The 1,129,332-nt window shown below is 49.1% G+C and overlaps 26 protein-coding genes and 1 non-coding gene across 93 annotated transcripts in view; 11 read left to right on the forward strand and 16 right to left on the reverse strand.

Annotated features, from left to right (window-relative positions):
- Positions 1-16,119: 16,119 nt before the first annotated feature.
- Positions 16,120-45,956, reverse strand: KIAA0513 (KIAA0513 ortholog). Of its 9 annotated transcripts, none has more exons than XM_074881458.1 (14): positions 39,838-40,103; positions 36,147-36,337; positions 27,220-27,714; positions 26,310-26,409; positions 25,788-25,861; positions 25,570-25,640; positions 24,839-25,046; positions 24,352-24,392; positions 23,716-23,794; positions 23,299-23,376; positions 21,614-21,643; positions 18,922-19,002; positions 18,504-18,598; positions 16,120-18,385 (listed from the first exon to the last, which is right to left on the reverse strand). In XM_074881458.1, the coding sequence occupies exons 3-14, from the start codon at positions 27,555-27,557 to the stop codon at positions 18,336-18,338; spliced, it is 1,245 nt and encodes a 414-aa protein (XP_074737559.1). In that variant the 5' UTR covers positions 27,558-27,714; positions 36,147-36,337; positions 39,838-40,103; the 3' UTR covers positions 16,120-18,335. The 9 variants fall into 9 exon arrangements, with proteins under 9 accessions (XP_074737559.1, XP_074737557.1, XP_074737562.1 ...); XM_074881456.1 differs by having other exon boundaries at positions 36,123-36,337; XM_074881461.1 differs by lacking the exons at positions 36,147-36,337; positions 39,838-40,103 and adding an exon at positions 45,351-45,956.
- Positions 45,957-52,727: 6,771 nt separating this feature from the next.
- FBXO31 (F-box protein 31) lies at positions 52,728-82,360 on the reverse strand. Of its 7 annotated transcripts, XR_012630597.1 has the most exons (11): positions 80,393-80,783; positions 72,793-72,864; positions 70,257-70,343; positions 65,632-65,708; positions 64,134-64,301; positions 63,346-63,420; positions 61,574-61,683; positions 60,680-60,833; positions 59,664-60,022; positions 56,872-58,476; positions 52,728-53,549 (listed from the first exon to the last, which is right to left on the reverse strand). XR_012630597.1 is itself a non-coding variant. In XM_074881993.1 (10 exons), exons 3-10 carry the CDS (start codon positions 70,309-70,311, stop codon positions 58,254-58,256), a joined length of 1,221 nt encoding a protein of 406 aa, XP_074738094.1. In that variant the 5' UTR covers positions 70,312-70,343; positions 72,793-72,864; positions 82,153-82,360; the 3' UTR covers positions 52,728-58,253. The 7 variants fall into 7 exon arrangements, 6 of the variants coding, with proteins under 6 accessions (XP_074738094.1, XP_074738092.1, XP_074738095.1 ...); XM_074881993.1 differs by lacking the exon at positions 80,393-80,783 and adding an exon at positions 82,153-82,360 and having other exon boundaries at positions 52,728-58,476; XM_074881991.1 differs by having other exon boundaries at positions 52,728-58,476.
- On the reverse strand, positions 81,187-81,259 carry TRNAM-CAU (transfer RNA methionine (anticodon CAU)). The gene has a single exon. It is a non-coding gene; the product is annotated as a tRNA-Met (tRNA).
- Positions 82,361-88,962: 6,602 nt separating the features above from the next.
- Positions 88,963-98,784, forward strand: MAP1LC3B (microtubule associated protein 1 light chain 3 beta). Its single transcript, XM_074882135.1, has 4 exons — positions 88,963-89,103; positions 91,950-92,005; positions 94,482-94,588; positions 96,947-98,784. Exons 1-4 carry the CDS (start codon positions 89,064-89,066, stop codon positions 97,119-97,121), a joined length of 378 nt encoding a protein of 125 aa, XP_074738236.1. The 5' UTR covers positions 88,963-89,063; the 3' UTR covers positions 97,122-98,784.
- Positions 98,785-99,409: 625 nt separating this feature from the next.
- ZCCHC14 (zinc finger CCHC-type containing 14) lies at positions 99,410-154,794 on the reverse strand. The gene is made up of 13 exons (XM_074882133.1): positions 154,125-154,794; positions 140,612-140,735; positions 117,447-117,520; positions 114,607-114,678; positions 114,287-114,396; positions 112,290-112,384; positions 112,143-112,197; positions 110,378-110,651; positions 108,931-109,022; positions 107,384-107,511; positions 106,507-106,647; positions 104,949-106,421; positions 99,410-103,647 (listed from the first exon to the last, which is right to left on the reverse strand). Exons 1-13 carry the CDS (start codon positions 154,686-154,688, stop codon positions 103,592-103,594), a joined length of 3,258 nt encoding a protein of 1,085 aa, XP_074738234.1. The 5' UTR covers positions 154,689-154,794; the 3' UTR covers positions 99,410-103,591.
- A 23,837-nt stretch (positions 154,795-178,631) lies between these two features.
- JPH3 (junctophilin 3) lies at positions 178,632-237,091 on the forward strand. 2 transcript variants are annotated; one of them, XM_074881998.1, is made up of 5 exons: positions 178,632-179,700; positions 195,628-196,405; positions 216,901-217,025; positions 222,335-223,254; positions 235,485-237,091. In XM_074881998.1, the coding sequence occupies exons 1-5, from the start codon at positions 179,319-179,321 to the stop codon at positions 235,563-235,565; spliced, it is 2,286 nt and encodes a 761-aa protein (XP_074738099.1). In that variant the 5' UTR covers positions 178,632-179,318; the 3' UTR covers positions 235,566-237,091. The 2 variants fall into 2 exon arrangements, with proteins under 2 accessions (XP_074738099.1, XP_074738100.1); XM_074881999.1 differs by lacking the exons at positions 195,628-196,405; positions 216,901-217,025; positions 222,335-223,254; positions 235,485-237,091 and adding an exon at positions 180,973-181,188.
- Positions 237,092-243,811: 6,720 nt separating this feature from the next.
- Positions 243,812-272,819, reverse strand: KLHDC4 (kelch domain containing 4). 7 transcript variants are annotated; one of them, XM_074882003.1, is made up of 12 exons: positions 272,626-272,819; positions 271,061-271,152; positions 269,974-270,052; positions 268,887-268,985; positions 265,703-265,839; positions 258,212-258,304; positions 257,107-257,266; positions 249,990-250,071; positions 247,715-247,923; positions 245,956-246,358; positions 244,727-244,840; positions 243,812-244,412 (listed from the first exon to the last, which is right to left on the reverse strand). In XM_074882003.1, exons 1-12 carry the CDS (start codon positions 272,722-272,724, stop codon positions 244,237-244,239), a joined length of 1,743 nt encoding a protein of 580 aa, XP_074738104.1. In that variant the 5' UTR covers positions 272,725-272,819; the 3' UTR covers positions 243,812-244,236. The 7 variants fall into 7 exon arrangements, 6 of the variants coding, with proteins under 6 accessions (XP_074738104.1, XP_074738103.1, XP_074738107.1 ...); XM_074882002.1 differs by having other exon boundaries at positions 244,727-244,843; XR_012630599.1 differs by having other exon boundaries at positions 244,277-244,412; positions 244,624-244,843.
- Positions 272,820-290,144: 17,325 nt separating this feature from the next.
- On the reverse strand, positions 290,145-331,305 carry SLC7A5 (solute carrier family 7 member 5). The gene is made up of 10 exons (XM_074882001.1): positions 330,571-331,305; positions 317,381-317,506; positions 305,001-305,106; positions 303,647-303,691; positions 302,109-302,232; positions 301,000-301,103; positions 300,111-300,207; positions 299,600-299,749; positions 298,275-298,452; positions 290,145-296,389 (listed from the first exon to the last, which is right to left on the reverse strand). Exons 1-10 carry the CDS (start codon positions 331,172-331,174, stop codon positions 296,334-296,336), a joined length of 1,590 nt encoding a protein of 529 aa, XP_074738102.1. The 5' UTR covers positions 331,175-331,305; the 3' UTR covers positions 290,145-296,333.
- A 2,897-nt stretch (positions 331,306-334,202) lies between these two features.
- On the reverse strand, positions 334,203-358,950 carry CA5A (carbonic anhydrase 5A). 3 transcript variants are annotated; one of them, XM_074882018.1, is made up of 7 exons: positions 358,698-358,950; positions 349,123-349,320; positions 344,965-345,083; positions 343,140-343,235; positions 342,905-342,967; positions 340,908-341,063; positions 334,203-338,925 (listed from the first exon to the last, which is right to left on the reverse strand). In XM_074882018.1, the coding sequence occupies exons 1-7, from the start codon at positions 358,825-358,827 to the stop codon at positions 338,746-338,748; spliced, it is 942 nt and encodes a 313-aa protein (XP_074738119.1). In that variant the 5' UTR covers positions 358,828-358,950; the 3' UTR covers positions 334,203-338,745. The 3 variants fall into 3 exon arrangements, with proteins under 3 accessions (XP_074738119.1, XP_074738120.1, XP_074738121.1); XM_074882019.1 differs by lacking the exon at positions 358,698-358,950 and adding an exon at positions 350,665-350,800; XM_074882020.1 differs by having other exon boundaries at positions 338,782-339,974.
- On the forward strand, positions 350,862-520,014 carry BANP (BTG3 associated nuclear protein). Of its 8 annotated transcripts, XM_074882010.1 has the most exons (15): positions 350,862-351,000; positions 351,471-351,546; positions 364,879-364,937; positions 381,593-381,737; positions 383,163-383,257; positions 384,563-384,762; positions 402,825-402,947; positions 403,737-403,912; positions 417,345-417,584; positions 435,042-435,209; positions 445,026-445,156; positions 449,045-449,107; positions 451,176-451,220; positions 514,605-514,748; positions 519,220-520,014. In XM_074882010.1, exons 4-15 carry the CDS (start codon positions 381,668-381,670, stop codon positions 519,289-519,291), a joined length of 1,527 nt encoding a protein of 508 aa, XP_074738111.1. In that variant the 5' UTR covers positions 350,862-351,000; positions 351,471-351,546; positions 364,879-364,937; positions 381,593-381,667; the 3' UTR covers positions 519,292-520,014. The 8 variants fall into 8 exon arrangements, with proteins under 8 accessions (XP_074738111.1, XP_074738110.1, XP_074738112.1 ...); XM_074882009.1 differs by lacking the exons at positions 350,862-351,000; positions 351,471-351,546; positions 364,879-364,937 and adding an exon at positions 366,880-366,960; XM_074882011.1 differs by lacking the exons at positions 350,862-351,000; positions 351,471-351,546; positions 364,879-364,937; positions 449,045-449,107; positions 451,176-451,220 and adding an exon at positions 366,880-366,960.
- Positions 520,015-520,131: 117 nt separating this feature from the next.
- ZNF469 (zinc finger protein 469) lies at positions 520,132-783,360 on the forward strand. Its single transcript, XM_074881997.1, has 8 exons — positions 520,132-520,438; positions 521,280-521,470; positions 575,317-575,383; positions 681,671-681,783; positions 733,726-733,774; positions 749,733-749,916; positions 764,436-764,505; positions 768,742-783,360. Exon 8 carries the CDS (start codon positions 768,929-768,931, stop codon positions 781,724-781,726), a length of 12,798 nt encoding a protein of 4,265 aa, XP_074738098.1. The 5' UTR covers positions 520,132-520,438; positions 521,280-521,470; positions 575,317-575,383; positions 681,671-681,783; positions 733,726-733,774; positions 749,733-749,916; positions 764,436-764,505; positions 768,742-768,928; the 3' UTR covers positions 781,727-783,360.
- A 6,545-nt stretch (positions 783,361-789,905) lies between these two features.
- Positions 789,906-824,216, forward strand: ZFPM1 (zinc finger protein, FOG family member 1). Of its 2 annotated transcripts, none has more exons than XM_074881296.1 (10): positions 789,906-790,074; positions 804,834-804,965; positions 806,878-806,967; positions 816,412-816,545; positions 818,852-818,957; positions 820,066-820,278; positions 820,413-820,637; positions 820,924-821,019; positions 821,168-821,317; positions 821,476-824,216. In XM_074881296.1, the coding sequence occupies exons 1-10, from the start codon at positions 790,035-790,037 to the stop codon at positions 823,686-823,688; spliced, it is 3,399 nt and encodes a 1,132-aa protein (XP_074737397.1). In that variant the 5' UTR covers positions 789,906-790,034; the 3' UTR covers positions 823,689-824,216. The 2 variants fall into 2 exon arrangements, with proteins under 2 accessions (XP_074737397.1, XP_074737398.1); XM_074881297.1 differs by having other exon boundaries at positions 789,907-790,074; positions 818,855-818,957.
- A 1,169-nt stretch (positions 824,217-825,385) lies between these two features.
- Positions 825,386-828,525, reverse strand: CIDEC (cell death inducing DFFA like effector c). 2 transcript variants are annotated; one of them, XM_074881258.1, is made up of 6 exons: positions 828,466-828,525; positions 826,788-826,860; positions 826,468-826,609; positions 826,239-826,388; positions 825,897-826,081; positions 825,386-825,791 (listed from the first exon to the last, which is right to left on the reverse strand). In XM_074881258.1, the coding sequence occupies exons 2-6, from the start codon at positions 826,835-826,837 to the stop codon at positions 825,605-825,607; spliced, it is 714 nt and encodes a 237-aa protein (XP_074737359.1). In that variant the 5' UTR covers positions 826,838-826,860; positions 828,466-828,525; the 3' UTR covers positions 825,386-825,604. The 2 variants fall into 2 exon arrangements, with proteins under 2 accessions (XP_074737359.1, XP_074737358.1); XM_074881257.1 differs by lacking the exon at positions 828,466-828,525 and adding an exon at positions 827,313-827,337.
- A 106-nt stretch (positions 828,526-828,631) lies between these two features.
- ZC3H18 (zinc finger CCCH-type containing 18) lies at positions 828,632-877,966 on the forward strand. 7 transcript variants are annotated; one of them, XM_074881200.1, is made up of 20 exons: positions 828,632-828,683; positions 829,342-829,425; positions 837,632-838,236; positions 841,540-841,624; positions 844,430-844,578; positions 844,895-844,987; positions 845,586-845,743; positions 847,333-847,365; positions 848,969-849,095; positions 850,768-851,066; positions 862,153-862,353; positions 863,376-863,501; positions 865,030-865,131; positions 866,969-867,112; positions 868,893-869,045; positions 871,129-871,289; positions 871,911-872,107; positions 873,266-873,362; positions 875,420-875,516; positions 877,242-877,966. In XM_074881200.1, exons 3-20 carry the CDS (start codon positions 837,646-837,648, stop codon positions 877,438-877,440), a joined length of 3,012 nt encoding a protein of 1,003 aa, XP_074737301.1. In that variant the 5' UTR covers positions 828,632-828,683; positions 829,342-829,425; positions 837,632-837,645; the 3' UTR covers positions 877,441-877,966. The 7 variants fall into 7 exon arrangements, with proteins under 7 accessions (XP_074737301.1, XP_074737302.1, XP_074737305.1 ...); XM_074881201.1 differs by having other exon boundaries at positions 871,129-871,283; XM_074881204.1 differs by having other exon boundaries at positions 871,165-871,289.
- A 1,832-nt stretch (positions 877,967-879,798) lies between these two features.
- IL17C (interleukin 17C) lies at positions 879,799-883,609 on the forward strand. 2 transcript variants are annotated; one of them, XM_074881261.1, is made up of 3 exons: positions 879,799-880,211; positions 882,361-882,692; positions 882,896-883,609. In XM_074881261.1, the coding sequence occupies exons 1-3, from the start codon at positions 880,209-880,211 to the stop codon at positions 883,143-883,145; spliced, it is 585 nt and encodes a 194-aa protein (XP_074737362.1). In that variant the 5' UTR covers positions 879,799-880,208; the 3' UTR covers positions 883,146-883,609. The 2 variants fall into 2 exon arrangements, with proteins under 2 accessions (XP_074737362.1, XP_074737361.1); XM_074881260.1 differs by having other exon boundaries at positions 879,799-880,003.
- A 766-nt stretch (positions 883,610-884,375) lies between these two features.
- Positions 884,376-886,936, reverse strand: CYBA (cytochrome b-245 alpha chain). Its single transcript, XM_074881265.1, has 6 exons — positions 886,753-886,936; positions 885,999-886,068; positions 885,762-885,836; positions 885,432-885,515; positions 885,270-885,351; positions 884,376-885,171 (listed from the first exon to the last, which is right to left on the reverse strand). Exons 1-6 carry the CDS (start codon positions 886,808-886,810, stop codon positions 884,989-884,991), a joined length of 552 nt encoding a protein of 183 aa, XP_074737366.1. The 5' UTR covers positions 886,811-886,936; the 3' UTR covers positions 884,376-884,988.
- Positions 886,937-887,689: 753 nt separating this feature from the next.
- MVD (mevalonate diphosphate decarboxylase) lies at positions 887,690-891,217 on the reverse strand. The gene is made up of 10 exons (XM_074881244.1): positions 891,089-891,217; positions 890,508-890,578; positions 890,297-890,411; positions 890,053-890,199; positions 889,524-889,723; positions 889,318-889,392; positions 888,913-889,131; positions 888,696-888,811; positions 888,494-888,602; positions 887,690-887,927 (listed from the first exon to the last, which is right to left on the reverse strand). Exons 1-10 carry the CDS (start codon positions 891,213-891,215, stop codon positions 887,847-887,849), a joined length of 1,260 nt encoding a protein of 419 aa, XP_074737345.1. The 5' UTR covers positions 891,216-891,217; the 3' UTR covers positions 887,690-887,846.
- Positions 891,218-894,470: 3,253 nt separating this feature from the next.
- On the reverse strand, positions 894,471-902,833 carry RNF166 (ring finger protein 166). Of its 3 annotated transcripts, XM_074881256.1 has the most exons (7): positions 902,644-902,819; positions 901,419-901,563; positions 900,839-900,995; positions 899,572-899,684; positions 899,104-899,218; positions 898,428-898,535; positions 894,471-896,800 (listed from the first exon to the last, which is right to left on the reverse strand). In XM_074881256.1, the coding sequence occupies exons 3-7, from the start codon at positions 900,929-900,931 to the stop codon at positions 896,735-896,737; spliced, it is 495 nt and encodes a 164-aa protein (XP_074737357.1). In that variant the 5' UTR covers positions 900,932-900,995; positions 901,419-901,563; positions 902,644-902,819; the 3' UTR covers positions 894,471-896,734. The 3 variants fall into 3 exon arrangements, with proteins under 3 accessions (XP_074737357.1, XP_074737356.1, XP_074737355.1); XM_074881255.1 differs by lacking the exon at positions 901,419-901,563 and having other exon boundaries at positions 902,644-902,833; XM_074881254.1 differs by lacking the exons at positions 900,839-900,995; positions 901,419-901,563; positions 902,644-902,819 and having other exon boundaries at positions 899,572-900,562.
- Positions 902,834-902,891: 58 nt separating this feature from the next.
- Positions 902,892-907,441, forward strand: CTU2 (cytosolic thiouridylase subunit 2). 3 transcript variants are annotated; one of them, XM_074881240.1, is made up of 15 exons: positions 902,892-903,010; positions 903,466-903,540; positions 904,225-904,303; positions 904,399-904,458; positions 904,541-904,601; positions 904,755-904,864; positions 904,955-905,220; positions 905,299-905,434; positions 905,947-906,078; positions 906,193-906,284; positions 906,366-906,457; positions 906,533-906,620; positions 906,702-906,768; positions 906,849-906,907; positions 907,006-907,441. In XM_074881240.1, exons 1-15 carry the CDS (start codon positions 902,928-902,930, stop codon positions 907,067-907,069), a joined length of 1,464 nt encoding a protein of 487 aa, XP_074737341.1. In that variant the 5' UTR covers positions 902,892-902,927; the 3' UTR covers positions 907,070-907,441. The 3 variants fall into 3 exon arrangements, with proteins under 3 accessions (XP_074737341.1, XP_074737343.1, XP_074737344.1); XM_074881242.1 differs by lacking the exons at positions 903,466-903,540; positions 904,225-904,303 and having other exon boundaries at positions 902,937-903,010; XM_074881243.1 differs by lacking the exons at positions 902,892-903,010; positions 904,225-904,303.
- Positions 907,361-934,463, reverse strand: PIEZO1 (piezo type mechanosensitive ion channel component 1 (Er blood group)). 2 transcript variants are annotated; one of them, XM_074881197.1, is made up of 51 exons: positions 934,269-934,463; positions 927,173-927,268; positions 926,018-926,140; positions 925,504-925,546; positions 925,249-925,411; positions 924,245-924,383; positions 923,281-923,494; positions 922,936-923,101; positions 922,680-922,784; positions 922,482-922,566; positions 922,297-922,388; positions 921,121-921,381; positions 920,937-921,048; positions 920,635-920,813; positions 920,415-920,563; positions 920,038-920,217; positions 919,872-919,960; positions 919,318-919,475; positions 918,765-918,941; positions 918,534-918,659; positions 918,235-918,435; positions 917,927-918,131; positions 917,723-917,827; positions 916,878-917,031; positions 916,213-916,456; positions 915,997-916,093; positions 915,727-915,895; positions 914,867-914,956; positions 914,629-914,717; positions 914,311-914,382; positions 913,542-913,645; positions 913,371-913,458; positions 912,998-913,078; positions 912,738-912,910; positions 912,510-912,631; positions 912,246-912,410; positions 911,863-912,121; positions 911,594-911,782; positions 911,084-911,378; positions 910,845-910,953; positions 910,611-910,758; positions 910,306-910,520; positions 910,030-910,188; positions 909,805-909,952; positions 909,515-909,703; positions 909,340-909,432; positions 908,998-909,170; positions 908,780-908,902; positions 908,592-908,671; positions 908,290-908,491; positions 907,361-908,178 (listed from the first exon to the last, which is right to left on the reverse strand). In XM_074881197.1, the coding sequence occupies exons 1-51, from the start codon at positions 934,330-934,332 to the stop codon at positions 907,929-907,931; spliced, it is 7,512 nt and encodes a 2,503-aa protein (XP_074737298.1). In that variant the 5' UTR covers positions 934,333-934,463; the 3' UTR covers positions 907,361-907,928. The 2 variants fall into 2 exon arrangements, with proteins under 2 accessions (XP_074737298.1, XP_074737300.1); XM_074881199.1 differs by lacking the exon at positions 914,311-914,382.
- A 2,233-nt stretch (positions 934,464-936,696) lies between these two features.
- CDT1 (chromatin licensing and DNA replication factor 1) lies at positions 936,697-942,114 on the forward strand. 3 transcript variants are annotated; one of them, XM_074881223.1, is made up of 10 exons: positions 936,697-937,153; positions 937,732-937,893; positions 937,974-938,194; positions 938,891-939,088; positions 939,183-939,328; positions 940,043-940,146; positions 940,395-940,583; positions 940,929-941,063; positions 941,154-941,355; positions 941,461-942,114. In XM_074881223.1, exons 1-10 carry the CDS (start codon positions 936,800-936,802, stop codon positions 941,622-941,624), a joined length of 1,875 nt encoding a protein of 624 aa, XP_074737324.1. In that variant the 5' UTR covers positions 936,697-936,799; the 3' UTR covers positions 941,625-942,114. The 3 variants fall into 3 exon arrangements, with proteins under 3 accessions (XP_074737324.1, XP_074737326.1, XP_074737325.1); XM_074881225.1 differs by having other exon boundaries at positions 939,240-939,328; XM_074881224.1 differs by having other exon boundaries at positions 938,894-939,088.
- On the reverse strand, positions 942,087-953,160 carry APRT (adenine phosphoribosyltransferase). 3 transcript variants are annotated; one of them, XM_074881251.1, is made up of 8 exons: positions 951,820-953,160; positions 949,904-950,003; positions 947,186-947,289; positions 946,249-946,382; positions 945,276-945,354; positions 945,051-945,141; positions 943,552-943,704; positions 942,087-942,213 (listed from the first exon to the last, which is right to left on the reverse strand). In XM_074881251.1, exons 2-8 carry the CDS (start codon positions 949,996-949,998, stop codon positions 942,087-942,089), a joined length of 783 nt encoding a protein of 260 aa, XP_074737352.1. In that variant the 5' UTR covers positions 949,999-950,003; positions 951,820-953,160. The 3 variants fall into 3 exon arrangements, with proteins under 3 accessions (XP_074737352.1, XP_074737354.1, XP_074737353.1); XM_074881253.1 differs by lacking the exon at positions 943,552-943,704 and having other exon boundaries at positions 942,170-942,228; XM_074881252.1 differs by lacking the exons at positions 942,087-942,213; positions 943,552-943,704; positions 949,904-950,003; positions 951,820-953,160 and adding an exon at positions 947,463-947,573 and having other exon boundaries at positions 943,715-945,141.
- A 129-nt stretch (positions 953,161-953,289) lies between these two features.
- GALNS (galactosamine (N-acetyl)-6-sulfatase) lies at positions 953,290-1,001,384 on the reverse strand. 7 transcript variants are annotated; one of them, XR_012630508.1, is made up of 15 exons: positions 1,001,250-1,001,384; positions 997,855-997,978; positions 996,542-996,616; positions 995,491-995,593; positions 992,485-992,628; positions 990,508-990,574; positions 990,264-990,391; positions 989,328-989,467; positions 988,030-988,133; positions 981,779-981,915; positions 978,854-978,956; positions 970,189-970,310; positions 959,352-959,469; positions 955,795-955,994; positions 953,290-955,375 (listed from the first exon to the last, which is right to left on the reverse strand). XR_012630508.1 is itself a non-coding variant. In XM_074881238.1 (15 exons), the coding sequence occupies exons 1-14, from the start codon at positions 1,001,346-1,001,348 to the stop codon at positions 968,178-968,180; spliced, it is 1,524 nt and encodes a 507-aa protein (XP_074737339.1). In that variant the 5' UTR covers positions 1,001,349-1,001,384; the 3' UTR covers positions 966,122-967,888; positions 968,130-968,177. The 7 variants fall into 7 exon arrangements, 5 of the variants coding, with proteins under 5 accessions (XP_074737337.1, XP_074737339.1, XP_074737338.1 ...); XR_012630507.1 differs by having other exon boundaries at positions 953,290-954,207; positions 955,200-955,994; XM_074881238.1 differs by lacking the exons at positions 953,290-955,375; positions 955,795-955,994; positions 959,352-959,469 and adding exons at positions 966,122-967,888; positions 968,130-968,279; positions 968,496-968,571.
- TRAPPC2L (trafficking protein particle complex subunit 2L) lies at positions 1,001,356-1,005,000 on the forward strand. The gene is made up of 5 exons (XM_074881266.1): positions 1,001,356-1,001,474; positions 1,002,621-1,002,793; positions 1,003,777-1,003,864; positions 1,003,984-1,004,063; positions 1,004,814-1,005,000. The coding sequence occupies exons 1-5, from the start codon at positions 1,001,442-1,001,444 to the stop codon at positions 1,004,857-1,004,859; spliced, it is 420 nt and encodes a 139-aa protein (XP_074737367.1). The 5' UTR covers positions 1,001,356-1,001,441; the 3' UTR covers positions 1,004,860-1,005,000.
- Positions 1,005,001-1,008,578: 3,578 nt separating this feature from the next.
- PABPN1L (PABPN1 like, cytoplasmic) lies at positions 1,008,579-1,011,852 on the reverse strand. The gene is made up of 7 exons (XM_074881388.1): positions 1,011,833-1,011,852; positions 1,011,038-1,011,212; positions 1,010,419-1,010,527; positions 1,009,893-1,009,957; positions 1,009,327-1,009,433; positions 1,009,124-1,009,211; positions 1,008,579-1,009,016 (listed from the first exon to the last, which is right to left on the reverse strand). Exons 1-7 carry the CDS (start codon positions 1,011,850-1,011,852, stop codon positions 1,008,867-1,008,869), a joined length of 714 nt encoding a protein of 237 aa, XP_074737489.1. The 3' UTR covers positions 1,008,579-1,008,866.
- Positions 1,011,853-1,012,472: 620 nt separating this feature from the next.
- On the reverse strand, positions 1,012,473-1,043,936 carry CBFA2T3 (CBFA2/RUNX1 partner transcriptional co-repressor 3). Of its 8 annotated transcripts, none has more exons than XR_012630506.1 (13): positions 1,032,368-1,032,874; positions 1,023,949-1,024,095; positions 1,022,551-1,022,628; positions 1,021,311-1,021,552; positions 1,020,872-1,020,961; positions 1,019,148-1,019,329; positions 1,018,778-1,019,034; positions 1,018,565-1,018,650; positions 1,018,130-1,018,325; positions 1,017,918-1,017,986; positions 1,017,508-1,017,698; positions 1,014,575-1,016,552; positions 1,012,473-1,014,531 (listed from the first exon to the last, which is right to left on the reverse strand). XR_012630506.1 is itself a non-coding variant. In XM_074881215.1 (13 exons), exons 2-13 carry the CDS (start codon positions 1,032,441-1,032,443, stop codon positions 1,016,259-1,016,261), a joined length of 1,908 nt encoding a protein of 635 aa, XP_074737316.1. In that variant the 5' UTR covers positions 1,032,444-1,032,491; positions 1,032,588-1,032,874; the 3' UTR covers positions 1,012,473-1,016,258. The 8 variants fall into 8 exon arrangements, 7 of the variants coding, with proteins under 7 accessions (XP_074737316.1, XP_074737320.1, XP_074737323.1 ...); XM_074881215.1 differs by having other exon boundaries at positions 1,012,473-1,016,552; positions 1,032,368-1,032,491; positions 1,032,588-1,032,874; XM_074881219.1 differs by lacking the exon at positions 1,032,368-1,032,874 and adding an exon at positions 1,042,806-1,043,936 and having other exon boundaries at positions 1,012,473-1,016,552.
- A 25,518-nt stretch (positions 1,043,937-1,069,454) lies between these two features.
- ACSF3 (acyl-CoA synthetase family member 3) overlaps positions 1,069,455-1,129,332 on the forward strand; it is a 63,558-nt gene continuing 3,680 nt past the window's right edge. Inside the window, exons 1-9 of one of the 6 annotated variants that reach the window (XM_074881227.1) lie at positions 1,069,455-1,069,548; positions 1,072,910-1,073,641; positions 1,075,113-1,075,268; positions 1,085,140-1,085,294; positions 1,085,961-1,086,106; positions 1,091,324-1,091,436; positions 1,105,648-1,105,774; positions 1,128,525-1,128,659; positions 1,129,213-1,129,324. In XM_074881227.1, the coding sequence (XP_074737328.1) occupies positions 1,072,940-1,073,641; positions 1,075,113-1,075,268; positions 1,085,140-1,085,294; positions 1,085,961-1,086,106; positions 1,091,324-1,091,436; positions 1,105,648-1,105,774; positions 1,128,525-1,128,659; positions 1,129,213-1,129,324 (1,646 nt within the window). In that variant the 5' untranslated portion in view covers positions 1,069,455-1,069,548; positions 1,072,910-1,072,939. The other 5 variants (XM_074881226.1, XM_074881230.1, XM_074881229.1 and 2 more) reach the window with 5 other exon arrangements.

Raw genomic sequence — 1,129,332 nt, forward strand, 5'->3', positions numbered from 1 at the left:
CGCATTTACAGTTAGGGGAAAGGAAAAAAAAAAAAAAAAAGAGGAGAGAGAGAGAAACACAGGAGTGGAACGGAGGCAGGAAAGGTTAGGGAACGCACCCCAGCAGGCGCTCGGAGGGGGAGAGAGGCTGCCGCAAGCTGTTCCCCTCACCACTCTGCCAAGGCGAGCTCTCGCCAGCCTCCTGCGACGTGCTCCGAAATCTGGCTCGTGTCAGCGCCGGCTCCCCGGGGGCTGCGGCTCACGGAGAGGTGCTGCAAAGCCTGCAGGGCCAGGCACAGCGCCGGGGATGGGGAGACCCGAGGAAGGACTGATCCTGCAGTGAAGGCTGGGGTGCAGGCGAGCACCCCATGAAAAGCCTCCAGCCCCTCTGTGTTGGATGGATCCAGGAGCTGGGGGTCAGGATGGGGCTGCACCCCCTTTTCATTAGAGAAATGCAGTAACAAATCCAAGCCCCCAGTCTCATCCTTCTGCCTTCATGAGGGGGTCCTGGTTGGCTATCCCTCTGAAATACCACCTGTTTCTCGATATCAGCAGCTATAAGGGCTGCAGATAAGGTTAACAGTTGGACTAGATGATCTTCAAGGTCTTTTCCAAGAGTCACTAGATGATTCTGTGATTCTGTGATACTCCTTTGGGGTGCAGAGGGAAAAGCTGCCCATATAAATGCACCGTATCCACTTGCAGCAGAGGCGAAGCCAGCGCTCCGAGCACCGCCAAGCCCAGCAAAACACCAGCCCCAGCGAGCTTTTCCCACCGCTGCACTGAGACCTGGCCTCCTTGTTGCACGTGCTCCGCACAGCTTCGGCCCGGCCCCGTTGCCAGCACGGGGAGCACAGCTGCTTGCCGGGGCCAGGAGCGCTTCGTGTCTCCCAGATGGTTTTCAGCGCTCACAGAGAAAAACGGCCAGATGAGGGTCGTGCCGAGGCATCCTGCTGCGTACAGCACCCCGCACCCCTCTGCAGAGAGGTGTTACCCCTGCAGAGACGCTGCTGACCCCCTCAGCTGTCCCGTCCTGCCCTGACCTTCACCTCCAACCAGGACTGATCCTTATTAATTCAAGGATGCACCAGCTCAGACATCCCTGCCCTTCAGCACAGCCCTGGAGCAGAGGAATTGATGGGCAAACGCTGCTCCTCCATCGGGAAGAGACCCTGGAGGTGCCCGTGCTCGGCGCAACAACATCCAGCCACCAAGCTCAGCTCCTGTGGGAAAAGAAAGAAATCCCATGCAAAATCTGAAGAGATCCCTCCTGGGATGCAGGCAGTGGCTTTGTGGGACCGGAGCTGGTTGCAGCATCGCACCTTGCAATGCCTCACCCTGCCCAAATCCTCCCTGTCCTATGGCACGGCTGCCCCTCAACCACGTTTGTGCCACTCCTGGTTGCACAAAGGTGGGATTAAAGCCTTGCAGGGCTGCAAGGTTTCCCAGGGAGACAGCCGGGGCCGCTTTGAAGTCATGCGCTGCTAATATTCAAGGCAGTAAAGCTGCAGGCTGCAATAAAATCAGCTGTTTGTTTTGCAGGCTTTCCCCAAAGCCTTTGGCCCATCCCTGCCTGGTTGTGGCCACCCTCATGTTTGCCTGGTGAGAATCTGTCCTTGGCAGCACCCCCGAGGGCTTGGTTTAAGGTAAAACACAGCTGGACCTTACCCTGCTCCTTGGGTTGGAGAGTAAACCGAGTAGTGCTGCAGGAAAACTGATGGGAACCATAAGCTGGGGGGGAAAAGTCATTCCAAGAAAGTAAACCTAGCTTTTACATCAATAAACAGAGGCGAGCAGCCTCTGCCAAATCCCCTCCGTGACAAGCGTCCTTCCGCTCCGGCTGCGAGGAGAGCCCCATGCCGGGACATGCCCCAGCTCCTGAGGGGGTTTGGGTGCTGGTGGTCGCTCATCGTGACGGCTGCATCGTGTGCATGGAGCAAGGGCTGCCCCAAAATTTGGGGTTCAACTCCTAATGTCTCAGCTCCACCACTCCAGCCTGCTGCAAGCACAGGGATTGGGATGCTGCGGATCCTTTGCACCGCCGAGATGCTGCACATACACTCATCATTTATGCCCAATTTCTTGATGCCCTTTGCATCCCACGGGAATGAGATGCAGCAGCCGGGGAGTTTCTGCAGGACAGGGAAAAAGGGGCACACAGGGACAGTGCAGCAACATCCCCATCCTGGAGGGATTGAAGAGTCGGGCTGACCCAGCGCTGAGGGATCTGGTGGAGTTGGGAACGGTCAGGGTGAGGTTCACGGTTGGAGTGGAGGAGCTTCAAGGGCTTTTCCAACCCAGATGGTTCTGTGATTCTGTGGACATGGGGGCTCCCAAGCCGGGTTTTGGCAGCCCACACCTCCCTGGGGAAAATGGGGAAGGGCTGCACAGAGGATCCACCCTCCTACCCCATCGGTCGGTCCCACAGCCAGGAAAACTCTTCCTGGAGGCTTTTGGAGTATTTTTTATTTTTCTATTTTTTAATTTTTTTTTTTTTTTTAAATGTCGAGGCTCATCTGGAGAGTACAAATTCCCTGCAGGTCTGTAAGGGATGGGCTTTGAATTTGCCCCAAAAGGCTCTACTTTAGAGGCCATGGCTGGTACTGACACCTCCATGGGCCCAGAGACATACAGGAGAGCAGCAGCCCCAGCCTGGGCTTGGGGGGTTCACTGTCTTTATATGCCCCCAAGGAATAGAACAAAAAAAAGAGAGGGGAAAAAAATTCCAAGGAGCAAACAAAATAAATCTTCCTCTCCGAGCCAAAACAGAGAGAAAATAGCCAGGGACCTTGGCCGGGAAGCTGTTTATTATAGTCATGGGATTCGCTGCCAATTTCGGCAGTTGGACAATTTTCCTTTTTCAGCCCATAAACAGCCACCCCTTTGCTGGGCGGCCCCAGGCGCTGCGGGGTGGGCTGCTTTCCTCGGCTTGGCTGCTGCTCCCAAAAACATCCCTGCTCCGACAAATGCCCCGACCCGCCTGGAAACCCCCCAGCCAGCGAGAGGGTTTGCTTTGGCAAAGGGATGGGGCAGGAATCACCTGCAAATCCGAGACCCGATGCGTGAGTGAAGCCTCAGCTTTGCCGGGTGGCCGCAGGGTGCTGCAGGATGCTCTGCCGGGTGCAGCTGCCCTTCTTCCTTTGTTTCAAGGGGATTAAACAAAAAAAAAAAAAACCAAACAAAAAAAAAATAAAAGAAAGGAATAAAGCTCAGGAGAGCACAAGTGATAGGCACACCTGCCTGCGGCGTAACCCCACGCCCCGCAGCTGCTCCCCCTTCGTCCCCGTCTCAAGCCGGTTCCCCAGGAAAGGGGCAGCTGGTGCTCGGTGGGGTCTGGTCCCCCCATTGGGAATGGGGGGACAGTGGCCCCAGGGATGGGTGGTGATCAGTGGGCTGGGGATTGCCCCACTCACTTCACATTTTTCTCCTCTTCCCATGAAGATATAAGACAAAGCGGCTCTGGGAAAGACAGGCTCCCTCCAGCACGCGGCCTTTTGTCTTTCAATTAAAAACAAACAAAAAATAATATACAAGAGGAACGCGCCTGCTGCGGCCGCGCGGCTCCTTCACGCAGGCAGCTCCGTGGGCTTTGCTCAGCGGAAAGGAATCCGCAGACTGCGAAATCAAATCCATGTGGGATGTGAGAAAATGGTCCCACGGGGCCGTGCACTCCCCCGAAAACCCCTGGCCCCTCTGGGAGCAACACTCATCCTTCGCACAGCCGGCAGCGGCAGAGCTTGAGCTCAGATAACATCTCCCACCAGCCGTTTCACAGCCAGTTTTCTTCTCCTCGTTTCCCTCCACACCTGCCATTCCTCCATGCTGCCAGCGCTGCCCTGCCACGGGGTCCCCGCGTGAGGGCAGGGGGACAGGGAGCTTCTACCCCCTCACCCTCGGTGGGGGAACCAGCCCTTTGCAGCCCCCAGGAGCCTTTAGGTGCCCAAAAGCAGATGCTCATGGCAATGTTTTACCTTCTGCCAAATGCCAACGTCATTATTACCTTCTGCAGGTGACAACGGTGGCCATCATGAAGTCCTGGGCCACCAGGTTGATGGCAGTGAAGAGCAGCGTGCTGAAGAGGATCAAGGGCAGCTTGATGCTGGAGAAAAGCACCTGGCAGAAGTACACGTGGACGTCTGGAAGGACCGAAACCTCGCTGAGCATGGAGCACCACTCAACTCCATCAATGGGCTCATGCCTTGCCCCGAGGCTGCTGAGCCTCCTTGCAGGAGGGCACCCACCAAGCCTCACTGGTGATGCCTAAAGCCCGGGCGATGCTCAGTCCCCTCTCCTCAACCCAGAAACCCGTTGGTTTCTGTTATACAGCATCTGAAACCCTACAGCCAAGACATGCTCCAGAAAGACCTTCTCTTCACCGCATCGCCCATATCTCTGCGTACCTGGAGCAGAGCCGGGACTTGCTCCCACGGCGTCGCAGCCCCTGCAAGGCAAGGTCATGGCGGGCTTTCGGCCCGGGCCCCAGGAACCCAGTTCCCCGCTTTGCAGAGGAAGAATTAAATTTTCATTCAAATTTTCACTTCGGCAGCAGAGATATCGGCTCAATTTCCACCTGCTGCTTTGAAGCCTTAGCTTTGCATGGGAGAAGCACACAGCTGAGAGTTTTCAATTATAAAGCACATACATATAAATGCAGTAACAGCCAGGCGTATGGATTTTTAGCCTAAAAAAATAAAAACAAAATAAAAATGAGGGGTACTCAGAAGCACACACTGTCCCAGGAGAGACTGTCTGCTGCTCGGCTGGGTGGAGCGGGGCCAGTCACATCCCCACCAGGCCACGGGGACTGCACACGTGCTTGGTCCAACTTCAATGCCAACAACTTGTGACGTGGAGCTCAGCCCTTCCCTCTCCTAATATCAACCCTGTAGGTCTGGCTGGGGAGGTGTCAAGGCTCATCTCAAGGCCAGGCTTTAAGCTGGACTGTGGGGCAGGTTTGGATCCTTCCCTCGAAGGATGCCCAGGGAGGATGTGTGGAATGGGGCTGTGATCCCCAGGCTATTGCTGTGCCCTCTTCCAGAGGGATAAAAGAGGATTTATCCTCCTTGCAGGGCTGGGGATTCCCACTCCTGGGCTGCAATTAGACTGGAAACTGCTCCAAATTTCATCAGCAGATGGAAAGGCAGGTGAGAGAAGAGGAGAGCTCAGCACTGCTGGGTTTGTATGCAGCACCCAGCGAATGCCCCGGGAGCAACATTTGCTCGCTCTGGAGCCCCAGAAGCAGCTCATCCCTGCGTTGTTTAGGAGTAATTTCAGCATACACTTATCAGGGACAGCTCTTTGAGATTCGAGCAGGTTGCTGGGTTGGAAACTCAAGGAGCAGAGGTCCATGAACAGCTGAATCCTGTCCCCATCAACCCCGTGTAGATGCCAACAAAACCCACCACCTGCGGGAAGAGCAGCGTTAGCTCCCGAAACCACCCCAGAGAGCATGAAAACACAGGCCTGGCCTTCTTCCCTTCGGCATCTCCCTGCTCAGCATCCTTGCTGAGCCCGTTCTCCCCACCAGCCTGTCACCGTGGTGGGTTTATTCCCAGTTTTTCTCTCCCATCCTCCCCGTTGTGCATCCCCAACCCCTGGGCCAGGGCTCACCTGCACCAAACTCACATCCAGGTTTCTACGCCAGAGCCCAGTGCCGCATGGCGAGCGCAGTGTGGGAGCACAACGCTTTGGAGGAGGCAAAGAAAAACCTTCCAGCTGGCCACAGGAGATATTTATTGAGTAACCACAACAGCCGCAGCTCCCCATCACCTCCAGAAGCAGCAGAGCCACAAGCCACTGCGGCAGCAGGTCCAATCTCTGGTGAGGCTGGATTTGGCCCCTCTCACTGGCACTCAGGACGGTTCTCCCGGCGCTGCCGGAGGAAGGGTCTCCCACAGGGAAAACGTCACGCTGGGTTCAATTTGCTCCATCCTCAAGCACCGCGCCGGCTGTCGGCAGAGCGCGAAGCTGAAGTTAATCTATTGGTCTCAGGATGAAGCACTGAACTGGCGCTGATTTCCCAGAACTACCCCAGGGCCGAGACTCGTCTCCAAGCAGTAATTAGCTCTGGCAGCCGTGACGCGACCTCGAGCAGAGGGTGCAATCCTGTCCTCCGCGGGGAAACGGCTCCTGCGCCTTTCTCTAAGTGCGTGGCTTTATAGGAGCGTGACGTTAGCATGCTGGGGGGGTCTCCCAAAGCACCCAGGAGCTGATGGGATCCCCCCCCCCGCATCATTCAGGAATATTTGGCACCTGTGGTCCCAAAGCCAAGGGCATGGCATGGTGGCTGGCATTCTTCTCTCTATTCCTTCCCAAATTCCCTGCCAAAGCTGCTGCTGTCTTCAACCAGCCAAAATCTCACCCTGCTGGGACATGCCGAAGCGAGAGATGCCAAGGGGGGGTCTGCACACCTGGCTTCAGTGACCCATGGCGCCTCGTAAAACAGGTCTCTCCTTTGGCTTCTCCCAGTCCGTTGGGAAGACAGAGGTTGTCAACTGGGTGATCGCGACATGAAGCTGGTCCTGAGCCTGAAATCAAAGAAGGCAGCAGATTTTTTGCCCATCACTGCACAGGTGGGCAGCACCACTGTGGTATTTACCTGGAGCCGGGCTGGGGGTGATGCTGATGTGCTTCATAGCTGGGGCAGATTTTGGGTTGTCCTCTGCGTTTCCCCATCCCCTCCTGCTCCCAGGGAACAGCTGGGGGCTTAGAGCCAGCTTGCCCCAGGGCTGCAGCACAAAGAGCCCGGACTCCTCTCCAGCTGCTCCAGAGGTGCAAAACCGCCTCCTCCACCGGCTCCTGTGGGGACCGACCCTGCCAGACGCTCGTCCCCAGCCCTGCCTGCGATGAGGCATCCCAGGATGGAGCCAGCTGCTGCCTTAGCCTACCCCGTAGTTAGGGATGGACCTCTCAGTACATCATCCCAGACCAGGACACAGCACATGCCATCACCTGGGATTTCCCACATGAAGCAACCCCAATTATCCCACCAGGCTGCCAGACCAGGGAGTCCCTGGCGGGCTGAGGATGGATTTTGCAGCCTGGAGCTGCGCAGAGCCTGATGAAACACACCCTGAGCCCAGATCTGTACCTTGGAATCAATGAGCCAGTAAATCCCAGTTCTTGGGACCACCACGAAGACATTTGCCAGAGCCCCCGCAAGGAAAGCCAAGAAGTGGAGCAGGATCTGTGAAAGGCGAGAGGGGAAACGCTGCTGGGAGAGGAGCAGAGGAGCCTTTGGGGTCACGTTAGCAAGACCTTGCAGGAGGAGATGACACTAACGACCCACAGACACCTCACGAGGTTGGCATCTTCCAACAGACCCAGACAAGGCGTGAGTCCTGCTCCCCAAACCGGACCCATTCCCAAAGGGGGAAACTACGGAGCCATGCCCCCCTCCCAAAGCCTGGCTCCTCGGAGAGGAGCATCAACCCCCCCTTCCCAAGGGACCTTTGTGAGAGCAGATGCCTGCCCTTCTCTCAGGCTCCCACGCTGATTTTTAGGGTTGACCATCAGCACCTCTCCAGGCCATCCTGCATCTGATGCTCGCCCCCTTTCTGGCCTTTCCCCAGCCCTTGTTGGTGGGGGGGGGGCTACCAACGGGTACCCCCCCCCCGCCCCGGCCAGCTGCGCAGCACACCGAGGGGCCGCCGGCGGCCCGGCAGCAGCTGCCTTGGCCGGGGTTCAAGCACGGCGCTGGTCGAGAGCAGCTTGTTATTTCGGTCCTGCAACGGGGTTATTTTTAGAAAGCGCTGAACACCCCTTCTCCGAAATCGCTCCTTGAGGTCTGACCTTGCGGTGCTGCAGCTCCCCCATCCCACCACCCTTCTCCTTGGGGACCGGAGCTGAGCGTCACCCACCCGTCTTCCCCAGGATCCCCAGCGCCGTGCAAAGCCCCAGTGACAGCAGCATCATTACACCGCGGCGGCAGGGAGCGTGGCGGGAGGGGGGGGATAAAGTCTGAACTACATCTCAACCCCTGACGCCATCCAGGTTCTCTCCCGGTTTCAATTATCACCTGCTGGAGCAGCAGCTGCTGAGTGCTGGGGAACTCAAAGGCAAGTCAACAAGGTCTTGTTGTTTCAGCTGCTCAGGGGCACGGAGCTCCATGCGCTTCCCCCCCAGCACCGCGGGGATGCTGTGGCCCCCCACTTGCCCATGGGCATGCAGGGCTGCCGTGCTTCGCATACTTCCCCCCCCATCCTGCTCTCCTGGGCAGGTAAACGCTGCAGGAGCTGCTGAGGGGGGAGCGGAGAGAAACCTCAATAATAACAAGGGGAAAAATAAAAAAAGAAAGGAAAATAAAAAATTTAAAAAAGCCCCAACAACCCAGTCGCTGCACAGAGGTTATCCGGGGGACAGAGCAAATAATTGGCGAGGCGAACAATGCATTTTAATTAAACCTCTGCAGGAAATGAGGGGAGGGAATCAAGTTAATTGCACGGAGCGGGAGCAGGAGATTAAAAATGCTCTTTGCTCGGAAGATGGTGGCTCCCATCCGCCTTTGCAGAGCAAAACAAGGCCACCTGGGGTGGCAATGCTGGCAGGGCGGCACCCCCAGGCTGCTGCCAGGGCTCGGGGGCCACAAGAGCCAGCAGGCTCTGGAGGGGCATCATGCTGCTCCCCTGTGCTGGGGGGTGCAGGGTCCCCATTCCCCAGGGATGGGCGCTGGATGGGCCCGAGGGTGCAGGATGAGCCTGGCCATGGGAGAAGCTCCCGGGACATCTCCCAGGAATGGGGGGGCATCGCTTGTGGCTGCGGGAGCAGGACCGGGGGACGTGTCCCACCGCAGCCCAGTCCCTTCCCCTGGTCCATGCTGCTTTGTGCTCAGCTCAAGGCTCAGCCCAGGCTGTGCCTGGTGCACTCCTAATACCCCAGGCAAAACCATCAGCCTTTACTTTTTCCTGCCCTAGATACTTCAGATTTCAGACTCTTCCAAGCAGAGAGAAGCGTTTTCCTCATCTAGTCCCTTTTCTGATCCTTCACCTTTTGCTCAAGCCCTTGTCTTCACCCTCTTCCTCCATCCCGGACATGGTGCAAACGGGGAGGCCCCAACTCGCTGCCAGTGAGAGCGATAACATCAGCACAGTCGGGCTCCCCTTCCTACCCAAGAGAGGAAAAAGCATCACAGGCTCCAGGATGCTGGATGACCGTGACAGGAACCAAGCACGATCCCCAACCGAGCACCCCCCACCTGGCACTGGCACAGGGAAGCGCTGCCAGCCCCCTCCAGACATCCACCACCCCGGTGTCCGGGGCAGGAGGCATCAACCTCTGCTCCGAGGCAATTTGTGAGCTATCGCACTCTGCCCTCCATCCAGCCGCCTGCTAATTAGCACCAGCCCAGCCCTCCGCCTGCAATGAGAACAGCAATCAGCCCCGCTGCTCGCCTGCTAGGAACAATCTCCCTCCTTCCCTCCTCTGCATAAATTTCCCAGGCTGTGGTTTTTAGACTCTGATCCCACATAGCTTTATTCACAAGAGAAGTCCCACTGGGGGCAAGGAAATTACTCCAGCAAGCAAAATTACCCGTGCGCAGGATGCGCGTACAGGGCACAACACAAGGGGTTTGTTTTTTTTTTTTTTGCACAACATTGAAACCAAAATAAATCCACCGAGGGAGCTCAAAGCCAAGCCTTACCATGGATAAGAGCCGGACAAATTATAGCAATTAAAAAGAAGAAAGAGACATGTGGACTTTCATATCCACAAACCTCAGGATGCAGTCGGCGGGGGAGAACATTTCACAGTCACACACACGCTGCAAAACCAAAGCACATCGCAAAATACTTTCTGTCCTCAGAGGCACAAGCTGTCCCTCCAGGCAGGCAGTGCCACCGGCGTGAGCACAAGTCTGGGACAGCCTGTCCCTGTCACAGCCGGCTGGGATGGCTCATCTGCAGCAGGACACAGGCACTATTGTACCTGAAGAGGAGGTTTTTGTGCTGGAGATTGAATTGCAGGTTGTCCACCCCCCCGGCGCCGTGCACAGACGCTGCCCTGATGGGAAACAAGAGCTCGGCTGAGATCTTCTGCTTTTCCCCTGCAGCTGCAATCGGACGGGCAGAAAAACCACAGTGCTCGGCTTAAACTCTCGCTCTTGCTGCACGAACGAGCTTTCCACCCGAGCAACTGCAAGTAACGGGCCAGAAAAACGCTGCTGCTTTAGCACAAGATTAAAATGCATATCGGGAGGGAAGGAATCACCCCATATTTTCACCCAAAACCTGAGTCAGAGCCAGGAGGTGAAGCCCCCCATGCAGCGAGGTGGCTGCGGTATCTCGGGGCTGTTTGTTCAATAAAAGCATCCAAAGCGTGAATAAGGCTGCGAGGCAACTGGATCAGAACTCAGCATCCCAGAGGAAAGGTGGGGGCCAAACCAGGGGGTGCAACCCAGGACCCCCCTCCCGGACACCTCCCCATCACCCATGAGGATGCCCCAGCCCACCCTGGGGTATTTAATTGCACCCCCGGAGCCGTGCTGCGAGCGGAGGTGGGGGCACACTCGCCTTTGCGTGCAGCGCTCTGGGCACAGGGACATTTGGCAGCTGCCTGCAGGGAAGGTGTCTGAAGTGCTGCTTGCTGTGGGGACATGAGTCAGAGCTCCCTGGTGCAAGAGCCTGACGTCTCCCTCCTGCTCATTTATTCAGCACGTCAAATATTTGCCCTGCGCAGTTGCACCAGACGCATGTTATTCAGGAGGTTGTTATTTTTTTTTTCCCCCCTTCTGCTGGCATTGACAGCTTATTAAAAAACACCACAGTGCCATCTTGGGAAACTTGGCCTCCCAGCTAAGCACGTTCAAGCATCCTTTTTCTCACCTGCTTTGGGGACCGGCTCCTCTCCAAGCATCCCCTCTGCAGGGACCAGCGAGCCCCTGCGGCGAGGGCTGGATGCCAAAACCCATGGGCAAAGGCAACCACCCCAGGGGGCTGCAATGGGGAATTTCAGACCCATTTCCAGCACTGCCTGAGTGACAGAAAAGCCGAGAGTCTGCGAGCAGCGAGTGGTGGCCCTGTCTGTCCCCTGCCCTGTCAAAGCATCCCGTCTGGAAGCGGCACACACAGTGGCAGGAGAGGCCAGCCAAGAAAACTGCTCAATTTTGCCCCCCTTCAGCAAGGAAGCGACTTTACTGGCTGCCAGCCCCACAGAATCCCATAGGGACCTCAATCTTTTCTTTTTTGTGCCACATCCCTGGATTTCTTATTTTGTAGGGCTTCTCACACCCTGAATGCCTGGTCCCCAGGGAGGAGGAGGAGGTGTTTCTCTCTGATTAATAGCTAAAGGCTGGAGAAGGTGACCTTGTGCAGAGGTGACACAAGAGGCCCCGTGTCCCACCTGGCACCCCCTCAGGATTTCTGTCCCGTGGTTGCAGCCAAAAATGTCCCGTTTCATCAGGGAACTGCAGAAACGGCTCATAAATCACAAGGTTGGGGATGAAGCTGAGCAGATCAGCCACCCGCACGGTGTGCTGCCGGATAAACACAGCGTGCTGCAGGCAGAAAACACATGCCTCCACCCTATTTATAAGAGGAAAATCACCCTTCAATCTCTGCTTGCATTCCCAGCTAGGACTCATGCAAGGTTTTAGGCCTTTGCAAGAACTTCCCAGGATCAAGGCTGGGATTTCTGGCTGGTGGGGCCTCCAGAGCCCGCTCCCCTCCCCGAGCCAGGCTCTGCATACATCCTCCTCCCTGGGGCTTGCGGGAAGCCACAACCGTGGAAAAGCCCCGGGGCTGGAATAAACCTGCAAACAGCTTTCGCAGCACTGTCAGAAGTAGCACCAGGAGCAGCGATGTGGAAGCTGATGCTCTGCTTTGCCCAAGAGGACATGCTCGGCAGCCACCTGATGCCATCCTGATGCTTGGTGGCTCACGTGGACCCACAAACCAGCCCCGGCAGGACCCACACCCGCTGGGCTGACGCTTGGCTCAGCAAATCCTCCAGCGCGTGGCACGGAGATTTGCTGCACCAGCCATGCTGTTCGCAGGGGGAGAGGGGGGGAACTGCCTTGTGGGCTCAGCCCCTGTTAGCACTGCATCCTCCCCACCAAGAAAGCATCCTCGAGCTTCATACTCAACCAGCTCCAGAGGGATCTGCTGGGAGAGAAAGCATGCTGGCAGGAAAGGACTGGGATTTTTCAGCTTATCCAGCCCTTACAGAGCTGCGCGTCCCGCTTTGCTCACGGAGGGGCGAGTTAGGCTGAGCCCATGGCAAAGGCTGCTCACAGCTGAGCTCAGTGCCCTTTGGGGAAGCAGTAGTGAAAAAAATCGGTGCTTGGGTGAAAATAATTCAGCCAAGACACCACTACACACCTCCCCGGCCAGCCAAGGATCTGCAATGACCTTGCCCGAACACAGCGTCTCGGGTTGAAAGTGCAGAGTGAGAGGATGTGAGTCACATCTGGGATGCGGCCGCAAAGGACAGATGTGTTTCGTTAGTGTCCAGGGCTCTATCTGCAGCTCTGTCTGCACACGCAGTGACTCAGCCTTGCCTTCGAGCCCTTCCGAAAGAGGAGCCACAGAGCATCTCATCCCACCAGCGTCCCCTGTGCTGCTGTAAAACAGATTGGGGAAATTCAGGCTCCTGCAAGGGAAAAAACAAAACAAATCAAAGTCATGTTTCTCCATGGGAATCTTCCAATTTCAACTGTAAATCATTCAGAGAAGGATAAAATCAAATGCCTTAGTGGTGAGATCTGACTCTCTAAGTTTAGAGACTTAAAAGCTCAACATCCCCCTCATCCCAGTGGAAGGACACTGATGAGTCCCCTGCATTTTCTTAGACATAGGGCAAGAGGAAACATCTCCTGGAGATGCTTTGTGTCTGGAGGGAGGAATAAGGGGATTTCAACAGGTCTCCTTCCTACAACCCATAGGAAATTCAGCAGCATTTAGTGCAGAGAACCCCAAAACGCTGAGGTAAGGCTGAGCCACCCCGTGTTAGACATCAGAGAATCTAAAGAGGGGAATGCTGCAGCCCACATTACCTCTGTGGGTCTCCTGCAAAACCCAGACCCACACCTCAGCCCCCCCACCTTGAGCAGTGTGTGTGTCCCCTGATTACCCCCCCAAGCAGCCTTTTTCACACTCACCTTCAGTATTTACCAGCCGCTGCCCCCACAGTGACACGTCGGGGTACCAAGGAGCACCGTGGGGCGACGGCTGGGGTCCCCTGGCAGCAGATCAACTGCTCTGCATGCACAGAAACCCCCCTCCACACCAGTGGTTTTCCCAATGGGAGACCAGATGGGGCCACATCTGCTGGGATTTTTTTCCTGGGCACATCCTGGCTTCGAAGGCACCAACAGCCACATATTTTGCTTAAAGGCCCCAGGTGCGATATGGGGCCAAGCGCTGCCTGACCCAGGGGCCAGAAAGCTGGGAGCCAGCAATGCAGTTCACTTGGCAGACACTTGATGGGGCTACAAAACCGATTACAGGCGCACCTGGCAGAAATGGGGGGGCAAAACAGCCTCCACCAGATGTTTTGGGGTCCCGATTTGCGGGTACCGGCCTGGCATTGCCATAGCTGCCAGAACCCAGAAGTGATGCTGGCACCGGCGCGGTGGCACCCGGCAGCTTCACATCAGCCTTTGGTCGCATTCTGGACACTCCGCAGCTGAGTGAGGGTTGCCAGAATCCTGGACAAAGCTGGAGCCTTTACCCCAAAAAGATTTTCTATGATCTCTTTGGAGAAACAATGGAAACGGATAGAGGGCAGCTCCGGCAGCGAAGCATCAGGCATCCCTGACAGCTTAAAAGTTTTGTATTGCTGTTTATTAAGTTTAAGTTTTATATTTCTGTTGCAAGATGAGGTGACCTTGCTGCCTCCCGCCTCACCACTGCCTAACCCGGGCTCTTTGCAGGCTGCCACGGTGGGCAGCGGTGGGATTTTCCCATGTTTCAGCCCAAAGTGAGGGGAGGATGGGGAGATGCAGTCCCAAAGCGGAGCCCGAGCACGGCGAGAGGCGCAGTCCCGCATTGCGGAGCCCGCTGCGGGCAAAGGCCAGCCCCGAATTCCCCAAACGCTGCTGTCAAACTTTCCAGCACGGCTCTAAATCCACCAGCCCTCGCCTGGCTCCAGCTGGCCGAGCAAGCTGGCAGCAGCATGCGGGCGAGAGCAAATAGCGAGAGTCAAAAAGCCTCTCCTGCTCGAGAAAAAAAAGAATAAGAGACGGTCTCCATAAATCACGAGCTAGTTACTGATGGAGGGGACTCCCCTCCCTCTTGCTCCACACACTGCGGCACGAATTATGGCCCCAACTTCACTGTTGTTCAGTGATGAACATCTGAAAAGGCTGTGGCAGATGAGAAAAGGGATGATTTAACAGCCATAAATCCAGCCAGCTTAGAGGTGTTTTTACAGCCAAGCCCATCTTGAATCCCCTCTGTTATGAATACTTATCACTCCCAGACACTACTACAGTGGAAGGATTTTTAACAGCTTTAATAGAGACGCAATAAAACCCCCAGAGCCCAGCAAGCAAACGCCCTTTTTATCCCTCGAGGGAGGGAGAGGGGGCTGAAAGCTGTTTGCTGTGCTCAGGCTGGAAGGATCAGAGCTGGAGTAGCCACCAAGCCACCGCTAACCCCTGGGTTTAATGGGTGGGTGGCATCACCCAAGAACTGTATCAGCTTTCCTAAAGCTGTTGCATGGAGGGTGTAATTAATACCCCGCAGGGAGGGAGGGATGGGGAGACAGGCTGTGCCTGTGATGTACAACAGCTTCCTCCCCTGACACTGCTCTTACCTTTGCCAGGAGCTCCTCCTGCAGTTACCCAAATCTCAGCTGGCCTAACCCACCTTTGGGGATTTAAAATGCAGGTGATTTCAGCTCAGTCAAAGACCCTGCTGGGTAAGGTGCCATCCCTCAGCTGCCACTCGCTGCTTTTAATGCACCTTGTTTCTCAGGCATGAATAAACAGGCTCAATGACCACCACCCAATGAGCAGGACAGGGATGCTGCTCCCCAGCACTTTGGGGAGGCTGGGAGACTTCCCAGCTTGGGGTTAAGTGGCCAGGGGTCCCTCTTGCTCTGCATGCTGCCCCTATAGCCGCTCTGTACCGTTCTGCAAGTGTGCCTTGCACTTGGGGATGGGATGTTCCAGGATGCCTGCTGCTTATGCTCCAGCACATCCTTTCCATCCGAAAGGTGTTCATCGAGGTGAGGGGCTGCCAAAGGGGACTAACGTGCACATTAGTCCCCTCTAGCAGCCCCTCGCCCTGACAAAAACCTTTCTCTGGTAACTATCCAGGTGTGGGAATGGCCAAGGGAACCCCAGCCAGCAAAATCAGCAGCCAGGAGGTTGCTGGGGGTGCACCCACTGCAAAGAGCACCCGGTGTTGAGCAAATACCTGAGGAACAATCACCTCCTTTCTTATATACACAAGCTTATCAGGCACAGGAAGGCGATAAGCAATTCGTCAGACAGAGGGAACAAAAGCAATCCCAGGGCACGTGGCTTCTGGTTTTCCATAGCCCACACCCTTGTGAAACCCCAGGTAAAACATCCAAGCTTCAGGGCTGATGGGTTTCCCTCTTCCAATGGTGAATCTGTGGAGTGCTTCAAGGAGGGTAATTAAAAAAAAAAAGGAGCAGGGCAAGCTCCTTCCTAAGGGAAACGTGGCCGTGAAACCCTGTTCCTGGGCTATCGAGAGAGAAACCAGCACTGCAGGGCAGGGAACAGGCTCAGCTTGGCCATACGGAGACCCGAGGAGACGTGATCTCCGAAGCCTGGGTGGAGGATGACACTCCCAGCCCATTAATCTAAGGAAACATCTTTTTTTAATAAGATAATACTGAGTAATTGATTTTTAAATACAGTGAAATCAAATGTCCCGAGGCCAGAGCAGGATCCCAGCTCCACTGTCAGATCAGCAGCGACTGGCAGAGATTGAGCACACAGGGGAAAAGAAAATAAAAATTAAATCTCCTTTGTGTGCCTTGCTGGCTCCGGGGCAAATGCTAACATTTCTTTAAAAGGTGCATCAATTTTTCCCTATTAAAAAAGTAGGTCATCAAAAGGGAGAAGCTGGCGGGGGCTGAGCTGGGGAAGGCACCAGGGACCATTGAGGCCAAGCAGGCAGCAGGGAGAAGATCCATCTAATTAAAACACATGACAATGGCTGAGTGAGAAAGTGATTTTTAAGACAATTTATTCCAATCTCTCCTTCTTTCTCACCCCATCCTTCACGCAGTCCCAGTCGAGAAGGGTTTATGGACTTTTTTTTTATTTAATTTATTTTTTTTTTTAGAAAAATACACATGCAAATAATATATATTTCAGCACTAAACTTTTTTTTCATGTTGGAAAAAAAATAATAATAAAGAAACAAAGCAGGATTCAAGAAAGACCCGAACGGAGTCAGACCTGGGGATGCCACGGGGATGGGATGCTCCAGGATGTCTGATGCTCATGCTCCAGCACATCCTTTCCATCAGAAAGGTTTTTGTCAGGGTGAGGGGCTTTGTGCACGAAGTCCCCTCCAGCAGCCCCTTTCCCCCACAAAAATTCTTTCTCCAGTAACTCTGCCCAGGTTTGGGAATGGCCAAGGGAAAGCCAGTGCTGGATCTGATCCTTCCTACGAGACCCAGCATGGAGCAGAGTCCCAGCCCCAGCAGCGAGGAAAACCCAGCTTAGGGAAAAGCATCATTTTGATGCTAGGAAATGACACCAGAAACTAAGAGCTACATCGAAAAAACCCTGTTATACTATTTATCTTAGAGGCTACAGCTGACAGCATGGGGAAAAATGGACTGATGGTCCCTTGAAACCTGGATTTACGCTTCAGGAAAATCTCAGGGGCGGGGGGAACACTGAGTGCTGGACACTTGACTGTGTGGGGCTGGGGCTTCCCGAGCCGACCGGGTCCCATCAGAGCAGGAGGGGACTGGCGATGTCCCCATGTCCCCAGCCTCTCTGCAAATGCCGTGCCAAGGTCCGCAGGGAAAAACCAGATACGCTGCGTACCGGGGAGCTGCCATCACTCGAGCAGAACAGGAGATGTGCTTAAGACGGGGCTATTTCAGGTTTGATTGATGAGCAGCTGGAGCGAAGGGGCTGGGGAAGGAGAGGGCAGCGAGGTGCAGCCCGGGGAAGGAGGGAGATTAATCTAATACCACGGCCACTGCAGGAAACCAGGAGGCTTTGGGAAATGCCTCAAGCCCGCGTCCGCCCCAGCGCTGGTGATGGGGCAGGGAGTGGGTGCAGGGGGATTCTGCATTGCTGCTGCTTTGCTACCTCCTCCCAAGCTGCTTTCACACTGCTCCTCTGCCTCCTCTCCCCACAACCCCACCCAAAGCCACGGCTTTTTTCCTCCTGATCCAGGCTAATGATATGGAGCAAACTATGTTTTCTCACTGCCCAGAAGTACAAAACCACACAGGCAGCACAGAGAAGGTTTCCCAAGGGAAGGATTTTCCCCCAGCTCCCAAGGAAAGGCAGAAGCACTTTGCCAGCCCCATCTTTTCTCCCAGCAAGTCCCCGCACTGCCCATGTCCCCGACTGGTGGTGACATCCCAGGATACACAACCCAACCCAACCTCTTGCCAGACTGACCCTGAGCCTCCCATCGGCTGCTGCATCCCGTCACCGTCCTCAGCAGCCAGCTCCTGCATTGCCAGGACAAACCCATGTGCTGCCCACGCCCGGTGCCTCACTGTGGAGGGCGATGGGTCAAACTGGAGGCAGAGCCGGCTGCTTTCCCCCAGCACTGGGTTTCCTGGGCAGCTGAATGTGGCCCCAGCAGCTGGATGTGGTCCCTGCCATCACCTCCTGCATCCCTGGTCCAGCTCCAGCCTCCATTGTGCCCAGCGGATACTGGTGGGGAAAGGCAGCAGGAGACTTGCAGCCTTGGGTTCCTCTGGATTTACCACCGTCCACGGCAGCCTCGGAAAGGCACCGAGCAGCAAACACGCTTGGCAGCTCTGCACCCACCGCCGGTGTGCTGTGAAACACCAAAGACCACAGGCAGCATCCAGCTCTCATAAACACACCTGGGAGCTGCAGCAGTTTCTCTCTTTTTGCTTTTCTCCTGGTTTTTTGGGGGGTTTTTTGTTTTTTTGGTTTTTTTTTAACTGACAAAATACACTTTTGGAACTTCTACTCTGAAAATAGATGCGGGAGGGTCTGGTGAGGGAGCAGGGGCTGTTTGGCTCCTATTTCTACAGGCTGCCCTGGTGCAGCTCTAAAGTTTGGTGGTCGATCATGCAGGTTTTATTGCAGCTTCTGTGTGTGATCTTTTGTTTTTTTAAGCAGCCCAGCTTCAGATTCAGGTAGCCCCGGAGGTGGGTTTCTCTCCCCTCCCCACCCTCTCCGGCCGCCGTCTCTCTGCCGCAGCGTGCCAGCCAGGCGGTTATTCGGTGGCCATCTGCTCGATGTGGTCGCTGAGCAGCTTGTATTGCTCTGCGGAGGAGAGAGAAAAGGGTGCTGGGAGGGTGCCAAAGCACCGTGGCCAGGCAGGCAGGCTTCATCCCTCGGGGACCCCAAGAAGGGGGTGCGCACCCCCTGGGCTCACCCCTACCTTCATCCAAATTGCCGATGGTCGCCTGCTTCTTCAGGAAGTCGCTGCAGAGCTTCTTGTTCAGGCCGAACGCCAGCATGTTGTGAATGAAGGTGCTGAGGAAGGACAGAGATGCTCTTGGTGAGGGAAGGGTCAGGCTGCCCTTTGTTCCCCCCACCCTCCTCTTCCTCCCCGCAGCCCCTTGTACCAGGCACTGGGATGATGCTCGGCTGTGGGAGAGCGTACTAGGTCCCTGTGGTGCCTGGATTTTTGATTTAAGGGGCAGGAGCAGGTCCTGAGGAGAAGTATCAAGCATCCTCTGCACCAGAAGGGATGTCCCCGGTGAGGGAACACCTGTAAGGTGCCCCCCCCCCAACAGCTGGACAGGACTCAATGCAGCGCCCGGCTGCAGAAGGGATGGTCCCTGCGCCCTGCTCACCCCAGCTGCCCGAAGGTGATGTTCTCGTTGAAGCGGAGGCTGTCGTCACGCTCCTCCTGCGTCATGTGGCACCACTTCTCCCTGCAAGGCACGAGTGCGTCTGGCACCGCCGGCACCCCGGGACCCCCCTGCCTGCATCCCACCCCCCTCCTCCCTGGGCCACGCTGCCTGGAGACAGGAGGGCCCCGAGAGCCCCTCAGCTGCCAGCGCTCGCGAGGTGCCGGATCAGCTCACACACCTGCATCCATCCCCAGATCTCTCTCCTAGGGGCAAAGCAAGAGACGCCCCAGGAAAAAGTCTTCTTCAACCTTGGCTTTCTCCTGAAGGCCCTGATGAAGAGCTCGGAAATAGGATTGGCCTCCCCAGCGCAGAGCTCGCACCTCTCACCTTCGGTGCCATTGCTTCAGCAAGGGGGGATGAGCGAGGAAGCAGGAGGGGCTCGCAGCTCTTGGGGGTGGCCATCCCAGCAGGGCTCCACTGAAGCCCGCCCAAGCTGGGAGGGCTACCAGGAGGGTACCAGGCACCTCTCCCCCATCTGCAGTGGGGCTCCCCCAAGCCCCGAGCAAGCTGCTCCCCAAACATACCTCCCCCTCCAACAGCGCAGGGTGGGGGGTCTGTACCCCTCCCCACGGCCCCGCTCGGGGGCTGAAGTGCCAAAATCACAGCACTGCCCTGGGGATGCTCCACTCCAGCTCCCGGGCAAACACAGCTGCAGCGTTGCCTTAAAGGAAGGGGGTTTTTAAGCTCTAGATGTTTGCGGCCAAGTCAAGGCGGTGGCAGGAGTCCCCATCCGGGTGTCCCACTTGGGAATAAAGCCTGTGTCACAGAAGTGTCACTGTGGTGCTGCAAGGCTCGGGGGGTGGCAGGGGGAGATCAGTGCATGCACGCCAGGGAAACTACAGCTCCAGGGTGAAGCCAGCTCCCTCCCGAGAACTCAGGTGAGGTTACAGCCAAGGATAAGAGGAGGAAAAGCAAGGAAAAACAGGGATAGGTAGAAGAAAAATAGCTCTATGGAGGAGAAAGAAGAGGAGAACACCAGGAGCAGACCACACGCTAGTAGCTGGCCGGCACCCCAAGCAGGATGGGAGGAGCTGTGTCGGGTGGAAACAGCGGCTGGGAAGGAGGGTGTCGTACAGTAAATTCATTAGCTCAGCTCCAGAGCATGTTTGTGTGGCTGAAACTGGAAAAGGGTGAGTGCTCACTCAGACTGACCCCACGGAGGGGAGCCTGTCCTCACTCAAGTCAGCCCAGCCCAGGCGTGTGAAAGCTGCTGAGCTGAGCCTGCAGTCTCCAGGGATGAGCTGCTTATATTTATAGGGCTCTGGAAACTTATACGACAGGTTTAAGGGGATTATTTAAACAAAAAAAAAAAAAAAAAAGGTGTAATTTTTCCCAGATAAAGTTTACGATAGCAAATAAAAACCACACCCAAATCTGGAGGCTGAAAAGAAAGAAGAATCAAATTAAGGGTCTTGGAAATCTGGAAGCAAAACTTCACAGATCTCGCTGGTCCACTTACAGAAGAGGCATGTTTGTAACTATTTTTTTCCTGCCTTTTTATGTTTTTGAGGGAGGAAGGAGGGAGGAAAAAAAATTATTAAAGTGCCCAAGAAAAATTCACCGTGCTTCTGGCTTGTTATTCGGGAGTAACACGCCTGGGAAGGGGGAAAGCCCACATGTGGCTCTACTCAAACACTTTGATCTTTATACCGGCACGGTGGGGCAGGCGCAGGGGTGTGTAACACCCCGGGCTGTGCTAACACCTTGCCCATATTTCGGCGTACCCAGGAAAGCCTCGCCATGGCCAGGCGCTGGTCAGAACCGCGCCGGTGAGACGTGGCTTCGGCCTCTTGGCGTCCCTCGTCTTTCAGCAACAGCGTTTCACCCCGCACAGCTAACCTGAGCGATGCTCTAGCTGAGTGATATTTAATTTATCCATTTGCCGGTGCGTGCCTTAACCACACAGGAGATTTACTGCCAGGCTTTAAAGAACCCTCATCCTCTCACTAATGCCATCACTTGGAGTGATTTCCTGCAGGATGGAGCATCCCATGCTCCAGCAAGAGAGCAACGACTCTCCCCCCGCTCTGATCCCAGCTCGGAGCACGGGTGGATGTGACCAGCTTGGAGCTCTACAGCCCAGAGAACATGCTCGCAATTGTGACATGCAGCCCCAGTTTGCATTTCTCTTTTTATCTAAGGATGACAGCACAGGAGTGCATTAAAAAAAATAATAGAAGGACCAGCTTTTCCAGCTGGCAAAGGATCCTCAGCACCTCTGTGTGGCAGCAGAAGCCAGGAGCAAGCGGGAAGGACAGGAGAGGGGGATGCTTTCTCTGCAAGGAGACTCATTTCATGTCCAAAACCTGCCCAAGGAACCACTCCCAGCACAAGCCCTCGGCTTCCCCAGCAGCTGGGCATTCGATTCCCGCAGTAAAATATGACAGCTTGAAACCGGTGAGGTTTCTTTTCAAAAGCTGCATTAAAGAGGAACCCATCTAAACCTTTCTGGTCCCTTTGAGAGGGTGATGCACATGAAGTCAAACCTCCAGTGGCTGTTCCTCCTTGGTGGGGAAAGGGCCCCTCAGAGCCCCCCTGAAACACGTTACCCCCCTCCCCAGGGCAGGATTTGGACCTGAAGTGAGCGTCGGCCTCTGGACACTAATGCACCGAAGTACGGGGACAGACACACCTCTTCTCCTCTTCCTCCCCAGTGTTCCCTCTGGAGCGGCAGCAGAAACAGGGCCGATAAAAGATCATGCAAGATAGAGGGATGGAGGGGAAAGGAGAGAAGAAGAGATGGAAGAAGGTTGTTAGAGGCAGAGAGAGGAAAGAGAGAAAAAGAGGAGTTTAGTTCTGGTTCCTTCCCCCCATCCCCTGCCCTCCCCACCGAGAGGAGGAAAAGCCTCCCCAGCTCTCGCTGCAGCCCTGGGAGGACACAGCCCAGTCACCCCAGAGATGCCCTGGCCACCCCACAGAGACATCCACAACCCCATCACCACGGACCCTGCGGACACCTGCCATGGCCAAGCACCATCCTTGGCGTGTCAAGCCCAGCCCTCACCAACCAGCTCCTCCTGCCAGGGATTGAAATCCTCAGTCCAGCAAGCAGCATCCCAGTTCACCCAGTGGCTTCTGTTATGCTCTCCAGAGGACTAAGAGGGGTTCACCACCACCTTCCAACCCCCCCTGAGATACTTGGAGTACTCCAGGCTGCAGCTCCCAAAGCTCGTTCGTTAGTCAGGCTTGTTTCTGCAGCGGAGGCAGACTCAGCCATCAGATTAATTGAGAAAGGCACTCGGAACAGAGAGCAGCTGCCAGTGGCGTATGTCCTTGTGAGACATTTGCTGCTGCTAATTTGGGGCTTAATCAAAGCAAATGCAGTTATGGTTACATTACTGTTCAATAGGTTCTTTCAGTGGCTTGCTTGGGAGAAAAAGAAAAGCCATAAAGGAGAAAGCAGAGATTGATCGGTGCGCTGAGCCTGGTAGAGCATCCCATGGTGTGAGCCAGGGCTGCCGCAGCTTCACTCAGGTTTGGGGAAGGATGCAGAAGGGCTGGCTGCTTCAAGAAGTGCTGTCACTGCTCAGAAAAGGGGCTGCTCAAATGCTCCGAGCTCAGCAACTCTCACCCTGAGAGCTCAAAGCGTCAGAGCACCGCACAGACGCGCAGCAGGGCAGTCTGGCTTTGGAGGGGTGAAACTGTGGTTGGGAGTGAATTGCTCAAGCCCTCATAGCAACTCCGTGGTGGAGCGAGAGATGGGCGTGAGCCTGGTGAGTGTGTCACCCAGCTTGCACCCCGTGGGGTCCCCATGCCCAGGCACCCAGATTCTCCCTGCACACAGCCACCCTCCGAAACGAGCAGCCCCTTCCCTTTGCAGAGTTTATCCCGATCCTCCCAGCTCTCGGGGCTGACCGTGCTGCCATCTCCAGCTCTCATCCTTGCTGGCTGCCCAGGGTCGGTCCCCACGCCGTGCTGGCAGCACTTCCACAGCCCTCCTGGGGACAGCCGGGACCAAGGGCATCCCCTCCCCATTCGTGCACCTCCCCAAAGGGCTGCACCAAGCATCTGTTCCCAGATCTGCTTGCAAACAAAGCACCAACAGCTTGAACCCTGGCTGGGTTTTCTGGACACACCTCTAGGGCTTTGTTCTTGCAAAACGAGCAAGAACACCTTCATGCTCCAAAATCCCTAAGAGGATGCAGATCTCGCCTGCCCACCCCACAGCCCGGTGGCCCCAGCAGATTTGCAATCAGGGGTGGAAAGCAGAGCATTTCCCCATGCTCGGTAAATGCTTAGGGACATCAGGAACAGGGGGGAATGTTGGGGAGGTGGAGGGGACACAGTGTCTCCTTTTCCCACAGGGACATGTCCTACCTGGTGGTGGGGGACCGCTTCCTGCGCTCGCAGTGCACGGCGTCGAAGAAGGCGGCGTTCCAAAACCGCAGGTTGTGCCTGCAAGGAGGGAGGGAGATGGTGGGGACCTCCCGTCTCCCCAGCCTGTCCCTGAGTCCTCCCAGAGCCGAGCTCACCCACTCCCCGAGGGCCAGGAGATGATTCAAGGTGGGGCTAAGCAAGTCTGGTAGTTTTGATCCATCTTTGGACCAGGTCCTTGTGTGGCTGGGAACACTCTCACTAGCACAAGGGATGTGCAAAAGCCATGGCCACCTCCTTTAGGGACAGCAGCAGCTTAAAAACACTCATGAACATCTGGAGAATGTGTGGGCAAGGAGGACAAACCCCAGTCCCAGGGAGGCCAACACCAGGCAGGACCCAGCTCGCCCCAGGCTTTACCAGATTGGCTGCTGCTTGAGGTGCATGTACAGGTAGATCTTCTCTCCTTTCTTCTCCTCCTCTGGGCTCTGCACAGAAACTGTGGGGACATACAGTTACATGCCGAGGTCTGGATGACTCCCACCTTCCTGCCCATGCACAGATTTTTGTGCCCCCCTGCCAGCTTGGTGTCCAAGCAGCTGCGATGGCAAGGTTTGCTAACCACATACTCATCCCCAGCACATCCTCAGACACATGAAGAGGAGCTTTGGCTGCCCTTTGTGGGCAGATATTAGCTCTGACCAAGGCATGGGTGTCCCAGGAGGATACTTGAGAGACTGGACCCCTGGTTTGGTGGTACACACAGCTACCGAGGCGGGGAATGGTGCTACATGAAAGCTCAGAGGCAGTGGATGCCCAAACCTCTGGAACCTGGTCCACTGAGGAGAAGATCCTTGTGGGACAAGAGCTGTGATTGCTCCAAAGCAAGGAACCATGAAGGCTCCTTTGGAGTACTTCTCTAGGAGCTCAGAGGAGAGTCCTGCCTGCCCTTCTCCTCAGTCCACAGCTCTGGCAATGCCAGCCATCTCGTACCACTTCCAACTCTCACTCCTTCACCTTGACCATGTCTACTCCAACAACGCAGGCTCCACTCACCTGTCTTCTTCAGCTTCTCCTTTGGTTTGTCCTCAGCTTCGCTGTGGCACAGAAATCAGTGTCAGCACCCAAAAATCCTGTCCCCCTGACAGCCCATGCAACAAAGCCCTGGCCCCATGGTGAGGGGAGCACCTTCATTTGAAAGACCCCCTGCTCCCATGCCACTGTCCCCGTGGCCAGAAACGTGGCTGAGAGACTGTGATGTCCATCCCAGTCCAACCCAGTACAGAGATGATGCAGAAGACCACCCAGCAACAGCACCATCTCCTGGAAACTCATATCTCCATGCCTGAGGGACACAGGACTCCCAGACCATGAGATGCCCAATAACCAGAGTATGAAGCATGGCACCAGCCTAGAGATCATCTTCCCATGGCCATGATAACCCCTGGCTCATGGTGGCCCTACACCCAGGAGGTTTCTGGCTTGGTCACATTATGGGTGCCGGCCTCAGCCCACCCTGACCACCCAATGGAGTGGTACCCACTCGCTCTTTTTGGTGGTAGGACCCTTCAGTTTGGTCTCCAGGCCCCCGAAGAAGCCCTTGACGTTCTCTGTCTTGGCTGATGTGTTTTTCAGCAGCCGCTCTGCAATATCCTTCTTCTCCGCCAGCCAGCTGTTTGCTGACTTCAGGTATGAGTCAATGCTGCCCATGGGCTTCTCCTTGGCCTCCGAGGGCAGCGCGTGGGTCTTGCCTGTGGGCAACATGTCAGGAGTTCAGTTGGCCTCATGGTCCTGGGGGCTGCCAGCTCATGAAGGACCTACTCCCAGCTACAAGATGCACCAAGGAGCCAGATGGAAATGGCCCAGACCCCATCCCATCCCAATTCCTGTAGGTCTTTATCCTCCCCCCCATTTTGGATAGAAAATCCAGCCCTCCCATGGAGGAGTGACCACCATCACCAAGCAATGATCTTCTGGACTGGGGCATTCACACTACATCCCCAGCATTGGGGAACATCTGGGGATTGCCACATACAAACCTCCCTGGCTAGAAGCAATGACAAACCAGCATCAGCCTGAGCTACCACCCCAGGGAGGGGCTCTGGCAGGTTTGCACAGCTTCTCACCCATGGAGGCTCTTTTCCCCTCAGTATCGGAGTCAGCCAGAGTAAGCCAAGCGTGGGTACCCCTTTGTAGAGTGGGGGTGAAGCATAGGGCACGCTTCACCATCAGTCTCCAACACAAGCAAAGCCTGAGGGTGTAGACGCCTCTTACCTACATAGTAGTAGGTGAAACACATGGTCATGAGGTTCTTGGCAGGGCTGAAGTCATCCATCTGGTGACACCTGACATGGAGGGATGACTCGGTGAAGACACTCAGTGATGGCGACCCAAGCAACCACATGGTTGCTGCCCCTCGTCAAGCCGTAGCTCTGGCCCCAGGGGCTTTCGGTGATTGCACCAAAGCCCCAACCCTCCCCCCCATCACTTACTCAAACAGCACGAGGGCGAACGACTGCATCAGGCGGTAGAAGGTCTGCTCCGAGACGCACTTGGAGTTGCAGCGCTGCAGGCACAAAGCCCAGGGTTAAGCACAGATCTGCAGGGCAGCCGCAAGCAGCAAGGGCAGCCTCAGCCCCCCCCAGGACCCCCAACCGCAGGGAGGTGGGCAGAGAGCACAGATGGCCAGGCCTCCCTCTTGGAGACAGTGGTTTGCCTCTCTGAACTGTTTTTCTAGGGAATGGGATGTTTCTGAGTGCCGATGGGATTTTGTTTTAAATAAAACAGATGACTTCTCTCCCACATTGCAATAAGCACGTATTTCACTGCCTCGAGGTGCATTTATTCACTTCTGCATCTTCCTGTATTGAAGTTCCTCCTTTTCCCCGAGTTCCTGCCCTCCAGAAATATTGCTTTGGGGGATTGCTAAATTCCCCTGGTCTGAGCCTCCTTGCCCAGGCTGCTCCAAAGCCCCAGTACAGGATCACCACTCCTTCGCCCATCTCTCCCCTTACCTGGGCACTCACGTATCTCGCGAACCACTCCCTGCCCTTCCCGTTCTCGCTGCTGCAGAGCTCACCAAACCTGGCCTTCTCTTCTTGGTCCAGATCCTCTCTGAAATAGGGAAAAAGAAAAAAACCACCATTAAAGCTGAGGATGTGGCCCGCATCCCTTGTCCAGCCAGCACGGCTCAGCTCCTCCATGTGACCCCTCTCGGCAGCAGCATCCCAGTGCTGCGATGCTGGGAGGAAGGCTGAAGGAAGAGGGGAAGGGGAGCGTCCATTTTGTCATCCCTCGGCTTACGCTGCTCTTTTGTTCCTCCCTGGCAGGGGGAAACCAGAGGCAGAGGGAGAAGGGAAGAGCCGAGGACAGCCCAAGCAGAAACTGAGCTCCAGAGACAGACGCTCTGCCCCAGAGCAAAAACAACCCTTGTTGCTGCTCATCACGCTCAGTTTGCTCAATGCTGCTTGACACGCTGAGCCGCAGTGTTACAGAGACCACAGCAATGGGAGCTGGGGGGATGCAGGGCTGCGGGGGAAGAGCCAGGGGCTGCTTCAGGGCCCTGGGGCACATGTGAGCCACTGGCATTTGCACCAACATCAGCAGAGATGCCCAGTGGGGGAGAGGAGCTGGAGACCCCTGGCACGGTGAGGCCCTGGCATGGGAAAGGGGAGAAAGAAAAGAGGAGGGAAGCTGGGGGGGAAAGATGAGCCAGGACGTGCCCAGGAGAGGGGTTCAGGTCAGAGCCCACATCCCCCCGCTTAGCTCCGACGCCACGTTATGGCTGGGAGCAACAAGCTGCGTTCTCCAACCCAGGGAAGGACACAAAGCAATGCTCGTGGAGTGGGAAAGCAGCCAGATCCCATCCCGCGGGATGTCCCCTGGCAGCAGGCTCAGCAGTGCTCGCCGGCCCTGCTTGCTCACCCCCCCGTGAAGATCTTCTCCACGTAGTGCCGCATGAACTCCCGGCGCTCAGCCGTCGCCTCGTCCCGGGCCGACTCGGTGCTCTGGCTGGAGGAGAAGGACTCGTTGGAGGAGGAGCGGCGGTAACCACCCCAGTGCCTGGGAGAGTCGCCCATGTCATTCTCGCTGTCTGCCGACTCGGTGGCATCACTTTCCTCCCCGGCCACGTCTCCTGCGTCCCCCATATGCCCGTTGCCACTGGGTGCAGTGGGAAGAGAGGGCTCTGAGGGGATGCAGGTGGGTGTTTCGGCATCGAAGTCGATGAGGTTCCCTACAGGCACGTCCAGGGGGGCCTCCATGGCTCTCCCAGTGGATGTGGTGGTGTTGGGGGGACTTGCTCTTTGTCCTTTTGCTCCTCACTGGGGTGTCGAGGCCATCGCTGGCAGGATGCCTGGGAGAACGGGCTGGCTAAGGCAGGCAGGCCCTTCTGGGGGGGGATGAGTTACCACAGGACATCTGAAAGACAGAGGGGAGGACAAGACTTAGGACAGGGCCCCACAGAACCTCCAGGATGGACCTTGGGCAAGGAGACCACAGGCCACCACCTATGATGTCCCCAGGACACCCAATTAGCAGTGGGGAGGGGCAGGACAGGGACACACCAGGGAGACAGAGCTGGAGAGAAGTAAACAAACCCATGCAGTGTCCGTGTGCTTTCTGCACTGTTCAAGTGGGTTTTTTTCATCCTTTAGCCCAGAAAAGAGACAATCTGAGCCCAAGTTCCATAGGCCACTTTTGGGATGTGACATCTCACAACCTGATGAGCAAAAGTGGGCCAGTGTGAGCCTGCAGCTGGCAAACACACGGGTGATTTTCCAAGGCAGCCTCAGAGAAACATCTTCCTCTGGCCTTCCCTCCTCTCTGCTCACGGGTCTGCCTGACCCCCTTTGGAAATGGGACCATCTCCAGGGAGGATCATCCCAGCACTAAACATCACAGAATCACAGAATCATCAAGGTTGGAAAAGCCCTTGAAGATGATCAGTCCAACCACGAACATCACACTGACCATTCCCAACTCCACCAGATCCCTCAGCGCTGGGTCAACCCGACTCTTCAACCCCTCCAGGGATGGGGACTCCCCCCCTGCCCTGGGCAGCCCATTCCAACGCTCAACAACCCCTTCTGCAAAGAAATCCTTCCTAAGAGCCAGTCTGACCCTGCCCTGGCGCAGCTTGAGGCCATTCCCTCTTGTCCTGGTGCTGGTTCCTTGGCTCAAGAGACTCATCCCCCCTCTCTGCACCCTCCTGTCAGGGAGTTGGAGAGGGCCAGGAGGTCTCCCCTCAGCCTCCTCTTCTCTAGACTAAAACATGCACCAACTTAAACCAGGAATGGAAAGGGGCTGCTGAACACAACAGAAATGGGATGTGGACACAGGGCTCTGGACTGCAATTAGATTCATTAGTTTTGGTGTCCAACCCAGATTGCAAAGGCCCTGCAAAGCTGGTACAGCGGCAGCTCTGCTCTCCGGAGAGTGGGGGAGTGCTGGCTGTTGCTGGACCACGATGCTCCGGCACATGCACATCCCGGGCGGTACCGTAACAGTGCTGTGCAGCAGAAGGGGCTGCCCTGAAGCTGCCTCTTCGTCAGAGAGTCACTCATGTCCTCGGTGAGTGTTTTTTTGCCCCAGGAGGTGGCAAGCGATGTTTTCTGAGAAGCAAGCCCAGTACAAGCAGCCCCACTGCAGCAGCCAGGCACGGGGCCAGCACAGGGCAAGGCAGCAGGGCACAGGAGCAGGGACAGCAGCACAGGTAAAGCGGTGACAACCCCAGGGCAGTGTGACAGCAGCACTGCCACAGCCCCGCTGCCTTCCAGGGAACTGATCCCAGGACACCGGCAACTACCCCCAGAGAAAAAAAGAAAAGATTTCTTTCAGCTCAAAGACTAGCATACCCCAAAGGACCAACGTCCAGTTCATCAGCAAAATGAAACCAAATCTGAAGTGCTTCACCAAGCAGAGCACGCTGTCCCAGCTTAGGGGCTCCTCCTCCCCACAGCCCCCTTGGGTCAGCGGGGCGTTGGGACCCACAGGACAGAGAGGGAAGCACAACGCTGCATCCTCTCTGCACATCAGTCACCCTGGCTGGGAAAAACCCTTGTCACCCGGCTCCCTGGGGGCCAAGACACAGCAGGGACCAAACGGCAAGTCACCCGGGGTGGCAGAAACTCATGCACCCACATGCACCCAGTTTCCTCCCCGCTCCGCTGGCACCCTGCTCACCCACCCTCCCTCACCCCAAACCCCGCTCTCCCCCCGCACGCACATAAACCTGGGTCCCGGGAGAGGCACAAGGACACTGCTGCAGGCAGCGAGCGGCCGAGAGCATCGGCTGGCAGGAGGAGAGGAGCAGCCGAGAGGCTGCGGCAAAGGACGGGGCTGGCAGGGTGCCCACGGGGAGCCAGCCAGCTACAGCCTGGCTCGGCCTCCCCCCAGACAGCGTGACCCCCTCCAGCTGCAGAGACCACATTGTGCTTCATCCATCCACCCCCCGGCCCTTCCTGCTCCCAAGGCAGCTGCAAAGTCCCTTTTTGCACCGACGGAGCGGGGACCTCCTCCACCAGCCCCTCCGGCACCTGCAGGTTTGGGGTCAGAGCTGCCTCTGCACGATGCTGACAGCACGAGCTCATTTCTCACCATCCCAGGGGGTACTTTAAGGGGAGGGAGGCCAGGATGCAACGAGATGGACCTTCACGCAGCCACGCTTTGCAGCTTGTGTCTCCTTCCCTAAGTTGTAACTTGCTTTCCCCGCCGTGCACCACGTTCGGGAACATGCCTGGAAGCAGAAGGCAGATCTGCAAACGGAGCTGTCAAATCTTTTTGAGAATATTTCCTCAGTTCAACACTTAATAGAAGGGAATTGGTGCGGACAACAAGTCCGCCTGCCCAGATGACAGGCGCTGCGTGAATGTGACACCAAAAAAAAGTCCTGTGAGCTGGGCACTCCCTGGCGTGTGAGTCCCATGTCCCCTTCCACGTGCAGCCTGTAAAGAAATTGCAGCAATTGCTCTACCAGGTGAGCATCCTTATAAGTATCCATCCCAATCAGAATTGCTCCCACTAAGTGACTTGGGGAGACAACAGCGTTTCTGCACTGGTACTTCGCAAACAGGGGGGCACAGCCTGTCCCAGAGCCACTGCTCAGCCCCATCCCATCCCAGCCTGCGCACAGCTGAGCTCTGCAGAAGCTGCTCTAAGGAACACACTGTGTAGCAGCAAGAAACAGCCAAGATTAGGGAGTTCCAGCTCTAGAAAACAAATATAAATGAAGATACATTGCTCAGACATCAGCTCTGGCTCTGGGCAGGTCTGTCCTGCCCCAGAAACCCAGCGCCAGCACACCAGCAGCACAGGGAAGAGACAGCCACGTCCAGGAGAATATATTTCTCCAGACGTCACCAGAAAGAAAACGACTGTGCTGGGTTAACGGTGGCCCCTGGCTCTGCTTCAAGGCCATACCTGTGCCCAAGGGGGACAGAGAGGCACCCCCGAGCGCTCTGCCAGATGTGCACAGCAGGCAGATGGCATCAATTTGTAGGAGCTCACACACAGCTCTCAGCACACTCCACTGCCCAAACAGCTGCTCTAAAACACACTGACCCGTGTTCTCCCAGCCTCCTTCTCCACACACACACACCCCACAACCCTCTGGGAGAGACGATTTGGGGTGCGGAGTGAGCGAGACCCCGGGACTCACAGTGGGTATAAACAGCATTGGAAACCCAGCAGAAACCTGGCCAGGGCTGCAGGCAACATTAGTAAGTGCATTCTGCTCGCAGAGGGCCAGAAAGCGTTTAGTCACTTGCTGACCAGCTCACGATAAAGCCCTGCCCTTGAACGAAGGCCACAAAAGGTGTTTCGAGGTGCTGGCAGCTGCTGTGGGTGCCCAGGCTTCCCAAGCGTCTCCACAGCCTCCAAGGTTGTTGGGTTCTCAGCACAGAGCCCAGAAGAGCTTCAAAAACAAAACAAGCCTCAAACTCAGCCCTGTGCCCACTCCACAACCTAATCATTGCTCCAGCAGAACAAATCCAGGAAGGGAATAACCAAAATACAAACCAAGAGCCCCAGGTACTCCGCTCCATCTGCACATGGAGATCAGCCCAGCTGCACGTCCCACCACCGCCCAGGCACAGCCCGGGGGATCCTGCTCCAGATTGCTGGGTCAATTTGAGAGAAAAGGAGGGATGTGGAATAAAAAGCAGCTTTTTGGCTGCTTGGGAGCCTTCCTACAGCATCACGAGCTTCAGTACCATCATGAGATTCAGCATCTTTCAGGCCCTGCAGCTCCTGGGATGACTTTAACCACAAAACTCAACCAGACAGACAAGGTAGCGTGTAGCTGACTATGAGCTTTCTTGCAAGTACAGATCTTCCAGCACATCTGTATTCCCCATGGGCAGCTGGTGTACAACAAATTCATGCCCGGGGATATCATCAGTGAAGAAAGGGTTGGCTGGAGCCACGCATGGAAATGTCACAGGAAACCTGTGGTGTCCTGAAACTTTGGAAAAGGCCTGTTTTTTACCAAAAAGAAATGCTGGGATGGATCTGAGTGATGCACCTATAGCTGCACATACACGTGCAAGCAGTTTCCATCCATGATCTGCCTTTGAATCCAGCATTTCTGGCCCATCACAATCAGCAAACTGCCCAGTTTTGCTGCTTCCTCCACCTGCATCAACCCCGGCGAGATCTCAGCTCTCTAAGAAGGGGGCAAAACCTGCCGACCCCCCAGCACGTGGGCACTGCGAGAACTGTGGGTGGTGTGGGACCCATGTGCCCAGGTACCCAGTGTTAATGCTGCTGCTGGCACAAGGAGATGAACAAAACCAAGTTGGTTTGTGCAGCTCCGTGCCCCGGGGCTGCTGGCAGGTCGTGCCCTGAGGAATTAGGCAGGGAGGGAGGGGAGATGTCGCATGGCTCTGCCCTGACACAGGCACGTGCAAGCCCAGAAGGGACCTGTGAGGTGTTTAAAACCAGTGCTGGGAGAGGAAGGGAGGAGTGAGAAGCTGAGATGCAAAGCAATGGAGCTGGGGGATGAGGGAGGACCTTTTTTCTGCTCTATTTCAGAGGAATGTCGCAGCTTTGTCATCCTCACAGAATCACAGAATCATTCAGGTTGGAAAAGACCCTCGGGATCACCGAGTCCAACCATCAGCCCGACTCTACAAAGCTCTCCCCTACCCCACATCCCCCAACAGCTCATCCAAACGACCCTTAAACACATCCAGGGATGGTGACTCCACCCCCTCCCTGGGCAGCCTATTCCACTGTCTGACCACTCTTTCTGTGAAAAATTTTCTCCTAATGTCCAGTCTGAACCTCCCCTGTTGCAGTTTAAAGCCATTCTCTCTTGTTCTGTCACTAATTACCTGTGAGAAGAGACCAGCACCAACCTCTCTACAATGTCCTTTCAGGGAGCTGTAGAGAGTAATGAGGTCTCCCCTCAGCCTTCTCCTCCTCACACTAAACAGTCCCAGCTCCTTCAATCGCTCCTCACAGGATTTATTCTCCAGGCCCTTCACCAGCTTCGTTGCCCTCCTCTGCACTCACTCCAGCACCTCGAGATCTCTCTCGTATTGAGGTGCCCTCCTCCCACCCCAGTCCCAGTGCATCCTTTCCAAGGGACAGGACCACCCAGTCTAGGTTTGCAAGTGAATTCCTTCTTCTCCTCGCGAAGCCTGGGGAAATGACACACAGGGCCAAAAAAAATCACCCCCAAAGCCTCACCGAGTGATGCTGAACTGGCACTCACAGGACCGAGACCGGAGAACAACAGTGATAAAGGACACGGCACAGCTTTTGGGGACCCTCCGTGCTCATGTGCCGCTGCCAGTGCTGGGGCGAGCGGTGCACCCAGGGCGTGATGCTCTCCCCCAGCCTGGCAAGCCTGCATTTTCCAGAGATTTCAGGATGAGATGTTTTCTCCCAGCATCCCTCAACCCTGCATGGATGCTCCCCATTGGGTTTTTTTACAGGTGCGCTGTGTGCTGAGTTCAGGTACACTGCAGCACCTCAGCAACTCACATCTGGGGAGGGGGATCTAATCCCAGTTTGCTGCGGTGGAAATCCCAGCGGGGAGCAGGCTTCAGCCAGTCTGGTGCCCAGCTCTCCTCGCTCCCCAGCTGCCGGGCTTGGCCTCCGGCAAGCTCCTGCCTGCCCCGTCCCCAGAGCTGGACGACAAACTCAGCTAATCCTCCTTATCAGCTCAGGCTGTGGGCAGCATCCTGCGTAATGACAGCACTTGAACCCACACTCACATCTGCGTCCTACGTGGAGACAGTGCTCCAGCCTGGAGCCATCAGGGGCGGCTAAAAACTGTAACTAAAACAAAGAAACCTCTGGCTGTCTTGTAGCTACAGGAGCACATCCCTCCCATCCCTCCATTCCCTGGGTGCTGGGATGGCACCCAGACACGCAGCACCAGGGCTCCAAAAGTCCCTGGGGCCACTCAGCCCATTTGCATCCCCCACTAGAGATGCTGCTCTGGGGAAAGGGGAAAAAACACAATTAAATATTCTTGCAGGACTCAGCTTGGCAGCCCAGAGGGGCAGCTCTGCTCCTTCGGGGCTGCCACACGCCGACACAGCCATGAGCTCTGTCAAGATCTCCAGCCGTGCATCCCCATCCCCGCTGCTGCGCGAAGCTGGAGGAGCTGCGCGAGGGGTGAGAGATGCTCCAGCAGCACGTGGGCAGCACCTTGGCCTGGCCATGGCAGTGCTTGGCCTTGCTCTGCAGCAGAGTTAAACATGTCCTGCATCTCCATGTCCCAGCCGTGTCAGGGGACGCGTCCTTCCTAACCTGCAGGAAAGGGAACGGTGCATTGCTACCTCCTCCCACCAAATCTCCTGCCCTGGGGAAGACGCAACCCTGAGGCGGAGGGGGGACACGGGGAGTTATCGCTGCTGGAGGGACAGGGCAAATTGCCATTTCTCAGTGCTGGCACTTTTCCATGCTGCAGCCTTCCACAAGATCCATGTTTGTCTCATCCACCCTGTGCAAAAATGCATCCAGATCCCTGCAATCCCCCAGGGTTTGCATTGCCCACCGTGCAGCCGGACTGCCGGGGCCGACGTGGACACGCTGCTTGCACCGTGGCTCCGGCCACCGGCACTCCCTGGGGGCACCAAGCAGCCTCCCACCACCGCTGCACCCATGGGTCCGTCCTGGCAGAGCACCCCTGCACCGGCGAGAAGCACCCCGGTGGGCGCTGAGCCAGCCTGGCAGAGCTCCGCAAAGGCACCGTGGGCAAAGCTTTGTTTCTGCCAAGGAAAACTCCCTGTGCCGTAAGGGAACGGCCTGTTTCCTCCTGGGGAACTGGTCAGTCTTGTTCCCTGTGTCTCTCCCGCAGTGAGAACACCCCGGCAGAAAGGTCACAGCTGGGGGACACAGACCAGTCCAGCGCTGGATCCTTCCAACCACCCTCAATCTGGAGGTACCGCACCTCCCTGAGCACCCCACAAATATTGCAATGCACAAACCTTGTTTAAACAAGCCCTGGGACTCCGGGAAGCTGAAACTCCCCCACACTGAGTTTGCTCGTCCCCGCTGCAGCTCTGCCCTGCTCCTGGCGCTGGCAGCGAGGACACGCTCCCCGTTTTATCAAGGCTTAAGCTGCGTCCTTGCCAAGGCACAGCCCTCCTACCCCGACTGCAGATGCTGCCTGGCCACTTCGCCGGTGGAGAAGTTACAGCCCCTGCAACTTAATAAAAATAACTCTCCGAATACCAGGGAGGCTGTGAGCTGAGACCTGTGCTTGCGCAGGCAGAGCAGAGACCGCACACACTCGGTGCATGCCAGAACCAGCACCCAGCTCTACACCAAGCCAGGGAGAGCAGAGAGCAGAGGGAGAGCCTGGGGCTGGGCTCCTATCCCCTGATGCAGGATTTTTAGCAGGTGATGTGAATACCCTTGGTCCTCCACTGGGTCTTTTCCACAGCTGCAGCTCATCTCCCAGCCCCAACATCGCTCTGCGGGGCTCTGCTGCCTGCCAGGCCAGGTCAGGCAGCCGCAGGCAGGACCCTTCGCCTTGCCAAAGCCAGCATTAACCCACACGGATCACTTTACAAAGCCAGCTCGCTCAGTCTTAATAACAGAGCCGTTTCAAGACAATCTGAAGCCCAGCAAGCTCCCAACTTGCCCCCACTTTGCAAAGAGCCCTTTCTTCATGCTGCCATCAGACACCAGATGGCAGCTCCCCGTTCGCCTGGACTTTAGAAGAGAATTAAATGTCTCTTGAATAGACCTGCGCTGCGTAAGACCGGCTTTTGTGCCGAGCAGCGGCTTCTCCTTTAACGCTTGCCAGCAGCACAGCTTTCACCCCCCTCCCGCCACGCACACACATTCCCAGGGAGCCCTGAAATGCAGCTATTTATCCTGCAATGCCCATTTTCACCCAGCAAAATGTCACCTAGGGATCCCAGGAGCTGGGCTGTATTTTGGAAATGAGCTTCCTGAAAGGCACGGGAGGGTTTCCCCCACCCCGAACACACTCAGCCCCCCCACTCTTGTGGGAGATGCTGCCTCCAGCCTCCACTGGTGGCTTTATGGTTAAAAACGCAGTCGGCACGGCAGCGCGGCCAAAACCTTTTGCTGATGGAGCCCAGGGACACCGTGGGGCACCTGGGGACTCTCCATCCTTCCCGAGGAGCCACTGACGGGCTGCATTTAAAGAGAGGACGGCGATGCCTCGGTGGTTGGGCCATGAGAAAGAGGGTTATCACCTCCCAGAGTGAATGGGGAAAGAGGACGGATTAAACCTCAGTGCGGGGGGACCGTGCTGCTGCGCCAAGGCCTGTCCTCGCACGGGGTCACAGAGGGGCTGGTGTCCCCCACTCGCTGCCCTCCCTCCCTCTCTTTCATTTTACCTGCACCCAGGAGCCTCGGCGCACCTTCGCTCGCCGGCGGGTCAGCAGCATCCGGCGAGGCTGGGTCCGGCGTGGCCGGCACACCGGGGAGCAGCCGATGCGGGAGACGCGGGGACGATGCGATCCCTCCCTCCGGAGCTCAGGCGCATCGCGTCCCCCCCGGGTGCCCACGCAGGCACGCACGGCTGCGCGCAGAGCCCGGGCTGGCTGCGGCGCTGCCTCGGAGGAAGGGGAAGGAAAAAAGCTCATTGTGTGATTTCGTTACGGTTTTCACGGGCGGCCGAGCGCCGACGTCTCCCGAGAGCCGTGCTGGCCCCTTTCCTGCGGCACTAGGCGAGCGTGCAGCACTTGTCTTGCGGTGGGATTCCCACACCGAGCTCATCATCCCCCCAAAACAGCCCATCCGAGCCCCTGCGCACGCAGACCTCCGAAATATTAAGCAAAATCCCCATCAAAGCACAGTTCTCCAGCCCTTTCCATCACCTTTAGCTGGTTTTTAAGCCTCCCCATCACTCAGACCCCTGAGGATTGTGTTATCTGCTCTGCTCCTCCCCAGATGAGCCACTCCAGGGAAAAAAAAATACCAACTGAGATCAGAGGGAGAAAAGCCCCAGCAGGGAGGAGAAACTGGGTGAGAGCAGCCGGTGCAGCGTCTGGTGGGACGAGGGCAGGACTCGGGGGAATTATTGCTCACTCGGAGGGCAGCATCGGTGGAGTCCAGCTTCTCCCCTGGCACCATCGGAGAAGAAGTGCCAGGGGTTTCATGGCACAAGACAGGAGAGAGGGAAAGGGTGAGACCTCTGGGCGGGATGTCCAAAGGGGCTGGCAGTTCTGGGGTGATCACAGTGACAGGGAGTCTCTGATATAAAGAGAAGAAAAAAAAGCACGTAGAGGAGGCCACTAACCCCTCTGCCTTTGCCTTTACCAGACTCTGCCAGGGCATCCCAGCCCTTCTGAAAGGACCCTGTCACTTGATCACCCACTGCCCGCATTAACCCAAGGGGTTCTCTCCAAAGGGGGGTGCTTTGGGGGAACATCAGCCCCCCCAGCTCTGCAGCACTGCCCAGGCAGTGGCACGTACTCCGTGATATCGAGGGGAGGCTGGAAACCCCCCCATGTCAGCATGGCAACCCCGGTTCTGCTTATCCTCCCTTATCCAGCATCACCCCAACCCAGAGCAGAGCCCCTTCTCATGCTCCTCACTCCAAAAAGGCCATTGAATGATCAAGCGTGTCCAGAGAAGGGTAACGGAGCTGGTGCAGGCTCTGGAGCACAGGTCTGATGGGGAGCGGCTGAGGGAACTGGGGGGGTTTAGTGTGGAGAAGAGGAGGCTGAGGGGAGACCTCATCGCCCTCTACAACTGCCTGAAAGGAGGGTGCAGAGAGGGGGGATGAGTCTCTTGAGCCAAGGAACCAGCGCCAGGACAAGAGGGAATGGCCTCAAGCTGCGCCAGGGCAGGGTCAGACTGGCTCTTAGGAAGGATTTCTTTGCAGAAGGGGTTGTTGGGCGTTGGAATGGGCTGCCCAGGGCAGGGGGGGAGTCCCCATCCCTGGAGGGGTTGAAGAGTCGGGTTGACCCAGCACTGAGGGATCTGGTGGAGCTGGGAATGGTCAGTGTGAGGTTTGTGGTTGGACTGGAGGATCTCCAAGGTCTTTTCCAGCCGAGATGATTCTGTGATTCTCCTGGATCAGAGCATCCCCCACGGGCAGGGGGATGGCGATCGCTGACCCAGCACACCCTGGAGGACCAGCAGCAACCGCCAGTCCTGTGCTGCTACCCACAGGGAGCAAAAACCAGGCTTATCTCTAACATCAACATTTTCCCCACCCAGGAGATGCCGTGAGGGGTGACCCATGAGCAGCAAATTGTACGAACCAAGGGAAATATTGCTGGGACTTATGCTGAGGAGAATGCAGCATCCCAGAGCCTGGCCAAACCCAGATGTTGTGGCACAAGGGCACCCTTGGAAGAGAATCAAAAGCCTCTGCATGGCTTTTCAGTCCTTTTGAGCCTCGCAGGAGTGGGAGAGGTGGGTGAGTCACTCCTGCCACAGAGAATCCTCGTTGGGAAAGCTCAGATGGTGCCAATTAGTGCAAAACTGCTCAACGCCCTGTCCGTCCCTGCGCGGAGGGGATGCTGCCTGCCCCCCGCACACATCAGCAGCAGCCCAGGGAGGAAACAACACGTTTGTGACACAAAGTTTGAGCTCAGCAGAAATCCAAGAGCATTACTAATTGACTGTCTGTTGAGGGTGATTATTATAATTAAGTCAGACTTCAGAAATTGCAAGTGACATGTAAAAACACATCCCAGATCCCCAATTTTTATATAACACGATGGTGAGGGTTTTACTGCCCTCCCCTTGCTGGCTCTTGTTGGTTGTGTTTTCACATGGATGCTCGATCTTTAAAGCGCCATTTGCAGGTCGTGTTTTTTATCTGTGGCTTCCACCGTTGACCTTGGGTTTGCTCAGGAGACATCAACCCCAGCGGTGTGCCAGCACACACACTCCTGGCACCGAACCAAACCCAACCTCCGGCACCGGGATGGGAGACGGGCACTTTTGTGCCTGCTCCCCCCGCCTTTGGTGACTCGCAGCCCTCCCCAGGAATGATTCACCTTAACAAGGAAGGGAGAGCATCCGCCCCGTGACTCTGTCGTGGCACGCTGCCTCAGCTGGATGAGGCCAAGGACCAGGGCACCCTGTCTCCGCCAAGGTTCAGGTTGGGTTATGAACCTCCCTGCACCCCTATGAGACATTCAAGACTTTCCAAGCAGCTTGTGGAAACCTCTCCATGCTGGTACTCCCCAAAAATGTCCTTCTGGGAAAGAGACCCCTCTCACCACCTCCATCCCCAGCCAAAAACCATCTCCCACTGTCCCCCATGCTTGCAGCTGCATCCACCCTCCAGCATCCACCTCCCTCCTGGGTGCATTTACAGGGAGCCCGTGGGCACCCACAGACCCACCAGCTGCGGCTCTGCCCCTGGATTGATGTGGATAATCATCACTCCGTTCCCCTTTTTGCAAACAAAGGCTCCGGGGGTGGCTGTGTCTGTCGCACACGATAAGTGGCCTATTTTCCTTCCCCGATCCCAACACGGCACGACTCCAGCAGTAGGCGGGAGCCGCGAGACAGCCAAGCTCACATCTGCTGGGGCCGGTTCTCCAGCACCGGGAGGGAGGCAGAGAAGAGAAACCAGCGCTGAGCAGAGGGTGACATCCCCACCTACTCAGCAGCTACAAGGGGAAGCACCTCTTTTGTGGAAGTTACTAAAGTATTGGGCAATTTTTTGCTTCACGGCCTTGAGCAAAAAGCAGCCCAGGAGAGCAGGGCTGGGCACAAGGCAGAGGGGAAGGTGCTGACAGCTTCGGAAAGGAGCCAGGGTTTCAAAGACAGAGGATGTGATGCAAAATCCCTCTGTAAGGAATGGGGGCAGAGCAAGAGCAGGGAGAAACGAGATAAAAGCTCTGGTAAAAGCCCCAGGTCTTGCATGCAAACACCCCACGGCCAGGCTGACCCCGTGGTGTGAGCTGAGCCCCATAACAGAGGGGCAGCTCCTCTGCTGCTGCTGGATGTGTCTGTCCCACCTGAAGTGGGACAGGGGCAACGAGACACTTTAACACCACAAAGTCACTTGCATAACGAGAAATCAATGAGCATTAAAAAGACTCACAACAGTATGAAAACAGTCAAACCCCAAAGGCTACTCACCCTCCGCGATCTCTTGGTCTAAGGGATTTGGTTGAGACTCACAAGACAAGGAAGATGCCGGCTTCCTGGTGCTTATCTAGCCGTGTCCTCCCATGCCCTCTCACAGCCCAGATCATCCTCCTGTGGCCACCTCACACTGTGGCCACCCCACACCGTGGCCAGCCCTCCCCTCTGCCCAACCCAGGAGCTCCCGGCTGTTCACTGAACCCTTCAAACCCAACACCGCAGTGCAAGCACACAACGCAACAGCGTGTTGCAACACCACGTATTGTTGTGACATGGCTGTTAAAAACCTAAATAAGCCGCTCTTCCAGACTGGCCCTCTGCAAATCCTTCCTAATCCAATCTGGTTTACGGCATTAAGTTGGACCCTCCCATACTGAACGCCCCTATTTGCCCAACGGTTGGGAAAATCCTCCCGTTCCTTATTCCTGGTTGAACCTCTGATGAAGAGATCACCAGAGCTTCCTTATTCTCACTTATGGAATTATCTGAGGATGAGGATCTGTCTGTGCTCCCATTTTCACACCCCGCTGGCTCATCACCCCTCCGGACACGGGAAACCATCTCCCCTGCGCTGACTGTAACCGAGCCGAACGCAGCTGAACGCAGCCAGGCGCTGCTGAGCAGCTTCTCCTTTTCCAAGTGTTTATGGGGTTTAAAACAAATTTTCCCCACCTTAGCCAGGCACAGCAGAAGAGCTGGAGGGGATGAGCCCTGCGCTGACCTCCAGCTTGCCGCGGTAAATCACAGCTGGGATGCAGGTTACGAAACAAGCCCGAAAACGCAGCAAATTGGTGCACTATTCACGCAGAGCAGAAGATGCCAGAGCACACACTCCCCACCGTGGCTCAGTTCGAGTGATGCTCTGCCCTCCCTGGGGCCACCCCACAGCTGGATCCCACATCAGGGGGACACAAATCCACCGCCAGCTGCCACTTACCTCCCCGCTGAGCAAAGCCGAGCTTGCCACAGGCTGTCAAAGACACACACCTCCTTGATGCTGACTTCTTTAGGGAGGAAAAAGCCTCCCCGTGTCTCCCTGGGGTCCTCTCGCTTAGCAAACATCTGCCACAGCACGTGCGTTAGAAGAGCTCAGGGAGGGAAGCAGGCGTCAGCAAGTTAGGACAAAGGTGTTATAATTATCCTCAGCCTCCCTGTAATCTGCAGAGTGCCGAAAAGTTATGCCACGGAAAAGGAAAGCAGCCGAACCTATTTATAATGCCTTCTCGGGGAGACACAGATGGCCAGGCTGACACGAGCTCGAGCAACAGGAGCGGGGCTCCTCTCCCTGTGATTTCCCAGCAAATACGCCCGAATCGCGTTTGGCTCCATCAAACACTTAGTACAGAAATAGCTGGGCCCCGCGAGGGCGTTGTGTATGTACACACCATTGCTGGCTGCACGGCCTGGGGGAAGAGCTCCTGCTATTTAAATAATTCCCCCGAGCGCTGCTCTTCATCCTCTCCCTTACAGCAAACCACTTGGGGAGCGCTGGCAGTGGTGGGGCTGGGAGAAATGAAGGTGGTTTTGATTCCTCCCGCCCATGCGAGGCAGCTGGGATGGGCGAGGAGTAAACGCGGGGCTGCCGGGAGTGCAAAGGTTGCATCGAGGAGTGACAGATCAGCTTTCTGCTCTCGCGGTGTCACGGGGCTTGGGGTGGCGGCAGGGACCTTGCCAGCATCGTGGGGTGGGTCCCAAAGCAGCAGAAAGGACCTCGGTGTGGCAGGATACGCCTCTGCTTGTGCAAACTCCACATTTCCCGAGGAAAAACGGTGTGGGCAGCCCAGCACTGCAGCTCGACACCAGGCAAAACCCCAGGGTGCCTCCCCAAAACATGCTGCCTGCTGACGCCTGCAGCACTTGGCCAGCACAGCCCCCGTGTTTCACGTCCCTTGTCCCTTTTCTGGCTCAGTTGCTAGAAAGGGCGACAAGCCATGGTCAAGTATCACCCCCAACCATGCCACCTTGCCCAGGCAGAGCGTGGTCCCGCCTCGCCGCCCCACGCACAGGAGAGAGGAACCCCTGGCATGGTCCCCGTTCGGCCATGAGCAGCTCCGGGCAAGCACAGGGGATGCTCAGGAGGTGGCCGCAGCACCAAAGGGAAGGTCACCAGCAAGATGGTGCAGATGACTCAAGTCCAGCAATGCAGATGCGAAAGGCATGACACGCTGGCAGAAAAATGCTATTTTTCTACTTGTATTTCCAAATCCTAACAAAGACACGGATTCCCGAGCAGGCCACCCCACCCGTCTTCTCCTGAGATGTAACCTCCCTGCTCTCGCCCTCATCTCTCCCAAGAATCGGCTGATTTAACACCACCAGCATCCTCTGCAATCCTCACCGTGCAGCCCGGAGCATCGGGCATCGCCATCGACCTTCCCCATCAGCAGCAAGTGAGCAGGGACAGGGAGGACGAAAAACCTGTTGCATTTCCAAGCAGGAAATTATTCCATCCCCAGGGAGCCCCGTCCGTAATTGTTTTGCATTCAGAGCTTCCAAATTCATGAGAATGATACCAAAAAGAGGAGAAAAGCAATTAAATTAACTCCAGGAGCCATGAAAGGTAGATTTTCCTCACGGTTCTGCAGCCCTCTGCGATGCAGCGTGCTCCTTCTGATGGGATGGGATGGGATGGGATGGGATGGGATGGGATGGGATGGGATGGGATGGGATGGGATGGGATGCCAGCCAGCCAGTGCCAGTCACCCCCAGGTGATTATTTCTCAACATGTACCAAATCTACGCAAACCAAACTCATTTTGCAAGCACCCATCAAAACTGCTTCTCTGGCAAAACCCGTCACTCTCTTGAAGCGCTTTGTGCAATATAATTTCCTTTCCAGTTACAACAGCCAGCAGTGACTCTCAGCTCTCTGTTTGTGTAAAGCTCTATCACATGCCGGATAACAGCCCAACAAGGAATTTATAAATATAGTCTTTTGAGGCAGTAATTGTCACTCCAGCCATCTGTTAAAATGGAGAGCTCGGCAGCGGCGTGGTGGAGGTAAAAATACGGGGGAAAGCGTCGCAGTGGTGCCGTGGGGAGCCTCCGCGGGGGAGCCATGATTTGGGATCTCATGGGAACTGCTCTTTGATCATTGCTCATTGATCTTAGGGTTCATCCTGCTCACCATCCCAAAAAACGCCCCATTTCCAAACTACATCAAATTTGCCAACTTTTGCCATTCCACACCTTCTTCTTTCCATGTGGGGTGCAGGCCAGCACCCAAATTTTTCTCCCAGCGGATTCCAGCAGCTTTACCAGGTGGGATCAGCCGTGCTGCAGGTGGACACCCACCCCCCAGGAGCCCTGAGGGGCTGCTCCGGCCCCAGCACCCTCCCCAGGGACACCCCACAGCACCAATTTGCTTTTTACCTTCAACTGGTGGGCGCTGGCTCCCCGGGGCGGCTCCTTCTTCATCGGCAGAAGGTGATGCCCTGCGTGCCCCGGCGAGCTCGGTCCCGGGGCAGACACAGCCTGGCATTACAGGGACAGTTTTGCAAGCGTTTACCAGTGCATCATGATTAATTAAAGCTACAACTATCAAAATAAAAGATAATCAAGGCAAGCTGGTGACATGCCTGGTGTTTTTCCTTCTCCCCGGGTGCCACCCCACTGCCTGTGTGCCCCAAAAGCCACGATATGAGCTCCGGAAGGGGCTGCGTGCTGAAATGTGGCCCCGGGAGGGACTGGAAAGACCTGTTGCTGCTTACACTGCCAGAGCGACGAGGGCACGGGGCCGGGAGGAGAGGTGTGGCGGAGGCCAGCGAAGCCGGCGTCACCGCCTCCCACGCCATCACCGACACCCCTGCGCTTGGCAAAGGGTCAGAGCAACATTAGCAGCTGGCGGCAGAGGTGGCTGGATGCATCCCACAGCCCAGAGCGTGAGCCCAAAGCTGTGCAACCCCCTGCCAAGGGAATACACCCATTTCAGTCCACCCTTGCCTAAGGCTGGGTCTGCAGGTCCCTGACCCGTGGCCAGAACCCCCAAATGCTCAAGGAGTAACCCCCTATCTCAAATCCAGAGTCAATGGGATGCCCCGAGGCAGCTGGTCCGGTGCTCAGGTCCCCATCTCCTGCTGCTCTGCCTGTGGCACAAAGCGCCTGCAAACCGGTTCAGCCAGAGGGGAAAAAAAAAAAAAAAAAAAAGGAAAAAAGCAAAAAAAGGAAGCTTTATTTCTCCCTGACATTTAATAACCTTTATTGTTCTCTGAGCAGCGGTTTCCCATCCCAAGAGCCGGCAGCATGGCTGATCTTCCTCCAGGCTGGAAAGGCTTTAAAGCCCGGCAGCCGCCCCATCTCCCCACCCTCCACCAACAGTGAGAAACCCCGAAAGGTTCAAAAGGCACAAAACAGAAGGAAACACCACGGGAAGCAGCAGCCCTGGATGCTGGGGCCAGGCTGGCTCATCTGGTGCTCGCTGTAAACCCTGCATCCCTGCCACCTCCCGCAGCTCCCAGCTTCACCCCGCAGCATTTCCCGTGTTGCTCTGGTTATTTTTCAGCGCTGAGCTGGTACAAAAGGTGCCGGGGCCGCAGAGCATCCGACCCATTGGATGTGGTGGTTACTAGGCAAGGGGGAGAGCTGCTGACAACTTGCAGGAGGCAAACGGAGAAATTAATAGTGCTGCAATTCCCCCTGCCTCCATCATTAGGAAAAGAAAATGCATTCGAGCATCCTCACTTGAATGCACAATGTAATTTGTTTCAAGTTTAATATCATCCTCCTTCCCAGAGATGGGCTGAAGCTGGGAAAACTCTCTGGTTTTATCAGCCGTGCTCCAGGGCAGATGCAAGGCAGAGGAGGGGATTTGCAGAGATTTGTATAAAGGGAAAAAAATCATCTAAACCCACACAGTGTTGGTGCTGCAAGGGGCCATCGCCCACTAAAATGTTATAGGCATTATCACCCGGGGCTGCTTGCTAATAAAATAGTTAATTAGCTCAACATTTAACTTCAGTCTTTTATGGAGGGTGTCAGTAAGGTTTTCTCCCACCCACCAAACTGCACCACTGAACTGCCTGGTGCTCCTGCACGAGACAGTGGCATCGCCTCCCCAAAAGACTTGGGGCAGGAGAAGGATGGGAGAAACCCAGTTTTATCTGGGATTTAATCCCCTCCTCAAGCCCTGGGCTTTGCACAAGGAGGTTGGGATTTTCCCCAGCGTGGCTCACGGTGTTTCCTCCTTGGGGCCTCTTGTTTGCGCAGGCGGCTGCAAACGTTTCCTCCTCCCGGTGCCACGAAATGGCCGCGCTCACCCCTCGACGTGGCTCTGGGGGGGCAGCCCGGCCGGGCAACAACACCTACAACTCCCCAAACCCACCAGCCACCACTAATTAAGGCATCAGCTCTACCTAGCTCATCCCCCCAAAAGCTGCAGAGCTCCCCCTGCACCTTCTGCTTCTGGTTTTTAATCCAAGAGCATGGCCGGGCCGTCAGCCGTGTCATGCTGTGTAATTCAGGTCAGGTCTCCAGGCACTGCTGGAATAGAGAAATAATAAAATACAGACCTGGTGGTCCCACGGCAGCAAAATCGCTGAGCTTTTTCTCCAGGGCTGGAACAAGGAAGAGATAAAACACGCTTGCTCCAGAGCACAGGCAAACAATTGCTTATCACCGCATTAGCAGCCTCAAGGCTATTGCACGGCTTCAGGAAAAGTATTATTACCCTCCACTTATGGTGAATTTTCTATTTTTGGCCCCTTCATCACACCGAGCTGCTGCCTTCGCCCGCACTGGGCTGGGAAACCAGCCAGCCTCACAGCCCCGAGGGATCCCTGCGAAGCCCATTTCCTTCACGGCTGCCAGCAAATGGCTAAATTTTGAGTAAAATGGAGATACATTTGTTAAAGCTGCAGATTTCTTGCAGTTCATCTTAGTTTGATTTTTTTTTCTTTTGGGTTTTTTCCCCTTGAAATGCCTTATTTCCTGGAAGATCTCCCCAGCAGAAACCCAACACATCAACCTGCAGCAGGCACTGGGCGGCATCACCACTGACAGCCCAAATCTGCAGAGGGAGTTAAATCAGGGTGGCTGAAATGCCAGAGGGCATCAGCTGGGGGGATGCTGCTGCTGTGCTGCTGGGGGGGCTGTCACCAGTTTGGGGATGTTTTGATGCTGGGGAGGGTCGAGCCAGGGTTACCAGAGGGTTTGGGGATGGTTTTCGCATCCCAGGGGATGCTTGACTGGCTCAGGGTGGGGGGGATACCCAAAGGGCAGCTGCAAAAGGGCAAAGCCAGATTTTGTGCTGGACTTTGCAATGATACTTTGGGGGGATTCAGGGTGGAAAACGGTGGATTCTCTGTCCTCAGAGGGACTTGTATCAGCACTAGCGTGGCCAGCAGGGACAGGAAAGGGATCTGACCCCTGTGCTCGGCACTGGTGAGGCCGCCCCTCAATGAGTGGGTTCAGTTTTGGGCCCCTCACTCCAAAAAGGCCATTGAATGGCTCGAGCGTGTCCAGAGAAGGGCAACGGAGCTGGTGCAGGGTCTGGAGCACAGGTCTGATGGGGAGCGGCTGAGGGAACTGGGGGGGTTTAGTCTGGAGAAGAGGAGGCTGAGGGGAGACCTCATGGCCCTCTTCAACTCCCTGAAAAGAGGGTGCAGAGAGGGGGGATGAGTCTCTTGAGCCAAGGAACCAGCGCCAGGACAAGAGGGAATGGCCTCAAGCTGCGCCAGGGCAGGGTCAGACTGGCTCTTAGGAAGGATTTCTTTGCAGAAGGGGTTGTTGAGCGTTGGAATGGGCTGCCCAGGGCAGGGGGGGAGTCCCCATCCCTGGAGGGGTTGAAGAGTCGGGTTGACCCAGCGCTGAGGGATCTGGTGGTGAGGTTCATGGTTGGACTGGAGGATCTTCAAGGGCTTTTCCAACCCAGATGATTCTGTGAAAAAGCCGCAGCTGATCTGACCCGGTGTTGGCGACAGCCCTGCATGGTGGGCGAGAGACCGCCAGGTCCTTCTGCCAACACATCTGTGATGCTCTCCTTCCTGCACCGCATTTCCCTTGGCCAGAGAGAACAGATATATCCATTTTCTCTCTCCGCTGGTTCCACTTCCCAGATCTCACCAGCTAGCCTCAGTTGCAGAACTGCCACCACACCACTGCAACACCCAAATCCAAACACTAATACATTGAAAAAGAATATTTTTGATAATTACGTTCTGTAGAACTGTGGGATCTGTAATTGATGGTGAAATTATGTCCAGGGTGCATTTCAGTACTGAAAATAGCATGATAAATTAGCTCAGCTTTTTCCTGGTTGACTCAGCTAATCCTTCAGACACCGGCAGACAGGATTTGATCGTATCGTCTCTCCTTGGGCTCAGTAAATACCAAGGCCAAGTCGTGGCTGCTGCAGCAGATACTCACAAGAGCTCTGCCTGCAATATATAATCTGCCCTTATTTCTGAATGCACCGCGGCTCGGCAGCAGAGCTGAACAGAGGTCGCTCATGCTCCTGTTTTGATTTATGAATATGGATTTTGTTGGTTAAGCCATTAGGAGCGGTGATGAAGCAATTCAGTGTACATCCTGAACTGCAGCTTGCCTCATTTGAAGCCCACTCCGCAGAACATTCTCCGTGCCTTCCCCCTGCAACGCCGTTCATGCAGGGAAGATTATATTAAGGCTTTGTCTGTAATGCTGTAATTCCACCTTGCCTCCCCGAGCCCTCTCGTACGTGAAACAACCCAGCTGCAGGCAGGGAAACGGCTGCAAAAGGAGATTGCAGAGGACTCGCACCCATGCACAGCGGCAGAAGCTGATATCCCACCCGAGAGGCTTAAAGAAAATATTTAAATCCGCTGAGACCCTGCGCTGGCTGTTCGGTGCTGCCCCAACGGCTCCATCCACCCCCGGGGGCCTTGGGGATGCCTCCGGTTGGGGTAGCTGGGGTGGGGGTGACCCATCCCGCTCTGCCCCGTGGGCAGCGCTCCCCTGGGAGCAGCATTTTACACCCCACCCAGGGACAAAGCACCCAAAAGGAGGGTTACCATCATGGGCCATGGCTCGCTGAGCGGCTGAGCATCGCTCCCCAGCAAAGCCCAAACCGGTCAGATCCCTCTTCCAAGGTCGTATTCCCTGTTCCCGGGTCAGCACGTCCCAGTGCCATTCCACGGGGCTTTGTACCAGCGTGAGGTAAGAAACAGGCTGTGCCTGGGAGGCCTCGCTGTGCAATTAGAGAAAACAAAGAGTGAGAGGGGAATTGTCCGTAGAGCGCGGTGAGGGCCGGGGTACAGCCTGGCTCCCAGCTGCCTGCCGGCTCTAAGCCGTATTTTTCCCCATCGCTGCAGTTATCTGCTTGTTTTGGAGAGGAGAAGGCTCCCCCCTGGCTGGTGATCGCCTCCAGCTGCCCCCGTGTCAGGCACTGCGTGGTAGAGGGCCAATTTGGCACCTTCTCCCTAACGAACCAGCGCAAGCCAAGACGTCACAGATAAAACAAATGTGTTATCCGTGCGGGAGCCTTTGGGAAGGGTCCCAGCGAGGGCAGGTTTCCCCTTTAGAGCAAGCAAGATGCTCAGGAAAGAGCACAAATAATATCCGAGATCTCTCCCTTCCAGAGTGGCAGAAAATTAAATTTCCACACTATTTATTCGAGCGAGTCACAGAACTCCTAACAGGAGCGGATCAGCCAGCCCGTGCAGCGCCTGCCAGCCGTCCCCTCCTCATTTGTTTTTAATTAGCAGCAACATGCAGGGGGCTGAGCCAGGCAGCGCTGATACAGTGACGGGTAACAGAGCTGGGCTGCTCCAGCCGGGAGTACGGGACAGCGGGCAGGTGGCTGCAAATCACCCCCCTGATAGTCCGGGAGCAAGGGTGGGATAAACGCACTGGAGCAGGTAACAAGGTCACTGCCACAAGGACACTTGTGTCTCAGGAACTGTGGTAACGAGAATTGAGGGATACTGGGCAAATGAGACTCTGTGGGAAGAGCGGGGACAGCACGCACCACGGTGAGCTGCAAGGCCTGCCCTGGCCTAATTTGTGACTAATAGTGACTAATTTGGGTTCCTGGGGGTGAGGTGAGGGATGAGAAGGTGAGAAAAAGCCGCAGGGAGCAGCCAGCCATGGAGAAAAACACTGTGAGGGGAGGTGAGACACAAAGGCTGAAAGGGAGAGAGGGAGGGGGGTGAATTTACCTCTAAATTTAAAGCAGTTGCATCCTCCCTGGTCAGGGGAGGCACAAAATGTTCCCGGTGGCCGGGGTGGGTTTGGGTTGTCTCCCGGGGACCGGCGCGAGGCCGAAATAGCAACTGGGAATCAGTTTGCTTGGCTCCGGGTGGAGAAGGGTGGTGGGACAGCACGTCGGTGGGTGGGCAGGAAAGACGCACCCACTCTGGGTGACCCCAGAGCAGCCCCCAAGCCCCCAGGGGAGGAACAACATCATCCCCCCAGCCTGCACCCTGCCAGGGCCACCAACAGCCTGGCCTGAGGGACAGCGAGACAGAGCACACCGTGACAGAGCAGCGAGGAGGGAAGGAAGCGCGTCAGGTCGGCTCCTGAGCTGCTTATTGAATAATTCAGAAGGAGCTGGTGGCCGGTGGCCAGTGGCCGCAGCGTCCCATCGCCCTCCCTGCCCTTGGCAGCAGTGTTTTGTTTCACCCCCGGAGAGGTCAGTGCTTCGTTATCCAGCTCAACCCTCCCCACTCGTTTTTTGGGGGGAGAAAGCACCGTCCCCACACTGCCCTGGGCCTGGCACCCTCCAGCTGTGGCTACTGGCCAAAGCCCACGGGTGCCCCGGCTAGCCCCCCTCCCCCACGCACAATGGCTCTGCCAGGGGGAGGGCGCACGAGGCTGCCTGGCAGTGGGCCACTGTGGACACGGGGGGGGTGGTGGTGGAGCACCCTGGGGGTGCTGCCACCCACTCCCATGGGGTACCCACGTCCTGTGGGTACGCACAAGCGTCCCCACTCAGGCTCTTGAGTCCCGTAGGTGCCCTGTCCCGAGGGTCTCAGGGTGTGGGAGATGCGGGGGGGTCCAGTGACCCCCCCGTGTCCGCGGGGGGGGTTGTCCCACGCGTGTCCGTGCCCACGGGGGGGCCGGTGCCACGAGGGTCCGTGTCCAGTCTCTGGCGCCCCCTGGCGGGCGAGACGCGCCACGGCAGCAGCTGCCGCGACCCCCGGGGGACCAGGGCGGGGTGGGGGGGGATGTTAAAAGGGACATTGTGACATTAAATCCCGGGTCCCAGAGGCGCGGGTGCCGGGGAGGCAGGGACAGAGAGCGTCACGCAGGTCCGGCACACGCGTGAATCAGCGCAAGAACGCGGCAGGGAGGACAGCGGGGTGTGAGCCAAAGGGCGACAGCACCAAGGAACCACAGAAAGAGCTCCACGAGTCTTTAATTAGCCACTAATTAACCTTTTGCACTCGGAAGAGGAGGAAGAAACAAAGTCCGGCTGGGAAGGGGGGGAAGAGCAAAGCACACACCAAACGGCTTGTCCTCCGCCCAGCCCAGGTGCCAGAGGAGAGGGCAGGCCCCAGTTCAGACAGCCAAGCGTTCCCCCATTTAGGAGCCTCCAAAGGGTTGAAAACTGGGATCAAGGAGGCAGGAGGGGAACGTTCCTCCCTCTTCTCCCAGTCCCTGGACTCAATGTGGGGACTCCCAGCCTCTAACGCAGCCCCTGGGAGGGATTGTGGGGGTCTGCCCCCCTCCACCCCATCCCGCCCCAGGAGGGAAGGCACATGATGCTCCCCTTGCACAGGAGGGAAGGAGCTCAGGGTAAAAGAAATAGCTGATAAGCAGAAAACAGTGAAAAATGCCAGCCCTCCCAAGCAGCACTGAATAGAAGCCTCTGTTCCAGCCCGTTCCCGAAGGAGGGGGAGATGAGGATGGTGTTTCACACAGCTCAAGGGTGCTGGTGCTCTGGCTCAGCTCACACAACATCTGGAGCAAACTCGGTTTGGCTTCCCAGGCCAGTCAGGCAGCATGAGGCTCCAACTTTCACACCCCATCCTTACCCCAGGGTAAGGCCTCAGCTGCTACCAGGAGTTGGGCTCACACAGGGAAGCTATTTTCAGGCACATACTTGCAGCGTTAAGAAGGGAGACCCACCTTCCTTCCCGACTGGAACCAACAAACCTCTGACTCCACGTTAAGGCACCAAAGCCTTGTGGTTTTTAGAAACAAGCCAAGTAAGAAGCAGCAGCATCACCACAAACGGCAGCAGTGGCCTCTTTGGCGGCGCAGAAACACAGGCCTGAGAGGAGACTAAAACCCAGCTGCAAACACAGTCCCCAAGCCAGCGTGGGATGTGGCTGTTCACAGCAACCGTCTTCCCAGAGAGGGAAAAATTTACCCTTGCACGGCCTCAGTTTCTAAGTTAACAACTACAAGGACAACCCTCTGCCTGTTCCAGAGTTAACAGCCCGTAGCTGGCTGTGACACGCCGAGACTTTACCCTGAGCAGACGGAAAAAGCAGTTCATCCATCACCAAGCCGGGAGGAGGATCCCATCTGCTGAAGAACATCTCTGCCTGGGCACAGACACCTCCTCACGCCCGGGCCAGGGGCTGCAGCAAAGGAGGAGAGCAAGGCTTAGCCCTGCACTGCCCCGCTCCTCGCCAGGAGGTGTTAAACTGCCCCGCACCAAACCTTCACATCTCCGAGTTTCTCTGGAAGGAGAGGGTGGGTTGCAAGCCAGCATTTGGGAGGTACATGTGGTTGGTATTCAGAAATGCTGCCACTTGAGGAACTACGTTTGTGTTCCTCGAAGGCCAAACATATGGTAGGAGTTACCGCATGATTATTAGACACATTTTATTATTTTCCTGTGCTAAGGCTTGAACAAGTGTGATCATATATAGAACACTTCATGTAAAAGAGTGGGGTCAGATGGGCCTTTAGCACCAGAAAAATTAATGCATGGGATTAGGGGAAGGCATTGGTAGTAGGAAAAAAAAAAAAAAAAAGAGGGGGAATGAAAGAGGTCACACACTCAGAGGACGGCAACAGCGCGCTCTGATTAACTACCAGCATTAAGGCAGAGCCATTTCCAGATTAAAAGTTCGTGTGTCGACTTTGGTAGCTTAGTGCACCGTCGCCAAGGTTTGTTCTCAAGAATACGAATCTGCCAAGAAACTTACTGTCAGGATTGGGTTGTAAAATTCGAAGCACAACACGCACTCCAGTACAGGCAGGGCCTTTCACACCGAACCGGGAACTCCGCCGTACGTCCTGGCACAAAACCAGACACAAGACCTGCTGCACAAGGATGAACAATGACTCCTTGGTGGCAGCTGAGCTCACGCCACAAATTCTCCCATTTCAACATAATCACTCTTTTGGAAAGTAGTGAAAGCAGTTCAGATCCGAGGTGGGTGTGAATTTGAAAGGCGGGGAGGGGGGACGTGAAAAAAGGCGTAAGAAATACAGATGACTCTTAGCCTGATTCCATGAAGAAGGGGGCTTACACCATCATGCTGCCTCCCCCTCCTCATCCCTCCTTTTAGTTTTGTGCCAGCTGATCTCTTTCAGACCAAATGGAAGGAAGAATAAAAATAATATTCAGGATTACCACACACTTCCTTTCAGAAAGAGAAAGCTGTGGCTGGGAGGGCAGAAAGACTTCATCAGGGCTGAGGTCGTTAGTGCTGCCAACCCCAGCATCTGCTGCAGGAGGGAGCTGGGCACCGCGGGCACCCCAGGGGAGGAAAGAACAGAAAACAGGGACAAGGGAAGAGCTGGGATTTTGCAGCATGAGGTGTGGGGGTGTGTGCCTCAGGAAATCAGTTTAACTGCTCACCAAGTACCCAAACAAAGGAAAATTAATTCTTATCGCATGGTGGAAGACAGGCTGCTGCACGTCAGAAGGGTGGAACTCACCCGCTGCTTTCCTGTGGAACAAAAAACCAACAAAAAACAAAAAACAAAAAAAAAGAAGAGGCAAACAGAAGTAAGTTCACAAAACTTTTGTTTTTATTATTTGAAATTGGAAAAGGCTCCTTGGGTAACAATGATCAGGTGTAAAAGTAACACAGGCATTTTGCTCAGATTTCTGATACCTGGGATGAAGTAGGCCAAGTGCTGCAAAGTCATATCTGGCTTTTATACAGCCCGTTCCTCTCAAACCCACAAACAAAGGGACAGGCAAAACCCTGTCCCTCAGACAGGGCAGGCGAGTTCTTTAAATTACAGTTATCATGTTCTGCATGGATATTTGTGGCATGAAGCTGAGGTGTTCAACGTCAAATGGCATTTTAGAAAGAAAAGCTCACCTTTTCGCTCTGCACTACCCTCTGTATGGAGCAGGGAGCTGGTGTTTCACCTTCCTTTTTAATAAGTACCAAGGGGTACTTTAGAGAGACTTATTTACACTCAAAGCCTACGGGAGATGCCCAGATTAATCCACTGGTGTCATGTTAAAGTCGTGAGTGCAAAATACACATGGAAACAGGGTACACCTGCTTAGGGGAAGTAGGAGTATTAATCAATGAAAAAAAGTGCAGATTGCTTTAATTAAGCTAATGAACACAGTCAATCTGAGTGCTCTTTCCCTCAAAAATTAAAAAGACTGCAATCCAAACAAAAAACAGAATCATATATTTCAATTCAGCACACACACACAAAAAAAAAAAGGTCAGTGGCACTCACAGTTTGGTAACTTATCTTCCACTCCACTGCCTGATCACACATCTCAAATATTTCACTGTCCAACTGGTAAGTTAGGCTGTCCGTCTGGCCCGCAGCGCAAAGGCCAGCACGCAATCCTTTGGCAGCTGAACACAACAGAAGATTATTGGCCACGTGAGCAACCAGCTACAAGACAGAGTTAATATACTATCATTTCCTAAACTAGCAAGTTGAGATTATACAACCCATTTCCACACAACACCCAACACTCCCATTAAGTTCCACTAGTTTTAAATTAATAAAAAGCAATAAAAAGTCATCCTTGTTTAAAAGTAAACATTGAGCCAGCTGCATTTTGTTTTTTTCCTGGTAGCTTACACCTCCAAGCGAACCTGCCCATGAATTTCCTTTCTCCCCAATACAAGTTTCCCAACGAATTGCCATCCGACCTCTGCTGTCCCACTCCAGAGTAGTCGTGGCAGTACCACACTGCTCACTCCAGAGGTAAGCTGACAGCCAAAGTTACAAGTAATTCTGTCCCTTTTCCTCCTCCTCAAAAAAAAAAAAAGCCCGACAAGTCCATGTGGACTGCAGTGAGGCTTCTACAACCACAACGCCTGATCACAGCATATTTATAGCTATGAAATCAGGCCCAAGGCAAACAAACTGGCTGGATGAGGATCTTTGATGCTTCTGTTTTCCAGCTGGCCAAACTCATGTGTTTTCACAACACAGAAAGCATGATCTAGGAGCAAAACACAGCCCGAGCACGTAAGCCAGTCACTGGCTTATTGCTCCTGAGCTAGAATTAAGCCCTAGGTCTTGCTGTGGCTATTGGGGCAATGCTGCTCTGCAACTTAATTGCAAGCACTTTGTTTATTCCAAAAGGTGTCTGCCAAGACAGTATTCCTACCCCTGACAAGTTGTTTTCCATCCTCCTCAGCACTTTCCACCCATCTGGAATCAAGAAATAAAGCCAATTGCCCCCAAGATTTTCTACGGAGCGAACAGGATGAGGACACGTCGGCACCAGAAATTTATCACCCTCTGCGAGACACTGCCACACATTATCCCTGTCAACAGCTTGCAGAAATACCCCAACAAGCTGGTCAATGAGGGTTCAGGAAACAAGCAGAGTATGCACCGAGACATACTGCGCAGTGGGGGGTTACAGCTCGTACCAAACACGAGCAAGTACAGCAAAATACTGAACTGTCAGCACTGCTGCCCATGGGTACCACGAGGGAAAGCAGGAGCGGGGCTCCGGTCGCATCCCCTCGGCCACGGGTGATGCTCAGATCCAAACTGCCTGCCACTAAACCTGGCTGCACTCCTCTTGTTCCTTCCCCTCTCCCAAAGCCTTCCGAGCTGCAAGTTGTAACTCATCGTCACGTCGTTCTGCTTTCCTCTGAAAGCACTGATGTAGCCGTTCTCAAAGGAACCAGCAAAGGCACAGGAGCACCCACAGCATTTAGGCCAGTCTCCCCAAATTCACCATCTTAATGGCCTTCTTCAACCTAAGCCAAATCAGGGGGAATTTTCTTCTGAAATGCCACAAAAGCCTGCCAGGCTTTGAGGAGCAGAAGGTGAGAAGAGAAGGAAGAGGAGTATTAATACAAAATTTGCTATTTTCATTGCCTTTGCTCTAGACAAAATAAAGCCACGGTGTATGAGCAGTTTTGCCTTTAATCAGGACTAGCACATTCTGACATTTTGAGGCCAATCAGGTACGCTATAAATAAAAAGATGCTAGTATAGGGCCAAAACTGAGCTGTGAAAAGTTCCTGCAGGGCTCCAAGCCTCTGCACAGCCCTTCTCTCCAGCCAGCCAAGCAGGTCTCGCTGTCAGAAGGGAGACCCTTAATGCTGCCACTGAAAAGGTTTGGAAGGGACAAGCTACAAGCAGAAGAACCATCTTAGCCTGGAGAAGAGCAGATGCACAACCTGTGCCAACAGTCAACAGGTCCTTGCCCAAGTGACAAAGATCTGTACCCAGCACCGAGCGAAACACTCCCACCAACCACTATCCATGGGCTTGCACTCCCCACCAGACCCCTGGTATCAGGGGGAATTTAAGCTGCAGGTTTACGACTACTAAGAGCATTTTATGATACAGTTGTAGAACATACCTACACCGCCTTTACACACTCAGCCAACCCAACACAGAAGGTTACAGGGAGGAGACCAGCTACAGAGTCAGCGTCTGTACTTAGGAGTGACTCGGGTCTCAGGCCAAGTGCCTGTAGTGCATTCATACAGTCTGGATTTTCAGTCTTAAAAAGCAACGGCTATTAAGTCAGTTATGTAAAACTTCAGGATTTTTACTTTTTTGGGTGAGTGGGGACATTGAAGGAAGGAGGAATCCACAGAGCTATGGATCCATTTGCAGCTGAAGTAGAACTGGTTTTAGGGCCAAGCGACTGAAACAGCTGCCCAAGGGGACCTCTCACACCCCTTTAGGCTGTACAGGAGAATACAAAGCAGCCAAGATACTGGCTGCACCAGCCTAACAACAAACTCCAAGATGAACTGGCCACCCAGATACCAAACAGACTCCTAACGTCTTTAAGTATCCCAGAAATCTGCATCATCAAGCTGGAAACCTCTGTCTGCACGATTAAGCACATGCTCTCCTCCTGCGCACAGCCCGGCAGCTGCAGTGAAAGGCTGAGATGCCCGATTTTAGCTTCAGCTCACCCCTCTGCCCACACACCAAGGCTCACAGAACTGCCACCCTTCCTCTCTCCCAGCCCCGCGTGATGGGGTGAGATCCAAGTCAGCTTCTCCCTCTGCTGATGCTGACAGCAACACCTCTAACAGGCTGCTCAGAAACAACCTACTTTTTATAGCTTATTCACTAGAACGGTAATAGCACTTCAGATCCTCACCTCTACCACTGAGGCAGGTTTTCCAACACTGACAAAGCAGTAGGAAACAATGAAAAAAGTGCCCCAAATCACCTTCAACATCCCAGAGGTTTGTACAACTATATCCAAAGAGACAGGAATTAATCCTGTGAGCGACGTGACCTTCTCCTCAAAGTCTCTGCTGGAGACTCAGTTCTTGCGCAGCTTGAGGGAACGCTCGAGAGCCAGAAATGGCAAAAGGCCCTTGTGAGAGTGAGAATAAAAGCTGCTCGCAGTCAGTGAAACTAGGCAGTCACTGAAACTCCTCCACAGAAGGGGCCTGAACCCTCCCAACCCAACCCATGTAGAGACACATTTACAAACCAAAACCTGCAGAAAATGTAAAGGCAGAGTTTTGTTAAGACACCGATCTGGCTGGTAGCAGGAGAGAAGAAACCTGGGAGTTTATCATCACAGCCAGAGAGCAACTGCAACCACGGATGTATTTTGCTTGTAACCAAGAGCTTCCTTACAAACAGCTCTTTTCTCTCCACACAGGGATCCCTACCATCTCTTCCTACACAGGATTAATAACACTGCTGATGGTTTATAGCACAACTCACAGTCTGTAGATCAGCACTGGCCAGGATTTTCCTGCATAGTACAGTCTATGGGGAATCTGCTTCCTCGCTTGCAGGAGCTCAGATCTGCCACACAGAATGCAGGTGTCATGGAAAGAAATTAAGCCCAGGAGCTTTCTGTGGAAGCAGCAATCATCTGGGATGAAACAAGTGCAACTAGAAAGGGAACAGAAGGGTCCTGTGAGTGGAGCAGCAGCACCCACCTGTCAGCACCAACTGTAAAAGGTGCCAGAACAAGCCACAGCAATATTAGGAGAATCTCTCATTGCTCCTTCAGACTGCGTAGGGCAACCTGATACGAGAATGACACGTAACTGGGGTCACATCAGTACCAGTGACACATGGCACCTTCTGCTGCCCATCACAGACAGGAGTCAGCAGGCTGCAGTTGGGCTTATTTCACACCTGGTTTTCTTTTTTTCCTCCTTCTTTTACATTTTCAGGCCCACTTTAAAAGACCTGAGGTGAACCTTTCAGGTACAAAACCAGTCTGAATGCACCAGCTTCTGCAGTTTACACTCATTTCTAGTTCCGTACCCAGCTCCTATAAGGAAAAATAATCATCTCCTCTATGCTCAGGGGAACACCCAGACCTGGGCCCCAGGGACAGCACATCCATCAAGCTCCAGAAGCCAGGGCAAGGCTACACACACTGTCATTCACAGTGGGAATCCTCCCCTTGCTGCCAAGCTGAGGGAATTTCTCAAAAGGAAACCACCCACTCCAATTACGAAGCCAAGGATACAGTTATTACACCAGCCTCTCTTGACAACGCTGCACCCAGAGAAAGGTTTCTGGAGAGGAGGATGTGGTTTGTCACTGCTGACGCAATTTATCATTAAACAGCCAGCCAGTCTGCAGCAGGGGACCACACAGGTTTTCAGGAGGGTAAAGCAAGTCTCCCAGGAGGACAGATCAGCCTAGAGCACAGCAAAGGCTTAAACAAGTCCCTTCCCTGAAGAAAAGCCATGGGAGACTGCTAACAGTCAGAGCAGAGGGCTTGTGTCCATCCAGACAATTAGATGTTCTTCTGATCTAGCTCTGACCTCGAGTTATTTTTGTTCCAATACATTCTTTTTGCAATAAGAAAGGTCTGTTTCCTCCTCTGCAGGATCCCTTCAGGTATACAAAGCTAAGTTACAGACTGGGTAACAAGGACTGCTAGGGAGCAGTGTGGAGTGGCAGGGAGGAAAGGGCAGTCATGGATATTTTAACCGGGATGTGTACATTTGGGGTAAAAAGGCTTTATTAAAAGTGCATGCTTTTATTCAGAGGTACCGAGAGCAAGGAATGCCCATCCCAGCCCTGGCTGGGGAGTGCAGCAGCCTTTGCAACCCCTAGCCCTGTCCATCACAAACCACCCATCAAGTAGCCAGCGACTGAATGTTCTTCAGCATTTCATCAAAAGCCTCTCTGGAAGGCGCTTCGGCGTTCTGGAAGGAGACCTTGATCCGGCTGTAAAGACTGAAGGACTTCAGCTCCAGCCAGATGAACCCAAAGCGATCGTCATCAAAGAGAACAAAAACACCCGGTGTTCGCTCAGGGCTGGTGAAGCCATGGCCAGCAATGAGCCCCGTCCCATAAAAACTGCAAGGAGAGAAGAACAGCAAGAAGATGTGAGGACCGCCATAATTACCCAACATTTAATAATTAAAAAAACCCCACACAAAACTATGATCAAGCCCTTGTCAAACACACTGCCAGGTGTTACAGAACAGGGAGTTTTACACTCAGTTCTTACCACACAGCATAAAACACTGTTGATACCATTTTAAGAAACTAAACTCTCCACCGCTATTTGGAGGCTGCTGCTTTGGGCTATTCTAATTAGCACCTGCACACCAAGGCTGAATTTTTCTGTAGTTCAGCCCAGTAATCCATCTGAGAGTCACTTCTGCAACTCGAGGATCAACCCAGGCCCAGACAATCCTCGCAGAAAAGGAAAGGCATGTTGGAGAGTGACCAGAGAGGCAAACCTTGCATTAAAACCCACGGGAAGGGAGAGAAAGAAAAATCTAAAAAAAGAAAAATCTAACTGGAGCTGGGGAGGAGTAAAGGTCAGCCTAACCTCTAAGCAAGCAGCAGGTGGAGCAGGGTTTTATTCAAACACAACTCAGTTGTGACAGCAGGGGCCTTCTGGGATTAACCAGCTATTGGTAGATTTTTCCACGAGCACAGATGTTTGGCTGAAGGTCACCTGCCTAAGCCTCAGCTTTTGGGCTCTTTTTCCACACTTCATTTAGTATGTTGCTTCACTGACTCCAGGTCCCATTCAACAAGGCTCTCTGCATATTTGCACCTACTGCTTAGGGTGCTCAGCACCTTCCAGAGCTGGCCCCAAGGTACCAGAGGCCAGGGAGGGCTGGGAGAGAGCACTGTGTTCCCACAGCCAAGAAGCACAAATGACACATGCAGGAACGGGAAGCGGCTTGAACAGATCTCCAAATATACATGCTGGGAAGCTGTGGGAAACAAAACATACAAAAAAAAAAAGAGGGTGGGTGGAATATGGGAGAGGTGCTAGCTGCAGAAGTAGCAGGATAAAATCTAGCAAGGAAGTGGGATGGTGGATGACAGCAAGGTAAGAAAGAGGGGGAGCAAACAAAAGCATGGGAGATAAGGCAGCAGCGACAGAAAAACTGAGTGTAAGGAGCTGAGAGATCCGCCTGCAGGTAAAGGATGAGCAAATACAGGAAATGTCTCAAAGACTTCCCCTCCTCCGTTTCAAGAACTGACTGGCACAACTAGGCCGTAAAACCACTAGTCCCAGTTACCAAATTCGGCAGGTCCGGGGATAGTCTTCATTCCTCGATATGACTCCCATGGGCAGCACAAAGGGCTGAGAAGCTGGTGCCTTGTCCTGGGGTGTCCCCTCCGCCCCCGCTGCAGTCTCTTCCCCCTCGGCACCTTCTCCTCCCAGGGGCCTCGCAGCAGACTGGGAGGCAGCCTGCTGGCAGCGGTCCTCTTCCTCCTGCTGGTGTTCCTGCTCCTCCCGACGTATCTGCTCCTGGACCTCCAGGACGATGCGTGAGAGCTCACTGAAATCGTGAAGGTTCTCGATGTCGGGTAGCTGCAGAGGATGCGCCAGGTCGATCTCCACAGTCTGCTGCCCAGCTGGGATGTTGGGATCTCCCTAGAGACAACAGCAACAGCACTGCTGCAGAGGCAGGGTGCTACAGAGTTCAGACCTGTGTCCTCCTCACATCCATCATCTGACTTCTACACAGTTCACCTTATTCTACAATCACCAAGTTGGCAACAAAAAAAAAAAAATAAAAAATATCCCCTCGGACCTTGTTCATTGTTCCCTGAGCTGTCTACATCACTTCCTTCCCCCCTCACAGAAACAGAATTTTAAATCAGAAGCTACAAGCCAGGCTGTACTTGCAAGGGTGAACGAAAGTCAAAGCTGCAACTGCATTTTGTCGGAATCCCTCCCTGCAGAGACAGGAGCTGGCTAGCCTGGCTTCAGTGAAGAGCTGCCAACATTTGGTACCTGCTCCTCGGATATATGCGAGTGATCTCCAGTGACCTGCTACCAGCTGCTCACAAAAAGCAGCTGGAAGGGAGAGAAAAGGAGGGGGAAGCCAGGTGGCATCATGAGAAACTTTGCAGAGTAGGTTCTAGCTACTCTGCGTGTGTTAAGATTCACCCAATGCCACCAATTCCCACAAGGAACAGGGTCTGGGGCGGCAACAACTGACTGCCTCCCAGACAGAGATCTCTCCTACGGATCCAGGGCGTTGAGAGTACTTTAACAAGCATCCGAGAGAAAGGAAAATGCACTCACGGTGATTTTAGTCCCCTTTGCTTTCTTTCCATGAAAGCTCAACATGACAATCTCCAGCCCATGGCTCCCGTACGTTCCTTTGAAGAGACCTGGCTTTATAAGGTCATCAGGGCTGCTAGGAGGGAGGTAGATGCGTCGGTATGTCAAGCAGTTGCTGCGCAAAAACCAAAAGGTTAGAGAGGTTAAGAGAAAATCCCTCGACATGAGGAATGCGTTTGCAGTCTGCTCCTCCCAGCAGCTTTGTGATGTTGTCAAGAGAGAGCAGGATCTGTGTTTTCAGCAATACCAACAAGCTTAACAGATTTCACATATGCAAGCACTCCCCTCCCTTCACTTCTCTCTAGCAGTCCTCGATAGCAGACCAGGAGGCTCCTGCAGCAAGGTCACAGTAAACCTCCTCACTCCTTGGGATTTCCAGAGAACCTAAGAGTGAAGCATGTTTAAACATCTGCCACAGCGAGGTGGCTGCTATTAGAAGTTTAGGGCGATGGTGAAAAAAACCCCAAGTTCTCAGGAACTGTCTGATTTCTGCCTAGTGCACTACAACGCATACTGCTTACTAATATGGGTAATAAGCAGATAGCTCCTTGGGATCACAGGTATCTGCTCTGTCTTCAAATTAAACACAGTTAAATACTCAAAACCACCTTACTGCACATAGTGATTGGAAAAAACTTATTAAAAAGCTTATTATGACTGCTGTCACTGCATCTCATTTCTCTGTACAACTGGAAAGGACTGTGCTTCACCGTATCTTTGCACAGAGCCTGCAGAGACAGAACATTCCTCTGGCTGTTAAAGCCCATGGCAAGCACCCCATCTTCAGAACAAATGATCCAATGTGCTCTTGAAGTTGCAGCAGACTCAGTACCTAGAAAGAGCTGGTGCCCTTACTCATATTGGCTGGTGTAGATGAACTTCATCAAGATGAGCTCTTGCATGTGTTCGTGGAAGATGTCTTCCAGAGTCCGACCCCACTCTTCCCTTAGCCACGTCCGGAATTCCTGCAGCACAAGGAGAAGAGAAAAGAGGGAAGATAAAGGCATTTCATTTGCAACACGATGTACCCTGACACGACTTCGCCTCATCAGCACGATTCACTCTGCCAAAGTCAGAGGATCATGGCTGGATTTGGGAACGACAACAGAGCTGGCTTGGAAATATGCTTAACAAGCAGGGATAATGGTAACTGCCCTACACCTGCCAGACTCCACAGAATAAACATGCTCCCCGTCAAACAAATTACAGGTAGAACCAATATACCTCCTCAGAACAAAAACATCACCTGTTACTACAAAGTAGCTGATCTACTACTTCTTTACGTCCTGACTTACCTTGCAGTAACTCATTTGTGTGCCCACAAGCTGACTTTTGTGCCCTATCCTGGCATGTTAAACATAAAAGCGGAAGCCTTTGAAAGGCACTGAAGATTTAGGAAGTTAAATCCCGCTGATTTAATAGTGATGAATCTAAATCCAAAGGGTGCTTTGAAAACATCTCCTGAAGTACCTCTACACCAGCTGACAAGTTAATACCCCACCATGGGTTAGCGCGATAACAGCTTACACTAAGATAGCAGCCTACCAAGTGATATTCCAAACCTGCTTGCTTTATCTTCTAAAGCCAGATCCTCCAATTACCATAATGCCACGCACACTTAACGTAGTGCTTTGAAAGTATTAAGACATTTCTCATCTGCTACAGAACCAGAAAACACTTAACTAAACCTTTCACCCAGCTGTTTCCCATTAGTAGACAGACATTTTTAAAGCATTTGTTAGAAGTAACTGAAGTATCAGATTTGTCACGTTTAACTAGCTGGCGGCAAACACCACTACCTGGAACAGCTATTAGCTGAAGGTTTTCATCCTGACATTTACACCTGCAGCTTAAAACTTGTAGTTTGAGTTGGGGATCTGCCTTGCTGGGTGTAGCTGACACAGACACAGGATAAACAACCAAATGAAGCTTTTAATCCCTCGACCAAGACGACAAGCAGTAGAAAGGTACCCTGCTGACAAGCAGGTATTCAAATGCAGTACTCAAATATTAGGCCCGTGCCTGACAGATCTTAATTATACAGACAGCAATGCCACAGAGATCAGCGTCTGGTGAGCGCTGCATGGCGCACAATGCATGTTGCTGTCTTTCTTTGGACAGGCCTGCTATCAAACAGGAATGCTGTCACAGCGCAGGAAGAAAAAAGGTGCTGGGGCTCAAAGAGCACCCTGCCACAGAGAACTGCCCAAAACAGCTTTTTGCTTGACAGGATGGACGTTAACAGCCTGCTCCAACACCCTGCTGTGCACTGAGGTAAGGCACAGGGTCTCCACCCAGCCATTCTGCGGGTGCAACGCTGCACTGATCCCATATCCTCAAACCACACCGTGGCAAGCACAGAAGAAGTTCCCCAAGATCCTGCAATTATTCAAACGTGGCCGCTAAGTTTTGACTCAGGTCACAGATCAGTTCTACTCCCTTAAAAAAAGATCACAGTAAACCAGCCAGAAGCTACCAGTCTGGGTTTTCATGTATGTTCAGAAATAAGAAGGCAGAAGACAACCTCCCAGACCCTAACATTAGCTAGGAGATTAGGTAAGAGAGCAATGATTTATCTGTTATATATGATAACAGCCTGAATGCAGACTCTTGGCAAAGCCTCTTACCTCTTGCCTTCCCCCTGACATCCGATGGTGATCTGTCTGGTTGCATTTCGTGGAGAACTCATCCTTCTTTACAATCTGTAGTTACCATGGAGGAGAATTAACAGGTTACAGACCCATCCAGAAATGCCTAGGAAGATGTAACTAAGACTGCTTAGAGAAAATGCTTTACACAATAATAAATTACTGAATTTGTTACAATGGAAAAATCAATAAGCGATACTGCGCATAACAGCTACAGAATAGAGAAATAAAAGCAATGAAACCCCAATGCATTCTAATGAAAGATACTAGCTTTAAGTTGCTTCTCTAGTTAAGCTTCCTTCTTCACAGAAAAGGAAACAACCTCTCAGGAAACTTTTCATAGCATCCAGCACACTGAATGGACGCTGTATCACCTTCTCAAGGTCTCAGAGATGAGAACAGGTCTGTGCATCTGCTCGGACACATTCACCAGCTGCACGAGGCCATTTTACGTACCCTTTCCCCCAGCCTGTACACATATTGGTGCTCCCACCCTCCCACCGTGCTCCAGCCCAACAGAAGCCAGTATAGCAGCCTTGCTGTACTATTGCCAACAAACAAATTCAGAGTGGGGAGCAGCCCACACAACTTGTCAGACACATAATGAGAGTAAAGCTGGCATTCACACACACAACAAGGTGGGGGAAAAGCCACATTCCTTCAATAAAATTTTCATACATTTTTTTGATGAATCCGTTTTCAGAGCCAGTGTGCACACACGCATCACACCTAGGAGAGGTGATGGTGAAAGCACTCGAGGAGCTCACCTGGATATGGCCGTTATGAGGTCCCTTATGACCATACATACACTCAACTGTTGCACATTTCCTCTCCATGAGATGAATCCTGAACAGAGGTTTGAATCTCATCGGATCATCAACATGAGGGTCATGAGGTGGCAAGTACATCCACCCGATGATGAACAAACCATCTACCTGTAGAGGGATGGCAAACAAAGCACACCAGATCAGCCTTGCATGCTTTCTGTTGAGTTTGCAGCAAACAACTCTGGGGCCTATTCTGCAACAGAGCAGGAGCTGTAGAACAGCTTGCTGCATTTCCAAAGTGCTTTCCAGCAATTAAACCAGACCATATGCACTCACAGCACACCCTTGGTGAAGGGGGAGAGGGTTTCTTTACAAGGCTTCCTGCACCACTGGAAAATGATCAGGCCTTTATTACTGCAAACGACTTTGTGACGGATGCTTGGTGTGCAGAATCCAGAGGGAGAGACTGCACTGAAGAGTTTGACTAGCTGTGTGGTCTCTAATTGGTTTGAGAGCTCATGCTGGCAGAGACTTGAATAGACGATTTCTGCTTCTCATGATTACCCGTGCCTTTTGGACACAGAATTATTTGGCTCTATTACTCACAGACAGCATAGGAGGTACAAGTGCCAGCACTCCTCCTGCACACCTAACAGAATCCTTCCCCTCAAGCTCTGCAACTCCAGAGAAAGGGTATTTTCTAAACAGAGATTTGAGACAAGAGCAGAGCAGCGCCACAGAGACATACTTGTCTTTATAAGGTCACAGCATCACATAAGTATTGTTGCACTTGGATGCACTCTTACTCCAGTTCATGGAATAGAATCTTGCAAAACCCAAAGGCCTCATGATTTATTATGCTTCAACGTGTCAGCTGTTGAAGCTCGGTGCAAAGAACAAGGGCTTCAGGCAAACTTCTGGCCCAGCTCTCACCAATACAAAGTCAAATGTTGTTCATTAACTGCTCTCCCCAGCAGCACAAGAGCTGCCAGGCTCCACAAGTCTTGCACCAGTCACATACCAGTATCACTATATCCGATGCATTAGACACAGCTGGTGAAAAGTATGGCAAGCTACAGGAAGGAGAGGTGCATGAACACAAGTGCAAAACCCTTTGCAAAACGTTCAGCTGCAGGCAAAGAGAATGCATAAAGATAGTGCTAAACCTCTGCAGTACTCAATGCACAAGGAATGGACTCCTGTGCCAGCCACTGGAATATCAGCATTAAACTCTAAACCAAGCCTTTCCCTGAAAGGTTGCTCATGCTTTACATGTACTCCTGTAGCTGTTTGGAATACAGATGAAAAACAAAAGGACTGTCTGGAGAAAGGTGGTGATGATGGGAAGATTCAAGAAGCAATTTCCGTGTCCTAATCACTGGCCTGAGGGCTGCCTGTTCGGGCTTCTCAATAGCACAGAGATGGCAACCAGGTCTAGAAAGTGGCATACAGAGAGTCATCAGCCCTGGACACCACGCCCCCAGAATGAGGTACTCACCACCACGTTCAGTAGTCCCCCATAGGGCCCGATGTCCGGCTGCCATAATCCCAGGATGTGTCGGTATCGGTGCAGCACTAGGGAACAGTGAGACACAGAAGTGAGCACATTAAGCTAAAGAATTGAGATTTTGGGGAAAAGAAAGCAAAAGGAAGACTGCAACCAGACTGCACACAACCCTGACCAGTAAGACCCACAACTGCCTTTACTAAGGAAGAGAAAACTGGTTACACCCCACCACAGCCAGGCAGTTCTGAACTCCCATGAGCTCACACAGATTTATGTTGCTCTCTACAGCCCTGCTCCTGGCCCTGTGCAGGGGCAGGAGTTAGTTTCCAGGACTTTACACAACCAGATACTTCACCAGGAATTCCCAGAAAACTTTTGCAACATGGTCCCGTTAATGCAAATCACATGATATACCCAGAGCTAAAAAAAAAAAAAAGCATCTGCCGTCTCCAGTTACCAAAAATGTACTTGATGCCTCAGACTGCAAAGCAACAGAAAATAAGGAAGGGCAGAAAGGCAGTAAGGAACAGGGAAATTTGAATATTTTGAAAGAATTTCCCTGCCTTGTATAGACAAACTTGTCTCCAGAGTTAAGCGTCCTTAAAAACAGCCACCGAGAGAGCACGGGCAAAGCGCACGGACCATGCCAGCTCAGGAGATCTGGTGGTGTTACCAGGTCAGTAACAGCCTTCAAAATCCTACGTAAGCAGCTAGATTTCAGCAGTGCTCAAAAGCTCCTTCAAAACTCCCTTCAAAGCCTACTGCATCAGGTGAGGCTTCTCCGTTTCTCATCTCAGAGCTAGGTGCACTTTCAATCCCACCAGAATTGAAGGACAAGGAGGAAAGTTTTCAGCAAGCAGCAGAAAATGCCTGTTACAGACTGATCTTAAATCTCCTCTCTTGAGGAAAGCTTAGAAGTGCTACTTGCCTCCAGTCCTTACACAGTCAGCCATAATTTTTGTCCATATAATTTCCTGACATGACCAGTAACCTTCATGTGAAGACATTACACACAATCTGGCATTTTGGGCAGAATCAACAGGATGCAGATTATTTCTATGAAGATGGCAAGAAGATACTACACTTGCCTTACAATGATGTATGGCCAACTCAGAAGGCCACAATAACACATTTTAACCTACAGGACTGGCTTGAATAATGGTTTTTGCTTTGCATTAATTTACAGGAAGAACTGTGTTTCAGTGCAGCTGTTACAATAGCTTTCTTTCATTAACTACTTAAGATAGCAAGAACTACAGGAGTGTTTTTATTACACCAAAGCAGAGAACTTCCACAGAAGTTTAGGACAGCAGGGAGGGTTGTCCAGAGATGCTGCCAACTGGCCTGGAGGAGCCTTTTTCCTGTGCAGTAAACAATTTAAGATCGATGGCCTGGTTTCACCCAGTGAACCGAGTGCAGCACAAGCAGCACTAAGGCAAGCAAGCAAACCACATTCCCAGTCTTCTCGTCTCAGTGCAGTAATTACATATTAATAAATGGTATGTGCATAAGCCGCCCCACCCACCACAATCTGCCTTCTACCCTGTCTGGCATGGAGATGATAAAACCCAGCTTGCTTTTTTGTTGTTGTTGTTTATTTTTAGGACAGAAAACTTGATGCTAAGCTATCCAAGAGTGATGAGGATGTCCCTCCTCCCCCAGCTCCTGTGAGAAGCGCTTTCAGAGCTGTAGCTACAATTGATGGACTTTTCAACAGCGCAGTAAGTGTCTGCTTGACAAGGCAAGCCCTTCCACTCCAAGACACACGCCTGTCGAGGGCAGTTTGTGTGCTCACTTTGAGTACACAGCCAGCTCCAGCTGCAGCTCGGCTCGCCAGGAGCCACGGCAGTTCAGGGAATGTCGCAGAGTCACAGACAGAGCCTGCTTCACCATCTGCTCCGACCACCCAGAAACCTGGGGCTGCAAAGGAGGGAAGAGGCCAAAAAATCCCATTCACCTCCAGAAGAATCCTAACCACTGGATAGCAGCTTCTGTGCACCGCTTGCCCCACTACTGTGGGCAGCTCTTCTTTTTCAGTTTTTTAAAACCCCAGCTGTTTGGCACCACAGATGAGCTGATGGGAAACAGGCTGTAGTGTGAGCCGTGCTTCACACAGCCTCACCCTCCCTACACACCAACACCCCTGGCAGGGACACCTTAACAGACAAGTCCTCTCCCTCACTTGCTCAGGGTGCTGTGGACTCTTCCTCCTCCCATTCTTTCAGGAAAGGAAGTTACTGGGGAAAATGCCGGTTCTTGGTCAAAAGCCCAAACAAGTCTCAAAGCGAAAGCACAGCTCCATTTTCAAGGCTGGGGTGTCTCTGGGCTCCAGCGAGCCAGCAGCTATATTCATGGAAGAGAAAACCTGAGGAATTCCAGCTCTGGCTCTTCCTGACGGGAGACAGGATGGATCTGACAGTTGTTTCCCTCCCTGCTCCTTGAAAGACAACAGCACTTGGGTCCTTCTCCAAGGTTTTCCTCTCCTATGCACACTGCCTATTTTTCTCAATCCTGAAGAAGCCTCTTGCCTAATCAAAATTCTGAGCCCACATTCTGCCAAATGGAGCAAAAATAAATCCACTGGATACTTCAGTACAACCCCCACCCAGCCTGGATATTACTCACGTTGCCACAAGCAGCCCTGCACACTCTTCAGATGGAAAGGCAGCGTGAATCCACCTGGGCATGGGCTAGGAAAAGCAGTGAATGCCCAAGCTCCCACCCAGAGAAGGCTGCCTGGGAAAGGTCTCATGCCTGTGCTCTTTGTTGGAGTCAGACACAGGACAAGGAAGTGACACTGAGCAAATGCAAAGCGATCCAAGCAAGCACCGCAGCACTGGCACACCACAGACACTGTAGGGATGAACAGACAAGTTACAACCCCAGAATGGGTTATTAAAAGAGGAGGAGAGCAGATGCTATCAGACGTTACTGTTTTAACTAATCTTATTGCATTACCTGTGTCCAGCTTGGATAGCACAGGCAGAGAAATGCAAAAACCTAACAGGGGAGCTTGCAGTGAAATCTGCAGCCTTTAAAGCAGAGGTAGCTCACTCTGAGTGGAAAAGACTCGATCCACTACAACTCTCTGGGATTCTCAGGATGCAGCAAGATATCTGTAAGCAAAATGAGTTGGAAAAATGTAAGCAGTTACTGCCCCCCAGCTGGTAGTAACTGACCTGCTAGTGGAAGGAGCTCAGTGTCAGCCAGGCTAGCTTAAAACCCTGGGGAAAGTGATCTGAGCTGACCTGGCTAATGATGCATAAATATGAATTAGGGAGCACAGAGACGGTAAATCCTGGCAACATGGTTGCAGGCAGTTAGCAGACAGGAGGGGAAAAAGGGGGAAGCAGGTAATCGCATCTTAAACCACACTGACTTTTCCCCAAGTAACACAACATAGCCCTAGAGAAAAGAGGCATGAGACATCAGAAGTTTGGGGCTGCAGCTGAAGAATTAACAACTGAGGGAACAGCACAAAATGCCATTTGAGAGCGACCACAAATGGCACATTTGGAGCAAACACCCAGGTAGCAATCTACAAAGAAGTCCCTTGTCCTGAGGGGCAGCTCAGATGTGCCTCTCCTTCCCATACAGCTCCAGAACAAGGCTGGTGTTGACAGGCAGGACTGCCAAACCTAAAACTTTCTACTGATTCCTGTTGTAGCCCTGCTGCTGTTTGTCTGTCATGACTCACGTTAAAGACACCATCTTCTCTATGTGGCCTGTGCTTGAGTGCTTTCTTTAGCACAGGTAAGTCTGCAGCATCCATTCTGCTCATTAGTGTGTGCAAAAAACTACATTCCCAAGCACCAGTGAGTTAGTAACTTGAGTCTGCAAAACTATGCAGACCCAAAGGGGCATTAGATACAGCTCAACACCCTCTCCAAATACCAAACAGTACTGGCTTCCTTAACTGATGTAAACTAAACAGCACCCCCCCCCAACTCCTGCAAAGAGTAAGCATTAAACCCCAATGTTTTACTGTTCTTTCTTCAAGACAACATTAAGAGGGGAGAAACAATTTATCCAGAGCGGCTTCTTGACTAAGGAAGGCAAATCACAATCTCTGAAACACCAGCAGAACGTTTCCTAGAGAGGGAGATGGTGGTCAAAAGGATCCACTGTGCAGGGAGGGGAATTAGTATGGGAACCCTCAGCCTTTTTCACTGGGAAGGGCTGTGGATGTGAATGCAGCTCATCTGAATCAAGACAAAGCTTTTTGCCAGTGCAGAGCTTATTTAAACTTGCTTTTGGGAGCCCTCACCAGGGTATCTGAATACTTCCTTCTGAGGGAGAAGCAATCCATGAAGAGCAGAGTGAGTGCTCCCCTACTGTGAACAGAGAACCTCCTTTTTGCACCCAGTCAGGACCATTTTCTAACTCAAAGCACTTCAAAAGGCAACCAACAAACCTCACTGCCTGCCCTGCTCACACTGTCACTCTAAAGAGTCAGAATACTCCACTAATGAGCAACAGACAGAAGTGACTAAACAGCACCCTCCATACTGTCCCAAGGTCCACCCCAAAATAATCTGCTTAAAGCAACGTCACACTCCATGCAGCATCTTGTGTGTGCTTAGTGCAGGAAGCATCAACCAGCAGGGGGTACGTACGGCAGGTGTAAACATCTCTGTACTCCATGTGCTCGTAGTCGGGAAGGATTTTCATAAAACGCCCCGACTTCACTCGTGGGTTTATACCTGAACAGACACAGCAGGGTAAGTACCAGCAAACTCTGCTCCACTGTAACCAGCACGTAACAGTACGATGAATCTGGACCAACCACGTAGGCAAGTCAAACTCTCTTTTGACTCGACTTCCAGTTGCGGTGCACCATTTGTTTCCGTCAGGCCCAGTCTCAGGTACACTCGGTTAGCAGGATTACTCACACAGAACTTGGCACGTTCAAGATTCCCACAGACAATATTTACAAACGGCATCCAGTGAATTCAAAGGGGAATCGGGGTCTTCCAAACTCTGTAGTGCGACTGCAACAAGCACTTCTATCTCAAGAAGACCACTTAGGCCAAGTAACTACAAGGACAAGGCTCAGGCCTTGGATTACTTAAGCTCAGTTCCCCATTTCCCACACTACTTCTTATGGAAGCACATTCAGCAGATGGAAAAGTGCATGTGAGTCCTGCCAGTAACCCCAAATTAGCTCTTCTGCAATTAAAGAAGTTTATGGGACAACAGAGAAAAATGGGGTCACACCACCAGGAAACTGTTCCACTAAGTGTTTGCAACAGGGCAAACTGCTGAATCTGAGCAGGAGAGCCAAGATGGTACATCCCCAAAAGCTAGAAATGGCTGCCAAGCATTCTGACTTTAGAGTAACCATTGCTAGTTAGGATTGCTGAACGGATACGGACACAGTCCTAATGCAGAAGTGCAATCAAATCTATCACAGAGGTGGTTCTCACACGTCAGGCAGGACTCTTTGCCAATGGAGGCTATGGATTCAGAAACTACTCTGGTGCAAGGGAAGACTGGAAACATACGTGTAAGATAGATCTGTTGAGGGCTACTAAATCAACAAACTGCTTTAGACTCTGGAAATCCCCCAACCTGAAAACAGTCAGAAGCAGGAGAGTACTGAGGAAAGTATCGCACAGGCTTGCCCTCTTCTCAGTCCTCCCTGAGTGACTGCTCACAGCCATGGCTGCGAGGTACAGGACTGGGCTAGAGAGACACCATAAATCTGAGCCAGTAAGGCCATTTTTACATATAGCTTGTGTATAAAAGCAGCACTAAATATCACTTTAATAGATCTGAACCATGGAACTATTGTAGCAAAAAGGACTACAGGTTATGAAGAGATGTTCTGCCATTTAAGACCGGTGATGCAGAATTAAGATCCAATATGGTGTGTGCTGTGTGGCTAGTACCACACCAGGGTCATGCAGAGATACCGGATCGAATGGGAAGTAAGGGAGGCCTCAAGTGCTAACGAGACTTCTCTGGGGACATCTAAGTGCTGGCTCAGCATCACTCAGCCCTCTCACCCAGGAAAATTAGGCAGCTCCAGTCCTAGTGCACAAATAGGTAAAGAGGGACACTGGGTGATGAAATAATTAACCCATGGACCCTCGGCCAGTCTATTAAAGATGGGATTAAAACCCTTTCACCTGTTTTTCTTTCCAGCATTAAGATCAATGCTTGAGGTCATCACTGCTTCAGGGTTCAGCAAATACAGCACATGTAGAAGCTGAGCCAGATTTTGGGTCTGCAAAGCCTACAGAGACCTCTTGTGATTGACCTCTCTGCTTCTGTTTCATAAAGCAGGACCTTCTCTGAACAGTCAGAAGCCATAGTTCCAGGTGCTGCAGGTTAAATTTTTATGCTATGGACCACAGCTAACTCCCTCACAAAATTTGTGGTGGGGAACTAAGACAATACAGCCTGGCAGTGCTAGTATGGGAGCTCTTGGGGGCTTCATAAGGCTCTCAGCAACCAGCTCAGCTTCTGACTGCAAAGGGCAGGATCTGGTGTCAGGGCAGACAGCCCCACCACGGATCCAGGCCTCCAGTCAGTCCTTAGCCTGCCCTGGTTTCTCTCCTCCAACGATGCCTCCACCCCTCCCGGCTGCAAGACAGAGGATATGTATCTACCCTGCAGAAGGCACAGTGGGTCTAAGGAGCAGGGTCTCAGTCCCACAGACATTCCTAAAACGCACTGACACCCCAGCAGAGGCCAGCCCTGACAGGCTCTGCTCCTTCAGGAGCAGGCCAGAGGATCGCTCACCCCTTTACCTCCAGCACTTTCCTCACTGTCAGCACATAACAGCATCCTTTTGCTGAGATCAAGACTTAGCTACATTAGGGCTATGAAAAAAATATCAGTTAATTCCTTAGCAAGATCTGAAAATGGCAAAACAGGAAAGGATGCAAAACATTCAATACACTTATTATAAATTACCTGCTCTTTTCCTGCCAAAGGATTGGGGGGCACAGACATCCCAATTCTTGGCATCTGCTTCGTATTAAATAAAACTCAAAAAATGTCAACTTCACAGATGAAACCCCTGCCATGAGCAAGTAAGTCTGAATAACTTATGCCATCAAAGTTTAATAAATATTCAACATGTATATGCTTTCAAAACTGGTACTAAGCAAGGACATACAGATCTGTATCAGCTTTATCACTTACGTTTGGCATAAACATCTCGACAGGACACTCCTGTGATCTCCAATTTCCGCAAGTTTTCACAGACGCCATATTCTGCAATGACACAGATAATAACGTCAACTCTGGCACAAAGGTGTTTGCTACCCAGGATCTTGATATCTACTGTTTGAGCAAAAGTAAGATCTTATTAGGTGCATTCTTGCAAGCTGCCACATTAGTCCAAGAATCTTATTTCTGCTTTGAAGAGAAAACAGAAAACTAGATGTAATTTCATTGCAGCCTGGGAATCTTAACACATTTTACAAGCAGTGCCAGCAACAAACACACCATAAGGAACACACAAACAGCAAAGTTACAGATGCTTACACCTAGACCAGAAAGAATGTGAAATGTGGAAGACGTACTCATTCCAGCTGGGATTGTATGCCCGTTTAGATCAAATCATGGTTGTGTGTGGTAATTATCTACTCCCACTGAGATATCCAACAGGGAAAACTGCTTATTAGGATCCTAAAGAAAAGGTCACAGACTTTAAAAAGAATGAAATGGAGACATAAAACAGGCATCAGCATGTACAAATATGGTTACACTTGAAAGCAGATCAGATTGAGATGGGTCTGTTGTACACTCAAATGCCTTTGATTGCTTACAGAACACCCTGAAAACAAAGCAATCCAGAGATCTTCAAGGCAGCTTTGAAGCAGAAAATGAGATTCTCTCCTATCCTTTTCAGGAAGCCAACGCCGAACTTCTAAGAATCTTTAAAAAAACAGAAGCAAGTACTAACATCTCAATGCAAAGAAATCCTTAGAAGACCAGAGGGAGGAAATGAGAGGAGGGAGATCCCAGAAAATCATCAGCCGCAAAAAACAGCCTGCTGCAGTGAGCCTGATAGATCTCAGTATGGAAAACTACCCTCCTTGACATCAAAGACATCTATACCACAGATCAAACACCAGCTTTCCTTAGCAATACCAAACATCTACCAGATATTTGATGCTAAAGTGTATTTGTGAAGACCCTTATCAAATCATTAAACATGAAATTTATCCTCAGTCGAGCTTTCTTGAATTACCAATCTCCTGTGGCTGCCAAATACCACTACCTAATGCTGGTAACCTGCAGCAAACGGAGAATTCATTTTCATATACGAGAAAAGCAGAAGTTTCCCTGAATGAATTCAACCTCTTCTTGTCTATAAATACACTTGTGGTACATGTACACAATGATAAAGCACACACAAAGCTTACTGTCAGCCCACTACGGGGAATACACGTTCTGTATAACATCACTTCGGGTAAGCAGCAAGTTCAATAAAGGTAAGAGTGGGCAGAAGGTACAACAAAGACACTGCCCTTCATTTAAAGATGCAGAGGTCAGTGGCAAAGTTCCTGCTGACTTCCGCAGCAAAAGCCAGAGGAAGCTCTAAGTGTTATTAAACACAAGGTGGGATGAGGAAGCACAATTAGCCAGAGAGCAGAGAGACGAGCTTGCAGGAAAGTACATCCAGCCCAGCACAAACAAGCTATTTAGCGCTGGGCTACGGCCAGCTGACCCGACGGAGCCATTCTGCAGAGTTGTGAAACCAGAGCTCGGCTGGAGGCTGGAAATTCAGACCCACGCTACAGTCACCCCATGTCTAGCCCTCCAGCCAGAGCTATCAAGGCTTTCAACCACTGGTCTGCAAAGTGTATACAAGTGGGTATGTGTTTGGTAATTACATCAAAGGGATGGAGGGAACAGTATGTTTCCTCAGCTGATCAGAAAGTTAGGGATCTTTAGAAGATGACAGAAACAGTGGGGTCATAGCCTGCTGTTGGGAAACAGCCAGCTTGTTCCATGTAAACAAATACTCACCTGGCCACAGAATCAGCAAGATGCACACTCTGCGCAGCAGGCATTGCAGCTAGATTAAATTCAGTGTCATTGAAGATATTTATACTGCATCAGAAAGGGAGGAGACATACAGAGGATCCTGCCCAAATGGCATTTCTCCACGTTGCTCTCTAACAGCGGTACTAGCACAGTGACGTTCTCTCTTCCTCCAGAAGCTGCTGATTTTTCACAAAGCGTTTTCCCTGGTAGGTCTGTAAATCACTCTGAGTGCACTCTCAGTGCTGGGCCACGGTAGATTCACTACCAGCAGGTATCTTGAAACAACAGGGTGGGGTGGGAAGTGGTTTGATATTAAAGCTCTATCCCAAGTGCCCTTGATAACTGCAGTGAAATTTTATGAAAGCCAAACCACTACTAAAGGTGCATTTCCTAAGTGTTGTAATTCAAATCTTTGCTGAAAAGACTGAAAGTTCTCCCAAGTAATAGCAAGCTCCTTTAAAAAAAGACAAAAATTTAGAAGTTCGATATTGCTACATGCCATCTGACATTAGACATCCAAGGCTTCCAAGAAAGTATTATCAAGAAAATAATAATCTCATTTTAGTGTGCTTTAACACTCATCTCATTTTATTATAACTAGTCCTTCTCTTGTTTTTTTCAGCAAACAACTACAGAGAGTCCAAATCCCAGAGTGATGGCTTAACTCCGGGTAAGTGCATCACTTAAGCTCTTCAGACCCATGAGCAGTTAACACCATGATGGCCACTTGATGGGAAAAATCATTCTCTTGGCTCACAGTGCCTACAAAAACCCCAAATACTGTAAGCAAGAAAGCTGGCCATCTCTTTTTCATCCAGAAGACAAGAGGGACATAAAATTAACAGTAATTAGAGCTTCAAGACAGTTACAGAAAAATAAAACTGATAAGGTTTTCTTTACAGAGAATAGAAAGCCTTTTCCAAGAAAGCTTTGAAGAGCTCAAGCTCTTCCTGGAAATTCCACTTCAGTGCAATTAAGTCTATTTTAAGGAAACACATCGCAGTGCAACAGCTCACTGGGTAAAGTATTTTAAGGAGTTAATAGTCACAGAAATTCACACATGACATTTATACCGTTAGAAAATGGCCACTTAATCCTGCTTCAAAAGCAAGGATGGAAATTAGTTTTAAAGGTCTTACCTGACCAGCTGGAAAGCATGTTTTATTAGGTTTATAAGGAGTGCTTGAAAGATTGACCAAACACAGTGACACAGTGCTGTTTCCATGGTCACACGCACTGGAATTTAAAGGACTTGGAAAGGCAGTCTCCATTTATTATGGACTGCACTAATACTTTTGCAAGTGTAATTTACTCCCTTGCCTACTCTCACCATATGCTCTTCTAAGCCTCACATTCCCTTTGCTTTTCTACAAGAAGCCATGTCACACACCTCCCTCTGTGTGGCCTAGACTGAAGTTTAAAAAACAAACAAACAAACAAGGTTCTTCCAATCCAGGCAGGGAAGAACCCCTGTAATCCTATCGAAGACCAAATTACTGCTTTTGCTTTCTCTCTTTCTCAGCACAGCAATGCCAGCAAGCAGCTGCAAGCACTGTATGTGGACATCCGCAATTCAGAGGAAATTAGGACGTCTGGTGGAGCTTGACACCCTTATCATTGCTAGGTTTCCACTGTGCTCTGCCTCATCAAGTCCTCCAATTATTCCTGGATAGATGCGTGTTTACAAGGCTGTACACAGAACAGAAAGCATAGAAATTTACTGGATTATTTAGGAGACCACAGAAATGGGAGATTCTCAGGCTAGCATCTCTGAAATACCAGGTGGACAAGTTTGGAACCGGCTTCTTGTTTCCAAAGGTTGAGCTATCAGATTAAAATACACCAAATACTTTCCCAAACACTTCTCCCAAGGGAAGGCTTGTAGTTACCACCGAGATATTTTGCAGCCGCAAATAAGGAGCTGAGCAAAAGGAGATTTGATCTGCATCAAATGAAAGCATTTGCAAAAACCCTAAAGCAAAAGATGGGTAGCTTCAGCTCTACAGCTTACAAGCAGATCTAAGGAAGACCCTCTGAAGGATGGCTACAGCCAGTGAGCACCTGCCACTGACAGCAAGACAAGCCACCAACTTTTAGATGGCATCTTGACAAAGAATGTCATCAGAGATGAAGAAAAGCCCACCGTGGTTCAAAAAAACACACTTACAATGGTCTAACCTCACATAAAGGGAGATCAGAGCCTTGTGACTTATTAAAACCGCCTTTGCGTCTACTAGGGTGCAGCACTACAAGAATCTGTTCCTGTTGTGGGAGCAGCTGTACATGAAACTCCTGTGTGGATTCTCCGGAGCCTTGTGAGAGCTGAACTCCACGCAACAGTCCCCTCACTGAGTGTATAAACCAAATTTCCCACTCTTGTCCACAGGCACCTCTTTCTATAATACTTGCTGAAGGTTAGCATCTTTAACACCTTGGCTGACATTTTTCAGCAGGTCCAGAAGCTGTTGGAGGTTGTTTTCACAAACAAAAGCCTTTTCATCCAAGTTCTAGATCTGGTTGTTTTGAATTACTGGTCTCTTTCCAGGTGTTCTGCTGCACTTGCGCTGTTTTATTTTAAGATGGAAGTGGTTACCATTTAAAATGGGCTATCAGGTGTTAATCAAGGTATGTCAGGCCACCAGCCAGGGTGAAACACACTTTAATTCTGCTCCCACTGCAGAGATCAGCAATCTCCTATTTATAGAAAACATGAAAGTGACTGCAACCCTCCTCTTGCCAAAGAAGCAATTCAGAGACATTGTTTACCCCAAACAGTTGCAATGATAAAAGGACAACAGCCCTAACAGCCATGCCAGTGTTACACAACTACTTCTGGTTAATCCCAGCTCACAATCACCAGCAAAAGCCACTCTACTTTCAGGAAGACAAGTCCTCTGGCTGCCTCGACTAATCACAACACATACTCAAAACTGATCTACAATAGAGTTGTCCACAGAGTGCAAGAGCAAGATACCAACGCTCAGGAGATTGAGTGCCCCATCTGACTTGGGCAACAGCTTTTCCTTACATTCACAGCTGCTCCTCTCCAAGACAAAGGTAGAAAATGGCCAAACCAAAGCACCACAACAATCAGCTTCTCTCAGAGAAAAACTGTCTAATTTTAGGATTGTCTTTCTTGTTTCTTCACTGTTGTACATTTCTGAAAACACAAACAGTTTTGCGTATGCAACTGACACAAAGTTTACCAGTTACCTCCTCAAAGAGCTCAGCTCTGGAACATCATCAGTAGGCTTCAGAGTGAATAAGCCACCAATCAAGGAGTATGCCAGGAGAGGCACGCATGGTCTCGCTCTGTTTCTAGGACATGCCACTTCACAACAAGACTCGTGCAGATACAAGTACACACTTAAGAACTGTCCTCTGTTGGGAAGTGGTTTGGTTTTGAAGAAGATTATAAAAAGTAATTACATTTTATGTTTGACTATCATACAGTCACCAATGTATGGCTATAGATAAATACTGTACAGGATATTCTAAATTTTATATGTGTATTTATATGCTAATATCTGATGTCCATCTATGTTCTCAAGTAGCTGCACTCATCACACAGTTGCACGCTCACATTTGAACATTCAGAGGCTGAGCATGTGCAACATATCACCGAAATATATGCAGAGAAATTAACTGCAAAACAGGTCCATAAAATTATGACCAATTTTATACTCAAGTGTGCAAATACTCAAAGTTACAGTACTACCACAACAGTAATTACTGACACCGCTGTGCAGAGCAATGCAAAGCACCGTGAACAGTGCAAGAAATCCAGATTAGGAACCACTTGGAGAACCATGACTGGTTAAAAGATTGCAGTAACCATTTCACAGATGTAGTAAGTTTTTCAGCCAGAAACCTGACCCTTATCTGTTCAGCACAGCTTGCACGCCATGCCTTTGGTACAAGATCTACCTCAGTCACACCAGCAGCCCACCAATACGCTCTCTGACAGTGGTTGGAACAGATACACTGGGGAAACAGAAGAAACTGTGCGAAAAGAGAATAAAAATTTGGTTTATGCACCTCTCACCTTGTAGCTAGCTAAGGGCCTTGAGACAGAAGCGTAGCCTTGATACTTTCCCTTCCAGTCTGGTTTAGTTTTAGCCATACAGAGCCCACTGTTTCCTTAAATTTCTGCTAAGCTTTTGAATACTGCTTTACCTACTGGCAAGAAAATCCGAGGAGCAGTCATGAACTGAATAAACAAATTTATTTCCCCATCAGGCCTAATTCAGTGCTTCCTTTACAAGATAATCTAGCCTGTATTTAAAAGTTATATACATTTCTATAGAAGCATTTTGCCAGAATCATAACCTATCAAAACAAGTAACCAGTGAAGTTTTGCAAACCATTTATGAAATACACAAATGTCCACAAGGCCTCTACGTCAGTAGAGGAGCATAAGGAAAGTATGAATGTCATTTTATTCCCCTGTCTCCAAAAAAAAAAAGTTATTAGGACAATGGGATCATCCCATGTTGAACTAAGAAATAAGAACGCTTTGGTATACATTTCCTAGGTGCAGCCTTTGTACTGTCCAAGGGTTCTTGGATAGTGCTGATAAGGCATGAATTCATTCCTGCAAGGTTTAATGCATCTGAACAGATCCCACTGCCTATGGCAGGCAGCCACTCTGACATACCTAAATTCTTCATCCTGATGCCCTCACTGGAATTAAAAACAGAAAACAAACAACGACAACAAAATATACATGACTTCATGTGCTGGCAGCAGAAGCACCTGGCAGGATCACACTATTTAGAGAGCCGATGAGCACAGCAAGACAGCCCTTGGAGGGTGGGCCAGCCGCTGGATTGACAAACAGGGGACAGAGAGCCACACTGATGTGAGGAAAAGGACAAGGAGTAAAGAGTAAGAATCGCAGCCTAACAGCACAGGGCCATAGCAACACAGGACTGAGGCGCTACTGAAAAACAATGCTCCCGAGTCTCTGCATTAATGCAGCCCAGCATCCTTGCAACAGACACTCTCCAGGAAACCACATGCAAACCAGGAACCCCTCCGTACCTGTCCCCATACTTCCCGAGACAGGCCAGGAACGGATGACCTTACCCAGGCCTGCCCCCCTCCACCCACCCACTCACCAGACCCCAGCAGGCTCCCCGCTTTCCCTGCTATACCTCCACAGCTCCAGGACCCCCCCACTGCACACCCAAGGGCTCCTCTCCTCCCCGGCGAAGCCCCATTCCGCAAGGGTCATTCCCTGTCCTCGCTGCCTGGCACACCCCAGCCTCAGAATTCACCCAAGGACATCCTACGTGGAGGCATCATCTGCCAGGGCCTGATCCCATCCCCGTTCCTTCCCTCCAGCTGCCGCCCCGGGGAACAACCCCAGGTTGATGCCCTCTGCTAGAGCTGCTTGCACGTCACCCCTTTTCCAGCAAGTGCCACCAAGAAGGGGCCGTGTCCCAGAGGATCTGCTCTCTCCTCCACCCTCCAGACACGGAGCCCTGCATGCACCCCTCATAGCCCCACAACCCGCACCCCCTCGGGCCCCAGCTCCTTCCCGCACTCCCAGACCCCACCACCCTCTCCTTCCTGCATTCCTTTAGGACCCCCACTCCGCACCCCATCGCCTCCCCACACCCTCGGGCTCCACCTGTATCCTCCGGGCCCTTGACCTTGTACCCCCTCTGCATCCTCCTGCCCACCCCCCCCGGGGCCATCTCCTCAGGGCGTCCCCGGCCCCCCACCTCGGGGCGGGCGGTACCTTCGCGGCAGCGCCGCCGCCAAATCGTGTCGGTGCGGAGGATGCGGCGGAAGGTGGTGCAGACGCGGGCCAAGCTAGGCAGGTCGGTACCGGGCAGGGAGCCGAAGATCTGCACCAGCAGCTCGGGGGGCAGCTCCAGGAGGGACAGCGGGGCCCGCCCGGCCGGCCCGGCCTCGGCAGGGTGCGGCACGGGCCGCCCGCCCTCGATGCGCTCCGCCGCCTCCTCGTCCTCCGTGACGGCGCCGCCACCGCCGCCGCCCGCCTCCTCAGGGTCGGTATCGGTGTCGGGCTCGCTGTCACCGCCGCCACCGCGCCGCTGCTCCCGCGCCGCCCCCCGCCGGCGGCACCCGCGGGCCGGGCCCACCCCGCACAGCCGGGCGCACACCGCCATGGCCGCGGCCGCTCTGCCTGAGGGGGCGGTGCGCGCCGCCGCGCGGCGCCGCCGGGGCCCCGCCCACCGCGCGGCGCCGCCAATCAGCGCCGCTTTCGTGGCCTCGCCACGCCCCCGCGGCCGACGGGCCGTTATCCCCGCCAGCACCGTCAGCGGGGGCGGCATCGCCCCCTAGCGCGCCGGAGGACCGAGCGCCTGGCGGGGGACCGGCGGAGGGGTGCCGGGGCCCGGTAACGGCCTGCGCTGCAGCCCGCTGCCAGGCCTGGGGGGCTCGCCGCCGCGGTCCCGCTCCCTGCTGCAATTCAATACGAAAAAAATAAAAGTATAGATATATCCCTTTCCCTTAGAAACTTCTGCCTGCCGGAAGGGGGAAGGAAAAAAAAAAAAAGGAGGAAACCACTCTTGCCCCGTGTGAGGATCGAACTCACGACCTTCAGATTATGAGACTGACGCGCTACCTACTGCGCTAACGAGGCTCCTCGAAAGAAACCGCCCCGCGTAGCTCCCTTCTGCCCGCCCAGCCCCGCCGCCGTCCCGGGGCCTTCCTGGTGTTCACCCCGTTACTGCCACTCCTCGGCGTGCCGCCTGAGAAACCTTGTTTCTTTATATATGGTTCCTTTTCTGCAAGTGAGATCTGTTCTTTTTTTTCTTCTCCCCAAATTCATTCTTTTCTGCAAGACAGACCTGAATTTTTTTGCAAATGGCTCCTCTTTCCCATGCCGTTCTGAAAGAGAGACTTTGGGTTCTTTTTTTGTAAATGGTTCCTTCTTCCCATGTTCCGCAAAACAGCTGCATTCCTAAAAGAGTCCTCTGGGGTTCCTGCACACCCTCATCCAGCTGCGCTGGCCAGGAATGGACTGTAAGGGCTTCACTGACAACACGCACACAAGAAAATCAAGTTGTTTCCATATAATTACAAAAATTAAAGCCAACCTCGTCTGCCTCTCTGAACAGTCGCTATTTGACTGGGATTTCTGCAGGGAAATGAACTCCGTGCATTCCCTAAAGTGCTCAGCAGAAGAGGGTCCCCTGCGATGCTGGCAGAAGTGCTGCCCTGAATCCTAATCAATAGGCTTCCCCCTCAGTGAAGGTCTCAAGGCAGCGGTCACCATGACAATCAAGCAACAAACACCTAAATTGGAAGAAAATAGGAAAACAGGCATGTAATTGATGCAGAAAGTCTCCAAACCTCAGCCCCAAGAATCACTGCAGAGAGGCTGTTGGCCTGCAGAGAGACCAAGTGGCAGAAGGTGAAGCAGGAACAGACCTTTGGACATCAGCCCCACCAGACAAGAAGAGATGTTTGGGTTGTGCTGGACAGCCCAAGGATTTTGCCAAGTGGGCAGCTCTGTTGTCAGGGGAACAATACCTTGGTTTCCAAGGATCTGGATGGCCACGCATACGGGACGATCTGATGATGAGTCCAGGCTGCAAGGCTTGTGGTATGAACAAAATTGCGACAACCACAGGATGAGGAAACACTCGGCTTCTTACAGCCTGGACCACTGCATTCCTCCCTCCAACACTGCCCGCGTGCAGAATGAGGATGGCATTTCTCATAGTGTGCTAATCCTTTGGGGCTTTGGTGACAGGCAAGTTTAGTGCCCACAATTCTGATTAAATTCAGAAAAGCTGCCCCAAGCATCTAAAAGAAGGCACATGGATAATGAGTCACCTAAACCAAACATCAACTGTTTGGAAATATGTCTGTAGCTGTTTTCCACCTGTGTTGAATCACATGATTTTTTCCCCTGTGTTACATAATGCTCAGCTGGTACTCAAAGTTTCTGACACAGCTCTAGAAGGCCTTGTCATGTCTGTTTGTTTAGGAACTGATGGATTCATGGAAAGGACAGGAAAAGTACTGATGGCAAGGATTTTTGTGTGAATGAAACAAAAGATGTCCTTGGTGACATTGCCTCGAGCAGAAACTCAGCAGTCTACAGCACACACATGCTTTTCCCTCTTTTGCATTTTCTATTTTTGTCTGGACTTTCTTCTTTCTCCTTTTCCTCTGAATGCTCCTGCTGAGCCTAATCACCCTACAACCTTCTCTCCCTTTCACTCACCCACCTGACCCCTATAACCTTATCCCACAGCCTTGGCTCTGTGGATGCTGAGCCACTGCATCCTGCTCCATCCCTCAGTGATCAGACTCTTCCCCTGGCCCACTGACCGCCTTTCCAGACCAACCCAGCAGAAGGCAGGATGGCCCATCAGCAATCCATGCCAATTCCCACAGAGCTCTATCCCCCCATGCCCATTTTCTCCAGATTAAGAGGAAGAAGGGGAAAAGCCTGTCCGGCTGAAAGGCGAGTGCATGATGCACTGATGTCATCTGGCAGGTTGTGAAGCCCAGCAAAGTCAGAAGCAATGTGATGACTGCTCTCTGTGCTCGGGGTGACCGCATTTCCCCTTCCCATGGGGCAGAGTGGGGGAATCCCAGCCTCTCATCACATCTGAGAGGAGAAACTATCATTGTCACCACTCCAAGTTTCAAGACCCAGACAGAAAAGGTTTCTGGTGCAGTTCTTGCAGAGCATCACACAGTGGTTACAGAGAGTTTGGAGGCTGGGCACAGAGAAGGTCCTTGGGGCCCAGAAGGCAGAGAGCTGGTGCAGAACAGGGTGCTTGTAACTGAATATAACTTACAACTTCAGTGTTTACCACCCTGTCATCAGACTATAAAATTGGCACTTTCTCCTCTGTGTTACTGAATCCATTATCTGAATCTACCAGCTTTATTTGTGATGATAGGGAAAACCGTAAATGTGCATTATCATCATCTCCCATCCTCTGTGGCTTTACCAATGTCTTTGTAGACATTACCAGAGTAATAGCCCAGAGCTTTCCAGTCCTGCTGTTTCAGGCAGGCAGCTTGCAGCCATTACCACAGGGCTCTTGAAAAGGATGTACCAAAAGGGGAAATGTTATTGTTTCATTTCCCTTTAGCAATTACGGAGCTGATGCAGCTCTTGCTATAGTCAATTAGTCTTCACGCTCACTCTAAAGGGCTTTGGATTGGTCCCAAAGTTAGTGTCCTCATTTTCTGTAATCCTGGAAGTGTTTACGCCTTCCCAGCCTCTGAGCAGGGATGAGCCAGCTGATGGCATATCCAGCCAATTATAACCTGAACAGCTAGGAGAGAATTATTTATTTTCCATTTGGCAAGAGGGACAGAAAAGTATGGCAAGGCAGGCCGAGACAGATGAACAAACCCTCTTTGCAAGCCCTGTTTGCCACACAAAGTATTTGCAGCATGTTTTTTTTGGCATAAGTCTGCAATGCGATCTCTGCTTTGTAATCAGCATCCTTGGAGGCAGGACACATCAAAGAGAGAATATTTCAATACAAAGACGAAAGAATTTTGCTTTGGTTTTTGTGATGTACATATTTCATCTCAGATATCCTTTCCTTGCTATTTTAATCTGGAAAATAGCTCTTCTCATCCTGATTTTAGTCTTTCCCACCTTCTTCCTTTCTGTCTGGACATTGGTCTCACCAGATTTTGCAGGATAAACTGATCAGTGGACAGACTGAGCTCTTCTGGGAAAATCCAGAGCACTGCGGAAAATGCTGCCGATGACTCAGGAAGCGCTTTGCATCCTTCTGCTTTAGAGCTGAGCTCGGTGCCCTCTCTTTATGAAAAAGGGTATGGTCTTTCTTCAACATACTGTCCTTGCAATGAGGCATTAGTCGCTCTGATGATCAGCTGTGGTCATGAGTGCTTGGGGTCACCAAAGACTTTATAGCTCTTCTACTAGAAGCAGTTGTCGTTCTTTCAGCTTTGGCCACGGTCCACCCTGAACAATCTCATTGTGCCTAACACCTCTGGCAGCTCAGTTTGCCGAGGCATTATCCTGTCCAGGACAGATCATGGGACAGGCAGTCAGGTGTTCAAGATGCCATTACTGGGTCGGCTGCTGAGCAAAGGTTGTGCAATCACCGGCAGCTCACTGAACCTCTGCATGCCTCAGTTTCTCACGATGTAAATAAGGAGGGTGTTTGCTGAAGCCACAGGCTACATAGTACTTGGTTAATATTTGAATATGTGTGGAATGGCTTAAATCCTAGGAGCATTAAAAATCAGTGGAAGACTTTGTTGCACACTGTAGTATTCCACAATTTCCCTGCTATGCCTCCCGCACTCACACTGTCGTTATTGCCTGCCAAGAGGTTATGGATCTTTTTTAGTGCAAACATAAGTTATTGTTGCTTACACCAACTGATTTACCATGTTTCCCTGTAAAACCAATGGCTCCCATTTAAAACTTGATCCTGAAGCCAAAAAATGTTTGCTGGAACAGCGCTAGCAGCAGTAAGTGATGTCAGGATTACAGTACATAGCAATGACGTCTTGGGCAATACTTCTTGCAGGGGGAGCACAACAAATTTTTAGCCAAACATTCTAAGAAAATGATGGGTTTGTGACGACATTGCATACGTCTGTGTGTTAGTTTGGATTTACCATCCAAAAAAGCATCTGCCTAATAATCTCAAAAGTGTTATATTCCCAAAATCTTGTGAAATAGGGGGCCAGATAGATGAGAGAGTCAGTGTTAGCGTTCCCACTGAGGGACAGGCTCATCTGTTGTTAGACCTCAGAGAAAACCCACACAGGAAAAATGTTGTGCGAGTGGCCTCTTTAGTTTCACTTTTCTCAAATTACACTTTTATATCCCCCAAAAAGAGAGGCATTTTGTCATTCTCATCACATCTTGCTAGAATTCTCCTAACTCAGAAGGTGACTTCTGCAGAGAAATTTGAAGTTTGGGAATTTGTTCATAGGTTAGTCAAATTCAAGATTAAAACTTCTCAGAAGAGTTATTTTAAGGCATTGCAAACAATTCACTACAAACTGATGCTGGCTGAAAATCTCCAATAGTAGCTGGGTAATGGCTGCACACTGTGTTAAAAAATCAAGGCCCTTATTGATCTTTAGCTGAGCTAGATCAATAAGAACAATTCAAGAGAAAATAACTGAGGGAAGGTATTTTGATTCAGGTTTAAATGCAAGTTACCCTTAGCACAGTGTCCTTCCTTTTATTTTATGGGGGTTTTCTCTCCATGTTTCTGGTGAATTTAATACTGCTGACAGCTGCTGAGCTAATAGCCCTAGACACTAAGTGCTGTCTTCCAGCAAGGGTGTAGCACTGCAGAGGAACAGCTTTGTCTATTCGTTGTAAAAAGACTTTGCAGTACTGTGGGGATGGTTTATAATTCGAATTGTGAAATACACTCACTTTGTTGTGAGGCAGCCCATATGGAAAAAAATAGGAAAAATGGGATTTTTTTCCCCAGGGAAATGCTGTAAATATCAACTAGTGTTTGGAATCACCATTCATACCGGCTTGTTAAGGTAAAAAATCCCAACCTTGTGGAAGATATAACAGTTGGGAAAATGTGGCGGTTTTTTTTTTTAACTTCAGACTTAAGATTTAGTATAGCCTGCTGTATAGGGTGCAGACAGGAGGATCTGAGCTGGAATCCAAACCCAGCTTGTGCTCTAACCTGCCTTGTCAGTTTGGGCAAATCCCATCTCTTTTTCTTCATGAAAAATTAGGGCTGACAGGTATTGCAGGAGATTATTTACCCCATCCTTCTCCCTGAGATAAGAACAATTCTCCCAAAACTCTTCAGAGCAGATGTTTTACTAATTTCTTAATTAGTAAAATTAAGATATATAATATATGATGGTGACTATTTCACTGCTTTCCTAGGCAATTTGTTGCGGTGCTCAACTGTTCTTACCCTTAACCCAAAGTCTAATTTCTATCGCCTTTCTCAAGATGTAAGCTCATTATTTCTTGTCCTAGACTCACTGCACGCAGAGAAGAGCTAATTCCCTCCTGCTCTGCGGCAACCTTTTGCATATTTGAAGACGATATAATGTCTCCTTTCAGTTAAGTCTTCTCTTCTTCAGACTAAATGCTTTGTAAAGTGTTCTAAGACTAGAATAAAAATGCTCTGCAGACTAGATTTTTAAAGGGCTCTGTTCCAGCATAGTCACCAAGCTTGAAGCGAAAGCATTTTCAAAAGCAGCATTTTCTCACTAGGGATGGAGAATTGTGCTTAGGCAGAGCTGGTCCCAAAGGCTATGTCCATGCTGTCATTCCAACTGCGCCTAACACCTTTCTCAAATCCAGACTCGCCAACTGTCTGCGCTGTCGACATGCAGACATAGGCGAAGACTGAGATGAGGAGGGAAAGGTCAAGCGAGTCTCGGTGTGGATCTAAGTTTTCCTTCTCACAGTCTCTGCAGATTATTCATGAGCGGAACATGTGATAGCCCAGCCTGTCAGCAGATACTCTGATTGTGGCTCTTCCTAAGCACCATATGGATGCTTTCAGCCTGAGCTGCAGCCCTGCTAACAGTTGGTAGCGTGGATGAAAACCGCCCAACACGCAGCGCTCAGCGTTGTCGGCCCTGCCACCGGGACTCACCTGTACACCCCAAAAACAACGCAGCGCGGTTTCACCAGGGCTTGTCCTCCTGCCAGCAGCCACACAGCCCCTGAGGTACCATTCTGAGAGCATGGTGGGATTTCCTCAGCCCAGAAAATGGTTTTTAAAAGGCAGTCATTTAAAAAAAGAAAGATTTCAGTTGAAACAGAAATTTGGGATTGCTAGTTTAAGTTTCAGAGGTATCAGCCTTCTGATGATCATCCACTATGTCTCACCTGCTGTCCCTGGACGGTGATGTGATGGATAGAGCATTCATAGACCTTAGGGCTGTTTTTCTTTCCTTGTTTCATCACACCTTTAATGGTCTCATCCTATAATTATACAGCCACCGGAACTGTATGACCCTGAATCACAAAATTAGGTAACGAATCCTCATTCCAGTGTGTGAGTGCAGCATCACTCTTAACTTCAATGCATTGTTCCACACCAAAAAACGCAGAAACCCTGATATTCTCTAAGCTGGTTAGAAAAAGGTCCTTCTCTCTATACTCATAAGGACACTGCCATCTGCAACTCCCTGTCCTTTCAGCCGTATAAGTTGGATTGTACAGTGAGATTGTGTAGCCCGACGGCTGCAAAATTGTTCCTATATTTCAAAACACGGTGCTGGGAACATATGTGAGAGAAAGAGAAAGAAAGGCAGCTGAAAGTCTACAGCCAACAGCTTGTGTCAGAAAGCTGCTAAAGGAGGAAACAGTTGGGCATTTTTAATCGCGACGTGGTATCTGCAGGATGAACGCAAGCAAACTTGGCTTGAGACTGAAATTGTTTGTGGTCTAATCAATTCTTGACAAACCGCACGAGACCGGGTGGTGGGCTTTGAAGTGAATTGGAACACCTGTTCCTAAAAATTTGTTCCCTGAACATAAACTTTACTGCGGCCTCCTCATACTTCTGTCTATGTATGCTGAAGGCAAACCGAAGGCAAATCACTAAACTTGCACCTCTGCGTGGAGGCAAAGTTGCTGAAGAGCACATGTTGTTAAGGGGGGACATGGTGGGCCACTCTGAGGTGGCCATGGCTGTGTGTTGCTGAGGGGGGACATGGCAGGGTGCCCCAAGTTGGCCATGGCTGCGTGTCGCTGAGAGGGAGCACTGGCAGGGTGCTCTGAGGCAGCCATGGCTGTGTGTCACTGAGGGGGGACATGGTGGGGTGTTGTGAGGCGCCCGTGGCTGTAATGTCACTGAGGGGGTACACTGGCAGGGTGCTCTGAGGCGGCCATGGGCATATGTTGCTGAGGGGGGACACGGTGGAGTGCTCTGGGGTGGCCACGGCCATCTTTCACTGAGCGTGGACACTGAAGCAGCCATGCCTGTGTGTTGTTGAGAGGCAACATGGCAAGGGCGCTCTGAGGCGGCCATGGCTGTAATGTCGCTGAGGGGGTACCCTGGCTCTGCACTCTGAGGTGGCCATGGCCATATGTCGCTGAGGGGGGACATGGTGGGGTGCTCTGAGGCGGCCATGGCTGTGCTGTCGCTGAGGGGTACACTGGCTGGGGACTCTGAGGCGGCCATGGCTGCGTCTCGCCGAGGAAGAACCCAGCAGCACACTGAGGCGGCCATGACCGTGTCCCCCGCGGGACCCGGCGCCGGACCGCAGCGCCCAGCGGTGGGGAGGCGGCGGGCGCTCGGCCCCGCCACACTCAAGATGTCGGCGCCGCCGCGGCGCTGCCCGCCCCGCCCCGCCGTGACGCGCGGCGTCAGCTGACGGCGGAGTCGCCGGTGGCGGCGGCGGGGGGCGGGCGCCGGCACTCGGAGTTGGCCGCCGCCGCCGCGCAGAGCCGCCGCCGGGCCTGAGGCCGAGCCGCCGCCGCCATGCCCTCGGAGAAGAGCTTCAAGCAGCGCCGCACCTTCGGTGAGCTCCCCGGGGAGGGACGCGGCGGGGCAGGGTCGCTGACAGCGCCCGCCGGCTGTCCCGGCCTCTCCCCGGGCCTCGTCGCTCGGCGGGCGGGCTGCGGGGGCGGCCCGGCGGGGCAGGCCGGCGGCGGTGCCCTCGCTGCCGGTGGGGGGATCGGTGAGGCGGGGAGGGGGCAGATCTCGTTAGGAGCCGCGGAGATCCCCGGGCCGGCTCCTGCTGACAGCGGGGATCCGCGGGCGGAGCGGGCCCGGCCGCCCTGCCCCGGTCACCGGCGTCGCCGTGCCACTCCGCCGAGGGCTGCGGGGGTGACCCGGCACCTGGGGCGGGAGGGGAGTCGCCGCCTGCTCGGGGCTGGAATGGAAACAAACCCCGGCCCGGCCTCCGCTCCTCCTGCGCGGCCGCGGGGCTTGTTTCGCCCCGGCGAGGCGGGCCGAGCCTCTCCGCTGTGGGGCGAGAACCTGGAAGTTTGGGCCAGGGATCATTTTTTTGGGTGTCCGGGGCGGGGGTGAGCTCTGCGCTGCGTTGGGAGAGGGGCTTGGGGTGGGGAGATCGCCTCTCCGCATCATCCATTATCGACTGCAGAATTCCCAGGAGCCCGGAAACATCATTTTGCGTTGTGTGCCAAGAGCTGGGCCTGCCCTTCCCTCCCGACGTGCCTGCTCAGTGTCCGGCTTCGTCTGCGCTATTGACAGCAGAATTAAGCTCCGCTTGCAGTGTGGGACTTGGCTCGGTGTGAGGAATTCTCTACCTGGGTTGCTGCGAGCGGACTGGGACGTATGCCTCCTGTCTGCCTTTAGTTATTGAAAACTAGCAAGTCATCGAGAAGAGCTGTGTAATGATGGCTGGGGAAATGAGATTAGCCTCTTTCTAGAAGGAACAGCCTTGATAGAGCGGTGCCAGCACTTCTTTCTGTGCTTAGGATGGGACCAGAGCAATCGAAAGAGCTCAGTATCTGTTCATGTGTGTCGGTGAGGTAGGCTGAAATGCTCTGAGGGTAACAAGAACTGGCAGCGTAACCTATTTCTGCGTGAACTATAAAATCCCGTACGTAAAATGGAATTGGTGGAAGTAATTGATCCAGATTTTCTTTTCCTTCTGCCTTTGGGTTAAAGTCAAGCTGCTTAAGAGAGCTGCCTGGTGTGTCCACCCTTGTCTTTGATGTTCTGTTAAACGTAAGCTGTTCTCCACGTTGAAGCAGAGAGAATGTTGATCTAACAAAGTCTACGTTTAAGCTGCACCTTTTCTTGGAGTCTTCCAAAACTGTTGTTGACCCCATCGCCTGTCAGCAGCCTCTATTGCAGGTATTAAGTTCAGCTAGGATGGCAGCCAAGCAGTTGCCACTGCAACTAATGTCGTCAGAGAGCAGTGTTTATCTGTGGCTGACTGAAGCCTGATTTTGAACACGCCATATACAATAATCTCAATGATTTGCCCAGTTTATGTTCCTTCTACTTCAGAGAGTTCTGCTGAGTAACATTGCCGTAAACAAACCTGTTTCAGTTGAAAAGTTAAGTCAAACCTCTCTGTGCTTGCGGGGTTGGCGGTTGGTCTCATTCACTCCCCGTATCTCTTGTGATTCTGGTTAATCTTAAAAAGTATTTTAATTAGCTAGTATCTCTGCCCTTGAATTGTTAATGCTGGTCTGTAAGAGCGTGACTTGGGCTGTGGGACGTGCAGCAGGATGGCTTTCAGGTTCCTGGTCTTGCAGTCAGGTGAAGGCTTTGCATACTCCTTGCCTTAGTTCTGCTTGATTCACCTCCAGCTTAAAAACGTGATTCACAGGAGCTGTGTTTCCTTACTGGGCTCATAAAAAGGCCCACGGATGTATTTCATGCTCACAAATTTAACAGGGACTAATGGAGAGCTGAGTGATGTTATTCCTGAGTGGCGGGACAGGTAGTGTGTCCTGTGCATTAGCATACCAGCAGTGAGCTGGGCTGGCGGGTGCTGATCTAAGCTCTTCCTCTCCCGTGCGCAGCACCTCTCCCTGGGTAGGTGTCTGTTAAAGCCGTGATGCAACACTAAATCTTCTCTCCGAGAGGTGTTTATAAGATGGAGATGGCCTGGAAAGCCCCGGCCCGCTGAAGAGAACTGGAGAGGTTAAAATTGAGTTCACTGAATCTGAAAGTAGGCAGGGTATAAACAGATGCAACTGCCTCTGAAAGCAACTGCGCCTGTTTACTTTGGCTCGGACGTGTACTTTAGCCTGGTTTTTAATATCTGTGCTATTAATATTTATGTCTGAGGAGAGGTGAACTTTATCCTGAAAACTGGCACAGAGAGCGGTGAAATGTCTAGGTACACAAGAACCTACCAACAGCTTCTGCAACAATGGGTGCGGCATAATCAAAATAGAAAACTGTAATTCAGTAATACTAGAACACACAGCGTAAGCTGATGCTGCCAGGCTTCGGCCAGCCTCAGGTCTCAAGTAATTGTTGACAACTTCCTCTTCTGGGATCTCGCAGAAATAGTACAGGATATTTAGTCATTGACTTGGGTGGTGTAATTTGATGCTGTCAATTTATGAGATTAAATGTCTGCTTTAGGGGGCAGAAAATGAGGGGTGGGGTGGGGGGTGGCTACCTCCTTTAACACTTTCTGGGAGTCCCAGGCAGCGTGTGTGTGCAGTACTTGTCACCTTGGGTTAAAGAGCAAAGTATTGTCTGTCAAAGGAGAGGTTTTACTCGTGACAGTGCTGTCCTGTTTGAAAACTCATTTGCCTGAATTTGCCTTTGTGGCTTTTACTAACATGTGGTCCCCCTCTTCAGTGGTAGAGAAATAAAGGTAATAACAGCATTAAGTGTGGATGTTTGAACAGACTTTTTTTTCATCTCTTGCAGAGCAAAGAGTGGAAGATGTACGACTGATCCGAGATCAGCATCCAACTAAAATACCAGTGAGTCTGGTTCTTTTCATTTTTCACTTCAATTTCTAGTCTCATGTTTTTTTCGGTAGTTAGAAACCTGTAAAAGAGCTGTCCTGATGAGACCAAATTAAAATTTGGCCATTCAGGGTTGTTAAGCCTGGATTTCAGAAACATTCTCAAACTAGTAACAGGCAGTGAGTGTGGTAGAGCCAGGTGCTAGCTGGGGACTGGAGGAAATGGGGTTTCCTGTGTACTGAAGTTGCATATTGTAGCTTCAAAGAAAACCACACCCTGGCTGAGCTCTGAGATTCTCCTGAGTGTTCAGCTCTTCTCATCTCGGTATTTCTCCTCTCCAAAAGAAGAGTCTGCAGAGGCTAATCGAGAAGAATACACGGTAACGTAGAGACAGATACGGCTTTCGTCACCAGTCTGTGCTGGGAAGGACAGAACTTGCCTTCTGGGAAATGGGCCCGGGCTTGAGGTCTCCAGAAATGCTGCTCAGCTGTCAAACCCCTCCATTTCACCTCAGAGAGGAGATCAGCCATCACCTTGTCACTCTTCTTTAGCTGGTCAGCTCCAAATGCTGCCTGAATTTTTATTTTCTTTTACTTATGGCATCCTCAAGGTTACAGTTGCAAAGCAAAGCATCCTAGGAAGCAAAAGTCAGGGATCGTGTTCTATTGCTGATGAGTTCTTCGCAAGTGGTGGGCTTTGTGTGACGGCTGTCACCACACTAAGCAATAAATAAATGCCACCATCCTTATGGCCGTTTGGTGAAATGGGGAAGGTCTCAGGAGATCTTGGGGGGCAGAAGAGAGAACCGAATTGGACGCCTCAACCTTTGGGTCTCAGTGATAAGAACTGATGGTCCCTGTGAGTGACAATTCTGCGAACAGGCTGCTTGCAAACTGTCTGCGCTTCCATTAACAGAAGCAGTTGTTGCCTCTAGGTCAAGTAGAAACCGAAAGCTTTTCACCTTTAGCTTTAAACTGCTTCATCTCGAAGCTGCTGCTGCTGCTTTACTATGCTGTTGGGCACGGGAACAAGTAATATTTTATAGCAGAAATTTTCTGACTTGTCTGCAATGTGCAGCTTTCCCAAAGGGCCCTTTCCTAACAAATCCATTTCCTGACAGAAGATTGCTTTTTCACCCACCTTTCACAGATCACTGAGCTGTAGTCCCCAAGCTCTGTGACCACAGATTGAAAGCTGTTGATTTATAGCAAAGCTCTCATTTCGAGTCGCCCATGGACATATTACCAGCAAAAATTCAGAGGTACCTAAGCAACTTGCTGAAGAGGCAGTGGTGCAAAGTCACAGCTACAGCAGAGGCCTGCTGGGGTGCCTGGGGCCTTGCTGTGGTGGCCTGTCCATGTCCTCACTTGAGTCACGGCCTTGCTATTATCATTAGCAGTTCTGGATGAGATAAGATGGCAACGTCATGCTAGATGGTAAATCCCTCCGGTGCCATCAACATCCTTCATTTTGCTGTTGGAAATATTATCCATTGTTTGTGCTCTACCTTTTTAAAAATAGTGTGAGGTTTTTTTCCAGAATGAGCTGGCATTTATTTAAACTGGTGTAAGGAAGTCTTTCTCTAATTTAATTAAATTGGCTCAATATCTCTTCACCTGTGCAACTTTTGAATATCAACACAGCCAGACCCCGTGAGCATGGAAATGATCCAAGTGAATGGTGTCACGTAGCTACCGTTGATTTAAAAACAACAAAACCCACATGGCTGTGAGAGCAGGAGCGCACGAATTCTGAGATCATTGCTTAAAAGCAGGAACTATATACAGTTGCTGGGCAGGGTGCTACTTAAATTGGCAAATCTGCAATTTCCTTGTGAATTGAGTAGTTACTACATAACAACCTTGACAGAATTACTGGTTCCTAAGCATGCTGTCTTGAGATTAAGGAGGAGGAAATTCTCTCCTTTGAGGCTTTACACCCCTCAGAAGTAGCTTTCTCTCATGCATTAGAGTCACTGTGGAAGGTGAATGGAATAGCATACTAACGTGGAGGTGTAGTTCTTGGAAAGAGATGGCCTGAAACTGGAGAAATTCTAGTGAAAACTGCTTGACTTTGCAGAATGCCATAGCAGCCCAGGCCCCTAGTCAGCCGCTGTAATGTGTTAGAGGGAAGTGTGCGTTATCTTTTCTTGGGTTTCCTTGTTGCTGGGTAATTCAGTGCTAGATTAAATGATTCCAGCAAATGAACCGTTCTAAAACTGCACTGATGCTGTGGACATGTGCTGTTAAATCCCTGTTTGCTACCCCGGCGTGCAGTGACTCTTGCAAACAGAATGAGAGGAGCACGTGAAGATAATTATAATATAATTGTTCCTTTTCAGATTCAAGATGCTGTGTTCGCAAATGAAGGGAAATGGAGTTTGGCATAAACGCTTGTACTTTGCGGTGTTTAAAAGGGAGGGGGGAGATGAGGGCACAGACACTGTTTCTGCCTTTCACATCTTCTGCTCCTTTCTTTTTGTGTTTCTTAGGTGATCATTGAAAGGTACAAGGGAGAGAAGCAGCTTCCAGTTTTGGATAAGACCAAGTTCCTGGTGCCAGATCACGTCAACATGAGCGAGCTAATCAAAATTATCAGGTAGTATGCTGTGATTTCAGTGTAAGCTGCATCAACCTAAGGCTATGATTCTTTGTTAGTTCCCCACCTGGTGTATGCATCTGGAGACTCTTTAAATAGAAAATTCATCGAATGAGCGCTCGGTATCCTCGCTAGGACAAATTTGTGAGAAGGTGCTTTTCCTTTGGCTTTGCTGGAAAAAAAAACCCTCTGAAAAGAGCTGAGCTGTTAAGAGAAATCACTGGTTCCCGGAGATGTAGGAGGGAGCCTGGGGCCGCGAATCCGTGTCTAACATGGGTGCTGCTGGCCCGGAGCTCCAGCGCTTCCTGCTCGGCTGTTTCAGGGTGCCTTCTCCGAGCTCTGCCCGGGAGTCCCTCTCCAGAGCGCCTGCCTCTTCCCACCCACCGGCGGGGGAGTTTGGGCTCGCAGCCAGAGCTCTGAGCTGCTGCTTAGGGTTGATCTTGGCATCCTTTGATCATGAAATGAGGTTTCTCTCAGTGACAGTGTTGAGGCCTGAAAAACCCATGTCCAGACCAGTGTCTTTTTGTCCCAGCTGTTTGTGCAGACTGTGGCTTGAGTACTGCTCCACTCCGGTGCTTCAGCTTTGTTGACAAGAAAGAGCAAAAGGGGAAATAGCCAATGAGTGGAAGTCCTGTGGTCTAAAACTGTGGTCAGAAATTCTGCTAGAAGTGCATTTCTCCTGGCTTAGAAGGAGTATCTGATTAGTAAGAGTTCTCAAGCGGTAAACTTGGAAGTTAGCAGCAAACCAGAGTTTGCTTTTTGCTGGTCACGGTGTAGCAGGGAGCTGGTTCGTGGAGGCCACAAGCTGTAAAAACTGAGAGTTGTCCCGCGTGTCCAAACAATTCCCTGCCTCCGAGGCTTGTACAAAAACTGCCTGGCACAAGCAAATCCCAGCTCTTACATGAGTAAGAAAGTGAGATAGGGTTTTGGAAGCAGGAACCAGATTGCTGAAGTCTTCCAGAATTTCTCATGAGCATTAAAAGGCCTTGGGCAAAAAGGTTAACAGCAAGCTGAAGGATTTTTCCCACCTTTTTTGTTATTTGGCTTAGTTGTTAAGAGGTGACTTGGTCCCAGCTGGACTTGGTCCTGAGCCAGCTCAAAGCCTGGCCTTCCCCACCCTCAGATAGCTGCTGCCTTCCCTCAGCCTGCTCTCTTGGGAGTGCTTAGAGCTTGGCTTTGGAAAGGTCCCTTCCCTGGGCTGTGCCTGGGAGGCTCAGTAAATCCTTGTTTCCAGCAGTGAGCGGAAGTGGCGGGAAGCTCATCTGATCTGTTGTTCTTTCCTTCTTTCTTTGGTTGCCCCTCCACGTATCCGAGTTCCTCTTCCTCCCTTGGTTTATGAAGTAGTAAGAGAGCTCCTCTGGGCAAACCTGCTTTCCAGTAGGCAGCTTAGCAGAAATACCTGTTTCCCCCCAACCAGGACAAATGACCAAGGCAAAGCCCTGATGTTAGATGTTTACCGTGCCCCGTGGTCTGGGAGGTCTGTCGCTCTCTGCCCTTCCCTCGAGGCTTCTGGGAGGGAGAAGAGAGGGCAAGATGCTGGTAGTGTTGAACACAGGCTCTTACAGAGCTGCTGCCAGGGTTTCAAAGGTCCAGGGTCTTTCGTGGGGAGGCTCTGCCCGTCCTCCCTCCTGGGTTTGCCTTCCCAGTGAGGTGCTGTTGGGCCAAGCTGTGAGCCAGAGGCCCCGCGGGCCTCGCGTGTTTGCTGGTGTACTGGGATCATCCTTTCTGCCCGTTTAATGCCGCTCTGGAGCGGAGCTTTTCCAGTGGGGTAAGGGCTTCTGTCAGCCGATGGATCTGACTGGGCTTAGAGATGAATTTCACAGAATCCCAGAATCCTCAAGGTTGTAAAAGACCTTGAGGATCCTCCAGTCCAACCATTGGAGAGAGCCCCTTGGGTTAATGCGAGCAGTGGCTGATCAAGTGACAGGGTCCTTTCAGAAGGAGTGAGGGGCCCAAAACTGAACACAGTAATTGAGGTGCAGCCTCACCAGTGCCGAGCACAGGGGTAAGATCCCTTCCCTGTCCCTGCTGGCCACGCTAGTGCTGATACAAGCCAGGATACCATTGGCCTTTTGGCCACCTGGGCACACTGCTGGCTCATTATCAATCAATTAACCCCCCAGGTCCCTCTCTGACTGGCAGCTCTCCAGCCACTCCTCCCCAAGCCTGTAGCACTGCTGGGGGTGAATTTCATACCCCTTTGAGGTGGGGAGGGGACGCCTTCCGCAGGGGCGGGGCTGCCTCGGGTGGGGCCACCCTCCTGAGGACTTGTTTTTGCCTGTGTGGATGTGAGCGGAACCGCGTAGTCACGGCTGTCCCCCCCCTTCCCCCCCTGCTCCCCCCACCTCCCCCCAACAGGCGACGCCTGCAGCTGAACTCCAACCAGGCCTTCTTCCTCCTGGTCAACGGACACAGCATGGTGAGCGTTTCCACACCCATCTCCGAGGTGTACGAGAGCGAGAAGGACGAGGATGGCTTCCTGTACATGGTGTACGCCTCTCAGGAGACTTTCGGAGTGCAATCTTCTGTCTAGGACACGCCAGTGGCTTCTAGCCTAGGATTTCGGTTTACCCTTGGCCATCACCCCCCACTCTTCCCCACACACACCCCAGGGAAAGAAACGGATGTCACCTACGCTCTCAGGCCCGTAGCATAGTCTTGCTTTAGCAGGTGTCTCATCTTACCTTGCCTTGTTTGTGACTATTAAACAGTACAGACGAGCACCTCCGGCTTTGAAACCTGCTGTAATATTCCACACAGGCACATTTACATTTCTGGACTTTTGTGAATGGAACCCAATTGTGCATGTGACAATTGCAAATAAAGGGACACTTGATTGACTTGAAAAAGCAAACAGGCACCAGGGAGGAGCTAAAGTGTTTCCTGTGACAGTTTTCTGGAAAATCTCCCTATGATTCCTTAAAGTTTTTTTTTTTTTTTTAATAAATCAAGAAGGCTTCTCATGAGAGCAAATACGTTTTAACGTTCCAAAGCAGAGCTTTGTCTTCTGCAGCTCGCTCAGACTTGTGTCAGGGCTGCAGTGAGTTAAGGCAAGTGCTTGGGGTAAGCTGGGGGAGTACAACTCTTTTTTTTTTTTTTTTTTTTTTGTCTCTGTTTTTTGTGGCACCGCAAACTTAGGAACGGTGCCGGTTTCTGAAATACTCATACCAAACAGCACAGCTTTACTGTAGTTTTAGGAAACGTTTAACTGTAAAATACACACCTGGACAGGTAACATTCAATAAACTCCAGTCTGTGATGAAGTTCCAATCCCTGTGTGTTCAGTGCAACACTGTTGTTCGTACGAGCTCGCTTCCAAAAGATCATCCCCCGCCCCAGCCCCTCCCCGGTCCAGTGGCTTGATGTTCCCAGTGGTTTGGAGTTCCCAGTGGTTTGAAGGGAGCGGCGGGCCCCTCCGCCAGTGCCGAAGCAGCGGGGACACGAGCAGCGCCCCAACCCGCTCGCCCTCGGAGAGCCCCATCGCCAGCGGCCCCACGGCTCCTGCCATCGCTCCTCCATCCCGACCGCTGGAACCACTGACCCGCCTGTGCCGAACCCGCTTTGCACGGGGAGGGGGGGGATCGAGGAGAATTTTAGAAGCAGCTCACATCCAGGGGTTGCTGTCGAGTTGATGAACAAATTATTATTTTTTTTTTTTTCCGTCACCGAAGTCTCCCGCCGCTCGCGTGGGGTCGGGAAGCGCTCGGTGTTCCTGCTGCCTGGAGCGGGGAGGACCCTGCGCAGGGGGTGTCTGTCTCGTAGGACCTCTGGTTTTCCTCTAGAGTCGTTGTCACGTGAAGTGTAGCAGGATGAGATTACTCATGTGTATGATGTGTCTGTGAACTAACTACAGCTGTTACTGGAAGCTAACTTACTATCACGGGGGAGAAAGAAGCAATACTACTGCGTCTCGGCACTCTAGCTCAGCAAGGTGTCCAATTTGTACCTACCTACGCCTCTTTGCATGCATCTCGTTCACAACGCTTCGGATTTTTTATTGTTCTTTGTGTTTTTACTCCCAACGTAAACTTTTAAATGCGGCTTGTTCTACGTTTAGTTTTGTGTAAGAAATTGTTTAACTCATAACTGACAACCATACTTGTAATTACGCCGTGATTGACTGATATTCCTGTACAAATGTTGCTTTTTTAAAAATTAATACAGTGCTGAGATGGATGGATTACATCCCAACTTCATTATGGCTCGGGTGGTTATTTCTAGACGGGGTTTTCTCAGACTGCTCCGGGCAGGGATGGGCACAGAGCCACGTCCACCTGCCGCGGGAGGAGCCGCCACCCCCCAGGAGGAGGGATTCTGAGTGTATTTGCCCCATATTCTGGGCATAATGGAATTCCAGGTGTATCTGCCCTGTAAAACAGTTCAGCTCCGCAGCTGGGCAGGGGCTGGGGCACCCAGATGTGTTTCCATCTCCCCGGTTCCCTCCTCATCCTCCCAGGGGAAATCGGGAAGGGGAGGGGGGGTAGGAGCGAGGCCGCGGCCGCTCTCAGTGACAAACCACGAGCACAAACCCTTTGGGTTTTGGAGCTGAGTCCAGGAGAGGAGTCGCAGGCACTGTAATAGAGCTGGGATTCATGAGCAGGTGTCTGGGGTGGAGAGGCAGCAAAATAAAGGGAATTTATTTAAAAAAAAAAAAATAAAAAAAAATGCCCTTGGTAACTGCCCCACACGAATAAAAAAATAAAATATTAAATATAAAAAATATAAATAAATACAAATAAAAATATATAAAAATATAAATACAAATAAAATACAAATATATAAATACAAATAAAATATAAAATTAAAAAAAATACAAAGGGATTCTCTTTAACTCTTTATTTTCCATACATTAAATTTACTCAGATAAAAACATTCTAAAAATGTACAATTTTACTTTTAACAAAGTATAATAAAACATAAAAATCCCAATACCAGAATACTTGACATTTACAATTCAAAATCAAATTAGCTGAATATTAAATATTTACAAAACTATTTAAAATATTTATAAAGTTACATGCACAATTTGTAATACTAGAATTGACCGAAGTAAAAGAAATGGCTCAAATGGGAGCAGGAGTTTCCTTCATTCCTAGTGGAAAGTTATGTCCAAGAGAAGCTGTTAATCTGCACTTGAAAACACACAGGATTTGCTTTCTGCTTCGGTACCAACACGCTTCTTGCTTACGGAAGGAAATTTTAAGAGAGCAAACGGGTAGTTCCAAGGGTTTATGACCAGAGGTGGCTGCGGGCGGGGGGCCTCGACCACCACAGGGGTTTTCTAGACTTGTGCGGGCGCTCCCTTACGTGGGGGTTTTGTCCGCATTTGCCCACATCCCTCTCGTTTAACAGGCGTTCTCGACCACCCCGAACCCACAGCTCGGTGAACTCCGCTAAACAAAGGCAGCCACCGCCTGTGCAGGGCTGCCGGATGACGTCACTTTTATTTTGGGGAGCCTTGCTCTGCCAAATACCACAGACTACCTTGAATTTTTGAGTACCTTCACCCCGAAGCTTGCCAGCGAGAAAGAACATGAAACAGAATTTGGGGTAACGGTAAAGGGCTAGTGTTAGACCATTAAATTCAGAAGTCTGGTGCTTCATTTGTCAAGATTTAATGACCGTGGTATGAAAAAATTTTACAAAAAGTGGAGTGTGACATGTTTTAGGGAAAAACACCGTGGAACTCTGATTGATACCTCGCTTGCTAACATGAGGCTTCCCTCTTCCCTCTCCTGCTGCTTTGCATCGAGCCTGGCATATTTATTAATGCTTAATGTGCAGACTGCCAGCGCGAGGAGGAGTTTGCTGGAAATTCCACCCTATTTCGGGTATTTCCATCACCAACACTCCCAAACGGAAAACACTTCTCAAACTGAATCGCAACAGAAACCGAGCACGTCGCTCACTCCCCCGAGGGAAGGCTCAGCGCGAACTTCTCCGTGCCCCTGCAGGGAGGTGACTTGGGATTCCCTTCCCTCTTACGCTTAAAAATCTTTTTTATTCCACAGTGAAATCCATTTTGAGAACTAATTCTTTTTATACTTTTAGGACAAAGATAGGAATAAATAGCATTCTTTGAAATCTCCATCTTTCAGTGTATAAAAATAGGTTTTAAGAACTGGTTCTTTCAGCCAGTGAAGCTGGAACTATTCTAAAACAAGCTGCCTTACTTTTCTGGGGTAAAAAGATGGATTTGTGCCTTTCAAAAACAGATTAAGGATTATTTTATGGAACTAAAGTGCTCTGTTCGGACTTCCCAACTTTGGTTGGTCTTGGTACAAGGTGGACAGCGCTCACCGGCAGATCTGACGCCGCAGCTCGCTTCGACTGAGGGAAGGCTCTGCAGTTGCTGCTGGCTCAGCAAACATTTCTGTGTTACACTCGTGCTGCTCTAAGGTACTCAAGACTTCTGAATCTGAACTTACTCGAAAACCAGACTTCACCATTTAAAAACGTTACCTAAAAGTACACATAAGCCACTTGTAAGAAACATCAGCCTTAAACTTTACACAAAGGAAACGATCCCAAAGAAAGCTCGGAAGAAAGGAATGAAACGGTTTGCTGGACAGAAGTTCAGTTTTACAGTCCTGTTGTTATGGTTTCGACTCTGTGATGAATATTAGACGAGACTGCGTGCCCGGCCTTGGGCATTAAAACAAAATGCAACTGGTACAGAAATTACTTTTTTTTTTTTTTTTTTGCTGTTGAGTTTTGCTATTTCGAGAGGGTTTTTTAACACCTGTGTGTGTGTGTTGAAATACAGTTTATTTAAATACAATTCAGTTTTAAAATACTGTTTAAAAAAAGTGAAAAAAAAAAAAACCCAAAACGTTAAGGTTTGGCTTTCAGCACATGTTCCAGGCCACTGGAGAGACCCTCAAAGCTGTAAGGAGTAAACATCGTCACTGAAATCTGCGCATTTCCTTCAGCGTAATACAGTATGACAGATTGTTCCTACCATTGTCTCAAGCTCATTAAGGCAAAGTAAATTGCATTGTCAGGTTTCATCACGTTAGTGTTGCAGGTCTGAAGGTTGTTCGTTAGAATACAGGTAACCTCAACCGCAGGCAGAGCGAGCAGGAGCGTTTCGGGGGTGCGCAACGCTGCGGGGAGCGTGAGCTGGGCTGAGAATACACAAAGCTCGTTTTTTATTTTTCGTTGCATAGGAATAAAAAAAAATAATCTTTTTTTTTTTTTTAAAACCAAACGTTACGCAAATTTAGATCTGGGTTTCCACGAAGCCAAATCCGCTATGAACTGCAGATCACCACCACCTGGACCGGGTTTGGTTTCTGGCCATCTCACGTCGCCGTGCCTCTCCGAGGGCTGCGGCGCTGCAGATGGCCCGGAACATTTATTTTTTCCCTATGAACACGGTCCAGGAAGGCCTCGACTGTCAGGCTACGCGTTACCCCCTCCCAGTGCCGATTCACTGCCACGGCCCGAGCTCCTCGGGGCAGCTCCGCACCACTTCAAAACCTCCTCCTCGGCTCTGACTTCCCTCAGTTCCGAGCGCACGTCAGCTGCGCCACTACAAATACTGTTCATCCTGGTGTGGTTTGAACTGGTGTAAGAAATACCTCCAAGTGTAAACAAGGCTTCAGACTTTAAAGGTGTCTTCCAAATTACAGTATGCAAATATCTCTATGTCAGACATTTTAAAGAGAAGGCCTCACCCATTTAATGCCGTCAAATTCCTCGGGTGAGCCATGAGGATTAGTATCTTCTTTCAACCAGACAGGACCAAACTGTTTCAAATTAGCAGTTCAAGATTTGTTTGGCTTCCTCTCAAGTCCTAATTTAGATTCGTCACCCACAAATTATGTACGCTAAGTAGTTAACACCAAAGCTAGTCATCTACAATCTATTGCAACGAAGGAGGCCAACAATAAATCCTTCAAAGTCTTGATAATAATGAAGTTTACTACCTTTTACATGTTTTGACTTCTACCACTTCTGAATCCTGTAGCAAAAGCCTCGGGGTAGGAGTCAAAGGGGTTTTTTTTATATAAAGTAAAGCAAAAGCTTACAAACTCTGCTGCCAGAGTTCTTTTTTTTAGGATGGTTTAAAATTCATTTACAAAAGCAGAATAATAAGGTTTCTGTGAAAGAGACCTATATACAGTAACAGGACGTAAAGGTTGGTTTGTGTATTACAGGAAAATATCCTTGAAGCCTTTATGACTCTGGAGTCTCTGGGACTTGGACCCTTGGAAACTAAGTTTATTCCACTGCTGGGAACCCAGCACTATCTAGTAATAAGTGAGACAATGAAGCACAAGTTTGTTTCCAGAAGGAACCGAAACTGCCGTGTGTGTTCTTTTGGAAGGGAAAGGAGAGACTTACTTAAGATTTTTATTGTGTAGTTAAGTCACATAGCCTGCTGGTGCCAATTTTTAAAAGTTGGAACTTCTTTGCCTCTTGCACTGGTCTCAGAGTGACACTGTCTGCTAAAAGTGCAGAAAGCTTGAAGAGTTTTACATTCTTCTGTAGTGCAATCCTTAAAAATCCCAGAGATTAGTGCCTGATCACTTTTGAAAAAAAGTAGACATTTTACCTAGCCCAGGGGTGCCAAAGTCCTTCTGGCGAACGGCCGCTCCTACCTTCAGCCTCCAGCTTCCACTTCAGAATGTAGCTGCCCTGGAGTTAGATGTTTCACCTTAGAAAGTCCACATATGGCAACATTCTCCAGCAAGAAAAAGTACATCGGATGTTGTACTTGCAACAGAAAACGCAGCTGGCCAGCCCCACCATCCGTCCAGTACGCATCGGTCCTGTGACACGTGGTCAGAAGTTCCAACAACAAGATCCAAGCTTGAATTTGGCAATCAAAAATGGGTTTGATGCACCCCTAAGCTAGATTTTCTACCTAGTCTAATAAAGTAAAGCACCTTTGGATTAAAAAATACATTAAGCTTAACAGCAACTGGACGTCTCAGTTTTGTATTTCAATCTCCTTCTATCTCCATGGCTTACAGTATTTTCTTGCCAGAGAAAATATCAGTCTGTGGAGTCAAGACTTTCAGAGGGAGGAGCGTATTTCAGCCTGAACGTACCTGTGGGAGAGGAAAGAGAAGAATTCAACATCAACCCGGGGGAGAGGAAACGGAAGAATTAAACGCCAACCTTTTCACACCCGTTATGTCTCAGAACTTTCTAAAACAACCTGCTGCTTATTAGGTGTGTAAGGCAATATTACAGCGCGCCACCAGCACGCAGCACGGCCGCGGGACGTCTGTTTGCAGCTGGTGGAACTGAAAATCAAGGCACACTTTTACACAGTAAAAGTCACCAGCTTGGATGTAGTTTCAGGGCTGGCAAAAATCCGTTTGGGATAGTTTAAATGGAAATCTAGTTAAACGAAACGGAATTCAGCTTCAAAAAACAGCAGACTACGTTTGTGAAGTTGTCTGAATTAAGACTGATGAGGCAGCGTTGCTTCTTCCCCATTAGCCACTATCAAAATATTAGCCACAGAAACTCCACTAATTAGGTACATTTTAGTGCTGCTGTGAATTGCTGCCTCAAAACCAGTCACTTGTTATAGTAGCCAAATACTTCAGACCTTGTCTGTACCGTATAATATCAAACACAGACATACACTGTAGACAAGACACAACGCAAAATACAAGACCTCAGTGCTGTTTGCTCCAGTCAGAAGTTGGTATTTCATTTTTTAAGACCACACCACACGCAAATTATCTCAACACAATATGTCAATCAAAATAAAAAGGAAAAATGGGACTAGAAAGTGCTCTTGGTAAAATAATGTTTCTCTCTTAGTTGTTTCCTGCCCAGAATTAAGGATTTCAGCTCTCTCCTGGAGAAGCCTGTGCTGTAACCCTGTAAGCAACACGCCCTACAAAATAATTATAGCAGCAAACACGGGACCTTCAAGAACATTTGAGCAGCAATTCTCCATTTGGGTTACTATTTTGGGCAGGAAGGGAAAGGGGGAACTGAGATGTTCCGTTTGTAAACTTCCAGGGGAACTTGCAATTATCACCAAAGATGACCTGGATGAGAAGGTAGAAGCAGCAACAATTCCACTGCAATATGTCTGGAGAAACTCCCTCCCTCCCTGTGTGCTTCTCCCCTCCCCAGAAACCCTCACAAGCCCCGCAGAGCACCCAGCTCTGACCCAGGGCTTTCCTTGGGCCCTTGTCCTCGCATCGGCTCTGCACAAAGCTAAGTTCCAACTTTTACCAATTACAGCTCAAACCCACCAGCTGTCCAGAACGAGATTTTTTTAATGCAAGTCCGAAATGAAAAGCCACGGCAGCCATTTTTCCCCCGCTGTAAAGGCCACACTCTGCGGGTGAGCCCCGGCCGTGCTGCTCCCCCCCGCTGCTTTTACCTTGTCGATTGAAATCCATCGGAGGCTGTTTGCAGTCCTGAGCTCTGTGACCACTGGCCCCACAGTTGTAACAGGAGAGGTTCCCATTTTTTTTGTGACTTGAGCCATTGCTGTTTCCCATCATTCCCTGTGCCTGATACACCCCCGCTGTCCCTGCCATAAAGTTCTGCATTGGCGGTACCGCAAACGTCGACTGCCCGGTCATGACGGAGTCCGGCGCTAGGCCGCTGTTATAAGCGGTGTGGACCACGGGGAAGGTCGTGCTGCTGTTGTACTGCTGCGTGTTGATGTAGCCGTTACTACACAAAGGGTTGAAGGGTAGAAATGGAAAAGTAAACATTGAAGGTCCTGAAAACGGGTGCTGAAAATAGTTAGCGTAGCTGACGGTCATACCACTGGAACCGCAGTTCCCGCTACACCCGCAGGAGCTGCACACCATGCACCCGGGCGGCTGCGGCTGCTGCTGCTGGTGGTGATGGTGGTGATGGTTCTGGTTTGGGACCGGGATGCTCCCCGCGGATCCACTGCTGCTGCTGCTGCTGCTGCTACTGCTGCTGCTGCTGCTGCTGTAGAAGTTGTTCTCGGCGACGGAGGAGAGCGTGGGGCTGGAGCTGGGTGCGGGGCAGCTGGGCAGATTGGCCATGGTCGCAAACGATGTGGAGGGGTGGCTGCTGGAGGAGGCTGCGTTACTGTTGGCGCAGAAGCTGCCTTGCATCGGCGCCACTGGCACGCTGCTCATTGCAGAAAAGGCAACTTTGGTGTTGGCTGTGTACAGAGCAGTCCGGGGATTTATTATTGCAGGGGACACCGTTATTTGCATATTACTGGAGCAGGAAGTCTGTCCGGCAATGGCAGAATCAGTAGGAAGAGACGAAGACACCAGGAGTTTGATGGGTGGACGAGCCACGTGGAAGACTGTGCTGGATGTTACAGTGGCAGCAGTACTCGTTTCTACTATTAATCCTGGCTGCTGAGCTGTTTTTATCACTCTGTCCAGAGTCGAAGCGTGTACGACTTTGGTTCGAGGCCCAAAGTTAATAGTAGATGTGGGTGAGCTGTTCTCAGCAGCCCCTGACAGCACCTGCAAGGGCTGGTGGGGAGCAGATGCAGACATGACATCCACCACTGTATTTCCAAAGCTCTTGTCCATTTTGATGCTGCCCCTAGGTCCAGGCGAAACTTTATTTCTTTCTTCTAAAGATAAAAGAGAATGCATAGACGATGAAAGCAGCTTCATGTCTGCATTGCCACGGTCTGATTTATGCACTGAATTTAGCATTCGAATGGGGGTGATGTGAGTAGAGCCTGCTGACATCATCTGCATCGGCAGAGCATGGTGGCCGGACGGATTGGAGCCTGCATCGTTCTGCACTGGCAAGACCTGAGCCGTGGGTCTGGCAGAGCTCGAAGTGAAATGATTCAGTAACATCACTGGCTTCTCCTTTTCAGAACCGTCTAAGTGAATCTCTAAACCTAGGGACAGAAACATCTATAAATACAATCGCTTCACTAGGCAAAGCCGGCCGACACCGGCCCCCTCCCTGGCTGTTTCTCTTACGTCTTTCGTTCTCCTCGGCGCTGTCCGAGCTCTCTTCCCGTGTCTGGATCCCCATGGGGCTGGAAGAAGAGCTGGAGTACTCGGAAGAGCTGCCCTCCCGGGGCAGTGGGTGGGCTGGCTGATCCACATCCACTCGCAGCTCTGCGGATAAAGGGCGTGCGAGCAATCAGGGAATGCAAACAGGAGTAGTAACACCTCCTTGACAGGACCTAATTACAACTCTTTCATGACACCATCTAATATGCAGCGATGCTCAAGATTTACAGAGATACAGGAGGTGTAACAGTCGCTGACTAGTGCCATTCACACAGAAGCCATAAAGAGGAAACTACTTTTTCTTGCACTCCCTCTAGACAGGAATCAGACTTTCTGATTGCTCTCTGTTGCTTACTGAAGGGAGATCTCCTCGCCCTCTACAACTCCCTGACAGGAGGGTGCAGAGAGGGGGGATGAGTCTCTTGAGCCAAGGAACCAGCGCCAGGACAAGAGGGAATGGCCTCAAGCTGCGCCAGGGCAGGGTCAGACTGGCTCTTAGGAAGGATTTCTTTGCAGAAGGGGTTGTTGGGCGTTGGAATGGGCTGCCCAGGGCAGGGGGGGAGTCCCCATCCCTGGAGGGGTTGAAGAGTCGGGTTGACCCAGCGCTGAGGGATCTGGTGGAGTTGGGAACCATCAGTGTGAGGTTCATGGTTGGACTGGAGGAGCTTCAAGGGCTTTTCCAACCCAGATGACTCTGGGATTCTGTGATTCTATTAAGCCACTGACATTGCAGAAGATAAAGCTTACAACAGGCTGGTGAAAAAGCAGTATGAGTTTGCTCTTGTGCGAAGACATAAGCAGCCCCGAGAGCGCAGCAGTGTCTTCTGCTCCTCTTTCTTACCTGCAGCATGGTTGCCACGAATACTCTGGATAGGCCCTACGTGCGTAGTAGGGGGAACCCTTGCCACACCACTGCTGGTAACTGAAGAAGGTGTTGTGGGGTTTAGGCACCGTTTCTCCGATTTTTCTCTATAGGGCGATGGAGAAGAGTATGAAGAAACAGAAACTGGCTAAAGCACAACAACAGATAAATCCATTTCTGAATGAAACTGAAGCAGACAAAGCCCACTAAATAATCCACTAAAAGTTATGCTGCTTTCAAATGGCAACATTCGGAAATCACATCAATCTTGACTGTAGCTTCTTGCCAGCAGTTACATTTGGACTATTCGCCATCTGATTACAACGCTAATGCTCTTATTTGTACAAGGTAAAACATCACCAAACGGTGACTAAATTCTATCGCACATTACGTAAGCACATCCCAAACCTAGCCATGCACACCAAAACAAAAGAGAAGCCAAATGCAGTCATTTTGCAAACACACTCTGGAAAAAAACTAAGAGCGATGAAAAATGCTGTCAAGCAGTTTTGATAAATGGGCATGGATTTGGATTTTTTTAATTGCTTTTTAAGTAACTGCAGTAGCTTCAGAATAAACATTTCTCTCTAAGCGGAGACACAAAAAATAGGACAATCTGTTGCATCAGTTTCCCCAAAGGGCTGTTAATATTGCACAGAGCACTGGCCTTCTTTCTGTCGCCTTCACCACATAAAGCTGTGATCTTCCTGAGACCAGGGTTACCCACAACTGCCCTGACCGTCAGTGGTTTGCACCTCCCCCCCCCAAAGGTACAAGTCCAGATCCTGTTGCCTCTGGCAACCCACACCCCAGCTCTGGTAGTCAGCAGAGGCCCGAGTGGCCACAGCTGCCACGGGTCACCGCGGGGCACCACGGAGGCTCTCAAAGTAGCTGTGCTTCGTTCACACTGACAGGAAGGCAAAAAATTGTCAGGTCTTATGAAGAAAAAGTCCTGCTGGGCATCCTGACCTTCTGTGTGCATCACCTGAGCTTGCAAATCCTCCAGCTCAGCGGCTTGCTTGCCTCATTCCCCCCTGCCTCATGAATCTCAGGTAGGTGGTGAGCCCAAAATGGGAACAGGATTGCACACCTGCTTTACAATACCTACTACACAAGTTTAAAAAAACCCTAAGCAACAGTATGTATCTTTTGTAAATTATTTAAAGATGCCCCCCTCCTTAGAAGAGCTGCCAGTGTGACAGGTGAGGACAGGAATTTATGTTATGACTGGGTTACCATATCCATTTAAAATGGAGTTCACAAATTCTTTACCTTTGGTTACCCTTACCACTACCCTGAACAGGCAACAGTAAACCAGTAAGTACTAAATATTATCTAGAAAGCCCCCGTTTCAAGAGCTTTTCAAAGTAACCGACACAACGGGAGAGGAAGGGAGATAAGCATTACCCATATTTACAGGTGGGAAGCCTGGTAGGTTTATGGTCTGGAAAGCAAAGACCATTGTAAAACTTGCATTAAATCTCTTATGACCTTTAAAGACAGTTCTCCCCCACACACACACTTACTTCTCCAACTCTAGTTGGGTCTTGAGCTTCTTCTTTGCTCCCATGGTGAGAGATTCAAACTTATTCAGATCTTCCTCAGTAAGACTCAGAAACTTGTAAAGAAAAAAAGTATGCTTAGTTTTATAGCCTGAAATATTCTTATTTACATTTTCAGTAAAGATCAGTTCTGAAAAACAACTGTAAAGCCATTTTTTTAACATATGTTAATTCAAAGAAACTCTCTACTCCAGTTTTAAATTACTGAATCAGTGTAGAATAAAAGTGTGGGGGGCTGGCATGAAGGAAAGAACATCTGTAGATAAATTAAATTTAATTAGGTGTGTGCTTATATTAACCATAATGAAGATGAAGTAATTTGTGTACATATTAAAATAGAACTTTGTGCTATAAATGCGTTTAAGGATCTGTTTCTCTTTAAAAAAATCGCTCTGGTTTTCCTAGTTGTGTCATTTAACAGAAATCAATGTGCAGTCATCTCATCAGTTTAATTGGAAAACATACTCCAAAATTAAATTTTATAACAAAATATAGACATAGAATATGAAATATATACATTTATAATATGATGGAAATGAAAGCCAGCAAAGTATGCATAATACATGTTAAACCACACGAGAATATGCACAGTTTTGCTCCTTTATTAAAGAAAAAGACCACTATATATTTTCTCTCACATAATGAAGAAAACCAAATCAGAAGACTCTGGTAACAGATTATAATGAAATACATACAACATGCTATAACTAGCACAAAGCCATCCCAGTTTAGACCTGGCTCAACCTAAGCACTTAGTCCACTGGAGGGCGTTCAAGGCTAAAAGACAGTAAGAGGATATGAATTTTACAGATGGAGCTGGGTAAATGCTGTAAAAGTATTCTGTTTAGATAAAATCCAGCACAGATAGGTGTAATTTGTGACTCTTACTATGCAAATATATAAGTGATTATTCTTCCACAAGAATTTCTGCAGAAAACAAAAACCTCACATTCACTGGCAGGTATGTGCACATGCTAATGTTCATGTCAGAAGTCTCTGTGAATCTTTTTTTTTTAAATAAGGACAACGAAATATTTTGGGAGAAAAATCCATCAAGTAGCAGAAATTAAAAAAAAAATCCGCAAATTTTAGTTATCTACTGCCCATCAAAGGGATGAACAGGGAGCCAAAGCAGAGCTCCTAAGGCAGCACGCAGGATCTTCAAGCATTCAGTGAAGAATTCTGAAACAGGCGGCAGCTGTCGAACAGCTCAGGCCCCGGACACACCACAGATTGAAAACAGAAAAAAAGGTGTTTTTATCAAAATATTATTGCTTCAGGAGAGTGCAAACCTCCCCAGCATTTGCCAATAGCTTCTGCAATTCTCATTGCAGATGTTTGCAGCCTCCCTCTCTGCACTAGAGCACGTAAGGATAATTTAAAAGCTGGCTCCCTTAATCCACTGCCCTACCTTCTCCATTGTGAGCTGTTTGAAGACAGGATAGTATTTGTGCAACCGCAGTTTCCTGAGCCAGTCTAAGATCCCGTTTTGCTCCTGTGTCTGAGGGGTCTGTGGACTGGAAGACATTAACATGGGTGCAGAAGAGGTGTCCATCTGGGTGCGATAGGCCAGCGACGAGCCAGTCCCTCCCGCGTGGGAACAGTGGGGTAGTGCAACGGGAGCAGCAGCCGAGTGCTGAACATGATTCTGAGAAGACTGAATGCCAGCCACTCCACAGATAGGTCTGCAAAATAGTAACGTAATTCGATTTAGCACACTGAATCTGTGTCACCCAGAGTTCAGCTACTACGGCCGTACAAATCTACCACTTCCAGGATTTCTGGTAAAACCTGCACTGTTTGATCCAAGTTACAGATTTGTACCTATGCTGTTCAACAGCACAATAAAACCAGCACAGTTTAGGGCAAATAGTAAGCCTTCTGTTCAGCTGAATCAAGAGGTTTCCTTTTATAATCACAGATAATATATGTTCTACTACCTCTCTGTGATTTAAAAAAGATTTAGAGAGAATGGCTGTGGCTTTTTGCTAAAAAGAAGCAGCCCAAATATAACCCCGTGGAAATTTTTTTATATGTGGAAGTGGCAAAATAACCCACAATACTGGCTCCTTAGAGGGTTCTGGTTTTCGCTGGAGAAAATGAAAATTGCTTCTTAAGAGGATGAGTTCTGAGTTTGTTAAATCCTAACAGAAGGCAAGAGAATTTCTTTCCTTCTTTTCCCAAGGCTGAGTTCTACCTCCCTTGGAAGAGGTTTCCTTCCTCCCTCTGAAAGGCAAACTCCTGCTGTACAAGGAAACATTCAAATATGCTGTAGGGAGAAAAACCCTTTCAGAGATGCTCTAGTTTCCCTTTGCCCACGAAGACTTTTATACTAGGTATGAGCAGATCTGTTCCTACAATTTGGATGATCATTATTTCTTTTAAGTATGTAATTGAGACCAGTACGTATTATTCCTTGTATGTGACTGAGGCCATTACGACTAAGGCAGTAAGCAGCAGATCACAAAGAAATCACCCATCACCACAGCTCAATGTTTAAGTGTTGATGCCAATTAATAGTTAAAGCTTTAAACATTTTGAGAAATGCTGCTAGAAGGGGTGTTCATCGGTTTTACTGCCAGCGGAACACTGCAATTGTCTGATCTTATCTCCCATATACCACCGGTCAAAAGGTTTCCCTAAATTCTTCCCTGAACATACACAGCTCTTAGGAGAAGAGAGCCACTGCTGATTTCATAACCATCAATGACAAGAGATTCTGTCACAATGCTAGAGAGTTTGGTCCAATGGTAAATACATTTTATATCCTTTATTTTTGAAGCTGAAGTTGAATTCTGTCTTCCATTTAGAGTAATTATATCATGTTGTATTTGACTTGCAAAGCATTACCTCAGTTTTGTTGTCTTTGTGATCAGCTCACTGCAAAACTTTTCTTTCAAACAATTGCCTATTCTGAGCTCTTGCAGTTATTATTCTAATACATGTTTTCTTAAGGCATGTGAGGAATGAACAAATGCCAACACTAGGAATGCCAGTAGGACCTTATACCAATATTCTCACCATTTCTCTGGTTTGGGCAGACCACACACTAAATTTCTTAAAATCTTCTACAGATGAATATGAAAGTGTAGACGCGAATGGGGAGACAGATAATTACCTATGTAATGGGGTTTTACAACTAACCAGAACAAATGTAAACCAAATAAATAATTCACCTTCCAGATGTTCCCAGCGTAGTTCCTACTTTATAAAGGGAGGGGTTGCCAGGATCTAAAAACAGGGAACAGAAGTTACAAATGGCATCAGTTTATGACATGTACATCGGTACAAAACATTAATTTTTAAACTTGATTTAAACTTACTTGAACTCTGAAGTTGCTGTGAAGGAGATGAAGTGCTGAAGAACTTTCTAACGTGGTCATTTTTCACCACATGGGAAGGTAATGGTGCCAAATACCTGCACATTCATCAAAAGCAAATAAACCCCCCATTCTGTTAGATTTGACTGGCAGCTGCCTATGCAATCATGATTGTAGATGGCACATGAAATTTTGAAATTGAAGTTAACATTTTGAAACTAAACCATAAAAGACGTAACACCATGCAATTCTGAATCAATGTAGACTTGAAATGTATGGATATTCTTATCCTCGATACTACTTAAACATGTTACTGTTGTGTTGCTTTCATTCTGCTTAGCATTTCAGTAAAGATACTTAATTTAGGAATGCTGAACGCGTGTAAGGCAGAAAATGTTAAAATACCAACTTGAAAATTTCATTTCAAATTCACAAACCTGAAGACCATAAAATATAGATGTATCTGTTATTTAATTTTCTCCTCTTCGAGAGATAAACAGCAGATGCAGAATCTGGCAGTGTAGGGAAAAAGGCTGTAAAACTTATGTCACATTTTCCCTAGGATGGCTGTGACTCTTTTTGGGGAAAAAAGGGCAATCTCCTAAAACTTTGCAATGTATAAAGTGCGTTCTATCAACATGACTAAACTTCTTATTGTCATGCAAACTGGACTGCCTTTTGCCAAATCTTCTATAGATTTAAAAGCATATAGAAACCTGTTTAAAGAAGAGAGCGTTTTGACCATCTCTTTGTCATTTTTAAAGTCTCGGAGTAAAAAATAATTCAGCTCTACACACACAAACACGCTTTCCACCTTGAAAAATCACAGTTTATTTCTGAATTTTTCAAATATGTAGCACTTAACAGCTTCTTCCTGTGCTCCAAAGGCACAACTGTTGCTGTGTAAATGCAGATTGCTGCTCTATTAACCTAGATTTGTAGACTGTTGCTAGCTAAACAGCAGCAGCAGCAACACGCATTTGTCTCTTACCCTCCCTAATTCTCATCAATAGGCTGTGATCCTCAAAGCACAGAAGGGACTGTTTGAAATGTTAATGCTGTTTGCAATGAAAAATAATCTAGGCATGCACCTGCTAGCTCTGACTATGGAAAAACAATATCCACTGCGGCTCTGCCGATGGTGGACAAAATTCTTGTCTCGATTTAGGGGAAAGAGGTGTTTAGCTGAAGCTCTAACAAAAGTTAATTAGTATTTTAAAATGTCATTTAGTAATTTGCATAGATACAGACAGTAGTAGCCAAAAATAATTTAAGTCCCTCAAATTTTCCTAGCAAAGCTATTTCAGTATTTAGAAAGAGAGAACTGCTGTGACCTGCCACAGATGATGATTTTTAAAACGGTGTTTTAGATTAGATAATGGGCAGGTGATTGCTGATAATGTGAAGAGGTACTATCTAAGGCTTCAAAAATTTCTTAGCTGTAATCATTTCCAAAAATTTAAGGGCCATAATATATACATAAATCCCTACCTTTTTAAAAATGAAAATAAATAAACACCATGACAACCTAAAACAACTGCGACAATAAAAAACTCTGTGAAAGGGTAGGGGGAAAAGAAATCCCCACAACTCATCCCTCAATACAGACAGATGTCTATTCGGGCAACTATTTTTTCCTGAGTTTTGGGGGTTTTTTAAAAGCAGTTTTGGCTGTTCTTTGAGCCCAAACCAAGCTTCTGCAAAGCCAATGATCCTCTATTTGTTTTTAACAAGGAATGAGGAAATGTCAGTTCTCCAGGAAGCTTAATACAGAAGATTATTACCATCTGTATTTCTGAAGAAAGAATTCCTGAAATATTCTTATGCACTGGAATTAGTAGAACATCAAGAAATAACGCTCAGGATCAGGGTCTAATTTCTTGAAAGTAATTTAGAATATGAACATAATATTTCTATTTCCTGTTTTTTTTCTTCCAGTTGGTGATAAAAGCCAACTGTCAAGATAAAAAAAAAACACAATAACAAAACCCCCAGCATACCTAAGGTCCGATTCCAGGTCCATGTGGTTCCGTTCTAGGTAAAATGAATCTGGACCAGCTAGGCAAGGAATGAATTTCTCCAAGTTTTCTTCTGGATACAGCTGAGATAGCTAAAGGTGGAGGATATTACAAATAATAAGTGAAAAGAAGACTTGTTACTCATATGAGATGCAAGGCACAGCAATTTATAGGTCAAACATTTTATGAAATTCAATCTATCTGTATTATCTCAGTACATTTTGAAAAATGTCATTGAACAAAATTACATATAGGGACAAAACATCTCTCAGTTTGCAAAGTATTTTTCATATCGCCTTTACCTTTGAAATAAATTCAGTCACTTCAGTGGAAGATTTGGTTACCAACGTCACTGAAGAATCAGACCACAGGACCTTAGGAAGTAAAAAGTATTCAGTTTAGTAACTAATAGTCAGGGTTTTAAGTTGGGCTCCAAAACATCAATAACAGGTATCAAATGTCTCCCACAGACTGCAAGAAGGTTTGTAACGTGTGACATCAACAAGGAAAAACTTTTTTGTGCACAAGTAACTATTGCTCGGTCCTCCCTTGCTGCCCGATTCTTGCTGTTATTATACTTAACAACTATTCTGAATGCTTAAAAAAGCACTTCATAGTTTACACAGCCATTGCACTCTGCAGACATCCAGTATTAAGGAACAGACTACTAAGTAATGGAAATTTTTTTTTCTTATTATTGTTAAAGAAAACAGCTGGTTTGTAGAATCTGACGTGCAATCCGAACAACTCACCGCAGCACAACAGTGCCTATTTATAATTAATCAACTCCATATGCCGTACAAAGTTGAAGATGGCAGGAAATCCCCCCACTGCAAAAAAAGGCAAAACCTTAGAAATGAAACCTGCAGTTACTGCTCTAGCTACGCTCCTTAGGCACCATTTTGTACATGCCCTAGAAAAAGGAAATCGTGCAGTATCTCTTCCCATACGCTTTCTGCATTAAGTCATTACATTCTTAGATACAGAGGCACTTATTGGTTGGTAGATGATTACTTTAACTGAGCCAAAAGTCAGGATTTCTTGGCACAACGAATACCAGTGTAAGACTGGCCAATGCTAAGTCCCTTCAGACTTAAGATATCTATTCAAGGCGTCTGGAAGGCATATGGATCTTCAGCAGTTCTATAGGGGAAGAAGCTGGGTTTACGGGTTGAAGAATCAGGAGGCCATCTTCTCACATGACACTAGTTTCAATGACAACTGAAAACATACACAAAGTTTTTCCAGCCATCAGAAGGCTGCCAAAAAGACTGGTGAGAGGAGAGTATTTCAAAATATATTACATAATGGAGGAATTTCCTCTCTGCAGAGCTGTTACACAAAAAGTTAAGGGGAAAAAAAAAAAAGCGCAGAAAACTTAAGCCTGTGGGGTTTTTTGTTTTTTTTTTAAAGTTTGTGATAAATTAATATTTTTTTTTTAGATTCATGAGAAATTTCAGTGAATGTAGGAGAAATTTCTCTTTCTTTCTAGTTTTGTAATAACCCCACATTTGTAACAACTTACATTTTGCTAACTTGTTATAATTTTCAATACTTATAAAACAATAACGTGAACTGCAAACGCAGGAAACAATAGCATTGCGAAGCGATGCTGAAAACACTAAACTGCTCTATTGACCTTCTATTCCCAAGTTACTAAACAAAACATTTAATAGTTGGGTTTCTAACCCAGCAAACAGCAATTTATTAAGCTCAGCTAAACTATGCACTGTTCTTTCAGTTACAAACCATCACGTAAAATACTGGTAAAAGTCGTTTCTGCTATTTATAGAAAAACTTATAATAGGAGAAGATATTTCACAAGATACTAATACGCAACTGGAGTCCAGACAACTACATACTTCATAAAGATTTTTAAAACCCCTTGAAAAAATCCTGTCTAATATTGATGACATTTGGAACAACGATGAGATTCAGAATCGAGTCATGCAGAGGTTAACGCTGTCAACATCGCAGGAAGATGCTGAACTGATGCTCTATCTTGGGCGGTAGTTTTAAAGAATAACTTTTTCTTTTTGGTAAAAGTTGTAGATAATTGAAATTCTACTGTCCGTTTTCTTTCGGGTTCTCCTTTTCGCACCAACTGTTTGGCTCCGTTGCCTCATTAAGCAAACCAAAGACATTTTCTGGGCTTTGCATTCTGAATTTTGGAATAAGTCGTCCAACTAGATGGAAGAAAAGCAGTTTGTCATTCTTTCTCGCCAGTACCCTGAATCCACTATTAACACAAGGTTTCACAGAATGAAGTCATCCCTCCACAGAAACTGTGAGCAATGACCGAACCTCCAAAAGCTGCGTAAAAACGGGGGGAAGCCACTTCTCCTAGCAGCTTGTGGCTAACCACTCTCATTCCAAAGAAACTATTCTCACTTCCAGTTTGAATTAGTCTGGCTTCAATTTTCAGACAACAGTTCCTGTTATGCCTTCTTCTGCTAGATTAACACTCCCTTTACCGTAAAATATTTTCTTCCCTTTGAAAATGCTTTTTTATGATACTGAAAGTCACCTTTCCATCAAGTTCTTTAAGTCTCTCACTACATGGCATTTTCCTCAAGTCTTGAATAATTTCCATAGCTATTTTCTGTACTCTTCAACACCCCTTTTAAAACCAGTAACGCCTGAACCATATGCCACAGTCTCACACTCCCTTCAGTGCTGAATGCAAAGATAAATGACCATCCTACCCCTTTTTCCCTATGTGCAGCAGAGCCCTAAGAGTCTAAATTCTCATTTGTCCAGATTAAGACTTAAATTCTTTCTAGCTTCTGCATTCCAGCACATAGATAAACACTCTGTAACTGTTGTATGATATTTTCCTCTAAATATATACTTTGACATAACTTCCTGCGTTAGAGTGAATTTTTTGTTTGCCTGTGTCCCACTTACCAGACAATCTCTGCATCATCCACAAATGTTCAACAGCCATTTATGACTACTGCCAAATCATTGATTAAAAAATCTGATTACCATCTATATCCCAAAGGAGCTCCACTAGGCCAATGTCTGGGATATAACAATGAAGTTGAGAATTTCTTTAACTCCTCAAGTATTATCCTGCCTTCCTTCACAGTAAAACAAAAAAACAAAAAAAAAAATCACAAAAAAAATCACCAAAACTTACCTCAAAGGAATATTCAACATTTCTTTCATTCTTCTTGTGTGCCAGTCCCTTTAATTCCACTTTTTCAACACTCACTATGAAAAAGCAAAGAGATAAGAAGAATGAGGAGGATATTCTTGAACGCATGCAGAAGTGATGACTCTTTAGGAGTGCCAGGACTCGTTTTGAGAGCGTCCAACGACTTACAACGGTGCTTCAGGTGCACAGCTCGGGCTGGCCTCGCTTGGCAGACGGGAAGGTTGGTACCACTGCCCCGTGGTGCTTTCGATTCTAACCTCAGCAGGGCTTCGTTTCAACCAGTATCCAAACAATACACTAAATGCAAAGTTCTTTATTTCCTCATGGCCTTATCATACCACTCATTGGTGTAATAACAGAACGCTACACAAACATGCATGGATTTATCTCAGTAACATGAAGTAGCAAACACCACCCACCCGAAGGAAAACTGGCGGACAGAGAAACGAAGACAGGCAAAAGTCTCCGTGTTTTCAGGGGCTGATTTTGCAGGGAGTTTAGTGTGTTTTTACTACAGTGTTGACACCACAGCTCCTCCTTGACTACAGTTTCATGGAAAATTTCAGCCTCAATTACTGCAATTTGAGTAAGTTGTAAGTAAAAACAGGATCTTACTGTGGAAAGGGTTGAATAACAGTACAGGTCACTGCTTCCATCTCTACATATGATATGCAGCCTTTAAAGACACGATCTTATGCATCAGATATTTGATACGCTAAATTCTTGGAGACTCTCATTTCCCAATACACACAGATCAGAAATTCCACCATGCTAAACTTTATGGAGATTATTTTACTGACTTTCTATTTCTCTTGCAAATTTCTCCTGCCTTTTGACTGCACACATGGGGATACACACACAGAAAATTTTTCTTATAAAAGCCAATTTACATTAGCTTAAAAATTAAAAAGCAATTATACTAAAATAAAGTCACTAGAATTTTACCTCCAAGCAGCAGGTGCTTGAAGGGATGCATGCTGTGTATACCGTGTTTTCACTTAGTGGTTTTAACAATCAAAACCCAGAGCCCTACCATTTTGTTTCTGACAAACCACCATTTACAAGATGTTTACCTGCTTTCAAGACTATTTGTACACTAAGACTCAAGCCGATGTTCCTCACATCTAACTTCCTCATAACATAACTGCATGACAAAAGAGTTGCAGTGCAAAGTCACAGCGACAGCATTACAACAGGCAACCTATTTCATCAGCAGCCGCGCATCTCCCTACTCCCCACAGCGAGACTTCAGCCAAAGCCGCCCTATTGTCTGTCTGGAGCTTGATTTTCCTCTACCTTAAAACAATCATGTCCTGAAGTCTTTATTGTGGCCATTTAAAATGTTTTGTTGTGTCCTGTTCACTTAAAAATGTTACAACCTAGGTCTTGGCTGTTTTAAAGACCTCCTCTGAGTCTTATTTATTTGCAGTTGAAATTTTTAGAACTGGCAAGTTTTAAATAGATCTACAGGTGTTCGTGTCTGTCTTTAAAATACAGAATTAACATTCCTTTTATGATCATCTCAACCATTCCTTCTCCAGGTAATTCCCAACTACAACAACATAGATCCTTGAGTTTCTGAATAATGTCAATTCATTCCTTACTACATTCTCCTGTATATTATGCTTTTTGTAGACTTGCTCCTTGAAAAGTTTTCAGTGGATTCCTCTCACGCTTCTGAAATGATTTTACAGTGCTACCGTGCTGCTACACTGCATGGTGAGCACCACAGGAATAAATCTTCTGCATGCCAGATATTGATGAGCTATCTAGACAGTATGTAGTAGCATGAAGATTTAAACATGCACATGGTTCAGAGGTCTTCTTGCCATTTTAAGAAAAATCTACCTCAGTATGCTTATTTAACAGAATTCAGGGCAACCTTAACTGTGATCACAGTTTAAAAACACTGAATATTGATTAGAATTATATGTACTTCAGAATTAGAAAGAGCTTGTAAAGCAGATATTGAGAGGGGGTATCACCATACTGTTGGTAAAACAGCTGAAGGATGAGCAAATTAACTTGTAGAAAGCCTAGCGTCAACTGCTGCAACATCTGTTTTTGGAGTAGGACAAAGAAAGCCAGAAAGACATAGCAAGTGTTACTCAGCATTTGTTGTTTATAGAAAATCCAGTATCACTTTACTGAAACTGTTCTCATCACTGGTATTTCTACAGTATTCAAATACTATCTATCTATTCATTATTCCTCTACAGTAATTCAAGCAAAATAGCATTACCTATCAACATAAAATAAAGCTATTTCCATTTTACTATGTGGGTTAATAACAAACTTTAAATTGCCTCGTGGATTTTGTTGTGCTGACAGTTACGTGACCTTTTCATGCTAAAGTTCTGGTCTGAACTTGTTCAGTTAATATAATCTGCTGCAGTGAATTTATCCCCTGGAAAATCATTGCAATTAGCAAAGTGAACCATTAGGTAGATATTTCTGCACTCACTGCAGTGATCCTAAACTGAATCTTGTAAGATTAGGTCTGTTCTAGAGTATGAAATATAGTTCACTGTGCAGCAGCAATATGCTTCTAGGGAAAACTGATTGGATAATTTCTAATGTTATACAAAGTGCTCCAGTAATTTTCTCCCCACTGGCTAATACTGTGAAAAGTATCATCTGTCTAAAAAATTCTAGAGTTCTTGATTAATTTGTCAAGTTGTATGTTTTTGTTATGTGGCCACTCACATATTCTCTGTATTATTTAACTTGTGGTTGGTTTTACTAAAAAGACTTTCCTAAATCTGCCATGAAGCTTAACTTTATTCAGAGCAATCAATCATACAAAACTCAGAAACAAAAAGGTGTCATCTACCAAGTAGGAGTGAGTGGATATTAAATCTGCTGTCTAACAAATTATGAAGTGAAAAAAAAAAGGTGTTTTTTTTTTTTTTTTTTTTTTTTTACTGTATTTACTCTCAAAAGCATGGGAAAGTGCTCAAAGACCTGACTCTACCCAATATCACTACAAATAAGTCCATGACCAGAAAAACCTTTGTACAGAATTAAGGACACATGATACTGTTGTCTTTTCAGGATGCTGAATTCAGCAAAACTCAAGCTTCCCAACTCAGGGGATTAAAAAAAAAATAATGTTTCTAATTCAAGAGGTAGCCAGAGCAAGTATATTTGCACTACTTTAAATCTGAGCTTTAGGTCTGGAACTAATCAATAGGAACTCATCCAGAGTTAACACTCTCCACGTTAGGCTTTGTTGTTGTGCATGGGGCAGGAACCGACCAGAGCAGCTTGGCAGGGTATCAGCCACGATACAAGATCTCAGACGTACCTTTCTGTCTGCTCCTCTCTCCCAGCACTTCCCTGTAAAATGATCCCAAAAAAGTGCTTGTGTGTGTATGCATACATGCCTCCCTCAGTGCTAGGCTTTCTGAGCTGCATTGGCAGAGGGGCACAGAAGACTTTTCCTCATGGAGATTTATCCCTAATTATCTGAGGAATTAAGGCAGATAAGCAAAACAGTCAGATGAAATCACAAATGAAATAAGTAGAGGAATATAAAGGAGGTTGGTAGAACTTCAGCGCTGTAGGAGAGGCTCCCGCAGAGGCTGTGGCACCCTCTGTTACAAGGGTCGTGTGGCACCATTCAGAAAAGGGCAGAGTACTGGGACATATCTGCACAGCCCTAAGTGTGCATTGACAGTTCCTAGGGATCAGATTTTTCAATAGCTGAACCTTTAGTCTTTTGCTGAACTCTACTTTGAAAGGGCAGCAGAGAGTACAAAAACATCCTCATTCACTCCCAGAGATCAAGTTTCCTAAGGTGGTTTGCTGTTCTTTATTACTACTTTATTTGCTGCTTTCTTTTAAACACAAAAGAGAAGCATTCTTCATGTAGTTTTCAATTGTACATTGAATTTTATCAAGTATGGAAGCTTGCATTTGAACTACTGCAGCACAGAGGCAGGGTCATCTTTCCTCCTTTCCAAACAGTGCTTCCCCCATCCCCGCCACTGCTCCAAGATGCCCAGGTAAAACAGATCCAGTGAGCTCGAAAACATTTTATTCAGTTCTGTTTTCCCATTCTAGCCAGGGATTTTTACCCATTTGGCTGATATTAGTGCATCTGTCATCTGATCAGTTGAGTGTTTCTGTGAAGGCACAGACAACTCCTTCCCTCTCCTCATGACCAGGTATTAAACCCTCTGGCTTTCTTGGTGCCAGCCACTGCCCAGCCTCTCCTCTGAAAGAGCAGGACTTTGGACCTCCTCCTCCCAAAATGTCAGCAGCTTCAGAAAGTGAAAGACCAAAGCAAACACTTTAGAATTAGCCACTCCTGGCAGGTCAAGGTCAGGGTAAAACATGCATGGTTGTGGGCATGAGCAGAAAACACATCATTTTTGGAAACCACCTTAATATCCCATTGTAGGTTGTGGTTTTTTCCAACTCCGTTTTTTCAGCTGCTGGATCAAGTCACTGTTAACAAGTAAAAGGACTAGATAGATCACACTGAGAATTGTGTTCCTCCTGAAAAAGTAAAAAAATTCAAGATAATCACAAGTGTTGAGCGAAGGCTAGTCCTTTCACATAATATCCAGTATTTCAGCACTAACACCAGCACTCTAGAATTAAATCGAAAACCCATTCCATCTTTCACCAGTTTTACTATGCATATCAGTATAATTTGTACCAGTATGTTTTTCCTACAATTTCATGAATAGCTTTACACAGTGGTGGGTTTTTTTAGCAGTTTTCTTTACCAAAAGAAAACATACCTGAAAGTAGAGCTTTTTTTGTATGACACTAGATGAAAACCACAGATAAGACTGCAAGCCAGGAGCAGGTCACGAGAGCTGAGCAATTGGGTTAAAGTGAATGACATTGAAACGATCAGGAAGAATTTACCACACAGTCAGAAAGAGTAATTTCTACTCCGTACCTAGCTAGTTGTTTTCTTTATTAAATCACTGCATGTAGGTCCAGTTTGTGTGGCATGTAGCACGGAAATACTGTTCTCCAGCATTCAGGTGATAAATTTTAAGTGTCATAAGTCTGGGTTGAACCTGTGCAGCTCTTGAGACATGGTACTTGACAAAAAAAATCAGAAATGCTACAATTCTTAAGCAGGAGAAAATCATAAGTAAAATCCTTTAGTTTGTGTTATACAGGAGGCCAAGTATATAATCCTAGTTGATGCTTCTGGATTTAAAGATTTATTAATTTTCATTCATGAAGTTGAGTCTTCATGGAAACAAGCATCCAAACACAAATACAGCAATTGAATTTTTGCTGAAAAGGTCTACCTAACAAAAGGGAACTAATAAAATACTTTCCACATCCTTGTTTACACAGAAGTGGTAACTGAAAATGCAACAGCAAGACTTTCACATGGCATCTCCTCTTGTTTTTCTAAAATAAATACTTCAAAAGCAGCATTACTCAATGACTGTTGTCCATTAGACATGGAAGGTAATCCCAAATGACTGCACAAAAACTGGAAACAAAAACCCACAAAGTCTCTCCACTCAACCCTCAAACCCACCAGCATTTATATTCCCATACATACAGGCAAAAGAGGGGGGAAACAGAAGAAACAGTTTAATTGCTAGTTTCAAAGCCTATTTATGGCAACAAAGAACATGAAAGGACAAAGTTTGGGGTGGGTTTTTTTTTTAAAAAAAAAACCAAACAAAAAGGTCAACTGATCAATTGAATTGAAGCTGAGAAACTGCTTACAAGTAGCAGCTTAAGAGGGACTTTTTTGCCTGTTTTTCAGAAAGTGGGAAGCTTTCTGATCTTTCTAAAGCTCTTCATCTACGCTATGATGGAGAATGAAAAAAAACCCTAAGACACACACTTCTTAGCAGCAAATAGATTGATCCTCTTCTGCCACAAACATACAAGATTAAGTTTTCTCATCAACTAAATTTATTTTATTCCCCAAGCCTCCTACTTCTCAAAACTTAAATTATTAATTAACTGGAATACTGGAGGCCTGAAGAAAACTTGCAGAAGCAAATATTAGGTTTTCAAAGCACATGCAGAAATGGTTGGCCAGAGTCTGTAACATGAGCAGATTAGTGAGAATTGACATCTAAATAACTCAGCACCAATCAGCATCTTTCAGGTTGCTGAGAACTTGGTGTTAATGATATGTCCCCAGACCTCAAATCACATCAGTCTCATGTTTATTTACTAAAACACCTTTCAACAAATCAGAGAACTACAATATTAGCTTGTAATAGTTTTGTCATTAAACCAAGAAAGAACTGGCACTGTTGGTCTGTCCCTGAGACTTCTTCAGAGGAAGATTTCACTGGAAGAGTGTCCCCAGAGCCCCACTTTGAACTTTCAAACTTGGACCTAACAGCTTCTGAATCACTAAATACTAAGAGGACAGCACTGAAACCATTCAACTTGAACTCTGCTCTACTCAACAACCAACAAAAGCACACCTTGGATTGTCCCATGACACATTAACTCAGACACAAACTATTCCTTTTAAGAGATACCCAATCTGCATCAAAATACTGATGGGCCAGAGTCCAAATAATGGAGTAACACGAGATGCTCTCTGGTACATAATGTTCATACTACAGAAACTGTGCTTCTGGGGAGGGAATGAACAGGAAAAGGCATGACATATAATATATTCTTAAAATGTAAGTGTATCAAACAATTAAAAAGTATTAGAGGTAAATTTAACTTAAGTGACAAGCATGTATCAATCAGCTATGAGCTTGTCTATCTACAGCTATACTACTAGAGGGGAAAAACTGCTTCCACACAAGAGCATTAAGAACTGTGTTTAGAATATTTCCTTAAAAGTGAGGAAAACAGGTAAGAAAATAAGTGTTGCTTTTTGAAAATGATCTTATTTCACTACTACTAGAAAAAAAGTCAAATATAGGAAAGGATGAAGCAATTCTCTGTACAGTTCACTACATTGAGTTGTCATGCAAGAATGACCTTTCCTTATTATATTGGTAGTGAAGAGAAATGACATCTCATTCTCAGAACTCTCCAGACACAGCAGGGTAATTTATTAAGACATTAACCTGTTTTCACGTAATACAGTGGTTATGGATTGTGAAAACATCATGTGAAGAGGCGTAATTGGGACACTTAAGTGATCCCAAAACCTTTATGCAAATATAAAGCTGCTGCTTGCTAAGAAATATTTAAATTGAACCGTAAGTTATATAGCATTTTCCTCCCCCTTCCAAAAGGGGGCAGAAAAATTGTGGTTGATGTGAAAGCACAGTAAGATCTTTACTTATTCTTCCCACATCAGGTAACTTCAGAATATTCCATGAAGCCTGGCCCACCCAGGAAATCAGAATGCATTCCAGGGAGAAGACTACTACATTTACAGTATCTTTGAAACTTATCAATGACCACAAATCATTAAAACACTCTTGAAAAGAAGTCACACATTCACTTGAGACTCCAAACAGAGCAGTCATTTTCTGATTACCAAATTCTTTAAACCAAGCATCCTGCAGGAAGTAATCCTGCCTGGCTAGCACAAATTCAGGAGACAGGACTAATTACCATCACAGCTTTCATTTAGAAAAAACAAAGGAGGGAAAATTTAGTAGAGGACAAAAAGGAGCCTCTAATTCTTGCCCATTCCTGTGACTGAAGCTGATGAAGCAGAGAGTCTGTCATAGTACATGACCCAGGAACTACTGGCTAGCAGTTACTGAGCACATCGTATCACTTGCTGCTCCCTGCATTTCCACTTTTTGGCCTTTACTTCTCTTAAGATTAACAGTTTGTGGTTTCTTAAAAGTCTAAAAGTCAATGCTAAGTTGATTATCTTCTCTTCATAAGGCAGATGGTTTTGTGGAGAAAAAGGGAGAAAACAGAACTCAAGTTTAAGGTATGCTGGACTTGTCAGGACCCAGTTCAGCCTCATAACAGGGTCCACTGTCTGGTTTTCTGCTGGTATCTCTGAAGGCTGAAAGTAGAAGAGCAGACAGCAGCTTTCCCATAGTGTCTGCTTAAAAAGGAAAAAGATAGGAAAAAACTCGTAACCAAACAGTGCAGTTTTACTGGTTAGCAAGAAAGTCTTCTGGCTGGCTGCTGCCTCCACAAAAACACACAGGGAGGCATTGGAAATTAAAGCTTCATGGATATAATGAAAAATTTCTCTTCGCAGCGACATTGGCAGAAGAAATGCTCTTAGAACTATTATTTTCTTTGTAAGAAATAAGGGTTCTTCCAATTTAGAGAATATTTAAGATCAAAACCAACACAATACTTACAACATGAGTTGAAGCGACAAGTTAATTCTACTTTAATTTAAAAGACTGAAGACTATGAATTGCAGTATTCCACGGGAAATAATTACAGAGCTTTTTTTCAAAATCAAGGACATTAGCTTACTTTTGGCAGCATACAGGAAGCAATAATATGCTGGGATTGTATCGCTTGCCTCCAATCAAACTAGTAGTTTTCATGTTCCAGCTCTTTCCTCAGTTCGGCTTATTTAACTTGCCAACTAAGTGACCTTCTTATGTTTCTCCAAAAGAGACAGATATTAAAAAAAGTCTGTATATCTTAGCTTTTAAGGTTTTAATTGAATTCATACACTGTTTTGAGTAATACTGAATGATACTGTCAGCACTTTAGCCAACCACAAAAGCCAATCAACCTAAAGAATGGTTTCGCAACTTCATTGGATTCAAAAGCTTAAATAAAACAAAAAAGCTGTCTGCACTGAAGGCTGGAGTAGACTCCCATCTGGACACGAAAATGTAGAACCCAGAAGAATCAGACAACTGCTTTCAAAATCAAGACAGAGCTTCAAACACTAATTTGAAGGTTTTTCTTACCAAGTACTTCAGGCCAAGAGTACTAGCTTTTGCATTACTGCTGCTAAACCGCCTGCCATCGCCACTGAATAGACAACTGCCTTACAAGTTGCCTTTTTTCTTTTCTAACGCCAGAAAAAGCTTTTACAGAATAAATTATCCAGAAAGGGCTGCTGTATTGGACATATTTGTATAACAGCTCCACTGCCTTACTAAATCTGAGCACCAACACATGTCACTAAACAGGTGCTGTGCCTTGAAACATATACTTACCAAGGATATGCTGTTGAAATATATATAATAATGCTCTGGGCAGAAAGAGAGCTATGATACAGAGCCAAGAAAGGCTGCAAGAGTTTGACATTAGTTAAGGACAACTGAGCAACATGTAAAACATATTCCTTAATTCAGGTAGCTCTAATCAAGCGAAAATGTATCTCTTTATAATGTCAGGCAGAACACATCCAAAAAGGAATCTTTAACTATGTTTTTTAATACCATAGAAACACTTGGGCATTTTCAAGCATGACTTTAGGTAAACACTTGCAACACTGAAGGCTTAAAGGTATCCTACAACAAATTCAGACGCTAGTCACAGTATTTGAGATTAAGCATGTGCTCAGATTTTGTTGCTTGGGGGCTGGGGGACTACTTGTTTTTTGAAGGACTTCAGAATTTAATTTGTAAAATATATATACTGCCTAATTCCCCAAGCTGGCTAATTCTACATGTAAGTGCAGCTAATTAACTATTTTCATACAACTGAGAAAAGCATGTGCAAGTCATGAATGCAGCTGTGTGCTTAATTTGCTTAGAAATCCGGCCTAATGACTCATCTTCCCTCTCCGATTTAACTGGAGTAGACTCCTCGGAGGAACGCACAGCTTATTTTGAAAAGTGCTGCTGCAAAAGTGACCATAAGCCCAAACGCTCAGTTTGAAGGCAGCTTCAGTAACCACTAACATACATTCTTGTATAGGCAATTAAAATAAGCAGGCCATCTCTAATTACACAGCCCATGCTAGTAAAAATATCTCTGCAATCAAGAGATGTTCAACTTTGTATATAAATACTTTTACTTACTGGGTAAGTAACATGCAGTTGTATATTTAGTCTAGTTTTATCTCATCAAGCAATTATTTTATTTACTGTTCTTAGATCACTTTTGAACAAAATATTGGCTTTCTTATTTTTAAGAGAAGGTTATCTCATCCTAGAGAAGCCTTATGATTCCCTAGAAAGATTTTCTCTGGCACGTAATTCACTGAACCCCCACAAACCCAAGGCAAGCCAGATGATTAGTTCTAGTCTGAATGCTATATTCACCTACAAAACTAAAAATGCAAAGTCAGTTTTCCATGGAAAACACTCTTGGTAGTGTAGGCCCTTTCCTTAATCACAGTTTTTGTGCTAAAGTGTACCAAACCCCAGAAAAGCCAGGCTTCACTAAATCCCAATCACCAGAGGAAACAAACCCAATTCATCTGAAGCCTTTGAAGTTTGTAGGTCTGCATGGAACAGACACATACCCCGAGCTTATGAAGAGAACACAAACCTCGCCGATGCACCCTGAAAGGAAACCAGATGGGGAAAACATGACACATTCAGGTAGTCACCACAGCTGGGAATCTGAGCTGGCATTTGCTTTGAAGTTTTGAGCAATGTCCTAAATACAGATGGAGAAATCGAGTCTCCCACCAGCACACCAGACCCACCACTGAAATAATGCAAGATGCCACCTGAGTGCAGTTTGAACTAACAAACCAACCACCTTTTTTGGAGGGATGAGGAAAATGGGAACTGAGTTAAGGTTGCCTATTATCCATTAGTTTTCCTTCATCGCACAAGATTTTATTCATTTAAGTCTTCTAGGTCCCATTTAGATAATTATAATCTGGTGTTAGTCTTCATTAAAAAGACCCAGTCCCCACTGCTTAAAAACAATTACAGTTGTAAGCAATCACAATTGCATCCGATGAGGATTTGCCCAGCAACACTTTAAGCTTCAAAGTCACCAAGTCAGGACCTGAACGTTACATGTATGTCTATATTGATTATACATATTATATAAACGTATGTTTATATAATTTATTTTTTTCTACAGCACAGCCAAACACAGATTGTGGGCTGCAGCATGTAACCATATATCGGCACCGATGGACCCCTGTCAGTGCGATTATAGCACAGCAGCTGCTCAGCCAGCATGCCCTGGCTTGAAGGGCAATCTGGTGATAAAACACCAGAGCGCTGAGATCAGATGGCCGGCTGCTCCAACCTTGGCCGAAGGATTTCTTCAGCTACCTAAAGGTGTTGAGAGTTTCCAACTCCGAAGCAAAAATACAGCAGAAATGTGCATTTCAAACTCAAAGGCACACGAATGCATGCAGCTAGTCTCATGTGAAGGCCAGCTACTCCAGGCCAGCGTAGTTTAGTGCTCATGTAAATAAGCACGTGCTGTTTTCTGCATTTTTGAGAACAGTATCAGCATCTTGAAACTCATGACTAAGGCTGCAATAACAAGCAAGTATGAGCAGCAAGGACAAAGTAATTTTATACCACCTTCAGTTTTTTCTTCCCTGAAGAATTATAACATTAAAATCTTGTTAACAATGAAAAAAATATTCTGTTAGCATACGATGTAAAAAACAGCAGACTAAGGGACTAATCTAGACTAGGCAAAACCTTGAGTACATACAGTCTTGCCAAGAGCCACAAGTGCATTCAAGTGCTTAGTTCAGTGGGAAACAAATATCCCTCTGCACAACCACTTCTGTCAGGTTCTCCTTTTGTTAGCAATTATGTCCTTGTACATTTTCAGGTCTCTGGTCTCAGGCTTTAATATTCTTGTTCCCTTTTAGACTTTTGTATAAATCATTGTTCCTTCATTCTGGGTCCCAGACAAGATTTGACCAGTAATTCAAAGAGACAGAGAAAAGTTCTAATTTGGCATTTAAGCGTATTTTGAGACACCATACAACTATTAGACAACTGTTTCTGTAACACATCCATGAAGCAAATACAACAGGAAAGAGAAGACCTAAGCAGATTTTATTAGTATTTGCCAAGGCTGTGAGAATGCCCAGGAACTGAAGTAAAAAGAACAGAAACAAAACCAAACCCCATCCACTAAAAACCTCAAAGTCTTGAAGCTCTGAATCTCCTCACTTGCCACTAGATTCTTCAGCATGCAGCACAGAATGAAACAAAACACACTTCTAGCAAAACTAGAGTTTTAAGCCCTAGCTGCCCACCATCTTTTGCAATAACAGGATATCTAGCAAATCCCTGAACTATTTAATAACAGGCACAGGAAGGAACACAAACTTTGAGCTCCCCAGCCACTACTGCTTATTTCACCCCTACTGTTTTTGCAGACCGAGTTCACTTACTACACTCTTCCACAGGACTGTTTACAAGAAAACAAAGTCTGAATGCTTTGCAAATATGGTGGTCCAACTGCATCTCTGCTTGAATGATGCACATTGAATATTTCATCCACAGAAGTGGAAAACACAATAGAGATAATCTTCTAAGACACTGTTGTGTTTTATGCCATTTCCTTTCAGCTGTGTATATTAATGATGTAATTTTAGCAGGGCTACCCCTTTGAGTTACTGTTAAAAATAGCATCTGCACCATACACTGATGAAATGCATCCACTCCCGGCAGTGAAGTAATGCAGCAAGTCCACTGCTTTTTACCAGGGAGATAAAAGAACAAGTCAAAAAAGCAAATGAAACATTAACCTTTTAGCTTAGCATTTCTGTGCACCTGAGAAATAAAATTTAATTTAATCAAAACCATTGTTTTGCATAATTACAGCCTATGACTTTCCAGCGTAAAAGAGCAAGACAAAATGAAATTAGAAATGAAATCTGACAAAGCACCTCAACAATGCCAAAGATGACTATTTGGCTCCTCCTCTACTTGTGTGGCACACAGTAAGAGATACAGCATATGGATCAGAGCCACAATTCCTCTATTCCAGAAACACATCTGACTGCATGAGCATCAAATGTGTAAGTACAAGATATCCTACTATACAGAGGTCCGGGACAATATGACCCCTTAAAGTTCTCCCAATTTCCACTATCTGCAATCCCCAAATGAGATTTTATTCTCAATTTACTTCTTAGCATCAACCCACAAACGCTACATGCTTTCATTACCCATACAGCTGTCAAATCTCTTAATCCGGGTCTCAATATCTGGCTTGACTCTGGCATTTTTCAACAGATGCAGTTTATGAAAACTACATTAAACCCGCATTAAACAGAAGAATCCATCTTTTTTTAAACAACCCCAAATAAAATTTAACTGTTCTCATCTTCATTCTGTCTTCATTTTCATTCTATTTATAATGAACCCGTGTTACTAGCACCGTTTTCTGGTTTGGTTATTAGCAAAAGGAGATAGAAGTTAGTGAAGGCACATATAATTTAAGGAATAATATCTAACTATTTAAGCAAAACAAAGGGGAGGAACTTGCTTCTGCCTACAAGCGGTGTCTAAAGAACCTTTCTGACCACCACTTGGAAAAATCCCAAACATTTTGACATAAACCTGAGTTTTTTCTCAGAGAGGTGTACAAACATTAAGCCAGCCCTGATGTGAGGCAAGGACTACCCTATAACTCGATGGGTACGCCAGCAAGACTCTACTGTAAATCACAAGCGAGGCCATGTCTAGAACACAAGAACCAGTAGCTCTTGCACAGTGATCCTCAAAGGACACAAGGCACCAATTCCTTCTGAGTTTGAATCTGCAGTCTAAAAAAAAAAAAAAAATAAAAAAAAATCACCCACTGTCTTCCAAGCTGTGAATCAAGGCTGGCATCAGCTGGCAGTCAAAGTGCAAGAGAGCACTGTTTGAAAACCACAACCAATTTCCTCCCCTCTAACTGCACATCCTGCAGCAGTTAAGACTCATGAGTTACCATTTGCAAAAGGTCGCTCTCACTAGCATAAGTATTATTACATTTGTTGTTTCTTCTTTGCAGTCCATCTGTTCCCTTGTGCCAGATACTGAGTGTGAGAAATCATGAGCACTTCCATGGAAATAAAGTGGTGTGATTTACTAAATAAGGTCACTTCCAGATTAGAAAGAAGGGAAGCAAAGTAAAGAAATATTTGCTGTAGTAGAGGGGGAAGCAAAGAAAATTGCTGGCAAAGTAAACAACTTCTTTTGTGACATGTTCTCATCCTTCCTCTCCGCCCACCTCCTCATTTTCAAACCAGACCAATATGACATGCCAGCGCTCAGTACTAAGGATAATGCATCTCCTCCTGTGACTTACCGCCCTACTTGAAACCAGAATTTATTGTTTCCAATTCCCAATATCACCACTTTCTCTAACGTTATCACAAGCCCTGCAATGTCTGGTATCTTTTCCCTACTGTAGTCTGATTTTTTTGAAATTGCCAGCCTTCCATGTCTGCAGAGAAGAGCCCCAATGCGAGAATCCTAATGCTGACATCAAAAGTCAAAAACGAAACCTAAGATTTACTTTAAGTTCTCATGAATTTTCAGATCTGGACCCCAAAATCTGTGAGGGATGACAACATTTCTGACTTGTACGTGCAACTACCTGTAAAAACTCCAGCTACCTATTGATAAAATTGTTGTACTTTAAGCCTACTACCCTCAGGGGGCCACCTTTTGGAGAAAAGAATTAATCTAAATGTAAAGGTATATGAAATGAAAAATGTGCTTTGCAAAATGGGGGATTTAACAATAAACTGATACCAGCTAATAACTAACCAGCTATAAAAGCTTCTTAAGCATGCCATACACAAGAAAATTGCCATTTAGTCATTAGTATGCTTGTGACAGTATGAAAAAAAAGGGCAAGGACATTATGGTTTTCTAGGAATATATGTGAATCACTCCTATTTTCTTCTTTAAAGTGGTATTTTTTTGTCCAATTTAGTTTAGGGGAAATGTAAGCCTAGATAGGATAAGCAGGCCATTTATTTTAAATTCTTGTATGCCTCTGTTTAACATGGCAGTGAAATGGGTTATTTCAAAACCAACATTTCCAGATGTTAGAGTGTTAAATTCTACAGAGAAGCAATGAAGCTGAGCATTTCTGAACATTTCACACATCCCTTAACCTTCAAGCAGCAGACACAGAAATGTCCAGTCCTAGTGAGCTACTTGCCATCAGGTTGCAGCAGGAATTGCAGGAGACAAGAATCAGCAGTTAACATTCACCTTCATTTCTTCTTGAGGTCCTGCATGTTTTCTATCCTTCAATGTTTTTAAGTTTTAAATTTCCTCTCCTCCCACCCCCCTACCTTTATAAATGACTTTCAGTATAAATGCAGATTTAAACATCAGTTCCACCAAGATGTATACCAGGTGAAGTTTTCACAACTCATTCTATTCTGACTCTGGTACATTTTTTTGCATTAAGCCATTACCTAAAGATTTGAGAAAAACTAGTTTTGCTCATTTAATGCAATTTTAATTAAAAGCTCAAGTTGCTTATGTTGTTTCATTACTGGTAGGAGGTCATGCTATTGCTTCCATAGCTGTTGAGGTAATGGCTATTAATTTCATCTGCATTACCAACTAATGTGCCATAGCAGGCACTTCCAGGACTTCACAGACATGAACTGGCAATATAAGAGAGTCCTTCTAGGAAAGTACATGCCTAAGTGTTCCCTCCTGGGCTTCTGAAGACCCATGAAAAAAAGCAAATAATATTAAATATGAGTTTTTCATCTCACATTAGATATTGACAACTACACTGTCATTATCTAAGATCAGGAATCTGCCTGAGGAATGCATTACAGTGAGGTAAACTCCTTGGCATGGCTGAATTTACCAGCACACAATTCTTAGAATTTTTATTTTTCAGAGTAGCTTGATTCTAATTCATTATAAACAGAAGTACCATCCAACTCCCACTAAAGCCAAACTGAACGGGCTTCAGAGTACTCAAAATCTAGTGCTGCACTGTCAAACCTTACTTTAGCAGAAAGCTGGTCATTTTCTGATGTTTAAGATCATATTGCCCAGTACACATTCAGAACAAGTCTTTATATAACATAAGAATAAATAAAAGCAAGATGAATTACTAGGGAGCAAAATGAAGCCTTAATTTCCCATGGACCTATGTTGTATGTCTCCTCTCTTCTGCAGACTCCAGCTCCACGTCCCCTACGACAGACCTATAACAATACTGCTTTCCATATCTACCATGTCTACCTTAAATTCTTCCAAATTTTCCATATATTCCCTAAACATACACACATAACTAGCTACCTTCCTTCCCCAGGCACACTTATCATTGCAAGACACCTGCCTCTCTTGCACACCCATTTACTTCTGCAGGATGCCAGTTCAGTCTTGCATCCCCTGCAGCGATGTGCTCTTGAACTGCCAGCTGGGAAACAATCAGCACATGTTGCCTCTAGTCCAGAAAAAACAATGAATGAGTAGCTGGGCAGACAAAACAGGGTAAGAGCTGAACTGTTCTTACCTCTCCTCTTGATGGAAGCATGAATGAGTCTCTTCTATCCAGACACTACTGTAAATAAAATCTCCAAATACCTCTGTCAAATTTGAATGAACTTCATCAACAGGCTCCACAATTAATAAGGTAGGGACTGACAGCTGTCTAAGCAGAGTGATTCCACCACCTTTATTAAGGAAAAACAAGCAAGAAGCCCAAACTAGACTGAAGAAAGAGAGCCACTCAGCAGATTCAAGATAATGCCTTTACATATATGCTTGATACAAGCATTATTTTAGGTGACTATGTGAACAAGGCATATGGTATATACACAATTAAAACTGCTCATAGGAAATCCACATTAGAGAGTCTCCTGTCATGAACTCACACAAGAGCCACGGGTCAATAAAGACAGCATGACTTTCCACTGAAGCCAACTCACTGCAGCTCTTGGCCAAGGGGTAGACCTTTTAGTCCTCACGTAAAGTGCCTGTGAACCACAAAGGGCTGCTCTCATGAAGGAATCTTGGCCGTGAATCACAAACATCAGTAAGAAGCACCTTTAAGTATGTGCCCAAAAAGGTTATGACAATTACTGCACAAGTAGGCAGATCAGAAGCCTACTCTTCATTGTTGGAAGAGTCCCCATGCTGCTCTGCCCTCCTCTCCCTTCGTATCTTGTCACAGCAAGCCCAGATCTCACCCGACAAGTCTTGTCGTGTGGAAAGGGAGGTAACAAGGATGACAAAGAAATACTGACTCCAGCCTCTAGAGAGTACAAAAGTTAACTTATTAACAGTTAACAGCAAAAATTTGCCAGAGTCCAAGTGCAGCCCCAGGACTGTGGAACTCCACTCCCTGCTCTGACACTGCCCAAGGGTGAGCTACTTAACCTGGCCCCTGGCTTTGGGGACAGAAAATGGTCTTCTATGCCTGCCTATGTAAGCACAGAGCACAGCTGCACAGTTAGTAAAACTTGAGATGAAATGCAATGTTTTTGAGGGTTTTTTTAAACTAAATAAAAACCCTCATGAGTATTGCCTTTATTGGAAAGTCAAACCTCCAACCTTAACTGAACTCCAACTTCAACTACTGAAGACCAAGCCACGCAATTTATGCAACAACATACAGGCTTCAAGAAATTTCTTCATGTACAATAATCTTTTAGTACAGGGGAAAATATGCAACATCAAAACATTTTTTTTCTTTAAAGTACACTAATCCTTGGATTTGATTGCTAGAATTAACTCTAAATACTTGGTACTCAAAACAACTAGTATATTAGAGACAGCCAGGAATGTAATGCCTTGTGTGTGATCTAACAACCTAACACTGCTGAAGTTTAGAAGCAGAGTTCTACTTCAGCGATAAAATGAACAAAGACATATACAAACAGCTGAAAAATTATATACAGTTGGCAGAGGGAGATTTTTCCTGAAGGATTATCATAGCCTAAATATTTCTTTAAGCCCTACCCTAACAGTAGTTGACCCAATATTGTTTGAGATGATGTATTTACTTAAAAATAGAATAATCCAGCGCCATAACTGATGCAGAACAAGGCACTATAAATTCTGGACACTGAACCAAAAGGATTTCAGAGCTTTTTTTCCTCCCTCTGTATTTTCTCCCTGCCTTCAACAGGCTGAACAACTGGTGTCAAACATTTCAGAAAGAAAAGACTGTTGGCTGCCATTAACTAAGAGAGCTCCTGCAGTCTATTTTTTTTGTGGAAAAAGGATGAGTCAAGGAAGTGGGAGACAAAAAAAGGTGCGAGACCATACAAATACATTTTGCCAAGGAAAACAAGTTGGGTAGCAAAAATAGTGGTTAGAAGTTCTGGATAACTCACACCACACACTTTTGCTGACAATTGTAAAGAAACAATTTAGATACCAAAGCTTGCTGCACATAGCAATCAGCTTAACCTACCTGCAACTCATATCCTACCTGAGGTCAACAGGATTACTGCAAATAAGGATATATTTTACATCCTAATATTAATACAAAATTAAATCAATACATTAGTGGATGCATTTTCTCTAGAGTTTGTTATTCCTCGTATCCACAGACAGCAGAGCTCCTTTTGTCCAGTAAGTCATGTGCCATTCTATGTATTTATTCTAACCTGGGACACTGTTGAGGCTTTGCAGGACCCTGTATGTGGACTAATAGCATACCTTCAATTAAGCAAGAAGTTGTACTGTGCTCAGCAGGAGTACTAAATGGAGTACAGATTGTAGAATAAAGCCTACTGCACCCATTTTACATCTAAAAGCTTTACTCCTCTCTGTCCACAGAAAGCAGTTTGTGCCTATCATTAGAGGCATGTGTTGCAAGAATTGTGATTCAGCTTCACTATATAAGGATCATATTTCAACAGTTGCTTCATTTGAAATGAGACTGGCTTGGAGACAATTTTGAGGTTTTGTGTGGCAACAGCGGAAAGGCAAGATAAATATACAGGAAACGTAAGAATAGGGAATTTTTTTGTCACTTCACAGAAAATGAGACTTGTTCAGTCAAGAAAACCATCTCCCAGACTGCTTTATGGAGGGTAACAGTGGTAAGTGCCACCTGCAAAGCCTCATAGCAGTAATGAGCATCTTATAAATACCAACACAGAACTTCCATTGCAGAAAATTTAACACAGAGGCTGTGACAAATCAAAATTTTACTCAGTATTATGAGAAATTACAGTATGAAGACTGCACAGTCTTCATACTGTAATGTTTTGCAACTTACATTGCCTTTATTATAAAGATTCTTTTGTTCCGCACTTCAACATCTGGTCTAATGTACTTTATTCCACTGTGCTTTTGGAAAATATGCTGTGGTCACTGACCATGTTTAATACATCGCTAAAATATGTCACATGTGCAGAGTAGTACTTGCCTAGAGTGCTACCCACCTAATGGCCAAATGGTTCTGCTTGGAACCTTACTGTAAGAGTAATTAATAACATCTCCGGTGTACGGGAAATTCCTATGGCTTTTTTTTTAAAAAAAATACAAAATGAGCTGAATTTTTCATTCAGCTTTGATAACCATAACCACTCTCTTTTGGGAATTGCCACACAAGGTCAGAACAACTCTACATCTACAGGCTTGTTACAAATTAGCTCTGCGAATGGGACTTCCCGTAGGTCAGAGAGCTCCTTCTGGACTTTGGCATAACAACTGAAATTTCCCTGAGTTACCAGCACAGGGTTGCCTGCAGAACAAAAGTTGCTAGTGAATATACTATTTTTAACCAGTGACCTTCTTTAACCACTTGGGTCACTTGCTACTGAAAAAAGGTTCTGAGGTGGCTCCCCAGAAAATGCAGGGTAAAAATCCTAAATTTAAGACAACCAGCCTTGGTGCCTTTATCAGAATATCCAAGTTTGCTGACTTTGTTGGCATTGTGCTGGGAAACACAAACCTGCCAATAGAAGGGACCATCACTACACAGCTGCACTGTTGCTAAAGTACGTGCCTATCAGGCAAGAATTTGCAAGCATGAAATCTCATCTTTGAAAATGGAATCAACATTTCTGACCCTGACACCTTCTGCAGTAGTAGAATTCTTGTCATACTGGGGAAGAAAGCCTAAGGCAACACAAGGGAAGACAATGTGGCACTCAACCCATATGCAAAAAAGTCCAACCTTCATTTGAATTTGATTGTTTTGTTTGGGTCAGTATTAAAACCATAGTTAAAACCTGACTACATTCTAGAAACAGTGGGAAAAGACTGATCTAGCAAAACATCCTTCTTGGAATTTCAGTTACACGTAACACAAGAATCTATCTGTATTTGCCTCCATTCTCCTTGACCAGTGAGATCTGTCAATACCTTAAAACCTGTAAATAAGCCTGTCTGCAGCTTACTAGCACAACAACAATAGCCAGTCCCTGAGAACATGGAAAGTCTCCACTTCCCAAGTTACCTCCAGTTAAAATAACTTCCACATCTGTGAAAACAAGTTTGAACAATCCCATGTCACCGATCAAAAAATACAAGTAAAAAAGCACAATCTATACTGCATGCTACAGCCATTAAGACTTCAGAAGAGGTTCACATGCTTCTATGTCAATACCCAGCCGTGTTTTTCTAAACTTGCATAGGCCAAATCTTTGAACTTTATTTTACAAAAGAAAAGTCCAGATAGAGCACAGATACCTAAAATGCTAATGTCAACAGGTACAGGATCTTCCTCATGTCACAACTCTTTGCAGAAATGTCCATCTGGTTTGCCTTGCTTCAGCACTGATACATGCAGAAGGGAGAAGGGGCTTTAGCTAAAACTGAAGCTTAGAGAAATTGGTGAATTTTGCTAAATAACAGTATGATTGCCCCAGCTGGTCACCACTCCCAACACCCTGGGTGTTAGAGCATGGATCCAGTACCCCAAAGCTGGACAGTGTTCCCATGGTTAGCTGGGCCTCTGAGATAAAAACCGAGGTGTTTATGGACTTCTCAGACTCATTTTACAAATTCATTTCCCAAGGCAGCAATATTCTGTGCAGATAGGATGGTGGAATTATTTGAAAGTTATGTATTTGACAAGTCTCTACATGAAGCATGTATGAATGTTTCCAGCATACACTTAATGCAAACACAAGTACATACAGACTTCCACCACAGTCTGTTAAAAGAGTATTCAGCAATATACTCCACTCTTCTCCTCTCTCCCCCGTGTAGAAACTTGAAACAGTGATGTTAAAAGCTAGTTTCTACGTGTGGATTAGGGAAAACACAGCCACCGATAGCTTCAGGTCCAAGCCTACTACAAACCCATCCACTGCTCAACTATATACAGAGTATGTTCTATTACTGACATTTCTACAAATCAGAATTAAAACCATTCGCTGGACTAATACAAACTGTCTCTAATCCAACTGAGCACAGTGGATGCTGCACCTTTTGTGAGCTTTCTCATTTTTCTTTTGTTTCAGCTACAGCCTTGTCAACCAAGACACTTGCAGCTCCAGCATTTTGCCAAAAGAGGAATGACAAACTTAGGCAGCTCACTATTTCTGACCAGAAGTGAGAAGAAATCCTGTCCTCTCAAGCTGTCTGAAACAAGACTCACTAGAAAATACCAACACAAGAATTGCACAACCGGTCAAGCAACCTGTCCATCCCATACTCTCACGACTGAGTTTCGTGTGCTCTAAGGTTCAAAAGTTAGTGGGTTCTGCTAGATTAAAAGATGTGTCTGTTTGCTACAGGAATTAGAAATCTGTAAGCGAGCAAGGGTGGCTCCAGGCTGGCAAATAATCTTCAGTTGTACTCCAACCATAATAGGCAGAACTCCCTACCAGACAGAACATCATATATCAAGGAGATCTCAACACAATCTTTGCTGCTGGTGAACCAAAAAGCAGATTATCAGTTAGCAAGAAAACCGTATTTGTTCCACAACTCCTTTTACCAACTACCACTAAGACAATCTATAAATTAAAAAGCTACATTCCCTGAAAACTAAGCGGGTATTCTATAAAACAGATCAGAGGAAAACCTAATTAATTTTCACAGTGTACCATGACTAATCTTGGCATATATGGTACTGGAATAGCAATCACTGAGTACAAATGAAAACAGTGTTGAACCCTGTCCTATTTTTAATCAGATGAAAGCCACAAACCTAGCCATGCTTCTGCTTAGTGTTGCATTTTCTTCTACTCTGATAGCTTTTACAGCTGGAGAAATAGCTACTTAGAGCACTATTCTGCTGTAAAAAATTACTGCTACTTACAGCTACTGGGATTACACTTGAGTATGTCACAGAAAAGGAGGTCCGGTGGAGGCAAGCTAACAACATTTCCTTGGGATGTTTAACCTTTTCCAATCGGTATCAGTTCCTCTGAGTGAAGATTTGCTCTGAAATTCCTGATCACCATTTATGTGGTATTAAACTATACTTGCAAGGTTATGCAGGAAGCCAGTGGCAGAGAAAGAAACAGAACTCTGAAGACCAGTTTCAAATAAAAAAATAATTATATGGTCTGCGACAGTATTTTTAATGACACTTGAAGGCAATATACTAGTGCTGCTAATGTGATGGTGTATTTCCCCTGCATTAGTTCTGCCATACAGAGCTATTTTTATTAAAACCACAAAGAGTTCACAAAAGCTGTTCTACACAAATAGCAGCTCACAGTTCAAAGACTTTCCTCACTTAATAGTGCTTTTTGTATGCATTAAACAAAAATACTGTTACTCACATTTTAACCCAGACATTTTAGTATTTGTAATCATAGCCTGGAGTGTGGAAATGGAATGTATATTTATTAACTCAAATTTGCTAAGCCCAGTTTTTAGCTAGGTCAGCATGCAATACAACACTACAAAAATAAGACTTATTTTATAACAACATTCAGGGTGCACACGTGTGCTGAGAAAGGTGCAAGCTCTCTCTTCTATCCTCCACTCCTCTTCCCTCAGCTTCTCACTTACACATTCTTGTGAACCAAGAGAAAGGTGGAAGGGGAATCCTAACTGCTGTTTTAAATACCTTCTCTCCTCCCCAGTAAAGCAACACTCATCACCATATGCTTCATCCAAGAAATAACCTGCTACTACATGGATGAGAGATGGAGTGGCAGAGATATTCACTCTTTGAGAATAGAGTATTTCATGAGAGCTAAGCTGGTATTTCAACTCATAAGGAACTTTCTTGCTTATTTCCCAACAGAAGAATAAGCAGACCTGTCTCTCGCTGACCATTTTTCACTGATACACTAACACTTCCTACAAAAACCCTTCTATGACTTCTTTTGCTCAACCCAACCCAGAAGTAAAGAAGCAAAATTCCAGTCTCCAATCACAATTAAAAGAACGCTAATCACCATCAAGAGATACGAGTTTGTTCCCCCACTGGAAGTACGCATGCAGAAAAGGACACACCTTTGGAGTGTTTCCCCGAAGGCCTCTTGGGTAATGACTCCTCAATGGAATGTGTTGATGTATGTAGTACATTTTCCAAACTGTTACTGACGCTGTTGATGGGGGTCTCGGACCTTGGAGTGACCTGAAAAGAAAAAACACAAAAATCCAATAAAATAAACTGAGGGAATGCGCAAACATCACACCTTCCTCCGGAGTGAGCAGAACCACTCTGAAGGCAGTTAGGAGACATTTACTTCTTTTAAAACCAAGGGGTGTTACTACTGATATTCCCCAAGTAACAGTTCAGGGAAGTTGTTTTAGTCGGCAGCTATTCACAAATCTAGATTATCTTGGCTAATCTATAAAGCTACTTAAAGTATAATTCTTTTTTAAACAATAGTCACACAGCAGTCAATTGTAGAGATATTGCAAGACCCTTAACCTCTCCACACTGCAGTTCTTAATTTTTCCACAAGAAAACTAGGGGAAAAGTGCTCTTGGAAAATACCATTTTTGTTATGTCACCTATCTACACAGATGCAGACTCAAGGCATTTCAAAGTATTTCCACACAGATTACAAGGAATGAATTCCAGTTTAGCAAAAAACCAATTTTCTTGTCTTTGCCAATTAAAAGCCTGCTATCATGATCATGTTTCAATGAAGAATTGCACACTAATAATGCCTGAGCAGAAGCCTGCACCATCAAAACAGACTTCATGGCCTAATATGTACCTTCTAAACTGCGTTTAGCATAAGAAAACATATTTTCACCATTACTTAAAACTACAGAAACAAAGATAAATCATTAGAAAAGGCCGAATTGATCTACCCACTTCAGCCGCTGTCCACAAGAGCATTTACAATTATGTAGCAACACATAAAAACATCTATTACTTGTAGTGTAACATTCATCGTCTGCCTCATAAGCAAGGCAATTACTCTCTTGTTTTCTAGGTAATAAGAAGCAGAAGTGGATGAACAGTTACATTAGCATTACTGAACACAAGGGTTTAAATATCTTAAAGAGAAAAGTGTGCTTTAAAGAGGTAGTTAAGGCTAACAAAAGCACTCATACTAACTAATGCATTACTTGAATTTCAATGGCCGCATTTTGAATAAAATGTGAAAACCTGGTATGGAGAGCTGTAATTAGAATTTAACACGGATTTTAGCCTTTCACGAATCACAGGAGAAAAATGTGCATCTCGACATAACAAAAGAAGCAATCCTTTATTCATGGTAACCAATACCAGCGACTACAGGTCCCTGTAAGGAAAAAGGCTCACTCAGACCCTGATTACTTGAGACAGCGCCATGAGTAAGGACAATTTACTCTTTAAACAATACTTTGCTCACCCTACCATTACCCGTACATATTGACATCAATCAGAATACACAATCCAAGTCAAAAATAGCACATCTCTAGCTCTATACAATTACCTATTGTAAGCTCCATTTTAAGACTGATGTTTGTAGATTTATATGCAGTTACAGGCACGAGCACAAGTGAAAGACTTGGTGTACTTGACATCCATAAAAAAAGCTTCTGTGTGCAGAGAAATCAATCCAGAAAGACCAATGAGTGTGAAAGAAAGCAGGATTGCAAGTACCCGCTTTCCTTTTCAGCACTTAAGTCTACTTTTTGATCAAAACCTGAAGTTTACTTGTATGCTTGTTTAGCACAGCTTTCCACAGGTAACAAAAACTTACTATCAAGTTTTCATATTAGAAAGACCAGCCTTAAACTTTAAGCTTGGGGGAGCGTGGGGAATAGTTTAAATCTCCTTGCCAAAGTCAGTCTTTACCAAAGCTTATCTCACACATCTCTCTCCTGGAGCTCATTAAACTCTCACTCCAGTGGATTGCCGCTGAGAGGAAGTTCCAGCAGCCTGAGCAATGACACCACCATCCTCCTGGCAATGGGAGACTTCAGAAGAGGAACCGAGTAACGGAGCAAGCTAGAAAATTAGATTCAGGCAAGACTACGTTATCCTAAACAACCAGGTTCCAAATACTCAGAACCACCAGCAAAGATAAGCACTTCCAGTACTTGACACCGGGTAATAACACAGCCACATGGTTTCAGAAAAATCTCTAAACAAGCAGTTTGTTACAACATATTGCCTCCTATCTGGTATTCCCTTCTCTCCACTATCCTTACAATAAGCATCGCGTGCAGTTTAAAATTTGCATTTTGTTTATACATAACCTCCAATTCTTTCCATAAAGATTTAATTTCTATATACTTGGTAAAGATTAATTTAGCCCATATGTCTTGACTGACTGAGCTCATATACTATCTGATTCAGTCGCACATCAAAGCAAAGCAGTTTCAAATTGGCCTAGAAAAATCACAAAGCTCTGATTAGTTCCAAATGGAGCACTTTGTTAGTGAGCTGAATGGTGTTATAACCAGTGAATTTGACTGCTTAAAGCTTTCATTCCAAATTTCAAATAATTTTTTCCACTGACTTAAACATACCAATACTGCAAAGGTTTGGATTTATTTAGGAAAAGTAAAATAATGAAAAGTGTTTTGCAAATCAAAGTTTTATTTCCAAAATAGTAACAGCCTTTTTATAAAAAATAAATGAGGCCAAGCAAAACAGAGGAACAATAACCCATCAGCTACAAACTGCAGAAGATACTGTCCTGGGAGGGTTGGGAGAAACGCTGGCAAAAGCTTAACAGTAGATGCCCAGGAAGGACTTGTGCAAATTCAACTGTAGAAACTCAGTGTCAAGTAAATTCTGGGAGGAAAGTTCACCATATCTGAACACTACTGTAGTCCCTAGTTCGGGCTCAGCACAACCAACGACAATAAGTACTCACTAGATTCTGAATAAAGAACAAGACATTCCAGTAAGAGGAAGATTCTGAGAAGTGGTAAGCAAATTGCTCTGGACCTTTTAGGATCCGTAATATCTCTGAAGAAAGCCAAGATGCTATTAAAGAATAAGCATCTGCTGTTCAAGAACCCTTAAAGGTTTGTTTTCTAAAGCAGTAACAGTCCACAGTTAAGGTGGATAAGGTGGCATCACAGAAACCAGAAATCTTCAGACTATATATCATAAACCACAGGAGTGACATTTTATAAACGCAGAAAAATTCATGAATCATTCAAGGTCTAAGAGGGTACAGCATCAGACATCTGAGTAGAAGACTTTGGATTTTTCAGCTGAAATTATTTGAAAAGATCAGCAGAAATAGTCCATGAAGACTAATCAAATACAACAGCAATCCCAGAGTGTTAAAGCAATAGAAATAATCTTCACCATACCTAGTCTTACCCTTAGTACAGCATTTTGAAGAGGGCCAGGGAGAAGGAAAGCCCTCTGTGGCACCTATCCACAGTTTCATTAGATTATTCACAAATTGTTTTAACATCAGAGTGGCCTGTAAGCTCTTTCAATGGCTCTAGAAGATGGACCACTCACATGGGTGCAGAAGAGATTCTTAAACTATTTTTACTCTGCTCTAATGTTGCGTCTGCTCCCTCCATAGGAAGGCATCTGGCTCACAGATGAATGTCTGATTTTCCAGATTAAAACCTAGCTTGTCTCTTGAATTTCAAGTGAAAATAGTAGCCATAACTGAAAATAACAAAGAAAATTCATCACTACCTAATGACTGAGGCTCAGCTTGAATTCTCCTGTGCCTCATTCTCCATAGTAATAAAGACAGTGTCTACCCTGGTATCAGCTACTGAAAAGCACATGCTTCCCAAGAAGGGCTAGACAGAAGGGTCACAGAATGCCACCGTGAAGCCTTCCATCCGCAGGAGTTAACCAGGAAGAGAAACAACCGCTTTGACTCAGGGGTCAAGGACAAACATGTCAAGGTGTCAGAAGTCATTGCTAGAACTTTAGCCATTACCACATTTTTCCCTTTTCATCTGCCAGCAAACTTTGACTCTTTTTTTTCCAGCAGTGCAGTGACATTCTTCTCAGCATCAGAGATGTGCTAACAGGCATAGATCTTCTTGGGACAGCAAAAACAGTTCTAGAAAGCTCTCCAAAACCCTTGATCCATCAAAAAGCACACAGAAGAAAAAAAAAAAATAAAATTGCACAACCGTCACTGGGAGCAGTTGCTTCAACAGGTGGTGTTTCTCTTGCAGCCACTATACCTGAAGTGGCTCTGCCACTACCCAGGACAGTGGAAGTTGATATGGAAAATGGTAAATCTGTGAAGCCAGATTCAGTAACTGTTAGCTTTGCTCCCCAGGGACAATGCCTAACATTTAATATAGCAAACTCTTTCATAAAAATAACAGGACTGATAGAAGTTAAACTTAATGCGGTAAAAATTTTACCAAAACAGCAATTATATGTTCCTTTTAAAAATAACTAAACAGAACACAGAAAATACATGGTTTAATAGCAAAGTATTTGCTGACTTAAGTTTGAAGTGAAGCCAATACTAAAAATCAACATCGCTTACCACCTAAATTGTAACATGACTTATAATTTAAGGAAACAATGATATAGGATCCAAGGGAATAAAATACCGATTTCTATACCTAGTTAGACATGAAATTTAGGTCATGCATTACGCAGGAAAGCAAGGAGTCAGTTAAGTGAGATACTAGGGCTACAGCTAAAAGCCACACAAACACATTCTCACCATTTATCACACAGGAAGACTTTTTCACATGGTGTTCAGTTTTCAAAAGTGGCCAGTGATACACTGGGAAAGTCCCACAGATAAATGCTTCTGCCAATGCTTGCTTTGGAAGTCTCCATTAAAAAAGGTTTTTCATAACCATAAACTGATCGCCATGCTTGAGGCTGATGCAGATAACATGTAAGAGTGCACCCAGGAATTAGAGTACTGAAGTCTTGGGGGAGAAAAAAAACCCCAGTCAACTCCATTCACTCCTGCCAGTTTCATATTAGTGAGTATTAACAGGAGCTTATTTTGATGTTAACACCAAGGTCTTTAACAAAGTGCAATCCTGTTTGCAAAAATGCTCCAACAGAAGCTTGATGGCAAGGATACAGCCCTTGCATGCTTAGGCAGATAAGTGGCTATTTCCCAACACAGAGGCATAACTCAGGTTCCCAAATAATTTGAAAAAAAATGCACTGTTAACACTCAGATGTCAGTCTACCGATGCATGAGATTGGTTGCTCTTGTTTCTGGCTCAGACTTAGCCTACTGAACAATGCAGGGACCTGAAACTCAAAATCTACTGAGACTACAAAACCAGGAGGAGCAAGACTGAGCAAAGGTCTTCCTCTTAGTAGCAACAAGCCATTAGCCTGCCCAGCTGCTTGTGAAACCGTAGCCTCAGGCACCAGTTCTGCATATGCGAATACCTGACTGTTCTCCCACTAGAAGAACAAAGTTAAAAACTACTGCTTTGGAGGATTTGGGCTCTTCCACAAGGATGTTTAAGGAACACTCAAACACACCCAACTTTTCACATACCTAGTGATGCCCTCAACACTGCTCCACACTTAGATTTACACGTGTTCAGTTTCTTTCTTGGACTGGGACATGGATGCAACTGGAAGTGTTTGGTTTGGGCTAGAAATTCATGTAGTTCCAACAGCCAGAGTCTACCAAAAAAAAGGTGTAAGCACCAGGTGAAATCAAGTCAGGGTGTGTCCATGTTTCTCCACAGCTACAAAAGGTCTCACACCTATTCTCATAGGAAGTTGGTAAAAAGGTATCCATCTTTGAACACAAAGTGTGAAGAGGCAATTCACAGTGAAATGGGATAATAGATCAGATGCTTTTGTCCTGTGAGACTATTACTGGAATGAAATGGGGCATGCAGTACTTAAATGCTACAGGACAATCACACACCTGCTACAAGGCTCCATTGTAAATTCAGCGGAGCAGATGGACCAAAAAAGTCTAGGTTGTATTTTACAGACTAATTTCCACTAAAATCCTTTGCTTAAACAATTGTGAATACTATGTTAATACTAGGAACATAAATCTACCACAGAGTAACTGGACTTTAATTACGTTGTGCTGCGTGTTTGCCATTCAAGACAGTCAAAAGAAGCATTTGAAAACACCTGGCAACTCTCATTTGTGCAAAGATGTGCACTCACCCCACCAGCCAAACAAGTGAAGCTGCGCTCTGCAAAGAAGTTCCAGAATTCGTTAATATTAGCTAATGCAGTGTTTTCTGCCACCGCTACAGTCTCCAACAGTTAACCATAGGAGCTTGCCAAACAGGCAGAATACGTGGGATTTCCCACTGAAAAGATACAGTGAGTGAGTGAAAGTTTGAAACATAAAGTGAAAAACTCTCGATAAAAGGCAACAAAAAACCCAAGTATTGACAAAATGCTACAGAACAACAGCTTGTTTCATCTACCTGATCTTCCACGATTTAGTACAGCTTACTGGACAAGCTGCAACCAGTTCACTTACCCTGTGCTAATTCAATGTACTTTCATTCTAGATTTCTGGTGCATCAGGCATATTTCAAAAAAAGACAGATGACAAGATATTTTCTTTTTCCTTCAAAACAAGAAAGAAATCAAATCTGAATTTTACAAGCCAATCATTAAAAAAACCTCAAAATCAAACCAGGTAACTGCTTATAACTAGACCTTGAAAGAGATACTACTGCTCTATATCCCAGCACCGATGTACAAGTATGTCCCCGTTTCTTCACCTGAATGCTACTAAAAGCGTAGCCACCAGAAGGGAAGATTACCCTCCCAAGAGAATTCAAAGTGTAGCACGGTCCTATCTGCTATACAAGACTTCAGCCCTTAATGACATCTGCCTTTACAACGTTAATATTATGTTGACTTTAGAGCTACCATACTTATGTTGCCAGCATACAGGTGGGAAATCGCCCCCAGGGTGCCAGTACATACATTTGGGAGGTAAAAGGATAGTCAAAGAAGCAATTCTAAAATCTGCTGAAGTATAATCCCAGCAATGATATCATAAGCCTTTCCCTGGTAGAATGGTTCATTGCCACTCCGGTCTCTTCTGCAACAATTCACATATTAACAAGGTTGGCAGAAGTTATCTGACAAGTCACAAATTCACTGAATTGTATTTCTCCCTCCTCAATATCCATTAAGTAATGGCTTTAGCATAATAAAACTACTTGTGGTGGAAAAAAAGATGACACTGGAAAAGAATCTGTAATAGGCATGAAAAATGTTCACTTTCACTATTTATCATCATGACTTGGCTGGTCTTTAATTAAAATTAGGATCTCACTCTTAAGTAATTGATCTTATTACTTCTGGATCACTTCAGCTATTTACAAAAATCCTGAAACCCTACACTGGCCAGAACACCTGTTAAAAAGTTTATCCCTTCCACTGCTTATTATTGGATAATCATACCAATGGGACCAAAGGAAAAATTCTGGTTTAGCATGAGACAAAAGCAAGGAATTTCAATGTCTGCTCACTGCAAAACCCATACAAAGAAACACCGATCTGGACCATATCAATATCTCTTTACTAGATTTAATACTCATTTCAGATCTAAGTAGGGAACAATTTCAATTCAACTTGCTCCAATTCTTTTGACAAAGAGTAAAGTCAGATTCTAGTTATAGCATGACAATGGTTCTCATTTCTACAGACGAATCAGATCTAGCATTTCTATAATAAGATTCTGTGTATTCACAGAAACTCTTATCTATATTCTTGGGTATAACATTCCTGTATTTGCCTTTTTTTTTAGGCGAAAAAGGACTCGAGCAAGTAGTAAAATGGACACTGCAGTATTTGCATATAGAAGATGACTATACATGTCCCTTTACCAGGGCACACTTAAGAGAAAGGTATGACAGGTACTGCAGCACTGAGAAGTCCATAGAAAAATCAGAGCTCTACCCTGCATAAAGAGGCAGTGCTGTATCTAAAATCCAGCTAAAAGATGACAGGATCACAGTTTTAGCAATTCAAACATTTCAAAATAAATAAAGCTAAACCAAATGGTTAAATACTTCCAAACAAGGATGCTGTTCAGTACCTTTGAAGTTAGACACTGGAATGCTTGTTAGGCGTGGTTAACTACTGCTGGCTCTGCTTTTCCAAGCAGGATCTGCATACTGCTTGTACAGATTCAACTAAAACAGTCTGAAGTCTGGTACAGTTCAAAATGTTCAATACTTTACAATAGGCATTTTTATTCCAGAAGAGATGAGGCCTACTTCAATGTTGCTTAACTGACAACTAACAGTTACAAGGTAATTAGTAGAAAAAAAAAGAGTAAATTAAAAAAAGTGAAGTGGAACGGACTCTTACAACAAAAACTTCATTCAGCCTGTGCAAAAAATGGGAAAACAGTTCACGGAAAAAACAACATCATTATTAGCTCAACACAAATTTTTTGGCTGCTCTGTCCCTGATGTTTGGATGTACAGTCCATATCCCAAGCAAACTAATTTAGGTTCTTAAATCCAAGTTCATCACGTAACATATGATTAGGCAAAGCAAATTTGGTGGTCATTAATACTGTTACTACACGAGACCGTTGTCTTCCAAGGATTCCTTTATACGTTAAGCTCATTTCTGACAATATTGCATGTTTGAGACTGAACCATTTTATCAGAGTCACAAAAACTTTCGAACAAGAATATCAGTAAGAAATGAGCCAGAACTGGAAGCCTCACATTTCTTAACTGGAACACCAAGAGGCATGTGTAATCCATGTTGCCTCAAGAACCCAGAATACTGAAATGACATGCACATGTCACCAGCTGGAAGCTACGAGACCTGCCCCTACAGCTCCGGAGGTTAGTTTCATGTGTTTTTGAAAATGAGATCATTCCTGAGATAGCAACTACTGATAGCAGTGAGTAAACACCTCTAATCCTAGCTAGCAACTGCTATTAACATGGTAATCTACTAAAGCTATGAAATACCTTCAGTGGGTTAGGAGGCTAAAAATTAGGTTTTTCATTATTTATTCTATCCCTACAAAGCTAGCATAAAAGCCATAAAAGCAGCTGAGACAGATCCCTTAATAGCTAGATTGCTTGCTCTGTGAGGACTTAGGGACTCTGTTTCAACCCAACAAGTAATAGTTTTTCCAACTGATCATTCCACAGATGAAATAATCTCTGAATATTTCTGAATATGGCAAATGTAAGTGCCATCACCTGTAAGAAATGGTGCAGAAAGGTGAAGGTATTTGAAATGGACCCCTCTGAACATCAGCTCTACACAGCTCCTAGTACATAGTCTTTAGTTATTTCTAAGTTTTAGATGAGCCTATGGAATTAGCACGGGTGAAAAATAGCATCTTATGCTATAAACTTGAAATAGCCATTGGTGCAATATTTGGAAGCTGACTAGGCAAGAGCCCTTTTCCCCATTCACAAGATATCAACCTGAAACAGCCACATAACTATAGTGTCACTGACTCTTATTTCCTTTCAGCTGCAAACAAACTGTAGTCAGACCTACTATTTATGACCCTGGTTCTGCAGCTGAAGCCACAACCAGATCATGGCAGTAAGTGCACTGAAGAGCTCCTGTCACAGCCAGCTAGCAGAGCAGGCACTAAGCAGCCAAAGCATTATCTTGTCTCCCTGATTTTACAGAATGATCTCAATGAGTAGATGAAACGACTCCAAGAAATACAAGGCGACCGATTCATGAATAACTTCTCCTCTGGTTCTGGAAGTTATGTCCTCAGCGTTACTAACGCATGTAGACTTCTTGATGGAAGAATTTAGCCCATGCAGAGATTCATATCATCATGTCTAGATGAGAGCCAGTATCCCAGTAGGTCCTGGTATGTCATCATCTACAAGACATAAGGTTCTGTAAAGTCAGCATCACTACAGAATAAACAAAACCATTAAGTTTTCACCTGTAGCGAGAAGAGGCGTGTGTTGTCAAAAGTCATACACAACAGAAGTCTGAATGGGTGGCTCGGGATGCTGGGAGACAGTTTTGAGGCATTTCTCCCTTCTCTGTGGGTCACCGATTCAGCAGTGGCAGTTTGCCTATCAAAGCACCCAGATGCATACATGGGCAGCAGGAGACATTTTGGCTACTGGTGTTCCTGTGCCCCGATGCTAGCTCCCGCTCTCAGTTTGCAGCTCTAAACACTATCCATCAGCACAGAAACGAGCCTTCAGATGCTAGGCTCTAAGTGCTGGCCAGAAAACCATTTACCTCCTTTGTGGCAGAGGTATAAAAGCTGAATAGGCATCTTAAGGTGCAAAACCAGCCTGAAAAACTTGGTTGCATCATTTCTAGTTAAAAATAAGACCATTATGGTTAATCCCAGGCATAAAAGTTTTTAAAGAGCTAATTCTTCAGATACATACCTGGGTTCCATTTGAAGACAATTTGCACCGTTTTCAATTTTTAAAACCCACACAACCACCTTAGATTTTATGCCTACAAGCAAGAAGTTTGAAGCATCCCTGACTCAATTCCTGCAAGCGTTGGCACCATTCAAAACCAGAAGAAAATACAGGACAAGACAAGGGGCAGAAATTACCATCTTTACAGAGACTAAAGCAATAGCCTGCTGTAGAGAGGGCAGTGCTCTCCCTACCTAGGGCAAGGAAACGTAATGTTCATTTTGCACTACCAAGTAGAAACCATGAATCTAATAATTACTGACCTACTTAAAGCCAGCCACAGCCACCTTTTCCTGTAAAGTTGAGATTCATATAATCCAAGAATAATCTCAAAAAGCACAAATTAAAGCAAAAATATATGGGCAGCTGTTTTGAGCCTCCTTGTAATCAGCAATTGCAGCAGACAGTGAAAGACAACAGCAAAAAGCAGTGGCTTGAATCACTAACCAACTTTAAATGTGTTCACCTACCCAAAGCAACTTGAATCATGAAATGTTTACAGCAATTTTTATCAACTGTTCAGTCTCTTCTTCACTATGACACACAATTTACTTTTAAGAGATTTTGCTGTAAGATGTGAAAGAGAGAGGAGGTGGAAACAGGACTGCAAGCTCCTATCCTCTGGAAAAAAGTTGTAGCTAATATCAAGTTGGGTCATATTTTAATAGGACTAAGCAGAAGCAGCACATTTCCATTTGTTTCTGCAAAGAGAACAAAAAGCACCATTCAACTTTTTTATTGCATCTCCATGAATAAAGTTAAATGTAAAACATCAGAAATTGTAACAGACCTCTAGTAATACGGAAAAACAGGTAGTCACAGAAGTGTTAGTCCCCATTCCCACACTTGGCACAAGGGGATCGCTGAAGGACAACTAGCCCTGCTCACAAAGAGCTCCCTATTTGCATGCCATTACACATCCACACCATTCCAGCTCCCAAAAGTTTCTCAGGACCTCAAATGGTGATTACTTCTCCAGCTCATTTTCTAAGGATGAGCTCAAAGAGGTTTGCGCTTGAGAATTTAGGAGCAGCACTCACACAATTCAACACATAGCGCTGACTTCAAGTACCAGCTTAGCGTAGCTCAAGCTATAGTAAAGCAACAAGAGTGATGAGAAAATGCTGGCTCTGGGGAAGAAATTCTCCTCCAATTCTGAAGAGGACGAAGAGCGCGGGACTCTTGGCAGGCAGCAGCCCAACGCAGCTCACTTTCTCTTGACATCTGCATTGTTTTTTTCTAGGTGATGTTACAACACAAGTATTGTCACAACATAACTTGGTAACATCACAAGATTGAGCTCCACAGTGCTGGAATTTATTTGTGCATATTTAAACGGTGCTGAATGGAGAAGGACATTGTTTTTTCCACTTGCTTCATCCAACTTCTGTTTTAAGCCAACTGCTCACTCTAAAAGTAGCAAAATTACCCAGCTATCAAGACTGAAAAAAATTTAGCAATCTTAAAGGAAATTTGCATCTGCTCAAACAAAATGCATATTCAAGAAACTGTGAAAGCCAAGTCACCTTTTTGTTCCCTCTCAACTATTCTGTACTAAGCCACTGGTATTCTTCAACACCAATTTCTTAAAAAAAAAAAATGTATTTTTAAAGAGACAAACCTTCGATGAGTTCAGAAGAAAAAAAAAAAAATTGGCTGTCCCGTACGCCTTATTGCTGGCACAAAAAATGGTAGGATGGATTCTCCGTCCATCTTAGATTGACATAAATAGTGCTGGAGTTTTTCAGCTACGTAAATCGTGCACTATTTGTGAAGCTCTGAAAGCATACTCTAAAAAATGTTCCTGCCTGCGTAATTTTATCTTTTTTTCGCTTGTTTTATTTTGGGAAAACTTGTGTATGATTTACAGTCTTTCCTTTCAAACCTAGGGTCCATGCATCTTTTGAATAAGGGAAGTTGCAAGTAGTTAAATATCTGAAAGGAAGCCTTTTCTGGTTTTAATTATACCCTTCTACGTTCTGTGTGAAATATTCTTTCCATCTATATTTTATTCACGTAGAGGTTTAAACTGAATAAAGAGGCATTCCCATACCTCGTTCTTTCCCCTTAAAACAAAATGTCAGGAACAGGCACTGTTTAAAGACATAGGAAGGGAAGATTAAGAGAAACATGAAGTTTAATAATACCCATCTTAATTTTACAATTAAAGCAGCGGTATTCAAAGAAACACGAAATTGGAAGGAAATTTGTATTCGGGGAAAGACCGAGCATAGATTTCTGTCTCGGTCTGAAATTCAATGCTCAACTTAATGAAATCTGGACTGAGCCCTCAGAAACATCTTTATTTAGGATACTACTCCAACACAGGGATTTTCACAGCCTTTAGGTATACACCATCTTTCCCAATAGAAGGGTAACGTAGTCACTCGCTGACTGAGCCCGTACATCCTCAAAAGCTACAGCCTGTTAACTGATCACATGCACCCACTTAACTGGTACTGAGTTTGAACTTTCAAGCAGGTTAAATTCAGTCAAGAAGACTGTTTGACTCCCTAATTTGTAGCAGGCTAAGAGCACTTAAGCAGTCAGTAACATATATAATTACTAACAGCACCTCTTAAAATGTTACTGTCTAGCTTAATTGCTGGCAATTGAATGAACGAACAGCAAGTTAATGACGGTGAACCACTGACACCAAGATCAATACCCGAGAGATTCAGGGTGGCAGGCAACCACAACCTTTCTTTTAGTATCAGAAACTCAAACTGTTTGCCATCACATTCGTCTGAACAAAACCCAGACTCACCAAGATGCCTTTGCCACTGGACAGCTACTCCCAAAGCTGATCCTCCTTTCCAACTTCTTCCAGCGAAACTTTTAAACAGATGCTTGTTCCCGAATCTAGAGATACTACATGTTTGTTTCCCCTACTAAATCACTGTCTTCCACGCAACTGGCAGGACCGTCCCCTCAGCAGATGTACTGCCAGAAGCAATCAGTTAAGCTTTATACTGCTGCCTGTTGATGAGCTTGCGAACCCCTTCTCGTTTAACATTCACGAGCCCGCAAAACTCCATGCACGCCCTCTTTTTGCCCTCAGTTGACCATCCCCATCGTCAACCAAGCAAGTGATCTCTGCCAGTCATCACCAGCATGCCCGTGCTAAACGAAAGGTTTAAAATCACTGTTGAAGGCACGACCCAGTGCCCTGCAGCAGTGCCATTATGGGGTGCAAAAGCAGGATACCCACCTTATGGCAGCCAGGATAGGTTGCCATGGTGTTGAGGGCAGAGGTGCTGGGATTCTTGCTGGTGCTGGCCATGATATTCTGGATCTGGGTGAGCTCTTGCCTCAGCACCTGTTTCTGGTGGAAGCTGAAAGCTGGGTGGTTGGATGCCATCGTGAAGAGCAACAGGAACTCGTCCCCTGTGCGGCCCTCATTGAGTTGCAGCCCGTAGTTGTTGATGACCGAATCGATGTGGGTGAGGGTACGGAAGAGGACCCCGGCCGCCTCTCGGTGGGCAGAGCCGAGCAGGGCGAGAGACACCAAAAGTTTGCTGCGCACCACCTCGTCCGTCAGGTTGGTGAGGCTCCCCAGGTCGGCGGGGTTGTTGGCCTTGATTTCGGAGTCGCGCAGGGAGTGGTAGTCCTTGCGGGCCAGGTCCTCCAGGCAGGCGCCCAGGAAGCGCAGCTCCAGCGGGATGCAGAGGTCCAGGAGGCCGCAGAGGAACTCCACACGCTGCGGGGAGGGCAGCTCGGAGAACCAGCGGTACACGCCGTCCCGCTGCAGCCGCGGGCACCGCTTCTCCACCATGGTGCTTCGCCTACCCCCGGCCCGCAGGGAGCACACCCGGGGGGGGGCGGGGGCAGCGGCGGCGAGGGCGGGCGGCAGCGCCCCGAGGGGGGCCCGCAAGGCCGGCGCCCCGACACCCCCCAAGCGGCCCCCGCCGCGCTCCCGCCCCCCCGGCAAACCCGCCCCCCGGGGGGCGAGGGCGCCCGGCGGCGAGGAGCGCGGGGGGCAGCCCCCGGCGGCGGGCAGGGCCGGGCCGGGCCCCCCCCGAGGGTGGCCGCCGGGGGAGCAGGCCCGAGCGCTGAGGCGCGGCCTGGCCGCGGGGTCCCCGCCCGGCAAGGGCCCGGCGGCCCCGAGCAGGCCTCTGCGCTCCCGCGTCCTCCCTCACGGGGCGGCTCCTTCTCTCAGCCGGGCGCCGGCCGCCTCCATCCTCCGCGCAAGCCCGTCCCGCCGCGCTGGGCCCCGCCACCGGAGCCGCCCCGCCGCCGCCGCCACAACCGCGGGAAATAATCCCTCGCTAGAAGGCAGCGAGCAGGCGGAGGGGGACGGGTCCTCCGCGCGCGCACCGCCGGTCCGCGGCGGAGGGATCCCGCGGTGAGAAGTCCCAGCCGGGAGCGAAGCGGGAGGGGGAAAGAGAGAGAGAGAGAGAGAGGGAGAGGGAGGAAGGAGCGACGGAGCCTTCACTCCCGGCCTGACCCCGCGGCGGGCCCCACCCACCGCCCCGCTGATTGGCCGAGCCGGCTACTCGCACCCGGGGATTGGCTGCCAACACGCTCTCCCCGCCCCCTTCCTCGCGCAGAGAAGCGGGAGCGAGGGGGCTTGTCAATCGCTAGCTTTTCGCCCCCTTTAATCCCTCCCCTGGCGCTGATTGGTCGAAAGGGCGCTTAAATAGGGGAGGGGCGGGAACAGCCGCCTTTTGTGTGCGGCCGGCGGCTGTGGCGGGAGGGGAGGGGGTCGCTGTTGGGTGGTCTTAGGGCTGCCACCGCCTGTGGGGGCCCGGCGTGAGGCAGTGACCGCCCTCAGGGCTGAGCCGTGCCTTCCTCTGCTCTAGGCTGACCCCGCAGAGGAGCTGTGGTGATTAATTTGGGCCTGGGGCTCCTGTCGTCCCCCTCACTCAGCGCCAGGGTTGTCCCTGTGGCCTGGCCAGTGCCAGCATGGAGAGGTGCTTCGGGGCACTATCCCAACTGGTTTTTGAAGTCAGGTTTGACCAAGCTTCATTCCCTCCTTCATGGTAGGTGCGTTTGCAGCCTGTCCACTGCCTCAAAGAGCGCTACCCACGCTCTTTGCTGCCTCCAGTGTGGTACGTGCCTTTTCCCTGACTTTACTGTCAAAATCATCCTTATTTCAGCCACGAGGAGCCACACGGTGTAGAAGAGGGCATGGCTATGATGCCGTTTTTCCTTGGTTGCTGTCTTAGGGCAGCAAAGAGCCTCGAGGATGGAGCAGGGGGGTGCAGAATGTCACGAACTCCTGCTGGGTGTGTGATGCCAAAATCCTGATAAAGCTTTTGGCACCAGCGTTTGCTGGAGCAGCCTCACCAAACCAAGCCCCGCTCTGCAGTCAAAGCCCATTTGGCAGTTGACTTCAGATTGTCTTTAAATACAGTGTGGAAACAAAAGAGACACTAAAGGCCTCTTAAAATGGTAATTTCTTCTCCCCCCCCCCCCCCCCCCCCATTCCCACTCCATTCTAAACCGGGATTCTGGCTGACAGCAATGTAGCAATGCACATTTTGAAGCAGCTTTATCGTCTTCAGATTTGCCTACGGATGGCATCCAGCAACCGAGAGGCGGGCACATAATTTCTTTTCTTCATAATGTTTTTCCATGGGACTCGGCTGTATGTCTGTTGTAGCCAGTAGCCAGACTGCGCATCAGCTAGATAAATGATACGGGTGGAGATCTTTAAGTGGAGCAGGCCAGGAATAACATTTTTAAATGCAGCCCCAGGCAGGCAAAGGATGATTCCAGACTTGATTTTTATGTGATTGTAATCTTCTTGGAAGATGGACCGTGTGTTTTATTTTAGCAAGTGCAATATTGCTGCAACGCAGATAAACAAAAGAGCTAACGTTGATGTTTTTACAAGCATGATTGCGTTTTGTCTTGAGTTGATCTTTATGGGTGCACACGATGCCCAAATGCGGGCTGCTTTCTGTCACATGAGTTGTGTGAACGCTTGTGTTGATATCGTATAAGAGAAAAAGGCTTATTCCTGTGGGTGATGGTTTATTGGAAATCTCATTATACACCTTGCTAAGATGAACTGCTGCACCACAAAAATTCCAAATGCTGGTAGTTTATCCTTTTTTATTTCCCTGTGGAATATTGTGGACTATCAACTGCATTTATTGAAGTCCTACTGAAATGCAAGAGTAAGCAGTCAACGGACGCTTACTGGGGTTGCATAATGTCATATATTGTAAAGCTACACAACTCTGCTTCTGTATTGCAGACTCCTGCTGTGAGAGGGTCCTTGAAAATCCCACAGCTTCTCCGTGTCCTTTCCTTGTAGTGATCCGTCATTGAGTGCAAACCATATGTGCTTCCTTTTCCTGCCAGGCCCAGTATTGTCCATCAGAGGAAGGGATATGCAGAAAACAGAGGAAGTGCTCTCAATCCCTTAGGAAAGGTTTTCATTGAATTGAAGCACAGGCCAGGCAGTAGTCATAAGGACACTGAGACTTTTGGTGGCCTTTCTCCTTATATTAGTGTCTTCAGTTCAGCATTAATCCATCCTGAATGCTCTAGGCTGTGCTCAGAGTCAGGTATCTGCTAATTGCCTGGTCTGTAGCAAGCTGAAGGTTTAAACTTTTCTGCTTGGGAACCGGGTCTAAGCCTGAGCCCAAATGAAAGTTTGAATGTGAATTTTGCTGCTAAAGAGTGAGTCTGTGGTTTACAGCCAGAGCAGAAATTGTTTGTCTTTGATGCCAGACAAACTGTAAGTAAGACAAACTCTAATCTGAAGTGTAGTGTATGAACCGGGAGCCTTTTCTCTGATTAAAAGTGGCTTTGGATGAAGCCCGAGGAAACCAAAAGGAGCATGACATATAATTCTGTCACAAGCCACCAAGAATTCCTGGCTAGCCAGTGGGCAAAGCAAGGGACCGCCCTCAGCAAGATAAATCAATTTTGTAAGAGCTCGTGTTACGACTTGCTCAAGACAGCGGGTTGTGAGTGAAGGTCATTCTGGGGTGCCTGTACAGCCGTGTTCCCTGTAAGAGCACAGCCCACAGGACACCAAAACTGGCTCCTGGTTTCATCCCCAGATCATCCTATTTCCTGCATCTTCTCCCTTCCTGTAAATTCTCCTCCTGCATGTTTGAGATGAACAGCTGGGGAAGATTTCTTGTCGGAGTAATCAGTAAACAATAACTGAGAGTGCAGTTACTTCCCTCTTTTTGTATTTTCAGAACATGCGGAGGCTGTTACTGAACGTCTCGGTCAGGAGAGGGAAGAGGGTCCATTTCTTCAACACTGGACACCGTTCTCACCTGCTATCTGGAGGGTCTAAATTCTGGTACTTGGATTTCCTCAATCCTGTTTAACCAAGGAGCCTGGCTGAAGTGTTTCTTTTCCTTTAAACAGCGTGTCAGCGCAAACGTAGCCAAATCCACCAAGATAATTTCTTCTTCGTGTGAGTTTGACTCAATTCAACATGGAATGTCCAAAAGCGCATAAAAATTAACTGAAATAATTCTGTGTGAGGTGGATAACTGAGTCCCGTGTGGAAGGAGCTAATTCACTTTTTTATCCATCCACAGAGTCAACAGGAGATGAGAATCTCTACCACTGAAATAAGAGGGGGAGCTTTGTTTTAGGAGGCTGCTGGTTAAAAGGCCACTTGTGTTACCCAGATCTATCTTGTACCCGATGCTCCCAGCCCACAGGACTCCTCCACAGGGACCTTTTCAGAGCTTTTGTCTACCACATTTTAAAAGTTCTCCAGTTCCTTGAGGAGGCTGTTCAACACTTGTCATTAAATGGGCAGAAGTTTTTACATGTTTGGCATTTTTAGATCTCCTAAATGTGGCTTAAATCTTAGCACTTCTGCCAGAAATTCAGCCTGGAAATTCTTAAGTCTTCTACCAAAATGGCTTGCAAAGCCGTAGATGAACCTGCTGCTCTCTTGGTCTCACTGGGTATGAGGTAGCTGGGATGGGCATCCTTCCCTGATGTGGATTCCACCCCAAGCCAGCTCTCCTCCCTTTATAAGACGGTATGCTGTCCTGGGACAAGATGCTGAGAGAAAAGCATACTTGTGTCTATCGATGTATATAAAACCTGACAGATGGACTGTGCTGTTTTGACTTTCACCCTGGAGGAGCTGGCTCCATTTGTGTTACCGCTCCCTCCTTGCATTTCCTCTGCTCCATCCCACCTCTCACAAAGTTTCCACCACTGATCATCCCCTGCCTCTCCCCACATGCCCTTCCTGGCTGCCCTTTTCCAAAACCTTGCTCCCCATTGCCAAATAAAACCGTGCATTCTGACCTGCCCAACATCACCCGCTCCCATTCCTCTTCCCCACTCAGCTTCAGTGAAGTTTTTTGATCCTGCAGCTCCACCCAAAACTCCCCCATCTCCTTTTCTGCAGTGAGTGACAGGAGGAAGAGCGTTGCGTGCCGTCTGCGCCGTTATACGGAAGGGAAAGATAAATATTGCTATTGCATGTTCACTCAACTACTTCTGTGCACACGGGTTATTTCCTGTAAGGTTTCTCGCAGATGCTGGAATTGGAGCTTTTGGTTTTGAAAAAACAAACAAACCCCAGCTTTGAAGCACATAGAAAAATATCACGTGGGCTTTGGGAAAAGGAAAAAAAAAAAAAAAAAGAGAGAAAAAGAGGCCAGATGTCGGGCCTGCAGCATCCCTTGCAGTTTGCCTTTCAAGTAATAACCCCAGTGCGTTTGGTTTGGGCAGGGGTGGTGGAAGGTGTCCTTGGTGTGACAGCAGCAAAAGCAGGATGGATTAAAGGCTGGCAGTGCTGTGTCGGGGATGTGTGTGTGCGTGTGCACTCGTGTGTGTGCGAGTGTCACTGCCCTCTGCCGATAGACTCTTGCAGGCACATGCGTGCCTTTAAATAGGGATTTTTCAGGGTTTTTTTCCAGCTGAAAGCATGAGAGACTTGCCTCTCTCTAAGCACAGGTCCCCCCTCGATCACCACCCTGTCTCATCTCTCACCTTTCAAAATTCAAAGTGTGAGCCAGCCCTGAACTTCCCTCGCCCCGTGTCCCCTGTGTCCCTTCCCTGCAGGATAGCCCTGGCACATCCCTCCTTGGCCCCAGAAGCCAGGCAGACCTTCTGGCTTTGCTCGGTTCCCCGTGGGCCTTGCTTCAGAGTGAAAATCCACAGCCCCTGGCTGCCAAAAACGCTTCCCCCAGCTCCCTTCCCTTACTCCTTGCATCCGTCTCGGAAACCGCTGCAAAAGAAACATTCTTGGTTTTCCCTGTCTTTCACTGCCCGTGCTTTGGCCTGTCCCTCCCTCCCTTGCTCTGCACGGGGATGGCTCAGCCTTCACTGAGGCTACACTGCCTGGGACAGCTTCTTGTCCCCACCACTCCAGCCACAGGGCAGCTATTTCCTTTTGATTCCTGCTCTGAATTCTTCCTTACTTTAATGTCGCCCCAGGAAAGTCACCTTTTGGGTGACTCTTTACCAAACAAGGGTATTTTGCAATCATTTTCAGTGTCCTTTTACTTGAGCTAGCACAGCTGCTTGCCACGGCAGGGTGCAGGTTGCCAGGGCCAATATTTGCCCCCTGCACAGGCTGCTGCTCCGGCAGCCCGGAGTGGAGTCATCCTCTCCTATCCACAGGCTGATTCCAACTCTCATCCGTTGCACAATGTTAATTTACTCTTTGCTGCAGCCAAATCACTTTAAAGCTGGAAAGGAAAGTCTGGAAGTATTTACTTGACTCTTCCAGTGACATTCCTTGGGGTGTTTTCACATCATATCCCTCCTCTCTCTGCCTTTGGTCGGTATTCCAATAACCAGCTAGATCCGTTTAAAATGCTCAAGGAGAAAGGGCCAGGATGAAAAGGGACACACACAAGTATTTCCCGAATACGAACGTAAAGTTCAGTGTTTCTTTGCAACATTTGCAGTTCATGCTACACCTGGTTACAGAAATATCAGCTCGGGCTAGGGAGGTAACGTCATCTGCCCTACCTGCTAGCCCCACGCTTGAAACACTTCTGCGCAAACTTCAAATATTTACATGTTGCGATGCGCGCTGGAATTGCACGCTGGGGATGATTTCCTGAAGAAACCCACAAATAACTTCTGAATGAAGACCAAAATGAGAAAATTGGGATTGGTTCATGGGCAATTCATGAATAGAAAAAGAGATGAAATTAGCTGAATGAACTGTTCATTATGCATTATTCAGCCAGCTGTACTAATTAGTGCCTTAAGGACTGTTCCTGTTCCCACTGCAGCCAACTCCAAAACTCCTTTTGATTTCAGTGGGAGCAGGACAGAGCCCTCAGAGAATGGGCCTGGTGCCTGCTTCCTCTGCAATCTTTTTTTTTTTTTTTCTTTTACTATTGCTTATTGATTCTAACTTTTTGTGTCTTCTATTAAGAGGGCTACTCCTAAAATGTGCTGCATGATGATCAATTAATCGCAGGAAAAGAAACGTACCATCAATCCCAGAGTGTGTGTCTTACGCCCAATGTGTTCCCTGAAGGGGAAGGTTTTTCGTATGTCTTCTTTTCTTTGCTTTTATCCAGACTAAGTGGTGCCGAGTAGCACAGAAGCTTGAAAGCCCTTTGGAAAACACAAATCAATCCAGAAATGTCACTAGGGCAGAAGGTGCAGGAATTAAATGTTTGCATTCTGAGCCCAGAACTTGCAGCTGGGAATTTAATTTTCTTGTTTTTTCTGTATAAAGAAAATGTTTGTGGTGTTTCTTTCCCACCAAAAAGTTCCTAGACCACAGTTTTGCTCTGAATGTGGCCATGTTAGAAAAGGACATCAGTTCAAACTGGTGCCTGTGCCTCTGTCAGAGCTGCCTCATACAAGACTCGCCTCAGCAGCAGACTGCTTTGTCCCGCTTTCAGATTTATAACACACGATATTGTCTGCATCGGTCTCTCTGTCAGACCGCTTGTGTTAGTGAACAGAATAACATGCTTTACATCTTTCTTTTCTTACCACGGGCAAGCCACCACCTTCAGGAGGAACAAAACCTGATTCCGGCATTGCTCACGGGAGACTACAGTGTCATTCTGCTTCCTATTTTATTCCGGGTTGCAAAGCAAATTAATTTGGAGAGGCACAACTGCAGACCATCTTTCCTGCTGGTGATGAGGCCAGGGAGAACCCAGAGTGATGTTCAGATCCCAGGATCTCACTTATTTTACCCCAGTCTCACTGCAGAGCCCTCTGGCCCTCCAGCCCGAGCAGAGGTGTCTTCACTGGGGACTGTGCAGAGAAGTGCCGGCCACATAGCAGCTTCCCATTTACACGTAGACACAGGCAAGTTTTCCCTGGATTTTGCCCAAGTCTAGCCATGTTGTAACAGACATCTTTTTTTCTCCCAGTTCTTTCGATCCCTCGGTGAGCAGCAGCAGTGCAGCTCCACGGCACTGATGGTGGGTTTCTGCCCCAACCTGCCCCGACCGAGGTTTTGCTGCTGGTGGGTTTCCTTCCCAGCCATTCAGTCAAACTCCTGCTGGGGAGAGAGCAGAGGATGTCCCACCAGCTCAGCCTGGAGGAATCTCCACAGCCCCACTCTTTGGGCTTCTCTCCACAGACTGCCTAAAATGGATATAAATGAGCCTCAGAGTGGAATTTATTTTCTTCCTAAGACCATCCTTAAAATAACAAACACCAGAAAACTGGTGACATGCGGTACATCTGTTTGAATAACATGGACCTTCTGTCTGTAATAGAGGAAACTCCAAATAACTCTTTGATTTGTGTTTCCTTTCTTCTCCTTCCTCATCTCCTCCTCCTCACTACTGTATACAAATCTGTCTGCAAGCTCAAAACCACCAGTTCTCTCTCCTCTGACAAGCTTGTTTTTATGCCATGTGATAGTTATTTAATTTCCTCTTCGCTTCTAACACAGCTAATATTTATCTTTCCTTATGAGGTTGCGTCTTTGTTTATACGCTGATGTCAAGGGGTAAGGACAGCACTTCTTTAGATCCAGCAGACCAGATTCCTGCCCTCTGACTGCGTCTCATGGAATAGCATCTTCGTCTGCAGGCGGTCCCGCAAGCAGCCAACCGTCCCAGTTCAGAAGAGCAATTAGGATTAAAATATGCGTTTAAAGTTAGCACACGTAGAAGTCCTTTTCTAAACCGGGACGCTCTCTAAAGCAGAGCCAGTGGAGTCACTGGTGTGGCAGGCAAGGTTCAATACGCGTAAGGCTATTCAAATCTGGCCCAGTGTTAGCTGCTTAATTGCTTCCCCAGAAACAGCAAGGCTGTGAAAACAATGGCTAATGGCCATTTCTCCTGCTTTTTTAAGACGACCATTTAAACACAGAGTTTAAACATATGTAAAATGGAGATTGGGAGGCACCGTTTCCAACAATTGGATTGAAATCAATACAACCCTTAGAAAAGGCAGGATCTTACCAGGCCGTGTGTTTTGTCGGTTTTCCTTTGTTCAAAGCTACGCTCTAAACCAAGTTAGGAACCATCTTTTCCTCATTAAATGTGTTTCCTTTCAGCACTGATCCTTTCACTTCATTACCACATGCAATTTTTTAAAGCCCTCATAGCTAATATCACAACTATAGATCTAGGGTTTATTTATAGCCCTAAACTCCGCAGAGAGCTGTGTGTCTTGTTGCTGTGGAAACTGGGATTCTAAAAGTAAAAGGATTTTAAAGGGATTTTACAAGAGACCTGCTGAATTTGAGTACTAGCTTCCACTTCCAGAGGTCTGTGTTCAACTGTGCCTTAAACTTACCAGTAAAATGCATCTGATGGTCTCAGCTAGGCCTCAGGGGATACTGGTCCTCCATGCTTTTTTATGATCTGGCACTTTGCAGCCTGGTTTTTGCTCCCTGTTGTGAGACAAAAGATGCACAGGTGGCTACGGGGGTGTTCAACTCTTGGTGTCGGCAATGGCACATTTACCAGGCTTGGGGCAGTTTGCTTTTTTCTTTCTTTTTCACTGTTTTTTGGGAGCTTTTTGCCAAGGAAAATACCACCTTAGTCGCTGCTAAGTTTGCAAATGTCCTGCACACTGCAGTAAATTCAGAGCTTTGAGACCAGCATCGATCAGTGTTTCCTGGAAATTAGATTTGACTGTATTAAACAGTTATTTAAATGATTTTATTTAGCTCTGGGTATAGTGAGTGTGTAAAGGACAAGAGCATGACTGATGGGCTGGGTCTTACTTATACTCTGCATCCTCTATTGGCAAGTCAGCAGCGGGCAGACTCGCGCTTGGCAGAAATGCCATGCTTTACCTGGGGCAGGGATCTCGCTGAGCCACCCAGGGAAAAGCCAGTCCTTCCCCACGGTCCATCTGGGGATCCTCAGACCGAAGCCAAGCTCCTGCATGAGATGCCAAAAGCCGGCAGCATGATGCCTGGCCGTGGGCTGCGTGAGGCTGCCGGATCATCGCAGGAACGCTCCGCCTGCCACCACCCAGGCTTTTTCCGTGCCTCTAAATGTCAGGTGTCCCCCACCACCCAGGGACAAATCTTTCGAGAGCTCTGCCAAAGGGCTGCATGCAGGACTTCTCTCGCACTTTCCAGCAAGAGCTAAGCTTTAAAAAAACCTTATTATTCAAGCAGTAATTCTGTTTATGAACCAGCTCTAGAGCCCAGTCTAACCTGGGCAGAGATTGGACATGCTTCCAGGCTGCTGAGCTTGAAAAAATAACCTGGAAAATGCCACCCTATTGATGTGGCCAAGGGAGAGGAGGGGGAAAGGGAAGGACAGGCAATGTAACATGACTAGCCCACTAGCATGTGTCTTAAATTCACGAACAAGGCACAAATGTCAGAGCTGATTAGCTATTGCCTTGCATTTCCATAAGTAAAGCAGCAATCCCTGTGCGCCCTGGCTTCCAGGGCTTGGGGGGCGATCACCAGGCAGCCGCTCCTTCCCCAGAGGAGCCCTGACATTTGTTCAGCACATTCTCTGGGTCTGTGCTGGCACGGCGTGTATCGAGCCTGGCTAGAAGTTATTACCGTGATATTAGATTAAAAATAGAAATGCAGGAGCCAAGACTCACAGACCGCGGGAATGGTAATTCAGTGACTTATCTTTTCCATTAGAGGGTGCCAGGAACCTACTGTTGCTGCAGACCCCAGAAATCATGGAAAACGTGACTTTGTCCTGTACATTTTGGGACCAGGCAAATCCGTGCCCATTTTGGGCACCCAATCCTCGTACTGCTCAACCAGGCCAACTAAAGTAACTTGACTGCCATGCTGAAATGCCAACGGGGGAGAGTTGATGTGGCAGCTGTAAACCAAAAGCACGTTGGCAGGCGACAGCCCGCAGCAAACTCAATGAGATGGAGCCCTCCTCACCCTGCTGTGTGTGAACAGGAGCATCAGCTGGGGGTGGGAGAGGTCTTTAGTGGGCTTCACGCGGTGGTGATGAGACTTGGGTGAAGTCCAGCGTTCCCCACTTTAGACTGCCCCTATATAGGATAGACTTGCAAAGAGCTGGCTTTGCTCAGCCTGGAAACAAGGGTTGTTAGGCTCAAAACACAGACCTGCAGGGTTGCGGCATCCTTTTGGATGCTTGTAAGAAAAAGAGGTGACTGACACTAGTCAGGGGTGACCCCTGCGTCATCAGTCCCTCCTCAGAAAAGGGGAACTTTCCTGCAGTGCTTCCCAGCCCTTCAACTGTGAAATGTCCTGGATCTCATCTGCACGGTGGGTGTTTTACAGAGCAGAGATGTGTTTTGAAGAAGTAAACGTGGGGGAGCATGGGATCTCGACACTGCCGAGGGATTCTGGGCACTATTGGAAAGTGAATAGGAAATCCTCATTAAAAACCACAAGTATTAACCACAAAAAGTGAAAGAACAGGTGGTAGCTCTGGTTTGTATGGCTATCTCTTGTGCTCTAGGTCTGGTGGTGAGGACCGACAGTAAAGGACGGGGCGACCCCTCTTCTAGTCTGCCAAAAATCACTCAACCTCAGGTACAACACAAACCGCCCAGTTATCAAATGGATCCATCCCAGAAATGCCACTTCAGAGGGGCAGAACAGCCTCAGGCCTGTGCTGCACACAGCAGACACCCAGCAGTATTTTAACCCTTCCTTGGTTGGAGGGGGGTGCACAGCTCTCCAGCTCTCCGAATGCATTTGAGCACTGAAAGAACTGACAGGACTTGGTCTCCACTTCTCAACACAGGTGTTGCTAAATTATTAGCAACAACCATCTACAGCATTAAAAAATGACAATCCAAAGAAATCAGATCAGTCTTAACAGCATGAGAATAAAAAAATTAGAGGAATTTTTAAAAAGGGAAAGCAACCCCATCTCCCCGGTTCAGGCTTTTGAAAAGAAATGCAGACTTTGGGAGAGAGCGTGGCAGAGCAGAGGAAAGTCTCCTTTTTGGTTTTGAACCTTTGGAAAACCAATTTGAAGATCTGTAGTTTTGTGGGAGAAGTGTTAGTGAAACTCTTCAGAGCAGTCGGTCACTCCCAGTGTGGAGACCCCGGCTCTTCTTCCTGCCCCCAAGGCCACCAACAGAAAGAGCTCAGATGGCCACACATGGGACACCAGTTCCTCTTTACGGTGCAGCTGCGGGGGGCACAGTGCTGTTAACACATGGAAAAAGCAAGATGGAGCCTTGGACTGGGAGATATCTTTGTCTTTGATCTGCCTCTGCAGTGATTCACAGTGCAATGCTGGGCAGATCCATCCCCATGCCTTGCTTTCCCCATCTGTCTGTCCAGCGCAGTGCTCCTCGGGAGCATGTGGCTTTCTGGTGGGCAAGTTAACTGGGGGGGGTATGAAAATTTTTGGGGTCGGTGGCTAGAAAGTGATAGGTAATAGCTGTGAGGGGAAGGAAAGCTAATGTGTCTAGATCCCAAAGCCCAGCGCTGCTTGGCTCCACATCACAGGCTGACAGCTTTTCCTGTGGACTTCAGCCAAGGTGGCTCAGGGTTTGGAGCCGTCTGCTCCTGTCCCAGCCACAGTGGGTGATTCAGAGCAGATGGGATGAAGGGCAGACCCTGAGGCCCACCAGCAAGACTGAGCTGTGCTTTCCTGCTCAGGATTTCAGCGTAAAGCAGGAGCAGTGGTGTCTTGACCAGGTGGGTGAGGGCTATGTCAGCAGCCAGGTTTTTTTCCCCAGCTCCGGAAGGAAGCTGGTGCTTCTGGACCCAAAAGTTAGCATCGTGCGCCGGCAATCTGGCTGACAGATGAAAAAACAGGGATGGTAAAGGAGCAAGTGACTTGTCTGAGACAGCAGTTCTGCAATAAAACCATGCTTGGCCGAGTGCTGGGGTTTGCTGAGGCCATCGTTTTGGTCACGGTGGTTTTCCCGTGGAAACTGTGGTTCACACGCAGCCCATGCGGAGCTCGAGCAGACCTCCACGGGCAGCTTGTCTCCGGCTGCTCCCTTGCTGCTGTGGCCAAGGGGCAAGAAGAAACTCCGCACCCAAGTCTCCGGTCCCTCTCATACCTCTGCAGCACTCTGATTTCATGGGACGGGAATAGCAAATTGCCAGGCTGCAGTCACATCCTCATGGAAAGAGCCACCAAGGGATGGTGTCATCTTACATTGCTGGGGCGTCTTTCTTCCCAAAACGATCCCGAAGCATTTTGTGGAGTAAATATAAACCAGAGGTATTTGAGGAGGAGCTTGGGGTGGGATTCATGGCTCAGAGTGGCACAGCTCAGCAGTTTAGGATAGGAAGGGAAAATACCACATCTGACTACATCGGAGAGAGCGCAGGCCAGCAGAGCGTACAGTACAGCAATTGGCAAATCTGGGGCTTGGCCAAGAAAATAAACATAGGAAATACTTGAGACTGATGAAAACCATGGGCAGCCTGCTCTTGTTTAAAGAGGTCTTTTTGGGACACCGGAACAGATGCCTGTTGCAGACGGAGTGAGATTCCAGCCCTGTTCAAACTCGTGGCAAAACCTTCATTGACTTCAGCTGGGCCAGGATTTCATTTCAGATGGTTCTGGTTTTCCCCAAGATATGATTTCCCCTTTTTAGGACATGCCCCTCTGCCACCCTCTGCCCAGCTGGGAAAGCAGGCTGTTGCAATTTTGGAGGTTTGTACACAGATTTAGGGATGGATCCTGTACGGGGCTGAGTGCTGCCAGCATGTCAGTAGGAGCAGAGGATGCTCTGCAGCACTCCAGAGCTATGTGCAAGCACGTAGGATCAATACATTCAGAGCTGAAGAGCAAAACTGAGTGCTCAGCAGCTCTGGTAATCAGTTGGGTGCCTGCACGTGGCTTGAAAGCCAGTTTCTTCCAAATTTCACTTTCAACAATTAACATGGAGGATTTTCACTCCAGAGTTTGACTTGGGCCACTTTAAAAATTCAGACCCCTCTGTGTTCTTCAGTTTCCTAATGAAGATGGCAGGCCCTGGGGCATTCAAGGTAAGTGAGAAATTGAAGCAGATACTCATTTCATGCTGACTTTCAGTCTGAGACTGTCTCCAAAATTAACCATCCAAAATTCACAGGCTCTTGAAAATCCTGGTGACTTTTAATCATGAAGGAAGTTTGGAGGGAAGGGTCAAGTGATGCTGGCAAATATGTGCAAAGAGTAAAGGAGGAGCTTGGGGTGGTTGTGAGAAGAAGAGCATTTCTAGGAGGTGGAAGCCCAAGGAAGACTGTATTCCTGGCTGAAAATGAAACTGGGTAAGGAGTGAATGAGATGGAGGACAGGGAAGGTAGCCTCCAGCTCTGCTCCTTTCGGGGAGCTCCATTCATCCCATTGTGTCTGGGATGAGCAGTAGAATTTCAGTCCAAATCCAAATTTCCCCTCACTTCAGAAGAGTTCCCAGCTGGGATTTATCAGCACCATGTGCACCTGGGATCCTCCATTTCGGCAGGACCAAGGTGTGTGTTTCATCACAGTGAAAATCAAATACCCCTTTCTTCTTCATCCCTGCTGCCTCCCATGCTTTGTGCCTGGGGTGTTTCTTGAGAGTGACAGTTGAGTTAATCTGGTGGTTTAGCATTCTCATGGCTTGATTTCCAAATATCTCACTGTTCTAGGGAGCCGTTCCATTATCCCTCACCCTTTCTTTTCCTCCTGGATTATCCCATGTTAATAGGTACCATGTCTGTTGTTAACTCCTGCTTGCTGGGATCTTAAGTAGATCTTGAAACCCCGTGAATCTGGCTTTGACTTTTGTAGAGGTTTGTTTTGTGCTTTCCTTTTTTTTTTTTTTTTTTTCTTTTAAACACAACACATGAAATGTGTAGGATAGCTTTCTACTCCGGCTTTTGGGAAGCAAAAGAGTTTCATGTGTTTAGACAGTCTAGACACGCTATTCCAGACTGCAGAGTGCATCTGCTTAAATCCCCTACAAAACAGGATGTAAGAAAGAAATCCTGTTTGAAAAACTACATCAAATATGGAATAAATCCTTCCATAGCTGTTTGTCTACTCAGAAAAAAAATCCTTTAACACCCTTGTGTGACAGTATTTCATAAGAAAAGACTATGAGTAATATCAACTTTTTTACATCGCTGTGTCTTCTTGCTTCAATGAAAGACATTTCTTCTTTGTTATGAATTATAAATCTCTGTTGCTACAGCCCAAACAATTCTGGGAAGTACTGCCACTGGCTTTCTGAACACAGGAAAATACACTGTCCCTACCATTTGCAATGCTCGAAGTGTTTCCAAACATTCATTATTCACATAGGAATTTGTACATCAGCATCTCCATTAAACTGAAAGCGTAATCCCTACTTCCTAATCAGGTGTCAAACTACTTCATTACTTGGTTGATTCCTGAGTGTCCACGGTTTTAAGCTTAATGTTTGGCTTTGCCCAGGCTGGCGAGTGGCAGGCGATCCTGTGGAGAGGACAACCCTGCCTAAAAATCCGATGGTCTGAGCTAGCGACAGGAGCGGCTGTGCTGATGCACGGCGGGCTGCAGAGCACCGATAATCTTCTGTTCTCCTGAAAACAGGGAAGGAGCCTTATTTCTTCCATCAAGAGCAAATCTTAATCCTGAGGTTCAGAGCAATACCTTTTCCAAAGGGGCAGACCAGAGGAGTGGGTGTTTCTTTCTGACCGTGACTGTGTGACGGCAGCAGTACGGCCTTTCTGTGTCACCTTTGCCCAAACGTGTTGATGGTCCCTGCCTCGGTTTTCTTCTTGGAAAAATCAGATATCAGTGTTTAGTCCATTGGGAGCTTGAGAAAAAAAAAAGTAAGGCCATTTTGGCCAAGACTTGCAACCGTCAGCTCCAGAAGTCCTGGAGTTCTTATGAGAGCTTTCTGAATTTAAAAAAAGGTGACTTTCTGTGACTGTTAAGAAAAGCTGGGAAAAACCAAGCTCTTTCCAGAAAACACCCCAAATGCCCCCAAAGCAACAAAAAAAAGCCTCTCCAAGTTGTTTATTTTTTTAAATCTCACGCAGGTTGAAGCCTCATGACTGAGGTGGGACAGAGGGATCAGACATGGCTTTTGCTACTGGGTTTGGCAAAGCTCTGGGGTGTAACCCATGGCGGCGGGCAGGCTGACGAGCCCCGCGTTAGCTCCTCTGGCCCTTTCCACCATCAGCGGGCAGGAGCAGCCTTTGCACATGGCAGTGATGAAGATGGAAACCAGCATGCCAAGTCGTTTCCCAAAGCAGGTTTCTTCTCTTCACATTATGTCAGCCGCATTTCCTGACAAAACCAGCAGGAACACGCGGGTGACAGATGTCCCTTAATTACCGGCAGTGTTCCCACTCCTTGGTCTCAGACATAAAATTCAGAGGCTTGAAATGAAGGCCATGTTTAGTTTGCTTAAGAGTGGCTACCTTGGTTTTATTTGCAAGCATCTTTCAGCTATGGAAAATGAGTCACCTTGGGTTTTCTGCCACGCCAGACCTCCGTGAGAGCGGCGGGCCGACTCGGGGTGGAAAATATGAGGAGATGTGTGTGGCTGGGGAAGCCAAGTCCCTTCAAATAAATTATGTTATTGTATTGCTGATTGCAGAGGTTTGCCACTTGGGATGAGAAGGACAAAGCAGGGCCACTCTGCATGGCAGGCTGTGTCTTGCAGAGCGGTGACCATGAGAAGGATCTGGGTTTTATTGTGAATGAACAGCTCGACACATGTTTATTGTAGGGTGAGCCAGTAAAATAAAAGGGCAAATGAGATATCTTGAGGGAAAATCACATTGTTTTCCCTTGGCTTTACTTTTTGGCTTCCAAGATCACAGTGGGCAAAAGCTGCCTCTGTCCTTCAGCAAACGTTGCAGAGGGATGGAGGGAGGGAAAGAGGATGAGATGCCACCACCTGCGAAGCCACGTACTGCTTCTTTTCTCCTTGTACAATATTTGCTTTGCCGGCCTTTATGTAGGCTGGCAGGTTGATTTTACCAAATACACTTGCTGGGTGTGTTCCACAGCACATAGGAACTCAAATCTGGTCATCATCCGTCCACCAATTTATCTAAACCTGCAGCAACATAGCTTTTCCCCCAGCCCGAGTGCCAGATGACCTGTATTACCTGCTCATCTTTCTTTGCCCTTACTGCAAAATACCTCGTGCACACCTCTGCCTCCTCTGCATCGGTCACGACTCGTTTGTCCCTTCCAGCTGATTGCAGCCCTAGTCCTTCGCTCCTGAAAGCGCACAGCGACACATCAGTGCTTGGAGGAGGTCTCTGCCTGCCTGCCTGCGGTTCCCACACTCCCCAGCTCCTTCCTTCAGGCTGCCTGATGGGTGCTGGGGAGAATATAGGCCTGGGGGAAAAGATCCATCTGGCCACCAGGAAGAAAGCATCATAACACATTTCATGCTCCCAGCGTTGCAAATCTTCCCTCCCATGTGCTCAGTTGATCAGGATCAGCTTCTTTGCTGCTGTTTTTGTGCCTCTTGATTTCCACACGGAAACTGGCTCTATTTTTACCCAGCTAAAGCTGATTAGATTTGCAGTAATTGGCAGGATAAACAGACACATACTGTATGCAGCAGGTTAATGCGATACATTCAGTGACCAGTAAATGCACTTAGCCCATGCCCAGCACAAAGAAGACAATCAAGGTAATTTATTGTACACATGCCTGTAACATGCCCATTAGCCATCCCCGTCCTTCCTCTCTCTGCAAACCCATTTCCCCTCTGAGACAATGAGGGTTATTGCAGAATGCAAAGCATTTCATCGTCTTCTCCTAAGCTCTTCGCAAACCGGTATTAAAGCCAAGGACACGCAGGAGTTTCTCTTTCTGGTTAACCCAGGTCTTGGCTTTCGTTGACCTGTGAGAGGTTATTAGCATTGAAACAGCCACATATTAAAAAAGAAAAATGCTACTTACAACTCAAAGGCTGACCTCCTTCAAGTAATGTAATTTCCAACCATTTCAATCACTTTCATAAGCTAAAATCTACCGGAAGATTAGCAGTAGTCCTGCTTGCTACAATATCATTCTGTTCTTTAATTGGTTTTTGGGGTAATTTAGCTAGAGACCAACTAGATAAGAGAAAACTTGGGGACAACATCAGGTGACTGTATGCTCCTGGAATTCAATTAACTGGGGGAGGAAGTGAGCGGGAAGCAAAAATGAAAATCACTCCTGTTTCCAAAGCTGCATATTTCAATCTAATGTCGTTAGAGCTCGGGAATCCTCTGGCTGTTGTGCTTGGTGGTGGTGGCAAGGTGGTGGCTGTACCACCCGTCCAAGCTCAACACACAAGACGAGCCATCCTCAAAAAAGTTACAAGCCAGGTGGGAGGTGCCCCATTTATGTAAAAACACCTGATTCAAGTCTGATCCCATCCCTAAGGGCTTCCATCCCTCCGGCTGCTGCAGGACCCCACAGCAGCCTGGGGGTCTTGAGCCACTGACTCCTACTCCTGCTGCCAGACATGTGTTTGCTGGAGAGTCCCGCTGTGCAGGGCTCTGAGTTGGATATAGAGAATAAACCCTTCCTCTTTCTTCTTGCCGGGTTGCTCTTATCCCCAGCATTTAGCTCCGCTGCATATGGTGGTATTCAGACCACCTCAGGCCTGACCTTACCCCGGCACGCTGCAGCCCAGAGTTCACCTGCCTCTGGACACATGCTTGCTCGCCGCTCACTCGCCGTTTACGACTGTACTTTGAGCCCTCTCACTTATGCAGTTTTAATCTATTTAATGCAAGCCCTGTTGATTTTGTATTGTTTCCCGATCAATCCGTCGCATGGGACCGAGCCAAGGGCTGTGTGGAAAGCTAAGGACATCACATCGGTATGACTATCTCTACCTAACACCCTTGTCACCTCATGGGTGCAAGACGGTGAGCTCACCGCTGCCTATTTCCCTCAAACTCCTGTTTCCCATTCCTTACATCACCCTCTTTTAATTCTCCATCTATCAAGTTCAGCATTAGTGGCTCCATTAATTGTCCAAGATCCCTCCCAGGCTTAAAGGCTTAAAATCAGCGGCGTCCAGTTCACCCCTTCGAGCGTGGGCACGGCGCTGGCTTTTTCCCAGTCCTCTAGTACTTTCAATAACTGTTCCAAGACCTATTGAAAATCACCATTAACTATCCAGACAGCTCCTTGGCCACCTCCTTTACAACTCTTGCAAGTTATTCAGATCTGCTGGTTTAAAAATATCGAGCTCCACCAGCTTGCTGTTCAGCATACCTCCTATGTACTCTTGGAAAGTATTTTATTAGCAAGTTGTCTTTTTTCCACCAGGTATCAGGAGGAAACCTGCACTGAGTGTTTCTGCCCTCTCTATGTTATTGATAAATCTCCCATTTCTGTGTAGTATTGGCCCACTGCTAATGCAAAGTTTATTTTCTTGAAAAATCTTGGAAAATATCCTTCTGTCTTTAATTTCCCCAGCTTCTGAGGTCTATTAATTACTACTGGTTTCCCTTTTCTTCTTTTTGTGTGTTTATATTTTTATATGTTAGTCTTGGCGGCTCTTTCACTTCCTTTCCAAGCCATTTTGGTTTTTTAACAAAGATTTCTGTCTGCATTGCTGCTTTTTGGGTAAAATATTCTTAAAGGTTTCTCCCTTTGCAACACATTTTTCATTTAAAGTCTTTCTCCAAATTGATCTGACTTGTAATTATTTTCTGCTTTGTGAAACAGGACCTTTTAAAGTGGCAAGTATATATATATATTACTGCTATGAGCTTTACTTCGTTTGCACATAACAAATGTAATCAAGCCATGATCGCTTGTGCCTAGTACAGTGAGAAATTCATCTTCACCTGCCAGGGCGAGGTTGAATGTGGAATTCCCTCATGTCAGAGGCAATATTTTTTGCATTAAGAAATTATCTTTTTTTTCCCCTGAAATTCTAAGGATATTTTAATACTGGCAGCTCAAGACCTCCAGCATCCATCACTCGATCTAAAGTCCCCAGTGAGCACAAGAGTTTTATTAGATATTATGGATGTGGCTGCTTAAAGAAGCAAATTGTGTCGAGTCCCTGCTGCAGTGTGGTGGTTTGCTGCAGACCCTTCTTGCCTCATGCTTTATTTCTTGGGATATTGATCCAGAAACACTCTGGATCGTTTATTTCCATGTTGCTAATGACTCGGAACCAGCCTGGGACCACCGGTGCTCAGGAGGAGATACCTGCTCCCAAACCAGTCCCAGCGGGATGTGGATTGGGACCGGCAGATCAAGATCTCCAAGTATGAGTGAAAATCAAATAGAGAAGGTGGTTATAACCTTCTGAAATACTCTGGCCAGAGAAATCTCCCCGCCACCCTGCGGCATTAGGAGCAGAGTTGTGTGTGCGTATTCAGCAATTCCGCCTTGTGCTGTGGGTTTTGCCACTGCGGTTAATTCTCTTTTCATCCTGTGATTGTCCCAACTGTACTTTTTTTTTTTGGAGTGAGTGTGGACCAGTGACCTCGTTCCTCCCCCGTTACGTTACCAGGCTAACGTGCCCCTGGCTTGGCTGCCCAGAGTACCCCCCCAGGAGTTTTCCCTTTGAGATCAGGTCAGCTGAACCCTCCAGCTCCACCACGGATGGCCTCACCCTGGGAAAGCACAAACCTCCCTACACCGCTTAAACAACCTGGTATTTAATTCCACATTTAGCTGCCTTTTTCCTTTCTTTCCCTGTGAAACGGGGTGATTTTTTTTAAGGTCACTTTGATGTGCTTCCCCTTCAGCATCATGTGGGCCTCCCCAGGAGCTGCCTGCAATTTGTGAGGTCCTGCAAAGCCCTGCTGCTAGTGCCAAAAGAACATCCTCCCCCGTGGATGGTGGCTCACTGAGTTGAGAAGCCTTCGAATCGCACCTTGCGGCTGGGCTCGGGGTGACTAGGACATCGTTCCTCCTCCTCCTCTCCCCATCCTCTGTTGTGCTTCGCAGGATCACATTCCCAGGAAAAGCTGCCTGCCTTCCTGGGATGCTGGAGATGTTTTTCTGGACAGCTGGACTGTTAGAGATACATCCCACCGTTCTCATGCTGAGAATACAGTAGCAGCAGGGATTCCTCCAGCTAATCCTCTCTCTCCCTTTGCTCTGTGGCAGGTTTTTTTCTTTCTTAAGCACAGCCAAACTTCCCAGCAGGTTTTCTGCGAAGGCTGGGTCTCCCCAATGCCCTGCACTTGTCTTTCTGAACCACGTTGTACATCAAAACCCGTTGCCTGCATCCCCACCCCTCACTGAGCTGCTCCACTGGGCTGTGCCCGGCTCTTTGCAGGGCAGGGTGCGTTTCTGCACACAAGGGCAGGATGGGATCCACTGGAGATCTGTGCCTTTCCACCCGTGTTCTTGTCTGCAAGGCACACCAGGAATAGGCAGGTGCTAATTTTATTCTCTATATTTTGCATCGCTCCCGCTGCCCAGTGCTATTTTGTCTTCCCCCATTTATGCTCAGTTACTTATCATAAACTGATTGGCTTTTAATTGTATTTTTTCATCATTATTCTTTTATCCCAAACGTTATCTCACTCCCCTCATCCACACATCCACCAGGCTATTAAAAAAGACTTGACAGCCCTACCTAACGCCGTCTGTACCCTGCAGGGAAACATCCCCAGAGTTAGCCAAATGTACTGGAGAAATCCCGCTGCAGTTTAAGGGCAGCCTGGCTCCAGCCCTGGCAGCGTCTGTGGAGATCAACCTGGCACTCGTCGGTGGCAAAAGCATCTTCCAGAGGGAGAAACCCGCCGGTGTTCGGGGCTGGTGTGAAATCTAATCTGGAATTTCCTCTCCCTTGGTCTCCCGCACATCAGCAGCACCGAGGAAATATGAACTGGTCTGGGAAGGAATCCCCAAGGCAGTAAGGCCTGCAGATGATTGGGGTGTGAGTTTTTATTTTAAAGTAATCCTGACCTTTGGCTAAAGTCTGAGAAAAGCAGATTTATTTGGGGATAGCTCAGGGACAGCAGCGTGGCTGTGTCACGGTTAACCACCACGCCACAATCGCCCGGGCATCCATGATTGTCCATCCAGCTCCTTCATCTGGTATTCCCACAGATTTGGCTGCTAACATGGGGTTTGGGAATTTTCAGATCCTCCTGAAGCCCATCTTAAACCCTTTAATAACCACAATGGCCCTTTCTGACCAAACCCTCCACTCCAGCCCCAGGGCAGCAAGACAGGCTACGGTCACACCACAAAACCCAAATCTGGTCATGAACAGAAGATGTAACACGTGGCTGCATTTTTAGTGGAGAAACTGCCCGCTCGTCAGACACAGGAGTGCTGTTCCCAAAATAATACTCATTTTAAAACCACGCACCGTCCTGATAGCCCTGCACTAGCGCTTGTCACTAGTAAATCTCATTCTGCTCTCTGCGTCTTCAGCAGACTGTTATTAGTTTTTCACCAGGTACCATTAAACATGCTGTTATTTTAAACCCCTATTTTATGAGGAGCAGCATCCCGCGTTGCTCAGAGGTGTGTCGCACCTTGGTGCGTGCACAGGCATCAGCCTCTGGTCTCTATACCCTGTTGAACTCCACAGAAGGAATATCTGGCCATTAATTAACGTGCCAATTAACATGTAAAACTACTACAACTGTGTAAAACTATGGAGAAAACGACAGAAGGGGGCTGGAATTTCTGTTTTTCTCTGCCAAAATTTTTATATGCTTTTCAGCAACTTCAATTGAAGTGTTTTTCTTGGAAAGTTTGGGGCTTTCCACCCAAAGTCTCTCTCCATGAAAAAAATGGGAGTTTGCAGTTGCCAAAAAATGCAGTACCTGAAGCGTGGGATTTTTAGGGAAAAAACCCAACAAAACCCCCCAGTGTATAATGCGTACAGTTCTTGCATTCGTGAAGGACCAGTGTGGTTTGAAAAGACATTTTCAACTGAAAAAAATGCTTCAGTGGGAAAATTTCCACCCACTCTGGTTGCATCTCTTGCCTCCAGCTCTGAGAGAGAGGAAGCTTTTCTCCCAGACAAGGGTGGCGATGTGTTTCAGTGGATGGACAAGAAAATGCATTGATACAGAAAAAAAAACTTGAGTGGGAAGACGCAGTCTGAAACTTCCTACTAGGTGGGCAACCAAGGCAGGTACTGAGCGCAACTAGCGGGGATGCACGTGCCTAAATCCTGCGGGTTTCCATCCCCAGGGTTTATACAACTCATTTTTTTCCTTGGAGTCCTGGTCCAGACGGGTCCAGTCGATAGTCTTGGCTCCAAACTAGCACTCCAGTAACGCCGGCGGCGATGGCGGGATGCAACCCGAACCAGTGCGCACAGCGGTCCTACCGGAGATTTTCCAGCAAAGCTGTGTTTTCATACATTGCTTTGCAGGCAGTTGTGAGCATCTTTTTAATTTTTCTTAAACAGAGCTCCCCCTTTAATACTTGTGTATTAATACACTCGTGTGTTAATACAAATAGATAGATATATACACATGCACACAGCCCGCATGCTGCAAATATTTGGCACGCGTGGATCAAGGGGGTGCATCGCAGGACTGGGACCCCGCGTGCTCCAGAGGCTCTGCCTGGGGAGGATTTCACCACTCGCAGGAAAAAAAAAAATAATAACAAATATCTGCGGGCAGGACTGGTGAGGGCCTGCTGCTGTTTTGCCTCTTCCCGAGGGATGGGAAGGACCCCGGTGAGATGTTCTGTGTTGAAGGGAGGGACTGGGGTGCACAGCAGCCCAGCCTGGGGGGGGGAATCCAGCCCGGACCGCTGCCATAAACCCCCAGCGACAGCACGGCCTTTTCATGAATAAATAATTTGTGTTGCAGTGTGCTGGACCCGGCACGGAGCAAAGTCTGCCTGGAGACTTGGCATTGGCGGCGCTGAACGAGGCGTTTGGCCCTTTCCCATCGTGTCTCCCCCCACATACACCCCCGCTTCCCACCCACCTGCAAATGGGGACCCCCGGGTGTGGCGGGGGACGGCTGCCCCCTTGTCGCACCCCAGTGGGAGAGCAGAGAGAGCGAGGCAGGGGAGAGATGAAGGGATAAATAAAATTTGGGGAGCATCCCAGCGAGGTGGCAGGGGGCTGCGGGGGGCTGCGGCCCTGCTGGGGGGCGGGGGGGGGCGGGGGGGGGGGGAAGGCGAAGGCGACGCAGTTCCTGTCTCTTTAAATCCACCCTGAGCCAGGAGCCGGGAGATGAGGCAGAGCAGAAAGCCCAGGATCCCTGCTCATTAATAAGCAGGATTTATCCCCGTGGGGAGCCGGGAAGGAGGGGGGGAGGTCGTGGGGAGAGAGGGGGGAGGCCGTGGGGAGAGAAAGGGGCGAGCAGAGGCCTTTTGCCCCCGACCCCCACCCCCCCAAGCCCCTCACCCGGGCATCCAACCTCCCTCCGAGCATCCTCCGGCCAAGATGCGGGATCCGCCGGGCGAGGCGAGCGGGTCCCCCCGGGAGTGAGGTTTGCTGGGGGTGGGGGGGGGGTGGGGGGGGAGGGCGGAGGAAGAAGAAGAAGAAGAAGAAGAGGAGGAGGAGGAGGAGGGAGAGCTGCCGGGAGGCGATGGCGGGTTTTTAGGGCGCGGGGTGCGTGTGCGCGTTGCGGGAGGGCAGAGGCACCGCATTGCTGAGAGCCCCGGCCCCGCCATGCCGCCGCGCCGGAGCCAGCCCGGCCGGCCGGGCAGCCCGCGGGGCGGGGCGCAGCGCCGGCTCTGAGCCTTTCGGGGTGCCCTGGGCTGCCCAGCGCACCTTGGGGGGTTAGTTTTCCTTTTTCCTTCTCTTGGCATTTGGCCTCTTTTTTTTTTTTTTTCTCCTTCCCCCCCCACCCCCCCACCCCCGTTTCCCTGCCTTGGATGGTTTTTAGGTGGAGTCGTTTGCACCAAAACCCAATAGCTGCTGCTGTTCTTGCTGCTATTTTTTTTTTTTTTTTTTTTAATGATACTGTTTCCACAGCAGGGGAAGAGAGAACTGATCCCGAATATACTCCCAGAGAATGAATAATCACAAGAAACTGGCTTAAGCAGCTCCGTGGATCTGGTGCATGATTTCGATTGAGTTTGATTTGATTTGATTTTTTTTTTTTAATTTTTTATTTTTTCCCCAAGTCATCGTTCGCATTTTATTTCCTGCATTTCTTTTTTTTTTTTTTTTTTTTTCACCTTTTGAGGGATTTGCAAACCGAATTACATGCATGTCCAGTGGGGGAAGGTTTAATTTTGACGATGGAGGGTCGTACTGTGGAGGCTGGGAGGACGGAAAGGCTCATGGCCACGGAATCTGTACCGGCCCGAAGGGTCAAGGTGAATATTCGGGCTCCTGGAGTCACGGCTTTGAGGTGCTGGGGGTCTACACTTGGCCCAGCGGCAACACTTACCAGGGCACCTGGGCGCAGGGCAAGCGCCATGGCATTGGCATGGAGAGCAAGGGGAAGTGGGTGTACAAAGGAGAGTGGACCCATGGATTTAAGGGACGGTACGGGGTCCGAGAATGCACTGGAAATGGGGCCAAGTACGAAGGCACCTGGAGCAATGGATTACAGGATGGCTACGGGACAGAGACCTACTCGGATGGAGGTAGGTGCTGCATTGATACCTTCCCGGCCGGGGTGGGGGGGGTGGTGTGGGGGTACAAACCTCCAAACGGGGACCCTGGCTTTGGGCTGGAGTCTGTGAGTTTGCAACCTGCTCGCTTGGAGCGAGGGACGCTCGTACCCCGCAGGAGAGAGGGAACGAGCCCAGCGTGGCACCGGCCCAGCTCTTGGCCACAGGTAGCCCCATATGTTCCGCGGGTCTCTGGGTGCCGGGTCCTCCCCCCCACACCCCCCCATATCGCCTCGACCAGGCTTTTTGGGGAGGGGAGCTGGCTGTGTGGGTGGGGGACACCCAGCTCTCGCCCTGGGGGGGGTTGGAGGATGGGGTGGGCCGAGCCGTTGGGAGACGACCCAAGTTGCACATGGGATTCGTGGTTCTGACTGCACCACTGGAACCTGTAGGATTTGCATCGAAGCAACCCGGGGCAGAGGGGGAGGTCCGGGGTGGGGGGTCCAGGGCAGATGGGTGCAGCTTTGGTGCTGTAAATGCTTCCAGCCAGGAGCTGGGGTCTTCGCACACCCTGCAGCCCCTCCAAACGCAGCCCCACGCTTAATAATACCAAGCAAAAGACTTTAATTCAGACAAGAGTCTTACATTCCTAGTTTACAGCTTAATGCTTAGTGTAGGGGCTCAGAGGGATCACCAAAGCTATTCTCTGCTGTCAACACGGCTTAACGAGACGTGGAGGGGAAACTAGGATTAAATAAAAAAACAAGAAAACCCAATTGGAGCGATCCAAAAAAAAAAAATTTGCTGGACTAACAAGCTTTAAGGCCGAACTAGGAGAAACAGCTGGTGCTGTGCTGTAAGTGGCTGTATCATCCTCGCTCGTGTTTTGTGGCTACTTCCATCTAAATTGCCACCATAATACGAGGCAGGCCTACCTGCCGGCAGCCAGGGGCATTCGGCAGCGCTGCCCCGGTGTTTTGTTGGCAAACATGTCCCTCTAAAGCAGGCTTATTTCTTTTTTTTTTTTTTTTAAGACATTATCGTTTTCCAGGACTGCTACGTTAAGGAAATTGCAGCACTGATGAGCTCCATCGCAGCCTTCCTGAAAGGTGCTGCAAGACCTTTCTCTAGAAAACCCAGTTTGCTGCTTTGTGATTATACAGGGAGGCAAGATTAAACATTATCTGCAGCTGCTCTTTTATGCTCTCAAAGGGAGAGGTGGAACGATCTCTTTGATTTTTAATGATAATTTTGTGCTGGTGGCTTTCTCCTAAAGGAAAATATAGCTGCAACCTTTTGTTTCAGCCGCCTGGAATAGTGCTGGGGTCTGAGCTGGAATCTGCCGAGTGTGTGTTTGCAAGCCGTCAATAAATCCCAGCAGTCCTTCACTTGAGAATAAAGCTTGGTCAGAGAATAATCGCCGTCTCCCACGTTCAAAGCGGTCAGGAGGGGGTGGGTGGGGGGGGTGTCTCTGCGTGTTCCCAACGCGAGTGCCGCCTCCCTGCTCCCCTCCTGGCACCCAGCCCCTGCCCAGGGGGTTTGCGGGAAGGCAGACAGAAGTCTCCATAAACTACAGGTCTCCGAGGGCTGGGTGTTGCAGGGCCGGCCCCGTCCCCGGGCACACATGTGCCCCCCACCCCGGCTGCCAACTGCAGCGCAGCAGTTTTTTGGGAAACCCGGGGAGCATCTCCAAATTGGGGTGGCTTACCAGCAGTTTCACTGTTTCTGAGAACCTACCAGAAGCAAAGAGCTTTTTTCTTCCATCTTGTCAGGCCAGTTTGGGCACGGAAAAGCTCCATTGCATGTTTATCGTTTGAGGAGGAGGGAAGAGGATCAGCGGGAGAAAAGGGCAGGGTCTGTAGCATAAGGAACTCTGCAAACCATCCTGGGAGGAGGGGACGGCGGTGCTGGGGAAAGGCAGAGCGATGGTACCTGTGGCCAAGCCCATCCTGCTGCCGGCAGCGGGGACAGGCCCCGACGGGCTCCTCCACACCAACTTCCCCCCATTTCAGTTGGGCAGTCGCCGTGGGATGACCGAACCCAGCTGAAATTACACTTTCACCCCCTCGGTTGCAAGCACCCAGAGGCCACGGCCCTTTTCCCAGTTGCCTGGCACCATTCTGGGTAGAAAACACCAAAGTTGGGCATCTCCAGCCTTTTGGACACTGGAACCTTAACGAACTTTGTGTGTTTGGATGCGAGAAGCTGGTGCGTGCAGGAGCGCTGCTGGAAGGGTGGCTGCGCAGCTATGGCACAGGGGAGGCAACTGTTGGGAAGGATGTTTCTCATTAATCTATTCAAGTTATTACCTTCATCAAACTGAAGTATCCTAGAATCCTCGCCCCAGCATCTGTCACTTGCCACCCACAGATAAATATTCATCCCTTGCATATTTTTTTTTTTTTAGCACATCCACCAGAGCTAGGGGATGGGTCCCTAAATGCGCAGCGAGGCTCAGGAAGCGAGATGCCCAGAATTCATGGGTTTTCACTCCCAATTTTACCATTTCCTTGCACGGCAGTGGGTAAGGGCAAATCTCAACACGCCAGCAGCCGTTGCCAGCGCTATCTTGGGGAGCAGTATTTTGTGTGACCGATGCGCACGTGGTGATGCCTTGGGCTTGGACGTGGGGTATGGCATGCGGTGGCCTGAGCCGAGTTGCCACCCGCCCCCCCGGCGCTCGCCAGCCCAGGTACCGTCCCCCCAGCCCCCCCGGCTCCCCACGCCGGGTGCTCACGCCTGCCACACGCACGCACGCTTCCCCCACATGCAGCTTGCCGATCTCACACCTCCCACGCCGACACACTCATCGCCATGCACACACGCCTCTCCTCCCCACGCCGAGACGGCGCTTCGCCCCTCCGCTCGCATACCCACACGCACGTGGTCAGCCCCCGGCCCCGCGCCAGCGCTCCCTGACCCCTGCACGCGCCAGATGAGAGCGAGCTGTGTGCCCCAAGCCATGCGGGTACGTGCTCATCGACCCAGACCTATGACACAGAGCCCAAATAAACAGAGCCACGCTGTTCCCCTGGAATCCCACACTTGGCCAATTCTCCCTGGCGCTGCTGCGTGCCTGACCCACGGTCCTGTCTTTCCCCTGCACACACGCACTCATTCAGACCCCCCCCGAACAACGATACTGCCGAGACATCCTTATCTTCCTGCCAAAAATCCCTGCCACCTCCTGCCCCCATCCAGGAGCACCCAGATATTACATAAACCAGGCTTCTGAGAGTTGCTTCAGCCAGATGCTGGAGTTGTGCCGCGCATTTGCTGGGCCTGATTCAGCCCAGCTCCAGAGCAGGAGCAGGCATGCTCCCTTGCTCCAGGAGGAAGGGGCTGCATCCACCTGGATCAGCACCGATGTGAGCCGGAGCCGCTGAGGTCGCCCTGGCTGGGGCTGGTGGAACCTTTCTGGAGCAGAGGGTTGGAGACCTCCTCCCATTGGAGACCGTCTCCTGAGATCAGGAGACATCTCAGCTGGTTCCTGCCTTTCTGTAACTCCACGGACACTTTGGAAATAGTGGTTTTACCCTGGGGACAGTTTGGGGTGTAACTGCAGGCTTGCCATGGGGATCCGAGGGCTGTGCGTTGGGTTTGGGTTTTGCTGCCAAAACCATTGTGGGAGTGGATAAGATGGGGTGGATAAAGGAAGCCCCAAATCTGCTTTTGCCCTTTCCATCCCCACCAAAGCTGTTTTTCTTCTCCCTCCACCTCTCCCCAGCTGAGCATTTGGGATCTGAGACAGGACAGGGGCTCAGGGAGGGACCAGCCCCTCTCTAGGGTCTCCCAGTGCCCAGCCAGCCCTCGGGGAACAACTCGCAGTGGTTTTCCAGGCTGGAGGTGTCTGTGGTGCATCGGGACCACACCAGGTCCCTCCTGCTGCCACCCCTTCACCCCATCCTGGGTGCCCACGTGCTCCACGCAGCTTTGTTTCTCAGGAGGGCTACCCCAAAAGGGATGGGCGGTCGCATCGCCGTGTTCATCTTGTGTAATCCTCCGTGCCCACTCACCTAAATGAATCATCCCTTTGATAGGTGAGTGAAATATAATTAGTGTTTTCATTGTTAGCACCGTGTGAGTAGGCAAGTGGGTTTTCTTGGCCCGCGTTGGGAAATTTTCATGCTTTGGGAGCGATGGGGAGAGGGAAGCAGTGCAGTGGGAGCTGCCGGTGTGGGCTCTCTCGCAGCCTGTCCTGCCCAGGCAGGAGCCACGGTGGCTCCTTGCCCCACTTTCCCCACCTCTGTGGTGGCACCGGTGACACCTCCAGCCGCTCCTTTAGCAGGAGCTACTGACCAAATGGCTTTGAAATGGTTGAGGAGGTGAAAAACATGAAATATTTTGAAAAAGCAGGCCCCTTGCCAGCGTAGAGGGCTGCTTTGGGGGGATGGACCAGGGATGCCGGGGGGGGGACCTGCTTGTCCGGGAAGGGGCTGCATCCCCCTCGCCTGAGCTGAGAAGTGTTTTTGGGTGAACCACCACCGGCCAGTGCCGCTAAGGGCAGCGGCATCACCAAGCGCTGCCTCATGCCTCTCTACATACCGGGGTTTTTCACGGGTTCTTCTACAGTTGCAGGGAACCAACGAGCGAGGGCAAATTTCCATGCGATCTATTAATAGCGCGGATGTCAGAAATACCTTAAAAGTATCAGCTCTCGTCTTATTTTGCTGCCGGGAAGGAATTGTTGATGCACTTTAAATAGTGGGCGGAAACGAGCAAATACAAATGCGCCCTGATCCCTGATCCTCCTGGTTCCTGCAGAATCCAGACACACGTAGCTGATCCTAACAACCCCCCCAAGAGCCTGATAATTAAAAAAAAAGCTATGAACTTTGTTTATAAAATATCTCGCTCGCTAGATTTGGTATGGAAGATGTTTGCAGTGCAGCAGTCATTATAGGAGAGCGATAAGAGAAACATGAGGACCCGCCGAACATAGGAAAATGAATCAAAATACTAAATGAAGATTCTGACCAGCGTCATTAAAAATAAATGATATGAACTCATGGTTATTACTTATCTCACTGGAACATGCTGCTTAGTTTCAGGTACAGCTCAGGACAGAGGAAGAAGGATTTTGACCCCGGGGAAAAGTACATGAGATAGAAATTGCCAGACAGGCTTAGACCCTCACTCCATCTTCTCGAGTTTTTTATCCAGATGTGATGTTCCAGGGGATGGTGTAGGACCAACCCTGGAGGGATCTGACCCCCTTACACACCTCTCCCTGACCCATAATAGAGGGTGACCTGAGTCCTGAAGCACAACTTTAATATCCATTCACTGGGGATGCTGGGGTGGGTTTCTCACAGCTTTTAATGCAAATCTCAGGATATTTGCATGTGATTTGATATCCCATGGGGCTCCTCGTGGTTGGGTGACATCTGCTCCTGTAACTGAACGTTTTTTTTCCTTGAAGCTCCAGCTTGTGGAATCATGTGATTTTGCAAGATTTTCAGCTTCATTTTTGAAGCAAGGTTTCCACCCAGACTATTGCAGAAAAGTCATTCTTACAGGCTGGAAACCAGCAGACAAGAGCTAAAAATGCCTTCTGTTTAAAAATGCCTTGATTTTAAAATGAACCTGATTAATTTTGAATGCTTTGAGTCAGGTAACGCTGATGTAGATGAATGATCTGTATTAACATAGGCATGACTTGAAGATACAGAAGCTGGGCAGGGTGAGGTTGGTGATGGTCTTATAGGGGGAAAAACACTGTGGTTTAGCATCTGCCTGGGGAGATTTGGCAGTTTTTGCCTGTTTGGGGTCTGGCTTTGGCATTGGCTGAAATCCTGACCAAGAAAGGATTTTTTTTTTGGCAGGAGTTTGCAATAGTTACGGGAGAGTCTTGATGCTAGTTTACCTCTGCAGTAAGTTGTTTAACTTACAATTAAAGTATTTGTTAACAAAAAAGGGGAGCTTGGAGAAAAAAAAATACTTGAACAGCAAGTGTTTATGTTTTGGGGTTTGATATTGGCTTTTCAAAGAGACATTCTGGCCTTTGAATCAAAAATCCTTAAAAATTGCAATCGATGCATGAACATTCCCTTAGACCAGCCATTCCTGTCCCAAAATTATTCCCTGAAGAGGTTCCACTTACTCTTAACATACAGCAGAGCATCATGAATTTTCATGAATGAGTGAAAAGCCAGAGCAAGGTCCCTAAGTTTGCAGATATTTAAACCAAGACGATCTCTATAAAGATACGATTTGTTGCTCAGGGCATCACTTTGGGTCTGTAAGGTGTTTCTTTGGACTGAATAAGGGGTTGGATCATTTATTTCACAGGAAATAAGTAAACCCTGTTCTCACCTTGTCCCATCCTGTGCCGTCCCCGCTCCTGGTACAGCCTCGTATCCCACATCCGTGGGGAGCTCAGCCTCGTCCCACGCACCTGAGCATCTCCCACACCTCTCAAGGGACGCAGCCACCCAAAACCCGGCGCCGGCACGCAGCGCCGTTTGCGAGCACCGGAGAATTAGCCCTTACTCCCGTGAGCTCTGCCGAGAAATGGGGTGAGATCACAGAGTTTGCGATGAGGATTAGAGCGCTGGCGGATTAACGGACTAAGCATTAGCCCGATTTCACTCTGCTTTGTGAGAGGAGCACATTAGCTGTAATAAAGGCGCTGAGCGATATGTTAATGTGTTTCGCACCCCTCGTGCTAAAGCCTCATCCTGGTTTTGGTCCCAGTCGGTGTCCAAATCTGCAGGGATTCGGCTGCTCTGGGCCCCGTTTCACCAGGGGATGATGCTCCCTTGACTTTCCTTGGCTCCAGCAAACCTGGCACTTCCCATTCCCAGGAAGACTAGAAATTTCTTGCTTTAGTTTTTTCCTTTTAGAAAGCTACATTTCCCCTGACTCCAGGATCTGGTGCTTTAAGAAAAATCGTGACTGGCCTGAGATGCATTATGAGCCCCATCAGAATTAGCAATGCTGAGATTTGATTGTCATTATAATGGTTTGAAGCATTTCTCCGAATGCTGGCTGGAAAAGGCAATTACTAACGAACGCAAACAGGCTCGGGGAAGCAGGAGATACAGAAGCAATGAGAAGGAAGAGGGAGGGGGTGCTCAGCACAGACTTGCGTTGTCCTGCACACCACAGAGAGCAAATTGAGTTTTTTCCCCCTCAAAGCAAATAGCTGAAATACCTCAGAAGCTGTTGTCAGGTGAGCCCGAACCTAGTCATGGGTCTGGGGGGATGCTCCTCTCGCAGATGTTCTCCGAGCTGAATTTCCATATGTGATTCTTCTGGAGTGGCTTCTCCTTAATATTATAAGGGCACGTATTCATTACTGGCCAGTCCCTGTGAAAAATGGTTTAATCCCTGCGGCTGGGGTTATCTTGAGGGGTAGGACACCAGCTTCAGGGCTTTGCCCCCTTCCCTGCCCTGCCATAGGTTTGCTGTAGGCTGGGCAAAGCCACTTCGTGGCCGCAGCAGAAGGAGCCACACACCTTGTTTTGTTGGAGGAGCTCATCCTCCATCTCGCTCTGCGCCTCAGTTTCCCCTCTGTAAGTGCAAACAGCAGCAGTCTTTGCAGTGCCATGACACACGTTGTTTGCCAGTGAGGGAAGCAGCTTCATTCTGCTGATCTGATTGCAAAGTATCTTTGTGGCAGTCATCATGGCAATGAGAATGTAAAGGACTCCCCATGTTTTGGATGGGGCTCACACCCCCCAGATAAGCATTCTCGCCACATGTGGCCCTGCTTTTCAGGTGCAGACCAGCCCTGCACCCATCTCTACCTGCTTGCAAAGTGATCTCTTACGCTCCGTCACCCAAACCCAACCACCCCACTGGTTTGTTTCCTTAGATGGAGGGTCCCTGCCATTTAGCTTTAAAAAGTGATAGCTAACTGTGCTGATAGGAGCTGCACAACTGTAATGATTTATTATTTGCAGAGGCCCAGCAACAGACTTAATGCTACCCAGCACCCAGGCAGCAGCAAAGCAGCCCACGACAGCTCTGCTCGCGTCCTCTCTTCTCTCTGCTCTGCTCTTTGCCGTTCTCCTGTCTCCCTTCCCTTCTCTCCTCCACAGATGCCTAGACCTCACTGTGCCCAGCAAGTATGTATGTATCCAGCCTTGCATTAAGCAACATGACTAACATCCATCACGTGTTCGTGCCTGCAGATTATATTTGCATACTCAAAAATCCATACTTTATTTCTTCCCCTGTGTAAGCAGTTACCAGAGCATATTTTTGGCAAATTAGCAGCCCCAGCAGAAGCATCTGACTGTGTTTTTAGCATGACTTGGTGGTGGTCAGAGGCATGGAGAGCCTTGGCAGGGCTGGCAGGGAGATAATTCGCGGCTGATCCGTGCGGCATTGCACACACGCACCGTCACCGGTTCCCACCTTTCACGGTGGGCGATGCAGATGGCAAGTCCTAGCCCTCCATACCATGCCTGCATGGGATTTAGGTGAGCATTTGGGGGACGGTTGCTGGTCTCTGCCCAATAGCTGGGGACAGGGCAGGGAATGCAAGTCACCCAGCACAACGCCTTGTCCCGCTGCCAGGAGTGCAGGAGGAACGGCTCTGAGGAGGGCTTGGCACCAAATATGCACCCATATGCATGCTCAGGAGGACCCATACGTACAAGTAGCACCTTTGGGGGGCATATTTTTACCACCAAGGCCCCCTGACTGCTGGACATCAGCTGGGGTGGCCAACGAGCGTGTCCCCATCATCACACCATCAGGACTGAGGCTGAATTAGCATCCTCCAGGCCTCTCTTTTCTCTCATGCATCTTCTCTTTGGGATGGAGGTTTCTGAGATGCTAAACGTGATTTGGGCATGAATCCTCCCTGGGACTTTCTGATATCGCAAAGCTGGAAAGTGGTATCTGTAAAACTTCCTCCTTCTTTTGGAATTCAAGAGACCGGCCTAATTATTGCCATCGGATGTCTTTAATTAATATGCTACAGAGATCAGAGATAAGAGGGGGGGGTGAGCATACCAGGAAGGATCCTTCGCAAGATAAACTAGCAATTTGCAAGGCCTAATTACTTTGGCTGGGTTTGGAAAAGTGGATGGGCGCTTTGGACAACTCAGACCTCATTCCCAAATTTTGCTGAGTGGCGGAAGGAAGCTGGGAGGGTTGGACCACTGCTGCTGCCGAACAGTCACTGTAACAGGCGGATCTGGCTGTGCTTCAAGGATGGGACAGAGGCTACAGAGAAACCTGCCCTTTGAAGCCTGCTGCTCCCATGTTCTGTGAAAGCCTGGGTAGCTGCGCCCGTGTCACTGATTATTTTAGCTAACGTGGAAATACCTTGCATTGACCCGTGATGGTGGGTTGTTTGTGGGGTTTTTTTAACTCAATGATGGGTAAGGAATATTTTTCTAAGCATTTGACTTCTTCTGAGGTCGTGTTGTGATAATAATATGTATGTGCCCACGGGCCTCAAAATGCTTTACAGCATCCTAAATAACTGCTTGAATTTCTCCGTGTGAGAAACTGAAGCGGAGCAAGGCAGGGCAGGTCTGTGCAAACCTCCCTGTGTGCTTTACCCCATGTGCTTGCCAAGGGCTTTGTCCTGCAGGACACGGAACTGGCTGTCTCTGTTTGGGAAAAGCCTGTGAGCAGCCTTCAGTCCATAAAGCTTGTACTTAATGGTGTCCCTGGAGTGGAGCCAGAGGGCTCAGCAGCCTGCAAAATGCCAAATCCTTGAGTATGGGGAGAGGGACGGAAGAAAATGCAGCCATTCCAACCCCAAAAATCCTGAATTCTGTCTCCTTCCAATGCCATGGTGGAGATGGACCAGGTTTATATCCAAGTGAATGATCCCACTTTCAGCCACGGGAAGCCCCATGTGCTGGGTGCTGAGCAGCTCATCTTCACCCCTTGGGGCTACCCCCAGTATCATTCAAAATCCACTTATTGCTCTGGTGTGCCCTAAGGTGCTGCTTGTTTGTTGGAAAGCTGGACTCCCCCGGGCATCGTTGTTGGTCTTTGCCATCTCTCCGTAAGCAGGAGAAGACTGTGGGTGCCAGGCAGCCCCTCAGCTTGGGGCAGCAAGCAGCAAAGCCGGGCGCTTTCCACCCTCTGGCATTTCTCACCTTCACCTGCTGAGTGCAGCACTGTAGGCCACCTCCATCTGGGCCAGAAAGGCCATTTTCTAGGTGTTTCAGGTCTCCTTTGCCTCTCCGTTGCTTTGTTCTGTGCAAAATGCACCTGGTATAGAGACAAGCGGCATCAATGAAGTGACTCTTCTTCTTGCCTGAGGTTTCAGCCCAGGGTGCTGCGTGTGGGAAGAGCAAGACATGAGTTGGTTGCCTCTTCCCAGTCATGGTGAAGACCTCATGTACAAGAGCGAGCAGCTCCCTCTGCAGTCCTGGGCCCACGAGCACCTACACGAGCCCCACCGCAGCGGCTGGACCCCCAGGAGATGAGCTGGAGATGGAGATGGGTCTCCTCCTTCCCCGCTCCCCAGGAAAATCCCAAAAAGCTCTTTGGCAAAGCCAAAGAAATGAACGGAAACCCGTAATTCTTTCCGGTGTCTGTAATGCCTCAGATCCTCCAGGAGCACTTTGCAAATAGGAGCTAATTAGTCTTCCCAATACCCAGCTGAATCGCTGGAGTGCTGCTGCATTATCCCTGTTTCCAGCAGGGAACACAGAGGCGCAGAGGTTGCACCCAGCCATCTCGTAGTCGGCTTTGCGCAGGGTCCTGCTCACCTCCCTGATTCTGCAAGGTGCAAACCAGGGCTAACCCTGATTTCGGGGATTTTGGCATTATGGGGACAAGAGGAGCAGCCCTGCAGACTCTGCTCTCTTCCCAGAATATATTTTAGCCTCCTGAGCCAAATGCTGAGAAAGCGCTGAATAACTTCAACAAATTAGATTACTTTTTGGTACTTGTCATTTCTCAAAACATTTTATCTTCTGCTGGAGCATCAGAAATGATGCTTTGGAGGCCAGTGACTTCCCGCTTTCTGCTTTCAGCCCAGCTGTCTTCAGCCAAGGATGGGGCTCCACATGGTCTTCAAAGCAATGGAAATTCCTGCAGGAGTTTTAAAAGCCATTTGGAAACAACCCAGCCTTGTTCCAAGGGGAGTGAGCCAAAAAAACCCCAAACCCCAGGCTTAAGGACAGAATTGAAAGTGGCCAACAACTGCATTGCCTCTTTTCTTCCCTCCATGTTTCCATCCCAACTTTCCCTGTCTTCCCCACAAGCCCGTTCCCTTGCTCACGCTCCATCTGCAGTTTCTGAAAGAGGAATTTTCTTGCCGATCCATCTTTCAGGATGACTTCAGTTATTTTCTCCTAGCCTCAGGTTACGCCCTCTCCTTGTCTCTGCTCTGCACACGCGTGGCCACATCCCCACCCTTCTTGGCATCACCTCTATCTTGGCCAAATCCTGCTGGAGCGATGACACCAGAAGTCAAAAAATTTTCCCTGGGGTAAAACCACGGCAAGCATGAGCACAACCTGCTTATTCCCTTGGGCTCTGTTTTTACTGCAGAATTCCCATTCCCAGGGCAGGACCAGGCCCCCTTTTCAGCAGGGTGGTAGTGGTGGCTGAGATTTCTTGGCTTGGATGTCCAGTGCTCTCCTGTCCTGCATCTGCTCTTGTCCACGACTTCCAGCCAGCCCTAGCCCTGCCTGCACAGCTCGGCTGCCTGTGCGATGCTGCCCTGACCACGTAATGGATGCTGCATTTTCCCCACTGCAATCACTCCATTAATATCATGCAATTAATGCTTTGGGAAGCTTTTTGCAAATATTGATAGTAAGGAAAGAGCTACAACGCAGAAATGGCTGCTGCTTCGGTTGTATTACCATAGTAAGTCACAAATTACCGAGCTCAGGAGGACTTTCTTTCCATGTCCAAGGCTTTCTTGGCTGCTCTTTGTCTTTTTTGCCCAGTGCAAAAGGCCCATACAGAAGTGGGATGGAGATTTGTGGCATCTTGGAGGCATCCATAACAGTGACCTGCATGGCTGCGGGGAAGAGGTTGGCACGTTTTCCTCCCCAGCAATTCTCCTCCGTCACGCTGGCTTTGCCTCTTTTCTGTAGGGCTTGGGCAGTGCAGTCAGCTTGTGGCCAGGACTGCAGTAGCCTTGGCTTGCTCGCTGCTTCCCATCCCAACGGAGGCATGTTCCCCTCTGGCACACAAGTTAAAGAGGGCATCTGCTCTTCTGCCCCGACCCTGGGAGGTGCTCAGCTCTCTACATTTGCACTGAAGTCCTTGAGAACCTCTGTTCAGCACCTCAGCAGATCAGTCTGGGGACCTTTTGCATCAGACATGCTCGTCCCATTACCCCCAGCCCCATCCTATGGTCCCCACTGCACTGGCTTCCCATTGCATGTCCCTTTTCAGCTCCCTAGCTCTGAAACAGCTATAGCTGGTCCATCCAGGCACGGAAAGTGGAAAATCATAAAATCCTGTTTCCTCTACAGAGAGAAAGAGTCTCCTGGCTCCTTGTGAGATTAAACTTCGTGCATATATCTGCAAATGTTTAGGGGGCAGGGGTTAAGCTGAGCAGTGCAAGGGGAGGAGGTGACAGTGCTTAGCAATGCAGATCAGAGGGCTCTGAGACCTTCCAGTGTTTACGGCCAAATCCTGGGATATTTAGGGGTTTAAAACATAATAAAGTTAGATGAAGTGCTGTTTGGGTAAGGAAGGATGGACAATCTCAGCTCCCTGGAAGGAATCTCTTTGGTGTGCTGGTGGCCATGAAGATGGTCAGATGTCTTGGTAGCCATCAGGGAGGTGGCTGTGCCCTCCCAGGCAACCCCCAGAGGTAATCCACGCTGCTGCCTCCAGCAGGAAAGCAAGTAGGAGAGCCACAACACCCCTGAAAGCATGTGTGGGGTGTGGGTTTTACTCTCTGCTGGGAGTTGCTCCATGATTCTGGGAGGGGAGAAGCAGGACGGGCTGGCTGGCTGGGCTGGCTCCTCACCTCCTTGCATCCTCTACCTCGAAAAATCAGCCTTGCCAAGGAGATGCAGAGATTGCTCCTGGCAGCCGTGCAGTTCTAGGAGTAGGTTGTAAGACCATGCAAAGATGACAGCTTCCCGGGCACCTCTGCCTCGCTGGAGATACACACAGGCGCTCGCTGCAGCTGTAACCTGCTGTGACCAATTTGCCGCCTCTGCTCCAGCTGAGACGCGCTGTCACGCCTGCTCCGAGAGCGCTTTGTTCTGCTCTTTGCCTCTGCCTCTGGTTTTCAGCAAAGGGCCGTGCTTGCTTTATGGTGCTTTGGTTTAATCCGCCTTTTTTTTTTTTTTTTTTTTTTTTCACAGCTGCGGATTTGCTAGGAGACAGGGAGGTCAAGGGACCTGCGTGGGGCCAGGGACTGAGTCAAGGGATTCAGCCATGGGAAAGGGAGTCAAGGACTCGGGCAGGGCAGGCTCTGACAAATCTCGTGCAGGATCTTTTCTCCCTGTCCCCACAGTGGCATCTTTCCCTGAAACCCATTGAATCCATCTCTATAGGAAACAGGAAGCTGAGCACAGTGCAAGGACATCCCAAGACGTCTTGGGGGCTCCCTTTGTGGGGGTGCTCAGCGTGTTGGGGGAAATCTCTCTCACCCGGCTTCTGCCCATCGCCCCCAGTAGGTTGTCCTGCTGAGATGCGCTGAGAAGGAGCCAGAAAGGGAAGCGAGATGGTGCCAGGTCTGCAGGGGATGGATGGGTGACTTTGTGGGCTCTGCCCTGCCCCAGGCACCGTTCCAGGGTGCCACTGGGCACGGGGAGAGCCGTGGTCACGCAGCATCAGTTTGTTGCCTGTTTTTGGAGACACCAAAGTGGGCTGCAGCGGGTCAAGCCCAGCTCACAGCTCACACCCAACCACAGGACATGTCTGATGTTTCCTCAGAGCTGTTTACCAACCGTCTTGCTGGTTGTCCCCCATCCTTCTCCCCGGCGGCACTGCCACCACCTCCTCGCCCTGTCCTGCCATAATCCTGGTGCTCTGCCTCCCTCCCCAGTGCTAATCCTATAAACCCTCGGTAAATCCTGCCTGCCTGGCCCTGCCTCTCCTTGTCCCTTCTCTGAGGCAGTCTTTGTGGGGTGCCCTAGCTTGGGACTGGCATTTTTTTTGGGTGCACAAGGCTGTCACCCACATAATGTAGCACCTTGGGGGGTTGCTTGCATCAGAGCACTGGGAAGGATGCCCAAGCCCCAGGAGGTTTGTTCAAAGAGCTCTTGGCTATTAGATGAGACAGCTCATGCACCCCTAAATGCACCCCAAAATGTGCCCGGGTGCTAGTTTCACACTCTTGGGAAGCAGTTGCCGTGCTCAGCATGAGCCGCTTCAGCCTGCACCTGTCTCCAGAGCTACCACTGAGCCCCGGGGACAGGGTGGTGGAAACCCCTAAGGGAGTCCTGGGGGTAGGATCGGGATGAGGAATGAAACAGAGCAGAAGGATGTGTCACTGTAGGGTTGGGATCACTCCTTGGAGCGAGGGTTGGGTTTATCTGGGCTGGGGATGGCCAGCACAGCCTGTTTTAATAATCCTTTCCACTGGGGCATTGGAAAATATTGAGAGGGAAAACACTGCAGCAAGGCAGATAGGTCTCAGGGAACAATATTTTTGCAGCCAAAAGAGCCGGCTCAGGTGGACCCAACAGGTTGCTCATGTCTACGAATCACAACCTGATTGCAAAGAGCATCTTGTGCAGAGAGGGTATGGAAAGTCTTTATCAGACTGAGCTGGTGGTAATCATCCAGGCTGTTTTCGTCGGGGCTGTTTCAGTTTGATTCTCATAGGGTTCACTGTTTCAGCAAGTCTATTTTAAGACTCCCTTGGCGTGCAGGAGCAGGGCTGGCACAAAAGGAGGCCCCGGTGCTGCAAGGTGCTGCCTGTGCCCGTCCCAGCACAGGGCCTTGCTCTTGGCATCGCCAGCCGGGGGTGGGGGGCAGCAGGGCAGCCCGGGGCCAGGACTGGCCGCAGCATCCCAGCAGCACCAGTGTCAGGCGAGGAGCTGTCCTCAGGCTCATCAATCCGCCCCACGAGGGCTTAGGCGGGAGGTGAATCACTACATCTCGAGCTAGTCCAGAAGAGATTAAGCTAACCTAAGAATAAAAACAAGCCCCGCAGTTCAACCAGCTGGGCTAAAATGCAAAAGCGTGGCAATCGCTGAGCTCCAGGAGGGGAAGGGGTTATAAACCCCGGGCAGATTACCACCGCACATTTCGGCGCGCAGGGCAGGTGTTATACTCTGGTTGTGCTTCCTGGGCTGGATGGGTTTCTTGTGCCTCCATTTCCAGTGTCACAGCAAGGTCCCGTGTGTGTTTCATCCCATTAACGACTAGTTAATCAACTCCAGTAAGTGCCCACGCAAATATAGGAGTTCAAACAGGGGCACATTTCCAAGGAGAATGACCAAATGGATCTCTGCTTCTGAGGCCTTTATTTCTACAGAGCTGCTCCCTTCCGCTACACGCCGGATGAAAGGCACTATGTATATAAATAAATGCATTGTAATATACCATCCGCTTTGATCACTGCCGGCAGCATGGATGGGATCAAAGTCTGCTCCCGGATAACAATTCCCCTACCCCGTCTCCCTTCTCCCTTCCCTTTCAAATTAGGGGCTGTTCTGAGGGACAGTTCCTCGAAGCATCGCTCCCTGCACGCTGGTGCCTTGGCTGGTTTCTGATATTTCCACGCTGCAGCTGGAGTGCATGCCTGCAATCCAACCAAGATGTTATTTTTTTCCTCCCACAACGTGACATTACAATCCTTGTCATGGAGATGGGACTGGGATCCAGAGCTGCATTTTGTGTTTCCTGCTAGTGAAGGGCTTGCAAAGGAGTTGACCCAGTGCTGAGGGATCTGGTGGAGTTGAGAATGGTCAGTGTGAGGTTCATGGTTGGACTGGAGGATCTTCAAGTGCTTTTCCAACCCAGATGATTCTGGGATTCTGAGTTTGACACTGCTAGTGGTCCACGGGATGCCATGCCATGAAACCCCTCTTTGCTTTTGTCTCCTCTTCCCAGGGACATACCAGGGCCAGTGGGTCGGAGGGATGCGCCAGGGTTACGGCGTCCGGCAGAGCGTTCCCTACGGCATGGCTGCGGTTATCAGGTCACCCCTGAGGACGTCCATCAACTCCCTGCGCAGTGAGCACACCAACGGCACAGCGCTGCACCCCGACTCCTCGCCGGCGGTGGCTGGCAGCCCCGCCGTCTCCCGAGGTGGCTTCGTCCTCATGGCCCACAGCGACGCCGAGATCCTCAAGAGCAAGAAGAAGGGCATCTTCCGGCGGTCGCTGCTGAGTGGGCTCAAGCTCCGTAAGTCCGAGTCTAAGAGCTCCTTGGCCAGCCAGCGGAGCAAGCAGAGCTCTTTCCGGAGTGAAGCCGGGATGAGCACCGTCAGCTCCACCGCCAGCGACATCAACTCCACCATCAGCCTGGGCGAGGGCGAAGCTGAGCTCTCCGTCATCGAAGACGACATCGACGCCACCACCACCGAGATCTACGTCGGCGAGTGGAAGAACGACAAGCGGTCGGGCTTCGGGGTGAGCCAACGCTCGGACGGGCTGAAGTATGAGGGAGAATGGGCCAACAACAAGCGCCATGGCTACGGCTGCATGACCTTCCCCGACGGCACCAAGGAGGAGGGCAAGTACAAGCAGAACATCCTGGTCAGTGGCAAGAGGAAGAACCTCATCCCGCTGCGGGCCAGCAAGATCCGCGAGAAGGTGGATCGGGCCGTTGAGGCGGCCGAGCGGGCGGCCACCATCGCCAAGCAGAAAGCGGAGATCGCGGCGTCCAGGTAAGGTGGTCCCCATCCCGACGTGGCGTCTCAGCAGCGGTCCTGCCCCAACGCCTGTGGTTTGATGGGAGAAGTAGGATAAGACTTTTTGTGGTAGTAGGTGCTCAAGGGGGCATTTTAGGAAAGCTGCTGGAGGCAGGCAAGCATGGCGATGGGCATCTGCTGGTGCAGGCAGTGGTTGGTGCTATCTGGACCCCAAAGCAAGAGTGAGGAGCATCCTGGAAAGCCAAGCTGCTGGGCTTGCCCAAACCTCATGGATGGTGTTCAAAATGAGGTGGATCCCAGCTGAATTGTCCCTTGGCTAACTCTGAGGGGGCTGTGGATGCACGGCCTTCCCCAACCAGCCGGCAAGGCCATGCAGGCTCACCCAGAGCAGTGCGTTCGCTGCAGCCTGTGCAGGGGGTGGTTGCACTGTGGTGGGACTGCACTTGTGGGTCACAGTGTGGGGCTCACAGGCTGATAGCTGTCACTTAGGAGGCACTGGGTTATTTACCCCATTTCTCCCGAGCGTCTTTAATAAGCAGGATAATAGCCTTAGCAGAAGAGCTCCTGAGATGCTGTTTGCCCGTATCCTCTGTCTGACTTATAGCCAGGAGGAACCATCCGAGGGTTGGCCTATGCTGGGAGGATTCCCAGCTATTTCTGTTCCCAAAAGAGGTTTTGAGTGGAAAAGCAGTCAAATCGCTGGCTGCAGCTGATGCTCGGGGAGGGTTTGCCCTGCCTGAGGCTCTGCTAGAAAGCAGCAGATCTGGGTGCCCAGATAATCCCTACAAGCCTCAAGAAACCCCCACTCCCCAGGCTGCCTGTAGCCATCATGGAACTGCTCAGTGATTCAGAGCAGGGACCTGATCTGGCTGAAAACCAGCAGGAGGGTGGGGGGAGAGGGGCCATGCATAATTTAGGTTGAAATAGGGTCCAACTCCCAGCTCAAAGCAGGACCAACTCAAGCACCTTCTAGCTGCCTCCCAAAATGCGCCTGGAGCTTTGTGACTCACAGCAAGCTCCCAGACAAGAGGTGAGCCGAGGAGGAAAGGCTCCTCTGCTGAATTCAGGGCTCTTTGTACCACCTTTTAGGGTTGGTTTAATAGAGCATGGACATTCCTTTCTGGTTTCTGAGCAAGTGCTACCTATAGCAGCCAGGCTGGGGAAAAAGGGTGGGGTTAGGGGAAAAACCCAGGTACCTCTTCAGTCGCCTGTGCGGGATTAATTGTTGGGTCTGGATCATTTGTATGCAGAGTCACACTTGAAATCTTTATCAGCATGTCTGCTGATGACTTATCTGCAATGTGAATGAGACTCCCAGGCCTGCTCTGGGAGCATATCTGGGCTTGATGATGTTTTCGAGCTGATGTTGTACCAAACTGTTGTCAAAGGTTTGAAAAAAAAGAAAGAAAAAAATCCCGCTAGATTGCCAGGTAGGAAACAGACTGCAGAGCAGGGGAAAGACCAGATCTTTTCCTGTGATCTGGGGATGCAAATGCCTTGGTACAAAGGCCTGAATCCTGAAAATGTGGAGCTCTAGTCTGCGGGGGGATGCTGGGTCTGGGAACCTGAGCATCCTCCATCCCAGGTGGTAATGGTCCTGGAAAGCCACCAGAGTGGGAGTTGGAAGAGATATGATCTCCCCCATGTTGGAAATGCTTAATGAGCTCTTGACATATAATGTTCCACCTTCTAATTATTAGAGAGAAGGAAAAAAATCAAATTAGATAGGAGTGCCAGGGCATGAATACCTTCCTCCCCTGTACCAGCTGGGGTAAGACGGTCCTGAGCTCCGCTGGAGTGCTGGGGGGGATGATGCAGTCCATGACCATGCATTTGCATGGAGGAGGAGAAAAGCTTTGGGATGTGGGGACCACCCAGAGGACCCCTTTAATCATCAGTGAAGATGGAAAGAAATAAATGAATGGGAGTGCACTGCTTCTAGGATACTCCGTCAGAGACCGAACCTGGTCCCACCAGAAAGTGCTCCGTGAGCAACCTGACATCTCCATCCTGCAGCCCAGCTGCCTCCACTGTTTGCATTTGGTTTTAACTGGTCTGTTGTGGAAGAAAGCAAGTGCCAGGATGCAGGGCTTTGCTCTTTTTGTGACACAGCCATCGCCTCCGGTGCACGAGGGCTGCTGGTGTGTTGAAAAGCCCTTTATTGATCTGCTGCACAGCCCATCTCTCGCTGCGCGAGCTGGGGACAGACAGACTCCAACGTGATGCATGCTGTGCCATTAGTGCTGGGTTACCAACCACAAATGACATCCGTCCCAGGAATTTTTGCTGCCTGTTAATAGTTTATGTTGAGACTGTGAATCCTATCAACAAAGAGCCAAACCATTCGGCTACGGTCGGGTGGAATCGCAGGATTTAGGCTTTGCTGGAGACGGGGGGGCAGGTGCGATTAGGTGGGCGTAGAGGCTCAGCCCTGAGGTTTTGGAGGGTCTTTTGGGTTTGCAATTTGGCCACGCACAGGAGAGGCCCAAGGAGCTCGACATGGAAGCAGGGAGAGTTGCTTTGTCTGAAACCTGCGACCCTTCACCTCGAGCTCTTCCCCTTTGCGAGGGTTTTTGCAGAGACGGCCTCTCAGCCTGCAGAACCAGAAGAGAGCAAGGTTTTACAAATGCAGAACCAGCTAGAAAGGCTTTCATATAATTAGTCTGATTAATTTTAAAGCTTCTAAATGAATAAACACTCCCCTGCAGCGCCCACACCAAATTGCATCGTCCAAACAGAAAGAAAGGCACAAAATAGGCAGTGGATGTGCTGCCGGAGGAATCCTGATGCTCATTTCAGTGGCTTTGGGGCTCAGAGATGCAATATCCCCCCTCTAATACCAACGCGAGCTCTGGCTTACCAGCACCTGGGCATTTTCTAACAGCACTGGTGTGTGTCTGTGTATGTGCATGCGTGTGTGTGTGTGTGTGTGTGTGTGTGTATTCTCTTCTGTCTAATAATATGGCTGAGTTCACTCTGCAGCCTTTCCCTTGGTGGGGAAAAATATGTACCCACCCACGTATTTCATTAAATTTGTAAGAATTCAGTATTTTTGAAAACTCTACTGCTCTGTCAGATTTGGTTGGAATTGGCCAACACGTTCAAAAGTTATTAGTGTGGGAGTGATGGCATATAGATATATAAACAGCACAGTCACATAAGTAAGCCCCATTTCCTGAAGAAAGTAGGCTAAAAACATAGTGTACTGGAGACAAGTAAATTGGATTCTTAAAGTTGTTTTAGTCTGAACAGAGTACAATGTTATCTGTGACACAGAAAAGTAAGCTCATTTAAGGAATAGTTTTTAGGTTCCGTAGATGGTTCTCCTAAATTTTCTTCAATGCAATTACAATGAAAGAACCCTTTCTTTCCTCTTATGTCTCCCATTTTGCTGAAATAGTTTGTGTAAAGTCAATGGGTGAGAAGGGCTGTGAATCAGGTCTGAAAAACTACCGTTGGTATCAACTATCGGTTGTCAGAGGTAGCCAGGGAGGGAGCCCTTTTCCAGGCTGTTTAAAGGGAAGGTGCAGGGTGTCTTTTTTGGGCTGTGGTGTGCTTTATTCCTCTGGTATCAGCCAAGAGCCATCGCTCTTTCTGCTGCTACCCTGGAAGGATGAAGGATGCACTGGAGACACCAGGTCCCATCTCGTTAGTTCATGCTTAACACAAATTGTCCATAGGCATTGGTGTGTCACGGTCACCTAAAATATAATATCCAGGCAAGAGAGGTGGGCCAGAAAGCTCATCCTCACCCCTTGGCTTTTGGCACAGCTGCTGGCTGTGGAGGACAGATGCACATGAAGCATCGGGAGGAGCTCAGGCCTCACTCCAGCTCTCAGCGACGGACGATGGTAGTTCTAATGCAAGGCAGACAGACTCTAATTCTCTCCAGGGTTTCCTTCTGCTACCACAATTCAAGGTTTTGTAATTAGTGGGTGGACTACTTATGAGAGGAAGGGCTGTCACCGGTGCTAGGGATAGGAGTCCCAAAGATGGGCGGCCTTTAGCAAGCACTCAGCTGCTCTCCAGAACAAGCTTCATGGGGGCCCGTTGTTCAGCGCCTTAAATAACAGCTCCTCAGAGCAGCCGATCCCCAGCACTCCAGAGGGGATGTTGTTCTCAGGTTAGTCCTAAGTAATGCACTTCCAGGCATAATTATAGCCGAGCCGTTCACCAACGATGAGAAAAATATAATTAAGCTCAATAGTCTCAGGAGGAGTTGGGCTACAAATTAGCACAGTGTCATTCAACTTCAGAAAGGGAAACTGGAGAAAAAAAAAAAAAGAAAAAGGAAGCGAATAAAGCCAACCTGGCAGTGAGGACGGGTAAAGGAAAATGTTTGGACTCAGCATGGATGCTCCTTCAGGATGCTGCAGCGAGGGTGAAGCATCCGTCCGCGTTTGATGTTCAACGGGGAGCAGGAAGGCAAGAAAAGCCCCGGAGAGCTGAACAGCAAAGTGCAGAAGGTTGTTTGAGCCAAACAGGTATTTTCTTCAGACAAATGGAAATGCAGCCCAGGCAAAACCCACAGAAAAGAATAGATTCTGCAGTTCTGATCCCAAACATTTTAAGTTGCGGTAATGTCACTACCGGCAGTACGTCGAGCCATAATAATGCTGCTTAATGCTCTCTCAGGCCTGTGCCTGCAGCTTTGCAATTGTACTTAGCTGCATTTGATTTAAGGCTTCTGCTGGCTTTTCTGGTGCCTGGGGGAGGTGGCTGCGGGGCTCCCGCATTAGTCTCGCCCTAAACCCTGTGTTGTGCTGACAGCGGGGCTTTCGCTGCGGACGGAGATGGGGAGGAGGAGGGATGTGGGTTAAGGGGAACGCTGCGGCCCCAAAAAGGTTGTGTGTCCCCTTCCTTGGGTCAGGATGGTGGGGACGAGCTGGCGGTGGGCTGAAGCCGAAATGAGGCACAGCTGAACTGGCTGCAGGGATGGGGCTGAGCAAATGCTTCAGGGATCAGCCCAAGTGTGTTGGGGCCTCATCCAGCCCCTCTTTGGGCACCTCTGGGTCTGGGGAGGGATCTTCTACTTATGGCCCCTTGGAGAAGCGCTGCCCCTTTCCCTGCTGAGGCCACACCAGCCAGCTGGAGCTTGGGGCTGTGCAGGAGCCACCTCTGTGCATCAGCTGGGGACTGACGGGGTCACTGACGGTGTCCTCTGGTACTCCCTGGGTCTCGTGCAGGGACAGTGTGCACCCTCCATCCCTTCCCCAGCTCTCCATCCTTTCCTGGAGGGGTGCAAAGGGACAGGGAGGAAAACACAGAGGGGATGGCTGGAGGTGACTCAAAGGCTGAGATCAGATGGGGCAGGAGGTAATTCTTTTTACAGCAGCATTTTCATTTTCCTTCCTGCCCTCTCTCCCCGCAAACAACCCCTGTGCAATGCAGAGAGGAGCAAAGCCCAGGGCTGGCAGGCTCCACTGACAGAGCTGAGCAGAGCTGAGCTGCGGCAGAGCACGCCGACTTCCCTTCCTGCCAGCTCCTTCCCTCTGCCACCTCCCTCCCCTCCTCCTGCCCGTGCACAAGCTCCCGTGGGTTGACAGGGGTCAGGCGATACCACGGCAGCAAAGATTAAGATCAGCTGTTAGTCCTCCCGTTCGTGTGTCACTGTCAGCTGGGATGACACGGGTACCTCTGACTCACAGCAAGCACAATTTCCACCTCTAATCCAGGCCACTCGAGGAATGGCAGATCCCCCATGGCATCCCGGAGCAGCGCATCCTCACCCGTTGCTGGCTCTTGCGGGATGGTGACTGTTTAAGTCCTCCTGCAATGGCAATTTAGTAACTTCCTGCTCAGACAGGATATCCAGCATTAAGCCCTTTTGTGGCAGTGTCAAAAGTCAGGACTAGCCGGCATGCCCACACAGGGCCAGCTTGGCACGTCCCGAACTGCCACTCCGTGCAGAGGTGGAGGGGTGCGTCCGTGCACAGACATGAACAGGCTGGAAAATGAAGTGTCCTTCATAGGAATGATGCTTTACGAAGTAATCCAACTGCAAAAACTTCAACAGGGTCTTCTTTAGCTTCTAGGACAGCAGCTGAGTGTGGGTTTCACTAGCCCCTCTCATTGCTTTCCCATGGTTCAGCCACGACCGCTGCTCCCGACTCGGTGGCTCCCACTGCCTTCCCTCACCGCTGAGCTGAATATGAGCTGAAACACCCCGGCTCCGTGGCCCAGGTGTGCAACATGCATTCATATAATCATTTCCAACGTTGCTATGTTGCGATGAAATAACGGGCAGAGCAGAGATTCACAACCCGTTGGATTTGCCGTGGTCCCAGCCAGCTCTGCCCTCCTCCCCGTGCTCGTAGGGGAAGATCTCCCGAATCCCCGCGGCCCTGGCAGCCCTGGTTTGTGTCTGCACAGCCAGAGGGGATGGTTTTGCTGTAGAGTGAAGCAGGAGAGGGGTCCTGGGGTGAGGGAGCAAGAGAAATGCCCAGCAGCAGAGCCGGGATGGGATTGCCGTGCCAGTGCCGGGGTGCGATGTGCCGGTGCCTGCTCCATGGTTGCTTTTGCAGTGGGACCAGATGGAAACGGGCAGGGATGGCACCGGCAGCGAGGCAGGAAGGATGGGAGGGTGATTCACTCCTGGCAGTCACCGCTTTCACGGGAAGAGGCTGCCCCAGAGAGCCGGGCTGGAGATGGGGGGCAGCATGGGGGGCCAAAGGGGAGGCTGCCCCCTCCTCTTCCTCCTCTTCCTCCTCTCCAGCATCGCACAGCAGCTCAGATCATCTGCCTGGTTTCTAATCCAGGCCTTTTACCTGCTTAGCGCGTGGGCTGTGGCCAGCACTGCTGTCCTGCTGGGGTTGGCCCCGCTGCAGAATCAGCCCTTCTCAGGAGATGGTGCAGGATGATTTCAGCCTCCTGAGCCGTGCTAGATCCCCCCACTAACACACTAACCTCCTCTCTGCCCTGACTGCCTGCACGGCACAGGAAAGAGGGAATGAGTGCAAGAAGAGGATGGTGAAGCCTCTTCTCCATGCTGATGCCAGTGGAAGTGGGGTGCTGCCTGCTAGCTTTCAGGTGGAGAAGCCCTTCATCAGAGAGGGAAAAATAAAAAAGAAAAAAACAACCACAACAACAAAAAGCCAGCCCCTGATTTTCCTTTCTGCTGCTTTTCCTATTCAGCGAGCAGAAACTGCAGTGTTGCTTTTCTCAGCGATCTTTGGGAGGGAAGGGAGAGATCCTCCCCCAGCCTGTGCAGCTGCCTGGCAGGCGGGCTGGCTCGCAGCCCCGTCGCTCTCCTCCATCCTCATCCTCGCTCTCCGTGGGTGCGAGGAGACTGGTGGGGGTGCGCACAAACCTGCAGCCAGGCCCAAGGGCTAGATGGGGGGGATGCTGACTGTAGCATCCCAGCCCCTTGCTGCCATTTCCTGCCACCCTGAACCCCCCGGCTGTGTCAGTGGGAGCTGCTGTGCCGTGTCCCTGCCCGCTCCCATGCTGCACGCCGGTGATGCTGCACACCGCAGCTTTGAGAGCTGAGGGGAAGGTTTGGGGTCCCTACGCTACAGCTATGCTGCCTTCCCATCTTGCAAGAGAGGCCTGGCTGCTTTTTGTCTCTCCCAGCTCCCGTTTTGGGTTTCCTGGCATGTGTCCCTCCGGCTGCGCTGCTTCCACCCCAGCCACCCACCCACCCGCTTCCCTGCAGCAACAGCCCCAACATCCCCATGCTCCTGCCCCCCCCTCAAAGCCCCTTCCTCCCTGGACAGAGGTGAAAGCAATGTCAGGAGCACAACCGACATGAAAATGGCGAGCTGAGCAAAAATATTGAGTATTTTCCTGTTCATGAGCATCACTTCCCAGCACGGGCAGAGGTTGGGATGCTGGGGGGACTGGCACCAGCTGTGGGGGGAGCACAGCATCTGGGCTGGGGGCTCCTGCTCCCTTGGTGCTCTTGCAGTCAGTTTGAAAAGCCTCAAGCAATGAGGGTTCTGTCACCTCCTCCACGCAGGACAAATGACAAGCTGTCCTGGCTTCCTAATCCAGGAAATTAAAGGATTTGACCATAGACCCTGCTAAGCAAATTTCCCCCCTGAAAATCCCAGGGAGATTTAGCCCACGGATCCAACCAATTATTCCTTTAAAGTTGTGACTAAGAAAGGACCCAATTCTTCAGGGTGCTGGGCACCCTAAAATCTCATCGTGGCAGCGATGTGACCATGCCCAGTGCTCAGCCCACTGTCCGACAAGACCCAAGCAAGGCTGGGTCAGTGGACACCCCACCACAAAGCATCCTTGTGAGCCTTGATGGCTCGATGATGCCACCCTGAACCCTGAGCAGCAGTTCCTCGGAGTCAGACTCCCTTACAGAGAAGAAACGGGTTTGTGGGCTCAAAGCTGGACACAGCGGTGGCAGTGGTTGTCCCACAGCCCCCCCACTGGCAGGTGGCTGTGACCGGTCCCCAGCCAACACGACAAGATCCTTGGGGAGCTTCAAACAGCCGTGGCACGTGGCAGATCTTCCCCAGCCCTTCGGTCCTGGGGACAAACCCTCTGGGAAAGCGGTGGCAGAGATGAGAGCCATGGATGAGGTGCTGGGGGGGATCCCCTCTCCTCTTTATCATGGGGAGAAGTGTGGGGCAGTAGCAGGGGCCAGTAGCCCTCCAGCTCACCTGAGTCGTATAAATGGCCTTTCTGGGGAAACAGGCTGCAGCCTTCTCTCCGTTGTCTGGCTGTGTCTCTCTGTCTGATCTGTCTCTCATCACCATAGCACGGAGGTGAAGCATAAATAATTAAAAGCCCAGATTCTCTGCTGGCAGAGCCGGGCTCCGAGTCCCTTCCCCTGTTGTGCTGCTGGCTGCTTAAGTGGAAATTTTCACGGGCTTTGCCTTGGAGGCAGCGCAGACCTGCAAACCCAGGGCAGTCTGCTGGCCTCAGGGCATGTCGGTGTTTGGGGACCAGAAAGGGCACCTGCTGCCCCAGCAGGTCCCCAGCGGCAGCACCCTGTCCCAGAGATCCCATGGGATGCTCGGGGTGCACTGGGACAAGCAGCACCCACCAGCTGAGGATCAAAGTTCATGCATGGCCCCCCCATCTCGAGATGCCTCATGAGACGTGGGATATTTGGGGGTGTGGGCTGGCTTTTGGGCTCCTCGGTGCTCAAAAACCCCCAGGTGACAGGGAGGAGAAAGCCATGCAGGCAGCAGGGATGAGGAAAGTGGCTCCTGGGTGGGCTCTGAAGTTTGAGCCAGGCAGGAGCTGCTCGTTGCTGTGGCAACCGGGATGATATATATTTTTCCCCCCCCCCACAGTCGACAGGGCTGTGGCCGGCACTCGCACCACAGAGGATCTGCCCACCCCTGCCTGGCTGCCCGGGGCTGAGCACAGCCCCCGAGGCACCCCCAGCCCTTTTCCCTCCTGACTGCACCTACCAGGGCTGTGGAGATTATGGGGGACCAGGCAACGTGTGCCACAGGGCCAGGCCAGCCCCAGGCAGTGATCAAAATGACAAGAAATTTCACCAAACACTCCTATTCCCTCCATTCCTCCCCATGGGGACCAGAGCTGCAGAGACCGGTGACAGCAGCCCAGCTCTGAACATATTTCTGCAGCATTTTAGTATCTGATGTTGCTTTTAGTAGGGCCGAGTTGGTGGGTACTGTTTCCAGCTGAGATTTCTGTGCAAGTCTATGGGCTCGGCTGGGCTGCACCACGGGATGGTGATACCCTGGGTTTGGGGCACGGCCAAGCAAGTTCCTCATCCCCACTTGGCACCTTCCAGGATGGCGTTAAGCAATGGGGTTAAGGGGGTGCTGTCTGTGGCATGATTTCCTTGGGGAGCATTTTTCCTCTGGGTTGGCATTTTTGCTCTTCTCATCATTCCTGGGGGTTGCTGGTGCGCAGACGTGGGAGCTGGATGTGGCATGGAGATGATGCTGCCGTGTCCCGCACGTGGCTCTCTCCAACCAGCTGCTTTGGGTCCAGTTGCCCCTTAGAGCAGAGAGAAGCTTCCCCATTATCACTAAGTCCATCCTGGGGAGGCTGAACGTGGCCAGATGTGCACAGAGAGGTGCCCACCTCCGGCATCTCGCTCTGGGTGGAGAATCAGCCTCCTCCCACTTGTGTGGAGCAAGACACATATTTGCTTTCCAAGCATCTCTTAGGGCCCTGGTGGTAGAAACGTGAGAACTGGACTGTTTTAACACATCCCTTAGACCCCTATCACATCATGCAGAAAAGAGTCCTGTCTCCTACCCCACGGGGCTGGAGGTGGCGGAGAAGTGCCAGAGGGTGAGGCTGGATATCAACCACCTCTCCTCCGACAGCTGGAGAACATCCGTCAGTGCTTCTGAGGCCACTTCAGCTCCATGTCTTGGCCTGAGTCCAGACTGTGCTGGAACTAAAATATTAAGTTCAGTTAAACGAGTTTGTCGTTGACGCCGGCTGAGTTTTTTTTCAGTTTGCTCTGAACTGAGGTGGGTTTTGCTGTTGGGTGTTGGCTGGTTAAAATGGCACAATGGCCAGAGGTATGTCATGGATCGTCCCTGTCCATCAGCCCATCACCAAGGGAAAGGAGGACCATGAGCTCAACATTATGCTGCCTCTTTTGGGCTTTTGTGGCTCCAACAGCAGAAAAAAAATTGCCTGGAAAGTTCATTTGCCAAATGTCTGTTTTGCTTGAGGTGACCAAAACTTGTGACGCTGCCAGAGCGTTTCAGCCAAAACCCAAACGGAGTGAAGGGTCAGGAAAGGAAAAAAGACTTTTCCTTGTGGTTCTGTTGTGTTTTGCTTCAGAATTTGGTTTGGCTCATTCTGTTTTAGACATCAGATTGAAACTGAAATTAAATGGACAGATCTGCTTTGCTTGCCTGTCACCGCCTCCCTCACCTGGAGTTTTTTGAACTCCCCAAATTCTCTTATTCTGAGCACTTTCCCCTTGGTTGTAGGGAAAAGCCCAACGATTCCCCAAGGGACGGGCTGTGCTGATGGCTCATCGAAGGGATTTGAGGGCTTCTCTGGAGGCAAAGAAGAGGGTCCCTCAGCTCCCTTCACCCACGGCCTGGTTGGGTTTCTCTCTCTGTGCTGCATTTTGCACCTTTGGCATTGAGGTTCCCACCCCACTCTTCATCCCGTGTGTGGCATCAGCCAAGCAAGGAGGTCAGTGTGAAAAATGGGGAGGAATGGGCTCCTTTGGGGAGCCTTCTGGTGATGGAGGCCAGGGTGGGATGCTGATGGTCCACTAAATCCTCTACATTTTGACCTGCAGCCTGGGGCAGGTCATGGCAGGAGGAGGTACCCAGTGTCCACAGCGAGCCAGGCTTTTTCTAACAGCCTTCATCCATCCTGCAAAGGTTGCTCCACATTTGTGGCTGGACTGGGGGTGATCATGTCTCAACCACATGTCTACCCTCCTCTCCTCGATAAATCCAGGAGCGTGGGTATTGTTACACCAAGCCACCTATCCAGACCCACCATGGCCAAGCCTCCCACCAAAAACCCTGGCATTTCCCGGCCTAACAAGTGGGGCCGGGCTCGTGAGGGTTTTGGCGGCGCCGTCTTTGGAGCCAGCCTTGCCCGGAGACAAGGCGATGCAACCGGAATGCAGGATCCAGCCTGAAGTCATTACAGTCAGCAGCATGTACAGCCAAACTCAACGCTACACATGTCCAAGCAGGCTGAGTTATGGCTGCTCGGGGAGCAATAACTTGGCCTGTTGTGCATTTAAAAAATCTCCACCCGAATGCGGCATTGATGTAGGGCTTTTCTGCTGTTCTGTTTTTGCATTTAATACAGACGGTATAGATCTGCAGTGTGCGGATGATCCAGTGCTGCCCAGGTTCCTTGGAGATTTTGTGCCTTTGCTCGCATTTTTTCTTGGGCTTTTTCTTCTTTTAATACTCTTCTTTTCCATGGGTTGTTAGTGATTTCTTCCAACCTGTTTTGCTGCCTGCCTGAAAGTGGCAGGCTCGTTTGTAACGCACTATTTTTGCACAGGGTTAGAGGAGCATTTGTGGCGTGGTTGTGCCTTTGGGATGTGTGCGTGGAGGGCTGTCTGCTGGCACTCTGCGAGAGCAGAGGATGAGGAGCAGGACATCAGTGTTTCCCATTTCCATTTTGCACGTGTCCATTATGTACATTTTCCATTATGTACATGACAATTATCCAGTAAAATCACGGAAACCGGCCCCATCCAAAGCATGACAGCTGGAAAGCAGGCAGCATCCCCCCTGCTCACTCCTTTCCCTTCCTTGAAGCTAACTCTTCCCAAACCAAGTGGGTTCCTGCAGATTTTGCATCACAACCCATCGCTTCCCAGAAGATAAAGATGCTCCCACAATTATCTCATGCCTTCCCCAATTTATAAGAAAAGGGCAAACTCCATCCCCAGAGCTGGGGTTTGCTTTTGCTGCCTCCGTGCCTGATTTGGGAGAGGGGACTGGCCCGAGCCCCGGTGCCCATTGCTGCCGTGTTTGAGCCAGCAAAGTGCCAGGTCTGGAGTGAGGCCAAACCTGTCTCCTTCAGTTGGTCAGGCTGGGGCAGCGGTGGGGATGGTGGCATCAAAACTGTCCTTTTTCCAAGGCAAAGCCTGGCTCCTGTGCGCAGGTCTAGGCTCGCAGGACGAGGTACTGCCTGGCCCCGTCGCTCACCTGCGTCCTCCATAGCTTCATGACAGGTGACAGATGGCAGGAGATGAGACTCCCTCTCCAGATGTTAATTATCTCGTGAGCTGTAAATAACATCGCTGGGCAGCTTGCGCATTGTCTCCAGTGCAAAAGACCCATCAGCTTTGCCCTTGCTGGGGGGCAAAAAATTAAAAGGAAGGAAGCCCATCAGGAGGGAAATGCACAGGTCTGCTTGTTTTGTGTGTCCCTTGGCCAGAGAGAGATGCAGGCAGCATCCTGGCTAACAGTGGCACGTGTGCCTTTGGGTACCAGCTCCACCTGGCCCAGCCCTTTGAAGCCGATGGGGTTTGATTTTCTTGTGCAAGGGCTGGCATTTTGTTGTTTAGCAATAACAGGGATAAAAATAAAGAAATCTGAGCAGCCCCATGACTGGTTTGGGATGATGGCAATAGGGCGAGCTGGAGAGGATCGTGACATTACAGCCCGTCGGCCGCTCTCATCCTTCTCTGCCAGGAAGGAGCCAGCTCCGGGTCCTGGGGGATGCACAGGGATGGGAACAGCTGAGACGGTCACAATTCAGTTCGCTGCCAGCTGTGGTTTGGGCCATGTTTCTCCCAGGATTTTAGGGATGTGACATTTGATTGTGGCCCATCCCTGTCCCCCAAGTCACTGTGACTTTGTACCATTACATGTTGTGAATTCAGTTCTCCAGCAAAACTCGTTTTGGCAAGGCACGAGTCAGAAGGGCGCAGCCTGGGATATTTTTTCCCCTTACTCAGATTTAAAAAACGGTATTTCTAGTGCAAAATGGCAAGTGACACCTTGGTGGATTCGCTCTCCATTTGTAAGCTCCAAAAATATAAAGGTAGAGGAGAACCTGGCAGGGGTGCCTGGAGCAAAAAGCTAAATAGGAACTGGCTCCATCCCCGTTTCCATGAATTTTGAAGACCCTGTGCACGAAGTGCCCCGACTGGGACATGGGCGCCTGCTCTCCCCAGGGTCTCCCTGCTGGCTTGGGGATGGTTTCCCCACATAACGTTACATTTCCTAGTGTAAAACCACAGGGAAACTCAGATATGGGCTTTTAACCACAACATTTTCCACACTTCTCTGTATTTCACTTTCTTGGGCAGTAACAAACACATGCATCAAGGGTTTTTTTTCAGGATGAAGGAGTTTGACTATTTTTTTTTTTTTTAATTCAGAACTTTTCTCATGAAATGTGACTTTCAGGGCAATTTTTTCAGAGCCTGCAATAACCATTCCCTCTGCCCCGTGCCATCCCAGCCATCCCTAACGCTTCTCTCTTGCTGTCTCACTGATGGGAGGTCTCCTGCTCGTTGCTCTCCACCAGTACACAGTGCTCAGGCAGGGGTGGTCCATCCTCCCATCCCAAAATCTCCATCCAGAGCTGGGAAGTCTGGCAGCGAACACGGGGGGAAGCCAGACTTTCTCTTTGCTATGCACAGCACCTGCTTTCTGTCTGGCTGCAAAGAGCCAGAGCAGACGTTTTTGGCTGCATTACGTCATGTCAGAGGTCACATTAGCTGCTTTTTTCTCTTGATTAAGAATTCCAGTGATGGGGGGGGTGGGGGAAAAAGCAGACGGAGGAAACGGGCAAGGCAAATATGCTTGTGATAAGCAGGTAAATGGGAATTTATGCATGGATAGCTAATTGGTGTGTCTAATATTCCACCCCCTGAGTACTGGCACTGTATTACTGCCTTCACAAATCACTCAAGGCAAGCCTAGTGCAATAACAACCAAGCCAGGAGAGCTGTGAAAAGAGTCAAGCTGGAATTAAGAGTGGGTTTTATCGGGGCAATAAATGCCAGATAGGGAAAATAACAAACAGGTTGTTAATTGCTGCCATCTCCCCGCTCCCTGAAGGAAACGTCTAGACAGAGCCTGGCCCTGGGTCGTGCCTACCCCGGCCCTTGCAGTCAGGTTATTGCGTCGGTCTTTTGGGGCCAGGGAGGGGCTGGATGTGGGATGCTGTGTGCGACGAAGGCTGCCGAGGGGCAAAGGGAGGCCGGCCGGGCGCTGCAGCTCTCCCCAGCTCTGCCCTAAATCAGAGATGCTCCCGCAGAGGTAGAAGCCAGACAGTCTGCAGCAGCTATTAATAATTCAGTCCCAGTTTGTCCCATCGAGAGCATGAAGACCAGCCAAGCCTCCCCTCCTCGCAGGCAGGGTTTGAGATACTGCCCTGAGCAGGCACAGCCTCTTTCCACCTCCCCGTCCCTCCCCGGTGCTGGTCGCAGCTATTGATCCCACGTCGGTGGGGTTGGGAGCTGGAAAGGCCTCTCCTTGGCGGCGGGGTACGGAGCGATCAGATAGCCTTGGGAGAGGTTGCATCAGCGCTCCCCCTCTCCCAGGGCTCTGGGGTTTGGTTACTGGCATCGATCACTTGGGGACTTTTGCTTTGTGTTTCTTGGTGCATCTCGGCTTGATGCAATTAGGGCCGGATCCTGCACTCCACTGAGCCGGTGGGAGTGTAAAATAAGCCCTGGCGAGTCAAAGCAGTTGAGGGGCTCCTGCTCATGCAAGCCTGGTTCTTGCACATGGAGTGTTTGGACTGAAAAGTTCCTTTTCCTCGCCTCGTCTGGCCATCCCTTCCCAGGACAACATGCACCAACACTTCCCTGTGCACCCCTGAGCCACCCCAGCTGCTTTTCAAGTGCAAAACAGAGCTGGGGTTGAAGGGGAGAGCAAAGTATCGAGCCTTAAATACCCTGCAAACCTGCTAACACTCCCTCTAAATTTTTCCTGAAGTCTTTTCTTGCAGCTAGTGTATGTTTTAATTGAATTTTGCCATTTGAAAAATACATGAACCTCTGTAATGGAGGGAGAAAACATTCCTCCTATAGGAAGATAAAGATTCCTTTTAAAAAAAAGCAAAAAGCTGCCTGATTGCATATTGACCTGCGAGACAAAGTGAATCTGATGGAGCCAGCCTGGCCCCTTAGGAGAACTTGAGGCTGTTATTATGTCCCAGGATGAGCTCACTGGCTGGTTAACTCCATCCTCACCACTGGTGAGTGCCTACGAGCCAGCAGCGCTCACCTGCTGAAGTGAAGCCTTTGGTGAAGTTGGCACATGGCGGGTTTGCACGTTTTCCATGAAAATATAGACTGTGGGGTTTTCTCCTTTTATATGGTAGTTTAAAAAGCTGCACAGAAGAAGGCTTTAATAACAGTTTTAATACTTTTCTTTTGATCTCAGCTTTCTTACTTCATTTCTAAGCTCTGAACAGTTAGATCAGTCTGTCCATCACTGCAGCCCCTCCATCTGAACTAAGCAAATGCAAAACAAGGGGGAGAAGACAGTAAACTCATTTGTAGTTACCAGGAGCTTGATTTTTTTTGAGCTCCCTTGCAAAAGGGTTGATTTGCAGGTATGCAAACACAGTAGAAAAGATTAAACCCTAATAGTCCTGTCTAAATCAGCTCTGTACCGAGCAAAGGGTTTAGGGGTTGTTGCAATCTCGTGTGTGCTCCTGGCAAGGAGTTGGGACTCTCTGGAGAGCTCAGGAGAGGTTTCCATCAGCTCTCGGCATGGGATGGAGGAGAGCTGGGGGTCTCCATCCCTGCAGCAGGTTCCTGACAAACATGATCAATAAACCAGCATTTTTGTACTTCCCTGTCAAGCCTAAATCCCATTGAACAAGGGATCCCTTGGCTGAGCTTTTCATTCACGGGGACATCGGAGAAGCAAGGAGTTTGTTTGCAAAAGAACAGAAATCCCCCAGCAAAAGCTGCCATGGGAATTTTGGAAAATAGACCTTCTTTTCCAGAAATCTTGCCCATATGATGCTTTTTCACATTTAAAACGTGAATAATGTGGATTTCCCTCTGCGTCCAGCACACATATTCCTTGGACTTAGGACATACTTTTGCTCAAAGAGTCTGTTACCTATTTTTATCGAAGAGGAGCCTGTTTCTCATACAGGAATGCAAGAAAAGAAGGGGACAAGGATGGTGAGTCCCTCATCTGGTTCCAGCTCACCCTTTGCCCTACCACTGCGCTCAGGGAAAGTCGGATGAAGGTGGAGGACTCAGAAATGAAACAGGTTTCCTGTGGCACTGAGTGCCATCCCTGCAATTACAGGCATCGTGCTTACGACACCCAAGCAGACCCATCTCCATTCAGAAATGGTTCTGGTGAGCTGTAAACTTGCTCTAATTTCCAGCCTAATTTTTAAGCAGTTTGTTCCAGGTGTTCTCCTGACAAAGCGGCCCATTAACCTAAACACCACTCAAGTCTTGCCTGGTTTTAATTTTGCTTAATTTCTTCCTGAGACCATCAGGTGCCACTGATTTTACTGAAAGTTCACCCTTTTTTGGCTAAACCGGCCCCAAGCATCGGATTTGCAGCAGAAGCTCCTTGCACATATAAAGCTGGGCCAGAGTCGCTGTTGGCATTCCTAAAAAGCCAAGTTCTTACTTTCAAATGAGTTTATTCCAGCTTCTTATAGATTAGTTGGAGCTGATAAACTTGGCATTACGACCCACTCGCAGGTATTATCCCTTGTCCTGTCAGTCCTGGCCAAATCACAAGAGATCTGCAAAGATTTACAGAAATCTGTTTGGTTGTGATTTTTCCCTGCCTCCTGCCAGCTCTTCTTGCCAGTTTGACCACTTGCCCGGTCATCCTCCGAGAAGAGTGAGTCAGCTTGGCAAAAAATTAATAAATAAAATATCCCAAGCCAGTGTGGACTCCCTGCCCTGACCCAAACCAGACCCTCGGGTCTCAAGAGCTATAAACCACCCCCGCTATCACCCGTCTGTCTCTTCCCATCCTTGTTGAAACACCCTCCCCCAGTTCAGCTTGGACGGTGAAGTGCACTAAAATGCGATTTAGAGGTTATAACCATCCTCCAAAGTCCCTCTGCGCTTGGGTGTGCTGATGTTGAGAGCTCCAGGCCTCTCCATCACCTTGGGGTGCGTCGCTCCTTCTCCCCCACTCATCCATTGATGGCAGGAGAAACCCAGATGAGCACCTTCCACAGACGTGCAACTTTTTAATCAGCGCAAATAAGATGAGAGGGGCACTGAGCTCTTGCAAACAAGAGCTTTTCTCCAGTGGGCTCGTTACAGGATGGAGGACACCACAGGAGGTAATGAAGGAGCGATGCAAGAGGATCTGTTTAATTCCTCCCACCCCTGAGCATCCCCAGCCTCCTCCTCCAGCTGTGATGAATCCATGGGGAAGGATCCAGCCTTATTTTGACTGAGGTTTCCAGGATGGCATCTCTGTCTGGGAAAGATTTATGGCAGGAGGAGGAGAGTGATTAGATTGGGCCCCATCTATGTGTCGTGGAGAAAGACCTGCTTTACAAGGAAATAAACTCAAGCAATTAACCGGGGAATTAAGATTTAGCGCACGCTACGAGCAGCAGGCATGTATAAAGGAGACAGCTGTTAAATTTAGTATGTGACAAAGTCATGCGAACACTAACTGGATTACTTGCATTTATTTGGGAATACTTATGTATTTTATTATGCAACGTATAGATCACCATAATTCTGCTTTTCACTCCGACGGCACCTCTCCTCCGAGCATCTTAGAGAGCATTACAAACAATTAAGCCTGCCTGCGCCTCTGCGCAGCGCTCGACACTATATCCGCTTTGTGGGTATTGAGTATATTTTAGATTGGAGATGGCTTAATTAATGTGATTGATTTTTAACTCTTTCTGGGCCAAAGCCCCTAGTTGCCACTCTTCCTGGTGTGATCGTGGAGTCTATGGGGATGAATGAGTCTAGAAGTCGCTGGAGTGAGTTTTCCAGGGATGGAAATCCATCCATCCATACCCTAGGGATGGTGATTTTGACCCATTTTGGTAAAAAAAAGGGGGGGGGGGGGGATGAATGCTGGGGAGGAGAGCATGGCTTGGGTGGTAGCTCCACATATGCTCTTGCAGCGTCACCTCCCGCTCCGCAGCCACCTTTGTGTGTCCCCAGGAGCCTTGGAAGTGGCACAAGCTGCTTTTCAGCACTTCCAGCCTCCTTCCCTGGCAAGGAGTGACAGATAACTGCCTCCAGTTGCATCTCCAGGGAAGAGTTTAGGGAGGCAGCGTGTAATCCTGCCTGCTGAGTTTGGTCCAGACACTCTCAGACGTTATTAATCCTTTGTATCAGGCCAGCAGGGACCGGCAGCCTGCTCTATAAATGCGCTGCAGAATGGGAGGGACAGTCCCGTCCCTGAACAGTTTTCAGTCTGAGGAGATGGCAGAGGGATAGACGGATGGAGGATCTTCAGGAGCTGACATCCAGACCACTGAGAAGCTCCTGTGGAAGATGCCAGCTGTTTTAACAACCTCAGAGAGGCAGCATCTTAATTTTAAGCCTCCTGTGGCACCATCCTTGGCACTGAGGTGGTTTAATCGGCGGGTCTGACACCTCAGCCTTTCCCACCGACCACGTTTGTGCCAAAAACGGGAGCAGTTTGCACCTCCTCTCCCAGCAGTTTGCTGCAGCTCCTGCTTGGAGCATCCCTGTTCCTCCTAAAAGAGCTGAACTGGGATGCCTGCCAGGGGATGGGGCTGTAACATGCTTGTCCACTCCTCCAACCCTGCATGAGTGTTGAGCAGAGTGAGTGCTGGACCTGGAGGGGGTAAAAAAAAACATTTAAACCCAATTTTTGGTTGCGTCGGTCATGGAGGACTTGTGGGACCTGCAACAGCATCACCACAGCCCCTCCACCACCGTTGATAGCTCCGGAAGAACAGGTCATATCCGCTCCCTCGGTTACACCAAAGCAGCCAATTTATATAAATAAAGCACTTATTAGGGCAAAGACAACTTGTCAACACTTGAAAACAAGTGACAGGTCGGCTCCGGGAGCAGCGACCAGGCGTCTCGCCTGGGCTCAAAGAGGTGACAGCACACAGACGCACGCACACCCGGTTTTATATCCCCAGCTTGTGCTGCACGAAGCAACGCCAGGCACATTACTAGCCCTATTTTCCATTTATAGGAGCCTGTCAGAAATGGCACTCCTCTCCGAGCAGATGTCGAAAAATTAGAGGGAATTCAGAGAGCGGCAGGAAAAAAAATGATTAAAGGAGATGGAGGGCCTGATTTTGGAGGGAAAAGAAATCAGCTGAGCTATTTATAACGCTGCCTGCACCAGGGTGGGTAGGAACAGGCGTTTTTTTAAAGTGCCTCGATAGCTCAGCTAAGGGGAAGGGGCCAACCAGCCTCTGAAGGATGCTCGCAGGAGCGCTGCAGAGGGGCTGTGTAAGAGGGTGTAAATCCTGAGCGATGGGATGAAATACCATCAAACACGAGTGTCTGGGGAATGGCTGGTAACGGGTGAGTGCAGGGGACAGTCGCTCATCCAGAGTGAAAAAAAAAATGCCCTGATAAAGATATGTTAAGGGGTGGTAGAGGCGGTACCGATGGCAAGCCCCCGCTCCTACCTCTGCTCTTGGTGACAAACCGCGCTTGTATTTACATCCAGCGTTTTACGCAAAACGTGGTGGCGGGGGTGGAAATCCTCACTTTTTCATCCAAAAGCAAATGTTTTTGGTTAAAAAAAAAAACCACCGCCTTGAAACTCAGGCCTTCAGCCCCAGAGGCTCGCGGGAGATGCACGTAGAGGTTGCTGCAGCCATCTGCCAGGCTGGAGTCCCCCACTGAGAGATGGAGGGGACCAGCCTGCTTCGGGGTGATGCACCCCACCGGGGGAACAAAGCATCCTGCCCCTATTTCCAAATTTCCTGGGTGATTTTCAGATTGAGAAGCAGTTCACAAAGGTGTTGTCGATGTAACGTCACCCGTTCCCCAGTGAGCCCCAGGTCCCGGTGGTGACTCCTCCGTCGCAGCCAAAGGGGGTCGGAGCAAAGGGGTTTCGTGGGGGTAATTTGGGTTTTTCTGTCCCTTGGTCTGCTGAGGGAAGCTGCCTAACATGGGCCTTGTCTCTGTGGTTGCCTTGCAGGACCTCTCACTCCAGGGCCAAGGCGGAGGCGGCTGTGACGGCGGCGCAGAAAGCTCAGGAGGAAGCGCGGATCGCCAGGATCACTGCCAAAGAGTTTTCGCCTTCCTTCCAGCACAGGGAAAATGGTCAGTGCGTGCCACCGTGCCGGCCGGCTCCACGGCCATGGCTTTCACCCTGTGCTGCTCTCTGCCCAGCTCAGCCCTGTAGAGACCCAAAACCCCCAAAAATGAGCCCTGTGTGGAGGCTTGGTCTGTTCCTGCTGCTCCCGGTCCTCATCGGGACGCTTGGGCTGGGAAACCGCCCCGTAACACCAGTTTTCGGGGGTTTTAGCATAAGGCTTTCAATATTCAACACTTCCACCCTGTGCAGTCCTGTCATTACAGGGATCTCCTCTTTTCACACCAAAACACCCCCATTTTTATAAGTCGTAGTCCTTGATGATTGCACATAAAAAAACCAAGAGCTCTGAAAGCAAAATGGAAACATAAATGATCCCTGAGGCGGTCACTGATTTTACACCCTTGGCTTTTATGGTTCCTGATTTCTTTTAAACACTTGGGCTTGCAGAGCGGGGGGCTGCACGGGTTTGTACCCAAACCTTTCCTTGGGTGTGCAAATCAGCGTGCAAAGGAGTCGGGGAAATGCGCATTTGAGGTTTTCCTGGTGGTTCTTCCTTCCCTCCATCATCTTCAACATTTCTGGCCAGTTTGTCCAAATTTTTGCTTGTTGACAAGAGGCTGAGGCTCAGCAAAGGCTTGGGGAAGAGGAAGCTGGAGTGAAGCCATGGTCGGTCAGGGGTCTGCAGCCAGCGGGTGCACGAGGAGGATTCACCCCACGAAGGCTGCGCCTATCCGGGGCTGCTGCGAGTGGGAGTGGAAAGCTCCAAGTCCCCACAGCAATAATTAACATAGTAATTAATATATGTGAATGGTTTTATTCAAAAGTTTTCCTGCACCGAACCCTCATTAGGAGGCGTCTATCATTATTTTCTCCCCCTTCCAGCTCTCTGACTGAAGATTACTCATTCGGCTTAATTGCTCCAGGGGCTGGTGCTGGTGACTCATGTCGGTGCCAGTCCCTGAGGCCGGGGAAAAGGGATTTTTGCGTCTTTTGGACCAGCCAGCCCATGCACGAGTCCTCACTTAACTGCAGCAGGGATGCCGCGGGGGTGGCCGAGGGCACCCCACGGCTCGGCAGGGATGAGCAGTGATGAACCAGACGGACTTTGAGGTCTGGCTCCAGCCCTGACCCTGCCGGGGCCGTGGCCGTGCGCGTAGCAAACCCCCATCCGAGACATGGCCACGTGTGGACGGGCATTTTGGGGGGCACAGCATGCAGAGCCCCTCACAGCCGAGCTCTCTGCTCACTGGAAGAAGGCGCAGCCCTGTTCAAACACCCCTCGGCTTTTCTCCTGCAGAGGCCCAATTTGTATATCAGAGATCTGAGCTTTTTTGCAGGGCTGCGTGGTCCCAGGGGCTTCTTCAGCCCTGAGATATTCCTCATCTCCATTTCCTCTTGCCAAGAGACTTTGCTGTTTTAAATCACCTCTTGAAAAGATATTTTTAGGTAATGCATTTTTTACTAGCTTCTAGACAGGGACATAGTGCTTGACTTGTGTTGGGGCTTGTGTTTCTGGTGCTCGTCTGGGTGGGTTGTGTGTGAGTGAAGTGGGGGGGGAGGTGGGGGGGGAAGGAATTTCCACTTAGAGCGCATTAAAAAACAAACACACCATCAAGATGTGCCGGGAAACCTGGGAGCACCCGTGGACCAAGTCAGGCAGATAATAGCTGCACCACCCTGCAGACCCCAGAACCTTGAGCTGCAAATAGCCAGGGGGGGCTGGGGGAAGCTGTGGCAGGGATGGGGGGAGCTTCACAGCGTTGCAGGGGCTCTACGTGCCCACCATGCATGGTGCTGCAGGTGCTGGTCCCCTTGCACGGTGTCGGGGGGGCTGGATGTCCCCACCGTGTAAGGTGTTGTGGGTGTCACCCACCTTCACAGCATCGCAGGGGGTTTCGTGCCCCCCTCAGGGCACCCTGGCCCACACCATCCCTGCCCCGATTTGAACAGACACAGACTCCAGACCTGCAGACACTCATTCCAGCAACCCCAGACACGCCACAGCAGTGCCACAAGGCCTTTACCTGGAAAAAACAAAAATATCCCTGCTCAGCACCCTGCATCACCCTCTCCCCTGTGGTTTTCCACCTCTGTCTGCTGCGGGGATCTTCCACATCCCCACCACGCTTGCTGCGGTTGTGCCTCCCCAGTTCGTGGCTGCCAGCGGGGTCAGCCCGTGGGCTGGACAGTGCCAGTGAAGTGACTCCCCCAAGGTGACAACAGTGTGTTGGTGGCAGAGGCAGGAGCTCAGCACCGCTCCCGAATCCCATACGTGGGTCCTCAGGGGCATGGCAGCGCCCGGGGACATGTGCTTGGCTTTGAAGACGCCGTGGCTGGGCACGGCTGCCTCAATCCTGCTGGAAATCCAGATTTGGTGCTCCACATCCTCCTTCGCGCTCTCACAACCGTTCTTCCAGGAACATCACGTGCTCCGCGACTAATTTTAGCTCAGAATAATTGTTGCACATCCTCGGGTGTCGAAAGCCAGCAAGACAGCACCATGCATCTGTCGAGTTCCTCTGCAAGGAGATGCCTGCATCCCCGCGGGGCTCCAGGGCTGGAGGGGTGGCTGTGCCCCAGCATTGCTGGCCCCTGCTCCTCCACAAGCCCCAGCCAGGGGCTGCAAAACTCCAGGAATTAACCCATGGAGAGACAGAATTAGCTCAGCTCGTTCAGGTGTGGGTGGGGAAGATTTAGGACAAGAGGGTGGTCCCTGGTGTGCGTCTCCTGGGTGAGGATGCTGGAGCATCCCTGGACTTTCTTGCCTCTGTCACGGGGCTCGGGGAATGAGGGGAGATTGGGGTTGAGGCTCAGGTGCAGGAGCAGAGGGTGTAGTGAGGCTGGTTGTGCCATTGGAGATCAGCTTTGGGGCCACTGGGGCTGGTGGGAAGCTTTCAAGTCCCTGGAACTCTGGCAAGAGCCCTGGAGACCTGAACTGGGGAAAATCGGTCAAAGCCTGAGACACACAGGGACACCCCGAGTCTCAGGTGAGCCTGTTTCAATAGCTGGCTTTGCAGCTTTCTCACATGAAGCCGTTTGTTCTGTCCCTGCCTCAGTTTCCCATCTGTGATATTGGAGGGTGGCTGGAATGGGAACATCTCAACAACAGCCACAAAATCAGTCTGTATTTTTCCCCAGAGACGGTTATTCTGCATGAAAACGGAGGGGGTTAACTCCACTTTTCTCCTTCATCACAATTTCCCACCAGTACGAGGGTTGCTCAAGGGCCCCGGATAAATCCCAGGAGGTTCAGTCTCCCACAGACAAACAGGGACACAGGGAATGAGCTAAACCAAACTATCTGAGTATTGTCCCAAAACACAAACAGATTTTTCTGTGGCAAACAATAAAAAAAAAATCAACAGTCATTAGGAGACAATTTCCGACAGAGAAATTGCTTCAGTAGGAAATTTCCAAGCAGCCTTGTTACTATTTACCTCCCCTGCAAGTGCTTCGATGGGGACATCCGTCCCCACGCTCCCGGCATCCCCCACACATATCCAGACCACGGCACAGCGGGACGCGGGGACGGCTGCAGGCGAAGGCATGTCCCGGCGGCAGCAGCTCCCCAAGAAGATGCGATAGAGAAAATTACTCAGCAGAAGTGAAGAGATTAGAGCAGGCGCTTCAGAGCATTTATTTTTAAACCCTGGTAAGAAATTGAGTTCTTCCTTTTTGAGACTCATTTCTCGTCTAGCCATAGCAATTGCAATTAGATGCATTTCAGAGGCATTAGGCAGTTAATATATTTATTGAATTATTCACATAATGTAGCATGGCTTTAGCTGGGAACAACTATGCCTTGAGAGGGTAAAATGAGAATTAACCACCGTTAGCTTGCACCCCCTTGAAATAACGTGCTGTTTCATCAATGATTGATAAGTTGCATTTTTTTCTAAATGTCCAGAGAAGCGACATGTTTCTTGCCAGCTGGTCACCTCCAGCAGAAGACACTCAGCCACCCTTGAAGTCCCTGTCCCCAGGTCCCTGTCCCCAGGGAGACATGGTCTGGGGTGTCTCTGGGCTCAAGGGGAGCGAAGTGCATTCAGCATGGTAAAGATAAGATGATCTTATCTTTAAAGATACGGTGTATTTTGTACTCATGTAGCCCTAAACTTGCTCCTTTGCTCCTGCCTAGACGTGTGAGGCACAACCACCCGTGTGCTCCCCGTCACATCGAGCAAGGGGGGACTGAGTGGGGAAATGTCCACACCCTCCTTGCCTGCATGGGGCAGGAAAGCTGTTTGATATATGTTTTGTGGGGTTTATTCTTAATGAGAAGCTTGCCCATCTGCCCAGATGGGACCATCTCCCTGCGCAAGCTTCAAGGTGAGATTCCCCTTCCGAAGCCATACATCTGCAAAGCCAACGTGTTCCCCATCCAGGGAGGGGGGTGAAGGCTGTCAGCACTGAGCAGGGCACGGGGTGACCCCAGCAGCACCCCGCAGTGCGCAGGGTGAGCCATGGGCTGCCGCTGGCTGCAGCTCAGATTTCCCCTCTCATGCTCGCGAACTGGGAACTGATGGGCAAAGGTGGTCAGATAGATCCCCAAAAAACGGTGGGGCAGGAACAGTGCCATGGAGCAACGCGGGCTGCTTTGGAGCGGGGCTGCGAGCTGCTGCATCCCTGCAACCTGTTGGGGAAAGGCAGAACGCAGGCAGGGCCCTGGCGCCCGCTCCCTGCCTGCACAGGGCTCCCAGCAGCTCTACATCATAAGTGGCTTCCCCGCATCGCCGGGGCTGCAAAACTCTTGCAAGTCTTTTTATCTGTAATACAGACACACGCTCCTCCACGCACGTCCCCAGGCGCGCAGGGTGCCCACCGGCAGCAGGGGTGGCGAGAACTGCGGGTGCTAAAGGAGCAGCCACCCTTGAGCCTGTTTGAATCCACTGGAGATGAGAGCCACAGTGGTGCCAGGTGGCTTCTAAAAGGGCTGGTAGCCCGTGGGTTAACAGCAGCGGAGAAACACAACCTGAGTGCAGAATGCCTCGGTCTTGACAACACCGGTAGCTGATGCCAAACCATTTTCCGCGCTGGGCTGCAGCCGCTCGCACTGCGCTGCTCTGCAGCTGCTGGGGGTGATGGTAGGTTTGGTGTAAAACCAGTGATGTCTTTTCTCTGGGTCTAGTCGCAGAAGCTGTTTATTGTGCCACGCTGCTGCTGTCCTGATCTTGCCCCACGGTTCCCCTGCCGTCCAACGCTCTCGGCCCTATTCTTTGACATGAAAAACCCGGTGGGCGCCCGCAGAATAGAAATAATCCTGTTGCATTTCTCTCTCTCCCTCTCTCTTTTCTTTTAACGACTACACAAAAAGGGCTCGAATGCCAGAGACCGAAGCGCCAGAACTCGAGCGATGACATTGAGGTCCTCTCCACCGGGACACCTCTCCAACAAGAGAGCCCCGAGCTGTACCGCAAAGGGACCACCCCGTCCGACCTGACTCCCGATGACAGCCCGCTGCAGAGCTTCCCTGCCAGTCCCTCCTCCACGCCACCCCTGGGTCCTTCCTGCAGGAACAAGAGCGCTCACTTCTCCAGGCAGGTCTCGGTGGACGAAGAGAGGGGTGGGGAGATCCAGATGTTGCTGGAGGGACGTGGCGGGGATTACTTGCGACCCAACAGCTGGAGCGAAGAGAAGGTCGGTGGGACTCGCGGCGTGAGAAGCGGGACGCTGCGCAGCGGCCAGCTGGGCTCAGCCTCCGTCCCTGAAGACTACAGAGGTCGGAGCGGAGGACACAAACATTCGGCCTCCAACCACAAGCAAAGAGAGAGGTGGACAGATTCCCCAGCCACGGTTTCATGGACTTCCCACCACAGGTCCCACAACCACAGCTCAGGGAGCTCCAAACTGCTTGAGCTAGATGAGGAGAAGATGAGCAATTACGAGATGGAGATGAAGCCCCTCATGAGGATGGATTCTTATATGCAAGAGATTCACACCCAAAAAAGACACTATAGCAAAGGGGGACCCTGCAGGAGCATGGCTGATGACCACCGCGGGGAAGACCGGGGCTTCGGGGTTCAAAGACTGAGGTCTAAGTCCCAGAACAAAGAGAATTTCAGGCCAGCTTCCTCTGCTGAGCCCACAGTGCAGAAACTGGAAAACCTGAGATTCGGGGACAAAGCTGAACCTCGGCTACTAAGGTGGGACTTAACCTTCTCCCCGCCACAGAAATCTTTACCTGTTGCACTAGAATCTGAAGAGGACAATGGGGATGCGCTCAAATCCAGTACGGTAAGTAGGCGAAATTCTGTGTTGAAATCTGGCTGAGAGACCCGGTGCAGAGCTGTTGTGGTGCTGCAGCGAGGCAGAAAGCGAAAACCCCGAATTATCGTGGGTTTGTGCCTTGAATCCCCCTCCTCCCTTCTCCTATCCTGCATAATAGCGTGTGCTGGAAGTCAGTGTGGGGTTTTCTCTGCAAACTCTTGGTGGGAGCAGCAGATTTTTCACTGGGGGATGCGAGCAGCAAGTTTGAGTTTGTTTTGCAACCCAGCCCCGGGGCCAGCAATAAAAATACGTTATCGCTGGGATTTTGAGCATTCACTGGGTGGAAAAGCTGCAGGAGTAGGCAAGGTGTTGGTGATGCTTCCTTGTGGTTAGGTTGTGGCAAGAGAACGTCATGCTGGCCCAAGAGCGTGGCGGAACCCTGTTGTGATACCAGTCCTGGTAGCTGGTCTCCACCTGCACTGGCTCTCCATCGCTCTGCTGCTTTGTGGTGGCACCGAGGTGGTGGCCTTGTCACCATGTCACACTGGGGGCCTGGCCCAGGTGGAGGAGGGAGCCGTGGTCAGGGGACATTGCAAAGGGGTGGCCTTCCCGAGCTGACCGCTGCTCAGGTTTTCCTGCACCGATCTGCACGACACGATACCGCTCATGTTTTTTGGTGTGTAGTTGCTGCAGAGCCAGGAGGGGCTACCAGCCCCTCCGTGGAGGGATACAATGCAAAAAGGGTCTCGGCAAACTGCAGACAAGAAGATGCAATTCAGGAAGGATACCTGGGCAGGGAAAGCCACGGGCAAGTACAGCGAGGGTAGTGGGCTAGCCAGGAGCTTGGCAGAGCAGGGTGATACTGCGGACTACAGCCAAACATCTACTGTGAGGAGCACAAGCACACTTTCTAAGCAGGAGCATAGCTTGTAGGACTTGGAGGATAACCCCTTGTGAGACATCCAGTCCTGGGCTCCTCGTTTGGGAGAGACAAGGACACGTTGGGCATTAACAACTGGCTGCAGGGAAGAGCTGGAGGTGTTCAGGCTGGAGAAGAGGAGACGGAGCGATCTTCAAACACCTAAAACAGCTGCTGCAAAGTGGAAGGGAATAATCTGTTCTTGATAGAATTAATGGGCTTAAATTCAAACATTAGAGGCAGTGGTTAGCCATTAGTCATTACTAGTGAGTTGAGGGCTGGAATAAATTGCCTGGGGAGGCCATGGTGGCTGGGAGGGAGGAGTGGTCTCAGACTTGGTTGGACATCTGCAGCTCAGATATAACTTGGTCAGAGCTGAACCAGCCTTGGGAGAAGGCTGAGCTGTGTGATTTCCCAGGTCCTTTCCTGGTTTTTGATTGATTCCCGGACTTACCGTTGAGAGCAGCTTCCTGACTTGTTCTCCCTGTTGGTTTGGCATTGCTAGGAGAGGCAATGAGGTCTGACGGGAGCAGTGGGGAAGCCACCACCGCTCCAAATTGCCCCTTGTTGAGTCAGCGCCAAACACAGAGCAGGGCTGGAGTGGTCCCATGCTGCTGGATGTCCCACAGCCCAGGCCAGACCTACACAGGAGAAATGGAAACTCTATAACTCTCAGGTGGTGACATTTCAGCCTCTGGCAGAAGAAAGGAGCTAAACCTCCCTGTCAGGGTAGCAGAAGATGATGCTCGGTTGTTTGGGAGACAGGGATCATGAAACTGAAATGACATTTGTCAGTCATGCCAAAAGTTTGGGCTGGAGGCATCACGGTCTGTAAGGTATGATTACTGTTGCCATACCTACAGCATCCCCACTCCTCCAGCCGCCTGCCAACAGCTCTGCCAGCACCGCAAAGGTGTCGGCACCTGCAGCCAAGGGATGGGAGTGAACGGGCGGGAAGAGAGGAGGGAGCGGGGACATCTGCAAACCGCGAGCAGCCGGGATGCGGGAAGGCCTAAACTACAGCTCTGCCACAGTTTCCCTGCTGTGGCTGTGGATAAGTCACCCCCACACACAGCCCTGTAGCTTTCTGGCTTCCTATTCATCTTGCAAGCTTCGGCGCAGGCTCCAAAGCACCCACACAGCATTGAAGAAGAGCTGAACACAGTGTGTTTGCTGGTGGACTGCGCCGTAGGACACATCTTGCCAGTCAGAAAAAAAAAAAAAAGAGAGCTCCAAGTGAAGCCAGCCCTGAGCACACGCTAGTGAGCAGACAAGCTGAAGCCAGGCCGGGCTGTCCTTCCCTGCTGGCACAGATGCCTGTGGAGCACTGGAGAAATGACAGGCACCATTAGGAGCCTGACAGGCTTTCAGAGGGGAAAAGCAGCACTTATTGTGTGGACATCAACCCTGTTGAAGTCCATGGGACTCGCAGATGGCCCAGCACCTTTGATAACGTGACCTCACACGGCGACAGGGAGCTGGGAGAGACACAGAGCCCAAAGGAGGAACAAAACCCCTGTTTCTCCTCGCTGAGAGCCAGGCACTCCTCAGGGAGATGGCTGGCACAAGCAGTCCGGGTGTCTCTCCCCACGCCGCCCGAGTTAGACACGCTGCCAAGGCTCCCACCTCGCAGACAGACCCCAGCCCGCGCGCCGGAGCCAGCACACAGCAACCTCCCGCCCAGGGAGGGCTTGAGCTGCAACACTGGAGGTGAAGAGCCACTAATGCAACATAACATTAATGGTTCTTTCGAGTGAATCCCGAGCAATAACGAAGGGGGGCACAGCCTGCACAGAAAGGCGCACAGAAAAGCCATTAGGATGCACATCATACTTTTTAAGTGCTGTAGCTGTGAAGCAGCATGTTCAGTTTTCTCACATTCATAACCGAGGGTGGAACAGATGGCGAAGGTTTGGGAGGAAGCTAATGTAATACAGAGGAAGAGATAATATGTAGATTTAAATAACCTACAATGCCAGCAACAATTTGTTCTAGCAAGAATTGCACTGTGCTAGCAGGGTTTTGTTCCAGTGGCCTGGCAGGGAGGGGGTGGTCGGACAGGAACACGGGAAGGAGCGGTAGGAGAGGAACGGGAGGTGCAGTGGTTTGTGGTCCAACCTCCTGCCTAACACCATGACCTTGCCCTCACCTGCCGCCAAGGATCTCAGAGCGTTTCAAGCTTCGGCAAAGGTAGTGAGTCACTGAAGAAGAGGAGGGGAAGGCTAAGGGGGAAGGATTTATCCCACAGTCCCCATATCCACCTTCCCCTGTGCGCGCTCAGTGACACAGGGCATTCGCCTGCTTGCTCCTGCAAAAAATCCACAGCATCCTGCTCACACCCCACATCTTTTCAGGCAGAATTAAAGCTCCCAACAGCCCCATTTCTCATGCTAGCCTGAAATACCTAAAATACCCCTCCCCTTCCGACTCCCAGCAGCTCGCCTCCAGCATGCAGGCGAACCGCAGCTCCCGGGGAAGGCCGGTGGTGCGCACGCGTGTGCGTGCACGCGTGTGTGCCCACGCCGTTTCAGCTTGCATGACAGCCCGCTTCCCTGTGATCCACAGCGCTGCCATCTGTGAAGCTGCTCGCTGAAAAGGACATTTCTCCTCTCTCAGACAGCTGGGCTGTTTCAGAAAGGTGCCTGCCAATGAACGGGAAGGATGCTCTTTAGCTGAGTAGGGCTATTTTTTGCCCTACCTGGAGTAGCTCTGCGCAGAACTGTGGTCACCCTCATGGGTTAGCTCGTTTTAAAAATAATCTGCCATAAACCAGCTTTATGCACGCCATCAGTGAGCCCAGTGGGTTGGCTCTGTGTTGGAGTGCCGGTTCCAGCTTTGAGAACAAGCACACCTCTGTCAGTGCTCGCAGGAACGGGATAAGAGTGCAGGTCTTGCAAAAACGCAGTCTTAAAATTATCACTTCTCTTGATTTCTGACTTAGAAATGAGGCTGGAACAGCTTGGGGGGGGTCCCTTGGTCTCCAACCTCTTGCAATGTGTGCCCAGGTGGGGATGCAGACCTCTGTAGAGGAGTCAGATGTACAGGCTGCTATATGAGCTACAGGAACTCTGTTCTTCTCAGTCGTTTTTCACCAGTCCCTTAAAAAGAGGCTCCCAGAACCCCCCTTCATTGGGGCGGCCCATTAGTAATTGCAAGTTGCTCTTATAAAGGTCATTTCTTGAGGCCACCGCTCAATAACATTGATGAAATTCAGCGCTGCTTGGTGTTTGCTATCAGGGGACTTCAGGGTTTCAGGGTCATCAAGCTGATGCTACAGTCATACAAACACTTTAAAAGTACATTTAAAGCCACCTGATCTTTCTGTGTCTCTGTGTGCACTGACCCCTGCACACACAGAGCAAACTCCCATCAGTTGTCATCATTCAGGCAGATGAAAACAGAAACCAAAATGCCAGGACCAGTGTAGGTGGTGTTGGATTAAGGGACTTATATGAACGTCACCATCCTTTCTGGCCTTAAAGGCCCACGAGGCGCAAAGCTCAAGCCTGTGCCTGAATGCTTCACAGGTTCCTAGAGCCTTTGAGAAGATCTAAAATAGGAAAGGAAAAAAAGGGATTGTTGAGACACTGGAAAGGGAAAGAGGCTTTCTAAAATGCTAGCAACCCTTTTATCCATCAGTACAAAACGCATTTTTAGGGTTGGGGGGGGGGGGGGGGGGGGGAAGAATACATCGCCTTTTCTGCAGGTGCTGAACATCCGCAGCTTCTAAAAGGGAAAAGAAGTGTTTTAGGCACAGAGGTCCTCAGCATGCCTGCGAGAAGGGCCCGTGTTCAGGCACGAACGGAGCCTGATTCATCTGCCTGTCCTCATTTAGCAGGAGCAATCACGGACATTTAGAGGAAGACTTCTAGGGACACGTTGTGGTCTCACTAGATGCACCCTGGAGATGTGAGTAGGTGCAAGACTTGGCCCCTTAAAATCCCCCTGTCTCATCTCATCGAGAAGGCCCGACAGTAGGGCAGCAGCCAAAAAAAACCCCACCCCAGCCCCCCCTGACATTTTCTTCCATTGTCATGTGCTGTCGGATAAAATCTCAGTGGTCTCGGCTGTTTGCTAACGGTGCTGCTTCTTACTGCAAACAAAGCAGGGGAAACAGTTGCAGCAAATGGAGTTTGCAAGGCATCTGCTGGGTTGGGGATCTCAGAGGGACCCCCTTGTCGCCTGCAGGTACCCGCTGGGGAGGCGGGGAGGGATTCCAGCAGCTGCAGCATCTTCCTCGCTCGCTTTGCTGCACGAGGGGCGTATTTTCCATCAAGATATTCTGAGCAGGTTTCGTTGTCGCTGGGGAAAGTGAGGAGGAGGCAGCCAATCTGCAGGCAGCACAGGGCTCTGCCGGAGCGTGCCATGCAGCTGGAGCCGGGGCTGAGGGGGGGGACACGGCCAGGGGCCTCAGCCCAGGCTTCGATGGAGCAAGCTGGGGGGGACACGGAGCCAGAAATGGCACTTCCCTGCCGATGCCGGTGACGGATGCTCCCTTTTCCAGCTGCTGTGGGGTTATTCTTGAAGGGATTGACCTCGAGGTGGAGTGTTTTCTTGAGAAAAGTTAGGCAGCTTTAGCCCTAAAGAGTGTAAAAGGAGATAAAGAACAGCAGGCTGTTCCCTCTGTCCCGAACGGGCACCCACTCTTTGAATCGTGAAGCTTCCCCTGCACCTCAGACCAGGCTCAATGCTCATGCTGTGCTATCTGCCTTTGGACCAGCCTGCTGGGAAATGGGCCTGGGGACATTTTTGTGGTTAGCCTCCTGGGGCTTATTTCTGGGGTTCTCTCAGTCTTCCTGCTTCAGGATTTTCCTTTTATTTTCCCCCCATCAGGAGCCTTCCCCAGATCTCCTAACACAGACGCGTCTGCCTTTCCTTTATTTCTCTCATCTCAACCAAACAGGTTCAAAGCCCAGTCCCAAATGGCCGTGGCACATCCACACGTCCGCACAAGTATAAGCTCTAATTACATAGGAACGAGGAGGAAGATCAGTCCTGCAGGCAGCCACTTGCCATCACATCTCTAGAGACGAGCCAGGGTCTGGGCATCGCCGCAGGGGCTGCAGCGGCGCCGGAAGAGCCATCGCATGCGCAAAGCAAACCGTTTGGGGGATGTCTCTTTTTAAAACAAATAATAATCGGAAACTGGTTTTCCTCTAATCTCTTTCATGTACAGACATCGCAGGCATTACTTGTAGCAGCACGAGGTAAATAATGTTCAGAGGGAAATGTGATGTTTAACTTGACAGGGTCCTTTTAAAACCCTTTTTAATCTCAGGGGCCCTTTGATGTACCTGAACAGAGCACCTCACTGACTTTGCTCCTCTCACCCTGGATTCATTTTAGGGTTTTGAGCCCAACTCCACATCTTCTAGCTTTGAAGAAGTTGGGGTCAAACGCCAGCTTTTGTCTCCACAAGAATCAAAAATCTTAAAAACATACACACAGCTCCAAACATAACAGCTCGCTCCTGGCTACACAGGCACCGGTAACATGAGGACTGAACCAGAGGTGACAAAACAGTTCATTAAGAGACACTATCTCAGGATAAATCCTCGTGTTGGCTTTAGCCACTTTTTTCTGCAGAAGCAGGTTTTTCCATACCGCCTGGCTCAGTTGCACACTGGTATCGAGTGCCCGTTCCTCTTACACATTCAGCATCTCCTGGGCTCCCTTCCTCGAGTCACGGGAGATGCTGTAATACGCCAGAGAAAGCAAAGTGAATCCCTTATGTTTCTTTTGCTAAATGCTCCTTAACCGTTTCACAGCAGCCTGTTCCTGGCAATTATGTGACAATTCAGCACAAATGTCACGGAGCTGCTAAGTTTTCAGCACTTTCTGCAGTGCTGAGGCTGGAAAACAATGCATATATATTTTTTGCTGATCCAAGTCCTTAGTAATTACACTTAATAGATCCCAGAGGGATTCCTAGGTAACCTGCACTATGGTTTCCATGGCAGAGAGACAGAGCTTGTACCCTGCGATAACAGATAATAATGGATTGTTAATGCTTAAATTAATTATGCTACAATTGTATTTGTAAACCAGCTGTCCCTTGTATTCCCAGTAAGACTCTTGAGTTGCTACACAACAGTTAAAGGATAAAAACAAACAAGGTGGAGGGGCAGGAATGGTGGTGCTCGGCTGCAGCCACCATCAGAGCTGCAGTGTGCCAAAAACCACAGACTGGAAGAAGCCGTCACTCATTACTTCTGCAACGATTACTGTTATTACTCCTGTGCCATAACAAGGGTTTATTCACATTTTAGTGCTTCCATGGGTTTGGGTCTGCATTCCAGCTCTCTAAACTTTGGAGGAAATCTTAAAAGTCCTTGGAGACTACCCTTGTTGATACAGAAGGACCTTTTTGCCTAGCTGATACTGGTGTACGTTGTCCATCCTTGGCAGATGTTTTCCTCCTCCTATGAAGGAGTCCAGGGATCTTATTATAAAAAATAAAAAGAGCCAGCCCCAGAGCTGCCTTGTTTTGCTGATGAAATTTGCCATCACCCAGCACACTGGATGATGCTTAGGCACACCAGAGCTTGATTTAATTTCTCCTTTCCTGGAGCCAGGCTGGTAACCATTCTGGGTGGAATTCATCTCACGTCACTTGGTCTACAGACAGCCTAGATGGTTAGCACAGACTAGATGTCTAACGTTTAGACAGCTAAAATTGGGTGAGAGGACGCTGCCAACTGGCGTCTGCTTCCCAGTAAAGCAGGTTCTGGACTTGCGGGCACTGTGCTGGGAGGCAGCGCGGCGTTTCGCAGCGGAGCCTCGTCTCCTGAATGACAGGCAGGGTAGTTTAAACAAATCTCTGCATCTCCTGACGGCCTGCTTTAGCACTACTGTTTCAGGGCTAAAGAGAGTGTCGTAGCTTTTGAAAAAAAAGATGAAAAAGAAAAGCTTTGCAGGTTGCTTGATGTGTTTGACACACAAACCCCAGGCTCAGAAAATCAGCTCGACCTCTGGCTTTCTAGCACCTCAGAGCCTGTGATACCCCCAGCCTCAGGGTTTTCTTTGGGCTTCTCAAAGTCTCAAGGAGGCCACAGACGAGATAAAGCACCACCGAACTACTAAAGCAACATGCAAAGTTGCAAATCAAGGGCTCTGTCTCTTCTTTCTACACGGGGATGGCTCATGTTAGAGGGCTAGGATGTAGCATGAGGAGTTGTAAAAGCTGCTAGTTCTAAAATGCTGGCTGTAGCTGCAGTAAAAGGGAGTTCACTGACCTATTGCCAGGCTGGGCTCAGCAAAACATCTCTTCCAAAGCACAAACACAGAAGTGATTCATCATCTGCCTGGGCACTGAGCAGGAATCACTTCTTAGAAACAGATGACACATATCCCAGGACATCCTTGCCATCAAAGGGGAGAAGGGCAAGCGTTTCCTCTGAGCAGAGGTTAAGGCACAAAGACCTTACAAGTGAGAAATAAGCCAGACATAAGCATTTAGAAGTGCAGCAGGATTCATAATTGGTGCTAAAACAGAAGCTTCAGAGTCACAAAGCTGCTTATCCACCAGCTGCCACAGGCAGGACTCCAGCCCCTGCCAAGACACGCGGCGTCTCACCGGGGGGAAGCAGCCGTACCTGCAGTCCGTGCCTGGAGAGCCCTTGGTGGACTTAGGAGAGGGAAAAGGGTGTTAAAAAAGAGGGAGCTGTAAAAAGGAAGCAGAGTTTGTAGGTTGTCAGACAGTCGGATTTGAGCTGTTCTGTTTGCAGAGACCCCTCCCCTCCCTGGTCAGCCTATTTCTGGGATGCTTTTGCTGGCAAATGGGGACGACCCCACATACGCAGTGGCAAAGCAAGGATTTCCTCCTGCCTCTGCACTGAACAGAGGACGCAAGATGCAAATAGATGCAAACTAAACCAGGGAGCTGAGCAAAACATTCGTGCACAGGGAGCCAGTTGCTGCTGATGCAAGCGAGTAGGTGCATGTTGACTCCCCCCATTCTTCTAGATGGGGGCATGGCTTCAATGTCCCGGTGTATAAATGAAGGGTGTGCTCCCTCCCTGGACACCATCCCATTAGCATCCTACGAACACAAGTACCAGAGGGTTGTGATCTCGGTCAGTCCAACAGTTCCAAAGTGTCTGTGTTTGTGAGCTCAAACACCAGCGAATTAAGAGGCAGCCAGTCCTGCTCTCTGCCTTTTGTCAGGGGGGAAAGCAGCCTCCAGATTATCCCAGGCTTACGTCAGCTGCCACACAACTTTGCCTCCTTCGTGGTGTCAAAACCATCTAGTAGTCTGAGCAGAGCAGGGGCAGAAATGGTCGCTGCTGCTTTGGCAGGGAAATCAAACGGCGAGTGGACCAAGGCTAATGTGAGCTCAGGAGAGAGCAGTTTAGTCCTCCCCTGGCTGCGAGGTGGAGGGAACCGAATGCATTTTGTGTCTCTGTGGTGCCCTGCCAACAGAAACAATGACAGTGATAATCGCTCGCAATCTGTTATTATATTAACACGAGCTCAAAAATCGTAAAACCCAATAATCTTTTGAAATGAAGCTAAACCCCCCAAATGTAAATAACACACCGCATCGCAGTGCTTGGCAGCGGCAAGGCCAGGGAGTGGGGGGGGAGGAGTGGCAACAGGGGGGTGGTTTCTGCCTTTGAAAGGCTTTGCGTGGTGCAGGCGGAGAGATTTGCTGGAAGCAGTCAGGCGTGGATACCTGGCTGCCAGGAGAGGCTCTCCGCAATCCCTCCATTTGGTTGGCTTCCTTTGACCCTGTTGCTAAGCTACAAAATATGCCTTTCCAGCAAGCTCCAGCATCCTCGCTCCCACCCACTCCCAAATGCGAACTGAATCAGCCTGCTCAGAAGAGAAACGATCTCTGGCCAGCCAGGAGCTCTTTTTTTTTTTTTCCCCCCCTTTTTTTTTTTTTTCCCCCCAGCAGCTCTGCAGAGTGGTACAAGGACTTGCTTAGAAAGGGCACCCATCCCTGCCCCATGCCAACCCGATGGAGCTTTGTTTCGAGGACAGGAGCGTAGAGAAAGGCATTTCTACCATTCCAGGCGATTAAAGCTGGCACAGCTCCATTGCAGCAAGAATAGACGAGGATACCAGCTACTCCGAGAAATAGCTACCACCTACCTGCACACACACTTGCTCACCCTGATGCCAGCCACGTTAACACTTCAGGACAGCAAATGTTTTCTGGCAGGGATGAGGTGGCAGGGTGGATGTTTTTCTGACCGGTGTTCTGCAGAAAGATGCGTTGGAGGGTTGTCTGCAGTCCTGACACTGAGTGGTCTCTTCCTACGGTTCCTGGAATGCTAATAGGGTCCAAGAGCCACGTCCTCATCAGGTCCAACCCAAGTTGGCTGGGCGGCCTTTATGCTCAGCAGAAAATAATGGATGCTCCCAGGGTGTGCTTCAACCCAGCCTATGGTAGGTGTCTGGCACAGAGCAGTGGTTCTGTGGGTCGCTGAAGTAGTTTCCAAATAGGCCCCAGAAGCTTAATTTGGTCCATATGAACCTCAGGAAAGGTTATTAGTGCTTTCCCAAAATGTTGTCTTAACATAGAGCACCGTAGACTTTTGCTGTTATCAGGATACCTGCACAAACAATCAGTAAGTTTGCAGATGACACCCAGTTGGGTGGGAGTGTTGATCTGCTCGAGGGCAGGGAGGCTCTGCAGAGAGACCTGGCCAGGCTGGAGCGATGGGCTGAGGCCACCTGGAGGAGTTTCACTAAGGCCAAATGCCGGGTGCTGCCCTTGGGCCACAACAACCCCCAGCAGTGCTACAGGCTTGGGGAGGAGTGGCTGGAGAGCTGCCAGTCAGAGAGGGACCTGGGGGTTAATTGATTGATAACAAGCCAGCAGTGTGCCCAGGTGGCCAAAAGGCCAATGGTATCCTGGCTTGTATCAGCACTAGCGTGGCCAGCAGGGACAGGGAAGGGATCTTACCCCTGTGCTTGGCCCTGGTGAGGCTGCCCCTTGATGAGTGGGTTCAGTTTTGGGCCCCTCACTCCAAAAAGGCCATTGAATGACTCGAGCATGTCCAGAGAAGGGCAACGAAGCTGGTGCAGGGTCTGGAGCACAGGTCTGATGGGGAGCAGCTGAGGGAACTGGGGGGGTTTAGTCTGGAGAAGAGGAGGCTGAGGGGAGACCTCATGGCCCTCTCCAACTCCCTGACAGGAGGGTGCAGAGAGGGGGGATGAGTCTCTTGAGCCAAGGAACCAGCGCCAGGACAAGAGGGAATGGCCTCAAGCTGCGCCAGGGCAGGGTCAGACTGGCTCTTAGGAAGGATTTCTTTGCAGAAGGGGTTGTTGGGCGTTGGAATGGGCTGCCCAGGGCAGGGGGGGAGTCCCCATCCCTGGAGGGGTTGAAGAGTTGGGTTGACCCAGCACTGAGGGATCTGGTGGAGTTGGGAACGGTCAGGGTGAGGTTCATGGTTGGACTGGAGGAGCTTCAAGGGCTTTTCCAACCAAGATGATTCTGGGATGTTTATTGGAATGTCCTTTGAAGACTCCTCCAAACCACCCCCAAACAACTATATGATCCAATACAATCCTTTTATTTTTTTTCCTTTCGTTGACCACCCCAGGTAAGCAACCGATTTTAGTTACTCCTTTAAGGCCAGATTTCCTATATGCACGACACGGGGGAGTCAATGAGCAACTGCTCCCTTAACCAATGGGCCCGGTGGGTGTTTGCTTGGCAGACGCCGGGCCCGGGGCTCACGCTGGGACTCCCACCCCCTTTGTGCTAACGTGTGACAGAGTCTGCCCCAAGACCTGCAGGTTTGTCGACGCAAATGGATGGAAAGTGTTGAAGTGGTTCAGAAAAGCAGCTTTTCTGTTGCCCAGGCATAAGGGGGACAGTGCTACCAGGGATGCTGCAGGCCCCAAGAATGCCTCGGACTACGGGTCAGCGCAGGGAAGGAGCAAAGGGGCTCCTGGCAGAGCCTGGTTCATTTCTGTTGGTGAAACAGGAGGGGGATTTTGTCTGCTTTTGCAGAATCAAGTACTGCCTTAGGAGGACATTGTGCTTAGATGAAAGACCATGTGGTGACCTGTTTATTGTCCCAGGGACGGAGGCAATAAATGTGGGTTTAGTCCATACTGCTGCTGTTTGCTCAGCTCTAAGGGGGAGATCTTCATTCACACCTTCTTCACTAAGGCAGGAGCCTGCAAAAATTCTTCGAGGGTTACCAAGCACTTTGGGATCGTTTGCTGGAAGGTGTAAATCAGCCATTTGTGGTCTGCTCACCTGCAGACTGCCTGCCCTGCAGCACCCCAGCCCAGTGCAGCTCCCAGGCCCTGCTCCAAGGCAACCTTAGACAGGCTTTGAATGCGCCTTCTAACTCCTCTCCTTCTCTTTCTCTTTCAGGGTTCAGCTCCCATCCTGGTAGTCATGGTGATCTTACTAAATATCGGAGTCGCCATTTTGTTTATTAACTTTTTCATCTAATTCAAGACTGTCTTGTTTGCAAAAATAACAGTTACATGTATGAATGGGGGAAAAAAAAACCAAACAACAACAACAAAAAGGGAAAAATCATAACTCGAACTGTCCTACGACAATTTCCAAGTCTTTTCACAGAAGAACAACAAACGATCGAGTCTCACTCACAGTTTGCCTTTTTTCCTGGGTAATGTTTTTTGGATTTTAGCCAAAATTCTTTGCTTGTATAACACTATGCTGTGTGGCATGGCAAAATGCTATCAACACTCTGCCCCCCCAACACTGGAAAGGATGAGAAGGAATCCCAACAAAATAAAACCTCATTTCCCTTCCCTTCACCCCCAAAAAATATATTCGTAACAACAGTAATGAACCCCAAAATGGAGACCAGATGAGGTGACCATGGGGAGAGTTTGATTGAAGGATGTACGGGTCCTGGGATGCTCCAGGCTGAGTTTCCCAGGGAAATCCACAACAGCTTTAATGATAAAGTAAATGGGAGAGAAAAGCAAAATCAGGCTTTTCTTCTTCCTCCCTTTGCAAATGGAGAAATGTTGCTGTAAGGAGGAGGAGAGAAGGAGCACGGGGAAGGCATGAACCCTGTCTAGATGTGAAAAATGGGAGAAGGACAACAGGCCCCATTTTGTTATTTGTTTTTAAAACAAAGCAGCAATTGGTGCTTTGCTAAATTTCTTGGGGCAGGGGGAGAACAGGGAACAACACAAGGTGTGAGCAGCAGCCCCACCACCCTCCCGCCTTCACTCCTCCTCCCCAAGCTGCTCCTCTCCGCGGCAAGGCTGGAAAACCACTCAGTGCTACTTTCAATTCACAGCCAATTTCTCCTGGGTAAAAACGTGTACCTGGATTCCCTCAAAAAACCTGCAGGCACCTTCAGCAACACGAATTGAGCGGTTGCTGGTCATCATGCCGGGCTCGCCAACACGCGAGGAGCAGCCTTACTTGAGCATCCCATCCCAAACACACGCGCGCACAGAGATGCCGGGGAGCAGACTGGTGGGGAGGGACTGGGGAGAGAGGGCTCAATTCTGATCCACTTAGGATAACAATAAAACAAAATAAAGCAAAATAAGATAAAACTCTTTTTCAAAGGCATCTGGGGAGGAGCACTGGAGCATGTCCCAGAGAGGAGGGAGAGGGTGGTGGGTTTGTCTCTTACATCTTGCTGTGGACTGTTTCAGACATCATGCTTGGGCTCTGAGCATGTAGTATTTTGCACTTTGTAATGCAGGATGTATATTCCAGCTTCCAACATGTCCCTGTAAAAAAAAAAAAAAAAAGAAAAAAAAAGAAAAAAAGAAAAAAAAGAAAAACAAAAAACCAAACATCATTGGCAATGGCAGCCTCTAAGGATGTATTCTTTTCTTTTTTTTTTTTCTATGTCACTTAATTTGTTCGTTTATACCATCTTTGTAATATGCCTGCCTTGATTTTCTCCCCTCCCCTGTCCCCACTGATAATATGCATACTCATTAAAGATGCCGTATCCCTGTTCTGAGCTGTTATGGTCCCAATCATGAGAGTGTGGTCTTAGCTGAATTGCTTGGAAATGGCTGACGTCCCCTGGCTTTTCAAAAATGCCTGTTTCCTCCCCTCCCCACACCATCTTTCCCCGCCGCAGAGATCGGCTCTGCCAGTGATCCACCACAGGTACGGTTCCAATGGCTTGTTTGGCATTTGGTACGTCCAGGGACCAAATTCCACCCTCAGTTCTACCCACTGCAGCTCTGTTCAACAGGAGAAGGGGTGCGAGTGTGGCAGCAACCCAAGGGTGGGATGAAACCCACACAGAGATTTACTGGGGGCGGGGGGGGAAGGAGGGAAAAAAATCTTCCTCGATATTTCACATACAGAGTTGTTGGGTGCAGCCCTGACTTGTGGACTCAGCTTTGCTTTGCTTCTGTTTTAGCTGTTTCTCTGCTACCTTTTCAGCAGATTTCTTATTACACTGCACTGGATTGCTATATTTTTAACCAGAAATAAACTAAGGATTAGAGCATGTGCCAGTTAAATTCAGTTCTTTTCCTTACATGGTCTTATTCCCTCCTGTCGCAGTTTTTCTTGCTTTCCCTTTTCAGGCAGAGGGCTATGGGTGGACAGGGTAAATGATAACTGAAGGCAGCAGACCCCACTAACTTTTAAATTTCATTTTCCTCAGTAACTGTCCATCGTCTTCGTACCTTTTTTTTTTTCCTTTCGTTTTTCCTTGTGGGTCCTTAGTCATCTTTTTTACTCTTGAATGGCTGCTGCATACTTGAACCAAATAACAACATATTGTGATTGCAGCCCCAGGAACTCATCCCCGTGTTTTGTAATTCTGGTTGCAACTCTTTGTAAAGACTCCCGAGGACTCTTTCTGTACATTCAAGTGCATGACACAAAGGTTCCACCAAGAGCAGGTTAAACAGTTACATGCAAACACAGTACGATACCTATCTATCTCTCTATATATAAAACAGCACAAAAATGCCTCTCATTACCAATCAAATAAAAGTACTAGTGATTCCATGACTAGCTTTTCCACACTGGTGACCAACTACTTATCCCTGCATACCAGCAGTTATGTACAAACACAAAGGTAGCTCAGATTTATCATCTCTCTGTTCCACGGGATAAAATCTCAGCCAAGCTGAGGTTTGTTCAGTATGAAAGATAGCCAAAGACTAACATTAATTGGCTCCCAAACCACGTGTTTAAAAATAATGATTCCTTTATTAATCACAGGGAGCTGAGCAATTTATCTTAGTTCTGGGCTTTTCACATTTGCCCAAGGCCAGAAATATTAAGAAGTAGCCCAGAGAGAGAGGTAATTCAGTATATTTCCCTGTCTTATGAGCCTTGGATTCATGCATATCTACCTAAGGCACATGAAAATGTCTATCATCGTGGCATATAAATCTATGTAAATTGTCCATACCTGCTGTTTTATGTCCACACTGACAGATGCATGCCAACAGCTGAAGGTTTATATCATTTTTTTTTTAGGCTGCAATAGTATTTTTATGTTCTTGCAGTGGAACAAGCAGCACCTGAAACACAAAGAGGTGCTGGGGCTCGAGGAACCAGACCACCTCCTGCCATCGGGGTAAAGCCATTGAGAAAAGGGCAGCTGTCCCTCCCTGGGGACACTCAGGTCCCCCAGCCAGACCCCACTGGTGTGAGCGATGGGCTGGTTTGACACCACATCTTTGGGGAAAGCAAGGAAGGAATACAAAAAATCCTCCACCCGCTCGTGCCACGTCAGCTTCTCACCAGCCCATCTGGCGTCTGGTTTGCTTGTACCCGAGACCCAGATTCTCCGAGCACGTTGGGACTCTCCAGGGCTTGATCTTTCAGAGATACTGAGCTGTTGCAGCATCTATTTACCTTGTGCGGAGGTATGAAGTACTGCTGGGAAAAAAAAAAAAAATCCAGACTGCAACAGAAGGGGAAGGGTGAGAGGAGAAATAATGTCATATCAATGACGAAGGTCTTAATTGAAACCCAAGGACTAATTACATGTCCTGACAGGCCTTGGCAAGTTAAGGAAGGATGGAAAAGTAGGAATTTTTTAAAACTGTCATAGGATGAGGTTGGTTCCAGAGATTTGTGCTGAAGCAGAACAGAGCAGAGGCCGGATGGGATCTCCTGCCCACACTGTACAGCTTGCTGCACGGGGGTAAATTACTTGCACAGAAGATGTGCCCTGCAGACTCTTGACACGGCGACAAGTTTTCCTGGTGTAGGGAAACTGGTCAACTCCTCGCGCAGCCCCTCACTGAACCACATCAGTCAGGTTGTTGCCCATCACCGAGGTTCATGGCAAGGCCCTTGACCAGCTCTGCACTGAGCCCAAGGCTTGAACTATTGCTGGAGACAACCCTGAGCACAGCAAGCGCTAGATAACGTGCCTTTGAACAACAGATCCACCAGGACCGTGCTTCCCTCAGAGGCATTTCAAGCTCTTGAGTTTCTTTTATTAATCTGTTTCAACTAATATTAACCCACAGGCACTGAGCTTTGGCACTACCACCAACCTGTTCTTCCAGGGTATGCGTAATCACCTCCTCACCAGGCCAAGAGAGGGAATTTCAACAATGAACCCCCATGGCTACTAATCAGTGCCCAAAGGACTGAATCTGTAACTCACATACACCACGAGCTGTGTCCCTTCGGAGGTCACATCCATAGCATTAAAGAAGACTTCACTTTCTAGATGTTGAGAGACGCTGAGCGTTGCCCATAAAGTTTTTGTTGGATGGATGGCTTAGAAATGCTGTGGTGGGTTGCACGTTCCCCTTCTGGAGGTGTCAGTGGAAGATTAAAATTTAGAGATACTCACATCCATGAACAGGTGTTATTTGTTCTACTACACTGCTACCTAGCAGACTCACAATCCTTATTATCTGCCTGTTCCCTTTTATCCCCAATTTGGGTACCCTGTTAACAGCACCGACAGTCTGGCAAGGCTCAGGCTCTCTTCCAGCCTTGCTTGTCTTAACGTGCCAAGAACACCATCATCCAGCCCCTTACCTCCTCCGTAAGAGCAGCTGCCCCCACCCCAGCAGCAGCTGCATTTTGGTATCAGGTGTTTGGTCTTGTTGGAAGGGAGAACTACTCCTGCAAGCAGCAGGAGCACTGTTCCCCAACCCCTTCAGCGTGGAGCATGTTCTAAAGCTCTTTCCCTGTTTGTCTGTGGGTTAGTGATGAAGAATGCTGCAGCTTTTGGGCCAACGGCTGTTTCCCAGCAGAAGCTAAAGCATTTGATATGCTCCCATTCCCTCTCTCCATCCCTCAGAGACCTGCATTTGTAAGACGTGTGTGTCTTTAGCCTTTCTGTCTTGCTGACAGACACAACGTGCTCAGGGCAGTTTAGTACCACTTGGACCCACCCATGGTATTGCTGGAGCAAGAAAGCAGGAGTTTTGCCAAATCAAACCAGACGGTGACTGAACCCAGATTCTCTCCAAGACGAATGAGGAAGGGCGAGACTGGGCCAGCGTGTGCAGAGCATAAGCCTGACAAACAATCAATTTGCCAGCAGAAGAGTTCAGGACTGGGTTATCTCCCTAAGCCACCACAGCAAGTAGGCAGCGCTGCCAGATGATCAGCAACCCAGCGTGACTGAACTAAGTCTTTCTATTAGCAAAATCCCATGAGCAGAGATGCTGGGAACCAGCTTTCCACCTACAAACAGCGTTTACCTTTGGCTCAGCCCAATTACCCTGATTGCTCTCTGATAATCAAACTCCACAGCAAGGTTCATTCGCTTCTGCACTCATCACACCGCAACACACGCACTGACGTGGGGGAGAAACAATCCCACATGTCACACGCTGAGCTTGAGTTAGACACAAAACCACTAACTTTCTACTGTGGCCTTTTTTTGCAATTCCTAAAATCAGATGCACTTCAGCTGGCACTCTCTTTTATTCAGTTCTTCCCTTCCTAGCTGTGCATGTAAACGTAACAGAAAAATCCAATTTTACTGTGCTACTTACAGTGCAATTACAGCATGTGTGTGGCCCAAAGAAAAGGGATTACTGAACACATTTTCCTCAAGGAGTGAGTAAAAAAGTTACTTTCAGTCTTCAGTTTCAGCTGAAAAAAACCGTAAGAGCTTGATTGTTTCCAGATATAATAAACAACTGAGGTCTCTTTCTCCTGTGTAAAGGTTTACACATTCATCCCTTTACAACGAGATGGGCAATAGCAATGGTCTGATGGATGCCAAAGGAATAATTGAATTTTATCTGGGCGTTCATACATTAAAAAGGGTACATGCTGTTCTTTGTGCATGTGAGACAAGAATAACTACTCTTATGACAGACTCTGCTGGAGTTCCTTGGTTCCTAGTTTTCTACCAAGTTCTAGCTTTGGCCCTTCTCTCGGGTATTTTAGACAAGCCACTTCACTGATGTGTGTCTGCCTGCAAAATACCTGCCTTCCTCTTTAAGGTACTTTTGGACCCAGTACAAGAAAAACAACCAGATATCTGATCCAGCAACCCTGAAGAGGCTTCAGGGGGCTTTCAGCCAGTGCTCAGAGGAGCAAGGTACCAGTACAGTTTGGTATCAAAGCGTTCTGAAGACCATGGCAAAGCCCATCACATTCTGACCTCCTCTGTAGGCGCTTAATGTAGTAGTAACAATCAGTCATCCCTGCTTAGGTGAGAAGTTTTACCTTTTCTCAGAGGTTTCATTTGCTCAACCAACACAGCTTCCGAGGCTTCCACAGACAGACCAGGAAGAGATGGGCCAGGCTGATCCAGGCAGGGCTCAAGGGAGTTCTGCGTTTGCCTTGTTCATTCTGCCGAGCAGTGGCTGCAGACGCATCAGAATTAATTTCTGTCTCAAGTCCAATGGCTGCAAATGCTCCAGTGGGAACGGACGCTGTGTGGGTTTCAGTCCCCATGCAGGCTGTTCCAATTACAGTGTGACAGCCTCGTTTGCTCAGAGCTGACAACTAAGCCTCAATTTTCAGGCCAGGACAGTTTGCCATGGCAGCATTTTCTCATCGTACAACCTAAGGATGGCCACCAGAGCCTCCTGAACCAAGCCGTATGGCCAACCACAGCCTGTGCTGGCTCATCCAAAACCCCAGCTCTGGGAGGAACTGAACCAAGCTCACAGCAGGGCAATGACAGCCCTGGGAAGTCAACATCTCCCCTGCAACCCACCCCCAAAGCCTCCTCTCCCCCAGCTCCGCAAGGCAGGCGGTGTGCTCCTCACGCGAGGCTGCACAAACACGCCGCCGTGCTGCTCGCAGGAGCGGGACAGTTGGCCCATCTTGACTCACAGGTTCCTTGGAAGCGTGTCTCCTCCAGTCTATGCCTTCTCCAGTCATGCTTAGCTTGGCACAGAGCACAACTAGGACTACGTTCCAGAGCCCTTGAGAAAAAGATGAAAGGAAAAACCTCAGATTATCACTGCACACACTCCAGCTCATCCGAGGCATCTAGTTCCCTCATCCAACAGTCTCTCTACCGGAGAAGGGGGAGGGAGAATCTTTTCCTGTGTCTGCAGCAGCACTGTACAAAACTATCCTTCATCCTTGGCACTGCTGCAACCCGGCTTCAGCTCAGGGAAAAAATTCTTTCAGGATGTGTATCTGTGTTTGAAAAGGCAAAAAAATCTGGCAAGAAGTGTGTTTTGCCCTGTCTGGTTGGGCCTTTGGAATGGAGTCCTGCGCACAAATGCTGTGATTTGAAAACCACTATTTTTCAAGCAAAGATAAATAAATAGAAATAATAATAAAACAAAATCTGCAAATGCAACTCTGTGGCAGATTCCCCAAAACTTTGCACAGAAAGCCACAGACGTCATACACACACAAAGGATCAAACGTCAACGAGACTAAGATACTGTAAAGTAACCCAAGTGACACAACAACAGGGCAACTGATGCTGTTAGCCAGTCAAGGACTATGGATTCCTTCCTAGGTTATCAATAAATGGTTTGTTTTCACCTCTTGCCTGTTATTTTGCATGGAAGGTAATCTCCCTATCAAACATGTTTTTATCTTGACAATTAAATCACATTGGCAGCCTGCTCTGTTTAACCTTCGTTACATTCTAATTAGCCTTGCAGAACCTAGCACTGCTCTCCTGAGAGCTGGTTCCCTGGTGATGCCCCTGCCAAAACAATACCCACGGCACCCTGGATTTCTCTGCAGAAGGACAGACAGTGCCTTCTGGTGTCAACTCAAGTCATCACTTGTTCACTGCAACACACACACTTGTATCCCATCTGTTGTCCCCACAGACCACAGCACTGCTCTGCTGGAAAGAAAGCCACGCCTTGAGGAGAGGGGCTGAGTCAGGAAGCAGGGGTAAAAATTTAAAAAAATAAATCCTTTTTGAGACCATCAGCCCACTCCCTCCTGCCCTCAACATGCCATCAGGTCTCAAGGTAGGACATTTCACTGGTCACAAAGTGCATTTGTAGGACAACTGCTTTCTTGGCCAGTGTGAGAAACTGAACTGCGACATTCCACAAGCAAAGGCAAAACCTGCTACAGCTAACATTAAGAAGGAGTCTTCTACCGTTGTATGCATCAGGGGTTACAGTGGCTCTCATACAGATAAGGTGTGAAAGGATTCCCAGGTTTCTCCAGGCAGTGCAGCCACATCTCGGTTGCTGGTGCACCTTACGACCACTACCTGCATATTTCACAGGACAAACAGCGATTCCTCTTCCACCGCAGGAGAAAAAGAAGGTGAAAAGCTAGGATGGGATTCAATAAGAAAACCAAGATGATGTAACCAAGTATGTTTATTGTAGAAACCCCTGGAGACATGTTCTGGCCCCAGTCAGGGTAGGAAATTTGGGACCAGTGAACCATTGTGATGTGCAGTTTGTCTTGACAGACTCAAAACAACTTTTGAACAAATATATGACAGTATTGTATATCCCAGCCTCAGCAGAACAAGTGCTTGGACAGCAATCCTGTTCCTCAAGACCCTCCCACAACCTGCAGGGGAATAACAGCATATCCAGAGCATTAATCAAGTAGGTATATCAAAACTGGTCAGCCCAGAGGCACTCACAGAGCAGGCAAAAGCCGGAGTGCTGGGACGCCTTCCAGGCACACCGACTGCCTGGCACATCAGGCTGAGCTCAGTGGGGCAAACCACTGCTCCCAGCATGTTTCTTCACTCACAGAACAGTCTCAAAAACATCTAGACTGAATCTTCGTAGAAAGTCTTTGCCATGGCATGGGCTACTTTTACCACCTTCTTCTCCTTGGCATCCAGGCCCATGTTGGTGCGGGCTAGTTTAATCCAATACTGCTCCGTCCTGGAGAGATAGTCTGCGTGCTTCTCATCAGGCTGAACAGATGGGTGTTGCTCCTCTCCTAGCACACAATAGGAGGAAGACAGAAAGAGAGGTCACCAACAGCTAATGAAGGCAGTCTGCTCTTCCGTGTGTCAACCCGGCCAAGACTACTCTTCAGATAATGTGTTTAAATGTAACAGCCTAAAACCCTATCAGTAACCAATGAAATTTCTCTTTTCTATCCAGAGATCAGTGTGCTGTGAAAACTTTGCTTTTGCTGGAAAACTCACCTGGATGCCAGTGAGGTCTTCCAGGCTGGCAGTGGAACCATCAGGTATTGCACTAAAACACACTTTATATTAGTATGAAGACAACATTCATCTTAATCATTACCTCCCTCATCTTCACTCTCCTCTTCAGAGCTCTCCTCTTCCTCTTCCCCTCCCTCTGCACCTTCCATATCATCATCCTCTTCATCTGACTCGGACTCCTCCAGCCATTCTTGTGCTTCTTTGATGAGAAAGAAAACAGAATAAATAAATAGCAAGCTGTTTCCCACTCCTGCACCCAGAACTGTCAGGGAGGATGCCAGGCAAGGTGACAGATGTGCTCCTTAAGAGCCCTGCTGTATTCGTTGCCCTCGCAGATCCACCCGCTGTGCAGGGCCTGGCTCTGATGGGGAGCAGTGGGACAAGAAAGAAGCAAACAGCACAGAACAGTTGTGGAAGAAAAGCTGCTTCGTGCCGATGCTGACAAAAGTCAACTCTCCTCCCTAGCACTTCACAGCTCATGACCATGAGCAAGACTCCCTCCTTTCTGCCCTTTGCCCATGACGCACGGGCAGGCTGTGAGCTCCCAGGGCAGGGGCACCCTCTTCTAATGTCTCTCTGCAGCATCGAGCACGCGACCTGGGCTGAATCACTTGCCCATTACCATAAGAGATATGCTGCTCTCAGATAGACCCACAGTTTCTTTCAGTAACTAGTAGAAAATCCATCAAATCCATCTTCATTGAGGTCTCCCAGGTAATGCTTTCTGCAACACTACTGAACACTCGTGTCATGACCGTGTAGTCAGGAACTGAGGGAACTGACTTCTATGCTTGCCACACCCCCTGAGCTAACCTTCCCAGCTTGGGAACAGCCCAGCAGGGTATTCAGAGTACGCAGCAAACACACGACACATTTAAGGTACACAGAGATAACTCTAGCTAATGCCCACGTGCTTTGCAGTACCCAAGCCCCTCAGTGCCTTGAGAAGGTGAGGACAGGCAAGAGCACCCATCCCTGTCCTCTGCCGAGTGGACAAGCACAGCACAGCAGGACTTCCCAGGCCAGAACTTGCCACCACTGAACAAAGACACTCTGTTCACATGTCTTGGTTTTCAAAGCAGATAGACCAGAGCTCACTCTCTGCAGTGACCACAAAGCTCTGGACCAGACAGGTTTCTGCAGCAATGGTGACCATAAGACACTGCACAACACGTACTCCCAAACTTTTTCCTGTCCAGGAAAAAACACTATTCAAAGGCTCATCACCACCCCTTGAGGAAGCTCCATAGTTGTGGCTTTTTTTTCCCTAATGTTAAAGGCAGAGAGAGAGATCCCACCATCAGTGCTTACTTGGATCCATCTCCACTAGCACCTTCCATTCCTCCATCTTGTGCAGGTCGATGCTGTAGAGGTCACTGAGGGTGAACTGGCGATCGCCCACCTCAAACATTCCCCCATACACATAGAGGACCCCATGCTTCACCGTCAACATGGCATTCGAACGCGGGCACGGCTCCACTTGCTGGCCCAAGGCTCCATCTTCCTCATCCTCCTCCGATTCAGACCTCTCCTTCTCTTCTGCAGCTCCAGAGATCACCTGCTTGATCGTCATGACAGTCCCATCTTCTGCAACCACCTCTTTGACTATCTCCACCGGGCCTTGTGGAGGTTGCTTCTCCATTTCCTCATCTCCCGCACCCTCTGCCTCAGCTTGTCTGCCACGTCTTCGCTTCCTCTTCTCTGATTTTGGTCCCTGTTAGCAGGAACAAGGAGCAGAAGGAGACTGCATGTGAATTGTGTGCGCCTAATAGCATGTACAGCAGTTAACACAAATACTACGGATGCTGATGGGAGGGAGGGGGGAGAATTCAATTATTTTTCACTACGTTTTAAGTCTCAAGTGATAGGTGCAACCTCCCACTCAGCATGAACTTCTACCAGCCATAAAACAAGGAGCAGTAAAACTCCTGGAGGACCCATGGCGTGGAGTTGCTTCCTCTATTAATGGCAACGTGTGCTGAAGAGACAGAAAACAGCTCTTCTGCTATCTTGCAGGCGCATGCAGACACACACACACAGAGTCCACTCATCTGTGACATGAGCAAGAGAAAATAACCCACCATTTTATGAAATCAAAACAATTGCTGGGTGCTAAATTACAGTGCATTACCAGGAAGCGCTCCAGGTCTCCGAAGTACTGTATGAAAGGACTGGAAAACAGTCAGCTAGGAAGGCAGAAGCAAACATCTGAGTGCATGTTTGCCTGCTATTACGTGATTGACTTCTATTTTTTGAGAACAAAGCCAGAAACAGCAGGGGTGGAAAGAAGGAAGTTCAACCAGGTCATCTGCACCTCACTTCCCCCTTGAGAGTGGTTCAAACAAAATCAAAGATCTGAGCTGAGGGCCACATTTCTGAAGTTCTTATGAGCCAAGGTTAATATTTCATCTCTTCTAGTAGCTCATCAACACTGGGGAAAAGAGGGAGGTTTTTTGATCCCAACGCAACACAAGATCTTTTCACAGTAGCTTTTACTTAACTATCTCATATCAGACTTACATGTTTGACCTGGAGCCAGCCTCCAGTAAAACACCATAACTATGTTTTCCTGCTGCTTTGTTTCATTTTGCATTACAAAACAATGGGGCACAAGCAGCCTGAGTCCTGGAGGAGGGGGTTTGCCTCCTCAACCACCCTTGCCTCGTGCCCAACCATCAGGGGTCTCAGGCTTCCTCTCTCCCCAGAAGGGTGACAAGTCTGCATCGCGCTGCGGAAGCGGGGCACGGAGAGCACAAGGAGCTACGTGGCAGGGAAGGAGAGGGGCAGCATAAAGTCAGAGAATTCAGGTGGTCTGGTAGCAAAAATCTGCTGGTTGCACATCCCCAGCTTCATTTCTACAGCCTCTCACCCTCTTTGCAATCAGTGGGTTACAGATCAAAGCAGCAGTCACACCTGGTGGCTTAGCTTCTGAGCACCCCGAGTTATCAGGAAGAGAGGCTTGCTCCACGCTGCGAGAGAGTTGTATGAGGCCAAAAAAGGCCCAAAGAACACGTGTCAGCTGATCAAGGAGAACGAACTGAATATATCTGAGTTATTTTTAAAACAAAACCTTTAGCTGTCCAGGAAACCAGCGGTTTTTCCCGATGTCATAGAAATAAATATCGTTGAAGAAGTCCCCTTCAATGCTCTCTTCCTCTTCCTCGTCATGCACGCCTCCGAACAGAAGGGAGCGGTTATTGGGACCAACTGCTACGGAGAAGCCAGACCTGGGAGTGGGTTTCACGCCAGATGGGTTGAGCCGACTCCATGCCCACTTGTCTGGTAATGGATAAAAGCAAACATGAGCATCAGTAAAGAAGAATCCTGATAATTTGCTTATCTTCCAAGGCCCTTCAGTACTCCAGCAAGTAACAAAATGACCCATTTTGGACATTCGCAGAACTGTACAGTGTGCCTTCAACAACAAGAATTCATCAGAACCACTTGCATTTCCACCTCAATCACGCAGCTAATTACGGTTGGACTAGATGATCTTCAAGATCTTTTGCAACCTAGATGATTCTGTGATTCTAATCTGCACATCCCTTAGAAAGCCGTTGTGTCTTCAATAAAAGCAAATGCCAAGAGCTATCTCCAGGGTGCACTTTCTGGGGCAAGGAGCCTCTTGAAAGGCATATACACCTTTATAGGAGGGTGGAATTCCAACAAGGACTGATTATATATAGCCGTTGAGTACCAAGGAAACACACCTCAGCTATCCCATGGAGTTCATCCTACATCAATTCTCTCTACAGACCCTTCTACTACAGTACCCTTATCCGCCAACTTGCACCACTGCCTTAACCCCAAGAATAGGTAAAGTTCACTGTAAGGAGACCCAACCACACTTTAAAAAAGGGCTCAGCAGTGGGAGAACCTTGTGCTCTACACCCTCCACTTCTTCCCCAATCCTTTCTACTCTGGATTTAGAGTAAATCCCTAACGTGCAGGCTGGGAGAAGCATATGCACTGGCTAGGCACTGTGTTTCCAAAGGAACCACAATTTCATCAAGATAACCTATAAACAGGACATAATGCAAGCAGGGTCTGGAATTCAGACAATGTATGTGACTAACTCTTCTCCCCAAATCCCACTTTAAGATGGTCAGGTTTAAAGAAACCAATCACAATTTTAACATTTTAGAAACTTAGCTTGAAGAAGATTGTGCCATTCCCTGAGCCAAGGACAAAATACACTCTCTCCTAAAGGAAGTGATGGAATTCCTATTTCTGGGGACATTCACAGATAAACCAACCAACCAACAACCACTCTTGACAACATCCCTGCACTAGGTAATCTAATGAGATCACACCCCAATCTTCTCTCTTACAAGAATCTGTGAGACACCACTACCAAAGAGAGTTTGTCAAAACAGGAATTTCCAGTGTGGAGAATCCTGAAATCCCAAAGATTTTCTGTTGTGAAACAGAAGAGCAGTGATCAAAATGTCCCAGGGAACAGGAACTTCAAAATGTTGTTTTAATTCCCTCCCACGTACAAACCAAAAAATCCCTGAAATATCTTTTTTTGTAGTTTTTTCTGAAGCTGCCTGTGCAGGCCAGAGTTTCTCACATAGTTATGCAAGGAGCCTGGAGACCCTCAACTCCATCTCAGACTATTCCAGGACCAACTGGGAGGTGTCAACATAGACGATGCCGTGAGCTAGAAGTGATCCTCTAACAAAAAGCACACCCCAACCTTCCTCCAGAGCTCTGCCAGTTTCTCAACCAGCTCCAATCTCCCAGTGTTTCACCATGTCAGAGCTACCATTTACATTAGCTCTGAAATCAAGTCACCCGGAGCTGACTCCCTACAGCCTTCAGCTAACCAGAAAGCTTTGCTCAGCAAAGCAGACACAGCCTCATCTTTTCAGGCTGTAAAATGGGAGTGCAAGAAGGGGACAGAACTGTTGTGCAGTGTAGAGTCTGCTGCAGAAACAAGCACCTACTTCCCATTTCCCTTTGCAGAGCGCAGCAGTGAGGAATTCTGCCTGTTTGTGTGATGGCCTGTCTTCCTTTTCCAGCACGCATAAAAAAGGAGAACATAATTCCTCCAATATCCCCCTGAAACTGCTGTTTCCTTCAGCCTAGCCCCTTTCTTTTTAAGCTAGAGTCACAGTACACAAATGCACTTAGCTACCCCTGGGAAGAAGAAATATTTAAATCAACTCATCTGCTGTGTTTAGGCCCAGAGCAAACACTGGGGCATAGTGCTTTTCATTAAAAGGGATATTTTGTTTTAGAGTTGGGGTTTTTTGGTCTGTTATTCAAAGAGAGAGGATTTGCATTCACAGGCCTGCAGCATCACTTCCAGCACAGCCCTCCTAGCTGCAGCAGTAGCTTACCTTCCTCCTTGCCTGCCCCTTCAGTCTTCAGCAGGAACATATCTGTATGCAGGGTGCCTTTGTCAACATCTTTCTTAATTCTCTGCAGAGAAGAGGAAGACAGGGATGCTCAGTGAAACAGTTTCAGTGGCCCAAAACACAGGAGGTCCAATTTTTCAAGGCCAAGAAAGTCACCCGGGCCGGAATGGTGGTATGTGCCCTTCTGAACTCACCACCCCACACATCAGCCTGAATGTCTACATTCCTGTGCTGAAAATGCAAACACTGCGACTGGGCAAGGAGAAGCCACACAGGTAGTCACACTGCAACTCTGGAGCATCAGCCAGCTCACAACTGTAGTGTTCAAACCAGGGCTACTCCCTGGGATGAGCCACAACCAAGTTCTGCCTGTGACAACCAGGCAGGGCTCTCCAGGCTGAACACAGGTCCTGGGACTTGTGGCTGTGTGAAGACTGCAGGATGCAGTTTAAGGGCAAGAATTTTGGCACCCAGAGAAGAGAAATAAATTGTCATAAGGGATTAAAACTGATTATTTTGCAGAAGGAAGGAAGGATGGGCAGCACCAAGGAAACACAAGACTCAAGGTCCTGCCTTTTACTCTGCCACAGCCAGTATCACCTGCTCTCAAGGGACTAATTTAACATCTATGGCTCTGCTTCTCTAGCTGTAAAAGAGAGCAGATACCCACTCCACCAAAGTGGCACACGACAACTTTCCACAGGGCTTGCAAGGCCCTCTGGGATCCTGCCCTTGAATGCTGAGCAGAAGCTCAGAGCGTCTGTGCTGTACCATTTGCAAGGCCTGAGTTTAAATACAGATCTGTGACTAGCACACAGACTTTCAGTCCCTGCCACCCCCCCATCTCCATCCCACCACAGGAGAAGCAGAGGTGACAGCGCGCTCTCTGCGCTGACTGCAGCTGTCATTTTTAGCATTTAGGGCCCCACAGAGCCTTGAGCAACAGTTTTTTTCTCCTAAACGGAAAGAGAAGTCCCACTTCCACCCCTACTAAAGGCAACAGCAAGACACCAGCAAGAGCAGGATCAAGCCTCAGTTGAGGCAATTAAATGCACCATTTTAAATGCGATTTTCCCTTGCTCCTTTCACTGTAAGCCCCTGTACTCCAGTGCTCATAGCAACATGCAGCATTTGAAAGCAGCAGTATGCAACACCACTGTAGGAGGTCTTTTAATAATGTCATTATCCACCCATCCTTCATGCAGAGCTCCTGCTTCCTTGTAATTCCCTTCCTCCTGGGGGCAATGGCATTGCTACACTGTGTAACTGCTTCCACGAAGTGGGTGTTGGATCCCAGCTGGGAGGGTTGGGTCCAGTCCTCAGGAAGACGAGCAGGACTTGGGTGCACCTGAGAGCACAACAGCACGGTGCTGTCTTGTTCTGTTCTTGCTGGCTTGTCCTGTTCTTGCTGCACATCTGTACCCAACCCTGTGCCTTGCACTCGCCAGGTTTTGTTACTGCAGGGTATGCTGTGATGTTACTGCATGGCCCGGTATCCAACTCGTAGGAATGGTATTCAGTTCTTGGAAAGGCAGAGAGGGAAGTGTGTTTGAGGCATTGCACAACAACACCGTAACTTGGATGATGCTGAGAAGCCCCAGGGAAGGCCGATAGTGAAGTGCCAGAGGAAACAGGAGAAATCTGCTCCCAATGCAGCAAAAAGGAAGCTTCAGTTAACTTAAGGACCAGGGTCTGCCTGCGGGGCTGTCTTGGGAAATCTGTTAGTTTGGGGCTCTGGCTCGGGTGTCTTTTTGTTGCCCACATGCACCTAAGCGTGCCCATTAGTGAACTGAAAGACACACACTGGAGAGATCCTCTTTGTGCAGCCACTTCAATGAAGTCAACAACTGCACTGTTCCACCTACTGTCCTCGAGCAATGGAACATCAGGCACACAAGGGACAGGAAGCCTGCAGGAACAAGCAGCAGTGACAGTTCTATTTTCTGAATATGAGGTTATACAGCGATGACTCCTTCAGCCACTGCCACTTTTCCAGCACGTGGAAAACAAGTGAGACAAGTTTTTGCATTGGTAAGTGGTTCTGAGGCCCAGCTAGAGGAGCTCTGGTGTTTGGAGGGGCTTGGGAGCTGCCTGCTTTGAAGTGACCCTTGAGAGAGAGCTGTCAAGGCAGGAAGGGAAAGAAACACCTTCTAGGAAAGGTGCTGTTAAGTATCAAATACACCAATTCATAGCCTGGCAGTGCACATATTGTGGCATCTACAGCAGCAGCTCTCAAGTTCAAAGGGCTGTGAGTCACTGTGCGGAGCAAGTGCCATCCTCTGGCCATGTCACACTTCACTGGCTCTGTCACACAGGTCTAGAGCAGCAGAAGTCACCACCAGAGCTGCAGGCTGCAGCCAGCTGAGATAGAGCAGCCTTTTTAGTCTGTCCCTCACCTTAATCAAACACCTCTCCAAGCCTTATGTGAGCAAACAGAGGTCAGGGATGGATGGGCAGAGGAGAGGAAGGGGAGGGAGGGAGGGAGGAGTCTTCACACCTTATAGCATTGAAGTGCACCCCAATGCTGCGAAGTGCCTGTCTGCTAAGGAGAAGGGAAATGGTGGTTATTTCCTCCTCAGTCCCAGGCAGGCTGCAGTTTGTCCTTAAATGCTAGACAGAGCACACATTCCTATGCGCAGGGGACACACAGGCTGAAGTGTGCATGAGCACAGTAAGATATCTGAGCACTGTCTGCACAAAAGGACAGGAAATAGCAAATACTGAAAGAGCGGTTGGCTTCACTATTGTACAAGCTGCATAGAATAACTGCATTATTTTCCTCCTGAAAACCACATGGCTCCCTGTAGTAAACACGCTGCGTATGCAACATGACAAAGCTTCCTGGGCTGAGAAAACCCCAATGAGGTGGAGTGGGAGTTAGTAATTTGTTGTCAAAGAGATGCCTGTTTTCCCCAACTCACGCTGGCTCAAAAGCAGACACTTCACCAGCTACCAGTACACCGCTACCGGAGAGATCAATCCCCTCACACCCAGGACACCCACTTGCCCCGAGCAAATCGATCCCTCGGTCACAAAAGGCTCCTGTTCCCCCCGCTGTCCTTCTTGCCTTGAAGTTCTAGGTGTTTGCTTTTAAGCACAAAACTGCCTTGGATATCCACAGCCTATTGTCTGCACATACAGGTACATGAGAGAGTTACAACAGCTTTACAGGCTTTAGCTAAAAAACCCTCTAGCTCCACAGCCAGACAGCAAGGTGCCTGTTTATCCCCCTTCAAAGAGCAAGGAAACTGAGGCACGGACAGCTGTTCTTGAGAGGGGGAATCAGGATTCCCTGTGTATAACGTGCAAAATACGTCTGATAAAAAAGATCAACGGTGGCAAAATACATCCAATTAACAGAAGCCCTTAGCAGGCAGAACTACAGAGGGAACCAGTCCCATCAGACCGTGCAATCCAGGCAAACACTTCAGCCCTGCCACAAGCAATCTCCCAGCAGAATCCAATTCAGCTTTGCAAAGCTTGCCACTTAAAAAAAAAATCCCACCCCAAAACTGAAAAAAAACCCCTCCACACACTAGTTGTCTTTGGCATCCAAAAGCCTTGCACACGTTTAACGCCAGCCCTCCCATGGCTTGTAGGCTGCTCGCACCTGCAAGGTAGAGCAGCATTCGCCTCCAACACCTCCCGGCTGCACTCGCCGTGCCAGTGCGCTCACGTTGCCTAGCAATGGAGAGGTCTCATTGCTTTACACAGCCAAAAATGCAGCTCGATGCAGCAAGGCCCATCCCCAGCATGAGAAACGGGTGAGGACATCTTTAAGATCAGCAGGACAGCAAGTCTGAGCTCCTTGAGGGGTTTTGAGGTACGTTTTAGACGGAGCTGACAACACCCACAACATCTCCTTCTGCAAGGGATCACAGAAGTTGCCTTTATCATTTCTAGGCTGAAACAGATGAACACAGGGACACCATCGTGCTAAGAGCCGTGGATTTTAAATTATCAGGCACACTCTTGTCAATTTGCGCACCAACATCTCAAGTTAGTCGCACTCAGGGGCGTAAAGCTCCTTTTTCACCACTTGCATCCTGGTTATTCACCACTTGGTCAGCAAAATTAGTGGCTGGCACAGGCAAAGGCATGTCTGGGTACCAAGGTTCTTGTCCTGGCTCTGTATACAAAGTACTGGAGGGCTTTAGGCAAGTCACTTCATCTTTTCTGCCTCTATTTCCCAGTTATGAAAGAGACTTTCTTATTGAGGTCACACGAAGGGAATTCAGCAATATGGCCTGGACCAACAGACATTCTGAAAACTGACCCTCCAGGCTCAGTTCTGCATGCAAATCCAGAAAAATCAAAGCAGGGACTAAATCTCTCTGTTTCTGCCTTCCCAGCTCACGACGCCTGCTGACCAGGCTCAGGATGGTCACCCTGATCAGTGGAACAGCCCTGGCTGCAAGCCCACAGTGTTACTTGGGCTTTAGAGAGCCCCAACAGCCGGCTGGGTACAGAGATGCCTACAATTCCACCCATAACCATGAATCTCCTGGGTTTACCTCTCTTTTTGCCCTAGGCAACGTGCATTATACCACACCACACAGCTATTTTGGTACTGTACTTCAAAGCAGATTTACAAGGTCTAAGGGGACCGGAGGATATAATGCATCAGAACTGCCCAGCGCCGGGAAGCAGCCTCACCACATCACCACTTTCCTCCAGTACTGTGACAGCCATGTCGTGCCGATACTAAAACAGAGGAGCTATTATGATTTCCACTCCTCTTCCCTCCAAACCAATTCACATCCCATACGTGCTTGGTAGCAGCTCTGGCCTCAGGAAGCCCCCACACAAATCTGCACCTTTCTTACAGCACACGTGTGACTTCGTCCTGCCTCTTATTAGAAGAGAAGTCTCTGTATGACTTGGTAAACCCCGCTTTGCTTGGACACTTGCCTGGTTTCATATGCAAAAATGTCTTCATATGCCCAAAAATGTCTTCATAGCACTCCTGAATGTAGCATCTGTGCCTCTAATTGGAGGCAGGTCTTCTCCTGTGCCTGCCCAGCTCCAATAAGTATTGTTTCCTCCACTGTCTACCTCGTATTTCTCCCAAGAGTGCCCCAGCCACTGACTGGGGGCAGAGTACACAAGCCAAACACACTTTCTTCACTTTGAAGTAAACCCAGAGAGACTCAGCTCAATCAGCTATAAGCAAAGATACAACGAGAATTAAATAGCCACACATTAACAAAGCTGTGTTTCTCCTAGAGGGGCTAAATCTTGCTGAATTAAATTTTCAGGAGCATGCTAAAGGTTTGTTGCCTTCACATCTCAGGAGAGCAGGAGTGAACATTCTGTCCCATGCTTTGGTCAGTTTGTAGCTCGGCTGCACCATTCCTGCCTGAAAGGTCACTTGTGCTACAGAATACACAAGCAAAGTCTCTGTTTGGAATGGCACATCAGAGAGAAGCAGACTTACCTCTCTGTATTACAAAGGAAGTAGATTTCATAAGAGGAGTGGCTGTTTTAATCTAAAAGCTGCTCTCCAAGCTGGAGAGGAACAGTGCCCAGCTCTTATCCTTGCTCAGTGCCCTGAATAAAGGCTGAGAGCAGCTTTGCATTCCCCCATCCCTTCTACTTCATTTTTATTAGCTCAAAACAACCCAGGGCAGCACAACAGAGCCCACCCTCATAAAGTGGAATAGAACCAACTGCAAACATGCGTCAACTTTTATATTTCCATGGGGCTCAGTGTGCACTTGAAACCCAGCTGCTCTCAGCAGCCACGAGAGATCCACATCTAGCATAGCGTGCAGGCTCCTGCTTCCTTCCCACCCTCAAGAGTGGGGAAACAGGACAGAGAAAGGAAGAGGACAAAGCTCTTTCGGGTAGAAAATGCCTCTGTATTGTTACTGCTATTTAATCAAATGCACATCTGATGAGATAGAGCCCTAAGCGCAGGCCGTGAGGAGGCACAAATGCTTCTAAATATATAGACTGACTATCTTCTCTCCCCTTTCCCTGCTTTTCTTCTTTGTTCATTTATTCACATCAGAACAACGCGTCCTCCTCCCCCAGCGACGCACTGCTGGAAGCGATGCCTTTCCACTGAGACAGTAGCAGCAGGATCCGGGTCTTCTGTCTGCATTCGCAACATTAAAAGCTTTTGCAGGAGCCTTTTGCTCAATGAAATATTTACTTCCTCCCACCCAGCATGGAGACAGGGATACTTGGTCAATGAGGACATATGGTCTAAAGGGCTATCCAGTATAAATTACCATGAATAACAAAGCAAGAAGCAGAGCAGAGGAAGCCTGGTGCTCATCAAAAGTCTTCTTTGGCTTATTGAGTTTGCTAACTAGTGCTGCTCCCTTAACCCTTTCACTGATGCAAGAAAATACAAGTCTCCTGGCAGCTGCTGCTTTTAACCTGCAACTGCTGGAACACGGATGAGTACTACCTGAGAATGCTTTATGTTGGCAGTAACCACCACTGTGGCTATAAAACATCCTTTCTCCCAGTTGTTTATTCCTATCTCTCCGCCATCACCTCCTTATACTGGATTAGATTAGCAGGGACAATACAAAATTCATTTTCACCAAGATCAGCTCCTTGATCAGCACCCAAGTGCATGAAGAAAGGCACAATTAGGCCTCTTTTGGGAAAAGTACTGGTTGACAGCAGCCTGAACCAGCCTGTGTATAAACAATCCAAAGGCACAGCTAAACATTCACTCCAAGCTGGCACAACCCACAGGCTGACATGTTACAAGTGGTTTCTGGGCATCTGGCAGCTGCCTGACATGCAGAAACACCGTCAGTCAGAGCAGCGGGCAGTTATGTGATGAGATCACCCAATCTTCCACCGGAGACAAGGCTTGTGAAACTGAGCAGAGGGAAGTAGCAGCACAGAGATCTCAGTTTTGCCCTCCCAAGCTCTAAGCCCACTGCCCTCTCCAATCAGACAAAACACAGGACTCCACAGCCAACACAGGTCCAGACCATGGCATCGGCCCCACTTAGGCAACTGGAGTTTCTCACATTTTTAGTTTTCACTTTAGACCCTTAGGTTTTTTCCCCATCAACTACTCTGTTTAGTGTCCAGGAAATACTGCACTGGCTTACCACAAAGTCTCTCCTACCTGTTTGGAGTAGCCTCCATAGATGATTATGTTGCCCTCAGGAGTGGTAGCCATTTGACAGCCGGATCTTGGAGCAGGCCCAATCCCTGACGGAGCCAGCTTGCTCCAGGTGAAGGACTCCAGGTTGAAGGCATACACATCGTTGTAATAGATGTAATCTCTAGGGAGAGCAAGTCAGCACACCACAGGTTTTTGTAATGGTCACCATTTAGGATAGGCTATCACTTCAGGAACAGCACCAGGAACCTCTGAGGAGGTGCAACACCTTACTCAACTCCTTGCATTTATGGCTTTTCTCCTTCCAAAGCTGTATCAACATACAGATTTGTTCGGGTGAAGGTTACTATTTCAGTGCAACAATCTGCATTTGACAAAGCTCCTTTAAGCAAGACTTCTATGGTTTCTTTTTTACCTATGGCATTCCCTACTACAACAGAGGTTTCATCAACTCTATCCAGTTAACACAATCCAAGGTAACTTAAACCAGAATACAAAAAACTCAAAACAGATTAGAGCTACACCCGTCTAGGGGTTGGAAAAAGATATACATATGTCCCTTATGTTCTCTTTCTACTAGCCAACATACATATGTTCTCTTTCTACTAGCCAACTCACATACTGCTAGTGGAAAATGCTCTGCACAGGTTAAACTCTCAAGGACAGAGACAAATCTCGGGTGGGCTTTGCAAGTTGCACTGTGCTCCCAGGGACCATGGTCATGCTGCTTACTGTCTCTGAGACAATACACAGCTCAGATCTCTTCACAGTCCCCATAACAGTGTTAGCTGTGACCTCACAGTATGTGGGGGCCTACTGGAGAAGATGTTTCTAGGAAGACAAGGCTCTTTGACAAGATTGAGAGGCCAGAAGTGATGTATTGAGCTTTAGCTACAAGTAACTACTTCAGTGATTAGCTAAGTGGTACAATGGTTTCTCAAACACTTGAAGATTTTAAATCAAGATCCTTCTAACATAAAAGTCTAGTTCAGTAACAGTACTGCTGAGGATAATCCTTGCAATAAAGCCCAGCTTTCTGTTAGTGGTGAAATTCTGTTGTCTTTTTTACAGAGGATTTAAGACCACCAGCCATCCTGCAGTAACTCACCTTGCGCTCTCATGGAAACCTCCGAAGATCATCAGCTGTCTTTTGCAAGCAACCATTCGATGTCCACTTCGTCCAGAGGGACCTCCTGATGCCCTAAAACACAAAGAAATTCCACTTATCAGCAAAATTCCCTTTCCTGTTACTGTGTCGGTCCATTTTTATTGAAGTCACTGGCAGCTGGGCTGGTTGAGTTCAACTTCTGGTCTCCTGGAATGGGAAACCATGGGGAACTTCCTTGCCTTAACACGTATGTCTCCTTTCCTCCAGAACAGTGCATGTGTTCTTCCTGTAACTCTTGGTATTTGCAACACAGGTGTTTCGCAGTAAAAATTTTATTCCTAGTGATAAGCCATCTAGTCTCTAACAGCACCCAAAGTCTTGAAGTCTTTTCTGCTATGACTCAGGAGCTAATTTTTCAGGAGAGTTCAATGAATAGCAGTTAACTCCCACAATTGCAAGAAAGACATTCCAGACAGAGATGTTTTCTCCAAGTACCAAGAGCCAAGAGTCTGGCTCTGACATCCACTCTCCTTCAATGCCTTAGGAAACCACATACCCATAGCGTCTCCACTCATCCACCTGCCTTTAGGATATAACACCAAACTAGTGAGAAGACTTTGTAAATGACTTAGATTTCCTCAAGAACAAATTCATAGCAGCCAAACAAGTCATCGTTATTGTTTTACACATTAAAAAGCAGCTACGCATCACTTTTCTGCTCTTTCAAGCCTTCCTGACCTTTCAGTGAAATATGCCACTTCCATTTCCAGGAACAAGGAACAACACCCCATCTGTCACATCCAAAAGCTTCACGCAAAGCCAGGCAGCTGGCAACAACATTCCTGAGAGGCAAAAAGATGCACCTTCCTTCATGTTTACCCACAGACTGAGCATCATATGGGAAAGAACAAAGACAACTTCAAGAACTCTCAAAACAAAGGCAGCTTTAGGCCCAACTGCAGAGAAAACAGGGTTTTGCTTTGTGTGTTCTCTGCCCCATGGATTAATCTATCACATTTTTGCTCTCGCTGAGGAGTCCCCCAAAGTGCGCACAGTTAGCACCACTGAACTCAGCAAGACTTCTCAAACAGGCAGCATTAACACATGTTAAGCGGTTGCAGAATCAGAGCCTAAATAAATAAGAAACCTGCTCACTGTTGAAAACAACAGCAAAACCTAAACCCACAACCCTACTGCTACACTTTAACTGGCAGCAGGTAGCTGTAAAGTGCGGTGATAGATTTCTGTGGAGAGAGAAAATGAGGGCCCTTATTCACCATCAAAAATGACAATCTCACACCAGTCATAACGAAAAACTCCAGGCAGAACAGCAGCGTTTGGGTAAGACTGAATTAATATTGATTGCTTGGACTTCTTATTCTAACAGAGAGTAGGGTTTTCTAGGCATTTACTGGATTTTTAAGTATCACCTTGCAGAACAGCATCTCTAGTATTAATTTCACCGCAATCTGAAATCATTATTTCCTCTTCTGTAACAAAGCTCCTGTGTTATTATTCCAAAGGATGGCACCTTTTAAAATATATTTTTCTCTTAAAGGAAAGAAGGAATTAAAAATCAACATTAACAATAAAACCCCTGTTCTCAGAGAGTATCTTCTGCCTTGCTTCTCAAACAGGTTTCCTCCAAGTCAAAAATCAATTCTGAACAATAAAAAGTTTATTCATTGATGCGTGTGCTTTAATAAACAAGTTCCCGCAAGTGTACAGTTAACTCAAAGTCACAACCAGTCTGGGGACTGATCCGAATTCAGAGAAGTCTCATGGTCACCAGCACCACTTGCTCTCAAGCAGAAGGATGTTTTCTCCTTTTTTGAGGCTAGCAATACAAGAAAAGATGCTGAAACATGGTTCCAGGTGGCCTCACCCTGCCCGGTACTGTATCATCTCAGCTTCCTTGGCTTTAGCCTTACATATTGCAGGAATCGGCTAGAAAGGAAAGCTCATAGCCTGTGATGTAAGGACATGCCCTCCTAAACTTGCAACAACTGCTCTTAGAAAGTATTTTTACATAGAGCTACTCCTACAGCCAAGGTCTTTTGTCCCCAGTCTCCAAACACAGCACTGGAAAAAACAAATGGCACAGTCAAGCAGGACTGGCAGTAACGTATAACCGTGCTGCCACTCCAGAAGGCACTCGCTGCAAGCTCGAAGGTTTGTTTCCCAAATGCAAACTGTGTCCTTTTACCTGTGTCGTTGCTCATGGTCCAAAACAAGCATTTTGGAAATGGTTTCACAGACTTTATGATTAATACTCTACTTCATGGGGTTGACACCAGAAAGCAGACATGTGGGAGGGAGCTGTAAATTCTCCAGACTTTTTTTAAAAATAGATTAAAATATAAGTCTGGATAAGGACTGGCTCTACACATGTAGAGCATGAGTCTGATCAGAACTGCTCCATAAGGAATTTGCTTTTGCTTGTGGAGTTACTCTGGGACTTATAGTAACATAACAGACCTGAATCCAGCCCCCAGATTCAAGAATTAAAGATTTACATGTCGCAGTGGCTACAGGCTGCATAAGTGAGTTACCTTTTCATTCATTCCTTCATCCAGAGGATGCTCAGATGAATCTCGGAACCTTTCCATAATAACAAAAGTGATGATGTATAGAACATCCCATCAAAGGGGCATTTCAGGACAAAGCACTTTTATCTTCCAGTACTCGAGGCAGCTGAAGCCCAGGACTTCAGCGTTAAGTTTTACATCTCACCCTTGTGAATGCAAATAAGCGTTCTGTTCAGTGGCACACGCAGGTACGTGTCGTGTGCTCGTCTACTCAGTTCCAAAGTACCCAAGCGAATCTGCAGTCACCACAAGGCACAAAATCCTCAAATCAAATCCCTTGCAAAGTCAATCAACAGTCATACCTCTGGATCCTGATCTACCAAAGAACAAGCTCACAAGGCTCACATCTGGGCTGACAGAGGAAGTCTACTCAATAGAAAAGACTTCCTCAGTCTTTTCTTTAAGCACCAATGCACCTATCTACCTTGTGTTGCAGGACGTGATCTTCCCGGTGACAGCACATGAGCAAGAAGAGCCATCAATCAGAAACAAACCTGTGCTGAAAGGCATCCTGCACTGCAGTGGCTGCTCCGGTTCTCTCTGTAAACAGCATTGAACATACTCTTGTGAAACACCACCCTGAAATATTTATAGCACCACATCTCACAAAACTGTTATGAGGAGTATTATTAACATTCCAATATTAAAGGGAAGGGAGCTATACAGGCTCAAAAGCAAGACAAAGAACCACACAGAGGAGGGATCTGCCAGTTCCCAAGCACAACCCCAAAGCGTGACGCTCCCTGTCTCTCTTTGAGGAAGTGCACTGGGCCACACAGAGCTGAATAAAAATGTTCTCTCTCGGAAGGAATGAGGCAATTAGGTTAAAATATTGCTTAGCTCTAAGGCAGAGTAACAAACAGTTCAGGCACCGACACAACCTTGTGCCTCACACACATGGTAAGGTGGTTCCAATAAGTCAAAGTCAGTTGCTGGCAAGTCTAACGGGCTGGGATTTGTTGTGTTTGGACCATCTTTGTGCATGCAAAATGCAAGTAAATATAGCTAAATATTGCTAAATATAGCAATTTTTAACTCTGTCAAGCAGACTGGCACTGCTGTGCTCTGCGCTAAGAGATAATGGAGATCCACTTCCCCAGCAGCCTTTGCAGCCACAGCACAGGGATGTTATTCACAGGGATGAGTTATTCAAGGTTTTCTCTTCAGAAGTGTTTTACAGTCAAGCCTCTTACAGCACCAAGACAGTCTGTGGCATGAACTGTAGGCAGGAAGGACAACATAATTGTCTCAAATCTAAGCTGTGGGGCTGGAATAGAACTGCGAGTTCAAATCACAGCAGGGTCACCTTAGCTATCAATCCACACAAACCAGTACATTCAAACTCACCTGAAACTGGGCACATATGATTCTTCCCATGTGGAAAAGAAACTTTGGCTCTCTTATTCAGACATTTCTTAATGAATTATTATGTTATTCTATTATTTGCACTAAAATGACATCTTCCAAGCTCAACCAAGTTTACTGAATGCCAGTCTGTACCCCAAATGTCCATCACCAGGCATTTATTCAGGTAATACTGCTACCACATTGGACCCACGGAATTACTGCCTGGCCTGCTACGTGAAGGCTTGTTGTACCAGGGCTGGAGCCTCACCATGACCCAACAAACCTACATGATCTGCCCCCTCCATTTAGTCTTCCCAAACATGTTCACTCTCCCAATACCAGTAGCCCCCAAACTGACCCCCACTGTTACCAGTCATCTCAGCTTGTTAATGGCAATCCAAAATAAGCAAGTGCTTGACTTCAGACAGACGTGAGAAACCTCTGTGGAAAAAATAGAGCAGCAATGGGGTTCCCTGGCAAGAAAAGCAAAACGCTGAAGGAAGTGAAATGCAGCACGTGTTATGATCATAGTTTTAAAAGAAGTGGGAAAAAAATCCCTCGTACAACTCAACAATCGTCTCTGCCCTTTCCTCTTCCCCTTTCCAAGCAGACTGTAATCAAGATGCCATATGGAAAAGCAAAGAGGCAGCAGAAACTTGATTTTCACACTCAGTCAGGTTAGCATTAAAACAAAGACATCCCCTCCCAGCCTCCTCCGCCAGATGCCTCATTAATGCAGCTCTTGGAGCTCTGCCCAAGGATGGGGAGGAGATGCACTTTGTTTTATTCGAACACTGGGACCAGGACACAGGCGTTTTCAAAATTCCAGCAAGGCTGAAAGACAGACGTCCACCCAAACACATCAGGAAGCTCAAATGAAGTAGATCTTATATGGGGCAAGGAGAGAGAAAAGATCATCTCTCCAGAGCACTTTCACCCATATAATTTATGATGCTCACTTAGAAAACGTCTATCCCTTTATCTACTAAGATACCATGAAGTATCAATGTCTCCCCAAATGCATCCTCCCACTGTGGGATGGCAGCCAAGGTGACAAGTGACAACCAGCACCTGGGGATGGAGGGTAGCTCCGGGTGGCTTGAAGAGCCTGGTACCTAGAACTCGCTCCCTAGGTGGGACTAGGAACTCAACTTGGCAACAGGCTCCCTCCTTGCTAACACTAACAACCCACCACAACAAGAACTCTTGTCGTGGTTTTAGTTCACTTAGGGCCTGGGACCACTGGGGGCATCCTGCAACTTGCAGCACATGCAAACCTCATGCTCAGTTCCGGGGAGGGAACTGGTGCTTTTGCAGTGGAAGCTCCACTCAGCATCCCCGAGGCTGCTCTCCCACATGGGATAAGATGCAGGATGAGTAGAGCCTCATAACCACCTCACTTCCTCTTCCCAGGCAGGTCAGGTACTGCAGCATTTGTTTGGGGAGTGGAAAACCCTAAATCAGCTCTACAGCAACGCATCTGCAAACCCACGAGAGAACAATTTGCGCCATCAGTGGTGGAGCTAACGAAGCTTCATCTGGATTCTCCGATGGCTCACAAAAAACAATCTCCCGCCCTCGCTCTCCCTGCAGCTGGGTATTAACACTGCTCTCCGGTGAGGATTTTTTCAACCAAGAGTTTGGTTGAAATGTCAACCCTTTCACTCAGCAGGGACTCTATGGCGAGCATCACTTCCTCCCCTCCGCCTGCTCACATGAAACCCGTAGGAACGTAATGCATTGGAGTTCATCCCCTTTATTTGGCTGAAATTGAGCAAGGGATTCAGAAGTTATTTTGGGGGAGCGGGGAGGGGTACAGTCACAGTCCTTACGTCAGCTTCTGCCTAACAACAATAGGCAGCTCAGCCTGCACAGTGACAGGTCTTTTTAATCCTTGCACCTCTTAAAGAGCCCTCCATCATTTTGGAGGGTTTCGCTCACCCTCACTTCTCAAAGACAAGCAGGGCTCACTAGAGTAAACCTGGCTTCCTGTAACATGACAAATTACAGCTGTTATTAGATTAACACTGCCAGGTCTGGAGCCAAGAAACACACTGATGGACAGGAACCAGCCGCTTACGAATCGAGCGGTTTTCCCTCAGCCTCCTGGAGCTACTCAAAAGGACAATCCCCGGATTCTGGCCGAGCAGTCAGCAGCCAGGATCCTGTGCTGTGAAGCATTCTTCCAACCCAGCCTGGTTTGGATTCCCTGGGATTTTGGCACTTTGGGTCTATACACCCCCCTGCACCTTCCACACCGGAGTCCCTTCAGTGCTAGATTAACATTAGTAAAATTAAACCTCCAAATTTCCCCCTTGTCAGGTAGTATCAGTGCTAAAATTTTGCAGGAAGGGGGAAAAGGCAGACAGGCGTGATGACTCACTCTGTGGCCTCAGGCAAGTGCCAAGGCAGAGCCAGGGTATCCATCTCTGCACAGCTCAGTCCTAAACCACCCTCTCAATTACTGTGCAAGAAGAGACAGACACAGACAACACGCACCTGCACTCTGTAAGTGGGGCGACAAGTGATCAACCCAGGCAGATTTGGGGCTTCCCACCTGAAGGAAGGACATGGAGCTCATAATCAGGACCTCGACAGGTCAAACAGCAGACGACCAAGTGTTCAAAAGCTGCTGCTTTCCCCAGTGCCACCTCCAGGGTCAGCTGCACTGAAGTTCCAGCCCACCCAAAGCTGTGCTCTGACTAATCCCACACTCAAGACAATCCCAAAGTCCAAGAGAAAGTCTATGTCAAAGTCAGAACCAAAGCCACATCTCCTGCCTCTCAGTCTGCTGGATGACCCAGCAGACCTCTTCTTCTCTCACGCAAATATGAACATGAGCAGGAAAACCAAGAAGCCAAAGGTTAAGGAAACATTAGCAGAGGACTTTAGGCCAGATCCACAGAAGATATTTAGAAGCTTTAACTCCTGCCAAAAACTACCAGGGCTTTTGGCACATATTTACTTTGATAGGTCTGAATTATTGGCTTGCTTATCTTAAGGAATCTTGAGGCAGCAAATGCCAGTTATCAGGAGTGAAGGTGGCTCTGCAGATAGATAGCTGTCTTCTCAAGAAATGGTAAAACTGGGAGATCTTGCACAGCCCAGTCAGGAGGAGCCCAGGCAGATGGAGCAACAAGTACTGTCGAAGTTGGCCATCTACACCTGCCACGGTTGGAAGGACAGAGTGCTGTTCATGATACTCTTTCCTTCAGTTACATAACACCCAAGCACACCCATGCTCCACAAATCATGTATTAAATAAACTAGCTTTGGCCTCAGTAGACTTGGAGCACATCTCTCATTCCCACTTCTTTCTGGAAGCTGTCCTCTCCACCATTTCTAGGATGGGCACCTCTGTACTCAAGGGAGAGACAAGCAGACAGCTGAGAAATCACAGCACTATACCAGGAATCAAACTCAGATCAGGCTGGCACAGTTCCTCAAGGTCAACACCACCAGCTTCAGAATACCAGGTTGGAAGGGACCTCAAGGATCATCTGGTCTAACCTCTCCTGGCAAAAGCACGGTCTAGACAAGATGGCCCAGCACTTACTTGATCTGTTCCCAGGTCTTGGTAGCCAAATGCAGGACCCAGAGATCCTTGTAATGATAGAACTGTTCCCCGTTGGGAGACGCAAACTCCCCGCCAAATACCCACAGCTGCCCTCCGGCTGTGGGCACCACTGCTGCCTGCCAGGAGAAGAAGGAAGAGCTGGATCAGACAAGGGTTCAGAAACCAGAGACAGGAAAACTTTATCAGTCAAACGTGCAGCTGCCTCCAAATACCAGAGAGCAGACAAGTGGCAGCGGCCGCTTGACAACAGCAGCTCTCTGGGGCTGAAGGAACGGAAATTTTAAATGCAGGTTACTCATTGTGTAGCACATCTTCCCTATAGCAAAGCAAAGTTGGCCAAGGAGGTGGGCTCTTCCCACCTCCTAGCGTGTTGAGTTCCAGTTCTACAAATTCAAGTTCCCTGGGAAGCATCTTGGGATTTATTTTAACAATTGTTCCAATCTTTCTGTTCACCAAAAGAAAACTGCACAGCTAAGGCTCAGCAACATTTCACCCATCCTTTAGTCACATGAATAGCATCCTGCAGAAGACATACTGGGGTTGATGAACTGAGCCACGGGAGACACTTCCTGCCTCCAAGACACATCTGACATCCCAGCACCAGGCTGGCAGAGTAATGCAGAGAAATGTCTTTTGAAAAAGACCATTAACAGTGCACAATTGCCCATTGCAGGTTTTGGAGATTATAAAACAATAAACAGCAAAGGAGCCAAGCTGCAGCACAAGTCCAAACCTGATGCTTCCCAAGACCTGAAAAGCATTACTGGTCCCTCTGAAAAGAAAAACAAAAACCCAAAAAACAAATCCCAGCCAAAAATCCCCAAACACAGAAGGCAATGCGCAGCATTTGGACGAGAGGAGACTGTTACTGCTTTGATTACGGCAAGTAGCAGAGAGGAGAGTATCAAAGGGGTTTTATTTTTTTTGCACAGAGCAGCACCAAAACACTGTTGCGATGCAAGCTGACAGTTAAAAGCAAGGAGAGAAGAGCAAGACTCTATTTCATTAAAATTATCTGCGTAAGGACTAAGGAAGAAGCAAGGAATTGCAAAAAGGAAACTATGTGACTCTGCAAATTTCTTCCTTGACTGGGACCTCTTGGGTTGTTTACACTATAAACAAATTCTTCCACATGTGTTTTTTCCAGGGAGCCCATCACAGATCAACACTGGGATAATGATTTCTTTCTTCAGAAGGGCTTCATTACTTGCCTGTCTTTCCCAGCAAAGAGGATTTTTACCATCAGACACATGACCATGCCCTGACATAAACCAGCCTATACATGCAACGATTAAACACATGAGAAAATATGGGGTGTGTTTGCAAGTAGGATTCGTGGGAACGTGAAGTCACCTAAACAAAGGGGATACGTGCCCAATTTTCATGGGTACCTAGTGCTTAAAAGCTTAAAGGGAAGGTACATACAACAGCCTGCTCATACTTGCATGTGACCTTTTGAAGAGCTGCCTCGAAATTCATTACATAGCCAAGCTTTTTCCTTGACCAACTGACAACACCCATCCATGTTCTCACCTCAGCTCTGCTGAACTGCTGTAACTCTAACAGAGGACCGCATGTCAGACCACAGATGACAAATAAGACTGAAAACACACACATACAAACCCAGGGATATGCTTCTGTTTACTGTTGAGCTCATGTAGAATATGCATTAAAAATAAAGTCACAAGGAAGACAACAAACCAGTCAACTAATGAGGCTGAACTGTCTCCTGTGCAACTGCAATTATCAGACAGAAACCTTACTGCCGAAGCAGGACTCGTCAGACAGATTTCTCATTTTACTTCTGTTACAATCCAGTTGCGGTCCCCGATGCACAGCCTGCCCGCTCCGTTTAGATTCAGCTGCTAGACAGCCACCTGCTGGCTACCAACACCCAAACAAGCACCTCTCAACTCCGCACCCACAAACCCACCTCCTTTTCACCCAGGGAAACGAGGGTTTGAATTGATGGTCTCCTTGTGGAATTTGGCCTCTGAAATCAAGTTTGATTTTAAGCATAAAAATCAAGTCAGAACCTTTCAATTCCAGAAAGGATACAGAGCTCAGAGCAAGACTGGCATTTAGGCATAGCATAACAAGGGTATGCGAACCTAACCAGGGTATGGGATCTTACCAGGAAGCTCTAAAGAGCTTTGGCCATGGGTAGGGAAATAACATTCGCATCCTGTACGGCAGCTTTTGAAATGTACCGGTCACCCAGCCACTTGCTGCGACAGGTAAGATAATCTATCAGACAGCTGGCGAGGGCCAAAGACCTGCAAAAAATACAAGTCTTTGGTCCAGTTTCTAATGTGCAGGTGTTCACATGAAGTAAACAAACCCAAACCATCATCACAACCAGTCAGTGACCTTAATGACACAGGCACCAGAGAGGTGGATTCTAGGGGACAGTCATGATATCCCCGAGAAAATTTAGACAACTTTGTCTATTGCATTGGCAGACAAAAGAAAAACAGCCCATCTGCCAAGGGGGGAAAAAAAAAAAAACAAAAATCACAACCCAAAGTCAGGACACACACAGTCAGTGCTAATGGTCCATCGCGTCATACAGTTGGGATACTTGGCAAAGCCCAACTGCTATCTCCTAGCAGGGATATCCTACAGTAATGGGTCTTTCACATTGCTGGAGTGGCAGGATCTGTAACGCCCGTAGACATAGGCCTGTGGGCATTAAGGAAATAATCATGCACAGCAACTCTGCCTTCATAGCACTTTGGTCAAATTCAAAATTATACCCTGACCAGCATTTCGAAAATTCAGTGCCATCCTGGGATTATGGATGGTTGAGCTGGTCCCTATATAATGCAGCAAAGAGAGTTCATCTTGAAAAGAAGAGTCTCCCCCATGAGTCCTGCTTGAGTCCTGCTGACCCAACAGATATAACCCCAAATCTCAATTCCACACTTAATTCCAGAGGCCACCCAGTGATCAGAGAGCACAAGCACCTTGGGCAGGCTTGTACAGGCCCCTTCAGCAGAAAAGGTGAAGTGACACCATTGGCAGCCCATTGCAAGGAGAATGAAGAGAAGCCAGAAACCCTCAGGGGAAAAAAAAAAACAAACAACAAAAAAATCAGCTCCCATCCATCTTTAGTGCAGCGTTAGAACAATTCCAAGGGCAGCTCTAGCAGCCAGTACTTTACCTGGTGAGCACATCGCCTTGGCGGTGGGTTGGGGATCTCTACTTTAGACCAGCTGTTCTTCCGGATGTTGTAAACATACAGTTCATTATACAGGTACGTCTGTTAGAGAGGAGGAGAAAATACACATCACCACAGCTCTCCATTGGACACGGACAGTCTGCCCAAGCACAGGCACCCCTGAGGGAGGGTTATCTGTGAGTTTGGGGGAGAAGGAGCACAGCACCAGCTTTACAAAGCAATGGCTCACCTGCCTCATCAGGCAGGGAAGGAGGAGAACCACCTCCTCCACTAGACTGGGAGTCTGCAACTTCTTCCAGAGTGATCCACTGGACTTTCCAGTTTCCCAAACCCTTGGTTAAGCCTATGATGTATGAGGACTTAAGAAGCTGGAGCTTAACACAGATGTGCAGGTGAAAGTCGCCCAAACTGCTGCTCAACTCCAGAGACAGAAGAGCTTAAGGTAGTGAAGCAAGCAGAATTAGTTTTGCACATCACTGGGTGTGCAAAACCTAGTGTTTGCACATGCCTAGGTGACCCTAAGGCAGCCAAATATCATGGGCAGGCTCGAGTTTTCAAGCTACAGTATGTACAACTTCCTAGAGTCATAAAGATTAGTTTGTCTCCAGGAGAGACTTGCAACTTGCAGAAATTCAGTAACAAGAAGAGCCCACTGCAAATATTTGCTACTGTACACATCTCCAAGGCAGGCAATGCCTTGCCAACAGCAAAACTGCAGAAATATCTTGTTTTGAAAGGCTGAAGATAGAGATTCTTCAATAGTTATCAAAAATGAAGGGCAGATATGGCTACAATTAAGTCTGGAGAAATTATGAAGCCCTGAAATATTGATGCTGAGACAATTACTCTGATTCCTTAATGGGTTCTAGCATGTCTCCTTCCTGTCAACTGTTCAGGGCATGAGACAGGATCAGGGCAGAATTAAAAGGCTATTTTGCTCTCATTCAGGGACAAATACATATTTTATGACTGCTGCCTTGAATTTCGCTTCAAATGAGACTCATGCAAATTACAGTAAAATGCAGGGAGAGGGTAGAATAAAGAAGAAAAAAATGGAAGTATACGTTACTTTTTGGCCATTGAAATATTCACCTCCAAAAAGGATCAATTCGTCTTTTTCAGGGTGAGCAGAGAGGGAGCCATTCAGCCTGCAAAAGAAAGAGGGATGGCCAAAACAGTAGATGTGTAAGAGTCTTGTAAAACTCCGAAGCTCACAGCCTTTAACACAGCTAGCAGTAGCACCTCTGCCCTCTAGCCACAAAGGTCTCTCCATCATCTGCCAAATTACTAGGCTGTGATATTCACCCCAGAGCTAAAAACTCCTCAAAGAAATTAACTTCTTAACAACTTCCAGCAAGATTAATTTGACACTGTCTGAAATCTTCGCCTATTTTAGGAGCACACGTTACACTGTCATTTAACACGCCTTTTGACGTGAGCTCTTGAATTTTAATGCTGGTGTGTCAAGAACAAAAATTAGTTTTATGAGGGCACATAACTATGGGTAGAACTGGGCTGTCTCCTATCAACTTATCTGCGTCATTATGCTGCAGTCACCACTGGTCATTGCTCATCTCCACACCGCCAAAATGTTTTGCACCATGCAGAGACAGATCCCTACCACTACCCAAGGAGGACTAACTGACCACTGTAACACCCCTGTGAGATTAACAGGGATGTACTGACCTGTCCCACTACACTGAGAGGAAAACAGATAGCACAGAGAAAGGCATTTATTTAACAAGCCACAGGAAACAGAAATACAGGACCTAGAAGTATGTGGACCCCCAGCTCCACTCGATAAAGTGTCTTGTATCTCATGACACATTCTTTTGCTTCTTACATCCTTTCAGCTTTCTAGTCCAAACCCAAAACTTCCTCTTAACTTTTAATTTTCCTCAGAGTCCTGTAATCTAACCCTGCTTTACCTCCTTTGTGTTGAATTATTAAAAAGCAGATTTTAAGGCCAAAAAAATGGTTTTGGTCCCTTTTTTAACCAGGGATTCAATGTACCAGGTATTTTATAACTCCAGATACCACCTATGCCAGATATTATGCCTTCCGCTCTCAGGAAATAACTTTACATAAATAAATTTCATTAAAAGTACCATCAGCTGCTGTGTAAGTGATAGCCAAAGTCTCATACAATCTCTTACCTGGGTGAGGGAGGTGGGCAGGATGACTCAATTACTTGGGTCTTTTTAGCATCTAAACTCTGGAATTCTGCTATCAGGGCTTCAAGATCCTCCTGAAAATAAAAAGCCAGACATGAGTTCCTTGACATGCACAGAGCCACCCACACACCACATGAAACCAGCACTGACCCTCACGATTTCCCTTTTTTTTTAAAAAAAAAAAATGTCTGCTTAGGTTCCCTTCATTCAACTACAAGAAATGGATGCTGAGTACTGCCACATACACTTCGAAGACTGGTCTCCTCTAAAATGCTAACAAGTTGCTCAGAAAAGCCCTAAAAGGATAGTTTTTTATGCAAAGTGCATTTAGTGCACACCTGCTATTCCTGCCACAGAAACACTGCACAAATCAGCAAGTAAATGCAAATAATTTAAGCCCTAACAAAGTGATGAGCAACTATATGCTACAATCCAGCCAGTCCTCTTCTTTGTCTGCAATGGAAAAATGCCTAAATGGAACTGGAAACTTTTCTATTCCCAGCTCATACTTCAGGTAGAGAGAAACCTGCACATATTTTTTTTCCCTTTCAAATTCTGCCAATTAAAAATAAAAGCTGACTTCAAAACTGCAGATACACCGAGTTGCAAGGGCAAAAGCAGGATCACAGCTATGGGGAGTTTCTGATCCACAGTCTCTCCTACAGCCCCCACTGCTCACCACCTCCCTTCAGTTAACGTTTCCGAAGGTGTGCTCAAAGCCAGGATTTCTAAAATCTGGGGATTTTGCCTCTGCAGCATGGCATCTGCTCTCCCTGCAGCCAGTGTACACATACATGGGCACCCTTCATGTCTTAAGCTTTGAATTATGCTGGTAACACCACGTTTTGACCAGCCAAAGGTAGCTGGCTAAATATAAGCATCCTCTCTAGGAGTGGAGTCAGATAAACAAACATTTTAATTTGCCTTTAAGACCAGAAAAAAAAGGATGAGGGAGATGGAAGGCAAGAAGGAACCTTAAACTGCATTGTCTTGTCTTCCTTTTACAGCTGCTGTCACATGCTGCACCCAGCTTGTCAGTGATATGGCAAAAGTCTTCCTGGCAGCGGTTTTCATTTCACCCCTTATCCTCTTTTCCCCTTTTCCCCTTTTCTGAGTGCCCACACACACAGGCGCTGACAGCTCCGCAGCCCTTAGCCACACGCTGTCCCGCAGGTGTGAGGACAAGCACTTCTTTTTCACCAGGACGGCCCTAACACTAATCCCAAAAGTTTCACGAGAGGTGTGCTGACCTCAAAACCCCTCCACATGCACATCTCGTACCTGGCTGATGAACTACAGGCCCCTAAGCCACTTCACCAAGTTACAGCTGCCTGCATTTGGATGAACTATAAACTCCTTTGCCTTCAACTTGAAACATCCCTGCCTCCAACCCACTCCTCCAACCCCCCTGTGCCTCCTCCAAGACGGTTTTCCCTTCAGGCTCCGTTTCACAAAACGCCCCGAGACCCGTGGAGGGCCCAACGCCCCAGGGGAGGCCCAGACCCCGCCAGCCGGGGCTACTGGAGCCCCCCATTCCCACCACTCACCTCCTCCTTCTTGGCTCTGCGGGACACCTTCCTCTCCATCTTCGCGGCCGTCTTCTCGGCCCCCTTCCCCTTCTTCTCCCGCTTCCCCTTCTTCCCCATGGCTGAAAGGCCGGGCTAGGCCGCGCAGGGAGCACCGCGCTCGCCCCACCCCCCTGGCCGCCCCGGGCGCACCGCGGGGCGGGCAGCGGCGTCCGCTTCGGCCCGGCGCTTCCAGGCCGCGGCCCGCCTCCTGCCCGAGCGGCCCGGCCGCGGGCGCCCTCTGTCGGCCCGGCGGACATCGGCCCGCCGCTTTCCCTCCCGGGCCAGGGCTGAGGGAGGGCTGCGGGCAGGTGCTGCCTTGGCCCGGCCCTGTGAGCCCGCCGGGCCGGGGAAAGGCCTTAACGCGGCTCCACACACCGCCTGTCACCCACCCTGCGAGTCCAGGCCCCCATTTGACACATGTGCCTATTTATTCCTGCCCTGAGGAGACCGTTGAACCCACAAAATGGCCCCCCTCCCCTCACACAAAATGGCCCCTCCCAGGGAAGCGAAGGCCTTAGGGGTCACCTGAAGGCGTGAGGCAGGCCAGGGGGAGGCTCTGTGCAGAAATACGAACGAACCACGGGCTGAATACCTCAGAGGTTGGGGGGCTGTGCAAGCGTTTTCATTTTCAACTGCAAAGTTTTGGAAATGGGGTTTATCCAGGCCAGTCTCAGAGATCTGAGGTGTTTGGGGAGCAGAAGGAAACGGTGGGCACTGTGAGGCGATGCCAGGCACCTGCTTTTTTCACTTGATGGTGGGGAAGGAGTAATGAGTTATTTGTTTTTTTACATGGTATTTCACACAGATGCTGAGCCCAGCTAAAATTTCTGGGAGAACGCCTACTTTGAACACCTAACCAGCGTGTACACTGTAAATATGAGTTCACATAAATCTTTCAGCTGTGAGTTTCCTTTCATCCCCTTGTGCTTCAAAATTGCTTTTATGATTGTTTCTCATTTCCAGGGAAGGAGTGCAATCATTATATTTTTCACTGACTACCCACAAAAACCCACATTGTCTGGAAGCAGGGTGATTTTCATCACTGTCCAACCCACCGCCTAACCCCAAACCAGTGAGGATATCCACTGAAGGTACAGCTCAATGCCTACCAAGTTAACCCAAACATCCAGTACGTGCTGTGGAATTTGCAGGACGGATCCTATGCTTTGAACGTCTGCCTACACTTGAACCTCTGATCCCGGATACACAGCCCTGAAGCACAAAGGGAAGAGCTGGGAAAATATTTTGAGGTTGCAGGCAACGTACATCCCGACCAGCATTTTGTTAGTCTGCTCGTTCTGAAAACATTGTGGTTACAACTAAAGCTGCAGCCTGTTAATGTTTATGCACAGGAAGCGAACAGAAAGCTACCGCGAGACCAGGTCAAGTGAACGGGGCAATTTCTCAGCTGATATAAGGTGCAGGAGCTCTGCTGAGTTCCCTGGCACTACACACAGGCTAGGAAGTCTCTCTGCTGCTTCTTGGTCTTTAACCTCAAAAAGACACCAGTGTGTGAGAAAGCATCCCCTCCTGATGACTATAGGAGTTTAGTCACTGATTCCTCTGGGGCCAGATCTTCTTCTAACTCTTTTTAGAGGGACTTTGAAATGAAAAAGGCTGCATCTTTGTGAAACCCGCTCTTGAAGTCTTCACCAGGCATCGGTTTACATCACCTCCTGCACACCCCACTCCTCCTGTCCCCATTTGCATCGGCCTTGTTAGTGCTGCATCATCCATTGTTATTTCCATGACTGAGTGTGCTGAGATCCTCAGCTCTGTGAGCTCAAATTGCATTCTCAAAACTTTTATTTTCCATATTTCTGAGTGTAGTTTCAGATGTTCGGGGTCATTTGGAGCTAGCCACCACGTGGGGAACTGCGTGGGGTAGAACATTCATGGTGTGAGTTCTCTGATCTCTTGAACTATATAGTCTAGTTTCTCATGGTTTATGTGAAAAAAAAAAAAGAGGATGAAAGGACAAAGAAAACTTTGCACTGTGCTTTGAAAATACAAAGCACAATATAAGCATGAAACAGGGCATGAACTTCTCAGGGATAAATATACCCCTGCTCCACCATGGTGACAAGTCCTGCTGTAGCAATGATGGTAACTGTTAAGAGATGCATCTTCCTTGAAGGGATCCGATGGACTCCTTGACTGTATAGATGAGACTAAAGATTGTGCCATGAGAGCACCAGTGCCGCAAAACATGAACTTAAGACTCCAAAACCAACTAAGGTGATCTCTTTTCACAGGCTTCCCCTCACCCTGAACAGGAAAGGCCGCTCCACATTCCCACACGACATGTACGGATGTACTCCTACACATTCACACAAACATCTTCACACAGCTGGCAGACAGATGTGTGCTCCCAAACACAGCCGAGTTCAGGCGCACACACACATGCTCCCACGCACAGATGTCCTCACACTCTCATTTCTGTTATGTCTCAGGTTTTGTTTCCGCTTTGTTTTGAGGGACATAGCATAAGCTCGACTTTGCCTGTGCTTGCACATTTCGTTCTACTGCTATGAAGTTGTCCTATGCTGTTATATCTGGCAGCCTGTCTCCAGTTCTGACCTATACAAAGAGCACGTGGTTTTACTTTGTTATTTTTTTATAGTCTGGAATATGCTCATTCAACAGGATGGTAAATCCAGCTGTATCAGCAAAGTAAAGAATAACAGGCATGAAAGCTTCAGAAAAGACTCAAAAGCTTTTTCCCACAAGTCTTCTTTGTGCTCTAACACTTGATTTATTTTTCCCTTGTTAATGCTTTCTGAAGCCAGTAGCAAGGAAGGAATTAATGACACAGATTAAGCGGGAGGACATGCTGACAGCACAGTAACTAAATCAACCAAAAATGCATTGCAGTTGTAGGAAGAGCTGGTGTGTTAGAGTATTCTGACACAGCCTGTATAGAAAGATGAGAATGAAGATAAGCCCTGCAAACAGAGAGAACCGTGGGGCCGCTGAGCGGGGACCGCTTCAACCATGCCAGGATCCACCGCAATGGCATTTTGATGTAGGCCCTGCAGAGCAAGAGGAGAGAGCTGCAGGGGAACACAAAATCATGCCAGTGTAACACTCAGGAACACCAGTGAGTTGGAGAGGATCAGCAGACTCAGGGCTCCGAGTGCCGCGTGTGCCCTGGGACACGTCAGGATGGCCAGGAAAAATAATTTTCTTCAGCTGCTCTGTGGTGTGTAACTCATGCAGGAGAGCTTCACGTAACAATCAAAATACAGGTCCCTCAGTCTCCTCGAGGCTCAGGCTGCAATTTTCCTCCTCTGCACATGTAAAATAGGGAGGAGAAAAGCACAAAAATTATGACCCCCAGGTTCTGGTGACAGTATTTCAAAGTCATTCATCTCCAAAAGCAAATACAAGTGGTGGTCAAGGGCACGTCCATACCCAAGGCTCACTTTGAAAAAAGTCCCTCATGTCGGAAAGTCTGGAGTTTTCTTCTGTGGAGGCCCCTCAGCCCCTGCTCATGCCTTTAGTGACTGAAACTGGACTGGACCAGGTAAGGCGGCCGCTGCAAGTCAGCAACCATGCTTTTCTCTATTCAAGGCTCATTTATAACCAGAAGCTGATAATATCTCATGGTCATTCAATTGGCTTCCTGAATTTTCTGTTTGGAAATTGGTGCTTTAATATCGTGAAAACAGAGGAAGCAGAGGCTTCCCTGGAGGGAAGTACAAAGTGTGACTTTATTCAGATACACATCCCAAGGGACATCAATCTAAATCCATCAGCAAATTGTCACACTTGAAGCCACAAATTCTCAGTGAATCTGTGAAAGCCCTTACTTTTGCCATTCGAGTGGGGCTTCACTGGGTTTTCTGTGTTTTTGAAAAGAAAACTGCAGAGATAGTATTAAAAAGCAGTACAGAGAAGAGTGGCTTAGAAATTAATTTCCGATCATTAATGATGATGCATCAATCTTACATATTCTAGATGAGGATGTTATAGCACTCTGGTGTTACAGCACTAATCATTAGCATCAGTACCAGTAATTAAGGAAGATGGCAGGTCCAGTTAACATGTAGAAAACACCTAGAAGGAATAAAACGCAGACATGGTAAAATAAATTCTCGCCTGAATCCACCAATCCACCACTGATCTACAGCAAATAAGTAAGAATGTCTCCACCGCTGAGCCAGAGTAAATGAGCATGCCTCTCTGAGCTCTGGTTTTAAGTGCAGATGATTCCATTTCAGCACCAAAATGAACAGCTAATGCCTAAAATAGTAAGTTTGGTTTTAACGTCAAACTGAGCCCCTCCACACCATATTTCTGCACATACGAAGCTTACTGAGCCTGGCTGTGTTTGCTTCGTTTTTAATTAATTTACTTGCAAAGTGCCAGGATGAGAAGCGTAGATACAGAGCAGGAAGCATCAATATGTATTTCCTGCTGCAATGTTTCATTCTTCAGCGTTGTGCCAGGCTCATTTGTGGGAGAGAGTTCTAGGTCTGAAAACAGGCTTGTTTTGCACAAGCATCGGTTCTAGCCTTGAAGATGAAATAGAGGAGCCTTCTCAGGGTAGTCAAATATTCATCTCAGCGATAAGGCTGATCAGCGTTTTAAGGGTAGCCATGTACTGGGAGAAATCTATACTTTCTGATTTGTGTAAAACAGCTGAAACTGCCTACAAGGGTGATGAGTGAATGCTGATTGCCTCGTCCTGCCAAGAGATCCTGTTCATGGGGCACGCACCTTCTCTTCCAGCGAGCAGCCCAAGACTGCTGAGTTATTTCAGCTGTTCGCCATGAACAGCTGCCACGTAAGAAAGGTCTGCTCCCACTGCTTACTGAACATGCCTTTCCAATTCATCACCGCGCTCATAAGCACCAGAATCCAGAAATTCTTTTCAAAGAAAGGTTTTGCTAACTTGATAAAAGCACATGTGCACACACACACATATATGAGTAAGCACAGGAGGACAGGGCTCTTGGAGGTACTAATGTTTTCATGCTATGCAAGTCGGCCTCTGCAGACTTCCTGGTAGAGCAGCCAAATTCTTCTGCATGTGTCACTGCCTTCTTTTTGCTTGTCCTTTTTCAGACATCATGGATTGCTGCAGGGACTGGTCTTTGCTTCCGCTATTTCATCAGAGCGGCTTTGATGGTGGTATTTCTAGTGTGCAGGGTGTCCGCGGTGTCACTGAGTCATGGCAGTATTTACCAGCCCAGCCTTGAAGCTGCTCCTGATTAAAATGCTCCAGCAGCTGCACAGAAAATCTCTGTCCAGCTATTGTCACGTCTTTCTGTGACATTGGCCCCCATCAATCTGCTCGAGTCGGTGTGCCAGTGCCCAGAACAGTGATGAGAAAGCAGAAATCTTAAGACTGTCTTTATGTCTGTCCTGAATCTTTATTAATTAGGCTAGTGAACCATTAATTAGGCTACCTAAGCTTCTTTAGAGCTGCTTAATCTTCACTGTGTAGGGTTCACAATATCAGGGATGGAGTCTGGCTGATACCAGCTGAAACTCTTTTTCCTTACCTGTCATCAGGCTTGTTTTGCTCTATTCCCATTTTATTTATGAACATGTTTTGATATTTTCCCACTCATTTATGTACCAAGGTGACGCAGAGGCTCTCCTTAAATGCTGGTGTCATTGCACAGGTCACCTCATCCTGGGATCAGGGTTTGGTAGAGAGATTAGGTCCAGGTGCACAGTTTGGGACTCAGCCCTATTCACAGCACTCCAGGTATCTTTGAATCTACTTTGTTGTTTCTAAAGAGAAGTATCAATAATTGGGTGAACCAGGTAGAAAAGAAGTGAGTAAAAGGAAACCCCAGAAAGCCTGGGGTGAGAAGTGAGTTTTGGGCAGGAAAGGCCAAAGAGCAAAGCAGCCAAAAATACCTTAAAATCCCCTGTCCTTATGTACACAACCATTTCCCCCCCCCATTATTCAAATTTTAAATCTGATGCAACCCAGACTGGAATGTGGTAAGACTTGTAATGGCTTCCGTGTCCCACCAGATGTCAGCTCCTCTGCAGAGAAGGGCCCTGAGCCGGCTCCCACCGCACTGTGGTGCAAGAATTGCTGAGACGTTGCATCATCTGCAGAGGTGCAGAGCTCTTGCTAGTGAGAAACGGATAACCAAGCCCAGGGCCAGGCTTCAGGATACGAGAACAGCAGCACGATGTACTTCAGTGAACGGAGGTTGTTTAGATGAAGAAATCCTCCATATTTCAGTTTCTCCAGTTTTCAGTGAGTCAGATAGTGCCTCCCTCTTAGTAAATCCTCAGGAATTAAGTGGCAGAGAAAGCGGTTCCACTGGGGACTCAGTATTAATCCGATGTTGTTGCTCGCCTAAGAACAAGTCCAAGCACATTGATTTCACCCAGGGAGACTTATTCTGCCATGAGGTGCCTGAACAGCCCACGCTTGGTTATTGAGATACACCATCTCCAGAGCCGGAGCGTGCAGTGGGTTTGCAGGTGCTGCTTTCTCTTGGACGCAAAGGACTGGCCACTGCATACGGTTATCAGTGCTGTTTTCCCTCAGTAAGCAGATACAAGTTCACTTAAAAATAATCAGTTGCCTATTAATACCTAGCCGACACTCAGTTCCCATTACAAACCCCTTCATCACAGGATCTCAGAATATTTTAGAGGATTCTTCCACTTTAATTGAGAACGAGATACTGGGGGCAAATGATATCCCTGGTAGCATGAAGGCAGGCTGTGGCAGAGCAGGGTTTAGTGTCTCGCCTGGCTTTTGTTGCAATCACCAGGATTGTATCTAGATACAATGCTCTCATTCAGGTGCTCTGAAGCACCAATTTTCCTCTGTCAGTTCATAAGGGAGCACATCAACCTGGTCATGGTGGCTCACCCGGCTTGCTCTCACGGGGGGAGACCTTATAGTAATCTCATGACAGGTAGGGTGAGGAGGCTGACATATATTAGCAGAGAAAGGTTTAACTTAGACTCTAGAAAAAACTTACTGGCTGCCAGGCAAGTGAGACATGACAAGAGACTGGCTGGGGTGGCTGTGAAATTTCCAAAGGCCCTCTGAGGCAAATGTCGGGCAAAGATTGTTCGAGTGAGTCGATCTGCCTTGTGGCAAGAGTGGACGTGGGTTGTTTCTCACTGTTCTCCCATCCCCAACTTCTACAATTTTTTTACAGCTGAGGAAGTAAAGGACAAGCATTGGCTCTTAGTGTTTGCTTTTTACCTACCTCAGCCCTGATAACAGTGACACTGATGAAATTAATTATGTTTTATCTTCACAAAAAGCCACTGACCCTGGCTTGATGGGTGAGTAGGTTTTTCCACAACTGATTGGCATTTGCTTTTCCTGGTAGTGCTGTGACAGCTATTGGGATCAGATTATCTACTTACTGCCATACCTGCAGCTGTCACCTTCATTTGACAAGGCTTTACCAGTCTGAGCAATGCACTGTGGAGGGATTTGGTATGTTCTGCTCCAGTTCAGTCTGGTTTTGTTAGTCCCTCCATAAAGATAGCTCCATACATTCCTTATCATGCTAAACATTTGCCCCCAGGAAATAATCACCCTGGCAAGATTCCTTGTGGCTTTGCAAAAGAAAAGAAAATATTTGTTCATTCTCAATGGCTTAAAAAGGTACACTTGGGTAATGTTCTCCTAAAGCATTAGCCCTCAGGAGAAGGAGCTGCTGTAGTGGGGTCTGTGCGTTGGTTTGATCATGTTGGTTGTGGTGGGTATGAGAATCTGTGTGTGGAGCAGGAGACATGGGAGATGCGTGCTCCATGGTTGCAATTATATCAAGTTGCCTCTTTTTCACTCTTCCCAGTGAACCCCTAAAAACTTACGGACCCTCTAGGGATGGTTAGCAATTTAGGGGCCATGAAATGTAGATAAAGCGTTCGTTTTTCCTTCCAGCGGAAGACTGTGTTTCATCTACAAAGCCCACCACCTTATCAAAATACCGTTCATTTGCACTGAGTGTTTGGATAGATTGAAATACCAGCAATTAGTATAATTTAGTTTTTAAAAGATGACATCACATCCGCTTCTGAACATATTTCAGGGTGTTTTTACAGACATGATGTAATAGGTGATTGTCCCATATCTGTCTCTCTATCACTGACTCGTTTTTTAAAGAAAAGATTTAGTAACCACAAGCTGGAATCCCAGTGAAAACAATATCCATTAACAGCTTTTCTATCACTGTAACATGTACTGCTTTCTCTTGGAAATAACCATCTTGGTTTCCTGACCCGTGATGTCATTTCTTTTACTAGAGAAGAAAGAGTTACACAGGAAAGCAAAACCCAGATCTTGGTGATATGTCACAGCGGGCTTTTTTCTGTGCTGCTTGAATGAAAAGCACAGCTTTATTATTAAGATAACCACGTGAAAAACAATCTGACACGCCACACATGATCCATTCTGCTGATGAAGCAGATGGGAATTAGGTCCCATTTGAAAACCAATATTTACTCTGATATCTGCTGCTTGCTCTGCCGTGCTGTCTGGCAAGGATCAGGAGTGTAAACGGGGTTTCTATGGTGGCTGTTGACACTCAGGCCAGCTTCACAAGATAAACTGTCACATTATGGGACTGAGGTGAGAAGCAACCCAAGAGCACAAGGGAGGGAGCCGGGTGCCCGGGTCCGGTGGGCTGCAGGGTGCCCGTTCTGGTGCTGCTCCTCTTGCCCAGGCTGTCTGCACGCCAGCCAGCGGGAGTGATGGGTTATAGTCCCATGCAAAGGGCGAGCTCGGATTTAATACAGTTGCTCTTCCCTGCTCTCTGGGTACAAAGTGAGAGACCAGGACAGGCACTGGGAGGGAGAGCAGGACACAGGGGATGTATCTGTGCAATGCCAGCTGCAGAAGCTGCCCATTCCCCTCTGCTGCCTTCATGGACAGGCTCCTCCTGCTCACTTGTGGCACTGAGGGATGCCGGGCCACTAAAAAGAGCACAGGTATTTCAAGCCACCATGAAATATAGATGCTGCGCAGCCCACGCAGGGCAATGAGTCCTTCTGTATCACACTGCTGGCATGGGACATCCAGTGGAGAGCTCTGCCGGGAAGGTCATTTCTTCTGCACAGAGCTGTTAGCTCATAGGAGTCGTATTACAGCTTTTTAGCAGTGGGAATCGGTAGGTATCAGACAAATAACGTAGCAAAGCGATCTGGAGATGCTCTGGACTGCAGAGCAGCTATCAGGAGAGGCTGGCGGCTCTCCCCAGGCACAGACTTGCCTGGTGAAGGGCTCAGTTGGAGGCAGGCATGGGCTGGTGCTGGGGTTCCTCATTCCTACCAAATCCTTCACCTTTATCCACTGCACCTGGAGGCCAGCGGGGTTTGAACAAGCCGGTGGTTATTTGTTGGGGAGAGGCAGCAAGCCGAGCACTGCCTGTGCCCGAGGCCACGAGGGGAACCTCACTGAACCCAGCTGGGGAAAATCCTTTAGCTCTGGGTGGTAACTCCATAGGTCTGAAAACCTGGGGAACTTCACCCAAATGGTGCAGAGAGTTCGGGTTGGCCTTTCAGCAGCGGTATCCAGAGCCCTTCACTTTCCAAGGTGGGGTAGTTTGTACAGGGGAGGGTTGCCAGCTCCTCTGCCTGCCCCACCACCAAACCATGAACCCAGCAGGGAAGCTCTTCCCAACGTGCCTTTTGGGCTTTGATCTAACGCAGGATTGAGATCCCTTTTTCATTCCAGGTCAGTTTTCCTCTTTGTCTCCAATTCCCCATCTCTTCCCAAGCCCTGCTTCCATCTCTGGAGTTAACCAGCCTTGAGATTAATTTTGTCCTTTCATCTCCGTGCTATTTTATCAGACATGGGTGGGAGAGGAGTTTCCTCCATGTCTGTGGTTTCTTTCCAACACAGGCCCTGAGAGGGTCTGAACATGCAGCCGCTGTGGGTTGCTGGTTGCAGCTCCCCATCCCGGCAGGATTTTGGGGGTGAGGATGCAGCAGGTCAGCCCTTGCAGCACTCACGTTGGTGCTTGGAGCAAACCACCCCAAAACACCAACGCAGCGCTCGCCCCACTGTGATTTGCACCAGGATCAGGACTGGCGCCGGGGAGACCGTGGCAGACAAAGCAGGGTGTGCAGCTCCACAGAAAGGCTGGAATTCATTTAATAAGGGCAAGGAAAATCAAATGAAAGCATCCTTCCCTGCCTAACCCCCTGCATGAATCAACAGAGCTGGCTTCAGCATCCAAAAGCTCTCAGGCTGAAGCCTTTTACAGGTGAGAACAGGCCACAACAAGATGGTGGTTAAATCACCAATAGTTGCAGTAAATTGTGTTTCTGTTGGGGATCTCGTTCTGTAGCAAAACAACCCGTTTCTGAGACACCGTTACAGCTCTGCCCTGAGCAGCCTGGTGGCTGCTGGGTGGAGTATAAGGCTCCTTTCCTGAAAAAAGGAGCCGCCTGTGAGGAAGTTTGGGGGAAGTTTTGGGGGAAGACGGGGCAGAGCTGTGCCTCTGCGTGTGCTTGCCCACCCTGTAGGCTGTGAAGTGGCTCCTGCTGTTTTCTTCTGATGCAACGGCCCTTGGTAGCGTCTTGCATCAGATACTGAAGTGGCTGCAAGCCCATGGCTAGAATTAGGCGGGTGTAAAAGTGGTTTTGCTGACTTGTTTTCTTGTGCTGAGGGTAGGGAAGAAATCCAGATGGTGTTTGGCCCACACAGCAAGAAGAAAATCCCGTACAGAATATTTTGCAAGATTTTTGGGTTTATCTCATTTGACTTGGGTGCAGGATGTTCTCTCGAATTTGTTTTAATGAGTAAGACAGACAAAACCTGTTTAACCTTTGCTCAGCAGTGATAGCACCTGCTCAGAAATTCCACACTAGAAAAGAGACAGACTACTTTTGCTTAAGTTTTCAATGTTTTAATTTAAAGTATTAATTTTAATTAAACATAGAAACTAAAGAAAAGCTAGAGAGGTTTGAGGTTTGCAGGCTTTCTAACTAGGTAATGCCAGGCTTCTGGCTTTTTCTAGAAAATATTAGAGGTATACGAAGAAAGAAACATGAACAAGCAACAAAAGGATTTTTCCATCCCTAAATGCTCCCTCTAAAGAAAAAACGTGACCGGCAATAGTAATTTTTGATTACTCAGAGGGGCTGATCTACACTGGGATTATTGTGGCTTTAAATGGCTTTCTTCTAGGAAGTGGCGTTTTTATTTTGAAGCAATTATTTTCTCTACCTGAGGAAGGGCTGTCCAATTAGCAGCTCATCAGCCCAGATCTTTCCGTTTGGCTGAGTTCTCAGGTTCCTGCTCTCCCCCTGTGACCACCAGGCTGTCTAGAGCCAATGCTGATTTCTGCAGTAATTGCACAACCCAATGTGTCATGTGAGAGCTTAAACTCTTTACATTGTGGAAAGCCAGCGGCTCTCTGAAAAGTCTATTCCAAGCAACTTTGTCAATCTGGTTTTATTTTGGTTTTTTTTTTTTTTTTTTAACTAATGCAAACACATGTTGGCAAATGGCTAAATACCATTTAGCAGGAGCGACGCTGCAGACTCTGAACAACCAGCTGACTTCAAACATGAGTGAAAAGGTGGCAATGCCCAGCATGCCGGGCAGCTGACGCTCACCAAAGCGTGTTCCCTTTGGGTCCCTGTGGCCTACAGTGGCTTTTTCCTTGATCCAGCCAGCTCTCCCCCAGCTGTGCCCACGTACCAGTGACTTGCAGCCAGCTTTCACGGCTGCCAGTGCCTGCCAGAGGGGCAGGGCAGGGTGGACTGCCAAGTCTGGGCATCCTTTTCAGTCCTTGCAGTAATGTCTGCAAACTGAGCTCCTTCTTGCATCTCTTTGGCTGGCCCAATGTCCCCATGGCCACACAACCGCTTACCCAACTGCTGTTGATACAACCCCAAAATGTTCAGCTTGATTTTCTCAAGACCTGATGTAGAAAGATTACATGTACTGTTGTTTTTATTATCTATGTTCGATTGGTCTGCTGACTTTTGTTTAATGAAAGCCAGGGCCAGCAGCAAGCCCATTTCAAGTCCTTGCAGGCCCAAATATGTTTTGCATATTCTTTATCACGTGGAGACTTGCAGGGCTTTAGTCTCTATCTACTGAGTAGGAACTTCACCACCCGCCATTCTCCCGGCAGAGGTATCACACCCCCTTGAGACATTGGTTTTTTTTTTTTTCTTTTTAACTTTGCTGCCTTTGCAGCAATGCTGCTCTCAGATAGAACACGCACCAGCACCTCCGTGCAGCTCGTTACACCACAGAACCTCCCAAATACCTGAGATGCCCGGACCTGATTTACGAGCTCTGTAAAGCCACAGGCTGAGAGGGACGAGCTCTCTGGCCCTTGCAGCACGCAGCAGTTACACAAGGCCGAGGAGCTGCATGGGGAGAGGGAGAGCCCAGTATTTTTTTCCAGGCAAGTTAGAGCAGAAATTACCTCACTGAAATCCGGAGCCAGACTCCTGGAGACGTTGACCAAACCAGCCAGAAAACTGGTCCAAAGTGGAGAACACACTTGTGTTCCCACCGTGTAGTTACGCTTTTAGAGTTTGTACAGGCATATTGCCACATCCTTAGAATCTGCTTATGGCACTTAGCGTGCACAAAGCTCTGTGCCTTTTATTTTTATTTTTATTACTCAATTTTGTGATAATGCTGTTGACTGCTCTGGAGGCTACGAGATTCATAACTTGACGCTGTTACAGACAGTACCTCATTTTCAGAAGTCTGGAGAGGTCTTTGATGATACTCTGCTCAGAGCTTGCTTTGAATTGTGCAAAGAGCCTGGTACAATGCATAGGCAGAGCACATACAAAGACCTTCTGCTGGTCTGCTCAGAGGCAGCCATGGACAAATGCATCCCTACCCACCGAGGCTGCTTTGTAACCCGTGCATGTCCCTGCTGCTGCCAGCGATGTGACCTAGCTCTGAAGAACAGTGACAAGCGATGACAACCCATCTCCAGCGGAGGAGCTGGGAGAGCAGGACAGGATCCTTGAGCTGGAGCATTTCAGTGCTCATTGCCCTGGCTGCAAAGGGGAGGCAGGGAATCAGTTCCAAAAGGAGGTGTTGAAAAGAGCTCTTAATACAGAAAAATCATTCTTTTTTCCTACATAATCTGTCATCCTGCTTGTTTCCGTTGTCTCAGGCACTGTCCCTCACCCCGACATCCTTCCCCTGCTCAGCGCCTTGCCAGCTCCATCCAAACCAGGCTGCTGCTCGGCTTTTTGCCAGCCAACACCGCTGCCTCGGCTCCTGGTGCACAGGGTGGGTAATTGGATTGTGCTGAAAGCGCTTTCAGCTAACCCAAACCTGGGGCTGAGCTCCCCAAGGCACGTATTTAACAAGACTAAGGCAACAGCTACATTTTCTGCTCCAGCGAACTTTGACTGCAAGCTGACTTTTGGGGACAAGGTGCTGGCCGAGCTCTTCATGTGAACATGAGGCGCCTTGCACAGTGGCCCCAGAAGGACAGTGTCTGAAGGAACAAGTTAGTTAAATTAGGAAGGAGAGGCTCAGGCAAGAGGAATTGTCATTTCTTACTTCCTTGGTCTCTTTACTCCATGTAGGGATTCAAATGTGGATTTATCTTTCTCGTTGTGCAGCTTGGATAAAGACCAGGGGAATTTCCAGCAGTTATTGCCCCATCTGATTGAGGCAGTGCTTTTTATCTGTTCTCAGCAGGTGGGCAAGATCGTTTGCAGCTAGGGAAACTGAGGCACGGCCAGGAACAATGGTGATTGGCTGGAGGAGAGCCCAGATTTCCAGGTCCCCCCCAACCACACCACCATCTCCTGTGCCATCTGTCCCCAGTGCGGGGGGTGGCAGTCTGAGTTAGGCAGAAAACTTGCATATTCAGTAAATATGGGGGGGGGGGAAACTTAGAGGTAAAACCCCCTCTGTTATATTGCAAAGTCTGGTACTCAGGGGGTTGGAGGTATAACTTTTGTTAAAGATCTACAACACCCACTCTTCTATAAATCCAGTGTCGCTGAGCTCTGACACCTTAAATAAGTTTCCAGCAAAATCAGGACAGACTGGCATGTTCTGAAGAGACACCTTTATTGCATGGCTTTTGTACAACAGGTGAAATATTAGCAACTCCTTAAAAAAACAAAACAAAACAACACAAAAAAACCTTCCAAGCAGAACTTCCATCGCTTCCATATTAAGGGGACAATTTTGTTGTTGGGTGTCTTTTGCTGCAAGGAAGTTTGTCAACATCAATTCTCCTTTTATTAAATTTCCTCATACCTGTATCTCGTTTTTGGTGTATTAATTTATCTGCCTCAGAGGATTCATTTATTAGTTCTCTCCACAATTCCTCGTCAACTTCTTGTTTTCATTTATGTTTGCACCCTTGAAGCAGTTCCCAGCCCATGTCACACCCCACCCTTAGTGGCTTCTTCCCAACCCAAACAATATTTAATGCCTTTCATCTTTCACACAAATCTTCAAATAAACAACGGTTTTATTGCTTTTTTCTGGGCTTGCCTCCAGTTCGCAGAAGCATTTCTACCTGCTGCTTCAAGGGCTCACCCTTCTTTGGTGGCAGACCCCCATGTTGCTCACACAGATGCTCCTGGCTTTGGGGAGAAAAATGTCATGTTTTTGGTTTGAGGGGGGGAAAAACATCAATCTCGCTGCCTGTGTGTCCTCCAGAAGAGCTCCATTCCCACGCCTGCCCACTCCCATCATCGCTGCACCCTCCAACTGTCAGGACAAAAGACCAGCAGCTGCAAGAGTGAAGCTGGGGAGATGCGTCTAGACAGCTCTGTACTGCCTGGGGACCACGCTGGGTCCACATGTGGCTTCTGTGCAGTGGGTCCTTCCTGGGCAAAGCCCAGCATGAGGCTTCTTCTGCCACCGTGGAGCTGCTTCTGCCACTGTTGAGGAATCCACGTTCATCGTCCGGTCACGAAGGCACGGCTACCACAGCAGCACCAACGAAAAGGACAACTCGGGGGGAGCCAAGAGTCAACACATGGCCAAAGGACCACGTCTCCAGCAGCCATTAGATCTTTCCCTAAAAGATCAGTGGTGATATTTTAGGGAAAACTCATGAAACATGAGGTCTGGCCCTTCCCAGGTTTGTCCTTCCAGCCTCAACCTCACAAAGATAGCGCTCCCTGAGGCAGAGGATCCTGCAGTTAATAACAAACCCTTTTATCTGAGCTCTTTTTGAACTTTAATGCACACATAAAAGTTGTCTCAACAACATCCCCTGACACTGAGCGCATGATTAACGCTGCCGTGTGCGAAAAAAACACTTCCTGCCTTTGTTTCGGGCCGGCTGCCTGAACGCTCGCCCGGTGCTCTGCGACAGTGAGTCTGAGTCCTCTCCCACTCCCCCTCCTGCAGCCCCAGCCCCGGGGGGTGACCGGCCCAGCTCAGCGCTTGGGACAGGCACGTGGAGCAACATTACACAACATCATTGCAATTTTTCTTTTTCGTTCTCACTTCCTAACACTCTTCTCATCTGCAGCTTTATTGCCCTGCCAAGATATCCCTCATTGCGATCAACTTTATATTTGATGAGCCTGAAAACTGCTCGTTCTCCAGCAGACGTTGCCCCCCCCGTCCATCTCTTTTTGCAGATTGTCTGTGCTGAACTGGCCTGAACCAAGAAAAGGTCCACACACAAGCCCTGCAGACCACCTCCCACCATTATCACTTACTTTTGCCAGTTTTCACTCTCCCAAATAATTATTACCGAAATTATTTCCTCCTTTCAAACCCCGTGGGAAGCTCAGTGAGACCTGAGCCTGCTGGAAACCCAAGGATACAAAGCACTGGAAGCTTGGTGGTCTGCTGAGGACTGAGCTCCCTGTACGAAAACTGCGTGTTTCTCCCCAGGATGCTCTTCTCTGGCTCTCTGCTCACTGTATCCTCTACAACAGCTTCTTGCAACTGGTCTGGGCTACTCCTGGACCCGTGACCTGTCCCGGCATCCCGTTTGCCACTTCCCATACCACGGGCATCGTTGCCGGGTTGTGCAGTGGGCTGCACACGCCTGCTGGTAGCACTTAATCTGATCTGGGACCCTTTGCAGCTCTTGAAGGCCTCTGAATCCCACAGCTGGAGCTTTGCTCTGAAACACGATGTTTTTATCTGGCAGCAAGTCCTTGGGCTCGCTCCCTGTGAAGAAAGGCTCCAGCACGGGAACTTCTCCAAGCAAGCCTGTAGTAAACACGGATGCAAATAACTCATTTTGTTTCTGTGCTACTGCCTTATCTGTCTGCTAAAGCGCTTTGCAGCACAGCACGGGGCCCACCGCGTCTCTGGCAGGCTTCCTGCAGGCCCCACAGCCCTTCTCTGTGTGCTGTCAGCGTCCCACTTGCGAACGTCCTGTTGACTTGTCTTATTGAGGTTTTATATTTAATTTGCCAGTTTATTCTCTCCTCTGTTTTCCTTCTTTGGCCACAACTGTCACTTTTTGAATGATCTCTTTTAAATCACTAATGGCACAGGCTATTCTGCTGTTTAGCCATGCTGGCTTTTAGAGATTTTTTATTAGATTACTCTAATTCCTTCACTAAGAGTCTCTAATGCCATATTGGAGAGCCTCTGTGTCCCTTGTCGCACACATCATCCTTGTAACTGCATTCTCAGTTCTGCACCTCTAACTTCTTCCTTTTTAAAATTTTTATATATATACATATTTAAAGTTAAATGTTACTGTGGTAGCAGGGTTTGGTTTTACAAGGATGTTGGGCATGAGCATGTAATACTGCAGATTTTCTCTTCCAGTGTTACTTTCTGAAGCAGCCACGGTGCTGGAGAGTAAATCAAGGATTGCCTTTTTCTTGTGAATTCTCTCATTCTTCAAGATATCGGTTGACTGTAGCACCTCAAATTCAGTATAAAATTTGCGTATAACATCTATTCAGCCTATCTAGGCATCATCAGGCCACTCTAAGGTCTCCCTGGAGCCTTCTCTTCTCCAGCTGAACCCCCCCAACTCTCCCAGCCTGTCCTCACAGCGGAGGTGCTCCAGCCCCCCAAGCATCTTTGTGGCCTCCTCTGGCCCTGCTCGAGCAGGTCCGTGTCCTTCTGATGTTGGGAGCCCCGGAGCTGGACACACGAGAGCAGAGTAGAGGGGGCAAATCCCCTCCCTCGACCTGCTGGCCACACTGCTCTTGACGCAGCCCAGATCACTTTCCCCATATTAAGTTTGATACCTTCCTGCTGTTAAGACATTTTATTTTGGCTGCAAGCTTTTACCAGCAGCATCTCTGTCATATAACCATGCAGATACACCCTGGGCCTTGGGACATCCATCTTCTGCTCCCACCTCTTGCCCAAAGCTCACCCACTTACCCATTCCCTTAGTTTTAACACATGCAAAATCAGGAACAGTAACTAGAATTTAAAAAGAAGGATGGTGACAGAGGGATGGATGCTGCCATTGCTAAGCTTCGCTCCTAGTCCTGTCTGCAAGAGGAACACTTGGAAACCCAGGGCTCAGGTGCCCGTGGATGTGGGATAAACAAGGCAACCTTTTGCAAAATAAAAATTTTAGAAGCAAAGACCAGCAACAAGAGAGTTGTAATTCAGCTGTCTTTGTTAAAAAAACAAAACAACAACCCAAAACATAGAACAACCCAAACATTTAACAGATTTGTTAACCACAGACATAAAAGAATCAAGAAATACTACAAAAAATACATTGCAGGAGACATCTTGTTTTACAAGGCAATTTGATTAAGTTACTACTGGCTGACCAGCACTCGGTCAGTCGTGGAATAGCTGTGTTGACAGGAACACAAACATTGTAAATAGACAGTGCTTACTGTAGAAGTATTAAGACTAAAAGATATTTACCCCTTAAAATAAATAGAATGTCATCTACAGCAACATTTAAATTAGTAAAATATTTTTAAAGCAACCAAATATAACAAAATTGTAAATCAGATCTAGATTTTCTTCTGTATGTTAAGATCCTTTTTTTCTGTGTTTTTAAAAAAACCAACAAAAATACGAACTTTAGAAGAAAGGTATCTCTGAAAAGTCAGATTATTCACTAGAAGTGAATTTCACCCTCCTTTTGTTCTGCGGGGCAGCGCAAGGTCTGGGTACCACTTAAAATTCTTCCTTCGCAAGGATTTAGGTGGGACGTGGACCTCACCCTGTCCTCTGAACAAATAAGGACTTTTTTTTCCCAAAATGTGAAATTCATCCCAGCGCAGGAGACGCAGCCAGACCCCACAGTGCCACGTCCTGCTGCCTGGGATGCAGGAGAGCATCTGAGCACTTGCGGAGCCCCTGCGCCGAGATGAACGTCACCCAGCGGGAATAATTTAGGTGTAGATATAAAGTCTCTTTTAGGCCATTTAAAAATTAATTCAATAGTTAAAAAAATATTTTTTTTTCCTCCTTAACACTTCAACAGCTGGAGGAAGCAACACCCCTTCTCACGCAAAGAACAGGGGACTAAAAGCAAAGAAATAATCCTCTGGACATCGGTTACTTAAGGGTGACTGAACCCGAGCCACGTGTCCTACCACTACATCACACGGGCGAGAGCATCTGCACCAAACTGGGAGCTCTTGGTTCCATCAAGCCCAGCAGCATCCCATGCATCCCCCACTCCCCACCAGCTGCTAGTTCCAGTTCAGACTGTGTAAACTGGGAAGAAACTTCTCAAGTACAAGCAAAAGTAGTGTAAGGCCGGCCAGCTGTAACTCCTCAAGAGCCACCAGAAATGAAGAGCCCCTTGAGCATCCCCCAACGCCGAGGCCTTGTGGGATGCCCTGGCACTGGCCAGATCCCCGACGGAGGCGCGGGAGCAGATTCCCATCACCGCAGGGAGCCAGCTGCTGCGCTCCCTGGTTGGCAGCCAAGTGTGGCCAGCTTCAGCCACGCCGGCCCAGCCCGCAGCCTGAGACACTCGCTGGGCTCCCAGGGCCAGCACAAGGCTGCGATTCAGTCTGCGGGGCTATGCCGAGGTCGCGGCGCCGGCCGGCAGACCTCAGTGCGAGCCCTGGGGGGAACCGGAGCCGTCTCAACCCTGGGCTGCCCTTTCCCAAACTGCAGGAGGAAGCTTTGTTCCAGCTCTTTCTCAATGGCCAATGTTGCCTTCCCCTTTGATGTCATTAGAAATGGAGTTGTGCAACTGGTTGATGAAAAAGCTGGCATCCCACAAGAATAGCCCCAAACAGCCAGTGTTGCGTAATGACAACATTTGGCTGTTTTCTTCTTTTAAAAAAAAAAAAATTTATTTTTTATTAAAGCCCGAGACCACTAGCCTCGCCTGAAGGCACAGGTACCTTCCCAGACTTCAGCTCACAATCACCTTCCCTGTGATTCCCTGCAGCCGGACCAGGACTCTGCCACTGCAAACATATCTCCATGGTTGGGAAATCGTGGCTGTGGGGATCCGCTCTTGGGGCAGACCCACAGCAGAGGAGCCCATGGAGGAGCCCAATTTATTCCCCTGCCTGAGCCGCCCACAGGGAGAGGGCTCGGCGGGCAACAAAGCCTCTTCTCACGAGTTTCGATCCAGTTGGAAGGGTCTTTAAAGTTTGTTCAACAGTGACAGAGTCCCTTGGAACTTAGTATCCATAGAGGGTGCCATTAAAAACAAAAGCGTGTTTACCAGGACACAGTATCTGAGATGGAAAACACTGCAAATACTGCAGGAAGTTTAAAAAAAAAAAAGAAAAAAAAAGAGAAGAATCCACCCAGGATGACTTAAATACCCCATTTTTGGCCGGGAGCATTTTGCAGGGCCGAGCAGGGCTGGTTCCCCTCTCAGTTGGGAAGATTTCTCATTTAGAAAGAGGAACCCCATGGGTAAGGAAGCGCCTGGCTGCCGGCTCTGCACGCCCCTGCCCTACTGTTTAGCAATCCCCACGGGATGCTCTTCCATGAACACCCCCAACAACTGACTGCCTGGGAGTCTAAATACTTCAAAACAAGCTAAGAAGAGCGATAATTGAAAGGGGGGTTTAGTACAAGGACCAAGGGACTACTGTGGCACAGCCATCGCTTGCAGAAATAGCAGCCACAGCAACACGGTTGGACTCAATGATCTTAAAGGTCTTTTCCAACCTCAATGATTCTGTGATTCCACTGACACGACTGCTCTGGCTGTATTTGCAGAATACTGTCCTAGGAAATAGATCCATGTGGTACCTCGTTGAACTGTAGCTGTTTAGGAAAGTGAACTCATGGTCGCTGTGGTTCTACGTGGCCTTTGCGGTGGGTTGCAACAGGCTCGACAGAGCACAAGCAGACAGAGAAACAACAGAAAAATCCCACATCCAGTGCTGGGAACGATGAGAAATTTTCTGTGAAGTCTCTGTTGCTCCCCTCGCCCTCTGTGACACATCTCATTCCACATTTGAGGAAAATAACCAGCAAGGAAGTTTTTCATGGGGATGTATTCGCTCTTTTTCCATAGCAAAATCCAGCTGAACATGGCAAGCCCCTGGGGGCAGCAGACACTCCTGGTTGTTGATCTGAGTTACAAGCTGTCATGCTGGACAGCAGATGCTGTTAGCAGCAGTTTCACCCATTGGAGAAATTATTGTGTTTTCTTTATAAAATGAAATTCAGTTTTACCCCCTCACTCATTATCTCCCTAACTGCCAGGAAAAAATAACCCAACCTCTTACAGCCATGTCACCAAGCTCTGGTGGAGGGGAACTATCAGGGTCAATGAATCAGGGATAAAAGAAATCAAGTTTTTGAAAGGTAAACTGAGATGTGAGCTGTGGTGGACCAAATTCAACATTTTTGTCATTCTGTGCTGGTACCCGGTTCAGTTTCTTCCTACACCTCTATTGCCAGGGAGACGCTGGCGAGATCATGAAACATATGGTATCAGTGCCAGAGCCAGCAGGTTAGTACAAGAGAAAGATCTTTAGCAGCAAGTGAAAAATCATGAAAATTTATAAAGAGCAAGCAAGCTAGTTAAGGATTTAATTAAAATCAGTTAATTAATTAAAAAATATTTCTCAGTGTGACATCTCCTCTTTAAAACCAGTGTGAAAGGTTCACCAAGAGGATACCGCTTAGTGATGGTCTTCATCACTGATGAAACTCATTTAGAGATGTGTCCAAACCAAGCAATCCCCACTCTGGGAGATCTGGACCCATTTCTGAGCTCTTTGTGGATTGGGCTTGAGTGCTAATTTACATCGGATTGAGGGGGCTGAGAGTTGAAATCCCTTCCCTTCGCATCACAAGTAATTCTGCTGGTATATGTCAGCACTGAGAGCCCCTGCGCTGAACCCAGGCCCTGCACTGCAGCCAAAAAACCTGCAGACCAAGTGGAAGGTGACAGACTGAGGTTCTCTGTCCATGAAACAAGTCCAGCATAAGCAGTGATTTCCCATTGCTACCCTGCCAAAACATCTCAGCCTTCAGCTGGAAGAGGATTCCAAAAATTTGAGTTCAGGTTTTATGGTTCACGACCTTATTTTTATGCAAATGCCTCTCCACAGGCACTGGATCTGAGATGCTCCAATTCATTGCACATAGGTCCCTGAACAGCCAGGCACTGGCCATAAACTTTGGGTTCTTCTGCGCTGTAGATACACCCAAACCAGCTGCAACTCTCCACAGGTTAACTTACCTCCAGGAGAGCTCGACGCTAACCCCTGTGAAGTGGCACCTGAGCTGGCCTGGGCATCTCTTCACTGTGCTGCCATGGAATAAACAACCTGACAGCAAAAGTTTTCAGCGTGATGATTGTCTCACCTATTCCTCCTGCACTGCCTCAAAGCAAAGCCGCGTGGTTGGCAAAGCAATAGCAAAGAGCTGCACATAGACACTCGTTGACACAGCCACGGTCATTGTCACACACTTAAACAGAAGCTGCCACCTGCTATAACACACTTTTTTTTTTTGCTAAAGAACTTAAAAGGACAAAGCATGAGCTAGTACCATTGGTGTCCTTAATGCCTCTTCATCCAAAATAACTCTACGCTATGAGGAGAATCCAGTGGAAAGCATTAGCTCTTGGAGGATCCTGGCTTCCAAACAGCTTAGTTTACAAAAGTATTGAGGAGAAAAAGTAGTTCAACAACCCATTTGCACAAAGCACAAGCACACAGAAGATCTGTAACAGAGACTGAAGCAGCTCACTTGTGGGGAAAAGATGCTTTTGATTTCCGACTATCACCTTGAGCGCAGACGCATAATGAGCAAATTGTTCAAGAATTGCAGTTTTGCTGAAAAGGTGATGCTTTCGACCAAAAAAAAGCAACGTGTTCCAAAGAGGACAGTTTGGACTACTTGGGAACTAGAGGAATTTTGGTGGGCTCAGGGGATGGCACTGCACCACCCACAACAGCAAAATAAGATTTCACATGCGGATCACGGTTTATGCTCAAAGACCACTCCCTGAACGGAGGGTGTCGGGGTGGGGGGGCTCCTCACCAAGCCAAACCTGAGGCTGTGGTTTTGCACGAAGGAGAACCAGGCCCCCAGTCCCTGCTTCTTAGAGCAAAACAGACCATCTACAGCAGACTGAGATTAAAGCCAGGCTCCAGCCATCCGGGGGGGGACATCTGCCCTTTTCTACACCCCCCCAGACCCAGTTGGTCCCGTCCCCACTGCACGTTCTAGAAGAGACACAGCGTAACGAAGGGCGCAGCGACGGGCAATGCACACACAGACCCCCGGGAACGAGTCAAGGGAATCCCACCCTTATGTTCTTTTTGCAAATAGTTTAAGGGGCAAACGTGAATCACATGGTGGGCAACGAACAGGGCCATTTGGAGCGCATGATGTTGCTCATCCCATGCTGGATCATAGCCTAGCTACAGGAAAACATGGAGTGAGCAAGCCGAGGACTCGGCCTTCTGCTAATTGCAATTCCCTGGGTTTATCAGAAGGAACTTCACCCTCAGGCCTGCACCTGCCCCAGTGCTAATTCACAGGGCCACGGGATGGGCATTGCAGTGAAGAGCATCCCGGAGGACCGGCTCAATAGCAGGGAGATGGCTTGGATCTGAGAGTTAAAAGCCAGACAGTGGCAGGGGACCCCGAGTGCTCTAGTCAGGAACGCAGTGAAAGTCAGATGAGGCCTCCCCACATCATTTCTCTGACACTAATTTTTCTCTGCCTTGTCTCCTGTAAGTCACTGCCAGTGGACAGAGTCCACAGCATCCAGCAGCACGTATTTTGGTATGAGTTTATGTGTGTGTGTGAGCGTGTGAGCCAACATCAGCCACCCCTCGCTTCACAACCACCCCCCCTGGACCAGGTAAGGCAGGTAGGCTGGGCTCAGGACCACCCTGCAGCTCTGTGACTGTCCCAGCCCCAGACACAGGCACGTTTGTACAGCTGGGAACACTCAAACTGGGCTCATGAGCAGATTCGCTGTCATCTGGGGGATCCCAGGCCCAAACTGAGTAAGCCTACACAGAACTGAAGTACAGCCCTCAGTGTCACACACACACACACACAGATGCTGATTGAACTCGCTGCTGCCAGACAGGCAGGACCCCTTTGAAGCTGCCATCAGGAATTCCTCCTCTTGGCCCACGTTCGTACCAAGAACTTCTCATCGCAGGGTTGCTCATCTGCCAGGCTAAAAGGTGGCGACGGAGGGGCTAGAGGAGGCAAGGCAGAGCCAGGGGCATGGTGTCAGACGTGAAGCAGCTCCGACGGGGTGCTCCAGTGCCTAGGTTTCGTTTACGAGGGATCAGAAGCGTTTTCTCCTTGTGTCGTCTTAAAATAATATTGTGCGTTTCCTCAAGCTGAATGTCTCTGCTTTTCTTGCTTATGATTCTTGCGGAACCACTTCCATCAGTTTCTGGCACAGGACTGTTGCAGAGACTACGGGGAAGAAAGCAAAGGACAGGTCAGAGATCACACGCAGGGACCCAACATACATCTTGATCTCAGTTCACAATCCTCTGCCTCAAAAGGGCTGACCCATTTGCCTCCCCACCGTGGTTCCAAGCAAGATTAGCCCAAAGGCAATTTAAGACTTGAAAGCAAATGAGCTGCAGGCTACTCTCTCTCTCTCCTCACGCCCAGAACTGAGACACGTAACACTGGGAGCTTTGCGAGGATGTTGTACTGCCCCGAGAGAGGCTCTGGCACTTCTTGACACCAGTTTCTAATTGCACAGCAATATGGGAACTACGTTGGGATGCCAGAACTGCAAGCAGCCAAAACTGAGTCAGGCACAAGAGCAGGAATGGGCAGAGAAAATATGAGCCAGTGCTTTTTATTTCCTGTTTTGAAAACCTCGGCTGTATGTGCACACAGCTTCTTTAAAGGCCTGAGGACCCAGGGCAGAACCAACTCGGCATCCTGAACACAAGGCAAGGTCCACTGCCTTGCACAGAGCAGGTGAAGAGCAAAGGAGGCATTTCAGACACAAGTTTGCACAGGAAGGGTGCTAAACTGAAGTAACTTTTTTTTCCTACCCATTACTTTTGGTGGCTAGTACCCAAACACACCTGTGCTTTCTGCTGCTTCACTGTGTGTTTGGAGATCACGAGATGGTCCTGCCAGGTAAAGCTAACACTAATTCTAAATACCCACAAAGTCAAACTCAGATCAGTTGGTGATCAAATTATCTGCAATAGATGAATATGCACATGTGTTTAAAGTTCATATGTTTCTAACAGGACATTTGCAGAATTATCATTCGGTGTTCCCAGAATATTTTCTATATTCTCCTTACAAGCCTTTGGTGGTGGAAAACAATTAATATGGTAATTTGCCACCCAGGCACTGCAGAAACGGCTTTTCCAGGAACTGGGCCTAATACTCAGAATGAAAAAGTGAATGTGAGAGAGAGAGAGAGAGAGAGAGAGAGAGACAGGCGAAAAAAAAGAATAACAAGTGCTGAGTACTGTTGAAAGCCTTTTTCTTCTTCATAAAAAGCATCCAGCTAAGGCTGGGCATTTCTACTTGTCTGCTTTTCTAGGTCAGCCTGTTGTATGAGAGCTGGGAGGCAGATGGTGGAGTTTAGTTACTTGGACGACACGGATTGACTTTCTTGATTCAGTTGTTCAGACAGAGGTTACATGTGCCAAGCACAACCTCTCCATCCCTTCAAAACACACCGTGGTGTAGTGTCAGCTGTTGGAAAACCTTATATGAAGATACCTTAAAAATAAACCTTGCAAGAGAAAATGTCCAGGGGATTTTCCCCTCCCTCTGCTCTGCTGCCACATTTTGATGCCAAGGAGAGCTTTGACTGGATCAGAAATGTTAGCACTGGCTAGGTGATGGATTGGGATTAATTACGAATTTTCAGCAGACAAATTGAGGCCAACTGTGCTCAGACTGTTATGCTGTTACTTCTTTTCCCTTCCTACATCACTAGAAAGTGATTCTCTGCTGACAAAAGGCTTGACCCTGTGCTTTTACAGGAGGCTGAAGAAAGGCAGCAATGTGCTCAGCAAATTACGCTCCGCTGCATAACAGCAACCTGTTTGCCAAGATGAAAAAATACCTCATGGTATTTGGTCCAAACTTTGCAATTATTGCAAGTCAGGGTGCGTTTTGGGTGCTTGGTAGGTGAGGTAATCATCAGGTTAAAACTTGTTACCGTTAAAGAAGAATTGATCAGAGCCAAGACGTTGGAAGCCTCCACTACACGGAGGAGAGCCAGTGCTACCAGCTGTAGCGTGCTCACTGGGAAGCTGCTATTTTTGGAGCAAAAGCCAAGGCTGTACCCTTGGTCTTCACTGGTAACACTTACAGATGCCTTGGAGAACCCACTTGGGCTTGTTTTGCCACCAGACCCCGAAGAAGTAAACAGGGATCCCACTGAAGATGATGGCAAAGCCAATCGCACATTCCTTCGGCGTCATCCAGAAGGACACAGCAATGAGGAACAAGCAGGCCAGGATGAAGAAAACGGGCAGGCAGATGTTCACCTAAAGAAGGACCCAAGAAGAGGTTAAAGGTTGTATCTGGGGAACAGGGTGTGCTTTCCAGTGAATTTTCTCTAGCTGTACAGCCTGGGGAAGGAAGGAGTTCACGTTCCACTGCAGACCCCCGTGTGGATGGTGCTCCTGTCTGTCCCAGTGCTCTGAACAAGGGGACCGTGACCTTGAGCTGCCACGGGGAAGGCATTGATTTAAGCAGTGCTCTCCATCAACCCCGGAGAAAACAGACATAGGCCAACACTTAACACGTACATTTAAAACCAGCAAAACAAAGCACGGAGGTGTGGCTTGCCAAGAGCCACGAGCCCTTCTCAGCACCCTTTTTTTTGATCCTCATTCCATCCTTGAATGATTCCTTATAAAAAGCACCTGTACCAACAGCATCAAATTCAGCAGCAAGCACAGCACAAGCCGTAGCATCTTCACGGCAGTTTCTCAGGGGATGGGCTACACAGCTCCAAGCAGGGCACCCGCTGAGAGCAGCCCAGCTTTTTGAAGAAAAAAACAAAAAATAAAACACCCTGCAAAGAGTTACTTCGGGAAGGCACTGGTACAGATCTGTCAGTCTGATCCTCTCTGGCTGCCGGTTGCCTGGCAGAGACCTGAGTGTGCTGGGGGATGAGTGAGAAACATGCCTTTAAGAAAGGCAGACACACTTGTAGCTGACATGATCTTGGCCTCCTCCCAGATGGGACATGGTACTGCCAAGCTGGCCAAGGACAAAGAGAACAAAGTTCTCATCTCTGCAGGCGTGGGTTTGTCTGCTTTATTAAAAAACTATTTTAAGTGAATTCCATGACGGTACAGTGTTTCACCGAGGGCCACAGCCTATGATTTGTCCTGGGGAATATGTTAGTCATGGAGAGCTTCCCACTGGGCTACCCCACCAGAACACCCCAGAGCCCCCCTTCACTCTGACGTCCCCATGGTCATGGCAGCTCTTCATCCTCCTTGCACTGGCAGATTTCTGTGCAGCAGGGACGCCTGTGTTAGCTACAGCACAACATTTTTCCTGTACACTTGCAATCCCAGCCCCTCTTCCATGCAGGACAAGCAGCCGAACTCGCTGAACCTTTCCTGAGGTGCTGAGAAGGGACTCAGGGAGGACCTGCCACAATTACCACACAGTTCTCACCTTGATGGGCCTTTCCAGCTCTGGCTTCTTGTAACGCAGCCACATCATGCCAATGATGGCCAGAGCCACGCACAGCCAGTTGAAGAAGCTGAAGAAGTTGATGACTGAGAAAATGTTGTTGGAGAAGGCATAGAGCAGGGTCATGACACACTGCATCCAGAGAAAAAAAAAGCCATTAGCAAAGGGAGTAGGCAAAACCACGGATGTTACAACACTAAATACGGGTATTTTAGAAGAACTACCCGCTAGGAAAAGAATGACGTTAATGATTTTTTTACTTATTTAAGCTATTTTCAATTGGTGGCTGGACCGATGTCAAAACAGAAGTGGAATATGAGGATACGATGAGAAGGAGAAGGGTCTACCCTCTCCTTTAGGTGCATGCAGGGCTGGCTGTGTCTGGAGGGGGTGCCCAAGCAGCCCCCACCTCCAACCACGCTGATGGGATCCTACCCCCGGCCCGTTTCTCAATACCAGGTCAATGCTCATCACCACAGCCCCAGGTGCTTACCGTAAAGATGAGGGACGGCACAGGAGTGAGGAGCCTGGGGTGAATCATAGACAGGATTGAAGGCAAGTGTCCTTCTCGGGATCCCACGAAGAACAGCCTGAGGTGGGGGAGACAGAGCAGTTATCATCTCTGCAATCCTCAGCCCTGGGCTGGGGTTTGTCTTCAGCACAAAACAAGTGGGGACAGCCCAAGCTGAGCCTAGAGAGGGCTGAGGCAGCAAGTCTGGAACGCCCAGGCTCCACGCAGGTTTTCCACCTCAGTGGTGCCTTGCCCCATGCCAGCCCTGCCCTTTTGCTATCACCGGTTCAGGAGTGGGGCCCTCCAGGGTCAGACCCCAGCACGGGGTGTTCTGCACATACACAGTGGAAAGTCCCTGTCTTAGAAGGAAGGCTGGAGACGGACAAGGAATGCAAGAAAAGACGTATTTATATCCTTTCTGGAGAGAGCAATTAAGTGACTTTCCTAAGACAACCTGGGAGATGTGTGTCAGAGCTGGAACCAGCTCAGTCCCTGTCCTGCCTTGTCCTTTCTCCACTTTCTGGAGGGATTCTCAGCCCTGAAGTTTCATAACTTTCTGCTTTTCATTAAAGACACTTTCTCAGGCAACATCACTGAGCCCCAAGCCTGTGTTTGTTTATGTTCTAATAACTTCAACAGGACTTTGCCTGAGGAACAGAAGACTAAGACCATTGAAAGGGTTTCCTTTAAACTGGATATGGTTTTAAAGTCTTACTTTTTTTTTTTTTTTTTTCTCCACATTCCCCACATGGCCTCCAGACTCTTTAGACTTTGTGTCTACCCACAGCCACTCTTTGGAGGACAACTCCAAATAAAGAGGCATTAAGCATGACTTGTTACCAAAAACCACAAAATTGAGCAAGAAACCTACCGGGAAGAAGTGAAGAGAGATCCATTAACAGATCCAAAGCACGATAAGCCAACAAAGACGGGTATGATCCAGGACATGACGCCAAGGTGGTAGTTCCCAAAATCCTAAATGCGGGGCCACAAGACAAGATATTTCACACCCAAAATGTCCAAAAGAAGAAAATCCTAAATGTGGGGCCACAAGACAAGGTATTTCACACCCAGAATGTCCAAAAGAACTCACAGCTGCCTACAGAGACTTAGTATTTGTAGAAATCTGAACAAATGACATGGCCTAGTGCCAAAGCTGTTACGGAGTTTTCCATGTTGCCATTTGCTGCTCCTCCTTCCTGAAAAAGCGTATTATGGAATTGCAAAAAAATCAGCAGCAAGACCTGGAGATGTGGTTTTATATCACAAACTGCTTCACTGCAGTTTGATGCCAACACTATTATACTGATTTCAAGACTTGCAAAGGCACACAACTAGAGTGATGCGACCAGGGCTGGCATCTCCAGTAACTCAGCACCACGTAGGTGCAGGCTGGAATGGGGGCTTGGTACTAACCCGAAGGATGGAGCATCATCACCTGAATGGCGCAGACCAACTTCTCCTGGACTGGGAGATGCCCCTTGAAGCACTGACCCATCCTGGTCCCACTCAGTTTACAAGGTCATCCCATGCTGCTCACTTCTGAAGCAACCAGGATTTCTGACCGCAGTGGCATTTTAATTAATAGAAGTATTATTTTTCGCTCTTAATTAAAACAAGGAAGATACAGAGAGAGAGAACAATCTAGTTCAGCATTGACTGAATGACCTTTTCCCATAAATATCACGCTCTGGTAACTGATGATAAGTCATGAGGCCAGCAGCAACCTTGTGTGTTTATGAATTAAGAGCAGTGCTAACTGACTGCCCACCCTCACTACTGTCTGTGATTAATCCCACTTGGTATCACGCTGTTCTTCCCTGCTCCCGTCACAGTTGCCTTTATCTCCTGTCAAACATCAGCTTTTTTGTAAGCAGCCCTGATCAGCCTGGAACAAACTAGATGTATGCAGAGATTGTAAGTCTGATTTAACCAGCCCTGGAAAACAGATGAATCGCATCAGAAATGCACCTATCTTACCACAGCCACGGCTTCGGACGTCAGCATCTGGTCCGTTGACAGGGTCGTGAAGTAAGCCAAGTTTGTCAGCACGTAAACCAGAGTGACTACAGGTAGCGAGATGATGATAGCCAGAGGCAGGTTTCTATGAAGAAAACATAAATCGTAATGGAGCGCTGCACTTCAGAGAAGAGAGCTCTTGATGCTGTGGGTTGGTGGCCCATGCTGCAGCCCTCACTTAAAGTCAGCTTGAGCCATTCTGCTCTTCTTTGGCTCTTCAGCATGTCCAGTTTTCCAGCCACACGCTGCTCCCCTGAGAGAGGAGAAGATGCCCCCATGGGAACAGCCTGGAGGGTGGCAGATGTAGGGTGGAGGATTATGGCAAAAGGGACTTTTTGCATGGAGAGACTCTGGCTGTCTGGGCAAGCAGTAATCCAAGACCATGCAAAGGCAATTAATTAAAAATAACTCCCCATGGCTCTTGCTAGCCAGTGGCATCAGCACATGTATTCTCTTCTGGACAAAGGCAAAGTGTTTGTGCAGGTGGGTTTCTTGTGGGAGAAGGGAACGTCAGGGATTTGGTGGGCAGTTTTTAGGCTGTAACTCTGTGCAGCTGGCTGGACTGATGAAACTCAAAGAAAATGAGTTCAGACACAGTCTGAGTGGGTCTGTAAAGCCGAGGCTGTGTTGGTACAAATTTGCCTTTCCAAATAGTCTAACTTCATTTGCGAATGGAAACTGAAAAAGGAAACCCTGCTTGATGCCATGTATAATTGGTCTAGTGGAGCTCAAAGCCACAGGAGGAGAGAGTCAAATACCATGACTGCATTCAGAAGACACGAAAATAATTGCAAACTGCAAAAACCTTTTTATAACTCTGTTTGTCAAGGAAAGGGCATATCCAGTCTTATGCTTCCCAGCAGGCACTAATCACTGCCAGGGCCAGCCAGGAGTGGGTTCTTGCACAAGTGACCCTGAAGCTTGTATCGACAGCGCCTCACAGGCACCTTCCCTATGAGCAAAAATGATTTATCGACAACGATTTGCAAAAATGATTTATCAGCAAAAAGTTATTTATCACCACCTGCTTTGGGGTGGCTCACCCTCACCTCACCAGGTCCCCTGCGTAACCCTGAAAGGCAACAAGCAGTGCAGAAGGAGGCTATTGCTCAACAGAAGAGGAAGAGCACGTGACAAACATATGTACACACAAATACTCTCATGGGAGTTTACACAGGATGGTAATAAGGCCGTGAGTGCTTCTTCCTTGCCTATAATTCAGAGAGGTGCCATGTCAAGGAAGCAGGACTTTCCAACAACACTGATAATATTAGCAGTACAGAAAAGCAGTGTAAACAACTGCCCTTCTCATACAGAGATTATTATTCCCCTTCCCCTATTCCAGGGAGGAATAATACCAATAATTTATCTCGTTTTCTATTTCCCTAGAAAAAGACCTTGGCTTCTGGGCTGATCTGCCTGTTACAGGCACGAGGAAGGGGCTTCCCCAGATCAAGAGGCTTTCCGCCCAGGGAAGTCATCGCAGGACACACACCTACCTGTAGGGATTGATCATCTCTTCTGTAACAAAATTCAAGTAATTCCTGTAATTTAAAAAGAATGGTGGTTAATTCTGGTTAGTCCATGGAATAAACAAAGCCCTTATTCTTAGTCCTCTACAAGGGAATTTCGGGAGGGGTAGAGAGACTGACACCTGCGGTAAAACCTGTGATGGCTGATGCCCAGTCCGACAGCTACAGCACAAACCCTGCAAAGCACAAGCCCTGGGGGGTGCTGGTGGATCCAGCACCCCATGCTGGCAGCTCCCCTGCAAGAGGAGGGGTGACTGCAGGTGAAGAGCTGCACCCACCCGTGACAGGGCCACCCCTCTAGGCAACAAGGAGGGCTGTAACTGGCCTGTTTTCACAGAATCATCGAGGTTGGAAAAGACCTTGAAGCTCCTCCAGTCCAACCATGAACCTCACACTGATGGTTCCCAACTCCACCAGATCCCTCAGCACTGGGTCAACCCAACTCTTCAACCCCTCCAGGGATGGGGACTCCCCCCCTGCCCTGGGCAGCCCATTCCAACGCCCAACAACCCCTTCTGCAAAGAAATCCTTCCTAAGAGCCAGTCTGACCCTGCCCTGGCGCAGCTTAAGGCCATTCCCTCTTGTCCTGGCGCTGGTTCCTTGGCTCAAGAGACTCATCCCCCCTCTCTGCACCCTCCTGTCAGGGAGTTGGAGAGGGCCATGAGGTCTCCCCTCAGCCTCCTCTTCTCCAGACTAAACCCCCCCAGTTCCCTCAGCCGCTCCCCATCAGACCTGTGCTCCAGACCCTGCACCAGCTCCGTTGCCCTTCTCTGGACACGCTCGAGTCATTCAATGGCCTTTTTGGAGTGAGGGGCCCAAAACTGAACCCACTCATCGAGGGGCGGCCTCACCAGTGCTGAGTCCAGGGGTAAGATCCCTTCCAGCAAATTCACTTCACAGCAAATTGAGCAGGGCCCTTCTGATTCCAAGTGCTCAACAGGACTGATAAAGAGCTTTAATTTGGTGCTCCAAGTAATCTGCTGCCATGTAGCACATCTCTCCTCTGCGAGCTAAACCCACCCTGCTGCCTTCTCTTACTACACCGAGGAGCTGCACGAAGCATCATGGTGCCTCATCACCCACCCTCTGCTGTTGCTTCTAAATCCCATCATGACCTCCACTTACTCCTGCTTCTGTGTCCTGGCTGGAACCGGGGTGTGAAGTACGACTGTTAACATTACTAGGCAAACCCAAAGCATCTGCCTCATTGCCCTGGTTACAAGAAAGACTTGGAAAGTCCTGGGCCACACTCCTCCTGCAGACATAATCTAGGGAAAAAGGAATGCACTATAGTATTTAGCACTTTTCAGTGGAATCTTACCATCCTCCATAGGCAAAGAGGCCGCTGTACAAAGCTAAGACGATATTCCCCACGCCTACTTTTGTGCCTTCGAAGGAGTGCTCAGGAGTCAGGTTTGTCACATCACCTGCAGCAAACAAAAACGGATCAATGCAGACAAACTGTGAACCCCAAGGGCCTCCGCGGGTGTTGAAACAGAGAAACCTGGAGGCAAAAGCTGCTCTTCGGATACTTAATTGTCACACTCATGCATTTTGGGTTATGCTGGAGAGCGTGTCTACATATTTCTAGTGGGCTGATTCCTCCAGTTTTACAGTGCTTAGTTCATCTGGAGTAAAGCCCCAAATATACTTGTCTCGAGCAACCAGTCGTTACTGAGAGCTCAGCCTCTCCCACACTGCAACCTGCTATCACCAAGGTAATCTCCCAGATATTGCCCTGCGAAGAAAAGGTTCTGGGGACCTTCCTGCTGGAAGATGCTATGAAAACAGATATTGTCACATTGTCCTCTCGACTGAAAGCTGCTTTCATTCGATAAAAACCCAGGATTTCCTCCACTTCCACCAACCACCCCATAAAGCAGAAACCCAGGATTTCCTCTGGTCCCACCAGCCACCTGATAAAGCAGAGGGTTATGGCAATCCCTTTGATTGTGGGAAGTCAGGTTCTTTGAGGCCTGAATATCAGAAGCTAGCTTCTTTAGGGCTTGAATATCTAAAGTTCCTGTTATGTATCTGCTTTTGAAATAAAGAGCCATAAATAGATTGTACCTTTGGTAAGAACTCTCCCGGAGGAGCCAAGGGTTTATTTATTTTGCTTTAAAATGTTCTGCAGTTGTTTTGTTCCCTGCCTTTTGATGTGGAGCCTGGGCGTAGGCCTGGGATGGCGAAGCCACGCTCCCCTCCCCGGACCCAGCGCTCCCCTCGGTGAGGACGGAAGCGGGGAGCGAGGCAGGGTTCGGCAGGGCATGTTTGCATCCAGGGAGCCCTGTCGAAGCCCATGTGATTCCTCTTAGGGCATAGATCTTTACTAATCACCCGAGCAAATGCATCACATGGCAGTCAGCAGGGCCTGGAGCTTAACCCTTCATCTCTTAGCACAAGGTACCCAGGACATGGAGCTGGGGAAAGGAGAGGGATGCTAATACACCAGGCATTTTTCCTCTGGATGGCCTTTCTTCCCATCTCACGCTGGGAACTTTCACTCCACTGTGCCACCAAAAGCCACTTTTGCAGTGGCTGGGTAACAAATAGGGGTGCTCGGACCTTTTTGCGCCTCGCGCTCATTTTTTTAGTGGTGGAAAGGGGGACTTTTCCCCAATGGCACTATCAGTCTCCTGGTGCATCTTTCATTCATGGAACTTCTCAAGGGACTGCTCCAAATCTGTCCAGTGACACGGAGCTGCTCTGTGTGTGGGGGAGAGCTACATCTTGTCTTTCCCCGTCTCTACCCAATCCTTCAGCTCTATCCCCATCCTTTCCATCCCGGGCATTGCTCTCTTCACCTCCTTTCTCCCTCCTGCTCCTGCTGAGTCCTAACTAGGGCAAAAAGATATTCCCTGACATGGCAAAATGCTCTCTGCTCACAAAGCTTCCCAGGAAACCAGCATCCCTCTGCCTTCTTCCCTGGCCAGCCGCTATCCCATTTGCAAGGGGATGCTGTGGGTGTGAGCTGCAAAAGAGCCAGAACCAGAGCAGCAGCTCATGCACTGGGCAGCAGTGCACCCAGCACAGTTATGTCAGCAGATTTTCAAGGCTCGACTTGTCCAGGTCCCACTGCAGATTGTTCCACTGGTGTTGCCTTGTCCCTCTCCCCCAGCAGCTCCTTGCACTAGGAAGGTCTCTTCTGAATCTGCCTTGGGATATGCTGGTTGTATTGAACGTCCCTTTAGCCAGTGAATCTCCTTAGCAAAATGCACCAATACTTTTTAAAAAGTGAGGTTAGGAAATGTACACCAGGTTGTAACAGGAAAGCCAGGAAGTGTAGAGAGACTGATACCATGAGGCACATTTAACCTTAATTCCTGGCTTATAGGTTCAGTCATATAATCTTAATTTAGCATTAATGCCCTGGCCTGGCTGTGAATAAAAAGGCTGAGCAGGAGGTGGGTGTGCACAGTATCACATTCTGCTGGATCCCTTGGGCTCAGCTTTACTGAGTTTATTTTCTCCCACTCCTGAATAATTACCAGGCTAGTTCTTTCCAGGTCTTTTGTTATGGGAATAAGATACACTTTTTTCTTAACCGTGTCTGTAATTAGCTACTGGCACAGCACATGGATGGACTAGGAGAGCTCTCCAGGAGTTTCAAACACCCCTCAGGACATCTCAAAGGTTTGCTGTGCTCGGCCCAGTTCCCCCACCCCAGGCTGAGGGACCACCACTTTTAGCACATCAGGAGGATGTTCTGATCTGGGAGGAGCCAGGGCACAAGCAGCATCCTGCCGCGGGCTCACACCTCCATTTCTTGTCCACACCTGGACACCAGCTTCCACCAAAAGCCTCTTTCTGTTCATCACAGACAAAAAGCTCTCAGGCCAAATGTTCCTTTTTCTGAGGCATCTGCGAGTTTCGCTCTGTGCCGTCCCAAACCTCACACGGAAACCGGGTGGTGGTGCCGCCGAGGCAGGGCTGAGCTGCCGCCCTCGCCCAGCTGGCCAGGAGAGGAGAGAAGAAACCACACGCCTGGATGCAGGATGTGCCACACGCTTGGGAGCCACGGGCATCTTCAGCCTCTGCGCAAGGAAGGGCCCAAAGCCTGATTCCGTGGCCCGCTGGGCTGTACAGACACTGTGGCTGTGAGTCAGGACTGCTGCCCTCCAGCACACACGAGCGAGGAGGAGGGAGAGGCAGCGCAGGACCGCTACGGGAGCAGCACTGAAGCAAAGAAATTAAAACAGCCTGACATTTCATTACCCTGTGGGTGGGCAGGGGTGATGGATGGAGCGATGGATAGGTGGGACGTAACTAATTACTCGCACACCTCTTCCTTGCAGGCGCCGCGGCATGCACCAAATGCATCTCTTTGAAGCACCGAAATGCAGCTACTGGCAAAGGAGTGGCAACTCAGGGTGGAGGCAGCCAGGAGAGGAGACTAGGTAAGAAGGAAGGGGCTTTTTGTTCCTCCTTAACACTTGAAAAGCTGACACCTCATTGCCCTCTCCCTGCCTCACCTAGCAAGAGTTCTAGTTCTCCAAAAACTTGCAGTGAGTTGCCAGACTTCACATCTTTACACTCCCATGGTAAAATGCATTTAGCAACATATCAGAACTTGATTAAATAACCACAGGAGCTGCTATCTTTCTCTTCCCACCCCGGGGGGACAAACTCGTGTTCTCAGGTGTCCACATCTTTGCCACAACTTTTGCTTCTTTCATGCTTTATTACTTCTTGGTTGCATGACAGGAGCTGGGCTCCTTAACAAGCACACCTGGAAGATCCCATCCCAGCAGAGCAGCCATCCTCTCCCACCATCACCACAAAGCTCTGTCCCACCCTGCCAGACAGAGGATCACCAGAAAGATAATAATCTGTGCCCGCCAGCGATGCCTTTACAGAAATAACTGGCACCAGATTATACATCTTGGGGTAAAAAAGCCAAACTCCAACAGCGATGCTGGAAAGGTATCCCAGGTATGTTCCCACACGGGCCAAGTTGTAAAACACGGTGGGTGAGCTCTGACTGTGCCTGCGAATCCTTGGAAGAGAAACCCATCGCACAAAGGTACCTCCTCTGCCGCAGAGGACCCAGAGGTGCACTGGAGGCTGAGAAAGCGTCCAGGAAACACCACTTGTCCTCCCTGTCCTTACACTTTGCTCTGATGCTTGCTGCTGGCCCCAGCTGGAGACTGGGGATACTGGGCAGATGGTCCAGCACAGTCCTCTTGTTACTTTCTTCCTTGACTACAAACGCCCCTGAGGACCTGCTGTTCAAAACGGAGGTCTGAACCTCAGTTCCAGACACTGCATCTTTCAAGCCTGAATGTGCAACTCGAGCCTCCAGAATTCGGAGGCTTGAATTGCAGACTTTGGCTCAAATCAGGGGTTACAAATCCACAGGTGAGGCTGCCAAGCACGGCCTCGACTGCTCCCGTGGAGCGAGAGGTCTGTGAGTGAGAGCATCCCGGGCGAAGCCGCGCTCTGCCCACGCTCCCAGCTCCCCTGTCCTCCCCAGCCCATGCAGCCCCGGCTGCTCTCTAGGCAATGCCCTGCCCGTGCCCGGCACCCTGGAGATCTGAAACCTGGTTTGAACTGGCTGTTCAATGCACTCTGCTCTACAATTAACCAAATTAAGGTAACAAGCTCTGACATAAACCCCATTTGCTGATCTTGCCAGCTGCCAAGACTCTGGTAATTGCGCTGGCAAGCGATGGGTCACCTGGGGCCTTTCTGCTGAAGGGACCTATTTTGGGTCCATGCACTGCGTGTTCAGACCCTTTCTTTGAAAATGTTCATTTGCTCCCCAGTCATGTCCATTCCAGTTTTAATAGCACAGCAATCTTCTCTTGCAGAAAGCATTTAATGATAATTAAATATTTTTAACTTGCCTAAACAACGAGGAGAGGGAACACAGCCATCTAGAGAGCTCAGCAGAAAAAGGGGGGGCCCTCAGCGCGTCTCGCTCGTGGAAGAAACCGAGCCAGGGAGAAATGTGTTGTATATACGAAAAACCCCAGAGAAGAAGATCTACTCAGCTGTTGAGCCATTTCCTGAGACAATCAGCGAGAGTTCAATCGACTGAGTCAGAAAAACAAGACAGCAAGAAACACGCAGGGGCCAGGGTTAGGAGAGCATCCGTTCGGCAGCTCGTGGCTCGGCGGGAAGCGCACACTCAGTAGCCACATCAGCTGTTTGCTCCTCTCTGGTCGCTGCCACTCTGCAGACAGCACTGCATGAGGCAGTTTTGAATAGCAGCTCTTAAACTTGGGACCCGTAACAGAGGAGTTTATGGGTCTGAAAATGTCTTCTCCAGGGTGAAGCCAAGGGTCTGGGCTCCTGGATTCACTCCACTCCACACAGTACCCGAGCTTCACAACTCCTCCTTTTGCAGTGGACACTTCTTGGGCCAGACAATGTTTTTTACCTTTCTCACCTACTCTGCATCCTACTGATACCTCTGAAAAACCTTTTACCCTCCTCCTCCTAAGCAAACACCTCTTGATTTTCACAGCCTCCGTGTCTGCCGGCACAAATGTTTGCTGATGAGAAATAAAGCAGCAGACAGAGCCCTGGAGTGATGCATGGCGTGCAAAACCATGCCTCCTCTGGGAGCCAGAGAGCACGGAGGCCACGCAGAGACCCTGGGTGAACAGGGTCCCTTTGATCCTCAGCACAGAATGGAAAGGTGTTTCCTAAATGCCCCCTTGTCTGTCCCTATCTGGGCAGAGGAACAGCAAGGTGCAAACCCCAAACAAACCACCCAGTGGGTTTCCAGCCACTTCCATGAACTTGTTTTTCTCTTTTCATATCTGCTCAACGGGTTCAATCCACATCCATAGAAACTTGTGATCAAGCATGACAAACAAGAAGGAGCCACCTGACCAGGCGCTGGGGGGGGGTTAACCAGAGCCAACCAGCTTGACATGCAGGAGAGCCAAGAACATTTGGGGAGGGCAGATCCTCCTGCCTGTCACCCACACCTCTAGCACCACAGGCAAGGCCATTAATTTCAGCCAAAGTTGAAGGCTTTGGGAAAGGATCAGTATAAAATGCAAGTAAGAGCACATGTGTAAACACACACACACAGAGCTATCGACTGCGTTGATACACCTTAGGCATGAACGGCTGCTTCCAAAGACTTCAGAGGGACAGAGAGAGGAGATCCAGAGATGCAAAGAAGCAAATACCGAAGTATTAGCTGCTCTCTAGTTAAATATGTCTGCATTGCTGGGATAGCTGCGCTTGGAAAAATGAGAAGCCAACAAAGCCTCTCACGTCAGCTGCCTTAAAACCCACTCAGCCCGCAGCAGCGGTGAGCAGGTCCCCTGGGGCACACACGAGATGCGCTCCTCAGCCTCGGATGCAAGGCACCTACCTTGATCCAGCTGTCCATCCCGGACACCGAAAATGAGCAACACGCTACAATCCACAACTCCTTGGATAAAGCAGCTTTTCAGGTGTCAAGGCACATTTCCACCCCAAAGAGTTAAAGCAGCTATGAGCCTCCATACGCAGCGTTGAACAAACAGTTCACATCAGCACTAAAGGCCAAGCTTCCGCGGGTGCGTACAGAGCCACTCCAACTCACAGGGGTCATAACAAGCAGCACAGGTCACTGACCAACTGCTTCTGTATTTTGGGGTTTGGTTTTTGTTGTTGTTATTAAATGCATTTTATTTATTTTTGGACAGGCAACTTTGCACTTGTAAAACGCAAAAGCCCCCGCAGGCTGAACTCTATCCTTGAGTTCAATCTATAATTGCCCCAAATTTGCTGGGCAGAGAGGGCAAGAAAAAAATTGTCTGAGCAGAAACAAACCACTGCTCACTCCAAACCAGAGCAGGCAAGCCGCATAGCATGCTAACTGCCGTGCCCACCTGGCCTCAGCATTTGCCTCCACTTTTGGCTGGAAAAGAAATCAAAGATTAGAGAGTGAGAGGCCCGTAAAACATAATTGTGTTGTATCAACCCTCCAGCGTTAAGACGCCTGATTAATCTCCGACATGTGGTTGATGTGATTTAGAGGTGCAGGATGCTGGCAGCTTTCCCAGCTGCCTTGTCCGTGCTCTCCTTCAGTACAGTCTTCCACTCTCCGTGTGCTCTGTGAACAAAAGGGTGAGTAAGGGAAGCACAATAGCTTTCCTTCAAAGCTTACGGCTGGAAAATCATGTTATAGTGGCATTTCTGAATGCCAGTGTAACAAGAAGCGGCATGGGCAGCTGCAGGGCAGGCTTTTCTTGCAGTCTTTTGTGCACAAGCCTCAGCCCCAACTTGCAGGGCCACACTCAAAGCTTGAGGGACATTTACTATCCATAGGCTTTGCCTATTCTCCGCTGAAGAGGATCTTCAGTGCGAGTTAGTCATGGCCTGGCTGGGTGAACACTCAGCTGGTCTGGCTTTGGGCTCCAAACTCCTCTCAGACACCTCCAGCTCCGTTGTTGGGTCCCAGGTCATGTCCTGGAGCCAGTCCCTTGGGTGAGCTGGTCCCTCCAGGCCCAGACACGAGCACAACGGCTGCCCTGCTCCCTACAGCACCCCACAGTGCTACCTCAGCTAGCAGAAAAGCAGGTCATGACTGATGTGGCAGGAAATAAATCAATTGAAAACAAACTCCTAAACATTGACCTGCCGATCAGGTTCACCCTTGGGTTCACCCTACGGACGTGAGAGATAAGACCGGGTCAAAGGAAAACTTGTGGCAGCTGTGCTAAGTGCCCAGTCATCTCCGGATGGCCAAGAGTGATTAAATGTAGGTACAAACCCAAGAGAATTCAGACAACGACCACTCTTGTTTTCTCTTAGTATCTGTGTGCCCTCCGAGACCTGAGGGAGCCTGAGATTTTAATTACCAGTCACAAAATGAAGCTTTCCTGCCATGTCAACAGGACCCCTCCAGAGCAGCCCTGCTCTCCCCATGCGTACAGCCGCCTCCTCGGCTCTGCTGCTTGCAGAGCTCACCCGCTCAGCCCCCCGCTCTCACTCCAGATCGGGCTCAAGGGGCTTTTTTGGGACATTCAACTGACGTTACCACTGGCAACAGAGAAGAAAATCTGGGAGGAAAGGAAGAGTGAGTAAACTTTCCCTCCCTCCAGTTTTTCTTAATCACGGGATTTTTCACCAAAAAAAGGCAGAGAAGAAAGTTTGGACAGGGAACTAGCACAATAACTCTCACAGAGAAAGACAGAGAGACCAAATGTGCATTTTCTAGCAAAAGCCAAAGAGATCTGATAAATGAAAGTAGCACCCAGATGTACATGCACTCCCACAGCACCAAGATGTTGCTTCGCACCTGGAGTACTGAGATGATATTTTTAGGAGGTGTCACAGCCATGCTAAGCACACATTAATGACTGAAGGTTTGAATCTTAGTTTAGGTACTTTCTGAAATCCCCCCTGTTGAGTTCAGAATTTGCCAGCCACAACTACACCTCTAAATACTATTTTACAAAGAGCAAATGATATTGGGGTGGGGCATGCCAGTGCTGGCTGACACGGTAAACATCTATTTAAAGTAAAGATGAGACTGAAAACAAAACTCACTGCCTAGTCTAAGTTCTCCATGGCAAATGTCTGGAGATAAACTTGCCTCCTTTGTCCTTAATTCACCCTGTGTTGTTCAGCACATGCAACTGCTGCTCTCTGACAAGCCCAGTGAAGGGAGTTAGAGAGAATAATGCTGCTGCCACCAAATAGGCACTCCAGGCACCGCAGATGAGAAATTTAAAGTCAGAAATCAGGCATTAAGAGGTACAATAAGTTCAATAGAAATAATTCAATAAAATGAGTGTTAAATTCTATTTTCCTGAGGCTCAAATGACCAATTTTTTTTTTTTTTTTTTTTTTTTTTTTTTAAGCAGAACTGCTGGTGAGGAATTGCAGCGAGGGCTGGAGCCTGGCACTGCAGCACTCCCCGAACGCGCAGCAGCCAGGAACGGCACCTCGCTGCTTGAGCTGCCCAATGGCAGATGAACATATAAGTAACCCTAAGACATCAAAACAGAAAAGAATTTACCTAAAACACGCCTGGGATATGTTTTTTTCAGAATTTTTTGACATCAAAACCTTTCCTGGATTTCCTCACATGTAAAAAGCACGGGTGTGTCCTTACAGGTTAGCACATTTTTTTGACCATTTCATGCCTAGGTTAGTTTTTAAGGCACTTCTAAGCTGCAGGGTGATCGGGTACAAAGAGCACAGCTGCAGACCTAACCCCAGACCTCTGTGTCACACCCAGTGCAGAAAACACCCCTTAAACCTCCACAGCCACTGTCCAAACCGGCTGCACAATCTAGTCGCAGGCATCCCACTCACCGGGTCAAGAATATGGCCAAAAAATACCCAGAGGTGGCTGGACAGAAGGCAATTTGTGAGAGCTGGTAAAAGAGGAGAACCAAAAATAAGCCTAGTTTTTATAACACTGGAGTGAAAAAATCCTTATCCTCTCTATGTCATAAGTTATTTATACTATTTAAGTCCTCCAGACTGGTGGGCTGTGCAGTTGGGGGTCCATATATAAGGTTTTACACACCAATATACCAGTCCAGGACACTGAACTTTTAAAGCAACGTAACTGTAGCCCCACAAAGGCTTTTAAAAGTGTAACTTTTGTATTAGTACAATAATTGCATCCCAAGTGGGTCAGCTATAGTGAGTCAACTTTCAAGTAGTTGAAAGGCTGTCAAGTAGGAAACCAACTTCTACCCTCCTTTTGAAGCTGCATGAAAGAAGTGATGTAAAACAGCTGTCCAGGGAGAGATCACAAGGAAACGCGATTTTCTGTGTGGTAATATTGCCACATATTTCTTTGTCTTGAGATGTTACTGCTTTTCTGAAAATAATGAAAATATCCAATGAAAGGATAAAAAGAAAAAAAGCCAAAAGCTGAAGGCGGGAGGTCAGTACAGAGAAAGACATACTTCTGTGAAGTCTCAGAAGTTTCCACATTTGAGCAAGAAACTGTGGTATTGCTCCTCCTCTCTGTTTATGGATACTGTAAACATGAACCAGCAACGGGACAGGAACCATTAAAGCAAGTTAACCAGCACTGGTCAGGCACTGTCTGGAGTGTCATGGGAACACACAACTCCTTCACCGCTGAAATGCAGCCCCAAACAAATCACCTTGGTGGGTATTTCACCCCAAAAGTAGCTGCCAGCTCTGAATTTACTGAGCTGGTGGCGGTCAGAGTCCTCTTTGTCCAAGGAGCTTTGGAACGGGTATGACAGAGAACAAGGCACGCAGAGGAGCAGTAAAAGCAATGGCACCGTGGTTATGGCTGGACTGGGGATCGCCCAACCCACTCAGAGGTTAAACAGGCTTTTAGAAAAAAACTTGCCCCTCGGAAAGCGTCAGCACATTAAAAGACTGGGTCTGCAGTATTTCGCCTGGAGAAGATCCAGCAGCCCTGCACCGTACTAGTGATGTGCAGAGGGCACAGACACGGCAGCTTCCATGTGCACCAGGTTTGTCCCCCTGCTCCAAGGCAGCTTTGACTCACTTGAACCATTCCCGAGAGGCATTTATTAACCTGTTGTTGTAAATCTGCAGTGAGATAGCCTCCCTGGACAATCTACTTGAGCTCTGCATTACAGTTAAAAGTGTTTTTCTAATGGCTAATTAATTTCCCTGGCCCCACAGCTTGCACCCATCATGTCTTGCCCCAACAAAGATGGAGAAGAGTGGAGCGCTTTCCTATTTCCACTATGCTTCACGTGATGCTAGTATGCTTTCCTTGAAAAAAAAAAAAAAAGAAGAAAAAAGGCAGTGTCTTGATGTACCCCTGCTACATATAAGCATCGAGTTACCTGGTGTGATTTAAAGAAAGATTGAGAAAGTTGCAAAATATAGGTGGAAGCTAAGGAAGGACATATGAAAGGAGCTTGCACGTTCTTAAGCACCTACCAGAGAGATTGTAACTTCTGTAAGGGGATTAATAAAGTCCTTGTTAGATCACAGGCAGAATCCCAGGCAGTATGTTGTAAAACAGGAACTCAGACAAGCAGTAATGTGCCACTTAGGAGAAAGTGTGAACGTGGCCTTTGTGAGGAGCATCCTCTGTAGATCCCAAGGTTCCCACTCTGAACCAGCTTGCTTTATGCCAAGCGTTGTGTGCACAGACAGGAAGAAAAGGCCTTTGCCTTCAGATGTTATCATCTGAGTATTGCTTTTGATCTTGTTACCTTTCCCTCAGACTGAGGTGACCAGGTAGTTTATCAGAAAACTAAACGTCACATGAAATGAGCGGTGCTGCAAGATGCACACAAGACACAGCTGTACCTCTTCAGACCTACCAAAAACTTAAAACTGTAATAGGCTTCACAGGAGGTAAAAAACTTCTGAAACAGAAGAGTATGGGGTTTTTTGTACACAAGACAGAAATCTCTTATTGGTTAGATATAAGTCAATGGAAATATCATGTATTTGTACCTGAGGAACCACGGCAGAAAGTGATTCACCCTCAACAAAAAGACAAAATAGTACAGAGGGAGGGAAGGTGATTCAGAAGAAGCAAATTAATACCTGCAAGCAAAAAACAATTGCAAAGACCTTTTATTGGTAAAATATTAAAGAACTAGCAGAGATTTATGTTTACTTATCCTTTTCCTTTTAAGAGAGAAAAAAAATTCAGCAAAGCAGCCTGCGGAGATATAAAGAGGAAGGAGGTATATTTTGTGATAAGCCTCAAACAATGTTCCTGTTGAGCGTAGGCACTGAGCTGGAAGAAAAGAAAACCTCTGATAAAGCAAGAAATTCTGCAAAGACAGCACTGGCTCCCATAGCTGAGACAGGAATTAAAAAGACCCACGTGCACACACAAACATACACACACACTCTTGCCAGTACAGAGACAGGCGGGACTATCTATGGACTTTTATCCACATTTAACAAATGGGGTCTGTAGTGTTCCCTAAGAGAATTTATTTCTCAGAACTCGCACAAAAAAGCACAGTAAAGCTTATCTGTGTGGATTGGTTAATCAGATGGGTTTGGAACAAAGTATCTCTCTGGGTTTGAGAGGATTTTAAATGTGCATGAAGAAAACAAGCAAAACCACCAGCAAATTTGCTTTATCGTCACATTTTTATCTTCTTCTTTGGACGTTAGTTGACAGACATATGTGCTGGTGTCAGCTGAGAGCCCTAATATCACTATTCATCATGTGGTTTCCGCAGCCTTGCCTGACCCACGCTTCCCTGTGTGACCCTACAGACTCGACTAAGCTGTTCCATACCTGAAGCAGGAAGAAGGGAAATGGACTGGGGCAGTTTGGGAAAAAAAAAACCAAACTACTGGGGGTGGTTTGCACGTGCAGATACTCCTCTACTAACAAATAGCCATGACCAGCTACCAGCTACAGAAAAGACTTCCGAGGGCCATAGCACCAAAATTCTCATTCCCTGTAGACTTGGCAGCTCTGCAGTCTCAAAGAGAGAGGCCACACAGTGACTGCATTAAGGAGAAAAGACCTCGGGTAGTATATGCTGGGCTCCAGTAGCACAAACTCCCGCATAACTTCAGCGAAATAAATACAAAACCTCGCAAATAAAATGCACAAAAGCGCTCAGCCCTTTGCAAAGCATGAGCTGGAAATATCACCCAAGCATGCAAGAGAACAAAAGACATTTGTAAAGCACTTCTGCTAGCTCTGAAATGCTTGGGTTAGGACTCTTGGGCTCTATCCCTAATCCCCAGATTCTGCTTTAACTGCACACCACCTTCAAAAGAAAAAGGAAACATACTCACCCTTTGCAAGCTGCACGAAGCCAAGAATGATGATCAAAGCCAGCGCCAGCAGTTTTGCCGCGGCAAAGGCATCCTGAACACGAGTAGCAGCTTTCACGCTGTAACAGTTCACTGCTGTGAGGAGCACTGAGGGGAACGGACAAGGAGAGACACGTCAGTTTTCAGCGAAACACCTAAAACGCAAACCAAATTATGACAAACTGGCATTTGCTTTTCGCGGAAACTTAAGCAAACACAAAGAGTCTCTTCCTAAAATAGAAACTTTTCAAAAGCAAGGCTCTGCGGCCCCGGACTTCTCTATTCTGTCTTTTGTTCTGGCAACAGGTGGTTTGAACAGTGGTTTGAGAGAAGGAGCTACCCTGCTGCCCTGGAAAGTACACTTCTGAGGGCATATAAATACAAGTGCTCACTGCAACCATTAGCATCAAAGTGTTTGGCCGCCATCCCTGTTAAGTCGATCCAATTTAATGCTGCTGTTGTGTGAAAGCACTATAGAAATGTCAGGACAAACTTCCAGAGCTGAGATATAGTTATTTGTATAACAATAGCACCTAAAAGGCTACAGAGGCCACACTGTGACGTCCCTGTCCTGACCCATCCAGCAAGCTATGAGCCCAACAAGTCCTGCAGGTCAGCGGCACGGGCGGGAAGAGAAGCTGGACCTAAGGAAACCCTCCTCCTCTCCTCGACCCGCAGTGCCAGGGACGGCTCCCGGAGGCTCTCAGGGCTCAGAGATGCTCTCAGAGACGCTCACCAGGGCCATGCACCACAGAGATGGGAGAGGGGGCTGCCCCAAGCAGGCCAGCGCAATGGCTCAGATTTGCTGTGACTGCTCTCGATCACACTGCCTCCCTGGGCAGCATTTTGCTTGCTGAGAAGCTCCCACTGCCTACAAGTTGCTCTGTGGTTAATGTAATTAATGAAGCCTCATTTCCTGCCTTTTTTTGCCTTGTTCCCCCATCACCCTCTGTATCGCCCACTCCTGCCACTATTCAGCGTGGCACTCCTACCAGGCAAGGCACAGCCTGAACTAGGGCTTGACTAAAGCCCCAAAGCTCCTGACTGGCCGAGTTTCACCTGCTTCAGAGAAAATAATGGCTAAAACCTTTAGTGGTCTTCCAAATCACTTACTATTTTTGTGCCCTGTTCACTCCCCAGAGTCTGTTACTTGTTATAGAGATGGGCAAATGTCACGCAGAGAATGACGGTGCCCCACGTGCTGGATGCCCTCCCCTCGTCCTCATCTCCCTTGCACTGAGCCACCCCTCGCTGCCGCCTCACCAGCTTGTCAGCAGCCCCCAGCGCTGACCGATCCCTGAGCAGCTTGGGGAGGAGGGGATCTCAACCTTTCTTCTTGAGCTGGAGGCTTTTTCCTGCGGGATCCTTCCCAGGCTAGCCTCTGCCCTCGTGGCAAAGGCTCTTTCCCATGTCCTGCAGCTCATTTTCACAGGACCCCACTGCCTCGACCAGAGCCAAACAGCTGCTCCCCAAAATATTCAGTCCGGATGCAGATCACCCTCTCCTGAGGTTACAGGCTCTATCTACACTCACAGTTTAAAGCCCAGAGCATTTACTGTAGATATTTCAACCTTAATCAAACCCCCAGAGATACAGGGGGGATCAGCAGCACCTTCATCAGGACACCAATGTCTCTAGGAGTTTGCTGGTGGAGACTCTTGTCTCCATAGGGCTTAGCCACACAGAGTGCTGCAGAATGGGGGGAAAGAGATGGATAAAGGTGGGAGGCAAAAATTCCAGTAGTCAGAAAGCTTGGTGACTGCCCAGCAAGAGCACCCAGTGCCTTAAGACCCTCAACATATGCCGAGCATCACAGGGAAAACCACAATGCACCCCTACTCCGAAGCGAGGTTACCTCCCGACGGGAGGAGGCAGGACCACGCGCTGCAGCCGCTTATGTCTTCTCAGTCCCGCAACCCACCTCCCAGCGAGGGCACAACAAACTGCAAACTGAGAAATAAACCCATGGGAGGATGAGGGAGTATTGGGGCATTTCAAAAGGCCCTTGTTGGCTCACTGCCACCCTGCATCCTGCCCTGCCTGGGAGAAAGCAACTGCATTGTTAAAGAGTTCAGGGAAACACACGCAGAGCTCACGCCAGAGCTGGGAATAGCCTTCCTGGAACACACGGGCACGGATGGGCTCAGACGTACCCACGGGCTGGCTTCAGAGAGCTTGGTCTTCAGAGACAGTGGTATCTGGGTCTGACAGCAACGATTAGAGTTGACGTTCCTGCTCGAGCGAGCGCCGAGAGTGACAGGACTTCCCGGTGACTCAGAGGAGATGCAAGCCAGAAGGGATATGAGTTGCATCATTCATTCAGAGGGGTCTGAGAGCCTGCTACGGCCACAGCACAACAGCGATATGCATCAGGCTGAGAGGATTTAGGTGTCCACATATTGCTCAGCTAAAGGCAATCTTTAAGCAGGGACAAGCAAAGCCAGTCCCAGTGCAGCAGACTGCACATCTCAGAATACAATGCCTGCTTTCAGGATCACTGGCTCCCCCTCCCCCAAATCCCCAGGATCTAGTGTCATCTCAATACAAGAGCATTGTAAAGTTTCAAGAAATGAAAGAGCTGGACATCTTCACAAAGAAAAGCACGTGATCTGATACATCCTACAAGAATGAAAGGCAGAAGTAGATAAGGAATTTCGGATTCACTGGTTTTTGTATCATGCCTTTCAAGCCCCTTTGGCATTTTGGGGGTGTCTGGGCGCTTGGGGTGGGTGAGACTGAAATGACCCAGAGCCATCTGCTTTGGGAAGGACATGCCTGTGGGCTGCCACACAGGTCATAGGACAGCTTGAGCCAGGCTTTGGCTGACGTGCTTCAGCACACGGCCGAAAGCAAGCGGTGAGGAACCACCTCCCCTAGATGTGACCCCCTGTGCCAGGGTCCCTCCACCCCGTGCTGGTCAGGAGAGATAGGGTACCCCTAATTAGAAAGACACCTCGTGCCTGGACTTGGAGGCTTGTCAGCATCGAGCAGCAGGCCAGCACTATCAGGGGTTTGCAGGGTCACACCTCTGTCACCTCGCAGCAAGATTGTGATGTATCTGCCTCCAACCGGTATGCTAAAAGGGATGTTGTCCACATATACAGGGGAGGAGAAAATAAAGGTTAGCAAGGACAACTTACAGTATGTTTATGCTACAGGGGGAAGGCGAGGGGGAGAGAAGAAAACACAGTGAAATATCACTAAGCACAGATCACAATTACATCTACTAAAAGTGAATCCTAATGGGGAGGACGGGGAGGGAACCGAGGATCCAGGATTCACTTCGACCAGCAATTATGCTAAAAATAAAACTCTCCTTGTTTACAGAGGGATATTTAAAGCATGAGCTAACGCATCTAAAAGCACACTTTTCCCGTTAGTGAAGACAGCCCTTAGAGGTGCGACAGTGACATTCCCTTCCCCATTTAGGCATTCTGCTTCTTTGACAATAGCTGCTTTGGCCTCCACATTAAATACTGACTTTCTTGGGGCCGTTTTTCATGTTCTGGTTCTGTACAGAGCTTGCTGGACGGACCGTGGGACGGCGGTGGTGTACATAAAAGGCAAAAGCTTTCTACACAGTCCAAAACTGAAAAGCAGCGGAAGCGTCTGTATTCAGTCCTTAAAAACACATCGGTGCCAGATAAACAGGCTCTGTAAAAAATAAGAAAACACTTAGGGCCAGAGATTCTGAACAGGGCTGAGAGCTTCCTCCACGCCAGTCGTGATTCAGAGCCCTTCAAGTCAATCTCTCTCCTTTGTTTTTCTCACCATGTAATAATATTTGTGTTTCCTAAAGGAGTGTGGTGAAGTTATTACACTTAAATGATTTCAACATAGGAAGGGCTAAAAAAACCCCAGTCTCACCCACCAGAAAGAATCTGACAGACACCGAGACGAACAGACAGACCGAGTACATTTTCAGTAAAACTCCAAGACAAATTCCAGTGGCTGCTCAGCTTCTCAGGAGAACGGAGGACTAGGGTTTCTGAAAGCAGACAGTTTTATTCCTTTGATCCGAGATGCTGCCCTACGAAGCAGGGGCTGCAGGACTCCTCCTGGCACTGCTCCATTCACCTCGGATGAACTGCTCCGCATGAACAACGGGGCAAAGCTGCACAGCCACAGCTTTACTATAAATCAGGGCCACGACACAATGCAGGGAAAGATCAGACTGCGCTGCCCTAATTTCTGCAGCGCCTCTCCTAAGGCTACAGCCACTGGCCGTTGTCAGAAGCCAGCTACGCAGACCGTCAGCGTGACCCGTCGGGAGCGTTCTCAGGAATCATTCTAGGAATAAGGATTTCAGCACGACCTGACGTGACACAGTCTGTCTGATCCAGCAGCCCCTCTCCAAAGGCTTTACATAATTGGGATAATAGGAGCTAGAAAGCCGCAGTGATTGCAGATGTAAGAGGGGGTACCTTTATTTATTTACTTATCATTTCTGGCAGAAGTAGGAAAGATCCTGGGTTTTGACTGCTGTAGAGAGAACATGCTCACAAGGTGCTGTTCACCCCTTCATCTCTCCGGCGACTGCTCTAGCCTAGCCAAGGGTGAGCTTCACTTCAAAATACTCAAGCCACAGGGGAAGCCAGAGGCTTTCAAAGAGAAGTTTGGCTTTCTAAAGACAACAGCAAGTCCAGCTTCAATTATTTACTCTGTCCAGCTGGCTTCAGGCATGTTACTTAACCTGCTCCGCTGGCACTCACCTGCACAGTCAGATAATTTCTGACTAATACAACATAGGACCCAGAACCTTGCCCCCTGGCAATTCACATTTTATGGGCATATTCCTTTGAACTCAAGTTCCAAGATCCCTCCCAAACATGATTTCTAGATGACAATAGGAATAAATCCTTACAAAGCAGACACAGAAAGGGATCATGACAATCCCTACATAGAACAAGTCCACGACAAACACACTATATGTAACAACAGCTCCTGTGTCTACAAAGGAAAGGCAGGATGTAGTAAAGCTGCCCTGCAGGCATGGGGTTCTGCCCAAAGCAAACAGTACCTGAATGGAGTCCTAATACAGATAAACTGGGGCTTGGCATTTATGATGCAACAGTCTTGGCAACTGTCCTATAGAAAAAGGCAGGGCTGCAGCTTTCCCAGAGTGATGGAACGTGGTCATAGATCGGAGATGGAGTAAAGACAGCGCTCAGGGAGGTTTGGGTTGGATAAAACAAGCAGCCAATCCACAGCTCTGAGCACTTGTCCTCATCCACAGGGGAAAAAAGGATCCAATTCCAGCACCATATGTAACTTGCTCATGGGGTGATGGGAGTTTGCCCAACTCAAGATCTTTAGCAGCTTTTCAGGTGAAACATTTCTGAAATGAGTGTACGAATTCTTGAGGTACTGGCACAGCTGCATTCATACTGCGTGTGAGGTTACGTACCTCGGGAGTTGCACAATGTCACTTTTGTCCTTTATTTCATCTCCTATAGATTTCCCTGGTCTTGACCTGTAGTGCTTCCTATATAATTTAGCATACACCTCTATAACAAGAATAAATGTGTGTAAGTAGCTTGCTTTACAGAAGTAAACTCAATTAACTTGCTGCAAGTTACCCACGGATTCCTATTTGTGGTATTACAGGACCAGAATGAAAACACAGAGTAGGGTAGGAAACTTGTGGAAAGTAAAGGGGAAGAATGAAGGGAAATGCTCCACCTCAGCTTCCCCACCAGGAACTCGGGGACTGTCCACACAGAGAGGATAAATCGTGCAACGATTCCTGTTTGTAAGTGCTTAGCCCTTACAACTGTGAGACAATGCTTCCATTTACCATCTGCCACTGGATGATGCCGATTTTCTCTTCACAATTACTTACAGAACAGTTCTCGGCTCCTTTCCATTTCCCCATCCTACAGCAAAGGCTGCTCCTTCCACTCTTTATAAAGTGCTGCTGATGGACAAACAGTTTTCTCTTCTACCAGAAATGGTGCAACCGGGTTTCACACAGAGACAAGCCAAGCTGAGCCCGTGGCCACCAAGAAACAAACCACGGGGATGACAGCAGCATGTGGCACAGACACAAAATGGCCCACATGCTTTAAAGAGAACTGCTGCCTAAGCTCACAAGAGGTCACACACATTGAAAATAGTTACTCCATACAGCACAAACAAGAAATTACGCTATACTGACTTAAGTGCTTTAAATCCACGGGAAAAATCAATGCCTTAACTATTCCCCAAGGCAAAAAAAACCCCTTTATATTGAAGTGGCTGTGATGCCACATTGTCTTCCAATAGTCTCAGGTGTCTATTTCTAAAAGCACAATCTAACATCAGACAAACATACAAGGACACAGACAGAAAACAGTTACGGAAATTTCAAGTCAATAGGTCTTGAGTGAAGACTTGTGCCCTGCAAGGTGGTAAAGAAAAAAAGCAGAAGGAAAAACTCTGCAGATATTTCTTCAAGGACGAGTCCCTGGAGAAACTTAATAGCCAGGGCAATCAGTCTGCAGAAGGGAAACGCTCAGTGGCACGTGAGGCTGTTGGAAAGGAGCACTTGGCTCCAGAGCAGATGTGTATATATTAAAATCAACTTATAATAATAAACATAGCTGGCAACAGTTTAGTTTCCTTTTTATTTTTCTTCCCGAAACAGCAGTGCTGAGGAATCAGGGAACAGGAGCATCAACAAATGACAGGTGAAAGGAGGCAAAGGCTGCCCTACCACTAGAGTTTAAGAAAAGGGATCGCCTCCAGCCCCAGCCCCTAACTGAGACCATGAGCTCTGGAGCTCTCCAACCATCAGCCATAAACACCCTGAACGTGTCCCAGCTCCATCTCGCCACTGGCTTTCAATTCCAGGAAGCCCCTGGTGCTGAAACAGGCTCAGAGCTGGGAGCCAGAGAAGTTAGTGCAGCGCGGGATGATGCTACCATTTCATCACGGCGCACAGATCCCAGAAGCATCCACACCCTCAAGTTTCCAGAGTTCTGCAAGAATAAATTAACAAGCACTTACTTGTCATCTCTCTCTCAAGAGCTGTGCCAACCAGCGCAGCGCAGCCAAGGCCAAAAGGCAGCACCAGGACTGCCTGGAGGAAGAGCGTGGTGAAGAATTTCACAGTTTGCAGAGGCTGGATCTCAAGACTATAGAAACACACCCATCGCTCCGGAACCAAGGTTCCATAATGACAGTGATACAGTTTGCACTATTCAAACTGTGTGGTACATGAAAAATTACAAAGAATTTATTAATGTTAGGGGAGGTAACTCCTAGCTAGTGGTAGGAGTTACTCTTTTGTGTCCTTAGAAAGAAGCTTGTGTTTTTACTGTCAAAGTTTCTAGATTACATGATGCAGCAATTCCACAAAACAGGTCATTTTACCACAGGAAGACAAACAAAATCTAGACTTTGCAATGGGAGAGAGAGGTATAGTTCTTGCATTCCCAGCAAATTAAAAGGACCCCATAACTATCACAAGCTAAACATCTTTTCCACCATGCCTGCCTCATATGAAATATCTTCCTAACAGACCTAACCTTCCAAACAACACTTACTAATATTTTATGCGCACATTAAGCCCCACAAGACATTTCACCATCCGTGCCAAACAGACGCTCAGGTACTGGACCTGCAAAACATGGCATCTTACCTGGCCCAGAATGATGTTACACTTACACAGAAGCACCTTCCCAGAGTTGTGCTGGATTAGGGTTCCACAAATCCACAGGAAGGTGGCTGAACTGGGTGCTAAAGCCTGGGTCATGAACTCAATAAAAATGTCCAGGCAGGTTTTAGTCTGAATCATGCCACCTATGCCACGCAGAGGGTCAGAATTCAGTTCTGTGTACTGGCTGGCAAGAAACTGCTTTCTCATCATTGCATTTGAATTTTTTGGCCACATCTGACACTGGGACTATGAGACTATTGGAATACTTGAAATACCTAGTGGTGTTGCTTTGAATGAGACTGACCATGGAGAGTTTCTCTGAAAAAGCCGTCCCAATTTGTTCATGTCAGAAGAGAAAGACTCTGAAGGATCTCAGTGGTAATGTAAATCATTCAAATACAATAAAATGTAATGGGACATTTGTTGTGAGAGCCAAGAGAGGGGTGCCAAGAAATGCAGTAGTTGCTTGCTGCGTTTCAAGGGTCCTCCAAACCTTCATCCATTTCAGGAGACTCCTGCTAGTCAGAGGCTCTTTTCATTAATGCTACTCTCTTTAATTAAATGCGGATTTAAAAATGCAACCTCAGGCTTGCAACATCAGCCATACAGCAGGGATTCTACAAAGACCCCTTCCTTCCACTCCAATCAAACAACTGCGTATTTACTGATACACCTTTCTGGAGGGGAAAAAAAAAAAAAAAAAAAGTCTTCAAAGCTTCACACCCTGCTTGTCCTGGCAGATTAATTCCGTGTAGCAATGTTGAAGAATAAACCCATCTTAAACAGACAAGCAGAAGATGGGTTTTGTGTTTGCCTTGCTTACCATCTAATACCTGTCGAGTTGAAAAATCTACCCTGACCTTCACTTTAAACAGCTGGTCAAAGAGCCAAACTTGTCAGATTTAAAGTAAAACCTTAATACCAAATAAAGATGTTCCTGCTTTCAACATATTTCTAGTTGAAATGCTGACACTGAATATTCACTTATGGACTACAGCTATAATTCGGCAAGCATTCGAAGGCATGTGTTTATACACATTTGCCAAACCCTGGATTTGATACCGTTCTCCTCCTCTAACTCACAACGTTGTCAGGGGGTGTCAGGCACTTGCGCTTCCATATGACATGTGCTATCAGATATGACTCAACTCTGCACTGACTGCTACTAATTCTTCCACTATTAGGCTGTTCATAACAAAAGAGACGAATGCGAAATGTGTGATCATTTTACTGGAATTCCACACTTGCAGGAGTGCCCAAAATAATATTTCAGAAGCAGCAAAGGAATTCTAAAGAAATTTTAAAGAAGATTAAAATACCGTAGCTTTGGAAGCAGCAGATATTGCTGCAGCAATATTGGGGTTATTAGTGCCAGATTAGCATATATAATTAACAAGTGATAAAAGGCTTCAGAAGCTAACAATCAAATCACTGATTTGACATTGAAGATCAAGAATAAAATCATACACAACTGGCAGGGTTTCTCAAGCTTCTGCGGAACAGATTATATTGTCAAGAAATAAGTAAATTACAGGATAACCTGTTATGTAGCACACAGGGGGTGTGTGGCAGGCTGTGTGTAAGAATGTGTGTAGGAAGAATGGTTCAGGCACTTGTGAAACACCAAGCAAGAAGCAGCTCAGATCCCCTGTCTCCCTTATCTACAGGGAATTTACTGTACCACATTTCAAAGACCTCTCACGTGTAGGAAACCTGCAAATTAACAGGTGAAAATAAGGAATATGCATATTATCTTTAACTGGGCAGTTTGAAACTTTCCATCCTCGAGCCATCTCTAGAACATACACTGCATATTAGGTTGTGCTCTGTGTTTTTTTAACGATTTTTGTTAAGATTTATCAGTTCAAATTTAAGAAATGTTAACCCAAGTGGCAGCGAGCCATAAAAGAGAATCTGACCCACTCTCATGGTAAGACATCAGGGATGCACTTTTGACTGGGTGCTGCTCCACGTCACTGTTCAGGCCACTACCTGGACACCACCTCTTCAATGGGAAAAAAAGACAGGATTAAACAGTTTTACATGATCCTGCTTCTGCTACATGAAGATGGTCCTGCAACATCTATAAACAACAAGTTCTTTCAAAACTACACTTGCTACCCAAATATTCTGTTGAAAAGTGTGTATTCTTTTAAATTCAGAGTCAAGAAAAGTTGTAGAAAATTACAGAAAAAGACACAAATATGTTGGAAATGCAGTGTGAATGTACGTTCCACTGTGATGCTTTCTCAAAAGAAAAAAAAGGAGCCAACACCGAACGTAATGGATTTTCATTTATCTACTCAGCCTCAAATGTGCACCTGCAACAGAGTACAGAATCCTCAGTACATGGCAAGGAATTAAATTACAATACTGATACTGTAATGTAGATGTCATCAAATATGAAAAGTCAGGACATAGTAACTGTCCCTCCATCCTCTGTAGAAGGGGTAAATTGGTTTAGAGGAGATTGTATTTGGGGGAATTCAAGTAACTGTTGGGTTTTCACGCATGTGCACAAATTCTCAGCTTCACGAACTTCAACTTTTTCTGTTCAAAAATGTTTGGATACCAGGTGGACTTTGTGTTTGTTATCCCTTAGCATTTGCTTTTATGATTTATCAGTTCTAAAAGTATCAGCCATCCCATCTGACAGGTAAAATAACATGCAATTTATGAGTCACCCAAGTAACACACAGCCTGAAAAGCGTTAAGCCAAACTACCTGCAAATTCTTACAACTAGGGAGCACGGGCTGGTTTGTGGTGAACATGAAATAAGCCACACTCATGATGAACAGCTTGACCCATCTTGCTACAGGAAGACTTCCCCATAGTGAATTCCCACACTTTTATTTGGCAGCCTTAATAAGCATTCATGTTGTCTTATGGAAGAAGTAGTCTTGCATGTCAACTGTCTGTAGATTACAATCTTGATCGAAGAAAATACCTATTTGTAGTTAAATCCTACTTACCACCCACCTTGTTTTCCTCAGCACCTTAAAGGGAACAAAATTCCCTATTCCAACTATTTTTTCTTTCTTTCAAGAACGGTGATTTGTTTAGATTATCTTAATGCCTAGGAATTCAGTTTCTGTACTTTACAGTGGCAAATACCAAGCAACACATTATTTATTCAACTGGTCAACACCAGCAACACTCAAAGTGGAAACAAATAACTTTTGTTATTTCTCCGCTTACTAGAAACCATGCAGTCAATTGCATTTCATGTTGAGATACAAAGTTTTCAAAGAATACAGCTGGTACTATTCTAGACGGCTAGGTTTTGCCTACATAATAAGTCAACTGTATTCCAGCCCGGGGCCCCAAATTCACCTATTGCTCCCTAAATAGTTCTTCCCCTCTTTGAGATAACTCGTTAACGTATGCTCTAGAGCGTATGCACAAACAGGCCATTTTTCCTACCCTAGGGCTCTTGGAAAAAAATAAATATCTCACTGGCTAGGGGTATGTTTGGAACAACCGTGTAACAAAGCTGCTTGTTAGCCCATAGAAGTTTTGTGTGACTTGCTAAGTCCTTGGACCAGATTTACTTAATTTATTGTTCCTAGTTCATAATGTGGTTTTGGCACCAGACAGTTGAAAAGCTAACTCCAAAAATCAAAGTCACAGAAAACTAACTTGCTGAAGGCAATGCATGATGAACTAACCTTTTGTAGCAAAGGAGACAAACAAAAATTTAACCCAAAGCATAAACAAAATAGTAGCCAGCGGTGCAGGGGGGAGTAAAGTTTAAAGAAGAAACACATGGAAATGACGCAGATTTGTAGAACTGGCAACTTTCCTTGGCATTTCAAGATAAAGGTTCAAGAACAAATTCTGCTTTGGGAAAACTACTAATTGCTAGCAAAAGAAAGTTAGAGATGCATAACTTATTGGAGAAGCATAAGTGGGAATGAGACCTGGCATCAAGAAATTTCATGCTGCAATCCACCCTGTAACTGAACAGATCTCGCCATGGGCAAGTCTACTTTACCCCTGCATTTGTTTTCTGATCAGTAAAATGGGAACAGAGACACCTCATCCTACCTATGTTGGAAAGATCCTGCAAATTAAAAGTTACTTATTATTAGAAACACGTTCTCAAAGACTTTGTCAACTCCAATATGTTCTTGCACAGCAAAACTTTGACGTAAACCAGTAAGAAAGCCTATCTAATCAATGCTCTAATTCTGTTAGCTTCTCTGCAAAAAATGGGAATGCCATGTGTGTGCATGCCCCTTTCCCCTCTGCCACTGAAGAAACCATATTGCAGACTGGCAGGAAAGCTCTAAAACCAGATTTTTCCCAAGGCCCTACTCCAGGCAAGAAACCCACCACCAGAACTATTTTCTAACTCTGCTACAGCTTACTTAGTTGGGTGACTATATTTCCTTAACAGATGCACTCCACTTTGTTAAAAGCTTGGATGGAAAGTCCACAAGCCTGTCTGCTTGCCCTTATGTTCCTAAAAATGTATCTGGGGAATGAATAAGTTTCAATCTTGCCCAAAGAAAGTGCAATTTGCTGCTCTGCCTGTTACTGTATCTACTAGGTAGCCACATAATGTATCTACCAAAGACTCGGTCAGTTTGTGTATGAAGACATTTACGGACAATATATCTTCCTGTAATGACCATGCACTGCAACTTTTGAATGCCTGCGATCTTCAGAGGGTGAAGGAATCTAACACAATCTCTCTTTGGACAGCACAAACAAGCAGTCTTCTCTTCACAACCTCAAAATGAAAAAAATGAAAAGATCACCTGACTGTAACTTTGTACAGCAAACAAGTGCTTTATACAGCCCTCACAATAAATCACATCCTCTCACAACATACATCTTTACAATGGCACAAGAACCACCAGTGGAGTAAAACACAGACTGAATAAGAAATGAGGAGAGAAATGCAGAAAATGGTCCTGTATTTAAAGAATGAGGAATTTGGATGGGGGGACTTTGCAGTCACCAGAGGAATAGAAAATGGGGCTTCACTGGCAAAAGTGCAGACCTCAAAATACCAGAGATGATAAAAATTGCATCAGGAGAGAGAGATCTGAGTGCTACGGCAGACACCACAGTGGCCCTAAATTCATCACAGCACGACTGAACTTCTCTGCAAGGCAAGGTCTCACGAGATACAACGTTTGCTACCAAAAAAACAGGTTTTGAGCATGTTATCAAGTGCACACACAGCCAAGAAACATCTCGTCTCAAAACTGGTTCTGAAAACAGCCAGGCACTGCAGCACAGGCCACGTTCAGCACCAGTTGCTCATGACAGATAATTTTTTGCTCAATTTATTTGGGATGGGGCCACATTTCCTACTCACATCGTTCAAAACAGCCCTCAACGCACACACCCCCACCCACCCCCCTAATATTCAGCCAGTGTAGCACGGGAGAGATGGTGCGTCTCCCCCAGAGCGATGGGCTCACGGCAGCCAGCTGTCGGGGCAGACTTTTTGGGGAAAGCAATGGCGAGCGGGGAGCCACGTGGGGTAGCAGGACCTCGAGAGGGTCTGCGGGTACTTACGGACACAGAGACAGGCCACCAGCTTGGCAGCCTCGTCGGGCACCGGGCAGGTGGGAAAGATGGGCTTGAGCAGGTAGGTGGCAAAAACCAGAGCCACGATGTACTGCGAGGAGGGCCGGATGATGAGCAGCTCTATCCAGAGCTTGAGGAAGGCGGGCAGGGAGCCATACACCTCCAGCATGTAGGCATAGTCCCCGCCGGATTTGGTGATGGTGGTGCCCAGCTCAGCGTAGCAGAGGGCACCCACGATGGAGAAGGCCCCGCAGACGGCCCACACCACCAGCGACAGACCCGGTGAACCGGCCTCTCGCAGAACACCCGTGGGGGTGACGAAGATGCCGGAACCGATGATGGTGCCCACGATGATGGCCACGCCGTTGAGCAGCGTGATGGAGCGCTGCAGGGTCACCCCTTCACCCTCGGCGGAGGCGCAGGGCGAGGGCGAGCGAGCGCAACCATTCTCCTGCGCCCCACCGCCCGCCGTCTCCAGCATCTTCTCCATCGCCTGCTTCTCCTCCTCCTGCGCCAGCGAGGAGGCCGAGCCCGCCGGGCTCCTCTTCTTCACCGCGTTGCCGGTGCTGCTGCCGCCGCCGCTGCCCGACATGGTGGCGAGGTGCGGAGCGGGGCGCGGGGCGGCGGAGCGGGGTGCGGAGCGGGGCGCGGAGCGGCGGGGCGCTCCACAGCCACCATGCAGCCGCGCCTTTTGTTCCGGCAGCGGTGGGCGGCGAGCGGCGAGCGCCTCCCGCCTAGGCGGGGAGCCTGGCCTCCTTTCCGGGAGGAGGAGGAGGAGGAGGAGGAGGAGGAGGAGGAAGGGGGGTGCAGCACTGTCCCCAGCTTGCATTTGCACCGGCGGATTTCTTCTGAGGTGCGGGAAGATCGCCCCCCCCCCCCCCCCCCATCCCTGCGCCCCTTGGGTGACAAAGGGTCCCCCACCGCCTCTGCCCCCACGCCGGGGCGCAGGGGGGCTCTGCACTGGCAGCAGCCCGGAGGGGAAAGTGCCAGTAATTCAGCCCAGACTGGGCCGTGTGTTCCTACAAAGAAGGGGTCTGTGTGTGCGTGTGTGTGTAAACCTGAAGTTCAGCAAAACCCGTGTCTCCCAATTCCCGATTTTACTGCGCTCCTCTGTCTGACACACTCACGCAAGCACAGGCCAAGGCCCCGGCACTGCATCGCCTGCATTTCTGCAGAGGCACTGCAGAAATCCGCCTGTCATTTTGGAGGCCAAGATCACCAAAATGACTTGTTTGCCAAAAAAAAAAAAAAAAAATTAAAAAATTCGAGCGTGCAGGCAAAATGAGCAACTTCTATCGCACCACCTCAGTGAAGACATAGGTTTTGCGTCCAAGGAGACTTACTTGGATACTTCACACCAGTGCCTAAGGAGCCAATTCTTTAACAAATTCAGACTGTCTTGTCCTTGTGGGATGGGAGATGAGTTCAGAGGCTAAAGCCTGGAAGCCCCAATTCTCAGCAACTGCTAAGAGGTGGAAGCGGTACCTTTGAGGAGCTGTTTCTGAGCAAGTGTGTAGTTGGTGTCACACAAGAAGTCGTGCCCAAGCTCTGAAACCCAAGGTCAGTGTCCGTCCTCCCTGGACCATCCTCCTCCTCACAAGTTTCGGACACGCTTCAGCACAGGTAGTAGAGTGGGTCAGGAGGTTTCCTGCAAGATACCTCAGAGAAACGTGAGATCTGCATTCTGGGGAAAAATGTAATAGCTTAGTAACGTTTTCAGGTACCTGGCACCGGCATCATGACCACGTTCAACCATTTGAGGAATCCCGAGCAGCCCCTGGAAGCACTAGTCAGAACCTGACACCTAGTGGCCGTTGGCCACAATAGCCCAAAGGCTTGAAACTTGGGGCTGTTTCCCGATTTATATAAGCATCCACATTTAGGAAGAAAGCTTAGATAAAAATTGCCCCGAGCACGTTTTTCTAAGTTTTCAAAGGGAAATGGGATCCTGAAAAGATTGCAAAGACTATGAAAATTAATTAAAAATAAACAGCAAAACATATTTATCACACAATTTTCGTGAAACCCCAAAAGCCTTCCTTCAGCCTCCTATCTTAACATTAGCCCTGTCACAGAGGTTACAATCTAAACCGATTATTTCTCAAAGTAAGATTTACTAACATTTACCTGTTACTGTATTTCATCCTTTATCCTAGTCAAAATGTCCACAGGACCATAAAATCAGAAAAAAAGCAGGTGCCTACAACATAGGGGACTGTCTCTGAGTTGGCCTCATTACATCAGGATCCAGCAGACAGGATTGGAATTGAAATAAGATGTATGCTTCAGATATTTTCAGATGAATGCTCAAACTCAGTTGTATAGTTGGGTGAATAAAATCATTCATCAGTGGATTTACTTCACCAGTGCTCTAGACTAACTTCTTACCTTAAGACTAAATTAACTGCAGAAATTTCCATTACTTTTCACAAGAATAGGACCCAGTTATCATCTTCTTTCTGCATCCAATTCTCCAAAAAGGGAATTTCTTAACAGACTGACAGCTAAGAATTTGCAGACTTCAGTCTCCCTTTTGACACCATTTCCATTTGGAAACCCTGGGATCGAGCAGCAGCGCAGCAGCAGCCACTGAACTGCCATATTGAAAGTCAACCACATACTTGACTGTCTTGCAAATTAATCAGTTGGAGTTAATTCTGCAACTGTTTCTCCATTTCTGTTACTGAGAAAATACCTGCTTTGCAATCACGGTGTTAGGGTGTGTTCATATAGTGCTTTAGATCTTCAAAGCGCTTCACAAATGCTAAGTATTATTACCAGTTCTGACCACGAACATTAACTCTCTTCAGGCCCCCAAGTTATTCTGCAGAATCTTTGAAGACTATTTGATTATACAATCAGTTCTCCATATGCTAATACTCAGGCACTTCAAGTTTGTCACATCAAAAAGAAAGACGGAAAGAATTATTTGTCAGAAAGACAAATAATTACCAGTATCAGAAGTAAATTGGCCATTTGTTAGAAGTAATGTGTATGTTCTTAACCATTTATCGGGAAAGCTGCCTTGATCAAAATAAGACAGCCTGCTGGAACCAAATAAGCCATTTCTTTAGCAAACACCTCAGCTATACTAACACAAGAGCTTATAAGGTTTTTTTATGGAAGTGGTGGTAGCTTCTAGAACACTTAAATAGTAATAACAGTGGAGCTGGCCTCACGCTTAACCCATGCTGCTCTTCCTTCATACTGAAACAGCTTGCCTACCACTAAAGGTACCAAATAGCACGGTTTGGGAGGCCTTATAGAAAAATATTGCCTACAATTATTTTAGGAGGGAATACCTTAACCAGGAATGTAATACCCTACTTTTCCCATCAAAAGAGTGGAAACTAGTTTGAATTAAATCAGCTAAGCATAACATATGTCTGATATCTAGACTCCAAGCACAGCTAAGCAGTGAGACAGAGAAATTAACGCTTATTTCACCTCAACAGCCAATCTTTATCGATAAAAGTATTTTATTTTACTCAAAGATCTTTCTGGCTATTTGATAAGATTCTTGTAGCCACAACCACTAATGTGAAACTCTTAAGAGTTATACCACACATCAGTCCAATGCTCAGTTTTATCAAGACCAATTACACAACAGAAAAAGGAGCTTAGTTGACAGGTCGAGTTTAATGATCAGTGTCAAATCAAGCAGTTTAGAAAAGATCCTCAAAATTTGGAATCCCATTTTAGATGACATGTCACGTCTAGCTGAATGTAACAAATAATTAGATATCCATCCATCAGTACAGCAGCAACAGAGGGGTCATTGTTCTTTCATTCCAATTATAATACAGTTCAGCAGAGTCTTTCATAGCTTTTAAGTATCACAGAATGTCTGACATCTGATTAGACTCCACTCATAATGCACTGGTTCATTCTCAAAGGAGGAATTGTATTATTTTCTTGACAGAAAATCTACTTTTTAACTTGGAGAGCTTAATTACACAATGAGATACAGGCACAGGTTTCTCTGTGTTTCTTTATTGCATAGTCACACACTAATGTAACAGTTTAAAATCCAACAGCTAGAAGTTTCTTTACATCAGGTAAAAACTGAGGAAAAAGGCCCGTATCCTAGGAGAACAAAAGGCATTCCCTGTTACATTTATTGTCCGCAAAGACAATTATTTCAGTAAACTATGATTAGGTAGATTACATTAAAATACACAATGTCATAACTGCCACAAAACCAAGATGCACAAATAAAAAAAGCAAAGATGTGCCAAGAAATACAAGTTAAAACATTCAAAATGAAGGCATTCAAATTTTAAAGCAAATACTACTGACTATAAACTTGAGCAGAAAAAAGGAGCCTTCCTCAAAAGTAAGCAGTGTAGAATTCTAGTACTCTAAAAGTCAGTAGATTTTCATGAGATCAAAGCAATCTCCCACTCTGCAGCTTTCAAAGCCAAAAGATACACTCATGTCAGACTTGTGGTTAAAAACAGCAATGCAAGCCACTCGTGACAGAAGATGACAAAAGACTGGTCAGGTATACGTGGTGGCATACACCTGAAGTGCACTGGTGAAAGCCTTGGAATGTAGGAATATGGATCAAACATTCAAATGCCAAATGGAGTTGTTCCAGCTATGAAGACACCAGAAACAAGACTTCTGATAAGAACAACATTTAACAGAAATATTGAAAGGCAGTTGGAAGTCAGACCAACACAGATGCAATTCTACACTCAAAAACCTTCTACTCCCTTTTCAGTAAGCCGGCCCCCAAATTACTTGTATTAGGCTTTAATGCCTCATACTTATTGCCACAGGAACGCCTCCCAGTACAGCATTAATTAACGGAAGCTACTACTACACAAGGACAAATACAAACGTGTGCTTTGACCCTTTCATATTGTACCATCTAAAAGAAGAGCCTAAAGTTTACTATGCAGACACCTTTCAAACAGAGTTTTAGTTGTGCAAAATAGTTACAAATATTAGCTCCAACAATCAAATCGTTTTTCCCCCCACGCAACTGAGAGAATAAGGCAAAAGAATTATATCTCATCTCCTGTTTTACATACACGTGCAGGCACACAGAATTATTTTTCCTGAAGTTAGCTTCTGCAAGGCCAATACAGTCATTGTAACATAAAAGTTAAAAAAAATCCCCACCTTTCTGTTCATTTCCAGACTGCTAATTTCAAAGACAACCTGCCCTGCAACTGAGATACTGCCTACCTTAACCAGAGATGCTAAAAGACTAACGTGTAAATGCAAGACTCAAAAAAACTAGTAAAATAACTGTAACAGGAAATCCCTGTAAAGCTTGTATTTGTAGCACAGTAATTTTTTCTACGTGAACCCTGTTTCGAGATACTTGAAACGATCAGTGCTGAAATTAAAATGGATTCATTTTATGTCAGTACACTTAGATGTGATTTTATCTAAATATGTCTGGAGTATAGCTTATTAACTGTACAACTGGGTAATACACCTATTCTCTAACAAAACTTTCAGCACAATAATAAAGTAAGTAAATCTCTATAAGAATTTTAAACAGATCACTGAAAAGACAATATTCAACATCATCTCTGATGGATGCATGGTGGTGAGCATGTTAAAAGGAGATTTACACACCTAGGAAGAAAATCTGGTTCAGTGAACCAAACCTAACCATTGGAACTCAGTTGGGTATGAGCATACTACAGCATTATGAAGCACCTGAAGATTAAACATTTACACCACAGTAGTTCCCTAAGAAAACATGTATTTTGTATTTGCATATGCTAGAAAAGCCATATTAACTAGTGAAACAAGTACACAAAAACTTGGTGAAAACTACCAAGGTAACTAAAAAGCTTTGAGCAACCGCATGAAGGTTTTTAAAAGACCCATTCATATATGACAGGAGTATTGATGCAGGCTACCTACGGCTAGCCTAGTGCTGCTGAGTCCCCTGTACTTTTAAATGCGAAGGCAACATTAAGATGGCTTTATATTACAGTATTTCCTAACTGCTAATAATGATAGCAGAATGCTAGCAAAAAAATCTCAAAGATAGACAAGATACGTGCCAGTTCTGAATCACTTTCTATGAGGTCCTCCTCAGAAAAATGTTTGCATGAACAGCACTGAACAAAAACCTCAAACTTAACAATGACCACATCATATACATTCAAGCAGAAAGTAAAATAATTTGTTTCCTATTGCCAGAACTGTAGATACCCCTTCCAAAATTATTTTGGAACCTATCATTCTCTGGCAAAATCATCACTGATGTGATTCTGCAGACCAGGAACATAGTAAAAAAGTCTATCTGATGACACCAAGGGCTGTATAGTTCAAGTGAGACGGTATAGTTCAACAAATTGCTATAGATGGTGTGATTCTAGAGTTCAACCAAGATGGTAAAGTTCAACTGAGCAGTAGGGCTTGGGTAAGGTAATGAAACCAAAATACATACTGCATGTTGAATATACCACACAGTAAAAATAAGTGTATTACACTGGGATAGAAGAGAGTTTCTTACATTTACCACATACAGTCACTCTAAGGTTAAGTGGCCACATTTCAAATTGCCAAGGGAGAAAGGCACAACTGTTGCAAGATAACAACAGCCTGAGGTAGAGCTATTAAGGAAGCAAAGGCAGGACCTGGGCACTTAATTGGTTAAACAAGGATATTCAAAAACCTTAAAATCATCAGGGTCACACTAAAAAGTGTTAAAGTGCTTTTAAACTGAACATTTGGACTTAAAAAAAAAGTACCTATTCTAAAGTTCTGAATTTAGCATTGAGAAGCTAGTGTCCTGTCAGCAATCGGTGACCAGCAACCAAGTAACATCTGTTCTCCAAGAAGACTCCTCAAATATGATCAATCAAGATCACATCATGAGTTTATAGACAGACCTGCTCCTCATCAGAAAATCTGACCATACATTCGGTACATTAATTTCATGCACACGCACACTGTTAAATACAGTAAAGAATAAAAAGCCAGTAAGAAAGGTGCTTGAGAGAAAATTATGGCTAGTAGTAGTATGCTTCAGAGGTAGATAATACTTGTGGCAATTGGACCGTAACTCTAGGATAGGGCTCCACAGCTGGCAGTGCCTGGGCCACAAATAAATTTCAATCACCACTTAACTTCGTTATCATAAGGTGCTATAAACACAATCTGGTCCCCAGTTGTCCTGAAGCTAGATAACTCTTTTTATAAGAAAAGTATATCTTAAGACAAAACTTTGAAGAGAGTGCACTGGTGCTCTATGAGTTACTGAAAAAAATTCTTTAAAGTATTGAGTGCTGCATTCTGTCCATACTCTTCCAGCACTGGATTATGTTTCAGATATTTTTTTCCCCCCCCCAAATCCCATTGGGAGGGTCAGCTGGGGCTTATCTAATTTTGCTTTCCTTTGATGTAATCAGTTTTCCTGGGATCAATTGGACATTTTCGCCTAATTTGCTGCTCTTGCCAATTTTGAGATACTGGTGAATTCTCGTCTGTTCTCTTCTTCTGGTACAGAAAAGTAAAACCTGCCAAAGCTAAAAGCTTCAATATTCGTTATAAGGTTTTAGAAAAAGTCTTCTGTCTTGCAGTGTAGATTCTGTGGCATCCAGATCAAACATGGATCACACGGTCAATAGAATGGGTTAGATTCTACAAGTAATTTTTTTCCTTTTCCTCTTGTCATCCTAAGGAAGAAGATAAAATGTCTCTATGTGACTAGAGAAGCCAGTTCTCTTCCCAAATCTCCAAAACAATTCCACAAAAGGACCTGATCAGTATTAATACTTTCCACTTCTTCACACTTCCTGCTTGCTAACATATTTTCAGTTGGGATTATTAATCATGCAAAGCACTGAAAGAGCACTTGAAGAGACACAGAACAATTCAGAAAAGAGGCAGGGGAAGAGATCTCCTGCCCTTATTTTTACTTTTAACTGTCAAAATAATTCCTTGTTGATCCCTGCTCTAAAGCAAGTCAGTTTGTTAAGGGTTAATATTATTTAATTCTTAAAAAATGCAAAACTAAAAAAATCCCACAGCTTCTCTACTGAGGGCCAAATGGCACTTAACAGAACTGAAATCATCTGGCTGTGAAACTGTACGGCATACACACGCTGTAGAAAAAGGAAAAATAATTAAAAAATAACGACAGTTATATCCAGGTATCGCAGTCTGGACTGACATTTCACGGGCCATCTATGGCCTGATCTGCTCAGCATGGTCCTTGGGCTGTAGTTCAGCATTCAAGAGATGCCTGCTCTGGAAGGATGAACGGACGGTGCGGTTCATTAATGGCTGAAGAGGGCGAAAGTTGTCTACCATTCTCTTCTCTTCTTCACCATCTGAAGTAAAGAGCAGCATCCGAAATGCCTCCAGCTGAGAATGAGAAACGTCCAGTTTTGTGACTTTACTAACTGGAGAGTTATTGGAGTTCACGATAAAACACAATCATTCATGCTTGGGGGGAAAAAAAAAAAAAAAAATCAAAGGTACTATTGCATTTGCATGCTGAGAAACGTTACCACGAACTTCTGGCACTTCTTTGTCACCTGCTGGTAAAGATTACACCATCACCCATATCGATGTGGAAGATGATTTGTCAGTCATCTGCCATCTTTAGGCAAATTATATCTCAAATGTGGCATGTCTGAGACAGAACCTATTCCTATTCAAATACTGGAACATATGCCATCTTTAAATAAACCTCTCCAACCTTCTTAATTTACACCCTTCCTGGAGTTCTGTTATCTCATACAGACGTGCATATGCTGGCACCCAGAAAAGAGGGAACCTCAACAAGCAACAATCTACATAGTTGTTGTTCTCAGTGGTTTATAACTGAGGATTAAAATAAAGCATGCAGCAGATCATCTTTTAATGCTCACAAGGGCATTACAATGTTAAGTAAACTATGAGCCTTTCTATGCCATAAACGAATGAGAGTAAAGAGCCAAGAGAAGGAAAAAAAAAAGATAAAAAGTTTCAATTGAAAAGAAGAATGATACACTATGTACTCAGTTCTCTCTGCTCTGTTAACAATCTTCAGTTCTTCCCCTCCTGTTCCTTTATGTAAACTGAAACATTAAGATCATGTACATGCCTGTTCTTCAGAGTTAGTGTTCATTTGGAGCATGACTTTCTAGATGGACTAGCTCCATGCAAAAGTTGTATTAAAAAAAAAATAAAAATCAGTATTTTGTCTCATGTCATCGGACTCACGCTTCATTATTAATCGAAGCCACAAAAACCAGGAACAATGCACAGATAACTTCCAGTGCCTCTTAAACCATGAAAAAAAGTAGATTTTTGGGGGGTTGTTCATTTTTACTTGCCTTGCAACAATCTCCAAGACTTGTTCTGTGCTGTAATGCTCCTCAAAGTACTCCACTTCTTTGAACAGCCAAAAAAAAATATCCTGAAAACTTCTAACAAAACCCACAATTGTAGTACAATTCCAGCAAGTTCTCCTTCTGCCTGTTTTCTACTCATCCCTACATCTACTTCAAACCAAGGAATAACATCACACTGACATGTGAAGTACTAAAATTAAAAGCAGTAGAGGGCATACGGTGACAAGTTAGGGTTGGTCTCGGAACAGACTATTGACCAAGAACTCCTCCACTTGAAATAACTTTTGTAACACAAACAGTTGCTGTAACCTTTGTTCGTCTGTCCTTTTTAAAGGGGAATGAAGAAAAAAAAAAAGAAAAGGAATTCAAGGACAGTACAGCCAAATATAGAGTAAACATGCCTACAAAGGCATAGCAGAAAACCCAACGGGGACTTGCTCTATCTCTGGCCATCAGAATGGCATGTGAAGGACTCGGAGCCACCCACCACCCCTTCTGCACCTTCAGAGTCTGCCCAAGGGAAGAACAGAGGATTGGCCCTCACAGCCTCTGCAAGGCTTCTGTGCAAATGCACGCAGCTATCAAGAACATGCACAAAAGGTCAGGGTGGGGAATTTAACAAAACCTGCCCTTTCTCCTCCTGCCCTACCACAAGAATGGCTGCATCCCGGTAAGGAGAACAAAATTAGGCAGTGTTGCAATAAATAGCCTTTGAAGTTTTCAAGGGGCTTCCAGCATAAAGGCACTGTTTATCACAGATCAAGATAAAACTCTATGGGAAAGCTGGAGAAGCATCTTTAACTGCCTACTGAAGAGGTCTTAAATCTTTCAGTATTAGCTGTTGTTACTGTCAGGATAACTCCCCAAACAAATCCTGGGTGTGAAGCAGCCACCCATCTCAGTGTATTCACAGGGAATTACAGCAGCCACTTCTGTGCATCTTCCCCTCCATGACAGCAGGCAGTCAAACAGGTATGCTATGATTTGAAACATAAGTAGGAGATTTACCTGATTCTCATCAACCTCTATTGGCTTCTTCTTAATAATCCATGTGACCGATTCGGTAAGTGGGGGTGTAGTCAAAGAGCCCGCATAGGTCCAATAATCAGGGCATGAAGGTATCAAACAGGAGGGATCAAAGACATCAAACTCGATAACAGTGTCCTAAACACCAGAAAACAATTATTTTTAAAAATTGTATTTCGAGAAAAAAATTACAGAATATTTAAGAAGATTTTAATGTGGTTAAATACTGTACATGTTACGTATGCGTATGCAAAATTAGGTATTGTGAATATTAACAATGATCTACATAACATAATTTAAAACCCCATAAACTCGTACAAAATCGGTAAACTGGGTTTGAGGCATAAGAAGCAGCTAGTGAGTAGATAAAGTTTAAATATTTCTGTTGTCTCCACAAGCCATTAGGAATTCAGTGCATAAGAAATAAGGAGTATGAAGGAGCAACTGACTACGTCTTTGTGGGAGCTAGAAGCAAACAGGAAAAAGAAAGAACAAGTGGTGGAATAAATTCAGGTATTCGGCCAGATACACTTAATCAACAGCAAACAATAGTGCTTTTACTTTTCGCCATGTGATTTTAGGCAGCGGGGAGAGGAAAGACGACTAAAGTTTTATTTAAATCATATCAAATATTCATGTCTCCAGAATGTGCACTCCCACAAGTGAGATACCAGACAGCATGTAGGAGCTTCAGAGCCCATGATTTCCTACACAAACATTCTACTCCTGGGGTATTTCCAGGATATACTGGCAATGCAGGAAAGGAAGAGGCTTTATCAGTTCTCCACTGGGAATGAGAAATATTACAGTAAAGAATCTTTCAAAAATAGGGGAAAGAGATTCTAGATGGGAGTTTTCACCCTTCAAGTGAGAGAGGAAGGTGCTCGGACACCAGAATGGATATTATCTGACCTTCCTCCTCCTCCTCACCAGGGTGATGTTCCTCGGGGTTTGGTGCTTAAGTCAGTGATAACACTGGCAAGGCAACAAAGGTTTTTAAACGTTTTAAACCAAGTGCAGATGAGTTGTTGGGTGACTGACACCCTTTGGAAATGAGATACCTTCAGAGCAGCCCACATGTGGCTTGATGAGCCTAATGTTTGATACTATTTAATTTTTTTTTTTTTTTAAAGGTCTTGACTTAGTTTCTTTCAAATTCATATACTGTAAAATATTCTCATAATGGATGTATATTCACAGATTTTTGTAGGTCTTTTGGCACTGAACTGACTCGTTTAGCATTTATCTGGCAGAATTTTCACTGCACTGCCATAAATATTTGTTTTATTTGGATAAAAAAAATCCTTACTGTGATAAATAACGGCACAGTGACTTCAGCTAGATGTGCTTACATGCCAGCAAAATTCTTGATCTGTATTTTTTGTGTGTACTTTCAAAAAGGAACGGGCACCTGGAGGAGCATGAGCTGCTTCTGAGCACTATCAGAGACGCAGCACTCCCTCTCCTGGCAGAAGTCAGAAATCAGCTATGAAGAAAGAGTCCCATTCCCCTAGCAGAAAATTTAGTGTTTTAAAAGAAAAATCAAACAATCTCCTCCTCAAAGAACAGACAAAAATCAGAAAGCCTTAATTCCACAAGAAATAAACTACCACTTTACAGAGCAGAGAAAGCTCCTTCCAGTTAAACAACATACGAAAACTAATCCCGTGGCAGCTGTTTTCATAGAAGGGGAAGGGCAGGCTTAAACATGTGTGTGCCCTTCTAAGGGGATACCACCTCAAGAGCATTATTTCTTAAAGCAAGAGGTTTGGAAAGCTTAAAGTATACAAGTCCTCCATAAAAATTAGCTTCCCTGCCTCCAGTATAATCAACAATTCACCCAAGGTGTCAATCAGGCCACCTGCTGACATTTAAGGAAGTATTTATTAGTGTTTTGCTATTCTCAAAGTTTTCTTTATGCTGAATGACTGCATCAGCTATGCTGAGTGATAAGTGGTGGGATACTTAAAAATACTCACCTTGTGTTTAACTGCTGGCAAAGCATCAACCAGCGTCTGCAGCCCTTCATGATGTGCTCCTAGCTGCAGAAGACAGGTAGGGGTTAGCGAATCATTAAACTGACATTCTGCATTTCTACCCTAATCAGTATTTTTTGAAAACAACAACAATCTAGAGGTATTTTGTCTTAATTTGGTTTTAACAAAATGAAAATAAAAAGGCATCATTACAGCTTATTACACAAAGTGAATTTACCTTCAAAAACACTCCAATAACAGCTAAGCCGTTACCTTCCATCACAGCTTCTTCAAAAGTTGGGTACACAACAGCATTCCAGTGTACTAAATGCAACTGAAATAGAAATGAATGAGAAATCAACACATGCACAGAGCACAGCAATGATAGCAAGAAACCTGACACTTGATCTTTGCTACATTTGGTCCTTGGCAATTTGAGACACTGCAGCGAGCTACCCCAGAAATCACACACCACAAAAATGAGGACCTAAATGTTATTGGAAAATAATGGTACTTCCCTTTTTTTTTTTCCTTCCTTTTTTTAAACAGTAGTCAGAGACCCATAAACTGCATTTCAAACATATGAAAGGGATTTTTTCTGTGCAGGACTGATTACAGGAATGCTAGTTAAAGGCACAAAAAAATTGTAGTATACCTGGAACTGAAGGACTCTTCCATCTCTTAAGAGGCAGAACAGAGCGTGCTGTTCTGCTAAGAAACACTCTCCTGCACATGACATAAGCTTTCTCTGCATTGCTTACAGTCCAATACAAGCATTCCATTGAGGGGTTTTGTGCATTAAATAGACAGCCAGCACCAGTACCAGAACTCAGTCATACAGTCTTGCTGTTAATAAATATCTTGCCAAGCTGATAGGCATCATTATGAACACATTAACACGCGATAAACATCTTCTCAAAATAAGCAGTAATAATTTTTCAAATTATTCATCTTTGGCATTTAACTGTGTTTATACCTGTCATACCTTCATCTCTGAGCAACTTAATCTATATTTTTCCCCGTTCCTTTTTATTGACTCTCTTTCTACCTTAGTAGTTACTTAATCACAAAAGTTTTGTTACTTTAATAATTGCTTAAGAGTTGAAAACAGAAAATAAAGTGATCATGATAACCACTATATTACCATAGAATTCTGCTGTACGCAATTCTAACGACTTAAGAAAAACAACAAAAAATTGTTGATAACTGGAATCGACTTTCTAACATAAGCCAAGGCTCTGGGGTCACATACACGAGACAATTACTGTATACAAAGTAAGCAGGACCAGGCTTCCTGAGTTACAGGTATGGGTGTCAGAAATAAACAATCTTCCATTTTATCTTTAAATATTTTTTTGAAAGAGTATTTAGTATGTGCTTTGTTTCTCTGCAAGCGTTTAGTAGTAATAAACAAAGTGATTTCAAAGCAGTAAGGATTGGGAGATTTGGAGGTCCAGTGGAGACAGAAGCTGAGATGCAGTGCACACACCGTACTCGCAAGAAAACAGACACTACACTTCACGTGAACCCTTTGCTTACAGCAGCTCAGAGGTAAAGCACTTACATTTTTTTAAATGAAGATCTGAGCTTGCACATTTACCTCAATATTTGCTGCCCACCTGGTCTGTGCCACATTAGCTGGGAGTTCCTTAAGACCTGACTGCCCTCAGTCTGCTTTCTGTCTCATCCTTTCCCCCTCCAGAAGGAAGGACAAGCAGAGTTGTGCCACTCCACGCAGACAGAGCTGGAATAGCAATGGCACTTTGCTGCCTGCCATTGGCTTGTCTGGCAGCTACCCCTGGGGACATTCAGGGAGAAGAAAACATTCCTGAAACTTTCAGTAATGGGGCCAACGTTCACTTTTACGACTGTGTTCTTCTCCAGAAAACACAGTGAACATCAACTTACTAATAAAATGGCAGATGTACCGTGGCACCTACCAGGTCTGATCCTTAACAGTAACCTGCAATTCTTCAAATTGGAAGTTTTCTAGCATGCAATATAATCACAGACAGCCTCCCGTCCCCACAAGTATTTGCATTGCTCAGCATTTTATCTCATACCTCTGCCGGGTAAAATTTACTGTCAACTGTGTGCTCTGAACCCCACTCGTTTATAGCTCCCCAGTGGAAGTGGAACTGCTTTAGCCTGTATTGGTTTTCCAAGGGACCTCCAACGATTACTAAAAAACAAAACAAGACACACACAAGTATTGATAAACATGACTTAGAATCATCCAGACAAGTAATACAGCAAGATCCTCTTTGAAATAAATTTGCCCAGAAAAGAAAATCAGGGGAGCAAGTACCTTAATGGAAACAGTCCCTTATTGCTTGGCTACTTTTACACTTTGCCATGACAAAATTGTTCAAGCAAACACATCACTGTTTTTTCCCTGCAGTCTGAATCAGCTCTATCGAATTGAAGATAAGCTATCTTCAATTCCATCTGCCTTCAAGGGAATTTTTTTTCCAATTCACATCAAGATTGGCAGAGTCATGGTGGTTACATGATCCGTTCCACGCTCTTCTCTCTGAGCAGGCATGTGAGAACTGCCTTACCAGAAGAAACACGTATGATGACAAAGCAATGAATACATCTATTAAATGACATCCCAGCGAAGCCTCAATAACTATGAAAAATATTGAATTTTCCCATGACAATAGAAGACTTCAAAAATCCAATTTTGACAGAAAAATCAGTACCTTGTGTCAAATGTTCAATTCTGCTTTTTTTAAATTTACAAAACTCCAAACATACTATTCTGCTTCAACGCAGCTTTCAGACTGCCTAACCAATGTTAAAAGATTTCCTGCACAGCCAGAAATATGCTAATATGCCTTCTGTAAGCTGTTCAAACTACACTTCACAAAGCATCTAAACATACAGCCCGCCTATGGGTAAGATTCTGAGTTTTTGGAAACTTTAGTGCCCTTTTTAGCCATGAGTAAAGGTAAACATTCAGTCTGCTCTCCTGATTTCAGAAGGCCTCTCATCATTTTGCAAACACACAAATGAAAAAGTCTATGCCTAGTTTTCTGTTAGGTTTTACTCATTTCCTCCTAACTGACCCAGAGACATCCTGAAAAGTCTTCTTAGACACCCTGAAGAGTCTTCTTGCTAGTTATCATAGTATCTGGTAAATGAGAGACCATAATTACTTCCAAAGGGCTAACAGCAAACATTTGCTGATTTTTACTTAACTGTACATCATGGTTAAATTTTATAGCAGACCACTGTATAAAGTACATAATCCCAACACTACTTCTGAAAATAAGTTAATCACTTTAATGCTAAGGAGAAAACAATGAGAAGCATTAAGAGCTTTTCTTTCCTTTTTTTTTTTTTCCCCCTGAAAGCCAGCCAGTGGTTTTGAAATTCTAACTAGATAGGCCTGCTTGTGATAACAGTAAGCTAAAACAAGCTATGTAAATTGATGCAAATTAATATTTAATTAATTTCATCCACTGCTGCTGAGCTCTTAGCATAAATGCAATACTGACCACCATTAAAAAAAAATCATGATGGAGAAAGGTAACTTTCAGAGATGGGATGAAGACGTGGCCCACACTGCCAGCCAGGTCTTTCACAATTAAAGTTTCTGCGCTCTAACACTATCCATTCCTGATTATGTGATGAGGCAAACTTGCAAGTGACTGCATTCACATTAATATTCACTTGAATGTTTGCCTGATGGGTAAAGTTAGGCACAGGCACACATAGGTAGAAAATCAAGTTCCAATAGCAGACACTAAAAAGTGACAGGAAACAAATAGGAACTTACAGCCCCTTTAAAAGCATTTTTGCCATTTCATTTCCTCTCAATTACCACTCTTGATAATTGCAAAACAAAACAGAAGTTTAAAGGAACTTCAACAACAATCAAGGAAAAGAATCACCTCAGCTTTTTATTGTAGCCCTAGTTCTGTTTCAGTCTCATTTCCTTGCAGCAGATGGCATTCATGCACACAGACAGGACCACGCTCTGTACATACTTCCCCACACCCTCTTTCCTCTTCATCCTCCTCTTCTGCTCATAAACAAACACCCCACGGCAGCACTACCTTCATCTTTTGCCCAAGTCTTGTTCTGCCTCATCTCAGGGGTTGGGCGTTTTTGTCTATCCTGGATACATGTTTCATTTTGTTTTTCATCTTCTGCTTAAACTTTGTTGCTTTTTTTGTTTGTTTATTCATAAGCTTCCTTCTCTGTATTTCTACTTATTGTTAGACAGAAGCCAGCAGAAAGAAAAATCAGAAATAGCAACAGTAAAGAGAGAAAGGGAGGGGAGAGAGGCAGGCACTTGAAAACCTGGCTATTTATACGGCAACATCCTGTAGTCTGTCGGTTCTCGGTCTGTCATTTTGGAGGCCTGTCACTGTTTGTTTAATGCCATCCTCCACCAGTCATCATCACCCTTCACTGATTTTTAATTCACTTGAGGAAGATGATGATGATGAGAAGGCTGCCATCCAGAAAGGCAGCAAGAATGCTCACATTTAAGATTCACCTCAAGTATTCAGTCTTACCCATGAGGCAGGTAAGATGTTTCAGAGCTGACTAGCCAGCTGCTGACAGGCCAGCACCTCTCTGACAGTCCTGATGATTTCATGCATGCCTCTGTGTCACAAAAACTGTCCCTGTGTATTTAAATCTTGTGTATTTCTTAACCTCCTGCAGGCAATTCCCCTCCATTATATCAGTTCTTGCAGAAAAAACCCTGACTTTGTTTATCCATCAAACTTCAAACCATTACACTTTTCAGGAACTCATCCTCAGCAGATAGCAAGGTATGGCTGTATAAAGTAAAAGACTGTTAAATCAAAAAGCAAGACCAATCTAAAGTTAGTAAGCTAAAATCACTGATGAGCTAACAAGTGATGTCTCCATCTTAGTCTCTCCTCTAGCCCCACCTCATTAACGCAATAGCAGTTTGTACTGTAAAAACAGAAGGGCACTACTTGGTTTCTTCATTACACGTCACAGTGCTCAAATGAACAAGGGCAAGAATATTCTCTGGTTGGAAACTAATATGCTGGGTGAACAGCTATAAACAATAAAAAAAAAGAACAACAACAAAAAAAGAGAACATCACACAAGCCCCTGAGAGCTCCATGCATTCCACCACTACCATTTCTGCTGCACTGTTTTAATCAGCCTCTTTCCAAACATCAACCAAAATACTGATATTGTGGAGACAAAGCATTTGTTTATTAGCATGCTGAAAGCTTCCTTCCCGGAGCATGACTAAAACCCTTACCAAGTTCTCACATCTCTCATGGTAAGCAGTCACATTACATGTAAGCGACTCTAATCAAACAGGTTCAAACTTGTCCAGGGTCACTCAATTTTTCCCTCCAGGAGAAGCTGAGTAATCAACATGAATCATGTGCTTCACAATATCCCTGACCAACTGCTACCAGCTCACCTACCTTTATGAAATATCTTCTTTATACATACCAGCAACATCCTTTGGCAAAGTCAACTTCTAAAAAGAACAATGGACAGAAAATCTGGAATTTGGTAGCAATATCTTGAGTTTAAGTCACTTGACTCTACTGAGCACTTAAAAAAATACAGCTGCTCAGGTCAGCGTGCTTATTCACAACAAATTGCTGGAATACATAACTGGATTTCTCATGCATGAACTCCTGCTTATATTAAAACAACAGGGACACATTCACCTGCTGCCTACGGTAGCAGCTCAGTATTATTCAATACTCCAAAAGCTTATTGAGTATATATGCTTTCCAACTGAAAGTCACTTTGGTGCTGATTATTTCAAATGCATTAAATATGTAAGTGGCAGATTAATAAAGTATAATGATGGAATCTCATTTAAAGTTAAATAGATACATATGACTGAAGATTGGCTCATGTAGGCACAGCTGTGATATTACAAGACCTTATGAGATTGTGATATTACAAGATATTAGGAGGCAGGATGTTAAGGTTTGTGCAGTAAGAATGAATTTCAACCTACAACAGAGGGATCTGTGCACATGTCCATGGTAATAAATACATGGTAAAAGTGAGGCCTATGTAGAACTTCTGCAATACAATTCCCACTGTAGACCTGCGTTTAGCTAAAGCGTTCTTCTACTGTACATTCATTTTCAACATTTGTGTTGCTATTGAACCTGAGGTTTTACAGCATGCAAATATTTCTCCTCTCTAAGCATTAATAATACATTACACAGATTTTTCTGAGTTTTGCTTACTTGATCTATCAGCAGAATCATCAAATTCAACCAGGAATGAATATCCATTGTTCCAGATGTGAAGACATGTTGTTGGGTCGTAGCTGATTTTCAGAGGCTTCAGAAAAGGGTCATAAACACTGTCTCTCCACTGGATATTGATAGGAGACTGCCGGGTGCCCCCAGGAATTGTAAGCGGACTCTGCCAAAGTGGATGCACTGGAAGGCGATGAAGAGAGTCAGGCTCTAATGCATGATACAGAACTTCCAACTGAATACTTCAGAACTCTTTGGCAAGAGAAGATGCTTTGGCATATTGGCTCCAAAAGCTAATTCAAGTCAGCTGATGCACAGGAAAGTAAAATAATAACACATTCCAGTTACATGACTCAGAGCTACACAGGAAGGGCAGTAATTTGACTTGCAACTGTGTTGATACCTTTCCGTGTTTGCAAAATGCTCTGCAAATAAATTGCCCCCTTATTTGTCAGAAAATTGTTTTCCTTTTATTGCCAATTGATTTTAAGGTGGCTTTTGTTTTACGAGTTTGCCAGAGCATCACCACACCACTTCAGATTTCCTTATAAGCCAGTACCACCAGCTGACGCCAGATCGCACCAGACACGGGATAACTCCCACTGCAAAGCAAAAATATTCTCTTGAAGGTGCCAGTCTTTCACCTACGTGTGCTTATGGGTTACACCACTGCTAAGGGTGTAGTGCTCCTGCCACCCTTACCAATATTGACCAACACTATGCAGTTGGGACCTGCAGCTGATCCTCACACCTGTAAAATCCTCAAAAACCAATTCTGGGGGCAGCTTGGGTACCTCAAAGCGGTATGAGCAGGGCAGATACATGAATATTTTCCACAGGATTTTATTCTGCTTAAAAAAATCGAACTGAGCCCTGCATGGACTTGGGGAGCACTTGTTCACCTGCTGTCCCCCGCACGGGTATTTTTGTGCCCTGCCCATCCGCCGAACCCAAACCTGAGAGGCTCTGAAGCACTGCACTACTGGCTACTTCATTAGATAAAATTACTTGTGGTCTTTCACAAGAGGAAAGAAAAATTAAAATTAAATCTTTTAACAAATCCCTCGTACGAGGGCTGGCTTAACAACCATCCCCCTCGGCTTCCTCAGCACGGGGCAAACTTTATCGGTCCGCACAAGGTCACCGCGCACAGGTAAAGGGGAGGCGGGCGAGCAAAATATTTTCCAGCAGTGCCACAGCTGTTATTGTTACTGCCACTTCCTGACGTTTCAGCGGAGGAACTGTCACGGACAAAGCCAGCCTGAACTTGGCGTCCCCGCCTCTTCTACCCAAACTTTCGAAGCACCCGGAGCCTCCCTCAGCCCGGGGAGGGGCTGGAAGCGGCGACATGGGCGCAGAAAGCGCGGGCCGGTGACCTGCTCTCCTCAGGCGGCGGGAGCTGCTGCCCCGGGGGGGGGGGGGGGTGTGAGGGCAGCCCCGGCCTGAGGGAGCCGGTCCCCGGGCGGCCCCGCTGAGGGAAGCGTCTCCCCCCTGAGGGAAGCGGCGCGGGGGCGCGGCAGCACTCACGGGCGTCTCGCAGGCGGTAGGAGCAGCAGGCGCCCAGGCTGCACCGTCGTGTCCCCCGCCGTGAGGCAGCGGCCGCCCAAACCCGGCGCAACAGCAGCGGCAGCATCGCGGAGGAGTCCGCGGAGTCGCCGGGCGCCACCGCCCAGCCCGGCGCGGCCCCTTCCGGCACGGCCCCCCCGTCGCCATGGCTCCCTCAGGGGAGAGGGCGGTTTCTCTGCCTGAGGCGAGGCGGTGAGGGCAGCCTCTACCCGGCTGGCAGCTCTTTCCTCAAGGCTCAGCTTTTACCAGCGTTTTATTCCGTGGCAACGTTAGAGAAGAGACCGCGGTTCGCTATGGGTACGTGTTCGCCATTTCCCATGGTCAGGCTAATCGCTGTGCCTAACACACACCAAAAAGGTGTTTCCTCTCAGGGTGACAGCGTCAGGGCTTGCTTACACACCTGAGGGGATTAGTGCTTATTCTTCTCCACTTAGTTTTGATTAGTAGGAGGTTTTGGTTTCTCCCAGCTGAAGGTGGGCTGGAGTGTGATGGCTCTCCCACAGAGATACAGGTGGCCTTGGCGCAGCAGGGTCCCTGCCCCAAACTGCACACAGAGGAGTTAGGAAAAATTAACATTATAGCTACTTTACCTGACTGTACCTGTCCCTAAGGCTGGAAGCCAAAATAGGCCGGCCCCGGGATGGTAAAAGGGGCCAAAGGTAAAAGGGACCAACCGAACTAGCGTTTGTCTGACACCACTTGAAACAGTCTTCAATGAAACTCTGATTAAAACCTTGGTTATTCCTTGCACCTTTTATGTGTTACAGCTGCCAGTGAGGAACACAAAGCAAAAGAGAAAAGCCTGTAGAAAGCTGACAGTGCTGGTGAAAGCCCAGAGATGAAGTAAGTGTCTTCATTTTTGCCATGTCTGTTGGGCAGCCAGGAGCAGCACACCACACCTCAGCTCCTGGCCTTCAGCTTGCCGCCTGCTTTCAATCATATTGGTTAATCTCTTAAAAGTCATTTTGCAAATCTGCATTTACCTCTTGGGGATTTTTAATCTTGTTAGGTAAGTACTTTAGAATTTTCATGAGGAACCTGATGTAGCACTGAGAATGTTTTACTGAAACGGACACGAGACTACTCAACTAGAGTTAACCAAGAAGTGTGTTGTCTAGTTTACAACATTATGTAAGAAGTTTTCATTGCATTCACAGTATAAAGTACTCCAGAGCTGAGTAAGAGGAGGTTGAAATCTAGCAAGGGATTTGCTTTGAGTGGTTACATGATCAGAAAAAAGGTAATTGGGAGATGTACAAGCAGCTTGTGATCTCAGGATGCTCAGCTGGGTTTCAATTTCATTTTACTTCCTTCCTGACAAGATATGCCTTCCTTAAAGCACAGGCTTTTTTTGTATAGTAGGATTCAATTGCAAACATAATGAATTCTTGGTTTGACTCTCAATGTTTTTCAGGATGGCTAATTTGCTGTCCTTCAGCATACAGCTTTCTGTACCTTAAAAAGGATAGGTACTTGATGAAATTGAAAAGACTTGCTGCCCATAAACATCACTATTCATTCAGGCTTAATCACAGTTTAATAGCCAACTGATCATGGTTAGGCAACTGTGTTTAGCACAGGTCAGACATAGTTGTTGAAGCTACTTAAGAGCAACAGGTAGCTCCTGGTCACGAGGACAGCCCATAGGAGCTTCATGCTTACTTGCAGCAGGGAGCTCAGACATAGCTTCAGAGATTGTAATACTGAGCATAAACACAAGATAACTGGGTTTTATTCATATCTACTAACAAAACAAGATTGTCGTTCCTTCATGTTCCATTCTTCCATGACGTGTCTTCTAAATATAATTGATAATCTTGGGCATCTTAGAGGTCACATCTACCAAATTAACTAATGTATGTACGCCCAATATCGTAGTATAGATGCTTACTGTTGCAGAACATAACCTGGTTTCTGTACAACTATCAACTTTTCTGTACTTTAAAAGCAATTGAAATAAAAGCCTCAAATTCCACAGCTTTACACTGTGGCATTAAGATGACCAAACTTTGTGAAGCTTTTTAGGGATTTGATCCTGCAAGGTTCTGAAAATGTGAAGTTTATTATAGAGCTACTAAGCTGAAGAGAATGAGTCATTTCTTGTGGGTTGAACAGCACAACCAAAGGAAAGTTCTTATGGCGTAGACTTTCGGAAACGATGGGCTGTTCGGGTGCGAAACTAAAGAGAAATAACTTTGACCTACAACACTTTTGTTTCCTTTCTGAATCATTCACAGAATCTGCACCCAGTTTTTATGTGCACATGCTATTTCTTACTGAGCATAAATGTCAGGAAAACTTTAGCATTTAATTTAAAAAACCCTTCTCTTTAGGAGGTTAAAGAAAACCCTTCAAAATATGAGCTTGGTGGCAGTGAGATGGATTGTTTTGCAAACTGCAGACAGAAAAGCAAAAACTACCTGTGCAAAAGGAAACATAAACCCTAGACCATGTTCCCAGCACTTGGCCTGCGTGGCCAAAATCTTCTCTTCTGGACCATTCTAGAAACAGAGTTTCTCCTTGGCCATGTCCCAGCTAGAGATGATGATTTATGCAAGAGAGAGATGGCTCCCATGCAGCAAGCTGGAGAGAACAACAGCAGCCAGAATTATAATATCTCTGTTGTTCTCGTGTTTTTCCAAAATTGTAATGTTTCTGGACCATCTGGGAGGTTCCAGCTATGCTCTCTCTTGTTCCTGAACCGAGTGGTTTCAGTGTATAGGGAACACCACAACCAGAAATCTGGCAATTGGCCTACGGGATGAGTTCAAGGGATGCAGAATCTGTGTGGAAAATGAAATAGAAACCTCATCTACTAGGTCTGTTTGCAAAGTTAAAACAAAAAAAAGGCGAGAATGAAGATAGTGTGCAGTTTGCACCCTTTGCTTTATGAACGCCTTGTCTACGATCAGCTCACCGAGGGTCTAGTCTAGTGTCCACCTTTGTTACATGCATATTTATGGTATTGTCAGAACAGTTGTAGTAAATATTGTAATATAACAAGCATGATTAAGACGTGAGTCAGCTGTGAAGAGAGATCTGCCACAAACAGATCTAATTTGTGCTTGATTTATTTTTTTTAAAACCTTCCAGGCAGACACAGTGATGTTCCATTTAATTTTATAGTATTTGGAGGCTTCTTACATTTGCACCATGTTTTTTTCCTACCTTTCCCAGCTGAAGTAGATGTATAGAGCCATCCAATAGTCCCGATCTTTTGAATTATTTTCTATAATTAATTGCAGCTGTGGATGATTTAACAGTCTGTTTGGAGTAATCGTTAAAAAGTTCATTTAGCATTGATACAATTATCAAAAGTTTTGGGGTAGGAGTCAAGATCCTGATGAAAATACGGGTTGTGTATATTACTGGATTGTCATAATTTATAACACGATTTCCAAGAAAATATGTTGAAGGCTACAGTTCTATGGTAAAAATCCAAAATAAATTCAGTTAAATGAAAGGATTTACTGCCAATTTACACTGTTATAAACTTGATTTAAAGAGACCAAACATTTTTCAATGTTTCATTTTTAAATTCCCTTTAAGTATCCTGGGGAGGAGAGAGTTCTCAAATACCCCAAAATTAGAAGAAAGAGTATGAAAATTGATTTGGGTGGTTGTCAAATAAGAATGAGGGGTAAAATGACTCAGCTTCAGTGGATTTCAGTCTTTGTGGTTTTAATCTTGAAAAAGACCTGTTGAATAAAGCGCCTTGATTTGTTTACACAGGGACTTTCAAAGAAGCTTCACCCAGCTCTGCAGTAAATCAGGGAGGACAACGTGGTGAGAACAGTTGAGAAACCCCACCCACTTGAAGGAAATATGTCTTTGTCCTAAATTGAGCCGGGGTGCTTTCCATAGCAACACATTCTGAATTAGAAAAATAAAAACAAACAGATTATTGAAAGTCAATAGAGAACCATTTTAAACTTTAAAGGACCATGGCTCTGCTTCAGCCACTTGGATTGAATATTACAGAGGAAATCCAAGATAGGTTGATTTCTTTGAAGCTTTTTAGTATGAATCAAGATTTTGGAGGATAACAGTGATGGTTGGCTGAGGTCCATTGTGACAAGGTGTTGAAGGTTCTGCTGAACTGATGTCAGATTTGGACTGCGATGTAGGCCAGTTTATTGATAAACAGTCCAGAGCTTTTTATCAAATGGATGTAAGTGACAGAGTACTCTAAGCTCAACAGGAAAGCAGCAGCAGATTGTGAAATGCTGAGCTTTTCTCTGCTTCCAGAATGTTTGGCTGAGATAGGAGCCTGGATGAGAAAGCAGTGGCTGAGGCTAAGTCCAGATAAGGAGGAGGTAATTCCAGTTGGCAAGGTAAAGCAAACAGAGGCTTTATCTTTTCTGTATAAAAACATTTGCTAAAATTATGCATGCAGGCTTAGTAGCTTGGCATGGAAAGGGCTTAGATCTCTCGTGGACAATTTGTGTAGCTACTGCAATTGTATGTGCAGTCCTGGAGATGGCACACCTGGATTGGGTGTTGCTGCTGTACTTACACAATTCTTTAAAAAAAAAAAACCAAACACTTGAAGGATTCTGCTTTTCTTGTAACTTCTTCTGCAAGGGTAAGAAATCAAAAAGCCATTCAGGGCTGCTCTGGCAATAATTACTAGGACGAGGGTAAACTCCATAAACTTAAAATCCCTATGAAGAACATTTCCAGCAACTCCCTCTCTTGTGTTGAGGTGTCTGTACAAGATACCACAGAGCTTAGTACAGACATCCCCTGCAGTAAGCCACATCACTAGAAATTTTTAGACATACGCCATGATTCTCAGCAATGTTTCTACAGTTCTTTCCCCATGAATTGCAGAAAAATACTTTTGTCCTTATGGGAACACAAAGGGAATCCAGAAAAGGTGCTGAGAAGCATCAGCCTTTGAATTGTTTAACCTGTGTCTTCACAGCAAATGTCCGAGTGAACTGCTGAGGGAAAGCATCAGCACCCAGCTGGGTGAGAGACTACTTCTGTGTGCAGGAAGGGTGGGGGGGGGGGAAAGGTAGGAGATGAAGTTCAGGAAAAGGGTGAACTTTACATTGAAGACATTACCTAAGAGCTCAAGAGTCCAATTTTACCGTTTCTTTGATCTTTGATTCTTGTCACTGAAAGGGCTGTTTGTACTGTCAGCTGTGAATAGCGGAATTTAATTGACTGTGCTTTTTGCTTTGAATGCACGTTGTGCACAGGGTCTAGTCACCAGATGGAGGAACCCACAGGCTGGCTTATTCAGAGCTAGTGTCTATTCACTGGCAGCCGAAACCAGCCATTCCAAAGATAGTGTTTTCCTGAATCAGTTGTTTTGGCATTTCCTGTGTGAATGTCATGGAATAGAGAAAGATTTAAGTAATAAATAGTATCTGTCTTAAGTTGAAAAGAAGAATGTGAGTAAAAAAAGAGGTAGATAGAAGTTATAGTTAATCAGCAATGGTCTTATGATGGAATGGCCTTGTGTAATCTCTTCCTGGAATATTTGTTACCATGAAGTGAGTTTTGGTCTCTCAGTACCATTCCCCATGGACAAGTGTCCACAGCAAAAAATACAACATCGTTTAGCCCCTTACTGGGAACTGATGGACCACAGATAACCATAAAATAATTACTTTCTCCATCACACATGGGGACCTAGAGACCTCATCTTTTCACCAGTTCACCTTCTTACTCCACTGAACAATTTCAAACAATATTCCTAGAGTAACACCTTCATAGATGAAACAAATCTAACACTCAGTTGTAATATGTTCCATTCCTGAAGCTTTTAATTCTATAGGCCATAAAGTTTTGTGGAATAATACTGAACAAGCAGAATTAGGAATTGTGTAGAGGGATTCTGTGCTGATTCTGAGGGATGTTGATTTATATTGTCTATGTAGCTTCTGACATTGGACTCACAGTGAATATTCACTCGCAATCTTAGTTTATGTCTTCAAATATAAAAATAATGAATAATAAAAAATGAATAAAAATACAAAATAATGACAGAACTTTTTAACCACAATTACAGTGGATTCTCTGGATTTCCCCTGTGAAGCAGTAACTCATATCACTGCACACGATGAGCAGAGTTGTGTGAGCCCCAGCATTACACCTGCTGGCACAGGTTTTGGTTTTAGCTGATGACTCTCCAACACTGAAAGAGTTGGCTGATAAATTACAGATACAGGAGTGATACAGACAGAGTTTGTGACTATTAGAATATGTTCTCTCACATCCACCCATCCTTGAGTGGAATGGGTGTACATACAGTCATACAGACCAATTAACACACCTAATTAATATGAAATAGAAAAGCTACTATTACATGCACCTAATTAATACAAATTTTTTAGAAAAGCTACCATTGTTTTTTCTAAACATTAGTGCTTTACTTTGAATAGATGAACAATGTCTTTTTTTCCTTATTTTAATGGGAAAAATTGAAGTTTCTGAGCACGATTGTAAAGAAAAAACTGGTAGGGAAGGAAGTAAAAGTTTAAGAGACTTTTGAGCTCTACACACGTCAGGAAAGGGAAAAATACTGTCATGGATGCATGTGTGATCATTCAAATTTTGCATTAGGCTCTTTCTTGTGGCTGTTTCCCTAGTAAAACAATTCAGTGCTAATCCAGCTTCTAGAATTAGGCATCTTTGATAGATTTAAAAGGCACCTTTTAAAAGTGAAGGGGAAGTGCTATATTAACAAATTATGCTACTGGCTTGAAGTACCCATTCTGTTCTAAGTTTTCAGAATAAATTCACATTTCCTATTCTGAGTAGCAGGAAAAAACAGAGAAAATTTAGACTGAGAACTCTGAAAAACATTGCAAATACTGTATCTTTATAAGAACTGCTCTGAATTATTTCTGATGTGCCGAGTGACAGGCAAGCTTGCATGCTATATATTACATAAAGCTTCCATGTCTAGGAATATATCCAACACAGTGCACATTGAACTTGGCAGCTCATCTACCAGGTTTTTTGAAATGCTGGTCCCTCAGTGGCAGAAAGTATTTTGGTGTCGTCTTCTAAAATGCATTTACAAGGGTAGAGCTATTAAACACTGAAAGTTACTGAATATTTCTTCCAGCTTTCAATACAAACAAAGCCTCATGCTTGTCTCCATTCTGCTTTGTTTTATCTGTCACAAAATCATCTGTTTTCTCATCCGTTGAGTAAACACGAAGTTTGTCATTTGATAATTTAAATAGAAGGGCATCACATCTCAGCATTCAAGGAGGGATCTAGCTGTTCTCTGGGAAAAGTTAGCAAGCTGAATACATTTATAGAGAAAAAAAATAAGGAACAAAAGGATTTTAGATGCAAAAAAATTACTCTTTACTATTGCTCTAGCTGACATCATGTGCACAGAAGCAAGTAGACACACAATCTCTGACTGGCCTCATCTTATCTGTAGGCAAGTTAATCAGTATTTTAAATAACTAAATCTTTGACATCTTCCAGTAGTATCCTGCATCTCAGGAAGTGATTTACTGTAGTTCTCCTGGACACCACATTTGGAGGGGTTTGTGGCTTGTACTTACACTAGGCCTCATTTTCAAAATTGTAGTGTCTGTTAAATTCAAAGTCACTTCGAATCAATTTCTGCTAAACGTGCTTTGAATTATACAGGTTTCATTGAAATCAGTCAAAACTTTGCAGGACAAAATTAGAAATTAATTGTTGCATGGTCTGTTTCTTCATTATAGTTACAAGTGAAAAAAATCACACAACCCAATAACATTGACACAGCAGAAGTAACAAAGAACAATGTTTTAATCCTGCACACAGAGATAAATCATGCAATTCAATAAGGTGTTTCTATCTCTAGTGTCTTTCATTCTGTTCACTCTTTTTTCTTCAATCTTTCAGTCACATTCTCCAATTTCCCTTTTTGGTTAGCTGACAAATAAGAAAGAAGAGCAACACTTAACTACATTTGTTGTCTTTGTACCTCTGCAGGTACGCAGTACTATTTTGATAAAATGAAATACACTTACATGCATCATTCCTGTTTTTACGAGTGCAGGCGGCCAGGCTGCAGAGTCGTGCCGGCACTGCTGGTGGACTCCAGAGAGTTTTCAGCTGCTTGTACAAATGCACCAGAGTATTTGCCTTCACACTATTCATTGCTGTCACCTTGGCACTTGAAATCTTCAGCTGGTCACACAGCCAAAGGAGCTTTCCAGAGTCTAGCAACCTACCAACACAAAGCAGAGGAAAAAAATCCTGTGGATATACAGCTTCAGGATAATGGAGGGGTCTCCAGACCTATTTATAAAAAATTTTGAGAGCACCCTTTCCTGCTTGGAGAGGTGGAGCTAACCAAGTAGTTAATTTTCAACTTGTCCCCAGACTGGCTTCTTCATTGGCTCTCCATTTTGTTGGAGGTCCAGCTAGTTGATGATTATGCTACATGGGCTTCCCAGGTTCTTTCTCATCCAGCTCTAGGAACACCGGGTTACAGAAACCACTCTTTTGTATGCAGAGAGAGGTTTCTTATCATTTCTTCATGCATACATGCTTTGCATTTGAATAGTTGTGTATTTGAATACTGATAGGTAAGAACTGCTATCATTAACAGCTGCAATTAGGAGGACTAGCGACTACTCAAACTGAGGAATTCACACAAATCTAGGAGATACACAGGGCTTGCCCAGGAGAACAGGAAGGGGAGCAGCCTCCCGCAGAGGAGTATTTTAGCTCCAAGCACGTAAAACAGTACCATTGCAGCTTCAAGGTGAGGAATTTGTTCTTCTGGACTATCAGATATCCCCTAAGAGGGATAATTTTGTATAGACTAGAAATAGAAACAGACATAAGGAACCATCATTAGTCCTCCCGCTCACACACAACTTGGACCCAGCTGAAAGGTTTGGGTTTCTTTCCAGCTGGGAGAACAGATTGAAAAGTTTTCCTGACCTATGTTTCTTAGGGATGAAAGCATGAAGAATGTTACTCTCTTATTATTTCCACATGCAATTCCAATAACTGTTACCTTACATTAAAGATCTGTATAGGAGCCCATCCTTTCATTTTCCTGGAGACATCTGCTCTTCCTGCCATAGCTGCAATCTACGGAAATGGCTCAGACACAAGTAACTTCTGAGTTAGAGCTGTAGTTTCTTGGGCCAAGCACAAACACAGGCAAGCAATTAATTCTCTAAAGACTTGTCACACTGTTACAGATTACAACAGGTCAAATTAGGAAAGGGTTCTGGGGCACATCAGGGAGCAGCAAGGACCACAGGGGAGCGGGGAGCCGAGGGTGGCCCTAGCACAGGCAACACCCCCACAAGGAGCTGGCCACTAGTAGAAGGGACTACTGACAGCCCCCAACACCACAAGTGACAAACCAGGTCCAAGGTCCAACCACAGAGCCCAGACAAGAGCAAAAGGGGACAGGGCCAAAGACAAGCAACAACAAAGGCTCAAAGTCCTTCCTAGAGACAGAGCCAAGGACAAACCTGAAGACAAGCACCCCAACAACAGAGCTTAGGGGCCCAGGCCTGAGCTTAAATGGGCTCCTGGCTCATGGGCAGGGCTGCAGGTGCAGCCTGCAGGTGAGGCTTGTCAGAGCCATTAAAACTTGTCAGCAGCCTCAGGGTCATGACAGCACAAAAGCATTGTGGGGCCTTTAATAATTATCATGTAAGTATTTACAAAATCCATGTGATTATTTTCCTCCACTTAGTACCTAGGAGGGCATGTTTTGAAAGCTACAGGATCAATGACACAGCAAGCAGAAATGATATGACTGCTAACATTCAGCCATTAAAAATTTGCCATTAAACCCCACTCCTTTCTTAATCCATAAAACTACCTGTGAAATATTTTCCAATAGTTGTTTTGTTTGGTTGGTTTTTGTTTCTTACTTAACAAATTGTGGCGCTTTGAATTAGAAACTTATTTGCTTGGTGATATTTTCATTAAACATATGCTTGTCTGTCATCTCTTATCACACAGGTGTTAAACGCAAGGCTCAGGCTCAGGGAATCCTTTTTAGTATCCTAAAGCAGCAAGCTTATCTGTGCTATTTACTGTTCCAAAACGTACAATTTAGGAGAGTCTTAATGCTTGTCATTTGTTACCTCAGATGCATGCTCCAGTATCTAAAAGTAAGCCATTGCCAGCGAGGGGTTCTGCCTGAAGAACTGCAAAATCAAACTGCTATTGCTGCTCATAATTGTGGATAATTACAGACGTGGAGTGTGACTGTGTACAGTGGAAATGTGCTCACTTCACAGAAACTAGAGAAGTAAAAATCTAGAAATTTCTTGCTGTCACCACCCATCTGACTTTTGCTGTAAATGCCTCTAGACTGGACAGGCAAGATCAATATTTTTTTTTTTTTTTCTGATGCTTACTAGAGGGTTCCTAGTACTTACATTCTGGTTAACTTCAAATGAATGCTGTTAACTCGCAGAGGGAAAATTACCTCCTTGATTTAGTGTTTCAAGAAATAATATTCTCCTGGCATCATGCTTGTAAGGGTGTTCCTGTCCTAATATTGTCGCAGTTGCAACATTGGCAAATCAAACCCAATACTTCAGAAAAAAATATAGTCTTACAGTTTTAGTGTAATAAAAAAGATACAATGAAAGCGATTTAATAATTAATATTTTCTTCAGCTAGTTATTGTTGTAAAACAGCCGACAGGATGATCAATCAAGTTGTGGGAAGGTGCCTGGGATGGCATTGCTGCTGAGGAGTCCATGGGAAACCTCTGTGGAGTGGCTGGAAGTATCACCTAGGGCAGCTTTCACAGCGCAGTCCTGGGTGGGCTTTAACGCTCATTTCTCTGGGAATTGGCTCACACTTCCCATGTTAGATATTACTTCAGCCTAAGGGCACCTTTTCTTTGATGTCCAGATATTGCGACGGAGCCCACCAGTCTGCTAGCTGCCTCTTCTCCCTCCAGTTTTTCATTCTCTCTCTTGCATTAGGGGTCCCTAAACAGGACGGGGTATTCCAGACATGTCCTCACAAGTGCTGAGTTATGGGGAATGGTCACTTGATGTGCTGGCCATGCTCTTTCTAATTCAGCCCACTATACTATTGACCTTCATCGCTGCAAGGGTGCGTTGCTGATGCATGTTTGACTCTTCCTCTGGGATCTGCAGTGCATTTCTCCAGAGCTTTTCACCCTAGCAGTCAGTCCCCAGGTTGTACTGGAGCATGGGATTACACCGTCCCAAGCACAGGACTTGGCATTTGCCTTTGTAGCACTTCACGATGCTCCAGCTGACGTGGCTTATTGGGACCGCTCTGAATGGTGGCCCTGCCGTCCTGCGTGTGACAAACGTGGTGTTGTATGGAAACTTGCTGAGGGGACACTCTGTCACCCTGGCCACTGATGAAGAGTTACGCTTAGTTTATTTTACCTTTCACACCTGAAAAAATGGGGTTACATTGCAAATAATTTTGAACATGTGTCTAAACGGATGCAGGTCCAGAACTAGGAGATGGTCACATTCTGCTTAGAATAACAGCATTAATGATACATTGATGCTATGTAACATTTTGTATGTGGATTTCTGGAAAAAATATATGAAGGAGGGAACTACACACAGAGTGACAAAGCAGTTCTCAGGCAACCCTCAGTCTGAAGAGAAGGATAAAATCCTCTAAAATCGTTAAGTGTGATGAGCTCCCCTTCAGGCTTTTGATAATCCAAATGGATTAAAAAAGATTGATGATGATAATGGTACCTGACCAAGTAAACATGGCCTGTGACAAACCTGAACAAACTGGGCAAACTAGCAAATACTGGGCAAAGGTATCAGCTGTGTAACAGAGGTAAAAGGGCAACAGAAACAGCTGTGAGCGTGATCCTGGGAAGATCACAGTCGAGCAAAGTGCAAATACAGAGCTTGTTAGAATGGCAGATTTCTGAGAAGGGGAATAGCCTCCTATCGTTTTTTTTTTCCATGATGTATACAGGGAAATGGAACAGTATGTAAATAAATAAGAGAACATTGAGATCATGCCTGACCCTTCTCACCCTATTTCTTAGACTGGCAAAAATGGCTTTACAAGACCGTGAACTTTGACCAGCTACATGTCCACATGTGTAATGATGTTTTTCTCTCTGCTGTGGGAATTCAAGGCCTTGTCTTCCATCCTCTTTCATGAAAATGAGGAGTATTGTCACTGAATGAAAAGGAGTTTACTCAGCATAAACCAGAAGTGAGATCAGAGTTAGAAGAGAAAATATCTGTGTCTTGCCCTGAGTCATAGGGCTAGCTGAAGTAGGGCCAGGAGCAAACCCCACTGGATCCTGACCTGTTTTCTGTAATAAAATCAAAGAACAGTTCTGAGAGAATTGAAAATGGACATGGTGTCTGAACAGTAAGTGACGAGGAAGTATGTACTTGAGGAGGAAAACTAACAGATTTCAACAGCAGAGAAGTTTTCTGTTGATAAAAAGGGAAATGCAGCAAGTTTACAAACGGCATTATTACCTTTCCTTGAAAGATGTATTTTCTATAACTTTTAATGAAGCATCACTGTGTCACAAGATAGCGCATGCTGTGTTCACAAGGATGTGTTTATGTTCCTCTCCAGTTATGAGAGTTAGTATATAGAAAATGAATAAAGTAACCCAAACAGACACTGAATAAACAGGAGAACTTCAAGTACTCTTTTTGTTTTTAATAGCACAGGATGTGATCAAGGATTTTATCCATAGGAAAGAAAATTATTCCCACAGAGTTCTTATGGCAAATACTCTGGAGTTACTTCTGTGCCCTGATCACATCTTCTGTGTTCTTCATGCCTTTGTTTCTATATTCTCATGCTCAGCAGTGAGTATAATTATGAATGCCTGTCACTTGTTTAAACAAATGCTTTGTTTGGCAACCTTTGTTTTCCTGCTGCTGATGCAGCTGCAAAATTGTGTGCACAGTGTGTTAATTTTTTACCTTTGATGCTATGGTAAGTTTTTTTCCCTAACAAAAAAAAGGAAACCAATGAATGAGATACCAATCTCTCTTGATCCACACAAAACATGTGAAAGCAGCAACTTCCTTAGGAAACAATAGTAAATGAATGCTGATACAACGGTAAAATAAGCTAGATATTTCCTGGAACCAAATGATTCTTCATAACATGACAGAGAAATGTTAGCACATACATAAAATGTAAGGGGGAGAGAGAGACTAAAGGAAAAGAGGATGAAAAAGGTGAGGAAATAAAACAACAAAGAAGTATCTTGTTATTTTATTTGGGACAACAGGATGGATTTTCTTCTATAAAATTAAAAAATGAAATTGGTATATTAGCACCCTGAAGTTCTTGCTCATTTTTATAAGGGGGAAGGAAAATAAGAATGGATTTGACATAGGCACTTGAACAAGTTACCATGGTTTAAATCAGAAGATAACTCATCGTGTATCAACTTCTTCCTGATGCTTGCGCAGGGGCAGTCTCTTATCCCATGGTAGAGTGAAGCCTTCATTCACTAGCAGGGGACTTACACTGAATTTCATTACATTGTTGCGGAAATGTTCAGGTGAGCACATTTTTGCAAGCTCATAAAGTTTAGGAGATTGTGAAGCACAGGAAACAATTATCCTTGGGTAAGTTATTAATCTGTTGGTACTGTGAATCAAAGACAAAAGCCAAATTTGGGCCTTCTGATTTAAGCACAAAGGAGATCTCCATTCTTAGGTTGTGAACAGAAAGACCTTGTTTCTTCTGCTGTTTACCAATGTTTTCTGTCATACTTGATGCTGCGTGAAGAGTATGTCATACCTGGCTGTGCCAGTCTCAAGGGGAACAAGGGATAGGCTGTGATAGCAGAGTCTCTTCATGATTTATTGGTGTAATTCAAAATTGTAAAAGGAAATGCCCCCTGCTTTAGAAGAAATGATAGGGGAAAAAAAAATCTAAAATCGCATCTCTGGTAAAGAGGGAAAAAATCCTTACAAGAGGTAAGTTAATTGCATATTCCAAATTGCTGTAATGATCAGAGCAGACCAGCTCGCTAGCAGAAGGTAATGCTGCAGCCTTTCTTGGTGATAAATTGCTATATTTTGTTTTTATTATGTTGCAATCTCTTCTCAAAGACATAGACAGCAGTTGGATCCTGCCAGTATTTCCTGCAGTTAATTTAACAACTATAGATGAATAGTGTAATTGGTTCATGACAATCAAAGTTTTTGTTTTGTGTTGTTTTAGCTGCAAAATGATTTACTGGCTGTACAGACAGGAGCAGGATCTCACATCCTCAGCAGAACGTGAGTTAATAATCTCTGGGAGAGAATGTACTGATGAGAAAACAGGACAGCTTTTACATCGGATTTGGTTTATGATGGCAAAGGCTTTTACTAGCCGCTTTCCACAGCAGGTAGGACACTGATATCTGTATCACTGCTTTTCTAGCTGGGACCTGGCAATTGCTTGAGAGCAGCAGAAACTGTTCGGCAAATCTGTTGCAGGGCAAATCTGTGCAGCAAAGTGTGAAATAGTCCTGTGTGAAAAGTCAGTTTTTAAGTAGTTTAACCTTTGAACTTCCTAATCTGCTTGTGAAGGAAGAGAACACAATAAATAAATCGACAGACTCAGCTGAACAGTTACAAATCTGGAAGCAGAAGCAAGGGTTTTCCTAACACACCGGTTGTTAATTCCCAGGCTCGTGCTAATACAGAAAACACCAGCTTGAGAAGTCACTACAGGCCTTTTGAAGAAAGGCATGGTGCACGTGCCCCTGTCAGCATAAGTTTCCCTGCCCGAAACATGAAACCCCTCAAGTCCTGTTCTCTGACTCTGTCTTCCAGACAGATGAGGAGGAGGAGTTGCTGATCCCCTGGGGTCTGAAACAAGAAACTGGAGCTTTTGTGACATGCACCATTTAATTTCATAAAGTCCTGCAGTGGACACCTTGAGTTTGAACATGACAAAGCTACAGTGCCTGAGAAAAGCTTTTCAAACCACTAGCCCAGCAGCCACGGCAACAGTTCCATTTAGCCATAGGTCTGTAGATGTCACGGTGACTAATTACAGCTGAACCAGAGCGGATTCAACTGGATGTCATGACACTGCAGAACTGAATTAAGCATCTCATTTAAGGAATATTTTTATGTAGAAGTCTGAAAGTCACTGCTGGCTGTGCTGAAGCTGAGAAACGAAATATGATGATGGTCTTGTTTGGGCAACACTGTGATATATAAGGATATAGTAAAATAATCTAATCTTTGTCTTCTTTCAGAGCCACTTGCATACTTCCTCCGTGCTTCCTTTTTTATGCTTTTGCATATTTTTATCATTCCCAGAAGGTTAACAGAAGGTTTTCCACCTTCGCCCAGTCATTCTGTTCTCACACCAAATGCAGGAATGAAGCAACAGAAGAATCAGTCTGATGAGCTAATTTAGCAAATTCCCACTTGCTGCCTGTTCTTCAGCTGTGTTCTGAGCACGGTGACATTTTTCTCCTTAATATGACAGCTCACATTCCGATCATCCCATTTCAGCAATGCAAGCGCTCAGGAGCCATTTGAGCAGGGAGAAATTTATTGGAAGGACCAGAGAAAGGACGAGGAAAAGGGAACGTGTCAGCGTATGAATGGCTCAGTGCAGGCGGCTCTCGAGGTGCAGATACACATTTAATCTGCTTGTCGACAACTCTGCCGGCCAAATCCTGTGGCTGGGTCACCTGGCAGGTCTGGAACGCTTAATAAAAAAAGAGATGTGACACTGGAGTTTGCAGTAGCCGCGAGAAGCTGTCGAAGAAGGAATCACAGAGCTGTGGGATACCACCGCACAAACCCTAGGGGTGCCTTGCCCAAAATGCTGGCAGGCCCGTCACCGTCCAGAGGGTTTTGTGGAGCCCTCAGGATTGTGGCAGGGCTGGGGTGTGCGCCTCAGGGTGAACGGTGGAGAGAAACGGGGGAACAGTGCGTGTGTGGGGGGGTACGGGGAGGAGGGCCGGGCCTGCGTGGGGTGTGTGGTGCGGACTACAACTCCCGGCATGCACCGCGCCAGCCGCGTGTACTACAGGTCCCGGCCTGCTCGGCGGGGGCGGCCCCGAGGAGCCGCCGCGCTGCCCTCTGGGAATTGTAGTTTCCCCCGGCGGCGCGTCGGTGAAGGGCGGCCGCGAGGCCGCGCCCCCCGTGCGCCTGCGCGGGCGCTCGGGGCGGGCGGGGGCCGAGCGGGCGCACGGCGGCGGCGCCTGCGCGCTGAGGAGAAGGAGATCTCTCGCGAGGAAGGACGCCATTATCGCAGCCGCTCGACAAACACCACGAGAATTCGGCACCGCACACGGTAACCGCGGCGCCCCGCGGCCGGACGGCTGGGGCTGAGCTCCCGGGGGGCCTGACGCCGGGCGTATAGCCCCGGCCCTCACAGCCTTCCCGCTTCTCACAGCGCTGCCCGAGCACCCGGGCCGCGAGGCGGCGGCTCCGGGGAGGGGCCGAGGCGGGGGGGTTGGGGGGGGGGCCGCGGGCCCCCACCTCCTCCTCCTCTTCCTTCTCTTCCTCCTCCTCCTCACCGGGGCAGGGGGTGGGGGGCGACCGGGGACTCGCCTCCTCCCGCCTCGGGACGCCGGAGCTGGGCCCTCCGCGGGCGGGGGGGGGCTGCTCTTCCTCTCCTCGCTCCCCGCGCTCGGGCCTGGGGAGGGGTGTCACCCCCTTGCCGGGGCTCCTCAGTGCTGACCCCTTCTCTTGCTGCCGCTGCCGGGGGCCGCTGGTCAGCCCTGCGGGGCGTGCGGCGTTTGCGGCGGAGGGTCTGCTCTGTCCCTCCCCCGGCAGTGCCCCCGAAGTCCGTTCCCGCTCTCCCCCCCCACCTCCCTCAGGCTTGTATTCTTTCGTTCTGAAGGAGGGAGCAGGTTTGAGCCTCCCCTCGCCGGGGTCGAGCACACGCTGCACTGCAGGCACGTTTTTGGGCAGGGGTATCGCTGAGCGCACTCCCCCCCCCCTCCTCCCTCCGTGTCGTAGGAGAGTGTAAATGACTGGTGACAGTGGTACTGTCTCCTCCTCTCCCCTGCTTGCAGGTAGCGGTAATGGAAAGGGGCTGCTGATTTTCACATGCCTGCTAGTGGGGGGGGGGAAATAGTCTCCTGAGGTGCTGTTTTGCCTGTGTGGTCATTTAGTCATAGTAGGGGTTTTTCACATCCATAGCGGAGTTGTATTTTCTACTGTCTTCTTATTAGAGGTCTGTTTGACAACACACTCGGTCTTTTTCCTTATTTGCAATCCAAGTGTTGCATTTTTTAAACATTTTTTTAAGTCCTTGTACAGTGGAAAGTTGTATACTTAACCAAATATAGTAATTTTATCCTGCTATGGGACATATAGTTTATATATCAGTTTATTTTTAGAGCTCTCGAGGGAAGATTTTTTAAGTAAACAAGTTTGGAGGGGTATTGACAGCTGAGTGATTGCTTCAGTGCAGCTTTCAAATTGTCAAATGATAGCTTGAAACGTTTTTGCTACTTTTTTTGCCATCTGTGTGAGATTACCTTAGGTGTAGTGCCCTATTGATGTCAGGCTTTCAAGAAGCAAACATAAAACTTGTAGAATTTTGAGTACTCAAGATCTTCAAACAACAAACAAGAAACCAAACTAAAAAATGCCTTTGTCTTAATAATTTCATAGCATTGCCTCTTGAAACAATGGATGTTCTCTCTTAGAAAGTATTAATATGTTTAAAATAGATGTCCACAGAAATCAATCAGAATAACAAGAATTTGATTCTGAAACTGTGTGAGCCTTATTCCCTACATTAAATGACATCTTGGCAGTAGTTCAGTTTTCAGTAATACATGAAAAGATGTTACAAAGAAAGACTTGTTAATTTATTGAAGAGAGTTAAAAGATTGAGTCTGGATTTGGGAAACATTCCACCTCCTTCAGAGAATGAAAATATTTTGTAATTTTTTTCTTCGTTTTGTAATTTATAATCTGTTTTATAATAACAGTAACTGGCTTTAATGTCTTAATTATCCAGCCATGTTTAAGTTGTTGTGTGGTTACAGGGCAGGTTTTAAATTTTAAGGTTCTTTTAAAGGAGCAATTGATTAATAACACTTGGAGTAATTGAAGAATGATAACATTAAGAGTATGGTAGTAATATGGTGAGGGCTAATTATCAATGTTCACAGCTGAAAGGGTTCCATCAGCATATGTTCTGCTAAAGATGTTTGAAAAAGGCTTGATTCCTGCCTGTGCTGTTTCTAACACAGTACAACATACACATTCTATACTGTTTTGGACTGATTAGGTGAAGAAAGATGAGTTTATAGTCATGGCTCCATGTAACCAGAAGTGCTACTCATGGGGTTTACCTTGATTTTGCAAGGAGTAGTGCTCTGGGATTCAGACCCACATTAATTGCAGTAATATGCTCACATTTGCAAGGACTTGAGGTTGTCTTTGGTCTTTATCTTGAGTTTTTCCTTAAACTTGTAAAGCATCGTTTGTGCGGGAAGAATACATGCCTTGATTTTGTCAGAACTTGAATGCCTTCGTATCTTAAATTGAAGAATACCTTGAATTGAAATTGCTGTGATGCTCCTTAGAAAGTAAAGACTTTCTCAGTACATTCGTTTTGAAAGGAAGAGCTGGGTATTTCTCTTTGTGCACAGAAGCTGTTTTCCCAGAGATCTACAGAAACTTTGTGAATTGAGCAGAACAGCAAGAGCTACTTGTAGGAGACAATGCAATGATTAGAATTAGAACAACAAAATGTCTATGTATACTAAACGTTGCCAATAAAATTTTTTTCACAGATTTGATTTCCTTTAGTTTGAAACTTGATATTTAGTTGTTTACGATGACGTAATTTTATGTTTTCTGTTTTTTACATATTTATTAAAAGGCTAAATCATAACCTTTTTTTCTGAGTAAAAATGAATAAAATGTCTTAAGTCATGTCAAACACTTGTTTCCTTGCAGTTTTAGGTTTTTAAAGCTACTGTTAAGTGCTTAGTTTTGCTTACCACTTGTTAGACTGCATGTGAAGACATTAAGCAAAAGTACACAAAAGGACTAACTTCCTAAAATCCTTTGCATTTGGGACTTTAAATAAAATAATTTGTAATGTTGTCTGTTGAACAAAATTATTTTATCTTGCTTCCTGTTTGTAAAACCCTGACTTAGACCACTTAAGGGAAAAATACATTAAGTTCAGATTTTCCTCTGAAAATTGGAGCACCTGTATTTTATGATGAAAAAAGAATGTATCTCTCCTACCCACAGAGCAAATTCATAGCAACTGTAAAGTTAAACACCTCTTCCTTCCCTGCTACTCAAGACACAAATGTCTGTTACGTGAACCAATTTACCCCTCTTTAACATCCTATGAATATATAGTCTTGTAAGTTTAAAGCTGGAGTTACTTTTTTTTTTTCTAGAGGGAGGGGGGAATGGCAAAACAGGATCAGACTGTACTAATGGAAGTATTTCTGAATGTGAAGAACTACTTGCTCTACATTTTTCTACTGAAATTATGCTCTTCAGTTTATTTTCATAAGTATTTTTGGTAAGAATTTAAAAATACTAGTATTATCCTTGTGTTTTAAAACAGTGCATCTGTTTCAGCAGCTTGGATGTTTCCTTTTTCTAGATAGCTACAGGAGGTAAATCTATTAGAAGACTTTTGAGTAAGCAGATTATTTGTTGTGTATTTTCCATTGGCCATCATGCTTTTTGATAGTAGAAGCCTGTGCCAACATTGGGGTCTGTCTTTGTCCACCCTGGAACTGCTAGATCAGAAAGTTTTTCCAGTGTATAGATTAGGAGTGCACATGCTAGGAAAAATATGAAATGATAAAAAAAGATAAATTATATTACTCCCTTTTGTTGTCAAAGATTCTGTTTTAGGTAAGCTGAACACAGGAATAAAGCATTTAGCACAATCTCCCCTTGAACTTGTCATAGCCATACTGGTCCTGGGGTGTCTGCTGTGTTTAGACCGAACAACTTTCCAAGGCAAAGCCTCTAAGTGATACGGCAAAGCCTCTGTCCTGCAAGGAGGTAATTAAAATGGGAGGTTACAGTCTTAAAAAGTCTTAATTCCTTCTGCAATGAAAAATGTGTGCTGAGCAAGGGTGTCTTACAGAGCACACCAAAGGAGGTCAGGTTCAGGTGTATGTCTTATTCCCACACCCTGCCTCTGTATTTTTTGTTTCTGTAGAAGAGCTAGTTTTAACATGGTGAAGGAATATGGTGGTCAGAGGAAAACAGATTCTGGCATAGTGTCTGTGCTCCACCACCCAGATGTGACAAATGAGGCGCTGTGGGGGAGCGCCCCGCATGCCGCGTCTGGGAGCTGAGGAGAAGTTGCAATTTTGGGTGTAGAACAGTTGAGCCGGGTGCAAGTGGCTTTTCAGCAGCCCTGTTTTCTTGCAAACCAGTGTGGGGCAAGATGTTTTCCTCAGCCAACTCTTCTGCTTGGAATTTCACTGATGGGGGTTGTCATCACGCAGTTCTAGTCCCAGCATGGTGTGGTGGTGGTGATGTGATGGAGTCATGATGTTGGAGCTGTGCTTGTATTTCTCAGTGCGTGGCTCGAGTACAGCTCCAGGATGTGGGGCTTAGCTACTGGTGCTTTCATTTTTATCTAGACAGTGACAGGTTGTTTCTGCAGTGTTTCTGCTTCCAGAAATATAAGCAGTTTTCTGCACTAACTAAAATTTCTAAATGGTCTTTTATTTGGCTTTAAGTAGAGCACTTCCTGATTCTTTATGATTGAAAAATATGGATATTGTTAAACCTTGAGAGAGCCGCATCAGAGCCAGTTTTTAGTTTGATCAAAGATGTATGTAGGTATGTCTGGCTACTGCTGTGATTTCATTTTGAAATGTACACTTAATTTAGTGATATTTTTAACTCTTAGGAGCAAATAATAGTCTCCAACCTAAATCTGATGTTTATGAGAGTGAATAATTAGATATTTTTTATTAATTAAAAACTTAATTTCTGTCTAGCACACCTTAAAGAATTATTTTTTTTTTCTACTTCTAATGCTTTTTCCTCAGAAAGCTTGATTGTGCTATGTTTTTTTCCACATTTTGGATAATTTCTAATGAAGAAGACATTCAATTATCATACACTTTTTAGCAATATATTTAAAGTAATCTTTTTCTGTTTACACTAAATTGCAGTGTTTGGTCTGTGAAGTGAACTAATATTTGCTTTGGCAGAGTTAGGATTACAAGATGCAGTTTAGGAATTCAGTAGTTCAATCCTTCGGACAGAAGTTGGTTTTTTTCTTATATGGTATGGTTGCTAGCTTATTCTTCACTCAGCCTTTCTTCTAGGTCTGTTTATAAACCTGGAATAAATGTTGTGGGAAGTTTTGAGGAATCATGGGCTCTTCTGGCAATGTAACTGTTGGCACGTGGTCATTGATGCCAGAATTGGTGATAAGCCTTCCTGTGGAGTCAGCAAGTCTTGTGGCATATTGGTGTGCCTCTTCCCACTGAGGCAGAGCCCAGCCCCACCGAAGCTTCGTGATTGTGAGGGCTCCTGAAAGAGGGAATCTTCATGGAGAATTTAATCTACTCTAAAATTTGTTCTTTGGTAAACATTTCTTCTTAAATAATTGCATTGAGTTAATGGCCTTGCCATTTCAGTGGTCGTTTAAAGTTTAAAGTACCACCTGTGATACTTCATTTGAATACAGAGGGGGAATTCTTATGAGGTGGAAAAATTACTTTGTGATACTGAAATGATTGGACAACATAGTGAAAAACTGGGCTTTCAGAACTATAAGTTGAAAATATGCTAATTTCCTTAAAATCTCTTTATTTCCCATCTTTTGATATTGACTGTATACTTTTAGTCTTGCAGAAGGGAAATCAACTTAAAATAATACAGATTGCATAATTTTCACAAATATCAATGGTTGTACAGTAAAGTAGAAAGTATTAAGCAGGAAGGAAACTTTATGGGATATCTACTTAATACTGCAATAGCAAATGAAGCTACATTAGAGATTCATGCAAGTGCTTTTATCAGATACAAATTATTATGTTGGTGGTCAATATTCAGAAGCTCTCATTTATTCAGCAAGTTTTAGCAAGTATTTTAATATTAAAAATTTATTTCACCTCTTTCTCCCCGTAGCATCTGACAGTTTTTTAGAACTGTTCTTTTTAGTTGCAACCCTTTTGTTATGCTATTTATTTCCCACTTTCCAAAGGGGATTCAAATATTGAATAAATAGCTGGTATCTAGAACTGTTATTCTTCTCATACATATATTCCCTAAAAAAATCCTTTTGAGTTGAACCAGTAGTTGTGCAGAAAATATCTCAAAGACTTTCTGACCAACATGCGGTATTGTTAGCTAGAAAGCAGCTACAGATGTATCATGTACAGTCTTAAAGAACTTTTCTGCTTTTTGGCATACACTTCATATGGGAAACTAAAATTTTAAGAGTTAACATTCTTCAAAATTATTTCAGTCTATGCCACAGATTTCAAAATGTTTTAATATCAGTACGCTTTTTTCTCACTAAAAATTAAGTAATAAAATTCAATTTTGATAGAAACTGTATTCTCCAGAGTCTTCTCTCATGCAAGTTCAGGGTCAAAGATCTGGTGGTAAACCTTGTTCTAGTCTACACATTGTTACTGGGGGAAAATGTGCTCCCTTGGTCCTCCATGGAATAAGTTACGTTTCCTGAGCATAATGCAGATGCCTCTGCTGCGAAGGAGGCTCATCTCAGAAAGTCTATTTTCAGATGTCTGTAAAAGATGCTTGTACTGCTTGTGCCCTTCCTCCAAGTGTTTCATTCCTGGGACTGGAAGAAGACTTTGCAGCTTTTCTCAGTCGGCTTCTCCGCTACCTCTGCGGGTCTTTTGAATAGCAGTGGTAAAGCTCATTTGCTGTGTTACTTTGTCCTGCTGCTTGTGAAAATTAGTGTGGTGCAAGAGCTTTGGCCAATACCTGCTCTGAGCTAGTGCTAAGCTGATTTCATAGCTGGTGATGCTTCGGCTACCAGTGTTTTCTGGAATATTGGCGTTCCAAAGAAAGTTCACCTCTTCCTCCCCCACCTCAGCTCTTAAACTACTTGTCAGTAAAGGCCCTATGAGATGTTTAAAAATCACTGTTATTTCTTCTCTGTTTTCCCTGCAGGAGAAATAATACCAATTCTTTTAAAATAACACCTTTTATTCAGGAACCAGGCAGATACTGCACCTTTGGGTTTTTGGGGAGGAAGGTTTCTTTTTTTCCCTTTTTTTCTTTCCCAGATGGGAAAATTGAATCCTGAATAGTGTGCGTGGTGATCCCTTGGTGGACCAGTGGCACACATTATACTGGACCTGTTGTTGCTGAAGTCTGTAGACTACTGTGGTTTCTTTCACATTAGAAGCAGCATAACGTTTTAATGTCCTTCTGAGTTTTGTGATGGAGAGCAGGAAACAAAGCTCTCAGAATTCAAATATCTAAGTACAATGTTTTGACTGCTGTATAATCCACTTACATTGCAGTATTAAACTTCAAGCAGTTTTGCTCTTACAAGCTTAATGTTCTGGTGAGAGCTTTCTGCTTGTGGACATGACAGTGAACTGGGGTGCAGTTATATTTTTGTTCCATTTTTGTTGTTTGTTTCTGTTTCAGCTAGAAATAGCGTTAGCGTAGATTTTGGTCGTGTTTTTACCTGTTTAGCAGGAATGTCATTTTGCTAGGAACATATGAAAGTACTCCTGAATTGGGAATTTAGAGGACCAAACTTACCCTCTCTTTCTGAGGACAGTTTCCAGTTTGGAAAGGCCCAAGGATACAACCATCTTTATGTAAAGACATAGGCAAGTGAGTTAGGTGGGATGTTTTAAGGTATGCTTTGAATCTGACATTGTGGAGCTGCCTTCATTAATTGGAGTAGACTCTGCAAGCATTCAAGTCATGCTAATAATCTCACTAGAAATACATCCTTTCCCAACATCTGCAGGGTGTCTTGGAGTTAATTATTGAGGCACAAAAGGAAAATACTTTTATCAGTGCTATAGTTTTTGTAAAGATCTAAGATCTGCCCCAATTAGTTGTTTGTGTTAGGCAGTAGTTTGAAACTCCTAAAGTCGATATGAAGTATCACAGAAAAATAGATTAAGATGTTACAAAGAAAAAAAAAAGTAGTAACATAACTTCAAGTGAAGTTACAGTTATTCAGAGTTCAAAGGACATCTGGACTACCTATTAAAAAAATTCTAATCATGGGTAGAAGTTCTTGGATTTTATATAAATAGTTTTATATAAATAATATTAAACTAATTCTGGAAGTTTGTTCTTTGAATGTAAGTACTTGCAGGTTTTTTTGGAGTTACCAATAAAGATTCTCCATCTAGTGGATGAAAACAATAAAACAACATGACTACATCTGGTTCTGCATACTGCATTTGCTGTCTGGGCAGTTCTCACTCCATATTTGCTGGTTTTCAGCCATACATACAGACTGTGCCTGGCATTAATGACCTATGTCCTGAATAATTATACCATGATGCAGAAAACTGACCTCTGCCTTAAGGCGCTGAATCTGCGAACACTTATGTATATCCAGCCCATATGGGTAGTCTCATTCAGTTTAATGGGTTTATATGTCTGTAAAATTGAATTCAGACTTTTTTGCGTGTCTAAGCACCTGAAAGTGCAGTTGTAATAGGTGTTAACATATCCTTCCTAGCACACTTGGGAATGATTATATCAAAGATGTGGCAGTGCGGGTGTTGGCACATGACAGCAGCAAGAGCATTTTTACAAGGTCCACAGAGAATTTGCGCTTGAGTTGCTGGTGTATGTGGCCACATGCTCGGCGCTGCCGCTCCGTGTGCCAAAGCGTGTTAAGCTGGTGTGAGTTCACTGGAAAGCAGGACAGTGGTATTTCTCTTTTCATTTGCTGTACGTTGTGTTAGGATTGCAGCCAATGGCAGTGTATTAGAAGAGTTAGAAAAAGACATCCAAGCAAAACAGTGGCTTGTACCAGGCAGAATGAAAAAAAAAAAAAAAGGGGGGGAATATTTCTAGAAGCAAAACAATAAAACAATAATGTGAGCTTTTGTAGCAATATTTGAGAATTTCTGCCTCCCTGTAAGATTTTGTACTCCAAAGAAATTTCAAGTTCCTTTATTCTTGGAGCAGCAGTTTCCTTTTTTCTGTTGCTATCTGTATTTTAAGAGCTTGTCCTGGAGTCCATCAACATAGCATCTCTGTGAGTGATATTTATTTATTTATCTATCTCCAGAATGTTATGGCTGGTGTCCCTGCTTTCACAGATAAGGAATGTTTCTGTCATGTTTTGGGAGGATAGACTTTTTTTTTTTTCTGATCTTTGGCTGAACCAAAAATGGTTGTATGTTACGACACTAATTTTTAAAATTGTTAAACTGAAACACTTGTGTAGTTTTACTATGAAATTTACTTAAACCGCAATGCTTTTACTCGCCTTTTAAGGTGGGTTGAGAATAAGGATGAAAGCTAAGCAGATGCTGAGAAAGATTAGAATATTCTTCTTTGTAGTTTTAATAGTAATAAAGAAATGTAAATTCTGATATCTCTTTTTTCTTTTTCCCCATCCTCCCCTTGAAAATGATTTTCAGCTTCATATTCTGATAGACTGCAGCTTCAGAGTTGAGCATAAGGGAGGCTGGTAGCTCTTGTATTTACAGTGCATTTAACCCTGCATGCTATTAAATTATTGCTTTTTATTATGTTATTCCTCATCTGTTACAGTGCATTAACATTTGCACTCATGTGGCTTGTTGGGGAATTCTTAATTAGCATAGGAAGGCTCTGTTTCAGTTGCTGACTGAAGTGACTTTATCTTAGAGAAAAAGCCAAATTTGGGGATTATAAAAAATGTTGCAAGTCACAGAGCAAGACTAAAAGAGCATTGTCAGGTTCTGAACCTTGTAATATCCATGAATAAATTGATGTATCAAATTATAGGAACACTTCCCAGTTTTTTTCCATGGGGCTACTTGTAGAGATGGTTTCTGTGAAGACACAACAGCTGTGTCGGGGCAGGAGATCTGTTCCCAGGTTAGCCAGGGTTATAGCCCGAGCATGCTGGTTATTCTTCGTTAGGACTATCACGTGAAAAATTTTGTTTTGTACTTGGAGTGCCTTTTTGCTGGTTTTGCATAATTTGCTTCCAGAGTGGATTTAACTGAGCTGCACAAAGGCATTCTTGGCCTGGATTATTCTCTGCACAGGGACTTAAAGCTCAGCAGTCCTTCTGGGCTGTTTCCCTGAAGGGACGAGAACTTGGGGAAGTTGAACTGACTTAACAAAAGCAGTAGAGTTAATGAGTGTTATGTCCTCTATGGATCTTTACTTTCAGAGAGTGGATGATCTTGATACTATAATCCCTTTACAGTATAAGGTCATTTTACTTCTGCGCAAAGTTGTCCTCCCTGAGGATTAATACACTTACATGCGTGTATCAGATACATCCTTATCGTTAGGCTTGCCTTTGTAGTCTAGCTGGTTTGGTGCTACGGGAAAATGTTATAATGTCAGCAAATCATAGCACTCTGAAAGATAAGGACCCTTGTTTGTCCCAATCATGGTAGATATTAGGCTCAGAAAAATGGGCTCATTGGCCAATAGTGATTTTATAAAGCAGAAATATATTTGTAACAAATGATATATTTGAAAATCGGCCTTAATTGATTTAAAGGAAAAGTGAAATAAAGAGGAAAAACATTTGGGGCTTTTGGGTTGGGCAAAGTAAAATGGTATCCTTCAGCTTTTTTCACATAATCAGAAGGAAATTTTTGTCATAGTGCAAGTTGAAGTATGAGAGAAGTTTTTTCATTTATCAATAGCACTGAGAAATATTAGCCGGGGGGTGATTAGCTTCTCAAGTAAGAGCAGTTCAATTAAACACTCTAAGCAGACTAGAGCTTTGGAAAATGTTTTTTAAAAGGTAGTGTTTACCCTCACTAATTAGTATGAGAGGGAAGATTTATGTTTTGTGCATGTTTTTATACGTTAACAAGGCGTTGTATGTTTTTGATTGTACACTTTGGAATGATGCCCTGTGACTTTGTAAAGCCATCAGATATTTCAGTAAATAGGTTTGTTTACAAGGGACTGCTCAGAAGAATTATTCTGAATTAATGTTTTAAAATAGATTAATTAAATTGCATTAAATTTGTGTGTGGAAAAGCTAATCTGGAATTCAGGTGAATTTAATTTAGTTGCTTACAAATATTAATTTACTTAATTAAGCAGACTAATTCTGTGTTAAGTGTATCAATTCTGAGTAAGAGTATTGGCAGAGATATTTAGTGCACTTTGTGTAATCTACTTTAAATTTGTACCTTTAGTTGTCTCTAGTTTTTCCGAGTGTTCCAGTACTAGAGCAACCTCCTAGCAAGTGGCTGTAGGAATGCTTTAGGTTTTTTGCTCCCCTTTTTGGCTTTGTTTCTGAATATGAAAAGCCAAGAACAGGGAGGAGTGTTTGTCGTTACTTTCGACTCCTGATACATAAATAGGGAAATTAATATTTTTAAGTTTTGATGGGTGATGAAACAGAGTGTATTTATTATTAGAAGATTTAGTTCTAACTCCATATTGATGCTTGTTCTGTCTTGGAATCTTAGGGCTGTTTTCTCAAATTTTGAAAAAATATTTTTTATTTGGGAGGTAAAAAGGAACTAGTGCAGTATGTTTGCTATGTGTGATTATTTCCATTATTCACTGTGATTAAAACGTGAGGCAATTTCTAGTTTGTGCTGCTCTATACAACAGGAATGGGTTTCTGGTGGGTTTATTATACAAGGATTACCAAAGTAGTGTCTGGCCTGGGGTGCAGAAAGGAGGGGCTGTAAAAGAGCTGATCTGAAGGGTTAGGAACATTTGAGGTAACTGAGATTTGAAGGCACCCAGGGCTGAAGTAGAAATGGAGGTGGGAGGAAATCCCTCTGATACACACCGTAACCTGTTTTTCAGTTTTTGCATTGGGTAAGAGTTGAGGCAGTCTCTTCCAAGCCCCAAAAAAACCCTCCCGGAGAAGTGAGTGTAGATCCACCTAAATAGCTCAGCTGGAGTCACTTTGACTTTGGCTGGCCAAGGCCTCCTGTAGTGTCTGTGTTAATGAGATATTTTCCATTGTCTGGTATAAGCTGTCTTCCCATCCTCCTCCCCCAGATAATGGCAAATTGACTATAAAACTCTGCTCTGTTGAGCCAACTTCCACATGCTGGTTGAGGGAGAAAAAGTGGGCACATTATTATGTCCCTGTTGTAGTTTATCCTTAGTTTCCTGGCTTTCTGTTAATATTTCTTTCTTATAGCTTAATATTTGTTCCAGGTAATATTTCAGCATTGGCTTCTTAATGCCAATGTACATACACTTAATTTAGAATTAATGGGGACTAGGGTTTCAGCCAGAAAAAAGAAAGGACGAAAAAAAAAGGCAGGGAACATATAGCAAATTTCAAGAAAATAATTGTTTTACACAAGGAAATGCTGGTAGATACTTAACTGAGTAAAATGTGTGGCAACCATATTGACAAAGTTATTCTGAATTTGTTGACTGAGGCTTTTTAAAGCTGATAGACTAACTCTAATGCTGTTAAATTTTATCAGGCTTTTACCCTTGGTTCTGAAAGCAAGGTTAGACCATTGCTAAAATTTCCTATTGTACATGGAAATTCTGAATTTGAAAGAGGGACATTTTATTCAAGTTGTGATAGCTGCTGTGGTTGCTGTACCCAGTGTAGCTTACTTGGGCATTGTTTTCCTAATCCACACATCTAGTGTTAATAACAAATTTATTTGTTTTTCCTGTATGTTTTGATACAGGAGCTAGCTGCATCTGATGACAGCAGAAGTATATTTTGTTCTGTCTGTTGAGAAGGCAAAAATGTGTTCCGTCAGGATGTTGGCTAATTGTCCATGAGCTGTGTCTGACTTACTGAAATTGTAATAAAATTTGTTTAAGTGGAAATAAATACTAATGTTATGAAGACACATTGCTGTGTATGTTGTGTGGTAGCTGTTCTGCCAGTCACAGTTCAGTTGGTATGCCCTTGTTTCAAGGCTCTGTGACAGAATGTTTTGGTACTTCCTTTCCTCTGTGAGGTTGAATACTTTCAGGCTGTGACCCATGAGAGGTGGAGAACATGTCAGAAGTGTGAAATTATTTTTTGTTCGTGTGGAAAAAAGCTTTAATTTCAGAGTGGGTTTTTTTGTAATAAATTTTGAAAGGCTGAATATGTGCATAGCATGAAGTATTGAAGTGGACTTAAAGAAAAGCATTGCAAATCCTTTGGAATGTTTTATAAAATATTGATGTATTTGTAGCTGTAACTGGTTTAAATGCAACATGTGAAGTATCAGTGAAATCTTGAATTGTGTAAATAGCCCAAGTTTCAAAAGTTGGATTTTGTTTTAGTTTGTCCTTTTTTAGTGTTTGGAGTGGCGGATGTCTTCCTTCAAGTTGAGGGCAGGGTTCTTAATATTACTAGCAGTATGTAACATTATGAAACAGTAACTGTAGCACAGCTGTTTTATTATGTTAAGCCTGGCTGGTTACCAGGATTTCTCAGAAATGGCAAATATCATTTGCCAAAATGGCATCCATATGCACTAATGTATTGCCAGTTTTTTTGGGCGTGCTGCCACAGTCTGTGCTGTCCCAACAGTTTTTCACCACGATCAGAATTTCAAATGACTCAGTATTGGCAGTGCTGGTATTTTGAGTAAACAATTCTGATGTGTGCGGAGTCCTCCTTTTGAGATGGGCTTTCACAGCGCACAGCAGTTGCTCAGGCCAGTCTCAAAATTCTTCTGTAGGTTGTGTTGCTCTCTTCAAAAATTTGTACTCCACCTGTCTGCCTTAATGGCTTTCTTGTGCTCAAGGGGAAGAGGAAAATCTATATGCGTAGTTGGACTTGAATCAGTGTTAAGGGATGAATTACCATTTCCATTGGTAAACCTCAAATTATCTCCCTAGTGTTTTTTTGCTTCAGGTTAAAAAGGAAAAAATCGACTGATCTCTTGGTATTCATTGTCCATCCCTTTGTGGGAAAGCACAGATAGGAATGCTTCCAGTGATTTTTAATTCAATTTTACAGGCTGAAGGTTTCTCTTAAAGCACTAATAAATAACCTTGACGGAGAATTTCAAGGGAGCAGGGCTGAGAAATATTTTGCCTTTAAAATCAGGACCATATTCTGAAAATAGTTTCATCAGAATTGGGCTGTAGAAAAACCAGGCCAGTTCAATAGCCAAGAAGAAAAGTCAAATTTTGCTTAAAGTCTAGTTGTAATTAGCTGCGAGGAAGCTCCCTGTTCTCGCTGTTTATGAAGATTTGAGAGGCCTGTTAAGATGCATACATGTAAGGATCTTGTGTGGGTATAGATCTGTATAGAATGCAGTAATTGAAAATCTGATGTGGCTTGGGAGCTTCATATGCTTTTGTGACATCAAGAATAAATACTGAAGTCTGATTGCTTCCAAGAGCTAAGTAATAATTTGTAAATTAAAACCCTGCAATTTAGGAATGGTCTTGTATGCTCTAAAGCTTCTAAAACAAAAAATCAATTTAGAAGAAAACATTTTATTTTGTGTTTTATACTGATGAGCTGCCAAATATCTGAAGCTAAATGTTTTCCTTATCCATTGGGAAAATACAGAAAGGTGGATCAGCAGGGAAAGCTTGAGCTCTTGTCTCAGTCCTACAGAGGTGGTGCAGGTAGTTCAGTCCTTTGCTCTTTGAGGAGGCTGCCAAATAAAGGAGTAGTTGATACCACTGGATGATCACATTGTAGCTTGGTCACTTCTCTTAGGAACTGCATCTCCTTTTATAGAGGAAGAATGAAAAAATAAAGGCAATATTGATATGTCAAGTATATGTATTAATTTATATATTGTATTTAAAGATATATAATAATATATATATCGAGTATCTGTATTAACACTCTTCTTGCTGCTGTGTTTCAGGATTGCATGACTTGTAAAATTACTTATTTGGGGACCTGCAGTGGTGTTTGACTGGATATTGCTGCCTGGTTCTGAATGATGTCAGAACAGGATTTGGCAGATGTTGTTCAGATTGCTGTTGAAGACTTGGCGCCAGATAACCCAGGTACGATAGAGATGGCAGTGATGGCATGAGAAAGATCGTTTATGGTATTGCCCATTAAGAAGGTAGAAATCACCACTGAGCTTTTCTTAAAAATATAAAGCACTGCTTTTTCCTCTGAGACTTTTTTCTGAGAGGCACTTCTTAAGACTACATTCGAGGTTTTCCATAGCTTAACTTGTATATCTTCAATACCCTTTAGATTAGATTATTTTTTTTTAAATTTTACTTTTCTTTTAAAGGTTTTACTGCTTGGGGCATTTGTTGTGCAGGGGTAGACTAGTGCCAAAAACCTTGAGTGAAATATGACCTTATGCAATCTTTTTTTTTTTTCCTCCAGACCAAATATATATTTTAGGCTTTCCCTCAAATGAGAACTATCACCCGTCTATTTTGAATTGTTGTTTTATTTGTAAAGTAGTTTCTCTCATACATTATTAAAATTATTTGTATGTACAACAAAATTACAGTAAAACTGAAAAACACTTCTGAAAGCAAACATTGTGGTATCTTAGAACTTGACCTACTAAGCAAAAACATGTTGAGATCAGCTGTAGACATTGATCCTACACTGCCATTATATGTAAGTGACTGAAAGAACAGTAACTACACTTATGGAAAACAGAAACACATATCAAAAAACTTTTTTTCTGATGCAAAATGAAAAAGCTACTTCAGAAATGTCCCCAAAGAGTTGGAGGACAAGCTGGGACCTGCCTGTCGTAGCCTAGCTGGTAACTTGGTGCTCAGGATTGTGGTATGGTCAACCTTCCACAACTCTTCCTTTGCTTGGTTTGGTAAAGGAACTTGAACCTGCTCTGATCTCAGATGATGCTCTGACTGTGAGGCTGGTCAGGGCTCTACCTCTTGATTTTACCAGCCAGGCCTTCCGGTTCTAAATTCAATGCTTTTCTGTTTCTGTTTCCTTCAGAATGTTTACCTTTAGCTGAAAGGCTATTAGAACCTATAGGTCTCAGCTGTAAGTATTTATTTTGGAAAGCTTGCACGATTTTGTTCATTTGTACTGGGGAAAAATAATTCTATCTTTGTACAGAACTTCATTATTACTTTTTATGGTTTTGTATAAACATGAGGGTTCAGAAGCCTGTAGAACCTGTCAGAACAGCTAATGTGGCAAATCTGCTACCTTGTGGTAAATTGCTAGTAAAAAAATCCAGGGTAATGCTTGTGTGTTACATCCTCAGTGCATTTGAAACGAAGTCTTTGATTTGGATAAATGTTTTTTGAGATGCAGGAAACTGTTGTCCTGTATTTAAGAGAAAACCCAAGTAAGTGTAAAAGAATACATACAATATGTTAATTAAATTCCTTTTACATTTTTTTGTTTTATCCATTTAATGTATTTTTGATTTGAGCCTTTGCCCTCTTGTATTATAAACTATGGCAATGCTTTTTTTTTTTTTGCAGTTGTGTTGGAGAATCATGTAGTGACAGATGATGATGTAGAGCCTGCTCTGAAACGTCAGCGTATAGAAATTAACTGCCAGGATCCCTCTATTAAGGTTATGATAATGCCTTTTTCTGGTTTTGTTCATAATACCAGTTAAGTTAGCTTTCTTAAGGAAATATATTAAAAGAAAAGAATAATTTTTTATACATGACACTGGAATTATTAATGGCCTTCTTGTAAAGGTTTGTTCATTTTTGTGCATAAATCTTAAAATATGGATGATTGGCTAATTTGCCAGTGTAAAATTGGTAGCAAGAGTTTTATATGCAATATAAAATGTCATCAGAATTCATTTCAGTGTCTCAAACATCACTATTGGTACATTTTTTGATGAAGTCAATAAAGTTGACCTAGAAGATAAACTTGAGCTTGTATTGGTATTATAATTTGTAGATACTTTCAGCATGTTTTAAATTATTATTTTCAGCTAACAGCATTCTCCTAATACTTAAACCAGATATGGTTCAGGCTCAGTAGCTCAAGCTTTTCTGTACTTGCAGATCTTGTTCTCACTAGTGTGCTTCAGGTGTTTTTTTTTGTCGTCTTGGAGCATAAGTATATGACTAGTGTTTTATTGCCACACACGTTAAATAGTATGGAATTCGGTATTTTTGAAATGGCCACAGAAATTGAAGCTCTGTACCAAAAGAGCACAGGGGAGCAGCACTGTAAACCAGCTTGATTAGTGTGTAAATTGTAATGGAGGACCACAAGATGGCATAGTTGCTATTCGCAAAGGAGAATGTGTGTAACGTTACCCTTTAATGGCCTGTTTTTCCCAAGAGAAACTAAGTAGAGTATGCTTGCTTTTGAATAAAAATGCTTAGGAAAACAGATTTTATTTATTTGCTTTTCTTGATTTGCTGTTCAGGAGACAACTTAAGTGAGCGTCATTAATTGTCTCTGAGGTTATTTGTGTTGATATAATTTCCACTGTAATCATCTGAATTTATCTATTTGGGCAGGGGAAAAAATCTTACTTAACTTCATCCAGGAGGATGTGTTCATAGAGTTATAATCCTTTTGTTTTTACGTGTATCGAATGAAAGGCTTTGGCATGTCATTTTAAATGATTTTGTGGTGTATGAAATCATACTAACAAAGTGCTTAGGTGAAAATGTGTTTGGCTCAGATGCTTTTGGCTTCTAAATAAAGATCTGGAGGAATTTGAGAATGCTAAAATGCTCCTGGATGTCATCAGTTTTGTATGTGGCTGAATTTTGTCACTAGGCACACTGCTAGTTCCTTTAGAATTGTTTTCCAGTCACATTTATCTGGAGCTTCCTTATGTGTATGTTGCTGAAGATAAATGCGTAAGTCTTTAAAATCAGTTTCTTTTGCATTCTCCCCTTTCTAGTCATTCCTGTATTCCATTAATCAGACAATATGCCTGCGGTTGGATAGCATCGAGGCAAAGTTGCTGGCACTAGAGGCTACCTGTAAATCATTGGAAGAGAAGTTGGATCTTGTCATGAACAAACAGCACAGCCCCATCCAAGTCCCCATGGTGGCAGGTTCTCCTCTTGGCGCTACACAGACGTGCAATAAAGTACGATGGTAAGAAAAGAACAGATTACTCATCAACGTGCTTTTTAAAAATAACGTAAATCCATTTCTTTGGCATCAAACTCTGCAGCTTTCTGTATAGCTGTCAAGTTCCTGGTATGCTGTTTATGAATGTAGAATTAATTTATCTTGAAGGTAATTTTTGTACCAGTTTCATGATGTTACTTAGAGTGAGACACTGGTCCATGGACAGTTTGCAACTATTTCCACATTTCATTTTGACTTAAACCAGACTGATTCATCCATCCTCTGGAAAAGTCTCATCAGCTATTTTAGATGGGTTTTTTAGACTTGCTTTACTTTATTTATGTGGCCTTTTTGACTTAATGAGTTCATCATCATTCTAATTGCTTCTCATTTTACTTTTATTCACCAGAAATACGATGGAGTTTGGTTTATGTGCTTGTTTTCTAAAGACTCTTGCTAGAATAATATCTGTGTTTATTTTGGGGTTAGAAGTTGGAGGTGGAAAATCTGTTAAATAATCTAATCCACTTTGATGAAAGAGCAGGTTTGACCTGCAGTACCTGTATGTATGAGTTACTGAATATGGTTTTAAATATCTAAATCTTGATGTGCTGGTCACTTTACCATGGAGATGATTCCAGCCAGAGAAATACACTTATCAAAAGACTCTTTTCTCTAACAACTTTCTCCTCATTCATATTTTTATAGCTAGAAAAAACTTAATACTTCTTTGAATAATTAGTTTTTATTCTCTATTACAAAGGTGTATAGGCAACTTTCACGTCATACCATTCTAGTCAAGATATACTACCTTAATTCATCTTTTGTCAGTCTGTTTTTCCATCTTCTGATCTTCCATCACTCTCTGTACTTTCTCAATATCTGAAAATTAGTTTGAATATATTTTTGGTATATTGTACTCAGTGTAGTGTTTCAGGTGCGCTGCTCTAGAGCTCTATAGAAAAAAGTAGTTCTTGCTTTATGTTGTGGGACTCATACCTGTGAGTTGAGGGGAAAAAAAAAACCCCAAACCATCAGAAACTTTACCCTCTTTCTACTAGGCCACTACTTGCTCTCTGCTATTTTTTTTAATTATTCCTATTTTTATAATAGGTATTTTAAGTTAAAAAATCTATCTCAAGGTTGTGAACTCATTTTATTACGATACCTTTCAGTTCATGCATTTATGAAAGAGGCTGGAGTATAACCTTAGTACCATAAGGGGTCAGAGTTGGAGATTTTTGTGCAAGAGGGATACACTCTGCTCTCGTAGTTGTACCTGCTGCATAATGCAGCCTGTTGCCTCACAGTTCCTCACTGAGCATGAATACTTCTGAATGTCATCTAATCTTTTTAAAAGATACTTTATTTGTATTTAAAAATCTAAAATGATACAGAACCCAATGTGTTTCTTGATCTCTGTTTTGAAAGTTCAAATGTCCTTTTTATTTTCAGTGTAAATTTGAGTGTACTCTGCTCTTTTTGCTATAACAGTCAGTGGCCCAGTTAGGAACAGCTGATGTCCTCAAACTTTTCCAAAACAACTTTCCTTTTTAGATGTCCAAATACAATGCTTGGGCCCCAGTTTAGAATTCCTTTATTGGTCTTTGTTCTTTTGCTGGTCATGAACATCCTGACCGTTGGACATCCTCCTTTTCCCTTTTCAATTCTTCTTTAAAATAGGTTCTGTGTTTACATGTAGCTATGCTTTTGAAGGCTTTCCAGTCATACATGAAAAAGGTCAATGATGGCTCAGTTCTATATCAAAAGAAATAAAGTACATGGAATAACTATTTGGATCATAGAGCAAGTAACTAGAATATTACACCAGTGTTTCTGCGAAATACTCTTTATCAATAATTACTTCTCAAGGAACCTTCTTTAAATCTGTTATTAATTTTTTTTCTCATTAGAGATCTTCAAGTTCTTGTGCACAAGCTGAACTTCTTACTGCGGTTTGTGCACAAAAGACTTCAAAAACATTTTCAGAAATACACAGCCCCTTTGGGAATCTATTAATTCATGTTCAGTGAATGCTTTCCTCTGTAAATTGTACTATTTTGAGTTTCTTACGGGATTTGTCAGACCTGAAGTTTTTTGTTTTGCTTTTTTTAATCTCTGTAACCATCGGAAATCTGTCCTCTGTGTTAATGGTGAACTTAGAGTTTAATCTTTTGTTTTGAGTTTACAAATTTATGATGACAGCTCCTCAGTCAGTCTGAACATAATTTAGAAGTCTTGAAGACTGTAAGATTCTCTGCCTCATAGTGTTAGTGTTGGTATGAAGTTGCACATTATCAAATGCATCTTGCCAATAAAGCACTGAGGGCTTTTTGTTCTTTTAGCAGTCTGTGGCCTATATGACTCAAAAGAAAATAGTTAGGGGTGTATGTGTTTAACTTGGCATGAGTAACACTTCACTTTCGCAGTGGTAGAATGTTTCACTGAATTCCCTGTCTCTCATTCATAAAAACCTTTATCACTTGTTGATTGTTTCCAAACAAAGCCTGTGTGGACTGTTCTGTGTATCAACTCTGTATTGTTCCCTCTTTCCCTAACATTGCAGATGGCAGTGGAGAGCTGCCAACAAGAGTTAGTATTTTGGATAGTGATTTTCAGATTCTTCATCGAAGTCAGATTCTTGAACTTCCTTCTCCTCCTTCTGCCACTACAATAGTACTGGGTTTGCCATTCTGACACAAAAGTTGTAGTTAGCAAAACCATGTCAATCAGATGGTGCTACACTTCCAGTATAGCAGGCTCTCCTTCTTTTTTTGATAAATACCTTAGGGTTTGTGATCTTTTCCACTCCATAGTGAATTTTGTTTACAGTTTTTCTGGTAATTTAGTTACTTGCATTAATGTGGTGCATGTTTAACGTAACCAAAATTTGTTGTACAGCAGTGCACACAGCAGAGTGTATGAACTGTGCATTATAAATTCACACAGTTTGCAATGTGCTATTTGTGCTTTTAAAATTCAGTTAATTTCCTAAGACTTGTTAGTTTGAAATATGCTTGGGTCATCATGCGGTGAAAACAAGGACAACTTGGACAGATGCGCTTTCTTCTGTGTCATCTTGTGGTGGAATCGTGTAGTTACAGTGTACCAGGTGAATTCACAGCTATGCGCTGTGGCCTGCCTTAACTGGGATGTGCAATTTTATGCTGTGTGCAGCACTGTACCCTGGCTGCTTATAAGGTAGAATGATAATCTGTCCATGCAACTGCATTAGGGAGGCAGGAGTCTCGCTTTGTAACAGTTGTCAGATTTACATTCAATGATAAGTTGTCTTTTCTAGTAAATTTAAGGCATTGATTTATTGGGATAACTCATACCTTCTTTGTGCCAAACCGTTGTTTCCAAGTTTTAAAAATTCTTATTGGGGAAATGAAGCAGAAATTTTCAAGGAGACTTGCAATAAATCAGGAACCACCCCATGTTATTAGCTCCCAGGACAGAAATGCAGTGCATTTTAGAGTCTCATTCTGCTTTCTGTCTCTTTATTAACACACGAGGAATGATATATGTGGAAATCTTCCAACGTCCTTTTCTGGATATGTGATTTTTGAAGGCTTGCTGATGTTTCTTGGAAAACTACGAAATGTTGAATTCTGAAATTACAGTACTGTCTACTGCTCTTGATATTTTGCGTAAGTACATCTTCATGAAAGCTGGATTGTGTTCTTAACTCTCTTGTTCATATTGTTTACTCTGATCCGCTGTTACGGTACTTCATTATATACTAGCTAATTGCAGTGCAGATAAGGGAGAAAATAAAGGGTACGTGGTGCTGTGTAATGAATAATTTGTAGGAACGGTTGAGATACAGAGGAGCCATAGGCTACCTTTGAGATCTCCAAGTAAGAAGTTTAAGCTACAGCAAAAATTAACAGGAAAATCTTATTTTGAAAGGAAGTCATTCCGAATTTGTGAGGTGTAAACTGTTCTGCGGGAAACAGCGATAGACCACAGTCAATATGGAGAGACTTGTAGCTGTTGTATTTCAGTAAATCATCCCATGAAAAGCAGAACTAAGCAAATGTAGTTCCGTGTAGGTTTTTGTCCTGTGTCCTCTATCTTTTCTCTGGACAAGCCTGGTGTTTCCTATATGGTTCATGACGCTCCCTGCTGTGGGATTTGGGAATCTTCCATGCTGTTCCCATGGCAGTAGCATATGCGACTGCTGGAGCTGTCTGCTGTGGGGTCACGGCTGAGACCTTTCTGACTTTCTGTTAGTGCGGTGTAGCATTTGGCCTTCTCCTTACTCCAGCCTCAGATTTTAACAGGTGTTTAATATCTCTCAGACCTCTTTCTTTTTGTCAGATTTGGTAGTAAGGGTGCAAAGTATTACTTGGAATTGGAGAAACAGCATGATATTAAATCTCATTTTCTCTGAGGGGGAAAAAAATAAAGGGTTTTAGAAAGTAATTTCTCAATGCTTAGTGGCTGCTGCTTAAAAATACTTAGTTGTCAGGATTATCTACAAAGACATAGTATTAATAGAGTTTTAAAAATTTCTTCCAAGAAGGAAAGGCTGTCAGAATGTTTCAGAACTAGTAGAATGCATGGCAAAAATCCTTAGATTGCACAGAGTTATGACGAACTATATGGAGCTTGAAAAGAGCCAAGAACAGTAGCAAAATAACGTAATAAATCGGTAATGGGAGTATATTGTCCTGGTGTTCTGAGCTTTGTCCGGTTTTGTGCAGCATTAGTACAGCCCTGCTTTTCCATCCAGGAAGTGATTGTCTCTCTTCCTCTGTCTGCAACATTTCCTGGCAGTATGGCTATTAAAAACCTCTAATTTCTTTTCTTTATGAGGTACCATGCTGGTCAAAAATTCCAGTAGCTGCTGAAAGTTTCTTGGATAGGAGAATTGGTGCGATGCCTGATGGCCTGTCAGTATGGCAGCCTCAAATGATAAGTTTGAAATTTAGCATGTGCCCAGGTCTTGAGATTTATAAATTGATGAACACACAGTGTGACAGTGCGACTAAAATCTTTTATCCGTGTTTTAAAGAAAATATTTCATCTGAAATATATCAGTCCAGAAACAGTGTTATTTTTGTTAACGTCTTTCCATTAATCATTTTTCTGAGTGGGTAAGCCCAAGTATAAATGGTTAAGGTTGATTGCTTCAGATAACATAGGAATTTGTTTTGGTTTCACAGACCTCTCCATCATTTGTTTTTATGGGTATTTCCTGCAAATGCTACATTGTACAATTCTGCTCTGTTATTTTGGAAGTTTTTGTTGGGTAAATAGATGTAATTGAGAGCGGTTTTAAAAATGTATTAATTTTGGAGCAGATTTAAATTTAAAATTGGTATTTTCTTCATACTTAATAATAAGTGTTTCTGATGAAATATGGAAATTCATAGGTAAATGGAGTTTTTGCTTTTGTTCAGATATTTTCTTTGAGCCTTTGTTATGGTAAAGTTGAAATACAGACCACATACATCTGGTTCTTTACCATATGCATTTGTGGCTAACCGATTAATGGTACTGATCACTAAGTGTAGAGATAGAATTGCATATATTTTTGTCTTTAATGGGAACTGGAGAGTTAAATAGAATTGCAGAGTTTAATGGCCTCAGCTGCTGTGCAAAGACCTAATATGGTATTCTTGAACAAGACAGTGGGTTGGACATTAGCTTATTAAAGTGGAGGTGCTTCAGATCATCTTGTCTGCGCTTAATTGTGGTGTTGGTAGTTCAATTAGTTTTAGAAAACAGCGTTTGCCTTTTTTTGCTGTAAGAGACAAAACAAGGGGTTTTTTTTTACATGCAAAAGAGAAGGCTTGATGCAGTTGTGTACCAGATGGGATGTATGGACTTGCGTTATTTTTGTAGGTGTAGATCATTAATATGTTTGTTTTACTATTGCTTAATCAACAGGGTGTAATAGGTTTTGAAGAACAGGATTTGTTCATCCACTTTGTTTGTGATGTGCCAGTTGGCAAGCTTGTTGGCTCCAGATTTCCCAAGTTCCAGATCTGCATTTCTGGTGTGTGAGAGTTTCTTTGTTTACTAGTGGTTTTGTAGTCAAATAAGGCAAAATTGAAAACTGAGATGATTTTAAATGAAGTTGTAAAGCAGAAGGATGTGGGGTGGAAAGAACTGCAGGATAACTGTTCTTCTAGACTTAGCAAAAATATTGTTGCTCCTGTATAAAGCCTCTAGGAAAGCAAACAAACCTGAAGAAACATAATCAAGGTATTGGTATAAAACCAAAAATAGCTAGAATTCTATTTTATATATATATATTTTTTTTCCCTGTGAGTTACCCCTTGAACAACCTAATTTCATGTTATCAGGTGTTGAATATCTTTTTTCATTTTTGTTGCATTTTTAACATAAGGATTTTTATAGATTATAATAAACTATCCTACTATGCTAATCCAGGCTTTTAAAAAGAATAGTAATTCTTCAGTTCTTATCACTGAATAGTGGCTGTTGAGTCTCTGGTGTATATCGTTAACCTCTTTTGTTGGAGTTGGTACTATAACTCATTAGGTGACACAAATCACTATCCAAGTTTAATTTATAGCTATTTTTTCTTTCCTTTTAATTCAGTGATAAAATTAACGTTGTAAACCTTCAGGATTGTTACTGTCTTTAACTGAAGTTAAGAGCTAACTGTCCCTTCATGGAAATACACCCTCTTCAGGTCTGAAGACTCTCAGTTTGCAGGAAGATTTTTTTTTTTTAAGTAGCTGGTTTGAAACAAAGCATGTGTTGAGGAATATATTATCCTGAAAGATGTATGGTATGTGGTTTATTTTCATGTTGCAGGTACATTACTCTGCCTGCTGTGTCCTGATCTCATGCACTGAACTTCAGGCCTGAAAAAATATTTCTCTGGAAGCAGATTCAGTCCTCAAGACAACTCAGCAGGCAGCTCAGTGAAAGATGTAAAATAAGCCATGTTTTGTGGGGTGAGAGCATTACAGATAATGTCTTGAAAATACAGCCAGTGATTTGGGGTGTTAATCAGAATGTATTATAACGGTTTTGTTTGGAGAAACTTTGGAGTTCATCAGGTTTTCAGAAATTCTTGTCACTTACTATAAGCAAGCCAGGTTTATTTATCCTTCAGTATATCTTGTGTTAGAGCCTCTTTCTGGGGCCTCATCCAGCAGCGTCTTTAGTGGAAACCTTTAAGTCTGGGAGCGGCTGACAAAAACACAGATGAACTTTTGTCATTGTTTTGGACTGGACCCTGTGGTCTCAATAAATTAACAACCTTTCCCCTTCTCTTTCTGTCATCAGTCACTGGTACTGTGTGCAAACATTTATTTTAAATTGCCAGTTCATGTCTGTAGCTTCAGCCAATAAGAGTTCTGTTTAAAATTACTGGGTTTGTTTCATGAAGAATTGAGGATGATGGTGCTGCCCCCGTGTGAATAGCTCTTTCATGCAAGTCCAGTCTGTTTATGTCTGGGCATGGAAGGGCTTGAAGGAAAATGGCACAATTGTCTGTGATCTATTTTCACCACACTCATTTCAGGTACACTCGCAATGAGAGAACAAAGTCAGTATTAGCAAAATGTAAAGATCATAATTAACTTTTTTTTTTAAATCCTTACTGCAAAGCAGGTGATAAGTGATAAAGTCTTACACTTGACTTCATGTATAAACACACACAGGCACACTCTTGTTTCCAAGCTGAATGTGTGAAGTATGTTTTGCATGGTTTTCTTAAATGAAGGAAGTTTGCTGCTATCACCTGCACTTGCTGCTATGCCAGCAAGTGATGAGCAGTATTTTAGTCTGGAAGAATTGTTGTGACTTGAAATATATGTGGATAGATGAAAAACCCAAATATCTCCTTGAGGTGTAGTAGACCTGTTTATCTGAAAATTATGGTTCTGTCTTGCATGCAAAAATTCAGTTTATGAAACTGAACTAATCAAATAAAGGAATTCTTTGATTAGATGTCGGCTCCTCTTTCTTTATCCAGGGCTGCGTTAGGTGTTAGTTTCTTTGGCTGTGGTATGAAAAAAAACCAACTTGACATCTTTGATTCCCTGGAAAACATGACAGTGCTTTCCAAAGTCTCCTAATTTGTCACAAGAACTCATCAGCCTCAACATCTTGAGATTGATTCTGGTCCTGCATAGCAGTAAGAATAGTGATTTACATATTTTTATTTTACCTGCATTGAAACATGCATTTCATGTGGAAGTGTCTGCTGTGAATTAAGTGGACTTCTGCAATTTGTTATATTTAGGATCAATACAACTTTATATTGAAAATAGTTTAAGAACTCTCATGACTGTGACTTTTTTTTTTTATTTGCCATATCCTGTAAGATCTGCAGCAGTGCTGCAAATAATGGTAATTCTTGCTTTGGACATTTATGCTGGAGACTTAGATATTTTGAAATTAAGCTTGCCACGGTTTGGTTGTCTGTCTGGAAATTTAGTTACAGACCATCAGCAAGTGAAAATTTTTTTGTTACAAATCATTGGTTTGTGAAGATTTTATATCTATTCCCTTCACTATTGGGAGTTAAAATTCACACAGGACTAAGGAGAAATGGCATCTTGGATGCAAGAAGCTTGTACAGCAGTGTTCTCATTGGAATTTCGCATTCCATTATTGTTGCACTAAGATATTGAGGAGCCAAGTGTTTAGTAATTTGTTGTTGGGATTTGATAAATTCAGAAACAATGTATAACTTCCAGATAGCATTTAGGTTGAGAGTGCAAGGTCAGTTATGGAATTAAAATAACAATTTAATACCAACATTTCATCTGTGGTTTGGAGAGTTCAATAATTCATGCATGTATGGGATAAAACTCAATTTATAGAACTTTTCAAACTGACCAAGAGTTGAACTGTGTTGATTCATTGTCCTAGGTCCAATTTTTCTTAAGTTAATGGTTTCTGATGAAATACTGTTTATAATAGTCCAATGATTCAAATGACAGCCTAGCAAGTAGCAGCTGATAACTTATGTCTGAGAAATGGATGCAAAATGTGTGGCTTGGATCTTTTTAATTGTGGTGGTAGTGCTTAAAATGTTCCTGTGAGGCTTAAAACACTAGAAATAATGTTTTAGAAAGATGTGATTTTGAATTTTTAAATATAATGCTAGCTAAGATTTTCAGCAGTATACACTAAATAAAGTCTTAGTTATAAGTTTCCTTCAAGTTTTAGACAAAGGTTTCAATCTTGCAGATGTGTTACAGGGTTTAATATTTTACTATTTGCCAGGTAATCGTACAGTAAGTTTTCCTGGTTGTTCCTCTTAGCCCATGACAAATGTTGAAATCCTTTAAATTTGGAGGTTTAAAGCATTGGAAGTAATTTGTGCTTGCTTTGAACCACATGTGGATAAACAGTTTATTTATCTCCCACTTAGCTAATACACAGGAACTGTGTTCTGCATCTGAGACCTTTGTGAATCCTTTTATTTTCATTTTGTAAAGAAAAACCCTATGTGAAAGTTATGGCACCAAAACCAGAAATTCAGTTGTGTGAAGTCCCTTGTGGTGCAATATATTGCTATTCACAATAGTAAGCTAAGAAACAAGAGAACTGAATGCACACAGAATTTGTCCCTTGTGCCAAGACATTTTAGAAATCAACATCCTTTAATTCTAAGGGTATCTGAGAATGAAAGAGAGGCGTACATGGAGATCAAAAAGGCTTTGAGTTTTATACACAGATTAGAGGAACATTTACCAGTGTAATTAGTGTCTAAGAACATTTAAAACCAATTATAATAGTATTAAAATGTGGGTTAACCTACCCCCTTGCCAAATCCCATAAGGTCATATTTGATGAATTCAGGGGAAAGCAGAACATTTACTTTAATTCTATGGTTCCCCGCACATAAGCCAGCTATTACATTCGAGGAATAAGTGTAAAGGGTACATGGCTTGAAATTTGGTTCAGGACAAATGCCTTCATATGGCTCATGCTTTTCCTTTTGCCTAAAGAAACAATTGAAAAGAATGATTGTGTTAAAACTGACCACTTCCTTTAAACTCATGAATGTTATAAAATGGGTGAAAATTACTATTAGGATTATATTTTAGTGAAACTCTAAAAATCCTAATGTATTTGAAGCAGTGCATCAGATTGTGGAAGCATATGTTACATGCTATATACTTCAAGAAATATCAAGCATATAATAAACAGAAGGGGGCAGAAAAGCCTTATCTATTCATTTGGATTCTAGTTCTGAGAATTTAAATGTTACAGTTTCTGGAGATGCTTGAGAGTTTGAAAATCCAGCAGTAAGAGCACTCCCTGGAAACTTTTCCTGTAAGTTGGGGTATTTAATTTTGTGAGTACAACAAAATGAATGAATGAAGAGGAAAGCAGCTAATCAGTTTGTGATTAAAGGGGGCAAGTTTTCATCTTCCTTTGGAAATGACAGAAATGGAAGTTGTGTTTCAGAATGATTTTCGTAGCAGTTTACACCAGATTAAAGTACCAGTAATACTATTTTTAAAAGTTGCAAAAATAACTTGTCTTGCTACTTATGGAAAGTAATTTGTAGTAGTATGGTTTTAAAAGATAATCTACAGTGGTTTTGGGTAGTCTTAGTTTTACTTTAAGCAAGGTAGAAAATAGCTATAGATGGATTCAGAGCTTGAAAAGGATGAAACAGCTGAACATCTAGCAAGGTCTCAGCAAGGTTGGTACGATGGCAAAGAGCCAGTCTTCCATCTGCTTTATTTGGCAGCAGATGCTATTTAACTGATACATTTCCAAACGTAAAAAGCACACTGTTTGGAATCTGAATGTCTTTCCAAACAGAATTTTTCCTTTTGTGGAACTGTACATTTTTGCATATCTTTAGCTCAATCTCTTTGTTCCATATTGAAGGGCGGAGTATGAGACAGGAAATCTGCTCCTAATAACTTTTAAAATTGTGTTCTTTGTAAAAAGCAAAGAATGGTGTTTCTTTAACATCCCTTCGGGATAGGTGGAAATTAAAGATTCAGTACCAGCTCTCAGAGTAGCAGCATCCTTGGCCTTTGTATAAAAATGTGTGCATGGTGGCAGGTGTACATAACTGGCTGGGTAATTAGGAAAAGCAAGAAAAACAGAGATACATGGTGGAAATTATTTACTAACTGTCTCTGTAAGAGCATTTGAGTACTGTTTGCAGAAACCTAACGTTGTAATTTATTTGCAGTTTGTTATCTGGTGACCATGGGGGTTCCAGTTACTGTAACTAGTGTCTTGGAAGCCAGTTTCTAACGCTGCTTCCTTTAGCCCCAAACATCCAGTGCCACATAAGTCAGACTTAATTCTGATATTAGAATTTGTAAGAAAATTTGGAAAATAAATCTAGAAGTAGCTAATTGTATAATAAAGGATTCAAAGTCTTTACTTTTGCTTCATACAGTGTGTTCTAAATATGTAGCAATTTCTGTTTTAGTACTAAGCTTTTAGCGGGTAATTTCATTCATAGTAACTGTGTTCAAGATCAGTCAAGCCTATGTATTTTGTTACGGAAAATGACTGTCCTTCCCTTATAGATCAGCCTTTCTCATTTCGTGTTTAACAGAATCTCCAGTAGGCTGCACTACTACTACTTACCTAGTTCAAGGAGTTAAGGCTCAAAGAAGGGTAATAACTCTAAATTTTTTCTATACTGTCTGAAAAAAGATATCTTTTGCTGTTATATTTTTGTGAGTGCATTTATCTTTTAAGAGGCTTGTATTAACCTGTTAATTAACAAGTCATGACCTGTCCTTTTTCTTGTCCGTAATCAAAAGTAGAACACTAACCATTAAAGCCATTTCTGTTATACCACTTTTCAATCCTTGTTATGTCGCTTGTATGTGACCTGGATGTACTACTGGTTTTTGCTGCTTTGTGTATCTGCATAGGCCAAAACGTGCTCTGGAGACTGTTCCCTGTGCATTTAATTTTTATGGAGTTTCAGTTGTGTTTGAAATAATAAAAGTTTTTTTTTTTATTTTTTAAAAATCCAACAGACGACAGCGTGTGAAGTTGCTTGTGTATCCATAGAGGTGTAAAACCCCTGAAGGAACAAGCCTGACTTTTGAAGTGGGAGGTTCTTTGGGTCACTTGTAGTGTTATCTGGCTGTTGGTTAATTGGTGAACTAGTTGGAGATGGGTGATGTCACTTATGAACGATTACACTAGATTGTACAGGTGTGTTCAGCTTTTCTCGGTGCAGAATAATCCACAATAGATTTTAACAGCTTTTAAAACTGGTTGATAAAATTGACTTGAAGCTAGTAATTCATGTCTTTCTGATTGTCAGCCAATTCAGAGGGTCTCTCTGTAGGTAAGGCTGAGTACAATAAACTCTATATAGATGTATTTTGTAACTTGGAAAATGTCTGGCTCTTTCTTATTTGAGCTGAAAATTTAATGTTAAATGTTCTTAAACTGTTAACAGTATGTTTTAATAAATGCTCCATTTGCTTTATCTTTATTATAAATTGATTACAGGTTTCTCGGTTTTCAGATCCATGAATCTCTCCAGCGATGGCTGGTGTACTTTGGCTTGTCTTTTTACAGGACCTAATTGTTAGTGCTGTCTTTATAATGTCTGCTCTTATGTGATGTTCCAGATGCAAAGAATCCAAAGATAATTTTTGATGATTGAACTCTTACTGAAAATGATGGATAATGTTGCTGCTTTTCTGGCGATTGGCTGGGACTAGGCAAATGCACGGTTTAGGGACACGAAAACTTTAACTGTTCAAGTGCCCGTACAGCGCTCGACCCTACTGCAGGTGTCCCACTGGACTTCATCTTGGTGAATGGTTTCATGGCTGGAAGTTTGCTCTCTCCTGGGAGATGAGGAGCTGCACTCTTTTTTTTTTTTTTTTTTTTTTGGCATAAGTCCAATGTAATTTTGTGTATGCTTTGACAGTTTGTGGTTTTGTTCATGTATACCATAGTGTAAATTCATAAGTCAGTTTTCTCAGTCCTGTTTGGATAGGGAATGTTAACTGTGTGTACAGAAGGCAAAGGAAGCAGGTGGTCATCAAGAGGAAGGAGCATTTTAACATTATCTTCCTAAATAGTGATGAAAAGATCCAAAGAGTGTCTGTTCTTACAGATGAACGCAAGTGTTAGTGAAAGATAAAAAAGGAAAAAAAAAGTAAACACACACCGCACTTCTAAAACGGTATTTTTCTATATAATTTGAAAAACATTTAGGTTTTCTTCATGGTAGGGCTAATTGTAATATTCCTCCAGAGACCCCACACATGCATTTAAGCCTTAATATTCGTCCCCAGCAGTAAACTGGAAAATACTAGGTTTCAAGGGCTCTTTCCCAGACTTGCTTTCCTTAAGGCTGTGTTTGGCTGGAGACCTTTCATACAAGCAGTCTGCCAGCAGTAACTCTCAGCTCCTGCCTTCCTGATCTCTCTTTCTGCATCTCCTTCTAAAATGTACACTGGAGGAAGATGAGAAGGATATCCTCAGGAGCCCTGCCTCCCAGAGAAGCAGCCCTCACTGTGTGGGAGTTGTGGTGACCACAAAGTATTACGTGGGCAGGGGACAGCAGTTCGTGGGGGTCCTGCTACCTGAACGCCTCTAAGCTGAGCTCTGTCTCTGAGCTCTTACTTACCTCTTTGCAGATGTTCACATGTGCAAAGGAGGCTCAGAAATGGTCTTAACGGAGGACTCTCTTATTTTTTTCTCTTTAACTGGTTGAGCACTGCTATAAATATTCCATTAACTGGTCTATATTAGTGTGTCTAGCAAAACAAGAACAACAACTTGTCTGAAAATTTCAGTCCTGAGTTTTTCCACAAGTAATTTTCATCCATTTGGAGAAACACTTTTGATCGTGTACCTTGTGGAAGATAGAAATGTCAGTTAGTTTGTTTTGCTTTATTTTTCTCTCTTTCTAAATGAAAACCTCATCTGGGAAGAGAAGGAGATGATGGTCTTGGTATTGCCAAAAGTTCTTTTATGTCACTGGCTGCATTCTGTGTGATTGACAGGTTATTGGCAATGGAAAACCAACAGTTAAGACTAATGATCATATCTATGACTCACACGTTTTCCATACTGAAAATTACCTTTGGCAGCAATTTTCTTATGCAAAATATAGAATGTCCTTTTATATTTAAAAAAAACCCCAACAGCAGAAGCTTAAATATCCACACTCGAAAATCATTATCTGGTCTGTTTATTTTTTTAGAAATATTTTCACTTGTAATTTAACAGATAATTCAGTAAACTGCATTTTAAAAAATTCCCCAAATATGATAATATCTGTAGGTTGTATGCATTTTAAATTTTTTACTAAGTTGTGTCCAAGAATAGGCAAATTGCAGAACCAGTCTCTCCAAGTTCTAATGCTTGTGGGGAAAGGAATATTTGAACAGAAATGGAAAGTACTGAAGCCTATACAACAACACCGGGTTTCTGAAGCCCTCCCACTGACCTCTCTTAATATTTTCTTTCCATCTTCTCCATGAGTATAGTACTGGCAGCACTCATAGAAAGAATTGCTTCATTCGGGATCTGAATATCAGATGCTTTCTTCCTTCTTGTGTTTTTTATTTTCTGTACTGTAGTACATAGTAATGATTAAAGTTCATTCATCTTCAGTATGAGAGGTACAGACTGAAAAAAGAAATTACAATAATCCAGTATGAGGATGCACTAGGCTGTAATAAGTTTTAATGATTTCCTTGATGGATTTTGTCAGGTTGGCCCAATATTTGGACTTTACATAGAATTCCTTATTTATTTTTGTTATTGTTGTCTCTTTAAAATAAATCTGAAAATGGAAAATAGAACATCTCACAGGAAAGTTAATGGGAAGCACGTTCCCCTATCTGCAGGGAATCTTGGGGGTGTATCCTTTTCTTCTGTGTATAAGTTGGAATCTAAGATGATCCTGTGAAACTCTCCTTTTTCAAGCATAATGGTGCCTTTTTGTACTGGTCCCAGTTGTTATTTTCTTCCAGATAAGTAACTGCTCAAGTTTCACAGCATCAGCTTTGAATAATTTCTGCCTAATAGTCAGAATTTGTCAACAAATTCCATAGCCATTCTTGTCCATGTAGAACATGGACCAGAGTTGTAATTTCTTGGTTAACGTTTATGACTTTTTGAACGGAAAGGTTACCTCATCCTCCTCATGCAGGCTGTTCTTGAAAACATCATTCTTCAGGAGTTACCCATTAAACATAAGAAATTGCTTCTCCTTTAAGACTGAAGAAGAATTGAGTGAGTTTTCCTGGAGTCTTTGTGTTAGTAGATACAGAAAACAGAAATAATCTTTTATCCAACCCTAATGATTTCTGGTAACAGACAAGACACTTCAGTTATTTTCAGACTAGATGTAAAGTTGCTACTCAGGCAGGTTAATCAAGTGAGAGGTTAATTAGTGGTTGTAGATTTGTTGTGCTGTGTTGAACATTTCCAAATGCTTACTGTAGCTGTTCTCTACCAAACTGCTTTAAAGGTACTTTTCTCTCCAAACTGCTTAATAGAGTCTTTGAGTCCTTACAACTTGATAACAGTTCATTTCCAAATGTAGAAGAATTGATGGACAATTTCGTGGTAGCTGTGGCTTCTTACAGAGGTTTTCCTCGTATATGTGGTGTCTGGTTTTGGCTTTGTGTTGTATAGCCAGGAAAATATGTGTCACTAAAATAGTATGTTTAGTGGCTCCTCCCAAAACAACTGTGAAGGTGGATTTTTTTCTGTCAATAATCCACTCTGCTAACTAGGAGAAGTTAATTCTTAGAGAGGAGCCAGTGTTTTCATGGGTGTTTGTTTAGGGATAAATTTGAAGAAAATGTTTCTGCACTGAAGTAAGCAAGCTTGAACTACATTGATGTGTTGAAGAGGGAATAAATCTGTGCTGGTGGGCTGTATAAAAGTATTTCCTTATTCGGAATTTGCTTAAGTTAGCTGTATGCCATCCAGCTCACTCTCTAGATGGTCTTCCCTAAAAATGAATATTCCTTAAAAAAAAAAAAGGGGCAAAACCCACCCAACTTCTTCCTTATTTTATGCCAATTTTTAGTGCTAAGACTCTTTTTGAAAGAAAAGCTTAATATGAGCAAAATCCTAAGGACTTTATAAATGTAATTTTATTGCATTTATCTCTACAGCTGAAATTAATTATTCAGAGTGTTCATTAAAAATAAGCTTTGGTAAGTGACATTTTAAACAGGCATTCAGAAGCGATTGCAAGAAAGATGGTGATAAAGAACAGTGTCTAAAAGGAAGTGTAAAATCCTTGAACATTTTAAACTGGCCTGTAAAAACTTCAAATGCAGCTATTTGGGCAATTTGGGAAATGTAATGAGAACTTGTATTGCTGCTAGACTGGGGGAACTGCCAGCATTGCCACGTATTGGTATTTTATCAATATTTGGTGTAGTTGTTTGTTTGTTTGTTTGTTTGTTTTTTTTCCAAATGTTCAGTGCTGGCATTGAGAAAATAGGGGCAGAAGTTGCTATTTTTTAAAATAAAAAGTGTGCAGGTTTTTTCCCCTTGATAATGGAGCAAATTTTGAAAAGGTGACTATGAAAGCATCATAAACCCCTGTACTCCAGATAGCAACTGAAGAAGCCCAACAGAAACCATCTATTGCTTAATACAGTTTGAACTTCACACACACACATGAAAAGCTCTAGTACAGTCTGTACTTGTCTGATTAGACAAACATCTTGCAGAGCTTCTCAAGGTGTGCAATCCAACAGATTGTTGGCAGTCCATGAGGAATCCCATGTGTTGCTAGCAACAGATGGAGTGACTGTAAGAAGGAGGCAGGGCATTAGGCCCTAGAGCTTTTTGTATCCAAAAAACCTGTGGTCAACCATTTTATCTGTGCCAAAGTTGAGATCCGTTTATTGTTAGCTCTTATGACAGTTTCTTATCTTTTCTTTAGGTCTTAATGATGGATATTGTAGCGCTTAAAATGTAGACACATGAATATTCAAGCAAGCAGATGCTCTATTACAGCTGAAATAAACAAGAGTTGCTGTCATCGGATTTGTTTAATTTGTGTTTGAACAATTAGCCAAGGAATACAGTTAGGAAAAATAAATGACTATCAGTCATATTTGAGATGTTGAACCAGTAAAAACAATAGCGGACTGTTTACTGTGGAAAGCAAAGAGAAAGAAGAAAGCCTTCTCTTTCACTGAACTACAAATTTTCTGCTAAGTTCTCTCCTTAAGTTTACCGTGAGCGCACTGGAAACAGTCTTAAATATCAAAACCATGATTTAGAATATGAGTAATGTGGTGGGAATAATGTTAATAATCTCTGAAACCAAGTTAAATGATAAGCTGCATGCTGGAGACACTCATATTTACTTTTGTATTATAGTGCAGACTTAGTGTGCTTTTCTGTGCAACACTTGTGTAGTTATTTCCTTCTACGTTGTCATCATAAGTGATCAAGAAGGCTTTCTGGTTTCTCACATGCTAAATGCTTTTCTATTGTTTTAGATATTTTTTTGTGTATGTGAAATGCACACAAGAAATAATTTAGTCTTGTCATTATTTAAAGTTACAGTCTGTCCCTGTTTGCGCTGATGCCCCTAGTACCACTCTTGTCTCCCTGCCCTCCGCAAGCCCCCCAGCCCTGGAAGACAACACGTGCTTTTTAACTAAGCTCATCATCCAATTTTGTAATAAATAATTTTGTCTTTTTTTCCCCAGGAATTATCCTACTAAAAATTGTGCATTACCATGTAAGTTGGCTGTAGTATCTCTGAAATTGCTCACACTCAGACTTTTCAAAAAAAGAATTTGGTGGCTCTTCGGAGCTGTGATTTACAGACTTCCTCCTGTGTATCTTGAGTTGATGAATTCTTTATCGCTTTGCCAGGGGTTGTGGACTTTTATATAATTCCATTGAAGCCATCTGTCCTCTGAAAAAAACTGAGTACTTGAAATGGTACAGATGTCAAATGGGATGGATTACCAGCTTTAGCATTTGATACATAACTGCGATGCTGGGAGAAAGAGCAAGGCTTAGAGGCAGTCTCTTGTTTTTAAGTAGACTATTTAAACCGTAAGACTGTGTTAATGTATTATTTATAAGGTTTGCTCCTTTACATTCCATGTTCCTCTCTGATTTTTGTCTTGTAGTGTTGTCCCTCAGACCACAGTAATACTGAACAACGACCGGCAGAATGCAATTGTAGCCAAGATGGTTGGGCAGGAAGAGCCGTTGAGCAGAGCAGCGGATTCTCTGGAAAATATCCTTAGCAAGTTAGTAGCAGTTACGGGAATCCTCCCCCTTCGTTTCCTCCTTTGACAGTTCAATATCGGTCTCTGCAGCAATTTGAAGTGCAAAATGAGGAGTGTTCTAGGTAACAGTGAGGGGGAAAACATTGAACTGGTACTTGAATATTTTATCAGGCTGAGAGTTCTGCCTGGGGAAACCTCCTATCAGCCATAAAGGTACAGAGCAACGCTTCGCTCTTGATGGGGAGAGAACATCTTGGAGGATCTGGGATTAGTTCAATGTTAGTTGACAGCTGCCAGTTGAAAGAAAGAGTGCCCATAGCTACATATTTTTTACACAGATGCACGATCACTTGGGAACATGCCAAGATCCTGTATTTAACCAGCTGAAGAAAGGATATACGGCAGCCCAGGAAGGCTTGCTAGAGTTTGTACTATCTAAAGCAAATTTTAAATTAAGTGGAAATGTAGATTCTGGGTAGAAAATGTTCTTAATAATTTATAAAAACACATTATTTTAAATATGTTTTTGTTTTGCACACTGGGCCTAGACTTTTCCATTGATAGAAATAGTGTGTATCTGATAGTGATAGACAGTGTGTATCTAAAATTTTTTATTTCTTCTGCTGTTTTCCCTCCATTTTATTTTGCTGGCTATCTCAGAATTATAAACAGGAGTAGTCTTGTTTAAAGGACTATGCTTTTACAATACATTTAATTTCATCAATTAGTGTTTTTAATTCCCTTATAATGATGCTATTCCGGATCAAAGGATTGTGTTTTCCCAAAGTTATGTACTTTTCTTTTCCATAGCGCTGTTCCTGGACGTAGGCAGAACACCATAGTGGTGAAAGTTCCAGGGCATGACGACAGTCACAATGAAGATGGAGAGAGTGGCTCTGAGGCCAGTGACTCAGTTTCCAACAATGGACAATTAGGAAGCCAAAGTATTGGGAACAATGTCACTCTTATTACGCTGAACTCTGAAGGTATGCTGATCGCACTGTAAGGCTGCTTGAGCAAAGTAAATGCGGTGGTGGGATGAACTAAAATTCAACTGGAACTAAAATTCAGAGATTGTATCACGGGTCCAACCTTGAATTGTTAGGCAGTATAGCAAGCATCAGATAGGAGTGAATGAATCTCAGTGGGTTGGTTGGTTGTTTTTTGCTTGTTTTTTTTCCTTTTTTTCTTTCCATTTTTACTAGTATTGCAGGCAGAACAGCTAAATAAAATTACTTGTAAAAGTTAGAAAGTATACCTCAGTATAGCAGTGTAGCTTCATATTTTAAATCCTTTAACACACGCAACCTGCAGGATTTCCTATCACCAAGCTGAAATACTGTTTCAGGAGAATAAATGTCTTCTCTGGGCAATAAAATCTGTTGGTCCATTTCCTCCTGTAACTTATTGTGACAGTCCACTTGTGTAATTCTTATGAATGTAAAGTAGTTATTTTAGCAACTGTAAACAAGTTTTATAAGGAAATTCATATTAAAAACAGCGTTAACAGGATAGTGTATAGTGTCAGATTTTTCTGAAAATTCTTTAAGTCTTGGACACAGAAATCAAATGTAGTGAAATCTAAGCATTTTAGATTAGCCTTATGTTCTATTTTATGTGGTTGGAAATACTGAAACGAATGTGAGTTGCTATATTTTAATCACAAGCAAGATGATATAAGGGACACTTGAGTTTTAGGTGAAAACAACATATGATAAATCATATTTTATGACTGTTTGAAAGTATCAGTGGGGTTTTTCTTGTATACAGATGTAATTTGAATCCTAGACTTCAATTTAATAATTTTCCTAATTGTTTTAAAACATATTTCTTAAATATTTACTTAAATGTTATTCTGGATGTGGTAGTTCATACTTATATTAATGTACCAGAGAAGAATAAGTTACTTCGGGAAATTATTGCAGCAGATTGCACTTAGGAGGTGACCTTTGTACTTAAGAGACAAATGTGGTGTCTTTTTGATCTCGGACATTGAAACGGGAAGACTCTAATTTAGGAGTAATTCAATTTCTTCTGCATGATCTCCAGCCATTGGTAAAAGCACATTGGGTGTGAACAAGTTGGGATACAATTAGTGGTGAGGATTAATTCAAGATAGCGTGAAACAGAGTATTTAGGAGTGTGTTCAGAGATTTCAGAATTAACAGCTCGACGAGATGCTTTAAAACTTTGATACTTGGGAAATTTGAGAAGTCAGTCTACTGAAAGTCTCATGCGCCAAAGGTTGTTTCTGAAAATGTTGCTCTAAGGCATCTGGACCTAGGATTCTTTGACTTTTGTGGATGTTCATGCAACACACGCATGTTATAAAGAGCTTTTAGGTTCTGTCCTATTTGTGTGTTGTGAGACAGAGTTGCTTCCGAAGGCTATTTCATTTTGGGTCAGTGGGGAGTTAAAGGAGGCTGAGACTGACTGAGGAGTTCCTCTCAAAAAAAAAAATGACTGGATTGCAGATAGTGCTGATATTTTGATGTGAAAATACATATAAAAACATACTCTTTGTGGAGTCTGTTAATATTTCATACAGCTCTGTCAACTATGTGAGGAACAAAGTTTCTAACATTAGGAGGGTATTTGTTCTATAATGCCCTTTCTGACTCAGTTGTTTGGCACAGATTTGCACAGACAGATGTGATGTTGGCCTTTTCTGCCATTGTTGTATATGTAAATTTTGAAGAAACAGCTAATCCATTAATGTCTTCAGATCTGATTTTCTTCAGACCTTTAGAACACTCATCCATTAAAAATCTCTCTGAGATTGATGAACGCTTTGAGAATCAGATTAGTAATCCCCTGCACCTACCTCTTGCCCTCGCGAAGATGAGAGAGGACCGCTTGCACAGAAGGAATGCTAAGCAAACTAGCCTGCAAGATATCACAGAAATTAAATTATTAATAAAGGAAGTGATGAAGAATAATAGGTCTCTTGTGCAGACTTGTTTTCTTCAGCAGTAAAAGGCAAAAGTTACAGCACCCATCAGCTTGCTTTCATCGTCTGTGAAAGAATTCTGAGTGACTTTGAGTTGCTCAAAGTAAACTCGATTGATTGTAAAATATGAGGGGCTGAGAATGGCGTACGTCAGCCCTTATGGACTGAGACTAAACAGCAGGTTTTCAGTATGACTCCCATCTGTCATCTTGTGTCAGGAAAGCAAAACTAAGCTGTGTTTATAGTTGGGCTTTAGCTGACTTTGGATATGGCACTGACGTGTGGATATATTCAGAATTTAGTTAATACATTTATATAAAGGCATTGTTTGGCTGTTTTCAAAGAGCATTTGATCATGTATGGTTGTTTAAAAAATATTAGTGTTATTGCCTTTCTATTCCTGAAAAATAATTATGCAGAAGCGTGGAGGCCAGTTCCTGGTTCCAATAATAGTCTAGAATAAGGGTGTTGGGGGTTTTTTTCACTTTAACTTTATTCGATTTTTCAATTGTATATTACTCTTTCTGCATGTGCAGTAAGGTGTGTTCTCTCTTTTCTTTGAGCAACAGTTACTTGATTCTTTGCTTTTCAGAAAACTGAAAATGCTGATCTGTTTTACAGATGCAGTTAATGGTCTGCAAAGTGTTGATTTTAGAACATAGTATTTATGAACTGAAAGCACATAGAGATACTCAATCTCTAATTTTTGTGAAATTTTGTGAATTTATTCCAAAGTGAAATTTGGAAAAAATAATTAATGTCCTTTCATGTGGGGGTGATAGCAGAAATATCAACAACTGATGTATTCATTGGACTGCAGTTCTAATAGAAGTGTTCATAAAGTAATCTTGCACAAGTGAAGATAAAACCCAGCAAGAACAGAATTGTTCGGTATTGTCTTACCAGTGTAAAATCAAATTAAAATAGGCTAGAAGGCTTACTAGTAAGTGACTTACTACTTTTATTAATGTCATATTTTTGGCATAGAAAATACCAAGTATATCCTTGTTCAGCCAACTAAGTAATAGTGTTTTTTCATTTAACTTGTAATTTTACCCCATAGATATTAATAACTGTCAAAAGTTATTAGTCTGTTGTTGTTTTGAATGCATATGTTAGAGCGTGTCTTTTCTGCTCTAACTTTGTTGCAGCCAAGTGGATCTTCTGGGGAAATCAGAGAAGAGCAGTTGATATGAATGTATAAACAGTAGTGTAAGCTTATAACCACGGGCTTTAGATGTAAAATTATTTTTCTACAAATGGGAGGATAATTTAATACTGAGATCAAAGCTCAAAACTCTGTTTTAGCAAACTTCTGTTTTAAGGAGATGTCTTCCTCCAGAAACACTGTTTGAAAGAATTGAACGCCACTGATCCTCTTAGAGTTTAAATGGGGAAGGGACATCAATTTAAAACTAACTAACTTTGAATCTTTGGGTTCTGGAGATCTAGATTGGACCCTTCATTCAAATCCTAAGGAAAAAATATAAACATTTTTTTACTCTACTGAAATTTGGTACTGAATGAAGAAGCCCAGGTGTGACCCACTAAACACACATTTGAGTAGAAGTGAAAAAGCAGAAAGCTCTTAGAACAGCAAACATACAGTTTACCAAGTAACACTGTGTCCAGCTGCTCTATTCTGGTAATTTAAACTGCTCAGGCAATGCTCAAATGTTACTTCTAAGTGCTGTCTGTAAGGTCTAATTGACTTAATCATCACCTATCTCTTTTCTCTTTATTTTTCTGATTTAGGAAAAAATCTCCTCCTTGTATTTTTAACACAATATGCTAATGTTTAAAAAGGTCCTCACTTTAACCAAGAGTCATTGTTTCAAACCAGAGATCTTTTTGTCATATAATTATCCTAGTTACAATCTTGGCTAAGAAGTTCTGATTTGGAAGAGCTTTTGGATTGCTCCTCTGACAGTTGTGAAACTGTCCTTACCCACAGGGCACTTAATAACTCTCAAGTCTGGTTAAGTCAAGTTCTCTGTTTTGAAACATCAGAGCTATATAGGTAACTCATGGTAGAAATGCAGCTGAGCAGTTTACATCAGGAGGTATACCTTTGTGTTTTCATATAAACATTTTCTTTCTAAAGTGCAGCTTCTAGAAATTTGAAGTACCCAGCTGTTCCCGTGTTTTAGAAGTCTTTTGTGTAGTGGTTATTCCTGGAATATGTGAACGTGTCTGTCTTAGCAGAAATGTTTTCTGGAGGAAAGAAACCACCAAACATGAATTACAGCATGACGTGTCAAACTTACAAACAAACCATTTTCATGTGCAAGTATCTAAGAATTTGGATAGAGGCTAGTTTTCGGAAGGGTTTTGGTAGATGAAAACAATGTAAATATAATGAAAATTAATGTCTTTGCTGTGTTTTCCTGAAGCGCTGTATGCTTTTTCTTTAATCTGGAGGAAACCTCTGTTTAAAAATATAGGGGACCTTTCTTGTTTGTTGTCCTCTCTTTCTTTTTTTTCTTTTTCCCCAGCATGGATTGCACATCTTTTGCATTTAATGGAATAAGAAACAAACATTTATCACTAAGAAGTGTTTAAAGTAAATGTCAGCAGTTGATAGATGTGTTTTTCTCTTTTAAAAGTCCAGTTAATTTTGACATGAGTGTGTTCTTACTGTAGGTTTTGGAGTACAGCATATTCTCTCAGTTTAAACAAAGTTGTGCTTTTCTTCTGTCTTGAACTTTCTAATTAGGCTTAAAAACAATGAGCAATTGATTAATAAAGAACACTTAAAACATCATCATTTGGGCCTGGTGTCTATGTACATGTTATTTTTGTAACAGACTGTTGTAAACCTTCAGGAACTGTTACAAAAAACTTATTTGTCCCTTTGTGTTTGTGAGGATTTAGTTGCTCTGTGTGTTAAATGCTTTATAACACAGTGACTTTTATCCATCTGTTCAGCTGTGATTGGAATGGAGTTGATATTTCTCTCAGGTATATTGAAGCTGTGCAGAATTGTGTGACTTAAATGTCATGGGCACCCTCCAACTTTGTACAGTTCACTGTGCTATGCAAAGCAAAGATAGCACAGGGAGAGATTTCATTAATTTCACTGATACAGTTTCAGAGTGGGAGAGCCGTTAAGTTTTATATACTAAGGATGCTGAATTTTTTTTAATAGTTACGTGGAAATTTGTGTGTTAAATGATGGCACTATTCTGTTTACCTCTTCAGTTTTCTGATATTATACTACTTAAGCTTTCAGGGTGGTCACAGAAGGAAAAGTTTAGACTGTTATTTTGAGAAGACTATTTTTCTGTGCTTTCCAGAATTCTTGTATGTTTATAAAGGTCTGTAGACTCTGAATGGGATTTCACCAACCTAAAATGCTACGGTTGATACTTAGTGTCCTTCTTGCACAGAAATTATTTTGTGGATCGATTCTTTAGGCCTTTTTATCTCTGAAAATGTCAGTACTAGTTGATTACGTGGTAGCTAAGCCTCATGTATAGTCTGTTTATGAAAAATTTAATCCTAACATTGTTGTGTTCTTTTGGATTTTGCCTTCCACTGCAAAAAGTAATACTGTGAAGAACATGAGATCCACACTAGTTTTAAATTACAGATGTTTTAAACCTATGGTGGTATTAAATACCTATATTGTTTTCTGACTTTAATGAATTCTCTAGTACTGGTATGTGGCTGTAATCCTGTCGAGTTGGTTTTCAATTGACTAAGCTATAACCTGGCAACCATATGCACTTTCATGAATCTGTTTAAAATATATTCTGACATTCTTAAATACATTTGTCTAAACTTGTTAACTGAAGAGTTTTAGCATTAGACAAAGAAAAGCAAGTTGCAGTAACTATGAACAAATAAGTTTTGGTAAGAATGGTGAGCAGATTTTCAAAGGATCAGCACTTAAAAGGAGCCTTTTATGTTCTTAATAGATAACATCTGAGTCAAAAATAACACTGTTTTGTCTAGATTTCAGTTACCTCCCATCTTATTTACTGTAAGGACTCCTCTCTGGCCTTATTCAGAAAGCTGTTACAAATACAGTTGTCCAAATTCATAATTTTAACCCCATCATCTTCTCCGTGCATCCCCTTCCCTACTCCATGGCACCCTCATTATGAAGGAAGGTCTTGACCTTTGCCATCTTCCAGTCACTGTTTAGAGTTGCTCCGGCTTCCTCAGCCATAGATGACAGGTTTCCTTGCTTGTCATGTTTTCGCAGAGACTTTTATGCTTCCTTCTACTTCCCTGGGAGGAGATCCTCATAACTAGATATATACATCACTGTCCGTAATACTCATAAAATTGTCTTTTCTCATGGTGTTTACATAAAACTTAGCTATAGTTAAGATACCTTTCTCTTAAGATACTCTTTCTTTTGGTGATGCCTACCATCTCAGTGTGTGTTGTCACCTGTCTGTCTCTCTGTAATCCACTTACTGTGGATTCTGTGGATTACTGCCATGTTCTTGGATTGTAAAATTGCTGGGTAAGGTCGTTGTATTTGTTCTGTACTTATGTAGCACCTTCTGCAACACTTGATTCTGATTCAAGACTGTTACACTCCTGGATTTATAGAAAACAGTCAAAAAGTGTGGCTATTGCTTACTTGTGATTTCTTATTTGTGGGTAAAACTGCTTGGAATTCATGTATAGAAGATTGCACTTAGTTCATAAAGAACTTTTTCTGGTAAGTCTTGAGCTTGTACTAAATAGCAGTTTCAGAATTTTACATGGTCAAGTACTGTTTTACCAAGAAACGTGTGCTAACAGCAGAAAGCAAAGAATAGCTAATATCCAAATATATTTAGTAATTTTTTTGATAAATTAGTTTTGCTGTGATCAGGCAGTTTTGTGTTTCCTCTGAAGGTGTTGAATTTTATTTTGAAAAACTTTACAAGAACTTGCCCTTCAAAATTTCACATTAGACTATTGGTAAAAACAGAATTTGCTTTTTTTAATGCAGCTTATGTACAGAAAAATACTAACTCAAGCAGCTGCTTCAATTTAGCTCAGCAAAGCTCAAATGTTGAATACTTACTGTTCAACTAAAGAAGCTATCTAAAGGCACTGTGATTATACTTGCACGCTTCTCTAGGAGATATGATGAAAGCATTATTTGCTTAATACTAGATATTGCTTTCAAGATACAAGGGGCTTCAAGATGTAAGGAATATTATAATAATACTGTTCTTAGACATACTCAGTATATGGTAACATTTAAAATATCTAATCTGTGATTTACTGTACAAACAAGAGGAGCATCTGTTCCTAAAACATTAATGCACATTATGTTATCCTTTTAAATCTTTCACAATAGAGTTACTGTCCTGTCTTTAATATGGAAGGAGAAAAAATCAGGCCTTCTCATCTTTGTGGTATAAGAATGTCCCATTCAGCATTACTATGGTGCTTTAAAAGCAGATATTTTTAAAAAGCCTATGCTAAAGCCAAGACTTTGAAATTACTAAGAAAGAAACACACTGTCCTTAGTATCTCCCAGGCATGTGAAATGCTCTTGAACAGAGCTCCATGAAAGCTGTTTTAAAGTGATATAAATAAAATGGCAAGATCCATTGATTTAGAATTTGGTTCAGTGAACTTTACTCTTGATACACTGACATATGATGTTTGGCACCATATATGATAGTTTTCTATCATGTCTGCTTTCTTTGCATTCCTTTTACTGCATTTTAAGACTATTAAAAATACAGAATTAAAAATGTAAACCTGCGTATTTTTTGAGAAGATAAGGGAAAGCTGGTCTACATAGTGTGCTAATTAAAGGGGGAATAATCTTTTTCCAAATGAAATTGTTTAGTCACATATTGTCTCTTCAACTTTGTATCTGAAACAGTCTTTTTACAATAGTAGTATTAAATAGTGCTCAGAATTTACTTTCCAAATGTGAATCCAAGCAGCTATTTGTACGTGGTCCAGACTTATCTGTCCACAGGATTTTTCAGTTTACCGAAAGATCAAATCTTGCATGTTATATGATCATTTGCAGCACTTGGCTTTTTTCTGCCAAGCTCCTTATGACCAGATACAGAGAGAGAATGACCTTTTAAATAGCGAACTTTTTGTACCCTAAAACAATATTGTATGTAGCTGATGTGAAGACACTGATGAGACTTCAAGAGCTTCAGTGACTTGTTAAAGCCAAAGAAAACTATAGAGATTGAATTGCTTTGATTTTTTTTTTTTTAATTATTATTATTGGGAGTAAACAAATGAACAATGGTTTCTTCCAGGTATCTGTCACTGTGATGTTTGGAATCAACAGTCTGGTCCACTGTGTAAAGTTAAATGTAAGAAAAAGGCAATAAACAAGAAAGTGGGCAAAATCTAAATTAGAAATCTGATTTCTGTCATGAAATGCATTTTCTCAGTGTTTAAAAAGCCTTCTAAGTCCATGGATTTTAATTTTCCCAATTTTATCTGGATTTTTTTTAGCCGATTGGTTTACATTACAGATGATCACATAGTCTTAATTTTCTACTTCCGTTGAATAAATTCCCTGGCCTTCCATGAGTCATAAAGTAAGTGAAGCTCCTCTTTCTCTCATGGCTTTAACCGCATACTAAAACTGAGGCTTTATTTTTAAGAAACTAGTAATCTTGCTGATGTTATGCTGAGACTTCTATGCACACCATAGTATTTGCTGAGCCAAGTATACTTTGGTACTGCATACCCATCTATGTTCTTTTGTGCTGTGTGTTGTCTGTCAGACAACAGAAGAAACTGTGAGTGCAGGGGAGTGCAGGATATATTTTCAGAATATTTCGTACAGTGTACCAGCCCTCTAACCACGGGGGCTTAGAAGTTAACTGGAACTGTGTCTCCTGTAGCCAAATCCTTTGTGTCATACAGAAGATTGTACCTGGAGCACGCAATTCTTCTGGCTATCTTTCTTTTATATTTACATGCAAGTTAAACCTTTTTTTTTCCCCCGCAAGAATAGTCAGGCAAAAAACCCCAGTTCTGTGTCCAGGGCTGGTGTTCGTGGATGTGTGTGTGTGTTGTACGCCTCCTTTTGCCAGAACTCCCAGCATCTTAATTGCTTTTTGTGGTGGGAGGAGGTTTTGGTGAGCATAGCTTTAAAGCTAGTTCTTTAACTTTTCTTTTTGCACAAGCTTTAAATCAAATTGCTAGATTTGTGGGTTAACATATAGCTCGTTGTCACTCTGCTCCTTATTTAATGATTGTTAGTTAATAAAGTCAGTGCTCTGTAGCTTGTCCGTTCATCACTACCCCTGTGAAGTCTTGCAGGGGCGAAGGACTTGGGCTAATTGACAGAAGTTTATTTAAAAAGATGGTGATGAATTTTCTACACATCAGCCAAAATATTATTTAATTTCTCTAAAATGGGGGTTTATTTTTGTAGGTTAGTATTTGGGGGTTTGTTCTATTTTTTAAAAAAAGTTTAATCTTTCTGCCTTTGTACTGCAGCTACCAGTCATTTTTCTCAGCTGCAAATGCCAGATTTGCACCCAGCCTTGTTAGTAAAATAAACACAACTACTCTGAATAATGGAACATGTTAATTCAAGTGCTTATGTGGGCAGGTGTTTCCTTTTGTTTTTCCTTGGTTTAAAGAAGTGACTGACAGCACCTAGTGAGAGCTTTGCTTCTGTTCTCACTGCTGATGCTCACATGTCAAAGTAGGGGAGTGCATCCCAATGGAAAGATGTGAGTAACAGTTAAGTGTCTGTCATTTCCCCAGGCAGAAAAACACACACACATATGTCCAGAGCGAGTCTGAAAGCCACAGTGACTCTTGTTTGGTTTTTGTTCTCTTGACACATAGGGTTTCTTGATGCTAACCTTAAAGCTGGCTCGTCCCGTTTCCATAGAAATGCTCGTTTGCGTAGCAGCCCCAGCTGCCTCTTGTCTTCTCGCACATCCCTGCAGAAACAGAGGAACGGTCAGCTGGGTTGTGAGATAAAAGAAATGGACTTAATACAGTAAAAAAGATTTGAAACAGCGTTGAAAAGTGAACTAGTTCTGGATTCAGTAGAATGGAGATAAAGGCAAATTTTCTGATCTCTAAAAGAAAAAAAAAACATTGAAGAGGAGCTAGAAATTAGTCTGTCTGTCATTGAAATGAGCTTCTGAGTACAGAGAAGAAATCAGATAAAAATGTCAGGACTTTTAACACTGGAAGGAGAAATGATCAAGAGCCACTTCTCTGATGATACATTTGGTGTAAAGAAACTCAAGGAAGTACCTTTCCACATAGCACTCAAAATGCATTCAAAATGCAGTGAGGCCATTAGGAAAATTAAGGAAAGAAAAATCCTTCAGGGCAGAACAAAAAAGGTGTGTGATTAACTGAGTTAGAGATGAGCGTGTGCATTTATGCTTCATTATTTTTAAGAAAAGTGTGTTCTTTGACTGTATTCTTCTTTCCCAAACCCATCACGTGTTATTTGTGTTTTAGTAGCCTTTAAGGAATAGAAGCAGCTGTGTATGGGTGTACAGTGCCTAGTGGAGTCCTGACTCAGTACCTGGCTATTGCAACATATGTACTAAATAACCTGACTCATCTAGATTCTATCTAGATATTACTTGTAATGCTGATAATACACGTAAAGAACCATTTCAGTAAGCATAAAAGGATGTTTGAGTGCTAGGAGCTTCAAATTATGCACCTTTAATCAATAGTATTTATGTACTTAATTGTTCAGAGAGAACTTCCATCAAACTCCCACTCTTTTTTCCTCTTATTAAGTCTGTCTTCTCCCACACCACACCCCTTGTTCAGAACAGTCTGCCTCCCTCGTAACTGGCACTGTACTTCCTCTTTTCACCATTTTTTTGTGTGCCAGTCTCATCATATTTGCTGTATGCAAATTACCAGGTGTGTTGGCAGGCCGGTAGGAATTATTTTTATATACGATAAGGAATAGTTTAGCTTTTGTGCCCTCAAGTAGCTGCAGTGAGGCAGTAGAGTCATGGTTAACTTTAGTCATGCAAGTTCCACTTAATGCAAAATGATTATAAAGCAAATTCCCTTTTCTGTTGAAGCTCTTAAAGCAGGAGGAAAATACAAGAGATAATTTAATGTGGGGCTTGTGTTCATAGGTCAGAATAACAAGATAGTGTCTTTTTTCCAGGCTGTTAGCAATAAAAGAACAGTTGCATGTGGTAAAAACAGTATGTTCTGGATTCTGTGCCAGTGTAAAAAAAAAAAAAAAAAAAAAAAAAGAGATGATTTTGCAAATTGAAAAAAATCTTTGCTTCACGTAGGTTGATAGCATTTGTTAAACAAGATTGCAGGTGAAAGGTGTTCCATAAGTAGTAATAACTCTCCTATCTAATAGTAATTCTGTGAACTGGTAAGGAAGTAACTTTTGGATAGGATGTAGGATCATTTACTAAGCCTTCCTAGAATTTCTTTGAAAAACTTAATGCATTTATCGAGAGATGTTTTTGCTTTGTCAGCTCTGCCCAAATTTTTATAGAACAGTCAATTTATCTTCAGGAACAGACTGTTGTTTTCCCTGATAATGTTAACCAGACTTGTGGTGAGGCCAGACACAGTAGCATTCAAAACAAGTCATAATTAATCTGAACCACCTTTGTTTTCAGATGGCACCTGGTACTGGGAGCAGAAAAAAGCTAGTGTGTGCCCTATTACGTAGTTTAGGATGAAAAGTAAGGTTCAAATAAAAAATACATATGAAAAAATTCCAAGTGTATAAAAATATATTCAGAACAGAGCATTGTGTTCTTCAACAGAAGAAAGTTTGAGGGACTAGCTGCTACATACATCAGCAATAAATATTTTTCCTTACAAATTATTGTAGTTGATAATCTGATGTTTATAATGATATATCAGTATTGCATAATCTAACATTTGCTTCATGCTGTCATTATTCATTGCAATAAACTTGCATCTGACATGTGGTATGACTCAACCCAAAGGTCATGTTGGAAAAGTGTTTTTTAGTGTTTGAGTTGCTTTTATGTTCTATTTTATTGCATACTTTTGGCTTGTAGTCTAGTAAAATGCAGGCTGCTTAACTTGTGCCAGTACTCGGAAATAAAGATGCTGATTGCTCAGGGGTCTGTTCAGTGTGAAGAGGATATGCTCATCTGTCTGAACTCGGTCACCTTGTTTGGGGACCAGAAGGGTTATGAAAACCAGGAATTTGTGACTTTGTATATACCATGAAATGCTACTGCAAGATAAATCATGTAATTTAATTACCTGGTCACATTTTTACCAGTTTGAAGGTGTGTGAAACAATGAAATACAGTAAAGCTCCAGAATGGAAGGGCCAAGTGACTCCTAAGTCAGGAAGCTTTGTTTTACTCCACAAAGTTGAGCAAACATAGAAATCAAATCCAAATGGTCTGTGTCAGAGAACATTGAAATAGTGCTGGAATGTTGCTCTATTCAGTTCCTATTAGCGTTGTCAAGATTTGTACTGGAAATTTTGTTCTTATCTGAAATGAGTCTCCTCCTAGGTCCTGTGTTGCATCCTCTGCTTCGGTAGGGATTGATCATTCTTATGAGCTCTGTTCTGGTTTCTGGTCAGCCTTGAATCCACTAACTTCTGACATTGTCTGCAAAGATTAATTTCCAGGGAGGGCTTAGTGTTCCTCTTAAAATGAATAGGTTTTTTTCCTACCAAACTGAGAGGCTGGGATAGAAATCAGAAAACTTCTTTATATATAAAATGTCTGTGTATACACAAGAGAAGTCACGTATAGTTCTGCTGCAAATGACCTTAGACTTGAATAGAAGGGAAGATGCACTTGGCAAATGATTAGTGATTGATTCATTATCTTTATGCTGTTCCTTGGTAAACTGTGTGTTTAGGAAATAGTGTAAATTACTGGCCACTAAATTTGAAGAAGGACTGAAATTCTGTTTGGGATCTCTGGCTACCTTTTGAATGATTGTCATTGCTTGAAATACTCTAAGTGATTAAATACATTACTGTTCACTATTGATTATAGTTTCTTAAATTTATAATCTTGCTTAGACTCATTTTAATCTGATGCTTTTGGGGTAAAATATGGTTCAAAGCTGTTAGCTTCTTGAAATTAGCTGTACTTTAAGAATATTATGGTGTTGCGGTAATCTTCATTTTTAGGGGATGACTAACTTGATGAATGAGAACACTGTGAATATAGTGTGTTCCTTCAGCTGTTGGCCTCTAGTACGAGACACTTTAAAAAGATAATAGAGAGCGAGTTAGGCATCTGGACTAATGGCACCAGTTCCTCATGTAGGCCAGAACATTAATGGCAATAACTTTGGTCACCGTTGGGTGTGGATTTGAGAATAACTTTTTATCTGTAGCAAATCTTGTGAGCCCATTAGTCACGCTAAATTTTAAAGAAGTTTATGGAGACTGTGAAGAAAACTGGAAGAGCTCATGATAACTTAAGAAATGTTGCCTGTAACTTGAACCCGACTGTTTCATTCTGTGCCACAATTAGACTTTCCACAATCTCTGTTTTTAGAGGATTACCCCAATGGGACATGGCTTGGAGATGAAAATAATCCTGAGATGCGGGTCCGTTGCCCCATCACCCCTGCTGACATGCTGCACATCAGCACGAACTGCCGCACAGCTGAGAAGATGGCACTGACATTGCTTGATTATCTCTTCCATCGGGAAATTCAGGCCATCTCCAACCTTTCGGGCCAGGGGAAGCATGGGAAGAAGCAACTTGACCCTCTCATGATTTATGGAATTCGCTGTGAGTATAATACTGAAAACTTTGAATTTATACTGTATAGATAAGGCAGAAACTGTCTGCTACTTGCAGTTAAAACTGTTTTGTAAGAATGGAGTAGGTATTGCTGTTAGACAGATGTTTTGTTAGCGTTTGTGAAGGAATCCTAATGGGCTCATTTAATTTAGCTTGCTGTGGGTATTCACCAGAAATTCCTCAGTCTTGAAATCTGAATTCAGATTTCTTTGCAACTACCAGCTGGGAGCACAACAAGTGTAGTAAATGCCAGAGAAATACTATTTTCTCAGATAATGGAACAAATAATAAAACAAATTACACATATTTAAATGTTGTTCAAGTGTTCAAAATAGTATGGTCTTGACTCTTAGTTTTTTACTTCCCATTTACGTGTATTATTTCAAAAGACTAGCTGACATTGAGATGGAGGAAATTTGCAGTCTCTACTAAAGGAGAGATTAAGTATCATAAAGTCTGTGGATTCGTAACAGGAATGTGTATGATGCAAATGTATTTCTGTCTGCTCCAGCATGCATGAGTCTCTTGGTTATTAAAGCTATTGTGGAGTAATGAACAGATACTACTTATACTGAAGATGCAATTTTTGGCAATTCAAAAGGAATCAAATGTGTTTCACATCTTGAATATAGTAGACATAGCCACTAGTTTTAAGTGAAAAGAAGAATCTGGACATATACATTTTGCTCTGAGATGGTGAGTTCTAGTAGGGGATTACTCAGTGAATACACTGAGGACAGCCAAGTCTATTCCATGCACTTTGGTGTGAATATTTTCCAGCAAAAGAGGTAGGCGAAGGCCTCTCAAACAGCCAAGCATCTGACACAAGTGTACAGCTCTTGTGTGGTACCTTTGCTATGCGTGCAAAGAGGAAATGGATTGAAATGTTAGTGCGGAATGAAGAGGGAGTCTAAAAATGACCAACTTTACTAGCTGGACTAGATTTTAATATACTAATAGGTCTCACTGTTAAAAGATTCTTTATAGTCACATATTATGTAGGTCAGCAATGGATTAGTAGAGTGGGAATAATACATTGTACTAGAGTGTTTAGTGTGCAATTGCCAATTTGAAATGCCAATTAAGGCTTAAGAACATAGCCAGAGAGAGCTTATTTTGACTGGTGTTTGAAGAACTTGATGTTTTGTTTTTATGCTTCTGTTAGGGCAATGTGTTTGATAGTTACATGGAAGAAAATGTGAAGAATATTTGATGATGAGACTGTTGTGCTTTCTTGACACTGAACTGAGCTGAGGAAATACAGTCCTATTGACCTGCTTTTGTTTCTAGTAATTAGCTGGCTGTCTCAGGGAAATTGTTAGGCAAACCTAACCCATTCAGTTTGCTGCATTAAGCCAATTTTTTGTCTCGTTAACATACCTGAAGCAGAAGACTTCAGGTTTCTACTGCAAATATATGAAATATATATTTTTAAGGGAGATCATGGATCAACATAATTTTGATCTCCAAAACCTTTTTAGCTATTGATCTCATCAGTGCAAGTGACCTTGTTCCATTGTGTTTTTAAAACTTAGATTTTTGTTGACATTAGTTTTTAGAAACATAAAGAAATGAACAGCCTTCTTCCCTTGCTCCACTCTTAAAGCCAGTCATTAGCAACCCTTTTCCCCATCCCTTAAATCTGTGCGCACAAATCAAATGAGTGAGTTTATAACTATTTGTGTAGGAAGAACAGGGTTTTGAAAATGTGAACATGGGGAAGGAATGTGCTCATGTGACTGAATGCTCAAGCTAGGGATTATGTCATTTATATGAGGCATTCTGACCATGAAGAAATTGGATTATAGAAGCGATCCCTGCAGCTGGAAAAGGTCTGCAGTGGCGGAAACGTAACAGCAGTGGATCACAAGCAGCAGCATTCGGAATGATGGGCACAGGAACCACTGTCCGTGCCTTTGGTGTCATAAGCACGGTTTGGAAGGTTTTGGGATCCAAGTCTCTGAAGCATAGCTTTATTTCTTCATGTTGACTAGTGTGTTGATTTTGGGAACTAGTCCATAACAAACCAGGGCTGGTTTATGCCTTCTGGAAAAATACACCCCATGTGAATCTGACCTGAGTTTACTTTTTTGGGTACTCGAATATTAATGGTTATTGAGATTTGTTATCAGCAATGACAAAGAATCTTGTGGCAACAAATGATAAAAATGCATGTAAACTTGATGAAGCAGCAAATTTAATAGTAACAACATTGGTCCAAAAATGATGATATCATGTAATAACCTAATATGTCACCATTGTGAATAATTAAGTTGAAATATGATTTCAGTAGCCTGTTTATGAATTTGCTGCGATGTGAGTGAGCATATGGATGACTCATAACTTTTGAGGATGCGATTCTGGCTGTGTTCAGTTCAGTGGCAGAACTCCTGGTGAGTTCAGCTGTGCCCTGATTTCATCCCCCACACTTGTCAGAGAGGTACCGGGAAGAGCCCTGCCATGCCACAGCCACTTGCTTTACCAGTCCACACACCATCTGTTTTTTATTGGTGAAGTGTTCCATAAAATCTACCAAAAATTGAGTGCAGCGCTAGCATGGGAACTAAATTAGGTTGTTGTCCTAACAATGTGGCTTGCTTCTGCTCTGAGCAGTAATACTTTGATGCATTATTTTAAAGTTAAATGAAAAAATCTAATGTCATCAGCCTCGTGTTTGCCAATCATAGCTAGAAAAGCTCAAGCCAATATAAAGGATTTTATTTTTCCTTTTATTTAGAGTTTCTTGAAGTTTGTCAGTGGAAAGGTATTCCTTCCCTCTTTTTTTTTCTAGAAGAAAAAGAAAACACCAACCAAATCTCTATTTAATAGGGAGAATATTTTGTATAATATGCAGAAACTATAGAAAATGACGAGATGTATGTTTATTAAAAATTCTTGATATACTGCATAAGGTTTACCGCAAGAGAGATGAAAGTTTATCTTTGGAAGTATAAATTTTCACTTGTGGTATGAATTTGCTTGTGGGGTGGCAGTGGTATTTAGAGAGTTTTTGGGCAAGAAACCAAAATGACTTAAACACACTATATGTCATTAAGTAGCTCATTACTTCAGCCCTACTAAAAATGTAGACATTTTCTGGTGAAATATGATATAAGGACATCCGCACTTGTCATTTTCTTTGTGAAACAAAAAATGAAGGTTTAGCTCTTTTGAGATTTTATAGCAATCTCCACAATCTGTTTGGAAAAAACAGATTTCCAAATTCAGAATTTTACATTTATAAGAAACTTTGACACAAAGGATGATTTTTAGATGTCATCTTGGAAAAAATTGAGAGGGGATTTCTGAAGTTCGTAAAAGAAAATCTATCAATAGTTCTTTAAAATAATTGAAGTAATTAAACCAAAATAACATTAGTTATTTCCTGTGTGTGTAACTTTGTTAGCGTGTCATGTCTGTGAAAGCCTCTTGCATCTGCACATGTGTTTTTGCAGACCCTCAACAATCATTTTTAACACACTTGTTAGTTTTGGCTAATTAAGACAAGGGGGTAGAAGGTCAGTACCTACACATTAAATACAGAACGAGTGGTTGGGTGGAGGAAGGAGATGCAGATTCACTAATTGCGTTAAAGGGAACCTGTGCCCTTAGTTCAGTTGTATTATTGGACACCAGAAATCCTCTTTTGGCTCCATACAGTCATCTGTTGCTAGGGGAACTATTCAATATTGCATATTGAAATAACTCTTACATTAGTGACATGATGATTGTTTAAAAAAAAATCTCCAAAACAAGAACAAAAAACCCCATCAAAAAGCCCCAGTACCCGCAGAAGGGAGGGCACTGTGGTGAAGGATGTATGAGCACTGTTATAGCCAGTTTAGGATTATTCTGTTGAGTTTTCCCATCCTCTTCCAAGACTGCTTCCTAGAGTGAATGTGTGCTGATTTGCATTCATGAGTTAACATTTATTTCCTCCAGAACACGCTCCTGTCATTTAAATAACATAGAAAAAAAGTGTTCTCTGAAAACACCTTATGATAAAGTCTGGTTTTTAACTATATGGTAAATTCTGTATATTCTGTTTCAAATGGCACGTTGCCTTTTAAGATGCAATTCATTACTTTTTAAGAGGCAATTAAGAATATAGAATAGAAAAAAAATGGTAATCAAAGCTTGGTGTTTCTATTGTGTCATAATATTGCTTCCAGTAGTGATGGGACCACTTTTCTACTGTACTAGTTGAAAGAGATGTTAATACACTTTGATAGAAGAATGAAACATAGCTGCGTCCTCTTCTAAGGGCTGTTCAAACAGAATTAAGTACTATACTGCTTTATAAAAGTCACTGACACAATAGTGCTTGAGAAGCAGACCACCCGCATTTGTTTAATAGGAAACACATTTGGCTCCTGCTTGGTTGTGTAATGTATGTCAGTTAGATCAGTGTATGTATATATATATTCATGCACATAACCCAAACATCGTGTAGGTTGGGCCAGTTTAATCAACTTGTGTCATGTAAAGTCTGTGGATCGCAGTAAGTCACTACTGTTTCAGCTTCTCGTTTGCTTTTAATGAAGATTTTGATCTTGATAGCAATGCAGGATAAACAACAAATATACCACATTTTGTTCAGTCTTTCTTAAGCATTCTCATGCTTTGAAATACTGGAGGAAGGGTATATTAAGTTGCTTCTCATAGACAAACTGTTAGCTGTAATGTTTCTCACCAGAGGACCTGTTTTATGAGGCACTGCAAACTGTTGCTATTATACTGAGTGTTTTATATAACTAAACATTACAGTTACTGAAGATGTACACTGTAAATACAGAATGTATTTAGTAATTTCTGTTTGTTTTCATTTTTCCACTTAAAAGCTTTTTTTATTGCTGTATTTTTATCAATTATACCCATTTTTCCTTTTATATCCTTTTTTTCCTTCCTAATCTTTGTATGCTTTTTTGCATTCTGTCTTCCTTTCATTTCCTGTTTATAATTTTGGGCTTCATGTGTTTAATTTCTGAATATTGTACTAGTCACTAACTGCCAGAGAGTATAGTATATATGTACAATGATTTAAAACAGTGTTATACCTAGATGCAGTGTAGATCGCTACAAGTCTTGGTTATCAGCAACTGTAGACGTGCATCTAGACCTTGGATTCCATCAGGACACTGTTGGAGAACTTCCAGAAAAATTAATAATTTTTCAAATTGGTATTTTGTCCTATCTGTTTAATATTTCATCATCACTAGAAACTGATGAATTTCTGTAACCTGGATCGTTAAGACTACATTGGTAATTGTCATTTCAGTCCCTCCCCCCTGACAGACCAGCTAACTCAAAAATCAGTCATGCTCCGGATACGCTGGAGGTTTGGGGGAAAGAGGAATGGGTTAGTGGCAGTGCTCAAGCTAGTAATTTGTTGAGGATCTCTGTCTTCTGTTTAACCCGTGCTTCTGTTTGTTCATTATATAGGACATTAACTAATCTTCCAAGCTATAGTAGTATGAAAAGCAGTTGTGTGGTTTGTATCCGCATGGATGAGCTAATCTTGTGGTCACTGGAAATACTACTTGCCAACATTTTCTTCTCCTAGTAATAAATACCATGGACTGTAGCTCTCTGGAAATAAAAATTTGCTTCAGCCTCTTCCTTTGAGGACTGTGGTGTTCTTAGATGCTGTGGTGCATTTCTCCTCAACTGCCAGATCATGGCTTAGAGGTAGGACAGAATTCATTTTACAGTTTCAAAGGGTTGAGTATAAGCAGGCAAGAATTTGCCCAATTCTGCAGCATCATGCCTCTGGCAGATGGGGGAGTTGAAGCAGGTTCTCCTGAGCTGTGTGCTGTTCAAAACCTCTACTCTGAATCTCACCAAGTGGACCATCTCCATCTGACAATTTCAGAAAAGCTGTGTTGTGGTTCATTCTGAAGGCCCTGAGAGTGGTGACTGTTGTTGGAGCAGAACTTGGGAAGAGAGGAGGGAGAGTTTGCAGAGGTATTGAACTATCTCATACTCAAGAAGAGAGTGAGAAGCAAAGTCTGAGACTTCAGCACATCTTTAAATGCAAAGAAGTGAAAGAAAGCATTTCTGCTGTGCTTTTCTCATACCCAAAAAGCATTAATTTTTTTTTGTACAGCACCCTTGGGAAAGGCCTTGTGATGCAGCAGTGCTGCTGTTTTCAAACATGTTGTCTTCCTCAGAGCTGCAAAAGTCTGGCTCCAGTTCCAAATGGCTGCTTCTTTGTGAATCAATTAAATGCTGCCACATGGTGGGAAGTGATAACCTCTTTTGAGGCTAGGCAAGAAGATAATACGAGAACCCATTGAGTTTATCTCAGCACCACAGTTCTCATAAATGGCATCAATGCTGGCACTTGCTTACTGACTTTATGTAAGCACTCTAATTTAATGCTGGCTGTTGTTTTCTTCTTTCCTGGGCACTTATGTTTATTTCAATTACTTTCCTGGCCAGTTACTGTTTAATAAACTGAAATAAAGGCAGCAGTTTGGGGAAATAAAATAAATTGTTGGCAGTGTGTTTTCTCTTTCCTTCTCACACTTCTCTTGTTCTTGCATTATACAAGCGATGAGTTTAATTTTCCATTCTTGAACGTAAGCAGCTGCTTAGCCTGTCAGTCGCAACTGTGCATGTAACTTGATTGTGCATGATGTGCTGTCAGGCATCTGTGAGTTCGTAGGCTCTACAGAAAGAAGAAAAGTAATGCATTAGGTCACTTGGACCATCTCTTTCCAGCTGATGCGCAGTTGTTCCATCCTGTCAATACTTTTCCGCTTTGGCCAGACTTATTTCAAGTACGTGCTGAAGTGCGCCGGTCCTCACTTCTTGAGAGGCAGCTAAAAACATTCAGATAAGTCTGTAAGCGTGAAAGCACTTTTCTCAGTGACTTTAAGTGTTGCTTTGAGAGTGTATCATGAAAAAAGGGGCAAGTTGTGTAACTTGTAAGAAAGATTTGCTCGTTGGGAAAGTTACTGCTACAAGTATGGTAACTGAGTTGAACGAGTGCTGTTCTTTTCTGATGAAAATCAAGGGTGTCTTGCGTGGATTTCAGAAGTTTTTACATATTCATGTATTAACAAGCCCCAAACTCTCATGTCAGCAAGAAGAATTGGACCATTTATAATCAATATGTTGAGTGTGATGTCCAAGGATCACCTTTATCAGTACTGAAGATCCATCTAAACTGTGAAGTTACAAGTGAAATAAAGGACTCTTTGTATCACGGTTGTACTAATCACTTGTTTTCGTTGGGCTGATTCCTCCATACATGGAACTTCTCCAGTGTTATGACTGTCTGCAGGGTAGTTACTCCAGTGTGCAGTCATGGTGTCCCTTTAGGGCCTAATTCAGAAGGATGCAGCGTGTGCTTTACTCTCACCAGCTGTAGGGGAGGTTGGTGGTTACCCAGTATCACTCAGGCTCGGTCCCTGCATAAATAAAATATCCTAATGAACTTCCAATGGACTCCAGACAAGAAATATTTTCTTTACTATCGAAGGCCTGTAAATGACAAAATTGAACTTTCATGGTGTGGTTTTAGAAGATGCGAAGAGCCTCTAAGAAAGTATTTAATCCCTGACATTTTGGGAGGAGAAGCAGCTCAGCCACCAAACAGATTGATCCGCGCAAAAATAATGTACATTCATCTGGAAAACTCATTGCTGCACGCAAGGAGAGCTGTGATTTCACAAAATGTCGTAAACGGAATTCCAGAAAGTTGCATAGCTTTTCCTTTCCTGGCTTTGAACTTTCTTTTCTCCATTTCACAAGGGTTAAAAAGTGAAGTGAGGAGATGCCTCAAGCTGACTGCAAGAAAATGTAAATAAATTCCCGCAGCGTTCAGGTTTCTGTCGTGCCAGTCCTTTCCAAACCCACAAGCTCCTTCGGAAGGGGAGAAATTTTCGTTGTTGATTCATAAGTGAGTTTTTCTTGGCGGCACGTGTGGTGGCGTTTGCCATCCAGATGGGCTCCCGAGGCACTGCGGTGAGGGCTTATGTAACGGGATGTCTCGGGAAAGGGGGTGGTTAAAGCAACAACCCTCCTTTTTCCATCGGTTCTGCTGCCGGTTCTGTCAGATCACATTGTGCTGCTGTGTGAAAGACAAACAGCTGTTTAATCAACTTCTCTGTAAAATTGTAGCCATCAAAAATGACCTGATGTGTGGTTTCTGGCAGCAGCTCCTTAAAATCAGAAGCATTTATTTCGATCAAGCATTATTACTTCAATTTAGGTGATTCCATTTGTTTTGAGCATCAGACTTTGATTTCAAACAGTAAGTTGATCCTTTGGCAATAAATTCATCATATACTTAGGTATGTTCCATCCCAAAACAGAATGACGTCTGATAAACCTTGTGGGATAGTTTCTCCCAGTGAGTAAAAGAAATAGCAAGATCTTTGCTTGCTGACTGTGATCATAAATAAGTGCTCTGAGGTTTTGAGTGTGCAAAACTAAAATGTAAATTTAACTGAAGACTTAAAAGCATGATATTCTGTAAGTGCATTTTTATTATGCAAAAAGAAGGTAATAGTTATCATGAGTGTGTTAGGTATTTTATTTGGAAGGAGATAGTGGCGGGGTAAGTCAAACAAGTGTTGGAATCTGTAGGTTCTACTCTTCATGAAAAGCCATTTCAGATGAAAATGCCTGCGCAGTCTGTATGGAAAGCTGCCACTGCAATTTTTAGCAGTACAGCTATAGCTATGAAGTATGCAATTTTGCTTTCATACTGAGACCCAAATGTTGCATGAATGTATATATTTTGGGGAGGAAATGAAACATAGATTTTTTTTTCAAGGTATCTTGTTTTATTTGCTGTGTCTTTGGATTTTTGCAAGATGTTTTTTGAGCGAGCAATGTGTTTTCTTTCTAAAATGGGGGAAAAATAGAAACAAATGTGTCATTTGTCCAGTATCATCATAGTGGAGTATCTCTTATGTAACTTTTGAACTGTAGCAAGTCTGTACTATAGATGACATAGGCTTTTCTATTTTCAGATTATAAAACCTTTGATTTGGTCTAGAGTTATTTTTTTGTGGGGTTGATTCGTTTAATGAATTAACTTCATGTTTGTGATAATTATACTCTGGTTATTAAACTGTTACTTCTATGCAGCTGTTGATATTCTGTCACAATCAGAGACACGTGATCAAAAGATCCCTACGGGAATGCCTTACGGCCACTGCTGTAACCTGCCGTGTGCAACTCGCTTCAACCAAAGCGTGCAGCCAGGAACATCAAAAATACTCTATTTCTGTAGTGATTAATTCGCTCACTTCCATTTCCCAGCGTCTCTCTGGTTCTGCAGTTCTGCTAACCTTTTGTAGCACTTGGCGTGCGCTGCGAGGGAGTCGGAGACTGAGCAAACATACACATGCACAGATAAAAATGCTGTCGTTTCTTCCCAGAATGGTAAATGTGATGCTCCACTGGATGGCATTATTTGCATGCTTATGGCTGTCTCTTGACGAGTCAAAATAAACCAGGTTCTGCTCTTCATAAAATAAATAAAAATAGACTGACTGGTTTTCCAGAAAGGTGGCAAGGTGTGTTAGAATGTAGGAGCTCTTCTGTTTTAGAAGAGGATACATTGGTGGAATTTGGAGATTCTAGATGCTAATTAATTTTATTTTTGTTTTTGAAACTTCTGGTAGGGTCCTGGAGACCTGCGTGGGTCCTTCTAATTTGTAGAACAAGGGCATTTAAAATAATTTTTAATTTCATGTTTCTTCTGGTTCTGTGGTTTGTTAAAAATGAAATATTCAGGCACGTGTTCTAAATAAAAATAAAATATTTGGACAAATTAACTTCTATTAAAATAAAATTAGATGTTAAATATTCTGATATCTGGAAGCTAGCTATTATTTCTTTTAAGGAACAGTACATTGCTAGAATGAAATCTGAGCTAGATCTGCATATAGGCATCAAGAAGGTGCTTACTTTTCTTGTGTAACGTTTGGTTTCAAAATTCTTTAAATCTTTTAAAATACAACACATTCTATCTGTGTTTACAGAGAGTAAGAACAGAGAAAAAGAAACCTCATGCCTTTTGGGTTGTACTGCTTTCTCATAACTTTTTTTTAAGAAAGCCACAACAAACAACCAAACAAAAAAGTATCTGGATGTTGAAGGCCACATATTTTACCCAAACCAGAAAGACTTTGATCAATCACTTGTAAAAGGTGATTGGTCTCTTGCAGTAGGCCTTTGACCTGGTATGCTTGAGACAAATGCAAGAAATAAATGTATTGACAGTCATCTGCCTGCATCCACCAAATCATTGGATGCAGCTTCAGATTGACAGAGTTGTAAAGACTGAAGCAGTGAATAATTCACTTTCACTTTAATCTGTGATTTGAAATGTAAAGCCTATATGTGCAAACACTTTTAATGCTGTTTGGTAGATATTTGAAATAAGTTCATTTCTGAAATGTTTCCTCAACATGATAGAGTAATTTGACATTATTGAGGAAAACCTTGCCTGTTCTTCCAAATGGTTTAGTGTTCCATTTGCATAGAATTGTAATCAGCAGATTGTCTAAACAGTGTAATTAGCATTTTATAAACAGTTGCTGATTGTGGTTTAACACTTCTAGCTTTCTTTTGATGCTGGTACATCAAAATGCACCCTTTTGAGCCCCAGAAGTATTCCTACCAGACATACTTAATTTTAACTTGGCTTTGTGTTAGGAGCTCAGATGAGAAAACATTGTTGTAAATTGCTGGTTTTCTTGAAATGACTAAACCGTGCAGCTTTCATGTACATTAGAAAGGAGATTTTCATTCTAAAAGGGAAGCAATGAGTGATAGGGTGTCACCTCAACCCATCGTGTTCTTGAACTTGGGGAATTTATGGTAGTCATAGTTTGGGTCAGATGGTGGCTTGGTAATTGTAAGACCTGTGTTACTGGGATTTTGGGGAGCGGGGCTGGGATGCTGATATGTCAGTTCAGTCAGCAGAAATTTATGTTGACAGTCTCACAGTTGTCTTGTAAAAGGTATGAAAATACAGTGTTTAGTGAAAATACATTGTGCTGATGCATTTCAGTGAAAATACATTTCAGTGAAAATACAATGTGCTGATGCATGTATTTATGACACCCACATCATAACGGTGTCTGGAAGCCAAGAGAATTATGCAATATGAACAATACACCCCTGGAAAAAACATTTTTTGGTGTCCTTAAAGTTAGTCCTTATTCCCTAAATTGTCTAATCCCATGCTGACACACGTGTTCTTACACGGCAAAGACCACTGATGTTTTCACATCTGGAGTGTTTTCCTTGAACATGCCTGGCTTTTTCAAGTGTGTTCTTAGTGGTATTTATGCATCTCCTTACTCTCTCATCATAACAGATATAATTTTCTTACTGTAGGTAAACAATTTCTAGGTATTTGTTGTAAAGCAGTTATAAAATTAACAATTATCTGTGTTGTCATAAAGTTAAGACTCCTCGTGATCTCTAGTATAGAGTTGAGTTCATGTTGTCCAAATAGAAGGGGATTTGATTAGCATTGAATTTTGAGGTTTATATATTACTATAACTTTGTTTAAGAATATGATAAAATAGTCTGTTTTCTACGGAATCTGTTTGCAGAAATCCTCTTTAACCATATCTTCTGTATCTAGGAAAACAGGGCATTTCTTTTCTTTAAAAGCTGACAATTGAAAGTTTCCTGAAAAAGTTCAGATTTTGTGAACATTTTAGTGTGCTTGATTTTTTTTATATTTCACTGTTTAAAATATTCTAGTTATTAACACAGGTTTAGTAAATCCTTCTTTAGGTATGTGTAGTGGAATAGGATTTCAGTTGTATTTGAGGCTGTTTGTAAGTACCCTCTGAATATCATTTGTACTATAACATGTGCTCACTCTAGTCTCTAGTAGTCTATAAATTTATAGCTGTTTGAAAGATATGAATGTAATAGTTAAACAAAGGAACTGTTGAAATAAAATGGAAAGCAGAGTAATTGCTTGGTAGCTGAATTTTCCTTCCCTCCTCCTCCTCTCCCAAGTTTTTAGCAGCTCCCCCCATCTCTTTTGGGACGTTGTTTAGCCTGTGGCTGAGGACAGGTTAGAGGTAGGGATTATCTGGTGACATGACTGATGCTCACAAGCATGTGACGTTGGAGAAGCTGCCAAGGTTCTGCCATCCCACCGGCTGTAACTGGGCAACTTTCCCTCGAATGAAGACGGTGTTGCCCTCCCCTCCTGCATCCCTTTGCCCAACCCTAAACACTTCTGAGTTTTGGAGGGGGAAACTGCCTCCTAGCTGTGGAGATCGTACACCTCCCTCCCAGCTGTCACATGAGTAAACAATTACTCTTTTAAAAATTGTTTCAATATGGTCAATGCGTGATCATAATTACTTTTGAAGAATTGAAGCCTGAAGGCGCAAGGAGTAACTTCAGAGGTGCTTAATTTTTTTCCTCCGCTGTTCCAATATTTAGTACAGCAGATTTTGTTGTCATATGCTATTCGTTTAATAAAAGGAACTCCAAATGTATGACCCTTCTGTGAAAAAATGTGTTTTGTTAGCCAAACCCCCAAATAATCGCCCCTCTTCATGATTCTGTGCAGGCAGAATCTGAAGCCCTTGTTTTTCATAATATCCATCCATATTCTTGTCAATTAAAAAAAGAATTTGTTCATCAGTTTAAGCATTTGAAATTTGAATGTGACATCCTGTTGCTTTTTCTCTAGACTTTAAAAATTATGTTGAATTTGGAAATGGAAGGAGCAGTTAACCAAATCAGTTTGGATTACACGTTTAATGTAAATATGTCTTTATTTTATACATGTGGCTGTTAAATTCTCTGGTGGTAACACTCTCCCTAATCTTTCAAAATATAACCATTACAGAGGGAAAGTCTGTGCCATCTCAGTATAAAGGGCAGCAAAGGGAACTCTGCCAACTGCGTGAAAACAATGATTTACCTTTTAATTTTCTAAAGAAATCTGGTATTCATGGAGAGTGGGAAGCAGCACAACCTAGCAATATCCAAATGCAAGCTAATGACATGAAGTTTGTTTTTTAGGAGGCTGACTTTGAATGCGGTATCAAGATGGAATATTTCATGTCTGGTTTTGATATTACAAATGTCTTCTCTTTCTCCACAATTTGTTCTTAATTAAATTTCTTTACAATTTAATGTTTTATGTGGATTGTTTCGTCTGCTGACTGACTTCTGACCTTTAAGAAAGAGAGGATTACTTTCTCAGGAACATTGTTTTCCTGGGGTTTTCTTTTTTTTGAATTAGCCTTGTTTTTAAAAAACCCAACCCTTTCTCCTTGTATTTTGTACATTAGATGCCCCAAAAGTTTGGGAGTATATAGTCATTTCAGACAGCATTGCCGACGATCTTTGTGTTTGTACCAGATCATCTTCACTGCATTTCCAGGCTTTTTTTTCTTTGAACCACAGAAAGATTTGTTTTGCGGTGCACAAGAAGCATTCTAGAATGTGTTGTCTCAGTTGTCTTTTTAGTTTTATAGCAACTTCGGCAAAAATGTGCAGTGTTTCTAATCTAGGGTATGGAAGGCAAAATTTCGTATGATGCACCTGTTGGCTTTTAAAGCTGACTTGCATTTTCCTCATGCCCACATGCCTTCCTCCTAAGCTTTTGCTTGGACATTTTTGAACGTTGGTTCTTTCTTGCAAACCAAAGTGATTTGCTCTTTGCACATTTTGGAATAGCCCGTGTCTCTGAATTCTTTGTGCAGACCTTTTTGTCTTCCAAGCTGCTGCTAGTATGTACTGGTCTATAGAAATCAGTCAAGCTCTTGCGATTTATTGAATAAGTGAACTATTTTAAGTCTCTGGTGTGTTTTCATAGAAAGCTTTGTTTAGGAAGTGAGGCTCCCAAAGAAAGCAAACTTTGGACCCTTAGTGTTTAAAAACAAGCACATCCTTTGTTTTGGATGTTACCGGCAACCATCCATTGTCCTAAATAAAAAGATCGCTAAAAAGTCAGCCATCCTTAGATGATCTAAATCCTTTACTTCACTCTTGTGTAAATGCATCTGTCTTCCAAAATACTGTTGTCATTTTGCCAAAGTGCTGAATTATATTGCTGAATGTATTTTTTATGTGTTTTTAGCAGGGTTGTTATGTGGCTCATAGATAGTGTGCTGCTTACAAATTACGATGCTTCGTGCTGCTTTTCACTAGCAAACGCTCTGAAAAAGTCAAATCCCTCCTCACTGAAGTATTGCTGTCCTTTCTAATATGGACTTCCCCAAGTTAAATGTCTCATTTGCAGTATCTTGCTTTAGTGTTCTGCCTTTTTGAATTTTTTTTGGTATTTGACATGCTCAGAATGAGACAGCTGAAGGCTCTCCTGCGTGTGATCATTTATGGATAGAGAACAGAAAGTCAGCACGCTTCAGTTTTCTAATATTGTTTGCATATGTTTTTGGGATGTATCTCTCTACTACAGGTAAATCATATTTCTAATGTTATGGTGAACTTCTTATCTACTTTAAAATATACTTCACTGTTGTTAGCATTAAATTTTTCTTCAGTCATCAGTGGACTGTTATGAAATGTGGTTGCTAAAGACCTGTTCGTAGAATAACATTTTAGGTTGTAATACCAACTGGATAGATTTATACATCTGAAATTCATTTAACCTTTATATCAGCTATCTTTGTACTTAAGGGCTAATTTTTCATGCCTAATTTTGCACATGCAGTTACTGTGACTGAGTATACAGTTATGGTAAAAATCTGTGCAAACAGCAGGCGTTTTGTCTATACAAGTTTTACATCTTCGACCACCATAACAGCTAAGTAAGAACTTCATGAATAAGCTAAAAGAAATAAGCATGCCTAGCTCTGAAAATCTGTGCCTGATGTGTTAGGTCTCCCTAGCCTGAAATCTTCTCTGATTCTACCCTGTTTAGCTGTTACCCGTTTTCCACGCTTTCCTCTGGACTCGTGTTCCCCCCATGAAGGTAGTGGTGTCTCTATCCAGTATTCCATGGCCATTCCTTACCACATTGATTAAATGATAGTTTTTGTCATCATTAAGTAGAAGAAGGTCTTTTCCTGTCTTCCCTCAACAGAGCAATTTCTGGGATGTTTTATGTCACAGCTCTGGCACTCATCTTCCTTAAGCTCTTGTCCTACATGGCTTGGGTCTCCTGGTATGCACAGCTCACTGCACCTGAGACTATCTTGTCCCAAATAATTTATATTGGTTTTGATTTCTCTTTGAATTAAGTGACATCCTGGAATATCCCATGAATTACGCTGTAATAGTTAAAATTCCTAGCTGGACTGCTTTTCTAGGAGAGTTTTCTCTGACCTGCAGTTGATTCAGTCGCTTCTCTAAACAGAGCAGCATACAATGTGAAAGTCATTAAAATGTATTTATGAATGAAATATGGACGTTTTTTTCAGAATAACCACAGAGCATGTGACTGTGTTTTATGTAGGACTACACAAGTACTTTTGTATGTACTGACAGCTGAAGTCGTATAAAGAGTTAAAGCACAACTATTTTTATTGGACATTACTGCAAACATTTATAAACCCATTTCTATGTGTGGTGCATATTAGTAATATATTACACTGAAAAATGTGGTCTCAGTGTTCACAATACAGAATGTGCTTTCCTTTTGCTGACACCCATGGAAAGGAAACTGTTGCACAGCAGCAGATGATAATTTCAGTCGATTTTCCTCCTTTCCTACTCCCACTCCCTTTTTGGAGACATAGTGTAGGGGTTGTAAAGCAATCTCTAAATATCGTGCTTGCTGTCACTTGCCACTGAGAAGTCTTGGGCCTTTAAAGCACTTTTCGAATCAACTTTTTGATGCCAGTGTTTTCCTCCTGTATATTGTCTACTTTATTTCAAATTGCTTTTTGAACGGATCTATAAATTATTTAGAGCATTGGAAAATAAATGTGTTTAAAAACTGATGATGACTTAAGAGATACAGTACTCCACTTGACTGTGTTAGATCAGTAACCTGCAAATTTCAGTTTCTGAGGACTTTGGGTTCATTTGTAATACAAAGGAAAGTACAAAGCTGTTAGTTTGTGCAGACCTGGAATTTTGCAGCTGTAGGCTTAAATCATTTGTCTTACAGGAGCAGACCATAGCCTTTTTGTAGGACTATACAACAGCTTAAGCAAGTACCTCACAGGATCAGGACCCTATTTGAGAGTAAGGTTGAAAACCCAGTAGGTTGAAAAGATTATTGTACTTTGCAGGGTATGGAAAGCAACTGATACCGAAAGGAAAATAAGAATCTTAAAGAGATCCTTCAAGCATAGTCATGTTGAGCAAAAGCATATATTACAGCTTTGGGTTGTTTTTTTAACTGCAGTATTGCACATTTAATCTGGAAAGTTTAGAAGTACTGAAGACTTAAAGAATGTTAAATGTTCAGATAGTTCTGTTTTAACTCTCAGGTTTTGAACCTTTGGGTTTAATTTTTCAAGTGTTTTTTCTGCAGTCATGAGGTTTATAAATGTCTCTTAAAATACAGTGAAATGCTCTCAACTCTTGATGCTTTAAGCAAAGTATAAATCACTGTGAAGCTTACATTGAAATGGTAAAAGTATGTAGCAATGAGGAGTACCTTGAAACAGCTGACAATGCACCACACGTTTCCCTCCCAGTTTTAAAGCCATTTGTCCAGATGTTGAAGCAAGTATTTCTTGTCATACCTGAAATAGTCTTTTTGCTCCCTCTGTTTCTTCTATAACGAGGTTTCCCCTTTGGGTGCAGAGGTTGCACATGATAATGAACCCGGTTTGAGCTGACAGCAGGACTCAAATCTCTATGAACTTTGTTTCAAAATACTCAGTTCGACTCACGAGTCAACGTTGTGATTATATAACAGTTTGACAACTTAGCACCAAATTCTGGAATGTGTATAATATGGCTCTTTAAATGACTTAATACTAGTAGTAACATTTTCAGAAGATTCTAATTTTGTATTGCATTGTTACTGGATTATGATTAATTTTGAACTGAGCTTTAAAAGAGAGTTTTTTATAGGGAGCTTCATATGGCTTCCTACTTATCAGACTCACACATATTGTGGGGCATCATCAGTGAGAAATAAAGTTTTATCCAGTTTTGGCTTTGGAGTGCTGGATCTTTCTGTTGGTTACTGTTGCACAGCTTGAATGTAATAGTGCACTTCCCCTGGATAGAAGTGCAGATTTGAACATTTCATAGACTGCTGACATTTTAAAATATGTCTGTGCATATGTATTTTAAATATACTGTGCATGTGTATGATGACTTTATTTTGTGAATAGCTCTTGAAATCACATCACTGTTTTTTTGTAATGTCATTGTATTCCTTTAGGCCTGTCAAGCACGAGTGCAGTTCTAAAATTTTCAGAGTTGCTTTATTCGCTGTGTGTGTCATCTGTACATTTTCCTGAAAATACGGATTTATGTTGATTTTCACCCCTTTGTCTTTCTAATTACAGGTCACCTATTTTACAAATTTGGAATCACAGAATCTGACTGGTATCGAATCAAGCAAAGCATAGACTCCAAATGTCGAACAGCTTGGAGGCGGAAACAGCGAGGGCAGAGTCTTGCTGTGAAAAGCTTTTCAAGGCGAACACCTTCATCATCATCTTACAGTGGTTCAGGTAAAAAAACAAACCAAAACCCAAACAAATCCCGACAGAAATGGAAACTTAGAGTGATAATGCCATTTGTTTTTCAATATACCCAGAAATTATTTTGATCTTAAGTTATGTTTACAACAGGTGCATGTAGTACCCACAAACAGGAATATTTTTGTGTAACAAAGACAAATGGAGAAACCACGTTTTTCACAATTGAGTTTTTGGAGTGGATTTTTATAGTATTGCATTTTTTTTGAAGTACCATTTATCGTTGGCAAAGAGGCCTCTCTATTACAGTGTATGTATGTCTACAGTGCTCCTCAGGGAGTGTATCCATGTAGTAAGTGAAACCAACCATTTGTAGTTAAATCATCTTGGGCCTTCAGTGCAAGCCAACCACCTCCTGGTACATTTGGAGTCTCAGCCTTATGGGACTTATACCAAAGTAGACCCCTGGTAGGATGAGCTTCTAATCCCATTTCATCTACAAATTGCAGTCGCGCTTCTGGTTGCAGTGAATTAATGATCCTAGAAAGGAAGTGAGATGTGTGTGTGTGTTCACAAAGCGAAGAGGGAGAAGGGCGTCTGTCTCTAAAACAGTAGTAAAATACAGATTTGCCAGAAATGAAAGTGTAGTATATTCCAGAGTGTGAGAGATTGGCTTTGTTGATTTGTATGTTATCTGAATGCCTGGCTTTACTGAGATGCTTGAGAAGGTCCATCCACATGTGTTAACTGAAAAAATTCAGCACGTGCAGCTTCATGCTATCATATGGGTTTTTTTTCACCGTGTTCAGTATTTTGTGTAGAAAGTCAAACTGTTTCTGCAACTGATGTTCGTAAGAGGAGTCAAGTGAATAAATCTTCCACAGTGTGTTCACACCATTTAGTAGGGTGTGCTAAATTTTGTTCCTGAAGTATTTTCCTCTGAAGAAATTAAATATGTTGAAGGTGATTCTATATTTCCATATAGGTATGTAAGCATGAATAGTAATAGCAAATGAAAAATACTGACCTAAGAAGTGTTCTCATAGGACATTTCTGGCTCATGCTTTTAATATAAAACAGTGTTATGGGACATTTGTACATCATATATTAAAAACAGTGTTTTGGAAGTGAGCCCAAAGAAAAGGAAGTAAGTTTATTTGCCTGCATAAAATTTTTGGTTGCATGTTAACACTAACCACTGTATCTCATGCAAAGAATGCCAAAAATCTGCTTTCAATGGAAAATTTTATGTGCTGGAACTGGGAATCCTATCCAAAATTCTCAAATTAAAACAACTAATCAACGTAATGATAACCATAAGCCATATATGTTGATGGGATTTTTATTTTCAGTCTCTTAGCAATTGGTATTTTAGAATAAAAATGTAGTAGTAAGTGGATATTATAGGCCTGTGCTCATTGGACCATACTCCTTGACTGTTGTTGAGATTTATTATCAAAAAATATTAATCTTTAATGTCCTGGTCTGGAGATTTGGGGAGACCAGTGTAGAAATGTAAAACACAGACTCAAGCTCAGTAAATTCTTGTCTTCAGAAGGCCATAAGATAATAAGTTTTGGTGGGGTTTGTCTGTTGTGGTCAAGCTGAAAACTCATTTCAGGTGCCTTTGTACCCATAGAACAATTTACTCACAAATCAGGTTAGTGGAATTGGGGGAAAAAATTGACCCTTGGGATTTCAGCAGCTTGCTGTCTGGGTGTGTGGGAGTAGCGTGTATGGACACTCAGGAGCTGGTTCTGCAAGAGCCACCCTGGTGTTTTGGGTTGTGGGCCCAGGCTGGCTCATTTAGCTGGAGTTGAGTGGCTGCCTTTGGTACATCCATCTCCAGGATTCCCCCAGGGGTTTTTATGCCACCCGGGTCTCCAACTGAACAGGTTATCTCATCACCCACGTCCCCTGGATAGCAAACAGATACATGTCCTTACAAAGATGTCTTTGGTCGTGATGATGATGAAGGTCAGCTAAGGCATCTTGGCATGTCACTGGCAGGACTGTATAGACTGTGCAGCCAAAAGTAGAGTGCAGGCAATAACATTAACAGCTGCCTTTGGTAACGGTGTGTGAAAATGTTCCCCTGGATTCAGAGTCTTTTGTTAATTTTCTTTAAAATATTGCTCTTACTCAAAAAGTCATTGGCATCATTTTCTGGGAGGCTGTAAAGATGTTAGATGAATTCACCACTACATTCGCACCCACTGTGAAAAAGCTCTTAGCTCTTAGCTTTGCAGAATGAGGTGGTCCTTTGAAAAACTTAATTTGTATTCCCAAATCAGGTGGGAGTGGTATTTCACCTGAAGCAAGGAGAGGAGGTATGAGGGAAAACAGGAGAGCGGGTTGAGAGGCTGAATGAATATATAGAGAAAAGAAAGACAAGAAAAGATGCAAAGAAAAATGTAGATTCACACAGGTTTAAAAAGGTAACTTTTGCATGACAGGGCTGTAATTCCACCACTTTGTGCAGGTAACTTCATGAACCGCTCAGACTTTGTCTTTGTGGTTTGACATCCCTGGAACCCCTCAATGGAATTACAGCGTCATAATTCACAGGCATCTGTTCCTTATTATGCACACTGTATAGTGGATATAGCAGAATTCCTGCTGCCAGCTAGCAGGAAAGAGAAGTAATATTTCACAGCTCTGAAGTAAAGGAGGTCTGTATTTCACAGTTATGACAACATAGCTGTCAAATATGGCTTTTTAAAGTGTTACATATGAACCCAGACAGTTTTTATGGTAACGTTTGTTTCAGGGGGCAATTTAAGGTGAGCCTTGAACGGTCTGAAATTCAGCTACTTGAGAAACTGTCTTTCCCACTATTGTTAGTTATAGCTATTAAGATCAGCTTCTAGGTGCTTTATGTCAGCTCTCCACCCTGGTGTGGTTGCTGCTGGCTGCAGAATAGTACCTCTGTTAGGTGTCACTCAGTAATATGTTGCTCCATGTCACTTCACATACAACAGGCATTTGAGTTGTTTAATCTGTTGGGCAGAATATAGGAGCTGCTTCTCACAAAAGATATAATAATAAGAATAAAGGCTCTGAAAAGATTGTGAGTAGTTACTGTGCCATGTTTACACTGGAGGATGTGGGGATGCGCAGCATAGTTTCTTCTGTAATGTCCTCTGAGCTGTTCTGAGAAGCTCTGGCTGTGGCTCCACTCATTCAGCATAAGACTATATGACTTCTATTCCAAGAGGGTAGAATTATTTAGTTTGATCAGGAAACTTAGTAGAGTGTGGTTCTGTGACTGGTCAGGTGAGGTCACTGAGCACCTTAAGGTAAGTGTGGCAGGTTCTCTGATAGTTCGGACACAACTGTGGCATTGCACCCTTTCAGTAGGAAAGCACTTTCATATCTTGAAAACAAGCATTTCAGTTTATGCCACGTGGGGGGCAAATTTACACACACGCCCCTTTTACCTGGTTAAACATGATAAACCCAAGCTATTTGTGGAAGTGCTTAAACCCACTGTTTCTTATCTGAATGATAATTTCTTTGGGAAGTTTTAGGGCTTACCCTAGAAGATACTCTCGTAGTCTTCAGAAAGCACTTCTTAAGATGCACTATTGCTATCAACAGATGCCTCAAGTGGACGCGTAGTATCACAGTGTTTGCCATGCAGCTGAGCTGTTGTGAAAACATCATTAAGAGCTTTAAATATGATTTCAATACGCTGAGCATGAATGAATGAACACCACGTTCCCTGTATGAACTTTTCCCAGAGTTTGGGGTTTCCGCTTCTGAGCTTGTAATTTCAGTATTTCATATCTAAATTGTGACCAAGAGGTGCAACAAACAAAAAGGCTGGAATCCAAAACTGACGTGTTTGATTGGCTTGAAGTAATATTTTTCATCAGCTATCTCTAGGAGCTGATAATAGCAAGATAGCTTTCTGTTATGTCGCAGTATAATAATACATGTTTCAATCAGCAGAAATTTATTGGCACTTTCTTCAAGTGTTACAAAGGAGCACCATTCTCTTACGGGTTACAGAATATTTTCTTAAATTCTGGTATGCTAAAAGTCTAGAGTAACTTATTATTTTCTGTTTGGCGGTGAAAATTGTCGAACATCTCTACATATCATTAAAAATAATATTTTTGTTAGTCCTGAAATAGTCTCAAATCAGCATGGTCACTGCCCTGCTGGACATCTTCCCCTATGAATTAGGGGACTTGATTTTCCAGAGTTGTTTTTTAGCAGCAATTACTTTGCCTCACTTAAGAAAAAAATAAAAATAGCCTGAAACTCACCTGCCTGTGACCTGACTTTGATTTCTCTGGCTCTGAGGAATCTTGAGGGTGGTTGAACACAGTAACAGGTTACCCAGAGAAGCTGCAGAGACACCATCCCTGGAGACAGTCAAAATCCATCTGGCCACCGTCCAAAGCAGCCAGTGCTGGTTGCCCATGCTTGGAGAAAGGGCATTGGATTAGGTGATCTCCAGAGGTCACTTCCAACCTACCCATTCTGTGATTTTTGAGATTTTTTTAACGAGTTATTGCAAACATAATAACTAATTTGGAATTATTTACATCTAAAACAGATTGCTCTGCTTGAGCTTCATTCTTATGTACTTGTTGCACATGTCAAAACTTTTAGACTTTTTCTGCTTGTTGTGCATAAAAGTTTATGTAGCACATGGCTTTGATTTGAGTCATGATAACAGATTTCCTCTCTTCTCTGTTTATCATATGGAAAAATTAGCTCTGCAAATGACATAGAAAAGCAGGAGGCTGAGCTCATAGTCCTTACGTAGCCTTACAAGTTTTTGGCGTTGTAATTTCATGATAGTGTTTAATTGATCTGCAGACAAAAACGTGTCTAAGGAAGCTGGTAGGAAAATATGAATGAATGTCTTTTCTGTCCTTCACCCCCAAAGATATTAACTGAGATTGTTCTACACTTAATTGACTCTGCAGCTTTACAGTAGCCACAAGATTTATGGGTTGCATAAAGTTGTTGTAGCAGACTGTTATATTTAGGCAGAAGTTGGTTTTCCGTATTTTATCTGGCTCTTCTGTTTGAAGCTGTTGCCTTTTGGTGGAATTGAGGTATTAATTGCAGTGGTTTGCTCAGCTCTTCTCAGAGCCAACACTTAATGTGTGTTTTTCTCTTTTTTTCTTCCTTGACAAGTTGTACACATGGCTGCCATGATAATTTAACTAGATATTCTTTTTTAAAATGTTAGCAGTCTACGGAGGGAAGGCAATAGGAAATGAGGTTTTGGGGAGGAGGATTAATTGAAGAGTGCTTTCTCCCTTTCTTTTAATTTCTCTTAAGATTGTTAAAGCTGTTATCACAGTTTTCCATGTTGGAATTTTTAATTAGTTCTATGACTTTGGGATTTATATGTAGATTTAGGCTGAAGTGCTCAGCCTGTGCTGAGATGTCACACATAAAAACGGATGTGCAGCCAAATCTTCAAAGCTGCTCTGCAAAATTGGAGGCATTTAGCACTGGATGAGTCAGGTTAAGATAATAGTTTACAGTATACAGTTTTACTTCTATTAATTGTTCAGTAACGGTGTTTTTCCTGCTTTTTGTTTTTGAGGACTGCTTTGCTACGTCTGGCCATTAACCTTTCCTTGCTGGGACTACACATCAAGGAAGCAGGAAAATATGTTCTAGTTTGTAAGCAGCAGTGTGTGGCTGCAAGGCCTATATGCTAGGAGAACAATTTTGAGTAACACCACATAAGGAGACTAAGCATGAATCCCCTCTGCCACAGAATCTGTACCCCCTACATTTCCCACCAAAATGAGAAGCCCGATGCTCAACTGATAAATATGAAATACAATAGGAAAGAATTAGAAAATACTAAAGGTTTTGCCTTTGAAGTGAGCTATTTTAAAAGTGATTTTAGTCGAGAATTAAGCACATATTCTTAAAACAGTTACAAATTACATTTGTCTGACAAATCTAATCTTGCTTGGCAATGTTTGAGGAAGACTAGCTCCAAGAAATGTGACAGAAGGAACTGCTTCGTGGGGTGATTTTGCCAACTCTTGAACATTCGTCTGAGAAGACAGACTTAGGCTAAATTTTCTTTGACTCGTAAGCATATGCAGTAAACAAACAGAAAATGTAAAAGGTCCAATTTCAACTTGGGAGGAAGAAATATTCCAGCAGTTGGGTTTTTATTTCCCCTATATCACAACTTAATCACCTGTGGAATGGTCAGTGCAGCATCTTTCATTCTGTGGGTGGCTCCAGAGCTGTTCCATCTGGTGGAAGGTGCTTTGGGAATACCATGGATAACATGCTCTGTAGTAGCACTACATGAGCTGTTTGGTTCGTGGCAAAGTGTCCCTTTGTAGCTAGTGCAAGGGAAAATTTCAAAGCAAGAGTTCAGCTGTATAGCTTCTCGGTGCCAGGGATTCTCTAATATATCAAAGTTGTAAATGTGAGGCTAGATAGTTTACATGATAGTGATTTATAACTGTTGACATATCCTCTATTCAAGCTGTGTGCTATTCATGTTTGTGTTTGTTTTTAATGGGGAATGTTTAAAAATGGATAAATATTAACTTTTGTCTGGTCAGAGATTTAGAGGGGAAAAACAATACTTATAAAGGATGTTTTGTTTTTAGACACTGTTGAATCCTCTCTTCTTTCTGCCCAAGAAGAAAAAAAACCCCACCAAAATCCAACAAAAAAAGAAAGAAAACCCAACTGTGCTTGTTGCAGTGAAGCCAGACTGACTCTATTTATAAGTGACCATAGGAGGTGTACAGTATGATTGCATTCAGTCTGTGTCTCCCATTCCCACCTCTGAGAACTGTAATCATTTCTGGCATCTGGGAAGCAAAAGATGGTTTACAAATAAAAGCTTTTGGACTTTACAGTTAAAAATATATATTTACATATATATTACATGCACATACTGAAATACTTTATCTGCTGCAGCTCTTATTTCTTTGATACTGTTTTATTCCATAACTTTCTTAATCAGAAAATACATACTTATAATTGCATCTTGGTGTTTTCTTAGAAGTCCAGCATTGCAGTTTGTGTAATGGTAAGTGTAAGCTACAGGAAAGGGACTGCTAGAAGGTTATTAAATCTGTAAGTGAAACATGTCTTACCTCGCTTGTGTCCTAAGCCATTTTGCTGTTTGTGTGTGTTTATTTACATTTGCACTATATATGTTTGAGCAAAGGAGTTACGTATGTATGCATATGTGTGTCTATACACACACATCTAAATGAAGGATTATGTATTGGGACACTGTGGTTTGACTAGAAGTTGAGTTGTGACTCAACTCAGCTGTTGAATTGCATAGCGAGGGGTTGGGAAGCGAGATGGAAAGGCAAAATCACAATGGAATGGACTAGTGGTAGCCGGTAAGAAGCAAGGTGAATTACAGTGGGCTTTCTTAGCTATTTAGCATCCTACCAAAATGCTATTTGTAAAATAAAAGATACAGAAAATGAACTGCATAAAATGCTATTAGGACTGAAGTCATGGAAATGAGAGAAAAAGTGAAAGATGAAGAGGCTGAAGTTAAACAACCTTTCTAGAGTATCTGTTACTTTCAGTGACCATGACAAAGCCACTGGCAATGGAAAGCATGATCTAGTATCAGAATTTGAACAAATCACATATTTATTTGGTTGACGGTACAGTTTCTCGTAGTAGGTACAGGACTTTTCTTCCAACTGTGATTTGTTAATCCCATCCGGAATTCTGTATGACAAACTTCCATTGTACAACAGTGCAGGAAATACTGGAATTGCACAGTAAGCAACAGAACTATATTTAAGAAATTATAAGCATTCTGCAGTTACCTACCAGTCAAATGTAAAGTATTAAATATATGTGTCCGGTAGACAGCAAAAACATGAACTTGTTATGTTCTGCTCAGTTACTTGCATAAGTGTTCTGCTTGTAGTTATGTATTTGCAGATTGTTAACATAATTAGAGCTGTCTAGTTGAATTGTTAAGCAGCTAAACTTTTCAACAAATAAATAAATACTAGCTTGGTGGTTTTGAGTTAGTTTCCAGTTCCCATGTTTAGACTTAAAACTCAAAGCAGACAGGATGAAAAAAAAACCAAATGCATGATTTTATTAAAGAACATTTACATTAAAATATTTGTATGAGTGGATAAAGCTCATTCTTGCAAAACTAACATTCTCTTTTCAGTATAAATCTTAGATTATTAAGTAGAGATGTTAACATTTTATGGAACATGGCTTCCTGCTGTGTTGGTTCAAAAAAACCAACCATCATTTTAAAAATCAAAATATATCAGCCATCAGTCAGCTCTGAGTAGGATGAGGCCTATCTAGTGCTTATTTAAGCAATACATAAAATCTTGTAAGGAAATGATCTATAATGGGAGTAGAGTGACACTGTTTCTTAAATATTTTCGTTATAGTTTCCGGTACTTGGACAGCTGGAAAGCCCTACAGTGTTGAATGCTACTACATGTTAATGTGTGTTACGTTAACTTGTAGCATAAAAGTCATTGTCAGAGCAATAAATAATTTAGAAAGATTGTAAAGCACTTCATGCTTCAGAGATTTCATTCAATGTATTTTTGTGGCATAGCAAAGGAAAAATGTTAACATTGTTTACAGGAGTACTGTGTAAGAAAAGTATTTCTTCAAATACATTATTCTAAAAGCCCTTGATGACAGTCCCGTTCTCCAAGATGTCTCAAATAAAAGGAAGAAAACTGGAATGGATGCTGAATCTTACTATGATACTAGTATGATATTGGGACATTTTAAGGTTTTTTCTAGCAATGTGTACTTGAACTTGTGAAATGTGCTGCAAAAGTGTAATTGATCGATAGCCCCATTTTTTTTCCCTATTCCTAAGAGGATATATGGTATCTAGTGATACATTTACCCACTAGTGGTGTCTTAACCTGTAGGAGGACTCAAACACAGCATTAGTCTCTGGTCATTTGTATTCCACTTCACCTGTTCAGTACAGAATTATTGACATTATTAGTCTCTTGGTATCACTGACAATAAATGCATAAAAAAACCCATATTTCAAAATAAAAAAGAGTCTTTCATGCTAAAAAAAATTAAATAATAATTTAAGTTCTTTTTACTTGACTTTTGCGTCTTGCATTTATAAGAATCCTTTTTCTGCAGCTGGAAACCCTAGAATTGAATCTATGATATGTCTACTAATGCAGGTTGTTATCCTCTTGAAATCACGCGATGGTTTTCCTGGTGCCTGTCACTGTTACCTGAAGATAAAGCCCAGGTGTCTTCCTTCTTGTAGGGGCATTTTCAGAAGGCCTGACTTTGCAGTGTGAGATAGTGTTTAAATTCACCTAAGTCAAGAAATACCTGCCATTTTGAGGCTAAAAAAAAAAAAAAAGATTTCAGGCTGATGTGTGTCAGTATGAATTATAGACGATGGATCTTGAAAACCAATTGAGAGGTATCCTTGATTTATATGATAACTTCGATTTACAGGATGAGTTTTCAGATGTGTCCTGATGGTGGTGGTGGCAGTAAGTTCTCAGCTACACTGCTGCACAAAAGTGTTGAAGTGCTTAGGAAATGCTTGTGGTTTTGCTTTGATATGACTTCTGCAGTTGCAGAATCTTTAATCTAGATTCAAAAGATGCTGTTTAAACATACACTTTCTCAGAGACAAAATAGCCTTTGGAACTCCTTTGGAATTTGTAGCAAATCTACAGGTGAGCAGTGAATATGCATAAGAATATTAATGTATAAAAGATTTGCATCTATTTCTGACTGCATTTGTTTTCCACAGTTTTTAAGTATGCGTTGTTGCGTGGCCGCTGGCATGAGATACACACATATAATAAAGCTGGATTTTTGTCTTTTTTTCAGAGGGTTCGCAGAGTTCAGTTTCAGCTTCTAATGAGATCCAGCAGAACCAGCCACAGGCACTACACTATGCACTAGCCAATGCTCAGCAGGTTCAGATCCACCAAATAGGAGAAGATGGACAAGTCCAAGTAGTATGTACTCAACTTTTTCTAAATTATTTCATTTAAGCAATCTAGATTATTGCAAAGTTTGCTTCAGTTGAAATGTAACTTTTTATTTTAAAAAAGTGACCTATCATCACTTCTTAAGCATGATTTTCAGAAAACAAACATTGAAGGCTTATGAAAAAAGTTTTATTTAGTTGGCAAAAATCTTCATGCAGGATTTGCTAATGCCGTTGTTGCAAATAAATGCACATTCATTACTGGATGTAGAATTGACTAGTCTCTGCCTGGCCGTTTGCTTGCACTTGTCATAATAATAATAGCAGATCTGCTAAGTGTATGATTTATGTTTCAGAAGTAGTTCTAGCTATGACTTTCAAAACAAGAATGCAGTTATTTATTTATTTTCATTTAAAAAAACCTGCATTCTCAGGCATTTTTGAACATCTGTTAGCTGAATCCTTTACATATGTATTCATTTAGATACATGTATACAAGTAAAAGTTATAAATATTGACATTTTTTAAGCCTGAGACTCCTACCATAACTCAGTCCATGATTATTTTTATATGTGGTTTTAGTGTACTCTGAAAAAACTCACCTTGGCTTTACTTCCTGTGTGCCACAGTTTGACTACAAGGATTGTTTTAAATTCAAATTTTACAAAAAAGTAGAAGAAAATAATGAAATAATGGTTTGTGTGGCATTTCTGACATGCCGCATTCAAAAATAGTGAATTATATCTACACACACTCTTCTTTCGTAGAAACCTGAGAAATTAATGTGCAAAATGTGTCTGCCATTAGTTTTCAAAAGCTTCAAGCTTTGCAGTTAACAGCGTTTCTGCGCAGTCGTATAACATAGAGGCTTTTTCACTGATGGTATTAATGTTTTGGAGGCACCCAGAAGTCTTGAGTATGGGCCAACACTCAGCTGTGCCAGGCAGTGTCCAAACACAGAACAGAAAGGAACGTGCACAGACACGTATGTACCTGTTCTGTGTGATGATCACAGAAGCCACTTTCTTTAGAAACCAGGCTACAAAAACAGGTGGGAATGGGTAAATAAACAAGAATTCTTGAGAGATATTAGTCAACAATATAAACTGTCATACCCAGTGGTCTGGCTGTTGCAAAGGTTTTAGTCAATGCCATTACAGAGGAGAGTCTGAAATAGGATGATGAAGCATCTTTGGTAGATATTTATAGTATTTTCTCCCCAGGTAAGAGAGGCAGTTCAGGAGAGAAGAAGCAAATGTGCCCAACTGAAAAATTTACACACAAAGAATGAAAACTCTGTCAACACAGGGAATACTCAAGTCTAGTCATGTAGAGCTGCAAATAGTCAGCGTGGAAATGGTGAAGTTGCTCAGAAATACGATTCAGAAAAAAGGGCTATGAAGGACAGATGCTTTTGGAATGTTATCAAAAAACACATGTCTGTAAGACCTCCTGGAGGTTTACCGGAGTAGCAGTAGAAGAATCAGAGGAGAAAAGTGTCATGGAAATTGGGGGAAAATTTCCAAGATGAGCAGCAGATGTTGAAGACAACTGACAGAGCTGTAAGCATTGCTGAAAGGGACTTAAGTATTAGCCAGAATATTTTTTAAGGAGTGCATGGAAGTGGAAGGGGCTTGAGAAGAAAGTGATTGAGAGGAACTCCAGACAGCAGCTGTATGAGTTGTGGAGAGGAAATTACAATAGAGAGTGCGTTGTTCCAAAGTGAAAAAGGTTGCTTATAAAGTAAGAGAAAAGAAAGACCTGGAGTGTGGGTGTAAGGGATGCTAGGAACCATGAGCTGTGAGGTTCAGATGGGGTTGGAAGGTCTAGGCCTCCCCTTTCGTTCTCCCAAAGGCCTTGCCCTTTCCTTGTCTGTACCTGGATGCCATTTGACATCAATGGAAGTTGAGGAGCTGGTCCTGGAGACTGATTGCTTAATGGAACTAGATCCTAAATGCTTTCAGTTACTGTTCTCAAACTTGGAAGAGGACTAAAGGGAAGTTCAGTAAATTAACTTGCCAACTTTTTTCCCCTCCTGTCAGTCAAGAGCACCCTCAGTGAAATAATGTTCCTTTTGCAGGAACTGAGTGCAAAGGTTCCATTTCCACTTCACTTTTGCCATAACTTTACAGTATTATCACGTGAATTTCTTTGTCTCTTGGCTTCCCTATATATTTTAAAGAGCTTATCTTCTTAACTGCTGTATGGATCTTTTTGAGATTTAATTGATGACTGAAAAGTATTTTTCAAATCTTGAAAGACAATGTAGAAGGGAAAATTATATGAAATATGTGGATATAATAGACAAACGGTTATGTCTATAGATGTAAGGGATGAAACTTTGCCTCATTAAAAGATCTGGACCTGTCAATTATCCTTTAAATTGATGGTGGAATCTTGAGAAGAATCCACTACGACTCACTATCTAAATGTTGTCATAATTTGTCAAACATATAGGGGGGGTCCTAGGTTGAAACAGATGAAAATGGTATTGCTTTCTCAGTTCTAGGGGGTGATATGTATAGATCAGGCTGAGTCATTAGTAATGTAGTAGCTATTTGTACTATATATGTTTAAAAAAAATGAGTATTGAATTGAATTTGTGAACAAACTAAAAGGACTGTCCTTGAAGGCCAGCTATGTGTCTGCAAAAGATGAGTGAGCAGGTCTTTTTTGGAATGCTGCATGATACAAAGGTGAATAGTCACCTTCTCCCCCCTCCCTTTAGTCGGAAAGGATTGCTTATATTTGAAAACACTATAAATGGATCTTTTAAATGTTCAGTGCTTTTTCCTGGGAGCCTTGAGAGCTTGATGTTAAGGAGGGAAAGTGATTCTAATCTCAACATGGACTGTGGCTGTGCTCTAATTTTATATACAGTCCCTATTGTCAGAGTGATACTTTCAGTATGTTTTTTCTCCCTATAAATAGACAGTTTCCTTCCAAAGGAAATGAAACTGTTTGAAATAGAGGGATCTGTGTTTCTTTGAAAATCACATGCAATTGTTCTTGTGTTATAAAATAAGAAGAGCCTTTGACAGAATTCCAAATGATTATCTTTAATCTCTGTCTCATGCAGGCATATTAAAATGAACACAAAGCCTTATAAACCCTGAAGTAGGTTATTTAGAATCCAATCTCCCTTCAGGTAAATCACAGTAGCAAAGACTTGCTGGGCTAGTCAGGATGCAGAAGGAATTCCATCCACTCTCTTATCCCTGTTTTAATCAAATGGTAGGCCTGATACCATTCTGAAGTGGCGGGTATGGTCAGCAATGCAAAGTATTAACATTATTAAAACTGTTAGGGCAGATTCTCCACTAACATAAACCAGTGTAACTGCATTCAAATTAATGACTTCATGACAATTTATAGCAGCTTGAGAGCTGGTCTTCAGCATGGTACTGTACTTCACTATAACGATGTGAATGTACAAGGATATATGGATATTTACAGATACCTTTTAAAACCTCACTCTTAGTGAGTAGTTAGTCTTGGCATATTTGTTTTAAGAACTTAGCTTCCAGGGTCTTTAAATAGGATAAATGTTTTGGGCACAATGCTAATCTACCAAAGCAAGTCAGTCCCGTACTCTGTGTATCAGTCAAAAATGCAGATACTTTGTCTATAGAGAAATGCACTACATAAATGTTATTTATTATCATGCCTGTTTTCATTGCTCTTATGTGAAAATGAACCGTTCTTTCTTCAAAATCACTTTGCTTATACTTTGCATAAAAAGATGGGGAAATACGGATGCACTTTTTTTTTTAAAGCTATCTTTAATGGTTTTCGTTGAATAAGCGTTTTGCTTCCATATGTTAAGCTGTATTTAATCGAAGGTAACAGCTTCTTCCTCTAGTTATGATTTTCTTCTGATGCTCCTTGGTGTTTTCTTCTGTTGCGGATCCCACAGGGCCATCTCCACATAGCCCAGGTGCCTCAAGGCGAGCAAGTCCAAATCACGCAGGACAGTGAGGTGAGCCAAAAGTTTGGGTGCCCGTGGAGCAGATCTGGGCCAGAATTTAGGGCCCCAATTCTAAAACCTCTGAGATCTGCTACAATACATTTGCAGAGACCAGAGGGGGTAGAAGCAAGAGCATGTGGTGGAGCCAGGATGAAATGTGCTTTGTGGCAGTAAATGCAATACGCTATTTCTGTCTCTGGGGGTTTTTTTGGGGTTTCTTTTTGTTTGTTTTGGTTTTTTTTCCCCTTGACCAGCCATGACAGCTCTGTGTGTGCATTACACTAATGATTGTTGTACATGGCTGATGGTCTTCGAGTATTATAGGAAACCAGCTTAGGTGCTTGCACTGCCATTGAGAAATGAAATTATTTTAGTTAGGTTTATGAACTAAATGTGTTCAGAATACTTGGTGTCTTTAATTGTGGGAACTGTTGAACTGAACTTGGAGAAACCTTCAGACACCATCTAGTAAAGATATATTGCAGAATGAAGTGAACTTAACTTTGTTACTGCTCAAGTAATCTGGCACTGCAACATTTCACTTCATAATTTTTTCCATAAAAATAGTACAGTAGAATGGAAATGGATAAATCCAGTACTGAACCCTCCAATTTTGACCTTCCCCCCCACCCCACTCAGGCAAAACAACTATTAAAGCCAGCTGAATTTACCTGAGTGAGAGTGCTATTGTTGGTTAAAGAATGTACAGACTCCTAACTGCTAAGAGTGCTGTTAGATTTCTTGGGCACTTTGTTTACATGACGAAGCAATAGCAAAATAAGGTTAAACAGGCTACAATTGCAATCTGTATGATTTCCCTGTAGAGTTTTTTTACTCAATGTTAAGCATATCTGCTTGTGGGTTACTTTAATGCATTTCCAAAGCACCCTAAATCACATCGCATAAAACCACTTTTGGTGCGGAGGAATACTGTTAACACAGGGAGTTATTGCAGAATAAATATTATCGTAAATATTATATAAATATTATAGTTAAAGGCAGCCTCCTTTGAAGAGCTTGTCAGACCTAGAGAGAAATAAGAAAGGATCAAAATGTTCTAGGTCTGAAGGAATGCATAGTATGCTACAATAAAACTGAAGCCATTCTTAGGTAAAGAGCTACTGAAAAAATTATGATTCAGCAGATACTAATTGTAATTGATCCTGAGGTTCAGGCACACCAACAAATCATTGGCCTCATCTGGAGTTCCTGTATGTAAGATTTTTAGGGACTACATTTGTCCGTGGCAGATGAAAACATCTGGTTTTAAATTTATTACAATGTACACAGCTTCAAATAAGAGGAAGCGCTGCCAGTAAGAGAAAATGCAGAAAACATGCAAATCAAAGAATTGGTATTTTTTCCTCAAAGAAATGTGCTATTTCACTGCAATTCTCTGTTTGGGAAGCTGTTTTTTCTTAATCTAAGTGTACTTTTGGAAGACGTCTCTGAGCATATGAATAAAAACTTTGTTTTTTAAAGATACTGCTTTCCTTTTTAGACCTTGTAACTAGAGTTTCCCTTAAAATACTTTACATTATTGAGAATTTTTTGTAATAGATGTTAATTCCTGTAACAGAACTATGTTGGTGTTTGGTATCAAATTTTGATAAAATAAAAATAACTGTTAGCACAGGAAGTAACTTTATAACAACAAATAGTAAATAGCACTCCATATGTGTAAAAGTGTTATTCTACTAATACTAGTTTAGTAAGGCTTTGACTTAAATTTGCAGTTTTATATAAATAAGGAAAAACAAAAAACTTGCCTCAAAAGCCATACAAACAAACTTCTCATAAAAATACCGTACATTATACAGACTTGCTTTTTCAAAAAGCAAAACATTCTGGTGCTGAAAAACCTCCTTGCTTTTTAGTCTGTTTATCCTCTGTGGTTAAAGTGCTGACCATTGAATTGTAGCTGGATTGCCAAAATAACCCTCAGCAGAATTTCCTAAATTAATAGATTTCCTTAATATTGAAGTTGTTTAATAATGAGATGAGAAACAGACCTTTTTCAGGACAGAGCAACTTCTTAAATTCCAAAGTTGTGTTTATTGTCAATGCTCTTATTTTACAGGGAAACCTGCAGATACATCAAGTTCATGTGGGTCAGGATGGGCAGGTAGGAACAGAACTGAGTTTTAAGCAGCATTTTACTTTGGTCTTTGAAATTAATGTTACAGTTGGAATGATCTCACATTATTAGTGGCTGTTTTAAAGAGCAAAATCTGTTCTCGTCTTTCTGTTTAAATAAACAACTTGCAAAATGATAAAACGTAAGCTAAGTATTCTGTCTGTGGACTCAAAGTATTTGACCAAGCTTATTTCATTTCTCCTGTAAGATACTTTATCCCTGTGTTTTATACCTTCTTGTCTTTGGCCTCTTCACCCTGCATTAACTAACTGGATTGATGATATTCTGTACAGTGTGTTCTTTTCTCTCTTATCAACTGTCACTGTGGCCAGATGTGGACTGCAGTCCATGCAAACCTAAGAACATTTATTGCCGAGGTTTAAGCAGCTATTTTTTCATTATATGGCTGTCTTGGGAGAAACAGATCTTTCACATCTGCTTTTGTTCTTTTTGATAAGATGGCTTTATTAGGTGCTTATGCATACATGAGGTAAGAAAAAGAAGCTTTTACTTTGAGTGATGAATCAATAAGTGATTAAATTAGTGGAATTTCCATGTCAGGTGTCAGCAAAATTGCTAACATTTGATCTCAGACACACTTTACTAAATGTTGAGCTATATTAAAATATCCACAGCACAAAAATACTCATGTAACAAGCTTTCTAGCCACGCCACGTGAATAAATGTGTTACGAATTTTTCTGTTCCTGTTGAATATTAATAAGTTGAGACATATGGCTAGAACTTGAATTCTGCCCCGAATTGAAAAGACTCACATCATGAAGGTTCTTGAACTCAAAGGCCTTGAGAAGCCACCAGTCCTCTGAACTTTTGATCACATACAGTATTTGTGTGGGGAAGCAATCTAACTTGTATTTAAAAAATAAAAATAAAACCCTTTAAGTGTTCTTTACTGAGATTCTAATTGGAAATACTTTCACAGAAGTGAGACTAGGAAAGGTGATTTTTTTGGAGACATGTCAGAATCTTTGTTTTAGTACTTACTGTTGGTTTTTTCCTTTTGTTGTGAAATACTGCTGTCCCAGTCACATCTTAAAAGACTAATACTGGGCAGTGGTATGTCTGTTTGAGACTGGCATGTAGATTAAGTTATATTTTTAAAAAATTATAGCCTAGTACCATTATTTTTCCCCTTGAAATTTCTATTCATAACAAGTGCTCCACAAATTGCATCTGTATTTCTTAAATAGAACCAAAGAATGTAGTTTCAAATGTTGTGAGCTCAGGCTGGTTTTGAGGGAAATGCTTGGATGACTGTCTTGTCTTTAAACCCCCTGTGTTAGGCAGGGAGAGGTAGGTCCTTTCATACAACAGTAGCATTCAGCCGTGTCTCATGCTAAAGTAGTCATGGAGTAAAAAACTGTAAACTTTAGAGTAGTAAAAAACTTCCAGAGTCTTAAGTGGCCATAAGTGGAGTCTTGCTGATCATCTGAGCAGTTGCATTAGTATGTGCAGGATAAGGCTGCATTGGAAGAAATGTGTTCTACAAGTATGTGTTTGTAATATGTGTATGTGTGTGCCTGGGCATGTATATGGATATGTGATATATGTTTGTTGAAGTGTGTGAGAGCACACACAAGACGGGGAAGAAAAGCATGATTTAATTTTATTTGTGTAATTCACATCAGCTTATCTATATGAAGGCATCTGTACTATCACATAGTATATCATATTTGGGATAATCTTGGTGCCACCTAAGTGGTTGTGCTGTACATGTGTATGTAGGAAATCAGTTTAGCATCCAATTTTAGTTTTTTTAACTACGTGTACTCTGTGTCCTGCTTTTAAACTTTCCTTGAAAACAAATGGTGAAGTGCTGGGGGTTTTTTCCTTCATGCACTCAGCTGCATTTTGGTGCAGAAGAATAACTGCTGTCTCCTGAGCATCGAGAGCCAGGCGTTGTCCTGCTTAAGCTGGCATCTGTACAGACTCACAGGAACCCTCAAGCTCCTCCTAAAGTATTTGCTGCTTAACTATTTTCCAGTGGACCAAAAAATAGGAGCAAGCAAATATTTAGGGGATTTTTATCTCCATTCTGCCTGAGATACTGAAACCTTCATCAGCAGTTTAAGCCATGTGGGCCTGTTTTGCACCAAAGTGGATGAGTAGCACTCACATGATTCCTTGCAACAGCTCTGTATGTGTGTTAGCGAGGGGGTAGAGGGGAGGTCTGCGGCTCAACTGGCTTCTGCTCATCAGCTGATCTGTGTTAAGCGACCATTTTTTGAGCTATTAGCTCATAAAAATTGCAAAGGAAAATGAGTTAAACTAAACTGTGTTTGTGGTTTAAGAATGGGAGTTGAAACTAATACATTTTCCTTGGCACTTGTAGTGGGATAAGAGCACAAAAACCTGTCATATGATATGGTTCAGTGGTAATGTAAGTCATAACAATCCAGTAGCTTGCAATCATCTGTACATGACCTGTGATCAAAGAGACTTCTGTAGTTTTCCCACCTGTCCATTACTTTCCAGGAGAGTGGCTTTTTCTTCCATGTTTTGAACTCTAATGCACGCTGCCAAGAGACACTGAAGAATATTGATAATAAGGAAAGTGAATAATGTGGCACTTCTGTTATTGAATGTTTTTAGCTGACTAATATATACTTACTAATGGTACTAGATCTTAGCTTGGCTACTAAATATTCCCTTTGAAAATTCATCTCCTGCTGCTGTTTTCTACATCTTATTGTACACTTAACAGAGTGTTAAACCTCACCTCTATTCAGGTAAGGTTTAGTACTGCTGCCTGATGGAGGCTTTCACTCTGAATCACAAGGCAGAGCTTTACAAGAAGCTGGAACTGCAAAGCATAAAGTTGTTAGCTTCATATGAACTAAAGCATAAAATGGCATAAATCTACTGTGAAATTTTATCAATAAAATTTCCAAGGTGATAGATACATTTTAAGCTTCATAATATGAGCTTCTCTGCAGAATGCTGCCAGTTGTTGATTTTAACTTTTTTTTCTCCGTCTTGAATTGTCTGTCTTGGTAGTTGCACTGAATTTAGATTTTGTTTTTCTGGCATCATTGTTCGTGGAACTAATGAAATCAGGCCAAAAAGAATGCTGTCTACCTACACATGTGTTCTATTAGCTGAAAGCTTCATATTTCAGTGCACGTTTAATAAAAATACCAAACTGCAAAAATAATTAGATTTCATATTAACTAACACTTGAAGCCTTGGACCAGTGGGAATTTTTTTGGACTTCACATTTTATACTCAGGAATTACCAGAAGTTTTCTATTTTGTCCCTCTCCTTTTCCTCTGATTACCTGCCCTCCTTTTTCCCTAACTCTCTATCTTTTTCTTCCTTTGAGCTTCAGTGTTCTGCATCCCAAGAGGTGTTCAGTGTGTCCTGCACAAGCTGACATAGTGCCACAGTGTTCAGAAATATATGTGGGGTGTAAAGAGGTGGAACAGGACAATTTCAGTAGTTTGACATTCCTTAATTCTGCATTTTAGACATTCCGTTTTGTACATCCCCACAGTGTTTCTCCAATTTAGAAATTAATTAAAATGACACTAGGCAAATGGGCTTCAACTAATAGCCTTAGTTCTTAAATTAAAAAGTTAATGCACTTTAAAATCTAAAATACGATCATACATTTTCCTGGAGAGCTGACAATTTGTTCTGCTCAATGAATGAAAAATTACTAAGAGTAGCAGCATTTAGTTCACTTAGTATCTGTAGGTAAGTTAGAAGAAGCAGGAGAATCCAGAACAAACAGCATGTATGATAGGTTTAGCAGAAAAAAGCTAGCCAGTCTAAATTGCTTTTGTAGTATCAATCGTCTTACTGTGTGCATATGAAATAAAAATGCAGAATTGCTTCTGCTACATTACATTTTTCGAAAATAAACTTGGCATCTTACATAGCTGTAGACACAATCTCTTCCAGATAAGTTTGTAATCAAAGTGGTGCACTGAGACCCATCCGTAACTGTTGAGTTATATATACGTAGAGAGAGACGGGATCGCATTAATAACACATTTTGCTGCTTAATGAGGTATTTGTATGGAGCAGTGATTGCATTATCTTTTTCTGAACTTTTACTCTGACCTGGCTGCTATGAGCTGCTTTGCTTTATGGCAGCTCTGAGGTCTGGGAGAGTTCAGATGCAGGGCTGTGGAGGTGGCTCATCAAAGAGGCTTTAGAAAAGCATCCTCATACACATAACGGTCGTGTGAGAGTATATGAATCTGTGATCAGTAAAGATATTCTTGGAAAATTGCTGTAGTGGTGCAGAAAATACGGCAGACTTCAGTGCTGCAAAGTAGCAGCTAGCTGCTGCTGGGCCCGAAAGGTCAGAGTATAGATGTGTATGAGAAATACATCAGTGAGAGTTTGTCTTTAATGTCCTCAGGAGGAGTATGAATCTGATGTCTCGTTCAGATCTGGTTTCAATACACATAGTACGCCCTGTAATACAGCTCAAAGGAGGTATGACCTCATCACCTATGTTCGAAACATCTGTCCTGTTTCTCTGCTCTGCTGTAGTCTGAAGTGAAGGGCAAGCTGTTAAATCTTAGAGGAATGGAAAAGGGGAGAAATGGTTCCAAATGTTCAGGAGAAAAAAACCCACCCCTATTCTACTAATTCCACGTAATATCCAGTGAATGTTACTCGCAACTGGATCAAACTAAAATGAAAATAGGTTGGTTTGTGGAGGAAATAATTTACAAACCTATGGGATTGTCTTAAACCAACTCTTTTAACACCTAGCCTTTGTATTGCTGTTTACCTCCCTGATCATTATTGAGATATTTAGATCTCGCCTTTCAGTGAGGAGCACCACATTTTTTTAAGGTCCAGTTTAATCCATAACTTGAGCATGATTATCAGTTATACAAACAAAAATACGTTGACATGTTAACTCAGCTTCTGCTCGCTTTTATGCATTTTGCAGATGTCATTTTATTGGGAAAGAAACTGTTTAATATATTTTCTGAATATGCATTTTAATTGCCTTTACTAAGCCTTTGGAATAGATACTGCACTTTCTATCGATATTAACAACTTCAACAATACATTATCCAAAACTGAGGAAAGAACTGTCTTCCACAGTTTTTAATTTTCATATAATGCATCTAATTAAAAAGTTTTAGATTTAAAAATACTAAAATTCTTTATTCAAGTTCCTCAGTCAAGAATGAATACAATATAGGAGGTTTTTGCCTGTCGCTAATTTTTAAGCAGTAGAGGGCAGTAGTATTAAGATGATTGTCAGTTCTTTTCTCGGTGAAAGCTTGAAGAAATGAGGAGGAAATTTGAAGTGCAAGAAATGCGCTGCTCCGACATCAGCCTTGTAAACTGTCGTACCGTGGGGACAGAGACACATTGGCAGTGTGAGTCTTTCTGCATGCGTGAGTCTTGCTGACATAGGGGCTGTGTGGACGCGTGTGTGCTGGTGTGCAAACCGGAGAAGGGAAGACGACCTTCGCTTCTGCACCAGCTCCTGTAGTAGTTTGAAAAGGCTTTTTCTTGTTTCATCATATCTGCTTTCAATAATATGCACGGAGAAACAAACAGAATTGTGAGAAGAAAAACAGCAAAATTAAAATCCCAATATAGTTCAGCTGGACCTTAAAAACTGCTCATCTGGTTTCGAAAAAAAAGATATTATTTCTAACTAATGCTTCTTCAACAATAGATTGCACTAAAGCCTTGCAGGTCTGCTCTATTTTTAGGAGCAAAAATTAAGAGAACAGTTATGAAACAAAATGTGCTTTATGCAAATTTCACATTGAAGCACAGTGTATTTATGGATAAAGTCAGATTGCTTAAAATACTTAAGTATGAGCATTTTAATTGCAGTATTTTTAAATTTTGTTTTGCTTGAAGATAGTCCTTTGTGCACATACACTCTTTAATTTGGCATTCTATAGAAGAGGTGTTCTCCACTTTGTTCCTCAAAGTAGACATCAAAAACACTCACCATACTTTTTAGTTCTGAAAACTTAGTTTGCTAGAGAAGCTAGTATTTTATCAAATTAAAATTGAGAAATTTGATTTTAAAGCAGTTAAGTGTATTAAAGCTTACAAATGTGTATGGATTAAAAAAAAGCTTGGGGAAGAAAGCCTACTACCTAGGTGATCAGTAACATAGAGAATTTCTCTAGAAAAATTAATATTGAAAGAAAAACAGTAACATATTTGTGTTATTAAGTATGGGTAACTAAAAAAGTAGCTGTAATAAACTATGTTAGGTGTAGTTTAACCGCAGAATTTAAAATGCGTTTGTAGAAGCTTTGCACCTACTTTGTAATTGTAAAGCACGGTAAGGCGCTCTCCAGTAGGATAACAACTGATCTCCAGCGGTCCTGGTTGTCGTCGTGCTGTGTACGATCCCTGAAACAAATCTGTGCAAATTGTTTACTCCAGGTTATTAAATTTGACAATAGAGCAACAGAATTCTCCTACCTCAGTGTGAGGAGACAGGGAAAATATAGTCCTTCGATGGCAGTCAACAAAACATAACAAAACAGGAAAAAAACCACAGAAGGAGAACTGCTACTTAAGGGGTATTGATGACAAAATACATTCTCTGCAGTTAAAAGAATGCAAAACTAATTCTGGTATTTAATTGAAAATGCCATATGTTTTTTACTACATAACATAATTTATCCACTTTTGGGGAAAATATTGAGTGATTTAGAAGCTCATTGAAAGTCATCAGGCCTTGCTTGTGAATGAGTTAACATTTTTGAAAAACGCCTATGTTGTAAATTCAGGGATTCTGTGTTGTTTCGTTAAGACTTAAATTTCAATGCAGTTACGGTGACAGGACCATTTCTTTCCATGTCCGTGCCTCTGTGTTGGGAGATCCTCCTGCCTCTCAGCTGTCTTGGAGAGCTGAAAGTGAATGTGCTTTTTTGAAACAATGAGAGTATGTACTGGTTCTTTGTGTCTAATTGTACTGCTGTCCCTGTTAATTATGTAAAATTTCAGAAATGAGTTATTGGATGGCTGAGTTCACTAATCAGTACAGAAAGCTCTAGCAGATTTTGAAAGCCACTGTGATTGGAAAGTAGCTTCAATTTTTGTTCTTACAGTTTTGAATTTCAAAATGTGTAAAATATTTTCTTTAAAGAATGGAAAACCTGAATATTTTGCTAGCACACTTTTTAAATCTTCTGTTACATAACAAGTGATTAATAGTGGATTTTTTAATTCTTCTTAGATTTAAGATAAAGAAGAAAGGCAGGAGTCTTTGAAATTTTTTTTTTTATTTTATTTTGGAGAGAGATTCGCTGTATTAACCTGACCACATCCGGTAATTTTGTCACTTTTTTTATTGCTTAAAAGTGTATTGTAACTCTTTTCTTAAACTAAGATTTGTTTAAAAGGGGGTGTGAGGGATGACCCTGCAAATTTTGAGCAGTGTACAAAAAAGGATACCTAGTTGCTGCTATTTATACAAGTCTTCTCCTTCACCTTGTTGAGATTTAAGTTGTTTTTCTTTCCACTGTGCTGTCTCCATCTTTTTACTCATTTATGGTGCCTGCTGCTGTGAAGGCAGTAAAAAAATATTTTGTACCAGAGAGTCAGCGGTATCAGATCCCTGCAGACGTTATTGGGTCATAAGTTTCATTTACAAACTGGCTGCATTTAGTTTTCTTTCTGCACTATTTTGTGCCAGAAGATACCGCTTTATTTTATGGAGAAAACCAGCTCTGTCCATGTCCGATACATCACCAAGAACAGTATCCTGAACTGGGTCAAGAGGAAAAACTTTTTTCCCAGCAGGATGGCCCATTCTCAAATGTAGTAATTGTTACACCTGACTGCCATCAGTACTTCAACATTTTCCACTCTAAGACATGTTTATTACTACACTTTCTGTTCCAAGATGTAGCAGGTATACATTGGCACTCCCATGAAGTAGTTTAGTCCTCTTGAAATTGGACTTTATTTCATTCATCATGGGGGACCGTTTTTCCCCATTTTCAGAGTGCTTAGCAGGGACTTGTAGAGCCTCTGCCTCTTTTCCATATGTTAGTTAAGCTTACATGAAATTGGTGGAAGAACAGACAAAATGAATCCCTGCTGTATGTATAAAATGTACAACTCTTGCTTTTTAGGGGGTTTTGGTTGTTTTGAGCAGTAGTGGCACCATTTCCCAGCCTTTTCAATACTTCACAAAAATTAGCTATCTAAATGTCATGCTGCTAACAAAAAAATAATAGCTTAGATGAATTTACTTTCTTTATGATATCTCCAGCTATTGAAAAGAATCTTTCATTGGCTGGTTGCTGATCCTGAATGCTGGGTTAACTTGGTTTCTTTTCATCAGCCTTGAGTAGGGACTGATTAAAAGACTGTTTGCAAAATTAGCAAATATTTTTGCGTTTTCTTCTCTTGACTTCAAAGCAACCTTTGTATGATGATGAAATAAAAGGCAGAGTCTTTGTGTAAGTGTGGGATGACACAAGCAGTAACTATTTTACATTTGTGCCCTTAATGCACAAATGAACTGATCTGATGTGTGGTGAAGTTTTCATCTAAATGGAATAGAGGGTTGAAAGTACTTTATGGTGTTCTTCAGAGAAATGTATCCAAATAGAATTTACATGTGGGAAAGGAAGGAAACAAGGAAGAAAGAAACAGGCTTAACTTAAATTTATCAGGAGTGGAAGAAAGGAATTGCTACTTTGGAGATAAAGCAAATATTAAGTTGCTTTAGTGTACTTAAGGTTTGGTGTGTAGATATTTATATGTTGTAGTCTATCAAAGGTTATTAATTGTTGATAATCTGCAGTTCAGCACCTGGTTTAAAATGTGAGTTTAGGAAATCATGGACAGGTCTGCCCTCTGCTCTGTCTCCACTAAAGTTCACTAACGCTCCTCAAGTGCATAGTACTGGTCTGAGACTTACAAAGCCATTTTTGTTTTACCATTTGGTAAAAGGACCAGCATCTTCAGCCCATAGCACTTCCTGAAAAATGCTCAACTTTCTTTTGAATGCCTCCTCAGGCACTTCGTGCTAGCATTTGTTCTTCTTTTTTTATGGGAAGTCCTTGTCTTGTGGGCAGCTGTAATGGTGATGCCTTTAATTTTATTGTGATACTACTTTGTCTCATCCAGGATCTGTATAGCACCTAAGAGATAACATGTAAGAAAGTTTGCAGTTGCCTTTCAAGTCAACTTACGTAACTTTTTCCCTCTCCACTAATTATCATTAATTACCATACATCAACAGCCACAGAGTGTTTTGTCTTTTTTTTTTTGTCTTTTCTAATTTGAGACCCAGCCTAACTTTATATGCTGGGTGAAAAAAAAAAAAGTCTCTACTGAAGGCAAAATAAACAAAGTCTCCAGCAGCAAACTCACATTTATGGCATTTTTTTTTTTTGTCACTTCAGCTTTTGGCAAAGTGTGACAGTAAAGAAATAGCTTCCTGTTAATAACAGAGGATTCAAATTTGACCCTGCTTTCATGCTTCATTTCAGTGATGCAGTGACGCAGGTAAAGATTTGTTTTGGGAGCAAACAGTAAATTCCAGCAGATACTTGGCTATAAGCACATAATATAATGTCTGTGTTTTAAACGTAGAGTTTTTCCCTAGTGCTTCTCAAGGTTTAGACATTATGTCACGCAACTATTTTTGTCTTCTGGTCAGAAGTCCCAGTTCCCAAAACAATGTCTCTCTTAATGACCTGTGGAGCCTTGCACTGTTACCTTTCTCACATCACAAACTTGGTTGTTTTTCTTTGGCTTACTGATCAAAAGTAGTAAAATATACAGAGATATGTTAAAATCAGCCATTATTTTAATACTGATGTATATTAGGATTTTTTTTTTCAAATTACTTGTTTCCATTTGTAAAAATGTTCTGACTGATGGAAAGAATTAATAAAGGTGATTTGTTAATCTCTTGTAGGTACTTTCTTTGATACAATCCCTGAGCGACAAGAGTCCGTAGTGATCTGTGGTGGTTGTAAAGCAAGACTGTTTAATGAAGGTTTTGGAAAAGGATAATATTTTCTGTCATCTTTTTTTATTTTTCTCCTAAGAGGGTGGGTTGTTCCATTAAAATTCCATTCAAGCAGACAGGAGCATTTATAATGCTCCAAAGAATATGTTCTCTATTTTGGAGCATATTATGTTCTTTATTCACCCAAATCTTGTTTTAATATTGCTGTAAACTTAATAAGAAGAGATGAGATATGAAGTGATAATCTTTTAAATATAAGGAAAAATAATTTTCTCCACCTTCATAGAAGGCATAGGTCTAAGCTGTCTCTTATTAGAGATTTTGGTAATAAAAATCTCTGCTTGTAGAATAGCAGTCATCACAAAGCTATCTTGCTGTGCTAATCTAGAGAAATCATTTCTTTTTTGTTTTGTTTATTTTTTTTTAGTGCTCTTCATTTATGATTTTTCTCATCATGTGATACGAGCCCTGTCTTTATGCTGCAGATTTGCCCTTATCCCATCACTGTTCCACTTTGTATGCTCTAATAGTTCCATGCTCAGTTATTTTAAATATTAAGAATGCCTCTAGCATCATCTGTGTGTTCAGAAATCACTCTCCCACATTTCAAATTCCAACCCGAGAAGGATTTTGGGAATGGTTGGTACAATTGGACTGTCAGTGCCCGCGATGGGTTGATGCTGGATGCAGAATAATGCCAATATCCTTGGCTGGATACCAACCGCTTGCCTGCTGCTGGCAGACCCTGAGCACTGCTTAGCTGTTCGATGTGGAGAGATCTCGTTTCATCCTGATAAAATATAAAATAAGTGTGTGCATGTGTATCTTGTCAGGTTACTAAATGGAAAGTATAGAGTTCAGGCCATTAACATAATTAACCTTTCCACTATGTTAAGTGCACCAGTAAATCTTGATGACTTCAATCTGTTTCCAGATTTCTGTATTGTCTGCCTAGGTTACATGATCGATGGGGTTTTGTGGTATTTCACGAATGGAGGTGATGACTTCTCCTCCCCACTAAAACAATTGCCTTTTGCCACGTGTGGTCACAGAAGCTATCCCTTTTAAAAATTAAAACACAGTGGCTTGATTGCAAATGAAGAATGAGCTTATCTTTTTAGAAGAAAACCTGTGTGGTTTACATAGAGTTTTCAGGGTTTTAACAAGATAATGTTAAACATAGTGAGATGTGACCAGTTGATTGACTTTTGTGTCTGTTGGGCAGGTATTTAATCCTTTCCATAGTTGAAATATATCTTCAGTTCAATTTTCCAGAATGCCTAAAATATTTCAAACTGGCTGAGTGGATATCTAAGAAATTGAAGAAGGAAGATCAAAGAGCCTAATTTTGTGATTTGTACGCTGATTGGAACAAACCATACAGGATGCCATATAGTACAGTGTATTTTTTAATAGTTAATGTGTGTTTCTATTTCAAGTGCATACATTAAAAAAACTACAAGATGACCACTTTGCTTATTTTAGACATTGAAATCCCACATCAACAGCACAGTTTTCTTTTGTGATCTCAGATGCTATTTTAATTTGCTGAGATATATTTACTTTATTCAAAGTATATCTATGTATTACTGTGAGTAACATTTGGAAAGTATGTTTGGAATATAATCCACTGTAGCTTGCCTTAGCCATTTCTTTAGTGTTCTGTGAACAAAATTCTTCTTTGTGGAATAAGTACTTTAAATTATAAACTTGTTTCATTTTATTTGATCCAGTCTGCTGGGATTAATTGTTGTATACTGGCTCCATCAATTATTCGGCTCGAGCTATCAGTTCCTGACTGGTCTGGACTCAAAAAGCAGTACTGCTTTACACGCAGATATTCTTTTTCTTTGATAGAAACTCTGGGCTCCAACCAGCGTTGAGCTATGAATGAATCTGTTTTATAAATTGCTTCATTTTTTTTACAACTATTTTTATTCCTGAAAAATGTCGTTCCATGCTTCAGGAATGTTGCTAAATATTTGTGTTAAACAGCAGAAGTGTTACAGAGTTCACCAGGAGGAAGCGTTAGAATTAAGTTATTTATCATGTTAGTGTGATTTTTCTAGTTAACTGTTTTGTCGTAGGCGGCTTGTGATGACACTGAAAATGGGCTATCTCAGTCCCACAGTAATGACACAGAAGTATTATTGTCTTCAAGTCCAGCCCATCTTGCTCTTAGTTTGTGTATGGTTTCCAAGACTCACTCTGTTTTCCTTCTGAGTTGGTACTACAGTGTTGACTCCAAAGCTGTGTCAGGTCATGGGTTTCCCTGGTAAAGACCCTGAGGGTTGCAGAAGTTTCTGTAATGCATCAAATTCAGTCAGAGGCAAAATGTCAGTGGTGCCAGTAAATAAGTAGATGTAACAGCTAGCAGTGAAAAAACACTGATCAGTACTTCTAAATTGCAGAACTGTGTTGTGAGATTTTTGGGGTTTGAGTTTTTCTTTTAGCAGAAGGCAGGTATTACAGCATTTCACATAAATAAAAGTAGGAAGACAATAGTGTGCAGTTCAGGGGTAGGACATTCTGTAAGTATGAACAAAGTATGTAGAGAGGAGAAAGCTGTAAGAAAGTCTGAACCAGAGACCATGCTTTGAGAAATGAATGACGTTGTTTCAACAATGGCACAGTGACTTTTGTTGTTGACTTTGGTGGGATCATGTTTTCCTTCAAGGTAAGTTTGTTTTATAGTAGGTCAATACATAAAAAAGACCTTGTCAGATGGTAGAAATGGGTTGAAGCTGTGTAGAAAAGAGAATGTATCCCAGTGTTGCATACAGAGGTGTGCCAGAAGTCAATAGTGAAGATAACATTTTTGCTTATGATATTGGCTCTGTGTGTGTCTCACACAGCCATGTGCTAACGGGTGTGAACCCAGACTGTAAGTCTCCAAAAGGAATGACTGTTCTGTCTGTATCTGTCCACTACTAGACAACAGGACGCTGATCTTCAAAGGCGTATGGTAAAACACTAAATGATTTTACTTTTTGGTGTGTATTTTTCATTGTCGGTGGTGATGTGTCAGAGACACTATCTGAAACCTGAAGAAAGGAGTGATCAGTGAATCATCTGTTCTGAATTAAACAAAATATGACTTAGACTTGCGTAGCGGGAATGGAACTGTCAAACCCACTTGTCACTGGCCTAATTCTTTTCTGAGTGATGCTAACAGTTTTACCATTAATTGGAGTCCATTTAGTCCAACACTGAATTCTTAACAAAAAAATCACCCAGGAGTTTCGTGATTGTATTGTGTGGCCATTCATGCCAGCATGTACTTAAAAGCCCCAAACACGGAGAGCAGATGCTCCTTTTTTCATGGAGATTTTCCAAGTTGAGGTGTAATTTGGGTCCATGTATGTTATCTGGACTAGCTAAGTAGTAGTTGAAGAAATCCAGGATTCTGAAGAATTGACCTAGAAATGGGTAGGTAAAACTGTTCATGGGGCACTTTCTTCTGTTCTTTTAGACAATACCATTATATAAGAACATTTACTGTGTACATCAGTATATCTTCATTAGAAATGCTCCTTTCTTTGGGAAAATTTAATTTGCTTTGAAGAATATAAGTCTTGGCATACCAATATCTGGGACTTTCTGGAGTTATTTTATTGGAGATACACAGATGTTTCAGCTTTCCGTGTGTTGTATAGTGTCTTTTTCATTATTGTGGGAAGATAGCAGAATATATTTGGAGACTGCTGCAAACTTGATTTTTAAAAAATCTGTCACTGACCTTTAAAAGAGCAGAATTTTGTCTCACTGATGATAGGGTAGATCGAGACTGACTTGGTTAATGAAAAAGGAATGACACCCTTATGAAGTCAGAACATCTGAAGTCGGCATTGGACCCTCTTTTTCCACAAACATTTTTTTTTTTAATAGTAACACCACACATTTAATAACTTGCAACTCTGCTAGAAGCCACAGTTAAATATCACTAAATTTGAACTGTCCTTCTCACCCTACAGTAATTCCATATCACTTGATTTTCTGGAAAGCACTGATGAAAACTTGCAGCAAAGTGAACAGAGTCAGAGGAATAAAAGAATTCCTAGAATGTTGCAAAATAGCCGGCCGAACGGACACTATGACTGCTCTTGATCTCGTTGCCAGCAGCAGCACTAGTGCACTAATATCAGTCTCTGGTTTCCTGTAGCCCTTTCCAGTGTGCAATCACGCTATAGTGAACCCTTAGCGAAGGCAGTGCTTTGGTAGCTGTGGTCAAGGCTGATGACTTCTGGAAGCCGGCGTCTTCCAGAGTGAAGTACCCACCTTCCATGTTTTTAACAGGGTTTTAATCATAAGTCCTGTTCCATTACATTAGACTAAGCCAGATTGTTTCATAAGCATTTACTGTTCATTTTATAAATTTTTCCCTGCCTGAAATATTAAGTAGAAAAGCTTTTCCTTTCAGACTCTGTCTAAAAATCTATCTAAATTGTAAAATTATGACAGTGGAATCCTACTTCTCAGACTTTGTCAATACTGACTGAGAGAGATTTTGACCTTCCTCATTGTTTCTCTCCCTAAGTAATTGATATTTCCAGGCAAATCTGTATTTTTTTCTTTCTCTTCAGAATTTCCTGTAATGAAAAATTCACATCCTTTTAACTGTGGACTAGTGCCTAATTATAAAAAAGGGAAGTGTAGTTCATGAAGAAAATCAATGCTATTTAAATTATCCCCTGAAAGCGAATAGTATCTCTTTAAATCTGTTTTGCTTAGACCAGGAAAACACAACTGACAAGTTGGTGGTTTTCCCCAGCTCCTATTCTGTAAGGGCACATGGCATCCAGCAGCTCGTATTCTGAGCATTTGCAAACGCTAATGAAAAAGAACTTAAAAGTCACAGACTTCAGCCATTGTGGTTAATTGGTTTGTTTTCTATTAGTCAGACCTTGATGTCAGTACAAGAGCTGACATTTATTTTGAATTTTTTCTGAAATCATATAAATGCCATATTAATTCCAAATGTTGAATTTGTTGAGAATTGCATTTTCCATTTCAAGTAAAACATTTTATTAAAATGATAAATTGATTTGTCATCTGTTTGCATTTTTACTGTAATTTTTATTAAAGCTAAAATTGGTGCAAAATGTTTGAATGAAATAAAAATCCTTGCTTTTTTCAACCCAACCGAGTGCAAAAATCAAAAGCTAAAAAATCCCCAGACTTCCTCTTTCCTGATTTGGAAAGTTCTTTTTGTATTTGCTTCAGTGAGAAAAACTATAATATAATAAGCAGTCAAAGTAGGGAAATATGGGAGTAAGAACACACACACAAAAACATAATTTATTTTGCGGTATTCAAACTACAATACGTTAAAATGAATGTTTTTATGAGGGGAAAAATAAAAGTAAAAATTTTTTTCAGTGTTAAAAAGGATAAAAAAAATCCTGTCTGCTTTAGAATAATCTTTCTAAAGAGCATGAACTTGCACAGTAATAATAATGATAGCTGCCTCCTGTGAGGCTGTGAGGTATTTAGTGTTACGGTCCATTAAGTTTTATGGTTCATATGACACTATCTGCTTTGTTGGTGATAGCATCTTGCTGGAAGGAAGGATTCGTGCCAGGCTATATAAGCAGCAAGAGCTCGTGTTTAAAGAGAGTTGTCTGTGTTAAATTTTACTAACATATGTGGTCCTTATTCCTGTGAGATTAAGACTAAATAGGTGCATACACAGGTTTTCCCAAGTGTGTAGCCTACATAGCTGTGTTGCAGGTGCTGTGGAGGTGGAATTAAAAAATCCCAGAAGGCAGCAGCAGTGACTTCTGAGTTGTGACCATGCTCAGCGTGATGCTGGGGCACTGAGTTTGTGATACTTTCTTAGAAAAAATGACTTTAAAATTACACTTGTTCCTTCATATCTGCAATTGTTATGGACAGCACAAAGATTTAAGTCTTTAGCCAAGAGGAGAATTGTTTTGAGAATAGCTACTTTAAAAAGAAAAAAATTTGGAGGAACAGTTCCCATATGCCTCTCTCTGAAGCCTATTGCTGAAATACTGTTGGGGAATGATGGTGTCACGGCCAGCGCAGTAGTTACAAAATACAAACTTAATATTATTTTCTCTGACCAATGGATGCTGCGAGGAATTAAAAGAACAGTTTAAAGACGTAATTTGGTAGCTGTGGGCTTTCTCAGAAAGACTGTATATGCTGTAAAGGAAATCTACTGTTGAACAAAAATATTTTGCTTCAGTGAACAAAGTTTTACAATCTAATAATAAAAACAGGGCTATAGGGCAAGGTTAACAACAGAGGGGGATACTGGAGCATCCCGAGATGTTTGCATTGCTCAGCAACAGAAATTATTCTGGCTGGGATATTTTTGCAAACACACAAACTGTGATTCCTAAGCTTTGTTGTGAAGCCGTTGCCTGAAGTGTGAATGCATCGTAGCTGGGACCAGCCCTTATTCCTGATCAAAGGAAATTGTGCTCCTTCCATTAGAAAATACATGTAACACTTGAATATACGGGTATAAGAGAATTTGGTTATATGAATTGCACCTGTGTCGTCTGGATAGAAAAAAACCCTGTTGTCATGTAGAAGTTTGCAGCATTGATGGGTTTGTTTTGATGTTAAGTATGGCCAGCACTTCAGTTACTGCGAGTTTTCAGTGTTAATTATTTCCTTCATCTTCATATATGTTGGACACTAGGCAGCATTTCTTCTAAAATCTCTGTTTTAAATTGTGGAGGAGATGTAACATGTCTTTTAAGCTGTAATGTTCCATTGTAGTCTCAAAAATATAAGAGTTGAACAGAAAACTCAATGAAATGGAGGATCCAGATGCCTTTTTAAATGCGGTTGGATTAGATGCATCGCCTTAAAAAAGCACAGGCCTTATTTTTATATTTTGGAATCAGTGTTGATCGGTAGCAGGGAACCTTTGTTTTTGAGAATATGGGTTTGACAGAAGCCAGCTCTTTGACTTGCACAGTTTTTGCACAGACTTCTCTGGTACTAGAATATCACATTCTATGTGAGCTGTAAATTTCAAGTTGCTTTAGAATTATTTTGATTATGGAGGTTTTTTCCTGTGGAAAAACAGACATGGATCAGATCTTCTCAGGATTCTATAGCACTGTCTTAAGAATTAGCTTCAATAAAAACTTCATTTTTGTCCTGTTTTTTGAAGCCATTTTGAGCTGCTCTTTTTAGGTCAAAAAGTAGACTTTCTCGACTCTCCTACATTTTATTTACAATAGTCATCCATATGTCTAATCAGCAGCTTGTTTCTCCCTCAGGATAGTCTTTGGCATCTTTTTTCTTTAGTTGCTCCAGGAAAAGTTTGGCTCCTTAAGAATCTTCTTATTTTGGCTGTGCTTTGGTTTCCCCTGGTCTCTGTTCTCACAGCCCCATCAAAGGCTGCCTTCCTGGCTCCTGGCTGTCCTGACATTCCTTCTTGGTTGTGCTTTTTGCTGAAACTTCATGAATATACTGCGCTAGTGCCTTTGAAGTGTGCTTGTGCCACTTTTGTCTAAGTGGTTTCAAAGACCTAACAGCCTTTCTCAAATTCAGAGTGATTTGGGCAACTCGGTCCCTTGGGTTCTGTAGTGACTGCCAGGTAAAACTTCAGCAGCTTGATCGCTGTCAGGCTTCCAGCTCTTTTATCCCAGTATGGGCAGGAGCACAAAGGTTCTGGCACAACACCGTAAATGTGATCTCAAATTATGACTTCATGTAAAAATCACAGCATTTGAGTGTGAGTGGTAATTGAGATCAGAAAATACAAGGGAGTGCCACTTTTTTTTCTTCTCATTTTCTGCATGGTGGTTAGATATTCCTGCGCTAGTGTCATTTCGGTTGAGTTGCTTGAGACTGCTTTCCTCATCAATACCATATTTTTCATTATAAATCAGTCCTGTCTATGTTATTTAGTCAGTCCTTCCTCCACAGCCTTTCTTGGTAGCAACGTGAGAACTCTAAAATACTTGAGGAAAAAACTTCATTATGCCAGGTCTGCCATGCTCTCACTAGCAAGGTGCAGTGTTAGGGACAGCTTCTTCAAAAGCTGAGATTTTGAGGCAAAATACATGTAGAGGGTTGTGAAGGTTGAGTTGTTATTTTGCACAGCCGACTTGGAACAGGATATGTATTTAAAAAACCCGACACAAATGCGCACATGCAGTCTTTCAAAAATCTCGTGTGATGGCTGAATTCCACGTGGTACGAGGCATAAAAAGAAAGTAGATCTCTTCGGTGGGAGAACAGAGGCTGTAAAACATGCATCAGAGTTGAAATTTGCTAGGTGTACAGGAAAGTTTAGACAGGAATGGACTGAGAACAACGAAAAGGAATATGGCTGGACAGTAATAGCTGGTTTTGGCATGCTTGAGACACTTAACAATTTTCTTTTAACTCTGAAAGAGAAAGGTAACTGGGAAATTGAAATAAAGAAATTGGAACAGTGCTGCATTCCAGTAAGCTTTGAAATGCAGGGAAGAGGTGCATTTTTACCTTCTAAGACAGAAGGTGCTAAAAGTGGTTGAAGTCTTAGAAAACCCTGTGGCTAATCAAAGTTTCAAGAGCCATTTTTTTCAATTTTTAAGGTTTTTTTCATTGTTTCTGTGATAAGAGATCAGATTGTGATAGCAATCTGATGAAAGAGCCTCAGAAGCAAAATGCTTTGTAAAGCAGTAGAATTTGTCCATCAAAGCAAGCCACTCGATTTGTGTTAAGAACTATGGATACAGCTCTGCTGCTGTGGGCATGAGGAAGAATACAAAATGCTACAGGAGAAGAGACCTGCAGCCGCAGACCACATGTATCATAGAGCTGGAGTCCAGCAGAAATATGTGTTAAATATTTTTTTTTGTTTAATCCAGCAGCTCTGCCTCTTCATGAGGACACGTGGGTCATAACAGCCCATAAAAAGCATAATTATGTTTTTATTTGCATTTTAATCTTTTTGAAAGAGACAGTTTTCTTAGATTATCATTTGTGTTCAGTTCAACACCAGAGATGCTCTGTTGAAAATTACAGCATGGTTTTGATAGCACAGAGCAGTGATGGCCAGTGGACAGCCCAGGGGGACAATTTGGCCTGCCAGAAGTATTTATTGACTGGATGCATGGTCATTGCAGCAGTCTCGTCTGTATTCATATGCTAGAAAAATCTCTTTTGAGTCTCAGCAGCACTGTCACTATATTTGGATATGTACTCAGCTGGGCGGAAAGGCGATAAATAATATGTGGAGTTAGTCTGACTTAGGGTCAGCAGAGCTTGCGTGCTGGAAAGGGCCCCATGGAGAAGACAGAAGATGGTGTGTGGCTTGAAGTGAAGATGTTCAGGTTGTGGGTCAGTTTGTGCACTGGGGGAGGATTGTAAGCCTGGGGGCAGGGAGGAGGAATGAAGGAGCACTGCTCTTCTGTGGTTTCTCAGCATGCAGCTTGGCTTGGGTTGGACAGATCCAGAGCTAGTAAGTACAGGAGGAGAGGAGCTGCATTTCGGTGTCTGGAGTAGTGGATTTAGAAGAGGTAGTATAGCTGAGTTTAAAGTTTAAAAAAGAGGCAAGAAAGGAATGTGAATGTAGAGTGTCAAATCCATGTAATGTCAGTAAGACGTTTGGAGAAGCACAAGAGAGTATGCAGAAGGGTCACCCTAAAGGTGTAGCTCTTCTAGATGGACTAGGAAGAGAGGCAGAACAGATTCCTATGTGAAAAATGGTCTGAATTGGCAGCCTAAGAATGCTGATGGGTAGAGATAACTTATGAACTTGATTGTAAATCCACAAATTCTGCACCCCGCTTCCCCCCGCCCCAAAAGCAACCAAATCATCAGAAGCCCCAGGACTGTGACAGTACCGAAATGACTTAAGCTTTCTGATTTTGTACACTTCTTTTACCTCTGTGTAATCAGGACCAAAGCTCAGCAACCGGTATGTGTAGTTGCTAAAAAAAATAATTATGCACCAGCACAGTCAAAAAGAGGAGGAGGTTTTGGCTTTAATACAGCTATGTGAAAAGTTTTCATGAGTCGTCTTTGAGAGGCCAGCTGACCATCAGCCACTAACTGGTATTGCCAAATAGAGCAAATGGGTGATATCCCACTGGAATATAAAGATTGCTTTTTTGACTGCAGATATACGATTAGCCAATGAAATACAAAAGTATTAGACATTTTATGTTTGCAGACATTGTTTCTAGAGCTTTGGCCAAAAACACAGTGGAACAAAGACCAGAGTTAAATTTAGTACATGTCAACCTGATCAAAACCAAGTATACACAAACAAAACTTGTCCAGATTCAGACTCAATGTGGCCTGCAGTTGCCAGAGCTACCACAAAGGATGGGATCTTGCAGAAAATACTTAAAACTGCTACAGCAGGAGGCTTGAGGCAGCGTATCTCTACTGTCAGTGTGTGAATTCAATAGACCTGGTAATGACTAGAGGAGGTCTTATTTAAGATGGCAAACTAGGGTTTTCATTGTTTTGTTCAAAACAGGTGTTTAAGAAGAAACACCATGACTGTTCAAGCTTTTTGTTTGTTTGTTCTGAGCCAAAAGCTTGCAGTAGCTTCAGATCCATTAAACCCCTTGCAAACCAGCCTGTACTGGACACTGTTAAATTGCAGAATAGCAGCAGTGAAGCATTGAGTATTGCCTTTTGATGTTTTGTCCAATGGAAGAATGAAAACAAGAGTGCCTACGCTGCATAGAAAGTGATGTCTGAAAGACTTGGCCTGAAAGATCTTGTGAGACTGACATATCAAGGAGGGCAACAAAGGAGGTGCAGGGTCTGGAGCACAGGTGTGATGGGGAGCGGCTGAGGGAACTGGGGGGTTTTAGTCTGGAGAAGAGGAGGCTGAGGGGAGACCTCATGGCCCTCTCCAACTCCCTGACAGGAGGGTGCAGAGAGGGGGGATGAGTCTCTTGAGCCAAGGAACAAGCGCCAGGACAAGAGGGAATGGCCTCAAGCTGTGCCAGGGCAGGGTCAGACTGGCTCTTAGGAAGTATTTCTTTGCAGAAGGGGTTGTTGGGCGTTGGAATGGGCTGCCCAGGGCAGGGGGGGAGTCCCCATCCCTGGAGGGGTTGAAGAGTCGGGTTGACCCAGCGCTGAGGGATGTGGTGGAGTTGGGAACGGTCAGGGTGAGGTTCATGGATGGATGGGAGGATCTTCAAGGTCTTTTCCAACCTTGATGATTCTGTGATATTAATAATGTTTTTGGTTTTGTCTTATGAAAATGACACTGTGTGGGTCTGCAGTGGGAAAGAAGCGTCACAAGGAGCAGGGATGTCTCATGAGCTTGTCCTGTGGTTGTGTGTGAGACTCGACCCAGATGGGCACAATATACAGTAGCGGAAGATAGACTGCACAAATTCTAGGAGGAAAGAAGGTGGTTTTGCCAGAAAACATTTCAAACAGGCAAGGGCTATATGATGAGACCATGAATGCCAAGGCAAGGAACCAGTGAGCGAGCCCTGTTACCTTAGCAGCACCAGTACTTCGAGGGAGCCCAGAAGGTCCAAGCAGTGGCACAGAGAGTATTTTCTTAGCTGAATAATAAATAACTTAACCACAAGGTTGACTGTAAATATTTAATGTTATGTTAATGTTGGTCTTTAAATCTTTTAATGTGTTTCAAAGCTCTGACTTGGAAGGGGGAACGTGATGTTAGGGACTTTTAACAGCTGAGCTTCCCTGGCCTGGAGTCTGGGCAAGGTGTTGTGAAACACTTTCTGCCTGTACGCAGCCAGTTGGAGAGGAAGGCCCAGCAAAGCCGTGCTCCAGCAACTGTTTCAGCACTGAGTGAGCACAAAACCACCACATGAGGCCAGATCTTTCCAGCTCCTTAAATTTTCCTCTTGAGCTGATCTTTTAATTTAGGAGAAATAAACTCTTCCAGCTGTGCAGAACAACCTGTGTTATCTTGTCACCTTTCCCTTTGAGTGCTGCCTGTCTGGGTATCATCAGCAGGAGAAAATGATGATTCTTGAGTCCTTGTAGCTTTCATTTCTTCCTTCTGAAGAGATAAATCTGTTGATAAATGTTTTCACTTGTTTTGTGTCAATTAATACTATGAGATTGTTCTTAAAGTAACTTCAGACAGCCTTTATCTTTTGTATCTTTAGGGTAGTGTTTGTGTATCAATGTTTACAGGGAATTGTCTTCACAACAGTCTGTGTATTATCTCTAAAGCAGATTTTATTCATTAAGCCTTTTTACAGCCACAGACCTGATCAGAATATGAAGTATTTCACAACAGAGTAAACAAAGGCAAGTTTGCGGTCACAAGTATCCGACATGCTCTCCCAGCAAGGCTGGGAAGCATTGGTTTCACGTTCTTGTCATTGCTGTGGCTTTTAATTCCCATTGCTTGCAAGCTCATTGGAGGAGGCAGGGTGAGGATGGAAGATACCATAAATTTCTCAGCATTTAAACTTGGGAAGTGTGAATCATTTCTTTCTTGGAATAACTTTAATAGAAAATTAGAATCCAACCTGATGAGAAAAACGTGCAAAACCTTTTCTTTCTTTTCTTTTTCCTGCTCAAATGCTTTTTTCCAGACTATTTTTATCATGAATGCATGAGCAGTTTGAGAAACCTAAGCAACTTTGAGTTGTAACACTTACGGAATTAGAGCACTGTAAAGAAGTATTTTGTTAGGAGGATTTTTTAAGGAGCGGTAGAGTTCCAGCCAATTAGAAAAGAAAATTATTTGTGTCTGGGATAGTTTGCATTAGATTTTAAGCATTTTCTGCAGCTTATGGAAGGTTAGAAATTGGTTGGATTTCCTTCTGAAGAGATGTAACATCATTTCTAATATATTTTATAGCAACATCAGATGTCAAAAGCATAAGAGAGCTTATATCTCACAGAGGCAATGCCAGAAGTATAGTGATGTGTTCAGTAATTCCCTGGTTTTACAAGAAGCTGTGGATTATATTCACTTGAACCTTACTCAGTTACTGTGTCATTCTTTGGACGTTTTATCTTGATGATTTCAAAATACTGAACAAGCGAAAAACACAAACCAACTCAGTGAAGATCAATTTAGTGTCTCCCATTCCTAAAAGAAATATTGACATACTTTGTTGTTTTAGGACTTGAATTTATGGTTCTTGGGGATGTAGTCCATTCCTTAATGTCATATAATCCATTGAGTGCTGCACAGAAAGCCAAAACTGCTACTTCTCAAATCCTGTGCTTGCCATTGCTAAGTGTAAATTTAGAAAAAGCACCATCACTATCGGTGTGGAGCGCAGCGGCTGATAGAGTTTACAAAAAATGTGAGGCTATTACTGCATTACGAAGCTTCTTAATGTGTAGTATTTTCTTGTCATAAAGACTGAGCCAGTCCAAAAACTTTACATCCAAGCCATGAAATTGCATAATGTGTAGTCTGTCCCAGCACAGGGCAGGGGTTCACATTGACCTGCACTCTTTGCGTAGCTGGGGATCGAAAGTTTCTCTTCCTGTTCTCCCTCTGTTGTGTGTGAAAAGGAGATAACAAAGAGGTACCATGAATCTGGCTTAATGATTCTGAAATTGTGGTCTTATAAATGATTACTGTGTTCTTAATAGAACTTGAATTAATTTTGCCAGGTGGCATTCATTCTAACAAGTTGAAGGAATTGGGGGCAAAACTGTTCATTTCTGAAAACTTGAAATGATAACATCTCTAGCTTGGTGTAAACGAGCCTGCTGCTGCTCTACGCCAGATCTCAGGGCTTCCTTGGTACTTCTAACTTTGGTGAATTGACAGACTGACGGTTAATAATCAGAAAATTGTTCATCTGAATGCCACTTCTTTTTGAGTGCTTATTTTATAATCTCTCTGATTGTCCAGCACCACTTTTTAACTCTGTGGGATTATCCAGTGGTTTTGATGCAGTAGTGAAAAGGTAACTCGGGATTATCCAATGCCAACTTAATCTGCACCAAGGAAGAGCAACTGTGATTATGGTCGCTCATGCTATTATTGTGGGCATTACCCATGGTATGTGGCTCTCACATTTACTGTAATTTGGTTTGGCATCTCAAGTTGCCCAATACAGAACCCACTGTTACAGCGCAGCGTGGCAGAAACAAACCTTAACTGTGTCTTCTCTGCGCCATTCCATTTTTGGGGCACCTTGAGCTGAGTAGAGAAGGTTGGAAAATGTTTTATGTAGGAATTAATGAAGACCAAAGAAAACGGAGCAAAATTCAATTTGATTTACAGATTTACAATGAGTTTCCACATGATCTTTTCCTCCTCAGTGACAGACACTTGAGACAAAATTTCGTCTTTGCTGATGAGACTCAGATAAATGTCAGTTGGAAAACTTTTGTATTTATCCATTGAGGAAGTAGCTTTTAAAAACTTTTGTGAAGGAATTTATTTTTAGATAAGTATTTTCTTTAAGGTAAATTAATATGTTTACAGGGCCAAGCTCTAGTTGTGTAGCATCTTTGACTTCTGTAGGTGCTCTGCTTCTTATTTAAGCTCCTTTAAGATCTTTAGCAATTAGGCTATACTGATAAAGCTATGTGTTCTTATCTTGTCTCTTCTCTTAGCTTAGAGGAAATAATTTGTGCATTATATCAGGGATAAGAGCTAGAAAGTGTGAAATCTGATTCCAGTTCTGCCACTTGGTGACCCATAGGAAATTGGTTCACCACATCGTTTCAGTTTCCTTGTCTGTGTGTTAGGTAAATGCTAGTCTCATCTGTCTTCCAAGGTATTCTGCAGGTCTTGGTATTGAAAAACAATACCAAACATTTTAATAAGCTTCTCTATGTATCATTTTTATTGAAGTAAATCAAAAATTAGGTTATCTGAAGCTTACAATAACTGTGAATTTGAGATTAACTGTGAAATCTTTCTGCTTAAAATCAGTGCATCCCACTTGCTTGGAAAGATTTTCTATTCCATTATTCATTACAGGGGCCTTAAAATTATACTCCAGTGACAAAGCCTCTATTTATTTTTAGACAATTGGCATCCACTTCTGGCTGACCTAGAATGTTTCTTTGATGACAATGTCTGTGATCCAGCTGGGTTTGCTGAATGGTTGAATAAACAAAGACAGATAGTAAAATGTGGGAAAGAAAAGGCTATTTTTATTATATTAGAGAATCTGTCCAGCCAACTCCAGGCCTGATTCTAAATGTCATATCTGTAACAGTACACTTCAGTTAAGTGCCCTTGTGGTCTCCATAATATCTCTGGAATTTTATCATTATTGGATTTCAAGGTTATGAGAAGGCTAAGATCAAGAAGTTCAGAATAAAGGTGATTCACAAAAAAAGGCAATCAATTTGTTATCCGGCCTCTTCCTTCCTGAGGTATGTAGGTTAAATACATGGAAGTAAGAGGATAAGTCTAAGCTTGTTTTCTCCCTTACCGTTTTTTCATTGTTGTTTCCTTCGCTGGCCATTTATGTTTTATTGCAACAGCTTCAAAGTCACTTAAGTTTTGGATGATAATGCTGCCTGTAGGCAAAGAACTCCAGGTAGTAGAACAAACAGAAGTCTCTTGTTTTGACTAAAATCAAAAGAGTATTTCACTGCACAGCGTCACGATCCAAATTTTTCTCTCTTGTTCAAAAAGAAGAACCTAAAGCAGTTATTGGTTACTGTGCAAGAAGGTGTCAGAGGGCAAAATTTGGCCGTGATTCAAATTTCACTGTAAATTTCGGGAAAGTTTTATCTGTTATGCGAAACTGAAGACCAAGTGGCAAGTAACTTGCTTGTGTGTATTTAAATTTAGTTTCTACAGTACAAATAATAGATAGTAATGAGAAGAACATCCAGATATTCTAGTTCTGACATCTCAATTCCCAGTTATAGCCTTTGCACTAAGTGCAGCTCACAGCAACTTCAGATTCTCACTAGAGCTGCCGGCAGAGAAGGAGACCCAGCAAGCCCCATCATTCTACGGGGTGTAGTAGCAGCTTGGGCCAATAAAAACCATTGCTTCCACTGTAAAAAGCAATGGCACAGCTCAAGAGTTCCAGCGTGAATATTGTCAAAATATTTTAACAGGAAAAATAGTTGGTTTCACAATTTTTTTTTAGTGGTCGTTGCGTGTCTGAGCAAGAAGCCATTTTAGTATGTGTAAAATAACCAGATGTGCTCTAGCTTTTAACTACGGCTGCTGTCCTATCAGTAAAGGGGTTATTTCTACCACATGAAACAATTAAAGTACCCGACGAATGCTCTGCAGGAGCATTCTATAATCATAATCATCATGTTTGTCTTGGATTAGGAACTTTGAAGGATTTATTTAGAAGTCTTTCTGTTTATCTGTGTCCAGAATGTAAAAAATGGCCTTTCACATATAATATGCTAAGCTCAATGGCTTCAGTGTAATTTTCCATGGTTCATACTTTCTGCGGTAATAAATAAAATGTAATAAGAATAAATTATAAATATTTATAAGACTATTTTTGTCTTTTATTAGGTTCTTATGATTTAGAATTTAATATCCCAGCCAAAGCTTCAGTCAGAGCTCTTCTCTTTAACATCAGAATGACTGCTCAGAATTTTGCAGTTGAAGACTGATCTAGTTGACTGCAAAAAAACCTCACCTGTATCAATGCCAAGGAAAGCATCCGGTGAGATAGACCAAACAAAGTCAGCAAACCTTAGACATCCAGATTGGGGTTAGGAAGTTCATATGACCCAAGCACATTCCAGCTCCCATCCTTGTGCCCCTGTCTCTTGATTAGTCACTCTTATGGACCTGGTTGCATGCCAGGTGTACCAGATACATTTTCTGAAAAGTATTAAAAGACAGAAAAAGAAAAAGGAATTCTTAGAGGTTTATAGAAGACTTGCTTTTTACAAATGAGTAACCTTCTATGCTTAAATTTGTGTCTCAAATAATTCTAGACAATTTACTTTAACAAATATTTTCTGAATGTTTCTCTTTAAAATTTGGACTTAATTTATATAGAAAAGAATGTGGTTGATGGTACTAGAAAAGAAATAAACACAGTCAGTCATCTTCTAGTTTCTGAAAAATATTTAGTCCCTCTTATTTTGTGCCCAGACTTGAAACTGAAATATCTCCTTAATTTGGCTTATGCTGATGTACATCAGTTTTGTTTTTCATTTCCCTTGTAAAACATGTTGTTCTCAGTGCCATGAAAATCCATCCATATGTACATTCCTCTGTGGTCATTCATACACCTCATACTCCTGAACTGGGAGTTGTATTTTGTGTCAGTTCTGTCATTTTGTGTGCCTCACGCTGGGGCCATAAAGGGCAACGTCTGCTTCTTTTCACCCCTAAATAGGGGAAATAGATGAATATAGCATGCTGAGATTTTTCTGCAGTTTGCATCACTTCTTGATTTAGGTACTTTTGTATATTAGGGCAATGAAATTAGGTTTTGCAGTTGTCACTGACAACCTCTAAGAGACTTTTAAAGCCAGAGGGAAGAAAATTCTTGTCCCTACAATGGCTTCCCTGTTGTCTCATGGGTTCAGATTACCGCTTTGAACATGAAAGAGCCAAGCAATAGGTAAAAGGCTGTGAGTACCTCTGCTCATCTGGAGAGACCCTTGTATCCCAGGAAGGCCTGTATCTGCAGGTATTGCACTTGACAAACCTGCAGCGACAAGATGGTAGACTAGCAAATCTCTCTTTTGAACAAGATGATGGTAACTTCAAATCCAGATGCCAAGGATGCACTCAAAAGACTCAGAGAAACCCAAGAACTCTTAGGTGGCTTGCCTTCATGCGTTAAACAAGGAAAGGTTGTTCGATGAGATAGAGGACTAAGCATGCTCAAGAGGTAGATTTGCTTTTCCATCTACATGGGTAGTTCTTTTTATTAAATATTGGCAGAGTTGCAGTAAGATAGCAGCAAAACACTGAATCAGGAAACTGATGTGTAGAAGACTGCAAACCCCATCTGCTTTCTGCCATTTTATCCCTCCCTTGCCAGTTCGAGAGCACCACTGGGGTTCTACTCTAATGAGTCATCCTTGACCACATGATGATGGTAGAGCAGAGTAAAACAACAAAGAATTTGCAACTGGCGTCCAGAAGCTGCAGGTTTATACTGTGCAAACTGGTTGGCCACGGTTGCTGAAAGCCAACATCTATGAAAAAGTTTCCCAATCAATCCTGCTGTCATCACTGTTTGTTACTACCCGTAATTAGAATGTGTTTCTACTACCTGAATGTCTTCTGATAATGCTTAGATTGTTGCATGGGTCCTTGGGTTTCTTCTCAGTTGTTTTTCCAAGGCAAAAACAATTTCACCCCAAGAGAGACACTTGGATACAAGCTGCACTTTCAGTGCATTCTGCCGTTTGGGATTGTGTTGGCCTTGGATCTTAGTAACAGTTGTAATGACGAAGCTGGGTTGTAAAACAAGAGCAATTCAGTGACACTGTCTGTTCCAAGACTGCGAGCAGCCCTCAGCAGCTTGTGCTCAGTGACTGTCCCAGTACAAGCCCAAGATTCAGACTATGCAGCTGTACAGATAAAGAAATATTCAGATATTTTTATCTTCTCTCTCTTTTTTCTCCAATGAGTTGGAGGAAGCAGGAGCTGCTCTGCACACCCCAGAGCTGTCAGAGTTCCAAGATACTCAGCAGGAGCAAAGCATGGATAGTTCACATCTGTCCTCTTGACTTTAATGGAAGGACTCGGTCCTTGCAGCTCTTCTCTTGAGCAAGTTGATTACACTAGCTTCAAACCAGAAGACTGGATTAAGTAGGTAATAAGCGTATGCTTTAGTGCCAGTGGTTTGAGGTCAATAATGGCCAAGCTCTTTGTTACAATACGTACCAGACTTGCAAGCAGCTCATTTTCTTTATAGGTAAATTATTCCCTGATGATGGGGAGGAGCTGTTGTGAGGTGAATTTGCACACTGGCCTATGTGTGTTCACTGTGGCGGTCACATCGCGGTCAGTCCAGCTGCTTGAGTTAAGCTTTTCCAGCAAAAATCGAGTGCTGTGAACCTCCTGGCTGAGGTGTCCAGCTCCAGAGCTGCCCTGCTGTGGTTTGTCACCTAGACAGCCTTTAGGTGACTCTTGTTGGTGAGGCTGTGTATGGTCTGGTGAAGTCATTTAGTGACTTTCTAAAGTAATCTTTTAATTAACAATGGGCTCTTCTGTCAGCTCCAAGCATCTGCATTGCTGAAAAGCCCATCCAACTCAACACGTGTAAGGCTGTATTCAGTAAATTAGAGCTAGAATTGATTTTTTTTTTTCTAAAATTCTGAGAACTGAAGTCCAAACGTCACTGCTATTGACAGCCTCTGCCTCTCCCCCGTGACGTGGTGCATGGGGAGTGATAAACCCTGCACGTAGCTCGTGCCCTGTTAGTCAGCTGTGTGTAAGGTGTAATATGTTGAAGATCCCCTCTTGTAGGGAAGAGTCTTGCGTTTCAGAAGTATCCTGGCAGAAGAGATCACTGGTGTTTAGTGCATAATTAAACACAAAATCTAAGAAAAAGTTTATTTTTGCATGTTAGCTATCCAACATGTTGGAAAAAAATATCCTACAGCCTAAGTGGAAAAAGGGAACACTTGGTAATACCTGTATTAAAGCTCATTTTTGCAAAGCTTTAACACAGTCCTGCCAAAGAAAAGAACAAGTTGGATGCTTTTTTTTTTTGGTTAAGAAGTGGTAGAATAGCAAATGTTTTTCTGATCCCTTGAGTAATTTATTCCCTGGACAACATGCTTCATTGATAATATACATTTTTTATTTTGAAGAATGATCCAAAACCTGGCCAGAAGATAATAGAGTAGAGGAAATATTGCAAAAATACCCTACTGAATATGTGCTTTCTACTAGTATTTTGCTATTTATTTAATATCTTGTATAAAAATTTTTAAACCTGTATGGGTGGAGGTACGGTTTTAATGTATTGGTAAAATACACGGGCTTACATAAAAATACTCTCTAATTTACTACCACTGTTTTTACTGCTGTGTCTAGGCTGAAGGATTTTAAAGAGATTTTATTTTCTTGATGTCAAACAGATGTGTGAAAAAAATATTTTTTGATTTTTATTGTTTTCTGCAGGTTTTACTGATGGGGGGGAAATTTTTTTTCATAGTATTTTTATCTGGTAGTGATGTTTGTAGAATATGCCGGTTATGGGGTTTTGAAAAAGTATTATTTGGATGTTTGTGTAAAAAAAGTCATAATGTATAGGAAGAATGAGATAAGGGTATTTTTTATTAAACTTAAAGATGAAAGTTTTCTAAACTTTTTCTATTTCAGAGAGCGATTAGAAAATAACATTTTCTCCTATACCTGTTTGGCAAGGAGAGCCCTATTAATAAGAACTTTGCATGCTAAGTTTGAGTATATAATGTCTGTCTTTTCTTTGAGCTGCATTTCCAGCTGTGTCTGCTTTATTTCAGTTGACAATGTTTAACTCTGTTCAGTAAAGTAGTAAGAAATATGTATTTGGAATGAACATCCTGAAAATTTTAGCTAGCAGATAGTGAATTGCCGTAAAGAGGGTTTCAGGAGGAATGTTAAAGATGAGCCATTTTAGAGTGAGGAATTCTTCCTGACAGTTTAGATTCTGCATCACACCCTGAGGTAGTGAAAAGCATGAAGTTGGTAAGAACTTACATACTTTTAAAATATCTAATATCTAAATCTAATAATTGTCCTTTAGTCTCTTAGTTTTCTCAGTTTTGTTTTGTTTTTTTTTTTTTTTGTTGAGGGTGCAGTAAATTCATCTGGAAGGCTGTGGAAGTCTATTTTAGCAGTTTTTAATAAAGTTTCAGTATTGACCAAAATTAATAAATATTGTTGTTAGTCACTTCAGCTGTCCTCATACATGTTTGCTAAAGATATGCTGTGCTCTGTAGGATCAGTTTCAGCAGTCTTGTCACATATAAATATAACTTAAACACTTAGATGTGTTTTTCAATTCTATGATTCTTTCATTTAAAAAAAAGAAAATCTTTCTTCTGCTCAAATTCAGTTTGGAATTTTTGTTAATGTGCAACAGCAATGAAGAAAATAAGTTGAGTGCTTTGGAAGCCTTTTCTATTTATTTCAAATATGGCTTCATTTAAAGAATATTCCACTCTTTTTATCCAAACAACTGTTTTCCCCTACCACTCTTGTCCTCTCTATCCTCAGCTCACCCTGCTGTGCTTAGGTGTTGCAGCAGAGGTTTTTAGTGCTGTTTGTGTAGCAAGAGGACTTCAGCAACGTGTCAGCATAGTAGCATGAGCTGAAAAGCACAGGAGACGGGCTCAAGTATGCATCGTGTCCCTCGGCACGGTTGAAGTTAATCTTTGATAACTGGAACTGATGTTATTGGATACACAAAATGTGTGCTACAAGAGCTGAAATAACTGTCAGTTTGCGTTTGGAAACTATTTAAAATGCTGCAGAAGGGCAAAGCTGAAGAGCATCTCATGATGCTGAACTTACACCACTACAGTGTAAGGAGATATTTTTATTCAGTGCCACAGGGCAGCCAATACAGCCCTATTGTGCCTATTTGTCTTAGTAATCTTTAAACTTCCCAACCCCTCTTCCACATGAATGAACTTTTAATTCTTTGATACATTTTACTACTTTTCCCTGGGCCACTTTCTCTATTTTCTATTTGGTTTGTTTCTAAGATTGAAAAACTAAAATTGAATGCATATTTAAAGGCATAGCACTAGATACTATTTTACAAAATGACATAACATTTCGAATTTCCTTGTTTCCCGTGCCTTTCACATCTGTTCAGCTTGACATAACAAACTGTTTAACTGCGGGTTTTTTTGTGAATGTACATAGTTAATTTGTAAGTCTATGTGGCATTAACTTGCACTTGGGGATGAATTTCACCTGCTGCTATGCTGCTTTTGTGTGTTGCTGAGTTGGTTTGGATTCTCTTGCAGGAGTTTCTGCTATATGTTATCCTGTTGTTGTCAGAATGGTTCAGTATCTCCCAGGATGTGCACGTTGCTCTGTCATTCACCTTTCTCAATGTTGAGGTTAAAAAAAAATTCCCAACAGTTTAAAAATCCTGTAGCATTTCTCCTAATACTGGGAAATTAATACAGTTCTTGGCTAAAGATTTCCCCTCCCACAGGTAAGCTGACTAGCTACCATTCTCAACAGAAGTTGCATTTATACTATTATTTATACTATTTATGCATTTATACTATTATTAAGGTACGTTTAAGAAGAAGAGCATTCTGTAAGCAGTATATTTTGAGTAAAAGTATTGTGAACTACTTTTCACTGGTAAATATGACCACAGCTGAAACAAGGACTGTTTTTCTCCTTTTAAGTTGTTTATAGATACGGTGTGTTACTGCTAAGTTGTATGTAAGTTCTAGATTTCTGGCATTTCTCTTTTTTTAGGGGGGGAAAGTCATTCAAAACACTCATGAGGAATTAAATCCATTTTGTAAAATCACTTGAGGGGAATTAGATACATCTGCTTAGATAGTTCAGTCTTTCTAAATTGTGTTAAACGCTCTTAAACAAGAAACACTCAGCATCCAGCTGCCTCGGGCAGGACGCGGAAGGTAAAGCTGTGTGTTTTTAAGCAGACACCCAAGGTCTCTGTAGATTTGGGTAGTAACGTTTTGTGCTGCAGCTTGATTTACCGACAGCGCGTAGCAGCTTTGTGCTCAGATCTTACATTTTATGCTAAATGGGTTATCGTAGACATCAGGCAGGCAATAACGAGCTCGTGAGCAAGCCTGTGGCTAGCCAAACTTGCATTTACAAACCCGGGGTAGATTTTGACCAAAAGAGAGCATCGACTGTAAATTTCCCTCCTCCTATCTTCACATACACAGGAAAAGAAAAGGAAGTAATTGTTTTAAATGAGGAGATGCTTGTTCTGCGTGCTGTGTATTTTCATAGCACTAGCTGTGAGGTTTTGGACAAGGAAGAGAATTGTTTCTGTAAGTGTTATTTATCTCTCTGCAGATAGAAATAGGTTATCAACACATTTGCAATTATGTGTGGATAGAAATGTGTGCAACTATGTACAATGATGTACAGGCTAATAACTGAAGACAAGAATTCAAAGTAAGGAGACCTAAGTTCTGCTTGTGTCTGTAATTATTCCTGTACTCTTACTAAAACAGGAATTAAAAAATACAGACCCTATTTGCCTAATCCAGTTTATATAAAACATAGAGTTGAAGCAAAATTCAATTTCTTGAGCCACAGCTGAACCTGAAGGATTTGCTGATACAGAACTAGGACTGAATCCCTTCAAAATACTTTGTATTGCAAGTTCAAAATAAATAAAAATCTCTAACCTTTGCACAAGACATCCTTTCAGGTGCAGGACTGTTCTTATGTGGTGGGTCTACAGAGCACTAGGGAGCTGTTGCTTCTCCCTCCCTTTGTCCCTGTGAGCCCATGCTTCTGCGCTGTGACACTCTACGTACTGCAAATCCTAGTAGGGATTTTATTTTCTAATGCAAGAATTCGATCGGCGATTACCGTGGGCTCTGACTAGACTGCTTGGAGGGAGGGATTCCTGTCTCGAACACAGGCAGCGCTCCCCGGGCTTTCCCCTAGTAATCCCACTTCTGAGTCTTGCTGTGTGTGCAGTTCTGAGCACCTGGTCTGTGCACGAGTGTGCGTTGGTGCAGGGTCTTGGATTTACAGGTGGGAGAACAGGATGCCAAGAGGATTCACACCGTATCTTTAACCTGTCCTTGTTTTCCTTAGGAACAACACTTGGGTCATTTCTCTACTTGCTAAAAGCCCTCAAGCTGTACTTGAGCTCTGACAAGAGGGTAGGATTTGGGAAGTTAGAGGTTCCCTTTGGCTGAAGCCCCATCCTTTGAGTCTTTCCCTTTTAAAATTTTGCATTTTCAACACAATTGTAGCTCAAAGTTACTTACCAATTAAATCACTGTTCACCTGAGACATCACTGCAGAAATACAGTGAAAACTGATCCAAAACTGCAGTGGTTTCGTGTCCAAATTTTAAGGCCTAATTAACTAATGTCTGCAGGGCTCTTAAGAGTCTTTGGTTGCAGCTGGATTTAGAAGGGTGAAATAACGGTAGCAGGGTGCTAAAGAACTGCTAAAGAATTTCTTTGGCATTGTGTGTCTGCTCTACTGAATTGACAGTTCAAAACTTGGCATTAAATTAAAAGATGAGATTTGGACCATATCAAGAGTCACCAAAGTCACTGGGTTCAGACTTTGAAGAAGCTTGAATCCAAGTATCTCCTCAAAGGTACTTGTCACAAAGGGCTACAAGGAGCTAATGGGGCTTGACTTTATCTGTGACAGAATTTTCTTCTAATTTTGTGATTTCAAAATTGTTGAGTATTTTTTTCTATGTATAGATTTGTGTACTGTTATCTCTCTTTTCAGTTTGTGTCTTTTTATGGAAATAATCACAGATGTAGAGCTTTTTCCTGTGAAAACAGTTGCCAAGCAAATCTTTATTACAGTTATCCAAACGAAAAGCCATTTTTACAGAGTTCTCCATATATATTTTCAGACAACTCACAAAGAGCCAGCCAACAATAGCAGGGGCATCTTTCAACTTTAACCTTGTGTTCTTTAAAACTTGTTTAACAAAAAAAAAAAAAAAAAAAGAAATTCTAAGAACTTCCGTCTTTTCCGTGAAGTGTTCTTTTGAAAACTCAGATAACAAATGACTAGGAGAAATGTGAATGTTCAACTTTTTTATTTTGTATGCATGAAAAAAACCCTATAGCAAAAGCATTTTGTGTAGCAACTTCCAGAAATATTTGTCTATCAGTCATAGTTTGCCATACGAAGCAGTATAATACCAACTCAATAGGCAGGGTAATTTGTTATTTCTCTTGTAATGACAGTGTTCCTTTCAGGCAAAAATGTTCTTGTCTTGCATGCTAAAACAGAAACAGAAATCTTGGAGAGCCTAGGTAGCACAGGGAATTAATCCCTTATGGGAAACCCATCCCTACCAGAATTAGTGGAAAATAAAATTTAAGCCATAATGAGTCAAGAAAAAGGGTTTGGTGTTTACTAGTTCCAAGAAACACCCTAGTAAAGTCTCAAAAACAACTGTACATCAATTGCGAGTCTGGCAAAGGTGAAGCGTGGCCAAAAGAGGCCCAGGACAGCAAGAGCCGGACAAATATCCTCTTTCAGAACGATCTCAGCAGGCGATTGTGCTTTGTCTGTCCTGCCTTTTTCTGAGTTCTGGACATGGAAATTATCTCATTGCTTTTGCAGTCATAATCCTTCAATATTTACAATTACGTTAGTATCTCTCCTATAAAAACTATTAGCGACTACATTGAGAGTTTCGTTTAAAAGGTGAAAGTTAACTCCAGTTTTGAGATTGTGCCTGGAAAGGCAAAAGACTTTGTCACAGCTACAGTGCAAGTGCTCACGAGGGAGAAAGATAAACAGGAGAGTCTCGGCTCTCAGTCCAGTGCTTCAGGGGGCTTCGCTTTACCTTTTTGTAAATTTAATTAAAATCCCTAAGACACAGCTGTCAAAGTAAGCACAGGTATCAGCAATATATCACTTGCTCCTGGTTTTTTTACCCATGTGACTTTAATTGGCGTGTATTTGTGTAGATTGATGCATTAAAATTGTATCGGGATTTGTTCCAATTTCTGTGTAACAGAGTGTATTGAAATGAAACCGTAATGTATTTGAATGAAGCTTTTCTTGTGAAGATTTTTCATGGAGTTATTTCTTGCTGCCATTAGCTACAAGTATTTGAAACTAGAAACAGAGCCCAGGAATCTCCTAGAAAATAATTCTTCATCAGGCACAGGCATCAACTTCCTCAGAGAAAAGGAAACCTTTAGCATTTAATGACTCTATTAATAAAATTTTCAATAATTTTTCAGACTGTTGAAAATGTGTAGATGTGCTTGATGGATGTGTTAGGATATTCACTGCAGGAGGCTTCTAGGTAAGTGAGAGGTTTTTTAGGTTTTGCTTTGGCAGCATTTCAAAAGGGATTGTAAGGAGATAAATGGAAAGCGTGAGTAGTGTTCACAAAATGCGCGTATAGGTTACGCTCATACACGAGATGTAAGTGCTCTTGGCTTTCTTTGCTTTTAACATATGAAAAGCTGTATTGTGCTTTAGATGGTAGTAATTAAATAGTAGATTTGTGATCCATGTACTAATATTGTATTAGTGTGTATTGTCATGCAAGTAAGAATTTGTGCACTCCTGTCATATGACAATTTATAGAGCAGTGGGTTGTTTATTTGTGGCTTAGTAACAATGCAGGACGTGGCCAAACTCTGCAGTAATTAAGGGGTGTCATCAAGATTGTGAGTTATCATTTGAATGTTCAACTTTCCAGAATGCCTCGGGATTTTCTCTTCTTGCTTTTATTGAACCTCACGTGTTGGAGGTGTGGAAGATGGAGGAGGAAAGCAGCATGTCCCCTGCAGGTTCTGGGGATCATACACCTGCAGCATGATCTCAGGAGCATTTTCAATCTATTTCTCATAAAGCAGAGGGTGCTGGTTCTCACTCCAGACCTGGACTTGGTTTTGGCAACAGTTCCCACATTCCAGGAACATTTGTCTCCCGGAGCGAGGGGAATACCCAGAGAGATTTGTTTGGATGGAGGTAATACACAGTCCTAATAGAGTTATAGCTGGAACTGGCTGGCCTCCAAAATACCGGAGCATAACATGGTCCAGGCATTATTACAAAGGGCTGGTGATGGGAGGGAGTCCTTTTCTCTGGTAATCCCGGAGCGGGACAGCGTGAAAGTAGAGGATTATACCCAGTGGACATGGGGTTACTATATACAGTAAATAAAGCTTTCTAGTCAAAAGGGAAATATAATTGCACGAGAGAGAAAAATGTCTGTTGCGAACACTGATTGTAATAATCCTTAAGATGATGTTCTAGAAGGTCAGATTTATTAAAAACAACAGTGCATTTCCCATGTAATTTTTAGGAACATTGGCAGTCCTTTGCTGACTTGAAAGACTGAACAATAACGGGGCAAATGTGAGATTCGTTGCATTCAATGAAGAGTGTGTGGATGGGTGTCACATCCAGCGGTGCCTGCAACGCACATTTAGTTAACATGGCCAGCAGTAAACAAAGCTATAGCAGGTGATTGTTGCGTGCACCAATCTGCGTTAAAAATGTGAACAGATTATTTTTTATATTATGCTTTGAAAGCATAATCCAAAAATTGCAGACCTGTGTATGAGAATACCTTTGATAATTCTACTGAACTCATCCTTCCGAGAAAACCTGTGTTCTTTTGGGCTTCTCTGTACAAGAATACTTCAAAAAGCTTATCTAAATTAACCAAAGATATACATTTAGTGGATTATTTTAAACCGTAATAAACCCCTGTGTGGACACTATTTTACAGAATTCAAGCGGATTTAAGTCATGTATCTTAATTCACTTTTGAGTCTAATTAGATTGAATTTAATGAAAGTCACTTGAATTATGAATGAGAGTGCTGAGGGATTTAATGTAGTTTAGCTTATCCACTTAATTTTTTTTTCTCTGTTCTGTTACAGATAGGCACTCTTAAATGTTTACTTTTACATGTAACAGGACAATCTACTCTGTGTAGTAGGAATAGTCTCTTTTGAGCCAGACTGTATAATTCCAGCTGATCAGAAGTACCACACAATTTTCTTAGGCTGCTTGGTCAATGTAAGAGCAACAAAATATTCAATATATACTCACTATTTGCAGGTCGTGTCCCACTGCAGTTGAAAAAGGAAAGATCCAAGATTTTAGGAGTGCGTGCGCGCGTGCTTGTATATATATTTTATCTTAACTCATCTGTGGCTATAACTTTCCTAATAATGTTATCTGAAGATGGGGAATGGGAAGGCAGAGTGGAGGTATTAAAGGAGAAGTATATAGTTACACACTTGCAGAAAAAGCTCTTCTGGTCTTGGACAGGATACAACTTTCTGTATTTACCTTAATTCTCAAGGTTACATCATGCTACCACAGCTTTTGGGGAGGGCATCTTGGGTTTCCCCAGCTTATCTCAAGTATCACAGCTCATGTGTCTGTCACTCATATTCTCCGCTGAATTGTTTTTTCTGAGTGAATATCAGTTATTTATGCTCTTCATACTTTTGTTTCATGCTATCCCATTTCAAGCTATTGGAATTTTGCCATTGATTTGACAGGACCTGGATCAGACCTTGAATTTTTCAGCTCTAGCTACAAAAGTTTCATTATTTTAGTTGCTTCATATTTTCTACTTTGTAGTCTCAGGAGTCATTAATAGTTGAATCCAGCATTTGGTTACTGCTTGTCATTGTGTGGTATGTCAGCTCAGGGTTGCATTTTACTAAGATAGATATTACTATGTTATATTTAATTGAAACTTTTGTACTGCACTTGGAGCAACCCAAATCTTATTAAGATGAGATTAGAAGTGGATTACCTCTCTCTGTTTTCCTCTACAGTTGACAAAATCCTGCAGTCACGCTCCTGGCTGTGTTCTTTCTGCCTTATCAGTTCAAAGTTTAAGCGTTCCCAAATATTCTGTAAAAATCTTTTTACAGTCCCTTGTATGTCCTCTCAGAATTCAGAGTCCAGGAATGAAATATGTGTGAAGTGCCCCCTGGGTTTTGGGAGGAGGTAGAAATTGGTTCAAATTGGCAAAATATGCATGTCTGACAACACAAGGGCTAAAATTTTTTTTATTTTTAATTTTTTTAAAAGAGAAATTAAGAGCATATTGAACCACTTTCCCTAATTGGCCAAACTAGTGAAATATGTATGCATATATATACATATGCCATATAAAAAAACCTGAGTATTGGAAATATTTTCACTCTGTGACAAATGTAACCATTTGTTACTAATTTTTCATAGGTTGGAGCTATGCTAAACAGTTCCCAAGGCTGGGAAAGTCAAGGGGCAGGGGAGAAGAGTGGGTTTTATTGTCACGAAAAGATCATCTCTGACTGGATTTTTGCCCTTCTATTTGCTATTCTTGTAAGTCACCTATGAAAAAGAGAATAATATCCAAGAGATAAATTAAGCAAAAGATAAAACCCTTTTATTCTTGCAAGGTTTTTTTACGCATAATTCTGTAGAACACATAAGAACAGGGTGTTGGCTAGAACAAATGCTTTATAAACCTTGGTATATTTGCTCTTGGAGAGATGTTGTGGAAAAAAAGTTATGAAGACTCTCTAACTACGGGAAAATGATAGAAAAGGTTAAAAAAAATAAAGATGAGAAGAGGAATTCATACAGACCAGCTGTTGTGAGCAGAGCAGTGAGGATAAAAAATTAAGTTTTAGACCACAAGATATGCTAAATTAAGCAAAGATTCCACAAGCAAAACTGATCTTTTGGCTTTAAAAACATGGATTCTTTCTGTGGACTTAATTACATTAAGGTAAAAGTTTGTGTGCTTTTTTTAGAAACTTTCTAGAAGTACTATTTCAAAAATACCGCTGTGTGTGTACACTGCTGTACCACAGTATATTCAACAAATAAAGCGAATGTAAGAAAGAACATCTAAAACAGTAGAAAACCTCCTGGTTTTTATATATATATATATATATATGCATGTGTGACAGCTTTTTGTTGTTTAGTCTTCACAGATTTTGTGTTCCTTTTGTTTTGTTTTTTTTGTTTTTACAGTTGCAAATTAAATGCTGTCCAAATAATCATAATTAGCACATTAAAATTTGCCTGTCTTCAGCTGAATAGAGCATTTACTTTCCATGGTACTTGCAAAATTTTCCTCTTAATAGGATAACAAATAATGTTTGAAATACCGTGTAGGGAATAGAATATTGCCAGTATTAAAGCAGAACTGTTGTTGCTTGATCATGCATGATATAAAATCCATAAATTCACAATTAGACAGCAATTGCAGAGTACCTCATTAATGATTTTTTGTGTTGCTCTACCTTTACATTTTAACAGACCTCAGGAAGAATCTCAAGGGATTAATTACAGATGTTCTGCATTAGTACAAGGTCCTAATGTTGTTATCATTTCAGAAGTGCATCGATTAATGAGGACGTTGTCTTTGAATTAAAGTTCCTTCCACATGCAGTTCTTTGACTGTCAATATGTCTCTTTAATGGCAATCACAGTTTCTGTACAAAACATTTGTGTCCACCTGCTATTTAGTAGTAATGTTTTGACTACCGAAGTACCAGTTAGCTGCCTGGTTAATAGCAAACAAAAATCCCAGACAGTGGTTGTGTGAATATTTCCAACAATGGAAAAGCATATAGCCACAGACGAATTTCAGCTGAAGCTCAGATTCATAGGATCTTGTACAAATTGAGAGAAACAAAGGGCAGAGGAAATTCCGGGACATAAAACCTCATCCCGTATAAAATGTCATATTCTAATTGGTTGCCTACTTCCAGTGGGGAATAGGGCTTTATTTCCTGTTTTAAATCTGTTTTTAAGTGCAGCTCTGACAGTGGAGTTGCTGCCAGATAGCTGTAGCTGCTAGAAGCAGCCCATACCCTTGTTTTGTGTCTGTCTGTTCCCAAATGTCCCTGTACAGGAGTAGTAACAGCCGTGTTGTACAGGTGAAGAGGTGGAAGCGGTGACTTGCCCAAGATCACTTAGGTTGGTAGGGAACTAAGATAAGAAATTATTAATTCTGGATTTCTCGTCTACATTTTTGAATGTTTTCTCTGATTCATAATAGATTTTGTCCTGCTTTTACCAAGGAAGAAACCAAAGAAGCTTTCTTGCTTTTGGAGGAAAATGGCTTAATTCCTGCTTTTCTTGAGATCACATCGTAGCCCTTCTTCCTTCCTCAGGAGCTTATGACTAGTAACTGAAAACTGCCAATTTTTCTTCTGTGAATTAGCAGAATGTGTTTTGCTATGCACAGAATTACGTAGGAAAACTCTTTCGAAGTCCACAGTCCCCTGACCCTGTCAGATTTGAACCAGTTATATAAAAACCATTGGATTTTCATTCACCTGTGTTTCCAGAGCTCTGATACATGGGGCAGGTTGAAGTGCAGTTCTCCGAGTTAACAACTGTGTTCAAACGATCTGTGATTCTTAGTGGACAGAGGACCTTGACGTATTTGTGAGAGGTTATTCCCCAGAATCTTTGGGATGGGTTTGATTTCCTTGTTACATTTCAGATAGATTAATTCTCCTTTGTTATGTTGCAAATGCAGTTGTTCCAGGAAACTTTTAATTTAGTTGATAAAGTGACTTGTTTATTCTAAATTAGATATATATTTTTATGTATATATACACACGTATCTAAAAAACAAAAATAAGAAACAAGGACTGAAAGGTTAAGAAGTTCCTATTTCATACTTTTCTCTGTTAATACAGCAGCTCCGGGCTGTAGGCTCAGCTTGGCTGAGGAGCAGGACTGCAGACTGTTCAGCCCACGGAGCCCCCGTCTCATTCATTTAATAGAATGACCATCCATGAAGGCAGGATTTAAATTTGCACTCTGATTTCTGTGTGTTTGATTTACAGTCTGAATAATCTGCTGTTTATGTCGTTGTGTACCATTTCTTACGTGGGTTTTCAATATTGGTTTTTGATATGCATATTCCTTAAAAAACCCCAAAATTCTAGCTAAGGTCCATGTGCCTGTACAGCGAATTTGAGCCTCCTTGAGAAAAACTTGTTTGTAATCAACTGAAGTCCAAAGACTTTAGAAGTACTTCACAGATTCTTTGCATCCCTTCTGCAGTGTGTTAGCAGAAATAGCCTGAGGTCGGTTATCGGTGTCTTTCAATGAGTTTGGTTTTAATCTTAATATCTGAACTAGAAATATTTGTTTCTTGTTAGGTAGCTGCAGAATGTTTCATTCATCTAGCAGTTGCCTACAGCTGCATATAAAACAAGTAAAGGAACTTAGAAGCATTTGTTTTCAGCGAAAATAAATACTTGCTTTCAAAATGTTTTTATTTAAAAATACCCGTGGCAGCTTTGGAATATCTTCATCCTTGTTTTTTATACACTCTTTCACATCATTAATTTACAAGCTAATGAAAAGGTTACAATCACAATAAAACAACACAGAACAATAAATTACTAAGTCTGTAAAAATACTTGGCAGTATTTAGTTAGATACTAGTTGAGATAACATTGTATTCTGTTCTGCAAAAAGGGTGCAAGAACAGGGGACCCACCTGGAGTTTAAGCTTCAGGTCCCCAAAGGTCTGTCTTAAGTGAGTCTCTGTGTGCCCAGGTTAAGTAAACTCAGATTGGTAGATCTGGGTGAAAAAGAGCTCGTTGCTTCTTGACAGTGAAGTGCACCTCGGTGCTCTGTGAGTGGAAGATACAGCGTAGCGAAGTGTTAGATTTCCTGCTAATGCAAGGAAGAATAATCCTTTTTTCTTCAGTTGTGAAGATAAATACTGTAGCTGGAGATGTCATGTAAAACAGAAGTGTTTAATACATAATCTTAACTTTGAAGGTTTTCCCTGTTTATAGAGGCAAAAGTGACTTGTTCTCTCTTCACTTTCGCATTTAAGCAGTACTGGGAATGAAGTTCAGTGGTCTATGCTTCAGAATATCTGGTCAAGGCTTTTATACTGACCTCTCATTTTATTTGCTTGCTTTTTTCATTACTGTTGTGGCTGTAATGCCTTCCCAGGTTACCACAAAATTCTTTACCTTGATGGAAACACTCTGTAGAAGAATAGATGATAACACCATTTAGGTATCTCTGTAAATTCAAAATGCAGTGTGTTTTACATAGAAAAATTCAGGTGGTTTCATTATATAATAAATCTTTCATAGCCTTTGAACATTGCTTCAGTTCAGCCTGTCCCATAGGAGTCCTTCCACAAGTCCTTCCTCTGCATCGTGTTTCCAAAAGCACGCGGCTTGTCTTGAGCCAGTTTCCACAGTCTTGGACACTTTGCTGAGAACATTCTGTATCTGGGCAGTTCCTATTTACCTGGGATACCAGTGACTTAAGTCACTGAGTTACTCGACAATTATTCCCTCGTTAGCCAGATATTTCAAAATCTTAAGTTTTTCAGAAAAAGTTTTGGTCATAGTGCTGCCCCATAAATCAAAAAAGTAACATCATAGATGTTAAATAAACCCCCATAAATATTCTTCATTTGAAATTCTTGGCTTTTTATAAAAATAGACAATAATGCTGTTAAAGAAATTGAAAGCAGAACTTTCAAAGTCAGGAAAATTTATCTAATCCTCAAAAATCGTTAATCTGATGCTTTTAGCTGTGTTAGTCATAGGTGACCAATAGAAACTATATCCTATTAAAGAAATTTTGGGACCATTCACTTTTGTTACCATTGAGTGAGTAAAAGCTTGGAAACGTGTAGGAGATTAGCACCTTATTACTCATTTTTGTTTCTGCTTTTGAGGTCTACGATAGATTTTTATCTAATTAAATTTTGAAGCAAAATCATCCTCTCTTTCATTTTCTTCTTAAATACACTCAATCATCATGATATTAAAACTGGCTTAGCTTTCCAAGTTGCCTGGCGTGTTCAGTAAATCAACTTTATGAAGGTTTTATTGCACTTTTTTTTTTCTTTTTTTAAAAAAACAGTCCACACTTCTTTTTCTTGGTCTTCTCTGCCCCGGTCTGTGTGGCAGGTGTGCTAAGTATTTGAAAAACGTGTGTGTTATCCCAGGGATGATGATGATGGTTTACAACTTTAGGTGCTTGTTTAAAAGTGAACTGCTGAGGAGAGGTGGGGGGGTGTGTGTCACGAGTGGAAGGGGGATGGCAGAGGACCTGGAGTGCTTCATCCACGCTGCAGTTCTGGGCCTGGCTATATGAGCTCGGTGGCCAAAATCTGCTAGTACTTCAGCATGAAGCAGCTGCGCCCAGAGAAAGATCGAGGCCAGAAACATTTAGAATATTGGATAAGCGTGAGAAATTTTTGGTCTGTAAAGCGCAGAGCTGTCTCTTTATTAGCACGTAATTTAACATGATTTGTATCCTTAATATCACACAGACAATCCTCTCTCACCCTTTGGTTTGTTAGGTCAGGTTCATTACTTTATTTTCTTTGGATGGAAACCTTCCCCAGTTATCAACCAGTGAACAAACATATTTAGACATAAGACCGAGTATTGTTTATCCTTTCCTTTCAATCTGAAATCTAATTTCCAGCCGCAGGAGAACCAATAAAACTGATGTTTGCTTTTCCCCTTTTTCTTCTTCAGTGATAAATACAATGTATTTTAAATTTTATCTGCATATCGAAAATATTCCATTGGAAGCTTTTGAAAGATAGCATTACTTTTACTGCACAACTGGCTCCTGGTCAAGTGGTTTAAGCTGTATGCATGAATAGAAACTTTTGTTATTTATAGTAAGTACATCCGTTGCTGATGTACTTTGTAACTTACGTTTAAAACTAAGTGTGTAATTTCTCAGATTTTAACTATTCCAAATTGACTCTCGATACAGAACTTTTTCCCTTCTAAGTTTTTAATGAATCTGGCACAACAAAAACTAATTGCAATTCTACCTACTGCTAAATTATCTCAGAATCTAATATTTCATGAACATAATGTCTACAGATTTTCTCAGCTGTTTATCAATATATAAATCCTATCCACTATGCCCTATGTTTATCTTAACATACAGCAATACATTTTTACCCTGTGTTTTGTGTAACTGCAGTAACAGCAGTGCTTGGCAGCAGGGTGTTTAATTTTTCTTTTTTCTTGAGTCCCATCTATATTGCAGTGTAACTTTTATCCTGAAGGTAGTCTGTTGAGAGTCAAATAGATGAGGTGCTTTCAACTTTCCATTTTCTCTCTTAATCCTTTTTGAGGAATTTCTGTTTGTCCTTGCGTCCTCACTCTCAGATTCTTTAGGCAGATATTTAAAATGTGTATGAGCACCGAGATGCACTTTTCCTGCACGATATGCTTAAACATTTTCGGACTCATTCTCGTGCCATTATTATAGTTTTACCCGCATTGAGTATTTTCACGTGCACCTTTATCCCCTTCAGTACAGGGCTGTTTTGTTGTTTGCAGTGTCCAAACACTTAGAAACTTTCTTCGTTAGTAACATGTTAAGAAATTTCAGACAGGTTTTTCCAATGTCCAATTTTTTTTTTTTTAATTTAATCTTTGCCTTTGTGAAGATCAGCACTTGTTACTTGTCTGAAGAAGTCATGTTTCTCAGTAGTAATGTTAATAAGCTCTCTAATATATAGTTTTGCTCATTACTGAAAAAAACAAAGGGGTGTACAACCTCTGGTTTGCAGATTTGTTCCTTTGCAAGGCAGCATGATGTGCTGCACAAGCGACGTGACAGTGCTGCTCTGTTTCGGTAGGTAGCTGCTATGTTCTGGTCTCTTGTCGTTAGAGACCCTGAAAAGTCCAGAGGGAACTGTATAACGTAACCATTTCCCTGTGCCCTAATGCAGTAGAAGCTCATTTATGAATGTCAGCCACTGCAGCTAGGTTTTATGTAATGAGATCTGTAATGGTTTAAAGACATGCATCAATCTATATGGAGCTGGCTCGTACTCTCAAAGGAGCTCTTTGTAAATAGAGCTGTCATAGGTCTGAGACTGGCCTGTGTGGGTCTCTGAAAAGACCACGGTAAAGGTCACCAGTAGTTTGGTTCAGAATGGCAGTACATTTTTACAGTGGTAGAAATTAGCGCTCTAACAAATTTTGAACCAAGTGAAGAAATATCAGAGGTTGTCAAAGGTTCAAATTATAGTATTTCAATTGTAAATGTTACTTATGACTAACCTTATCTCACCCAAAAAAAGTTGAGTTTTTTCCCTTGAGTTGCCTCTTGACATTTTGGATTGTGTTAATACAATATTCAGCAAAAAGTCTGGTGTGAACCCAGCAGTCCGGCAGGTCATTAGCCAGAACAATGCTGGTATTTGCCACTGCTTTCAGGAGACGAACAGGATTTCAGAGGGGAAAAATAGTTGAAAAATCTGCAAATCAAAAGGGTGAACCAGGAGTGTGGGGTTTTTTTTGAAGTGACAAACGCTACAGCTGAATTCACCATTCATTCAGGTCTGCTCCCCACTACTGTGGATAAGCAAAGTGTTGGATCATTGAGCCCTAATAATAAAAATTTAGGGATTGCAGGCAAAGGAGGATCATCCCTGGACAATGCAGAAGTTTGCTTCTCTAAAACTACTGGCAGGACGGACTTGAGCGTGATCTGCACACAGCAGACGTGCAGGCTCAAGCTGCTGCACGTTTGCCGCACATAACTCACGCGCTCCAGGCGGGTGGGACAAGATTTCATAGTCTTCCTCATCTCATTATTTCCATCTGTCTCTCTGGACGCTCAGGCAATTAAATTAACCCCCAGTCAGTCAGATACAGGATGTTGTTACTGTTATGAAAATGGCTAGAAATGTTCATTTCCATGTATTTTGAAGATTAAATTTTTCACAAAGCATAGATGCTCAAGCCTATTAGAAAAGTTTACCTGCTCACTGTTTGCCTGCTAGATTCTGTCTACTGTCATTTAAACATTAAAATCTAATTATTAACTATTATTGCTTTTTTTATAACACTGGCTGATCATGCTCTGTGATGTACAGCGGTTTATTGTTTATCTCAAATGCCAGGATGGATAATTACTAAAGATTTTTTAATCTGACTGTGGTTAAAAGGGAAAGAAATTTTTAAATTAATCTTTTCCAGTGCCATTTTGTTACTTATCTCCTCTGTGGCTTATTTACTGTACAATGGGTTTCTTTGTGCTTTGTGTGATCTAATTTCTAAGCCAAGTATGTGGGAAAAAAGCAGTATGCAAGTCTGTAGGTAAATAAAAGCAAAGTATCACAGGGAATACTTGGTAAACTATAAATCTCCTGCACCTCTGGGGAGTTGTTTTACCCCTTTCTTCTTTCCTGTGCTTTTATCTTCTTGCTACAGCAAATGTGTAGTACCACTTACTACCTTCTCCTCCTTAAATCCCATTTCCCCCCTTCTCCCCAAAAAGCATCCCTTAGTGTGAAACTTGGATTTAATGGAGGTCATGAAATAACTTTTGTGGTATCAAGTTTGGAGTCCTTGCACTTTGTTGTGATTACAGCAAGTTACAATCAAAGATTTTTCTGGAGGAAAACGGTGGTACCAGGAGGAGAATAGGTTTCTAAGAACACCTTGGTGTTCAGAAAGAAATTATAAATGTAAGAGGAAATATTTCCAGAATTAACTGTGAATTCAGGGCCCAAGTCTGGCAGTGTTACTCAGCTGGAGTAATTTAGTAAGTGTAAGTAGTCTCACTGGTTGGTACGCTGCAGTGAGGTCATTCAGGGTGCCTGTCTTAATGATGTTGTTTGGCTGAAGTCTAACATGTAGAATTTTTTTTTTTTTTAAAAAGTAACATGCTCTGTATTAGATACAAAAAAAATGCTTTTTATGAGCACATGCTATATGGAATCTTTATATTAATAGCATCTTGGCATTTTACATTCCCAAGGCAGTCTCAGAAACCATGCGAGGGCTGCAAATCTGGTTTATAAGTGCTGTAATTTGTATCAGGACCAGATTTGATCAAGTCCAAATGTGGGTTTTTTTTCCTAAAATGCTGAATCCATTTTAAGCCTTTATGCATCTCTATAAGACCGACCAGCCATATAGAGTCAGACTCAGACTGTAGGATGTAAAGTTACTGTGCGAATAAAAATGTAAGTCAAAATAATTTGTGCATTAATGGGTTGGAAGAAGAAATAACTTTTACTGACACTTCTTTAAACTCCTTTAGTAACATTTTACGAATTGCTTTCAAACTGAGCTCACTGGGGTCCTTGCTTCATGCTTACCTCTTAGCAGCCTTTAGGATAACATTATCAGGTTGTCACTTTTGATTTATGTTTTGGCCATCAAAGTTGCCAAAAGATGATGATTTTATATACAAGATTCTTCTGTAGATTTAGCTTTCTCTGTTCAACAATTTCCTCTTTGTGCTCCAATAGCCTTAGTTTCCTAAGAATTAAAAATTTTGTTACCAGACATTTGTACTTCCCACGGACTGGAAAGAAGAAAGCTTCAAGTTGGTCAGGGAAAAGATTGTCAGCAGCCCGGGGAACATTCCTGCAACACGCTAGTGTTAGACGCTTTGATAATTCCTTTCTGATGTTATGGGAAAACCACATTTTAAATGTCTTTGCTTTAAAAACTTGTGTTTTGATTGTAAAAATAAGTAATTTTAACCTAAAAGCAAATTTTTATGCCGCTCTAGTGAGCTTTAGTTGTAGTTTCCAGTTGTGTGGCCACACACATGCATGGTGCCTGGTTTGGGGTGCGATTCTCCGCTGCCCCCCCCCCCCCTTCATTGATACAAACTTTTCGGTATGAGAGTAGAACGTTAGTCAAGTTGAACTTAATGCATACAAGTATTACTGAACAAAAATATGTGCTTCTAGCATTTATTTTAGGTTATACGCTAGTTTTACATTATCCCAGCTGGGTATTAAACTGAGTTACAGAACTGGCAGTATGTTGGGGAAAACCAGATGTGTACTCTAAGAAAACAATAGTTTTGGGTCCAGAGCTTTCATTGAAGTCTGCTTCAAATTCACACTCCATATTCCTCTCCCTTTTCTCACAAAAAAAAAAAAAAAAAAATTTGAGAGTTGTTCAAAAATGCATTTTAAAAAAAATAATCCAAATGATGATCGGAAAGTTTAACATGTATGCAAATGCTATCTGGATATGGCTTCAGAAAGTAAAGACCTTTGGCTGGCCTGGAGGCTCAGCTGGTAGCAAAATGTATTGCCGTATGGGAGACCCTGATTTAAGTTCAACCACAGGCCATTAATGTCTGGAAGCTCCACATAGGTGCAACTTTCAGCTCTACAGCAAAGTAGTAGAGGATTCGGAGGCTGTGTTACTGATGGATGGTTCATGTAATTACATCCCAAAGTAACTGTCTGCCATGGATTTCACTGACGTGGAAAATGAACACAAATGGTAAACGAATGGGCGAGTAAGTGACAGCGCACGCAGATAAGTGCACAAATCCTTGGAGAACCACCGAGACTGGTGCTCTTGAAGGGTAAAATTGCCCTGACAATAGACATATGGTTGAAGTTTAATTCACAGGGGAGAACAGGCACTCAACTACTGTGCCAGTTGTTTTCCACCCCGAAAGCAAAGATATTTTAATGATTTATAGCAGAACAGGGTGTATGTGTTACCTAATGTGTTTAGAATGACTTGATACAGTTTTCTAAGCAATGCAGGAAGTGAAGTGGATAAACAATCACTTCGTATTCTTCTTTGTTCCGAATTTAAACAGCAGAGTTTTGGTTATCATCTGTAATATTAGTTTCTCTGAAAATGCTTTCCCATGCAGAACTTCATGCCGTAGGCTAATACATGCAGGCAAAAAATCCATTTTGAAAATCACTACCAGAAAAATGATTTTACTTGTGTTCTCAATGTGGAATGTAACTGGCAATTCACATTTTTAACAATTTGTATGATTCTTAAATGTCACGTTACTGGCTCCAACTTGAGAAAAACGAATAAAGGAGGAAATTAATTCAGTAACCAGGAATTCATTTGCAAAATTGGGAAAGTATCGTCTGCAGTACCATAACATGTAGTACACAACTTAGTCAAACAAACTGACACTGTTAGGACTCATTTTCATTTTATGACTTTAAATTAGAAAAAGCATGTTTGCATCACTGCAAAGGCTGGTGTGAAAGAAGCACCAATTCCCAAGCTCTTCTCCAGGGTATTAGAAACATTTGTCCACTTCGTGCATTGACTAAAGAGAAAGCACATGTGAAGTTACATTACTGAGCAGGCTTCTGATGGAGAAGCAAAGTAGAAACGGTATGGCTTCATGTGGAGAGAAATATATATAACTGATGTCTTATCTGTGGACTTTGATGGAAGTCAGAGAATGGTGATTTGTGTTAGTCTAACATTAAATCTGTCAAAAAGGTGATAGTTTTAAAAATGACAGTGGATATATAAAAGAACATCCACTTTAATGAAAGAAATCAATCATTTTTCATAATTCCTTTTGTTTGGGAACTATTGTCTGAAAATGCTTTTGACACGAAGCATAAGATTTTCTGAGGTGGAACATGATATATAGCTTCTAATATACATTACATCTGCTTTTAGTTTTGGTCATCGTTGGAACACACTGAGCAGTTTACAGTGACACTTGTTGGGTGTGAATAATTTAAATGAAGTAGATAAAGCTTCTGTTATTTTGGATTCTTTTTACATGAACTTTACTAGTAGATAAAAGGCAAGATTAGAGATATAGTTGGGTATTTTAATTCTTTTCCTACCGATATCCTGTAAGCTTCTGTATGGGTATTCTGAGTAGTCCAGGTGGTCTTGTATGTATTTCATTCTGGAAACCAGCCATGTCGTATGTTTATTTCTAGCCTAAATTCTGGAGTACATACTCCCCTTACAAATGTCTATACCCCACTATAAGATGAATAAAACTCCTTGTGTTTGTGGAAAGGTTCAAGGCCAGGTTGGACAGGGCTTTGAGCAACCTGGTCTAGTGGAAGGTGTCCCTGTCCATGACAGGGGGGTGGGAACTGGATGATCTTTAACCTTCCAACTCAAACCATTCTGAGATTCCTGTCTATCTTGAGATTTGGGTGGCAAAGCAAAACTGGGGAAGACAGAGACACTTTCAAATTCCGGATTCCTTTCCTGTCCATGCCAATCAGAGAGCATCTTCCCTTGGGTCATGGGTTTGTTACAGGGAAAAAACCCGGAGTGTTTGAATCTGCTCTCTAACTTCTGTCAAGTTTACACTTTTTCTTGTCCTTCCTGGGATTTTTTTCTTGAATTATGTCTACGGTGCTATTTTTTGTGCAAGTTTCTGTAAGAAACTTATTAATGTAATTCAGGTAATTCTCAGGAGTCCTGCTTTATTTAAGTATTCTTTAATTGACAAGTACTGGCTTATAACTTTCTCCAACTTCTGATTTATAGTTCAGGCACAGTTACAGTTAACTCCTCCTGACTGTGGTTGTTCCTACCATTCTTCATCTGCTTTTCTTTTGAAGCCATTATGTACTTCTGATACTGATTGATATAAATGGAGCTGATTACCTCATTTCATAATTAAAGTGCAGGAGGTAGTATATTCATTTTCTTTTCGTTAGGACTTTTCCTGGACGTTGCAATAGGAGAACTTTTCTGTTCCTCTGTGTATAAAAGGCTCATGCTGTTGTCGCATGTGCTTTTTTTCCCCATCCATATTTCTCCAACTTAATAGGATCCTGCAGTGTACGGTAGGAGCAGTGTTTTGTTACCCTAGCAACAAGAGCCAAACTTTCAGATGTTATTTTGCTAGTATATAAAAAAAAAAAAATCACTGCCAGTTATGATGTAAACATTTGCAGTTCCCCCCAAATGTCTTTTCTTTTTGGAATCAAAAGTAACATCACCGTTTTGAGGGGAAACTGAGAAATTGTTTTAGACATTTTAAAGCAAAATAACAGATGTGTGTGATTCTGGTAGATCCTCAGCGATCTGGTTATACTATTTTTAAGTGGCATATTTACTACTGGCCTCATTGGAGGAGATGTACCCTCTCATCAGCACTAAGAGTCCAACTTCTAGTTTTAAGTTATTTCTGAGAGGATTGAATGCTATTTCTGCTGAAATCGCCTGAAGACTTTAACAGAATTTCGTAGTAAATGCTGAAAGTACTTCAGCATTTTTCTTGACCTTTTGTTTTGAGCATAACTAATCCCATCAGGAATTTGAGACTGGAGGGACGGGACCAGCACAGTGACATTTAAAGCCATGTTTACATTTATTAGACTAGCAGGGACTTGTCACATAAAAATGTAAAGGAAGACAGTCCTTTTAGGACTGAGTTATCCTCTCCCTCTTGGCTAGGTTATGTCACAACAAAAAATTTCCCACCAGCCAGATGCTGTGTGAGTCACCATTTATTATTCACTTGAATAACCTTTATCAGTGCTGGTCAGTTGGAGGGAGTCTGGGTCACTCATGTACGACTTGTTTCTTGAGCTTTTACACTCGGCAGCTACAGTTTAGTAAGATTTTTTGACACTGTAGTATTTTTCTCTGAACGATCCAGCCATTTCTTAATAGCACTCAGTTGAATGTTGAATAAAACCCAAAAATAACATTCTGTTGGGAAAAAAAAAAGCGCCAAGGGCTTCTTTAATATTGCTCAAAATAGTGAATTATCATAGAGAGATTTAATTCTCCACTCTTGAAAAATCTTCCTTTTGGAAGTAGTTCCATCAATTTTACCATACTTACTGCTAACAATAAGCCATTTCATCACAATATGTTGCAATTGCGTAGATTTGAATAATATTTACTGTTCTTAGATTGAATTAACTCAAAAGATTTTGCAAGTTTTAATAGAATGTCGAAGGCTGAGCTGAGCTGAAATGCTTAGTTACAATTTCTGTCTCTCTTTTTTTTTTTTTTTCCCGTGCCAAAAGCTGATTGGGATATATGAAATAATTTTTGGTGGGCTGATTACCTGGCAGTCACAGCTCCATATGCGTGTATGTAGCTCGTATGATGTAAAACATTGACTCACCAGGAAATAGATTGATTAACCAAAGCCTTGCCTTCAGAGAAGGTGGGCACAAAGGACTAAAACTACCTAATTTAGAGAACTCTGGCAGGTGCAGGTATGTCAAACTGCCTTTTGTGTTACAACTGAAATGAAACTGTAGGTTACGGTTTGGGAAGTGCAGCATCTGAAAAACGTTTTCAGTTAACCACAAAGTTGTTTTGAGAAGTTTCCCTTGGTGGGTGATTCACTAAGAGTATCTTCATACAAAAGAAGAGTCGGATGTACGGTACAGATTTCTTTTCAAGCCTCATACTTCCAAATAGCCTCTTTAATTGAATACAGTGAATTTACATGAGGTAACTCTTCTTTCCGTAACCAAGTAATTTTTATTGAAATTACATCTGCAGTTGAACTGCCAATTAATTATAATTAAGTTTTGCGTATGTGCTAGTTTAAAGTATCCCTTCAGTGGAAGTCTGTAGTTTGTTTTGGTGTATTTTACATCTTTTTATAGAGCCTGACCCCATCTCTACTTGAAGTCAAAGGAAGGACCCGGCTTGGCTCCTATGGGATGTGGCCCCAAAGCACGTTGAGACAATACCTCTTTCTTTGCTTTGTTACCCATTAGTGCTGGCAGATACATTACTCTCTGTCTACCTGTGATATTGAGTTAAAATAAAACACTGCTCATGTAAATGCATACTACTTACATACAGGATTTCATATAATCTCATTGTATTTAGACCACATGATACAGAGCTTGATTTAGGCTTTTATTTCTTAATAATTAACTTTACATCCCTTTCAGCCAGCTTAATAGTTCACAGATAAAGTTTTAATTACACTGATTACCCTTTTGTGTTCAACACTTACTGCTTCTCAAAGGAGCTGTTAGTCTGTTGAGGGACGCCCAGCTTCCCATGTGAGAATACATGTGCTGAACCAGTGAAAGTGTGAGGTACTTCTAACAACTGCACATTTGTTTTTAGGTGTTCACTTAAATTCAGGCAGGATGCGTTTAACCTGGAGAAAGATCATGAGCCTCATGGGTTTTTCATGCATTATTTGTTTTTTAAATACTGTATGCGGAAAATAACAGGTCAGATTGCTTATTTTTGTTGGACTGTGCTTAGGGAAAGGGTCAGAGAGACAGTGATGGAGAGAGCAGGTGCTTTTTTAAAAAAGACAACTGTATTAATTTGGTCTTTTTCTGTGCTTTATGTTTCTCCAGTTTATTTACCAAATCAGATGTGAACACTTTTCAAAGACCTCAGAGTATTTATTGGTAATTTTTTAAAAAAAATTTATTTTTGGGGGGAAAAAAAAAAAAAGCTCGTACAGGGAATGTTAATAAAGATCATGACCCTCTGCCACGCTTTCCCTTTGAAAACTTCCCTCAGTTGTGTGCATCTCATTTTTCTTTGCTCAGGGCCTGTTACAGCATTTCACTGGTGGCTGCTACTCTCCGTAAAACCACAATGCTGGAAAGTATTGGTGGCTTTACTGAATAGCGTCAGTCTTTGGAGGCAGAGGCTTGCTCCTGGGGCTCGCTGAGCCCTGCTCCCCTTGGGGGGATCCCTGAAACGCAGCTCTGGGGAAGCAAGGTGGTGTGTGAAGATGCAAATGGTTTAAATGCACTAAGCCACAACTTGCCATCACTTATCTCGCTCAACCCAACTGCAGTAGCCGGAAAGCTAGATGTTTTTGTAAAGTTTATTTAAGTAACCACAATAGCTGCAGTCTGTGTTCATGCGTTTCTCCAGGTTTTGTACAGGCACATGAGGGGAATCTCAGAGTAGACATTACTGAGTAGATCTGTGCCGTGGTATATACTCAAAGTAAAAGCAGATGAGATGGTTTATTATTTGTTATGCAAGGAAATAATGCCGCTGATAAAAATGTATTCTGGAATTATTGTTTTCATTTTTCCACACTTGGTAGAGCTGAAATCAGTTTCACTTTTCATGCCTTTTAGTTTGGGGAATTTAAAGGAGGTGTTCTCAGTTATATGACTCTGTAGGGGTGTTAGTTAATGAAGTTTTGACAGATTTAAGGTCACATTTTGCATGGTTCAATTCAGCACACTTAGAAATACACAGCAGGGAGAGTTCCTCTCTCTGTGAACTGCTATATATTAGACTTTTATATATGCTGAATTTATTTTTGTATTGGCACATTTTATATAGGAAATAAATAGCAAATTTAGATACAGGTTGTTGTTGGAGTAAGGAATGACTAAAGCTTTATGAACTAGATCATTAACTTCAGAATGATAACCTAATCTTTAAGAGCAGTGGGTCCTTTTTATATTGTTTCCAGGCACCCTTAATCAAACATACTTTTATTCCAAAAGAAACATATTGGGATGTTAATGGAAATATATTACCTTAAAGTTACCAAAGCCCTTGCAGTGTAATTTTCTGCAAAGCACTTATCATACAGTGCTGGAATATTTGAGGACAGGTGAGTGGAGCAATTTGATTTTGGGTGATGGAAACTGCCAACAGGATACGTGATCTGGGGACTCCGGCTTTGGTAGTTGCTTCATTACTGCTGGGTCTCTCAGAACCCTTGTATTTTCTTCCCTCTATTCTTCTCTGCATAACCCAGTCCATACCTACATGGGGACATCAGAGCCAAATTTTTTCTTTGGCATCAGTTGTCTGGGCACAGACAGTATGAGAAGCGTGTTTTTAAATCAATGAATATGCCCAGTTCAGAGGAAGCATTTAGAAGGTAATTAGTAAAGAATTAAAACATGTTAGCACACTTAATGTGAATCAGCATTATTTTATTAAAAATGGGCTTGTTTTTGTGAGCTTGATTGACAGTGTACTTATTTGCTTTATATTTCCAACATGCTGTTCCAATCGTTTGAAAATGTAGCCCTATAGCAAATGATTGAAGCCAATGTTAAAATTTATTTGAAAGAATAGAGTTGATAAATTGCAAAAAGTAATTTTAAGCCTTCCAATTTGTATTTTCTGGTCTTTGCCCACAAATATATTGGACTAATGCTATTCAGTATTTTAATCAAAGATATGAAAGAAAATGAATAATTAGTGATATGTAAATGGCAGTGTAATGAAAGTAACAGGTCATTTTTACACTCGGACCTAGATTACTAGATATGATTGACTCAACCTGCCTTTTAATAAAGCTAGATGCAAAGTAATGTATTTTTCTAAGAACAAATATTCCAGAATTATTTTTTTTATGCCGGTGAATGTTTGGTGACCTGCCTGATAGGGTAAAATACTGTCTTACATCTCCCAAACCTTTTACTGTAGGGAGTAATGAGAAGACACAGAAGATGGGGCAGTACATTACATGTTCTGTGCTATTCTGTCAATTGAAGTCTTTAAAATAAAGATGGGATGGCCTCTAAAAGAGATGTTACACTTCAAAAAGCAGCGATGGTTTTCATGGAAATTGCTTTGTGTAAAGGTCTTTAATTTATGCCATGTAAGAAAAACTAGACAATGATCAGCTCTTTCCAGCAGTAGAATAGAAAAACACATTATGGCCTAGAGGATTTTTCTTTTGTGTTGATGCTGGTGGTAATGAAATTATAATCAGAACAAGTTCAGCTTGAAAAATAAGAAATTAATACATGTAATTATTCTGGAAGAAATGTGAGTGGTATATATTGTGGCTTTTTCCTTTCCTTTAGTGTGATCTTAGCAGTTTGAAGTTGAACATGCAGCAGCCATAAAAAGGCACCCTAAAAAGAAGAGAGGCCTCCTATTTTGGAGGCATCTGCTTGAAAAAGGGTTGCCAATAAAAGATCTAAAGGATGGATTATATCTTCCATGTGCTTACTCGCACCTCTGTATGCTTCTCATCACCAGTTACTGAGAGAGAAAAGCTGCAGATACTCTCTGAAACGCTGTGGGCCATCTATCTTACTTATCTTTTTGGAAAAGGAACTTCCAGTCTTTTATTGCTGTTAATATTTTGAAAAGTTTGGAAGACAAGACTTAGTCCTTAAAACTGTCTGGTAATTCTATCAAAGTACTTATTGCTTAATTTTAAATACAGCGTAGAAAGTATGCAGCAGTCTGTAGTGATCCTTGGTCCGTATTTTCAGCTGTGGATTTGTTCTGAAGAATTACAGGTTGAATGTGAATTTATTTCTTTGGAAAGATAACACATCATCAGGCTGTATGCATTCTTACTTCATATACATATGGGATAGATTAATACAGCACAAGGGTTACAGTGGTTTTCAAATAATGCTGCTTAATCTTAGCATGAAGAGAACAGGTCAGTCTGTCCTTCGCTGCCACTCCTTTTTGTCACATTAATACTTGAATTTTATTGCAACTGGACTGTAAAATCACCAAAATAACTTTGTATCAGCCACCATCAGACATGAGGTTTTCAATACGTTTGACCTTGGTTAAATTGAACTGGTGGCTTAAAGAGGGAGTGTGAAGTAGATCATGTTCCTGATTTTCCTTTATGCTTTAGTATCCTCCGTACTGGCCTTGTTTCCTAGTGTTGGGTCTTGCTCTGCTTCATCAAGTGAAATTAAGAACTACAAAAGACAATCTTGTGGAAGAAAATCTTGGGTTTTTTTCATACAGCTCCATTCTTTTGGCATTCTGCTTTGCCTGTTGTCCTGATTTCAGCTGGGACAGAGTGAATTCATTAGTAAATGCCAAAGTGATGGAGACCTTGATTAGTCTAAGTCTCTGATGTTTTCAAGGACCTCATTAATTTCTGATACAAAGAAATTTTGAGTTTTGCACCTAAATATAGAGTCTAGTTGCCCCAGGTAAACTCATCTATAAGCCTGTAAATCCACTAAATAAATGTTTCATTGGCACTGAAGACAGTGGATGTTTTTAGTCTTAAGGTTCCATGAAGAAAATTTTTAAGACTGAAAAGAATCAGCTAGAGGGAATTATTTTATTTAAGTGAACATGTTTGTCAGCAGAACTTCTTATCATTTGAAGGAGCTGTGTTTGCTATTTGAATGTATTCATGTAGTTTTGCCATCAGTGATGAATGACAGTGTAGGACCAGGTATTTTCTTAAGTTTTTGTTTCCTAGGAATCATCTAAACCCATAACTGTCCTTACACTTTTGGGCCCAAACCGTCCTTTCTATCAGTGTTTTAGCTAGAGCATATCACTGAGATCTTTCCTTTTTCCTATGCACAACTCATTTCTTTTGTGCAATATTTGCTGAAATCGTTACTTGCTGGCTGTGTTTTCACATTTCACATTTTCAAATGTGAACCTTCTATAAACAAGCAGTCTTTCAGTGATTTAAAACCTCTTTTTTTTTAAAGAAACATCATCTTTTATTGCATTCCTGCAGTAGAAATGGGAAGAAATGATGGAAAAAAGACACCAAAATCCCAATGTGTCTTGTTTTTCAGCTTTTTATAGGTAGGCAAACATACGTGCTTGCCTAGATTAATAAAAAAGCTCACAACAACAGTAGCAAGAATGTGTTTTAGAAGGCTCAATCTGGCAAGGACCAGACTGAGGAATGGGCTTTTTTGGTAAACAAACTTCAGCTATCCCAAAACAGTGACCTGTTTTTGAAGGTTGGGGTCTAGAGAAAAGTTCTGTTATGGGCAGCTAGAAGAATAATTCTCGGTGATAAGTAAAATCAGCAGAGGACATGATATGAATTGAACCATGGTTGGAAACTATGCTTGAATAATTTTGGAAAGAAACTGAAGGAAAACCTATTACTTTTTAATCTTTTTAAAAAAATTTTATTTCCTGCCCTGGCAGTTGAATGTTATATGGGAACTCTTAGTTATGGGCTAAAATGGTCTTTAACTGGAATGGAAGGGACCAGAGAAAGTAGCTGGTTTTCATTATTAATACTAATTCTATTATTATGTTTTATATGGCAAGCATCTCACTGAAAAAGGCATGAAAAATAGAAATGCAGGACTTTCAGGCTCAAAAGCTTGTGTGGCCTAGATCATCAAGACTTTGAAGAGAGAATGATAGAGGAAAAAAGGTGAAGAGGGAAGGAAAAAAAAAAAAAAGCCCAAACAAAGAGGCAAAGATTGGGGTCAGTGGGATACCACTGCAAGGGTCTGTGCTTCTGATGCCCTTCTGATGAGGAAGCCTGGGTTTGTGTTAACGTTGCTGTAGGGAGGGATGGAGAATGTGCGTATGGGCACCGTGTGCTCTGGGTGGGTAGGAGGGAGCTGTCTGTCCCTTCACTCATTTTATCAAATCTGTTAGGTCTTGTATCTCTCACTGAAAGCTTATAGAGCTTTAAAGAAAATAAATGTTTGGTCAAATAAACTGTGGTTCTGTATTCACGACCAATGCCAAGAGTTCACGCTTCATTTTAAACATCCGAACAAAGTACTTTTCCTTCTGGTATTTCCAAGATCATTTAAAATTCAAACTAATAGAAATGCATTTATATCTCTGTCTGAGGGTGTTAGGGAACACTTTCTTATTCTGAAAAGTCATGGGAGTAGTGAGAGAAGGGGCTCTTTCATGCTTGCTTTTTAATTTAGGCAAGTTGTCTTCACCAGGATCACCATGCAATGTGGTAACCTTTGAGGCAACAAGGTTTGGGACATGAAGGCTTATAAAGATCGAGCCAGGTCACAAAATGTGCTCGGGAGCATTGGTAGCTTTGAAGTGTTCTCAAAGAGATCCATCTCAAAGATATTCTCAAATATCTTACAGATATTTCCTAAAGTATTCTGACTTTTCTTAATAAACATTTTTCACTAGGTTTTCTATTTGGGGAAAGGCATGTATCCGTGGTTGTAATTGCAAGCTGAAGGAACAGAAGAATTTAGCGAGCTGTTCTGTTCCAGCTGTGCAGTTGCTTATGCTTGCAGTGGAAATTGTGCAATGTAAAGAGTGGGCTCCGGCTCCGTGGGAGCTAAAGATCTTGTCACTGTCAAGACAACTTTTTACCGCTGACAGCAAGCAGTACTAGATGACCAAATGTACTTTTTCTAAATACTCCACTGAATTATTTAAAAAAAAAAAAAGGCATTTTTTGGTCTGCTTGTTAATTTTAAGGCACTCTTTTTTAGGCTTTTTCAGCCTTGACTTGAACTCTCGCTGGCCTGAGTTAGCTTGAGTGACACTCCGTGTCAGATACTCTGTGCTTTCGTGCCTAAGTTAAAGGGAAGGGTGACTTCAGGCTTTTTGTTCTGTATGTGTGTGTTAAGAGCATGAATTAATCCGTTTTATTAGAAGTGAAGTTTATTATTTTTCAGCTTAACCATATTCTGTTACCTGTTTTGGACCAGTAAGGCAGGATGTTAGAGAAGCCCAGTGGAATTGGGGAGAGTAGTTCATTTTCAGGGCAGATTGTTTATTTTTTTGGTACAATTCCTCTATTTTAAGGTCAAGGGCAGGTAAGAATTACAAAGTGTTGGTTTGGAAGTCAAGTGAGCAGCCAAAGAAAAGCCATGTATTTGCACCTGCTCCATTTGTGAAAGGCTCCGCTACCCAACTGCTCCATGAATCCCATGTTATGTAAAGTTGTTGATCCCTTTATGTCTTTAATTTTTGCAGCCTTGCTATAGTTTCGTATAAAACTTGTGATGCAAACAGAACAAAACTATTAGGTGAGGCCAATTGAACTTACAGGGCTGAAGCTAAATCCTGTTTTTATCTGAGGAAGCGTGGTCATACTGATTAGAGAGTCTGTTCAATCCACTTAAATCTGCTCTATGGACTCTGTCCTTTGTTATGTTTGTTTGTGTCTGTCTGTCTGTCAACATGTATTCTGCGATAATTTCTTCCCATGGGACCTTTCTCCCCTATGCTAAAGGAAATGGGGATATCTGTATTTATAAGGCACTGTGCATACTGTGGAAGAAAAAAGTTTTGCAAATGCAAGGAGAGTCCAAGGACTGTAATCAAACTTGCCACTCGAGTTGGGCTTTTTCTGACCAAAATATTTATCAGTACTGCTGTTTGTGAGAAGTAGAAAGGGTGACATCAGTCATAGTTCTTCAGCATAACAAACTTTTAGCATATTTTTAAACTAAGACAGAACTATAATAAATTTATCATAATCTCCAGTAATGCCTAGAGAAAATGTAATTTATTGCTGTTTTTAATGTCAGTTCAGTTGGATTTTCCTATCTGGATATGCCTGAGATTCATGATAAATTGTGTTATCTTATGAATACAGTGTGATTAGTTAGGTGATATCTTTAGTAAGCTGCAGGTCATCATCGTGTCACATTTGACACAGGTGTTCAGACATACAAAGTGGGATCAAATGTTTCAGGCTGAGCCTGAGATTGGGTTGATTCTCTCTTTGGCTCAACAGATTAAACACAAGGTACTATGCCATTGAGACTACAGAAACAGCTTTATTTCCAAATCCCTTTCCAAAAAAAAAATGGGGGGGGGGGGGGGGGGTGGTGGTGTGTAAAGATGGCAGTTCTCCCCTTCTGTTCTCATCCATTTGTATCTTAATTTCAGAAGCTGTGCAATAGAAGCTGCAAAACAGTAATTTTTTTCAGTGCTGTATATAAACTCCTCGGATATTAAGAAGAGCTTGTTGCTTATTACTTCATATAAAGTTCAGTCAGATGGTTTAATTTAAGACTGGGATCTTTTCCCTGTTCTTGCTTTTGTTCTCATTTGTTTAGTGACTGATTATATAGCCAGTTATGCCACAATAACAAACTAGGCAGTATTTAATGAAATCTAAGACAGCTATTAATGTTAGCAAGTATTAAGTGGAAAATATTAAGAAGTCTCTTTCAGCATTAGTTGTTGTTCTTTTAGTTTTCAAAGTCCAGATGGATTTTTAAAATTTTTTTCAAAATGATTTTAGACAGGTATTAAGTAGACACTGCATGATGAACAAATGGATAAAGAGAAGCCTAAAGAAGTAAAATGGTTCTTAGTTTTGAAAAACAGCCTTTTCTTGACTTTCAAGCATCCTAACGTGTTTTCTCGCTATAGGGAAAAATACAAAGGCGACAACTGGTAGAGAATAACCATACCAGTATGTTTGGTTTAGAGCCAATCACCTGGTTTGCAAAACCCAAAAAGTTTGGCATAACACTAGTGAAAATGAATCTGCCTTGCTTGGCCACTCACCTTCCATTATTGAACAGGGAGTCCTTGGGGTCTGCACAAACAGGACATGATGAAGAAGGAGACCCTGTACTAATTGCGATTTTTATGTTTGATGTCTTATGTCTCCAATTTATCCATCTGATTTTTTTCATACTGTACAACTGGAAACCAGACACGCTGTATGTAGCTATCACTGTATCATCTGGAATTGAGATTGGAACACGTTTAAGCTTAACTGAGTTCGTTTTAATCTGGCTAGTTGGGGGGAATGGAGCAGCAGCAATCAATCTATGACCTTGTCAGCAGAACTTCATAAATACCTGGGTTTGTCATCTGCTGCTGATGCTGGCATGTTGTCCATTTTACCTCTGAAAACTAGCTCGGCTTCATCATTACATCCTATAAAAATGCTTTCCATTTCTTTGTGAATGAAAGCTTAATTAGAAATAGTTTATCCAGCAGGAAGACACAATAGGAAAAGCACGTAGCCATCTGCATGGAACCAATAGGGAAGTGTAATTTGACAGCACAAAGTATTTTATGCAAGTATTGCTGGGTTTTTTTATTGTAGGCAGGATGGTAAAGGTAGATTATCACTAGGAATCTAATAGGTTTGGTATAAGATAACATATAACAGAATTATTTGGTCTTCTCCACAGTGTGTGCTGTAAAAGGGTGTGCTATAACTTTTGAAGTGCGATGGAAGGTGTTCAGTTGAGAACATACAATAGACCAGGGGAGCTGGTAGTGTTCCGAGTTTTAGGCTTCTTTGTTGTAAAACAGTTTGTATACCAGAATGATGGGCTTGTTCAGTCTCTCACAGTCGTTCTGAAGTTTGTGGTTCAGAAATAAATGAGCAAATATACATTTAAGACCTGCAGGTAATCAGTAGGACAGACTGTGATGTGGTTACGACAGTGTATCGTATAGTTCCAAAACAAATACTGTAGGATGAGATAATTTTGCTTACTCCTGTAAAAACAACATGTAGCATCCTTTTACAGTGTGATGCTGACTGTATCTCAGAACACCCAAGATCCCTATAAAATCCTGACAACACCCCTGAAGGTCATTTATGGAAGTCACCTCTTTTGCCTCCCACACTCCCTAGAGAAATTCTGGTCTACCCACTCCTTCATGGCCACCCACCTGCAGATCAGCTGAGAAATCATACTTTGTTAAGAATGTTATTTTTGTTCTTTGTGCTCTTTCCTTCATTTGAAATATGTCTTTTGTTCGCTGCAGCTCAGATACCATAGTTTAAAAATACATCATTTGCGGTGTATAGAAATTAAAATTGAATATGTATATTTTAGCTGAATTTAAACAATGAGATTGGGGACTTGTCATCATTTACATACATGTATTTATTCTGATTGGTGTTTCAAGAAGTAAATTAAAATTAGTCTAATCACCACAGCATAGTTAAGCAAGAACTTTTAGATGGATCAAGTGTTCTCTGGTTTTTGAAGCCTATAGGGGACTTATCTGCATTTGACTGGTGAACAGTAGTAATTCTTAAATCTATACCTTCATATACAATAGGGATATAAACATTACTGTAATAAATTGTCAAAAGTTGAATGCCTTTGGCTGTGAGAAGGAGTAACGTGGATCTGTGTCTGTTTATGTAACAGTAAAAGCATTACTCAGTGATACTGTTGTGCGTGACTGACATTATCACCCTCTTGGTGTAACCTGCACACTCTGTCCCGCTTAGCCTTTGCCATAATCATTAACAGAATTATGAATCTCATAAGGCAAAATGTAGTGACCATCTAGTTTGGGAATCGTTCCATATGCGTACCATGTCCTCTCGGAAACCCACATGATTGAAAGCAACTGTTACCGATAGACCAGTTCTCTTGTGTTTCTTTTTAACGGTCTTTGGTTTGGCATCTGTTTTCAGTTAGATGGTGGGTAATGCATTTCTGACCGGGGTTGTTTACAAGCTGTGCTCTCCGTTGCTTTCCCCGCAGGTGTTGCAGGGTGCTCAGCTGATAGCTGTTGCTTCTGCTGAGCCTGCGTCGGGGGGTGTTGACGGATCCCCGCTCCAAGGGAGTGATATCCAAGTCCAGTATGTGCAGCTGACACCAGTGACAGATCACTCTGCGACTAATCAAGTATGTATATGTATCTTTTTGCCATTTGAGTGTACTTAACTTGATTGGAACATCTGTCAGATGAACTATATATCCATCCACAAATACTGCAGTCCCAATGAGTTTATGAATTTGTTTCCAAACTGTAAAAAAAACCCCAAAACATCTATAATAAGAAACACCATTTTGTTAAAGGTATAAATGGTCTTTGACTATTCCCACTTCTATGTTCTTGCTCAGTGCCTCTAGAGAGTAGTTATTTTGGTCATCATTGTTTTTCTGTGTCCTTGAAGGCTGAGTGCCATGTTAAAGGACAGGGGAAAAAGCTTGCTTGGAATCTATCCAAAAAGTATTTTTCAGACTGAGGTTTCTTTTAAAAATGTTATTCCCTTTCTGACAGCAGTTTTCCAGTTATTTTGATCAACAGCCTGGATTTCCCACAGGAGTCACAATGTTAGCAATTGTAAGTGAACACTTGATCCTCTCAGCTACGGTGGAGGAATTATCTTTTTTTTTTCCCCCTCTTTTTAAAGCAGTTTGAACAGCTATGTACCTTAGTCTAGAAAAAGTTTCTCATCAGCTTGAAGCTGTGACTGGTGACAACAACACAAGACTGTTGACCGAAAACATTTGATAGAAGGTTTTCTGAAGATGGTTATGCATTCTTCCATGAACCCAACTGTAGTGGGCTGCTTTTCTAGAGAATGCCAAGTGGCTGTGAAAAATAAGCTGTTGCTTGCTAGCCAAACTATAATGGTATCCTCAGCAGCCAATATTAGAGTGGAATTTTGTCTGATACATACCCAGTTTTGTAGAGAATTCTGACCTGTACAAGCATTTTGGATAGTGAGTGTCTTGAGGGGGGAAAAAAAAATTCCCTAAGAAATGAAGGGAATCTTGTCCAAACTTTGTGTGAACAAAACTCAAGTGCTTAGTGCTTCTTCCGTGAGCAAGGTGATCTGCAAATCAGTCCCATATGTGAAGTCAGAGCACCTTAATTACCCTGGTGGCAAAGAGGCCCTCGGGCAGAAGGTGGATCTGCATTGCATGTTGCCAAAGTGCTGTCAGTGCTGGCCGGTGCTGGTAGGGAGGCTGGAGCTCTGAACTCTCTTAGTTGCTCCCGTCCACGCTGGCTCCTCACCTGGGTGCTACAAAGTGCTTTTCAGAAAAATGACACTCCCTGCCAAAAAGGACCGGACTGCCTGGCATGTGAGTGTGCTGTGCTGTAAGATTACGTTCTAGTTTTCTGCACACTGATCTTCCTGTGTAGATGAGCCCTTTTTTTCCCTCTTTGCTAGATTTGTGTCTGTACTAAATTCAATATTTTATTCATAGTCACTTACAATAATACGCTGGACAATAACAACGTTGCTACAGGGATCGTGCCTTACTTCTTGTGAATCCTCAAGTACTGGTGGTCCCACGCAATTAATAAAGCATATAGGCATCAGGTTGTGAGAGGTGCTTCTTGTGCTGCTGCCCTCACTCCAGGCCTGGGAAATTCTCAAATTTACCTCCCACAGACTTTCTCCTGGGTCTGTTCTTCGTGGCTGTCCTCCCTTCTCAGCTAGCACCTCTGACGGGCAGGAGGTTCCGGAGTTCGGTTATAAACATCGGTATCCATCTCCTGCATGACTGGCAGCTACCAGAGGAGTTACTTTCCTCTTCAGGGACACTTTGCACCGTGTTAGGTTTTAATATTGTGGTTAACCACAGAGATTTATACAAAGCTGAAGAGAAGCAGAAAAGGAATGTGAAATAAGAAGAGTATGAAAGGAAAAACAGACAAGACTAAAAATAAGTTTGCCATAAATATTTCCTCAGTTTACACAAACTAAAAACTAAGGATCTGTTAATGAATTGGAGAAACCAACTTGGTATTTGTATTACTCTGAGTTATATGGATAGTTCAGTAGCCTTTTTTTTGGCTAAAATTATGGAGTAGTCCTGCATCATTTTAGAAAGATCTATCTGAAGAAAAAAGTCTTATCTCAAGAGAAAACCCTCTCAGTGAGTCTGTAGTGACACTTTCATCTGTTTTCATATGGTTGTTTGTCAAGGTGGTGAGATGTTCTCAGTGATTCTGTATCTATTTATCAATCAGAGCTTACGAAAGTGGAGTTTATTATCCACCTGGGCTGGATGCTATGCCCTACACAAATTCCATGTTTGAAACACCACAAGTATGAGTCTATTTAATGTCTGAAAACAAGATACCAGATTTCTGACCTTTTTTCTTGAGAGCCATGCCTTTGGAAGCAATTGCACATGCAAAGCTGAAGGTAGGAGTGAGGCTATTCGAAATGAATCCCTTCTCTGACTTCAGCTGGAGCAGACAGCAGTGTGCACTTCAACTTAGTGTTTTCAGTGTATCCATGTGAGATTTTGTATTTGCAAACAGCTGTAGCCAGAAGTATTAATAGTTTGGATTCTGACAGTTTTGTAGTGACCGTAAACCACATGTGTAAACACAAACTATTACTGTATTAACAGTGTTTTGCTGGCATAAGGTTGCAAATGCATGTGTGGAGGGAGGTATTGGGGGTGCATTTGGGGGATTTAGGTTTAGTTGGCTTGTTTTCATGTCTCGATAGCATTCTTACAGCAGCTTGCAAAATTTAGAAATACAGAATGTGATGATGACAATGTGTGTTCGGATTAATTCTATGCTCAAATTCATATGCCGGTGGTAAATTTGTTAGATTTGGAAAAAAAAAAATTCAGATCAAAAGTGTGCTTCTAATCTAAAATTCCAAATCTAAAAATCCAAATCTAAAGTGTTCTTCTGATCCCTTTGGACAGTCTTCTACTTCTGGTCCGAACGTTGAATAAATATTCAGCATTGCCGTTGTCGCTATTATTTGCTAATTATATTACTTCAATACAGTTTTCCTCGAATGGGAAGGAAAACTTTGATGGTCACTTGAAAACTTACCTGCTATCAAATTTAGCAATCTGATAGAATTATTCACCACTTTGGCACTAATTTATTGAACATTTAAGTAAACTCCAAATTACTGATAAAGTTCAACAAGAAAAAAATCTTGTAGCTGGGTGCAAGTACTGGCAACAAGGCACAGAAATGAAGAGAAATAATTTGACAACAAAACCTTAATTTAGGAGCAATGTTTTATAATTTTGAACTTGTGGTATTTTCATTTGAATAAATAAGTTGCGACTGTATAGTAAAACCTAAAGGATGGGAAGTCTAGTTGAGTTTCCACCCTTGAGTCTTTGTGGATCATCTTGCAGATGTGAGGCTGAGAGCATAAAGCAGAGATTCAAGTCAGGGTTTTTCATAACAGAAGGACTGCCACAGAAATAATTCCCTATCTGGGGTGTTACATAAAGCATCAATTAGATGTATTTATGGAGGGAAAATCCATCAAGGGCAGATCTCTGGAATCTGTGGGAGTGTGCAGGAAAACATCATTAAATGCTTGCCGTTTTCTTGCAGTTTATCTATGTTTGTGATACTGGCTGCTATCAGGGGAAGGCTTATTGGGTGTGATGGACTTTATCCAAGCCAATACAGCTGTTCTTAAACGCTATTCATCTTATAGCTCTAAAGATGGAGTTTGTTTCATAGTCTAGTTTTCTTTACTCCAACTAACTTGGCTAAAAAGACAGTTTGCTATGGGATTACCCTTTCACAGCGTTGTCAAACTGCTGGTAGGCAGTACTTCAGTTTTTAAGGGGGCTTCCTTTGAAAGCTTAAGTTAGTTGTGTTTACTTCAGATTCTTTCACAGAGGACTGTTTTTGCTTGGAAAGTGAGTAGAATCAGGCCTGTAGGAAGAATTTCATTTGAGAAAGATGTTCACTATAGTAGCACTATTCTAATTTTACACAAAATAGAGAAAGGCTACACTGGGTAAAGTCAGCAGTTTTAGACCGTATCCTGCACCAGCTGGGGAAATTCCAAGCACAGGGCAAACAGGTAATTTCATCCTCCTTACCTACACTAGTTCTGTCACTCCGGGACTTCCTACTGTCTCTTCCATGATCACCCTTGGTGGGCTTTTCCTTCCATAAGGCTGTTCAGCTCCGTACCCTGAGCTGTCGGTACACGCAGCATGCTGGGACCGGTGCTTCCACAGCTTCAGCACGTGTTGTGCCAGACACGGGGTTTGTTTTGTTTCTTTTTAGAGCTGGTTCTTTTTTGGGAAGAGAGGGGGAATAATTGTTTCTGTGTGCTCTCTTCATGCCATTTGTGATTTTTTAGATCCTTACCATGATTTCATTATTTTAGCCTTCTCTTTCCAGCCTGAAGGGCGTTAGTCTGCTTAGTCTTCATGTGAACTCTTTATGTTATTTTTGGTGCCTTCGTAAATGTATTCCCATTTCAGCACTCCCATAGATCTGATACCCGTACAGATTTTGCACTGGTATATACAAAAACTTCATGTTAGAATAATACATCCACATTCCCTTGGCTACACCAATGGAAAGCACTTCTGTATTGGTTTACTGATTCCATGTTTCCTTTCGCAGGGCACCGACACCCTTCAGTCAGCAATCCAGCCAGAAATGCAGATAGAACACGGAGCAATCCAAATTCAATAAAAGAATTGCAGGAGACTGGGTCAACCGGGATGTCAGTGAACCACAGTCAGAAGTTAAGTGCTGTAGTCTTCGTGCAACAACAGGAGAGTGGAAATGCCTGTTAGACTAATGGTCACACCTCGAACATCTCCTGCACATAGCAGAGTTCTGATGATCTGCTTGTCCTCACCTGGAATAAATCAGACCCACTTACTTAAATTGGAGCTACATCACTACATCAGTTGAGGATCTGGCCTTCAGAAAAAATAAACGACCTGCCCTTAGGTACACTTAAAGAGGGAAAAAAAAATCATTCAGAAAGAGGGAACGAAATCTAATGAATCAAAACCATGAGACTAAATTAATGTTTCATCCTGTTCATTTCTTCTGTGAAATACGCCATTTGAATGTCTGCAGATACCTTAGGAGGTGTATTGCTGCTTTGCAATACTTGCTTTACCACGTATAGAAGATCAAGAGCTCAAATATTTTTCACTGTTTAAACAGCTTTTTTTATTTGCTATGGTGTTTATAACAAAAATGGAAAATATTTAAAAAAAGAAAAATCCCATAACTGCAAGTATTAGCCTTTTGCTGGTGTTTTCTGTTCAGTGTAATGAAAACTGTATTTGCAGAAGACTAACAATTTTGTTTGTACTGTTGCTTAACTACTTTTCTAGGGGAAAATGCTTTTAAATGCTGTAATTATGCATTTCTAATGAAAAATAAATGTGTATTTATGAATAGCGCAGCTCTAAGTTGCTCTCTGCTTTAGGAATGAACACGGTTTGACTGGACTGTGCTGTAAGAGTGTAGTTCTGGAGTATTTGAAGACAGATGCTATCTGGCAAGCTCTGCTGTCACACTGAGAAGTAAGATTAAGTCTATAAGGAAGATATGAATCTTAGATCATGTTATTATCTAAATTTCCAGTGCAAGAAAAATGTGAGAGTTAAGCTTTTGAGTCTGCAAATCCTACTTTATACGATGAATTTATGAAATAATTTTTTCTAAAATGTGAACAGTTCTTCTGAGCTCTCTCCCTTATTAGTTCTTCCTACCTCCTTTGTCCAGCCATTTGTGGCAATACCTCAGTTTGGGACTCATCCATAAAAAGCTGGGCTGCAAAAGTCCGATTCCTGTCTTGTTATCCAACCTGAACAGCAAGGTGAAATCCTCTCTCCACTGAAACTTATGGGAAATTTGGTACCGATTTCAAGAAAGCTACGTTTTCATATTTACTAAGCTTGAGTGAAAATGATACACGTTTGCTATAACCTGATTATCTTAATGGTGCCCTTTTTAGGAAAATATAGTTTATTGGGGGAGGTGTTGCTTTGTATTTGTTTTTCATCTGGCTTGCTGTGTGGTTATTGTCAATATATGGCTCATAATGCATTTAATGTATTAATGTATGGGGCATAGCCACAACTTCTACATGGTTGAATTCAGAATAACTTTTTTCTATTTTATGAAAGGAAGGGTTAAGCACACCCTATTTCTGGGAATTTTGTCCCTGGTAAGTATTACACTTTATGTAAATTCCTACTTCTCTTTAGGATATTTCTTGACGCACAAGTACAATGCAAACTGAACCACAGCTTATTGAATACAATGTTTGCAACAGGCCAAGAATTTGGCTACTCTTCAGTTTCTTTTTTTAATAGTGTTTCTCAGACTGGGTGATGTTTGAAGAGCTTGGCATCCAAATAGAAGCCTAAAAATATAGCAAGGCCTGTACATTTTAGCATGGCTGTTTAATAATAATTTATCACTTGGAAATGACAGTGAGAAAGCTGGGATGGCAAAGCTGCTGCGTGCTACCACATACCACTCTCTTGCTCTATTCATGTTGGCCACAGCAGCTTTCTTGTCGTCTTCAGAAAGTTTCCTTCTGTGTCCTGGGCATCTTCTGCTTTTGAGGGGAACACACATGCATTTGAACTGTAGGGTATTTTGTCTTTGTTTTATGGTGCAATTAAGAATTCTGTTCTCTTTGCATTTTTCAGCTCAGGTACAAGATGAAATTGAGTTCAGGAGAGGTTTCCTTTAGCCACGAGACTGCTGCATGCTCAAGTCTCTTCTGCTAAAAGTGATTGTAAAGGTGTACCAAGCAGTGAAGTAGCATTCGCTAGATTTCGAGAGAATGAAATCCACTTCACCAGTGTGGAATGGAGAGTGTGCAAATCAATTGAAATAGGTAAGGAGAGCAGCTTAGTAAGATCCTCCACTGCATTCACATGTTAAGACCTTGTGTTCCTCAAGATGTGAAGTTTTCTCAGTGTTGTGTCAATGTTTACATTAGTCTAAGCTGTGTCACATATGTTTATGCTTCAAAGAAAAGAGACTTTGACATTGAGCCAGGTATTCCTCTGAGTAATCCCTGTCCCCTTTCTGTAGATTTTATGTCCTTGGAAGATTTATGTCCCTGTCCAGGGAGGAAATGTCTTCTCTTCAAGAATGTTTTATGTGTTTTCTGGACATCACAGGGTGTGTCATGTACAAATAAGTCATTCCTTAGAAAAGTAATTCAGGAGTGAATTTCCATCTAGGAAATGCTTCTGACTGTGAAGAGTCTGTGAGGTTCTGTGTGAAGAGTGTGTCCATACAGAGGTTATCGTAACAATAACATATCAACATAACAGTAAGAAATCTTAAAGTATTATAAGAACTCAAGGAATGAAAGTCTTGCAGAGGTACTGAGGGTTTTGCCTGGCTGTGTTCAGGTAGGTTGGTGTTTCACCATGGATGTAGTTCTGCCCTTGAAGATTCTTTGACCGTTTTCAGAAGGTCAGCTAGAAATCGGTTCTCATTATGTCTCCTGTTATTCCCAGCCTCTGCCTTTTTAATAATAAGGTTCTTTTCCCTCAGCAAACCTTCTAACATCCTCGGTTTTTTCTCCGCATGCTGCTTTTGTCCAAGAGGCAGAGACTGAGAACGTGTGACCAAGAATCTTCAGAGGGGCGTTTCTTGTAAGGTTAGACTAGGATCAGCTGCATATTTTATTTGTAATTCACCTTGTGACCTGCAGAATACTGTTTTCATGGGTTTGATTTCATTTTGTGTAATAATGTTTAGGCGTGCAGGCTTTGGGAGAGGAGAGCCTCTGGTTACCCAGCTTGGCCCCATTGGTTGTTTTTGATATGAAGTTCACTATAGCCAGGACCTCCCCGTTTATCTTGATGTACTAAAATTCTTGACGTGTCATTATGGCTGCACAGGCAGTACGGTACCATTATCAATGACCTTTCAGATCATTTAATCTTGAATCCCACCTGAAAGAGCATCCATCTCAGGAATTCTTAAGGATTTTGTGGTCCTGATGTAAAAACTAATCAAAATGCTATGGTTTGATGGATTGTACAACTAGAAATTGGTCTAAAAAAAGTGAAGGAAGTGGGTTATTTCTTTTCTGGTTTTCTTCTTTCTTTTGTTCCTTGTTAGTTTTACATATTTTGTCTTGCAAAACAAAACTATAAAAATGAGCACCCTTCTGTGACTGAAAACTAGAATGCCTTCATTAGCTGCATTTTTAGGCATTTCAGTATTGACAGTTTGCCTATAAAGCAAGGAATGCCAGCCAAAATGTTGCTCTAGTGCTTGTCTGCGTCACGGAGATCCTGGCATGCATACAGGTATGCTCTGGTGGCCCTGTGCTTTATTATCCACTTCACAGAACTGCTATGGAGTTTCATGTTGGAAAATACAGTAAGGAAACCAACATCTGAAAAAAAAAAAAAAAAACCAACCAAAATCACTCTAGAGTCTCACTCTGCACAAACTTCTGTTGGCAATCAGTATTCCTTCTGAATTCCTAATTACCTAAGTACTGAAAATTTAGAGCTGTAACTATAATTCAACAAAAACTGTTTCCCATTATCAGAAATAAGAATGTTCCTTTCATTTGCTGCAATCCCAGAGCACTTCTATAAGCTCTGCTGATTTAGATGAGTACTCAGCAGTCAAACCTCATTTCCTTGAATGAAGCTGGGAATAAGAAAGTCATTCAGTTAGAGTGATGTTTGGGGTAAACTGAGATTGCTTTTTTTTATGTGCTGGTACAAACAGACATACTTGATTTCTTTGCTAAACAAGGTTTGACATATTTAGAGGTAGGTTTTATACTCCACGAAAACAGCAGTAACTAACCGTGCAGCAAGTGGAGGCAGGAGGAGTCGTGCAGAGCTGAAGTTAGAGCTGAGGTACGTGGGACGCAACTACCCACGTGCAGTTTGGCCAGGGCAAGGGGTTAACATTCCTCCTCTTTCAAGAGGTGCCAGGGGACTTTTTTAATCAAGTCTTGTTCTTTAGCATGATAAATTGGATGGAACTGGATGAAAACCTATTTTTCCTCATCTATAACTTCACATGCAAAGTTTAATTCAAGTGCAAATGTCTCCTTGTCTGACTTTTTTGCCTTTTTTTTAAACTTATGTGAGTTCTACTTTTGAAAGGTTTCTCATGTTTGTTTCCTATTCAATCTCTAAATTTACATTTTGCAAAGGAAAAATTGTCTTTTAATGATATTTAAGAAAATTTTATATTTTGGGCAATAAATTATATTTTAAGGTTTTTTATTAATCATTATGCATATTTTTAATTAACCAGGAGGCTGCAGAAAGTTCTGTACTTCTTCCAGTCCCTCAGGTTAGTCTGTGGTTTTGAATGTTTAAGTAAACTATTCAGTTTCATTTCTGTCCATCAGCTTGGGTTGAGCATAAAATTATATGTTACATTATCTTCCAGTAAATATTTTATTGCAGATTTTTCATACTAGCTAAAGGAAGGTTAATCTGGTTGTGAAACAGATCACTCAAAGCCTGGATAGAAAGCTGAGTTTAGCCTGACATGTCTCCCTGCTACGCAGTGATGCCAGCTGTAAGGACAGATTGTTCATTGTCCCTCACTGTGCCACAATCTGGACATTTATGGTATTTAACTTGAAAATAACAAATATCCCTGTTTTCCAGACTTATTCCCTGTTTTCCTTAAGGAATCTTTGGGATTTTTGTTTTCAGGATGCACTGGGGTTTGCTTGCCAGGCTGTTGAAAGCATCATATCAGGATCTGAGAATTGGAGCAAGTACATGAAATCAAAGGGACTTCACTCTTTTGTTATTATCACAGGGAAAACAAATCTCCCGTATGTATATTTAAAATAATTCAATTTTTAATTGATGAACTATATATTAAATTTACCATTGGCTTTCTGAGTAGAGCAAAAAAAAATTTGGGAGCTGGCCAGCACCATTTGACTAGCTGAAAAGTGCACTTCAGCCTACTTGATGGGTGTGTGGATGTGTGTGTGTGTGTGTGTGTGTATATATGTATTGTATTTATATATGGCTGTCTTGTTGCTCGAGTTTGCATGAGGTTGTCTCACCTCCTCCTACTTTGGTCCTAGAAGTCACCTTTCCCCTCTTCTCCCTTCCTTTTGATACATTTTTTTACTCTCCCATTTCTGTATCATTTATTTTTAATCTTATGATTTTACTGCTTTGGTCTTACCAGAGGGGCTTGGCTGGCCACCTCTAATTTAAAATATATAAATCAGAAACCCTTGGTCTGCTGGATTCTGAATTGCATTTAACAGAGAGAAAAAAAAAAAAAAAAAACCAACCAAAAAAACCACCAAACCAAAGAAGTTAGACATTACCTTGTGCACAGGGAAGAAGCTCTGTTACTTGGTTTATTTAAGAGTTACAAAAATTGCCACAGTTGGAAATTAAGTGTCTGCCATTAATTAGTAACATTTTCAGTTTAGTAACCAGATTTTCCCCTGCTGTTCCCACCTTGTAGCAAAATTGAACCTTCTTTTGCAAGCACCCAGGTGAATGCACAAGTAGCTGGTACTGTGAATTGCACTGAGAATTCTGCTGACTTCCAGTCTAGGTTAAATAGCAGCTAAACTTGTCATTTGATGCCTTTCCTCCCCAGAATGCCTGTTTCCATCTCCCCGGTGTCATAACCCTCCTAGGGCAGCCCTTCTCTGTAATCACTAGTTGGTATGATTTAATCAGACACAAGTGATGTGCTCTTTGTAAAGCAGAGTGGGGCTGCGTTCTGCTGCCCGTCCCGGCATGTGTGAAGTGCTGTGCTCTCTCGTTGGGGCCATCTGCCTTGCATAATTGCTCTTATTTAACAGCAATTTTATTGCTCAATCCTCCTTCAACTCTCTTAATCCCCCTGCTCTAATGGGCTCCCTGCTCTCTTCAGCAAAACCAGAGGAAAAATAAAAAAGGCAAAATGTTCATAAAAGAGGAGGGAGGAATCAAGGAAAAGATGAGAAACAGTTTGTTGATTTGTTTTGAATCCCTTCCTCCCTTTTCATTCTGGTTGCCTTTCACTTCTTTCTGCACTTAAATGTGCAGCCCAGGGAGGTGTTTCACAGTGGGAAGTTCTTCATTTTTTGATAATACCTATTGTATTCGTCACTATTTGACAAAAATACCCTACTTTTATCCAAGGAACAGCAGCTTTGGAGGTAGGCAGGGGCAAGGTGGAGGGTAGAGATTTGGGTTTTTACTTTGATTTTTTTTTTAAAAAAAAATTGTTTATACCTTACTATGTTTTTAAACAGTTTGTAAGCGTCTTGGAGGGCTTACATCTGGTTTGGGTTCTGCCTGAAATTCCTTTTAGTTTTGTTAAATTGACCATTATAATGAAACTAGGAACTTCTCTGGCGTGTTCTCAGAATTTTAAAAAAATAGTATATCCCCACGCTTCCACCTCTGACGTTTTCCTACATTTTCATGGAAATTTTCTTGTGTGGCAAAAGGCTGATTGCACCTTAGTGTTAGTGAAAATACTTTTTCCCTTTTGTTTTACTTTTTGTAAAAGGTGGAAGGTATTAATCTTTTCTGCCAGAAAATCGATTTTTATAGGAATGTTCCCATAAGAAACTTTGACCTCTGTGAATGTCTTTGCACGGATTGACATAGTTTTCCACGCTGATTCCTTTCTTTGAGCAAATGCAACACACTTAGGACTGATAAAGCTTCATAGGCAGTAAGTGACTGAACATTTTGAGGAAGGTTGTTTGTGATTTTGCTTTTATTTTGTTTTTTCCCCTGTGTCATTTCACTGATGGGATTCACGGTATGGAGCTCTCTGTGCCATACAGAAATGAGCCTGACAGAAGCGTGTGCTTGGATTTGAGCTCCCTTGTGGCTGCAGGCTTTTGGCTCCGAGTCCCTCTAAATCTTTGCAGCTTTAATCAGTGTGTAGATTTGGGCAAATAGAGGGTAAGATTTAAAAGCCCTTGATTGCTCTTGGGAAGAAAACACTGGCTAGTGAAGAGCTCTTCAGTTTGGACAGGGAGGGAATTGCAAGAACCATAATCCAGTCAAATTCAGGTGGGAAACAAAGCAGAGTGTTTGACAATGTGTGTGAAGTAAGATTAATAACTGAACAAACTGTCGAGAGAGGTGGATTCCTTGTCTTTAGGTACCTTCTGCTCTTGACTGGCTGTCACTGGCAAGACTATCACCAAATGCAGCCCCACAATTTGTGACGGTAACAGGAGTGTGCCTTGATCTACGGCAGCCTGGCACTCTGTGATAAGGGTGCAGGGGTTGTCCCGGGGGATATGCCCATGGTTCCCACGGTCTGCAGCAGCACCAGTCTCACAACAATACATCCACGCAGTAAAGCCCACAGTCATTAAATCTGTTCCCTGGACTCTTTCAGAGGATTTTGCCTCTATTCTTTCCCTGCACAGCACATGCCGTAAAGCACAACCCAATAATGTATGAAATATCCTAAATTCAAAGCCATAAAATTAAAATGTACAGGTATAAAAGATTAAGGGCTTTGCTTATGTCCTGGTTTCCTGTGGTGGCAGTCTCCTGTGACATCAGAAATTCTTTTTGAGCCTTTCAGGTAAGCAGCAGGACCCCGAGCCTTGAGATTCCTGTGGTACTGATGGGGCACCACAAACAGTCAGCAAATGGTGAGCAGGTCCTCCTTCAGTCTTTGTGCAGTGCCAAGGGACTGAGCAGACCAAACCTTCGTGACAGCAGCAGAGCTTGGTGTTTTTGTTGTCATGCAGTCTGTAATTCAAGAAAGTATCGATTTCTACCTTGAAACAAGTTTTTTCAGGGCCATCACTGGCCTGCTTGAAAGCTCATTCTTCTCTGATGAGAAAGTTCTCTTTTTCTCTGTTTATTTGCAATGTTCTGGTGTAGGTCTTGAGTGCTTGTTTCTGTAGTTTATGGGTCTTTTCCAGTCCTACTCTGTATGGTTTCAACTTTAATCAACTGAAAATCTCAAAAAGAGTTTCTGTTTTATATCTCGAGCACTTTTCCTACTTCCAGATTGCAGCTATGTGAAAGTGAGATTGGCCCTAAAGCACCCGGAAATACTGACCCCATCACTAGTTTGTTACCCTTGTTCTGGCTTTACTAAAAAGGCTTCAGCTGCCAGTAGAAAAAAATTCCCGAATAAAGTTTGTCAACATGTTGAAAAAAGCCCAAGAGCAACCTCATGTCAAACTGACAAACAACTGACTGCACTGGGGGTAGAGAAACAGCAGCTCAGTGGTGTCTGTAGTGTAATTCCTGCCTGCACACCTGCACTACCCTGGGTAGCCCCAGCAGATACAAGTGAGATCCCCTGGTGAAACAGGTTGGCCCAGGAGTGTCTTCTGCCACTAGAGGATATTCCTCCACTTTAGGTATTTGAAATCCCATTAGCACATGGAAGCAGCACTGAAAGCAGATACCCAGGTGGAAATACCAAATGTAGAGAGCATTTGTCTATCACTTGCTTAGATGTTGGGAGGAAGTATGAGAAGGAGGCTTCATGTTGCATAAGTTAATATTTATTCTATCTAGGGTAATTGGTCTTCTTTATCTTAATAGTGGCATACCAGAGTTTTTATGTGTCAGAGACACAAGGCAGGTATCTTCCCAGTTACTGCTGGGGAAATTCTGGAGTGGTTCATAGCTATAGCTCCCCCCACACTTGTGCAGCCCAAAGTGACCGTAGGTCGAAGTCACCAACGGCCCACATCTCATCCCAGGCAAGGTGTACAGCTCCTTAGTTTCCATTCTCTGTGTCCTTTACTTTGTCCAGAGAAATAACACGATGGCAGGAGAGTCTGGGATGCATCAGAGATGCTGGTTCTGATGAGTACATGGAAGCTGTAGCCTGCAAGTTATTACTAGAATGGCCATGCTCATCTGCGCCTGCCAGGTTTGCTCAAAGCTTGGGAGCAGTCTGAGCTGAGCTCTGCTTTTTCTAGTCTCTTCTGTTGGGCTGCACAGATCTGAGAAAGATGATGGAGAATGGGCAGTGTCAAGCGTGCCTGGCTGTGACAGGACTGTCACATAGGAAGCCTTTGGCTCAGAAATCAGGTAACATTGGCAGCTGTTTCATCCCGCACGACTGTCCATGGAGGGGGGAATGCGCCTTCTCGTCTGCTTTGCAGCTCCCTGTAAGGGTTGAGTTGGGCTAAAAGTGCATTTTACTGGGTTGTGACCAGTGAACAGAAAAGTGGTAGGTTCTTGTGCACAGATGCTTGTTTGTAGCCGACAGCAAAAGTCTTACTATTGAACAATGCTTCTGTCTGTAGGTGGTCTGGGAACCGAGGGAGGAGGGGTGGGTTGATAAAGATCATAAGAAAAAGAATTCAAGACAGAAACAATTTAAAAAAAAAAAAAAAAAAAAAAAGACTTGAAATCCCTAGTCTTTTGAGACCAGTTGGTTTCTAAGGGTCCATAGTTAAAAATATCATAATTAAAAAGATCTTTCTTATAGTACGAAGTTACTAAGGAGGGAGCATCTAAGAATATACTTTTTTTTTTTTCTTAAAATGCTGCCTTCCCACTTCCTGCTTCTCCGCAGTCTTTTGTACCTAAGAGGGTTTTGTGGGTGTTTACTAGACACTTCCAGCAGAAGGAGGGTTAAGTACATGAGAAGGGGGTGGAGAGGGAATCCCAGCTTGGAACTTGAGACTTTCCAGCTGAGAAAGAAAGATTCAGAGATGCAGACGTAATCATACAGCACTGCAATCAACTCCTGTGTCAAAAGAAGTCAGGAAAAGCACATAAATAACTCCACAGCCACACTTAATGTAGTGCAGGACATATATCAGTAATGCCACCACTTCCTCCAGGGTGAGTATAGAAAAGCTTCCTGTCTAAACGCTTGCAAAATGGTTTAAATACTTTGAAATGGCTTGGTGTAAACTTCAGAAGTTGAGGTAGCTTTGAGCTCAGATTATTTGATACCAGATCAAATTTTATCTTATTGCAAGTTTCAGGTTTCCTTGCAAATAGTCTCAAGAAATAAACTGTGGTTGTCTGAAGCATAATCTGTATTGTTTCCTGCTGTAAATTCAAAAGTCCAAACGAGCTGCCAAGGACTGAAGAGCACACTCATTTAGCGGGAATGCAAATTTGTCTGTATTCTTTAATATACAAATTTGAGCAGTTCTGTTTTAATGGCTTAACTCCTTCCAGCTAATTGCTTGAGTTGCTCTAGTTATCTGCCTGCTCCAGTGTAACCTTTTCAGGTAATCCATGTGTTTGGGATGGGCTTTCCCGAAGCTGTCACCCTGGAGCAGCTATGAAGCGTCCTCAGTAAATCTGGTGTAGCTTGACATTTTATTTGCTGCCTGTGTAACGTACAACAGCTTCTGTAAGGACCGCGGGGTGTTTGTGGTCAGTCTGCTGGTCTCAAGGATCCAAAGTCTTTTGATTGATACAGACAGAATGAAGGATGGAAGAGGAAAGAGATGCTGCTGCCTTGCTTCTCGACGGGGTGCTTTCTCCCCTGCTAGGTGGATGGTGATGTGATGTTACAGATGGTGTGTGATTTATTGCGTTATTAATGTTATTATTACCAGTCTTTATGGAATGGTTCTTGGTTAATGTGCTTGAGTTCATAAACCGTTTCATGCTGGGCTTTGTGTGTGTATGTGTTTGTAAAGTGCCTGTTTTCCATTACAAAACTGGGAGATAAACGAAGATGACGGTCACATTTTCCTAACATAAATTTCTCCCTTTTTCAGTCCTCCTTGGAAACCATAAATTTCAGCAGTGTGTCTGTGTGCTCCAGACATCAAAAAGCCACAGTCAGGCAGGCGGATTTACAAGCCTTCTGTTTTCCTTGGTCAAGTCCTTTGCAGAAGAAAAGATAGACATCCAAATGATAACAGAAAGCTGGGAAGGGAAGCAGAGTTGAAGGAGGAAGCTGTGCAATGTGGGAGGGGAAGGGAAGTCTCCCGGGAGGACTTGTCTCAGCTGATACAGTTCAGGTGGTGGACAGAGATTTTCCTTCTCTTTCTGGCCAATAAACATCTTCTTGTTTTCCTGTTCCTGTACTAAGTGTTTTCAGCCATAAGTATTCAACCTTTTCTTCCTCACAGCTAAAACTCTTGTCCAAGTTGTTATCTCATGTCTCAATTAATGCAACATCCTTTTCTCTTGGCCTTGATGAACACTGACTTTTGCCCAAATCAGATCCGTTCAGAAACTTCCTCTCATTTGGCTTTTTCTTCTCTATCACATCAAATACTTGTCTGTACTTCTGCAGTCCTTCTTGGCCTGTCCTCATCTTATATCCTGTTTCTCATTTAAGATCTGCCCCTTGCACTTGACAGGAACAAAGTTTCACATGCAAACAACCTTTACTTCTTGCCCTTTAGTCGCTTCCTATGGTGTGTTGTTTTCTGTGCCTGTCATGAAAATCTTTACTGTTTCAGTTGCTGGCATGCTATGCTTCCTATTAGGCCTAAATATTATGGAATATTATTCCTAAATAATGTGTTATTCTTTTGCTCTATGTACCCTGTCTTTATGGGCCTTCTGTCTCTTTGAGGCTTGGACCACCCTTTCTTCCTTGTGTCACACCTATTTGTAGGATACTGATATTAATTAATTCATGAGTTTTACTTGTCACCAGTTCAGTTTTGGTCATTAATCCATAAGCAGTGTTACTTGTCTTTTTTTGAAAATTACTATGCTAAGATTAAGCATGATTAGCTTGGAGTTATCACACATTAATAAAACCAGGACTCAAGATTGCAGATTAGAAACCTTCAGTCTGCTCTAAAAACTTCACCATGCCCTGCAGAGCAGATCAAACACGCTGATCTGTTGAAATAAAACCTTTCTTGCAACTTCAGTCTCCTTGAGTCCTTATCAACGAAATATTTGGGAGGCCACAGATCCATCACCGTAATTACCTCCCTGGACAGCAGGGTCTCTGCAGATTTCCTGGCATGGGTGTGTCGAGGAGGAAAGGAGACTTCAGCTCTGCTCTCCCTCCCTGTGTTTTGGGACTTCTGGCCAGGTGGTTGCTAGATCCAAGTAGACTTTCAGACCTCTTTGGAGAGCTTTGGACTTCCACGTGCTTTTTTCAAATGCAGAGTGTGTGCCTGTAGGTTGGCTCTATCCCTCACGTGACAGACTTGTCATTCTTCACAGGACACGTGCTTGTCGTTCCATCTGGGGTTTCCCTGGCAGAGATGTGGGAGCTGTGTGGGCATGCTTTTGTGTCACACCGGCCAGCACACACACCTCGGCATTGGGCTGAATCCTCCAAAATTTCTCTTCCTACCAGCTTGTTGCCAGGGGTGATGTTTTCTAGCCTCTGACTCTAAGAGGCTCCAGCAAAATAAGGAGCTGAGCTGTTCAGTAATGACTTTGAGCCACGATTTTTAGAGACCTGTTTTGTTCAGGGCTTCATTCTGTGTTGTTGTAACATCAGCGTCTGGGCAGCACCGCAGCCATGTCCAACTGCTTCTTAAAAGTGCCTCTGAAAGGTGTCCCTGCTCACATTCTCCTTCGCTTGCCAAGCATAACAATAGTAGTAACAAAATATAAACATTTAAATGAGAGTCTGACTCTGTAGCTTTTTTTAGAAGGTCCTTCACTGTTTTGGCATTTTACACCAACCCATTGCACTGGTGATATAATAGGAGCAAGTCTGAAAGGAAACTCCAGATCCTGACTTTACTACAGATGGCTAAACCCATTACTTCAGGTGCCATATTTAGCAAAAATCAGCTCAATCTTGTTACCTGCCATATCTTCTAGCGAGCTGTATTTGGAAAGAGATTTAGTAATACAGATCACCCACTATTTTCTTAATGAAAATATACCTGCATTGTTCTGGTGAAAAGTTTTTTAGACCACTGATTTTTGTCCTCCTGGTTGACTGGTTTTGCCATATGTGACAATCCTGAGCTACTACTTCCACGTGATTGTTTATTTCAGCTAGTGTAAAGCATTTCTCTCTGTCATCCTAGTGGTTTTAAAGAAAATCCTATCACCAAACCAAAAGATCCTATTGAGATCCAGTGCCCACCTGTGACATCTCGTCTTCTACAATAGCAATCTGTGTTTTTTCCAGGAATATATACAGAGAGGTTTGTGTTGTAAATATTTGGGCTGTGAGGCTTATCCAGTTTATTTGGACAAATTTTCTAGAGCAGGAGATCCCTGAATGTGGCTTGTTTCTGGTAATGTGGGTGCTGGGTGGGCAGGTTCTCCGGGGGTGAGCTGGGGCAGGGTGTTGCTATGGGGTGTTGCTGTGGGCTCCTGCTGGGAGCAGGAGGAGATACCAATCCATCTCCTCCATCAGCAGGTCTCTGAGCACAGGGTGTGGCAGCAGTGCCGCTAACACAATGTGCAAAGCTGTTGTTGGCATCACCAGGGCAATAAACAAGGGAGCGTAGAGTGTCTCTGCAACCACCAGACGTTTTTATTTGCTTTGCAAATCAGGTGTTCGTAGCCAAAACAGAGCTGTGTTCTCAAGCAGTGCCTTGTCAGCATCTTTTTGGCAGCAGTGATGGTCGCGTTCGCGGATCCCGGTCGCGTTCATGGTTTGTGGCTGATCACAGATAACGCCTGTTTTCCTCAAGGAGGGGCTTCTGCTTTTCAACACGTAACCACCAACTGTGGCCAAGTTCTCCATCCCTTCTGAGCGTTCTAGTTATATGAACACCAAGGTGTGCAGGGCACAGGTCTTGATTTTGGCTGTGCTGGTGACGGAGACTGTGACAACATCCTCTCTGGATGTATATCACAGCGTCGAAGGACTGAAGCCTTGCTGCTTCAGTTCCCAGGTGTATTCTGTTGAGATCAGCATCCTTTGTTCCCTGGGACAGCCTTTTCTACAGTAGCGCTCTCAGGTTGCTAATTTGAGCAGCTGAAGTAGGGCAGCTTTGTTTGCACATCGTCATTCCAGGAAATCCTTGAATCTCCTCGGCTGTTGTGGCAGCCGGGTACATCTTGCCAAACTCTTTTCTGCCTGATATCTTTCCTCTATTTCCAGGATGTGGAATTCAGCTTTAGCTTAGCGGCTCCAGCTCTTTCCAAAGTGAGTTGGAGCTTTCTGTCATGCCTTTTCTGCAGATTTTCCCCAGATGTAAGCATCAGCTCTGTAGACTTTGGAACCCTCCTGGATACACCAACAAAAATATGTTGTATTTTCCAGTGAAACACCTCTGGTGCTGAACTCAACCCAAATGACAGGCTGAGGAAAGTGTCTCTCAAAGAGAGTGTTGAATGCCCACAAACATGCACTTTATTTTTCTAAGGGCACCCGCCAGAACACTGCTGATGCATCAAGCACAGAAATGTATTTGGCATTAGATATCGCTCCAAACATATCTCTCTTTGTAGGTAATGGAAAATGTTTCTTTCAAATGTATTCTTATAATTATTTTGTCTATACAGAATTTGTTCTTGCAGTAACCTGTGAGTGTAACAAATCCTGATTCTTTTCCTTGCTCTGCAGTTCATAATTACATCTTTTCCAGCTCTAGGTGCCATTAGTAAGATGAAGCTTTCCACACCAAACCTTGAGTTTTTACCTCATTACTTTATGCTCAGTGCTCCTGTTGCTGACTCTGTACTACGTTGTGCACCTCTGCTTTAAAATTTACTTCCACTGCAGCACTGTCTCTTGTTTCTGTGAAGCCTTCCTGAACTAATACTGTTTTGCTTTATTTTTGTCAGCTTTGCATTTGATTCATTTCTAGTGGATTTCGGCTCTGGTGAGGCTTTTTGCTACTTGGTTTTCCTCAGGATAGCCTTTTACTCTCAGTAAAGCCAAGAAACTAAAAAAAAATAAACCCCAGAACCAAAGATGGATCAAAGCTACCAAGGCCACGAGGCACTGTCTTGCATTTGCAGCACTTGGGGTTAGTGCTCCTATAAATCCGCTTCCAGCTCTTCGGAGTTGTTTAGCATAAGGCCTCCTTCTAGCACACCAACTCGTTCCAAATAGTCCGTGCGTGACCTTCTTAAGGCATGGCTTATGCAGGGAGCAGCTGTAGACAGCTGCTGGTCTTTACTTGGGATCACAGACACCCCAGGAATCCCATGTATTTTTGTAGGGAAAGCCCAGAGCTCCTTTAGCTGCATTTTATGAAGTTTAGTTTTATGGATAATGAGTCCCTTTGCAAGCAGGCTGTAGCCGAGGGGTTCCTTGCAAGTTCAGGTAGTATCTCCATGCTTGGCTCGTTTCTGGTGTGCAATAGCAGCTGTCTTTTCTTTCTGTCACTGATGTTTTCTTGGATCCAGGGAAGAATTAATCCGCTAGGTAAATCAGCCATAGTCCCACGTGGACTAAAGGAACCTGGAAGTAGCAGACTGTCACTGTATTGATTGTGGAAGGGACACAAATCTTGGGATAAAAGGCAATGATAGATGTCGGTGCCCAAGAAAGCTGACATGGAAGCCTAGACTCAGCCTAGTGTGATCACCGTCACTGGGCAACAAGTCAGCCTGTCCTGGCTTTCATCCTTGCCTGGATTATTAATTGTGTTGGGCTCTATATCAAGCAGAGGCTGCCCCTGTGACAGATGAACTCTGTTTATACAGCTACGTGATTCCTGGGAGGGGGCACAGGCAGCCTCCAGCAACCAGCACCCTATTGTGTAGTGTATGGAATAAAGAATCCCATAGTACGTAAGCCTGTCTAGCTTTTCTCTTTCTTCCATTATTTAATTCTTAACACTTGCCATAAATAAGGTCAGTTTCTAAGTAGTAGTAGTAAAAATAATAATAATAATAAAACCTGATGGTAGTTTTACATTGCAGGGTGATGTCTGTCCAGTTAGTCTGAGCTCTTGTCCTCATGTGTCTGGAAAATTTCTATTTATATACAATGTACAGAGGCTTTTTCCAGTTTCAAGGTGGGGATTTGCTGAAGGCCTAATCTGGGTCATAATGAAAACTGCTGGGACAGACTGACTCATTCTCCTGCTATAAACAGCTAATGTACATAAAGTTTCTATTTCTTTTGCACTTGTTTCTACCTCTTTTTATCCTGTGTCTTAAATTCACTTGTTTTTATGGCAGGGACATGAAGCCAAGACCAACTATACTCATTCAACTCCTCCCAGTATTTTCAGCCTAGCCCTCTAGCTGCCTGAAGTGGCATCTCACCATATGCACTCTTCAGCAGCACAAGGGACTAAATACAGGCCTCCTAATTCACTGTCCAGCAGCTTCATTGTATGATTATTGTGTCTCTTCTCATCATTAATAGATCATCTAAGCCCTTCTAGGTCTGATCTAGTCCATTTTCTTATTAGTATAGAGTTGCTTCCTGCAATCCACTTTCAATTATTTTTTTTTGTTTAATTTCATGTGTTCCCAGAAATGAGTCTTTCACTTCAAGCTGTGAAAGCTTTCACTCAATTAACAAGCTAGCTGAATTCAGCTGAATTCCCTTTTATCTTCATTCCGCAATACTGTTTTATTCATCAATAAAATAGAAAGTATTTCAGATATATACTGTTGTAATTCATGAACAGCGGTTTGGATTTCAACTACTGCTGAAGATCCTTTTCCATCACGAGGGCCAGCACGCCTTTGGCAGGACATCAAACGCACACAGCTGTCCTGTGGAGACGTGTCCTTCCCAGAGCTCACAATGCCGAGGGCTGCGTTCAGCACCTTCACGAAGCACAGGATTACCCCCCACTCTGCCCCATCGCAGATGGCAGCGTGAGGACCACCAAGAGCGTTGACCCTTCCATGTGCAATGCGGTTCTCAGAATTTCTGACATCTTTCTTCTCTCCAGCACATGTGATGTACCCAGTGAGGCACTTGGCTGTGTGAAGGTGTGATGTGTACAGACACACAAATATTGGCATATTTGGGTCTAAGTCTTTTGTCATCAGTTCCAGTTCAGGCTTGGCTGTCATCCGAGAAGAGACTGCAGTGGATGGACCAAATTTGAGATCTGTCTGCCACTGGAATAGCTCTTACCTTGGCTGCTGGGTAGAACGGAATCACAGATGTGGATAGCTGAGATCCTGAACTGCTGCGCAGACTCAGACCCCGAATCCTGGAGATGTCCTAGATCCCTTTCCTGTCCTGTGCAGGCTGGGCACAGACCAGAGTCCAGTGTCACACTAGTCCCTCACAGTAGTGCTTTTCAGTGCGGGGTTTTTGAAACAAGCTTTTTTTTTTTTACTCCTAGAAAAGCTGAAATTCAAAGGGGGCTGTGCTAGGGTTATCTCATTCTCAGGCCTTAAAGGACCAGCAAACAGTGTGGGAGTTTGGGGATGAACTGCAGGACACAAGGGTGAGGATCTTGGGTGTGTAGGCAACTACCACTTCGCCACAGAGAGCTTGGAAGGAGCTGGATCTGCCAGTGGCAGCTTTTTCTTTTCCTAGAAGAAATCTAACTGCTGCTGCAGGATTTATGCCAGGCCAAGACCAAAGCAGAAAGCCTGGGGCAGGGGGAGCTGGTTTCTTTTACTATTTGGAACTTTGGGAGCCCTGGGGAGGGGAGAAGTGCTTTTGGGTAAGAGTAACCTTCAGCAGAAAAGCAGGGTGGCCTGGCAGCCTGGAATGACCATCTGCTGCTATTTTAGGGACCAGGTTGGAGCTGTGCTTCACCCATTCCACTGCAGCTGACTGGAAACAAACCTGTACTGGTCTAGCAAGTGCTCCCTCTGTGCAACTGGGAAAGGGGCTTGAGCTGTGGGAGGTGACACTGATTGCAAGTCATATGCTCTGACACAGGTTTTTAACTATTAAGTAACTGTCTGGTGTTTGTGAATTGCTAGAGATAATGCCATAAAAAGAAAAAAATCACTGATCTGGCTGGCTAAGCCTATGGTACTGTCTTTCTTCCTCCAAGCCAGAATCCTCCCCCTTTCCTCCCCTGGTGTTGCTTTATGGTATATTTACCTTTGGAAACTACTAAAGCGTTTCTGAGCCAGGGGATTTGCTGCTGCTACTGTAGCTGGGCTTTAACTGATGGGTAGTTCCTGCATGAACACTAGCTTTCACCCGTAGCCTGACTTCCCTGAGGTCACAGAGATGATGGAGGTCACCACCTCTGTCCAAGGGCAGCAGAGAAAAGCTTTCTGCATTGTCTGTGTTACACTTCCAGATCTGTTGCTCTATAGATTCGGTTGCTGAACTCAGGCTTGCTCACAAGCCCACATGTGCGTGGTGTGGGCAGGCATCTCCAAAGGAGAAGCCAGCTGGTAGGACTTGGGGGTTTTGTCACCAATAGAATACGGCAAAGAGGAACAGAAGACAATACACGTTTCTTTCTGTATTGCACAATGTTTGGGATGCACGTGGGAGAGCTGCTCAGTGTCTTACAGCTGCACCATAGGCATACTTGGCAGAAATTTGACTTTGTTACATGTGAGTGAGTTATTAGGCAAGGTAGAGAGCAGGTCTGCAATGCTTTTTGCCACCTGAGAAGCTGCAGGTTCACACCCTAGTCCACGCCCTTTGCACAAAGGTGTACAGTCCTACTGGCTGCCAAACGTCTTGTAGCGTGGCTCCTTCCAGCTCAAACTTAAATTTAGTGTTTGCACCCATGATGTCTGCCACCACAGTGGCTGCATCTCATCGCTGCAGCATTGCATGGAAAAAGGTTGTGACCCGTTTGGGGATAAAACACACCATAAAGAACTCCAGCAATGATGGCTGGACCTCACCCTCCACAGAAAGACCCGGGGCGGGTTATTCTTATTCAGAAACGTCTTTCTCTCCCATGAGCTATTTTATTTGTTTTCCTCGCTGAAACTCTGTGAAACAGCTGAGGTCCTCTTCACCCTCACAGCAGGGATGCTTTGAGGACTTGCTTCCACACAGAACCCAGATACAAAATCCACTCTTTTTCTCAGTTCCCTATTTTTTAATTTATTCATTGGTGTGCACCTTCCCTTGTTGCTCTGCATCTGATACCCGTATGGGAGAGACGGCTGCTCTGGTGCACTCAGACTATGACTCAGGGTTCCCATGTCTTGTTTATGCGGTGGTGCTCAGTGGTGATCTTACCGAGGCTGGAGTGTGACCTCGCTTAAGGAACTGTCTGGTTTCTCTGTCTGCCAAGTACTGTGGAGCAACTCTTGCTGCAGAAGGCATGTGTGTCGTGGTAGCGTCTGACCTTTGCAGTTTGCTGTTGAGAAGAGGGAGACAAAAAGGCAAGAAATAAAGCAAAGCAAACAAAACAAGGAATGGCTCTTGAAGTGCCAGAAGCAAAAGTCATTTGAGATAGCAATTTTTTTTCTTCTATTTTTAATCCACTAACTTTCATTTTTCTCTGGAACTCATGGAAAGAACAAGCTTCTGGATAAGGAAAGGACTGAACTTGTGCTTAGACATAAATAATCTTGTTAATCAGCAAAGCAAGGAAGGGAGACAGAAAACTATGTGACAGTTGAGCTGAAGTTTGGTCAAATCCCTCTTTGTTTGAGACATTTTGCCTGATTTTGCAGAGAGCTGTCTCCAAAACAGAATCCAATATAAGTTCAGTGTTATTAAAATAATTCATCTTTTAAACCTCAGCAGAATTTGTTTGGATTGTTAATTTCCTCAAGGCCCCAGGCCCCTGTATATGTTGAAGTAGATAAAATTCATGGTTAGCACACAGGGTATCCAATTGCAGTCTCTTGGGGGTAGGAAATCACTTTGCAAGCATGCCTAATAGTCCTGGTGCGTAGAAATTATTATTGGTGATTACACAGTAAAAAAATAAATGATCATAGCAGATGCCACACAGTGATGTGGGTGCTGAAAGAAAAGGAAAATGGATGGGAGAGTCAGGAGATACAGGCTCCACACCAGTTTTGCCATTTTATTCCCCCAGTTTGGCCCTGGATGTAGTCACATCAGTGGCTAAATAACATTTCTTTCTGAAAAGCTTGTTACGAGTAACTGCTTGCAGTTACCAGAATGGAGGAGTCATATGTGCCTTTTATCCAGTTCTTACCCAGCTTTCTGGGACCCTTGGTAAGATGGAAACCAATTCATTTTTAACTCACACTGCTGTACTTCAGACTGAGCTCTTGGATCTTGACCTTGACTTCTTGACCAAAAGGGGCTGTGGCAGTTACTGCCCTCCCCATCTGTACCCTCCAAATGCTGGGTGTGGTGATACTCATCTGCCCCCAGGGTCATGGCAGGGGGGCTTCACCAGGCCATACTTCCTGCAAAAAGTTGTGTGTGTCTCAATATGAGTGAATATACAGCAAGAGCAACTCTCTGACCTCCGCAGCATTCTGCAGACTGTTTTTCATAATCTTTATAAGCATAGAAAAGAAAGGAAAATACTTCTTTGGCTACTAAATAGTGCTTATTTTTGTCCTAGCAGTCCCCTGCAGTTCCAGCCCTGGCTTTTCCTGGCTGCTCTCTCAGTGCCCCCCAGCAGAGCTTTCTGTTTTCCCAAAGTGCACCTTAATTGCACTGTATGTTTTGCTTCATATAGCGTTTGTTGTGAGGGCTGCCTTTGGCAGCAGATCCTCCCCCACGTCAGCCGCCAGCTCCCCGGGTCGTGGTGCTGTGGCAGCTGAGGTTTTTGCCTTCTGGCTGGGGGACCTCTGCTGCTGCCCTCGAGACCCAGCTCCGCTCCGAGATGGGCTGCAGGCTGGGCTTCTTGCCTTTTCCCTCTCTCTCACCTTACCAAAGTCATAATCATCCTGGTAAATAAACACCTTACTCCGTTCCAGCTGCTTCAGTGGCCTCGGGCCAGAAAGCAAGGCTGTGAGAGTCACTCTGTTGTAGCATTTCATGCTGCCACTGTGGTCTGTCTTGGGAGCCCATGAAGTTTGCTCCCCCCATGCCGCTGCCTCAGAAGGTTTGCAAGTGAGAAGGGCAAGTGGCACATTAGAGGAGGAAGAGAATGGGGTGGTGATCTTGGGGGAATTCATTGTTTCCTCCGTAGGAAATGTTGTTAATTGTTATTTCCAGACGATGCAGGGACTTTATACTTAGCTGTTGGCTGAACACAAAGCAAATCATAGAATCATAGAATGGTTTGGGTTGGAAGAGACCTTAAAGATCATCCTGTTCCAACCATGGCAGGGACACCTTCCACTAGCCCAGGTTGCCCAAAGCCCCGTCCAACCTGGCCTTGAACCCTTCCAGGGAGGGGGCAGCCACAGCTTCTCTGGGCAACCTGTGCCAGGGCCTCACCACCCTCACAGGGAACAATTTCTTCCTTAGATCTCATCTAAATCTGCCCTCTGTCAGTTTAAAACTGTTACCCCTTGTCCTATCCCTCCCCCCTTTCCTGTAGCCCCTTTCAGTCCCGGGAGGCCGCTCTAAGGTCTCCCCAGAGCCTTCTCTTCTCCAGCTGAACCCCCCCAACTCTCCCAGCCTGTCCTCACAGGGGGCTGCTCCAGCCTCCCAAGCATCTTCATGGCCTCCTCTGGCCCCGCTCGAGCAGGTCCCTGTCCTCCTGATGTTGGTGCCCCCAGAGCTGGACCTAGCACTGCAGGGGGGATCTCATGAGAGCGGAGTAGAGGGGGAGAATCCCCCCCGCCTCGACCTGCTGCCCACACTGCTCTGGATGGACACAGTTGGCTTTTTGGGCTGTGAGCACACGTTGCTGGCTCACAGTCAGTTTTCCATCCACTACGACCCCCAAGTCCTTCTCCTCAGAGCTGCTCTCAATCCACTCCTCGCCCAGCCTGGATTTGTGCTTGGCATTGCAAATCCTTCCCTTTATTCCCTGCTGAAAAAGAGGAAAGCCACACAGCGTCCTTTTCCAGACAGCAGCAAAGTGCCTGCAGTCATTTTTGCCCGAGAGGGTGATTAGATTTTATAAATAAAGTAGAAGGTGTGAGACTGCAAATAACCCAGTATCGAAGTGTTTGTGGAGGAACATGTTTCCTGTTACAGCCTGGGGGCTGGGTATGGTCCCGGAGCCTTGGCTCAAGAGGGAGACTCAAGCAAAATCACACATCTAAAGCAAAATATTACCCCTGAAGAATTGTTGGGGACTGTTGGGACAGTTCCTGTGTTCTGGTCTGTCCCCATCAACTTGGAGGTGTTTTGCCCTAGTCCTAACACACACGTGCTTCCTCTGACGTGGATATACAAGTTGAAACCAAGAGCGAGCAGTGAATCCCATCTCTGTTATTCTCACTGTGCAGGTATGTTTCTCACAGAGTTAAAATTACCCATTAGTTTAAGGGGGTTTTTTTCATGACAAACTTAGGCACAGAGAGAAGCAGCTGACTTTTGCCCCTTCTTATATAGATTCCAGTTGCAGGCTTAGCTGGAAACATCTATAAAGTGTTAGTGCAAGCAGAGCTGATAAGTGCTGCAATAAATGCCTGTCTGGATGTTTTCCATGAGCTGTCTTGAAAACACCCCAAAAATTGTTTCAGTTTGAAGATAAAAGCTGACAGAAGTGACTTAAACCTGGTTTTGTTAGACACCCTGGCTGTTCTAGGTTGTTCAGCACCTTTTCCTCATCTGTTAACTGGCTTTTACTGATCTCATTGTTTCCAGGCAAGTAAAAGCCATGTTTGAATTGTTTCCTTTCCCTGCCCATCCTCTGCCTTTCTGTGACTGCCCCAGCTGGATGGTTGGATGTGACAATTTTGTTTTCAAGTGTGGCACATCAGCCTGAGGTTTCTTATTGCTGGCATGTTCTTTTGCAGCCATTTTCCTAATCCAAAGTGCTCCTACATTTATGCCCCAAAGTACCTAGGGGTAGAAAGCAGCTCTTCACTCAGATGATACATCAGCAGTAGATTAGAAAAAGGACTGTATGGAAAAATATATATATTTTTTTTTTTACAAGTATGGCTTCTGCTTTAGAGTATAGATTTAGGGTTTTTGACAAACTGAACATAAAGCCAGCATTGTCAGCTGTAGAATCTTAGTCTGCAAATATTCTGAGACAGGAAAACTTGAGGGCAGAAAGGTTCATACACTTATACAGAGTGATTTTCCTTAAGAATTTAACCAGAGGTTTCAGAGAAATAACAAATACCTGCATAGACATGTACACAAGAGTCTTCCCCATCAGTCCCCTGGATGACCCAGAGGCTGCTTAGACACATCCACGAGAGGATGCAGTTTGCATCCCCTTTCAGGTGCTCTGTGTCCTGGGGACACCTGGTGCCCATGCAGGTTTTCTGTACATAGCTGTGGATCTGCCAGCCAGCACTGAGCTTTCAGGTGCTCCCAGGTTCCTGTCCCGACGTCTGAGAAAGTAACGGAGAAAAACAACCTTTTGTGTGCTCTGCAGCAATCCACAGATGGGACGTTTCTAAAAGGAATGGTATCTTCCCTGGAAAACCTTGTTTTGACAAATGCAAAAAGATGAAAAACAATCATATGTGGATGATAGAGGGTTTGCATGTGTCGTTTATTAGTTCTGTGTGCTCACCAAACTCGGGACACCTGCATGTCCCATCTCATAAGATCGGACACGTCTTGAAAACAACGGCACAGGAAAAATCCTGTAGAATTTAATAGAAATCAACTGTTTCCAATTGTTTCCTAACTCCCTTTATTTATTTTATTTTATGTCTGAGGTGGAGCTATGTCCCAGAAAAAGCATGTTAACACATAAACTGATTCTGATCCTTCTCACCAGGCAGTTTTGTTCTTCCACTGGAAAAAAAGGTTTCCTTCATGAATGAGAGATCTGCAGAGTGACCTGTGCTCTCAGCCCACAGTAGTTCAAGGTTAGTTGATTTTATGTCACATCCTTTTAAAAAACAGCATATGAAATTATCTGTTCAAGAATAAATAATTACATGCAAGTAAGCGTTCACAGGGATATGCAGAGGCGTTTCGAAAAAACAAGGTGAGGAGATGAATCTCTTTCTCCCTTTTTTAGTACCTTTCTACTATTCTGGATGGAAGATGAGCATTTGTTTGCATCTTGCAAGATAAATAATTTGTGCTTTATGAATGGTTGTAATTTGCATGAGTTAGCCTTATCATAAAGGAAAGGCTGAAACAGAAACACCAGTGAAAGCGTGCAAGGAGCTGGGTGTTAATTATTCTCCTGCTAAAGTTTGGCATTAGGCTTCTTATGTTTAATGATGCTGCATCTAATAATGACAGGTTTCTGCTCTAACAGGAGTGAGTTAATTTGCTGAGTTTCTTCATAGAGCTCGACTTTCCCTATGCTCAAGGGCTATATTTGGATAACAAGAGCTTGTGTTTTCTCTTCTATTTTATGGAAGCTATTTTATAAAATGCAATGCAAAAAAAAAAGTTGTAATTCATGCAAATGCAAATTAGGTGTGTGGGGGGGAAAAATCCAAACCCTTTTACTGTGGCTCTGGGAACTCCCACTGTTTCCCTTCCCGGTGTGTGTGGACAAGAAAGTGAAAACAAGCAGAAATGGAAAATGTGAGTCAGTTGTCAGCAGCACTTGAAGGCATGTTCCCCACCCCATGTGGAGACCCCTTCCCCTCGTGTGCCCTGTCCATCCCTCCTGTCTTGTGCAACGTCTCCCACTCCAGGGTAGGAGAAGCATAAGAGATCAGGAAATGGTGAGAACAGAACTAGGTTTTAATTTGCTTTCCCTATTTTTCATTAATCTCTGATGCTGTTAATACAGGAGTTATATTCCTCTGAAGAATAGAACTAATAAACTTCCTTTTTTTTAAATTAATGCTTGTTCAGAGGGTTAAACTTTCTCCCAGGTGCTATTCCAAAAAATAGCAGGGATTCAAACGCCTGTAATTTTAATCTGCAGGACAAAAATACTTATTTGAAGCTTGTATAGGTCTGTTTTTTCAGTGTGTATAACCTCCCTCCCCCCCTAAAATAACACTTTAGCCATTTTGAAGGAAACCTTGGGCCAGGTTTTACAACTAACCACATGCAAAAATGCTTATGCAATTGCCATGTGTTAAAAATGAACTATAATTTCATGCAGAAATGACGGTTTTGTGACACGTAACGAGTGGATGAGGTTATCAGGCTGGTCTTGTGATGTGGTGGATGCCAGAGCTGGCATGTTTATGGGCTTCACGCCTTGGACTCCGTGGTTCACAGTGGGGGCAAGAGGAAGCAGCAGCCCCCATTGCGGATGCCCACCCTTCCTTACCGCATTACAGGAGATTCTCCTGTGATTTTAGCAAAGTAACATCAAATTGGTGACAAAGTTGGTCTGATGCTGTTTGTCAGAGGACGGCGATGCGAATATGTGCTCCCCAGCTGGCTCCTGTGGAATGGGTGTCAGGAGAGAAGAGGGCTCTTGGCTTTTTGTGTCACCCTTTGCCGTTTCCTTCAGGAGGTTTTAAATGCTAGGCGCCTTATGGTTTCCCTGAGCCTGTCATCAGCTGGACAAATTATGGCTTTAGAGAGACAAATCTCTCATTTGTTTGGTTTGGGATTTTTTTGTTGCTTTGCTTACAACTGCAGGCTCTGTCCTGGGATGTAGACGTGAAGATTTGGGATCTACCCCTTGTGATGTCCTTGTGGTAGCGTTTTCTCTACCTCTGTGAATGTTGTTTAAGGTTAGCAGAAGGAAACGTAAGGAGATGAACTGGTCCTCATAGAATTGCTCTTTGCAGGTTAATACAACACCATAAAAAAAAAATATTAAAGTTCTCTCTGTCTTACACCTGTGTGGTCTGCTCCGCTGGGGAGTTACTGCTTTGGGAGACCTCCGTGGCTCTCAGAGGGCTGAGGAAGGTGTGTTGAAGGGGTTAATCACCAGCTTCTCTCTCCTGGAGACCTTTGTTAAAATTCAGCCTGAGCCACAGAGGTCTTGGTGGCCTCATGGCTCTTGGATGTGTCTCTGCCCATGTAGCTGGGCAGCCCAGGGCCGCAGGCCAAGGGGAAGGGTGAGCCGGGCCGGCTCCGCAGTGCTTTGCAGGGCCAGATTTGGAGCATCGGGAGAGGCACGTTGGGTGTGTGGCCTGAGCACAGAAGTGGCAGCAGTGGCTGTGTCAGGACGGCAGTGCCGTGTCTGAGCTCTGGCAGAGCCTGTGAATTGCCCAGCACCTGTACAATTGCCCAAGCACTGGCCATAAACATCCCTGCTGAGTCCCCCCCGTCCACCTCCTCCTGTGTTGTGTGCACAGGGATGGCCATGCTGCCTGTCTTCTCATGGGGCAGAGGGACCGTTGGGGACCGTGGAGGAGCCCGTGCCACGCTGCGCTGGTGGAGAGTTGGCTTGTGCGCCGAGGAGGGCCGGGGAGACTCACGTTTGGCGCTGCACAGTCACCGCGTTCACCCGTTTACTGAAAAACAAACAAAGAACCAATGCAAAAAGTAAAAGCAGAGGACTAGAGTTGAAGTTTTGGCTTTGACCCAGTCTAATGGATATTCAGCTCTGGCCCAGAGACTCTGAGATTAGCAGATATTTGTTTTCCTCAGGGACTGAGGAAATCTCCACATTGGCTTTTACAAAGGCTGGTTTTCCCCTGTCTTGTGACAGGGGTTCATCCTGTGGACACACGTTAGCAAGAAGCAGATGATAAATTCATCGCCTCCTGAGATTTTTACTTTTTTTTTCCTTTCACACAATGGCACCACGGCCTTCCTAAGGGAGTTCATAGTTGGCCGTGGGTTTCCAAATGAAAATGACTCTGTGATGGAGAGTTAATCAGAGACAGCTGTTACCCACAGCACTGCCGGCCTCACCTCTTTAGCATCGGATTAAAAATCATTAATAATAATCAGTGAGAAGCCATAGAGGCCGCTGGTGAGCTCTGGCCTTGCGGTAACTGCGCTCTCCAAGAGCCGTGACGGCCCGGGGTGGGCACGAGCTCCCCGTGATGGCCAGGGCAGGCGAGCGGCGGCCAGTGGTGAGTCAGGATGGCTCTGGTGGTGGGTGTGAGCACACACGGATCTTTTGGGCACTGTAATGCAAGAGCACAAAATGAGCAATCTTTTGGGAAAATGCAAATGAGGATGTGAGTGCGGAGCTCCGCGCAGGGATGGTCTTGGCTTTGGATATTGTTTTCTTACCGAGAGCGAGCTGGATTTGAACAACACAACTGGCAGGCGAGTGAGCCTTCTTCCTCTGTTTCAGTTCTCTGTGCTTTTTATATCAACCTCCCTCAGCTGGGTCTAAGCAGAAACAAAAGGGGTTTTATTAATTTTGTTTTTCCCTTTTTAAGTCGCTCGCTCTCGGTTGCACAGACATGGAGGTCCCGCTGTAGTTGCCCCCGTTCACGTACAAAAGCCCTCGCCAGTTGGCAGACCAGGAGGTTACACAAGCAAGTCAAGGGAAGCATGCAGCTCCTTCGCTGCATCCAGCTAGCGTTTCTTTCTTCCTCTTCGGTACTGTCTGGAAAACCATTTGCTCAGTGCGGGTGGAAACACGGGCAAGATTTATTTGATAAAATGGGGTGCACTGGGACACCCGACAGGTGGATCCAGTTTGCGAAACAGCCTCGTGTTTTGCATGTGCTCCTGTTCTGTGTAAGGCAGAACAGTTGCCTGGGAAAGGACTGGGGCTCAGAATCTAGGCTCTGATGTAAATCTCATTTTGGTGAGTCATTGAGGCCGGTTTCTTAAAAGTATCCACACGCTGACCTCTGGGAGCAGCCTTTCTGCTCCGCGAGCGCTGGGTCGTGCCGGTGATGCACGTGGCTCTGTTCCTCCTGGTGCAAGCTCTGCACTGCTTCACCACCAGCCCTGCACAGAACAGCATCTCACTCCCCATCCTTACAGAGACAGAGGGGCTTGGAGCCTGGGCACAACATTGAGGCATTGGTGGTATGGAAAAACCATGGCATTTCTGCCCTGGATTTCTCGATATCCAGAGACGGACCCTCTGGGGATGTTGGAGCACTCAGTGTGAGCTGGGGAAAGACTGCTGAGCACACACCTATGCAGTGCTGACATAATCAATAAAGCTCAGCGAGCTTTCTCCAACTGCTGAGGCTCGGTCCTTGGATTTAATTAGCTCCAGAGATCCAGCAGCACCCTGTTGTATTTCTCGAGCTCCCAAAGGCATGGAGAGTGAAGGCTTGCTTTCAACGCCCCAGAAAAAACATGAAAAACGGTCTCCAAAACATCTAGAGCCCATCCTGGCTTCCACCCACCATTACTGCCTCTAAGTGTTTGCCGATGGTCTGCCGGGAACCTCCTGGAGGAAAAAAAAAAAAAAACAGGGCTGCTGAGCATGAGTTTGGGATGGATGAATCATTCATCTCTGGCTCCTTCAGGGGCTGCAGATTCAGGGATGAGCGTGGCCACCGTGGTGACAGCTGCCAGTCATATCACACCTCTGAACAGAGCATTAACCATGAATGGCCTCGATGCCGACCAGTCTGCTCAGTACACGGGCAGTGTCACGGCAGAAGCCTTGGGCACGGGGAGGGCTGGGGCAAGACGGGGCTCAGGCTGCTGGTTTTTGCCTTGGACTGCAGGGAGGTACCTTACCTTTGTCTCCTTTCCCCTTCTGGGGCAAAGCATCGCTTCCCTGCTGCGTTGTTGCAAGTTCTACTTTTGTCCTATGAATTCCTGGCAAAATAAAACCCAACCAACTCCAAAAAGAGCCAGATAGCAGGTGGCAGCATGGGCCAGCATTTCTTCTTTGCTGTTCTCGCCATCTGGAGCAGCACCTGCCTTTATCTCCCTATCTCCAGATCTCAGTTGAAAGCATGCCTGTTCTTCTTTGCCCACACCTCTTAATTTCTTTCTGCTTCTGCTACTATTTATGCCTTAACTCTGTTCCTGTACTAACTCTGCTATACCCAGATGCCCTGTTTCTCCAGAGGTGGTGGCTAAAATGAAGCCAGGTTAGTGTTCCCTCAGTGATCTGTGCATAGAGAGTCCCCTTAGCATTACTAAGGCTTTTATGTGCTTTTACCATTTTTAGTATGTTATTGTTTGAGACGCAGTGCTTTCACTCGTGTTGCCTAGAGCCCATAAACACGTTGATGGAGTGAGTTGTGCCAGTGGTTCATTAATTAAGGCACAGAGAGCTGATGCGACCTCCTCCATCCCCTCGTCCTCTGCCCTTGTAGTAGTGGCACTGGAGGTGCTAAGGGAGAGTTTCAGACGCACCAGCATCCTCCACACCCCCTCCAATAGTCAATGCCTCCCAGGGATTTGCTCCCAATCAGCATTTTGCCTGATTTTAAAACAATAAAAATACCCCCCAGTCACCGAATCTCGACACCCCAAATCTGAGGTTATTCAACCCATAGTTCCTGTATTAGTGCCATATCTAGCATCTCTCCCAAACAGTCAAAGTCATTGCTGTCTTACCCGGCTGTGTAAAGCACAGAGGTGACAACCTTAAGAAGTTCTCATGCTGGTGGGAAGGACAATTTTCAGTGCATAAGGGCTGTGTCCTAAAGCCCGAACCTTTTCCTCTCGCTCTGTTGGGAACACTTCATTCACAGTGGATGAATGATTTTGTTTGTCGTCAAATTAAGGACCAAGCTGGTTCTTTGCCTTTGCCTGTCCATTCAGCAGAGTTTTGCTTGTGTCTGGCCAGAAAATGACTCAGTCTAACCATGACCGAGGGGCATGAGCGTTTCTAAATCAAAGCAGTGAGAGGAATTAATCCATCAACAAATAGAAGCTGATATCTTGATTCAGTACCAAGCTTATGAAGCAGAGGAAACCACAGGCAGTGAGATTTGAATCAAGAGGCGATCCATGGGGAGAAAATGGTTAGAAAAGGACAGGCTGTGCTGATACAACACCCAGGATAAGGACTTGACCAAGGTCCAGTACTCCTTTGAGAGCTCTGTGAGCTACCAGACAGTTTTTCAGCTGGGTAGGATCCAGATGGAGAAACCAGTGGGAGCCAAACTAGTGCGTGGGTTGCTGAGGATGTCTTTCTGTTCCTATGACCCCATCTTGAATCACAGTAATAGTTTTTGTATTGTAGTAAAACAAATGAATTCTTCATTTTCACAGTAGCACAAGTCTAGTGTTGAGTCATTTTGGGGGGTCTGTAACAAACCTGAGGCAGTTTGGGAACTGGTAATGCATGATGCAAAAGCGTCCCCAGCCAGGTGGCAATGGGATCTAATAGACCAATGGGGTCTAAATTGGCCAGTGGGGGAGGGATGGATGCTCCTGTCTGCAGGATCCCCCGCAAGCCTTTCTGAGTAAATGAAGCAGGAAAATGGGGACAGCATCTGCGCTGAGCAGAGACTTCTGCAAGGTCCCTTGGAGGACCCCGGCACTGTGACTCAAAACTTAAAGGGAAATGTAGGAAAATTAAAGGGAAATGTAGGAAATCTGCTTTACTCAGCTGTCCGTAGCAACGGCTTCCAAGAACCCCCACCCTTTCTCCCACTCATAATAGCTTGGGGTGCATGAAACAATTTCTCATTAACTATAAAACACCCAAACCTCAGCAGAATTACAAACAGATGGATAAACAAACCAAAATTTCAAACAACGTGAGAAAAGCCCTTAAAAAGCAAAAGCAAGGCAGAGTCCTGCCCAGTCCTCAGAGAGGCAGTCCCCACTTCTCAACCTTGGCATCCCTTTGTCAGAGCCCAGGTGGTGGAAAGTTTTGTGCACACACCTCGGTCGCCTTTGTAGAAGGGCTAATGATGCCTTGAAGAGGTTGGAAAGAGTTTGTTACAGGATTAGGCTTGGTCTGAGCTGGTAATTCCAGCACTGGGCGCAACAGAGTATTAGTAACCACACTGACCCAAAGAGAAGGCATGGCTTTATTCTTTTGCTCCAGGCATTAAGTCCTTGGGGTGAGGAGAGGGGAAATGTGTCTTCTATTCCTCCTTGGGGCCCACCAAGCAGTTGGGAAGTAGCTGCTGAGAGCACACACAGGAGGGAGGAAGGCTGAGACTGCAGCAAAGCCCTAAACCTAGGCCCTGCCAGGGCAGCAGCACCGGAGCTGCCACCGTGTGATGAACCCAGCCCTGAGCACTGGGGAGGGGGTCAGAAACCCTGGCAAATAGGGGTGGTGGGATGGGGAGGCACCAGGAGCGTCGTAGAAATGGATTGAAGTTGTTGATGATGCTGTTGAGGTCGGTGATGTGACTTTGAATAGGGGTTAATTTTTTTAAGATAGATTTTTAAGGTAATTTTTGTGCAAAGTGGTAATCGGTTTAGTTCAGATCAGATTGTGCTTGCTTTGACAATCATACAGAAATATTTGTGAGAAATGGGAAAATGTCTGAAGTGTCCCTTTTTTACCTCCAGCACACCTGAAAAAATACTAGAGAACAGTGAGTGGGAAGCGCTGTACGTTCCCTACCTGCAGAGAAGCTGTATTCCTCTCGGCTTTGCTGTTTCTGAGCAGTATCATGGTCCCACCCACACCCCTAAGTCCCATCTCCAACCCTGTGATGTTTATTCTCTCTGTTCTTCCCTGTCCCTTTATGTAAAGAGGGCCTCTGTTCCTTAGAAACGTGCATCATCATTTCCTGCTGCTCTAATGGATGGAGATTTTGCCATGAAAGGATGTGGGTTTTGTTCCCATCATCAGTGGGAATTTCTGAAAAACAGCATTAAAATTGATGGCAGCTCCACATTAAGCACAGTGGGGCTGCTCTTCCCAGGAGTATTCAAGAAATCTATCGCCTGCATCCAGCTGGGCCAGCGAGTTACGATCACAGCTCCTTACTCGGAGCTGCTGCGCATCCTGGCAAACCTCCTCCCTCAGTTTTCCTCACTAACGCTGGGCAGACGCCTGCCAGGGATGCGCCTGGCATCAAGGGCGAACTCCAATTTCCCCCCTATTTTCTGCCTGATGGTAAATAGCAGGGCCTGCCCACCTAACTTTGTGATCACCCTGACTCTTTGCAAGACCAGGGGAGGGGACCACTGGTTCCTTGGGGGGGTCCCTGCCCCCCCCAGCCACAAGCCCCATCCTCTGTGTAGTTGCAGTCACCATCCATCATTTTCTGCCTGAGATAATTCCTTCTTTTAGTCAGGCTTCTGCAATAGTGGGTGGCAACTACAGCCTTTTGTATTGGGTTGTTTTCTCTTGTTCAGCTTTTATTTCAGGGAAGCAGCTAATTTCTTCCTGCTGGGCAGATCTGCCCATGGAAGTCCCAACAGAAGCCAAACCACTGGCTGGCTTGAAGGAATTTTCTTGGGGTTGCAGTCAGGAACTGGGACGTGACCCGCTGCTGTGAAAGTTGTTTGAGGTTCACACGCAGGCGGGGTGGGAAGGGTGTGTGCTGAACACAAGTGAGCTGAGCTTGTCGGTGCTGGGGGAGCCTTTGGCTTCATGCTACCATGGTGTGTAAGGGGCCAGACATGAGAAGAAGATTGTGGGATCAGGGAGAGAAACCAGAAGAGCTTGAGTCTAGTCTTGGCTCTGTGATGGACTCAGTGCGTTGCACCAAGCGTGTCATTTAAGGTCACCTCCGTAAAAGAAACAGCTTCTAGGTCAGGGAGTTAGGTCAGGCTCTAACAGTGTGATTTTCAGAGGTGGTGAACTCCCACTGCTCTGAGTTGTCTACTTGGAAATGTTTTAAAGGGCAATCCTTCAAGCTGTGACTTCAACTGCCCCTTCTCTAGAAGCTGCTCATGGACAATTTCAGCTTCAAGGTGAAAAATGTGTCTAGTGATGGTTGTCTTCAAAGGATGGTAGAGAGCAAACCCATATTTTGGGCTGCTTCAAGTTCTCTCTGGAGGTTGGACTCTTTGGACTTGTCTTGAGCATGGCGAGAGGCGCATGGTAACTCACAAAATGGAGGAGTAGCATCTCCCAGCGATCTCTTACTGATGACAGCTGGGATTTTCTATGGAGCTCAAGTTGGTTGTGTGCTTAACTCTCACAGCAATTTATGAGCTGCTCCTTTTCAGGTTTGTGGAAAACTGCTGCCAAAATCCACCAACTGAATTTTCTGGGAGCAAAATGTGTGCTGCTCAAAATACAGCCAGTGTACTGTAGTGATGAGCGTGTTCAGAAAAACCCCATGGAGTGAACTGATCTCTTGGATCAGTTCTGCCCATGTTCATTTAATTGCAGAGAAAAATAAAAAGTTTCTGTTAGGTAGGGAGCAGTTCTCTCCCTGGAAGGCCCTGTGGGTGACTCGATTTGGAGGCTGAACTCGGCCAAAGGCAGAGACACGTTGGTGCTGCTGGGCTACACGTGCCCGATCTCCGGGTGCCTCTCCAGGCTCGAGGAGGCAGCTCTGGCTGCTGGGGCATGTGGGCCGTGTCGCTGCACCTGCCCATGGGATAAACCCAGCCCCAGGCTCCTCCACTGCTCAGCTGGCTCTGTTCAACATGAAATAACGTGCTTGGAAACTTCTCCTGAGGGGCTTTTTACAATCAGAGCAGTCTTCTCGGTTGTTTCCTTGTGAATTGGTTTCACCACCTCCTCGGACCTGTTTTGCACAGCACTGGCTGGGCTGCTCCGTGTCTTGGCCTCTGCAGAGCCTGTCTGGCCATTTGATCTCGATATGATGGGTCACTTATGGAGCATAGTCTATGATGAGTATGTCAGCTCGAGGGAACCATAAAGAAGGAGCTAACAGTTCAAGCAAACAAAACCTGGAAGCTTTGATAGCGTAAGGTCAGTGGAGACACCCTCTCCGTGGCAGGACACTGTGTTTTTTGAGACTGGGCTGCTTTGCCTGGCTGGAGATCTCTGGCACATCACAGAGTTTGCAGTAGACTCCTTTGTTGAGCTGGGTCTTGAGTCTGTTCACGCTGCAGGAAGCAGCTTATTCTCTGGGTAAACCAAGAGGTGTTTGATGCACACACAGTTGTTAACCAATGCACAGTGCACGCAGAGCATGTCTCTTATCTTTATGGACGAAATGCTTCCTCCCTCTCTGCTCAGAATCCAGCCTGTGCAGGGCACAGGAGAACAGAGTGTTTCCTAGAGAAACGGGCCTAGTCTGAAAAACCAGCATCTCCATCTTGGGCAGGGAATTTGCTTTGATTCACTTGCTGTCCCTGAAGCAGCTGCCACACTTATTCCACATATGAGGAGATTTCAGCTTTGTCTGAATCCTGATTTGCGTTGCGTTGTCCCAGTTGATAGATGTTTCTGGACCTTACGATGCCCGGCATGGGATTTGTTTGCTTCTCTCATTGCTCAGTTTGGGACTGATTCTGGCAGCTCACGGTTGCCAGAAACCTGGTGGAAACGAGGTTTCCAAAACCCCTCTTCCCTTTCAGTGCACAGCAGGCCTGAGGCTTTCGGGACCTGCTCCACCATTCCGGTGGCATTTCCCCATCTTGAGCAGGGCATCTTATGACAGAGGATCCTATCCAGAACAGCCAGGTTTACCAGGTCAAAATGGACTGTGAACCATTTCTCCACCCATGAAGCGGGGCAAATGGCCTTTCATCTCCTTCCTAAAACCCTGTGAGACCTGCCGGCACGTAACGCTACTGCGAGCGAACCCTTGCTGTTAACGTTTAGCATGTCCAAATATTATTTCATCCCTGTACTGCAGCCCAGCCGGCACGGGAGCCAACAGAAACGTGGCTACAGGACAGCCACAGCGGCACGGAGAGGGCGGGGGGCTGCGGGAATGGGGCAGGCTTGCAGCCCCCATCTTGCAAACGTCACGTTTGCAGCCCCTGAGGTCTGCACTCCGGGTGTATGGCTTGGCCCTGCTTAGTCTCCCGCAAGCGCCGACGTGTTGAACGGCCTCGGTGCACCACGTGCGAAGGGACAAACTGGAAACAAATGCTAATCTCTAAGACTTCACCCCCCGAATGCGCCAGCTCAAACAATCCAGGCCCTCCTGGGTCTCGTGGCCTTTTAATTTGTCTTCTTGCTCGCAAACCAAGTTGATTTCTGTCAGAGAAGATAAATGTTGTCTACAAAGCTCAGATAAGAATGATGAAATCTATCCTTTTCCGAGGGCTTTGCAGAGGTTTTGGGGGATGCAGATGGAAAGTTGGGACTAGACTTGCCAAGAACGCAGAGACTGATCAAGTGCACATTAAAAGGGGGTTGTATTGGTTGGGGAAAAAGGATGCGAAAGCCTTTATTTCTGCGTCATTTGCTTATTTCCATCCCAGTTTGCGGTTGAGCAGCATTTCTGTGTGATCGGTGAAATGCAGGCTGTGCCGATATACTCTGGTGATACAAGTCTTTGACATGCCAGGGCAGATCCTGCCAAGGTCTTTCCCTGGCTAACGGGAAGCTGAGCGTGCAGGCCTCCATCCCGTTCAGAGGGCTAGCGTCCATTTCCCCAACCCTCACCAAAACCATCAGTGCTAACACACACCCTTGCCCAAAGCCTCAGCAAAGAGGCCAAGCTACATCCAAATGATGGAGTCTGACCCGACCGCTTGCCAGAAGTGTTTTTTTTTTTTTCCCTAGAAACGGGGTTTAGGGCAGAGACGGACAGATGGAGACATGCAGAGTCAACACGGGGATTTTGCTGCAAGCAGGGGAAAATATCTTGCTTTCACCAGTGCTGTAGCTTGGCTGAAGACACAGACCTCGGATCTCCTGAGCTGTTAGGATGCAGGAGGAGAAGCACCCTGCTGCCCTACAGGGCTGTCGCTCCCCTCTTAGCTGCCCCACATTGGGGACGTGCTCGGTGTCAGGTGGGGTGAAGGCTGTGGCAGCTCTGCACCCCAATCGTGTCTGCATCTAGCCCAGATACACCCTGTTTGCCAGCAATAAATTTGCTTCAGACTCTTAGGGAGCCCTGCTTAGGCGATGTGAAACGTGAAATTCCCCCCAAAAAGCTGCAAAATGCTGTGTGGTGGCCCCGGTTCCCCTGGTTTCTTTAAAAGCACAGCTCTATTCATCTGCTGGAAAGTTTCTGAAAGATGCTGTTTGAAGTATGTGCCTTTTTATGTATTATGCAGGAATTTGGCTACAGGAAGTCTTAGTTCTTCCACGTAGTTTGTATCAAAATCCCTTTGTAGACCAAATAATTACTTTTTTCGTGGTAGAGACTATGACCCATACACAGATTGCTCCAACCTGTTCCTGCTGCTGAAAGGAACTGAAAAGACAAGTCTGTAGCTTTTCTGTTAAGTTCTTAGGTTTATATGAATTTTTGGGGACATTTTTCAAAGGAGAGGAGACAGCTCTTAGCAAAGCTTCCTGCTTGCTGCTCAACACACTGGTTTCATCCATCCCAGAGCGTCGCCGAGGCGTTCAGCGGTCAGAGCATTGAATCAATGGCCCTGTAGTCACCTTCATCGGCACTTAAGGAAAAGACTTGCAAGAAATTCCTGTGGTTTCTGAACTCTCAGCCTCTCGGGGAGTTTTCCACCTGCAGCGAGTCTGTTTGCTCCATGCTTAAAAGCAGACCTCACATCGTCAGTGGTGAAATCCACCCTTCGGAGCCAGCAGCTGTTGATGTTCCTATCCCACCCAAGACAGGCTGATAACCAGTTCGGAGAGTGTGTTATCATCACACCCACTGATATCGAAGCGGTGGCGGTGGACGCTCAGGCTGCTGGAGGGAGCGAGCAAAAGGGAGAGCGAGCCTCTCATCCTCTGTGTGCTACACACGGGATTGATTAGGGCCCTGCTCACTGCGGCGCTGCAGCTCGGGGAACGCGGTGTGCCCCGTGCAGACAACCGCAACCCGCAGGCGCTGCCCTCCCTTGTAGCCACCAAGGTGCCAAAAGCAGTAGGGCAAAGGTAATTACTTGCAGGGAGATGAGATGACAAGGGGGTGGAAGATAACGATACGTTTTTCATTTCAACATCACATTAAACGGAAGGAGAAATGTTCCTATCCCGGCAGCTTGTTCGCAGTTCTGCGTCATGCCGTTGCTGTCAGGTTGTGCAGAGGCCAGCAGGGACCCAGATGTCTCTGGGAGTGAAATCTCAGAGCAGCTCTGCCTCATCGAGGGATTGCAGATCCCAGCTGGCTTTGTCTCCTGGGCCTGCTCTGACATTTACGCTGGGTGGAAAGGGTGGCAGGTCACCACGTGGCTTTGCAAGGCTGGAAAATCAGGAGAAGGCAAGTTCCTGCCTGCCTGTTACAGGGACAGCTTGGCTCTTTCAACGTCGGACTGCAGAGGCTGTGAGTTTGCTGGCCCACAGGAGAGCGGGGAGTTGCTCTTTCAAAGGGAGTAGACAGAAATAAAACACGCTGTGATGACATTTAGTTAAGTGGCAAGGAATGCACCACGGATATCTCTCCGCATCAGCGTTGCTCTGGGTTTCCCGTGGGGGTGGCTGTTACGAAAATCTCCTTGCCTGTGTCCCTTGGGAGGCACACGCAGGTTGTGGAGTGGGGGAGCAGTATTTCCAGGCTGGAGTGAGCTGGTCATCCCTGGACCTTGTAGCCTCTGCCCGTCACAGCAGGGCTTTGCAAGTGGAAGCGTTACATCCATTTTATCCTTTGCCCATTTCCACAGGGGCACCTGACCAATGCTGTGGTTAAGCATAACCTCAGATGCCGAAGAGGAAAATCCCTCTAAGTCCAGCTTTCGGTGTGCCAGGTCTGGTTTACAGAATTAAGCATCCATCTCTTCTGCTGCAGACAGCTTGCAGCTTTTCAAATCAGAGCCCTGGCTACGAGGATTTTGAACGTGCACCTGGAAAAACTGCAGAAGCGTTATCCCTTACCAAGAGAAGTCATTGCGTCTTTCTGCATCTGGCAATTACTTTTTCCACCCTTCAAATCTGTCCCACTTGATAGCTGACTTCAAGCAATCAAGGCGCTGCGGGCTGGCGAGTTACTGCTGAGCTGTAGATCACTTGTGTGCTGCTGCACAGTGCGTCCTCCTGCTGCGAGTGGCTCAGGAGGATGTGTCCAACCCCTTACCGCAGCTCCGCTCAGGGATGAGAACTGCTGAAATCCCAGTCCCGGGTCACTGGTAACCGTGCATCTCCTGAGACAGATTTCAGAAACTGCTGGACAGACCTGCCACCCTGTTTCCATTAGAGACGAAAGGCTTTAGACTCCATAAGGACTCAATTTTTTATTTTGCAAACAGTACAAGATTTATCCCCTTGACCAATATTTGTAATTACCAAGGCCTGATGCAGGGAGCCAGGTTCAGTTTTGCTTGAACTGTCAGTGCTCTTGGAAAGCCAGGGCTTTCAGCGGGCGCCTCTATCTGCTGACCTTCAGCGTGCGCTAACATGTGCTGAGCAGATCCGTAGCCTCACCCGCACAAAGTGCATCGTGACCTCAGTTAAGAAAACACTTGCTGTAATCGCCTCCAGATCTGCCGCTGTCTTTGATCAGTTTAAATATCGGTTTATCTTATGATATAAATATGTAAAACGTCCATTTGTTTTTGTGCAGGATGCAAATAAATCATTGTGTAAGTTTATACATGAGCTAGGAAGTGTGGGGGGGTGTGCAGCGATGGGTTCATAACTCATCAGTCTCCACCTCTTTGAAGGTCATTACTTCACGAACATGCCGTTTCTCTTCCCAGCAAGCCCCTATTTTGCATTATGCAAATGGTCTGTGTCATCCACGGGCAGCTCTGCCTTTCCCTTGGAGCGATGACCCGCGTGTGCATGGTGCCACTGCCCTCTCGTGGGTGCAGCACCCGTCCACCCGCCCCGCTCCCACCCAGCTCTCCCCAACGCCTCAAAAAAAAAAAAAGCCCCCAACAAAAAAAACAAACCAAAAAGCTTCCAGCTCCTCCTGAGACCGTGCGTCGAGGCTTGGCAGATCCGGTGGTCATCTCCTAGCTCTGCCACGGGCCCGCCAGCTCATCCGTGGCCATGCTCAGCTCATTCCCACCCCTTGTGTCCACATGTGCGTGCCAGGAATCACTCATTACACTGCAGCCTCAGTGCTGCAAAAGTTTTTTATTATTCTCTTAATCCTATGGCTGTTTTCCAGTGTTTCCCTGCAGCCTGTGCCCATCCCGGACCGTAATCTCCCATCTCTCGGGTGCTTGGGTCCTGGCGGGGTGTCGTCCTCTGTCAGCGTGGCTCTGCTGTGACCCTCAGCTCGTGGCCTTCACGCAGAGGTGCCCCCACGCGATGCTGCCCTTCAGCTGGAGGATAGAGTCAAGCCCCCTCCGAAAGCAACAATTCCCACATGTTGTAAGATCGGCTTTCAGCGGGGGAGTTGTTTAAAGCTTTGTTAGTGGGGTGGTGTTACAGAGATTAAGCTGAGCCCAGAGCTCAGCGTCTCCACCGCCGTTCCAGGCTCTGTGTACCACCAGGCTGGTGTCAGCTGGGCGCCTGCTGCTCACGGGCATTTGATGGGAAATAAGAATTTGGACTTTCTCCTTTGGGGACTCCTAAAAATCAGCTTTTTCTGCTTGTTCCCAACTCAGGCATAAACACACCCTGTCTTTAACGTGTCAGAGAATGGACTCTCTAGCCAAGAGATTCAGTAAAAACTATAAAATCACATAATACTTGATGATTGGGGAATCTTGTCTGCTGAGCCATAAAATATGCAAATGAATGTTCACATTTCTTCTGTAGCTAATGAAGAATCAGGGTCTGATTCTAGATTCTAGACACACCAGCCATGTTCTCCAAAGGTCTGTTAGCACTTTCCCCATAGAGAAGGGATTTTGTGTTATTCTTCTGTCTTAACTTCTACTTGTGCCCTTATATTCCTCTTAACTCCTACTTGCCCTTATATTCCACCTTCCTTAAGGCCCTATATTTTTCCTCACTGTTAGAGGATTTTCCATTTCTTACCCTAAAGGCTTTGCTGGTGGGCAGATCCCACCCAGGAGGTGGCTGCATTTTGAGGCAAAGTAATGCCTGTGTTCACATCTTCCTAAGTAATAAAGCGATTTCAGTGAAGAACATCAGTATATAATAATATTAATCAATATTTTATTGCTGTCACTTCTGCTCACAGATGTCCTGTAAAAGAGAGTATAGGGAGCAATCTGAAGATAAGATATGGTGCATAAAATAGTGCAACATGATTAATGAACCTTTTGTCCTGGTGAGTGAGATAAAATATCTAGTGCTACTGCCCCATGCTAATAGCATTTATATCACGTTTTAAATATTTTCTCTTATTTCAGAGGTATTTCACTATCTGTCTTTGTTCAAGGGCAGATGAGAAAGGAATGATGCAAACACTGAAATTTGAAATCTTCCCCAGCTTAATTTTATTCTTAGATCACAGAGGTCCTTTCTTTGCTGCTTGTTTGTTTGTTCTGTTTTCTCACCTTTGCAGACTCCAGAGTTGGAAGAAATCCACATCAATTACTGACCCCCCCCCCCGCCCCCGTCTTCCCCACCTCGCAACCTCCCGCATCTCAAGCAATGCAGCTTATCTCCTGGCTGCTGCCGCTGGCAGGTCCGGAGCCTGTCCCCAAGGCCACCAGCAGCACGGCTCTGTGGGCAACCAGGAGGGAGAGGTGGACCCATGCCAGATGTAATGCAGCAAAGCGAATTTCAGCTGGAAAGCAGAGGGGAATGAGGCAGAGCACCCAGGGCATTTCCCAGCCCATTTAAACTGGTGGGAGAGTGGGAGAAGGTGCTGGGCTGTAAATGGGCAGAGCTTGTGAAACTCCCTTGGGCTGGTGACTGAAAAAGGCTTTTCTCCTCCTCCTTCTCCAGTTCAACTTTCTCTTCTCATTCTTTCCTTCCAATTTTATGGCAGCTCGTCCAAGGGAAAGCCTTGGAAGTATGTGAGACACATCAGGGTGGCGTTGGGATTGCTGGGACCAGAAATCCCCAGGGGAGACAGCGGATACAGGGCTGGAGGTTTAGGGCACTGCTGAAAAGTGACAACAAGAGCCCCAAAGTTGTTGACACAGGAGCTGAGAACTGCCTGGGCTTTGGTAGGGGGTCCCTGCAGCTGGGGGGTCCCCTGAAGCGAGCGTGGGGGTGAGGACAGATGGGTCAGAGGTGTGCAATGGTTAGTGGGCACCTCCTGGGAGTCACATCCCCACCTCCAGTGGCCAAACGATAGATAGAGCTTTCTGGGAGATACTTCTCCATCTTTTAATGTAGAGAGGCCTGTATTTATTTAGAAATTTGGGTTACTCTGGTGCTGTTTGGAAAGCCTGCCCATGTTGCGTGAGCCGTGCCGAGCCGTCTCACCACGCAGCAGTTGCCTGCGCAGGGGCTTGGACTGACCTGATTTCAGCTGCCAGTTGCAAAACTGTGGTGTGAGAAAAATCCGATGACACCAGCATTATGTTCCTCCCATAAAGACTGGGTTTGCACCATGTCCAAAACGAAACGAAATACAGTACTGCAGTGGCACCGTTTGACCTTTCCCATTTTCTGGGTATTGAGTTTTATTTGAATTTCAACCTTTCCCCCGCCGTTTCTTGGCTCTTTCCACAGCAACCTGACAGATATTTGCTCTGCACAGAAATCCACCCCACCTCAGGTGCCGCTGAGCTGAACAGGAGCTGCTGCCTTCGCTTCACATCTGTTCTGACACCTCTGCAGGTGAGGGTCTTGCAGCATCCCCCCCATTCGGAGGACGTTTGGATGCTGCAAACCTCCCTGCTGTTGGCTTTTTCACATGGAATTCACACCGAATTTCTGTCATGCAGTTAGCGCAAATCTATGGCACTCTCCCTGCAAGTTGAAGCTGTTTGCCTATCAGAGACAAAAATGTTATATTTCCTGTGTCTGAAGCATTTTCTCCAAACTGTACTGTTGTAGAACAAGTTGTATTTTTTAACTATGTCCACCAGTTTTCCTAACAGACAATCAGATCTAGCTGGTCGACTGCAAATGCCGTTTCCTTCAGGTTTGGCAGATTTTACAAAGTCAAATCAGCCTCCAAGCACATAAGGACTGAGTTTAGCTTCTTCTCTGTAAGGTTAAGAATGAAACTGGGACAATTTATAGCAACATTTCCTGCTGGGGAGAGTGGCACTACTTTTACACCCATTCAGTACTTCAGGGAGTTTACTCCCAATTTATTTCATCCCATGTGAGGTCAGAGTCTTTGAAAATGTTTGCTGCCTGCTTTGATGAAAGGAATGTAATGACTAAAAATAAATCTAAAGTGGAAAAAACAAGACTATTTTTGGAGAGGTGGGAAGGATACAACAAAGCCAAGGACAAAGTCATTCTCTACCAGCAAAGGAAAGCAAGGTGCAGAGACAGTGATGTCTGTGGCAAAAAAAATGGTGATTTGACAGATGAAAAGCAGGAATTTGTGGTTGCCCATGGTTTGTGGAGTAGGTACATTCACAGATTTCCAGGGTTTCTGGCTGAAAGTTGCCCGTTGCTGGTCTTTGCCAGGGACTGACTTGTAATAATCTCCAGCGTGCTGTGCCTGGGGATTTGCCTGGCATGTGCGTAGCTGATTTTGGAACCACCCATCATCTGACTTTAGGGTAACTACAACCAGCATCCTGCAGCCTTCTGGCCCCATCCACTCTCCTGTTACTGCTTTCCATCAAGTGGATGGCAAATCCCTATTTTAAGTGGCTAATTAAACCACATAGATTTATAGGCAGCGCTGCTCATGTGCAAACCTAGACAGGGAAAATATTCTTAGCCAGTGCTTGTCAGGCTGCCTGGGGTCTCCAGCTCATGGGTGACCTGATGTGCATCTCAGAAACAGAGAGCAGCCCCACTTTCTCCACAATTCCTACAATTGCAGCTCAGCTGCTTTGCTGCCATCGTATGCGGGGGCACTAGAGCTGTCCCTGCTCAGTGTCCACTCTCCCATGAAATATATATTTGTATTTAGTGATGGCTTTAGCACTCACCAAATGTTGGCCTGCTTCTCCTGAGTCAGGAGCATTTCGGGATAGCTGGGATTGTCTTGCCAGAGCTGCTTTTATCACCTCGGGAGAGTCCATAGCCTGTCTCTGCCTCCTTCTCCCCAAACTGTGGCTATTAACAGTGCAAAAATACTGCCTACGTGGGTGAAAGTAGAATGGAGAAGGAAATCCTCTCCAATAATTAAAATGCTGGGCTCGATGTTAGCACTAAAGTTTATCCTCATAAAAGGCACAGTCTTCAAAAACATCTGGAAAAGAAGTGCAGCATGAAAGATCCCCCTCTCCACGGGAAAGGCATAACGGATTTCTTAGGCTGGGATGGCATTAAGTGTAACCTAGTAATTCATGTCAGAGTAAGTAGGAAAGATCATTGCATTACCAGCTTTCCTGTATGAATGCAAAACCGTCATCTTTTTCACAAGATAAATATCTGGGGACCCTGTTTGCCATCTCTGAGTGGAGGAAGGGAAGACAAAACACCGTGCTGATTCCCAAAACTGTCATTTTAAAGTGTCTAAAGAGTAAGGAACGTGGATTCTACCAACCTGAGGGAATTTGTGCTCCCAAATCCCCTGAGGGGTTTGGAAAATCTGCTCTTCACAACGTCTGAGCCTGAAATGGTTGAGAAATTCAATTAATATGTGCACAGATAGCTCTTCCTAAGTATTTACACAGTACACCTATCTCGGTGGTATGTAAACACTCTGCAGGGTTTAGCAGCATGATTACAGCTGACCTGCCAAGGGCAGTCATTCCCTTTACTATTTTCCTATAGTTTTGAGTCCCGGCTATTGAATTGGAGCCCATTTTCTGTGAGATTTCATTTGAAATTCAGAGTATGGTCCTGCTCTGCATGACCAGATTGGTGTGGGACAAAATTTCAGGAGTAGAAACTGTGGAAATGTGACCCCCCCTCAAAAAATATTTTTTTTAAATATATGTTTTTAAATTTACTGTTGGCCAATGGTTTGTGCTGAGAATTAATTTTTACTATAGCTGATTTATAACCCCATGAAAATGGGCTTCGGTCTCGGAAAAAAATGCATACACTGCAAATACCAAAGGTGTGCTATCCAGTTTCCATACAGCCCTCCAGCATTCATATACAGCATATTTGTAGGGGTGTCACAGCTGGCTTTCTCTTGGCCATATTTTGCTGGGGAACTAGGAATCTTGGCAATCCTGAATTCTGTTGCTCTTCCAAAAGCCGTCGACACTGTTACTGTGTGGTGAAAGGTCTCTCCATAGGAACTACATCTCATAAGTTAGTCTGCAAATGCAAGGCTGGAGAAGAGCTGTCGTCCTCTGCCTTCCACATTTCCCTGTGTGATTGCTCAGGGTCCTGCTTGTCCACGGAATTGTTGAGGTCAGCACAGCATGTGAGGTTCAGGTCTAACGGGGCGGGCTGAGAGAGCAGGCTGCTCGCACGGTTGCAGTGAAGCTTTTCAAGGAGGCTTCTTGCGAGGGAATTAAGTGTTAAAGCCAAACTGAGCCATCTCTCAGAGTCCCGCGGATGTATAAATACCACCTTAAATATAAATATATAGACTGGCTCACCTCTGGGTCACAGGAAAGTTCATTTCCAAAGCAACAGACCCAGCTATAGTGGCCACATGTCTTTTAAGCAAGGCTGCAATTCCAGTAAAGCATTCTGGCACTGATGCAGTTCAGTGACTGGAGTAAATGTAGTGACCTTTGGTGGCAGCGAGGCAGGAGCAGGGGGAACCCCAAACTCCGCAGCTGCCTCCACCCTGCAGTTTTTCTATGAGGTCGCAGGAGACAAAGCTACCGGTCAGAGAGGGACCTGGGGGGGTGATTGATAACGAGCCAGCAGTGTGCCCAGGTGGCCAAAAGGCCAATGGTATCCTGGCTTGTATCAGCACTAGCGTGGCCAGCAGGGACAGGGAAGGGATCTGACCCCTGTGCTCGGCACTGGTGAGGCCGCCCCTCGATGAGTGGGTTCAGTTTTGGGCCCCTCACTCCAAAAAGGCCATTGAACGGCTCGAGCGTGTCCAGAGAAGGGCAACGGAGCTGGTGCAGGGTCTGGAGCACAGGTCTGATGGGGAGCGGCTGAGGGAACTGGGGGGGTTTAGTCTGGAGAAGAGGAGGCTGAGGGGAGACCTCATGGCCCTCTTCAACTCCCTGACAGGAGGGTGCAGAGAGGGGGGATGAGTCTCTTGAGCCAAGGAACAAGCGCCAGGACAAGAGGGAATGGCCTCAAGCTGCGCCAGGGCAGGGTCAGACTGGCTGTTAGGAAGTATTTCTTTGCAGAAGGGGTTGTTGGGCGTTGGAATGGGCTGCCCAGGGCAGCGGGGGAGTCCCCATCCCTGGAGGGGTTGAAGAGTCGGGTTGACCCAGTGCTGAGGGATCTGGTGGAGTTGGGAACGGTCAGGGTGAGGTTCATGGTTGGACTGGAGGAGCTTCAAGGGCTTTTCCAACTGAGATGATTCTGTGATTCTGTGAGCTGGTTGTCCTCTTGGATGCCAGTTTGCTAGAGAGTGAAGAGACGCTTTGACAAGCAACCCAGGCTCCAAGGTTGTGTTTGGGACAAGACGAAGGCAGCTACGTTTGAAAACATCCATCCTCTGCCATCGCAGCCTGAGCTGCAGCGCTGTGACGTGCTCAGTTAGCAACACTCACCTCTCCAGGACACAGAATACAGGCGGCCGCTTTCACAAACTTATCCCGAGAGAAGATGAAGCAGCATAGGTGGAAAAAGGCAGAGGAGAAACGTGCCTATTCCCCGTGCAGTAGTTTGGCAGAGAAAGGACATGCTTCGGCTGCGGAGGCGGCATGCTCCCCGCTGCTGATCGTAAAGGGGTTTACAACTGATAAGCAGTGAAATTGCTCAGTGCCCATGGAGTGGAGCGTGTTTGCACTGCGACACGGAGTAGATACGCATGGTAACAGCTGCAGAAGGAGCTGTATAAGGTGGTTTTATAGCATGAGGCTGCGCTTCGTTTGTGGGATAAACCCAGGTGATTTCCCCAGTTAATGGTTCAGCAGGTGGGTGACAGTGCTTGTCCCTTCACTGCAGAAAAGCTCCTCCAGCACCAACCCGTTGCTGATAGGAAATAAATGCTTCAGGTACAACTCTCTTGTCACTCACAACTGATCAGTCCCGTTTTCTTCCCTTTGGCGAAAAAACCCAAAAGAAAACCAGAGGCCACAGCCTGGCTCCATGGGAGATGCTGTTTGCAGGCTTGATCTCATGTGCAGGCTGGGCTCAGCACTGAGGCAGGACCAGCACTTCCCTTGAGCAGGGCTTTAACCAACACCCTTGCTTGGTTAATTAAAAAAAAAGTGGCTTAGTTAGTCTGAATCATTTAGACTGGCCTCTGTGGTCTCTGTGTGCAGATGGGGGTATGCATCTGGCCTCACCTTTAGCATAAAAACTAATGAAATAAAGCGAAGGATTTAACACAACCACGTCCAGTAGCTCAGTACACCTCACACGCTGTACTGCGTGTTGTTTGCTCACACTCACAGTATTGCTGGCCCGTGCTTTTAATAAGTTGTGAGCTGGCTTCCAACCTTACAAGGCTGGTTTCAAAATTAGGAGGTCTCGTACGTCTAATAAATTTGGGGTTCTTTACCTCCTCCTGTAATTTTTTTTTTAGTTTAGGAACCACTTTGCTGTCGTTTTGAACTTCTGTCTGCAACCCTATACATTAAAAAATGAAGTGCTGGATTTTAAGGAGTAATTACTAGAAGTTAATGATTGTGTATTCCCCTGATTCAAAGCACTTGGACTTAGGGAGAAGCGCTGATAGCACAGGATACGCAGTAACGCAGCGAGAGCTGCCAGCGCTGCCTTTCTATACATTCCGGTGTCTGAGCTTTCCTCTCCCTTTTCCAGTGGAAACTTAACCTTCAGCCTCTCAACTCTGCAGCCTTTTTTGTTGTTGAGACACTGCCACATTCTTGAAAGTCTGTGCTCTCCTTCCCCCCCTCCGTCCCCCAAAGCAGGCTCCGGTTTGATGGCAGATTAGCACAGGTGGTGGTGGTGAATGTGGCATTAGATTCAGATTTTTCTTTCTCTGTTGGGCAACTTCTTGCACTGTCCCAAGGCACTGACACTTGCTGTAGTTCTGGCTGGATTTAAAGGTGCTGGCTCTGTCTCGCTTTCCTTTAGCTGAAAAGCCAAGCATAGCTTGGTCCTTCTTGCGTCCTGGTCTGCTGTTGGGGTCGGTATATGAATGCACGCGCTCCCACGCTCTGGAAGGACTGTGGTAGCTTTTAGCAGCCTGTGTGATGAAGACACCCACCCCTCTTAGCCAGAGGTTGCAGAAGTGTTTGCACCTTGCTTGCGTGGTGTGCAAGGGGCTCAGGGAGCTGCTCTGATGTTGCTTAGGCTGCCGGAGAAAAGCAGATGGGGGAGGAAATGATCCATGTAAAGGATAGACGGGGAGCACAAGTCTGCAACAACTCTTAGGAGTAGGTGCCCACAGGCCTAAGAGCAGCCCGGCTCAGCACTGCTTTGCAGGAGGTACCAGCCCTTGCTTGGGGGTGCTGCCCTTGCTTTTCCCCCCTTCCCAGCTGATTGCAAGGGGGCAATCAGTGGCTGTGGGCAGCTGGAAGAGATTAGAGATTAATGGTGCCCAGCCCGGCTTCCCCACCTGGCAGCAGGCTTGAAATTACCCATCAGTGCTAGTTCCCCTCGCTGGGGTTGGGGTGATTTTCTGAGGGAGTTGCTGCCTGGAGTTGGGGTTTTATTTCTCATTTTATACCTTGTGAGGGACAGCAAGAGAATGGGGGGATAGATGGTGAACCTCTCCTTTCTGGGGGGCTGCAGAGGTCTTCCTGATCTCCTGGATTTTGGGTTGAAAGGTTGGGCTGATGCTGACCTTGAAAATTTTACCTCTTCTTCTGGGACCTGGCTGGAGCCCTGGACATCTTCCAGTGCTGTCCTTTACTTCCTGAGCAGCAGCCTCTGAGCTCAGCAGGTTAGTGAGGTGTCCCTCTCTTCTGTGTCCCTGAATTGCCTTTAGTTGATTATAATGATTTGTGATTTACTGGGGGGTGTGTGTGGGTGGGAGGCTGAGCTGTGGTTTGGTTTAGCTCCCTCTTGGTTCAGTTAATGCTACTGTGCTGCCTGCTCTGAGTTAGGAGAGATTATAGCTGTCTTGGATGCAAAGCTCGGTTTGTTCCTTCCCTTTCTTGTTTTCAGCAATATTTGGTGCCAGTCTTTCAGCCCTGGGGCTGTGAAGTCTCAGAATATAGAAACTGTTCTCGTTTCAGAAGGATATTCCCTAGTAGCAAAATAGCTCTCAGTTTTCTTCTCCATTTCTCCTAAAGCCTTATCCCTCTTGGTCCTGTGCTCTTCGGTGTCACCAAAAGGTACGTCTGCATGTTATTTCTTACAAGCCTTTTTTTTTTATACCTTTCAAATGTCGACAGGTGGCTGTACCAAGTGTCTTGCTTTTATTGTGCTAGATGTTACTGTTATCCTTTCCTGTTCCTCACCTTGTGAGCATGTAAGCTTGACTCAGGGCAGTGCCCCTGGCAATCTTAAATAATTATGTGATGTCTCTGGTATGCACCATGTTACCTTCTGCTTCTCTGCTCTCAGTTGGAGAACACCAACTTTCTGCCACTAAAAACTTTCTTTTGTGTGTTGCGATAAGAAAACTCTTACTGCCCTTTGTGAAAAGGATGAGTTTTGTTTGATGTCTCCCCTCCACACTGCTGTATCTTTTGTGGGGAGCCAGAGTGACCCTGTCCCAGGCTCTGCCACTGCGACCTGCTGTACATCGGCTTTCTCTGTTCCTCGGTCTCCACATCTGGAAAATGGGAACAAAAAGGCTGTTTGTTTTTTCTCTAGTAAAGTCATTGTGAACTGCGGATGAAAAGCAGCTTCTGGGTCTGATCCAAAATCTTTGGAAGCTGCCTGAAAGACTTCCATGGATTTAATGGTCTTTGGAGTAGATGCTGTGATGTTTGCCTCACTTTTATTTAAAAGTCTTTCTTGCCTTCCCTACCCAGCTGAGTGTTGTCTTGTTGCAGCTGCAATCGCTTGAGAGCATCACCACCAAACACCTCGTAGAGGGTTGAGTAATGAACTCCCTTGGGCTGTGGGCTCCACAGATGCTTTCATCTTTTTTTTGTCTAATTAAACTAAAAATTGCCACATGCCTTCTCAGATGGGATCATTATCAGAATGTTCTTAATCTTGGTGTTCTCTTCCAAAGTGAATCTTCCCAGCACTTCATAAAAAGAAGAGAAAAAAGAAGCAGGGGTGAGGAACCAAACCCCAAAATCATGCTTGTTTTTGAGTTTATATGTCTATGTTTAATGCGTGGTGAGAGGGCATGGAGCTCTGCAGCTGTGTAACACCCAGGTCCCGATTCACTAGGTATCTCCTCTAAAGTATTGATCATTATGACTTCATTAAGTCTGGAATAAGTGTTGAGTTGCAGAGTTCTCCCAGGTGAAATTCATTCTGCCTGACTAGAAGCAGAGTATTGGATACCTGAAAATCTTTAAATTTGCTTTAAGTGTCTGTAGGGCCTAAATGTTTCTAGGATTAGATAGCAGCTGAGCTGTGACTTTTTTTTTTTGAGAGCCTCTCTGGAGATTTAGTTGTAGGGCTTGCCTTCACCTGTTAGGTATTTGAAGAGCTTTGAAAGCATGATTTAGGGTTCCTGCCATTTATGGTTGCACTCTTGAACCTTTGCAGCAAGTGATTATATATGTACTTGGGTATATTTTTCTAGAAAAAAAAGCTATTTCCTCAGGCATTACTTTCCATTAAGCACCAAGCACCTGCAGAAGTTGTCTCCTGTTCCTTCAGGGGTTGCTTCTGAGGGCAGGAGGCAGGCAGGCGCTGGCTTTGGGATTACTGGTTGGACAGCACTGAAACTGCAGAAATTTGTGAGGGAGAGTTGCTGGTTCTCATGGGAGCCATGGAAAGGGGAAGCGTGAACTCTGCTGCAACCCTTGTGTGCGTTTGAGCTCTCTGGGGTATGGTTGTCCTCTGAAAGTGCTTTTTGAAGACAGGAATAACTGGCTTGTTTTGCTGCTTTTGTGTTGTTTTTTGGGGTTTTTTTTTTGGTTTTTTTTTTAAACTGGGAAACTTTGTCGAACCTGTCCTACTTTATCTGCAGGGTACATGTTTTCTTCACAACAGTACTGGCTGAAATTTAAAACCATCTTTCAGGAAAAAGAATAAATCCTGTCTTTGGTCAAGGACACTGGTGAGTGGGTAGGTTTGACTAGTGTGGCTGGATGCAGAAACATCTTGGTACCAATCCTGTCTCTGAGAGAACAGTAGGACTCATAGTAATGTCACTAGGGCCAACTTCATCGCTTGATTCACAGAATCATCGAGGTTGGAAAAGCCCTTGAAGCTCCTCCAGTCCAACCATGAACCTCACCCTGACCGTTCCCAACTCCACCAGATCCCTCAGCACTGGGTCAACCCGACTCTTCAACCCCTCCAGGGATGGGGACTCCCCCCCTGCCCTGGGCAGCCCATTCCAACGCCCAACAACCCCTTCTGCAAAGAAATTCTTCCTAAGAGCCAGTGTAAGATTCAGTGTTATGGCATGAAACATTCCTGTCGTCCAGGCTTTAATACTATTCTTGTCTGTGAAGTGACTGTGGTGGCACATACATCGTGCATTGGCACCTGAGAACTTATTAACACTTGAAGTGCTTGGAGATCTTTGAGTGAAAAATAGAAGGGCAGTATTAACAGCTGGCAAAGAAAATAGGATGGATCAGGGGCCCAGGCTGTGGCAGCGTGTCTGATCCTGTGTGATGCAAAGCCCTGGCAGCCTCTAAAAATGGATGTTGAGATCTGTTTCTCCATGCTGAGGTCAAATTGCCCATAGGATGGGCAGCAGCATTCACCAAAAAGTCCAGGCTGTCCCTCTGGGGCAGGTGGGAGAGTGTGGGCACTTGCTGGGCTTCCCACTGAGGGGGTGCAGGAGCAGCCTGCACGTTTGCCCCCCTTGCACTTGTGGGGGGACTTGGTTTAAGCTGTCGGGGTAGAGGAGATGTGCAGTCTACTTCTGAATTAGATTGCAACACAGTCCTGGTAAATTAGCATCCCATTTTACATAGAGGAACACAATCCCAACAGGAGATGGAGGTATCGGTAGATCTCTTTAATGCACTTGTACTGAGAAATTCTAGGATTCTGTTGAAATGTGATTTTAATAGTTTCTCCATTTCCCCTGATTCTCCCTGCAAAGCCTTTTCAGCTGCAAAGGATGCAGTGGATAGTTTGAATACTGATTCTTTGTGGGCAGCCTAGTTAAAGTATAATTATACTGTTTATCATTCAGTAAAAGCCTGTCTCTGAGAGGAGTCCTTTTAGGCAAGGAGAGGGGTTTTTCTTTTATTTGTTAGAGAGCAAAAATGAAATGAAACACTTGATACCATAAGCAGTGCTCTATTCACCCATCTTCTGCCATGCTAACAAAAAAAGGGAAGACTTGATGCTTCCTTTAATGCCAAGAACTACAAAGGAGGTAATTTTAAGTTTTACTGGCTTGTTAATTTAAGCTGTTAACTTAAAGTGCATCTTTCCCATGCAATGGCACAGCCTAAAAATGTTCTTTATTTGGGTTTGGAGATAAATAGCTCATACAGTGAGATTGCAGGCTCTGGAGAAGATAGTGGGTCAGAAGAATGAAGGAGATATGCGTAATTAAACCAGCAGCATGGATATAAAACTGATGCAAATGGGAAAAAATCCAAACCCTTTGCTAAAAACAGGATGGGAAGTCGGATGCAACCACTTTGTCGTTGCTTTTGGAGGGCAGTGGCTGGCTGGGGGGTGTCACCTCTCAGGACTTTTGTTCATACCTAAGGTAGCAGATCCACTTGCTGTCTCCTGAGGCTGACATGCAGCTGCCTGGAGTTGCACCCACATCCTTCTGTAGGAACTTGAGCAACATCAGGCATCTGTGGAGACAGTGGGACCAATTTTACTATACAGTGTTATTTTCTTAAATGGCTGTAATCAGCACTGCATAACTGAGCTGCTGCTGTTCCCAGTTCTTTCCTTGTCTCTCTGCTGAGCACTCCAATCTCCGTGCTGAGCAGATAAGGAGCGTTTCTTTCAGAAACAGGAGTTGGGGTTTCACAGAGCCCCAGTGGCTCTCGTCTGTTTGGTCTGGGCACTTGCGTGCACAAAAGGAAACATATTTTAGCTCCTTCTTGGCATGTGATAAAGCAAGCGATGACCAAGGAAAACCCCTGGAAGTTGTTGGCATTGCCTAAGCAGAATTGAAATGCAGGTGTGAAGGGCATGCGCTGCCAGGCAGTGTGGGAGGATGATCCCGTCCTGACCTGGGAAGGCAGAATTGGAACCCAAATCTGCACACCCAGCTGCTGTAAAATTGCTAGAATTGGGTGACGGTGTCATTCTTTTCCCCCCTCATCCCCATTTTTTTGCCTTTCTCTAACCCAGGTCTCACAGCTGCTGTGCTCTGGTACGTGCAGGAGCTCAACTAGGGTCAAAACCTGCATCTTGCAGGGCCTAAAGGTTTTGGGGCTGGAGTTGGGGGGAGAAGGAGGAGGGTGGAAAGCTCAGATGGGACAGAGCTGGATCCTGGTTTCATGAGGGGAGGCTGTGGGATGAGAGGAGATGTTAGCCTTCAATTCTGTTTCTCTTTATAGAGGCCAAAAAAAATTTCTGGAGTTGTCTTTATAGTCAGAGCTTTTTATGTCCTTGTGGAAATAAGGTAACTCATCCCTTTGGCTGGAGGGCCAGGGAGTAAAAGCCTTTCTGGCTCTGGATGTGCTTGCAGTGGCTTCCAGTGTGTGGGGGACTCCCCTGGGTGTCCTGTCCTGCGGCGTCACCTGTGCTGCGACACTGGGAGCTGGTGATGGAGTGAAGGTTATAAATGACCAGAAAACAAAAATCTGTTCTGTACAAACATAGAGGTTTAAAATGTGGTTGAGTTCCACAAAGGAATGAAAACAAAACCTTTCAGTACGAGGGTGTTTTCTTTTTTTTTTTTTTTTTCCTTCTGAATGGAATGGAGACAAAACATTTGTTTTTTGGATAGAAAAGGCTCCCCCTCCCACCAGTTTGCCTCCCTTAATCTCTCTGGAGGCAGCAAATGGCTCACGCTGGACCTCGGATTCTTTTCCACCAAATATTGTCAGAATTAATACACGTCTCTGTGGACTGTTTACGCAGAAAACGTTAAGTTCCTTCGATGCAGCCGAGAGGAACCATATCCCGAATCCTAGTCCCAAAGAACTAGGGATGAGAAATTTAATTTCCAGCCAGCAAAGATGGTCCTGCTTAAATCAAGTGCCACAGAAAACTTCCTACGACCGGTTCCCGTTTTAAGTAGTTCTGGTGCAAACTTAGGATCCCTGCAGCTTACGGTGGAGATGGAGTCCTGGTCCGGTGGCTGTGCCCTGGATCTGCAGCTACTTGCTGTGGGACCTTGAACAAATGGGTTGTCATCACCAACAAGGAGAGAACACCTCTCTTGGTGGAAGTGCTGGGTGGGAACTGCTGTGTTGGAGCTGCTGTTACCAACACAAAGCATAAATTTTTTTTATTTTGAATAAGGGCAAAGCCAGCCTTGTTTTTCCAGCCGGCTTAAAAGCACTTTTCGAGTGTAACTTTTGGCTCTTTGAGCCTTTGAGAGAGTATTGAGTTGCAAAAGGTGGTGGCTGCCAGTTCCTATATAAAAACACTGCATTCGTCAAAAACCCCTTTGGAAGTGCCACTGATTAATCTATCAGTTCCTATGAGAGCACACTGACCTAGATTTTGCTTTAGCTGTTTAGGTGGAGACTCAAATACAATGTGGCTTTTATCTGTTTGCAGAATGGATTTAGAGGATGTGGAGTCTACAGAGAGCTTTTATTTCCTTTTAAAACCATTGTGTTCAAACGTGCTACCATATGTTTGTGTTTTTTTTAATCTTGCTCGTTGATCGTTTGGGGGGTTTAGAAGGTCAGTGGTGTTAAGCTTATCAGCCACCTAAGAATGGTTGGGGAATCCATTAATTTGCATGTGTTTCATGGCATAACTTGATTATCAGACACCTGAAAGACGCTGGAGGTAGGGGCTGTAGCAAATATTTGCTGGGATGAGCAGTTTTTCTCTTTGGTCTCTTTGAAGTTCAGATGTGTTAAAAGTATGATCATAACGCTCGTAGGCAGGCATTTCTTATCTGGCTTATTTTTGCTGGGGGAATATAATGCAATGTGAAAGGCGTTTATATGGAATTTCTGGAATAGCATTTTACAGGGTGGGAAAAACAGGATGTCTGTGAGAGTCCAGCCTGTGAATTTGCAGCAAGAGCTCACTGGAAGGGAGCTGAGACTTGGTGCTTCTCCGCAGTTGTAATTCTTGTGTTGCAAAACCTCCGAGTGCTCTTGGAGCATTAGAAGGGTCATTAGCTTCTACTGCTGCTGGCCTCCCTGCCCTTAAACAGAGAGTAAAAATAAGGCATGGAAGGTATTGCAGTCTTGTGGATTTGAACAGAGGGGGATCCCCAATTGCTGAATGTGGGAGGATTTCCTCAGCTCAACTCCTGTAATCTCTGTGGTTGTCATCTCACCTTCCCCAAAGGGCTCTCCTCCACGCCTGCATCTCGGGCAGCATCCAGACCACGGGAACGGGGGTGGAAGTGAACGTTCTGCTCATTGGGATGAGCCACAGTTTGGGTGTTCATCTGCGGGTGGGTGCTGATGATAACAGCACACCTTGTCACTGCAGGCCAAGGGATGCTCAGGAGAAGGAAATTAGTGTGGTTGGTTTAGCATTTCTCACTGCAGCTCAGTTAAAAGATTCCACTATCCACCTTTGATCTACCATGTGTACTCTGTCTGCCATTGAGACAGCGTATAAATTGTTTCTTTGAATAGCAGTATTTACAATGAAGTCTTACTTATTTTGGGTAAAGGATAGTCCAAGCACATTTCTTAAGTCTTGATTTCATTAGCACAGTGCTGCAGTTCATCAAACCCCATAAATATTTATCTTTTCAGCATTCTTCGTATGATTTCAAAACACTGGCCGTATTTTAACGGGATGCTTCATGTTGTTTATTGTGCAATAGCTTTGCCATAGATACGCTGACAAAGAAGTCTCTGATGGCCATAATGAACGGGGAGGCACGTTTTCTTCCAGACGTGTTTATGAACCTGGTAAAAGCCGCCTTTGCATCAGCACTCCCCGAGTGGGTGGGGAAGGGAGGCCAGTTGGGGATTCCCCCGCGAATGCTGTGAGTCAAAAGGATTTGCAGCTCTGCCAACCCTGCGCACTTAGAAATCATGAGTCGGTTGCTAAAAATCATGGGATTGATAATAAATAAGTGGAGGGGTATTTCAGCTTGCTTTTGAACAGCTGTGGTTCTGAGTAAAATCAATATTCGCATTCTGGATTTCTCTGCAACCCCAGTGGTTTGGGATTTATTCTTCCATTTTAGTGGCGTAGTGGAAATTTTTGCTGACATGTGAGCCTTTGGGTGTTGAGACCTTTAAAAGATGCATCAAGTATTTGGAGACTTTTGTGGATAAAACAATACAAGCTGGCAGCATGGGCTCCAGGGAGCAGGAGTGGGGTAGGCAACGCCTTGTCCTGGTTATGACTAGCTCTTGCCCAGGGACTGGAGACTCTTGTGTCTGCTCCCTTTAGAGGCAAGAAAAGATGGTCTTGTCTCAGATGGATAAGGACTTTACTTGGCATTTAGTGGCACTTGGATTTTGAACCTTGTTCTTGCTGTTCTAATGGAACTGGTTGGTTGTTAAGCAACTTAATGCTTGTGGAGGACACTGTTCATGGCAATCACAACCGTAAAGTTTTAGGTGTTTGTTTAAATGTTTGGTTGGGTTTTTTTTAAATACCAAGATGATTAAAACAAAATAAAAAGTGGTCTTTTAAGAAGGTTTTGCCAAAGTTCTGTGGAGTGAATGGGAGGTGTGGTCATTGCTAATGTTTGTACTACCCAGAAATTGCCTGATAGACTTCATACTGACATGAAGGAGTTAGCTGCTGAAGAAGCCTGTTCATGAAACTTTGGTATTACAGGATTTTTTAAAAGACTGTTTTGGATTTTTCTTCCAAGCATTTTATTTGTTAGAACAACATATTTTTGGAGAATAAAAGAAGGCTGAATAATTATTATAAACCTTAGTGACTGTTCCTTTATAGGACAGAAAAAAAGTTCATGGTGTAAAGAAGAAACAAGGTCTCTCTTTCTTCATGCATAAGTGTACTTAATAACTTAATAAGGCTTTAACAAGTTAGATCATCTTTATTTTGTTCAATTATGGAAGATCTTTATTTTAAAATCTGGAAAAAAGTATTAATTGCTCTTTCCTCTCTCTTTCCAGGCAGGATTGTTGATTCAACACGCTGATTCTATCCTGTGTGAGCTCATCTCCTGAACACCTGCACCAGGTACTACTTTTCTTTCATAGCATTGTGCTATTTTTTCGTTTAATGCCACTTCAGAAAGGTTTTTGTGCTCTAATAGATACTGTGTCTGGATTTTAATCTTGCTTTTGGGAGACTGGGCTCCATATTTTGGCCTGTTCCTGCCAGCATCCCAAATTTTTTTAATTGCAAGAAGATGCTTCTGCTCATGGAAACTGGAGGGTGGTGGGGTTCTTGGAAATAGGGACTGGATATTATCATTCTTCAGAGTGAATCAAATGGTATTTGGAGGCCTTGCAAAAACCAGTATCTTTATTTCCAGTTGCTCAAGGAGCACGTGATTAGGGCTGGATAAAGGACCTCAGTGTCCCTGCTGATTTTGGTTGTGCTCTCACAACTGTGAGTACTGTGCCTGTGGAAAACAATTGACTTCCCAGCTGTTTCTTATCACAGATGTAGCATGTCAGGAGGAAAAGCCCCATGTGTGACCTGAGACATCCCACATTTCTGAAGTACTTTAATACTTTTGTCAAACTGATCCTCAATCTCTTTTCATCATGTTGAAGTTACGGCATGCTCTGATGACCACAGAGCCCAAGGCAATGCTGAGTTCTGGCTGTACGATTAAACTGCATGAAGTGCTTCACCCATTTACGTGATAGTTTTCATATGTTTTCTTACTGTATTTACTACTATATGTTACCTCTCTTTCCACTTATAAACGAGTGTGCGGCTGCAAAAGTAGAGGGGAGAAGAAAGCAAGTCAAATTTGCCCTACACAGGGAAAATGATGTAGTGCATAGGCACCGAGCCATTCCTTGTCACACGGTCAGGATCGTCCTCCGTGAATATTATTCCATCTAGAATTTGCTGATCTGCTTTGCTGGTATTTTTTGACCGTGCTTCTTTGTTTATTCCCCAACCACTTCGGATGAACAAAAATTGCGCTGGCAGGAACATTTGTGGGAAAGCAACATCACGTTGCATACTTGTGCGAATAAATATTCACAAGAGAATCCACGTTGAGAGCGCTCGCACGGCCGCTTGCGAATTCTCTTCTGATTACTCACCAAAGAGACTTGTTGAATGTTTATAGCTGTTTGGTGGGCAACTAGCAGGCGAGTTGGGAGGACTTGTAATTTGTCTAAGCCTTTGATGGTCAAGTCTGGGATAGAAATGAAAGCATCTGCCCTGCGTTGACTAATTTAAGTGGCACTGGTAGCCCAGATTCATAGCAACTCGTTTCTGTCTGTAGCAACTCCAGTTTGTCTGCTCAGGCCATTCATCAGAGCTAAAGGCTGGAGAAGTCTGTGGAGGAATCACAGTCTGTTTATAGATTGTTATGACTTAAACTAAGAGCTGGATTTGCTGGATAAGTGAACAGAGCATTATTTAACCAACGTTAGAGAAATGTGAAAATTCTATTTACCTTTCACTTTTGAGTGTTCTTGAAGCAATTACCAGTTAATGCCTGTGCTTCTGGAGAGCTGTGACTGAATGATGATGATCTCTTGGGAGTTCCAAATTCTCTGCTCCAAGTGCTCTGCGCTGATGGATACTTTTATCCATTTTCTTGCAAAGTACTGGGAAAAGCAGCTGTTGCCTTTGATACTTGGATAGATTGGGCTTCACAACTGAGCAAACTCTCACTGCTTGATTGCTTGCGCTGTTTCCCTGTGTTTTCCTGCAGCGGAGGAGAAAGCACTAATAAACTGTTCCAGTTGCGGTTCTGTAGACAAATGGTGGATAGTTTTTAAGTGGAGGTCAACTGTTAAACAAAAGTTGCCTCATTCTTTAAGGATTTGGTTGATAAAGGTAGCTGAAATAAAGCTGGATGTTTTTTAAGCGTTGGATGTGTATCTGAAGAAAGCAATTAGCGTTTTACAGCATAATCGGCACACACCAAACGGATTAAGAATTGGCTAATACATCTGAAAAAATAGTCATCATCAGGGAGCCCTCATGAAATCAGAGGTTGCTCGTTGGGCTTCGTGCAGCTTGGCGCACGGTTATTCCATCGTCTCATCAGCGACCTAAAGTCATGATAAAATTACTGCTGATGAAGCTTTTGTACAGCTCACGCTTTGGCTGGGAAGTGCATAGTGGTGACTAAAGAAGTAATGTCGTGTAGTCTGGAAGGCTTGGTAAGCTCAGCCCACGGAAATAAAAAATGCTTTGATGCAGACGTAGCTCTACATCTGGGAACAAGGCAGGCAAGCGGTACCGATGGCACCGCCGGCTGTGCCGCAGAAATAAATGCTTGTATGAAGGGCAGAATGAGCTCCCCGTGTACTGGGCTGACAAAGAAGGGGCCAGTGTGATGCTGGGATGTGTATGTAGGAGAGCCTCCCCAACCAAACTGTACAGGTTTGGCCTTTTTTTTTTTTTTTTAAAAAAGGATGTTAACAAATAGAAGTCCATGTGGAGAAGGGCTAGAAAAATTATTTGAGAGCTGGGAAAGCAAACCATTTAAAAGCTCTTAATCTACTGAATTTATGACCCAAAAAAAAAAAAAAAGACTCGATATTTATGCACTGGGATCATTTTGAGGGAGAAAACTTTGGAAACAAAAGGAAAAGATATAGTGAGAATCCTAGCTGGAAGCTAAACCCCAACACATTCAAACCCAGATAGAAAGCACGTGTTTCTGAGTATGAATGCCACAGAGGATTTACTGTCTCTTGGTGTTTGTCAAATCAAGCCTGCGTGCACAGGAGGGGTGCTTTAGCCAGGCCCCAAATGAAGCTTTAATTGTAGGGCTTTAGTTCTTGGGCTTCATACAGCCGGGTGAGTGAGTGAAATGTAACGGTTGGGGTGATGCAGGAGGCCGGGACAGATGATATCACGGTCCCTTCAGGACTCAAAGCTTTATGAATAAATGCATTTGAAAATCCTGTTATATTCTAGTGGAAGGGACTGGCGTTCCTTGAGATTAAAAGGAGAGATTGAGACTTGCAACCACGATAATGTCCTTGTTGGCTGGAGTGTTGCACCGGGCAGTGCTGGCTCAGCCCATCTTGTCTCCTGTCCCCCAACACATTCATCAAAGGAGTGGTAGCACCTGGAGCTAATGCTTGGTGCCAGCTATATGCTCTGTGCTTTGGAGTTTTCTCTCATTAGAGACCACAGAAAATCATATTTAGATGAAAGACTGGTCAAGTAAAACAGTTGGTTCTTAAGTATCTGTAGGTGTCTTTACAGAATGAATTTTTTAAATTGAGGGCAGTTCTATGTTTTGCTCCAAAAGCTGTGAAACATGGGCAAACTGGTTTTGTCAAGGCAAAGGAAACTCAGGGTATATTCTTCCTTCCTTTCATATCTGTCTGATTCTTCAGACCTCTCCATAGGTACTGTTCTGTATGTCCTGTTTCCATCTTCCATCAGAAGAGACAGTTTTGATGAGGCAGAGTGTGATAATAAATCCCCCACCAACCAAACCCAATTTATTCACTTACCAAAGGAAATACTGTATTTTGGGAAAACAAGTGGTTTAGACTTTGTGCAACAAAACCAGGAAAAAATATTTCCAGGTCATGTATGACTTATGACTTCTTGTTCTAATCCAGTGCTACACTAAATTGTGCTGAATCTGGGGGACTGATCACAGTGATGCTCTGCTCCATGGAGCCCCTGAAAAGAGCAGAACATTTTCTTTTGCAGGCTGCAACGTGCCCATCCTGCCTTTCAGTCAAATTCCATTTTGCTTCTGTTATGCTAGAATTGAGTAAGCGAGTTTAATCATCTCTATTGTGTTAAATGGTTTCCAGATCGGAGGTAAGTGCCTCTAAGCAATAGGTAAAATAACATTATCCATCTGCATCCCTTCGGAATATGGATGAAGGATGCTGTGTATTTGTTGCTGAGATGTTATTACCTCTACAGCTCATGTGGCCCGGAGACAACGGGCTCAGAGTCCATGACTTGCGATTAGGGGTTTTGGTGGTGTTCTCTCTCTCTTTTGTTGTTGTTGTTTGGCTGCAGCTGGAGAGGAAATACCTTAGCGTTGTCAGCTGAAATGTAAACACAACCTCCATTATCAATCAGGAGTCATTGAGGTTCATCTGCTCTTGCGTTCTCTTATAACCACGGGAGAAGCGGATTAACGTGAAAAATACTGGTGCGTGCATGTGGTTTTGTGCATTTAAAGCTAACCAGATGTTTGAAACATCTTTCTGAAATACAGATGATGATATAATGACTCCATAGTAATACAGAGCATTGGCAAGGGAGACATGAATATCCCTCAGTGTGGCATGTAGAGATGAACTCCTGATTCGTAGGCTTGGATGAGTTCAGGAAGTTCACAGGCTACCTAAGGACAAAAGATTTTTGTTCCAGGCGTGCGCTCTGTCCTTGGTAACACACAACACTGCTGGACTGAGAACATCTTCAGGTTATTTAATTTAAGGAAAGTATCCACTTGATGATCAACTTGGCACTCGCAGGATGCCTTTAATCCAGAGGCTTTACACAAGGCTTACCCCTCTGTGAAGTCCCTTTGGTGGTGAGCGGGTTGGGGGGGTGCTGGGCTGGCTGTGGTCACCAGGACAGCAGCACCGGGCTGTGCCCCCCACCGTGGTGCCCTTGGGGTGCCTGACTCCACGTGCACGTTCCCATCACGTGGCGCTTGCTTGATCCTCTAGCGCAGAAAGAGGAGAAAGCACACGAAACCAGACACGATGACTAGACTGATATGTTTTTTGGCCACTTACCTATAAGACTTTGAAAGCTAAAATGTCAATGGGAGGGAAATAAAATGCTCTGGGGTGCAGGTAATCTGATATGGAGGCATTGGTCCCAGTTTCTCAGTAGGAACGTTATTGTCTTCAGAGGAACTGTGCATACGTTTCTTTTTATCCCAAATGAACAGATAGCAATTTCCTGCCTCGCTTATGTTTCAAGGCCATAGTCTGCCTCTGTCGTCCCCCCCTGCAGAAATTCACGGCAGTGTGAGGAATGCGGCATCTGTCAACACGTGCGGCAAGAGAAATACAGAAGCCTAAAACCAGGCCTGACAGGAGGCAGATGACTATGTTTTAAATAATAAAATACCCTTTCCTGTTAATTTTGTTTGGGTGAGTTACAGGAGGAGGGGAGGGAGGCTATAATGAATGCCACGCTTTTGTGCTCGGAGGGCAGAGGAGGTGTCAGAAATGCAGCAGGTAACGAATGGGTGTCAGTCTGGGGACAAAAGCAAAACACAGCCCATGTGGTCCATGGCAAGATAAATCTGGAATGATTTTGCTAAAATGAGCAAACCAGTAGCGTTTAGTCTGGAGCAACTACAGCTCTGTGCTTTCTAACCTTCGTTACACCTGCTTGCTGGTTTGCTTTTTTGGTAGAACCCTGTTTCTGTCCCTTCTGTTTCTTCTGCATCCACTTAAGAGACCAAGATACCTGAAACGTTGGTGCCTGTTTTCTGCCTGATGTACGAGTTGGAGGCACTGTAGTGTCACTCTGATTTCTAACCAGTTACTTTACCACTAGATTTAATTGGAGTTTTTGGGTCCGTTTGTTTAAACCTTAAACACTCAGCTGAATTTGAATGGCTTATCTAGCCTGGGTTGGACCTGTGAGTCCTCTGAAGGTCTTTACACCACGTGTAGTCTCTGTCACCCCTGGTTACTCACAGCAAAAAGCTGTTGTCCTGTGCAGAGTCAGCTCCAGTCTTGTAATGTCTGAAAAACGATAATGTTGATAATTGCAGTAAGATAAATGGCTTGATTTTCTGCAAAAGCCATGGATAATGCTGGTTATGGAAGTGAAGGATCACCTAAGGTGTTTGAAGATGCTGATTTAATTGGCAGGTTTGCTTCTAGCTACACAGTTAATTCTCCAGAGAAGGTCTAATTGCTTGGCACTAGCACAACAATTTTCATCTGCAGCACATGATTAATTCTTGCTGTTTTATCCCCTGAGCCTACAGAACAGTGCCCTCTCGTGTGCAGCACGGAGATGAGCTGGAAATGATAAAACCTTTTCCAAACTAGACATAATTTTTGGAGTGTCAGTAAGAAATTAACTGACCTGTCACCACATGTTGCTTTGCTTTTTTTTTTGTCTTAGTGGTTGATGTGGCATGATGGATATAGAGGTTTTTGTGTACTGATGTTTAAAAATATGTAAATAATTGAGCACTTTTTTCAACACTTTGTAGTTCAATACACTGAATTAATTTCTTTAGTAGAGGGGAAAAAACTAAAGGCTTTGTCTGTTTTCCTGACTCTGATGTTGTAGCTGGCATAGATTCTAGTGATTTGCATGCAGGTGGCAGCAACTGGGCGCATGTGCCAGAAACTGGAGATTAAGGTGTAGAACACCATTTGAGACTAGTCCCAAAAGGAAAGGTTCAGCATTCCCGTGTGTATTACACATTGCTGAGGTTTTTTTGTGTTGTTGCTTGTCACTGTAGTGGGATTGTTTCTAATGCACGATGAAGTTGAAGCGCTTGGTTTGCTGTAGATGCTACAAATGAGAGAAACCTGTGTGCTCTCATGTGCTGCTCTTCTGGCATGATCTTCCTTCCAGTCCTGGCCTGTTGCTGTGCAAAAACTCAATCATTTTGCCGTTTGGGCTCTGTTTAATAAATTGCGATCTCCATATGGTAGTAATGGTCCTTGTGTTCTTCTATCTCCGTTTATTGTCATGTTTTACTCTTGGCTACTCTTTCAATTAGCTAACAGTTTGTCTTCTCTTTCTACAGGGACTTACTTGAGTAAAGTTAGCCAGCCTGAAGCTTTTGGGTGCTTTATAGAGAGATATTCTTTTTATATATGGCTAGACATGAACAAATAAACTTAATTACCAGTATGTATAATGCTGGCATGTGGCTTAGAAATGCTGTAGTGCTTTTTGACTAGTGCTATAACAAAGGCACCTACCAATTATTGCCCTTTGGATGTGATGAATTGGAGATAACTGTGTGTGGTGTGTGCTTTGGTTACATCATGCTGTGATGGGCAGTGCCATTGCAGGAGGAACTCTGCTGGAAATCAACGTGGGTTGGGGGGATGCTTGCTTTCTGAACCTATTTAGAAATAATTAATCTAGGGGTAAGCCTTCAACCTTTTATGAGGCTTATAACCGTGCTTCTCTGGGGATCCAAGCTTTGTTGCTATAGAAGGAGAGAATAGTGTCTGTCTCTTTTTTTTTTTTAAAAAAAACTGTTATGGGAGTGTTTGTTTAGCTAGATGTATTTAATCTCCTACGAGGTGGAGGAATGCATGTTAAATAAACATTAAATTTGGGCACTTTCTAGAGTTGGGTGTGTTTGCCTGATTTTTAGGAAGGGTGATATGTTTGGATGAAGGATTTATATTTTGCAGTTGGGTTCCCTTTGTGCTTACTCCAACAGCTGAGATTTGATGTTCAGATCCAGGATTCTGTGTTCAGCCAAGGGAAGTCATAAGGGGAGTGGAATTGCATAAGCCAGAGACATTCTCCACGTGAGCAAGCCTATGGAGCACAGGGTCCTGTTCAGCAGAGCTGCGTGTGAGGTGCAGCATCTGCCCTTCAGAATCTCACTGTCGAGATGGTATTACCTCATGCTTGGTCCCATTTTTGCTCCCAGCAGACTTCCTGCATCAGTCACTGCTTATGAGGCAGGATGCAGCTTCCAGAGTGGTCCTTTGGATCAGTGGTTGGTAGCTCCTCTGTTCATAGAGGAATACCTGCACCTCTTGCACCAGCTTGGTGGGAGAAACAATCAAACTTCTTTTTAGCCGAGGTCACTGGAACAATAGAAAGCACCTCTCAAAGCACTGGCCTTGCAGAAAACCTAAATCCGAACTGACTCAGGGAATTTGAAGGGTTTTCCCAGAGTGCGGCTGTGAGTACAGGGCTGGAACCCCAACTGCCTTGCGGGTGTGCGAGTCTATGTGTCAGAAGTGGCAAATGGGCCAGGAAAAATCTACAGAAGCGATGGTGCTGTGCCCCAGGAAGATGCCAAGAGAATGAGAGGTTTCTCAGGCAGAGTGTTGGCTATGAAGGTAGGCTTGGAAATGTCTGCGAGGAAATTCTCCTTCTGTTCCTACTTGAGTCAGGGAAAAATGACTTTGTGTGCACATTTTTCAGTTAAACAGGAAGCTACTTGACTCTTTCTCTTGGAACCCAGGCAGGAAGGTCCTGGGTATTAGCTAACCATGCGGGTTGAAAGGGCCAATGCTGCACCTCTGATTCTCTGCCTGTTACTTGAATACCCAAGCCTTTGCTCTAAGCTTGCTGTTGAATCTAAAACAGAAGAGCGATGCTAATCCCACTGTTCAGACCAAGGTCTGTGCACACTGAAAGTGGCACAGAGATCTTCAGATGGAAGCAGCGTAGTTGAATGATGCCCTGGTGTCCTTACTGGGAGGCCAGGCTCATGCCACTGCGTGCAGGACTGGTCCGTGGTGGTCTGTTGTGGTCCACAGTGGTTTGGGCTGGTCCAGTAGCATGCAGGTGGCTGCTGAGGGCTCAGAGCTCTAAATTTCCTGCCTGTTAGAGATGTAACACCAAAATTGTCTCCCCTAACGTTGTATTTGCATGCAAGGGTTGTAATGGCAATTCCATGTTCTTATAATCCTTCTGCTTGGATAAAAATCAGATCTTAACAAATGTGAGCACATGAGAGGACTAAAGACTTTTATTACAATATCTTTTTAATTATCAAGGTGGGGAATCACATTTTACAAACTACAATAAATTGAATTTTATTATAGTTTGTGTGAGGACTTATTTAATAGTAGATTACACTAGACACTAACAAAATTTTTTTTCTCTAAGGTTTATTTGTCGCTTGTTGAACTCCAGAAAAATGAGCTGTGAATTGAACCAAAAGGTTACAGATATAATCCAAACGATGGTTTGTATTTATGGTTTAGATTAGCCTAGTTTAATTCCAGATTGCGAACACTTTTAACATCTGTGAAATCCAAACCAGGCAGTTATGCTTTATTAAGATCTAGCTTCTACTATTTTCAATAGGTAATTTGTGAAGTCTCAAATACTGAATTATGGCTGTTTGTTTTGGAAGGAGCTTCACTTATTTTTCTCTTGTCTGTACTCGTTGGTAATCCCAGTGTTATGATAACTCCGGGCTTCTGTGGAGCCTGCTGCCATAGGCAGATATGGAGAGAGGATGGCTTTGGTAACGGGGAGCATCCACCCTAAACCAGTAACCACTGGGTTACTGCACCTTCTGTTCAGGGCCTGGTTTATTGCTGGTCCTTGTCACGTTCTCCTGATGAGCAGTGACTCTTTTCTCTTCTCCCTTCTCTTATGCTTTGTCCTTTGTCATGGAGACTGTGGGTCCGCTGAGTGACCCATGAAAAGTCTATTTTCAAGTTCATAGTTCTCTTCCTACTCCTTTTGATGTTTATTTTTGTATGTGGAAGCCCCTGAAGAACTTCCAAGGTCTCTCTTTCCCAGTGTGAAAGATGCTTTGTGCTTGGGCTGAGATGTGACAGCATTGCGTAGCTGAGAAGTTAGAGAGGACCCATCTTCTCTGGTGAAAGGAGTGGACGCAACCTGATGCTTAACAGAAGATGACAATTTCTCATGTAGACCTCTCATGGGACCTTGGTATAGCCTAAAAGAAAAGATTCTCTCTTAAAAGACCACCTCTTAAAGAAAGTGGGGACAGAACCAAGTGGAAGTTTGGGTCTTAAGTTAAAGGAGATGCTTGAAGGTTGTATTTGCATAAACAAATGCATCAGAAGTGTGTGAATAGTCTTAAGGAACTTAGCATATTTTTCTTGTTAAATAAATGTGTTGAGTATGGTCTCTCAGTGCCTGAATTGGAAGAAAACTCCTGAAAAGGATGGATCTCTGTTTAGCAAATAGTGTAGTAAATGCTGATGTGTTGGTGATGGAGACTGGGACAGTAGTTGACCACTGCTGGGACTTGCTCCTGATGGAGGATAGATTTGGGCTGTGGCAGGACTGGGTAATTGCACCAAGACAGCCTCTTTGTGTGAAGCAGCCACAGGACTTTGCGGGTTATTTTTAATAACACTGAGGTTTGTGAAAGCTTTTGATGGTATTCGGCTCTCGGTGGTGAAGAGTTCCCCTCTCAGATTGTGGTATTGTGGTGTCTTGCAAATAACTGATTTCTTCCCTGATTCTTAAGAGTTTGCTGTCTCTGTGATGGTCAGTCCTTAGAAAAAAGATGCTTGCAATTCTGGATGCTGCTGTTGCAGACAAAATTTGCAAGCAAGTGGATACTGGATATCAATTTTTGTCTATTGAGAAGTGCTGGTGTTGGGGAGCAGGTCAATGTGCAATTCCCCCAACTTGCTGCGTTTCAGAACACACAGAGCAGGTGACAAAACTGAGCCCTGTGCTAAATAAATAGGAGGATGTAGGTTAAACAACCATGCAGATACAGTGGGGTGCCGATATGATCAGGTTTATACTTTCATTTTAATTCAATTCCCTAGGAAAACTTTGGAAAAGAAATCTAATAAAACTATAAAGAATGGCAGACACTTTCTGGCCCAATGGCTACAGTAAGCATACACATTTAAGAGATTATTTTCATATGCATGTAGTCATCTTAGAATTCTGGAAGGGAACGATTTGTCTGTGACATTTAATAAATTATTCATCCTTTTTTATTACCATAATAATCGCTTTTTATGGTTACCCAAGTGAATGCTATTATGAAAGCGCAGAAAAATCTATTAATTATTTTCCAGGATTTTATAGTATTTAGTTTTTTCCTAGAGTTTTCCCATTCTGTAGATTTTTGATGTTATCAGAAAGCAAAGCATTTAATCTTTTCTGAGATAAAAGTCTCTAAGCACATTTATTTTGTGTATTGTGCAACAACATTGCTATTTGCAGAGCTGGAAGAACATGAGAACAACTTAGGGAAAGTGCCAGTCTCTGCAGTGATCACTGGATACCTCTTCCCTGCTGTTTGGTCCCAGAAGCACTATGGATTTTGGGTGTATTTCCATCGGTTTTGTGTAGGTATGTAATTGATTTGGATAAATATCTCAAACAAGGGTTGGGTTCTTAAAAATAAGAAACACTGACTTGTGCCAGGAACAAATGGAAGTAGACTGGAATGGAGAATTTTCCCCCTTCAATAGGGGCAGGTTCTAGTGCTGTTAAGTGGGAGTCCCCAGGGTCCAAACTCGTGCAAAATGTAATGCAGGGACTTTGTTAAACTTCCAAAACCCCATTCCCAACCTGGTTATCTGGGGTACTGAAGGACTGGATCCATTGTCAGACCTGTATTGTGTTTGTTTTTTTCAAAATCAGTAATTATTCAGTAGGTCAGCAGCTCCTAGTGCCATTTATTGCTGTATCCTCAGGAAGTTACTCTGCCTTCGCAGCATGGAGAGCATGGTGGAGGTCATTGCGCTGGGGTGCAACTGGGTGTGTAATAGTTCTGGATTTGGAGTTAAAAGCTTTATGGAATGTCATTGACTGGCGTATAGCGACTGGTGTTAGAGGCTAAGTGAGTAGGAGAAGGATGCGTAAATCTTCTTGACTCTGTGTCTTGTTTTTGATGGACTGAACCTCGTTTAACACAGTCATCGCTGTTGCACGTAACGCGAATTTGGTCTGTATCTAATGCTCAGTCCGTGGAGCAGCGACCTTTGCAATGAAGGGCTGAACACAGGGGAATCTCTGCATAATCAAGTAATAACAACCTTGGACCTCTTTAATGCCTACAAGTCAGATTGAATAAATCTTCTGGAGCTGGCTGCTTCTATTCTAAGCAAAACCAATGCTTAAGAAAATCAGTTGCTTGTTTTGCACTTCTGGGTCTCCTTAAAGCAAGCCGGCTGGATGTATGTACGTGGTTCTTGAATGACACCATGCAGCAATGTTAAAATGTAAAATAATAATAAACTCCCAGCACAGCTGGCAGGTTGGATCTTGGTTCATCTTGTATCTCTCTGATTCACCGGTCTCCCCTGCTGCAAGCACAGTTTTTGACCGAACATAAATCCAAGAGGTCACAGTTCATCAGTGTAGCTAAGCGCATTCCTTGGTTAAGGCATGGGACTAACCTTGTTGTGCCCAGTGAGACTTGTCTTATGCTGAAATAACATGCTGAACTTCAGCCTAGATACCTAAGAAAAAATATTCTCCGAGAAACCTTTCCTTCGGAGCTTGTTTTATACTGTACATCTATTTGGCCTCGAAGTGCCGTAAGGGTTGGGAACATGTCATCTTCTGGGGGTTGTGCAGAGCCAGATCACTGCTTAACGCAGCCATAATCCTGTCATCTCTAGTTTAGATCATGAGCATTTCAGAAAGGGAGCTCCTCTTTCTTTTCTGTATTAGCAGAGCACCAAGAGCCCTGTCAATGCTCAGTAAATCCAACAGCTTCTTGGGAGTTGGCCTTTCTATTAAAGTGCTTTTCTGCTTTACAAATGATGGAAGAACTGCCATTTATAGTAAAAAGGAAAAGCGTGCAAGAACAATAAGGTATCTTTTTATGTTATGTAGCATGTGGTGCAAAGAAATAGCACAGAAGAGCAATTAAAAAGGTTTTGCTTGAGTGAGGTTTGAAGGAGTCTTTCTGGCAAGCTTTGAAGACATCTGACTAACCAGTCAGGTGAAGAAACCTAAAATTCCTCTTGATTTGGAGGAGGTGTAGAGGAGGAAGCTCTTTTGCTGGGAGAAGATTGTAAGGAAGAGGCGGGGGAAAGGAAGAACTGTAGGCTGGATATAGGGCAAAAAGAGGGAAGGATGGCCAAGACAGTAATGATGGAACATGTCCAGAGAGACTTGAAGAGAAATAATCCAAGAATGAGGTAGGAAACATGACCCTTCTACCCCTGTTTCTCAGCTGCAAGATGCAATATTTCCACTTGTGATTGGCACGCAGTGGGGTAGAAAGTAGCATCCTGGCATGAAGGTGACACGTCTTTCGGTAGAAGCTCTGGGAGTTCTGTGAACTGCCAGTGAGTGACATGTTGAAATCTTGACATACAGAGTGCTTATGATTGAGGCTGATTATTGGCTTTATGCCAGCCTGTTTGTGTGTCCTTCCAAGAAATAATGTCATCCATGTTGGCACTGAAACGAGAGCCGCAGGCTTTTGAGAGAAAAACACAAGTGCAATATTAGGCCGTTCTTAGATAGATGGTTTAAGAACACAGCTTAGTTTGGACGGAGCAGTCTTGGCAATTGCATTTACCTATGGAGGTTATTCTGCTGTTTTCAGGCATAGGTAAATGGGATTACTAAAATGTTATTCTCCATAATACACCAACAGATGCAAGAGCCATACACAACACATCCCAAGTCAAACAGCTTTTTTCCTAAACCAGGCCACTGAGAACATCATATGCTAGAGGTTTAAAATGTTAATTCTAAATAATAATCATTTTTAAGAAATCAGTGGACTTCCAGCTAAAATTGAAGGAAGCTTTTCGGTAACGTAGCTCATAGATTGGAAGATATGGCAAACCTGTCTGTATTTGTAGAAGTCTATTTGTGTTACACAACACACATGTGAATCCCCAATTTCTGCCTTTCTCGATGCTCCTCTTTGTATAAATGATTGAACGGTGTGTTTTGTCCTGGTGTGATCTAACTTTATAAAGGTTGACCCTGCTGTATGTGATGTGAACCTGGATTTGCACTGGGTGATTAAATGGCCTCCTTATGAGCTGGGCTGGAGAGGTCAGGTTTTTGATGTCATGGAAATACTTGAAAGATCTTGAGTTCCTCCTACTGAGGAAGGGACAATTTCAAAATAGTTCTAGTACATCTGCATTCACAACATATTGCTGGTGAATGTGCTGACTTGTAGTCCAAGGCTTCACTTCTAGAAAACGGGTAATGCAAAAGTGCATGCAGAGTCTCCTTCCCATGGTGTCTCTTCCTCTTTCACACTCAGCAAATCCCAGATAAGTGCACTATACATGATTTTATGATGCTTCTAACTGAGCCGTTCATTTCCTCCTTGGTCCTGCCTCCATCAGGAGACCAGCAGGACTGGAGGATGCAGTAGCCTTTTGGCCATCTGATTTCAGTGTTGGCTTATTTTCAACTTCGACGTGGCACTGGAAGTGAACACTGCTTGGGTGCTAGGAGGAAGCTGAAAGAAACTAATAAGAGCTGAATTCTTTACTGACAAATGCCAAGTAAGCCACAGTAGAAGAAATAATTGGAGCGGCTTCTACAATTTTTCTGTTCTAAGTTTATTATATTAATCAGGAAGGAGTAGTTAAACTTCTTTGTGGTTGCTCAATGTAGCCTTTGGCACCATACACAACAGTGGTCAAAAAAAGCAAACAGAAGTGTTAAGAGGCATACAAAACACATGGAAAATATCTTGCCATTATATAAATCGGCTGAATGCCTGTGCCTGAAATGTTGTCTTCCATTCTAGTAAATTCATCTCATAAAGGAGGCAGCAAAATAAGAAGGAATTCAGAGGCAGGAGAAATGGAAAGGGTTAGCATTTAAATATTTTGGAGCTGTTTCACCATAGCGAATTTTAAAGTCATTGGAAGGAGTATAAAGCAAGGAGATAAGTTGACTTAAATGTTCTTTCTGAGAATATGCAACAAGAGGTGCTCAGTTAAACTGAAGAACCAGCAAACTGGATTGTCAGAAGATGTTGTGTACCTTGCAGAATCACACTGTGACCATGAGCTCCACAGGTTGCCACTGAGATAAGAGTTAAACAAGACCCAAGCCCCCCCATCCCTCCCACCCAAAACCCCAAACAAACAAAAGAAACCCAAAACCCACAACTAAACAAATACCAAAATTCTTAGGAGTAAAAATACTAAGGCAATCAGAATCTAATGAATCAAGATGAGCAACAGGATTTATAAAGGATCATGTGTGGTTTGGGTGGTTTTGTTTACTGTCACACTTGGAGGAATTTCTTCCTCTTCACATGGTGAACAGAGGCAGACGCTTGTTGTGCATAGGTGGTAACACTGGCATATCCTAGCAGTTTCAGGAAGATATTTTTACCTTTGCAATTACTTCCGTGAGCCAGGGTTTTGTGTGCAGGGCAGACTTAGGGCTTTTGGGGGTGAAGAATCCCAAGAACTGTGGGCTCTCAATGCAACATCCTCTCTCCATCCTCCAAGGAACATCCTGCCTCTTATCTGTCCCCCCTAGCCATCCTTCTGCTTCCATCATCTTTCATCTGCCCTTAATTAACTTTTCCCATTCTGCTGAGTGTACGTGCTTCTGAGATTAACATTAAGAGAGAGTGCAAAGTTTCAAGAGAATTGAAAATCAATTTCTCTGTCTTCATGTACCTGTCAAGGATTGAGTGCCAAGGCTGGAATTTGTCCTCCGATAGCTGATGGTATCGCCTCCACCTAAATCACCTTTCTAGCACTGCTTAAGATATATTAGCCTTAGCACCTGGCTGCAATCCAGTTCAAGTCCAAAGCATTTGGTGAAATAGGGAAGCGGTGTCTGAGAGCAGAGGGGCTGAAGTCAATGTTGACTTCTCCACGTCTGCCAAAAACGTGGTCGTGGAACGAGAGGAAACAATGAACAGTCAAAACTCCTGAGTCCTCATCTCTGACAAAAACTAAGCCCTGGTGTTTATAAAAAGGATTGAGCGTTGAGGCCCTTGAGTTAGGCTTACTCTGCTGCTGATCTGTGTGATCTATGGGAGCAAGGAGGGAGGAGGTGTCTGTTTCTACATCTAATCACTTGCAGGCATGTGATTACAACATTTAATGATCATGGACTAGGTCAGTTTTTAATTAGCTGAGCCACATGATAGGTTTTCACAGTGCCAGTAAACTCTTTCCTTATTGATGTCTGGTCTGATGTTACAAAATAGCAGCTGTGCCAGTGAAATCATAGATTTATGGGTTAAATCACATTGTGTAGCAGATTGTATTTCCCAATCCCAAGCTGTTTTGCTCTGATCTGGATGGGACATGGTGGGTCTAAATTTCAGCATGTGGCGAGTCTCTCTTCATTCGATGTGTTGTGTAGCATGGAATAAATAAGAAAAATAATGCTCCAAAATGCTTGGGAAGTTGGAAACAGGGAACCATGGCTCTTACAAGGACTCACATGATACTGTGGTCTGGTGGAATCAAATACTGTTTCTGATTGAATCACATGTTTTTGTACAAGTAACAACCAATAACACCCCTTTCCTCCCCAAAAGGACTAAATATAGTCCTGTGAAACTCCAACCAGTGAGGACTGGCACCAGATTGTGACTTTTCCACAAGCCCTGTGTAAGGGCCAGTATACAATCATACCGTTCCAGGAGCAGATGGCAGAGCAGGCTGCGCATTTCTGAGTCAGTCAACTTCCCCCTTTCCCCTTCCCTGCCAGGAGGGATGTATCCTGCGCTGGCTTTATGCATCGCTTCGCATCCATCATCTTACGTTGGAAAGGGCAAATGTATGACTTTGGTTTTCCTGGCCCACGTGTGGAAGAGAAGTCCCCCATTTCCCTCCCTGCTATGTGAGGGGGGTGGAGGAGATGGTCCCCCAGTGATTAGATGGGCCATGACCCTTCCAACTTAAATGCACAAATATGTTTTCCTAAATGTACATCTCGACACTCACGCGCTGTACACATGCTCTGCCCTTGACCCCTGTTGCATGCTAACTAGAAACGTTTTCCATTTATTTCCTGGAGGTCTGGAGATTTCAAACAGTGCTGTCCCTTTGAGCCATCCAGGTCTGGAGTGTATTTAAGCACCGAAGTATAGCCAAGTTTGAACACACGGAGATCTCCCAAAAATGTGCACGTGAGCTAATCTTCCCTTATCGTACTCTTCTGCTGAGCCAAGGAAGAAGTCCCTGGTGATGCTGATCTTCAAGCCGGGGCGCATTCTGGGGAGGGTTTAGTTTCCCCTGAAAGTCTGATGCTGATCACTTGTGAAACCAGGGCTTCCAACTTGTTGAGCTGTTGATGGTTCATCAAATTTGGGGCTCAGAGACCAGTAGTATGATTTTTTTTTTTATGTTTTCCTTGTAATATAGGTTTTGAATTACGGTTCTTCAGTTGTTATACTTTATATGCTTTTTTTCCTCACTTCTGTAATTGGGTTTAGCCTAGATCGTTTATGCCTCACTTCCTGCCAGCCTAGAAGCTCATTTGATTAAAACTGGAGCCAGGGACACATCATCCGACCCTAAACTTGGGCCCTTTCCTGCCCTAAAGAGGAGAGGAAGGGAGGAATCTAGTGCAAACCATTTACCACCACTATGGCCAGTTACAGACATTCACTATTACCATTTCAAAATGAGGAAGCTGTGCATTGCTCCTTTCAGTTAGTCAGCTCACCTGCAACTTTGAGCTTCTCAGGACCCAGGATTCACAGTAAGAAAAGATATGAAAGTTGGTCCTATATATCTGTTAATTTAATACTTGGGGGGGTTTCTGCAGTAGTTTTGTGTTATGCAAAGCTGAGTTACGCTGCCTGAGACTCAGTAGCTGACTCAAGGATTAAAGTTGTGTTTTATGAGCCTGAGGTTGAGCAAGGTTTTGTCCTCTGAGCCTGATCTAGATTTGAAATTCTTAGGGAAGGTGTTGGAGGGAAAAAAATCAGACAGGGACTGTAGACTTGTCTCACAGTTTTCCTACATCATCTCCCATTTACTACCACCTGAGGTGGTAAAAGCTAGGCCAGTGATCTAGCTGGGTACCAGAAGCTGTACTGATTAGCAGAGCTAATTAGCTGATATGGAGTTCTGTGTTAATGCAACCTGCTGCCTCCAGTTTGCTCAGATCTAGTCCAGGTACGTGTGCTTTCACCACCTTGGGAGCAGTGAAGGAGAGCTGAGGACGGGCTGCTTGGTTGTCAAGTCCCTTCTTCTCCCTGTTTGCTTCCCAAAGATTTGAAGTCCCAAGTCTGCCCTTGCCCTTTCAGTTGTGCTCCTGGCTAAGAGGAACCTGATTATCAGCCTGCTTTGGGAATGTGTTTTTGCAGAAACATTATGTGGCTCTGTGCAGGGCAGTTTGGTGTGTGCAACCTCTGCGGGCGACTGTTCCCTGTCCAGGGTAATAAAATCTCCCTTCCACCCTGTTTAGCTTCAGACCCTCTGCAGTCAACAGGAAGAGATGGACATCTCCAGATCTTGATTTCAGCCCAAGATCTGAATTTATTTTTTTAGATATCTGTGAAAGACTTATACAAGATCTCTAAGAGCAACTGGACTCCTAATTTAGATACTGCTGTGGGTTATGTCTGTAGACCTCTTCCTTTTCTGGAGGTCCATTCATCTGTTTTACTGAGCCTGGAGTTTTGGAGCATGGTGTGATAGTGGATAGGAGTCTATAGCTGCAGATGTTTTCCCAAAGGCAGCTTTTCAGCAGTTATTTTTTGAAAAACACAGCATATGTGTGTGCATGTACATTGGTATGTTGCTGGTGATTATATGGACTGTGCGGCAGCCGGGGGATGAATAACAAAAGACGTGTGGTCAAATAGCTGGTTGCATGCCCGTGCAGTCTAATTTTTAGAAAGCCGTCTATTCTGGGCTTACCTCCCAGTGACATTGGCGCTGTCACTTGCAGAAATCATCAGCTTATTGCTTAAATTGGTTTGAGCTGGGTCTGATAGGATGGTCTGATTCTTGCTGCAACTTTCCTAGGGCATAGCAACCTTCTTGTATCGTGTTACAGAAATCTGTAGGCAGATTGCTGCTCCTACTCAGTTGCCCATAGGTCTGGTGGAGGCGGCTCTGTCCTAGAAGCATCTGAGCTGAAGTCAGCTTGTGGTGCTTACCAGAGAGAGGTGGCTTGTTTTATTGGAAAGTGGAGTTTGTGATATGTGGAGTCTAAATACCCAAAGCTTGCGTTTGACCTTGGGAACTGTTTGAGTTACAGGAGCAACAGTGGGCTAAGGCAAGGGGCTCCATTCAGGGTGCTCTGCATCCTCAGGGTAGGATGTGTTCTTGCTTTCCCCTTAGCAGATGGGAAACTAGAACAGCGTGAAAATCTGCTGCAAAACTAGGAAGTGAACCTAGATTGTCTGAGTTTTGCTCTGTTGATTTGGCATTTTCTGTTTAATGGGCTGGCACAAGCTTGACTCTTAAAATTACTCTGGATTCCTGTAAAGCTTGGGAGTTTGTGGTTATGTGAGGCACTAACAGGCATCGCAGAGGCATTTCTTAGCATGTGTAGTCCAGGCTGTTTATCGAAGCAACAGCAGCGTGCTTGTGAGACGGTAACTCCGAGGTACTGGCATGACTGTTGACTTTCCTCATCTTCCCTTGCAACATGGCTGACTGGTAGGTAGCCAACTAGCCCTGCGCCACCTCTGCTCAGCAGTTTTGGACACTGTTACCTTTGTTTTTGAGACATGGAGATGCTGTAAGTACTGCTAATAGCTTCGATGGGACAGCTACTCATCGTGCTGAGCGTGAAAATAACAGACAGTTTCATGCTGGTGAGCTGCTGTGGAAGATTCTTAGCTGGTAAGAGTAGCAGAAACATAAGAAAGGTCCTACAGAAGGAGATATTGTAAAACCAGTTATAAAACTATTGATGAAATGCAGCCACCGGCATTCTCCTCATTGCCTTTTTGTTGGTGAAGGCACTTGCATGATCAAAGTCTATTCAGTTTTGCCTGTGGGGGTGAATGAGGAGCAGCATTTGGGAGAAATTCTGGTGATGTTTTTTTTTTTTCTTTTCTGGGACACTTGGGCTTAACCTTTGATGTTAATGGTTATTCTGCTGTAGAGCTTGGTGCTTCTGCAAAAAGATTCCAGTAAAGTGTTAAATTCAGATACGTGTATGAAACAGGATATGGTTTCCACAGGGAGGTTTTCTTGGTTCTGGACAATGCCAATGCCTTTCATGAGAATATCTTCTTTTCACCATCCTGCCTTCCTTTTCTTATCATTGCTGGCTTTGCATGTGAATTCCCAACAACAGGAGAAGGCTTGGGAGCTCTGATCCCAGTCATATCTATTCCAAGTGTTTTTGAACATGCCACTCAAGGCACTGTAGCATAGCATAATATGAAATATTTAGAGTGTCCTGCTGTAGGTCTTGCCTTTATAAACAAAAGCCATTCCAGAAGTTTTGCAAGGATTGATAGGATCAGGATGTATTTGTTAGCAGGGAGGGCTGGCTGAGATGTAGCAGTTGTAGCTCACCCTCAATGTGAAGTGAGAAGTTGAATCTGCTGTTTTCTGTGTGTGGCTGTGAGGGAAGACAGGCCTAAATATGAGGAGAGACTTCTGGATCTGAGATGTATTTTGAGAATAAAGTGTTACGTGTCACAAAAGTGATTCGGGATGTTCTAATGGTATGCTACCTTGATTTTAGTCTCGATTAAAAGAACGTGCCCAACTTGTACACGTGCAAGCACACACATGGGGTGTAAAGTAAAACAGAACATTTCAGTTGACTTGAAATTAGGATTTTTTTTTCCTTAATTTTTTTCCTCCCCCTTGGAATTTGCTGCTACCTTGCAGAAAGCTTAATTTTTAGTTTGTGTTTTTTTTTTTCCTGATCTGGAATAAAACTATGGTTCAAAATCTGAGTATCTTCTGAGACGACGGACCTTACCTTCTCTGTAGTGCTGAACGTCTGCTTGGATCTGGGCTTGGCAGAGCAGCCCCCAGCTGGCTGTCACCGGTGCCGATGGGACGTTTACAAGGGTTTGCAGCTGCGCCCGTTCAGACGGCTGCACTGAGTCCATTCCAAAAGTCTCTGTTTTTAGCTCCAGGGGTGGACGCTACAAATAATGAGTAGCTTTTGTATTATGGTTACACCAAGGAATGCTGATCATGAACTCGGCTCCTTCAGTGGTGGGGATGCTGTGTGTCTCTCGGAAACCAGGGCCTCGGAGTCCGAGTGCCGTAGGAGCCCTTTGGGTGCCCAGCCTAGCTGGAGAAAACCAGGGCACAAGCATGATAAGGTGTGGTGTGAGTGGACATACCTGAACAGGCTTGTTTGAAATGGCATTGCTGGGCAGATGTTGGAAGAGCTTCATCCCAGGGCATCTTTCCATTGCTCTTGTTGGGATCAGAACCCGAGCCTTTGCAAGCATGAGAGCAGCTCGCCCGCTTTATGCAACTGAAATCCCGCTCTGGTTTCTTGGCGTAATGTCGACACACCCTTTTTTATTAATGTGAGACCCTTGGGGAAAGGAGAAGTTGATGGGGTGGGGACCCCTTGGTTTAGCCCTGCCAGTTCCACACCCACTCTTCAGCTGGTCTGCTTGCGATCATCGTTCTGGGGAGCAGCGGACCAGGTCAATTACTCCATAACAGCTCCATCTATGACTCTTCAGTCATGCAGCTGTATCAGAATTACAACAAAAACAACCTCAGTTATCCTAGTTGGATGTGAAAGCAGACGCGTGTTCCATGAGAAGCGGTGATGCCAGAACGTGGAGGTCAATGTTGTTCAGTGTTTTTTGGCAAAAGAAAAACCTATCGTATGGAAGCCGGTGCCTGGGGAATCTACATGGAGCGGTGAGATGAGCTCTGTGCACGACTGGAGATAATGGTGCTTGGGGAGGTGATTGAGCCAGGGAATATTGGAGAGCGGCTCTGCGTGGCTGCCAGCAATCCCCCCAAGCCCAGTGGCCACCCTTCTTCGTGATGAAGTCATTGGAAGCAACAAAACCATTTATCCAGGAAGGCAACCTGCCTCCAGAAGGCCTGAAGGCACTAGTGAGTTTCTGGAACCTCTGGGGCCATGTTATAAGAAGATATTTGTATTTTTGACCATCTGTGAATACGGGTGCTGGTGATACTGCCTCATTCCCTCTCCGATCAGCTCAAAGTTGCCAAGTTTCTTTTCTCTTTTTTTTTTCCAGCAAAAGGCTTTCAGCTCTTCTTTCCTGGAGAATGAGGTGCTTAGTACTGTCAGCAACACATGAGCCATCCCTACGGTAACAGACCGGCGTCCAAGGGGATGTAGGCAATGTGTTAGTACATGTGGAAAAATCCCCTGGAGTTTCCAATTTACACTGGAATTATTAAAAACAAAAACTAGAGAAAGTTTTGTTCATGAAACTATGGAAAACACCACTGATAGTATCTTTTCAGGGCTATTTCCAACCTCCCACATTAAAAGATGATCTCAAAGTACCAAGTTTTGGGTCTGGGTTTACAGTTTTCCAGACTTTTGAGACTCAGAGCAGCAAGAGAGATGCGGGCTTGAAATAATCTTTTGGCTTCAGTTGCACAGACTAGCGTGGTAAGAGCGACCAAACCTCCAGCAGCAGGAGGGACCTGGGAGCTGATGGAGATGAGACAGCGGCACGGCAAGTCGGAGCCGGTCCTCTTCTGGAGAAGAACGAAGCTGGGTGTCCAGGCAGCAGTCAGAGCCCCATCGTAACGGTCTGTAATGTGGTTTTGATGAGGTTCGCCTTTTGGTCTGAAGAAATCTGCAGCTTTTCATTGTCACTCCCAAGAACTGGATCCATTCTGAAGAGCAACAATACATGGAAAATGGAATATTTTGCTTATTAAAGTAACTTGGAGTTCCAGCCCTGAGGTTGGCAACCAAACCTCGGAGAGGCTAAGGAGCTGGAGAGGACACCACTCCCCCCTTCCAAAAGAAACCTCAGTGTGTGCCAGCACTTTTATTTATAATGTTAAAATAAGTTGAGTACATTAAAAGGTATTATTGAGGGAGCAGGACTTAAAATATATCATTTTTATGTTATTAGGCTGCTCTAAGTGAGGTGTCCTACTGCAAGCAGATAATCTGTGCCTCTGCCTGGATTCCACGCTGGAACTTACTGGAAGCTTTTCACCACAAGAATCTGAGCAAACTGATTATTTTCAAGAAAAGAAAAGGGAGATTGAGGAAAATAATATTGAAAGACACAACCTCAAACCATGGTGGAGAAACTTCCTGACAGCAGCTCGATGTCTCATGACCACCTGATCTCTCCTGCTCATATTAAGGGTTTTAGCAGATGCCCATAGGGGAGCTCAGCTGGCTGGGAAGGGTTTGGGGTGGGCTGCACCTGGGGCTGGCTGCCCCCCTTCCTTCATTCCACCTTTTTTTTTTTTGTAGTGAGAGAAAAAGCAAGGGAAATCCTGAAGGAATCTAGACGTTTTGAGAGCATCAAATAATCGCGTTGACCTTTGCAAACCATTCCCTCGTGTTAATGTGTCGTGGTTTGAGCTGCAACACGAGGAAGCACTGCTGTCTGGGAAAGGATGCTGGGGTAATAAAGGTGTTGCAGTGAAAGCCAGAATAGGCAGCCAGATACTCAGAGGAGGAGAGAGGGAAGATGTACTTACCACATCCTGTCCGTGGGAGCACTGAGCATCGGGCTTGCAGAATATTTCATGTCAGAGAAAGATCTCTGTGTCCAGCTGAATTCCCCACGGTGAGGAATTTCCAAGGGCTGAGTTTTTGCTGTGAAGTATATATGCTTATTCAATAAGCACCAGGGTTACACACAGGTACATGCCTGGTTTGACAGCTCTGCTCTCTGGCACGCGAGGGTGATGCCCGTTAGATGTTTGTGCAATGTGGATGCACGCGTGTGGATGTGAACACGTGTGTGCATGCAGTTACCCTGCTGTAATACCAAGGAGTTGAGCTTGTCTGGCAGCTCCTGTTGCAAAGGTGGCCCAGGGCTGTGGCACATAAACAGGTGTAGGAAAGAAAATGTTCCCCTCGGGGATGGAGGGGAGGACTTTGAGCCATTCGGTGGATTAATCCTTGTGTGTTTGCCTGTGCCCACACTCATGTCTGTAGGTGGGTGCAGAAGCATGAATATAGCTATGGTCAGAATTACTGTGATAGCTGGCTGAATCTGGCAGGAATAGCTTTTAAAAAGCGAGAAGAGAGAACTTATACTGTACCTAATTGGGTCAAAAAGGAGACAAGCTATAGCCACATGGAGCCCATGAAATTATGGAGATGAGCAAAACCAGTTTTTGGAAGGAAGGCAGGGGCAGAAGCAATGGAGGTAGCGAGCAGGAGGTCCAGGGAGGTGGTTCTGGTTTTGATCTGCTTCTGATGCAGTCTTGTCCAGCTTCCTCCAAACTTTCCACATATCTGAATCCCTTACGAGCTAAGCATAAGCTCGAAGGTTTTTAGCCAAAAAAGGCTTTCCATGTGAACATTAGAAGCTTAAGAAGAAAGCTGTCTTTCATCTTTAACTCTGAATCTCAGTAAGACGCTTTCAGGGAACTCCAGTACTGTACAAGTGAGATACTGGAGGGGAAAACTGCTTCAGAGATGAGATGGAGTGCTAAAACTTCCTATGAAGGCTCTTTGGATGATCTCTATATTATTAAAAGTGTTATTTAGTGCTATCACGGAAGTGCCTGGAGGCCATGGCTGGGATCTGTCATGCCGAGTGCAGTGCCCAGGCAGAACAAGAAACAGAGTGTAAGCAGAGGAAAGTGCAAACGAGGTAAAGGAGAGCTGTGGCGTGAGAAAGGAGGCAAAGGCAGGGGAGAAGTAAGCAAAATCACAGAAGAAAGCACTGTGTGGCTCAGGGTATCCAACACCATGTTCCTCCAGTCTCCAGGACTTTTCTTCTAGCTCTGATGTCCCACAACTGCTGCAGCTGTAGAAGGGACACATCCATGTGGCTAGTCTTGACTCAGTCCCGTCTGGTGTCTGTAGTTTCCAATCTCAAATAGGCCCAACACCCAACAAATGTTTCAGTCTTAGGGAATATCAAAACAAAACATTGCTGGCAATGCTCTGATGTTTTAAGTGAGATAGGAAATGGTGGTTTGCAGCTGTAAATAAGTGGCTTGGGGAAATTTTCAGACCACTTACATACGCAGAAGTCAAGGAAAGTCATGAACATAAACTAAGAAGCAAAGGGGAACCTATCCATTAAAATCTGTTTGTCTAAGGGGCCTGTGTTCCTGCAGAAAGGATTCTTTGAGCTCCCCCCCCCCCCCCCCCCCCCCCCGTCCTCAAACCACATCACACCTCCCTTTGATGCTTTCAGCCGCTGCAAAAGGATGCTGCAGGCGGGCAAAACCCCCAGCTGCAAACAGGTTGGGGGCTCTGCTGAAGGGTGAGCAGACCCCAGAAAATGGATTTAACCCCTTGGCAGAGGAGCTGCATCCATGGTTGGATTTTCCAGCTGTGCAAGTGGCTGCTGCCAGCTCAGGGAAAACGCTGCGCTGGCTCTGAGAGGAGGTGGCCACTTGGCTTGTGCCCTCTCCCCTTGGCAGTGCGGTGGCTCTCTGGGCAGCACTGCCTGGGTAGTCCTGAAGCTCGAGACGGCCGAGCAAACAGAGAAGGCAGCCAGCTTCTCCTTCAGGATGCTGTGAGTTGGAACAAGAGTTGCGAGGGAGGTGGGTGAATTAGGATGGGTGACTTCTCCAAAGTGACAGCTCGCAGAGCTGCTGGAATTAAGACAGTGGCCTTTACATAGAGGCTGGGATTGTGCCTGATGCTGTATCCATCCTGCAGAATTAAATCATCACAGCTGCTGGTGGTGCTTGGTAGTGGAGCTGGCCCAGTTCAGCTACAGAAGGTTGGTGCAGGCTCTTTGTTGCACTTGTTAAAGCTGCTTCTGACGTGGGCCTGCGATGGGCCATTTCACCCCCTTGCAGCAGGGGTATGGCACGTGGGGGAGCTCAGAGGTCCCCCGTGTTGGGCTTGGGGCCCTGCAGGGAGCCCCTGGGGAGCTGGAGGGGGTGGAGGTCCCCCCAGCATTCACCAGCACCCAGCCCAATTGCTGGAGCTAGCACTGTGTCCAGAGCTTTGGCTTGAGCTATTTCCAATAAAATACTGGAGTGGCAAAAAGTATTTATTTTTTTTCCTAACTGTTAAGACTGAAAACTCCCTTTGGGAGATGAGAGTCCTTCTGTGCTGTGAACAGCAGCAGCACCAGTCCCCGTGGTCAGACACACCGTGGTAGCCACTGCTGAGGCACACACCAGCCCACACCTGGCTAGCTGCATGGGTCAGTGCACGCAAACCCTGGTAAGAGTGAGGGCTGTGTTTCAGGAAAGCAGGCCAGTGCATGTTGGTTGTTATTAATCTGCAACATTTTTGTATACAAACTAATTTTTTTTTTTGCTTTTATTCTCCCCTCCCGCCCTCTGAAATCAGTGCTAGTAGCACCAGAACAAAGCAGCAAGCTGTGCTGGGACTGCCTCCGACAGCTCTGATAACGCTGGGGCTCGGCACGCGGGCTGCAAGTCACAGGGGTTGCTGCAGTAGAAATACTTCATAATTAGCCAGCAGTGTGGATTTGATATTTTTTTTAAAAAAAGATTTTACAGCTCTGAAATTAGTTGACTAATTTTTTGGCAGGGAGAAAACACGCAAGGAATTCAGGAGGAGAAATTGCCTTTGGTACCAAGGCGAGCGTTCAAACAGGGCACAGGCTCGCTCGCTGCAGGAGCGACAGTGGGTGTTTATGACGCTGGTGTCTCTGGCTGGTTGGTGGAAGGTGACTGTTCCCTGGGCTGAGCTGGGGGTGCAAATTAGCTATAAGCACCTCTGACAAGGTTTAAGCCACTCGGCTGAGTCAGGGCTGCAGCTGGTGAGCAGTGTTGGTGGATGTGTAACGGCACTCGGCTGGGGCGATGGTAACACGCAGCTGGAGGTGAAACCACCACCTACCATGGCAGCCACCTCAGCAAAAGCCTGGCTCAGTGAGGCTGTACTGCTTGGGGTGAGGACCAGGCTCCCTGGAGAAAGCTGCTGGAGCTCTTCTTTGCTGTAGTGAAACTACTTTGCCTGGACCTGAGGCTATTTTCCAGCTACTTCTCGGAGCAGGGAGCGTGGACCAGCTGCTGCCCCAGCGTAAGTTGTTTGGAGCTGCGTGGCTGCGCTGTGGGTTTTGAGCAATATCCATTTGTGAAATGGGTTTTGCAGAAGTCATTCTCTGGATTGAGCTCTCTGCAGTGCCCTGCGGGGAAGGCTGGTGCTTTCCAGTAGGTCTCTGACCTCCACCATCACTGCCTCGCTGTAGCAGTGGCCTTCTCCAGCGCCAAATGCCACCACAAGCTTGTGAGGCCCCTCCAGTGGGTACTGGGGAATGCTGACAAAAACACCAAGCCTTAGAGCTGTTTGTGATCTGAACCAGCCTTTCGGTTGCTGAGGGGCAGCCTTGGGTTTTGGCTTTAGCTATCCCCACCTATTGTGCCCAGGGAGGCTGTCACTAAGAGCTGTTGTTTTGCAAGTTTGCTGGGGCAGCTGATTCTTGGTGGTTTTGGAAGAAATCTGCCTGTCCCTTCTCTCCGGTGACCCAGCACCTTGTTGTGTCCTTCAGGTGAGTCCTCTCAAAGATTTTAGCTGAGGATGTGGAACTTCTACTCTTATTCTCTCCTCTAGGACCTTCTGGGAGACTCTGATTTCTTCAGGGAGTTTAGTTCCTATCTCTGGTACTGTAGCTCTAGCTGATTGCTCCTTAGTCATGCCTCTCCCTTTTGCAAACAATAGCTAAATAAATGTTTTTCCCCTCAATTCTGCAAGGGCAGAAGATTTGCTGAGGACAGCAGGCTCGACTGCTGGCCAGCCCGGGATTTGTCACTAGCAGGACCATGGCTTACCCTAAATCATCACGGGGCTCAGGGCAGCCTGCCCAGGGGCTGCCTTTGAGAAAACATCACACATGCTTTTTTTTTTTTTTTCCCCCTGTGGAGGACAATGTAGTTGGTTTTCTTGATGTTTTATAGACTTCTGATATACCTTAGTGGCTACTTTCTCCTTCCTGCAATGAGCAGCAGACCATCCTATTGCATTTTTGTCTTCTCCTGAAGGGTTTTCTTAAAAGGTGAGGTTTCATTGCAGCCTGGCTGTCCTTGCTGTCCCTATGTGTGTCACATCCTCTTTTACTCTTTATTGGTTTTGGCCTCAGCAGCTGTGAGGTTCCCCAGATCTCCTGTGAAACCTTCACAGGAGCTGTCTTGGAGCATATGCTGAAGACCACAGCCCTTACAGATGGGCCATGGGCAGAAAACTGATATAAGCTTCGAATTTGGTACATCTTGTATGGTTAGTCCTGAACAAATAGTTAAATCAGGAAAGACTAAGGGAAAATAAGCTTGCTTTCTCTGTTACTATTTTTATTTCTCTTTTACTGTGTGGTCTGCTCATTTTGAAATGACAGTGTTTTCTTTCCCTCTTACCCTGATTTAGGGGAAAGGTTTAAGCTCCCTCCTCCTCCTTGCTCCTTTGGATTGGCTCAAATCATCAATGGGAAAAATGAGGAGGTTTCTTAGGAATACTGTGTTCCCTCCTCATTTCCTGCCAGTTGGCATCTCTGCAACATCTCCACTGCTGCATACTTTGGGGATGCAGTGAGATTTCTCCTGTTCTTTGAGGTTTGCTGCTATTTGCTTAAATTTCAGCGAGCTCCTCTGTGCAAACACACACGCGGATTTAATTGTGAAAAGCTAATACTGAGATGAACTGTCTCTGGTTCTGTTTTCTTGGTCGACTCTGTGTTTGCTTGGGAAGGCACGGCCTCTGCTTTGGGTTTGTCGTGATCCTTTCAGATAAGGTTAGACGTGTTTTGTCTCTGAATTGTAGCAAACAAAATTATTTCGGTTTTTATTTGCATTCTGCAAATTGAGCCTGATGGGGAGCTCCAGTGTGGCATTTTCATCCCTGTCCCCCCCCGGCTCCCCGCCCCAGCCTTTTATTTCCTGATCCAGCTGGTTTGAGTTGGTTTGCTCCTGGTGGCTGGGCTCCCAGACGTGCTCGGCGGTGTGGGAGCAGCTGGGTCCAGGACCAGTTGTGGCTGCGTGGTGCTCATCTGGAGCACCGCAAGGAGAGGTGCCTGGTGGCAAATGCTCGAGCGGTCTCTTTCTCCTGAGCGCAGGTGTCCCCAAAAATGACCTCGGTACAAACGTCATGTTTGCTGAAATACCTCCCGTTCTCTCGGGTGGTCTTGCGGCTAGTGAGATCCCTCATCACAGCAGCCAAAAACGGCTGAGGAGGGATGCTAGTGCTGGTGGCCCTTTCCTGGGATGGGTACCTGCCAAACATGCTGCCCGAGGGCTTGCCAGCTCGTTTCTCGTAACCCCTCGAAACGTAACCTCTTTGGGCTGTATTGATGTGGGTTGGGTTTGAACAAGCTATTAGCTCCGTGTACCATTACCAGTTCCCAGAGCCTGGAAAAACACCAAATTCTTTCTCTGATGAGTCACCTTGCATAAAGGGGTGCTACCTCGAGCCCAGGGCTTGTCTTGTGTTGATGCTTGCCTTAAGGCAAGTTGTTTTAATACTCCTGTACTTGTTTCCTCAAATTAATTTGAGAATGTTTGTGATAGAGGCACGGCACAGACTCCAGGAAATTACACAGTAGCAACAAATGCCACGTGGTAGATGTCTTCAGAGACTTGAGCATCCTGTTGATCTTCTCAAACCACCCAGACCAGCTGTAATCAGAAAAAGGTGGAGGGAAGGAATAGACATGTTTCTTTAAGCAAGTTACCTGTCAGATCCAGAGTATATTCCAGCATGGATCCAGCTCTAGAAGAATATATTCTGTGGGATGGGCCATCAGGAAGCCTTGAGGATTAATTTAGACTTTGACTTTGGATTTGAGCTCTTTTTGGCTTAGGTTCATTGCCTGGAAAACACTGATTTGATGATTCATCACCACTTTGTGAGGGTTGTGAGGACTAGCAGCATGGTACCTGAATGCAAAAAGATCATGATAATGCTTTGTATGTGAATAGGAAATTAGCTTATATCCTTTCTTTAACCTATCTGTGATACATGGCTACTCTGGGTTTTTCCCTGTAACTAGTGATACACATTCAATGTGTCTAACTGATGGAAAGCAGGAGGTGGAATGACATCATCCCACCCTGCCTTCCCACTGCGGAAATTTAATCTGACTTTACAGAAGTAAACCTTTCCTTTTTTTCCGTTTGCACAGAATCCTTGTTCTTTTTCAGAATGGGCGAAATGTGAAAACATTGGGCAGTGATAAAAGAAGCAGGTCACTGTCACTTACTCTTCTTCAGTTTTTTTTCCTCTTGGTTCAGCTGCATCCTTTCCAAATTGCATCTTTTTTCCTCTCTATCTCTGATTAGAAACAGGACCTTTTCCAAATCATATTTATCATTTTTAATAATTCTGAATGTATCCTCTGAGCATAAAAAAAAAAAAATCCTTTTAAAGAAGATCCTAGGTGAGTCCTTGGTTCTTGTGAGCCAGATAATCTGTGATATTGGCTCATAATTGGATGATGACCAAATAGCTGAAAAACAAAATTCTTCTCCTTGGAAAGTTCCTATATCTTATGAAAAAAGGTCCTATCTGGGGTGAACAACAGTGCATTTGAGGAAACTTATGTGGAGTGGTGTCTATCAAGAATGTTACTGAAAAGGGAGTAATTTTAAATTTTGATAATGTCAGAAATTTAAATACTGAATTTTGTCTGTGTAGTAAGTAGCTAAGAATTATGCAAAGAAAGGGCGCAACAAAGCACTTCTAGATGCTGTGAAATTTCTTCAGTGAACTTTTAATTAATACTGACATGTTTCCACAAGGAGAAAAAAAAAACACACGGTTTTTCAGTGGAAATCTTCTCTTTTTAAAAGCCTTCAGTTTGCTTCTGCTAAGGGTGTTCAAGTTATCAAGTCTGATACATGGTATAGGAAAACTTCTCCCTCCTATTACTGGTCCTTCATTTCTTCACTCTTCATCTGGTCTGTGACCTGGGTGTTGTCACCCATGTGGGTTTGTTTTTTAATACTTTATCTTCCCATCACCAATGAACTAATAATTCCAGTTTCAGGTTGAGATGACTAAATTTGGAAGCAGGCTCATGTTTTGTCTTCTTTAGCAAGTTCCCCACCAGGAGTGGATTCGATCACGGATAGAGGGATCTGGTTTCTTTACATAGTGTCTTGAAAATTTGCCAGCGTAAGCACCTCACAGTTTGGGTCAATGATATTTATAGGCTACATAAGAATATCTTTTTCTTGCAGACTTCCCCAAGATCTCTTTTCCACTCTGTAGTCAACTGCCTGAACAACAGCAAGGCTATAAAATGTCTGCTACTATAACCCCATGATAGACCTCCACAGCTTGTAACAGGACCTTTTCATACAATAATTCAAATTTAGAAGACTTGTGGTCACGGTGGTTTTTGCCCATAGGACACATGAACTGTTATTTGAAGGTAAAAAGGGTACTCGTGGTAAATTGTGCTATACTTTCCTATGCTTTTGCTTAATCCTTTGCACAGGCAGGGCTCTGTCTTCTCTCAAGACTTCTTGTAAAGCTTTATTCTGCTGAACCTTCTGTGGTTGCGACCATGTGTGTAAGAAGTACTAACGGCTCGAAGACGAATTCAAAGGGATTGCTGGGCCAGTCCTTCAGCAAACACAAAGCTATTGAGCAGATCCATGAAACCTCTCGGATACCCGTCGGGTAGGAGCTCGTGCTCGCGCTGCAGACCTCCAGTGCTCCGTTGATGTTTCCCTCCACACCCTCATAAAGCTTAAATCTAGAAGTTTACACGTGTGCTGCTTTAGACCCATCTCCAAAGTGCTTTCAGATGGCAGCTCTTGCTTTTTGCAACGCAGCCCCATTGGTTTTGTGTGCGTGTGGATGCGCAGACATGAAAATAGACCTGGAGCAGAGTGCCAGGGGACTGGGATTTTTCAAACCCTGCAGCCTGTCAGGGAGCAAGAGGCTGGGGACAACTTGGGCTGGAGTCAGCGTCAATGTTATGAATGTCCCAAGTCCAGGGAATGTCCTAAATCTGTGCAATGCAGGGAGCCTCTTCGTATTTCCAGACTGGATAATGCTCCCCAGAAAACCTCTTTTCTTAGAGTATTTTCTAATTTCCTGGATTCCCAGAGAGGGGTAGAAGTTTACAAGCTCAAAAGTAAAATGGGTTTTCTAACCTCAAAAAAATGTCTGTCTTCAGTTGAAATGCTGGCGATAAAAGATTTTCAGGGCGTGGGCCACTTCTTATTTTTCTGAACTGTCTGCTCATCCTAACAAGCTGTGTCCAAATAAAAATGTGTAGCTTTGAGCAATAAAAAAAATGTATCTTGTGAAGAACCAGAGAGATGTTACTACTCTCTTCTTCCAGCTAATGTGTTTGTGCTGAGTTCTCAAGTATTTCTAAAGAATAACAGCCCAGCAGATGTGGTGACTAGCTCAGCATTTGAACAAATGAATCTTTGATCTACGTATTTTTTAATAAAACTGTTCCTGGTTCAATGGCATCTCAGAAACCTATTTGTGGGCAGAGAAATGTGGGGTTTTTTTTTCCAAGTCATGCAAAATCACAGACACAAATGCCCCCAAGAAGAGCTGCGATAGCGCCTAGCTTGGTGTTTCAGCTGCAGGGCTGCGCGTGTTGTGGCGCTCAGCCTGGCAGGAGCTGGCCATGCTGAGTTTTTAGTGCTGTTTTTTTGCCGTAATGCAAGTCTGAGTCTGACACAAAATTGCATCTGTGCCCGCCGCTGGGGAGCAGAGGGGAAGCACATCTGGACAGATGTGTTGGCAGAGGAGTTCTGAGCGTGCGAGCCCAGTTTTGAGTGCTGTGATGGTCTCATCGCCTTTGTGTTGGCGATTCCTGAAGCACGCCACGTGGCAGAGACCAAAGCTGTGCTTAAATATAGCTTGAAATCTCTCTGCTTCCTCCTGTTATGGACAGACAGACTCCCTACAAATAGATTTTATGAGGGTAGGTTGTTCAGTGTAGAACAGGAAGAATTAGGAAGAAAAATTCTGTCCTTTGTGCTCAAGTTTGGTTTAATCATACGGTAAATGAATCCTGCTCCACAAATTACTTCTTTTTATATCTGTAGTGAACCACTGTAAGCAAAATATGAACTTCTGAACTCAACTGTGTGAGCATTATTAGAAATCTTGCATAACGAAAATATACTGGGTACCAAATAATATGGTACACTGCTATCAATCAATGTGTAACGTAAATCATTCTCATGTGTCACTTCTAGGGATGCTTTCAGATTTGCTTTGGATGAGAGCTTTTTTCCACTGGAATTAGTTGAAAAGTATGTTTTCACAGGTGCCAGTCATCTCCTTTGTGCATGAGTGTCTTTTTTTAAGGATAATTCAGTATTTTTTGAAAACGTTGTAGTACTTTGAGTGGGGAATGAATGGTATGTAGGTGGAAGAATAAAAAAGTGCCTAGGCTTTCATCTTTCTTTATATTTGTCTTTGCTTGAAACTGAAAATAAAGCATAGGTTTATGAATTTTCCTTAGTGGTCCTTGGCTGTTGGTGGTAATATTGAGAGAGTGTAAAAAGATGAACCTGCCAGGACTGGGCACTCGCTTCCACATTGAATTTTGTAGCAAAGGATCTTCTGCTCACAGTCGCCCCTCAGAGGGATGGGCAATAGCTGTCCATCGGGCAAGGCACGAGCCAAGTCAGTCCTGTGACGTCAGTGCCTGAACAAATTGCTGTCTTAATCTGAATTCAAGGCAATATCGGAAATGAGAGCAGTCCTTGACTGCAAATCTTCTCTTTTTAGCACATCTTTATGGTACTCTGTGAAACTCAGATGTTCCCCTTCTATTCTGCCAAATTTCCAGCTGGTGTAAATGAGCATATAAGTTCTTCTGAGCTCATTGTCGGATCTAACATCTGGCCCTATTATAATATAGATTTGGATTAAATTCATTGTAATGTTAATGTCTTTAACGCACTGATACTGTGGTGGATGCATGTTAAATTAAACTAAATTTATGCTGAATGCCTTGCAGGATTTTAGCTATCCTTGTTAAAGTGAAAAAGAAAAATCCCTTTAGTCAAACTTTCAAACTTTAACTCGCACGAGGGGCGAGTAAATTTTGGACACGGGGATTCAGTGTGTCTGAGGATCGTACTGAAACTTCCAATTTCCTGCTCTTTATTAGTCGGAGAACATTAAGCCTAATTTGAATTGGTAGGGGAAAAGGTAGAGTTAAGATGATGATGATGTAGCTAAGATTACAGCTTTTCTGTGAACAGATGAGTCTTCTGCAGGCTTGTGAAAATGAGGTATTTCCTGGTGTCTTCTGGGCTGTCATCAAATTTTAATAGCTGAGTACTGCAGAATGAACTGCATAGTAATGAATCAGGGTAAAACCTGAAATCCCTCCTCTTTGCTGCATGGGCTTTCCTTACCTTTATGCATATGCAGGGAGAAGTGGAAGGGGAAATTGCATCAGAAGGCAAAAAATCCTGTTCTGATTACAGCCAGAAGGTGGAAACTGGACCTATGGACTCTTATTTTCAGTCCTGCTGTGTGGCCCTGGGCATGTTGTTCACCCTTCCCGTGCTGCTTTCCCTCCCACAAAATGTGGGTGACAAGGTGACAGCTCTTGGCTTTTGGGTGCAAAGTGCATCCCTTCTGCTACCCTCTAGCAAGAGGAGAGGGAGAGGCTGAGGTGGGGGCTTCTTGCTGACAGGATGGGCTGTGGGACATGCAGGCAAGCAGGGACTGTCGGACTGTCCCCAGTAACAAATATTGATGTGTGGAGGGGAAAAAAAAAAAAAAGAAAAAAACCACCTGCCTTCTTTTAACCAGCTCTGATTTAATTGTCTTTCATCAGAACATCCTGCTCAGCAGCTGAGCCCTCTCCTGAGGGCGCTTTCCACACCCCCTCTCCTTCCTGCAAGGAGTACACTGTCTTTGCAGATGGCAATTGTTTGCTTTGTGGTTACTGATCTATGGAGCAATTTAGAGAGAGGAGGAAAAAAAAAATCCCCAACTTTTCCTTTTTTAGGTTTAGTGGGAGTAATCACTCTGTCTATTCATCTTGTGTGTTCACCAAAGGCGTTGCAACCTGTGCAGGGCTGCAGTGAGATGTGAGCTCCTGTCATACCGCATCAGATATTTGGGTGGTCGGAGGTTGGCGTGGGGCATGGGGTCTTCTGGGACTTCACAGGGTGCAGAGCTGGGGCAGGGTTGCTGCAGCAGGTCCTTGTGCCCTCGAGGAGCCCCAGGCAGGTGACCGGAGCTGCTGGGGAGGGTAGGAGACACCTCCGAGCATTGAGGTGTGGGGAAGGGATCTAGACACGCAGAGAGAGATTTGGAAATAATGCCAAGTTATTGAAGTGAGCTGGGGGCTGATCTCAAAGGGAGACCAAGGCTTGCCTTCTCACTATCTTCCTCAGCAGGGAGGAACTGCTCTCCGTGACCCTCCCTGCACAGCTCCCTATGGTTAGAAATGGTCCCTCTTCTCCTGGTGATGTTGGGACTGTTGCCTTCAAGGGTGATTGTATTTGATTTGGCTTTCTAGGATGAGGAAGGGCAGGATAATATGGGTGGTGGTGTGTAGGCTTCCAAACTCTAACCAGAATATATTTCATGACAAATGACCAGTATAAAGCATCGTATCAAAGCTCCTACTGGTGTCTATTCATTGCTCCATCTTTTGATTTGGCCTGAAGGTACTGCAGCCGCGCAACTGGCCCGGTCGTGCTGTCAGAACAGCGCTGAGCGTCCCAGAGGCTCAGTGCTAGAAACGCTCTGAGGGGCAGCAGCAAGCTGTGTTAGCTTGGGTTGCCTTTCCTCCTCTCTTCTCATCTCCCCTGGACATAGCCTTCCAGGAGCAGAAGGGAATTTGGACTGCGTCTCTCCATGCTGCAGTCTCCCTTTGCAGACTTTGGGAATGTACTTAATGGGAAAGTGTTAAACTGCCAGGGAGTATTTGTATGCTGACACAGTTAATGACTGTGGTACAAATTTTATGGATGTTGAAGTTCAGGATGGTCTACACTGTGCGCTGGAGCGGGCTTGACCGGGGTGGAAAGTGGGGGAGTGGAGATGTTGTCAGCAACGTTGGGCTTCTTCTGAGGACCACACAGAAATGATGTGTCTTCCGGCAGATGTAGCTGGAGGTCCCTGCTCTTGCCAGTGGCCGCGGCCATTTCTCTGCAGCAAGGATGAGTAGGCAGGATGGAGCGATCCCAGGGGCTGGAGCTGGCTTCCACATCACCCACCACTTGCGTCAACTGGCTGCATAGACGTTGTTTGGTGAATAAGTGGGGAACCAGGAAGAGGGATGCTGCAATAAATAGTGAATGTGGCCTAGACGCTGCCCGGGGATCTGCAGCTGAAAGCAAAGGTGCGTCACTGCCGAGTTCCTGGAAGGGAATCTGGGAAAGAGAACCAGGAGAATCCCATGGGATCCTATTGCCCGGAGGCAACTGCAAGGAAACATGGAGGCACTGACCTTCAAGGTGAGGGTCTTCCACAGCTTTGCAGGCGGCCAAGCCTTGCCACCCACGTGGCAGCTGGAAGCCCCCGCAGCCGGGACCGCAGCCGGAGGAGGAAGGTCAGAGCGAGCCCCGTGCTCGCGGGATGCTGCGCCACGGAGTTTGCTCTGGGGTGACCTGGGCTGCGTCTCTACCCTGTCCCATGCTCCCCCCCCCCGTCCCCCCCCCGTCCCACCTCCTCCTCCCAAAGGGACAGGAGGGAGAGCTCGCTGGGCTTGGCCCTTGTCTTATCAGCCAGTGGGATCTGCGGGCTTGTTCCTGAAAGGAAGGAGAGGGAGGGGAAGTTTGGATGGTTCTGGCAGTTTTCTGGCTGGGTTTTTTCTTGTTTTGGGGTTTTGTTTGTTTGTTTGGTCTTAATGGTTTTTCTCTGTTTCCAGCTGGAGCCTTGCCTGGATGTTGGGGTGGGGATGTTGTGTTTTGGGGGAGATGTGGAATCAAAGTACCTTTGTGTTCATTGCCCTTGCTGTGAAATGCAAACGTGTGCATGCCTTGCAAGTCTAGATGATTTGCTGTTTTATTTCTTTAGAAATATGTATCTATTTGCTGCTGTATCAGAGCACACTTTGTTTAGATATGTAGTTATTGTTCAATATGTAAGAAAAGGCAGACTTCTGGAAGTGCTTTAAAACAGATCAAGACACTAAATTATGTGCGTCTTCCTCTCAGAATTCATTAGAGCATTCTCCTTCTTGGTTTCTTCCTGTGTCCCACACTGTCAACTAAGTGTCCTACCCTGGCTGGTGTCCCACAACCTGAGTGGTAGTCTCTGAGTCTTTGAAGATTAAATCGGTGGGATTCTGCATGTGCTTTACTACAGAATACCTACTTGGTTAATAAGGTTTGCTGCATTAAATGAGTCTACTCAAAATCCTTGGTGGTTTTCTTTTGTTTATTTTTACTAATCTTTATGGTTTTCATGTCCCTTATATTGTCTGGTATCACATGGCTGCATGCTTCAAAGATGTCTGTAGCAGAGGTAGAGGCATGTGCAATATCAGTATTGCTGTAATGAGCTTTAAGGTTCATTATGGCTTAGGGAAAACAAGAGCTGGATTTTTGTCCTCTGATATATTATTATACCTGTCTTGGCTTTAAAACATATTAGTAGGGAAAACTTAATAAAACCTGTAAATCTGGTGAAGTATTTTTGTCTAGTTTATTTTGTAGCCCAGGTGATTGCAGCCCGGTACATGGTTATAAGACAGAGCAGGAACTGTAATTCATCGAGTGATCAGCTTGCAAGTCTGCCTCAGTGTAAGTCACTTGGCCTCCTTGTGCTCTAACGCTGCTTCTAAACTGGAGATGACTCTGATCTTTACTCAGAGGTACTGGCTGGAACTGGGAAATTGGGAGTTTCAACCCAGGTTAAAAAACAAAGCAAACTGGCAGAGAACAGATTCATGTGGGGTGAGCGATGGAAAGCTCAGCTGCAATTCAAGAAACACCAGCGTGTCCCGTTTTGAGCAGTTTTTGTGGGATGCTGAGAAGCAGATGCAGCAAAGATGCGACTCTGCTTAATCCCTTAGAGACGCATCCACATTTTCCCAATTTCACAAGCCGCATTTCCCTGCTACCCCTGACAAGAAGGGCCCTTGGAAGTGATAAATGCCATATATCTTGCCAACGGATGTTGTGTCTGAAGACAGTGACTCCAAGTTGAGAGGTTTTAAGACAAGTTGTTGTTTTCCCACGGTGATTTTTTTTGTCTCGCTGTTGCTGGTAGCTCAGAAGAAGTTAGCTGGATTAGCAGCAACTCAGATAAAATCTGGATGGGTTGGAGTAAGTCTGAAGGATTCTCTCTCTTCGGGAAAAGGTCTGGCTCAGATTCAGTTGCTATTTATATTTCTAATGCAAAGGTACTTTTCACATTTTTTACATCCCAGTGAAAGTAATTGGTACAAAACAGTGCTGGTTTTAATGGCGTTTTTCTTAAACAGCAGTTTTTCCACCATGAAATATCCCCAAAAGCTGTCGGTGTTTGCATGAAACATCCTGTTTGTAGTCCCAGACTCTGCCGGGAAACAGTTAAGTGAGAGTTGCTGACCTTCTGATGGCAAGTGATTTACTGCCCACCTGGATGGAGAGGAAACAGGAAGGGTCTTTAGAGAGATGACCATAGCATGTGGGATGAGCCATTTTGAGGGAGGATCCCGACAAGCACCCATGGCTGGAAGTGGGTTGGAGTTGAATTTATCTTCTTTTAATTTTGCTTATTAATCAGAACACCCCACCCCTCTCCCCGAGGACATGTTGTTCTATGAAAGGATGAGGAAAGCATCTATTTTTTGCTACGTCTAGTGCTTAAATGCCTGTTCTACGTGTGGAGGAGCAGAGCTGAGAGACAGGTCTTCTCCGTGTTTAGAAGAAAACTTGGAGACCCTTTGCTCAGGGAGATGCTTTGGTGCACTGTCTGCTCTTGGAGTAATTAGTCACCACATACCGCAGAGCATCCCAAGGACTGCACGTGTTTGCTTTGAGATTCATGTTATAGCTATAAGTTATAGCAGATGGTTTTATCTTTGTTGAATCATAGAGCACTATTGCAATAAACACAACAAATAATTCGTGCATGCGGAACGTCCCAAGCGTCCTACTAAAGCCCTTAATCATTGTCTGGGTCTTACTCTACCTCTATGCTAATATGACTTGCTGTTTTGGATAGTTTCTGTTTTCCCTCGATATATCTTCTCTGAAAGGATGCAGACTGCATGCTTTAACTCAAGCATTTCTGACTTAAAATGAGAGAGAGTTGGGTTTTGGGGCTGGGGAGCAAGTGTTTCTTCTGCTCCAAAAAGTTTCTCAGGAATCTGAAAGGGCTTTTTCTCAGCAAATGTTTGTTTCTTCAGGGGTGAAATTAGGTGACCTATATTCCATCTAAGGGATGCATGATAGATAGGGCTTCTGCAGAGGAAGGAATTTCACTCCTGATGAATAATAATCAAATCAAAAAGAAGGAAACCACATATAACTCTTGATCCCTTTTGGACTCTGACCGTTCCCAGCAGCGAGCATGACTAATAAGTTTGCTCCAGGGCAAGCTGAATATTTTGCTGAAGTAAAAATAAAATCCAGAAGCCCAGACTGATGTGTGTGACATGAGTCATCTTCAGACTTCTGTAACTCCGTCCCATTCTGTGGGATCAGACAGCAGATCCCTGCTGAGCTTTGCTGCAAGGGGCACAGTAGGGCACAGAAGGTCCTGCTGCGAAATAACTGTGGGGTGACTCAGCCTTGCTTGAATAGGCTTTGACTCACTGGTCAGAGTATCGGGGTGTATTATCAAGGTATTGGCACAGAATACAGAGGACTGGTCTGCCTCTTTGTGATTTCAAGTGTTGGCCTTTTGCAGCTGGGATTGCTGCCTTGCATAGCCACAGGCAACACATGTGGCCTCCCACCTTTTCAGGAGGTGCTGGTGGCCACTGGAATGGCCGAAGTGAACGGGGACGACAAAAGTAGGATGGTTTTGCAGGGAATTGTGCAGTGGGCTGGTGAGGCTTGAACTCCCCCAGGCAATAACAGGAGGGTTAAGCACTGGGCAGTGCAGGCATGCGTGTGCCTGCTCGGTGCAGCACTCTCTGTAGCAGTGGTTTTCATCGAGACCCAAAGAGGCACCTCTGAGACCTTGGGTGCTGCTTTGAGCTTGAGAAAGCATTTCACCCAAACAGAACAAATATGGGACTAAATGGAGCGTGACCCATCCTGAGTGCTTTGAAGGAGTCCAGGTCATTTCACACTTGCGGGTGGGAACCGTGCGAAAGGCCAAAGAAAGGAAAATGTCATATGATTTCCACCAAAAAACAGGCAGAAGTGAATGCCTTGGACTGCGCTACGTTTGAGTCATGGAGTTTGGTTCCAAGAGAAATTAGTTGGATTTGCAATTGATGCAAACCAAAACTGGATGAAGGTACTAGGCAAATGCCAAAAATTGAAGAATGAGCCAAGCTATGAAGAGGGTGGGCTGATTTTCTTCTGCGAAGTAACTTGCCTCCCTGAGGGACTCGGGACAGTGACCTTGAGGGGACTGGTCTGTAGTGACACAATTAAAATGTACTTACTGAATACAATTATCCATTTTATTCTTTTAAACAAAACCTGAATAAGATCCTTCCAATAACTCTGCGTGTGAAATGTGTCTCAGGGTAGATAAAAATGAAGTAAAAAAATTCTGTTAGTTTTTGGTTGTATAGCACTGAACGTATTGCTTATTTCTTGCCAAAACCCCCGATAAGACCTCTATATGTTTTTTCTTTTAATTAAAACTGTGATTTTTATGTACAAACAAAATGTTTGTGCCATATTTTTCTTTTATGGAATATTATGTCATTTCAGAATTTGTTCCTGGTTCAGACACTGAATTCCCAGTGGGAGGGAAGTAAATCTTTTAAAGTGCATTCTCCAGTCATTCCCTTCTATACTCCTTTCAGATATTAAGAGGCCCAATGCCTGATCATAAATATTTCTGGGTTTCTAAAATGCTGTGAGGGTTCTGAATGCCACTGCTGGTTTAGTTGCTGGTATTTATAATTGCAAGAGAAACATAAATTCAATCTTTTCTGTACATACATAAATGAAAAAGCTCTAGACCTTTAAAAATGTTTTTCTTTGCAATGAAAGTAGCAGGATTATTTATAAGCAGTTATTTGAGTTTCTTGTGCTTTAAATCAGAGCTACTCAATTTTTATTTTTTTTTTATTGATGACTGATGGGTCATTTCACCCAGGTCTGCGTACCAACACGACTCTAGCCAGGGCTGCTCGCAGCCTTGTTGGTGGCACGTGCATTTGCTCTCCAGGAAATGAGAAAAATAGCAAGAAATGTGGGAGTGTGTGGGACTTTGCGGGCAAGGCTAGTTCTGGAGCAGAGCCTGTCGCCAGAGCAGCTCTGCTCGGCGGCGCAGGGAGCGAGGCAGGACAAACACGGCACCATGTCACACAGGAAGCTCGATGGCAGCTTTTGTGATGAACATGCTCTTCTTGGTGAGAAATTTGTGTTTATTTAGCAATTATAGGGAGGAAAATGGAGGTAAATACAGGATGCTTTTGGAAGGTGAAAAGATGCTTGCTGACTTGTTTATTGTGTCTGCTTGTGGAAAACTTTTGCACACAATTTTCAGTGATCAGAAATGGCTGTTTTGGGCAGTGAACCCTACCCAGCCTCAATATTGATTCAGTTGGGGATTTCCTGGAAGCGAAGCAGTGAGGAAGGCAGTGGGATGTAAGTCTGTCTGCAGTGGCTGTTAGCCACGCCGGTGTGCGACGGGGAAGGGACCGCACCCACTCTGCATTTCGCATGGGATTTTTTAATTTCTATTTCCTATTGCATTTTCTCCATGCCCGCTTTGGGACAGATGGTGGGAAATGCCTTTCCAGGGCATGGCAGCCACCAACGACTGTTTCTTTCTTAATACAGCTGAGCCCTGAGTTTGGAGAGGAGCACAAGGGCACAGCTTTGATGTATCGAGGCCTCTGGCTACTTCCTTGGCTTTGCCTGTGGTTGAGCCAATGTCAAATTAAAGGGAGCTTCTGTGACTCAGTCTTGGGGACTCTGAGGCAGTTATTGCCTGGTTAAAGATCACTCATCCCTCAGGGTGAAATCACCCACCTCGCCAAGGAGGGAGAGCAGAAAGTGCTATGAGTTTGTGAATGTGTATCTTGTAGATTTATAGAAAAAGCTTAATATTGAAGAGGGACTTGTGCACTAGTTCTCACTGAAGCTTGTACTTTTGAACCTTGCAGAGTTCCTCCTGAACCATAGAATTTGTTTTATGGAGAGATTCTGCTGCAAGCTGCGCCTTGTGAGAAGTATGGTGGTGTCTGTTGCTGGAAGCATTGCATAAATCTAAACTAAAACACTGCAAAATGTTATAATGACTAAACCGGGCATTTCTGAGCATTAATTCCAGCCAGTTTGCTGAGAAATTATGTCATTCGTAGACCTGGCATGATGAGAAGTCTCCTGACTTGCAATTGTAAACCACTTTCTACCTGCCTTTCCAATTCGACTCCGCATGGTACGAAGGAAAATCCATTGTTTAACATCCACCTCGACGCTTCAGGGCTGGAGCATGAAGGGTCTCAGTTTCCCTCCCAGGGAAGGTGCACGGGGAGGTTGAGTGTGTTTCACACGTTGTTTGCAGGGCGCTTTTGAGCGCAGCCGCCGCGGTGCTGCTGGCAGGGGTCTGAAATCCTGCTGCTGACGAGCTGCTCTGGCCCCCCACGCTCTCCCTCACCGGCCCACGCTGCCCCTTCTGCATGAGCTTTTTCCTAGGGAAGAGTCATAAAACACAAACTCTCTCTTCCCTCTTACTTTGGTCTCCTCGCCCCCCCTGGCTCTCTCCCCAGAAAACACGTTATTCTATTTCATTGTAAATGGTTTGTTCGCTGCCCTTAAGCCCCCCCTGAGTTTCCATGTGGTCTCTCACCCTTTCTGCACCTCCAGGCTCTCTGAAGATGCTGTTCACCGCTGCTGCTTGGGTTTCCTCTCCACTGACTGCTTTTCTAGACTCTACCTTGCTCAGCTACTCTTGCATGCGGTTGTAAACTGTGCTTAAATGGGGGTCTGCCCTGGCCTCCAGGACTCTGTTGCCTGTGGTCATGCCTTTCTCCTGGCAGCTTCATCCTTTATCAACATCTGTGTCACCATCCTCTGTCTCTTGTTGCTTCTCTGATCTTTCTCAGCATTTCTTCCTTCTTTCGAGTTTCTTTATTCCCATCTGGCCTCTTTTTAGCCTTTCTTGTTGCTGCCTCTCAAGCTTGGGAAAAAATTTCTGTAAATACCTTCAAAGCCATTTCATCTTTGCTGTTCTGATAGCCAGCTTGCAACCGGGTTTAGGGCAGTGCCAAGCAAGCTGCCCAGTACTGTTTCGTAGCTTCCTTGAGTCCTCCAAGTCCTATATTGTCTCTTTATTTAATTAACAAACTTCACGGGTCAGGGACCATCTTGCTGTGCCTGTAAAGCACCATGCACAACGACTCCTGCTCCAAGAGCAGCTTCCTGGTTCCTTCGGTGCTGCTGGTTCCGCAACCCTTGGGTGGAAGGTGTAGCTGCGACTGACAGCCGTGGGCACGAGTCCAGTGAAACCTTCCAAGGCGTAGCTTGGGAAGTGCTTGCCTTGATCTTCATTCAAGGTGAAAGATGTGTTAGAAATGTGAGACTGTGCCACTGCAAATGCACTTTGGTTTCCCTTTATTTGACCTTTCAGAACTGCTCCTCTGCGAGCAAACTAGGAGAAGCTTTGCTTCTGTGCTCTGCTGTGGCTGGCCCAAACCTTAAAACAAATTATATCTATACATGTGTGTATATAGAACAGTTAAACCAAGGAGTGTCCAGAATAGATGGTGGTTGATAAAATGTTGTCAGCATGATGCCTTCACAGTAATCATCCTGTGCTCATCAAACATCCTCAGGCAGACACGTGCGTGCTGTTGGAGGAGAATTAAAGCTCACTACACAGTTACAGGTTTGCAGGTGTAACCTGGCTGCTTCATTTCAACTCCAAACTGAAATATTTGGCAGGGTTAAGGGGATAAATTCCTTCATTGCAAGCCTAATGGCTTCAAAACTACTAAGCTTGCTTATTGTGAAGCATTAAAAAGGCTTGATGGACAAGTCATCAGAGATTGCTTGCATTGGATAAGAGTCTGCCACTTTGATTACGTAGCGCTTACACAAATGTCGGCCTCTTGCGAGTTTTGGGTGGGTTTTATGGATCAGCCGAAGTTGTTGACTTCAGATCCAAACCTGAACATGCCTGCATGACAAACAGCTGTTAGGTTTCCAAATCTTAGTTTGGTCTGTGGCCTGTCTCAGCTGCATCTGAAGAATAGGTCTCTGTTTACCCACTTGGTGGTGGTTGGGATTGGAGTGTTTGCTATGTAAGAAAATATCTGTTCCAAAACTGGGTTTGATGTGGGCATAGGCTGTTTGCAAATTGAGAGAGATTAACCCTGGCTAGCTGTGTGGAACTGACTCCAAGCCTCCCGGGTCCTAGTCCAGATCCTTAGCAATGTGGTTGATTTTCTTCAGATGTTAAATCTCTAGCATATTGGCTCGCACGCCTGCAGCAGACCTAAATGTTAAAGTACTTCCAGTTTTGGAGGTGTTGGAAGGTGGAGTTTCTTCTCTTCCTGTAAGAGGAAAGATGGACAAGTCTGAAGCTTAAATTGAGTTATTTGGTTTGGATTTCATATTCACTTTAAGGATATTTGGATCTGATCCTCAGCTTTCGACCCATCTCCCTTGGAAATGTTAATGCAGTTTGGTGATAGCCTGGAGGCACACAGTGCTTGGGAGAACGGCCAGGCAAATCTCTGGAGGACCACCACGAAGCGAGCTTTGGGAATCTGTCTCTGCAAACCTCCTTAGAAAGACCCGAGCATCTCTAATTTCAACAACCCCTGTTGTCAGAATGTCAGGCAATGGGTTTCCAATGAGATTGGTAAACGTTTAAGTCTGAGTCGGAAATTGAGACAGCTTGGCTGCTGTTAGTCTGCTTTATATAAAACAGCACCAAACACAGGATTCCTTGAAGATAGTCTTTCTTCATCTCCCACTGCCTGAAAAGCCACATTAACACACTCAGAAGAAACAACTTCTGAAAAGCCTGATGTTCTGTGGCTGTATTTACACTGCGGAGAGCTGGGTCTGCGCCAGAAGCTTATGCAAACAACCAGTATCTCAGTTCTAACAGACAGGAAGATGACAAAGCTCTAAAAGTGGTGGGGTTTGGTGGTGGGTTGGTTTTTTGGTTGGGTTGTGTTTTTTTTTTTCCCAGCAGCAAAATTCCCGACAACAGCAGTCCTTGTGGTGTTTTGTTCTGACAACTGGAGCATTGCCAGACTTGCCAGTTCAGGTCACATCCACAGGTCTGTGAGGCTTTTTAATTGGTTTTGAAAGGCTATTGATAGGGAAGAGATTATTTTTTTTGCTGCTTAACACAACGGCCTGGGCTCAGTTCTGTTTGCTGGATGCATGTTTGTCTCTGGATAGATCCAGTTCCCAGGAGTATCTTCCTGACATTTACGGAGCCAGTTTGCAAAGCTACCTATAGTCTTTGAATTCACTGGTTTAGTAATATTTGGGCATCCCCAAATGCTCAAGGCAATGCTTGAAAGGAGAGCCGTGGAACCCTAAAACCAGGAAAAATTCAGCTGTAGATGGAGAGTAATTTGGCCTGCCACACCCACTTGGATAGCAGATTTCCTTCACTCTTTTAACTTTTCAGTTGGGTTTTCTATCATGTTATCTAACCATCAAAAAAAGTATTAAAAAGGATTAAGAGATGTAGCTGGAAGGGATCATGGGGGCACGCCTGCCTCGCATGGGCATCAAGCTGAGGTTCCTGGTTGCATGGTGGCTGTCATGCAGTATGCAGAGATGCTGGACTGGGTGTTAAAAGCCCAGTTAGAAGTTTTATTCTCTGCTCCAGAGGTAGCTTCTACCTCTTCCCATCAAGGCATGAACACACCCCACTTCTCTTTGCAGTATGCTGGAAGCAGGAGTCATCATGAGGCCTGAAAGCATCTTGAGAGCTTGGGTGCATGGTAGGGCTTTTCTCCAAGGAAGGAAGACCAGGGCACTTCTATCCCACACTGGCAGAAAGCATCCATTTTCAAGCAAAATTTAGAAGTTCCTTCTTAGCCCTGTGTTTACCAGAATATAATGTTCTGACCATCAGCTCAACAAATGCGTCAAGACTCTTGTGATGGCTTGTGGATTTCCAACTTATGAGTCAGTTAATGGAGAGCAAACATTTTTGCACTGACACAGCACTGCGGCAGATTGGCCACTTGTGTGCGTGCCTGGACGGGTGAGCTGCTGAGAGGGGAGGGTCAGCTGCGATTTTTGCTTGGTTTCTCATGATTTTTGACATTGTTTCTCATTTTTGTGGTGGTTTTGAGGCTTGGGTGGAGAGGTATTAAAGCATGAAAGCATTGCAACTGGCTTGAGAAGTCTCTTTAACACATGCCGGACCCCCCACGCCAAGACTTTTGAGACGCCGGGGATGGTGCTGTGAGCACTCGGCATTTCCCCGTGGACTGGAGTCATCTCGGATCTGTTCTTGGCCGTATCTGCCAAAGATGGATGATGGGACAGGGAAAGGCTGAGAAGAGCCTATGCAGAGCGCTCCCGCCTATGACCAGTAAAGCATGAAAATCAAAAACTAAGCATAAACTGCTTAACCCTCTAGCCACTCACATAATGTCAGAATCTTCTGACTGTAGAGGCAAGGTTTATAGATACTTCACCACACCTGAGGAAGGCAATGCGGTTTCCCAGCTTTGGGAAAAAGATTAGGGAAGTGATTGGTAAATTATTTGTATTTCCCTGAAAACAGTTCTGCTGTTTTGTGATTTCTATTTTTTTTAATTTTTTTTTTTTCAGTGGTGTTGCTGATAATTAGGATTGGGAAATTCTGAAATGCTCTGTATATTTAGAATTTTAATATGGCTTCTATTTGGGGAATTAAAGACAAGAGCAAACAAACTTTTCTTAACAGAACTTAAATCTTCCCATGGAATTTCACAATAAGATTTCACTCAGAATGCCAAAACACCATTATTTTCTGACTGTATGGATTTGACAACTTGCAGATAAATAAGATTTGGATGGCTGGCAGAGATCCTTTGCCCTCTGATGTACCACATCTGAAGGAGAGCTTGAAGGCTGATATCTCTCTTATCTAGGCACTTTTTCTTTTGACTTGACCGCTTTTCTGTTGAGCTTGTGTCTGGTTAGCAGCTGGAGTATTTAGCTAGGACTTTGGTGCTCTGCCTGTATTTTTTTTTTTTGGTGCTTCTACCTGTATTTTTTTTTTAGTAGAGATGGTTTAATTTAAGGTTGATCTGCTCCACATCTGTCTAGAGTTTCCTTCAGGATCAAGCCCAACTGCCCACTGCAGTTTGCATTCCAGCTGTGCCCCAATGCAGCAGTTAAAGCACCTCTACAGCTCCTCTGTCTCACCAGCAGCTGTACCTAAGCATGTTTTTTTAATACTTTAAGCTCCCCAAGGCAGAGATTTTTGTGGCTCAGGTAGTATGTTTTACGTGCTGTAAAACATTGTATGCATTTGTTTTATGACATGGAAATTGCAATGAACAGGCATTGCTTCACCTGTGGCTGCCCTTGGTGGCTGCCCTTGGATGGAGAGTCTGGCTCGTGCAATAGCGTACACCAACACCTTGCAAATGCTGATAGAAAGGCAAATTTTGGTGTCATTTGCACACGCTTTTCACCAGTATTGAAATGTGAACATTTTTGCAGTGCCGCTGTATTAATGTGTGGGTGTGTTGTTCAGGTAGCAAACACCTTTTCACATACAGTTATTTTGCAAGATAACTGCCAGTATAAACGGTAGAATTCTAGTAACTTCTGTGGGAGTCTCTGCAAAACACCATTAGGGAGTAGTTTTTTTGTGCTAATAACTTTATTAATTTATGTGTTTAGGACTAGATTTCTGAAGTATTAGCCCAAAAAAACCACAGGTAGGCCCCTCATAGGATGCCAAACAGCACATGGATGCCTAAGAATAGGAATCTCCTAAGTACCTTTCCAGATCCTACATGGTGTCTGGTGTAACGCCCAGTGTCATCAGTGGATACATTCCCAGTAACTCATCGTGTTTTGGACCAGGCCTGCAGCACCAGTCCTGTTCTCACAGAAATTTTAACGGGCTTTCACCGCTTGCAGTGTTGGGTCCAAGTGTTCCATCCCCAGACGTGCAGGGATGTGCAGGTTGGCTTGGTAGAGCCCGCCATAACTGGTTCCACTCGACGGCCGTGTGCTTGGAGATTTTTTCTGCTAGGATCTTGTCCGTAAAATGTCCTTTACACATGCAAGTTCTTTTTCTTTCTTGGTCTGCTTTGCATTGGCCAAGCACTGGCCTCCTGGAGCACTCCTGAAGCAATTTACATGATGTAAGGGACAGGCCAATTACCTTTATGGACATTTTACACAGAAGTGACACCATTTTAACAGTCTGTAACTTATTTTACACATCTATATGCTGAAATAGGCTTTTTAGGCATGCACATAAAACAGGTACATTTTAAGGCAACATTTAGGATTTGTCTTAGTGCTTCAGACACAACCTGCATCAACCAGTTTCCTTCTCCATATGAAAGAAGTTCATGTTAATTGTCAAGGTGCTGATATGATTCCAAGGCTAGTGAGAAGCTGGGGGGCAAGGGAAGGTCTGCAGGTTTTTGGGAATAGTATCAGGCAATTAAAGGGGAAGGGGAAAGGGGAGAAAGAGAACAACTCCACAGTGAAACATGTGGTTGCTCGCTTGCCTCATTTGCGTTGTCAGCCTAGTGATTTACGCTGAATGAAATTCATTCCAGATCATGAGAGCAGATTAATATGGTTTTTTGGACCCAATTGAAAAGATATTAGGCTCTAATATGTTTCCCTAAAGGTGCGGCACGCCTATGTTTTGCTGTTCAACCACTTTCCACGAGTAACATGCTCTCACCCTGACACTGATTTGTGGCATCAGCCATACATAAGGCAGGTTCAGAGGGAGATAAAATGTTGTTTTTTTCTTGCTTCATCCTGTTCAATTCAGAGTCTATTTTTTAACCTAAAGTATGTTCTTTGCCCAGCCATGAAGGCCAACCAACTTTTTTTTTAATGATCCTTTATTTGCCAAAGGTATTAAAATATATATATGTATATATATTCCTACAAGCAAGCTGCCAAACTAAACTGCCCTTACTGTGTGTCTGCTCCCGGGTAGCTTTGCCAAAGAGAGGTTCTGGAAGCTCCCTCTGGTCTAGATTTCCTCCTAACTTTAAGCTTCAATCAGTGACAGAAGCATGGGAATAGGAGCAAAAGCTAAATCTTCCCAGATTGCTGTGAAGACACAACTCATATCTTCACCTCTCATCTTGAGGCACGTTGGCAGAGAGCTGCAAGCGTGGGTATTGCTGCTCACCTACGCGTGCACTCACATTCGTGGTCTTACAACACTGTTTAATCCTCCAGCATTCCTGATGCATCTGTGCTAAACTCTCTCCGAAATATTTTAGTGGCCAATGTCTTAAAACAGCCATCCGGACCGGCTCGATCCAGGAATGAGCGTATGGAGATCTGCGAGTTTGTCTCAGGCGGGTGAGTCACTACCCCTCTGAGTCAGTTCCCCCGACAGCTCCGAGCATGACTTCATTGCTGTAGGTTTAGACTAACTGATCGCTGAAACTTTCCCAAGAAGGAAGATTAATGACAGTAGAAGTCAAAAGAGTGGGAGTTGCATGTTTATGGTGAGTCAAGTGAAACGAAGAGCTGGACAAGAGGTGCACGTAGTGGGATGTATGCGCTAGCTTATGTCACTGTGTTGACAATGTGTATTGGAAAGAAAAGCGCCAGGATGCTGTCGAGATGCGCTGGGTTCCTGGAAACTCCAAGAAGGATTTATTAGCCCATATTCAGTGATGCTGAATGGGACTTTGCATCTGCATTTCTGTCTGTTATCCGAAGTTTTAGATCTATGGTTTTTAACTGCTGGCTAGTCCGAGGAGCGTGTGGCTTTTTCGTGCAGGCTTCAATATACGTAAGTGTCCCTATGGAAGGAAGTCTAAGAACTAAGAGTAACATAATCCGCTCATCAGGAGCCTGCTGAACTCCCTGAGCTTTTCACTGATCCTTCCAACTTCCTTCACCGGACAGCGCTTCCCTTTGCCTGCAGACAATTAACGACGGCTTTGGAAGGTCGGCTGTTTAATTGCATTGCAGGGCTGGCTTCCACTGCTCGGCTGCTGTAAGGAGGCCGTGGTGCCTCCTTCCCTTCTGCTTGGCTATTTCTTCTGGAAACGCCTTGAGGCAAGCAACGCGCTGCGCTCCAGTCTGATGCGTTTTGCAGCTAGGATTTCCAAAACCCAGACTGAAAAATCCCCTAACTCTGCACCTGCTGTCCGTCCTGGCAAAGTGCTGTAGCAGCTCAAATATTCAAGGGGAGAGGGTAACCTAGCGGTAGAAACACAAGCGATGGGAGAAAGAACAGAGGGTTTCTGGGCAGTTATTGCACAGGATGTAAGTGTTTCTCTGCACTGTGGATAAGTCTGAGCAGCCTGGTTTTATCACCCTAGCTTGAGAGTCAGAGACTGAACTAGATATGAGTGTTTTTAGCAGCCCCTGCCCAAATAATAGGGCAGGAACCCGGTATTGCCATTGTCCTGGCTTTGTGGGCAGTTTCAAGACTCCAGCTTCAGGCTCTCTGTCCCAAGACCCTGTATTGGCCTCTAAAGCAGAAAAGCAATAACATAAAGAAAAGTAATTAAGGTTTGGGAAATTGTTCTATGGAGAGCTTTCTGTTTTGTGTCAGAAATGTAGATCTGGACTCGGGGGTCTGGTTTAAATATGATACAATCAGAAACATACCCAGAAAAATGACTGTTTAATTAAAGAACACTTTTTAGTGCAAACCAAATAAAACACAACCGCTGAAAGCAAGGGGCTGCACTGAGGATCCCGAGAGGAGATAAATGCAGAGGAAGATGTGGGTGCTCTGTATCCTCATGCACAGCATCAACAGAAAATATCAAGTAAAGCCAGATGTTGGCTGGGCTGGCTTGGCTCCAGGTGTGTGCTCTTAACTTTCTGCCTACCTGGGACTGCTGGAGCAGCTGCTGCGTTGTAGCTGGCTCTGCTTCTTGCTCCGGGTCTGAAAGCTGGCACGATACCCCCGTGATGGGATTTAAGGTTTGTGGCAGGAGAGGGAGATCGCCGGGATCATCAGGATCGAAGCAGGCAGCTTTGGGCCAGCTGGGCTTGCCAACTGCTGTTCCTTGAAGACGGAGGAGAGGAAGGAATTCCTGCCCAGTTTGGTTCTGCTCTTTCCACTTGGGTGACTTTTCTCTTTTTATTTTTGTCATTTAGTTCTCCTTCAGGACCCGTGGGCTGTACAAACCTGCGGCAGGCTGGTGGAGCTGAGGCTTTCCACCCAGCACCTTCAGAGCCCTAATCCTGCTCCGGGCCATCAGCCCGCCCAACCAGCGCCATCTTTGGGACCACCCACTCCAAGGGAAGCGCTGCCGGGGTAACCTGCTGCAGGGGGGATTTGGGTTTGACTCGTGGTAGTTAAATTTTACTAAAAGCTCTGAAGCAAGAGGGGATATACAGCTCTTTCCAACTCTAGGGCTTTTTCTCAATATTTCATATTAGAACTCCCAATATGCTTGCTTTACATATCTATATGTAATCCTTTTGAATCCCGCTACCTTGTGACCTCTGTGAGACCCTGTGGCAGTGTAGGTGGTTGTTTGATTTTTTTTTTTTTTTGGTAGGTGTGTGGAGAAATGCTTTGAATTCTATTTTTGGGCTCTCTGGATATTTCTTTGCTTTGAAGTGTCCCCTTGCTAGTAAGTGTCATCTAAAACAAATCTGACTTCAATAGAAATGTCATAGTAGTGTAATCTATTTGGTGAATATTCACTTTTCTGTCTTAAGTTGTCAGGATAATTGATTAACAAAAATTTTCTGTACGTCACTATCTATTATACAGTTCCCAAGTAACTTGATTAGAAATCATAGGGGCATTTTGTGGCATAGACAAGGCACATAATCTCATCTGGCATATTTTCATATTTTTCTGATACCTGATTAAACAGTGGTAATCAGGCAACAGAAGAAATGCTTATAGCAACTGGTGTGCTGCTGTCCTCTGCCGCATGCTGAGGGGAGGAAGACCCAGTTCCAATTGCTGATGCTGCTCAGGCTGAGAGCAGAATTTGGAGGAGCAGGCAGGGATTTATCTCTGGTCGCCTACTAGCTTGGTGGTGGGGGCAGCAATGCCGCTGCTTCCCCGGCTCCTGAACCTGTATCTGGCAGTTGAAAAAAAAAAAAAAAAATTCGTTGTTTTCCCTGCAGTAAAGAAGGGATGGACTGGCTTTCCATAGGAATTTTTGTGCGTATTAATTCCCACCAGCATCAGTTTTATGCAGCTGTAGAAGGCCCCCTGTTTGTGATTGAAATGGACTAAATGGGAGCGAGTCTTTCTTTGCTCTTGGCCAAAGGTGAAGACACTTGAGACTATGAGACTTTCCAAGAATCTCTTACTAAGATGTATTTTAGCCATGCTTAATGGCTGCACTTACCTCCTATTTCCAGACGTAAAGAGCGTGCGAGCAAGCAGTGCTCAACCTGACCTTTTAAACTGAATGTACTTCAACATACTGGGCCAAATTCCCCTTGCAGCCACGGTGCTGGAGCTCCCCGCCAGCACCCAGGGGTGTCACCGAGCCTTCCCGAGCCGGAGAGCGCTGCAGGGTGCGGCGAGAGCTGACACGTGCTGAGAGGTGGTTGTCAGTGTTGTGAATCCCACAGTGTGAATCGTCCTGTGCTTCTGCTGGGAGGTTTCTTTCAATGATAACAGATGCTTCAGTCCTAAATGTGAAATTAATGGCTTTGTGCAAGTAGTTCTTCATTTTAAACGTGTTTCTTAAGCTCCAGCATTCTGGCTGCATGGGGACGCTGGTGGCTCTGATGCTTCTTGGTCCTTCATCCTCAGGATAAGTTGCAAACTGCCTGCACTGCTTGGAAGTCTCTGCCTGCCTCTGTAACATGAAGTTTTCAGGTCAGGCTTTCCATGGGGCAGTGTGTTGGAGCTCCCTTTTCTGCTGTGTGGGGAGGATAGAGCATCTAGCAGCCTCTACAGAGCTCTGGAAAAGCCAGGGAGGCTGAAAAAACCCCTGTGGTAAACCCCCCTACCCAAACCTCGTCATCTTGCTTATGAGAGGGGCTTGTGTATCTTCTAGATATTCACTAGTACCTCTTGAAGTGAGAATCTTGGTCTAATCATACTCAAACAAAACTCTTATTTGGAAATGACTGAATCCATATATTTTGCTGCTAAATGAGAATCTGTACTCTAAAGCTGGTTAGGAAAAGAAGCTTTTGTTTTGCTTATAACTTCCTGAGATGAGACCAGTTTCATTTAGCTCAGTGGAGATTTTGCAGCTGCTTTTCATAGCTCTGTCTCAAATATTGACCAACTGTCAAGTTTCTGATCTGAGATTTTTTTTAACTTTTGGCTTTTCAGTAACCAGAACCTGAATGTTCTCAGTTATCCGGGTTTCAGGTTCTCAATCTGAAGCAGACAATTTTTTGAGATATTATATTAAAAGGAGGAAGTGGCAGTTCTTCCATTTAAAAATAAGCTTTTCAGTTAGCAAATAGTGACGTTGTCCTCACTGGCAGAGATCTGGGGAGTCCTTTCCCAAAAGGGTTGGTGGCCTCACCAGTGATGCTTGGCTCTATCTGGGAGCCACGGCAGCTGGGAAGGTGGCAGGATGAGAAGCAGGGCACGGCCTTGCACCTCATGCCTCAGACTTGCCAAAGCTTTGTGAATGGAAAAAAATCAGGATTGTCTGATAGACTTCTCTGATAGAGGTAAATTAGAGGTTTAAATGTTGTTATATTGCTGATTTTTCAAAAGTATTTCTTAGTGTGTGAAGATGGTGATGTGCATTGACCATGATTTTTTTTAAAAAAATTATTGGAGTAAACATCTGAGTTCCATAAAAATCCTCTGGGGCAGCTTCTAGGAGCTGCCCTGCATCCTACTGTGCCTAAAGACTCTGGAAGTCTGGTCTGGCAAGGTGACCAGTTACTGTCCATCACGTGCTTGTTGGTGACTGTCCAGCTTTCTCATGGCAAACACAAGAGGTCTGGAGATGCTTAAACCTCTTTTAAAGCTCATTCCATTACCTCCCTTTCGCACAGGGCTGACGGTGTAAGCACAGGCAGTTGTGGCAGAGCAGCCTTGGGCTGGTTCCTGCAGCAACTCCCCAACTCCCTCTCCTTTGAATCCCAAGGCTTGCGGGACAATGATTCTCAATCGTGTTGGGGGTTGGATCTAAGCTCCTGCAGTCCTTAGGAGCTCTCCTGGGCTTTGGTTACTGCTGTGGTCACTGGAAGGCCATCCCCAGCTCGTGTGCCCTTGAGTTTGGCCAAGATATGCTCAATGCCGAGTTGTATCTAAGCTTGAGGTTGCATTTTCTCCTTTCCTTATTTTCAATCCCTGACTCTGAAGCTTTTCTAATACCCTCCCCGACAGCGCAAACCTCCGCAGGGTGCGAAATGATGGGAGTCCTGAAAAGCTTTGGTTAAACCCGCGCAGAGCTGCAGTGAAGCAGCAGCCAGAGCACAGCAGGTACCAGGACACCGACTGCCAGTTCCCAGCTATAAAAACACCCCGCTCGCACGGTTCGCACAACCGGCACAGATGCAGCCCGAGCAGCTGCCAGGGAGAAGGGGAGGAGGATGAAAAAGACCATTTGGATGTGAAAGCAGAAGAGTTGTGCATATCTTCCCAAAACAAAAATAGTAGCTCAAAATGCACTTAAGAGTTCTTCTGGCAATAATAACCAATGGATGGGAAGCACATTAGGATATTTTCCTGGTTTGGAGCAAGCAGATGTTACTGTGTCCACTGGAATCATGGCAATGAACATAAAGCACAACTTCCCTGCTGCCCTGGCATGAATTTTGATTTCTCTCTAGTGTAAATCAGGACAGACTCCATGGAGGGCAATGCTGTTACACGGTTGTACGCCAGAATTGGCCTTGCTTTTCCAAGTCCCAAGGGTGGTATTTTGATATCTAGAAAATTAATGCTTGAGATGGATCTGACCCAAAACCCTGGATTTGAACTCTTTGCAAGTTCAGATCCGGATGCAAACTTCACAGCTGCACCCTATTGTCTCTGAGCCCAATAAAACCCTCTCTCTGAACCACCCACAAGCTTAATGAAAATGTAGATTGAGATCAGATCATTATGGCCTTGAGCCAGTGCTATGAAGCACGCACAGTGAATGGCCCGACTCTTCTCCTGCTCGTGGTGATGTAAACTGTGAGCAACTCCCAAGGAAATCAGCTGGATTTCCCTAGTGTGCAGCCACTTGTAAATGTGAACAGAATAAGATCTTAGGTATCTTTTTTTTTTTACATTTTTGTTTTGAGGAGCAAGTGAACTCCCATCTCTTGCTGACCTAGTCTGAGAGGTCATCTTCTTCCAGGAGGAGCTTTGCCAGGAGCTGAGACTGGATTTGTCCTGATTACCAAGACACATTGTTGGGGAATGTGATGTCAAGCGATGGCTATTTTTGTTCCAACCTCAGCCCTCTTAGTCTGTTGGGAAAGCTGATGCTAGTGATGAGGAGTAGGAAAGTCTTGGGGGAGGGAAAAGGGGGAGAAAAAGGGATACAGAGAAGGACTAAACAGCTTGGGCAGTGCAGTGCGGAGATTCCTCCTTAAGGACAAGACATTTTTTGTAAAGCAAACAGCAGCATTAGTCTCTTGGGAAAACTTTTCACTGGAGGGCTGGGGCACTGGCAAAATAGAAGTCTTGTCTTCTTCCCTTTCTCAGTCCTCTCTTTACATGGATGTGCACAAATGATTTGGCTTGGATAGTTAAACTAGGTTAAATGGAAGACTTGAAGACTTGTGTGGTTGCTCAAATAGAAAGTGGTTCTTGCTGCCTCAGTCATGAGCTGGCTGTATATGTGATTTAAGTTTCACTATGCAGATTTTCCCCTCTGGAACAGTAATATTTAGTCTAGTTTCCTTGATAGACAGAAGACCTAAGCCTCAGGTATAAACTTTTCAGTTCCTGTTTAATCATTAGTTTTTCAGACCTTAGGGGTTTTGGGTGAGTGTTTTGTTTCTTGTGTTTCTTCTGGGTAGTATTTTCATTTAAAAACACCAACTTGCTGGATCTGTGCAGGTCAAGTCCATCCTTGGGTGGCATGAACTTAGAGTTGCGCTGCTTCTACTGGCTTTAAGTTTGGGATGTTATTCCTCGTGAAGGGTCAAGACTAGTTCCTGTTACTGCTGATGCCTACATGTGTCATCTCTTGAGATCTGCAGGTCTTTGCCAGGTATGGATCTGTGTGTTTATTTTGCTACTGGGTGCTCGTTCCTCTCTTCTTGGACTTTGCTGGAGCAGAAGTGGTGCTGGGAACAGAGGAAAAGTCTCAACTTGCAGGGAGCTGAGATGCTTGGTTTGGAGGAACTTAATTGGCAGGGTCATGAGTTTGCTCTTTTATTAGACGCCATTTGCTATTTTCCCAGAAGATGAAAGGATTTTGCTGTCAACAGTATTAAAAAAAAAAAACCATAACAAACCAAACCCAAGCGGGACTACGGTTCTGCCATTAGCATCTACTGGGACTTGTTTCTGTGAAGCCACCACTATAAAAATCTCTCAATTCTTTCCACTGCGAAATCCCACAAAATGGGCTGGCAAAGCAAGGGACAATACAGAAATATTAACAGCCAGGTAATGGGTCGTGTGTTTTCAGAACCGGTATCTCTGTTTCCGCGGACGTGTAGCCTGTTTAAGTGCCCGGTATGGGTGCCTAGCAAAATTCCCATCTGCCACTCCCCTTTTTTCCTGAATAAAGGAGCAGAATACCATAACTTCTCTTGTTTTCCTCCTAAGAACAAAACTTAGTACCAACAAATCACTTTGATAAAATTTTTTTTAAAATATGTTTCCATGTAATATCTTGGGAACGTTCAGAGAGGATCCAAGTCATTGGCATGGTTGCAGTGATGGAGATTTGCCCTGAGCTTACATAGTGGAGTGCTTTGGTTTTGGAGTCTGCGTAGATCTGGGCAACCTTTTTCAGGCTGAATAGTTTATTTGCCGAGAAATACAATTTTGGGGTTGACTGAAACTATTTACTGAATTGGCACTAGTAGTTAATCTTTTTGTAAGGAGCAGCTATGTTTTGTTTCAACATTTTCGGAACTAAATATTCATGTTCTTCCATTTTGGAGTAACATTTCGTTTCATAACTTGCCTGCATTGTAATCCTTTTTGCAAAAGGGAAAATCTATCCAGACTACCAAACCAAAACGAAGGGATTGGTCATGCATTTTGGTTGACCTGAATTTAAAGGATTATTTTTGTTTTTCCTTTGCTGAGGAGGGAGAAAAAATCAAAAGCTTTTCACTCCTAGTGAAAATATAACCTCCCTTCACCCTTTGAATAAGCCAGTGAATCTCATTGTATTATTTGCCTGATTGAGAGTCGCCGTGCCAATCTCCACATCACGGGTGCTTTCTCAGTCATAGTTTCTCATCATGAGAACGAATTAGTATTTAATTATTGCTTTGATCTTGGGAAGTGGCGCTTCCCGGATGCTCATTCCCTTGTGCCTGTTCTCAAGAGCAGTCAGCCCCAGATTTGCTAACTGAGGTCTGTGGTCACTTTGCTCTTGACTTGAGGGCACACAGGTCAGATGCTCTTAAAATGCGAGAAGGACGGATTCAGATCTCGATTAACTGTGATGCAAGCCAGCAGTGACTGTGTTAAGGTCAGGATGGGCTTTTGTGAGCCATACAACTCATTGCACTTTAGGACAATGGTGTAAGCTGTTTGAGTGCCATCCACAAGAGTTTCTTATTTTCCAAGATAAAGCGTTTCTTGTGGCTGAAGAGGATCCCTGCTGTGGTTCGGGCAGCGTGGTTGGGATGCAAAGGCTCTTGCTCCATGTTCCTGACTGTATGTGCTGGTTTGGAATTGAAAGCTTAAGGCTCAGCTGTGGTCTCACCAGTGCTAAGGAAAACTGTTAAATGAAGGTTTCATGATTTTAGTGGGTTACTGTGTTGTTGATTAAAGCTACTAGCCAATACTTGAGAAAATCTCTGGAAAATTAGTACAGCCAAGTAAATGACCCTGTAGCTAACTAGTGTCCGAGGTAGAAGCCTGTCTCCATGCATCCGCCACTCGGGCTGTCCCACAGCCCGGGCAGCTCCAGGCACCACATGTTATTCCATCTGCCCACGGTAAACAGAATGGCACGTTGGATTTGGCTTTTTAAATACAGCTTTTCTTGAAACGGAGCAGATACCAGCGACACCGCTCTGTGTGATACTGCACTTGTTTTTCCATGTCTTGAGCAGCGGGGTGGAAAAATCAGAGCCAGACACTGGGGTGTCGAGGGAGTGATGTTAAAGCATAAAAGTGAGGATGAAAGAGGTTAAATACAAGTCTTGGTTTTGCTGTCTACTTAGTAAAGTAAAAAGAAAATGACATGAAGACTACTGTTCAGCCCTGTGGAGGGTACTCTGCTAATTACTCCTGAGATGCACTTACCCCTTGCAATATCACTGCATCCCAGGACCTTGGAGCTTAAGCAGGATTTTTCTTGCAACCCCAGGTCTGTTCTTGCAACTCCCCCACTGTCCCAGTGCAGGGGGAGCTGCAGGGTGAAAGATGGGATGGCCCATGTCTTGACTTACAAGCAGAGGTCAACAGCTCTGGAGAAACAGCAGAGCTACACGGTTGGCTTTGTGTCTTGGTTTCGTCTATTTGCAACTGTTGCTTGAAAAAGTTTCTGCAGGGAGGAGGGAATGACGTAGCCCGAGTGGGTGCCAGTAACAAACTGAACTGTGATGCTGGCTTTACCCCGATGCAGAGAGAAGGTGGGCAAACCCATCCTCCCTGGCGCGCCTGGGTGCAAGGTGCAGCAGGACACACTAAGCTCTGTCGTTCCTCCCTGTCTGTGAGTACTTGCACAGCTGATGTCACTTGAGAAGCTACTAAAGGTCCCTCTAGTGCCTGTCACCCAAGGACTTGGTGTTCTTGGGTGGAACAGTGCTCTGACACCGAAGAATAACGAGTGATTGCTTCATTTCTGTCAGCGCCTCCCAACCCAGGCAGTGCTGCCTTCTGGCAGGCAGCGCGCAGGAATGCACATCCCTGGCCACGGCTGGGGATGAGCTGGGATCTGAGCTGGGATCTGAGCCGCAGAGCCGTGGCGTTTATGTTACAGCTTGGGAGTTGCAGCAGGGCTGTGCTGTGAAGTGATGACTGTTGGAGGTGCTGACAGACTCCAGGGGAGCTCCTGGTGCCGGGTTCTGTCCCTGGATGTATGGAAAAGCCAGAACACTCGTATCTCCTCCATCTTCCGGCTCTCTCCCTGCCACCACTCATTTTATTACCCATTGCTCTTCATGTAGAAACTCCCTTTGGGGGCTGTGCCTCCCTGTGTTTCCTTCTGCTCATCCTCTTGTTGTTGACTCCTCCTTGCTTCTCCAGCCTTTGCTGCCTGGAGCAGTTTGTCCGTAATTTTCCCTTCTTTATTAACGGCACATCTGTTGTCCTGTTCTGGTGTCTTTCTTGCCATGTCCATCCAATCCTCTTGCTGCCCAAGTGCAACTTCTTCATATGATGCCACCAAAGACTTTAAGGTAACTCATCGGTGTCTTTTTACGTGATTGCATATATTTCTGTATTTTTGCAAAAATACTTCTAAAAGCACCTGCGGGTAATCTCCCTGTTCCTAGTGATTGTGGAGATCAATAGCTGTCTCGGAACTACGGACACATGCACTGTAGATTTGTAGTCATGAATCTGCCTTTGTGGATGCACTTTTTTACTCAAAGGCCCCAACATCCGGATACATCTGTGGAAGGGAGACTGTGCAAACATTAAACGCACTTTCATATTCTCCTTTCAGGCCAGCTTTGACTTTCCTTGAATGAAGTGAAAACAAACAGATGTTCTCAGAAAGTCAGGGTGACCTGGAAACTATTAATTAGGTAGTGAGTGAAAGAGGAGATTGCAGTGTTTGGATTTCCTTTAAGGATAATTATTTTTAGCCTCTGCTGATGTAGCCCAGGACAAGCTAACAGCAACCTGCTCCTGGGCCAGCGGAGGAAAGCTAGAAAGAAAGATTGCTGTGCTTTCCAAGAGAGATGGTAGCTGAAATGCTGCGATTACCTGGGATTAGTTTAATCAAAGTCTAGATATATTAATTTGGAAAAAAAGGTGTATGTGTGTCACTAGTCTTCTTCCTGGAAGAGAACCCAGGAAACCCTCTGTTTCTGGGTCATTTCATTTCTCCATCTTTACCTTCTGCTCTTTCATGCTCTGGCACTGGAGATGTTCAGATCTTCCCCAAAGCTCTGTGTGGCTCTCATGGTGCCTTTAACCTTGGGATGTTTGTCTATGATGATGTGCCACAGCTTAGGATACCTGAGAGGTGTTTGTCTTTCCAATCTCTTCACCCAATCGATTTTCCGGTGCCTGTTAAAAGAATAAAAATAGGCTGATGTGTCTGGGGAAGCTTCATCCCTACCTACCGCCTCACCGCAAAGGGCACGAGGCTCTTGGAGGAGCTTATCCTGCCGGACCAAGGGAAAAATGACTCCGAAGTTGTGATGGAGCTGCTGGGGATGTGCTGCAGCACGGACTGTTTGTGTGTGGTTCTGAGAGCTGTTTTAGTTCCAACAATATTTCGCCCTTTTCTCCTCGGGTGTTTGTATGGGAATGGATTTATTCATGTAGGCAAAGATAGTGTTGATGAACGTGGGTATTTTCTGTGTTTGCGAGTGAGCTCCGTACTCTGAAAGGGTGAAATGTGTCGCCCAGCTTGGGGACAGGAGAAACAGCACGTACCCACATTTGGTCAGTTATAGTCCAGGAAAGCAGAAAGCTCCTGGTGTAGCTAACTTAATAATGCCTGCTCTGCTCTCTGTTTGAGACCTGATGCTTAAAACTGATGTAAAGGCAGATCACGAGCACATGGCTTGTACCTCCCTTCCACCTGGCTCTGGTGTAATGTGCTCTTGCTTGACTCAACAACCCATCTGTTCTCCTTTTCTTTGCAAACATCTCTCCAGAAGCCTTTGTAGCAGCCTCTGTTTAATGTCCCAACAACCAAACCTGCAAATACAACTAAGTTTTTAGCTTGCAATTTAATACCAGATGAATCTCTTTCCCCAGAGAATAACATGCTGCCAGGACAGGCAGCTCAGTTTGCTGAGCCATCGAGAACAGCGGGGAAAACCTCATGTACAAAACAAGGAGGCTGTGGCTGGGCTCCAAACATCAGGAAAGCCTCAGATTGGGTGTACAGGATTAACGACAGCAGAGTACGATTACAGACCAAAAAAACCACACAGAGCAGGCTATACACGCCTGCCCTCTGCCCTACCAAGGGTAGGACCTGCGTTTCTTCCTGCCAACTTGTGAATCGAGCTAATAAGAAGTTCTTTCCATGCATGCAGTATCTTTCATCTTCGTTATCTCTGTTCCTCAGATGAGACACAGCACTTTGTTGACCAAGGATGCACAGCAGATCCTTAGCCAAGTAGAAAACAGGACCTTAGTGAGCGACTTTGTCCCTGGCTCTAACTTCTGGCCACAGGAGTTGGCTTTCAAAGCCCACACCACCAGGTTTTCCACGTTTGTATCTCCCTTCCCAGGGCTTCACCGCAGAGCAGGGACAGGGCGTTAACCCCCGTGTTGCTTCCCCACAGCTGCGTTCCCCAAGCTCGGCTGAAGTGGGAGGCTCGTGGGCTTGATGTTAAATGACCCCAGCTTGGTTCCTCCTGTCCTTCTCAGCCCTTCCAGGCTAAAGGCCACACGAGCTGTTTTAGCTGCATCCTGAGCTTCCAAGCATCTGGGGCCAGTTCTTAGAAACCTTAGACTCGTGGAAGCGGCGCATGGAAGTGGCCGGGCTGGAAGGGCTGGGCTCGACTGGTCTCTGGAGAGCGCGTGGGAGTCCTGGTGTCATGTTCAGTTATGGAACTTCACCAGCTTCATCCTCGGAGAGGGATTTGTGCTTTCGGCACTCTGTCAGGGAGAACCAGCCAAGAAGGAGCAAGATAAGAACAGCACGTAGCAGAGGATGCAGAGCAAGCTGTGTGCCGCGGCACTGGGGGCGGCAGGGATCGGCATCCCCCAACAACCCCTTCTTGGGCATAACTTGGCACTCCACTCTTGATGTTGACTTTGTTGTCCGTGGAGCTCTTCCAGCAATCTCTGCCTGAAGATCTGGGCAATCACATGAAAGCCCTAAAGGATAGCCAAGCAGGTATTAAAATCTGCCTTCTGCACACACAGATGTTTTTCAGCACAGCCAAACACAGGAGTGACACAAAACAAGGTCCTTTGGCATGTTAGCATCGTTATACGTGGTGTATTTTTGTGTGCTTTTTTTTTTCTGCTCCACTTTTTGGAGATGTACAATTGCCAGGGCTCATCTGTCGTGTTGTGGTGACGTGTATTTAGCTGTGAGCCGTGTAGGTCAGGACCTACTTCTTACCTCACCAGTGAGGAACCCTTGTTCAGTAGCTCATTGTCACCATAGTTCTCGCACTGAGACAGAGCCATATGTGTTGCAGTTTCCTGGTGAGGAGGAAGGCTTAAATACATGTATTTTACTTCTCTTAAGCAAGCATCGCATTCCTGGAAATCAATCATCCCTATGTCAGAAATTACCCCCTACCCCAGACAAGGCTTTCAAGTTTGTAGTGTCTAATGGAATTTAATAATATTTATTATGTTTTCAGCATGTTTATGGGGAGCAAGACTTGACTTGCTGCTTTGGGCTTTCTCTGGAAGGAGATTATGGATGGGGCTTGCTTTTATGCTTTCATGGAATCACTGTAGGTCCACACAGATTTAAACATCGCAGGGACGAAGAATTTCCTTCTGTAGCTTAATCCATGATTAGTCTTAAATTTCAGCCTTGGCAGGAGGAGAGGGACTCTCCCCTCTGTTGTAGGTAAGAGCTTGGAATTAGTGTTTTCCCTTGGAAAGGCTCCTGCTCATCTGTGCTTATTGCACTTAAAAGGTGTTTAATCTTATAAACTTCCTACTGCCCTTTCCATGTAATGCTGCTGTAATCCAGTCCCCAGATCATCATCACTAATGGGGTGGTTGTTTCAAAACAGAGGCAGCTGAGTCTGAATTACACAGGTGAGTGCCCATGGTGGTGCAGCAAGGTGCTCTCATGTGCCTGTTCTTGTGCAGCCAACAAAAGCATCAGGGGATGATCAGTTTGAGGGGCAAGGGTGAACTGTATCTTGTAGCGCATCCTTCACCTGCTTTAGACCCCGATCCAGTTTTATGATTGTTTTATAGGATTGCATCTTCTGGACAGCTAGGACAGACATAGTTTGGGGCTCTGGGTTGCTTATATATCTTGGCAACAAACTGGCAGAGACCCGGAATCAAGACACCCCTCCCCAGGTGAAAGACCTGCTGTGGCAGGTTAGATGTTGTCTCCAAATTGCTTATCATTCTGTGGCATGGGTTTGTTGGGAGAGGCATGCAATTTCGTGTGTCCCTTGTGAGTGAGGAAAGCTCATGGCATAGTGGCATATTCTGAGTATGAATTCTGTTATGCTGCTGTAGATTCTCTTTATTCAGCCAACCCATTTTTTATTAATAAAAAAAAAAATGTGAACAATTTGAGCATCTGCTATAGGACTAACGGCAAATCGAAGTAATGTTTACTTAACCTACAGTGACAGACCCAAACTTTATGGGTTTTAATTTTAATACATATTTTACATAGGTGAGATGACAATGTTATTAAAAATGAAGAGATTTATTGATGTAAAGTACAAATAGACATCAGCAGTAAAGCCTCTGAAGTGGCTTTTCCTTCCCCTGGTCTAATGCACCCAATGGGGTCAGCCTAAGCAGAACCCACCACGCCTGCACTGTGCACAGAAGCCAATGTGGAAAATTATCCTTAGGGAATTAAAAAAAAAAAAAAGATTGAGTGTATTGGTTACCTTTTTCCTTGATGTTTGCAATTGCTGTGGGGGATGAGTCAGGCTGGGTTTCGTACATGGGGTTGTGCAAGTGCTGCAGGAGGTGGAGTCCACCAGCACATGGGAAGGGATGTGTGGGGCTGAGCCCTGGCAGCAGCTCGAGGCAGGAGCAGTTTGTGAAGTGGGATGACTGCAGCTCTTGCTGAGGTTGGGGCAAATGAAAAGGTAACAGGTGGAGGCGGTGTGCAGTGAGAGCTTGCGTGGATCTTGGGTTTTCCGCCGTGCTTTTTGATTTATGTTTGTCTTTAAACAGACTCTGCGGAACTCTGGGTTAAGTGCCATATTTTTGAATTGCATACATCATCCAATAAATAAATCAAGTCCCCATCAACTTTGCCTCTGAGCAACATCCAGCTGCAGTCGAGCAGAAACACAAACAAGCCGTTGCTGCGCTCTTCAGATCTCCTTCCTTTGCATGCAGGCTTTGTTGTTCGCTGGCAAAGAGCACGAGGAGTCACTCAGCAAAGGGACAGGGGAAGGTAATTCCTGAGTCGCTAGTGACTCTGCAGCGTGACCCTCTTCACTGCAAGGCATGTTACTTTTTGTCTGTGCCCTGTTTTTCTCAACACCCCTTTGTCCTGTTGATTCTGTCTGAGGATAATCCGTGCTCATGCTGGAGGAATGCTTTAGGAGCAAGTCTGGTTTGGGTTTTTAAGGTATGACCCGTTTGTGGTTCTTCCCGAGTTGGTGGTGATGGAGATTCCCAGCATTTCAGAAAACTGGCTCAGTAGTCAAGACCTTTAAAGGAATTTGAAATACGTGGGGTGAGGCAGTAAGGCCTGGGAGAGGGAGATGCTGGCTAGACAGCCACAGCTAGCAGCAACCGGGACGTACTTGTTCTCCCAGCAAAGTCATCACCTCTTCCACAGCTTCTTGCAACACTTTAGACTGCTTATGCCAAACTCTTACTGAGTTCCCATGGAATGGGTCTGGCACAGGTTGGAACGTGCAAGTCCTGGTGTTCCCACTTCTGTGTGTTTGCTATGATGGCCAGAAAGCAGCTAGATTTTAGGCTCTGATGAGGTGGTCCCCATCTGAAGGGGTTCCTAGTACAGTCTGACATATCTGCTTGGTCCTCTGGTATGAGCTGACCTAGGTGTCATGTTGTGCATGATAGCAGGGTGTGAGAGAGCAAAAAGCACTACGAAAACCACTTGGCCCCATCTCAAAGTTATGTACAAATGCTGAGAATTGGCCCAGAAGTTTCCAGCTGGCAGATTCCAAAAGACCTTCCCACCTGGGAGGAGCAGTGTCTGGTGAGGATGCTTTGAAAGGGACAGGCGCTGAGCAGAGGCTGTTCTCCCAACATGGATTTATCCTCGCCCTACAGTTGGCGAGGGCTGTGTTAGAATTGCAACCCTGGCAGGGATGGGAGAAAAGGATCTGGGGATTCTAATTGACAAGCAGCTGAATATGAGCCAACAGTGTGCCCAGGTGGTCAAGAAAGCCCACGGCATCCTGACTTGTATTAGAAATAGTGTGACCAGCAGAAGCAGAGAGGTGATAGTCCCCCTGTACTCTGCACTAGTGAGGCCACACCTTGAGTATTGTGTCCAGTTTTGGGCACCTCAATACATCATTGGATGAGATGCTGGGGGATGTGGCGTAGGGGAGAATTTTGTACAGAGTCAGGCTGATGGTTGGACTCAATGATCCCAAGGGTCTTTTCCAACCTGAATGATTCTGTGATTCTGTGGGGGGCTGTTTGCAGGCAGCAGAGCCCTGGTGGAAAACACTCCCATGTCCTGGAGGTGTGTGCTCAGCTCTGTGTCCTCATCAGATGGGGAGATGTTCTCTCTCCAGGAAGCCTCTGTGAGATGTCCCTCTGAATGATGCTGCATGCAGGGTCCCATGCTCAGAGCAGGTGAAGTTTTACCAGCTGGTGCTAATGCAGAGCATCAGGGCAGAGTCGTTCCTCATCTTGAGCTTTAGGAGTGTTGAGAGGCTGCAGTTCCCATCCAGCCAAACCATGTACTATTTGTGCTTCCAAAGAGGTAAAGGAAAAAATGAAGTAAATCAATTGCCTAGATTTCACTTTTACTGGAATAAAAGCAGAACGGAGCCTCTTCCTGTAATTAATATTCTCCCTTCTACCTTCTTTGGATAATCACACAAAGAATGTTTCGGTTTAGGCATCTCAGTTGCGTTGCGTGCATGCAGTAAATCTTAGGAGCCCTGTGAGCGTTCTTGCAAATCTCTGGGGGATTTCTGATTGCCTCCCATCCAAACAGCATAACCACTTGGAAAAACGCCTCATGGACCTCTGCCCTGCCCTCGCTAAAAGGCTGGGTGATTACAGAGTTATAAGTCGCTGTAGGGCATGTGATAAATGCCCGGCTGAACGCCAAGGGTCCTCCTGATGCTATTGCAGTCCTGTGTCAAGGGCTCCCAGCTTGTAATTCAGCTATCTCTGGGCTCTTCAGGGTTCTGGGGATCACTCTCAGCCCCTTCGTATGTGTCAGCGGCACCTCAGGGCCTCTCTGAACGAAGGACGAGAGCGATCGCGGTCTAAACAGGAAGGAAGATGCTGTGGAGGGGGACAAACAGAGGGAAGCATCTTGTCTCAGATAGGAGCAGAGCCAGGGAGAGGTGACAGCGCTCCCAGCTCTCACCAGCCATGAGTAACGGAAGCAGCTCCGTTTTGGCAGTATCTGAGCATCGTTGGAGGTTTTAGAACTGTTTCCAGCGGTGTGTTCTTCTTTCACTGGGGCACACGTTTCCCTCATTCTTGGGGGATGGAGCGCGGCGGGGTGGTGCCCCAGTTTCAAAAGGCACTTGGAAGTGCAGCCAGAAAACCGGTGGGTTTTCAAAAACACCTCGCTGCACTGAAATGCTTTAATCATCTGACTTCCTCTGAGATGTGGAGAGCATGTGATAGGGCTGAGACCCCAAGCTGGGTTTCTGGAGTGCTCCTGTCCTGGCTGAGAGCAGATGAAAGCTTTAAATCACCCTCAGCTCTGTAGCCACTGGCGTTGGTCACACGTGGAGCTGGTGTGTCTTCAGCCAGTGATGGTTTGGTGGTCACAGCTGATTGTCCACATCTTTCAGAAGAAAGGCAAGAGTAATCTGAATGTTGCAGAAGATTATTCCACATGCTGATCTTTCCAGGGGTGCTGCCTTTGAGATGGATCCCACACTAAACGTTTGATGGCTCCCCTGATCTTCTTAGTAGAGAAATGTTTCCAGGCTGTAACAGCACCAGCGAAAATGTATAAAACTGCAGTCATTCTCCTATATGCCAGCAGTTAAGCATTATTATCTGTTTTCCGGTATTCTAAATAATAGTAGAGGAAAGGGAAGGAAAATTATCTCTCTGTAGGTTCCTTTGATTCCGCTTTAGACAAGTCCCTGCCTATAAAAATATAATGACTACGAGTGCATTCCTCCCCTATCAGCAAGGCATAGGTTTATCCTATAAATACATTTGGTCTCTGGGCCTTCTAGATCCATTTTTCCAACCTTACCTTCCTTTCTGGTGTCAGGATGTATGATGCTGCCTACACAGGCTTGTCGCTGATCAGAAGATTTTTTGTTTTTTTTTTTTTCCTTTTAAGTTGACTAAACTATTTCCATCACCTGGTCTGGTAAAACTTATCTGACTTTTTTTTTTTTTGGAGTATTGAGTCATTAGGATGTCAGTTGTGACTAGACTTGCATGTCTCAGCTGTTTCTGGATTGCAGTGATAACTGATTTAAGGGGGGAGCTGCCCAGCTTTCCTAAAGACTCAATTCCTCTGGTATTCTCAAAAAAAGCAACGTTGGCCAAATCCTGAAGTCCCTGTTCAGGCAAAAACTTGTGTTTTTTCACAGGCATCCAGATGTGTTCAATAGCAGATAAGTATGTTTGAAAGATAGACCTGTTTGTTCTTCCATTTTTTTCACTGCTGCCCTTCTGGCACTGAAGCCTCCATGAGGTGGATCTGTAGAGGATGTGAACCTTGAGGAGAAGGGAAATTACCATTTATTGGTATTTCTGAAGTGATCCCTTTGCTTTTTAGATTCAAGTTTTGTACCATCCAGTTTCCCCTTGATGGTTCTGAATAAAGTAGAAAAATAAATTAAGGCCCAAAGTGTTGGGAACCTTGCTGCTTGAGGGATCAGGTGATGCAAAATCACCAATCTAACAGATTGTTGGGTTTTTTTTAGTGATTTCTTTCAGTGAAGAAAATATTTTGGGTAAAACAGCTATTTGTTTGGAATGTGGGGTAGAAGATAAGGGCCTAGCATGTTATACATGCACAGTCCAAAAGCTCTGTCTTGAAGGGTTTTCCCTTCCAAATATTTCTGAAGTCCTGGAGGGGTTTCCATAGCCTGGAGATGAAGGCCATCGAGCCGTGGGATCAAGGAGTCATTTTTGCGTTTGTTGTTTTTGCAACAAGACAACATTTACATGACAGGGATCCAAACACGGTCCCCGCTATGTACTTGGAAAAAAAAACAGTGGACAAATTAAGGCATCTCCTGCCAGAATTGCCACTGAACCTACGAGTCTGCGCCTCCAACCCGGGACTGCATCAGTGAGGTTGAACTGTGGCTGATGGTGACAGCTAGAAAGGAGTTGCTCTGCCCGAGGGATCCTCAGCTGCCCAGACAGGTTTGCAGCCTACTTGGAGCTTACTTTAAAGCATCACTTCTCGGAGCAGAAGGATGAGAGGATCCTCCTTCCAGGCACTGTCTCTGGCTCCCATTTCACGCTGCTGGATGGCCTTGGGAGGAGGGACCCAGGAGCTTGGAAACTGCAGGACTGGCAACAGCTCATCCCCTGCTCTCCCAAACTCTCTGGTTGTCTCTTCTGGGTTTTTTTTGTCTGGAGTTTAGCAACTGTTTTGTAGTGCCTGAATATGCAACTGCTTGCATAGTCCCCGTGTACCTGGGTGTTAACGAGTTGGCCAGTTGTTAGAGAGTTATGATGGGATTTTTGCTATAGAAAGACAGGCTGTAGCCTCTCTAAGCACCCGCCTGCCTTAAATTAGAGGGAGGGAAATCCTGCTGACTAACACCCTCGGTTGTCCCAGCAGCTTTGCGTGCGGAGAAGCTTGTCCGAAGGACTTGGCTGCTGATAGGGAATTCAGAGACTCCCCTGGGGTTGCGTGCTTTACACAACACCCTCCTCCCCCGCCACAGGGAGCTGTGCTTGGCTGGGTCGTAAGGAGGAGAAAATAGTAAAGTCAGTGAGGAGAAGGTTTTTGTGCACACTGTAGCATGTCCTGAACCCTGGGTGGTGTTGGGGGGCAGGATGCTACGGAGCGCTACATCCCATCCTGTCCGTCTGGGTGGATGACGCTGCGTCACATGGCACCTCCAAACATCTACACCTGATGTAGTCTTGATCCTGTAGCTTGTACCCGAGGTGCTGCTAGGACAGAAACTCGGAGCTCGATATCCAAATCGGTGCATGAGCACAACTAGGCAGAGTGATGCCCCTTGTGCCAGCTCTAGGAGTGGAGGCAGTGGAGCAACACGAGGAGCTCCAGGTAGCTGAGCTTGTAAATCAGCTGGTGCTGGGCTCTTCTGCCACGGCCAGCAGCAGGGACACGCATCTAGACAGCTGGTCTAGACCTGTCTTCCTCACCCCATCCATCAGGCTACGGCCGGGTTTAGTGTGATCGCTGCCACGGGCCAGCACTCGGTGGGAGAAGGTGGAAAGTTCTCACGAGGTACCTGGCAGTTGCTGAAACAACACATTATATCACACACAAGCTTTTCTCTTAAGGTGGATATGTTGTCATGGGGTTAATAGACAAAGTTTGTGGGAGAACTCAAGGAAAATAAGTTATTTTAAAAAAATACTCAGCTTTATGCTGCTGATTCTGTTATATTTGTTATGATCCCTCTCAATTCATAGAGTACAGTTTAGTGATGGCATATGCAGATGACACCACGCTGGAGCTAAAAGAAAAAGGGTTTTGCCCAAGGGAAACTTGGATTTTTCTTCTGGAGAGAATAAAAATGTGGCAGTGCAAAACCTAGACAAATTTGTTCCCAAATTTTTGATGAATGGTTGATATCTTCTGGGGAAATGGATCACTTAAAAGAATTAATCAAAACTTAATTTGTCATCAAAATGTGGTCCTGACATTTGTTAGGGGGCTTTTGATCAGCTCTCACACCTGACTTGCGTGCATGAGTTAGATTTGCAAATGTACACATCTGTTTGCTTTAACTTGCAAACTGGTGCCAAGAGATTAGGAGGTACTGCCAGGAAAAACTCAAGTTGACGAATGGGAATTACCCTTCCTAGGATGGCTGTGAATGTTTTCAGGAAATAAAATCTCTTACTGGTCTCTAGCAAGTCATTTGTATTATAGGCAGGATCAGTCAGTCATCTACCATTTTATTTATTTTATTTTAGTACAGCAGCCTCAGATCTGTGTTCCCCTTGAGCAGGCAAGTGGGAAGTGTCCTGTACACAGGAGCTGGATCTGGCGCTGATGCCGAGAAGTGGTGGGCAAGGAGATTGCTGCTCTCCATCACATCTCAGAGCATCCATGCTGTGCGTGGCAACGCTTAATTACAGTTTCTTGATTTGTTGTACCCTCCTCACTTGTAAATCCTCACCCATCCATCTCTTTATAAGCACAGCAGGTCCCTGGAAGTGCTCTTTGGTTTTATTTGGAATGTCACCTTTCAGTGCCATCTTCAAGTGACCAAATTTGACAAGAGCCATGGCTCATCATGTCCATCCTCTGGAGAGGTGGTAGGGGTAAAGGTGCCAAGGGCGGTGTCTCCACAGAGAGCTGTGTGGAAAGGGCAAGCGAAGACCCTCATGGTCTGCAGTGAAGTCGTGGAAGGCTGTGCCTGGCCCAGGGAGCATGGCAGAGGCAAGGGTACAGGGTTCCCACTCCTGTCCTCAAAAGAAGTCTCTGATGCAGCTGAGTCTCAAGGGTCTGCTGCTTCCTCTTTTTATCTTGCTTCACATCCCCTTTGCAGTGGATGAGTTGCCTGTTTGCTCATCAGAGGCAGGCACTGGCTTTCTGCATCTGCTACTGACAAGAGGTTTTTTCCTTTAAGAATACCCCGGGAACTGACCATCTTACAGGAGTAAAGCATCCATAAATCCTACTTTTTCCCTTTCTTTCTCTGTTGTCATCATGTGCTAGCCCTGTACGCGTTCACGGATGTGAATTTGCTCAAGGAGGCTTCACAAAGGCTCTGCGTTGGGTGCCTTGCAAAGCAGCAGCGATGTTATCAGTTGTGTTGCAATCCTTGTGGAAAACAAACCCCAAAACACTGAGAAGAGCCAGAGATGAAATTGGGCTTGGGAGGAATGACTGTTGGCTGGGTCAGGGCACTGGTGACCACTGTGTGTGTGGAGAGCTGTAGCCTAGCTGCATACTGTGGGCTACAGAGATACCACCACCACCGCACAGCATTTTCCATGGTTTCGTCAGTGCCAGAGCCTTGCAAACAACAAACTTGAGATGTTTAATTGCTGGTAACGGTACCTGGCCTTCACGAAGGAAATTATCCCTTGTTTTAGCAGAGTGGCTTTTTAGATTTAGGGGGATCCAAGTGCATTTTGTGTTTTGGCCCGTCTTTCCCCAGCAACTTTCCTCCTTTTCCTCTGCCCCTGCTGTGAAATAGAGACGCCAGCTCTGCCCTCCCTCCCACAGCTGAATACATTCAAGGTTGTGAAGCTGTCAAACACTTTGCCAGTGGGGCTGTAAAAAAACATATGAGGAGGAGGGAAATAAAATGACCTGCCAGAGGTGCACTCACAGGTCTAATTACATGCAGGCAATCAGCAGAGGCAGGCAGCCTCCTACCACGTCCTGCTGATGGATAAAGGATGTGTAAACTCCTTGAGGGAGCTGTTGCCCAATATATCGCCTCTGAGTCCAGCCCCAAACCCACTGTTCTTCACCCAAAACCCACACTTAGGAGAGACCAAAGGGCGCCGAGTGCTGCTATCAGGATGGTCCAGTTACACCCTCTGCAGAGAGGGATGCAGCGGTGGGACCTGCCAGGGTGACAGAAAGGGTGGAAGAGGTTTTCTGCAAGGCTCAACCTCTGACTGATGGTTAGCACAGAGCAGGAAATGTGTTGGACATGGCTTAATGGTGGTCCCTTACATCCTTGCAGAAATCCAGGCTTGCTGTAAGTTCTCCTACCTTTTGGTTTTCTTAAAACAAGCTAAAAGAAAGCTTGGTTTCTAGTTTCTAGAAGGAGACCATTCCCTAGTCTCCTTCACTCTGCTCATCTCAGGTTGGGGTGGGGTTTGCTAAGCACTTTCGTGGGTTTGTAAAATATATTAAATATCATTAATCCCTTATACTGTGGGTAGGGGAAGTGTAGCTTCCTCAGCAGTACCTGAAATGTGATGTTTCTTGGATGCTTGCCACCATCTGGGAGAAGATGCACAAAGTACAATGCAAATACCTCACCCTGTGGTGGTGATGATCAGCTCGCGAGGCGCTGCAGCCCCTCCCTGGCAGGGGACCTGCTTGCTGACTCTCCTGGATGGCAATTCCTGTGCCCTGGAATAGCTGCCAGACTATGTGATGGGGCAGGTCACTAGAGACACGAGGGTAGTGTTTACCTCTAAAAGGGCTTAATATTTCCTCCTCTTCTGTTCTGATCAACTGATCCGACTGCGTGAGCTTGTGTGTGTGTTTGTGTGGGCCGGCGAAGGAGCTTCCTCTCCCTATCCCAGCTAAAGACCTCCAGTGTGTTCCCAGTAGTGGCATGTTTGTTTTCTCTTCTTCTCAAGTTTGAAATGGAGCATGTGCTTGCCAGTGTCCAAATAGCATTTGGAAGTTACTGTCTTTAAAGCTCAGTTCCATTGAGCTTTTTTTTCTTTTCTTTGGACTTGCAATTAGCCTTCTAGCCCAACAGCAATAAGGCATGTTTTGGATGGAAGCTCACCATGGCCAAGTTCTCAATATAGCTTCTCCAGAAACGTATTTGTCCTACCACCTACATTTTGGAGGACTCTGTTCCCAAAGGAAACTGTTACCTGGATGCTTTTCTGCTTTTCTCTCTCTTTTTTTTTTTTTTCCTTCTTTCTGTTTTTTTGAAAGAGGAAAAAAGCCTCTTTCATCCTTTGGAGGCAGTTGAATTGCAGGCACCCTCTAAACGCCCATCTGTCCCCCAGAAGGTGCCAGAGGCAATTACATCTTGGAAACAGCTTTTCACTCAAAGGCTTGCAGCCGGCACCCTCCTCACGGCCAGGAAGACGCGTTGCAGATGGGTTTGACACCATCTCCTGTGATGCGCTTTTGTTGCTTTGCCCGACACGCGCCTCCCAGGCACAAGGCGCTGGGTGCAGCCACCACGTCTCCACCAGCACAGCTGGTTTTCCTCTCCTTCCTTCCTTTTCTCCTTTTCATTTGTTTCTGCCAGACCTATAAGCCAGTCCTGTTCTTTGGTGGGACAAGGGCATGTTGTTTTTTCAGGTTTCACCCCAAGGGTACCATTACAGTCCTCACCCTGAGATGTCAGCGTGATTCTGTAGCTCTTCTTCCATGGGTAGGACTGGGCATAAGAGGAATTAAATATTCCCCTAATCCTGTACGTCTGTTTCTGGCAATGTAGGAAACCTCCACAAGTAGTAAAGCAGTTTCCCAAAAGCCTTCAGTCTTAACAACCTAAGGAAGATGATGCATAAAGTCTGCAGAGGGTTGTGCAATGGGCACCTCATTTCCTCTTCCTCATTTTGCCACCTTTCTATTTATCTTTCTAATGTGGATAATGAAGGCCGAGGTTTTCTCTTTACATGTATACCTGTGGGTTGGTGGGGCTTTTTGACTGTGAGCTACCTCTGGGATTTTAACTGACCCAGTGTCCCATGAAATACCATCGTGGAGCACCAGTGTGTTCCTGGTTGGGTTCCCTGCTGCTGGGTTGTACTGGCTGCAGGGTGACATTTGAGGACATGGCAAACCAGTGCACTAAAAAGCAATTGCATCTTCACGTAAAACTTTTCTTTCAACGCACCCATGTAAAACCAGGCATCTTGGCTGCACCATTTATCAAATCTGTGGTTAAACCAGGAAGTGTCTCTCTTATTGCTCGTAGCTGCAGGCCATGCTTCTCTGAGCTTTGATGGGGTGGGATGGTGTTGAATCAGCAAGGCTCGTCATGGACATCGAGTGAGGAAGGTGGAGCGAGGAGCAGAAAGAAATAGGAAGCTTTTGTGGGGAGCAATTTCTACCTGTTTACAGCCAGGCAAAAGGAGTTTATGCTTTGAAAGACTCCTCTCGAGACCTGTATCTCTGTGGGAGGAATGGAGTGAGACTGTGTGCAGACAGGGAGAGCTGGAGTCCTGCGGGCAGTGCAGGGCGTGCAAAGGCAGCGTCTGGCTCCATGGGGAGCAGGCCAGGATGGAGGGCTGGGAAGGGAGGTGTCCTCTCCATCTGGTCTTCTGGAAGTGTTGCTGTGTTTATAAAGCTTTCAAAACATGCATGCGCCCACGGCTTTGTAAAAAGCTAGATTTGGGTGCATCATTGAAAGATAAATGACATGGGACAGGCAGTGTCAATAGGGTAATTCAGTGTTTTGCAATGTTTAGGAAATCTATTAGAGCCTCTTTTTCCTTGGGCCAGTAATCCAGAACGTCCATAGCGCTGGTCCTGCTCCTCTCAGCTGTCTGCCTGCTTCCATGAAAAGAAATAAGTCCTGATGTTTGCAAGCAGCTGTGCTCTTCCTTGCTATTTTTACTTTGGGTTAGGATTGTTTGCTTCAGAGGGAAGAGGTTCTGCACAAGGAACTTGGGATGTTCCTAGTCGTCGTCTTGCTTTGGAGCTCTTCTCTTACTCCATAGCCATGAGGAGCAGTACCATAAGGGCAGGACAGAAGAGGGCTAAGGACCATCTCTGACTGCAGTGTCGGTGAGCAGTGGGGTTGTAGTAGGTACTTCAGCCTTCAAAACCTCTGCGAGGAGGTTTGATACCACGTTTTAATTACAGGGAGATTTTTCTTAAGGTCTAACGTAGCCTCCCCAACAGAGCAGCAGGCATTCTCCTGCTCCAGCCATTGAAAACTGTATTTGATACTTCACCATGAACATACTTGCACTTGCAGGAATTATAAATAAGGTAATCTTTTCTATCCCAAAGTCCTTTGTTGCCTTTATCCTCCTCTTTAATGTCATTTAATCCAGTGATGGGAAGCTGTAGAAAGTTGGAGGTAGGTGCGTATGGCACCTAAGCCTGACCCAGGATCCTGCTCCAAACCTTGCTGCTCAGAGCTGCATTTCAGCTGTAAGTTCATCTCCTATTTCAGCTGTAAATTCATCTCCATGTCCCATGTTTTTCGATGAATAAGGAGGAAAATGAGCATTTGACTCTCTCCGAGGATTTTGGTGTGGTCTTCCTTCTAGAGTGAAAATGCTGCAGAAAATACAGGCAGCGTGTCATTGTGCTATCAGTGCTCAGGGAGGACCTCTGTGGTGTGCATGATCAGTGGGGTCTGGAATACTGGCACGCTCCTCCTGCTAATGTAAGACCCTGCTTTTACATATATATGAGATATGTAAATAAAAAAGAGTCTGTCTCTTTTCACTACATCTAGCACGACAGCCAAAGAAAGGAAAACTGAAAAGAAAACAGCACTGAGCAGTGTGGGCTGGAGCCCAGTCGGTTGTCAGACATTCTCTCTGCCAGAAAGATTTGGAGATCTCTGTACAAGAAAAGAGTCTTTTAATTTTACACCAATATCTGCAGAGTACAGGATATGGAATTACAATTTCTGGTTCGGATGGTGTTACTAAAATAACAGCAATGTGGAAAGTGGGCTAATAAACTTCAAAAAGAGCATGAATGAATGCTGGTATTTGCATATCAGCAGAGGAGCAGTAGCCATAAGGATGGATGAAATTTGTCTCTGTGGCATACTTTGCTCCTAGGGCTGGGAAATAAATAGGCACGAATAGCCAAAGAAATGCATGCTTTTCTCTCGTGTGATTTTTAAAGCATATGCTACTGGAAGATGTGTAAAAAGGCTTACTCTAGCTGGAACTTCTCATATGGCTGTTTAGGGCCCTAAAATATTCTCGTCTGGAAATGGAAAAGTTTTTTCTTTTATTTTGTTGAAGATTTAATTAAAAGTCAAAGAGTTTTTTCCCTTCCTCCTTCAGTCCTATTGCAGCTGGCTTCTCTGATGGTTTGCCTTATAATATCCCCCTCTGACTTCTCCTGACTTATTCCTGGTACTCCGGGTCTCTGACTCTGCCTACGTTTTCTGCATGTTTCAGAACCATAAACATGATTGATCACTTTTTTTAGCAAGCTGTTGAATTATTTATGGATCTGTTGGGATGCTTGAACTGCCAGCTACAGGCACGCAGCCAGCAGGGAAAGGGGCCAAATTGTGAAAGGGAAAGCCTTTGCGCACACTGAAATGAACTCCGAGAACGTAGGATGTGTGGTACTTGGGTTAACATCCTCCAGAAAGTCTCGAGCATCCCTCAAGAGCGGTGTCCTGCTCAGAAATGTTCCCGTAATCCTGTGGAAACGTCAGTGGTGGAAGGGTCTGGCCTTGCATTGTGGCAGAATGCCACGCACCGTGCAATAAGATGGATTTAGTTCCTGACCTTTTAAATTCTAGAAAATGATTTGTTGTCTGGGCTGAAGTGTTTTACAGCTGTTCTTCATCCACTGGGTGCCACAGGCCAAAGCTGAGATGTCTGCTGAGGAGCCAGAACTTCAAATGTCAGGGTGACACACAGAGGAGCACGCGTTGGGCTGGAGGAGAGCTGGGCCAGGGCTCGCGCGTCCGGGGAAACGCGGGGCTGGAGGAGGAGAGCGCCTGGTGGGCGAGCGAGGCTGGAGGAAACCACGTGTGGCCAGGTGGCTGGACGTGGGAGGTCTGGGCTTTGCCGAGGACCGGGCAGTGTGGATGCGAGCCTCTGGGCTGGAGAGGACGGCGGGTCTGGACCACAGTGCTCTGTCAGGGCGGTGTGGGACACTCGGCAGAGCAGCTGGTGCTGCTCAACCCGCCTCTCCCTTGCATGGTCAGCCCTTTGCTTTAAATACACCCGACTTCACGTGCAGCGAAATGAAAGGAGAGGAACAGTAATGAAAGCTGTTAGTGATTAGCATAGTCGGTGGCCTGGCTTTCCGGAGCTGTTAAAAAGCCTTTAATTGTCCCTTTTCTACTTCTGTTCCTCTTAAGACTGGCCTGGGGAGGAAATTGCGTTAAAAAATAAAAGCCATTCATAAAATGAGAGGGAAATGGCTGTATAATCGCAGCCTTGGATGTGCAAGAGGAGAAGGATGGCGAAGGGAAAAGGTCGGTGTGCTTTGGGAGGAGCAGACCATTTGAGTGCTGGTGAGTCTTTTTGCCTGGATTCCCTCCCTCTGAATGAAAGATGCTTGGGGTGGGTTTGAAGCTTCTGGATCTCCTACCCTAATTAATGTTTGTTAAGAGCAATTGCAAAGGATAGTAGGGATGTCACTGGCCAGGATGTTTGAATAAAACAGAAAATGTTTGTTTTACTTGAAAATTGTTTCTGGTTTTCAGAAAAAGAAAACCTCCTTTTGAAGCATGTAAAAAATTTCTTGTTACTGGAGCCGGGGTTTTGGGGTTTGGTTTGGTTTTTACCTGGACTGAAGCACTGTCCCCAGGGTAGGCACCTTGACAAAAAGGGAAAAAGCTCCCAGCAACGATCTCTGCCTGGGCAGGAGCAGTGGATAATCGCTGTTGCCTACTTGTTTTTCCATCCTTGCCATAATGGGCCCTGAACGAAGGTGTGGTGTCTGCACTCTCCTGTACTTTCACCTGCTGTCTTTAGATTTCCCAGACTTAACCTTTCAGCGAAGACTCTACATGTCTGCAGTTTATGGGGAGAGTTATTAGGAACATGTGTCTGTGTTTTCATCATGACAGTGTGACAAATTGGCCAGCATGAATCAACCACTGCCCTCTGCTGCCGTCAGCCCGCTCTGCTCCCGCGGATCCAAAGGCTTGGGGCTGCGGTAGCCGAAAAGGGCTTCTGGAGCAGAACAGCATTGCTTCCAAATTTAATAGTACAGCAAATCTGAAGTGCCCTTTGCATGCAGCAGAATGACAGCAGGGAGAGGTGAGGTGTTCACAACATGGCGTGGCTCTGCCTGTGAAAGTCGGTGCTGTTGCTTTCTGAATGGGTCATGCGTTTAATAAGTGATAGGAGCCATCACGCCTGACCAAGGATGGACAGATTCCCACTGTGATGGCATTTGAAAACGTGTGGCACCGTTGTCAGGTTGCTGACGTGGTCTCTTTAATGTGACAACCGCTGGAGAGCGTGGGTATGTACTGTTCTTCCATGCTTCGCCACGTGAACTGCAGCAGTAAATGGTTTGCTCTCATGTGATTAAACCTACAATGGAGGTGTTACTGGAATTATCCCATTTTTCCACACATATCTGTGCCTTTAGTCATTCTGATGCCAGTATCCACTTTGGAGTAGCTGCATAGTTATTCATGCTTGATTTTATTGCAGGTATGCCCAGGAGTTGAGCATCAGTGTTTTAGATATTGAACCAGAGAAAAGGGGGAGGGAGGATGATGGAACATATTCAGGTGCACATTGCCCAGGCGAGTGTAGGTCTTGTGCTGTGATGGCCACAGCCCTTCCTGCTGTGGTTTGGAGGCCTCTTCTGCCTCCTTAGCACTGTTTCCTACACATGGACTTTTGCCATCCTTTAGGAAGGGACTCAGCTATGCTGGTGGGACCTTCCCATCTTCTGCTCTTGCTACGTGGTGTGGAGAGAGACCACCACCTCCCTGCAAGGGAGAGCACAAAGCGGGTTAAGCGGACATTAATGGTTGGACTAGATGATCTTCAAACTCTTTTCCAACCTAGATGATTCTGTGACATGTGACGATGTCCCTTCTCAGACTGTGACCCCTTGGAGAGGCAGCACTTCCAGGCTCTTTCCAATGGCTGTCTCCATTTTCTCTGTCATAATTACTTTACTTTGACAACGAGGGTTGTGCTCTGTCTGCAGCAGACATTTCTTGCAAGGGTGGGAGTTTGCGACAGGGCCCTCAGGCTGCTGTGGGTGGGTGGAGAACTGTGGAGGTGGGCTGTTAACGAGTGACCTTTTTTTATGGGGGTTCAGTAAAATCGGTGCAGGCACAGGAAAAGAAGATAAAGGCTTGTGGCACATGAGCAAATGTCACAGTGTGACAAGTTCAGGAATATGATGTAGTCTAGTCCTCAAGACAAAGCTGGAAGATTTCATGAGATGGGAAGCAGAGATAACTACTTGGGCTTATTTACATTTTGTAATGTCGATGTATCTAATAAACAGAGGCCAGTTTTTCAAAAGCCTAACAGCAGATGTGTTTTCTAATCCTGAATCTCTGGGATTTGTCTGCTCTGCTTAGAGGTGTGTAAGGTTGGTATTATAGGGCTGATTAAAGTATTATGCACATTTCTGAAAGAGTTGCAGCAGCAGGTTTGCATTTTGAGAGCTTTGCGCATGGTTAGAATGATGTATTGTGCTGTCGCTAGGAATCTGACGGAAAAAGGATCATTATCTTTGGATAAAACCAACCCTGAGCATTGAGGCATGGTCCTACAAATGCTAAGCAGATGTTTAATGAGGCCTAACCTGACTAATACTAAACTCATCAGGCCGCTTTTGTGAGCGTGGTTATGCTGTGCCTCAAAGCTACACACGGTGATGGGATTTGGAAGCCCAGCAGAGAACTTGCCCCACATGGACCTTGGCAGGAGCATGAGCCAAGGGCTAATAGCTACAAAGACAGAGTACCTGGCATGGTACGGCTCGGTGATGCAAAAAAGCTGGAGGCTGATAGAGCATAATGGGGGAGTATCACTTTATGCTTCTGGTTTTTATCCTCTTCCCATGGCTCTTAGCCACTGTTGGAACCACATCTTGCGTTGGTTGGATGGGTCTTGGGTGCTGGTATGGCCACTCTGGTGCTCTGTCCATAGGGCTTGCATCACCCTTCTGCTTGTCTGCGGTGCTCTGGGAGAGCATTTGGAGTCCCCAGCATCCCTCTTAGAAGGGAGGAGAGGCTTCTGATGCTGAAAAATAGTTTTTTCCCATTCTCCTCTCTTGTTTAAGGCAGCCTGACTGTCTTTGAGGGGGCTGAGTTTCCACCTCTCTGCATGTCCCTGGCTAGCAGAGCCCTGCTTTGGTAGGACTGGATGAAGCAGTTCAAGACTTGGCCCACTGTTTTCCCTGGGAATTGTGCCTGAGCAGTTTGTGAGTAAGGATGTAGGCATTTGTCCACAGGATGGCTGTAACCAACCAAGCAACCATCTTTTAAAAGTTTAAGGAAAATTCAGAGGTGATGTGCAAGGAGAGAGTATTCTTGGTTCCCCCCCTCTTCATTTTATGATGTAGGAAGGGTGGAAGTAGTTATTTTAGCTCTTTTTTTTTTTTCATAGCAGAAATACCACTATCAGTTGTTGTTTTTGTTGGAGGTCTCCTTGAAAAACTAGTAAAGTTTAGGGAGACCAGCTTTTTTCAGCTCTCGGGTGGAAGTCAGTAGACATTTTGGAGTGTGCTTCCAGATAGGCTCTAAGGGATGGTGCTGAATGAGTGTTGAGAAAGTTATAAAACTCCTGCCTGCACTGAACTCTTGCAGCGAGCGGAGCGAGTCCATAGTCATTCGCAGGGTTTCGGGTTAGGCCAAACCTGGGTAAGATGAGAATACGCAGAGGTGCGATTAGGCTCCAATATACCGCAAAGACGTGAAGGGTGGGCACAAGTGCGGTTTGTGAGGGTAATTTTCAAGCAAAGCTTGGAGCCAGGAGCAAATAGACTCTGAGAATAGCCTTGAAAAATGAGTCTGAGAATGAAATCTTTAGGTATGGCTGCATTCCGGATATATTACAGTGATAAAAGTGCATTTTTTAGCTGAGCTCAGAAGCTGCCAACTGACACGATGCCAGTTCTAGATGCCTGCCATTAACCTTAAAACAGTCTCACATTGTTGGATTAATGAGTCACCCTTGTATCAACACAGAGACAAGCCAAGCATATTATTTCTTCTGAGGGAAATTACTGGAAAAGACAATTCCTTCTTTTTTAAATTCCCACTTTACCTCCAGGTTTGGCATCCAGTAGCCAGCTTTGACTTTCCTCTGCAGCAAGCTGTGGGGTTGGGCTGGGGTTGTGTGAGGGAAAGGGAACAAGACCAAACCTGGGTTGGGGACAAATTTGCCTTCCTAAAATATCCCTCTGATGTCACGGCTCCTGGGTGTGGAGCACGATCGGTTTTTTGGAAGAGGAAGAGGACAGACTGGGACTTCTGCTGGGAAGAAAATAAACAGAGAGGAGAAGTCTTCCATTGATTGGGTCTCCCGAGGAATTAGACAGGAATTTGCTTCATGTCCCTGCATATTTTTCTCCTTACCTCTAATAAGGTTGAGTTAGGAATTTTAAGCCTCTAGTTGCTTACCAGAAATTGGCCCTTTTTTTTTTTTTTGAGAAGCACAAGGACTAACCAGACTGAGGGTGGGAGTCCTAACAGGCAGTTACCTACTGGAAAATCTGGGCAGCTTTATAGTCTGAGGACAGGTTTAAAAAAAAAAAAAAGAGAAAACTTAGTGCTAGTCAGGGGCTGGCAGTGGTGACAGGGTAGGAAAACATTGCACAGGGCCTGATTCACCTCTGCAATAGGACTGACTGCTGGTCCTGAGAGCAATAACACTGCCTTCTTGCCCAAGGAAGCATCTTTTTGTTGGGAGAAGGATGACAGCCCTGTAGGAAGGCTGCAGTTCGCTCGCTGAGAGCGTGATGCAAAGGGAGGGTTGCAGGACATTCGGATAAAGCTCCTTTTTTCTCCTTTCTTTCCACCACGTTAAGTTTGTTTGTGTTCAGCCTGGTCTCTCCAACTCCCATCATCTCATTCCTAGAGGGTATAATTCCAGGCAATTCCAGGCGTCCCCCTCTGAGATCCCACCAGTGTCCCCAGGCTCTGCCTGCTCCGGGGTGCTTTAGGGGAGCAGGGAAGCTCCCCCCAACACACCTCCTTATCCAGCTGTATCCTACAGGTTGCATTTCTTCCTGCCCACAGCTGGTGCATCTGTATGCTGCGCACAAATGTCATCTTGATCTAATATTTGTTTGGAAAAAGTGTGTGTTTCTCTGTACATCCAATAACGAACTCAGAGTGACTTCCCTCATGCATTCACCTTTGAAATATGCTCTCATCTTGAGCGCACGCTTCCCACCCCTGTCTCTGCTGCGAAGCAAACACGACACTTTGCCCATGAAACGAATACAAATGGAACCCCCTTCCCCCATGTCCAGAGCTGCCTGTGAAGACTCCAGGTGTGTGTTGCGTGCAGCGAGGATCACAGCTCCCTCCCTCTCATTTTAGAAACAAAGATCACGGTGTATTCGAAGGAGGGTTGCAGAGGTTTCCGTGATGAGATCTGAGCAGCTGGGATGCGGGTTGTGCCCCGTGGGAGTTGATTTTAGAGGCTGTCAGTGCTTGGTGACACCTTCACCCTTCAAATCACCTCACTGCTCCAGGTCCAGAAGCGCCCTGGCTGAGCACGCCTGCCCCATGGCTCTCCTTAGGGTGCTCACTGTATTCTGGAGCACGCGACGGTCTCGGCTCTGACTCGTGCATGGGGGCATCCACGTAGCAAAAACCACTAGTCCTGCTGGGAAGCGTCATCAGATGGTGCCAAAAGGGCTGACAACTCATTTCTCAGCCAAGGGTGGCCCCGCAAAACCAGGGTGAGGAGGGTGCTGGCAGGGTGCCCGTCTGCTTTGGCAGCATCCCTGCCCAAGGAGCATCTGTCCTGTGGATAGGAGAAAGTCCTCTTCAGGGATGTGAGCTGAGGGCTTGAACACAAGCCTCCTGTCCGGGAAAGAAAATAGGGGAGGATGTTTCAGGAAAGCTGCCTCCTTGCTGGAACCAAGCTGGCTTGCCTGGTGTTCAGGCTGGTGGGTGTCTGAGCTAGGAGGGAAGCCGGGCTCAGCTGCTAATCTGCGTGCCAGGGGAGGGCGGGGAGCTGTACAGTATGTTAAAGCTGTGTTAGTATTAGGAAGTTCCATAACAAATCATATTTTCTCTTGACCTTTCAGTTTCTGGAAATGTAGACACAATAAACAAACGTGGAAGGGATGAGCTTATGCTGAAATATGAGGATATAGCAGAGTGGAAAGTATAAAGCAAACACGGAAGCAATTAAGTGCACAATGAAGGGAATTAACCAATATGCAATCCATTACATATTTATTTATACTCAGAGGCATAACTAATAATAAACATAGGATTTCCACAAAGAAAACAGTCTCTGTTCCCTATTTTAAACAACCTTATGGCATTGTGATGGTTATAGATGGAGAAATTCCTTCTATTGCCTTCTCCACGTCCCGGTTGTTCCCTGCAGCACGATTGTTACAGCTTTTGTCTGGGCTTACAGAGCGCCTGGGAAGCCTCTGATGCAGCTCCTGTAGCATCACAGAGCAGGGGTGGGTTTGGCCTTCAAAGAGTTTTGTGTTTGCACAGAGCGTAGCAGGATGGAGTGCTGCTCCGTGCTGGAGCCTTCTGGGTACTGCTGTACTATAAATACTAAATAATCATCCTTGTGATCGTTGGCTTCGAGACAGGCAGATGGGGGGATGGCCCCAGCTTTTGTCAAACCTCATGGGTGAGGTTTCAGTTTAGCAAAGAGCAGCTCACGGTGTGTTTTGGACCCCATGGGCCTCACTTGGTGGAGGGAGTCTGGGGAGAAGAGAGAGTTTTCCTCTGGGCTATCTGCAAGTGGCTGATACAAAATACAGCATACAAGTCCAAGCCACTCTCAGTGGATTGGCTCAAGCGCTTTAATGCTTGTCGTGTGTTTGCTGAATTGGGCCTGTGGGTAAGTGATTTTTGGAGATGGTGAGTTCCCGCAATGACTTTACTAAAAATTTTGGCTGTTCACAACTCTGAAAATAAAGGCGCTTTTGAAGTGCGTGAAAATGTGCACAGAGATCCAGGCGGACTTGCCTCCTTGTAGAAAATATCATAGATAAGATGACAATAGACCCTTGCACTGCGTGAACCCTTCACATGGGTGCTCCTGGCGTGAGCTAGAGTCTCTCCGCACAGGCTCTGAAAGCTGAGTGCGGGTGCAGGATGTGTGCGTCCGCTTGGAAACCTTTCCAAGTCCTTATTTTGCGACCTCGGGGGTCACGTAAAGGTGGTTCAAAGCGCTTTTCCTCTTCAGCGCTGCCGTTTTGGCTGGCGTAGGGCTGTCTGTAGGCACAGTCTATCTCCATGACTCAATCCAGAGAGATGCTCCCGGCGGAGCGGGGCCGGGGTTCGTGCACGGAGCACAGCGTCTGCGCATCCTCGCGCCACAGCCGAGCACTGCCGGCCCTGCACAGGATGCTAATGCGGTGCAGAATTTCCCTCTTATGGTTGGGTCTGGATATTATTATACAAAGCAAAATAAATTGCGATCCCTAATCTCGGTTTATTTATGGATCCGGCTTTAGCTGTTAAAACCCCCATTTCAGATGCGATTAGAGTTCCCTTTTGTCATGAAGGGGCGTTGGCACCGGACTGTCTCTTGTAGCCCCGGTGCTCCTGGCTGCTTCAATATACACGGGCATGCAGAGCTTTGAGTCTCCTCCCTGATGGGCTGCCATCTTCTCCAGGGGAAAGTGGACAGACTGGGGTGGCAAACGGTTTGCAAAATTATTCCTTATGCTTCAGGATTGCCCACAGTCCTGTTGGAGTTGTGCATCGTGTGATGTTTATGTTGCTTATGGGAATAATTAATTTGCATAAAACTTGGGAGGTGTAAAATGTTATGGAAGTGCTTATTAGTGCTCAATGCCATTATTAATTCTTTATCATTTAAATTGTCATTGTTTTGTTGTCTTTCTCAGTCTAAGGACAGGATCGTGATTTCCAGCAATGCACAGTGATCTTGTGAGGAACACAGTTAATGCAGCGTTGTGGTTGGAATCATAAACACTCAATATACTCATGAACATATGGGGAAAGTATGGTGGAGTTTTTTCGTCTCATTTGGCAATTAGTGAAATGGCTCAGTGGATGTTGCTGGAATGTTTATGTTTTTTCTTCTCTGAGTTTAGACAAAGTATGGGAAACATCATGGTCCAGTTGCTTGTGAGCCATTATAAGGAAATGGAAATGAGAGGGGGTGAAAATATCAAGTATGTAGAGTGCTACTTGTTCTAATGTTGTCAGCTCTTTGTGTGATGAGCTGCGGCTGCTGCAGCACACAAATATCCACGTGCTTTAGTCTATTTATTTACCTTTGTGACGCTCTTCTCAGGCTAGGAGATGTTGCCACTTTACAGACAGCCAGCGGAGATGTGGCAAAGAAAAAAAAAATAAAAACGATGCTTAGCAAGTTGGTAACGGAGGAGGGATTCCAAGTCCCAGTTAACTTCTTGTCTCTCTGGACCTCTTCAACCCCTGGTGAACTCCTCCTGGGGCTCCCCTTGGCTATGGGGGTACCAGCCTGTGTCTCATGTCTCCACCCTACATAAAGATTTTGAGCCATGGCTCACTGGGTCAGGTTCTCTGCTTGCTCCGGGTAGTTATATTTCCTAGAGATGGACCAGAAACTTTGATCCACACATCCCTGAACTTGAGAGAACTGGAAGACTAGACTTCACTGCTCTTAGATCCTCATACCCCTGAACTTCGGGAAAGTTCAGATTTGGAGCTGAATGTTGTGGCTTGGATCCATCTTGAATACTTACCTTCTGAGCCCCTGAAAACAAAAAACAGCATTTGACTTTCAAAGCAGTGGGGAAGTCAAATTAATTTTCTGGTTCTCTTCTTTCCTCTGTATAATGGCACACAGCTTTCCCTGTGGTCAGTGGAAGTTATGTCTGTAGCAAAGAGAGCAGAGACTCCTACCTCTAAATTATGCATTGCCACACTGCCAGCAGGATGTTAGGATGCTTTGATTGCAAATTTTGAATTGATAATGAGAACATGTAGCCAAGGGTTTGGTCCATGAAGGCGCCTATCTTACCCTGTGTGCACTTTGCCCCCCACTGCAGAGCATTAGAAAGTGCATTAATCCCCGTGACTGAATGCACATTATATTCTTCATGTCCGTTCTGCGTTTTTATTTGCTAACTTGAAAATCAGAGTGTGTAATTTATCTGAGCATGAGTACAGTGGCATGCAGTGGAAATGTCCGTGTCTCGGGGAGCCTCCAACAAGAAGTGACTGCATGGTGACGAGGAGGCAACGCAGGCTGGGGCTCAGAGGGAGAAGCTGTTCCCTGGGTCCATCTGTGCTCTTTGGAGTTGCCTCTAAAAAGTCATAGCTTTATCTGTTTCCCCTTTGTCTGATCACACATGGGGCTGTTACAGCTCTTCTGAGAGCACCACAAACCACAAAATGATGTAGAAGAGAGAAGTTAATACCCAGGTTCGGGGAACATGGATCAGTTTGGGAGGTTGGTAATGTGCTATATGGAGTTTTTCATGGTTAGCATCCAGCCCGTGACCAAAGAGCCCTGATGGCTGATGAGGGTTTGGTGACTTGTGGAAACCGAGGTGGTGGATCTCAGTTGCCGACATGGCAGAAAAAACACCCACGCAGCAAAACCTGGTATCACAAGTGGTGTAACTGGCAAACGCGCTGGTAACCTCAACAGAAAGGCTGAAACCCAACTCGTGTTTCTGAAGGGGTTTCTCCAGGAAAAAGGGATGGGGAGGAAGCACAGAATGCCAGCGTGAGTCTGGAGCTTAGTTCAGATTTGCTTCGGTTATTAAATGGCTTTACTGCTGGATTTTTAACGTGCTTTATTTTGAAACTTTAAAAAGAAAGCTGTCATCTCCACCCAGCCTCGTTCAACCAGACAACTAATGTGCTTCAACGAGAGGTCATGGCTTGCATTCCTTCGTGCATTGGCACTGAAGGTTTTCCTTGGGAAGCTGCAGCAATTCTCTCTTACCTGGCAAGAGAAAATTCAGAGAACGTGTGATATAAACATAAGCAGAAGTTTGAGCAATTATTTAGCAGCTGGAAACGAAGAGGAGCCAACAGCAGGTGTTTTGTGCAGACAACTGCAGGCTTTCTGGGGAAAGCGCTCCGCTTTTAGAGAAAGTTTTCCTCTTTTGGAGAAAGTGCTTGTCTTCAGCACGTGCTGATGGCGCATGTGTGTGATACTTCCCCGTGGTGATTAAAACAGGAGTGGGTCATCTTTGGAGGAGATTTTCTGGAGCCCCAGCAGAAGCTGCTGAGATGTCACAGCGGTGAAGTGTTGTCACCGCGGGGTGGGTAACAGCAAAGATGCCAAGAGGGCTGCCAGCGTGGCTGTGGCAAGGGTCTGTATCTTCTCAGTGGCAGAGGCAAAGCATGTGTCGAATTTGCACCTTTGGGCCTCGCCTGTCAGCAGCTGCTCCGTGCTGCTTTCCCCCGCGATCGGTTATTGTCTTCCTGATTTAAAGCAGACCTTATTAAACATCCAGCTTGTCCTCTGTGGGCATATGAGGTAAATGTATCACCCGTTTGTTTTTGTGGCAATTATACTACTTCTTTTTTTTTTTTTATGTAATTATTTTTGATTGTCATTTTTTGACAGTTTCTTGGCTGGGGTGTGCTGCAGCTGCCCTCATTAGGGGCTGTGCCAAACACAACCTTTTTGATATTGAATATTACTCAGTGGCTGCAGCCCCAGATGGCATGTGTAGTAGCAATTGAATCCAATTACATCTGTGTAATGCTTTTTAAATTGAAAGCCCAGTAGGAGAGAGACGCTGAGCTCCTCCCACTTAAGTGACTTGACAAGGTTTTCTCCTAGGGCTTGACATATCAGTAATCAGAAAGAAGGGGCTGCCCTCTGTGTGGGTTAAACTGAAAACAGAGTCACACTGCATAGTTTTTATGGATATTTCTCCATGCATAACGCCCATTTGCATTGCTTAAGTGTGCAGTAGCATTGCACCCATTTTGCAGGTGAGGAAAGGTGAGGCAAAGAGCAGTGAACAAGCTTGACCGAGATCATCACCTGACAGGCCAACAGCCGAGCTGACGGCAGAATGTCCCCGTCAAGTGGCAGCTTGCTGGCACCAGGCTAACTCCAGCACATACCCCTCATGGACTCAATCAGTTCTCCTTCCTTGCCAACCCCCCCTGAATTTTCAGACAAAGATGATATTTTGGTTTCTTCTTCTCTACTACACTGTTGTATTGTCTTGTTTGGGCTATTAATAAACACCAAATGATCTCCAGCTAGCAAATAAAAACAGTTATAGCTAAAAATCCCCTAAGGGTGCTGAGAAGCTTTGGTGAGATGTGTTGGCCCTAGGCGATGGGGAAATGAGCACACTTTGCTTGGTTTTACTTTGTTGTTGTCCAAAACGTGCATTTATTGAGACTTTTCAGGAATGTGACGTTGTCTACAAAGCATGATTCATTGTTTAGGCTGTGGTGGTGAATATCTTCATGCATGTCTTATGCGCAGTGGATGTGGAGCATATTTTATGCCTTTCCTCTTTGCTGCAGATCTGAAGAGTGCTATTACATCTTTCTTTAGCTGTCATCTTTTCCTTCTGGCAAAAGCAACCTCAGTCCTTCCAGTCTTGCTTTGTTGGCCACGTCCTTGCTCTCTGCTCTACATATTTTAAGGCTAGAAAAGTCTAAGAGGTGATTTATTGTCCTGTACAGACAGAATCGCATCTCGTTACCTCCCGCTTGGAAGTGTGATTTTTCCACTTGTTGTCCTCGAGCTATTGCACAACCACCATAAGTCAACGCCACTGACAAAACTACAGTGCTGGGGCAGGAATGGGGGATGCACTGGGAACCACTGCCATGGGCAGCCTTTGGACGGCCCATGTGGGTGCCTCCCAAGGACTAGAGAATGGGGAAAACCAGAGGAAAATGGGGCTGAAGGATTAGCATTGACTATTTCTGTACCGTGAGGATTTGGGGGAGGAGCTGGCGGTTTGCTGACACCACGTGCCCCTGTAACAGCAAATGTCCTTTGGGAGCAAAGGAGTGGGCCAGGGAAAAGGAGGAACCAGGCTATTTGGAGGGGGGTGTTGCTACCCCAGACAAGCTAAGCCTTATCCCAGCAGCAGCGATGCCGGGTTCTGCAGCCTCCTGCATGGCCTGGCGTCACAGTTACCAACTGGGACTGTCAGAAATGATTTATGAACTCAACCCAAACACTCGCAGGAGCAAAAAGTGCAAAGGGAACCAGTACAGCTGCAGGCAAAAGGCAGGAAAGATGCTATGCGTCTGGCAAGCCCGGCTGCTTGTTTGCTCCTGCTTTGCATTAAGCTATTTGCTGCGACTTAAAAAACCAAACAAACAACTCTTCCTGCTGAGGCAAACAGAAAAAAGGTCGTTGGAAGGGGGTTTGTGTCGCGGAGCCAGTGCGTGCCCTCGGGGAGTCGAGCGTAGGGGCAGCTTATGGGCGCAGTCCCGGGGTCGCTGGCTCAGCCGTGGCGAAGCTGAGCTGCTGCAACGTGTTTTCTGTTAAATGTTCTTTTCATCCCGCGCAGAAGACATGGATGTGTATGAAGTTGATTGCGTGTACATGCTGGGTTTGTTTCTTTTTTCATTTATATCACATTTTTTAGATGTTAAGACGTTTGGATTTTGTAAGGGAAACATTCTTACGGCGGTTGAAACCGCTTCTTCATTGGAAATTCTAAATCTTACTCAACAATGTATATGAAAGAATCTAAGAGTTGAAAGCAAAGCATACCATTTTTAGCAATCCAAGATGCATTTATAAAATTTTTTTTTATTTAGCTGAAAATTTTAAGGGAAATTACTTCCAGTCACTGGACATTTTTGAGTGTATGATTTCAAGAGGTTGTCAACAAATAGTAGCTCTTCTCTTGGTACTGCTGTTGCATGGGGGATTTCCAGTCCCAAAGGTTTCAAATGCAATTCAGTCAAAGCTCTGAATTTCTGATGCTTTTTCTGTTTAATGTGAGGAGTTTCTGAAGCTCCACCACAATTGTTCTCCCATTAGCAATGAAACCCAACGTGCTCTCTGAAACAACCAAAACTGAGGATGTGCAATCATCCTTGGTGTACGGCGGTGCTGGTTGTTGGTGGTGAGGAGTGGTGCGAGCTCAGGTTGAATTGAGTTTGTTCCCACCTCGAGTGACACCCTCCTGGCATAGCCAGGGACCCCGAGCAGAGTCACGAGGCAGAACTGAAGCAAAACCAGTTTGTAGATCACCCAAATGTGGCTTCGGGGAGGAGAATGAAGACCTTGGGGGTGTTGTCTCCATCTGCAGTGGTACGATTTGTGGTCTCGGCACCCCAACACCCACACCTAGCAGCAAGAACATGCTCCTCCAAAGGCTCAACACCAGCAAGGGGTGTCCAGTGATAACCAGAGGCTCCTGCCCATGCAGCAGCCATTTGGTAGGGTGGGCCATGGCTGCTGAGGGCTCTGCAAGCCAGGGACTGCATCAGCAGAGGTTTCACATTAGCAGTTGACCCTCTTTTGCTGTGTACTGGATGTGTCATGGGGACAACTATCTCACCCAAGACTCTCTGGAGTGGTTGAGCTCCAGTGCTTTACAAGGCAGACCTTCATCCTTGCTGCTGTCTCCAGAGATACACAGGGGGAAAACCCATGTGGGCGAGTTGTGGGGGCAGCAAGCTGTGCCCTATGGGGTGGTGTTGCTCTCCAGAAGCTCCCCAGTTGGTTTTTTGATGTCTCACCAGTGGGTAGGTGGGAGCTGTGCTTTGAGAAACCAGGAGTGTTTTCAGCCATCCACTCCCTTCCCAGTACTGCTCTCCAGGACAAACTCAAGCTCATAAATCTCCTAATCAGCAGGGAGCATTTGTGCTATAAACTAATTAGGCAAGTGGTCAAATACCACAAACACCTTTGCCCTCATTAGAGACCAATAATGATCCTGAGTAGGTGCTGAAATGCCTCATTAACAATGAGCAGGGCCTCCTCTCTGGGATACGGGCTGCAAAAACAAGCCAGCAGCCCAAGGGTGCAGGAAGCCTTGACACTAATTTGGTGCTGCTAATGATTTCAATGTCAATTAGCTAGTCTGATGCTGCTGTATGGAAGTCCTGGGCTTTTGGGCTACAAAGCCAAGGCATGAAGATGGCAGGACATATTTGTATTTGCCATGGAAAAGAGGAATTTGGCAGTTTTGTGGGATGAAGAGCTGCTTTCCCTTTTCTCATTGGCCCTGCTGCTGTGTTGACTCAGTGCCACTCTCCTTTTTCTAAAATCCTCTTCCCATCAGTCTTTTTGGTTACGTGCTCTTCCACATACACCATGATGTCCTCGAAGGCCTTGGTGCTGGAGCCCCGAGATGTTTTAAAAGATTTGGGTGAAAACCAGAGTCAGGGCAGACACTCTCCTCCAGTCACTTGTGTTCTTTCTCTTGTTTCCCAGAAAAAAAAAAAAAAGTTTTTCACTCCCACTGGTATCGTTGCGATATCTGGAGGTGCCTCATGAGTGTGGATCTGCATAGAAGTAAACTGGGAAGCATCTCCCAGACAAATTACCCTTTTCCATATTGCTGAAGCAGAGCTGAAACTGGTAAATTTTTTTCTGCCCTTGTTGGTGTTACAAGTGACTTCAGGCTTGCTCGGGTAGTACTGGCTGGGAGATCAGAAACACCAGTTCTGGACCCGGTGCATCTCCTGCATTGCCTGTATTCAGACAGATGCCCCTCAGATATGATATAAAATTCAGCAGGGGACTGGATCTGTCTGTCTTAAACTTTTTAGTTGAAAGACTGTCACATCATTTAAAAAAAAAAATATCAAAATTTGCAATTTGTCTATTTTTTTCCTGGGTTGTTTGCTTTGTTTGCAGGACTGTGACTGTATCTGTATTTTTCAGCTGTTTTCCGTGATACTGGTGGTATGTGGACCACCAGCCAGGAGCTGCTAGGCTGTGTCATTTTTTTTCTTGATCTTTTCATGCTCAGTTTTTATAAGATCTCAAAATAAAAAACTCGGTGTGTGCTGAAGTGAGCTGAAGGTGCATCCCATTGTAGTGTCTGTTTCCCACCACGGATGAGAGTCTTGTATTTGTGGTATGCAATGAAGGTGTTGCAACTAGTCTGGAGTTCAGATTTCTGGTATATTAGTATATGGCCAAGATGTGCAAGAAAGATAACACAAAACAGTGTCAAGCCAGTGAAAGGCAGACATAGTAGAAAAAAAAAAGTCTCAGACTGATGAATTTTCTGTAGCGATTACCAAGAGTGGCAAAGAAAATTAACTTTGCTTAAGCCAGGCAGAAATTCCTGATTTGGAAGTTAGGCTAAGGCAGGTCCTCTAGGCCGAGTCTTCTGCCCAGACACGTCCTGCTGCATACACTCACCGATCTCTCCAGCGGAGCAGAAAACTCTAGCAGCATTCCTTGGATGCCATCCAGGGAGGGATGTGCGAAAGGGTCATTACTTTGTGCATGAGACTCTGTGTTTGCCCAGGTTGCGTGTCGCTGGGAACAACGCAGAGCGAATGGCAAATTCCTTATAAAAGTGGTTTTGTGGAGGGGTAAAATGTACAGCTGCAGCCACTTCCAGATGTGTGATGAGGAAGGACTTATCTCCCCCACCATCCCTCCTAGCTGAATGCCTTTAAATACCATTCTCAGCTCCAAGGTTCACCCCAAAAGGCCCGTTAACACTTCCACACAGATGTGTTTGGGTGCTGATGGGTCCCTGATTCATTTGCTTTAAAAGCAAAAACTCACTTGCAGCTGGTTAAAAAATCAAGGGAGACATTTTGTAGAAGTAATAATAATGTTCAGTGAAGAAATCCCTTGTGGATTTTCTCAACCTTTGCTGCTTAATGAACCAACCGATTCAGGCTGTAGTGTTGAATAATCCTTCCAAGGACATTAGAGCAGTCCCATTAAGTCAGGGGAAAGATTTTACTGCTAAACTTTTGTTAATGAACCAAGATTTTGTTGTCAAAGGAAGAAATGGGGCTTTCTCTGACCTGGCTTTTAGGTGCAGGTGAATTAATTTCAATTTCTTTCCCTGCATTTTAGGCTGACACCTAATCATCAGTATAGTTTGCAATGCTTCTTTCTCTTCTTCTGTTATTAACCAAGGGACAATGGAGAGGTTTGTAGAAGGGAAGTCCCCTGAGTCTTGTTTAATACAAAGACAACACCTCCTTCAGCTCAGAAATCCCTGAGCTGCATTTTTCTGGAGGCTGGGGGAATATTCTGGGAAAAAAATCACAGCATGTTTATTGTATTCTTAAGCCCTTCCCTAGGCATCTGCTTTTGGCCACTTTTAAGGATAAATTACTGGTAGAGATGAACCTTGGAAAGCCATAATTACAGTTGGTGTCATCAGATTGTTCCTCTCTCTTTTAATTAGCGTTATAGAAGTACTAAGAGACAATTGACCACAGGGGGTTTTGTCATTTTGTCATCCTGCTTTTCTTCTCACCCTTCTTCTGGCAACCTCTTTGCTTTTAATTGGCTTTGCCTCTGACTGTGGTACCCCTGGCCTTTCTGAAGAGGTCGGTCTTGGATGGGCTAAAGCTGTGCACAGCTGCTTTCCTGGGGTTTTATCTCCTATCATCCAGAGCACTCCTGAGGAGGATGCTCAAGCCTCCCGTGTTTCAGTGCTTTCCTCTTGGGTACCACTGCTGCCAGAGCAGTGTCAGCTCCATCATGCAGCACTGCGAATCATCACCACATTTCCAGATGAAGGGTTTCCTATCTGCATCCCCTTTAATGTTGACAGTCCTCTCCCAAATCCAAGAAAAGGGACTTCAGGGAATAACAATTATGCATGGAAAGAACTGATTCCTATCAGGAACCCCACTGATTTGAATGGCAAAGCTGAGATCTGAATGGGGGTGAAGCACTGATGGTCTGTGTGTTCAGGACCTTCACAATGAATTCAGAAGCTCTGGGTCCACTTAGGACCCTCAGAATATATGCAGATTTAGTTCACTATTTGCTAGAAATCCCCTCTCAGCATACAAATAGGGATCTTTGTTGAAAATCCTTCCCTCGTTGAAGCTAAAGACAAAATTCCCCTTCTCTTAGGTAGGACCAGGATTTCCAGCCCTGCAACACCCTATGTTTGACTTCTGCCTACCTAGAGCAGCCAGGAGGTAAAGAAAGCTGGTCCATAGTGAACCAGACAAGCTGTAGGTGAAGCCTGTTAGCAGAGGCACTTGGAAGGAGACAGTGTTATCCTCTTTCCCATCAAAGCCATCTGGCTCTCAGTTGCCAAACCAGTGCCAAGCCCCAGTGACCTTTCAGACTCATCACTGTGCTTAGAAGATTTACAGTGGAAAAAAGCTACTTCTTGCAAGGAAACTCTTGCTCCTTCCTCCCAGGAGAGAATCTAGCCACAATGACTCATATGTTCATCATCCCGGCTTCCCGTAACAATCCGACAGTGGCTACATCGCACAGGCCTGGGGAGAATCCGTGCTTGCTTGCCTCTGAGATAGGGTGATGTAAGCTCCTGCTCTGGCTTTTCCCATCTTTCCAGACTATTCAAAGTTCAAAGCTTTAGTCTCATCACTCCGTCACCCAGCAGGCCAGCCCTGGCTCAAGCACTGACTCGCCTCTCCTGAAGTGATGATATTTTAACAGGGCTTTGGAATGACAAAGGTCCCAGAGTCCCGGAGGAAATGGAGGTGAAGCTCACTGACAGGACCCGAGTTTCCAGAAGATCTGCTTAAGTCACTGTCTGCCTGTTTTCAGGCAGAGCTGCAAACCACATTTGGCATTTGTATTGGAGCTGCCGTGAAGATTTTAATTTCAAGTTGGCAAGATGTTCTCTACAAGGTACTCATACCCTGCAGGGTAACCCTTGGAGAAGGAATTCTGTTGTAGTGGGATAAATGGAAAAATAAGCGCACTGAAGAGGGGAGGGAGACACTGCTTCTCAAGTAAAAGAGGAGCTGAAAAAGGGACTGGAGAGATGAGTCCAAGCCCTGAAGTGACATTCAGTTCAGATTTCAAATACCTCAAAAATCCATAAGTGGGTTCGTACATGAACCCCATTAAAAAGTTCAAGGTCTCTCAGAAAACTGGGGGGTTGGGTTTGGATTTTGAAGTTTCCTGGGTTTGGATTTTGAAGTTTCCTGCCTCCACCAGATTTAGACGTTCTCTGATCTGGGGCTTTGTTCAGGCCTGTCTCCCATTATAGAGCTGTGAACGAATTGGTCTGTTGAGGGAGCGGTGTTGGCTGGTCTGCATGAGCCACTGCCTGCCTTCAAATAGATCTAGAGACTCAACAAGGGTCTTGTGCTGGGGAACATGAGAGCAGCACCAAGGCATTTGACAGGAGGTTGTTTGAATGTTGGTGGTTTTTGTCTGTGAGACTCTTTGTGTCCTCCTCTTTCAAAATTCTCAACTGTTCCTCTGACTCCAAACCACATGGATTTTTTCCTGATGTCAGGTAGATGCAGTCAAATTCTTCCAGCTGCCAAGTGCAAGGTGAGATCCCAACAAGTATGTGGCAGGCTTTTGTGGAAAAGGGCTCCATCACCTCCAGAGCTCCCAAGGCAAAATTAGTTACCCATAAATTTCCACAGCAGGCAAAACAGACTCAAACCAAAAGCCTTGATGTAAATCTAAACCATGATGTTCACTGGGGTAAAAACTGTCCTTTTATGCGAAGCAGCCTGGATCTGAGGAGTGTACGAAAGCCAAATCTGAAGTCAGTCTTAATGAAAACTTGCTGTGCTGTTGGATTGCTTCTTGGCCTTTCCCTCTCCCTTGAACCTCTGCTGGGATACTATAATCCTCCCTGTGATATATCTGGGAGATGTGGGGCTACAAGGAGAAGATAATTCTCTGCCTTGGGTCAATTCTTCATCCCTTAGCTCTCAGTGGATGCCAGCAGCATCAGGAGGCTGCGAGCTTTTGCGGGATGAGGAAAAGTTGTCCTGAATATGCCCAAATTCATCTTCTTGCTCCTTCACAAGGCGAGCACACAGCACAGGCTACCTAGAAAGGATGAAAAGAAAATAAACAGACACTGTGGAATACTTTTTTTCCCCTTGTGGGATGAGCAGCTGCCAGGCAGAGCTCCATTCTGCAGGACTGAGGACCGATGTATACCCTTTTTGTTCCCACAGTTTTCAAAGGGTTTCCATTTTGGCTTTCAAGTGAATGGATGTGCTCCTGGGAGCGCAGCTCCCACACCGAGCCGGCTTCACAAGGAGGACTTCTCTGGGGCAAGGACACTGTGGTTTCAGGCTGGGTATTTGTCTGCCTCCTGCCAGGCAGAAGCTCAGATGACGATCACAGGCAGGCAAAAAGAGTCCCAAGAAGAAAAAAAATGGGCCAAAATCTCCCTTGTGCCGTATCAGGTTTGAGGCTCCGAGCAGCGGAAAGGGAAAGCAGAGTACAGCTTTCCAAAGCGGCCGACTGATGTTGGGGGGATTTCAGGGGCTGGTTTTACTTGGGGAGAACTGATTGTAGCATCTCTGCCGATGGCTGCCACAGATTTCCAGCTGCCTATTGTATCCAGTTGCCTTCACCGTTGGTAGGAGCCAGAGGGGTCCAGCTGGTGACCGGGATGTTGGGAATCAGGGAGGTGTTTGCAGGAGAGGGTGATTATTTCCAGTTACTCCATCCCAGCAGAAGTTTTGGGGCCTTTGGGACAGAAGGCTGTACCACCAGAGCACGTGGGAACAGAGCAGGGCTTTTCTTTCCCACCAAATCTCCTCTTGATTTATTATGCGCCTGCTCAGCAAGGAGGAACGCCAGCACTGCAAGGATTGCGTTATCTGGGTTGTGCTGTTAATGAAGCCATCATGTTGATTAAGCATCAGCCTGGAACATTATCTCAGTGAGGTCCCTCTCTCCCTCTGCAGTGACTGACACTTCTTCCTGAATAGACAGACCAGAGAAAGTTCTCAAGACTCATTGTTTGGGATTAAAATAAATAGCAGTCGAGGTGGAGCAGGGCTGGTGGCAGATGTGTACGGAAGATTGCACAACTCCTTGCCGCTGAGGACCGAGCTGCCCGATTAAAACCAGCTACAGATGAGGAGAGGGGTGGATGCATGATGAGCGTTCATTAGGGATAATAAATAATTAGGTGCGAAATGCCTAGGAATGGCTTAAGTCAAGGGATACAGAGGGAGAGGGAGAATGAATGGAGGAGTGGAGGAGGAGTCCTGTTCAGCACATGTTAAATCTGCAGGCTGTACTTTTCAGTATGAAGCTGGCAGCGCTGGCATAAAGAAAACAGGTGACTTGGGAAATTGTTTGATTTCCTTTCCTTCCCCTCCAGCTTTTTCCCCAGCGGCGGTGATCTGCCAATTCAGCTCTGAGTAAAAGTGACACATCTGGCAGTTTTACCCAGGAACTCCAGCCCAAATCTCTTTGCTTTGCTAACAGCTCAATATTTTGTCATATTCTGGGCCACCCGTGAATCTCAGAGAAGTTAGAAATGCCAGTAAATCTGCCTATCTAGCTGTGCCGGCGGGATCTGGCAGCGAGGAAGGTGATCACGAGCTGCAGCCTGTCATGGTCCCCACCACTTCCAGCTGACGGGCACGTGCTGAGGTGGATCCTTGCTGGCAATCGTAACCTCCGTGCTGTGTAAGGTCATGATGTTGAAGGTGGGTGCTGGGAAGGATAGAGGCAGGCTTGTCAGGGATGAGGTTTGCATGGCTTTTACCTGCTCTTGGGAGTTGGTGGTGGGGCGGAGATCTGCGTTAGCATCTCTGCAGATGCCCGTCACAGCTACCTGGGAATTGTTCCTTTGATTCCCCCTACTCCAAGCGTGATAAGAGCAGCTAAGCTTTCCTGGCAGGCCTTGCCAGCCGTGCATCCCAACGGCACGCCTCTCCCGCAGGAACCAACAAGCAAGGTTTCATCTCTCAAGGGGACAGGGCAGGACGGGGAAAGCTCTCTTCTAACAGGGAGTTTTAAACCCGGCATGTCAACCTCTGGGTCCCAGCTGTGGCCATCTTTGGTTGCCTTGGAGAAGAATTTAATCTGACTCACTACACGCCATAGTTTTGGTGATAATTGTGGTACGCAAACTGTCCAGAAATGTATCTCTTACATGGGTAAGCGTGGGCATGTATTTAGAAGAGAAATCAAGCCTGTTGGTCCTGTAAGGTGGTTTGCAGAAATAAGTCTCCTAAACATATTGCCTTCAAAGGGTTTCCACTTGGTTGGTTGATGGTAGAGTGGGCTGCTCCATGGGGATGGCGAAGTCGGGAAGGGAGCATGTTTGCTGCCCAGGGTTTGTGCTGGGCAGGGGTGGGCATAAGGAAGCCAAGCTGAGGGTGCCTGTTTGGGGCTGAGAATGGGTCACCAACTCTTGCTGAAGCCACCAATGAGCCACTTGCTCCTAACAGCTTGGAAACCCTTCCCAAACTTCATCTCCTTGAAAGTACCAGATGTTGAACCAAGGCTGAGATTCCAAGGGCAAAAGAAGCGTGCTGTGAGTAAAGGTTTGCTAAACATCAGCATAATGAAATGTAGGAATGCCAGCAGGGAAGGCAAACCTGCACCTCGTGGAGTGGGTAGTAGTCATGAGGCACAGGAGAGAGAGATGTGAACACTCGCTTTTCAGACTGCTGCTTCTTAAATCAGCAGGAGCAGATGCCTTCAGCATCCAAGAAGGGATGTTGCTGCTTCATGTGGTTTCTTCCATCTGAACCTCTGTCAGCTGCAAGTTAAAGGAGAGAACCGAGTGGAAGAGGTTCAGGTGCTGGCAGCATGTCCCACACTTGCAGATGTACAGCTGACATCTGCAGCTAACTCTCCAGTCCTCCTAAAAATCAACACCACCATCACCCCCAAACAGAACAAAACCCTGAAATACCTCCTCATTTGAAATGTTCCCAATCCCCAAACTAGTTTCCTTCGCTCACCAGCAGACAGCTACAAAAATCAAAGAGGTCTTACGTTATGTTGTTGTTTTTCAGTTTTGAGTTTTGGGTCTGGCTTTTTTTTCTAAAACCTATAAAGTCCCAAGGCAGCTTATGCATTAGAAATTGCTGAACGAGGTAATTGCTTAGAGCAGTTCCTTGGAGGGACTCTTTAAGTGGAAAGAGGAGTGTGTTGATTTGGTCATGTGCCAACCAGGAAATACCAAAAAGCTGAAGATGGACCTGTTACAAACGGGCTAACCATCCTCAGATGTCCTTCAATATTGGAATATGGAAGGTAATAGAGAGCACATGGGTCCTGTAAATAATGAGATTATTAACAAATACACAGAAATAAAGCTGTCTGGCTGCCTCAGCGAAACACTGAAGCCACTGGTTTCAGCTGAAATCTCTTAATTGCCCCCGCTTGCCCTGTAATGGGTGTTTTTCCTGCAGCCTGTCAAGATCTGAGGTTCTGCGTTGAGTTTTGCATCTCGTTTAATCCTACACTTTTCTCCTGAGGGAAGGGCTGGAGGAGAGGCTGCGGCAAAACAGAGATGCTGATGCTCTGGGGCACAAGGGGGTTGGCAAAGGAAAGGATGCTGTGGGGAAAAAGCACAAAGTGGGAGAGACGAGTGCCCGTCCAAGGAAGCAGGGCAGAGGTATGAGCTGCGCTTGCCCCTTCTCGCCTGTTTGACCCCTGTCCTGCTGCTGCCACTTCACTGCTTGAGCCTAAAAGCCTGAGGAGGAAGGAAGTGAGTCAGAAAGACCCCCGGGAAAACTCAGAGCCCTCAAAGCAGGGAGCCTGGATTTGGGTTTTCAATCCCTCCTTTGGCATCCCTGCGAGTGGCGACGCCATTTCAGGAGGAGGCTGCCGGGAGCTGCAGGTGCTCGCACGGGTTGTAAAGCAATCAGGTCGTTTGTCTCTGTGCCGAAAGATGGATCAAAGAGCCCCGCTCTGGGCATCCAGCCTTGAAAATACTGGCCCAGGTTTTAATGCTTGTGTCTGGGGCTAGGACAAGGGTGTAGGCAGACAGCAGTGTGACGCACGTGTGTGCATACTTTTTCCCTTTAGGGGAAGGGATGGGGAGAACTGTGTCCAAAGCAAGGTGCCTTCACAGCCCCGAGGATGGGGAAAGGTCTCTTGTCACAATTGGTGGGACAGGCAGGGTGAGCAGCAGCTCAGCGCAGGGCGGGAAGGACGGTGCTGGCGTGCTTTGGAGATGCAGGAAGTGGGGAGGCCAGGATTACCCCATGGCATGGTGCTGAGAGCATGGGGTGGCATTAACTGGGGGCTAGAGGGGAGTCCTACAGCCTCCTGCACTTCGGGGGAGGGGGGGTCCACCCTCAGGCTGAGGTCACAGGCAGTGCTCCTGGGCTCCAAGGATGGAGCGGGAACACTGCATCCCCTAAGCCTGGAAGGGAACAACAGGCTGTGCAGCAGACGGTCTTCAAACCCTTCATTCTGGTGCTTCAGCATCACTATTTGACCTCGAACATTTGAGCTGGGAAGTTTTAAGCCATTTTTAGCTGCCTGGCTGCAAAGGGGAAGGGAGGGAGAGAGAAATACCATGCGGTTAGTATTACATCCCCGACACAATAGGAACTTTTATTAGCAATTTTCCATTGTGTTGCAAATGGCAAAGATCATGGTTATATTTGCATGTTTCAGACTGTCCTGGAGAATTAGCTTTCCTCTGCGATTGGGTAATAGTTTTCACATTGCATTAGCTTCAGCATTTGGAACGAGACACAAAAGCTGCAGCTGAAGAGCACTGGTTCTCCTGCTGTTGGAGGCCTTCATCCTCACCTGGTGGTTCAACCTGGGAAAAAACAGGTTGTAAGAAGCTTTATCTTTGTGGGATAGAGAAAGAGGAGGTGGCAGGTGGGCACAGCCTTTGCTCTGAGGGTATTGATTGCACTTCTCAGGCCAATAAAAATGCATGCATTCCTGGCTAGAATAACAATAAGGACATTTCTTTGCTCTAGGGTAAGTCAGGATTTGACTAGATTTATGCTTGGCTCTGCGGAGGACATGCAGCTATTGACAGCCTGAAAGAAATTAGGCCAAGAAAACAAAACAGAAACAACTGGGAATCGTTGCAGCTTTCAGACTGCAGTTTTGCTTCCAGGACCGTAGGACTAGGCGCTTTGACTCTGGGCCATGGCCCTGTTGGTTTGGGTTTTTTTTCCCTTTTGAGATTTCGCACAGTGCGTTCTGCGGGGGAGTTCTGTTCTGCGGTCTGGATGAAGCTGCGATACGCATCTTCCTCGTTGTGGGACCTGGAGCACAGTCACCAAACCACTGACTGATGGCAGGATGGAGGCTCAGAGAGTTCTGCCTCTCCTCATCTTCCCCTGCACAGCCAGGCATGGCTTAGGCATGACAGTGGTGCGAGTGGTAAATGGTAAAAGGCACTGCAACACCGTTCCCTAGATCCCTGATCCTTCTCTTGCAGCTCCTCACGAGCTCCCTAGCCTCTGTGCAGCACCACCATAACAGAAAGCCCCAGTTAAAGCATCTTGCTAAAGGGTGGGAAGCAGTTGCTGCTGAAGGCAACCTGCTCCACTGAGCCTTGGTGCTTCTTCCCGAGAGAGACAGACAGGTGAGAAGTTTTTGTGTGTGCTTCTTAGAAACCAGCAAGTTAACCCGGTTGTCCTGAGAAATACAATTAAACTGATGTTGGTCCCAGACTTGGGTCTATTTTCTGTTCTTCCCTCAGCAGACTTTCTCCTGTTTTCAGAGACTATTCCTGAGTCTCTTTAGGGTTGTGCCAAACTTTGGAAATGAAACCCTATGTGCTGCAGACAGGGTTTTCATCCCAAGGTTGAACTTTGCCCCAGGACATTATGAAGGCCCTTGAGCTATAGGGTGAGCTTTATTAAGCTTGGTGCAATACTAGTCCAGGTGCCTTATGGACAAGGTACCCTCCCTGCACTCCGCTTTGCTAGTCCCAGCCTCTATCTGTGATGCATAAGCCCAAGGGGAAAAGCATATGTGTACTGTACCGCGTGGAGGTCAGAATGACGCGAGGGCTGCACAGCGCCTATTTGTCCATTCTGCTCACAGAAAAGGTCTTCATATTTTCTTACCATCTGGACAGCAAATGTGCCCTCCTACGGGAACTTAGTTTTGACCTTTGCTCATTTTGTTTAAGAATGAATATAAGGTAAATGTGTAACATTTGCACTAGGAATCTCCTGTCAGCACTGCAGATAGTTTGGGGGGGCTGACTTGGCTGTCCTGCTTGTGTCATGTGTTTAAGATGCATATCTAAATGCACATATTTGAGTTTATTCTCTGTATTTGGCCGAAGCTGGGGAGGACAGAACCTCTATTTGAAGCAAGGGTATTCCTAACGTTATCATTTTAGACCTGTGATTATTAGTTTTAATACAGGCAGCAAGTCCCACAATATGCCGAGAGCTCCACACAATGTGCTCCTTCATGGCGGTGGCATGGTGGTTGTCATCGGGAGGTGAGCGCATCTGCTGTGGGTCCTTTGATTCGTGGCGCCTGTTCCATGGATCACAACCATCTCCTGCAGACCGTGAACATGCTGTTGCTTGTTTCATCGGTCGTTAGCACAGACAGGTTGCATTGTTCGGTGATCTCTGGTATTTGGGCTGTTCAGACTGGTGACTGTCAGTCTTGTGTAGCTCAAGCGTGATGGAGCAAGGTAGGATGATTCCCCCTCCATGGCCATCCGCTGGATTTGGCTAACCAGAGCTCTGGACCCCTGCCTGCAAGCCTTTCTTCTTCTTTTCCTTTAGAAAGTCCTAACATCCAGCAAAACCCCAGCATAACCTGTAAGCAAAGACTTAGAGCTATTTTTTTGGAGGGGAAGGAAAGGTCAGCCTTCCATTTATCAAGTGACCTGCTAGCTTGTCACCAAAACAGACTGGGGAAGCAGAGTTGAGCGCCCTAACTCAAAACGTAGAGGTTTTGTTGGTTAAACATCTACTGAAGATTGGAGCCGTTGCTATCGGTGCTGGGGCACCACCGTGTTCATCCAGATTTGTATGAGCTCACGGCAGCCCTGACGCCATCCAGTGCCCTTCAGCTCCCTGTAACATCTCCACAACACACTGCTACTCACTTTGTAGTGTTTAAATGGGTCTTGCCAAGATTAAATTGGAAAATAAACCCCCACGTCTCTGGCTTGAGCTGTTGAGATTATGAAGATTGATCAAATGGCACAATTAAATGTATTTATTAAATAAATGGGTGGTATCTTGCTTTCGCCTTGCACCCATGGGGCTGGTTCTGAGCTGCCTCTTACTGGCTTTAAATGGGTCCTACTGCGTGGATGCTAACACAGGCAAGGACTGAATCGAGTTTTTGCTTCAGACTGTTGAGCTAGACCAGCCAGTTTCACTTTTTTGGGGCTGGTACATGGTATCGTTTGCCCGTTTTCTTGCGCCGGCTGAAAAGCTGCCCAGTGCGGGTTCTTCCAGACAGGCCTGGGGGTGTTCCCATTTGTGCCAAGAAAATTGGGCTTTGACAGTCAAAACAAAACAAAACAACTTCGTCCTTCCATCCCGTGTCCCTCCCAGTAAATTAAAAAACATGTCTCTTTTGTTTTTCTTGTAACATGACTTTGTTTTAAAATGCAAAGCCTGCTCAGTGTCCTGTCTGCGCTAGCACTGTCCCTTTAAAATCTGATTTTGGCAGCAGGTCCAGTGGCTGCGGCTCCTGTCCCGAGCAGATGGCTTGAGTTAGGCCAGATTTGGTGGCAGGTCTCTGGGATGCCAAATCTCTGCCTTGTTTGCTCCCTTCTTCTGTCATCAATAAAGCCATTGAGAGAATCTTTAATAAATAAACAAAAAAGCATTTTTCAACAGACAGTGGGATGGAAAATGACTCATAGGAAAACAGGGTATAAAGTACACTCTAGTATTAGGTATTACATGTGTCGAGTTTCTGTTTGGGGTCCAAGAATGCTGTGGTTTTTCTCTAAGGATTATGCCATTGTGGAATAATGTCATTGTGGAGTATTTGGTCAAGATGAGCTGATTGAGTCTGGTGGTTACTTACAAATATATATCTCTGTATTTTTCAGTGTTCGGAAAATCTGTGACAAGCAGTTTTCGGGAGGCTACGGGCAATTATTGCCATCACTGTTTCCAGGCCTGCTGAATGCCATGAAAACTGCTGGAGTCATGCTTTCTCTCCTCCTTTCCTTTTCTTCATTCCTGTAGGACCTACTTTTTTTTTCTTGGGATTGGGTGCAAACAAACTGGGCAGGATCCTTTGCGCTGGCTTAGACCTACCAAAGGATTGATCCAGTCCTAGAGAGAGGCTGGGAGGAACATGTGTGATATTAATGTGAATGACGAGCAAAGTCCTTAAGGGATGGAGGAGAAGGGGTGAGAAATATCCTGCACAGAAACCACCATGTTAAAGTTGGGGGCCCTCAGTAGTGCTAGTGGGACTTGGGGGCGGCGGGGTGTCACTAAAAAGGCTTTTGGAGGAGAAACCTTAATCTGCTGATCCTTGTTCCTCCTCTGTGAACATTAACGGATATGCACTGGGAAAAGGGACGTTTCAAGTGGTACTTGCACTTGTTCCAGCACATCATCTGCAGAGTTGAGGAGGTGCTTGAGGAGGGCTGATGTCCAGTTTCTCTTTCCTTGCGATCCTCATTTTCAGCACACTAGTCCCTAGAAACACTGCCATATCCATTTTTGGAAGAGGTGGTAGGATACTATGCTTTCTTCCCATTATTCAAGTGAGCTGATGATTAGAAAAGAAGGGAAAAAACCCCATCTTTTACAGTTTGGTTTCTAGCCTCTCTGGGAAAAAAAAAAAAAAAAAAGTGTCGCGATGATCCTAACTCTAGAAGTTATAACTACATGATCCTGTTAGCTGTTGTCATCGCTTCTACCTCCCCGGTCTGCGCCGCACGGGGGTTTGACAGCTCGGGGTCAGCCCCAGGCAGCAACTACTTGAGCATCGTTGAAGAGCGAAAAGAAAGTGTCGAAGGATGAACTCGAAGGCAAGGGCTTGCGCTGCGGGCTCAATGAAATATTTATAGAGCACTATATACACAACTGCGGACAGGCTTTAAAAATGGGAAACACTTGAAGCAAAACGAGGTCATTTGGATACAGAAGGCCTCATTTTGTAGCGTTTCTTAGCCAAAAAAAAAAAAAAAGCACATATACAAAGAGCCATTTCTAGTTTAGCCCATCTGTAGCAATCCCTCTGGTTCGCGTGCATTGCCTTCTTTTTGGTTTGTTCTCGGTAGCTTTTGTCAGTAAGGGATGAAGGGTATTGTAGGAGGGTGTATGTGTGTGTGTACCTCAGTGGAGAATACTGCCTGGTGGCCAAAAGGAAAGTGGAAGTGGCCTGGCAGGAGATGGTTTTGTCCAGCAGCACGTTTTTGGGAACAGTTTGTGTATGTTTGCTGAAAATTGCTCCTGAAGCATATACAAACCTGCCCAGAGCAGGTATGTGTGCTTGCTGAAGGAGCAGGTAATTAGCTTTATTTTTCTTACTATTACAGTCTCTATCTAGCTACTACATAGTTGAGACACCTGCATCAATGCTAGCTTAATGCAAAACATAAACGCATAGAGTGTGTTTATAAACATTATAAATATATTAACACGTAAAGATAAACGCATATTGGCAGAGAAAGGAGTGAAGGGTCACCCGTTGAGCACATCTCCGGGGACTTCCAGTGCCTGGATGAGGTCCTGGCATTTCCAGGATAAGGCAGCATCCAGGTGGTTCAGGAATGGGGCTTAGATGATCTTTATGGTCCCTTCCAACCCAACCCATTCTATGAATAAAGTGGTCCAGGAGCCAGCATCAGCTGGGGAAAGCCCTTCTAGCCGCATCGCATCACAGCCATGGCGTGTGCCATTCCTTCGATTCAATTATTCTTCATAGGCTCGTTGACCTGAAACTAAACTCTTGGGAGAGCCGAGATTCGAGGTAGTCTTTGTCTGTCCGACTCCGAACAGGGAGAGATGGGGCTCCGGGGGAAGGGGCAGACATGTGGGGGAAGCCAGCTTGCCATTCCCGTGGATGTTTTTAGGGGATTAAGAGGGGAACGCTCACTCTCCAGACCTGTCTCAAGGTTTAAGAATTACCTGGAGGGCCCGCTGGAATCCATTTCTGCATGACTGGAGATTTTTTCCTATCTGCAGTGACAGAAAGCAAGTCCAGCAGCTTGGAAACACCCCCCGAGCTGTCAGAAGAATGATGGTTGTTCTCTGCGGCTCGGTGGAAAGCTGACCCATGGCAGGCTGTGGTGGGAGCTGGGGGGCAGCTCGGGCCCTCTGCTTGTCGTCGTGGGCAGGTCTGCCATGGGGGAGGCTGGGGACAGGGACACCCTGCCACAGGAAGTGCATCAAGCCAGTCTTTGGTTGCTCCACTTGGGTTTGGAGAGGAATGGAGGAAGCAGAGGGATAGTCCTGCCTTTCCCTGAGGTTTACTGGTGCCTCCTCTGATCTCCTGGAAATGCCCCAATTTAGCACTAGGAAGATGGTGCTGGAGAGGAGCAGTCTGGGTCCCCACCACTTCATCTCCCCAAGCCTGGAGGAACAGCTTCTCCCAAGGGGCTGGCTGGTAACTAGAAAGACTGGAAGGTGTTTGGGGAAAGAACCAAAGTTTTGGGGGCTACAAGGGGCCCTAACTCCATCCACAGCATCACCCCAGCTGGCAGAAGACTTGTAGCTTGACGGAAAGTCCTTCCCAGCACCATACCTGGAGGGCAGACATTAGTACCGCTATCACAAGTGATACTTGCTTTGCCTTCCAGCTTTTTCTTCTAAAATTTCTTAGGTTCTTACCCCTAGTTCCTGTTTTTATCACTAATATCCTCAGATAAAGGGATTAGTGAGAAAACAGAGGAGCAGTAACACAGACCTCTCTGTTTGCTAAGCAAATCTCTTAATTTTTTTTTTTTTCACCCTAAAGGTGTCTGGCAGCAGGTGAGGAGGGGCTGGGACTGGAGAGGGAGCACGGCTTAACGCCGAGGCCATCCTAGACATTGCTACTGCCTGCTGGAGTGTGGACCCGGTCAAGCAACGGTAAGGAAATAACCTCTTATTTCTCCTGAATTGGTAAATCACCGAACTCGGTGCAGAATGTTTTCTTTGCTGTGCTCCCGTGCCCAGGGACTAGGGGTAAGACTTTGCTTGTGAAGTTTTGTTTGTTTGAAGACACCCCTGACACCTCTGGCTGCTCCCTGGTTCCTGCAGCCATAAAGGTTGCACCATCCCTTCCCTGTTTATGTACATACACGTTCTTACAGCATGACACTGCTTTCAGGGTGAGCCACAATTATACTGCACCTTCCAAAATAATTCCTCTGTACAAACCCAAACGTTCAGCCTGTGAAAGCCAGCACTCAAATCCCGCATTTGGGAAGTGGGGAATACCTCAGGCAGCATAAAGATCTTGGCCATGGAAGTTGTGTGTATGTGACACTGTGTTTTGTTTCTATGTTTTCCTGGAAGCTCCAGGATAGTGCAGAGCTCAAAGTCCCATGTGCATGGGACACGCTGTCTACCCTCCTTCCCTTTGTCTTTGGTGGTGGTAAGATGCTGTTGCAGCCCAAAATCTGTCCTGATTTTTATTTCTGCTGTATCTTTGCAAAACCAGCATCGCAGGCTGTGATGGCCAGGTTTCCAAATTCAGGACTTTATAGTAGTTCTCTTCTTCAGGAAAAAAAAACTTGAGGGGAAAAAAAAAAAAAAAATCACTCTAGAAGCTCAACAACACTGAGCAGCTTTCCAGTAAGGGGTGCTCCTAAGCAACCCTACGATAACAAACGCAAGAGAGATGCCTACAGCCTGTTGACAGAGGACCAGCATGTGCTGTGCAAAGGTTTTCACCGATCCTCTTGTATTTGAGCAGATCTTGTGGGCAACCCTAAAAAAAAACCCAAAAAACCAGTGTGTAGATGGGAACGGGGTAAAAAGAATGTCATAAAAGAGAAACATATTTCACTTTCCAGCTTCTAGGGAGTTGGAAATAATGTGGAAAAAGATGTTGTTAGTTAATACTGATGAATGATCCTCTGGCAGCACCATTAATCAAAGCTAATCATCGAAATGTTTTTGGGAGCGGAAATTTGTATGCACTGGTTTTGATTTTTGTATAGAATAAATGGCTTTATCGGATTCGTCTACAGAGTTTGACAAGCATCCAGTGGCCTGCTGTTTTCTTGACCGTCTAATGACTCAGGAAAATCTAGAGGGCCCAGCAGAGGCCTTGCTGGCATTAAGAGCTCGAGTTAATACTTCTAAAAGCAGCTACAGGAGTCAGATGCACATCCCCATTGGCTCTTAGGGTGATTTTACTCGTGATTTTTAGCTCTGATCTTTATTTATTTACTTTAGCTGAGTGTGTGCGTTTGCAGTCCAGGTATCTCTTTGGTATAGACTTGTGGTTCAGGGAGGATGGTTTATTCCCTTGCGTTTCCAAGTGATTGTTCCACGAACAATCCTTCCTACAGTGGCTCCACAGCGATTCTGCCTTCGTCCCCCCTCCTAAACACCGTGTTTGGATGTGTCAAGGGCCCTTGCTTATCCATATCAAGAAAATTACTCTTCTGCTTATGAAAATTACTCTTCTGCTTACCCACTTTGCAAAGATGTTGCTGGAACATAGGTGTGATAAAAAGATCAGCTTAAGTGCTTTATTCAGCACGTGTCCCATTAAAACCAGTGAAACTCCATCTCCAGGAGACTGAAGAGTGATTCAAGGTCAAAAGCTCCAGATGACTCACCGGCCAATTCTGGTTTTATGGGTCCCCCAAGTTTCACAGACACCTTTGCACAGAGGACTGCCAGGTGAGCGCTGCAAATCACCACCACCGAGCCCAGCGTTGAGGATTGCTCTGTGCAAATGTTCACAACTGGTTTCCGGGACATCAGATTTAGGCAAAGGCTGAGAAGTTGCTTGCGCTTTCTGTACGGATTTTCTTGCGACAGCAAAACGAAGGTGAAATTCATTAGCAAGAGCTGAATCCTGGATCATCTGTTTAAAAAATGTGGACTCTTGCTAAGCTGATAGAAAGGAAAAGCAGAGGAGTAGTATAAAAATTTACATCCCATTTTATACCTCAGCGTTGCAAAGGGTTGACAAGGACACCCATGTGCCCAAACCACCGCGCTCTGTAATTATGGAAGCTAATTGCAATAATGGGAGATGAAACACAAGGGTCAGCCAGCAGCCGAGGAGCAGCCCGTGGCCCCCAGTAGTTATACCAACCACAGTCAACATTAAAATTTTTTATAGTGGTGTTGGGACTACAGTGCAGAAGAATAGGAAATCAGAGAAGGCAAATGCATATAAAGTGCCTTGGAAATCCCCCTGCCGTTGCAGCGTTACCTTCCTAACCGGCTCCTAACCCCTGCCCACGTCCTTCTGAAAGAGCCATTATGTGTCAGCAAAGACTCGTATTTGTTTTTTTCTCTTTGTCTCAGTGTTTCAGATAACTTTCTGCCGTGCAATTCCTGATGTTTATTTTTTTTCCCTAAGAGCTGATAGCTAAATATATTCCCGATCTCAACACTTTGACTTCTGCTGTTTGTTTAATGACCTTCACTTACTTAGGTATGATTAAGTTCATCTGCGTCTCGGTATTTTGGTTAGCATTAAATTCCCTTTATTTTGGGAAGTTCATTTCCACACTATGCTTTCTCCCAGTTGCCTTCCTGTAAGCGAGGAGGGTGGTTTTTGATCCAGAGCTCCCCTCCTCCCCACTCCTGTTTTGCAATTTTTCCTTCCTGGCTTGCGACCGGCTTTCCAGTTCTGCCTCTCAGAGAGTGAAAATCCACCCTGGAGCAAGCACTTTCTCCAGCAAAACTGAAACTTTCTGCTGCTGGAGGAGCCGACACTGCCCCAGGGAAGGTGCTTGAGACCCGCATCCCTTCATCACATCCCCTGCTTGGGATGTCCCCAAAATCCAGCCCTTTGCAGAACATCCTTGCTGCCACCATCAAGAGATGGTGGTGGTGGGTCTCGTTGCACAGGCACCAAGGCAAAGGGAGACCTCTTGGCCACCGTCCATCTGTCTTAGCAAACGGTGACTCAGAGCGTGCGGTGGCGTTTGGGAATTGCTCATAGGTGGGTGGTTATTTTTTCTCTCTTTTGTGGCGTGGTGTCCAGTTGAGGCCCTGTGGCGAGCGGCTGCGGAGCTGGGAGGGAGAGCGGGGCTCAGCCCAGCAACAGCAACCGAAACGCTCCACCTGGAGGTGAAAGCAAATTATAACGGGGGCTCCGTGGCCAGCTGGGATTTATAGATCAGCAGCTGAACCAAAAAAGCAAAGGGTGTAGATATTTATCTTGCATTGACCCAAAACTGAGCTTATATTGAGGAAAAGAATCCATGATTTAAAAGAAAAGTGATGTGGAAGTGTGCAAAGCCCTTCTGCGGGATGGAAAGGCAGCACACGGGAGGAGATGCTCCTACACCAGGCTGCATCTCTCCCAGCATCTGACTCCAGCCCTGCTGCCTCTATCGTGGGGAGACCGCTGAGCTTTTTGGGGCCAGAAGTGAGGATTTGAATTAAGGGATCTCCCCTCCCAGAGCACAGGTTTCTTTTGAGTTTGGCAGCTGAAGCTTTTTTGCTCCTGCCTCTGCATCTCTGAACAAACCTCTTTCCTGGGCACTGAGCGTCTGCCTCCTCATCAAATTTTATTTATTTTGAGCATATATCTTACATATCCCGCTGAACTCCTGATGTTCACCACTCAACCTGCTCACCAATAGCTTGCGGTTTACAGAAACAACATTTTTCAGTTATGAGCAATTTACTGAAATGAAGTCACCCAGACTAATTAGAACTACAATTCCGAGAGCTTAGGACCTTGGGGAAAGTTGGGGCTGTGTTTGAGGCAGTTTCTGTGTATTTTGGAATAACGGCTCCCTGCTAGCTCCGATAAACGCTGAATTGAACAAGCTGGTGATCTGATCCACCGGGCATTTCCACTGTTCCTGCAAACAAAAAAACCTGCCCTGTCTCTGGGGATATTTTGCACGTAAATATTGCTCCGAGGGAAATTAGTGCTGAATATATGTGGAAAATAACCAAAAAATATAGTCATATATCTTGTAAGACTTACAGGAAATTAGCACAAGTGAATTACCCTAAACAAAATTACCCTGCCACAGAGCACATGTGTTCCAAGGAAGAATTTGAAAATCATTTGAGAAAGCTTTTTTTTCTTTGCGAAGCTAATGGATCTCATAATTTTGCACAGCTCTATTGGAAATAGGAAAGAACCTGCCTTGTCCAATTAAGAATTAGAAGTAGAGCAGCAACAGGGAGAAAGATTTCTATTTAAAAAAAAAAAAAGAAAAAAAAGATTTTGTTCTCAAGCTCCATGAAATCCTGCTGAATTGGGAATTCTCTCCAACACAGTGATATTTGCTGGTACCAGAAAAATGCTGGTAGCTTGGTAGACTTAACTTAAAAATGTTCCACGCTGGGGAGAGGGCCGAGGGCGGGCTGGGAGAGGTGCCGTGGGCGATGGGGAGCGTGGGCTGGCTCTTGTAGAATCCGAGGACCCGTTCTCCAAAATACGAGTAAAAACACAGCGTCTCATTTAGCATATTTAAGTATTTACTGCTGTCTCAGGAAGCAGGAAATTCCTACCACTATGGGGGAAGCACAAAGTTCAGTCGGACAAACGGGGAGGATAAAAGATGCTGGGAAAATGCACTTGATTCTGATGGGATTCAGCAGCCTTGAGTTAGATGATTATTTATCAGTGCAAGGGCACGGCACCATTTTGGAGCAGAGATGTCTGATGGCTTGAAGCAAACTGGTCCAGCTGGTGGGTTTGGGGGTGTCGGTGGCGCTTCTGCCCAGCGCTCTCGGAGGAAGATGCTTCTGTCCCAGCCCCGGCTGCGGAGAGGCTGTGCTTTTCTCAAACGACGCTTTGGGTTATTGTAAAAATCGAGGAACTGGCTTCAGATAGGCTCAGGCTTTCAGGTTTATTAGCTGTGTTTTCAAGCTGGGCTCCAATTCCTTCTGCTGGAGCACACGCCGCCGTTGGGCTTTATTCTCCTTGCCATCTCCTGCTGACCGTAATGAGCTGTCGGAGGGGAGGGAAGGAAAGGTCAAACTCCTTCAGCATCAGGTGCGAAGGGGAACGCGTGGAAAACAGATCCCTGTTATCGTAGCAACCGAAGTGCTGCCCTTGGCGGGCTGGAGAACAGCCCCGAAATAGCAGCGTGGGGATGCAAACAGGGCGGGTTGCTGTGGCAATGGCAGGGCTCGGGTGGCCGGGGCTTGTTGGAGCCACTTTGCCCCCACGCGTGGGGTTAAGCTCTTCCAGCAGCTTGTACAGGTGCAGAGAAGCCTTTTGGTGCTGAAATGGTTTGCTTTGCACTTTTCACTATAGAAACTGTGATAGAGCTGCTTTTTTTTTTTGGTTGGTTTTTTGGGTTTTTTTGTAGGCTCGTGCTGCTTTGCTTTGCTTTTCTTTGGGATAGGTGAGCGAGGAGCAGCCACAGGGAGGTTGAATGCATTTATGTTTGTTGAGAGCCAGGTCCATCCATCCAGGGAGCATGATAGGACAGCTCTAACCATATTATTTTAGTTGTCCTGAGGCTTTGTTCCAGCAAGAGAAGATGCCAATGCAAGAGCAAGTTAGCAGGGAATACTGGATAATAATCACCATGTTTTACAGGCAGGAAGGGAAAAGATGCTCTTTCTTTTGAAGGCAGCTGACTTGTCCTGCACGGAGCTCGGCTGCCGCTCGGACGAGTAAAGGACTTGCATGTCCCCTTTTGTGACATTGGGCTTCCCAAAAGCTGGGGCAGTGGGGTGACTTACAAAGCCCTGTGTACCCAAAGGCTGCAAAACCCACACTGTTGACATTCCAAAGCATTTCTGGCAGTGTGTTGGCCCCTCTCCCACTACTCTTGCTGGGAGTATCTTGGGATTTAACCAGGGCTCCCTGAGTCAGCAGAGCGAGGTGTTTCAGAAGGGGCTTTTGCAAAAGACGAAGCCCCAGTTTGCGTGATGCGAGGAAGCTCAAGCTCTCAGCTTCACCACTGTACCACAATGTTTTCTCTCCTAGAAACAAGAGCGGTGGGAGACCGTAAGAGCAAGCTGGGAAACGTGCTCTGGCTTTGTCAGAATCTGGGCACTAAACTGCTTATAAGGGAGGGAGATTTTAAAAATTCAAATAACCATTAAGTAAGAGCCACCTCCCACTCTGCCCGGGCCTTTCCCCTCCCTGGGCCCACTTCTCAGCACAGTCCATGTTGTTCTCTGTTCCTGGATGGGAAACAGCATAAAAAAAAATGTTGATGTTTGTAATTTTCTGCCTGGAATTTGCTGTGTGCTCCTGGACTTTTGTTCTCAAAACCTGCTGTTGCAAAGCCTAATGCCACAATGATGGCGGGGCGGGGGGAAAGCATTGGTGGTCTCCAAGCTCCCCACCCAAGCAGGGGGGAGATGCGGGTCCAGGGAGGGTCCTCGCGGCAAGGCTGGGCTGTCGGCTGCAGGCTGAGATCTCCGGTAACACGCTTTACTGAGGCGACAGGCAGTAATCAACAGTCCATTTAAATTAAGGTTTTTGAAGCCTACAAGGAGCCTTGTCTGTGAATTATGTGAGTCAGCACAAGGGCAGCGGTGGCCTCGGTGTTAAACAGCGTCGTGTTGGTGACTCTCTTGGCCGTTGGCAAATTCTGTCTGGAAAAAAGGGTTCTCCTGGACTGCTGTTATAACCACCCCAAATACCAGCGTTTGTGGCTGTTGCTTTGCAGAATCCCCACTCCTTTTTGGGGTCCCTGGTGTAGCCCATCTCTACCTGGGAGCCCCCCATCCTCCCATCCCAGGGGACCTGCTGACGATGCCAGTAGCTGCTCCCTTCAAACCCAGCGCTCTGGTCCCCACATCAGGTGGGATCTGTCAGCTCGGCCGTCGCAGGTAGCAGCGATGGTGGGTGAGATAGCATCTCCTCCTAACTGACAGGTTATTTTTTCTCCCCATGCAGTTCACTGGGAGGTCAATACACTCTAGGGGCTTTTTTTTTTTTTTTCTTCTTCTTCTATCGTAGTGGGGAGTTTTCTGGCTCAGCCTGTCTTTGCTCCTGAGTGGTAACTCCTTAGCAAATGAAGCATGGATTCACCTGCCTTACCTTAGGCATCTAAAGCTCAGCTACCTAAGCCTGTTCTAATCACCCCCTTAATAGCTATAGAAAGGCACCTGGCATGTCCTAAAGCAGGTGTCTACGGGGAGTTGCATCAGCAGCCTGCTGAGGATGAGGTTTTATGACTGCAAGTCCTCATCCTCTGCCTCAAATTACCCTGGAGCACATCTTGAGCTTGGCTCTGCTGTGCCTACCGAGCTGATGCTCAGCAGAGAATTTAACACATCTGAACGCCACTCTGAGGGATGGCGGGTGCTCACCTGGGGGCCCCTGCGGCCACTTGCTCTCCTCACTGGTCAAGGTGTTGCAGCTCCGTGGGGCTGGGGGGGAAGGTCGGATCTTGCTGCAGACAGACGTGCTGTGCTGGTAGACCGAGCCCAGGCTAGCCATGTGCCTGGCAACCTGGGGATGGGAGAGCTTGCCACGGGAAAGCTGTGACTCCAGTTTTCACGTTTGCTTTTATTAGGTGTATCCCCTCCTTTGGAAGCAGAGGCCAAAGGTTTGCATACACTCTGGTACCTTTTAAAGAGACCTTTGCGAAACCTGAATCCTTCTAAGCAGTAACGGGTGTTTTCCTGATGTGCAACAGCCATCCAGAAAGCACACGGAGCTGCTTTAAAACACCCAGATGCCTGCGCTGGTTTATGGAAGCCCTGCTGCAACACCATCAGGCTCCCAGTTAAGCTCCCAGTTGCTCCAAATCAGCTGCTGAGAGCTGGCAGAGGTTTTCGTGTCGCTGCTGCTTGGGATCTCCAAGTACCCAGGGCAGGACTGACCGCACCGACATCCCCACAGCGACACCCGTGTGCAGCAGCTGCGTGGTTCAGATCCAGTTTCTCAGGTGTTAGATGAAATGACATCTCATCCCACTTCTCTGCTCCTCCCCAGGATGTATCACCTTTTCCCCACAGCCCATCCTCTCCTGCGGTGCCGATGCTCGGCCTCCAGCTGATCCTCTGCTCTCACCTCAGTCCCCATCGGACCCGAACGGGGTGGTTGTGCATGTGCGCACGATGAGCCCGGCACATCCCTGCCACCAGCTCTGCTATATGTCTGCTGAATTGAGGGGGGGGCGGGGGGGGCGTTATATAAAATAAGTAAAGCTGGCTAGACCAACCCAGGACATGTCCCTTCTCAGGGAGCTTATCTGGACAGGGAGTTCTCTGGCACCAAAATGTGATGGTTGGATATGAAAAATTTTTGGCTTCAGTAGAATTATTTGACTGTTGGGTTGGGTGTGGGATGGACTATTATTCCCCCTACTCCCTCTCCAGTCTTCTTCCCTCTTCCCTAAAGAAAACCTTCTCCCAAACAAAGAGCTTTGTTATGTCTCATTGTCTTCTCTGGCACTTGGAAATGCAAGTTTTTCCCATCTATCTTTTTGGCATCTGTTCACGCTCTCCAGGACTTTGTTGGTTTTGCACTGATTCTTGCTCTGAGACTTGACTTCAGGACCATGGGAAAGACTTTATGGCTGCAATGGGGCAGTGATATGTCTGAGTAGAGACCCCACTCACCCTACAGACCCTGGGCTGCAGGAGGACCACGGAAGCGGTGAAGCTCATGTTGTTGCCTGTGGTAGGCTGCACCATGCAAGGGTCTGATCCAGGCTGCCAGGGGCCTGAGGAGGAGTGGGGAGGGAAACCAAGGCGGTTTATTTCTGGTTTTATTCTTCAGACACACCGATCCATACTTTGGTGTAATATGTGGCTATGAGTTATGCATGTCCTTCTTGTGTGAGAAGTGGGGGCAAAATGTTGGCTAGTTCTGGGCTGGAGCTTGGTTGTATCTGTGAAGAGGATTATGATATAGTTTTCAGCATTAGCAGATGATGTGGGAGGCCCCCGTCAATCGTACATGAAGCATCTCCAGTCTAGGAACTGCAGTGGGTAAAAAATGTCCCAAAGCAGAGCCACAGTTGTGAGCCAGGAGTTGTGTGGGTGATGTTTTACATGGCTGCAAGGAGACAATGCAGCATTTCCTTCAGGAGAGGTGAATTGGACAAAATACCCCACTCCTTGCAGCCTTTCCTTCCAGCCAGAAATCCTTTCCATAAGCTAAAGAGAAGGTAAGAGTTCCCACGAAGTAAGCAATATCCATGCAGAGTGATGCTCAACACTCATCCTGCCGTGCCCCGTTCTTGGCCAATGGCATCTGCGAGGCTACAAAGAGGCAGCGTTCATCCCCACGCAAACCTTGACAAAATGAGTGTTTCTACTTGACTTTGCCAGTTCGCTGTTGAGATTATTACCAATCCAGTACATTTTTTAAAGCAAATGAGGTTTCAAAACGCCTGTTGATAAGATCTTTCTTGCCCTCAGTGGAGTCATTAATTCAATATGCTGAAATACCATTTTAATTAGTTTGCACGACGGTCCCAAGAGCAATGAAATAATGCTCTTTATTGTGTGAGTATGTAGTGTGCTGTGCCTAATCCTGTTCTTTATCTCTTGTCTTCTGTTCTGTCTCACTGGCAAATATTAGTGCATCCTGTCTCCCAGTCATATCCTCGTGCGAGCATGCCAGCAATCTCAAGTTAAATACTCGATGTTACATTAGAACAACATTGTAGTTATTACTTGACTGCCAGAAAAATTGGAGTTAAAGGCTGCCTTTGATTGCTTGTGTTGTAGCCAGGTATTACAATGACCCCCAGATTGGGTGTAGTTGCACTTATCTTTAACCCCCATCTTCCTCCTGTCAGCTCTGCTAGTTGTTGCTGTGCTCTAGTAGGACCAAGAGTTGCCCAAGGAGAGCGGAGCCATGGCTACGAGCTGTGGTGGACTCGGCTCCAACAATGGAAATGGGTGAACGGATTCACCCAAGGTCACTTGGGTGCTCTGCAGTGAGCACGGAGTCTGGACAGTGTGATCGGAGCACATGCTGTCCCAGTGCCAGCTTTGCCTTGGAGGAGACCAGCGATTCTAAAGAAACCCCGGCATTTTATTTTAGCTAACGCAAGATACACATAGATTTAGACAAAATAATAAATGCCCAAATATGTTTTCCTGCCTCTTTTTCTTTAATGACTCTTGAAAGGTCTTTGAACACAAGTCCAAACCCTCTAAATAATCCCATATCCTCCCTCCTCCTGCTTTGACGCACCTGAGCTCTCCTCCAGCACACAGAGCCCTTCCTGCTTTTGCAACTGGTTTCCAAAAACGACTGCTGAGAGATCTTCTCTTTCGTAATCTTCCCGTCCTTTTCCAGATGATTCTTGCTTAGCCCCAGTGTACGAGCCAAGCATCTCACCAGGTCTGTTGCTTTGTTATTTCAGCGCTGGAATTGAGATTTAAAAAATGTTTTGCCTAAATGGTACCTGTGTTTCTGTCTGCTGAGCTTGCAGAGGCTCATTGGTGGAAAAAGGCAATGGGAAAAACAGAGAAGCTCCACGTTCAAGATGTTTTCAGTCATAAAATGTCCTCAGTGACCAAACAGAATTCACAGGCAGTACATAGGCTCCCAAAACCATCACAAGGTCATCACATTTCTTGTAAGCTAATCGAATGTTTCATGGAGTATTGTAATAAGCTTGACATTTTGTTGTACAAAAGCAAAGACAGAAGAAAATCGTTGATTTTCAGCCCTCAACTGATTTTTAACACTAATCTCATCTGTGCTCTGCTTGTGGATGTCTTCCATTTGTAGTCCAGAGACCTTTCCTACTATCCCACTGCTCATGTGTGATGAATTCCCATTGTAGGTGGAAAGATCCTGGCCGAGGTGTGAGACTCACCTTCAAATCTTGTAGGCTTGTGTACTCTTCTTACACGTTGTAGAAAAGCCTTGAAATTTATATTGTCCCTGAAATACCTCCAAATCGGGGAGAAGCTGCTACAGCTGGTCCAGTTTTTTTGTCTGTTGAAACAAATAATTTCAAAAGAGAGCAAGCAAACCCTTAATGGCTGGTTGAGCACACCAGCTTCTTTCCTCTACAGTGTAATTTGCAAACCGTAAGGAGGTTGGTTGTGACTAAAGACACACAGTCCATCGGAAAATGTCCCGTAAGTTCAAAAAATGGAAATCTCTGAGTCCGTTGCAGGGAAGAAGAAGAGAAAGGACCTAAGCACGATGGTGTGAAGGACACATACTGCAGCATATCAGCAGATCCCTGTGGGGACACAGCTCATGAGGAGCTGTTGAAGTAGAAAACCCTGGGGTTTGCCTAGAGAGATCCTGTTGTTCCGGTAACTCCCCGTGCGAGCTTGCACAATGTGCCGTGGATGCTGAACCAGCGAGCGAGCTTTGCTGCTTCTGTGCATCGCGTGGTGCAGACCCGTCCCGCTCGGATGACAAGATTTATCTGCAGGCAAGCCCTCACCCTAATACCAGCAATGTGCCTTACATTAAGACTAAAATGTATATTAGTTGTTTTCATCCTCCCTCAAACCAATACAGATGGTTTTGCTTTCTGTTCCAATCGTCTGGAAAGGGCGGGCATGCCCGTCACCGGAGCACGTGGAGGACGCAGATGCCGAGCAGCCGGGCTCTGCGGGACGGGGCGAAGAGGAATGTACCCCCCTCAATTTGGAGTGACCTCAAGGAAGGGTCTCCTCCTGACTGCCATCTCCTCCTGACTACCATCTCCTCCCCAGAAGAAGTTACCTGGGCAGGTTGTATCTCGGCATCCCTACGGGTAACGTCGCTTACCCTGAGGTTTTTTCCCTTCTTTTTCCTCCTGCACGCACGATGTTTGTGGATTTAATTCATAAATTGTGTAGGAAGAGACACAGACTCAGGACATCCTTTTTTAATAATACCCGATATCTTTTAAGGCACTACCTGCAAGCTTGGGCAGATAGGCATTTTATTATCTACTTGCAAAATGATTACACTTATTAGCTTTACCGTGTATTGTAAAAATGAATAGTGGAATTTAACCCAATTGTGATAATATGGAGCAGCAAAGAAATCTAGTTATGTAATGTGGCCTGTTCCTAACCAGGGAGAAGGAACCCTCTGAAATGTTATTTTTCCAGTAGGATGACTGCTTTCTAATTAAGTTTATTAAGTAATATCAAAAGCATATGGAAGTGGAAATGCCATTGGTTCATCATGAAGCGATTAAGTTTGTTAGAAAGTGAAGAGCACAGACAGACATTTCTCATAGCTAGTGCTGAAAAGATAATATCTACCCCAGCTTATCTGCACATCTATTTAGTGTGCGGCTTCAGCCAGCCTATTTGCTGGGTTTATACCTTCAAAGCCTTTCTGCCGTTATCCTAGGGATTATTTTTCTGCCAAAACGAGAAGTAATCCCAATATTCCCTTGACTGAATCTGGGATGTTATTAGGAATTTGCCTGCATGTGTTACATTTTTACACTCTATTATTCTGTGCAGATCTTTCCTTTAAGGATTTTGCTGCTTGAACAGTTTTATTCATCTTGAACCTAATCCAGCTGTAGTACCTGCTCTAATCTAAGTAATGCTTCTTATTTTAAACCTCTTCCTCCTTTCTGCTTAATCAGTCTTTGATACCGCTTTCTCATCATGAGCTTTAACTGGTTTTTTGCAACGCACCTGAAACTGAGCTTATCTTTAAGCAAGTGACTGGTTCCAGCAGCTTCAGCCGTGGTGGGAGCTGGCAGCCCCTGGACACGGTGATTCCTCGTGCAGGAGCCGGGTCCCAGGGACTGATGCAGCCATGGGCTCCCTCTAACCCAGCTCCTCATCAGCTCCCCAGGGACCCGCCGAGGGTTGTGTTGAGTTTTTGGCTTCTCAGCTGCCTGGTGCAAGATGTGAGCTTCCAGCAAAACATGTCACCTTTCTGTCATGCCGCAGCCTCCTGCTCTGCTAAAATACATATTTCTTCTCTGCTTTTTCCCAACAAACTTCTCAGATCAACAGCGAATTCCTGAGCGGGGGATTTCTGCAGTTCCAGGAGATCTTCTGGAGCTCAGATCTGTGTCTTTGAGATGGCCGAAGCCAGAACGACATAAGCAAAACAGGTAGCACCTAATTATGTCTGGTTTGCTTATGTGTGCATTAATGAGCTGTTTCCATGCAGCTAATTTAAGGAGGAAGGAGCGTGTGCCAGAGGGGAAAGTGTAGGGAATTGCCTGCCATACTGTGATTAAGGGTGTTGTACAACTAAACCAGAGCAGCTACTAATTGCAGCTGCGCTAACGAGATATTCACACACGCCACAGCCTGTGCTGCTCCCGGTTCTTCCCCTCCTTCCACACCATCAAGTTATTCGCTTTCATCATTGTTGTGGCTCCATTTATTTGCTGTCTATCTGATGACAACCTTTTAATCAAAAGGACCACATGCCTGCGGTGGCTGCCGTGCTCAGCGGGGGAGGAGGTTTGCAGCGGGCTGGGGGCTCGCTGGGCACCGAGCGATTGCTGGCTGCAGGAAGGCTCCAGATCTCGGTGCAGAAGCGGTTCCCATGAATATCTGTCTTTGCAATCAGGCTCTGGGTTTACTTATTTGTTGTAAGCAACGTCTCGCGGTCCAGAAGCCTCTTGTTTCACAGTTGCTATTTGTCTTAATTGCTTCGTATTTCCACACCTCTGCGTTACTGGCAGTGAGCGCGTTTCCTCCAGAGCTTTCCTGCCTCTCAACATCTTTTGAGGGAAGCTTCTGCCTTTTCTCTCACGCAGTCCCTGCTGCCTCTGTGTAAACTTCCATGGGGATGGTTTCAAGCCTGTGAATTCTCTGCCTTGTGCGTAAAATTTATTCCTGTCCCCCTGTTTTGCACCCCCAGCTCCAGGGAGGAAAGCGGGCAGGGAATTAAGACATATCTACTTGTGGTTATCTTAAATGATAAGAGCGTGCAAACCTACTAATGCATTTATTTCTGGATGAGTTTTTTTCAAGTATCATTCATGGTTGGTTCGTGGCTGCTATCCAAGGATAGGTTATGGACTCAAGGTGCTGAGCTTTGGACCACGTGTGTCGTGCCCAAAATCTGCTCGTGGTCACTGCTTCCCTGAACTGCCTGGCCAGGGAAGTTTCTGTCCCATCCAGAAACTGCCCCACACCTTCCTGAGCCATGAGCCCCCTCTGCAACTTCCCTGTGTCCGTGAAGTCAGTGCGATGACTCATGTGATGAGTTTACATATTTTAGGATAGGAGTGAGCTTAAGCATCTGCTTAACTTCAGCTAAGTGCTTAAGTATTCTCCCGGGTGAGGGTTTAGGTTTTGAATTCTGAGGCTGCTGAAGCTAAAAGTCTTATTTTCTAACCTCTGATCTGGTATGCCTGCTTTTCTTTCCCATTTTGGGGTTGCTTTTGTTCCAGGAAAACTTTCTAACTGAAGTCTCAGCTGGTGTTGCAGAGCAATACGTGGGGTCCTTGCCGTGAGGATTTTTGTGCTTGTCTCTATTTAGAAGAAGAAGCAGCGGGGAGGGGGAAGTGAGAATAAAATGCAAATCAGATGATGCAAGTCTATAACCTGACCCGGGACGTCACTGCACAGACTATTTACTTCAAAGATTCACCCTTTACCATGGCAACTTGGGGCCGAAAGCACATGCTGTACGAAGGAAAGTGCCCTGCTAAAGCCATTCACGTAGCCGGCAAGGTCTGGTTACAGCCCCTCGTTGGGCTGCTGCGTGCGCCCGGGCAGCGGGAGCCTTTCCAGCCCCTCGGCATTATACATCTTTCCATAGGAAACTTTCCTCCAGGGCCCAGCGTTTGCTCTGAGTTATATGCAATTACAAAATCCAGGGACTGCTCCTTCAGTTATGAGAAAAGAGGGTTTTTTTTTTTTTGAATTTTTTTTTTCCCGCCTTGTAAATAAACTGCTCTAGTTCAACATCGCCAACAGGGCTACGCCATGGGGCTGCCTCTCTGTCCGTAGCCCACTGTGATGGCTCTGCTCCACGGGGGAGATGCTGCTGGAAGCCAACGTGAGCATCTTGCAGGAGGAGGAGGTGATGGAGGGGGGAGCATCACTTTCGGAGGGGGGTGGCTTGTGCCTGGCGCTGCCCCTGGGGCTAAAGCGCTGGGTGCTGCCATGCTGCAGGGAGCCAGCACCCAGGAAAGGAGCAAAAGCAGATGCAAGCATGGGTGAGGAGAGCTGGAGGGTGAAATAGGGAGGGTGTGGGCAGTGCCCTCGGCTGCCCTGTGCTGCCAGGCTTGTCCCTCGATTGCTTCCCTTGGGGGGATCCCCACGGGGACGGCCTGCGATGCACCCGCCGTCCCATCCCCATCGGTCTCAGGCTGATGTTTGCAAAGGGTTAATCTTGGCCTAGGAGAGGCAGGGCAATATTATTGCTATATTAGATTGCTTAAAGTCTGGTTTGAATACTTGCTGACCTGTGAAAAATCAGCAGTTTTTGCACCCTCCTCTGACCTCTGCGGCCGGGCCAAGCAATCGGTTGGTGTCGGAGACGCGTGTGATGCTGGTGTGTCAGCGCTGCCCGTGGCTGGAGAAGCAGGTAGCAAACATCTCCCTCCCGGCCCTCATCCAGCAGGTGATTAATGGCTTGTAACAAGGAGCTTCCCCTTCCCTCTGCACCCTCTTACCAGGAGTGCAGGCACTCGGGCACCAAGGGACATTTATCACTGAGCAAATCCACACTCCTGGGCACAAAGCCCCAGACCAAGTGGTGGTAATATATCCACAAAGGCAAAACATCTTAAAGTCAAGCCTATCAGGGAAAACTTTTGCTTCTGATGCTACATTTTATATAAAAGAGCCAATCTTTGTCAAATCTTTTTTCTTTTAGTTAAAAAAAAAAAAAAAAAGACACTTGGCGGAGGCCGAAGCGCTGTTACTCATTTAGCGAAACAAAGCATGTGGCTGTTTGTGTAGATATTATTTCTCTGGAAACACTGGTTTTAGTTAATCACCCTGTGACTTCTATTGGATTCTGTGTTTATATATTCGCCAAACCCTCTTCCTGGGCCTTTATGACATAATTTTGAAGTGTTGAAAAATCAGCTTATTTTCTGCCTACACGGGCTGATAGTTTGGAGCGTTTTTTCCCCCTGTGAAGAAAATCCTCATAAACCACCTCATTCTTCAAGTGAAAGAACAGCTAAAAACAAAAGAGAAAGAAAGGGAGCTTTTCTTGGCTGGGGAACGAAGTGGCAATATCCACCTCATTTGATAAGCCAGAGGGAGAAGCGAATAAACTGGTGCCTGGTTTCTATTAGAGCTATTTAGGAGTGATGTGCCCGAAAACACCCATGTATGTTGCTTGGTGATTTGAGCTCCTCGTGATGGGCAGGGTCGATACCTCAGCTTCTTGCTGGCATTATTTTTTTCTGCATAAATAAAATATTCCCAGAAATGCTGTTGCCTGTACCCAAAGTGAATGCCTGCCTGCTGAGGCTTGCAGACCCAGGGGTGATGGTTTGCTGGATTTTTCTGCCAGCTCAAAGCATCATGCTCAGGGCTTGGGTCAGGCCAGCCCTGCAAACCAACAGCAAATGGAATTAAAGAGATGCATCTGTCGGCAAGGCTTAAGCCCAAAGTTTAGGGGTTTGTAGTAAAAAGGCTTTAGGAAAGCTAATAGGAAATCGAAATGTTTCCATTACTGCTTCATTTCCATTAAAATAGGTTTTGAAAGTCCATAGGCAGCTTTAAGGACATGCACACAGCGGCTTAGGGCTGGCGTGCCAGAAAAAGAGAGTGAAAATGATGATTAGAATAGGTCAGCTATGGGAAAAACGTTGAGAAAAGCTTTTTACCATTTTGGAGCGTTTTCTGCTTTGCAGGATTTAAAATGCTTTTCCTTCTGTTTGGTGAAATTTGCTTTTAAGGGGGATTTTTGACATTTTCCCCCCCTCTTTTGCCCTTTTTTGCAGTAGCAGGGGGGCTGGCAGGAGCATTCGAGGAACCTCCTTGCTTCCACAAGGTTTTCATATTTTGTTTTTCCACTATGTAACCTTTTAAAAATTCTTCTAACATTAGAAATATTACGATGTTTCATATTTCCTTGGCCAATCTGGACCCTTTCTGGAGTTCAAGCTCTCTCTTTGAAGCCACAAAAGGCTAAAATGAAACATAAAGAATTTGCTACCAGACAAGGGTGGAAAACTCCCCCTCCTCCGGGATGTTTGCTGTCAGATTCAGTGGCAAAAAAAGGGGAGGAAAATAAAAAAGGGGGAAAACTCTCCATTCGGGTCCCAACAAAAACACAAAACATTATGGCAAAAGGAAAAGTTAGAAAAGGTTTATGAGCGTTTCAAGAAAGGTCAGTCTTTACTGGGTTTCCTCCCAAGAAGGTCTGAATGTCAAAGGGTTGACCAAGAAAAAGCAGACAGAGAAAATCATTTCTGCCTGGTTTTGCTGAGCAAAAAAACAAAAGGTGAAGGCTGTGGTGTAGAAGTAGTGACAAATACTATGCATTTTTAATTTCCTGCAATTTAATTCTTTCTATCTGCTATTTTCTGGAGATGGGAGCTGAAGCAAACGCTTTGCTCAGATACATGGTTGAGATTTTGGGCGGTGGCTATGGCTGAGTCTCTTCACGCCATGATTGGGACCATCTCAAGACATCAATAAATAATTTGAATTAGTAATAAAATACATGGCCAGGCAAAGTTCAGCCTAGTTGGGGTTTAATTTATTTATTGGAGACAAAGAGCGGGGCATTTCCCCTTCCTGTCACCCCACCACGTATTTTGCTTATATTTTTATATCAAAGCTGAACTATTTGTAGAGACTTTGAAAATGGAAAGAGAGCGTGAGTGGCTTCAACTCCCAAGAAACATTTCTAGTATGGGTCTAGGCCAGTTTTGGGGTGTCAACCGTCTCAGAAAGACGGGATGCCAAAATCTTAGAGGGCGAATAAAGGGGCCTTTTGGAAGCATCCTCTTTGCAGTGCTTCATTTTCCCGTGGAGTGGGGCATGCTGTGCCCCTGGGAATTAGCATCTGCATCCATTATTATCTGTATGTGTGTCAATAATTACCTCCATACTCAGCCCCGCTCTTTCTGCCACCTCTTCTTCCTTTTCTGTTCCTCCTATTTACACGTCTTGGCCAAGTAGCACTTTCACTCCTGTTTCATTACTCCTCTTTGTAGCCCTGTGGTTGCCCATCAGCCTGGCCTGGTTTTTGGGGCACCACATTGTCCATCTCCACTGGGATACAGTCACTGGGAATGCTGCTGGGATGCAGACACCAGCAGGACGAATTTGGTCCCACCTGGGGCCAGCACGACCTCCGCAGGGATTTGCTATCTGAGCAGGCTGGCGTATCCCGTGGACAGGCCACCAAAGAGCTCAAAGCCTTTGCGGGGGAACGAAGGAGCTAAGAATCCATTTCCTCATCATAAATTGGGGGAAATGAGCTGCAGACTGACCCAGCATGCTGCTGCAGGCTGCCCAGAGGGATGCAGATGAGATAAGGATGGTGGCTGGAGGCTGCTCCTCCTCGTACAGGCGTGTAGGTGAGATGTTTTCCATGCATTTGCTATACATCACAGCGTAAATATATATTGTCTTCCATCCAGATGTCTTGGTTTTTGCAAAACCCAGCATAGGAAGCCCTCACGAAGCACCTGCATGGGGCTGCCCCTGCTCTCCCCATCCTGCTGAGTCAGCAGCTCCTCGTTTTCAGTCCCTTGATGGTGCTTTCCGCGATTCCCGTCCTGCAGCTTCAGTTTTTGCTGCCTCCCATTTGAGGGCAGCTTTGCTAAGCTTTTCAGGAAAGGAACATTTTTCTGTTTCCATTGCTTAAATGAAAACACAAACAAACGTGAGGGTCACCAAAAAGCCAGTCATGCCCCAGAGCAGTCCCCAGGTCGCTCCGGCTCCCAGCCCACTCCAACACCTCCTGCAAAAGAGTTTTCTGGCACCGGTCCCTCTTCTAATATATCAGAATATTTTGTAGTTTGAGAAGCTCTGATGTCTGTAACAGAGGCGTGATCTCTGCCCCGGAGCCTCGCCGCAGCATTGCTTTCTCCCCAGTAGCAGTGACTTGTTCTTCCCAGCCCAGCTCCCCACCAGCAGAAAGCCAGGTTTCCCTTTGGCTGGAGCTCGGTTAAAAACACACAGTGTGGCTTCTGGGGGGGGCAAAATGGATGATCCTCTGCGAGTGACATCCCCTTCTCTGTCTCTGACACCTCGTAAATCCAACGCCTGCTCTGCAGGCTGGTTGCGAGATGTTGGGGGTGTCAGATGTGGCAGCTCCATCACACCCAGTTTGGGGTTATTGATGCTTTCCCCGTCCTCAGGCAGAGGCACTCGCCAGTACATTCACAGCATTCTGGAGACGTAACGGCATTGCCTTGGACGGTGGTTTAATTAGTTTCCAAAACGTTTTGTATACAAAAAGTGCTAAGGGCCAAATCTGCTCTTAATTACCTTGTTTTGATTTTCCTGGAGCTCACTTAGGCTGGGACTTGCGGAGCTGAAGGAAGCTGGCACTCTGCGTTGCTGAGTTTATTGTGTGTATCTAAGGGCGTGTGGATGTTTGGACATGCACACAAACACACACAACCTTCCTGGGACATCAGGACCCGAGGCCGATGTGCCCACGCCACGCCCCGTGGTGTGCCCAAGCCACGCTTTGCTTTTATTCTTCTCTAAGATCCTGAGGTGGGTCCTGAAAGAAGTTTCTTTGCTTTTCTCTTCAGGTTCCCAAGTCTTTCTCAGCACCGGTTCCTCAGGTTCAATGGTGATGGGATGGATGGAAAAAAATAAACATCAGTTAAGAGACAGGATCTGCAACACTGCTTTGCCCAAAACAGTTCTGATGGGGTTTTGTTCCTACTTTTATCTGAATTCTCAGCCAGTCTCGTCCGCTCTGTTCCTCCCCAGCCTGTGTGTGTGTCCACACACGCTGACACCATGCAGATGCTTTTGGGTGATAAGAGGGTATTTTTGGTGAGTTGTGGGTTGGGGGTATTTGTAGAAAGCCTTTGCGTTTCAGGGTGGAACTGATACCGCTTGAAAATAGCTCTGGAAAATAGCTGCAGCCTCAGCTTGGGACCCGATTTCAGTTTCACTGTTTCTTCAAACCACAGAAATCCACCCGGCATCTTCATTTTACATCAGCGGGGACTCCGCCGCTGCAGAGCGTGTGCGCCTGTGCTCGGCACACCACGGGACCTTCATCCTCCCACAGGGGTGGGGGCATCCCCAGGGCTCCCTCCCCAAATAACCCATCCATCAGGGTACCAGCTGCCTCCCGAACCAACTCGGGAGCACTGGGCACAGGGGAGGCTGGGGGAGCCTGTGGCCAGGGCATGGACGGGCAAGAGCGGGCTTGCTGCAGGGGGAGGGAGGGGGCCGGCAGAAAGAGCAGGTATGGAAATGCAAAGACACAAAGAAGCTTTTTGAGGTTGCCCAGGAAACGGCAATTCTGGAATTTCCTAACTTTGCTTGTTGCAACTTTTAATGTTCCTTTAATAACGTCGGCGATGTGTTTGCGTGGGTCTGTGCTGTCAGTGGTTTGTAAAGCAACATCAATCTCTCAAGCTTTGGGATTGTCAGAGGGTGGGAAGCCCTGTATAAATGCAAGTGGTGATGTAGCATTTGCTGCTTTCAGCTTTTTTCATGCAGAAAATCAGAAGTCAGAGGATTGAACCTATAAGCACTTTAAATGAATGTTTTATGGGTGGAAATTCTGCCTCCTGAGGCTACTGTTGCTTTTTAAAACTGATCAGTTTAGACATTATCAAATCTTTGAAAGAAAAAAAAAAAAAAGAATCTGTTTCAACTTGTTCTTGATCCCCCCTAAATCAGACCAAATAAACCCATCTCACATCTCCCTTCTGGCCTGTGTTGCTGGGGGAAAGCCCTGATGACCCCGATGTGCAGATGCATCCCCTACGGAGCTCAGGGAGCCCCTTTGGGCAAAACACAGCCCAAGGCAGTGAAGGAGAGGGGGCTTTTGACTGCTAAAAATGTTTTCGGGGGGGGGGAAAATCCTGCGCGGGGCTGAGCCGGAGCCTTTCGGTGACGCCGTCCTGATTCATCTGCGCTTTGCCGTTGCAGCAGGTCCTGCCAAAGCTGAGCTGGAGCTCATGCGCTTTCTGCTTTGCTGCTCGCTGGCGCGCACGTTCTGTTCTTTTTATGTTTTTTATTGTGAGCAATCATGATTTGCACGTTAATATAATATCATGATGATAATCTGGCAGCGGGCAAAGCTGGATGCAGCGTAGGAAAGTTCCTTCGTCTCCTGTTTCCATTTTTCTTGGAAGGGAGGGCAGCGCGAGAGGCGGCGGCCGAGGCACGACGGGCTCGAACCCACCGGCCAGATTTCTGGCCGAAGCGCTGGATCCAGCAGCCGAAAGCAGGGAAGGGATTTATTCCCAATTGTAGGCTTTGGCACGGAGGCCGCGGTTGCAATAGGTGCTGGCTGGACCGCTCCGGAGGAGGATTCCCCTCCAACCGCAGGTACGGCACCAGCACGGCAGTGCTGGGCGCTGCAGCTCGTCCCCACCAGTGGCCGGATCCAGACCCGAGATGGGGAGAGGGACAGAGCAGAGGAAATGAGCGCCGAAAGCAGCCCCCCTGCAGAAATGCAGCTCCCCCAGCCTTGGCAGCAGTACCCCAAATCCTGCGCTACTCGCTGGGTCTCTCGAAGCACCAGCTGCTGGAGGCAGGGGATTCACAAAGGTTCGCGGATTCATTTCGAATAAAAATGATGTAACTGGAAACTCGAAAAAAAAATGTTGTAAGAGCGAGGATAGAGATTAGAATAGAAAATCAAGTCCTTTTTTTCAGTCTAATTATTTTTTAAGTCAGTATCGCTTTGCCTTTCGAAATCTGACTCAGGACTTTTGCATACTTGAGGCTGGCAAGGCTGGCTGCGCTACAAAAATGTTTGCCTCCAAGAAAGCCTGGCAGAACATGTGATTCCAAAAAAACCCAAACAAAAAATCAAGCTAATCCCTTTATATTTTCTGTAGCTTTTACCGATCTGCTCCCACACAATCTGTCTCCCTTCTTTGTATTGCCCGTCTAGGTACGTTACGGATCTGATTTGCCTCCTAGCAGTTAAGCAGAGTTAAAATTCCTTCCTGACCTTGGGTTTATCAAGCTCCTTTCTCAGGTTTGGCATGTGTCAGGCTGCTAAAAAAAAGAATCCCACATGCTGCGACTCGTTGCCGAAGCCTTTGGGGCAGGGGTTGAAGCTGGAGCAGGTGGGACTGGGAACAATGGTCGAGGCAGAAGATGCTCACGTGAAACCGCGGAGCCGCGGGCTGTTAGAAAATTCAGCGGTAGCAGACTGAAAAGGAGGGGTTTGGCAGCCAGCCACCGCTGACAGACGCTGGCGAGCTCCGTGGAGGTACCTGCCCTTTCAGCTCAGCCTTTGCAGGTTTTCACCCGCGTGCTGATGAAGAGCCGACGTTGGCTTTCCGGGCTGCGCACCCCGAGCACGCTCTGCCTCTCCGCTGCATCCTAGGAAGCGCAGGAGCCCTCGCCTGGTCCCCAGATGGAGCAGGCATGTGTCCTAGCAGACAAATATTTTTCCAAATATTTCCCAGGTGGTATTTCTGGTGCTGACTGGGACTGTTTTGCCCCTGGGGAAGGGGGGGGCATGGGATGTTCCAGCTGCCTGCGGTCGATGCCCGCGCGGAGATGCGGCCGACGGCGGCAGCGCCCCAAACAAGATGACAATCCGGCAGCGGTTGGATGCTGGGGTGGGATGAACGTCTCGTCTTTGTATGGTTCAAATCATCTCTATATCTGGAAAAAATAAAGCAAATTGGGGCAGTGCCCTGGGATTTGGCTGCTGCTTTGTAAGACTGAAGAGTCGCTTTAGGTCTGTGGGTCCCTGAGCCCAGCCAGGCTGGGATTCTTGCAAGGGCTTGGGAAGGGGGGAATATTTATTAGGAATAAAATAACCAGGCAGCAGAGGATGCAAAATTGGTGCCAGCTTCCAGGGGGACCGGGCGCCAATCTAAACCTGGCATTTTTGACAGGGACTTTGCCCTGTGTGGTGTGAGGTGTCCTCTTCTCACGTGAGGGGATGGACCCCCATCTCCCACCCCACAAAACGTGCTGGGGCTTTCCCTTAAGGCCAGATTAGGTGGGAATTGTAAGTGAAAACGCCTCATCTGACCAAACTTTAAATTTTCATTTCCTTTGTAAAATTGGAAAATAACTACGTTTTTATTAGAAATCAAATGTTCTGACCTAGCACTGTTCTCAAGCAGCAAGTTTTCCCTCAGCGCTGTTGCTGGTGTATGTGTCAAAAAGGAGCAAAAATTCCAAACCAAACCTTTAAAAAATATCCCAGAAATGGCTTTTTTTGGCTGACTTTCTCCTGCGAGCTCGGTCCAAGCTGGCAGGAAGGCAGGGAGGATCTGCTTGAGAAGTATGGATGTGGGCGAGCGCCGGAGCAAGGAGAAGACCTGGAAAGTTTGGATATACTTGGAGTTTGGATATAAATTTTGGGGGTCACGTATGGAGGGAGAAGTGACTTTTGTGTGGGGTCCAAATGCATCCGAAAGCTCCTAAACTCAGTGGGCTAAGGTGCTGCTTAAAAAATCATCTCCTTGTGCCTTAGCGGTTAATAAGCCAATAAATAAACCCCTCTCCCTGCTATGGTCGGCAAGCGAAGACACATGTCTTCGAAAGACACATTTTCTCTGCTTTCTGCTGGAAGATTTCTATTTTCAAGTTCAGGCCAGCCACAAAAAATGTGGGGTTTTTTTTCCCCCCCTTTCCCCCTCCCTTGGTTTCTATTGCTTTAGAGGGCTACAATAGTCGAAGGCTTTTAAATGAAATTATACCACCAGTGGGAGAAGAGCCAAGCGAGTTGTGCCAAGCTCTGTGCAAACAGCCCAGCAGACTTGAACTACTCCAGGCTGCATAATGGAAATCACCCATGTTGGCCGATAATCTGTGCATGATTCACGCTCTGGCAAAACGTGTTGTAACTGTAGGTGTCAGTTAAAGTCAGACCCTTAAAGCTATTTTAACATGCTCCTTTTTAATGTAATTTCCTTTGTTTTTAACAGGAGTATTCATTAAAAAGCTGCCAGAAAAAGACGAAGGGGAGGGCTAGTACAGGTCTTAGGTTTTGAAAATGCTTGGAGGTGGCTTTTCTCCAAGGCCTGAACCCATCCAGGGTCTGTCAGACGGCGACACGATGCGCTGAGATGCAGGAATGATGCCTTGGCCAGAGCCAGCTCCGCAGAACCTGCCTGGACAGTGGCATTTTCCACCCGGCAAGGACAGCTTATTTCCCAGGGTATCATGGTTATAAAGAGTTGCAATGGTTGTTAATGCTCTGCGGGTCTTTGCTGGGATGTAGGAGCCAAAAGAGGTGGTTTTTCCCAAAGTATTGCTGCTCCAGTGCCCGCGGTGCTCTAAGCCCATCACTGGCTCTGCTGACTCCAGGAGGTGGTTTGAACCCATTTAGTATTATGGCTGGGCTTAAGTGCTTGGCAAAGCTGGGTCTGTGGGGCATCGGAGTCCCTTTTACTACAAAGAAAATGGATCTTAGAGGCCAGAGATGAAAATCGAGGTGCTCGCTGTGTTATTTTTTTAAGATCACATCTCTCCGGCTTCCTGGAGGATATTACTGTGCCTGAACGCCAGGAGCTAAGACGGGGAGGCAGCCGGTGGAGAAATCCCTGGGAAACAAAACAAAAGGAAAGACGAGAGTCCTAAGAAATCCGACCTGTCCTTAATGAAGCAGTGCAAATGGAAGGGAAATTTTGGCCAGAATGGTTTTTATAGAAGGGAAAAGGAAGCACACGGCTGCGGGCTGCCGCGTGGATCCTGCCCCGCTTCCCCGCACTGCTTACCTCAGGGATCGAAGGGAAACGCATCCTAAAATACCTGGAACATTTCAAAACATTTCAAACTCCCATCTGGGAATGAGAGCACCCTCGGTTTCCTTTGAAAAGGCCAAAATGCCACAATAATTGAGATGGATGTGGTCTGGATGAGGTACTGTGCTCACCCTGAAACAGGTTTTTCCCACAGCTTTTCAGCTCATCAAGCCTCAAATTTCTGCTCTGAGCTAACTTCAGAGTGCTTCCCCCCTCCAGGTTCACTGGAGTTTGCAATGAACCAAAAAAAATCAGTCATTTTTCTGGGATGATTTACTGGGTGTTGGGGTTAGAGAAGTGCTGAGCGGTGGTTCTTGTGCTGGAAAAGTCACCTTTCTCCATGGGAATGGGGTTTCTCAGCAGGTATCACTATGAGCAGCAAATCTCGTTTGGTTTATTAGTCTGTGCTGGTTTTGCCCAGGGATCAGCCTCTCCCTGGATGCTCCCAGGACTTGTGCTGGGTCCCAGAGCTGCTCTTGCTGTGCCAGGCTGTCCCATCACCCCTCGGAGATGGTATTTTTTTGATAAAGATATTTATAAGCATGATGCGGGTTTGGGTAAGCAGGACAGGAGTGGGGATTGTGTCCGCTTTGCTGGGTAGGAAATAATCTGACTGCAGGTGTTTGGAAACTCTCTTCACTCCTGCCTGAGACTGTGAAAAAAATAGTTGTATTGCTCCTCGCTTCCCACTGCAAATCATCAAAAATATCACTCCAGTAAAACAAAAAATACCAAAAAAAACCCACAACAAAAACAAATATATAACTGCAAAAGAAAATATACAACTTTTCCAAGCCTTCCCCCATCGCAGACTGGTGAACTTCCAGCCAACCTTCAGCAGCAGCCCTACAGCAACAAGCTGCTGTCTTAGGCGATGGGGGAAAACAAACCCTGGCATGAGAGGAGGGAAAAAAGGGTTTTCCAGCTTCCAAAGGGTGATGAATGTATGAAGAAAATTGTTCTGTGACTGCTGAAATACGCACATATCGCAGGGACTGGGAAACGTGACTCGATCTGGCTGGTTCTCGGTTAAATTGCTTTCTTTTCTCAGCCCCCAGTGAGGCATTTGGAGATGCTCAGGGCAGCAGCAGCCTTATGAGAAGGGGCTGGATCCATCCCTTCGTGGGGCTTGTTTACTTTCGTCTGGAGTGAAGTGCTGCCTCTTTGCTTCTGAAGCAGTTTGGAAGCGTTTCCCATCGCGTCCTTTGCTTGCACGGCTGCTGTTTATGGCATCTGCATTTTTTCCTGGTGACCCTCTGTACTGTCTCAGCGGCCTCTGCTCATTGACTTGTCCCTCTCCCCTTGGCAGAAATGGTGTCAACAAAACTGCTCCCAAGAATGCAGTTTGACAGTTTTCTGCCCGATTTTGGGGGCTGTCTCTTCCCCCCCGCTGTCACAAGTTACTGGATGTATGGATCTAGTCTTTGATGTTGACGGCTTTTCTGGCTCGTGCCTGCGTTATAGCTGGAGACACATGCTGGCTATCAAGCGTTTCACAGGGAGGCTTGTTTTGGAAGCACAGTGGGGCTGCCTGGGAGACCCACTGCTCAGTGGATCACGCTGATGTGAAGCTGGGGTCAGCAACTGGGGCTGCATCCCCTTATCAGGGCTCTATTGCATATGGTGAGAAAGCTCTGCCAGAAACGTTCCTCAAGAAAGTCTCTCTAGAGACAGGGAGGAGGAGGCTGGACGGGAGGACTGTGCATCTGAGATCAGGTCTGACCTCTGGAGCTCCTGTCTTCAGGACAGAGGTCCTGGGGTACGTGGGAGTGCGTGGTGTGACACTCCGACCCGCTCTTCTCCAACCATACCACGTCACCAGAGGAGCACGTCTCTGCTCAGATGAGCATTTGAACTCTTGGCCCACTTCAGCAGGGGTTTTCTTGCAGAAGCAAAGCTTAGCATCTTGGTCATGGGCTTCCTGTCCGTGTTCAAGGCTCTGGCTCCATCTGCACAAGTCCCTGTGACTGTTGTAGCCGTGCTCTTGAGGGCAGCTCTGTGTTGTAAGAGCTCACCATGGCGTTGCGTAGGAGGATCTTGCCCTCACTCAAAGCATAGGGAGAACTGACGAGGGGTGGGGACAGCAGAGCCAGAGTCTTTCTGCTCTGGAATGACAGCATCAGTTGGTGGGGTTGAGAGGATGAGAACTGGGATGAACTTTCTACAAGAGGGTGGAGGAAAAGCTCTGGGGATGGTGGCAAGGATGGCTTTCTCCAAACAGCTGGGAGTCAGCAAGCTCTTACACATGCCGTATTATCCCTGCTGAGCGAGTTCCAACTTTTTGTTCAGATTTAATTTCTGGCCTCAGAACGTTATTGTCAAAGTGCTTTTGTCTGACTCAGGCCACTTCAATACCATCCCAAAGCATCTCCCCACAACACAGAGGCCACTAAATGCCTCCTCCTTGCTACAGAAGCCATGTGCACAGTGGCTGCTGGGTTTCTAGGAAGCCCGTTGCTTCCACGTCCCTTCCCCTTTGTCTTTTTGTCACCGTTCTGCCTTTGGTGCAGGCGGGAGCCCCTCCATGGGATCTTGCTGGTCTATTGTTCGGCAACTTCATAGGCAGGTTTCAAAGGAGTCGCCTGTTGCTTTTTGGGCTGGCTCCGAGAGGGTTGTTCTCTCAGTAAGCACCGAGGAAGCATTCGGAGAATCCCGAGAAATCAGCACAACGTGGCTGTTGAAAGCCTTAGAGCCGTTTCTGCTCCTCTTGCTGCTGTGTACCTCCATCTCCCTTGCCATTTCACTCACTCTGGGGTTTTTTTCCATGAATGCTTAAGGCTTTAAATAGCAAAGCCTGAATCGATGCAGTGCCAGCCGGCGGCTGGCGAGGAGCTTACCACCGATAACCGAGCCTGTCCCATGCCTACACACTCTGTGGGTGTCCCTGGCCTATTGCCACCAGAAGCACTTTAGGAAGGGCAGAGCTGCTGGAGAGCCAACAAAGAGCCACACAAAGCCTCTAAAGATATAGTCTATATGTTTTATAGCTGGTAAAGTCCTAGTGGGGTGGGGAAGGCTTGATAGTCACCAAGCATCCACACTTGACCTTTGCGGAGGCTGTAGGAGAAGCTCATCAACTATTAGTGGGTTCTTCTAGAGGAGGAGGTAGGATATTTTGGTCACGCATGACACTAAGGAAGGCAACTGGGGAAGCCTGACACCAGAGCTCTCCCGAGAAGCTTGCAGCAGCATGAGTAATGCCACAGAAAGGAGAGCTGCAGGAATGACTAGACCATAAAGTCATTACGAGTGGTGAGCAACGGCAGAGGAATTTGCTTCTGCCCTCCTGTGCCTGCCCCCCTCCATCTGCTGCCTTCAGAGATAAGGCATCGGTCTTGCTGGGGCAGATGTGTCCAGGAGGGACCCAGGATCCTTCATTTCCCAGCTTTGGGCAGAGATGAGCAGAGGTAGCCTGGGCTCATTGCTCCTCTGCAGCCAACTGTTCTGAACCCATGGTCTCCAGGATCTGAAAGGAGACATTAGGAGAACAAGCTGTGCAATATCTGTAAATTTATTCCGTAAATTTTCACATGGCACGAGCTCCTTTTAATTGCTGGTGCTGGCACCATTGCAGAGCTCTGGGGGAGACGGGGGTGTGCAGAAGCAGAGATGAGACCAAGCAGACCCCTCTGCAAGGTGGGCTCACCTCGTGGGGGGACCCAGGAAGGCAGTTGTCCTTAAAACAGCGCAGCATTCCTGAGGAAGGACAAACGAGGTTTGTTACTGAAAGGGGTGGACGTGCTCCAAGGCCCTGCTATGGCTAAAAAGGATTTCAGCCCCTTCAGACTTCCCCAGCTGCCCTGAACTGCTTGACCTCACGCATCCTGTGAGGGAATAACCAGACACTGCAGAAGCCTTTCACCCTCCCAGGTGCCTACTTGACCGCTTGTGGAGCTATTTGCCCCAAATTGCAAGGCTGGGTTTTCACCCGTGCCCTCTTTGGAGGAATGATGCTCCCAGGTGCCCCAAAGCTTTTAACTTCCCCACTGCGGTTTGCAAGAACAACCAGGAGGTTGTGGATGCACAAAATTAGAGGCCAGTATCAAACATCTGGGTCTCATATCTCTGTTTACTCATTTAGAGTGGCGCTCGTGGCACGTTAAGTTATTTGGCATCCTCTGTTAGTGCAGAAGGTGCTTCTTTCCTGCAGAAGAAAGTGGCTCTCTTCAATTGGCAGCACTTGCATAGTGTGCGCCTCGCATCTCTCTTGGTCTTTGCATCTCTTTGGCTGCAAGGAGACATGGAAAAAAAAAAAGGAAGCTGTGTTGATTTCAGCGTTGTGTGAAAGTATTTTCCCATCGTTCTCCGTTGAAAAGCATGATTTAATTAACATTTTTATATGTTTATTATTTTAGAAAGCATGTGCTGCCGCTGCTTTCCCCCCCCCCCCTTGGTTTTACCCGACTTGTGTTTGTTATGAAATAGTTGAGTCATATTCCATGGTATAGCTGCGAGGGGAAGGGAGGGATGGACAGGGAGCACCCACTCGTCCCAACCTGCCTGATCTGGGGGCTTGGCAGGGTGTCAGCTTTGTGTGATCAGTGTCCGTGCATGGGACAAGGCAGGAATAGCTGCTGGGCTTTAAATTCATTCTCTGTGCTCATCCACATTAACTCTCAAACAAATGCCAGACCTGCAAATTTGTTTTGCGGTTACGCTATAAGTGCGAGCTGGGTGCGTGCGGGGGCTTCCTCCCTCTGGTCATGATCTGACACTGCTGGTTTAAGCAGCTTTGCTTGGGGTTTATGGCTTTTAAATTGCTGTTTCTTGACTTTAGGAAAAGGAATTGTTGGGAGCTACGTGCTTTCCAAGGGAGGCCACCCAAACCCGTGAGAGAAACCAAGGTTACGGTGAAGATATATCTGATGTAGTGATCTCAGCAGAGCCCTCGCTGCTGTGAGAGGGGGATATTATGGGTTTGCAAGCCGTAAGGAAGACTGCCAGCGTGGTCCCTGATGGGATGTTCCCACCTGCAGCAACAACTAGTGGAGAAACGCCCTCCCGTCCATCCCAGTAGGATGAAATAAGGTGTAACCAGTGGCCATTTGCTGTTTGGCAGTGGAAGAGGATCTCAGGATGCCGGGAGATCTGTCCTAGCTCCTTAATCTCTTCTAAGCACAGCTTGACGTGATTTGGAGGATCCAGCAAACCCTGTTGAGCTTCCTGACTCACTTCTCCTGGAGACTACTTGGTCTGTGAGAAGGTCAGTGTATTTAGACAGGCAATTTGTGCCAGTGTTTGGCCAAAAAGGCACAAAGCTGTTTCTGGATGCTGAGTAATGTCTTCAGGTGACAGGTTGCAGATCAGAATTGGGGCTATTTAGAGCCAGCTTTAAAGTCTATTTTTCTCTGCAAGCTTCTGCCCAAGGAGGGTGGTGGTGGCTGCAGGGAGCAACCCTCTGTTTATGTCCATTGCTGTTGTGTAACAGTCCCAGGGATGGGTTTTTTGCTGTGTTGTGGCCTCACTTAAAAAACAAAAAAAAAAAAAAAAAAAAGAAAAGCCATTTTTAGCCCAAGCCCAGAGTTTAAGCACATGCTTAACCTCACACCAGCGCTGGAGGCTCCCCCGCGCCAGCGCTGGAGACTTTACTCGTCATGAAAGTAAACATGTGCTTTAGGGCTCTGAAAACAGATTTTAAAAAAATCCCACCCTGAAGGAGAAGGATAAACATTGCTAAAATGTTATCGTTTGTGCAACTGCACTCTGGGTGCTGGATACAGCCACGACCGCAAGAGTTTCTTCCACGGCACGGGAAAACGCCTGGGAGTTTCGCTGGGACCAGCTGGAGCAGGGAACAGATTTGTTTAGCATCCTCTGCCCTTATCAGCATAAACAGAGGCCCTGTCTTCTGGGGGGACACAATGACCGGACAATGACCAGCCCCCATCTCGGGGGCGATTGCAGGATGGGTGCTGGTGGCTCCTTAGTCCCATCAACCCAAATATCACCATCAGCGAGATGGTTTTGGAAACCCCCCTCTCCTAATGACCCCACTTCCAGTGGGTCCCAACATGGGTTGCCATGGGCTCCAGTTGGGTGGGCACCCAGTGGGTGCATCCTGGGGGGTCCCCCCATCCTCCTGGAGCCGGGGTAGGACTTTTCCTTCTGGTTAGTGCATCAAACCTGCGCTTGGAGCTTGTCCTGCTCTCCTCCAAAAGACGCCGTAGAAAACAGGGGAAGGTGTGTATATAATCATAAAAAATGATAGCCCTCGGAAGCCTGGACCTTACAGCTTTTGCAGAGGGGCCCTCGGCCTCTCTGCGTCTCTCTCTGGGGCTAAAGATAGCTGTGTCTGCAGCTGAGCTGTGAATCAGGAGTAAAAAATGTGGGTCACCTCCTGTGCGAAGAAATGAACGTTCGGAGACTCATCTGCTCCTGACCTCATTTTGCTGGGTATGAATCAGGCCTCCAGCCCGACGGACCCCACAGCTGCTCCTGCTACGGCAGCTTCGGATGCTTTTCCCAAAGCTCACAGCAGGCCTTTATTAAAGGCTTTTTGGGGCCAGTTTTCTCAGTTATAGCCAAAGGGTGTTAATTGAGTAAGAGCGCAGGCATGGCTTTTTTCCTGGGGATAGCGCTGGTGCTCAGAGCAGGGTCGCAAATGGTTAAACCCCGTGTTCCCACCCCATGTATGTGCACACACATGTGCAGAACCGTGTGTCATCGTGGCATCTACGCGTGCCGGGGCACAGCACCCACCTGCACCGGCACTGCGTGGGGTGGGCACGGGCACGTGTGTGCAAACACTGACGGGCACGCGCGTGTGCGCGCCGGAACACCAACACACCGCGTGGGTACCTGCACCGAGGAAAAACTGCACGTGTGCTTTATGCACTCTCTTTTTAAAAATTTTTTTTCTTATCCTACTGTTGCAAAATCCACTCCTGTTTTTCTTTGTTAAAGTAAAACCTGACATGGACTCCAAACCAGCTAGAAACCCTAAGGAGGAAACATGAGGCTGGCACCTGAGAGCCCTGAGTGGAGTCCTTGTCCCTGCCACACGCTCTCAGCAGAGCTGCTTTATTTTTCTGTGCTTTGCTTTCCCCTTTCTAACCCAGGGGTTGTGCAGCTTTTCTTCCCCTCCGAAACTCAGCTATGCTCCTGAAGCATGTGAGCGAGAAGGTGAAGGCAGCAGTGGCACTTCTGGAGGGTGGCATCGCCTGGGACCCAGCTGGTCGCACCACCCCATCTTGAAGGGACATTTGATGCAGTGTCACAGGTTAATAAGGGTATGAACTGCTTCACCCTCTGCCTGAGCTGTCTTTAAATAAAAACAGTTACAGGGGGTAAATCTCATCCCCAAAGGTGGAAGGGCACTTTCCTCTTTGCATCCGCCTGCGCTAAAAGGTCCAGCGCAGCAGAGGAGCGTTTTGCCCTCGTTAAGTAGATAAAACTGGAACACGCTCGGAGTCGTGACCTGCAAACCTCAACAGCACAAATTACTCTTGGATGGAGGCTGGGGCCGGCGCACGCTGTGGCTCGTGTTTCTGCTCCCATTCGGGTTTTGTTGCCCCACGGATTTTCATCTTTCAAAACCCTGGAGTCAGGAAATAGTTAAATGCTACAGTATTTTGATTAGCAGAGCCTTAAAGTCAGTAAAAAAGACAGTCAGAGAGAACTATCAGGAGCATGCTAATGAAGTGAAGTCATCAGCAGACACCAGAGAAGTATTCATGCCTGCTCCACGCCGGACGGTATCGCCGGATCCCAACAAGGCGCGTGCAGGTGGAGCGGGGCTCGCGGGGACCCGGGGCTCGGCCGTCCCGCTCGCTTCGCTCCCCTCCCTTTGGATATTGCAACGCTTTCCCTGGGATTTTTTTTTTTTTTTTTTTTTTTTTGCTTCACTGGAGCTTAATGATATTTCCAGCTCCGCGGGAGCTGCGGGAAGACTGGAGATAGTGCAGTGAGAGACTAGAAAGACAGCAAAGGGCAGCTCCCGGCTCCGCGGGAAAGGTGAGGGCATTCACTTGAAAAATCCCTTGGGTTTCTCTGTATCGCCGGCGGTTGGGTTGTGGAAATGCTGGGGGTGGGGAAAGGGGGATGTTTCTGGAAACACGGCGGTGTTTCGTGCTCGCTCTGCAGCCTGAAAGTTTGCTGAGCGGCGTCCGGGGACGGCGATGCCCCGACGAGCCCTGCCCGGCCCCTGCGCCCAGGTACGGACCTCCCGGGAGAGCAGGGCTGGAAAACTGCTCTCGGGAATGGCGAGGAAAGCAGAACCCAGCTGCCTTTAGTCCTTATCCTCTAGTCCCCCTTTGAAAAATACGTGGGCAGTTTTAATAACATTTAAAAATATTGTTTTCTGGGGCTTTGCAAAGCAACTGTGTCAAGCTTTTATCATCCTCGCTCTTAGAGCCTGTGCACGTTAGCATCGGCAGCTCACAGGCTTGGGTCCTACCTTTTCTGTTAAAAATGGCTTTTGTGCATTAATTTAAAAACTTAGGACAGAGCAAAGTTTTAGTTAAGCAGTTGCCTGAAGGCTAAACCCAGTAACCCTTATGCAGACAGATCCACACTGGAGCTGATGACTCGTCAGTGCTGTTTAATTTACAGAAAGTCACACCATGAAAACATGCATTTTTGTTTATCGTAAATGAAAGAAAAATATACAGAAGAGGTTTTGTTTCTAACCAGATGCAATTAACTCGTTCAAGATGATGAGTTCCTGGGACTATTCCTGGGATAAGATGAGCATATATTGCTTTACAGCGGTTAGAAATGAGCTGACAACTCAACTACTGCATCAAGCTTAGTGCTCGTACAGACCCTCAACCTGTCTTCAGGTCTGTCCCCAAATTTTGCATTTTCTGCCTCACAGGAGTTTTAATTTTCCTATTGCAGAAGCACCCGAGTTTGTGACACTGAGAGTGTATTTCGAGGAAGACACACACCCAGCTTCTGGGTTTATGTGAACTCCCGCAATACCCAGCTCCTCATTGCAAATAATACGTCCTTAAAAAAAAACCAACTTGATTTTATCCATATGGAAATAAACATGATATCAACATTAACTGAATTTTTGGGGCCTAGGGACTCCCAGTGAGGTTGGCGACATGATTACCTTTTTAATCCTACCTCAGAAGCATCTTGTTTCCTTGCGTCCCGTTATAGTTAGAAAATCTTAACGAGAGTTACCCTAAAATCAACATCCCTCTGTTCCGCTGCGTCCCAGCCCAAAGCAGACCCCCTGCCAACCCCCGGCCCTGGGCGGTGGAGGGGCACAGGTAGGTCTCCCCGCCGTGCCCGTGGGGCTGCTGTCCCGGGAGGATTTTCCCTCTGTGCGTGGGAACTGCCCCTTCATCCACGTGCATCGCACGCCGGGGTGGCATCTCGGCGAGCTCCTCGTGGTGGGCAGGACCCTGTATCCCCGCTGCACCTGGGGACATGGCACCGGCTTTTTTTCTTTTTTCCTGTTGCAAGTGCAGCTTTAATTAAATAAGAGAAAATTCAAGGAGAATTGCCTCCTTTCATAACTTCCTTGTCCAGCTTCCCGTCCCCAGCATCTTGTGTCCTGTCTGTGCTGGGGGCAAGCAGAGGACCCATGAAAGGCCCTTGGGCACAGGCAGAGGTGGACCCAGGTGGCCCTGGGCACCGTGACCCGCTTCTGCACAGCCTCCCCAAGCCCGACTTGCTGCTCTGAGCTCTCGGGGTGACCTTTCCTTACTACACCCCAAATCATTTAAAACGGTGAGACGGAGATTCACCTTGCGTGCCCTCCAGAGGGCTTGTAGCTGTACTGAGCCGCCCAAGAAAAAGAGCTAAAATTGCCAGTTCTTTTTTTTTTGCGGGTAGGATTTGAGCTCTGAGCTCAGCAGCGGGTCCAGATGCAGCCATGCCAGCTGCGGGTGGCAAATCCTGGCCGTCGGGCTGGCTCCAGCTGGCATTGAAGGGAGATGGGAGCGTGTTTCTGAACCTGGAACGCACCTCGTCCCACCAAGGATGGGGATTTTGTCTCCCAAGCCCCGTTTCAGCTCCAGATGCACCGTAACCAGCTGGTTGTGCATCCAGTGCAAATGTACTAGGAACTAGTTGTGCTGTTCTGATTTTTGCTGCAGATTTTTGGGGCCTGGAACACTCAGGGACCCAAAAGTCGGCTAAGCAGGAGCTGCCCCATGGGCTTTAAACACCCTTGGATCCTCTGCCGTTCACTTTGGCTGGCTGTCCTTGGAGGAGAAAGGTGTTAAAGGGCCAGTGGCCCACTACTAAGCAACAGTTACCAACAACCTTAAGCAAATAAAATATGTGAGATTATGAAAACAGGGGAACTGCAGCTGATTCCCAGCATCTCTGCAGTGTGAGTCAGTAGTGCATGTCTGCTGCTCCACGCTCGTTCCTAGATGACAGCATCCACACATCAAATCTGCCGGCCCTTGGAGATTAGACATCCCCGAATATTTATGATGGTTTCAAATAACGTGCGTTTCTCTGGCTGCTAGATAGCAGGAGCAAGAAGCTGGGATTTACGGGGTTCTGTCCTTAAGGCTAGGGGGTTTTTTTAATGCTTAGTTATGGGACGTTTCAGATGTTGTTTGTTATTTTTCTGTGCATTTTGGGCTGCAGCTTTCACCCCAGTGCAGCTTGTTGCAGGTCGGGTCATCAAGCCTTGACCCCGCGTGAGCTAAGAGAGAGAGAAATTCAGCTGGTGAAGGGAGGGTGTTATCCCAGCAGCGTTCGATGCTGGCTTTTTATGCAAATCCTCATTGCACAGGGGGTATTTCAGGGAATTCCCCCCCACAGGGGCTGGCTGAGTGGTCCTGGGGAGATGCCTGGGCTCCATCCAAAGGTGGGAGACCAGGAATCTCTTTCGGAGGTGCCTGTCCCACTGCTGAAATTCAAGGGAATACCAAGCGAGCACAGAGCTAACATTTACTCTGCAAACCTCTGGAAAAAAAAAAGTGGTTTTATCCAGTGCACTGTTTCCAAGGCAGCTTTCCCAGGGTGACCATGCTGCTGGTGGAAGGGCTGGAAGCCGTCGCTCGAGCAAAGGCATTTTACCCGTGCAGGTAGATTTATTTCAGCTCTGAGTTGTTGCTTTCTGGCATTGCATAAATATCTGTATAGGCAGCCTGTCTCCATGGGCAGACGTCCGTCTGTCCAAGCTCGTCTGCAGAGGCGTTCCCGGCTCTCTTGGCAAGTTGTTCTCCCATGATCTATCAGGATTTGGGGGTGGTGAGTCCTGCTGCAAGGAAAAGTGCGAGGGAGGGAGGGAGGCAGGCACTGCTAGGGCTGGTTTCTCGTCCCATGGGCTGTGTGGCAGACACTGACTTTCTAGTGGTGCTGGTCGCTGTGGAAGGGTGGGGATGGGATTTGGGGCTGTGGAGGGGACCTGTCTCCTGAGCTCTGTAGTGGTTTGGTTGTGACCTTAGATGACTCCTGTCCCCTCTCCAAGATGGGTCCTTCGGGCTGTGCGTTGGGGGTGGGCCAGCAAAATACAGATCCTTGCAAGAGAGGCACGGAAGACAGGCAGAAAATCAGGGAAATCCCTCTAAGAAGAGAAATGCAGCTGCTTTTCCCAACCTGCATTTAAACACATCCTACAGCACAAAGCCCATCTCACCTCACCCGGGAATTGCTTTCTTCACCCGCAAATTACCATCATTTTTCATCTTGCTGCTCTTTGCCGTGCCTGTGGATGCTCCCTCATGTTTCCAGCCTCCACCTCTCCAAGACCTGCTGAAGATCCCTTGAATTTGTGGCTGTTGCCTCCGTAGCACACTCACCTTTTTCTGAACAGGCAACGCTTGTTAAGAGGATGGACACCTTCATCCTGGTACCACCCAGAGCCCTTGTCCCCTTGCTTGCCATTGTCTGGCATCACTGGCGACCCATAAGCCAAGAGCCACAAGGGCTTTGCTGGGAAATGGCATCAGTCTGGGGGAACGTGGCTCTGCTCTGTGAATTGCTCAACACGTCCTAGAGCGCGGGCATCTCCTGCCCGGCAGCACGGCGAGGACAAGGCTCGAAGGAGCTTCTCCCTGAGCTTCCACCTTTCCTTCTGAAGGATGGGGAGGACAAGAGACAGGCCACAGCGCAGGGACAGGGACTCGGTCCAGAAAAGGACTCCAGTGACTTCACATTTGCTTCTCTGCAAAAGCAGGATGCAGCGATGCAAAGTCCTTGGCAGCTTCTGCTTCCGTGGAGGTGTTGGGTGGCATCGCTCCGGGTGCTCCGGGGGACCTGTGGGCAGGGGCACGGGGCAAGCAGTGGCCACAGGCTGCTGTGTCAGCACTTCCACCTCCCTCCCCCTGGGCCTGGTCCCTTCTGTGCCCCTGGTCCCTGTGCCACATCCCTTGGGGACACGAAGCAATCCCTGCGTGCACAGCATCCAGCACGCCACAGGCACTGAGTTCCCTCCGAGATGAGGAATTTTCAGGAATTTTTTGTCCTGCAGGCCTCACGCTCCAGCCTGGGCAGTGCAGGTTCCTGCTGCGGATGGAAGTCATCTCACAGGGCAGATCTCTGCTTTGCTGGAGGAATTTTTCCCTCTGCTTGAGACATACCCTTGTGATGTGCCAGCTCCGTGCTTCCTAACTGCAGCTCCTGTGCTCGCAACCGCGGCATGATGATGGACCTTCCCCGGAGCGTCCTCTCATCTCCCCTTGCAAGTCTTGCTTCTTCACTTCAAAGCTCAAGGGAAAAATGTGCTTGCAAAGGACGGACTTTTTATCCCTTGCCTTGCTTAAAAGGGAATGGAAATAGAGGCTTTAGCTTGCCTTTATCTTAATTAAAGTGAAGGAGAAAGCTTGGGTTCATCACGGCACCTCTCACGTTGGTTCTCAAAGGGCTCCTGGGGGGCACACGGGCCAGGGAGACTCTGAGCGCGGGTTTTCTGACAGCAGCAGCTTTTTGGGGCTGGAAGCTGAAGTCCTGGAGTACAACATCGCCACCTGTTTGCCACAGGCGAATATACAGCAGGATAAATCCCGACAGGATCAATCCCAGCAGGATACATCCCAGCAGGATGCATCCCATCGGGATGCAGCTCAGCAGGATGCACCTTCATCAGGATGCACCCCGGCAAGATCAATCCCACTAGGATATATCCCAGCAGGATGCACCTCAATGGGATGCACCCCACCAGGATACACCCCACCAGGATGCACCCCACCAGGATACACCCCAGCAGGATGCACCCCATTGGGCAGCCCTGCAGCGGTGCTCCCGGCTGCAGCATGCACAGGCTGCACAGCCGAAGCCAGGGCAAGAAGGGGATGGAGACAGAGGAGTAAGTGCTGGTTTTTGGCTGGAGCAGAGGAGCTCCCCAGCCCATGGGGCAGCACGGAGTGCGCTGATGTGCTGGTACCACCTTTGATGTTCCAGACTGTTGGACCTCCTGCTTTCACACGCACCTGTGCCTGCTTTTTGGACCCCTTCACTGCCAGGCTCTTAATCCACCTTTTTTCCCCATCCACATCAAGAGGTTTAAACAGGTCTCTGAGCCTGTCATGGACAAGATGAAGTCAGTGAGATCAGGACATCATGGAGCTGCGTGTGGTTGGGGTGGCCTGCAAGCCATCGGGAGCAGAGCGTATCTGTGCACTACAGAATCACAGAATCATCTCGGTTGGAAAAGCCCTTGAAGCTCCTCCAGTCCAACCATGAACCTCACCCTGACCATTCCCAACCCCACCAGATCCCTCAGCGCTGGGTCAACCCGACTCTTCAACCCCTCCAGGGATGGGGACTCCCCCCCTGCCCTGGGCAGCCCATTCCAACGCCCAACAAGCCCTTCTGCAAAGAAATACTTCCTGATATCCAGTCTACCTTGCAGCCAGCATAGCTGCTGCATCCCCCTGGGAGGGTGTTGCTAGATCTGCTCTGTGATGGCAGCTAGAAAATGCAGGGAGTTGCAGTGAGCGGGCCTGAGCTGCTGTTGAGGGGTTCATCCTGCTTCTCGCTCTCCCTTGAGCAAAAAACACCTTTGAGGTCTTCATCCTTCCAAAATACTCACCGGGGACTGGCTAGGCAGACAGCTGAATTAAGCTGAGGTGCACACTGCGTCGCGTTGGCGTCGGTCTGCTGTGAAATGCAGGGTCTGTTCCCCAAAACCCGCTGCTTCTGCTGGGAAAGTCTCAATTTGGGAAGATGCCTTGGAGAAGAGCAGGCTGAGGACTGAAGCAAGAGCTGGGGCTGAGCAGCGGGGTACTGGGCTCCCACATCTCCCTGCACTGGTTTTGGTGGATTTCATTGGGTTTTGGTGGATATTTAGGGTATCTGGTGATAGACTGAGGTTTGATTGTATGTTGGGTTTATCCTTCACCTCGATGCTAAAAGCTGTTTCATGCCTGTACAATATATAGGGGCTATTCAGTCCTTTTGGTGCCTATTCAATGCATAAGGGGTGTTCGTATACTTTGGACAAATGCTCCCGTGCTCCCCCCGTTCCCACGAGTAGTGTGTGCATGGATTAAGTGTCAGGCTTTTGTTTGAAAGAAGCCTTCTAGGAAATGACTCAACAAGACATTTGTATGTTTAAATTTGTCGGGTTTTGAAATATTTAGATTCCGCTTATGAATGTTGGCATTTAATGGGAAGATCTTGAATCGCAAGCCCTGGCTGCTGTTAAGTGTGCACACACTCACACGTATGTGCCCTCACACAAACCTCTTCTCATTTGGAAAGTGCTAATGGGAATGAGCCAACGTAGATTGTTCCATTAATGGGGATTTATAGCACAAATCTGCTACTGTTTTGTCAAGACAAACAGAAATAAGTGGGCTTTTAGTGCTGGGAAAGCTGGCCCTGGGGCTGTGGGCTGTTTACTAGCAAAGGGCAGCTGCTCAGAAAGGGCTGCAGGGGAGCAGAGGGAATAAATGGCAAAAGATGGAGACAAGAAGGACCAGGATTTGGTGAAGGATGAGACCAGGGATGTGGACTCCAGTCCCTTACCTACACTCTGTTGAGCGTGTTTTCTCCCTGAAAGCTCTGGTTAGTGAACTCACTGCTCATTTTCCCCTTCGCTGTATATTTCAAAAGCTGCCTTCTGCTCCAAAAGATGTGTCAGTGTTTATCAAAATGTAAATAACACTCTGTGCCTTGGCTGCCCTCGGCAGAGAGCGAACGTCGCCGTGGGTCCAGCTGCTGAGTGATAGAAGTCCTTCTCCTCCAGCAAGTGGGGAGATGCTGGACTATCCTGCTGTGCTTCAGAAACACGTGTGAAAAGGGGGCTAAGCCGCTGGGGCTGGTGCAGGATGACCCGGGCTGGGTGCCATGATGGTGGAGGACATGAGCAGGTTGGGCTTATCAAAGGGCATGGACGTGGAGAGACACATTTGGGGAGAGATGCCCAAAAGTGGGGTCTGCTGTGATGTTGCAGGACTCCAGTGTCCACCTTCAGCTTCCCGGGTGGTTTTTGTGTGGCTGAAACAACCTTGTCTTCACTCGTTTGACATGACTTGATTTGAAACCTCGAAGTTTCAAATTGGCCAAAGCCATGCTCCAGCTGTCTCTCCCTGCGTTTCTGCGAGACTCGGAGCTGTCTGCCAGCAGAAATTGGGTATTTCTGGGCAAAACTGCCATACTCCCACCATGCCCCTTCCTCCTCCCACCACAAAGGTGAGAGACCTTTCTCCTCTTCCTGCGGGATATCTTATTTTTTTCCCCAATCCCCATGCTACATTACTATATATATATATATATATATATATTTCTGCATCCTGCACCTCCCAGCCTTGTGAAACATCTCAGGGGGCATCTGTGGCTGAAGGTGGACACAACACAACGCTGTTACCCTTCTGCCCTCCACGGGAGACAGGTGGCCTCAGGAGCGTGTGCTGGCACCACGGGTGACGGTTGGGGACAGGTCAGTGCCTGACCCGTGGCTGGGCTGGAGTCAGAGGTGTGAGGTTACTGGAAGGTGCTTGTTTGTGTTGAGCATGAATACCGAATTGTTCTCCCCACGCTGGTCGTTACTATGCAAAGCCAAGTCCTAAAAAAATATTGAATTTCCTCTCCCATAATTTTGAGGAAAAACACTTATCCAGCATTAAGCAGCGATTGTGAGGTGTCCTTTCATCTCGACGCGCAGGGGAGCTGCCGGCGCACCTCGGGGTGAGACTGCAGCCCCCCGTGTCGAGCAGAGAGAGGCACCAGCACTGGGAGTGGTGGCTGCAGAGCGGGGCAGCAACCTTGTCCTCCTCCTTGTCTTTTTATTCTTTTTTTTTAACGCACACGCGGCTTGAAACTCTGTGAAAAGCTTATTTTTATTCACGCGCTTGAGCAAAATTCAAGCCAAGCTGCTGCGTCTACAATAAGATTTTAAAGAGGGGCTGTGCCGCTTGGTGTGGAAGGGAGCTGGGATGGAGAGGGGTGCAGGGGGAAAGCCTGAATGGCATTAGGAGAAATTTGGGAAAGTTTATAGCTGCGGTGAGGTTGGAGGATGCAGCAGGATGAGATGTGGTGCCATGTCCCCGTGTCCCCAGTGCATCACCGCTGCCGGCTCTGCACCGGCCAAGGCAGGGCTCAAGCAGGTGCGTGTCCATCCACGCACAGCTCAGTGACTCTGGGATGGTGCCTGCAGGGCTGGGGGATGTCCGGATCAAAGATGGGTAGAAGAAGAAGGTAGTATTCCCTCCTTTGTTATTCTTGTTCAATTCAAAATGCAAAAAAGAAAATAAAAAGGATTGCACTCCAGCTGGGTTTGCAGCCAGCTGGGAGGCAGGAACGGGCTTAGCGGTTCCCCTGCCTTTGCAGGTAACACCCAGACCTTTCATTTTGAAATGATGAGACTGGAAAATCCAAGACTCACCCAGTTGATTGCAAAGGGGAAGAGAAAATTACTCAGTCCTATTTCAGTAGAGCAAGAAGTGGATGTGGTGAGACCCTCTGGGCCGGTGACCACCCGCAGTGGCAGGAGCTGGGTGCCAGGCTCTGGCTGTGCCCTGCCAAGGGGGCTGCCTGACTTCCAGCTCCTTCCCAGCTCTTCTTTTCCAAGGACACTCTGACATAGAGATCATCCACCTCAGGAATCCCATTGCCCAGATGGAAATGCTGCAGCAGGGACAGCTCTGCCACGGCTACCATGAATCCCACAGGAAACGTGGATCCTCCTCCTGCCCATGCCAGCAGTCACCCCGGCTCTCTCGCTCCTCTTCAGCCCAAGGGTTTCTTGCTCTGTTTTCTGCACCTTTCCCAGAGCCACAGCCCTCCACCTCCCTGCCCTTTGCCGGGGTCACGCTGGCAGCAGTGATGCTTCTGTCACGGTGCTGGAGGCAGGTAGGGTAGCCCATGTCCCACCTCTGGCACGGGATCCTGCATTCCAGCAGCCTCTCATGATGTGCACGAGGGCTCATACTGGTGAGATGGGGAAAGGAGCGGGGAGCCTGGGTCTGGCTGAGCTGGCTCCTGGCTGGATGCTCTGCAGCATCTCTTCAACCCAAAAAGGTACAGGAAAGGGTTTAGCAACACACAGCTGCCTCTAAGATGCCTATTTTGGCGTAATCACAATCTTTCTGCATCTAAATAGCCAGAAAATTGAGCCCTTGAGTTTCACATCTGCAAGGTCAAAACAGTGCCGGGGCCCTGGATAAGGAGCGTGTTTATGCAGCCCAGGAGGACGCACCGACCGCCTCGGCCGCTCCCCAGGCACCGTGCTGGCACTTGCCTCCCGGATTGCATCGGAGAGGGAACATCGCGCTTCGAGCAGGCATCACACGTCTTTCCAAACCAAATACGAGCCTGCCCGCAGCTCGGCGCTGGGGCGAGCAGGGGGCAGCCCTGGGGCAGAGCTGCAAAGCTGGCAGCAGGCGAGGTGGGACCCATGCCAGCCTGGTGCCACCCCGCAGCGGTCCCCTCCGGCTCAGCCAGTGCCACCGATTCCTCAGGGTGACATTTCACTCCTGTCCATCGCCAGGTTTTGCTCGGTTTCTCGCCCTTGGGCACAAGGTTGCAGTTTTTTGGCTCAGCAGGAGAAGAGGCAAGGCGAGCTTTGGTTGTTTTTATTAGAGTTAAAAAGGAAGCTTTAAAGCAGACGTTCCTACGCGTCCCGAGCCTAGTCCACACGTCGCAGCCGTGCCAGCGCAGCCAGGCAGCAAAATCCTCACGTTGGCCGATCAGCTCCCAGCTGCAGGGAGCTGGGGTCACCCAGCAGCCGAATCCCTGCCAGTGGGGCTTTGGCAGCACCAGGTCTTTTGCTGCTCTAAGGGCATCTCCCCCCAGCCCCGCTGAAGGCACCGGGGCAGCTCTGGCTGCAAATAGACTTTTGGTAGCAGAAATTTAAGAAATAAAGGTCCAATTTTGACCTTCTGTTGTTCCCATAGGGTAAAGAGTGTGCTTTGAGCCAAGACCCCACATAATGCTTCTGGGTTGTGCCTGCGACACTTCAAGCCGATCTAACCTTAGGGTTCCCCCTTTGCCTTCAGCAGGTTTTGGGGGGACATCACCCATCTTGGGTACAAAACTGTTGATCCGGTCCTAGGACTGTCCCAGGTTGGTGCCTTCAGTTGCCGCAAGCTGCTCCAAATGTCCGGTGACTTGGAAGGAGCAGCAGGAGTATGCTCCTATTTAATCTGGCTCTTGGTTTTGGAAGCAACACCACCCTATAGCTTCCTCATCACGTGCTGGGCTGAGCTGATGCTCACGGCCATCAGAAACCAAGATGGTTCGTGCCCCCCCCCAACAGGCAGGGTGATATCAGCCCCGTCCCAGGTGCAGGGGAGATTTGGGTGGATGTTGTTGGTTGACAGAGGTATTCTGGATCCAGCTTTCGACAATCCGGCCCTTTTTTTTGCAGCGCAAATGTGCCTGTTTGCAGTGAAAGGAAAGGATGCGAAGCTTGGGGAGGCGGGGATGGCCTCCTGTCCACATCTGGCCCCCTGGAAGCAATAATGCACCGCCGAGATGAGCATCTTGTATGTGGGAGCTGCAGATGTTTAGTGAGGACAAATGTCTGAGATGCTTTGAGATAAGGAGCCAGAAATGCACATGACAGGGTGACGGGGCAGGGGGGTGCCCAGCAGGGCTGGGAGAGCTGCCGTGGGGCACAGCCCCATCCTCACAGCCCCTCTCCTCCCTGGAAAAACCCCGTCGTCTTCCTCGCGAGCCTTCTTTGCCGTTCAAAAGCTGCTGAAGCCCAAGGGGTGAGCTTGCACAAAGCCTCCCAAAGCCAAGGCCAGCGAGGGGACCTGGCCTGATGGCCACGGCATGCGGGGGAGCACAGGAGAGGCTCTGCAGTTTGATACACAGTGTGGCAGAACACTGGCCCCCAGCCCTGGCTCCTTGCCGTGCCGTGGACCTGCTCCCCTTTTCTCCCCCTGCCTCAGTTTTCCTGCTCCTACCCTGCTTTGCTGACACCTGTCACAGCGATGGTGCAAAAAAAAAGAGTTAAGCAACAAAACTGGGCAATTTCTGCACCCCCTGTGCCAGTGCCTGTGGTTTCACTGACCTTCCAGGTGGCCTGTGGGGAGCACGGCGGTGGCAGGGGCACAGACGGGCAAAACAAAGCACAAACACAGGCTATTAACCCCAATTCATTTATCCAGAGCTGGCCCGTGGGTCCAGGGCATCAGCGCTGGGTTAGGTACCAGTGCAGCATCCTTTGTCCCACCTGCAGCCAAACCCACATGGCTCCTGGGAGACTCATGCCTCAGTTTTCCCATCTGCAAACTGGGAGTGCTGGGGTGCGTCCCCAAGGATGGCTGGCACACCCCCGACCGCGCTGCTCAACCCAGGGCTGACAGTGACCTATTTACCTACGGCAGAACTTTCTGCTCCACTTATTTGACCCGGCACCTTTGTGTTTGCTTAAAGCCGGGAACGTTTCCTCTCGGCCAAGCCTGGCGCGCACGCAGGTATGTTTGCCCGAGAGACAGACCGCTGCTCTGTGCATCCCCAGCTCTCCACCTCGGAGGAATTTGGACCCTTTTGCTGCAATACCATCGCAAAATTCACCCTGAAATCTTCCACGTTTTTCTTTGCCTCCTTCTCCCCATCCCTCTCAAGCTGCACAGTCGTCATCTCAGGGACAGGCAGCACCAGGGAGTAGAAAGGTGACATTGTTCTGCCCTGGAAGGCCGTCAGCATCCCAGCTCCTCAGCTCTGTAGCTGCCTCAGTCATGCATGTTTGCATATGTTAAAAATATTTAGTCCACTGCTAAAAAAAATATTATGCCCAAGATCTGGGGCCAGCTAAATATAATGCCATCTATGTGTCCGTGGCGCTGCGTGCCGGAGGCACAGAGGGGTACTATTTGCCTTCGGAGCAGTCCTCGGCTGCGAGCAGGGATGCTGGGAGTGATCCCGAGACTGATGTCTGCCAGAAATGCTTTTCTCCCCCCTTGGAGAGGGATTGGGGGCAAGGAAAGCTCTTTGCTGGGGTGTGGGTTGTTGCGGTGGAGCGCATGGCTCGTGCCGGGGTGCTTCACTCTGCCCTGTGGCTGTGAGCAGGGATGCACAGGGCAGGAGGGGATAAAAAGTCAAAAAAAGGTGTTGGCTCTAAGGAAAAGTCATAAAAATAAAAGAGTGGACTGGGCTAATTCCTGGATTCACAGGCGGTGGGGCAGGCGCAGCGCAGGGATGAGCCAGGGATGGCTCCGCTCCTCAAACCCTCCGGTGCACGGGGTGATTTCACAACACGGACGTGGACCATGTTGGAGGCAGCTGAGACCTCCCCAACTCATTCCACACATGCCACAGATCTTATTAAGAGCAGGTTATGGCTACCAACAACATCGCCCAGGCTTTTGCCCGTGGCCTGGAGGTACCCAGCCACTGCTTGGCCTGGGGAGAAGCTTCCAGATAAGTTTCATATAAATAATTCCAAGCCAGCTGAGAGTGTGGGAGGGAAAACATTTCCCCGTAGTAATCTCCTCTGATGAGGGGCAGGAGAAAAGAGTTTGTTCTGGCCACAGGAGGAAGACAACGGGGAGCGAGGCCACGGGATTTTTGTGCAGAAGCATTAAGGAATCATTTCCTCTGCTTTTTTCCTTATATATTTATTTTTGGAGTGGGAAAAGGGGCTGGAGGAGGGTGGGGAGGTGAAATAATCCCGGGCAGAGAGTGTGAAGGAATCTTTATACCCTGTCCTTTTTCTTTTTTGGCTTTTTTTTTTTTTTTCCCCTTCTGCAAGTGTTTTGAGAGGCAGGGGAGCAAGCAGCCCTGTACACTGCAGCCATTCATGGCTCAGCTGGGGGCGTGCGGGGCGCGTGGCTGGGTGGGAGCGCACCACGCCGGAGAGGAGAATAATTTGTTCACAATATAGAGCCGGGTAAAATAGGCTGGTTGTCTGAGCGTGGATGTAGCATAATGTATAGAAGTGCAAGCATCAATAAGTCTATTTATTAGCAGAGCCTTTTGCCGAGCCGGGCTGTGAATAAACTATACAGCTCGTACAAAAATGTAAATGTTAGTGATCCCTTAGAGACATAATTACAGGAAAAAATAAGGACAGCTTTTCAGCGTTTGGGAAGCCAGCCTCCTTCGTCCCCTTTCTAACTGCCGATACACATATTCTTTTCCCCCCGTGGGGTGTCTGCGTCCAGCGTGGCGCGTCCCCCCTCTTGCAGCTCCTCCATCCTCCTCCCAGGCCGCTAATTAAAGGAAAGTTGTGTCTCCACGTCCCGCGAAACGTGTTCACCGCCCACTTTGGTGTGCAGAGCTCTTGAATTCCTCAAGCCTGTGTGCCACTGGCTCCTCTGGACCACAGTGAAAGGTTTCATTCATCCCTCCTCTGCTGCCTTCTAGAGTTACCACACCCTGGGCCTCTGCTCCGCAGCTCCTCTGTTTTCCTTTCATTAGCAGGATTCCCAGATTGAGCGGCTGCGAAGGGCTGGGAAGAGATGCTACAACCCTATTAGCGTAAGGGCTGTGCAAATACCTGCCCCGCGCGCGCTCCTGCCGTTTGCCATCAGGTCTGAAGAGCAAGAAAGCCAAAATCTTTGGGGTTTGGGTTGGTTTTTTTTCTGAAGTGCTACTATAAAAGCAGCTCTGAGTGCTGCCCTGCCTGCCCTGTGCCTTAATTTCCCTGAGCAGACCCCGTTTCCACCCACCGCAGCGATGAGTATGCAGGGCTTTCTGCCAGCTGCAGGCAGGACAGGCACTGCCCACCCTGGGGACCCCTCCAAAGATGCTTTGGGATCTTCTGGTGCTTATTTGGCTGCATCCAAGCCATGGCAGCACTCCGAGGGTGCACGTCAGGACTGCAGCATAGCATACGTACCATAGCCAAAGCTCTCCTTGCACTAGCCTTGCCCTCCGTGCCCGTGCGAGGGTGTGATGAGCGGGGGATGTTGACCCCAGTCTTAGCAGCCAGTTCAAATCTTTTATAAAAGGGAGGTGGACAGAAGTGACCCATTACAGACATGGGATGGACAGGAGCAGCTCTGCCAAGGCAGAAAGCGGTTTTGGTTGATGTCAGCTTTTTCTTTTGAGAGTCAAGCTATTCAGCAAGATTAGAGGAGAGCAAGAAAATGAGTTCCTAGGAAATCTGTGCTGGGACGCAGAGGGTCACAGAAGGGTTATGATGAGGGAATTTGCTTTGGGAGGAAGAGCAAGGCTCCGCTGAGCAGCCGCGGGTCTCGCCGCCCCCTCTGCCACCCTTCAGATGAGATCAGCCCACGGCCCCAGCCCGGCTTTCTTACTGAGCTGCCACTTTTATGGATCAGCTGGTGAAGGAAATTAACTTTCGATGAGTTTTTCAATGGAAAAGGGATGGGCTTTTCCACAGAAATTTATAGCAAATTGTTAGCTTCATCTATTGTCCGCAGCGATGTTGAACCTTATTTGGTTTTTGACCTTTTGCAATTATTCTGTTGGTAGTGGGGATTCATCTGTGATGAATTTAAGTTTCCCTAATTTAGTCACCATTCTTGGAGGCTTCACAAGTAGCTCAGAGTCCTGGTTGATTCATCGTGTTTGATGGAAGCCCTTTGAGGCCAGCCAGCGTGCCATCCCCATGTCTCATGGCGCTGCTGCTGTTGCATCGCTCTTGCCCTTCATCTAATGCCAGTGGTTGTCCTCTCTCTGTGAAAGGGTCCAAATTTGAGGGGTTGTGGTGGGGACCCCAGGTAGAAAAGGGGATTGGAGAGGTGCCATCTCTTCACTAGGAGTGGTGACGCCTTCTGATGCTCCCCGTGGCCTGGCTTGTCTCCTGCAAACCCAGATGTGGTGGGAACGGTGTTGGCTCCTTCTGTCCCATAGACAGCATCCCCACAAATACCATTTTAACGACGACGGTAATTGCTGTGGGTTTGAAATCTGCCTTGCAAACCCCATTGGACTTGAAATCCAAACCATGGTTGGCTACTCGACCTCCCCTTCACGTTGAGCAGACCAGGTGCTCTGCTGCTACCTGGCTGGTTTGCCCAGTCTGGAGCCACCATTCAAAAACGTCCCATGAGTCTTTGCAGCCACGTTTCCAGCATGGTTTTGCCTCGGCACACCCGATGGGGTTGGCATAGGGACAATCTCCCTTACCTTGGTCTCAGCTTTCTAGCTTGTAGTCGCTTGGATTGTGGTTTTGAGGAGCCTGAAATAAAGAACAAGCAGACAGCAAAGATGAGTGATGCTGCCTGCAACATTCCCAGCCATGAATCGGCTTCTGGGTTGTCTCTGCGGTTGGGTCCTCAACACCTTTGGGACCATCTGATGCAAGCGCTTGGCCAGCCTGTGTGCTCCAAAGCTCTGCAGATTGGCGTTGTGGGTTCAGATTGGGATCACACATCCTTGATGCCTGCTACGGTCAGACCAAAGCCTGTTTTCACCCCGTCGCTCATGCAAACATGGCGGGGGGGATGGGTGTTGCAGGGAACATCCTGATGGAGCAGAGGAGCTATGAAGCCGCATCCTGACCCAGCTCATAGCGGCAGGTCACGGCAGTGGTTCTGCAAATTGCCTGGCCTGCAACAGCAAGATCCTGAAAGTCTTTGGCTAAAAGGGAGCAAAGTCAGGGAGGAGTGGCTTGAGTCAGAAAGGGACATAGGGGTGTTGATTGCTAGCCAGCTGAACATGAGCCATCAGTGTGCCCAGGTGGCCAAGAAGGCCAGTGGCATCCTGGCTTGTATCAGCACTAGCGTGGCCAGCAGGGACAGGGAAGGGATCTGACCCCTGTGCTCGGCACTGGTGAGGACGCCCCTCGATGAGTGGGTTCAGTTTTGGGCCCCTCACTCCAAAAAGGCCATTGAATGACTCGAGCGTGTCCAGAGAAGGGCAACGGAGCTGGTGCAGGGTCTGGAGCACAGGTCTGATGGGGAGCGGCTGAGGGAACTGGGGGGGTTTAGTCTGGAGAAGAGGAGGCTGAGGGGAGACCTCATGGCCCTCTCCAACTCCCTGACAGGAGGGTGCAGAGAGGGGGGATGAGTCTCTTGAGCCAAGGAACCAGCGCCAGGACAAGAGGGAATGGCCTCAAGCTGCGCCAGGGCAGGGTCAGACTGGCTGTTAGGAAGGATTTCTTTGCAGAAGGGGTTGTTGGGCGTTGGAATGGGCTGCCCAGGGCAGGGGGGGAGTCCCCATCCCTGGAGGGGTTGAAGAGTCAGGTTGACCCAGTGCTGAGGGATGTGGTGGAGTTGGGAACGGTCAGGGTGAGGTTCATGGTTGGACTGGAGAATCCTCAAGGGCTTTTCCAACCTCGATGATTCTGTGAAAATCTGTATCAACTAACACTGCTGTATATTAATAGTATATAATTAATATATACTTATAATCTCATACCATTAAAAATAAGTATGCAGCCAGACATATTTAGTTGAAAACATCATTTTCTTGTGTATAAGATGAGAATGGTTGTGAGTCCACCTGATTTCTAGCAAATTTGCATGTGAGTTAAATAGCACGGAAGAAATCCAGTGTGAGGAAGAACAGGGCGCTTCGATCCTCATGTCTAATGCATCAAATGCTGATGGGGTCATCACCACCTGGGGGGAATAAAACTCTGTTCCTGGGTCTGAAAGGGAAATCTGAGGCCTCCAAATGATGGGCTGGGTTTTATTTTAATTCACTCATATATGTATTTTAAGCAACGTTTATTAGTGAAGTGCTTCATGCAGAAAGATGCACCTGGGTTTGATTTATGCTACATGAGAAACGTCTTGGCCAAGGCAAAAAGCACAGAACTTGGGGGGGGGGGGGGGGACGAAACAAAAATTTTCTTTTATTGTGCATAATGAGATGTTTGCTCTGCGACAATTATGTAAGTGGTTTCATGTTAGTGGGTTCAAAACAAATCTATGGATACAGCATGTATTTTAAAATTCATTGTTTTGCCCTGTGAATGAGTCTTCTAAAAAAGTCCCTGACTGGGAGCCAGAGCCAGCTTGCTGCTAGACTGGGTTCAGGCCGTAGTCGCTTCCCTGGCTTTGGGAAGTTCCTCTGGCCTTACCTCATTAGCTAAAACGAGCCTTTTTCCTCCTTCATCCCTCCTCCTGGCTGTGCGTGCTCTGTTGGGGACTGTGGGCGGTGTTTTGGGGTGATATTTGCCAGCTGGATGCTAAAGACCATCGTGCTGGTACCCTTCTTGGGTGGGTCCGGATGCAGGGAGGCGACCTGCTCTTCAGAGGGTGCTTTGGGGGCTTTCCCCAAGGGAAGATCTGCCGCAAAAAGCCACGTGTATGTTTACCTTCAAAAAGCAAAAGCCAAACCCGTGCCGAAGCCTTGGCAGCGCTGGGAGGGTGATGGGGGGAGCCAGGCAGCACCATCAGCCTGGACCAGTTTGCCCACCGAGAGCTGGGTCCAGGCTCAGTGCGAAAGGCTGGAGGCAAACCGGGCAAAACCAGCGTTTTTCAGCCCCTTAGTTCTGGTTTTCATCAAAATAGGCCTTTGGTGAAATTGCACAGGCCTTTGGAGAGCTTTTGATCCAAACTGGTGTGTGTTATTATATACCATGTTTCCATAGGGTATTGGACGTCGTGAGAGCAAAACCATGGAGGGGAGGGTGTCCGTGCCACGCGAAATGTCAAACAAGAAATGTTTGTTCACTTCTGGGGCTGGGGGGGGGAAGAAAGAGAAAAAGATGTTAAATATGAGTAATTCAAAACCGTGCGAGCTTTTTTGCAAACAATGTCAAAAGTTGGTGTAGCCCCCACTATTGCAGTCCACAAAAGCCGGGTTGGCTTTCCAAAGGCAGTTTGCAGTCGTTGCTGTAAATAAGGACGTTGCTCTTCCAGGGGCTGCTCCGCTCGGAGCTGCTTTGGATGGCATCCAGTCCAGGGGTTTTATTGCAATTCCACTTGATTGCCGAGATTAGATGCCGATTCATTCTCTACGCTTGCGGAGCTCCAGGAATAATCGTCGCAACGTGAAAAATGTCAGTCGGTCTCGTGCTCTGGAAAGTCGTATTGACCTCAGGGCGGGGTCTCAAATGTGACACCCGCTGCTGTCAGAGGAGAGCAAAGCAGATAATCCTCGCGGCCTTTTATCCTTACAAATTAGGAGAATGCTGCTTTTTTTTTTTTTTACCATGAGACATGAGCAGACCTGATCACAGATTGGGGGAAAAAGAAGCCAAATTCTCCTTTTCTCCTTCCACCGGCGGTGCTGCAGGCAGGAGCGGCCCAGCAGTTTGCCAGGGCAGGGCCTGATCCTGCTCGGCTGCAAATCATCCCCAGCTGCCTCGAAGGCAGCGAGGTGGCTCTGGATTTACTCCGGTGTAACTGGGAGAGGGCTGCTGGTGCGGAGGATGTGTGCCTTTGATATTGTAACCTAAAACTGGCAGCTTTCCCTGCTCTGGCAGGAGTTTAGAAACATTGCCATATGAGCTGGTTTTCCAGAGAGGCCTGAAAATGCAATCTATTATCTGATATTTTGTAGCAGCTTTTTTAATTAAGGCTTTGGCTAAAGGGCTGATTAAAGAGGTGTGTGGTTTTTTTGTCCTTAGGGACTTGGCACATCCCCGCGTCTGTCACCCTTCTGCAACTACAAGACTCACTTTTCCTCCCGTGTCATATTGGGAGCGAAGCCTTTTTTTTTTTTTTCCTTCCCCCTTTCTATCCTTTTTTTTTTTTTTTTTCCCTACCAGAGGTGCAGATAAATCATTATAGTCTCCGCTCAGCTTGTCTCCTTCTCCCGTAGCCCAACTTCTGTGTGCTACTGGCTGGTGCGGCGCGGAGGGGGCGTGAGCAGCGCAGCTCCGTGCCTGTGGTCAGTAATGAAGACTTCTCTTTTTATACACAGATTACGGAGGAACTGCACAGGGCCAGACGGCAGCTCTTAATTTCCCGACTTTTTAATTTTTCAGCCCTCGCCAAGGAGAATGCAGCCTTCCCCTCCGGCCGACTTATAATGAGGTGAGTAAATACCCTTTTGTCATTTCAGGCTTGCTCCCTGATGTCATGTAAATATTATTTTTGTTTGGGCGAAGGACGGAATGGGGGGGAAAGGAGAATGTGCTGTTTGCCACATGTCAGTGTTGGGGGTTTCATACCTCCACTCCAGTGATTTCCTCGGGTTTGTTCGCCTCAGTAACCCTCCTTGCTGAAGGCTCCTGCGTTTTAGCTCTGCAAAGTCCCTTTCACACAACTTTTCTCCCCCCTTCCCCTTTCCTGCTCATTCAATGACTCAACGAGGTTTGTCAGAGTTAAAAAATGATGCTCCTTTGCTGCAAAGTATTTGGGCTATTTGTGTCATCCCGGAACTTTACAAGAAAAATCAGTGCCATCCCCTTTCCCCCCCCTCCACCCCTCAAAGCTAAAGCTGCCCCCGGTTTGCAGCTGGCGATGCCAGGAACCCCCCCGCCCCGGGCTGGGGGTTGCTCCCGGTAACCCCCCCACCGGAGAACCGGGCTCTGCTTTTTTCCTGTCACCAGCTGCGATGATCCCACCTCTCCCGGGAAAGTGTCACCTCTGCCCCGACCGAGTGACCCCCCGGGAGATAAAGAGTTAATCCAGCTCCTCCCCCCCCTTTCACCCCCCCTCTCGACTTCAGCTGCAAAAAATATGAAGTGAGGATAGATCTGCTCATCTGCTGAGCAGAGAAGTTGCCTTTGATGTCGGTCCTTCCTTTCCTCCTTCTCCTCCTTTTTTTTTTTTATCCCCCCCCCCCCCCCCTTTAACCCTTGTGCCGGTGCTTGCTGCCTCCCGCATGGATTTACGCCCCCCCCCCCGAGTATCATGTGCGTGGCAAAGGGTCGCGGACACGCAGGGACACTGTGGGGTGCTGGCATCTCCCCCCACCATTGCTCCCCCCCCCACTCCCGGGATGTGCATCACCGCAGGGTAGGGGGGGGGACCGGGGACCAGAGAGCGGGGGTCACCAACGAGCTGTCACCTGGGGTGTCCCCAGCCCGCCCCACTGTCCCCACACGGACAGTGCGGAGGGTTGAGCCCCCGGTCGTGTTGATTTTTTTTTTTTTTTTTTTTGAGGGGGGGGGGGGGCGATGTTTAACCCCTTTTATTCACCACCGAAGAAAACTGCTGCTGCCGCTTTAAGGCAGAAGGTCCCTTTAAGTGACTTTCCATTTGCTGCTTTGGAGAGCTGAGAATTTGGTTTCCCAGATTTCCTTTGAATTGTGTGCAGTAGTCGGAGGGAGTTAAAAAAAAAATTTAAAAAAATAGCCAAAACCAAAAACTACTGTACATTCGGGAAACCTTCAGCAGCAGCAAGACAAGGGAAAAAGGGAAAAAAGTGAGGTTTAGGGAAAAACTGAGGTTTAGGGGAAAAGGTGAGGTTTAGGGAAAAAACTGAGATTTAGGGAAAAAAAGTCATCAGCTACCATCTCCCTTTACCTTCCTGCTCCTGTTCCCTCTCCCATTCGTGGGGAGTGGAGGAAAGGGGCCGTGGTGGATGGGGGGGCCCCGAGGGGGGGCCGGGAGGATGCTGCACCCCGGGGGGAACAGGGTGTCTGCCCCCCACCCCCCCACACCCCCCCACGTCAGGCACCGGTGGGGTTAACAGCCCTCACCAGCTGGGGAGCATCATAAATTGCAGCCGTGCCCCACCAAATTAATTTGCACTTTCTTTTCCTAATGTTTGCTCTGGGAAGAACAAAAAAAAAAAAAAAGGAGGAAAAAGAGGAGAAAAAAAAATAAATAAGCAGCCTGGAAGGGGGCTGGGGGAAGGCTGTTTCCTCAATTAGCTGGGACTTGCCTTCTCTTGATGAACGGAAGGCAGCGGGTTTTAGCCTCTGGATTTGTGGAGCTTTCTCAAAGTGCCAAGTCTGGTTATACGGGGACTTTGGAGGGTTAGGTGGAGGAATCTGAGTCGCGCTCTGCTCCGTTAACTCCTTCGAGGCTTAGTGGCTTTGGAAACCTGGGCCTGGCAGCGCCAAACGAACCGGCAACCCCCTAAGGAGGGAGGGTTTTGGCACCCCGAGCGCTTGGGAGAGGTGATTCCTCCAGCTAGGACCTCCCCGGGCTGGGGCTTTGCCTGCACAAGGTGCGTCGACAGGGCGATGCCGTGGGGAGGGACGGACCCGGGGCCGAGGGGGGTGTGTTTGGCAGAGCGGTTAGTGGGTGACCGCGGTCAAAGAGCAACTTTTGGGGTTGTGCAGAAGGTCAAGGGTGTACGAGGGCTCCTCGTGCCGGGGAGGAGAGGTTGAGGATGCGGTTAGCTCGTGGCGAGGGGCCAGCGGCGTGGCACATCATACCTGTGCTGTACGAGCAGCGATGGGAGGGATTGCTCCTGGTGCCATAAAAATACAGTCGTATTTTGAGATAAATGCAAGAATTGGCTGCATACCACCACCAGCCAACAGCTTGGGAGAGAGACATCCTAACCAGGCTGGTGCGGGGAAAATGCTCTCTGGCAGAATAGAGTTACCTGTGCTGTAAATCGGCCGCGGTGCGTGGGGAAATCCCTTCACCCCTACAAGGAAAAAAATCTGGGAATTTAAAATTCACGCCCCGGGTCTGTCCTGTCCTTGGAAAAGAGACCATGGCCATGCATGGACAGGGGATGTCTTGATGTGGTTCCTGCTGACCTGCCGTGCCTCTGCCCAGAGATCTGCTGTCCCCAGGACGCCAGCCCCCATCACACCCTGCGCCGGCACGGCTGGAGCCGGCGCCCCGTAAAGCCGCTGAGCCTGCTTTATGGGCGAGTGCAGGCAGCACAGGAGGGGCTCTCACCTGCCTGCGCCTGGCAGGGAAGCCTGCCCGCCTCACAGTCACACTAAGGCTCCTTTACCCCTCATTGGAAGCATAAAGGGGCCTTAAAAAGGAAGCAAAAGTAACTTAAATTTAATTTACACTCACTTAGAGACTCTTTACATGGCTGGAGGAGTATAAAGGGGCCTTAATGTAGCTGGGAATCAGCCCCTGAAGGTATCTGCGCCTGACTGCCGGGCATTCATTTTGCAGAAGCTCACCTCAGGCTGCAATCCAGCTTTTAATTCCTCAACCCAGATCCGCCGACGTACGGGGAGCAACAGCATCGGTCCTGGTGAGGTTAGGTCTCATTTACACACACGTAAGCGAAATCAGAGTTGGGCTTCCAATGAATAACTTGCAGGGAGCATGGTCTTGGCTTGCCCACGCATTTGCGCCAGCCTCTGTCTCTCTATCTTCTGCCTGGGGTCAAGTGAAAGGATTTCCCAGTTTAAATTCCCGCTCCCGCACGGGAAGGGACTCTCCTCTCCCTGCTGCCGAAGGGCAGAGGCCGGGGAAGGGAAGCTGGATGACTCATGGAGGGGACAGCCGATGGTGTTCCTCACCGCTTAACACCCACTCGCATGGATGTGGCTTCCTGGGAAGTCCGAGCCTGCCCTCGCCTTTCTGTTATTGCAAACAAAGCGAAGATTGATGCAGGAAACCGCCCCGCGGCCGTGCATCCCCAGAGACACCGCAGAGTTGTTCGGGGGTTGCCTGGTCCCCTACGAATCCCAGCTGCTGGCTGGCCGGAGCCCCTGCAGCAATCATCGCCGAGGTGCTGCTTGTTTTAAAGCCTTAACACCGCCACCACAGCCCAGCAAAGGGCAGTGGTCCACGAGTCATTGAGCAGCATCCCCTACGAGTCCAGGAATCCCTGTGCCACCCCTGCCACGGGCTCTCCGCATCCCAGAGCAGCTGGAAGAAGGAATGTCCAACCCCAGGTTTGGTGAACCAGAGCCAGGATTCAGGGAAAACTGGCCCTTGAGGGACAGTGGGATGGCTGGGAGAGAAGATCTGGGGCTCGTGTGGTGTGAGTTTTTCAGGGTAACACCCATCAGGTGTCCAAGAGCTGGGGTGTCCCTTTGGAGCATCACCTGATGATACTGGGTCCAACATCTTGGCTTATTTATAGCCCTCAGAGACCATGGAGCAAAGAGCCTGTGGACCAGGCCACTGGTGGAAGAGGCTGAAACCCAGAATTTCACAGAATCACAGAACCATCTAGGTTGGAAAAGACCTTGAAGATCACCTAGTCCAGCCCTTAACCTAATATTGACAGTTCTCAACTCCACCATATCCCTAAGCACTGTGTCAACCCAAATTTGACATATCTTGGAAAAGAACGGAGCATTTATAGCAAAGAAAACCATCCAGATTTATCACAGCTCTGGTTCAGAAGGGAATATTTAACCTGGAGCTTTGGGGCTGTAGTTAATGATGCCCAGAACCAGCAGTCCCATGGGCAGGGTCCTGCCTGGGGCTGTCCCCCCCGTCCTTCACTGTGGGATGATCTCAGAGACATGGGGACAGACAAAATGACCTGAGGTCTGACCCCTTCTCACCATTCCCCTGCTCCCAGGGTCGCCGCCCTCAGCCCTCTCCCCTGCGCAGCTGGAGGCAGGACCGTGCATTCCTCCTTCCTCCGGGGTCCTGCAAATGTAGGAATGAAATCCAGCAGGGAAGGACCAGTGCTTGGGCTGTGTCCCCTGTGTTTTCTTTTGGGTTTTAATCTGTTTTTTTAATCTTTGGTTTTAAACATGTTTAATGGTCACTTGTTCCTGGCCTGGCGGGGTCGGGAGTGCGGCACACAAGTGCCAGGCGCTGGCAGGGCAGCAGACAGGTATTTGCAGAGCGTTTTGGCCTCCTTGCAAGCCCGGCTTCCCCCGTGCCAACCCTTGCTGCCTGCCCACCTGCCTTCCAGGCAGCGCTCTGAAATCTGCCCGGCACTGATTCCTTCTCCTCTCGTGGCTTTGCTCTCCGGCGAGGTCTTTTCCATCCCTGCGTGACCCCCCAGCTCTGCCCCAGTGCCCCGAGCGTGGGACAGGTCTGCCAGAGCCCACGGGAAGGAGCCGGGCACGGTCGTGTTCCCGGGTGCAATGCACAGCAAAGTGTGGGACCCAAACCAGCTCATCCTCCCTGTGCATCGATAGAGATCTCCTTCAGAAGGCATGTGAAAAATGCAGCCGCAGGCGACCATCAGTGTCCCCTTAAAAAAAAAAAAAAAAGAATCTGATCTATTTTTGGTTTGAATCTGCTGCTTTTTAATTAAGGAGAACTGCCTGCCCCCTCCCCGTGGCTGTGCAGAGCTGCCTGGACAAATGGGGTGGCAGGAATTATTTAATGCCCTTTCCTGTCAAGCTGTCATGTTTAATTAGCACCCTCCCACCCCAGCCCAGGTTAAAACCAGGCTGCAATAACACCGGGTGCTGGCCTGGGGCTTCCCACTCAGCAACACCTCCAAAATACCTTCCTGGGAGGGAAGTATAAGGGGACCCCCACATTTCTCCCAACGTTGCACTGTGCATTAATGTTTCTTCTTAGCTGGACTGTGCCGTTGCAGTCAGGACTCCTCGGATGAAGGGCTGGCTACAGGCTCAGAGTCAGAGACACTTGGTAGCCCTGCGAGGCGGAAAGGCTGCTCTCCACTCCCATACAGCTGTGGGGGGTGATAAGCTAAAGCAGCTTCTTGGCTCTGCCTCCCACATCCGAAACCACACAGCCAAGAGATGCAAACGGCTCCTGTAGACACCTCCTGCCAGCACGGAGGTGTTGGGGCAATGCTGCTGGGTTCGTCTGGCACCAGCTGGCTGGTATTGCCTCTCCAGGCAGTTCTGGGGTCCCCCTGGATCAGGCATCACCCATCCCCGAAAGCATGGACCCTGCAAAGCCTGAGGTCTTTGGAGGAAGAGGAGGAGGAGGCAAGCTGGGCGCAGGGATGCACACGCGGGGTTCAGAGCCAGAGCTGGGGATCACCATTGGCGTTGCCTTCAGGTGAGTCCCCTGCCCACCCCACCTGGCCTGGGGCGATGGGAAGGAACCCTGTGCTCTCCTGGTACTTACCAGCAGCCAGAAAAGAAATTTTTCTAATTGACAGCAAAGCCCAGCATTTTACAAAGCGGAGAGAAGGCCGGCGGTCTCTCAGGCGTGCTGTGAAACCAGAGCAGGACACCATCCAGCCCCGATGGATAGAGCAGAGCTGACCTGCCTTGGCCGGCTCCGGTCCAATAACTCACTTGTGTTTGCATTTAATTACAAACGTAAAAAAGCCCTTTCTTTTCACAACAACAAAGCCTTGAACCACACTTCAAAGTTGGGTTTCTGGGACAGTTGCATACCTTTTAAAAATAGCCCTCTGAGCGGTGCCAAGTGCTAAATGGATTGCAGAGGGCAGGTCCCCCACGTGGGGCTTCAAACAGCCCAGGCAGCACCGCTGCCTGCTCGGCTGCTGCCTGCGACTGCTGCCGCTCCCCCAACACCCTCCCGGAGAGGATCTGTGTGTTGCGTGAAGCTGCAGCTCTGCTTTCCCCCTCTTGGGCTTTTTCTTCAGGACCATTGCAAAGCAGGAGGAAGGTGAGGCTGAAGCTGCCAGGCCAAACCCTTGGAGGGTGTTTGGAAACAGTGTGGAAGTGCCCATCTGAGCCGACACCCTTGTGGCCTCAAGTGCCATTCGGGAGGCAACAAGTTTATCAGCTGGGAAGTTATAACTGGAATATCCATGGCGGGGAAAAGCCTGGAAGGGAAACTGAGGCAGCGCTGGTTCAGATCCAGGTGTTCTCCCACCCCGTCCCAGTCTCTGCTGGGACTCTTCTGGCTTTCGAGGAGTCTCCTGGCCCTTCAGCCCAACCTTGGTCCTGCTCGTGGTTAAGTGTCCTCAGAGCTGATGGCTGGCCCAGCTGTGGTTTAGTGTCTTTTTACTCTAAAACAAGGAGTTTTGCTCCCCTGAACGTTTTTCTGAGTCTATTTTCTTCCTCGCCCATTGGCAGCACAGAAATCATAATATACAGAGTGGGAAAGAGGAGGTCTGTTGCAAAGAGAGTCCAGTTCTCACGGTGATTAACTGAGCTAAACAAAATCCACCCAGCAGCACTGACATGCCCTGGCTCGGAGCATCCTCATCTCTGCCCCGACCTCCCCCGGCAGCAGCGTGGGCAGCAGCGTGGGCACGGCCCTTCCTGTGGGACCACTGCTGCCAGGGATTTAGGCAGGGGCTGCCTCCCCAGAGCCAGCCCGGAGAGGGCAGGTTGGCCAAAGTCAAGGGGGAAGTTTTGAAGAGGGAGTTTTCCACTGCGAGGAAGCAGAAACTGCATCTCTGAGGAGCCAGGATGTGGGGCTGGGAGCTGAGGATTTGCTTCAAGCAAATTTATTGCATTTTTCTGGGGTAGTGTCTCTTCACCTGCAATCCCCGATGGGCATGTGGGAGCCTGAAAGCTGTTGATGAAGATGAGGGAGTTTGACCTGTGCTAAGAAACAAGGCATCAGCTCTCTTCCCCCTTCGGCTTTCCCAGAAGCAAAGTCAAGGAGAATGAGATGTCAGCATCCTGCAGCATCCTCCAGTGCTTTGGGATCGGTGTGGCCGATGTCCCCAAGGCCCGCAGGGCCACGCCAGCACCTTTCAGACACTCCCACCCCGGGTTGTGTCCCCCAGCGTCGCCGCTCCCATCACCACGGAGGGTGCTGCTCCTTTCCTCCACGGAGAAATGCCGCCGGGGCTGGGGCTCCTCCATAAAGCCCTGCAAAAACCCAGCAGAAGCAAATTGCTACCTATGGGAGATAAAACCCGGCTCCCAGGGCAAAGGAGACGGCGTGTAACTCCAGGAAAAGCTCTTCGTGTCGGAAGCGTGCTTTTCTTGGACCGCTCCGCTGTATTTATGCAGGCTGGTATGTGGGGAGTAATTAGAACCTCATCCCAAGTACTTGACGAGCGTGTTTTCCATTCTAGATGTTGACAGGTCAGGCTATCCAGCGGTCCCTCTGTGCCTAAAAATATTGACATTTTATCTTTGCTGAAACCAAAACAAGGACCCGGGAAGTTCTTGGGCCAGAGAGAGCGATGGCGCTTATTGACAGCCTGCCGGTGCCACGCGTGGTGCTTCACACGTGTGTGAAAGCTCCCTGCGCCCACACCTCGACGGAGCGGGAACAGGGGGATGGGGGAAGCTGGCACAGGCGTCTGTGCGGAGGGGCTGGGGCTGTCACAGCTGCCAGGGGCGTGGGAAGAGGATGCTGAACGGAGCGGAGCAAGCAGGGCTGGGAGGTGTTTGCCTGGACGAGGCTGGCCAGGTGCAAGGACAAGCTGCTTCTCCCCAGAGCAGGGATTTGGGCACCTCGGAGCAGCCACCGGAGAGTCCACACTGCTCCGAGAGCAGAAGCAGGGAGAGGTGGATACTTGAAACCTCCTAACCGTGCGTTTCACTAAAAATCTGGTGTCTAACCTGACAGGAGAGAGACATGAGGATATGCTCGCTCTTATCTCTCTAAAAGACCTTGTAAAACCTGCAGGAAATACCCAGGAGGCAGCTCGGGCTGGCAAAGCTTACGAAGCTGTTGGAGGAGGTTTCGGGGAGTTCACACATCCCCGAGCAGCTGAACTAAAACGACCTTATTTCAGGTGATTCATGAGATGAAGCTGAAAGGGGAACCAAGCTGGGAACTGTCTCCTCTGCCCTCACCCACCGCAGTCCCAGTGTCCCAGCCCACACCTCGGGTGTCCCTTTCCACCCCTCCAAAGCTGGAAAAGCCCCGGAGGACACACCAGAAGGGCTGGGTTAGTTGCCTGGTGTGGGATGCCTGTTTTTTAGCAAATGGATTAATAAAGGGGAGGGGAAGGAGCACACCGGGGTGGGAGCACTCCCAAACCCTGCCTGTGCATCCCAGTGACCTGGGGAATGGGATGTGGGGTGGAGGGATGGGCTGGAAGGAGCTGGACTGACTGGAGGGGAGACAGGCAGCTGTGGCATTGCTCCCACCCCGCTGATCCCCATGTTTCGCTCCTGTTTTGGGCCATTGGTCGCTGCCAGAGCATGGTGTCAGGGAAGGAGGATTATTTTCCTTCTCCGCATTTGCCTTCCATACAAACCAGCCCTACCGTGTAATGTTTCTCATTTCCTCTATACATTAATGAAGGCTCGAAGTGAAAAGCTGCACATTAGGCTGACCTAACCCTGAGCTAAGCCGGCAGTCGGAGGGACACAATGAGCCGGCTGTTCGGACCTCGCTGGCACCGGCTCCTTGTCTGCTCCCAACACAATGGTGTTTTCCTTGGCCGGCGTTCAGAGGCGCGGGAGGGAGATGGTGACAGGGAGGATTCCCACGTTTTCCCGGTGAAACTGCCCAACGCCGTGGCCTTGTGCCGCCAGGATGGGCCACAGAGCCCATCCTTGTTGGTGCAACCCTGCGGTGCCGGCTCTCTCCAAAGGGTGCAGGGAGCGGGGTGAGACGGGCAGCGCAGCCGAGCACGGCACGAGATGCTGCCGGCGGAGGAACCAGCACCAGTATCGGTGTGTGCAGGGTCTCTGGCTCATCCATCCCATTGGCATTCTCTTGGAAACCTGAAAAACAAAAAGCTAAATTTAGTGGTGGAGCATTGCTCCTGAAATGGAAAATTTGGGGGTTTTTTGTCCATCTTCTTGGCTGACACTAATCACTGCATAGCTCCGGCAGCTCACACCTGCATTTTGGAGCATTTTTCCATAATATTCTCCCCCGGCTCCAGCCGTGCGGCGAGTGACGTGCTTCCCAATAGCATTTCCACTAAGCCCAGTGTTTTATTTCATATAAAGTCCTTCTGAACATTTTTTGGTGGCCTCTTCTCCCTCCAGGATGGGGAAGCATTTCATTGCCATTTATCGTGCCGCAGCAGAGGGGCCCGGCTGCCCCAACCAGCGGTCGGGCAGCGCGGTGGGTGCTCGTACGGCGCCTGGCAGATCTCATACATGTTGCTTTTCCATCAGCTCAGCACACGCTTGGGGCACAGGCCTACCAAGAGGCAGGAACCCATCCTGGCCTTGCAGAGCTTGTCACCACGTTTTGCATCTGCTGCATTATTTACATGAATTCAAGCCCTGTTTCACCTGCGCACACACCGCAGCTGGTGAATCTCCTCCTGAGGAGGTGAAGGTTTTAATGAAAACCTGCTCTGGCTGTTACTCTGAGTATTTGGGTCAAGCCCTGGCTTTTTGTTGCCTTGAAACCTGCTCAGGGCAAGAGGAGATGAGCTGCGATCCCAACCTCGCGCTCCCCGGCTGCTCCAGCAGGCCGGGGAGTGATGCCGGGTCCCTGCCCGCCAGCGTACAAGGGGCACTGCTTCTCGCCCCGATGCTTCGCCACCCTCCACCTTCTGAAGGCCAAAGCCCCTTTCCTGCCAGCCTTTGGCTATCAGCTGCTCTCAGTTTTGCAATAAATCGGCAGGGTTTTGTACCAAGTTGACTTGGATATAATTTTTGAGGAGTTCGCAAGTCTGGCTGGTGGGGAAGTGTTGAAGGTTGGGCTGAGCCTGGCACGCTGGTCTGATAAGGCTCTCGAGCACTGTATAAACACAAGGCTCCCATGTTAGGTGGGCTGTGAGAGCTCTCAGACGAGGGATTGTGAGAAGGCAGATGTGAGCAAGGAATCATGAGCAAGGAATTGTGAGCAAGGAATCGTGAGCAAGGAAATTGCAAGCAAGGAATTGCAAGCAAGGAATTGAGAGCAAGGTGGGTGTTTCCCAGAGCATCCCAGAGGGCTCCCTTCCTTGAGCTTGCTGCTTTTCACTCTTCAGGATTTTTTTTAAAATTTGGAAGCCCCATAAAGCGATGCCACAGGTGCCTGCAGGTGCTGTGCGTGTTGGTGCAGCAGTAACCACCTGCGGCAGATCTCCGAGAGCAAAGCGCCCGGGTCAGTGAGCTCCCACTTGTCACAGTGCTCCCATGCGATGCTGCTGAGAGGGTCAAGCTTTAAGTCCAGCTTTAGTGGAAAAAATATTGAGGATGCAGTTCAATACTTGCCCGGAGAGAAGGTACCTGGTGGCAGAGGCTCTCCCATCGCACACGCTGGCTCCGCCGCTGAAGCTGCAGGCTGAGCAGTTCAAGTGGGAAGGTTTTGAGAAGCGGGGATAATTAATTTTGGAAGAGATTACGAAAGCTGTGGTGAATTCTCTGTCACTTCGAGAGCCCAAAGCAGACTCTGGACGCTGGTGTAAAATATCTGCTTTCATTCAACCACAAGCTCTCGAGACGAGGCCAGAATCCCTCGGTGAGACTTTTCTGGCCAGCGCCGTGCTGGAAACCAGTGACTGGCTGATCAGAGGGAAGAGTAGTAATCTTAATTTATCACATACTTTTCATCCCAAAGCACTTCCACAGTCCGAGCGATCTTTGCTGCCAACTGTTTGCAGCAATCCTTTCAACTACCCGAGCTGAAATGTTTCCTGGGCTGGGACAGCAGCGAGGGCTGTTGGGAGGCAGAGGCAGGTTGCTCTGAAAAATCTCTTTTTCCAGTAGAGAGGAATCCTTCCTGGGAGATGCACAAGCTGGATAGACAGAGCTCCCCGGATGGGAATGTCGGCCGGGGAAAGTTTCACAACCCCAAGTTCACGGCGAGGTTCTTGGGACAGTTACAGGGCTCGCACGGCGCGGATCCAGTCTGCGTCCCGACGGATTTTGCAATATAACATCCCTCCCACGGCTGTCAGGGTGTCGCTGCCGGCAGCCCTGGCTCGCAGGAGCGAGCCGGGAAATTTTGTGGCCTCTAAAGCCACCACACTTTGCACGAGCAGTGCTGGGACGGCTTCTCAGTGGGTCTGGATAAACCCTCGAGGCCAGGAACAGCACGTCTGAACGTTACTCAGCATCGGAAATTGAGGTCTTAGCCCTGTTCGCCCGTGACAGGTCTAAGATGGGACTTTCTCCCTGCAGCTCCAAGGTGAAACGGGAGATGCACGCCCTGAAATGTGCCGCAGAGGTGGGCGATGCCCGCCCTGGTGGTACTGTGCTCCGGCCGGGTGGGCTGGACATCTCCCTGCCACTGCTCCCGGCCCCGGTCCCACCCCGCCACAGCCTCGGCCGCATCCAGCACCAGCCTCCTGACTTTGCAGCTTTCGAAGCGCTTCCCCCAGGGCAGCCGCCCCCGCCCCCCACTTCCTCCCAGGCCTCGCCGGGGACTTACATGAAAAGGTCATTTATAAAACCTGACGTTTTGTTTCATTGCGAGTGCCCCGGCGAGGGCCGGGCTTGAACTCCGCTTTTATTCCACACGGCTCCTATTTATTTCTCGGGCGGATTAGTAAATCGTGGCTGTCACTAAACATTAGCCCGGCTGTTTCATCAGCTCTCCCTCTGCAAGCTGACAGTTCATTAGAGCGCGGTACCCGTCAGGATGCTGCCACCGCCTCGCCCTCTGAGCAAGGCTTTTCTTCCAGGCTCGGCCCTGCCCCACACCATCCCAACCAGCTGTATAAATGCGAGCAGCGATGAGTTAAAACTCACAAAAATAAAAGGCTCCCCAGGTAACACGTCCTTATCCAGCTATCACTTCTAGAAAAGCCAACAGAAAGCACAAATGATGCGAAAGGGGATGATTATCGGCGTTTTTCAGGCTCTGAGGCATGGGGCGGAGGGAGGGTTGGTACAATTCAGGGTTTGTGTGTCAGGGGGGCTGCACGGTAGCCCCCTTTGAAAGGTTTCGTGCCCTCTCTCAATTCCTAAGTAAACCTCTCGTCCCCCTGTCAGCTTTGATTTGTAACCGTACTCGTGGCATCTGGTTTTCATATGAAGGGTGGAATACAGGGGATGCTGTCTGCTCGCTTCTGCCCAGAGCTATTCATCTGGGGCCGGCTAGCCAAAAAAAAAAAAAAAAAAAACCGTTCCTGAAAGGCACTAATCATTGCGGAGGCGGAGGGCAGAGAAAGGATCCGCTGTCCCCGCGTGCTGCAAAATGAGGGGCAGGAGGGTGAGGAGGAGCCGGAGCCCACCCGGGTCTCTGCAGCCCCTGCCCGTGCTCTGGACGAGGATCTGGCAAATGCATCCCAGGTCAGGGCGGAGGAAAGGCTGGGTTTGCGGGAGGGGTTGCAGCAATGATTGATGGTGTGTGTGTATGGCACGTGCTTTTGTGGCACACCTGCCCCCCCATTTGTCCCCAGCACCCTTTTGGGTGCCACAGGGTGGGTCTGAGCACCCCACACACCTCTGGAGTTGCACATGGTTGCTGGTACCAGGGAGGTTCTGCTCCACCCAGCAAAGCCCACCCGGATGGCCCAGGACTCGGGGCATTCGCAGACTTTATCAGGGTCTTTGGGGTTTTGCTGGGGGGTGGAATGGGATTGTTTCAAGGTGGGGTGGTCAGAGCCAGCTTTATGAATCAGGCAATCTGCTTTTACTCTGACTCTGCGGTGGTATTTGCAAAGCGAGGATTAAAACCTCTGCCCACGGTCAGCTCAGGGCACCAGCACTGCCCATGGCTGCTTCTTGTGTTGGTTGACTTGTGACTTTTTATTGCATGTGGCCATTTTGATGCTGTTTCTTGGAACTTTGAGATCCCCAGCAGGCCAGGACAGTCACTGTCCTGCAAAATGCCTTAGGAAATGCCAGGTTGGCCACGTGAGAGCCGCAGAGGAGGCAGCACTGTGCCCCTTTCCCAAGTGCTTTCGGAGGAGCCGTGGGAAGTTCCCCACGTGCTGGGTTGTCCCAAGCAGGGACGAGGACATCCTGGGGTGACATCTTGTTCTCCATCCTCACGTGTCAGCGGCTTTTGGGCATCCCCCACTCCGGAGAGCCCAGCCTCACGCAGTGCCCAGGGCGAGGAGCTCCCAGCCGAGTGAAGTTTGCTCGTTCTCAACTTATTATCAGAGCCGGAGGATGAGCTGAGGCTGTTCTCCGGGGTGGCTTCCAGCAAAGGCCAGATCCCCGTGCCGGCATACCAGAGGGCTGATATCAAACCCAGCAGGGACCAGCCAACTGGGAACACTTAAAAGCAGGGAGGACTGCAAAGCCCACGGCCGTGCCTGCAGCTGGCATGGAAGCTGGGAAACAGCCTTAAAAACAGGAATATCTGCCTCCAGCTGCCGAGAGGCACTGCGGGCAAGGGATGCTCCCAAACTGGAGACCTGCCAGGGACATGCCGTGCTGGGTCGTGGGTCCGAGCGTGGCTGAGTGCCCCTTGGGCCCCAGCTGCCTGCTCCGTCCCGGGCTGTGCTTGGAGCCTTCCCCTTTGCTCCCGTCCTCTTCGGGATGGGAGAAGCCAGGAGCCACGTCCCTGCACCGGGCAGAGCTGGATATACCCTGATGTGCAAAGCCGGGTTCAAATAGCACCGGAGAGCCGCTGCCACCCCTTCCCCCTGCTAGCAAACCCCTTTCAAACCCAGCAGAGAAGCACGCTTCAGCATCATCTATAATTTTAATGTGCTGGTCTAGATTTCCTAAACCAGCAGCTGATTTTCAGCAGCAAGGAATTGCTGTAGAGAAAACATTTTTATTTTCCCTTCCCTTGCTGGACTTCCTAGGACACAGCCTTTGATCCAGACTCCTGATGTTATCAAGTAGGAAGCTGCAGCTCTTTGAAGTGGGCTTCACATCGCGCTTTAAACTTCAGGGGGTTTTAAACCTTCGGCACTGGGTGCAGCTTTGGTATGGATCACCCCGACTTCAGATCCGAGGACGTGGCCACCGAGGGATGTCCAAGGGACCGCTCGCACCCCAGGCTGGGAGCTTGCAGAAGAGATGGGATCAGAGCTCGCAGCCAGCGCGGGGAGATTTAATGCTTTGAGATGCCCAGGACTGTGGCCTGGGTGAGATTTGGGTGCTCCACTGCTGTTTTGAACATCTGCCTCTGCGGCCTGGGGTGGTGGAAACGTGTCACGTCCTGATTCCAGAGGAGCTGCACGGTGTGGATGTTGGGATGATGTTTTCAGGGTTGCACTTGTCTGGGTCATTGTAAAACTCCTTTCTGCTTTGCTCCCATGAGTACCTGAACAAAATTGCACCCCAAAAAGGCACCCTTACATCTTCAGAGGTGCAATGGATGCAGCTGGAAGCAGCAGCATGAAGCTTTCCTGAAGCAGAAGCAAATGACTCTGGGATGGGAGCAGCCTCGAGCAGCCGGTGGTGGGAGCTCTGCTCACCTGTAGCAGATTAACAGGACGGGCTGGGTTTGGTTTGTAAATGAGTCCCAGGTTGCTAACGAGCAGCATCCATGAGCCCTGGTTCACGCAGCCTTCTCCTGGGATGTGGGGATGAATTGAGCTTGATTTCATGCAATGCCTTAAGCTGGGCTTAAAGTGTAACTAACAGTTATAACATTGCTTGTTTGTACCCTTATATTTTTTCACAGTCCAGGGCATGTCATGCTGGGGAGCACAGAGCAGGAGGAGGGTTCTCTATCCCCCAAAACAACCTGAATATTAGCTGCAGTGATGCAGGTTCAGAGAGCAGGGAGGATTTGAAGGTGTTTGCAGGTGTTTGCAAGCAGCTCTTCCCCCAGCATGGGGTGAGGAGGGTGCTGGGCTGCAGACAGGTACCCTGAAGTGTGGCCAGAGAGCCTGTGCCAGCCTGGTGAGCATCCCTGGGGGAGGTGATGGGCAGGAGGGGAAGGCTTGGATGGGAAGTCTGGTACAGGCAGTGGCAGAGTCAGCGATGGCCCCCATGGGTCTGTCTTGAGCCTTTTTATCCTCATTCCTCATCACTCCATTAAAAAAGCAGGATAAAAAATAGAGCTCAAAGGTCAATCGGCTGTAAGGCAGGGAGAAAGCGGCCTGCATCCCTCGGCACACGGGACCTCGTGGGTTTTGGCAGCCAGAGCACCCAGCCCTCCCCAGCCTGGCAGCACCGGCAGCGAGGAGGGCAGACTGCAGGCAGGAGGGACAGCAACACATAGGAGTGCTTGCTTTCCCCTTCCTGTCACCCCAGGGTGCTGGCTTCGACAGGGGCAGCACTGCAGAGCTTTGGTGGGAGCTCCCTGAAAATCCCACCAGAGCATCCCCCTCCCAGCCAGGCGAGGGGGGCTCTTCCAAAATCCCTGTGCTGGCTTTCTAGAACAGCTTCTCCATCAGAGCTTCTCCCAGATAACTCCTGTACTTTGGACTCGATAACCCGGGGTGGCAGGACGATGTCCCTGCAGCAGTGGCTTGGAGCCCATCTCCAGTGTCCCCTTGCAGCAGTTCCCTGCTGAGCCAAGTCTCTCCCTTCTCCCGCAGATCCCGCACCTGGTAAGCAGCCTGCTGCCGTCGAGTGGCACGGGACAAGCACGAGTGCAGGAGGATCCACCCGGGATGAGTGGGAATGGCCTCTCCAGCCTTTGGGATTTGCCACACTGGGGAGCTCAGCACGTTTGGAGCTCGTGAGGATCCCAAGTAGAACAGAGGAGTCCTCAGGTGCCAGGTAGGTGATGGGGCCACGGCCACCCTCTTTGGGCAGGAGACACAAAATGGGTGCCCAGAGCACACCCACAGCTCGGTGTCAGCTCTGGGTGCTGGTGGAGGGTGCTCACAGCCTTGGGATGAGGTGTATGGGTCAGGCACCCTTGTACAGCACCAAGCGCCGTCCGTTGGTCCCGCTCCTTCCTGGGGCAGCAGCTGCTGCGGGTGCAGACTGCAAACTCCTCCTGTGCAGAGGCTGGAGGGGGTTTGGAGGAGAGAAGTGGTCTGGATCCAGGTCCCTGGCATGATAGACCCACAGCCGAGCGAATGATGGGTGCCCCACCCTTCCAGGGCATCCCTTGTCAGGAGCCATCATGCCATAGCAGCCGTTCATTTGCCCCATCAAGGGACACACCAACGAGGAGCTCCCAGGAGCTGGGAAAATTCCCTCTGGTTTCCTGACGGTGTAAGGATGCTGGACATGTGCGTGAGCCCACATTGCTGCTTCTTGCTTCTTAGCACCATATCTAAAGCCTCATGTGGCTTTTCAGGCTAGAAAATCATTATTTCTCTCCCTCACACAACCAGCATCCTCGGCTTCACGGCGAAGTCTGGGGCTGAACTTTTGTCCTGCAGACAGAGACGGCTTTAATTGTGCCCCCGTAAAGCAGCTCAAGCTCTTCCCTTGAGGAAGGTTCACAAGGAAGATGGAAAATAGGCCCTTAATGCCCTAAGAATTTTCCTCTCTTCCCCCACCCTGTCTTCCCTTCCATCAACTTTTAAGCTCATCCAAAAAACTGCAGCACTCTGCTTCTATACATTGATGGCGGGACAGGGATGCTGCAGCTTTGCCAGCAGCGCAGGATTTCCATTGAGTTATAAGTGGAAGCAAATGGTTTAAAAGGAAATTAAATTTACAGCTCTATAAAAAAATGCATTTTATTGCTTTGCCTGTCGTTCAGTAGAGGCAGGGAGATATAGGAATGCTTTGCATTTGTCTCTTGCCTCAGAGGCCAGAGGCAAAGAGGAGCAAACCCACCGATCACGCAGTGGCCGGGCAACCGGATTCAGCCCCAGCTCCGTGCAGGACAGTGGCAAAATCCCAGGAGAGGGATTCTTGGAGGTGACGTGAAGCAGGATCCTAAATCTTAAATGTTGGCTGGATGAGGCCCCAAGTTTGGCTTGGAGGGCACGTTCTGCCCTAAGAGATTGAGCTGGATTCCTCCTGAAATCCCAGCTAATTGTGGCATTTTGCGAGCACAACACCTGAGGGTTTATTTACTGGGAAACTTTTAGCTCCTCTCTATGGTTTATTAATGAATCTTGTCCCCATGTTGTTACAACACTGATTGGGGAGCTTAGAATAAACGGCAATAAAATAGCTGCACTGGGCATCTGCGAAAGCCAGCACAGTAAATTCTTCAACAGAGATGGAAGGGAGAGGCTTGGTGCCTTCACGTTAAAAGCCGAGTGGCACGGGGCTGGCCGGGGAACCAGGCTCACCTGCAGGCACACGCTGGCTCAGCCACTGGCTCTGTCTGTGCCGTGTCCGACCGAGCCAGGAAAATGCCACGGGGCGGAGGAAGGCGAAGGCCGGCGGCTCGTGTGTGCGGGGAGGTCGGCAGGGCACGGCCCCTGGTGCAAATCCCCTGGGATTATCGGAGCATCCCTGGCATGGACGCGGACGGGTGGGGGAGGCTGGACTCGGTTTGCACAGCACGGCACCGGCAGCCACAGCTTTGGGGTTGCACATCGCCATCATCCCGGGAATGATCCTTGCTGGCGCTGCCAGCTCTGAGGGGACCCACCCGGAGCAGCGGGGGTGACATCCTTCCCTATTACCACCTCGCTCGGGGCCCCAGTACAGGCTGGGGGATGCTCTGGCAACCCCGTGTGAGGTGGACGAAGGAACTTCACCTCTTCCAGCACTGCCTGAGCTACAAAGCGAGTGTGCAGAGGCTCTTGGCCTTCTGGAGGAGGAACCTCCCCCAGCTCCAGCCCTCCCAGCTGTGTCAATAGAGGAGGAAGAAACAAAAGTGCTCTTTCTTCGCCTGTTGTTTTTGCAGAGGGGGACAAGCCGATGGCAGTTGCACTGTGACATGGGCTGCTGGGGACAGGCGTGTGTTGGGCTCGGCCGAGCTCTCCACAGCCTTCTGGGAAGTGTTCAACAGGAGGGTGCAGTGAAGGGAAACCCGGAGGGTCTGCCTGTACATATATATATATATATGTATTTCCTTTTCCCCGTGACTTTATTGAGAGCAGATCATTAAAGGAAAGAAGGGAAGGGGCTCTCTGGCCTTTCTCTGGGGCCAGTTTTTTTTCCCCAAGCAGTGTCCTTGCTGCCACGGGGCCTGGGGTGGTTGCACATCCCTGGGCTTTGCTGGGACGTCTCTCCCTTCATGGCAGTCCACGCCGCGTGCTCTCCATCCCCACCTCCCAGCAACCTCCCTCGCAGGCTGTGGGTGCAACACAGCCCGGGGGAAGGAGGATTGAGGACATCCCAGGGACAACAGCAGGGTCTGGCCAGTCCTCTGTGCTCCTCCAGTGCTGTCCAGCAAGCGATTGTGCAGGCAGCTTCTGAAGGACTTTGCAAGACACCACTGGCTCTTCACATTGATATCTTGCTAGAGCATCACCCAGCAATGCTGCCGTTCCTCCCATGCTCCGAAGCACGCAAAGCTCAGCAGGACTTCGGAGCAGCAGCTTATTCCTGGAAAGCCTCCTCTGCCCTCCCCGCTGCTGCAGATCCAGGAGCCTCCACATCGGCGCGGGGCTGAGACAAGCCCAGGTGCAGGCAGAGGTGGCCACAGCTGCCGGCCGACCCTCTGCTGCGTTTCCTCCCCAGCGTAGCTCCGCGGCAGCCTCTCTAGACCTGACATCAGCTGTGAAAACAAGAGGAGCCGCCTTCCCGCATGGCGCCAGAGATGTGGCCGGTTCCTCCGGCAAAGCCCCTGCCACCGCTGCGGCGTGGGGAGCGGAGGACTCACAGCCTTGGGTATGTCGGACCTCCCAGCCTTTGCAACAGGAGGATGCCTGGCCCCATTTGCCAACTACTAAACTTTATAGGTGCTTCTAGGACTGAAATGATGAAATGTGAGACTTAAGTCACCTGTGCCTGTTCATTTTAAAGAGCCTTGCCCATGAACGGCTGGAGAGAGGCTTGGGGGACACCGCCAAGCTCCCCCCATCTTTCTCCCCAGAGCTTTAAACCTGGTATTTGAGTATTATCATCCCTCCTTTCGGCAGTGCCATCAGCTTGGAGCCATCCTGCAGAAGATGCTAGGTCCTGCTCGTGTTTTCCAGCTCTGTCAGGGTCACGTAGCCCCGGCCAGGCTGCCGAGACCGGGGATGTGCTCCGGGTCTCCCCACACATCCCTCCTCCTGGTGCTGTGGCTGGATAAATCCGTGGGAGCATCTTGCAGCTTTGGGGCTGGTGAGCATCTCAGGGGGCTTTGCTCCAGCTTAAACCCTGGGGATGTGGCAGCGTCTGCGGGCAAGAGCAGGGGACCCAAGTTGGCTCTGCCCAAACTGGTGTGCACCTGACTGTGTCAGACTGGGAACAACCAGTTTTTTTTCTCGTGGACCCTCATTTTCTTCATATACAACGATGGAGCTGGTGGTGGCACCGTTCCTGCCGGGCACTGTGAAATCCCCGCTGCAGAGCCAGTCCGCTGGCCGCGTACATCCCTCAGTTTTCCGTAGGAAGCCCAACTCAACGCTCCGAGGGTGAGTCACACAGCGAGGAGATAAAGCGAAGTCGAGCAGAGCTATTCCGATTCACGCTTTGCCTTGAAAAGCAGATTTATGCGCAGTGTTTGCAGGGACAACGCGATATAAATCAGCTGCTCTCCCATGTTGTCTCCATTGCTGCTGCTGGTTCCCACGCATATATCCATTTTAATCTCTGGGCTGACAGGGAGGAATCGTTCCTGGCTGCTCCTGAGGCCAGCCAGCGTGCTTTGGGCAGGAGAAGGGGAGTCCCAGAGAGAGGAAGACAATGTCTGTTGCTCCATGAAAGCATCTTGCACCAGGCAGATACATATTTTGGTGGTTCCTTCCCCAGTTGGGTGCTCCAGCCACATCTACCCCCTGCTCTTGACCCAACGGGGCTGCGTTTCTGGGATGGGTCACTTTTTTGGGGTGTCCTGTTGTGCCCAGAGCTGTCCGACCACGGCAGCGATGCTCTGAGGATGCAGGAGCGGGGAGCCAGCGTGCCGGGGTTTGCAATGTGGCTCCTGATGCTCAGCTGGTTGTTGGCAACCGGAGCCGGGGAGAGGAAAACAATACGCAATTGCACTGCAATTAAACAGCCTCCTAATTGTAGCGCTACATACGGCTCTTCCGCTGCTTTCTAAGTTTGGTGGCATAATTACAGCAGCGGGGTAAAGGCAGCATCTGTGTTCCCACCGTGCCAAGCCCTGCCTTCCAGGGATTTTGTATTTGACCGTATAAATCCTGGGCTGAAACCTGGCATCTGATGAAAGGGAAAAATAACCCCCAAGCTGTGCCTGGGCTTGGCCCTGGCGAGGCATGACGAGCAAAGTCCTCGCATCCCCTGCAGCCCCCGCCGCGCTTGCTGGCCTTGTCCTGGGGCAGAGGCAGGCAGCACATTTTCCTCTTTATAACGTGTTTTTGCAAAGCAGCTGTTAAAAAAAAAAAACAAACAAAAAAACCAAAAACAAAAAAACCAAAACACCAAAGTCTTGCTCTGGTCAATCATTGTAACTCTCAGTTTAGAAACACGTGGCGAGGAAGATTAAAGGGTGGCTCAGGGGAAGGCAGGCTGGGTGTCAGGATGCTGGGACATAGCGGGAGCAGACGCGGGCGCAAGGGTGTTGTCCTCTTGCCACGCTCCATCTCCCCAGCTCGGCTCTTTTTCGGGAGCACCCAGGATGGTGAACCCCTTCGGCTGATCCCGGCGCCGGGTTGTTATTGTAGGGTTGCTTGCGCAGGGCGGTTTGTTTTGGGAGCGTCCCCCCAGCATCCCCACGTACACGAGGGGCACCAACCACCCCGGGAGGCAGGTGCGTTGCAGGCAGCTGCCTGCTCCGAGGAGACAGGCAGCGTGGGCACGGTGATGGCTGGCAGAGCACAGGCAGACTCCCAGACCTATATTTAATTTATTTTTTTTTTTTTATACTGCGGGTTTGAGGAATCCCGAGATAAATGCCACTTTCTGTGTTAAAAGGAGGACGTCTTGGAAGGCAGGGGAGGGAAGCTGAATCGCAGCCTGTGTTTTCGGTTGGAAACGTGTCTCGGGTGCCGAATGTTTTCCATCACACAGGCGGGTTTGTGTGGATTCACCTGGGCAGGAAGCGGCGGGGTAAAGCGATACCCCACGGGGCGCGGGTAGCCCTTCTCCAACACCCCCTTTCCCTAAACCCGATAGCAGCCGGCGGCTGTTAATGAAATAAGCAGCCACTTTACGGCAGCTCTTGCACCATGTGCGAAAATTATTAGTTGCAACGTTTTGCTGGAAAATGGAGGAAAAGGAGCGGGGCAGATGAGAGATGCACGAAGTTATTTGCTCCACAGCCCCATCCCTGCGCTGGCATGAATGTCCCGCCCGGCTCGCCCCTGCAAATACCTCCTGCCCACTCCCAGCAGCATTAAATCTCCAGGTGAAGGAAAAAAAACCCTCTCGATCTGTGAATTCACTGTAAAAGTATGTGGGGTTTAGTAATATTGCATTAGCACTGGTTTGGTCGTTGCTAAATAGCTGAGGGAAATAAATAGTTTCCGGTGTCCATCGGATTAGGTATTGTCTGGGATGCTTTCTGGGGGAGGAAAAATAATCCCAGCATGAGCGTGGCCTGTCAGATGGGGAGTGATGCCCCGACCCCCTGCCCTCTCCTGCCTGCATCTGCCCGCCACTGGGGTCTGGAGAGAAACCACTAATGAGTGGGTTTCGCCCATTTTTCAGAAGAAAGATTTTTTTTTTTTAAATTGTCACTGTTTGGAAGAATTTGGTTTTCCAGCCAGGGAATATAAAAATACACATTTTTTTTCCAGACTCCCAGAGGGTCGGGGGAGAGCAGTTTGTCCCTTTTCATTCCTTCCTCAGCAGCCAAAGGTGAGGAAGGGGCCGAGACGCACAGGAAAGTGTGAAGCCCAGTCCCTGGTGATGCTGCCCGCCCTGGGCCAGGGGCAGTGGCCAGATCCCCACCCCATTTCTGTGCTTTCCAGCCACTTCTTGCTTCCAACATCACCTCACCGCTGGGATTCAGCACCGGGAGTGGCTGCATCTGTGTTTTCCCTGTGGGAAGAGCAGCAGCATCCTTTCCTCAGATCTGGTCTTCCTGAGACAACATATTTTAAAAATCACCCTGCTCTGTCTGAAAACCAGACCCCGAAGCAGAAGGGAAGTTCCCAGTCCTCACTTTGCATCTTGCAAGCACACATCAAGCAGGGATGTTGTCCCAGACCGGTACCCAGACCAACGCAGCGGAGATGGGGTTGGGCCCCGAGTCCTTTTCCACCTCACGCAGCACCAGCAAAAGGAAAATATTTGCAGGATGCCATTCTTCAGCCCTCTAAAATATCCTCTGATAAGTTTTTTCGACTGATGAAACAAAAATACATCAGCATGAGGAAAGGGATTTTGTCACTCAGCGTGCCTCTGGAGAAAACGTGCCTCCCGAGCAAACAGAGCCTGGGCTTGTCCGGGCGATGAATATTGGTGTTATTCAACCGTGCTCCTTCATGGATGGTGCCTGGTGAAAAAGAAAAACATTTTAAAAAGCAGAAGAAATAGCATGAAGCCTCTCAGTGGGATTTCTCCACCTTGGTATCGCCTGGCTCCTGCCCTCTCCTGCCATGGCTGGGGCACAGGGATGTGTCCCCACATCTGCACCCAGCAGCTGGACCAGCGGGAAGGGCTGCATGTGCCTGGAAACCCATCGGCAAAATGCTTTTCATTACTCGCCCTTTGAAGTTTCAGGCATGTGCCAGACTCGTGTTCGGCACCTGCAAACAAACCTGACCCGAGCGGCCGCCCAGCTTTGATGTTTCATGTCACAGGAGGGTCTCTGCAGCCACGGGCTGCTGTCACCCTCCTGGAGAGGGGATGCAGGGGACCAGACACCTGGGAGAGACGACGGAAAACGAGGCTGGATTTTGACCCAGCTCCTCCTCACCCCACAAACCAGGGATGCACCGGTGGGACGTGCAAATGCATCCTGCTTTTATTGCACCAGTGCTTTGACACGTCCACATCACGTTGGCAGGGAGGAGGATCCAGCTTCCCGCTGCCCCGAGCGCTGCCCGCAGCTGGCAGCCACCCGCTGCTCCCCGGCTGGGGCTGCCTGGGCCGCGTAACCCGCCCGACTGCAACCAGCATCTTTACGCAGCAGCCGATTGAAGTTCCCCATGAATGTCCCTCTGTTCACCAGCCTTTTTATAGCTCTGCACGTTTTTCTTGGCCCCGAGCGTTTCTGCTCCCGTTGAGAACAGAGAGCATCTCTCAGCACCGGCGTCCGCAGCCAGCCGGGATGGGAGGGGACTGCACCAGGGCAGCTGATTTTTTGGGGTCCTGCTGCCCAAAACGCAACGTTCCCACCTTTCCTATGGCCCGACACTGGGACAGCCAGTGCGGTTTGTAGCTCAGACACGACGGAGCTCAGGGACCGTCCTGGTGAGGAGCTGCGGTAATGCTGGAGTCTGAGCATCGAGCCCTTTCCTAAACTCCCGACCCTGCACTGCGGTTTCCTGCGTGGCACATCCCTCCTGCTTCCCAAGGGCCATGAATCCCACGGAAACACCGTGCAAGGCGCTGGAGGCGATGGCAAGCTTGGCTGCAGGCAGCAAGCCCAGCCGGAGGAAGCCAAACTGGGTCATTCTCCATCAAAATCATCACAGCCCCACTCCCACCTCCTGTGGGTGCAGCTCCAGTGGTGATGTGGTACCCACAGGTGCATCCCAACCCCACGACTGAGCGAGGGAGCCTAAAGGATGGGAAACCCCAAAATTCCTGAGCTGCCTTCCCTGCTCTCTGGGATGTGAATCCCTCCTTGCTGGCACTCTCCTCCCCCCGCCCCCCCCCAGCCCATGAGCCATCTGCTTTCCCTTCGGCATGGGGAGGATGGTGAGGTGGTGACGCACGCCGCTGGCCTAGCACTGGGGAAATGCTCTGGAGCAGACACAAGCCAAGGGCTGGGCAGCAAGGACCTGCTCCCTGTTGGGTTTTCGGTGGCCGAGCAGAGGACATCAGTTATGGAAAGGAGTAAATAGGCAATGGATTAAGGGGATGGTATTCAAATCCTCTCCTGCTGCGGGGGCTGGCGGGGTCCCTGCTCTGCAGCAGCGACGGGGACGACAGTGGCCGTGGTGGGGTTTGCAGCAGCATCTGTGCTGCAGCTGCAGGTCTCAGGCAGCTGAGGATGGCTGCACAGCACCGGCTGTGAGCACCAGGGCTGCCCGGGAGGGGACGGAGCCGACAGCGCTCCTGAGAGCGGCGGGGACTTTGCAGGGATGTCACCAGTGCGTGTGCGAGATCACGAACAGTGCAGGCCAGTGGTGCCAGCTGGTGGGGGCTGGATGAAGGGGGGGAGACCACCAGCATTGCAGTCGGAGGTCCTGGTGCTCGCCCCTGTGATCCCACTCGATCTGTGATGTGCCCCTCACCCAGGCGTCTGGGCATGGGGACATGATCCCAGCTTGCTGGGCAGCAGAGCGAGCTCCTTGGCTCTTCAGGGCAGGTGGCACCCAGAGCGTGTCCACATAGCCCGGAGCATCCCATCACCGCCGGAGCTCCGTGTGCCAGGGGACATGGGTGGGATAGCACCCACGGGTCACCCCAGCCACAACTCCACCAGGGACCCGCCAAATCTGCCTGTCCCAGTGAGGGACATGCTGCTACGGGGCTGTTTAGCTCAACAACTTGTTTGCTTTCTACTAGCCAAGCCAAGCAGCAGGGCTTTTGCAGGGACAGGCTGGGCTTAAAGCAAACCTGGCAGTGGACGTGGTCTTGGGGTCCTGTCCAGTCTGCAGGGTGTTTTCCAGCAAAGCCATGCGTGGGGCTGCTCCCCTCTGTGCCCTGGGTGTAATTGGATCCGTCCCCCACCAAGTAAGCATTTGTAGCCGGAGCATTTTCTGAATGTTTTGCATTTGGGAGACACACGAGGAATGTCTGCTGGGAAGGACAAAGAGCCTGTGAACCAGTGAGGCGCTGGTGCCCGGCCCAGGCTGCATTTTGGGGAGCTGAGCCCCTTCTCCAGCGCTGCCCCTGCTCAGGTCCCACTTCAAACCCCTCCACTTTCCTAGTGCAAAAAGGCATTTTTTGGATAAAAAGAGAAACCATCATTTCTACCAACACCTTCCTGCGGCATGATCCGATGGGGATCAGTGTCCCGTGGGGCATCTCCCGGCCTCCACCGCAAGCCCTGAAATTGCAGCCCGACATTATTTGGGAGAAGGTGGCTGCTGGAGCAGCATCGCTGGATCTCACCATCCCCAGCCTTCTCCTCCCTGAACCCCCGTCCAAAGTTGGCACCACGCCGGACAGCTGCTTGCAGACGCCTTTGCTTCCCTCTGCAGGAAATCTCCATAAATTGCAAGTCGGCCTCTGCGTTGTGTTATCCCCAGAGCTGGACCCCACCAGGATGGAGCTGCTGCGGGGGGGACATCAAGTTCATGTCTGCCGACATGGCCTGCCAGAGCCACTGGCTACTTTTATCTCCATCACTTGACTATTATACTTAATCAGGAAGGGCGGATATTATAATTTTTTTTCTAAATCCACTTTTCTTTTATACAGAGCAAATTATAATCACTTTTAATTGAAAAAAAAAAAAGCTGATAATATTCTGAACCAAATTTCTGGAAGAGAATAATTAACAGTGCAATAAATCCCCAAAGGAAATGCTCATTAATCTTGTCTTTCAGAAGCAAATTTCAGAAGAGAGCTTACTTAAAACATTGCTAATAATTATAGGAAAGTTGACAGCTTAAAAGCCCCCAAATCTAGCAGCAGTCTCCTCCTATCAGATCCTGCAGGAACTAGTTCAGGCTGGACGGGAACATCCCAGCTCTCTGGGCTGGGGCGGCCGTCGGGTACCACCGGCGATGGGCCAACCTCCCTGGGGTGGTTACAGGGGACGAGGGGTCTGTGTCACCAGGGATGGGCTCGGGAGGGCGCCCGCTGCGGGTCATCCCTCCTGCCCGAGCTCGGGGAGAAGCCCGAGGTGGGACAAGATGATCTGAACCAGTTTGGGGGGTGCTCTCCAAGCACCCGCACTGGTGCTGCGATGCTGCTGGTGCCGCCCGTGGCCCGTCGAAGCCCCGATGTGACGTGTCACTCCCTCCATCTGCCAAAACGGCTGTGTGCTAGTCTCTGGGGCCATCGCAGCCTTGGAGCCAGAGCAGCTTGGGGAGGAATAATGGGATTTCGCTGCTCTGGCAGAAACCAGCCTCCGCTGGGGAGGTGGCCGTCCGTCTGTCTGTCTGCTGGGGCTCAGCAAGACGCGTGTCACTGGGGATCCCTCTCATCAGCAGGATGGGACCTGCAGGAAAGTGCCTTCCTCGGTCACTCGCCCATGGGTGGGCTCACAGCACCCCGATGGGTGAGGGCTGGATTCGTGCGCTCGCTGATGTGCATCCAGCCGACCCCAGTTGAAATCTGTGACTGTGTTAATTGCCAAGGAGCCAATTAATTTCACTCGGTGATACGTGTGTGCGTGTGTGCGTCTGCCCAAAGGCAGAACCGGCCAAATGAACACGGGGCAGATGCCCCCCCCCTCCATCCCTGAGCAGCCGTGTCACTGAACGCAGGGGAGGAGAAGGATGCCAAAAGGACAACGAGCTAAATGAGGCTTGGGTGAAAATACCGGTGATGTGCTCATTGCTCTCGGGTTTCCTGTCCCGGTTTGACCAGGGCTGGGAGCGGGAGCGGAGGGGAAGGCAGCTTGGAGCAAACCCAGGCCTCGCCGGGAGGAAGGAAATTTGATATTGGCCTGGGAATGGTGTCATTGCCTTTGCCTTTTTGCTTTTTTCTTCCTTTTTTTGGGGGTGACGGAAGGCTAGGAGGGAAATGCAGAGGAGGACCCTATCCCAGGAAAGTGGGGCGAGGGGGATACATTGACACGGGACACTGGTGTGCCATGCCCTGGTGATGCCCAAGGGGGTCAGCCAGCGCTGGGGAGAATCAAGGTGTTGCCTCTGGGCTCCCCTTCCCCAAAATCCATCCTTTATCCACATCTCCGGCAGCATGCAGAATCATTTCTCCCCTTCTTCCACAGCTCCCCTTCAGCATCCCGTGCACAGGGGTGTTGAAGGTGAAATTTTTGTTAAATTTAAAACAAAAGCAAGCACGAGAGAGGAAAACCCTCCCTTTTGGCTTATGCAAATTCACTCCACTTTGATAACAAATCTGCTCGGGTCACACAGACCTGGGGAGATGGCGAGATTTAGTCGCAGCAATATTTAATACCTCTCCAAGGCCCCAGTGAAAGAGAGCACTTAATCCCACGCTTAATTTCACTTCTGTGCCTTAAAACACTGAGCTCACCTCAAAGCAAGGGCCTGGGCCCACGCGGGCACGCCGCGATTCTCCAAATAAGCAGGACAGCAGCCACTTTTTGGCAAAAACTTGAGCACGGGCTGTGGTGCATCCCGGTCTGTCCACTGGGATGCGGGCCGGTTGCTGGGACACCTGCGGGGTGATGTGGGATGTGCTGGCACCCAGAGCCCTTCACCTCCCCCAGCACCCAGTGGGACACTGATCCTTCCAATCTTCTGCTTTTATCACTCCGAGGGGTGTCTAAGGAGTTAATTTTGATTTTTTTTATTTTTTTGCCGGGCTCCTCTGCCCGTGTACCACCCTGCCCCAGGCAGGCCCTGCTGCGTCGGGGACCCCAGGGGTTCCTGCGGTCCCCTCCCGCCTGCTCTTTGTCATCCGGAGGCATCATTTTCATTAGGCAGCTGCTCTGTACCTTGCTGCCCCGCGCGCCTTTTATCTGCGTTCTGTTAAATGATCTCAAATATGTGATATGATAAAGACAAACAAACACCCGTTCAATTTAGTTCACCCTAATGCCAGACTCTACTTTTACCGAAGTAATTAAGATTAATGCAGTTGATAATTTAGGAAGTATTCTTAAATGTACCCTTCTGGCAGCATCTAACATGTAATTTTACCTTAGAAGATTTATCGGAGCACTTAGGTAACAGATAGTTCCTTAGCAAACAGGAGCATTTAGAAGGAAAATGAAAGATTAATATTTCTTAAATAAATGTCAAAATAAGTCATTCTTTATTACAGCCCTACAAAGATGTTGCTGTCAGGCCCAGCCCCTCTGCTGATTCCCGGGGGAGATTAAACCCGCCACAGTCTCGGGGCTCGGCGAGTGGGAGGGGAGGAGGTCTCAGATGTCCGATGCCTCTGTTTTTTTAGGGGAGCAGGCACTTTGACGGGGTCTGCTCGCCCGTGCCAAAACACACTAGAGCCAGGCCAGCTCCTTGCTTTGGGGGGTGGGCGGGGTTTGGGAGCTGACCCTGACCTTTCTCCAACCCATCCCTCTTTGCCTCAGCAGCTCCCGTCCCCGCTCAGCCCATCCCAGCTGCCTTTCCCGCTCCGCGATGGGCAAGAAGAAGCTGAGCTAAACCTCTATCACCAGCCACCTTATTTCCTTTGGAAAAGGCTCAGATGCTGTTGGCCGTGGCTGGGGATGGGACCGGAGCAAGTGGCCATAGCTGTCTGACACCCTGCTCCTCTCACCACCCCGCCAGGGAATTACGGGATTTGCTTTGCCAGGTCACCCTGATCCATTCGTCCCTTTTCACGCCAATTGGGGTGAGCTCCAGCCAGGGCTGAGCCGTATCTTCTGTCTTCTTCTCTTCCTCCCACCCCAGCCACCTCCTCCCATGGGACATCCCCTCTGCCAGACATGGAACCTCCTCTCACAGCACCTCCGGGTCGGGCGGCACAAAGATTTGGGAGGCACCCCGGGCACGGTGCCGAGACGCCAGCTTGCAACACCCCCACATCTCACGGGGTGCCCAGGGAGCTGCCAGGCTCGGCCCTGCCTGCCCAGGGACCTGCCCGCCTCTGCTATTTTGCATTATAAACCGAGGAAGGATTAGGACTGTTTGCAAAATCTGGATCCCAAGCAAAAGTTGGATTCTCACCAGCTTGGAAATTCAAAGCTGTTTGGATCCAGAAAATCAATTTTGGACCATTGTGAGCAAGAAAAAACTTTCTGAATAACCTTCCAACTTCTCCTTGGGCCAGAAAAATCTGCTGGAAACCACCTCTTGCCCCGACACAGCCTCACCAGACCATCCAGGACCGTGTGTGCGAGTGTGTGTGTGTATGTGTGTGTGTGTGTGTGTGCACCCCCAGCATCTTTCCCACCCCCTCTTACAAGGTCCTTTTCAAGCTGTTGGCACCAGGGCTCAGCTTCTTCCCACTGCGGTTTCTGCCCAAGGGATGCTCCAGCCTCATCACAGCTTTTCTCAGAAAGAGCCTCTGTCCATCCCCAAACTTGTCCCTTTGGTCCTGGGCTATTCCCGGGCATGGGGCCAGCCTCAGGGACAACGAGGGAGACCAGGTCTGGCAAGGGAGGTGTCACATCCCTCCTGGCGAGATGCTCCCACCCACTGCATCGTGCCCGGGCAGGAACCAGTCCCCTCATCCTGCTTTTCTCTTTATTTGACTGGGAAATGGGTTAATGTCAGAGCAGGGCTCGATGTGTCTGGATACGACACCCACGCTCTTGGGGACTTGGGGAGCAGCGAACGTGGATTAACTCCAGGCTGGACCTGGGACTGATAACAGCAATCCCTTAAAATCCTCCCCCTTTTTCTCCTTTTTCCCTTTTTCCCAAAAATTGGGAAAAAGCACCCTTTTCCCACCTCACTCCCAAGGTGTACTGTAGGCCAGTGCTGTTTCAGGAGCGTGGCCTGATCAGGCACAGTGTGGGATGGAGGTAGGCAGGAGGTGGACATCGCAGAGACCGGCACGTCACAGGCACGGTTGGGGGGCACTGAGGGTCGGGGATGGCGTGGGGGGGACCTGGGTGCATTGCTGGGTGCGGGTGCAGGATCAGGCCTGGCTGGCAGCTGCCCCGCGGCTGCGCTCAGCACCTGCTGGAGGCTGAACAGTGCCCTGAGCACAGCCGGGGCTGTGGTTTGGGCTTTGGCCATTCTCAGTCTCCCTTTCCTCCTCTTCCTCCTCCTCCTCACACCGGTGAGGCCATTTCCTGCCCCTTGGGGCCGTATCCTGACCGTGGGTGCGAGGCATCGGGTCTGCAGGACCCCAGCAGGTGCAGGCAGTGGCCAGGATGCAGGGGATGGAGCTGGGATGCAGGAGAGGGGGAGGCAGGACCCCCATCTCCACCCGTGCCTGTTTCCTCACTCCCACAGCACCATATGACCATGCACCCGGCCAAAGCCACCCACCCACAGGGACCCAGCTGGTGGTGGCCATGATGGGGCGTTTTGGGGTGGAAACCCGTCCTTTTGGCGGCCGAGCACTCCCCGCACACCGCCGTGCCAGCAGCCAAGCCAAACACAGATTCCTGACATATTTTTCCTCTTTCCTTGCAGCCAAGAAATTCATATTTCATGGGAGGTGAAAGTGAGTCCCGGCAGTAGCTGAGCGGCGCAGGGTGCCAAGGTACGGGCCAGCTGACAGCGCAGGGTCGGATGCTATTTTTGGGAGCCAGATGCTCTCCTCCTCAGCCCGGATGGGCTCGGGGGATGCCCCCAGCCCCCCCGAGCCCCAGCTGCAGGGATGCTCAGGGACCTTCCCAGCTGCTTTTCTGGCCCCACAGTAGCCCCGTTGCGAGAGGCAGAAAGTTTAAAGAGGTGCTGGGCTTTGAGAAGGGACCAGTTCACAAGGGGAGGGGATTTTTCACAGCCCCAGCCAAAGCTGTGCTCGGTAGGATCGACCCACCTGGGTAGGATTTAAATCCTTTGGGCAGTGGTTAAATGCCCCTTTTTGGGTCAAAAACCTAAAGCGTGTTCACAGTCAGCCCTGCATCTTGTGGAGCTGGTGAAAGCCCGTAGAGCCGGGGGGTTTCTCTGTGGGACCCCCACATGCCCCCCACCCATCTCTCTCCCCCAAATCAGCTGCAGCAAAGGGAATTTTCCTCACTGATGCCACCCAGCTGGCATCTTCATTTTTCTTCCTTCCACCCACTCCCACGCCCACCCCTGAGCCACCGTTGCCGAAACCACAGTGCCTCTGGCCACGATACCCACCCAGATAAGAGCAGCCCCATCCAGGGATGGGGGTTTATTCACCTTGCAGGAGCAGCCTGTGAGCTTGCTGGTGCCAAACCCTGACCAGATCCACAGCCCCGGGACCCCCACCCCGACCAGAGCCCCTTCCACCCAGCCCTGCGCATCTCCCAGCCCCATCAGGGCTTTGCTGGACCGGGCAGTGTACACAGAAATAGCAAGAACAGTCCCTGCCTTGCTAATCTCAACAGACGATACAAAGAGCAGATAGGCGAGGGGAAGCATTATCGGGCCTGATTTACAGATGGAGGGCTGAGTCACCGTGATTAACTGACTTACCCAAGGTCGTGCAAGGGAGAGGCCGAGCCGAGCGCTGAACCCGGCTCTCCCCAGTCCCCCAGCGAGGCCACCCCTCTGCTCCCCACCACGGGGAAGGAGTTTTTCCTTCTGCCCAGAGCAATGCTCAGCGGAGCTGGTGCCTTTCCTCAGGCAGTGCCACTGTTTCAGCTCTTTGTGCTTTGCTTCAGCAGCTGGTGGAGTTTTCTTGTTGGGTGTTGGGGGTTTTTTTGTGCTGTTCACGCAACTGTTTTGTTCTCTCGCTGCTGTTTCCACCGGAGCCAGGTTTTACCCTGAGGAGACACTTCATCTCCTGCTGCCCTGCCCGTGGTGGGGACGTGGCGGTCGCCTCGGTCTTCGTGGTGTGGTCCCAGCTGAGATGCAAAGCTCCAGCATGCTGCTGGTGGGATTCACAGCTCTTCTCTCTTGGGATGGAGATGCTGTCAGGGCTGAGGGGGTGACGCGGTCCCCCAGGCCGTGCGTGCTGGGACAGCCCTGCAGGAATAAGTGCTGAGGGGATTGGGAAATGCAAAGGAGCTCAAGGAGCATGGGAAGCCCCTGGGGACCCTCAGCTCTGTCCCTGGGCACAACCAGCTCTCGAGGCGCGAGGAGCTGAGCCACTTGGCTCCGGGTGCCAGCGAGCCAGGGTGGCAAATCACAACCCGACTGGCACGTTGGGGCTCCCGGCAAGATGGGACCTGCCCCGCGGAGTGGCAGGCTGAGTTCTGCCTTGCCAGCCAGGCTCCTGCCATCACTGCTGGGCTTGTCCCTGTGTCCCCAAGGCACAGTGGGGCTGCAGGAGGCCAACCCCACGTTGGCCCCAGTGTGGAGGATGCTCCAGGGATGGGTGAAAGGGCCGAGCACCCAGCAGGGCACACAGCGGCAGGTGGGGATCGCTCTCCCTGTGGCCAGGCAGCCTGGTAATAAATATGTCATGATTTTTTTTAAAGCATAACCTCCCTTTGCTGCCATCCCATCCCTTTCCACTTCCTCTTCCAGGAGCCGAAACATAAAAACCCCAGAAGCAATGCCAGCAGTAACACAAAGAGGAGCCTGGTCCTGGGAGCAGGCTAAGGAACGGGCTGAGAGCCTGTAAAAAAAACAGATTAAATGATCCCTATTTTCATTATATTCTGGGTTTCCCATCCTGCAAGGGGTGAACTATGTTTGGGCTGGACCTGTAAACCCCTCCGGTGAAGGATGCAGGCAGTTGCCTGGGGAAGATGGCTTTAAATCAGCACACCCAGCCCTCCTTATCAAATGCCCCATCAGGAGCAGCACCAGCTGAGCCCCACTGAGACCCCAAATTTCTGCGCCGTGCTGCTCCCAGGGCTGCCGTGTGCTTGCAGATGGACCCCCACGCAGGGAAGGGGGACCCCCACGCCCCAGTGTAAGGACAGGCATCAGGGGTTTGGGGAACAAAGCCCTAATTTACACTTTGCCCTTGTCCCCATGCACCGTCTATCATTTGCGTGGAATAAATTCATGCCCATCTCCTGGCTGGGCTCTGCCAGGAATCCCAGCACGGCACATGGATGCCGTTCATCAGCAGGCCAGTCCTGCGTGCCACCGGCTCTGCTTTCCCCATCTCCCTCACTCTGCCAACACAGGGAGCGGGGCGTTTGTTTCTCCTGGCGCTCAGCACTAATGCACCAGCAAACCCCAGCCCTTGCCATGCAAATCCTGCAGCTTTACGGGTACACAAACGAGCCTTTCCTTCAAAAAAAAAAAAAAAAAAAGGCTCCTTTATGTGGCTGAAAGAGCACGACTGTGATAATGTAGCAAGCGCTGGCCTTGGGTATTTTATCTTGGCAAGGAGCCTTTGCAAATTTAAACAGCAGCAAACAGGCTTCGCAGTTGTGGCTGGAAGCGGCATAAGCGGCGCATTGTTTTGCAAGCAAAACCCCTGCGTGCCAAAGGGCCGCGTGTGAGCTTTGGCCGGCACGCGGGGAACGAGCACGATAGGGTCCGGCCGTATCAACCCGGGATCCATTTCACTTAGTGGGGTGTGAAATTGTGGAGGAATTCGAGCCCAGCAGCTCAAATCAGAAAGGGGGACCCCGGGGAGCCCCCCTGGGCTCTGCCAGCTGCGTTGCCTTCCCCTCCCTGCGAGGGCTCGCAGCGTCTCTGCAGGAGCAGCGGGGATGCAGCCGTGCCCCTGCTCTCTCTCTATATACACACTAATAATTATTAATGCATCTATGCCATCACAGCGTCACGGAGCGCTGAGAGCTCACCCCGGCTGCCGCGCGCACGCAAAGCACCACGTGTGAACTGAGACCCCCAGTAGATGCAGGTCGCTCCCCTTTTCTCAGTGAAATTCTCATTTTCTGCTCCAATCACTGCTGGGCAGGGGTGGCGAGGCTGTGCAGCGTGGGGTGGACCCTGAGTGGGGCTGGGGAGTTGTAAGAATTACACCCAGGAGAAAATTAATAAGCGGAATTTCACGTTTATTTACAGCCAGGTCATCCCCTCCCCAGCTCCCAGCAGTATCATGCCTCTGCCCCCTGCGGCAGACAGTAAAGAGGCATTTCTAGTGAGGGAGGAGAAAGAAACCCTTTCTGTTTGCAATGGGCTTTTTAAAAGAAACTCTTTAAAACAAGGGTTTACTCTTCTTTTTAATATAACCTGTGTCTGGGGCTAAAATCCTGGTGGTACCTTTTAAAAGGCTGCGCTTGACTTGTGCTTCATGTCTAATGCCCTGAGGGTCCCTTATTGTAAAATCAGCTGGTAAATTGAGGATTTAGTTTTAATGTTTTCACATACTTCAGTGTCTAAAATTGCAAGGGCAATTTGCGGGTGGTGTTAAAGTTAAGGCAGAAGCAGCAGAAGTCCAAGTCTTTTCTCCAGGGGTTTCAGAGCAACGGTTTGGTGGAGGGGCAGTGAGGTCGAAGAGATGCACTGGGGAGGGAATCGTGATGGAGCAAAAGCTTTTTGCTGCACAGCCCGACCTCATCATACCTCCAGCCACAGGACCGGGGACACGGGGACACGGGGACACGGGGACAGAGAGCCCTTCCCAGGACGCCTCTCCCAGCCCAGCCTGACAGCCCTTCCCGCTAATCCGTAGGTGGAGCTCTTCTGTCATCTTTTTCTGCTTATGTTGCAAAGAAGTAACCCAGAAATAGCTTCCCCGGGAGGAAAAAAGTGCCTTCCTCAGCAGCTTTTGCCAAAGGTGAAATGCTCTGAGCATCCTTTGAAGAGCCAAAAGCTGGAGGGAGGGTTGCGATTCCCTTTCCTCCATCCCCCTCCCCACTGCAGCGCCAAGAAAAGGGGCCAAAATATTTCTCTTTCCTGGCTGATGGCCGCCCTGTCTCTCTTTTCTCCTCTTCAGGTCTGAAACAATGCAGCAGAGCCCCACCGGTGCTCGGGACCCCGCGCCGCCCCGGCCCCGGGGAGCCGCTGCCCCCCTCACCGCCCCAGTGCCCGTCGGCGGAGGACCATGCCCGTGACGGAGGGACAGCAGCTCGCAGCGGGACGGGAAAACGGGGCTTTCTAGCCTTTCCCCCCTCCTCGGTATCATGACTGGAGAGACCCAGCATGTTTACACCATCGGCGATACTGAGGCCGGCCCCAAAGACCCCGACAAGTCCTTTGGCTTTGAAGGCTGCGGGGAGAAGGATGGGAGGGCGCTGGGTGGGGAGGGCACGTCCCCCTTCCCCAGCCCCAAGGACAAGGAGCCCCACAGCCAGCGGGAAGCCGTGATCCGGCCCCAGCAAGCGGGAAAGATCGACTTCAAATCCCTCCACCGCAAACCCAAGTTCGGCAACGACGGCGCCTGGGGAGAGGTCAAGGGCAGCCCCCAGTCCCCCCCGGGGAAGGGTCGAGCCCGTGAGCGCAGCCGGCGCTCAGGGAAGGGCGAAAGGGGCCACCACCAGCTCTACCGGCTCAGCATCGCGGGCGCCCGGCCGAACCCCACCATCGGCATCGCCTACCCCCAGCAGAAGGTGACCCCCCCGAAGAAGCCGGAGGCGAATCACGGCCCCGTGGCTGGCAGCTACCGCTTCCACGTGCCCAGCATCCCCCAGCGTGAGGCCGAGCTCCGGCAAGAAGACCTCGGCTTCGGCCGCTGCTTCCCCGATGCCGCCGCCGGCCGTACCTCTGCCAACTATACCTCACAGCCCGCTCCCCCCCACGGCCCCAAAGGGCAGCCCCCCGCCACTGGCATCCCCCTCAAGAGCCCTGGCACCAATGGGCAGCTACATTATTTAGAGTTTCAGGCGAACAGGGCCGACTCCTGGCCTTCCCCGGAGAAGAGCTTTACCGGTGCTAGCTACGGGATCTCGGTGCAGAAGCCCAGCTCTTTCCCCGAGGGCAGTAAAGCCGGTGCCCACAGTTTGGGGGCTTTGCCATGCCAGTACCCCTTCCAGCTGCTGCACGACTCGGGGAAGGAGCCGTACCGCAGCGATGCGGGGGGTCAGGAGTACCTGGACGTGGGGCTTGCCGCCGGCCAGCTGGCTCACGGCACCTTCGCCTTCCACTCGTCCTCCAGAGAGTGGCAAGAGGAGGTGCTGAGCGGCGGCTCCTACGAGAGCGTGTCCCCCGAGGGCAGGCTGTACGGCTTGCCCGCCCCACCGCCACCACCGCCGCCGCCGTTCCTGCACCCGCCACCGCCACCGGCCCCACACCACAGCCAGCTGCCGTGCTGCAAGGGTAGGAGCGAGCATCCCGCCGACCCCAATGGTGCTCTCTCGTCGTCTGGTGCTATCGACCAAAACCCAAGCACTTTCCAAGAAAACCAAGCTGTTTTTCCGTCTAGTTTACACTCGCCTAGTATGCCAAAGCCAGTCGGTAAGAGGCAAGCCTCAGCGAAAGACAGTGTCCCCAGCCCACGGCTGCTGGTCCAGAGCAGCCCTCTGAGAAGGAACATGCCACCAAACTCTCTCTCCCAAGTGCACTTTCCGAGCAAAGCCTATTGCAGTTCCCCCGCGGGCAGCGCCAGCGCAGGATCCGTGCCTTTCGAGACAAGCATTCCCACTACGGCACCTACCCACCCCAGGCTTGTGCAAGCTTGGGAAGGTGCCACTAAGGCGTTTTCTCCCATGGACCAGAATTCAGCACCTTATTCAAACCCTGTTGGAAACCAGTTCTCATTCGAGTGCCAGTCTGGCCCCGAGCAGAGGCAGCACAGGCAGAAAAATGCCAGGATGCCTTGGCAGCAAATACACCTCACTTCTGCAATGCCCGGTCAAAACAGGCTAGAGCTGTCAAGACAGATCACCAGCCAGAAGCTCCCCTTCCCCCTGGGCACGTCAGAGTGGCAGGGGAATGCAAAAGCCCAGAAAGGGCCTCCCGTAAGTAACTCTCCGGGGTATCACAACAAAAAGCTCTTGTCAGGAGAGAGCCTCGGGGTCCAGAGGGGAGACCCCAACTCAACGGGTGCTTTCTCTTTTGAAAATGGGAAGGAGCCAGGCTCTCCTGCCTGCGACTCAAGAAGCAAAGCCCTCTTCTACAGCATGAGTCAAGCGGGTCCTCCTCCTCCCTCAAGGAGCTCGTCGGGCCCAGCGCTGGTCCTGCCGCCATCAGCCTTGGTGGCTGCCTCACCTTGCGAGTCCCCATTGCCGTCCCCTGTCCCCAACCCCACCTGTGGCAGCACCTGCTCGTCACTCTCCCCCATGTCCAGCAGCCCACTCAACCCCGGCTTCGAAGACAGCCAGATGTCCGGGGCGCTGACCCCCTCACCCTTCTTCCAGCACCCCTGCCATCCCAAGGACAGCAACAAAACCTTCCACTCTTCTGACATCCTCAGCTCCAGCTCGCTTCATTACCACCCATCAGACTCCATCAAGTCCTTCCACTTCCCTCCCGATGCCCTGAAAGACGACAACCTCCTGAAATGTGCCCCGGCAAGCCCGTTCCACAAACCTGGTGTGGAGGTGGCCAAAGGATGCTCAGATGGGCTGGATGGGGAGCAGCCTCCACCGCCATACTCCTCTCATCATTTGCTGGCCAGCTCGCTCAGCAGCGCCAGCCTGGACCAGCTGGACGTGCTCCTGACCTGCAAGCAGTGCGACCAGAACTACAGCAACCTCTCCTCCTTCCTGCAGCACCGCCAGTTCTGTGCCTCCCATCCCACTCCCCAGGGCGAGGGCAAGGATGCTCCCCGGGCAGCCGAGGGGCGGAAAGCGCTCCCCCCCCCAGAACCCCCCAAGCCCTCCAGCCTCGGGCTCTCTCTGGACCCCCAGGCGCATTTCTTGACGTTAAACAAGAGCGATGACTTCTTGCTGGATGGGGAAAGCAAAAGCGAGGGCAAGGAAGATGCTCTGAAGGGTGGCCTCTTCAACGGCCTTGCCACCAGCTCCCTGCCGCTCACCGCCTCCGACCTGGACATCGACGACGCCAAGCTGGACAGCCTGATCACCGAAGCCCTCAACGGCCTGGGGTACCAGTCAGATAACCCGGAGATCGACAGCAGCTTCATAGACGTGTTTGCCGATGAGGAGCTGACAGGCATGAAGGCAGCCAGCGGTGGGATGTCCCACAAGGCAAAGGAAGCCCTGGCCTCGGACAGCAAATCAAAGCAGGCAGCAGCAGAGGAGAAGGCAGTGGGCCAGCCCAAGACCAGTTATTTTTACGAGGATGGCCACCTGAGTGGGGAGCAGGTGAAGAGAGGGGCAGGAAAGCAGCACCTTCACAAGGGGAGGGCGGCGCGGAGGTTGGCAGCCCAGGAGCCAGATCCCAGGACAGCAGGAGCAGAGAGGACGGCCAGGCTGCGGGCGGGCAGGAAGAACAGTGTCCCACCAGCCACCACCTCCTCCAAGTCCACCTCCAGCCAAAAGCATCCCAGGAAGCTCAGCCAGGAGCCTCCAATGAAGAGTGAGGTGGGACCGGGCGTTGTCACCAAGAGCTCCAAGCCTCCCCGGTTCTCCATGAAGGAGATGAAGAAGCGGAAGCCCCGAAGCGGAACGTGGAGCAAGGAGCTCATTCACAAGATCGTGCAGCAGAAGAACAAGCTCCACAAACTGCAGGTGAAAAGCAGCAAGCAGGCACAGTTCCCCCAGGTCACCGAGAGGCTGATGCCAGCCGCCAAGGAGGGCAGGTTTCGGGAGTACGACTATGTCTCCGACTCAGATGATGATGGGGCAGAGTGCAGCAAGCTCCGGGGCAGGAAGAAGCGTGGCACGGGATTCATTGGGAGGACCAAATACAGCTTTAGCAAGAAACGCCCAGAAAGAAGTGAGAAAGTCAAAGAGAAAGACCCAGCCTGGAGCTACAGCCGGAAAAGGGACAGTCAGAAAAGGGAGGCACAGGAGCCTGGGAGGGTCCCAAGCCAGGAGGATGCCAAGAAGGAGGGTTGTGCCACCAGAGTCCGAAGACGGAGCAGCCAGTCGTCTACCAGCAGCAACCATAGTGGTAGTGTGCCCAGTGAGACAGGCACCAGCCCACCCCACGCTGATGGGAACGGCTCGGGCAGGGAAAAGGGAGGCATGCAGAGGAGGAAGCGCTCGGGCAGCCCAGCACGTGCGCCAAGGACTCCGCTCAGCCTTCCCGAGGACAGGAGCCCAAAGAAGAGCCAGAAGAGCAAAGAGGACTTTCCCAGGGGGAGCAGGCAGTTTGGCTCAGCCAAACCTTTGTTAGCAGGCTCCAGGACAGGTCCAAGTACTGAACCAGATGTTGCTGCGACGGACTCTGCGAAGGAGGAGCCGTTACCACAGCCCCAGGAGAGGCAGCTGCCCAGCACGGGCACCTCGGGCAGCAGCCCCCTCGGGCTCTCCTGTAAGGAGGGGGCAGAAGAGCCCAAAGGAGCAGCAAAGCACATGGGTGAGGCAGGAGAACCCACCCTGGAGCCTCAGGACTCACCCGAGCTGACCATGGTCAACCAGAGGCATCAGTTTGCCCCTTTCACGAGCGATGGGCTGAAGTACCATGCAGAAGAGCTAATTGCTCCATCCCATGGCAGTAACGAAGCTAGTCCTGGCAACGTGAGTGCTGCCTACTCGGAAACAGGCATCAAATACTTGAAGGCACACGGGCTCTGTGACGGTCGGAAGGACTATCCTGTGCCAGTTGCCCCATATGGGGGGGATGCAGTGGGGATGATGCTTACTGCCAAGGCGCCCGATCCATACGTCAGCACCGACAACACGTTTTTCGACCCCAAAGGCCTTCCCGGTCACTACGATGACAGCCTCTTCTCAAAGCCCCCAGCCTTGGGCTCCTCACACATGGACGACATGTACTTATGCCGGGATGACATCAACGCCAGCTCCTTTGAGCAGAAACACACCAGCATCTCCCCTTACACCGCAGAAACACCACAAGGCAAGGTCTCCTCCCCTCTCAGCTTCGATTCCTCTTCAATATTTGGAGAGCTTCCCGTCACCGAGTTTGATCCGCCGCTGTACGAGAGCGTTTCTGCAAGCAAGGATGGTTATGTGACGACGTTCACCTGTCCTGGCAATCCCCCCAGCAAGTCGCTGCCCTTCGAGCAACCATATCCACCGTTCATGCCAGAGAAAGACTGGTCCCTCATGGAGGAGGTGACTCCAATGCTTCCAGAAGACATGACTCAGTTCCACAGCCTTTCAGTGGAGAAGCCACTAGCCAAAAAATTCCCCGAGGAAGGCCCTGTCCCCACCAGTCAACTCTCCCTGCCGCTGCCAGACAGGATAACAGATTATAATGTGACTTTTATGAACAACATATCAGATGATGAGCTGGAGATCAAGCGATTAGTCACAGAGCTGGAAAGTCAACTGCAAACCGGCAAGCTGGATAATGAGGCACCTGTCACCCTTCAGAAGCCCGAGCAACACATCGCTGCCCATCTGCGAGGACAGGCGGCTGAGCAGTTCCCACCGCTGCCGGTCGAGCAAGAGACGGGCCATGAGGAAGGACTATTTTTGGCAGATGAGCTGGGCAGTTCAAGCCTCTGCGCTGGGGAGAGGCTGGGAGGTGAGAAGCCAGCCATCGCAAGTGCCCGTGGGGACTACGAGAGACCCAGGGAGCCCTGGCCCTGCTCAGTGGAGCTGGGCTCGCTGGAGGCAGGGATTCACACACCAGCTGCGCTTGCCGTGGACCATTTCTCCTCCAAAGACAGCAGCGAGCAGCTCCAGGGAGCTGCAGCTGCCGAGGAAAGTGACCCTGGAAAGACGGAAAATGTGTCTTCCTCCAAAAGTCTACTGGGTTCATGCACGCCAGAGCAAACAGAGGCTCCCACCTACACAGACCCTGTGACAAAAAGCCCTCCTGTTGTCACTGACTCTGTGTTCTCCAAGACCCTGGAGGCAGCTGAAGCACCCAAAGATCCCCTGCCAAGCCAGTGTGGTGCCGAGAGCTTCCCTGTGCCAGGGAAAGCAGCTGAAAGATTCACTGATGCTGCAGAGCTGGAGAAGTTTGATGCGCATCTTCCAAACTGTAAACCTGAATTTGGCTTTCAGCAAGGTCCCACCCCAGCCTTGGATCTGACCTTTTCGCCTCACATCAAAGAAGTCCCAGATACAGAAGAAAGACCCTTAAGCAAGCCCGAGTCACCCAAAATGGCAAAAAGTGCCATGGACTTCAAAGGGGATGGTGATGGGTCCGTCTTGGTGGAAGAAACGGAGGAGAGGAAGAGCTCCACCACCTACCCACCCCCCGGACCCGGCGACAAATCCAGCAAGCAAAAAGTGCTGCTGTTCGATATGCTGAGTCTGCCCAAGGAGAGCGACTGTGGCTCCCGACAGCCGTTGGCATCCCAGGAGACAGCGGCCAACCCTCTGCAGCAGCTCCAGCTCTTCGTTGCCCGAACAGTGAAGAGCAACGAGGAGGAGCTGTTGATGCCATGCTTCCCCATGCTGCTTGCTCCCAGCCACCCCCCTGCCACCACCCGCATCCAGCCGGAGCAGAAAGAGGAGAATGGCGATGCCTTGGAAGGGGAAAATCGGACATACTGCCCTGCCCAAGGGGAGGGGAACGTCCCCACCGGAGGCAACACGGAGAATATTGCTGCCCCAGCAAAAGAGGCTGTGCTTTTCTCTGGTGGATGTGAGCAGCTGGAGTCATTCACTACAATGGGCTCTTACCATGCAAAACAATCCACGTTTGTGAAGCCGGAGCTGCAAAATAATGTAACGGAGCTGCAGCACTTAGCAAATGAACACGTGGAGCCGAATGACATTAATATCCGTGCAGATGGTGTTTCCCGAGAGCATAATGACCTCTCACCACTCAAAAACACAGTGGTGACCCCACTGCCAGGGCAAGGAAAGAAAGCTGATCAGCTCGTGGAAGAGCAGGAGCAAGATAAAAACAAAGCGACCTTGGCATTTAAAAAACATGAGCAATCCCATTTAAGCCGTAAGTTGCTTGAGAAAGAAACTCTGGGCAGTGCAGCAGCAGAGAGACTAGAAAGGAATCAGCTGGGGCAGGGGGCACAGCCCCTGCGCAGTGCTTCCACGAGTCCCACCAGCCCCCCCGGTCCCTCTGAGGAGGATCTCCACCAGGATCACCGCTTGGTGCCGGAGGCGAAAGCCAGCACAGTCAGCGCAAAGGTTCCCAGAGAAGGAAATGGCAAGAAGAAGTCTCTCAATGGCTGCCATTACACAGGAGAATCTCCAGCCAGCCTGCCCTTGCCAACTGATTTTTCTCACCCCAAATGCTTGCAAAGCGGTGGGGCCGAGGGGAGAGAGGTCCCCAGCTTCAGCACTCAGCTCTCGGATGAGAAGAAATACAGCACGTCCCTGCTTAACGCAGCAAGTTCATTCACCATGAAGAGGTGTCCTCCCGAGGCCAACAGCCATCCCGTCCATCACCCCACTGTGAGCCTGGTAGAGCAAGGGACGTGGAAAAGGGCACCCACCTTTCCTCTCTCGCTGCATCACTGCGGGGCTGTGCCGATGGAAGCAGTCGAGGATGATCCCCATCACCTCCCTGACGGCGTTTTGGGTAACTACGGACCAACTGAAAGAGAAGGGACGGCGAGACCCTGCGCTCTGCTGCACGCCGATGGTCTGGTGGGCTCTGCCTTGGAGATGGATGGTCCTCAGAAAGCGCACGGGAAGGACTGCCCTCTTCCCTGCTCGCCACCTTTCAACCAGAAGGGTGTTGGGAAAGAGGTACCCAAAAGTGACAATACTGTGCTGTCAAGCTCTCATTTTAAAGAAAACCAAGTATGCACCATCACAGATACGATCATTAACTCCACTCCTCCAGAAACCCAAGATTACCCAACCCAGCCCACAACAGACCTTCTGCTGATCAGAGAAAGAGAAGTAAACCTGAATCAAGAGAACAAGCCTGAAAGCTGCTCTGATGATGGAAATAAGCATCAAAGTGAACCAGAGGCTTTGTCCAATGGTTTTGTTGTTCAGCAGGTGCCAGCTGCTGTCAGCAGAGGTCTTACAAGGATTGGAGATCTTGGTCCTGCTGAATTAAATGGCCATGAGTTTTCAGAGGCGGCAGAGGTGAGACTTGGTCTTTCCAAAACCACAGAGAGTGGAGGAAAAGGTTTAAAAGGGGAGAAGCCCAAAAGCCATGGGGCTGGAGAAGCTGGGGGTTGTGTCTTAAACAGTATGGGCCAAGGAGAGGGCAACACGCCTAACGGGACTCCAAACCCTTCCCAAAATGAACTTCACAAAGAAAAGAAGCCAAACGGGCTCCCGGTGACCTGCGACATTTGTTCGGCCACTTTCCGGTCCAAGCCTGGCCTGACCAGGCACAAAGCTGTCAAGCACCAGGTGAAGAACAGTGGTGTACCACAGCCCAGCAAGACTCCCAGGTCCACTTTAATTCCTGCAGACAGGACATCAAAAGCAGCCCAAAAGGTGCCCAGGAGGAGCCTGAAGACTTCGGTCAAAGACAAAACCTGCAGCTCACAGATGCCGACCACCGACGTTGAACACGTCCCCCAGAAAATATGCCCAGATCTGGAGAAAGAGCCCAGTGCGAAGATGCAAGAAGTGGTCAGCAGAGTGCTCAGCGACCTCAGCGTGATCTCCTTCGAGATGTCCCAGGAGCTGCACCGCACACGTGTTCTGCAGAGGGAGATGAAGGCAAAGGCACCGCGCTCGGAGACAAGGGGAGCAGGTGAGGCGGCGGCTGGGAAGCTGGACTCGGGACGGCAAGCCAGGAAGGGAGAAAAAGGCAGAAGGAGCCAAAGCAAAGATCCTGAAGAGGTGAACGGCAATTCTGAAAAGAAGCTAAACAGGAAAGTGAGACGAAGGAAAGCAAAGGTATTTCCCAGCAGAAATGAGCCCGATGGTCCGTGTGAGCTGGAGAAGAGCGCAGGTCCTCCCCGTGCTGTCCTCAGCTCCAGTTTGCCCAGGATGATGGAGGGCTTGCATGAGCCAGGTGGTTGCATTTCGGCAGAGGAGCAAAATAGGTCCAACTCAACCCAGCATTGTCAAAAAGCTAAACAGTCCCCTTGTGAGGCTGAGCTTGCAGAGGACCTGGGCGACAGGATGGTGTCTTCAATGGAGATGGTCAACAAGGAGTCAGTAACTGGCACAGTCTGCTGTCCCGGGGAGGTGGAAGATCCAAATGGAGTGGAAGACACGCAGACTTGCAAAAAATGGGTTAGCGGCTTTGTGAAGCAAGTGGAGAAGGGATTGGGCAAGGTAGGCAAAGAGCAACATGGTGGTGCTGATGGCACAGAGGAGAGGGATGCTGAGACAGGAGACAGTCTTGCGGCAGGCAGCGGCGCCGGGAAGTGGAGCAGTGCCCCACAAGGTCCCACGGCTCCTGCCGAAGAGGGTCTGACACCGGAGGCGTGTGATTCGGAAACCTCCCAAAAGATTCCTGGGCAAGATGCTCTGCAGACCACGCCAGGGACCAGCCCTCCTCCTGCAGAGCCAAAGCGGTGGGCGAAGGCAGACGTGCCCCCGGGCAGAGAGCATTGCATGGAGAGCACAGCCGTCTCGGACATCCAGAGCTTGTTTGATGACGACTCCACATTCTCCCAACTGTTCCCCCGGGATGACCAGTTTGTCCGGAGAAAGTGTACACGGGTGTATGGAAAGCGCAGCAAGAAACCCAAGCCCATCACAGAGGTGAACCTCCAGCCAGCGGGTGCCATCGACCTCTTCACGATCCGATTAGCTTCTGACCTCAGCGAAACCAACTCTTTCTGTGTCACCAGGGAGGACCCTTGCGAATACGAAACCATCTCTGTTGACGACGCCTTAATGCTAAACATGTGTCACGGCAGCAAGGTGAAGAGCAGAGATGCTGTTCCCAGAGGATCTAAGAGTGTTGCGCCAAGGTTGGACCACGAGAAGACCAATCAAGGGAAGGAGGACATTGACCTGGAAGACAACATGCTAACTTTCTTGTGCCAAAACAGCCAAGTGGACAACATCCCCAGCTTGAACATCTGGGGGAGTCTGGAGAAGGAGGGGGAAAGCCTCTCTGCTGAGGACATGTTTGAGCCTCTGATGGACCTTGAGGATGAGCACTCGCTCAGAGAAGTGAGCTCTGAGCCCCCCGACCTGGCAGAGGAGCCCTACGATGGCAAGGCTAATGAAGATTCAGACTCTCCTGAATTTCACACCATCGATATCGAGATGCTGAACGCAAAGCTGAAAATGAGAGACATGTGCTTCTTTGGCCCTTGCGAAGATCTTCCTGGCCATGGGGAGGACAACGCTGTGAGTTTCAAGCCAAAGCCGGGCCAGCACAGCAAGCAAAGAAGTAAGCTAGAAGATGGGAAACCGGGGAAAAACCGCAGTGAGATAACCGTCAAGACTAAAGACAAGCAGTACAAATGCAAAGTCTGCTTCCAGTGGTTCCTGACGTTAGGGGAGCTGGATTTCCACAAGCTCTCCCATAATCCTTCCCCCCCACCTACCTGCTATATGTGTGTCCAGCGCAAATTCAGCTCCCGGGAGCAGCTGAGGGACCATCTGAAGGAGAAGCATGCCAAAAATAAAGCTGGTTTGTGGGCTTGCGGGATGTGCCTGAAGGAGATCTCCGACGTCTGGATGTACAATGAGCATCTCCGGGAACACGCCACCCAGTTCGCTCGCAAGGGGCAAGCGCAGAAGTCCGTGATGGGCCTGCCAGCCTGCTTCGGTGAGGACAACGCCGCTGTCACCCACTTCCTCAACACCATCATGTATCGGAAGCCCAGCAGGTCCTCCCGGCACGCCGACCCCAGCAGCAAGCATGTGGTTAGCAGAGAGAGCAAGAGCCCCAAGGAGCTGGCCCTTGAGCAGGAGGCCAAGGCGATGAAAGACCCTGTGGAAAGCAATGTCAAGGTGAAGCCACCTGCACCCAGCTCCTCTAAAGCATCCGCCAGTCCATCTCCAGAGCACATGGCAAAAAGCGAAGGCACCCCAAAATCTGTCCCCATGCACCCAGACTGCAAGGATCCTTCCAGGGACTGTCATCACTGTGGCAAACAGTTTCCCAAACCCTTCAAGCTCCAGCGGCACTTAGTCGTGCACAGTTTACAGAAGATTTACTTGTGCCACAAGTGTCCGATGTTCTACCAGGAGACCAAAGAGCTTCGAAACCACCTCAGCCAGGAGCACGGCATAGTGGAGGAGCAGGAGATCAAGCACACCACCCTGTATGCCTGCGAGCTCTGCGCAGACGTCATGCACGTTATCAAGAAGTCCTTCATCTGCAGCATGTGCAACTACACCTTCTCCAAGAAAGAGCAGTATGACCGGCACATGGAGAAGCACCTGGCAGGAAGCAACAAGACTTTCAAATTCAGAGGGGTCATGAGGCCTGGCGTTGCCTCCAGGGAGGGCAGGGAGAGGGTGAAAGAGGACGGCTCTCTCCGGGAGGGCATGCCGCCGAGCAAGAAGAGGAAGGTTGCTCACCACGGCAGCTCACTCCCGCACACCTCACCGGTCCACCTGGACCACGCTAGTGACCTTCAGCTGGTAGAGGCTGCAAGCCCCAGCCTGCAGGCTCCCACTGACCCCTTCCCTGCAGCACCTGGCGACCCGGGAGCACCCCAACCCTCCGTGAAGACAGAAGACCTGGTGGGTGACTTCTCCGACCTCCTGGCAGAGATGGAGAAATCCCAGTTTGACACCCTGCCTCCACCACCCTGCCTCTCCCCGTCTTTGCCGCAGGCTGCGGCGAGCAGCCCAGAGCTCAGCCATATTGCTGCCCTGTCCATCGAGGAGCTGGAGAAAGGAGCATTTGATGGGAAACCACTTCCTTTCTTGGACTCGCCCGAGTTTACCATTGACCTTGCTGGGTTGGCTTGTAACCAGGCCACAGACCAAAAACTCTCTCCTCCACACCTGACTGAGAAACGTGGCTATGCCGATACCCATAAAAGAACAAGTGTGGGCAACAAAGACGAATATATAGCGGGTGTCCTGGAAAACCCCAGTGCAGCCACCAACACTGTGGATGGGATCCCATTTCTCCAGCTTGGCAAGAAAGTATCAGAGCTTCCCTCCCCACAGGCAGAGTCTCCACCAACCAAGGAGACCCACAGGTGGGGCAACCCCAGTGCTAGTGACACCTCTTCCTGGGAAGGTGCATCTAAGGCCATGTCTCCAGAAGCTGCCCACCACGCCCTGCCCCTGAAGGACAAGACAGCATCACCCACGCTGAACAGGGCTACCAAAGATTTGGTCCTGCAGAAGAAGACCATGGGTAGCCAGTCCAGCAGTGAGGCTGCTCTTGGCACAGGCAGTCCCGGCAGCAGCACCGAGGAGGGTCAGCAGCCCATCTCAGGGAGGGAGAAAGCCGTGCCTGAGGCTAAGGACAGTAGCGCTAACGCCAAGGACCAAGGTGGCAACCCAAGCAAATCCACTGGCCACCAACCCAGAGGTGAGGCAGCCAGCAACGCCGTGAGACACGGCCACATGGAGCCAAGCAAACCTGCCAGCAAGCTTCACCCCAAGAGGAGGAAAGAGCACAAGTCCTTGAGCCACCGGAGCAGCTCCGGCTCCCGAGAGAACATGGAGGGAGATGGGAAAAAGAAAAAAGCCCGGACCCCGTGCCCGGGGAGGAGCGAGAGCGCCGGCGAGCTCAAACGCACTGGCTGGAGCAACGCCGAAGCTTCTGCCCTCTCCCCCGGGAGGAGGGAGACGCACTGCAACAAACTGGTACCCAAGCCCAAAACGGGCACCCAACTGAAGAAGATGGTCCTGGACACGTACAACCAGAAGAAGGGGGAGCTCCGTCATGCCAATGGGGATGTGAAACGCAGGAAGGCCATTCTGGGGAAGAGCCTCAACCAAGTGTTGGCCAAGGGGCCAACACCGTCCCCGCGCAGCTCCTTGCACAGCCCACGAGCCTCCCGGGGTGCCAAGCCAGCCGGCTCGGCCAGCTACCGCACCGCAGAGTCCCAGAACAACCTGCTAAGCCAACTCTTTGGGCAAAAATTAACTAGCTTTAAAATTCCTTTAAGAAGAGATACTTCAGAGTAATTTATGGAAGTGACTTATGGTGATCCTCAGCTGCTTTCATGGGGTTTGCAAGGGAAAAATTATCAAAGCATTAAATTCGTTTGTGTAGCATGATTTCTCTGTCTAGCTTAAATGAACTTGCACTGCAGCCTCTGTGAAATAGTTTGCTTTGTGTCTACTAATCTACTTTAATTCACCTGATTTATCATGCAAATGCTAGAACTTTGATGTTGCTGATGATTTTCATGAACTGAAATTGTAATCGCTTTGGGCAGACTGAATCGTCGAGAGCAATTGCTTTATTGCAGAAGTGCTGAGGTTATAAGGATACTTGCAAATCTCAGACCCTTTTGAGTCTGTGTCTGTGTTATCTTTGTACAAAGTACTTGAAGAGATGAACTTCATTCCGTAGACGTCTTATTCATAAGGTGCAGTACACTGTAGAAAGCAAATTTTTTTTTTTTGAAGATTTTGCACAAATAATCCCGTACAATTCATTTAATTGGGAGCTGGCCTAAGAGATGATACAATTAAAAAAAAAAAAATTAAATTAAGAATGGAGTGTCCTATATTTTGACAGCCATCCCTATGAATTTGTTTCTACATCGTCAAGAGAATCACGAACCGGCTCTGGGGCTGCCGGGGCTGTCGGGGCCCTTCAGAGGATGCTGCCACTCTTTGACCACTGTAGACGATGTAACCGGAGGAGAGCCGCCACCGCGAGCAAACTGCACCTTGACACGTGTGACAAACTCTGATTTTTTGGGTTGTTGGTTTTTTTGTGTGTGTGTGTGTGTGCGCGCGCATGTGTGTTTTCTTTTTTGTTTATGGGAAGGTTTTTTTGCGCAACGACAAAACTGTGCCAATTTACCGCACCGAACCAGTACTGTCCGAGTGCCCTCAACGGTATCACTTCTAAACTATCTTACTGTATTGAGTTAGTGGCTATATAGGTATCCGCTTTTTACTATGCAGTTACTGGTGCTATTCTTCTTTTGTAATGTGAATACAGACTTCCTTGATTGAAAAATAAAAGGGAACCATTAGGAAGTAGCCGTTACCTGTAAAAGAAAACAAAGCAGGAAAAAAATTTTTAAAAATCCAACTTTAGGGGAAAAAAAATCCTGTATGCTGGTACTCCGTAGTGTTGAAAAGGTTACGTCATGTTAAACGAGCACGTTATACAACCGAACTTTTGAATCCGGAAAGAAATCTCAGGTGCAAACGAGGACATGGAAGATAATTAAAAATACTATTGAAATACTCCCAAGTCAAGGAGGTGAAGTAATGCACTGATGTGATATGAACAGTCAGAGTACTTTGCGTCTGTCCTGCAATTATTATTTTTTGTTTTGTTTTAGATTTAAAAGAAAAAAAAAGAGGCTTTATTCTGTTAATATGTATCTTTACAATTCTTTGTATTGTATAAAAATATTGTAGGTAATTTACCTTGGGTGCAATGTGTTCTGTCAAAAGTTTTTATTTTGATATTTTGTCAGAGAAGCAGAGAGAGAGCAGGAAACGCCGTTTTATGATGTTGTATGTGTGCTTTTAAAGTGCCTCTTTAATATTGTTAAATAAAGTATGAGATGAAAATATGGGGTGGTACTGTAAAATCATACATGATTAATCTTTTCAAATATATTCCAATATTTTCACAGAAATGCCCTGTCTGCGTGATGTTTGTGGGATGATCGTCCCTGGTTGTGTTCCCTACCCTGCAGTCCCCATGGTCCCCTCCTCCCCCACACATCTCTAACCGAACAATGACATTTCTAATTGGCATTTGGATACTCAGTACACTTTCACGGTGTCTTCTGTAAAGTGGCTGCGGGAAGGGGTTGGTGCTGCTGCCATCACTTTGCAATCATTTGCAAAGCAGCTGAGCTTCTCAACGGTGGAGATGCTTGTGCATCTCCTCTTCCCCGCTGTGTCTTCCCTGGGCCCTACTCATGGCATGAGTGTCTTGTCCCTGGGGGGAAAAAAACCCAACGTGATGGAGATGGTCCAGTTTGATCATCACCAGTTGGTGATGGCCCAGTTTGGTCATCACCAACTGGTGATGGTGATGGTCCAGTTTGGTCATCATCAGTTGATTTTTGTGATGGTCCAGTTTGGTCATCATCAATTGATGATGGTGATGTCCCAGTTTGGTCATCACCAACTGGTGATGGTGATGGTGATGCTGATGGTGATGCTGATGGTGATGATGGTGATAGTGATGGTGATGGTGATGGTGACGACCCAGTTTGGTCATCACCAATTTGTGATGCCATGGTGAAGGTGATGGTGATGGTGATGGTGATGGCCCAGTTTGGTCCTCACCAGTTGGTGATGACCCAGTTTGGTCATCATTAATTGATGATGGTGAGATGGTCCAGTTTGGTCATCACCAATTTGTGATGTCATGGTGATGGTGATGGTGATGGTGATGGTGACGGCCCAGTTTGGTTATCACCAATTTGTCCTCAAGCTGACCTCTGCCAGCACAGTGCTGAGGTCTGAAGGTAAGAGGCTGACACAAAGCCGGGCATATTATATTCTTTAATTACTGTTGCAATCATAACATTTAAACGCTGTCAATGAGAGATAGCTCCTAACCGCAGGCTAGAATCCTTGCCACTTGGGGCTTGTAACTAAAACTGCAGGATTAATTTGATTAATTGATAGAATTATTTTCCAAACTACTCTTTTGTTTATGGAGGCTTAAAATGCTTGCCGCCTGCACCCTCCTGGTGTGTTGCAGAGTGGAGATAAAGTGGCTGAAAATAATTAGTATGGCTTAATTTAGGGAAAAAAATAACCTCAAAAGAATTTTGCAGAAAATTTAAGGCAGCACATTTTACTTTGTTTTGGCAGGAAATATTATGGAGCTGGAAATGGGACTTTTATGTTTTCCCTCCACTATATTTCACCAGGGCTGCAAACCTACGGGGCAGAGGAGTATTTCATGCCTGGTTGATGCCGTAGCTCTCCCGCACCTCCACATTCATAACCCGGGCACCTGGAAATGAAGTCCCCTGGGAGCCACAGGTTTGCTGCAGGGGATGGGACCCATCCATGGGGCCCTGGGCAGGGTGCGGGGACACCATCCGAGAGCAGCACCCACCTTTTTTGCAGACAGGCCGTGAGCGATGCTCGCCTGGGGTACTGCTCCCTCCCCAACGCTGCTCCCCGGGGAGACGCCAGCATCAACCCCACAGATTGAAGGCTGAAATATTTATTTGTTCCTTTTTCCCCTCTAAGTGAGAGCAGGTTTTTTTTTCCCCCATCCATCAGCTCCCGAAAGCCCCCGGGTTTGCAGAGTCCGGCATTATCCAGCAGCGCTTGTCACTTGGAAGATTGCAGGCCCCCATCAATGTAATTCCAGCCAGGAGGGCAAAGCCGGGTGGCTCCTCCCGGCTGCAGACTAACTCGCTGCTCGGCGGGTGCCAGCAACACGGGGGGGGTACCCGTGAGTCCCAGCACGTCTGGGGGTCCCGGGGCTGCGTCCCACTGGGATACACGGCTGGTCTCCACCATCCTCGGCCCCAATCCCAACCCGTCATGGATAGGGATGACCCTGCAGCCAGCACCGGGGGGGCTGCAGGGTGGCTGGGTCTGAACGGAGGGTGCCTGGCATTCACCACGTCCCTTAGGGGATTTCTCAGCTTCTTGCCACCACCCTAAATTTTCCTCAAGCTGCTGTTTGCTCTTCAAGCCCCCCCAAATCCAGCCAGCCTTCCTTCTCAGCCACACACCCAAGTTTCCAAGCTGGAGATGCTTTAAGCCTCTCCATAAAGCCTGGAGGATAACGGGATCCACCATGGTTGTCACGCTGCTAGCAGAGGCTAAAGATTTTTTTTTTTTTCTTGCTCTTGAGTCAAATCTGGCCGTTCCTTGCGCAGCAGGAATTTAAACCCCAGCTCCCACGTCCCCCTAGTCGTATGTGTGCAATGGGGACCACACGCACCCGCGAGCTCCTGCATCCCTGATGCTGAAATGCCTTCAGGTGGGACTGGGTGGCTGTGGGGTGTAGGGACGGCAGTTTTGGGGAGCCAGGGAGATGACACAGGAGCGATACACCCACCCAGAGGCTGCCATCCCACCAGCAGCAATGCCCCTCGAGCTGTAGCCCAGTTTCACTGTCTGACCCTCGGGGATGGTGGATCAGTCCTTTTGTGCGTTTGGGCATTGTCCCTATAGCAGGAGATCAATAGTGGGGGAAAAAATAAGCACCGAGAAACCCCAGCCTTGAATTTGGGGTGTGGGAGCTGCTCATCCGCACATTCCCACCAGGCTTCAGGAGCATCCAGCATCATTTTGAATCTTCTGGTTTAATCCAAAAACCTTCATGCTGCCACTGCAGTAGTTGGGAGCCCTGAATCCTGCAGCAGCATCTCTGCACAGGACATGGCCAAGCCGTGCCCAAGCTGTGCCCAAGATGTGCCCAAGCCATGCCCAAGCCATGCCCACATCATGCCCAAGTCTTGCCCATGTCAGCCATGCCCAAGCCATGCCCAAGCTGTGCCTAAGTCATGCCCAAGCCATGCCCGAGCCATGACCATGTCAGCCATGCCCAAGCTGTGCCTAAGCCATGCCCAAGCCATGCCCAAGCCATGCCCATGTCAGCCATGCCCAAGCTGTGCCTAAGCCATGCCCAAGCCATGCCCAAGCCATGCCCAAGCCATGCCCAAGCCACGCCCGTGTCAGCCATGCCCAAGCTGTGCCTAAACCATGCCCAAGCCATGCCCAAGCCATGCCCAAGCCGCAGAGGGCCCCAGTCTGCTGGCAGCTGCCTGGGGCTGAGCCAGAGGCCCTTGACAAGTGGCCCCTGGGCCCAGACTGTCCTGCTGGTAGGTGGCAGGTCCCCTCTGCAGCACACCCAGCACCCAGCCCCCTGGGGTCCTGGCCTGCCCGCAGCCAGGGGCACCGAGATGCCATTCCTCCCTCTTGGGCCAAAAGACAAAAAAGAAAAAAAAAATACCCTAAACCATGACTCTTTGCAGCAGAAAAGAGCTGTTTCTGCAGCCCTGAAGGAGCCCTGTCAGGGGACAGTGCCACCGGCTGGGGCAGCCCATGGTCCTGCGGGCACCCAGACCCCCTCGGGGTGCTCAGCGCAGCACCCAGCATCGCCCCTCGCCCGTGAAATATGGCCGAGGCAGTGCCTTAGCTTTTCCCATTTACATTCCTCCGCCGACACCTCCTCTCCCCGCGTCTCTAATAATATCACCCCAGATTAATTGGCACTAATACAAATGTACACAGCTCCATAAAAAGATGTCACCTCGCTCACAATGGGGGAAACGGCTGCTCACGCATTATCTCTGCTCTGCAGGCGTGTAATTCACTCCTCGGGAAAACACGCTATTTATTCTGTTACCCTATAACAATCTCTCTGCAAACACAACAGGATCGGGGCGAGGGGGAGGAAAAAAAAAAACCACTCAGCCCTGCCACTGTCACCGGCACCATGCTGGATGTCCCCATGCAGTGGCACCCACAGGACCCCCACATGGTGGGGTGGGGTGATGGGACAGGGGGATTTGGGACACAGGGATGTCCCCGGGGTGATGGGGCAGGGGGATCTGGGACTCGGGGATGTCCCTGGGCCGGGGATGTGGCCCTCGGCCTGGTGGTGTTTGATGCGACTGCAAATTCTCAGGTCTGGGGGATCTAAGAGGCTTTGGGATGGTGCCAAAAAGCTAATTAAAAGGACACTGGCAAGGAATGCGCAAGGGGAAGGACTGCAACCTGTTTCCCCCCCTCCCCAGAGCAGGGCTGTACCCCCATATTTGGCACCCACTGGCTCGGACGAGGCTGTTTTGGCTTTTTACAACAGCGGTGAGATGCAGCCCCCCAAGAGTGCAACAGCAACCAGGGTCTGTCAGCTCGAGGGATGCTCTCGCGGCTTCTTCTCGCACAAAGAGCCAGGAACAGCCAACATCCCCCGTTCCCTTCTGGGACGAGGAAATTTGGGCGTCCTCGTAGTGTCTGCTCACCCCCAGCCCCCCAGTTCAGTGCAATCATTGGCGCTGCGTTTAATTAAACGCTTTGTCTAATTGTCTTGGCGTAAGCAAACGTGCCGGGTAAATAACATGGGTGCTGCAAGGGGTGTTGGTGGGTGATGCCATGGAGGAGCCAGTGGGGTCTGCAGCGGGTCCCCAACCCCAAAACACCCATGGCCATGGCAGGGGGGATGGAGACCCCCCAAAAGCAGCAGAGCGGAGCCTCGGCTCCCCCCCACCCAGGCCCCGATGGAGTCGGCGCCCATCACGGCTGACGCGGAGCATCCTCGGGCCGGACCCTGCAATGCCGATTTCATCACGATTTCATCACGCCCACGAGTGGCAGCGGGGAAGGGAAAAGCTCTGGATGCAGAGCTGCCTGCCCTGGGGTGCGATTCGGGGCCAAATGAGGTGAAAAACGCCATCAGGATTATTTTGGGGGGTGGCCAGCCAAGTGGGGGGAGAGCAAAGCCTTGTCCTCAGCAGCATCTCCCGCCCTCGATGTATTTTTTTTCTCCCCTGGAACTCTTCTTAATTCCTAACTTAATTTCTTTTGACATCCTCATTGCCGGCTTGACCTCTTTACTGGAATCATGTGCTGCTTAAAACTCATTATCCCGCCATTGGAACAGGAAGTTAATTAAAAACCCTTTAAAAAAAAAAAAGGGGGGGGGGGGGGGGAACCACACCCCATGTCCAGGGATAGGTGTAGAGGGGACACGGCCAAGCCGCTGTGCCGTGCCATGTCCCCGCTGCCCACCAGCCTCCTGCTCCCCCACTGATGCAAAAATCACATCACTGATCCAAAAATTGCATCACTGATCCCAAAAATCACATCACTAATTGGGGAGCACTGGCCATCGCTGCCAGCAAAGCCCCCCTGAGCCGAGATCAGCCACAGCCGAGGGCTGGATTTGGCAGAAATAGTTATTTTTCACAGCAGGAATATTTCTATCAGGGACCCAAAATATAAATGGCTCCCATTTACCTCACAGTTAGCCCCAAAATCACCATGTGGCTGCATGCTCGCGGCGAGGCCTGGCTCACGCAGCTGGGATGATGTTGGGGGGGACCCCAGCGCCTCTACGCCGCCCCCAGTGTGCCCTGGGGTGTCCCCCCCACCCCAACCCGGGATCACAGTGACCCTGGGAGTTTTTGGACCATCCATCTACAAATGAGCAGGATTTTAAGAGGGGTTCAGCATCCCAAAAAGAGGCCCCAGGGACCCCATAGAAAGATTTGGGGGACCCCACAGATGGGTTTGAGGGCCCCACGGGGGCTTTGAGGACCTCCAAAGGGGGGGGTTGGTGTCCCAATGAGGGGGACTGAGGTCTCAGAAAGGGGGGGATTGGTGGCCCCATGGGAGTTTAGGACCATCCAGAGTGGGTGTGAGGGTGAAAAGGGTGATTGGGACCCCAAAGCGGGGTTTTGGGGACACCAAAGGAGGGGTTGGGGTCCCAAGGAAGAGGTTTGGGGACACCAAGGGGGGACTGGAGTCCCAAAGGAATGGGTTGGGGACCCCAAACAAGGGTTGGGGACCACAAAGGGGGAGGTGGGGACCCCAAAGGGGGAGGTGGATCCCAAAGAAAGGGCTCAGGGACCCCAAAGGGACAGTTGGGGACCCCAAAGGGGGTGTTGGGGACCCCAAAAGGGGAGTTGGGGACCCCAGAGGGACAGTTGGGGACCCCAGAGGGCGTGATAGATCCCAAAGGAGGGGCTTGGGGACCCCAAAGGGGCAGTCGGGGACACGCAGGAGGGGCTGGGGGACCCCAAGGGGGGGTAGGACCGCGAAGGGGTGGGGTCAGGGTCCCAGGGCAGGGGGCTGGGGGCCTCCCGGGGGGCCCTGGAACCCCCAAAGCGGGTCTGGGGACACGCGGGAAGCTTTGGGGACCCCGGGGGGGGTGAGGTGGGGACACGGCGGCTGCCGAGGAGGGGTCTGGGGGGGGATCACCACCACCACCACCCCCCCAGAAGGCCCCGCCCCCTCCCGCGCCCCGCCCCGCGCCGCCGCCTGACGCCATCCGGTGGGCGTGGCCGGGCCGGGGGGCGGCGGCCTATGGGCGGCCGCGGCGGCGCGCGGCGGGGGCCGGGCCCCGCCCCCGTGGAACGTTCCGCGGGTTTGAGCGGCCGCGGCGCCCATTGAGAAAATCCCGCGGCGACGGCGGCGGCTCCGCTCCGCGCACGGCCCGGCCCGGCCCCGGCCCCGGCCCCGGCAGCGCGGGCGGGCGGGCGGGCATGCGAGCAGCCGGGGGCCCGCCCGCCGCCAGCCCTCCCCCCTCCCCTCCCCACCTGCCGCCCGCCCAGCCGCCAGCCGGGGCGCCGGGCTCGCCCCCCGCCGAGCGATGTCCAGGAGGAAACAGAGCAACCCCCGCCAGATCAAACGTGAGTCCCCGCGACCGGCACCCTCTCCCCGTACCCCCTTTCGGTGCTGCTTCCACACACCCCCCCCCCAACCCCTCCGCCCTTATTTTTTTTGCAGCTCCGGCCCCCTCCCCCCCCCGCCCTCCGCGGTGCCCACCCGGGATGGCCGCTGTGGGTGCCCCGGTCCTGCTACCGGTCGCCCGTTTTGGTCTCCGTCCCCGCCGCCTCCCCCTCCCCGCCTCCTGCCCCCCCTCCCCGCTCCCCGCCAGCGCGGTGGCTCCGGTACCGGCTCCTGATGGGGGCCCCGATAAGGCTTTAAAATATTCCGTTCTGCAAGTCCCGTCCTGATAACATCGCTCTGTCGGGACGGCCTGAAATTGTGATCTTATCTCCCCTGCCTGCCTCCCATCCAGCGCCGTGAGCCGGGGCGAGGGGCTCCCCGACACCCCCCCTCGGGGCTCCCCAGCCCTGCCAGCAGCTCCTCACCCTGCCAGGGGTTCCTCTTTCCGCACGGGCACCCCCCACCCCCCCCCCCCCATTTGTCATCGGTGCCACCGGGCCACGACGTGCCATTGTCCCCACTGACCGCGCTGGCCTCAACCTTTTGCCCTGCCCAGTGTCGTCGTGTCCCGTCTCCCCCTCAATTCCCACTGTGCACCCCAGCCCGGGCAGAGATGGGGTGACAACACCCCGAGCTGACAGCGGGAGGGACCACCGTGGGGTCCCACGGGACTTTGGCCACCGTCTGTGTCTCCCCATGGTCCAACCCATCATCCGGGAGCTGGTTTCGGTCCGGCGGGGATGTACCGGCTGCGCTCAGAAATTCTGTAAAGTGCTGGAAGTTTTTCGGTGACGGGCTTAGCTCGGCTTTTCTCCTTTCCTCTCCGGTGCGTGTGTGTGTTGGTTTTTTTTTTCTTTCCCCCTCGCGTTGATGGAAGCTGGCGATAAGAGGGAGATGGGAGGATAGGGAAGGCTGGCCACCATGTGATAATCTCGCTTTATCTTTCTCTTGAAATAATTGCAAGGCTGAGTTGCACCTACCTGTTTCCCTGCCTGGGGTGATTGCTCTGGTGATAAAGCTCAGCTAGACTTTTACCCGGGTAGAGTTAAAAATAGTCCCAGCTGCCTCCTATTTTTTTTTTCCTTTTGGTGATAGTTCTCTCCTTTAGCTTTAGCCAACTTCCGCGGCTTTATTTCGGCAAAAAGCCCGGCTGCCCAGCGATCCCTCCCCGGGTAACTCCAGCTCATTAAACCGGGAGCGTTAAGACCGAAGCGAGCGGTAGCGTCGCAGCTGCCAAAATAACGACGCCGATGTGGGCGATAGCTGCGTGCGGGGGGGGGGGGCAGACGCGCCGATGGTAGGACACCCATCTGGCCCCGGCACCCACCGGCGTGAACCTTGGTGGGGGGAAAAAAAATGGGGCTGGACGAGGCCGCAGCAGCTTGGCCGGGCGAAGGCGGCTCGTATCTCCTTCCTCTGCTGCTTTTCTGCAGAGATGTGAAGAAATGATAAAGTGGGAGGCTGATCTCAGGCCGCCAGCGATGGCCAAAACTGATTAAAAGCTGAAAGCTTGGAACCCTTCCTGTATGTGTCAACATGAAAACAGTCATTAGAGGCGGCGAGCGCGGCGAGAGCGCCTTGCCGCTGCCTCCGACGAGAGCCGAGGGAAGGTATGCATGAATCAGGGCTCCGGTAACCAGACTCCTCTCATGTACAGACCGGACCTGTTTCCACAAAGTCTATCCTTTTTATCATCTCGGCTGGAGCATTAAAAACCTCCTCCAGATTGGTATCTGCTGATTTTATTTTCCTGGGTGACGCTATGTTCTCACTCTGGCTTCATCTCTTCTGCGTTTTGGTTATTTTTTTTTTTTTAATTTTTTTTTTTAAAAGCTCGATGCGATGCGCAGATAAGCTCGCAGGGGAGATCGCCAGGAGAGCAGGCGATCGCCAAGAGCGATAAGACAAAGATCAGACAGCGGACTATATTTAACCGGCTGCTTTAACCACCTTCTTGTTCGCTTTTTGGGCTGGAGCGATGCAGCAGTGGAGGGGGACAGGGTGCCAGCGCTGTGGGGGTCCCTCCGAGCCTCCCCCCAGGAGCTCTGCCTGGTGGCACGCGGTGGTGAGGCTCTGAAAGCCGATTGCATCGAGATGGTGGCTTCCGATAGCCGAGAAAACACCCGGAGCATTTATTTATTTATTTTTGCAGGGTACCTGCCCGGGGTGGGAGGTGGGGGGACAGTTGCTTTTCACCCCCCACTCCATCCCTGGCTGTAAAAACCAACAACCTCCCCGCAGCTGCTGCTGTTTGTAACGTTGGGGTTTTGGTTGGGTTTTTTTTTTTCCTCTTTATTTTTTTTTTTTTCTGTCTTTTGTTCTGCTGGTAGATAGATGTAAGGGGCTGATAGAGAGCAGGAGCTGATCTCCAACCCAGATAGCCTGTTATATTTATTAACTTCAAACATGGGAGCGCGGGCACACAGCTGATGAGCGAGGCTGCTGGCAGCTGCCTGTGCGTGCACTCGCAGCGCCGGGTCTTCCGATGGGGGAACCTGATAAGCGGGAGATTGATCTCGTCTTGCTGATGAGCCTCTCCCTCTGTTGTTGTTCTAATATATATATTATTCTTTGTGTTGGTTTTGTTTTTTTTTTTTTCCTTCCGAAATTAACTGGAAGCGAACATCTTTGTGCTAGTTGCAGGGGCCTGTGGGGTTTGTTTTTTTGGTTTTTTTTTTTCCTTTTCCCTTTCTATTCTGCTTTCAGCTACAGTAGATCTGAGCTCCTGATAAGCGCCTAGGCCCGATCTCCATCCTGATAGAGATTGCCAGGGGAGATAAGGACCACTTATCTCTCCCCACCAGACCAGAGCAGGATTCACTACAACAACAAACACAGCAAAGAGGGGCGAAAGGGCTCCAACAGTTTGTTCCACTGCAAATGTGATTAACACAGGCGCTTTAATTATCTGATGGGGGGGGCAGCTGCATATGTGTTTTTATTTCTCAAGGTGTTGTTTTTTTTTTTTTCCCCCACCCCATGTACTCTGTGAAACAAGCTGGGCTGAGAAGCTGAGCTTTCCCCAGCTGCTGTTATCAGCTGCAGATGTTGCATTAGTTTGATGAGAGCTTTGACTTTCTTTTTCGATCGTTATCTCCCATTCTGCTCCGCATGGGCTGAGGGGGGGGGGGGGGGCGGTGGCGAAAGCACCATCATATTTTTGCTCGTGGATTTTCTTTAATTGCTATTAGATGGTGTTAGATAGCGAGTGCGAGCGCTGCTAAACTCCGCCACCTCTTGATAGGGTGGGTTGGGTTGGGGTGTTGTTTTTTGGTTGGTTTTTTTTTTTTTCCTCTTTTGCAAGCTTTGCTGCTCCTTGGTCCTGTGAGGGCTCCGTGGTGATGCTGAGCAGGGAGGTCCCGGTGCTGGGCAGGGGGGGTCATGGTGCCAGCCAGACCGTGGGATCCATCTGTCCCGGGAGCTTGGAAAATTGCATTTCTTGTAAAGATGACAGTGGCCAACCCAGTGTCTATTTTTAGCGGCGGCGTGGCGAGCCAGTGGCGTGGGATGCTCCCGGCACGCCTCCTGCCCGCTCCTCTCCCGCTCCCTTTGCTTGCTGAGTTGCTCCTTTCCTTTCACTCCGTGCAGGTGACTAACTGTCTCCACTTGCCTTTTTTCTCCCCCCCGCCCCGCACCCCCCCCCCCCCCCGCGTTGCTCTCGTGCTGCTGCACTTTTCCATCACCACCAGCCTCTGTGCCTCAGTTTCCCTGTCCACACTTGCCGGGGAGGGGATGCTGCTCAGAGGGGGTGTTGGGGGGGGGGGGGTTTCTGCCTGCTCCCCAGGGATGAGCTGGGTGCAGGTAGGGCCCCCCAGCTCTGCTCCTGAAACCGGTATTTTCTGTGCTTCCCTGGGGTTGCAGCCCCCGCCGTGCCCCACTCCTGGCATCCCGAGGGTGGCATCCCCGTGTCCCACATGTCTGCTACACCCACGGGCACTGCCTGCGTGCCAACCCCTCCCCTCTTGTGCAAACCACCCCCCCCCACGGCATTTGCCAGCCCTGACTCAGTGACATCCCGGAGTGACGGCTCCCTGGTGCTGGCACGGGTGCAGGCACCAAAGCCCTGCGGCACATCTGCCCCCGCAGCGGCTCTGCCGGCCTCTTGGGACGCAGCGTGGGTGACACTGGGGGCTCCCAGAACCGAGGACCCATCGTGGGGTGTCCCCCCCAGGTGAGATGGGGCAGGGTGGAGTGGCCCAGACTGATGATGCTGGTCCCACAATGAGCCCTCCCAGCCATCGCCGGCCATTTCCCCATGGCCACTGGGCAGCACCGCGGGGAAGCTCGGTGGAGGGTTTGCACCAGCCGCAGGTGATGCTGGAAGAAGTTTCTCTCCTCTTCCACGGCCAGTGGTCCAGGTGGGAGCATCCCTGTGGGCCCCGCATCTGGGAGAGGGGTGGGCACCGTGCTCAACGGCTGGTGGCCGAGGGGACTGCTCTCCCTGGAGCAGTATATCCATTTACTGGGCTCTGGGCCACCCCATGTCACTAGCTCCGTGCTCTGCTAGCCATGAGACATGTCACGGCTGTCCCATGTGGGCGCTTCCCTTGGTACCAGGGCACCCTCCGAGCCTGTTTTGGGGTTTATCCCCAGGAAGGCTCTTCCTGGCCATCCCCATCTCGGGGAGGATGCGTGTGGGATGCTCGGAGGGCAAGTGCCGGATCCAGGCTGGCCACAGCCATGCGTGGGGCACCCAGCAGCGCGGCAAAACCTGTTCTGCCGAGAGCCCCGGCGCACGTCGCTGCCGGCGGCCGCGGGGAGGGAAGGCGGCGCTGGCAGCCGCGGCGGCTTTGGCAAGCGGCTGCTTCCAGGGCCCGTGGGCGCTGGGGTTGGGTTGGTTTGTGTCTGCTGCCGCTCTTCCGCCTCCCGCCCCCTCGGGGGACACCCCCGCACCACCCCCTCCCCGGGCACCCTGAGCAGGCGTGGAGCCACGGCCATGCCCGTGCCACAGGGACAGTCCCCGGCATCCCACGCCAGAATGGGAAAACCACCTCCAGCTGGGATTTGCGGCTCCGGATCCCGACTTGCGTGGTTGGGCAAGGTCTTATTTTCCATTGTGAATCACAAGGCCACCTAGCAAGCTGCAGGTTCCCCTTTCGCCAAGTTGCAAGCCGGCCAGCTCGGCAATCAGGGCTTGGGAAGAAAGTAATCCTTTCCCCACGGGTGTTGCAGCAGATTGCGCAAGGAGATAGTGTCACGGGGCAGGTGATCCGTGGTTCCTGGAGAGGGGCAGCCCTGTCCCTTTCTGGGGACCTGTCAGAGCCACCCAGCGACAGCAGCATCCCCAAGACAAGGTGGTGTCAAGTCCCTGGGGAGCAGAGTCCTCCGGCGTCCCTGGGGTACCCCGTGCCGTGCGACACTCCCAGCCCCATGTCAGCCATGGGGTCGGTGCCACCAGTGTCCCTGGGGCAGGAGGGGACAATGTTGCCCCAACTGGGAGCCTGGGGATGGAGCTGCTGCGCCCTGAGTGGCGTTAGTGGGTTTGGGGTCAAATACACCCGTTCTGGGGCAGGGAGGAGGATGTTTTCCGTGCGTGCTGTCCATCCTGCTGAACAAAAAACCCCGTGATTTGCCTTGGAAAATGCTGGTTGGGGCGATGCTGCGGAGAAAGAACCAGCCCAGCCCTCCCACGGCCACGCAGCCGGGCGCTGGGACCAGAGGTTGCCCGCAGAGAGGGATGTGAGCAGCCCTGAGCACCGGTCGGAGCAACTCAGGGGGACGGCAGGAGCAGAGAAACCTGGTGCTTTTACAATTTCTTTATTTAAGAAGAAAAAGTGGAAAATGCCCCTCTGCCCGCCCTGCATCGCGCTCTGGCTCTGTGAGTCCTGTGGCCGTGCCGAGGGCATGGATTTTTCTTCCTGGGGGCCAAGAAATCAGCTCCATTGGAGAAGAGCAGGAGGGCAATATATCTTTTTTTTTTTTTTTTTTTTTTTTTTCCTGCGACATGTCCCATGACTGGTTTTGTTGCCTGACTCAGGGCTTTTGGACACTCTGGCTTGGCCAGGCTGCTGTCGCGCTGCTTATTTTATCAGGAAAGTTCAAGTGTTTCAGGGGTAATACAGTTCCCTCTTCCGATGGCTGCCCGGCAAAGGCTCCGCATTGTTCCTGCAGCAACATGTTTTTTTGGAAGGGATGAAATGCCGAAAGGAATGTAACTGCTGACCTTGGGCTGCAGTGGGGTTAAGGAGTGTGTGCCTATGAGTCACTCCAGATAAGAGCCTTCCACGGCTTTTTTCCTCCAAAATAATTCTTTATCTCCTCTTTCTCACATCAACATATTTTCTTGACATCTCCCATTCGATAGCGCGTGGAGGAAATGTGCTCCTCTAATTTGTTCATCTGATGAAATATAGATGCATTGTTTTCTCTCGTCCTTGGCGAGATGGGGGTCGTGGCCTCGGGCTTTGGGGATGCTTGGCGGGGTCAGTACCTGGATATTTGGGGCTGCTTGGCAGGGTCGGTGCCTGATTTTTGGGGATGCTCAGCGGGGTCGGTGCCCAGATCTTTGGGGATGCTCGGCGGGGTCAGTGCCCGGAATGCGCAGGAGGATGCCGGAGCAGGAGAGCATCACCCCACGAGTCACCAGCTCAGGGGACTGCGGGGAGGAAAAGCTGCTTTTAGTTTCCCCCTCCCTGCTCCGCCGGGAAGTTTGGCCGCTCGCTCGCTTCTCCATCTCCCAGCCGAGGCCTCTCATGCTACTTCCAGCTCCTATGATAATGCGGAAAGTTGAACTGGCCCCATTACTGCGCTGCGATGGTTGCCTTGATAACGCCCCGATAATGGCAGCGATAGCGGCAGCTCGGTAGCCAATGGCTCTGCCGCTCCTCCCATTAACATTCCCCACCACGGACCGGCTCGGAGCTGCCTATCTGCTCTCCATTTCCACTCCTCCGCTAGATAAGAATGGAAATACTGACTTCATAGCTCACTGATTAAAGTGTCTGGATTTCTTGATAATACACAGATAAATTATGTTTTTCAAAAAGAAGGTAGGGAAGGGAGTGTGAGGGGAGGGAAAAACCTCCAGTCCATTTTTATTATTACTTTTTTTTTTCCCTTCCCTCTTTCTGGCCGTGCCCTGTGGCTTGGGGTTTTTCTGCTCCAAAACACCCTCCCCAGTCTGTGCCCGGGGTTGGCAGCGGGAGGGCAGAGCCCTGCTCAGTGTCCTCGGGGATGGGGAGGGGGACACAGTGGGCAAAGAATTTTTGGGAGTGGACGGGGTGTATTTCGTGTGCGGTCATGTCCCCGCGCTGGGATGGAGATGCTGTCCTTGGGTCCCAGGGACCCGCTGGCATCGCGGGGATGCTCAGCTTCACCCGCTGCAGGGATGGCACCTGGCCGGGATCTCGGTACCGGCTGCGGTGTCTCGGGTGGGCTCTGGTTGTCCGCAGGGACTGGTTGGCAGGGCTCGGGGATGCTTGGGGAGGATCTGCCTTTCTACACCCATCTCCAGCCCCAAGCCTAGCTGGTTCTGCTGCCCGCTCCACAGGGATGCTTTGGGACGAGCCTTTGTCGCATTTTGGGCTTGACAAGGCCAGAGATGGGAGCAGGCACCGCTCCCTTAGCATCTGCTTTTCTAAATTATACTTGAGTTCCCTCGCTCGTCCCCACTGGAGCAAATGGGGCTCCCAGACTTTTTGGTTCCTTGCACTGGAAAAGGTATCGACCACAAGAATCTAAGTTTGTTTCATCTAAATATAAAACTAAAGAGCAAACAGTATAAAGTTCATTTTTTAATGTGCTGCCCCATTCCAGTTGGGCTGCTCTCTTTATTTTTTTTAGAGGAACTGTGATAAAAAGCAGTGATAAAGCCAGGACTGTTTTGTGTAGGAGTCGGTATCTGTGTTATCTATCTCCCTTTTTCACTCTCCGAGCAGCTCTGTTGTTTTTTACTCTTATCTCGCTCCACCAAAATGCCAAGAACAGGAAAAAAAAAAAATATTTAGAAAAAAAAAAAGAGGCAGCGCAGGCACGCGCATTTGCACAGAGGCAAACTCTGTGGAGCTGGCATGAATGGCTGTGCTGCTTGGAGTTGGAGGAAGAGGAGGTTTGGGGGTGCCAGGTGAAGGTGCTGGTGATGGAGGGGCTGTGCCATGGTGCTGGTCCAGCGAAGGCTACGAGGAGGGGGGCTGTAGCAGTTGGGGGGTTTGGGGATACCACTGTCCCAGCCATCCCTGGTGACCTTCATCTGCCAGGCTCGGTGCCAGCAGCTCACCCTGCTGCTTGCAGATGGGCCAGCCTGCCGTGTTGTACCCTCTTAGGGTTCTCTTCTGTGCCTGGAGCCCCCCCTGGACCCTACTGGTTGCTGCAGCATTGGCTGGAGACCCCAGAATGGTCCATGATGGCACTGGGAGCTGGCACTGGGCACACTGGGGGGGCTGGGAGCAGCACAGGGACACCCCAGCCAGAGCATCTTCGCTGATGGGTCTGGCCTTCTCGGCTGTGTCCACCGTCATCCTGGTCCCTGTCCCTCCATCCTTGTCCTCACCTGGTGCCATCATGAATGACAAGTCTCGGGGTGGAGGCTGGAATCTGTCCCTGTTTTCATCCCAGCAGCTTCTGGCAGCAGGATGGACCCAGCAGGACCTGAAACCGCTTCCCACGGGGAGGAGGCCGGCGCGGCATCTCCGGGGTAATTTGTCGCTAGATTAGCAAAGAGCTTGACCTCTGGCCTTGCCATCACCTGGTATTGATGGGCTCCGCCTGGCCGTGCTGCCCAGTGAGCATCCCACACCCCCCCCCCCAGCCATTCCCCACTGGAGCGGCTGTGATCCAGGTGGGAGAAAAAGTACCAGAATTGAGGGGTTTTTCACCCAGAAAAACTCCCTTTGGCCAGCAGCGGTGAAGGCGCCTGGTGCAGGAGCAGTGGTGACGTGGTGGCTTTGCACACCCGTGCTACCTTGCACACTCATGCACATTTAGAGCCTGATGCTCACGGATGGAGTTTCCTCCCATATTATCGGGGTATCCAGCTGCTCCCCAGCCCCGCGCTTGCACCAGGCTGCTCAAATCCTGCCCGGATCGGCGTGGGGTTAAACCTCTCAAACCGCTCTTGGATGGCGATTGGGATGAAGGACACCCCTGGGTCTCCCCAGTAAGGACCGGTCCCTCTCCACTGGCTGTAGAGGGACCCACCAGCTGCCTCAGTTTCCCTCCTGTGCTTTGAAGATCCTCTCCTGGCGCCGGCTCCCCGTGCCAGCCGGGAAGGCAGGACCGCGTTAAGCATCGCATCCCCTTCTCGCGGAGCAATCTGCTCCCATCCATCTGATGTGCTGGGGACGGCTCTATTAGACTCTCTCCTCTCTTAAAATCTATCAGGGCCTTATCGACCCCATCTGAAACGTAAAGTCACTTCATTGTCATTGTCCCTGTATTTTCTTTCTCATTATTTTCCCGTGCCCCCCTGCGGCCCGTCCCCCCCCCCACCTCCCCAGCTGCTGTTTGATATGATGCGGGCTCTCTCGCTATTAGTATTAGTAATCGCGGCCCCTGAAGTGAAACAATCTCCTGTAATCTATCAGCGGTTTATCGGCCCTATCTGAGCGCCGGGAATGGCTGGGCTCGGCGATGGCGCCATGCTCGGCCGCTGATAAAGTTACAGAGTTCAGGCGGTGATGAATGTTAAGTAACTGCACCCCGCGCAGATAGGATATGGACTTGGCAGGGGGAGCAGCTCCGGCTGAAACCAATCTCTCCCCTATCAGCAGAGCTGCTTTTTCTCAGGCTCTGCTTCTCCCCGGCTCTTTTCTTCCCCGACGGTTGCGGCCGGGGGCTCCCCCCTGGGGTGACAGTGCCCCGCATCGGGGAGGGATGCTCGGGGTGCTGCACCCCACGGGTGGGTCGATGGGGTGGTTTGTGTCGCCGCCATGGGGGTGTCAGCCCGGGTGTGGTTTTCGTGGGGGTCGGGATGCTGCGGAGTGCAGACGTGAGCATCCCCCCCCCCACCCCCCCAGCATCCATAAGGGCAGCATGCCCCTGTGAGCACTCGCAGCATCCTCCCCTCCCTGTGAGAAATTGCAGCATCCCCCACCATCCTTCATTCTCCTCCTGGATAAATTAGGCAACAATATATTATAAATTTAATCATAAATCATTATAAATACCCACCATGAGCATTTGCAGCACCCACACCCCCTCATCAGTGGTTGCAGCTTCCCCCATCACCTCCATTCCCCCACTACCCTTTATCCCCCTCCTGGAAAAATTGGGCCTAAATACTTTATAAATTTAATAATAAATTGTTATAATACCCACTATGAGCATTCACAGCACCCGCACCCCTGCCATGAGCAATTGCAGCATCCCCCACAATCTCCATTCCCCCACTATCCTTTATCCCCCCCCCTGGAAAAAATAGACCTAAATACTTTATAAATTTAATAATAAATTATTATAATACCCACCATGAGCATTTGCAGCACCCACACTCCCCCCAAAGCAATTACAGCATCCCCCACCACCTTCCATTCCCCCACTACCCTTTATCCCTCTCCTGGACAAATTAGGCCTAAATACTTTATAAATTTAATAAGGAATTATTATAAATACCCCCCATAAGCAATCACAGCATCCTCCACTATCCTTCATTCCCCTCCTGGATAAATTAGGCCTAAATACTTTATAAATTTAATTATAAATTATTATAAATCCCTCCCCCACGAGCAGTCGCACCATCTCCTCCCACAAGCAATTGCAGCATCCCACCAGCAATCGCAGCATCCCCCGCCACCTTCATTGCCCTCCTGGATAAATTAGGCATAATTTAATAATAAATTATTATAAATACAACATAAATCACCCCTCCACCTACCGCCTCCCCAAACGTATTTTATTTTTTCCTTGCCCTTTGAACACAGGGCACCGCAGGAAGGGTCAGGGTGAGTTTTATCTGGGCACGATGGAGAAGGGCCCCGAATTAGAGATAGGTACTGCTGGGGCTGGGGCTGGCCCCAACTGCTATCGGCTCCGTGCACGGGGCTGATATTTAATGTGCCGATATCCACGGGGGGAGCCCGGCCCTGGGATACTGCGGCCAGGCTGATAGGGGAGAGGGTTGGTCTGTGCTCAGAAAGGTCCATTTTTCTCCAAAACGAGGAGAATACCCTCGGGACCCCCCCATTTTTGGAGAGCGTTGTAATTTAATGCTGCATCCCAGCAGCATCAACCGAAGGGAGGGGAAAAAATAACCCGCTGGATAATGTGACCTTTGAGGATCGGCATCATTTCCCGGCCACCGAAACCTCGTTTGCCCTCGGCTGCGGCGCTTGGCATCCCCGATCCCCAGGGAATGGGCTCGGGGGCACCTGAGGTCATCAGTAAAAGCAAACATTAATACGTACTGGGGAAAAATTGGGTGAGAAGAGGCGGGCTGGTGTCCCATCAGATACCGGCAGTTTTTGGATTTGCAGCCCAGGTTGCTCTCTGGGCGTTGCTTGCCGTGGGGCTGACACGGCACAACCCTCTTACGAGACCCCGGGGAATCCCCACCCTGCGCCAGACCCCACCGAATCACCAGCGATGGTTTTGCAGCTGGTGCAAGGAAGGATCAGGAGTGGCTGAGACCCTCTCCGAGGGCATCTTTTCTCAGGGAATACCAACCCCTGTGCCTGCTCCTGCAGCCCTTTGCTCATGGCTGCAAAATTTGGGGGAAAATAAGGAGGTTTAGGGGCAGCGGTGCTGCCCCAAGGAGGCGATGCCTGAGCTGGATTCCCCGAATCTCGATCACGAGGTGGTGGATGAGCATCGTGGCCGTGCTTCGTGCACCCCAAGACGTGGGGAGCCTCACCTGGCTGCTTCGGGGTTTAGTATTATTATTTTGGTTTGTTTATTTAGTTGGAAGAGGGATTCAGAGCCAGTGCAGGGATAAGGAGGAGCTGGAAGGATGAAGAAGAGAGCCTTCATCCCGCTGCCCGCGTGGTCCTGGTGGAGCTGGGGATGTCTCTGGGATCCCGCTGGTGTTGGGGGGGTGACACCCCGGGGTCCCACTGTCACCGGGGGGTGACACCCCAGAGCTGCTGCACCATGAGCTTGGAGGTGCCTGTAGATGAGATTTGGGGTGCGAGGCCACCTGGATCCGGGCTCCCACCCACGCTCCCCAGCTCCCAGAACCCCCGCCTTGGGCTCATCACCTGCCCAGCCTTTTTATTTTTAAAAATAATACATTTTGGAGGTGGATGCGAGCAGACAAAAGCCAGGCGGTGAAGGCAGGTTGCCACCAGCCTGCACGTGTTTTCAGTCCAGGACTCACTTTCTGCCATGGGGATGACTCCTCCTCCTCCTCTTCCTCCTCCTCCTCCTCCTCCTCCTCCTCCCCGCTCCAGAGCTGGTGGGAAAGTCTGGGGCTGTTGCTATTTTCTATCTGTTATCGAGGCCTCTTATCACTTTGCTCTTGTCTGCGTGCCGGCTTTCGGAGCGTCCAGGGTCTCGCTCTTGGCAGCCTGAAGTCCCCCCTCCTGTTTTTTTTTTTTATTCACTATATTATTCCTTTCATTTAATTTACCAGCTAAGCGCAAAGAATCAAGAAAAGGTTTATTGTTGCTGCTCTGGGAGAACCTTAATTTGAGTGAAATGATCAAATCATTACCTGGGTAACGATGGGTTTTCCTACCACTGGAAAAGCCCCGGGAATGCCGACCCTCGCTCCCACCCGGCCCCGCGTCCCAGCCTGCGCACGGGTGACATGGGCACATCACCTCCGCTTCTGCCAAGTTTTTACAATCACTGTCATTTTTTTTTAAAAAAAGAAGAGAGAAAAAAAAAATCCTTCCTTGTTATAAAAAAAAAAAAAAGAGGGAGAAGGAGGGAGGGAGAAGAGTTAATCGTCGAAGCGGAGTATCTTGGAAGGGAGCATTTTTTGGCTCTTCCCCTCTCTGTAAAGCCAGCCTCAGTAATTCAGTTTTAAAGCATGAAAAAAGGGAGTTGATGAAATTCCACTATCAGCACTGAACCAATATGCAAAATATCTCGCCGAAAATCAAATAGCTATTATGTTTTCATTTCCATTTCAGCGTATTTGCTTAATGAAGAATAGACAGATCAGGCAAGCCGAGGGAGGCTGTGTGCGGTGATAACTGTGCAAGGCTTCCAGCAATCCCGGAGAAGTGACGCTCCGCTCCCTGCTCCGCTCCCTCTCCCTCCTTTGCCTTTTTTTTTTTGCCTTTTTTTTCCCCCTTTTTTAAATTTTTTTTTTTAGGCGATCCAGTAGTTCATTTAACCCACGCAGCTGGGAGCACCGGGCCCGGAGCATCCCCTGGGGATGGGTGGGAGCGCTGGGAGCGGGATGCTGCGGTGGGACAGGCTGGGGGTGGGGACGCATCCAGGGCCCGCGGTGACACAGGGCCGCTCGTGGCCACCCATCGTCCCCGTAGGCACTCGGTGACGCTGCCATACCCAAACCCCAGGTTTTATACAATTGCGTTTATACGGGGCATCCTCATCTCTCTCCTGGCTGGGGCTTGGTGTTTCAGGGTGGTCTGGGCACCCCTGGGTGGGTGCCACACGCTGTCCTGGCTCTGTCCATCCCTCCCGGAGTCTGTCCATCCCTCCCAAGGTCTGTCCATCCCTCCCCGGCCAGGCTGGAGGTGCCAAACCACAGAGCAGGCGAGAGTCGGGTTAACTTTATCAGAAGCCCAAGAGCCGTGAAGGCGTGAAGGAAGAAATTAGCCTAACAATGTTTCATTTACAGCGAGAGAAACGATTTGTTAGCTGGCGATTGTTTCTGAATATTATCAGAGCCTTTTTAATTGTGCTGGAACTGAAATTAGCAGAATTAGAATAAATTGCCTTCCCTTCTCCCGCAGCCTCTTTATTCACGCTCATTGTTGTCTGCTTTGTATAGATTATGGGCTCTTTGTTCTCCTGCTGTAAATATACATGCCTGGAGTCACAGAGAGCAGCTGAGGTCTGCAGAGGGATTGTCACCACGCCGGTCGCCCTGCCCGCACGCCGGCCTGGCCATGCGGTGCCGGATGGGGCACCGGGCAGCCCCCAGCGCAGCTGCGGCACAAGCCGCGTGCGCCGCTCTTTCCTTCTTGATTTTGCGGAGGGGGATGCTGCGTTGCCATGGAAACGGCTGGCAGGGCTGTTTTGGGGGGGGGAGGGGGGGGGACATGACACATGCTGCTGGGGTGTCCCCCACATGCACCCTGTTTGCGCCCTCCGTGCATCCTGCTTGCACCCCACTGCAGCAGCCCTCTTTGTGCGGGGCTGGGGGGGTTGTGGCAGGGGTTCCCCCTGACAGACAAGGGGTGCTGGGGACTGGGGGCGGACGGTCTCTGGGGTCCCTCGCCCCATTCGGGACAGGTGCCCGGAGCGGGGGTTTGGGTGGGCAGCATGGGGGAGTGGAGCAGTGAGCTGGACACCTCGCCGTGCCGCAGCCCTGTGCCTGTGGTGTGTGGGGACCCTGCTCGCTTCCCTGGGGAGATGTGGGGCTTGTTCCCCACGGTGTCTTGGGGGAGGAACCGGGCATCTCTCAGGGGACACCCCGGAGCAAGGCGGTGGCTCTAAAAACCCCTTGTACAAGGGGACAGGGGACCCCAGGGAGATGCAGGGCTGGTGGGGAGGGGGTTTCCCTTCCCATGGCATCTCCTCCTGGCCCTTTGCCAGCCCCCGAGGCACTGGCATCCTACATTTCCCAACTGGGAACACCCACTGGGGTTTTTTTTTTTCCCTCTGGTTCACCGCCTCCCCCCCCTCAACCACCCGCTCTGTGTTTTGGCAGGTTCCCTGGCAGCGATGGAGGAAGGTGAGGATGGCCCAGCAGGGGAGAAGAGCCCCTCGGAGAAGGACGGGGCCGCCTCAGACCGCGAGGGCTCCGCTGAGCGCGACACCTCCAGCCCCCCAGGCAGCGAAGGTGAGCCTCGCCGCGATGGCGGGGGGCTGCCCGTGGTGTCCCCCCACCACAGGGACAGGCTCTGCCAGTGGCCAGCACACCAGCACCTTGGGCATCATCTCCGCTGTTGGCGTGTGGTGTTAATTAGCAAACGAAACATCCTGCCCACCCATCGGGTTTGGGCTGGTTAAGCAACACCCCCCCAGTCTCCTTGGGGTGCTCCATCCTTCTGGGCACCCTCCAGCTGGTGGTGGGACCTGCTGGGGGCAACCTGGCCCCGGGGTGATGACGAGCAACCGGCCAGGAGCGAGGATGCTCCCGACACGGAGGGGCTCCCCGCGGCTGGTGCAGGCAGGAGCAATCTCAGCTTGTGGGGGGGCAGCGGCGTGGCGGGGAGGTGGGGGGGGCCCCAGGCTGAGCTGCTGGAAACCGGAGGTGAGTCGCTGGCCGTGACGGCTGCTAATGAGCATCATCGCCCTGTATCTGTTTCAGCGCCTTTCACCCGCCCCGGTGCTGTGCCACTGGTGACAGCCAAGGGATGTCAGGGGTGCAAAGTGTGCCCCCCCCCAACCCCTCCCAAGGATGTAAAGTGACTGTTTGGGGTGTAAAGTCACATCCCTGAGAGTGCAAAGTGGCTGCCCAGGGTGCAAAGCAGCCACCGAGGCCGCACATGCTGGCAGTGGCGGTGCCACGGCTGGGGCTGGGGGGACAGGGCCGTTGCTGCCTGCTTCCTGCCCGCGCTGCCTGCCTGCCTGCCTGCCTGCCTGCCTGCCTGCCGCCGGGCCGTGCCCCACCCCAGAGGTGGCTGCGTTTCAGGGCCGGGCCGAAACAGTCCCCAGATATCCTTTAAGTTCCTTCCTGTGGAGGTGGGGGCAAATCCTAATCAGTTAATGTTTGCAGTGCCCTTCGAGATAACCGCGGCAGGGCAAGGCTGCACCGGCTAATGGAGCCGGCTGGTCCCCACTGAGCACCCGCTGCCCTTCACCCCCCAGCACCCCAAACCCACGGGACCCAAGCCGTGATGCAATGGGAAGGAAGGGGCGATCCACGCCGGACCCCCGATAGCCCAGGGCAGGCTCACTGGCAAACTTTGCTCGGCAGCAGGGAGAAGCGAGCGGCTCTTATCTGATGGGGGAGCCGGGCTGGGGGCGAGGGAGCCGGGAGCCCGGGCGCGGAGCTGCACCTGGCACTAGCCTGCCTCGATAAAAAGGTGATAGCAGAGATAACGCTGAGCAGCAATAACGGCCACTAAAGCTTTCAGCGCGATGGATAAAAATCGATATGCCAGGCACTTTGATTTATAGCCAAAAATAATAGGACTTTTATACCCGGTGATTGATTTATTTGATGTTAATCATTCCGCTTATCACCTGTATTAATAATCTCCAATGCCGGTGACGTCACCCCTGGGTGTTCGCTCTGGCGCCGATCGATTGGGCTCCGCGCTGGTTATCCGCCCAGGACGCCAAGGCAAACATGTACTTTGGGCGCTAATCTTCCACACTGTCATATGCAGATAGGCTTTATCAGCTGCATCTCCAGCAGCAGTTAATGGAGAAAATAATTGTTATCAAGTTGCTATGAATACGCCACAAATAGAGCCGTGACGGGAGCGGGGCTGAACCGGGTTGACGTGGGGCCCGCGGTGGGATGGGAGAGATGCGGGGGGTTTTCAACGGGGTGGGTTCTTTCAGGGTTGCCCACCCTGAGGTGGGCTTGGTTGGCCTTATGGGTGCAGGGGGCCCCCACAGCCTGGTTTTGGGCACAGGGATTTTGAGGGGAACCCCCCCCATGTGCAACCTTGAGAGTGAGCCCCCTCCCTGCGTGCATCCTGGCCCCCGGGTGTCACTGGTCGGGTGGTCCTGACCCCTGTGGGGTGCTGCCGCTGAAATACCCCACACGTGACCTGCCGCTCTTCCCTCTCCTGCTGCAGAGTCCAGAGACACCCCGGAAAGTCCGAAGGACACGGAGAAGCCAGATCCTGGAGAAAACCCGCAGGAACCAGACGCCTGGAATGGGCCAGGTGAGTCCCCGGTGTGCAGTTGGTCATCCTGCTCTGTCCCGGCTGGACCACAGGCAGGCAGAGCAGCCCCCAGGGTGTTCACCTCCTCTCGCAAAAAACAGTATGAGGAGGACTGGGAGCACTGAGAGCTGGGCAGGCTGCAAATACCAGCACTTCTAGTGGGAGAGAAGGGTACAAGATGATGGTTGTGGTCCCCCATGTTCCCAAGCTGCTGTTGGGAGTATAAAAAAATGATCTGGAAGCGGCGAGGATGCCGGCACTGCGCTCCCCAGCGCGGGGAGGGTTTGGACCCCGTCCTGCATTGCCCCACGTTCGCGAGGGCACTTTGCAACCATCCTGGCAACCACAAGAGCGACGCTCAAGCGGTTTCGTGATGGTTATCAAAACCCCAAGGAGCGAATACAACCGTCTATCTCCCTCTCGGTATCTCCACGCCGGGGCCGCTGGCACCCTGGCAGCCCGGCAAGGCCAGGCATGCTGTGTGGGTACCCCGCGCCCTATCACCCCACTATCTCCAAACCGACCCGCCGATGGGGTTACAGTCGGGGCTCCGCGGCGCAGATTGGGTTTGCAGGGGCCTCTCTGCTGGAGAGGGAGGTGAGACCCCCCCGCCAAGGGTGGATGTGCCATATTTCACACCCCGTTGGTGCTGCCAGCCCCTCCCAGGCCAGGTGATGCGCGTGGATCTGGTTTGGGAGCAGCCTCGTGGAGCAGCGCGCGATGGGAAGGGGTGACCCCGATGCAGGACAGCGATCGCCCTTCGGGGATGGAGCCAAGGGATGGGGGGTCTCGGTGTGTCCCCAGGGCCACCAGCCTCCCGCGGGGGCTGGGCGATGGAGAAGCCCTGGGAAATGGCAGCTGCCAGCACATGTGCTCCTGCAGCTGCCGAAATCCCCACAGCCGTGGCCCTGCTGCCCCTTCCCGCCCCGTCCGAGGGGAAGCTCTCGCCGGCCCCGCTGATATCCCGGCCCTTCCTGCACGCCGGGCAGGAAGGAGCTGCGAGGCCGCCCCCGTCTCCTCCTTATCTGCTCCCCGGCCCTTTGCCCCCGGCACCGCCGGGCTCCAGCGCTGGCATGAGGGTGCAGGGCAGGAGGGGGCTGCAGTGCCAAACCCAAGGGTGTCCCTGTACCCCGGGGGGGGTCACGGCACCGTGCAGCCCCATCTCCCAGCACCACCATCACCCACGGGCTCCCCAAAAGGAACCACGGAGCCTCGGCTCTGGCCATGCCTCCCCTTCCCCCCCCCCCCCCCTTCCCTCGCCAGAGCGGGTTATTTGCATTCTTTATGTAAAAGAGATTTTATTATCGCCTTCTCCCAGCCCATCTCTATTCTGGTAATTGGAGTGGTATTAATTTCTGTGTGGCTGGGAGTTGATGGCGGTCCGGCGATGCTGCAGCGATAGGGTGTTCCTTTCGCACCAACCGCCGCGATAGCCCGTCTATCAGGCGCTCTGCAGGCTCTGCACTTATCAGGGATGGAGCTGGCGAAAAGGGAAACTCTGAGCAGCCTGAATTTTCTTTTTTATCTGGCAGGATCCGCCGTATGTCAGCAATGGCAGCCGCGAAGATGCGGCGCAGCGGTGGGGGGGCGGGGGGGGGAGGCAAGCAGGCTGCTCCGGGTGCCTTTGTTCGCGCCCTGCAGGGTCTCACTTTCCCCTGGTTCTTTTTGGGGGGCTACGGGGCTTAAACACTCCCCCCTCCCCAATGGCTTTGCCCTCTGGGTCTCCAAAACTGGGTGCACCGGAGGTTTGGCAGCGTGGGGACGTGGTGTGCCGGGACCTCGCCGTGGGGCTCCTTGGCCCCGCGTGCTGGCGGGGGAGAAGGAGTATTTTGTTTTATCTTTGAAATGACCTTGTTCGCTGGAGGGGGGTGCCGCTCACCCAGCTGATACGCAAATCCCCGGGAGCTGGAGGCTCTAATCCTCAACTTGGGAGCCTTTGCAGATGTGCCATCCCTTTGGCCGGGGTGCTGGGACACCCCGACTCAGCTCTGCTTCCCGATGGGATCTTGGGATCTGTGCTTCATGCCAGCCACTTCATCCTCTGGCGGGGCTGGAGAGGAGATGTCCATCCTCCCCAGATTCCCCCAAACCCCCCGCAATCCCCCCAAACCCTTCCGCTGTGCCCCAGGTTTTCATCTTTTCCCTTCGTTTTTGTTTGCTCTGGAGTGAGGTCGGTAGTGGAGACTTTTGGGAGCGCCCACAGCCTCCAGCTCCCCTCCCGGGGCTGTCCCCTCCTGCCCATCACTGCCCAGGCAACCTCACCAAGTCCAGCCAATTTTCCTAGAGGGATAAGGTGAAAAGCTCCAACAAATTTCACAAATGTGGTCTTGGGACAGGGGAGTGGAGGAGAACAAGCCCCTGCTGAGGGATGGGCTGCTCAACCACGTTATGAGACACCGGAGAATCCCCACTGGGAGCTTCCAGGAGGCTGCAGCCCCTGGGTAGCCGGCACAGCGTTGGCCTTTCTGCAAGGGGAGATGAAGCTTTTTGCTTCTGTCCCTGTGGGGACACCAATGGGCCATCGATAGCGAAGGGATGGAGCAGAGGGGGACAAACCCAGGGTGATTTCTGCCCCGTCCCCGCCGTGTCCAAAAGAGCAGCGGTCACTCCCAGGGGGTTCCTCACCCCCTTTCCTACAGCAGCTTTGCTATTTGGGTCCCCACCAAGATTTCCACCTCACTGAGCCCCCAACCCCCCACTGCCGGCTTGTCTGTTCAGGGTTTATTTAATTGCTCCCAGGCAGTAACAATGGCTCTTGGTTAATTATAGGTCCACATCTCCCAGGACCAGCCATGAGCCCCAAATCCATCCTCACCACCAGTCCTTCATGCAGGGGATCAGGATGGGACAGAGCAACTTCTTATTTTTTTGGTCCATCTAATTAAAACTGCAAATTTTTTTTTTTTTTTGACCCCCCGCCTCCTCCTTCCCCCTTTGCCTCCCGCTCGCCTTCGGTTGTGTTTATCTGCGCCGCGACTCCTGCCTGAATAATCTCCGGCTGCCCGGAGTTTGTCTGCAAACCTCAAGGTTTATTATCGGGGCGAGCAGGGCACGCCGAAGAGGGACGGCTCGTCCGGAGGGACGGCCCCGTGCCACATCTGCCCCATCGCTCCCCCTTCCCCTCCGCCCTGGTATGTGTGGGTGGGAAAAATTATTCCAGCTATTTCTTTTTATCGCTGGGAGCCGGGCTGAGCAGCAGATAGTTGTGTTTGTGTTAGATTGCTGGGGGATGGGGAGAAGTTGGGGTTCAGGGCAGTAGCCCCCACACTGAGTTGGGGGGTCCCCCAGGGCCCTGAACCCCCTCCCTGCCTGGCTTGTGTCCGGCAAAGCCACGTGCTGGCACTGAAGGCAGCGGGATGTTTGGCATCAGGATGGGGATGGTCGCAGCAGGGGCGGTGCCACCTGTCCTGGATTGGGGACATCAAAGGGGGGACCCTGTCCCTGCTGGGGACTGTACCCACAGGTCCCTGCCCTCAGTTCAGCCTCTGGCTGGGGACGCTGCAGGGTGGAGGGGTGCTCCAGGCAGTTTGGGGACACTGGTGGGGTGAAGGGATGCTCTGGACAGTTTTGGGGACACTGCTGGGGTTGCTCCAGCTGGTTTGGGGACATTGATGGAGTGAAGAGATGCTCAGACCAGTTTGGGAACACTGCTGGGGTGGAGGGTTACTCCAGCTGGTTTGGGGACATTGATGGGGTGAAGGAATGCTCCGGCTGGTTTTGGGGACACTGCTGGGGTGGGGGGACACTCAGAGCAGGCTTTCCCACAGTCTGGCAGGGACACCCCTGCGTGGGGCAGCCCCGGGGGCTGCTGAGACATGCAGGCAGTGTCCCCCGCTCTGTCCCCATCCTCCCCTCCATTTTCCCTTGGGAAGGAAAAAAAACGCCTCGTATACTTGGGGTGGTAGCCCTGGGGGTGATGCTGCCAGGCTCATGGTGACTGACAGCTGTCAATCACTGCTGTCTTGTCGCTCTGGCCATGCTGCCCCTCCATCTGGGTGCTGCCCCCCCAGGGGTCTTCCCCCGCCTCCCCAGCCCATGCAGCCAGGCCCTGCCCAGCGCTGCGGCAGTGACCCCCCCCACGCTGTCCCCTCCCGTTTTCCGGAGGGGATATCTGCCCTCTGCATCGGCTCCGGGGGCCCCTCCGCTCCCCTTCCTCCCCCTCCCCGGCTTCCTGCCCCCCTCCACTGCACCCCTACCCGCTGCCTGGCACCAGCCTGGGCAGAGCCGGGGGGTCCCAGCAGCCCCACGAGTCGGGGGGACAGAGCAGGGACAGGGGATCCCCGGCACAGGGGTCCAGGCAGCCCTGGGGAAACCAGGGAATTTTCCTCTTTCCCATCCTCCCCGAGCGCTTTCTGATGTTATTCCCAGTGTTTATTCCTGTCCCCATCCCTGCGGGCACGGCTCCCATTTATTTCCCGGGATGGGGACCCTCTTGGGGCCACATCCCAGCGGGATGCAGCAACACCCTAAATGCAAACATGGCGGGGAGGCTTCTCGGGGCGCATCCTGCTGGGGCAGGGCACCCCAGCTTCCGTGGGGCGATCCCGGGGTGACGCGTGGCACGGCCGGTGCCCGCCCCGCTGCGGCGCCTGCCAGCTGTGCAGCACAGCTGGCGAGCAGGATGCCCGGCCCTTTTGGGGTGCCCTCCCCCCCATTCCCTCCCCGGGCGCTGGGAGGTGCCAGCTCTGCTCTCCGGGGTAGGTCACAGCTCCTCCATTAACCGGGGGCAGGGTTCAGCCTGATAAAAGATTTGCTTTTGTACTCTGTCAAAAAAAAATCAATAAATTGCAAGCGATGGGCAGGAGCGATAAAGGCAAAAAACTCCCCTCAGCTCCTGCCCCGCCGGGGCAGCCGGGTGCCCTCCTGCACCCCAAACCCGGGGAGGCAGAGCCAGCAGCAGCCCAGCTCTCCCACAGCCATCCCCCTTTGGTCGAACACAGCTCTCAGCCAGAGCATCCCCAGGCTGAGCCCAAGCAGGCGCAGCCCAGCAAGGCTCGAATTTAAACCCTCCTCACTCCTTTGTCGTCCCCAAGGCTGCCCTGATTACTCGAGCACCCGGGACGGCAAAGCTGGGATAATCTCCTTAGCCCCTTTGGAGAGATTTCCCTTTGTGAGCGGAGGTGAAGAGTGGAGATGCTGCGTGTTCACAGCTTAAGACTCTTCCCAATCGGCTCCCTCCATCTTATCGGAGCGGTGCCATCACATCATTTCACTAGTTGAGTTGTCAGGATTTATTCCTTCCGCCGCGCACTTGCCGCTTCTAAAAACAGCAGCGGGGGCGCGCGACGGGGCCGGGCTGGGGCTGCCGGGGGAGAGTTGGGGCTTTTCCAGCTTGGCTTTGCCCGGACGGGAGCGGGAGAGCCACGGGAGGTTGGGTACTGATGGGTGGATGGATGGATGGATGGATGGATGGATGGATGGATGGATGGATGGATCCATCCTCCCTCCCTCCTGGGGGTTCCCATGCCGTGGGGACATCCCGCACGTGCTGGGATGGCAGCAGGAACCACCAGTTCAGCCCCATTCCCCCAGGCTCTGCAGCACCAGGGCTTGTGCGGGGGCTGTACCTGGCGCTGTGACCGCCACCCCCAGGGCTGGCAGCCCCCCGGGGCTGGGCACAAAGTGCTGTATTAATAGGAGTGGCACGGGGTGGCTGGTGCTGGGACACGGTCCCGTGACACCCCGATAGCTGTATTTATCCAGATAGTATCCAGGCAGCTGCAAACACTGTGGGGACCTCCGAGCCCAGGTCCCCGCTGAGGGGCAGAGCTGGTTCATTCAGATTTAATTAAAGTCCCACGCATGCAGTTAGGGTGAGGGGATGCTGGACCCGCTTGGGATGGGTGGGTTTGCACGGCGCCGGCTGGGCCCCCTCTGCCCATCCCTCCTGCTTGCTCCCGCAAAGAAAGCAGATGGGTTTTTTTTCAAATTTTTTGCAAAAAACCAAAAAAGCGTGGATGCGGCTGCACCTCCGGCTCATCCAGGAGCAGACATGGGGCAGCCACAGGAGCTGGCCCGGCTCGGTGCCGCATCCTCACTCAGCCACAGTATTTATTTCCCCAACCATAAGCGTGCCGTGGGTACTTCATCACACCCCAGTCCTGTGCTCACCCCGTGCCGGAGGAAGATGCAGCCACATCGCACGGTGCTGCCTCACCGGCACCATCCTCCCTCCCCGTGTGCCCCCCCCTTGCACCAGGACCCCCATGTCCCCCCGGGACGCAGGGGCCAGCCGTGCCTTTCTTAGCCATCGATCGCCCGATGCGTGGCTGTGGTGTGATGACGGGATTAATCTTTGCTCTCCGGCACAGCTCAGCCTATTTCTTTGAAATCTCTCGATGGGGAGATAAGCTGAGGCGCAGCGCCGGGCGAGCAGGCTCTGGCAGCCCCGGGGGGGACAGGGAGCAGCCCCGGTGCCCCGTGTTTCAGAAGCGGGCAGAGCACCGGGGGCTGGGCTGTGCCGAGCAGGTGCACCCAGCTCGCTGGGAGCTTTTTCCCCTCCTTCCTTCCTTCCTTCCTTCCTTTCTGCTGCTTTTCTTTGCAACGCAAAGCAAACAGCCGGGTCCCTGCCCAATTTGGTTAATGATCTGGCAGATAAACCCTCCTGCGATAACAGCGGGGCCGGCAGGGCACCGCCTGGCCGGGGACCGATGGCCAGATGAGATATCCGGGGTGGTGTTCACCTGCCGGGGGGGGATCCCACAGGAAGGGGGCCCGCACCCACAGACTTTGCTCCTCGCTGGGGAAGCTGTTGGGGGGTCACCCAGGGTACCCCGCAGGCTGGCACTGGCTCTTCCCAGCCTCCCCAGGTTGCAGGCAGGGCCATGGGGCTGGATCCGGCACCATCAGAGCCTGGGGATGGGGGTTGCTGCCTGCTGCATGGTTGTCCCCACATGGGGATGTGACTTGCTCGCTCTGGGCTTTTTTCCCATGTGGGGACAACGTACACCATCTCCCACAGAATCACCTAGGTTGGAAAAGACCTTGAGGATCCTCCAGTCCAACCATGAACCTCACCCTGACCGTTCCCAACTCCACCAGATCCCTCAGCGCTGGGTCAACCCGACTCTTCAACCCCTCCAGGGATGGGGACTCCCCCCCTGCCCTGGGCAGCCCATTCCAACGCCCAACAACCCCTTCTGCAAAGAAATCCTTCCTAAGAGCCAGTCTGACCCTGCCCTGGCACAGCTTGAGGCCATTCCCTCTTGTCCTGGCGCTGGTTCCTTGGCTCAAGAGACTCATCCCCCGTCTCTGCACCCTCCTGTCAGGGAGTTGTAGAGGGCCATGAGGTCTCCCCTCAGCCTCCTCTTCTCTAGACTCCCAGGCTGCCCCATCCTGGCTCGGCATTATTTTCCCCGTGCCAAGGGAGAAACGCAGTGATGCTGCGTGCTTCGTTTGTAAAATTGCCTTTTTCCTCCTCTTTTTTCTGGCCGTACCAACATGGGTGCAGCTGGGTACCGCAGTGGCTCTGGTAGCACAGGGACACCCCTCTGGACGGAGACCCCCTTGGCACCGCTGCCTGGGGTTCACCCCCGCCCTGTTTTTGGGGTGACACTGGTGGATTGGGCCAGTGGCCGGTGCTGTGGCCACCGGGCACTGGCGGGGAGCGGGGCCAGCTCCGGCAACACTATTTTTGTCCCCCTGTCTGGAACGGTTTTCTCTTTATCAACGCCTGCGTGTTTTCTCTGCTGGGGATTGATACACAGAAGATGAAGTGCTCTGACATGGGAAGTGTCAGGCGAACGCTCTTATCTTGGAGACATGGTCTCCTGACCCAAATGCCGCTGATTACCAGTGAGACGGGGGGAAGGGGGGGCAAAAAGGGGGGGCAAGGAGGGGAGGAGGTGGCGGTTGGGCTCCGTTCCCCGAAAGCAGCCAGGGTGGCAAAGCCAGAGGGGAGCCACCACCACTGGGGCTCTCCTGGGGATTTGAGGGTTTGCTGTCCCTCCCCGGAGCTGGGGGGGTGAGGACCAGTGGCCTGGGGGTGCTGGGACTGTGATGGAAGGGTTGGAGGGAGCCTGGTACCCCAGCAGAGTGTCGGGAGTCAGCGGGGAGCCGGGCGTTGGAAGCACAGAGCAACGTGCACCGTGCAAGGGTCCCACTCAGCCCCGAGGCCCCGCTGATGGCCACATCCTGCCCGGCAGCTCGGCTCCCTGCCTGCACCCTGGACCTTCAGCCAGGCTGCTGCTGCCCCTCCAGTTTGTACCAGGGAATAAATCCCACCAGCTCCTCAAAGGCCCCAGCTCCCTGCCCTCCTCCTGCCTGTCCTGAGATGGAGCCGGTGGGGACGTGGGACAGGGGGATACCAGGGACGCGGAACAGGCAGATCCAGCGCCGTGGTCCCTCCCTAAACCACTTTCCTGGGGGTGAAATACCAGCTAGAAACAGATCTGGGATCCCCACAAGCACGGGGACCAGCCTGGTGACCCCAAAGACCTCAGGGATCATCGACGCCTTTGCAGACCTTTTCCCCACCCACCTCCCAGTGCATTTTACCAAGGGACACACACCGGCTGCTCCCCTGGGGACGGGCTCGGAGCTGCATCCCCCATGGCACAGGGCTTCCTCGGCGGGTGGAGGGGACCCCCGGGTGACAGTAGGAGCGGGGCGATGGCGGGCACCCCCAACCCACGCTCACCACCCAGCGCTTCCAGTCACTCACCTTAACTCACCCCAGCGCCGAGAGGATCCAGATGTCAGCCCGGCTAATAAACACATCAGATTTCAATCTCCGCAGCCATGGGATCGCTTTATCCTCCCCGCGCTCCCAGCTCGGAAAGCAATTTTGCCTTCAAACAAGCGCAACCTCCTCCCCGTCCACGGGACCCGGGCACTGGCTGCATCTGCTGCGGTGCCCTCTAAGGACGGGGCTCTGGGCACATGGTTTTAGGGGGCATAATGGTGGGGGGACCCCACTTCTGCGCATCCTGGGGTGCTCGGAGCCTTCCTGACTGGAGATGGGTGCCCTGGGCAACCTGCCTCACTGGTGGGCCGGTGTTTGGCTCACTGTCCTCGGGGAACTTCTCATTTTTTGGGGTGCAGCATCCGGCTCCTTCCCGCCACACGGCGAGGGGCAGCCAGCACCCATCCATCTGCATATTGGTTACCTGCCATCTTATCTGCGCTCCGAAAGACAAAGGCACAGTTAAAACATTTTAGAGCAGCCTTCATAGCGTATTAACATGTTATCTAACCCATTAAACCAGAGGCTTATCAGATAATCAAAGCCATTAAGCCCTGAAGCTGCTGCGACTTTGGGTTGTGGGATGGGAAATGCTCCTTCCGCTCCACCCCGGGCCATGCCCAGACCCCCCGGCGAGCAGCTGGATCCCACCCACCGCATCTTGGGGTGCCCACCAGCAGCTCTGGGCGCCAAGTGGGTGCCCTCATCCCCAGGGGGCTGCGGGGGGTCAGTGTGCTGATGCTGTGCCTGTCTCCCCGCAGATGAGCTGGATCTGGTTGTGCAGGAGGGGGAGAGGCGGGTGCGAAGCCGGCGGAGCCTCCCCGAAGGCTTTTCCTGGGGACCCTTCCAGGGCAGCATCCACAGCGAGCCGGCGTCGCCAGGGCACGGCGAGACGGTAAGGAGCAACGCTGCCGCGAGTTAAAATCCCCAGGAAACAAGTTGCTGGGGGAGAGGAGTCAGCTTGGGAGGGATTTTCCCTGCCTGAGCTCTGGAACCCCTGGGAATCACCCAGTTTGGGTGCCCAGGAAGTTTCCCTGCCATACGCTGCCCACCGCCCCGAGATCAGAGCATCACTGAGATGCTCCTCCTGTCTCCTCGTGCACATGGCTGCAGGCTGCTCAGTGGCACGTGTGTCCTCGCAGAGGAGCTGGAATCTGTGTTTCCCACCCCAAATTTGCTGCCCGGGGCACTGTGGTTGTCCCTTCCAGGCGAGGAGGCAGCGCGGGGGCTGTCGGTGGCAGGAGCACGACGCCAGGGCCAGCAGTGGGGTGGGGGGGTGGGTGGGTGTGAGTGAGTGTGCACAGGGGTGTGCACATGGGTGTGTTGTCAGGGCTGGATCCTCACATCCCAGCCACATCCTTCCCCCCACACCCCTCCCCGAGCCGCACACGGGCAGCTCCAAGCCCAGGATCTTCGAGGCCGGAGAATCTCGTCCAGGCTCCATCCCCACCTCCTCCTCCTCCTCCTCCTCTCTCCCTCTGCTCTTTTTTCTTCTTCTTTTTTTTTTTTTTTTTTTTTTTTAGCTCAGGCCCGTTTATCTTTGCTGAATTAAATCCTTGATTAACCCTTATCTGCCCAGTTTGGCTCCCTATCTCCCGGTTGGCGCCGTGTGTCCAGACACCCGGTACAGGATGATTGATTTCTTAAAGATATGCGCGGCTTTTTTCTGATACTTCATTTATTGTCTAAATATTTTTGCTCCCATTTCAGCAGCTCCCTTATCGAGCCGGGCTGATGATTCCCAGCCCTGCTCTCCTCTGCTGCTCGCCTCCCTCCCTATCTCTGCTCGGGGAAGTGAGGAAGGAATCGCAGCCCCATCCCTGATACAGGCTGTCGCCCTCGGGTCCCTTCGTCTTTGTTGCTGGCGGCGGGGTGGGGGGGGGGTGGCGGTGCAAAGGGTCTCCCCCAAATCTTGCCTGGTTCTGCTCTCTGTCTCCATGTGGGAAATTATCCCATCATGGGGTTTTAGTAGGAACTGGGAACACTGGGTGGCTTTAACACCTCTCTGGCACGGAGCATTGCTGCGCTAATAGAGAAAAAGAAGGAGGAAGAGGAGGAGGAGGAGGAAGATGCCTGTCTTCCCCCCCACCCAGAGCTGGTCCCATGGGGCTCCCCCAAAACCAGCCTTGCTCAAGAGGGTGTGCAAACCCCCCAGGGGTGCCAAGGGACAGTGGAGCCCCGTATGCCAGCTCACCCTTGGTTGTCCCCCCACTCCATCCCTGCCCCGTGTCCCCCCCTCCTCAAGCCACCCAGCCCCGGGGCAATGCCCACAGTCACGGGGGGGGGGCGAGGGGGGGGGACAGCGAGGGCACGGGGCCACCCCGATAAGGCCGTCCCGGCGGATGCGGAGCAGATAGGGTTTCCGATGGTTATCGGGCCGGTGTAGAGCAGAGACACTGACCTCTTTGTTCCAGGGAGAACAAGGAAGGGCTCGACGCAGGGGTTGGGGCCGCTGAGGGGAGCCGGGACGGGCGCCCTGGGGTGCTGGGAGCACCCTTGCAGTGTGGGGAGCACCCAGGGGTGCTCAGACACCACAGGGCCCTCCCTCCATTGCAAGGTACCCACAGGTCCCCCCATGCACGAAGCAACTCTACAGAAGCTCCACAGTGATCCTCCTGTGGGACACGGCGGGGCCACCGTGGCCACCAACAGCTCAGCCCCTGTGCCACCAGCAGCACCCATCCCGGTGGGGCAGGGGCAGGGGTGTCCCAACACCCCCAGCCCCATTTCCCACCCACTCTCCAGAGGGGCAGGCGGGCGCTGCGTGTGCACCCGTGGGGCACGCACACGCGTGTGCGGGGGCACCCCTGGGGCTTGCACACGCGTGTGCGAGCGCCGGCCCAGCGCCTGCGCCGCGGGGTTTATCACGCTGCCGGCACTCGGCTCCCGGCGGTGATAAGGCCTCAACCGGCTGCGACTGTCAGGCTGGAGTTGGAGGGTTTAGAAATATTGGGACGAATAATTAGATTTCATATCGTTACCGCGGCAGCCATCGGAGGATCAGGCAGATTAATTTCCCCCACCCCACCCCACCTCCCACCCCCCCACCCCCCTTTCCTGCTCATTAATATTTATTAGAGATGTGGGAAGGCAGAGCTGGGTGCGGGCTAAACAGGGAGCCCTGCAACCCCACCCCACTGCCAGCCCCCCGACACCCCATGTTTTGGGGAGCAGTGCTCACCCCCCTCTCCCTGCCCTCAGCAGAGCCCCCCCGTGACGCTGGTGCTGGGGGACGAGAGCTGCTGGCTGTCCCGCCTGCCCCTCGTGCCCGGAGAGCCCGACGCCAATGCTGTGATCTACAGGAAGGGTTGGTACCGGTGCCACGGTCCCCACACACACACGGGGGGCGGGGGGGGGGGGGGGGGGGGGGCAGGGGGGGGGCCACTGCGGCGCTTGGGTAAGGGAAGGGGTGCTGCTGCTGAGGAACGGGTCCCTGTCCCCATCCAGCCCAGCGCCGAGCCCGCTGCCGGTGCTTGCCCCCCCCAGCACCCGTGGCCCCCCCACATCTGTTGGGGCAGTGTCTGCTCCTCCGTGACCTGTCCTTGAGGGCTTGTCCTCTGGGCCAGCCCTCCTAACCCCTTCCTTGTCCTCTGGGCCAGCCCTCCTAACCCCTTCCTTGTCCCCTGGGCCAGCCCTCCTAGCCCCTTCCTTGTCCCCTGGGCCAGCCATCCTGCCACTGGGCTAGGAGGAGGGTCCCGGCATTGCAGTGGTGCAAGCAGGAGTGCAGGGATTACTGCGTGAGGCTGGGGCAGGACGAGTGTTACTGCACATATTGGTGCAAAGAGTACAAGCATTAGTGTGTGTATTGGTGCAAAAAGTGCAAGTATAAGTGCACTTATTGGTGCAGAGAGTGCAAGCATTACTGTGTGTATCCGCACAAGACTCCATGCAAGCATTAGGGCACGTATTGGTGCCAAAAGTGCAAGCGTTAGTGCAAGTGTTACTGCACGTGTTGGTGCAAGAGTCAGTGCAAGCATTACTGCACATATCAGTGCAAAGAGTACAAGCATTAGGGCACGTATTGGTGCCAAAAGTGCCAGCATTAGTGCAAGTGTTACTGCACGTATTGGTGCAAGACTCCACGCAAGCATTAGGGCATGTATTGGTGCAGAATTCCGTGCAAGCATTAGTGCACACATTGGTGCAAGACTCAGTGCAGTTGTGGGTGCAGTTGTGGGTGCAAGGCCGCGGGGAAGCCTCCTGGCAGGCAGGGCCGTGCAGGCAGCGCTCAGGCGCAGGCAGACACCGCCATCTCCAGGCAGGCCGGGGCTTGGCCATGGCCTTGAGGAAGCACCAGGCACTGGCAGGATAGGGGGGGACAAGGACAAGGGCAGAGAGAGGGGCCAGGGTGTGCCCAGAGCCATGCGGCAGGGTTGGGGGGGCCACGCTGACCGCCACCCCCCCGCTTTCCCCAGATGAAGCCCTGTGGTGCCGGACGACACGGGCGCTGCGGGAGGACGAGGCCGTGTGCGCCTTCGTGGTGGCGGAGCCGCCGGCCATCGCCCCCCATCCCGCGGTGAAAGCGGAACCCGGCGACTCGCCGTACCCGGCCGCGCTACGCTCCGACATCCAGCTGCTGCCGCAACAAGCCGGCATGGCTGCCATCCTGGCCACCGCCGTGGTTAACAGTGAGTCCCCGGGCACGGGGAGCGTGGCGAGGAGCACGGGGTGGGGGGACGTGGAGCAGCCAGGACCACGCCGGGGGTCCCCAGCCTGTCACATGTGTGATAAACATCCCGTCCTTGTCCCTTCCCCTCTGCAGAGGACGTCTTCCCGTGCAAGGACTGCGGGATCTGGTACCGGAGCGAGCGCAACCTGCAAGCCCACTTGATGTACTACTGTGCCAGCAGGCAGAGCGCCGGCTCACCCGCCCTGGAGGAGAAACCCAAGGAGACGTACCCCAACGAGCGCATCTGCCCCTTCCCCCAGTGCAAGAAGAGCTGCCCCAGCGCCAGCTCCCTGGAGATCCACATGCGGAGTCACAGCGGTATGGCGTGGGGACACCGAGCCACGCGCTGGGACCCCGCCAGGGGCCGGCTGGGTGGAGGGGAAGGGAGGCTGCGGGGCTGCCGCACGGCGGCCAGTTAGATGAGGTGCTCTCCCAGTTGGGTGACTGGTTTGGGGGAGCTCGCTTGTAGGGTTTCCTGCAACCCTGTAAAGATGGAGGGGGTGTCCTGCTTCCCGCAGCCAGCATCCTCCTGGTGGGGTGTCCCCACTGTCCCTGTCCCACTTCCCTCAGCGCTGAGGTGTCCATCTGTCTGTCCATCCTGCAGGAGAGCGGCCGTTTGTCTGCCTGATCTGCCTGTCAGCCTTCACCACAAAAGCCAACTGCGAGCGTCACCTCAAGGTGCACACGGACACCCTGAACGGTGAGCGAGCGCTGCCTGGCATCCCGGCGGGGACAGCCCTGTCCCCTCCAGCACAGCCTGGAGATGGGGACCCAGCTTCCCACGGGTCTCCCCGCCACCCCGCCGGGTGCCATCCTGCCCGCTCAGCCCCATGCCACGTTTCCCACAGGTGTCTGCCACAGCTGCGGCTTCATCTCCACCACGAGGGACATCCTCTACAGCCACCTCGTCACCAACCACATGATCTGCCAACCGGGCTCCAAGGGAGAGGTGTACTCACCGGGGACAGCCCTGCCCGCCGCCAAACCCCTCACCCCCGGTGGGTACCGTGGCAGGGGACACGCGTGCCGGTGCCCCTCACCCAGCCTGGCATCGCCACGGAGTGCTCCGGTCACAGGGGAGGGAGGTGGGGGACCGGAGCGAGCATCCCTGCGCTGGGGACGTGGAGTAACACCAGCGCCTCTCTCCCCTCGGCAGGGCTGAGCCAGACGAACGCCGCGTCGCTGCGGAAGTGCAGCCTGCAGCCGTTCCTGCCCGAGGGGCTGCCGGCGCTGCCGCAGCAGCAGCAGCACGCGGTGCTGCACGGCCCCCTGCCCGCTGCTGACGCCGTGCCCCCGCTGGCACAGCCCGCCTCACCCCCCGACGCCAGGGCTGGCAAGCTCTCGCCACCAGCCCAGCCGCAGAACGGAGAAGGGTCATCCTCCTCCTCATCCTCCTCTTCCTCCTCCTCCTCCTCCAGCGAGGCCATCCGCGTTAAGGAGGAGCCCGCCGGCAGCCCGGCAAGCGAAGTGGATGCACCAAAAACCGGTGGCCCTGGGGAGGGGGGCGGCAGCCCCGACGCCTGCTCCCGCACCTCGTCCCCCCGCAGCCTGCCCTCGGCCAAGGTCAAGTTGGAGCTCGCCAGCCCCACGCCGGGCTCCAGCCCGGTGCCCAGCGAGCCAGGAACGGGCACGGCCGGTGGCACCGTCTTCCTACCCCAGTACGTGTTCAGCCACGAAGCCGCGGTGGTGCCGCAGGCGTCGGAGATCCTGGCGAAGATGTCGGAGCTGGTGCACAACCGGCTGAAGCAGGGCCACGGCGGCGCGGTGCCGCCCGCCGTCTACGCCGGCACGCCGGTGCCCAAGGGTGCCACGTGCTTCGAGTGCGAGATCACCTTCAACAACATCAACAACTACTACGTGCACAAACGCCTCTACTGCTCCAGCCGGCACCTCGCCGAGGACAGCCCCCCCGGGGCGCGTAAGCTCAAAGCCCCCCCCGGGGCACCCAAGGGTCCCCCCGCACAGGGAACGCTGCTGTCCCCCCCGGCGGGTGACAGGCAGGGGACGCCGGTGGGGGACGGGGACGCCAGCCGGGATGCCACGCCGCCAGCTGCCATGCCAGAGGTGAAAGCAGAAGAGGGGGGTGGCAAAGCGGGGTCCCCCGAGACGGAGGGGGGGTCAGGGCGGTGCAGCGAGGACAGCCAGAGCCCCGGCAGCTCAGCGGGGGACGATGGGGACGAGGACCCCAGCAAGACGCTGTGCGAGGCGTGCAACATCCGCTTCAGCCGCCACGAGACCTACGTGGTGCACAAGCGTTTTTACTGCGCCTCCCGCCACGACCCCCCCCTCCGCCGCCCCAGCGCCCCCAAAATCCCTTTTCTGCCCCAACCCCTCCGCACCCGCAAACGCCGCAAGCTCTACGAGATCCACGGGGCCGCTCACCGCCCCACCGAACCCCCGCCGACCCCCGACCCGCCGCCGGCCCCCGACCCACCGGGGGCTGCCCCTTCGCCCCGCTCCAGCCCGGATGCCGACGGGCCCATCGACCTGAGCAAGAAGCCGCGGCGACAGGGCGAGCAACAGGCCCCGCTGCTACCCTTGGCTGACTACCACGAGTGCACCGCTTGCCGCATCAGCTTCCACAGCCTCGACAGCTACTTGGCTCACAAGAAATACCAGTGCCCAGCCACCCCGCTGCAGCCCCGCACCCTCGAGCACCTCCAGAAGATGAAGGGGGCCATGCCCACCCCACTCAAAGGTCGGCGCAGCCCCAGCAGCCCCGGCGAGGGGGACCCCGAAGGCGTGCGGGTGAGGGCGGCTCCGGTGGGGAGCCCCGGTGTTCCCTACGCCGGGGCAGACTCGCTGCAGCGTCACCCCAAGGGTCCCCTGCCGCCACCCCTGGGGGTGAAGGGACCCCTCTCCGCTTGTCCCTACTGTCCCCTCAACGGGGCCATTAAGGGCGACCTCCTCGAGCACTTCCGTAACGCCCATGGGCTCTTCGTGGCCAAGCCGGTGGTGGTGGCCGGGCAGGGGCTCCCCGACACCCCGGTGTCCGGTGCCGGCAGGACGCCCGAACCCCCGCTGCCCGCGGCGTCACCCCCCCGCCCGCCTGCCCCCCGCCTCCACCGGGACAGTTTCAACAGCAAGGAGGGTCGGGATGGCAGCCCCCGGCCCCCCACTTCACCCCGGCCCCCTGCTTCTCCCGGAGCCCCCGAGGGACTGCGGGAAGCCACCCGCAAGCCCCCCACGCCCCCCGCCTACACGGACAGGGGGGTACAGACCCCCCCGGCCAAGGCTGTGCCCGGCCCGGTGCCCAACGGCAACCACAGGTACTGTCGCCTCTGCAACATCAAGTTCAGCAGCCTCTCCACCTTCATCGCCCACAAGAAGTATTACTGCTCCTCCCATGCCGCCGAGCACGTCAAGTAAAGCCCCCCCACTGCCCCCCACCACCACTTGGGGGGCTGGGGGATTGGGAACCGGTGCCCAGCACCCCCCCCTTTCAGGGGTTGGGGTGATGGAGGACCACTTCAGCATCTGGAGGTCCCTCCAGTAGCCCCAAACTTTGCCCCGGGTTGGGGGTCCCACACATCCTGGGGTTGAGGACCCTGCAGGAGGGGGGGGGAGCGTGGTGCTGGCGGGGGGGGCCGGCCCCTCCTGGCCCGTGGTGCGTGCGGTGCCCCTACCCCTGCCCCCGCTGGGGCCGATGCTGCAGGGAAACTGAGGCAGGGGGAAGGCACATGGTCCTGCCCTGGCTGTGGGGGGGCTGCGTAGACACTACAGGGATGGGAAGGGGGGGTACGGCATGGCTGGGTATGGCCCCGAGCACCCTAGGAAGCGTGTGGGTGCCCCCCACCACAGCCCAGCCCCTGGAAGGAGGCAGCACTGAAGGCAAGGACGAAGCTACCCTGGGAACCGTGTGTATAAGTGTGTACAGAAATAAATATGTCTAATAAAGCCGGGCTGCCACCTGCATGCGGGTGGGGGACACTGCGGGGGCCTGGCACGGCCACTGTCACCCCATAGGGTCAGGGCCACCAGGCTGGGGATGGGGACATGTGGTGACAGGGACAGCTTGTCATCTCGGGGCAGAGCACAGCGTCCCCGTGCTGTCCCCAGCACCCCTCAGTGACACCCGCCTCCCCCCAGGTGCCACGGGATGATGCAGCTGCCAGCTGGGGCTGCAGGCTCATTAATTGTCTGGCTAATTAAGCCCCCACAGCCACAGGTGGGTTGTGCTGCCCCAACAGCCCTTGGCTGTGCCTAGGCTGGAGCCCCCGAGCCCTGCAGTTGCATACCCAGGTGAGTGTGGCTCAGGTCCTGTGTCCCCTGCATGGGGAGGGAGGGATGCCCCCAGCACCCCAGAGCACAGCTTCTCTTGTCTCCCCCCAGCTTGCCCCAGTACTTCCCAGTCTAGCACAGGCAGGGGGGTCATTCCCTCCATCCAGCTTGCCCACCCTGGCTGGCAGGGCTCCAGCTTCAAGGAGCAGCAGTTTCCCAGTCAGGGACCAGTTGCCTGGTTGCTCTAACCCAGTGTCACCCCAGGTGCAGGTTTGTTTCCCAGTCTGGCAGCCCTGGAGCTAGGGGCAGTTGCAGCCCCCATGGGGCATGGCCAGGGCAGCACCAACCTGTAGCGTTGTGCAAGGCTGGGGCTGCAGCATCCTCCCCTCCCTCCCCAGGGCTAACAAGGAGGACAGGGACCCCCTTGGGTCCCCCCTCCCACCCCAAGGCTCTGTGCCAGCCCTGGTCAGGGTCCCAAACAGCAGGACAGCCATCATCTTTCATCCCTTTAAATGGAGCAAGAACAGGCTTTGTGCCAACTGGCACATGACTTTGGGGTGAAAGAGCCCCTCTGCACCCTCCCCTCCTCGGGTCTTGCCTGTAGTGCTGGGGGGGGGGGGGGGGGGGGGGGGGGAAAGGGTCTCGGCTCCATTCCAGGGTGGGGGGGGCCAGCCCCTGTGTGCCAGCCAAGGCGCTGGGGTGACAGGGAGGAGGAGAAGGGCAGCAGCTCCCTCAGGGAGTGCTTGCGACAGGTCCCCCCTCCTTGCACCCTCTTGCACCACAACCCCAGAGTGCCAAGTAGGACAAGAGCCTGAGGCCCCCACCCAGCAAAGATGAGACACAGCTGAAGTCAACAGAGCTTTACTTAAATATAAATATATTTACAGAGCAGCAGATACTACAGAGAAAAGCCGGCCATGCTCAGCCAGCGCGGTGCAAGGAGAGGCTGTGCTGGGCGCAATAGCAGCCTCCCCCCCTCCAGGCATTGACCTAGCAGGGTGCTGAGACCCCAAGGGATTTAGGGGAGGGGGGTGATAAAGGAGTGAGAACAGGGCACCCAACCCTCACTGCAGCGTCTTCCTGCGGGGCAGGGGTGGGAGGCTGCGGGGCAGGAGGCTCTGCAGCGCTGGGCTGCCCTCCGCCTCCTTCGGCTCCTCCGTGGCATCCAGGAGCTGCTGCATGTAGCAAGAGGTGCCGAGCAGGATGTGGCCCGTGGCTTGCATGGTGAAGAGAGTCCAGCGTAGGGCTTCCCTGGGCAGGGAGGAAGGGGGTGAGCATCCCTCCTTGCACCCCGCGGAGGGTACAGGGCTGGTCCCCTGTCGCAGCATCTCCAGCCCCCACCCCCCCAGCACTCACTTCATCAGCCTCTTGGCCCCGTAGCAGCGCAGGTCGTAGGACATGCTGTAGGTGCCATAGAGCGTGGCTTTGACATTGAGGCAGCCCAGGTCCCGCGGGCTGGTCTTGTAGAGGTCGAAGGTGACACAGGCAACGTCGATCCTCCGAGGAGGCTTGCGGGACAGGCTCAGCTGGTAGCCAGGTGTCTAGGGGAGAGCAGGATCCGGGTTACCCAGTGGTACCCCCACCCTCTCAGTCCCACCTCGCCCACCTCCCAGCAAGCATCGCATCACCTCCCACTGATGCCAGCGTGGGGTGCAAGAGGGGAGAGTTCAGGCTCCTGCTCCCCAGGGGTGCACTCACCTTGGAGGCAGCCCAGGCCTGTCCCTTGCTCAGGGCCATCAGCACCGTGCCCTCCTCCAGTGTCCGGAAGAAAGCCTCTGTCTCCACCACTGTGCCATCCTCATCCAGCACCAAGGAGATGGGACCCGGGGTGAGCAGGGCGCTCTGAGCCTGCAAGGGTGCTGGGGGTGAGCTGGGGGCAGACACACAGTCCCCAGGCAGACAGACAGACCGACCCACCCCAGCTCACCTGGCGCAGCAGCTCAGCCAGGCTCTGTGCCATGATGCCCTTGCGCAGGCTGCGGTCCCAGTTGCAGACACGGTAGGGTCGGGGCCGCGGGGCCGGACTCGACAGCAGCTGCTGGGTCATGGAGGCACTTGCCGAGACGCATCTGGGGAGCAATGGAGGGATCGGGGTGTCCTGAGACCCACCGCCAGCCCCAGGCAGTGCCAACCCCCCCCCCAAGTCTCAGCAGGGAGCAGCACAACTCCTCAGAGGGCTGAGAGGTGCCGAAGCAGGGAGGGTTCCAATGTCCCCCACCCCAGGGACGGTGACTCCCTAGCACTTACTTGGAGACGGGGGCAGCCAGGCGCAGGCTCAGGGACTTGGCGTAATCCATCTCTGCAAGGAGCACGGTCCAGCCTGGCAGGGAGGAAGGCTTCAGCCCTGGGCTGGGAGGCGTCTCTCCAGCTCCTCTCCACTCCAGGACCCCGCTTCCCACCAACACCTCCCGCTCTCAGCTCCAGCACGGCGGTGAGCCAGCGCCCCGGCACGGCCGCCTTTACGCAGGGGCTGTGCCTGCCCTTTGGCCGGGGCCAGGCTAGCGGTAGCCGCCCAGGCAGAGTCTGCTTGCCAGCACGGCTCTTGCGCAAAGTGGCACGTGGGGCATTGAGTCAGTGCTGGAGCAAAGGTGAGACACAGGCATGGGGCTGCACCCTCACCCTGGCTCTTCAGGGGGGGCAATAAGGGTTTTGGGGAACAGGACCACCCATGGGAGCACCCCAGTACTGATGCTGCAGGGATATCTCCAGTCAGGAGCCTACTGGGGGGGAGACCTGTGGTGTATCCCCATCCCCATCCCCATCCCCAGTCACCTCCAGTAGACACCAACACCTCCCCACTGGCTCACCCCCCCCACCCCTGCCCATCTCACCTTATATACCTGTCACAAAGGCTCCACCCCCCCCAGCCCCACCCCTCCTGTCTGACCCAACCCCCTCCCGGTCTGCTGGCACAGGGGGGGTGGCCAATGCGGGGGGCGGGGCCAGCCTGGCACTGCTGCCCGGGCTGCTGGGGTGGGGCGTCCTCCAGCCCAGAGCCACCAGGATCCCACAGGCTGCCCCCAGTGAGCCCCCTCCCAGTGCCTCAGGAAGCAGCCTCCCAGAGCTCCCTCCCAGTGCCCCCAGTAAGCACCCTCCCAAGGCCTCCAGTAAGTTCCCTCCCAGTGCTCCCAGTGAGCGAGCTCCCAGTGCCCCCAGTAAGCCCCCTCCCAACACCCCTAATAAGATCCTTCCCAGTGCCCCCAGTGAGCTGTGTGTTCACTGAGCACGCCTGAATGTGTGCACGTCTGTACCCACGGCCACACATGCATGCATGTGCCCCTCTGTGTGCACACGTGCATGTATGTGCACCCCCACACGTGTGCACTCATCTTCACATACCTCCTGGCACGTGCCTACCCCCGGGTACGCACATGTTGTACCCCTGTGCGTGCATGCACACGCACCTCCACGTGTGCACATGCATCCGTGTATATGGCTCACCATGCTTGCATGCCTGCCACATGTGTGCCTGTTCATGCATGTACACGCGTGTCAGCATCCCTCCATGTGTGTAAACACATGTGTGGGGAACCACACGCGTCTGTGCACACGCATGTGCACCCCTCCTTGCATGTACATGTGTGTCAGCATCCCTCCACGTGTGCAAATGCACATGTGTGGATCTGTGCACATCTGTGCACACACATATGCACCCCTCCTTGCGTGTACATGTGTGTCAGCGCCCCTCCATGTGTGCAAACACATGTGTGTGGACCCACACATGTCTGTGCACACGCATGTGCACCCCTCCTCGCGTGTGCACGCCCATGTTCACACCTCCTCGCGTGTGCGCGCACGTGTCCACGCCCCTCTCCCCCCCCCCCGGCCCAATGTGTGCGGCCCCTTTAAGGCGCGGCGCGGCCCGCTGGCGCATGCGCGCAGGGGAAGGGGCGTAGCGACAGGGGAGCGCGCCCGCCCGCCCCACCTCTCCCTCGGCGCCAGGGCCGTCGCGCCTGGATGACGTCACGCCATGGCTGCCCTGCGCCGCCGCGAGTAGAGGCCCCGTCCCGTCCCGCGCCGCAGCCGCCGCTTCGCCGCCGCCCCCCCCCCCCCTTCCCCTTCCCCGCGCTTCCCCCCGGCCCGGCCTGACCAACCCGCCGCCCAGAGCCGGCCCGGCCCTGCCCGCCGCGCCCGCCCGCCCAGGTGAGCCGCTGCCCGCACGGCCGCGCTCGGGCGGGCGCCGGCTGCGGCCTAGCGCCGGCGACGGGGCGGGGGGGGGGGGGGGGGGGGGGGGCGGAACCGGGGAGGGGGGGGAACGGCCTAGGTGGGGGATGTTGGGAAGCGGGAGCACCCGCCGGGAGGGGAGCCCTCAGTGGGGGTGTTGGGAGGGGAGGGGCGGCCCTTGCTGCGAAGGAAAGGGGGACGAGCCCCAGTTTGGGGAAAAGGGGTCTGGCGGGGGGGCAAGCGACAATTGGAGGCGATGGGGGGGCGGCAGCCCCGGTGTGGGCCGGGGGGGTGGGTAGCCCTGCGGGAGCGGGTTGGGATGGGGGTGGTACTTGGGGTGGGGAGTCCTTAGTGTGCGGGGGGATTTGGGGAGGGCCGCTCCGTTTGGTGGGGGTGCAGCCTTGCTTTGGGGGGGGGTCATAAGGGGGGAGAGCCCCAGCTAGATGGGGGGATGGTGGGGAAGGGAAGGGGGCGGCACTGGTTTTGGAGGGGGACTTAGTTTTGGGTGGGTGGGTGTTATGGGAGGGGGGTAGTTCAACTGGGGGTGATGGGGGGGCCACCTGCCTCTTGGAGGGTAGTGCTGGGGTCTGGTCGAACCCCAGCAGTACAGGCAGCTCTGACTGTCCTCCCTCCCCAGGCAGGTGGGAACAGGGAGAGCCCCAGCAGCCTCAGCCCAGGGGGCACAGCAGAAGGACCTCAGCCTGGCAGGAGGCCCTGTGAGGTAAGGGAGGTGTGGGGGGAGCTGGGGGCCGGGAGAAGGGCCGGCAACCCACAGAAGCACCAGCTACACATGGGGGTCTGTTCTGCAACGGGTGGGTGGGTACATCCCCCGTGGGGATCCTTCCTGTGACGGATGGATGGGTAGGTCACTCGTGTAATGCTGGTTTGTGTTGTCCGCCCAGCACAGCAGGAGCTGTGAGGTGCTCCCTGCTCAGAGCTGCCGTGGCCTTTGCAAGTGCTGCAACACGTAGCTGCTGCAGGTGGTTTAAATTCCCTCTGTGAGTCGGCTCACTCAGCAGGGTTCTCTCTTCTCAGAGCTGGCATTTTGGCATCCACGCTAATAATGTTTTCTTTTCCTGCCATTGGTAGCTCAGCTTTTCTGAAAAAACTGTTACTGGGGCTGCTTTGGCTGTGGCAAGAGCAGCACCTGCAAGGTGTGAATTCTTTCTCCTGTCCTTCCTAAGGTTTGCGTAGATTAAGGAAAAGGGTCGCAGTGTAATCAAGACAACTCTTTGCAAGACTTCATTCTGAGCAAAGTTAGACTCTCGAGTGTGATTATTCATGAATCCTACAGAATACAGGAGCAATTGTACTTGTTTTCTGTCATGGGACCGTGGTGCCGATAATTCAAAATTAGCATTTGCCAGCAGAGAGCTGCAGGAAGAGCCATGTGTACTCCAGCAATAGGAAAATCAGTTCCACTGTGAAAACAAACTCCAGCTGCCTACAGCGCCGTTCCTCTTCAGGTTTTGGTCCCAAAGTCTGCCTGACAGAAAGCGGTGGTTAACATTCTGAATCGGAGCTCTCTGAGCTCTTTTTTAAAAATCAGTTTGCTGAAAATGACTGTCGACAAGCAGTTCTCTTAAATTAAGGCTGAAAAGTGGCTCAGTTTTCTGAATTAAAAGCTTCCCTGACAGCTGCTAGGTAATTGAAGTTTGCTATGCATCTTCAAAGTCAGTGCTTCTCTAAGGATGGCAGATAAGCATATATTTTGGTTAATTAACTTGTTAACGAACAGAGTTTCATTCAAAGCAAAGGACTGGGTGCTTTGCTTTTTTTTTCTACACGTGATGCTCCTTCCCTGGCTCACCAGGCATTTTATTTCATTCTCCTGTTGTTGCTGCTCTTCCATGTTTTTTTTCCCCATTGTGGTTCCTGCCCTTCGTTTCTGTTTTGCTTCTGTTTTCCAGTTCTTTGTTCCCTAAATCTTTTTGTGCTGTGTTTCTCTTCTCACCTGTCCTGTCAGCCCTATTTGCCATTCATTCTCCTCAACTCACTCATAGTTCTTCACCCAGCCCCGTGGCTGCTCTTAGACCATGCTCCAGAATTTTTCTGATCTGCATTTGGTTTTCATCTACCTGATTAATGAAAATGTTTTGATTTTCCATCAAGCTGTTTGGCTTTAGAAAGTGGAGTTTGGTTTTTTTTCCTCATTCTACTGCAAAGATTTCTGCCTGAAGGAAAGAAGTTCCTTGCTTCTTTCCTTTGCCCCATGACCACCCCGGGAGCTGTGAGGTCTCTGCCTGGGGGGTACAGACGTTGGGTATGTGCTTGGTTCTCACCATCTGACTGACAATTTGTAGGATTTCAAGATCGAAGCTGATGGCTCTGTCAGGCTCCAGCTTTCTACAGGGTACTCAGTGCCTTCCTGCTACCGGAGGCGCTGGAAGCGTTTGAGCTGTTGGTTCCCCTACTATATTCAAGGTGTATTCCTTGTTCACTTGGAAAAAGCTTTCTGTGGCGCCATATAAAGGCTCAGCCTTGCAGGGAGGAATTTAATGAATGGAAATATTGCTTGCCAGGAGTATTTTTAACTTGATGGCTGTTTCAAATCCCCTCTTAACTCACAGCTTTATCCTATAGGTGCTGCTCTGGGTTAGAGTAAGCTGCAATCCTTTTCCTACTAGCTCCAGTTCATCTGCTCCCAAGACACTCCCTGCAGCAGCGAGTCAGTTGTACACAAACCTTAACTTTGTCGGCTTAATTGAAGATGCTGCTCAAACTTTTTGTGAGTTCTAACTGAAAACAGCACAGCACAGAGCGATAAGAAACAGAATTTGAGCCTCCTGCCAGCCATAGGCACTGCTGAGACCCACAGAGTCAGAATGTCTGTCTGTGAAACAGCGCACTGCCTTGGAGTAGTGTCCAAGGTACACATGTGACCACAGGCTAAAACCTGGTTTTGTACCTTTTGATGCGGTTCGTTTAACAGAGAGTAGAAGTTGGGCTTGATCTTGCAAACAGACCTGCTGCTAAGAATTCCAGTGCTCTGACTCATCTCCCTCTTGCCTTGGGCAAATCACCTAAGAAAAGTGTAAGGTTAAAAATATTATTTAAAAGGTACCCTGGGATTACTTGGTAATATTGAAGTTGAGTTTTAAAAAGCAACTTAAGTAGCGAAGGGCTTTTCTCTTACTGCATTTAGTGCTGTGTCAAGGCTTCTTAATCTCAATGTTGTCTTTTAAGTTAAAAAAAAAAAGTCTTGGATATTGTTAAGCTTTGGAGAAAATATATTATAATGTGACTGAAGTAGAGGTATTTAAATTTCCCTAATGCTTCCTCAATGGACAGTGCCTTTTTACTTGTGTGAGGGGGCGAGGGGGGAATTTGTGTAATTCTAAATGTTTTCCAGTAAGCCTATGACACTTAAGTGGGAATAAGATGGGCCCCTTTGTTGTTTCATCCAAGTCCTTGCAGGTGAGGACAGCCATGTGAAGTTCCACCATAGGCAAGCCATGAAACACTGACAAAGTTAAGGCATAGTTAATGCTTCATTCCCTAATTTGAAAAATTCCAGAGCTCAGTCTGTGAAACTCCAGCGCTGCCCTCCTGTTGCATATGTATTGTGTAACTAAAAGCTTCGCTTTTCAGCCAGACCTGACTCTGTGCGCAGCGGCCGTCTCGGAGGCCGGTCAGGGCTGTGTGCTGAAGGCACGCACTGTCTGCGCCTCTTCCAGCGGCCTCTGCGCGTCCAGGGAGAGGGACTGCAGGGAGAGAAGCGGGTTTGTGCCGGAGAAAGCTGCGGATCCTTGCGGCCGAACATCCCCTGGGACACCAGGGTGTTCTCGCCTTTCTCATCCTGCTCCTGGATGCTAGGCGTGGCTTTTCAGAGCGCTTTCCCTCATTTCTAGACACCCGCTGACCAAAGGGCCAAACTTCGGTTTGCACAAACTGGCGGGTGTTCTCAGTTGTAGCTGAGCACAGTGGGGTTCTGCGTGGGGTGCTGAGCACGATGCAGAGGTGCTGCTGCTCAAAACCGGATGAGAAAACCCCAGGCCTCTTATTTAGGGGATTTCTTGTATTTTGGGTAGACTGTCTCTAATCCTGCTGGCTCGCAGCGCTGGCGGGAACATTGCAAGCCAACAGGAACTGGCTGAGGGCATGAGGATCCAAAACGAGCAGCTGGAGGGAAAGTCTTGCTCGACCTGAGCGGTGTCTGTGGGGACAGCGAGTGCCATCTGGCTCCCACCTGGGAGGATGCCATGTGCTTGCTGCAGGTGGGATGGCTGAGAAGTGGAGCTGCCAAATCCTCAATTTCTTTCCTGAGAATGTGTTAGCTGCTTTTAAGGGGCTCTCAGCTCGATGAGGCCCACACAAGTGATTCTAGAGTCAGCAAAAGACACGCTTTTCACTGAAAATGCACCCTACTATGGCATTTGCTCCGAAGCTTCTCGATGGAAAGGCTCTGCCAACTCATTTAGCCTGGCAAAGTGAGGGTTTTGTAAGCCTCGTCTGAAATGCTGAGTGACCTGTTCTGAACTAGTCCACTTCAGACACACAGAAAATGAAAATTTGACACACTTTGAGTAAATGAAGTCAGTTTTGTAATAAAAGGGCTTGTGCAGCTTTGACCAAAAGCAACTTGCCTGACCTGCCTGTAATTTTAAAGATACCTCTGAAGATAAAACACTAAGTGAGAAGTATTACTATATACCTGGTTCTTGCCCCATCATCCTAAGCTTCAAGTCAAACAATCTTATCTGTAGGTTAGGAGTTAATTTTTTGCTTTTATAACTGTTTTTTTTGTAACTGGTTTTGAAGACAGTAAGAAACTGGCTTGGTTTTAAGGCACAAAAATTCCAAACTTATGATGAGGAATGAAACCTGTGGATTTCTCCTCTACCACTTAGGTCAGTGTTGCTCCATTTGAAATCTGTGTAGTTATTTTTCTTAGGTTTTCCTGGTATTTGTCTGCATGTGTAAACAAAGGAGAATGGAAAAAAAAAAAGACAAACCAAATAAACAAAAAGAGGACCCCCCTCAAAAAAACCTTGCAAGATTCCAGAGATTTGGGATAAACTGTGATTTGCAGATTTTTCAGATGCAGCACTTGGGGCACGCACCTTAAACTGGAGTTAAACTTGTTACCATGCGAAGAATAAATCTCTGTGAGCTTGAAAAGGAAGCTTGAGTGGCTTCAGCAAGTACTCCAGCACTTCTCAAAATTCTTACTGTGGTACTCTTGCCTTTCATAATGTTCGATTATTTCTCTTTTCTACAAACGGCTGACTACAGTAATACTGCCTGGGTTGGTGACAAGGCATCTCCCATCTCGGATCACGCTTCTGCGACGTTGCTGCTGTTGGAGTGCTGCACCTTGTTCCCTCATTTTCCTGGGCTCAGAGCCTTGGGGCTGCATGGGGCTAAGGAGTGGCTGGAGGACACTTTTTTTGTGTTTATCTCCCCTGTTGCAGGAGTTGCTGTGGCAGTGAGTGAGAAAAGCTTAACTTTTGGATGGCTGCTAGAGCAGTATCTTGCCATCATGCAGCAGAAATGCTGTCTGGTCCTGTTCCATCATTAGTCTGACAATTGTCTTCGAATTTCCATCTCCCTCTTTTTTTTTTTTTTTTTCCTGCTTCTGATTTTTACCCTTGCAAATCATGGGTTTGCTTTGGGGCATTTCCATGCAGTTACATGTACGATTGAAGTGGTTTATTGGTTTTGGGGTGTCTTTTCTTACCTACTGGTGAACTTAGAGGAACAGCCCTTGGAGGCTGACAGAACTGTGGCTCTGGCTGAAATATTTCAGGAGCTATAAGTGCCTCTGTGCCCGTGCAGGGGAGGCACTGGGGAGGATGTAAGGCCAGTTGCTGAAGGGAAACTTGCTGTTACTTCAATCCAGGGAAATACACACCAAAACCACACTGCCTGGATTTTGTGAACCCTTCTCAACTGGGCTGTCATTTATTGTGTTTCTTATAATTTCTGCCGATGGGAATTGGTAGAAAATTATTGTAACTGGCGGATGCACTGGATTTTTAGAATAGCTATAATAGCTGTTGGTGGAGGTGAATATTTTATACTTATCACCTTAGCTGGCAGTGAGAACGCATTCATTCTATCTTGCTTTCCCCCGTCCCTCTGAAGGTCTCGACGTCGAATGCAGAAAGGCATCTAGTTCACTTAAACGCTTCTTCTGTGATGCTGCTTATTTGCACAAAATCAGAAAACAAATTTCCTGAATGCATCTGCACTTGACAGCTTTTATATTTCTACTGGCCTCTTAAGGCTGACCTTTCAGATGTAATACGCTAAGTTGTCCTTACATGGACGCAAAGTGTAACTTCTGAGGCACTTAGGCAATTAAAATCGCTGCCATAAACTTGCTCTTAAAGCCTGTAACAATTTGTGCAAGCATTTATGAACTCAGCATCAACCTTTATATACTCAGTAAGAATATAATTTGTTTCAGATTACATCCTGTTTAACTGCCCAGAGCCGCTATCACCAGGAGGCAATTGCTGTCTTTTAATTTGGCTTTTAACTTTTCAGTAAAATCAAAACTTTGGTTATGAGCAAGAGCCAACTTCTTCCAATGTGTGGAAAAATGAGTAGCAGGGTAGGAAGCTCAAAATGTGAGTCTTGTGTTGCTCGGGGCCCCGACGAATGTTTAGATCATCCTCACATTTGTCGATTAGCTGATATCTGTGCAGGGCTTTGAAGACTTGGAAGTAGAGCATAGTTGTTAAGTACCAGCATATAGACTCGTATTCCTTCTGGGAATGTGTTTCATTGTATTTTATTTTAGCTCCTTCTCTGCAGACCTCCCATAGTATAACGAGCAGCATTTTCTCCAGTGTGACTTTCATCTTGAGACTTTGCTGCAAATACCAGCTAATAATGTCTTCACTAGGGGTGAAGGCAGGAGATGTTATCTCAGTGATGACAGTACAGCTGACAGTGTACAAGACACAAATACAACAGCCCCGGTCCTGGCAAGTTTATGAAGAAGCAGACAAGTAGCGCGGGTAACAAAGTTGTCACACCTTCCTGATTTCCAGGCATGGGTTCCTAACACACGGAAGAGCTGCTGCACGTTCCCTGTGCTTACCCTCCTGCTGCATTTCAGCACCGAGATCCCCACTTCTGTCATTACCAAAACGTTTTGGGTGTCAGCTGCTGTGAAGGCTTGGACTTGCTTTGGTCGTGTTCACGGCGCGTGGCAGTCAGCTGGGATGCCGTGGCTTGGCGTGTCTTCTGCCTGTCTGTTCTTGCTCTTTGGTGGTAAATGACGATGTTTACTATGCAGAACCAGTCGGAGGAGCTGAGAAAAGTGACGGGCTGGGTCAGGAAAAGGTGAAGTAGCGCAGAGCTGCCTAGTGTTAATAACTTACTTCACAAAGGATTGCTGGATGTGTTTAAAGAAGCTACCAGAGTCTTGTCTTTGTAGCATTTCTGCTCCAAGGGTCTTAAAAACAACAGGTAAAAATCTGGTAATTTATGCCATGTTTTGTTGCACAGGCAGTACGTGTGCTTGCAGGGAGGCTGTAGCTAGGAGCAGCTGAAGTAAAACATGATGCATATTAAGATGAAATCCTGTTGATTTGTAACCCTGTGGCTTTTCTTTAGCCCTAAATATGCTTCTGCAAGCTTTGGGTTTGTCTCTAGCTTTTCATTTCTGTCTGATGGCTGCCCAGGCTTGCTCCTGTACAGGCCTTTGGGTCTGGAGAAGGAGGTGGCATATACTGAAATGGTGAATTTAGTCCCCTCTAAATGTGCCACCTTGAGAGGAGCCGATGCCTCTGTTGAACTGTTTGACCAGAAAACTGGGGTGGGTGCTTTGAGCATTGGCCGCCTTGGTGCTGGAAAACCTGCCAAGACACCTTTCTCAGCTTGGGCCCTTCTGAGGCAGCCGAGCACTGTTGGTTATTGCTGAGGGGGGTGAGGAAGGAGTTGCTGTTGTTGTTTATAGGGCTAAGGACATGCTGCAGCAAGAGACCACAGCTGAAGGGTAAGAGTTTTCAATCACCAAGAGCTTTCGTCTAGATATGAACCAGTAATCTTCCCAGTAAGAGACAGCTCAACCAGTTCCTTGGGCCAGACGGTTCTTCTGTAATTCCTGGGATTTTTGTTTTCTGGATGTATGGGTTGGGGTTGTTTTCCTGCTTTACGTCTTGTCCCTTTCTGTTGCATTTATTATGCTTATTCTAAGCAGACATCTATTTTTTTTAACTTATTCCTACCAAGCACATGTTCATACTGAGCTTCTAGCAAAAGTGCATGATGCTGACAGTTATGAAGTTGATCTGCTGCTGCTTTGAAGGAATTTTGAATTTTTGCTGTATAAAGCGGGTGGAGATTAGATAGCAATGCATGCGCTGTCTAAATTAAACCTGATTAAAAATCCAAGAGTTTTCATGGATATGTACTGTCCTTGCTTTCATCTCTATTCTGAATGCAGTGTAACAAGTACTGTAAATATATAGGCTGTTTTTCCAGAATTGGTGTGAGTTGTGCTCCTGTGCCTCTTCTTCAGGAGTCCGTGCGGTTTGCGGCGCCATGCACTTAGAGTTAGAAAATACTCCTGAAAACCTGGCCCTGTGTTCTGAAGTTCACTCGCTTCTTCACAGAAGAAATACCACTGCTGATGGTGCCTGGGGTGGGGGCTACCTTGGGGTTTCTAATGGTGATTTGGTGGGCGTGCTTGTGCAGCCTCACCTGTTAGAGCTTGTAGATGAAATTCCAACCCCGAGCTCCGTCGTTGTGTGTGAAGGGTAGCACACTCTTACCTAGTCTGGGGCAATATTGGAATCAGTTCTTTATGCAGTTTAAACTCCGTATTTTCTTTTTGAAGGTACTATGGTAAACGATGTTCATGAATTCGAGCAACGTTTTCTTCTTTAGGAGGTAAAATACAAGAGCACAAAGTCTGCAAGGTGAACCTGTCTTGATTCCCCATAACAAGTGTTGTTTTTTACCCTCTGCAGACTACTGGGTACTGATGGACGTTTCCGACAGCCCTGAGCGAAACCCCTGCTCTCCTGATGAAGAGGACCAGCAGCTTTCCGATGACGAAGTCCTGAAGGAGAGCGGTTCAGACCGGGAACTTGATGGAGAGGGTGGGCAAGGCAGCGTCCTGGGAGAGGAGGAGGAGGATGCAGCCAGAGGACTGAGTCACGGTGAAGAGGAGAACCACTCGGATGAAGAGGACCGCTTAAGCGAAACCAAGTCTCAGGAGTCTGACACCAATGAGCAGAGCGGGGAGCTGAAGAGCCCTCCGCCTCGCAAAGGAGAGGAGGAAGACAGGACAAATGACCTTGGTGATGAAGCATCCTCTGTCACCCGTGAACTAGATGAGCATGAGTTGGACTATGATGAGGAAGTTCCTGAGGAACCAAGTGCTGCTGCTGCAGAGGAGGATGGTGAGAAAGCTGCTGGTGAGGATGATGAGGAAGAGGAGAAAGGAGATGATGCCCATGAAGATGAGAAAAAATCCAGCAGTAAAAGTGACGATGAAAAGGATGGCCAGGATCCCCTCAAGGAGAAGAAGAAAGAAGAAGACGATGGAGAAATTGATGATGGAGAAATTGATGTAAGTACGAGCTGGTCTGAGGTGGGCAGTCCTGCAGGGACTGGTGTTTCAGAACTGTTTGGCTCTTAGACTGCTGTGCCATCCTTCTCTGACACGAATATCTGTTAGCTGCGTCCCCAGTGTGCAAGTAACGCACTTTTCCTTTGGAGGTAAGGCCACGCTACGCACCAGGTCCTAAACTCAGTGGCGAGGACGTCTACTGCCACATTCTTTGTGCTGAATATTGTCAGAATATTATTGTCACAAATAAGCTTTGCTCCCAGTGAGTATGGAAGGGCTCCAGTGCTTTAAGAAACTATTCTGCCTTAACTCTCAGAGGACTTTTGAATGATGCTGACAGCAAATTACTTAGCGATGGATTAAGCGTTTGTCTCGTCAGTCTAGGTTGAGAGGCTGGTGCTGCAGAGTGGCTGCCATGCTCGAGGCATCAGGTGTGTGTGGGAAGCCCGTGGCCCTGAGCTGTTTGTTGGGCTCTACCAGCCTCTGGGTGCGTGGAAGAGGAACGGAAAGTGCTGGGCTTTCCGGAAAGTCTCTAACCAGGCAGCCCCTGCACGTGGTTTGGGTGGTGTGTTCAGGGATGTGCAGTCCCAGTAGCTACTGATTCACAGCTGAGAACAAGTGCAGCTATTTAGAAAAATCAAAAACTGGGTTTGTTTGCATTTGTAATTAGGGCAAATAGCGCTGTTTATCCATGTTTGTCTTAGGTAGGAAGCACCTCAGTACAGAAATTGTATTTAATATAGCTTAATACCAGTTTCCCTCTTGCAGGCAGAAGAAAACAGGACAAAGTGATTCTAGCAGTAGAGTAGAAACCCTCCTGTGGGTTCCTGGTCTGGTGGACACCTTACCTGATTCCAAATAGCAGGAGTGAAATGTAGAGAAATGGCACCTGACAGGCTCTGCTCCTCCCTGTCCGTGCTAAAAGTGCTCCTGCACAGCGAGACTGGGTTGGGGCAGTGTTGTGAGAACATCCTGGTGACCAGGCAAGGAAGCATTGGGCTGGGGATGGGGTCACTGGTGTGGCTTCGCAGCCGAGGAGGGGAAGGTTCAGACGTGGGAGATGGTGCTGCCTTCCAGTCCCTGGTGCTGTGTGGCTGACCTGGCCACATGCTCGGGAAGCTCTCAGAGCCTTGCTGGGAGAGATCCTCCTCCGTCTTTATTGAAGAGTGGTATATTGTGTATTTTTTATTCTAATGGTGCTTTGACAAGTTCTGTTGCTTCAAAAAAGGTGACGTTATTTTTCTTCTTCGTGCCCATGCCGGCAGGTGATTTTGTTAAACGCGTATTTCCCAAAAGTTTGGTGTATTTCTGATTCAGTTGGAAGGAATTTCAGTATGTTGTGGGAGAGTCCAGGCAGGGGAGAAAAAAAAAATTCCTGGAGTCCTGACTCCATGCCTGCTTCTTGATTAAAATATGAATGCTTTCCTTTAGAGTCTAAGGCATTCTTGGGAGCGCTCTCCTTACAAAGCACAAGATGAATCTGTACTCTGGTTTTCATACATTAACTCATAACAGGGTTCCCAGCTGCCTGATTCCAAGGAGACCTCACAGAAATAAATACTTTCCCTTTTGTTCAAGTACAGCATTTGCAAAGACTTCACACAGTTCTTTTGAAAGAAGCAGAGTTGAGCTGGTTATACCATTCACGCGTCATTGAATGCCATCCCCAGCTTTGGGGGAGACTGTTAAATCTCAGCGTTTTATTCTGTTTTCAGAGTTCTGTTTTGGAGGGGGGAGAATATTAACGCAAATTTTAATTTGAATATATATGTGTAGCCTTGAAAATCTGCTCTTGTTCAGGAGAGCTCTCCCTGTATTGCCCTCAGAGGAATGCAGCAGAAGAGGCTGTTAACCCATCTCTCCGTACATCCTTTGTTTAGCTACAGCCAAACGATGGTTTTTCCTCCTTTCCAGCTGCTGAGTTGATCAAAGTACATAACTTTCCTAATCTTTTCCATGTAGACAACTGCTGTCGCTGCCACAGCGTTGCTGCGATGGCCACGCAAAGGGAAGACCTCCACCAAATGCTCCCTCTTCAGATGGGTTTCCTAAGCTGAATTCTGTGGGGTGAAATGGAGGCAGACCCAGGGAAGGCCAGGGCTGCCTTGCAGGATAAATAGCTCATTTCTTTGCCAGATAACTCTTAACAACTCTGGTTGCTTATGCCCTTGCCTTCTGCATCGCCACCTCTTTTTAGCTCCTTTTGACTTTTCAGATGCAGTCTAATAAAGCCAGGGAAGGTTTTTTTTTTAATCCCTGGAGAACAAAGGCAAAGGCTGGTACTTTAAAGTTTCAGCAGCTTTCTTCTGGAGGTGTTTCATGACTGTTATTTCATGCTCATCCCCTGTGGTTCTTCTTTGGAGAAGAGCAACCTTCATCTCCCAGAATTTCTTCCTGGGGCTGCTGTGCCTGGGGATGATGTAGAGTTTTCTCAGAGCTGATTCACAACTCCTGTGTGGAGCTGAGGACTAGAAGGGAAAGTGTCAAGTTGTTGCCATAGAGGACTGGAAGAAATGTGTATGGCTTTTCAGGAAAAAAAAACCCACTTGTGTGCAAGATTGCTGCCCAGCATTGTGGGGAAGCATTTTATAATTAGTTATTGTCTTAGCAGTCATCCTTCAGAACTTGATGTAGAGGTGTGCAGTGTCTGTGCTGGGTTATTGCGTTAACGCAGGGATACCGCTATGTATTTTAAATCAATGAATAGAAGGAATTGACTTGAGCTAAGCAGGGATGACGTGAGTGCTGAGCAGGGGACGGGTCAGTGTAAGGGCTCTGAAGGGTAGTGGTATTATCCACGCCAGTGGAGCCACGGTAGCTGTTGGTGTGCGAGGCGCTGTGAGCCTGCGGGAAGGAAAAGTAACACGATTGAGCTCATTTGCCTCCAAAGAGCACAAAGCTGCCTCTGCCTCGCACATATTACCAGCTAAAAGTGCACAGCCAGCTTCATTCAGCGGAGGTGTAAGAGCTTAATCCACTGTACTGTTGATTTTGGGCCTTCAAGCATATATCAGGTAAAACGATGCAGCTTGAAACCTTGATCTGTGGTGTGGCACCAAACTGTCCGAAACACCTGAAGGGTTTTGCAGTCACCTTTGAAACACTTGAAGTTGATGCATCTTCCTGTTTGTAGCAACACATTGCAAAGATGCTCCGGGGTATTTATTGTAACTGTATATTACTTTTCTCTTGCGTTTTGCTCCAGGGTGCGTTTTCAGTGACTGATATTTGACCATATTGTGAAATGTCAAGTCGCTGTGGAAAATGCACCATGTGAAATGTCAGCTTGTCTGTCTGTTCCAGGATGATGACTTGGAAGAAGGAGAAGTTAAAGACCCCAGTGACAGAAAAGTGAGGCCACGTCCCACCTGCCGATTCTTCATGAAAGGTAATGACATGCTGTAATGGTGGAAGAAAGCCAAAGATGCTGTAATTTTTCTTGTTTGGTTTTGTACCCGTTAAGCTGCTGTTTACATGATAAACTGTGCCTCGGGCATCCTCAGTATCACCTTTCTGTTCCTTGGTGGCCAGATGCTGAATTTACATAGAGCCAATATGCAGAAATTGCTTTGCCTGAAGTGTGGTGAGCCCAGTAGAAGCAAATGAAGGAAAACTTGCTAGTGTTTTTAAAACAGCGTGGAATAAAACTGCTTGGGCTGATTTAACAATCAACTATTGCTTAGAAGAAAGCAAAAATGGCAAATACTCGTTATTTCTTATCAAGCTGATGCCTTGCCAAAATGTAGTTGTTTCTTGCAATCCCATATCCATCTCGCTTCCCCAGTTATTAAAAGGCATTTGCTGAGATTTTTAACTTGAAAATAGGGCTAGAAATACTTTCTCTATAAGAAATATTGATGTGACATGGTGTTGGTATCCGCTGAGCCGCGGCAGCCCCTGCAAACGTGTCTGTGGAGCAGGCTCCTGCGTTGCCTGCGCAGTGGTGTCGGGTGTTGGCACCTCAAGTGTAGTTGTTTTCACAAGCAACCCAGAAACCCCCAGCAAGGCAACGTGCTTGAGGGGTGACATTGGGACCGGACAGGGTGAGATGTGCCGGTGGCCAGTACTTCCACTGGGCTGCGGAAATGGTCAGCTGGAATAATCCTCATGTCAATAGAAGCTTTTTCTTCAAGCTGGAAGATTTCTCCACACTGTATCAGATTTCTGAAATATGATTGGGGATTGTCAGCCTCAGTTGGAAGGAATGGGAGTAGGAAATCATAAAATGTATTTCTTACTGCAAATGAGACCTAAGATTTGAAACTTTTAAGTCTAGCCAATTGGGTTTTTTTGGTAATTCTTCTTAATAAGACATTCCCCAAAGTTTGTGCAACTGCACAACAGCTATCTTAGACTGTCCTGCTTTTTTTTTTTAGTGTAGAGAGTAGGTTTTATAAAAGTTTTCTTATTTAAACTGATTATAGCCCCCTTCCACTCCCTTGAGCTTCATCTCACTTAATGTTTGCTCATTTGCTTGCTTTTATTTACAATCACCCTTGAAACAATTCATGAAAATCTGAAATTAAAAGGGTGGAGAACAGGGTGGAGTCTCTTATTCCTTGCGTCAGTGGCGTATGCAACGTAGGGAGCTGCTTAGGTGCTTTCCAGAGACGTGACTATCAGATATTATGCATTTGGCTTCCTGAATGTCTTCCGGTATCAAATTTTCTGCCTGTGCTGACACACGAGCGTGTTGGTGATGATGATGGTGGAACAGGGAAGTCCCTCTGCAAGGAGAGGTGTTTGTTCCTGTATCCTCAGCGTGCTATACGCCTCCGCGCAGCCTGGAAATACTTGCCTGAGTCAAAGTTCAGACTGCAAGATCTCCTGCCGCAGTTGTTTTTCTTTGGTTTGGCCTGGGTTCAGATAACGTTGACACTCGCTCCTGCTACCCCCGAAAGGCTTTATTGCCACCAGGGAGACCAGGTGCTGCTCACGTGGGACCTTGAAGACATTCAGATTTTTGTCCTTGCTGTGTCTGAGGAGCGCTCAGGTGGCTGCATCTGTCCAGTGGCACGAATGACTAGCTTGCAAAGCCTTCCAGTGAAGTAGCTTGATGTGTAGCCACCCTGAGATACGTAGCAGGGCCTCTTGTCAGGGTAATCGCTCCTCTTGACACCTCCATGTTTGTGTGGGTGTCTGGCAGCCCCTACACCCGGTGCTCAGGCATCGAAAAGGATGCGTCGTTCCCTGAGCCGCTGTGCGAAGGGATTTGTGCTCTTGTTATGTTTAACAGTACAAAAGCATCCCGTGTTACCTCTGACCGAGAACGCACCAGCTCGTGGTTAACCTGGGACGGACAAGGAGCATTTCCAGGGGCCCAGGTGTGGTGTGAATTTTGGACACGTTGCCCTGCCAGCCGAGATCAGGGGTTGCTCCCTGGGCCACAGCACTGTTAACTGCTCCGCTGCCTCTGAAGTCAACGTGCTAACGCCCAAGCTAGCACAGAATTAGTGGTGACTTTGTGATGGAGGTGTCTGCTGGGAAATCTGCAAAATGTCTGTTGCCTGATGTTGAGTGAATTGTCGGAAGGAAAAAAAAAATGGGTTTAGTTTCTAAGGCAAGCTAAATTAAAGTTGGGAATTAGCTTTGTATCCTGTTAGACACCCCTGAGTGTTGCCATCTCTTTGGGGATGGTACCTGAAGCTAATGAGCAGCTTCAGATTCATCTGCTGCCCTCCATAGTGATGTCTCCTTTCCTGCTTTGTGCTGGCAAGCCTGCGGAGTTGGTTGGTGAGAAAACCTTTGATGTGCTTTGTGCCTCACCAGAGAGCTGTTTGTTTTGAATGCGCTGTGATGCTTTCTTTGCTGTCAGTTTATATTCATACTTTTCTGTAAAAGGTAGAGCTCCTAACCTGAGGTGTTTGTCATTAATAAGACTTGAAGAGCTCACAGGCTTATTACTGCATTTGCTTAATGGTGTGTATGCATCCACCCTCCCTTCTCCCCACCGTAATAAGGTTCTTGTACGTTCATCCACCTGTGACTGGATCTATTTGTCCTCTCTGGGAAGGTGGGGGGTGGCGAGTGTCTTTCTGTGTGTATGAAAACAGGTCAATCTTGACAAAAGTTGGAGAGAAGAAAAATCATATATCTCAAACAGCATTATTCCTTGCTGGGTTTTAGTAGTTTTGGGGCTGAACAAATGCTTGCTGTAGGCATACAGGGGTCTAACACAACTGTATTTCCACAGGTCACTGTACTTGGGGCATGAACTGTCGATTTATTCACCCTGGCGTGAATGATAAAGGAAACTACTCCTTGATCTCCAAGCCTGAGCCCTTCTCCCCGAATGGCGCTCCTCCCATCGGCCCTCACCCACTGATGCCAGCCAACCCTTGGGTACGGACATCATTTCTGTGAACTTACGGCTTCTGCACATAGCTTTTGTCTCCTGCTCTAGGAGAAGTGAAGATTTTTCTTTGAGCTAATACTCCAGCAACATTCAATACATCGGTTGGATATGTGATTTTTAAAAGATAGTCTTAAAGTTGCTAGTAGAGGGGAATAATTTCCCACGTGTGTCCCAGATTATGTCCTGCTGGTACATCTCTGGAGTATCTGGAGGTACTCCGGGGTGACTGGTTACAACCATGAGTTTGCTGCTTAAAACTAATGTCAAGTGTCTGTCTCCTTCCTCTTCTCACCTTTCTAACAGGGAGGGCCTGTCGTTGATGAAATCTTACCTCCACCCCCTCCAGACCCTCCAACAGAAAGTGCCTGGGAGAGAGGCCTCCGGCATGCTAAAGAGGTAAATGCCATCCTCAGGACGTGTGCTGACTGTCTCCACAACCCACCAGCCTGTTTCATCGGGAGCAGGATGCTAGAAGAGCTCTTTTTGGAGCATGAAGTGTCTTGTTCTTTCTAAGGAGCCTTCCTTTTGCCTTTTAACCTATTAACTGTGTCTTGTTGTATATCACAGTTGTTATACAGTCAAGAGGAGCTGACATCCAGGTTTGTTTTTTTTCTGTTAACATGAGGTCGGGGGAGTTTGTGGCCCTGAAGTCAAGCCCTCCCCAAAGCAAAACTTTTTAAGCTGATCCAGTTTCCCTTATTTTGGTACCTGTGTCTCTAGCACGTGTAGGATCCGTGTGTCTGATCATTGCATAAAATGGGGTCAGCATGTGTGAAACTTCCATTGCCTGTCTGCTGCTGTTCTGACTGATGGAATAGTGAATTACACTTTCTATGTTGAGAAAAGTCCAGTGTCCTACACACTGATGAGACTAGGGCAGAAAAGGGTGATTTAGCTGAAGGGCAGGTTTCTCCCAAGTGAAGAATTTTTAATACTGCAATTTCTCTGTGCCTCAGAAATGTTCTCTCTTTACAACGTTTTTATGTTATGGCAGGTATTAAAAAAGGCAACTATGAGAAAAGAACAGGAGCCTGACTTTGAGGAGAAGAGGTTCACTGTGACTATTGGAGAAGACGAGCGTGAATTTGACAAAGAAAACGAGTTTTTCCGCGACTGGAATTACCGCATCACCAGAGACGTCAGGGATCCAGCGTAAGATGCAGTCTTGGTTTTGCTACGTGGAATAGATGGGTGGGAAACGTAGTGCAGTATGGCAGTCTTCAGTTAGCTTGTTCGTCCAAATTGGAGGAATGCTCACTTCAGGAAGTGGAAACAACTCTTATTAAGCAGTATGTGCACCAGTTAAAAATTTGAGCTGCTTCTGCTCACTCTGGTTCAACACTACCTTCCTTTACAGTCATCTTTAAACCTTTCTGCTAGTCCCTCAAGGACACTAACTAGTTGTGCATTGCCGACCTCACGCCAGTGCATCCTTCCAACTTTTTTTCCTCTTGTTTTTCTTATTCCAACCCATGAGAGTTTTAAAATGTTAAAGCTGGGGCTGCAAGTTGTAGTGTGCTTGATGTCCAGGAGCTTCAGGGCAGCGGTTGTACTGTCTCAACCAGCTGAGTGTTTATTTGCAAAGGCATTGGCCCAGCAGCTTGTATTAACAAACCCCTTGACCAGTCCCAAATAAACCATTGAGTAAGATACTGGTCAGAAAGCAAACCTGTTAGCTGCCAGGGTGTAGCCTGGGCCAGACCAAGCGCCCTAAACTTAAGTGTTTAGCTGATTGGATTTTTAAGGAGGTAAAACATAAAATGTTGGAGATCTCAGACGCACTCCTGTCATGACTGAGAGCGGGCAGAAGAAGTTGCAAGGATGAATCAGTCAGCTCTGGGAAGCTTCCTTAGTAGTTTTCAAGCCAAGAAATAGAATGGAAAAAATTTTTTGAGAGGCTTGTATTCTGCAGGAATACAGGTGAATCTCTTGCTCCTACATCTGCTGTTTTTCCTACACGTACAGGTTATGGAACTATTTCCACTCACAGAGAAAGTGTTTGCAAGGCTTGGTTCTGTCTATTTTAGAGTGAATGAATTGCAAAAAAACCTCTGAAAAGGAGTAAGAAGTAGGTTAAGTTTTTGTTCAGTAGTCTTTGATTTCCTCTGGAGTGCACTTCCATTCCCCATTTTAAAAAAGAAGCTATGTACTCAGTTCTGCAGCCTGAAACAAAACAGTTGCCCCATATTAATTTTTTTCCTGGGTAGAAATCGGTCTGTATCTTGGTCTTCTGTTCCTTGGAGAAGGCTTCCAGTTGCACCTGGGACATGTCACCAGTGCTCTGTGGGTTGACTATACAGTACCTTTATTTTATGACTGTATATGAGCATCAGCGTTCTGGTTGTTTTATGCCACTGCCTCACTGATGTAAGACTTGTTGTGTTAGGTACAGGACTTTGTTTTTTCATATAGAAAAGAAAAACGTGTATTGCATGTAGCCAGTGTTAAACAGAAGTAATCAAACAAATGGAATTCCGGAAAATTCAAGTGCCTTTATGTATAAGCAGACTGTGGCATTAAAATATCTTCGTTGTGTGTAAAGGCAAAAGTTATGAAGCTGCTGCTGTAAACGCTAGAAAATGGTGTTTTTTCTCACACACACACACAGATTGACACCTTGCAGCAAACTAACCGCTGGTGGTGCAGCTGGGATGTTAATAAATGCTTTCAGGACTGTCTTGTGACATGTGAAGATGTCTAAATAGTTCATGAATCCCTTTTTCTTTTTTGAAAAACTATAGGGAGGTGGACATCAAAGAAAACATTAACTATGGGTAAGCAGGTCTTTGATTCCAGTACTGTTGCAACTGTAAGAAAATATTCCTTTTCCTTTCTCTATTGCACTTCTGAAAACTTCCTAGGCCACAGACCACTGTCCCATCAGGTGTGGTGGGCCGTTTATTAACTGAATGGATGTACTTGATTTTTTGGGTGATACCAACTAGTCGCCTGAGGATTTAAGCACTGAGTTATCTAAATGCACAGCAGTGATGCTTGTTTAAATGAATAAAAAGTCTACAAATGTTATAGGAAGGGAATGGGGAGATTTGGACTTGAGGCGGGGTTCAAAAGTAAAGCGTTTCCTTTTTTGGTGTAGCTTGAGATTTTTTTTGTCTCTCTTTGAATACCTGATGTCGCTGAATCCAGACTGTTGTCTGGTTGGCATCGGGAGTTTGTTGCTGAATTAAGCATCCATATTCAAGATTTCCTGGTACTCTTTCCCATGGCTTATTGTTTCAGACAAAAATAGAGATCTTTAACCATGTAAAAGCACTGAAAGAAGGACAGGTAGCCACTTGACTTGCAGGGCAGCAACATCTTAGCCTGTTTTAGATAATTTGGCACTTTGTAAAATGTAAAAGCTGGCCCTGTATTCCTCTTACTTACAAGTCAGAGTCTCATTACAGATAATCTGGAAGTTGGGAGCACTTGCTTTATAATCTTAGTTCTGCCACTGACTCCTCTGTGGCCCTGGAAGTTTCTTGTTTCCTGTACCCACCTCCTCGTCTTTACAAGGGATCTGATATTTTCACTCCAGGTGGCTGGCAGGGATTGGATATTGTGGAGTATATGAATTAAAAACATCACATAATGTTAACAGAATATCACCAAATGGAGGAAACATTGCAGATCTAAGGAGGGTGGGGTTTAAATCCTTTTCCTCCTCAAAAGTAATCGTGGTTTTGCAGTTGAGCAGGGTGTGCCATGTGCTTGCTGGTTCCTTTGTGTGTTGGAGGGCCGTTACCTGTTTTCCACTGGAGAATATCAGCCGTGGATGTGGTTCCCTTCAGCGCGTGGAGTGACTCCAGGCGTGGGGGCAGAGTGTTGCTGGCCTGCCCCCGAAGCACAGCTTCTCCCAGGGGAAAGCTCAGCAACAGCTCCGTGTCCTGGGCTCGTGGCACTGGGATGCACCCATCACCTCCGGTGGCTGGGGAGTGGGAGCTCCCCACCCTTTCCACTTCAGATGTGAGGGTGCTTGAGATGAGCTGTGTGTGCATGGACAGAAAACCCAGCTCTAAATCAATGAGGCAAAACATGCTCCGTGACATTTGCATACATTGGAAGGGGCTATAAAAAGCAATTGGTGTTTCTGCATTTTTACCACATTGATTTGAAGGCTGAATTCGGTTCCTAGTGTTTCTTTTCATGTGTTTATCAAGAAAGGTTTGTGCTTTTCTCTGATAAGCTTCACTTAAGGCTGTTTCTGTCTGTTTGGGGTATGTAGAAAATAAACCACTTTGTACGGTCATACTCTGTGGAACATTTTAATTTTTCTGTCAGTGCACAGTGACTAAGACCTGACCTAGAATACGTAGTGTTTCTGTATGGCAACAAGGTGATATTTCCCTTTCTAACCTTCCCTGTTTTTCATTGTAGGCTTGATCCCTATACAGATCCCTATTATGACTATGAAATAGAACGGTTCTGGCGTGGTGGGCAGTATGAGAATTTCAGGGTTCAGTATACAGACCCAGATCCATACCGTAACTACAGAGTAAGTAAGGTAATACCCCTTTCCGCGCTTTTCCTTTCCACTTTCTTCCGGGTACTTCTGGTGGTTGTCACATTTCCAGTGCGGTGGTTGAAATGGGATTTTTCACGTACATTCAAGATGCTTAATCTTACAGATAGTTAAATCTAGACTTAATTAGCGTGCAGAACACGCTCTAGATGCAGGAGGCTGTTCTGTTGCAGCGTGATGAAGGCAAAAGCGTGTCCCAGATGGGAAGGTGGTTCCTCTGTCTGTGCGCTGGCCGCTCCTCTGCGTACCAGGCAGTTGCGTGGTGCTTACGGCCGCATCTGCAGCCCTTCGTGGAAATGTTGGAGAGGCGAGGGAGTTTCCAGGAAATAAACCGACTGAGGATTGGTTTGCTTGTTAGTTATTGGGACAGACGGAAAGGATTAGATTTGGACAGGCGTGCTTTGTGTACAGACGGAGGCTCTGGCGTGACTGTCCACCACTGGTGGAGTTGCACATTACTTGATTGAGTCAGACGAGGAAAGCACCCAGCAAGCTGCTGAAATCCCAGATGCAGCTGCTCGGCGTTGCACTGCTGTAAGGTGCAGAGCTCAGTGAAAATAAGGCTGTGAACCACAGAATCACAGAATCATCTCGGTTGGGAAAGACCTTGAAGCTCCTCTAGTCCAACCATGAACCTCACCCTTACCGTTCTCAGCTCCACCAGATCCCTCAGCGGTGGGTCAGCCCAACTCTTCAACCCCTCCAGGGATGGGGACTCCCCCCCTGCCCTGGGCAGCCCATTCCAACGCCCAACAACCCCTTCTGCAAAGAAATCCTTCCTAAGAGCCAGTCTGACCCTGCCCTGGCGCAGCTTGAGGCCATTCCCTCTTGTCCTGGCGCTGGTTCCTTGGCTCAAGAGACTCATCCCCCCTCTCTGCACCCTCCTGTCAGGGAGTTGGAGAGGGCCAGGAGGTCTCCCCTCAGCCTCCTCTTCTCCAGACTAAACCCCCCCAGTTCCCTCAGCCACTCCCCATCAGACCTGTGCTCCAGACCCTGCACCAGCTCCGTTGCCCTTCTCTGGACACGCTTGAGTCATTCAATGGCCTTTTTGGAGTGAGGGGCCCAAAACTGAACCCTTTCCCTCCACTTCCTTTTGCCCTCATGCAAACTGTTGTGCCTCGAGAGTAGCAGCAAAAATAATAAATCCTGCTCAGTGGGGAGCTTTTGAGTGATATTCATCACATCCTTTAAAAAGTTGCTTTCCTTTTGCTGTAAGACCATGCTGTTCTACAGAAGCAGAGCACAAACAGGAGCCTGTCCTTGCTGTTGTTGCGTACGACGCACCATCAATTTTTTTCATAGTGCTTGTTTGTAAAGTTAATTAGCTTGTTAGAAACATGATTAGCAATGAGAGTAAATACTTCTAAACATCAATATGTTTATTTAATAAACATAAGCCAAATTAATCTTTTGACTGTTGCCTTTGAAAATTATAACTGTGATGAATATGATGCAGTGTTTTGTTCCTTACGACTTTCTGCCTTCTCAGCAAACAGTGATGACCAGCAAGTGGCAGATTATTTATCTCAATACTTGGCTCTAACATGGGAGGGTGCACGTAATTGCTCGCGGTCCAAGACTTTGAAACCTTGCTGCCTGCTTTGTTAGGAGATGTTACCCCGGAGTGACCATGATTTCTCTTTTCTTTTTAAAGGAAAGAGAGCGAGAACGGGAAAGGGAAAGAGAGAACAGACAACGAGAAAGGGAGCGCGAGAGGGAGCGAGAACGGGAGCGAGAGCGGCGCCAGCGGGAGCGAGAACGAGAAAGGGAACGGGAGCGTGACAAGGAGCGCCAGCGGCGGAAAGAAGAGTGGGAACGCGAGAGAGAACGCGTGAAGAGAGATGAAAAAGACAGGCAGCACAGGGACCGGGACAGGGACCGAGACCGGGACAGGGACAGGGAACGCGAAAAGGAGAAAGAAAAACCAAAGCCTCGGTCCCCGCTGCTACCGAGGTAAGCGTTTTCTGGAATCCAGACTCGACGTTTTAGTTGATGTTGTTTTAGCTGTGAGTCCCAAACCAGGCTCACGCTGGTGGGAGTGGAGAAGATGATCCCCATTGTCCACAAGTCTTGAGCAAAGCGGTGGTGTCAAGGGGAAGGCAGCGCTTTAGATGAGCTTGGCTGGCCACTAAGTGGAGCTAAAACATCAGTAAGAACCGAGTATGCATAGCCTGACTCTGAAAAGGGGAGAGCATCTCTCCTGTGGGTGTGGAGATGTTCAGCTTGTCCCTGTTCCCTTGAGGCTAGAGTACGTCTCGGGCGGCTGGTTGAGTCCCCAGTGTGGAGAGAGTCCTGCAGATGGTGGCGACTCCCTTTGAGGCCTTGACAAATGTCCTTTGAACAAGGATCGGGGCTGGTTTGGGAGTTTGTGGCTAGCAAAAGTACCTGGAGATTTATTAAGTGAAACTCCTAAAAGATTCTAGAAAAGGTAAAGGGATTGTGTGCCTTGAAGTGAGTCTCTGCTAGGTGTTACGGTGGAATTGTGGTGTGGAGTCAGGTTTCTTCCTTCTGCCTGTTTTTTCTGAAAATCCTGCTTCTGACCTGTGTGAAAGAAAACTGAACCAGACAGAGGAAAAGTCTAGGAATTTCAAAAGTGAATCCTATTTTGGTTTTCTGTCAGTTATTTAAGTACTGTGGCTTACCAGCATACTGTGTATTAGGCATATTTGTAAAGCACTGTATAAATACCACAGCTGAATATAGAACTTATAGGAAGTTCTAATGTCACAATGTCTTTTGGTTCAGAATCGGAGAAAAGTATCAAATTTCCTGCTGAAGGGCATCTCCAGGAAAGCAGTGTCATGTCTTGGCAACTAGTGGCAGATGGAGTCTTCTGACAGTGTGTTGAGGAACCTGTGGACACACAAGTGTGTCTACATGGGTGGTGGGGCAAAGAGGGGGGTGCAGGGAAGCTGTGTTTCCCAAAACATAGAGGAGCTTCTCCTTCTGCCTGATGTCTGTGGTGTTTCTTGACTGCTAGAGGAAGGTGTAAAACATCATGAACATGAGGAAAAGTGTATTTTAATGAAGAACAGGGCTAAGAAGGCCTGGAACGAGGAGCCATGTAGAATTGTGTGGTTTCAGGTGGGAGCAGGGTTTAGTCTTGAGTCTGACCCAGAATTTTTATTTGTATTACTGAAATGAAAGCTGATTTTTGATAATGAGCCTTTTTTCCAAGAGGAAGTCACAGTTTCAGAACAGTTTGAAGGTGCCTTGTGAGCGCTTCAGTGCAGTAGCAGTGTCAGAGTGGTTATAGGAATACATTTAATTACACGCTACGTTTAATTATAATCTTCACTTACAACCATAATTTGTGCACCTTAATTACCACATTTGCTGTTGGTTTGTGCTCATGTTGGGTTAGCGATGGAAGTGATCTTGCTCTCCAGAACCATGTGATGAAGATGACGAGGATGATGAAAGTGATGTCAGCTGATTGACAGCTCAGGCTGTTAGTCATTAACAGTCACTGGGATCACTGCACGCAAGGCTGAGGCTGCTGCTTGCTCCTTCCCCTGACGCGGGTGGGCATGGCTTTGTGGGAGAGCTCTCGCTATTGGAGCTGCCCAAGATTTACTGGGTAGGAGCAGTGGCTGTATTCACCAATCTTAAATCCATCTTGCCCCGTGTAACCATCTGTGTGAGCCCAGAGATGGGATTTACGGTGTTTGTGATGTTCTGCTTTGTGGATACAAGTTCCCTGCTTCCCTCCTGTGCCCCTCTCTGACATAAACACCTCTTAAAGGAGCTGTGGGTGCCTCTTGGATCTCCAAAACAGGCTTGGTAAATTAAAAATAGTCTTTGATACGCCTCTTTCCTTTTTTAAAGTCCACTATTCTTTCTAGAAGTGGTTCATAGAGAATCTACTATTGGAGGTGTGCTCAGCCTTGTCCCATAACGCAAGCACTGAGAGCTGGGAGAGAGGGGCACAAGCAGAAGGTTTGCTTTTGGCCTCGTTTGTGCGGGGCTTTAAAAGCTGGTCGCAAGAAATGTTTGTAATTTTTGTGTTGAACAGGGAGCTAGTGCTGAGTGGAAAGCTTTTAAATCTCCCCAAAAAAAAAAATCTTAGCTCAGCACCTACACACGGTATCTTCTCTTAGGGAGTGGAATTACTGAGAGTACTGACCAGTAAACCTGAAAGCCCTGTGTTGTTGCAGGTGGCTCTCCAAGAACTCTTACTGGGACTTCGGTTCCCACTGTTGAAACCCATGTCAACACGAGCACCCTTTCTACAGCCTTTACAGGTGTATGGGTGTTTGCAGAGAAAATAAAACCACGGAAATAAGTTTTGAAAAAGCTTCTTAACAAAGTGAAAGCATAATTCGATTTTTTTTTTTTTTTTCCCCTTGGAGAAGACATCCCTCATTCAGCCGTTTGTGTTTGCCTACGCTACATTCCCCAGAAGCCTCTGTCACGCTCACGCTGTGACTTGGCTCCGGGCAGTGCCGTTTTGTCCCACGTAACCTTTTTGACAGGCTCCAAACTTCCTCATGGCAGTGCAGCAGGTCGAGCCGTCTCACCTTTTCTCCAAATACCTTCGTGCCGTGCTGTGGAGGTTTGGCACCTCGGGATTAAACAGCTCCTGAGTTTGTTTAATGTGTAAAATGTTTGTGATTGCTTAGTGCTTCCTGGGCAGTAGGATGCACAATAGTGGCGTAGTGCTCACCTGTGGGTCTATTTATAGACTCCGGGCTTTCCCTAATCGCTAGATCCCAGCTTTTGGCAAGTCCGGCCTTTCCAGGTGTCATGCGGTGATGGGGGCTGGTTTGCGCCAGGCTGCAGGCAGCTGCCCGTTAACATTCCTGCACCAAAGGCAGTGCCGCTTCCAGCCGGAGCCCACGCGGCCCTGCTCTTCCCTTCCTAATGAGCTGGGGAGATTGGAAAACTACTCCGCAGAGGTGGTGCAACCAGCAGCGAGCTGTGCCAAAACAGAGCTGAGGATGTCTGTAATCACAGGTAGATGCCAGACTGTCCATCGGCATACGAGCTCCCTCAAGTAGAGGCTGGAGGAAAGAAAACCTGTGACATAGAGTGTGGAGTTGAAAGGGATGAAAGAAAACTCAAAGCAAACAGCCAGGAACATGAAAGCAAATTCCCTTTCCATTATATTGAAACAGGAAGGTTTAATCTGATCTCTAAACAACAGCAGAGTAGTTACGGCTACTAACAGACAAGCCAGAGGAATTCCTGGCATCACTGCTTGCTACAGATGAGGAGGATTAGAATTTAACAACAAACAAAGACTGTAAACCCTAATGGACTCGGTGGCAAATGTTTCTCCTTGAACCTTTTAAAAGAGGCTGCCATGTTTGGACTTCACGTAGCATTGTCACCTGTGGGTTGGGCTTTTTTGGAAGGAGCGTGCAGTTGCTGCTTTATGCTTTGGGTTGTTTTTTTTTCCCAAGCTTAAGATGAGCACTCCAAGAAGTTTATAATCGGAGATTGCAATGCTAGTAAAATTGTTCCTCCCCCTCCTCCTCCTCCCTCCTCAGGCATTGAACACTTAAACAAGCCAGGACACTTTATGATCAATTAGAGGGATAACTTGGCTTGTCTGTCCTCGTGCTCCCCATCTCCAGAACGAGTTCTAATGCCCCAGGCTGTGACTGATTTTGCTGAGTACAAAATTTCTGCTTTATATCTCTATCTTGCCAGTCTAGCTCACTCTTGTGCAAAGCATTTCAGGTGTAAAGTGGCATGAAATATTTTATTTGAGGAGACTTAGAGCAGTGCAAGATGTTCTTGCCTGGGCTGCTGCCTTTAGCTGCGAGCGAAGGCCCTGCATGCAGAAATAGTCATTTGCTTTAATCCTTCTATTGTTGCACAGGTCTTTATCCCACCATCACCCGAGCAAATCTGATTGTTTCAGGAGCATATTGAGCAACGCAGTTAGTGTCATGGGAGCTGTTAGTGGTTGTATTTCCAAAGCACTGAGGGACATTGAGGAGTTGGACCCACTGGTGAGGGCAGCAGGCTCAGTGTCGCTGCCCTGTTGGCTGGGGTAGCACTAGGTGGTTGTTCACCAAGCGAGGAGGAAGAGGAGGAGGAGGCAATCCTGTGTTGCAGGTCCATGAGGTGGGCGTTGGTTTCTTTCCCACCTGGGTTTCCTCTGTGGGCGATGCTGTGGGCCCCGGTGAGAAGCAGCATGGCAAAATGAGAAATTTGTCACCTCCAGTTCTCGAGGAAGTTTGTCCTGAAGTCTGACCTAAAAGCTATTTCCACACAGACAGGTTTGGTCACAGCCTGTGGTACGGACCCCAAAATCTGTGGGATGAGGAGGTGGCGGCTGTTGTCCTTAGAGATGTCCCAGAGTCCGGACAGGAGGTGACAGCAGCTCCAAAGCTGCCAGGAAGGAGCAGTGTCCTGGTGAACCATCCTGTGATTATTGCACACACAACAGTTTTTGGGGAGGAAGTTTTTTTCAGCTGGGCTAAAGGCTATCGATGGAGTGCACTTATGCAGCCATTAAAAAATAAAAATAACACCTGCAAGTCGGGACGCTGGAAAATGTAAAGCAATGTCAGAAAGGGCAGCTATTCTGTAGCAAATCACAAAAAATCCTTTGTAAAACCTTCCAGCAAGGAGCGTTGTGCTGCTTTCCACCTTCTGTGAGGTGGCAGTAGCCCTAGATTTTTGAGTTGCTATATAATGCTGCAGACCCTGGGACAAAGGGTTATATGTTCCCTCGGCAGAGCTCACCCTTGTGCTATTTTTTTTCAAGCTGATTCAAATTGACTTTGTAATAGGTCATTGTTAATCTCTGGGGTGAGCATGTTAATGAACAGGATAACCTGGAGTCTAAAATCAATGAATGCCGGTTACCCAGGGCTTGCAAGTTAGAAAGTGTTGGAATGAGGTTGATTAGATAAAGGAGTGGCAAAAGTAAGGGAATGCAAATGGAGTGATTCATGATTGTGTGTGTATGTGTGTGATCACAAACCAACTGAACTCGTTTTTCGGAAGAATCTGTAATTCTGAATGTTCCTGGGTCTTTGTCATCTTTCCTGACAGCTTCTGGTGGTCTCCCCATGCTGCCGGCTGGATCTGCTCCCTATTTTTTGAGTGTAGAGGCTCCGTACGAAAGCAGCTGTTGCCCAAATAGGTGTTTTGGTGGGCTTAGTAACAGCATCTCATCCTGTCGCATGAAGATGGTGTGATAGGCTGGTGGATTTTATCTCCTCTTAGTTTTCCCTGTGGAAATATCAGCTGTTTCTTAAAAGAAATCCTTCATTTGTTCTTGTTTGTCCTGCCACAGGAGGAAGAGCAGGCAGGATAGACAACTGTGTGTTCTTCCTGGTTTCGAGTCAGGCATCGGTAAGATCCTGGGGCGCTCTGAATTAGTCTTACACCCATGAGGAGTTACTGAGGGGGAAAAGCACCCTCTGTCAGGAGGTGTAGATTTGCTCTCCAGGTGTCTGCACCTTCCCTGGCTGGCTTCTTGAAGAGCAGGGAGTTAAGAGAAGCAAATGGCCCCAGGCCGTTGGGTTTCCAAAGCTGGAACAAGGTTTGTCAGGCTGCAGCTGGAGCTGGACCTCCATTCCTCCTGCACACACCAGCTCTGCCATGCAGCACTGCTCAGAAGAGGATTTCCCTTCTCCCCAAATACGGAACATGCCCCATGCCGCTCTGCGGTTCTTCAGACTCGTAGTCGAGCGCCCTGTATGGTAACACAGCGGTGATAAACATTATAACAACTTGTTTACATCCCCATTTTTTTTGTGGCGCGGCTTCCAGCCGGAGCAATGGAACCTGGTTAGACAACTTCACTTTCATTTATGCTCCCAGTTCATTTGGGAAATTGGTGATAATAAAATCTCTCCATGAACCAAATCAGCAAAACTTTACAAAGTTTTCCACAAAGCATTTCTGTTCTTTGGAGTTTTTGTTAGTCTTCATGGTTCTCAAGATTCTGCCGCTGCTTCCACAGTAGAAGAAGGGTTTCATAACCGTAAATCAAGATGAAGGGCATCAAGTGGCTCAGATGTGGATCTCAAGGAATGTGTTTTTCTTTGACATCTCAAAGATGGAATTACTGGAGAGATCTCCCACACTGGATTTTATTAAAACATTGCAAAGACTGGGGTAGAATCGCTGCACGCGGGTACCTCTCATTTAGAGGAGGCTCTCAAGGCGTCAAATGCTCAGCCCTTAGGGTTGATCACATCTCAGATATGTTTATCTACCTGCTGTGATGATTTCATACTGTAGGTTCAGATTGTATCTCCACTATTTAATTTCAAAGCCTCTCCCCATCAGGCTTTGAAGAAATCTTTTTTCTTTTTAAACAACTGATAACTCTGCTTTAGATCGAAACATCTTGAGAAAAGCATATCCTTTGCTAATATTTCACCAAGATCAATTAGCACCAGCTCCAAGGTTCAGCATTTCCCGTCACAGCTGCACATAGGTGTCTTTCAGGAGCTGTTGTCCCTTTCCAGCCACACAAGTGACTTCATTGTGCCGAGATGGGAAAAATCTTCCAGCGTGCACGCATGCCACTGGAGTTTATATTGCAGCAATTGCAGGTCCCTTCACGACTGCCTTGGCACATGGCTCCAGTCGTTCCTCGAGTCCGCTTCCTCTGGAAAATTCCACTGACACCGAAGGAAAACTCATGCTGGGGCTGCTGACGCAATGCTTGCTTTCCTGCAAGAAACGAAAAGGCTTTTAAATCATCGGTGGACTTTCCTCTTTCAGAAAATTGAGCTGTAACTGCCGGCCAAAACAGTAGCCCTGGAGCCAGGCTGACGTCACCGGTGACTGTGGGTGATAAGGTTTGCGTTACCTGTGGGAGCCGTGTCCCACGGGGAGGGGGAAGGAAGGAAGCACTTTCCCTGGCAAAGCTTATTTTCCCCTCTAAGATTAGAAATTCTTCGGTGTCATTTGCATAATACATGAGGAGGAAGATTTGAGCCGCGCAGCTCCGCTTTTCCCCCTCCAAATTCTTGTTGAATTCAGTGACGTGCTTCAAACAGGGTTTATTTGGGAGCCGCAGCGCGTGCGGTTGGGAGCTGGCTGACCTGCGCTGTGGTTTGCATTGCCAGCTGGAGCTGCCTTTGTTCCTCCTCTCATTGCCAAAGCCACGTTCAGCTTCAGTTCTCCGCTTGATTGCTGTAATTAAATTCCAGCCAAATATGCATTAACGTGTTCGTTCTGGAAAATAAAGCATTTAGTTATTTTAAGGTTAAAATGGGCTTCGGAAATAGCTAAGCTCTGCAGACCTTGCTCATGCCCTGGTGACGCAGGATGCTGCTCCTCGGGGCTCTGGAAGGAAATTAAGCTGCTTTTGATCAGTCTGTCTTGTCAGTCTCTTACTCCCTGTGTAAATTATTTTTTTTTTTTTAAGCCTCGTGGCATAGGTTTACCTAATTAGGGACTCAATTCTCACGTATTTGCAACGTTTCCTACAAATTGGAATTTGGTGAAAAAGGAGACCAGGACTCACTACTACTTATAAACCTTCAGAATCACAGAATCATTCAGGTTGGAAAAGACCCTTGGGACCATCGAGTCCATGGACTGCACCAGCCTGGGTCACTGTGCTAAGCTGAGGATGGACTCGTATAAAGTGCCGTGAGCTGATTTCAGTGTTCAGCCACCCCAAAGCAGCCAGGCTGCTGCTCTCCTTCCCTCCTCACTTCACTGTGGGTCAGCTCCCGTGGTTCTTCAAACCCTGCCATGGGCTGGTTGGACTTGCTTGACCCAACAGCAAACTACTTCTATTTTCTTCCTCTTCCTACTGAAAGAAGGAGTTGAGTTGGCCCATGGAGAGCTCCAACAAGCACTAGATCTGGCATGAGACAAGAAAAATCACCCCGTTGTAAGTGTGAAGGTGAAGAGAAAGCCTCCCCCTCCTCAGGATCAAATGCTGTATCCGGCGTAGCTCTGGGCTGGGAGCCACAGGCCGGTTGCCTGCTGCCTCTCCTCAGCAGGCTTTCCTCTGTGAGCCTTACGGCTTCCTCCGCTTCCATCCCAGCAACTGGGCGCCATCACTATGCAAGAGTAAATTTGATTGAAACGCCGACTGTTTCACGGGCTGCTAGCCTCTGATAGTCTCTTTGGTGAAACTCGTAGGGGCTGTAATTGAGATGTTAGTCTAAGGCAGACAGTGAGGATTTTGGCAGTTGCTCTGGCTTACTTTCAGTTCTGACTCCTGAATTCCACTGGAGGAGTCAAGCCAAGTGGCATCAGATACCAGTCCCTCATATTAAGTTGAACAAGTTTATTTGGTGATGCTACATGTTGGGCACGCAGGTAGCTCTTGAGGAAAGACTTTGAAAATGTCCTGACACGAGCATCATCTTTCTTTCTTGGCTGTTGTACGGTTACATATTTACTGCTGAGTCAAAAAGCCAAAGCATATCCAGAAATGAGTTTTCTGTTGTGGTTTTCCTGGGGAAAAACCTTTCCTCCAGAAAGTGACTTCATCAAGAGAGAATTGCATCTAACCAGGTAATAGGTGCGAGTAATGAGATTTGCTTTCGTAGTCAGCTTTGCTCCGAGCTCGCGCCCGAGTTGTGGGAACAACTTACGCTGAACTCCATGTGGGGTTGGAGCTGAGGTCCAGCTCCCAGGATGTGCTGCTGTTGGACGTGAATGTGGGCAAGTTGTGTTTTTGAGAGAAAGAATAAATTCTGTAGGAGACTTTTCTGAAAACTGTTGCAGGGGAGAGTTGAGCCTGGGGAGGGGCAAGGTCCTTCATTAGTTGTTGGCTTTCATATTTGTTGCCTTGGACGCTGCAGTGAAAAGCTTCTTTATCCAGGTCTTGAGGTGGAACTGCCTCTGGGCCAGCAAAATATTCCCCCTGCATCTCCCAAAGCATGCAGACTGCAGTTCCTCGGGAAGGGACATCAGAGCGAGGTGTAGCCTAGCGTTATTCATGAGCATCCTCACACGGTGTTGTTCTCCTCCTTTCTGCTGCTCTTCAGTCTGCTGCTCAAAGCAAGCTCTGTAGGCTGTTTCCAACCTTCTTTTTCTTCCTGCTTTGCGCTTAGTTGCTTTGAAGATACTCCAGAGGTCAAGATGCCTTCAAAATAAGTTTGTACTACATCTGCTGGAATGAGAGCTTGATCCCGGCTATGACTATTTAGTGTTAAGAGAGTATAAATAATAAGTCCAGTCTATCTCAACCCCATATTCAGAGTCATGGTCTTCCTCCAGATATAGTTGTGACTAATACAGAAGACTAGACCAACCCACTGCAGATAACATGTGCTGGGTTAAACAGCATATGTCAGAGCAGCGCTGGAAAGGGTGATGATGCTAAATGAAGGTGCTGGTGAATAATGCTGAGCCATAATCCTGCTTGGGACTCTGTTACTAGGCAGTCAGCAGTTCTGTGTGCTAATACATAAGCGTCCTCTTCTGAAACTGGAATGAGATTTGTGGGAGAGGTGAACGTGAAAGAAGAGTTTCTCCTCCCATAAAATTCTGTATATACCAAGATAGATGTGGGACATGTGGGATTGTAAAATCGCTGTGGTTCGATCAGCAAAAATAAGGAAAGAGTAGGATGTTGCACTGGACATTAAAGTCAGCGTATACAAGCTCTGGAGTTGGGGAGGAGGTGAGAGGCTGTAGGAGTATTGACTGTGTTTTAATACTGCCAGGCAAGGAGGAGAGATGAGACTGGTTAGTGACTAGTAAAGCCTTCAAAGGGTAGAACAAGCTGCTAACAAAGAGCTTTAATTATCCTCTTGTCTGTTGAAAAAGTGTTGTGGCAAGAAACACAGTCTGTAGAATTATTAGAAAACTTGGAGGTTGCTTTTTTATCTCAAAAGGTAGAGGAAGTTGCATGGGGAGTGGTTGCTTCAGTTGTGTGACTAATGGGGTGGTATTGGCTGAACCCAGTGATGGAAGGTGCTTTTCCTCCCCCAAATTCTCAGAACGAGAAGGTTTATTATTTTGAGAAAGGGAATAAAGGCATCATTGTACTGGTAATTTGAGTGCAACAAACTTCATAAACCTTTAAGCAAGCACAAACTTTGCCTACAATCCGAAGGGAGAAGGTTATGAGCCAGTAATTGAATCGTCATGTGCAGGTTAGAGTAAAGGTGAGGAAAAATCCCAAGTTAAATCACCCATAGATAAGAGAAGCAATAAAGTCTAGGCCTGAAGAAACTCAGCCTGGAGTACTTAAGGAACTATCTGGTGCAGATGCTGGAAAGTTAGCCCTAAATTATTTTCAGAGGGTTGTAGAGGAGAAGAGAAGCCCAGAGAACCAAAGAAAAAGGGGAAACGCAAGTAGAGCTCTTAAAAGGGAAGGGAGGAGATGGAGGGTATCTAGCCTGACTCCTCACATCTTCGTGGTTATCAACAACAGGAGAGCAAATGTTTGATGGTGTTTATAAGCACCTAGAGAATAATACGGTGATAAAACAGCTGTTATGAACTGCTTTATGCTCAGCTGATGAGGTAACCATCCCCTTTGTAAGGGTAAAAGCAGAACAGTGTGTCTTGGCGGTGGTAAGGCTTGTGACACAGTCCCACGTGATGTTCTGATAAGGGCGCTGTAGGACAGTAATTCAGGCTGAATCTCCTGGTGCCTGCTGGTTGTTTCCACCAGTTTGCTGTATCGAGGCGGCGTTTCAGAGGCACGCTCAAAGTCCGTCCTTACTCTAGCTCTGTTTAGTGTTTTCATTGCACTGGGGTCTCTGCCGACCAGGTTGGGGTTGCTCCAGCTCTAGCTACTTGGCACAGGCATAGGAAGAACCCAGCTTCTCCTTCCCTTCCCTCTTGCATGTGCTTGTTTCCGATCCTTGGAGGGCAGAAGCCGAAGCTGATTCGACTAGCAGGTCACCGCTTGGTCAGTGGGACAAAGTAATTCACCAAACTTGCAGGTACTGCTGTTTTGATGGGCTTGCAGTCACTGATTTACAAAGTTATAGCTGTTCTAACACTTTATCACCCCACAATGATGCTGAATATCCTACAGTGGAGGTTAAGAGCTAGTACTGGTATGAAAGGTGAATTTCTAAGATTTCTTCCTGGCCTTTGCTATTTAAAAAAGTCCCAGCTACTCAACTCCTCTGTTTTCCAGCCGCCAGCCTGAGCCACCAAAGAAGGAGAAAGAGGCAACCACAATTACCACCACTCAGTCGAAGAGAGCAGATGAATGGAAGGACCCCTGGCGCCGATCCAAGTCCCCCAAAAAGAAGCTCGGTGTCTCTGTCTCTCCCAGCCGTGCGCGCAGGCGCCGAAAAACCTCCGCTTCTTCAGCGTCTGCTTCTGGTTCCTCAAGGTGAGTGAAGGCAAAGAGCCTGGTTAGTGTGTCAGGGAATGGGACGTGGCTCTTGTCAGCGAAAGATGTTGAGGTGTTTGGGAAAGCAGTTTGAGGCTTGTGGCTCAGTAACAGCTATAGCCACTGGCATATATAGGTAGAGAGATGGAAGCCAAAGGGGGAACGTAACTGGGTGCTGTGATGTGATCTGTTGAAGACTAAGAAAAGACAGGTCCTTGGAAAAGTCCCTCTTCAGGGAAATTAGACTTGGAAGCAGTCCAGATGATTAATAGCTCACCTAGATGAAAACTGACCTTAATAGGAGCAAAAAGAGCTGGAAGCTGTAAAAATTGGAGCCTTTTCACTTCAGGCGTGCTGGGGGGATGAGGTGAGCCCACTCCAGGAAGAGCATGCTGATGCTACTGGGGAAAAAACGGGAGTTGTGGAGGCTTGACAGAGCCTTATAGAGCTGCGGTGGAGCTCAAACCAACGGGTGCAAGATAAAAACCACTTTTCTGAAGGAAGCACCCTGAATCCAGGAGAGTTGAGGCATAAGCTGGATCCATTTACTTTAAGTGCTTGAACTTTTGAAGCTCCTAAAAAGAGGGGGGAGAAGTATCAGAGAGGAATGAGGAACATGCTGAATTGAAGATATGGATCTAAAAACCAAAGTCCTCCTGAAGTAGATAGCTTTTCTTGCTGGGATCACTGCACCTGAGATTTTTCTGTTTTCTCATACCTGTGTGACCCAACCTAACAGGGGGTTGTCTGGTGAAAAGGCGTAAAATTGTGTGGAAGGAGTTCTCAAAATGGGCTGGAAAGTCATTAGCTGAAGGAGGGGAGGCCTATTCAAGGGCGCAAAGGGGGTTGCAACAACGGGATCCTCTCTAAAGGAAAAGCAGGGGCTGAGGAGAGGCTGTAGTCCTGGCAGACCACCAAGGAGAAGGCAGGTGATTTTTGGAGTAGTGTTTGAGAATTTGGGAAGAGTGTAAGGGAAAGAAGGGCTTCTTGAGAGGTGCTGAATTTTAATACTTTTCTTTCAGGTCCTCTTCTCGTTCATCCACCTATTCTGGTTCAGGTTCCTCGCGATCTCGTTCCAGATCATCTTCTTACAGCTCTTACTCTAGTCGCTCTTCAAGACACAGCTCTTTCTCAGGCAGCAGGTCCAGGTAATGGCTCCTTGGATTTGAAAGTAATGGTGTACTGTTTTTCAAACACTTGCTAACAGCTATTTTTGCTGCTACTTAAAAGCAAATAGCCACTTCAAATCACTTTCCTGAGTGAAGAAAAAGCGACAGGCTGCAAGGCAACCTGCTGGTTTGGTTGTTGAATGAAGCAGATACGTCAGCCACCCTCTCCTCTCCCCAGTACCCCCCCAGCAAGAACCACACTGTTGTGGCTGGGCTGTTTCCCAGGCCTGTGGTAGCTGAGCGGTCACAGCAGCCTGGCTGAGATTAACGTTTCCATCATTTGTATTTTATGATTGGAAGAAGTTGCTGGCATCCCTTTTCTGTTGTGCTGGAATCTCTATTTAAAGAGGCAAATCCCAACTGCTTTAATAAAGAAATGTGTCTTGTGATAGTCCTGACACTTCAAAGTAGCAATTCGGTGTCCCATGCTGATTAAACAGAGGCATGTTTGTTCCTCTACCACTTCCTTGCCCCTGCAGACAGTTTCCCAAGTCTGGAATACGCATAGTAGGAGAACTGGCTCCTTAGACAGGCACCTCTTCAGAGCTGAAATCACACAGATGCCCAGGGTGGCTCACGCAGTTGATGGGAGCACACAGTGTCGCTGCTGGGGAGGTGGTTTCTCCTGGGAAGGGCTCAGGTGGGAGTTATCTTGACGCCAGCACACGCATGTTTCTGGGGAGCGGGCTGACCTTCCCCATCCACCCATTTCAGGCTCTGTTCCCTGCAGGACAATGCCAGGCACAGATGACACATTTCAATGAGCATGTCTCTCTCTGAAGGGAGGAGGGTGAGGAACACCCGAGTGCCTAACTGTTCTTCACAAAGCCAGACACCTCAGTGACTGACTCGCTGAAGTACGAGGCTGCAACAAGGGCACTTCCAGTCTTGGCAGCGGGGTGAATCACTCGAATGCCGGCATCTGGTGTGCTGTGTCAGTGACTTGCCTCTTTGGTCAGTCGTGATCTTAGGAAACAGCTCGTGCCTTTTGATCTGTTGGCTTTGATAGACTCCGCTTGATTTTTCTCTCCTTGTGTTCCAGAAATTACAGATGTATTTTTTTGTGTTGTTCTCCCAAGATTTTTTTTGCTGCTGTTTAAAGGATAAACTGCAGTAGGAGTTACAGGAACATAAAGCAGGTTGACATAAATCATGCTGAACTTACGAGTCAAAATCCCACTTACCTTCCTGTAGATATACTCTCCCTCAGGAGAGAATACAGAGTGTGGAGAAAGCCTCAGGTGTTGGTGTGAAATAACTGAGAGTGCCTCTCTCGCAGCCGACCCTACTTTTTTCTTTTCTGTGTCTCCCACTGGTTTGGTCACAGAAGTTGGTTTTGTTGAGCAGAGTCCAAATATAAAACTAGGATAAGCTCAGACCTACGGGGACTAGTTCCTGGGCTGCAGTCAGTAGCTGGAGGAGGGAGTGGTGGCTAAATGCACTGAAAGCCAGGAAAGCCTTCTGCTGTCCCAGAGACTGAGCTGAGCAACGTGTCCTTCCTTTCTAGATCACGGTCCTTCTCGTCTTCACCCTCTCCTTCTCCAACACCGTCTCCGCACAAGCCGCTTGCGAAGGCTAAAGGGGAGCTATTACCACCTGCTGGTAAAGGGTAAGGCTCCATCTCTGTTCTGATAATGCAGGAAAGTCTCCAAACAGTAGCCTGGTCCCTGAGTCAGACCCTTCTGACCTGGCTGACAGTTTTAAGGAAGAAATGGAAGATGCAAAATACAGCCCACGTAGAATAATGCTTAGCTTTGCATATTTAATTAAATGATGGCACTTCCATTTATTAAATCTAAGTTAAACTATACAGGTATCCTTAAGTATTATACAGAATCATTTAGATTGAAAAAGACCCTTAAGATCTTAAGTCCAACCTAACACTACCAGGTCCACCACTAAACCACATCCCTAAAGTGTCACGTCGAGGCCCCTGTCATGTATAAATGAATGTTTTAAACACACGCATGATTTACTATTTAAACATTCTATGTTTGCAGAGATCTTTACAAAGGAGCTATAAGAAAGTTTAATTCATTCCTCTACTGTAGCTTTTGTTAATGCAGAGCCTTAGAGTAAAGAAATGCTTCAGCCTCGTCTACTGTTAATATCAGAGACAAATTGAAACAGCACTGTAGCTGTGAAACTATTTTTGGCAGATTATGCCAAAGCTCCTTCTTTTAAATACTTGAAGTTGCTATTTCACAAACTCCTGTAATACATAGTAAATTATGGATACGTTGGAGGGTGACACAACACTGTAGTGATGTCACCTCTTTTAAGGTGACGTGCAAATAAATTACACCATGGGAATCCCCCTGAATTCTCCAGAATATGGGATAATCCCCTTTGCAACACTTCTTGAACCTTATTGACCTGCTTTTTTTTTTCTTTTTCCCTTCTCAACTCAGAGGGTTCAGCTCTTTAAGGACACGCTCTCTGCCTGCAGCGATGTCTTTACACGCTTGTAGTGCACATGGCAGTGCTGGTTTGGTAACACATGACACCAGCCTCCACTAGTGTGGGGATTGTTTTCACTGCGTAACATTGCACACACTTAATCCTGTGCTCTGCAGGGGATGAATGCAGATATTCTTAAACACAAGAGGAGGAATTAACAGTCTCTATTTTTGCATGCAGACAGCTGCCTCCTCCCCAGGTAATAGTAGGCATGACATCAGTGCTGGGGATGTTGAGCACTAACCAGCTATTAGAGCAGAGGTTGGAGTGAGCAGCGCTGAGGAGCCACAGCGGGTGCTAGATAAAGTCACAAAAATGTTGTGTGGCGGTCCTCTGCGGTGGTGTTACCTGTCAAGTGTTCTGCACAAGGGACATTGGCACACACGGGATTTTTTTGCACCCTGCTGATCCTTGTGAGGGAAAAGAGCGTTTTTGTGTAAACCGTGTGCATCTCGTTCTACAGCCTGGCAGATTTTAAGTAGGTGCATGCATTTTGCATTAAAATGCACAGAATCAAATGGGTAAGAAACACACGCTACTTCATTAGTTAATTTACAAATCGAATGTGTCCAAAATAAGCTGTTGTCTATTAACTTTGCCCAGGGCAGGGGGGAGTCCCCATCCCTGGAGGGGTTGAAGAGTCGGGTTGACCCAGCGCTGAGGGATCGGGTGGAGTTGGGAACGGTCAGGGTGAGGTTCATGGTTGGACTGGAGGATCCTCAAGGGCTTTTCCAACTTTGATTCTATGATTCTAACTTGTCTCTGAAAAGGTGACTTGATTTAGAATACAGGAAACAGATCCCTTCAGGGGAATCCATATTGTTTGGGAGTGTTTTGGTGAAATAGCCAAGTCTCTGTAGCTACAGTATCTGTGTAATATTTAGTCAACAACAAACATTAGTGCATTTCATTGCTTTTGAGAATGTCTCTCTGTGGTCTGTACCTATGGACTTTGATCACCCACGTGAAAATTTTAATTTTTGTAGTGAAAAATCTGTGAAGAAACTAGCTGCCCTTCCAGTCCCTCAGCCACTCACTAAAATTACAGCAGCTGCACCAGAGCCAGCCAAACCAGGGGATAATCGAGAGGCAAGAAGGAAGGAACGTCAGACAAGGACTCCACCCAGGAGGTAAGAAGGCTGTGGGGGTGGAGTGAGGCTTGATCTCCTGGAAGATAGAGCAAATCCTGGGTTTCTCTTGGGAGTACCAACTTCCAAGGACTCTCTGGTATTAAAGGAGAAATCTGTTTCCTGGGGCAGGAAGGAAATAGGAAGTGAGAAGGATTTGGGGGTGAATGCTGGTGACTTGCCACAGCAAGTGGCTCCTGCCTCCAAAGGCTGGTTGGGGGCTGAAGTAGGTGGAATATGTGAAACATGTCAAAATGCAGGGTCTGCAGTGCAAAAGCAGGCATGTTTGTGAGCTGCTGGTTACAGAGGCCACACAGCCAGGAAGCAGAGGTGTGTTTGGTCCAGAGAGCAGATCTGATGTGTTGGAGGATCAAGGTTTGTGGTGACGGGTTTGGACCCTGTTTACTCTTAACCACGTGCCAGTACACAGGGAGTATTTCTGTGTGGTGCCAGGAGCTGGTCAGCATCCAGCAGTACTGCTGGAGGAGAGGAGGAAAAACTCTGCTACTTTCCCTGTCCCCAGTACACAACTTGCTGGCTCCCCTGCTCCACTTTCTCTTCCTGGCTTCATCCTGTGTGACTAGTCTGAATGTTTCAAGTGTTTTCTGTCTGTCCTCTAATTGGTTTTGTTGTCTTTTTCTCCTCCCTTTGCATTTGAAATGAGAGAGGCTTCTGATAGTTTTCAAACAAGGAGCGTTTGTCTGTATTTAAATATGTTTATTAGGCTTAATCTATTGTACTGTGTTTAAAAATGTTACAGGATAAATGGAGGTGGCATTGCCTGTTCTTGGAGGGACACGGAGTCAGCTAAGCACAGCTGAAATTCATCACACATCCTTCTTATGTTAGAAGTTTTGAAACAGCGGTATGGTACTACGTGCCTAGTCTAGGGAAGCAGTAGTTTGGTGCCCAAGAAATGTATTTACTGGAAAAGTCTGTTTTATGAGCAGACAAGGAGACTGAGAATGTTTTATGCCTGCAGTAAGGCATTATATGGTTTTCTTGGATCCCTGAATGATACTTTTTGTCCGTGTGTTTTGAAGATGGCTGTAAGTCTGTTTTCCATTCAGGTTTGCAGAACCATCCCCAGTCGATTCTTAATTTTGCATGGGATTACTTCTCCCGTTTCTTCCCAGTAGCTGAAGAAAAGGCCTGGGCTGAGCAGTTACGTCTCCATAGGTGAAAACTGATCGTGGCAGTTTCTTTTCCTAGAAGCTCTGTCAGTTCTAGTTTCCGTTTCACTTACTTTAACTAGTTAATAATAATCTTGGCTGTCTTTAGTCACCTTCTCTTATTCTTATTCCAGTCTAGGGTTTTTTCATGCTTATACCCACACAAACCCCACTGCCCTGCACTCTCCCTGCTGTGCAAATGACAAACAGCTCTATTTATGTTAGTACTGGTGCATTAGTCACAAAAAAATGTGTGTGATTATTTGTGTAGCCTGAAATACAAGGTAGTCCCACTGTGTTACGCAGTTAGCAATTTTTCTTTGTAGGAAGCATTTGCTCCTGGTGTCAGTACAGGATTAAGGCGCTTTAGCTCATTCTTTGGCTCTCGTTAGCGTTATTCAGTCTTGCATAAAACATCTACTGTTCAGAAAACAGATGCTTCCTCAGGACTGGGAAGGCAAGGTTGAGAAGAACATCCGAAACCATCCCATTTGCAAAACACCAATCTTGTATACAATACAGGACAACAGCGTCACACTCCAACTGTCCCTAAACAGTTTCTTCTAACCCCGTTTGACGGCGAGGTGAGGATGTCGTTTGCTGTCTTGCAGGCGGACTATCAGCGGCAGCATCAGTGGCAGTGCCAGCAGCTACAGTGGTTCCAGTTCCCGATCTAGGTCCTTGTCTCGGTCTCTCTCCAGATCTCATTCCAGATCCTCGTCAGCCTCAGTCTCCCACTCCCCGTCGGGGTCCAGGAAATCCAGGTACAGCCTCGACCCTTCGTAACCTTTGTTTGAAGTAGGAGGAGGTTATAACTACTCTTAACTGTTGTGGTTTCTTGCAGCAAAAGCCCTCTCTAGCTTCGAGTATCAGAAGCTGTAGGTAACTAGGACGTGGAACAGGCTTGTTTCTGTGTGGTGTTACGAATCCCGAGTCCTGGATCATGCCAGTAGTACAACGTTGGTAGTGTTCTTGTGGCTTTTTCAAGGAAATAATCTGTCACATGTACCAAACTGCCCATATTTACCTAAATTATGACCAAAACATCTCCTTATGGCCAGCCTGATCCCACATCCTAATTTATTTACAAGTTAACAGTTTCAGGCTACGGAGCTTTGCTCTTCTAAACCTCTACTAGCTCTGGTTACTGAATGTCCTTAGGGAAGATGCTTGGCCTGTCGGGAGAGGTAGGTCAGAAATTACCTACAGGCCCAGCTAATGATATTTTTCCTTTGCTGGCAAAGTTGCATGGCCAGTTCCCTTTGTGTTTAGCCCCAAGTGAATAGTTCTATGGCTGTCAGTCTGTGGGATTTGTAAATGGCCAACTCCAGTAAAGAGCTGTGAAATAAACCTCTTTCAAGTCCTCCGTTCGGGTTTTTTGCATCTGTTCTCACACAGGAATCCCTGAAACCTCACAGGCAGCCTTGAAGCACGACGCTTCCCTGTGATGCAGATTTAGAAGGTAGACCTGATGGTCTAAAACCAGTGGATTAAGTAGGACTTGGCTCTGACCAGTGGTAATTCACATATCTGAACTCTGTGAAACTCCGAGGTTCAACATCCGCATTATTTTACGGAAATACAAACTTGTTTACTACGTGCTTGTCGCATTCATCAGATCAGGCAGGGGTGATGCAAGAGGTTCAGAGAGCGCTGGGGCACGCTGGCTCGGTGCTGCCCTGCCGCAGGGGGCTTGAGAGGAGAAGATGGGACAAACTTCATGTGGGGGATTGCTTATGTGGCCCTGGGGCTGCGCTTTGTGCTTTCACAGGTGTGTGGGAAAGGGGGAGACGTAGGAAATACACAGTGTGTGCCCAAACCAGACTTGCTGTCACAACCTCGTAGCCAGGAGCTTTCCTGGAGAAGGAGCTTCTGGCTCATCCAGTCATCGTTGCAACAGTCCACGCGACCTCTCAAAACTTGTCTCTGTCAGGGTGCCAGCAGGTAGAGGCTTTGCAGCTCGTTCCAGAGCTCGTCTGTGCTGAAGCTGCTGCAGCCCGTTCAGCCGTATGCGAGCCAGCTTCTAGTGAGAGAGCTTGGAGCTTGCTGGCAGGGCAGTTGCTGGAGCTCAGAAGTCACAGGGGCCTGCAGAACCTGCTGCAGAGGCTGCCAGATAGTCCCGTAGCTCGCGCTCGCGTGGTCCCACGTGTTGGTGGCTGCGATGCTGCCGTGGTGGTGTGGCCCTCAAGGGAGGTCTGCTGCATAGCCTTGTGTTTTCGTCTGATACCTTTCTAAGTAGAAAGTCCTCCTTAAATGACTGTAATGGTTGTCTGACGTTTTTAATGTTGTGAATCCATTAGGAGATAGCCATCTGAAGGCGCTATTAGAAGATAGGCATCTTATAGGCATCTTCCCTGTCATTATCAGTCGTGACAGTATGTGCATCCTCAAAACAGGCAGCTGGGCTCTCCCGTACCCTGGGGAGCTGGGCAGGAGCTGTGGGCTGTAGGATTCCAGGGCTTTTAAAGCCTCCATGAATAAATGTGTTGAACAACAAAAACATTGCCGGGGAACCCATGACCTGAGCCGTAACACTGACCTGTACGTGATCATGCATGCCCTGCTTTCACTTTTTGTTTACCTGGGGAAACCGTGACCTGTTTACATGTCGCCTTAATCCTGTTTATAAACAAACAGTACTTTCTAGGCTTGCATCTACCCTGTTTGGGATTTTTCACGTCGTCTGTGTCCAGGGAGACACAGCCTTTGTCTCTTCCCGGTTATTGCCTGCCTTAGCAGCTTCCTGACATCCCAGCCGCTCGGGGGAGTTGAAACTAAGGTGTCTGTCTCATCGCTGCCTGGTTCTTGTTGCCTTCGTGACTGTAACGGGCTGTTGGCTCTTTCCAGGTCCCTGAGCGTGAGCAGCGTTTCTTCTGTCTCTAGTGCCTCCTCTAGCAGCAGCTCCGTACGCAGCGCCGACTCTGAAGACATGTACGCGGACTTGGCCAGTCCTGTTTCCTCAGCCAGCTCCCGATCCCCAACCCCAGCGCAGCAGAAGAAAGGTAGAGGTACCTGGTTTGATATTTTCTTCTCCAGGGGGTCCTGGGAAGAGAAGAGGGGAGCAGAGATGTGCATTACAGCTTCCTTGGTGATACTGTGGGCTCCAGGAAAGCTGCTGAGCGGAGGCTGACACTTGTGGCTGGCGTAGACTAGGGGAGCCCAGAGGAGGGGGGCTCAGTAACCTGAGGAGGGGGAGACCGTGGAGGAGGGAGGCTGTGGAGCAAATACACGTTTGCATCCTTCCATCCATACGTGTCTGGCTGTAAAGATGCCTTTGCCTGCCTGGGAGCTCTGTCTGATGCCCCCCCTCTTACCTTGTTCTCTTTCACCTTTGTGGGGTGATGCTCAATCTTCTGGGCAGCTCCAGTATCATGCTGCTCCTCCTCTGTTCTTTTTAGTCAGTAGAGTTGGGTGGCAAGAGTCTTTTGTTCATTGTCTCTTATTTTAAGCGTCCTCTCTGTGGAAATGCTGTTTCCTGAATCTTTTAACCCTGGGACCATGTGCTATGCTGACTGGTGTGGGCTTTTTCAGTCCCTGGAACAGTGTCTTCTCACCCTGCTCTCCAAAGGGAGGGCAGGTGAAAGGAATCGGTCTCAGGTCACTACATCTGCCCTCTTTGTTTTTAACAGGAAAGTCAAAAAAAGAAGATAGCGCTAAAGAGGAGAAGCGGAAACGGGATGTGCCTGCTCAGCTCCTGAAATCAGCCAAACCCGCCCAGGGGAGCAAATCGCAGCAGCTCCTTCAGACCCAGCAGCCCTCAGCCCCCCAGTCTCAGCAAGGGGGCTTCAGTGCTCACAAAGAGATCAAACTGACGCTCTTGAATAAGGTGAGAGGTGGGGTGGGAGCGATTTCCCTCCGCCAGGAGGGTCCGACGAGCGGATGGGATGGATCCTGGGGCTCAGGGCTGGCGGAAGGGACGCTCCGGGCTCCGCACTGTCGGGATGAGCTCAGCCGGGTAGATCTGTAGCTGGGATTGAAGGGTGGCAGACAGAACCAGTCTGGCAGCACACACCCTGTGGTGGCTTGAGTTTGGGACTGTGTTGGCGGCTCCCCTGGGGCACATTCCTGCTGCAGCTTCAAGGGCTTTTCCCCGCTTTCTTGAAGGCTGCAGCGCGTGCACCGAGGGGAAGATGTGCGCGGCGCAGTCCCACACGCGCTGAGGCCTCGCCTGCTGAAAGCATCTTCCCTGCACGCTTCTGAGCGAGCTCCCCTCCCACTGCCCGCTCTGGAGCGAGCTGCTGACGAGTCATTGACTGAGTCAGGAGGTAAAAGTGGCCATTACCTCGCCCCTCTGGGGTACCAGCCATGCTTTCCTTGGGGAGCCTGGCTCTTTCCCCTTTAGCCTGAGCCCGATGCCCCACTTCGCTGCCTTTGGCCATGATTGCAATCCAGATCACGTGGGAGACTTCGGCCTCGTGGGGTTTTGGGCTGGAGCAGGGTGTTGGCCCCAGTCACATGGGTAGGTTCCTGTTTTTTGAAGCGTTAATGTTTTTTTTTCCTGACAGTCCAAATTCCCCGGTGCAGTCTGAGGCCGCAGTTTTCTCTTACTTCCCTGTGCTATGACGTGAGGCGCCTTTATCGAGGCCGTGAAGCATGCTCTGCGGGGAGGGGCGTGCAATTACACAGAACTACTGGCTGGCACGGTCGAGTCCTGGAAGAAGGCATGGCTCCACATGCCTCCTTGACATGTGCTATCCTCGATGCTGCCAAAAAAACCTCTACAAAACGCTGCTATTTTCCTCTTTCTGACAAATCTGAAAATAGCGCAGCGCCAGGGCCAGAGGTTTGCTTACGGTCGGGGGGGACTTAGATGGTGCTGGTGATGGTTGGTACTGGTACACACGAAGAGTTTAACAGGAGACACGCTTGCAGGAGCCGCCAGCAGCACATCACAGGCACCAGTCACAGGAAATATCTCTGCCTGCTTCTCTCCCCAGAGGGAAGTGGCTGCTCAGCTCCGTTGTCTGTTTTAATTCCATTTCAGGCAGCTGACAAAGGAAGCAGGAAGAGATACGAGCCAGCAGACAAAGACAGGCCAAGCTCTCCTCCAGCCAAACGGGCGAACCTGTCACCTGACAGAGGTGAGACATCAGCTGTCCCAGGGACTCCTGGCCTGGCTGTGTTCCTGCTCTGCCGCTCGAGGCGGTGCTCCAGTGACAAATATCCCGTGAAAGTCTCTGCTGCAAGAGTCCACTCGCTGGGGAGGTGAATTGCAGGCGTGTGTCCTTGCAAAACCTCGGAGTGTGTGCGATTTGCCACCAGATAATGCGGGCGGATCAGCCGTCCTGCTGCAAAAACACGGCGGAGGTGAGACGCTCCGGTGTGTGAAGTAAGCGAGGTGAGGTCAGCCCTGGGCAGGCCAAACTCGGCCTGGCCTAGCTGTCTTGTGGTGCATGTTGCGAGGGCCTTGGCTCCACTATGTCTGTGCAACTCCGCTGCAAGAAAAAAAAACACATTGCTTTGAAGACATGGGTGCTCACCGCCACCGTGGGTACGCATCCATCCCACAGCAGCCTCCGGTTCTCTAGTAACGTCGTTGGATGTGGCTCTGGAAGTCGTAGGGTTTTTCCTAACTGTATCCTGGGGTCTTCTCTGCCTCGTATTTCAGCGCATCGCAATGGATCTTAGTCCTCCCCATAGCAAGGCTTGTGGCAGTGCTTAGAAAGGGAGCACAGGCTGCCAGGGCTGCGGGATGGATGCAATAATTGGCTTAGATCACCTGTCCTGCGAAATGAGGCGATTTCCCCACTTGTGTGTGACACAATCTGCCCTGTATGTTTAGAAAGACATGGGCTTTCCAAGTGTTCTGCTGCGTCTGAATCCTCAGCAGCAGTATTAATTAGCACCTCGGAAAACTGAGCTAGCGAGCTGCGTGGAGAGGGACCTAAATGCCACACTCCAGCCTCCACTGTCACCCCTGAAAAAGCGGGGGGAGTCGTCAGCCAGAGGTGCCTGGTTTTGACGTACAAGCCAGCACTGACACGTGATGTTGTTTTCCCTGTTGTCTCGGCTGTAGGTGTATCTTGTTGACTCTGGGTGCCAGCCAGAAAAAATTTCTGTGCTAATAGCCTGGTTGCATTCGACTCCTGCAAAGGCAGCGTGGAAGGGACTGGGTGAGGTAGAAGTTCACTGGGATCTAGTTCACAACTACTGCTGAGCTGCAGACAAACGAATGGGCCGACCTAGCAAACTGTGCTGATTTGATAGATACACAGATGTGGATGTAATTATACACTTTATTTGTTGTCTGTATGTTCTAAAGCGTTTTTAAGCAGTAGAAAATGGGACACAAGTCCTGAAGGCAACTCGGCCTCCTCTCCCAGTGGCAAGCGTACCCTTGGCCAAGTGGGGACTGAGCAGGAGCACCCTCCAGCGCGCAGCCTGCGCTCTGGTGTCGCAGCACAAAGCTGGCCGGTGTTTGCACCCCGAGTCTCACTTCCCTCTTCTGTAACCTCGCTGCCATCAGATCTGCAGCTGTAGCTGCCTCTCTGTGCGCTGGGATGGCAACGGTGTTAGGAAACCCGCTGGATAATGCTGACGCAGGACCCCAGCGGGCTTCCTGCCACTGGTGAGCCCTCACAGCAGCGCTGTTTGGGCAGAGCGCGATGGTTTAGTCTGTGGAGAATAAACACAGGGGTGATGCTGCCCATGGATTGGCCCCAGCTGGTTCCGAAAGCAGCAGAGCTGCACTCGCCCAGCGCTCTTTAAGCCAAAACACCCTGTTACTGTGCCAGCATGGAGCCGGCTCCGGTGCCGCTGCGCCCATTGCGCAGAAACTGGATGGTCTGCCGGGCACTGACTCGGTCTGCGAGAGCCGGCCCTGCCCCGAGGCAAAACTCGGCCTAAAAGTGCAGTGGAGGAGCCTTGTTCCAGCAGCCGGAGGGTGAGGAGAGGGCTGGTGCGGCTCCTGCAGGTGATGTTTTATACAGCTGACCGTGGGACACAGCCCTGACGAGCTTTTCTGCTCCCTGTGAAGACGGGGTGTGCAACACTACGTTTCTTTTTCTGGCTGCTGCTGGACTTGGCCATTTTTTGGCGTGATCTGGCTGGTCTCCAGAGAGCATCCATATAGCAGGCAAGGTAGCGACCTGTACCTTGGCAATGAGCGAGAACGTCTCACCTTTTATTGTCCCAATAGGCTCTCGTGACAGGAAGGCGACCGGGAGACTCTCTTCACCCAAGCAAGAGCGACAGAGGGGCCAGAACCCGAAACCTTCTCCTGCGCAGACGGACAGGTCAGTGCCCGCTTGTTTTTGTGGGTTTCTTCTGGGCCAGGCTGTGCTTCTCACTTCTCCAGTGGCTTGGTCCCTCCTCTCTGTGCAGCTCTGAGGCTTTCTGGCCGTAGTTTCCAGTTGCCATGGAGGTACAGGGAGAGGAAGGATGCGAAGCTCCCTGGGCAGGAGCCAGGGGTGCTCAGGGCTTCACGTGGAAGCCACCAGCTAAGCCATTCCAGCTCAGAAAGAAGAAGAAGCCTGGGGGTTTTATTGAGGTCAGTCCCAGCAAGAGGATCCAACTGGGTTAGGTGCAAGCTGAGTTGTGCCAGCGCCTCTGCCTCTCGTAGTGCTAATGAAAAAGAAGGTACAAGCCCTTCACCCTGCTGCTGAGCACCTCGTGGCACCTGGCTCGGGTGCCCGATTCCCTTTTTTTACACACTGGTGCACCCTCAGCCACTCGCTTGGCTGCTGCGAGACGTTCAAGCGTGGCCCCTGCCTGAGTCTGAACGGTGATTTAGACCTGGCTTTGTGCCTTTCTGTCCCCTCTGGTGATGGGTGACCAGCTCAACGTCCGATTTCTTGGCAGCCTGCACCCGCTGTTGTGCTGGGAACGTCCCATTGCAGAACTGGATGTGTGGCTGCAGGGGCCTTGGGCTGTGCTCTGCCCAGAGCCCTTTGGCTAAAGGCTTGTGGAGCACTTCCTGCGGCACACCTAAACTTTCCTTGGGCCTCCTTGCCTGTAGCCAGCCAGTGCTGCTTTGCATTTCTCTGGTGTCATCTCCCCGAGGATCTCTGAGCAAACAGACGCAGCCCTGTCCCGCACCCCTGCATTCCCTGGCCGGCAGCACTCGTGTCATCCCCTCTTCCCAGCCTGGGGCACGAGCCAGCCTTAATTTCTGTGTGTCAGAGGCTTCCCAAACCAAAACCTAGCCCCAGCTGCCACAGCCCTGTCCTTCAGGCCCTGAGGTCCTGTTTTCTAGCAGTGAAGAGGAAGCTCAACCTTTCAAGACTGGTGGTTCTTGGTTCTTGTCCCTCTTCTCCCTGCTGCTCTTTGGGGTGTCAGCGTCGTGCGGTGGGTGCGATGTGCCCTGTGTGGGCCCGGGGGTGGTTAAGGACACGCTGGGTTCCTCTAGGGCAGCCGCACGGTAGGTCTGTGTCCTGTTTTCAACTGCTGGGGGTGTTGGGGTCATGTTTGCACAGCCCCACTTCAGTGTAGTAGAAAAAGATGCATTAACTGAGCGTATGGTGACATCAGGCAGCAGCGGTGCCACAGGCATTCCCGAATGCTCCGAGGCCTTAGAAAGAGCCGCCAAGGTGTGTTACAGAGCTGGCAGCACTGCAAAACCCCGGCAGGCTGCTGAGGCCACTCCGCTTCCCGGTCCCACCATCCCTGTCCCACCATCGTTGTCCCACCGTAAGGCGAAGTGGTGGCTCCCGTTCTCCCAATGCCTCAGGGGGAGTGTTCCCCCAACTCTGCTTTGCTTCCTCAGCGATGCAGCATCAGCGCAGAGCTGAGTGTGGGGGGCAGCTCCCCGCAGCCCCCAGATGCCCTCCACGCCACCCAGCACCATCGCTGTCGGGATTTGAGACCATGGGGACGCTCCAGAGCCACCCTGTGCCACTCTCCCCTTTTTCCTCGTGTCTCTGTGAGCTCCCTTGCATCCTGCCCGTGCTCAGAACTCTCCACCACGTTTTTCGGTTGCGAGTGCCCCCTCACCCCTCTCTCCTCTCTCTTTCCTCTGCCAGGAAACGCCAGCTCTCACCTCAGTCCAAGAGCTCCAGCAAAGTCACGAGCGTTCCGGGCAAAGCGTCCGAGCCAGGCCCCACGGGTGCCAAGGCGGGCAAGTCCAGCACCCTGTCGCGCCGGGAGGAGCTCCTGAAGCAGCTCAAGGCAGTGGAAGATGCCATCGCTCGCAAACGGGCCAAAATCCCGGGGAAAGTATAGTGGGCCGTGCGCGGAGCGCCGCTCTGCCCCTTAGTGACTGTTCATGTTTTTATAAATAGTGTAAAAGCGGCCACTTTGGGATTTTGCAGTTCTGTCTTATTTTGGCTGCGATTCTTTTTAAAAAAAAAAAAAAAAAACCCACACCAAAAAAAAAAAAATAATACTGAAGTTTTGTCAGCTGAGACGCCTGCCACGCCTCGCTCCCAGCTCCCCAAGGGCAGAGCGGGGCCAGCCCCTGGTTCTGCCAGCGCCGGTTCCATGTAAATTATGCACAGAGGACTCCAGCCCCCTCGGCTGCTCCCCCTTCTCCTCTCTTTCTCTCTGCCCTCTCCTCTTTGCTAGCCTTGAGTTGTATTCTCCTAGTTAGCCCTGCTGTGTGTTGAGTGTCTTCAGCAATGCAGTTCTATATACTGTGTAACGAGAGAGCCGAAAACTGCTGTGAACTGCTGGCAACATCACCTTCTCCCCCTGCCCTCCTCCCCTCTCCAGGAACAAAAATATATATATATTCTTGACTAAAGTCTGATTGGGAAAATGACCTGTCTTTTATTTTAAGCATCGGCTTGTTTTAGTTGATTTAAAAGGAGCCCTGAAGGTGTTGTGGGGATGTCTGTCTAACAAGGAGGGTCCTTTTCCCTTTTTTTTTTTTTCCTTTTTTTTTTTTTTTTTTTTTGGAGGGATGTCCCTGAAATAAAGTATTTTGATAACCACTTTTTCCTTTCTCTACTCTTCTCTGCATCCCCTCTCCTCCCTCTCCCTTGCCTTGGGGGGCCTGTCCCCCCCCCCATCTTTTGGGTGTGTAGTTTATTTTTCCTTCTCTCCAGTGCTGCTGTGAGCTCCAGGAGGTGCCACATCTCTTGGGGGAGCCCTGCACCCCCTTCCTCGGGTGCCCCTGACCCACCCCCACCAAACCCTCCAGCCCCCACTGTGCTCTTCGCACCCAGTATTAAACCAGTATCCTACTGGTATTAAGTGTTAGTGGGGGGCTCTGCAGCCTGAGCCGGAGGTGGTTTTACCCAGCCCAACCACAGGGGGCCTCTGGGCTCCTCTGGACTTTTGGGGGAATGTGGGGGGGGTCCCTGTTCCCCACTTATCTGCTGTGGTGGGGGGCTCTGTGTGCCTTGTCCCTGCCTGCTTGGGGTTGGGGGGGTGGCACCCCATAAAGTCACTGCCAAAATGGGTGCAAATCCTGTCTTTCTGGTAAAAGACCAAAGCGTGGCTGTGCCCTATCCTGCAGCTGTGTGAATGCTCCCCCCAGTACTGTGCTTCCTGCTATACTGGGACCACTGGGCTGCTGTGGGGACCCCCAGTCCTTTCCCTGCACACACATTGAGCCCCCGGTGCAGCGCAGCATGTGTGGTGCTGGCTGGGTGCTGCGGTCCCCGTGAGCCCGAGCCTGGCTCTGGAGCTGTGTGCAAGAAGAAAATAAACACAGAAAGGAAAAAAGTAAATGTATAGGCAAGAAGAAGAAAATAAACATCATACAGACAAGAAGAAAATAAAAATACAGACAAGAAGAAAAAAAATACAAGAAGAAAATAAAGATATAGACAAGAAAATAGAAAAGAAACAGAAAAGAAGAAATAAACATAGAAAAGAAGAAAATAAACAGAAAAAAAGAAAATAGAAAAGAAGAAAAACAAAAAAAAATAGAAAATAAACATATAGAAAAGAAGAAAATAAACAGAAAAGAAAAAATAAACATAGGAAAGAAAACATACAGAAAAGAAGAAAATAAACATAGAAAAGAAGAAAATAAACAGAAAAGAAGGAAACAGAAAATAATAGAAAAGAAAATAAACATAGAAAAGAAAAAATAAAAATATATAGAAAAGAAGAAAATAAACAGAAAACAGAAAAGAAAAACAAAAAAGAAAACATAGGAAAGAAGAAAACAAGAAAAATATAGAAAAGAAAATAAAAATACAGAAAAGAAAAATAATATTGAAAGAAGAAAAAAATACAGAAAAGAAGAAGAAAATCGAAATACAGAAAAGAGGAAGAAAAAACTAAAAAAATAAAACCCTTTTGGTCGTCCCTGAACCAGCTCCCCTGGCCCCACCACATTCTCCCCCTCCCCTCAGCCCCCTCCTCCTGCTCTGGAGCCTCCCCACTGCCGGGATGGACCAGGGTGGCCTCAACCCTTCAGCCCTTTTCCAGGGTTGCCCAATTCGGGATTTCTGCTCCGGCAGCCCCGGGAATGTGACGGTGATATCACCGCCGGGGCTTATGCAATGAAAGTGGGGCTGGGGTTTGGGGGTCCCCATGGGGCATCGCAGGGTTGGGGGGCTGGTGGATGGGTACCCAGGGCATCCCGTGCCCGCGTTCGCGGGCACGGGATGCCCTGGGTACCCATCCACCAGCCCCCCAACCCTCCCTGACCTGTCCCACCCCGTCCCCCAAAGCTCAGTGCCCATCAGGGCAACTAAACTGGTAGCCACCCCCTTTCCCTCCAAATCTCTACCATTTTTTTAGGGGTGTCAGGAGCTTAATTTCCGGGCTGGAACGGGGAGAAGGAAGTATGACGGCCCGCGGGGAGGAGGAAGGCAGCCGGAGTTTCCAGGTGTGTGTACATCACCTGCCCGAGCCCTATATAAAGGCGGCGACGACAGCGGTGCTGCCACTCGGCCGCACGCAGCCTCGGGGGTAGCAGATCATAAGGGGATCCCCCCCCCAAAAAAAAAAAAAAAAAAACCCAACTCCCAGCTCCCCAACTTTGACCACCCTCCTCTTCCTCGTCGTGCTCCAGCACCCTCGACGCCCACCCGATGGTAACACAGGGCCTGGGGGCAGGGGGGAGATGTTGGCATGAGGCAGCTGGGATGGGGGGAGCGTGTCCGTGCACGGAGAGGGGGTGTTGAGTAGCGTGTGTGTGCGTGTGCACACGTGGCGCTGTGTTTGCACACGCATGTGTAAGAGCTCCCCGGCTGGCGGGTGCTGCTGCGTGTAGACACACGTGTGTGCTGGGTTCATGGGACACACGTGTGCTCCGGGGCGTATGTGAACGTGTGTGTGTGTGTGTGTGTGTGCGCTGCTGGTTTTACACAGGGGTGTAGACGGGTGTGCTAAGGAGTAGGGGGGGAGTATAGTGCTCTATACGTGCACCTGCGCACGGCTCTTTGCACATGTGCTGGTGCTGCGTGTGAGTGCTTCGGGGGGGTCTGTGTGCACATGGAAAGATGGTTCAGTGATGGAAATATATATATATATTTGCATAAATGGTAATATATATGTGTGTGTTTGCATATATGATAATATATATGTGTGTGTTTGCATAGTGCCTGTGTCCCTATGGATCTCTGCATACGTGCTGTTACCTCTGGGGGGGGGTAGATGCGCACAGGCTGACACCCCTGCGTGTGTGTGTGTGTGTATATATACCTGTGTATCTGTGTGTACACACGTGGCAGGGTAGTGTGAGGCACCTATGTGTATATATGTGCTTGTATACACGCACTTGCACGGCTACATATGTCCATGCACTGGTCGTAACGTGTGTTACACACATGTGCTGGCATCTTTACGCGTGCCGGTGCTGATACCGTGTGTTTGGGCACAGCTACGTGTGTGCTGACACTCTGTGTGTGTGTGCATATAGATGTATATACATGTGTGTACATATAGATGTATGTACGTGTGTGTGCGTACATATAGATGTATATACGTGTGTGTGTACATATAGATGTATGTACGTGTGTACAATATAGATGTATGTACATGTGTGTACATATAGAAGTATGTACGTGTGTGTACATATAGATGTATATACGTGTGTGTATGTATAGATGTATGTACGTGTGTGTATATATAGATGTATATACATGTGTGTACATATAGATGTATGTACGTGTGTGTGCATACATATAGATGTATATATGTGTGTGTGTACATATAGATGTATGTACATGTGTATACGTACATATAGATGTATATACATGTGTGTACATATAGATGTATATATGTGTGTGTGTACATATAGATGTATGTACATGTGTGTACGTACATATAGATGTACATACGTGTGTGTGTGCACTCAGGTATTCACTGTGTATGTGCAGCTCTGTGTGTGTCCATAGCGGTATGCTGTGTTTGTGTGTGCGTATAGGTGGACATACGGGTGTGTGCGTATCTCTGTGTGTGTCCATATAGCAATGCTCGGTGTTTATGGGTGTGTATGTGTAGATCTGTGTGTGCTGGCACTCTGTACCTATAAATACGCTCTGTGTGTGTGTGTATAGATGTATATATGTGTGTGTATAGCTCTGTGTGTGTACATGTAGGTATGCTCTGTGTGGGTGCATATAGATGTATATACGTGTGTGTGTATGTACAGCTCTGTGTGTGCTGGTACTCTGTGTGTGTGCATAAAGGTATGTATAGCTCTGTGTGCATATAGATGTATATGTGTGTGTGTGTGTACACACATAAATGTGCTCTGTGTGTGTGTGTAGAGATGTACATATGTGTGTGTGTGTATGTACAGCTCGGTGTACATACAGGTGTGCTGTGTGGGGGGGTGTATATGTGTGTGTGTGTGTGTAGAACTCTGTGCTGGCGCTCTGTGTGTACATACCGGTAGGCTCGGGGGGGGTATATAGACATGTATGTACAGCTGTGCGTGTGCTGGTGCTGAGTGTGAGGTGTGTGCACACACAGGTGTGCTCCGTGTGTGTGCAGAGCTGTACATACGTGTGTGTATGGATGTAGAGCCCTGGGCACGATCACCCCTGAGGGACCCCTGAGGCTGGGGGGGGGGGGGGGGGGGGGCAGTGAGCTCACCCCTAAAGGAACCCTGCGGTGGGGGGGCTGGGTCCCCGCTCTGGGCAGTGTCCCCAAGTGGGGGGGACAGGGGGTGGGTGCTGGGTGCCAAGTGGGGTGCAGGTGTGTGTGTCCCCCCCTCTGACCCAGGCTCTCGCACAGGGCTGGCTGGGTGCCCTGGCGCTGCTGGGCGCCCTGACGCTGTGCCGCGGCCTCCGCCGCCCCCCCGGCATCGCCCCGCACCATCCCCACGGCCACTGCTACAGCGCGGGCGAACTGCGGGACGGCGAAGCCCCCGCGCACCTCCTGGGCCGCACCCTGCGCTGGGACCACTACGTACCAGTACAACTGGTGCCGCAACTGGAACGTCTGCAGGAGGCCACCGGCCACCGCCGCCACCGCCGCCACCGCCACCGCGCCTGCCCCGCGCTGCAGCTCCGCGCCGGCCTCCGCAGCGAGCCCAACGAGCGCTCCATCTCCCCGTGGCGCTACCGGTGAGCGCCCCCCCCAAATCTTACCCCACCCCCCCTCCCAACCCCCCCCATATTGGCCGCTGCACCGTGCCTCAGTGTCCCCGCGCATCCTTCACCGGGGCGTCCCCGTTCCTGCCCAGACGGGTTGAGCCCAGCGTGGGGTGACTTTGGGGGGGGGCACAGGGGAAGGGGCTAGCTGACTGTGTCCCCCCCCCCGTCCGCAGCATCGATGAGGATGAGAACCGCTACCCCCGCAAACTGGCCTTCGCCGAGTGTCTCTGCAGCGGCTGCGTGGACGTCAAGACGGGCCGGGAGACGACGTCGCTCAACTCGGTCGCCATCCACCAAACCATGATGGTCCTGCGGCGCAAGCCCTGCCCGCACCCCACCGGCCCCGGCCTCGTCACCTTCGAGGTGGACTACATCAGGGTGCCCGTGGGCTGCACCTGCGTCCTGCCCCGCACTGGGCGCTGAGACACCCCCCCGACGCCCCCCCCCAACACACACCCCCACGCCCCGGACACCCCGCTCCCGTGGAGCCCCGTAGCGTGACCATGTCACTGCATCCATCCCCCCCACCCGTGCTTGTTTTAGAGCACCCACCCGGCGCCCCCCCACCCCCCCGGGTGTCCCTCCCCACACTCCAACCCCTCACCTTCTTATTTATGAGTTATTTATAAGCCTTGTCGCTGGGGGACTTTTTTTAACCCATATTTATTGCTGAACCCCCCCCAACCCCCCCGGCCAAGGCTGTGACTCCGGGTCCAGCATCACCCCACGGTGCCCGAGGCCCCACGGGTGCTCCCTGGGTGGGGGGGGGTCGCTGGTTATTTATTCCCCCCCCCCCGCAGAGCTATTTATTGTCCCCTCTCTAATGTTATTTAACGCTGGCACCATGCAGCCTGCAAATAAAAGCTCACACCCCACACACACCCCCACACCCCCCAGCATGGTCCTCGATCTTTTCCCAGCCGGGGGGGGGGGAAGGTTGGTGCTGGGAGGTGGCGGGGGGGGGGGGGGGGAGATGGAGATGGGGGTATGTCTGTGGGGTGTCCCGTAGGGCGACGCTCGGCTGTGGGACACCCAGGAGGAACTGGGAGGTGATGGGGAGGGTGGGAGGGAAGGGGGGTACCCCACACTCCCAGCCCTGGAGGGGGGGGGGGGGGAGGGGGAAAGCACCCGCAGCACCCCACCACCCGCCCCTTTCCCACAGCTCTGCCCCAGGCACCCACGGGCCCAGCACCACCTGCTGGGGCCACTCCATGCAGCACACCAGCACCCATGGGTGCCCGCGGGGGGGGGGGGGGGGGCTGCACCCCTCACCAGACCACGGGTGTAAAGGCGGGGGGGGCTCAGAGCAGCTGCTGGTGCTCAACAGGGCCAAGGGTTTGTCACCACCGAGCAGCGCCTGGTCCCACAAGGGAAATGTCCCCACCACCCCCTCCAGGGAGGGGTCACCCCGGGTTTTGGGGACTCCTCTGGGACACACTGTGCAGCTGCAGTGCAGGTGTCGTCCCCCCCACCACCACCCTTGGGTCCACAGAAGATTTGAGGAGGGCACAGGACTGGGGGGGGGCCCCCCACCCACAACACATCTCCTGCAGACACATCCCTGTCCCCCCATAATTTATCCTTAAATCCCCCCCAAAACCCAGCCCCAGCAGCCGCAGCCCCCCCCCAGGGAGCAGGAGGCAGGGGAGCCGGTGCCTTTCCCACCTTTTATTGCAACAGCAACCGCAGAAGTAACAAAACCCCATTGAGAGCAAAGCTGCCTGATCCCCCCCCACTGCCTTGGGGGGGCTGCAAGGCCTGGGGACCCCTCGGGGAGCTGGGGATCCCCCGCACAGCTGGGGGTCTCTGGGGGTTTGGGGATTACACACACACACATACACCCCACACACACACACAACCCCCCCCCAAACACACCCCCTACCCCCCCCCCAGGGAACTGGGGGGTGCTTGGAGAGCTGGGGACCCCTCAGGGAGTTGAGCACCTCCCCCCGGGGATTTGGGGATTCTCAGGAGCTGGGAAGCACTCAGGAATCTGGGGAGCCCCAGGACCTGGGAAATGCTCAGTAATTGGGGGATCCCCAGGAGATGGGAGCCCCAGGGAGCTGGGGACCCCTCAAGGAGCTGAGTACCCCCATGGATTTGGGGATCCCCAGGAGCTGGGGACCCCCTCAAGGCACTGAGCATCCCTGGGGATTTGGGGATCCGGGGGAGCCGGGCACCCCGGTTCCCTGGTGAAGCTGGCGTGCATCAGGGAAGAGGGAGCACGAGCGGTGAGCAGCAGCAGGAGGGGGCCCCCCCCTCCCCGTTATTCAGCCTCGACGGGGATGGGGTTCACCTGCCCCCCCACCTCTGCTGGCTGCTTCTTGCGGGCGTCAGCAGGGGGCCGGGGCGGGGGGTTGCTGGGCGGCTGCTTGATGGTGTCCCCAACATGCGGCCGCTCCCGGGGTTTCTGCTCGATGGGTCTCCACTCCTCCCCGCGCACCGCCGCCTGCAAAGCCATGGGGGACATTGAGGGGGGGGGGCCCCCTCCTCCAGCCAGGCCCCCAGCCCCCCCCCAAAAACACCCCCCAGCCTCCTCCCACTCACCAGCAGGTAGATGCCACTGGCGATGCCCAGGCAAACAGTGCCCAGGATGGTGGAGAGAAGGAAACCAGCAGGGACAGCCAGGCTGTGCAAGAGATTGGGGGGTTCAGGGGGGGCTGCGGGGGTGGGGGCTGCACCCCATCCCGGACCCTGCACCCCACTTACGCGGCGTGCAGGATGGCTCGGATGTAGTAATTCCTCGTGAGGGGCCCAAACACCTTCACCACCGCTGTCATGTACTTCTGGCCACTGCAGAGCAACACTGGGGGGGTCAGAGGGCTCCCCCCTCCCCCCCCCAAGGGGGGACCCCCAGCCTCAAGGGACCCCCCCATTTCCACGCTGTCCCTGCATGGGGCACCCCAGGGAACCCACCCATGGGATCCAGGCCTGCTCCCACCCCACCGCTCCCATGTTGCTGTGTTTGGGGGGGGGGCGGATCCCAGGACCCCCAGTCCCAGGTGTGGAGGTGTGGGGGGGGGGGGACACCCCACTTACCACCTCTCCATGGTGGAGCCCTTTTTCCGCTTGCTCCTGGGGTACTCGAGCAGGCAGACCAAGACGCCTGCCACGCTGAAGGGGGGGTGTCAAGGAAAGGGTGCTTGGGGCCAGGCACAACACTCACCCCCCCCCCAAAAAAAAGGGCTGTTTGGGGCAGGGAAAGAGCGATTTGGGCCCAGACTGGGGAGGAGGGGGATGCGTGTGTGTCCCCCAGCCTCTTCTCCGCAAGGATACATGGCGTACGCCGCAAAGTACCAGCCCTTGAACTGCCCCGCCACGGCCACGATCCCGCCTGTCAGCATGACTGGGGGGACAGAGCCGGGCTGCTGGGGTCCCTGCTGGGGGGTACGGCCCCCCCAAGCCAGGATACGGGCCCCCCCAAACCTGGGATACAAATCCCCAGCCCATATACAGCTCCCCCCCCCGCCCAAGCTGGGATTATGACCCTGACATGCGGGGTGCTGTGGGGACGATGTGTGGGGGACCCCCTGGGTTCAGGGAAGGGAAATGGGGGGCTCCAGGCTGGGGGGCTCTAGGGGGAGGGGTTTGGCCCTGTGGCCACATGTCACCCCCCCACCCATAAGCTTTGCTCCCCTCTGGGTGCCCTGCGTGAGCGGGAGAGCTGGGGAGAGGGGAGAGGAAGAGGAGGGAGGAAGGGGAGGGAGGAAGAGGAGGAAGAAAGAGGAGGAAGAAAGAGGAGGCTCTAGCCCTGCGCTGGACTTCCCCGCCGTCCCCAGCGCCTCCCGCTTTCGCTTTCGTCACCCCGGAAGCCCCCAGCACCCCCCGCTCAGTCCCGGGACGCCCCCGGGGCTCAGCCCCCCCCCGGCCTCCGCCGGGCGCTCGTTTCTTCCAGCCGCTGACACCGGGCCGGGGTCACCCCGGTCCCCATCACCCGGTTCCCAGCCCTCGCCCCCCCCCAGCCCCTCTCTCCTCAGCCCCTGCACCCCCCGGACCCTCTCCCCCCCCATCTCCGCCCCCCCGCACTCACTGAGCCCGGCCGCCAGCGCCTGCTCGTTAGCCCACATGGCCCACTCGATCTGCCCCATGGCTCGGGTAGGCTCGGCTCGGCTCCGTTAGGCTCAGCCCAGTTAGGCTCGGTTCCGTTAAACTCGGCTCTTCTCGGCCCGACCCGGAAGGTGGATGCGTCGCTACAATGTAACCAGGACCCCGCCCCGCCCCCTTCGCCACAGGCCACGCCCCCTCCTCCCATAGACCACGCCCTGAGCCCGCAGGCCACGCCTCCCCCCGGGGACACGGCACCGGTCCTGGGGGACAGGATCAGGCCCACAAGGGACAGGGGCCATGTGGGGGGACAAGGGTGGTGTGGGGGGACACGATCAGTCCAGTCCTGGGGGAAAGGATCGGGCCCACAAGGGTCACGGAAGGGACAAGGGCTAAGTGGGGTGACAAGGCTGGTGCAGGGGGTCAGGATCGGGCCCACAAGCGACATGGGGGGGCAGGGGCCATGTGAGGGGACAAGGGTGGTGTGGGGGGACACGATCAGTTTGGTTCTGCGGGATAGGATTGGGCCCACAAGGGACATGGGGGCGGGGACAAGGGTGGTGCAGGGGTCAGGATCGGGCCCACAAGGGGTGCGGGGGGACAGGGGCCATGTTGGGGGGGGGACGGGACAGGATCAGTCCCAGCAGGGACAACTTGGGGGGGGGGGGGGGGGGGGGCTGACAGGGGACAGGAGCAGCCCCGCAGCCCCACAATGGACATGGGGGGGGCCAGGAGCCAGGTGGGGTGACAGGGGCTGTGCAGGGGGGACAGGATCAGTCCCAGCAGGGACATCAGGGGTGATGGGGGACAGAATAAGGCCCAGCACAGCCGTTAGCAGGAACCAGCCCCCCCTCCCACCCCCTACCTTTTGGCTGGCGATGCCCCCCCCCCCCCAACACCACCCATACACCCCAAAACAGCGCTGCAGCCAGAAACACTCTATTTCTTTACAAAAGAGTAAAAACCAGCCCCAGGAGTCACATCCTGCCCAGGGCTGGGGACAGCTTTGCACCGGGGTGGATGCAGCATCCTGAGCCCCCCCCGGGTGGCACCAGCAGAGCCCCCCACCCCTCTGGTCTGTCACGGCCATCCCCGGGGCAGCCCGTCGGCTCCCAGGAGGTGCTGGCTGGGGTCATCCAGGAGCTGAGGACCGGGGCCGGGCTGTGGGGCCAGAGGTGGGTTAGGGACAGTGGGGGCCTGGGATAGACACCAGGGACCCCCCCCCTCGGGGCTGCAGGGCAGCTCTGGGAAAGGCTTGGTCATGCCAGTGGGTACGTGTCTAGGGATGGGGTCCTGCACACCCCTGGGGATGGGGATAGGGTCCCACACAGCCCCCTGGAAATGGAGACAGGGTCCTGTGCACCCCTGGGGACAGGGAAGGGGTCCCACACACCCACCTGGGATGGGGACAGGGTCCTGTGCACCCCTGGTGACAAGGATGGGTCCCACACACCCCCCTGGGGATGGGGACAGGGTCCTGTGCACCCCTGGGGACAGGGAAGGGGTCCCGCACACCCCCCTGGGATGGGGACAGGGTCCTGTGCACCCCTGGGGACAAGGACGGGTCCCGCACACCTCCCTGGGATGGGGACGGGGTCCTGTGCACCCCTGGGGACAAGGACAGGGTCCCACACACCCCTCCTGGGTCTGGGGACGGCCTTGCTGCAGAGGCCAGGCAGTCACATCCCCCTGCCCCACGCTCCCCCCCAGCGCCCCCAGCCCCATACCTGGGTGTGCAGGATGTACCGGACAGCCCCCGGCACTGGCTCCGGCACCACAGCTGCCACCAGCTCCTCCGGCAGCGAGGCCGAGCCCACAGGCAGCCCCCGCACAAACCTGCGGCACAGCCCAGTGCTCAGTCCCGAGCCAGCCCCCCCACCTCTCCCGCCACCCCGCTCCCCTCCCAGTAAGAGATGGGATCGCCCTTACTGGTCCCCGTTGGCGGCGGGGGGGAAGCTGCGTCTCACCACCTCCACGAACTCAGCCACGGTGTCGGCCAGCGTGAAGATGACGGCGTTGGGGCCGGCGTCGAAGGTGTAGGCTACCTGCGGCGGGACGAGGCGGGCACAGGGATGCTGTCAGGGGACTACGGCGCCGCAGCAAACCCGGTAGCCCCCGTTTGGGCCAGCGTGGCCAGCCCCGGTACCTTGGTGCGCCCGTGGTGGGCGTTGAAGCGGTGCGCCAAGGCGATGATGTGCCGTGAGAGGTCGTTGAGGTAGAAGATGGGGGGGAAGGTGTCGAGGCAGGTGGCGTGGAACTGGTTGCTGTCCCGCATGGTGAGTTGCCCGAATCCCTCGAAATCCCGCTCACGGATGTGTCGCATCATCAGGGCCAAGCGTTCCGGCACCACCGCCTCCGCCCGGTGCTGCCGTGGCAGGCACGCAGCCGTCACCCCGATTCGGGGACACCCACGGCACCGCCAGCCTCTGGGCTTCACTCAGGCGGCACCACAGGGGCAAAAACCCCACACGCACACCCCCGCGCTCCCTCCATTTGGGGAAACGGGATCCCAAACCCAGCCCGGGGCAGGATTAGGCCCGTCACCCCGTACCTTCAGCAAGGGGCTGGTGTCCACGCTGGTCTGCATCCCCGCCGTGCTGCCCACCTGCTTCTTCTCCCCACTGACCTTGGGCCCCAAAAACCAGGATGTGACCCCCCACTCCAAGCGCCCAAACCCACCCTGAGCCCCCGCGTCTGCACCCACACAGGGTTAGGGGGTACTCCCCCCCAAATCCACCGCCCTCTCCAGTCCCTCACCACCAGGACGAGGACCCTGAGCTCCGGCCAGTGCGTTTCGGGGGCCACTTGGTGGGCGAGGCTGTCCCTGCCATCGGGCCGCTCGCCCCGTTGCCACTGCACGAAGCCCCCCAACATGCTGCGGCAGGCGCTGCCCGAGCCGCGCCGCGCCACCTCCGACAGCTCGCCCTCCACGCCGTACAGCCGCGCCAGCGCCGACACTGCGGGGATGGGGAGGCGTCAGGGCGGAGGGGGGGACATCACCACCACCAACACTCCCCCACAAGCCTCGACACAGAATCCCAGAATCATCTGGGTTGGAAAAGCCCTTGAAGCTCCTCCAGTCCAACCATGAACCTCACCCTGACCGTTCCCAACTCCACCACATCCCTCAGCGCTGGGTCAACCCAACTCTTCAACCCCTCCAGGGATGGGGACTCCCCCCCTGCCCTGGGCAGCCCATTCCAACGCCCAACAACCCCTTCTGCAAAGAAATACTTCCTAAGAGCCAGCCTAATCTTGTCACCCCACTGCGTCCCTGCTCACCCACCCAGGCACGCGTAGCCGGCGGCGGAGGAGGCCAAGCCAGCGGCGGTGGGGAAGTTGTTCTCGGTGGCGATGTGGATTTTGTAGGAGAGGTTGAGGGGGGATGAGTCCTCGGCGCTGCCACCCCGGCGCTTTCGGGCCAGGCGCCGCACTGTGAGGGGACAGGAGCCATGTTGGGGGCAGAGGGGGTATGGGGGACACCCCACCTGGCTCCCAGGGGTGCCCGGGGTGGGTGGGGGGACGCTCACCCTCCCGCAGACAGGCCTGCAGCCGCGGGTGCCCCACGTCGGCCTCCTCCCCGTTAAGCCACAGCCGGTCCTCCGTGAAGTCCCGGCTGGCAGCGGCCGTGGTGGTGGTCTTCAGCTGCCGGGGAGAGGGGGGTCAGCACCCTCCCGTGCACGGGCTGGGGGGTAGAGGGAGGGCAGAGGGGCCTGACCCCAACCCTGACCCTACACCAACCTGGTCCTGGTGCAGCGTCACGCTCAGGGAGGAGTTGATGGGCAGGATCAGGTCATTGTCCCGCTTGCCCCCTGCAAGAGAGATGGCACGGCACGGCTTGGCACAGGTTGGCTTGGCACAGCTTGGCATGGCATGGCATGGCACGGCACAGTATCACTTGGCATGGCACAGCACGGCATGGCACGGCATAGGCACAGCTTGGCATGGCACAATATCACTTGTCGTGGCACCACACCACATGGCACGGCACGGCATGGCCTGCTATAGGTTGGCCTGGCACAGCTTGGCATGGCCCAGCGTCACTTGCCATGGCCCAGCGTCACCTGGCACGGCCCGGCACAGCGTGTCACAGCTCGCCGTGCGCTGGCTCGTCACGCTCCACCGCGGCATGTCCCAGCACGGCCCGGCCCGGCCCGGCCCGGCCCCTTCGCTCCCTCCCAGCCCCGGGAAGGGCCCGACCCGGCCCCGCCACCGGCCCGCCCCGCACCGGGAGGGGTCTCCGCCCCGCCTGGGCCACCCGGGGGTGGCATCCCGGGGACTCTCCCCAAGACCGAGGCGGGTCCCGGGGCGCCGGTACTCACAGTACTTGATGACGGCGATGTTGACAGGGGCGGTGCAGGTGACCATGGCGAGCGCCCGCTCCTCCGCCATCGCGCTGCCGCTGCCGCCGCCGCTCCCGGGACGCTCCCGGCCAAGTGCGGGCGGCATCAAGCCCCGCCCCCCGCGCCACCCCGGTGGCCGTCGCCTGTGGCGGGTTCCCGCCTTCCCATTGGCCAGCGCTGCAGTGCCGGGTGCCCGGTGGCCAATGGCAGCGATCGGACCACGGAGAGGCCCCGCCTCTCCCCGCCCACTGCCGGCGCTGGCACGGGCCTGCGGGGGCGCCATCTTGGAGTCGGGAAGGGGCTGCGCATGCGCCGCGACGGAGCGGCGGGGCTTTCGGTGGTGCCGGTGCCCCCAGTACCACTCCAGTGGTCCCCAGCGCCGCTCTACCCCCAGCACCCCAGCGCTCACCCCAGCGCTCCCCGTGCCCTCAGTATCTCCAGTACCCCCAATGCACCAGTTCTCCCAGTTAATCCCAGCACTGCCCCAGTACCCCTCCAGTGCTCCCAGTGCTCCCCAAACCCCTGTACCCCCCACCCCCCAGTGCTCCCAATATCCCCAGTAGTCTCCTGGTGCACACAGAGTCTTCCGGGCCCCCAGCATCCCTCTGCCTCCAGTGTCCCCAGTGCCTTCTCAGCCCCCAGTGCTCCCAGTGCTCCCAGTACCCCGATATCCCAGTGCCCCTCCAGTGCTCCCAGTTCTCTTGGCGTCCCTTCAGTACCCTCAGTCCCCCCACAGTGCTTGCAGTGACTCCCCCCAGAGCCTCCAGTGCTCCCAGTGCCTCTGCCCAGTGCTCCCAGCACACCAGGGACTGGGAGCCACCCCCACTCCCCTGGGTGGCCTCATCCCGCCCACACGGGCACCCCCAGCCGGGGGTGTGTGTCCCCCCCGCCCCCCCCGGGTATTTTTATCCTCTGGTCGCTCATGCACTGGAAAATACCCCACAAATCTGGGTGCCTGGGGAGGGGCGGGGGGGCACACGTGAGGCATGTGGGTGACACCACGGTGCTGGGGGGCACAGCCCCGCTCCCACGGGGTCACCCCAAACGAACACCCAGGGAGATGAGGGGAGCAGCGTCCCCCCCCACACACACACACCTCCCCAGAGCGGGCAGCTTTGGGGACCCCCTTGGTGGCAGGGTGGGGGCTCCCTGGCTGTGCCCCCCCAGGTATTTATAAGCATTTTCCATGGGTGGGAGGGGACGGCCCGGCCCGCGGCTATTTTGGGGTGTGGGATTATTTCCCCCCGCCACCAGCACAGGTGCAGGGCCTGACTTAGCCGGGCAGAGCTGCAAACAACACGGGGTACACGCGGCGGCTCCCTCTGGCACCCACCCAAACCGCCCCCCCGGCCGGCGCCCCAGCACCCAGGGTGATGACACCAGCGGGGACGGGGCTGTCCCCGCCACCACGGAGCTGTGGGGAGGGTGCTGGTCCCACCGCCATCCCCCAGCGTCTCACTGCGCCGTGGGGATGCTCAGGGCCACTAGCGGGGTGTCCTTGTCCCCCCACCGTGTCTGCCGTCCCAGCCAGACCCCAGCACAGCACCGGGGCCGTTGTTCAGGGAAGAAACAGAATGACCAGAATTGGGTATCTCTGGGTTTGTTTTACTGACCACTCAGAGTTGGGCCAACACCGCAGTGAGTGGCAAATGTCCGAAGGACTCGTGCAGTTTAGACACTATTTCTAAATCTATAACCTAAGTCCAAAGTGTAACTTTCCACTCAACCTTTTAGTTCTTGATTCTCATCATTTATTAAAGTTCACTACAATCCCCCAGCTGGCACTACCCGGACTGGAAGCCCAGAGAATCACAACGGTTCTGTGATCCCCTCGGGTTAAACTAAGGTGAAATGACACCAAATGACCTGTTAAAATGTTTTACTTGTGGTAGAGAACAATTTAAACTTGGAAAAGGATAATAAGCAATGGAGTCTCTTATAAATCTATGGGAAGGGAAGGGAAGGGAAGGGAAGGGAAGGGAAGGGAAGGGAAGGGAAGGGAAGGGAAGGGAAGGGAAGGGAAGGGAAGGGAAGGGAAGGGAAGGGAAGGGAAGGGAAGGGAAGGGAAGGGAAGGGAAGGGAAGGGAAGGGAAGGGAAGGGAAGGGAAGGGAAGGGAAGGGAAGGGAAGGGAAGGGAAGGGAAGGGAAGGGGAAAGGGAAAAAAGAAGGAAAAAAGAAGGGAAGGGAAAAAAGGAGAGGAGAAAAAGAGAGTTGAAGAAATCTGGATCACTACCCCTGGATCCAGCATTGTCTCAGGTCTGGCAATCCTGGGTGGTGGGTGCACACCCAGCAAAGTTTCTGTTGCCTTTTTAAGTTAATCTTACCAGCTGATTAGTATACTAGATGAGGAGGGGCAGGGATTCCACAAATACATTTCCATGAGAGACAAGGAACAAGGTGGAGCAGGGGTTCTAGCTGAGTTGGTGGTCGCTGCCCAGCTTTGGTTTTTCCTCTGTTCCCAGAGACCTTATCAGTCATCCCAGAAATGATCAGTTCTCGTTACCACGATGAAGCCAGTGATAAACATTTGGGTTTTGCTCAGTTCATGTCTGCCCCTTTGAGCCTTATCTAAGGAGTTTGACAATGCAGCTGCAAGGAATGGGGGGCGCATCCTTCCATACACTCCTGCTTCCTTGGGGGACATTCCTTAGACTAATCCAAAGGCCACAGCTTGTCCCTGAGGTTTTCTGTGTTGATGAACATTTGAGGCATTTCTTCCTTCAGTTCCTTACACTGTCTCAGCTGAATTTTTCTCTTCTGGTTCCAATCCCTGTTTCAGTTTCAGGGTCATCTTTCAGGTCATCATCATCACCATCTTTCTCCCACTAGTTTTTATCTTGCAGAAATCTGAGAAAGGCTTCAAGATGTTCTATTAAAAGTTTAGGCAGAGCGGCAAGCAGTACCAGGGGGACACCAGCGGCTGCTCCATGTCCCCAGGGAACCCCGGCAACCCCACGGGGGCTGGGAACCAGGACCCCTCCCCAGGGACACCCGGAGAAGGGCAGCGGGGCTTTGGGGACACCACATGGCACTCAGTGAGGGGGGGACATTTGGCACCAAGAGCTGGCTGGCAGGGAGGGGATACAGGCAGGATCCCCCCCAGCAGCACCCCAGGCAGGTTTGGTAACACCCGGCCCCAGACCAGCAGGTTGGGAAGTGCTTGAGCTGGAGGAGCCCAGGGCAGGGAGGAGGGTCGGTGTGATGAAATGGCATTGCCAAACCTGGCCGCAGTTAACGAGGGTTGATGAGTCGGGGACAAAGCTGTAAGGAGCTCTGGCGTGTGCAGGGGGGGGACACCTACCCCCAGCCCTGTCCTGCCCCCGTGGAACCTCAGCAGAAACGGCACAGGGAGGCCAAGGCATGGATGAAACTGCCTTTATTGAGAAAAATGGTTTGCTACAAATAACGTCATTGATTTTATTCTTCTTCAAAAAACAGTAGGTCTCATTAAAAGTTCTAGATATGCAAAAAGTCACAGGGAACACACTAACGAGCACGGCCGGCAGCGGGCAGAGCCGGACCTGACCCCAGGCAAAGCAGGGAGAGGCAGGAGCTCCCCGCCTGGGCCTTAAAGTGCTTTACAAAAGCAGCCGTTGCTGCCCCTGCTCTGGCGTTGCGGGGCAAAAAGGAGGAGGAGGAGGAGGAAGGAGACAGAGGTGAACGGTGCTGTCCCAGAGCTCCCTGCAAGCGAGAGCTCAGAGGGAGGCTGCTCCAGGACCTGGGGGTCCCAGCTGAGGGGGGGACAGGGAAACCCTCCTGGGTCCCTTTTGGAAGATGCCAGTGCTCCCAGTCCCACCAGTGACATCTCTGGGCTGGGCAGCCCTAAGTAAGAGAAGATCCCATCCCTCCTCACTCGCCCGGCTCGAGGGAGGTGAGTGGAGCAGCTCCAGGCCTTTCCCTGCCCTCTGCCAGGGGAGCAGATGGGCTCTGCCCACTCTGCATAGGGCTGCTGGCAGCACGGGGCAGCTCACAGCCCCCAAATCACCCAGTACTCTTTAAAAAGTAAAAAAAACCCCAAAACCAAAAAACAAGACGGTATTGCTAGAGCAGAGCTGAAGCCAGGTCTCGGATAAGCCACCCAAGGGCACTTCTCTGAGGAGGAACACGCTCCGTGCAGCTCCCTCACTGAGGGCTGATGTGTGTGACCCCAAAGGGTGGCAGGGTCCCCTCACGAAGCTCCTGTGTCCCCCAGCACCAGCCATGAGCCTTCAGATGGGACGTGGCTTCTGCTGCACAGCATGTGGGGTGGGGTGGGGCCGGGGGGGCCACCAGCCAGAGGAGACCCCCTTGCCACCCTCCGCCAGCAGCAGGGAGGGCAGAGAGGGACCAGGGCAGGACAAGTCACCAGCATCTCGCAAATCAATATCTGCCCAGGTGTGCCCCGTTCCCAGGGAGAGGGAGACGCGGTCCCTTATTTCAGGGGGACACAACGCTCTGTGTCGGGGTCCCTCACAGCTCCCTCAGACAGAAACCCACCGCTCCGGCTCACACTGCGCCCGGCAGTGCCCCGCAGCTCTGCCTGCAAGGGTTAAGCCACCAAAAACTCAACCTCCAGCAAAAGGTGCTGCTGCTCCCCCCGCAAGAAAAAGGCAGCTGGAGCTGCTCGTGCTGCTCTGACCCGGCCTCTCCTGCATCACCCCGGAGAAACACGCCGACAAGGCCCAGAAATACCCGAAGAAAACACTCACGTGCTTCCCACAGCCCCCCAAAATCCACCCGGCAGCCCCGGGTCTGGCTCCTGCCTCCCGCCTGATTTCAGATCCACAACGTGTTCCGTTTGTTTGGTTTTTTTTAAAAAATATACTTTCTTAATAATGTTCCATAAAAATACTCTTGTCCCCAGTGGCGGATATTGCAGTGGGAAGAGTAACAGCTTCTGTTCCCGCTCTATAAAACGTGGAAAAGGCATCACGCTGATTGATGTAGAAAAATGCAAGAGCTCAGTATCACAAGAGCCGGTACAAAACGAGGAAGGTGAGAGTTTCACTGGACGCCGGACGCCATCCCTGCAGACTCCCCTGAACCCGCTGCCGTCACGGGGCACGCGAGGGCAACGCTCTCACCCCGGGATTGAGCTCCTGCCTGCAGCACGGGGGACGGGACAGGCCAACGTCTCTAGAAACAGCCTTGTAGTTTAAAAAAAGATGCTCCATGTCGTTTTCCTTCCTCTTCCAAGAGGACGTGGATGACCGCAGTTTCAAACTAGAGTATTTCTGCGTAAAACGCGTCATAGTTTTATGTACCTACTCAATCGCAACAGAGAGCGTGAAGACAAATGGTGCCAAAAAGCATCTAATAATAAATAGATCTGGCTATAGGTATATACTCCGTATACGGGTATGAAATGCCTAACCGAGGAATAATCCCAGCCCTTCGGAGCCAACTCCTCTCTCCTCGCAGCAGCCGATGTCTCTGCTCGCTCACCGGTCCAGCACGACGCTGAGGAGCCTCCACCTTCTTCAACAAGGTGGGATTTGCCCAGAGAGGAGAGGGAAGAGAGGTGGCAGCAGGTCTCCGGGGGTGGGGGTGACGAGCTCCCTGCTTCCCTGGCAGGAAGGCCGAGTGTGCAAAAAGGAGACAGGGCGGTGAAGGGGGGGTGTCCAAACCGACGTTCTGCAGTCACCCTCAGTTCTCGGACAGTGACAGTGCCAGGGCAGCCTGCAACGCTGCCTCCTCATCGATGTTATAGTCCTGAAATGTTTAAAAAAAAAAAAAAAAGGGCAGTCAGGAGAGCTGGCATGGCCAGGCCAGTCTCCATCAAGGAGGGGTGGCCAAGGCAAGGAGCCCCCCATGCTCTTTATCATCCTGGCAAGGCCGCGAGCCTCCACCTCCTCCACCACGCAGGTCCCAGGAAGGTCGTGCTCTTTGGGGTGTCCTTGGGCCCACGGTCCCCTCTCCTGCCTGGAATCTGGCAACATCAGCCCTGCCCTTGGACCTGGCAGCAGGCAGTGATGAAACATGCCCATGCCAGGTGCTGTGCCCAAGGGGCAAAGCTTTCCAGCAAGGCCGTGGCTTCCCCAGCACTCCTGCAACACAGCGATCGCTCCCTAAGTGGGGATATTTCTCTGTAAATAGCTGGGGGTCCCTTTCCCTGACATCTAACGGCCCTGCAATAAAAGCAAGATGCTAACAAAACCTCCCCTTGGTCCCTGAGCCATCACACCCTCACCCCCACACAGGAGGGGTCAGCAACACCCTGAGAAGGGTCATGGAGACCCCCCAAGCCCTGAGGCTGGGCTGTTCCCCTCCCACGACTTGTAAAGCCTCAAAGAAAAGGGCTTTTGTGTTACAATTCCTCAGGGGAAGGGTTTAACGGAGCACGCGGAGGAAAAAAAACCATCTTCAGGAGGAGCAGTAACATTTCCCTCTCCTCCTTCAGGGTTGTTTTCCTGGTGTGTCTGATGACAACCAGCTCAAGCACCCCTGGCAGGTGGGAAGCCCAGCCCCACACCCATGGGGGTGTCCTGAGTGGGGCTACACAGAATCACCTCAGTTGGAAAAGCCCTTGAAGCTCCTCCAGTCCAACCATGAACCTCACCCTGACCGTTCCCAACTCCACCACATCCCTCAGCGCTGGGTCAACCCGACTCTTCAACCCCTCCAGGGATGGGGACTCCACCCCTGCCCTGGGCAGCCCATTCCAACGCCCAACAACCCCTTCTGCAAAGAAATACTTCCTAAGAGCCAGTCTGACCCTGCCCTGGCGCAGCTTGAGGCCATTCCCTCTTGTCCTGGCGCTGGTTCCTTGGCTCAAGAGACTCATCCCCCCTCTCTGCACCCTCCTGTCAGGGAGTTGTAGAGGGCCATGAGGTCTCCCCTCAGCCTCCTCTTCTCCAGACTAAACCCCCCCAGTTCCCTCAGCCGCTCCCCATCAGACCTGTGCTCCAGACCCTGCACCAGCTCCGTTGCCCTTCTCTGGACACGCTCGAGCCGTTCAATGGCCTTTTTGGAGTGAGGGGCCCAAAACTGAACCCACTCATTGAGGTGCGGCCTCACCAGTGCCGAGCACAGGGGTAAGATCCCTTCCCTGTCCCTGCTGGCCACGCTAGTGCTGATACAAGCCAGGATGCCATTGGCCTTCTTGGCCACCTGGGCACACTGCTGGCTCATGTCCAGCTGGCTATCAACCAAACCCCCCTACGGAGACACATGTCTCCCCCAAAGCCCAGAGGAGGATCTGTCCCCTTCCCCTCCCGAACGGGTGCAGAGCGGGACGGGCAGGTCCCAGCACGGGAAGGGAAGGGCTGGGTTCATCTCCCAGCCGCCCGCCACGGGACGCAGGGAAGACAACTCTGTCTGGGCACGGGGTGGTACTCACCACAAAGGTGTCGTAGGAGAACTTGTGCCTGTGGAGAAGGTGCTGGAGAAAGTTGGCACTCTTGTAGCTGGGGTCGCCCCAGGGCATGGCTGAGCAGACTGGGCACACCTGCAGCAGGCAGAGACAACAGGGAACTGTGACACGCAGGCACAGACTCCCCCCCCAACTCTGCCTCTACCTCCCAGTGAGGTGAGTAGCGGTCCCCTCCGTTCTGACAGTGGGTGATCTGCAGAGGATGTGCTAAACAGGGGGTCCCTCAGCCCCCCCCAAGCAGATCCCTCAGTGCACAGAGGCTCCGGCACGTGGCCCAGGCTGTTTTTAACCCACTGACAAGTTACACATGCACATGAGCACCCCCGAGACAGTGCCAGAGCTGCAAATTCCCTGCCTCAGTCAACCCAGCAAGGGGAGAGGAAATCCAGCACCACCCAGGCTGCAGGCACAGGGGGACGGAGGCAGCTCGTTCCAGAGAGCCTCTAACAAAGCAAACAGAGGCAGGTCCCCACCTCCCATCAAAGGGATTTACAACAAACTAAACCAGCTGGAAATACAGCTGTTACATGCAGCAGCAGCTCCGGTGGCCTCAGATGCAGCATCAGCTGGGGGGTATTTGGATTTCCAGGAGTTAACTGGAAAAAAAAAAAACAGCCCGTCCTGGTGCCCCTGCATTGCTCACCACTTTGTTGGGGTCGTTGCGGTGGTTCTCCATGCAGTGCTTCACCAGTTCCTGTTGGTCCAGGTTCCGGGCCCCGCAGTACGGGCACACAAACGTTGAGCGATTGGGAATGTTGCTAAAGAGAGCAAGGACGAGCTCAGATCCCCCAGGAAGGGACGGGATTAACTCCTTCCAAACTAATCCAGTTGCCTCCTACTCGGCTTTGTGCCCCAGCAGACACCAGCCCAGCCCGATCCCACCCCAGCCACAGGCTGAGCCACCCTGGTTTGGTCGGTCTTTCCTCCCACATCCCACAAAACGCAAGGCAGCAGATGCCAGGAGGGAAAAGGCGCTGATGTTTCTCACTGCGATTGCCCAGGGGAAAGTAAAACCCACGCTTGGATTTTAGGGTTTGTAACGAAGACGGAGGGGAACACGGGTGCAGGCTGCAAGGAGGGAGACGTTTCCCTACCCGGCGCACGGTGGTACCTGGGGATAGGCTGGGACGTGGGGACAACGGGAACAAATTTGGGGCAGTTGGCCATCTGTTCCTGCACCTTCGCGCAGGACGAGACGTGAGAGCGCATTTTTGCGAGGGTCACCTGGAGAAAAAGGAGAGAAGAAACGTTCCCTGAGGCTGTGACACCTCCCACAGCGCCGGAACCTCGGGAGAGCGGTTTTGGTCGACACTGGTCTGCACAGGATGACCCGCATCGGCGTGGAAACGCTGCACCGGCCTGTCCTTCCTCGCAGGACAGAGGTTTGGGGTTGTGTGCTCGCTGCTCGAGCCATTCAATGGCCTTTTTGGAGTGAGGGGCCCAAAACTGAACCCACTCATCGAGGGGCGGCCTCACCAGTGCCGAGCACAGGGGTAAGATCCCTTCCCTGTCCCTGCTGGCCACGCTAGTGCTGATACAAGCCAGGATACCATTGGCCTTCTTGGCCACCTGGGCACACTGCTGGCTCATTATCAATCAATTAACCCCCCAGGTCCCTCTCTGACTGGCAGCTCTCCAGCCACTCCTCCCCAAGCCTGTAGCACTGCTGGGGGTTGTTGTGGCCCAAGGGCAGCACCCGGCATTTGGCCTTAGTGAAACTCCTCCAGGTGGCCTCAGCCCATCGCTCCAGCCTGTCCAGGTCTCTCTGCAGAGCCTCCCTACCCTCGAGCAGATCAACACTCCCACCCAACTGGGTGTCGTTTGCAAACTTACTGAGGGGGCACTCGATCCCCTTGTCTAGATCATCAATAAAGATGTTGAACAGGGAGTTACAAGCAGCTCCGGAGAAGCCAGAAAGCACCTTGATGGAAACGCACTGTGAATCACAGCTTTACAGCCGGTCCCTGAAGCGTCTCAGACCAGACTGTGGCGGGCTGGGCCAGGCCACGCTGCTGGTTCAGCTGCCCCCCGGCTGTTGGGATTGCAGCACCTTAGAGCTAAATCCTCGCCCTCGTTAGGAGCGGCAGCAGAGCTGGTTTGCCTCAGCCTCTCCCGCGTTGCGGGAAAACCTCAGCCTGCTTTTGAAGATCCCCACTGTCTAATAATAGCTCCAGTCTGATGACAAAGGCAGTGAGAAGAGTGCCTTCATCTTCACCTGTCTCATGGCACCAGCCATGACATGCCGGCATAGTCTGGGGACCCGCTGAACAGGGGACTCTGCAAACCCAACTCTGGAAAGCACCACGGCTGCGGGACAGGCAGCCGAACACTGTGCCTGCGCGGGACAGGGACAGGCAGCCTTTCCCCACGAGCTTTACCTTCTTGCTGCAGCCTCTGCAGGGAGCCTTGTAGGATGAAAGCTGTTTCTCCACACTGGAAGCTTTTTCCACCTTCTTGGGGTCGAAGGGCATGCGGCAGAGCGGGCAGAGTGGGGACGGCACTTGCAGGCAGGGCTGTAGGCACTCCCCGCAAAACCTGGGGGCACAGAGAGCAGCGGTGGGTGGCCCAGCAGCGTCCCAGCCCCGGAGGAGGAGGAAGAGGAGGAGGATGAGGAGGAGGGGGAGCAGGACCCTAGCCCCGGGGCACACCCACTCTCAGGGACTACCTGTGCGCCCCAGGCTGCAGAGCAGCCCCAAAATGCAGGGATCTGCATCCCCACTGGGAGAACTGGCCAGAACTGGGAGGTTGGGAGAGGGTGCGGGGAGGTCAGGCACAGCCCAAGCCCTGAAGAAACTCCCTGGATGCACAGCCGGGGCGCAGACAACGCCACTGCTCCGAGACCTGCGGCCGAGACCCGCGGCCGGGAGCGGATTTGAATGGAGCCAAACAAAAAAAACGGTGCCGAGGATCCAGGCTGCACAGGAATAAAACGAGCGAGCGCCTTGGAGCCCGGCTCACCTCCTTTCAAGGTCCTTATGCCCGCAGGAGCGCAGATGAGAAATCAAAGCAGCGGAGAGGAAGCGCAGGAAGAAATCCCCGGGCAGGAGGCAAAGCGGCTCGGTCGCCACAAAGCCAATTGTCACAGTGTCCCCAACTCCTCCGCCTGCCCACCCAGGTCGTGTCACCCAGGACGGGGGAAGGAAATGCTGCTAAGCCTCTGCTCTGGCATGGGGGGCAGGTCATGGTGCCCCTTGCATCACCCCTGGCCCCAAACAAGCTGGAGGAGGGGGAAGAGTGAGACTCTGCTGGGGCACTGAGCAGAGCCACGGCCTCAATGGGGTCCAAGGTGTCCCTGAAACCCGGTGTGCAAGGGGGCTGAGGTGTCACCAAAACATTAGGGTGACAAATGGACCCCAGCTCCCTGTGGCCGTGCCCCCCGGGCGGCCTCTCCCCGGGTACTGGGGGCTATGGGAGCAGGACACAGCACCCATGGGGGTCACGGCAGGATTTCCACCCAGCCAGCACTGCCAGGGTCAGGGTGCTGCGATCATAGTTTGGGGGAGATCCTGGGGGCAGGAATCACGTCTGGGTGCAGAGGGAGAAGGGGGCTGGGGTCAGGGTAGGGGAGGGACCTTTGGGTGCACCCACACCGGGTCCAGGCTGGGGGACACAGGGAGGGGGACAGGGCAGCACCCAGCTCCCTGGGAGGGGAAGGGGTTCAGGACAGAGGGGGAAGGGGTTTGGTGCTGGCAGAGCTGCTGGGCATGGGAAGTGGGGCCAAGCACCACCCGGGGGGTGGGATGGGGGCCCGGTACTGGGCTGGGAGCCCCAGCAGTGGGCTGGGAGTGCCAGTACCAGGCTGGGGGGGGGGGTGAGATGGAGGGTCCTGGTACTGAGCTGAAGGGAGGGGGAAGAATGGGGGTCCCAACACCAGGCTGTGAGGGAGGGTCGAGTGTCAGCTCGACGGGTGGGATGGGGGTCCCTGTACTGGGCTGGGAGTGAGATGGGGGTCCCGGTGCCGGGATGAGGGGGGTGGATGGGGGTTCCCACACCAGGCTGAAGGTGCCGGTGCCGGGCTCGGGGGCGGATGGATGGGGGTCCCGGTGGCGGCTGGGATCACAGGGCAGAGGGCCCGGAGTGACCCCGGTTGAAGAGAGTCGCCCGGCGGGCCAGGCCCTGGGGGTTGGGTTGGGCCAGGCCGGGGGGGGGGTCCCCGCCGCCCCCGCCCCGGTCCCCGGCTCACGTGTGGCCGCAGCCCGCGATGCCGACGGCGCGGTGGAAAACCTCCAGGCAGATGGGGCAGCTGAACTGAGCCTCCAGCGCCTCGGCGGCGGGGCCGGCAGCGGGCGGCGGCCGGGGGGACCCGCCCGGGGCCTGAGGCCGCTGCGCCGCCGCCACCAGCAGGCTGCGGAACATGGCGGCGGCCGAGGGCGGGCGGGCGCGGGGCTCTGACGTTACCGCGCGCCGTTGCGTCATCGCTGCGCGCCGGGAGCGGAGCGGAGCGGGACGGGGCTGAACGGGGACGCCATGTGCGAGGCGGCGGGGGACGATGGAGGAGAGTGTGGGGCGGACTCAGCACCGGCACGGCGCCGCCGCGGCCCCGGACACAGGTGGGAGCCCGAGCCGGGACCCGGCTGGTTCCCCGGGGCCGCTCCCGGTACCCCCCTCCGGTACCCCTTCGTGCTGCCTCCGGTACTCCGCCCCTTACCTCGGTAGCCCTCTGGTATCGTCCCCGGCATCCCTCCGGTACCTCCCGGTGCTGCTTCTGGTGCGCCCCCCGGTGCTGTCCCCCCCGGTGCTGTCCCCAGCATCCCCCCGGTGCTGTCCAACCCGGTGCGCTCCCCGGTATCCCCCAGTACTGTCCCCAGTATCTCTCCGGTACCTCCCGGTGCTGCCTCTGGTGCTGCCCCTCCCGGTGCTTTCCCTGGTATCCCCCAGTTCTACCCCAGTATCCCTCTGGTACCCCCCAGTACTGCCCCCCATTGACCCCTCCGATATCCCGCCCCCCCGGCGCTGCCTCCGGTACCCCCCCGGTGGTGCCCGGTGACCACCCGTGTCCCCACAGCCACCCGCGGCCCTGCGTGAAGTGCGGGCAGGGCTCTGCCGCCCTCGTCATCCGCCTCGGGGATGCCTTCTGCCGGTGAGGGACCCGGACGGGACGGGGGTGACACGGGGCTTGGGGACATCACAGCTTGGGGACGTCAGGTCTCTGGGACATCAAGGCTTGGGGACATTTGGGCTTGGGGACATCGGTTCTTGGGAACGTTGGGACTTGGGGACGTTGGGTCTCTGGGACATCAAGGCTTGGGACATGGGAGCTTGGGGACATTGGGTCTCAGGGACATCGTGGCTTGGGATTATCAGGTCTTGGGGACATTGGTTCTTAGGGACATCAAGGCTTAGGGACAGCAAGGCACAGGAATATTGTGGCTTGGGGACATTGGGTCTCAGGAACATCAAGGCTTGGGGACATCAGGTCTTAGGGACATTAAGGCTTGGGGATGTTGGGTCTCTGGGACATTGGGACTTGGGGATGTTGAGTCTCTGGGACATCAAGGCTTGGGGACATTGGGTCTTAGGGACATCAGACCTTGGAGACAAGGCTTGGGGACAGCAGGGCACAGGGATATTGTGGCTTAGGGACATTGGTTCTCCGGGACATCAAGGCTTGGGGACATCAGGGCTTAGGAACATTGGGTCTCTGGGACATCCTGGCTTGGGGTTATCAGGTCTTGGGGACACTGGGTCTCAGGGACATCAAGGCCTGGGGACAGGGGGCTGGGGACCATGGAACACGCCATGGATCAGGGCCGTGTCCCCGCAGTGGCTGCTTCCGTGAGTACTTTGTGCACAAGTTCCGCGCGATGCTGGGCAAGAACCGTGTCATCTTCCCAGGAGAGAAGGTACCAGCGGGGGGGGACACAGATGTCGTGGGGTGGGGAGGGGGGGACCTGAGTGGTGGCACCAGGGCCGGTGACCTTCCCTCGTGTCCCCACAGGTGCTGCTGGCGCTGTCTGGGGGAGCGGCCTCCAGCGCCATGCTCCGGCAGGTCCAGGAGGTGAGAGTGGGGGTGATGGGGGGGGGTTGGGGCTGGGGGGGGACGCGGCTCACCCACCCCCCTCACCCTGTGCCTCTGCCAGGGGCTGAGCCGGGAGACAGCCAAGAGGCTTCGCTTTGTCCCCGGCCTCATCTACGTTGACGGTAAGAATTCACCCCGCTGCCCGTTTGCCACCACGTCCTGCCAGGGCTGGGGGTCCCCAAGAAGCCCAGTGAGGCTGTGACACCCCCGGGGAGGGGGTGGGTGTCCCCTCCTCACCGTGGCGGTGGCCCCGGCGCTGCCAACTTGCTTGGCAGAGGGAGTGGTGCGGGGACAGAGCGCGGCGCAGCGGGAGCAGAGCTTGGCCCATGTGGAGACCCTGCTGCGGGCAACCGGCTTCCCCTACCACCTAGCCCACCTGGAGCAGGTACGGGGATGGCGGTGGGGGACACGCTGGGGTGGGGGGACACTCCTGGCCACCCCCAACCCCATGCTGGGGTCCGTGTCTGTCCCACAGGCGCTGGAGCTGCCTGCATCCATCTTGCGGCCGGGGCCGGGGGGGTCCGGTGAGCCCAACTCCTCCTACAAGGAGGCCGTGGAGGGCTTCATCCAGCAGCAGCGGCACGAGGGGGACAGGGACGGTGGCACCTCGCTGCCTGGCAGCCAGGAGCTGCCCCCCGATGCCCCCCGCTTGCCCGCCGCTGCCCGCACCCAGGAGCTGCTGCGGCTCTTCGAGGCTGTGGAGACGCCAACGGCGAGAGAGGAGCTGCTGCAGATGCTGCGGTGAGGGACCGATCCTGCCTGGTGCTGGCACCACACACGGTGTGGTGGCTCTGAGCCCGTGTCCCCTTGTCCCCCCAGGACCCACCTGATCCTGCAGACAGCCCGGAGCAGGGGCTACACCAAAGTGATGACGGGCGAGAGCTGCACCCGCGTGGCCATCAAACTCCTCACCAACCTGGCGCTGGGTCGCGGTGCCTTCCTCGCTGTCGACACGGTGAGCAGCCTGACAGCACCCTGTCCCCGAGCTGGGGACAACTGTCCTTGCCTGGAGGGGTGATGTGATGCCGTGGGGGGCGTTGGGGTCATGTCTTATGAGGAGCAGCTGAGGGAACTGGGGGGGTTTAGTCTGGAGAAGAGGCTGAGGGGAGACCACATGGCCCTCTACAACTCCCTGACAGGAGGGTGCAGAGAGGGGGGATGAGTCTCTTGACCCAAGGAACCAGCGCCAGGACAAGAGGGAATGGCCTCAAGCTGCGCCAGGGCAGGGTCAGACTGGCTCTTAGGAAGGATTTCTTTGCAGAAGGGGTTGTTGGGCGTTGGAATGGGCTGCCCAGGGCAGGGGGGGAGTCCCCATCCCTGGAGGGGTTGAAGAGTCGGGTTGACCCAGCGCTGAGGGATGTGGTGGAGTTGGGAACGGTCAGGGTGAGGTTCATGGTTGGACTGGAGGAGCTTCAAGGGCTTTTCCAACCGAGATAATTCAGTGATTCTGGGGTTTTTGGCGGACAGGGCTTTGCAGACAACCGCCACGGCGATGTGATGGTGGTGCGGCCCATGCGGGAGTACACGGCCAAGGAGATCGCCTTCTACAACCACTTCTTCGACGTCCCCACCGTCATCATGCCGCCCCTCCCCACCAAGGTAGAGGTGTCCCCTGTCCCACATTGAGGGGGGATCCCAAGCTCCATGTCCCCACAGCAGGGATGGGACCCCCCCGCCCCATCCTGCCCCTGCCCTCTCCGCTTGCTCCCCCAGCGCCGGGAGAAGCCCAGCATCCACCACCTGATAGAGCGGTTCCTCCTGGGGCTGCAGGAGGATTTCCCCTCCACCATCAGCACCGTCTACCGGTACGGCAGCCCCCTGGGGTGAAATGGGGGTTTTGGGGGTGAGTGGGGTGCACCTGCTTACTCCCCCAACGTTGGCTGCAGGACAGGTGAGAAGTTGAGCCCGGCTCCGGCCCAGGCGAGCAGCGAGTCCCAGCGCTGCCTGCTGTGCCTGTGTGCCCTGGACATCGCCGGGGGTGAGTTGGGGGGGAAAGGGGGGGGATTTGGGGGGGCAGCCAGGCACCCCCTAATCACACCTCTGGCTCTTGTAGAGGAGGAGCTGGCCCTGGAGCCCACACTGATCACAGAGGAGCCGGAGCCGGCGGGGAATGGGTGCTGCCAGGACACCCCGACAGCAGGGTGAGTGTGTGGGCACCATGGCCACCACACTGGCACCGTGGCCACCACGGTGGCACGGCTGAGAGTCCCTGTCTCCCCCAGGACTGAGAGCAAAGCTGCCTTCGTCCCGCTGCTGTGCTACAGCTGCCGCCTCACCTTCAAGGAGCTGGTAAGGCTTTTGGGGGGGGCAGCGGGGCGGCTCTCCCAGGGACCAGGGGGTTCCCCATCCTCACGGCCCCTCTCTTGCAGGGTCCCCTCGCCACGCTGCCGGCCTACGTGCGCGCCGAGGCCCAGCGCAGGATCCGCAGGTGGGATGGGGGGGGTGGGGGTCCCCTCCCTGCCAGCTCAGCCTGCCCCCAGTGCTGCATCCGTCCATCCACACCCCATGTCCGTCTGTCCCTTGCAGAGCAGACACGCAGTGGCAGAGCCAGGAGGTCCCGCTGGAGGACAGAGAGCCCGGCAAGAGCTGAAGGGGTTGGGGACAGTGGGGGACACAGACCCTCACCCCTCTGGGGCATCGGTGCGGCAGGGTGCCACCCCCGTGGCAGGGATGCCCCATAGGCTGGTGGGGAACCAGAGCTCCTGGGGACCCCCGGCACCCAGGCAGCTGCTTTTACACCCCGTTTTGGTTACAGCCGGGGGGCAGGGAGAACCCCCAGCCCCCATTTGGCAGGGGCCAGGGGTGCTGGTACCCCCCGGGGCAGCAGGTCTCTGGCCTCACCCCATATCCCCCTCCCTGCCCCAGCTGCGCATCAACCGGGGAGGCCTCAGCTTTGTTTTATTAGATATCTGTATAAATAAACCATTTGAATTAATAAAAAAAACCAAAAACAAAGTCACAACGAGTGTCTAGAGTCTGGCTGGGGCTACCAGCTCCCCCCACGACCACCCCCCAGCTAGGGGGGCCATGACCCAGGGCCCCCCCATCCTGGGGCTGGGGGGCTATTGCTTTTGAGTTCAACCTGGTTCTGGAGCGGGGCTGGGGGGAGTGGGGAGGGGGCACGGGCTGGCTCCTGACCCCCCGCCCCACTTTTGCCCAGCAGCCAGGGGTACCCAGGGGATTTGGGGTGGGACAGAGGGGAGCAGCTCCTGTCCCCCCCACCCTGGGAAGGCACAACGTGGTTTCCGCAGCTCAGCCGGCTTCAAAGCAACGTTAAGAAAAACATCCTCCCTAAAAGCGAGCGCTGAGCACCCTGCGGCCCACTGCCTCCCCTGGCAGGATACAGCCCCAGTGCGGGGGGTGCTGGTTAAGGCATTGGCGGTGATGTCCCCAGGATGGGGTGGGGGGGGGTGGGGGGGTGGGGCGGAGGAGCCCAGAGTCCCTTCCCCTTACTCCTTCTCCCGCGTCCACTTGATCATGGTCTCGGGGGAGCGGTAGAGGAAGATGAGCTTGGCGTAGAGCTCTTCCTCCAGCTCCAGCTCGCCCGTCTCCCGCACCAGGAAGATGTCCTGGCACAGCTTCAGGATCCGGTCCACACACGGCAGCTCCTCGAACATGATGGAGTGTGAGATCTCGCTGAAGAAACCCCGCACGAACTTCCCGATCACCAGCACGATGGAGACGTACAGCCCCATAATCCTGCAAATAATTGAGGGGGGGAAAGATACATCCTATATCCCACCCCCAGCTTCACACCCCTTTTGGGGTGCAGCCAGATCCTCCACCACCCCCTGCCCTTCCTTCACATACCCGTAACCAGCCAAGAAGCCCAAGCTGGGGGGGCTGACTTTATCATTGAAAATAACCATGGGGAGGATGTTGCCATCGTGGGGGGGGTCCTCTTTCTTCAGCCGCACCACCCACCACTCCAAGAAGCTGTCACCCCCTCGGCCGGCCCCTGCGCGCTCCCGTTTCAGCTGCACCTCCACGTCCAGGTAGCTGTCCTCCCCATCTGCATGGGGGAGGGCACCATCAGGGTACAGCGTGGCTGCTGCTGTGCTCCCAGCACTGATTTTTTTGGGGGGGGGGGGAACACACACGGTGGGACGCACCTGGCAGCAGCTGCTTGACAGGGTGGGCTTCAGGGCCGTTGGGCGCCCGGATGTATTTGGGGAAGAGTTTGGGCACTTGCCTGTAAGAGAGTGGGGGGTGAGTAAGGCGGTGGGGGGGGCACCATTGCAATGAGCATGATGGGGTCGGGGGGGGTCCGGCCTCCTGTCCCCTCCCTGGGGACACTCACACGGGGGTGTCACGGGTGCCCTGCAGCAGCTGGGCCAGCTCCAGGCGCTGCGGCGCGCCGGGCTGCAGGTCGGTGGTGTGTTTGTCGAAGGTGTGCTCCACCGTCCCCCCCTTGCCCAGGTCCCTGCGGAAAGCAGAGGCTGAGCGTGAGCATTGGGGGGGGCGGAAGCAGGGTTAAAAAAAAAAAAAACAACACAAACAAAACCATACTGGTAGTACCTCTGGAAGGTCCAGGTGAGGCGGAGGGTGATGTCGGAGGAGCCGTTTTGTAGCTCCCGGCGCATCTGCTCCCGGCTCGGGGGGCTGATGCTCCAGAGCGAGCCCGAGCTGCCCTCGATGCGGGCTGTCACGATGTCCTCGTAGCCATAGAGCGTGATGAACTGCATGGCGACCTGGCAACGGTGGGGGGGGGGGGGGGGCACGCACACACACACACACACAATTCAGCCCCCTACTCAAGGATAACCCCGCTCCAGGGCACCCCCAGTTCTGCCAGCTCACCCCCCCGCCCAGCAGGATGGAGCAAGGGGAGCGGAATTTGAGGTGGGGGGGTGGATTTACCGGCTGCCTCTCAAACCGGTTGGTGAGGGCTTCGTAGTCCTGGGGGGTGAAGGGCTGGATGGATTGCTGCTGGGCGCTCATGGTGAACAGGGGCTGCGGGGGGACGGGGTGCCATCAGCCACACAGGGGACCCCAGCATCCAGGCTGGGCACCCACCCCCCCTCTGCCTCCTCACCTCATACCCCCCCAGCTTGAGGGTGACGGTGACGTCGATGGGGTGGTTCACAACGCCCACCACGGAGCGCACCAGCGACATGAAGAGCAGCGGGAACCAGATGATGGCCACGAGGAAGAGGATGATGAGGCCCCCCATGCCGTACTTCACGATCTTCTTCTTCTTCTGCCCCTTGGGCTGGGGGTATTTCTGGGAGGGGGGAGACAGTACGAGGTGCCAGGCAGGCCTGGGGGGACCCCAAGCAACAAGAGGCTTATTGGGGGGCCCTTCCCAGCACGGCAGGGCCGTACCTTCTCCGTCTCGCGGCTGCACTTGATGATGAAGATGTTGGCGTAGATGTCCTCCACGCACATCCAGTTGGAGAGGGACAGCGTGGTGTCTGTCCAGACCCAGTCCATGACGGCCCGCAGCTCCACCAGGAAAGGCACGAGGCGAAACCTGGGGGGGACACGGGGAGAAGGGGCTGGTACGGCACCCTCCAGGCAGCCGGGGGTCTGCAGGGAGCCACACTGTACCCCTGGAAGAGGAAGAGGTTGAGGTGGTTGTATTTCTTGGTGAGGAAGTTGCCCAGGATGCGGGTGGGGTAGCCGCAGCGGATTTGGTAGGCTGATAACGAGAAGTAGATGCACTTCACGAAGTACCACAGCTGGGCCACCGTGTTGAGGCTGAACAACCTGCGGGAGGAAGGTGTCACCCCTCCGGCCACCTCCCTGCTCAGGCTGAGCCACCACACTGGCGACTCAAGGGTGCCACCCTAGGGGTGGGGGACATCCTTGAGGGATACTCGGTACCTTTCGGTGACAGCTGGCAGGATGAAGAACATCCAGAGGTGGATGCTGAAGACCAGGATGACCTGGAAGATGAGCTTGCCCAGCACGGTCTTGCGGAGGTAGAGCGCGCGGTCAATGACCATGGTGGTGAACTGGATGAGCAGCATGACCAGGAAGGCCTCTGGCACTTGGTCATCCGACAGCGAGGAGGTGATATCGGCGGCCGCCGTGTGTTTCTGGGGATGCAGGAGAAGTCAGGACACAGCCCGGCCTCACCCCACAGTGGGACCGACCTGTTGCTGCCCTGTGGGAACCCTCCTGCTCACCCCGAAGGCCCAGAAGCCGAAGATGATGATGATGAAGTCAACCACGTCAGCCAGGAACATGAAGGCGTAGACGTCGGTGGCTGCTCGGTGCTGGGTGTGCAGGATGTCCCGGAAAAACCTGCGCACCGGCTGGTACATGTTCTGTGCCCTAGAGGGGACAGAGGGGACAGAGGAGGGTGACCGAGGGCTGCACCCCGCATCCCTCCCCCCCAACCAGCACTGTGGGGCACTCACATGGTGAGGAAGAAGAGCTTGACCCGCAGCCCAAACGCCTTCAGCTTCTTCTGAGCGTGGCTCTGTTTTGCCTCTTCCTCCTCTTCTTCCTCCTCCTCCTCCCCATCCCCTGTGAGTGAGGCACAGCATGGCTGACAGCTGGGAGGTCCCACAGGGCCGCATCCTGCCCGGGCCCAGCACCCCTCTACCCCGGGGGATGCCAGCCTTGCCCCTCACCAAGGTGCCAAACTGGTGCTCACCTTCCTCCGGAGCTGCATCCGGCTGCTTCTTCCCCCGCCTCCTCTTCCTCCTGAAGCGCAGCTGCGTGGCCCCGGCCCCTTCTTCCTGCCCCACGGCATCACCCTCCGGCTCCGGTCCCACGGCTGCGCCCGGTGCCCCCGGCTCTGTCAGCGCCTCCGTCCCTTCCTCACCCGTCGGCAGTGGTGGGGACGCTGCTTCCTCCCGCCTCTCCTCCTCTTCCTCATCCTCCACCCGCTCCGCCTCCGCTTTCTTCTTGGGGAAGGGGTCCTCCTCGTGGTCCCACAACCCGTAGGACTGGGGAGGGCCATGGTCAGGGCGATGGGGTTCCTGATGCCCCCCCCATCCCACAGCACCCCAAGGACCCAACCAGCAACAGGTGCCTTGGGTGGAAACCAAGGCAGAGCCCCCAAACACCCACTGGGTGCTCTCCAGAGCCTTCATCACCCCCAGGAGCACCTCCAGCCCCTGGGGGACGCCTACCCGGGTGGCACCGGCTCCCCAGGGCTCACCAGCAGCAGGGAGCGATGGAAGAAAAGCGCCAGGAGCTGGATGAGGTCATATTTGATGTAGCGGTCACTCTTCTCCAAGCCCAGGATGCGGGGGGGGAAGAAGGGCTTCCCCTCGTTGCGTACCAGCATGGCGTAGCCATTCCAGGGGAAGAACCCAAACTGGAAGAGGTATTTCACCACCACCATCACCTGCAGGGACGTTGGCGGTCAGCGAGTGGCAGCCAGCAGCCGGGTGGCATTGCCCCCCTCACCAGTCACCCCTCGCCAACCTCGGTGAAGATGATGGCAGTCATCCAGAAGCGCTTGCTGGGCCGGGGGATGGAGAGCATGGCCCAGAGGAAGACGAGGATGGGCAGGAAGAGGGAGATGACGGAGGCGGTCACCATGTTGTTGAGGATGATGATGAAGTAGCAGAGCAGCTCGGAGTGGGCGGCCACACAGAGGTACCCGGCCAGCAGCAGCTTCAGGAACCGGTTGTGGGAGCGATAAAACTGCTCCGACTCTTCCAGCTCGGGGAAGTACAGGCGCCTGCGGGGCACAGGGTGTGTGAGCTGGCCCTGCCACCCCCCCAGCCCTGTCCCCACATCCCAGGGGGGGTGAGCTGGCCCTGCCACCCCCCAGCCCTGTCCCCACCATCCCCACATTCCCGTACCTGCTCAGGAGGAGCTCGCTGGCCGTCCGGCTCCGGTTCTGGGGCAAGGCCAGGAGCTCCTGAGACCCAGCCACGTTGTCCTGGGACCCCCAGGTTGTCACCTGCTCCTGGCTGCCAGTGGGCTGCAGGTATCCCCCCGGGGCGGGGGTGGCTCCTTGGTGCCCGCTGGGGACAGCACGGGGACAGGGGTGAGCCCCATGCCCCCGGCCGGCCCTTGCCCACGGCGCTGCTGGCTGCCCCCTCGGGGGGTATCTATGCACCTGCCTGGAAGCGACGCCGTTTTGGGGGTCCACCCCCCCGGCCCCCCGCGGGCTCAGCTCCTCGGGGGGCTCCTCCAGCGGCGGCAGGTAGAGCTCATCCAGGAGCCCGCGGTGCACGTTCTCTCCCTGCAGCGGGGCGGGGGGGTCAGTAGTGCCACCATGGTGCTGCCACCCCCTCCCTGTGCCCCCCCCACCGGTGTGTGTGTGTCCCCACCCCAAGCCCGGGGCTCACAGTGGCCAGACGGCGCGTGAGGACGTATCTCTCGAGGCGCAGGACGGCGGACATGTCGGCGTGCTCCCGGGTGCAGGCGTCCAGCCACTGCGTCAGCCCGTCCACCATGGCCCGGCACAGCACCCACAGGAACCGCAGGGTGTTCAGCGCCCGCTGCACCACGTTGCTCCGCTCTAACGGGGTGAGGAGACAGGCGGGCGGGGTCACTTCACGCCCGCTCAGACCCCCCCACCACCACCCCTCTAGTGCTGCCCACCTACCGGAGCCTTCTTCCTCCTCTTCCTCCTGGCCTTCAGCCTCTTCGGGAGCCTCCAACTCCTCCTCCCTCCCTCCATTTTCCCCTGCAAGGGTCAGACCCGCCCCCGGGAAGGGGTAGCACTGGCTCAGCGGACGCTGAACATCATTTCTGGCCCCTGTTGGGTTTCTCCCACCCATCACCCCGTCCCCCTCATCCAGCTTAAAAACCAGCGCAACCCCATTGTAGCCATCAGAGAGTCCACACACCCCTCAGGGACTGAGGTGATGCCCCGTTATGGGATGCTGATTGCTGCCAGGGCAAACAGCAGGCACAGGGCAGGGCTGTGTCCTCTCCTGCCCCCCCCCCCACCCCATTTTGGGGTGAGCCAGACCCACCTGCAGCGGCCTCGGCGCCGGGGGACTCCGGCTGCTCCTGCTGCCGCAGCGCCGTCCTGGTGTTGGTCACCCAGGCCTGGTAGGCGAGCTGGCAGGGGACAGAGGCCATCAGCACCCCGCGGGCACCATCAGCCCCCCCGCCCCGGCCCCCCCCACCCCAGCCATGCTCACCTGGAAGGCGCTCTGCCTGCTCGGCCGTGGCTCCTCCGGCACTGCCGCCTCCTCCTCCTCCTCGCTGTCTGACTCGAAGAGGAAGTATTCCCCTGAATGCAGCACTGTGGGGGTGACACGGGGTGTCACAGCACGGCTGGTGACACGGCACAGGGTGTCATGGCTTGGCTGGTGCCCAGTGGCACAACATGGGGTGTCATGAAATGGCCAGTGCCCAGTGTCACGACACGGGGTATCACAACACGGCTGGTGCCACGGCACAGGGTGTCATGACATGGCCAGTGCCCAGTGTCACAACATGGGGTGTCATGGCATGGCTGGTGCCATGGCATGGGGTGTCACGACATGGCCAGCGCCCAGTGTCATGACACAGGGTGTCATGGCCCAGCCGCCACCTCCCCAGGGCTCTCCGCATGACATGGCAATGCCAGCGCAGTGCCGAGGACACCCGTGGGTTCCTCCGTTGGGGACAAAGACTCAACCCCCACATCCCTCACGTGGGGTCCCTCCGTTGCCGGTGTTCAGGGACGACCAATGCTGGTGACCCCAAACCCAGCCTGGCACCCCCGATCTGACACCCCGTTAGCGTTGGGGACACGGAGAAGCCCTGGTTAGTGCCCTGCGGCCGAGCACGGGGACAGGGGACATGCAGGACGTCACCTTGCTGAAAGCACCGTCACCACCGCTCCCCGCGGGTGTTAGTGGTCCCCGGCGGAGGGACCTTGCCGAGGGGCTGCGCCCTGTTACAGCCCCCGTGCCGGGGCAGTACCTGCGGCGTGGTCTAACCATGGCCGCCACCACCGCTCCCTCTGCCGGGAAGGGTCCGCCGGGCCGCCGGGCGCTGTGGAATGGCAGATGGGGGAGCTGAGAACGGCCACGCTCAGTGTACCCACCCCCCAGCACAGGGGCGAGCCGCTGGCGCATGGAACTGGGGCTGGGGGCGGGGGGGGGAGGTTCACCACAACGCTCCGTGGGGCTTCACCAGGCGTCGGCAATGGGTTGTGGTCACACCGCTGTGCCCGGAAAGGGGTTAGGGGGGACAGGAGGAGTTGGGGGGGACAGGAGGGACCCCCCCTCCGGGTCTCACCTGGCCTGGCCTCATCCTGCCCCCCGCCGGTGCCACTGGGCAGCCGCTCCTGGTGGTATTTCTCCTGCTTGGCTCGGATCCGCTCCATCCTGCCAGGCAGAGGCTGCTGCGGAGCCCGCTCCCGCAAACCACCCCCTACCCCAGGGGCACCCCCATCCACCCCACCCACACCGGGGTACCCCAAGGTGCTGGTGGTGAAGGGGAAGGGTGTCCCAAGTGCCCCCCAAAACCCACTCACTGCCGTTTCAGCTGGGCCAGCGACTTCTTCTCAGCTAGCCGGTGGGAGCGCATGCTCTTCACAGCGCTGGCCTTGAACAGCGCAACACCCCTGCGGGGAATGGCGAGAGGGTAAGGGGGGTACCACAGAATCAGAGAACCACCTCGGTTGGGAAAACCCCTTGAAGCTCCTCCAGTCCAACCATGAACCTCACCCTGACCGTTCCCAACTCCACCACATCCCTCAGCGCTGGGTCAACCCGACTCTTCAACCCCTCCAGGGATGGGGACTCCCCCCCTGCCCTGGGCAGCCCATTCCAACGCCCAACAACCCCTTCTGCAAAGAAATCCTTCCTAAGAGCCAGTCTGACCCTGCCCTGGCGCAGCTTGAGGCCATTCCCTCTTGTCCTGGCGCTGGTTCCTTGGCTCAAGAGACTCATCCCCCCTCTCTGCACCCTCCTGTCAGGAGTTGGAGAGGGCCATGAGGTCTCCCCTCAGCCTCCTCTTCTCCAGACTAAACCCCCCCAGTTCCCTCAGCCGCTCCCCATCAGACCTGTGCTCCAGACCCTGCACCAGCTCCGTTGCCCTTCTCTGGACACGCTTGAGTCCTTCAATGGCCTTTTTGGAGTGAGGGGCCCAAAACTGAACCCACTCATCAAGGGGCGGCCTCATCAGTGCCGAGCACAGGGGTAAGATCCCTTCCCTGTCCCTGCTGGCCACGCTAGTGCTGATACAAGCCAGGATGCCATTGGCCTTCTTGGCCACCTGGGCACAGTGCTGGCTCATTATCAATCAATTAACCCCCCAGGTCCCTCTCTGACTGGCAGCTCTCCAGCCATTCCTCCACCGCAGCCCAAAACCCTCCTGGCCCCCAGCCCCAACCTGGAGGCTTGCAGGGCAGAGGCCTGGAGGTCCAGCATGACGTGCAAGAAGTAGTAGCTGAGAAAGATGCGGCGCTGGAGAAGGAGGAAGAAGAAGCAGATGCTGTCCCAGATGATGCCCGCCTCCTCCACGGGCAGCGAGCAGTCATGGTCCTTGCCCATCTCCTTGGCTGGCAGGCAGAGATGCAGGCAGGTCAGGCAGAGATGAACCCCACCAGCTCAGGCAGGGCAACCCCCAGCCACCCCCCCCACTCCAGGGCCAGCAACTCACGGTCGTAGTAGCCCTTGACAGTGCAGACCAGGCTGAAGAGCTGGATCACCCAGCAGAAGTTGCTCTGCATCTGCTGCACGAAGACGCAGGAGAGGAGCTGCAGGGAGAGAAGGTAGAGCACGGGGTTTGCCCCGGGACCGTGTTACCCCCCCTCGCCCCCTCCCCACAGGATGCCCAGTGGCCCCAAGGAACAGCCCAAAGACCAGCAGCCCTCACCGACAACATATTTTTGGAGATGATGACAGTGATGTTGTAGAGGATGAGGCAGTCCCAGAGCACCAGGCGAGCCCGTGCCGGCTTGCGCAGCATGGCAGTGCCGAAGAGGAGGAGGTAGAAGCAGGCCAGCAGGTAGCCGAGGCCGAAGAGGCTGATGCGGGTGGCGCCGGTGATGAAGACCACCACCAGGACGAACCAGAAGAGGTAGCGGAAGACCACCACCTTCACCATGTCCAGGTACGACCTGGGGGACGGGGCACTCAGGGCGGGGTCCCTGTCCCCTCCCAGCACTCACGCTGGACACCGCCTGGTTTTGGGGTGAAACAAGGGGCTACCCCACACCCCAGCATGGTCCCAGTCCCCACAGCAGCTCTATTTTGGGGGACAAAGTGCCTTGGCTCAGTCTATGGGGTCCCAGTGTCCACAGGGGTCCTGCACCGTCACCAGGGGTGTCCTGGACCACCAGATCTTCCAGCACAGCCTTGGGGGGCTCCTGTCCCAGCCCAGGGGTCCGACCCTAGTGACAGGGGGTCCTGTCCCAGCTCGGGGGTCCCACCCTAGTGACAGGGGGTCCCATCCCAAGCCAGAGGGTCCCATCCCAAACTGGGGAGGTCCTACCCCCATGGCCGCAGGTGCCCCAGCCCACCCCAAGCCCGGGCACCCACCGGCAGTGGATGAAGTTGGGGGTGGGGTTGCGGGGGTCCTGTGCCAGGTCGAGCCGGTCAGTATTGTCGCCAGCCGCCCGCAGCCACTCCTCGGTGCGCTCGGCCTCGAAGACCCGCCACTGCTGGGCCGCGCACAGCAGCAGCACGAAGTCGTCTGCGGGCACATGGCGCAGATGGGGGCGGGTGGGGCTGTGCTAGCCCACGCCCATTTAAAAAGGGGGCATGGTACCCACCAAGCCCCTCCCCAAAAAGGTGGGGCACCCCCACGCCACTCCTCCCCTGGGGTGTGGGGTTCATTAAGCTCCCCCAAGGGGTGTGGCTTTAATTAAGCACCTCCCTGAAGGCATGGCTCTCCCCAAGCCCCTCTTTTTATTTTTTTTTTTTAGTGGGTGGGGCTCTTCCACAGCCCCACCTCCAAAAGGGGAGTGGATACCTGTGAAGCTTCACCCCCACAGGTGTGGCTTTTATAGCTCCTCCCACGCCCCCGCTGCTCACCTTCCTGGGGGCAGGACGGGACCCCCCCATGGCTGGGGTTGCTCCATGGGCAGTGGGGGGACAGGGGCTGGAGTAGGGGGACAGGGTACCCCGTGGGCTTGGGGGGGGTGACAGGGCACCCCATGGGCATGAGGGGTGCTGGGGCTGGAGTACGGGGCACAGGGCACCCCACGGGCAGGGGGCTGCCAGAACTGGGGCACCCCATGGTCAGGGGGTGCTAGGGGCTTGGGGGGGTGCCAGGGCACCCCATGGGCAGGGGGTGGTCCTGGGGCTGGAGTAGGGGGACAGGGCATCCCATGAGCAGGGGGGGTGCCAGGGGCTGGGTGGGGGGGGGGACACACAATACTCACTGATGAGGTTGGTGGATTTGGGGGCTACGAAGAAGTCGGGCAGGTAGAGCCACTTGATGAGCGCCGAGTTGATGGGGAGGGCCAGGCTCCAGCGCCATGGGTAGTCTGGGGGGGGCACGGTGGGCACGCTTGATGCCAGCCTGCCCCACACATAGACCCCCACCTCCCCTACCCAGGCAAAGGGGTGGGTGCCCCCCCCCTTACCCACGCAGAGGGCGGGCGGCATGCCCACGCACAGCAGGTACTGGTAGAGGAGGAAGATGACGAGGAAGAGGCAGTACTTGGGCCAGAGGCGGGCGATGGCCGCCCGCCGGCGCCGGGTCAGGATGACGACGAGCCAGCAGCCGTGCAGGATCACCATGAAGTTCATCCGCTGCCCGATCACATTCACCGTCATCAGGAAACAAATCTGGGGTGGGATGGGGATGGGGGGGGATGCAGAGGCTCAGCCCCAGGGTGCTGCGAGGGGTGGGATCCCCCCCACCTTCCTCCCCGCAGCACCCGCTCCCCACCTCCAAGCCGAACTTGTAGTAGAAGTAGTTGAGGAAATATTTGGCACAGCTGATGAGGCCGTGGTCGAGGTGCTCGCGGGAGATGTCCTCGAAAATGGTCTCGGTGACGGGGGCCACCAGCTGGTGCTGTTTGCGGTAGTACTGCTGCCGCCGGTACACCACCGCCTCGAACACCAGCAGCAGCAGCACCAGGAGGTGGTTCTGGAGGACGGGGCGGGCAAGGGGATGCTCAGCACCAGGAACATGCCACCGAGCATCCCCCCACATGGTCCCCATGGACAGGGTGTCCCCACGCCCACCTGGATGTAGCCCAAGTTGGGGTAACCTTTGTGGATGCCGAACCAGTTGGCAGGGTCCACGGGGCCGCGGTACAACGTGGAGTTGCCCAGTTCCTCCGGGCTCAGGTTGGTGCTGTTGAGCTGGGGCTGCAAAGAGGAGCAGCACCAGGCCTCAGCACCCCTCGCTCCAGCCAGGGAACCCCCCACAAGCACCCCAAGAACCGTGTATATACCCCCCACCAGCCCTGGCACCTGGGTGCAGTTGCTGGAGTATTCATGGGGGTCGACAATCTTTAGCTGGTAGAGCATCTTACAGACGATGATGATGCAAGTCCAGACGGTGGAGAGGCAGGAGGCCATGTGGCGGAAGCGGCAGTAGGGCATGGCGAAGGCCCACAGCAGCACCAGCAAGAAGTTCATCACCGATACCTGGGGCAGCGGCCGTGTCAGCACGCCGGGGTGCCCAGCTGAGCCCCCCCATCACCCCATCACCCTGAGGCTGGTAGAATCACAGAATCATCTGGGTTGGAAAAGACCTTGAAGCTCCTCCAGTCCAACCATGAACCTCACCCTGACCGTTCCCAACTCCACCACATCCCTCAGCGCTGGGTCAACCCGACTCTTCAACCCCTCCAGGGATGGGGACTCCCCCCCTGCCCTGGGCAGCCCATTCCAACGCTCAACAACCCCTTCTGCAAAGAAATCCTTCCTAAGAGCCAGTCTGACCCTGCCCTGGCGCAGCTTGAGGCCATTCCCTCTTGTCCTGGCGCTTGTTCCTTGGGTCAAGAGACTCGGTTAAAGGTACCTCCTGCAGGGCCACCCAGACGGTGTAGAGAGCCACCAGCTTGAGGATGTGGAGCTCTAGCAGGCGGCCCACGAAGACCTGTCCACGGGTCAGTGTGTCCGAGAAGGTCCAGCCCAGCACGATCAGGCGCTCCAGCACCAGCCCCCATTTGGTGGGCACTGCAGGGACACGGACCGTCACGGACACCCCCACAGCCACCCTGGCTCAGGGGACATCCCAACCCATCCCTGTATCCTCCTGTGCTTGGAGGACACCCCAATCCAACCCTGTGCCCTCCAACCCTTTTCCTGGCTTGGAGGATGCCTCAATGTACCCCTGCACCCCCTCTGTCCCATCCTGGCTTGATGGACACCCCAATCCATCCCCATCCCCTCCATGCTTGGAGGACACCCCAATCCATCCCTCTAGCCCCTTCCTGGCTTGGAGGGCACCCCAATCCATCCTTCTACCCTACCACACTTGGAAGTCCCCCCAAATCCATCTCCCTACCCTTCCAGCCCCTTCCTAGCTTGGAGGACACCCCCTCCACCCTGTCCCCCCATCCTGCCCGGTACCCTGTGATGCGGTGTCGGAGTCACCCATCCCAGCGTTCTCGGCAGCAGCCGCATCCCGCAGCAGCCGGCTGCCGTGCAGCTCCTCGGGCCTGAGGGGAGGAAGGCTCAGAGTGGGGACGGGGGCCTCAGGGTGCAGGGGGTGGGTCACCCCAGCGCAGGGCCCTACCTGGGGATGTGGCAGGGCGGCGGAGCAGCGGCAGGGACGTGCTCCAGGTCGGTGATGTGCATGAAGGGGCGGTGGAAGTAATGGAGCTGCAGGATGCAGGCCAGGAGGAAGAAGCCTGGGATGAGGGTGCTGGAGAAGAGCTCGGAGACGCTGAACTGCTCCAGGCCCAGGTCGCCCAGCCTGGGTGGCGAGGGGAAGGTCAATGCGGGGCCGCATCCACCCCACCCCACATGGGCATCGAGCCGCCGTGGCGGGTCTGAACCCCAACTCCCCCCCTGCCTCAGTTTCCCCACGGGCATCGCATCCCATGGCTGTGCCCTGGTACCACCACGGGGCTGGTGGCAGCAGGGACCCTGCAGCAGGTCGGAGACACTCACTGCTCATCGGTGAGGCCCGTCAGGTTCCTCCAGTACATTGGGAAGTCCTCGAACTGGAAGGTGTAGACGGCGATGAGCACCAGCATGGTGTAGGCCACCACTAGCCACCAAAAGCCCTTCAGCACCTTGCGCCAGAGGCTGTAGTACACCTGCGGGGACAGGGACATCAGCAGGGACACGCCAGGGACAGGGACAAAGAGGGGTCCCCGTTCCCCCCTACCTGGAAGAGGGTGAGGCAGAGGAGGAAGAGGAACATGTAGACGATCTTGTAGACGACGAGGCGCCCGGCGAAGCTCACCACGATGAACATGCCGGCGCAGACGCAGATCCAGTATTTGGCGTAGAAATCCCGCACCAGGCCCCCCAGCGCCTTCAGCACGTCCCGCTGCCGGCTGGGCTCTGCGAGACACGGGGAGGTGGGGGGGGGCTACAGGCAGCCAGGCAGGGGGCACAGTGTGTCCCCCACCTCCAGGCACTCACACCGCAGGGATGCTCAACCCAGGTCCCTCTGGGAGCCCTCACCTGTGTCTGAGACGGTCACTTCCAGGAGAGGGGTGGTTGGGCACCTCCTCGTTAGCAGCTTCTCCTTAACGAACTGCCGCAGCAGCAGCCAGAAGGTGAGGGTGAGCAGGAGCTGCGGGGACAAGCGGTAAGCAGGGACAAGCTGGGGGCCAGCAGGGCCAGGGGTGGGGGACAGCAGGCTTACCATGGCCCCCAGGTCCAAGCAAGGATATTTAGGGTGCACCAGCCCCAACTGCTCAAGGCTCATGAAGCCGACGCGGGTGGGCAGCTCGGGGGCCAGATCCATGCCCCAGACGTAACGCAGGCTGCAGAGAGCGACACCGTAGAGGAGGAGGAAGGGCGAGCAGAGCATGGCAAAGTGATGCCGGCTCCGCACGGTCCAGATGAGGCAGGCCCAGAGCAGCAGCACGAAGGTCAGCCAGCTGTGGTAGGTGATGCTCCACACCTACAGGCGGGCAGGATGAGGCCACTCACCCGGGCTCAGCCCCCCACCATATCACAGAATCACAGAATCACCTCGGTTGGAAAAGCCCTTGAAGCTCCTCCAGTCCAACCATGAACCTCACCCTGACCGTTCCCAACTCCACCACATCCCTCAGCACTGGGTCAACCCGACTCTTCAACCCCTCCAGGGATGGGGACTCCCCCCCTGCCCTGGGCAGCCCATTCCAACGCCCAACAACCCCTTCTGCAAAGAAATCCTTCCTAAGAGCCAGTCTGACCCTGCCCTGGCGCAGCTTGAGGCCATTCCCTCTTGTCCTGGCGCTGGTTCCTTGGCTCAAGAGACTCATCCCCCCTCTCTGCACCCTCCTGTCAGGGAGTTGGAGAGGGCCATGAGGTCTCCCCTCAGCCTCCTCTTCTCCAGACTAAACCCCCCCAGTTCCCTCAGCCGCTCCCCATCAGACCTGTGCTCCAGACCCTGCACCAGCTCCGTTGCCCTTCTCTGGACACGCTCGAGTCATTCAATGGCCTTTTTGGAGTGAGGGGCCCAAAACTGAACCCACTCATCAAGGGGCGGCCTCACCAGTGCCGAGCACAGGGGTCAGATCCCTTCCCTGTCCCTGCTGGCCATGCTAGTGCTGATACAAGCCAGGATACCATTGGCCTTTTGGCCACCTGGGCACACTGCTGGCTCATTATCAATCAATTAACCCCCCAGGTCCCTCTCTGACTGGCAGCTCTCCAGCCACTCCTCCCCAAGCCTGTAGCACTGCTGGGGGTTGTTGTGGCCCAAGGGCAGCACCCGGCATTTGGCCTTAGTGAAACTCCTCCAGGTGGCCTCAGCCCATCACTCCAGCCTGGCCAGGTCTCTCTGCAGAGCCTGTGTTTCCCCCCGCCCCCCCCCTCACCAGCCCCTCACCATCATGGCGATGAGGGCACAGACGTAGCTCTGCTTCATGATGACGTGGCCCAGGGTGTGCAGGGGCAGCCGCTCTGCTGGACTCCTCCTGCCTGGCCACGGGGAGAGGGGGGACACCATGAGCTGCACCCCGACGGGGGCCACAGGCAGGGCTCGGGGAGCAGGGGGGATGGGGATGGGTTTACCTGGCTGTGGCGAGTTACCCATGACATGGACGGTGCAGTTGTCGGCGCCGATGCCTGGCTTCCCGGTGCTGGGGGACAGCATGGGCTGGGGGGGCAGAGAGGGCTCAGAGCCCACCCTGGGACCCCCAGAGCACCCCGCACCCATTCCTCCTCAGTTCAGGCATCGCCTGGGGGGCACAGCACACCCCCCCAACCCACCTTGGTGTCCTCAGCCACGCCATCGGTGTCTTTAGGCCAGCTCTCCAGCTCCACCAGCTCCCTGGCCGGGCACCTCGCCGGTGGCTGTGCCGGCGCCGCGGTTCTCTGCGAGGGGCAGGAGCCAGCTCAGGACACCCCGCTGCAGCCACCGGGGCAGCAGGATCATGCCCCGTCCCCCTGCCAAGGCACCCCCCCACCACAGGCACCCCGCTGCAGGTGCCGGCACGGGGTACAGCTCAGCCCTGCAGCCCCTCACCCTGGCATCCAGCCGGCGCAGCTTCACCAGGGTGACCACGGTGTAGTAAAGCAGGAGTAGGATGCCGGGGTTGGTGTAGACAGGCCAGGGGTGGCCAGTGTTGAGCACCAGGGCGTTGGGCCGGGAGCAGTTGCGGTACAGGATGATGTCCTTGAAGCCAAACACCCTGAGGGGACAGAGCGGGTGGAATTATCCCCTAAAATAGGACCCCCCCACAATGAGCCAGGGTCCTGTTTGGGTGCTGGCACAGCACACGGCTTCACCAGGCAGCTCCTGGCAGCAGGACGGGGCTCAATTGGGGCGGCACAGGGACCCACAGGCATGACTCCCTCGCCAGGGACTCACCGTGCCCAGATGGTGGGGGGCGGGAAGACCCCCTGGACGAAGGGTGCCTGGTAGGCGTAGAGGCAGAGGAGGTGGCCGGCGGCATAGACGCCGACGAGGATGCAGAGGGTGTCGAAGGCCAGGCGGCTGGCGGGGAGGTGGCAGGCCCACCACGTGCACAGCCCCACGAAGAGCAGGTAGTACACACTGGAGGAGGCGGAGGGCAGGGTGATCCCTGGGGAGCAGCGCCCCGCGGGCGGTCAGTGCGCAGCTGAGCATCCTCCGGCCACGCAGCCCCCAGCCAAGCATCCTCCTCCCCCAGATTGAGTATCCCCCCACACTGAGCATCCCCCTGCACTGAATATCCCCCTGCACTGAGCATCATCGCCCCCAGACTGAACATCCCCCCCCCTGGACTGAGCAACCCTCTGGACTGACCACTCCCCTGCACCAAACATCCCCCCCCAACCGAGCATCCTCCTGCACCGAGCATCCCTGCAGACCTCAGTCTGGACTGAGCATCATCCCGGACCAAGCATCCTCCTGGCCAAGCATCCCTCTGAACCAAGCATCCCCCTTGCACTGAGCATCCCCCTTGCACTGAGCATCCCCCCGGACTGAGCATCCCCCTGGACTGAGCATCCCCCCAGACCTGAGTCTGGATCAAGCATCACCCTGGACCAAGTGTCCTCCTGACCAAGCATCCCCCTGCACTGAGCATCCCCCCGACACTGAGCATCCCCCTGGACCGAACATCCCCCCTGCACTGAGCATCCCCCCAGACCAAGCATCCCCCAGACCGAGCATCCCCCCCTGGACCAAGCATCCCCCCCTGGACCAAGCATCCCCCCTCAGACTGAGCATCCCTCCCAGACTGAGCATCCCTCCCAGACTGAGCATCCCCCAGACCGATTATCCCCTCTGGCAGCATGGCCACCGAGACCCCCCCCATCCCACCGCACACCCCCCCGCACCCCACACCCACCAGCCAAGGCCAGCAGCAGGATGGCCAGGCCCTTCCCGGCCGCCCAGAGCAGCCAGTGAGCTGTCACCCGCAACCTGGTGCTCAGCGGCGTGTCCCCATCGGCCGTGCCACCGCGCCGCTCCACGTCCTCCTCTTCCCCCTGCCCACCGAGCGCAGCGTGACCCCGGGGCCTGACCCCGGGGTAGCCCACGCCGTGCCTCAGTTTCCCCCCTTGAGGGCGGCCGGGACGCCCTGGCCGGCACGGTGCAGGCGCACAGCCCGGCACCTGGCCGTGTTTATCTCATTAGCCGCTTGGAAAGCGCCTCCGAAAAGCGGCTGTTTTTCTTGGCGCTGGCGCCCGGGTTCCCAGCACTGAGCTTTTTTCCAGGCTGCCTCCCGCGCTGGCCCCGCGCTCACGGCAAAGGCATTCGCAGTGGCCCGGTGCTCCGGTTACAGCCCGGCCACGGCCGGGCCTGCTGTCATGGCTCGGAACAGTGGAGAGCACCCCAAAATGGGGCTGAGCCCCAAGGGGTGTTTGCTGAGCTGGTGAGGGGGCCATCGGCTTGGGGTTGGGTCTCCCTGGGTGACCCCAGTGCCACCAGCACCATGTCCCGGTGCCCCGCTGGCACTGCCAGGCACAGCACCCTGCCAAGGTGGGTGCCAGCAGCCCCTGATCGCCCACCCCACCCCACTGATTCTGATTCCAGGGGTTTTAGTGGGGGGGGGGCCAGCAGGAGCCTGGGGGTGCCCTTTGCCGGGATCTTCCCGGGATCCCTACAGCAACGTGGGAGCAAACACGAGCAAAAACTCCTCCGCCGCTGAGTCACCCCGAGCCTACGAGATGCCGGGACGGTGACCCAGCCCTCCTCCACTGCTGCCCGCCCAGCCAGGCCACCAAAACTTGCTCCCGGCCACCGCAGACGTCCCCATGCCAAGCCTCCTGTGTCCCAGCCTGTCCTGCCCGAGGAGGGGACGGGGACCGGCCACCGTGGGATGCTGCCGATAGCCCCGGGGCTGGCTCTCACCCGCTCACGGGGTTCCAGGGGCTCCAGTCTCCGGGCGCGGGCAGCAGCACCGGCCCTGGGGACGAGGCGGCGGCACAGGCAGAGGCAGAGGGACGAGACCAGCAGGATGCCAACGTCGGGCGCCACAAGACGCACCGAGTTGGGGATATCGCCCAAGTCCAGCCTGGGGAGGGGAAAGCAGAGGTAGGGGAGGACTTCGGGGTGCCCCCCACCACTGCCAGCCCCCCCAGCCCCGCACTGCTGGGGTGCCCTTACCTGGTGACCCCGATGTGCCGGGCGAGGACCTCCCAGGTGCTGCCTGCGGGGAAGAGGGGAGGGTCTGAGTTTGGCAGACCTGGGGTGGGCAGGTGCTGAGGCCACCCAGAGCAGGCAGCTTCCCCCTGGAAGGGGGCACAACATCCCACATCCATGGGGAAAACACCCCACATCCATGGGCACAACACCCCCCACATCCATGGGCACAACACCCCACATCCACAGGGACAACATCCCACATCCACAGGGACAACATCCCACATCCATGGGGACCCAGGACGGGGTCTGTGCCCAGGGCAGCAGCCACCCCAGAGTGCCCCCAGTGCTGGGCACGTGGCTGGGACCCCCCAGAGCCACAGCAGCCCCCCAGCACCCAGAAGGATGGAATCCCCTCACCCACACCAGCTTGGGGGTGCAGCCCCGGGGCACCGTGGGAACAGGGTGAAGCCTGGGGGAGCAGAGGTGTGAGAGGGCGAGGGAAGGTGTGGGCACCCCCAAAGCACCCCGTACTCACAGCTGGGCCCCAGGAGCTGGTCCAGTACGGGCAGCGTGTAGAGGCATATTTGGAAAACAAAGTGGGCGAGGAGGAAGAGGATGCTGGTCGCCAGCAGAGCTTTGAGGAGGCGGCCGGTGTGACCTGTGAGACATGGGCAACCCGTTATCCATCGCCTGAGGTGACCCCAGGATGTGCCACCACCCCTGGGTAGAGCTGGGTGCACTCTGGCTGATGCCGGAGGTCCAGCCCAGGGTCACGGCCCCCCCAGGACCTCACACCTCTCCCCGTGCACCCAGCGCATCCTAAGAGCATCCTTTGTGCTGCGTTCCTGAAGAAACTGAGGCACAGGGCAATGCAGGGAGCCGGGGGCCCTGGGACCACCCTTGCCCCTTGCTGGCACTGGGCGCAGCTCCCCATCCCTGGTGGAACACCCTGTGTGGGAGGCTCCAGAGGGTCCCCCACACCATGAGCCCTGACAGACCTTCCAGTAGCCACAGCCGTGCCCCCATCCCACCCAGTTTCCCGGGCCACGCGCCCACTTTTCTGGCCATGGGGGACAGGCAGCGAGCCCACTGCAGCTGTACACTAGCCGGGGGTGGGGGCGGCCCCGGGCCAAATCTCTCCCTCTGCTTGTTTTTTCCTGTAAATCCACAGGAAAGCTCTTGACAGCGGTGTGAGCCCATGAAATATTCAGAGGGCAGAGAGCTTTTAGCCGCGGCCGTGCCAGGCGCTGCCGGTTTGTGTCACAGCGTGGCTCAGCCTGGCACAGAGGAGCAGGGAGACGGGTGGGGGCTACAGCCACTCGGTGCCACCCTGGGGGGGGGGGCACGTCCCATGCACCCACCTTGAGAGATGCACCCTGCACCCCCCCTCCTCCACACATACCCACCGTGGGGGACGTGCCCCGGCAGGGCGGAGGGGCTGCTCGTGGTACATCCCTGCCCACCCCGCGGGCACAGCCCAGCCCTGAGGTTTCTGGTTAATAAGGCTCAAAACTGACCATTTTGGAGCTGGAGGGCTATTAATAGCCAAGCCGGGCTATAATTAACAGAGCGAGGCTGCCATACGGAGCCACGCTGCCCAGGCGGGGAGGGGGGAAACCGCAGGGGAAGGAGGGCAGGTACCTGCCCGCACGCTGCCCACCCTGCCCGCGCCCCAGGTTGAGCCCCTTACCTCCAGTGGGGTGCGGGGTGGGCCCCGGGAACCAGGGCAGGAGCAGCAGGAAGAGCAGGTACACCAGGGAGAGGACGTTGAAGCGGAAGAGGCAGGCTGTGGGCAGAGGTACAGGCAGGGTTAGTGCACGGCGAGGGTGCAGCACCCCACCCCGGGGATCCCTGAGAGTGGCACCCCAACCTGTGTGGTGAGGGACACCCCAAAATGATGGGTAGTCCCAAACAGGGTTTCAGGCCCCCCCAGAAATGACAGTGGAAAGAGGGGGACATGGGCAGGAGCCCGGGCTGGGTCAGTCCCGGTGACCCACCGGGGTGGCACAGGTTGGGGGGGGGCCCACCAGAAGTCCCAGATATGTGGGGTGACAAGGGGACAAGAGCCACGACCAAAATCTGCTGCATTTCCACGTGGGTCCTGCAAGACCATGCTGAGGTTTGCAGGGACCCCCACAGCCAGGCTGGGACACCCACCCACCTGCCCCCAGCCCCGCTCTGGGCGCGCCACCAGCTCACCACCTTCCCCCCTCTCCCCGGCTTATATTTAGACCTAAATTACAGCTTGTTTGCAGGCGGGAAACCGTCGGAGGAGCTGGGCAGGGAGCGGGGCTGAGACAGCGCCCCATGGAGCTGCCGCCAGCGGGGGACGGGGACCCGGGGGGGGGCCACACATCCCCGGGCACCGTGGTTGGGGACGCGGCGTTCCCACCGGCTGCGTGCAGGGGCCAGGCGAGCGGTGACAGACACCAGCACATGTTCCAGCGGGGGCCCTGCGGCCACCCAGCCACGAGGCCCCGGTGACAGGCACGGTGCTGCCAGACACCCACCAAATCGCTGCTCGGCCGGAGAGGAAGGGATTTTTGGGGGGGCTGCATGGCACAGGGGCTTCGCTTTCTAACTGTGCCCCTGCTCCAGGCATCTCTCTGTCCCCTCTTCTGCAAACCAGAGGGACGTGTCCCCACATCCCCCCCCCAACTCTGGGTAGGGGGAATCCCTCTGGGGCAGCCCCAGGGAATCGGTGTTGGGGACCCCGGTTCTGCACGGTCATGGCAGGGACCTGCTCCCTTTGGCACCCCACTTGGGGAGGGGGTGAGGCAGAGGGGGCTGAGAGGGCAGCCCCCGGCCCCGTGGGGATGGGGGGGCAAGAGGGGGGGGGGGGCAGGCTGGGAGCCAGGGATGTGCTTGGCCTCACCAACCCCGGCGCGGCCCTTCCTGTGTTTACGAGGTTTCAATGGGATGGCACATCCTAGGGCAAGGGATGATGTGGCCAGGGTGAGGTGGGGGGACACGGTGCAGCCCCCCATGAGCAGCCCAGCACCCCAGAATGGCAAGGGATCCTCAGAGGGTGCGGAGGGGTGGGTGGGGAGGCACCCAGGAACGCACCCAGCACGTCCCACGCAGCACCCATGGGGCTAATGCCGGTCCCTGACCCCACAGCGGGGTCCCCAGATGCCTCCCTGCCCTGGGGGAGCACAGGCAGCCCCCGAGCACGGGTGGGGGGGACAGGACCACCATCCCACCAGCCGCCTCGCCACGGTGACCCCGGGACGCGTCACCTCCCTGCACGCTGCCGAGGGTTGCTGGCTACATTTCGGCAAACCATGATCTCATGGAGCAAATATTCCCCTTCCCGCGCCAACGGCGACGGGGCCGAGAGGAGCCTTCCCGGCGCGGGGGCGAGCCGCTGCTCCGGCTTAACGTGGGGGCCAGCCAGCCCCCCCACCCCACGATGGCCACTGGCACCCCCAGGCCTGGCACCAACCCCACAGCCCACCCCCGCGCCAGGTCCTTTGGGTGTCTGGGGGGAACCAGCCCCAGCGTGAGCCCCTGTCCCAGCCGCGGTGGGTGCTGGTGGCCCGGAGGCGACCGACTGTGACAGAGCCCTGCTGGCATCACCTGGGCTGGGGGCTGCCCGAGAGCGGCGGGGACAACGGGGACTGTGGGGAGACCCACGGGCATTGCTGGGCACTGGGGGGGACACACAAGCTGCAGGGACCACCCGTGCCTGGAGCAACAGTGTCACCCACACATTTTATGCCACCAGTGCCAGGGATGTCACTCCTGGGCCAGCACTGAGCTGGCATCCCGGTGGCAGTGGCTTGGGGTCACCTCAGGCATTGGGAAGGGCCAGCAAATGCAGAGCACCCTGCTGCACCCCAGGGCCAAGCCAGCACCCATGGGACCCTCTGGCCAGCAGCTCCCCCTCCACCCCAACTCGAGGTATCGCCGGGAAAGCTGCTGGCACAGTGGTCAGTGCTCAACCCCTGCTTCAACCAGCTTTTAAGGGCTCAAGGATGAAAAAGGGGGGAAAAAAAAATAATAAATGAGGCTACAGGGAGCAGTCCCCCGGGATGATGCAGCCCAGTTTGGGGTGCCCAGCTCTGCACCCCCGCCTCCGCGGCAGGGCGTGCCGTGCCCACGGGGAGTGGGTGCTCGGTCCTGCACACTCGGAGGAAACCGGTTCCCCGTGGTGCTGACAGCAGGGAAAGTGCCCGGCGTGGGGAGAAAAACCAGTTTGGTGTGTGGGGAGAGAAACCCGCCCTCCCGCACCCATGGGAGCCAGGCAGGTGGGTGGGTGGGTGCTGTGGCACCCACTGCCCCCCTCCCCACACGAGCAGCACCATTGCCCACACACGCACGGGGCAGGATCTGGCCCACGCTGAGCATCCCCCTTGTACCCCCAGCAAGGTCCTCTTGGATTCGCACCCCAGACCCCCATTCCCCAGCTCTGTGACCCCCTTTCTGCCCCCCGACGAGCAGCCACGCTGCCGGGGAGTTCACCGCCACCACGGCCGGCGCTGGCAGCCAGCAGCGCTTGAAATATTAACGATGTTAATGTGCCGGGAGGAGGATAAATCACGGCGCCGGGGAGCTGGGTGAGATGTTTCCTTCACGCCAGCCTTTAATCTCTCCATGGGAGGGGAGCGGGGTCATCGGGGACCCCAGGGGAGGGCAGGGACCCAGCGGTGAGGGTGGAGGTGGCCAGGGAGAGCCAGCACCGAGGTCTCTCTCGTTGCCACCAGGCTGGGAAGCATGGGAAGGGCGGTGGTGGGAGAGGGTCGGGGTCTGGCACAGCCCCCTCCCTGCAAACCGGGCACCATCCCATGCCCAGGGACAGATCCGTACCCAAGGGCATGGGAAAAGAGGGGTCCCTGGACCCCAGCGGCGATAGGGAACCCACACAGCACCATCCACCCTGTGCCCGTGCACAGCCCGGACAGCGATTGGCATCGGCGCAGCCGCTGGCTCTGCGGGGACCTGCGGCCGCTCAGGATTAATTAGAAGAGCTCTTTAATTCCTTGCCTGCCCTGCTATTTTCACACAGGCCCGTTACCTGCTGCCAGAGCCAGGCAGCTCTGCCAAGCCGCTTCCCTGCAGCTGGGTCCTGCCTCCCGGCTAACTGGGCCCAACTTGGGGTCCCCAGGGCCAGGGGGGGGACCCAAACTGGGTCCCCCAGGGTATCACTTTGCACCCAGGACCCTGTGCTCTGCACCCGCTGGCTGCAAACCAGAGCCTGGCCAATGAACACCAGCCTTAGCGGCTCTCCCCATGGGATTTCTCCCCCCACCCCAAAATCCAGGCAGCCCCAAAGCAGCAAGCCCCAAAACCGGCCACACCGGGAGAGCCAGTCACCGGGTGCATGTTCCCAGCCCCGGCTCCTCTTTCCGGGAAGCGGGAGCAGCCCCATCGGTTCACCGCTGTATCCTGTTTTTGTGGAAAATTAATCCCACTCCTGCCAGCACCGAGGCAGTGGCCGGCCCCTGCTCCCCCGGGGGTGCTGCGGGAGCTGACCCGGGAGGGCACCGGGCCTGGCGCCAGCGGGTGCCACGGCTGCCAGCTTGGGAAACCAGTGGCTCATGCAACGGGACAGGGGACATGGCAGCTGCCACCCCAGTGCTGGGGGACACCCTCTTCCCCAGCACCCACAGCCGGGCACACGCCGGGGTGGCACAGCCGATGCCAAGGGGCCCCCCGAGCCATGGGCTCAGCACTGGGATGTCTGTGCACATCGACCCCATCGCACCGGGACGTTCCTTGATGCACCCTAACATTTCCCACCCCCCCGTCCTCGCCCAGCCCTGACGGGCACCCCAGGACTCTGCCGCACCCAGGGTGCAGGGGAGGCGAAGGGTTGAACCCTTGGTGATAAAGCCCCTGCAACCCCCCCCCCCAGTTAGTGTGGGCGAGCCCCGGGGGCAGCATGGGGACCTCCCCCACCGCGTCCCCCACCTCAATGGGGCCATGCGGGGGGGGGTGCAAAAGGCTGGGTGCTGGGTAGATGGGCACCCCGGCGTGGGCAGCGTGCGGGCAGCGTGCGGGCAGGCTGCAGGCAGCCGGCCCTTTGCCTCCCATCCCCCTGTGCGCCTGGGGAGGAAACAGCAGTTATTGCTCTTGGAGACAGCGGTGGCTTGGCTTTTTTTTTTAATTTTTTCCTTTTTTTTTTTTTTTCCCCTCCTCTTTTTTATTTCCCTTCATTTTATAAAAAGCACCTGACCGCAGGAGGCAGCTGCCTGCAGCCCACGCGCCCGCCAGCACCCAGCTGGGTACCAGCCTCCTGCGGCACCCAGGGCCAGCCAGGACCCCCCGCCAGGGACCCCCCAGCACCCCATCACCTCCTGGCTGGGCAGGGGGGGGGCTCATCCAGGAGGGGCCGCACCCCAAGTCAGGCGCCCCCCAATTTGGGGGACACTATAGCCCCAGGGAGGGGGGGTGCCACCCTCACCCATCGCTTCTGCCTGAGCACCCAGCACAGCCAGGACCGTCACCCAGCCCGGGGGTCCTCGTGCAGAGCTGCTCCCCCCACCCCGGTCACCCCACGGGTGGGACGTGCACTGGTGGGAAGGCACGGCAGGCTGTGCCCCCCCCGCTCCCTGCCAGCTCCGTGCTCCCCAGCACCCCTGCCAGGCAGGATAGAGCTGAGATGCCTGTGCTGGGTGGGGATACGGCTGGGAGCCACGGCGTGGGGGTCCGTGGGAAATGGGGGGCTGCCCTGAGCTGCGCCGTGGGGGTCCGTGGGAAGTGGGGGGCTGCTTCAAGCCACGCCGTGGGGGGCTGTGGGAAGCGGGGGGCTGCTCCAAAGTGCACCATGGGGGTCCACGGGAAGCAGGGGTCTGAACCCAGCCACATCGTGGGGGTCCGTGGGAAGCGGGGGGCTGTCCTGAGCTGCACCGTGGGGGTCCATGGGAAGCGGGGGGCTGCCCTGAGGTGCACCGTGGGGGTCTGTGGGAAGCTGGGGGCTGCTCCGAGCTGCACCGTGGGGCTCAGCTCCTGCACCTCCACCCACCCCGAGCTGGCCAGGAGCCACGAGCAAACATCCTCCGGACGTTTGGGAAGAGCCGAATTGCCGGGGAAGGAAGGGCCACAGGCGGGTCGTGCTCCGGGGCTCTTCCTTCCCCCCCCAGGTGCAGCAGGATGAGCCGCATTCCCCCCCTCCCCGTGCCTCAGTTTCCCCCTCGGTGCCGGTGTGAGGCCCCAGGCCCCCCCTGAGTCACCCACAGGACTATTTTGACAAGCGGCTGGAGCGGGAGGGAGCTGCTCTCCCAGGACAACACCCCCCTCATATTTAAACAAGCCACCTACGACCTCACCGGGGGCACAACACCACCGCCATCACCAGCCACGGGTCCCCGGCACGACATCCCGTGCAGGAGCGGGTCAAGCAAGCCAGACACGATTTGGGGCTAAATCAAGATAATTGGGGCACAAGGGCCCCATGCACGAGGCCGCGCCCAGAGGCCACGTGTCGCCCCACGCACCCATGGGATGCACCCGGCAGCTCCCGCGTCCCGGCGCGGCGGCTGCCACCCCTCCGGCCCGGGAGGCCTCCTGCAAAGCGGCACCCGGCCACCTTCCTTCCCCAAGCCCCGTCCGTAGGCAGGGTTATAATTAAACCTCCTCACATCCTGCGCGATGCACTGAGTCACTCCTCGAACGAACCCGAGCAAATAAAGAAAAAGCTTTTTCAACAGTCACCGACTTCCTCCGCCAGCGAGACTCACCCCGCGCCGGCGGCACAAGCCAGCACCGCGCACCCCAGACGGCTCCCCAAAACGCAGCCGGGGCCCGGTGGTTCTTGCCTGGACGCTGCTCCCGTCCCCTCACTCCGTCCCTTTCTCCGGGTGACGCTACCCCAAAATTCACGCCGGCGCTTCCCCCGGGCCCGCGGACCCCCCTGCACGGGTCGTGCCAGCCCGGTGACGGTGGCCAGCCCCAGCCCCCGCCCGGGCAACAAGGAGCCCCTTGAACAATCCTGTTTATGGAGAAGGTTTTTCTTTCCTTTGCGTCTAGGTAAAGGTAAACGCAGTGTCCCCGAACAGGCTCCCCCCGAGCAGCCGGGGTTCAAAGAGCCGATTCTTGTTCTGCGCGTCCCAGGACACGGGGATTTTCCAGGCCGGTAGCCAAACGGTTGCCTCGCTGGGTGGTGACAGGCCAGTTTGGCTTCAAACGGGCGCTGGGAGCAGCTTAGGAGCCGCGGCCCCCGCGAAGGCGGCGGCAGGAGGGGTGGGTGCCCCGCTCCCCGCTGCGGCCACGGGGATGGGTGGGTGCCAGGAGCCCCCCCGAGCATCGCCCATCCCCGGGGCTGTCCCAGCACACTCTTTGCGCCCCCCCCCCCCAAATCAAGGGGCAGAGGAGCGAGTGGGGTGACACGGGACAGTTTCAGCCCCACGGGTGCCCGGTGCTGGGGGTGTGGGTGCCCACTGGCTATACCCACGCGGGACACACACACACACACACACACACGACAAGAGGGCACACACACACGCGGGGCGCTGCCCCCCCCCCCAGCCTAGAGAAGTTGCAGCGTTTCCCCCAAGCAGGCTCTGTCCCGCGGGGGGGCATGCAGTGGGTCCCCCATGGGGCTTGGGGGACACACACACGCAGCGTGGTCCCCCGTGGGGCTGGTGGGGGGGGGGGGGGAGATACACACACACGCAGTGTGATCCCCCCCCGTGGGGCTCCGGGCGGCGGAGGCGGGGGGAGGCTGTGTGCGTCCAGCCACACCGACCCACCCGCCTCCCCCCGGGGTTGGGGAGCACCGCGACGCTGTTCACGCGTGGGGGGGACACACAGACACAACGCACCCCCCCCTCCCCGGCACTCACCGGCGAGCAGGGCGAGCGGCAGCAGTAGCCAGTAGAGCCCCGCACACAGCCCCCGCCGCTCCATCCCGTCAGCCGCCGGCGGGCCGGCCCATGCCCCGCCGAGCCGTGCCGAGCCGTGCCGAGCCGTTCCGTTCCGCCCCGCCGGGGCTGGGCAGGCCCCACTGGCCGGTCCCGGAGCGCAGAAAACGGCCGCGCTTTTTTTTTTTCCGCGCCCCCCCCCCGCCCCCCCCCCTCCCCTCTTCTCCCGGGTTCGTTCTCGCCGCCTTTATAAAGCGGCGCCGCCCGCCCCTCGCGGCGGGCTAGTCCGGCTCGGCTCGGCTCGGCTCCGCGTTGCCCGGTCCGGCCCGGCCCGCCTAGCGCCGCCCGCCGGCACTGCAGCCCCGCCACTGCTGCCACGAGTTGGCCGGTCTCAGCCCCGACGCCCCCCACCCTGGTCGGGGTGAGCCCGGACCCCGCACCCCCACCCCGCTGCCGGCAGCAAGGGCATTTGCAGCAAGGGAAATAAATCTATCTAAAAAAAAATAATTAAAAAAAAAAAAAAGCTGATGTGCTTCCTGTTTGCTTTGTGTTAAAAAAAAAATAATAATAAAAGGCCGGAGTTAATTGAGGCTGAGTGCTCCGCTCCGGCCCGGGGCTCAGTAATGCCGGCGCAGAGCCCTGCAGCCGGGGCAGCGGCATGGGAGTGGGGGGCTCGGGTGTGCTCCCCCCCTGGGAGCAGCCGTGTCCCCCTGGGAGCTGGGTGTCATGTCATGTCCCCAGAGCTGGGTGGCCACGCACCCTGGGAGCTGGGTGGCCAAACGAGGGCAGCTGGGTGGCCATGCACCTTGGGAGCTGGGTAGCCAAATGAGGGCAGCTGGGTGGCCAAATTAAGGCAGCTGGGTGCTACACTCGCTGCTGCACCTCGAGCTGGGCCGGCACTGAGCACAGCCGGTGGCATGCCCTCATCGCCGGTGAGGGCATTGTGGCCAGTGGCCACGGGGCAGCAGGCAGTAGCCCAGGCAGTGCCAGTAACCACCAGCCCCTAACAGGAAGCATCGGCCCGTGAAATTCCACGCATTTTTTAGCTTCCCCATGTTTGTTTTCCGAACACGCTTCACAAACTGGCATCCAGCTGGCACGTCGCCGACCCACTCCCCTCCTCGGCGGGCTCTGCTCTCTTCCCTGGGCCCCCTCCAGCATTTTTGGGGCTCTTCCCCCCCTCCCAGGCCCAAACCCCAGATGTTCCGCTGAAGCCGCAGCCATCCAGACACTGCTGCCCACGCCACAGCCCCTGAACCGTGGGCAGGATGGGCCCGAGGGTCCCCAAACACGTGTGTCCAGGTGGGTTTTGCTGGGCACAGCCCCCCCGTGGGAGCTGGGCTGGGCTGCGGGTGCCCAAATCACCCCCGAGCATCCTCAGAGCAGGGACTCAGCGCCCCCCCGCCCGGCCACGTCGACCCTCATCGCTGAGACCTGGCGGGATTCACTCGTGTCACGAAACCGCTCATCAACGCCGAGTCCCGGATCTCAGCGCCAACACCCACATCCCTGAGACCTCAGCATGGAAATTACCGCAGCAAAAGCCCTGGGCTGCACATCCCCCCCGCAGAGAATGGATGCAGGAACCCACGCCAGCGGCTCACTCCCAGCCCCGAGCCCCCGCTGCGCCGCAGCCGGGCTGGCAACGGAATCTGTGGCAGTAAATGGGTGCAGGCAACGACACCCCAGAGCCCTGCCGTGGGCCGCCGAATCCGGCCCTGAGTGGCCCCCGCTCCACTTTCCCGGCCTCGCTCTGGCTTTAAGCGAGCTGCCGGGGAACATTGCGGCCCCGTAATGTGCTGCGGGCACAGCCTGAGTGCCCGGCGAGGTGTTTTATGGACAAACAAGCTTCCCCCCACGTCCGGGCAGTGCCATTAGCCCGTGGGCAGGCCGTGGGGCAGGCAGGGGGGCTGTGGGTGCTTCTAGGGCCCCTTGTTCACACTTGTGGCCCTAAGCAGAGCGCTGGCCACTGCCCGGAACCACAGACGCAGGGGGGAAGGTGGCAGCGTCCCTCGAGGGACCCCGTGGCCACCGTCGAGCTGTCGCTGGGAGCCCAGCAGAGCTTGTTGGAAACAAGCAGCTCCCCGGCCGTACATGGGGAGAGCAAATAAAGTGAGCGACCACTAGCCCAGGGGCCAGCGCCATTTCACGTGCTGCTTGCCCTGCTTTTCCCCTCCCCGGTGCTCCCCCACACTCCCCGAGGGCCGGGAAGCCCAAGCAGCCAAAAGTCGGAGCCCCCCGAGGAACGGGCCCGATCCCCCGCAGCCGAGCAGCCCCGTGTGTGTTTCCTCCCCTCCCTCCCCAAACGTGGAGCAGGGTTATAGGGGCCGCGGCGCCTTTAAGAACCCCCGTGGCGCCAATTCCGCCTCACGTGACCCTCCCGACCCGCCGGGGGGCGGGGCCGCGGCCGCGCGCGTTCCCGCCAAGAGCGGGGGGTTTGGCGGGGACACGTGTTGGCGCGCCGGGACCATCCCGGCACCGGCACCGGCACCGGGACCATCCCCGGCACCGCCATGGCCCAGCTGCGCCTCACCGACTTCTTCAGCCGCACGAAAGCGGCAACCGGAGCCCCGGGCAAGCGCGGCGGCGGCCGCCGGGTCAAGGCCGCCCTTACCGGTCCCCCGGTTCAGCGGGAGGCGGAGGATGTTGCCCCAACGGGGCTCAGCCCCCCGCCGCCCGGTTCGCCGCGTACCCCGGCCCGCGGGGGCTCCCCGGCGGTGCGGGGGGTGGCGGGGAGGAAGCGGAGCCGCCGAGAGATGGAAACGGAGCCACCGGCCGGGCCCCGCTCCGGGGAACCCGGCGGGAAATCGGCGCGGAAGAGGTTGGAGCTGGACCGGGATGCGGGACCGGGGACGCGGCCGCCCGCGGTAGGGAGCTGCCGGGGTCGAGGATGCGCCGCGGCCTTAAAACGGGGGGGGGGGGGGCGTAAAACCAGGGCACCATGTCCGGAGCAGCAGCACCCCCCCGCCCCTGCAAGGGCTTGACCCGCCCCCCCATCAGTGCAGAGCCCCCCCCAAGGGCTTGCCCCATGCCCCCAGTGCAGCCCCCCTATGCCCCTCCCTTAGTACAGACTCCCCCCAAAGCTTGTTCCCCTTGTCCTGATGCAGAAACCCCCCCACAACTCGCCCCCTGCCCCTGGTGCAGCCCCCACCGTGCCCCCCCCCCCCCCCAGTACAGACCCCCTGCCCCAGAGCTTGTCCCCCTTATGATGCAGAAACCCCCCCACAGGACTTGCCCCCTGCCCCCAGTGCAGACCCCCTATGCAGACCCCCCCCAGGGCTTGTCCCCCTTCTCCTGATGCAGACCCCCCGCCTCAGGGTTTGCCCCTGCCCCCAGTGCAGCCCCCCCCATCCCCCAGTATAAGGCCTTGGGGGGGCACTGGGGAGGGGGTCACAGCGGGGTGGGTTCCCCAGGCAGCCTCTAACACTCCTCCGCTCTCTCACAGGCCATCAGCCCCTCGCCAGCCACCAGCCCCTCGCCTCCGGCCACCGCTCAGCCCCTGATGACGCCCTCGCTGGACCGGGCAGCGGACCCCCTGTGCCAGGGGCAGGATGGGGGGACACAGCCCAGCACAGCGCCCCCGGGGACAACCAGGCGTCTGCAGCAGGTATAGGATGAGTCTGGCTTTCTGCTCCCGATTTTGTTATGTTCGTCCTCTGACCCTGTGTCCCCCCCCGCCCCACTCAGGAGGACCTGGCTGGGCTGAGGTGCCGCCTGCAGAAGGTGAAGGAGCAGGTGGCCCAGTTGCCACCCGTTCCCGCCGGGGCCAGCACCGACCTGCGGAGCCGTCTGGAGCGAGTGCGGCAACTGGAGCTGCGGATCCGTGAGAGGAAAGCGGGAAGCGGAGCCACGCCGGGAGCACGGCCGTCGGGGGATGCTGGAGCGGCAGCTCCTGCGGTGGAGGCTGGGTGAGGAGCAGCTTTGGGGATGCGACCCTAGATTTGAGGGGAAATCGGGGTGTCCCTCTTCTGCTGCTTGCAGGGGTCTTCCGACCCCTGTGGAGGGGGTGTGGAGGTGCTGGTATGGCCCTGCTGCACGCAAAGGGCTTCTCTGCCTTGAGTATTGGGGCGTTGACATCCCCAGGACTGGTGGTGGGACCCAGATCCTGGCACAGGTTGCTCAGAGAGGGGGTTTGGGGATGGGGGGGACCCCTCTCCACCCAACCAGGGTGGGCATGCAGCTCCCTGGCTTTGAGGTCACAGAATCCCAGAATCATTGGGGTTGGAAAAGCCCTTGAAGCTCCTCCAGTCCAACCATGAACCTCACCCTGACTGTTCCCAACTCCACCAGACCCCTCAGCGCTGGGTCAGCCCGACTCTTCAACCCCTCCAGGGATGGGGACTCCCCCCCTGCCCTGGGCAGCCCATTCCAACGCCCAACAACCCCTTCTGCAAAGAAATCCTTCCTAAGAGCCAGTCTGACCCTGCCCTGGCGCAGCTTGAGGCCATTCCCTCTTGTCCTGGCGCTTGTTCCTTGGTTAATGCTTTTGGCAGCAGGACCACCATCCTGGCTGGTCTCGGGGTGGGGGGGGGCATCCCAGCACCACATTCACTGTGGCTGTTGTGTGGGGGGGACCCTGACCCCCTCCCCATCTTCATTCCCAGCAGCGAGAAGACCCCCGCATACCAGCGGTTCCACACCCTTGCGCAGGATCTGCCCCCGGGGCTCACGCTGCCCTACAAGTTCAAGGTGCTGGCGGAGATGTTCCGCAGCGTGGACACCATCACCGGGATGCTCTTCAACCGCGCCGAGACCGTCACCTTTGCCAAGGTTAAGCAGGGGGTGCAGGATATGATGCGCAAGTAAGTTGGCAGCACGTTTTGGGGTCCCCGCTGAAGCTCTTGGGCCCTGGTGTCAGCTCTTGGGGGATCCCGACCTCTCGGGGTGCTGTTACAGGCAGTTTGAGGAGCGGCACGTGGGGCAGATCAAGGCGGTTTACCCCACCTCATACAGGCTGCGCCAGGAGAAGAACATTCCCACCTTTGGCAATGGCATGAAGAAGTCTGACTACCAGCTCACGCTGGAGCCGGTGCTGGGGGAAGGTACGTACGGCTCGGAGGGGCCCCCGTCCACGCTCGGTCCTGGCTGGGATCCCTGAATCCCCAGGGGTGCTCCTGGCTCAGTCTCTTAATCATCTGGCACATAAGGGCCTGAGCGGGTTGGAAGTGGAAAATGTTTTTGGGGTCCCCCAAAAGCAGGGGATGGAGGCTCTCTGTGGTCTTTCTTTTGCTGTTGAAGTACTTATAGAAACATTTCTTGTTATCTTTGACTGCTGAAGCCAGACTAATTTCTAGCTGGGCTTTAGACCTCCTGATTTCTGCCCTGCATAACCTCACAGCATCTCTGTAATCATTGTGAGTGGCTAGCCCCTTCTTCCAAAGCCTGTAAACTCTTTTTTTCTCCCCGAGTTGCAGCCAAAGCTCCCTGTTCAGCCAGGGTAGCCTTCTCTGCCGCCAGCTTCTCTTACGGCACCTGGGGACAGCCAGCTCCTGTGCCGTTAAGACTTTCTTCTTAAAGAGTGTCCAGCCTTCCTGGACCCTTCAGGACAATCATCAGGACAACCATCCCCCTCTTAGATAATCATCTGGCACATAAGGGCCTGAGTGGGTTGGAAGTGGAAAACACTTTTGGGACAAGCGGGAGGATGATGGGGCAGCAATTCAGGCAGCGCGGCGGGGAGCTGGGCCTGTCCTTCCTGAGGTTCGGGCGTGGTGAAGCCGAGGTGCTGCGGGTGATGCTCGTGTCTCTCCTTGCAGAGGAGAAAGTGGACGGCCGCCCGCACTTGTCGGCGTCGCGCTTGCTGGCACGTCGGAAGGAGTTCAACCGCAACCTGGTGAACATCGTCAAGCAGCATCACAAGGTGAGGACTCCCCCCCCTCCAGCACCCTCCACTTCTGGGTTGCTCTGGGCACTGGAGAAGCGGGTGGAAGGAGCAGGCTGACATCCAGGCTGAAGGATGTTGCTGGTTCCTCCGAGATGCTCTTGGTGGGGAGCTGGAATCTCCTGGCTCTGGATTTCCTCCAAGCCAGTTGCCAACCTGTGCTGGAGCGCGGGGCAATGGCCGGCTCCCCCATACCTGGCTGTGATGCAGCTCTCGTCCCTCTCCAGGCGTTCCTGGCCGCCCTCAGCCCTCCCATGGTGGTGCCTGAGGAGAAGCTGACCCGCTGGCATCCCCGCTTCAACGTGGACGAGGTGCCGGACATCAGCCCGGCGGAGCTGCCACGGCCACCCCAGGAGGACAGGCTGAGCACGGCCCAGGAGGTGCTGAGCGCAGCTCGGGGGATGCTGAGCCCTAAGGTGAGCCAGGAGCGGGGCTGCCAGACCTCAGAGCAGCTGTTTCTCCAGGAGGATGTTCCCAGATTGGGGTCGGCAAGGATCACTTCTGAGCCACAGGACTCGGAGCACTGTAGGATGGGGGCAGGTGGGAACGTGAGCCTGGCTGTAAGCGTGGCTGGTTGTGGTCTAGGACTGGTTTCAGGCTGATTCTGGGGGCTGAGAGAGGAGATGAAGCGCCCCAAACTGTCCTCCACAGGCAGGGATGGGTCAGATGGGGATGTGGCGGCAGGGGCGGCGGAGGGGAAACTTCTCCTTCCTCCAGCGCGAGCTGTAACCCAACTCCTCCTCCCTCTTCCCCATGAGCAGATGGAAAAAGCTCTTGCCAACCTGGCCTTAAGAACCGCTGAAGCCGGTGCGGGGGAACCGGTGGTTTCCAAAGCACCGTCCCCTGCCAGCACCTCCAGTGCTCTCAAAGGGGTGTCCCAGGCCCTGCTTGAGAGGGTGAGTAATTCAGTCCTGGCCATAACGCTGGGGTAGGATGGGGGGGGAGTTTCCTGTGCCTCACTCACCCCATCTTCTCCGCTCCCCAAGATCCGGGCGAAGGAGGCGCAGAAGCTGCAGGCGCTGATGACGCGGGACCCGCAGCAGGAGGAGCGACTGGCCATGCTGGGGCGGCTGCCGGCCATGGCCCGTATCCTGCGCAACGTCTTCGTGGCCGAGAAGAAGCCGGCGCTGACCATGGAGGTGGCTTGTGCCCGCATGGCTGACAGCTACGACGCACAGATGCCTCCCGGTAGGAAATTTAGTGGAAGGCTGGGGAATGGTTCTCCTCGCCGGTGCGGGAGGGAAGGGGTGGGGAGCTGAGCTCTGACCCGGTGGCCACTGCTCCTTTTCGCAGGCGAGATGGAGAAACACTTGCGCCTCTTCGCAGAGCTGCTGCCCGACTGGGTGAGGATCCACACCCTCAGCACGGACACCTACATCAAACTGGACAAGGGGAAGGACCTCAGCCTCGTCACGGAGACGCTCACCAAGGCGGCAAAGGAGGCAGAAGCCCTCTGAGCACCCCCCTCAAGCATCAAGGCTTCCCCTGTGCAATTTCTAAATGTAGCAAATCCCGACTGCGCTCCGGGAACTGGTGTGCGTTGACAGGGATGTCTGATGAAGAGCAAAACGCCTTAATTTTAACTAATTCCTCTGCCAGGGTCCCTGAGGACTGTAGCTCCCCTAACCTGCAGTAACGATGCAAGCAGGGAAGAGGAGATAGTTAAGTTTTTCTCAGCTTTTCTGTGTTCTCCTGAAGGTTTGATACAGGAGGTTTCTTCCATTAACTGGGCCCTGGTGGGGTGGAGGCAGCACTGGGCAGGGTGAGAGGGTGACAGGCAGGAAGGAGTGAGAGAAGTCACAAATTGATGTTTTTTGGAGCTCCGGGCCTTGTTCCGTTTTTAAGGGAGGGAAAACGCATCTCCAGGACTCGCTGGAAACAACTACAGGACTTGTCAAAACATATTTGTATTAAATGTTTTAAATATAGCTGACTTGTGTTAACCCAGTGCTCTTCCTCGGTGAGCTGCCTCTCTGTGCCGCGGTTCTCCATGGCAATTGGCGCCGGCCGGCACACGCGGGGCAGGGCTGGGTCCTCATCCAGCTCCTGGAGAAAAATTAACTGGAAAAAGTGAGCGTGGGTTTGCAGGGAACTGAATACAGCTTTTGTAAATAGGGGCTGTGGAGCAGCTCCTGCGGGGGATGAGCGGGGTGGGTGTGTGGGGTGTTGGTTTTTTTTTTTCGCCCCTCCCTGGGGAAAGCCCAGGTCACTGGGCTGAAGTGGTTTGGGAAGAGGGCACTGATTGTGGCAGAGGTGCTGGCCTGGCCCAACACCCAGGTCAGGGCAGCGTGGGTGCAGGGGAGGAGGTGGGAGCTGTCCCGTGGGAAACACCTCACCCCGCTTTCTGAGCCAAACTTTGCTGGTTTTAGCATGAAACATCAAGGACTTGCAGGGAAAGGTGACTGTCTGACTGTCCTTCATTCCTTGGGGTGAGGGGGAAGCTTGGAAGTGAGGTTTCCAAAAAATCCTGAAAATTTGGAGTGCTGGTTTCAGAGGCTGGTTGCATCAGAGATCCCAGTAGCACAGCTCAAGGGAGCAGGCCCTCCTCCTCTTCCTCCTCCAGGCCCCTGCTCGCCAGCCAAGTGGCACTGCTGGCAGGAGGTAGCCCAGTTTCCAGAGAGGAGGGTTTAAACCTGGCCCAGAAGCTGGAGGGGGGATGCACAGGGCTGAGGTGCGAGGCTGGGCTCGGCGCAGGGCAGGCTACTGACCACGCTGAACGGGCCTCACCGCAGTGGAGGGGGCGTGGGGCTGGTTTCTGCAGCCTGGCAGGCAGATGCCTGCCCCAGGGGAGCTCACAGTGAGCTCCTGTTCTGCTGCTTAGGAGAAAAACCTTGTTTCTACGAGCAAATTACATCAACGGTTGCTTGCAGCCCAGCCAACGCAAAGGCACCGTCCCCGGGTTCCCTGATGTCACCCCTTGGCCCCGCACGCAGCCAGCTCTGGCACTGGCAGGGCTTACGCTCGCTTCCACAGAGCGCAGCTGCTTTCCACGGCTTTTTGGGGTGGATCTAATTTTTCCCTTCTCTCCCTCGCAGCAGGGACCCCCTCCTCGTGCCAAGTATGCGAGGCGCTCCCTCCCTTGGCTCCGTGCAGGGGCTGGCTGCGAAAACAAGTGCCCTGGGGTAGGTTTCTCCCAGGGGAATGGTGTTTCTCAGTGCAAACTGAGCAGCCACTGAAGTGGCTTTTCAGGAAACAGTGATAAAAATAGCCATAATGGCCCTTATAAGTGGAAGGCAGCCCCATGTGCTGGATGGGGAAGGTGAGCTGAGCTGTGGGGGGGCTTGGTCTATGCACCCACTGGCACTGGGACTTCTACTGCAACCCAGCAGGACCTGGGTACCCCCCTCCAGCTAGAGCTTGGTGCCAAGCCTGGAGAAAAGATACCTGAAGGGCTCAGTCCTGGCAAGAGATTCCTTCCGAGTGTTTGGGGGGGCAAGGGGGAGGTCATGCCACAACCTTGCTCTCCACTGGCAGCCTGGGTTTGGAGGAAGACACTCACAAGGGTAATTAACAGCTTCAGTTACTGCAAGAAGAGCTCTGAGACAGGTTAGAAAAAATAAAAATAAGTCAGCATTTATTTTACCAGTGAGTTCAGCCCCTGCTAGGACAGGGACACAGTCCCTGATGTTTTCAGGCAGATGGAAGTTTTGGCACGCTGGGTCTTAGCTAGTCCTCTGACTAAACTAAGCTCTAGGGAGCATCTCCAAACCCCACGCCACCACCATAAGCCCAGTGCGACAGCCGGAGCTCGGCTGCAAAAGCGGAACACCTTTTCTTTCTTCCTCTGGCCTTATCTGACACCAAACGTACCAACAAGAATGAGCTCCAAACCGGCATCGTCCTTTCAACATCCCAATGCCCCAGGAAGAACCCAGCAAACGGAGTCAGAAATGGTGCAGTAGAGGGGGAATTTGTGCTCAGCAAAAGCTGCCAGGCCTGGCTGGAGCTGCTGGCTCTGGTAGGTGCCAGTGCTGCTGGGCAGGTGAACAGCCCCGAGCATGTGCACGGCCCCCTTCTTCCTCCCCACCTGGCGCCCACCTCTGCGCTACCTCTCATGATGTAGATTGCTCTGAGTTTTGTGAAACTCCCTGCTAAGGAGCACCCCAGAGCAAGGGAAGGCAGACAGCTTCCTACAAGAGATCTTCAGCTTCCCGCGGTCGCAAGGAAAGGAGACCACGAGCCAAGCTGCAAGCTGATACCATGTCTGAGCTCATCTACACCAGCAACCTCCCTTGTGCTGGCAGCAGCTGTCTCCAGATTTCAGGACACAGGTCTGGGCAGGCACTTAATTCTCCTTACCAAGCACTACCTTAATGTAAAAGCAACCTATTCCGGTGTGAGCGACAGCAGAGAGCAACCAGACCTTCCTCTGAGGTCAAATACTGAGGGATTTATCCCTTTGACAAATAATCCCTTTTTGCCCATCTTCTGTGTTTCTTTGGCAAACTTTTAGCGGGTTCTGGGCATGGCTCAACCGAAAGGGAATGCTGGGCCCCCTAAACTATTGGACCTCTCCTGCCTCAGCAGCAGTATTTTCACTTTGGTCTCTTAAAAAAAAAAAAAAAAAAAATTCAGTGAAGCTGTATCTTGGTCTCCATCCCCCCCAAAACAATGAGGCTGTTTCTTCTTCCCAAAAGGATGAACTCTGAAAAGAATCCTTACGCTTAACACACCTTAATCTGTGGCTTGGAAAATAAATAGGACTTATGATTGTATAAGCGTCTGGCCAGGATCAAAATTGTAGGTTTCCCCCCCCGTCCACCCCCTCGTGACAGCAAGAGTTGCTGAATAAAGCCCCAAACTCAGCGGCTTCCCTTCTCCCGGCTCCTCCTCAGTCATACTGCAGCAGAGAATAGAAAGGGACGGACTTGAGCTTTTCTGACCCTTTCAGGAGTTTTAACTCTATGATCACCAGGCACTCCAGGACTTCAGCCTTCAGCCTCTTCATCAGCTCACAGGCTGCACACATGGTACCTGCACAACACCGAGGCGGAGCAGAAACATCGTCACCCCGGGAGCAGCGCCGAGGTAAGCTTCAAACCCCAGAGCTGCTCCCGATGCACACGTACGTGCATGACATGTGCTCTAACACCGCCTGCTCCTCTCACCTCCAGTGGCAAGCAAGTCGTCTACAATAACGACTTTTTGTCCCGGTTCCACGGCATCGCTCTGGATTTCAAGTTCAGCCTGCAGGGTGGAAAGAGCAGCTTCATTTTAGCCTTGCCTGACAGAGGAACACTTCACAAACCGCTAACGCAGGGTGGAATGCAGACAAGTCTTCAGTGAGATCAGCCCCTAAAAACCCCCAAAACACATCCTCCAGCTACAGGGAGTGCCATGGAAATACAGAGCGGGTTAGGTGATTGCTGGGCCAACCCTGTGGCATGTCAAGATCCTGAACATGAGTTACGGTCCCATCGTGAAACCTTATCCCAAAGCAGTTCTCCAGGGGGGAAAATTTCCTGTAATGCACTGGGCAGGAGTGCAGCACCGCCAAGCCACATCCAAACTGTCACAGGCACGTCCTCTGTCAGATGAACTTGTCCCATGCAGGGGTTGGCCCAAACAATCCTCAGAAATATTGCCTAGGTTTGGTGTTTCTGCTGCCGTTAGTCACCAGAGGTAGCGTGTTATGGGCCTCACGTCTCCGCTCTTTAACCGGAGAGGCTGCGGTGTTACGGGGCGAGCGCTCCAGTTTGAAGCCATGCAATAAAGGCAGTTACTTATCACACTTACTGGAAGAGTGGGAAACACACTCCATGTTCATGCCCCTGAATTCAAGCCAAAGAAAGCAATTTAGCACCAAGCCTTATCATCCCCACTCCCCCCCAAAAAAAAATCACAGCGCAGCTCGCTGACTCAAACCACGTGTCCGTGGCTCAGGGAGGGAGCTGCCACGCCGAAGCTCAGCACCGCTCCTGAAGCTTTGTGCCGCGCCAGACCGCCCGTGGCATCGGCACTGGCTGTGAAACCCAGCTTGGGGAACCCCCCACGCTGGTTTTATCACCCCATCCCCTTGCTGACACCCCCCAGTCCTGCCTCAACCAGGCTGGAAAACCTCTTCCCCTCCCCAGGTGTTACCTTGCCATACTCAAGGGAGTAGGAGACAGACTCGGTTGGACCGGGAAGTTTCCCCTTCTTCCGTATGGGCACGAAGCCGACCCCCAGTCTCTGAGCCAGGGGGGGGCCTATGAGGAAGCCACGGGAGTCCAGGCCTGGGGGGAGCAGAGCAGCACAAATACTCAGCCTGGGGGTGTCTTTGAACTGTACCCCAGGTTTATCATCCTCCCATGTTCAGGGAGGGGGGTGTTTCAAGAAGCAATTTGCTCTTAGAGTTGTTTTTATGGGTTGAAAAAGACCACGCTCAGCATGGCCTGGGCTCACCCAGATGAGTGGCTGGTGGGTATCGCAACGATCCCCCCCCCAGCTTGTTTTGCCTCCCCTCTAGCTCTCCTTCTTAGAGATAAGCTCAGCAAAGCCCCGTATCAGCTCGGCCACACAACCAGGGACTTTGTACCACCGGGGTAACACACTTCAGTTATCATGAAGGCTTTGGCCTAGGTTTGGTCTGGACTCCTTGAACTTTGGGCCCAGCCCAAGCGCTGCCTTCCTAACGCATTCTCACCACAAAGGCTGTTTCTGTTGGCTCGAAAAGGCCCCCCCTAAGAAGGAAAACATGCTAGAACAGGGTCTGCCTGCCGTGGGGACTGTGTGAGACCCTACAGGCAGGGCAGGCTTCCTGTACTTCCTCTTTTTTTAACGATGAAAGCAATGAATTACGGAACTGGCACTGAAGCATCAATCAGATGGCACCTGCCCCATCTAAAGGCAGGAGTTCTGGGAATTACAGGAGCAGGTTAAGGGTATAACCTGTCCTGGCCTTATGCCACAATAGAGGCCAATATTTGGGTGATTATTACAGTGCCCAGGGGCTACAGCGTCTAGCTGAGTCTCCCCACGTTCCCACCCGGTCACGGTGCTCTGCGCCGGCCTCTGAGATGTTTCAACCAACACTCACCTGCAATAAAGTCGATTTGGGGGAAAGATGCTCTCAAATGATCTTCCAGAAGATCAATCAAAGTGCGGAAAGCTGCGGGATCCTTCAGCAAGGGGCTGATATCGCTGCAAAGAGAGAGAGAGCAGTTGGCTACCTCCGGGGCTGGGCTGGCTCCCCACCGGGCTCTCAAGCATGCTGTTCCATGCATGGCCGGCGCAAGCAGGATGGGCAGTGGGGAGCTGCCACCAACCCCCCCCCCGCCCCGGTTCCCCTCCTTTCCCGCCAGCCCTGCCCGCACCGGAAGAGCACACCGGGCACCGGGAAGTCGCGGAAAGGTCGCACCCGGTCGCGGACCCGCCGCAGCCGTTCCTCGTTCATGGCGTCCCCGCTCTGCGCAGCCGCCGCGCAGCACCGGGCAGAACGGGCGGGGCTCGGTGGGGCCGGGCACCGCCTCCGGTACAGCCTGCGCCGGCTGCTTCCCGTCCGCGGAGCGCCGGTACCCCGGGGCTCGGAGCATCAGTTCCCCCCGGGGCAGGGAGCGCTGGTACCTCGGGGAACAGAACCCCAATCCCCTGTGCATGGAGCTCTGGTACCCCAGAGCCCTGACCCTCCCAGTGCCATGGAGTGCTGGTACCCCAGGGTATGGAGCCCTGACCCCCAGAGTCCTGACTGCCCCCTGGTACATGGAGGTCTGGTACCCTGGGGCATGGAGCATCAGTCCCCCCGGTGCACAGAGCCCCAGCCTCCCGTGCAAGGAGTGCTGGTACCCCCAGAGCCCTGACCCTCCAATGCAGTGGAGCCCTGGTACCCCTGAGCCTCACCCCCCCTGGTACATGGAGCTCTGGAACCCCAGGGCACGGAGTCCTGACCCCCCAGTGCATGGAGCCCCAATCCCCTGGTGTACGGAGCTCTGGCACCCCGGGGCCCAGAGCCCCAGCTCCCTCGGTGCATGGAGCTCGGGTACCCCAACACACAGAGCCCTGGCCTCCCCAGAGCATGGAGCCCTGCTAGCCTGGGGCATGGAGCTCTGGCCCCCTGCCCAGGTATCCCCAGCATGCAGCACCCCAGTACCTCAAAGCAGGGAGCCCCAGTACCCCAGTTTCCCCTCTGAAGGGTGCTCTGGTACCTGCAGCGTGGGGGGCCGTATCACCCCCCTGCACAGAGCCCTGGGCCCCTGCCTTGCCCCAGCCAGCTTGGGAAAAGGGGTGCCATGCCTGGGGGTTACACTTCCACCCCTCTTCACCCCTGCCCTGCGCCTCACGCAGACAGCAAGCTCGGTAGGACTAAACTATTTCCCACTTTTCTGTTCCTCCTCACCTCTTGTGAACCCCTGGAATGGCATTTTGTGTTTGTTAAAACCCTTGGTTTGGATGATGCTCATGGGGGATGATAATGCAGCTGGTCCGAGCGCCCTCGCTCCCAGACCGCCAGCTCAGGTGCTACTGGTATCACTGGCTCGTGCGGCAGGTCAGGGCACTCATACAGCTCTTATCTCCCACCTCCGGATGGGCAAACAGCTGTTTGTCCATCCAAAATCCACTGTGGGCAGGAGATGTAGTGCTGAATGAGTACAGATCTCCTCTTCCGTTAGCAAATAGGACCTGGATGTGGTCCGGGTTCTAGCGTGCAAAACCCCCAGCTGAGCTCGGTGCTGGCTGCCGAAGGCCACGACAGGAACAGCTTCAAGCTCATCACCCTTGGGCCAGGCGTTGGGGCCTGTCCTCGAGGCGTGTAACAGCATGTGACAGCGTGTGACAGTGTGCCAGCAGCTAGCCAGGGATTTTGCAGGGCTTTGATGTGGCCCCCTCCATGGGTTGGGTGCTCTGGTAGCAAACGCAGAGCTGCTTCCTCCTACTCTTGTTGGACCAGTCGCTCTCAACAGCCCTGTGGGTCCTGCCAGCTCCCAGAAGTGGCTCTGGCACAGGAGGAGCAGCTGACAGGAGGGGAAAGCTGGTCTCCTTCTCTCCAACTACGCCGTGGCGGGCTCACAGGCACAGCACGGCTCGCAAGGCACCCGATTCCACCCACAGCCCTGCATGCGACACGTCCCAGCGCTCGGGGAAAACCCTCAGGAATCATTTGCTGCACACTGAATCCTCCACTGCTCTATTTTCTTCCTAATTTTATCTACAGACAGCAAGACACGTGTGTAACAGAGGCCTGAGGTGCGGAGGGAGACAAGCTGAAGGCCAGTGCAAAGGTTGCTCCCTTTCTTGTTACACTCCCTGTTGCCAGAGGCAAGGTCAGCATGCCTCCTTTCACAACCATTCCCTTACAGACTAAGATTTTCCCTGAGGTCAGATTATCTCTTTGGCACCAGAAAAATCCTCTCTAGCAGCTGTTCCACCGAAGCAAACATCGCCTTCCACTGGAACAGGGGCTTCGCAACACCCTCGCTCCCTCGGATGAGCTGGAAGGGTTTCTCTTGTAACCTCACCAACCACCATACCGGACAATGAGCTATTCCAGCAACTCCTCTTCTTCCTGGCGGATGGAAGGGATGGAATTTATCTGCCTACCCATGGAAATAAACAGGAGCTTGGGCAAGGGCTCTTCCGCAGCCTGCCTGCAGTGCAGGCACCCCGCTTTCTGCCTCTCTCTAACGGAGGAGCTGTAAGCTGGGGTCTTCATCACACTTTTCTTGTTCTCCTACACATCACCACTGTTATTAGCAGAAGACACCACAAGGTTCCCAGGCCCCTCGTGCCAACCCACCCCGGGCAAACCAGCAGCTCTCACCAGGACAAGCTGCCAAGGGCTCCCACTGGCCCCTTTGCGTCCAGCTGGGGGGATCTCTCCTCCTCTGGTGCAGGATCAGGCCTCGCAGACACCATCAGCTCTGCCAGGAAGAGCATAAAGGTTACTCCAAATTGGACGTCCAATGATTCAGCTGCCAGAAATTATGCCACATGCCAGCTCAGGTTTAAAACACCAACATTTCTCAGATCTGTCAGAACTTCACCTCATTAATCCTCCATTTCAAAGGATATGAGTCTCACCTACCAGTACAGACTGGCTTTTAATGTCCAAATTAGTTTTCCCTGTAATTGTTCAACCTTTCAAACAACAGTGCTGACTCCTACTGCAATTTCCATCTGAAAAGAACTTTCCTAGGACCAATTTCCAAATGTGATGTCAAAGGATTTCAGCTCTGGAATATCACCTGGGAGGTTTCTTGACATCCGCTTGCAGCTCCAAGAGGTTTAGGGCTGTTTGGGGCTTTGCCTCTCTTTTGGACACAGAGGTGATCAGTGATTTAAAAGTGCTTTCAGATCCTGATACGAGAGGTGTTACTAGCTGGTGGACATGGAAACTGGGGGGATAAAAGCTTGAGAGCTAACTCTAATCAGCTTAACCAGGCAATTAGAAGAGCTGTGCTGAGTATGGAAGTTTCTGTTCCGTTAAGGATTTTAATACTTCAGTGTGAAGTGGAACAAAATGCCCAAAATTTCAACACACCCCACAAGGGGAAATAAGAACTAAAATTTCCTTTCAAATCTGCTGGAACGTTTCGTTTCAATTTCAGCTTTAGAAACACATGCACTTTAAACCCATTTTTTTAAAAAAAAAACAAAATTGAAATATCTTATTTCAACAGCAGAAGAATGCAGTTCCCCAGCCAGCTCCCTAGGCTCGGGACCGAAGCATCCGTACCGAGTAACGCGCTAGCTTTGTCCCCCCCTAAAAGAGGTGAAAGCACCGTGAACCAGCTCTGCCCTTCCACAGCATCCTTGTTTGCTCGAACCCAGCACCTCCTGCCCACAGCAGCAGGCTGGATGAGGCCCTTGGAGAAGACACAACCCCCCTCTCTCTCCTCTGGCCAGCCTGGCCAAGCTGGGAGGGGATTTTGAGTCTGATCCAGAACTAATGGATTTGGCACACATTCCTCGCTGCTGGCAAACGGGCCGATGGGCTTTTCGGGCCCTAGCCCGTTCAGATGGGAATCGTGCTACCAACCTACATATGGCCCAGAAGGGTATTAAGTGACTCCAGGAGGGACAAAGGCACAGAGAATCACACGCCAGCTGCCAGATTGGCTCTCCAGAGAAGCTGGATGGCAGAGGTTTTTTTACACTCCTAAGAGACCACAGGCTTTTGGCTAGGGATCCACCTTTATTTAGGATTTATATAATCCAAACTACACTTTGGGCAACAACGAAACGGTGGAAGGGGATATAAGGAAAACAGGCAAATGGAGTCTTTGCTCAGTGTTTAAAATAGCCAGTTTCCAAAGGAAAAAAAGAACCTAAAATGAGATTTCAGTTCTTCCCTTACAACTGTTCTTTAAAAAGTTTAATTCAAGAGGCACCACTGTGTTGCTTTCTGATAACATATGAAAGACTCACATCAAATACTGTCAGGAAACAAAAGCAAAAGTCCATTTCCAAGTACTATAACCCTTAAGAGAAATGGCAAACAAGCCACTCTAACTGCAAACCAGTTATCTGAATACTGAACAAGCACTCAAGAGTAACTTTTAGAGAGTAAACGTGCATGTAGTTTGTGAAGTTTCCCAGTGCTGAGGACAACAGTAAGATCCCCAGGGAGAGATTTCTCGCCTAGCTGAGCTGAAGAGGCTGCTGGCAACTCTGCAGCCAACGAACCACCTCCCAGCACTGCCTTCCCCTCAAAGCCCCCAGTCAAACCGTTCTCACCTTCCAAAGGTCTTTCTGCAGCTGCTGAAATTATTTCACGTGGTCACCACAAAGATGTCCTCACGGGGAAAAAAAAAAAGAGTATTGTCCAACTTTCAGGAGACCTTCATCTCATCCGCTTTGCTTGAGGTGAAACCAGGAGGCTTTTGGAAACTGTCCAGCACGTTTGGGAAAGGCTTGACTCGGCAGGTACCGAGAACTGCCAGCTTCCACGCGGCAGCGAGCGTCCCAAATTCAACAGCCTCCTTCTCGGCGATATTAGTTCCAGTTCCTTTAGTAAAAAGCCTACTGTCATCCTCAGCACTGGCCTGAAAACTCAGTCCCCAGACACCGTGTAAGGTTTTATTAGCAAATAACGTGGGTAGCGCTCGCTCTCGTTCTGTTCATTTTCACTTTTAATACCGTGCTCCTCGGCTTCCCGTTTAAAATGCAGAGACACGTTATCTTTCATCGCTGCACTCAATACAGTTTGCAGGGCATTAACCTTGCCTCTAAGTGTTCGGAATTGATCTTCTGGTTTCCAATTCCAGTGTTCAGATCCCCAAATTGCTGGTCCACAGAGACTAATTTGCCACCGAAATAATCCATTTGTCGCTGCAGGATTTTAAATCAAGGCTCCATTTTTGCAGCTATAGAGTGTAAATGCAGTAGGACTTTTTCCACGATTATTAGTTACATCAATTTCAGAAGCTTCTCTGCATGGAGGGTTGGATGATAACACAGCCTCAGGGGCAGAGCAGGGAGACTCGGGAGGCTCAGCTAATTGGAAATTAGAGGCAAGAAAGAAATTCCTTGGACTCTTAGCCCAAGCGGATATTAAGCTTTTACCATTTAGCAGATGTATTTAAATATAAAGTAAAGGAACATCACACAGAAGCAGTTTTAGACAGGCAACATCTTTCCTTCAGCTTTTATATCTTGCAGCTCGAGAAAGGAGCCACCAACCAACCAGCTGCACAGCTGCCAGTCCCCAACAGGCCAATAAACCCCACCAGACCCCCTCCTCCATCGACTGCTGCACACACAACCCCTGGCAGGTCCCCCAGGCAGTTCCTGCAAAGCCACCACCTGCCCCAGTACGGGCAGTTCCCCAAACCGGGCGACTATCACACAGAGTGACTTCAGATCAGAGGCTCCAGGCAGTTATTAAGGGCAGATGGGGTAATATCTGCCGGTCGTTTTGTGATCCACGGGGTGTTTTTGAGCTGGCAGCGCTCACCCCTGCGGCGCTGCTGGTGGCTGCGGCCGCGGGCCACGTAGGGCCCTGCCCCCCCGCCCCAGGCTCTGAATTGCACTTGGGCAGCTGTGTGGGCTGGGAAATTGATCCACGTTAAAAATAATACAGGGAAAACAAAACAAGCTATTTTTAACCCAAGTCAGTCCCATGATCTGGAAGGTGTATCTGCGAGACTGTCCCAAAAGAAGGTGTTATTCAGTTGTTCTACAGGTGCACACGGACAAATCGCATAGTGCATTTCTGATAAATTAGTTTATTTTTCTTCGTTAGTTCTTCATCTCACAACTTTAAAATCTGTACATCTTTGGGAAAGGCATTGATTTAAAATTCTTCCTAGCTATCCAGCTGTAAAACTATTTAAATTTAAAGTAGTGGCTTCTTCACATTAAGCTTTGATCTTTTATAATAAATGGCCGTGAAGCAGATATTAAACAGACATCAAGTCGATTCACTTACAGCAGCCAGCTTTTTAGTGCAAAGTTTACATCCAGTATCTATGCACCGGGAGATTATTTCAATGAGGAACGAGGACTTTGTGTGCTGGGTAACCAGACAAACACCGTGCGTGCTGAGAACAGGGTGGCTTGTCCAAGCAAGTTACACAGACGGGGGAAAAGCAGTATGTGTAAAACTGCAAGCTGTGAAAGAGTAAAGTCAGAAGTGGCAGGCAGGCAGGCAGGCAGGGGACACGGGGCAGCAGGCAGCCAGTGCACTCCCGATGCACGTACTGCAAATGTGAAGAACCGAAAAACGTGTCTGGGCTGGCGCTCAGACGATGAGCTGTGACCCTGCGATGTGATCTCTTAATAAGCAGCCCACAGAAAGACAAAAGTGCTGTCACAATTTGCAGCAGACAGGTTCGTAACTATTTGAGGGCTGACAGGGATTTGCAGGGAGTCGCAGTGACAGACTCCCTCCTCTGGTGGTATCTTTATCTGCTGATAAGAGTGAACCGCAGGGCTCCCAACGCTTCTGGGTGACAGCAGCACTGAAGCAGAGGTGGACAGCACCCAGAAAATGGGAAATTACTGGTTTTGTCTGGTGTTCTGTGCTGGCAGACGCACACGACTGGTGCAGGTCCTCCTGCCAGTCCTCACACAGCATCACTGCAGAACAAGCTGATCACACTCGCAAGACTCGAGCTATCCACACTATGTCAAAACAAGGAGAAATGTTATGGATGAACTGAAAATGCCTTGATAGACTTGAAGGACAATTAGCAACATCATAAGGCAGCTAAGAAATTTGGACTATAAACAAATGCCATTTGCAGATGTGCAAACAGAGATGCAGAGGCTCTGCCAGCCGATGAAATGTTGGCTGTGATTTCTGGTAAGTGGAACTCTAAGAGCCGACTCAAGTGCTGTTCTTACTACAATCTTATAGGATTATCCGGCTTCATGAGATATACAGCAGGAATTACTGTGGAGAGGATTACAGGTAGCGTAAACCATGGGAAGGGGGAGAATGAGAGCATTTGGGATCACTGGGAGGGTAAGAACAAGCAGTTGAGAAGCCCGTAGCAGGCAGCAGTACAGCAGCAGAGCTCTCAGCCCATCTCAAGGCAGCCCTGAGCTTTGCTTGGGAAGGTTGCAGGGCTGTTTACAGGTACAGAGCACCTCATTTTTTCCCAAGGCAGCACAACGCCACGCGGAGAGGGCACGTGCTCTGCCGAGAACACCGGAGGGGTGGACATGGAGCTGTCAGTGGTGCAAACTGCCTATCCAGGCTTGCTTCTAGCTACTCCCCCAAAGCCCCAGAGTAACCTTGCTGGGTTTTGTTCGAGACATGTTTATTAGCAATAGTGAAGGGTGTGAAACAGGCCCAAAAGCAGATGAGAAATTTGTGAAGGATCAGCATTTACCCTGAACTCTGTTTAGAGAAGTGTTACACCCAGGCTGGGGAAAGTTTGCACAAGAATTCCTCAGAGAGCACACGCTGGAAACAGGGTCAAGAGTTAACATCTGATGTAAATGGGCATTTCTGAGCCTGCAGTTGGCTGGGCCCAGATCATGAGACTAAAAGCATGACTTAAACCATATTTGGACCCAGATTTTTGGAATTGAAGAAAACCCCTTAAATGAACAACTGACCACCAGCTCCCCAAGAACATCCAGCACACCATCAATAAGGCAATACTTACACGAGCACTACCTTCAAATTTCTTTATACCATCACGTAGGGAATGTTTGCAGCTACAGATGGAAGGAAGGCAGGGCGTGCTCCCTGCAGCCAGCCCCTCAGGCCAGAACAGGAGGCAGCACTTGTTTGCACCAAGCGATGCACGGCAGCGGTCTGGCTGTGCAGCTGTACCCAGTACTCCCAAGTTTAGGAAGAAAGGAAAAACAAATTGGTGTCCAAAGAGTTCACAATGGAAATCAAATGTTAAAACAACAAGTTACAGGCAAACAAAACAAGGGCAGTTTGGGCAGGGTTTTCTGGCGGCTGTACGTTTCCTGAACAGGCCCCCATGGCTGCTGCTGCGGTACCTGAACGAGCAAAGGTTTGAGAGAGCAGGTTGGGTGGAAGGAGCGAGAGGAAAGGTGCATCCATGGCCTTTCTGAGGTGATGGCACAGTTGTGGTTGTCCAGAGAGCTTTTACAGTTGACACAGTCTTCACTGAAAAGTTACCATTTACGGAAACAACTAAACCAACAGAAGGGTACGGGCTAAACCCTGAGCACTAGCAATATAAACACTGTCCCTTTTGGAAGAGCAAATGATGATATCATACATACATCACACCCTTCCTGTGTAAACAGGAGTGCCAACATGAAAAGACATGCTTTGTAAACTGTATGTCCGGCTGGTTAGAGCTTTGCTGTGTAGCTCTTGAGGGCTGCAGAGAAGATCAATGAGGCCAAAAGCACTTCTTAGGGTCAGACTTGGGTGGTTTCAGGCACTTCCCTAGTTTCTCACAGCCTGGAGGAGACCAATTCTGTTAAAAACAAACAAAAAATATAGAGAAAGATGACTCATACCAAGTATCTGCTGAGCCCTGTACCCTAACCAACCCTTTTAGGTTGTCACAAAGACACTCTTATGTCCCGCTTGGAAAATGAAACTCCTCTTGTAGCTGATGCTTCTGGGCTCATCAACTTCCCAACTCCAAATACCATTCAAAAAAAGCTTTAGGAAAGATAACAAATCCTTCTGCAGCAGATGACTCCCTCTTCTGGGACACAGTGGTCTCTCCTGTACAAATGCTGCCTGCTGGGACTCTGGTGACCTTCCTCTCTTTCCTGTAGTAGCATGGAGCAAGCAGACCATGAGCTGAAACCCCCAATTTTCCTGGGATCCAGAAAAGAGTTACCGTTCTTAGCACTGAGATATCCACGCGCTTTCTTGAGGAAACAAGCAAAAAGCAACAGAAGGCCAAGGGTGTGAGAGAGAGAAGTATGCTGGTATTTTCATGAGCATTTTGATGGATGAATTCATGAACAGATGGAGCAGGAGGCATTTATGAGACAACTACTCCAGCGCACGCAGACCAAAACTATTTGCTTCCCTTGTTTCCATGTTTCTTGAACAACCTTTCTCCAGCATGTGTACAACAGAGAAACAACATCAGCAAGGAAACCCCCTGCAAACATCAGCTTCCGAAGGGATTAATGGAGGAAGGAATTTGGACAAAACTCTTTTCAATTTCATGGGGTTTTGCCATTTAAAATTTGGGACTGCGGCAATGTGAATGGCAGGTTACAATTCCCATTTTGCCTTCAGAAATCTTTGGCGTTCGTTCTCTGTCCTTCCCTCTCTCAGGGTCTATGCAGCCACGGGAGATTCCTGCTGTTGCCTATTAAAGGTCAGTTCAGCTCTGACCTATTGCCTTTCATTTGATTTATTTTTATCCTTCGAGTCATTTACATTTTCTTGGAATTAAATTCCTACGGAGGAAAAGCTTAAACCCAGAAAAACATGGCAGGTTTCTATTCCATACAGCTGACAACAGATGGCAGTGAGACACCAGCTATCTCTGCAGAAGGAGCAGACCACAGAGGGGAGCTTTGGTGGAAGGCACCTCGCTGCACCAAGGCCTCCAGCCGGTTTAAGAACAATTAATGCTGTTTTCTAAATTTGTTTCTCAATTTTAAAATGCACAACCACCGCTGGAAATGTCCGATGCCTGACTGCTGTGTAGAAGCAACAGACATCCGAAGAAATAAATGAAATGTTTGTTCTTTTGAAAAAAAAAAAAAACAAACCAAACAAAAAAACCCAAAACCAAAGCAAATTGTTTCTGCTTCAGTCTTGCAGTGCAAGTCGGCTTTCCTGGATTGGTGCTGCCAGTGCCGAGAGCCCTGAGGACTCCATGTGTGCTGCAAGTCAAACACGCCGTCAGGCCAGCACGGCTCCACTGCACGGAGTAATTTCTCCGACACTTCCACAGGAGGAAAACACAGCAGAACTGGCTCTGCAGGAGCTTCAGCTACACTGCTGGTGGGATCCACCACAGATGGGCCAGCAAACACTTCCCCTGCTCAGGAGGGCTGATGCTGCTGCGCTCCCATCAATCCCAAGACTGCAGTAGCTACAAAACGATCCATCTGCTTTGCTCATGGATAAGTAAAAATGATTCTTTTCCTCTGTCCCAGAAAGGATATTAAACGCCCGTATCAAATAAATGGGTGACAGAATTTAGAGACAGTGTTGGGCATAGTATTAGTAGGTGATCTTTATCTCCCAGCATCCCCCAAAGACAGATTTAAGGCCCAATCAACCCCAGCAATACTATCACTCCAAAAAGATGTGGTTACTTCCCTTCTGGTCTCAAAAGGCAATATTTGTTGCCTGTTTATTTTAGTTTTGTGACCATGTAATCAGCCTGTTAGGTGTTTACATAGAATAGAAAACTCGTAATGTTTCCTGCTGGGATTTGAACATTTCTCCTGGGATTAGAATCCCCTCCCAAGCCCACTGGGGAGGGTTTTCTGCCTCAGACAGCCTGAAGGATCTGCCTTGAGCTTGGCCAAGCACTGGAGCAGCCTCTGCTTATAGACTAGGCAGAACTGGGCTTGGCCAAGCCCTGGCCATGGCCATAGCCAAAGCAGAAGTGGCAGCCCACAGTCTGCAAAACTTCTACTCAACTGAGATAGAACAAGGGAGAAGGGAGAAGACTGACTCTCAGTAGCCCCAAGGAGAGGGCTGGCGTACGGGGCCCAGTGTGGGACCTCCAGTCCAGCACTTTTTCCCTTACGCAATCTAAAGACACTATTTGTTGACAAACAGGGACACCAGATGTTTTCACAGCACCTAAACACACCGCCCCAGGGTAGCTGCAGAACAGCGGACTGTGCCTACGCTTTATGAACCAGCTCTGGAGTTGGAGTTAGCACAGAAGAAATGCCTTTGCAGTGAAGGTCTCTGGCAGCTGCCAGGCACTGGGGAGAGTGCCTGAACCAAAAAGGTCCCAGAGGAGCACAGAACAGTGTTTATTAAGGGAAAAGTTGAATAATGAAAGAAAACACAGAAACAATGGTCCTTCAAGTCTTTTTCCTACTTAACATCCAAAAATAAAAAAGATGTGACCAAGCTAAAAAAGATCTTTGCCTTCTTACTAAGGCTCCACATTTTGTACTTTTCTGCCTGGGGATAGACCCTAAGCAGCAGGTACTGACTCTTTGTTTCAGAAGATTATTTCAGCATCAGAAAGATTTTGCCTGTTACTATTTTGTGTCAGTCTACAGGCACATCCCTTTAGACTACACACACTCGTCATCTGACAACTTTACCTCCTACAAACCATCCAGTTTCTTTCCCAGGTTCTCAACAAACCCAGCAGCATTTGACAGGAGAGCCAAACTGTAACTTTCCAAAATGCGACTTGAAACAGAAAACCGAACTGAAAATATTCATCATGTTTCAAACCATACTCTGGAAAAGTCAGGCATGGGTGGAATTGGAGGAGACCAAGCAAGACCAAAGATACTCACACACGTCACTGAGAAAAAGCCACTGACCCAGTCCCACCGCTCAAAACAGAGGACTTTTGAGATTTGCAGAAGAGGATTAGAAAGGAGAAGGAAGATCTACAGCTGTAGATAGTGCCGTATCTCTAAGGAAGGAAGCCACAGAGTTTATCACAGCATGTTGGTAGACTTTCCAGACCTAACCCTGCTCACTCTGTACAAGCCCTTCTATGCCGCTGCGCTCCACAGGTACCAGACAGCCCTTCAAACGGCCAAGCGTGCATCTCTCCTCCATCCCCTCCTAACGTTAGGTGACATCTTTAAGCCTTTACAAAATATATTTTAAGCTAAGGATCCTCAAATGCCTTTATGCTTTAACGGCTCACCATGACGGCCTTGTCGCACACGTTAAGCTGAGGCTGTCCTGGCACCATGGTGGCTTTGTGCTGCTGGACAGTGACAGATATTCGCTCCATAGCCCTTTGGTATTCGTCGCTGGCAAAACTAGAACGTGAAAAAAAACACAGACATTATTACTGGGGTTTCACACATGACATCGATACAGTGCCCACATCACTAAGCTAGGTCAGAAGACTTTTCCTGGGCCATAGCAAAGGAAAAGAGTACATAAACATGCCGTTGACACTAATTGCCCCAGAGGGCCGCAGGGGAATGAAACACGTGGGCTGACAGAGTCCAGTCTGGCTGGGCCCGGAGGCTGTGGGTCTGAGCTGCTCTGCCTAGGGCAGCAAGGCCAGCAGATGGTCTGCCCTCCCCAGGAAGGAAGCACGTGGCTCCTGGCAGATCATCTCTCAGCATGGGGCTTCAGCTTTGAAAACTGCTAGTCCCAGCTGCCCCCAATGCGTCGCTTCGTAATCGGGCGGATACGCTGCGCGCTGGCGTTGATTCCCAAGGGGGATCTTCTTGGCAGAGGTGGCATGTACAAAGAAAGGTGCTTTTAGGGTTCTCCTCAAGCTGTGCCTTAAATGAGTATTGGGGGAGACTTCCCAGACACGGGACAAACGCCTTGACAGATGCGTCAGCACATAAACAAGTTTGCCGAGGCAATCCTTCCAGCGTGTCACCCAAGTGGTCACCCAGCTCTCTGCGCCTTCATCCTCCACTCTTTCGAGTGCTTTTCTGTAACACGTGCACCCTGCAGAGGCATTTATTGCAGGGAAACCAAGGTAGTGTCAATACTTCGTTTTTCAAGAGCGTTCTCAAGCTAAAGGTTTCAAATACAGCCGTTGTGAGTAAAACTTCACAATCACCAAGTAAGATGAACTAATATTATGCAAACAGGAAGATGGAGAAGAAGAATAGAAGTGACTTGTCCAAGACAAGAATACCTCCTCCATTTCGCAACATCCACCCCAGGGTTCTGCCCCATCTACATTCTTCCGTTACTGCTTTATTATTCCAAGCTGGGACCCAGCTGTCATGCTCCAAGCCCTCTTACAGGGTTATAAATTACCAGATTTTTATCCACCCGATTACTCCAGTAGGTACTTGTTTAAGTGGTTCAGGGTGTACTTCACTAATACTTCAAGTATTTATAAAATGGAGGATTACTACCCAATGATCTCATTTTGTCCATCACGTTAAGAGTCACTTAAAAAACAGAGAGCGGCAAATTGCTTTTGAAGATAAAAGAAACAATGCAGCTTGGTCCTGACCTCAGGCTCCCTTTGCTTACAGTCCAAGCTGGCCACCAGCCCCACACTCCAGCTAATTTCCTTCTCTGAAAAACAATCACATTTCGAAGCCCAGTAATGTGCCAACAGTTTCCAGTAAACCCTATAAATATCACATCTCGGCAACCATCCAGGGAGAAGCTGATTGTGGGGATGGGCCTGAGCTTTGCTGATAGAGAACCGGAAGGGAATTTGAAATGACAAGCTCAAGCAAACTAATCTGTTGCTCTCACACCCAGCTAGCTGTATCCTGGTGGAGAGGCGATCACCGGCACCGGCTGCGTGATCTGTACGGACCACCCTGAAATTCAGACTATTTTTGTGAAGCTCCCCAACTTGCTTGCTCCTCTCCCCACGCATCCCACCTTAGCTCTCGCAGTGGCAAGCCGCTCACTCCTGCCCTGCCCCAACAACTGCAGAAAACAGGCTCAGGCAGAAGTTTGGGAGCTGCCAAAGCCCATCTCTGACTCACACCCTGATGAGGACACTCAAGGCAGCAATCCCTTGGCTCAGCCAGTGTTGCATCCCGGTGGCACAATGGCCTTTCAGTTTGGCAAGATTTTATCTGGAAGCCCTCTGGTCGCATTTCAAGCGCACAGGATTGCCAGCCTGGCAGCATGCTTGAAAAAAAATCAAAACAGATTTTTTAAAAGAGGCAGAGAGGGTTTAAAGCTAACCTGTGCTGACACGCAGAGGACAGCAAGCGCGGGAGAGGCTGCACACGGAGAGAAAAGGCTGCAGAAACAAACACACCAAGGGAGTCTGCCTAAAACCACAGGCGAGTACCAGGGATGCACACAGCACGTCGGAGCTGGAGAGGGGATGAAATGGGGGAGCCAGGAACATTGGAAAGCCTACGTACTCTAGTGACGGAAACGGAGAGGAAATGCAGTTTTAGGGAGACACATGTACTCAGCGTTTCAGATGTCTAATGAAAGCTCTTCCAAACCTGAGCTCATCACACTTTATTAAGACCCTCATATTAAGGATTAATATGAATTAATACATATTTTAATTAATTGTTAGAGCCTAACAGATACTCTAGATATCAAATCATTCAATGCCTCCTCCTGCTGCTCCTGTAACTATCTCATGTGTTTATTTCTGTCACATACTTGTGTCATCTCTCCAGCATTTATCATCTTCTTTTGGAAGTGAACCCGTAAGATAAAATGTTGCTGCTAACTAATTAAGCTCCACAGCATCTTTGCAAATATTTAAGTGCTAAAGAGATAGCCCAATTTCATCCATCGAAACGGCTTTTCATACATAGGATTCCAAATTAGCTATAATCTGGACAGACCAGTGGAAAACACAGCTGTGGTCTGGATGAAAGATAAACAATATGTTGTCATGACTGCTGCTTTTTGCTCCAAATATGCCAGTCCTGTTGCAGTGAAAAAAATCTTTTTTTGCTATAATCTTAACTACTGCATTTATCCACGGCATTGTTGCCCATTAGCAACCTAAGACACATGAATGCTGCAGTATAACAACATAGGCTCAGACTCATTTAAATCATCTTCTTGCTTTAATTCCCATGTTCAGGACACTCCTGGCTTTTTCAGCTAGCTCAGCAGTGACAGGAAATCTTGGCCTAACCTCAGCTCCTGGTGTTTTTGAACTGCTCTCCCCTGCAGCTTCTACACTTTTAGATTATTTCAGCACTTAGCATAGGCTGAATGACTTCCCCGAAGCATGATAGAAACGGCTTGGCACATAGAAAAGACTTGCACTTCTCACGTAAGTACAAAGCTGGCTAAAGCTGAAGAACATGTATAGATTAGGCTCCCAAGTCATACCACTAACCTACAAACCTTGTCTCAGTAGGGCTTAACATGCTCTTAAGCTGGCTAAACCTGTTGACACTAGCTTAAAACCGATCGCAGCTGTCTTCCTCGTGTTGAAGTACACGACAGTGATGGACCCCGAGTGCTGGAAGGTGTCATTCAGTACTGGGAGATCATCACAGATCGTCTTCAGATGCCTCAATTAAACACATCGAACCATCTTCCTGCTGCAGGGGGTCTCCAGGCGCAGCAGGGACTGCAATGCCTGCAGGATGGCACCAGCCGGGGGTTGGTTTTCCTGTCTTGGCCCCACAGAGCTCCCCATTCCTCACTCGGATGAGCTCAGGTTTGGCTCAGCCCTGTTTAGCTCCACAGAGAGCGCCAAGATCCAATATCCGTGCAGCGATTTGTAAAGTATGTACTGACTGCGTACGGGGGGGTTAAAACTGTCTCCAGCCCTAAGCAAGAAGTGCATTTTGAGACAAAATCTGCCAGAGAAGAGTGCCTGTAATCTGTATGTAAGATGGGGATAATTACTTCATGGTAATCAGAGTTGTTAATGGAGCTGGGAACCTCTCTTACATGGACTCCCATCATTTCCCTGAATGCGTACGCAGGACTGGGCTGCACGGGCAGGGTTTGCTACATTCTCTGTTCCAAAAAAAGATGATATTATCTATACAGGTGTTTGGGCATTATTGTCTGCCTGAAGATCCAGTCCTCGCTGCCTCCGGGGCACGCTGCATTTTGTATTCTAGTTCAACAATCCTGCTGAAGGAGAGCTGGGAATAGCACTGGAAGAATGAGAGGGTGAGCAGGTGGTGTTGTGAGGAGTTTGCTAAAAGAGATCCCCCAGCGTACACAAAATTATTCCACGCTCAGAATGAGCGAACGGAGTGGACAAAGTCCAGGGTCATTACACTAATTGACACTTTACCTCCGGGAAGTCTCTGGAGATCCAATCAGGGCTGGATTGCGAACGCAGGGTCCCAGGCACAGGTGTGGCCTGTGATTCCTTCATTTAGTGTAATTGTGCCTTGGCAATCTGTTCCCATCTCCTCCCTCGCCAAACAGCTCCAGTGGAACCTGCTCTGTTATTAACCCCACCATGCCCTACACTGAAATTCAGGTTTGGAAGAAGGAGGGTTCGTCTCACACGCTGCTTTCGGTGTTACAGCTCTGGTTTCATCTCGCAGCCGTCAGTCTTTCACCTTCACGTCTGCTCTCATCCTGAGCTGTAAGGAGAGGGCGAGGGCGATTCTCTACCGTCATAAATACACCCTCAAATAGATCAGAACTGGAGCAAATTAAAGAGCATTTCCAGCGTTTTTTTTAAATCCGGATGCTGATGGTTTATACCTTGGCCTGATGATTCATGTATGGGCACAGCACATCATGTCTATCCTGGGAGTGACAGGACCACGTTATTATTGAGAGGAATGTAACAAAATGGGTATTATATAGCGCGCTTCAAGGAAACTTGACAGTGGGCTCTTAATAGCAGCTTTCAGATTTATAGCATGTTTTACCAGATGCACATGAAGCTATAGGAAGAGCATAAAACTTGGCTAATGACTTGTATATTTTACTTCCTTCTCCACTAGAATTATTTTAATTAAAAACATTATTTTTAATTGTGAAATACACCCAGATTCAGGTAATTTGATTTTATCTGTTACCAGTGCTTTGAGGCTGCTCAGCGTTGTAGTATCCAAGTCTTGATCTTGTCCTATTATTCAGTCTTCCGCAGTTCCTCTCTTCTATTATCAAGTTTATTTGCAATTTAAAGTCTGCACAATACAGGAGGCAGACAGCAGGTTTGGGGCTCTGCTGCTGAAACATGGCAACTTGCAATTACTGGAGACACTCACAGGGCCAAAGGAAAACAAACAAGGGATCAAAGAGAAGCCTGAAGGGTGGCCCGTACCCCAACTGATCCCTCCGGTCCAGCAGCATCTGTGGGCCCCAGATGCAAATACCCCCAGAGGTGTGTGTGGCCTCACAAATACTTGGAGTATTGAGGATGCCCCTCACCTGTGTGGATCCTCTAATGGCGTCCACAGCTTTCCTTGCAGCAAGGGGATGCGATCATGCTGATCCTCTGCCTGGTCGGCTATTTTGATGGAAGTTTTAACTCCCCAGGTTCGAAAATCCTGCCTTTCTGCTGGATTTCACTGCGAGCGACCACGGCGTTGAAATGGCAGAGGGGATAAAGGCACAGTGACTACGTAAAGCCTTGGTCTCTGCGTGAACAGGCGACAGAAAATAACGCCTATCCATCTGATCCTCCCGCTAGTTACTTCAGCGGTATTTCTGAATCACAATCTAAGCAATATATTCTTCAGGCTGTTTTCTTGAGGCTGTAGCACTGCCTGGACCTGTCTCCGAAGACAACAATGTCCATTTCAAACTGCATTTTGCATTTTTGAAACTGGTTCATACAGCTTTTTACTTCCAATATTCCTTTTTATACAGCATCACTCTAGTTACTCATCAAAATACCTGCAGGCTGCTGGTCCTCCACGATTAAGCCCAAGTCACAGGTTGTGGCACACCGCAGAGCGCTGATCCCAGACTGGGCAAAGAGCAGCTATCGATCGAGATGAGTTTGCCTCCAATCTTCGCCCCTAGGCTAGTGACTGTCCTCCGCAGATGTATTTTTCTTCAGCTCCCTTCCCTCCAGAGCTGGCTGCGTGCCGGCTGTCGCACCTGGCTTGCGTGCTTCTGACCACCTTTCTGCGTCCAGCCCCTGCGTGGTTGATGCTCAATGTTTTTTACCGGCATCGCTGCGGTTCTGCACCCACAGCTCCCCATGGTCCCCACAGTTTTAGTGCTCCTCAATGCCACCTCTCCTGTGGCAGCAGCTAATTCACCCCCAGTGCAGCTGGTACCATTTCCTTCTTTTTTGAAAAGATGATGAGGCAGCATCTCCCCTGGGCAAGATTCTGGCTCTTTGTTATATGCTTTTTTCCTCCCTTGTTTTGCACCTTCTATCTTTTCCCCCCAGCAAGGTTTCTGCCCTGATCAGTAAGGTGAGACTGACAACTTTCTCTAACAGATCCTTTTCCCCTTTAGCTTCCCTTCAGGAGCTTCTTCCCTTCTTTCCTGGCTCCATAACCAGTGCAATTACCTCTCTGATGATTTCCTGGATTTTCCATCTGCTCAAAACAGGCACTTGTGAGCTCTCTTGTTAATTAATGTGTTCTAAAATCATTATGTTCATCAACCAAGCCTTCTCACTTCCATTTTTTTTTTCCATAATAGTAAAATCTATTGCCCTAAGTGAAACACGGGTATTTTGACATTCAAAATTTAGTAAACTCAGTTTTGAACAGAGGCTGATTGCTCACAGCAGAAGTCGCTACTAACCTGGAGTATCAACAAGGTGTGAGCATGCTGTACTTACTTGTTATTAAGACTGCACCTCTGGCTCAAACTGACAGAATTTCAGAGATTTCAGATAGAAATTCTTTTTACAGCTTTGGAGTCTGACTCAAAACACACTTTCTACTTCAGTCTGCATTAGGTATTTTGTTAACTGTATTTTAAGCTGTGCCAGCTTTTACTATATATTATTGTGTTCCTCCTGACTGGCAGTGAAGTATTTTAGTAAAGGCGTGTATAAACAGTAATCTGTGACTTGGGTAATAAAACTGACAACTGGCTGTGAAGATGTTACCAACAGATAATTTTACTGAATTTGTCACATATGGTTTGAATGGAGAAACAAGTTCCCTATGTGGTACTTGGCGGACACACAATACCCCGAACATAACAGAATTTAGTAAAGAAAATATCAGATCTTTTAGTTCTGCATTCTGATAAATTTGGTAACATGGGCACCCCACAGTTTGAGTGTTTTTATACGAAGCAAAAACCCCTAGTAATTGCATCTACGGAGAAAACAAAATACTGCTTAGACTTAGAGAAATGCTTCTGCTTTGTGTACTGCCTAACAAAATCTTATTTATATTTTAAAGTTGAGAGCTATAAAAAAAGAGATATCTTCTGTCCCACAGCCTACACAGATCTAGTCAATCTCTTGGATGACAAAAGACAAACGGTTCACTTCTCACTTACACAAGGACCAGATAACAAGGTAACTCTTATATAAGTGCAGTTACATTACCATTTTTGGCAACCAAAAGAAAGATTATTTACCAGTAACCACACTTCTTTGAAATATATTGCCCATATATACCCTGGTATTGCAGGTGTTCTTATTACAAGCACCTCTCCAGATGCCAACTTTCCCTCGTCAGCACCTGCAGGTGTGTTCATGCCCTACCTCATCCTGCAGCCATTTAAATGTTGAGCTTGTCCTACGGTGCCAAGCATCTCTCAACACTAGGACCCCGGAGTCCTGCACTTCTTGGGAGAATCCTCCTCCTTCCAGGACAGAAGGGGCTAAGAGCCTGGTAGTGAACGTATCCGACACTAGCGTGGAGCGTGTCAGTCCTGAAGGTCAACTACAGGACAGGGATGGTGCCTCATCCAGCCTGCTGAGGTGATGATGCAAATATGGGCAAGCTCAGGCAGTGTGAAAACTCATCACCTGCACTGGCACTGCTCTGAACCTCAGCTAATAAAACGTGAAGTCTGTGAGGCTGTTGGATTGCTGGGGTGAAGTTCCAGTCCAGACTGAGAAACACCAGTAATTATCTTTCAAGGCGAAGGGGTAGACAGCACTGTGTCCCCCGGCAGAAGCTGGGGTGCAGGAGGAGCTCCAGCCAAAACCAGAGGGGCAATAGCAGGGAGAAACAGCCACAGGCCTGGTGGGAGGGCCCGTTCCTCGAGCCAGACATGAGCAGGGATGCATGCACAGCCTTACACGGAGGGGAACACAAGTGCAGGGTGCCATATGGCTCAGAACTGACAGACGTGTCCTCAACATGATGACAGGACCTGCCTGTAATTGCCTGCCCAGTTTTTCCACTGCATGAAAAGTTCTCCTGTGGGAGATAAGCTTTTGCTCATATTGTTTCCAGGCAGGCTCCAGGAAATCCAGCAAACTGTGTCAGGAAGAGGAAGGACTTGTGCTGCTTCACCATGAAACCCAGGGAACTGAAAACTTTACGTGCTGTCTCTAGATCTTGAAGGACTTGCCTCTTCAGTGACCCCTTTAGCAGCCAGTTCCCCGGTGAAGATTGAAAAGGTTAATCCCCATGTTATGAGATGAACTGAGATGGCGGCCTGGAAAAAGTCTCTTAGTGTCATGCAGTATCTTGTGTGCAGTGTCACGACCCAAAGACGTTTCAGATGAGACTGCCTGAGCGTAAGCACCCCGCAAGTCAAGACTGAGCTGACTGATTTGCTCTGAGATCCCCCAGGATCCAAGGGAGAGCCCAAATATAAAAGCAGTAAATCTCTCTGGAGGCACGTGCGATGCCTGGCCTTCATGCGCAGCAATGAAACCTCTTAGCGGTGGTTTTCTCCAAACTAATGCAAATCAAGTGATATGACAGATTATTAAAATCATTTTAGGGAGAAGAAAAGGCTGCACTAAAACAAGAAATAAATTAAATAAAAAATGAGCAAGAACAGGCAGAGGGAACAGGGCATCGGCATGCCAGGATGCTCCTTCAGTCTCCTTCACAGCAGCAGAAAAATGAATAAAATCCAGTACAGATTTAAGAAAGCAAAGCAGTAAAAGTAAGTTACATAAAAGAGGGAAATGTACCAATAAATCAGGGGTGCAACGTGAATTTTTCTAAATGCTTTGGCGACATCACAACGCACCAAAGGAGCCGAGCTGGTGCAAGAGCTGTCTGATACAGCGTGTTCCTGCGGGGCTGCAGGAGGGCGAAGGGAGGAGCGTGGCCAACGTGGACTGTGAACACACACAAACCTCGGGCTGGAGCACGAGCGATACCAGCACACCCAGCACGTACGGACAGACAGATGCACGCTTGGAGGGGAATGCTGGATTCCCTTCTGAGAAACATTAGTGTCGGGACTCCCAACAGGCTGTCTGCCAAGGGGGATAATTAAGCTAAATAAAAATACACAACAGTAACAGCTCCACAAATGAGGATAATTTAATTACCACATTCGATATAGGAGACCCACTTCCCATGAGTTTTCCATTGTGACCAGAGAGGAGACAACAGCAACAGAACGTGCTGCAGAAAGGAAGATTCATTTACTAAAAAGAGGCTTTCTATTAGGGTCTGCATATTAAACAACATCACAGCTTTCCATAATCATGTCATAATCTTGCCATAAAATTCAATCAAAGCAACAGCTTGTGAATGACCAAAAAATCAATGGCACCGTATGAGAAATGATTGCAGATGTAACACTGGAATTTATTTCAGTGCTCAATCCATGGTGGTGGTAAGGAACACCTAAACAACAGGGAAGCAGGCATCCCGCAAACACCTCTTAGGGAAGAGCTCCTCTCCCTTGAATTCAGAGGAAACACAAACAGTAGGCAAACCACAGTTTGCTTCATACCACCTGTTTGTTTGATTTTTGGAAAAAGAGGTCATTTCTATCAACTCATCCTCCTAAAATAACATAGTTGTTAAACTGAACAGGGCATAGTCTTATCTGGAATCCCAACCCAGTAGCTGCACTGAGCTGAAGTTAAAATACAAGAGCTGCAGATTTGCTTTATTCATTAGTGCTGAAATGCAATAGAAAGTGAGAGCGACCGTGCTGGGCTTCTGAAGAGCTGCATCCACTGCGTAATGCATCTCTAGGGTGCTTGTCTGTTAAGTGAGAGAGAAGTGAAAATATTTTTCCTCCCCTTCTCTCTCCAGTGAAAACACTTAGTGGACAGCACAGGCTCAGTTCTTTTGAAAGTAATGGAGTGAATGTATCCACTCAATTATTTAAAACAGTTGAGTAATTGCAGTCCTGTCAGCTCTGAAAACATCTCTCTGTTAAAGCTGCTGCACAAACCCATTTCTGTGCAGGTGGTCACAGTAGCACTAGTTTTCTCTTTATTTCCATATTCTCTGAGTCAGAGCCACTGATGAGGGATGAGGCTGCGTGGCCCTGTTTGGAGCTCGTTTTGCCACAGGGTAAAACTCAGTCAGTAGAAGGAAGGAGGGAGGGAGGTGGGGACACCTTGGGAGCTTTTTTCGGAGCTGGCAGGTTTATACGTGGGCTGTGCTGGCTGAGGACTACATCAATCCTTACAGAAATCTCTCAGGGCATGGTGTGTGCTGGAGATAACTATTACAATAGTAGGCTTATAGGAAAATGGATTCAGCCAGCCAGGAGAGTCCAAGGATGGAACAGGATTGGGCAGAAAGTCCTCTTGCTAAAGACCCTCTGGAGAAGCCCCTTCAGCAGAGGCTAGGAGATTGGAAGGTTACCACGTTTGCCTTCCACAGATTCCAACGCACTGAGGAAAAACACCGCAGAGTACGTAAAGACCACTGGAGGTTCCTTGCCTAGCCCCAAAAGACACAGAGAATCACAGTTCCAATGCACACGCTCATCAGCACCACTGCTTCATTCCACAGCTGCCCTGCACTCAGCCCTGTCCTCTCCGAAAGCGTGAGGTTTGCCTCCTCCACACAGAACAAGAATGGTCGAGTCATGGACATGTGCACATCCATCTAACCTGACCATTTGAAAACAAAGGCTTGTTCCTTTCTTTTTACTACTCTCACCAGTAATGGCTTTCTGGGACAGTTTTCAAGCAGACTGGAAGAAACAGCTACTAAGGCAAACGAATTATCAGCTGACAGTGCTGAGAGTTTTCACCTCTTCGTTAACTGGCTCACCTTAATGGGTACTTCTCTCCAGGGTCCCTCCCCAGGTGGAAAAGCAGCGGCAGGGTAGTGTGCTCCTCCTGTGTATGTGTTGTCACTCCAGAGACATTCTGCCCGGGACAGAAATCGATGCCCTGCAGTGGAGAGGAGAGAGGTCATCAAGGGTGAAGCAGGGGAGGGAGCAAAATTTTAGCTGATGCCACTTTCTTCAGCACCTTGTTCCAATATACCCGCAAAACCCAGAATTATTTTAAACTGAGAGTCCACTTCAGTCTGCAAAATGGATTCTGATCTGATGGGGTAAAATAAGGTGACAATGTTGGCATTGCACTGACATGAAAGCTGAAAAAGGCCTTACATTCTTGCCTTATAAAAAAGTAATCTCTATAAAATATTCATGAAAATGAAATGGCAAAATAAAAGACAAAGAGGTGAAACCATTTAATCATAAAAATTCTGCACGTGGAAAGTATCTTCTCTCTTTGTTTCTATGGCTTCAAAATACACAGAGAGGATCAGATCACTTGGCAGTTCTGATCCAAAAGCAACAGTCCCAGAGGAAACACCCAGGGCCATCACCTGAGAGGCAATGGGCAGCCTTCCTGAAAACTCAGCTGGCCAGCACCTGACACCAGACCTGGAGGGTCTGTTTTGCTGAAGAATGAAGCAGATCTGGTTAATTTTAAAGAAATGGGTGCATTTGTTGATCTGATTCACAGCAAGCTGGTATCGAGGCACTCACCTGGGAATGACAGTGGGGCTGAAAGAACTGCTTTAAGTCTGGAGACATTCCCGTCACTAACATTCAAGTCTACGGGGTCAGAAGTTGGGATTTTCCCGGCAGCAGATATGAAGGGCACAAGTCCTGGGACCCTCCCTTTGCTAGCAGCAATGGGTTAACGTGCTCGCTGGCCGCCCAGGGACTGCGCCAGCCGCGAGTCCAGAGCGTCCAGCTCTCTGCATCTGCCTTGCACACCTTGCCGGGCTGTGGCTCCCGAAGGCCAGCCCGTTATTAGCCAGGTGTCGAGCTCCCTAATCACCTAGAGCCTGGCCTGCAGTCTTGAGGGCGAACAGAACCCATTTAAGCCCTGGGAATAGGAAAAAATGCAAAGCACTAATTTCACTGAACGGCAAATAAAGCAGGGGGTCCCACAGACCAGCAAGGACTAGCACCAAATGGACTTGTTAAAGCTCAGTTTTACAATTCCAGCTAACACGCTGCGCTCCTTACAATACCTCAAAACACCCCGAGGCACGGACAGAGACATGGAGAGAAGGTAAATGGGAATGTTTCAATGGAGGTGGGAAGGCAGCTGTAGCATTTGCTTATAAAACAAACAAACTGAAAAGGCTCTCTACAGATGTTGGTAGGATTTGATTGGCAAACAATTTTCTAAAAATATCCTGTGTTTTTAATGGACAGCTGGTCAGTGGAGCAGTTAATATTCTGCTTTTCAATAAAGCAAGAAGTTTAGAAGCCCATGAAATTCCATTTATCTGCACAGAGCTATAGATTCCTGAATCACTGACTGGAAAAATAAGAGAGTTGCTTGATAGGTTGTAGTGGCCTACCAATAATGGACTTTAAATGGATACAAAAATGATTGACCTTTCCACCTTGTGACGCCACAGGCCTCTGAAACACACAGTGAAAAATAGATTATTTTTTTTTTCTCAAAAGGAACAGTTAATGAAAAGGTATCAAAGCCTACATAACATCCAAATTATAATTTGGATGCAAATCAAACAAGCAATTTAATTAAGAGCCTGCTAATTGGTACAATGCTCTTCGGCTGCAAATGCTTCAGTTTGAAAGAAGATTTTAGTCTCTTGGGTATTTGTTTATACAGTGCTCTGTTTACATTTTATCTTTTGTTTCTTATAAAATCCTTGTAGCCGAGACTGCAGAACACAGCCCAGGCTACATCCCAAGGACTCCCAGGGAAAAAAGTGCTGTGACAACTTGCCTGATGCCACTAGCCAAAAGCCATCTGTCTTTCTAATCTAAGCCCTCAACACCCTCTTCAAAAGTAGTCTATTGGGGAAAAAATTAAAAAAAAACAAAATCAAGCATACCGTTTTATGACATTGATAAATAGCTCTCTTAAAATATGGCTGAAACCACCCTTTAAATTTCTAAGGCCTTTCAACTTTATCTCCATAAATAAAATTGACTATTATTATTTTTATGTACTGTGTTATTGCCAATATTCAACTGACAGAGAGAGCTTAAAATATTTTCTACCTGCTCATCAACAAATGAGCAAAAAATAAGAGGTAAATTATATCCTCACACCCCTGATCAAGGCATTGTCCTGCATCAGAGTAAGTAATACACTACAGACACAGCTAGAGGAGCCTACTCTTCCGTCCCTTTGACAGAGAAGAATATTTAACTCATCATCCACAATGTTATCTCATTCTGTTTTGTAAGTCAAAGCGTTTTCAGTTCTCAGGATGGAAAGAGAAAAAACAGGTAAACCAGCAAACTGAAAGTCTGGGATCCGCAAGTCTGGACTGCTTTTCTTTCCTGGAGCAAAACCAGTACAAATTAAATCTGCTTGAGATTTGAGAAGTATTTAAAGACGAGACAACCCACAATGCCTCTGGTTACTTGGAAAGTGTGCAAATTTGGGCACGTGTGGTACTGGGAGCTGGGGTGGGGGAACGAGCCAGAACTCCTTGTGTGTGTCTGGGATGGGAGAGACGGAGCTGCCCTCCAGCTCTGCCACCCCACACAGGCTGCGGGACAACAGGCCTGGTGAGGAAGGGCGCTCTCTTCTAGATGATAATTTTAAATCATCTCACCATTTTGGATCATTTCGTGCTCTTCGTTAAACAAAACTTGTTGTTGTTTTTGTTCTTGTAAAAGCCTGAGCTGACAACACGTCCCATGGACCCCAAGAACACTGCAGGCTTTAACAATAAATGCAAACGTGCCAGGTTCTCAGTTGGAACAAAAGCCACGTCATTCCATGGGCTGGAGAGGAGCTCTCCTCATTTATGCCCATGAGGGACCAGCTTCAGCCCTGTGGCACTGCCAATGGGATGGCAACTTCACCCCAAAATAAAGCTGTGTTATGTCAGAGGAGAGCAAAGAGGTGGCTATGCCTGCCCTACCCACCAGGATAACAAAACCCAAATCAGCTACCACTCCATCTGATGCTATTTCCTTTAAGCTATTTATTTGTCAGACTGTTAATAACAATATACAGAGGATCAATAGCCAGTTAAAGCACGTGCCTAATATTTTACTCTGCACATCAACCAAGGGAATTTGCATGTTTACAGGCAACACTGATCAAACAAAGTAGAAAGGTCACTCCCTGTGTTTAAGCAAATTCTTGGAGCTTTTCTCCTCAATTAGAAAAGCATGAAAACCAAACCAGAAGATCAGCTCCATGCCTTCTAAGGGAGCCCATAAAAGAGCATCAGATGGCAACCAGAAATAGCTCAGCTCCTGCACCCGGTGTCTCACACAGGCACGGGGTTTTGCACCACTGCGCAGACCTGTTTGCTGGAGGAGAAATTCCAGCAATTCTTTTTTTTTTTTTTTTTTTTTAAAAAAAAAAAAACAAAACACCCAACATTTCCTGCACATCAGGTAAACCTTTCAGCAAGCACGTCCTTCTGCCCTTCTCCCCAGCAATCGTGTAACCCGGATTGTTTTTCCGTTCATAAGATCTAGCGGCTATTGGCTGCACAGCTTATGCTTTAATTTCCAGAGCAAATGGACCACAGATGCTGTGTCAATATAGACATGAGACAAATACAGCCGGTTGCCAGTTTGGGCTCTCCGCCAAGCGATGGAATCACCACTTGTGTTAACGTAAGCCCTCTGGCAATTCGTCACCCTGGCACTATCCCAGATCCCTCCGACTTGACAAGCGGCTGCAGATTTTGATAGTGGCGCAACAAATCTGGGGTCTGTCTCCTGGTCATGTCTCCTCATTCCGCCACACAAAACCCAGAGCAGCAAAACTGTGTTAATATTAGAAGGAGAAAAGAACAGCCGTTAATTAAAGCCGGGAACATTGTTTCTTGCTGGTTGCCACAGCATGGGTAAGTGGACGTTCTCACTCTCCTGGCAACTCCCAGCAAAAGCCTCCCCAAACTGGAGCTCTGAATGACCAGACACCTGAAAGTGGGACTGCCAAGCTTCAACCCTGTTGAACAAAAATTGCTTCTAATGTGTTAACTGTCTGGAAGAGACCCCAGAAGATGGGCAGATCAGCAAGCCTCCAGCGGCTCTCAAGCAGAAGCGATCAATGGCTAGCTCATATGCTCAGAGGACCACAATCAAATGTCATTATTTGTGAGGTTCTACTTGACTTCACATCCCCCTTGCAGAAAAGGCTTTATCGATCCCTTCGCGTTGAGGAGAAGGGCAATCAGACAGACTGCAGCAGGAATAACCCCTTTGGCATTTTACATTAAAACAAGAGGGTCTTCTGGCAGGCACCTACACCAATCATTTAAAGATACAGGAGCTCTCACGAAAAAAAAAATCACTGAAGACTACTAACAAGATACTAAGCTGACAGCAGAAAGGTTGATGTTATCAGCCACTCTCCAATGAACCAAAGGGCGTTTTCCACTTTTTTTTTCTTAATTATTTTTTTCTCTTCTTGCATCACTGCTCTTGGAGGGCACAAGAACTATTGTCTTCTGGATAGTCTCTGTGGCAGGCAGAGAGAAGGAAATTTCCTTTCTCCTGCTAGCTCATACTCCTGCCTCCTCCACATAGCATTAAATTAGGCAATTCCTGAAGGACTTGCTGGCTACTCAGCTAAATCCATAGGGAATACCCATTTTTTCCCCCCTTTCAGACCTCCTGTTCCAAACCAGGAAGATGAAATGTACCTTCCCCTTCAATGCAGTGGACGAAATAACTCCTAACAATGCAGGCTCTGAGCATTTGTTTTAGGAATGGGAAGCTGTGCACCTGGCATCACGGCTGTGGGCACCAGTAGCAATAAAACCGAAACGCCAAGCTCGCATGCATTATTTGTCACACACTTTGCAATGCAGTTCAAATTTGGTAACGAACAAGCGTGACTTACAGGCTAAAAGGATGGATGGTGAGAGCAACAAGAATGGCATTTTATAGCAGACTTCCAGTAAAAGTCCTCCATGTCCTATGCTGTACAAGAGAGGCAGCTCCCCAGGTTTATCCTTAGTTCTTATTTCTGTTCCAACACACAACACGTGGCTGATTTTTGCTACAAGAAGAAGGGTGGTTAATGATGGTGGAAGAGCTTACGCGCTGATATCCACCAGTCCTAGAGCAATAGGGACTCAGCCCTTGTGCAGGGGGAAGATTTCTCTCCCTCTACCAAACTATTTAAAATACCATTTAAAGATATAAACGTATTTTTCAAGTAAAGTTTCCTTTGATCTACCTCTGTCCCATTTATCACCTCTTGAATGTCAGATATGTCAAATTATCTAAACACGAGCCACTTATGTGAAAGGAGATGGAAGCCAGGTAAACAGACCCAAATAAGCATCCTGTGCAATCTACAGGAAAAATGTCCTGCTCTCACTTGCTTCTGTGGAGTGAGCCTTCCCTTTATGCTTCCAAGAGATGAACCGTTCAAGAACGCAAGTTACTGAAGTAATCGAGTTAAGCTAGCAGCAAAGACAGCATCAGGGTATCCTCCAGCACTGAGAAAGACTACAGGAGTTTACGAGAGGAGTCAGACTAGAAAAAAAAATTGCTTGGGGGTTAAAAAACAAATCAACAAACAAAGAACAGGAAGAACAGAACAGCACACTTTATCTTTGTGATAGATGACAAATTTTAATCCCAGCCCATAAGGCAGCCGATGCAGGCCAGTAAGGGCATGTTAATGTCATGGGAGTCTAAGACAACTGTAAACCTGTGTCCTGCTTGCATGGGATCTTTCCAGTGTAAATATTCCAAGTGCCATATGGAGAGAGCATTCCTATCCCTGCTCTGCTTTCCTAGGCTTTGCTTTCCGCAAGCTGCTTCTCCCTGGTACATTTTTATTTGTATATACATGCTTTATTACTTAACTAACTTATACCACATTCAAACACATAGCTTTCCAGGTTAGAGGCCAAAATTGCATACATTCTTTCTAGTTAATCCTGAAAGACCTGGTAGTCTTAAACAGACCCAGGACATGCACCAATTTCATTTTCCAGTATCAACATGAAAATGTGGTTCTGGCCGCTTTAATGGTATAATCTCATCTAAAAGTCAAACAAAAATGCACCAAGTGTGGATTAAAACCAGTGCAAGTTTTCTGTATCAATGATTTCCCACACTGTCAATTAACAAGGGAATTCTGAAAGCACAAGGAGGTTTGGCTAAAATGTGCCATGTATCTGTCAAAATAATGAGATACTCAACTACCCATAAAACAAACCTCGTAAAAATTTGCAGACAGCTGTTTTGACACACCTGGCCAACTTTAGAGCTCTTTCAAATGGATGACATGCCAACCAGATACGTCTGTTTATTGTAAGTCTGAGTCTGGACCTTCAGACATAAAGAGTTTCATATTTGAAAGTTTAATAAATCATCACACGGGATTCACAATAAGGTAAGGACCCATGCTAAAGATCATACAATTAAGAAGGCCTCATTATCTGAAGTTCCACTGAGATGGCAAATCAAAGGTATCGAACAACAAACCTGCCGACAGTCAGAATTCCTAATGCCACAGACGTGCTTGTATTTCATTTTTCTAATGAAATTAGCAAACAAATTGGCCTTTTCGATTCTGGCAGCACAACTCTAGTCCAGTATCAGTAGAGCTGAGAACACCAGTCACTGAAAGAGGCAACTGTGTCGTAAGGTGAGATTACAAAACTCCTAAAACAGGGCTCAGAACTGTGGAACTGTTCTGTATTCTGATTTATTTCTATTTTTAAACTTGCAAGGCTTGTAATTAATGGCTCGAGGACATGAGGAGAATTGGAACAAATTTCAGCCTCAGCTTCCTCTGCATGTTGTTAATGGCTGGTCTGTCCACTAATGTGCTCCAATTTTACCCACATCAACCACATGTGATACAAGCTGCAGGAAAGCAAGTGAATTTTTAATCACCTCTCTGATGTACAGTATAATTGCTGACTTTTATCAGACAGTAGTTAAACAAAGACTTAGAAAGAAATAAATATTCCTTAATTGCACAACTGCCATCGCTCACAGTAGGAGAGCCTTTGAAATGAGTAACTGGTCCGCATTATCACAGCTACACACATACTCAGACATGTACAAACAAGTTTAGATCAGCGTAGATGTTTATTTATTTCCCAACTAGGTATGTAAGCGTGTGCATGTGCTTATATTGCAACGGAGAGCAGTTATTCAGGTGTGACATTATCTACCGTGCCTCCGAGCCCACTCAGACACCCCTCCACACGGACACACAGGCTCCCAGTTTCTCCCCCACAGGGAGAATCCTCCACGCTGTGCCACGTGTGATATACGGGTTTTACTCATGTACTAACCTAGACAAATACATTATCTCGTGTTAGGTGCGTGGAATTAGCACTGAGACAGAGTGTGTGGTGCATTTTTGGAACCAACTTTCCTTTCCTTCTCACTCGGTGTAAAACAGAAACTTTGACTCCTGGAGCATTACAGTTTTAAAAAGACAAACGCACATATTTACAGCCCTGAATGTAAATGACTCCCTCTGAGCTGATGTTTCCTTCTACCCCCAGGACATCCCAATGAAAGGAACCATGCACCTTTATATCCACAAATGTCATCAGCACTTATTTCAGCACCTGTGATGCCTTGAGGACCCACCATAAGTTAAAAACAAACCAAAAAAAAGACATTAAAAAAAGAATCGTACAAACAATCCCTCCCCAATACCAACCTGCTGTCAAAATTGCTGAGAGCTGTGCCATAACGCATTTAGTTCATGTCTAAAGGTATAATCAGCAAGGCACATGTGTGAACCTGCCATTCAAGAAATGCCCCAGAGTTTAGTACCCAAGTCTGAGGCAAGAAAGATACAAAAGAAGAAAAATAATAGTGCTTAACATTCAATTGTGAGAAGATCTGCCAAGAAATTGCAAAAGCTGTGCCTATTTGGCAAATAAAATGTAAAACATCTTATAGTGTGATATGGGCTCGCAAAAGTGCTGATAATAGATTAAACACATGTACTCCACTGTTTTCAACAACTGCTGTTCTTTCCACTGTGCAGTTCCTACGGCTTTCCTTTTCCCTTTCAAGAAAAAAACAAAACAAAACAAAACCCAACAAACCCATCCCTATTCCATTTAAATTGTTCAGGGCACCAGGCCTTTTGTACTAAATATTGTGAGATACGTGATCAATTCAGCATCAGACTCATGAAGCTGTTTATCACTTTGTAAGGGTGCACGTGAAAGCTCAGAATTCAGCAGGGAAAGAAGCTTAATATTAAGGGGTGTTAAGTGCTGATTAAAGGGAGCACCCCAGAACAATTTGGACTTTGCTCATTTTCCTCTGCTTGTCTCCTGTTTCAGTAGAGGGGTGCTGTGACACCAGACCCCTTAGATTTTGCAGCAGATCTGGCAGCTCTTAAGAGGCCGTGAATAAAAGGCAAGTGCACAGTGACATTCCTCAGTTTAAAACTCTGCTTTAAGGGATTATTTTTCCCCAGGAGAACCAGCGAGACCAGGGTGCAGGTCGGTGTCCTGTTACCTTGCTGTACTCCTCCCAGGAGTTGCTCCAGGTCCAGTAGTGAGCCTTGTAAAGCCCAACTCTCACCGCCATCATCTCGTTGCCACGATAATAGAATATGGGCCTGAGAAGGAAAGCAGAGCTGCATGAGAAACGCCAACGCGCCGGGCCTGGGCAGCCACCGCCGCAGCAGCCTCGCTGATAAGGGAGACAAACACTTTAATGGCGTCTGACTTCCGATTCGGCTATCAGTCAGAAACAGGCTGCCTCCTAATAGTCTCCACTGCAAGGTTTTCAATTAACATTTTTTAAAGTGTTCATCAAGTTGAGAGCTCACAGGGCGCAAGAAAGAAACATTATACAGCTTGGCTGCCAGTGATTGTTAATCCTTGAACTATCAGACCCTGTTATTTCCTATAGAGCGTGCCGATTTAAACACCAAATGTCTCAGAAGTGGCGTGTGTGTGTGTGTGTGTGTGTGCACGAGAGAGAGAGAAACGGGGATTCACAGACTCTGTGATGTGTAGTCTCCTCTTTATGGCAGCCCCAAGCTTTGTGCCATTAGTGTCAGATGGACAGGGTGGCCGGGGAGGACACCAGATGCTGGCCTGTTCTGGATGACATCTCAGAAAAACTCCACATGGAAAAATCTGGCAGCCAGACACGCTTTATTTTTAACTCCTGTCCATTTTCTTTCCCCAAATCTCCCTTTGCCTCATGTAAACATACCACTGAAAACTGCGTTTTTTTCCCAGAGGTTTTCCTAATTAAAAATATATTTGAGAAATGCACCTCACTCGGAGGATTTGGTCTGCACCCGTGTACATGCATTACCCTCTCCCTGGGCATCCCAGCTAGGTTCCTGTTGGTTTTCCCAATAACACGCTCTTGTTTTTTGAGGGAACAGTGCAAAATTTTACTGAAATGGACTATCCATGGGGGAGAGGTTTGATTTGTTGGTGCAGCTCATCACACAAGGACATCAGGCTTAATCAGCTCTTCTCTCCAGTTGTTTCAGGCTGCTGACAGGATGAGATCATGAAGCTGTTTATCACTGTTGGTAGGGTACAAACATCTTTGGTTTTCATTCAGAGATGCCACTCGGCAAAAACTACTCACTCCCTGTGATGCCACCTTGAAAAAAACAGTCCCTAAATGCAAGATAAGATTAAAATATCCAGGCTTGAATGACAGGAGTGGCCTTAGATCTCTTCTATTTTAAAACTGTAGCCTCCTCTGCAGGTTCCTTGCACAAACAATGTGCCTTTCTCCTTTGTCCCCAGGAACTGCCCATGAACAAAGGGGAAATGCTGCTGCCAGCAGAGCCCAAGCCTGCATCCTTAACGCACCTGAAACGCCAGTGAAATTAAGGCAGCTTGGGAGATCTGCCAAAGCACAGAACCCGACCTAAACCAGTCCCATTAACAAAAGCCCAAACAAATGTGCCACAAAGTACACCAGTCTCCTTTTTCCCTGCCATAAACACTCATTAGTTGACCAGCTATTATGTGCCCCTTTGATTGAAGGTGTGGGGGTTAGGTCTTTGCTTTAAAAAAAAAAAAAAAAATTTTCCATCTTTGAAAGAGGATTAGGGCTTGTACACAAAATTCTGCTGTTACTGATTTCTTTTTTTCCCCATTCACTTTTTCCTTTGTAAGCTGTAAGAACACAACAACTGCATCTCCTGGAAAGTTTTTGAAGGTTGTAGAAACTGTGACCTGGTCAGGTCTGGGGAAAAAAGAAAGGAAGAAAAAAGAAAGGAAGAAAAAAGAAAGGAAGAAAAAAGAAAGGAAGAAAAAAGAAAGGAAGAAAAAAGAAAGGAAGAAAAAAGAAAGGAAGAAAAAAGAAAGGAAGAAAAAAGAAAGGAAGAAAAAAGAAAGGAAGAAAAAAGAAAGGAAGAAAAAAGAGCGGAAGAAAAAAGAAAGGAAGAAAAAAGAGCAAAAAAAAAAGCCCTGAGTGTGCCTTGAGTGACTGCTGTTGTAACACAAACAGCACCAGTTCCAAGGGCTTGCTGACTGCAATGAAATTCTCCTTTAAAACAACAAAGAAGCTTTACAAACTTGCAGAAGATGGGATAAGCCATGTTTGACGAACCTGTAACACCTCGTGTCAGCCACTGGCTGAGCTCTCAGGTAACACTGGAGGCATGATTCTTGCTTAACAGGCACAGGAACAATTTTACAGAACAAAGGCTCACATCCAATGCAGAAAAGAACTCAAATGTGGTTTTGTTCACATGTTTCCTTGCTGTCTCACAGACTAATAATGTTTGCATTCAGATTTCCCAGGCTGCCAAATTCCTCATCAAAATCACAACTCCAAGACCTCTCTTGACCTCCGACCCTTCTGACGAGAGCGCCAAGGGTATTTGCTGGCAGATCTTTGTGCCTGTACCCCACAGCTGACAGCACACTCCTCCGTGCCCATAAAGATCCCAGGGCTTTAACCCAAATCTATCCTTGCAAAAGCATCCTCACAAACAGGACCTTGGGAGGAGGTGGGGTCCCAGATGAGCCGCAGCAGTGCAGCCTTTACCCTCAACCTCTCTCAAGTAGGGGCTATGGAGACCCAGCATACTCTTGGATGTTTTTCCAGTAATAAATAATGTATTCTCCCCTACCCAGGCTACAGTCCTCAAGCTTTTATCTCCCCTATTGCCATATGTTGTTCCAGGGATCCCTGCTAACCCCCTGACATTTTCGTTTGTCCCCAGACTCCACTGTCTGGCAACATGCCACATGTCAGGAAACCCCACCTCTGCTTGCTCCACCAGAGAATTAACACAGAGCAAAAAGCTCTGGTGCTACCCCACCTCACTGAGCCGGAGCACAGATGCATCAGTTCAGTTTATAAAATATTTCTGTAAATCTGATTTAAAAAATAAACCAGGATTTGGCATCCCTTCAGTCTGGAGGCAAGGGTCAGAGCTCCGGGCTCATAACTAACCTGTCAATTAGCTTGCCCTGCAAGATGGCAGGTAAAAGGTCGATGCCATCAATCTGTCTGTCACTGGGAGGCTCCAGTCCCGCCAGGGAGAGGCTGGTGGTGAAGAGATCCATCACGTTCCCCAGCTGATGACTGACCTGAAAAAGCAACAGAAACGCATTTGCAGAAAAACCTTCAGTAAAAGCCAAAATGAAACAGGCTGGTTTCCACCAAAGCAGAAGTATTTCCTCCTGAACTTCCTTCTCTGCTAAGCATCTTTTGAGAATATCTCCCTTTACGGTGCTGCGGTCACCAGTAAACCTCCTATTAAAATAATAAAGGAAAGGAGATGATCCGTATTTCTCCACTTCTAGGGAGCATTTGCATTTTGATTCATTTTTTCATTTGCCTCTCTTTCTTCTCACTTCTTTCTATGTATCCACTTTACAGGAGCATGTTTTTGCAGAGTTCAACTTAATTTAGCAAATTCCAAGTCATCTGTGAATTGAAAAATCAGCACTTAAACCAAGAAAAAGAAAGTCCTTGATTTGTTCCCTCTCCAGGTCATCTCTGGAGTCCAGAATACCCTGAGAGAGTTCCCAGAAAGCACAGGGATAGATGGATAATAACAAAAAGAGCCTGATGACTTCATCTGCAAACCATTTCCAACAATTCAAGAACTGTAAAGTTGTGGTATTTTTAGTATAAATTTTAATAAGGGAGAAAAACATCTGGGTTTGGCTCCAGTGGAGATGTACAAGCTTTTTTTTTTTCCCCCTTGCCTTTTTTTTTTTTTTTTTTTTCTTCCTTAATTGGAAGCCATACTTATCTCTCTGGTCTTAATTATTTATATTTTAAAAACCTAAAAAGTCTGTTCTGACTGATTCTTTCTGAATCTTTGCTCCCACCCTGCTTGTGATATGCCACAGTTATCTGGTGTAGGATGTTTAATTAGCCAGTGACACACTAAATTGAAGCAGCTACATCCAAATCAAGAGCAAGACTGTTTTTGCACCAGGATGCACCAGCACAAGATGCGAGATGAAAAGAGCCTCTCTCAGCCGTACCACTTGTTCGGAAACAAGAAGCCATCTGATACAAGCCCACATCTGTAAATACAGAAGCATTTTCTGACTGAAATCCAAGCCCTAGCAGCAGCCTTGCGAATGTCAGTGTGAACATTATGATGCTGGGACTATCAAAGACTTTTTATCTCTAAATCATCTCTCTACTCACAAACAGACCCCCAGCCTGTAAGCTGACACTAATTATTTAAATATGACAACAAATGATAACATCATAAACGAATTTTTGTGAGATGCTGGCTGTAGAAAAAAAACTGAAGGGAAAATGCTATTTTTGCTGGGACACTAAGCCTTATATTAAGAGACTGGCCTGAAAAAAGTGAAGTTAAAGGAAGAATTAATGAAAAAAAAAGAAACGGGAAAAAGCAACATGCAGGGGACTGATTATAAGTTTAACATTACAATATCACATTACTTGATTACAGTAATTCCAAATTTTAATGGCTTTCATTCATCAGAAGTTGTTGGCAGGAACACATAATATTAAAGCTGCATGCAAGAATATTTCTACAACTCTTAAGAAGAAATCAAAGTGCAAAGCTCTAAGCACAAGAGGAAGCCTGACCATGGAAACCCTTGCCCAGGAAAGCAGTTGGATCAGTTGACCAAGATCAAAAAGTCTTGCAGAAGGTCTTGGGCATTTGAGGTTAAGCCTTGTGCACGGACACTGCTGCCGAGGCAGCCTGAAAGAGGTTGTGCTCAGTCTGTCCTTGCAGACAGAGGGATGAGCCACCAGATCCCTCACAAAAAGCAGATGTATATGTGAATTTCCCCCTCCGCATGGAGAAGAGGATGGACATCCTCTGATACACAGCTATGGAGAAGGAAAACAGACCCGAGTTCTCCAACGGGGCAACCCTGCTTCTTGCTCTCCCCGGGGCCATTGGGTAAACGTGGAGGGCTGGGGAGAACCAAAGCTCGTCCACGGGATGAGCTGGGGGACAGTGCTGCGCCCTCCTCGGGCTGTCCCCTTGCACAGGCTCTTCTCTGGTCTCGGCTGTGCGCTCAGAAAGGACTGAGACATTAAAACCACAAAACCAAACCATTGGCTCACTCCTTACAGAGCCGGGGAGCTTCGTGAGCCACTGGCGTTGGGAACGCTGCACTCCCTCGGAAGTCAAAGGGGATTACAAGTGCTCAGAGCCTCAGCAAAGATGCTCAGTGCCTCGCAGGCTCATCTGCCGGCTAATTTACCCCGAGCATGCCTTAGGAGAGCTGCGGGGTCAGCAGAACACCATATGCAGAGCTTGGAATCTAATAAAGAAGAGATCTGGCGCACGCCTGCTCCCTGACAACTGCTACGTCAGGAGCAGGCGGGCAAACTGGTGCCTGAGACTTTTTGTAATTAGACCTCTCTCAATTTATAAGGCAAATCCAAAAGTCACTTTTCTTGTTGTCGCTCCATTCCCTTGCCTCAATCTTTTGATAACAGGCAGCAAGAGGCAATCGCTGACCTGAGCCTCGTGCCCCTAATATCACCTAATTTATACATCGCCTTGTGACAATCCTGTGGGGCCACCATGGTCTTCTTGTACTGGCCCTTATTAACCATAACCAGATGCAGATGACTCTCTTTAATCATCCAATTACGTTTCTGGTCTCAGACAACATTTTTCCGTGAAGCAGAGAAAACTTCTTAAGGAAATTAAATGCCCATGCCACAGCCACTTGGATTTATCTGTGCTCTGCAGCACCACATTGAAGAAGGGGGGGAAAAAAAGGTTAATATTTTCTATAAAACTTTGAAGTATTTTCAGAGAAAAATAAAAAAATTACCATTTTCTCCTGTCAACAGTGCTCTTTCATTCCAGTTGCCGTTCCCATTTTTTTTTTTTTTTTTCTTAAGAAAAGAAAAAGAAAAATCCAGAGAGGGCAACAGCTCAGAGAAAATAAATAATATATAAAAAAAGAGTGAGATCAGATATTGCTCGTATCAGTGAGAAACAGCCGGTATTATGCACGTAAGAACGGATTTTTCCCCCCTCCTTCCCCCCCTTCTTTTTAATAAACTCTCAGTATACACATAACGTCTTTAAGAAAATGAAATCCTTTTGCTGTGGGCCACGTTGCTGGAAGAAATAGTCACCACTGCTGTTATCAGTGCTTTCAAGCTTTAACTCTGAATCAAAGGCGACAATTAATAAAGTCGCCCCCGCCAGGAATGGAAAGGAGGAAAGCTAAATATTTGAAACTGGGTGAACAAATGTCAGGGTGTTTTTAAATAAAATCCTTTTACAGTTATCACAGCGAGCAGACCTGATATCCCTGTCTAATTCAATTTCAATTTGCGCCCCATGGGAGATAGCGAAGAAAAGGTTGCAATGCTGTCTTTGGGTTGATATGTTCTTTTCTCCTTCAGGAAGCAGGCACGAGAGAGGAAGGGGAGGAGGGTGAGGGAAGAGAGGAGGAGGATTCAAATACCAACAGAATATGATGATTTTTTTTTTTTTTTCCCCCAGCTGGATCCTTCCAGAAGGCAGATGTGATGTGGGGAATGTTGAAATGCTGATTTGTTATGAATTCACCTGGAAAACGTAGCTGAGGAGGAAACTGCAGAAATGCTGTTGGTGTGTGAATAAATATTCCTGATGGGGGACCAGAATTAACTGAGTGTTGATGCCAAGAGCAACGCGCGCTCCCGAGGCATCCCTCTCCCCCAAAAAACTGCAAATCAGCCAACTGCACCAATTATCCTAACCTCTGTCAATACCCCGTCAAGTGTTCACAATCCTGTCACCTAGCTTCTTTTGTTTAAATAAAAAAGGTACTCCTTTATTTCAGCAGATGTACCCTTTAATAGAAATAAAAAACCTCCACCCTATATATCAATAAGATGATAATAAACTGCCAGATCCCATCAGCAGAATGAACCTTCCACCCCACATCTGGATTTCACTGGCCAGAGACACAAACCCTATTTTTCTGGCTGCAGTTGTGCCCCCTGAAATGGTTGCTGGCCCTTCCCCTGCTCCTCAAAATGCCCACGGCTGAAAAGGAACCACCATTTCACTGGGAGCAACCCCAGCACAGGAAGGAGGAGCTGACCCTTCAGCTTTTGCTTAGCACTCCTAAGAAGTTTTTTTGCTTCCACCTCAGTTCAGGGCTCCCAAGCCTTTGTTTCCTTCAACGCTCTTGAAAAGAAAGAGCAGTGAGAGACTTTGAATTAGTTTTCCCACATTTTACAGATTCTTGGACTACACGGGACTTAGGTTGACTAGTTCAAACTCGCAGCCAAGAAGATGTTGAAGCTACAGACTCCGTAAGATACAGAAAAGAAGCTGAAAATGTACTAGCAAACGTGTCTCTTCACTTACTACGTCAGTAAAAGGCAATTATGAAGCAGTAACTATGGGCATACTACGGGCCGAGCTGTATTAGACAGAAGCGATGCCAAACCTCTCACCTGCGGTCAGTGCTGCTGTGGGTACCAGCGCTGGAGCCTCGATGGCAAGAATACAAGCAGAAAAGACATGTAAGTAGCTATCACATATTTACTTATCAGTAGTATCCTATGGGGGTGTGACTGGGAGCAAAGCAGCACATCCTGGGGACAGAGCTCAGAACAGGCTTCTCGAGTGGAGTCCAAGAGGGCATCTGGGAGCGTAACACCCGCACGTGCAGACAGCTGGCAGGCAGCATCATGAACTGGAGTCCAGGATAGGAAGGACGTGCTCGAGTGCTGAGGGTGATACCAGCAGTGGTGGAGGAGGGGATTTTTGGGCGCATACCTTCCCCAATAAGCCTTAAGCACACTCTCAGCTTGCTGAGCATGCAGGGGCTCATGACGGTACGGTGGCGGTCATCCACCCACCTAGGCAACCACATAACTCTGCACCGAAATGGCCGTTCACAGGAATGCAAACAGCAGCTTCAGCCATGGCCTCATGCAGGAAGCCATGCATCGCACCAGGCTACCAAGAACGTTTTTGCACCCCAGAAAGCTTCACTGCTGCACTACATGCAAAAAGGCTACCTGTGACGGGGGTACCAACCAGTCACAGTTAGAAAATAAGCAGGCACAATGATCTCTCTACTCGTGTTCTTAATTATCCTCAGAGTTACTACAATGGAAAGAATTTTTAAATTTGGTATTTACTTGTCCCCATTTATAATGCATGTTTACTTTTAGCACATTATTTAGTTTGGACATGGAAAACAAAACAGTCAGCTTCAGTTTCATGTTCTCGTATGCTAGCCCAAGGCTGTTGTACTTGGCTTGTAAAAGCTTTATGGAAATGTTTAAATTTAAACAAAAAGACTGTTTTCATTTCAAATTAAAAAAATAATAAAACATCCCTAGTCGGTTTTTTGAACTCTTTAAAAATTATGAAACCAAACTACCCTCCTGCCCTCAGCTGCAGATCTAAGCTATCTGATGGCTTCCTCCTCAATGCAAATGATAAATTATCATTATCCTGACTCAATTAAACCACCAAAAAGGAATGCAACTTAGAAAAATGTTTTATTTATGAATAGTTTGCAGTCTTAAGCACAGTGCCCAGTTAATGAAGTATCACTTTCTTCAGGGATAAGAGATGCTTACAAAGGGGAGGGAATCTGTATTATTTACTGTGAACCTTGCCTGCAGAAGAATTGATTACATCCTTCTTTAATGAGAACTGGGACAAGAGAGGCTGGTAGTGCCACTGGAGGATTATTTTGAAGTGATCATATCTGAATTTGTGTACAGGCAGGAAAGAGCAATAGTCTGGTATCTAGACCTCCCCGAATGGAACTTTTATCAAACACCAAAGCGAGAGCCCTGAGGGTCAAATCACTCGATCCTTCAGGGCACAGAGAGGGTGTGTGGGCAACACACTCCTGCTCTAGACTGGGACACACATCGGCAGCGTGTCTTTATACCCCAATTTGTTCAAACACATCACCCACTAAAAATACTGTCATCCAAAAGAATGAAGGGTTTAAATAGAGCAGAAAGACAGACCAGACCGCTCGGTGCTCACAGAAGTGTTGATCATAGACACTCTAGATGCAAATTTGCAATAACGAACAGGAGCAGCATCGTTCTCTAGGGGCAGCCTTCAGCTCCTGATTTAGACAAGCATCTGGACGGACACGTTGGGCATGTTAAAAGTCTGATCCAAACCCCACTGAATCCAGCAAGAACCACTCCACCCCCTTTAGTCCACTTAAGACCCACCAGAACCGTTCAAAGCAGATACTCACCCCTCCTGCAGGTATATGACCGGGCCACCAAGCAATAGCTGGCTCTCTCATGCCACCTTCAAAGGTGGTTTGTTTGCCACACAGAAAACGCCCATTGCTTCCTCCTAGAGAGAGAAAAGCTGCCGTAAAACACATGATATGCCAATATTGTATTTCAAAGGGGCACGGTCAACTGGGAAATTTTTAGGTTAGTTTTAAATGAATTTTCATTTCTGCATGAATGCTTCTTCAAATAACATGTCCAGAGTTGTTCTGGGTTTTGTTGTTGTTGTTTTGTTTGTTTGTTGTGTTTTTTTAAATACCCCTTTATGACAAAATTTTAGGAATGTCTTTTCAGGTCAGGGAGAAAGTGACAGTTAAACGCAACTTGCTATCAACCAAACAAAGGAAAAAAAACCCAAAACCAAACAAACAGAAAATACTTGGCTGGCATTTTCCTTCCCTTTAAGGATGTTAACTGCTGTTTGTAACTAAAGGAAATCTGACACTTTCAGGCAGAAATAGTATTTTTTTCATAATCCTTTTAAAGTACCAGAGCAGTATTAGATGCAGATACAAGAGTGTAAAAAATAATCATGCATTCTCCGAACATTCACTCTCAGAGATAGCAAGTGGTTTGCAGGAATGTCTGGGATTTTAAACCCAGCCTTGGAGCTAAGCTTGCTGAGGAACAAACAAGGAGGTCTCGCGACTGATTCCAGGTCACCCGAAGTCAAACACAGTGGTTCAGCTGAAATCAGAACTCGGGATACTCCCTGCTCTATGGTCCAATAACCACGAGACAGCCTGCCTCCAAATACAAGAGAGAGGGTTATAAAATCAATTTGCAATGACTCTGTTTGAGAGAAACAATCTAAACAAAAGAAAACTCGTGAATTAACAAAGATACTTTTTCTTCTTTATATTGTTCATGAGAGCTAAAGGAGGAGGGACTCTTGAACTCTCTGTAATTAGTCAGCTCAAATATGCATTTGGCAGAGGGACAGTAAACACTCCGCTAAGTTATTGTGCCCGGTCCTAAATAAATTACAAAATATTCACCCCTGACAGTGGAAATGAACACAGGTGAACAGCCACACTGGGTCAGGCCAAGGGTCCATTTAGCCAAGGATGCCTCCTCCAGCAGCGACCAGAAATAACAAACATAAGCTAACTCTAAACATAAATGCTCTGCATTTTGAGGCTTCTTCTAACTGCATAAAACAAAACCCCAGGCACAGGACTCCTTCCTCGCCGGACACAGAGACTGAAGCCTTGATTTCACAACCCCAGCCCAGGTTTGTTCATCTGAGACTCACCTTGTTTAGGAGCTGAAATGAGAGCAGCCCCGTTATCAGAGGTGAAAAACACAAAAGTGTTCTCACTGATACCCAGCTTCTGAAGATGTTTTAGGATTTTTCCAATGCTATCATCAATTTCTCGTACAGCGTCCCCATACCTGAGGCAAAAGCAGATGCATACTTAAAGGCAGCAGAAGAGGAAAAGTGTCACACAGGGTGACGCGTTGTGATCAGCCACAATGCTTTCAGTGGGTGCAATTTATACCCACGCTGCAGAAATACTTCTCTTATGCATCAGGTAACATAATAAAGTTTTCCACTGTCACTGCAAATATCTGGAGAGAGCAACCTCTTGGGTATTAAGAGTCAGAATTTGTTCAGATGTCAGCCACTCTTGGACAGAGACCAGCAACTGATATAAATTTAGCTATAAAGTTCTCAAATATAGGCAAAGCCACTTCGCCATAGACTTGAAGCTAATAACACAGTTTTGCTTATGGATGCTGGTTTGAAACTGCACTCTCAGAAGCAAGGCTCACAATATCTACAGAGCTCTTTGCCTCCTGTAAATTGTGTTTTTCAAGCATGCTTTTCTACTTGCTGGTCTGATTTATAGGCTTTTAAAACAGGCACTAATCATACAAAAGCCTTCCAAAAAATCATCTGTGCCACATACAGCACTTCATTACTCACACAACTGGCAAAGGAGCTTAGACTCCCCCCTCCTCCCCCATTTCAGTCACATGATCTTCATTTCAGATTATAGCAAAATTATTAAAGAACAATCCAAGCAGAGTCCGCACAAACTAATGTATTTCAGCACACACATACGCTTTTGAGAAATGATCTCTATACTTGGATCTAATAAACATTGCTTAGGTTTTCTGTTTCTGCAGCATGAGGTATTAATTAAAAAACCCCAACAAAACCAACACTCACAAAAACAAGACTTACAGTCCTCTCTGACTAGTGCCCAGGAACTGTTTGGAGGCATAAACAGGAGCGTGGGTAGCATCAATTGCCCAGTATAGAAAGAATGGCTGCTGGCTGGCCTGCTGCTTGCTAATAAAATCGAGAGCTTCCTGTAAACAACAATAAAAATGAATTTAACGGAATCATCCTCTGCCATCTATATCTCTCCAAAAAAAGCAGCATAAAGTCACTGCAGCTTAGAAACCAGTATTAAGATGGACAGTACCTGCAGGTAGATCTGAGTCAAGTTGGCTTCACCCGTCTTCAGATCAATTTTGAAATCTTCATAATATCTTAAGATAAAATGAATCAGAGAGGAAAAAAAAAAAATCAATCCTAAGGAATATACAACATAAAAAGGCTTCCCCCCTCCCTTTACTTACTGGGTAAGCAGGCGACAAACAGGCCACAGATGCTACTCAGCAAACTCTCTTCAGATATTAAAAAGAATGTCACCATATATTTTTCTTATGAGAGAAAGCAGTGAAGCAGCTAGATCCAAATTAATGACTACAAATTTGGACAATCCTGAGGCACTGACCTTTCACTATTAAGCTATTAGAATAGGGGTAGTATGCTTCAAGATCTCATACTGCTACTCCTTCAGTAGAGAGCTGTTTGAAATGCGAGTAAAATTTTCAGAAGTACACAACAACTTCCAGTGAGATAGAGCGATCCTGGAATCAGAACTTGGGCTGCTCTGAAAACTTTGTGTGAGAAGCATCTTTAGACACCAATTAAGCAAAGGGCAGGGGGCAGTCCTCAGGAGAATAACAGCAAGTGAAATAAGATGACAGGAGCCTCGAAATGAATGGACAAGAATGGCACAGACTGCAGACTTGGAGCACAGAATGGTGCTGCACAAACAGACAAAAGGTTATGACAAACAGGAACAGAAGGAATAAAAAGGTCTTTCAGTACAGAATGGAACCAGCTTCCAAGAGAAGTAGTGGAGTGAAATCATCACAGGAAGCCTTCAGGGCGCAACGGGATAAGCAAACATCTCTGGGAGGGAGGCACTCTAGAGCAGTTGCTTCCCTAGACCATCCACGTGCAACTTGCAGGTTGGCCTTGGTACTTGGACCTTTATTAATCCTCAGAATCAAACACCTAGCTTCACATTTAATGAGCTTCAAGTTGAAATTTAGATGGGAAGGTAGAGCTGAGGAAGCCAGGATTCCTATAAAAAGTGGTTTAGGACTTTAGAATAAAGTTTAGTAGTCAACTACCACGCCAAGTCTCTGAGGGGCATCAATACCATCGAAGCAAGTCTGTATTGTCTCAGCTTTAACTGGAATAGTCAGAGGGCAGCAATCACAACTGAGAAGCAACAGGCACTGCCCAGGCATCAGTGCTTGAGTACCCTTTGCTGCCAGCACTGTCTTCAAAACCTCCTCTTCCCCCAGGAAGGACTAGCCTTGCTTCCTCTCCTAGATGAGAAATTCACATACCTCTTGGTGGTTACTCTCTACCTTCCTGTTTCTGCCCGCCTTGTGCGTTTTCCCACAAGGCTTTCCCTTCAGTCTGCCTTAGCTCCAACAGAAACCACCACCCAGGCCTTGTAAGGCTGGATATTGGCCGTCCCCAGACTAGAGGGCAAGTCCTGTTGAAAAGTACGAGGGCAAAGCAAGAGATGAGATCCTGGCACAGGTCCAGAAATACAAATGGGTTTCGAAAAGAGACAAGACTAGTTGATAGAAGTCACTGGCTATTAATGATCTGGACACAACCTTCAGTTTAGGAAGGTGGACAACCATCCAAGAGAAGGACCATTCCACATATCTGTTTTCTTATACCCTTTCTATAAGCCTTCGCTACCAGCAGTCATCGCAAAGTATAACGGATTGAATGGACCCAGAAGGGCTGTTCACCTGTTTCATGACCTTTTACAAGCATCTTTTCTGCATTGGCTCACTGCTGAGTTGCAGGACATTCAGGGCACTCAGTAGGAAGCGCCTCAGACCATATGAGGCAGGATATTCTCAGTGCTCGACAGGCTGTAGGAGTTCTCTGCACGGGGTGAGGTACCTGTAGATCACTGCCCGTCCAACCGAGTCTGTAACTCTGATTCTGAAGCAGCTGCTGTTTTTGCCAATCCCTTTTCACTGAAATGGGTTTGCTACGCCAGCACTTATCTTCCAGCACTGTAATGTCAGCAGGGAAAGCAAAGAAAATAACATTACCAGGCAAGTAGCTGAATTACCTGCCAATCATTTCCCAGTCCCTATACACAGGGATATTGGGGAGCGCTCTGTTATCAAAAGGTCCAAAATGGCAGTTTGGGGATCCAAACCATTCATCAAACCCGTGCTTCAGGGGGTGGAACTGCGGCCGGTGACCCAGATGCCTAGGAGCAAAGGAAACAGATGAGTTAAAATTCTACTGCAAAGAAGCGAAGAATAATCTCATCAGAATGGCATGCAAGAAAACAATCTTTGCCTAAGAAGAAAAGCTTCAAGCATTTTAATCAAATAAATGACTGCAGAGCATCGTCTTGATCTTTCTCATACTTGTTGCAAATGCATCCATGCAGCCTCACTCCAGTGCTGACATATCTCCCATTTTAGTCTGCTGTCTAACCTTTGTTTTCCATTATTTCCTTCTACTGGTGTCTTCTCATGCTGCCTCAATGATCTGTACTGATGGACTACACTGCCCAAAGCTACTGCAAAGACGCACATAATGTTTTACTTAAGGATTCTGATCTACGACAAGTCACTTTTATACAACTAAGCTGTAAAAACACAAGGTAAAGCTCATGAAATGTACCATTATATCTACATTCCCTTTATGGAGTATTCACGCTGCCAAAATGTTACGAGAGACCTGAATGTAAATGAGAATGAGTTCTTTATGTGCACATGTGAACATAAAACACGTTTAGCTACTCCTGATGACAGCTCCATTCTACTATGCAGCTTGAAAATTCTCCATCCTTAACTTCAAGATGAAGCTCCTCTCTCATCTCCAACTTCTGTACTGCAAATTCTACATTTTATTCATTTATACTATCTTGAAGATACAGAATGCCCATCCTCTCCAGTCCCTAAAGGAGACCTTTGAAGCTAAATGTTTATTTAATCATTCCAGCTTCCACTCACAAGCCTGCATTTGCAACCTGTCCATTTTGTGCCATCACCCCCTGCACACTTTCTGAACATAAGGGGCATAAAATGCATTACCTGAAGTAAAACGATCCATGGTGTTATTCTGAGCTATTCCAAAATGAGTTATGAGAGAAAATAATCATCATTCCAGCTATGATCATAACTCTGACATAACTAAAACTGCACGTCTGACCTGCAGGATCCTACCTTCTCCTCATTTATATACATGATAATACAAAGTTATTGCTGGATGTTTCTACAACAGGGAACATGAAAAAATATTTTATTCTAAGAAAGTCCTAAGAGAACTTACAGAGGAAGAGACTTGAAAAAGGTATCAAATAATTACTGAGATGCAGATTATTCTCACCCTCTCACAACACAAAAAATAGAGGTATTTAATGAAATGCAACAAATTCTAAAATGGTCATGGAAAATACTTGACTTGCAAACATATCATTAAACTGTGGAACTTACTGTCACAGAACACGTTGAAAAGTTTTTAGAAGGGATGCTGAAAGGATATAAAAATCTGCTGGAAAACTTTCAAAGCCCTAAAATTCTACACGTGGCTAGGATGAGGCTCCAATTTAACTCCTGTACTTTGCATTTCTTTACACCTTTCTAGGGAGCAGGTGGTGTGCACAAACGACAGGGACTGCTGCTGTACAGTACCACTCCCTAGTCCTGTCTGGGATAACAGTTCTTGGGTGCACAACGACACTGCGCTGCACGTTCAGATTTAGTTTGCTTCTTGCTAACAGCTGCAGGTCCTTCCAGATTTGCTGTTTTCCAAATAACTGCCTGGAACCACTCTGTATTTGCGTTGTTTATTTCTTTTCCCTGGGTGTATGAATTTACATTTATTAGCACTGAACTGCATCTTATTGCATTCAGCCCACTGATCCGATTCTTCACAGCCACTCTGCTGTTTGGATTTGTGGTAATAAATAATTCACTGATTTAGGTTAGTTTGCTTTCTTTCCCATTTCAGCAGCCGCGGTGAATCTGACCACAATTCAAACTCACTCTTCTCTAACTTGTTAACGGAACTGTTAAATAAACTGTATCCCATTATTTTCCTGAGCAGTATCCCCCCGATACTAGTCCTGTCCGAAGTCTCTTCATTAGCCATGACTCTTAACCAAGCAGCGCTCCTCTGGTGTCCATGTAGTTTTGAAGTTGCTATTTATGCATTTATTTATTACAGCGCTGTTACAAACCGTGACTCGACTCTTCAGAGATCCCCAGGCCCTGTGGGATTCCATTACAGCCCACAAGCACATTTGAAATTCGAATGTTACAAATGCACCAAGTTTCAACTATTACACTGGTAATTCCACCATGCTTGTTTGATCTGAATATCTTTCAGGTTTTTCCCTTCCGATTCTTTGCAGACATCACAAAAAATTGGTTTTTAGAAGTTCTTCTGTATCCTCTACAAAGATTATACTGTACTTCCATGAAAGTCCACAAAGTCAAAGGACAATATTCACAGAGTATTGGATCACCCCTCTTGGTCTTTTAAAACACCTGGTATCAACTATCCCGATCAAGCCTATCCTTATCTACCCTGACCTTCTACACTTGAACAACCTTCAGTAGCCCTGGAGATGTCTGCATCTCTATTTCTACACCACACACTTCTACCTCCCCAAAAAGCAGCTTTCACAATTTAGTCTACTCTATTAACAAAAAAAACCAACACACAGCAGGGGCCAAAGATAAAAAGCACGTAGGTGCTCAAGGCAAGTTCCAACTTGGCGTTTTTTGATTAAACTAAGTAGTGTGATACATGGATGAAAGCACAAAGAGTTGAAGGGTTTATAAATATATATATACACACACACAGATATATACACACACATATGAAAACGCCTTCAACTCCTTCTGTGAAGATATATGTATGTACTTGTAATGGTAACACTCGATTCAGAAATTGATCCCAGCAGGGGGGGAAGATCCACCACAAATTTCAAAAGTTGGACATCTGAGCTTCAAAACAGGTTTTTTCCTACAGTTCTGGTTGTTCTGCTGCTCCTTCACAAAACATACACACGCTTACCGAAATCTCAAAGCAAGAGATTTTAAAATGAGTTTACCATTTGCCAATGATCTTATTGATGTAGCCAGCTTTCTTCAGCAACTCTGGAAGCAGTAATTCAGAATCTGGGATTCCTCCTACTATATCCTGTGGCGTGTATGCTGCATAAAACAAACAAAAAAAGTCCCAGCAATATCAGTCTTTGGAAGTCCTCCCAGGGCATGAGACGAAGAGAACAAACTGATTCAGAGAGATCAAAGGGAGAACTCCACGCACTTGCACACCACAGCCAATAATAAAAGGGGCTGCCATCACGGAATGAAGGCAAGACCCTTGAAAGGGAGGGTCAGAAAAAAGCAAGTGCTTTAGGTGTGCATTGGATTTGCCTTTACTCTTGCAAATTTGCTTTCTATTTCTTAAAATGAAGGCGCTTTTTTTCCCTTAAATCAAACGATCGATAAACTTGCTCAGACTGCAAGAGCTGAAAGAAATGGTATGTCTCTCACAGCTCACAGTTCTCTGGCCCTTGAGAATCTAAGGTGTGACTTTGGTTAGGATAGGGATAGCCAAGCATGCTCGCTGATCCACAGTGTGAACCAGTATGTAGCTGCTGATTCTCGCCCAAGCATGCCCACACACGTGGCATCTGTCATGCTGGAAACAATGACAGGAACCAACATCAGCCCAGTTATGAACTGGTAATCTTCCCTGGAAGCACCCTGGGCACAACGGTGCTGTAAAACTGAAATGGTTAGAGAACTGCCTGCTGAATAAAACCCTAAGCAGCTTGTTCCTTACTCTGGGTGTTAACATACACCCCACGTGACTTTCTTTCACCAGACACCAATTACACTGCCCAGAGGAAACACCTCTCAGCCAGCAGAAGCAAATGGATCACCCAGCCTTGTTTACGTCTCTTAATTCGAGGAGGTTTTCTGCTTGATGAGGAGGAAGCAATAAATTTCACGCTTGTTACCAGCAGTTAACACGGTAATCTTTTTGTGCCACTCTGGAAGATCACCGAGCCAAGCCTTTGTTCAAAGCAAAACTTCCTACAAAGCACGGAGGGAAATCAAGAGAGGAAGGCAAATCAGGAATGAAGCCTATACCGTTTCTGGCATGTGCGTTCGTGGTGTAAAAACCATTCCTGACTGGGAGACGGCCCGTCAACAGCGCTGCCCTTGCTGCAAAGAACAAAAAACATTTTATTTTACAAGCATTCTCTGCTTAATATTAATATTATTATACTAAGGCTGAGGACAGTGCCCTGACTGGAGCATGGTAGTGCCCTTTTGCCACAACCAGCTACTAAGATCACTCCCATTAGAGTAGGCAGCAGCTCCTCTCTCCAGCGAGCCACGGAGACAGCCAGGTTCTGATACGACACCATTGGAGTTACTCCAAGACAAACCCGACTGAAATTTGGCCCCTCTATTAAATGACCCACTGCTGAAGAGTAATTTCAGTCGTCAAGGTAGCAGCCCTCCTATCTCAGTAATTCTAAAAGGAATACCTGACGTATATATGTAAGAGGAAATCGTAACACAAACTGATTGCACGCTTAAGGCTGAGTTTTCAAGCTTGCCTGAACAGAAGTCATGTAACAGTGAAGAAAGAGCTGTCCAGCTTTGACAATAAAAGTCAAGTCCTGACTGCAGGAAACATTTAAACAGATATTCAGCTTTAAGCATATGCTTATGCAGTACCACCACTGGACTTAGCAGGACTTCAGCATATTTTAAAGGCCTTTTCTGAGCAAGGATGTCACCAGCACACCATCAAATGATATCCTAAATGAAAGCCCACCTAGAAAGCCCCCATTCCTCATTTTTGTTTCAGTTCTTGGCTGCCAATCAGGTTTGAGTTAAAAACAAATTAAAAAACAATGCACCCCACAGAAAAAAACAATAAGGACAAAAATATCTGCATCTCCCAGACCCAAACGTTTCTTTTGTCTTTTGTCCGTTCCCCAAGAATCTTGCAAGCCACCGGGGTCAAAACCAGGACACAGTCTGCCATTCCTTACATGAAAGTCTCACCAAAGCCAGTGGAATCAGACAAACTATGTACAAACTACATTCAGCAACATTTTAGATACTGCTTTGTCTGTTTATCCCAAATTGAGAAAGCTGAAAAAATGCAATGAGGCTAGAATACTAAACTGTAGTGTTGTAAAAAAATCCTTTAGCTGGACTGATTTGCTCACTAAAACAGTGCTTTGTATGAACTAAAGATTGTAGGTTTTCCAATCAAAACATAAATAAAAAGGGAGCAAAAAGCAAGATCAAAGCACCAAATCCAAACTCTGCCCTGAGGGTAATCACTGGTTTGGTTGCTAGTTCATGTCAGATGCTGGCAAACATCCTGCTCTGCTCAGAAGGTGGCATGCTTATATGCTAGTTTAAAACTCAAGTTTACTTACACGGAGAACAGAGGGGGTTGGCAGTATAAAAATCCAGGAAAAGCATCCCTTCTGAAGCCATCTGGTCTAAGTTAGGAGTTTCCTTAGAAGGCTCTCCGAAAGCTCCCAAATCGCCCCAACCCATCTGTAAAAAGAACACACCGAAAGACGTAAAAGTACTTTTACTCTTCCACAATGACAATGCTTCTGGGCCCACATAACACTTTTATTGTATCCCTGCATTCCTAAATCTTTATAGTGCTCATCTCCCTACTTAGGGAGTACTTCACAAACGTGAAAAAAATTATCTTCCCCAACCCTGTGAAGGTACGTGTCTTTGTGTTGGACCATTAACCCCAAGACTCCATCTCAGCCTGCTGCATCCATCCATCCATCCATCCATCCATCCATCCATCCATCCATCCATCACTAGAAATGCAAAGAAAAGGTCTAAACCCAAAAGCAGTGCTGCAGGAAAAGAGAGAAAGTGTTGAAAAGCAAGCTCTGGAGAGAAAACCTGCCAGAGGCATCATATGTCACTCTGCTTATTTGAGAGACAGTGGTTTCACCCTGTGCCTTCCTCCTAATTCAGAGGGGTCACACAGCCAGGAGAACCGTAAAATTACCATCACGTTGTCTACATTCATTGCTGAAAACTATTACTGGTAATAATACAAATAAAAGTAAGTGACTTAGAACAGAAGGTTCTAGAAGGGAACAACTTAATGAGCAATTAGGCACCATGGTTGCTAGAGATTATATTATGCTTTAAAAAGGGAAGTAGCTATCTTTAATACAGATGCGTATCAGGTGAGCAACTGATAACGGAGGGTGTAATGTATTGAGATCTTTAGAAAACCATCTGTCTGGTCCCATTTGAGAGTCTAACATTTACACTGCAGCGGTGCAGTTTGGAAAAGAAAACTACTGGAGAGCTGCAGAGCCGGCTGTTGAGGTTTGAGTGAGGAGCAATTAAATGGTACCACCTCACGCTAGGATGGGGAATTAAAATAGATTCAGCGGGATCACCCCTGAGTTCTTGATTCTTCAGTATCTTTATCAAGGAAGAAAGGGAAAAAAAAAAAAAAAAAAAGAGTATCACGTTGCTCTAATTCACACACAGTGACAGAGTCGCAGCAGTTACCGAAGGACCAAAAGAAAAAGACCGTGGAGATGTATTTTTAATGAAGAGCATATTAAATAAATAAACAGTTTGCAGAAGCTCCAGTCAGGATCTGTGCCTCATCATGTCTCATGCTGTACCAACACTTCTAGAGTAGGATAATCACTGTCCCAAGGAGCTTTCATCTTGAAAATTACAAATGCCAGCTTGGGGGGAAATATTCCTGAATGGAAAATTGAGATAGACTGCCGGAGGCTCAACTGGCCGGAAAAACTAGGCTTGCAAGTTAATTATCTTGTACAGGAGTGTAGAAACACTATGAAAACAAGAGTCATGTTGAATTGGCAGAACGGAGCCAAACAGGCGATAAGAGCTTGCCCACCCCTGGAGTCACATACCCACCCTCATTAGCTTTTCCAGTAGCTTAAAACAGCACACAATGCATTTCTACTACAAACACACCCAAAAGAGGACGCGAAAATATTAGAAGAGAAACAAACCAGGAAGATGGCAGCAACTTGAACATGTTGGAAAAGAATGCATTTCCTTGTCCGTGTGGCTAAGACCACTACAGGGTGCAAAAGTGAAAAGACTTTTAGTTGGAAACAAATCTGTGATTATTTCTGCTCTTTAATGATTTATTGCCTTTTTTTTACCCCTAGTTCAGAGAGGAAAAATTGGCAGAATTAGTTTTCTTCTTGTATGTTTTTTCAGGAGGCAAGTTTGGGTTTCTAAAACATTTCCTGAAATGTACTGGTGTTTTCCTTGCCTGGTTGATGCACCTTATTGAGTGCTACTACAACTACATCCATTGCTGGTACCAGAAGATACTCCCACAGTTATTTCTGGAGCCTGCAAAACCAAGCCTTAACTTCAGAATGATTCTATCAGGGTTTGAAAATCACCAAGACACCCTGTTTTTCAACATCTACCAGCCACTGGAATCCTTTGCCAAGGACTGTGGAGTTAATTGCTCAGTCATTAAGAATGGACTGATAGATAAGGTGATTACACTTCTAGATAAGGTATGTAGGTGTGTAAGCACCAATTCCAAAAGGCTTGCGTATGGGGTTGACTTTATAGATCCAAGAAGTCTCCTTTGTTTTCAGCAGGACATCCACACAGGAGGAATACGGAGAGGTTTGTGTGCAGTGTCTCTAGCACAGGTCACCTAGAGCAGCTCTGCCCTGAAGGAGGAGGGCAGGGATACACCAGGCCCGGGCCTTCCTTTCATTTCTGCACCACTTTTTACACAAAATCTGGAAAGGACTCAAGAAAGACAGCAACTGAGCATGTTGGCTTTCAGAGTAAGTACTTACAAACTTATTCAAATATTCCTGATTATTTCCAAGTTTCCCAGATCACCACATCAAGCCGTGAGCTATGCCTGAATCACTGTGCTGAAGACCTCTGACCATGAATCACAGTACAGACCCTGTCCACGTGCTACGACAAAGGGAATAGATGCAGCACACAGCTGAACACAGAGGCCACACCACCTGGAATGGATGATGTGTGAACCTGGATCTGCGACCCACGGGGGATTGTACACACCAGGGAGAGCTTGAGTCAGTGAGACAAAGCTCTAAGCAGCAGAAGAAAGCAAATAAATGCTCAAGACACTCTCAAAACACAAGTCTTGCCAGGCCCAAAAATGGCCCTTGATATGCACTTAGGAAGATGTCCAGAAAGTGTAATTTGCAGGATAACGCTCACAGGGAGCCAACTTGATGAAACTTTAAATTATTTAAAGGCCTCTCCCTCAGCACCAGTACAGCTTTGGACCCAGCCCATGCACCACAATGCTCCCACAAGCTCGGGGACCACCACCACAGCACCTCTGACGTGCCACGCACACACCATGAGCAAACATCCCAGACATCAGCAGAACGTTTTTGCCAGAGGCCCTACTCGCAAGGCACCGGCGTTCAAACCGTACCCTGCTGAGCACCCAGCGCCAGGGCCTGGGCGAGAGTGGGCCACCGCAGCAGCCTCTCCACCAGCCCTCAGCACCAGGGCCCTGCTCTCACTCCGATGACAAGCCTGTCCCCCAGCTCACACCCTGTCACACCCCATGGAGCCAAGGACCCAATTTCCCTCAGCCACACCAAGCCCTTCCCATGAACCCAAGTCCCCCTCTGGGGACCGGTAGCCAGCTCCCTTCTTGGTGACAAACAGGCCCCCCTCAGTGTCACCCCCCCTCCTCCCAAAGTGACTTCCTCCCAGTGACACGGGCCCTGCCCCCCCGTGACAAGTGTCCCACCCCCGGAACCCCCTCCCCGGCCCCACTCACGTCGTCCATGAGGAGGAGGAGGAGGTTGGGGGGCGCGGAGGCCGCGGCGGGGCCCAGGGCCCAGCACAGGCAGAGGGGCACCAGCACCGCCCTCGCCATGGCAACCGCCGGCCCGCGCGCCCGCCGCGCGTCACGTGAGCGCCGCCCGCCCCCTCGCCTCACGTGACGCGTGGGCGGGGCGGCGGGGGCAAGATGGCGGTGTGCATCGCCGTGATCGCCAAGGAGGTGGGGCGGGGCTGGGCCTCGGGCTGTGGGGTCTGAGTGGGCCCAGGTGGAGCTGTGGGGCCTGAGGAGGGGTGAGGGGAGCGGGGCTGGGCCTCAAGTTGTGGGGTCTGAGTGGGTCCAGGTGGAGCTGTGGGGCCTAAGGAGGGGTGAGGGGAGTGGGGCTGCGACTCAGGTTGTGGGGCCTCAGAGGGATGGGGGAGGGGGTCAAGTGGGGCTGTGAGGCCTGAACAGGGGTGAAGGGAGTGGGGCCGGGACTCAGGTTGTGGGGCCAGGGGGGGTTGTAGGGCCTAAGTGGAGTAGTGGGGCCAGGTGGGGTCATGGGGCCTGAGGAGGGGTGAGTGAAGCAGGGCTGGGCCTCAGGTTGTGGGGCCCGAGAGGGACAAGGGGGTCAGGTGGAGCTGTGAGCCCTGGGCAGGAGTGAGAAGAGCAGGACTGGGGCTGAGGTTGTGGGGCCTGAGCAGGAGTGAAGTGGGGAGCAGGACTGGGGCTGTAGTTTGGGGCCTGAGGAGGACTGGGGCTGTGGGGCTGGGTGAGGTTGTGGGGTAGGGCTGAAGGGAATGGGGCAGGGTCCCAGTTTGGGGCCCCTGAGCAGGGCAGTGGGGCCAGTGAGGTTGTGGGGCCTGAGCAGGTCTGGGTCTCACACTGTGGGGCCTGAGGAGGGGAGAAGGACTGGGGCTGTGGGGTAGGGGTGAGTGGACTGGGGCAGGGTCTCAGGTTGTGGGGCCTGAACAGGGTTGAGGGAAGTGGGGCAGACACTGGAGGTTGAAGTGGGCTGAGCAGGAGCAGCCTGAGACCAGGGCAGGGGGAGCCGGGGCAGCATGAGGGTGCCCTACGGTGTCCTGCTGCCAGGAGAGGAGAGGGGTTTCCTCAGGAGGAACTGGGGGCAGGCTCTGCTGGGACAAGGGGGCAGGTCAGGCAGTGGAGAGACGTGAACCTTGTGCAGTGCCTGTGCAGATGATTCTCCTGCCACTGGTGTGTGGAGGCAGATCTGCTCCACAAGCGCTGCAAGGTGTAAAGGGGACTGTGCTGTGAACATAAAATGGTTAAAATAGCTTCCTTCTGACAGCAGCAATTCTTTGGGTGAAAACCATCACTTGCACAGCAGAGTGGCTGGTCCTAGTTAGCGTAATTTGTTCTCCTCCTCAGAACTATCCCCTCTACATCCGGAGCGTTCCAACTGAAAACGAGCTGAAGTTCCACTACACTGTGCACACTTCCCTCGATGTTGTGGATGAAAAGATCTCTGCGATGGGCAAGGCTCTTGTAGATCAGAGGGAACTGTACCTGGGGCTCCTCTACCCCACTGAAGACTACAAGGTGTATCTTTCTAATGCCTTTTGCCACGCCATTATGTATTTATAGGCTCTTTCTTGTGAGGGGCCCCACATAGGAAACCTCTCTCCCTACTTGGTGCCATGTTAAAGACATCAGCAGAAAATATACAGACTTGTTCACTGACCGGTTTGTCATGTAGAGGTTCAGGTTTGGTGCCTTGGTCAGTTCAGCAGCTGCTTCGTTGCCCAACCAGGTGGTAGAAAAATTTACCCTTAGCCTACATGAAGGAGAGTGCCTGGTGCAGCTTAGACTTCACCTTTCATAAACTAGGTGTTTTATTCCCTGCTTAGCTAAAACAATTGACTGTGACTAGAACAAAGCTTAGACTCTTTAATAACGCCAGTGAAAGTAGCAGGAGTAGGAAGGTGCCTCTGGTCAAGTACCTAAATCTCACATGTATGGTCTGATTTCTCTAAAATCTGTACTTCACAGCCACAGCTTCCCCAGCGTTTTTAAGTCACAAATTTGATCTTTGGAACTTTCTTTGGCTTTTTCTCTGAATCCCACAGATGGAAGTTAGCAGCAGACCTGATTTCTGGGTTTTCATAAACTGGTTGTTAATTTTTGAAGTCTCAGGGCATCACACTGACTGATACTTAGAAGATCTCCAGGTCTCTGATTGCGGTTTCCCAATCAAGAATAAATAAGGTGCCTGTGTCATTAAAATGGTCTGAAGAAGAGAGAAACCCTCATGAAAATAGCTAGTGGGAGGCTGCTTCTGAAATTGCAAGGCATGCCTTACTGGCCAGCACAGGCATGAGCTTGGCCTGGAGTTATCAAAGATGGCAAAAATCTGGTAGAAAAGGGGATCCAGTGTCTTGCTTACCTCATCTAGTCCTAGGTATGTGCTGGGCGCAGCAGGAACGTCATGTTTCCTCTCAGCTTGTTTCTTTGAGTGTATTCCAGCCTTGTTTTAGTTTGGCCAGGCTCTGGTGTGTCAGAAGCACATGCCTTAACAGCTGCACAGATACGGCTACGTGACAAACTCGAAAGTGAAGTTTGTTATGGTCGTGGATTCCTCCAACACAGCACTTCGAGACAATGAGATCCGCAGTGTAAGTGCAGGAAATCAGAGCACAACTTGCCACATCAGTGTTTTTGCTACTTCCACTTATTCATAAAGTGCTGAGCAGCAAAAAAAAAATAAATTAATTAAACTACAATCCCTTTTCAGATGTTCCGAAAGCTGCATAATTCATATACGGACATAATGTGTAACCCTTTTTATAACCCTGGGGACCGTATCCATTCCAGGTAAGTGGGTTGATCATACTGAGCTTTGTCATCTCTCTGGAACTCACAGTGTCCCTGTGATGTCCCAGGACCAAAAGCATGACCCCTGCGGTTGACCAGGTCAGATGTGCGTGCTCCAGCTGCCCAAATGGAGAACAGCTGTGTTGTCTTTGAGCCGGTACTGCAGAGCAGAAAAGCAATAATCTCATGAGAAGTTACATTGAACTCTCACTCCCAGCTCAGAACTGGTATTAGAAACACTGACTCAAGAAAATCAATGTCTTGGGGAGGAAAAAACTGCCTGTTTTCATAGGTAAAGATGAAAATTATGGGTAAGCAGAGCAGGTTTAAGAGAGAACAACTGCACTTGCCCAGGTCTTACCCTTGGGTAAGGACAGATGGGCATTCAGCCTGTGCCATTCCTCACGTGTGAGGGCCTCTACCCCCATTTCTCATCTATAAATCTGTAATCTCGCAGGGAATTTTAATAAAGTTGGGAGATTTTATTGCCTAGGCAAGAACAACTTCTTTTACACTTTGCTGAGGCAGTTCTACAGCCAAGATAAGACCTGTCCTTACTTCAGCTTAATTAAGTCGTTATTTACTCAGTGGAACACGCTCTGGTTGAAGAGTAAAACCATGTATTCAGCTTAGGGAAAGCCAGCTCGGTAACCAGTAAGAGGCATTGTTAGCCATTGGTTCTGTTATGAGAGATCTGCTGGGCAGAACTAGCTGCTTCCTTTAATATTCTGTGTTCATTTCCTTCTCTAGGGCTTTTGATAATATGGTGAACTCCATGATGATGCAGGTGTGCTAAAGCTCTGCCCCTCCTCATCCGCCTGTTGAGAACATTCCCCGTGTACAGGAGCGTGCCTCCAAAGTGATGTATATATTGTCTTTGTTCTGTGTAATATTTTAAATTTATTCTGTGTAAAATAAACTTGACACCTGCACGGTCTGCATGCATTTCTACTCTGGCAAACCTGAGCATGGCACAGACGTTGCTGCTCAGCTTTATGCCTTCAGGTAACATGTGAGAGCCAGCCCTTCCTTCAGGAAGGTCAGCTGTGTCAGAGAGAAGGTTTGTTCCCTACAGAAATATGTGCAGCTGTGCCTCTGCAACTCAGATGTTTCTGTAGAAATTGGGCTTTGTGTAAAAACAGCAGTTCCTGCTGTGCTTGTGATTAGAGCAAGCACAGCTGCACAAGAGACAGCTAAGAGATTATTAGGGTCAGCCTAGATTTCAGTCAGCTGAGACACAGAGTGACACTGCTCCTCAGAAGTAGTGGTGCTGCAGAGCAGTTCCTCTGAAGCAGGAGCAGCACAGCAGCCCCTTTGCTCTTTGCCAGCCCCCTTCACCACTGCTCAACTGTTCCTTCTGACAGGAACATCACAAGCAAGTGCTTAATTCTAACATGCTCAGGCTGCTTGTCCTGCTTTTCCTTAGCTGGGAGCGCTCAGATCTGTACGTACTTACTCCTTTAGTTCTTGGAAAGGGAAAACTCCGCAAGGCAGCTGAAGGCTCCGAGTTTTTCTACAACCCCAGCCAGTACTTCTGTACTTGAAAAAGCTCCAGCAGACAGACCAGCTGGTCTCCACACTCCACCTGATCAAGCCCTGCACTGATCTTGCCTTCCTGGGGCAGATCTTTGGGTGACTCACATCTGACAGGACTTGCTGGTATCCCTTTGCACCTCGTTCAGACAGCCCAGGCACTTTTAATTATTTCTAGCCCAGGTTGGGGAGCACAGGTAGAGCAGCTGGAATAAATCCACACCAAGAGATTAAGACCTGAGGATTGCACAGCTGCCTGGCTCATCCCAAACTAATCTCTATTAGCATCCCCTCCCGCTGCAGCTCCCTGCTGTTCTAATTAAAGACTACCAAATCAATAGCAGGTATTTAGATAGAAAAAATACAAACTGGACTAGAAAAGCATCCCAGCTTCTTGATCCCCTGCTCAGTACACTCGCACTATGCAGGGCTGTGCAGCTACAGCGAGTCCAGAGGTAACGCACTGAGCAGCTACTCTGTGCTTTTCACACACCTCTACTCCAAGTCTTTCCTGCCTGTGCTTCAAGCACCTAATCAGTTAAAAATACAGAAAACATAGCTCAAAATACAAAAAAAAAAAAGCTGCACAGCTCCAAAGGATACAAGAAGCCTGGAGAAAGCCAGGTCAGCGTAGAGTGTCAGCTCACGGCCAGCACGGTCTCACTGCAGATGAAGTTCACACAGCAGGATCATTTATTTTAAAAATAAGTGACATTTACAATACCTTTTCAAACAGAGCTTAAATACATTTTAATTAACAACAACCTGTCAAATAATGGGAGATGAAAGTGTTCAAGCCTCTCCCACCATCTAAACAAGGCACAGCTGTACACTGCTATTCCAAAACATTTTCATATAAAAATCTTCACTTTTCATTCACAGAGACAGAAGCTCAGCATTTCCTCTTCCACAAGAGAGTTCAAACACCCCAAAGTACTTTTTGTTAAAAATTAAGTCTCAAGAATTTACAAAGCAACTAAACAGAAGATTTAAATCCCTAGAAAAAGCTACTTTTATAGTCTAAGCCTAAGGGTAGCTCAGATCAAGGCCAGTCTCGGCAGCACAGTCCACACTGGGCAAAGTGCAAAAATCAACACAACACAAAGAGTTAAGGCCCCAAGCTTTAAAAAAATCTTGATATCTTAAGGGGGAAAAAAAAAATAATCAGTGGGATTTTTAGCCTGGCAATGCCCTGTGAGCTGTGAAAAGCTGCTTTAGGAGTCAGTTGCATCTGTTGCATCTGGGTTAGAGGAATCCTAAACCAAGGATCCCAAAAGATTAGTGTGAGAATTACATAATAAAACCAATTCCAGTGTAGAACTTCACACAGTGTCCTGGTGTTCACAGCCTGCCTCTTTTAACAAAGTTTTACCTTTAAAAACGAGTGGGTTTAGAACTCACAAACACAAGATCAGCAGGAAGGGGAAGTGCCAGGCACTGTTTGTTCCCCAATACCCTGTGCCTGTGGTGCACTTTGGTCCTGACCCTCTAGTTCAGCTGGGCTCAAACCATCCCCAAACAGGCATCTGGAGCAGGAATGGTGATGGGAGTAAAGAGGAAGACCAGAACAAATTTGCAACAGACCTGACTTGGTAATGCTGCTACTGCTAGAAATAAAGTAAAATGATGAGTTGGCAGCGCCCTTTGATCCCTGTAGCTTTGGCATAAAAGGAGAGGGGAAGAGGGGGTGGTTGACTTCTAAAATAAGAGGGGAAAAGGGTTTTGTGACACCCAGGTCTTGTTTTAACTGCCACAGAGATACAGAGGCTTCCAGAGAAACAGCAAGGGATGCTTTTTCCCCTCCCCTGGTTGTTAGATGTACAACAGCAGCGAGCCAAAAGCCAGACCTAAACCACATCATTAGTCTCCATCCTCTTCCCAGAGAGCAAGGTCAGAAATCTACAAGGCTGATGAAGAAAAAGCTCCCCAGAGGTCAGGTCTAGAGCTGCAACCCAAGACTTTCTCCACTGATTTGGAGAAGAAAACAAGTCTTTGGAAAGGCCTTGAGCATCTTCTTATGGGCAAGAGAAAGCAGCATCCAGCTCTTGTAGAAAGCTGAGGGTGCTTCACAGGCTGAGCAGGCCAGGTCCGCCCTCACAGTGGAGGGGCATTTGGACACCTAGAAGCCAAAAAAACCCTCCAGCACGGCCCTTTTCTATGGGATGAGAATGAGACTTGGTGGTTGGGGAGAGCTCTTCCCTTCTCAGGGAAGAGTGTTTTCTGGAATAAGACTGTTCTTGATGAAAACGCAAAGCTAAGGTGAGCCCCTCCTGGGACACTGGCAGGGATCCCATGTGCGGGTGGAGTGGATCAAGTCTTCCCTCCCGCAGCCCGGCGCACGGCTGCCTCACCAGTAATCCTCACGGCCAGGCAGATGGCATTTTAAAAATTAATCTTTTTTTGGCTTGGGTAGGCATATTTTTAAATCTCTCCAATCTCATCTCCTCATTTCAGTCCCGTTGGCATCACCAGGGCAGTCCAGTCATTTCTAGTACGGAAAATACCAAGGCAGCAGCTTTGCCCGACCCCTAAACAAGAACAAAACCAGCATCCTAAAGCACAGGGGCATTGCTCAGCTGTGCCAAAAAAAGCACAGCTACCTGCTCCTTCACCCCTCCAAGAGCTGGGATTCACCCTTCTGCCCCCACTAACCTAGACTGAACCCCCAAAAAGATGGGGGAGCCCTAAGGCACAGCTCTGGTCAGGCTGGGAGTGCAATGCCTGCCCCCCACCCGCTAAATCCCTGCAGGGACAAGGGGACAGCAGCGGATTTCCAGGTGCTTTTTTCCTCCTGCAGCACTGAAGGGGCCGCATCAGTGAAGCTAATCCACAGCGAGCTCAGGGACGCGCGAGCAGCAGGAGGTGTGTTGGAGAATAGCTCCAGGCCTGCGCTGGGGACGCGAGGGATGCCGGGACAGCAGCGTGGATGGCTCTGCTGTGCCATCGCTGGCTGCTCACTTCAGTCCTTCCCCCTCCCGGCTCCCCACAGTCCCCCCGAGGTGCTCGTGTCCCAGCTGGAGCAGCCAGAAGGCTCCTGCCCACCCCACCAACACCGGGGTGATGTTAACAGCATGCGATGGGCAGGAGACGTTTCTAGCACAGGTCTCCAGGAGGATGCTCCTGTCAGAGCCCTTCTCCAACCTCCCGTCTGTGCCAGGGTGGGAGAAGCTGAGCACAACCAGAGCGAGGGACAGCTACCCCCATCCTGGGGACACCCTGCTCTGCAGGGATCTTGACCCAAATACACAAGGAAACCCCCCACCCAGCCACTCACCTGTACGTCCTCCCTCGCACCCTTGGGTGCTGCCCTCCATAGTAGCCCCCGCGCTGGGCCAGCCCACCCCGGGCTCGGAAACGGCCCCGGTAGCCCCCGCGGTCGGTGGTGCTGATGCCTGGCATGTTGGTCCTCTTGGGCAGCACCTGGAAGGCAGGCAGTGGCTCAGCTGGTGCTGGGTTTTGGCACAGCCCCACGCACACGGGGGTGGCACGGGAGGATGCAGCCCCCCAGGGCCTCATCCAGCTCTTACCTTAACGACCCGGCCTCTGAACACGCTCTCGTCCAGCTCCACTGCAGCCTTCACTGAGCTCTTCTCCTTGAACTCGATGTAGGCGTACCTGCGGGGGGACGGGGTGAGCAGAGCCCCATGGACACCCCGCTGCTCCCAAAGGCTGGGGAGCACAGAGCAGCACCCTCAACACCCCAACCCAGCCCCCCCCCCACAGCACTGACCCTTTGGGATGCCCCGAGAACTTGTCGCAGAGGATGGTCACTCGGTTGATCTGCCCACAGCTGTTGAAGTGAGACTCCAGCTCTTCTGCCGTGCCCCCGTAATCCACCTGCAACGGCAGCGCCAGCCCCCCCGGCTCGGAGGTCTGCATTCACACACCACCACTAAAGGCAAAGGGGCCACCTGACCCCACTCACAACTTGCCACAACTTTTTCATCTCCTGAGGTTCAGGAGACTCTTCCAGCTGAATGCTCCCGCCTGGAAACCCAAATCCAGGAGACAGCTCCCCCCGCTTTGAGGGAACAGGCAGCACCGCACAACCTGCAGCTTCCAGCGGGGTATTTTGGGGAGCTGACACTTGCAACAGATTATCTGCAAGTGGCTGAGGATCATGGGCAGATGCTGAGCCACATTCCCAGTCTGGGCTGGGCAGAGGAGAAGCATTTGGGATGGGACCAGCCAGCCTTCCGTGGGGGGCAGATGGACACCTGTGCCAGGGATCTCGGACATACGTCCCGCTGGGCCAGGAGCAGCGAGGTGGGCTCTGCTCCAGGGTCTCCCACTTACGTTGCCCACGTAGATGGATCGCTGGTCAACCTCCATCTTCTCCTCGGTTGTCTTTGGGAAGAGACCTGCAGAGACAAAGGCTGCTTTGTCATGACACAGAGCCATGGAAATGCTCTACCAGGGGGACGTCTGTCCATGCAAAGCTCCTCAGGCCCATGGTCACATCCAGACATACCCAAACTCCCACACTGCCGCCTCCCCCTCCTCCATCCCTTTGCCCCCTCTCTCTTCACAAAAAACCCCACAAACCCACAGGGTAACTGCTTTACTGAGGCTGTTGGTGATAAACTTAATTACTTAACTGAATTAAATTTAGTTAAATTAATTTACTGCAGCTTGGCCTGCACAGGTAGGAGGTAAGAGTGGCTACAACCTGCACGAGCACCAAGCCATGCCTGGGACCCCATCCCTCACCCACCTTACGTGTCCAGTCCACGTGGCCATCACGTGCTCTGGCTCCAGTTGCCACCCTGTGGCCCAGAGGTGCCCCTGGGGGGGGACAGCAGCACCCAGGGACAGCCCGTACCTGCCTTCGAGCTCATGATGAGGTGACTCTCAGCTTCCAGCTGCAACTCCTTCAGCCTCTCATCCTCCCTCTCCATCTCCCGCACTCTGGCTTTGATGGCCTCCAGCTCCTGAAACCCAAACCAAGACTTGCGTGAGCAGCACCCGGAGCAGCGACACCCCCACCCTGGGCTGGGACATTGTAGTGCTGCACAGCCAGCAGCCCCTTCCCCCATGCTGGGGACAAAGGCGGGGGGGGGGGCAGGGGGGGACAACAGCCTGTCCCACAAAAGGGGAATTCCACTCCCAGCTCCACTGGGGAGAAAAAACTAGGTAAATATTTGCAAAGCAGAGGTGCCCCAGCAGCACCAGAGCTGCTGGAGGGGACAGGAGATTTAAGCTGGTGACAAACAGGAGCCATTTACCCCCGCTCAGCCAGGCAGATGCCTCGGCAGTGAAAGCCAAGCAGCGTGAGAGTGACAATTCAATCTCCAGCTTCTCAACTCAGGGATTTTAACATCAGGGGCCCATGATTATTCTTATTTTTTATTTTTGGAAGCACTTGAAGAGAGGTGTAAAAAAGTTTCCCATTTCCTCAGAGAAACAGGGAAAATTGACTCCCCACTCAGCCGGGCACTCACTGGGTCGGGCACAACCAGCTCCTCCGTGCTGTCCCTCTCCAGGCAGCTCAGGTCCGAGTCGTCACCCGCAGCTCCCCGCAGAGCCGCCGCCTCGCTCACAGCCCAGGATGCCTCTCCTGCTGCCAAGGACGGCGGGTCCTGCCACCAGATCCCCGAAGTGTCCAGGAACAAAGGACTGGGCAGGAACAGGGGAAAAAAAAGCACCATTTAACACACAACCAGCCATTCAGTGTGGGACCTACAGGAGAACACAGGCAGGCAAAGGCTCGGTGCTTCCAGCAGAAGGGTGAGCAGGCGCTGCCGAAGCAGTTTGCTGTGGGTGCTGCAGGCAGGTTTGCAGCAAGAGCCCGGATTTTGCATGCGTGGGGGCTGCTGAAGGGTCTCTGCTTCATACTGAGCCACTTCCCAGCTCGGGGGGGGGGGGGGGGGGGGGGGGGGGGGGGGGGCGCAGAGGGGACCTGGAGGCAGCTTCCCTTGGGTAAAAAGAAAAAAAAACAAAGCAGGCAGAAGCATTACAGCCTGTTGGGAGGGAAGGGGAGGAGGAGGAGGCGGCAGGACCTGCACTCCCCCTCCACAGCTGCCCAGAGGGAGCCCTGCCCGCCCCGGAGGCAAACCCGCACCCCCCCAGCCCCGTGGGCTCTGGGTTTGGGCCCAGAGAGGGACAACCCCCCCCCCCCCCACCAATGAGCAGGAGGCTGACCCTGCTCCAGCCCAGGGAGCGTAGCACCGAGCTGAGCCCCCTCCCGGTCCCCTTCACCCCCTCCCGAACCCCCCCCCCCCCCCGCCAAGACCCACCTCGCTCGACCCCCGAACATGCTGCGCTGCCTCCGCGGAGCTGGCGGGGACCAGCGGAGCGGCGCCACGTGCGGAATTCCCGCCACCACGTGCGCTTCTCCCGCCGGCGTGCCGTGCTTTGCTACATCAGGGACCAATCAGGGCAAAGCGCGCCCCGCCAGGCCCCGCCCCCTGCCGGCAGGGCGGGGGGGAGGCACTGCCCAGACGAGACCCTGGGACAACGGGTTCGAGCCCCGGGGGCGGCAGAGGACACGCGTGTGCACCCGGAAACGACACTCACAGTTCCCCCCCACCCCCAGTTTGGGGACTCCCCCCTGGGTTTGGGGACTCCCTCCCCCCCCCCCGACCCTCCTTGTCCACTGACCCGGCTGGGAACCGCAGCCAGCTGCCCCCAGCACAGGGGAAGCAGCAGGGCACCCCGAGGGGGTGCAGCGTCTGCAACGGGGAGGGGAGATCCCTTTGGGTTCCTTGGGGGCAACCCCGAATGCCCCCTGCTGTGGACACCCCTCCTCAGAGCCGGACATGGGGCAGCGACCGACCCCAGGGCTACAATGACCCCCCTCCGGGTTGGGGACAGAGGGGGGCTGCGGGAGAGGGGGGCGAGGGCACCCAGCACAAGCCCAGGCTATGGAGCCTCCGGTTGATATTAAATTGTCTTTATTACACAGATACAGAGTTAAGAACAGACATAACCTGAATCATAAAGTTTACATCTTTCACAGGTCAAACATACAGTACACTTAAGAGAAAGCGGGAAACAGCAAAGGGGGGGGACAGCATGCCGAAGGAAAGTCCTACCACGTCATCTCTCTGGGCTGGCCCCCAAAACCCACACGGCGAGGCAGGGCAGGCTGCTGCCGTGCCCACCTGGCCCTGGTGGGGGGCTCTTGGTTTCCAGCCCCCCCCCACCCCCCCCGGGTACCCCTGTCCCTGTCCCCAGGGCTGGCAGGGTAACGTGGGCAGGGCCCAGGGAATCGGTGCTGCCCGTGCAGCCGTGGGTGAGGGGGGGACAGCACGACACCTCCGCCCCGGGGGCTGTGGCGTTTGGTGGCACCAGAGGGGCCCCCGGGGCTGCACTGCGGTGGGGACAACCTCTGGGACATGAGAACAAGGTGGCATCTTCACCCCGACCTCAAACCCACCGGGGTCCAGGGGGGTACACCGAGAAGAAGGAGGGACTCTGGCAGGCCTGAGGCTGTGGGGGGGCTACTGGGGCTCTGGCAGTGACAGAGTAAAGCCCGGGCAGGGGTGGGACCCCCACCCAGCGGTGGGACCCCCACCCCGGGGTGCCCAGCCTTGCCTGGACGCGGCACTTTGGTTTCAGCTGGGATTTCGGGTTGGGAATGTGAGGAAGGAGCTGGAGAGACCCTCATGTGCTGGGGATGGGGCCCCGGTGCCACACTCGGTGCCAAAGGAGCCACGTCTCTCCTGCCACCTCCTCCAGCCTGGTGCCACAGCCAGCACCCAGCACCCAGGGCTCTGCCTCCTGCAGGGACCAGGACCTCGGGCAGGCTGTTCCCAAGCCCCCAGCACTGTCCCCCAGCCATGATGGGGGGAGAAAACCCAAGGAGGGGAGCTGTGGGTGGCCACAAGGACCTGATCTGGCAGGGGGCTGTGCCCGGCCACCCTGGCACCATGTGTCCCCAAGCTGCCTCATGGCCACCGGTGTGTCCCTATCCCCCAGCCAGGCCATGCCGGCACCATGCGGCCCATCCATCTGCATCTCCCAGATGCCACAAAGCCACCAAAGGATGTGGCTTGGGCACAGCACGGGGCACATACCCCCCGGCCCCCCACACACCCCAACACCATTTTGGAGCACAACCCCACAGCAGCGCCCACATCGCTCCGGCCAGCGCCTTCCCGGCCACCACAGTCCCCTCCACGCCCGCATCGCTCCAGCCCCGCGGCCACACCGCCGCTGCCGTCCTCCCCGCATCACTAATTTTTTGGGAAATATTACACTTTTTTAAAGCTGTCGTTCTGGTTTGGACGTCTGCTAGCGCCGCGCCACCCATCCCCTCCCTCCCTCGGCTTTTGGTTTCAATGCAAGGTTCTGTAGGGTATTTTTATTATTATTTAAAAAAAAAAAAAAAGAAAATAATAATAATTAAAAAAAAAAAAAAGCAAAACAGAAGGAAGTGGAAATGAGAGCAGTCTCTGTGGAAATGCTCTCGTCCGCAGTTTCCCGGCGAGGCAGAGGTAGAGAGGCAGAGCCCCAGCGCGGAGCGGGGCCAGGGGCACATGGGGACACGCGGGGACACGCGCAGTGGGAAGGGCAGGGACAGGATGGACACCCGGGAGAGCAGGCGGCCCCGCAGCAGGTGCATCTGCAATACTCTTATATATTACCTCTTCTCAGGAAACGTAAGAAAAATAGACAATATTACATATGTCACACCATAAATAAAGTGAATGGTCACTCGAGGGCCACCTGGCAAAGCTCCCAGCCTTGGGGTGCGCAGAAACCCCCCGTGGGGATGCACTGAGACCTTGGGGTGCACAGAAACCCCCCCAGGGTGATACACTGAGACCCTGGGGTGCACAGAAACACCCCAGGGGGGTGCACCAAGGTCTTGGGGTGTACAAAAGCCCCCTTGGGGGATGCACCAAGACCTCAGGGCGCACAGAAACCCCCTGGGGGATGCACCAAGGTCTTGGGGTGCACAGAAACCCCCCCAGGGGGGATGCACTGAGACCTTGGGGTGCACAGAAACCCCCCCTGGGGGGATGCACTGAGACCTCGGGGGGCACAAAGCTGCAGCAGGGCTCGGTGCTGGTGCCACAGGGCTCGTAATGTCACCTCGGGTGTGCCCCACGCACCCAGCCCTGCTGCAGCGCGGCACAGCACGGCCATCGCAGGAGGCAGCCCCTGGGTGACCGGCAACAAAAGCACCCTGGCCCCCAGCCCTTCCCTCCTCTTCCTCCCCTACAGAAAACACACAGGATGGTTTTTGCAAATGCGGAAAAACTACAGCTCCTATCGAGCACACGACTTCTGTTCGCCTCCGGCCAGCCTCGCTCCCCCACGCCACAGCCTCCAGCGGGTTCTCATCATCTTTTATTTGGCAAATGTCTCTTATTATTATCACTATCATTATTATTATTATTTTTTGGACCTCTGCAAAACACTATTTACATTCACATTAGCGTACAGCACTCCTGCCCCACGCGGGGCTTCCCTCCTCTTGGAGCCGGGGGACTTTCCGTATTGCACTCCCGTCCTCTGCGCTTTGTACAATGATGCGAGAAATACAAAATAATCAACATCGTCCTTGGCTGCCTCCTTGGCCAGGAAGGAGGTGGCGCTCGCTTTCCTTTCCTCTTTCCTCTTAAAAATCCTTGCAAAATAAATCCAACATGGGTTGTGGGAGCAGCCCGGCAGCAAAGGGCTGGGAGGGGTGTCCGGCCGCAGGCAGCCCCCGACAGCTTCGGGAAGGGAGAAAACCAAAAATCTGTCTTTTAATCTCCTTTTTTATTCTCTTTTTCCAGGGCGGCGGCGGGCAGAGGTAGAGATGTGCCGGCTCCGGCTGCGCCCACCCGGGCGGGTTCTCAGCCACCATCTCCCCCTCCCACACCTCGGGGGCTTGCTTTTTAAAAAAAAAAAAAAAAACCTTTTTTTTTTTTTTGCTTTATTTTAGTAGAAACTCTTTAAAGCCCCAGGGGCGTGTCCGTCCATCCTTGCGGGGAGGGGAAGGAATCGACAACAGAACGAAACGAACTTTGGCAGTGGAGAGACGTTTGGATCTTCCTTGGTTTTGGATTTCCTTTGGAGCAGAGGTGAGTCTGGTCTGTTCTTGGCTAGCTAGCAAGGTAGTTACAGGTGAGCGTCCGTCACGCGGCTTGACTTGGCGTCGTCTGGTTTTTGGATTTTTCTTTTTTTTTTTTTTTTCTTTTTTTTTCCTTTTTTACAATTTCTTACTTAAAGCCAAAGAGTCCGACGTTTTCTTTTTTATTTTCTTTATTTTTTTTTTTACAAAAAAAAAAAAAAAAGGAAGAGAGAGATGAAGAAAACAAGTTTCTTTCCTCCTGCAAGCGAGCCCTTCGGCAGTGCCGATGCGGGCTGGGGCCGGGCTGGCCTCTCCCCACGTCACTGCGTGGCGAGGCTGCAGCCAAATCCCTCATCTGGAAAGAAGAAAAAAAAAAAAAGAAAACAACAAAACCCCCCCCCAAACCACAATCCCCCAACCGATTGAAAACCAACCAAAAAAAGCCAAAACAAAGACCGAAGAGAGAACAGAGAAGACCGGTATTTGCCTTAACTCCACTTAAAGCCCAGTTTGAGGATCCGTGAGGATTATTTGTGAGAGCTAGAGAGGTCGTTTCGGAGGTCACACGAGTCAGGTAGCTGAGGAAATTGCATCGAGTGCAGTCCGTGTCTTTCGGAGAGCGGCGGTAGCAGCGGCGGCAGCGCTCCGAGGGCGGCTCAGCGGGACGCGCTCTCCAGCGGAGCCGGGGTGGCCGGCGTGCCGGCGCGGGAAGCGGCCGCCGAGCCCGTCTCACTGGGGCTACTGGCAATGGTGGCCACGGCGTCGGGCTGGCCCGGAGCCGGCGGTAGCCCCATGGCGGGGGCGGCGGGGGCCGGCAGCCCCTGCAGAGTCTGCCCGCAGACGTGGTGGTGCTTCTCCCAATCCTTGTGCTGGCAGAAGGAGCCGCAGTAACGGGCCGTGTTGCAGCCGCTGCAGGTCTCGCTCGCTTTGCGCCCGCAGTTCCAGCAGCTCTGCGGGGATGCCAAGTCAAATTGCAGCCGCGGGTTGTGCACCCCCGTTTCGGATCGTGCAACCCTCCATCTTGGGCCATGCACCCCCATCATCTCAGATTGTGCATCTCCATCCCGGAACACGCACCCCAACCCTGGACCATGTCCCCTCATCCTGGACTATGCACCCCCCATCCCGGACCATGCACCCCCATCCCGGGCCATGCATTCCCATCCCAGACTGTGTTCCCCCATCATCCCAGACCATGCACCCCAATCCTGGACCATGCACTCCATCATCCCAGATTGTGCATTTCCATCCTGGACCATGCACTCAATCATCCCAGACCGTGCACCCCCATTCCAGACCATGCACCCCTATCCTGGACCATGTTCTCCCATCCTGGACCATGCACCCCAATCTTGGACCATGCATCTCCATCCTGGGCCATGCACCCCCAGCCTGGACTGTGCACCCCCATTCTGGACCATGCACCCTCATTCCAGACCATGCACCCCCATCCCAGACTGTGCTCCTCTATCCTGAACCGTGCACCCCCCCCCATCCCAGACTATACATCACCATCCTGGACCATACACATCATCCTGGACCATGCACCCCAATCCCAGACCATGGCACATCATCCTGGACTGTGCACCCCCATCCTGGGCCATACACCCCCATCCCAGATCATGCACCCCCATCCCAGACCATGCACATCATCCTGGACCGTGCACCTCCATCCCAGGCTGTGCTCCCCCAACCTGGACCATCCTCCTCCACCCTGGACCGTGCACCCCCATCCCCAGTTCAAGGGATCCCCTCTTCTCCCCACCCTGCGGCGTTGCTGCAGCCCCCCCGGTCCCCACACTGGCACACACAGATGCTGCGAACTCGATCACAGAAGGAGCAGGTCCCCAACGCCCGTGCTGCCACCAGCCCCTTCCCCCCGCCTTGGCCCCTGCCGGCCCCCACCTCGCTCGAGTCCTCCTGCTGATTGATGACAGTCAGGGCGTCCTCCGACGCCTGGCGCTTGGCCTCGGCCAGGGCTCGCTCCATCTTGGCTCGCTCGGTGGTGATCAGCTCGTGGGCTTTCCGCTCGGCATCTGACACGGCCTTCTGCAGCTCGGACATGGCCTGACGCTTCACCTCGTTCACAGCTTCTTCTGGAAGGAAAGCGGCCGAGCGTGGCAAGAGGGTGTGCCGGCACCACAGCCCCGGCCCTGCGCATCCCCCTCTCCATGAGCATCCCCTTCGCTGCGCCACAAACCCACCCTGAGCCCCTTTGGCGCTGCAGGCACCCTGACGCGGTGCAGGGAGGGGATGGGGCAGAGACCCCGCCAGCTCGACACACCGATGGGCGCCAGCGCCTGCCCCACACTCACCAGCCTTCCTCCAGATCTCCTCCGGCATGTACCCGGAGAGCGGCCGTGGTGCGAACTCCCGGTGAGCGTCTGCGAAGGAGAGGGGGTGACGCCGTTAGGAGATGCCGCCCCCTTTGAACGCACCCGCCGGCAGCGCTGGACCCCCGGGGGAACAAGCACGGGCACCCCGGAGAAGGGGCGCAGCCCCCCTGAACGCACCCGGGGCTCAATACCTAACTGGGGTGCCTCGGAGGCGGAGGAGCTGTTGTGGGGGCGGGCGGAGGGGGGGCTGCCTTTCTTCATGTCCTCGGCGTCGCTGTAGCGCCGGATCCAGTGGTTGAGCTCCTCGCGGTCGGCCTCCTGGCACCGCCGCAGCACCGTCAGCGACCGCCGAGTCTTCTCCACCATGTCCATGATGCAGTTCAGCAGCTGCAGGGGGGGAGGGGGGGTAATGTCAGGGTGTTGGGGGGTGGCGGGGGGGCTCTGCTGCAAGCAGCTGGGGGGGATGCGGTGCCCGATGCTGAGGGACGGGGGGATTTGGGCCATGCCAGGGCTGGTGTGCCAGTCTGGCTGGAGAAAAGCCCTGGAGGGGGGACACAGTGGGCAAAATGGGGGGGCCAAATCACACACGCCAGCCCCGCGGTGGAGGGGGGGGCGGCACTACGTACGTTGTTGAGGTGTTTCCACTCCTCCGCCCACTCCCGGTCGGTGAGCCGGTGGTCGATCACCTCCTCCTGCCGCGTCCCGTGCACCGCTGTGAGGCAAGCGTGGGGCGGTGGTCAGCCCCCTCTCCTTGGAGGGGTGGGGGGCTGCTTCCCAGCTCCCTGCCCGTCCCCCCCCACCTTGCAGATCCCCAGTGCCTGGGGGATGCCAGCACTCACCGGCGGGCCGCTGGCGCTCGCGGAGCTCCCGGGGGTCAGGGTGCCGGTAAGCGTCTCGGTAATGGTGTGCCATGGCCATGTCCTCCAGACGGTAGTGCTGGGGCAGGGGTGGGGCAGCTGGGGGGGGGCCCAGCCCGTTGGGTGGGTGGCTCAGCCCATTGCTGGGGCTGTAGCGCTGAGCTGGGCTCATGGTGCATGGCCGCTTGCTGAGGTGCTCGGGGTGTAGAGGGTCTCGGTCCAAACCGTTCTCTTTGGTCCTGCGTGGAGAGGAGAGGTCGGTGCCCATCAGGCACCAGCACCTGCTGCCCTGGGGTGTGTGTGTGGCAGGGCTGTGTCCCTGAAAATAATACCCGCCCCCGCCGGCTCCTACCTGTCTGGCGTCCTCCTCTTGCCACTCTCGCCCACCTCCAGGAGCAGCTCGGAGGAGTCGATGGGGGAAGCGGCGTTGGCGTCCAGCAGCAGCTGCTCGTGCTGTGCCAGGTACTGCGCCGGGCTCTGCTTGGCCATGCGGGCGCAGTGCAGCAGCTCCCGCTGCAGCAGCGGCAGGTTGGCCTGCGAGGTGGGGGGAAAAGTCGAGTCCACAGCCCTGCAGACCCCCCCCACCGAGCCCAGCACCCACCTCAGAGCCCGGTTGCCCGAGCTCAGCCCCCCCTGCTGCCCCGGTGCAGCCCCCTGCCCACCAATTTGGGGTCCTGCTCCCCTTTCCCAGTGGGGACACCCTTGGGACCCAAATGCTGGGTTGCTGGAGCAGTGGTGGAGGGGACACACATGTGGCACCCCACAGGGTTTGGCCACGTGCCGCCATGGACACAGCTTCACCCGAGCCCCCCTGCACCCTGGCAGGGGTTGCAGAGCAGCATCCCCCAGCCACATCAGCCGCCTCTGTCACCCTGTCCCCTCTGCTGTCACTCTGGGGACCTGAGCCCCCAGCCCAGAGACCCCCCAGCAGCCCATCTGCCACCCGCAGGGCTCTGAACTCCCCATCCACCCACCCACCATGTCCCCCCCCAGCACTACAGCCCCTCAGAGCTCGCCGAGAAGCAAGAATTAAGCTGCAGACACCCCTTTTTGCCGGCTGCCAGCTCTGGTTTTCTCTTTAGGCAGCTGATCTGCAGCCAAACCCCTGTCTAACGCCCGAGCCGGAGATGCACGCCGCGGCGAGCAGGGCCAGACCTTCCCCTTCCCCAGCCAGAGCCGGGCGGGGGGAACAACCCCACAAAAACAAGCAAGCCCCCGAGTCTGGGAAGCACGCCGAGCCCGGCTGGTTGCAGTTAAAATAATGAAAAACATCTGGAGCCGGCGGTGGGAACAGCTGGGAGCAGGGTGCCAGGGCGGCCGGCCCCGCGCTTGGCACTGGGACAGCGGGGATGGCTCCCAGCTCGCCCCGAGCCACGGGGCCACCAGCACCCACCGGGACCCTGTGGGCCGTCCCTCTGCTCCCACAGACCCCGCGCTCCCCCGCAAACACGGGCAGGAGGGTGACGGGGCTCTGCCACCCCCCCCTCACCCCCGGCTCAGCCTGGCTGCATTTTGGTTCTGCCTTCCCCTGCCAGGAGCAAACGGCTCCGGCAGCTTCGCAGGCAGATTCCTGCGGTGAGCACAGACCTCTGCGCCGGGGGGCTGGGGATGCAGAGGTGGAAAAGGGGCTTTTTTTGCACTTTTTCATTATTCCTTTGCTAACGAGGGACAGGCAATGCTGGGCTTGAACATCTGCTGGCAGCGCCGGTGCTGCCAGGCGTGCCAGCAGTTGGCAAATCCCTCTGGAGCAGGGTGACAGTGCAGAGTCAGCACGAAATTAAAAGGCAAATAAAAAAAAAAAAGGGGGGGGGATTTTTAATGAATTGCAAATGGTTACCAGCTGGGCTGAACCCCTCTCTTTATTGCAAACAGCCCTGGCCTCGTGTGACTCCACACGTGCAAGGAGCTGGGTGTGCAGGGAGGTGGGGGGGGACAGACATGTGCCCTGGGGGGGACACGGGCAGCCCCACAGGCAGCTGCCAGCCCTGACCCCAAAGCCACCCCCCGAATCCCCATTTGCCGGCGCTGCCACCGCTAACCCCGATGTCCCTGCGGCGCCCGGGCTGGGACACCCACCTTGAGGAAGGGGATGACGAAGGGTCGCAGCGGGAAGTTGGTGGCCTCTTGGAGCTTGGCGTGAAACTCCTCGATGGTGAGCGTGGAGTTCTGCGGGGACAGCCCAGGCTCAGCACCACCGGGCACAGCCCCCCGACTGCCCTGCACACCCCCCCGGGGGGATGCTTTGCTATTTCTCCCCCATTTCTTGGAGGCAAAAAACCCCATGCTCAAGGCTTTGCTGGCCATGCCAGCAGCCAGGACCCAACCCTGCACCGCACCATGCAGATCCTAGGAGATGCCAAAAAACCAGCCCCTATTTTTCCAGGATTTAGGTCAATCAAACCAACAGAACCCTCTTTTTTTCCCATTTCGCAGCAACTCCATCCCAAAAGGAGAACAGAGGCTGCCCAGACACAGCACCACCCCTCCAGCCCCCCCCCACGCCCAGCAGACGTACCACGAGCCCCAGGACGAGGGTGCGCACCCGCTCCCCGATCTCGGGGGAGATGTCGTTGCCGAACTGCTGCAGCGTGGTGAGGAAACGCTTGAGCTTGGAGAGCTGGCGGGCGCCGCAGGCTGGCGGGAGCTGGTGGGTGGAGAGGGAGGCGGTGGAGGAGGTGGCCGGCCCGTTGCTGAACCCGTTGGGGGTGGATGGGGCCCCATTGATGGCGGTTGGCGAGTGGCTGCTCCCGTTCATCACTGCAGGGAGAGAGGGGACGGGAGGTCAGAGCGGGCGGCTGTGTCCTGGCACCGTGGGGACAAGGATGGCGTGGGGGGACCGGAGCATCCTGCTGGGTACCGCGGGGCCAGCAACCCCTGGGAGGCTTTGGGATGCTGCTGCATCCCGGGGGCCGCATCCTGGACCAGTCCCCGGTGCTGTGGGGGGGCTGCAGGGAGGGATGGGGTGCAGCACACACCCCAGCGCGGTGACGGCCTGATCCTGCTCCTCAATGTTCAAGGCAGCCAAGAGAAGGGGGCTCCATCCTGCCCCTCTGGGAGCTGTTCAACACCCCCCAGGGAGAAGCCACAAGCCACTTCCCACAGCCCAGCCTGCAGCATGCCAGCACCTCTGGCCTCACTGCCCAGGCGGAGAAAACAGGAGCTTCCCAAAGCACCCCAGGACTGGGGGGACACGTTGGGATGCCAGCCCGCAGCACGGCGGGCCCCTTGCTCCCGTGTCAGCCCTCTGCACGGGGACCTTTCCTCTGCCAGGTGACGGCATGCATCACCCCATCTCCCAACCGCACGCAGCTCCGCGGCACCCGGGCATGCACCGCGCCTGTCCCCGCCGCGGCGTGCCGAGCACCCGGCTCCTGGGTTTGCACTAACCTTGCGGTGCCGGTGCCGCCCTGCCTGCCCTGCCTGCTTTGGCGGGCTCCCGCTCGCTCTATGGCCAGGCAGTATCATCCGCCCGCTAAAGAGGTGCCGAAAATAACCCGGTGGCCACAACTGCTTTTATTCCCGCGACAGGTGCGTTACTAAGTTAGACGCCGCACATGTCCCTCGCCCGGGACGGGGACGGGGTTCGCATCCCCGTGACCCAGCCGGGGCAGGGCGAGGGGCTGGCGTGGGGGAGCGCACCCTGCCCAAGCCCCCCACGGCGTCACCGTGCTCCCCCACGGGACCCTGTGCCTGCCGGGGGGGGCTGCGGCTGCGGCTCGGGTCTCTCATGAGAGCGGATGTTTCATTTTACTTACAAAGACAGACCATCGACCATTTCAAGCAACCATGAAAACGGCCGCGAGGCAGAAACGTCGGAGGGCCAGCGTCTCGATCTGCAAGCAAAATAAAACACGCTATGATGAGAGAGCAGAGGGGGCAGCTCTCGGCTGGGGGTCCCTGCAGGCAACGCTCCTCGACGGCGGGCACGGGTGTTGTGGGTGAAGCCACCCAGACCCAGGCACACCGGGGATGGAGCCGGGTCCCTGCATCCCACCGCGGCCGGAGGGAGGGTTCAAGGGATGCTCGGCTGCCTACCATGGTCCCTGCATTTCAGGACCACCCCTGCACAGCCCCCGCACAGGGGAGGGGTGGTTTACAACATTTCCCCGAGACCGAGAACAACCGAAACAGCGTCGCGCTCCGGGCCAAGCCACAGCAGAGGGGCTGCCCCTGAGTCCCACATCGAGCCGAGCCCAGGGCTCAGATTAAAAACCAAAACCCCTCGGAGTGCAGCCAAGCACAAGCCGATTTCTAATTAGAGAGAGGAGGGCGGTAGGGCCACGGCAGTGAGCAGTGGCTGTTGGGGGGCTGCGGCTCAAGGGGGTGTTTTGGGGGTGTTTTCTTCCTCACTGGGGTTTCTAAGCAAGAAGCAGCTACTAGCAAACCCCCCGTGCGTATGTGTGCCTCAATCCATCTCGGCTGGAGCAACCGCTTGGCTCCAGCCAGGGGGACCAGCTGTGGCCCCTTCCCACCTGGATCCTGCCCCGCGTGTGCCTCGTCCAGCCGTGTGCTGGGGCGGTGACACCAGCACGGGGACCAATCCGCTCGTGCAACGAGCCCTCGTGCCACTGGCGCAGCCGGCGCGGTTGGGGCTCCCCCGGTTCAACAATGCCCCAGAGACTGAGGACCCAGACCTGGAGTCCCTGCCAAGTCCCCTGATGCCACCACGCTGTGGCCTGGGCAGGGAAAGGAGATCCCTGCCACCACAGCTGGCCGTGACACCACCCTGCCACTGCCAGATGCCACATGCGGATGGGCAGGCAGGTCCCCACATGCCTGTGACAGACGACGGGGACCCTCCCCAGCCCGCAGCATCCTCCAGCCAGCTCCCAGCAGGAGAGAGCACCCGGGGCCACACGCTGCTCTGTGCCACCGTTCAGTGACCACGTGGCAGGAGACTGGGACGTCCCCGTCCCCCAGCACCTTGCAGGGCAGTGCTGGCGATGGGCAGTGCCGGGGCTTAGGGTGTGCAGCCCAAAGACCTTCTCCAGTGCCAGGATGGGTAATGCCACCCCACAGCACAGCCAGCACCGCGCAGGGGTCTGAGGACGGTGCCGGTCCCGGGTGCAACGTGTGACCCGGAGGTGAAGGGAGCCAGGCAGCCTCCCTGCTTGGCATCCCATCCCCGTCCCCGCCGGCAGCCCGGTACTCACTGGTGTTTGGCGTGAAGGAGGGGTGGCGCGTGGCTCCCTGTGTGACGGCTGGCGGCGGCGGAGGCATGCTGGGTGGCGTGGACCTGGACTGCGTCTTCACGTCAGCTGGCGAGTCGGGCATGGTGGCAGCCTGCGTCTCCGTGTTATCTGCGGGGAGAGGGCACGGGGAGGTGAGCGGGGTGTGCCGGGCAGCACCGCGCTCCCCCTGCGATTTGGGGTTGGGTCGGGGGCAGAGGGGACCCTTGGGGACCTCAGGTTGGCTTGGGCATCTCCCCTGGCAGCAGCGCTGGGCAGAGTTCGGGCAGTGGGGACGGTGCCTGGTGTCCTGTGTGCCTGCAGGACAGTGGGGATGGTGACCGACCCCCCAGCATCCGCACAACAGTGTGTTGTGCCCGGCGCAGGGTGGTGGGGACAGGGTAGGGCACTGCTGTGTCCCAACAGCGCCAGTTCTGCCTCACAGCCCAGCCCGTGTTGCTGCAAAGCCATCGTGTCCCTGCAAAGCCATCGCTGTCACACCCCGGCACCCTCCTGCCAGCAGTTACCTGCCTGTATCTCAGGGAGTCCCCAGCTGCCTGCTAACCCCTCACCATCCCCAGCAGCCACACACAGGGCTGCCGTAAGCACAGGCAGGGATTACGCACAGGCAGCAAATCATGGGTTTGTTACGGCCGGTGCCCGGTGGCAGCAGTGATGTCAGGTCCCCGTACCCACCGGTGGCTGTCCTCCTGTGGCCCCATGGAGCCCTGCGAGGTGCCAGATCCTGCAAACCGGGGAGCGTGGGGCTCCCCACCGTCACTGCACTGGGCTCCCCCCAGGCATCGCCGCCTCCCTCCCACCACCCTGCGCTTACAACCCCAAATAACACCCGGCGGCGGCGGCATCCCCGGGGCAAGTGTGCCAGCACCATCCCCTCGGGACGGCAGTGGTGGCAGCGGTGCAGGATTTCGGCCCCGCGGCTGCCGCGCCGGGTGGTGACGGGTGGCCGCAAGTGCGGGCAGCTGCGGCGATCTGTCAGTGTGCCCGAGCCCGCGCCGTCCCCGGCTCCAGCCAAAGAAGGAAGCAGCCACCACGGTCACCCTCCGGCCCCGCGCCCGGCCGGGGTCCCCGCTGCGCCCCGGCATGCTCCCTGCCAGGCAAGGCTGATAAACACTAATCTAATATGCATGCTTAATCCGCCGCAACTGTTGTGAGATTAATTGAACCCTGCAAGAGCACATTGTCCGGGCTAAATAAAACCGGGGCCTCATCCCGAGCAAGATGCTATCGGGGCTTGTGCTGCAGCCGATGCTGCGCGGGGAGGACCAGGAGATGGGAGAGTCCGTGGCAAGGGCTAAAATCTCGGGCAGTCACCATCGTGGTTCCACAGCATCCTCACGGGCAGCTCTGGGAACATCCCTCCCCACCCACAGCACACCGTAATCCCACAGAACGCTCCGGTTTCCTTTTCCTTGCTGCCTTCTCCCACTCCAGCCCCAGGAGAAACCCGAAGCCCAAGCAGCATCCCTCCCTGTAAAACAGGAGTTTGTTTACAGGGCCTGCCAAAATATGAAAAACCACCTTTTCTTTTCTTTTTCGTGGACATGCCCATCTCTGGGCAAGGCTTCTCCAGCCTTCCAGGCTTCCCCCGTTAATGAGCAGAGCAGGATCCAGCCCCGACAGCAGAGACGAGCCATAGCATGCCCCAAGCGTGACCCAGACGGGGTGGCTGCATCTGTGCAGCCGCAGCACCTCGATCCGCCGGGTGCCCACATGAGCCCTCCCGGGCTCAGCATCCCCGGGGGCACCACCCGCCGCCCAGCTGGGCAAAGCACGACCCGCATCGCCGCTGCCTGCCGGCTCCTGCCCGCAGCAGGCAGGGCCAGCACCTCCCCGTGACGCAGGGCTCTACGTGGGCACCGCTGCCATCCCCCTCGCCCTTCTCGCCTGCAATCCCACACGTGCTCGCCCCGAGGCCTCCGCGCGACAGCCGTGGCGTGTGGGGACACGCTGCAGCAGCTTGGGGACGGTGTGGCAGCATGTCCTGCCCAGGTGAGTGCATCCGTCCCAGCTGCCTGCACCGGCGGGTTGGGCTCTGCTGCTGCTTGCAGGCAGGGAGGAGGCTGCAGCCTACAAGATGTTGGACCCAGCCTGCACCACTGTCCCTGTCTGCATCCCTGTTCCTGTCTGCATCCCCGACAGCATCCCTGCCTGCATCCCCAGCATGGTCTCTGCCTGTATCCCCATCCCTGCCTGCATCCTTGGCACCATCCCTGGCACCATCCCTGCCTGTATTCCCATCCCTGCCTGCATCCCCAGCACAGTCCCTGTCTGCATCCCCATCCCTGCCTGCATCCCCATCATGGTCCCTGCCTGTATTCCCATCCCTGCCTGCATCCCCATCCCTGCCTGCATCCCCAGCAACGTCCCTTCCTGTATCCCCAGCACAGTCCACCCCTGCCTGCATCCCTGGCACCATCTGCATGTCTGGCACCATCCTCACCTGCAGCCCTGATCCTGCCTGCATCCCTGCCTGCATCCCCAGCACAGTCCCTGCCTGCATCCCCATCCTCATCCCCTCGCCGTTCTGACTCCGCACGCCTGCCCACGCCAAGGGAAAAACACGGATACACTCATTCTGGCACTGACACGGCTTTTCCACAGCTTCCCATCATGAGGAAAGTTTCCACAAAGCTGAGCAAGCACCCAGAGAAACGGGGCCTGGCTGGGGTTTTTCTTGTCTTTTCCTTTTTTATCTCCAAGTCATAAATTTTCCCCGAGGTGTTTCCAGCCCAAACACTCTGCGCAGACATGGGGACGAGGGATGGCCCCAAACCTGATGGGATTTCTCAGTGCCTGAGCCCAGAAATGCCCAAAACAAACAGAGTCTGGGATGCCCGTGGGATCCGGCCACAGCCGTGGCACCAACCCAGGTCCTTTGCAGGGTGGGACAAGTTCCATAGCGGGCAAAGGGGATTTTGGGGGGCACCACGCAGCCTCCCACCATCACCTCCAAACCATAATTCCCCAACTCAAACTCTGCTGGAATTTTTTTTTTTTCTTTCTTTGGGGTAATTTGTCCCAGCCGCTCGGGGCTGTGTCTGTTTTCCTCCATCTGGTTTCCATTAGGCCTGTGCAGCCCAGATGAATAAGTAATAATATAAAAATAAAAGGATTAGTATTTTCTCCTTGGCTGGTGGGAGCGGGTGTCCCCCGCCCTGCCTCCCAGGGCCAGCAGATGCCGGACCCCGCACACCCCCACACGACCCCGAGCCCCCCATTTGTCACACTGGGGGGTTTAACCCCGAGCATGGTCCCCACAGTGTGGTCGCTACTGGCTGATAAAGCCTGGCTTGGCTCCGGCTTGCCTGTGGCAGCCAGCCCTGCGCCGGCCTGGCAGCACCCCAGGGGTGGGGGTTTGTGACCCCCCTCTGGGTGCTGGCAACCCCCAAATCACCCCAAACATGCCAGCGAGCACCGATGTCTGGCACCCCCCAGCCTGCTGCCTGAGGGACGGGGCTGGTAGCTGACCCAGCGGGGTGTCAGCTCTTGCCCACAGCCCTGGGGGGGCCTGTCCCCCTGCTTCAGCCTGTACCCCAGCCTGGGGTACCCCATCCTTCCTGGGCAGCGAGTAGCTCCTGCTCCCCGCAGCCTTGGGCAGGGTCAGGGAGCTGCTGGGGATGTGCCAGCCTCAGGGTGAGCCCGATGATTGCGGGGTGCTCAGGGTGGCTTCTCTCCACCCACCCGGAGATGGGGATGGAGAGGGCAGGGAGCTCCCGCTTCCAGGAGAAGTTTCCTGGGTGAGGAAGGGGTTAAAAAGGAATTAAAAGACCAGCATCCTTCATGCTCTCCAAATGGCCACAAATGAAATCCAGATGCTGGAGGCGACGTCTCCCCGAAGCCAGGCTGCCTCCGAAACAAAGGCAAGGCAAGAATTCCTGCTCCTCAGCTGCCGCTGCCACGGGGGCCAAGAACAACTCCCCGATAAGATGGCGAGGGACCGAGTTGTCCCAGCTGGAGCCCGGGCGGGAAGCGGGTAGCGCCGGCGGCCAGGCAGCAGCCTCGGCCACGTGCACCAGCCTGGTGGGAGCTGCAGGGCAGCATCATCTCCCTATTTCCCTGCACCCACCTCCGTGGGGACGCGGTGACAATGGGGGTAGGTGACAACAGGGCAGCTGGGAGGTGGCTCATCCCCAGTCGCTCCCGCAGGATGCTGCCCAGCCCCAGCGTTCCCCCATCGCCAGGGTGTCTCCTACGCACATTTTGGGGAGCCAGGCTAGCAGGGAGCGATCCGAACCCCAGCGCTCGTCAGCACAAATGAAGCCTTTTTAAAAGGAAACCCAATTACTTAAACCCCCTGCACAAGATGTAAATCAACCCGGCTCCAGGCCCGGGGAAGGTACTTGCAGGCGTGGGGAGCTCTCGCCGCAGGTAACGCGATGGGACGCAGATGTGCCCGGCGGTGCCAGGGGAGCGCTGGCAGCGGGGCCCAGCCCTGCCAGACACCTGGGCCCTGCCCACACTCCTGCCTGCAGGCAGGGATCCTCACAAGGATGCTCATGCCCTGAGCGGCACAAATCTTGCTCAGCCGCGCTCCTCTAGCTGAGGGGATGGCAGCAGGCTGGCCCAGCACGGGTGACCAGGCTTTGGACATCGCCCCTGCGGTTTGGGACCTGCCAGCCCTGCCCCGCTGCTGGTGGGTGAGCCAGCCTTCATCCCTACCATCCTCACCTTGCCCATGGTGTCCTGGGATGGGTCCCACGCCGCTGGCTTGGGGTTGGGCTGCTCCCCACCCACCCAACACTGGGGGTAAAGTGGGTTTCACTGCACTCAGCTACATTCCGCTTCACTTCGCTCGCCCCCCAGCCCCATCGCGTGAGCCCCCCTGCACCAGCATCCCGGGGCCGTCCGGCGCTGCTGGGGGATGTGCCACGGGCAACGCTCCTCGCTCGGCTCCAGACCTGATGCCTGGTCCCCTTCCACCTCCCCCACGCAGTGACGGCACAGGTCCGCATGGGACACCGGCACCCAGGGCCACGCTCACCTTGGGCGCCCCAAGCCCAACATTTCTCAAGCCTCAACCCAAAGTCGCTGCCTCGGCTCCGCGGCGGCAGTGCCAGTCAGCTTCCACTCACCCCGTGGCCAGGAAGGAGGGAGATGGGTTTGATTTTCCTTAAAACGACAACAAAAAAAATCCCGCCCCCCCCCCCCCAAAAGCGCCCTCTCTGTTTTACAAGCCTTCATTTGCTATTGTTTATGTAAACAGGTAAATTGTTTCGTATCTCAATTAAAAACATCTGCCACATAAATGAATACCAATTAACTCATCCTGTTTTTAATTACTCTGTTAATTACACACAGGCAGCAAAAAGGATGGCAGGGGAATAGGGAAAGCATGCTTACAACCCCCCCTTCCCACCTTGCTCTTGGCAAGGATCCGAAATGTGCCCAGATAATGATGGATTAAGGTGGCTGGTGAAAACCGTGGCTTGTGGCCAGCGCCGGCGTGGCGGCTCCCTCCCGGCCCGGCCGGGTGCTGTCGGGGCACCTCGCAGGGGTATTTCCCAGCACCCTCCCAAGAGGCACTGCACCACCCCATTTCGGAAACCCTGAGCCCCACGGGACACACCAACGTCGCCTGCGTCATCCCCCGTGCCGCCGGTGGGCACGGCACGGCCCGGTTGGCTTTCCCGGTGCCAGCCCCCATGTTTGCTCTCAAAATGTGTCCCCGGGGAGAAAAACCTTGGGACGCCCAAGCATATAGGGAGGGTGGGAGGGTGGAGGAGGCTTCACACGGGCATCCTCATGGACCAAGAGCATCCTGGAGGCCGCCCGCAGGAGCCCTCCCGCCGCCAAGGGCATCACCTCCGCGGCGGCACCACGGCACGGGGCGGATGCCATCCTCGAGCCAGGCCAGTGGCGATCGCCAAGGGACGCCGGGTGCCGTCAGCCCCTCGCCCCCCCTCCGGCTGCGGGAAGCTTTCCAAGCGAGCAGATGGGGCAGGGGAGCGGCGGCAGCGAGGAGGAGAGCAGAAAAGGCTATTTTCTCACGCTACATATTTTACAAGTCGAACATTTTGTGCATTTCAGCCTTGTCTGTAAAAGCATCTTGGGCTCAGCCCCGGGACTCGACATCAGAGCCTGTGAGTCAACAGCAGCGACATGGCCGGCCGGTGTGGGGAGGGGATGGGAAGCAGGGTTCCCCCCCCTGCAGAGGGTCCAACTGGGGGGTCCCCCTGACCCAGTGGTGCTGGGGGAGCGGCAGGACAGCCACCGACCCCGCCAAGCCCTGACCCTGGTGCCACGGCCGGGGCACGCACACGCCCTCCCTGCTCCCCAGCTGCCTTATGTTCCTGGAAATTAAATATAGTGGCTAAACACCGCGAGTAAACAGAGTGCTGTGGCCAGCCCGGCACACCTGGAGGCACGTGGGCACCAGCAGCGCTGGCTGGAGCTGCCCCCCACCCAGGAAACACCCACTTCTGGGCCGCAAACCACCTCCCCGGTGCAAGGGCAGCGAGTGCATCACCGTGCCTGGAAGGCAGCTGATCCGCCAAGGCCTCGCCGAAGGGGCACCCCAAAACCAGACCCATGCCCCACCTGCAGAGCCGGGTGCTCTGTGAGGGCAGGGAGAGGTTTAAGCTAAAATCTGCCATTTTTGCAGCCGCCCAGCAATGTGCACAGGGATGCTCGTGCCCACAGGTGGCCTTGATGGCGGGAGCCGGGGGACAAGTGGCACCAGCAGCCAGGGGACTCGGGGCATTCTGGAGGCAGAGAGAGGCTGGGGAAGGGAAAATATCCCCCCCCCTCCACGCCAGCACCGGCGGGGAGCTCCCTGCGAGGTCCCTGCAGCGTGGGAACACCGAGGCACCGCCGGCTCCCCAGGGACCCCCGGGCCGCATCCTGCCCTGCAGACGCCATGATGGTCCCAGCTCTGAGGGGGTGCTGAATCCAGCCATGCCCCCCCCGTCCCCCCCGTCCCCCCAGCCTTGGGGCTGCTGCGTTACTGACTCTTTGTCTATTTTTTAACCATGGGCTCCATTTCAAGGCGATTTTGCCCATGTGAGATTGAATCAAACAACACAGGAAAAAATATTAATGGGAATTTTTGCAAAATAAACAGGAAATCCCTCGGATGTTTTCGGGAAACGTTGGTCAGCATCTTCCAAAGGAAAGCTGCAGGCTTGTCAAGGTGGGGTTGCCCCTGGGGAGCCTGAGCGCACTGGGAGGGACGGCAGAAAACAAGCTTCAGGAAATCTAAAAATAATCCCCGAAGTGGGCAATGCCACTAACGCCAGCGGTGCCTGGGCCCGGGGTTTCTCCTCCCTGCCACCAGCCTGGTCTCACCCCGCACCAGACACCACAAAGCTCGCAAGGACTGGCCCCAGCTTGGGGACGCCCCCCTGTCCCCAGCCTGAGGGGGCAGCTTAATCCAGCTCCCACCCGTGGTCCAGCTTGGGAAGCACAAACCAGGGCTGCAGCATCCCACCCGCATCCCCTCGAGCCCAGCAGCAGCTTTTAAGCCTGGCTTTGCACCGAGCTCAGCACTCACCGAGCCCCCGCTCCCTCCCAGGCCTCAGGCAGCCCTGTTCCCAGGATCGGGCCCTGATCTGCCCCAAAACCTTGCTCACACTGTGCTGGTCTGGTCAGGGGCAGGCGCAGCGTCGGTGCCAGTGGTGGGGGCTGGCGTGTACCCCCCGGGGGGGGGGGGCTCAGCTCCTGGCCCCGCTGCCAGCGCAGCCCTGTGGTCCCCGACCAGCTCATCAGCAATCAACTGGGCCCCGTTAAGAGACATAATAACAGACATTTACAGGGTGCCTCTCCTCCCTGGGGGTCCCGCAGCACCCCGCAACACCCCGCAGCACCCTGTCCCCAGGTAGCTGTGGGCAGAGAGCTGAACTGTCTCTAGATCGTGCCGGGGATTTAATCCAGCTGCCGGCACCAGCGGAGCTGAGACCCCATTTCCACGGCAAAGCTGGACGCAGCCCAGATCCTGCCCGGGGTTTTCCACGCATGCAAACGACCGCGGCTCAGAAGCAGAAATCCGGGGAAGAGACACAGGGGGATGTTGGCAGAGACCCGCCAGCCCCCCACCCCAGGTCCCCCCACCCCAGCTGTGCCCACGGGGCTGCCCCTGAGCCCCGCGGTGCTGGGCAGGGGCTGGGGGGCTGCTCGACCCTCCCAACGCAAAGCAGGGCTGAGCACCGGAGTGTTTTTCTATCCTGGAAGCTCCCGATGTAAGAGGCAAATCCTGCACCCACACGAGGCCTCACTGTTACCCTGCCCAAACCCAGCACCCACCCCATGCCAGCACCCAGCAAACAGCCTCTCCCCCTCCCAACCACACATCTTGGCTTTTCCTCCCTAGGAGCCAACATCTGCAGTCACATGTTTTTCAAACAAAACACACCCGACATCTGGCTGTCCCCGGGTAAAACCTTACCTGCCAGCGCAGACACCGGCCGGGCCTGTCGGGAGGCAGCAGCCGGGGAAAAACCCCTCGGCAAGGCCAAGTTCATCTCCACTCGCCTACCCAGCCGCAGCAAAAACACGCTCAAAACTTCTCCCTGTGTGGAAACGCACCGCGGGGGACCTGCTTTATCCACCTCCGGAGATCCGAGCGCCTGCCCCGGGCAGCAGCTCAGCCCCACGGGGCTCCTCACCCCAGGGCCGTGGGTGCGGGGGCTGTCAGCGGCCCCCCCGGCTCCCGCTCCGTGTTCTCCGGGGGGTTTGGGGAGGGTTCCCCCATATCTCCGTGCCCCACACCATCGCAGAGCTCACCCCGCCGCGGGGCCAAGCAGACGGGTGTTTGCAGAGCGTCTTCAAGTCGCTCGACAAAAGGAGCGGAGTATTAATATTCCTTCTAATTAAAGGCAGAAAAATCTCTTTGTTCCTGAACAGAGAGAAAACAACAGAGGGAAGAGCTCAAAAGCTCTTTCTAAGCTAAAGACGGGACCATCGCTTGGATTCAAAGACACTGTCAACGTGCACGTGACCTCAAATTAAAAAAACAAAATGAAACCCAGCAGCGGCAGCAGCTCCTCTCTGAAAGCAAAGGAAAGTTGCAAAGTTTTTCTTGGCTAATAGGGGAAACAAAAAAAACCAAAACCCACAGAAAAAAAAATCCAACAAAAGGTGCGTTTAACCGGAGAAATGCTCTGCGGGATCTGAAGGCACCGTCCAACGGCGAGGGCTGCGCGGGGGAGCGACGGGGAGAGCCGGCCGTGTCCGAAACCGAGCCTGGAGCCACGGAGGGGCCACGGAGGGGCCACGGAGCCAGCCCTGCTCCATCGCTACGCCGACAGCATCCCCTCAGCAAGCCCAGGCCGGCGGTTCGTGGCTGCGAGGATGAGGAGGGCAGCACCGAGGCAGCGGGCCGAAGGCTCCGTGGGCCAGCCCAGCCTTCGTCCCCAAACCCGCATCCACCAAACGCGGCCCCTGGCCCACGCGGGGACACGGGGCATGTCCCCTCCACGGCCCCGCGTCCTGGTGTGGGAGCGCAGAATTATGCTGCTGCCGCCATAACTTCCCAAAGCAGCCCCGTGGGCTTCCTCCCACGGACTCTCCCCCGTGGATCGGCTCCTCCTCGCCACGAAACGAGGCTCCATCTCTCAATCCGGAGCGGGATGCGGAGCCGGCGGGTTGGCGCTCCCAGGAGGAGGGATGCGGGGATGGAAACGGCTTCTCCCACCGGGGTGGGTTTGCTGCGGGAATCAAGGGGGGGGGGGCGAGCGGGGGGAGCCCACAAACTCGCGTGGGTTCCCGGGGATGCGGGGTCACCCCACGCCAGCCCGGTTCTCGGAAAGTGGGGTCTCGGCAGAGCGCTCCTGCGCTGCCCCCGCGGGAGAAGCCGCTCCGAGCGCTGCCCGCCCGCCGGCTCCGGTGTCCGCTCGCCCCGGTTGTACCCCCGGCTAGCCCCGGTTGTGCCCCCGCGGCGTGTCCCGGTTGTGCTCCTGCGGCGTGTCCTGGGGGCGGCCGGGCACGGAGCCGGAGAGACGGTGGCGGCTGCGGGAACCGCGCTGGCTCCGGCACCGGCAGCTTCCCCGACACCGGGAGCATCCTCCGGGCACCGGGAGCCTCCCCCGGGCACCGGGAGCATCCCCTGCGCACCGGGAGCATCGTCCGGGCACCGGGAGCATCCCCCCGGGCACCGGGAGCTTCCGACTCCCCTGCGCACCCGGAGCATTCCCCGGACACCGGGAGCACTCCCCGGACACCGGGAGCCTCCCCCGGGCACCGGGAGTATCCTCTGCGCACTGGGAGCATCCTCCGGGCACCGGGAGCAGACTCCGAGCACCGGGAGCTTCCGATTCCTCTACGCACCGGGAGCATCCCCCGGGCGCCGGGAGCATCCCCAGCCCCTCTTCCCCGGGATCGTCCCCGGGAGTCCCCCGGTCCCCGTTGGCGGCCGCGGGCGGCACTTACCGTCCTGAGGTGCGGCGGAGGCGTGAGGTAAGTCCCAAGGCAGGGGCCGGCCGGAGCGGGCAGAACCGGCAGCGGCCCCCGGCGGCGGCGGCCCCGGCCCCGTTAAGGCCGGCGCGGGCGGAGCGCGGCCCCGCGGCGGCGGTCGCCCCCGGCACCTGCCCGCCGCCGCTCGCCGCGCCCGGGGCCACCGGGGGCCGCCAGCCCGGGGGTCGGGGCGCTTCCCGCCCCCCCGGAGGGGGGGCAGCGGAGAAGCGGAGGAAAAGCGGGGGGCGAAAGAAGCCGGTAAATCCGCGGGGCCGGTTCACCCCCTACGCTCTGCCCGGCGGCGCATCCTCCGGCGCCGCGTCGCGGCCATGGGGCACCGGCGGCCGCGCTCCGTGTCGGGCCGAGCCGTGCCGGGCCGTGCCGTGCCGGGCCGAGCCGTGCCGGGCCGCCCGCCGCTGCCGCCCGCCCGCCCCGGAGTGAGTGAGCGCCGCCCGCCCGCGCCGCTGCCTTAGACGGCGGCTGCACCGGGCCCGGCAGGGGGCGCCCCGCCGCCGCCGCCACCGGAGCGGGGCCCCCCGGGGTGGGCGGCCGGGGGAGGGGGGAGAGGGGTGTAGGGGATGACACGGGGCTACACGGCACCGGGGGGTGGGGGACTGCGCGGCACCGGGGGGGGGCACGGCACCGGGGCGGGCTCCGTGGCACCGGGGGGGGGGGGGGCATGGGATTACACGGGACTGCACGGCCCCGGGGGGGCTGCACGGCACCGGGGGGGGGGGGGGGGGACACGGAGACACGGGGCTGCGCGGCACTGAGCAGGGTGCACGGCACCGGGGGGGTTGTAACGGCACCGGGGGGGCTCCACGGCACCGGGGGGGGGGCACGGGATGACACGGAACTGCAAGGCACAGGGGGGGTGAATGGCACCGGGGGGGCTGCACGGTATGGGGGGGCCTGCATGGAGCTTCGGGGCATGCCTGGGGGTTTGGGGGGTGCAAGGGGTTTCGGGGTGCAGGGGGTTGGGGTTTGCAAAAGGTTTGGGGTTTGTGAGGGATTGGGGATGCTGGAGACTGGGGCTTGCAAAGTTGGGGGGGGCTGCATGGATGGGGGTATATGATGGAGGGGATGTATATGTTGGGGGGAGGTGTATATGTTGGGGGGGGCTGTATAAGTTGGGGGGCTGCAAGGGGAAGGGGCCGTGGGAACAGCCAAGGGGCTTGCAAGGGCTGGAGCAGGGTGGGGGGGCTTGCAAGGGACTGGGGGGGGGGGCACCAGCCACGAGCCCCATGGGCAACAGCCCTCAACGGTCCACATGCCCAGCCTAGCCTGGCCTGGCCTTGAGGTGCCCCCCCACCCTGCTTGGCCTCGGCAGGGCTCCCTAGGGACCACGGGAAGGCCAGCGGGGCCCTTCCTCGGCGGCGGCACACGGCATCGCATGTCCTTCCTGCGCACCCCTGCCAGCATGGAGGGGGGAGTATTAAAAATTTCCCTCCGCCCCCCCCCCCCCCTCCAAAGTCCTACTACGATGTTTTTTCTCCCGGCTAATTTCCCTGCGAGGCCCGGCCCTGCCTCTTTGCGTAATTACTCTGCCTGGCAGCTGCCTCCCCTCCCCGCGTTGCTGCGCGGAGCCTTTGCCACCCGTATGGTTGTTGTAGTTACTCATCCTCGGTGCAACCGCGGCGCAACCGCTGCCGGGGTGGTGGGTGGCATCACCGCTGCGGAACCGCTGCGTGGCCGCTGGACAGGCCGTGCTGCTGCACAGTGGTGTACGGCCACTGCACAACTGCTGCGTGGCCACTGCGTGACTATGGCACGGCCAGTAAATGGTCATTGCATGGCCAGTAAATGACCATCACATGGCCGCTGTGTGATCACTGCGTGGTCAGAAAATGGCCATTGCATGGCTGCTGTGTGACCATCACACAGCCAGTAAATGACCAGTATGTGGCCAGTAAATTACCAGTGCATGGCCGTTGCGTGACCATTGTATGGCCATTAAATGGTCATCGCATGGCCACTGCATGACCACTGCATGGCCACTAAATGACCATCACATGTCCACTGCGTGACTATCATGTGGCCAGTAACTGGCCATCGCATGGCCATTGTGTGACTATTGCATGGCCAGAAAATGACCATCTCATGGCTGCTGCATGACCATTGTGTGGCCACTAAATGACAAGTGCATGGCCACTGCATGACCATCTCATGGCTAGTAAATGACCATCTCATGGCCACAGTGTGACCATCACACAGCCAGTAAATGACCATCTCATGGCCACTGTGTGACCACCTCATGGCCACTAAATGCCCCCTTCATGGCCACTGCACAGCCAACATCCTCCCACATCACCCCACTGCTGGGCTCACAGCTGCAGTGCCCCGACCCAGCCCCCTGCACCCCAATCTTGGCCACCCCGACCTCCAGCTCTGGTTTTGTCCCCACAGGCGCTGACGTGTCCTCATGGTGGCCCAGTATGATGCCGGGGCGGGGGGGACCCCAAGCCTTTCCCTGCTTCGGTGGGACGAGCAGCTCTGTGCTCTCCCCAGAACTTTTTGTACCTCGGCACGGTAGCATCACCCCCACCTCCAAATTACACCCTGCCCGCGCTGCCCTCGCTCCCCACGGGACCTTTCTCGAGGAGCTTCTTGTGGGTGGGTGTCACGGCCCCACAAGCAGCGGAGGAAAATCCACCCCCCCGCACAGCTGCACGCCCCCCCCCTCACCCCCCCCCAGTTTTGCGTGGGCTGCACCGCCTGGCACATGCAAATACCGGCCTCGCGTGTGCGTTTGGACCTGTGGGACACACGGGTCACCAGCCATCACCAAGGCAGCCCCAAAACAGAGCCCCCAGGTTTTCTGGGGTGCCAGAACAAGGCTCTGGCTGCTCACTGGGGAGATTGGGGGTGACCACCGAAGCGGCTGGCCCCCACCCCGATGTGGCACAAGCCATCGGATACATCGCAAAATCCATGCTGGGGCTGTGCCACGAGCCCAACCGGACCCCAGCGGTGACCGACCCCGTCCCCCCCCTCTCCCTGACCTGGGGACACCCCACCCATGGGCACCCTGCGGGGACCCGCTGGGAAAAGCTGTGCCCCCCCTCCCACTCCTGGTTAATTTGGGGTGCAGATGAAGGATGCTGTCAAACACCTGGCACCCAAGGTGGTCGAGCTGCAGCCAAACCGGGCATCCACGAGCCCACAGCACGCGTGGGGCGGGAGAGAGCCACGCCGCGTCCCCCCCGGGCGGCGTTTGGGTGGCGGGGTCTGCTTCGTTTCTATTCCGCGCGCGCAGCCTGTAATTTTGGTCTATTCAAGTCATAATTCACTACTGTGAAAATAAACATTTGTGTTAGCTCGCTTTATTCGGCGGGCCTCCTCTGAATGTTAATAATTCCCCGCCGGCGTGTTTGCGCGTGGCCTTGGCCGCTGGGGCAAAGCCCGGGCAACCGTGGCCGTGGCCGTGGCCACCTCCTTGCACGCCTCGGGTAGGATCTCACCATCCTCCACACGCCGTCCCCGGGGATAACGAGGGAGCCGGCTGCCGCCAGATAAAGGAAATATAAAAGTGGTATTTTGGGTAAAGCAGATCCAGCCCAGCACCTGCTCTGGCCCCTTCCCTTGCCGGTGCCTGTCGCTGGTTTTGTGCCTGTGTCGTTTTGTGGGTGCAGAGGGGATGCCCCAGCACCCACCCTGTGCCCCAGCCGAGACGGGGCCACCCTCGGCTGTCCCCATGTCTGTCCCCATCAGCTGGCCCCGGGGCTCCCCGGGTTTCTCCCTGCTGGGTGAGGGGGGGCTGGTGCTTCCCCTCCCCATTTGCATCTTCCCAGCCTTTATCTTTCTCCCAGTCTCTGTATTGCTGCAATTACAGACACTTTAAAACACAATGATCTGGCTGTTAGCGTGATGGATGACAGAACCTTTCTGTCTGGTTTAAATCACTGCCGAGAGTGAGCTAACTCCCCCGGGTTAACCCCTTCATGCCCCCCCCAGCCTGCTCCCTGCCCAGCCAGGGCTGGTGGCTGCTGGCCCTGCCGTGTGCCCCATGGCCACGCATCTGCCACACGCGTGGGTCCCACGGATGAGGATGGAGAAGGGGGGTCTGGCATCCCTGGGGTCATGCTTGGGGTCCCTCAGCTCCTTGGGGGCATGGGGTGGATGGGGCGGCACGGTGGGGCAGAGGATGGGGCCAGCCCCACATCGGTAGGGCTGGCGGCCCCGCTCCGCTGCGGTGGGAAAGCAACGGCCGTGTCGGGAGATAAAACTCCTGCCAGGGCCCGATAGCCCGCCTGGAGCTCCCCTAGCCCAGGACCTGACAATCCATCCCCCAGCAAATCTGGAACCAGTGCAGGATTGGGCCCCGCTGGCCTCCCACCCAGCAGAGAGGGTGGAAACTCCTGTCAGGACTCGGTGCCGGTCACAACGGCGTGTGATTGATGGCGCAGCACGCAACAGCCCGGCGCGGGGATTAACTGCACGTGTTATGGCAAATCCTGCTCCCTTTGTTTTGAGGAGGCAGCATCTCTCCCGCCAGCGCCGCGCATCCCGCCCGGTGCCCACCGCCGCCTGCCCTCCCCGCTCCCGCCAGTGCCACCCCCACGGGTGTCTTGGTCCCACGGGAGGGTGGTGGTACCGTCACCCATCATTCCAGCTCATGGGGACCCTTGGAGGAGGAGGAGGGTGTGTGCTGTGAGAGGCTGCAGTGGGGCGGCTCGGGGAGCTGCTGAGGACCTGGCAAAGGGGGTCCTCGAGGCAAGGGGGGGCTGGCACAGCACGTGGCAGCAGATAAGGTGCTCACCGAGGGCAGATGAGGGCAACTGACACCAACCCTCGAAGGAAACGGTCACCACCACACGCCATCTGGGCCCTGTATCTGCCTGCGCTCATGATCCCCCCCTGCCATTATCGGGGCTGGGGGCAACGCAGTGGGTGCCGCCAGCTCACGGTGCCACCGGGGCAGCCCCATCCCCGTGCCCTGCTTGTGCCTTTGCATTCACCACAGTGTTGGGGTCCCTTTTCACACCTCCTGGGTGCCCAAGTGTCAGTCCTGACCCACCACCTCGCTCCCTGTCACTCTGGCTCAGCCCCTCACCCTGCCTCCCACCAGCACTGCGTTGTCCCCCTCGTCCCCGGCTCTCCCCGAGCTCCTCCAGCCCGGGCTGTGGCTCAGCCCCGTCGCTTCCCAGCGTGCCTGAGCTGATTGCTATTCAGGCTGCGTCCCCCCTTCGCAAGCCTCAGGCTTTTTAAAAAAGCCCACGGTGTTGGTTTATCACACCTTCCCCCTCGCCACGCTGGTGACTCATCCCCTTGCCGGCATGCGGGGAGCCACGCAGACCTGCCCTATGGTGGGCAGCACCCATGGGTGCCCACAGCCCCTCCACCACACCGGGCTGGGGGTCCCACCACAGATCTGCCCCATTGTGGGCAGCACCCGTGGGTGTCCACAGCCCCTCCACCATGCTGGGCTGGGGGTCTTGCTGTGACCCGGCTCTCGCAGGAGGCTTGTCTGGAGGCAAAAGCACCGAGCCGTGCCGGCACTCGGTCCCTGGCGTGCTACAGGTTTCCTGTGTCACCCCCAGCGAGTCTGTCTGTCCGTCTGGGTTTTGCAATGTCTATCCGCTCCCTTTTGGGGAGCAGAACATCCCTGATCGCCTCTCTGTGGCCCTCACTGGCCGTGCCAGCAGTGCCTGCGAGGCTCAGCGCCGAGCAGAGCACGGGGACAGAGTGAGGCAGGGTGCTCATGAGCAGCCGCGGCAATGCAAAACCCCCTGCCGCTGCTGGGGTCCCCATTTTCCATGGGGACCCCTTTGCTCGGAGCATCCCCACGGGGATGCCGTGCTCGGGGCGGGGAGCTGCCGGGCTGGGGAGGCTCAGTGTGACCGCGGGTGGGCCCATTGCCCTGTTTGTGTGCGTGGCTGTGGGGGCCTGAATCTCAGCATCTAAATCCAGCCCAGAGTGAGCGCTGGGAGCCAGGCTGGACCCCGACAGCCTTCTTCCCTTGGCATTTTGCTTGGAGCAGGGGCTCAGGGTGGCGTTGTCTTTCCCTGTGCATTAATTCATCAGGGAATGTGTGGGGGAGATAAGGGGCTGGTGGGGAGCCAGCAGCCGGGGAAGACGGCTCGCCCGCTCGCCGGCTATCGCCCGCTGCAGCTGCATCCGCCGCGGTGACATCTGCTCAGCAGGAAGTGTCTCTCGCCAGCCTTTCCGAAGAAAGGGGGTTCGTTTGTGCCTGGCTTCCCTCTTGGGGGTCCCTGGACTTGAGGCCACCCGCCCCACAGCCACCGCAGCCCCTCGCTTCCTCGGCCAAGGGCTGGAAGGAGCAGCCCCTCCAGCCGTCACTGCCGGGAAGCAGACGCAGAGGCTTTGTGGCTTTCCCACAACTTCTATAAAGAAAAGAAAAAAAATGCATCTTCCATGAAAAGAAAAAAAAAATCCTGTTTTCCTGGCTGACAGATTCGTTCCTGCATCGTGGCATTCAAAGGGAAACTGGCCCCTGCTGCTTATCATCGCCGCTCGCCCTGCGCCGCAGGCTCTGAAAAATCACCGGCTTGGCTTAAACACCGGGAGACTTTGGGATGTGGCACCATTCCTCTGGGTGCTTTAACATTTCAGGGCTGCTGGGGGCCAAGTTTCCAGCTTTTCTTTGCCGCAGAGACTCTGTGAAGTGTTTTAATGGTGAAGTGGAAACGGCCACGTACTGCCCTGCCTCCGGGAGCTGGTGATTTGGGGTGCATGGAGATGCTGCCAGCACCCCCATGGGCAGCCCAGGTGGGGTAACAGTGGGTTCACACTCCCCTTCTCCCCTCCAAACTGGGGGCACCCAGCCGCTTGCCAGCCCTCCCCATCCCACAGGCTGCAAGTACCTGCACAGGGCTCTTTAATGATGGGAATTTAATTAGCTCGCATCGCACTTCCAACATCTCGCATCCCTGCAAAAATCAATCGGGGCTAGCGGGAGGCGATGCAGCGCAGCCGGCCTTTGCTCTGGCACATGGCTCAGCCCTGGAGCTGATTTCAGCTGATTTCAGAAACTCCCCGGGATCAAAATGCCCCGGCACTGGGCTCTGGCAGCGTGGAGGTCAGCACCGATCCGTGCCGTGCCGGGGGGACCCGCAGCCTCGCGGCGGGGAGGTCTGGGATTCGTTACAAGGTCCAGATGCGCCGCAGCAGCGGGGGACGTTGTGGCTGTCTCTGGCCACCTGCATCGTTTCCAAGTTCCCAGGCTAAAACCGGGGCTTGTTATCAAGAGCAAAAAATGTGCCACCTCTGTTGTATTTCATTTCCCTTTCTCCACCTCTTCCCTGCCCGCTGCGCATCGGAGATAACAGCTCTCCGCGCCAAAGCCAGAGCATGGGGCAGGCAACGGCCTCACCAGCCCTATCGCTGCCTCACCGGCCGCAAGGAAATCAGGAAGTTTGCAGAGATATTCGACCAACAAAATAAACATTTCTTGTGCCAAGCTCCTAACCGGCAGCTCGGCGAGCCCACAGCAATCTCGCTGCAGCCTTCCGGTCAATGGCGCCCGCCGAGCTGCTGCGGCAACACCACGGCCACCCGGTCCCTGGCACCTTATCGGTGGATGCCCCTTGCCCAGGATGCGCCCGCCGATCGTTGTTGTGGGTGGCAGGTCTGGGGACAGGGACCTCGGTGCAGCTCCCAGCTGCGGCGAACTGGCACGGCACAAGGGGTGCAGCACCCAGGGTGCACCCCAAACCCTGCCCTCGAGCCCATCTGTGCTGCGTCTCCAAGCTGTGGTGTGGGTGCCAGGACCGGGCAGAGGGACAGGGGGCTGCGGGTGCTGGTGGGGACAGGGGGGTGCGAGGGGAAGTGAGGCAGAGGGCCAGTATTGTTCACTCGGGGCAAACAAATGCCGGTGACTCAGCCGGCAGCCGCTTTCCTGCCCGTGCCGGGCACGGGCCCAGCAGGAACCCCCTGGGCCCCCCCAGAGCTGGCACAACCCCAGGGCCAGGCTGAGGGGTGCCCCTCACCCCGTGCCCACGCTGGGGCGATGCTCTTGATGCTGCAAGCGAAACGCAGCACCTGGAGCGCCGGCGGGGCCAGATCCTGACCCCGGTGGCACAAACCGGCAGCACACAGGAGCCGCCGCTGCTGGGGAGCGAGCACGTGAGCTGCTGAGCCAAGAATGAACAAAACCACCCAGTAAACAGAGGATTGAAACCTTGTAAATAAAAGATAATCGTGGCTGATTACTCATTATGGAAAGGTTGATTGCAGAGCAAGGCTCCGAATGGGTCCCTGTGGTGGTGCCACAGGCTGGGCCATGCCCTGGCTCCCCGCTCCTGCTGGCGGGTCCCCATGGGGATGCACCAATGGCTGTGTGTCACCCTCAGGGAGCACCTGCCCGCCCAAGGCTGCACTTGACATCGGGGCGAGTCACCTGCGCCGCGGCACGGCCCATGGCACGGCCACAGCCACCCACCGCCTTCCTCCCACCACTGCCTCGGCCTTACCTTGGCTGGTCCTGCCCTCCGCCCTGGCCCAGGAGAGGTAGCCGTCCGGTTTGGGGGGTCCCCCAGGCATCCCAGGAAGGGGGTGTCAGCACCCCGGTGCCACGAGCCTTGCAGGGACTGGCACCACCAGCCCGCTCCCACGTGTCGGTGCAGGAGCCGTGCCGGGGAGGGAGATGCTGAGCACCGGTGGGGTGTCCTGCCCTGCCGCGGGGGCTGTTCATGTGGCGGCCGGGGCCGGGGTGGCAGCGGGGCCGTGTCCCATGGCGAGGGGGACGGCGACCAGCTGCCGGGCAGTGATAATGTGGCGGGTGGGGGGAGGCCGGGCAGCTGCGCCCGTGTCCTTCCCCAACAGGAACCATCTGCGACCAAGCCCAGCTCTGCCTTCCCTATCAGCCATTCCGGTCTGACTTTCCAACAACTTCCCCTTCGCGCTGGCTTCACTTCCTCACTGCGAGGGGCCGGCGCGGTGCCCCTCAGCACCATGCAGCGTGGCATGGCACGCCTGTAAACTTGCAGCACTGCACCCGCAAGCCAGCGTGACACAGCCAGCGTGCTGCAGCCCGGCGTGGCGAGGCCGGCACGACACAGCTGGGCAGGATGGCACGGGAAGTGTGGTGCGGCCCGGCACAACCATCATGCTGCAACACCGAGGGTTTGCTCCCGCTCGCTGCAGCCCTGCAACTCGCTGGCCCCATGGCTGTGGGGACGGGGGTGTTCCCTGGATCCCGCTGCCCTCCCGAAGCGCAGCTGCAGCACCAGCGCCATGCACGCTCCCTGCATCAGCCCAGCTGCAGGCATCATCCTGCTCAGCGCTTGGGATAACCCCCCCGGCACATACAAACCCTGCTTTTGCAGTCCATCCCTGCACCCCCAGACTAGCCCCTGCTCCACGGCGGAGCCTGGGCTCCCTGACAGCCTCCGGCGAGAGAAACAACTTGTTAGAAAACCGAAAGGCGGCTCCGGGCTGCAGGTGGGAGGGAGGAAACGTGTCCTAAAAATACAGCAGCGCCTGCACGGTCCCCGAAGGTGGCTGAGCAGATGGTGTGTCTCGGCGGCCACCTGGGCTCCCGCAGATGGTACCCGGGGCTCCCTGCTTCTTGCCCCCAGCCCGAAGCTCCTGGGAGTGAGGGGATGGAAAAGGGATGGTGGGGTGTAAGTGGGGAGGGAGGGTCCCAGAGCGTGGGGGTGTCGGGGTGCTGCTCTGCAGGACAGAACGGGATGAGGTGGGGTGTCACCGGGAGGGTTTGCAGCATCTCTGCCCTCAGGGTGCAGCCCGGGGTGCTGCAGGGAGATGAGGGGAAACCCCGGGGTGCTGGGGGAAAGGGCCACACAGTTACAAACCATAGCCCCAGCCCAGCCGGGACGGCATGCACGCGCACTCGAGGGGGGGGATGCTGCAGCTGCCCCCAGCAAACTTCTATCCCGACTGCATCCTGCATCCCAGTGATGCTGGGGGGTCCCAGCTCCATCCTACCCACCCTGGAGGTGCCTGTGGCAGAGGGCTGGCAGAGGTTTTGGCAGTGAGTGGCTGCAGGGAGGGGAGGGCAGTCACGGGCTCCCAGCTGCCTGTCCCACTGAGCAGGAGGGTTTCCATCCGTGTTTCATGCTCTCGCCTCTTCCCCTTTTATTTCTGGTAGGCCCAGGTGGGCTCAGCATCGTCGGCTTGGGGTTTCGCCAAGCCGCTCTGCGGCGAGGGTCAGGCTCGCCTGCAACGAGAGACGGAAAGTGCACGGGGGATTAAATAGCAGCGGCTGCTCCTGGGGAGTGTCCCGGGGCAATGAGTCAAAACCAGCCGGTTTCAGGGCCAGCCAGGAAAATCCCACCCAGCTGCGGCCCCGTGTCCCCCACATCACCTGCGGCGGGAGGGTTTTCTCTGCAAGCAAAGGGGCCAGCACCTGCCTGGGCAGCTGCAGGAGCCGTGCATCAGCGGCACCGGGGGGAACCCCTGGGGTCCCAGGGTCTGCCTTGGCATGGGGGGAACCCCTGGGATCCCGGGGTCTGCCCTGGCATGAAGGGAACCCCTGGGGTCTGCCCTGGCATGGGGGGAACCCCTGGGGTCCCAGGGTCTGCCTCAGCATGGGGGGAACCCCTGGGGTCCTGGGGTCTACCTTGTCATGGGGGGAACCCCTGGGGTCCCGGGGTCTGCCCTGGTGTGAAGGAAACCCCTGGGGTCCTGGGGTCTGCCTTGTCATGGGGGGAACCCCTGAGGTCTCGGGCTCTGTCCTGGTGTGAAGGAAACCCCTGGGGTCTTGGGATCTGCCCTAGTGTGGGGGGAACCCCTGGAGTCTCAAGGTCTGCTCCGGTGCGGGGAGAACCCCTGAGGTCCTGGGTTCTGCCTCAGCATGGGGGGAACCCCTGGGGTCCCGGGGTCTGCCCTGGCACAGGCGACCCCCCTCCCACCCACCCTCTGGGGAGCCTGCCGGTGCTCCCAGCCGGTTTCTCTCTGAGTCAGAGCTTCACGCTTGCTGCTGAGCAGAAACTTCCCCCCCGTCAGTAAAGGAGAAGCAGGACGGGCTCCCACCACCCCCACACTACGAGCAAGAGGGTGGCAGGAAGACAGAAACCCCGGGGGGGGGCAGCCGGGGCCCCCACCGCAGCACCCACCACCCGCCAGCCCTGCGCTCCGCACAGCACGTTTCCCGGCGCTTGGGAATGCCCCGGTGGGTGCTCACTTGGGCCCGTGCCCCCGCACCCTGCTGCCCACAGCACCCCACTGCCTTCCCCTTTCCATTTGAGGGCGATGCGGCCACACTGGATGGGGGTGGAGGGGGGGAAACCCGAGGTGAAAGGAAGCCGCAGCAATAACCCGTGAGCAAAACACCAACAGCTGCCGGAACCAAAAAGAGACCGTGGCCTCTCAAAGCGGACGTTGTCTTTTGGGCTGGGGGGTGCGGGCACAGGCCTGGCTGTCTGCACGCGTTTTCCTACACCAATGCTCAAATCTGGCTCTTTTACCCCAGGGAAATGTGGGTGCGGGAGCAAAGACAGGAGCCAGGGATGGGAAGGAGAGTGGTGGCCGAGCCGAGGGAGCCGCTGAGAGTTCACATGAAACACAAAGACGGATTCTTCAAGGCAAAAAAAAAAAAAAAAAAGAAGAAGAAAAAAAAAGAAATCAAAGGGATGTGGAGAGGGAGATAAGAGGGAAGACAGAGCAGGGAGACGGAGGGAGCGGAGAGGACGCGGGCAGAGGGAGGCAGGAGGCGCGGGCGGAGGCGAAGCCAGGGAGCCGGGGGAGCTGTCTGGCAAGGTCCCTATCGACGCTCCCCATCACGGTAGCCTAACCTCAAGTAGTTTTTCACTGAGATTGGAGTGATCAGGTAGGGCTGCCCTCGCAGGCAGCTGCAGGGCTCTGAATAAGCACCTGCTTATCTCTGCCCAACGGCTGTGCGAGGCTGCAGATTGCGGGGAGGACGGGGAGCTGCCTGCCGGCTGCGATTTCCATATCAGCGCCCTGCAGCCGCCTGCACCAAATAAACACAACAGCCCCATGGACAAAAGGTTAATTATCAATTTTCAGAAAGGGAGAGAGAGGGGAGGGGGAGAGAGAGGAGCAGAACGGCCGTCGGCAGCCGCGGGGATGCGCAGCTGGGCCCAGCTGGGGTGTTGGGCTCTGCGCCCCGGAGCGTCCCTGAGTGTCCCCAGGGCTGTGCTGGCACCGCTGGGGCTTTGGGATGGGGGACAAGGGGTGGGAACAGGGACGGGATGGGGATGGGGATGGGGACGGGATGAGGATGGGATGGGATGGGATGGGATGGGATGGGATGGGGATGGAGATGGGATGGGATGGGGATGGAGATGGGATGAGGATGAGGATGGGATGGGATGGGATGGGATGGGATGGGATGGGATGGGATGGGATGGGGATGGAGATGGGATGGGATGGGGATGGAGATGGGATGAGGATGGGATGGGATGGGATGGGATGGGATGGGGATGGAGATGGGATGAGGATGGGATGGGATGGGGATGAGGACGGAAATGGGATGGGGATGGGGATGGAGATGGGATGAGGATAGGGATGAGGATGGAGATGGGGAGGGATGAGGATGAGGATGGGAATGGGTATGAGGATGGGGATGGGGATGGGTCTGTACATGCACAGGGGCAGTGGGATTGGCAGGAGATGTAGGGGGAAAGGGCCCCTCACAGTCCCCCCGGTTCAGCCCTGGCTGGGCAGGGGCAGGGTTGGAGGAAGCCACATCCTCCTCCTCCTCATGGGCACACAAGTCCCTGCTGTCTCTGCTTCCTGCAGCCATGTTTCTGCATTCAACACCTTCCTCCTCTTATCGGAGCGGCCACAGGCTCCCAGCTCAGCCAGGCCATGGCACTCAGGGAGAGATGGGGAGGGAAGAGGTGCCCTGTTCACCCCAGCCCTGCAGGAAGGGACAGGCGGGAGGTGGCATCCCCCTGCTTGTAGGTTAGACTGGGCAAAGCCATCAGGGACCCTCATGGGCTCTTAATTTCTGTGCTTGGGGTCAGGGCTTGCCCCTCACTCCTGCCGCTCAGGAACAGGATGTTAAATGGGGCTGGGGGTGCTGGTGTTGCCCTGCTGTCACTCACCCTGTGCCTCACACTCGCTCGGGCAGGGGTTGTTGCTGTGGGGCTGGGAAACTCCTCTCCCACTGCAGCCAGTGGTCCTTGTAGTGTGGTCCTACACTGGTCCCACGTGCACTCACGATGTTCCTGGCTCACATGGGGAGACGTGGAGCCCAAAAGCGCTGCATGGGGTGGCAGCTGCCACGCCGGCAAGCCTCGAGCCCACACGGCGCCAGATTTAGCCACCGAAATGCTCCTAAAAATAACCGGGAGCCAAGAGGCTGGTGAGCTGCATCGGCTGCCACAGGGAGCGGGCAGGGAGCTCGGGCTCTCATCCCGCCGGGCTGGGGTGCACAGGGCTGGGGTGCACGGGACTGAGGTGCAGGAGTGCTTGGAGCCACTGGCATGGGAGGATGCAGCCATCCCTGTGCCAGCCCCATGCTGGGATCAGGAGGACACCGGGATGGAAAAGAGATGATGCTCTCAAGGTTGGGATGGTCCTAATCCACTGGGGAATACGTTGTGTGGCCGTGGTTAAGAATATTGGGGGTTAATAATAATTAGCACTTAGGCAGGGCTTTTGTGCACGCGGGGTTTGCAGCTCTCGCCTGATGGATGCTTGCAGGACCCCAGAGGGGCGAGGAGCTGGGTTTTCCTGGGAAATTGGGGTGAGAAGTGGGGGGCAGAACTGGGCCTGGCAGGGATTGTTGGGGTGTCTAGTGTAGCCCCAACCTGCCCCACACCCCAAGAGGAGTCTGGCCTCCAGCTGGCAAAACAGGCTAAAAATATCAGGCTAAGTATACGGGGGAATGCAGGCGGGGTGTGAACATCCTGGGGCTGGAGCAGACCCCCCATCTTTGCCCCAGCACACACACCCCCCCCCCCCCCCAGCTAACCCCAGCCCAAAATACTAACCCAGGGCCCATCTGGTGTCCAACTGATGAGCACAGATGTGTTTGGGATTTCCGAGCCGGCTGGCAGCCGTTCAGACCTGTCACAAGCTGCACCTGCTGCAGGATATTTTCCCTTCTGGATTTAATCCGCCCCCCGCCTTTCCCCCCCAGCAACTCCAGGCACCCCCTGGGGCCAGGCGGGCAGCAGGAGACCCCCCCCCCAACTGACAACCGTCCTGCCCCATGCCTGTCCCCACCGTAAATAGGGATGTGGAAGCAGGAGAGGGCTCAATTAAATGCGCAGGCGGGGAGGCTGGCAGGGGTGAGAGGGGCTGCACGGTGCCCAGATCTCAGCCCCCACCAAGGAAATGCCTGTGGGGGGGAGATTTCCCATCTGCCCTCCCCCAGGATGGATTTCACCACCTCTGAGGTCTTTTGGGAGGTTCACAGGGGACATCTCCACGAGCAGCCCCAACTGGCCACCGCTGCAGAGACCTGAGTTTTTCATTGCAGGCAACGAGCCCAAGTGATGCTCTCAGGCTTGGAAACTTGCCAGTGCATTACCCAGCCCCCCCCCAGTCTCCCCCTCCCTTCCCCCAAATTAACGTGCCGTTATTATTTTTTAACAAGGCTCTCCCAGATCAGATGTTGACCCCTGTAATGATCGCGCAGCCCGCGGAGGGAATAAGCAGCAAATCCCCTTTTAAATGAAGGCCTCGCAGAGGGATTAGGAACGAAGGGGTGGCCTGTTGTGTGTGTGTGTGTGTGTGTGTGTGTGTGTGTGTGTGTCCCGCCCCCGGCTGGGGGCTGCCTGTGCAGATATGCGGGGCAGGAGGAGGCCTCGTCTGTCCGTCTGGCCTGTCTGAAGTGGTCCTGTGCGATAGGGAGTGATTAGGATTAGACACATCCAGGATGAGAGTTTTTTCACCAGATAGAGATGATAATGGGACCCATGGGGAGGATTTACGGTCCCCGTCTCTCCACGAGAGCTGCCATCTGCGTATCCATCTCCTGGCGGGGCTGCTCCCCTGACGCGCCCAACCGGACCCTCCCTCGTCCCTGCCCGGTCCCTGGATGGCAGCGCTGACCCGCTGCACGCGGCTGGGCCTCACACCCTGTCCCCAGAATGTCATCCAGGAGCAAGGGCTGGTGGAGGGATGGGGTGGGAGACTGTCGGCCTGCACATGAGCACAGCCCTGCTGTACCTCCCTGGGGTGCTCAGGCATCCCCCTGCACCCCTGGGGCACCCAGAATCCCTGCATCCCTGGGGTGCTCAGCACCTCTGCATGTCCCTGGGGGGCTCATGCATCCTCCTGCAACCCCAGGGCACCCAGCACCCCTGCATCCCTGGGGTGCTCAGGCATCCCCCTGCATCCCTGGAGCACCCAACACCCCTGCATGTCCCTGGGGTGCTCAAGCATCCCCCTCCATCCTCGGGGCACCCAGCATCCCTGGAGCACCCAACACCCCTGCACATCCTTGGGGTGCTCAGGCATCCCCCTGCACCCCTGGGGCTCTCAGCATCCCTGGGGCACCCAGCAACCCTGCACCCCTGGGGTGCTCAGCATGCTTGTACATCTCTGGGGTGCTCAGGCATCCCCCCGCATCCCTGAGGCACCCAGAATCCCTGGGGTGCTCAGCATCCTTGTACATCCCTGGGGCACTCAGTATCCTCCTGCATGTCCCTGGGGCACCCAGCACCCCTGCACGTCCCTGGGGGTGCTCAGGCATCCCCCTGCATCCCTGGGGCACCCAGCACCCCTGCACTTCCCTGGGGGTGCTCAGCATCCCCCAGGCTGCATCTGGAGCTGCGCCGTGGCCGTTTCCTCCTGAAGGATCAGGGAGAGGTTCCCAGCTCCTGCCCTAAAAACATCGCAGGGTCCTGAGCGCTGCAAATCAAAGCTGGTGGCACTGGGGGGGGAGTTGGGGGAGAGACATCTCACATCCTTGGGGCTGCACGGGGTGGTACGTGGGAAAGCCAGGCCTGGAACTGGGGGAAAGACAGGACAAAACCCCAGCCAATGTTTTATTGGGTCAATAAAAAAAAGAACAAAAAGATCTACGAATGTTGTGGTTTATATGTATTTAAGGACTAAGCCACACACTGTTTTCCCTTCTAAAATGAACGTGGCTCTCCTGTTCCTGCTCGGAGACATGAGGACGGGCTGTCCTGGGCAGATGGGGCTGGAGGGGTCCCCTGCCCACCAAGCAGTGCCTGCCTGCGGCTGTGCCCCAGGGACACGGTCGTGGTGTGGGGACACGCCAGCAGCACGGTGCCAGGCAGGGTGGCGAGGGTTTGCTGCCCACAGCATCCTCCCGTGGGCAGCGAGACGGGCTCAGGGTGCTCAGCCAACGCTGCCACCTTCCCTCGGTGTCACCTCGGGGCTGTCTCATGGCTCGGGGTCACCTCCACGCAGCCAGCATGCTGGCTGGGGGACGGGGTGACGAGAGGGTCACCGCCCCTTGGCCTTTCCCATCCCTGGAGCGGGACGTGCTCTGCCGGCCCGGCTGTGGCGGGGGAGAGAGCGGTGAGAACCGGCCCGTTCCCATCGCTCGGCACCGCCGCTCCCCGCCGGCAGCATATTTCCCCGCTGAAGTCAGAGCCACCCGGCAAAACACCCGGCTCCTGCCAAGCCCCGCTCGCACAAACATTTCCTATTTGGGATGTCGGCGCCCGGCCTCGGCCGCGACACCGTCCCCGGGGCAGCACGGGCAGAGCGCACACGCGTGTGCGTGGCCGGAGGAGCCCCGGTGAAGGATGGAGCCGCGGTACCCGCTGTAATTACAGAGAGAGAGAGTGGCATTTTGAAGTTTGGATAAAACCTTAATTGAAGTCTTGGCTGCTGTTAATTATATTAAAGGCAGAGTGAGCGATGGGCTTTTTATTAGTTAATGAGGATTTTCATTTTCCAGCAGAGGAGCCCTTTGATGTTTCCAGGGCTAATGGCTGTTAAATTCAACTTGTTTGCTTTGCCGGTGGCGGAGCGTGGTGGGGGAGCAGGAGCTGCTCTGGCCACGGTGCCCACAGCGGCCCCGGCAAACGGGGCCTGGGGCCAGCCAGGAGCCATGGGCTACCACGGTGAGAGGACAAGGATGCCCACAGCAGGAGCCGAAGCTTGTCCTGCTCCCAACACGGATTTTTACAGACTATCTTTTAAAACCTGTGGCAGGCTGCAACCCTTCTCCTGCAATTAGCATTTATTATGATTATTTCGCATTCATTACCAGCGGAGCCGAGAGCCAGCGCTATGCCCCATCTGAAATAATTTGCAAATTTCTTTGCATCATTTTTCCCACTCTTGTACAAACAGTTTGCTGTGAATATTCAGAGCCCAGGATCGGGGAGGCGATGCCACCCGTGCCGGTCCCGCGCCCCAGCCACGTGGCCGTGCGGCTGCTCCCCAGCTGGATGATTTGTAGCACTAATCAAGACAGAGCGTACTTTGAATTTCAAATGCTGGCAGGGAAGAGCCAGGCAGGAATCTGGGCTTTGGGGAATATTCAGGAAGAAAATGGGTTTGTCCTCAGCCTCCACCCCAGCCTGAGCCACCCTGCGTGGGGTGCCAGCGTGGGACCCCTCTGCCCCGTGGCACTTGTGACACCCCCACCCGTGACACGGCTCCAGGAAACTCAGCACCTATTTAAGCACTTTTTGGGGTGCCTTGAGGCGTGGATGTGATGGAGCAGGGTGGGGGGGGGCGGTCCTGGGTGCTCTGGGACATCAGTGGCAGCGGGGACAGGACCCTCTGCAGCAGCACCACGAGAGCAGTGAGGGATGCTCTTGGGGCTTGGGGGGGCAGCGGCTGCTGAGCCACTCCCCCCCCAGCTCAGCCCCAAGGCTGGAGACCTGTGGGGCAGCAGTGGCTGCCCCCCTCAGGCCCCCCAAATAGCAGCTCATCCCCTCCCAGGGGGGCCACGCTGTGTGCGGCCACCATGGGGCAGGAGGGGTGGGCAGGGGGGGCACATCCCCAGTAATTACCCCTTGTCCTTTCCCGTCACACTGTGTGGGGGGAGCCGAGGGGGGGACAGCTTAAGCTATCAATGGTCCTGCCTTGATGGGAATAAAATATGCACTGAAAGACATGAAAATGGAGTAAATAAAAGAGATAAAAATGGAACGATCAAGCCAGCAACTTCTCCTCCTCTGATTAAAAAGAGGGAGCGGGGGGGGAGAGGGGATGCGCTGAGCCCTTGAAGAGGCAGCTGCTGCCGCAGCCGCAGCCCTGATAAAGGGGCTGAGGCAGCCTGTTTGGGAGAGATAAAGTGAAGTCCCAGCGTTTACTGTCCTCAATCCAAGCCTTACCATCAATATTAATACAGCCTGACAAACTGGCGTTTAAGATAGAATAAATATAGACTGGTTCTGCTATTACCTAGACCTTATTAATCTGCTTGGAGGCATTTAAATGCCGTTAAAAATATGGAGTTTACTTGCTGGCACTTCAATAGCTTTACAATCCATCAGCGTTTTGTTTTCCACCCTCCTCCTCCTCTCCTCAAGGCGCTGGATGTGGGTGCCCGTTGACCCACAGCACTCCAGGCAGGGACCAGGGACCACAGTGGGGGGCACCAGGCTGGGAGTTTGCTGCAGGATGATGGCAATGGGTGGGAGATCAGCTCCAGGGCATCGGGGCATGGAGGCACCAACCCCTCGGAGCCAACGAGCCGGGAGAGCATCCCAGGCTGGGAGAGCCAGGACCCGCATGCCCAGATGATGGAAAATTCACCTACTTGCTCCTCACTGGAAGAAATTCAGGGCTCCCACCCTCCGTGTGATGCTGGATTCCCAGATGCAGCAGCCAAAGCCCCAAAACAGGGAACCAACTGCCCACCCCTGAGCCCTAATTAGCTGGGGCCTCATCAGTGAGACAACCAGGTGCTGAGCAGGCGCTCGGGCAGCTGATCCCCATCTCCTCTGCTCCCAGCCCTGCAGTATGGGTGCTGGGCTACCACATGCCGTGGCACCCACGGGCTCCTCCCCTGCCAGAGACTCTGCCGGGCGACGTCATGGGATTTTCAGGTGGGGTATCTGGAGCGATTGGTGGGGCCTTGGCACCCTTCCCCAGGCCACCCTGCTGCGACAATGCCCCAGCACCCAGGGGTGGCCCAGCGCAGGGCCATGCACATAGTTGGACCCTGGCATGTGGTGGAACCCATGGGTGCCATGGATGTGGTGGAGGAACACCAGTATGGGGCAGGACCCATGGGTGCCAAGCACATGGCAGGGGCACCCTTTTGTGGGGCAGGACCCATGGATGCCAGGTGTGTGGCAGGGGCACCCTGGCGTGGGCCTCGGGCAGGGCGTGGGGCACAGCCGGGGCGCGCGGGCGGCTGGCAGCGGCGCTCAGCAGACGTGTATTATTCATCGGCAGCTTCTGTCGCCCGCCATCTGCTCCCGGCGGCGCGGCGGGCGGGCGGCAGCAGCCGAACGGGGCTGAGCCGGCCCCACTCCGGCTGTCACACCTGGGCCACCGCCGGAGCCAGCACCGTGCCGGGCCAGCACCCGCGTGGCGGCTGCGTGGGGTGCGCGATGCTCCCCGCTGCCCCTCGGGACGATGCTCCGTGGGGTGGATGGGCACCTCGTGCTGTGCCGTGGGGTCCTGCTGCGGTGGCTGGCCCCCCATTTCTGTCAGCTCTGCTCCTCCACAGCCACCCCCATGGGAGACCAGTTCCCCGGCTGTTTTCTTGGTGCTGGAGCAGGATTAGGCTCCTGCCACCCCCCAGAGCTCAGGCATAACCCCAAAGGGCAACCCCCCTCCCCGGCTCCAGACCCAGGGTCTGATCCTACTCCCTGCCTCACTGCAGGCTGAGGTGGGGCGGAGCCCCAGCACTGCTGCCCACCTTGATTTTAATAACTGTAATTAATTACAGGAGCACAGGCTCAGCCCTGAGCAGGATTGGGCCCCTTCCCATCATAGAGGCAGCTCCAAGCTGCTGTCCAAACCTGGGGCTGGGTCATGCATCCACACCCGGAGCAGGACGGAGGTTTTTTCCTCCTTGGAGAGCAGCAGCCCAGCCACCTTTATCCCCTCACCTTTTAATTAAAACGCTTGATGAAGTCTGTAACAAGAGCGCAGCATCCCTGCGGGCTCTCCCTGAGCTGCTGGGCTGAAGGTGAGGTCCCAGCACGGGGGACGTGCATCATCCCCCTGTCACCTCCCCAGTGCCTGCCCCGATTCTGCCCCTCGGCTGCATCCCGCAGCTCACGCAGGAGGACAGGAGCACTCGCCAGGCCGGGAGCTTGCTGCTCTAAATTGATAATTGCCAGGTTTTAATTACTCCGCAGCCAAATGACCTTTTGCATCTGCCAGCGAGGCCGTGAAACATCTCCCTGAGTGGGCGCAGACAAGGCAGTGGGGGACAGGAGGGGGTTGCCACGCCACCGGCTTCACCCAGACCCACAGATGATGGGGACAAGGTTGGGGGACGCTGGAGGCTGAGCTTGAGGACCCCCAGACCTCACATGTCCCCTCCTGTGGCAGGCAGGACGCCGAGGAGCGAGGGGCTGGGTTCAGAGCCTGTTGTGCAGCCTGGGGAAAGGTGAGAGCAGCTGGAGGTGTCTGGGTGAAAACAGGAGCAAGATGTCCTGGGGCAGGGGCCCTTCCCCAGCCCCGGGGCGAGCCGGGTACCCCTAAAATGAGTGTCCTTGTCCTGGGATGGAGCATCCCCGGGGCAAAACCACACTCCGGGCTCCAGCCCGGCGCAGGGTGCAGGGGCTGCCTTGCAGTTTTAGGGTCCCTCCTGCTCCTTCGCTCTCCTGAGCTGCCCCCGGAGCAGCCTTGTCCCTTCTCTTTCCCTTTTCTCTTAGAAATAAACCCAGACTTGAATAAGGCAGATCGGAGGGCACACACAGCCCCTGCCTGCCCCACGCTGCCTGCGCCTCGCTCCACGTGCTCCTGCCCGCTGCCAGCCTTCGCCTCTCCCTCCCGCGGAAGCGAGCCCTTCTCCTGACGATAATTACTGAAAAGTTCAGTGCTGAGAGAGACGGGGGGGGGGGGGCGGGGAGGGATGTATTAAAATGCATGTGCACAGCTTGGGCCTTGCAGCAGATGTTGGCATAATTAGAGAGGAAAAAATTATGAAATTAATTTGTGGTTCAATGTAAATTTTGGCGTTGGGGGGAGAGTGCGGTCCTGCTCACTTCCCGCGCGCTGCCACCGGCACACGCTCCCTGGCTCGCACACCGGCACACACCGGGTGCTGCTGGGACCGTGCCATGGCGGGTCTGGGGGTGCACCGAGCCTGGCGAGGGGGACAAGGTGATGGGTGATGCCTGGTCTTAGAGGTGCCGGTGTTTAGCAGCGCTGCATCCCGGCTCCATCACATCGGTGGCATGGAGAGGTGGGCCACAGGCCTAGGGCCACCAGGTGAGGGAAATGGGCTACCAGTCCCCGTAAATGAGGATGTAAAAAGGGGAGATTTGTGGAGAAAAAGTAAAAAGCAAGGGCCAGCGCTGGCCATGGTTGGTATTTCTGTTGGCAGCCAGATCTTCACTTTCCCCCCTCGGCTTTTCCCATCTCCTCGTCCTTTGGGAGCCAGAGAGGAATTAATATCCGCCGCCTCCCCCTGTCCACCCCCGGCCCCCAGGGAGGGCGTGGGGGCTCAGGTTAATGCGCCCATTGATCGGCAGCATCCTCTGGTTACGGTTGCTCTGCGCCGCGATGCGCCGGTGCCTGTTTCGCCATTGCTGGTGTGTGATGGATGGTCTGTCTTGGGGTGGGCACGACCCCCCCCCACCACCCGGGAAATTGGGGTCAGCCCCAGGGAGCCGCAGCTGCGCTTGGCTGGACGGCGTGGGGAGATGGGAGGGGCTTTGTGCTGGACTTTGCATCCCCACCACTTGCAGTTTGCAGTTATTTGCAGAAGTTGGGGGGGCCCTGAATTTGTGCTTCTGAAGAAGAGGGAGAGCTGCAGGAGGCAGCTCCTAAAGGTGGGGATGAGCCAGGCCTGGGGCTCAGGGAAGCTGCTGCCCAACCGAGAACCCCAAAAAGCTCAATGTACCCCCAAAGCATGGCCCCAGGCTGGGGCAAGAGCAAGTTGAAGCCCCCAGCACAGCCCTGAGCGCCACTGGAGGGCCTGGTGCTGGCTCCATGGCCTGGGAGTCATTCCCACATCCCAATTAATCAGTGTGATGACTGGAAGCCTCGTTATGACTTAACCAAGCAACAGGGTGGGCATGGTGGGGGTCAGCCAAGGGAGGGTCTCCGTGGCCCCCACAGCAGGAGTGCTGGGCAGTGTGGGGATGCTCCGGGCATCACTGATGGGGAGAAATGGGGTGGAGGAAGCCTGGCAGTGACGTCCTGCGTCCCCTCAGCCTCCTCCCGCAGCACTGAGCCGAGCGGGCGTGACAGCCAGGCGTGGGCACCGTGGGCATGGGCTCATCCTGGTGCCCGCGTGCTCCTGGTGTGACTCCATCTGGTCCCATCTGGTCCCACCCGGGCTCAGTGGGACCGAATGTGGGTCGCAGTGAGCACGGGTGACACACCGTGGTGTGGCTGGGGAGCAGCTGATCCCCCCCGGGCTGCACGGGGCCGTGCTGCCGGCCGGGATTACCCAGCTGCTGCCAAGCTGGCACAGGGACCGTCTCCTCCGAAAGGTTCCCTTCCAGGGGATTACGGATAATGCATCTGGAGCAGCACTCACTCATCCAGGTTTGTGATTTATCTGAAAATCAAATTCCAGTAATCTCGCCTGCCATCTGGTCCCCGCGGACACGCAGCCGGCCCCGGCCCCGGGTGGGAGGCAGACGGGAGGGTTGGGGTGCAGGGGTCCATGTCCCCCCCTCCCCGAGCATCCTCCCCAAGCTGCCATGGCAAGGGCAGAGCAGCCTGCGGGGTCCCTGGGGGTGACATGGGGCACCCTGGGCAGAAGACACCCAGGGAAGTCTTTTTGGGGTGGTGTGGGGTGAGTTTGGGCCAGGAGATGGGCAGGACCAGGGGAGCTCAGCCCCTTGTCGGGGTGCTCCCATGTCCTTGTGTCCCCACACATCTGTGGGTACCAGGATGCGGGCAGCACCCTGAGAGCTCAGCAGGAGCTGGGCAGGAGGTGACAGGGAGGAGGTGGGGACCTCTGCCCTGCCCAGGGGACGTGCTGGCATCGGGGACATCCCAGGCCCCAGTGGGGAAGGCAGAAGGTGGCAGGATCCGTCCTTTCCCCTGGTAGAGGCCGCGGAGCAGCCCGGGGGGCCGGGGCCCCCAGTACTCCCCTCCCTGCCCCTCATTCCCAGCTCATTAAGGCTCTCCCATTATTCTGACATTTGTGCGCGTCACGTACCGGGAAGAAGTAATTTACTTAGAAGAAATTAAAAGTTCATTTTAATTGAGCGCACACTGCAGTATGCAAATGTGGGGCGCATTATGTACACTGATGCAGAGACAAAGGCTGTAATCAACTGTTAACCCTCTGCGAGCCGGCCCCACGCGCCGCGGCAGTGCCAGCACCGCTCCGGCCATGCCGGAGACCCCCATACCCACATGTGGGGTGTCCCCCGGCCCCGCGGCGCTGTCAGCCGGCGGCGTGCACAGGTGCAGGACAGGCCCCTCGGGCATCTCTCGGTGCCAGAGCGGGATGCCGGTGACGGAGGCTGTCCCCCAAATCACTGTGACGTGTTGGGGTGGCTCCAAGCTGGGGAGATGGGCTGGATGGGCGGGGCAGGGGCTCTCTGGGGGTGATTGAACTTTTTCGGGGAGCCGGGATGAGATGGGGGTGGAGATGCAAAGCCCAAATAAGGTGGGGATGCAGGTCCAAAGGTCAAAAAGCTACCGCTGGATTTGGGGGTGGTCGCAGATGTGACAAGCCCAAGATATTTGCAGCATCCTGTTGCCCGGGAGTTCCTCAGCTGGGTTTTTTGGTTTGTTTTTTTTTTTGTTAGGCTTTTCTCCTTTTTTTTTTCTTTTTTTTTACTACCTGTCAGACCTGAGATTTTTTAATGGCAGTGCAAATGGGACTGGATCGCAGATGCGAGATGACAGCCCGCTGCAGGAGACAGACAAATTACCTCCAACCTCGGCTCAAGACGCCCACAGACTCCCAAACAAAGGGAGATGGCAGTGGGGGTGTAGCGAGTTGCCAGTGCTCAGTGAGGCTGCCCACCCTGGTCTGTGGGTGCTGTGTGGGTGCACCATGTCTGTGGGCATCCCGTGCAGACCAATGCCATGAGCCACCCCACCATGGCACACATGAGCATCCGCCACCCTCTTAGGGGTGGGAGATGCTAAAAATCAAGGAGGGTATGGGGACAGAGCTGTCCCCTTGGAGGGGACACAGCGAGGGTGACAGGGTGCTCTTTGCAGGGACCCAGCCACCCTTTGCAGGAGGAGTGATGCTGTCGGGCATCCCTGTGCCTGGCACCGCACCCACTTCACCGAGGATGGCAGGGACAGACCTAGATTGGGACCCTGACACCCTGGAGGGGTGACAATGACACTTTTCAGCCCAGGGCCACACAGGGACGAGGGCTGGGGTGCAGCTTGGAGCTTGAACCTCCACCCGGCTGCCCTTCGCCTGCCCTGTGCCTCCAGGAGCTGCAGCCCCAGTGTCCCCAGTTGGCTCCCAGCAGCAGAGGCAACCAGGGTGGTCTGGGCGGCTGCAGTGCCGCAGGGGGGATTTAATTGCTGCCGTGTAACCTTTGCGTCCCGTCCCACGTGCCGGCCGGGCGCCCGGCTCTGCAGCTCCAGATGGCACCCGGGAAAGAGTTAAGTCCGCTGTGATCAACAGCAAGAAGCAAGTGGTAAACAGTTTTTCTCTCCCTCTGCTAAATTAATATGCAAATTCCCCCCCCCCCCCCTCGCTCTTGCTTCGAAATTAGCGAGGTAGAATGCTTGGGCTAATTATGCATTCAAACGAGCAGGCTTCGTTAATGTGGCACTAAGAGGAGCCTGAAAATGATTGTGAGACGATGAAATTGAAATTGGAGCACGGCACTTCTAATGCATCTGGAGTCACTCTTGCGTGCCCTGGCAGATGTAACCTGGCAGTGACCGGCAGCCCCCGCTGCCCTGCCCGTACCCAGGCACCCATGCCCGCAGCACCCGCGGCACCTGCAGCACCCGCAGCATCCTCCTTCCGCTCCAAAACCAATCGGGTTACAAGATTTCCCAGCCCAATTCCTGACCCAAGGGTGGAGGGGTGGATGGGGAGCCAAGCCCTGCGCATCCAGAGCTCCCAGTTAGGGCTGGGGCCGGGGCAGCCGCCCCGGGGCATCCCCGGGACACCGGGCAGTAGGGTTGGGGTGAGGACTGACGGTGCCCCAGGGGAGCAGAGCAGCTCCCGGTGCAGCCCTTGGTGAGTCCGTGCAGGTCCCGCTGGGTGATGCCACCATCAGCCTCTGTGTCCCCATGGTCCGAAGCATGGCTGGGGGCACGATTCTCCTCCCCAGGCTGAATCCTCACCCCTGAGGCAGCCGGCAGGGCCTGAGCGTGTTTGGTAAAGCTCCACGTGTGCTGGTGTTTGGATGGATAAACCTCTGGATGGATAAACCTCCTTCACCTGGACATGTTCCTGGGGATGCTGCAGGGGGGTCTGCAGGCGTGTCCCCATCACCACGTCCCAGCAGTTTCAGTGCCCAGCAGTTGTTGGTGCATCCCAGCAAGGTCCAGAGTGCTGGCAAACCTCCATCCACCACATCACGCGTCCCACGGCAGGACCGTCCCACGGCAGGGGTGGCTGGCACAGTGGCATCCAGGGTAGGGCTGGGGGCTGCTCCGTCCAGCGTGGCCTCGTCCCCCGAGGAAGGCAGCACCCACAGGCTGGGGATCTGCGGAGGCAAAAGCGGGAGAGAAGGGTGAGGGTGATGACACAAACAGGGAGATGTTTTACACTGGGGTATGAGTCTCTTGAGCCAAGGAACCAGCGCCAGGACAAGAGGGAATGGCTTCAAGCTGCGCCAGGGCAGGGTCAGACTGGCTCTTAGGAAGGATTTCTTTGCAGAAGGGGTTGTTGGGCGTTGGAATGGGCTGCCCAGGGCAGGGGGGGAGTCCCCATCCCTGGAGGGGTTGAAGAGTCGGGTTGACCCAGCGCTGAGGGATCTGGTGGGGTTGGGAACGGTCAGGGTGAGGTTCGTGGTTGGACTGGAGGATCCTCAAGGGCTTTTCCAACCTTGAGGATTCTGGGATTCTGTGATGTTTTTGCTGGGGATGAGCAGCCACGGGCTGCAATGGACACAGGGGATGATGAGAGATTCATGGGGAAACTGGCTCGGGATATCACCAGCCCCAGTCTCCGCTGGGCTGACTCCTCACTGCTGGGTACGGGCTTGGGTTCAGCTACCCAGGGGCTAAACCCAGTTTCTCATGAGACCCGGCAGCACTGCGCTGCAGCCCTGACCTGGCAGCCGCAGCGGACCGGCCAAACCGACCCACCCCCCCATCCGGGCAGCAGAGATGGATGTTGGTGTTAAATATTCATCAGAGGCGTGGATGTTACTGGAACCATCCATTAAGAGGTAATGCACAACCCGCAGCGTGCTCCGGGTAGCTGGGGCACGCTGTGGCAGGCAGCGGGGAGGAAGGCGGTGGGGAAGGAAGACGGATGCTCCGGAGGAGGCTGCAGAGCCATAAGCGAGATGCACTGTTAGTAATCAATGAGGATCTACAGACTTTAGGCGCTCAACAGCCAGGAATAAATAGAAGAAATAAATAGACAAGGAAGTGAACAGCCCCCCGAGAAAGAAAGGGAAGGAATGGGGGAGCAGCAGGGATGCAGATCCTAGAGGAGATGGTCCCTTGGAGCAGGGGGGATGCAATGGCAGGGTTTGGTCCGGAGGGATGCTGAGCACCCTGGCATGGTGTCGAGCAGCCCAGAGGGATGCTGAGGACACACCTTCACAGAGGAGCCAGAGCGAGCAGCCTCCCCCAGCGTGTGCCCAGGCAAGGCTGGGCCAAGCCCCTGAGCGCCGGGACCCCCCGGGGCCGGCTCTGCTCCGCAGTGTGCCCCGGGGTCGGGCTGGCGTGTGGAGGGGGTTGTTTTCCCCCTCTCCGGTAATTTTTCCCTCTGACTATGATGCATAGCGGTGCTAATTCGGCACGTTGCCATTAATTCCAGCACAGCTGCCGCTCTCTCCCTCAAGGCATTTCGCTAATACTCAGCTTCAGAGCCTCTCAGCAAATTAACATCATTTGTTCTGCAGAACATGTTTTATTTCTACACTACATGCATAGCTTATTACTCCGCCAGAAACTCGGGGTGTGCGGGAGGCAGGGCCGGTGGGCACGGCCCTCCCGAGTGAACCCTGCTCCCCACCTCGCCATGCCCGTCCCCGGGCGGGCACAGGGACAGGGACACCTGTGCCACCTCACGCTGCCGTGCCTTACCCGAGCTGGACCTGCAGGTATTTTCTCCCGGTACCAGGATGCTCCGGTGCTGTGCGTGCAGCCCAGGCTGGCGATGCGAGGCGGGATGGTGGCAGTGTGCTGGATCAGGCTCCAGCGGGCATCTCCCACAGCCCCCTGGCCAGATGTCACACCTCGGCACAGAGGGATGCTCCCACCTTCATGGACACATTTATGGATGTGTTTATGGGCAGTGGTGTCCAGAAACGGAGGGTTGGGCGCTCAGAGCAGGGAGCCCCAGAGTTCCCCCATCCCCAGCTGGCACAGAAAACCTGCACCCCAACACCCCCCTGCTGTCCCCCACGACCACCCCGCACCCATCCTTCCCTCCTCAGGTTATTGCTCTGGCTGATTAATGCCTCTGGAGTTTCAGTTAATGATCTTTGGGGGAGGGGGAGGAAGATGCAGGTGTGCTGGGCCCCCCTGGGCTCTCTGAGTGGGTGGCTGCAGGCAAAGGGACCGCAACTCCCAGCCCCCCCGGCCGCAGGGCCAGGCTGGGGCTTGCAGAACGTGATGCCGACGGGCACCGGGACCCCCCATTGCTGGCAGCGCCAGCGGGACGGCTCAGACCCTGCGGCAGCAACACTGGGATGGAGTAAAGCGTCTCCCCCATGGCCCTTGGTGCTGAGCCCGGTGGGAGATCCCGGGGCTGCCAGTGGTGGGTGCGAGCTGGGCAGGGTGTCGCGAGCTGGGCAGGGTCTTCTGCCCACCATCCAACAAACCACAGCCTCTGCCAGTGATAATTTCAGGTCTTTCGCTTTGATTAAGGTTATTTAAGCTTTTTACCGAAACATAAAACCTGATTGTTTGCATAAACAACCTAATTGGATTATAGTGCACAGCATCGTTAATGCTGCGGGCTGGCTGGCAGCCGGCGGCAGCACCGGGCCGTGCCAACAGCCAGGGCCTCCGGCTGCGCTGTCCCCGCGGCGCTTTTGGTGAGGGGTGGGTGAGACACCTCTGTACCCCACACTGGGGTGGGCACCCACCCGCTGCCCCTCCTTAGCCATGGCCGGACCCTGCCTCGGGGCAGGTGACAGACATGCAGGGACACTGGTGTCCCCAACACGCGGCCCAGGCTGTGCCCTGGGCCTGCAAGGCGAGAGGGGACAAAGCCTCCTGACCCCGGCACTGCCTGTGGGAGGAGGAAGAGGAAGGAGGAGCGGCATGAAGGTGCCGAGCGGGAAGTGGGGGGCCGGGAGCCCCAGGCGGGTGGCTTTGCAGGAATGCTGCCTGCACAGCATTTCCATGGCCGGGAGCTGCAGAAGGCTTTCATGGCAAGAGGCGGAGAGGCTCCATGAATATTTCATTAGGAAAGCAATGTGGTGTGCTGCAGAGAACATCTGGCTGGAGTCCCTGGAGACCCCTGCCTTGTGCAGGAAGCAGGAACTGTGAAATATGGAGGAAAATGAGGGAGAGGGGGAGACAGGGCAGGGGGGGCGGGGAGCTCTCCTGCCCCCCGTGGCCCTGCGACAGCCTGCACGGGGCAGGCATTGGGCTTCGTCCTCCTGTGAACGGCAGCCCCGGGAGGTTTGCATGAGGTGGAGGTGCTGAATGGCTGCTGGAGGGACCTTTTCTGATTCTTCTCCAGTGGGATGTTCTGGGGAGCCCATGGCAGCATGGTCTGTCCCTCGCAAGCAGGGTGCTGCGTTTAATCCCAATATCCGACTCAGGAATGGGCAGAGCTGCTCCTCCACAGGCTGGTGGTGGGGCGGCCAGCGATACCTGAGCATGGGGTGGGATGGATGGGATGGGATGGGATGGGATGGGATGGGATGGGATGGGATGGGATGGGACAGGATGGCTCCTTTTGCCTCGCTCCACATTTGCTCCCAGGAAGATCCTGATTCCCTCGAAGACCCTGCCCTGGCTCCGCAGGTGATGGGTGCTGGGGTCAGGGACCCCAAGGGAGGTTTGTCCTGGTGGTGTTGGTGCAGAGAGGACATCCCAGGGCACAGGGATGCTGCTGGGCACAGCCCGGGTCCTTCAGGGGTACAGAGGAGCAGTCAGGAGTCAGGGTCAGGGGGGGGCTTGGCATTGCCAACATCTGTTTCCCTTCTGTGCCGGCTCCGTCCCCCGGTTCTGGCAGATTTGGCACTTGGGGGCCTGGCCGGAGCCCTTTGCCTTCACGTGGGTGCCGGCGGAGCTGTGAAAGCCCGGCGTTCCCGGTACGCTGGCGTCCGCTGCTGGCTCCACCGTTGCTCCCGCACCACGGGACAGGCAGCACGCTCACCAGCACAGACCAGCATCGGTGCTGCCAGACCGCGGCTCTGCCCTGCACCCCTCAGCCCCCTCCCCAAGGCTCCCAACACACACCCGCACCCCCAACTCCATGCACCACCCACACCCAGGCCCTGCAGCCAGCACCCCGCGGCCGCGACCCCTGCGTCGTGCGGCTCATGGCCACGGGACCACGAGCCTCCCGGTGCTGTGCAATCCTCCCCTTCCTTCCTCCTCCTCCTCCCCAGTGTGGCGGTGGGTGCAGAGGGCTCTCTGCCGACCCTCTCCTTCTCCCTCGTTGCCCAGCTCAGCTCTGCGGTAGCCCCGGGTTGGGAGCAGGGGACGGCAGGATTTTGGCTCACACCCTCCCGGCTCCACCGCGGCCGCCCCTGCCCACCGCCCCGTGCAGCTCCCGGCACCGCAGCCGCCAGACAAAGCCCAACCAGACAAAGCCGCAACCTCCCTCGCCGGCCCCAGCATGCGCGGCCAGGGGACGGCAAATCCCTCTTTGTAGCCATCGGCCGAGCCCAGCTGGCCCCCGGAGCCCTTGCCTGCCCGTGCCAGGCAGCGGCTGCGGGCAGCGAAGGGCTGGCAGCGCCGTGGGGCAGGCCGCAGGCAGGAGAGCGGCGGGACGGCCGGGGAGGCCGCGGGCAGCCTGCACGGGGCTGAGCCAGTCGGGGTGCGCAGCCCTAGCAGTAGACACATGCACACACACACAGAGCCTTTAAAACGAAGGCAAATACCTCTCTCCTCTCCAGCTCCACCGTCTGCTACCTGTCTCACCTCGGCCACGTCGTGCCTCTGCCGTGCCGCCCGTCCTCCATGAGTCCCGCACTGGGATGGGCTGCCAGACGCTCCTCTCTGCCGCCGGTGGGTTTTGGCCCCGCGCTGCCTGCTGGCGTTTTGGCAGCGGCAGCCTCGCCGCTCCAGCGATGGCATGTGTCCATTATTTTCTTTTTTTTTTTTTTTTTTCCCTTCCTCTCTCCCTTTCACAATCCATCCTCCACAGCCTTCTCCGCCGGTGCCTCCGGAGCCGCCTGTGGTGCCAGCTCGCAGGGAAATTGGCAGCGAGCGCGGCGCAGGGATCCTCCCGCAGCTGACGGAGCCCCGCCAGGCGCAGGCAGCCCTTCTGCCAGCCACCAGCCTTGGCACGGGGGGCCGGGGGGCCGCGGGGGGCTGCCGACGCTTGGCAGACCTTCCCCGGCACCGTGTGCCCCAGTCGCTGCTGCCGCTCCGCTGCCAAAAGCCAGACAAGGGGGAGGAAAAGGGGAAAAAGGCAGAGAGAGGCTGGCTTCGCCATGCCCTGTGGCGGGGGACCCGCTGGGGGCCCCTTCCCTTTGCTGCGGCCAGCTGGGCGATGTCCTCGTTCCTTGGCGAGGGCATGGGGGCCTGGCTGCGGTATCGGTGTCACACGGGGAGGCTCAGCCCCATCTGTCTCCACTCGTGCCCCCAGCCCAGCGGTGAAAGCCCATCCCGGGGATGGCAAGCGCCGATGCAGACGGGCTCGGTGATGCTGCGTGGCGAGCGGGACTCCAGCAGACACACCTCTTACCCAGCATCCGTCTGCTGCGTAGGGGGGCCCGGGAAATTGGGAAGGGGAGAGCAGAGGAGGGACTTCTGGCGATGGGTGGGGGGTTTTGGGGTGTCCTCCGGCCGCGCGTTGCTCTGCATGGACGCCTCAGCCTCGTGCAACACGACGTCCCCACCCTGTGCCAAAATCCTGGCCCCGGCGGTGTTGTCGTGCCAAGGCTCCGTCCTGGCCAGCCATCGGCATTGCAGCCATCCCTGCCTCTCCGGCTTTTCTTCCCCAAATTCCTGGTTTTGGTGTCTTTTTGAAGGGAGAAGCGGGAATGTGGCTTGAGCACCCGCTGTAGCCCAGGTGCTCCCAACCCCGATGCCCCAGGAGGGTCCTCAAGGCCGAGGGACACCGGTGGGGACAGCCAGGCAGGAGGTAAGGGACAGGCTGCCAGCCCAGCGCCCTGCTCAGCATCATCCAAAATAAATAATCTACTGAGGGCCAGTAAATTTCTAAATCTCTTTATTGAGAGGTGCAGGGGTGCTGGGGCTGCCCCACTGCCCTCTCCCCAGCCCCATGGCACAGCCCCACAGCACAGCCCCACAGCAGAGCACTGGGAGCACCGGCCATGGTGCCAGCATACAGACACCCGCCTGACATCCCCATTTAACAGGTTTACCCCCTAATCGGGGATGTCTTTAATGGGGTTGGCAGGACACACCATGATCCTTCCACGGGGCAGGATGGGGCCGTGTGTGGGTCACACCAGCCCCATCCCAGACTCCTGCCATGCAGCACCTGGTGTCCCTGTGTGGTGGCACGTCTCAGCCCCGAGAGCCACCGGCCGGGGATGTGGCAGCTCCGGGGATGGCGGTGACGGTCCACGCCATAGGAAGAGCCCTGGGAGCCATCCCGGCGTGCCCCTCTGCCCGTGCCCCCGGCCCCCGGCGGCCGTCCCCTGGCCTGCCCGTGTCACACGTGCGCCTGCCATTTCCTCAAATAAGCAGCTAATCTCCATCAATCATAATTTCGCGCAATTATCATAATAGGGCCATTTTGCACTTATCCTCGCCACGTGACGCAGGAGGCACTTACGGCTCCACTTCATGCCGAGTGTCTCCGAGCTGCTCCCATCCCTGGGGAGTCCCGATGGCAATCGCATCCCCTGCAAGCCCGCGGGGACAGACCTGTCCCCTGCCACCCCAGTGCCAGCAGTGGCTCTGGCAGCACATTCTCGTGCCGGGTGGGATGCAGGCACGGGGGGATGGTAGCGGGTCCCTGTCCCCTGGCTCGTGCCTTCCTGCCTCTGCAGCAGCAGCACAGGGGTTAAACCCCAAAACGGGGACACTTAATCTGGTTTTCCCCACCATATGGCCCTGCCAGCCTGGCTCCTGCTTGTGCCGATGCCACGCAGCGTATGGCGGGGGTCACGGCCAGCAGCACAGGCTCTGGCCCTCTGCTGCCAGTGGGGAGCAGATTAGAGGGGCTGGGATGAGCCGAGGGCCACGGATGGGAGATTAGGGTGGGCAGATGGATGGAGATCAAAGGTTTCACTCCACCTTGTTTACTACTCCCTCCTCGGCAGCGGTCGGGGACCCTGGCAGGGGCTCTGGCTCTGTCCCCGCTTGGGCTGGGGCAGGATGGGGCTGGGGACACGGTGCCCATGGCCTTGGGGTGTCCTGGTGGGGATGGATGGGCTCCCCCCATGCTCCATCCTCACCCCAAGCAGGAGCCCCTGGTGCCCCCGTCCTGTCTCACCACGGAGCACCAGGTCGGAGCTGCCAGCAGCCACAGCACTTTCCCTGAGCATCAAGCTCCCCGTAACCCAGCGGTGTTTGTGGTGTTTACACCACCGTAGTAATTACTTTCCTTTTTTTTTTTTTAAATAAATACGGATGTTGCCACAAGTAAACTCTAATGTAATAAAAGCTTTCTGCTGGATCCATAATTAATCAGCGAGCTGCGTAAGGCGGCGGAGAGCAAGCGGAAAACCCTCCTGCCGGCGCGGGCTGCAGGGCTCACACCCAGCTGGGAGGGAGGTGAGAAGCTGTGGTGGCAGCTTGGGGACATCCCAGTGCCCTGGGGACCACTGCAGCAGCCCCATGAGCCTGGGGCCGGGGGGGGTCCGTGGGTGGGCAGGGCTGCGGTGCACCCAGGTCTTGGCTTTTGGGGTGCCCGGCTGCTCCATGGCAGTCGGAGGCACCAGATGTTTTGCTCCCAGCTGTGACGGCACATCTGGACTGACCCCCTCTCCAGCGCTGTGTCCCCGTCACCCTGATAGGGAGAGCGAGGCCTGGTGTCCCTCCCTGTGGCATAGGGCGAGCCGGTGCTGCCGCTGCTGGATAAACCATAAGCTGCTCCCCCAGCGCTGGCAATGCCGGGGGCCAGCTCGGCACTGCTGGGGAGCAGTTCCCTCCCTCCCGGCCCCGGGGACCAGCCCCAGCAGCCCCCAGGATGGACGGTGGTAGCCGGGTGCTGCTCACAGCCAGGGCTGAGCATTGTCTCCGGGGACGTGACCAAGTCCAGATGGCCAGTGGGCACCATGTGCCGGGGGACGGAGCAGCAGAGGGTGGCTTGGGGTGGACATCTGCCGTGCACGCAGCCAGCTGGCCCTGCAGCCTGCCACGGTCACGGGGGGAGCACGGCCCTGTCACCCCCCCCGTCCCCCCAGCCTGGGGAGTGGGTCCCTGCACAGCCTGGAGGGGCCGCACAGTCACAGTGGCACACGCCTCCGTGTCAGTGTCACAGCCCTGTCCCCACCCCGGGCACCCTGTCCCCACCAGCCCCTGGACCACTGCAGGGGTGATGGCACCCCGCTGTAATCAGAGACAGCCCCCCCCCCGCTCCCCCCACCTCGGGAGGGTTAATCCCTGCAGCTTGCGGGGATCGGGGGGAGGCTGGTGACAGATGGCAAGTGTGAAAAGGAGAATGAAAGCGATGGCAATGGCGGCAGGGCAGGGGCGGGCAGTGGCAGAAACCGGGCGCATCCGCAGGGCAGCACGTGGGCACGGGGAGCGCTGAACCCTCTGATGGGGAGGGGGGTGCCCGCTGGTGTGGGGGCGTCTAGCCTGGAGCTGCTGGGTGTGAGGGGTCCCCCTGCTGCAGGTCCACGTGGGAGGGGTGTGCGATGGGGAGCAGCGCAATGGGGTGCCATGAAACGGGCACCGTGCAGCACGGCTGGCGTGGGGCTGGTGGGTGCACACCCCGCCATGGCCGGGCTCTGCCCAGGGCTGGGCTCCTGTCCCCTTTTCCGCTCCCAGCCCCGCTGCGCCTCGCTGGGCTGCCGGCCGCCGGCCCCGGGTGGAAACGCACCTGAGGGAGGTGGGTGGGGGTCGCCCCGGCCGCCCCGCTTCATGCACCACCACGCACAGCCGGAAAAACAAGGCTCCAGCGGCGGAGTGGGCTGCGAGGCCTGGGAGGGGACAGTGCCGGGACACGTGCCACTGGAGAAGGGACGGAGCGTGGTGGCTTGTGTGGCACAAGGGCCACGTGCCCCCGTGCGAGGGGCTGCCCCGCTGCCCACAGGGGACCGGCAACATCACGGCGCTGAGGCTGGCAGGGCCGTGCGGGGAGTCCTGCCCCATCCCACCACGGCTGCACCCCTGTGCCTGTCACCCGTGGGTGCCCCCGGCTACTTGACAGGCCTTGCCAGCTGCCGGGAAAGGGTCTGGCTGCCCCTGCGGCCCCTGGCATGTCCCACATGTCCCCCGCTGCCGCAGCAGCAAATGCAAATCTGCGGTGGGACCGGTTAAAAATAATAAACCGGGCCAGGTTTCCGCTTGGCACCATGGGGCTGTGGTGGGGTTGGTGATGCCGTGGCCGGCGAGCTCCAGCTCAGCCACCATGTGCCACCGTGGTGACCTCTGTGTCCCCCCGGGAAGTCTGTGTGTCCCCCCAGGGTGTCTGTGTGTCCCCAGGACATCTGTCCCCACCAGGACTTGCCGTGTGTCCAGGCTTCGCAGGCCCTGGCATCCCCGGGCAGGGCTGCAGCTCCATGACATCATGGACACCCGCCGTGACATCAGAGGACGCCGTGGCGGCGCCGCAGGGGCTGCAGTGACGACAGAGGCACGCCGTCACCGCGGCGCGACCAGCCCCGCTCCTGGGGGGCGGGTTTGGGGCCGAGTTCCCATAAAACGCGTGCGGGGGACGGAACGTTTGGGCCTGGAACGCGCGGGCCGCGGGGCTGCGTTTCTGCCGGAGCCCGTTCGCGGGCGGACCGGTCCCCCGGTGCGCGGTGCCGCCGCCAGGTGAGGCCCGGCCTGTCCCGCGGGGGTCCGGCCTGTCCCGTAGGCCCGGCCGAGCCTGGGCCCGGTTCTCCTGGGCCCGGTTCTCCTTCCCGGCGGGGCCTGTGGCCGGGGCGCGTTGTCGCAGGGCTGAGGGTGGGTGTTGGCGCCCGGTGCCATGATTAACGGTGGCTTTCATTAATTAAAACGTAATAAGCGTCTCCTCTGGCCAGGCCGCGCAGGAGCGGTGCTTGGAGCGAGCAGCGGGGCTCGGGTCCTGGAGGGGGGGCGGTTCGTGCCGCCGCTTCGCTCCTGGGACATGAGGGGACACTGGTGCTGTCAGCAGAGCTGGGCCTCGGCTCCAGCCTGGTGAGGCCAAACCTTGTCCTCTGTAGCTTGGAAATGACGGGGTGGGGGGGTTTTCTGCTGTTGCTCTGAGATTTGATGTGAGTAGGGCGAGGGGCAGGGAACTGGAGAGTGGGAATCCTCTCTGGGATGAAATAAGAATGAAGCCCATCCTTCCCGGGAGGGATGCTGGGTGTGGGGTTGGCTGCGGTTCAGCCTCACAGCTCCCAGCTCCACCATGATTTGCAGTGGTTTAGTCGTGCTGGGAGCCGGTGTGAGCTTCCCCAGCTGCTTTCGTTTCTTGCTTTAGCTGTAGGAGTGCGGAGGTTGAGCTCTCTCTTCCAAAAAAGCAAGGACTCCTCGTGCTGCGCTGCCACGATCTTCTGCCCAAGGCTCCCAGTGACAAACTTCAAGTATGCGTGGCCGGAGTTTGTGTTTCCAGTTACCCCTCAGCAACAGGCGGGGTAAAGAAAACAGCCCCCGGTGTTACTTCACCCTGTCCCAAGTGTCTGTAAGTCTGTGCACACAGTCAACACTAGTTCTCTGAAGCCTATAAACACATAGGCCTGGCTAAAGGTGCTTCTGTTTATTGTTTCATTAAATCTGGACTGGTGCTGTGGTGAAAAGGGGATAATGTAATTTTTGGAAGGTGCTGCTCTGAAGCAGCAGCTAACACCTGCTTCGGAGCCGTACGAGGAACAGCGAGTACGCCAAGCGCACTTAGCTGCGCTGGCCCGGAGCACAGCGTGATCCTGGCAAATGGTTCCCTCCAATTAACGCCCCTCTTAATATCAGGGACATTAACACCTCCCCAGTGAGCTGGCCTTGGGTGCAGGTTAGAGGGAGGTGGTTTGGTTTAGGTTGTGAATGGTGTTGGCTCTTTATATTTTAGTCTCTACAGAGAAACGGAAAGATGTCATGTGAGCTTTGTCATGACCTGTTTTGTTTTTTTCCATCCTGATTGTGTATGTCATGAGTGCACATGGTTACCACGCTCTGGGCTTAAAGCCTCTCTGCCCCCCCAGATGTTTCCGCACTAAATCACAAGTTTCTTTTACAGAAGCAGAAATTGAGGTCGATATGCAAAAGAAAAATATGTGCAAAACCAATGTCTGCCTGGAGAAATGCTCTGAAAGTGGATGGGAGTGACTGTGGGGCTTGCAGCTACCTCTCTGCAAAAAGAAACGCATGCCGCTGTCAGCGGGTGCTGCCCATGGATGTGTCTGAGCAGCCTGAGTTGAGTTAAGCTGTGTTCAGCTCGTCCCTGTGTAGCTGCTAGTTCTCTGGATCCTTTTTATTTCAGCTCCTCCTCATGGTGGGAAGCTGAGCAGGGAGGCTGTTTGAGTTCAGCTGCTCCACTAATAGGCATTTATAAAAAAATTTTGTAAAAAATCAAGTCGTTCTTGCCAGAGTCGAGGAAGTGTCACGTACACTCTTGCAGAGTGAGAAGTTGTCATCCTTTGGCTACCTCCTCTTGTCATAGTATCTCTCCGGGGATGCTTCAGTGGTGGTGTTTAGTAGCAGCCATTAGATAGGCCATGCAGTAAATCCTTTTCTCTTCTGCCACAGCCCTGTTCTTCCCTCTCAGCTCTCCTGTTGGCATCGGTGACGGTTGCTGTATGGAGAGGGTGCTTGTTCTTGCTGAGCTTCCAGCCAGAGCTCCAGGCTCTGTGCAGAGGGAGGTTAGGCTTCTTCTGAGGCATCTCCTCAGTCCTCTCAATTTATTGCTTCTTCCTCTTGTCCTTGGTGTACCAGCAGTCTCCCCTGAAAAGTGTTCCCATAGTCCCTGAGGCTCCTGTCTCCCCATTATATTGTTACGGGTTTTGCACTGTGCATTCACTTTTTCCCTGATGTTTCTGTGAGATGATCCAGGTAGTGTCCACTACTATTACATGAACCTTTCCCTTTGAAAGGGAGGGGATGATGGGGAGACGGGCAAAGAGCAAACTCCTGGTACTTCTCACCAGCTGCCACAAAAGCTTTTTTGCTAACTTCTCCCCTGAGTGGAGAGGTTGATGTCATCATGCTGCCTAAGCACAAAGGCACAACGCGCGACGTTTGTGCCAGCCTGTGATCTTCCTGTAAAGCCTTTAATGGTGCTGGTATGCCTTCCTGTTCCCTTCTGGAGACTTTCTCTGTTGAAATGCCTCTGTGCATCATGGCATCGCTGTGGCAGGGTGGCTGGGCTAGGGTGACAGTTGGGCTGGGCTTAGCTCAAGCTCTGGCTGCCCAGGTGGAGCCTGGTGTCAGGGCTGAGCTTGTCCCAGTGCTCTGCCCAGCTCCGGGTGCTGCCAGCTTGGTATTTTCAGAAGTGCTGTACCAAATCCAGAGGTCAGCCTGTGCGTGGCTGCGCTTCCCTGCTGCTGTTTGCTGGGAAAACCAGCTGCTGGGTGCGAGCAGGGCTCCTGCTGCCTGTGGCTGTTCAGGAGCTGTTAACCACTTGGTCTGTCACGTAAGAAGGCTTTTGAGCCGCAGCGGTGTTTGTGATGGATGACCTGTCAGCTGGGAGGGTTTGGGCACTTTCCTGTACTTCGATGTGCTATTGCTTGAAGGAAAGCTCACGCAGGAAACAATCCTCCACTGGGCTAAGCCTTAGGAGACTCGGGTTTCATGTCTGGCTCTGTGCTGCCTAACTGGAAGTGCAAAGCAAGGCAACGGTTTACCCAAGTGATGGAAACTGCAAATTGAGAGCTGGGGACTGTCGTAATTATTTAATTTCTTTAAATGCTGGTCCCACTGAGTTAGAATGGCACTTCAAGTAGCCACTACTTAGCGTCCTAATATTACTGATCGATGGAAACTATTTCATAATTTAAGTTAGACTGGGTTTTAGGGACACGGAGGCTGCGTAGGGGAGGGTCTCTGTCTCCTGTTCCATCCGGGCAGGGCCTAGCGTACTGGGGATGCAGCAGTCTGAAGCATAAACATTAATAATACAGTGGATATTATTCAAATGAAGGCTGCCACTTTTCCTTTGTGGGAATAAACCCCTGGGTAATTGCTGCACATACTTATCTGTTCCTATAATTGCTTTCTGCAGAATCACTTCAAAACAAGCAGTGCTGGCAGGATGCTGGTCTCCCTGCTCTTCCCCCAAGTGAGCCGGCCCCTTCGATGCCTCGTCCAGGACTTGCACCGTTGCGGAGGGGGGTTGCGTGGACAGAAGAGGGCTGGTTGTCCCCGCAGGGGTCTGCAAACCACCTGGGCAACCTACAGCAGTGACGTTACCCCTGTCTTCACCAGGGCTTTGGCTTTCGGTGATAAAATTGCCATCGTTGACCAAAACGGTGAGCACACTTACAGGGACCTTCTCGGGCAGAGTCTGTGCCTGTCCCAGGAGATCTGCAGAGCTCTGGAGTGCTCCAGCAGGGACTTGAAGGAAGAGAGGATCTCGTTTTTGTGTCCCAATGATGCCTCGTATGTGGTGGCCCAGTGGGCTTCCTGGATGAGCGGGGGCATAGCGGTGCCCCTTTACAAGAAGCACCCTGTGCAGGAGCTGGAGTACGTGATTCAGGATTCACAGAGCGCTCTAGTCATCGCCGCCGAGGAATATGTGGGGAAAATAGCCCCAAGTGCTGAGAAACTGGGAGTCCCAGTCCTGCCGCTTCTTAGGTCTCATAGTGGGGGATCTGCAAGTCACGCAGCAGTGGAAGAGGGTCCCTTGGCAACCTGCTCCTCATGGAAAGACAGAGGAGCCATGATAATCTACACTAGTGGGACGACAGGAAGACCCAAAGGTGTCCTCAGCACCCATGAGAACGTGCAAGCCGTGGTGAGTGCTGGTTTCCCTCTGCAAAGCTCGGGCCAGGTGGCGGAGGCCTTGGCCTTCAGAGGGGATTTGGGGTTGCAGACCCCAAAGCACAATGTGCCTTACCACAGCCGAATCCCTGCACAGAGCTGGGGGCTGTGTCTGGGAAGTCCTCGACACTTTTAAGGTGAACAGAGAGAAGAGTGTTTGAGGCTCTGAACCTTGTCCTGCTGGTGTTGCTGTGCTGCAGCTGCAGTCAGGGGCAGATGGACTCTTCTCCTTGCTCTCCTGGAAAGCAGAAGGGATGAGACCTGTTGTAAAAAGACTGTTTTCTTTGCAGTTTGCTTTTCTTCACTGTGACTCGGAAAGAATCTTGGCCCCTAATTGGAATATAACTTAGCCCAGCCCAGTACTGTGTGAAGTCTGTGCATTATTCAGCTATATATCCCTAAGGCAAAAAATCCATTAGCTCTCTGAGCCAAAAGGAATTAAAAGTTTGAATGAGCCTGCTGACTACCTCACCAGTTGGTTATCACTGCCTGCAACTGATAGACTCATGCCATTAGGGAAAAAGGGCAGGGAAAACATCGTGCGTTACGGCCGCCTCCGAGAGCTTACGCTGTGCCGGGTGCTCGGATGCTGCAGTGCCAGGAGTGGTATCAAAGCCTTGATGGATAGAGCCAGGGCTTGGCTATATTGGGCAAAGAATCTGTTCCCTTACAAATATGCTGATCATTTGGGAGGTGGCCTGAGCAGGCACCATCTTTTGTGCTGTCTTGCAGGAAGCCTAAAACCTGCTCCCTGCCCTGTGGAAGAGGGCTGTGAATGACATGACTGAATTCCACTGGTCAAATGCTTTTTTATTTTTAGATGGCTGGAAATAAGCTTTCCAGTTGCTAATGCTGGGCTCTGAAGGGCATTGTTCACCAAGAAGCCTGAGGTCTAACGCTTTAGATAATTATCCCTTCATAGCAAAGTGTTTTAGGAGCTTGTTATACTAATATTTTTTTACTAACACGAAGCCTACTTTGTGTTTATCAGACAGTGATTCTCTGCTCCTGACTATTCCTTACAGTTGCTAAAAGCCCAATGTCATCCATGTCCAAAATACGTCCACAGAGTTCTGTGAAAATCAGTTTTTTGATTACTATTTCTGCCAACTCTGCATGTGCAGCACCAGCCTAATAATTTTGTAGGCCCTGCTTAAAATCATCGTTGACTATTTCTCAGTAATGAGGAAGGACTTTGCTGATATATACAAAGACATTGTGCTGACAAGATGCAGAAGGTGTTCCTCTTGCGTTCTACTGTTGTGGTGGGAATTTTGCTGATGCTGACCCTAAAGGAAAGATTTTTGTACCCACTGTTCCAGGAGGTCTTGGACTTCTGCTGCTGGCTGTGCCTTGGGGATCTGGGGCCTGGGTACCTTGGGCTTTTCAAGCAGTGAGAGTCTTTCCCCCTGCCCTAACGCTGGGTTATATGTTTTCTTCTGCAGACCACAGGGCTGGTTGAAAAATGGGAGTGGAAGAAGGAGGATGTTATTCTGCATGTGCTGCCTTTACATCATGTCCACGGGGTGATCAATAAACTCCTCTGTCCTCTCTGGGTGGGAGCGACATGCATCATGTTACCCGAATTCAGTGCACAGATGGTAAGCCTGGAGGGATCGCGCGTTGTCTTTGAAATTCAGCAGCAAGACCCCATGCATTGTAATTAGAGCAACTTTGGAAATAAGTTCTCAAAGCATTCCAGCCTCTTTAGCCACTGGCTGCATGCGGTTCACAAAGTGTCTGTTAAAAAACACTTTGAGTTGGACACTCAGTCTGGGGTAAACGTGCTCTTCTGGAGGCTACAGCTTGTTTAAGTGTGACGTACGTGATCGTAACGCTACGCTGCCCCTCCTCGTGATGCTGAGGGTCTCTGACTGGAGGGGGGCCCTTCTATGTTCCCACTAAGAGCATCTGCACCCAGAATAAGAGTTGTTAATTTTCTGGTACCAGGAAAGGTGGAAATGCTGCGTTTTTCTCTTGCATGTTAGTGCTGTGCTGCTTGAAGCTATGCTGCTTGTCAGCATTTTTAGTAGCTTGCATTTTTCCCTTCCAATCCTATATCCTTGGGTTTTATATTATGTTACATGACAAAACACAGGCTTTAGAGTTTCTTGCAGCTCAGGTAAGAGAAATACTGGTACTCCTCACTTGAATGGAAACATTGCTCTTCCTATGCAGAGAAATATGTGTTAACAGACCTGCCGGGTTAGACTCAGTGATATGAGAGAGTTTGCAAATCAAGAGCTTCTTTCAGCCTTGCAGGAAAGGTGGCAGGAGGGAAACCTTCCTTGAATGTGGTAGAGACACGCTTACAATGTTGTTTTCTAGCTGAGACAGGAAATGCCAGTCCCAGTGGTCTGCTTCTCTTTTGTTCCTTGCTGCGGTGGCAGACAGCCGACCTAAAGAGAGGAAGAAAAGGGACTAGAAACAGGGCAGCCAGCAGTAAGGTAGAACAGTTTCTACAGTTACCGGCCCCTGGGATCCAGCACCACTTGTCTCCATCTCCCGGTGCTGTAGGTGGTGTGAGAGACGTTGGCGTCTGCAGCGTCACTGTGAAGGGAGCAGTTGAGTTTTCAGATGCTGGTGCCACCTCGTAGCAGGAAGGAAACATGTGTTGTTGGTACAGAACTCCCTGGGAAAGTGAAAAGAGCCCGTCGAGCCTGTACGTTGTAGCTAAACAGGCTGCTTTACCTGTTCATATTTATTCGTGTGTTGGGTGGCCTTGTCACACTGAAAGGACAAAGTGCAAAGGTGTGGGATACATCCTTGACTGTGCTGCTGTCAGGTGAGGGTGAGCCTGGACTCTGATCCGAGCGACTGCAGGACTGTGTGATTCTTCATTGCTTATTTCCGCTTCTCGAAGAAGCGACCACAGAAAATGCACGCTTCCTTTCTTCATTTCAAGATGGCCCTGACACCTGAACACCCTCTTGCTGCCCAAGCACTGATCTTTGCAGGGGGAACAGCCCCAGAATCCTGGAGGGGCAGCTCTGCGTTCACATTCCCAGAGTAAATAGGTAGGATGCTGCGGTAGGAGGAGGCAGGAGGGTCTCTCCTCAGTGCCCACTGCCAAATCGCCTTTCCCCATCTCTAGGATGTCACCCCAAAAGCTCGGGGTGCAGCAAGGGACGTGTGCCCTGCCGAAGCCGGGGCTGGGAACGTGCCCAGCCCTGGCGATGGGACTACGAGCCGGTAGCCTGGAAGCAAAGCCGAGCCCTCTGGAGGGCGCGTTTCTCCACGTCCTGTGCCACCGGGGATGGATTGTCCCCTGTACCCTTGTGTTTTTCTCCGTGCGCTCTCTCCCGACATCGCAAATCGATGAGGTGATGTTGAAGGATGGGTTCGGGTGCGGGGGAGCGGGACACCCCGCCCGCCTTCTCTGATCAAAGCTCTCCCCCAGCCTTGACAACCAAGGGCGGGTGGGGACAGCGCTGGAGGGCGTCCGCTTGACCCTGGGGGTTGAACTTGGGCAGGGAGGTCGGCGTGGCAAGTGTGCCTGCCGCAGCGAGCGCCGTTCCGAGGGCTCTCAGGTGCGCTCGGGCTCTGAAGGACGTCATTTGCTTTTCTATTTCTTTTTTTATTCCCTTTATTTTTCCGAGGGCCTCCCCTGGGAGCTGAAAGTGGTTTGATCGACACTACAAAGAAAGCACATGAGGGTAAATAAGGCTTTCTTGTGGAGTTTAATGCAAGCTGCCTTTCAGTTCCAGTCTATTTTCACCAGCTGTTTACAAAATGCCCTTTGCTACTGAAATCAGCTTTCAGAAAAGCGGCAGAGTTTCAGTGGAGGATTTTGCAAAAGGAGCCTGAGTTTTGCTGTGTGCTTTTTTTCCTTCGCTGCACCTTGAGAAAGCAGCCAATTATAGTGTGATATAAAGAAACTCGAATGGCAGCTAAAACACTTGACAGGCTGATCAAAACAAGGCTAGGAACTTACTCGCAACCTGCTGCAGACATATTTAGCCTTGAGTGATACTGGCAAGGGTTCAAGAGAAACCGCAGCAGCATGCCCAATGTGTGTTTGGTTTCTAATCACTAACACTTCATTATACAAAATAAATACTTTATTATTACAGTGTTTATTAAATTACATAATTTGCGGCATGCCTTATAGTCGTAGATACAGATGCCAGTCTGGTTTCGGTGGTGGAAGTAATGCTCTTTTTTTCTTCGTTAGAAGATGTTTCAAGCCCCAGACCAAGGCTTGCTTGTCATTCCCTGCAGGGCAGCATTAGGAGGTGGCATCTTTCAGACCCTTTTGTCTGCTTTTGGTAGCTGTCCAAGGAAAGGTTAAAAATCAAGACTGTGGACTAACCCCAGTGTCCTGACCAACATCCACTCTCTCCCTAGAACAGCATCTGACATCCGCAGCTGCATGCAAGCTATCGCTGAGGCCACAAGGGCTCATTAAAGTGTATTGAGATGCCTCAAGCGTGAAAGTTGCTGCATAAAATCAGATTCTTTTTATTAAATGAGGACATCCATTACTTTGCACTAGCTACTGTACATGTTATAATTCACTTTATGGCACCATCTGTTAAGACTGTCTTGCTTAAGCTTTTCATAGTATCTTTTTATTGTAAGTTATTAGAAAATATGGCTGCATCTATTAATCATTTATTAATAAAGGGTTTATAAATGGACCCTTAATTTCCAGCATTGCAGTCTACTTGCACGTGACATGCTAAGTCCTCTGGTGCGTGTAGTCCTTGGGGTGCAGCGTGGCTCACGGGGAGCCCCTCTTGGGCTGCTGCCTGCACTCCTGCCCGGAGGTGGTGGGGGCAGCACCCAGCGCTCCTGCCTGCGCTTCTGGTGCTCGGAACGGCCGCATCGGCTGCAGGGGGGGGGGATGATTCAGCGCTGCTGTGGGCATGTGGACACGGAGCAGGCAGGAGAACAGCAGTGAGCCTGCAAGTTCGTTCCTCCCAGCAGCTGTGTGGGGCAAGGGTGGCTCTGATGTTCTTATTTTATTTTATTTTTTTCAAGGGTGAGAACAGGGAGGGCAGAAGCCTCCTTTGGAGCCAGAGCAAGCTGCAGCCTAAACATGCCTACGCAGTCCTCCCATCATAACTTCCTTCCAGGCTGAGTTTACTTCTCCAGCTGCACTGGTCCTGTTTGCATTTCTCAGCTGCTTCTGAACCTGTTTGAAATGCCTGGCTTTTTTCTTATACAGGAGGAGAAATTTTAAAGATTTTTACAGTTTTTGTGCAAACTGGTGGTCAGAGGAGATGAGATTAATGCCTCTGCTTAAGGAAAGGAGTGCAAGGTGAGCCATCTCCTTACTGGGCATCAGAGAAAGCCTGTGACCAAGTGCTTTTTGAAGGCCTCTGTGAGCATGGGGGTTTGCAGTGAGCAGACACTAGAGCATCCATTCCCCAGTGACTCCCTCTTTCCATCTCCCTTCCCCGCATCGATTCAGTGGCGGCTGCTGAGGCTGAGCACACCCTGTGGCGTGACTGTTACTCGATGGAAATGTCAGCAAGTCTGGAGAGACAGGCCCAGGGGAAGCTGGGCGTGCTCCGTGCCAGTGCTCTTGCTGTGACAGTCACATGTTGATGGCCCCGTGCTGGACCAGGACCCGGCTGTGCTGGGCGCCCTGCGGACAGGAGCCTTTCGGAGCGAGTTGAGGTCAGTGTCTGCTTTGCAGGATCCTCTGCTGAGGCTTTTGGCCAAAGTGGATCTGCTCCGAGTTTGAAAATGGGAAGGGCTTGTCTTTGCCTTGGACCATCTGATCTGGCCTTAAGGGAAAGACGTTCTAACAGCAAAAGGCTCCTTGTCAGCTCTTCATGTTGATAAACATGAACTCAGATCCCAGGAGCTCTTTCAGTCTTAAGTGCAGAGTGGGAAATGAAAGTATTCAAAAACATGAAGGAAAAAACTTGCTCTGAGTGATGGGGGAAGCTTAGAGAAATCTCAACTCCCCCTGACCTAGTTGTGGCGTGTGCTGCCCGCTTGGCTCTGGGGGGCAGGTTTCGAGCTGTGGTGTGTTGCCTGTGCAATGACAACGCTGTCCGTGCCCTACAACTGCTTCCGTGATAAATATGCTGCGATGCAGATTTATTGCCCTAAAGTTCCACAAGGAGCTGTTGTTTTGATGCCAGTGTTACTGCGTGTTTGACTTAAGGTGCCTCCGAGGAGCAAGCCCTCTAAAAATCATACAGTTTTACAATGTCACACACAAAGCCATCAAAATCATTAATTTTACTTGGTCCCTTCTTTCTAGGCATTTGTCCTGATAGGAATGATGAGAGCCCAAAGCCAGTGTGTGGTTTGGGACTAATTCTCCCGACGTGCTGTCACCCATGGCAGTTTTTTCCTGTAGTGGGAAGGTGCCGCAGACCTGATGCTCGTCGAGGTTTTGCTCTGGGGTCGCTGCTGCACCGTATGGTTACACCCCTGACTTCCACGCGGAGCCCAGCAGCCTGTTCTACACCTGCAAGCAAACTGTTGTGCTGCTGTTATCTGCGTGAACCAGGCTGGGCTCAGGCTTTACACCTTCGCGGGGCTGTGCAGGCGGATCTGTGGCTCGGCAGTCACGGTTGCCTCCAGGAAGGAGAAGCGTGCACCGCAGTGAGCCTCTCCCCTGGATCTGTCGCTTCTGCAAACATCACTCTGGGCAGCTCTTTTAGTTTATTTTTAAAAGAAAAGCAAATCCAAGCAGGGGAGTCTGATCTCCAGTAACCAAGCATGGCTAAGACGCTGCTGCTAGCGTGGTGGGGATTGTGTCTCCCATCCAGTTTCAGCTGGGGAAGGGCAATTGTCTTTTCATCCGTTAATGGGAGGCTTCAGAGGAGTAATTTTATTTCAAACTCAAAGAGGAGTCAGTGGAGGGAGGAGCAGGTCACTAGTGGATGGATTGTGTTTGATCACTTCTCGTAGACCTGGCTTTAAAAAGTTAGAGTTTTTCTTTCTGTCTCCCCAGATCTGCCGTCTGTCCTCAGCATCTGTTACGGAGTAATGTCTTTTGATGTGTGTGGGGAAATATAAAAAATGGAACCAGAGCCTGTCATATTTACTTATATTACCAGGTCCCAGGGAAAGCACTTGCTCCTTTCAGTATGCCTACAGCATAGGAAGGGTTTAAAAGCTTCAGCCTGGAATGCAGAGGGGCCATCAAACTGCACTGATGAATAAATGATTAAAACCAGAGTCATGCAGAGCGCAAACAGTTTGGGCTTATAACAAACATGAGATGAAGCCACCAAGGGCCCAATTTCCCTTTGAAGAGAAGAATGTTTCTCTCTCTGCACATTGCTCACGAACCGTCCACGCTCGGGCTCCGCTCCACGCTCTCCCATCTCACGCCGTGCCCCTCTGCCTCGTGGTCGGGGATAAACTGCTGTCAGACATGGTCCTGCCATCCCTTCAGGGCTGCCGTAGAGTTACGGGAGCTTTCTGTCCTTGGTGTCAGGCGTGGGGTCTCGCCAAACGAGGAGCTGGTTTGGCTGCAGCCGCGTTACTCTCGCAGACACTCCGAAAATCCTCACCGGCGGTGCTACCCGCTTGGCAGCGATCGATGCCGAACACAAGCCCATCTCCCCGGTCAAAGGAGAAGTAAAGGGGTGATTTAACCTTACATTAGGGGTATTGTTACTTTTCAAAAGGTTTAAAAAAAATTCAGTAACAACTGAAAATGATACAATAATTTTAGAGAAGAGAGGAGCTGTTGTATCTCTCAGCAGAGGCAGCAGCACGGGCTGTCTATTATCCGTTTGTGGTCTGATGGGAAAATCCATGCTGATATTTGCTTCCTTTTCAGCTTTTAGGCATTTTGGCCTGCATCTCTTCTGGCTGTTTTTGGGAGTCCTGCATCAGGCAAAGTCTCGCAAGATTTAGCATACAAATGGTTGTTGCCACCTTCTCCTCTTTTTTTGCATTAGGAGATGCCCAGTTCTTGGTAGATTCGGTGTTTTCTGTCTAGTTTATGGCACTGCACATCTCCCTCTGAAGGTGAGGCCTCTGTAAAGAAGGAAAATTACTGCCTTTTCTGCTGTGTGCTTGCATCTCTTGCTTCAGGTGATCGTAGCAGATCTGGAGGCTGGTTGCTGTGTGGAAGGACCATCTCTTGGAGCAGTCCTTGTTTACCATCGTGCCATCTGTGTGCTGGAAGAAAAGATGTGGGAAAATCTTAAAGCTGTGTCTGTTGTTTTGTACCCACTGGTGTAATTTTCTCCTTTTTTTTTTATTTACTGATGGCAAAATCCCACTGGCCAGCCCATGGAATTGCCCAGATATGTTTTTGTGCAGTGGGAGGGGAAGAAAATCAGGAATGTCGGGCTGACAGGAAGGCTCTTGGGAACAGAAGGTCTCCCACTTCTTTGCTGGCTCGGGCAGCCCTGTCCTGTAAACCTGCCCTGGACTTTCGCTGTTGTTATTGCTGATAGGAAGCTGTTCTCACTCTTGCTTTCTTGCAGTTAGAAATGTTTTGTTTCTAGCCCTTGTTTACCTTAAAAGGAATCTTGGTCCATCCCCTGTCCATCAGAAGACTGCTGCTTCCCTGGTGCCCGGTGAGCGCTCGGTGCGAAGTCCGGCAGCCCTGGCATGCGGTGCCGTGTTTGCCTCCAGAACCCATGGCTTTTTTTTAAAAGCACTGGGAGTCCTGAGGTATCAGGTGAGCAAAATAAAATGAAATGATGGGCTGCCAATACCCTGTCCACAGGTAATTGATGTGGTGACGGTGACACATGGGATAACAGAGGGGGAGATTGATTGTGCTGCTCGAAGCCTGACGCTGTTGGAGGATGCTGTGCACTGGAAGGGCAAAGCTGGCCTCTTGCTACGAGCCTGTCCAAGCCCCGGGATTGATTGATTAGTCCCAGGTAACGAGACTTTCCCAGATCCTTCTCTCAAACCGTGAAGTTATAGTTATAAAACAGAAATAGCTGTTACAGCTGGCTGGGCAGTGACAAGCCCTCTGGACAGCTCAGGGTCTGCAGAGGGCTTGGGGCTGCCAGCTTTGTACCACAGCTCGGTGCTTAGTACCGTTAAAACACATGGGTAGGATCCGGATTTGGCTGAGCAGGAGCGGAGCAGGTGGAGTTGTTTGGCTGTCAGCAGATCACCCCGGCAGCTGGTGGCATAAATCCAAAGGCAGCTGCTTATCTTCAGGAAGGGGCTGTTGCTGGGGCAAGTCAGACTGACACAGAAAAAGCTGCTCCCGTGGCTGGAGTGGCAGTAGGGAGGATTTTATCTAGAGCAGGAGTTGAGCAGGGATGCAATGACAGGGGACTGGGGTGCAGGAGGGATCTGCTGTGTTTTGGAATGGTTTTGGGTTGGTTTTTTTTTTTTTTCCTTCCAGTCCAAATCCATGTGAAAATAACTGCTGCGGGGCCAGACTGGAAGTCTGCCTGCACTCCCCACAGCTGCTCTGGACTTGTGAAGGCAAAAAAAAGAAAAATCACACAGCAAGGATCGAACAGCCCTGAGCATCTGTTTGCCTTCAGTTCTTTCAGCACAGTCATGATCCCTGCTTGCCATCCCACCTCTCTCCCTGCCCAAGGCAGTGGCTCTTGGGAGCACTAGGCTGAGGACAGCAGGTCTGTGTGTTCAGCTTTGGAGAGGTCCTTCTCCATCCTGCTGCCTCGAAGGGGAAAGATATTGGGGGGTTGAAGAGAAAAAGGTCTTTGGGGAAAAAGACTGGGAGGAGGATGGTGGGGTTAGATCCTTCTAAATGCAATTTTGCCTATTCCAGCCTGTTTTAGGGGATCGTGCTGGTAGGTGGGCTTTCTGCAAGTGAGTGTGGTGTTCCCTCTCTGGGCATGTCACCCATCGGTCTGGGCAAGTCACGTTCCTTCTCTGCTCTCCCTGATGCCGAGGGGATCTCGCAGCGCCCATGTCCCAGCTCCCCAGGTGTCGGAGGGGGGGGGGGTGGTTCTATCTTGTGTGTTTGTCTCGCCCCATCGAGGAATATCTCTGGGCTGGGAGGCAGCATCAACTCCCTTCTGTTTGGTGGGATAGTGCCTTTGTTGGATGTGTCCTGCTCTCAAGAATAACAACATGGTGGTGGTAGGGTTTTTTTAGGAGCTGATTGTTCTGAAGCAGTGGAGTGAGAGACACGGGGGGAGGCAGCGCCGGCGCAGCGAAGTAGAAAGTAATGAAACGGAGCCTGAGCGAGCAGGACGGAGGGGAAGGGGCAGAGTGACAGCATGAAGGAGAATCACTTGTTCACCTTCAATCAATTCCTGCTTTTTCTCGCAGTCACACGCGCCTGTGTGCAGCTGAGCGTGCGCGGGCAGGGAGGGGAGAGGCGGTGCGCCTTGTCAGGAGCTGTTAAGAAATACATTTGTCACCAGCGGGGCAGGGACCGGAGCGAAAGGAAAGAGGCGGCCGTCACCATAGCCTTTTATTTATTGATGGCTTTGGATCGTTCCTGTCTTGGGAAGAGCTTACCTAGGGGGAAGAGTGGCGAGCTGTGGAAGGAATGGGCCCAACTGCAATGTTTACGGCTCCTACCCATTGCTAACTGCTCCCAGGTGGGGCTGCTCAGCCAGGGCAGCAACCGGGGCTTGCTTAGTCTTCATCCCTCCCTCCCAGCAGAGCCAGCTCGTGGAATTTGCCCCCATTTGTCATTCCCACAGGTTAGCAGGAATTGTAGCTGAAAGACATCGGTCCTGCTGGGACCATATCTCTCAGGAAGAGCATGGTTGGTGTAGTGGCCCTCCTGGCTAGCTGCTGTCTCCTGGTTTTACCTGCGGTGTCTGAGCTGATCTGAGCTCGCATGACAGTTTCCATTGCAGTGGAGTCTTACTCCCAGTTACAGTGCATATCTCTCTTCCCAGCCCTGTCATCTGTCTTAAAAGCATTTCTGCCTCAAAGGTTCAAGTCAGTGGGCTCCTACCTGTGTTCTTCAGATGTGGCTTAGTGTCTTTCCAAAGAGGAGCTCCCATGCTTTGAAAAGCTGGTGGCTTTGTGTGGCCTTGGAAGAGCTGTGTATGATGAGGGAATTAACTGATTCTACCACAAGCTTTATGTCCTCATGAGCAAATTCTTGGCTGTAACATGACGGTACTAAAAAATCCTCCAGTTTCCATCATCTTGTGCTCATTGAGAGTGAAAGCAGGTGGCTGGTCCACTCATGGGATGAGAGAGTTGAATATTGTGCTTTGGGCAATGAGGGGCATGATGAGGGTTGGGAGCTGTTGTTCTGGACGTGGATGAGGTGCACGCAACAGCCTTCCAGTTGTTTGTACTTTACAGGAGTCTCGAATAGCTGAGGTTTGACTGTTTGTGACCAGCCCAGGGTGGCTTTGCTTTCACCCAGTCTGTTGCAGTCCTGCACTTCAGTTTCCCCTTGCACCCTATGAAGGAGCAGTGGCGGGACTTGCTGCCCTGTGAAGTGTTTGCAGAGAACCTCTTCAAACCCTTGTGAACCTCTTCAAACGTGCTGAGGAGTTGGCACTGACAGCGCTGATGATCGCTTCCCTCTACGCTTTACCTTGGGGTATATTTTTATGTGTCTGTTCCCTTCCTTTCTAGGTTTGGAAGAAGTTGCTAAGCTCCCAGGCTCCCCGTATCAGTGTCTTCATGGCAGTGCCCACTATCTATGCCAAGCTGATACAGTATTATGACGAGCATTTCTCTCAGCCCCAAGTCCAGGATTTCGTGCGTGCCTTTTGCCAAGAGAACATCAGGTAGGTGAGTGATGCCCCTCTGGGCAAGGGCTGTCCCCACGGTAGATCTGCTGAAGTTTCTTTTCAGCATCATCTCTTTGCAGTGCTGGTGGTTGTGCATTAATGTCTCTTTGACAAGAACCAGGGTGATGTTATTTAATTATGAGCCACTCTTGCATGGTAAAGCCAGAAGGGGTCTGTCTGCTCTTTATATGTCACCCTGCATAACACAAGGCTAAGGGCTTTGTCCTGCAACCCAAGATCGTACTGCAGTATCTCTTTTTAGGAGGCTGTCCCATCTTAACTTAAAAACCACATCAGCCAGAGAAACTTCTGGATGTGAGGAACATCCTTGGTAGCAGTTAAAAGGCTTTTGGGACTTCTGGCTTAAGGTTTTACATAGCAGCAGGCTTTATGTAACCCTGGGTTAGACCGCAGATTCCCTGGAGCAAAGGTGATCTTGGATACTTTCTTACATGGAGTTTTACACAATCACAGAATCATCTGGGTTGGAAAAGCCCTTGAAGATCCTCCAGTCCAACCATGAACCTCACCCTGACCGTTCTCAACCCCACCAGATCCCTCAGCGCTGGGTCAACCCAACTCTTCAACCCCTCCAGGGATGGGGACTCCCCCCCTGCCCTGGGCAGCCCATTCCAACACCCAACAACCCATTTCCTTGTGCAGATTAATGGTGTCTGGCTCAGCAGCCCTGCCTGTGCCTGTCCTGGAGAAGTGGAAGAGCATCACTGGGCACACACTGCTGGAGAGGTATGGGATGACGGAGATTGGGATGGCACTTTCTAACCCTTTGCATGGAGTCCGTGTCCCAGGTAGGAGTCTCTAGAGGGTGTGCACTCTTGGGAGGCATTTGGCTGTGTGTGGAGTGTTCTTGGGTTTTATAATCACAGAGAATAAACATCTAATTGCCATTTGTCGTGACTGAGGAGCAGGTCGCCGTAGGAACCACGATGCTGGCAGGGGAATTGGCTTTGGGAAGCCAGGAGCGGGCGTGGGTGCGTGGGAAGTGGCTGGTGGCTTTCCCTGGGATCACTGGCCATGGTGGCCTGGCAGAGCTGTGTGTGCAGAGCTCACAGGGATGCACACTGACCCCCAAATCCAGGCTGGGTCTGTCCAGGAGGCAGAGCCCACATTCATGCTTTATGATGTGCAAAGTTCAAGCACTGTGGTGGGACTTCAGCTTCTGCTCAGTGAAATTATATTAGTGTGTGGTGGTGACACAGGATTCCCCACGCAGGAGTTCATGTCCAACTGATCAGTGCTGAACATTTAAAATAGGATGTCTGCTCACTCTTATTTTAGTGCAAGTTTCTTGACTCTTCAGGAATTAGAAATTGTCACACCTCGTTGTATACTCTGGTTCTGTTCTCTCCTTGTCTTCCTTCACTTCTCTTAGCTACACTTTGTGACTCCTCTCAATATCTGTACTTTATGTAACCTAGAAAGAAATTGATCTGAAACATTAAAAATATAAAATGCCCCCACCCTTCCTTTGGTTAAAAACGTGGCCATCTGTCTGCCAAGCAACCCAGCCCACCACTATGCCACCTTCTCCTCCCCGCATGCCGTCTGCGCGTGCCTGGCACCATATGCATCATCTTGGGGGACCGATGTTACCCAGGGGGGCTGTCCTGGGTGTTTGTGGCTTCCCACAGCACCCCAGTCCCCTGGGATGCAGAGGCCAGGCCCTGCAGGGATCGCACAGGGAGAGGAGAAGCTGCAGCTCCCCCATGCAGTGCTCAGGGAGGGGGGGGCAGTGTGAAATACAAACTCTGGTTCACTTTTGCAGAGTATCTATCATTCCCCCGCCCCAGCCCAGCCAGCCTCCCCTTCCTCCAGAAGCCCCATCCCTGCAGGCAGGAGAGGGAAGCAGGCAGAGAAACAAGATTCCCACCTGCCCGAGCTCGAGCTGTCCGTGAGCCCCATGCCGCAGGGTGACGGTGCAGAGATTATTTGAATGTCCCTGTGGCCTGGTTATGTTTGCTTTTCATTCATCTTCAGGAGGGGAAACAAGTGGAGGCTCTAGAAATTTCCCAGGAGACAAAAGGAGAAAGGAAATAAGACTGAAAGTAATGTGGGCAGGACAGATGTTGGCACCCAGAAGGGCAGCTCCTACTCCAGAGCTGGGTGGGTGTGCTGCTGAACAGAGCTGGGACAGGGCCCCTGAGGGTACTGGCGTCCGCAGGGGACCTGGGAACAAACCCTCTCATGCAGCTACAAGCAGAGGGGCTGGGGATAAAGGCTGGCTGACCATCACTCCAGCCTCCATCCAGGGGCTCACTGCAGCCCCGAGAGCGGAGAGAAGCATCTCACAAAGGTGTGGATCAGTGAGGAACCTTACAGAAAGAACGCTATAATTGAATAGGCTTGATTAATTTATTTCAGGAAGTGTCAATTGGGAAGCAGATGGGTGAAGCTGAGGCATAATTTACTGGAGCTGTGGAAAAGCTTTTGATATAGTGCCCCATCAGAGGCTGGGGTGTAAGGTCACCAGGTACCACAGAGCATCCAGCGTGGGAGTCAACTGAGAGTCAAATGCACTGACAGGCCCCGGGAGCAGAGGCTGGGCGGGGCGGGGAGTGAAATATCCAGGGGAAAGACCTCAGAGGGCACTGGTGTTACAGGGACAGGCACTAGGCAGTGGTGACCACACACCCGCATGCTGGCCCAAGTGATTACCAGCTTTATTTTGATAAAGAAATGCCACAAGCGTGGCACTTTACTCCGAGGGTGAGTCCAGGGATACTCACGCTGGCCAGGGGATTTCTCCCGAAGCAGAAGCAGCACAGGTCCTTCTCTCCTGCTTCGTGAGCCTCTGAGGAGAGGTTCTGGGCTTCCCTTGCCTGCTCCCACCTGCCTGGTGTGGCTGGGGAAGGGTCGAGTCCTCGGAGCCTGCCCGTGTCACCACCAGTGTCTCTGACAGCGTGGCACCGCTCTCCACCCGCAGCACAGGTCTGAAGGGGTGGTGGTGTGGATGGTGTTGGGGGCTTTAATTTCCAGAAGAAGAAAAGATGAAAGATTTGAAAGATAAATGTTTGCTTGTATATGGTTAAAACCCTGCTTAAAATGCCTCTGTTTTCACCAGCTCTCATTCTAATCCCCCTGGTGCTGTTACTGTGAAGGGAGATGAATAATTCATGGACAGAGAATGCCTCACTGGGCCTAATCACCACTTTAATTGGAGGTTTAGATCAGAGGCGGCTAATAGCTCCTACAGCGGGGACTCCGTGTATTGTTGACAGTGAGATTGTTGAGTGCCTTATCGTTGGCCTGTTTCAATTCTCCCAGGACACCACCGCACATAACAGCATCGAGGTCCCCAGATACCAAAGGACACAGACCGCAGGGCCAATTAAATTTATCTGGGAAGAGCTGACAACTTTTTTAAACAGAGGAGAACCGGTGAAAGAATAATAGTGTCACTCCTTCCTGACTGCAGCCTGGCTGATGCCGGCTGAGCTGACACCACGGGCATGTTGCCAGCATTTCTTAACATTCAGGAGCCTGCAAATTGGAGAGAGCTGGGAGGGAGCGAGAGGGGAAGGAGCAGGGATTTCTCCCCAGTTTCCCCTCGGGGTTATGGCTGGGGACAAAAGGAAGCCAGTGCTGAGTGTCAACCCCCTTCTGATCACCCCCAGTTGTGGTCTTGGTGAAGCCAGGACCTCTGGTGCAGTTCCTTTGGGAGTGGGCTCAACCTTCTGCTGACCTGTTGGAGTCGGCACGGCGTGTATCTTGACACGGCGGATGAGCCTGAGAAGCTCTAGTCATTGTTTTTGCACAAATTTTATTAATCCCATCAGGTTTGTGTAGCTCTAATCAATGTTGTGAGCATTTTCAGCCTTTACAGATGTTGATTTTTAAGCTTGTCATTTTTCCTAAATACCAGAAAGCCTTTTCCAGGCTAAATATAAAGAAACAGCTCTCCACAAGGAACTGACTTTACATGTTGGTTTTACTTTAGCCAAGTAGGAAATAAATTGATGGAGCTGTGTTTGTAACTGCGATCTGAAACACCGCAGGGGGGACACGTTGCCTTCTCTATGTCTTCAGATTTGTTTGACAGCGCTGTGCTGATCTTTGGCATTTCATTCTCAGAGACTGGGACTAGAAGTGGGCACTAATTGAGCGCTGCTGCCCGTGAATCAGCCCCTCACATTTCCGCATTGAGCTCGGTAGCTTGCCGACGGGGGAGAAGCGTCTCCCAGGAAAACATCCGTCTGATCTTGATTTGAAAGCCTCCAGAGGTGGCAAGTGTGTGGGAGCCCATGGCAATTCTCTGCACTGGTTATTGCTCCCTCCCTGAGCTTTGCCAGGCTGGCTCTGCAGCATCTGCCCGCCGTCCCCTGCCGCCTCTCACAGGCAGGTTGGAGGCTGTTTGCACGAGGCATTTTTCACGTGGGAGAAAATGTTCCCGTAGAAGTCTAGAAGCAAGCTTGATGTGCAAACATTTGGTGTGTTTTCCATGACTTGTAGCTTGCTTTTTGAGTCCTCCTGGAGTCTACCATGGCAGGTACCAGACTGTTTAAAATACAGAAATACCTCTACACGGCACCTCGGGGCGCTTCTCGTGACTTCTGGCACATGCTTCTCCCTCCTTACCCTGCTGCAGTCCCCTGTCCCTGACTCCTGGCAGCGTCTGGCCGTGCGCTGGGAGCAGCCCAAGCGATAAGGACCTGGCTGCATGTTGGCTGACCTGAATGCCGAAGGCAATTTCAAGCTGAACAGACACACATCACAGAACTGCCACGTCGCTTTCTGTTTATTTCTTGCCAGATTTGCTAATTGTTCGGGTAGTTTCGCTGCAATAAAATCTCACTCCCTCATAGCCCATCTGCTCTTAGCTGATCCTGCAGGGATGCCATAAATCTGGGCTACGACGACATATCTATTTCCATGGCAACTGACCAATGTAGCAAACAAAATCATGATGTCACAGATATCGGATCTCCGGGGCTTGAATGGGAGAATGAGACCGGGATAGGGAAGATACCACTTGAACCCAAATGCCTGAACTGGGAACTCTCCAGAGGGAAAAATTGATCATCTCTTAAGAATACATTTACTGATTTAAGGTCAGACCTGTCCAGTGCTCCTGAGCCACAGGTTGCTCTGTGCTGATGTCCCTCTCCCCACTCGCAGGGGATGGAAGTCACGGGCATCATCTTGCCATGAGAGCTGTCCCGTGCCGTTGGGATGCAGAGCGAAACCTGCTGAGCCAGCAGAAGCCCACAGCTCCTGCTTGCTGCTGATCCTGGAGCCCCCCCCTCAGACAGAGGTTGCAGGAACAAAGCTGCCCTTTCTTCTGTGCTTTCAGATGCTCACCAAGAAAGCATGTGCTAAACCAAGGGGTGGGGATGCTGCAGGTTGGGGAGCTCTGGGTCGCAGAACCATCTTGGAGCTCAATAGCAGTTGTTCGTGACACTGTGTCAGATTCCCCAGCTTTGAAAATTGAAACCTGTGGAAGAACAGTGTGGTTTTGATCTCTGCTTTTCTCCTATGGTGTTTTATATACAGTGTATTGATGTCTCATAAACCTGAGATAATCCCTTGCAATTCTCACACTGTTAAGCCTTTGCCTTCTCTGTCAGGTCCAGGCTATAGAGAAGCAGTGAGCCACCGTAGTAATCATTATGCTCTTTCTTTTCACATCTTTGTGTAGGTTTCATGGTGCTTTTTTCTATTTAAAAAAAAAAAAGAAAGACAGCTTCATTACTGAGCTACGAAACTGTGCTGATGTCTTCAAAGACTGGCCAAGAGAGACTGTTCAGGGCTGGAGACACATTTGTTTTCCTAGGCATTTGCAACACTGCCTGCTCAGCGAACAACGGCGTATTGCACCGCAGTGACATTTGCACGCAGACATACGATGTGATCGAAGCCTTCCTGAAGGGTAACCCCCTGCTAGGAAGTTCTTTAGTGCCAGCACAGTCTGCAGATGCCATTGATAGACAAGCAGCTGCTCTTTTGCATCCTTGATTTTGTTGTTTCCCAGAGGCTGCCCACTGTTTCAGTCTTGTTTTCCTTCGTAGGTTCTGTGGGCACCCCACTTCCAGGGGTGGAAGTGCGCATTGCCACGGAGACCTTGAAGAACGGTGCTCGTTCCTACACCATCCTTGCTCAGGGAAATGAAGACAACACACAGGTAGTGCTCAGCCATGTTCTCTGCTGCTTCGCTCTGTCTCATGAAGAGTTCTCTTCTCCCCAGCACTTTGAAGCCCCAAGGACCAAGGCTTGCACTGCTGTTATTCCCGGGAGCTCAGTGATGCTATTTAGAGTTTTCTCTTTCTTGTGTTCTTGTGATGGGTTACTATGGCCGTGGTATGTTACACACAAGTGTTGTCTTTGATGAACAACATCTGAGAGAAAACACCACCCCCTGCATGTGAGTGGGAGGTGAATGCTGTGGTATAAGGGCTGTGAGCTACGGTATAAGAAAATGATATTGTATCTGCTGAGGCTGTTGATGCCTCAGTGGAAGCAGTGCCTGGCCTTTGGAAGCCAGGACAAAAAGTTGAAGTCTGCTACAGAAGGTAAGAGCAAGGCATAGAAGGAAATTCAGATGGACCCTACTCTGGTCTAGAGAGTCACTAAATAGCTGCCGTCAGGGGGGGAAGATGAGTGATTTGTCACCCCAGAAATAGGGTCTGTGTTTATTTCACTGGGTGTGATTGGGCGTTTAGCAATGAGAGTTGGAAGGGCAGGACTGGTGGCCTTGGGGGTTACATTCATTTCAAAATGGTGCAGGGGGAAACCCATTGGGTTTCGATGGAAGTCCAGCTCTGTGCCGAGCTCCAACTGCCAGGTGATACCTGCACCAGCAGTGCTAGTATTGCAGGAGCTGGATTTCCTTGGTGGTGAAGTGGTTGGGCTCCTTTCCCCATAAGCTGCCCCCATGTTGGGGTGCCGTGTGTTCCCCCCTGCAGAAGCAGCCCCCAGCCCAGGGTTGGGGGTGTTCTGCTGCCTCAGCCCCTTTCTCTCCCCTCAGAAACAGCTGATCAGGGTCTGCATTCCCACCACGTCTCCTTTGCACCCTCGTTGTGGGTGCAGGTCACGTCGCCTCGGGCAGATCGATAGCCAGGTGATGTACGGGCTCGGCTGAGTGGATAGATGCTGTATGTGCCAGCAGTCGTGTGCGCTACGTGGGTGGGAGACAGGCAGGCATGAGATTCAACCTGAAATGCGGGGCTTCATTCATTCCTCCGGGGAAATAGCTTCTCATCTAGCCACGTGCATGCCAAGGGTTCCAGAGGAGCTTCCCGCTCTGTGGCAGGGTATACCAGAGACACTGCTGGTGTAAGTACTGGTGAAAGCCGTTATTTTTTTTTTTTCTCTTGATTATCTGTGCTGGCAGCTGGAGCCAGCGGGACCACAGGCAGCCCCGCGTGCGGGTTGTGGTCAACTGCAGCAGGTCGCTCTGTGCGTTCCGATGCCGTAACGGAGCGTTGGATCCCACCCCAGACGTGCAAAATGAGCCCAGGGGAAAGCTGAGAGGGGCCACTCTGGCCAGGGACTGTGGCTTTTATTTTTTAAAAACAAAAAAAAGGCTTGCTGCTCTTTATTGTGTGTCACTGCTGCGGCGTGGCAAAGCAGGAGACCTGGAGCGGCCACTCCAGTGCAGCGCTCAACGTGTAGGAAGCTGTGTCCTGTTTTATCACTTCACTGGATGAGTATTATGTTTCAAGGTTTTGTCCCCTCATCCTGGGGTTAGATCTTGGCCTTTTTTTTTTTTTTCCGCTTGTGTGGAACTGAGACATGAAATATAATGTGTCCGTTTTAATAATGATTCTATAATGCCTTTTTTACCCTAAGGGATCCCTGGGTGCTTTACCAATTAGGTCTCAGACACAAGAATCCCCAAAGTGCAGCTACTTCCAGGATGAAATGTGGACGTTGTTCTTCTGAAATATGAGAGGAAAAAATACATAATGTTTTTTTTCTGCTCAGTACTCCTTCACCTTCCTCTGGTTGTATTGAGTGACTGGAGAAGAAGGGGAGCCCATATGACCTGTGTCTGGTGCTGGAAGCCCACCACCCCCCAGATTGCTGAGACTCACATAACTCTTGTGTTTTCTCTGGCTTCAGGCTGCTAGAGTTTATATTTGGGGCAGAGGAATTTCCCTTTTATCCCACCATTTCTCCCATTACACCCTTCAGCCCCCAGCGCGGGCAGCTGAGGTCCGTACCAACGTCTCATGGTGCTCCCAGGAGCTCCCACCAGTGCTGGTGTTGGCCCCATGCCCCTTTCTGATGGCTGATTTTCCGTCAGGCTCTCCCTTGGGTTTTTTTTGAATGTTCTGGTGAATTCTCAAGACATCAACCGGGGAGGGTGTGGGGAGGTGGTAGAGTTTGCTTAGATAGGTTGGTCCCTCTCTGAAGGGCTGTCCCCATCTCATCCATCTTGTCCCTTGCCTCAGGGAGTTTCTTCAGGCTGAAGGGAAAGAAATGGTCCCATTTGCTTGGGGCCACCCTAGGAGACATTGGCTGGCTGGGTACCTCCAGGACATCCACAGCATTTCCAGGAGCAGAGTGGAGCTGGCTGCCTCCGTCCCTGGGACTGTCAGAAGGGCTGTGGGGCAAGGTGGGAAAAACAGTTGCTGCTCTCAGCGTGTCTTGGCAGGGACGGACGTGGGGAGATGCCAGGAGTTTGGTTTTCGTGTGGCCCGGGTATGGAGTGTGACTTTCCATCGCGTAGGCCGTGCTGGCGGGCAGGTGGCAGCCATGGTGACACACCTCTTCTCCCAGGGATGGTGTAATTTAACTGCTTCACACCTGTGGTTGCAGGCAGAGAGTCTCACCTGCTGCCCACTCCTGCCCTGAGATGCTGCTGCTGGCACACTCTGTGTATCATGCTTGGTTAATAATTTATGTCAGAAGAGAGTACGTCAGTGGAATTTATTTAAAACGAGGAGGATCTCACAGTCCAAGTGCTCATCACGCTCCATCAGTCAAAGCAAGGCCTGGCTTTATTTAAAATCAGCTCCTCCACAGCAGAGGGGCTGTCCCTGGGATGAGAAGACCTGGTTGGTGTCACCCTCCCTACATGTGCCACCAGACAACCCTGGCGTGGCCTTTTGCTTGTCCCTTATGAAAAGGGATAAACAAATACTTCCTTGCCTCCCTCGCAGGAGGGCTCTGGGGCTTACAGCGTGTTCACTGGGAGGTCTGTGGCAAAGGCAGAAGGGTCCCAGTGGCAGGATGGTGGTGGGGCCGGTGGCAGGAGGCACGCAGCGCCCGCTCTGCTCAGGTTTGATTGGAGCATACGCAACCCCATCCCTGCTCCAGGCATTTCTCTCTGGTTTGGCATTGATGCTATGAAAAATTACCAAATGTCACGTAATGGATTGCTGGAAATAAACACCTCCCGGCAGCCGGGCCGGCACAGGGAGCGTCTGCTGTCTGCTTCAGCTGTACGACTTTCAGGGCAGGGACCTCTCTCCGTACCCGGAAAGCGCGGCGCACATCTGTGCCACTGCACAAATAATAATGAAACTGCCAAACCGGAGCTGGTCCCAGCCGTGGCGGGGGCACGGGGCTGTGCCGTGGGACAGCCGTGCTGTGGGGCGGCCATGCCTGGCAGCGCGGAGGGCTGAGGGTGAGCACGGTGGGGCAGATCCGGTGGGATGCTGAGCACCCTGGTAAGAGCTGGGCTCCAAGCTGTCACTTCTCACGGCTCCTGCGAGCAGGTGATCTTGGAGCTGGGGGTTAGGCGCATTGTCAGGGCAATCTGCGAGGCGTTCACACCTCGGCTCCGCTGTGCAGAAACCCTCCTGACTGCCAGCGGAAAGAGCGCCTGCCTTTGCCAAGGAAATTATTTGCTTAGCTGTGCCGAGCCTCGCAAGGTCACCGCCTTCCCTGCTCGCGTTGGGCTGAGCTTTTGGCCTTCTGCTCCCTCTCAACAACAGAAGACAACAGACTTTCTCCGAGCTGTTTCTTCCCCACTAACATGGCCTCTCCCGTTAGATGCCGGTGCATCGCGCCGTTTCACCCCTTTCCTTTCACCTCGTCACCCTTTGGACACGTTTGTGTGTCCTGCCTCAGTGAGATGCAAACAGGAGCTCGACGGAGGAAGGCGTGTGGGTGGCAGGAGCGGGGAGGTGGGGAGCGTTTCTGCTTTGCCATCCGGTAAGTGCCTGAGCCTGCAGCAGGGGACTGCTGTAATTTGCAAAGCTGGTTTCTGGCACACCCTGAAGATCAATAATCTACTTAGCTGAAAGTTTGCTGGATCTCTGTTCCTCCCTTCGTTTTCTCCCATCCCTTGATTAGAGTGCTGGATTCCTTTCACGCCCGTGCTCCAGCCCTCTGATCTCGCAGCTCTCCTGAGCATTGTGCTCCGTCGCATCCAGTTTGCTCACATTTTCTAGCTGGCTCTCGCGCCACTTCCTTGTGAATCATTGCTGCACCCTGAGCTGAGCTGAGACGCAGCCGCAGGCGATCGGGCTGTCGGCCGTGCCCCGCCTGAAGCTGCACCATCACTGCCAACACCAAAGCAAGGTGCTGCAGCCTGACGAGACTGCCTCGCTGCCCGCTCTGTTCCCAGCCGAGGATGCTCTGCGACCTGGTGTGGGATGGGGCCACCTGCCGTGGGACAGCGAGGGCACTCCCCATCTGGGTCACAGCGCCCGTGCCCTGGCACAGTGTCCCCCACCTCCTCCCTGCGCAGGAGCATGGCAATGCCGAGTGTGGGGCCCCGGAGAGAGCGTTCAAAGTGCTTCTCCTCCACCGCATCCCCAGGGAGCGGAGGGGTGGAAGCAGATGTTGGGGGACAGCAGCAGCTTTGCCTGCTTGGAGCCATCCCAGCTCTTACTCCTGTAGCCGCTCACACCCGAAGCGGTTCCTAAACTTTTAACCTACCTTAACCATCTGCCTGTTGAGTGTCTGGCCACATAGGCAGGCTCCATAATCCTTACCCACAGCCCCAGGTGCTTTTTCTCCTGGTCTTTTTTTTTCCCCATAACTTTTTGGCAGCCCAGGGATGTTGCTCTCGCCGTGCCTGGCTCTGGCGCACAGGAAAGGGTTACAGCTCTCCAGCACTGAACGTTGCAGTTTGCTTTGTTCAGTGCGATGCATATTTCATACGCTTAGCTTCCCAGCTGGCAGAGGCCTGGAAACCCTGCAAGCTGTCGGGTATTGTCTCTCTCCTTCTTTATTTGTTTGTTTGTTAGTTGGTAGGTTTTTTGGGTTGTCATTTTTGTTGGATTTTTTTTTTTCCCTTTTCCAAATTGCTCGCTCGCACGAAAGCCAAACCCCAGTCCCTGACAATAGGGGTCTATCAATAGATAAATGGTTTCACAGCTGTATCTAATGCCGTGCTCTAGCCAGGGCTTTTATGGCGAGTAATTTTCTCGTGATGAGGCTGCGAAGGGAGCCGTGTGGGACGTATGGGTTGCAGGAGCTGGCAGCAGGAGGACGCTGCAGCCATGGGCTTTTCTCCCCGCCCCCGCCCCCAAAGGTTGTAATTATCTCGTTGTTTATCCATATGCAAGCTGTCGTCCTGGATGGGAACCGGCTCGGCTGCGGCCATCCCTCCCAAAAGCCACCAGCATCTCGTGGCCCCTCCTCCCTGTGCCCCCCGCGTCTCTGCCATCTGCTAGCAGCTTGCTGCTGGTTGCCAGCACCTCCGTGGGGCTGCGGGCGTTGGGGGTGGCTGGCACTGTCACCCTTTGTTATGACCGGAGGTCTTGGCTGTTGATGCCCCTGTGGAGGGGACCAGGAATGGCTCCACCTTGCTCACGTTCATCCCAGATCTCCCAGAGAAGCAGTGGGGAGGTACTCGGTCACCGCTGAGCTCCCAGGTGTCCTCCGAGGTCTGGGCACCCCCCTGGCTGCTGCCCGTGGGTGGGTGGTGTGGATTTGGGTACTTGGCACCTCTCTGGGCCAGGTCCTCCTTGGAGGTGCTGTTACACATGTACCTCTTGTGTGGTATCTCCTCTGTCTCATCCATCCAGGTGTTTTGAAACAGCTGGTGCCCACGTACTGGCTCTTCTGTTGCCTGTAGCTCCTGGGGCTGGAGACAGGCATGTGCCGGCTGTGACTGGTATTCCTGAAAATGGGCAGGTACCGACATGCTGGTGGGGATGCGACTGCCTGGCCCTGGCACTCCTGGCTCTGGCTGTCCCAGGCATCCACCCTGATTTATTCCCTTCCTATCCTGATCAGACCTCAGCCTAAAACTGTTCTTTGTCTGCAGCGCTCCTACACTTCCAGAACATCTCTCCTCCCAACGGTACAATCTTTCATCTGTTTTCTTGTCCCTGCTGCATCCCATCCCTGTGTACTGGTGCCTCCCCCAGGTCTCTCCCCGGTGAACCTTACAGCTCGCTGCCGTAGGTGCAGGATGTGCCGTGTGGTGCTGAAGCCTTGTAGAATGTCTTCGTCAGAATGGCAAGTCGCTGATTCAGGGTCAAGGCGTTACCTGGGTCTTGGGGTGAAAGTCAAGTTGAGCTACAGAGAGCTGAAGGCTGTCTGAGGGGGCTGGCTGGCTACCGCAGGGGCTCACGGGATGCTCTGGGCTTTGTCTCCTCTGCCTGGGTCTTTGCCCACCTCACGAATCTTGCCCTCAGCCCCATGATCTCTCCCATCAGTAGCCACCTCCCGGGCAGGCAGCGTGAGGAATGTGTTGTTGAAGGAAGCCAGGATCAGATCTGCTGCTTTTCTTGTATCTGGAACATCGGTCCTCAGGTTTTCTGGCACAATCCGCCTATGGTAAACTCACACTGCATTTTTTCCCGTTTTCCATCTGCCTCTGCCTCTTCCAAAAACTCCTTCCAAAGCCCTCCCAGTGTTGGACGCTGCAGTTGTGTATCTTCCAGTTCAGAATTCTGTTTCACCCTGTTCCTCTCATCTCCCCTGTATCCTCTTTTGTGTCCTGCCCAAGTAATTCGTTTCTCCACTTGTTGCCCAGGCTGCTTTCATTACTGTATAAACATTTTAGCTGCTTCTCCTTGATCACATCCAGTTCCTTAGTCAACTTGGTCAGTAATTGCCTTCTCATATGTATTTGTATCTCCTTCCTTCTTTCTGTCTGCATTCTCTTTTTTTTTTTTTTTTTATTTGTGGCCATAACTGTATTTTATTTCTTCCTGGTAGTAAAAGTGGAGGCAGAGATTATATTATCACCATGTCCCCTTGTTTCTCAGTTGAAAACTTCTCTTCTCACAGGAGCAGCCTTGATCCCAGAAGACTATTTCCTTGCACACTGAAATTGAATCCATCTGTCAGGAAGAACCCTCTTTCCATGAGTGTTTCCTTTGAGCTAGCCTTAGTCATAGCAAGATCTCTGTTAATCTCTTTATTATTGTTTTATGCCTTTATTCCTCCTTGTAGCAGGGGGAAGACTCGGGATGTGTGTCCTTGACCCCTTTGCCAGGCCAGCAGTCTTGGTTCTCCAAGCATGAGGGTGGGTGGGTTCCTTTTTGGTCCCATCATGGCTGGTTTTGGTCTTCAGCCCTTTTCTGTATCTTTGCCTGTGCCAGGAGAGCCTGGGAGCCTGGAGTGTTCATGTTTGGTGTTGTGAGCTGTGGGATGAAAGCGGGTTTCCTGCCAGCACAGTCGCTGCTGCTTATTTCTACCTGATTTTTGCAACTTCACCCCTGAGTCCTGAGCTGTGGGTTCAACCCGCGTGCTTACAACCTGCCTCCACCCATGACAGGCCTGTTGGACCTCCCTTGGGGCTTGGAGATGTCTGCCAAAGAGCCCTGGCCATGGTGAGGAGATGCTGAAGCATGGAGGCCAGAAGAAAAAGGGACAGTCTCTGCCCCAGAGCGCTTCCAGCCAAAGGGAGGAGGGGACGGCTTAGCACGAGGAAGCAATTAGAGGTTCTCGGGCAGCGTGATCGACTGTAGTCACAGCACATCACAGCCTTGCTGACCTCGACTTTTAAGTGAGGCTTATGAAAAATGAACCAAAGGTGGGCTGCTAATTGAATCCTTGCCTGGTCCTCTGCCTGCCCCTAAGCACAAAATTGGAGCGGGCGTTGCGAGGGCACGTCAGGAGCCTTCCTCTAATGAAGAGAGCTGAGGGAGTGGGAAGATGTGCTGACATCTCGCCTCGTTTATTATCTTCTGAAGCCTGCAAACAAGAGGGATGAGAACAGCAGCGTGGGGAGCGGTTGGCGTTTCTGGAATAGCGTTACACATCTAATTTATGGTGTTAATATAGATCAAGAAGTTTTGGGTCCGTGGAGCAACTGCGGGAAGGACTGACCTTTCCCAAACTTGGTTGTTTTCTGTGGTTCTTTTGGGATCATCTGGAGTTAATCAGTCTGGTAGCTTTCAAAAATCAGTATTGCCTAAAAATACATACAATCACTTTTGTTTTCAGTGGAGCAACATTTGCTGTAAGTAGAGGGTTGGCTTTTTTGAAAATAAGTTTCAGTGTTCTAGCTCCGCTGTGCACCAGCCTTGCTTTTAAATTTATAACCCTCCAAAATGAAAAGTAAATTGATTGTGTTATTCCCAGCCCTTTTATAAAAGTGAACATTGCAAAAACAGATGTGAAATGTGGCCTCGCAGATTACAGTCTGGGCTTGGGGTTTTTGGTCAGGTTTTTTTTTTTTTCCTTTCTCTCTCTGTGCTGTGTCCCCGAGGAGCAGAAATCTGCCTTTTTTCCAGCAGGAGGAAAATTGTTCTGTGTCTAAATTGCCTCCTGCTAGCCTTCTGCAGGATGCTGCAGGACACGGAGCTCAGAGGAACGATAATGCTTTTACAAAAACACGCGACTTAGCAGGGAATTTTTAATTATGAATGTGCACAAGAGTTCAGATTGCCTGGGAATTTGGTAATGCTCTAGCAAGCCTCACACCTCTAGGACATCCATTCAAATATGGCCCAGGGAGACAGTGATTAAAAGGCACTGTCAAGCGGATTATTGGTCTTCAGCTTCCTTTGAGGAGGCAGGTGGGCATGTCCTCGCCTCCCTTGTCACCCACCACACCAGGCCTGGATGCAGCGTGATCCCCCAGGCTGGAAAAGCAGAGTCTGGGCAAAACCTGGGGCTCCTGTGCTTTCTCCAGGTCAGTGGGGGCTGAGCTGTTGGATGCCACGTTGGGGCAAGGCTTTGCTGTATCACAGCAGTCCCAGGGCCACCGAAATCTTGAAGTGGTGAGTGACTGGTCTCATGAGGGTCTCATCCATGCTCTGCAGCTCTTTAGGCTTCTTTATATTATTTTCCGTGCTCTGATATGTTTAAAAAAACCCCAAAGACCCAAAACAGAAAAAAGTTCCTCGGCGAGAACTGCTAAAAGGCCTCCATCACTTCCATAAACCTCACACATATAAATTATTGCCTTCTATTAGTCACTTAAAAGGCTAGGTTGCTTAATTATTTTCATCACAGTAATCACTTATTTACAAGGTGGGGAAAAGTGCCAAGCACTTCCAAGCCGAGCAGTGCAGTAGGGCTGTGGCAGAGGAGGCAGGGCTGCAGAACATTTCCTTCCTCCCCATGAATGTAAATGCTTTTGCTTTTCTTGGTCGCGTCAGTGATGGTGCCCAGCCCATGTGCACCCCGGGCTGCTGTCCCTGTTCATCCCCGGGTGGTGGGAGCTGCAGGAGTGCAGTTGGCTGTGGGGAAATGTTTTTTTGTGGAGTGAGGACTGCGCAGGAGTTGGAACGTGGACTGGGTAGGAGGGTGGAACGGGGAGTGGGGTCCCAGGGATGGAAGCGTAAGTAGAGAAGAGTAAAAGGAAAATGATATGAGATCTGGAGGGCTATAAGACGCCCTGGCACCACCTATCACCCCGCTCCACTTCACCCCATCCAGGCAAACTGCTGTGCGAATGTGCTGCCTCGCATTTCTGGGGTGCAAGAGTTGCAAGGTCCCTTTTAAGGTCCCTCCTGAGAGAAGATGCTCTGATCCGCAGCCTTTGGTACCCGCCCAGGAAAGAGGTTCAGGTTATTATTTTGCGGGAGCGCAAGAGGAAGGAGGGGTCTGGTAGAAGCTAAATGTGTCCCCCTGAAACTTGCTTGCAACCTGAAGAAGGTGTTTGGGTTTTTTTCCTAAAAGCTTGTCTGCCTTCATTCTGATTCCATCAGCCCGCTCACAAGTGATTCCCTCCCCTTACACACCTCACCTTCCAGCTTTTGCTCTGTGTTTTCCACATGTTTCTGCTTAGGAATCCGCAGTGCCTCCCCTGCTTCCCAGCGAAAGTCACGCCGCTCTGAGCCGACCTCCATAAAAGCCCCTAATTCCATTAAAGTCCATTACAAGCTCCTCTCCCGCAGTTCCCGGCGGAGCGCGGGGCAGCGCATATCAGAGACCGCAAGAAAACAAATGGCCACTTTGAACAAATCCCAGGGCCTCTTGCCAAGCGGGGATTCCCAGCTATTTACAAACCGCCCTCGCTTCCTCCTAATAAAGAGGTAAAATGGAAGCAGGGAAAATATGCATTTTATAATCACCCAGATTTAGTCCTTCAAAGGATTTATTACAACCTTTTCTTTTCAGGCGTGGAAAATGTAATCTTATCTAGTTTGCCGGCTGGCCCAGCTCAACTTGCCGGATCGGTTTTACAGCAGAAAGCTATCAACCAGCAACCTTCGGGGGCACGCTGTGCCTGGCTGTTAAAGTCCCTCGAATGCTTTAAAGCAGTTGAAACATGTATTAAAATATGGCACTAGGAGAGGAGGATATCTGTGCAATTAGCATGCTGATGCTTTCAGCAGCTCCTCGCGACGTCGATCCGGTGCATCGGCGACGGGTGCCGCTGAGATTTGATGGAGGAAGGAAACAAACATGCTGCTGCCGCAAAAACCCCGCTTTTGGAGCAGGTTAGCAGCCAGCTAGCTTGGTGCACGTGGGATTTTAGCAGGGATCAGATGCAAGGGGTTGTAGGAGATAAATGCCTTGAACCTTGAATTTTAATTTCTGCTGTTTGCGAGCAGCAGAAGCTGCTGGCGCTGGGGTGGTTTGCGTCCCCTCTGCTACGCTGGGGAGCAGTGCCAGTGACATTCGGAGTTCAGCAAGCAAAATCCTATTAAGATAACGTCACGGCCTTTCTGTTTTACTGTTTGCAAGCCAGCCATAACATCATTAAATTACACAACAGGGAGGTGCCTGCTGCCAAGGAGCTCTGCTCGAGATAAGATGTGGGTTGAGCCGCTGCCAAAATTTGAGTTGATATGACAAGAAATTTGGAGCTGGTTCAAGGCTTCATTCACACAAGACATCGCAGCGCACAGGTAAACACTGTGCAGGATTGGTCCCAGGGGCAGCTGTGCTGCTCTGAGCGGGTTGTGGAGGTGGAGTGGCAGTGCCTGTGCGGGGCAGGGCTCAGCCAGGCAGGCTGGGGCTGAAGGCATTTGTAGTAGCCAAATTTACACCCGTTCTTGCTTTCAGCGCCGACAAGCAGAAGACAAACTCTGGCAGGATCTGTAGATGAAGCTCAGGCAACTGTTTGCAGGTCCCCACCATCCTTACCTCCACCACCCACTCCCCAGCCCTTTTGGAGGAGTCGGAAGCAGCCTGACAGCTAAAGGGATTGACTTTGGAGGCTCACAGTAGTAACTGAAACGCCTGTAATGCAAGGGCAGTTTTGGTAGTCGCTGTCTCTAGCTGAGCTGGGGTGGATGTGACCCAGCGGGGTTTGCAGGGAGGTGAGTGGCGTGGAGTTGCCCCCTGGGAGGGGAGGTGTTGCTGGCAGGGGTGTAAGGGCTGGATTACCCCCCCACGATGGGCAAAACTGGAACTGGGAACACTGGCGACCCTGGGTTGCTCGGGGAAGTTGCTTGTTTTATGATGCCGTGGCTGGACCGGTGGGAAAAGGAGTGGAAAGGAAGAGCTGCATTGTAAAACCACACGCAGCCTTTGTAGCAGCACTGAAACCCTCCTTGTCCCCTGCATCACCCACCATGTCCCCGCCACGTTTGCCCACACAGGCTTTGTGCCTCTTGCCCTTTTGCTGCTGCAGGTATGGGCAGGTTTGGTCCTGGGCTCTCCTGGACCTCAGGTTTCTCTGCTTGTGGATAGTCTGGTCTTCAGGCTCCCTCTTTCAGATCCTCTGGAGAGAACTCATCCAGCACCATCCTCACCTTGCCATCTTTCAGCTAAACTCCTGTCATCAGCATTAATGACCTTTTTCTCCTGCAGCATCTTCCAGGCAGTTGAGATGATGCAGAGCCAGGGCTCTGGGGGCTTGGCCCAGCCTGTGGCACACGGAGGTTTTTAGACGATTCTGTAGAAGTGCCTGGGCTGTGTGTGCACAGATCCTCGTGTCACCCCATCTTCCAAGACAGGACATCGGGAAGAAATTACTTAAAGATTGTGCCTTAAAAGCAGCTTTCTAAGCATTTTCTATTAGAGAAGCTTTGTTTCCATCAAAGGCTGCGCAGAGGCACGAAGCCTGCCCTGCCCTGGGATTCTGCCTGGCGCTCCAGTTCTGCTATTACTGCTTTCCCTCGCGGCTGCGTTTCTGGCACCGCTGACTTTTGGGGTCCCAGATGGATCTGGTCCATGTTGCGGCAGCTCGAGTACAAAGTGGCTGGGAGTTCCCGTTACCAGGCTGTTCTCTGCAAAGGGATGGAGCAGCATGTACAAGCACATCTCGCGGTGACTTTCCATCCCAGCAGCGGCTTTGCACATCTTCCCGGCAAAGGGCTTCAGGTTAACACAGTCCCACGAGCGGTGCGATGTTCGTGCCTCTCGAGTGCCTCATCTCTTAGCCCGTCTGCGTCCTTATAATTACAAAACGATGTATGTGCAGGGGAGATGAGATACCATCAGGCGAGCCTGTGACCTTCCTGCGATTCTCCAGTTTCCATAACAGCAGGGTATTTGTTTTGTTGCCATAGAAAACCTGCCTGTGCAGGTTTGCAGGGTACTGAGTTGTCACTACAACCATTGCCTTCCAGTGAGCCTGAAAGGAGCTGCGTGTCCCTGAGAACAAATCAGATGGTGTTTCCTGCCACCTCCTCAGGAAAAAAAAAAAAAAGTGTTAGATTGACAGTTTTGGAAAGCGAAGTTTTCTATCTATCAACAGAGCAGACAGCAGCATTGCACGGTCATGGGAGCGCCTCGTCCCCTGCATCGCCCGGCTGCGATGGGCAGGAGGATGATCCTTGTCCCTGAGGACGCTGCAAATTCAGCGCATGTAGGGCGCGGCTGGTGGCCGGTGTCCCCTGGGGCTGCAGTTTCAGTGGCCGAGCCATCCACTCACCCCTTCAGCTTGCTGCTGTCGCTGCCAGATGTACAAGATGTACGGACCTGGAGGGCAGCAGCGCTCAGGGATGCGTGGGTCTTTCAGGAGGCAGCCTGCGTGCCCTGCTTTCATGTGTCCCCCGAGGGGAAGGGCAGGCTCACCCAGGAGAGACCGGAGAGGAGGACCCTGAGTGGGTGGGTGCCCTCGTCGGGTGCCTGGAGATCACACAACAAGCTGTCTCTACTGATGCCCCCCGAGCATCCCACTCCCCACACCGTGCTGAGGCTCTGAGGGCAGCAAGTGGGGATGGGGGAATTTCCCAAATTATTCCCTGTGAGAGTCACAGGATCATCTGGGTTGGAAAAGCCCTTGAAGCTCCTCCAGTCCAACCATGAACCTCACCCTGACCGTTCCCAACTCCACCAGATCCCTCAGCGCTGGGTCAGCCCAACTCTTCAACCCCTCCAGGGATGGGGACTCCCCCCCCTGCCCTGGGCAGCCCATTCCAACGCCCAACAACCCCTTCTGCAAAGAAATCCTTCCTAAGAGCCAGTCTGACCCTGCCCTGGCGCAGCTTGAGGCCATTCCCTCTTGTCCTGGCGCTGGTTCCTTGGCTCAAGAGACTCCTTCCCCCTCTCTGCACCCTCCTGTCAGGGAGTTGTAGAGGGCCATGAGGTCTCCCCTCAGCCTCCTCTTCTCCACACTAAACCCCCCCAGTTCCCTCAGCCGCTCCCCATCAGACCTGTGCTCCAGACCCTGACCCTGACAGAGGCTGGTGGGTGCTACGGTGGGACCAGGGTGCAGAGAGCCCTTGTGAAGCTGCTCTGCATCAGGCCACCCAGGGCTCAGAAAGGACCATCCCTTTCCCAAGAGTATTTCCAGACCCTTTTCCAAGAGCATTTCCCACATGTTTGCATGCAAGCCCTCCCCTCTGCCAGCAGCTGGAAGGTGTCAGCCTGCCTGGACTGCAGTTCCAGGGTGGCAGTTCTTCTTTTCAGCTAACACAGATGTATATTTTCAATGGTTTTGAGCATCAAAGCTGCTCTGGCAAGTCCTTCTTCACCTGAGGAAAGAGGTCCTGCCGGTGGGCGGGCTGCGTCGGAGGGTGGTGAAGGCTGGGAGGGCACACAGCGTGGGTCCTGCTTGTCCCAACCACGGGGGACAGACGGCGGGGGCGATGCGGCTGCTCCCTGGGGTGCATTCGCTGTGTGCTTGTCCTAGGTGACACCGGGTCTCGAGGGCCAAGAAGGGGAACTGCTTGTGAAGGGACCCTCTGTCTTCCGCGAGTACTGGAACAGACCCAGAGAAACAGCAAATGCCTTCACACCCGACGGCTGGTTTAAAACAGGTACTGTGAGGGGAGAGGAGGGCAGCAGCTCCGGGCTGGGTCCCGGGGTTCTCCGGCTGCTGGGGGGGTTTGGAGATGGGGGGTCGCAGCCTGGCTGGAGGTGCGGGCTGGCCACGCTTCCAAACACTGGGCTCGGGGCCGGGCTTCGCTTGCGTTGGCCATAATTAGCCAGCCAAGTAATGGGGTACGTTTGGGGTTGCTTGCTTGTAACTATAATATACCGGTGCTTAATGTTTTCTGGGGATTAAACTTTGCAAATGGGAGGGGTTTAGCTTAATCTACATGGGGACCTTGTCAGTGGAAAGACCCCAGTCAGCTCCCAGTGCTGGGGCCGTCCTGCCGCCCCTCTCGCCGCCGGCGCGGTGTCTGCGGGGGAGTTTGTCCTCTTGGTCACGGCTCAGTATTTGAAGACATGGTGTGTAGGGTCGAAGGCATGAGCGCGGGCAGCGCGGCTGCGAGGGGTGGGCTGGGGTTGTGGGCTTGGCCACCGGCGTCACGAGGGAGCTCATCAAGGAATCGTCATTTGTCAGAAAGTACTAACTGATGGAAAGCTGAACTTTCTGGGGAAGAATCACAGCAGGTGTCTTCAGTGGGGGGGGCGGTTCAGGAAAGGGTTTTGAAATTGCCAGAACATTTTTTAAAAATGAAAAGTCTGAGCCTTCCAAATAGAGACTTTTTAATTTGAAACCAAGGCTCATTTTATTTTTACATGATACGTTGTGGAAATGCAAAGGAAATGTTTCTTTTTCTGGGTTTTCTCAGGATTTGCCTTTCCTTTTCAAGAGCGGGAAAAGTTTCTGTAACATAAAATGTTTCCAGGGATGGGGAGACCTCTGGTATTTGCTTCTTTCAAATCAAATCTCACCAGAAGATAATACCTCAATGATAATAATACCTATTGCAGGTGGGTCCTGTGTAAGCCTTGGGAGGTTTTATCAAATATTTGCAAACAGAAAAAAGATCCTGGTAGCCTGTGATAGCAGCAGCTGCCATTGGGACGGTCCCTACTGTGTCTGGGAGGGCAAGTTTTTGGAGGAGAACTTTTAAGCCTAATCCTGCCCCTCACATGGGATAACAAATTCAAGAGGATATCAGGCTGAAGACCTTTCCCAAAGGGGATAGATGTGACAGGCCATGAATAAGTGATGTGCTTCAAATGACGCCTCCCGCTCTGCGCGTGGCGTGGCGCGGTCAGAGACCTCCTCGGTCAGAGGTTCCCGTCCCCCGGCGCCGTTATGCGATTTAGATTAAATACTGAACCAGCCCTGGGCCGGGTTGGCAGGCTCCAGCCCCGGCTGCCGGTTGGTATCTTGGCGTGCGCACCTTCCTGCTGCCCCGCCAGCGGCTGGGAGCCCGTTGGGCAGCGGGGTAGATACAGGCAGCGGCGTTTGTCTGCCTGCACCGAGCCCAACCGCTGGTTAATCTTGCCAGTGCAGAAGGGCGGGATGGCTCGTTTCTGCCCAACCTTAACACTTCCCCATTCCCCTCTTTTACTGTGTGTTAGCAGCGCCGTTGAGTCAGGAGTCAGGCTGGATTTCTGACGCCTTCTGCGTAATATTATTTATTTACGGTTCTTGAAGAAGCTGTGATTTATTATTATTGTTATCCCGAAGCAGATGCGGAGCTGCCCTGCCGGCAGTGTCACCACGGGTCCCCATCCCGGGCGAGTACCGCGGGCTGGGACTGGAGCATCGTCAGGCGATGTGCAGGGTGCAGGGCAATCAGCTTCAAAAATTTTTTTAGTCAACACTCCTGATGAATATTTCAGATGCAAAGGAATAGCATGCATTAATTATTGCAAAGAGATGTCTTTAGGAGAAAATGATTTTGAAATTCAGTTTAATTTCATTGTAATGCGCTGCAAACAGGAAGGGAGTATGTGTGTTTAATTGGCTCTCGGGGGTAAGGCCGGGAAGATGGCATGCCTTTGTCACAGGCCATTAGTGATACAGACTGCATAATGAGAGAGTACAATCAGCTCACAGCTGCCGGCTCCTACGGGGAGAGAATGATATTAAATAGAAATCAGTATAAATTAAACTTAACCCTTTCGCTAGCTGAGCAAAACTCAGAGCTAGAATAAAGGGGGGGGGACATGGAGACAGGCGTGAGGGGTTTGGGCTGGGTTGGGGGTGCCCAGTCAGCAGCAGACCCCCGGCCAGCCTGCCTCCCCGACATCCCCCACCGCTGCCTAGGGAGGACAACAGGCTTTTAACTCTCTTCCCCATCCCGTTCCCCCACTCTTTGCCTTTCTTTCCTTTCCTTCCTCTCCTGACCGCTTGCCCCGTCTCTCACAGACATCGGGTCAATAGGGCTATTTTTTTTCCCAAGCCTCATTTAGCCGGCAGTGCCATGAGCGCGCCCCATCGCCCCTCGCCCGCCCTGCCTGCCTCCGCCACGGTGACAGCCTTCTGGGGTCACTCGGAGATGGCAAACATCCCTGGGGTGGTAAAAACCCAATTCAGAGAACCAAGGAGGTTATGTCCCATCCTAGCAACTGGGGTGTGAAGGGTGAATTACCCCCATTAAGCAGCAGTGGGTAACTTTGGAGTGGAGACTGTGCTGGCAGAATCCAAAAGAGGCAAAACCTGGGTGCTGCCGGGCTATAATCTGCTATATCTGCCATTTGCAGGCCATACGGGTCGATGTTTTAAAGGTGAGGCTGTGTGTGTGTGCACGGTGCTCCCGAAACCCAGGCGATGGTATTTCCGACGCCGCACTGCGTTGTCTCGCTGCTGGAGCCGCGTGTGGGTCCCCACCAAGTGACCTACAGGTCACCTAAAGCGGATAACGGTGTGATTGCAGGCGGTGGCTGGGTCCCCCCCATCCCTCAAGGACACGGGGAATGTGCACTCAGCGGTGGCAGGGACAAGGTTTGGAGAGGGCAAACTTGGAGACAGCATGGGTAACTCCTCCGCTGTCATCGTTAACGGCGATCCCAAAAACCGGTGGGTCAGCAAATGAAGAGTAATTACTGCGAGGGCAACCCCGGCGTGCTGCTCGTGCTGCGCCTCGTCAGGAGCCCGTCCCTGGAAGGACACTGCTCTGGGGTGGTACCACATGGAGAGGGGTGTCCCGCGGCTGTCACTAGTTGTGCTGTTAAACAGAAGGCGGGGGGATGTCTCCACATGCCGGGCTCTGAGCATCCCCTCCCCACTGCTTCACGAGGTGTATGACCAGCCTGGGGCTCTACCTGGGTATCCCTCCTCAGAGTTCACACACACAAAGCCAGGAGTCTCCAGAGCTCGTTCCCTCCGTTGGTTTTGTGACCGGAGTTAACTGAAATTGCTGCTTGAGTGGTCTGAGGGCCAGTTCCCTTCATACCTGCCCCCCGCTCAAACCTTGCGAGCCGCCTGCTGCACTGCTCCATCAGCTCCATCGGCTGCTTCCCGCAGAGCAAGGCTCACAAAGGAATCTTGAATTTTTAAGTCTTTTCTGCTGCAAGTCATTTGTTTCCCCAGTACCTTCCTCAAGCCGTTTCTCTGTTTCTGGTTGCTCTTCCTATAAATTGAGTTACCATGGGGTTTTTTTCAGAAAGTAGAGGCACCAAAAAAAGAGTCAATGCTTAATGGCAGTGGTCGTTTTCCTTTCTGATTGACAGCTGCTTTATTAAAATCCCCTTTTCTCCCATGGAACTCTCTTCCCCAAGAAAACAACCTCATGTTGAGCATTGGGGATGGTCATTCCCTCCACGACAGGACAGAAAAAATAACGATGCAGACTGTGGCCACCAGCGCTCTCTCCGCAGTGTGCTCCTGCAGCTCCCTGCTCTGTTTCTAGGGAAATCTCAGAAAGACCAGACATTCTGTACAACAACTGCAAACCTGTGTTTCCTCCCCCCGGGCCAAGAGGCAAACACTGTGTGTGCGCCGTGCGGGAGGCCAGTGCAGGCATCCCTCCGCAAACGTGCCCTTTTTGTGCCTCCAGTTAAGAGAAGGAATAAGTACGTACATGTGTGTGTGTGTGTTATGGGGAAAAAAAAGGAGGTAAAAAGACATGATGCTGCAGTGACTTTTTGATGAATTCAAGATCGTGGCTCTTTTGAGAAGCCTCTGAACTCGTGGTGTTGCGTAGGTGATTTACTGGTGCTCCCATCCTCTATTCCCTCCGATTTGCACCGCTGTCTGCCCATCTCTCCCATCTCTCTCATTTCCATCAGAGTGAATTTGATTATTTTTATTGTATTAACGCTGTTGACAGAGATGCTTAGATCAAAGTCCCCTCCAGCCATTTCCAGGGAGGCTACTGGGTATCCACCTGCTGTCATGCATCCAGGCAGCCCCGAGCCCTCAGAGACCGAGACAGACCCAAAGGAAAAATGCCTACGGCTGGCTGTCTCCTGTCGCTGCGACACCTTCCCAGCTGCCCCACACCCTGCGAGGTGAGAGGCCACCTCTGACCGTACTCACATGCCACTGAGCAGGAGAGGTGGAAGGAAGAAATAAGGAAGGAAGAATTTTTTTACGATGAGGGGGTGAAACACTGGAACAGGCTGCCCAGAGAGGTGGGGAATGCCCCATCTCTGGAAACATTCAAGGCCAAGTTGAACGGGGCTCTGAGCAACCTGAGCTAGTTGAAGATGTCCCTGCCTATGGCAGGGGGGTGAGACTGGATGATCTTTAAGATCTCTTCCAACCCAAACCGTTCTATGATTCTATGACTCTATGAGCAATCACTGAGCAAACCTCTGCTGGAGGAAGGCAGCAGAGAAACACGTGCTTCTCTGGCCATCCCTCTCCCTGGTCTTTATTCATCCATCCCAGCCTCGCGATGCTCGTGGCGCTGGGGCTCTGGCACCATCAGGTCGCGTTCTCTCTGCCCAGGAGGCAGCAAGTGGCTTCGGAGGCGTGAGGAAGGGGACGGAGGGTTTGGGAGGGTGGTGGAGTTGCCCAGGCACTGCCCGTTTGCCTGCCTGTTCTCCTGCCTGCGCAGGGCCGGGCAGAGCGTGTTCTCCGGAGGAATCTGGCGATACAGCGGTGTGCACAGCGGGAGTGATACGATCAGAAAGCAGACTTCTCCCTGAGGGAAGGCCGGCTTCCATTCACATTTGCCCATACATCCAGAAAATTAGAATCTGGTGTATTCAGGGAGATTTATTTTCAATTACAGGTTAAGGCTGAGACATGAAATAGCACCGGGTTTGAAAGTAGTGCATAAATCCTGCAACAAATCCATGTATCTCAGCTCCATATAATAAGATTTTATTGATTGCTATATTGTATCTGTCAGAATAAAACTCTCTTAATGCATGCATCAGGATGGAGAAGATAGAAAGCTTGTTGGTAGTAGAATCTGATTCAAGAATCAATGCACTTTGATTAATAATGTCGTTAAGAAAGTAAGAGTTATTTAACTTGTTTGATGCACATTTCAAAATGATGACTCATATCTTTTAAGTTTCTTTCTTTAAGCTGCATTTAAAAAAACAACCCTGTAGCTGTTTTTCACTTCGCCAAGTCCTGCTTTATCACTGCATTTTTGCTAGATCCTTTTACACAGCTCACAAACCCCCCCAGACTCCCGTTAACAATAATTCCTGTGGCCCGAAAGACTATCCATGTGCTGTTGTTGAAGGCTTTAGGAGAAAAGGAGAACGGGGTGGACCTGCTATCTCTTTATTCCTTCTGGGTGTTCTGCAGTGAAAGAGGGAGCTCCAGGGGGAAAAAAAAAAAAAAGAAGTTAATCTGGAATAAGACATCAGCAGGAGAAATGAGAAGCACCCACCAGTTCTGGCAGGCTCTCAGGCTGCCAGGCTCGGGCAGTCGGCAGCGTGCTGGGCACGTCTGTGCCTCCTGAACACGCTGTTCTTTCGGCTCCGGCCTTTTCACTCTGATCTCGGCACCAAGGACAAGTCTTGGCTTAGCTGGGAGCGTCCTACTCAGTGCCACTGCTCCCAGCTTGCTCCAGAAACGGGACCTGTTCTTGCTGCAGCCATGAAAGTCAAGGCAAGAAGCCCAGTGACTCTCAGGCTGGTTTCTGGGACCTCTTGGTGTCCGTCTGTCCTCTTCAGACTGAGCTCTCCAGTCCGGAGCTGGGTAGCACTGCCTGCCCCAGCTGCAGATCCTTGTCCTTCCCAGCCCTGGCTCTTTGGAGATTTCCACCCCACTGCTCCTGATGGAAAAGACAAAGCTGCCTGCAGTTTTCCAGCGCAGAGAAGTCTGGTGTTTGTAGGAGATGTCCTGGGCAGGTTGTCCTTGGCCATTGCTCCTCTCGGGCTGGTCTCCAAGGAGAAGGGGCAAGCGAAGCAGCAGGCAACGCACACCCCGACCCTCTGGCGTCGGCTCTTTCCCTGGCGCTCGCCTGTCCCCAGAGACAAGCAGGTGTTTCCCTGCCAGGGGAGTTGCTTACATTCATGGGTGTAGCACTGACACCTGAAACAGAAAATACTTCAGCCTGATCAAGGCAGATTATAAATAGAAATGCATCTAATTAGCATCCTAATCTGCAGGTTTTCTGTTTGTTTGCAGTGTCTTTCCTAGTCACAAATCCAGTTAATGCAAATTCTATTTTTAAAGAAATGATTCCTTAATTATAATGTGTTGCAGATGATGTGACTTACCGGTTTGGTAAGCCCACCGGAGGAAGCGTTGCCTCCCCCAGGGCTGGGCTGAAGGAGCTTCTTTGAGTCTGTCACAGCTTAAACTCATCGGGCAGGACGGCAGCACTCACCTGCTCCCTTTGCTAGCGGCTTAGAACTTGGACCCATGGTCCCACAAATGAAAGGACATGAAAAGACACCCCAAAAAATGCCAAGCATGGCCTTAAGACAGCTCCATGTGATGCTTTAGGAAGGATACCCCCCTGGATCTTCCTGGCTCAGGAGCGGAGGCTGCAGACACCTACCGGGCAGCCTCTCCGGTGAAGCCGGACCAGCCGTGTCTGGGCTCCCGTGTCCACCCAGCCCTCACTTCAGAGGTGTTTCTAGAAGTAAAAACATAAAGGTGGCCTGGTGTCTGGTGTATCAGCCGTGTGTAAAGGTTCCTTTATCATCTCAAAACGTTCCTTGTACACACCCACTTTAACACTGTGGAGAGAGAAATCACTTTTTCTGCTTCCCGCCTCAGTATTTATTCTTTCTCCTTGAGGGGACAATATTGCCACGTTTGCCTGATGGCTGGAAGTCTTGGGGTCATCAGGACACAGCAAAATGAAACTCTGTGTTTCCCTGACTGCTCGGGAGACTGATGTTTTCAGCAGTTCAGAGAGTGACTTGGGATTTTTGTAGCTGTAAATGAGAGCAGCTTTTGGCACAGATTTTGTTTACTCTCTACAAAGCTCCGCTCTAGTTGTATCAAACATCTTGGATGCCAACCCTTTACTTGTTTGAGAACCTCTGCTACACAGAGTCCAATTTTCAGAGGCGTGGAGCAATTGCACTCCAGCTGAGAGTCAGTGGGAACAGCAGGCACCCACATCTCCAAAATCCAGGCTGTTCTGTCTCAATCTCTATTTGCTTTTACCTTCCAAGCCATGCTATGGCAGCGCTGGAGGGAGAGGGGCTCGTTCAGGCTCTGACCGCCAGGAGTGACCCTTCCCTTCCCATCCCAGGGGTTAATGCAGGGTGTCCTGGCGGCAGCTCCAGCTGGGTTATGTTGTAGAGATGTCAAGCTGAGCTCTGTGAGCCTGTCAGGAGATCTAGCAGGAGAATTGCCAGTGGGTTAAGAGGGGAAGTGCAGGATTGAGCTCAGGATGTGGTAAAGAAATGGGCTGAACAATCGTCTTTCTCATGGCACTTGGCAGAGCCCGTTGGATCATTGGTAAGGCTTTCTTTCAAGTGGCTACTTGCTGCTGTATAAATAGCATGTCTCCTCCAGTGCAAAATTTAAAGCCCCGGAGGGGAAGGTCAGTATCAAATCAGGTGAGTGAGCTCCCTGAGCCGTCGTGCAGAGGACAGGACCGCGTGGATTGTCTTGAGTACGGCTGGAACGGGGCCCCAGGGATTCTCTCTGGTCTGTGCGCTGTGAACACTAGTGTCTGTTGTGTCTTCCCTGTCACTGATTGCCCCATGACCACGGGGCTTTGGAAAGCCTCTTCAGCAGGCAGGATAAATGCTGCAGAGAGTTGTCTCGCAGTGACCGAGGGGGTGGATTCACTGTACCCCGGCAGAGAGCATCAGGGTAGGAAAGGGAACGGTCTAAGACTGAATGTTGAAGTGATCACTCAAAATCAAAACAACATTCAGCTTTGTGGATGCCAGACTGGCAACTCACTGCTCCAAGCGAGAGCTGTGATCTGTGTACAGACTGTTTGTGCTTCACTCTTCAGTTCCTTGCCAAGCCAAGCCTGCTGCTGCCTGGCCTTATCGTGTTCAAGCTACCAGGCCCAGCCCTTGGGATGGAGGTCTCGCTCTGTCAGCAATCTGGCAGGCATTAAACCTGCGCACTCGGGGCTTCTGTAGGAGCTTCACCTTGTAGAGGCTGGGAGGAGTCGGTTTAGAGAGCTGGAGCTGACCGGCGGGGATGCTCGAGCAGTTGCGCCGCGGGTTTTGCGTTTGATGGTCCTGTGGGTCCATCTCCAGCTGCTGCACGTGCTCGTCGTGTCTTGGTGGGCTTCTTCGCGTGGCATCTTGCACCAGGAGCTTCCCCTAAAGCAGCAAGCGGGGGGCAAAGGCTGTTTCGCTGGCCATGGGGATGCCTCTTCCTCAAGCTTGGGTGGTGATGGGGGTTATCTTCAGTCCTGACGCCTGCCTCTTGCCAGGGATATCCAGCTCAAGGGGAGATTTGTTGCAACTAGACCTTCCTTCCACCTTTGGCCATCTATCATTTTTCTGCCTTATTTTGTGCCCTCAGCTTTCCCTTCCTCCTCGTTTGCCGGGTTTCCCGTTGCTTGAGGCACTCTGCTGGTGCCCACACAATCTGTTTAGCCTGCTGAACACTTTTTGCTGTTTGATTTACATAACCCAGCACAGCCATAAGTGGAGCAGGGTCAGGGAATTGCAGAAATTGATTTACCGCTCGAAGGACGAGCCGGGAAGCCAGTGGCCTGATTTCCTTCCTTCGCAGCACAGGAAAGCGAGGGATCACTTCTAGCAGGCGTGATCCAAGAGCAAGCGCTGTGGAGAGGCTTTTGTTGGGTGTTTTGTTGGGCTGGTAGTAGTGCTTGACGAAGAGCTGAACGTCTCTGGCTTTGAGAGGCTCTTTACTTTCAACAAGAGTCATCCCTCTGGGCTTCGCTCAAGACAACTGAGAACATATTTACTTACGGCTAATGGTATTATGCTGTAAGCAAAAGTATAGGCTTCTGTATATTTAAGCAAACAATTTAAGGTAGATATCTTTCCTCATATCCCACTGCTGCCTCTCTTAGTAAACATCCTCCCATCGTTATCTCTGCTTTATTTAATAATTCGTCTCACCAGAGACTGGGACAGGTCACTGCACTGGAAAGAAGAGGTAGTACGCTCTTTAGCTAAGGTGTAATTGATCCCTCAGCTGTTGTGCAGAGGGCAGAAGCCAAAGCAGAGGGGTGTAGTCTAATGTTTTTATTATTACAATTATTATTTTTAGCCATGCACGCATGGTTACTACGCTCTTCAAAGTTTCACCAGCTGAGTGGCAGCTGCGTTCAGCTGGGCTGCCACACCTTGGAGCATTTACTTATTTATTAGTCTTTGAGTTTTCTTTTTCATCTTGTTGTCTGCAGGGATTTCTATAAATATTTAAATGCTAATGTGAAGAAAAGCGTTTTTCATTTTTACTTACCCATTTTCTTTTCTGGCTTGTCCTCTGGGCAAACCCATCTGCAGTAATTCTGGCTGTAGGCAGCGGGGGGGCTCCCTCCGCCCAGCCTACTTGTGTCATATCAGTCACCCATGAGTTCCTACTAATGATGAGTGAACCTACAAAGTCTTGGCCGCCTGGCTTGCAGAAACGTTCAAAGGCTCGGCTGGTTTATCTGCTATTTTCCATTAGAGGAGTGTGGCACCCTTAGAGCAGGGGGTGCAGCCTCCCCGGGCTGGGGGGGGCTTCATCTGCTGCTCATCCTTCAGGTCTGTGGTGTACTGAAGGCTTGGAGAGGCTCCTGGTCATGCTGAGCTACGTACCCAAGGATGAGGGACAGCACCTTTGCCAAGGGCAGGCAGGACCCAGGATCCTGCCAGGCTCTGCCAAGGTCTGAGTTGGTGTTAATCCATTCGGTGCTGTCATCTCCGGGCTGAAAGCTGGTGCCTGGGACTCTGATGGCAGATGTCATGTAAGGGGGTCTGACGCCAACCCCGGCCAAGGCTGGAGCAGGGACCATATGCAGTAATCCCTGAGGCCCTGAAACAATAGCACAGAGATGGGCTTTTGTATTTGCTAGCCAAAACCTGCTGGCCATGTGGGCATGCTGGGAAGCCCATCTTGCAGCGGGTGGGAGAAGGTTTGGGATTTGCAGGGGGTGCAGTGGATGATGCTTTCCAAGCTCCCCTAATGTCTCAGCAGATGAAGCTGAAGCTGCTGGCTCTGCTCATCTGTGGGTTTTAGAGAGCTGCCAGCCTTGAACCAGCCCGTGGCGGTCACCTGGAATCCCCCATGTCTGTGGAGGAACATGAAACGGTGCCAAGGACGGGGTGAGCTTCACAGTTCACAAAGAAGGAAGCCACCAGACGCGTGTATGTTCTGCGCCCAGCTCCCGCCCGTCCCACTCAGCGTGGGCATGAGCAGCAGAAAGGCTCCTGCTGGTGGGTCTTTCGGCCTTGACTTTGTGTGCAGAACCCGAGGCTTTGGTACATGACCTCAAACGTCCACCACAGCTTCACTGGTGCAGTCCCACAGCCAGGGCTGTAGCCTGTTTTCATGCCAATTGGACCAAAAATAACTCACATCTTTCCTGTCCTGTAATTCCCTGCGCTTTTTTCTCTTTGGAACATCAGTTCTTTAAAACCAGAGTGACCAGAAGATGCACTCTGGGGTGAATCTTGCATGAAGGCATGGTGAGGCAGGACTACGTGACAGGAGGTTGATTCCCCCTGCTAAAATTCCTCCTTCTCTCCTGCGCTGGGCTGAGCACTCAGATCCAGCCACGTGGCCCAGGAGAAAAGGCCTTTGGCAGCAGAAGCAGGTCAGTGTGGTGCAGCACAGGGTCAGTGGGCATCACCCCGGCTTCTCACCCTGCTGCCTCGGGGTCAGTAAACTCGAGGAACCTTTAAAAATTACAGGTGTGAGGGGAAGGCATCCCCAATTTATCAGCCGAGACAAGGGGTAGCTGCACTCCTGGTCTGTCCAGCAGCAAGTCCCTGAGTCCCCCAGTCCCCAGCTGGAAGCAGAGTGGGGGAAAGCACAGCTCAGGATTACTGCCTTGAAATCAGACTTGTCTTATCTGCAGCTTTCACCTCCTGGGTACCTGGGGATGCTGCCAGTGTTCCCAGCACCGCTCCATCTCCCGCTCCACACAGCGTGAGGAGGAGTGCCTTATTAGCACAGCTCTTTGTGAGATGCCCTTGAGTGTTTTTTTTTTTCCAGGTGTAAATGCCAGGGGAGGCTGTACCAGTGCTTCACATTCTTTCATCTCGGCAGGGTTTTGCCCTTTCTCCCAGCGTGGCTCTGACAGCAGGCTCAGCGCTGCTGCCTGTGGAATACAAACAAACTTCCCCTTTGCAGAGCATGACAGGAATTCATTCCAGGATGGTTTGTTGGTTGTTTTTTCTTTTTTTTCCTGCTTTTCTTTTTCCCTTATGCTGGATGCTCCAGGGGTCTCTGGAGAAGTTTTGAGAGTGGGGATCTGTTGCTTAACCCCCTCTCTCCCGAGAGCAGGCAGCTCGCAGCAGACCCAACAGCTCTTGCAGATGGGGAGGACTGCAAAGCAGCTTGAAGCTGCGATGCAATTCCCATCCCCTGACCGTGCCAGGGGAGAGGAACCAACACATTGAGACGTTTGCATCCCTCCATCTCTTTGTAGCAGCCATCAGGGCAGTCGGAGGGTCTGTTCCCCGCTTGCTGAGCACACAGCGCCTGCCATTAGTGCTAATGGGAGTTAGGCACGCGCACGGAGAGGCAAGGATGCCCCTGAGCTACAAATCTACTTGGCAATTTTATTATGTAAATAAATGGTGTGTGCACATACACCTGCTGCTGCTGCTGCTCGTGGTGATGTTCGTGGCAAGATACGTAAACAAACAGCGATTCCGTTCTAATAGATTTATTTCCTTTCTCGTGAGCCATTAAATTACCTCCAGATTTCACGCAGGTAGAAATCTGTAACAGCGTCAAAATCTTGCTCTGCCTCAGCGGACGGTGGCCTGTAAAGCATGACAGCCACCTATTACTCTCAGATATTGTTCTGGGGGGAGGCGTGGGAGCAACCGGTATCGTCCTCGTTATCAGTGTCTCTGGGTGTCCCTCCTGGGCTCCCACCACCGCTGGGCAGTTTGCAGTGAAGGCAAAACAAACCTCCCCGTGCTGGGCTGAGCTCGGCGGCTGCGCAGCCCGTGTCTGGAGAGCAAGAGTGCCCCTCCAGACCCCTCTGTCCGACCGGACGGCGAAGGTCTCCTCGCTTCCAGGGGGGTTGAAGCAGAGCTTGCTCTGGCCCTTGAGGAGGCTCTGGGCTGGGGTTTGCTCTAGGAGACCCCTAGAGCAGCAGCACCGGGGCTCACCAGGCTCTCCGACACCCGGCACCAGTCTGTGGGACCTGCAAGAAGAGCAGCCGGCTCCTCTCCGAGCTGACCTGCCTGTTGGCGACCGCAGGAACGTATCTGAGGGCTGCAGCTGCCGGGCTGCGCTCCTCTTCCACTCCCTGGCTCCGCCGGAGGGTTTTGGCAGCAAGATGGGGAGCAGATAGGTCGGGCTGCTGCCAGCGAGAGCGTTGAGGGGCTGTGCCGGGGCTGCCGGTGCCAGGGAAGGTGCTGGGTTGAGGAGCGCGGTGCTGGCGGAGAGCTGCTGCCGGTCCTCTGCCGGGCAGGGCTGGGTCACTGGGAACGGCGTTTGCATGGCACCCAGGCAGCACCCGAGCAAACAGGAGCCCTGGAACTTGCTGGGGAGAGGAGATGGATGAGATTTCCTCATGAATAATTGGTGCATTATTAATATGCATGTGTTTTTTGAAGAAGTTTCAAACTCTCCCCCACAGGAGCCTTTGATGCTTTATTAATGACTGCGGCGCACACCAAACCCTCGATACACCGCGGGGCCTTGGAGCAGCCCCATGCCCCTGCAGAAGCGGCCCCTTTAGTTTTGGGCATTGTCTTTTGTGAGGCCAGGGAAGGCATTTTGCTGGTCCAAGCAACCGGGTGAGGGTAGATGGACTTGAGTAGCCCCAAAGAGCCGCTGCGGCAGGCTCTGAGGCAGCAGCAGGCCGGTCTTTGGGAGCTCGGCAGGTCTCACCGTCACAGTCTGCGCAGGGTGGAAAAGGTGTGCGAAAAGCAGAAGTTCAACATTTCAGCTTTACGCCCTGGATCAGGACTAACAGGAACTTTCTCGGGTCTCCTTGTAACTCAAAAGAGGATCCAAGACCCTGCAGAAGGGATGAGATCGGGGTTGGCTCTGGTTAACGTTGATGCCCAGGGTTTTCCTGCCCGGTGGAAGCGCTCAGGGCCGAGGGGGGAGCAGAGGGGGACTGGAGCAAGGCTGGGAAAGCCCCTGGTTTCCGAGCCCGTGCGTGCTGAAGTGCTGGGGTGGGTGCGGGGTGAGTGAGGAGGGGTGACAAGCCTGTGGCAGCCCGGGCAGGCGACCTGCGTGAGCTGCGACACGCGCTGCTGTGCAACCGGCCTCTGCGAAGGAGCCAAAATCCAGAATTTCAGAAGTGCTAATTACTGTTAATTAGCTACAATTTGTGCTCGTAACCTCTGTTCTTAGCCAAGATGGCTGACAGCAGCGACAAACGTTATTCATTTCCATGCAATAAATCAAGCTAAAGTTGCTTCTGTTACTTAGCCTATCATTTAGCATTTCATTAAATAGATATGTACACATACATCATCGTTGCCGAGGCTGTGTCAATCCCTTCAGGAGCAGGACTGCCTCTAATCAATCCCAGCAGCTCCGCGCATTGCGGAGAGGCTCCGGATTACCGTGTGCCAGGTTAGCATCTTGCAGAGCATCCATCAGGCCTTGGTAACTCATCAGTTCTTGGGGTTGCACGGCCAATATTCAGCCGGAGAGTTACGAGCAGCAGTGGTGCTGGTGCTCCTAAAAGGAGATGTGGCCTGGGGGAAACAAGGTCTCCCTTGGGTGGATGAGGTCGGATTCCTGAGCTGGGGGCTGACCTACAAGGTCCCTCTTGGAGGAAGATGCTTCTGCTGGGCTGGTGCTGGGCTTTCTGTCAGCTCCGGCATGGAAAGAGCAGCAGCTGAGGGTCTGAGGGTGCCAAGATCACCCCTACTTAATCTTTGCACCTCTGATGGAGGGGAGGTAACGGCAGTTCGTGCGAGCGTTGTAAGGTTGTAAGGGTGAAGCACAACGATGGGACATGGCGGTGGAGGTCGAATAGCAGCGCTGTGGTTGCACTGACAAGGTCCCCTCTGCTGCTGGAGAACTGTTCATTTTCATGGTGGGCAGAAGTAAAAGAGAAAGTGTGGCATTAAAATGAGCCTGGAGCTACAAGGAGTAGCAAAATTCTCACACTACAGTAAGTATTTGTGGGCGCACCAGCTCCCATAGCCCTGAGGAACCTCTGCACCAGGGTGGAACAGCAGCTACTGCTCTGGTGCAGCCACAGCAACGCTGGGCTCTCCTCCCTGCGCCGATGAGCGGCCAGGGCCCCCCATTCCTTGCCCAGATCCTGCTTTGGGACCTGGGCTCCTTGGGGTTCAGCCTGGGCCCTGCTTTGCCACAGCACCTTCTTACCACGGCAGCGGTCCCCCGGCACGCTCAGAGGAGGGCTCTGCCTCTTGCTGCTCTAGGGCTCTCTGGCCCAAGGGGCTAGCGGGAGCTGCCCCGATTTGCCCGTGCGGCACCACGCATTTGGTGCCCTCCCACTCCCGGCAGTCCATAAATAAATTCCCCTAGTCCATCCTAGCTCACTGTATCAATCTTGTTTAATAGACTGGAAAGCTTATTGCATGGCGGCAGGTCGCAAGGAATGTCGAGGTGATGGATTGCGCCTTCCCGGAGTCGGGCGTCGTTGATATATAATGAAATATTTATGATTTATTCCAGCTAATAAACTGGAGTGAAGTGTGTGATGTATGTGAGCAGATGGGGGATCTATTGATGCAGTTTTCATTGTGTGGGGGGAGGGAAAGGTTTGTGTCCGTTACGGAGACGTATCACTCAGCCTCCCATCCCTCTGCCCATCAAGGTGGGCACTTGGCCGCAGAAAGATTATCTAATCCCCACAGACAGCTTTTAGCACTTGCCTTCGAATCGTTTGTCCACCCCACACCTCACGTGGCTTTTCCCAAGCACGGGAGCCTCTGGCAGCGGGAAAAAAAAACATTTTTTTGAGCACTGGGCTTGGGGTTGGGAGCCAGGCGGGGAGCTTGTGCCCAGAGGGATGGGAAGTGCCACTGCCATGCCACGCTCTGCGGCTTCCCGCTCCCTCCAGAAATACCATTTCCATGGGTTTAGGAGACCAGTGAGACGTTGAACCACCCTGGAAAGAGCAGGGAAACTTGAAACTGGTGAAGAGGGACACTCGTCCATGGGAGGCATGATGGGCACGTGGAGCTGGTTGCTGCAGGAGGCTGAAAGCTTGGTGTTTGGAGCAGGAAGGAGCATTTCTGTGTGTAACAGCCCAGGATGAACCTAATCTGCAGGCACAAAGAGCTGTGCCCAAAGGTGGGAGGATGTGCCTGCCAGCTGTGGCCCCACAGCTGCCTTTGAGTGGGCAGGTTGGCCACCACAAGCCGTGGCTGGGCCCCTGTGTGCCCCCCGCGTGCTAGCCCGGGGACTGAGGCTCCCTCCCGCAAAGCCCTGTGCAGGAAGAGGGGGTTTGAGCCCCCAGGTTTTTGCTCTGCTCTCCGAACCGGTGAGAGTATCAGGGTCAGGGCTCAGGCTCTTCACTACCTGCCCAGAATGTTGGACCAATCCCGCTTGGAAAAATAAATCATCGTCTTAATCACTGATGTGTGTCTCTTTGCCAGAGGGTGAGCTCTGCCTCAGCCTGGGATGGACCAGGAGCATCAACAGCCATTTTAGGGAAGCGGGAGACAGGGAAGAGTTAATCCCAAGGTAGAGCAGAGACTGATGCACAACCTCCTGCCCGCTGCTCTGCGGTGTGAGCAGCCATCGAGGCCCTTCGCATCCCGCTGCTGTCCTGCCAGCTGTTCCCCTTTCTGCCTAATTAGCCTCCGGATCGGCATGCTTGGAGATCCTCAGCTGAAAGACACCGGAGAAGGGCAAAGACTGATTATTCTGACTGCCTCCCTGCAAGCTTCCCGGGGGTCTGCCAGCTGGGAGCTCACCGGTCCCCCCCCGACATGCTCGTTTGGCGAGAGCAGCAATTCTCCAGGTACAGGCAGTGCAGAGGAATGCAGGAGGGCGAGCGCCTCGATCGGTCTCTTCTTATCGCTGGAAATGAGGGATCGGCTGCCAGGAGAGCAGCTGACAGCAGGGGATTCTCCTGAAGTTTGAGGGGAAAAAAAAAAAAAGCTTCAAAGACTCCCAAAAGAGCAGGTGTCGAGCCCGGCAGGAGCGGAGCACCGGCAGCGTGGCAGCAGCCGGCGGCACGGAGCTGGGAGCAGCACCCCGCTCCCTCCGACACCCCCCACAGCAGCTGCCTGTCAGAGGGACCAGGGCTGGCTTGGGGTTGTTTTTCCTCTCGGCACAGCTGGAGCAGCCAGTCATTTCTCCAGCCAAAGCGTTCTCTTGGTCAATAGTTGGTTCAAATGTTTCCTTGTGACACCTTTGCTATAGAAACGTTGCCGTGGTGGCCAGGAACGAGCTGACCCATGGGTGAGGGTGTTGGCACAGGAGCTCCGGGGCAGGTTTGCTCCTGGGAGCAAAGAGGCTTTTGGCCAACACGTCCTGGGAAAGCAGCTCAGGCACCACGTTACTCGCTGGGAGATCTGCCCGCTCTGCGAAGGAGGGGCACAAACTAAGGGCCGTAGTGACAGAGTCACAAGGGCCCTTTCATCTTTGCAACAAGTATTTTGCAACTTGAAGGACCTCATTGTAGAAATCTCCAGGGTTTGAGTTTGAAAAGAGGGTCTCCACTGCAGCTTATCTGCTTTCTAGAGTTTGTTTGGGCAAGGCGTGCATCTACAGCCCAGCGGCCACTGCCAAGTAAGGATCTATAGACAACCCTTCCCTATAAATAGATCTCACCCAAAAGCCTCATTTTTAAAACAAAGGTAGCCTGGAAATGGGCTTTTATGTCTTTTACTCAGTGCCTGGTGGTGTGGTTCATGCCAGCCTGTGGTCTCCACGGGCTGAGCCATGGGTCGGCATGGCATGGTGCCTACTGAGCCCATAGGCTGATGGAGATGTCCACAGTTTGCTTTAAGGTATATATATAAAAAAATTTTAATATAAAAACATGTATATTTTTATATAAAACATATATTTTTATATAAAAACATATATATTTTTTAATATAAAAAACAGGCTAGGTTGGATGGGGCTCTGAGCAACCTGGGCTAGTGGAAGGTGTCCCTGCCCATGTCAGGGGGGTTGGAACTAGATGATCTTTAAGGTCCCTTCCAACCCAAACCATTCTATGATTTCATATATATATATTTATATAGATATGTAACCATCTGAAACTCCAGCAAAGTGCAGCCACCCCCAGCCCACCCGGCGCAGGAGCCTGTTCAGTATGCAGCTCAGCAGAGCCTTTAACATTTCGCAGAACAGATGCCCACTGAGCATCTTGAAACACATCCAAAGGTAGCGGTGACGGCTGCTGTCAGGGAAACAATAATCCCATGGCCTCGCCAGCATCAGCTGCGCTGCAGCACCGGAGCCGAGCCACGTGCGACGGAGGCTTCTGCCGCTGGCTGCTTTGTCTGATGAAAGGAGCCCGGTTGGAGGTGGCCCGGGCAAGCAGAGGCGGAGATGTGGTGTCAGAGACCGTAATCTTCTCATCAGCCAAAATCCCCTTCCCCGCGCAGCTGGCTGCGAGGAAGGAAATACTGTTTCTGGCTCCATGCTGCGAGAAGCATCTGAGCACGGGCAGGGCTGCCCCGACCCTGCTGTTGCGTGCTGCTGGGGCGATTCCTGTGCCGGAGGGAGGGATGGGCTTTGGGAGTGAGAATGGAGAGGTGATGGGGTGCTCTGTGGGGTTCACCATTCCCAAGCTGAGATTGTCTCACTGCTGCGAGCTCATGTCAGTCCTCCTAAAAGCAGAGTGGGACGGGGCAGCTCCGGAGGCAGAAGGGGCACGAGGCCGAAGGATGAGGTGTATCTTCAGGCTGACTGGGCTCGCAACAGCCCTGGGGCTCCTGGCCAGGCTGGACACGTGGGAACCTGCCCCAAGGCATCGGGAGGCTCGCCCGGAGAGGTGAGATGGCAAAGGCACGAGAAGAGCTGGTGATTCCAGAGCAGGATCACACAGGTGCTTCACAGCATCCCTCCTGCCCTGCGCTGAGGCACTGGGTGCTCCCGGGGAGCCACGGGCATGGCCAACTTCAAAGGAGCATCAGCAGAAATGTGGTTTGGAAGGCAGTGGCATCTCATGGGGGGAGAGCTCCATTCCCCACTCAGAAATGCCCCCCCCTGTTGCCTCTGTTGCCCCTGCCCGCCAGGGAGGGGGTACCCACGCTGGCAAAGCACTCAGAGGCTGCTGGGTGAGGGATGGAGGGGCTGGGTGGGTTCATGCACAGGAACCCACGTCAGAAGCCCCGGGGAGATGGGCACAACCCTTACCACAGGCCCTCGGTGCAGTGCCAGGTTTGGAAATGACGCTCTTAACACTGTTTAAAGGCAGCATGTGGGGAAGAGTCATTAAGCAAACGACAGCATCCTTTTAACTAGTCTCAGTGGCCCAGGAAATCCCCGCTGGCCTGGGAGGCAGCGAGCACTTTGCTGCGCTGGATGTGCCGGCGCACACGCTGTCTTGATGTGCTCGGCTGGTAGCAGATGGCGCGGGGCAGAGGGTAATGTGGCTGTCCTCAGCGGACGGCAGTCCCCCGGAGCCAGCTCTGTCCTGTCAGCGCGGGAAGTGACAGCAAGACCCTGATGCTCGCCTTGTGGGAGAGAGGAGACAGAAAGAAAGAGATGGGGGGAAATTACAGAGCTCATCCCAGAAGCTCACGATGATCACAATAATAATGCGAACCGCCCGCCACGCCGGGCTGCTGATCCACGTGAGAGGCAGCGACAGCATTCGTGGGGAGCGGGGGGATGGAAGGTGAGCAGTGAGGAGGGGATCTTCCCTCCCTCTTCATGCCCAAGCTGGAGTGACTCTTCCTCCCATCACTGGCTGTGTGGGGAATATTGGGGAAGGCGATGGCCTGTGGAATGTGTCTCCTTCGAAAAGCACTTTTCACAGTTGGCAGCGGCACTTCTGTGAGCGTGGGGCACATCTCTGCAGGCAGCTCTGAGCAGATCCTGCCTGTGCTCCTGCCAGAGCCGAGAAGGCAGCGGCTGGCTGCATAGGGGTGATGGCGATGGCCACGCAGGGATGATGATGATGGCCACGCAGGGATGCTGGTGATGGCCACGCAGGGATGCTCACATGGGGTAGCCACCAGCCAGCCTTGCTTCTGCTGCTCCCCAGTTGAGCCAGCCGGGCACAGCACCCAGCCTAACGAGCCTGCTCCAGCACCCAGCCTAACGAGTCTCATCCAGCACCCCGCCTAACGAGCCTGCTCCAGCGCCAGGCCCCAGCGCAGCGCCCGCATCACCTCAGCAGGGCTTGTGGGGCTGGGCCGGGCCCTCCGCAGGGCCCTGGGAGCTCAGGCTGCTGCCAGCTCAGGGGTTTCCTCGTGGTAGAGCCATGTCCTGAAATCCCGCTGCCGTGAGCAAAGCACCAGGGGCTTCCCTCACTGGAAACGGGGTCTGAGGCCAGTCAGTGCTGGGGCTTGTTTGTCCCACTCTCCCCCGTGCATGGGGGGACAGGAGTGGGGCAGAGACGAGGCCCCGGTGACAGGCTCTGCCCTGGCAGTTTGCTTTGCAGACAGGCTCTAGAGAAATCAGCCGTGGCTGACGCCTCCCCGACAGACTCAAGGGCACGCGGGGATGTGAATTCAGCCCTCGCTCGTTGTAAGGAGAGATAAGGGGAGCGAGTCGTCCGAGCAGGTGCAGAGCCCTTCAGCTTTCACATTGGGAGACCATGGTGCAGAGGAATCTCCTTCCCCCACCCAGGTCTGTCTCATGGACCCAGCTGTCCCTTGGACCTGTCCCTGGGACTGTTCCCCCATCACGGAGCAGGGGAAAATGCAAATGTGGCAGCTTTCATGTGCTTAAATCCTGAGGAGCAACATGGGAACTGTGTGTCATTGAACCAGGTCTGAATTCCCTCTCCTCTTCCTGTCTTCTCTGTATGAATAAGCAGCTCCTGATCTCCCTGCCGCAAGCTCGTGGTCCCCTAGTGCCACGTTTTAATTAATGTTCACTCTCCGGTCCTGTGTCAGTCACACATGCCACAGTGATACTGGGCGCAGAAGGTAGTTTATCACAGCAGTCATGAATTCCTTTCAACCCCGAGCAGCCAAACACCCCGAGAGCCCAAGTTTAAAACTCTCCCACAACTTTAAAATATTCCAGACAGCCTTCAACATCCACGAGAGTGCCAGGAGGCAGGCAGGCAGATACAGGAGCCATTAATCATTCCCTGGCTGAACTGAGCAAGATGAGCCAGCTGAGCGGGGACAGAGCTCTTTTGGGGAGCAGCCCCAATTTCAGAACTGATTGGGATATTTCCTTGCTCTGACACTGTAAATCTCCGGGCGTTCGCTGCCTTTGCATGCCGGCGGTGAGCTGGAGACAGGTTTTGTTAAGCTGCGTAGCTGGTGGACACGTCCCACAGTACCTGGTGGGGGGGAAGGTGTGCCAGGAGCGCTGCAAAGCAGCACTGGGAGGGCCAGGAGGAGCCCTGGGAAGGAGGGGAGCGAGGCAGAGGTGGGGTTCAGCCATGTGAACGGTGGGGCGTGCTCACCCCTGCTGCTGTGAGTCCCCCGGGGCAGAGGGTTCCTCATCTCTGAAGGAGAGGACAGGGCTTCACACAGTCCCCAGCAGTGGGGGGGGGCTCTTACCTGGGCCACCCAACAGAGTCCCTGGCTTGTGACCCATACCAGAGCCCACATGCTCCTTGCACAGATCTCACCCAAACCAGAGGTTTAGCAGATCCTCCTGGCTCAGCGGGCTCCCGGCTGCGGGGATGTTGGGGTGCAGGACCCTGGCCTGTCCTCATTCCCTGGATTTTGAACACATGCCTGGACGGGGGGGGCAAGGCAAGCGAGCGTGGGAACTCCTGCAGCCCCAGTGGTGCTGGTTCACCCTGCTTGGTTGGAAGCTGCTTTTTCCTGCTGGCAATCTCTGTCTCATCTCCGCCTTTGAGCTTCCCAGCCGGCAGTGAAATGAGATCCGCCAGCGAAGCCACAGCAGGGAGCGGGCCGGGTGTGTGGACACAATGGCAGCGCGTATCATTAAGGAGAGGATGGAGGCTGACGCGTGGGGGGAGAGCTAAGGGCCCCCCTGGTGCTGCCATCAAGGCTCTGAAATGGAAATGCGAGGTCCCCGGCCCCCCCTCGCCCACCGGTTGGCAAAGGCTCTATTAGCAGGATGTGAGTAATCATCTTAAGTAGCTATCAAAGTGCACCAGCTTGTTAAGCATTTAGCCAGGTTGTGCTGACATGACCTCTCTCCTCAATCTTCCCAGCCTTGGCGCGAGCGGCTAATTACCGGCTCACACCTGCCACACACCTTCTCCCCCCGGCAGAAAGGACAGGTCGCATCCAACGTGTTGCTCAGGACAGTCTCATCTTCCCCGTGTCGTCCCTCACCTTTTTTTATTAGCAGTAGCCACACAGGAGTCTTGGGGGGAGCCCCCTTTGCAAGCCGTGGTGTTACCAGCTGCAATTCCCCAGAGCTGGGGGGGCTGGGGGCTGCGGTTGGGGCACACACACGCCGCTGGAGCTGCTAGGGAAGACCCGCCGTGGTTTTCGCAGGCACGCAGAGGTGGGTGTCTCATCGCCCGGTGGGTGGGAGGAAGAGGAGGCTGGGGACTATGCAATGGGGGCTGAGCAGCCCCGGTGATGCAGAGGACCAGGAGGAGTCACATCCTGCCGGGATGGGACCACCGAGGCCTTTGTGATGGGTGATGGCCAGGAAGATGAGGAAGGGGCTGAGCTGGAGCCTCCTTGTCTTGTGATCCGTGTTGAGAGTGCGCTGGGGAACCTGCAGCGATGGCTCCTGTTTTCATTGCTTCCATATTAAAGGAATTCTGGGTGCATAGCCGCCGCCTTCCCTCTCCCTCCGCAGAGAAGCAACGGCTGTCTCCCCTCTGTGTGTCCCCAGGAGTAGCCTGTCGCGTGGGGAAGGCTGACACCATCGAGGGAATGGCTTTAAACTCCAACAGGGGAGGTTTAGACTGGACATTAGGAAAAAATCTTTCCCAGAAAGAGTGGTCAGACAGTGGAATAGGCTGCCCAGGGAGGGGGTGGAGTCACCATCCCTGGATGTGTTTAAGGGTCGTTTAGATGAGATGTTGGGGGATGTGGGGTAGGGGAGAACTTTGTAGAGCAGGGCTGGTGGTTGGACTCGGTGATCCCGAGGGTCTTTTCCAACCCGAATGACTCTGTGATTCTGTGATCCCCGGGGCCGCTGCAGAGACTCGTCACCATCGTGCTGAGCTTTCCCCACATGCCACTTGCCCACGTGGCACATCCACATGGCGGGGAAGGCAGAGGACTGGTGAGGGGACGGGTGCTGATGGAGCCCACTTTGCTTTTCAGGAGACACGGCAGCCTACAAAGACGGCGTTTACTGGATCAAGGGCCGCACCTCGGTAGACATCATCAAAAATGGGGGGTTCAAAATCAGCGCTCTGGAGGTGGAGCGTCATCTGCTTGCCCACCCGCACATCACAGGTATGACGCTGCTCTTCCCTGGGCCCCGTGCCCAGAAGGGACAGCGTGTGGGAGCCTGGCTCTAGTGACAGCCCTGGCTCGGCGGGCGCAGACACAGGGCTGCCCGAGGCCTCGTGCCTGGGGGCTCTTCCCAGCTTTCCCAAAGAGCAAGCTGCATTTCAGACCCGTGAAGCCTACGGCAGCTCTTGTCTGAATTTGGAACTGAGACTAGAATTAAATCTGTCCTGCCCTTGTGCGTGACCCTGTACGAGGGGGTGGAAGCAGTGCCTCCGGCTCCACACTGCTCTGTACATCATAGTCCTCCCTGTTGACTCTCTGAATTGCTCAAACCATGGGGCTTTCTGCCTTTTTCTGTGGTGAAAAGCTCCGTTCTTGGAAATTGTGTCAGCACGAAGGTCCTGGTGTTTTCCTGTACTAACATCCCAGAGCATCCTCCTCCCCGCACACCGCTGCTGCCGGCACCTACCAGCGGTGCTGAACCCCTCTTCTACCCCATCCCCAACCCCAAAAATTGCTCGGCTTTCTCCATCCGAGTGCTCTGCTCTCTCTGCAGACGTAGCTGTGATCGGGCCCCCGGACATGGTCTGGGGCCAGCGGGTCAGTGCTGTCGTGCAGCTACGCAAGGGCGAGATGCTCTCGGTGAAGGACCTGAAGGACTGGGCCAGGTAAGATC

This window comes from Strix uralensis, chromosome 12 (assembly GCF_047716275.1).
Source record: "Strix uralensis isolate ZFMK-TIS-50842 chromosome 12, bStrUra1, whole genome shotgun sequence".
NCBI classification, from domain to species: Eukaryota; Metazoa; Chordata; class Aves; order Strigiformes; family Strigidae; genus Strix; species Strix uralensis.

Excerpts from the sequence above, each read along its gene's own strand:
- KIAA0513 (XM_074881461.1), bottom strand. The coding sequence starts at position 27,557 with ATGGAGGCCCCCCTGGACGTGCCTGTAGGGAACCTCATCGACTTCGAT. Across the intron at positions 26,410-27,219 it reads GAGAAGATCTTCACGGGGGG|AGAGGATCTGGACCAAGAAG; the intron begins GTGAGCAAGCAG and ends TCCCTATTTCAG. Across the intron at positions 25,641-25,787 it reads TTCGCCCTCGTGCTGTTTGA|GTGTCACCAGATGGATGACT; the intron begins GTAAGTGATGGG and ends CCTCCATGTCAG.
- FBXO31 (XM_074881991.1), bottom strand. The coding sequence starts at position 80,783 with ATGGCGGTGTGCGCCCGGCTGTGCGGGGTGGGCCCGGCCCGCGGGTGC. Across the intron at positions 64,302-65,631 it reads GGGGACTACTGAACGTGGTG|GTAGATGGTTTGTTCATCAT; the intron begins GTGAGTACCTCA and ends ATCCCTCTACAG. Across the intron at positions 58,477-59,663 it reads CCCCGGACCTGCCGAATTTG|TTTTTATGGGACGGGGCTCA; the intron begins GTAACTGGGACT and ends CTCTCCTTGCAG.
- MAP1LC3B (XM_074882135.1), top strand. The coding sequence starts at position 89,064 with ATGCCCTCGGAGAAGAGCTTCAAGCAGCGCCGCACCTTCG. Across the intron at positions 89,104-91,949 it reads CAAGCAGCGCCGCACCTTCG|AGCAAAGAGTGGAAGATGTA; the intron begins GTGAGCTCCCCG and ends CATCTCTTGCAG. Across the intron at positions 94,589-96,946 it reads GAGCTAATCAAAATTATCAG|GCGACGCCTGCAGCTGAACT; the intron begins GTAGTATGCTGT and ends TCCCCCCAACAG.
- ZCCHC14 (XM_074882133.1), bottom strand. The coding sequence starts at position 154,688 with ATGGTGGAGAAGCGGTGCCCGCGGCTGCAGCGGGACGGCGTGTACCGC. Across the intron at positions 114,679-117,446 it reads ATGTTGAATATTCCTTTGAG|GTCCTGTGGTCTGATTCTTC; the intron begins GTAAGTTTTGGT and ends TTACTTCCTAAG. Across the intron at positions 109,023-110,377 it reads AACAGCTCACAATGGAGAAG|TTTCTGAGTCTTACTGAGGA; the intron begins GTAGGGCAGTGG and ends TTTCTTTACAAG.
- JPH3 (XM_074881998.1), top strand. The coding sequence starts at position 179,319 with ATGTCCAGTGGGGGAAGGTTTAATTTTGACGATGGAGGGTCGTACTGT. Across the intron at positions 179,701-195,627 it reads AGAGACCTACTCGGATGGAG|GGACATACCAGGGCCAGTGG; the intron begins GTAGGTGCTGCA and ends TCCTCTTCCCAG. Across the intron at positions 223,255-235,484 it reads ATGCGCTCAAATCCAGTACG|GGTTCAGCTCCCATCCTGGT; the intron begins GTAAGTAGGCGA and ends TTTCTCTTTCAG.
- KLHDC4 (XM_074882002.1), bottom strand. The coding sequence starts at position 272,724 with ATGGGGAAGAAGGGGAAGCGGGAGAAGAAGGGGAAGGGGGCCGAGAAG. Across the intron at positions 250,072-257,106 it reads ATGGAGGCTACTCCAAACAG|AGAATTAAGAAAGATGTTGA; the intron begins GTAGGAGAGACT and ends TCTTCTCTGCAG. Across the intron at positions 247,924-249,989 it reads AGGGGCAGGCAAGGAGGAAG|ACAAGTGGGCATGGAGTCGG; the intron begins GTAAGCTACTGC and ends ATCCATTACCAG.
- SLC7A5 (XM_074882001.1), bottom strand. The coding sequence starts at position 331,174 with ATGTCGGGCAGCGGCGGCGGCAGCAGCACCGGCAACGCGGTGAAGAAG. Across the intron at positions 302,233-303,646 it reads GAGATGATCAATCCCTACAG|AAACCTGCCTCTGGCTATCA; the intron begins GTAGGTGTGTGT and ends TTTTCTTCATAG. Across the intron at positions 299,750-300,110 it reads TGCCGTCCCTCATCTTTACG|TGTGTCATGACCCTGCTCTA; the intron begins GTAAGCACCTGG and ends CTCTGGATGCAG.
- CA5A (XM_074882018.1), bottom strand. The coding sequence starts at position 358,827 with ATGAATAGTGTGAAGGCAAATACTCTGGTGCATTTGTACAAGCAGCTG. Across the intron at positions 342,968-343,139 it reads TTATTGGAGTGTTTTTGAAG|CTAGGAGCACATCATGAAGG; the intron begins GTAAATTCACTT and ends TGTCTTCTGCAG. Across the intron at positions 341,064-342,904 it reads TGCCAGCAGTTAAACACAAG|GACACTGTTATCGAGTTTGA; the intron begins GTGAGTATTTTT and ends TCTGGTGTTTAG.
- BANP (XM_074882010.1), top strand. The coding sequence starts at position 381,668 with ATGATGTCAGAACAGGATTTGGCAGATGTTGTTCAGATTGCTGTTGAA. Across the intron at positions 417,585-435,041 it reads CATGATTTATGGAATTCGCT|GTCACCTATTTTACAAATTT; the intron begins GTGAGTATAATA and ends TTCTAATTACAG. Across the intron at positions 445,157-449,044 it reads AAGATGGACAAGTCCAAGTA|GGCCATCTCCACATAGCCCA; the intron begins GTATGTACTCAA and ends CGGATCCCACAG.
- ZNF469 (XM_074881997.1), top strand. The coding sequence starts at position 768,929 with ATGACTGGAGAGACCCAGCATGTTTACACCATCGGCGATACTGAGGCC.
- ZFPM1 (XM_074881296.1), top strand. The coding sequence starts at position 790,035 with ATGTCCAGGAGGAAACAGAGCAACCCCCGCCAGATCAAAC. Across the intron at positions 790,075-804,833 it reads CAACCCCCGCCAGATCAAAC|GTTCCCTGGCAGCGATGGAG; the intron begins GTGAGTCCCCGC and ends GTGTTTTGGCAG. Across the intron at positions 806,968-816,411 it reads AGACGCCTGGAATGGGCCAG|ATGAGCTGGATCTGGTTGTG; the intron begins GTGAGTCCCCGG and ends GTCTCCCCGCAG.
- CIDEC (XM_074881258.1), bottom strand. The coding sequence starts at position 826,837 with ATGGATTACGCCAAGTCCCTGAGCCTGCGCCTGGCTGCCCCCGTCTCC. Across the intron at positions 826,389-826,467 it reads TGGCTGAGCTGCTGCGCCAG|GCTCAGAGCGCCCTGCTCAC; the intron begins GTGAGCTGGGGT and ends GCACCCTTGCAG. Across the intron at positions 826,082-826,238 it reads AGGCCTGGGCTGCCTCCAAG|ACACCTGGCTACCAGCTGAG; the intron begins GTGAGTGCACCC and ends GCTCTCCCCTAG.
- ZC3H18 (XM_074881200.1), top strand. The coding sequence starts at position 837,646 with ATGGACGTTTCCGACAGCCCTGAGCGAAACCCCTGCTCTCCTGATGAA. Across the intron at positions 851,067-862,152 it reads CGGTCCCCGCTGCTACCGAG|CCGCCAGCCTGAGCCACCAA; the intron begins GTAAGCGTTTTC and ends TCTGTTTTCCAG. Across the intron at positions 873,363-875,419 it reads GAACCTGTCACCTGACAGAG|GCTCTCGTGACAGGAAGGCG; the intron begins GTGAGACATCAG and ends TTGTCCCAATAG.
- IL17C (XM_074881260.1), top strand. The coding sequence starts at position 879,962 with ATGACGGCCCGCGGGGAGGAGGAAGGCAGCCGGAGTTTCCAG. Across the intron at positions 880,004-882,360 it reads AAGGCAGCCGGAGTTTCCAG|GGCTGGCTGGGTGCCCTGGC; the intron begins GTGTGTGTACAT and ends GCTCTCGCACAG. Across the intron at positions 882,693-882,895 it reads ATCTCCCCGTGGCGCTACCG|CATCGATGAGGATGAGAACC; the intron begins GTGAGCGCCCCC and ends CCCCGTCCGCAG.
- CYBA (XM_074881265.1), bottom strand. The coding sequence starts at position 886,810 with ATGGGGCAGATCGAGTGGGCCATGTGGGCTAACGAGCAGGCGCTGGCG. Across the intron at positions 886,069-886,752 it reads GGCGCTGGCGGCCGGGCTCA|TCATGCTGACAGGCGGGATC; the intron begins GTGAGTGCGGGG and ends CTGTCCCCCCAG. Across the intron at positions 885,352-885,431 it reads CGAGCCATCCTGCACGCCGC|CCTGGCTGTCCCTGCTGGTT; the intron begins GTAAGTGGGGTG and ends TCTCTTGCACAG.
- MVD (XM_074881244.1), bottom strand. The coding sequence starts at position 891,215 with ATGCCGCCCGCACTTGGCCGGGAGCGTCCCGGGAGCGGCGGCGGCAGC. Across the intron at positions 890,200-890,296 it reads GCAGGCCTGTCTGCGGGAGG|TGCGGCGCCTGGCCCGAAAG; the intron begins GTGAGCGTCCCC and ends GTCCCCTCACAG. Across the intron at positions 889,132-889,317 it reads ACACCAGCCCCTTGCTGAAG|CACCGGGCGGAGGCGGTGGT; the intron begins GTACGGGGTGAC and ends CTGCCACGGCAG.
- RNF166 (XM_074881254.1), bottom strand. The coding sequence starts at position 900,050 with ATGAGCCAGCAGTGTGCCCAGGTGGCCAAGAAGGCCAATGGTATCCTG. Across the intron at positions 899,219-899,571 it reads ACGTCCCAGCCTATCCCCAG|CAACATTCCCAATCGCTCAA; the intron begins GTACCACCGTGC and ends TGCTCTCTTTAG. Across the intron at positions 898,536-899,103 it reads GCAACGACCCCAACAAAGTG|GTGTGCCCAGTCTGCTCAGC; the intron begins GTGAGCAATGCA and ends TGCCTGCTGCAG.
- CTU2 (XM_074881240.1), top strand. The coding sequence starts at position 902,928 with ATGTGCGAGGCGGCGGGGGACGATGGAGGAGAGTGTGGGGCGGACTCA. Across the intron at positions 906,079-906,192 it reads TGCCGCCCCTCCCCACCAAG|CGCCGGGAGAAGCCCAGCAT; the intron begins GTAGAGGTGTCC and ends TTGCTCCCCCAG. Across the intron at positions 906,769-906,848 it reads GCCTCACCTTCAAGGAGCTG|GGTCCCCTCGCCACGCTGCC; the intron begins GTAAGGCTTTTG and ends CCTCTCTTGCAG.
- PIEZO1 (XM_074881197.1), bottom strand. The coding sequence starts at position 934,332 with ATGGAGCGGCGGGGGCTGTGTGCGGGGCTCTACTGGCTACTGCTGCCG. Across the intron at positions 920,218-920,414 it reads ACGGGCCTCACCGATGAGCA|GCTGGGCGACCTGGGCCTGG; the intron begins GTGAGTGTCTCC and ends CTCGCCACCCAG. Across the intron at positions 909,433-909,514 it reads TCAAGCTGGGGGGGTATGAG|CCCCTGTTCACCATGAGCGC; the intron begins GTGAGGAGGCAG and ends GTCCCCCCGCAG.
- CDT1 (XM_074881223.1), top strand. The coding sequence starts at position 936,800 with ATGGCCCAGCTGCGCCTCACCGACTTCTTCAGCCGCACGAAAGCGGCA. Across the intron at positions 939,089-939,182 it reads GTGCAGGATATGATGCGCAA|GCAGTTTGAGGAGCGGCACG; the intron begins GTAAGTTGGCAG and ends GTGCTGTTACAG. Across the intron at positions 939,329-940,042 it reads GGAGCCGGTGCTGGGGGAAG|AGGAGAAAGTGGACGGCCGC; the intron begins GTACGTACGGCT and ends CTCTCCTTGCAG.
- APRT (XM_074881251.1), bottom strand. The coding sequence starts at position 949,998 with ATGGTGTCTGCGAGGCCTGATCCTGCACCAGAGGAGGAGAGATCCCCC. Across the intron at positions 945,355-946,248 it reads ACTCCCTTGAGTATGGCAAG|GCTGAACTTGAAATCCAGAG; the intron begins GTAACACCTGGG and ends TCCACCCTGCAG. Across the intron at positions 945,142-945,275 it reads CGACTTGCTTGCCACTGGAG|GTACCATGTGTGCAGCCTGT; the intron begins GTGAGAGGAGCA and ends GGTGTTGTGCAG.
- GALNS (XM_074881235.1), bottom strand. The coding sequence starts at position 1,001,348 with ATGGCGAGGGCGGTGCTGGTGCCCCTCTGCCTGTGCTGGGCCCTGGGC. Across the intron at positions 990,575-992,484 it reads GACTGGGAAATGATTGGCAG|ATATTATGAAGATTTCAAAA; the intron begins GTAATTCAGCTA and ends TTTTATCTTAAG. Across the intron at positions 990,392-990,507 it reads TGACTCAGATCTACCTGCAG|GAAGCTCTCGATTTTATTAG; the intron begins GTACTGTCCATC and ends TGTTGTTTACAG.
- TRAPPC2L (XM_074881266.1), top strand. The coding sequence starts at position 1,001,442 with ATGGCGGTGTGCATCGCCGTGATCGCCAAGGAG. Across the intron at positions 1,001,475-1,002,620 it reads TCGCCGTGATCGCCAAGGAG|AACTATCCCCTCTACATCCG; the intron begins GTGGGGCGGGGC and ends TCTCCTCCTCAG. Across the intron at positions 1,002,794-1,003,776 it reads CCCACTGAAGACTACAAGGT|ATACGGCTACGTGACAAACT; the intron begins GTATCTTTCTAA and ends ACAGCTGCACAG.
- PABPN1L (XM_074881388.1), bottom strand. The coding sequence starts at position 1,011,852 with ATGTTCGGGGGTCGAGCGAG. Across the intron at positions 1,009,212-1,009,326 it reads TTCTCGGGGCATCCCAAAGG|GTACGCCTACATCGAGTTCA; the intron begins GTCAGTGCTGTG and ends GTCCCCCCGCAG. Across the intron at positions 1,009,017-1,009,123 it reads TCAGAGGCCGGGTCGTTAAG|GTGCTGCCCAAGAGGACCAA; the intron begins GTAAGAGCTGGA and ends CCTGCCTTCCAG.
- CBFA2T3 (XM_074881215.1), bottom strand. The coding sequence starts at position 1,032,443 with ATGAACTTGGCCTTGCCGAGGGGTTTTTCCCCGGCTGCTGCCTCCCGA. Across the intron at positions 1,024,096-1,032,367 it reads GCCGGTGTCTGCGCTGGCAG|ATAACACGGAGACGCAGGCT; the intron begins GTAAGGTTTTAC and ends CTCTCCCCGCAG. Across the intron at positions 1,019,330-1,020,871 it reads TCGTCATCCCCTTCCTCAAG|GCCAACCTGCCGCTGCTGCA; the intron begins GTGGGTGTCCCA and ends CCCACCTCGCAG.